The sequence below is a fragment of the Tinamus guttatus genome, unplaced genomic scaffold (assembly GCF_059628265.1).
Source record: "Tinamus guttatus ecotype Peru unplaced genomic scaffold, ASM5962826v1 Tinamus_guttatus_pri_ptg000315l, whole genome shotgun sequence".
Lineage (NCBI taxonomy): Eukaryota > Metazoa > Chordata > Aves > Tinamiformes > Tinamidae > Tinamus > Tinamus guttatus.
Genome location: NW_028288849.1, coordinates 309,968 through 1,463,400, shown reverse-complemented (window position 1 = coordinate 1,463,400; position 1,153,433 = coordinate 309,968). Strand labels below are relative to the sequence as shown.

The following is a 1,153,433-nucleotide window of genomic DNA, read 5'->3' as shown; positions in this document are numbered from 1 at the left end:
ATTTGTGGGGGATATCACTACCCTGAAAATGCAGCACATTTTCCATCTGCAGGGGTAGCACCTGGCAGTTGGGTGAAGTGTCCCAGACAGCAGTTGTACTGTAATATTTTCCTAGCATTTGCTCCCTTCATATTCTGTCTAACTTTATTTTATATAGCATGTATTATATGGAATCATAAGGGAGCGAAAAGGCATCTGGCCAAGAAATTGCATGCTCTGATAATTTAAATACAGCAGCAAAACTTAGAAGGAAATAAATCAGAAACCAAAATGATTAAAAATTAAAAGGAATTAAAGAGAATGATTAATACAGAAAGTGAAAAATAATTTGCAGCACTTCACTGCGGAGGAAAAACAAAAGAAAAGCTCTTTAGAAAGTTGCACTGTGCCTCTATGGAAACACAGGTGGGTGGCAAAATTAGGCTATAAAATACATCACTGTATGTCCTTAGCAAGCATTTATATGAACCATGCAGTCACTCCGCAACAGATGAACAATCTCCACAGCAGAAACGTCCAACTCCTCAGTAAAGAGAGACCTCCTGGAGCAAGTCCAGTAAAGGGCCAGTAAGATGACTTAGCAAACTGAAACACAGGAAGCTCCATGTGAACATGAGGAAAAGTTTCCTTCCTGTGAGGGTGGTGGAGCACTGGAGCAGGCTACCCGGATAGGTTGCAGAGTCTCCATCCTCAGAGAAATTAAAAAAATGTCTGGAGAGGGTCATGGGCAACACAATCTAGGTGACCCAGCCTGAGCAGCAGGTTGGACCAGATGATCTCCAGGGGTCCCTGCCAAATTCAAACACGCTGTGACTCCACATAGTTTGTGACAAACTAACATTAACTTTTTGTAGATTACTTTTTTTTTCATTTTACTTAATCCTAAGCAAACATAACTAACTTGTCTTAAAAGGATTTTAATAAGCAATGAGTTACAGAAGTTGAAAACTTTTTCCAAAGTTTTAAACCAATACACCACAGTTCTTGAGGGAGAAGGTAAGAGGCTGCAAAAGTCATAGCTGGGAAACATGCTTAGTTCCTCCTCTTACTGCATCTCCAAAATCAGTATTTGCTCTTAGGGAAGCCAGAAAGTCTCTGTGTTCCTTCTCCACCAGCCCAGGGCACAGGAGACGCAGTGGCTACGCCAAGCAGCCTAGCCCAAACGTGCTGCCACCTGCATAGGAATTCAGGAGAGAAGAGAGAGACCTGCACATGCTGACAAAGCTCACTGAAATCCATGCAAAAGCATTTATTACACCAAGCAACCAAATGGTTTACATCCATCTAAGATACAAAAGGTCAAACTGCAATTTAATAATCCTAAATAATCCTGACTGATTTATGAGGCAAAGATTTTTTCATTAAAGCCTCTGAGAGAGAGTGGAAAAAAGAAAAAAAAGAATCTGCTTTCTACAAAAAAAAACTTTGTAGAAAGTGTATTCTTTCCTTTTAAAAGGTAAAGGCGTCATGTGCGTGTAACTGGATGAGGAAAATGTACGGGATGTGATGCTCTATTAGCAAATATCACATCTGTTACTCATATTTTAATATCTTCACTGTCACTCCGAAGCATGTCATATGCAATTAAGAGAAAATTGCAAGGCAGTTTTTTTAATAAGCTATTGTCAGCAAGCACAAAGCATTGAGACGAATGCAAAACACTAAAACAATTTAACAACAGTTTTTAAAAAAGTTTTGATTAATCCTTCATACATTGCTATGCCTTTATAATGTGTTATTAAGAGCACCGTCTGCTTTTAGGCTCTCTGATTTTATTTGTAATAATGCAATTATTTGTAATAAAGCCAATCATAGTTGTTCTTATACTTCAATATAGACTTCACATCAAAGCAAGCTGAACAGTATTTTTCACACAAATAGGCTGAACAGCCTCGTGAAATACTCAGTGTTGTTCTCTCTAAAGGCACCATCAGCATTTGGCAGCGAGACTAGTCCTACCTTGAGACAGGTGCATCAGCAGGTGTTCGCGGACCACCAGTTCCACACGTGTGTGCCAAGGCACTACATCAAAAACAGGACCCAAATTCAGACAGCAAGGGGCACAGACAACTTCATACACAACCAGAGTCTCATTGCATGCAACATTGCAATTTTATTGCAAGCTGAACATAATTATCAGTTTTCCCCAGCTGATTATGCTCTCTTACAAGCCCAGGAGCTTCTAATGGAAGGCTTCCTAATCGGCTTCATCCATACAAGCTGATTAAATATTAATAAAAAAAATTTCCTGGGTACTGGAAACTTCATTAACTATAACCTTTTTCATCAGTGCTGTTATTCTCCTCATCAGTAATAACGGGAGGATAGTCCATACAGACAGCCTGCTACCCCCACCTGTACCAAAGGATGCTTTAACAGGATCCATGTGGGATGCCCTGTGCCATCTGGCTTCACTGTCAGAGAATGCTCCTAGAAATATTAAATCTACAAGTAGAAATGTATCCTCAAAGATTGATGTTATGTACAAAACCCAAAAGGAAGAGTGGATGCCTATGTTACTCTTGAAAACAAACGAACACACAAGACAACCCAAAAGTAGCTGAACTTTCAACCTATAACAAAAAGGGGTTCCTTCTGGTTAGGACTGAATAAAGATGGCATTCCTATATTTTTTCCCCATTGGACTAAAACATAGCTCCAAACTCAAAATGCCAGATACCTGGAATGCCAGGAGTTAATAAAAGACTTACAGTAATAGTACATGCCAATGGTAATATAAATGCAATTCTCAACTGACCAGTTTGTTTCCAGTTCTTGGTGTGATGCATCAGTGTGACTTGTCTTCCCTCTTGCAATCATCCGTAATATAATAAAATGACTAGACTCTTTTTGCCAATTATTTGAGTAGGGAGTTTGGACTTCTTTTTTTTCTTTTTTAAGTTCATCTGGTTTTGCACCTTCGATATTTAAAGAATTTCAACTAAGGAGAAAATTTTGTTTCTTCTATCTCCACATTAGCTCTATTCATCATGAAATAGAGAAAAAAAAGAGCATGTGTATTACACATATTAGTGAAATTCACATCAGGTGTTTTGTGTATGTATGCATGGAACAGTTAACATGACTTTCTATAACACACCTGCAGAATAAACTTAGCAGTACTGCAATTTGGTATGATACAATGCCTGCAGACAGAAAGATCTAATTAGGTTTTTCAGAACTACACTCTAAGTACTTGAATAAGGCAGCCAAATTCCCACAAGTGCCCAGCACTAAGTGGATTCCATTCTTTTCTGGCACGGCTGAACGCTGAGAACCATCAGACAAGGCAAAGGGTGATCACTTTTACCATCTGCTGAAACACAACTGTCTCAACAGCGAATAATAATTTTTACAAGCGAAGTCAAAATTATAAACACTGGCATAACCACAGGCTAACATGGCTTCCTTTCAGGACAGTGGCGATATTTGGCACAGGAATTCAGCACGGTAGTATGCAGCTGATGCTGCAGAAAGCTGCAGAGTTCTGTAGTTCCACTGGGAACTTTGAATTTCATAGACACAAAAATGTAATTCCTCTTTCCCAAACAGTTCTATGTCTGCACATATATCTGCAAATCCTGGACCTGAGAGGGCATCGAGTCTCTGGAAATTCTTGTGCCAACAAGAAATATCCTAAGGCTACTTTTCTGAATAAACCATTTCCTCAATGATAAAACTGTTCTGGGGAGAAGAGGAGAAGGAATGAAGACAGATATTTCTGTCAACAACACTACTACCAAGTTGGGGATCAACTCCAGCCGTCCCTTCCTCTCAGATGAGCCACAGCTCCACATCAATCCAGCAAGTCATCTCCCCACTCTCAGCTCCCTGAGATACTATGAATGTTAATGTGAAATTATAAATATCTCTGTAGCTTTCTGGAACAGGGAGCAGGGCACAGACATGCTCACTTGGCTCTGGCTTCGCAGGGCTTACCTTGAACAGAAGAAATTGACTTCAGTGGGCCAAGCCAATTCTTCCACATGATAGACACGTGTCTGCCTGGTCTCCTCCCGAACCTCAGCCTCCAGCAGGCATCCCCCAAAGCACAAGCAGGGCTCCACAAAACAGAGCTTCCCATGCAGAAGCTGCTGCTTGAAGTTGGCTCCCCAGTAGCCAGGTGAAGCAGGGAATAGACGGGAGGACAACTCCCATAATTAGCAAAGCTCCCCATCCCAGAATTGGGCTATCATGAAGCAGACAGACACGCTCTGAATTATATTTTCCAGTTTTAGAATTGGCATTTCTCTAACCTAGGAATGCTTGACTTTGGTTCACTTCCACAGCCTGTTTTGAAGTTCTGCAGTAATAAAAACAGCAATTAAACAGAAAAAAAAAAAGGCAACAAATATAAAAGACACTAAATGGACTTGGGCAGAAGGCATTGGGATTTAGAGCTTAATCCAGAAATTTAGCTCCTCCCTTGCCAAGGAGACACAAGGTGCATTGACAGAGCATGTCCAAGCCATCTTGTGCAGAATGCTCCCCCGGCTGACCCACCACAAGCCCCTGAAGAGCATTAGACGTTTAAGGCCAGCAGCATGGTGGGAACTCATCAAGCCTGCAGTGGCATCGACCTGAGAAGTCACACGGAGGGCTGGCTCCCACATGAGAACAGAAGAGGGGTGACTGCCCCCACTGCTCCGAATTTAACATTTCACATCTGGAGGGAGGAAGCCGCTGGTAGATGACTCTGAAAGCATCAAGAAAGCAGGCAGGAGTTTTTTCCTTCTTGCCTTCTGAGTTTGAGCAAGTTACACCATTTCACATTAGCTATAAAATAAATCCACACTCAAGGCTGCACGACTGTGTCGAGCATATATTTAGCTTACCTATTTCAGAACAACCTGCAACACGTTGCTTGTCTGAGGGCTCGCTAAATTACAGGTAAGCAAGAGAGCTGAATTTCAGAAGCCACAGCATGTAGCAGGGATCGATGCCAACTAATAAAGAAATTATTAACATATGGGGTCCTGCTCTCGCAACGCAGCACAAGGCTGCTAAAGTTACAGGATTAAAATGAAATAAGGCAGATGGCATTTAATAACAAATAAATAAAAGAAAATCAGCATACGGGTTTTGTTGAAAAGAAACAACAGCCTACATTAGCTTATTTCTTGTTTATCAACAAATTATGTTCTGTTCTTTGCAAACGAAGAACCTGTAGTCAAAATATAAGCTAATAAGTGAGCAAATAAATACTAAAACTAGGTTTGTTAAAAAACAGTCTGTATCTTACAGATTTTACATGCTTCTCTCTGGAACTGGGGAATATTCTCCTACATGTTGAAAGAAGTGATAGCTGAGGCTTGTAACCAAGCAATATTCTTCTTCTAGTCCCCATGGAATAAAACCAGCATCTTTTAAAGATTTTTAAGGAAAGCACATCTCTTACCCTCAAGCTTGCAAGCATGAGAAAAAAGGTCTGCCTTAAAATACAGGAAAGTAGATCGCTTTGCTGCAAGTTTCTCCTGTTCACTTTTTACCAATATCATTCTGTTTCTAATGCAAACCAGATGATAATGGCATGATTTTCGATAATACAAAAGAGTCAGTTGTGTGCTTTTCATCACCTGTTTTGTGCCAAAATTACCAATGAGCAGAAAATACTAATTTCACTCTAATTTTTTCCACTTTTCCACTGCAGCTAATCATTTGCTGCAGATCACACACAATTTTCATGACCAAAAACAAGTGAGGTTTAAAATGCTGCCAAAAACCTCTTCTCTTGCGCTAGGAAATACACATTGCTACTTTCATGGGTAAGCCTGAAAGTCACGATACAAGCTCCTATTTCCAAGGAGCATTTTATGCTAGTGGTACACACCTTGGAAATCTGCATTTTTGCTTGAGAAGCTCCATCAACATTCGTAATTGACATATGGCAAAATAAATTGTCCCTTTTTAAAAATATATATACATATATTTTAGTTGCAATTAGAAGCTATTTTACTTTTTCCTCTAGCAGGCAGAATTATTCTTTTCTATGTAAAAATAATTATCAAAAATAATAAAATATATGAACTCAGGTTATCCAAAACTCCTTCCATAATTCCTTCATTTCTTGACCCATCATGGACTGCAAGTACAAATATTAGTGCTTACTGTGCAACAGTAAAACTTCACAGCTGAAGATGAAAAGCACAAAATTTCTGTGTAATAACCAAGGAATACCTACACACTTCAGAGTAACACTGTAAATGAAATACTAGCAATAATCCCAAAAGAATCTGTGAAAATAGCTCTGCGTTCAAGTATTTCAGAGTAAGGCTGAAAGTACACAAAACACCCATAACCATGCATAAATATATAAAAAAGAACTCTTCCCTCACTTCATACAAGATCCAAACTAGATCCTGCTGTCTCTGTCTCACATAGTTGATCACATTCTGTTATGAAGCATCTCTGACAAATTCATTGTTACTTAAAATCCCTGACAAGTGCCTCAGTCTCCAAATAGCCGTTTAAGTGGACTACTTCCAGAATAAAAATGCTTCTCCCAGCACTTCATTTTATAAGAAGCTGCCTCTTGCCCTAATGAAACACTACTGTTTGTAGAATATGACTACAATGGAAAACTCTGCAGAACAAAAATACAAAAATTGTTTAAAGTAGGCCAGTTGCCTGATCTGGGTAATGCTATAAGCTTACAAACAGGTTTTGTTGCTGCACCTAAAGCAGGGAAGAAGTGAAATTACAGGATTAGGAACATCCATAAATAGGAATCACCACCAAATGAAGCATCTCAGTCTTAATCTAGAAGTAGTTATGATTGTTAGCAATTTGTTCAGGTACATTTTTGTTTGTTTGTACTTTACAGAGTTTTGTTTGTTTGTTTTGAAATATCCAGGTTTGCTTTTGGTCACTCCATTTATTTTTCCCATTCTCTTCAGGAGTTCCCACCTAGAAAACTCTCCCCTGAAATAGGGGAACAAAAATCCAGCATCAAAACTTGGGGCCAGCAACAGTCGAAGCAGAGGAAGTTTAGGTGAGAGCACAACACACTGTCAATCCTTTCCCGTTATGAACGAAGAAGAAGAGTTTGCTCCAAGCACCAGAGAAGGGGGTAAGTAAGTCCAGAATCCGGAAGAGAAGCCACATTTAGGAAAGGGCACCAAGACTTTGTAGCATGAGGTTTAACATTCTTCTTGCTTCCATCTCTCATGGCCACAGTGACCGCAGGTCCCACGCACTTGTACAGCACGGTCTCTTGGAGGATGGCAGCTTGCTCTGATTAGGAGATATCACTGCCTGCTGATGGGGCACATGAAGCTCTGGTGGCCAGAACCGAGTAGGTCCATCAGCAGAACTGGGCGCCACCATTGGCAGTTTCAGCACAGAAACCGAAGATAAATAACTAATATGCAGTCCCAGAAACCCCAGCATCAATGCGGAATTGATACAACAGAAGAAACTTAGGCTTTTAAGATCACAGCTAATTTCCATCAGAGATATTTAACAGAAACTTTAAGAGTCCTATTCTTCTACCATACACCTTCCCCCCAATCTGCTTGGGAACAACAGGTAACATTTACTCAGGCGTATCACTTGGCATAGTCCTTCGAGAACAAACACAATTCATCTTATTCTCCCTTTCATTTCAAAATTTTAGACTTCACACTCAAGGATATCTTTATTTTATCTCCTCTACAGATCTGATTAACAGATGCAAACCTTCTACCTCTCAGTTACACAGTAAATTTTGACTGCTTCATGAACCTGATTAATCCTGTCGTATCCCTGTCTGTAGATAGCATAAAACGCATGTTCGGTGCGGAACCAATTATCTTTGACCGATGAAGAAGACTTTTTATTTTTATTGATACTGCTACTTAAGCCCTCTTAGCTAAAGCCCCTTCACTGGAAGAGCTGTGAAAAGTGAATTCCAAAACAACCGTATCAAAGTTCTCAAGATATTATTAGTCTTCGGTTAATTCTACTTAGGCTATTTAGGACCAGCAGTGAAAATTCTCAAGAACTGGAAGTTTCTAAAGTTTAGATGCTCCAGAAAAGGTACTAGAAATTGCTGTCTGAAAATAAACAGCTTTCTCAGTCCCAACCAATGCGTATTCTGTGATAACAGCAAGGCCAAGCACATTCAACAAGGCCAAGTGCAAGATTCTGCACCTGGGGAGGAATAACCCCAGACACCAGTACAGGCTGGGGACTGACCTTCTGGAGAGCAGCTCTGCGGAGAGGGACCTGGGTGTCATGGTGGATGACAAGTTGACCATGAGGCAGCAGTGTGCCCTCGTGGCCAAGAAGGCCAATGGGATCCCGGGGTGCATTAAGAAGAGCATCTCCAGCAGGTCGAGGGAGATGATCCTGCCCCTCTACTCAGCCCTGGTGAGGCCACATCTGGAGTACTGTGTCCAGTTCTGGGCTCCACAGTACAAGAGGGATGTGGAGCTGCTGGAAAGAGTCCAGCTCAGGCCTACAAGGATGATCAGGGGCCTGGAACATCTGCCCTATGAGGAGAGGCTGAGGGAGCTGGGCCTGTTCAGCCTGGAGAAGAGAAGGCTGAGAGGGGATCTGATCAATGTCTATAAGTACCTCAAGGGAGGGAGTGCAGAGGATGGGATCAGCCTCTTTTCAGTGGTGGCTACTGATAGGACTAGAGGTAATGGCCACAAACTGAAGCACCAAAAGTTCCACAGGAACTTAAGGAAAAATTTCTTAACAGTGAGGGTGACAGAGCACTGGAACAGGCTGCCCAGGGAGGTTGTGGAGTCTCCTTCTCTGGAGATCTTCAAAACCTGCTTGGATGCAGTCCTGTGCCACGTGCTCTAGGTGACCCTGTGTGTGCAGGGGAGTTGGACTAGATGATCTCTAGAGGTCCCTTCCAACCTTAAGCATTCTGTGATTCTAACAGCAAATAAGGGACACGTACCCCAGACGAACTAAGGGGAAACAGGAAATTACTGAAAATAAAAAGGAAAAATTAAATGTTTGTCTAAAAGATTAATTTAGGAGTATCAGGATAGCCTGGACCTAATTTTGGTTCTCTTAAGCTTGTTTCCAGAAGGGCTAGAAACATTACTTTTGACTAACTAATGCGCATTGTGCCATGTCTATGGCATAGCACTATGCTCTCAAAATACAAACATGCTTAAGTTGTTTGGCAAGCAGAATACATTTTCTTTCTCTACCAGACATTGAATGCCAAAAAGATGCTACAGAGCCAAAACAAAACAGCATGAATTTTTAAAATTTAGTAATGCCATCAAGAGCATAAATATTTAAAAGTAAATGCTGATGACAAAAATCACACGCAAAAGCCCAAGCAGATATATTTCCAGGTAGTCCTTTAAAAAAAAAAAAAAAAACACAAACAAAAAAAATGCTGCTCTTTATACAAAAAAAACAAATTCCCCATCTTATTTTTAAATGTGGCTCTGTTTGGGGAAATAGAATTTTCAAATGCACAGATGTTTGTGATTGCACACTACCATCCTGCTGGGAACCATTAATGGTATAAAGAGTAAAGTTACTCAATTATCTATAAGTCACTTTCCAAACTGTTGCCTTCAGTCAAGGAGGTGATTAATGGGGTCCAGCAATGACACAGATTACTCCCTGCCCGTGCAAGCTCTTTGATTTTAGTGCAATTAAGCTACTGAAGTAAACAAACCCATTTGGCTGCTCAACTAGCTCTTTGTCTCATTAAAAATTATTTGACTAGGCTAGCAGTAAGAGTGCATTCCATGTGTCCCCAGATTCAATTGCATATTCTGTAATCACAGCAGCATTACATCTGCAAAAAACTTCCGGTGACAGAAAATGGCTAGTCTACCATTAGAGACTTTCATATGTAATGAAACTAATATTGTCTAATCACTGCCACGATTTGGCAAATATGATTCAGAGAGGCTGACAAAATTACAGTCACCAGACAAACGTTTGTGCAAGCATTTGCAAATTTAATGTTAAAAAACAAACTAGCACCCTATCTCCTACTAGATTGCCCACAAGCACACAGTTCCAGCAGTCCTCTAGACAACCTCAGAGCTGCATGATGATTAGGGTGAACTAATGGAATTATCAAGACCGAAGAATTTTGTGTCTTCATATGAATGCCAGGAGCCCCATAATGATTTGCTGTCTTTACTGAAATTTCTTCTGCACTTTAAACTTTGAAATATCCAACTGAGAAAATACTCTCTACTTCAAACACCACGCAAGACTGCAACACCTTTCCCATGTATCCCCTCTCATGAGGGCTACCTACAGCTGTTCTTGCCAGGGAAGGCAGAAATAGAAATACAGAGGTCCTCCCACATACCCACCATAACCCAATAGAAACTTTGTAAAACAAGCACAAAAACAGCTAATCACCTCAGATAGTGATGAGGATTACTCTCCTGTGGCTCCATGGCATGATCAGAGCTTAAGTTAACAGGAGAGTAGAGAGAAAAAATAAGTAAAAAAATAAATAAAAAGGTGAGGTTAGACAGCAGATTCCTGTCAACACGCTCATTTTTCACACTGCACTCTGAAACATGAGACACCTCACCATCCCCAACCTGAAAAAGTCACTAGGAGCTAACTGTACCGATGTTCAGCTCTTTTCATATTGCAACTGCCTCTCTATTCTACAAATTTACTCACTCCACCACTGTAACACCCAAAGCAACTTGCAATCTTCCAAGGAAAATCATCATCCATTTCCCTGCATGCACAGTCCATGGACAGCTTTGGTTCCAAGCAGGAAACAACAAAACTGAAATACAAGAAAACTATATTGACTTGCCAATGCACTACAAAGACAGCCTACCTCTTTACAGTGGGCTTCCTTTCAGGTTTTATGTCCTACTTCCCACTCTATTAAAAAACTTCTTTTCTTTCTAATTTCCATTAACTTCCCCCTATCTTTTCTTAGTCTCTTTGTTTAAGGAGGATATTATTAGTCCTTCTGGGAAATGCTCTTTGATAAATAGACCAGCTCCCTCCTTGAACGATGCATTTTATTCCCCTTGCTCACTTCCTTGCCCTGCAGCAGTTTGCCATGGAGCACTTACTCTTTGGAAGGAGAGTTTCCTGCATAAATCAGATTTCAAGATCCAAAGCAGTGTATTAATTGTTGCCATAAAAACTGAACTTTACTAGGCAATGAGGCAATAAATAGCAAAATCTTAAAATCCAAAGTGGATTTTAATGGATCCACTGGATTTAATTCCATTTTAATGGAAGTGACTTGCATGTCACTTCCACCATGACTTTTTTATCTGACCTCTGAAAAATGGTTCTCAGTCGAGGGCAGAGGACTGCAACACCTGCAGTGTTTTAGTCTTGCAGCAGTCAGGGTGAAGCTTTCATGGATAAAAATCTTCTCCACTCTTCCACCTCAATTGTCACACAAGTTGAACAATTTCATTGTTTTCTATTAGGATTAGCAGAAAGATGATTAAGGGGACAGCATTAAGATAACAGAAAAGTGTTTAAAAGCCAGTAAGTGCCAGTAAGCATTTCTAGGTCTGATAGCTAAAAAGTGCAATGTTCTCTTCCTAACAATGCCAGAAAACAGCAGAAAACATGAGGCATCAGATAAAGAAAAAAAAACACCCTGCTGCTCTCTAATAACCACCTTGGCATTATAAAAGCAGAAAGACGTGCAGTTTTCTGAAGACAGTCCAAGCATTAATAAGCATACAAGAAAACAGTTTAAAGCAGAGCTTGCTTGCTTCTTTCTCCCCTACTTTTTCTTCTTTTATTAATATTATTATGTTGCAAACAGAGAGGAAGCTTTTCCCCCCGGCAGTGTTTACATTTGGTGAAGCCAAGGAGCTCTCCTAAGGGCCCGCGATTTCCTACGCCACTCACGCTGTTTGCCAGTCTGTCCGCGGGCGTCACACTGCGTCACGTCTGCTCCCCTTGCCACACACTAAGCAAATAACACAGCGATTTTTGCTCCTTCCTCATATCAAAACCAAACTCTGCCAAAAACCAGTGCTAACCCCACCAACGCTATGGGAAGGACTTAGTCCGGAGGAGCTCCAGCCCCTTATGGAAGCTGCCAGCAAAGGGAGGGCATCACACTGGGCAGCACTGGGGCAAACAGGCAGCCCCTGGCCGGAGCTGCTGCCCCAGCTCGCCAAACAAATCTTGCCAAATCAGCCAACCAATGCACAAATGCTACATTTGAAGTGGACATGGCTTTTGCAAGCCTTAGATGACAATTGACACTAATTTTTTAAAAAGACAAAGTTAAGAAACCAAAGGCTTTCTGAAGTTTTAATTTTACATGCAATTTTTAATTGCAATATTTCTGTTGCAGCCCAGAAGAGCTGTACAATGCAATAGGGACTACTTTTGGGTCCGAGCCACAGCAGGTCCGACATGCTCCCCTCCCCTCACCAAGTTCTCTGAAATCGGATATAACTGACCTATTTACCTCCCACGGAAGAAGCCCAAATGCCTTTACAAACTATTTGGCAGATGGCATATGCACAGTAATCTCATCCCCCGCCAGAGCATGGCAAAGGCCTTATACCAGCTAGAGCTTCACAAGACGCCACAGCAGGGAGTTCAGCTTTCCCCCAAATCCACCCTTCATTAGACGGTTCCCTAGAAGGCTCTTATTGCTTCCCCACAAGTGAAGAGCTTGAAACCTGAGTGAATAAATAAATAAAACTCACTCAGAAAGGAAAACAGATCTGCAGAATTTAGGCATGCATAAGGACCCAGGAGCCTTGTGGCATCCCACCCTACTACAGGCTAATTTAATTCAGCAAAAGTCTACTTTTATTCCTGAAAACACTTATTTAGCAGTCCTCTAAGAGCAAAAATACTAGACTTCCCTAAGCCATCAAAACAGTCACATTTGTTAAGCAGTACCATTTCAGAGTTTTCCCCTCCTTTTCCCAAACCCCAAGGGCCTCTAGGATTCCAGAATTATTTCAAAGCCCAGCATTAACTCAATCTGATTAAGAAACCCATAGGGCTCCTGCAATGAGTCTGTGAACAAATCACACCCCTGCTCTTTCCCCACCATCCTAAACCTATTTTGTCACCTCTTGCACATTTGCAAATAGGTTGCTCTCTATTGTAGCACTGCACTGTACACCTAATAATCTGAATTCTTTATGGCAGTGATAGCCTGACTCTTAAAAGTCAATTACTGAAAATATTAGATATCATTTAAACTAAGGTTGGTAGGAAAAGTTAATTCCCCTAAGCAGTCATTAAAATTCCCGCAACTGTTAAGTATGATGAATTATAAAAAAAAATGCTTTTAAAAAAAAAGTGGCAGTGAAGCACAGAATCACAATTATTAAAGCCAGAAATTTAAATTTGAAAGTCTCTTTAGCAATCATTTCTATAAAGTATAAGATGAAGATACTCAGTTTGAATACTAAAAATGAGAGTAACATATAGTTAAAGTGTAACAGAAAAAGTAAACACTGATTCTGTTTCTAGATGCTGTTCCTCTAAGAGAGTATTTTTATATACACACACACACATATATATATGCACACATGCGCTTGCTCTCTGTTGTCTCTCTCCTCTCCCTCCACTTACAGGCATCTGCATCTCTACTTCAATCTATTGACTGTGATACACAGAGTTAAGAGAGTCAACGCAGCCTTTCCCCATACAACTAAGTGTGCTCTATTTTAAGGCCCACGAATATTCAAATGTTACATTTTCCCCCAAGCGTCACCATCCTTAACTCATAGAGCTACGTCCTTCCTGGAGCCAACAGGATGCGACTATGAGACCCTATTGCATGTTTGATGCCGCATAAGGAACAGGAATAACAGTAAGCCAGCCTGGCATAAAAACTGAAGGAGCCTAAAATAAATGTATTCTAACTTGCTTCAGTGATGGAGGGTGCTGAATGTTACCGATTGCTTGTGACCACCAGCAGTATCATGTCCAGGATATGAGGCTAATTTTGGAGAGCTGGATGAGTGCCACTATAGGATATGCTATTTTTACCCAGTTCCAATGTGCCTGCCCAGTGGCACAGTGCCACTTTTAAAGCGTAAGGTAATTAAAGTCTCCAGTTACAGCTTGGCTCCTAACTGCAAGTGGCCCCAAAGCCCTTTTGCAAAACTCTTCTCCATATTTTGATTACCTTTAAATAATAGAAGCTTAGGAACAAACTCAAAACAAGTACCTGGAAATAGCACATTTAGAAGAAAGAGGTCAGTATTTTACACAATTTCAGTTCAATGCACAGAAATAATCATACTGAAGCAGTTTCCACTCTCTAGATGGACTCTCCCAGACATCTATACTATAACTACAATTACTTCTGTCTGAGTGAGAAAATAGAGTCAAAAACATAATAGATGAACATAGCAATGAACATACTATTGTCTGTTCCATACAAAAACACGGACATTGGGAGCTGCCATTCACGCAAGTTTAAATTCAGACCCATAATCTGCAGAGTAAAATGAGCAATCCAGTTTTAAATAAGAGTTCACACTACAGAGCTGCTCTCCTGCTTTCCCAGGGTAACATTTCTCACCACAGCGCAGAGTCAACAAGTTTGGAGGTAGCCTTAATAACAAGAGATTTCTACCCCTCTGCTCCTCTGTGCTATCCCTACCTGCCGCATTTCAACAGGCACATGGAGACCATACTGGGAGTTGTTCCTCACAACAGGTTTTAATAATGTTTTTAAACATAAGGGTTTTAACATGACCACAGTATTTGGCGCACAGTCTGAAGTCAACATGCAGCAACGAGCAGGCACAAAAGCTCCAGTGAAGATAACCCCAACAGTTAGGTAGAAACACCAACCAGAAACAGTTACAGGAAACACACACACAAAAAAAAATATTATTTATTAAATTAAAGGCCACCTTTTCCATTCTAAAACTGCAGATCTGTTTTCCCAGGTTTTTCTCAGGTACACTTAATTAAATCCAACTTTGTTCAAAAGAGCAATTAATGAATGTGGCAAGGCAGCACTTAGCCCTGGAGGAGCCGCTGACATTTGCTCACAGCAGAGACTGTTCCTTAATTGCTCCCGTCGTCTTAAGCCTTATAATGATACTTTTGACACAGCCCCACAAGCCGCTGTGACCTACTCCTCGCAGCCAGAGATGTCCGTGCCATGCTAAGTTAATAAAATTGCCTTTGGAAGATTTTCAAGCAGTTACTTAGAAGACATGGGGAGAGGAAAGGAAGGTTTGGATAGGCTGATACTGGAACAACAAAAGCTTTACCAAAATTCTGTTATCTTCAAGTATGCTCTGCATTACAGATAGTCTAAGCAAACATGGTTCTGTTCTTTATTGGCCACAATTAATAGCACAAGGGCCTCCTTGCCCAAATGCTATCGCAGCCTACTTGAACTGGGTCAGCAAACTGAGCAGCGTCGCTTCAAAGCTCTTCTAATCACGAGTCCTCGGATGACCAGGAGGTTTTGCTTCTTGAGCGCTTCAGGATTTTTTTTTTTCTTCCCCAGAAACAGAAGGTGTAGTAGCAGCAGTCTGGCTTGTGTTTAAAGAAACTATGCTGAGCTACAGATCTCACCAAGAGTTAAAACAGGCTATTTCACACTGACTTCTCAAAGCCAAAATAAATAGCCAAAGCTAACCCATGAACTAAATCACACATTGAATGTGCATTTTATAACTGCAAAAACAACAACAACAACAAACTTATCTGCCTCCATAACATATGCATAGTATCAAGCAGTTCATGCAATCACTTGTACAGCGAAGCACATAATACACTGAAAAAGCATAAACCAAGTAATGAAGCAAGCCAATAAAGCAAAGGGAAAGTGGGTACCTGGAGAAGAGCAGAAAACTCTGCAGATCCATTGACCTTCAGCATCCAAATGAGAATAGCATTTGCCCTCAAAGCTGGTGACATGAGTCCAATTACCCTGACCCAGTTTTCCATATTGAGATTCCATGTCTGCAACTTGTATTATATGGTAACTCCTGCATGTCCATCATTTGCATAAGTGACACCGCCATCAAGGCTGGTGCGGGTATGCATATGTGGGAAACTCTCTGTCAAGTATTTCATTAGCTAATTGCATACTTTGGTGAGCTTTCCAAGGACAGAACTAGAGCAGTGAAGCAGCAGACTGCTTCTCAAACTCAAATGAAAAGGCACCCAAGCCCGTGAACACCCAAGTCCAGGTGAGGAGGCACCCAGGGAGACAGTGCAAGTCTGAGTAAGGTGTGGGCATCCTGTACGTAGTGGTGGAGAGAAGCAAAAAAAGCTGTCACAATGTCACCCTTATCCATATCCAACCTTCTGGCACCCACCAGGTCCGCAGTGCCCTACAGCAGCGTCCTTGATGGGTAACTCAGAATGGGACCTGCAAACTCCACCAGCACTGCCATTCATACGGCTTTGTTTACATGGGCAAAAGCATCACCTGAATAGCTGCAGAATCATTTTTTATTAGCATATGAACACACACACACATACACAAAGTCTTTCTTGCAAAGATTTATTTCTTTTTCAAAATAAATAAGAATATTTCTTGAAAGCTGCAGCAGCACACAGGAATGCCATGGCCTCCCTTACATTAGGCACTGTCCTGCACATAGCAGAACAAGCAAAATTAAGTCAAATTACTAAGCAACCAAGCAAGGGCTATTCATATATTCTTGCCTCAAGATTTGCTTTACACAAAGCAGAAAAGAACTCCGTAGGGCACCAAATATATATATATATTAACTAGAAGCACAACTATACTAATTTTAACTACCAGATCACCTACTTTCAAATTTGCTTGGACCATGAACCAGTGTCAACCTTCAATATTCTCTCCTCCTGCCCCAAACATTATGCAACCTTAACATCATTAATACAGAACTCTGTAAAAGCAACACAGTACTACAGACGGGCTCAGATAACATATTAGGATCTGCCAATCACACTTTGGAACTACAGCAGCAAATCTGAGGGAGCAGAAGAGAAAGCAGTCGGAAAGATTTTGCAGTTGGCATGTAATAACTGTACCTAAACCACAGGTAGACTTAATCAAAATCTGCAGAAAGAATGTATCATAATCCCTAAGGAAAAATTTTAAGAGAATCATTTGCACTTACAAAATGCTCATTAGCTTTCAGAGATGGGAGGAAAAAAGTAAAATTAAAACCTCAAACTTCACCATGCACATGAGTTCCTACCACTGCAGCCTAATTTGCTTGGCCATATTTCTGCCCTCCCTCTGTATGATTTCATAATTTACCAAAAGGATTCAGTTCAAATTATATCTTCTGAATCCACTCAAATCACATCATGCCTTCTGCTTTTAAAAGATCTCTGTATAGCCATTGTTAAGGATTAAATTACATTTGTTTTATTCATTTTTTTCACCTGCTGTCAAGCTCAGCTTGCTCCATCCTTCCCTGCAGACCAGCTTGCTAGAATATAGTTTAAAAGTTTATGAATTTTAGATACTCCACAAAATCAATATTTGATTCAGACATTTCTTTGCTCTTCAGAGAGATGAGCTCTTTTCTGCTCAAACATATAACTATCAAAACCAGCGTTCTGATCTTTATTTCAATTCACTTTGTCTTTTGGCATCGTCCTGTGAGCTAACCACCAGACTAAGGATGACTAGTTCTGCCCTTTAGGAAGATTTGTCTATCCCTCTGCAATTATTTTTTTGTCTAGGAGGCTACAGCAGAAGTTTCACTACAAAAAGAACAGAGACAATATGATCTAGCCAATACTACTGTTTTATAATATGGAAGAGGCTGCAATCATGTGTTTATGCATGTGTATGTACCAAGACACACACACACACACTATCTATGAATATAAATACACATATATGAACTGGAAAATACGGTTAATTTTGACCACTCATAGAATAAATCAGGAAACATATCTATATTTGCTATTTGCAAACATTTCTTTAAGAAACTATAAATGCCATATGTACATGTTATAATTCACAGAAAGCTTATGAATTTTACATAGGTTTTCCTTTCGGGAGGAAGCATTGCTATGATCCAGTCATCTACCTAGCTGAATTTTCTTTGCAAACCCACACCCACCCACCCACCCGCCCACTTGCATACACGCAAGTCATTACCCAAATGAGTTTTGCCCATCATAGCAAAACTCTACAGTTTACTTCCTAACACATTGCACAAGGTAGCAGAAATCTTACTACTTAGATGACTCTACAGAGAGGGACTGACCTTCTTCGTTTTATGCACCGAAATACTGCTGAACTCTCTGGGAATTACCATCACATACAAAGAAAAGTAGGAACGTCACTGCATGAATGGAGTCTCCACCTGTGGACACCTTGAGACACAGGCTGGGACTAAAAACATTTTACTTACAGCACGAAGGATGTTCAGGAAGAGACAGGTGGTTTTTCCCCAACACTGCTCAGTTCAGTTATCAGGTATCTACAGATACCCATGATTTCTTACAAGGTTTAAAACGCTCCCATCAAATAAGGGGGAAGATAACTAAGGTCTCCAATGTTCCATAAAGCTGCATTTCCCACAACACAGGAAGGCAACAAGGGGAGACAAGCACTTTGCTTGCAAAAAGGGCACCAGATGTACCAGTTTCCAACATAAATCTTTGGATCCTCTGGATTTGTCTGTAATTGAATTCTCTAAATCTGACTTTAGGTCTAGACAAGTGAGTCTTCAGAAACGCCCACACATGAACACCTGAAGACTGCGGTCTCAACACTTGACCCATTTAAAAAGTTAATTCATAGGCCAGTTACCAAAATTTTGGTGTTCACCCTGTTAGCAATTCAGAGCATAGAGGAAAATGTAATAAAACTATATTTTTTTTAACCAAGGCTGATGAGGGCAGCAGTAAAAAAAGAAACTGCCTGACTTTAAAAGAACTTTTTGTGGGAGACAGGGTAGTTTCACAAGTGAGAGTAGGATTTTTTTTTTTTGCCCCTGAAAGGAAACAACTACCTTTCAATGATTTGAGGAACTCTACATCTATAAAAATAACAAATACATAGTTATAAACCAAGTCTGCTTTCTGTGAGTAATTCACAGTAGATCAAAAAGGTAAGCGAACATATGATATTTTCTTTGCAAACAAACTGAGCTCCCCCTTTTTGAAGTCCCGCAGTTCTTCGTTTTATTTTTTATTAAAGCATTAGTGCCACATCTCTGCAGCAAATTGCAGCTCCTTTTTACCTTCTGGGGAAAATAAATAAAATTCATCAACTCTACAACTGATATTAAAGAAAGACCTTTGTCGATAGTCATCTATAAGAGTAATGTTTTCCACGATGCAGACAGTCCATTGCAGGCAATGTGCTCATAGGGCTATTCAAGTATCCATTTCCCTCAAGTTATTGTACAAAAACTTCATGATACTAAGAGCAAAGACCCGAGACAAAAATAAGAATCAAGTGTTTACCTGTAGTTCAAGTCTATTTTTCTCTCATACCCTGATCCAGATTTCTCTCACACACATCTCTAGATCTGGAGGTAGGAATTGGTGCTTTTGACTAATCAAAGTGTCCAGAACAGTGATGCTGCTCTATACTTTAAGTTCCAGCATTTGGAGTACCTAAGCATGGACACACAAGCCCTCATGGCCTGAGCTCCAGGTTTCAGACAGATGATTACCCTGAATTTCTCCCATTCCAGCACTCTGAAGGGCAAAGCAACAAGACATTGCATTTCAGGTACCTCAGTCCACAAGCCTGGACTGCTGGTAAGGATGACCATACAGCTGCAACTCAACCCAACCACAGCCTCCACACTGGTGCCTTTAGACCACAGCACCACAGCAAAAGGCTACACAAACACATTAACGCTCTGAGGCAAAAATCCACCAGAGCTCTTCCATCAGCCCTAAATTTCATCACTGTTCTAGGGACTCATCAGGATTGGGGTCCACACATAAAATCCTCCTCCTTCTTCATAGCACAACATTCATCCCATACCCTCAGTGATGCCGAGGTCACACAAAGATTGCTTTATTAGAAGAGATAAAAAACCTAAGTATATTACCAAGGGAGAGGCAGGACGTGGACTTGCAATGCTACAAATGGGAACAAGAGATGCTGATGTAGCTATAGATGGCATTGGTAGGCTTAGCATCCCAGGTAGTTCATGAGGCTGACTACTCTCCATCTCCTAGCCCACCGCAGGGCTGATAGGAAGTAAAGAGTTTTCTCTTAGCACTCTTCAAGGCCTATCAAAGCTGAAATCCCATTTCTTATCTCATTACAATGCGAGCCTCATACTGGCAGCACTAGGCAATAAGACATCATATGCTAATAACAATTTTCAGCACTTACTGTCTTCAACCTGCCCTTAAACATTCATACTAGCTACTTTAGAAATCATTACTTATGCTGCAAAAGCGAGAGAAGAAATCAGCGTGTGGGAACAAGAGACGCCAGATTAAAACTGCAATTTTTCACCCACTGTTTCTGATAATATTATCTAATAAAATAACCGTATAACTCTACTGTGAGTTCCTAATATAAAAGGTGAACATGACATAACAGAAAAGGACATCAGAGCAGAAAACAGATAAAGTAACATGTGACCTAGCTGGCATTTTTGGGAGGATCTGCCTCAAAGCCCATCACAGAAAACAGCAGTCACTGACTAGGGACAGAAATCTGGGCTCTCTTAACAGCCTACGATTCCGACTCTTACTTAATGTGGAAAGAGTATCACTTTGCCAGGCTTTGAGACTTAAAAGGCAACGTACACAAGCTACCTCCCCATAACTGCAGAAGTCAAGAATTGCCTGAAAATTCAGACAATTCTTCAGACAAGTTCAACCCAAAGGGCTCCATTCCATGAGGTCTCTTCCCCACACCAAAACTGTTCCAGTGGCATTCCTGGGTCATGTTGCCTGCACAACCCTCCATGGGCTTTCAATGAAACCAAGTCACTGAAGTGCTCCAGGAGGAGGAAAAGAACAAACAAGCAAAAAGTACAACAGATAGAGGAAAAAATAAAAAAAAAATAAAAAGGAAGAGTAAAGGGGAGAAAAACACAGGAATTTCTGAAGCGACTCTAAGCTGGAGAAAACATGGCATGGAACTACTATGTGAATCCTTTTTTTTTGAGCTGCAACACAAATATGTCACATACCTGTCTGGAGAGCTCACCAGCACTAGAAATCATGATGCAGCAACAACCTTACCTCAGGCCATAAGAGCTAAGCGCAAAAATTCTTATAATACCTCCTCTCTCTGGCTACAGAGGCCTTGCAGCTCCTACTTCTGCGCCCCCAAAATTCCAGATAAGCAGAAAGTTCCTTCCAGCAGCATAGACTGGCAGCTTGGAGAAGGAAGGAAGCGGATGAAGCAGCTAAATTTCATCACCTAGGTTGTAACATGATCAACCCATGCATTCTGCAAAGCCTGAGAACACGTATCCCCAGCATTACAGGGAAGGAAGACAGCAGTAGGCTGTGCTTCACTATTCTGGAAACTATTTCTATAAAGTTCTTATAAATCTGTAAAATAGAATGAAATGGTTTCATGTTGCTGTTCTTCTAGCAAGGATGTTAAAATCATCAAATTCTGACAAATATTCAAAAGCTACTCAATGTCCTCCAAGGGAACAGCAGCAATTGCCAATACACTGCTGCTGAGTTAGATGTGTGACACTTACACAGATAAGTTAAACGCACAACAGCTCATTGGCAAAGTTTTAAATGCCAATTCCTGAATGCTGCTACTGTCACTCACAGAACATTAGGTTCTTCAAAGTTGCTTGACTTTCTCTTATACGTTGGGATACAAGTGCAGATTTCTTCTCCCAGACCCTCCAGAATACCGTAGATTCTAAAAACATTTTTATTAACATATTTATGCAAAAATAATGAGTACAGGAATAAAGACCTGATTTACAGAGCAGACAGTTGCTTTGTTTCACAAGACCTCCTAGAAAGCACAAATCAGACACAACTACATTAATAAACCCACTAAATTACTTTGGAATATACAGTTTTAGTAAAAACTAAGATCACAACACCTGCTGTACTGCAGTTCAGGGGACATTAGCCCTTTAGGTACCTTTGCTAACTGCCTGATTAATACTACACAAATGTGCTACATTTAGATGCAACCTGATAAATTTCTTAAATAATTGGAAACACTTGAAAAACAATCTGAAATTAAAAAACAAAGAAGTCAACATCTTATGGAAAAAAAATCATTTTAATGGCAAATCATACCTAAACTGCAGAGTTCAAACTGCGAAATTCGCCACGTTTCTGTAAAAATAGATAGTAGGCTGCCACCTGTCTTCTAACAGTCACATCTGCAGTGCTGCAAGCTGGAAACGAGAACTAGCCTACAGTTGTCAACAGTTGGAAAAAAGCTAGATATATCACAGAAGGGTCAATTTGAGAAATGTTTATAATGTTTCCTAAAAAGCTTCATTTTTTGAACTGTGTTTCAGTTAAAAAAAATGTTATTAGAAAAGACCCAGTTTACAACTTAAAATTGTTTTCAGTAAGAAACGTAACACAAGCAAAAGAGGGCAAAAAGGATAATGAAGAAAAATAGGTTGATTATTAACAATAGTTTGGGGATTGACAAGAACTCCCCTTACACAGCTCCATAAAATGAAGTTACAGAAAATTGGACTTCCTCAGTGCTCCTCCTTCTAATTACAGCAGCAATCATGATGATTTAGTGCAGCAGCTATAGCGACTTCAGAACGTATATCCACTAAATATTAGGCTAATACCAACATTTCATAAGCCGGCTATTAAACCCACAGCTAAATTACACAGCACTGCGAACGTGCGATGCTCACCGAGTATCAGCCGCTGCTCCGCGCTACACAACGCAGGCCGGGGCTCCGCACGCACACACGCGTTCCGCCGCGCTCCACCCACGCGTCTCGCGGCGCAGAGATAACTCACTGCCAGCGCCCGGCGGTGCCGCCCGTGAGGGACGAGGGGGCCAAAAGGGTCTGCTCCTGGTGCCCCTGGAGCTCGCCCGTCTGCTGAGCTCCCTCCTGCAAAACTCCCAGCGCGCAAACTGCGGCCGGCAGGATGCCTGCGCTGCCGCTTACGGCTTGCGGCGCATGGGTTATTCGCCAAGAAGTAACAAACCTCGCTCAGCGGTAATCCTGTATTTCTACAATACCCATCACTAGGAGTTAAAACCCATGGGCTTTGCTAAGCAGCTAGCAAAACAAGTCCTTCTTCCTTGAAAGCAACTGCAATGCATGCTCATCACCCTCTGTGCAGCAGAAACCACCTCAGCAATCCCGCTGCAGCCGAAGTTTATGAGCGAGCACAAGGCACCCAAGCACATTTACTACCTGTGCATGTTTTAAGGAAACTGCACAGGTTCAAGATTAAGAGAAATCACATTAATGACTTCAGCTTCCGCAAGCAAAACAAAACTCTGTTCCAGCACAACTTAAAAGAAAGTGTTTACACCACTTGGCTCCAAACTACCCCTTGAACTCAGAAAAGTGAGCTTCCACGCTCCAGAGCAAAGGCTTGGCTCGCAGCAAGGCTCTCGCAGCTGTGCAACATTAAAATAAGATAAAGCCATTAGCAAATGGGGCAAAATTAGATTATCATTACCTACTGAAGGGAGGTGAACAATATGCACATCACAGACATCTAGCAAAAGCTTTTGTGGGCTGAACAGAGAGTACTTTAGGCCACGTCTTAGTCCTTCAGGCTGAGAATACACTTTTCCTAGAGTTTGCGTCTCTAGGAAAACATATGAAACACATCAGCAATTCAAGAGAGTCTTACTTAACATCCCAAAGACATCAGAACTGCTGGAATTAAAACTTAAGTGCAACTTCCATTGGGAAAATCCTGCTTTGCAGAGCTCTAACTGGGCTACTCTCACATAGAAGAAAAATTCAAATCAGTAGCGTTTAGTCAGTTTTCACAAAGCACAGTTTTCAAGCAAGCTATTTTAGTGTGGCTGGAGTGTGCCCTTGCTATAACTCTAACAAGATTTTTTTTAGTTTTAGGATTTACGGCTGCTTTTCCGAGTTGGAATCTCGCAATTTCAGGCTGCAAACACAGTTTGGGTCTTCAGCGAGGCACGGCTGTGCACACACACATAAGCCTTTCCCGTTAGCAGTACCGTTTGCTGGAGGACCGTACGCCACCGACAGTCCTGTCCCCCCACCCAAGAAGCACACAGATTATCACTGTGCAAATCCAAAGTGCACGCTAAGCATCTGGATTGATGAGAGCAGGCGTAATAGCTACCCTTCATCCAGCGACTAATCCTGCTGGAAATCAGGATTAATACTCCAGGCTGGGGTGCCTCCTCCGGTGCTTTTAGAGCGCCTACTCCAGCTCCGCTCCCCAGAAAGGTGCCAGGACACGCGTACCCAGCAGAGCAAAGCCAGCGCAGGTGACGCTGACGAACGCGGCGACACTTGAAGTACACGGGCACTTGGCACCACAGGAACGCCCTGCGCAGCCCCCACGGGAACCCCCGAGTTCCCGGGACGTCCCTCCGCGCCACTTCTGCAGCCCCGCGGGGCGCCGGCTGCACCGCGCGCGGACGCGGAGGCTGCAGCGCGGGTTATCCCGGGGCGGCTGCAGCGCGGGTTATCCCGCGGCGGCGGCGCCCGCCCCAAGCCCCGCGCCCCTCCGCGGAGCTGCGCGCCCTGCCCGAGAGCAGCCCGCGGGTACCTGCGGATGCCGGCGGGATGGATGGATGGATGGATGGACGGACGGACGCACCTTGCGCGCGGCCGCCGCCGCCGCCGCCACCTCCGCGCCCCGCCGGCAAGTTGGGGGCGCGGCAGCCGCGCGCCGCCCCGCGCCCGCAGCGCGAGCCCCGCCGCAGGGGGCGGAGCGCAGCGCGGAGGGCCCCGCGCAGCCCCCGCGCTGCCCCCTCCGGGCCCGCCGCGAACTTGCAACTGTTTGAGCGGCTCCAAATGTTCGCGCCCGGGGCTCGCCTGCGCTTCTGCCTTTTTTTGGGGTTTTTTTTTTTATGATTTTGTGTGTTTTTCTTTAAACTTACCGCAGCCCAAAAAGCCCAGCTCCGGGCTCTTCCCCGCGAGCGCGGAGCCCGCGCAACTGTGCGCGGGAGGAGGAGCAAGGCGGGGAGCGCGGGGCAGCCGCCTGCCCTTGCGCGGGCTCCGCGGGGAGTGGCGCCCCCGGCGCGCAGCCCTGCGCGGGCAGGACAGGGGCTGGCAGCCTCGCGGCCACGTAAAGCCAACCCTGCGGCGATTCCTCCTCCTCCTCCTCCGCCCTCCCAGCGCAGCGCGACGTGTCGCTCCCCGAAGTTTATTTTTAAGCGCGGGGAGAGTTCGCGGAAACGGTCCCGCACGGGCGGCAGACGTGGCAGCCTCCCGTCCAGGTACGTGCGCGCCCGACCCAGCGGTAGGTTGTGTCTGCTCATACCTATATCTTAATGCAGTCCATCCGCTTTGTTCTTTTTCTTTCTTTTTTGCCTTTTTTTTTTTGCCTTTTTTCCTCCCTTTTACTGCATGTTTCTAGCCCAGCCCGCAGCACAGACGGACTTCGTTCGCTGTAGCAAGGGCTCCAGTTAGAGGAAAGAAAGCACTGAGAGTTTCTCAAAAGCATGGAATTGGTCCACAGCACAGTAATCAAGTAAAATATACTTAGTTAAAACAGCCAGAATCAAAAGCTCCAGGCAAGCCAAAATGCCACAAAGCCAAACGCACCTGGAATATCCAACTCAGCGAGACGAGTAACTTTGGCTACATTATAAAAGAAATGAGTTTGAGGAGGGATGCCGATGAAAGTTCATAATTATCATTAAAAATGAAAATTCTTGGATCTGAAAGACTTCTAATGGCTTCTTGTTAGTCCAAAAAAAAAAGGTGGGGGCAGGGGGAAGGGCAGGAATACTGAAGGCCAAACTCTGACTCCATTCCAGTCATGTAATCCCGCCAGCCAAGACTGCTTCCCTCATTGTAACAATGCATTTTCCTATCACTCAGACTTAGCGCGGGTTTTGTCGCTCTCCTATGAAATTCCCTTATCTCGAGAAAATAGTTGTGTAGAAAATAATCTGCCTGGTCTTGACACTGCCATCAAAGTAACTGCAGATGTGGGATGATTAATCTATGCAGTCTGTTAACTTGTTCGGAGTGTTTTTAAGATGTATCTGAGGACATCATTTATATATCTTCATCTGTTACAACAGCTTTAGATTTTTCTCTTTTTTTTTGAGGTGTATATATATACTGACATACTTTTTTTTTTCTTAAAGTGCCAATATTTTAACAAGGAGAAATTAGGCAGAACGCGCAAAACTCTCTCCTAGTTAAAGAAAAATCAAAATGTTAATAGCCAGACTTCAGCTCTGTCCGTTGAAGAACAGGTATATGTATAAGAACCAGGATCAAAAGACTTTTATAGCTATTAAATGATACTGAATTTTGATGCGCAGTAATCCTTACAAAAATCCCCAGAAATCATACTTTCTGTTTGTTATCCCCCCGAGTTGTTAAGTCACGTGCTTCAGATTTCACCACCAGTCACACGAAAAGAGCAGCACTGATGTCAATGATTAATTAGTTTTCATTAGCTGTTTGTTAAGAGTAGCCACGTGTGACGCCACGTAAGGCAAGAGCTAAGCTGGTGGAGTTGCAAGAGTCAGACTTTCTTCTTCCAGCACAGACCCTCCTCCTCCTCTCACACAGTCCGATTTCCCCTCACCGCATTCCCCAAAGCGGGGAGGTGGTGGAGCAAGGGCTACATGCCTGGTTCTCGCCTGCCTGGGGGGAAGCCAGGAGACAGCTCCTGCCTGTGGTGGCAGGATATAAAGCAAGGAAGGGGGGGATGCGTTTCCATCCGCTCAAGTAGCGAAGCGGAGGGCTGAGGGAAGGCCTGCCTTCGCATTACCCGTGAAGAGCACCTTGGGCAGCACACCTGCCTTTTATCAGGTCAATAAACAACGTCGGGAAGTAAAAGTCCGAAGTTCAAGTTAAGTTAAAGAAAAAAGAAAAGGAGAAATAAGAGTTAGCTTCAATAAAACTGAGCCTTGAGCTGTGCCTCCATCATAGGGGGAAAGGCTGGTTTGCTTCACAACAACAGGGTTCAAAGGATTGTTTGCTTTTGCTTTTGCATTTTCCTTTTTTTTTTTTTTTTTTTTTTTCCTTTCCTCACTCCATAGAAAACATTAGTTGTTGAATTCAGCAGAGACATATGCAAGAAACTTTGAAATCCCACAGTTAATCTATTTTTTTTTCCACCTCATCATCATCTGCTCAGGCAAAACCCTCCTGCTAACTTGAAACTTTTCAGAGCAGACCAGTAGGAGCATGGGATATGTAAACAAGCTTCCTTTTTTTAACCAACTCTAAAGAAGGAAAAAAAAAAAACACCAAGTCTGTGCATTCTGGCATCTTTAATCTACCTTGTTTATGTGACTTGGCTGAGAGGGACACAGACATACAGAGCAATTTATAGACCCTTGTGTCCAAAAAAAAAAAAAAAAATCCAGGGACCTATTTACCACATCGCCATCACTGTTGCTTCCTTCTTTCCTACTGCAAGGTAGGAAAACATTTGGACTGCTAGGTCAGAGTCTACGACTTCTCAGTTTTCTTACCAACATGGAGAAAAGCCACCTTCCAAGGCAGGCGTCATGAATCTGCTATAGTTAAATATCAGAGCCTTCTGATGTTGTTACAAGCTGTTGATCCAAAGGATTAAAATTGGCCCTTTGCAGATGGGGACATATACTGTTAAAAGAAAGATGGGCAAAATTGCTTAGCATGTACCCCAGGAACAGACAGAAGACAAGTTTGCATTACTAACAGGCAAAAGAAACCATTGCAATACTTACTTGCTTTATGTAACAGGGAAATAAATGTCACAGGTACAAACTCTCACCTGTTTCTTTTTTTTTTGTCAAATTATTGTCCTGCGTTATGTGCTGCCGCTAAAGGTTACACCAACTAGCATCTATACTATCTAGGGATTAGAAGCAGCAAGATGAGATTCTAAATTACTTGACTTTTGAAAGCTAGATGTTCTCCTGACAGGTTTTTTTTTTTTATTTACTGTTTGTGATCAAAAGAGAGAACAAAGCAGTATTTCTCAGGGTGTTTATGTGCTTAAGGCTCTTTGTAAACAAAATAATATAATTTTATGAATGCTTAAGGTGACATTCGCATCCCAAGTCTATGATATAAATAAAGGTGCACTTGCATTTATAAACATGCTCTGTGAACTCATTTTACTAATTGCCTCTTTCTTTTCATTAAAATCTCTGACAGATAAAGCAGTTAAAAATTGTGAGATAAACATTAACTAAGAACTACCTAATTTCAAGTCCCTAAAAGCTAATGGTGAAAATGATGAATTCTGGGGTACTGATCCCTGTGACCTGAAAAAGCCATCCATTTCCTGATTCACCTTCATAACACCTCTGAGAGGTGGGCTGACACACAGTATTTTAGAGTTAATATCCTCAGTCAAACAATTTGTGTGTGTATGTGTCTTTCTGTCTTTCATTTCAGCCACTTTGTTGAACTTCTACCTTCCAAATGAAGAGCAAGATGGGATGAGAACAAGGAGAGCCTTGGAGAAACCCAGTCCTAAAGTCTGTGAAATGGAAACATCAGTATCTCCAGTCTCTTAATTAGGTTGGTAGAGCATTGGCCTGAATAAGGAAAACCCTAAGATGTGGTGGCCTTATTACATTTGAAGCTAGGTTTGGGATTTTTTCATTTATTAAGTAATATTTATATTAGCATGTCTCTTCCTCCACTCTGCAGGACATTACGTTTTGCTGCCTCTAGCCATGCACAACTTTCTCCTATAGACTCCTACAATTAAATTTCAACTTATCGATGAGCCCTGAGCCCCCTCCTCAAGCAGGGGGTGGTGGCGGAGTGTCAATCACCAGTATTGGGTCCCTGTGTCACCATCACCCACAGCATTAGCAGGTAGTCTTCCGAAAATGCACCAAGTAACCCTAATTCTAGTATTAGCTAGCATTTGGACATTTCAGTTTGTGTCCTACTAACAGGAGGTCTTTCAGAGGAATTTGTTTTTAATCTGTATCCCTCTCCTTGCTTTCAATAGCCTGAAAGAGTTGTAGTGATTGAAACAATTTTAGTCACAGGTATTTTAAAATGCTTTAATGATTTTCTTTGTATTATGGTCATTAAAAGCTGCTCTGTTAAAGCTATTTTGGATTGATTATTTATTGTTTTGGCTGAATACATGAAAAAACATAAGAATTTTTACTGAAGAAAGCAATACCTAGCCTGTGTAAGCTTCAGGAAGCCAGAATCTTTCCAAGACTAAACTTCGAGAAACTAAGCTGTATACCAAAAGACATACTAGTTGGAAGGTCCTGTCAGAGAATAAGAGGTTTCTTTATAGTTAGCCCAGATACATGGAGGTGTTTTGGGTTTTTTTTTTTGTTTTGTTTTGTTTGTTTGTTTGTTTGTTTTCATTTTCTTCTGACTAATGGAACTTTGAGGTTCATAAAAGATAGCAGGTTAGAGTAAGAAAGCTGAAAGCCATGCTGACCTTTTAAGTCCATTGTCCAATTTAAATGCTTCCAGCAGATGCCTGAAGACCATCGAAACTATAATATCCACATGCTTTGAAATACTTCTTTCACATGAACATCCTCAGTCCAGAGCAGAAGCAGAGCTTCTGCATGGGCTGGTATTTATACTGATGGTGACATATAAACAGAGCAAGAATCTGCCCATTACAACTGCCCTGCTTTACAAAGGCTGGAGTTTAAAAAGTAGTTGTAGCAAGATAAACAGGCTAATGAAATAATTTCACTTAAAATGTCAGATTTGCATAGATTTGGGAACTGAGGAAAGAGTCTAATTAAAACAACAATGAAAGGGAGAAAGTAATATGTGGGAAATATATGGCTAATGCTGTCTTTTTTTCTAATAATCAATTCCTTATAATACCAAAAAGACGGCATTAAAAATAGGACTCTCAACAAGTATGGGGGAAGGGAGGAAACACTCATCACCTCAACAAAATCAGAACACCAAAGAAAAACATCTTCAGCCACAGCCTAAACCCCTCATGTGCACCAACATTCTCGAATTTTATCAAAATAGACAAGTTATGTCTCATGTCTCGGAGATGCAACAGCTTGGACAAAAAGATGGGAGCTAATTCTGAAGTTAAGAACATTCTGAAGATGACTCTTGCCAAAGTATTGTGAGTGCTTTGCAAGTATTATTCCAGTGAAAAAGATAACACATAGGTTCCAAAATACATCCAGATAGGAAAACAACTATTAGCCCACCAGACTTCACACATAATTGGCAACTTCCACTTGTGGCATGAGAAATCAGCTAGCAAGAAAGAATTACATATGTACATATGCATTAGCAATGAGGGTTATAAGAGGGTTTTAGGTGGGGATTTCTCCATGAACTAAAAGCCACTGCAACACCAGAGCAGTTGCACATGAAACCAAGCCACTCCTTGAGAAGGACTGCTGAAGCCTGCTTTCCCTGGGCTGCATCTGATGTCTCAGCTGCCATAGCCTCAGGTCCCCTGACTTCTCCTACGCCTGCTCCTGTAACAGTCTCACATCCTGGCTGTCCAGCCTATACTCCCTCTCTCTCAAACATTCTTGCTGCTTTTCCCATGCCCTCTCTTGATGAAATGATGAGACTAACGTAATTCTACTCAAAGTTTAATGGTTACAGTTCCCAGGGCCAGCAGGCACAGAGCTATGCTACAGAAGGTCTGGCCTTGCTTTGCAGCATGTTGCCAGAAAAAGCCACTGGCGCAGTTAATTCTCTAGGATCTTTCTTCCTGACTGCATACAACAAGGGCTTCTGCTAAGATTTTGCAGTTTTGGTTAACAATAATCCTTGACAAAGATTTGCCTTACTTCACTGGGAGCAAGACCAGGTTGTATCATTTCTAGGTTGACATGATCACAAGCCCTTTAAGCTAATGCCTACATCAAGCATTTAAGCAAGTGTCCTTGCAATTTCCTTGCATACTGCTGAAACGTGTGCTCTGCATAGTGCCAGGAAAAGACTTAGAGGGTGGCAAAACACACTTTAAATTTGTTAGTAGAGATCATGAAATCATGAAATCAAAACAGAATTTACTCATTTTAGACAATAACTGTCCTTTCAAGTTGTAATATGCAGATCATATCCAGAAATACACATAACTAACATCTAGTCTGTTTTATAACTAGGCAACATCAAGACTACAGGTCTTTTGATCTGTTTAAGAGCCCAACAATATGCTGTAGTACAAACACTGTTTTCATCCGTAAGTACACCTTAGGAAATAACAGTCTCGGAGATTTTTTTTAAATCTCTTTGTGCATTTTTTTCCAGTGGCTAGGGCAGCAAGACTCTGATTTACTTTGGATCTACCATTGGGTGTTACTGTTACATCAGAAACATTGATAACAGTCCGTCTGTTTGATAGGATAGGCACTGTGATTTTTCTGGGAAGGCTCATGATTGATAAAAATCTCTTCAAGCATGGTGGAAAAAAAGCCATAGGTGCTCAGATATAATGGAGACATATGGAGAGTCCCAGGATTTACAAATGGAGTTTCTAACTATATTTAATTAAAATGCCATTAAGGGTGCATTCAATTTCTCAGAATTTAATTTCCTACCACATGTCTTTTCTTGGTATTTATTTTCTCTTGGTATTTATTTTCTCCCTTCTCCTGCAACTCCCTGCCCTGTAACTGAAATTAAAGTGCTGGAGGAATGAACAAATCCTACTGATTTTTTTTTGTAAGATTGTAAATGAAAACACATTTGACTAAATCCTGTGGAAAATGCAATTTGTTATGTCACAGCAATCACTCAGCATGTGTACAGCTGGGTTTGATGATACCAGACCCTGCTTGTTGCAGAATCAATAGCATGGCCTCAAGGAAAGAAGGGTAAATGAAGGAAGACTGATGACTTGTAGACTCAAACTAGTTTGGGTCATCAAAATCTAGACGGGAATGTTGTAACTTGCCATCAAACTCCTATCTCAATGCCAAGACAGAAGAGTGGAGGCCAAATTAACATCTCTTGTCTCGTTTCAGAAACATTCCATGTCTTTTACCTAAGTCCTTTTGATTATTTCAGAATAGAGAAGGGGAAAAATGTTGTGTTATGTCAATATAACAGTTAAAACACTTTTTGGAAAGAATTAATGACAGCATAACAAGTATTAAATGTAGGATTTTCAACAGAGTTTGCCACAGGCCAGCTTTAATTCCATCTTCTTAAAAAGAAGCAATACACCACCTCTGAATATCCATCAGCACCCCATTTGTTTGGGTTAGTTTCGTTCAGAGTGACCCTATTAAAACAGCTCCATCCTGGAAAAATCCAAGAGACTTGTGCCAATGTCTGGATCGAAACAAACTAAACAAAAAAAGAACACCTTTAATCCCCTCAAACGTTAATTATTGCTAGCATAGCTGAAGCATAGGCTGACTCTTCCAAGATCCCATCAAGGTGTCAGCCACTAACGATGGTCCAACAGCTCTGGCCATGCAGTTGTCACAGGGATGCTTTGCAAATATTTCTGAAGACTACATGAACCAGCGGGTGACACAGACTGCTCACTCTTCAACAACGTAATATAAATGGAGGACAACTGTAAACAAGAGTTGTAACTCTTGACCAATTCTCTCTCACCGTGCCTCCTGATGTGGACCCATAACTGCCCTCTCCCTGACACTATTCAGACAGAGCCCTCCACTCAGCGCACTCGACCTTCTCAGAGTATGAGCAGCACTTTGGGCAGCAGCCCAGCTGCTCTGGTGCTCACCAACACCAAATACTAACAGGAAGTTGTAGTGAGGCAAACACTCAGCCAGCCTCCAATGCTCTATGACTCACAGCCAGCCAGTGGCAGAAGATCTTGGCCTTCAGACAGCCTGTGAGAGACCTGTCTGGCATTAATTTATGCCATTGCTTAGACTCAGAGCGTCCCCAGCACCCCAGGGTGAGGAATGCTGCAGCTGAAGCAGCTTTTAAAAAGCAGTCCTTTCTCTTGTTTCATGCAGGCTCCCACCTACTATCGCTTGTCATATCCTAAGGAGGCAGTCACTAATCATTCGTTTTCTGCCTTCTCCAGATCTCTTATGAGTTTATGAATCTTATTTTAATTTCTGAGTCCCCAAAACTGCTACTAGCATTTCAAGCTTGGGCATGCTATGCCTTTACATTGCAGTAAGCGTTACACAGAAGCAACATGAGGTCTCCTATGTCATTCTTCATCCCTTTCTTCAAATTTCTAATATTTACTTTCCTTTTTGGCCACCACTGAGCACTGAGCTGATGTTTGCACAGAACTATCGCTCTAAGACCAATATCTGATTCCTGAGTAACAGCAGCTAAGCATTGCTGTTCATGCAGAGTTAGACTTGCTTCCTTCTGTGTGTCTTATGCTACATTTATGTACGTGGAATGTGGCCTCCCTTTTTTATCATCCAGTCTACACTGTGAGATCTTTCAGCAGTTATTCGTAGCTGCCCTTCATCTTTGCCAAATACTTGGTATCACCAGTAACCTTGTATCATCATGAAAGGCTCAGTTACCTCTTGCAGTACATGATAAATATAAAAGATAAATTTCCCTCCATGTTTGCAGTAGACAACAACACTAACTTAGTATTATGAACACCTAGACAAAAAAAAAAAAAAAATAGAAGTGAAAATTGCAACTGCCATTGAAGTGTTTTAAGCAATGGCTAGACAGGGAGAGCATTTGGCATCAGTTTAGTTATTTCTCGAGCTCTGCCGTGGTGCCTTAGGAACCAAAGGTACAGTGACAGAACCGTGCCAACAAGAACCACCCACTGGCAATGCACAGCACCTGACCGGCTCACAGCTTGCGCCAGTGCAACTCACCACAGGTTCTACCCACAGTTAAATGTGTCACCACCTAAAATACACAAGGAACAGATGATTTAATACTTTTGGTCTATAGGTTGAAAACAGATTCAAATTCCAGACACTGAAATCTCCTAGATAATGAGCCAGCCAGCATTTCCTCATCCTTTTCATTCCTCTTTTCAGATCACCAGGTAATGTTAATAAGTCACATTTTTATGTTAACACAGTTTTCCAAACCTCTCGCAGTACTGTATGAAACTTACAAGGAGAACCTACAAGAATAATTATGATTAAAAAAAAAAGTGGGGGGGGACTAAAGGGACAGACCAACCACTTTTCATGAGAAAGTTTAGTATATTATCCATATAATAAATCTCTGTTTCCGAATACATTGAAAACTTTCCGGAGAAAGCTTCGCAATCAAAAAAAAAAAAAGAAATTTAAAAATGAGAAGAAGGAAATAAGAACAAAAAAGCCACACATGGAGAGGAAAAGGACTGAATTTATCTTCTTTCAAGACAACTCCTATTTTCAGGATTCAGTAAGTGTTGAACTATGAGAATACGATGGGACCAGTATAAACAGTCTCCTACCTAACTATATTCCCTTTCCTCTTATTCAGAGATTTAAGAAAACAAAATCTGGAAACAGATGGACAGCATACTACACTTTAAGACTATGCTTAACATGCAGCCATAGGATATGGCTGGACTTTTAAGGCAAGCTGCTTCCTTACATTAGTGTAATTCACTGTGGCCCTTGCAGAAGAGTTTTGGCTGACCAAGGCGGTTCTTGCCACTGCGATAGTTCTAGCTGTTTGCACACCACCTTCATGGTGAAATGCTACTTACACTGGCTGCTATATTAGGACACAGATTTTTATGCATAAATTTCACTGCCCCAAAAAATACCTGAGCACATGTGGGTCACAGTCCTTTAATATTCAGTCATTTCCACTTGCACTCTTCGAAATGTGGTATTAAAACATTGTATCCAATCTATCAGGTGCCCTTTCAATTTTTATACAGCAAATAAAACATTTAATAAGTTAAGCAAGTCTCTGGGCCATTTGTCCCACAGAGGCCATGAAGGTGACAGTGCTAGCAACCGGGGCATCCCCAGAGTGAAGCTAATACAGGGCAGGCAGCAGATTCACAGCCATGTGGCAACCGCTGCCACAACTAAAACCAGCCCAGGTTTTAAAAACAGGCAGACCCAGACACATGCAAAGATCCAGCACTGTCTGGTCTGCACCAAGACCTTTCGCTAGTAATGGCAAAAAAATATTTACTGGCCTACTTATTTTAACAAGTACAGAAGCTTCTATGGATGGCCTAGGCTTTCAAATTATATTGGACATGAAAAAGGTATTAAATATCAGTGGAAACCAACACATGTAGTAACAGATACATATGGACAGTTTAAATACCGGAAAACACATGTTAGCTATACCATTTTAAAGTTTTTTGCAGAACTTCAAGTTTTCATAACCACCTTTATGGCCTTCATCAGAGTCAGCTGTACCTCGTGCTTTCTAGGCTGATGCCTATCTTATCCTGAAAGCATCCAGTGGTAGGGAGACCACAACTGTCACGCATTTATCCTTATTTTTGTATTTTTTCCCTGCTGCCTAACCTCAATAGCCCTTGTTACAACACCAACCCACCCTTTCTTGCCCGAATTGCAATAGATGAAGAAAGCAATTTTTTTTCTTCATCTTTAGAACTACCAGTACCACACAGAGATGGTAATCACACCTTTTTTTTTTTTTTTTAAACCAAATGAAAAATTCTAAGTCTTTCCTCATGTGCTCAAAGAGCACATTTGCTACTCTTGCAATAGTCCTTGTTCCTCTGTTCCAGATTGCCTCCTATTTCTTCTCATCTTTTTGTACAGCAGTTCCGCAATGGGTCCAATTACTCAAACGATACCTTTACCAGAACCAAAAGCTGTCAGAAGGATAACTTTAAGGATCTCATTTCTTTGTTCTGGTTCCCTCCCTATCGATCCCTTCCAAATTCTCCTTCAGACTGACTTATAGAACAGTTCTCTTTTCTGTCCCAAATTTTTGCCCTTCTCCTTCTCCTCTACATGCATTTCTGGTGGTACCATCTACAAATCAGCCACCACCTTTAGGCATATTTTTCTGATATCCCTTCAGCAGTATCTGGCCATCATCCCAAGTTCATTATAGCTAACACCAAACTCTCAGTCTTCTTCCTCAAGCCTTCTCTTCACTGTCACTTTGCCAGATTCTAAAAGGACTTTTACCATCCTGCAATTCATAATCCAGAAGGTAGTTTTAATTTAGAGTTTTAGCTCTGCCCTCAGAACCATCTCAAAAATATGGTCTTTTTATCCATTCATGACAAGTGTTACAATGGTCGATAAGGTCATAGTTATTTTGTATCTCACTGTAACATCTTGGCCAGGACAAAGGCATTTTTGTCTCAGGCATATCTATTTATACTACTGCCAAGATTCTCTTCAAACCCAGCACTTCAATTAGCTCATGCAGCTCTTTGTATTTCTGACAGTTCCCCTCGCAATAAACAGAAACTTCATTTTCAAGGACATTGACAGCATATATGAATCATTTTCCATTCATTATGCAGGGATGAGGTTTAAGCTATTATTAGTCGACGTATCACCCATCTGTTTATTTGTTCAAAAGTGCTATAACTCAAGCCTACACATAGCCTCCCATGAACATGCATACATTTAGGCCTTTCTTTCCATACCCACTTCACTATCACCTCTTTGCTGTAGTACACAAAATCCCCTGTCAAGCAATGGTAAATCTGCTCCTGAGTGGAAAGAAAGCCCATTTTAATGCCAAACATTGTGTTAAAAGCACCTTGTACATACTTGTCTTCACTTTTTTATCCTTTTCTTTCAGATGGAGACTGATTTCCTGAACCAGAAATCACTTGTAAAGTACTGTGACTGCACATCAGCTTTTGTAGTTCGCACCTGATCTGTTCTTGGGGAACATTAGAACAACAGTGATAATATATACACATATATATGCATATATTTATATATACACATACAAACACACAGTATTATATAGAAATTGAACTAATCCAGCCCAGTAAAGAAATTCTTCAGCTAAAATCTTGCTTAAAGACCACAGTCCAGAAAAGCATAAATATATGGCAAGGTGGTGACATATTTGTTCTCATGAGAGTTCCAGAGGTCCTCCTAAAACCAGTATAACTACATAAAAATGATGTTGGTGGACTGCATAGATTATTTCAGAACAGAACAAATTTCCTGAACTGCTTATTTTTAAGTTTTATACCAACATGTTGCAGATAAAAGTGGAAACCTTTTTAGTGAAAAGGTCTTTTTAGTTCTCTCATTTTCCTGAGAAGACCACCTGTTTTCTCATATTGAACTGAAACTAGTAAATAACATAAGTTGCAATTTAAGTTTTCAGTCTCTCAGGCTTTCTAGATAGTTCTGCCAGTGTGAAGTTGTCTATTTGCTATGTTAAAAATGCTAGGTTTTGTTGTTTACCTACTTCCTTAATGCTTGAGTTTAAGGATAATATTTTAACTCATCTGTGGTTTCAACAATACTTCCTTCCAAATTTAAGAAGCTGAGGCTACTTTTAAACCTTTTTTTTTTCCCTCCAACTTTTCACTGTATGATGTATCATATTAAATAAATGATTAAACAAGTATATGTTACTCAATAGCAGCCAATTTATATCTGCATAGGCTTTTTATCTCAGTACTCTAAGCTGCCCATGCTTTCCACAGGTTTTCTTTTGCAGGAACTACAGTAGTGTGCAAGTATTCCAGATTCAGGCTTTTCTCTTAAATGCATTCTTCCCCTGCATCCTAATAGGGAGATTGTCTTTGGCTTTGCCAAGACAACAACTAGCTCCCACAGCACTCACCGGTGTTTCCTGTCAAGAGCATGAGCTTACAAACATCCAATTTGCTTCAGTATTTCCTAATGTGATTCTCTTCCACCAAGGCTAAGTCTTCCTCTAAAATTCTCTTCTGATCTCTAAGGCTTGGGATTCCTGAAGGTTGGTCTTACCAATAAAGACCAAGACAAAGGTGACATCAAATACCTCAGCCTTTTCTCGATCCAGGGTCTTTGTTCCAGGTCCCCTGTTTGAAGGGAGGGAAAATCCTATCACACTTCCTCTACCTTCCTTTTGCTCCTTATGTACACTTACAGAAGCTTTCCTTTTGGCTTTTCACACACATTCACTTATAATTCTGTGATGATGGTGATTCCATAGAGCAGATTTATGAATATTTTTGAATATCAGCCTGCTCTTGAATGCCTCTTCCCTCCAGAGAAGAATCACATGAGATTCTTTCAAGCAGTTCCCAGAACAAGCTCTCCTGAAATCCAGGGTTGCAATCCTGCTTTTTGATTTCCCCCCGCCCCCTCCTTGCATTCTGAGCTTCCACATTTTGTGGTCACTACAGCCAAGGTTGTCCCCAGCTCTCATATTTCTGACCAATTTGTCCTCATCTGTAAGTATGAGGTCCAGAAGAGTCCTTCTCATTGACTCCTCAACCAGCTAGATTAGAAAGTTTTCAACATGTGCTCCAGAAATCTCGGGGTTTGCTTGTGCCCTGCTGCGCTGTCCTTCCAGCAGATATCAGGGTGCCTGAAGTCCCCCATGAAGACCAGGGTGTGTGAATGTGAAGTTCCTTCCAATTGTCTGAAGAAGGCCTTTGTCTACTTTTCTTTCCCAGTTAACTGGTCTATAGCAGGTAGCCACTACACTGTCACCCCTGCCCATCTGCTGATTGCTCCTGACTCATAAGCTCTCAGTTAGCCCCTCACCTGTCTCCGGCAGAGCTCCATGCTCTCCCTCTCTCATAACAGCCATCACCCCTTCTCACCTTCTCGGCCTGTCCTTCCTAAAGGACCCATATCCCTCCACTGCAGCATTCCAGTTGTGTGAGCTATTACACAATACATCACTACGTTTCTCTGCATAACGGCAATGAAATCATAGCCCTGTAACTGAACACAGATTTCTAAATCCTCCTGTTTGTTCCTCATGCTGTGTGCATTAGCGTACAGGCACTTTAGAGAGGCACCCCGGTGTGCTGATTTCTTGGAAAGGGCATAAGAGTTTTCCCCATAACATTGTGCCCTAGGCACTTCCTTATTTGCATTCATACACTCTGTTTAGTTTTCTAATTTAAAGCACTCCTTACAAGGCTGGGCAGCCTGTTGGCAAAGATACTTTTACCCCATTTTGTCAGGTAGAATCCACATCTGCCAAGCAGGTTTTGATCCTTAAAGAGCGTCCTATGGTTGTAAAAAACAAAATCCTCTTGACACCAGCTTTGTTGATCTGCAGGATCCATTTGATCCTCCTCAGGCCTTCCCCCTGACTATCAGGATTGAGGAGCCCACCACCTGGCCCCCCATGCCCTTGACTATTGCCCCCAGAACCATATAAACATCCTTGATGGTTCCCAAGTCTATCCTAGATGTTTAATTAGTGCCTACATGGAAGAGCAGCAGGCTTGGACAAACTTTAAAAGCCCCTCCACAACATCCTGAATACGAGCTCCTGGCAAGCAGTGAACCTCCCACAGGTTCAGGGTGGTAGATGGAAGCCTCCTTCCGCTGCTTATATCTCACTACTAAGACTCACCAGGTCCTCCTAGTGCTCTTGCACAGCAGTTCAGGTGCTCTATTTGTCACTGGTACCAGCATCTCTTTAGCTACAAGGGGAGTGAACTTATTCTGAAGCATCAAGTCTTTCAGTAAAGCAGGGCATCTCATCCTGGTGCCAGAAGTCACCACCTTCCAGTCTTCACTATTACGGGAGTTTCTACTTTCTGACTTAATAGGCACTGACCTCTACCTGCCTCTCTACTACACTTGGGACTTTTGGCTTTCTGAAGCTTCAGAGAAAATACAGTTGATCTCTTTCTCATCCTCTACAGTACTGCATAGTCTGCTGACCTAATCACACAGCTCCCTGACTAAGCAAACAGCTCTTCTACTCACCTTTCTATCCCCCCCACCTTTTTTTTTTTTTTTTTTTTTTTTTTAATATAAATAAATAAATAAATAATGCTCTCTTTATTAGCTGTGCTTTGCACCTAGCTCTTATGAAGGTCCTGGCTAACAGGGTGCTTGATGCTTTCTAATTGGAGTCACCTGGAAAAAGATACCAGCTCCCTTTGATTAGGGACAATCAACAACAGCCACCTCAGCAGCCATTAGAGTTTGCTAAAGCTTCTCACAGGTAAAGGTCTCTTGTGGCTGTTCTTATATGGCTATTCCTACTTGTCCGCAGCAGGCGCTCCGGAGTTCCTCAGAGGTTGCCAGAAACTCCTGATGATCTCAAACAAAGTCCTCAGAAGATGTCAAAGCAGAGCCATAACTGCTGTGTAAAATGCTGCAGTTGTTGTCTCCTTCTGTTAACTGAAGTGATTCATCATGGAAGTACCATTCAATAAAGTGCAAAGCAGTAGGGCTGTTTGTTATCTGTAAGGAATTCCTTTTTCTTTCATGCTCTTCGCAAAAGGGAAAATCCATAGGGAACAAAGTATTCCTTTGATAGTTTTCTAGATGTGCTCGGTATTTCTGCTGGACAAAACAAAGTCATGGAAATGGATTTGATAATGGCAGAATAAGGTGTTACAATTGTGGTCAACTTTAGCTCCCAGGGAACTTCTTTCTAAATCATAGACTAACCCCAAAGCACCTTTCCATAGGACTGGCTTTCTCTGTTTTGATTCAGCCAGCAGATTGAACCTGTTGCCTAAAGTCCTAGCCCTAGCTTTAGGCAACCACTTATATGTGCTAGACATCACCCACAGAATGCCTTGAAATTGAGTACCAAACCACAAATTTGACTTCTGTAACAACCATTATAGAAAGAAAAACATGAGCTTAATAAACATGTAGCAGTCTTTTGCCCAATAAATATAAACATATTTTTATGCACTAATTGTACTTTCTTATGCAATGGAGGCTCAGAGTTGTAACTATTTCATCATACGTTATGTAGAAAATATTCTTGTCCTTTGCTCACAGAGATTGAGATGAATGGCAAGAAATTAAGTGCACTTGCCTCAGAGAAGTAGAAGTTATTAGGATGAAAGCTAATGAATTCCATCTAACCTTTGCTGGATCAGAGGAAACACGTGATTAAGGTTGAACTTCTGATTTCTGCAAGAATTCTAAAAATTCTTTCTGGAGAATCAAAAAGCAAGGAAAAAAAAAAAAAGATGATGGATAGGTCTTTCACTAGTATCTTCCAGGCTACCTTGTTTTTCTTGCACACAAAATGACTGTGTATCATCTCTACGTGGGATCACATAGTAAGGTTCCAGTAAGCAGTCAACAGATATTTTCTGAGAAATATATATCTTTATGAACATTCTCGTTTTAAGCAGATAGGAGGCATACGTAGCTATTTGCCATTGCACAGCTTGATATACCAACCTTTGCCAGCTACGTGATGGAGAAAGGGTGACAACTGGCTTGAGGAACTGCACAAGTACCAACTGACATGTGGCACAAGCATCTGAAACAGTCTGAAATGTGCGGCTGACAGATTTATTTTGCGGCTGCAGATGACCATCCAGATGGACTGAAACCTCTCCTCTGGAAGGTATGCCATTGCTACTTGCAGTCCAATCAGCTCCAGTGAGTGACAATTTGCTTATTATCAGATTGAGCTGTTTGTAAAAGATGACATTCTAGGGTTGTCGTGGGGTCCTGAAAGCTGTGCTGATGGTTAACTAGTTGGACAGGCAGATCTGCACTGCTGTTCCATATGCACAACTGCCTGACAAACACTTACTGCTATCGCCCATAGCACCGGGGAGAGAAACTGAACTGCACTCCTTGGCTGTGAATCACAGGTATTTTATGGAAAAAAGCCTACAATAGAGAAGCATGTAGCCTGAGGTTAAAAACATCCCAGAGTTTGGGAAAATAAATAAATAAATAAATAAATGAAGAGGAGGAGAGAAAAGAAAGCAATGTTACCATCTTGAATGCTAGAGAGTCTAGCTTTCCCAAGTCAAAGACAGAAAATAGACTTCAATTTTTCTTTTGGAAAAATAAATTAACAGTTGTATTTTTTCTCCCTTTGATTTCCAAAAATGCTGCCTATCAGTAATATATCCGGTCAAGCAACATTATATACTTTTCATAAAATAATTCACAAAAAAAAAGGAAAGGATGAGAAAAAGGCACAAAAGGAATCTGTTATTGATGAGCATATTAAAAAGAGATGACTTTTAGCACCTGCCCAAAGACTATTCTGGTCCAAACCTCAATTATATCAGAAGTTGGTTTTATCTATAAATTATCACAGGTTTTTAAAAATGAAAAAAACCTATTTTTAACAAAACACATGGATGTATTGCTAATCACTGTAAACATGTAGGTACTCTAACTATCTGGTCCTGGAATTTGAAAATCTTCCAACAAAATATCATATATACATATATATATGGGCAGATAGTCTTTCTAGGAGTTTGTATGTCATCTTTAAGAGCTTTATGCCTTCAAGGGGAAAAAAAAACAGCCTAGCTCTTTTCCTCTTTTGGGGATTTGTCATGAACTCTTCATCATAACTATTATTATGGCAAATTATATGAAATTATGAACAGATATATGCACAAAACATCCAGAATTACTCGTGAAAACTAAGCTATCCTTCTGAAAATTAACCTTTTGCTCCCATTCAGTTTAGGAATGAAAGCTCTTTTTGCAAATACCAATGCTTTATCCTGCCAATAAGTGACACATCTAATAATGTTAGTTTCCTAGGCAAACTGAACATTGGACTGAAATGGAGGAAAGCTTTTGGTAATCTCACTTTTTGAGGTCTTCATCTATAGCTCTCAATAGAGAAAGCTGATCAGCTTTCTTCTAGAGCAGTTATCAGAACCATTTAAATAATCTCTTATTACGACTCTTTAGCAACTGGCATGATAGGAGTTCTAGTTAGATGACTTTAACATGCTTTCTGTAATAAACATTGCTACATTGTCTGCAGGAACTCAATAGACAACAGATAATCAATGGTCCTTTTGATCCTGATCACCGATTTTTCAGTCTTCAGGGTAGTACCAGCAGCACCTCCTGCAAAGCTCACAAGCCAGAAGGGAGCAATATAAGAGCAGAACTGTCTGCACTGATGTCATGATGATGATGATGAAGGAGCTTGGGGAAAAACTGAAGTCCTCATGATTCAAGATCTCTGTCGACTTTTGTTTATTGGGTGTTCATCATTTCTCTCTCTAACACCGTCTCTGAGAGTTCTTGAAATTGAGGCCACAGAATAATCAAACCATTTTTACTAGCAGTACCCAGGCCATTTTTATTAGTAGCATGTTGTAAATAAAGCGGCAAGAAAACTTGCTTCTGCAACTTAATAAATTCTTCAGTAAATTTACTCTGGATAGTACTGGAAAGGAGATAATTTTCACCAACATTAAATTAACTGCAATCATAATCCCTGATGTGTACTTCAGTGTTGCATCTGCTAGTGAGGATACTCATTCCCTATGATGTTAAAGAAATTATAGGGAATTTAGGGACCAAAATAACCCTGAAAGCTGAACTAGCTGGCTAGTGTGTATATTCAAATGACACTTTGAGTTCAGTTCTCAATAAGAAAATAAATGCAATTTGCTTTTTGTTTGTTTTTTTTTTTAATCCTTTTTATTTCCTTTCCATAGGAAGTTCTGTGCTAAGAACGAAGCTGGCCCAGCTTCTTGCTAGTACCTGTCTTGGGAACCTCATCCTTGCTGACAGCAAGAGACAGATTGTGGAAGTTACCAACAGAAATCATTTAAGTTCTTACTTTCTGCTTTCAAAGAGCAGACTCATTGTGTTGTGGGCATCCATAATTCCTTTTCCTGGAAAAGAATGACTGACCCATGCAGCAGCCAAGTGAGTCTTCTTGAAACCACGCAGACAAAATCTGTCACACTTCCTTTTATGTTCTTGCTAGATGAAAGGCTGAATGAACTCATATTGCCAATCACATACTTGGCCCAAACAACAACAACTTCAAAGATTTGAGTTTGATATACATGGGACCATGTCGTATAGAAAAACACTTAAAGAACCACTATAGATTCTGGATTGTAAAAAAAAGGTCAAAAAAGGTACTTCTGCAAAGCCAACATCATTTGTTCAGTGGGGAAGGAGTTTATACAGATTCTTTTTCTGTATCTCTGATTTTAGCACTGACAGTTCTGTCACTGAGCCAATTTTTCTTTTGATATTGACTGTGGGGCAGTGTAGATTTTTTTTAATATGAACAAATAATTGTTGTGTCATGTTTAATACACTTAGAGAAAAATAATCTATTAAATGTATCTAAGAGTCAGCTTTGCCTTCCATATATACAAAATTATATAAAAAGTTCACAAAGACAGTCTATTTTCTGATATATATGTCATACAGGGCACTCAGTACATGAGACAAAATTGAGCTGAACTATCTTTCTTATGAATCCATGAGATAAGAAACCTAACTAGCTATTTAGAAAGGTAAGTATAATATCCAAATGACCTGCTGCAGCATCATAGTGCATAGAAAATACTTTCTATTGATTATAGCTATCCCCACTTATCACACATTCAAAGATACAGAAGAAGAAATATTACATGTAACCAGAAGCTAGAAGGTGTAAGAAGCAGGATCTGAAAAAAAAAAAAGGTAACGAGTGGAAAAAGATGAGTCTGTGACACAAGAAAGACATAGCTTGGTCTGATTTCAGACAAGTCTTTCTATGGCAAGCCCAGTATTAGATAGGAGACAGACATCCTCTTCCAACCAGCAGTTATAGCCCAGCAGGTTGCAGCTTGGCTTAGCTGCAGATTGCTGAACCTCAGTGGGGTAAATGAAGCCTTCTGCAAAGAAGCTCCCCATGAACTTCTCTTTGGAAGAGTTCATGCAGTGCAGACAGGCACTGACAGCCAAATTCTAGAAGGATCATCACTTCCCTTTCCTGCTCTGGTGCTCCTGATTCAGGCTGGGGATGGGATTTGCCACTGTGATGGAGCAGTGAGTAGCCTCCCCTGTGACCCTTCCGCACTGATGCTGGTCTTGCCACAGCTGCTGGGTGACTCAGATAGTTTTTTTACAGAACAAATCACATATTGATAGCAATTCAAGTGGAAGGACTCCTTCCCGTCTTATATTCAAAACAAGCACTTAATCTCCTTTCCATGCAAAATGCAAGCGATTCAAGTAGGAAAAGGTGGTATAAGAAAAAGCTTGAACTATTGCCCTTATTTCAAAAACCACTTGTTTTTGTTTGTTTGTTTGAAGGGGGAAATCCACTTTATGGATGCTTTATTGATTAGCAATTGTCTGTTGATGGAGATCTTTAGCACAAGTACTGGTACAGAATTGTCCTCCACAAAGCAGGCTTTCTGTAAAAGGTTCATATCTGCATTTAAATCTGTTCAACTTCTCTTGCCTAGAAAAATGGACAAGATAGGAAGCCATATTCTCATCCTGCTTTTCATGCACAGTCCAGAGGTAACGTGGCCCACATGACAAAACCCTCTGTAACACAGACTGCAGAGGATAAAGCAGCCTTTTATTGTTTGGGCATTCTGCTGCTGGCACTCTTGACAGCTGCAAACTGTGAAGCTGGTTCTTGTCAGCATTCCTGCATGAACTATCCTTGCCTGTTTCACATAAGCTATCTTCTGCTGTGGCAAAACACTTGTCCACATAGGAAAACAGACACTTACCTGTACCATAAGCAATGCATATCTCAGACAACACTGAGCCCAGGGTGTTTGGCAGCCCATAAGTGTTAAAGGAACACTCTTCGTAAGCTGCATTGATTTTACATCACAACATTTCAGAGCAGGATATGACAAACCTTGCCCTCTCCTGCACCTAATTAGCTTGCACATGGACTCTCCCAAGAGCTTCCCGTTGCACACAAACAACTGGAGATGCACACAGGATACCTTGGAGATTTACAGCATTATGCTGATGCATGCAAGCACAGCATTTATCTACCTGCAGCTTCACAGAAACAAGCTCCAGAGAAACACATACAAAGCTTGCTGTCAGCAGGACACCCTTCATATCCTGCCTCTCATCCCTGCGTCACTTGTAGTCATTACCCAGCCACATAAAGGACCAGAAACCTCTAAAGCAAGGGGCAACAAATCTATCATTCTGCACAGCATACAGAGCAAAAAATAAACTTCCCCTTTCCGTTGGTAAAGTAAAAAAAGACAAAGGGACTGATTTAGACTATAATGAGCTAGTCAATAACGACATGGTATGTATGGACAAAGTCTTGAAAGACACAATTTATGTTTTTATGGAATATAGGTCTTCTCTGGTCTCATAACAAGTTGGGGAACAATCCATTCATAAACTTAGAGTTCTGTAATGTATTTTATTTAGTGACATGTGGAATATGACAAGTCAATAACATCGAGCAATCATGTGAATCACATTTTTGAATAGGCCATTGTAACAAAATGTGTTTTCCTGATGTGTTATCTGGCTAAGGAGGAACAGAAGTCTGCACACATGGGAGGGAAGATAAAAAAAACTCAACAACGTACTCCTAGTGTCATACTAAATCAAAAGGACAGATAAATTGGAAAGAAGTTAGCAGTAGCAGCCAGGTGAAATTACTTCTGACTCTGGCATTAGCTAGGCAAGTTATTGGGACAACACATCCAGCGTTAATATTTGTAGTTTGAAAAGGACTTTGAGAATTGAAGAGAAACATGAAAAAAAGTCACAAAACAACTTATAGTTTGGAGAAAAGGTTCTTAAATCATTTAGCCTATCATTTTACTGCAGGTCTAAAATGAAAGACAACTTGCTCAGCAGTACATCTTCACGGTGGAAAAAAACAGCAAGTACTAATGAACCCCTTAAAGTATAGGGCACCCTTATGGACACCACATGGAAAAGAGAACTAACATTTAACTGCTCTGAATCTGATGAAACTGGTGCACATGATGTACACCTGGTCTACACACATAAGGTGAGTTTAATGAGCCGGATTTATTGTATGTGTAATGGCTTTTATTTCACACACAACATAGACTCAGCTCAAGGCCTTCAGGTTATTAATAGAGGTGTAGTAGGATATACTGTAGGTCAGAATGATCCAATGCTTACTTTTGTGTTAAAACCTTATGGGACTGTGCTGACATAGTCCAAACAATGTCTAAAAAGGTGCCATGGTGGAAATCAATGCATGTATGCACCTACTTCGAGCTGGGCAAGCAGAACTCAGGGCTGTGCAAGGCCACTCAGGGTGGCCTCCCTAACAAAACATTTTAAGTCACAGCATGATTCATTTGGGGTCATGAGCGAATTGCCTAATCAGTCAATTTTGTTAGCATACAGCACTGCAAGGACCTACCTGCCAAAATTTGCTCAGTGGCTGGTTAATGCTGCTTAGCCCTGTAAGAGGTAGTTTTTGTCCAAGAATTTTGGACACGGTAGATTAAGCTGTTAACTTTTTCCATTCTAGAGACTCTTGCTTGATTTGGGCAAATAATCATTGACTTATGTTTTCTTCCCTGAAGAAATCTGATTGCCTTGAAGAAAAAGAGGAACAAGCGTCAAAGAATACCACCAATATTTCCTACTTTATTTGAATATATGAAATAGAAAATAAGTCACTTTCCCTTAGTATGGGAAATTTTACCATCTCCTATTGAAATCTTATGAATAATGTAATTTACATGCAGATTGTTGCACAGAAAATGAATATAAGCTCTACCTGGATTTAAGAATACCTCACAAGACTTCTGCACAATTAAAAAGCTTTCATGTCACAACAACTGAATCTTATATGTTAATTTTTACAGGTGTTCCAGGAAAGAAACATATTCTTTGTTTCTGAATACACAAAGCTATGAGTCTTTGATCCCACAGTACAAATGTTACTGAAAGATGCAATATAACTTAGGAATGAAAAATAACACAATGAACATGCTTTCTATCTTTATCATCTGAATGTAACCAGAGTTGGACGAAACCAAGAAACCACCACAGCCAGTTTACAAAAACTCTACTAAAACAAAATTAGTGAGAGAAAGACTCTGCAACACTAATACCCCAGAGGCATTGTGGCATTATATTCAGCAGGACATACAAAATGTCATAGGTAGGCAAGCTGCAAATGCTAGTAAGCCTGAAGGTTTTCTAAATATTATAGCTACACCTTCAAAATATTTATTTTAAATGGGCAAATATAGCACACAACGAACACACTAAAATTTAACTAAGGTAGAGGAATTTTTCTTCAATATTGAGAAGCAGTAGGAGTTTTCAAAAGGGAAGAACTTTCAAATACATCATCTGCAAATTCTTAATGAGGAGGTTTAAAATTTAGACAGAAAATGAATTCCATACTAAACATAACAATATCTGGCACCCAGGTACTTTGCTGTCTTGTGGAGCCTGCAGCCACACAGCACAAAAGGCATTTGAAAAAAAGAAGATCCACAAAAAACACCATGGGAAGCACTGAAACACTTAAATGAGATACTTAAACATGCAAAGTTTGTATCTTGGCACTCCTTTCAGAAACTTTGTTACCTAAATTCCTTAAACTAAGAAAGCACCTAAACTTACATGAGACTCTTCACTCCAAAACTCTTTAAGGGCTAAGTGCCCAAACACCATTCAACAGCACAAAATCACAACATTTTTGAGTTTGGCAGAGACCTCTGGAGATCCATTGATTATCTACCTGTCAGGACTTAGCGGCTAAAGGCTATGAATCTATAATCTCTCTCAGGTAAAAATTTTAAAATATATTCAGTCAAAATATGTCCTCTTTTTTATTTCTAAATACTGCAGATTCTCCAGGGTTTTCCCTTTATTTTTGCTTTGCTTTTGTAAAAGCTAAGGAGTGGGAAGGGGAGAGTCTCTGAAAAAATATGTTTGTAATCAGTTTTAAACTGCAAATTTGCTACATCAATCCAAATCATGGTCCGTTTCACAATCAGCAATACGTAATGATAGCAAGTTGGAATATCTGAGTCTATTTCATCCTATTTATTTCACCAACATGCACTAATGCAAACAGCCAGTTTTCTGAAGAGGTGTTTTTTTTTTTCCCCATAAAAAGAGTAAATAGATAATTACATTACTTGGGTGATAAAAGTGAAAGGTGCAATATATCTTTTTCTGAAAGAGAAAAAAAAATAATCAAAGCTTTCAGGAAAATATCCCAAATGACACCAAACTGAATTTGGAGATGTCAAAGAGTCAGCATCTTAATCTTCATTCAGAATCCAACTTCATTCTCACTAGTAGAAATGGGAGCTTTGTTAGTTCTATTAATGGAGCAGAAGTAACATATTACGAAGAAATCACTACTGAAGTAGACACCGAGAGAATACAGAGTTCCTCTAAGTCTGGACACACATCAGAAGAACTGACCACTTCCTTCCAGCGCCAGCCTCCAGACTCCTTTGGATTCTCAGTCTCCAAGGGCTGCCATAGAGGCAGAGTTTATTTAATTGTGAGCCCAGTCAAACAATTGCTTCTACTGCAGCACTTGCAGCCAAAAGTTTAAAAATATTTTCCTCAGGATTTGGAACATCCTGTTGGTTCTTTCAACTTATGCTGAGCACATTTTGAAATAGAAAAGGAAGAGCACTGTTCAGAAAAAAATCTATCACATATACAAGCTGAACTTGGCTCTCTTTAAAAAAGAAAAGAAAAAAAAAAGGTTTTAAGGATTTCATTCTTGTTCTACTATATCAATACGAAAATACAAATTAGGGCTATAAGGAGATTCACCCTCACATAGCCACAATATTATTTACAATCCTGTTGCAGGTAAGATTGGACACAATGCAGAGTCTTGGTTAAATATCCCAGGATAAAATACAGTTTCCATCACAGTGAGGGGCACTTGGATTTAAGTAGATCAGAATTTCACAATTCCTTTCTGGGTTTTAGGGTACTTATACAAAAAATAAAAATAGTGCAAATATTTTGCAGAGCGCTAAGAGGTTTAATTAACTCATCACTGTTACCCCTTTAGCATTCCATTTGTTGTTTACCTTGCTACCTTTTCTGTTCTTTTCTATATCCTTCTCAAATCCGTGACATTTATCTTGTGGTCCATTAATTTCAGTCCCTATTACAGTTTCTACCAATATGCTTGGTACAGAGATCAGGCTTACTGGCCAAGCTTTCTAACTCTCTTGTTTATGCTTGGAAAACTGGCATCACAAATGCCACCTTCAAATCCACAAGTACCAAGGCTGATTTAAGTGCAAGATTAACAGCAAAATATGATGCAGCTGTTTGAGTTCTTGAATTCTTCTAAAACTCTTGGGTGAATACCACCTAACCCTGGCAATTTGTTGCTTTTCATTTCATCGACTGATTCTGTAGGATCTTCTATGTTCACTTTGATGTTGGACAAATTCTCTCTGCAGCCCATCACAAAGCAGGGTGCTCTCATGAGCATCACCAGTTTCTCCAGCAGCAAGCAATGATGCAGTGAATTGCTTCAGTTTCTCTGCAACTGCCTACTACACAGTCTTTCTGGTGGGCTCCTCAATTTCGATTGCCAAAAAAATACCTGTTTTTACTATATTGCTGTTTATTCCTCCTGCTATTGCTTAGCTTGTGCAATTATGTACTTCTCGCAAATTTGATCTTGAAAGAACTGGCTATTTTCCATGATTTTGACTGGGGAAATCTGGTGCTGTACTACTGTTTATCTGAACAACTGAGTCACAGAAAGCCATTTGCAAACTCCCCTGCTAGGAAGAGCTCTCTGTGTGCCAGGATAATAAAGGAAATACTTCAAAGGCAAATGTGTGGCCACGTTCTGTGGCAAGAGCAAGAGTACTCAGGCCCAAGGGTACACTGTAGAGTGGACTCCCTAAGCACTATAGAAACCTATTTATTTTCTACCTGAAAAATATAGAAGACTTACAGATAAAATTTCTTGCAAGTGCCAATCATATTACCAATTTAACAGTATTAGATATGCCCACCATATTTTTCCAATTTGCCCTGATTTTTTGCTTTAGGTAATTTTATGCTGCTCTTCTCTTATTTTGGTTAACTTCTAAAACCCTGTCAGAGGAAGATAAGCTTGTGCTAGCATTTTGGAGGGTCTAAGCGTCTAAATATGCGTCTAAGCATATTTTCATATTTTGTCCTAAGGTGAACAGATGGAGTGATCTCCAAAGAAGTCAGTATTCATTCCCTTTTCCTGCTTAATTTATTTCTAAATGGATTACCTGAACTTTGCTAAAACTGACATCTCATGTACCAAAATACACTACTAAGACTTTCAAATTTTGAGTTTATAATGCATGGAGTTACAATGCATGGAGTAGCATGTAGCATAGACTGTAGCATGATGCTACCGTCAGTATAATAATTAACTACACTCATCTGTACTATTTCATAGTGGCTGTTGGAGCATGCATATTCAGCAATAACTACAGCAAAGATGTCCATAGCATAATTGCTTTTCACTGACATACAGCACACTGTACAGTTACTCTACATAACACAAAGACAGACTCATATGAGATTTGCCCTTCAGAAGATTGATTTTGGGTTTTGCACAGTTTCATTTGCTTTATTTATGGCTGTGATATGATTAAAAACTATGTGGTGAAAGCTAGCACTTGTCATCAAATTTCATATGAAGATTTAAAATTTGATTGGAAGCAAAAAATTAAATTCAGAATGTTTTGATTATAAAAATTTAGTAAACTAAAAATTAATAAAAATGAAGCATATAACTATCACCTATTTTTGCCCTAAGAGACTCCTGACTGTATTTGTTATTATTACTTATTTAATGGTATTACTTATTTAATGCTTATTACTACTCAGCAGTATGATCTTTAGGTATATATAAAACATTTTGGATACTGTAGCTCACAACAGAAAATATGTAGGTGACTTGTAAATAAAAAACAAAACAACCCCCCCCCCCAACTACTTTCTGGCTCACCAGGAATCCTTATGCCAGCTATTTTGGATACAATAAGATGCAACAGTGTAGCAGCCTCATCATTATAAAAAGCTTCAGAAAAAGAAAAATATTTGCAGAAAAATAGATCTGACAAACATCGTTTCTTGAGTTACATGTTACCAGCATTGACTGCGAGATGTCAAAGCGAGATGTCATCAGATGACCACTGCAATTCTTCGCCCTCCTGGTCCTCTTACAGGAACACGTATTAGTACAGTTAGCAACATTCACTTTTGCCCACCTAGACTGCTTTGCTGAAAAGATATAATTCACTAACACATGGCCTAGGTATTTTAGACCCTTCACTTTTCCTGTTTAAATGATGACCACAAATTTAGGGACTTGAACACAAAATTAGTACAGCTTTCACTAATACAAGGAAGTACAATTGATAGATTTGAACACTTTTATCTTTCAAAACCCAACTTTCTAAAACAAATTGTGAAAACTAAGCCAAGTTCCTTCAAGAAGCCAAATCTTCAAGATTTTTTTGGTTTGTTTTATACTTCAAAAAAGAAATACTCAAAGGAAAAAAAGAGATGGCAAAATTCAACTGGAAATGTTAAGTCTTATTTTCAAGAGACTTGCAAGGCTTGATTTGTCAACTTATTGCCAGTTTGTTTACTTATTTTGTATGAAAACATAGGAAGAACAGCATTGTTCTTCCTTCAAAAAGGAACCAAGGATGGAAGTAATGCACTGAATGAGTTATGTGGAGTCCTGAAAGTTCTCTTAGAGAGTGACCTTAGAGTGTTAACCTGAACAGCCTCTCCACACAAACCCCATGAAGACAAAGCATTTTAAGAAGTTGCATGAGAAAGGGTTTAATTATGGGCAATTATTATATAAAAAGGTTAGATCAAGTTAGCAGCACCAGCTCCATTTCCCAGCCCAGGTATGGGCTGTAGCAGTGTAGAAAGGAAACAGCTGTTGACCAAAGGCCAGCCAAATGCAGAGTAATAAAATGGATAGTCAAAGAGAAAGGCAAACCAGCTGACCAATGGCTGGCAGAGTGATCATGAGAGATGTTACAAAGTTGCAGGATCCTGAAAGAAAACCTGGGAAATCCTCCTGTGCTTAAGGATTGTTCAACCAAGGTGGTAAGCACAGAGAACTCCAGAGATGCCATAAGAAGATCTGTTGGTCTGATCCAAGTCTGATCTTGGAAGATCTGGTTGGGGTTTGATCCCCCAAATTAGTGCCAAAAACTCAGTACTGCAACACCTGCGGTGTGTACAAAAGGGATGTCCTGGAGCATCCTTGGGCAGATCTCCCTCTTGTGGCTATGTGTTGGTACACATGGATATTAATCCAGCAGCGGACAGATGGTAGATTTGGGTTGGTGTAAGGGATCAGTTCCATTGCCACTCCAGGGATATCATTTTCACAGAATTACAGTTACACAAGTTCTGGGCCCTTAAAGGCTATTCTCAAGTAATTTCTATTCATATTCTTTTCTTATTGAGTAGGTGCATTAAGTTTGTATTCAAAAACAAGAGTTAAAGAATGATTTCCAGACTTCAGTAGCAAAGCCTATACATTGGTCTTTGTTGGGTTTTGGGGGGGTGGTTTTTGATCATCATTTTTATCATTTTGCCCTTCTGCTTCTTTCGTTGGGATGGATGCCGTTGGCACTCACCCTTCTGTGGGCTGCTAGAACCTCATCCCCAGCCGTTAGCTTCAGCAACATCTGGGTAGGAACGATTGGCTTTGGACTGCATTTGGCTACATTCACCCTTTCTGCTGGCACAACTCAACAGTGTGCTTCTCACTAGTTAGAAAGTAGCAATCCAGATTTAAAATTTGCCCAAACTCGCCAGCACAGAGAGACATATTGAGGGGAGAAAAACAAATGGTTGGCATGGGGCAGAGCTTTGCACAAAATTGTCTCTTACACTCTCATCCCTCATCTATTTGCTTGAGCCTAGTATTTTATTATTTTGGCACTGCTACAGAAGTATGAGGCACTCTTATGATATCCAAAACACTTCAATATTACAGGGTTTCACTGAATCATCATGCAAAGTTGGTAGTAGCATAGTTTACACTGTCAGTACAGAGCTGGAAAAGGAACATGAAAGAATACCTAGGAAGGAGCATCACAGAAAGGTTGCAGTCTGTGAACAAGAGAAACAAGGAGAAAAGCTGTCATCAGAACCATGCAAATCTTGTGAAAGAGAGTGTTTGATAACACTGTGTCTGGGGAGTTATTTTAAAGAAGTGACCTGGCAAATAGCATATTTCTAAAAGGTAATGTGCATTCTGAGTATAAATTGCCATATTTAGGCAGCTGTAAGCTGAAATACTCTCTTTGTGCCTTACACACAGATAAAGGGAACAGTCAAAAGAGCTCATTTCTTTGGCACAGCATGAATATTGGACTTTATCAGAGTCAACAAAAGTACTAGTATAACAATGAAGAACAAACCACTTTTTCTCCTTTACAGAAAGACATGGGCTGAATAGCAGTAGAAGAGGTCTTCCTTTTTCATTCTGCATTTCCAGTGATCTATAAGCTTAAGGTCAAACAGAAAATAAACTAATGAGCAAGTCTAAAGACAATAAAGGTTTTGGCAGAACAGAAATAGGTCATTTGCGTGGTGACATTTAAAAATCTCCTATAAAATAGCCATCTTCCGCAAGTAAAGTTCAATAGCAAAACATGTTCACTGAATCATCTTCAATCTCCCACGGATTTTTGTTTTAATAAGTGTTAGGCAAAAAATTCAGTTATTAAAGGAGGAAGAGCAAAGAATACTACAGAAATGGTGCACCTCTGCCCAAGACAATTCTACGGACCCTCAGCACTGGTAGGGAGTAGAATGATGCCATATAGGAGACTGCACCTTCAGAGAAATAACTGGTCCAATCTGTTAACAAACCATTTTTTTCCTCCTCAAAGTTCAGTTTAGTTAAGGATCCTGTTTCAGTTCTTTCTTTACGAATATTTTTTCCTGTTAACTTTGCAAAACAGACACAACCAGCCACAGAAAAGCAACTCACATAGAAGTCCAAAATTAGCTTTAAACTATCTGCATTAAGTGTGGTGAGAAGTGCAACCACAGCATAAGGGAATGGTTGCAATTTAGTCTTAAATATTTACTCAGATTTGGAGAGTTTGAAGCTATTGGTACTCACGTTAGCACCATCATGACTGAGACATGTTCACACTAATTATCATTATACTGCTGGCTGTAGCGCTGACATTACCACACACTATTTCAGGATTTGTATCCATTTTTATGTGTCTTTGTTAGACTGCTGGAAAAGAGATCTTGTGATCTATATCAAGACGGGCAGAATAGCACACTTACAATTCAAAAACTTTCAAAGAAAAATAAATGTGGACCCAATGAATCAAATAGTACCCTTTAAAATGGTAACAAGTGGGAAAGAGAAATTTGGAAGAATTTGTCTCTTGCTGTTCCTGTTCTGTCTTCATTATGTCAGACTTCCTAAGGTTTGACATAATTCCTATAGCCTCAGACAGTAGTCACACAGTTCAGATCTCTGGAGCTGTGTGTGCAAACACGGCACAAAGGACAGCCACTCCACATTCAAGATGTATGAGAGAAACTAGTATTATCACTTGGATTAAATCATATGCCCCCTTCCAGTCATCTGCAATGAGTAATCACAGGGAAGAAAACAATATGGTGAAAGAAATAGTAAGTATTTGAGGGATAGCTGCTAGGCAGATGAGGGTTACATTGCCATTCAGTTCATTTTTTTCTCTTTTAGGGAAAATAAAGATTTCTTGAAGCATCGCTGGATCAGTACTACCCTTGTTTTTACCCAGTAGAAAGCCAAGTGGTTATTTTTCATGTTGTTTACTGAAGCAACAAATATCTGTTACTGGACAACAATCATATTGAAAACGGACTCTATTTTGATGCTTTTTGCCCTATGTGCTTATTTATATTTGATTGTCAGGGGCAATTTTTGTTTTAAAATATGTGCCCTTCTATTTTTTTTTTTAATTTCTAAAATGTTTTAAGTGAAATGGACTTTAGGTTAAAAGCATAAAATGCTTCAAAATACACAGAAAAAAAATAATAGCCTTCAGAAGAAACAATGGCCTAATGCTCACACAATACAAGCCTACTTCTCCGCTAACCTGTGTCATATATTCAGTAGTTGTTCCTGAGACACTAATTATGCAAAACACATTATTACTAAGTGGATGGCATATTTAAATACATTTGGTATCACTTGCCAAAAATGAATATACCACATTAGTGTAGTAGACCTCTGTGTACATTTCCTTCCCTAACCATTGACAGTGAAGAAAAATGAAAGGTTGAAGAACCAAATTATTATTATGGAGGAGGGAGTTGAAAGTGAAGTCAAGCAGTGGATAAGTAGAGGTTAGAATAAGAAAAAGCAAAACTTTAAGCTGACCAGAATCTCCAAGTCCCAACTTGCTTCCTTAGCAGCTGCATGTGCCCCATTTAGCTATTTTTGGTCCATTTACTAGAGTAAGATACTAAGTAGGGATATTCAATAGTTCAGGTTTCTTTATAGATGAGAGAAAGTAAGTTGAATTTGGATGTTAGTTTACATGCTGGCACTAACAGCTGTTTTCCCAACAGTGGCAAGGGAAAAATGCCACTCATTCACACAACATGAAAGAAAACGTAAAGTAAGTCACAAATAAAATGATGACATATAAAATTTCAAATAGTCAAGAAAAGATTATAACTTGTCTTCTTTCTCACCGTTTTAACCGGAGCTGTGTTTCCTGCTGGGGAGACTGTTTACAGAGTTTTTAACACATTTTGGGAGAAAGTAGGACTATACAGATATAATGGTATGTAAAATAGATAATCCATTTCCTGACAGCACTAAGACACTCTAGTGTATTCTGTTAATCAAGAGAACTTCAGATAGCTAAAAACATCAAGCTTATCAAGGCCTGCTCAAAAGCTTACTGCTACCCAGAGGAACGTGGCTTACTGTTGTCCAGTCTGGGATATAAGGGGGAGCTGGGAACTCCAGCATATTGCACTGGAGGAGTTGGGAAAGAAATGCATGTTTAAAAGACATCAACAGCTCTGGGTTTTGCCTATGTTGTTCTGCAGGTGAATCCACCTACCAGGAAACAACCTGGTGCAGTTACGCAGAGCAGACAGGAGCAATAAACTGTACCAGAGATGGAAGAACATTCATAGCCATGTACGAGGAACACAGTCGCAATGCAAACACAGTTTAGACTGCAGTTCCTTGTTGGGTTTTATGGAGCATGTAAATACGTAACACTTTCCTTCTAATTTAAGATACTTCAGAATCTATTGAGAATCTATTCAGAATTATACTCTTTCCTGGAGGGAGAAAGGGACTAGATTTGTATAAGACCACATTGTTCCCACACTACAGAAGCCATCAAGCTGCTATGGCAAAGACACATCTTTCCTTGAATCTATCTTAATTTACATCTAAGTAACCCCAAAGACTCTCTGGGAACTTCCATTTCCCCCTGTGAGACTCCTGACTGGGTTAACGTGTTTATTTCCAATGATGTGGCCTGTTGCAGCAAACATCTTTGGCACTTGCAAGCAGGGATTAGCATAGCCAAGTGAAAGCATAGGAAGAGAGGTGCAGCTTCCTGGCCGGCCTCAGGCAGAAGGGGACATTTTGCACAGCTGGCATTACGCGTGTTTGCAAAAGCAACATAAGCATCCAGACAGCCCCATAGGTTTACGTTTTGAGACATCCCAAAGTTCAGTGTACTTGAAGAACTCCCTTTTGCCAAAAGAAACTGTACTTTTTTTTTTTGGGGGGGGGGGGGGGCGGGGAGGGAGGTTGGGAGCAGAAGAGAGTGACAGGGAGGAAACAACAAAAAACAGAACACATCTAGGAGCAAACTAAAATGTTTTGCCAGAAGCTAGATCAGCATCTCTCACTGCAACTATGTTTTCTAGAAAAGAATGGGGATGAAAAAAGAAAGTATGGTGAGAAATGCTGAATTTTTTGATAGTCATTCTCTCCACTTTCATATCTCTCAATAATCTCAATCTCATTAAAACAAAACTTGTAGAGGACCTTCATATCAGGAATGTAATTTTGCATGATGGTAAAGTGCTGCTGGATTTGCCAGCAGGGGCCTGGTGAGGAAATGAGAAATAACTGCATTTTTAGTGAGACTGTAAAGGTTTATCTTCTTCCTTGATAAAAAGAATGATATTTCAATCTGCCATTTCAGCCTCTGACTTATAATCAAACTTTTCTGTTATTTATTTACAAGAAAGAAATGCAGAAGTTCAATCTGAAATTTGACTGGTGTTCTAACAAACCTTTTTTTTAAATGAAGGAAAAAAGGGGTTTGCACCATGGATGGTCTTCTACAGTCAAACATGATGCATGCGACAGTAGCTAATAAACACTGAAAGCTTTAAGGAAAGACACAAAACATGAAGCCCATCATTTTTTTTTTCTTATCAAAACATTTTCTAGAATGAAAACAGGATTTTGATGAGAAATCTTCTAGGTTTCCACTGAAAAATAGAAACAGCACTTCCACCACCAACAGTAAGCACTGGTGATATTCATCAGGAAAGTAATAGTGAGGGAAATGTAAACCAGGAAAACAGTGGCTACAAACTGGAGTGGGCGGATGGAAGGAAGGAGGCAGGGAGGAGGAAAACATTTTTGAACTTTGTCCCAGATTAACACGGGGACATTTCTAGATCAGTCCATCATGTTACTGGGCAGTAATCCTGGTGCATCAAGATGGTCTGCAGCAAACTATCTGAATACTGTTATCTGCAGTATAAATTATGAAACCCATTGTGAACCTACACTGACACTTCTTTTTCAGTCCAGTTATTCTAACGTGCTAACTCCTGTCATAAAGAATAGAATCTTTTTATACATCCAGAATTAAAGCCAGAGAGTATGTGATTTCACTAACCTACATTTTGAAATGGAAAGCACCTAGAGGATTAGTCAAGCCTTTCTAAAAATCAGCTTCAGTTTTCTACCAGCTGAGATACACCCATCTCAGTTGGCACAGGACTATGCCCTTACCTGGTCTAGACCCTCATACATAATGCAGCAGGGAATACACTAGATAAAGTGCCCCGGAGGGTAAGGCTGCCATAGATCCATGTCTCAGCCACAACGAGCAGCAAGTTTGAGCATGTATTCCATTCACTACATATATAGATATCTATGTATATTTATATATACACACAAATTACTATATGTAGATACACAAATTAAAGTGTTAGTATATGTGTGTATGTACATATGCATACATACAAATTAACATCCTTAGCAGAGTTCCTGAATCCTACTTAGGTCTGTCAGGTTCTGTACTGTGGCCATCTACATACTATGAGAAACAAAAATTGTGCTCAGTTTCTGTGAGTCTGGTGGCTTTAGTTCCAGTGGGTGCTGGGATGGCACAGCATTTTTGATAGTACAATTATCTCTGTAAAAGTAAAGAATAACTGAACAGCTGGGATAACTCTCTCTCTAATCTGTGGGATTATTAGTGAGGTGTCCAACGAGCTAGCAAAGCTGCTATTAAAGTTTCCAACTGTTTTTTGACTTCTTTAGGTGTCTGTAGCAAGCCCTCATGGGAATCCTTCAGGTTGGAAGGGAGTTCAGGAGGTCATTGCAACCAACCTCCTGTGCAAGCAAAATTTAGATTGAGGTCTTCTGGACTTTTAAAATCTCCAAGACCATGGATTCCACAAAGCCTCTGGGCAACTCATTCCAGTGTCTCATCAATTAATAGCCACTGTCCCCCTTTCTCACACCATGCAACTCCGAAATGAAGAATGAAAAGTCATTAAAAGGAATAAAACTTCTCAGCTTCTTGTGAATTTTCACGGAGACTTAGGACCTCACTATGTTTTTCATTTACCCTCCAATTCCGACAAGTTCGACAAGAGACGTGATAGCTTCTTTCTCCTTCCTTTCCTATCCTGTCCCCTCTTTCCCAGTAATCTCTTGCTCTGCTCTTTAACTTTTTGCCCTGGAAGATCTTAATTTTAAGCACACTTCAAATTAAGCATTCATTCAAGAACTGACTGACTGAAGGTTTTCAGCATTGACTAGTTCAAGATTTGTTCTTCCCGGTTTCTGTTCAAGTTCACCTCCTGAAAAGCATACCCACTCCCCTTCCACTTCTTTGTCCTCTTAATTGCTCCGTAAATATGTGTAGGCTTACATATTTCACAATGTGCACTGCTCTAAATGCTTTGGGTTATAGTAATACATAAGTAGGTTGCTTGTCTGGCCATGCAGATGATGATGCATCTTTTCCAAAGAAGTCTAATGGGTCTGTTGCTTGCACATGTTAGGGAACAGCAAGGTCTGGCTGCTCCCTAAGTGAAGATAAGCAGAAGCCAGGTCTGAAAACACTGCAACATATGTCTGCCCAGGAAACAAGCTACCTGTAGCAGAAGTCCAAGGTCCAACCAAGAGACAGGTCAGAAACAGGGCTGGAAACCTATGGCACAGCTCAGGCAGGACCTGAAGGCCCATGACTGAGGTGAAATGCAGCCTGTAGGCCCATGGGCAGAGGGGCTCGGTGAAAGCCCCTAATAAGGCTGGTCATGGCTATTAAGGACTCCTGGTGTTCTTAGGGTGATAAAAACATGTTCAATCAAACCCACAGAAGCCCCAGAGAACTGCCACTGCGTTGGGCAGAGCAGGTTTGCTTTCTCCCCGTTTTTCTCCAATGACATAATCTGAACCAATAAGCAAAATCCTTTTCTTCCTTACCCTACTGACAAACCATCATCTGTAGGCCAAATATATAATATTTCTTTGTACATTAGAGACTTATAGTGTAAGCAGTGAATCAATGAGCTGGGTTGGTGTTAAGAAGCTCCATTACTGAGGCTCACTACTGTTCTCACCGATAAACTGTTCAAAAGTCCTAAATACTCTTCTTAAACATCAAAGAAAAAAAAATAAAGCAACCCTCTTATCATCATTACTTTTTATGCATATTTCTTTCTCTGTTCATTTATCTTAGTGTCCTAATTTTTTTGGGTCTTGCACTCCTGCTTCCTTTCTATCTCATTTTTCAAAAGTGATTGTATAAAACCCAGCTCAGTTTTGGTCTCTGAAATCCTTTTACTTTGTCTAAATAGAATTAATTATTTAAAAAAAAAGTTTTTTTATTTTTTGCTACCTTTAAAATACATTTCCTTTTATTTTAATTTTTGTCTTTCTAGTTTTTCTTTCTGTCAGAGGTGTCTTTTCTTTCTGAATGTAGAATCATCTCCCTTCAAGAGTATGCTCTATTGCTTAAAAGGGTGTCTTTTGATGTCTCAGACCTTTTCCTCAGAGGCTCACCTTTCATTCTGCTTTTTAAGTTAGAACTATTCAACCAACAGAAGCCCAGGCCCACGTTATTAAAACTTAAAAAGCTTCATTTGTGTGTTTGATTTTTTGTCTCTTTCTCCAGAAAAGCTAAGCAAATATGGCAGATAACTAGACATAGGCCAGACTAGAACTAATGAATCTTTATACAGGTCTTTTATAATGTACGAGCATAGCTTGTATCACACACAGTAGCGTTAGCTTTTATCCAGATGGTCAACAGCTGGAAAGATTGAGGCCAGAATGGAGACGAGCTCTATTTCTGCTTGAAATCCTAAGCATAAGCATTCATGAATGTGCATTTTACACGGCTCTGCCATAATTTTATTGCCCGAGGCATCACTGGAAGTATATACATTGAGACAGCCGACTTCCTGCAGGGCTCTGCTGTCATTCTTTCTAACTAGCACAGTCTACGCAGGCAATGATGAATAGGGAGACACACTGCACTAATTTATATTGGAAGACATAGGCCTCCATTATTTGTCATAAGTGTTGTATTCTACAGCTTAACGGTGATTATTAAAACCTAAAACCAAATGCAAACGTATTTCTGTGAGGTAAATTTGGATTTTGATACTGAGACAAGTGAATTTCATATTTCACAAATAGTCTCAAGTATTGGCCCAAACACATAAAGGACCTAAGCCCTGTCTATACATTTGCAAATTTCCTTTCCTCACACATAGGTCAAATATTTAAAGAAGTCTGAGAGGTCTTTATCCAGTGACTGTTTAAAGTAAAATGTATAAAAATATGGGAAACAAAAGGGGAAAAAAAATATATGGGCAATAAAGACAGAAATCCTAAGCACAGTAACTGGAATTCAAGAAACTCCCAACCATTACGTGAAACACCAGACAATGGCAGCCAATTTCTGCTGATTTTCTTAAAAGGACTCCTGAATTCTTTCTTCTACAGGACTTTCCAGCTCAGCGTTAACTGAAGCATTAACTATATCTAATTACTTAAGACATAGCACAAACTAATAGAAATAACATGCAGTGAAGAAAACAAACTTCCACAGTCATCTTCATTTGCAGATGTGCCATGGTACACTGTTTCCAAAACATCTGAGAAGAAACACATCTAGTGAAGACTTCAAAAGCAACTAAGTCTGCTCTGAGGGGAGGTAGACAAATATTTTAAAATCTTTGAAAAATCCGTTCCTGAAATAACAACAGATGAAATCTGTTGTTAGCATATAAAAGTTAAAATGTAAGGAACAAATGCTCTAAGATTGTCTATTGATGCTCTGAATACATTTGTGTTCTAACAGTGGATATTCTTACCATAAACATTTCTGAAATCAAATGCAACACAAGCGATAACTTAAAAGATCAAAATGTATTTGAAAATACCTCTCACGCATTCTTAAAAGAAGCATGCAGAGTTTGACTTGAGTTTGTTTCTGGATATTCCCCGTTAAAAAACGATATAGGAAAGTAGCTAGCGTCCAAAAACCAACATCACCATCCTAGCACTATAGTGAAGCAATCAAAAGTGTGGGAAGACATAACTGAAACGATCTTTAGTCTGCTGTTACTCTTCCTCTCTTACCTCAAAAATCAGGTAAATTTTGGCTAAGGTAAATATATTTGTCATTATTTACTGATTTGGTTTTTAGGCATGAAAGTATATCTAATACAGCCTGTAATTCCCAGTCTTGGTCTTAGGAAGGTAGTATTCCTAGCAAGAATACATGTTGAATGTTGAGTGTATATACCTTGAATACACAGATGTTAACTGTTATTGGTAAGTCACCAGTGTCATCAATTTTCATCGCATTCTCCATTAGTGTAAATAAGGAGAACTAAGAGAAAGGTGATGGCCTATCATGGCTTTTTCCTATTTAACTTTTACATTTATTTATCTAATCAACATTCACTTTGAAAATCACTCCCCGAAAATCTTAGTTATCATCTACGTACTCAAGGTATACACACCTCCCAGAGAACGAACTCACAGTATAACTGTGCATTAAGTGAAAAAGTACTTACTTGAGTTTTAAGTCAGTTAATTCTATTGGTGCCTCAAGTTTTTGTATTCTGAAAAACAGTGAATAAATTCACTGCTCACATTCTTCACGGAAGTTTTATCTTCTTTGTTATACCTTTCCTCTTCCACCAGCCCTTTTCCAAGCAGAAACAGGTGAAGTCATACCTTGCTCAGTATACTCTTCCTGCTTCTGACAAACCTCATTGCAATAAATCTAGAAAGGTTATGAAAAGAGCAACATTAACATAATTAAAAGTGAAATCTGAGTAACAGTCACTCCCTTTGTGAAATCCACCAATAGGATCTTGAAATAACTAAAATCTGCACCTGAAATCTGCACTTAGGCCTTGCGCATGGTCTAACAACAGGCTGAGCTGCCTTTACAGCCTTTCAGATGAACTTGCTAAGGTGGGCAGAAGCAAGCTCCAATTCAAAAAGTGCTGTGCTTTTGGAAAAGTTTATTTCATTAACTTCAGTATTTTCTGGAGAAAAACAATTGCCTTAATTGCAATAATTAGAATAAAATAATGTTATAGAGACATCTGTTAATGAAGAGATCTGACACCTTGCCATTTCTGAAAGAAGGATGCAAGGTAATTTCAGAGTGACTCAGAAACCCAAGATAAAGGGCAGGGATGCCTGTATTTGTGAAGAATATAGTTCTTGCTTACAGAACTATTTGAATATTTTGTGTCAATAGTTCTGAAAAACTAGGTGTGGATAAATGTCTTGACTTCAGCACTTATGGTTTGCAAAATCATATAAATTCCTTTAATGGATTCCTTAATAAATGCCTTGCCATTTATCTGTGAGTTTTATAATTTTACAGGAATCTGATTTGTATTTATGCATAATTAGTTTCATATCATTTAGCCTGTTAATCATTTCTGAATTAGTCTTTATGTTATTATAAAGATACACAACTCTTTTTAGGATGTCGCAATTTGCTAGGAATAGCCAACTGTTTTTTTTTTTTAACATAAGATTGACTGCATCCATTGATTGCTTACTGACATAAGCAATGCTACTGTCGATTAATATAAGTACAATTGAAAACAGAAATGGGAATAGTATTTATGTGTTTTTAATTTGCTTAGTATCAGCAAGATTGAAAATGTGTGCCTTGCAGAACAATTAACTGCTCTAGGAAAAAAATACCTTCTGCCATCATTGCCTCATTTTATGGCATAACTACAATTATTTGTATTGAAGTTACTACTATTAAATTTGCTGTATAAATAGACTTGTTTCATTTGCCTCAGCAAATTCTTATTGCTTTAATAGAAAATATTTAAACTTTATTTCAAAACATATCTTCCATAATAAAGTAGAGAAAATGCATTAATTATTATAGGTTTTTGTTAGAATAATTGACTATAAGTGCTTCTATTACAAAGAAAATCCAACACACAAACAAAAACCTACAAGCACCTCAGCAAATGCAGGTTTTTAACTGTGTAAATAATTCCACTGAAGCTAACAGTTGTTTTTATTCAGCAGAAGAACTGCTGTAACAGCAAGGAGGAGAGAACACCAGCGATTCCTAGAGAACAGACCAGTGAAAATGAAGTGTCCCGCTGATCCCCTAGAAATGCCTCAGGACTTCATAGCAGGGTTTCATTAATCACCCTCAAGACAGCAAGTAACAAAAGGTCTTCTCATCTCCCCGTTATTAAAATGGTACAAGTGATTTAACCACAGAAATATTTGAGTGAACTTAACAGAACACCTCTCTGCAATTTAAGGCCAAATGTTTTGAGATGTTGTAGCTTTGGACTACTAATTCTTAAACAATCAATTACTTAATATTATTTAAGATCAATTCCCATTCCATTGAAAACATTGAGATATGACAGTGCTCTGTCTTTACCACAAAGTCAGAGTCAACATAATGTGATGCTATAGGATCTTGCACATCTCCGGCTGGTAGACTAGACAAAGCTATTCTGCAACCAGAAGACAAATCTTCACCCTCCCCTCAACACCTTGCTCAAATAACCAGTATGTAGCCAACTGTAAAGTTCTTCAATGGTCAACAGAAGAAATCCATGCTAGGGATGTCCTTTATGAGGACTTTTAACTAGAACTTTTACTTAAAATCTCTTTCCAGACTCTAGATTCCTCCTCTAAGTGGGGGAAAGTTACTTTGTTTCTTGGTTTAACAATTCACATAAGATCTAATTTACTTTATTTTACATTTGCATACCACAGACCCAAGTTTATTCAAAGAACAGCTTTCAAGAATATTTTAATATTTTCCAACAGGCCATCAGAAAACTATTTCTTAGCTACATGTCTTAAAATAGACAGCAAATGAATTCCAAGGATCTAAGCTTGCATAGGAGATACTTAACATCAATTGAATGTTGGAGATGGATCAACTTAGAGAAGATAATTCTCTCCAACAAAAAAACAGTTCACTGTAAATTAGGAAACACATTGCTGTACATTGTACTGTGAAAGTTGTTACAAAGCAGTTATTTGAACTTGTGTTTAAAAACTCATCTTTGGAAATATACACTATATTACTGAAAAGTATGTGGTTGTAAGAACCCTTTTTCTTCATTCTTGGTTTATGAGGGAGGAGAGTTTGTATCTAATAGTCATTTGCTTATGGCAAAGACTGATGTCCAGCCATGTCTAACTGATACCAAGAATCAGCTCACCACTGACCTTTTGAACACTGCATCTACTTTACTTGGTATGCTAAACAGATTGTGTGTAGACAACAAAATACACCCTATTTTATGCTTATACTGAACTTACTGAGACTTTCGGTAATTCAAGTGAAAAGGTATTAATACCTGTAAAATGAAACAGATGTTAAATCAGAAAAATCATTGTCTCAGTAGCTGTTTGGGATTCTAAACTCCAGTATAACAACTACTTTGCTGCAACCAACTACACTGCTACTCACTCAGTCCGAGAGAAATGCATCCATGCACTCACAGTCTGAAAGACTGACTCCCCAAGTTTTGAGCCAGTGGATCAGAGCCTAACTTCAATATTTCTTGCAAACCACCATGCATCCAGATCACCCAACTTTTAATTGAAAACATTACTTCCTTTATTAAAGGTTTGGGTTTATAGAATTTTTTTTTTTGCCCCAGTGAGGTCTATTACTGTGGATGAATAAGGAACAAGAGCTGTGCACCATCATGTGCACCATCAAGCGCAAGGATCGTCGGAAACTCAGAGGAGAGGGTCACAGTCCTTGGATACATCACTGACAGGCCTAAACCAGAGAGATTGCCATACCTGTAGGCAAAGGAAAAAGGAGAGAGAAACAGACATACTTGCTTTAAATTGTGCTTAGCAGATGACTATGAATTCAGATCACTACACTGAGCTTCCTAGTCAAAAAGAGCAACATTTGTCACTGCTGATTCAGAGGCTGAATGTAAAAGTGGATGGTCAGTCACTGCACTGCAATTTAGCTTTGCACATCAAATAAATAGCAGATGATCAAATGTCTGAGAATGGATACATATTTCTTCATTTGAGCAAAAGGACAGAAAATGAATCATTTAAAAGTCCAGAACAAGAGCTGTCTACCATAGAGAAGAGCAAACGGGCTTCTTTGGCAATCAATCTCAAATGTTTTTGGATGAACTGGACACTCTCCCATGCCAGCTGAGGGACTGCAAGACCTATGGTCATCACAGGAACGTGCAATTCTCCTTCTAGGCAGGACAATAGAGTCTCTTTCCAGGTACAACTCTCAAAACCTACAGAGAGATAAGAAATGCTTCTGTTAGCTCCTCCTGATCCTGCTCTGTGTGGGATTTGTAGGATATGGGCTCCCTGGAAGCACCCTTTGGTTCCCAGGAGCAGCAGCCACCTACCACTCCCCTAACAAAGCCTAGGATTCAATGAAATCTTTTATTCTCTTCTGGCACTGCCCCAAACAGAGCATTTTAAAGATGAAAGCTCAACTGTTAGCTGTTTAAACTAACATTTCTGTTAATACATGCACATCTAAAAAGACTCTCTAAGAAGCAAGTTTTACATACAAAGAGGGGGTCTGCACCAAGCAAGACAGAAATAAGAGTAGCAGAAAAAAAAAAAAGAAAAGAAAGAACAGGTCCAGGTGAAACACCAGGGGCCTTGACTTCACTCACCAGAAGCGGGGAAGGTATTTCCCCACTCACTTTACTCATAAGGGAAAATGAGGCTTGAGTGTGTGCGCTCTCTCCCTCTCTCTGACACACACACACACACACATTTTCTCTTTTCCTACCCCCGTCAGTGTCAGTGAATTCTATATTTAGTCAGTCATCCTTCCTCTAAGGTTGCTTTAAAATTATAATTGAATAATCTCTCAGATTCAGAGAGAGACCACTTTGTCAGAGAAATTCCAGGAGAAATAGCCTTTATTTGATTAAATTGTGAGTTACTAAATCAGCCAAAAAAGACAAAAGATATACTTGGTTCATAGTAGAAAACTTGTATAAACATAATCAATTTAAAGGAACCTCATAGCAAGATGTATATGTTTGAATATTCCTGTGTTTTATTTTTGTGAAATAAGCATGAATTTATGATTATTGTGATCTGAGTGTCCCACTGGGAATTTGTACCTTACCCTGTGCCCTTGCTGCATTAGAGATCCCCTATTTGTACATACCATTTGAACTAATTTCCCCACACGGTTTCATTTTTGCATTCTCTCCAAGTGTGCTTGTGCCTCCTAGTCACGTGCAGAAGGGTGGCCTGAGTGCTCCAGAACTTGTTCCATGATTTTTTTTCCTTAAATTGCAGCCTATCTTGCTCAGTGGGAGGTCAGCAGTTTGTCCCTGACACAATGGGGAGGTGGGGAGAGTAAAGCATGGAATACAAAGAGTAAAGACGGACTGCAATGATCTGACCTAATATCAAAATCTTCTCTTGCCACTGACAAGCGCTGCACAAAGAAATGTGGCCGTTTCCCACTGCCAACAAGAAACCCGAGAGCACTTCTGCCAAGGAGGAGGAACTGGAGAACAACCTCTTAGTGTCCTCTTTGAAGCTGGATCGCATACCCCAACAAAATGCAGCTATTAAGGTTATTGTCAGAAAGCAGTATCTATCTCAAAAGTACAAAATCAAAGTAAAAATATCAAAGTAAAGGGAGGTGACCTCTATAAAGTATTAAGGCATTAAAAAAAAAAAAGGCGTCTTTGATGCTAGAACTCTCAGAAGTGGTAATACAGAGTCCAGCATCTATCAGAACAGTGATTTGAAAGTCCAGTCTGTCATCGTTAGGGACCTATTCATTCTGAAGTAACATTATGATTCATTCTCCTAGTGACCAAGCTGTTAATGACCTACCTCTATTTAGGTTAAAGGTAGTCCTCTCCTCATAAGACTCTGGAGCAGGACACACTCTAGAACCAGTATCACTGACCAGCTCAGTTTGGAAGCTGACATCTGGTGGCTTCTCACAACTCTTGGGTAGGACTTTTCACATGGGGCATACTGTCAGATTTTGAAAACCACCCTCAAACTCCTCTTTAGAAGACTTGTCTTGAGGAGCAGAAGCTCCTCAATCAGGCTGAGTAATGAGAAAAAAGCAGCAGTAGTTTGGGGCAGACCCCTGAGACAAGCTCTCAGGAGGAATAGAAGCAAACATATATACCTACAACTAATTTAAGCTCCCAGCAATTTAGAATTTATTCACCCCTATTTCCTATTGATAAACTGGAACCTGGTAGTACAGGTGAAGGAAAGCAAAATACTCTTTCTGATTTACCAAATTTTCCTTCAGAACAGGTCCTAATATAAAATAAGGTTATTAAATTGTGTAACAAATATACTGAATTTTAGTATTTTCCATAGGATATAGAAAAGACGTCATTACCTGCTTGAAAGACACAATTTTTCTAAAATTTATTTAGAAACTTTATAAATAAAATTTAGAAAAACTTTAAAAAGCATCCTTTGGGCAAACCGCAAGATGTTCTTGAAGCAGCATTTTGTTAATTCTTCTAATACTAACTTTTAAGTTTCACTTAAGTAATCCATGTACCAAGCAACTATCATAAATAAAATGAATTTTATCTGCTTTCCTATTTACTTCTGCCATTTTGCTGTATGTAGTTAGTTCTGTAACTGCAGGAAGAGTTATCCTTAACTCTGTATCTTTGTTTAATTATCACAATTTTGCACTTATCACACCATAACCTGCCTTCTTTTCAACTCCTTAGATAATTTAATATATCATATCAATTTCGTATAATTTACTCATTCTAATTTCTTTTTTTTTTCCTCCAATATTAATATTTTAACAATATCTTCCCATTTGCGGCCTAGATCATCCTTCCTATAAGCATTTTCTAATGCTCATTTGAGAAGTTAATCAGTTATTTACAAGTTTTCTTTTTAAAAAAGCAGTCATTCAACAAACCTGTCAGATGTTCTTGAAGCAGCATTTTGTTAATAACATTATATGTTTGCTCCCTGACAGATTTTGTTGCTAGCTGCAAAAGCAAGCATTGATATATATAAATCTGTGCTACCAAAGGAAAGCATTCACATTATTTTCATTGCTGACATGAAGCTCTGATGTCACTTATTTCAGAACGATTCTTTCATTCAGTTGTGTTTCTAGTAATAAATCACTGATATAAGACCGACACCTGTCAGAATTTGCTTCCTGACACAGTAATTGAAAAGCATTTCTCTCCTACCTCCTCTGTGCTGAGCTGCTTGGAAGTTACAAAGGAGAAAGGCAGAACAGAGGAATATCCTGGAACTATTATATAAAGTTATTTATCAACACCCATTAAAGAAAATTGAGGCCCTGTAATAATTAAGCTTTATACTATCTTTTTGTTGTTGTTGTTGCTAATGCCAATCTTAAAAGCTATCATAGATTGCAAGTATGCATAAATTTTGCACAGCTGGTATTTGTCACTTTGATTTTGCAATAGATTTCCTGGGAGCCTGAAGGTCTCACTACTCCAGCTTTCTCTTCTGTAAAATGAGTCTTGCAATTCATGCCTAATTCTCAAGAGGCTTGGAGATCCCAGGAAAAAGCATCATCTGTTTTGGATGCTTATCTTTCAATCTTTACTTCTGAAGGACTCTATTCACTTCTTGGAATTCTTGAGATCCTTAAAAGGAAGGTTGTGTAAAAAGGCAAATTAAGGCTGCATTTGGGAGCCTTGCATTAGTACTCTGACAAGAAGTGACTTCAGATGGAATCCTGCTGCTCATCGTTCAACCAGTTCCTGCAATCCAATAGTGTAATTGTCACCTTCTCATAACCCCCCTTTGTCCACCCTTCGTAAAAATAAATTTAGGCCTACATCTAGAATTTAGACAAGAGTAACTCTGACTCCTTCTGTTACTTAGTATTATACAAACCATTGAGCAGTATGTGCTGTTCTAAGATTGATACAAAAAATAATAATTGCTCCAAGACAATCGTTGGGTTTGAAAATATACTCTGGTGTAGATGAAATTATTAGATAGGATTAAGGCAGATTTGGTCACAATATTTTCTAATGACGTCTTAATTGCTTATTAATAGAAAGTAAGCAGAGTTTCAATTAATCTTTTCCAAGGTTCAAAATACTGAATTATAATTCAGTAGCCACAGATATTCACAGAGACTTGAAGGGAGCACTGTTTTTGATATCACAATTTCTAGGCAAGTGTAACATAGGCTCTTTGGGGGATTTTCTAGTTGGCAAATGGAGGTTAAGCAAGCTGTCACAAGATAGGGCATTAGCCACTGACGTCTAGCATATAATACTATCCCCATGAGTCAGCCACAGGGAAGTAGCATGAACATACAGTTTCCAAGAACTGTGATAAAATATAAGTTTATCTTGTATAACATCTTTCTCCCGTTTCCTAGTATGTGACATTATCGTAGTCCTTGGCAATAACAAGCTCTCTTAGTAAAGAGAATTTGTGAGACGTGACACTTGCTCAGTCTTATCAAATCACTAGAGCCTTCCAAAACTAGAGTGAGGACACACCACACATGGAAATTTACCTCCTCCAATTACTCTCTCACATTTCCTTATTATCATTATGCATCTACCTCTGTGAAAAACAACCGAACAGAATACTTCAGAGAGGAAAAAGAATTATGGAAGGGGTATAACAGAAGTTGATAAAACAAAGAGCAACATGAAGGAGGTGGAAAGGGAGTGATTTACTCACTGCTGCCCAGAATAGAAATTATATAGGACATTAGATGAAAAATATGTGGCATCAGATGTTCTTTCAATATAGAGTGCAATCGAGCAGCCTAGTTGTCATAGCACTTTGTAGAATTCAGAAAAGGATTAGGTAAATTAATGGAAGAAAAATCCTCTGAGAACAGTGAAACACAAAAAGATGGCTCAGGAAGCCCCTATAACACAGGTGTTTTTGGAAAATGTTTACTGGATTTTTTGTGAAAGAGTAGCCCAATTTAGTGCAAACTATTTCTCTTTCTAAGCTTACAGCACTCCACCAGCATTTATGTCTGGAAGTATACGATATTCTGCATTTTAATCTAGAGTGCACAACTAGATTCATAACTACCATCACACTGCTTTGTGAGATTTGAAAACATTTATCAGCATTTTGATTCCCTTTGCGTGAAGATGAGACAACATGGGGAGGAGTCAGAAGGGAATACAGAGTTTTTAGAAACACTTTTTCACTTTATGGTTCACATAACTTTTGCAGAAATTGCTATAAAAAACCACAGTAGTCAGAGCATTATTCCGAGAATCAAGAGAACTTTGTCCTCTTCCTCTTGTCACCACTCCCAGCTCATCGCGTAACTCCCTTATATCAGTGCTTTAATTATCCCACCTACAAAACAGCCACCTCACTGAAATCTATGAGTTAGGTGCTCATTTATTGATCAGCAGCCTATAAAATGAGTCTGATGGAGCAGCCCTATTTAAGACAGCTGTGGAATAATTTAAGTACTGTAGCAGAGACTGACAAAGACTACATTAGTTCATATTCATTTTTCTCATGATTTCCTTTGCCAAGATTTCACAAGATTGTTCCCAATCTTTTTTTGAACTTCAGCTCAACACATACATGCTCTTCCCTTGGAAAATGGAGCGAAGAAGCTGTCAGGAATGTGTAAGGTGCCATACCTGTACCTCTTTTCCATCAGCTATCTGGTTGGCTATATTTTCTTAGGATAATGGGTAATGTCAACTCGATTTAGGTAATTCTTCAGTACTGGGTACATGATGCCTTATTTATTGAAGTGTGGCCTTAAAAATACACTAGTTTCTACTATGGTAATTTTAAATCCAAGGTAATCCAAAATAATTCGGTAATCTTGTTAATTCTTAAATAGACTATTTTAATCCCTTTTGTATGCAACAGTACAGTTTTGCTAATTTTTTTTCCTAGTAATGTTTGTACTTCTGTCAACCCAGAGTATATTAATACTCTGTAATTCCAATTTAAGTTCAGTGCTCTGAGACTACTGGCGGTGAATAAAGCGGCCTACTTGATACTGGGTTTCTACTGTATAGGATCTGCATAGACTTTGCTGGTTGTCCATTCCTTGTATATATAAATTGGAGGGTTAACATTGCTTTTACATGTCCCTAGGCGGTTTGATTTAGGTCTGTAAAATATAACCCATGTTTTCCCCTCTACTCTCATAAACATGATCAGCTAAATCATAAAACTCAGGTGTGCTGGGACCTGTTACAGGGTGCTTTCTGTTGAGAATATTTGTTCATGGCATATTTATTAAACCACAGATTCTGTGGGATGTGTGTACTTTAGCCTTCAGGACACTAGAAGACTCATAACAAAACAAACATATTACAAAACCCAATCAGATTATGGTTATACAGCATGTAGAGACACTTTCCCTATTTCTTCATAAAAACACATATAAAAATAATGAGTGCACTATAGTCTGGAAAATGCGACATATCTAAAATGGTTATGTTTCTCTAGATATAAAAGTAGGAAAAATAAATCAAAGTCATGATATACAAATCTATCAAGCTTACTACATTTTAAGATATAGAAATATTCTAGCATAAACCACAATCTGCCATCATTCAGATATTAAAACAAATGTGTTATGTTTCATAAACTACATCATTCTTCTTTTGTCTTACCAGTAGAAAACATGAACTGTTAATATGCTACTTCAGGACAATACCTGTGTGCATTCAACAACACTAGTGATTTGATATGCCTGAATATCAAGTTCTCACTGATAAATCAAAGTGTGCATCAGAGTCAATTCCAACAGTAAATTCAAAGTGATGAAATATTTCAGCAGCTATATACGTTCACCGTGGAATAGGCTGCCAAGGAGTCATAGGCTGAATGCCAAAGACTGCAGTCAAGTTTCACTCTTCCTAATGTCATAATAGCCATTGCCACAAGATATCAGTCCTTTATGATACTGCTAGTTTAAATTTGAGTCTGGCATTTGAAATAGCAATAAAAAAAAGGAGAAGAAACATGATTGGAGGGACCTAAACCTAAACCAAAATCAAACAACTCTTCCCTGCCAAATCTTCATTGAGAGGCTTCATTGCCTCAGGCTTTGCTAGACGCCCAAATCAAACCTATCAAAAAACATTATTCTCTCACCCTCAACTATATTGAAGTTCACTTATTTCAACTGAACAGATCATCAGTTCCTACAGCCCTTGCAGAATGATACGACAAGCACAGCACCATTATGACTCTGTCTTCATTTGTAGATTAGTGAATTGCTGCAGAATTTCAATTATAACCTTTTTTTTTCTTTGAAAAAAGGAGTGGATTGGTGAAAACATTTTTATTTTATCTCTCAGTTGTATATGCACTACTCTGATGCATCCCAGATAATAGTCAAAGGATTTAAATGCATTGAAATGTTAAAACAATCAGTAAAGGTAATATAAAATTAAGTTACAGAGGCAAAACTGCAATAGGCATGAGCAAAAGGAGAAAACTGGAGGAAAGACATTTGAGATAAACCTTTTCCATGACAAACACAAAACTCAAATTCACTAGACTTGTATAAGCTAAGAAGCACCATAATCTACATAAATGTTTTGTGTGTGACAAGGATTCATACACATATAGAAAACATAACAAAATCCCTCTGGAGCAAAAGTCATCTGGAAATTTGGGGATAATATGCTACAGACAGAACTACCAGGCTTTGTCAACACAACTCAGAACCTAAATTCAGGTTCTTCAAAAAAAATCTCAACTCCACCTATGTAAAACACTCAGATTTGAAAATCCAGTGCAGAATATTTACCAAAGATGACATATACAGCTTCTACATACAGCTTATTTCTCTGTACCATTCTAAAATCCTTCCACTTAAATCCTTTTGATAATATGTTCTAATATATTAGATAGTAACTTCAAGACAATAAATCTAATGGATTTACAATAACATGCTGTATTAAAAAAGTCTCATAACTTCACTTTGATGGACACTGTTGCATTGTCTGTTCTGAGATTGTGCTCATGTTCATTTAAACACCCCAATAAAGAGGGTGTAGCTCCTTTTTTAGGGCATGACTGAGTCTCTTCAGGGAGAGCAGGCTCCAAGCTCCAAGAAGCAGTAAGGAGAAAAGGAAAGTAAGTACATTATACACTAAGAAATTAGGATCTGAAGAGCCAGAGCAATCCAAAGCAATTGAGATTCTAAAACTTAAAAAGGAAAAAAAAAAAAAGCACTACACATGATGGGAGTTGTGTAGGCTCTGCTGCAACCCACCTCCCCAATGAGCTAGCAGAAGCAATGTCTGAAAACAAGGATTCCTTTGGACAGAAAGCAACGGGAGAAATGTTTGTGATTTCTTCTCATCTATAATTAGTCCTGAATGTTCACTTGAAATTTTTTCTATTTAAAACCTCAATTATTCCTAATTAATATTTCAAAAAAGAGCTCTTTTGGGTTTAAAAGCCTTTTGCATCATTATCCTTGGGACTCCAGCTAATAAGGGCACACCCAGACCGATGCACTTTAAAGACATGGCCAGCTCAGCTTAGGGATGGCCTAAAGTTTCAAACTAACTACATTTATTTATTTAAAAAAAATGCTTTCTGAGATATGGCTATAATTATACTTGAATTCCCTAAAAATAAAACTCCAACAAGCTACAGAAAGCAACAATATTCTCTGATTATTAAGAACTATACCATATAATTTCTAGTGGCTTACCAAATACACTTTGTTGAAACTGGCTATTAAAATACTTATGAAGAACATGCTATTTTGTGAAATTTACCATTTTGCTTCATACAGACAGTACGATATTCTGTGAAGCCATAAGCAGTCCCCAAATCAGATAAATTATAACACTAGTAAAACACCACTGAGTAGAACTAAATGCACAAAGGTTTTGTGGGGGAGGGCAAGGAGGTGTTGCTTCTATTTCAGTGAAAATTACATGAATAAATTATGTCAATTAAAAATAATTAATAATTGATAATTGAATTAATTTTAGAACCAAGACCCTAAGTTTGGGAGTGGACACACTGCAGATACTCTGCCTGCTTTGCTTATTAGGAAGTTGAAGATATAACTCACCCAAAAAAAGCAGATGAGATTATAAATTAGGACTAGACTCATGTGTAAGAAAACACATTTTGACTTACTGGATCCTTTAAGAAAGAGAATATGAGCAAGGTATCAATATCTTGGATCAGTCTGGTGAGAACACAGTGCTCAGATACATTAAATGGTAAAGGAGATCACCTTTCCATGTCCACCCATGTCCCTGCTAACTGATACCATATTTGTCTCACTGGGACAGGATACAGTCATCTATTCAACTCCTGCTTGACTCAGTCACGATTATGTTTAATAGGTGAGAGGCAACAGATATATTTTATACATACTGTTTCACTCCTGGCCATAACCCTTACAAATGGCAGCAGTGTCACAATATACATGTCCTGTTGCAAGTACATGTCTATTATATGTTGCATGTACATGCAGGAGTACAAGTACTGAAAGTCGGTACAAACAGAAGCATAAAGGAGCCACCAGAGCTAAGGCCCAGTGGGACACATGAAGGACTACGCAGCTACCTCCTGGTTGGGTTAAATTCAGAAGTTGCATGCACAGTGGCACAGATACCCTCTCTTCTGAATGCAGTATTTGAAATAAAGAAGATGTGAGAGCCTATCCACATGGAGATTTATTCTGGAATGGCTGCATTTGACTAATTCCTGGTAGGACTGTTTTGCTGCAGATTAAGTGCCTTTTTAGAAGTAGCTTATCCTTCTTCCAAAATGTCTTAAACTCATTTGAAATAAGGCACTCAAAGTGGAAGAGGGATATGCAACAGCAGGAACAAGTCAGAAGTACCTAATCTATTTTGAAGTCACACACATTCAATCTACACTAACCACATGCAAACATGGCTAAAGTCTTAAGATATCTGGGCTGCTGACCTAGCCTGAGGAGAACCTGTTTGTAACTGAGATCCCTAAGTATGCTTGCATTTGCAGAGTCTGGATGTTTGCCTAACCTAGAAGGCTCTTGAAATTTTGGAAAACAAAGACCAAAGAGCCTTGGAGCTCTAGGCCAGCACAGCCTTTAAATCCCAAAAGTCTAGAAAGCAAACATGGCTTATGGAAATCAATCCAATTAGAAGGGGTCCACATGCTGCTGAGATTTTTTTGAGAGCACTTAATTTAAAAAATAAAAAAAAAACCTTGAAGAAACTTAAGGAACTTATTTTGCACAAGGCTCGTGTTGCTGGCAAGGCTCAGAAAACCATCAGCTTCTTTCTCCAGCATGAACCATGGGCTGAGATGCTGTGGAAAACCAAACCTGGGTTGGAACAGAAGATCTTCAAAGGTTCCCTAAAGCCAAAATTGCTCTATGATGTTACGTATCAAATCTGTAATACTTTCAATTTCTCCCATCTATATCCTTCTTTTCTAAGTGCTTTTCTCCTTTTGTTTATCCTCCTTATTTAAAAAACAAAATCCTTCTATATTCTCATTTTCCTTTGCTTTTTAGCAGGGCTCAGAACTTCTCCCTGTATCAATTAAGTCCTTTTCTTCAAACTGCTGGGTTAGAAATCTTCTAACCTTGGCATACCGGTTAACAGCACCTCTCCAATATCAAAGGGATCTGTTAGTATCTGGAAACTAGCTTCTGAGGAATTAGGTCATTATTTAAGAGATAAGAGTAAACTGTGAAGGTGACTTGGTATCTTCAAAGGATAGGCACCTGTTTCTTATCTAAGAAGTTATATTGATTACTATGAGATTTATAGTTGTTACACAATATTTTTTCTTGCCAGTTGAGAAAACAATTTTTCAGGAAACTTGAGAGTCAGGTTTCAGATTCAAAATTCATCTTTCTTTCAGCATTATTTACTGTGCATTTTGTAACACAGAACAAGATGTTTATATAATACAGCACAGGATCAATACATATCCTTCCACATACGATGTCTGCAAAGTCATCTAGAATAAGCTGAAAGATATTCTGCATTCTAAACTGCTTATCCTCCACTATATCACTGTACAAATGCTTAATTTTTACTCATAATTTTATGAGTTTCTTTAGGTTGATTTGGGCTTTTGTGGGTTTTATGCATTTCTAGTTATTCAGTGTTAGTACTTCAGTTGTTCTATTGAGGTCAGGATTTATTTCCTGAAATCTGATGAAGAGAAATAGAGGTAAGAAAAATATAGGACAAGAGGCCCCAATTGCTGGCACTGCTGTATTTTCTGTAATTTATTTAAGGTTTTTTAATTCCATTCTTTCAGTAATTCAAGAACTGAGATATAAAGCTCATAGGAATGCATCAGATGGTCAGAAAGGAAAAAAATTATACAGTATAGCTGGCAGAAAGCAGGGAGATTAAGATGGCATCAAAAGCATAATAAACTGTAGCATTCCTAGACCCAAACTTGTACCTAAAAATATGCATTGTATAATATCTGCAGTTTTCTTTTTTAGTGTGCACTGTGTGGCACAGTTGACCCACATCATTACAATACACATGAGGAAAAATGTTTTGGGGTTATTCTATTTTGGGGGGGCTAGCCTATTTTTACTAAAGCAAATGAAGTCTATCTCTCACAGCCCAGCAAAACTGTTCATCTGACAATTAAAAATTAATGGAATGATTTCTATGAAGTTTCTCGAGTCACAAGAGAAATTGACACTAATCACCAACTTGCTGCTCCAGCTCCTTTGCTAATAACAACAATAATAAGCTAGCATTACTTTTAACAGCGTGAGAGCTCGAGATAAACAAACTGCCCCTCAATATTTAATTAAAATATAATGAGGAACAGGAACGACAGCTCTGGATACTGTTTAATGTTGCAAGTCACCGTTCTAATGTTGCATCGCATGTTACATCTGCTTACTGACATGGAAGCCTACGTGGTGCCCAGGCACAAAGTTACTGGGATGACACCGTGCATTTTAATAGTTACTTCTCATTTGAAAAAAAATAATTCTTATCCTTTTTGTTCTTGCACAGTTTAACTGCAAAACCAAGGGCCTCACCTGCTGAAGCCTAGGAGAGTCTTTCCTTTAGCCTGAACAGGCCCTGAATCATGGTATCTGCAATTGCTGCAAAACACAGATCTGTTGTTTTTTTTAATTCCCTTCTCTAAGTGCATATGCTTGTACTCTGTCTTACATGCAGATTACTAGTCGTTGTTTTCACTTAAAAAGCACCCAGAAATACGGTAAGAAAGTGAGAAAACTGGAGTGAAAGTGCTTTCTAATTCATGTAGCTGCTTAATGACCAGCCACTAAAATCAACATCATCATATGGAAACATATTTATGTGATTATAAATTTTATCAGTTGTTTATGGAGTTTTAGTGGAAAAGCCACCCATTTGGGCTCAAAAACCATGGGACTCCAAAACTGCATCTATTTTCATATTTCACAAGCTTTAGAACCACTGATCTGCAGCATTAACAATTTCCCCACTGTCCCTCTCCCTCACCCACAAACAGGAGAGTTACAAGTGGGTTTGTTTAGTAGGGTTTGTTTACGTTCATTCTGAAATAAAATAGGTGGAAATGTACTTGGTCACAAAAACATGAAGCAATGATAAAAGCATTTTATTATTTTAAATATTCACTAGCAGTAAGTAGGCTGATAAATGATTGTAAAACATCAACTACCAAAGTGGCTGGGAGCTAAAAAGTTCTTTTCTTATAAATCACGGAACAATACCACCTATTTTAGGACCTAGACCTTCAAAAGCAAACAAATAAAAAGCTTTTTATAGAAAATGCTTCTGCATCCCAAGAATTCCCCACAAAAGGAAGTCAAGTGAGCTCTGAGCGAGCCAGCTGAATTCCAAAAGGTAAGGGAAAGCAGAGTCTAAGCTCAAGGACAGATGGCTGCATGTTAAACCTGCCAGCACATGGCTGCTTCAGGTGACTCACCAGCAGGTACCAAGTACCAGCTTGGAGCCTGTGGCACATACTCGACCCAAAGACATTTATATATCTTTTAGGTGAGAGGCTAATGTCGATCTGATTAAAAAGATGCAATGTGCGAGTCAGCAAGCAGTAACCTGCAGCAAAGCTGTGCAAATCTCTGTGCAGTTAGTTTCCACGGAAAATCTGGCTGCATTCCTCGGAAAATTCCAAAAGCAACAACAACATCAAAACCTAGAATAAAAATCTCTTATTTCATATGCACTCAGCTTCAGATAGCTCATCAAAACTACATGACTTCGACAGCCTGTGAACAACATCTTGCTAAACTCTAAATTTACTGGGTACACCAGGTTGGTGCCTCTGCCTTTTAGCAGGCAGCTCCAGCTGGAGACGGGGCTCCTAGTGCCTCATCTCCACTACGTGTCACATTCAGGAGCCATTGGTAGGTGGACCCTTACTGCCTCAGCTTGGGCTCCAAATTCTGCTGAGCCCCACAGCCCATCCAGTTCAAACACTGACATTAGGTAGATTGCTGAAACCATTGACTTCTGCACTCCTCTGCCTAACTGCGGATGCCTTCAGTCAGTCCTTCCATGCCCAGGGTGCGCGACCTAGCTGACCGGACTGCTGAATAGAAAGGGAAAAGTGGTATTTATTCTTCTGATTCAGGCCTCATCATTTAGAAGGTCCACAGAAAAGTTTCTGCTGAAATAAGGTTTTAATTTAAATTGGAAATAGTTTTGTTTGGAGAAAGCCATTTCTCTGGTGTTGCCATTCGCTGTCTCCGGCCGCGCGGTCTCCAGTCTCAGCTCTCAGCAACATAACGTATTCACGCAGAGATCGGGCTCTCCAGGGCCATCCTACCCCGCCAGGGGACAGACCACGTAACACCAATATGGTGGAAGTGGAGTGCCGTTTATTGCTTGCTGCTTACTACAGTTATACTCTTTTCGAATGCGGAAGCTTGCTTTGCCACCAATAAGCAAGATTTATACCTAATAAATAAAAGCAGCTGTGCCTGTTCTATGTATAGTTAAGCGGTATGGTAAAGCAGTCACTCTCACTCAGCTGCCACCTGCGCTTTCCCTTACATCGCGAGATCTTCCGGACGCCGGGCCCTTCCTCTTAGCCTAAGTTTGGTCAAGCTTTAGGCCTGATCTTATCCACACTCTGGGAAATAGGAATTATTACCAAATGTATTGTTCCACAGCTACTTAAAAGAACTCTGCTTCTGGTCTACTGGATTCAGACAAGAAGAACTTAAACAGAGATATGATTATATCGCAGCACGCTTTCTTCTTTTTGGAAGTCAGATACATAAAAGAATATAAAAATCTTTTTAAAGGAGTCACCATGAGGGATCAAGAATTGTAATCAGTGATGAAGGTACAGCTTTACTCTCAGGTGTTAGGCAGTAGGGTTTAGGATAGGGTTTATGGTTCAAGAGGCAAAAGGAGAGAAAACTCAAGGGCAAATAATTTTAGGGGAATAGCAGACAACAATCAGGGCTAACAGATGAGAGACAAAGCCTGCATAACTCAACTACCCATAAAAACTATCTTTGTTAAATAGTAAAATACTGTTTTAAATACCTTTAACGTGAGCATCCTATTTAAAGTGTTGATTTATGTGGTACTGAACATGGAAAAGACACTTGGAATAACTGGAAACATCAAGAGAACCAAAAGAGATTAAGAAACTATATAGATTACAGAGCAGGTGAATAGAAGAGACACAAATTTCTGTATACAAAAAATGCTTTAGTATAGACCAGGCTCTGCTTATTCAACCCATTTTATGCGCAACACATTAAAACGCTATTTGAAGTAGCACCCATAGGCAGCCTGTGGAACTCACTGCTAAATATATCTTTATTGTCAAGAGCCTGAATTACCTTTTTTATTGTAGAGTTTATTAATAAGTATCTAAAGTAGAAAGGAACACACCCATTAAAAAAAAAAAGAAAGAAAAAAGAAATTCAATTCCACAGCATTCTGTACATAAACCTACTTTAAAGTGATGGTCAAAATTTACCTTCTTCCATGGCCAGTCTATTCTACAGTTGTCTAGTATTTTGTTTTCTGCAATACTCTAAATCTCCAAGATACTGTCGGGAAGAGGACACAAAGGTTAACAAATGCTCCCATCCACAGCATTTCTGACATATTTCTAAAACGTTTTTTTAACATAACCTGCCAGACAAGTGAGGGTTTTATTCTCAAAGGTTCCTACTTATATTCCTCAATTGCTTGCAGGTCATCTGCATTCTCCATTCAGTTTTCTTCTGCTTCTATAAGATAGTAAACATAACTTATGGCCTCTTTTTTGCAAATTATTTCCAGTGCTCTCTGAAAATTTTAAGACAAAATACAGGCTAATTATACTTTGAGACTTAAAGTTCAACGCCAAGAAGAAAAGAATGACAGAATTAAAGAGCATTTGAATAGTCAATATGAATTGTGACACACACATGCTGTTTTGCAGCCTTTCTGACTTTTTCTGCATCTCTCCCTGTCCTCTAGTCTCAAGCTCTTTATGAGAGCAAAGAACAGCTCAGGTACAATTTGAGTTGAGGAATGGCTCAAACCTCTAATGAACTAAACATTTATCAAACTCTGAAAAAGCCTGGATAACAGCTATGATTTCATTATTTTAATGTTATGCCTTTGGAATTCATCCAGTAGTGGAAGCAGAAATTATGATTGTTATGGATGCCTCTTTGACAAATATCCCCAATGTGCTCAGTGCTACATGGGACACAATGATAAATGTTGTTGATACCAGAGCCACGGATGCTCAAAGACTCACAAGGGAATATGTTCCTGTAACAGTTCAGGTTCACTTGGCTGCCTCCAACCCATCATCAATCTTCTGAACAACAAAAAAAAGTCATCTTTATGCATTTTAATTTACATAAAACCTTCCTGCTATGACTGTAGCCAGATAAATGCATGTGTGGACAGATAGATATACACTCTGAATCCAGGTCTACCAGACTTCTGCAAAATGCAGATTCTTACTGCACAAACCCATCAATACTGAGGTTGACTTCACTGGTGCCAGAAAAAATAGATAATTTGGACAAGTTTTAGTGGTAGCCATAAGGCCAATCCAAACAGAAATAGCGAACTTTCTCATGCCTGTCCCACAGTATGCACAAAGTCAATGTCTGAACAATGTGACACTGATTAATATTCAGCAGAAAAATGATCATGATGAAGAGTGATTTTAATCTTTATCTTTACAAATTAGACTGTGATGTAAAGCCAACCAAATTCAATAGGATTCAAGAGCCTGTAGATTAGATGAGTTTTGGATTAGACCATTAGTTCTTCTGGCTCTCCAGGTGCACTGATTTCAAGTTTAATTTATAAAAAAGAAAAGCCTTTTTCCCCCCATATTTCCACCTGCTCAATGAGGTGAGGGAGGAAATAATTTTGCCTCTTAACTTGATCTATAGAAATTAAAAAAAAAAAAATCAATCAACTGGTTTACATCACCTGTAAAGCCGTTCTGACTGCCCCCATTGAGAAACCATTAAGTCAGACTTGGCCTATTTGAGATTCCCTGCTTGATGGGAACATTAGAGAGCAAACACCCAGAGGACTATTCTCAGTAGTCCTCTATACACGTACATATACAGCAGCTCGCACACCTCCCTGGAATGAAGGTAAATCGCATAGAAGTCCCATTGTTTTAGGAGAGTTCAGACCGCAGAGATAAAATGAACAGTGGCCAAAGGAGAAACACAAAAACGAAGCGGAATTTCAGCTTTCAGACAAGCACTGTCTTGCTTTCTACCACTTACCTTGCATCAGCACTGCAGTAAAGGCAAACCAGCATATGTGTTAAAAATACCAGGGTTAGGAGAGGAGCATATTATCAGATGTTTAAAAATATACTATATTAACTATATTGTTAATAACTATATAATAATAACTATATTGTTAATTCTAATTCAGATAATCTGTTCAGTCTGCCTTGTTTTGCCAAGCTATTCAACAATTATTTCTTGTTTGCACTGCTAATACCTCGCCCTCTTAGGAGGTAGCACCTCTTTTGCTCTAGTACTATTAATACAGCCCTCCCTCCCCTCCAGCCCCCTGTCCCTCTCCCTGCCTGCTGCCTTTCCATGCTAGGCACAGCTTTTAAAATTTCCACATGTATTTCAACTGCTTATCAGTCAGTCTAAAAACCATGGCATATGGTCAGACTACTCAACCAAAATTGCCCTTTCGTGTCTCCAATCCTCCTCACCTCTGTGCGTTCTCGTTGCATACCTGTCCCTGCTACTCTGCACAGGCCGCCCTAACGATGGCCCAGCATGGCTCTTCATTTACTTTGCTGCCTGCTGTTTCCGGGCTGCTTTTCCTCACTCATTACATTCGGGGAGACCAGACCAAAGTTGTGCTTGCTGCCTGCTAGGGAGCGTTTTAGTGAGCTCATTAACCCCTACTAGCAGCAGCTAGGGGCAGGGTACGTAACTCCCTTCCCCAACTACCAGCCTTCTTTCTTCCTGTCCTGTCCTCTGGGTAGCACAGGCTCCAGGGGGACAAAACCAGGGCCCTTTGGGGAAAACCCTGCAGGAGCACTAAAGAAAGGAAAATCATGGGATTCCTCAGTCCGCACAGCACCCTGTCCTTGGTCATCACAGGCAACATGACAACCCCACAAACATCTATCAGCATCCAACCCACAGCACTGACACTAATCTTGCTCATCAACACCCTTGTGCCCGTCTGCAACACCCCAACCTCTCCCACACGTATGGAAACCTCAACATCTTGCATCACATTTAAGACAGTCAAACCTTTTCTTGAATCTGCCCACTTGCACAGCTGTACCAACAGCAGAGGAGGGACCGAGCAAGCAGTAAGAACTAGTGCTTGACACTGTACCTGCTATTGCTGAAGTTGTTGGTCAGAGGCCACTCCATCTTCTTGGCCCTCTGCCTGGTAGTGATTTCTCTGAATCCTACTTTGTTCTTTGCAGCCTCCAAGGCAAGATTAACCGCCTTCTTACTTACTCTCTAAATGCCATTAAATCTTTCAGGTTCTTTCACCAGATATGTTCAAAAAACCATTCTCATAGTTTAATGATTTTCCTTTTATTTTTTCCAATTGCTTTCCTAATCATTCTTTATACATAGTTTTCTCTTACTTCCATGTCTCTATCTCATTCTCTTCATTCACATCCTTCACCTTATTTCTTTCAGGAGACACACAAACAAGAAGCAAAAGAATAGAGCAAGGACAATATGCTCCTATTCTGATCCGTATCCTTATTTATATTAATACCAAACCCTTTTATAGTAATTGAATTATTCACAGTATTAAGATAGATAGTAAAGAACAGCTGTAGAACTAAAATTTTCAGAAAACACAGCTAGTTTGAAAGAACATGCTTCCCCTAGATTTAATTTACTCCATAAAAAGTTTCATTGATTAGAACAAGAAATGTGAACACAGTACCTGGTTCTGTAAAAAGACTAAGGATTTTCTTGTCCGCAAAGCACTTAAAAAATACTAACCAATTAATACTTGCAAACTTGTAGGCACTGGACTTTCCAACGGTCATTTAAGTTCTTGGGTTATTTTAGATGCAGCTTACTGTGCTGATGAAAGATTCATTGTGACAAAAAATATATTTTGCATGATGTAATAAAAGCAAAGAAACACTGTGCTATATAATATACACAAAGGAGGTTTGTTTTGTTATAATTTTGTTGTGTTTGAGGGAATGACACTGCCTTTAGAGCCACAATATTACAAGAAATTATTTAAATTATTGGCCCTAGAAATAACTTCAGTATGCTGCCGCCTCTTGCCATAACATTTAGAAAATGCTTCAAGAATTGCTTTAGAAATTTACCACCCCCAGATTATCAGGTATTGTCATTTTGAAGTTAATGTGTTATGATTCATCACAAATCACAAAATTCATCACACTAATTTTGATTACTGATATATGAATACAATTCCCTTTTTCCCTCACATTAGAGATCTTATTCTGTGCATCATTTAACTAGAGCACAGGCTTGAAACAGGAGGCATTTTCTTGCTAAAGAAGGAAAGTTGGTTAATAATGTATCTTCCAAGCAACTTCACAGGGTCTTTTTGCTTTTTTTTTTTCCACTGCTGTTCTGTTTTTTCTTTTTTTTTTTCTGTAAACCAAAACTCTCATCAGCATTTATCTTCTGCACTTAGTTCCATCATTATCCGCAGTTAAACATGTGACTCAAAGTAATTTGAGAGGGCAAGCTGAGAAAAAAATCTATACTCCGTTCTCCAAGCAATTAGCCTAGTATGGTTCCATCCATTGCCCCTTGGATGTCTAATCATTCCGGACCAATGTTTGGGAATAACTTCTTATCATCTTTGACACAGATCAGGTAAAATTGGAGAATCTGGATGATATTTTATATATTTCCACTTCCTAAGCATGCGCTAGATTTTGCTTTGTGGGGGGACTTGGGGCAAGAGTCCCCATGCAGGGCGAAAACCATACAAGAATAAAGAACGCCCAGCGAGGTCAGACCACAACTCCATCTAGTCCAGGGCTCCAACAGCAGCAGGAAGAGATGATTTTCAGAAATATCACAGGACCAGATATCTGCAGTCTAACCCCTCCTAACCCTCAAGCATCCAGCCTTTTTGAATTACAGATCTTGGACATATGAACCTGCTCTGTGCTTTTACTATCCTCCATTGGAGCTGTTGTTCATAAATTCATCTAAGTCCTTTTTGAAGCTGCTGATACCATCTGCCTCCACAGCTTCCTACAGCAACAAATGTCAAAAGTTCAAAACCTACCCTGTAAGATACCCTTTTTAATACCTCTTTTAAACTTTCCTACTGATTTTTTTCACAAGGTCCCCCGGTTCTTTTGTTTTCAAATCGGTGAACAGCAGTACCAACAACACTTATCTGCTGCCTTTGTGATTTTTCAAACCTCAGTCATCTCACCCTTCTCTCCATACTGAAGAAACCCAGAGCTTTTCAGTTGCTCCTCAAAGGCAGGTGCTCCATTCAGGCAATCATGCCTGAAAAATAATGTGCTGCATTTGCCCTTTTGCCCCTTACAATCCTTCTGACAATGGCCACGATTTTATGAGTTTTTTGTTTGTTTGTTTGTTTTTTGCCGATGCTGCAAATGCTGCAAACTGATGCAATTACACTGGGTCTGTGGATTATCTGCCTGTCTTCCCCCAGTTGCCTTTGAACTTGCTAGCCAATTTCAACCACATTTGGCAGCAGGAGGAAAATCTCCAAGGTCATTACACCCTAAAGATCCACTGAAATAAGGAACTGGAAAGAAAAAGAGACCCAAGGCAGTGCCTCCACTGGAGGAAAAAAAAATTAAAAAAAAAAAAAAAAAAAAGAAGAAAACCTGTAATAAGCAGTTATCCTTAGCAGTAAACCTAAACAGAAAGAGATATTCAATGCTCCGGTTGTACAAAAAGCTTTGATCGAAGTTCATACTTTAGCAGGCATCAGAGAAAGCAATCATAAGTTGCAAACCCATCAGAGAGCACTCTTCATTAATTCTAACACTCACTGAACTGCGTATTGATTCACCTCAGGTAATGACTCACAGGAAGCCACTTAAACTGTTTCATAGCAGGAAAGGAGCCTGGGCCAGATGCAGCCTCAGCTGGAGCTCTCAATAGCCCCTTTCTCCTGGCGCAAAGATACTCTTGGAGAACACTTTCTAATTACAAGCGTGACCAGTGACCCACAGACTGGTACAGCAGAAGAAAACAAAGAAAAGCATAACAGAATAACTTATTTTTACTACACCAAAATCCTCACTTGTAGAACACAGCTGCTTACCACAGGCTCAGAGGCGGTTTTTTTTTTTTTTTTTTGGACAGGATTAAAAATGAGGAAAGAAAAAGGGATGGTCCAGGGCTTTCCATCAGTGCAGCTTCCACTGGAACCTCCAGCAGCAAGGAGGTAAGAGCTCATCTCCTGGAACAGCCAATTCTCTTAATGGTTTTGGCAGGAGCCCCTGGGCCATGGTGAATGATTCAACCACTCCTGGAGACTTCTAGGAGCAGCAGAAGCCCCTGTGCTCAAGTGAACGCTGGTTATTGAGCACCTGCCACCTCTCCCTACTGAATTATGTTGTCCCTTCCAAGATGAAGGACATCTCACTCAACAGTGAGATAAGGATGCACAGCAACAGACTAAATAATTAACTAGCAGGAGTTTCACCAGCCTTATCTCGAACCGACTATAAGCCTCACACAGACATCCAGCAATGTCTGCCAAATGCCAAGGATCAGCCCCTTCCCACAGAGTTCAAATCTCTCTGAGACTGAAGTGAGCTTTCCACCCATGGGAATCAAACTCTCACTTTGCACATGGCAGGGTCACTAAACACTGCTGAGATAAGCTTCTCCCAAGGGCTTGGTGGTCCTGCTTGGACGGGAAGCAGCTTCTTGCCCCTCAAAGAGAGGTAGCAATTGTCCAAGTGAGATGTCCATGGCAGTAAGGTAATGGAGGTTATCACCTCTCCACCTTATCAACTTCACCAAGCATTCATCAATAGCTCTAATAGACTTTGCTGAATATAGCCAAAAATCCATTCCCTGTCACCTACGAGCAGCCATGAAAACATCATGCATACATTGAAATAAACTTCTGGAAAATTAGAGGGTGTGAGTTGAGTAGCAAAAATCTGTAAGAAAGAGGAGTACAAGCTCAACTGATAAATAGCAAGATTGGAGATGGGTCAGAAGTTGACTGTAACTGATGATGTGATGAATAATAATTGCGGAGTTATTTGGGGACCAAGGATTACACTTTCTTTGATTCTGGAGTCCATTCAAAATAGACTTTTTTTTTCCAATTACAGACAGAAACCAAACTTAGTGCAGCAAAAATTGAAAAAGTGAACAAGAGACCAAAACACAAGGATTTTTTTTGTACAACTGCACACTTACTGCCATGTAGTATGGATTTAGTTGAGTTTCTAATTTGTGAATGAAAGGGTTTTTTGTTTGCTAAATTTGTTATGGGAAGGAGTGTTGGTGAGACAATTACCAATTTACTGTAAGAACTTTTGTATGGAAAACATACAAAATAAAAGTTATTGTTATGACTCAAATGAAATACAGCTCTAACAAGCAAGTATTTTCATGAGCAGAATTTTGGTATGCTGATACAACGTGAACAGCGCAAATGGTACAGTTTTTTTCTTGTCGAGGCCGCCTCTCATCAAATTCATTAATTTATGTACTAACATAACTATATAAGAATATACAAAATGTATTATAACGATATTATATAATATTATATATGCTATATTACATAATATATATAAACAATAATAAGCCATGAATAAACTTTTAACATAATGTTTTTAGAAAGAAATTAAATCTGAACATTAATTTGCACATATGAAACACATATTTTGAAACCACAACATTTACAAAATATGTTATCCATTGTAAGCATAAAGTAATTTTTTTCATCCCTTCAGGTCAAAACACACTCCAGTCCTAATAACCTGACATACCATGACATTTAGTAACCTTCTACATCCTTAACCAATATCAGATAATTCCCTTTGCCAGAGGAAAGGGAGGTTCCTCTGCACACTCAACACCACAGCATGTAGCTCACTGAGGCCCGTCTTCCAATTTAAAGTCCATTTTTACGGTGCAGTCGAAGATTTTAGAACACAAGAGAAGCTGAGGGCCCCAGCATGTGCAGAGCCCTCGGCAGAGGGGAACCAGCCAAGGCTGAGGCGGCTGCCGGGGCCCGCGCGGCTCGTAAAGCCCTAATCACAGGGGATGCGCCGCCAGACATCGAGAACCAGGGAGGCAGCACAGAAAACAGTTGCACCTGGATTTTATAGTCTCTTTTCTGCTAAAACAACAAGCCAGTTCTCCTCCAGAATTTCTAATTAGGCTTTCCTAGCAACAATATTTTACTACTAATAAAGGCAAGTAGCAGTGATGCATTTTTTCTCTTCTGCTCAGGATGTCTTTCCTGCTAGTTATCTGCAAAGTTTTGTGTCTCTTACTTTTTCAAATGACTAATAGTGCGCCGGGAGGAAGCATGCTAAAGTGCCCCTTTGCTGATAGAAGCAGCATAAATTGCAGGCCTGAAAATGTGATCCTTCCTCATGCTGTTGAGTGCTTGTTAAAAGCAGCAATGCCATTAAAATTTATCAAGTTCCTCAGGTGAATTCACCAGAAGTCAACTCAGGAGCACAGACAGTACATCTCACTGAAAAGAAACTACAAAAATTATCAATATGCTTAAGACAACCCCCAGGCTGGAAAAACTTCCATTGCAGAAATAGTTACACTATGTCTCTCTTAGAAACACCCAAGGGTAAGGAACACCCAAGCAGGAGCATGGCCAGGGTGTTTGAACCTCCCCAGTCCTGGAGGAAGATTTGTTTTCTCTTTACAGAAATAGAAAAAAAAATGCTAAAACAAAGGACACATCTTTGAGAACATAAGGTATATCTTTTGATCTGGTTACATAAAATAGCATTAAGTTGCAACCATTAGAAAAACAGCAAATGTATTCAAGTTAAAAATGAGATTATATTTGGTTGCGATACACTAGTCACAGCAGGCAGAACTCCATCTAAATTTTTAAGTTTTATTACATGCTGTGAAGTTTGTGAAATTCTAGGTAATTTTTTAGTAGCTTGTCGTAGGCTTTTAGCAAGTACGCTTCAAGATTTGTTTTTCATCTGATGGACTCCTTGACAGTATGTTGGTAGCTATTTGTCTTGAGGTCCGATTCCAAGTGCAAATAACAATAATCCATAGGATCTGTTGCAATCTCCAGTTTAAATAAAGGTCTTTTTTTTTTTTAATCTTGCATAATAAAAAAAGCTGACCAGTGCCCACACTTAATATTCTAACCGTCTCTGAAGTTAGACTAACTTACTTTTCTGTCTTGGTCGATCAGATCAGAGGCACTATTTTCTTTGCCTTTTAAAGTCATATGCATTTTTTCTGAATACATGTAGGATTCTTTTTTACATTTCTTTGCTCTGTTTTTACAAAGAAAAGCTCATGCAATATCTTATAAACAGTATAGACTGCATGAAACAAATCTCCCTAGGCATTTTTAGAGAAGTTGTCCAGCATGACGCTCTTCTAACAGGTTGCCTCTAGCTTTGCTAGCCAGTCAAATTAAATTAAACTATGACAGTGTTAATTCTATCTAGGCTCAGCCTAGGTAGCCTAGTGCAGCCAAAGCACTTTGATTTCCATGCTGAATTTCATTCATGCAGACCGTCTGAGAGTCTCAAGTAATACAGAATGCTCTGTATCCTTTTGAGCCCACGATTGCAGGCCTTCAGCAATCCATTGCCTCTTCTGAAGTAATCGCTGTTCAAAGTACCAGCTATGGTTCCTAACTCAGAGAAATGGGGAAGTCAGTGTATACGCTCCATTTTAGAATTCACTAGCAGAAGTTTTCCCAAAAAAAAAAAAAAAAGTCAAGTTTGGGGGTCATTTTTATCCTTTTCTTTTAGTCTGCCAGTCTCACTGCAAAAGAATTAAGCTATTTTAAATATTACACATTGATACCAGATTTCCTTTCATTCTGACAGGCACAAATTAAGTTCGAAAATACTGGCAAGCATTTTGAGCTTGATAATGGGAACTCTGTTGAAAATGCATGAGAAGTCAATAAAAAACCTTTCCTACAGTAAGAATACATGACGACCTCCAGAAAGTCCTGGTTATATTGAGTGAACAAGCTGGTCAGATCAGTTCTTATACCACAACAAGCTACAGAACCAGTTGTTGCTGTAAATGCCTGCAAAGGGGAGAATTCCCAAACCTATCAGTATCTTGAAGGCTTTTTGAAACATTATCTAAACGAGGCTTCTCCAGTTTCCCTGTTGCCTTTGCTTTATATTTTCTCTCCCTGCCTAGCGTACAGATTCCCACCCAACTAATCTTCCTCTTTTTTCTTATGAAAAAGCTCTCGGCAACATTAAACAGCTCCTGCCCCTGTATTTCAATAGACCAAGAGACAGCTGTCCTGGGAGCAGAGGAGGGGAGGCAGGAGACCCATCCTGATTCTCCCAGATGCCTCATCAGTCCAGCTGAGCATTTGGCTTTACGTTTCACACGAAATATCCAAGCTGCTGCTTAGCTCCACAAGGGTGGGGGGCTGCTTCCTGCAGCGATATAAAACAGATCACAGATCCAGCTGCATCCAGGCGGAGGGCGATGGAAAGTGGCGGCCACCAACATAGCACACGTCAAAATGCCCTTTCTCTGCAGGAGGACTGCCACCCAAGGACGTGCCTGGGTGAACCAACGGCTGGTGCAAGCAACTGATCTGCAGAAATGTAACAGGAAAACCGGCCACGCAAATGACGACGACCCTTCCAAACCTGCAACAGAAACATTGCTGGGGCAGAAAGTTTTGTTTTGTTTTTTGTTCGTTTTTTCCTTTTCTGACTGAGAAAAATAAATCAGCCAATAAAAATGCCCCAGAATAGGATTTTTCAGAAAAAAAAAAAAAAAAAAGAAAAAAGAAACAGAAGACTTGCTGTTTAAAAGTCTGCATCCAGTCTGCTACTGGCTACTGTAACAGAATTATGCCTTACAATCTTGCATAACCTCTAAGTTCCCATTGCTCCTGAAGGAAGACCACACCTGTCTAGTCCAACCTCCTCTCACTATTTTACTCCCAAATATCTATAAATGTCATTTAAAAAAAAAAAAAAGGAAAATTAGGGGCTACCACAGATAGAGAGATGGCAATCTTTTTTAAAAAACTTTTTTTTTTAATTCAGTTACCAAAAATGGAATTTTGATTTTTTCTTTTTTTAACAAAAAGGAAAATTAGAAATTAAAAGTTGTTTGATTTACATTTTTCATGTGTACATACACATTCCAATGTTCGTAAACAGACTTAACCAAATACGTTAATTTAATTCTACTATTTTCTTCTGATTTTCTTAAAGAGTTACAAACCAGAAAGATAAAAAAAGTGACCTAGAATCTGTTTATTGTGCTTCAGAAGAAAATCTCTCTCATCAGCCATGCTCTCTCCTCAAAAACAATTACTCTTGTTCCCAGATTTTATCACTATTTTAAAATGTTTGAACAATCAAGACCTGTACTAGTACTACCTTTACTAGCTCATTATCCATTACTGATGGAATCTACATACAAGAGTACGTAGATATATACATAGGATACAATTCTCAGGTTGAATTTATCACACAAAACTAAATACAAGTTTTAATTCTGCTTTCTAAGGAGTGGTGGACAGGAGAGACTACGGCTTTATGAAGGCAAACTACTTGGTGAGTAGAGAGGGAGCAAAGAAATTTTTCACAGGGTCAAGGAACTGAAAGCTAAAATATAAAGAAAACAAAAAAGTACCAGTTAATAACAAAGTAGGGTTTGTGTGAGCAGAATCCAGAATCCATGTCGTTCTCTGCTTTTCAGAGCTTGAGGACACTCAGCTAGAAAAGCATGGGAAGCAGCGACATCTTTAGTGCTCATACAGTTGCATCATCAACATCTGTCAGCTGCAGAGTGTCTTTCCAACCCCCTCCCTCTTTGCTTCCCTCTTCCCCTTCTTTCGTTCTCTGCTTGCACGCACACGTCTGCAGCCAATGCTTACTGAAATCCAAATGGTCTGCATCTATGTCCAGGCCAAAACCTTTTTGTTATTAATTTAAAGCTTTAAAGAAAGAGCACTAAAATAAAAGGAAAATAAATGGGAAGTTACAGACTAACGTCTTTCTTTCCATCTCTAACGTTGCAAAAAAATAACTACTACTTTGGAATTCATACGAAAATTTGAAAAAGCACAACAGTGATCCTCAGGTATCCCTGAACAAGTCAAATAGAAAACAATGAAAGCAGCAAACATGTTGTATAGTACACTCAACAGTAATACAGCTAGAACTTAAGAAAAAAAATAAGAAAAAGTGATCTTGGGTGTGCCTGGAGGAAGGAAACTGCTACAGTATACAGCATTTCCATGTAACCCTTCTTCCTTCTACTTGGTCCACTTGGACCAAGGAAACCTTCTGTTTCCATTTGACCAAGCTGTTGCTTCAGAAAGACTGTTAGCTTACATGGATTAGTCCATTACAGGGACTAATTCATTCCTTCATATTCCTCGAGAAGACAAGCTCAAAATCCAGCTGGTTCTGCTTAGAAAAAAAAGTCTACGCCAACCTTTCACCCTCCCTCAACTTACTTTCTTCTCCATCATTCTGAGGGTTAAGAACTGCAGAGAAGTTTATGGACACATGTGATCAGGCTGTAGCTCCAAATTCCTATTCACCCTGTCATTTTTTGGTTGTAAATTTAATCATGGAGTATTCACTGCTCCTGCATGAGAAGTGCAGTCAGAGGAAGGGGAACACAGATATACTGCACAGTGGAGCCAACACCTAATATCATTTCGGCTGAGGAGTGTTTTGTTTCTGCATCCCAAACTCCCAGACATGTGTCCTCCTCTCCCCATGAGGAGGGTTATGAACAGTAGCTACCTCAGCTTGAAAGCATAGCACCTCAGTTTTACTGACCCTCTCAGGGAGTGTCGCTCAGAGAAGTTCTGGTCTGTGGGGACTGTTCAGACTCGTTTATTTTTCTTTTACGGTATATTTCTCTATTTATGTGTGTGTGTCATCTAATGTAAGGGTTGCAGTGGTAATTGCTACCCTTCTGTGGAAACACTCAGCGATTGCTGCAGTAAACCTTGCATAATGTCCAGATAGCAGCTCAGAGCTAGCTCCGGGCAACCTTCATTTACATATCCAAATGTGTTTTTGGAAAGCTAAAATAAATGGCTGTTTATCAGACCACTCAGACATTCAAAACCACCACGTCCTTAGCCTATCCTCCATAAAAAGGCTTGCCTTTTTAAGGAATTCAGGGTTTATTGCAAGTCTCTCAGTTACTGTATAAGAAACTCTCTTCTGCACAGGGAAAAACATGTTAATTTTAATTAAACATGCAAAACCCAATATAAAATTGGACTAGGACAAGATGCTAAACAAACTGTACAAGCTTTGCTCTCCAGAAAAACAAACAAACAAACAAAAAACCCCACAAGAATAAAAGTATATTTCCCGCAGGGTGAAAATTATTTTAAGGTCATGCGATCACTTATAGTCTCACTGTTTTGGTGCTTACAGCTATAATATTGGTCTGGAAACATAAGGCCAGGCAGCAAGCCAGCAAAATTTGCTGATAAGGTACAATTGCAAATGATATAATTAGGCAGTCAAAAATAAGAGGTAAGATTTTTTTCTGAACAGAACAAACAGTATAAGAGATTAAAGTCTGGGTCACGATTATATGTGTGTGCATATGTATATACACATATGTATATATATGAAGGAACTACTTACAACAGCTAATTAATCAAGAGCTGACAATGGTAATGTCCGAAACATAACAAAATATGGAGATGGGTGTATTTGCTTTTTCAGAAGACTTACCTCCTGAAATGGAAGGAAAAAAAAATCAGATTCATAAGAAACTGCCAACTATGAGTAATAGTTTCTCCTAACCAAAAAGTTGCAAGAATAGCACAAAAGTGGAATATTAATTAAAGAATAGCTTCAGAGGCAAATAAAATTCAAATAATGAAAATGCATATAAATATAAAATGAATAGAGAATGTGGAGTGTGACAACATCACAAGGACACAAAAACGTAATAAAGGAATAATGGTGAAAACATAAGAGAAGCAGAAGAAAATTAAAGTGCACTAAATTCTATGAAATTGAGATGAAAGAAGACAATTTAATTATCACTTCTGGTTTATTATTGTCTTAAATTCAGAAGGCATATTTCCTTAAGTAACAGTGTAATATATCCTTTGCTAAAAAAGAATATTATAAAGTTCTTTACACAAAAGAATGCTGAAGAACACGTTTTAGAAAAGTGTTGGAACAGAAATCTTAAAAATAATCTAGCTTACTGCAGGATTGTATTTCTGAAGGTCACCTTGAAGACATGTACATACCACAGACACTTCTTGGTTTGACCCACAGTCCTGGAACAGCACCTGGGCATGCCCAGAGCTGTTTCAGGTCTGGACAGCACCTCACTGGTATGTAATTCGTGCTGTCGCTTGAGTGGAAAACAGAAACTGGGAGTTCCCCTACTTCAATTTCCTGAGGCACTAATGTAGTAGCTACCTCTGGGAACACCAACAAGATCATAACTCTGCAAATGCAGAGTTAGTATAGCTCTGGCCCTAGCTTCAGGATTTTTACATCAAATTTTTCCTTAAACAGGCCTTGTGTACACAAGCTCTTCTGGACATCCAGGATAACCATATTTTTGCAGCTAAGGATCAAGCATGGCGTTCATCTTCTAACGTGGATGTCTAAGCTCCCCTATGTGCTCCAAGACAGGGCAAAACAATACAGTAAGAGGAGGTAAGACAACAACTAACTGCAGCAGACATGTTAGTCAGATGAATCACCACTGACTAAGTCTTCATGGACTGTGATGAAGTTTTGATACCAGATTACAAATTAATGCCAACTTGCTGGCAGCTAAATTTAGGCAAGGTAAGCAAAGTTAGGTAAGATAGAGGTTAGTGAATGCTCCTGCACGCACTCGTTCAGGTACAGAGAAATTCACATGACATGAGGGAGAAGCATCCTTATCCAAGCCTAGTGTAGCAGGAAGTACATCTTATTAGATTACAGAGTTATCAACCCTTTCAGCTCATGAAGGCAGCAAGGACTGAAGTTTTCCCTTTCTGAAAAAGTTGTCCTGCTACATTTTTATGAAAAATGTCAGCTGCATTCAAACATTTTCCCCAAAGAAGCATGATTTACCTCAGCTACTTATTAAAAAAGGTCTAGGTACCTCTAAGATTAGAGGTAGCCTAGAAGGCTGCAAATCCCAGGGTCATCCTCAAAGGGACACCCAGCCCCAGAGGAGACCAGGCTTCTGTATTCTCCCCAGTTCCAACTGTTCTCTATGGTCTGATCACATCTCAGCACAGTGCTATCACAGAAAAGGAGAAAGAAATCTAGTCTCTTTGGAAGAACTATATAGGATATTCCAAATAAAGATGACAGAACTGAGACTGTGAAAGCAGCTCTTTTCTGCCAGTAAGGGAAACGCTAAAGACAAATATTATCAGAAGCTCCCGAACAAACCAGACATGCAGCTCTGATTGGCACACAGCAACAATACTTGCTGAAACATGTTGCAAAAGAAATACTTTGTCTGGGTGAAGCAGGACAAAAGTCAACAGGATGACATGGACATGAGTGAGTTGCCACCAACCAGATGTTGGCAGAGGTTACAAACCTCTTGAAAAGAGCTGTGTGCAGGACAGGGTATTCACTACAACAACAACTAGGAATTGCCATCTGAAGAAACAATAAGTCCAAAAGAATTAGCATGAGAAAACATAGTTCTCAAGACAGTACCTACTGTTCTTGGAGACTCGCAAAAAAGGTGCCTCCATGAAGGAAGCACAAGATTGAACTAACCTTCATCCAGACTTGTTGGCAGTTTGACTTTTTGACTGTTCTACAAAAAGTGACTGTCACTTGCATAAAGTTCATGGAATAGGTAAAGTCTTTTATGAATCATATGCAGAGCGCTTGTTTTATCCTTCCTTTACTTTTGCTATCAATAGATGAATTCAACAGTCTCACAGAGAATATCACTGTCTACAATATACGTATCTCTCTCTACAATATACATTGCCAGTGAAGTCTAGTGAAAAGGAGAAATAATACAGACAACAAATGCAAAAGACAAAAATCTCCCTGACTTCTTTCTACCCAGTTTTGTTGTAGGAATGCAATGCATTCATGCCTCCAAACTGGAACGTTTTAGTTGCTAAAAAACTGCAGTTTTGTAAGCTGAGAACACAAATTCAAAAGACTGCAAATGCATAATATTTGTACTTTTACTGAGCTGGATAGATCTTTCAGAGGCCACTGGGGCTTTGAAGGGATGACTTCATGGTCTCTTTTCAAAGTGGGATATACAGTGTATTGCTTGCCATGATAAACCAAATACTATGTCTTGTCTCCTATTAACAAAAGCAACCATCAGTTTTCCCGAGATCAGTGAAATGCACCTACCTATGCGGAACTGCAATGTAAGTGCAATCAGTACCTTCCTCATCATGGATAATCAGACTGTCCTGGACCAGAAGTCAGTTTTGTCAGTATGAGAAGAGAAAAATGCAGAAAAAGAGCCTTACTGAAAAGATAAGGAATTATTCATCAAAAACACATGCAAACAATCCAAGTTCAAGCATATACAATTTAGCATTTGCGTTTTTTAAAATCTCTCACTGGACTGCAATACTAAAAGGCAGTCTGAAATTAAGCAGAAAAATATTAACAGAATACAACACGATTTGCTGGGAGATGTTATTTCTCTGTACCATGTCATTTTATCCATGGTTTTATCCTTACTATGCTAATTCAAAACCAACCAAAGACCTTTATTTTATGCCAGAAAGTTAAGATCAGAAGTCACAAATGCCTATGAATAAAATCAACCATGAGCGAAGAGACATGAAATCAATTATCTTCTGCTTTACATATTATTTTTTAAATCAGATATAACATGACGGATAAAGGAGCAAACTGTTTCCAGGAAACAAAACACAACTTTGACATATATGGGAGTATTATCAGCTTTAGCAGAATGGTCATTCCTCTACCATGAAGATGCCTGCAAAAATTAGAAAAACAAAAGAAGCAAAATACCCCACATCCATTCCATGTCTACTCCAGCTTCATCGACTGACTTGTGTACTCAACAGGCAATGACTCCCTTGCTGGACCTGAAAGCTCTCCAAGTTCTTTGGTGCTTCTGAGTTATGGGTCACTTCTTTCTGTGTTTTATTGTAAGACATTGACCATATTACGCTGAGATTATCTTTCTTCACTTTCCAAAGACACTATTGACTTATGAATTCTGGTATTTAAATTCTTGCATACCTTCTGCTCCATAAATCCATATGGCACAGACATTCAGTCTGGTTCAAGTTCATGGAGAAGTGAGAAAATAACAAATCTCAACCAGTTCTCAAAATGTAGAGTATAAGAATGAGAGCTGGTTACTCTAGACATGTTTAAATTGCAACCTATGCAATGCTAAGTTATTCCCTTAATTGACTTGCATGCTTTTACTGTGGAAAAAATCATAGCATATCTACAGCATTACAAGATACAAGGAAGCATTACAGTCATATCTGCAGGTTCAAAACCAAAAAGTTTTCATTCAAAACAGTCACTCTCCATATTCAAAAGCTTTCAGATGAGTTGGCATGGTTCCCCACCATCTTAGCCCCTCATTAAATAACTTTAAAAAAAATCAAGGGTATTGTACATGCCAAATTATGTAGATAACTTGCATACAATCAAAATACTTTCATACACGATATCCTGTATTCCTCTTCCGTATGCCCCAAGAAGTTGTAAAGATATGCATGTCTGTTCAAAGGCTAGAAGACCCTCTGCAATTTCTGAACCTCCCAGCAATAAACAACCATATCACACTTAAGAGTGTGTTCATTTTTGAGTAATTATCACAATTGATACTGTTGTTATAGAAATGCTGTGTTTTACATGAGATAGGTCTCCCACATACTGCTTCTGCCCTTTTTAATTTTGAACTGCTAACTGAAGACATATTGGACTAGTGGCTAACACAACAGTATCAGTCGTAAGAACATGGAGGTTGTTTCAGAGTGACTCCCAAATCACTTAGGTTTGATCGAAAATTGTTCATGTGATAACCTACACTTTAAATGAGCTGCTGAAGACATAAGCCAAATCATGTCCTCAAGCCACAGGTCTATATTGTACCTGGAGTTAAGATATTAAACTTCAGGGAAAACTCCTTATCCAAGATATAACAGGAATACCACCAAGCATATTTTCAAAAGAAAAGCCCTCCTACACTGGCCAGGTCAGAGGAGCAATGGAATGGTTCTGACTGCTTTTTCCCCAATATATATCCCACCAAATGTAAAGCTTAATCTCTGGAAGGACAGTAAAAGGAAGGAGTTCCCTTAGTTTTATAAGGGGACCTTTTTTTTAAGCACCTTTTTATTTATAAATCCACCCAAAACAGCTGTGATTCAATTCCCAAACCATGATTAGAAAATCAAAACAAGTTTACAAAAAAACTATAGAAGTAGTCTTCTGCACAGCAACACTAGAATGCTGCTCCATACAGACTCATGCTCTAGAATCAGAATTAGGGTGTTAGCAGAAGCAAATACATCAGGTAACAATAGCTTTGGGTGCAAGACATGCCAAGATTAAAAATACTGAAGAGAACGGGCAAATTCTTTATAAAAAGATCTGGAACGTATGATTCATAACCAGGAAATAAAAGAGAAAGGGAAAAGGGAAAAAAAGAAAATTAGGGCCAAAATGAACTTCAGCAAATCACTTACTCCATGCCTCTGCTATAGGACAAGAACAGAGGGAAAATTATCCAACTGGTTCTTAAAGACAGTGACAGACATGCCCCAACCTCTCTGTTCTAGGGCTTTCATATCCTAAACAGTAGGAAAAATATTCCAATCTCTAACGTCAATTTTTCTTGCTGCAGTTTGGGCCCATTAATTCTCATTCCATCCTCCACTGACATAGTGGACAGTACATTCCCTCTTCTTTGCAGCACTTTTAAGTATTTGAAAGCTAATATTATCTTGAGTTTTCTTCTTGATAAACTCCCCTGCAGCCTTTCATGACAGTCTCTGTTTTACAGATCTTTGATTCTCATTGCTTCTCTGGAATTTTTCCAGCCCAGGGACTAAGACTTTTTTCCAAACAATTTTCTCAAACCTGAGCTCAGTATTCCAGTAGAAACCTGATCAGCACTGCTTAGACCAAAACTTCATGCATCTTGGACTTGTGCTCTGATACATAAGCCAACGGGGCTATTTATACCCCATTATGTCATCTACCTGTTTTGCAAAGGACAGCACACCATTATCTTAGTTTATTTATTTTTTTAAATCTCCAGATCACACCTGCAGAACTGATGATACATTACAGCTTTCCTGTCCTGTATTCATAGTTTCTGATTTTGCCTGAGAAGATAAATTTGCACTGTTACTTTTTATCTGTACAGACCATTTATGCAATATGTTCAGGAAAAAACACACAGGAAAACAAGGAATAATACATTGCAAGTTATACCAAAGCCATATAAAATTTCATTTAAGTCTGGGCTCTTGAGCTCTGAAACCCTCTGAACAATGAAAAAAAGGAAACCCATAGCAGCCTTTTGGTCAAGAAAGTACTAAGTGTAGTAGAAATGGACAATTTTGAAGTCACATATATTGGGGAATGAAATAGAGTAGGGCACTAAGTATTTGAGGAGTTCTGGGCACATTACATAGAGAAGCCAAAAGAAAGGATCTGGAAAACTCTTAAAGGTTTGCTTCTAGCTAGTAGGGAAAAACTGTCTGCAAGAGCAATCTGGATAGGAACAAGCATGAAATAATAGGACTTAGACTGTTTAGGAAGAATAAAAGGAAGAAAGCCAAAAACATAACAGTTGAAATTAAGAAGAATTTCAAGCTTTTCCATTACAGAGGAAAGATAGGAGAGTAGGAGACATCTTAGCTTTGTTTTATCTGGACACCAGAGGATGTACAGAACAGGAAAAGTAGAATCCAATTCAGATCACTATGAATAAGTATGAAAGAGCACAGTCATATAGGAAACAAAAAGTAGATCAAGGCACAGAACAAATACTACTGGAGAATACAAAGAACAACAAAGTTTGCTATTAGTAAGAGGACAAAAGAGTGCTACTGTGGGTCCACTACTCCACACCTACTAACATATGCCTCTGGAAAGCAGAACAGTTAGTAAAGTGTGGAGAACACAAAACATTAATTGTGGCAATCACCTAATTTTGAGATTATTTTAATAGTGTAAGATCTCAACCTAGAAAACAAAAGGAATAACTTTGGTAAACTGAATATTCTAGAACTGCCCAGGTGGGACACATTTCATGTTAAAACACTTGAAACCTGGCTGAAGCAGTGTCATAACAATTAAATCATCATTAAGGCCCTTAGAGGAAAAAAGATAGCAAACAACTAGAAAAGAATATAGATGATACCTTTGAAAAGGGAGAAAACAAAATATAGGGAAATTTCAATTGCATAATTCATAGCAACTAGAATAATCAAAATAGCAAGCTAAGATGGATTTCTTATGAATAAGTCTCCTCAAATAAATGTACATCTCTGATAGAGTTACATATCTTGTGAATGATGGAATAGCAGTAAATTTCATGAACTATAGAAATTTTAGCAGTATCTCATGTAAAATTTTTTGTAAGAAGGTTAGGAAAACAAGGACAAAACCTACAAAAGGTGAAAACTAACTGTTACGTAACTCCTATGTAGTTAGTACAGCTCTGCACTGCTCTGCCCAGTACTGCTGGATATTTCCATTAATCATCTGAACAATGCAACAGAAAGTCTATTGATAGTAAATTCAAAGGTGTCAGCAAGCTGAGCTGTAGAAAAGACTGAACTTGGAAGGATTTTAAGATATCACTAAATAGGAGTGATTAATATCCCAGCATGCAGTCCAATTCCCTGCATGAATCATCAGTATAAGTATTTTTACTATGAAAATCTCAAGAGTATTTAGAGCATTATAGTTTTTCAGTTTCTAGTTACACTGCTAAGTCATGTTATTTTCTTTCTCTAGCGGAAAAGACAAAACTGTTATACTACAAAAATACATAAGACTTTGGTTGTGTTTCAGCACAGAAGCCTCTTTCCAAAGTTAGTGTCTGAAGGGAATTCATGCTCTGCTGGTCTAAGACTGGTGTAGGCAGTGAGGGCAAATCAGAACTACAGGGCTTTGGTGAGCATTTAGAAATGCATTTAGGTTGGTCTTAAGGGATACGGCTTGTTCTCATTAATCTTTAGAAGTCTATGGAGCAGGCATCTGCACCTGAGATAAGTGCCTAGACTACCTTTAAAGTCAACAAGGAGAAACAGGCACCACAAGGTACAGTTTATGTCAACCCTGGAGGCACACCTGGTGACAAGTAACACCCTACAGCTAAGTTCTTCCCTCCGCTGGCTGACTGCAAGGGTGACTGCACAGTTAGTCTGTCCTAAGGGTTTAGGGAGATACCCTGAAGAGCACCAGAATGGTGCCACGGTTCTGTTGTTATTGTTGTTGTTTGGTTTTTCCTTCTTCTAATTAGAAAACTGCAAAATAAAGACCTTGATTTGCCTACTTCAGATTTCTGTTGCCAGTTAAGCCACAGCTGGTATAAGAAGGCTCTGTGAGCAGGTCTTAATAACTCTGAGCTCTTTTTTCTTTTTTTTTTCTTCTTTTTTTTCCTCTTGCCCAAGGCAAGCGGCTGACACTGTCGTCTAAGATTTCAGAGGTCCCTCCTGACAACAGAGATGTTGCCTGGATGTTGTTCAGACAACAGAGTGTTGCCTCTGGATGGAGCTTCGCATTTATTCCCTTGAGGCCTTGGCTCACAATTTCTGTCAAATGATTCAGAAAAGGTCCTATAGCTCTTTCACTTGGTTAGGGGTACTCAAATCCTGGCCCAGCTACATCGGCAGGGATCTCGCCTTTTATCTCAGTAGCAGCAAGATTTCCCTCGCACAGGCTTTTGAACCAGCTGGGCACAGGAGGTGATTTTCTTCAGCATTGTACAGAGAACACCCCTCCACACCGCCCCCCACAAAAAATGTTGTCACTATTGCTTATAACACATACATTGTCAACAGAGACATTCTGCTGAATGCTTCTTGATCCCAACTTCCAAATGAATTTATATTTTATCATTAAAATGAGTAACAAAATAGTTCGATAGCATTTTAGGATTATTAGAAAAAAGCAGCAGCTTCTGCCTGTAGTTCAGAAAGGTAACATTTTGTGTTAGATCCATCTGCCAGTGAAAATGTTCAACAGCCACTTTCAAATGCAGCTTTCAAGTACAGCATAACACTGTATCCCCAAAGCTGAGCTACGTCTTTCAAGTGGGAGGAGCTTTGGGGAATAACAGTGGCTACTGTTTAATAATAATAATAAAAGTTCCACTACAAAAATATTCTTGGCTAGTATGAGAGAAGAGGCAGTACTCTCAAAATTTGAGGATAATTGAGTATGTCTTCATTTCTTACATCAACCACCTCCATTCTCACTAAATTCATCGACTTCCACTCCTCAACTCTCTACTACAAGGATTTTAGAGGAAAAATTAAACATACTACCTCATCTTTTCTCCTCTTTCATGTATTGAAGACCTGGTGTCAGCTATAGCTCTGTCATGCAACAAAAATTACCCTTTGCCATTACTAAAAAGCCAAGAATTATTAACAGCTACATGAAATATAAGATTATGAATGAAATTTCCCAACCTCTTGTCTGATTTGAATGGAGAACTAAACACATCTGTAGAGAATCATGAACTTTGCCTTGCTCACAACAACATGCTCAGTTAATAATAGCAGCTGTTTCATTCTCTAAATTCAACATGGCAAAGAAAAAGGCTATTCATATTAGGCCACTGAAAGAAGAGGAGGCTACAGAGGAGGCTAGAGAGAGCGGAGAGTGGGTTTCTGCAGAGGAGAGGTTGGTGCTCTGGAAGCCTAGAACCAGCATAGCTGGAGCCCTGACCACTGTGCATTTCTTCTCTAACAGCAGGGATTTTCACCTTTCTGGGAGGCTTCACTTTTAGACTACTTCTGTTTATTTTCTCTCATTTTTCTAACAAAATGTCTTATTTATAAACATTTCATCCTTAATTTTTATAACTTGCAATCATTCATTGTCAGACATGAATTTCTGAAAGAGCAGAAAAAAAGTCAAGGTCAATTACTTTCCACACTTAGTGAGAGAAAAATCAAGTTATCACATCAGATACTGCTAATGCATCATCTATGTTAGTAAAATACATAAGGAAGAAATGATTGTCAGGGTTGGAAGAGAAAGTTGTCCAAAGGGAAGGATAAATGAATCCTTCTCTTTTCTGAAGGTGAATACAAAGAGAAGCTTACTTTCAAACCTGCCTGGATGCCACCCTGTGCCACATGCTCTAGGCATCCTTAATTGTCCAGGGGGGTTGGACTAGATGATCTCTAGAGGTCCCTTCCAACCTTAGCCATTCTGTGATTAAGACATTTCTCCAACATATGATCCCTGGAAAGCATATGTACTGGATTGTGAATTGATATAAATTTTATCTTTTATGCCTTTAGTGGCTGAAATAAACTGTCCTGCTATAGGTTAGATATTTGGTCATCAGCATCACGCAGATAATCTGGTTAAAAAAAAAAAAGAAGACGACAAGCCCTCAAAAGCACAATTTTCTGCTTGAAAATTTGGTTTATTTTTACAATTCCTCATCAATTATGCAGTTGTTCTATCATCTCTACAACTAATCAGCACATGGAGTTTATAAATACAAGATAAAAGGAACTCAAGTAATCCTGAATTTTTCCATCCAAAAATCCAGTCATTCTGACAGCAGACAAATGAGAATAACAAGCTTCCCAGCAAGATGGAGGTGCAGTCCTACAGCAATTCCATCCCCTCAGCACTGCTCCAATTTTCATTTCTAACAAGAGCATTTGTGTCTATGCAAAGTACCTTCAGGACAGGATGGGGGGAGGGGGGGAGAACATTTCTTCAAAGGGCACAGATGCACCTTTAAAACCTATATTCCTTAATGCAATTCCTAAATTGCAATCTTTTTCTACTTGCTGATTAGTTAGCAAATACAGAGTAAACCCATTAATTAAGTCTTTCAGTAAAAGCACCCTGGGGCAGATCTTCATATGGAAAAACTGAGTTCAAGAATGAGTAGGTGCTAAAATTTAAGTGCAGTCACAGTTTCAGATCACCTGGCAGATGTCTAATCTCAAACTTGTTTTAATCTGAAATGTTTAGAAAGTTCTTGAGAAAATACTTCAGCCCTTTTCTGGAGAAAAAATAAAAAAAGAGTATCTCATTACTTCAGACATTTTCTGCAACGTCTCAGGGAAAATTTCCAAGCACCTGCAACATATGGTACTAGGAATAACAAACTAGAACTCGACCTAATGCAGATATACAGCTCTGGATGTTCCCCCAGCTCTGGATAGGTCAATTTTATGTGACAGTGCCTCAGAGCCAGGCTCAGCAAAGGACTTGAATTGCCATCAGACAAGAATTGGGGTCTAGCCCAAAGAGTACAAGAGGAAACCTTTGACTCAAAATGAGGGCACTTATCCCTTATTTCACTGCTCTTTTTCATTTTCAGAGAAAGAAAAATAAAAAGACGGGAGAAAAAAAAAAAAAAAAAAGGAAGTTGCCTTCTATTCTTTAGAAGAAAACTGTAAAAAAGAAAGAGACGAACAATGAGTATTGGGAAAACACTTATGAAATAGTTTCAAGCAGCTAGTACAGTTCAACTCTTTCTGACAAAAGCATAAGAAAGAGGTACTCCAGTCCTCCTGAGCAGGTAGGAAAAGCTCTTCTGATACTCGCTGAATGCATTCTGTGAAGTGCTACCTTTCAGAAGCATTTCTCTCAAGATATTTTGCACAGGAAAGGGAAAATAGCAACTGCTAAGAAAGATGCTCTGCTGTATAGACACCAGCATTGTTTTTTGACATAATTCATTTTCTTAGGTTTCTGCCTCCACATTTCTTTCCAGTGATGCTCTAGCCCATTGCTCATGAAGTAACCTAAATACCAAGAAAAAAAAATCCTACTTTAGGTATGCAGTAATCTATACACTTATTTAAAACAGATAAATTCTACCCACTGCTTCATTACACTGGATTTCTGCAACAGAGAAAATGGAAGGAGTTTTAAAAAGTTCGATTTAAAATACATCATCCTCTGATGTATTTTCAAGTGTTAGTTTCTCTTCTCCTGCTCAATCCTTGTGGTGCAGGTAAGAAATTTGTAGCAAAGATACCTTGTGATTTTTCAAGTGCATCATCACCAGCCCTGATTTTTCCTGATCACTTGACAAAATTTATTGTAAAACGAGTCGTGTAAGAGAGGCCACTAACATGACATATGTGCAATGACACCAGTTACAAGGCAGGAGATGGTTGCCGGGACGAGATAAGGGCTCTGTGCACCACTTCAGGATCAGGCAGCATGTTTTTGCTGTAAAGCATCAATATTTCGTCTTCTCTGCTGAAAGGGGGTATCTTGCAAAGCAAAGCCATGCTGCGGGGGGTTAAACGAGCCCTCTGGTGCCTGCGGCTTTCTGCCTCGGTTACAAGGAAGCAAAGATCAGCAGTATTGCTAAGGCTTAATTTATACCACAAGCCAACTCAAACATACTCTATTATCATTCATTTGTTTTGCTTTTCTTGATTAGAATATAATTCTTCTTGTTAGAACAGAAACATTTTCCTCAGCCCTCAACCAACTCTAGACAGGAGATCGACTTCCAGAAAAGTCTGTTTGAATGAAAAGTATCACTGTAATTTTTTTTTAATTAAATGTCATCTTAGCTCAAACAGACAACATAGGACCTGATATGCAATTATCTACATATGAGGCACTTTAAAAGAGAGTAGAAAAAAAGCAACATAAGATATTGTCAGAATGTGCTGACTCTTCAATAAATATTGATCTATTAAGTGGAACTCCAGTATTTTCAATGCTTTTTTCATGCATGTATGTACATATACTCATTGCTACCTATAAGTTACTGCATTTCACCTGTAATGCACACCTGTATACAGTTAGCAGTTCAAATGAGAAAACACCTACTCATGACTACCTCAGGGAAAAGAAGCATCCTCTGCAGCAGATGAAGGACTAGCTTTCTGGCCCATCATCAGAGATAACCTTCACAGCGGGCAAGGAATCCCAGGTGACAGATAAACTGCATATATCTACCAGGCTATCTGAGCTCCGAGCATCATCTTCAAGAAGCATCCATGAGAGTCTAGACTGCTTTGCAGAAGAGATCTTGGAAGGCCTGTTAGTCATCCAGTGAACATAAACTGAAAATTCCTGTGCAGGTTTGGAGAAAGCTGAAGTTCCAAGTTTAAGGAATCTGAACAGGATATTGAAAGCAGGATTAGGACAGAATGTCCATATAAAAAGTGATGACAGGACTGTGATCAGCCAAGGCTGCTTGAGGTATGCCAATGTCCTCTGTGTACAGAGGACATCTCAAATGACAACAACAACAACAAAAATAAAGGGAAAGGCAGAACAAATCCTATTGGTGCAGAAACTCAAGCACGGTCTAGAGCTGGAGGGAGAAAGTCAGAAATTTATTTCCAGCAAACAGCAGTAAACCATTCCAGGGAATTATACAAAATGTTTCAAGAAGAACCTATGTCATTGTGACTGGGAGCAGCATGTGGTACAGAAGCTGTACAGCTTAAATCCCAAATAAAACCAGGAAATCCAAAGAAACCTTACAGTCTGAGGTCCCACACTGTGGAGCAAAATGACAGGTCAGTGGGTACTGATGAGAGACAAGCCCAGAAAGGGTCCAGCTCTTGTTGGCAAAACTATCTATTTTTGGCCCAAGGAGAGACTCAGAGATGGAATGAGTTCCCCACTAAAAGTAGACTCTGCCACAGTTGTGCAGGCTGAAGCCACAGGAAGTAAGGCAGCATAAAAAGTCAGACTCCCAATTTCTTGAGTTCCTGCAGATCCCAAATGTTCTGAGAGGTCCCAAAGTAGCCATATAGCTGAGAGTAGGAATATATCTTTAGCTATCAGTTTTGGAGTGATACTGCAGTCATTAAATCAAGTAAGTTAATCAAACATGGTAACCTGGCAGGTAGAAAGCACTCCAAGCTTCTATTTCCAGAAGAAAGTACCTCCTTGTTAGCTTCCAACATGATAAATCAAGGATAAAACTACAGTGAAGATTATCTTAGAGTTTCATACATAGGCTTTCATCAGGTTTAAGTTCACTCTATGAAGCTACATCAGAGCCCATTATGAATGATTACTTGGTTTTAGAAATAGTATCTTATTATAGAATCATAGAATAACTTAGGTTGAAACAGATCTCTGGGGCTTAGTCCAACTGCCTACTCAAAGGAGGCCTCATTAGACCAGGTTGCTCAGGGCAATTGGGTCTTGAACATCTCCAAGGACATAGGCTTTACAATCTTCCTTGGCAACCTGTTCCATATTTGAGCCAATTCACAGGGAAAAAAAAAAGTATTTTCTTTACATCTAATTAATTTGCCACGTTCCAGTTCTTATCTATCACCTGTCATCCTATCACTGTGAACTACCACAAAGCATTAATCTTCTTTGTGTTCTCCTATCAAGAGATCAGTTGCAGTCAGAAATGAGGTCTCCCCTAAGCCTTCTCTTCTCAAGGCTGAACACATCCAGTCATCCTGGCCACCCTTTGCTAGGCTCATGCCTGTACATCCATGTCTTGTATTAGGGAACCCAAAACAGGACTTAATAGCCCAGATGCAGTCTCACAAGGGCTGGAGAGAGAGGAGGGACCTCCCTGGATCTGCTGGCTACAGTCTTGCTCATACGACCTGGAATGTAGTTGGCCTCTAGCCCTCTAATTTTACCCGACCTGCTTGTTCTAATTAATTCTTCCTCAAATCTATGGATTGTTAAAATTGAAAATAAGTCAGTCAAAATTGAAATAAGAGAACACACAGGGATTGTGGGTGGTTTAAATACATGCAGCAGGAACCGGTTCGAATTCTGTACACATTTGAGCCTGAGGCCTTGTTTATACCCAAGAGTTGTGCTGTCTCAATTAGCATAGCTTTGCTCCTACTCTGTGGGCACAAAGCAGTTTGGGAGTATTTCAGCAACTAAACTGAACACATTTTCTTATCACTGCCAGTAGAGTTATTCCTCACTTATGTCAGGGTATATGAGAACTAAGATCTAAAATTGTCAGGTAGGAATTAAATTTACATTAATAAATGCAACATGCACTGGTACCCATCCACCACCATTTCCAATCTTTATAAGAAGCAATTTAACCAAATCTGTCCTGTATTCTTCAAACAGAATACATACTATACAACCATTTAAGACATCATTTACTTTTTCCATTGGAAAAGATAAAATAGCATAGCTTTTTGAAACATATTTTTGCAAATCTTTGACTTTGATAAAGATAGTAGATGTGAAGATCTCTCAACAGGAGATCAATTTTTCACTGAAATGACTTCACTAAAAACAAAAGTTTTAAAGTTTTATGTGGAATATTCCAAAATGCCAAGGTATTAATCCTGAATAATAACTCCTACAAGTATTGCTGAATTATCTATTTTAAATTACAGTTTTCAAAAAAAATGTGAGAAGGTATATTACAAAACTGAAAGTAAGTTTTACAAAACCTATTTTAAGTATTTTCTATTCAATGACTTGTATGAATTATTTAAAACTTTCATTAATTTAGTCTGGGAATGTACAATTTTGTCTGACTCATGTCTTGATATTCTTGTAATGCTAAAGGACCCAATTCTTCAAGTTTTTCTTCTAGAAACACCTCTAAACATACACATATCCACTTGTAACACAAGATACTCAGTACTGAAGCTACAAACTAATCCTGAATGCCAACAACACAAACCACAATATGTACCTTGTTCCCTTCCAGACATTTTCTCTTCTGTGTTGCATGACCCTAAAAAATCCTAAACTCCACCTGCTTTTCATGCTTTTTTGAATATATGAAAAAGGCTTCCAAAGAGAGACAGAATTCTTTCAAAGACAGCTTTTCCTTCAAAAAGGCAAGTATCCCTTGAACCTGGTTAAGCAACAACACTGCTTAAAGGAGCAAAGTTTTTGAAAAAGATTTGGTGGCCAAAATAATTAAAAACAAAACTATTCAAACACAAATGTACTTTTGATTTGAGTGTCAAACAGACATTTAAGACAGATCTTATTTATCTGAGCCATCCAGACCATCTATAATACAAAAAAGACAGAGCAACAGAGGCAGATGATAATTAAACTTGAGGAAAATTAAGTTAATGAAAATTAAAGTTGCTCACTTTAAGCAGATGTAAAAAGCTGCTTCCTTCAAGCAATAGGCAAAGCAGCAACATAGAGCAACAGACTTTTCATTTCTCCTCTCTCCTTCAGAGGCATGCTCCCTTAGTGCATGAACAGTCTGACCAAAATCAGGGAGATTAGGGAGTAAAATTTCCACTGGAAATTTCAACCAAGATGCATGGAGAAGAACTAGGTACCCCAGTGTTTTCTTGAATACTGCAAGTGTCTTAAACTCTTTTAATCCCTGGTGAGCTTCATTGACTTCCAAACCTCTACATGCATACACGTGTATCAGTTAAAATTCAAGCCAGGTTGTGTGAGTGTCTGTGGCTGTGCACCCTCGAAGTTGGGTTGAATGTGCTCTTTAAACCTATACCCGAATCAGAGACAGAAACAGAAGGCAGGTGTACCTATCCTGCACGCACCCAGACAAAACTGGATTGTAACCATTTCTCTATTTCTTCCATTAGACCTCCCAGTTGTTGATACCTCTCCTTGTCACCAGCTCCCAAGTAAATGCACTGAATTGGACATTAATACATGTGAGTAAAACTCAACAAACAGGATGACACTGCATTTAGCTTGAGATCTGAACAGCATTTTTTTACATCATGTTATTGAAAAATTCCATCTGTCAAACACTGGATTAAGGAAAAGAAAGTGCGCAGTTTTACTACAAGTAGGACAGCCAGAAATAAGGCAGAGTATTTTGTATAGATGATCCTAAAGGATACATCACGTACTACCCTCTGTATGGGAAAATTATAATAGAGACTTAATTTGGGGAATTAATAGCTATCTTGACAATTTCATCTCAGCAAATCTACTATTACAGAAAAAAAAGAAATTTACACCCATTTTGCTGGGGCCATTAGCCTGCAAGTTCATGTGGTGAGAGATGATTCTCACTTAGAATGCAAATTAATTTGCACAGTATGCATATTTCAAAAAGACAGCATCCACTGGTTTCCAAGGTTTTTAATGAGTTATAGAAAAAATGTATATTTTTTCAATTTTGCCTTTGCTTCAGCAGTCATACTACAGGCTTCTGTAAAGACATACAATAACTTCACTTAGATATCCAGCCTCATATTATGTCTATATATTCAGGATGTTAGAGGCCTAAATAAGGAAGCTTGTACTTGCACTATATCATTACGCAAAATACCACCTGAAATCATGTTGCCCCCAAAACCATCATTGGAAAAAAATGGAAACTGTGACAATTTTCCAAACAAAGTTCATAAAGAGCAAGTTTTATACCTTTATTATTGCAAGACACTATCATATTCTATTATAGCCCAATAAAAAAAAATCCCAAAACACAAATCCTAATATTTTACTAAGATATGGGCTATAGATACATATAGCTGTAGAAAAGCATGTGAAACCAAAATACGAAATTACATGTTTTCAGTAGAAAATTCCTGTGATCCAGTAATTCTTCACAGAAATCTAAACAAGTCATGAGCAAAGGGCCTATGAATAAAACTTTGTGAGAAAGCTTTCCTAGCCTTTGACACACCAAATTACAATACATTCGCTCAGTGAATGATTATGGTTTAGATCATGTAAAATAGCTGCTAAGAAGCTCATATTCTCTGTTTGAGAGATATTACTATTTTTATTTAGCATAACATGGTTTGGCATTTAGCAAACATGAATGAGGGAAAGCTCAAAAATAGTACTAAAGCTATTTTAAAAAAGGACTTTCTCAATAAAATTAAGACTTATAGTCCATTTCAGAGTTGATTATTATAGCTCAAACATTCCCATAAGCTGTTGTTTAAAAAGCACATTTATACTTAAATAATTTAGAAATTATATCCCTATCCTCAGACAGTAGTCCCACACACCAACTGACTCGAGTTAAAATTTAAGTCAGAAGTCAGTCTTTCAAAATTGCACCCAAAGAGCAAAATACAGTTTATTCTCAACAAAGAGTCAAATTCTGACAAGAAATTGACTGCTGTGGGGTCAGCGGGCAATCTGGCTGTCACAAGAAGCATTCTGCTATCAGGAGCAACAGGAACAATGTTACTGCTTGAAGCGTAAGGAAAAAGGACTAAGAAAGAACTAACTGAAGTAAGCATCCATCTCAGTTATCACTCTCTCCCAGTTGGGAAAGAACATTTCTTTCTGTGTAAGACATTCCGGAATAAGTAAAAAACTAACCATCTTGGTAATAATGTGAGAAACAGGCAGATTCACAAATCTGTTGTTGCTCAGTTACTATGCAAATTTGCCTTTTGTGAAACCACATAAAGCCCAAAAACGATGGAGACAGAAGGGAAAATAATTGATGCCAGCCATTCAGCGCATAGCAGAGCAAATGGAAGAAATTCATTTTGCCTCATTTCAGGCTGGCAGTGGTGTGATTGACATCGTTCAGTTGGTTGCTTAGCATTTGGGTCAACAGACGGAAATTGCAGCGAGAAGACAAGACTAAGCAGTCTGCAATATGACTGAAGAGTTTCTATTTCTGGTACATATCTTCATGGAGAGAAGATGCAGCCCCAAGGTCAGACTTTTCTATAGGCATTTTAGTATCAATAAATTTATACATACCCAAAATCACAAAACTTTTTTCAAGGTTCTAAAAAAAAAAAAAAAAACAGTAATTTTGTTGTTTTTTTCCTGAAACCAAAGGATGGAATTCAAGCCAGCCAGGGCTTGAAAGAATTTTTTTTTCCTCAATAGTCAATATAAACACAAAGAGACAATATATTAAATCAGCAGCAGACAGAATCAAGTAGGAAATTTAAAGGGAGAGGGTTAATTCAAGACAACAAAGATGTCTTATCAGTATATCTTCTGGAAGGAGTAAGATAGCAAGTTTGTGTGACACAGGCAAAGGCCTAGGACATATCCTGAAAAGGGTTATGTCAGTAAAACCCTCATACATACATAAATAACAAAAATAGAATAATAAATTATAATATACTACAAACAGAAAATAAACAGAATTGTCACTGCAGTCTAAACCTGGAAGAACTCATTTTCTACCAAGGATAAGAGGGGATTAGGAAAGAGAAGCTGTTTTCTTTATAGTAGAGCAGAGCATAAAACACAACAATATCCTGAACTACAAAGGAAAGAGAGAATCATTAGGAAAACTTCCAGTATCTTCAAAGGAGGCCAGAGTTCTCCTTATCTTGGTGTCATTACTGATTCCATTTCAAACTCACAGATATGACCATAACAAGGGCACATCAAAAAGACAGTATTTCTGGCAGAGTCACACACACTCACTGACAGATGCAATTCATTGTAATGAAGCACATGGTCTCACACTGGAAGGAAGGATGTTACTTGCGTTCTGCAGACTTCCCAAAGCCCAGCCTTCAAGTGGATTTTTATTCATCTTTAAGCCAAGTAGCCCACATGTCACTGTAAAGATTTAACTCGAAACTAATGGTTGCTATAATTTTTATTTGGGGGCCTGTGAGTAATCGGTAGACTAAAATAAACCTGAAAAGTAATAGCTGCTGCAATTAAACCTTTTTCTAGATATCTGCATATAATCAAAAAACTGTAAGAAATTCTGATATGACACGAGACTGGCTAGAAGAACTGTCTTGAAGAACATGTTTCAAGTACTCAGATCCCTTTGTCAATTATGGCAGAAAAAAAGTTAATGTTAACTTTTGTATTAGAGTTTTGTAATGTAAAAAATACATAATTACAATAACAACTTTCTTTGACATTTTACATTTGCAAATAACAAGACCTTTGATTTTCTAAATCATATTTTGCCTCATCAGTTTTGGCTTCTTTCTAGCTAGTTGAAATAAAAAGACCAGCCCATAGAGAGAGGTGGTAACCAGAGAGAAACTGAGCTGACAGTCAGAAAGGAAACTGAAAGGAGGACAAATACTTTTATCATTAAAAGTACTTGAAATTTCATAAATAATAAACTGTAATAAGCGTCCCATTAAGAAGTACATATAGATACACTATTGAATAGATGTGTTAACCCTGGAAAAAAAATGTGGGGGATGGCAGAAGGGTCGCCCTCAAGAGCTTCTGTTCTTCTGAACAAAGTAACAACTAGTATAGGCTTTGCTTTCAGATATACAGTGAACAAGAAACACAACAGTGAACAAACCACCATAGACTCAAAAGTTTAGCCCATGTACCCGTAAGGTCCTTTCAGAAGGGAAACATATAAACCAATTTTTCGAGGAGCTTCAGGACTGCTTGGTGTGCAAACACAGAGGCTATGCCTTGACTAGAAGGTGACAATCCCAAAGGAAAGTCACAGGGACTCTGGCCAAGTGGAAAGATGACTCCTGCAGGAAGAGAATCATCGATTTGGACATTCCCACACATGGTGGGAATCTTGTGCCACATTGTTAGTATCGTGCACAGCAGTATTGCCCCCATTAAACATGACAATCTCAGAAGCAGATCCAGAATGCTCTGCAAGCTCTGAAACTGGCTTCCATTATTTTCAAGACCAGCGTCCTGATGTCCTCCTTCAGGATGCTGAAGTGACCTAACAAGGACATATGGTGGCTGTCAAAGCTGGACAGAGGATCATCTTACAGACACTAGCTAGAACTTTTCAGAAGCCCAGAAACTGCATCATAGTGAAAACTGTGGTGCTAGGTGAAAGGATGCCTTCCTGAAGGACACACGGTCCTTAGCCAAACTCAGCCTAGTACTCAGGCTTAGTAGAACTGAGACATCTTAAAAGTGCTTGGAAATAAAAAGTGAGAATGGATAACTGTTTAATAAATTAGTTCATAGCGGTAGCTTAATGAAACTAAAGTGGAAAGGTTACCTTTGTCAAAGTATCCAGTTCAGCCTCAATGAACTGTAAAGACAGAACTCTTATAGGATGCAATGTCTGAGCTGTGGAGGCCCAACTTGAAGATGTTCGGTCACCTAGAACAGAGAACCGAGTACATTCGACGAGAAATCCAAAGAACCTGTTCTTTGGACAAACATCAAGTATAGCTAATCTCAGATAGGACAAACTATCGCTATGGCAAACTATATGTTTAAAAAAAAAAAAAAAAGTCAGCTACATTGGTCCTCAATGTGAAAGTTTTGCATGGTAATTGTCCTCATTCACTGGAGTTATAACTGGAGTTATACTGCTTCATGTGTCCTATCCACCTGGAGAAAGAGAGAGAAGTGTGGAGAACCTTGCATCAGTCCCACCTTGAATAGTGATCCGAACAGCAGCCAGTGCCTATTTTTATTTTACAGATAGTTCATAGCAGCATGTAACAGATAACAACAGCAACAAGAGGAATAAAGGAAGAAGCAGGCAATAGCTCTCAAATAATCTCTCAGTGATGGCAGCAAGGTAACAAGGGCTCAGTTGAGGATGCACTGCACTGCCAAAAGAGGCCTTCAAGCAAGGGAAATATACATCATTTGCTGAACATAAAACTAGAAACTAAGCTGGCACTAGAAACTACTGATTTTGTACGCACGAAGAACTATGAAAGCTGGCAGGTTCCTAGAAATGAAGGCACTGAAACCTTGGAGTGCCCTTCTCACACAACAAAGGACATTGTGATTCCTCACATTAAATATGGGTGAATCTAAAAGAGTACATCTTTGACTTGGGAACTAAATACAACTAAATCATGCTCTCATGCAACTAAACCAACACAGCTGAAAACCACCATGGTTAGCAGAGGCCATTGCACTCAATGCTTTATTTAGTGAAAGCTGATTTGGGCTAGGACCAAACTCATATGAAATGTTTTTATTCCCAGTAAGGTAGTCCTGGTAGCTACTGAGCTACTAGAGGGATACAAAATATTTCATGATGTTTATGAGTTTGACTTTTTTGTAGGTTCTTTTTTTTTTTTTTTTTTTTTTGGCCTGGATATTGTGGAATTATGAAATACTGATTGTATTACATGAAGATACTAAAACTGAAATCCACAGATTTGGCTCTCACCTGCCTGCAGTGATGATGGACTGCAATGAAAACAGCCTAAAAATTTTTAAGAAAATATTCTCTCTCAAGAGTATTAGTATTCCTAAAAACAAAGTTCAGCTAAGTGCTTGAAAAGTAAGAAATAGCTTAGGGTTTGGTGACAGCAGAACTATAAATGACCTTATATCTGCCTGAGCTATGAGATGAAAATAATGCACTAACAAGCCCCTTCAGAACGATAACCCAACCACCAAAATGTCAAACAAAGGGCTGAAAGCCTTTACTGATTCAGCTGCTTGTCAGTCTTCTGACAAGCATGTTAGCCCTGGGTATTTTAGTCAGCAATTTCAGTAACAACCAAATGGCTTTTTGTACACAGAACATTAAGACAGCCTTCAACTGGCTTAGAAAATAATAAATCTCAGGCTTTTGAACCTCTTTAATTCTCACTTTTTTTGGAAGGGTTGCAAGAGATAAATGCCAGCTTCACCGTTCTCCTTGCTCACATTGATCCAGATGCAATTTTACACAGAAATTTTATAAATTGCCTGTCTCATTTAAAAATCAGAAATTAAACACTGCCTTCCCATGTAGGTCATCAGCACAGTTCTTGAAACAATCTCCAGCATAACAATGCTCAGAAACAGCAGCCCAACTGGCAAGATACTACACACAGTACTGCAATCCCGTTTCAGCTATGGACTGGAAGCATTCAGACCTTGAATGATCTGAAGCTGCAGTCTTCATAAGTTTGCTGGTTTTGGCAAAGCATGCCTATCAGCTGCATATCAGCTGTATTTCTGTGGATAAAACCCTGCCAATCACAAAAAAAAAAAAAAAAAAGGTCACTTTCCTCTCTAAAGAACAACAAGGGATGGAAGAAGATTCAGGCTAGACTAATAGTGTGTTTCCCAATAGTAGCTCCATCAGTTTAGAAATTACTCCAAGTATAATACAAATTCACACCCTGGCTCTGATCGAAATGTGGGTATAAGGAAGAGAACTGAGGAATGAAGATAGAAATAAAAGTTGGGTTTTTTTCTGTAACCAGAGGAGATGGAGGAAAAAAAGGATCATTTTAGATACCATGCCAATGCCAATTATGATTAGCAAGAAAAGGCACCCTCACATCAATAGGCTAAGTGGTTGCTCTTCTTACTCTGCATCTGACCTACAGCTTCATAATATCAATGTTTCAGGTGCAGGGGAATGGGTCTCTCACACCGAGGGAGCACCAGCATTATGTTGGCAATAACTCAGCCAGAACATCCAAAAACAAAAGTTTAAGAAAAAAGGAAAAAGTGGTGACAGATAGTGGATAAGAAGTAAATTTTGTCTTTGCGCCTATATAACAGTTGGCTGGCAATGGTTATGGCAAAGAAAGACATCTCAGGACCCAGGCAAGAGCAGGGATGGCAAAGGTGCCATGGTACCCAGGTTTGCTTCCAGATGGTCTACAAAGAATCAGCTTCCACGTCCAAAAGAGACTTGGTTCAGGAACTCCATCTGTCACTGCTGTCAGTCAGTGCCCTCATGATCAACTGTCTTAAGAACATGATTGAGAAGCTAAATTGCCCTTCTTTCACTGCCTACCAGAAATTTGCACTGCACTGTCTTTCCCCCAGATATCTTGGAAATGCTGAATGTATGTAATGATTTAGTATGTCTTAAGAAAGAGAGCTTCTACAAAATTGAAAGAAAAAATTACCAGAAATTTTGGTCCCTTTTAAACTATGTATCTGTTAAAAAATAAAATCAGTAAGTGGTGTATAAGACAGCTACTAGCCAGTTTGAATCCTGTACCCTCAGTTTGCTCACGTTACACAACATATCCGAGTAATATTATTAAATCGGTGTCATACCCCCAGATTTTTTTTTTTTCACAATTTGGTCCCCCAAATTGCTTTTTGTCCTGTTTTAGAAAATTAGTTTTGTAACTTATGCTGTTAGATTAAAAACCATTATAATCTGCCAGTAGAGCAGAAATGCATTAGTTTGTTTTTGGGACACTAAAGACCAAGCAGGAGTGATTGCACATCTGCACACCTTTCTTCTACACACATACATACACACACAGTAATGTAACTTAATGAGATATAAGCAAACCATTAAAAATTATCCCTTTCTATTCACACAGATATTCACACAGATTGTTTGTCATCAGCAAAATCTGAATACAAATGTAGAGACTTTCTTTTCTTTAAGAGAGATCTTTTGGAAGCTTATTCATGTACCAAAGTCATACAAGCAATACGAGCTGTCTAACAATGAGAAGTCCAAATTACAGAGCAGAATTAATCATTCTTTAAATATAACAGAAGAGCTAACTCAAACACCAGAGAGAAAAAGCTCACAAGAGCAGGAAAGAATTTATCCAGGCTGCTCATCACTAAATGACAAAATCAGTGCTCTGGTAGTCACTGCATTTCAGTTCAAGCTTATTAAAAGGCCATATACCTTTAAAGTTGCTCACAAACTTTGCCAGCTCCTTACTTCAAATGTAAAGCTAAATATCTGTAATTCAAAATACAAACACAAATAGGTAAACAGGGGTACTGTAAAGACGATGGTTTACATGAATGCACCACAGACATGATAACTTTTGACAAACCCATACACTCAGATAGAGTGTGTTTTAAAAAGAAAGTTTAAAAAAATCGTACTATATAAAGACTTGAATTTATGGCCAACGCTTTTGTAAAGAGGTTGCAGCTGCAGCAACCTCATAAGAAATGTGGACCCAAAATAATTCGGGTCTACAAGGAAAGTAGGATCGTATTCTAGGAACGGAGAGGCAAGATGGCCTTTTTCTCAAACATGAATTGTGCTATATTATTCAATGCTGGGAAAACGTGGGAAAAGGGAAAGGCAAAAGAGAATCCATTGGAATGGAAATACAACTTTGACCCTGGGAAATGACAATTGGTTCACAGAAAACCCTGACCAACATAGCCTTTATAAAGTCATCTCAATGTCTTGGCCTACGGGTCAGTAAAAATATGGAATAGCTGCATCTTTTCCCTGCACTGCACCCTGCCACTTAAATGTGAACATAATGTATATAGTACATACATACTTCTCTTTGAATATATGCCCAATTTTCATTTTCTTCTTGATGTCTGGGACCAGGCCTCTTGATGACTACGCCCCATAAATTTCAAGTGCATCATCTTCCAACCTAGCTATTTGATCACAACTTCTACTGTTTGTATCATGACAACATGAAACATTCCTCAAGTAAAACACCTTATATTGCCATTCTGCAGTGAGATACGGTGGTGTGTCACCCCTGTAGTTAGTACCACATTCCAGCAGGTTGGGAGATCACAGGTATGAAGTGGCTACCCGTGTACCGTATCATTTAGAGGGTTATTCGATCCTTCCCGGTCCCTTTCCTCAACACCAGTAAAGCAGTTCCAGAACATTGCTGATTTGCTACAAACCTTATTGCCAATGCCGTGAACGGAATTCAATATATACACAAAACATTATTCTTTTCACTTCACTGGCCCTAAGTTTCTAGAGTACTACACTTACACAGCATAAAAAACACACTCTTCCTATTAATATATTCAGAAGTATTTTCAAGAACTAATCCTGTCAGAGATGTGCCATGTATCTGACGTTGCTGCAGGACTGTGTTTTGTGACGCAATTTATTGACATGACCAATTTGCCTAGAAGCGATCAGTACCATTTCTAAGTAGGTTTTCTCTTAATATTTTCTTTTAGCCATTTCATTTTGATGAGTTCTATCTGGGGAAAAACTATTATAGGTAAACTAAGCAAGATTTTCAAGAAATAATACAAACAGAATAAAAGTTGTATTTTTACATTTATGTACAGTTGTATTTATTATTTTATGGTCTCCAGTGCCAATCACAGGAAGTCATTAGGTAGATGCCACAGCAATCCAGTACCTGAAGTTACCATTAATTATTTGATGATTTTTCGTTATTAATGACTGTTCATAAGATGACCCCCCTCTGAATGACTCTGTAGAAATGGAGTAAAAAGACATCCTTGCCTCAGATGGCTATAGATTTATGACATGCAACAAATATATACAAGTAAGCCAGGAAATTCAAGAGCCTTGCTTGCAGGACTGGTAAACAGCCATGCAGGAATCCCAAACAGCCATGCTTGCAGGCCTGGTAAGCACTAGAGTCAGCAGCAGACCACAAAATTACAAATTTTTGCATCACAACAGCATAAAATGACTTAGTGAAGGAGTTAAAAAAGTCATTTTCCTGAGACTTCTTCTTTTGCTAATGTCTACTGAATATATGAACAGAGTAGTTTATAAACTATATCATAGATTATAGTCACAAGGAAAAGCTGATTGTATATAGTATATTTACAGAGTTTATAAGGGAATATTCTTTGGTAAAACAGTAAAAATGAAATCAGGGTTTTATCTGAAATTTCTGTAGACCAACATTATTCTAAATCTATTCTTCAAAGTAAATATAATAATACAATAAGATAGATGTTCAAATCAGATAATAATTACTCTTTACTTTTTACAATCTGAATGCAGAATGGTTTCTTGAAAGGGGCCAAAATGACTGGCTGCAAAAAGCAAAAATTTGATTAAACAATAAAAGCACTGAAGAAAATAAGTTTCATATATTCCCTATCTTTCTCATTCATTTGGTTTAAATGGCCTATTTTTTCCATTTATTCTCAGTACTATCAATATTCTCACAGTGCCCGCAGCATAGACAGAATCTGTTCTCTACCCCTTACATTTAAGAATATTTTAGTAATCACCTAAATAAAATCCTGCAAGGCAAATCAGAATGCCACTGACAAAAAGTTCTTTATAAAAGAGAAAAAAAAAGAAAAGCAACAAAGCTTCTAAAATTAGCTTTGTAATTTGTAAAAAAAAAAAAAGTTTTTCATTGATAACTTCTTTGAAATGTAACTTTTTATTTATGTAACTTTATTTTTATTATGAAAAAGCCTGAGAATTACCAGATGAAATACTATGAAGATAGTTAACATATTTAAGAGTTTAAAGCAAAACTAGACTACAATACATTGGTTATGGAAAAGACAGGTTTCTAAAGAACCAGGATTCTTTTAAAAAGACCACCAGCAACTGAAAAGGGCTTTAAAGAAGATGACATTTAGATAAAAGATAAACAGCTCATGTGAAAAATAACTATTTTTAAACCAATATCTGAAATCAATTTTGATGCTGACAGAGTGACACTAGCAAGCAAGAGTATGATAACACGAAAGATGGTCTCATACACTGATAATGATTAGAGCAGCATGCTCTAAACAGTGCACACACATCTTTACTAACTTAGTTACAACTAATAGGGCTTTTTAAGGCCAGGAGAAGAGAAGGTGAGAGGGAAATTTGATAATCACGGGGGGATTGCTTTTATAGCATTTGCCACCGCACCATTGTCATATAACCAAGACTATCAGTGGGAAAAATATTTGTAGGCTTGAGGATTACACATGCAAAAAGAAATACCTTATTTATTTTGGATATGTGAACTCATAGCTTTCCACAAAATGTGAGCACATTTCCATGCTCCTATGCAAGGTGTTTCCATGATTTGGTCTTCGCGTACTTTGTAGGCTTAGCTTCAAATACAGAAAAGCAGAAATAAGAAAGATAGATGTGCAGCCAGATTCTGCCTTCTTAAATAGTTTAAACAGTCAGCATTTTGCTCTATTTTCACAAGGACTTTGCATACACCAGTCAGGCACTCACTACTTGCCCTGATATTGCAGTCAACATTGATTCCTCCTGAGTAGAAGTGGACTTGATCTCAGAAACTGGAGATTGTGGAATTGATTTTTTCTTTCTCTCTCTGACTGAAAAAAAAAAAGTTGCATTTAATGATTACCCTATTTTTTCAAAGGACTTGCTGGAGGGCCTGAGAACTTTAACTACATTTAAATTAAACAGATGAAAATTCTACATATTTAAATAGTCTTTTCTTCCCTGAACTGATAAAACATAGAGCAAGTGTTGAACAAACAGTAACAAGACCAAAGGAGCAGACTAATCTTACTGCGAAAATTTTAAAAAGATGGAAGGGGATCTTGGTCAGAGAACTCATGTTTTCTGTGGCAGTTTTTGCTTTTTCTTTCTTTTTTTTTTTTTTCTTCTTTTGGATAAAAGGAAGAGATTATACTACTTAGCCCATTAAACAACATTCTTCAGAAGCTGCCACATCTTATTCCAACCTAAACTAATCATACCTAGTATAGTTGGAGGACCATATAGAGATTTGTGCACAGCAAATTGCACAGCAAAGATGATCTCTTCTTTGTATCACAACAAGGTCAGGGCTCCGACTCTCCTCTGGATCACAATCCAAAAATCAGAAACTTGAGTTTGGTTATGCTTGTGCTGAAGTGAAAAGAACATAAAGTAATCAAAATACTCCAGAAGAAAGACTTGTCTACTAAGCCACAGAGCAAAAGAGAGCCTACTTCTCTACTACGCATACAGAAATAAGTGATTCTCTGAGGCTGGAGCATCGGGGGAACATTTTGCAGCCCTGCAATTAAGGAGCATGTCCAGGAGTCTGGGAGATCAAAGTTTTGCTTCCTTTTCAGGAAGGCTGCTACTTTTTAAAAACTAATGACTGTTAGATGTAAAATCTATTAGCCAGTCTAGACAGAGGATAATGCATCCTATATATCCTGTGAGTACACTTAACAAATCTCCCAGCTAGTCTGTAAGCAGGAGCACAGCACCATACCCTCCTCTACCAACCTTGAGCACCACCACTGGGCCCACACAAAAGTTCATGCAAATGCATGCAGAGGCCTTGTCTACTTTGGCAACCTCAGCAGGCTTCATGCACAAGACAGTCCTATTTCTGTTCTGTAGCAACATTTAGCATTTACAAACCACAAAGCAGTGCTTTGTGCAAGTACTGCAAACTAGTTCTGAATTAGCTAAATCATGTACTGGAAGCAAGATAACTGTGTGAGTGTTGTGACCTGCAGATATCATATATTGTCTCTCTCTTTCTCTCAGGATCCTGAAATTTGAATAAATAAGAGTATGATAATATAGAATACTGAAATCTAGAAGGCAATAAGTAGGAGTCAAAAGGTACATTTCCTTCAGGAGGCTGTATGGAAGATTTCTTAAAAATCTCAGAAAATACTTAGCATTTGTACATATGCACAAACAGCAGCAGTGTGAGCCCTTTTTCTCTATCATTTAGACTTTCTTTTAAGGCTGGAGTCCTTCAAAAAGATGCAGGGAAGATAATCTCAGCCTTGATGTTATTCAGGATAAATTGTTCTCTATGTCCACAGCAGATAGTAAAATAAAATGCAGCAAGGAAGAACTAAGCTTTATTTTAAATAAAAGAAAGAAAAAAGAAAATAATAATATTCAACTACTAGAATCTGATGTAGAATTCCAGACCTGTCACGGCATAAAAAGTATTTATGTCACTTATGGCATAGAAAGTATAGCTGCAATATGCTTGTGAGGGAATAAAATCTAGACGAGGGTGAAGAATTAGTTGGCCTCCTGAGATGTCTTATAATCTTTTTTTCTCCTTTTTTTCTTTTTTCCTGATGGTCAAGGAAACGGACAATTTTGAAGAAAAGTTTTTCTACAATAGAACTTAAAATATTTTGTTTCTGCAGCTAATCCCTAGCTCAGTGGTATTTGTTTGGTTTCTGCCAGTAACAGATTTCAGACATAAGGCTCGTAAACAACAACAAAAGAGCTAATTTAGCTGTATCGAGTCCTCTTCTTGGGATAACTTTGGTTTGTCAGACATGAACAGACCTTGCAGCAAGTCTCATAAGAAAAATATTCCCGACTACTGACAAATCCAGTTTATTCACATTCATTATAAACAGTTAGTGTGTGTGGTGTTTTGTGGCGGGGGGAGGAGTGGGTTGTGTGTTTTTGTTTGTTGTTTTTTTTTAAACACCCCTGACATAGAAAATCAGTATTTGTCTCTCAAATTACCATCAGGTTGCTTGCAGGCATGTTATAAATTTCTTCAAAAAGACAAAAAGGATAAAGCATTCTAAGACTGATAGGTGTATTTGATAAAACAATGTTAGCATTATTTGCATTATAAAGAAAAAAAAAATGCAAGTAATATTTTCCAGAAATACATCACTTTCTATGTAGCTCAAGATCTGAATACTTTAAACATACTTGGTCTAAATATATTATTTACTTTTCCTATTCCTGCCTGTTTTCACACCCTCCTGTCAAACACAGTTCAATAAATTGTACACTGGTTCTGAAGTTCTGTAGATTTGAATTTCAACTAATGGACAGCCTGACTTTTCTCAACACTACCTTTAGAGTCAAATTATATTTATCTATACTTAACTGCAAATATTACAGTTTTGCATCTTCAAGGAAGCCAAAATACTTTGCCAGGAAACAGATGAAAAAGTACAAAGCAGGTGTAATTCAGAGCCTCATCACATTTATTTCAATAATTACATATCAAGGTAGAGATTAATCTTGCAGCATCGGGCTAATTTTTTTAAATAAGATTTTTAGTATAGGAAACTGAATCAAATGCAAATAATTCTTAATATTTCATTACAAAGACACAAAGCAACTAGATATTTAGCAATCATGATTATATCAGTTCTCAGAACACAAATCTGCCAATATTAGGAACACCAGCTATTTGTAATCAGATTTGATAGCTGTAAAATACATACAGAATACTCGTGCCTGCTGTCAGACACACACTCAAGCATTAACACCACTAGATACCTCTGCCACCAGGCTCCGTCAGACAGAACAGAATGAACATTGTCCTTGTTTAATTTTTTAAAATTCAGTCTAACACATGAACTTAGACTAGGACTTTCAGGCCATATCATAAACAGATATATGTATTAGTTTGAACCGAAAAACTTCCTGATTAAATTCACGTTAAATTTCTTCTGTAGGAACAAGAACTCAAATTCCACCCTCTATAAGCAATGAAATTCAACCAGTTTCCTACAAAGCATACAGTATAGATACTCTTCTCTCTGCAGATATGTGAACATGATGTAGATTAACCTGAAAAGTTCTTAGACATATATTTTAAGGTAAGCTTGCTTGATTTATAAGTAATATAATTTTTACCTGCAATGGAAAACGGAACAAAAATTTTGGTGTGAAAAATGGTCAATGTCTATAGCCTTCAGTGCTTCCCTTAAGCAACACACATCCCAGAGCCAAAGGGGTGCATGCCTGCAAAGCAGGAGCAGCTTCTTGAACACATTTCTTCAATACTCACAGGGATGGCGACTCCACCACTTCCTTTAGCAGGCTGTTCCAATGCTTCACCACTCTTTCCATGTAGAAATTTTTCCTAATAAACCTGAACCTCCTGGTGCAACTTGAGGTAATTTTCTCTTGTCCTATCCGTAGTTATTCTGGAGAAGAGACCAACGTCCCCCTCACTGCAACCTCCTTTCAGGTAGTTGAAGAGACCAATAAGGTCTCCCCTGAGCCTCCTCTTCTCCACACTAAATAACCTCAGCTCCCTCAGCTGCTCTTCATGAGGTCTGTGCTCCAGGCCCTTCACCAGCTTCTCTGCCCTTCTTTGGGCACACTCCAGCACCTCAATGTCTTTCTTGTAGTGAGGGGCCTAAAACTGAACAAAGTGTCTGAGGTGCAGCCTCACCAGCACCAATACAGGGGCATGATCACTTCCCTGGCCCTGCTGGCTACACTGTTCCCGATACCAGCCAGGAGGCCGTTGGCCTGCTTGGCTGCCTGGGCACGCTGCTGGTTCGTGTTCACTCGCCTGTCGACCAGCGTCCCTAGATGCTTTTCTGCCACGCAGCTCTCCAGTCACTCTGCCCCAAGCCCACAGCACTGCATGGGGTTACTGTGACTGCAGTGCAGGACCTGGCGCTGGCCTTGTTCAACCTCATACAGTCGGTCTCAGCCAGCATGAGGTTGATTTCTTCATGTTTAAATACAGCTTATTTTTTGCTACTAGTGAGAGGTTTTAGACTCCTAAATCCCTTTAGGTCTGCAGCCACAGAACTCTATTTATTACTTAAAAGTTGATGAGGACTTTGAGGGAAAGATCCAACAGTGAATAGAAAACTTCAAGTTGTCTATAATTCACCCTCATATCTAGTCTTAATAAAGTCTTATCTCCAGCAAGAAAAAAAAAATCTTTAAATTCATTCAAATACTTGGCTCCAAGTTGTTCCTAAATTGGGGTCCCCTAAGTATAAACATCAGCATTCAGCATGCCTAGCTCGAGTCTGTTTTATGCCTTTCCCCATCATATCTTGTGAGATGAAATGCAAGACAACATTAATGATAGTTTCTCAAGTAGCATTGGTACAACCATAAAGTAAAATTGCCCAGTAACATTAAGATCTAATTGCTTATAAAAACTGTCCTTGTTGATTATGCACAACAATGAGGATTTGCATATGAGTTTATACTGGAGGTTTAATTTAAGCACACTAATGGCATTCACTAAAACATGCAGTCTATATATTTTTAGATAAGGTTAAATAACTAAAGGCATAATTGTGTTGAAGTTCTTGGTTGAGAAACTGCTACAACAACCAAATGAAAGCAAAAGCTTGTGACAGATTTTGCAGCCTACCAATTTAGAAAATTGTTTTATGGGTCAGAGCTAAAGCAGTAGAAATCTGCCATCACCAACAGTGGCTAAAATATACAATGAAAATGAAGTAGATTTAAAACTGAGAGTTTCCCTACCTGAGGTAAACATTTCTAACCAAAAACTCCTAAAAGGTCCAAAGAACACTTAAAAAAAATCAAGGCATGCAAATGTAGTAACAATAAGCAAACATATGAGAAGGAAAAAACAAGAAGCATCATGGAGATGCTCGAAATTAAAACAAAAGCATGAGGACAGTCTATCAAATCTCTCTAATAAAGGTCAGGTGAAGTAACATTTTTATATAAGCTTTTTTTTAAAAAAAAAAAAGCTTGTTTACATATTAATAAAATTAATGTTTTCCCACTGGTATAGGATTCAGAATGGAATAACACAGCTTTCACAGAGATCATCAGCTGCTTCTTCATTTGGTAGGAAAGATAATATAAATAATGCAGGAACCTACTGCTGAACGTTTTTAATTCCAAACATTAGTGTATCTTAGAAACAGTTAGAAAATGAAAGGCAGTTACAGTAGCATTTATCATTTATATTGTTTCATGCAATTTACATTTTATATTCTATAACTACAAAATTAGGTGGGGAATTGTAAAACAATTGCCCAGTGGCGGTATTATTACAATTAAGTGTATAAATGGTTTTTGCATGTTTAAAGGTTGGTTATTTCTATTTATAAATAAATCAATGCATTTCTATTTTGTTTTTTTGGCATAAGGGCTTACTGTTTAAAAGAACTGTTACCTTTTGTTATCAATATTCAATAAATGCTTTTTCTACTGATGTATAAACATCATTGTGTCCACTTGTATTATTAATATCTTGATTAAAAGGATCCTATAAAGTATACCTAAGAGAATAAAACCATACAGGAGAAAAATGCATGCACATTATATGTATGCCTATTAGTAAGGCACTAGGCTGCATTCCAGTAGTAGCATCACACATTTTCAATCCTGTAACAGAGATTAGTAAACTGCAGCACTTTCAAGTCCTGAAGTTGCATCTTACCAGAACTTGAATAGGTAGACTTTAACCTAGCAGAAGAGGAGGGATGTAAAATAATAATAATAATGGTGAATTGAGTAATGGTAGTTGAGTTCAGCTCACTGTGACTACACTGACAACGCAGCACACATGTAGTGACTGGAGACAGTCAAGGGGGTTGCATCAGAATTCCATTGCTGCTTGGAAGTAAAGTGCTAATGCGCATACAGCCACAGGGACTGAGATCAATATTCAGCTACTCTTCACCTAAAATGTTGGTACATTTATATGGAATACATTAAATTCGATATGTTAAACACAGAAGAAAAGATAAATATTTGAAAGAAGTGCATGATGATTCACTCTGTAAACAATTAAATTCAGTTTGATAATCTTATCCCAGTAAGTTCCCTAATTGCAAAAGGAAGTACTACAATCTTCTGATCACAGTTGGGTTCAGGAAGATTTCTGTCATATTAAAGTGGACTCAATCACAGCAACTCTAAATTCCACAAGTATAGATCTTGTCTCAGAAAACAGAGCCTATTCAGAAAGTTTAATAATTATTTCAGAAATGAGACCGAATCTTTGTAAAATTCACTACACTTACTGAACAGGGATCATTTTACTATTAAAGTAAAATCAACTTAAAACACACAGTTAATTCAAGCACAACAAAGCGGTGCATCTATGAAACAAGAAAAGAGAGATCTTAACAAATATATCTTGTAATCAAAATATCTTCAGAGGTTATCAAACTGCCTGCAAAGCCAATACCAACACTCTCTGACTGTGGAACGTAAATATGTTTAGCTTCACTGAACAAAACAGTCATTTCCCACCTTTTCCATATCACAAGTCTCCTTTGCTCCAACTGTGATCCTCTGTAACAACCCAGCAATCATCTCATTTTGTAACCTAGGAAGAACAGGGCCTCCACCAGCCCCAACCTACTCAGCATTCCTTCCACACTAAAGGAAAAACGGTTGTCCATGAAGAGGAATAGTGTCCTACATTTGAGATTTTTCAGTTTCTGATGAAGGCAGGCATCTGAACATATAGAGAATACTCAGAAACTTCTGAAAAAAGACATCCTGCATGAAAAATTCCTAGACATCTGCATTCATTTTGCATTCCATAGAATGCAAATAGAATGTTAATTGCAACAAAAGATATTGTTTAAATCTATAACTGATGGCGATTTGCAGGGCTTAGAATGAAACTATAGCAAAAATCCCATGCCATGACAAATTACTGGGTCTTTTCCCAGCCCCTCTTCCTTAACAGCTTGCCAAGCTAATGGATCTGTTGATATGGATTCGAAAAACCAGTGAAGGGATTATACTTCACTGTTTACATCGTATTTGCAAGCTAATGATGAATATTCACAGTCAAAGCATTTTGTTTGAGAGTGACAATTATAGTGAGCTCTTTACAACATGCAGAGTAATCAGCAGTGTATATAAATGAGGAAACCCTGAAGGGCACAGTGACACTGTCAGAGAGGTTATCTACCAGAAAAACTTGGTTGCTCTGGTTTGAGGTCTAGTAACACCAAGTCCCCCTTCTCATTCTTCCTCTCTTGTCTTCCCTTACCCCAGAGTGGTATGTAGCAGATACACATTGCTCTAGTATTAGTTCTGTCAGACAACTAAAGACAATTTTTTCCAACTATAAATCAGTTGTTTGTTTTTTGTTTTGTTCTGTTTTAAGAAGGAAAACAAAAGTAAATTTTGTAACTAGCTTATTCACCTATAGCTTGGAAAAGGAGCAAACTCTACAAAGGAATGAAGAAAAATGTTTCCCCAAAGGGTAAGCAAATAAAAATATCATTTGCAAAGCCTTTATTATTAAAATTTTCAGCAAAATCAAGGCAACCCTGCAAAGCAGAAGTCTTTCTTGACACATAAAAATGTGTATTAACTCATCGAAACAAAGCCATTGACTATTCAGGCTGTAGACACACTGGTAGACCACATAGCTCTTATCACCAGTAGGGTAGAAGACAATAGGAAATGTTTGGATTTCGAAAAACAAGCTTTGGATCCCTCAATATAAAAGAGATGTTGATAAACCTGTGAAAGGCAAACAGAGGCCACTAAAGTGATCCAGGATGGAGCACATGATGGGGGAGCAGAGGCTGAAGGATCTGGTTTTGTTCAGCCTGGAGAAGGCTTTAGAGTAATCTAATTACTGTCCTCAACTATGTAAACGAGAGAGGGGGAAGACAGAGAAACAAAGTCAAACTCATTTTAGAAATGCAAGAAAAGGACAAAACGTTAAGGTCACAAGTTGCATGAAGGTAAATTTTAACAAGATAAGAAAAATGAATATTACAATTCAGTAAGAGAATTAACAGATTGCCCAGAGAAGCTGCGAAATCTTAATCCTTGGAGGTTTTCAGAATTTACCTGTATAAAACCCTGAACAAGCTAATTTTGAAATTACCTTGCTTCTAGCAGGGGATTGGAATAGATAATTTGCAGAGGTCCCTTCCAAACCTCAATTATTCTGTGCCTGCATGGTTCTAAGTGCAAACAGTCATAATGACACCAGGGCATTGTTGAAAATCAACATACTGCATAAGTGAATGCATCTTGCTCCCTACTTTAGATCTAAAACCACTATTGTACATGACAGATAGATGTAATTCTTCATGCTTTCATGATAACATTTTATGAAAGATAATAATGCAATCCATGATAAATAGACTTTCAATTGTCATGCACATTGCTGTTCAAAAACACAACCATACATACAACTGCTGCATACATACAACATTTAACTAAAAAAAGAATAAAATTCCAATCTTATAAAAAAAAGGAAAATACAAAGACATTCAACTTTTGAAAACCTTCATTTACCTATTAATACTCTTGCCTGTATAGCTGAAGTTTAGACCCATCAGATGAAAAGTCCAGGCTACAAGCCCTAAAGTGTACAACTTGCTTCACACACAGCAACTTTGATAGCCCAGTAGGCTCCCACTTAGCAAACACAGGTGAACAGCTTCGCAAACATGCCAAAGCACAAACGCAAAGGGTCTGCAGAAGACCTCTTCATTGCGAAAGGGTCTGCCACACATTGCTGCATCCAAAACAAGCACTTGAAAGCCAAATGGGGAGTATGAGAAAGAATCATCATCAGTTACTAGTCAGCAGGATGTTTGTCAAGTAGCTCATGCAAGGTTGCACAGATTCTTCTTTAATTAATTAAGAATACGTATATATTTATATAACAGCAATACAGATCACTTTTGCCATGGCTACAAGCAGATTACCAAGAAAGAGCTCCATGAATTGAGTGTCATAGAATTTTAGATTGATACAGAAATATGAGACATACTCCCACCCATGCGAAGCAGGTATTTTAGACGCTTCCTTACTAGGAAGAGGAAACAGCAGATACTAGAGTTGGAAGAGTCTCTTCAATATATAACCAATTCACAGAAAAACACAGTTACAACCTTGTCAAAACTTTTGCAGCTCAGACTGAATTAATCACTTTTGACTAGAGAGGAGGCAAAAAAAAAAAAAGTAGCCAAAAGCTTGGGAGAGCAAGGTAGATCTACAGATCTTACAGTTTCTGGGCTGCAGTCTGCACTTAAGACAAAGTTTTTAAGAACAAGGAAGAATATTCTCTTCCTTGTAACTTGCCTGATCGTAACTTGCCTCTGCACAAAGTCATGTTCCAGCTGAGTCTGAAATTATACTCATACTGTCTCCCCACCTTCCGCCATCTTCGCACCCAGTTTCCTAAATAGGGCACTACATGTTGGAGTGATACATGCACCTCAGAAAGGAGTGCAGCAAATGTTTGCCACCTTCCAACCCCCAAGCTGTCAAAAATGAATGCATATATTCCCAAAGAGGGCTTTGTTCACCCAGTGGGTATTTTGAGATTACTATCCAACAGTTTTTCCTGGTGAGTTAGTTTCACTTTGCATAACTATTTAGATGGTGTCAGACTGTACAGGAGTGATCTTTTAAAGCTGGTAGCCAAAATGCTCCCTTGGAAAAGAACTTTTAGACTCTAGTTGTTCTCCCACGAAATAAACATTTTAGCCTTGCCTCTTTTGGGACTAACTTGCTTCCCTCACCTTGGAAAGGGCCACACAAATTTTAAGGCCTCCTCAGGTGTGGAAGGATCTGAATCTAGGCTTTTCACATTCTCTAATACCTACAATCTAGGGTAAAAGAATGTCACTGTTATCACTTCCCACGCCTCGCAGAGAGCATTGCTTCCTGCATTTTTTTCTTGGAGACTGCCCCACAGCATTGAACATAAACTCAGCAACCACAAAAGGCTTCATGCGAACAACACACACAAAACCAATACTTCCCCTTTAACAACTGATTTTCCTTACCAGTTAAATACCAAAAGCATGGCCTTTTTCTTCAGCTTTTTTCTTTCCTTCAGTCTCTCAAACTCTGCCACATGTAGGAAGATAAATTATGTATTGATTTTTCCCCTGGTTAATAGCCTCATGAACAAAGAGGAAGATGGTGCTTCTGGGAGAGAAGGGACATCACCAGCAAAACATTTTGAATAATGTCTCTCTCTGGGGTATTTTTATCCTCCAAGTTAACAGACTTATCACCACAGCAGCACTTACAGAAAGAGCATTCTGCTGATTGCTCCTTACATCAGAGCGAAGGAGGGTCACATGCATCTGCCAGTATAGCTTTTCTGTAAAAGTAGAGTACAATTAATGGTCCTTTTCACCCTCTACTCCTTTCCCTTCACTCTTCTGTGGTCTTTATGGAGAGCCTACTACTCTATGCAAGTGCTTTGTGGCTGCTCCTGGATCTGGTATCATTAATGTGCCTGTAAAAATGACTCTTCTAGTAGAACTGCTCCAACTTCTGCACCACTGAATTTCAGACAGTGACGGTTCACAGTCACTACATCATAATTCATTGTGCCATATACAATTAAAAAAAGTTGCTTTTTTTACTGAATACTTCTAATCCTTGAGCTATAAATAACAGAATTTTTTTTTGTTCAGCAGCAAACACCATTCAGTCTCCCTCTACTTCGAGCATACTCTGTGACAGTGAAATAGGCTAGTTAATTTATCTAAGTTTGCAAACATGAAGAGGGTAGTTCCATCAAGATACTGATACTTCTTATTTGTTTTGTACCACTTAAAGCCCTCAGCCAGACTGAAAAACAAGCATGCTAGAGGCTGGTCCAGCAGCCGACTTAGGCAAAAGACTGACTTAATTCTAGTTACAACCAATTTGGGAGAAAATTTCAGCCCATTTCTCACAGTTCTGCTCTTCAGCCCCACTCAGGTTGCATGTGCTAAAAATGGTTTAAAGCAAAGACATATCTAGAAGAAAAAAAAAGGGTGAAAAAATAGCAGCAGCAGCAAATAGGTATAACACAGATTCCTTTTAATTCCCTCCAAAAGACTTTTTAAACTTCCTTGCTAGTCAAAAGATGCACCAATGGTCACTGGCTACAAGAGGATGATGGGGCGATAGCATATCTTCAAAAGTAAATATTTAGAAAATCTAGTTTCTATGTGATTGTGATCTATCCTCCCTTCTGTGCTTTCATTTTGATATTTTTCCAAATCACATTGCCAGCCCAATGGCACATCCTTGACTTTGGGCAGGATGAAGGTTTTAAGACCTATGACGTATTAGCTCCCTCCGCTGAGAAGAAAGATGAGTATCTCTATTACTGAAGGCAAAGATGAACTTTGGTTCCCAAACTGTGAATTCTGTTTGCAATTCTGGTCCTGGGGTAACAGGTTAGAAGAGATTTCTGGTCTGGCCTTGCAACATCTGAAAAACAGAGTCCCTATTCTAATCTGTCCTTTATTATACTTTGTGCCCAAACACTTTGCACATTTATAAGGGTCTAACTTACTCTGGCAAGTGGTTTTACATGTAATGCTCAGCAAGCGTTGATTTTCACTTAATCAGTGTTATCTGTATAAATGTATTACGAGGTAATGATCTCTATTTCAATGATAACAAACATGACAGCTGATATCTTTGCCGTGATGATTTTTGTCTAGATGTGGGAAGGAAAAAGAAAAAAGTACCATGATGTTATGAGTTATCCAAAAATTGAGGCAAGAGAGAAACACTTAGACTCAACTCTGAGGCTCATCCATCAAAAAGCAGTACAGTATTTGACTATTTTTTTTGTGTACTTGAAGATAGCAAGAAAGATTTTACCTGCAGCATTAAATGTGACACTGTAAACCAACATCAGTGGATCAGCTTAGAGCAACATTCTGCACTATTCTTCAGGTTGAAAAGTACTTTACTCCACAAACAGCACAAGTGTAACTAAGTGTAAGTGTACTATAGCATAGTTTTTTTGGGGAAATAAGATACTATGTTGAGTGAATAAAAGCAGCAGCTCTAAGTTTGATGAAATTAACAATTAGGATAATTCAAATACTTGAGGAACCTGCATAAATTACCTGTTTGACATTCACTGTGTACTGCCATTGCTTCTTGGGTTGTTTTTGTTTGTTTGTTTTGTTTTTGGGGAATGGGGATCATTTGCTTGTGTGTTTTTATTTAACACTTATTTAGGTGCAACATGACTCCATCCATCAGAGAGCCACAGAATAAGAAGTATTAACAGTCCTAAAGGATTAAAGCCTAGTTTACTTGCTCAAACTAGAATTCAGTATCAGTGTTTCTGCTTGCTCCCCACCAATTTCCCCACCTCCTCAGCATTTTTTTTTTTAATCAAAGGAGAAAAAAAGACAGACTTAAGGCAATGCTAAGGCCATATATCTAAATACATAGAGGTCAAGAAAATCAAAAGATATGGTTCCCGGAGTAGTATTAATTTAATCACATTTACATGTAATACTATGCATTTATTACCACCAACAGCAGTGTTAGATAATATAAATTGATCAGCATAGACAAGTTATTTTTACCATGGGAGTATAATATAGTCCTTTTTTAAATTTGCCTGGACTTTTATATCTAATTTGTTTAACTGCTGCATTAGCAGAATTTCAGTTCGCTCAATTGCTTCATCCTATATTTTTCCTACAGTAGTCTACCATACTTCAACATACTCCGATATTGATCTTCATAGAATACGAAGAAATGGAAATGCTGGAATTATTAGAAAAGGAAAACTTTGGGTTACTTAAAAATCAGTGACATGTACCTGGAAACTGGGAATTCATTATCAGCAAGTATTTTGGACTCTTCAGTCCTAACCTGTACAATTTTCATAAAACATACTTCTCACTCCACTTAACAACTCATGTAAAGTGCAAAAGTTCAAAAAGTTTGTTTCAAATTCTAGCAGTAAAGTTAGGAGACATCAGGAATTAAGATTTCCATTTAACCAGAGTCATGCACATCAGTGTAAATATATATATATATATATATATATATACACACACACACACACACCATACATAAACGTTACCAGTTTATACAAGTCAAGCAACTATTCTTTTTAAGGAAGAATGGCTATTTGGAGTTTGTAACCAAAAAAGGCCCATATTCAACTAAAAGTACATATATATACATAAGACCAAATCCCAGCCAACTCACAAATCTAGGAAGCTAAAAAAATATCATGGGGGTGCCAGTTATAACAAAACATAAATTCATAAGTAGTGGCTTCAGAGATTTAAAACATGCACCATCCCCTCCTTCCCCCTCCCACCCCAAAAAAAAAGGAAATACCAGAATTAAAAGCCATTTATTAACTCCATAATACCTACAAACAGGCCTCCAAACAACATCTTGGCAAAGACCCTCAAATGTTGGTAGTGTAGATTACTTCTAATAATTTAAGAAGTTACAACAGACTTAGCTGAATTGCAGGAGCCAAATGTGCATTGAACTAGGCTTCCATACAATGATAGTTGTATTTTGGAGACCTCCAAAACATGGACAAGTCCATCTCCCATGTTTAAGAGAATTGATCCCAGGAGGGCTCTGCCATGTGAACTAACTGAATTAATCCTAGTTATAGTGCAAATGTGGAGCCCTGCAAATCTCCTCAGCAGGACTGCTGCTCACTGTGGCTATAATTCAAGTAAGTCACTGCCTTCACCTTGCACTCAACTCTTCAGAAGAGAGCCATGGCAGATACATTTAGAAAGCACATTTTCCCTCATTCTGTCCTCATAAATTTCACCCAGGTTCCCTTGCCCAATTGCTCCAGACTGGCATTTGACCAGTAATTTCTTCACTATAAGAACACTTATGCTGCCAAGTTGCCCATTGCTATGCAGTAATAATACATATTGTGAGCTACAAATTCATAACTGATCTGTGATTTAATAAAATATTCCACATAGTCAAAATACAACTGAGCCCAGAGCTCTCAGATACCTGCCCACACCAGATGCCAGCAGAGCTCCTTCCCTTAAATGGCCTCTATCTTGCATGGTCTTTTCAACACTAAGAAACTATGATAAATTAAATGGTTCAGACAATAACACTTACATAAACAACAGGGAACAAAATGCACAGACTAAATGCAGATCCTATATATTCAGATCCTAACCATGTCTGAAGTAGGAGGTAGGGACATAAGTAACTAGAGGTAACTTTACTACCACTTACAATCACCAGCCTTTGGGGGAATGCAGTTTCTCCACATGGGCAGCTGAGAGAGGTGGGCAATTCTGAAGCAGACCAAAGACCTTTCCAGGACATGTCATTCACTCTCCATTTACCATTCGGGATATGCTGGTGACTCTTTGGAGCTGTTCCTGCAAGCTGTCCCAGATGGAATGACAAGCTGGCTTAGCTGGGAAATAAAAACCCCTGCTGTGGTAGCTGCTGCTTTGAGGACTTATTAAATATATTTAGGGTCATCAGCTGATTTAAAAATGAAAAATATAGAGGAACAGTGATTAGGACCCTCACAGCTAGAATTTGACTCTTGTGTTCTTCCTCCTAGACCCTTATTTTTGCATTTTGACTCCACAGTGGCCTAGCTCTAATAAAAAGAACATTTCCCGCTCTCTCTTGAAACTCTATAGCCTAGTGGTTAAGGGACTCCCTGGTGAATTGGCTTACGCTTTCAGACAGAGGAAGGGTTGGAGCCAAGTTTTCCAGTTATACAAGCGTGTGATCTGACTACCTAAGTTACTCTACACAAGCTCCAGCACTACCGTACCTCCATGTTCCGAATGAGCTCAGTCCAGTTCCCATGCAGCTTAAGACAGTTGGAGCACACTTTTCAGAATATTCCACACACCTAAGGGGACACTAAACAGCAACCAAGATTTTGGAGTGAGAGAAGACTATCCATTTAGACCAGAAGCTTCTAGAAATACACAACATTAGCAGTAAATTTAGTTGCCCAGAGAAGTCCAGAGAATGATTGTGCCAGGAAGCTCGGATGATATCTGAGAGCACGTATGCTGGACTTTACAGTTCCCCATAGACTAATGTAAGCTGGATAAGTCCAACCTTTCTAAATCCACTTTGTTGTATATAAGCCCCAAAGTAATGACCTTAATTCAGTTAAAATCTCTGCATCTTTTGTCACTATGCACTGCAAAAACTATCACACATTATTATTTAACTACAGCTTATGTAGTGTTAAACACACCTGTCTACAATTTCTCTTTACTAAGAAAAATAAATTTTAAGTGATCTACCAAAATAAAAATACACTTATGTAAGTGTTGAGTTTTCTACATGCTAGAGAAGTGAGAATATGATCCTAGTAACTGCCATGCCATATACTCATTAGACAACTTTTTTTTTTTTTCAAAATTGCAACTAGTAATTAATTTGCTATAAGGACTGCAAAGGGGGTGGAATCTGTGAGTTATTCTCCCAGTAAATATTTCTACTGGGGAATGGGTTAAAAATTTAGCTCCTGAATCTTATGTCAAGTATACAAGCAGAGAGCATGAATTATATTATGTCCTGGGGCAAGAAACCAGCACTCTGTGTGCACTAGATTGTACAGCAGATCACAGTCCTTTCATATTCTAGTAGGAATAGTCTTGACCTTCTGTAGGCCTCAACTCTTCAGTAGCTACGCACCATTTGCAACAGGATACACAAAATCAAAGCCCAAATAATTCTATACAATTGTGTAATCTAGTTACCTTCTATTGGCCTTGAAATGTATTCCTACTTTAGATGCTTTTTGCAACAAAGTTTCTCTGCATTTCCCACTTATGAAACAAATAATAATGGGTTTTTTTTTTTCCTCTTCTTTCAAAGAGTGCAATTGCCTAGAAAATGTTTGGCTTCTTGTGGTTTTGCATGAAAAACACTCCAAACTGTTTCACCAAGTCCAATCCATTCCAGACAAAACAGACATCAGATGATTCTAGATCAAGAAATTCTGCCAGAAAACTTGCAATACAGTTGAGGCTTACCTACAGAAGAGCTCTACTGGAATCTGTACTTTACAGCTTCCCATGCTCTATTAGAGCTGCACCCAGAAGTAAGGTGTTCAGAAGAGATAAGGATGAGCCAAAACTTAGGAGGTGCTAGGGCAGGAGGAGGCAGCAGCAGAACTGGAAAGAAATCAAGAAAAGTTTAAGAACTCCACTGATGCAAAGCAAAGCTGAAATTTCACTGCATCTCTTCTTTTAGCAGTATCTTGTTCTTCTCTCAGATCTGAGTTTTACTTTCCCCTTCACCACATTGGTCACAATTTCAGAGTAAGAAGGATGCTCTGTTCTTTCATTCTTGATTCTCTAACTTCAGCTCTCACATTTTCTAGAGAGCAAAACATTTGGAAGTCATTATCTAGCAGAAAGCACTACTGAGTCTTCCCTGAAAGCTAATACAAATCCTGTTTCTGGGGATGGCCAAAACTTTCTAATCCCAAACTCTAAATACCTAGCAGTGGAACTATACCATTTCCCTATTTATTTCCCTAAACTAAGGGAATATAAGACTCAGAACTGTGTGTGAAAAACAATTAATTTGAAGTATTTTATCTCTTTCCAAAACTCAAGTTTCACTCTTCTTTCTCTGACAAATTGTCTTCTATTGCTTATTTTACCTTATGAGAACTTTTGAGCTACAGAAATACCAAGTATCTTTCCAGAACCAGAATGTATTACTTCAGGTTTTGCAGAGGGGTTTCCTTACTGAGCATTCAGCATTGAAAGCCATTTCTACTTCTTTAAGACCTGAAAAACTATAACTAACGTGATCTGTGACCTCTGCAGGGGAATCTTGATTCACACCCATTTTACACCTGAACTAGTGTCTGAACTAGTAAAGTGTTACTAGTTTTAATGGATTTACACCTAGTGCATGGTCATATAAACAAGAAAAACAAGTTCAGAGGTAGTAAAGTCCAAGGGAAAGAGGTCTTGGTCAGAACTAAACACCACTCACTCAATGAAGAGAGAACAAGGGGAAAAAATTCTCTATATCATTCATCAATTAATTCACAAGTCTGATAAAGGGTTACACTGAAAACATTTAAGTGGTTTCTCCCAAGCAACTCTAAGTAGACTTACTACTAAAAAGATTAATTAGCAAGAGGCACAAAATTAAGTGAGTGCAAAGATTAGTGGAAACATTCCAAGCAGTGAGATAGGTTTCCCTTAAATTCAGCATACTGAAAAGGAAAAACAGAGGAAAATGTAAGAACAAAATGTATAGAATTAGCACTCTGGGATGAGGATCTGCAAGCAGAAATCAGACCAGCACCTCAGAGACTTCTTATTCTCAGCTCATTTAACTGTTATAAAAAGGCAAAACAAAACAAACAATGAAGTGGTAAGTGCTGGACAGCACTGGCAGTGGTTCTCACACAGAGCTAATGCGTGTGCAAAAGTTCAAGCAGATTTTTACTCCAAGCAACATGAGGCACAACACAGGGAGAGCAGAGACCCCACCTCAGTGTTGTGGAGGGAGAAACACTCATAATATTTTCCTCGCACTGGTAATAAGGAAGTTATCAGGCTTCTGGATCTCATCATTTCAAGCTCTAAATCAATAAGGAGTGGGAAAGGAGCCCAGAAGCTACATCATGTACAGAGGAAGAAGGAAAAGTTTTGAAAAAAGTACTGCACTGTTTGTTTGGAGTGGCAGATCCAAATGGAGGGGAAAAAAAAAAAAGAAAAAAAAAAAAGAAGAGGCATTGGAGAGAATCCTGAAATCCCCATAATCAAACCTGGCCCTGATCAACTGCACTGAACATAGTGAAGAACAATAATTCAAATGTGTACAATTTTGAGTGAAGAGTGAAAACATACTAGCTACCTGAGAGTTGTCCACTTGAGTGCCATTCTCCATGAGTTGTGCTACATACAACTGTTCCAAAATAAATGAGTCAGGACATGCTCTTGAGTGTTCTGCAGCTTCTTCGGTAATTAATTCTGACCTCTTGTACCTGCATATGAAATAGGAAATGAACATAAGAATAGTTTCCTTTTCTATAGCTAGCTTCATTATGCAGCTGAGTAAGAATGAGCCTATGTACACGGAGTCAGTAAGCAGAACAAAACTGCTGAGCACCCACAAATCCTATTGAAATCAATAGAAATTGCAGGGACATCGTGACTTTGAGAAATGGCTTGTTCTTTTCTCAGGAACCTAATTGTAGGTTTAAAAAAAAATTCTCTGTCTCAAGAATATTTGCATCCCGAAATCCACTTGTCCAAGCAGTCCTCAGCAGAGCCATCAAGATGCTTTCTTGAGAAAGAAAATGCAGAACTTGCCAATAAATCAGGGCTTGGAAGAGAAAAGCAGCAACAGGGTAGAGAATCAAGGCACCAGTCTGTAAAGCTGACTCCTGAAGAAGTTAAGAGCAGCTGAAATAGCACTGTACTTGCATGCTCTGCCTTATGCCTGTTGCTTTATGCGTAAGGAAAGATAGAAACCTTTAAGAGGTGTCCAGCAAACCTACTATACAAATGTAGGTAAGCACTTTTTGAAGTACAATAGAAATATCCTGCTCACAAGAAAATTTTCAGATTATTAGTTCTAAAAAGAAAACTTTCTCCCTGTTTATTCTAAATTAGTAGACACTGAGGTGACAAATCCTAATCTAAGCTTTTGCACATTGAAATATATTAGGATATATGTGCAGGGCAATGCATTTGAAATCTTTGTATCTTCAAATTTTAATTTACGTTAGAGTTTAAGAACATTACCAATCACCTCTTCTTTTGTTTCTTAAGGTATCTAATTTCCCTCATCCACATACTCTCATTATTACTCATTTCTCTATAGCATTTTTTTTAAAAAAAAATGAATATGTCAATATACAAATGAGCATTGCATCATTTCTTTAATTAAAATCCCAGATAATTAAACCTAGTGGCTCATTCCCACTCTTCTGTTACAGTGTCCTTGTCATTCTGGTCCTTTGTCCCTGATTAACTTTAGTAATATCCCCTATTTTCCTACACCAGAATTTATAGATATGATTAATATGCAGAACAAATTCATTTAGAAGTACACACTAGAGTATTCCAGGGTAATGTATTAGAATCCTATGTGAAAAGCCTGACCAATTACTGTTTAATACTGAATATTTAAATTTGCCCGCATATCACTAAGTGAAGGTAAGTTTTTCAGAGATGTTGGTCTTAGAATAAAATGAGAGCAAAACCCCAAAAGGGAAAGATGATTTTCTAGAAAGCAGCAAGGGCCAGTTTCTTTCTAAGGGATGAGGAAGTGGGATCTGAAGGGGAATAACCAGGGGAGCTGGCAAGGCAGTGGCTGAGCTGGAGGATAGTATTCCTGTCCTCCTATACCACATAGCTCAGAAAGGGCCTGACAGTCCTGGACCAAGTTGAAATGAGGCACCTGAGCCCATCAGCAAAGCATGGGAGGAGGCACCAGGTGAGATCAGTCAGGACTATTAATGCACTCAGGACTCTGAAAACTTGCACAACACTGTCAGCAAGAACTGTAATCAAAAGCATATAAAAGCTTTTGTTTTAAATCAAAGTTTTACAGTCACCTAATAAAATTTTACCTGTTGCTTGTAAACCCCACAACATCTAGTTAAAGGTTGTCATGTTTGTTTGTTTTCCAGTAAAAGCATTGTTCCAGCTTAAAACTGCTTCAGGAAAAAGCAGCGTCTCAGAGAGAAGCAGCAGAAAAATATTTAAAAAGCTGAACAAGGAAAAAGTGGGCCTCCTACTCAACAGGGCAGGTAATTTAGTACCTGGAGACACTGCGGCATACCCTCTTGGTCTCAGACTTCACAAAGGTTTCCCAGACCTCTAATTAGTGAATGTGTGCAGATCTACGAGCTTCAGTGATTGAGAGAATTCAATCCACAGAAATCCATCCAATCCAGCAATCTGCATCCATGGGTGCTCAGAGTTGGCTGTTATCCTTGCAAGGCCAGTCTCTATTTTCTTTGAAAGCCCATGGAGATAAGAAGAGCGGATGAAAGAAGACGAAAGAAGAGCAGAGGATGCCATTTACCACAACTTTAGCAAGCCGTCTGGCTTTGTCTTCCACCATACTCTTGTATCCAAGTCAGATTGTTATGGATTGGGCTGGGTAGACAATGAGAGGGATAAAAAAAAATCCTTGGGTAGCCAGGCTCAGGAGGAAGTATTTAACATGTCAATCTGTATCGGCCTGGAACCCAGCAGCAAGTGGAGTCCTCGGAGTTTTACCAATAATTTTACGGAAAATGATGGTATGTAAACCCATCCACCAAACTGGGAAAAACTCCTCAAACTTAACAGCAATGTAAGTAGCTTCACCAAAACCTTTCATATAGAACAGCAAAAATAGACCTATAGGAGTACGCAGTTCCACATCACATGCTAATGTGGAATTATCAAATGCTCCAGTAGCACATTATATCTTTTTTTAATTTAAACTTTCCCTAGGATTTGATAAGCATTATTGCACTTGCCTTCATATACTCCGAATAGTAGTTTCTGCCCATAGGCATAGGATAAAGTAGAAAAGTGTGAATAGCATAAATATACATGATGACAGGGATTAGGAATATCCTCATTTGTGAAGGTGAATTTTAATATACTGAAAAAAAATGCTAGATATTTAGAGGCTGCATTTCTTCCTAGATGTTACATTTTCTTGCCTCGAGTGTCCAATACTTTACCTAGGAACTGATTAACTTTTAATTGCACCATCTCTGGTCAATATTTCACCCCAAATGGAAGATTATAATTGTTTTTCATAAAGAACTGGTGATTTGCAGATTCACTTTTGTAATTCAGGTGCTATATTCTTCTGGATCTACCATAATATATAGTGTTTCATCTGTGAACTACAAATAGAGATTTTTATAATATTTTTAACACCATTTTCCAATATATATGCATTTCTTAGTATCACCATATGCCTGGAAAAAAAAAATCTTACCTTCACCAGAAAAAGGCAAATCTCTAGCACTTACAGAAAGAGTTCTCTTCCCCTTTGAATGGAAGTTAACCATTCCAGTAAAGCAGGAATTGCTGCTTCTCTCCATCAGAGATGAAATTCTTCTGCTACAGCAGAACATTGCATTTAGGTGCCACTCTCTTCAAAGCAACGCACCTTTACTCCACCAACTCATATTAAGATAAAATAGAATTATTTTCAAGCACGTCAAAGACCATAAGTTGATCAGGAATGGGAATTAGAAGTTTACCAAGCATAAAACATTTTTGACCAACATTACTACATTCTATGAGAAACGACAAGCTATATGGACAGGCAGTGAATATGATAACACCTTGGCTTTCATAAGGCATTTGACACCATCTCCCATAATATTTTCTTCCAGAAGCTGAAAAACTATAGGCTGAATGGACTGTTAGGCAGGCTGAAAATTGTCTGGGTGCTGTTCTCAAATCATAGTTATTAATGACTCAAGGCCCAGCTGGCAGCCAATAACAAAGAAATCGCAGGTGTGCACCACTATCTTCATCAACAGCCTGAGTGATGAGGCAATATGCACTTCCCAGCCAAGCAGAGGACAGGACTAATTGGAGGGAAAGCTGATAAACCAAATGGTAGAGTCTTACTTCACAGTGACCTTGAGAGGCTTGTGAACACTTTCAAACAATATTTTTATGATTCTGAAATATGTGTGAAATAAATGAAGATAACCTGATTACATGTGCTAACTCTAAGAACTATGAAATATTCCCTCTGTTTATGAAGCATCCTGGATAAGTTTAACCACATTACAAAGGACAACTCTGAAAGGGCAGGATCTCCTTAACATGATCTGCATCAAGAAACAATGCTAATATTTTAGGACAATACTTCAACTGACTGCATCATTAGGACAATATGTCACTCAGGGGCATTGCAGGATGCATTTATTGAATTACATATCAACACTGAAAGGCAATGTTTTATATGCAGAATACGGTCTATATTTTCTTTCATCAGAAGACAGACTTAAATTATTAAACACTTTGTTTTTATAAACATGGCAACTTCAACACAAAAATTCTTAAATGCATCTAGTATTTGCTCAAAGAGGAGAATCAAAACTCTATCAATTTCTTGGCAGCTCTCCATACAAATACTACACCTGGCTTTATACTTCCTGTGATGCACAATACAATAGTCTGAAGTGGATGGCAAGTCACTCTTTTCAGCTACAAAAACAAAACCTAAGAAAACAGAGTACTCAAACAACACCTCATACTGAGAAACTAAAAAATAATAATTTTCTCCAGCTCTCGTATAATTGAAGTCAAAATGATATTCCAAAGTTTAATTCAGGATAGTTAAGGCTCTCTAAACATACCAATTCAACACTGATTTTTTCCCCCCACTCTGCTGAGACAAACTATGGCATTGGAATCCATTAGGAGTTAAGCAATACAGAAGAATAACATGCATGGGAAAGTGATAACTCAGTAATATTTCCATACAGTGATTCAAGACTTTTAAATTGGATTGAAAATAGCCTATCATAAGAACATTTAAAGGAAATAATAATAATTTAAATGTTAATAAACTTAAAATTAATTTAAAACTGTAATAAAGTAATAAGATACTGAATGCTGCTCATGTTTCTCAATATAAATATGACAGGATTGGATTCACACTGACAGGTAATAACCATTTACCACTGAATTTGACTTTTTTTTCCTGGCTATGAAGAAAACTCCTGCGTATGAGGCCTGTGCTGTCGAGAATTCTATTAGAAAAACTAGCTGCCTACTATGCACAGTATTTAATACCACATATGCCAGCCTTACATCAAGAAGTTCATTAGTTAGTTTGGGAAGTATTAGACACCACTCAGACCTGTTTCCTCTGGATGAGGACCATTATAATATAGTTTGTTTTATTTAATACCATGGGCATACCCTTCAAAACTAGAAGGGTGTCGCTGAGGCCAAGGAGCACAGCATGCCAGCAGCACTGCACTCATGCTTCAAAATCAGAATAGATCCCAACACCACGGATGTCTCAGTGTCGGTAGCACCAGTGAACCAGTTTGTTCCATTTCCGGCATTACTTCTCCACTGCTCCTCATTTGCCAATGTGTATTCATCATGTCATTTAGCTACTCCATGGAGAAGCTATGGGCACGTGTGGCATTCACTCCTGCAATCTTAGCTACTCCTTCAAGGAGCTACAGGTACATCTGGTGTTCACTGCTGTAGCCACAGCACACGCAGGCATTCCTGACAAGTCCAAACCAGTAGGACAACACAAACCACAGCAAGAAAGAGCCAAGCACAGGCCTGTGGCTAGGGTTTTTAGCCAGCTTCCTCTGTGGGTTTCCTGCTTCAGCTATAATGTTGACAGTACCTGAGCTAAGTTACTCAAAGCTGGCTCAAACTTGTCCACACAAATTGCAGCTGCTGTAACAGAGATGTACCACAAAGACCAGCCAGCAGCAGGTACAGCTATGATCAAGAGCTCCTGCTGGTGCTGACCATCCCTCGAGTCCAGGCTGGTTGGCACTCACAGGTGGACATGCCCAGAACCGCTCACATCCCGTTCTTGCCAAGTAGGAACTTGCATGGTTGCATCCAGACCCCAGTGTGGTCTTGCATACAGACGGTCTGGTCTGTAGGCAAGTTCTAACGGGGCTAGCCCCCACAGGGGTCAGCCAGGGCAGGGTGTCTCCTTCCTTCATGAGCCTGGGCACATGAAAACTAGTTTTAAAAGTATATACCACATGTACAACCTCAGCAGGAAAAGTCAGGAAAGCCATTCCAAATGCCTTACTGGTTACAGTCTTTTTTTTTTTTTTTTTTTTTTTTTAAGGACTTTCTCTGTATATTTGATAGCAGTCTCCCAACTCCCAAATTAATTCACTAGGAGAAAGATTTTTTTCTAGGCTTTTCTCAGAAAGGGTTGAAAGTCCCAGGGGGACACAAATGCCACCTTCTGGCCAGTAGTTAAAATCCATCCTCAGCATTTCACCCTTCTCTGCTGTCTAGTCTCTCTGCTTGGGTAGATTTTTGAGGATTTCTATTCCTATGTGCATAGTTCTCCCTGACATCTTTACAAATGTCTATTCCACTACAGGATCGTATACCTTTGATATTTCTGTACCTCTGCCTTAAGCCAGTATGGTTGGACAGATCTGAGTAGCAACAGAGTAGAAGCAAATTTTGTCCAGGACATTAATAAAAACATTTCACTAATATTTCCACAACTTTTATTTAAGCTGATATGAAATAATTCTGTTAAGGATTAAATAGCTGCCCTATAAGACATTAGTTTCTCAATCGGATCAAGCTAATTTGACTTCTAGTAAGTGGGAAAAACAGCTTAATTAGTTCTATTGAATATATGCTGCACCAGACAATTTTATTCTTAACATCAGGCAGAACTCATTAAAAAAAGAGGAGTCAACCTTTGGCTCCTAATTACCTTTAGAAGACCAGCACTTGAGAATTTCCTAATAGCAAAAGAGAAATTGCACAGTGCTACCATTCAAAGACATCTGTTAATTTACTTTTATTTTCTGCTCAGCCTTCCAAGACTAATTAATTAACTTTGAAGTTAAAAAAAAAAATTGAGAGTGAGCCTTGAGAAGGTAGGGGAGAGAAGGGGTAATCTAGATTTGAGCCTGGAGGAAGAAGGGTAGTCAGGGGAAGCAGGATTCAAAAAATGTATTTGTGAAATAATATAATAGGAATTATTTGTCTTTCACTTAACCAGCAAGAAGATATATTGTGGGTTTTCTTTATGAAAGGCAGTAGCAGTCATGAAAGCGACTACTGAGAACACCTCTCACAAGAGAAGGAACAATATACACAGATAGAAACATAAAGCTAGGGTCTCCACATAAAGCTAGGGTCTCCTCTTCTGTATTGATTGTTTAGATAGCATATTCTGACCGCATCCTATACACATAGAAATCTGCATAAGAAAGGTGATACTGAGGCACCATTTTATATTAAATTTTACAATAGATTTGATGATTGTGAGGGAAGCCTTTCACAAAGCGTATTTCATCGTCTACACGGCCAGCCTAAAGTTCATACAGCAGCCGTCAACTGGGCACCCCTGAGCCCCAGCATGATCCTGGGCACCCCAAGGACACTACAATTCCTACAGGAACACATCAGCCAAATATTTCCAATTGCAGGAAGAGACACTTACACCAAGACCTGCTTTGGCTGAACTTAGAGCACAGTCAAAGAATATTCGAACTTAGTAGAACAGAAAGGAGCTCAGCAGCCTCTCTGAAAGCATCCTCAGCATCTTAAAAGATTCAGCTACAAAAGTGCAGGTTTTCTAGCACGTGATCTCAGTGCTTTCTGGCCTAGAAGAAAGACTTCCCTTGTTTAATCCTCTGTCATCTTACTGTGCAGAACTTGATAAACACCACTTGCTATTACTTTAGCAGCATCACAGACAGAAGGCCATAATAAAGACAGATAAGAACCCTTTGAAAAGCTACTTCCTTCCTCTGCTAACTTACCTTAGTATCATCTTGATCTATACATTTATTGACAAACCATTTTTATATCACGGCACGACTTGAGGTATTGGTTTTCTGAGAGTGGAAAGAAGCAAGCCAATACATAACTGCGTTCATTACCAGGTGCTATAGAGCTGTGCAAATTCTTAAAGGTTATTGCTTTTTTAAAAAATGAGCAACAAAGTGAATCTACATTTCTGCATTAGTCTCCAGTGCCAACTGTGGTGTTCAATACATGTAATAGGTACAGTAATATTACTATTTACAGTTACCAAATATGTTTAATCAACTATATTTATGAAAGTCTCAATAAAGAAAATACTCAAGAGAACAAAAATCAGAGGGGAGAGAAAACTCCCCTCTGACTGAAAGCTTAAAGGAGAGTAACTGTGATGGTTATGGATCCTGCGCTAGGGAAAAGATTGCACTGTAAGAGCAAGCATCGATATTGATGAAAGTTCAGCACTGCGGCTGGGTGACTCCATTTCAAAGCCTCAGAAAGGGTCTCACAAGAGGCCTGTGCAGACATCCTGTAGTTCGAGAATACATTGCATAAAATCTAAACATCACAGAAATACCTACACTAAAATCTGATATATTGTCTGTTCAGTGTCAGCACAAGACAGCAATAATCTCTAATAACATGCTACCTGAAATTTAACAGAGGATTCTGTCTTCCTTACAAAATATCAAGCTGGATTTACATCTTTCATTTCACCTCATTACATCTAGCTTTATTTTACCTCATATTTCCTGCAAACCCCAAATAATCCACTTATAAAACTCAGAATAAGGATAATATCCCATGACAACAAGACTTAATTTATTTGGGCCCCACTTTCTGATAACTTTATAGAACATTTACACTCTAGACACAAGAATGTATATTAAATAATGGTGTTTCCAGATCTAATTCATCTCAGATTTCCCTAGTGGGAATAGCTACTAGGCAGGAAACATATGTCTTGACAGTGTTTTCACCTAGGGTAGCATATCTTTAATTTGGTGATATTAATCCTCATTCAGACAAACATGACTGACACCTGAATTATACTACTCTCCTTCTGAAGAAATAGAATTCAAAACAGTTCGACCAGGCTTAAGCTTTTGATATGCTTCTCAAAATGGAGACTGCTTCACAACACAAAAAAAAAGCACAGGAAAATTACTCAGCATCACAAAGACAGTAAGATTTGTTGTTAAAAGAAATAATGAGAAAATGCAATTTAGGGAAACCTTAAGTACTAAAAAAAGTAATGTGTTATGACAGAAGCACAGGAATTATGTCTAGAATATTGCACTTTTTATAGCTGTAATTCGAATATCTAAAGGTAAGGCTGGAATAGAAATGGGATGAAACGGGACTAAAATCTAAATCTTAAAAATTATTAGATCTTACAGTGTTTCACCAGAATGATACCTAGGATAATAGAAGGTTATACAGTTTCACAAGCACAACTCTCATCAAGATTTACTCTATGAATTTAACCACAATAGATCTCATGGTAGAAACTAAACAAATGTCTCTATTTTAAATTCATGATTATCTGTAGTACTTCAGAACTTAAAAACGACTAAGACCCAAAACTGTTAAAGGAAGAAATTTATGCTGATTAATAAAAGAAACACATTTCAAACTTTCAAATCCTTCATCAATGAGATGATATCTTATTATCCTTCAGAGTGGCACACATAGGAATAATATTCCACATGAGTAGAAAGGTAATTAAATGGGTGTCACTGTCAAGGGGAAAAGATGATGTTTTTCTGCAAATATGTTTCCCATCTCTCCCTAAAGAGGAGATACAAAGAGAAATTTGTTTGAAATAAATTAAAGCCCCAGATGCATCTAAAAATAATTATGGTATGAATCTTCCAGCATGGATAGGCCCAGAGAATTTGTTAGCTCTAAGGATGCGCATAAAAAAAATAAATAAATCTTTCAGCCTATTAACCTCTTGCAGGGTAAAGAGCACTAAACTCCTCAGAGACGATCAGGACTTAATTTATTTAGGCACCACTTCCCAGTGAACCTAAAGAACATTTCCTCTCCAGAGGCGGATATTAAGTAATGGAGTTTCCGAGCCTTATTTGTGTTTAAAAGAAAAAAGTGTCACAAAAATGGTGCTAAAACCCTTAACTGATTCTCCTCTTCCCTCTTTCTTCTTCTTTTGGTAATCAAACAAGTCCTACCTGCTTCAAAGAAACACGTAAGATTCCAAATGCTTTTAAAAATCCACCTGAAATTAATGACGGAATGGTTGAGATTGGAAGGGACCTCTACTCTAACCCCTCCTATAGCTAGCTCTGTCACGCTTTTACCAGCAAAGACAATGAAGTAGAGGTATTAATTTGCTGAGCATGGTTAAAATATCTTCACTGCAGAGGACTGGATTCTGCTCAGTGTTTACATTCTTGCTACCTCCTGTCCACACCAGTCCATTACCAGAAAATTTTGGGATATTCTATAGTGTTTGGAAAAAAAAAAAAAAAAAGTAATAAACCAATTGCAACATCAAGTCTAGATGGACATGACTGGTGTCGCAAAAAAAAGATAAAAGATGCAGCATTAAATTAATAACCAGCAAGGCTGCTTTAGGCTGCCTAGACGCTACACTGACTGTCATCACCTTTTAATAGTAAAGTTGCTTAAATAAGGTTTTGAAGTTTAAAGAATACAACTAGAGCATTTTGAATCCTAACTTTGGATGACACTAAAGAAAATAGTTTTACTTTTTATTGTAGGCAAAACACGCATAAGCATGACAGCACAGTAATAAAATGTGAAAGTGAAAAGGAAAACTAATAAAGTTTATTAAAACTGAAATTAGCTGAGTGCTTTTGCTGTGAATTAAGAGATATCCTTTCAGATTTTAGGATTTACAGTAGAAAATCTGTATGTATTGATAAGAGGTGGAAACATATCCAATTATGCAGTGCATTAACAAGACTAGGAAAACCAGGATATATTCAGGCCATTAAGATCATATTTTCCTTCCTAATATGTGAATATTTTTAAGGACTCTTGTTATTAAATTTGAAAAGTAAGCAGTAATAAACTATTGAGATGAGAATATTCAACACACCTCAAGCTTCTTTATTTCTTATTGGACACATTCAAGAATGAAGAAAAAAGCACATTTCTGATCATCCTGAAGTTCAGAACTGGGCTGTTAAATAGCACCATGCTGGTTGCTAGGTTACATCATGCTTTGCGAGTTATTTAAATTCATAGTGGAGGACCTTAGAGGGAGATAAGTCTGTGGGCAGAATACTATCCCTGAGGGTGGTATATTTACTCTAAAATAACCAAAAAAAAATAAAAGCCACCAAACTAAATAACACACGATTTTCATGCACTGTCTTCAAGATGAAATGATCTGTAGAAAACAGTCCTTCAAACAAAAGGACAATTCAGCCACCACAGATGGTCTATCTTGCCAGTTAGCTCTGGAATAACTACCTCCCTACTCTCCAGAAAAGTCTCCATGGACTGGAGGAGGGAAAATGAGCAGAATCCAGATAACACTGAGGCATCCCAGTGGTGCTACTGGGCTAGTAGAAGTGGTACATTCAATGAAAAGTTGTCTCAAGGGTAGAGAAAGATGGTCAGAAAACTAACCAGAGAGGGACACACCAGTATAGGGTGAGGGCCAAGTAGAAAGGCCTACCTGTCAACATCTCAGGAAGGCCAAGAATGTCAAAATATTAAATTCTAAAAATACAGCTCCATACTAAAAGCCTCATTTTATCTCTTCAAATCTGGCTTTCCTTCCACATGTACACATGTTTTTGAGGTGAGCGATGCAAATGCCTATTGAACTCCCTTCTTTATCCCTGCATGGTGTTTGAATTCAGGTTTCATCTATTCAATTCTGTCTAAACCTGAGCCTCATGTCTCCTCCAAGAGCTCTTTGCCCTGCTCTACCACATCAGGCATGCAGCTGAGCCCCAAATCCCCTATCTACACTAAATGCAAAACAGGGGAAGAAAAGAGAAACCAGGCCTGCTCTGACTCCTCCAGAGCATTCAGTTCTCCCTACTCTTTCTCCTATGCTCCAGATGGACTGAGAGAGGAGGGATGAATTCAGCATATCTCTGACAGACTTCATTGGAGGTTTTGCTGCTCAAAGTGATCAAGTGAGGTAGCAAAAGGTGAAGTCACTTTTTTCCTTTTTTTTTTTTTTAAAAAAAAAAAACACACACAGAGGCAGGCACTAAACACAAAGTGGTTACTAAAAAGGTCCAAGCTCCAGTCAAAATCCCAAATGCTTTAGAAAATTCAAAGTCTTGACAAGCTAGTCACTTAAATCAGATATCCAGGAAACAAGGGTCAAATTTAAGTCTTGGCAGGAGCAGAGATCAGTCTTGGAGGAGGAACCAAAAGCATAGCCAGAAGCAATAATTGGTAATGGACTTGCCACACAGATTTGCTTTCACTTCTTTAGTAATACCAGTCAGTGAAAGGATGAGACAAAATAGTTTGTACACCAGAACCCTGGTGCCTCTGTCAGAAACAAGTGAGAGAAGAGACAGCAGGTCCTGCTAAAAATCATTCCAGAGACAGAAAATAAAAATGAAAAAAGCCACATAGTGCAAAACAAAGATAGCTGCTGAGGAGTTCTATAAAGGTGATGTTCTGAGCATTGATGAAAATAGCTTCTTCCACCATTTGCTGCAAAATAGGTATTAGAAATCTTCAGCAGCATGCTTATAACAGTTGCTACAGATAAGACTTTTCAGTAGTAATGTACTGGAATGTCAGGTGTGTTACTAAAGAACAGGAGTGTGTAAGGAGAGTAGAGGTCCATTATACGGAGAACTTCTGCCTCACTGATGATAAGAAGATACTGTAGGTATTAAATGCCAATATTGCATCCAAAAGCTGTGGGAAAGGACAAAGAACAAAAGGGTTTTTTTTTTTTAATACAAATATCAAGCTGGCTAATGCTTTTGTGGAAAACAGCTTTCTATTAGTGATAACAACAATGACATCCAATAAATCAAACAGAACAAGTAATGCTGAATTTGCAGAATTTAAACAAGAACACAGGACAAATGCAACAGAAAGTAATCAACCTTCCCTGCAAATTTTTCACCATTATGATTCAATGCACAGAATACAGAATTGAAACTTTTCTAAGACATTTTTGATTAAATACCTGCACCCTGTAGCTTTTCACTTGTGGAGATCTTTAATAACTTCAGTTTGCATTTCTAAAATACTAACCTATAGTGTTTTAATTAAACACCAGTAATGTACTAATCTTACTTTTCTAGAATTAACGCACATAAGTGCTGTATAACTTGCTTATTCCAGGCAGGCAATCCAGTTGGGCAGCTGAGACGCAAAACAAACATTTGTTTGTGATGAACCTCAAATTGGTAGATTTACATTATAGTCAGTGCTGCACTGCCACAGTGTGATCTTCTGCTAAAGCAAACTAGTGCTCTGCCCCTTTCAGAAAGGCATGCTACATTTCACTTCTAACCTTACTGGGGTTTCTTCTTGTACTTCAGAAATGAAGTACATGGAATGACAGAGGAATATTCGAAATAAATTCTAGAAAACTTACAATGGAAATCTCCTTCCATATTTTCACTCTAGCCCATAGGCGTCAGTAAAGATATGAAATATGCACTGTAACTACACTAATCTAGGATGTAACTCATAAGCAAATGTTACATAAATGACTTCTGAACACCATTCTGGGTTAAGTATGATGACATCTCCCCTTCCTCAGTAAAACAAAGTAAGTTTAAGAATTATGGTGTTGAATATGCTCTGTGCTCACTCTCTTATAGACTTAAACACTAACCACACATATGTAATACCATTGAGATTAAAGACATTGTCGCTAACTGATGTATCATTCAAATCACACAATTAAAGTTATCATCCTATCTGAAGGACTGCCAATGCAGCATCTATTGCAGACAAATTATTGTAAAGGTGCTAAATTAGGGTGGTATGAAATACCACCAATACTCCATGTTTACCTCCAATAGAGTAAATTTCTAAAGAGCTATTCCAAATAGGGCTGCATAGAGTTGCTGCATTTGGTCAATGTGAAAGGGATTGCGTGTCAGCTAATGAAAATGAACACAGAACTGTAACTGAGAACATTTGTCTCTAGTCTGAAATACACAAAATGGATTAAGTATTCCATTTTGCTTTCGAAACTGTGATTTTTGCTAGTTCTGTGATGTCTTTCCAAAACATAAATGGAATGCAAACTTTAATGGAGCTCTTCTGATTGAGTTAAATCATGTAAATGATGGCTCTACAGCGCTAGTTAGGCCCTTTCTTAGCAGAAAGGGAAATGCAACAAATTCTGCTTAAACTACAAGTTATGGCCAGTTGTTTCTACTGTTACGAATTGCCCTTTAAAAATAACCTTTCCTGCTATCAAAAAAAGTGAAAAAAGAGGAACAATTGCCCAGCTGAACTAGAGTAAACAACAAGGGAGAGATAAAAATGCACAAGGAACAAATCTATTAAGTTTTTACATCAAGTCAGTATGTTGTAGGTAGTGTTACCATCAAGGAGAAGTAATTCAGGCTAGACCAACTGGGATGGTAGGTAAGAACAGCCCCCTGCTGATGCCAGATAAGTCTCATAGAATCATAGAACAGAATCATGGAATCATCATGGTTGGAAAAGACCTTCAAGATCATCAAGTCCAACCGTAAACCCATCACCGCCCTGCTTGCTAAACCATGTCCCTAACCACCTTATCTATACGTGGAACTAAGTCAGTGAAAAAGCAGAAAGAAGTAGGACTTTTTTGTGATGACTGTATCACAACCAACTATATTACTGACCAGAAACTTTCTGAAAAAGCGCTTAAATGAACTCATGTATACATTAGGACAGATTGAAGTTTGTTTTTTGTTTTTTTCTGTAGAATGCTTTGCTAAAATGTACTTTAACAGAAACATAATACACCAATTACTGTGGAAACCCTTGCCAAAACAGTTTAGCATTAATTTTGAAAGGCCTGGCAATAAGAAGAAACAATGAATTCCTATCAATTTATACAGTTTGAATTACACTGTAGAATTGCTTGGCTATTAGAGCATTGCTGTATGACTGCATGAGTTAGACAGCAAAAGACATCAACTACAATGCATTACTCTCTGCATCACACTATTAGTTATATTTCAGTGTTGAAAAATTGAACGAATGATAGCACTAATCAAGCAAAGTGACTGCTAATCTATCTCTTCATCTGAGTTTTAGAGCTCAGCCCCTCAATTTGGTTGTTACCCACCAAGGGCATATTACTATGTTAATTGTGATCATGAACTCTCCACGCACACCAAGTATCTGCTATTTAACTTACTTTTAATTAGCTTACAGAGAACATAGAACATTTTATGCAGCAAAATCCCTCACTTTTTTTTTTTCATTTAAGTTTACAGTCACTTAGTAGCATTCTATCAAGTTGATAATTAAGTCTGGCATAAAAGCACAGTGTTATTGGGCTGCAGTGATGCTCATACAACTGACCTTGATCAGAGAGTTCGGAAAACAATCCAAATGAGAACTAATACAAGAAGATAGACAAGCAGCCAAAAATATAATAAATTAAGCGGACAGGACAGCTTACAGCTGATGTTAACTCCACGTTGCTGACCAAAGCACCCTTTTTCAGTCTCATATAGAACATTGCCAAACTTTCAACAGTCTATATTCCCACTGTATCTCTGCTTCAACATCTCACAGCTTCTCCTTTTCCCACTCTTGTGTGCAACTCCAGTGTAATATCATATATTTTTCCTGTTCACTCCTTACAAACTTGGCTTCTCACATGCACAAAATGGAGAGGTTCAGCTGCTGGCAGGGACACACTGAAGTATCATTCTGTCTGTGTGATGCTTGCATCCTTTGCTACCCGCAACAGAGGCGCTGTGAGACCGTGGTCACAAGAAGTTAAATGCCTCCCTGCAACACTTGACTGCTTTGATCTTCACCTCTGCCATGCTGGAGCTCCATGGGTTAAGAAAAACTGAACTTCACAGCTGCTTACTAAATATTTTGCATGTCCATATGCAGAGACTCCTTATTTACAGAAGTATTGATCATGCAACTAGTGTATCTGAGGACACTGGAAAGCCTATTTTCATAATCAAAAATGATACAAAGCCAAATACATTTAAATGAATGCCCGAAATTAGAGGACATGAGACAGTTTCAGCTTTAAAAGTCTGTGCCTTTTTCCCCGCCCCCCTTGCTCCATAAAACAAAGACAATAATGCCCTCTTTTAACACATTCTTTGCAACTCTGATATTTGTGAACTCTCAAATTGCAATAAGGTGTTTTTGTTTTTTTGTTTATTTTTTGTTTTTTTTAAAAAGAAACTTTCTGGACAGGGGAAAATTTAAATAATATTATTTAAAGTCATAAAAATAGGTATAGAAGGAATGTTATATACGTATTTTCTTTAATCCAGTCAATTTACTGTAACTTTCAGCATAATAAATGAAGTCCTGTGCCATTTGCCAAACACCACAAGGTATATATTTGAATCTACATACTATCTAAGCATTAAAATAATTTTAATTATCCTAAAAGAAATAAGATTTTTTTCTTTATTTCTTTGCTTATTATATATAAAGATATATAATAAGAATCATAATTTAAGAAATCTTAATTTCTGGGTGCTCGGCTTACACTGTCTCCACTGTCCCAAAGACAAGCAAGCTTTATAGCACAGGAAAAATATACCAAAGAGCATGGAAATGCAAATCTTTTTGGAATATTAAAAACTAAGTTTTATTCCAAGTTCAGACTGAACTCTCACAGTAATTCACTTATATGCTGCAGCTCATCCCTCCCCAATTAAGACTTGTACTTGTGCCAATAACGATTTAAAGATCAGCAGCACATTTATCATGTTTACTCGAGTTGCTCCTCTCTAAATCCTATGCCCATTCCAGTTACTTGCCACAGGGCAGTGTTGGAAGAACTGATTAAAGAGCATAGTTTCTGTTGCCCGTGACAACCATGATAAAAGTGCTTTTGATTAAAAAGAGGAAGGACTGAGGCCAATGCCATGGAAAATACTGTCATTACTGAAATATAGCAAAGGTTGTAAAAGTGTAAGATAGATGCAATTGCTCTAAAAAAAAAAAAAAAAAGGGGGGGGGGGCGGGCCTGTGAAAGCCTGGCCTGCTAGAAACAAGTTCTGTGAGTTAAAAAAGACAAAAAACCCCGAAAGCACCTGCTTACACAGAGAAATGTTTAATATTTCAGCAGGGAGAAAAAAAAAACACTATATTCAATTCTTTTAATGTTTCTCAAAGAGGTGTCATCATCTTGTTCAGATTAAACATGAAGACTCTTCAAAGGATATTGGAAAGGAAGGAAAGAAGGAATTAATGTGAAAAAAGGAAAGCAGAAGGGAATGCTGCAGGAACAAATTCCTGTGATCAAACTGATAAATTAGTTTAAAACTGTTTGCTTCCTGCAGAATATTCAGGGATTGTATATTACAGCTACTCTTTCTTCTGTGCAAAACTGAAAATGTTGAAGTCTAACTCTCACTTACTCCACCAAGTTTTCGTTGTTTTATAGTACTTTAGCCAGTCGTGCCTTAAGCAGCTGCACAGCAGATCTCAAGGAAAAAACCTTTTCCTCCACCTCGGCAAACATCTCAAACTGCAGGGGCTAGAACACTTAATGAAACAGGGTAAACCAAAGAATTACATCTGGTTTTCCTGGCCAGCATCCAGGACAAATGAACCCCTAGAAGATGTGAAGCATTCGCAGAACCTTTTCCAGAAAACCACTCTAACACATTTATAAATAAATGACCAAAAAATCCCGAAATACTTGTTTTGTTCTCTTTTTCACCACAGAGGTATTGGAAGAGAATACAATATATCCACCCAAGAATGTGCTCATCTCAGATGTTTTTATCTTATTACTCAAGCTAGACCCTGAGCTCCCTTTGCTTACTCAGCAAAACAGTTCGTGCCTTCACTACAGTTTATGCCTGCATAAGGAAGCCAACAGAAATAACACACTAACAAAGTTACGTGGCAATGATAGCTTTGGAAAATAGTCCAAAGCTATCCACTAAAAAGAAAAAAAAAATTAGATAAATTTCATGACACTTTGGAGACTAGCTTATGGTCTAGGAAGGACCATAAGTACAGCAACTAGACTAAAAGGACGCTCATTTGGATGTATAATTTATCTTTATAAAATAATACTAGATTCTCCAATTAGTTGTAAATTTTTTAAAAAAAATATTTAACAAATTTGACAGTCGCTCTGTTATCACCTCTGTTTCGCCACATCGACACTACAGAAAGGAAATTCTTTAACTGCTCAATTCCATGAACAAACAGAAAGGAAATCTAACCCTCTTCCAACCTTTCCCCTTTAGAAGTTGCTTCAAAATGTTAATGCTTGATTTGGAGGGAAGCAGCTCAACTCCTAACTTATTTTGCTTTCTTGAAACCACATGACATTCTTATCTTTTTCCACAGGAGAAAAAAAAGAAAAAAAATAAAAGGAAAAAAAATAAAGTCCTTCTGGTAAGATGAGACCAGTGGTAAGAGGCATAGGATGCCACAGGCAAATGGTTTGGAATTCAAAAATAGAATCCTTCCTCACATTCTTATGGGTGTAATTTGGTTCAGGTTTTTGCATAGTAGTGGAGTAGCAGTTTAAAAAAAAAAAAAAAAAAAAAAAAGGAATGTACATTTCAGCCATGAATCAACCTTTTGAAGAATGTGCTATTCCAGGACAGAAAGATGACATACAAAAAACTCATTATTTCTGAAAGTTCCTAAACTACAGCTCACGGACAAGGTCCCCCTAGCTTACTACCATCCATCCCTCTGGATATTCAAAAACATATCAGTACAGCTAAATATAAATATGCAAAACAGTGAGTATATAGAAATATGGCTCCATATTTCTGCTCCATATATTCTAGAGTTCACCAAAATAAGATATTTTCTGCTGAAAAATGGTCTTAGAAAGGTCTCAAGTTATTATCTCCCCACAAAAAATATAAACACTTTTCCTCAGTCTTTGGAAAAGCAGAAACATTATCTATCACAAAAGGAAGGTTATTATTCTCAATTTCCAGAGAATAATAATAATAAAGAGTTCCTTTGACATATTATCTGAACAAAATATCACACTTTTGCAAAAAGGCAAAGAATTGATTTTCCAGAATATGACTGCTTAACCTAAAATAGTTTTCCTCATCACTACTGTTCCTGCCTTTCATATCACATTTTCTGTTATTTATAGACAAATTCAGGAAAAGGCATTATTAATGGCAACATTAATGAGAGAGGCGGCATTAGGACAAGTCAGATTCTCAGCAGGGTTTAAATCTTAGATGTCTAGTTCGACCCAAATCAAGTGACAGGCACTGAAATTCTCTTAAGAGCATAAGACTTGAGTTCTTTATATAGATAGAAACCGTTATAAGCAATATACTGAATCACACACTTTAAAATGTTTATTAAAGTGAGTATTTTTAAACAACTTATATATATTATTAAACATTATCTTTAACCATAGTCAGTTACCTGCTTGCAACTCAAGAGAAATTATGAATATTAATTGTGGATATTAATTATGAAAACTTTGACCAAGAACAATTACCATCTGCTCACACAAACGGAGAAGGGACATTTCAGAAGAAAAAGGAATAATTGGTGGCCTTCCCGTTACACAAGAAACCAGTGATCAAACTCAAATATGCGCTTGTCTGCAGTGCTTATCTCCATGTCCAGCCCAGTTCTCAGTGGACTGAGCGACTGAAGAACACATTTCTACTTCCCTGTGAATCGTTGCCCCACATACACACAGATTTTATTACACAGCGTGTAAGGGTCAGGAAAATCGGTCATCTCTGCTTTAATTTCATGGGCTAGTACTTCACATTTAGAAGAGAGTTGCATTTACCTGCCACCAGATGGAAGGTAAGACTAAAGCTTCAAAAAACATGTTCAGAGACAGGCTGCTTTTCTGGTCAAGGACATAGCAGGCTCTGTAGCAACAGGTTAAATTAAACCTTTTCTACTGAAGCACAGAAGTACAGCACTTTAATGCATCTATGCATCAACTAACCCAAGTTCCGCCATCCTGTCTCCTTCCTCTCCAAACCAGTCTGGACCTCTCTGTTGAATTTCAGATGCAAATAAAAAAAATAAAATAAATTTAATCCCGGTGACTAGTGATCAGCACTAATAATATATCAGTCTCTAATAGCTCTCAAAGTAAATCAGCAGTTGCATAGAGTTACCATCAGCACAACTAGTATTATGCATGTGATGCATTTTATATCTCCCAAATTTGCAGTAATTCCATTTTGCTACTGGAAGTGGCACTCCATAAAGGAAGCTCAGCTTGATGATTGCACACACAACCTTGCAAATGGAGCAGAGACTATAAAGCAAAATGCCAACTTCCTCAGCCTCCCAATACATTGTGGAGGGAGGACAGCATTAAATTCTGTGTTGAGAGGAAAACAGCTGTTAATGTCAAACTGATTTCTGCTAATGTTACAACAGCAACAGTGTTTAGTGGTATTGAACTTATAACCAATCAAACACCACATTCATGTCATGTCAGGTAATAGAAGAGGCAAGCGGGTACACTTAATTTTTCAGTACACAAAACTCAGAGTCCTCTGATGTCAAAACATCCCTCTACACTAAATCCCACAAAAGCAGGAGAAATACTTATCACCTACCAGAAGCCTCAAGTGACCTTGGAAATGCAAAATCCCAAATGGATCCAGTAATCTTAGGCAACAAACACTTATTTGTTACTTACAGAGTTACAGGCACCAATAGCTTTTTTTCTAAATTAACTTCTACAGTGTGGTTCTGGGCTTCAAGCACAAGTATTTGATGAATTAAAGCTGAGTTTTTAAGAAAAAGTAAAAATCCATAATCATTACTAATAGTGGTATTATTGATATTATTTAGGTTTAATAATTCACTTAAAGCTTTGAATTGTATTTTAGTTTTAGTAGCTACTGAAATAAATAACTCTTGCTTATTTTACTATATCTATTACTGAAAGCACTTTCATGATTTCAAGGCTGTATATTTCAACGGTTGAAATAACAGAGGTTTCTAAACAGACTAAGCTGAAATACCCAAAGCTATTTGCAATCTCTCACCACCAAGTGAGGGGCAGAAGCTCACTACTTACCCTTGGGACTTAACTGTGATTTGAAAAGATATTATTGCTGGTGATTTTGTTTTGTTTTGCAGAAATTACATTTTCTTCAGCCTTCAGCACTTTCAAATTGTCTTATATAAAATTGTCTTTCTCATTATAAGCAAATAAATACTGATTTGCAGGACAAGTCAATCAAAACTACTATAAGCAGAGACATGATGATCAACACATGCTGAGAAACGTATTCATCAGAGCTAGCAGTTTGTATTTGGATACCTGCATGATGGTTTGATATTTAATCTCCTGATCCACAGGACATAAAACACTGCACAGTATAAAGGCTGTGCTCCACATGAAACTTGTGACCACCAACCAATATCTTTGACAATATTATTAATAATATACCCTTCAAAATTCCATTTGTCTGGCTTGGCCTACTAAGCATTAAATTCAGCCCAATATAGAGACATGCAACAGAAAGCACTAATCTCAAAGGCACATTCTATTCAAAAAGTCAGGGTAATTAATTTTTATAAAATCAACTTTGTATCTTTTATACGACAAATTAGAGCTGTTCCTTCAGAAATGGAAAAATTATGGGAAATCCAGAAGGTAGTTCAAGTAATCTGTTTTCAAAATAACGCAAAAGTGTCCTGGAATAAGAATTCTCTATTTTAATCTAATTGGAAAGCTATGCATGCTGTCTTTATATTATCCAAGTACTATAATTTGGATAAGATCTACTAGCAATTACTGAAAGACATTGCTTTCACAGTAGGCAATAAAAGGTGACACAATGATCCAATCTTTCTATGGCTCAAGTCATAAAAACCTTGAATATTTTTTCAAATTAATCTGTTTTTTAAATCACCTCAAAATACAAACTTCAAGAGTGTCTTATTTGAACAGCTCTCTCGCCATCTCTCCATATTCACGCAGCTAATCTGGCAAACCAAAAATTTCATTAAAAAAAATTCATTTTAAGAGACATAATAACAGTCTGAAACCACACACGATAGACCAAACATAACACTTTATGGAATTTATAAATTGCAAGTTAGAAAAGCCCATTCGTTCCGTGTAGCATGATAGTTTGTCAGCAATGGTAACATGTTACATTTATCAGATTCTAGCTCAGGCTGTCAGTTCAGGCAGCTCCTGATTTTTCTTGCAAGAAGAAACATTGCAGATAAGAGACAGTATACCTGAGAGCATCATTTTGGAAGATAAAGTAATTTAGGAGCCATAATCTTGCTTGAAAAAAACAAAAGTGGTTGAGAACTGTGAGCTCTGAAGATGCTTGCATTTAACTGCCTCAAAAGGCACATAGTGAAGAACAGCAGAAGACTGAAAAATATTCAGGAGAGATTTTAAAATGAAAACATAGATGCCTTGGAGAAACCAACTTTTGAAGGCCAATATTTATAAACTCCGTGGAAAAAAAATGCCCACACAAAAATAGATAGGGACAGAAACCACAGGGACACAGAAGTGTACAGTAAGGAATCAGCAGGAGAAAAAATGGTTTCAGGGAAAAGCAAAGCATGAAGTAAAGCATAAGTCTGTCTTGTTGAGGATCAACAAATGAGTTTCCAAGTGCAAATTTACCCCTTCTCACAGACTGTTTACTGCAACCCCTTTGTCGTCCCACCAACTTGCATTGATTGGAAAAAGTCCAGCAAAATCCAGCTTTGGCTGGGCATCCAACAAGGCAAACAAAGCCTGAGGTGAGGAAACCACACTGACAGGAAACTAAATGGAAAGTGTAGTATTAATTACCACGAAAGAGATAAGCTCCAGGAGTCAATGATGTCAGTAATGTCCTGTCACTCTCCAGTCGTAAGCAGTTAGCTGAGACTCAAAGACCTGAGTGAATCCGATTTGTCTCAGGGTAACAACCACCAGTAAATCCCTTTGCAAACCTTTAATAAAAAACACACTAGAGCGTTTTCAGTTTAAAATGAAAACCCAGCTTGACATTTCAGCAGTGTAACTTGTAGCTATAAGGCCCCCTTTCCCTTTAACAATCTTTTGAAGAAAAACCTTAGTCAATGTGGTTTAGAACTCTGGATAAAATCTGATCCACTTCTCTTGAAGATAAAGCAAATCCTAGTTAAATAATATGTAAACTCGGGTTTATCATATTCATTTGTGCTATAAATCTCCCTTGGCTATTGGGCTGTGTAAGTAGTTTTTAAAGCTAACAAAAAAGAGAAAAAACAAACAAAAAACACACACAAAAAAACCCTAAGAAACAGAAATTCATGAGTAATTGCAAGACCATTTTGTCACCAGAGCTTGCTGATACATGCTAACAGCTCTATTTCATGGAAATGTCTTAAGCTAAGGGAATAGTTTTCCTTTTCACAAATGAAAATTTTTATGATGACAGTGTTTTGGTTGAGTTTGAAGGTTCACCTGAATAAGGCTGTTCTCCCTTTCTCTCCTAACTATTTATATTCATCCCAAATGTAATTCTACTAGGAAATTTAAATTTCAGAGGAAACCTTGATGGGTTTACAGCTACTGTAAAATCTCTACTGATACTTATGTCAACTGAAGGGGACCTTGGAATGTAAAACAAACCTGGGATATCTATAGAACGGTTAAAATAACTCTTGGGAAAAAAAATGCAAATAGTTAGATATTTGACCTACCCATAGCTGAAATTCCAGCCTTCAAAAAAAAAAAAAAAAAAAAAAAAAAACTTCAGAATTCCAGTATACTGTTGTCCATACCAACATAATTAAATTTAATTTTCTATTAATGTATTTTGAAGAGAATTTATAACTCTTTTCTCTCAGACTACAGATTTCCATAGACTATTTCCTTAGACATAGGACTATTTCAATAATTATGAATACTTCTAAAAGGTTTATTGAAGCGCATTCACTTTATGGCCTGAAGTGCCACAAAGTAATCTTTTATCTTGAACTTTTGTAATAACCTGGAAAAAAACTCAATACTCATACATATTATGAGTAGACTTCTGAGTTCAGATGACCTGTATTGACTTTCCCAATAACTTCCTGCAATTATTTTTATGTATGAATTTTGCCATGCAAAAAACAAACACGATTCCAGTTCTCTGATGATCCTATAAACTGCAGAATAGTAATACAGATCTGACTGTCTTCTGACATCATTTTTTTTGAAAGGAGGCAAAACAGGCAATCTCACTGGCAAAACTATTTCCCCAAAAGAGTACTAAAAATATTTAATCTTTGATTATGCCAAAGTTTATTCTCAAGAGTATTAAGAAGATATCATGTAACTTCTGTATATTTTGCATTATTTAGAAATCATTGCGAGTTTTCATCATATTAAGAAAAAAAACTTACAGTTGATTTTTCCATCACAATGCCATCCATTTTTTTGTATAATACTCCTACTCCGAATTTTTAGGGATAGACAAAAGTCAAAAAAATCTTCCAGTTATGTTTGCTTGATAACACTAGCCAGCAAAATCTGTGCTGAAATTATTCTTTAGTAATAAAAATGCTTTGTCTCCCTGTGCCAACATCATAACACTTTGCTATGCAGCAGATTTGAACACAGTTGGTAAGTTATGATTTTGTTCAATGTCAGCATGATTCCACACTTTAGTGGGAAATTAACTGCTAAAAATGTAGCTAAGCAGGCAAGAAAGGAGGACATGGTTGAATAAGATTTTTTTGCAAGTGTATGCAAGCATGACCTCAAATCACTGTTCTAAGGCATTTTTCCTAAGACAGCTCATTTTTCCAAAAAGCTGTTTACTGTAAGATTAAAACAGGAGGTGACATACTATATCAAAACCCCTCATTTTAGAAACACCTTCTTCATAATTCCTGGTTTCACATTTAAAGAAAAACAATCCAAGAACACTAACTGCTTGAACACCTTCCAACTACAGGCTTTTATCAACAGTTCCATAAATTATGGTTTTGTAAACAAGCCAGCATTTCTATTTTCATGATGTACAAACAATTCAATGAGAGTCTTTGTCAGCTACTATTTGGGAAGAGCCAGTGGCACACAAATGGATATATTATAAACAGATTTATAGAACACTACAGCATGCCGGAAATCAGCTGAAAGATTTCCTTCCAAACACCCGCAATTTCTATATTATTCCCTTCTTGACTTCTTATTCAGCTAGACATAACTAGCGAATTTAATATATTCTGAAATTGTTTTCTTTACTAAGACAATTCATTGTTACAGTAATTGTGCCTTAGTATCTTAATACGCTCTCCATGACTACTTTTCTTTGATTTTTTTCTCTCTCATTCTGTTCTCTTTACCACCTACTTCTACTAACTTTCACATAATGTCCGTCTTCATAAGGCAATATCATAATTTTGAGTGCCATTCAATCACATACAGCCAACATCAGACAGAGCATTACCACTGTTGATCTTGAACAGCATTTAGGATATACTCAAGAACAGAAATTCTTTTAAAAAAATAGATTATTGATCTCAAAATATCAAGCATTTTCTACTTGACTTCAGTAAAGTTGTCTTTAGAAACTAATTTCTCTTGACCTTCATCTATAAAAAAGAAAAAATCCATCATGATCACTTGCATTCTCATCTACTTGCTCCATGTATTTAGTATTGTCTTATATTTCATTATTGAAACCCAAGCAGCCAAAATATACAGTCAGAGAGAAAGGGTGGGGCGGAAAACACTATCCACCATAATCAAATATGCAACACAAACTACATTCACTGAGGATACAGCCTGCGTAGCTCTTTATATACTTGGAATTTTATTTGTGGAAATGCATTGATGACTACTGACTTTTTTATTTTTTAAATTAGATTACATTCAATATGAAATACATTATCTACATTTTTTGATGCAAATGTCTGAAACAAGCATTTATAAAAACAAAACATACCCTTTACTTGAGTATATCTGGCCATGGATGGGATTAAAATATGTCATTGTCCCCAGGAAAGTATAAGGACTGTGTATATGCCTTAAAAAGCTGCTTGTCAGTTTGTTACTATTTGAGAAGCATTTAAGATAAACAGCCAAAGGCTTTTCAATTAATTCCCACAAATTACCGCACTTGCAGTTGCAACACTAGTAGTTAAAGCTTTAGTCAAGTTTTTAGTTATTCTAAAGTGCATTAAAAATATTCAAAAAGAAAACTTTCCACATATTTAAATTAGTAGACTACACATACTGTATACTAACATGATATTGTAAATTTGTAATTTTTAGTGTACTACAATGCAGAATGCTTTATTATGCAAAAGTGCATACAGTGTGTTACAAAGGAGAGAACATTAAGAACCTGTTAATTATACTCCACATTAGTTTATGCATACCATATGATCAGGAAATCATGACCAACTTTCCAGGTTACATGAAAAAAAATGCAGTTCAGTTAAATACAGTTTACACATTGCAAATCAAAATAGCGTTTTGTGTGAAAAATCCAGAAAAGTTAAGTTAAAATGAGAATATTTTATTTACAGGTACACTAAATATTTCAGGCTATTACCTGAACATCTGTATTTTCTTTATTTTACTATGTCAAACTATTCTGCTTCAAAGATTATGAACTTTTCTTATCCTTTTTTCTTTTTTTTTTAAATCATTTTTGGTGAGTGAAGATTTAGATCTCATTACATCAGTATAATTGCTTTTTATTACAAAGCTTTAGGAAGGAAGAATATAAATACCTGTGGCCTAAATTCATCTTTTAAGAATATCCTTAGCAAGTAAGAGTAATCCATTGCCATTAAGGTAATGTCTCTTAAATACTAGTATTAGACATTTACAAGAAGTGCTTATTCCGCCATTAGATTTGGAGGAGGTCCTAGCACACCAGGGTTAGTGTCTATGCACTGAATATGAACAAAACCAACATTCCTGTAAATGTTTAACATTGTTAAACATTTCACATAGGAAGTCATATCACTTATCAAAATAGTTAACTGGTCAATGGATTGTAAATCTATCGTTACGGTAAATACACGTTTCGTTCAAAGGAACACCTATATTTCAGGTCTGTTATTCTAAAAAGACAGTTTGCAGAAATGGATTTAAATTAGCTTTCTGTCTGCTTCATTACACTTCTATCATTGTCCGCTACAAAAAACTTCAATTTGAAAGGGAATAATGATAAAGCAATGTCCATGAGATATTAGTGCTACATATACATCTCAGGGGGCACTTAACAAACCATAAGAATCAGCAGCAATTCAAATTACTCTACAAGTATTCTACATGTAACTGTCTAGTTCTCTTATGTTTCAGTTTCTTTTACCAGAGCATTAGATGATACTCATATGGGAAGCTGAAAGTCTTCTCAAGAATCTTGGACAGAAGTCAAATTTTTATCCTGTAAAGGACAGCAAACACATTAAATAATGATCTCCAATGAGGCAAACATACACATAATAAATGCACAATAGTTCTTGGAATTCATTTTATGGAAAATGGCCAACAAGCAATCAATACTCCAGAAATTACACACAGTATTATGGAGACTATAAGCTCTCATGCATTTTTTATTGCAACACAGATCTTTTCATAACAGCAAGAATAAGTTCTGAAAATTATTTGCATACATGACATGTAATATATTTTCTCCTTTTTAATCTCATTTAAGTAGAAGTCGGAACTAAACTTCATTTCTATCATTGAAAATATCATAGAGTCACTGTTCCACTTTTCAACTGAGTTACTTTCTCCTAGCCTTTTGACAGCACTATAAGCAGAGTTAGGCACAGAAAAACAACTAATATGGAGAGAGTTAGTGGCAAGATAATTATTACCCAATAAACCACAAAGTCCACTGTTCTTCTCAGCTCATCATAATACTTGCCTCTTTCCAGGACTTTGGCTCACAGGAATAGTTTGAGAAGTGGATCGTTGCACAGAAATCTAGTTTTAGCTGATCTAAACTTATTTTAACAGCCCCCTGAGAAATACAGATGCACACAAGACATAAAGAAGTCTGACTGTCAAAGACAAAACAGGTAGGCCATGGCAATAACAAGCCAAAATCAGAATCAAGAGAACTTAAGAATTGTGTTACACAGAAATACAGTGACAGATATAACCTGAGATCAGTTTGGCGAGGATTTCACAGAATGAAAACCCTGGACTAGGAGAGAAGCAGATAATGCAAAACCAAATTCAGCTATCAGTATTATGAAATAGACCTTACAGTGAGCAAAGTTAGACGCCACGTTTTGAGAGACAGAATTTGGAAACGATCACAGAGTAATGCCACAATCGAGCAGAGTTAGCATCAAAAAAAGAAGTCTTACATACCGAATGGATTAAAAAATATATTTTTAAAAAATAACCATAAAAAAGACCCAGTCAGCCTTGTTCCCAGGTAGTCATGGTTGAGCTTCCAGGTACAGGTCTGGATATAGTCCTGCTGCTTATAGTGCATGGAAAATAGCTAGCACTGTAAATACTTGTCAAGTCCCTGTCCCCTGTCAGCACTGGTTGCTCAATGAGAGCATGAAAGTTTCCTTAAACCATCTGGAGATTTGATTAGAAACTTATTGTATTATAAAAGATGATGCATATCCTGGCTGCTCAGGGAAGGAGACCGACTAAGCCATAAATTTTCAAAACAGAAAACACTGAGGGCCTCTCTGCTTGCTACAGCTCACAGTCACCCACAGCCAACAAAGTCTCTTCACATATGGTTACGGTTAAAGATTAAAAGCATGGCATGCCTCAGCCACGTTCAGGTATCCAAAGTTGCTTAAATACAGGTAGTAGATGATAAAATAATTAATTGTGGCCATCTATCTAGAGAAATATTGCATCTGCCTTGTATTCTATTTCTTTCAATAATTCAGACAAATCTTTAGAAATATTTTTGACTATAGAATTAGTGCCACAAGTGGGTAAACAGAAACGATGTTGAGTTTGTTCCTTTTAACTAAAAATCATAATACGTTGTTGTCTTATGAACTCACCACAGGTGCTTTCTCTAAACAGTGGAAAAATTAGTTTGTCATGCAATAAGTACCAACAATATCAGTGTGTATTTTTCCCTTCACTGTTCAGGCCATCAGGATTGTGTTTATTACAAATAAGTATTTATTTTTAGCCATTTTCCCCATTCATAGTTCATGCTAATGTAGGAGCTTGGGGGTCAGGCAGAGCTCAGTATCACAGAGAAGAGTAAAAAGCCAAGTGGCTCTGTCGTCAGGACTCCCGTGTTTGAGGAAACAGACTTTCATACGAGAAAATGATTGTTTGGCTGTCTTTTCACAATTTGCCTAGAGACAGAACCAACAATGTGCTCCACAGGAATTATACCACACTTCAAACACACAGTACATTAAAAACACCGTGACATGCAGAACAGATCATTAAAAGGCTAAGGAATGCTTTGCTGCTGTTTGATTGAATATCAGTAATTTGACAATCTCCTAGATGCAAGGTTTGCTACTGATTTAAAATTTGCCTTTGGATTATTATTTAAATTTTCTTTCCAACAGGGTCATGAACTATGGTTTCCAAAGAACCACCACCAAGTTTCATGTAGAAATGAGGATGCATGGAAAGAGATATTTATTCCTGCACTTTTTGTAACCCACAGGGAATGAATAATAATAAGGTATAATGTGTGAATAATGCCACACTCAGGAACCAGGTGAAAACAAAAGCAAAAATAAGGTTAAATGATTAAGTGATCAAATGTATATAAAAAATAGACACAGAATATTGACTAGGATAAAACTGATTTAGGATCTACTTTTGGTACATTCATTAAATTCTATTAGAGAAACTTGTAAAATTCAGAGTAGCTCAATAAAATAACCATATCCGATCATGTGAACAACAGCCCCTCAGAAGTTGCCTACAACCTTGGCATTGAGACCAGCTTCATTTTCCATATACCAAAGGCCAAGAAACAGTTCAAGCAGTTGAAAGTTAGCATATATTAAGATGCAACATTCCCAAACCAGTTATATTTCAGAGGGAATTATTATTCCAAAAGGGTAGTTTCTTTACTCCCTCCACCTCAACTTATTTTAGGAGATAGAAGGTTAGTTCTACTTAATAGCTTTGTGACATACTAATACTCTCTACCAACTATCAGCTTGCCAGCAACATGAAAAAGTGGAACTCTACCACATATGAGGAAGAATGAGGTAACGGGTGTAGGTTGAAACATAGGAAGTTCCACCTCCATATGAGGAAGAACTTCTTTGCTGTGAGGGTGACAGAGCCCTGGAACAGGCTGCCCAGAGAGGCTGTGGAATCTCCTTCTCTGGAGATCTTCCAAACCCGCCTGGATGCCACCCTGTGCCACGCTGGAGCAGAGGGTGTTGGACTACATCTCTAGAGGTCCCTCCCAACCTCCACCATTCTGTGATTTTGTGATTACTCACTCTTTGGTAGATTGGTAGCAACCTCTGCAGTATTCACCTCAGAGGAGGTAAATACACCTTTTCTTTCCATCAAGCGGTACTCCGGTCCTTGAAGCCAGTTCACATCTAGATTTGGGCTGCTGGAACACGGCTCTCTAGTTTGTTCCAGAAAACACTACAAAAAGAGGGGAGAGCCATTAAACAACTCCAATCCTTCCAGAAGAGAGAGAGAGAGAAAAAAATGAAAATGGGGGAACCCTCCAGGTTCCTCCTGTTGGCTGACCCCATACCTACTGACTGCTTTCAGCTGCTGTGGTTAGCACTCTGCCAAGGGGCAGCTGGCAAAGTGTCAAAGTCTACCTCAGCATTCTAAGCTTTGCAGGTGGCTTCCATTCAATTTAAGCATTCAAGACAGCAAAGCTGCTTAAGAAAGACCAGTATAACATGAACAGCATTCACTAAAGCTTGTATAGGCAATGTTTATTTCTGTTCTACTTATCTTTGCTGGATATCTGGTTTAGCAATATATGGGACAGCTAGCCATCTGATTTCCATAGTTTTAATCTCTGCTTTTTCTACTCCCCTCTTCAACAAAGGCAATCACCTGCTTCAAATAGTTTTTCTTTTTTTTAATCACTTACTAGTATTAAAGTGCTCTAAAGATACTCCCTAATGTGCATGGATATTATAAAAGGCTTAGCAACTTCATAATAATGAAAACAAATCAAAGGCTACTCATTTGCTCTCTATCACTTTCCGATAAATAAGGTGAAAACAGTTAGCATAGGCTTCTCAGAAGCAGATTTTATATATATATTTATAAATATTTTATATCTATTTATATATATAAATATATATAAATATTTACTAAGTTGGCCTTTTTGTGTTGTTTATTCACTTCTTGACCTTGATTGAATATACATTGATTTTTAACTGATCTCATGACTCTTACTGTACCATCAATGTGATATTACAGAAGTGCAGGCTGAACATCTCAAGGGTTACTATAGATGGCTTCTATTAGTAGTTGGGGTCATTCAGTATCAACCACATTGCTAATCTCCCCAGCACTTTTTTTCTCCCTTAATATTAACAAGCATCAATATATATTGAAGAAAAATAACATTCTCTATAACATAGCACAGAGGAAAGGAATAGAGGCATCTTGCATAGCTCTGCAAAGTTCATGCACAGTACAAACATGCTATACAGCTAAAGGTGACAATAAACATTCTAGAATTGATTCTTATTTTGCCATAAAGGGAGCAGTTAATCCCCATGAAGCCAATGAAAGAGTAGCAAGCTTCTCCTCACATTATAGTAGCAGCTCATCTGATCTTACAAAGAATTAACCACTTCATTCCTCATTAGCAACTGATACAAAAGAGTTAATTCTTTCCTGCCTTATCAAATAGAATAATAGCTAATACTACTGGACAAATTTAAATTAATTTGATTTTGCAAATAACTTCATTTCAAATAGCGTAAGTAGCACGTAGAACATGCAAAAGGAAAAGCAGAGAGCTTTTTCTAATTTTCATTACGTTTTGATTAAGATTTATGGGAAAAAAACCTCAGCAAGATGAACACATCCTTATGGCTGTGTTTAAATGTGTTATGTAAGGAGGGAGACAAATCAGGTGTGGAAAAAACAACTGCGTGTTCTAGAGGATGACAGGCAAGATATTAAAATAGGCAAGCCTCCTCTACCCTTGCTTTCAGGCCCAGTTACCTTCCATGAAAAATATAGAGTGGATAAATATTTTCTGTTTTTAATGCACTACATTTTGCACAGAAAAATTGCCATCTACTGTAAAATTTTCTTCATGATACACAAAACTTCCTTTAATTTTGAATTTAAAATGTCAAAAAATAGGAGTCTATCACAATCAAGAACTTAGACTATAGATAGCCCAGCTGTTGTGCATACATCCAGCAGAAGACAATAAACATTCTTATTGAACATCTCCTTACAGTGGATCATCTATCTCTACTATACTAAAAATGCAACTAATCCACATCAACCAAACGTCACTTTCAGGGCTGAATTTTCCTTTACTAAAAAGATTCTCTCTCAAAATGGGAGTTTCAGAATACTGTAAAAAATAAGTCTTTTTTATATTTCAATTACAGTTGCAAAGCTATTAGAAAAGTTGTAAAAAGCTACTGTAAAGCAAAATGGTTAAAAGTGAAAAAGTACCTACAAAATAACAATATTTCCAAATGTTTAGACACTCTAAATAAAATAGCCACCTGGAACATAGCTACAATTCTGTAATTAGTGCACCTTTCAGAAATGAAAATAGCAATACATTCTTCTACTTTTAAAATTTCTTTATGAAATTTAGCTGCATTCCATTATCTATTTTTCTTTATCACTAATGGGCAGAAAGGGAAAGCATAAAATGTTAAATAAAACCATCATTCATATTTTAGTAATAAAATATTTAGGTCAAAAGTCTCAAGCTTGTTGAGTAATAAAACAAAGCTTACCTAAGAACAGGTAAATAATTCAGAAAAAAAAGTTGAAGAGTTCTGAAAATATGCAATAAGTTTAAATATCATCACCTAAAACATCTGTTAACAAACTCATGCAAATAAGCTATCTAAAAAGCCAGTAATGCTCTCAACTTATTTCAGAAGTAATCATCTGATTCACTTTTAAATCACCACCACAGCATCTTCGGATAGATCAGGTTGTACCCAAGTGTGTTGCTAGGTACAGGATTTTATCGTAAGTATTTGACAGAGACCAGCTTAGGTAACTCAAAACTAAAAATGACAGATGTTACATTTGTCTGTTTGGGAAGCAGGACTCGTATGTGAAATCTTCACAAATTTAGCTATTTTTTTCTAAAAATAAAGGTCAACAATTAGACATGTATTATCTTTAGATACAAACATTCCCCACAAAAAAAAAAGAAAAAAAATTCCTCCGTGATATGCAGGAAAAAGCATATTCAACAATGTAGAAAGAAACTACTTTTACTGTGGCAATCAAATCAATGTTCCAGTGAAGGAAGTAGAATTAAAGGTTATTTAGGGATCAAGGATCCATCAATAAAGGATAAAACAACACAGCTGGTTTTATATCTCGTATTGTTGTATCATTAAAATCAACAGACTAGTCTTGCAAAAAAAGTATATATGTGTGTGTGTATACATATATATATGCATATATATGGTGTCACCTAGTTAACACTTGCAAAATAATTTATCTGAAGCACCAGGCCTGTTCCACTGCTGGAGAGAAGGAAGAGCGAGTTCCAGATAGACTAGACTGAGAACGCTGAAGAGGGACACAGTAGAAAAAAAGTATAAGAAGTATCCTAGTGGTCTAAACATTGGAAAGGTAGAAAATTGTGCAATTCATGGTATTTGACTGCAGAACATGCTACCTATCAGGTGTAATTTAGTGTGTGCATACTGTCCATGAGTAATCACTAACAAGTATTTTCTGTACAAGTAGCTGAGATAAAGTTCTTCCTTCCCAGGAAAAGCTGGCAATTCATGAAAACTCTTAAGCCAACACATTTTCAGGAGGTATAGTTATTAAACTGTAACTGTTAGTTGTTCACTAAATGACAGCTGCACAGATAGTAGGTAACTCTCACATTTAGACAGGGGAAATATAGAAAATAGAGGCACATTTTAATAAATCAGAGGCATACTCACCAAAGCTGATATAATATCTAGAAACCTGAACCAAAGAATAGTGAAGATGAACATTCACATATTACCAGGATTTTAACCAGCCTATTTGAGGTATCGTCCATGCAAGAATAAACACTAACTCTAGTGAAAATTGAAGATAGTCATTCAAATAGTTTTCTTAGGCACCAACCTCAAATTTGAGGGCAGTCCAAAACTTTGTTTGCTAAACTCTAGATCAAAGTTATCTTCTAATAATTTAGAATTTAATAATTTAATAATTTAGCAGTAATTTAAACCTGCCTCTGAGGGAGTTTGATTTTATCCTAAAACAGACTTCATATTTCACTGAGAACAGAATAAGGAATAAGGAAGAACAGAATTTTGGTTGCAAATAACAGGTGGAAAGAGTCAAAAGACCATTATTATAGAGATAACTTAGAAGACATGGAATAAGGCCAAAGGCTAGTAATCTCCTTATAAACATAGCAGAGTTTTCTTAAAGAGTAGGAAAAAATAATGTAACAGTCTTGGAAAGGGCAATTTTCACTGAAGTGTATGTGGAAGCCATAAGGAAGAGAACAGTTTGTTATGACTTCACCACAGCTGAAGATAATGAAGGAAAGTCTGTAAATATCTGGTCACTATGGGTTGTGAACATACAGATACTCTGAACCAGACAGTAGCTGTACTTCAAATTGATATCAGGGTTATGTGAGTTTGGGCTTGTCAGTAAAGAGTTACAGCAACAAGAGCTATTGTTGAGTTACTCCAACAGAATATTTCCAATCATTTTTACACGCCGTTTTGATGAAGGGAAAGTCATTAAGCCCAAGGAAAACAGTTCTTTGTTATGGTCATCTCTTTTAGACATGAATAATTACAAATAGAAAAAGTAAATAATGAGAGCATGTAGGCTTACTAAAACAACTGTGACAGATTAATCTCATGACTTCCTAAGGAAAAGTCAGATTTAATTTATATTGTTTTAGCAAAGTATTCACAAGGAATTAACTGAGAAAAAATAAGCAAAAAAGTTATTTTTATACACACACGTGTGTGTGCATGCATATATTATATATACGCACATATAGTTGGTTAAAAAAAAATAAGCTAAAGCTAAAAGGAAAGTGACAAGACCTATGTTGGACTGCAACCGATTTATATTAACTACTCATTAACAACAATAATTGAATTTTGCTGTCAAAACAGGATACTAAGAACCAAAACAGTCCACAACATGGTACACGGTGCGAAGTCATATGCTTCAGTGCAAACACCAAAGGGTCCAGATGTATTTAAAAGCAGTGACCATGTGATGCTAAATGTGGTAGCAGATAAGGTAATATTGAGGCAAACGGAGACCGCAGAGCTGACAGGCACTCACAGGAGGTGTTATGTCATTCAGTCACATAAGACAATACGAAGGCACTAAAGGGCCGACGTGACCATATGACGGTGCCTCCTCTGGCTACAGGAGCTGTGAAAGCACACGGGTGCTGCCACCCTCCGGAGCAGCTATTCCTAACGCACCTCTGCAGCTCCAGCCGAGCAGGGCAATCCTGTCCTCATCGCAGCACCGCCATGACGCGCCGGTGCTCCTCAACAAAGTAGCTCTGTGCTCCAGGTTTCCAGTCATGAAGGGCAGAGATGGTATCATTCAAGTCTAGGCAAGCGTTGGTAGATTTACCATTCAGCAGCAGTTTGAGAATGAATACTGCTATGTAAGTGTTACATTTGCTGTTCCTGCGGGGGCTGAATGCTGATTAACAACTAGCACTCCGACTGCCAAGTGCTGTATCTACTTTAACACATGCATACAGCTTCCCTCAAAACTTAATGGAGGCGACACACATCTATGAAGGAAAAACAGGCTCGAGTCTTTTTCTAACGTCAGAATCACCATTCAATAATATGTACTTTAGTTTATTACCAGGGGTTGACTACAAGAACATTATTCTTATATTTTCATTATATCAATCAATATATTGTGGTATTTTTACTGGAGGATAAAATAAATTGTTATAAGAAGCAAAACATTTTAGAAAATGAAAACTGACTATATTTTTAACATCAATCCCTTGCTATCACACTATTATTAGTATAGTGTTAGTATTCTAGCAGAAACAGGAAACATTTAACTACATTGATTACATGAGTTTTACTAGTATAGATTCAAAATTAAAGAGTGCACACAGAGCAGATTTCTAAAACAAGCCACAAAAATAAGGATTTTTTTTTGAGTGCTCTCCTAAACATTAGCCTAAGTTATGCCAATCAAATAATGGAAAATGAGGTATCTAAGACATCCACCATATGTGAGGAAAATTTGATAGAATCTACTACTCCAGACATTATTCTCGCACAGGTAAAGGTTCGCACATGTAAATTCATTAAAGAACTAAAGAATGAAAAAAAAACCTGTTTTAAATCCTATTAGTGCTAGCAGTCATTCTTTCATTTTTAAGCCCCTCAAAAACAGTCTAATGAGCAGGCTTGTTTACTCCCTCACACTCCTTCCCTTCTTTCGCCACAATAAGTGTGTTATAAGTTAAGCCCTACAGAAGCATTAGGGAAGTGTATTCTGCTTTTTCCAGCATTAAAAAAAAGCCAGAATTCAAGATACTATAAATATATTCACTTACAGATATCTGTGTATTTCTCTCACTGTGCGCAAACTTCAAGTCCCTTCAGATGAACTGTTTCCCTCCAAAATACTTAGAGCAGTGCCCAGGCAGCTCCTTCTCCTTTCCCTTGAGGTATAAAAGATAAACTCTTTTCCTTTCAACTAGACATCTAAAAACACCTTAAAAGACAAGAAGGATGAGGAGCAGACAAATAGATGAAGGGATCTTTGAACTACAAGTCTCAGAGCTCTGGTTAGTGCTGTGCTTTTCTACCTTTGCAAAACTGGCAGTGGGAAAACCAGACAATTCACAACAAGGCGACGCTACCAGGATAGGAACATGAGAGCCCTCCCTGTAAAGGAGCGTTTAGTTCAGAACTACAAAATGCAGTGTAGCTTTGGTGAATGAAAATTTAAGTGGAGTTTGAGGTAACCACTCAAGATTTTGGAGCTAGAGACCTTTCAGAGAAGAACCATGAATACAGCTTGTAATGTGTGCTTTAAATACACTCAGTATATTCAGAAAAGACTCCTAGTTATCTGACAGATTGTCTTAGATGCTTTTTGTATGAGCCATGAGAATGCTAAATTCTGGAAGGCTTACTCTTCTGCATTAAAAACTGAAAAATCCTGATGCACATTTTATGAAGAAATTCCTCTGACAGGGAAGCACACGGCTGTTAACTTCCTTGTTCAAGGAGAACAAGGAAGAAACCTTGAATTTGCCCATAAAGGTTATGGTATCAACAATGGCTGTGCAAGATCAACATCTGAATCTCCTTATTACCTGATGCAACGGCAACTAGAAAGATTACTTTCGGGCAGAACAGCTTATTTGACTTTGCTCAAGTACTTAAAGGATATCCTTTAAAATATATAACACAAATACAGACCTATTAAACTATTAGATTTCCAACAGGAAGAAACAGAGAAACAGTCCATTTCTTTTATCACAGACCGTGATAAAGACACAGACAGTTCACAGACAGCTAGGCAAGAAGTTACCACCTAAAAGGACAAAGAAGAAAAAAGAGCAGCCAGACATACCAAAACAGCTTCATAACCTGTCCTCAGAATATTCTAAAAATATCAGAGATGGATTCCTTGTGCTGGAGGATTACCAGAAAAATGCCTAGTTCAATAGCTAAGAAAGAAGATGGAATAGCACATTCTCAGACATTAATAAATAAATAAATGACTTACATTACCAAAGACCTGAAAACTCTTTAAAAAAAAAAAAAAAAAAAAAAAGGAGTCTGATATAATAAGCCTAACAGAACAACAGCTAAAAAGTTCAGAGGGAGCCTGGTATGGGAAACAAGATCCAAAAGGGTACATTCTCTGAACTAGTTCCACGTGTCACATGTTGAGGAAGATCTCCAGCTGCACAAGAATGTAAGACAGCCCATGCAGTATAACAGTGCTCAGAGCTGTGATATTCCCCAAAACGACAAATTGAGATTGAGGGAGACCTGGAAATTCAAGACTTGGGAGCAACACTAATGATTTAGGCAAGGAAGTGGATTTTCTGACATAATAGCTACAAAGTGTAGTCTCAATAATAACACTGAGGCAATAGTCTGAATAAACTGATTTCACAAAATTATAGAAATGTTGAAAGGGACCTCTAGAGGTCACATAGTCCAACTTTCTGCCTAAAGCAGGATCAATCAGAGCAGGCTGCCCAGGACCATGTTCAGTCAGGTTTAGATTATCTCCAAGGATAGAAACAACCTCTGTGGACAACCTGTTTTAGAGTTTGACAACACATGGATTAAAAAAAATAAGTAGACTTTTAATTTTTCTGTGTTTCAATTTGTACCCACTGCCCCTTCTCCTTCCACTGCACACAGTTAAGAATACGTCTTTGCCTTTTTTAATCCTCCCCATCAGGTACGCATACACATCAATAACAACCTCTCTGAGACATCTCTTCTCCCATCTGAACTGTCCCAATAATCTTATTCTGTTTCACTCATCTTTGTGGCCCTTTGTTCCAAAATGCCCAGGTCTTTCTTTTTACTGGAGAGCCCAGCACTGGACACAGTATATGGTCTCTCCACTGCTAAGCAGAGTAGAAGGATCAGCTCCCTCGACCTGCTGACAACGCTCATCCTAATGCAGCCCAGGCTGCTCTTGGCCTTTTTGACACGAAGGCACATTGCTGGCTCACATTCCACTTGTTGCCCACCAGGACACCGAGGTCTTTTTCTGCAAAGTCTGTCCTGGTTGGTGAGGCGATTCCTCCTCAGGTGCAGGACCCTGCCTTTCCCTTTATTGAGCTTCATGAGGTTCCTCTTTGCATATTTCTACAGCTTGAGGAAGTCCCTCTGCACAGCAGAACAAGCATCTGTCCTGTCAATGTCTCCTCTCAGTAATGTATCATCTGCAGGTTTGCTGGGGGTACTTCTCTGTCCCATCATTCACATCATTAATGAAGATGTTAAACAGTAATGGACTCAGTATTCTTGTACTAACCTTAAACCATAAGTAATTACCCCAAGTTCTGGTAGAAAACAAAGAAGTTGCTAATAAGAGCTCTGATAAATAGCAACTATATCAGAATTCAAGGTAATGTCTTCCCACCTCTACTGGTGCAAGGTCTTTGCACTGCTGAGAGACTCCTCAAAGGGAAAGCCACTGAGGATGAAAAGTCTTTATGGAGGTGAAGGAAAACTCTGATGCTAGATGCTCTCTCACCCATTAAGTGATGTTGATGATCAGGCTGTACCAGAAACAAGCAGCAGCAGAAAACTAAAGAACAGTGTTCTGTGGAAATTAGAAGGAGAAACAGAATGATCTTTACCCTGTGCTTTACAGGGCTCCTATATGGGGGAGAGATCAAATTCAGCAGCGCTAAAGCAGTCATTATGGAAGCCAGACGAAAACACTGATACCACATCCATCATGCCAGACAGCAAGCTTCAGATGTTTAGCATCCAGTCTAAGATTTCTTACACAGGCTTTTGAACAAATAGTTGAAGCTAAAATTGAGCCTGCTTATGCTAAAAAGAAGCTAGGCTCCATCCATGGGAGTCTGAGCTCTGGTATCCTTGGACACATGGATGGAGTGTTGTTTGGAGCATCCCAACAAGAAAGTTGTATTGTTCCTAGTGCTGGTACTTACAAGCTCAAAGAATGGATGATCTGGATATCTTGCACCAGGAGGGAACACTTCTCACCAAGCCAATAAAGGCACTCAAGGCCCTTACATAGCTGGTGGATATTTTAACACAGAAATGGAGAAAGATTTTTATTGCCAAAATAGATCTCAGGCAGATTAGAAAAAGACAGAATAGAAAGAGATCCTAAGACACAGCTATCGTTATGTTTAGAAAAATGAAAACAGTTTTACTAGAGTCAGACCAAAACAATACCAGAGAAAGGCACACTTTGATTAGTTAGGAATTAAAGGTATATTTTAACCTCTAATATGTCTTCAGTACAGACAGACTATAGGAAATGTTCATGCAGACAAATAAGAAGTCTCCAACCTGTTTCTCCTAAACTGTTTCTAGGTATAGGCAAATGTGGAGTTGTTCTTGGAGGAAAATGGCCGCCCGATGAACCAGCCATACCAGGCGTTGCAGTCAGCACGTGGCGCAGTACAAAAGGAGACTCTGAACCTGCGACCTAAAGGAAGATCCACGGAGCCTGACAACAGCCCATCAGGAGAAAGGCTCCAGCCAACCAGATGAGACGGGAGCGCGCGCAGGAAAGGAACTGGTATATAAGGGACGGCTTTATTTCAATAAACGGGTTTTTTCAGGTTGATTCACATTGGATCGTGCTGAGCCCACGGTTTTTCTCTCTTGAGATGGTGACCCCGACATGATACATGGCACAGAGCTTCAAACTGAAGAGGTGCGTGGGGAACCCCGAAGGAGAGGCCCAACTGGAGGACAGCTCAGCGGGACTGAGACCGGGACGGCCCGGAGGGTGGCCCGGGGACAAAGAAGAACAAACGTTGCAACGGGACACCCTGTGAGGTGAGCAGCTGGGGCAGGAGATGGGTCAAGGAATCACAAAAGAAGAAGATGCAATTGTTAAACTTCTCCTGCATATACTCTCTAAGAGAGGAATTAAGTACGATGAGCTTATGCTTCGGAATTTACTAATTTGGTGTCGAGAAAATGGGTTCCTTGCTGAACCAGAAAACGCTTTCGAAGTATGGGAAAAGGTCGGAGAAAAACTGTAGGACAGAGTAACCAATGATAGTGAAGAAGCAGAAAACTTAGTTACCACGTGGAGGTTGGTGCTATCAACCTTCTAAAGTTTAAAAGCTGAAAGATCTGCGGCTGTTCAGGCGTTTGCCGCCCAGAGACCTTTGTCAGGGTCAGCAGCATATCCGGCTCATATTAGAGTATTCGAACAACCTCCTGTCCTGTGTCACCATCAGCACCCCACATGGAGCAGCAGCTAGGGATGGGAGAGGGGAAGATGGAGGCTGACGAGCCCTGGCCGTTGTCTCTGCCTTCGGGAGAAGCAGCTCCTGAAAGAACTGTGGGAGCCGAAGGTCCAAAGGATCAGCCGCAGCCTTAGCAGCCCGATAGCAGCAGGACAACGTTTTATCCACCCCTACCGCCCTCACCATCTCCATCTCCATCTCCTGCACCTCAGGCGCCCCTCGCACCCCCGGGACGTGCAGGGCGGGCAAACGAACTGCTCTGCGCTCACGCGTTGGGAGGAGAACAAAAGATGGGGTCGAGGAGACGATGACAGGGGTGGAGGAGAAGGGTTTGAAGGATACGATCCAAAGAAACACTGGAAAGGAATTATTCAAAATGCAATACTAGAAGGGGAATTCCTTCCTAATGCCTATATGGTAGTTATGGGGGGTCAAAATCAGCAAATCGGTGGGTGCCTCTGTTATGGGATCTGATTAAGGAAGCTCTTAAGTCGGTACAACAATATGGTTTGCATGGGCCTTTTATGCAAGCTATACTTAATAAATATTCAAAATACTTAATAATATATATGTTATGTAGTATACACAATATAATAATATATATAGTAAATATTAAATAACTATTATAATAAGTAACAAATATTCAAAAGATACGGAGAATAAATTGGGTAAGAGCAATTTGCGGTCTTACCAGTTTGGAACTAGCCCCTTAAATGAAACTGTTAAAGGGAGGAGGGGGTGCGGACGCACCTCGAGCATTGACAGAAGAGGCAGAACAAGCTTGAAAAACAATAAGCAAAAAAGTCACTACAGCATATACATATCGCTGGGATCCTGACTATGATATTGGCCTTTTACTTATCCTTTTGCATTGATTATTCAGTTTATAATGAAGGGGAGACAGAGGATTGTTGTGGCAAAATACTTATGGATGTCCAAGATACTTGGCATCATGCAAAGATTTTGCATAAAGTTACACAGGATGAGGGTCTGTCATGGTTGGACAGTTTCTTAGGTGGATGGGAACTTCGGGATGGTTACAATTGTTAATTAGAGGTGTGGAGATGGTGTTGTTGATTTTTGTGTTGTATTCTGTTAATTGTGCCTTGCTTGTTGAAATGTGTCTCTAATATGATTGAAAAAGCCTTAAGGAAGGTTTGGCTGGTCCAAGAACAAAAAGAGGGAATTGTGGAGTCGTTCTTGGAGGAAAATGGCCACCCGATGAACCAGCCATATGAGACCTTGGAGTCAGCACCTGGCGCAGAACAAGAGGTTACTTGGAACCTGCGACCTAAGGGAAGATCGACAGAGCCTGACAAGAGCCAATCAGATGAGACGGGAGCGGGCGCCTGCAGGAAAGGAACTGGTGTATAAGGGATGGCTTTGTTTCAATAACTGTGTTTTCAGGTTCATTCACATTGGATCATTCTGAGCCCACAGTTTTTCTCTCCTCAGACAAACACGAACAAAACTGAGCTACACACAAAGCCTGAGGAAAGATGCAGCATCCAGTTCTTTTGTTTCTGGGCAAACTCTTTAGATATCTACTTTTTGTGGAGTAGATAACTTATCCTTGGATCAATCTGGATTTTTATGGGAAACACAAAACAACAACATTTAGATGGTACATCAAGAAGACTAACTTTTAACTGCTGCTAGCTTTTTTTTCCTGAGGAACTTAAACCATTCTCTAAAACAATCTCAATCTGATCTATTCTTTACTTAAAAGATTTCATAAATAAAAACCAATTGCTGAAGCCATCTGCTTCTTTCATATTAGCTTTTTTTCTTCTCTTTTGCTTCTGGAAATGATAGACACAGCGCTTTTTTTAAAATAGGTAATCAGGTCACTATGAATGTATTTTTTGGTGAAGGGAAAAGGGTAAATGAAATTACCTGAAAATATTATGAGATAAAGATTCAAAGATGCTTACTAGTTGAATTATCTCAACTAATTATATGCTTCTACCAACATACTCTAAGCACTTAATTTAGATGAAATCAGAAGGCAGCATCTGATGTTCATATTGGAAAACAACATGCACTGCCTAGAATCTTCCACTCCTTGGCTTTGCTCAACATTTCTGCCCCTGACAACTGAAACTAAAAGCACCTGAAGGACAGGAGACAAAGCATCCTCATCATTAAGTAACATTGGTATTCACACATCATGCCTATTACCTCTTCTCCTCTTGCTCAAAATCTTTAGAATTGTTTCAGTGTTAGGATCAGTTTTTGCAAATAAACTAACCTGGTATTGATCACATTCAAAAGAGGGAGAAGAAGAAAAAAAAGAGAGAGGGAGACAAAGACAAATACACATGCCGAGCATAGCAAGAGACAGTTTATCAAGTCGCAATTCATGTGTGCCCTCCAAAAAACTTGCACAAAGCACGGAAAAGACAGGAAAAGAAATTATACTTTAAAGAGGAAAAGAGCTACGTAAAAGAAAGCATCGAGTTTTAGAGATTAGAGCTATAGGGAAAGAAGGCACCCTCGGTTTCTGGTGATGCCCGTGCCACTCATCTTACTCTCAGAAGTCTCACTGATTTTCAGGTTTTCATTACACACTGTATTTGCTTTCCTCACATTTCCATTTTTCACTTCCTTCCCTCTTCCTTCCTAGTTTGAAATAATGCAAGTTTTCACATTTTTCATGCACATTTGGTAAGATTTCTGTTCTTAATATTCCCTACACACACACATTTCATGGTTTTTGTTCCTTTTTTCCCCCCCTCTATTTTTTTTTTCTGTGCTCTTTTCTATACTTGTGTTTTTACATAATATTTGAAATATTTCAAAGTCTACTTTTTACAATGTGACTTGGGAAGTTTCTTCCTCTCTGCTGTTACCACCTTTTGGAAGAGGATGTGGATAAATTGTAGAAATGACATTACACATTTTTCAAGTTGCCAATATTTTCATTCTGATTTTTAATGCTCTTTTCAAATTTTTACATATATATTTTACAGATTCTGTGCTTTTCTACTTCTTCCTTGATTTTCTTCCAGGTTTCTTGAACTCTTTTAAAGATGAGGGATTCCTCCAAGTGTTGTATACATGTATTGTCTTTTAAGATGCATCTCTTATTATTTCTTTTGTTATTTTATGAATATTGGTTTCTATTTCTTCTGTGTGGGTGAGAGCAGGGCATGTCACTGGGCATCATTTGCCAGAGTACTAAAACCACAGCATGACTCATCTAAAACAGTTGTATTCCCCTCTATGAAAAATGAAGTTTTGTGCAAATTGAAACAATTACAAAAAATAAAAGAATGGTGCAGGGAATTCTGAGCAAACACCATGTCAGAACATGCTACTGGATTCGCCCCACTAATGTCACCGAGACCCACCTGGTGGAACCAAGGGGACTTATGCATGAGCTGGGCACATTGCTGCTCACTGGAATGACAGTTTGGGCTTCATTAGCTGCAGACAGGACAGCACCTGGGGACCCTGTACAAGGCCAAGTACGTTCTGAACAGACTTCAGCAGCAACTGATGAGGTGCTCCAAAAAGTTAACCTGTTTGTTAAAAAAAAAAAAAAAAATGCAATTTGACTCTTAAACCAAATCTGTTGCAGAATAATTAAATTGCTGGAATCAATTAGAATGCAACAGGAACGTGCAAAATCACACAAACACTCTCATTCTCACACAGTGCAGTATCTAACTTCATACTTAACAGAAACGGCACAGAGGCTCATATACGTGTATACCAGAGGTTCACAGTTCAAGCAACAACAGGAAAAATTGTTGCTTTGATAAAATTATTTCTATTTAACTACTGTTTTCCATAACCCCATTTCTTTAGTTCAGCGACTCTCATGTCTCAGGGACCTAAAAACTTTCCAGTGGAAAGACCTGACCACACATAGCAAATCCATGCCTACTGTTAGTATGCGTATTCTGAGGAATTCACAAGAATTCCTCAGAAGCTATCCACAAACCTCAGGTTGAAAACCATTAATTTAGTGCTTCTGCCCTTGTGAAGACCTCTGCTCACCTCAAAGCTCTATGCCACAAGCTCTAGATGGGTTTTCAGAAGCCTATTTTTTTAAAAAAAACACAACATGTACAGTAAGCTGGAAAATATCCCTAAACATTTAATGGTAAGCAGTCTTTACTTTTTTAACCAGTGTTAGCAGTTCACTGAATTGTATTATGGTAATTTTTTCAAGGACTACATAGCAAACACGAGCCTAGCATTTCAACCAAGGCCTCTAACAGAAAAACCCCACTTTACACTGAGAAAGAGTTCAGCAGAAAGCCCACCTGAACAAACAACCAAAATCCAAAAAACTCCTGAATGGACACAAAGCCTATATTCATTTGTCAAGTGATGAAATACAATAATCCAAAATTAAGTACTTAAATTTACTAAAGAGTCAGAATTGTTGAAGGAGGCTATTTTTCAATCTACATGCCATATGGCTGAGTGTGTTTTTATTTCATTTACTGGACACAAAAGTCATACTATGTTCAGCATACAGAATGCTAAATACATCAAGTGAGCTAATTAAATGCATGTTAAAATGTCAGAAAAAAAGCATTTCTATGACATAGTCTTCCTGCATGGTTAGCTGGGAAAAAAAAAGAAACCGGTTTACAGAAAATGAAATGAAAACTTTAGGTGAATTTATTAAGCTATATAGTCAAACTGTAAAAACAAGTATGAAAAGGGAAACCAGAGAATCATTGGTAAACAAAACAAATGCAGAGTTTAGAAAGAAATGAGGAAAACGTGGTAATTATTCATTTAAGAGTATCCACAGTAAAGTATACAAAGATGAACAGACAGATTAACATACAACAAAATAATTGAAATTATGCGGTTTTGACAGTCAAGGGTGATTTATAACAGCCTTAAAACCTTAAGAGAAAGGCCACTTTAAAATTGACTTTTAAAATAACAGGAACTTCTATGGCTGCAACCATAAATTACTTCTAAAAATATAAAATTTATACTATAAGGCAATGTATTTACATTATAAAATTAGAAACACAAATTTTGAAAGTGTAAAAGAAATCTAAAGTCAGAGCAGTATTTATTACTGTTAATTCTAGCGTTAGCCTGTACCTTCCAGTCATCACTTTGAAAAATTCATGTTTCATCTTTAATAATTCTTCAGTATTAGTGAACCACCATGGAAAATGAAACTATAGAAGCCTGACTCAACTATCTAAAAATTATTTCTCATTCAAATGTAAAGATATCAACCATGAATTCACTTCTGAATTCAAGCCCATTCTTGGCATGGATGTATATACAGAAATACAGCTAAGATGAAAGTATGGAACTGTCAAAAATAGCTGCAACTACCATATTCAGACAGTAAGATTCTCTTCCTCTTCTCTCCCCATGAAAGACAGGCACAGTGACTCCTCTGTTTGCTTCCTTTCTGGTTCTCAGCACAGGACTGCAGTGATGATAATTTTTCGAGGTAAACATACACAAGCAAAGCAAAGCAAAGCTAAAGTCTTTTCTTACTAATGAAATGTATGCAGAATTCAGATCTGCTGCTACATGACAGATATCTGTCACTAAAATGGACTTTCTCTTACCCTGGGTTTTGGAAGCGTTTTCCACATATGATATTCTTCCAATCAACCTGCAAATAGTGAATCAAGTTTAAAATAAACTATCTTCATTTCTGGCTGCAACTCATGAATCAGGAATAAAGAATAGTTGAAAGACAGGGGACTTAGTCCCTTGGAGCAATACTTAAGTCACAGCACATAACCAGACTCCAGAGAATAAACCAGGAACTTTAGCACTAATAAGGAAATGCCTAAAGCCCACAAAATTAAGTACAAAGTTTTACAAACAAATCTAAACAAACATGGCTGAGACAAGCGTGTGGCTACAGTGATTGTGCAGTGTACTAAACACCACAGACATCGGGTGGCTCTCTTGCAACCATAAAACTGTCACTTTATGCAGGAGATGACAGAAAGAGTAGCTCAATTTTTGCATTAATATAAATGATCCTTCATGACAAAGCCCATGGAGACGTAACAAGTCTCAAAGAAAAATCCATGATTTTCCAGTCTCATTCCTGAAGAACTCTGATCTCTTTTTTGGGCCACATCCACTTTGTGAATACTGGCTGAATGGCAGACCTCAGCGCTGTGATCAGCGGCACAATGCCCAGTTGGAGGGTGGTAGCTCATGATGTGTCCCAGGATGCAGTACTGGGTCCGGTTCTGTTAACTTCTTCAATCAGCTCCACAGAGGTCCTGGAAGTGCTGGTGGCAACTTGACCATGCACCAGCAATACACACTTGTAGCCAGAAGGCTGGTGGTACCCTGTGGTGCACTAGGAAGCGTGTTGCCAACAGGCTACAGGAGGGGATCCCACCCCTCTGCTCAGCTCTGGCAAGGCCACATCTGGAATGCTGGGTCCAGTTCTGAGCTACCCAGTAAAAGACATGGAGTTACTGGAATCCAGCACAGGGTTTCAAAGGAGACTGAAGCACTTCCTATGAGGGAAGGATGAGAGAACTGAGCCCATTTAGCCTGAAGACGACTGGCAGGGGGTTTTATCAGTGTTCACTAACCTGAAGAGAGGGTGTCAAGAGGATGGGGCCAGACTATTCATAGTGGTGGCCCACAGTAGGTCATAAAATAAACACAAGAAGCTCCATCTGGATACAAGAGAACTTTTAACAGTGAGGGTGACAAAGCACTGGAACAGGCTGCCTAGAGAGGCTGCAGAGTCTCCTCCTCTGGAGATACTCAAAACCCGCCTGGACACAGTCCTTCGCACCATGGGCTAAGTGACGCAGCTTGAGCAGGAAAGTTCCACTCCATCTCCAGAAGTCCCTTACAACCTCAACTATCTGTCGAACATTAACAGAATAAAAAGTCAAACACTGAGGAAAATAGATACCTGCTTCATTTCTTCAATTTTAGTGAAAACAAGCAGTAAAAATTTGGTCAAAGTACCACACACAGAAAGGTTGCTTACCAGTGTTCAACACAGAGCTTCCATGTTTACACTCGTGCCTTACCACTAAATGAAATTTAATACAGTACAGGATACAGCATCCTGAACCAATACGTTTGCACCTTTCCTACTATTTGTTTACTTTGCAAGCTTTCACTTTTCAATTACTCAGTGCATATTTAAACACTCTTGCCTGCCCCAACTGAAAACAGAAAAGCTGAGGGCAAGTTTAAACATAGATTGCACATACCTAACTTCTTTTCTAGTCAGACACTGTAGCACAGCAAATATGACTTTACAATGACTATAAAATTCACAGGTTTTGTTTTGCCCTGACAGGGTAGAGTTTCAGCACTGCTCTTGGTCTGGGCTATTTTTAATTGTACTAATCTAACAGTTGCCTAGCAGGTCACTTTTACTTGACTTGTTTTAGCTTAGCAGTATGAATATTATATATGCAAAGATCTGACCAATATGTGGCCACTTCATAGCAAACAGCATTATGTTCACTGAGGCTGCAGGAGGCTATTAAGTAACTCTAACTGCTAATGGATGAAGATGGGAGAACTTCAGCTGCTAACCAATGAAGAGATCAAGCACTGAAATGAAAACACTGTCCCTGGTGTCTAATCAGTATTTCCCCTCCTGTTTCATCTCCATGCACCTCCACAGTCTGTCTTAGAGCACCCATCAAGCAGGAACAGCAGGAAGACAACAGCTAAGACCCCTTGCCCACCTCCCAGCCTTCTCTTGCGGCTCAAACTCAGTTCTCTCCACCTTTACCTGAACACCCTAGGCTCCCTGGCCACCTGGGCAGTCCTTCACTGGACTCACTCCAGAACACCAAGGTCTCTTTGACAGTGCAGAGCCCAAAGTTGCACACTTCTCCAAATACAGATTTGGAAGTGCTGAAGAAAGGGAACAATTGCCACCCTTACTAGCTGATATGGCCCAATATAATTTTGGCCTTGATTGCTGCTGCAGGCTCCCACTCCATCTGTTGTGCCATCAGGATACCAAGGTCTTTTTTCAGGGAGATGCTTTTCACTTAGCTGGTGCCCAGTCCACACTACTGTAGGGGTTATGCTATCCCAGGAGCAAGAGTGTTAAGTCTTCCTCTGCTAAACTTCATGAGGTCAATAGGAAGAACTAGCATCCCTTCCACAGAAGCCACGCACTGATGCCTTAAGTTTATGAGATCTCACCGGATCATACAGCTTAGAAAAGTTGGCGCATGGGGAAAGGAGGGGCAAACCTTGACTGAGGGCCTCTTTGACAATCTCACAGTAAATTGGACTCATTTAGACTAAATCTAATCAGATTTAAGCAAGCCAGCCAGACCAAATGGCTCCTGAACCAGAGGCCTTCATGACACAACCAAGCAAGCAACTTTCACAAATACTTTACTGAAGGTTTGATCAAACCAGAGTAATGACATTCTCAGAGTAATGACCCAAGTCATGACCTGTAGGTGACTTCTGAAGCCCTTTTCTGAATCAGAGACATTAAGAAAAATCTTAGTCATTTGTAAAGGCTCATAACAGTAAAAGTTCTTAAGAGCTCATTTTTGGAGCTTTGTCTTCACATTGCAAGTTAAATAAAAATACATTAACATAAATGGACAGCTCCTGTGCTAAAAAAGGACTAGTTTTGTTTGCTGTGTCAAACAGACCTTTAAAATGCAAATATTCGAAGCTGAAGTGTAAGTCATCAGTGCTACCATCACATTCAGTTCATTATTTGATATAAATAGCTCTTGGCCAGATAAGCGCAGCATTAAACTCATCTAGCATAACTGGTAAAGATGTTTGGGAGCCACTGCTCATTTAAGGAGCTACTTGCCCATCACTCAGTCCCTAATAATGAATGCTAAGTAGGACCAGAAAGAATATGTATTTTTCAGTAAGTCAAGTAGAACATGGTAACTCATATATGCTCCACTTACTAGTGACTTCATTAGCTCATCTTCAATACTGAAGTTCTCGATGTCTATAAAACATTCTGAGAGTTTTTGCTAACAATATGATTCAGCTCTACTTTTCTCTTTTTTCAATAAGACACTTCAGTGTTACTTTATAACTCCAGAATATACAGAACATATTCACCAATTACATCAATCTCATCTTCTAAGAGATAAACTCAAAGCTCAGAATTTCAGTACAAAATAAATTAAGATGCCTAGAATTCTGTCCTTGGTGGCATTTCTAAGCATTCTGTTTCACACCCATTGAGGTTTTCAAATCATAGGCCCACACAGTGTCTATTCCCTCTCCAGTAGTATGATCTGGGATCCAGCAAGGGAAAGGAAAACGACAGGCAATAACTCTGGCATTATGCTGAAGTTCTTCTTCCAGCTTCTTCTCCAACTGTGGCATCTGTGGAGCAAAAACCAAAGGCTTTCAGAAGCAGCACAACACAGAAGAATTCTCTTTAGATTCTAATTCAAGTGTACAAGACAAGTCCAAAGTCTGAAGAATTTTTAAAAATAATTTTAGGGCAATTTTCATGATAATATACTCTAGCCTACTGCATTGACAAAGAATATCTCAAGTTTGAAAATAGTTGCTTTACTCTGAACTGTGAAATTGTTAACTCTAAGTTTTAAAAAATGCATCTAGAATTGTAGATAATCCCTCAGTTAAATAGAAGGAAAGCTTTTGCAAGTTCCAATTCACAATTTTCCATACTAGGATTCTTTCTTTATAAAGACTTTAGCCCCATGAATTAGTACTTTAATTACACTGCAATACACCTGAACCACCGTGTCATATTCAAAAGACCAATGTCTCTCGTGACATCCAGTTTATGGCACAGCAGATCTCAGAAGACTCAGGATTTCTTATGTTCAGGATTTCTTTTGTTCAAACCCAGGCAAACTGGTGCCTGGCAAACAAAGAAGTTCATGCAACAGCATTTGAGCTTTGCTGGCTCCACTCTGCTAACATAAGTCACTGCAGCAGTAGTGGGCCAACAGCATGTGCTACTGCGCAGCTCTGCTTGGCTGAGGACCCACTCGGCCTAGATTGCCTCCATTTACAGGAGTTAAGCAGATGGAAAAAACAACAGAAGTATCATTTACCTGCCAGGGCTGAGTAACACCCTGTCCAAGTCAGATGCTCCATCTCCAAAAAATACTTTGGAAATTTTGGTACACATTAAGTGAAAATATATATATATATATATTAATGTATCTCAATTTCAAAGGAATTTCTTTCCAACTCCAAACAGCAAGAAGTTCTGAAAAATTAAGCTCAATAGATTTTATCTACTTTCATTCTTTAGAAAAGACTGATACTGTGCTCAAGTAGATCAGTGTGCATCTATTCCTTTTATTCCACAAGGAGTAAATATGGCATCAAGGTCCTAATACACATTAAAATCTACTTGCTTTAGTATCACATATATTAAACAGATATAACTTAGATATGAAAGGAACAACTTAAATATGAAAGATGAGCAATTACTTACAAATATAGTTGAAGTCATGAGAACAGTGTAACTTAAAAATATATATATCATAGCAGGAAAATATAACTGAATGAAAAAACCCACAAACATATTTCTAACGGCTAGACATAGCTTCCACTATCACATACATGCAGAGTGTTCCTTTCATAAAGTGCCCTACCACCACCATTAAATATAAGTTTACATTGAACTATTGTAAGAATATGATATTCGTACATCTAACATGCAAGAGTTGCATCTGAACACATACACAATCTAAGTATCCTGTGCTCTGATTTAGTCGATACAGCAAATGCTTTTAAATATTTTTGCTACTGTACCTTAACTAAACTAGAAAAATAGGGCCATTTCAGTATCTCAGAGACCACAGAACAGAACCCCTCCGGTATTAGATAAGAAAGGACTAAGTTGTTATGGAAATTGATACAGTTCACAAACATGGACTTAGTCTAATTTTTAATAAATAATTATGAACACATGTCATGTCATGTCTATGTTAGTGCAAATTAGAAAAGTTTGTTAACAGTTCAGCCAAGAGAAATGGTATCCTTGAACTAAAGTCAGAGGTCTTAATCTAAATTTTTTAACAATTGTTATGCTTTTTAATCTGACTTTTTAATGTTCACTAAAAAAATGTACACCTTTTGTACAGTACTTATACAGTTAAAATACAATAGAAGTTACAAATATCCACACCTGGTGATCCTGCCCATAACAACAAAATTCTCTTCAACAACTCAAACCCACCACCCCCAGATGCTTGCAAGGACAGGTCCTGCAGCCTTCTCTGAAGATCAGTAAATCCAAACCCTATAAGCTAACCTTGGATGTGAAATAAGAGAACAGTGTGACAACATCAAACCAGATTAGTATTATTAAATAAATAGATCTACTGTGCTCAATAAAAGAGAAAAATGCATTAGTTTCTTGAAAATCAATTTAGTCACTTCGGAAGCTAAGCACCCACAACTTCCAAGGGAAATTTAAAGAGCAAACTTAAGTCTTACTTAACGCAGTTCGTATGCTTGGGTCTACTAAATTTAAGTCAGTGGGGCTTTTTGTTTTTGTTTTCTAACCAGAAAGATCTAAGAACCTAAACTCATTTACTCATATCAAGTTACTGGTTATTAATTTACCCTGCTTCAGTCTACTAACTTTAAGTTAGCACAAAATGCCTACTAAGCTTGCTCACATTTTCCCAGACTACTTATTTCTGCTTTACTGGAGTGTCTTTCTTCATCTGCACTCCTGCCCTCAGTACACTGGAGAATTTCTGACTGCAAATTTCCTGTCTTGATCACCAAATGAACCACTCAGCAAGTCTGATACCACTCAATACAGCAAGGGTACAACAACTGCCCTCCAATTATTTGCTTCAGAGACACTGTAGCCTTGTCAAAATCAGGCAGTCAAGTAGTCCATGTTTCTAGACAGTATCACAGAGATAGCAGCTCCAAAAATGAGATCATCTCCTCTTCAAACTCCAAGCTAAGAACAGATCATACTCAGCTCAGGGAATACCTACAGCACAGCTAGCATAACAGCTCTTGCATTCTTGCTAATATGCCAACTATGTAGCAAAATATTAGTACTAACTACCTTTGACATTCTCTAAGTTGATTCATTTTTAAAATCAGTCTAACAGTGGTTGTCTTAGTATTAAAATTATTAGACAACAAAAAATATTAAAACTTACCATTTGAGGTACCCCAAAAATTACAACATTTGTGTAATGGGAAAAAGATACCTACAAAAAAAGTATAAGTCTTAACGAAAATTATCATATATAACTGGAAGAGTTGGTACCATTCTTTTCCTCAATGCCTTTGGTTACATTCGTTTCAACCTAATCCTTGGTTTTTAGGCTAAAAACAAGAAAGGAGATTCCCGATTCACATTCACATCACATTTAAAAATCAGATGCAAGTTTCCCTACACCAGACAGCCCACATTGCTCAGAATGCAGAAATCTTCTAACTAGTCAAGAATTCAGCATGAATTTCAGTAGCACACATGCAAAAAATCAATTCGGATACACAGACATAATTCAAGAGTCATAAATAAACCCATGTAGGTAATTTTCTTTTATAACTCCTATATATGTTAAAGTGAGAAATGTTTTAAGATTAAGGCATTGTCTTGTTAAGTGCTGGCTAGATGTAAAACTTCCTTAGGCGTTCCAAAAGCTGGATTCTCCCTATTTTGCTCAGAGGTTTTCCATGTTTGCTTCTGAACAAAGATAATGAACAACAGTACAGAACAATGAACAACAGTACATTCATGCTTCCCCCACCAAGTTTCTTGTATCCACTTTGACCATGACAAAATGTCATAAAGCAAAAACAACAAAAAAGACACTTCCATATGACTAGCAGGGGAAAGGCAGGCATAAACACAGCAGAAAAATAAGTAACTAACTAAAAAAGAGCAATTCTGATTCAAATGTTCAAACATGCCAAAAAAATCAGTTACATATGCAGTCATGATCTTAAAGCAGTGCTCAAAAATCAAGAGTTTCACAGTTGCAAAAGAACACACACCTAATGAAGTGCCAAACAAGGCAATGAATTTTCATGTTAGGTGAACAGAGTCTTGTTAAGACTTCAACTAACCAGCTTTCAATGAAGCTGATATTACAGCAATCCACGTTATCCACTAGACAAAAGGCTGAAGGAGCAGCCTTTATCATTCAGAGACATCTCTAAGGACAGCACATGCCACATGGAAGCATAAAACCAGCAAAGCTGCCTATTATGCTGTTGAGTCCAGTTGCTGTGGACTTGGGCACTTGAAGCCCAAGGAAACATCTGGTGGATGAAAGCACTCTAGCTGTTTCAAAGAATTATTTCCAAATTACAAGAAAGTCTTCTCAGACATCCCAAATTCATTCATTCTTATGCATTCCACCACCTACCTTCCATAAGTCTGAAATATAAAATTTGGCATTCTGATGCACCCCATCCCTCCAGGCACGGTATCTGGAGTACCAGACCAACCAGGGATTTAATTCATAACCAACAGCTTTAAATCCCCTTTTTGCAGCAGCTATCACCTACAAAAAAAAAAAAAAAAAAAAAGGAAATTTCATTCAGGAAGAGAAAAAGTGCTGGAATATGTTAGTCTCAACAATACCAAGGCACAGACAGAAATGTTCAATGTTCAAAATCAGGGCATCTGACTTATTTCAGTTGCACTAGCAGGTAAGCATTTAAGACCTCTGTATCACAAGAATGACCTACTAATAAAAAAATATGAAGGTAAATGGTTGACCAATATAAAAACAAATATAACTCACAATATAGCTTTCTTCTAATGCTACACTTCATATGATTTCAATTACCTTTTTAATTCAAAATTATGTAAGATTCTCAAATACACCCATTTAAATTAAGATCCTGGCACGTGTACATGATCGGGATTGTCTCCGAAATAGAATAATATAAAACTGTAAATATACTAGAAGAATCTAGCATTTTTACTATGTTTGGAAACAAACATATGGCCATATTTATTTACAAATTTTACTTGAGAGAGTGCTAAATATTTGAAAGTATGAGTGCAGAAGCTCTACTTAATTTAAGGAAAAATGCTCCAAGGGAATTCCAAGTATCATTGCATGGAATTCCAGGCACCTGGCTTTCAGAGCAGAATTCAATCTCCCCTTAGTCACCCACATATAAAATCACTACCTGATCAAAATTAGGTGGATCAGGTAAAAGTCAGAATGCAAAGTAGATAAGAAAGCTGACGTTTCTGATGTCCTATATGAATACTTTTCTATTGTTTCTACTTAAGCACAACTCCTTCCAGTTGACTCCTTGAACAGTTGACTCAATTCACACGAAACATGGGCAACACTAACATGCAAAAAAATATCTTAGCAGCTCCTACCAAAAGCTCACTTACTGCACCCCTTGTTGCTAAAACTGACAAAAAGCAGATGGTTAAAAAGCTCTACATGAAATATGACACCTACAGAGAAGAGTCCATTCATCGCAACTGTCCCTCACCAGCAGTTTTGACAGGAGTTTGACAACATCCTGAAAGGGCAGTATCACTTTGCCTGTCATCACCTTTTCTCTCATGATTCCCTATTGTTTTTTTAATCTAATTTACATCCAGGGCTTCCCCAGTAAGTTCTGAGCACAAGAACAGAATAGCTTGCTTACCTTGTGAAAATAAAAACCTCAGTATTTCTGCATAAAAACTGACACTGAGAAACAACTGCTGTAATACTGAAAACATCTGAGTGCAGCAAAACTTTCTCCCCTACATGATCACCCTTAAGTTAGAGCATCCTTCAGCTAGACACCATATGGATATGCTCATTTCCCCGGTATGGAAGCCTCTCCCCACCTCTAGTGGGTATCATTCCACTTTGAAGTTATTCTCACTTATTTTAAAATGAGGCAGACAGCAGCATGGCCAAAGCACACAGACGGTAACAAGTATAGCTTTAAGAATACAATGAATTTTGTTTTGCTACTTATTGCTGGTTCCTCACTCCCTTATTCTACTGTCACTTTATATAACAAACATAGGGCAGCAGTGCCAGAAGTTTGCAGCTCTGCTGCCTCCTACCCTGTTTCAAGCTGTTTAAACTCACAGCCTTACATATTGCAGCTATGTCTCTTCAGGCGCTATTACTTCTTAAGTGAAAGCATGCTGCATGGATGCCTCCGGCCAAAGGGCAAGCCCATGGGTTTTATATAATACCTTATACAAATCATTCCCAGGGCACTCACCCCTTTTCTGAGGGATTACAATCCCCATAACTTACAATACGGCCATCGCCGCTACCAATGTCAACCAGAGGGCCTCTCCTGCCCCGCAGCATCTCGAGGACGTTTTCGATCTGGGCCGAGGTGGCGGGGACGAAGGGCAGGCAGACCCTCCTCAGCGCGGGCATCACGAAGGGCGTCACCACGGCGTGCAGGGCCAGCAGGCTGGCGCCGAGGCCACCGGCCGCGAGCAGCCCCCACGCGCTCCGCCGGGCCGAGGTGTCCTCGTCGCCTTGGGGCGCCTGCCGCATGGCTCCTGCGGACAAGCATTGACATTTCCTCACACAAGCTGCTTTACTGGAGGTTTAACAGGCAAAACAGGCTGCACCACAACCATCAGGGCCCATACCCTTTGAACTGATTGCTGTGCTATCATGGAGCAGTTACTACATTGGTAGTAAGGAGAAAAACAGTTTAGCTACTCAGCAACGGCAACCAAACATAAAGAAAGCAGGTGCTGCTCACACCTCCCGCCCAGGAGGCGGGAGCGGCGCTCGCAGAGGCGCCTCCGGCCGCAACGAACCTCCCCGAGGGGCCGCCGAGCCGGGCGCCATCCCCCCCGCCCGGCCCGCACCGCGCAGGCGCGGCCCCAGCGACCACCCCGCCTCCCGAGCGAAGGGCCTCACAGCGAGCGGGCGGTGGGGTCCGGCCCGGAAGTACTTATACTGGAGGGCGATACCACCTGATCACGGGGGAGGGGGACTCCTGCAAGGGGGTGGCTTAGCGCTGTAGCGGCAGAGTCCACCGCTAGGGCGCTTCCCCCCCCCTCCCGTATTCTCCCTAATAGCGTCTCCCAGCGGCTTCCAGAAGCCTCTGCCGAGGGCGCCACATAGGTCCCGCGCGCCACATGTTTCACGGCGGGGTTTGCCGCGCAGGCGCGGAGCGCTCTACGTCAGCGCGCTCTGCGTCATTGCGTACGGGGCGCGGCGCGGCTCAGGCGGGCAGGGCGGCAGGCGGGAGCCATCATGTCGGCTATGGGGACCTTGGCGTTCGATGAGTATGGGCGGCCCTTCCTCATCCTTAAGGACCAGGAGCGCAAGACGCGCCTCATGGGGCTTGAGGCGCTCAAGGTGAGCGGGCGGTGGCCGCTGACGCGTCCGGGAGCCAGAACGGGCGGGGCAGTCCCGCTGTGATGGCGGCGGAGCCGTTGGGCCTCGTGTGTGGGGAGGGAATGGAGCCCCTGGGGGCTCCACGCGTGATCCTCGCCCCTCTACGGGGCTCTGGGGGAGAGAGAGAGAGGGAGGGAGAAGGCCGTGGCCACACCAAGCCCGCTGGCAGTGGGCGAGGCCGTGCCGGTGTCAGCCCCCTTGCTGTGTGCACGTGTGCGGCTTAAATACTGAAAATAAAGATACAAGACAAAGCTCTTAAGTCTTTCTTATTTTCCTTTTTGATGCTGTCAGGGTCTATTAATTTGAATCCTCCAGGAAATCTTCGTAGCTGCTCCTCTTTTGGAAGCTTTAGCTGTGTAAGCAAAGAAAGGGCATGGGAGGTGGTCCAGACATAAAAGCAATATGCTCATATTTATTTGTTCTAGGCATTTAACAGTTTCAGATTGAATTCTGACACTGGAGTTAGCTCTTTTTTATGATTTTCTTAGGCCAGTGTTATGATTTGGGAGCATTAACAATATTATATTTTTTTTCTTTTGTAGTCTCACATAATGGCAGCAAAGGCAGTGGCAAACACTCTGAGAACATCTCTTGGGCCCAATGGTAACCCTGAAATAATGTTAATAACTCTTTCAGTATTTTTTCAGGGGTTTATTTGTTTGCTTTAACCGTTGCCTTTTGTTTTTTCTAGGTTTGGATAAAATGATGGTGGATAAGGATGGTGAGGTGACTGTGACAAATGATGGTGCTACTATTCTGAACATGATGGATGTGGATCACCAGATAGCTAAACTTATGGTGGAGCTGTCCAAATCTCAAGATGATGAGATTGGGGATGGAACTACGGGAGTTGTTGGTAAGAGAAGATTTTAAACTTAGTTCATTTCCCAGTTTCATAATCAAGCTACTTAAAATGCTTTTGGAGATGTTGATGTTTGATGTAGATAAAGCTTTTCTGTAAAATATTTTAAAATATTTAATACTTTGATATTCTTGTCAATTTCTGTATTGGGAGCCTTTTAATGAGAAAGATGATTTCTGTATTTTAAAATATGGTTACATTTGCAATTTGTGTTGAGAGTCCTTTGTCTACTTTCAGATTTTAACTTTTTTTGCTTACCTTTCTTCAGGTATTGCCTTTGACTCTTGTGCTTGTTTTTAAAGTAAAATAGAATCTTCTTTCTAAAAATGCTAGAAGGGAAAAGGAAAAAAATCTGATGGGCTACTTTTCAATTTCTCAAATATGATGCTTCAATTTATGGGAGAGTAAACATTATTTTAAATTTTGTTTTCTAGTTCTGGCTGGAGCACTGCTGGAGCAGGCGGAGCAGTTACTGGATCGCGGTATTCACCCTATCAGAATAGCAGATGGTTACGAACAGGCGGCTCGCATTGCGATTGAGCACCTAGACAAAATCAGCGACAGCTTTCCAGTCGATCCGCAGAACACTGAACCACTGATCCAGACAGCAAAGACAACTCTAGGCTCCAAAGTGTAAGCTCATGAGAAACTCACAACGAGTTTTACCTTTTTCCTTATGGACGCTTTTAATTGAAAGGAGAAATCCTGATATGTGCTTGATATTTTGGTAGAGTATTAAATTATTTATAATACAGGGATGAGAGTTGAATGTTCTTTTGTATTTACTTGGTTTCTAGTCCAGTTTTTCAATAGACTCTTGGTCTCTTGGTTGTATCTGTTGACCCCCAGTTCTAAAAACTGCATACTCAGTTTTTTAAAAGATGATGCAGCTGAAAGAAGTGCAAAGTTGGGTTGTTTGCTTGCTTGTTTGTTTGTTTTCTTTATGCAGATATAAATTCTGACCCCAGGTGTAAAGCTCTGGTTTCTGTTCTCAGTGTTCTGTTTTATGGTTCTGTTTTTCAGTGTAGAGTAAGTCAGCTTCCCAGTAGCTCAGTCACTCCATGCCACTCAAGATGAGTTTAACTTTAGAATTGCACTTCCTTAAGAACGTGTTTTTAGTTGGCTAATCCTGTAATAACGATATCTTATTTTACAGAATGTGTATAGTTCCCATGTAAGTATTGTGTTATAAATCGCTAGTATTGGAGACTTTACAAAAGTACTTTCAAGATAAATTCTAGTGTACTAGCTGCACCCTAAATAAGCATCAATCTAATTTTCCAGTTAGTATTTTTGGGGAGGAGGGACTGTTTTTTGTCTCTTGCTCTTTGGGCATCAGACAGTTTTCTCAGATACGATGGAGCTTGGATGTCAGCAATAGCATGAAGATGAGAGAACGTAAACAAACAAATGAGAGAGATGGATGTCTCCCAGTTTTAATTACTGTAGTACATAGCTTTTTGCAAAGCGCAGTTTTGGATTGCTTAGCATCTTGTGGTAGCCATTTAAATGTCTAGGGAGGTAGCAGTGGGAATGCAGATCTTTGCCTTGCCTCTTCCTTTCTTGTCCTGTTCCCCTTGTTGCATCTCAATCCGTTGTATGTTTTTGATCTTGTCACCTGTACAGAAGTTCTGGAAAGTTGTTGACTGGCTTTGTTGGCATTTAATAGTACTGTTTCAGGCTTGACCTCTGTCAAGGTATAGCATTTTTTGCAGATACAGATTTAGTTAGTATTTTTCTTACTTCATCAATATAGAAAAGTGTAGTAGGAGAGTATGTCAGAAGTGTAGTAGGAGAGTGTGTCAGTTTGCTGTTCATAGCATCTGTGAGGTACCTCTCAAGGCGAAAGCTGCTGCTTTATAATACAGAAAATATGTGCAAGTGCTCTTTTTAGGGGCCTCTTTTGCACGCCTGTCATGAGTGTTCGTATGACCTGAATGTTTCTTAATAGCAAGTTCTCATCATTTATGTCCCAAATCTACATCTTTAGAATATGTCCAAGAACAATATGTAGAGGAATTGTGTGTTGTATGTTCTGTCATATGTAGCATCTCTTTTACTTCTGGGAACAAACAATCCAGAACCAGTCTTCTCTTTCAATGAATGGAAGTCTTAAGCTCTAATTATATTTTTTTTTCAGTGCAGTACTATTTGAATTATATTCTTTTTTTCCCCTAATCCTGAACTCTTTAAATGTAACAAACCTTTATTATGCTGTGCTTGAATCTAGAGTCAATCGCTGTCACAGACAAATGGCAGAAATTGCTGTAAATGCTGTACTGACAGTAGCAGACATGGAGCGCAAAGATGTTGATTTTGAGCTTATCAAAGTACAAGGCAAAGTGGGAGGCAGACTGGAAGATACACAGTTGGTTAAAGGAGTGATCGTGGATAAAGACTTCAGTCATCCACAGATGCCCAAAGTGAGTGATGTGTGTGTCCGTAATGGTTTAAACAAGATGGTCTTGAAATACATCACTTCAAATACTGTCCCTGCATTTAAACACAATGTGGTTTGTTTATGTTTTATGTTTTGTTTTGTTTTTCTCATTCAGTTTTCTCGAGAGGGGGCAGGGAGAAAGACATTAAATTGTTTGCCTTGGAGGGACCAAGGCAAATAATTTAGGTAGAATTCAAGTAGTCTTCAGAAAATGTGAAGTACTCTTGTGTATTTAAGTGAGGACAAGTGCAGAGTTCTGTAGTGAAACAAATAGTCATCTGCAGAATAAAATGTGATGAGCTGTGTTAAGCACCTACTGTACGTGTATCAGCTGTTACATGTGAGTTCAGGATGAGAATTTCTGCAAGTCTAAAATATTATTTAATAGTTGACATTCTTCATCCTATAAAGGAAGACTTGATGAAAATACCAATCTTTAAATACATTAAAAAGTAGTTGTAAAGAGGGCAAGCACATAATGCTCTCCATGGTCACTGTGAGTAGGGAGGGGAAAGCCATTGTAGGTTTGGTGCTTAAAAAAAAGGAACAAGTGGGTGAAGGTTGTTACACACTTAGACAGCATCTTGAGAGGGGTTTATGTTTCTATGATTCTATGTGCGTTAAATGGCAGCAGCTTGTGAGAGAATTACATGGATCTAGTTAGTCTCATTTTAGTATCTGTGAAAGGATCTTCGAGGTTCCTCCTATTGCTACTTTTTTAATACATGTCATCATTCTGTTCAAGTACAAGAAGGAAGTGTGTTACTTGAGTCAGAATTCAACTCTCTCTTTATTTTATGCTTAGGAACTTAAAGATGCTAAAATTGCAATCCTTACTTGTCCATTTGAACCACCTAAGCCTAAAACCAAGCATAAGCTTGATGTAACCTCGGTGGAAGATTACAAGGCACTGCAGAAATACGAAAAGGAGAAGTTTGAAGAGATGGTGAAACAGGTAGAGTCTTTAGGAGGATTCTTCTGTTTTCTGTTGTTTTCCTAGCTTTTACACAAAACTGCATCATAATTTTATTTATTCTGCAAATGAGCAGATAATTCCATTGATTGGCAACACGTTTCTCAGTAGTTTTAAGGCTATGAATGAAAATTAAGCTAAAGTAATTAGCTTGGAATTCAGTTCTGTCTCTCTGTATACCAGACAGCTCTTTTTCAAGGAATTGTGTTTTGAGGAAAATAAGGAGACTTAAAACCATTGAGTTGTGTGGGGTTTTTTTGTTTGTTTGTTTGTTTGTTGTTTTTTTCCTCTAATTTTTGCTGTAAGATTTGGTCAGAAGATTGATGTTGTTTACTGCTTTCAGATAAAAGACACTGGTGCAAACCTTGCTATTTGCCAGTGGGGTTTTGATGATGAGGCAAATCACCTGCTGCTTCAGAATGAGCTGCCTGCTGTTCGTTGGGTTGGTGGACCTGAAATAGAAGTAAGTAAAATCTCTTAAATATATGAGGAACGAGTACAAAATCTTGTTAATAAGCTGTATTGCTTAAACATTTCAGACTTTTGAGGGGGCGGGGGGAAATGCCTAATTGTATGTGTATGATTAATACAGGAGGAAAAAGTCATTGGGGGGCCTGTGAAAGAACTTTGAAAAATGATACTGAGATCTTTAATTGTAGTCAGTGCATGTTTGCATGTAAGTTCTTTGTGACTAGGAATGTTTTTCCTCTTAATCTTGCTCTTTGATCCCCAGAAACAATGAATCACCTGAAATACTTTGTCTGAAGTGATGAGAAAATAAACTTTCGGAGTAGGCATATGATAAATCCCCTTTTGCTAGTTTTAACTGTTATAAAACATGAGGGAAAAGTCTTCTCAAGATAACTGATGATTGTTTGATCTTAGTTGATTGCCATTGCAACTGGTGGGCGCATCGTTCCTCGCTTCTGTGAACTCACGGCAGAGAAGCTGGGTTTTGCTGGGATTGTCAGGGAGATCTCCTTCGGAACCACAAAGGATAAAATGCTGGTCATTGAACAGTGCCAGAACTCAAGAGCCGTGACCATTTTCATTAGAGGAGGAAATAAAATGGTGAGATACTTGATTTATTGCCATTTTATCTGTGGATGGTCTCATTTGCCCTTCTTACGGAAGGGCGGAAGGCTTGCTCGACACATTAGTGATTTTGCCTGATTACGTGTGTGACATAATTGCCGTATATAAATGTTAAAACCTAATTTTCTGATTTAGTCTATTAAAAAAGACAAAACCCAGAATAAGACCATTTGAATGCCAATATACATATTTGGTTCTTGGTTGTACTATTAGGTTATATTTAAAACAAGTCCTATTGTGAGTGAAAAGCTTAGGAAGCAAGGAACATATTCCCTAATTTGAGGAGGTTTGGGAGTGCAAATTATTTCTTTAAGAGATTATTGTAACTTTTTAAATGCTTCTACTTTTATTATATTTGGGAGCTGACACAAAGTCCAGCCTGAATGCAAAATTGAAACTACAGGAACTAACATAAATTTTTCAATCCATAGATGCAATAAATTGCACTGAAAAGATGCATATCTTTTGTGTGCTGCTTGTATCTAGCATTTTGATACAACATAGCCTACGCCTGCTAAGAGATTTGTTCATTAAGTTGCAGTTGCTACTTCTGCATTAGCAAATAAATTTTGATAGGCTTCACCTGTGTATCTTGTAAAGTATCTGCTTTTTTGTGATTGAAGATCATAGAAGAAGCCAAACGCTCCCTTCACGATGCTCTGTGTGTAATCCGCAACCTCGTTCGTGATAATCGGATTGTGTACGGTGGCGGTGCCGCCGAGATCTCTTGTGCTTTGGCTGTCAGCGAGGCAGCAGACAAGGTAAGAAGGAAAGCTTTACAACTTTCTGTAATTTAAATTAAGTGCTGCTTAAAAAGCTCTCAAAAAGTGAATACTTAAGGAATTTTCTGGCATCCACTGATAGCCAGTGCTAAAGCTTGGCTTGTCTGTTTGGTTAAAATATATTTTGGAAGCTGAGGTACGTATTTCCCAGAAGAAGTCTGTGTATCATGCAGACAGTTCTGCGACTAGTGTAAAAATCTGCATTTACTAACGTTGTAGTAATAGCTGTTTGCTTTGTTTTCCCAGTGTCCCTCTTTGGAACAGTATGCCATGAGAGCCTTTGCGGATGCCCTGGAAGTAATTCCCATGGCACTGTCGGAGAACAGCGGTATGAATCCCATACAGACTATGACAGAAGTGCGGGCTAGGCAAGTGAAAGAAAATAATCCTGCTCTCGGCATCGACTGTTTGCAGAAAGGAACAAATGGTAAGAAGCAGAGTGGCGTGAGAACTTGTAACAGGGTTTTTTTCCCTCAAAAAATAGAATACTATTTTTCCTTTTTAACTTTTTTTAACCATGAGTTTTTGCCCCTTGTCATAATAAATGCCTGGGGAAGAGGGTATGGAAGGAGAACGCTTGCATGCCTCACAGGTGAAGAAATAAAATTACATGAATACTACTTTTGGTTGCAAGATTAGCTGAAGATATTGCTGACCTTTTGATGCAGGAGTAAAAACTACTCACTAATTATTTTCCTTGAGATAATATGTGGGTGTATTTTAAATACATCAATTTTAGTGATCCAATTTGGAAGTTCCAGCTAGTCTGGAACCTATAATAACTATGTTACAGATTAAGAAATCAGTATATGAAAACTTCCGTTTTCATCTGGAAATAAATTTGCCATGTTTTTTTTTTTTTCCACAAAGATAGAAAGTTTTGGAACATATTAAAAGGCATTGCATTTATGTAAATTTATAAGTCTTTTGTTAGGTGTTTGTGCTTTCGTGCAACTTTGTACTCTCACTTCTCCAGTGGTCACTGTGCCTTTAGGGTACCTTCAGTATTTCTATATAGAAACTGATGTCTAAAAATGAATACAGGAATAAAAAAAAGAAGGGGGACCATGGGGAAGGATTTAGTTGGGAAGAAATTTATTTTCTTAATGTAGTGCATCTGGGCTCTTACCAAAACCCTGAACTCTTAATTTTTCCAAATTTTTGTCCAACAGTCGTGGTAAAGACTATTAATTTGAATATGTTCTTTCAGTGACAATGACCTGACAGTGACTGTCAGGTGAATGTTATCTTTTTGAGGGGAATGCCTAATTCTTTTTCTTCCCTTTGGCAGATATGAAGCAGCAACATGTTATAGAAACCCTGATTGGTAAGAAACAGCAGATTTCCCTGGCTACTCAAGTTGTTAGAATGATCCTGAAGATTGATGATATCCGTAGACCAGGAGAATCTGAAGAGTGAAGGTTGAAAAACAAGAAACATTAAGGAGTTCACAGCAGTAGCGAAGACAGCAGGATTCTGATGCTTCATCTTCAGCTATTTATTTTTGACACTTTTTGTTTCAGATACTGTACTGAATAATTGTTGGAAATAAAACACAATTCAGCACTTGTGGTACCAAGACTTGTTTAAGAAGTATCATTGCATATTTTCTTAAATGGATGTGTGTAATCATAGGAAACAATATCATAAGCCCTTTGCTCCTGCAGCTGACTCTAACTGCTTGGGAGCAAATCCCATAGGTGTTAATTTGAAGAGGTCTGCAAATTTTCAGTAACGGAAGTGGAAAATTACAGTAGCCTTCAGTAATTCCTGCATACTGACAAGTATGAAGTGTAAATATGATTTATTAGTACCCATATTTTGTGCTTCTAATTTCTTATTGGTTTTCAAGAGTAAACTGAAAGTTTTTTGTGCTGACCGAACAGAGGCCTTGTACTTCAGGCCTGCTTTAAAGCACTTCACAAAATTGCGTGAAGTGCAAGGTGTTCATAACTGTGAGTTATTTGCAGTGTTTACCACCAATTCAATAGTGGCACCTAAGAACACCACATCAGAAAGAAGCAGGTGAATAGTTATGTGTCAAGTCACTGGACACTTAGGTGGGCTTAGGCAGAAAGTTTTCTGAATTGTGTCCTAGGAAAAAAGTTCCAAAGACCTTCCCGAGATATTTTAGTTATTTTTTAATAACATGGCAAACTGTAATTACCCTTAGCTTAGGCATTTCTTTCTTTTTCTTTGCCTTTTCCTACAATAGCTTTATTTATGTGCTGCTCAAAGGGCAAATCCTGAACTGATTAATGATTGTAACTGTGAATAGAGCAGTGGTTCATGTAGAACCATTTGCTTGCTTAGATCAATAGAAGGAAAAGGAAAAAAGCTATAACCAGAATTTCCACAGAGCAGTTTAACTGCAGTAATTCATTAATAGCATCCCACCCTCTGTTTGAATTGCATGTCATCACATGTAATGCCAAATCTGTTTTAAAGCTTCACTTATTAACCGTTTCCCTCAGGTTGCTTTTTAACATGCTGAAAAAACATAACTCACTTAAAACAGGAGATGCCAAGAAAAAATGTGGAGGGCTAGCCAGCTGCTGTGCTGCTCTGCAGGTGCAGTAGCTATTCTGGTAGGACTCTGCATAAAAAAACACTGCATAAAAAACACTGTAATTGATGGTGGGGAGAGGGGGAAAAACTGTGATTGTACCGTACAAATTCTGTGTGATTTTTAGATTTTACCAAAATACAATGTTTGCACTCAGTGTAAAAACTGGATCATTCTCCCTCCTGCCAAGGTCTTCAGCATGTTGCTGGTAGTCTCTGAGCAAGGCACATTTAGAGGCATGTTTGAATTACAAACTTCTGCATAACTTAAAGGCTTTTAGAACATGGGACAGGTCGCTTGAATTAGGAAATAATGTGTTTTACCAACCTGGCTTATGAAAATAATGTTTTTACGGTCTGTATGTTAAATGCTTTTTTTAATCTTCAACTAACCCTTAGTATGAAAAGCTTGAAACTGGATGGTAGAGCTTTGACAAAACCCTAAGAAAATGAAATGGGGTTTTTTTTTTGGTTGGTTTGGTTTTATGAGTTATTTTTTGGCACTGCTGCATTACTGTCAATAATCAAGTTGGCAGGTAAATTAGTTTCACCACAGCCTGTAACGAGCAGCAGCAACTATTAAACCAAATTAATGAAACCAGTGCAAACAAAATGTCAAACAAAAGGGAGCAGATATACTTCCCTAATGAATAATTTGTTGGAGATAAACACAGGTATTCAAACTAAGTGTGGGGTTGGTGCGCATCTCTGTACTGTTAGAAAGCTCAAAAGCCTTGCCTAGGGGTTGTACCTGTTGAGGGAGTTGCACCGGTCCCTTCCAAATGCAAAGTTCACCACTGGAGGGCAACATCCACTTGTCATAGGAGCCTCCATCTGCCTCCTTCTTCAAGCCACCTGAAAAGGGCCAGCAGATCTTTCTTAGCATCACTGGTAAGGCACACGTGTATCGGCATGACCAGAGCACATCCTAATTTACCTCTCGAGCTCTGTTATTTGACCTGATTTCCTAACTGATTGTGTATGCTCTCTTGCTCCCACTTTCTCACCTCTTCTCAGGACACTTAGGCTAGTCATGGGCACTTGTCCAGCCTGCTGTTACCAGCCTGTTTTTTCTGGCCTCAGTTTCCCATCCGTCCCAGCCTCTCATGCTGAGTTTCTGAGCCTCATCTTCTTCCCCTCTCCCACCTCTGTTTCTTCAAGCCAGCTGGCTTGTTCCTCGGTACTGACACAGCTCGTGTCCGCAGGTGCAGGACAGGATGTTGCTGGGAGTGCAGGACGCGGGTTCCTCTCGGTCCCTCTTGCGCATGCCCAGCCCACAGCAGCCACCAGGTGCCTGTCACGCTGGGCTGGTGTTCGGGCTTTGGGCAAGCCCTAGGGATTTGGCAGAATCAGGCTGGAGTAGAGCTTTTCAGAACAGGGTTATGCAGAGCTGTGAACTGACATGATTGTTTCTACACAGACTGGTGATCTTCAATGTAAGTCATTTTTTTCTATGCTTAGGACAAGCTGATCTTTTTGGGATGATCTTTTTTGACTGTGTTTTCCTTGGTGAAGACACATCATAACGTGAATGTTTTTGGCTGAATGATTCAGTTTGACAAAGTTACAGGCAAAACCACATAGGGCCTTAGTATGGAACAGTCGAGAAGCCTTGCCAAGTATTGCAAGTCTGCTGACTCTATCCATGATATGAAGTTACCTAGAGCTTTGGATACGTAGATCCAGACATATGTAAACAAAACTGACTGGCTCCAGGACCTGTCAGGGCTATATTTCTTTATGCTAAAACTGCACAGGAAAGAGGGTGCTGTTGGAGCAGTTTCCTCTGTGGTAGAAAGTACCCCGTGCACTTACTCTGTGACTGCCAACTGTTCCATGGGCAGCAGCAAGATACTGGCCAGAAATGGATATGGATACCACTGGCTTCACCCATTTTCCCATAGAGAACAAGTTGGGAACATTTCCTTCTTCAACCTGGCCATATGAGACAAAAACTACCGCTCTACTGGCTGTGGGAAGGGTTAGTACGCAGCCCCAAACTCCTATCATCATCCACGGGCAGATGATGCAGTGGGGAGGTTTGGTTCCTAGCAGACTAGCCTTGTTTGTCCTCTCCACTTAAAGCTCCTCTCCATTTCAACTCTTGGAGGCTTTCCCAGGAGCTCTCTGCCAGGGAACATTTCTCACCATGTTAAAGAGCCAATTAAACGGACTGACAGTGTTTATTTTGTAAACAAGTCATTTCTGTGATACAAGAGAGAGAGTTTGCTAAATTGTAAAAATTAGAGGGTACAGCTTAGCACTTTCCCTGGAAGAGATTGATCCTGGGATCCTCCTCCCTGAGGCACACGCGTGAGTATCTCCATCTGCACAAGTTTCTTCCCCCAGCTGTTGGGAGCCGGTCACCGTGTTATACTGGGTCTCCTGCTCTGCAGTGCCGAAGGGCAGGAGCACAGGAGCTGCAAGAAGCAGGTCTTCTCCAGGGGTCCGAGAGCTCACTGTGTGCAGCCCTGGATCCTGTGGTCAGGGTCCGGAGGGTGCTCGCTTCACCCCATGGAGACCTGGCTGCCTGTGCTTACGGCCAGCTCTGGCATAGCGCAGCTATGTGACCTTGAATTGGACAGCTAGGAAAAATGCTGGTTGAAAAACTGTGGGAAGCTAGGGAGCCTCCTCTCTATTACTCAGGAACTGCATTTAAGGACAGCTGATTTCTTTGGTCCTTGCCTGAACTATGCCGAGACCAAGGCTGTGCCTCCTCACATGCCTTCCTGGTCCTCATTTGACTTCCCAGCTTGATCTCAACCCTGCCCTGTCACTGTGGTGGTGGTCTGGACTCTCAGCTGACCCTAGTCACCATCACTAGACCTGCTCTTCTTCTTTTCTGTCTCTCATCAAGCCCAGGCTCAGCACTAACATTGCCTACAGCCTCTTGCTGGGGGATGAGCATTGGATGGACCTCTGAAGACAGCAGCACCTCGGGATGCGATTTAGAGAGTCCAGCAGGCTCACCTATGGGCATGAAGAAGGTAGCCCTGCCACAAAGCAGCACTGTGTAAACAAAGGTGGAGCAAGCACAGCAAAACATGCTTAGGAGGTATGGTAGGTAAATGGGACAAGGAAAAGAAAGGTCAAGAAAGAAGTTTAAAATTAGAATTAGAAAAACATGTCAGTGTGAGTAATTTACGTTATCAAGGATTGCTGAAGACATGTGCGCTGTGGGATGGAATGCTACACAAGCCCTCTATCCCAAGAGAAAAGTTGAGCAGCTCAGTTGCACAGGATTATAAATACTGAATACGAATTCTCACTCTTTTTTTCTATCCTTTCTGTTTGATGTAGGCCCCATGATGGGATATAGTGTTTTCTGCTAAAAAGAAAAACTGCAATTGCAGCAGCTTCATCTTGCAAGTATCCTAATCCAGTAGATAAACAAAGAGCAGGAATTAGGAACTTGCAAATGCTCAGAGTGGGATGTTGGGCTTGGTTATTCACCGTACTTTGGTCATATCTCAGTGGTTCCAATTCTGCTGGAAGGTTGGGTGTTTTTTTGTTGTTATTGTTTTTGGTTTTTTGCTGCCACTAAAATCAAAGCAGATTCTGTCACTGTAAAACTATGTATTAGCTTCCCTCAACTCTAAAGTGCTCTTTGATTCAAGTCCATGGAAGAAAATTGTCAAGGATCACTAAATAGCAAAGTCTATCAGACTTTCTGTCTCTCTCATCCCTAAATGCTGGGGCTGCACAAGTGCCCCGGGGAAGGATGGGGACTGCCTTCTCTTCCTTGAAAAGGAATATCCGGCTCTCTGCAGGATTCTCTAAGTCATGGTTTGCAAGCGGGAATGTTTCTTTGAGAAAGGTTGGTTTGAATTTAAAGATTTCATCATGTCATCATAACTGTAGATCACGATTTACAGTTTATATTTCATGATAATACAGTTTTTATAGTGTTCTTCTATACTCTGCAATGAAATCCTTCCATTTCTGTAAAACTCATAGGAACCACATAGGTTCCTTGAAAATGCTGCTTATTCCTTCACTCCACATGAGAAGGGAGGGGTTTCTCTGCTGGCACAAACAGGGTCCCTGTGCTTAGGGGAATATCTAGTATCATCTCAGCTGCCCTGATCTCTGCGCATCAGATTTTCTCAGTTTCAAGGAGCTGCTTTGATTTACGCGCCTTATGTCACCTACTTCTCAGAGTGTTGTAAAAACTGCCCAGCATGAAAATTGCTGAGTTCCCACTCTCTAACTGGACTGCCCTGTGATGAATTTCTCTGCCAGCTGCTAGGATCCATCAGTCACTGACCATTCCCATCACGCAGCTTGAAAGTGAAAAGCTTTTTGCAATCTCTTGACCTTTTTCCCATGCATACCCCTCTGGCTTCTCTATTGCCTGCTGCCAGACACTTGTCCTATAAGCCACCGGCAGGAGCTGCTGGTCCTCAGATTCGGTTGGATTTTTCACTAGTCATTAGGTTTCCCATAGGAGCAGAGTAACAACTGAGCCAGCCGGGGCTCTTAACACACTAGCCCCAGGTGCTCGTTCATTCTCCCTACTCTTTGCTGCTGTTCAAATGCAAGTCCAGGTCTTAGCTGACACTGGTTTCCTGTTTTTCACAACCAGCTACTGTGCTGGCTGGCATTTTGCAAGTGCCTTGAGTAGATGATTAGATGTGAGGTCTTCTCATTAACACGTCTCTTGTAATTGGAAAAGGGCCAAAGGCCAGGAAAGGCAAGTTCCCAGCACTGCCTTGGGTTTAAGGCAGCACTTCTAGCTCAGGTGAAGCGGTCCTGAGTGCTACTAACAGGGAATGTGGCTCAGAAGGATGGAGGGTGATGCATGCAGACGGCTGGGGAAGCAGGAGCGACTGAGATGACTGAAAACTTGCTTAGGAAAAGTCCTTTGCAGAGTAACTTTGGCACTGGATTGTAATGGAACATCATCTTAGTACTGGTCGCATTGCCTTGCTTTTCAGCTATGTTGACTCAGTCCCTAAGAAAAGCTACTGCTACAAATCTTGTGGGGGCTCCATTTCTCTGTCCTCTGAATCTGGGTCAGGCTGTCTCTCTTGTCCCTACACACTGGGGCTGCACGAGTGCCCCATAGGAGGATGGGGACTGCCTTCTCTTCCCTGAGAAGAGAAGGTATTGCTGTATTGCTGTATTTTTTTTTCTTTTGCTAATACTGAAATGTAAATAATCATCTAGCACCTGGTCATTTAGGAATAGAAGAGAACTTAAGCGAAAATGAACTTTTTTTTTTTTTTTCAAAACAAAGCAGTCAGCATTGCTTTTGAGCAGAAATGCAGAAGCAGCATGGCTGGCAAAGCTCAGTGGATATTTAGCAGTGATTTCATTTCCCAGATGAAATTAAGCATGGGGGGAGAGGAAACTCCATTCAAGATGCAACTTTAGAGCGAGTGAAAAACAGGTTGTGTTACTAAGTCCTAGGCAAAACTGGATTCTTGAGGCAGGGGTAGTGGCCCTGGGTGTTTGTATCCTTGGCTCACCCCCAGCACTGGCAGCTTCAGCAACTCAAATGCAGTTGTGCGGGCATCAAATGGACTGAAACATAGTAATGAGAACCCCTGCAGTGAAACAGTCCGTTTAAGGTATGGCAAAAAAAAAAAAAAAAAAAAAAAAGAAAGAAAGAAAAAAGCCAGATCCCACTTTGAAGCAAAGTGAGAAGAAATGGCGCTTTTGATGAGGCAGGATGGGGACAGGACCTTTTTACATCAGCGTGGGATTATAATCCTTTCCTCCAAGCCTGAGCTGTAGGCTCTGCTCCAAGTCATTAAAGATGGGCTAGCTCCTGTGCGTGTATAAATAGTATCACAAATGAGAGTGTAGAGGTCTTGTCCAGTGTGCATAGGAGGTGACTGAGCAGTTCTGGCATCCTAATTGCTCCTGCGGAAGAACTGGTCCTGTCCCCTGCTTGGTGCAGCATTTCAGAGGGGACAGGATGCATGAGGAACAAGCAGTAGAGCGCTCCAAGGCTGGGCCCCACCACGTAATGGGGATACAGAGAGAATGTGGAGAAAATCATGCACCACACCTCACGTGGACAGCGTTTACCAGCCTCTAATCCACGTGTGCTGAATCTATCCAGTGTACAATTCATGGACAAAATAATGTGTATCGTTATTCTCTCTGCTCAATAACATAACTAAATTTCACGGTGAAGATGCAGGCCCGAAAAGTGGCTGTAAGAAGGCTTTGAAGTCCTGCCTTGGGAATCTCTTCATAGCTGTTCCTCAAACATGAACCTACTCAAAAGCACTGTAAGGAGAGAAAAGGAGGGGATGTGTAAACAGTCTAGATTATTCTTTGGCTGTGAGGGTGTGAAATCTGTCTCAAGACATGTATTCGCTGATTTGCTGTTCTTAAGTGCTTCTTTCTTTCCAGACCAGTAACACAGGCAATAAATTTTCATCTGAGCATTCTCTAGAAATGATCAGACCTGAGTGCCGAGTTAGCGCCTGCCTGACAAGCTATACTAAAGGGGGAGTTCTAGCCTTTAAGTCTTAACAGTACATTTCTACATAAGGCCTTACCTTGTCTGCAGCTTGACAAGTAGGAGCCCCTGGTTCCTAACTGTGTGAAATGATCTCGCAGTGAAATGGTGAGCACAGTTGTCATTGAAATAAATACGTCTGGATTACAAAAATAGTGAAGCAGAAACTAATGAGGGAGAGTTTCAAAGGAATGGCTCTGTGAAAGAGCACAAAAATTTCTCCCAGCATCCAGGAAGACCCTGGAATAAAGGGGAGAGCCAGAAAAGGGGGCTGAACACTATCCTTCCTCAACTCGGCCTTGACACTCTCTGCTTTTGCTCTCAGTAAGCAAAAGTTCCTCATCTCTAGCAAAGAGTTTCCCATTTCTCTCTCCTGTTCTTTTACCACCCTCTAGTTAAGATTAGCTATGGAAAAAAAATAGTAATTTGCTCTTGTACTCAGACCTTAAGAACTTAAGAAACTGAAAGTTAAGAAGTGGGGATATGAAATCGGACCTAGTTTGACTTGCACAGCAGTGCGACTTTAACTCCTGTAAGGTACCGCAATTGGCCCTGCCAGCCTCCTGGTAGCAAGCTGAAGAGTCCCAGGAGCCACTGCAGAACAACATAATCTGCCCTGAGCCTGACAAAATGAGGAGCCCTGCCGAAACTGGGGACAGAGGAGAAAGGAGGCCCATGCGGACATGAAGCTGCTGCTTTCCTCAGCATTAGGAATTCGCAGCCTGTATGGAGAGCGGTGAGATACGTGCCTAACAGGACTGATGCGAGGACCCAAACAGACTGACAAGATCTGCTTTAAACAAAACAAGTGAAATGAGGCATTAAATGATCAGAGATCAGATCAGCTATCAGAGCTACTAAAAAAGGGTTTGTTTTGACTAAGCAGAGGGAAATTCCTTTCAGTGCCTTTCATTGGGAGTTCAATTCCAGCAATGGAAATTATTTTGCCTCTGTGGAAAATCTGTGTGGGGTTGTGTAGATGCATGTGCGTTAGGCTTGGTAAACTACCATCTAAACAGTGCCTTGTTTTGCAGTTACAGTAAAATGATAGCGTTTTTGAATGAGACCAACTTAAAACTTCAGGTCACTTCCATAGTTGCTTGGCCTGAGGCAAGAGCTATGGAATTTAAGTTACAATATGAAAATTCAGGTTCCTCCTATAGTTATAACTGTTGTGCAGTAGGATATCAGGACTCTACCTGTGTGCACACCTAATTCCCTTGGTGGTCCAGGAGTTCTCCTGCTAGTCCTCTGCACAGATGAGAGAACGAACTGATCTGAGACAGGCACTGATTCAACAACAATTAGACAACAATTAGACCTTCACAATTAACTGCTTGAGTAACTAGTGCCAGAGTCTCTAGATGGGCATTTCAGGCTGTCCTCAAGATCCGCCCGCAGGCAGATCCTGTGAAGCCTAGACCACCAATATGTGTGTTTCAATATGTTGAGTAACATTTTGCATGGAGGAGCTGACCAGGTAGTTCCTATTTTGTCCAGTCAGTACAAAATGTTCCTGCAGATGCAGAAATGGATGCATAGAACAGCCATTTTTGACAGAGTTTAAGCAATCAGATTTTTTTAATATGTTGCTTAAGAAAAACAATAGTAATAGATCATGAATGTGCTAGTGTGGTCACACAAGACCATAAGCAGCTGAATTATAAGAATTCGTAAGGAAAACAGTTCCGGGAGTCTCACTGGATCCAGCTGAAGACACTATTGCAAAGACCCTTGTAACAGAGATCCCATCACGATCTTGACAGCATCTGTAGGTCCTTTTCATTCAAATTCAGGTCCTGGTAATCAACTATAATTTGTCCTGTTTTCTTGTTTCTTTCAAGAAGGCTCTAAGAACTTGAATCATTCATACATTTCTTTTCTGAATACACTTCTGCAGTAGATAGGTGAAGACCTCTCTACTAAACGACATACTCTTGTCATTTTCTGTTTAATTCTGGATCTAGGTATTTGCAGTTCCCTGCCCCAGCTTAATATATGTTGCTTTTGTGCCCAATAATTGTGCCTGCCTTTTTTCCCACTGTATTTCCATCTCATAGCCTTCACTACCATGTAATAGCCACTGCTTTCTATGACAGTCTCTTATTTTGCAATCATGACTTAAAATTCTTCAAGTACAAAACAATGCCCCAAACCCAGTCATATGTTATATTTCTTTCTCATTCTTAGCCTTCTACTGCTGCCTAATGATTCTTGTACAACAAAGTAGCTATTCCCCATAGCAGCTCAAGCATCTAGGGGCAAACTAGGAGGATGTATTCCCTATTTCATCCTTTCTCCTCGGACCAGTCACCAGTCCAGTCAGTGACCTGATGAGGGACTTAAGGAGTCCTAACTGCTGCCTAACTGCTGAAGAGTAGTGATATGTCTGCTAGCTGAGGAGACCAGAAATCAGGATTACTGGTTCCTGCTCCAATCCAAGTTTCTCTCCGGTGAGAGAAACCACCACTGATTGTTGATGGTGGGTAGCCAGTCATGCAAGTGTTGAAAAAGTGGACAATGGCATCTAGCAAAGCAAGTGAGACAGGCTAAAAGAAAACTATTGATGGGGTGAAAGAAAGCTACTCCATGACAACAATGATAGTTTTCTATTTGCAGTTCATAGAGATGTCGGGATATTTCCATGGCCATTTGGCAGCCTTCACACACCCCACACTCTAAATTGATCTGTCTTCCCTTATAAAGAAAGGAGAGGACCGGGAGATCCTGCCCAGGTCTCTTCCAGCCCTATCCAGTTCTTCACATGCCCAGTGGAAGGGTGGAACCAGTGGAGGGCTGGAGGGCTGCTAAGGCGGCAGATCAGAACATCTACCTATCATGGCTCCCATTTAATCCCCAGATTCCCGTTACGCAGCAGTCCAGAAGAGGTCAAACAGTTCGGCAGATCTTAGGAGCAGCCCAATAACTCACAGGCAGATTGGCAATGAGTGCATTCAAGGGTGATCAAAGACTCGCAAAGAGTCACCAGTTCTAGCTTCTCTCTGTCCTAACCTCCTCCAGTGCCAGGAATAGCAGCCGCCCATCCTGCCTGCTAAACTCCGCTCCTACCCTGCTTCCAGCAAGTGCTCTTAGTGCAAGTGTTTCATTACACTTCTGAGCAATTAACATTCCTGACAGGATAAAGATGCTGCAGTCTTCTTGGAGCGGGATGAGCATGAGGGAGGGGACCATTGAGGACATAGTTACGTGTCTCTTCTTGCTAGAGCTCCCCAAGTCAGTGGTGCAAGGAAATGAGTTAATTCATGTGAGTTATGACTCAAAGAAAGTAACACTTCCCCAGCTGGATGAAAGGAACCGCTGAGTTGTACAACAAGCACACCGTATTGCTTCTTAACTGAGTCAAGTCTTCCCGAATTTTGCAGCAAAGGATACTTCCTTTGGAGCCATTACCCATGACCCCTATACATGGCAATGTTCTCTCCACCCAGCAAAACTAATCTGCTCCCCTGAGCACAGCACAAGGATTGGTGTCATGCCCTTGCAATACATGTGCAGCTGGTACACAATACTGTTATAAGCCATGGGCTGGAACAGTCTTGTGAATACTGTCTGTGGTGAGGTTGATAAGGGAAACTGTGTGAGTAGTTGAATTCCTGTGCTCAATATATATTGACTATCCCATGGGCATGGGAGTTTGTATTTATAGCACCTGCTCATAGCTCTGTTTCAGAACTTGTGCATGATGACATCCACACTCATAAGGCTCAAGGAAGCTATCTGAGGCTATCACAGGGCTTAGCACATTATAGGGCTGTGGGTAATTGAATGTATTTGAGAACCAGAAATTGTCCAGTAGGTTCAGTGGGAGATGCAAGGTAATGCACAGGGAGACCCTGCAGAAGGAGGCATAGCAGCAGTTAAGCCTGCCCAGGATGCGCCTGTGTAAAATGCTTATGATTCAGCTCAGAGTTCAGTATCATCTGCAAAATTTACTCTCCTGAAGAAGATGTGTGAAATAATTTCTCAAGGCAACTGCAACATCTGTCAAAGGCAGAAGAAGGTTATATGAAAGCCATCTTCCCCTCCCCAGCTTTGGAGAGAACAGATTTAGTGGATGTCAGCCAGCATGAACACGCTGCTGCCTGTGCTACGCTCCATTTTCTGCTCAGTCAGTGGGACGGAGGGGAAGGGAGCTGGATGAGGCAGAGAAAGGTGCACAGCAGGGCTGAGAACCTGGGCAGAGGAACCAGAACTGCCTGTCCCAGGCAAGGTTTGAAGACGCCTAAGCAGCCTCCGATGGCGAGAGCCGACTACAAGCCAGACCATATAGTTAGATGTAAGAAACAGCCTGACATATGGACTGCTTTAGCATTTAAGCGATGTTTTCTCCTAAGCACCTCACTTAAATAAGCCTGTGTGTTCACCGACTGTCTTTCTCAGTATCTCTTTAAAGAAACATGTTAGCAAAGTTCAGGTCAGTCACAGCTAGCACAGAAAAACCAGCTACCAGGACCCGCTGCGAGAGCAGTGGATGATTCCCCCAAAACACAGGAGTCAGCCAGAGGCACGAGCCCTTGGTGGGGGGCATCTTGTAAACAGCAGAGAGGGGTTAGAAGTGCAATTAGTCTATGTGACAACTGTGGCCACCTTCTGTCACCACCATGAACCAAGCCAAATCCCCCTTCCTCCCTCTCTCGCACAAAGCAGGGCCAAGGCACAGGGCTCAAAAACATGCCCAGCTGCCTGTCAGCCCAAGGGAGAAAACAAACACACCCGCAGCAACAGGCAGCCCTGTATATGGGCAAGCCCAGGCTATTGGCTGGCGCGGCTGGCTCTCCGACCTCGCATGGGCCCTACGCAGGCAAGCGAGGATCCTGGGCCGGGGCTGAGGCCTTCAGGAGCGGTGGCTTCTCATTGCCAGCACTCATAACCTAGCGCAGCACAGTAAGACTTGAGATTACGGTACGGACAACAAGGTGTCCTGCAACTCAAGCTGCAGGATGTGGAAATACAGAGCATGTCCCTTTGATTCCTCTGTTCAAGGTATGTCCCTCAGGTTTGTGCTGGGATGCAGGATACAGGACTAAAGACAGCTGTGAGCCACTGCATGTTTTCTAGTCAGGGAACATGTCTTTGCTGATACAGCCAGCTCCAAACATCCAACTTTGGATGCCCTGGCACAAATAGGGCCTTATGACTTTTCACACTTTCTCAGCTAGATAGAGCTCTGGAAGGCGTCAGGAAGAGTGAAAGGTAACAAATTCCCATCATTTGTAGCCCCCAACAGTAGTTCTTTCCATCCCTGCATTTGGAAGGAGCCTAGTTTGAAGACAGCAGCTGTTCAATGAGTTTTATGAACGATCTGGCCTCTTTTAACCTTAAAATGAAAAAGCAGTGTGGAAGGAAGCAGGCACAGACACTGTGCAGTCTTACATCTGCCCTAACGCATTTTCTGGCCTGAGATGGTTTCCGTGCCTCATTTTGAGGGTCTGTTGCTCAGTCCCTCTGCACTCCTAAGACTTGACCTCTCTGGGCAGAGCGGACATGACTGCTCATGAATGTCAACATGTCATCTTATCCAGGGATCTTATCCAGGGGACAAAACTATGAGAGAACTCTGAAGACTATGGAGGATGGGATATAGTCTTCATTAGAAACTGCAGTCATCACTCCAGCAGTGATACTTAGGCAGGGTTTAACTGGGAGGAAATGGAGGCAATGTAGTACAGAGCTGACATGGCAGATGACAGAAGGTAGATCATAGGCTGCAAACATCTAGAAATGACCCCAAAATCCTAATTGGAGAGGTACTGAGGGCAAGACCTCTCTGCTCTGCCTTCAGTCTCTGGGTCAGCCAATCTAAGAGCAAAACCTTTCTTAGTCTTCCTGAAGAAGGGGGAGATGGCACTGCTCCCACCATCCAAACTTGTCCTCATTTTTATGTCCTGTGAGAGTCACAACACGATCTACACACTGGGGCATTGTGGAGCTATAATCAGCTCAAATAATTTGTCAAAGCTCTCTCTTCAAGAATCAAAACTTTAGTTCCCAGATACGACAAGTTTGCAGCCTGGTTAGACCTTAGGTCCTGATAGTGACTTTTTCATATTTGCCTGCACTTTCACATCTCTGTTCCAAACTGGTGAACAGCAGAGCTGCACGCTGGCTTCTTCCTACCAACACTTTCTAATGTGAAGGACCTTTATGACTAAGTGAACCATCAGTTGAAGGATCCAGGCTCTACCCATAATCCTTTCCTTGCAGTGCCAAAATGCCCAGCAATATTCAATTGGTATCACAGATGCCAAGCTCACAGGGCTGCTGAGAGCATGGAGTGGGTGATGCAGAGAAACATACCCCCTTTGAGGTGCAAAAGGGATACAGAAACGCCACACTTCTCACCCTGAGAGCTATGGGACCCATGCCCCTATCTATGCTCCTAACATGCTCCAAGCACCAGGGCACTAGGACCTGGATTCCCACCTCTAGGCCTGCACTTGCCACAGCAGACTCATGTAGTGCAGCAAGCTCTGTAATTACCCAATTAATCTCTGTTCTACCCCAGAGTGGAGTGAAGTGCTGAGTCTTTCCCTCCCCTTTGCAGCCACCCGATGCCCCTTTGGGGATGACACCAGATCCACCCCATACCCTGAACGCCTACATTAGCTGAAATGTTGCCCTTTACTGTGCCAGGCAGCCGGCCAGCCCTCCCGCAGCGGGCGGCTGGGCGTGCAGAGGGCCAGCATGTTTGCACGCAGTTCTGTTCCATGCAACCTTTCCCAGCAGCTGCTGTGGGGGTGACAGGGACAAGGAGATCTTTTTCCAGACACCCTAGGGAGAGTCTTCCACAGGTCTGTTTACTAATTGATTTAAGAAATCCAGCTGCAATCGTTACTAAGCCACTGAGAAAAAGAACTCGGGGCGGCCATCTTTCTCAAGACTGGTCTTTTGCCTCTGTGCTTCCTTAATTGTAACTCTGTACATGCTACTACCAAGTACATAGCTCAGCTCAAATGCTGTTTTCATCACTAAGCTATATACAGACAACTTTATGGCAGCAGAGGCCTTTTTTGCCCAAAGTCTCAAGATTTCTTGTATTTTGATATGTGCCCACTGCTCCTTGTCCTGTCACTACCGCTGAGAAGAGTCTGGCTCCAACTTCTTTATACCCTCCCATCAGGTAGTTATGCACACTGGTAAGATTCCCTCTAAATCTTTTCTTCTGCAGCTAAACAGCCCCAGCTTTCTCATCCTCTCCACGTATGACAGATTCTTTTTGTAGCAAGACCTTAATGAGTGGAGTGGAGTGGAGTGAAACTTACTTGAATTTATTTGCCTCCAGCCTCTCATGATTGCTCTTTCTCAAAGCAAAATTGTTTATTGATATTAACAAGAATTATAATTCTTCACCATTTTGTATACCATAATCAAATCACTTTTCCGTCTTTCTCCTTTGGGTAATTCGTTTCATTGCTTTCTTTACAAAGGTCTTCTTTATAGCCTACTGCTGTTCTTTTTTCTCCAGATTTCCAGCATGTCTTTAAGCACAGGATCATCTTCAGGAGTCTCCTGTAGGTCGTCAACCTCAAATCACCCAGTCCGTCTTCCTGTACTCATACTTAAGCCACCAGGAATCTTGTTAGCTATCTTTGACAGAGATCTCTCTACCTTGTCTGTCTGCCCCTATTTAACCTTGCACAGGATCTATTAGCCTTTTTTGACAGATCATCACAAAGAGAACTCACACGATCTTGTGTGTCCTCCATGTCTTACAAAGCTCTACAGGAATCCTTTTGTAAGAATTCCTTTTTTCCTCTGTGCTTCTGTCTAAGGCATTTCTACCGCCTATGAGAAAAATTATATTGTTTGAATATATCCAACTTACCAAGTTATCCAGATCTCTTCTGTAGGAATGGCCTGCTTCCATTGCTACTTGCAGTTCTATTCATGTTTGTGTAAGATGGAGGGTTTTTTTCTGTAGTAATTTTCTCTGTCTTTAAATCACTGATGGAAATGTTGACCAGTTTCTATTCTACTGATCCATGCAGAAACTCACTAATCACTATCAGCCTACCAGCATCAACAATCCCTGCTGAGCTTCTACAGCAATGTTCTGGGATCTCTCCAGCCCATTTATCTGCATCAGTCTCTAAAGGACCCCAGTGCAAGCCCATGGACAGAGAGGCAGCCTCTGCCGTGACAAGATTTTCCTGAAACGACCACAGGCTTCGTCATGCCTCTGTTCTCCCACAACAAACAGCCCCTGCCAGGCATTTTATTATGTTACATAAAGAGCCACATAAAAGAGCCACATAAAGAGCACAAAGGCAAGTGCTTTGCTCTATTTCTAGAACAAGGCAGGTGCTGCAGTGCCTAGAAACTGCCACGGAGCTATTGCGCCCAGGAAGTGAGTGGGTGCTTCACACGTGGAAGGCAGTGACAGTCAGTGCCAAGAAGCAGCAGATGTTTTCAGGCCTTGCGGAGGCATGAGGAGAGGGCACTAAGTGGCAGGAAGCCACGGGGTAGGCAACCTGGCTCCTGGTGGCAGAGGAGCCGTGCTGTGGGGGCTTGCCACTTGGGTTACTCATCACGGCCTCTTGCCTCCAGCCCGCTGGAGACATGCTGAGATGCCCCACGCTGGTAAGGCCCTCACAGAGTGACACCAGCCCTCCTTCCTTCCACACAGTGCGCGCTCTAGGGCTTCACAGCAGCCTCGTCCAGTCGCCAGGGGCGGTCGACATAGTGCAAAACCCCGCTGACAGGACCTCGCTTGGCGGGATCTAGGGCCAGCAGGCTGCGCAGCATGAGGGCAGCCTCAGCTGTCAGGCGCTTCCAGTGGCGCGGCAGGTCGGCCTCCAAGCCTGTCTCCTGCCACAACATGAAGTCCTCAAAGAAAGGGTCTTCTGGCAGACTCTGCTCCCAGGGGAAGTAGCCCGTCAGCAGGCAGAAAAGGAGTACGCCAAAGGCCCAGGCATCCAAGCTGGTGTCGATGGGCAGCCCCTGCGCATCGGTGGTGTTGCTCAGCTCCGGGGCTGTGTAAGGCAGTACCCCAGCCACCAGCTTGAGCTTGGTACCCTTAGGCCGTGTGAGCCCAAAGTCAGTCAACTTGATACACCGACATTCGGGATCAAAAAGCAGCACGTTCTCAGGCTTGACATCACGGTACACGAGTCCTCGGCTGTGGATGAAGTCCAGTGCACTCGCAAGCTGCTTGGCACAGTGCTTTGCAGCAGGTTCAGGGATTCCATCCTGCACAGGGACAGACAGAAGTGACATTGCACACACATGGCACCTTAGCACACCTACCAGCTGGCATCTCACTTCTTTCCTCTGCTTTACAAAAGGCCTTGGCATTTCTGGCCCTGCAAGGTTGAAGCTGCTTCAAAGCTGTAGTGCCCTGAGGTGAAGAACCCATTTCCCATTGCTTTTCCTCTCTCCCTCTGACCCAGACAGTCTGCACAGGGGCCAAGTGGCACAGTCCTACTTCCCATGCCCATGTAGCAGCACTCACCCGTGGTTTGATGATAGAGATGAGGTCTCTGTGCAGCGCCGGTTCATAGAGGAAACCATAGTACTGGCTGGACTCAATTGCAATTCCAAACATCCCGATGATAGCAGGGTGGGTGGCAAGGGAGAGTGCCACACAATACTCATACAGAAAAGTGTACAGCTTGGTACTGGCTTTGGGTAGCAACTTAAGAGCCATAGGAGTCCCTGCAGATGGGGAGAATGTGTTAGATGCCCCCTGAAAACCACTCACAACAAGACCAGATAGAGAAAGCATTGGGCAGTCATGGGGCAGGAACTCCCAGCCACATGGAAGTCTCTGGCCTGACGCTCTGTACAGATGTTGAAACTGGCTATGAAAATGGGCACTGCTACCAGCCTGAGTTCGAGCCAATCAGTGCACAGCACAGGACTGGGTAGAGGAAGGGGAATGCAGGCTGAATAAGCTTCTAAGTTTGACCAGGGACTACCAGGGAGAAGTGATGTCAGGGCCCTGAGTGTACTAACAGTCCTTGCTGGCCCTAACAAGCACACGGGTGCTGCAGCCAGTTCCTCACCTCGCTGCCTGTGGGTCACTAGCACCACGTGACCGTATTTGCCCCTGCCCAGCTCCCGAATGACCTCGTAGTGCTCGGCCACCTCCATGCGCACCAGGCTCTGGGCCGTGATCTGCAGGAGCTCGTCTAGCACTGCTGGTGTTGTTGTCACTGCCACTGCTGCTGCCGAGCTCTTGGCCATTGCTGAGTGCTGCAGAAAAAAACACAGAGAGCACAACACAACAGGTCACCCCTGCCCCAAACCATGCCACCATGCCATGGTAACTCTACTACATCAAACCTGAGCACTCTCACAGAGAAGCTGGAGTTGAGCTAGTGCTTTTGTACACCTTTGGGCAAGGTCCCTCAGCGTATGCAAGGTCCATGCATTGAAGGGGACCTGCAGCCAGTTGCTTGTGCAGTTGTTCCTCTGACTGTAGTCCCTAGTACCTCTCATTTCAAAGCTCAGGACCATTTTTTCGGTCTCTGTCATAAAGCTTGGTCTTCTAGGGCTCTTCTTATTCTACACTCTGTGGCATAAGAGCAAAACATTCGTAGAATCTCCGATCATGAAGCATGACCCAGCCCTTTTGCTCTCATTAGCCTGTTGCAAAAAGACCACCTCTCTCCACACTGAAATGCAGAACTGGTGTCTAGAGAAGAAAGTGCTTGATGTACCAGCACACATAGGCTTGTCCCTTAGGCAGAGGCACAGCTAGCCCATGACGAATACCAGATTACTAATCCGAGGTAGTGTGCTCTGAGCAAGCCAAAGGGAGTTCAGTGCCTCACATGCCTGCTGACATTTCTGACTGAAAGTCACTCATCTGTTCAGCCAAGAAACTGGGGCAGAAAGGAAGCTCAGACATTGGTGGCATTTGGAGCAAGAGCCAGCTGCTTCAGACCCATTTCAGAGAAACGTTTTTTCAAGACTCTCTAGCTAGCAATAAGGCAGCTTTTAAAGCAACTGTGCCAGCTCTCCCCCAACTACCTTCCTGTGCTCTGAACATAGTCACTTAGTCACCCTGGGCCTGGGAGCCCATTCTTGCATCAGAACAAGGACACAGAGTCAGAAAATCACAGAATAGCTGGAGTTGGAAGGGTGCTCTGGAGATCTAGCCTAGTCCAACCCACATGCTCAGAGCAGGGGCAATAGGGCAGGGTGCTCAGGGCCGTGACCTGTTGAATTTTGCATTCTTCCAAGGAGGGAGACTCCACAACCTTTCTAGGCAACCTGCTCCAGTGGTCAATCACCTATACATTTTTTTTTTTTGCTTACATTTAAATGGAATTTCTTGTATTTTGATCTGTGCCCATTGCCCCTTTTCCTGTCACTACCACTGAGAAGAGTCTGGCTCCATCTTCTTTATAACCCTCCATCAGGTAGCTATGCATACTGGTAAGGTCCCCCTCAGCCTTCACCAGGCTCAGCAGTCCCACTTCTCCCAGCCTTTCCTCGTATGAGAGATGCCGTAGTGCCTTAATGGTCTTAGCGGCCCTTTGCTGGACTTGTTCCAGTAGCTCCATGTCTCTCTTCCGCTGGGGAGCACAGAACTGGACACAGTACTCCAGGTGAGGCACCACCAGTGTTGGGTGGGAGAGATCAGCTCCCTCAAACTGCTGGCAGCACTCTGCCTAATGCAACCAAGATGCATCCCAAGATCCTGAGGAATGCATCATTCTTAGATATATCTTACCAGTATGGAGCAAGAGAAAGCTCTGGTATAAAACCAGTGGCTCAGCATCTACAAATTCAGGATTTTTTCTATGACTCACATGATGACTCCCCCTTTCTAGGGTTAGAAGCAGGACCTCATGTTGCTGACTTTAAAGGCAGATGGCACTCCAGGAATACAAGTGGGAATTGCCTTAGGTTTTATATTGCTCTATTTGTAACCAGAGATTATTGTACTTCCTTCAACTTCCAGCCTCCATGGCTGCTAAATCTGGTCACAGAGAGGAATCCAGTAATTTTGTAACAAAATAATTTAAACCTAGGAAAATTACAGAAAGACCAGATTTGTATAAGAGCCCCAGAGCATTTGCGAGAGATTTCTTTTTTTTTTTTTTCCCCTTTTCTCCTAGATTGCACTACCAAATGTCATCTACACCTGTGAATGTCAAGTAATTGACTCTAGTTTTCTGAAAAGTCTTTGGCTTGCTATGAGAGGCAGCAGCAGGCAGAGTTTGGATAGTCCATAGGGAGTGCAGCACTGGACCAGTACGTGCATAGGAGGGGATAAATGAAAGATCAGGAAGACACCACGGTGAAAGCCCATCTGGAAAATATTTAGAGATTTCACTTTGATGTTTTCCTTTTTGCTGCTCAGCCACCACAGTATGCAAAATTCCACATAACAAGTGCACCACAGAGCCTGTCAGTGGATCGACTCTGCTGCTGATATTTGCAAACCAGTGTTGTCACATCTAGGAATTAAAAAAACAAATCTGAAGGTGGTTTTTTAAATTTCCTAGTTAGGGATGTAGAGAAGAGCTTAAAGTTTAACAAACCTTTAAAACACACATCCCCTCCCCTTGCCTCCTTGATATTAGATAGGCTACAGTTACACCAAATATGAAATAGAACAACTAGAAAGATGTCTTCTTGCATTGTACAGAATAAAATAGATCTGTATGTGTGATAAAACATAAAAAGAAGATCTCTACTGTAAGATACTATTTCTGCTATATCAAATTCATGGTCATGTACAAGTTCTTGTCAGCAGATGGTTCATGATCTTCTCAGATAACTTAATTTCTTAAACTTAAGTTAGATAAAATATCTTCCCTCATGGACTGACCACCTGTTAGTGATATCTAACCCAAAGGTTAGAATCTTATTGCTGCATCCACTTAATTCATCTTTCAACAATGATAAAACTTTCCAGTATTTATGTGCTGATTAATTAGTTCTTATTTGTAGGGTATTATTTACAATATGATTCATGTATTATCTGCTTGTTATTGTGAGTGGAAAAATACACTTTTCTGTTTATTCTTGATTCTCACCCTAGTTTTGGGAGTCAACACATTTCCATCCATTTAGAGTTAAAAGAAATCCCCAGGTTCTTGTGTCCTCCCACTTTACCTTTCAGGTTCCTTACTTTCAGGAATGGGTTGTCAGGACACAGAGCAGAGAATCAGAGTGAAATAACCAACGTGGGAAAAACAGATCAGCCAGAGATTATGGAGAGAATAGGAGGGCCAATTTACTGTCCTCTGTATCCAGTAAGGAACCCATACAAAGGCTGCCATCACTCCAGTAAATTTTCCGGGATTTGACTGCCCTTGAGGAGAGTGATTACAGAACTCCATATCCCAGGAAATGACCAAAGTTTCCAGGTCAACACAACTGCCACAACTCTGGGGTAGCATGGAAGTTAAACTGTGTTTGTGGGCACTCTGCACTCTACCCTGTTGCTTTTTTCAGGGCTCTTTGCCCAGTGACAGGCCCTGGGAAGTAGGAAATGGCCAGGAGGCATTCACCATCTGGCTGTGGTGTATCCAAGGGGCAGGCTGGATCCTTTTCAAACCTGGTCCTTCTCCCACTAGCCTTTTGCTTCATCTCTGCTACAAATCCTGGTTCCTGGCTGCCACTGTGTAAGATATCCTCAGTTCCCTGAAAGAATCCCTAGTTACAGTGTCCCTAGATCCCTAAGTACATAGAAAGGTACAGTGGCACCAGCTCCACAGCACTATAAGGATGAAAACCCACACAGAGACTTAGAATCATTTCTCAGCTTGTCTTTGTGCTCATCAGAGATGGAGGTATGTTAGTATGGGAGATAGCTGAGCCTTTCTTGTCCTTCTGGCCATTGCTTGTTCTCACCAGTCTTGCATCTAATACGTCCTTTGCACAACCCACGATAGTGCGCAGCCTTCTCCACTTGTGCCAAGCAAAAGGAAAGTTTGAGGCCAAATGATAGACAGCTCACCAGGAATTTCATATCCTTTCAACTGCCAGGAAATGCCCCCAACCTCCTGAGGGAGGCTAGCCATGAGCGTATGGTGGGCAGGGACCATTTTCCAATCTGATCTTCTGCAGAGCAGAACTACAGCTTTGGGGCATGTCTTCCAAAAGAAAATGATGCAAGCTTGTTCCAAATACAAGCTTTGGTCTCCTGGAAAAGCTAGTGTTAACGTCCTTGCTGTTATGTATTTATACCATATCCTAATTTGAATTTAGTACCTGCTGCTCAACTTTCTTAGCTAGAGAAAAGTGTCTGTCAGAACCTCATATTTTCCTCCCAATTGCTCTAGGGTTTATATGCACTGTGCTCAGAGGCATGACATAGTTTAAGCTACTTCAATTGCCTAAAAGTAGTAATGTGCAACCTGAAACAGCCTATGAATTTAACTGACTGCTTACATAAGATTTGAAAGTCAGGAGACTGTGCTTCTGTAGCATCCAAATTAGTTTACAGGTATGTAGGATATATTTCTAGAAATTATAGTCATATTTGGAACTTGAGAATAAATATCTTCATACCCTCTGATCACGACACCTCCCAGTCTTCTTACTGGTTACACTCCTTCGAAGTACTTTCTGTCCAGTTCTCAGATCAAGGCCTTTTGTCCAGCTCTCAGACCCACTCTCTGGCTCTTTTCTGAACTCTCGCTACTTTTCCAGCCCCCATTTTAGGTCACTGACTTCTCCGAGGGTTGTGCTGTGAGGCTCTGAGTGAGAATCTCCCCCTGCGCTCCTGCTGTGACCACTCAAGGACCTCTTTTTGCAGGGGGCCTGCAAAGTCTTACTCACACTGAGGACTCATACTCATATTTCCAATAAGACTCCAGCATTTTTTTCAAAATACTATTTTTCAGAGTACATACAGTTCCTCTTCACATGCCTTTCTAAATATTACCTGCCTTGTTCCTAGCTGAATACTTTTCCACCATCTTAAATAAGGCACATTTTGTATCAGTGGTCTTAATATATCAAGCAATGCTGATCACTCAGTGTCTCTGTTGTTAACAACCACCACCTGCATCTCTGTTTAGGGGCTGTGTAAGGATTCCATCTGCAGGGATTTTCCACGAACCTCCAGTCATTAGTAATGGTTCATCTATTATCTGCCATAAACGTCCTATGCAGAGAATATTCCCCTGAAAACTATTTTTACAAATTAATCCTGGCCTTCATGAAAATCTGTAAACTACACCTTTTAAAGGGATTTAAAAATCAGCAAATTTGCAATAGTCAGTTTAGTGGAAATTATCATTTTTAGTGGTCTCCCCACGTTATGCACTTTTATGAGATCTTAACCATGCTATAATACTCTTACTTTTGTCAATGTTTTAGAAGAAATACTGACATCATCCTCAGAATGTTTGCAGTGACACAAATAACAGGCCAATTTAAAATAAAGGAGAAAGACTACTGCTATTTACTGTCTAGGTTACTGCTATTGTTGCTATTTACTTAATCTGGTCAGTGTAAGTTTTTCATGCTGCTTTGTAGATAAAATGGACACAGAAATGCAGACCTGGCATAGCCTCATTTCCTTTGAAGGCTTTAATGTGTAGGATGATGTAGAATTGCGTTAGAAGTAGTATACAGCAATATAGATACATATCTAAGTGATAAAGATACAAGACTAAGAGAATAAAGGTGCAAGAGTAACCGATGTTGCAGATTCCACCTTTGCATTCATTCTGCAAAAGAGAGTATCAGGAAAGCGTCAGGTGCGTGAAGCATCAGAAGTGAGAGACAAAACTAAAATTTCCCAGATGCTAAGTTAAGAAAATAAGCTTCAATATGAATAAAAACTAGCTTACATACATTTTTAGCTTACATACATATTTTAGCTTACATACAATAAGCTAGAGTTATATTAGGTTTAATAAAAACATTATAATAAGAGGTCACATGCCTTAGAGACAATATGCTGAACTCTTGCTTCTGCAGACATTCCTATGTACAAATATGCTGAGACAGTCTGAAATTTAATCTCTGAAATTCAGCTAAATTAGGAAAGCTTTATTTCTGAAGGACCTGCTAATGATTCGTGTGTCAGTGTTGATAATATAGTGTACCACTGGATTTTGTATTTTTATTGAAAATGCATTCCTTCACTTTGCATTATTATCTACATCTTTTATGGTGTTTTTTGAAATGTTAAAAATCTACTAATGCGATTCTATTGCGTTTCTCTAGGACAAATTGCCTGAACTCTTCTGGAGGCCAGTTATTCACTACTGGATTTTTGCTATCTTTTTAAGGGGATCCATGAGTCCACAGTTCATCAAACTAGTGCTAGTGTCCACAGTTTGACTGAAGGGTTAGAAATGAACCATGAAATTTATAAAAGAGTTGACAAGCACACAGGCAATTTCCAGGGGAGCAGTTGTTTTAGCTTAGCAAATAGTGAAAAAGAGACTCGATCATCTGTATGTACCTTCAAAAGTACTAAAAATTTCCTAAAAATGCCTCTCCCTTTAAGAAAAAAAAAGAGGTAATTTCAGACTTCAAGTGCACTGCACATTTTCTGGGGGTTTTATGGCCAAAAAGCTCATCAAACAGTATTGAAGAATCTCTCCATCATTGCGACTTTTGTATGTAAATGGCTTATTTATCCTAAAAGACACACTCTAATGCAAACCACATTTAATAGGGACAAAGTCCAACAACTTCGTTGCATGGGAGATAGGAACAGATTATCACGGCAGTTGTTTGTGGCCTTATTACTGATAGATTTATGGGTTATTTTTTAAGAGCAGTCAGGAAGCCAGTGCATAATCCCACTGGAGGGACCAGCCTGACTGCTCCCTTCTTGGGCAGAAGCGGCCCCAGAAGGACCCCGCAAGTGTCCTCCACAAGCACGAATCATACCACAACCTCTGCTGCCCTCAGCAGCCTCCTCGGAAACAGCCCCATGAGTCTTGGGGGGACCAAACCGCATCGCCGTCTCCTCCAGCTGTGACCACGGCACCATCCCACCAAGTACAAGTGCTGACCCAATAGCTCCTGCCTCAAGGAGCCCTTCTGCACAGAGCCGCCTCAGGATCTCACCATCAGACCACAGAAGACACCACGGGTCAAAAACGGGTGCGCTCTGTCTGGTGCCAGCCGTGTCTCCGGAGCTGCTTGGAGAGGGGTCCCCGCTCATGCCCTTCCTTGTCCCATCCAGCCTCTTTCCCCATGCTGGGGCAGCAGCTTCTCCTCCCACACACCCCGTCCCCCTGCGTCCAGCCTCTCACCTCCGGCGGCAGCGCCCAGGGCAGCCGGAGCGCCTCGCTTCCCACCACCGCCGCGGGCTCCGTGTGCGCCTGCAGCCGGAGGGGCCGCCAGGCGTTACAGGGCTCTGCAGGACGCTCCGCCCCTTCCCCACGTCCCAGCCCGTGGGGCTCGGAGCTGCCTGGCGAAGCTGCCTGGCGAAGGTGACCTCGGCGGGCAGGAGCAGAGGGGCAACGGGAGCGGGCAGTGGTCGCCCACCTGCCTGCTGTGGGAGCGGGGTGTATCGCTCTGGTCGTACCTCACAAGCCCCAGGGATCCTCCAGCAGATCCACCCTGCTCAGCGCTTCCCGCGGGCTTGTCCTCCCCTCACAGCTGCCGGAGCAGGGCTGCTTGCTGTGGGGATGCGTGGCAACTGCCCTGGGGCTGTGCCAGTGCCAGCACAGCCACCGTGGCCAGCTCAGAACCACTCTGTGGGCCACCACTGCCTTCTGCTGCCCTCCAAGAGGGCAGGAGGCTCCTTGTTCAGTGGGTATCAGAGACTTGGCATGAACCGTGACTGGTCCAAGGTCTCTTTGTGGGACCCAGTGAGCCAGACTCCTTGCACTAGCCAGCACTACAGAGCACCATGGAGACGGAGAAATTATTAGTGGCTTTTACGCATTTTGCCTCTTTCTCATTCTGCCAGCCAGTCTGTGCTCCTCTATCTCCCACCTGAGGATGGAGAGGACAGCCTCCCCTAAGGCTTTCCAACACCATGCAGGTACCAGATCTCATCTCCAAAGCAGGAACTTGTGTTTGGGAGAAACAGACTGATTTGTGCAACAAGAGCAGTGGTGCATACACCTGTGACATGGGAATGCTGGGGCCATACATGGGACCGACCAAGGCTTCAGCCCCCCTGGTGAGCATCCGTGCGCCCTTTGTGGCCAGCGTACGGTTAGGAAGACTGAGGTGAAAGATACAGTGTAACATGAGAGATCAGTGTGGCCCTTGTCATCACAAGGGCTTTGCATTTCCATCACAGGACTAAGCCATATTGCCTGCACAATTTTTGCCTGCTAGTTTTTTCATAGTCATATTTCCCATGCTTTCCATTACTGCTTTATAGCTCCAGTTAGGAGCTGATGAGCAGCTTGGTTCAGAGCAGAAGCCCTCTTTTCAGCTGTGGCAGCAGCTCAGCAAGGACTGGCTTCCTCTGGCAGCAAGATCCTTGGCTGAAGGCTTTCCCTCCACCTGCACCTCATCTGATACTTGCACATTTGGAGGGTTTTTCATGCATGCTCACAGACCAGGGAAAATTTTGCATGCTATGTATCATGTCTGTGTGAGACTCCCTGTTCTCTGTGCCTGGGGATGAGGCAAAGAGCAGCTGCTGGAGGTCCTACAGCCTCTTATTCAACTAATGCAAGCAGCATTTGTGCATTTCAGGACTCCTGTAATTTAACACCTACACCTACATCACCCATTCTGCACATATTTTATCTTGCAGGCTACCCAGATATTGGGCAAAATCAACACAGGCAGAGCTGGGAATATGAAATAATCAAGACCCCTTTGTGTTTCAGATATGGACTTGAGGATACTCTGTCTCCAGCCGTGGAGAACAATTTGCCTCCACAGCCATGAGAACAAACCCACAAAGAATCCTGTGAAAACGCTGTTCATCAAGGTGTGTTGTAGATTTCTCACTAAATTGCTGTGCAGGGACTTAGAACAGCAGATAGTGTGCTAACATGGAGTGTACTGATCCAGGGATTTGGGCTGTGCGTCTGCACATCCTGTAGGCAAAATCTGCAGCCAACCTTTGGAGGGGAATAGAAGAGGAACAGTGGAAGATGGGAGGAATTAAAGGTGGTTATTAATACCACTTTTATTCAGAAGGTCTAATATTTTCCTCTGCAGAGATGCCTTTAAGTTGTATTTTCATCCTTTGTGACATAGGCAGACACTGCAGATGGTCTTTGAAATTTGACAGCAAATACTTTGCACAAATGCCGCCTTCTTTACCCTGAAATGTTGGTTAATGATAATTACCCTGCCCTTGAAGGCCTTTTTCATGTAGGAAAAATTATCATGTGAAATAATGATAGAACATGAATGTTCTCAAGAGCTGGATGCGGCAGCCATTGTCACAAAGTCATTGCAGAAAATGACAGTGACAGAGGCTGCGTAAGGAACAGCTAGGGCTAGGCAACTTCAGTGAATGGTCTAGTTAATTAGGGCAATTAGGGCTTCCCACACCTCTGCAGTCCTTCTCTTCTTCCTCTTCCTTGATGAGCACAGCCCATTTTACTCCCATCAAAATAGCAGCTTTATGTCAGGTGACAGTATGTAACTCCAAAGGCTCAAGGTTGAATCCCTATTAATGATGCATAGTGAGGAAACCATTTTATTTCTTAGTATTGGTCTTATCTTGTTCTTTAAACAGCTCTGAGTGAATCATCTGTATATAAATAGTGTTAAAAGGAGCAATAAGGTTGCAGTATCAAGTGCTCAGAAGTCAGACAATGCCAAGTTTATAGATGCCTGGGCTACTTTAACACTATCCCTTCAAACAGAAATCCACCATCCTTCAGCAAGCACTGGAACAGCCACTACAGGGACTGGCTACTCCAACACACTATTAGCAGGTTACACAATTTCTCAAGGGTTGGCAGTGTATCTTCCTCTACAGTAAGTACGTTTACTTAACATTGCTGAATTCCTCCAACTCTGTTCTTTTAAAGTTGCCGTTTAAGGCAATGCTTAGGTTATCTACATATATGCGGACTGACCATAACCATCTCCACAGAACACCACTGATGGCAGCTTTGCAGAGCAGCTGTGCTTCTTCCCCCTCCAGCACCCAGCTTTGGTTAGTGCTATCCAGACCCAAGGGAGTGCGGGGTTAGGGAATAGCTCTTTGCCTTTCCTCATTGCCTTCCTGCACCTCCTTCTATTAATAAAGCAGCGCGCTGCCAGCGCTTCCCTCCCCTCCAGGCCCGGCAGGCAGGCCAAGCTGCAGGGTGCTGCCAGGCCGCGCTGCCTCGCAGACGCCGAGCGGGGCCCTGCGCTCCCCGCGGCGCAGGCAGGGTGCTCGAGGAGCCCACCAGCTGCACAGACCAGTTGTGCTCTGAGGTCATTCAGCGCTACCCCATCGCGGAGGAATCCGCTGGCCGCCTTCCTGAGCACGTGCAACATCCCACCCCTGCTGCTGCTCCAAACAACGTGCTCACACCCAGCCCAGCCTCACGCTCCTGAGATGCTCCCAGCCATGCTCCCCATCTTCAGCAGGACCCCTCATGCCCAAGACCTCCCAATCAATACTCATTGATCACCACCTACCCAGCCCAGACCCATCCCAGGCTCCTCTCCCTGTGTTGCCCCCTTTCATCACTGCGAGAAGCACCATCCCCAGTGCCACACAAACTGCTCTTGCACGCAGGTGCCAGGGTCTCAGTGCGTGGTTTGGGGCAGAGCACATCCAGCCCTGCACAGGCATGGGACTGGGATGCAGCACAGATATAATTTTAACCTTCTCCCTTGTAATCTCTCCAGCCTCTCCCTCCAGGGCTCAAACAACACTCAGCATTCGGTATCCAGGATGCACATCAGTGTTGTCTGTCCCTGAGGCTCAGTGGCTTATTTGTAGCCATAGATACAGCTGGTGTCTGGCTGGCTGGGTGGCAGCTCAGCTTGCAGCATCCACCACAGTCTGGCAAGACCGCTGGAGCCTCTGGAAAACCTGGAGACAGATTATGGGAAGGGAAAGATTACAGTGGGGCTTTGTAAGAGGGCAGGCTGGACATGCATGGAAAGAGGGGTTTTGGAGTTGACAGTGCAAGCCAAAGGGAGAGGGGACATGGTGCGAGGGGCTGAGGGGTTTGGACTGTGGGGCAGAGACAGCATACTTTGCTGGGAAAGCCTCTTTCTATCAGGTGTAGTGAGGACCAGCTGTTTCCTGGAAGATACAGAGCCAAAAGCTGAGAATTACTTCCCAGCTAAGGCAAAACAATGCCCCTTATCTACCTTTCAGTCTTTAAAAGCCTCGTGTCTGCCTTTTGCTGGAAGGCGAAGGATGCTGCCTCTCCCTCGGAGGCTGGATCAGTGCTCTGCTACTTGATGCTGTAGCTTCTTCTGCAGAAGGCCGCAGACTAACCCTGCAGAATGTCACCCGTGGAGCTCTCTTTAGAGACCATTGCTGCTGAGACACTGCCCTCCTGTGTTAGTGCCCGATGTGACACTGAGTGCTGCATGGGCTCAGCTGTCTCCTGAGGACATCCAGGAGAAGCTGCAAGAGCTATAGTAAGTATAGTACAACTTGAATGGAATAGTTTAGATGAATAGAGGATTGTTGCTCACTGTATGTTCAAAATATGAGATAAAAGAACTATGGGCAGGTGCAAAACAGAACCAAAAAGGCTTTTTCATGTGATGTCCTTCAGCCATGGAACGCCTCAGGATAGTGTGGGTAATAAACCTTTATGATGTGGGCTCATAAAACAACCAGATGAAGTCTCTGCAGAGGAAAAGCACAAATAAATACAAGATTCAACATCTGCCTCAGATTGCTGGAAGGCAGGAGAATATTTGGGGGATTTGCTACATACTTCCCTGCTCTTGTATCTTTTAAAAGGAATATGCCATCAAATCACACAAAGAACCAGCTTTCAGAGTTAGATGGTCTTTTAGTCCAATTTGGTTCAGGTGTTCTTATTCATTCCACTAATGAAATGCTCTGAAGACATGGGCATGCTGCAATATCTGCTAGGTAAAACCAGCAAGGTAATAAAGTCCGTGACCATACTCTGCAACCACTTGTCCCAAGACAGTCCCCTAGCTACTATTTAAATAGATGAGTGTTTCTATGTCCTGGGCTAGCTTGTCTCCTCTGTTGTCTCTCTCTGTCTGCATGACAACTTTCAGACTAGTCTAGGAGGTTAAATGGGCAAAATAGGGACTCTTCAGGGTAGAGTGTTTCCAAAGATAGAGTGGAATTCATCTCTAAGCATCAGGATCCTGGTTTATTTATCCAATTTCTGAAAAGGCCACCTGAAATACTTTGTCTGTGGGACAGTATTAGAGGAAATGGCAGCCTTCTAGAAAACAATTCTTCAGTTACTGAGGGAAGCTGAGGAACTTTTTCAAATTAATGGAAGAAAGGGATTACTTACTTCTCTGGCAAAGGCAGCCACTTCCATGGCTCAGGAGAAAATCAAGCACTGTAGCCACAGTGAATGGGCACCCTCTGTATGGCTTTAAATGCCCTTCTCAGAGATGCCCAACACTTTTTTGGCTGCTGCAGCATAAGCCAAGTCAGAGGATGGCTCCCACAAAAACAAGTGATTGGGCAGAGAACTAGCAGATGAACTTCATTACAGGTAAATGTAAGGTAATATACACTTAGGAAAACAAACAAACTAAAACAGAACAAAACAAAAAAACCCTGCCTATATGATATCGAATGTAGATTTTCGGTTGCAAATCAGGAAGAAGATCTAGGAGTGTCATTGGCCAGGCATGAAACAAACAGTGGGATGCCCAGCTGTGCTCCATGCTTGGCAAACCTCAGATGTCATTTGAATCTTGCAGAAAGGAGATTTCATCGGCCTCTGTGACTATGTGAAAAGTTAGGCTTTGCTTGCTGGAGCTTCAGAGCCCTGCGCATGTTGAGATGTCAGCTGGGATCATTCCAGAGGTGAAAGGAGCTGATCCCAGACTAACCCTGCTACCTCCCCTTCCTTCTATGATAACCAGCAGCTCCACCAATTTTCAGCAACTTCTCATACATAATAGGACATTCCCACACTCTCTGCAGAGGGTTTTTTCTTCTAATCACAAAATCAGGAAGAAAGAATGGGTCCAGGATATACATACCACATACTGTGGCCTGGCACACTCAGGCTGCTATCTTACTTGTATTACCATGCAATGGAAGGCTCTTCTGCAGAGCCTTTTCCTTACCAGGAAGCTCAGATATTAAGGCTGTTTTTTTCCAAGAGATCTATGGTTTTGGTTCCTTAGTTTGGACGGCTCAGCCCTGAGCATCAAAGCAGCCACCAAGTCACAGTGCCAGCTACAAGCGAAAACAGCAAACAGTGCTGAATGCCTCTTGATTTCAGGCTGTGGTTGGTTTTAGCTGGAGCCCAAAACTCTTCTCAGGCACAGATCTGAGCACCAGAGGTGCCGCATGAACTAAGTGTTTTTAACATACTGTCTGTGGCATATGACACTGCAGAGAGGGAGCTGTGAAAGGATTGGTACTGAACATACCAAGAATTGGTACTGAACATACCAAGACACTAAACCAAAGTTTATTACCCAAGCCATACAAAACGGGGGATGGATAGAATTTCTGACCTTAAGTATTTGTTTTATAACTCCATAAATCCATAGCAACCTCACCAACTACAACAGAATTGCTTCTATTTACAGCACATTTTGGCTCAGGTTTCATTTGTATGCCATCATTATCCCCCCACAAAGTTACCGTGTTCTGTATGAACAGAAACCAGATGAAAAAACATGGGATAAACAACATCAACAGCATAGAACAATACAGCAATAATAAATGAAATCAATAGTTCATTTTAATAGGATTTTATTTTCTAGATGCTTAAATTCTTGATTTTTAGAGATATTTTTAAAAATACATATTCATTTTTCTTATTTATAGTCATTCCAAAAAAAAGAAAAACATAAATGCCAGTAGTTGCTGGAGGAAACCAGAGTAGCCAAAGTAACTGCATATCTTTGCCCAAGCATCATTTACTGAGTTTCCTAGGATAACTGGCAGTGCTGTGCATACGACAGCATGTGTTTAGTTCTGAATCATCTCACTTCTGCTGCAAAACCTCGCAGTGCAGCTGAGCTAGTAGAGATAATTGGCTTACACTACAGAAAGCTAATCTGCCCATGTGGACACATCTTTCGGCGTTTTTCAAATAAGTCTTCAGTGAAAGGTCACTTGAGTAATTGCTAACAGCATCCAGTCTTTTGCTCTGATAAATTTTGACTGATCAAACCATTGATCTGGACTGGCCACCATGGACAGGTGTCAGCAATAAAGCAAGGACATGAGAGTAGGTATTTTCCTCCACTAGAGAGGAAAATCAAACACAAATCAAAGCCTTTTCCTTAGGGGACATGTAAATTCTCTAAATGCTGGCCATCTCCCGGAGTCTCTGCACTACACCCCACTGTTTCTTCAGCAGAGGAAATGGAAAGTGTATTTGTGGTGACCTAGCTGGAGCATGAATTAGTTGCCTCTGTGTAATGTTTACAAGTGACTTTCAGCTGCAGCTTGGGAAGCTTAAAGCTTTCTAGGTAATATATTATTTTCTTTCAGTGATCTCATGTTTAAAGCATCATTTCCATAGCCTTAGGCTCTCCCATGGGATCAGTAAACTCGGCATTCAAACAAGATTTTAAATCCTTGGTGAGTGACAAGCTGTAATGGTCATTTGAGTCCTAATCCCTCCCTCTCCACTGGAACATCTCACCATCAGTACGTCAGACTGATGCTATCAAAGTTATCACGGGAATAGCAATCACCAGCCATTCAGGGTGAGCCAACTGGAAAATCACAAGGCTTGGGACAGTCTGTTTTCCAACCCATCAGCCTGCAGAGATTTCTGCTGAGCTCTCCCCACCTCTCTTGCTACCACATAGAATGAGACAGTGCAGACATCTCTCTTTTTCCTTTCCCTCCTAGGTCTTTGCCTTCCTTTCATCCTCTACTTCCCAATTTGTGTGGAAAGTGTGTGGGGGGGGGGGAGGGGAGGGGGCTAATACTTAAAATGTCCCCTGCTTTATTTGATCTTCTTTTATTTCTTCCTCTTCTGAGTTGTATTCCTTGTCTTTGTGCTGAAACATCCTGACATGTTTCTCCTCAGCCTCCTTTGCACTTGGTACCAGCCCAGCAGAAGTATATCTGGAAAAGCTATGAAATTAGGATTCAACGAGCGAAAGGCATGGGTGAGGTCCCAGAAAACTGAAAGCAAGATGTGTGATTTTCTCTAAGTTGCTACTTTTTGCATTATATCACAAACTGTGTTGTCTCCCTCCTGCCCTTTTCTTCAGTACAGGAAGTCCTGGAAATTCAGCTTTGCACTTTGGCATAGGATCTTCAAATCACCACTGCAACAGCCATGAAGTGACACCACAAGACCGTCTTTCTCACACAGTGCCATCGCTCACAGTGTGATGGAGAACGTTTTGCCATGGTGAGGGGTGTTTTCCTCCACCTCAGGGCACCTGGGAATAGACATGTGCCCTGCCTTGCCCCTGCAGTGCTGGCCTCTTCTACAAAGCAGCTCTCCCTTAAGGTCTCTCCCTAGAGGGGCTCTGCCTCCACTTTGTACCACCCACTCTTAGCTACTCGGTACCAAGGGTATCTCTGATGACCTATCTGGTGTCCCGCCAGAGCTGGCTTTTGGTCCATCAAGTCAGAGTGGTAGACAGGAGGCATGGGATACCAGTGACTTTCAGGATGTCACATCACTGCCAGTGATTTTTTGTATCCTGATACCCTGCCTCTACTTGTCATGTCTTTCCATCTGCCTCCTGTGCTTTTCACCTACCTACTTCGCTACAGCTTTCAGTGTCCTTTGACTTTTCATCCTTTTGTGCTCACAGACAGTCAAGACTTATTCAACAGCTCCTTGACAAGCAGAATCTGCACTTGCCAGATGTACTTGGCCTAATGAAAATGGTCTTCAGGTGTCAGTCCAGATCTCTCTTGCTCTTAGTCACTGAAACCCTCTCCTGCCTCTCCGATCTCCTTCAACCCTTTACATTTCCCACCCATTTCTGATTCCAGGCAGCCGACACTCCTCTCTGCTTCCTTCAGTGCCTCCTGCACCTTTCCCTTTCCCAGGCAGCCATGTGCCCTTTGGTTGTCCCACAACTCATCACTGCTTGTCCGTTCCAGTTTCACCAAAGACTCTTCCTGCCTCCTTCTCCCCTGCCCTCGTGACAAATTGTGCAATCTCTTCCCAGTGTGTGATCTTTGCTTTGGTGGGAGTCACCTAACAAAGGCATCTGCTTACAGACATTTAGTCTGCAAAAAAAAAAGAAAATGAGGGAATGGAGACGTTAAGCAGACGGATAATTAAGGATGTCCTGAAGTAGCATTTTTACAGAGGAAAAAAAATACACAGAAAAAGCACACACACACACACACCCCAAAAAAAAAAAAGAAGAAAAGGAAAAAAAAAAAGGAAATAAGTGAGCTCTAGCTATATCACCAGCCATTGTAGTGTAAATCCAGGCCACTTGGAAGCCCTTTAGCTATGAGTAATGAGTTGGAGCTAGCACAACTTGCTAAGAGGTTGAGTTGCTTAAGCTAACAAGGCTACACATCAGCGATCTGGCTCTGGTTCTGAGTGAAACAAGCTCATGGCTGCTTGCAACAACCTCACAAAGCCAAACACAATATTGCCCTCTGCTTTAGCGTCACGTGGGGCCTCACATCAGTGACATGTGGGCTGGAAATGAGCAGTGAGAAATAACATTGCCACAGGGCACTTTTTATTTTTGCTTTTCTAGCTGTAAGTGATTTTAATGGTGTAATTTTGCAGTTGCATTGGCTGGGAAGGTTGCACTAAGCAAAAATTTCTGTTTATCATGTCTAAAATATACAGGGTAACAGGGAAATTACACTATAGTTAACTTTGGTCTAATCCTTAGCTCTTAAATAGGTGTCATAAAGAGTCTTTGGAGTTCTTTGCAATACAAGGAAAAGCCATTAACAGCCAGAGCGCAGAGCATCGCCTGAACCACACAGCAGAGCAATGGCACAGTCAGAAATGAATGGAGATGCCACCAACTCTCTGGGCACTGATCCTATGCTTCACCATTCTTACAGTGCAGCTGCTCTCCTTTCCTCATATCTTGTCAGAATTTCTTTGCTGCAAATTGTGTTCATTGCCTCTCATTTTTTGCACTGTGCACTTCTGAATCTGGCTCTGCCCTCTCTACAGCCTCCTCCTTCAGCTAGCTGGAGACAAAACAGCCAGTTACAGCTGTTGAAATTCCTGCATGACCCTTTCAGCCTTGAGCATCCAAAGCGCCTTGTGTCATCCTGGCAGGGGTTCCTGCATTAGTTCACTATGAGGATGCAAATCCCAGCTGGGGCCCTGAAAGCACCCAGGCTTACTGAAACACCACTAGGGCAGGAATGCCCCTCTCCCCTGCATCCCTTCCTCAGTGTGAATACCAGGGCCTAAAAATTGTCTTTAGCTTTTTGCTCAAAGCCATCGGAGGAAGGAACAACACGTTGTCTTCCAGAGACCGTAGGCCGCTCATCTGAGGTATCCTGGCAACTTTCTAATCGTTAAGTATCCTGAATGAAAGAAAGAACCTTAAAGAAATCTTCCACAATCTGTGGGCTCAACAAAAACACTAAAGATAATCTAAAGAACTCAGTTGGAATAATTTCCAACTCCCTTAACAAATAACATCAGCTTTCCTAAAATTCATGACAAGGCACCAGCCCAGATGCAAGGTTTCCTCCTCACCTCTTAATATAGCTGCGGAGGGAGGGAAATGTATCACCACAGGTGCCAACATCTGCTCCGCACTCTCAAAGAGGAGCTTTGTTTTGGAGCTTTATTAGTCCATTCCATTCTCAACTTTCTGAGGTTGAGCATTGTGTTATTTGCTGGATTTTAATAATATTTCAGTGTCAACAATGAGAAACGGGCAAATGCATAAAATGTACTGAAGGAGATTTTTAAAAGCATGAAAAGGAAACAGGCACCAAATTCCCATCGATCTTCTCGGGGAACTCTGCAAGAGAGTACACTTTGTGGGTCTGCTTTTATTGTCTCTTACCGCAAAAGAAATGAAGCCAGATTGTTTTGTGTCCCTATGGCAAATCTACTTCCCTGAAAAATGCTACCTTCAGTATAGCTTTGTAGAGGCTAAGCTACTACTTATTGCCTGAGTTCGAAAACATTGAAACATCATTGATTAAAGGAACCAAGTCCAGTTTGATTAAGACCTATACTAGGTAGACAACCCTAACCAAATGAGTCAACAAGATATAACAAGGTTCTCCAGTGAATCTCTACCATTCCTTCATCTCACAGTTCATTTTCTGCTTATTCCTCCAGCCCTGAAGTGTTGCTAATCCAAAACAGCAGTCATTCAGCTTCCCTCCCATGGCCAACTCTGGAAAAGGCAAGGACAAAAAGAAAGCCTTCAGGACCTAGCAGCAGAGTACCTTAGAGCCAGATGTTGCTCCTGACTAATCTAAAGCTGCAAGCTGAGGAGAGAGAGATGCCTCATGCAACACTATGCAGTGAGACATATTTTTAAAGCAAGTTCACAGTCTTTTATACTGTACTGTAAGCATATGCGCCTATGAGCCAGAAGATAGATGCTTTTTGTACGGAACAAATGAACTTTACTTTATGGAAATATTGGCATGGCTAGATATGTGTGTGTTTGTTTCGTGGAAGAGAATTTATTTATGCCCTTTCTGCCTGTGACCTTTACACTGAAACCCATTTGTGTTCGGAGTCTGGAGATTAAAAAAAAAAAAAAAAAGACTATTAAATAAAATACTGACTATATACTTTACAGACCCCAGAGTAAAAAGAAATAGTAAAGGTCATCTTAACAGAAAGGAAAGCAGAAAATAGAACACAATACCTCATCAAGTTGATTAAAAATTGTTGCCATAAATACTTTACTAAAATTGCATGAAAAGAAGCTCCCACTCAATGTTTAAATGTCAAAACAAATGATAAATATCTAGAGGTGAAGTGTGTGTAATAAGAAAGTACTTAAATATATGAAACACTATCCAATATTCATGTCAATGAGCAGAAATCAGTCCAGGATTCAACTTCTAAGCTGGCACAGGAACCAGCTATTTAGACTGTAGCTGGATTTTAATAATTTCCCTAAGTAAAAAACTCAATCTTCTTGAGAACAGAGATTATCAGCTCTGGCAGGATACTTGTCATGCTCTTTAGGACTCTTCTTTTGGCTCTTTTCAGTCTTTCTCTTGTGTCTTTTCTGTAGTGGCCACTGATAGAACTAGACAAATCGACCAGAAACTAAAGCATCAAAAGTTCCACAGGAACTTACGGAAAAATTTCTTAGCAGTGAGGGTGACAGGTTTCCAAGAGAGTCTGTGGAGTCTCCTTCTCTGGAGATCTTCAAAACCCGCTTGGATGCAGTCCTGTGCCACGTGCTCTAGGTGACCCTGCGTGTGCAGGGGGGTTGGACTAGATGATCTCTAGAGGTCCCTTCCAACCTTAAGCATTCTGTGATTCTGTGATTCTATGATTATATCTTTCTCCAGTCCCTGAACTTTTCCTTCAGGGGACCTACTGTGACAGCTTAGGCCATACAATCTTCTTCATTCAGGTATCAAGAATTCCCACATGCAGGCCATGAGCCTTCCTAAGTAGCAATGAGCAAAATCCCAATTGGTCTATGAAAGTTGAAATCAGAAGGTTTCTAAGTTCTCCTTCCTGCAATGGAAAGTTAAAAAAAATGCTGTAGCTTCCTCTTCAGGACAGGTTCTAAAAGTCGTCCTATAATATTGTTTGGGAGAGGCTATTTGCCTCTCAAATTACTGACCAAAAGAAAAAGCCTTCTGATATACTCTTCCAGGAGAAGGGGAAGAAGAAGCATGTCAGTCAGTAACACTGTTCTTCAAATTTCTGATTACATGCTTCCATCTCAGAAGGTAGAAATGCACAAAACATTTTACCAAGAAAATTTTACAACAGATCAAAATTAATCTACTACATAATACACAATGTCAACAGCAATCCCTAATGCTTATAAGAAGTGATTAAATTTGAAAGACACAGGCAGTTTGAACTGGATAGAGTCAAATTGCAGTCCAAGTTTGGGACTTGTATAAATAATGTGTTGGCAGACTTCTGTAAGCTCTCTTCGGAGTGGGAGAATTGAGCAGTGGAGATGGACGTAGCCATGGGGCTCAAAGATTTGTATTTATGCAGACTGCCTAATTCAGCAAGTAACAGGTAGAGCTATACAGCTACTGCTACATGGAACTGCTTTGAAAGGAAAATGACTGGGAATCAGCTTTCAAGACAATGCAAACTGTTCATACTTAAATCCTTGCCCTGAACACAGTAGAAACAAAGAGATTCTGTTGATGTATTTTTATTGCCTTTTAATTTTATATTCTTCTCCTTCAGCTAAGGATGAGGTTTGCTCTCCACCAGAGCTCCCTTAGCAGCCTCCACTTCCTCCGCATGATTGTCCTCCAAAAGGATCTCTGTTCTTCATATTCCTGTTATTATCCTCAACCCATCCCCTTCTGTGCCCCTGCATCTCTACTTCTGTCCCACGTGCCTTTACTCCACTTCCTGGTATAAACTCTCCTATCCTTCCTATATCCTCTGACAACCCCTGTGCAAGAGGGGTCCAAGCTTTGCGTGCGCCGACTGGCCAGCAAGCAATCCAGATGATACAGAACTGTTGAACTCGTGCTGCTATGAGTCAGCCCCCACAATGCAGCCCAGATCTTCCAGAAATTTGTAAGAAATAAACAGCACTGAAGACTTCACTGTTTGGTAAAATTTGACTGAAATTCATCCAAAAGCTCAAAAGTTATTAGGAAGGAAGGAACGAGGCAACACAATCACGTAGTCCTGATTTCTTTGGGAGAACAAATTACAAATGATGACTAGAAACAAGCCATGAGTGTGTCTACCCTGGTCTACCAGATTTGCCTCATATCAAAGTGGCTCAGTTCCATCACCCAAGTTTGTTGTATCATGACCTATACACACAGTCAGTTCTCCCTAGACACAAAGGATACTCTCGCATGTGAATTTTGAGACTCTGTGTGTGTTTTATTAAGGCAGGTATTAACACTAGCACATCAGTAGGTAGGGGCTAAGTTCCAAAGTTTCCAACTCACACGCCATATTTCTACCACCCAATGAAGGCAAATGCATGATGAAATGCAATACTTGTCCTAGAGCAAACTACTCTGAATTCTCCCAGGACAATGAATTTGGACAAAATATTCCTCACAGTTTCACCATTCCCCTCTTTCAGAAGAAACTGGGCAAAGTTTAGTGCAATTCCCTGAGATATCCGTCTCTTCACATTAAAAAAAGGAAAAAAAGGCACAAAAAATAACCCTCCAAGCTGGATTGGGTTGTCTTTTGTGAAACATGTCAGCAAGGCATTAATGGAGGAACTCAAGATTCTTTTATTTAAAATCCATATGAGGCAATAGTTTGATTTCATAAACCATTTCATCATTCATCATCTCTATTCTCATAGCAGTGCTGAGAAATGGTATGAGAATGTAAAGTTGGGAACTGAATACGCACTCTACAGACTTTCTGAACCACGCGGCCATCTTGGCTTCTTCTGGTATGGTTCGTACACTGCTATATTCACAGTACCTCATGAATTTGCAGGCACACGGGCGAGACTTGGTTCCACAGGCGAGACTTGGTTCCACAGGTGAGTCTGCCATTCTCTCATGTGGAGTAGTTAGTCCTAATTATGATGATCTCATAACTATAATAGGGCTTGCAGGACACTGGCCTTCCCTCTATCTGTACGTCTCAAGGAAGCAGCACAAAGCCAGCCTAACAGCAGGATCACCGTGGAACTTCTCAACATTGGTTTGATGAGGGATTATCTTAAATAACGTGAGTCACAGTGCCATGAATCCTTCAAGAGAGTGGCACAGTGGCAGCAGAGCCCTACAAGCCTGAACCAGCTTCCCCTGAACTGTGTGGACCCTTAAGAATAGGCTCAATTCTGCCCAAAGTCAAGCAACGACCTGCCGATGGGAACATGGAGTTCAGCAGCCAAACTGGAGAGTTCTTCCAGTCACCAACCAAGGGCCCAAGGCAAGGAGCAAGGTATGTTTTTGCTCTTATATCTTAGAGGTCTTCATGAAAGCTTTTTGGAGGACAACAGAGTTTCTTTAGTGTCTACTCACCTTTGTGGAAGGAGAAGTATTTTCACCAAGGAGCTACACGGCATATTCCAGGATGACTGGGACTAGTAGGTCATGGTTCATCAGAATACAGTAACTCACATTCAATGCTGTTTGTGTTTATTTCTCATAGACAGTGCTCTGGTTTTCCTGAGACACGTGCACCTCAACACCCTCCAGACACAGAGGTGGAAATCAGAGCTGGAAATCCCACTGCCCAACAACTGTAAAAGCAGCTTTTACAAGTGTTTTTCTCAAGAGTGCACGCAGAGTTTCAATGGTCTTTTAACTGTATTGTCATTAATATAAAAAAGTGAAATTTCAGATTAGAAGGTTATCCCACATCAGATTCTAATAATTTTAAGATACATAAGGACAAATTTTAAAATCTTTATAATTATGGCTTTTGACATTTTAAAATGTTCAGGCATCTATTTAGAAAATAAGTACAAGTCAGCAGTGTTATTTCAGAAAAGTCTTTTACAATTGATTTTGATAATTTTAAATATATATTAAGCAAGATAGTCTTATCATTTTCTGAGTTCCTAAGCAGAAATTGTTTATCTTATAGGCATTTTATTGCTGCTAAATATATTTTTTCAGCCAGTTAATCATATCCGTTCTTGCTTCCTCAATATAAGGTTTATCTTGAGGATTGATATCTTCTCTTTTGCGATGTACAAAGCCATGAGTCTGACCAGGATAAATTTTAACCTCATAATCTACTTTGCACTTTTCTTTAAGCTTCTGCTCCAGTTGGGTAACCTGTAACACAGAGTGTTCCGTCATTGCTCATATTGAATTAACGTGTTATTTTTTTACAGTCTTCAGCATGTCTTTGAAGACACAGTATGTCCCAAATGTGTTTGTTACCACACCTTTTTTTTTGAGACAGATTTTTCCTGCAACAGTAAAATAACATTATTTGATTGTATGAAATTGTCAGTGTCAATCTTCTAATATTATATATATATCAGTGTAATAATACCTGTAAACATATAAAACATTTCCTGCTCATTATCACAAGCAAGATCACCTGTAGTAATCACTGCACAAATTATCTTCAAGAAAAAAAAGGGGCAAGATTTTGATTCCATTTAAAATTGATTTGGTGGAGGGCAGGCGTTGATACAAACCTTCAGTTCAAAACTACTGCAATTTTCAGCAGGAAAAGTAAAGGAAACAGTCAATGAGAGCATACCTCCCTTTTTGGACTCCTTTGTACATAGTCAGCCTTCTCTATTTATTCTCTTCTATTTCTTTGCTCCTCAAGATTCCCATACTTACTTTTTTAATAAAAACCTACAGGACAGTGGTGAAAGACATGGATAGTCACAGGATTTTTCTAATTCTTCTGCAACTAGTGATGTCAGGTGGGTTTTTCTGTTGATTTTATGCATTGCCAATATGACTAAAGGGAGGGTCCTATCCTAAACCTGCCACAAGTTTTCCTTTGACTCCATTGTGGATGCTCATCCCTTTCCTCCTATTAACATTTTAAGAAGTTAAAGAAAGAGGGAGGAAAGATCAAATCAGTTTTCTAGTTTCTCTTAATTAAATACGAAGTTATGAAATGAGCATGCAAAACAACAACAAAAATTATCTCTGACGAGAAACTTGCCAGCTCCAGGGGGATGTGGTCATCTTTTTCAGCAAAAATGAAGAAAGTGGGATGAAGTAAACTACATCCATCCTCAGAAAACCTGATTATTCCTAGGGAAAAATACAAACATAAGGTGATCCATGATGTTTTTAAAATCTCTAGTAAAGCAATACAATCAAAATAAATGGCAATTCCGTTTGTTAGACCTGATTAAAAGATCAGTTTGTAAAGGGATTAAACATGCTTCACTTACTTAAAAGTTTGTTTTTTTCACGTGAACTTCCCATGTTTTGGGATGGGATTACAGATAAAAATAACAGCTCTGTCTCAAAAGGTCATGTAAGAAGCTTTATATGTTTGTCCCATCCCTACGATTTTCTTTGACCACCTGCTTTTAACCACCATCAGGACGAGGATACTGTGAATGCTTTACTCTATACCTCATCTAATCTCTCGCCTGGTATGTCTGTTCTTAAAAGGATTATGAACAATTATCATGACAGATACATGGCTAGCGTTTCAGTGTACATGTATGTTATACTGATGCAAATTCAGAATAAACTGCTTTTCTAATTTTGAATATTGAAATATATTTGAATTTAAACAAAGTAAAACACTGAGAACTAACACCCTGATCACTCACTTGTTATATTATTACCACAGAAAAGTCAAAACTTAGCAAATATTGATTAATTCATTCATGTTCAACCAATCAGTGCAGCAAATGGTCCCCATAAGCTTTCTAGGAAAATACCTTCAGCTTCTGTACATCTGAGATGAATCTAAATTGCTCTTGGTTATACAGAATTGCAACACAATTTGTAACACAAATATAAACGTAGTATGAATGGAAATGTGAGAGTAATACCAGAAGGTTTAACACAGAGTTAAAAAAAATGGCTTGTATTAGTAATAATGGATACTGTTTCCAGTAGTAAAATTGAAGAAACAATTGAAAAATTGTTTATGTCATGATTGGAAGGCCTGCAAGCTGACAAGCCCACAGCCACCATGACCCACCCATCAGGAGAAGACCCTGTGCTTTAGCAAACAGATGGCCAAAGTGTTGCCATCAAAGACAAGACCCAAACAAGGAGAAACAGACAACAAGCAGCAAACTGTCTCAATATTTATGGAAGTCAAGGTGAACAAGATTCAGATGCAAAGATCCACCCCATAATAGCTGAGAGCTCCTAAAAGACATAAAATATTTATCTGGGAACTGTTTTGTCAACACCTATCAAAAGGAACCTGAGACACGACGTGCCCTGGTGTTTCTTGTACTCTGTGCTGCGTAGAAGTGGTCCTGGCCATACACTGTGAATACATATCTCTTTCTGCTTATGATCAGATGTGTGCAAAAAGTCAAGCTGCTTAAAGATTTTGCATAATGAAATCATCTCTTTATAAGGTCTAACACAGAATTTTGCTACACAGTACTCCTAGAGAAAAATTTCCTGCTGCAATCATGTCACAACATTATAGACAGCTTACACTTACCATAGCTGGACACCCCAGCCTCTAAATGAGGGTTTTTCAGCATCACATGATGTACTGCTGCTCCACCCCAGCAAAAACCAATGACCCCAATCTTCTTGGCACCACATTGTTCCTGTAGGTACTTCAAGACGACATCAATTTCTCTAAGACATGTAAACAAAGTGAATTAAGTCTTTAAGTATTTTCTGGAAATCTGAAAATAAAGTACAACTAATTAAATTTCACTGCATCTTCTACCATTTCTGCCCCATTTTTGGATTTTAGCATATCCTAAGCTAATAAAACACCAAAATTGGACTGTAGTTTTGAAAGTCAAGTCGATCATTCGTTTCTAAAATAAACAATAAATTTCAGGGGAGAAGTAAAACAGGCAATGCATGAAGGAGAATAAATAAGTCTCCTTAGATCGCGGTTATTGCAACCTGAGCTAATTTTATAAATGGCAACTCAATCAATTACAAAGATGTCAGTAGTTTTCTCATGGGCCAACAAGTATAAAAGCTTGAGACACATAGCTAGCCAAGAGCATCCCATTATCACAAGTGTCACCAGAAGTAAACTGTTCGTGGAGAAATCAAGTACTAAATCAAACTGTGGAAGCCAATTTTGAAAATGTTGAATCAAATTGATCAGCAAAATAATTATGTAACTTAGGCTACTTGTCAAATACAAATGGTGAAAATGGCACACATAAAAGTGGCAAGGTATTGCACTTTGAACTGGCTAGGATCTGTCGGGGAACAGGACTAATAAACTCTATTGAAATGGTGTTTCATGACAATTTCATTCTAACTCTTCTGCATGGAAGTTGGACTTGCCTCCAGGAGTTGGCTGAAATTGAAGTGGAAGGACTCTGCTGCATCTTCTAGCCTCAGTTTTTTTTTTCTCTCTCTTTTGAGACATTTATCTCACTTCTGCTCTCTGCAGATGGTATTTGTGTCTGAAAGTCACTTTTATTTCAGTTCAAGGTTTCTGCTTTTCTCCAAAGAGCACCCTGCACATGAGTCAACCACGAGCTTGACCCATGGACACCACTGAATTCTTTGCCTTTGCAGAGACACCCTGCTGCCTTTGATCCACTAATAACTTTGGACCTGATCCTGCATCTTTCCTGAGGTAAAAACTCCTGCTAAAGAAGCATGACCACATGTAGGGCAATGAATATCAGATGTACTTGTCTATTTTGCTGGAATCACGAGTTTTCAGCCAATCATTGAAAGAAGCCCAGTCATTAGAAGGGTTCCAAGGTTCTTGTCCCACAAAAAAGTCTGGGCAGATGGCTCTGTAGGAAAAATTAAACACTTTAAAGCCATGAAATAGCACTGATACAGGATTAAAGGTACATCTATATGTTTGACACAATAAATTCGTTTTGCTTAATATACAGAGAATTTAATCTACGTCCATGTATTATACAAGAGACCTCCATTATTCTTCTACATCTAATAAGAAGAGTTAGTCTAATTTCCAGATATGTTCTTCCTTGATGTAACACATTAATAGGACAATTTTCTAATTGCAATTAAAAAATCCTTAGCAATTTCTTACCAAATTCCCCAAAAATTCTGCAATTTGCATGTTACATACTAAAAGTATGGCTAAAAAGTATTACCCAGAAAACTGTATGGAAACGTATGGAAAGATGTATGTCTCATGAGTTTCTCACATATATGCTTTCCATGTATCTGAAAATATATTTCTTTCACTGCACATGCTGGTACACTTCACCTTTGTCGGATTTCGTTCAGCTTTTCCAAAAATGTTATCATAGCAATAAATGCCGAACAAGGAAGGAGGAATGAGGCTGTTTAAAGCTGGTGAAGGCGATTCAATAACCCTGTTACAGCTGGAAAATCAGACTTTTCTCTGTTTATCCTCTCTCTTTCCATATTTGCCTACTACCTAGTTATTGTAGGAATAGTAAGCAATGTTAGATTCTTTATACTGTTTTAATAAATAGGATATACCTTTAAAAAAAACCTGTAAAATTGCACGTATTTATATGGTTTAGAAAGGAAGCTGTTGGTTAGACAACTTTCTTATTACAACAACACTTTCAAAACAGTAGGGCTTCTTACATGTATCCATGTGTGGTGAGCAGATCAGCTATGTATCTGGTGTTTGGGAGTTGCCATCCAAATACATCGTGAATCACGATCACGGCTTTGTCTGATTTGACAGATGGTTTGGAAACATACGCCTTGATGTGCCCAACTTGTACTTCCTGCCCACGACCCTCATGGTCAAACCTGTCTCCAATATCGCATGGGCAGGGTTTGGCTTCATTCGCCATGTGTGATACTAGCGTGGAAGGAACAAACAAAAAATTAGCAGTGAATATTGACCAAAACTGATCAAAACCCAGTGTTATCATAAAATATGGATTTTTCAATAATTATAGCACTATTATGAACATAGTGATTATCCTTGGATCTGAAATGTGACATTTATCAAACAGCACTTTGATTTTCTATAAATAAAAATTTTCTTAGCGCTATTTAGGTTATAGACAAATGACAAGTAAGAACCATTTAAACTCCAACATAAGAAGGAAAAAAAAATAAAGAAAAAAAAGACAAAAGATGTGAGCAAAAGTTCCTTAAGCTAAGCTAAATGTTTTATGAACAAGTTGGCAGTAAGGTATGGTTAAATTTTTATGAACTATTGCATAAGTCAGGATAAATAGGTTATCCACAAAGGTGAAAAGTGCCAGTAGATATTGACGCAAGTTTATCTAGCTACTCAGTCTCAAGTTAATGACTGTAAGCCACCAGAAACGGTCACTGGCCCCTGGACCTGGATTAACTGCCTGGGTAAACTGAGCTCAGATGGCTGTACAATGACTCAAATAATGTATGTGAATATGCGCCAGGTGCCTCATGTTCAGCTTGTTCAAGGTTATGAAGAGAGTCTAGCCAAAACCTAATGTAATCTGTCCATGGACCAGTTGCAAAGGTGTCTGAGCTCTAAGACAACAGCACAGTACAGAAATGGAGCTGTATCTGACCACTCACAATATCCTCACAGACACAAGAGCAAGAAACAGGTTGCTGTTCCTTAAGTACTTGTGGCACAAAAGGGGCATCTCTAGGAAAATAAAACCATATCAACGGAAGATTTTCACAGATTTCTAGAGACCAAGATGTTCTACATTTACCAGCTCACAATTCAGACTACCACAAGCAGGGTTAGCAGGGTTATGCTTGAAGACGTTGCAAGATTTCATCCTCCCCACATCAGTTCAAGAGGAGCTGTATCTTTTTTGATGCCTAAACTGTGTTCACCTTGGGCACACATTTATACTCATCTTTCTTACACATTTTCTTAAATAAGCCATCTCCACCTATATTTGGTGTTTTTTCCCATGTTATAGCCTCCCCTGTAAGATCCAGCTAGACTCAGATATAATTAAAAATATACCTATCACGAAAAAAGAAGTAACAGGCATATAAGACAAATACAATAAATATAAAATTAAATATACAATAGAAAAGAGTTGACATCTAATTTTTGCTTAACTAATTCTGGCATCCCTTTCCACAAACTGTTTTCTTTCTTTTGAGTAGACTAAAATTCAGAAAATGTAATAAAAAGAGCAATTGAATATTAAAGAAATTTATACTTAACAGCTCAAGAAACACAAGTACAATGCCCTTAGCAGTCACTATGCCCTTAAAGGCTGCAATTGTAGACATTGTGCATTAAGTTATCTGATAACATTTAAAGCAGAATTATAAATTCAAAGTACGTAAAGATACAGCTCAGGAAAAGAATTCCAGACTAAAGCTTACACGAAGTTTGCACAGACTTACAAGCCATATAGATAAGACTTGTAAACTTTGTATGCACTATATGCAAATAATTTGTAATAAATGATATATGCTGTTTTTTTAAGTGCTTTCTCATGCAGAACAGCCATTAAAGCCAAGAAAATGTGCCTACCTGTGGCAATCAAGCAGGACCGTGCCCAGGGAGCCCTGAGGGGACAGCTGCCCGCAGCACTGCGAGGGGCAAAGGCGCCAGCAGAAGTGCCAAGTCAGAAAACACGAGGGGTTAGAGCGGGGATCACGTCCCTTCAAGTAACCGTTACGTAAGGGGCTGCCTTTGCCCTCGCCCGTCACTGAGCCGCACAGCTACGGTTCCTCCTTTTAAAGCGTGCCGTTTCCTTGAAACTGCACCAGGGACATGCCTGTGTGGAGCAAGAGCGCGTGTGAGCGGGAATACCGCACGCGAGCACGGGCCGTGCTCTGCAGCTTGCAGATGCCCTCCCTGGAGCTTGGAGCGGGGCTCGCTCGGCAGAGCAATGCGCTTAGACAGACAGACGGGTGCTGCTGTGTGTGTAGGGGCTGTGCTGCGTCGCTGTTAAGCAGGAGGTTGGCATTTCGCCCCACTGCCTTGCAAAGTGGAGGCGGGGAGAGCTAGCGACAGAGAGTGCGCTGACCCTGCACTGCTTTAGGTAGGACAGAGTTCATCCAGCACAGGAAAAATCTCCAGATTGCTCTGCAAATAAACAGAAATCCAGCACGCTTCTGCCCTACCCCAGCACACCTTATCCATCAAAAAAAACGTCCCTTGAGTCCCCTGGAGACCCTTGAGTTCTTACCTCCTTTCAAATTAAAATGACTTCTGTAGTTGTTGTTATTCCTTCCATTCCTTCCATTCTTCTTCCTGTTTTTTTTTTGTACTGGATTCCTGAGGTTAACCCATAAAGAGCTTTATCAAAGGACATTAGCTATCAAACTTCCTTGTTTCCTGAAAGACACATCTAAAATATAGCACTAGACGCACAGGTGGTGCGGCCACAGCTTTTCTCTCAGAAAAGGGAACGGCCTTGAAATTTAGTGCTTGTGTGTGAGCTCATTTCCCATACTTGGAATATTTATCATTTGTCATCATTTATTAGTATTATTTATTTACAACAGTTAATATATTTGGATAAATGAACCCCCCAAAAAAGCCAACTAAAGAATACCAAAATGAAGCAAAGAGACAAAACAAATCATTTTTTTCTTAACAGTGAGGGCGACAGAGCGCTAGAACAGGCTGCCCAGAGAGGTTGTGGAGTCTCATTCTCTGGAGATCTTCAAAACCTGCTTGGATGCCACCCTGTGCCACGTGATCTAGGTGACCCTGTGTGTGCAGGGGGGTTGGACTAGATGATCTCCAGAGGTCCCTTCCAACCTTAAGCATTCTGTGATTCTGTGATTCAGCAGGAGGAGCGTTTCTCACTCAAAGAATAGTTTATACCACATACGGTGTTTAGATTCTCATAGCAACTTCAAATAACAGAAGTAAAATAAATGCTAGAAAAATAGCTCTTCAAATCCTTCCTAGAAAAAAGAAATTATGGCAGTATGTGCAATACATGCAATAATATATTGCAATATATACAATATATATTTTTCTCTGAATTTGCCTAACTACCTTTTCACTTCCCTTAGTTCTTCGTATACGTAATACCATGCCCCCTTATCTTAATACTAAAATTAAACCTGAAAAGCTAATAAATACTTTAAATACTTTAAATACTTTACTAAAATTGCATGAAAAGAAGCTCCCGCTCAATGTTTAAATGTCAAAACAAATGATAAATATCTAGAGGTGAAGTGTGTGTAATAAGAAAGTACTTAAATATATGAAACACTATCCAATATTCATGTCAATGAGCAGAAATCAGTCCAGGATTCAACTTCTAAGCTGGCACAGGAACCAGCTATTTAGACTGTAGCTGGATTTTAATAATTTCCCTAAGTAAAAAACTCAATCTTCTTGAGAACAGAGATTATCAGCTCTGGCAGGATACTTGTCATGCTCTTTAGGACTCTTCTTTCGGCTCTTTTCAGTCTTTCTCTTGTGTCTTTTCTGTAGTGGCCACTGATAGAACTAGATAAATCGACCAGAAACTAAAGCATCAAAAGTTCCACAGGAACTTAAGGAAAAATTCCTTAGCAGTGAGGGTGACAGGTTTCCAAGAGAGTCTGTGGAGTCTCCTTCTCTGGAGATCTTCAAAACCCGCTTGGACGCAGTCCTGTGCCACGTGCTCTAGGTGACCCTGCGTGTGCAGGGGGGTTGGACTAGATGATCTCTAGAGGTCCCTTCCAACCTTAAGCATTCTGTGATTCTGTGATTCTATGATTATATCTTTCTCCAGTCCCTGAACTTTTCCTTCAGGGGACCTACTGTGACAGCTTAGGCCATACAATCTTCTTCATTCAGGTATCAAGAATTCCCACATGCAGGCCATGAGCCTTCCTAAGTAGCAATGAGCAAAATCCCAATTGGTCTATGAAAGTCAAAATCAGAAGGTTTCTAAGTTCTCCTTCCTGCAATGGAAAGTTAAAAAAAATGCTGTAGCTTCCTCTTCAGGACAGGTTCTAAAAGTCGTCCTATAATATTGTTTGGGAGAGGCTATTTGCCTCTCAAATTACTGACCAAAAGAAAAAGCCTTCTGATATACTCTTCCAGGAGAAGGGGAAGAAGAAGCATGTCAGTCAGTAACACTGTTCTTCAAATTTCTGATTACATGCTTCCATCTCAGAAGGTAGAAATGGACAAAACATTTTACCAAGAAAATTTTACAACAGATCAAAATTAATCTACTACATAATACACAATGTCAACAGCAATCCCTAATGCTTATAAGAAGTGATTAAATTTGAAAGACACAGGCAGTTTGAACTGGATAGAGTCAAATTACAGTCCAAGTTTGGGACTTGTATAAATAATGTGTTGGCAGACTTCTGTAAGCTCTCTTCGGAGTGGGAGAATTGAGCAGTGGAGATGGACGTAGCCATGGGGCTCAAAGATTTGTATTTATGCAGACTGCCTAATTCAGCAAGTAACAGGTAGAGCTATACAGCTACTGCTACATGGAACTGCTTTGAAAGGAAAATGACTGGGAATCAGCTTTCAAGACAATGCAAACTGTTCATACTTAAATTCTTACCCTGAACACAGTAGAAACAAAGAGATTCTGTTGACATATTTTTATTGCCTTTTAATTTTACATTCTTCTCCTTCAGCTAAGGATGAGGTTTGCTCTCCGCCAGAGCTCCCTTAGCAGCCTCCAATTCCTCCACATGATTGTCCTCCAAAAGGATCTCCGTTCTTCATATTCCTGTTATTATCCTCAACCCATCCCCTTCTGTGCCCCTGCATCTCTACTTCTGTCCCACGTGCCTTTACTCCACTTCCTGGTATAAACTCTCCCATCCTTCCTATATCCTCTGACAACCCCTGTGCAAGAGGGGTCCAAGCTTTGCGTGCGCCGACTGGCCAGCAAGCAATCCAGATGATACAGAACTGTTGAACTCGTGCTGCTATGAGTCAGCCCCCACAATGCAGCCCAGATCTTCCAGAAATTTGTAAGAAATAAATAGCACTGAAGACTTCACTGTTTGGTCGAATTTGACTGAAATTCATCCAAAAGCTCAAAAGTTATTAGGAAGGAAGGAACGAGGCAACACAATCACGTAGTCCTGATTTCTTTGGGAGAACAAATTACAAATGATGACTAGAAACAAGCCATGAGTGTGTCTACCCTGGTCTACCAGATTTGCCTCATATCAAAGTGGCTCAGTTCCATCACCCAAGTTTGTTGTATCATGACCTATACACACAGTCAGTTCTCCCTAGACACAAAGGATACTCTCGGATGTGAATTTTGAAACTCTGTGTGTGTTTTATTAAGGCAGGTATTAACACTAGCACATCAGTAGGTATGGGCTAAGTTCCAAAGTTTCCAACTCACACGCCATATTTCTACCACCCAATGAAGGCAAATGCATGATGAAATGCAATACTTGTCCTAGAGCAAACTACTCTGAATTCTCCCAGGACAATGAATTTGGACAAAATATTCCTCACAATTTCACCATTCCCCTCTTTCAGAAGAAACTGGACAAAGTTTAGTGCAATTCCCTGAGACATCCGTCTCTTCACATTAAAAAAAGGAAAAAAAGGCACAAAAAATAACCCTCCAAGCTGGATTGGGTTGTCTTTTGTGAAACATGTCAGCAAGGCATTAATGGAGGAACTCAAGATTCTTTTATTTAAAATCCATATGAGGCAATAGTTTGATTTCATAAACCATTTCATCATTCATCATCTCTATTCTCATAGCAGTGCTGAGAAATGGTATGAGAATGTAAAGCTGGGAACTGAATACGCACTCTACAGACTTTCTGAACCACGCGGCCATCTTGGCTTCTTCTGGTATGGTTCGTACACTGCTATATTCACAGTACCTCATGACTTTGCAGGCACACGGGCGAGACTTGGTTCCACAGGCGAGACTTGGTTCCACAGGTGAGTCTGCCATTCTCTCATGTGGAGTAGTTAGTCCTAATTATGATGATCTCATAACTATAATAGGGCTTGCAGGACACTGGCCTTCCCTCTATCTGTACGTCTCAGGGAAGCAGCACAAAGCCAGCCTAACAGCAGGATCACCGTGGAACTTCTCAACATTGGTTTGATGGGGGATTATCTTAAATAACGTGAGTCACAGTGCCATGAATCCTTCAAGAGAGTGGCACAGTGGCAGCAGAGCCCTACAAGCCTGAATCAGCTTCCCCTGAACTGTGTGGACCCTTAAGAATAGGCTCAATTCTGCCCAAAGTGAAGCAACGACCTGCCGATGGGAACATGGAGTTCAGCAGCCAAACCGGAGGGTCCAGTCACCAACCAAGGGCCCGAGGCAAGGAGCAAGGTATGTTCTTGCTCTTACATCTTAGAGGTCTTCATGAAAGCTTTTTGGAGGACAACAGAGTTTCTTTAGTGTCTGCTCAGCTTTGTGGAAGGAGAAGTATTTTCATCAAGGAGCTACACGGCATATTCCAGGATGACCGGGACTAGTAGGTCATGGTTCATCAGAATACAGTAATTCACATTCAATGCTGTTTATGTTTATTTCTCACAGACAGCGCTCTGGTTTTCCTGAGACACGTGCACCTCAACACCCTCCAGACACAGGTATGTTTACCTCAGAGCTGGAAATCCCACTGCCCAACAACTGTAAAAGCAGCTTTTACAAGTGTTTTTCTCAAGAGTGCATGCAGAGTTTCAATGGTCTTTTAACCGTATTGACATGAATATAAAAAAGTGAAATTTCAGATCAGAAGGATATCCCATATCATATTCTAATAATTACACGATACATAAGGACAAATTTTAAAATCTTTATAATCATGGCTTTTGACATTTTAAAATGTTTAGGGATCTATTTAGAAAATAAGTACAAGTCAGCAGTGTTATTTCAGAAAAGTATTTTACAATTGATTTTGATAATTTTAAATATATATTAAGCAAGATAGTCTTATCATTTTCTGAGTTCCTAAACAGAAATTGTTTATCTTATGGGCATTTTATTGCTGCTAAATATATTTTTTCAGCCAGTTAATCATATCCCTTCTTGCTTCCTCAATATAAGGTTTATCCTGAGGATTGATATCTTCTCTTTTGCGATGTACAAAGCCATGAGTCTGACCAGGATAAATTTTAACTTCATAATCTACTTTACACTTTTCTTTAAGCTTCTGCTCCAGTTGGGTAACCTGTAACACAGAGTGTTCCGTCATTGCTCATATTGAATTAATGTGTTATTTTTCTACAGTCTTCAATATGTCCCAAATGTGTTTGTTACAACACTTTTTATTTTTTTGAGACAGGTTTTTTCCGCAACAGTAAAATAACATTATCTGATTGTATAAAATTACCAAATATATATGTCAGTCTCAAGTCTTATAATATTACATTTATGTCAGTGTAATAATACCTGTAAAGATATAAAACACTTCCTGCTCATTATCACAAGCAAGATCACCTGTAGTAATCACTGTACAAATTATCACAGCTAGGCTTCAAGAAAAAAAAGGGGCAAGATTTTGATTCCATTTAAAATTGATTTGATGGAGGGCAGGCATTGGCACAAACCTTCAGTTCAAAGCTACTGCAATTTTCAGCAGGAAAAGTAAAGAAAACAGTCAATAAGAGCATACCGCCCTTTTTGGACTCCTTTGTACATAATCAGCCTTCTCTATTTATCCTGTTCTATTTCTTTGCTCCTCAAGATTCCCATACTTACTTTTTTAATAAAAACCTACAGGACAGTGGTGAAAGACATGAATAGTCACAGGATTTTTCTAATTTTTCTGCAACTAGTGATGCCAGGTGGGGATTTTCTGCTGATTTTATGCATTGCCAATATGACTAAAGGGAGGGTCCTATCCTAAACCTGCCACAAGTCTTCCTTTGACTCCATTGTGGATGCTCATCCCTTTCCTCCTATTAACATTTTAAGAAGTTAGAGAAAGAGAAAGGAAAGATCAAATCAGTTTTCTAGTTTCTCTTAATTAAATACCAAGTTATGAAATGAGCATGCAAAACAACAACAAAAATTATCTCTGACGAGAAACTTGCCTGCTCCAGGGGGATGAAGTCATCTTTTTCAGCAAAAATGAAGAAAGTGGGATGAAGTAAACTGCATCCATCCTCAAAAAACCTGATTATTCCTAGGGAAAAATACAAACATAAGATGATCCATGCTGTTTTTAAAATCTCTAGTAAAGCAGTACAATCAAAATAAATGGCAATTCCATTTGTTAGACTGATTAAAAGATCAGTTTGTAAAGGGATTAAACATGCTTCACTTAAAAGTTTGTTTTTTTCACATGAACTTCCCATGTTTTGGGATGGGATTACAGATAAAAATAACAGCTCTGTCTCAAAAGGTCATGTAAGAAGCTTTATATGTTTGTCCCATCCCTATGATTTTCTTTGACCACCTGCTTTTAACCACCATCAGGGCGAGGATACTGTGAATGCTTTACTCTATACACCATCTAGTCTCTCACCTGGTATGTCTGTTCTTAAAAGGATTATGACCAATTATCATACCAGATACATGGCTAGTGTTTCAGCGTACATGTATGTTATACTGATGCAAATTCAGAGTAAACTGATTTTCTGTGTCTGCAAAAGGTAAAACACTGAGAACTAACACCCTGATCACTCACTGCTTATATTATTACCACAGAAAAGTCAAAACTTAGCAAATATTGATGAATTCATTCACGTTCAACCAATCAGTACAGCAAATGGTCCCCGTAAGCTTTCTAGGAAAATACCTTCAGCTTCTGTACATCCAAGATGGATCTAAATTGCTCGCGGTTATACAGGATTGCAACACAATTTGTAACACAAATGGAAATGTGAGAGTAATACCAGAAGGTTTAACACAGAGTTAAAAAAATGGCTTGTATTAGTAATAATGGATACTGTTTCCAGTAGTAAAATCGAAGAAACAATTGAAAAATTGTTTATGTCATGATTGGAAGTCCTGCAAGCTGACAAGCCCACAGCCACCATGACCCACCCATCAGGAGAAGACCCTGTGCTTTAGCAAACAGATGGCCAAAGTGTTGCCATCAAAGACATGACCCAAACGAGGAGAAACAGATAACAAGGAACAAACTGTCTTAATATTTATGGAAGTCAAGGTGAACAAGATTCAGATGCAAAGATCCACCCCATAATAGCTGAGAGCTCCTAAAAGATAAAATATTTATCTGGGAACTGTTTTGTCAACACCTATCAAAAGGAACCTGAGACACGACGACGCCCTGGTATTTCTTGTACTCTGTGCTGCATAGAAGTGGTCCTGGCCATACACTGTGAATACATATCTCTTTCTGCTTATGATCAGATGTGTGCAAAAAGTCAAGCTTAAAGCTTAAAGATTTTGCATAATGAAATCATCTCTTTATAAAGTCTAACACAGAATTTTGCTACACAATACTCCTAGGGAAAAATTTCCTGCTGCAATCATGTCACAACATTACAGACAGCTTACACTTACCATAGTTGGACACCCCAGCCTTTAAATGAGGGTTTTTCAGCATCACATGATGTACTGCTGCTCCACCCCAGCAAAAACCAATGACCCCAATCTTCTTGGCACCACATTGTTCCTGTAGGTACTTCAAGACGACATCAATTTCTCTAAGACATGTAAACAAAGTGAATTAAGTCTTTAAGTATTTTCTGGAAATCTGAAAATAAAGTACAACTAATTAAATTTCACTGCATCTTCTACCATTTCTGCCCCATTTTTGGATTTTAGCATATCCTAAACTATTACAACATCAAGATTGGACTGTAGTTTTGAAAGTCAAGTCAATCATTTCTAAAATAAATGATAAATTTCAGGAGAGAAGTAAAACAGGCAATGCGTGAAGGAGAATAAATATGTCTCCTTAGATCGCGGTTATTGCAACCTGAGCTGATTTTATAAATGGCAACTCAATCAATTACAAAGATGTCAGTAGTTTTCTCATAGGCCAACAAGTATAAAAGCTTAAGAGACATATAGCTAGTCAAGCGTATCCCATTATCACAAGTGTCACCAGAAGTAAACTGTTCATGGAGAAATCAAGTACTAAATCAATCTGTGGAAGCCAATTTTGAAAATGTTGAATCAAATTGATCAGCAAAATAATTATGTAACTTAGGCTACTTGTCAAATACAAATGGTGAAAATGGCACACATAAGAGTGGCAAAGTATTGTACTTTGAACTGGCTAGGATCTGTCGGGGAACAGGACTAATAAACTCTATTGAAATGGTGTTTCATGACAATTTCATTCTAACTCTTCTGCATGGAAGTTGGACCTGCCTCCAAGAATTGGCTCAAATTGAATTGGAAGGAGTCTGCTGCATCTTCTAGCCTCAATCTTTTTTTTTTCTTTTGAAACATTTATCTCACTTCTGCTCTCTGCAGATGGTATTTGTGTCTGAAAGTCACTTTTATTTCAGTTCAAGGTTTCTGCTTTTCTCCAAAGAGCACCCTGCACATGAGTCAACCACGAGCTTGACCCATGGACACCACTGAATTCTTTGCCTTTGCAGAGACACCCTGCTGCTTTTGATCCACTAATAACTTTGGACCTGATCCTGCATCTTTACTGAGGTGAAAACTCCTGCTAAAGAAGCATGACCACATGTTGGGCAATGAATATCAGATGTACTTGTCTATTTTGCTGGAATCACGAGTTTTCAGCCAATCATTGAAAGAAGCCCAGTCATTAGAAGGGTTCCAAGGTTCTTGTCCCACAAAAAAGTCTGGGCAGATGGCTCTGTAGGAAAAATTAAAACACTTTAAAGCCATGAAATAGTACTGATACAGGATTAAAGGTACATCTATATGTTTGACACAATAAATTCATTTTGCTTAATATACAGAGAATTTAATCTACGTCAATGTATTATACGAGACCTCCATTATTCTTCTACATCTAATAAGAAGAGTTAGTCTAATTTCCAGATTGTTGCAGATAGTTAGGGACGTCATCGCCTGGATGAGCGAGCTAGCCGAGGAAGCTAGGAACATTGAAAAGAAGTCAGAGCATAATGACGTCTGGGCCAGGCCACCACCCTATGCCCCTCAAAATGGCGCCGAGCCACAAGGGGAAGGGCGGGGCGAGGGTGCCCCCGGCGCGAGTGAGGCGCCGGAAACCAATGGGAGTGACCGGACACCTGAGGGCGGCCCGAGGGAGGGGCCGAGAGGAAGTCCGAGGGAGGGGTCGAGAGCAAGTCCGAGTGAGGGACGGAGAGAAGACCCGAGGGAGGGGTCGAGAGCAAGTCCGAGTGAGGGACGGAGAGAAGACCCGAGGGAGGGGTCGAGAGCAAGTCCGAGTGAGGGGCGAAGAGAAGACCCAAGGGAGGGGTCGAGAAGACGTCCGAGTGAGGGACGAAGAGAAGACCCGAGGGAGGGGTCGAGAGCAAGTCCGAGTGAGGGGCGGAGAGAAGACCCGAGGGAGGGGTCGAGAGCAAGTCCGAGGGAGGGGCGAAGAGAAGACCCAAGGGAAGGGTCGAGAGGAGGTCCGAGTGAGGGACCTGGAGCTAGCCCGAGGGAGGGGCCGAGAACCGATCAGAGCGGACATTTCAAAAAACGCCGAAGCCCAACGAAAAAGTACCGGAGCCCGGAAGTGACCAGTCAGTCGAGTTCCGACTCCGGATCAGCCACTAGTCAGGACGAGTGGCTCACAACCGATTCAAACTTAAGGAAGGAGAAAAAGAAGGTAAACATCCGAATTAAAGAAAAACCGGCGGGAGCATTCATGATTAAGCATGTTGCAAAGGAAGAGCATCTGACCCCAATTCAGGTGGCTGTTACCTTCAAAATAAAACTAATGAAAATTGTGAGTTTCTGTTCACAGGACCGGATCATCGGACACCCCCGTAACCCGTACACCCCGGTGACAAGCGTCCCGCCCGAGCCTGCGAGTTCCACGCTGACCGAATCCAGAAAACAACAAAACAGCCTCCGCAAGAGGGGGCCGCGATGCCTTTGCGTTATCTTAATTTTGCAGCTTGTCACTATAGGACAGGTAGAGTCACACCAGCCCTTTAAATGGGGTACTTGAACAGATCGAACAATCTCAAGCAATTAGTACAAAAATAACTACAGGGCCACCAGTTTTCAGTGCCATGCCTTGCCAACTAGCACCCATTGAACCCTGTCCCAAACGCAGCCGGTACAAAAATTTGTTCACCGGTTCGCCGTGGTTAACCACCCTGATATCCACCTTGATAGGGCTGATCACAATGATCATGATGACGCTAATCTTTGGACCCTGTATATTGAATAAGCTCATGCCGTTTGTCAAGAATCAGCTAGAGAAGGTTAACATCATGTTAGTAGAACACCAACAACTGCTTTAAGAATATATCCACTCAGTATTACCCCCAAGTTATCCCAAGGTACACCCTATTCCTACACCCTGGTATTACCTGTCATCCCCTACCTTCTACGCGCCTTCTTCTTTGTGCCTTATGTTTTATGTCAAGTTTATGATATGTAATTTTAAGATTGGTATAACTATAAGAATAGAATAAGATAGTAATAAGAATAAGATAGTTGTATTTTAGCTAGTTTTGTTATGCATAGGGAGGGGGGAAGTTGTTGCAGATAGTTAGGGAACGGCGGCCGGAAGATATCGTGCTGTACGGAAAGATAGGGCCCCTAGTAGCCAATAGTGTTTAGTCTATGGTGTAAGCAGACGGATGTGACGTTGTAAACCTAGATATATAACACCTTGTTTCCCATCAATAAAGGCCATTTGCCGTCCACCACATTTGTGTCAACTAGCTGATAGCCCGAGTGGTTTGGGGGTGGTCGCCGTGCCGTCCCTGAACCAGGTCGCTGCAGCCATTTGAACTGCAACACCAGATATGTTCTTCCTTGATATAACACATTAATAAGACAATTTTCTAATTGCAATTAAAAAATCCTTAGCAATTTCTTACCAAATTCCCCCCAAATTCTGCAATTTGCATGTTACATACACTTGGGCTAAAAAGTATTACCCAGAAACTGTATGGAAACGTATGGAAAGATGTATGTCTCATGAGCTTCTCACATATATGCTTTCCATGTATCTGAAAATATATTTCTTTCACTGTACATGCTGGTATACTTCACCTTTGTCAGATTTCGTTCAGCTTTTCCAAAAATGTTATCATAGCAATAAATGCCGAACAAGGAAGGAGGAATGAGGCTGTTTAAAGCTGGTGAAGGCGACCCAATAACCGTGTTAAAGCTGGAAAATCAGACTTCTCTGTGTTTATCCTCTCTTTTTCCATATTTGCCTACTACCTAGTTATTGTAGGAATAGTAAGCAATGTTAGATTCTTTACACCGTTTTAATAAATAGGATATACCTTAGAAAAAAAACTAAAATTGCACATATTTATATGGTTTAGAAAGGAAGCTGTTGGCTAGACAACTTTCTTATTATAACAACACTTTCAAAACAGTAGGGCTTCTTACACGTATCCATGTGTGGTGAGCAGATCAGCTATGTATCTGGTGTTTGGGAGCTGCCATCCAAATATATCATGAATCACGATCACGGCTTTGTCTGATTTGACAGATGGTTTGCAAACATACGCCTTGATGTGCCCAACTTGTACTTCCTGCCCACGACCCTCATGGTCAAACCTGTCTCCAATATCGCATGGGCAGGGTTTGGCTTCATTCGCCATGTGTGATACTAGCGTGGAAGGAACAAACAAAAAATTAGCAGTGAATATTGACCAAAACTGATCAAAACCCAGTGTTATCATAAAATACAGATTTTTCAATAATTATAGTACTATTGTGAACATAGTGATTATCCTTGGATCTGAAATGTGACATTTATCAAACAGCACTTTGATTTTCTATAAATAAAAATTTTGTTAGCGCTATTTAGGTTATAGACAGGATAAAATCATATTTATTTAATGACAAGTAAGAACCATTTAAACTCCAACATAAGAAGGAAAAAAAATAAAGAAAAAAGAGACAAAAGATGTGAGCAAAAGTTCCTTAAGCTAAGCTAAATGTTTTATGAACAAGTTGGCAGTAAGGTATGGTTAATTTTTTATGAACTATTGCATAAGTCAGGATAAATAGGTTATCCACAAAGGTGAAAAGTGCCAGTAGATATTGACGCAAGTTTATCTAGCTACTCAGTCTCAAGTTAATGACTGTAAGCCACCAGAAACGGTCACTGGCCCCTGGACCTGGATTAACTGCCTGGGTAAACTGAGCTCAGATGGCTGTACAATGACTCAAATAATGTATGTGAATATGCGCCAGGTGCCTCATGTTCAGCTTGTTCAAGGTTATGAAGAGAGTCTAGCCAAAACCTAATGTAATCTGTCCATGGACCAGTTGCAAAGGTGTCTGAGCTCTAAGACAACAGCACAGTACAGAAATGGTATCTGACCACTCACAATATCCTCACAGACACAAGAGCAAGAAACAGGTTGCTGTTCCTTAAGTACTTGTGGCACAAAAGGGGCATCTCTAGGAAAATAAAACCATATCAACGGAAGATTTTCACAGATTTCTAGAGACCAAGATGTTCTACATTTACCAGCTCACAATTTCAGACTACGACAAGCAGGGTTGGCAGGGTTATGCTTGAAGACGTTGCAAGATTTCATCCTCCCCACATCAGTTCAAGATGAGCTGTATCTTTTTGATACATAAACTGTGCTCACCTTGGACACACATTTATACTCATCTTAGATGTTTTCTTAAATAAGCCATCTCCACCTATATTTGGTGTTTTTTCCCATGTTATAGCCTCCCCTGTAAGATCCAGCTAGACTCAGATATAATTTAAAATATACTTATCATGAAAAAAGAAGTAACAGGCATATAAGACAAATAGATTTTAAATATACAATAGAAAAGAGCTGACGTCTAATTTTTGCTTAACTAATTCTGGCACCCCTTTCCACAAACTGTTTTCTTTCTTTTGAGTAGACTAAAATTCAGAAAATGTAATAAAAAGAGCAATTGAATATTAAAGAAATTTATACTTCACAGCTCAAGTAACACAAGTACAATGTCCTTAGCAGTCACTATGCCCTTAAAGGCTGCAATTGTAGACATTGTGCATTAAGTTATCTGATAACATTTAAAGCAGAATTATAAATTCAAAGTACGTAAAGATACGGCTCAGGAAAAGAGTTCCAGACTAAAGCTTGAATGAAGTTTGCACAGACTTACAAGCCATATAGATAAGACTTGTAAACTTTGTATGCACTATATGCAAATAATTTGTAATAAATGATATATGCTGTTTTTTTAAGTGCTTTCTCATGCAGAACAGCCATTAAAGCCAAGAAAATGTGCCTACCTGTGGCAATCAAGCAGGACCGTGCCCAGGGAGCCCTGAGAGGACAGCTGCCCGCAGCACTGCGAGGGGCAAAGGCGCCAGCAGAAGTGCCAAGTCAGAAAACACGAGGGGTTAGAGCGGGGATCACGTCCCTTCAAGTAACCGTTACATAAGGGGCTGCCTTTGCCCTCGCCCGTCACTGAGCCGCACAGCTACGGTTCCTCCTTTTAAAGCGTGCCGTTTCCTTGAAACTGCACCAGGGACATGCCTGTGTGGAGCAAGAGCGCGTGTGAGCGGGAATACCGCACGCGAGCACGGGCCGTGCTCTGCAGCTTGCAGATGCCCTCCCTGGAGCTTGGAGCGGGGCTCGCTCGGCAGAGCAATGCGCTTAGACAGACAGACGGGTGCTGCTGTGTGTGTAGGGGCTGTGCTGCGTCGCTGTTAAGCAGGAGGTTGGCATTTCGCCCCACTGCCTTGCAAAGTGGAGGCGGGGAGAGCTAGCGACAGAGAGTGCGCTGACCCTGCACTGCTTTAGGTAGGACAGAGTTCATCCAGCACAGGAAAAATCTCCAGATTGCTCTGCAAATAAACAGAAATCCAGCACGCTTCTGCCCTACCCCAGCACACCTTATCCATCAAAAAAAACGTCCCTTGAGTCCCCTGGAGACCCTTGAGTTCTTACCTCCTTTCAAATTAAAATGACTTCTGTAGTTGTTGTTATTCCTTCCATTCCTTCCATTCTTCTTCCTGTTTTTTTTTTGTACTGGATTCCTGAGGTTAACCCATAAAGAGCTTTATCAAAGGACATTAGCTATCAAACTTCCTTGTTTCCTGAAAGACACATCTAAAATATAGCACTAGACGCACAGGTGGTGCGGCCACAGCTTTTCTCTCAGAAAAGGGAACGGCCTTGAAATTTAGTGCTCGTGTGTGAGTTCATTTCCCATACTTGGAATATTTATCATTTGTCATCATTTATCAGTATTATTTATTTACAACAGTTAATATATTTGGATAAATGAACCCCCCAAAAAAGCCAACTAAAGAATACCAAAATGAAGCAAAGAGACAAAAACAAATCATTTTTTTCTTAACAGTGAGGGCGACAGAGCGCTAGAACAGGCTGCCCAGAGAGGTTGTGGAGTCTCATTCTCTGGAGATCTTCAAAACCCGCTTGGATGCCACCCTGTGCCACGTGCTCTAGGTGACCCTGTGTGTGCAGGGGGGTTGGACTAGATGATCTCCAGAGGTCCCTTCCAACCTTAAGCATTCTGTGATTCTGTGATTGAGCAGGAGGAGCGTTTCTCACTCAAAGAATAGTTTATACCACATACGGTGTTTAGATTCTCATAGCAACTTCAAATAACAGAAGTAAAATAAATGCTAGAAAAATAGCTCTTCAAATCCTTCCTAGAAAAAAGAAATTATGGCAGTATGTGCAATACATGCAATAATATATTGCAGTATATACAATATATATTTTTCTCTGAATTTGCCTAACTACCTTTTCACTTCCCTTAGTTCTTCGTATACATAATACCATGCCCCCTTATCTTAATACTAAAATTAAACCTGAAAAGCTAAATGGATTTTAATATGATTTCCTGCTGGTTCCACATTCCTTTCTGAACAATCCTTTTTCAGAACTTACACACCAGTAAAGCCAGACCTTCATCCACCACACACACCACCTCTGTGCCTGTAGCTGGTTGGACTTCATACTGTAAGCACACACCTCTTTTGGCTCTACATCTGAATTTCCAGTTACTTCATGAGTCACAGGTTGTTCAAGAAGATTTGGCTGTGCTTGTCTTTATGTATTTTACCCTTCAAACTACTACTGCAACTGTTTGCATAATCACAGCCTTAGTGTTAGAGTACACACGCTATCCCAATATTTATGAATGACTGTTGCGCTCTAAATATATGACCTGATTGTCCTCTTGTAACAGATCTACCCTGGCAAGGGTGGTCTGATGTTAATGGGCCTCCGCTGAATTCAGAGATATCCAGGTTTTATGCTGGGGTAATTAAAAGTACAATGATCTTCCAAACAAGCAACAAAAAAAAAAGTGAAAACCCACAGCAAAGAGAGACAGAGGAATTAGTTAACAACACTGATTATTTTTAAATGAGGCAACCATAAGGTATGGTTTTGTGACGTTATATTTGTGAGAAAAAAATCTCCACAATGTATTATGTAATTGTTATTAATTTAAGGTGCTTCCTCTTCTATTAAATGTCCTTATTCAGTCAGATGATCATATCCTTTCTTCCTCCCTCAATACAAGGTTTATCCTGAGGCCTGATATCCTCTCTTTTGTGATGTACAAAGCCATGAGTTTGTTCTAGATAAATTTTTACTTCAGAATCAACTTTATAATTTTACTTTAGCTTCTGCTCCAGTAAGGTAACCTGTATTAGAGAATATCCTACTAAACATATTAATTAAAATAGCCTTATTCCATGGTGCCAGTCCTCAGCTTATACATAATTCAACTCCCAGAACTAGACTAGACAATATTAAGCAAGCTCTCCTATGGACAGAACAGAAGAGAAACATTATATAAAGAAAACTCTTTTTTGAAATAAGGGTCTGGAAAGTTTGTTAGAATAGAAAGGGAAGTCCAACAATTTGCAAGGAAATAAAGAAAAGTATCTCCTACATGTTCAATATGCTAAAATATGTTGAATAAATAATGCTAAATATGTTGAAAATGAATAAAAAGCCTACAAAAAACACCCATGGATGCAACTTGTTACATGATTTATGGAAGTATGTGCTTAGAAAGCTTGGACAATGTTTCTATTTATTTAGAAAAATGTAAATGAAGGCAAGGAGTCAATTTTGAAATTTTAGCAAGAATTGTTGAAAGTAAGTGATAATGTCACTTCCAGATTTCAAAGAATCATATAATTTTTGAGGTTAGAAGGGCCCTCTGAAGATTGCGTAGTCCAGCCCCACTAGGGTCAGTTGCAGCAGTTTGCTCAGGGCCATTTCCAGTCAGATTTCCAGACAGAAGGCAATTGTTAGTGGCATACTTGACTAAAGGGAAATCATTGGTTTGTTTGTTTGTTTTTTGGCAAAAATGAAAGCTGTAGGGCTCAGCAGATTGGATACATCCTAAGAATCCTTGATTAGTCCTAGGAAATAACAAAAACAAAGACCAACTGACTTGTAAATGAATTTCAGATATCAAATACAGCCCTTTGCTCATGCAGTGAGAAGTTTTTTACATCTCATGCAATAGGTACCCATAAACATCAGCTTTAACTAGCAAGCTGCTACAAACATGGCTCCTAGAAGAATACCCTCCCAGATTAAAACTCTCTTTGAGACAATTTCTTAAGATACAGATAGAATATCTGCGCTAAGAAGACTTGCAAAATGCCTTTTGTGGCATACAAGCTTAAATTCTTTAAAACTGATTGGGAAAGTCAATGTTTGGCTCAGTAGTCCCAGAATTACATTTGGAGAGTACTATCAGAGGACAGGTGATTAAAAAGTACGGTAAGTATGCACTTGCCCATAGAGAGTTGCAGCAGCCTTTAATTGCGGGTATGTCATCAGGTAAGTATAGCAATGCCACTCCAGGAAAAAAAAAAAAAAAAAAAAAAAAAACAATGACCTCTAATTTCTTTGCACCACACTGTTCCTTTAGATATTTCAGGACAGCATCAGTTTCTCTCGGACATATAAACAAATGGAAAATAAGCATCCATAGTAAGACGAATATTTGAAAATCCAGAAAAAAAAATATAAAAATGCATATAGTGCTCCCTATGTCACGTTGTTACAATATTTTCTTCCATGTACTTATTTTCTTCCATACACTAATATTTCAAATATTAGGGGTTGCTAATCTGAAATCTTCAAAAACAGGGAAAAATAATGGAATTAAATAAAAACACCATATGAATATGGTGACATGAATACATGAATAACATATATTGAAGGAAACTTAAAGGGATAGTCAACCTAACAAATGTGGAAGATATTTTGAGAATTTACATGCAGCTTGAAAAAACAGTTTGCCCAAATGCTGTATTCTGAAAACACCATTTACCCCTAAAGCGGATGTTGCCATGGAAGGGCAGTAAAGAGAAGATATTGGTGGGAGAGACATAACAGTTAAGTCTTTTTTATCACCTTGAGAGTATATTATCAGTTCCAATTCCTTGCCGACTGGGGCAAGTTGTGTATGATGTCAATGCATCTTCCTTAAACACTATCCGCCAACACACACACACACACACACACCCTCAAAATAAGTGCCAGGAATCCTTTCTTCACCAAACCTGACATGTGAAACATGTGAGTCACCTGCAAGACCTGGCACGCAGAACCCAACCCTCCCTTCCCGTAGCAGCAGCCAGGGGACAGATCGCACGTTGAGGTCCCACAGCTGAGCTGTCTGTGACAGGAGCTCTATCAATGTGATTTGCTTCATCTCCCCTAACCTTCCCTCCAAAATGCATAGGCTCAGCAACTGCTTTAGTGTTCTACTCCTAACAGGCCAATAAAGACATGCACTTTCACAGGAAATTAATTATTTTGGTGTCTAATTAGTCTGGCTGCTAAGTCTTGCCTCTGTACACACAGAGACAGTGTTGTCTTGCCAGCAGTTCCTGTCTGTATTATTGAGGCACCAAGCTTTGCTAGGAGACAGGAGGTCTTTGCTGATATGCTCAGGCCGTGTGGTGCACAGGAGGTAAAGAGACATGAAATCTTCAGCGGCAGGATCAAAAAAGCAACACTGTGTGCATACTAACCTTAACAAGCTACATTCCATCAACAAGTTAAATTCAAAGCTTATTGGAAGCCAGGGCAGATTGCTGCCTGACCGCTGCTCATCAAGGAGAGCTTCACATATTAAGCAAAAGTTTCAGGCCCTGAATGGTCTCAACAAGCAGCTCCTCGCTCAGGACAAGAGCCATTTAGACAAAAGAACAGTCAGATGGCTGCGGGATGCTCTCCTGACACTAGGGTTTAAAGGTGAAAAGATTCTAGGCCAGATCACAAAGAGGAAAATACCTTTGCTTGGCAAAGGGCCTTGGCGTCCTGTAAACAGCCTGATTTTAAACAGCCCACTGACATGCCTGGCCTATAAGCTATGGCACGACTGCAGTAATAAAGAGCAGGAGCTGGTGCTTGCCTATTATTTTAGCTATTTCAGCTGTCACTCTACCTCCTCCCTCCAAGTATATCATCCTGTTTGATTTTGAGCCATATTCAGGTAACCATCAGTGTCCATTTTAGTCAGTGTGCTCTGCTGTCACTCTGCCTAGCAGACACAGTAGCAAAGAGCCCCTGGGTGTTATCACCTCTCCAGAGCGGTTACGTTTCCACTGTGAAGAGACATGACAATTTGGATCACAGAGCACTTTGTCAGAAGCAGCCTCTGAGGCAGAGGAAGAAAGCCCTAAAGCTACCTCTTGGATTCTCTCAGGAAAGAGCAACACAAGAGCTGCTCTAGGCACTCTGCCACCGTGCAGGAAGAAGCCAATAAAGCCTGTCTCAGAAGCTGCAAGTGAAATCTAAAATGGGTACTACAGACTCCAGTACTGAAAGGAAAATATAAGTCAATGAAACCAAAGGACCTCCTAATACAGCAGGGATGATGTGCACCCAGGAAATCTGAGCAGTGAAGAAAATGTCAGCACTGCTGAATACACCCCCAATCAACTATCCTAAAATGCAGAGAAAAAAAGTAGTTATGTCAGTAGCTATATAGAACTGGAACTAACACAGAGATTTTCAGCAGTGATGCCAGAATATCATCTTTAAGAGTTAATGAACTTGTCTTTGATCCTACTAACTGCAAGGACATACAGATGGCACCCAGGGATAGGCTTGTACCTTCCCTTTGGCTTTTGCCAAAGCAAGAGCTTGACTCTGAGGTTGTAGCAGCACCAGCTCTGTTCTCCCTCTGCTATGTAGCTGTGCAAAAGAGCTGAAGTGCTAGCAGAAGGGTCTTGCTTCATGCAAGTTACCACAGTACTCTTTCAAGGTAGCCAATATGCCATGTTAGGAGGCCTCAGGAAGGCCTGACCTCCATCTTGCTGTGGAAGCAGCTGTTAAGCTGAGGTTCTACCGCACGGCCTTGTCTGAGCTGCAGCTCCCACAGCATCACAGCCTCACTGATAGGTTAGCTGTATCCAGGCTCAAAGTAAAAACAGACCAACAAAAAAAAAGGCATATGGACCTGGACAATTAGTAGAAAACGCAATATCCAGCTCCCAGGCATCTTATTTATTTTTCTTGCATCTCAAGTTCTCAGCCTATTGTCAAACTTGGATCAGCCATCAGAAGACTTCCAAGCTTCTTTTTTCTTCAAAAAAGTTTGGGCAGATGGCTATGCACAAATAAACAACTAAATAATCAATGCTAAATGAATTCATCAAATCTTTTCTTGAGAAAGTCATGCTTATCATTGTTAACTATTCTACAAAAATGTCTATATGGTTTAGAAAACATCTGTAAGTAACTGTATATGCTTTTTTCAATGAATAAACATCATAACATCATTTGGGATACAAACTGGGAAAAAGCAAGTATTTCTGTCACGAATGTTTTACCATTTTGAGTGTATAAATCAAAACTACACACAATGAAGGAATTAACTTCTAAGAAATGATTAAACAAGGTTCTGATTGCAACAATATTAAATCTCACAAGCAGTGTAATACCGTCAATGAGGAAACAACGATGAAATCCATCATTAATGGTTCCAATTAAGCAGGTAATTATAGAAGAGCTTTTCATTTACTACAAAACACATCATGAGGCTTACATGAGAGAAAAAAGTATGCTCTGAGGTCTGGGAAGAAAAAGGTCAAAGGGGAGAATGCATGGGAAGAAAGGGACAGTCATTTACAGGGGACATCCTTTAGTGACTGGAGAACGAGTTACTGATGAGCACATTTCCTGCGTCCCATAGGAGAGATGGCCTAACCCTGGCTCTACATGACCTCAGCTAACAAGTGTTGCACAACAAGCAGCAGTTATGGTGGAGCCAGTAGAGGATAATACAGTCGCCTAAGGCAAAAGTAAACAAGATGGGACCTTGAGGCTTCCACCTCAAGCCCCAGGATGCTGGTGTGTGTGGTCCCAAACACAGCCCACGGTAAAACAATGGGATGTTTTATCAGCGTGGGTGGAGGGAAAGACAGGGCTACAATCGTAAGTGTGACATGGCATGAATCACAGAGTGTTACAGAAAAGCATTCAGATAATGTGAAGCAATTACAATTCATCAGAAACTGGGTACTTTTTAAATGAGTAGACTCCTACTGAAATAATGACCAACAATCTGTCTGGAAGAACCTAATAGCCAACTTGCCAGTATCCTCCACAACATGAAAGTTATATATCCAGTCTTGTACTGTAAAAATTATTGCATTGGGTTACAAGACAGGCATAATTTCAATCATGGGGCAGAACAGAAGAGGCGAAGTCTTCATGAAGATGGAAAGGAGCAGACTGTAGATTGCATTCATTGTCCTTGTGAACCAAAAATCCCTGTTATATCACCATTATCTGACAGAGGCAGAGTGGTTCCTCTGCAAACAGGAATCACTAAGGGCATCATCCCTCAAAGCTTTACCACTACAGAATGAGACAGGGCTTTCCTTAGGGACTGGAGGTCTCAATGGTCCAGTCCCAACTCTAAATGCATGTTGAAATGTACACTGCAAATCCAGGCACTGCAAGACACAGCACAATGTTGCAAGACATTGTTCCACTTGGGAATTTAAGTCCTGCAGATCACCAAAGCTGAGTGTGAAAGATTTATGTGGAAGAAGGGGATTATGCTTAATACCCCATGTATACATATGATTCACCAAATTTTTGATGATGACATTTTTTTAAAATCCCATTGTATAATTTAACTTAAAAGAAGATTTATTGTAAAGACTTCTTTTAAAAGAATACATACTTCAAAAAATTTCTTTATTTGTGTTTCAGAACACACTACTTTCTAAAGCCTTCCCGCATCACTGGGAAGTTTATCAGAACCACTTCTTTACTGCATCACATGAGAGCAGGATTTTATTTTTTTATTTAGGAGAATAAAAGACTCCTTACATGCATCCATTAGCTATGAGCAGATCAGCCATGTATCTGGTGTTTGGGAGTTGCCATCCAAATATGTTATGAATCATCACCATCACAGCGTTGTCCAATTTGGCAAATGGTTTGCAAACATACGCCCTGATGTGCTCGACTCGTACTTCCTGCTCGCAACCCTCGTAGTCAAACCTGTCTCCAGTATCATGCAGGCAGGGCCTGGGCTCATTAGACATCTAGGAATCTGCAGGAAAGCAAAAAGGACAAGCAGCAATTAAAGTTATTTATTTGTGGCAATACCTATTGCTGTGGGTCATAGTCTTCATGCAATCTGCATAGTCCCCTCCAAATGCCTAGTAATAAGCACTTTGCACTGCAAGGGTAGAAGTGAAAGCTCTGGGTGTTTTGTTAATAGGTCCTTGACATCAGCCCTTTTTGGTTTCTGTAAACACTCCCAAATTCCAGGTCAGTCACAATATTCCGTGACTGCAACGAAGCCAGGAAAAAAGGACTTTTGTACATGAAAGTTTGTCTAATTCGATCATTTGGGTTAGGTGATAACATTAAGGACATTATGTCTACCTACAAAACTTAGACTTCAAACTGTTACAGCTTTCTACCCATAATTCTTGGCTTTGTGCTTACAGCAACCCTATGTGCCATAATTACATTTTAGTGCAATTGCCCTCTGCCCTACGTTTCATTGCCCTCCCTCCAGCATGGTCTCCTCCTCACAGGCTGGCATCTGGTGTTCTCTTCCTGTTACTACTGGGAGACTCTACCATCAACATGCTGCTCTACTGCCTTTTACATTCCAGTTTTCATTGTGCATGCCCCTTTCTCTTTCTCTGTGGGCAACTGGGGGCTATTGCTCCTTCTTACATGCAGTTCCCCTTGTATCCCCTGCTGAGTCCAGCCCTTTCCCAGGGAATTCATTAACTGGAGACACTGTCTCCTGCTGCGCACAGCCCTTTCCCAGGGAACTCAGCATTAGCTGCAGTATTTAGAAGTTCTGATAAATCAGCTCTAAGAAGATAAACCCGCAGGAGGTTTTCTCTGACAGAGAACCATGCAACTTGAACTGAGAATGAACAGATGAATAGAGATACATGGCAATACTGTGTATATAAAGCATCTTCATGAGTCACATATAAATCTTCACTAGAGGTATGCATTTTAAAGTGCAAACTAGAAGCTATTTCATTTCTTCTCAGGTGAAGAGAGGTTTCAGCAGAGGCTATGTAATTATAATTTCTTGTTTCTTTCAACTGGAGTTAAGCCACTGTAGAATCTTTTAAAACCCAGTTGATTTTAAGACCTGGTTAACCCCACTCCTCCTTCTTCACGAAGCTGTAGATCAAACGTAGCATCTTTTTTTTTAACCCATATTTGATAAAACGTTCAATCTGGTTCTGCTGCCACCCTTCATCAACTAAAAGGGTTCTGTGCACTTATTAACAGGAGGTAGTCACTCTTGCAGTATAAATGCATGCACTGGGATGATATTCGTTGTTCTGGTTGGTCTCATTGTTAAAATGTAATGCAGCGTGTTGGTGGGGGAAAAAAAAGTACATTCTTCAATGATTACCTCTTGTTTTTAGGAGCATAACATAACCATTTATCCTCACCTAGATTTTCTAGTTCATTCAAACAGATGTCAGCTAAAACCTTTAATATACTTCCTCCTTTCTTCAATTCCTCTGCTACAAATGCTGTAACATAGCACATGGTATTAAAAACAGAAAACAAAGTAAACAACAAACCAAATTCCTCCCAGTCCTGCCTCTATATACCAAGTGTGCTCTTTTCACAGGAAAAAGGTGATTCGGGTGATATACAGAGAGATTGCCTGCACCAAAAATCGGTCTCTTAAGCAAATCTCCTAACAGTGGCCTTTTTGAAGAAAGACAGTGTCTTCACATTCACAAATCCATGAGCAAAAGCCTTCAAAAGATTGAGTGCAGTTTAATCTGCTTCTGCTCATATTACAGTGGGACAAAAGTTCCTTTCTCCCATCTCATGGAAAACAGTGGCATGATGTTTCAAGCACATTTTATATAGCTGAGCAGATTAGCAACAACTCTCCTACTACTTTGTTTGCTTGCTGTTCTCCCTTATAAGTCATTCGTCTGAGTAGTAAGTTGATAAAAATCTAGTTCTATTTAAGTAAAACTCTGCTTTTTTAATAATAAAACTGTTTGCATTTTAAAATACAATAAACTGTATTTAAACAAAAATATTTGCATTTTCAAGCTTTAATAAAAAAGTGCAATATGCCATATCAATCAGTTTTTATTACATTGTAATGACTGAAGAATGTTGTTTTCAAATTATGCATAGAAAGGGGTAAAGCATCTTTTACTTCTGAGGGTATCACAAACTTTAGCAAAATGTCAAGATTCATAGCATAACATTCCTTAGGACAGATTGAATGCCTGTTGTAAAATGCTAACTAAAAATTACACAGATCCAGTTTTTCAGAAGTATGTAAGAATAGTTCACTGATTGTTAAAAATGTTGAGCAGATTAGGGGCACAGTGATGTTTAGATACTTTTATTTCTCCCTGAGTAGAAATACCAGTGCATCTGGCATGCGTGAGAAAAAATACAAATTGTAGGAACCCAGTATTTTAAAAGTTGCTTATTAGTTGAATTCCAGTTGCAAGCCATGTGTAAATAAATCCATAGTAGCCATCGTCGCAATAAAGTTAATGAAAAGAACATTGTCAGTTTAGGAAACTGACTGTATTTGTAGTTTAGATCAGCACTTTGTGATTGTGAATATTGCAAATGGAATTTCATTCAAACTTTTCTGCAGCTGAGTCATATGAATTTTTTTAACATATCAGCTAATCAGGCTTGAGCTCCATCTAAGAAGTCAGCTGAATTGCCATCTTTTGTGACTTTTCTTTCAAAGCTTTATGAACCTTGAATTTTGTCATGACTTTATAATACCTTATGTCTTGCCTTTTAAAAAAATATACTATATACAATAGTTTACAATGTCTGAGTTTTAGATACTTTGAATCCTTCTTGACAAAACCACACATATTATATACGCAGGCTACATGACTGATCTGGCATTTTCATTGCCTTGGTTCTTCCTTCAAGAATAATATCATGACATAAGACCTTCTAAAAATAAGGCCAAAGAGTAAAACAATTATGCATGTTTAGGTAGAGTCCAGTTTGTAACCTTCCAATACTGAGGACACAGTATGACAATATCTATGCTGTTTTTTTTACCTGCAGTGGTGAGTCAGTACAGAAATAGGCAGGTATACTCAAGGCAGCTCTAGTTTGGAATACCTCTCTGTCTTTTCATTCACTACTTTTATTTATTTTTCCAGTTGCTCAGAAACATCTCAATGCATCCCCTTTCCTACTTCCTCTGTCACCAGGGTGGGAACTCTGTTCTTTCATTAAACAAGCTCTGTCCCTCAAGAGACAGCGTGCCAGACACAGCAGAAAAGAAATGGTCTTTCAATAGATAATCTTTCATTGACATACAATAGTCTATCACTATGGTAGAGGCTTCTTCTGCCTTTACTGAGTGCTGGTGATATTGGAATAGTAGAGGCCTAGATTTACTAGTGGCTATTCATTGAATTCTAGTTTTTTAGTGATGTATATCCGGGTCAGGGAGGATACATCTCCTCTCAACTGTATTTTAGTTTGCTGAGTCACTTTGATGTGATTTCACATTATATAGCCATTAGAATTTAAATAACAGAGGATTACAAGGAGATTAAATCAGCCTTTTGGAACTAATGGTGTTTGTCAAGGGTAAAATTCCCTTAAGAAGCTCAGCATACTTCTATTCATATTTGTTCATGTAGGGATTAAAAAGATCTTGCTCATGATGAGCAAGCATAAACACAACACCCTACGTATAATTCAAGTGACGCTTTTGCAACCTATTGACTCAACAAGTTTCAATGATATCCCAAGGTAATTTTGTAATTGCAATGTTCTGGTGATAAATTAATATTTCAGATAAAAAACATTTAGTTATGCAAAATAAAATAAAGAGAGTGGCATCGTTGCATCACAATCAAGGCATGGATACCCTCTAATACCCAGAGAATCCAAGAAAGGAGTTGCTGTTCTACAATCTTATCATAACCCAGCAGTCTACAGTACCCTAGTGCACACAGATAATATACAGCAGTTTTGGTTGCTACAGCTTCCCACTTACTAGTAAGCCAGGTTTCTTTTGACGGTGGTTTATCATTACTGCAATATTTAATAATTACTATTCAAAATATTGACTACTATGAGAGAGCCGAACCACCTAGGTAAGTCTTCTTGGTAAGAATTAAGGAGAGTGTCCCCATCTTGTGGACGTACATGGCTGTGACAGCTGTTTACTACAGTGCTTTAAATATAGTGCTGAAGAAGCTGGCAAAGATAACAGTCAGTAGCAGATTTTTGCCTAAACCAGAGGCGCTTTGCCAGGGCCGAGCAGCTAGGAGTTCCGTGTGCATGAGGCCTCCTCCTTTCTGCAGAGCAAACGTTTCTGCAGATGTGAGGAATCCTGCCCAAATAAAGCTCTGGAGAAAAGTTTACACGTTGCTTGCAAGCTCCTTATTTGTACACTAGGGGGGAATGAAGGCACATGGAGAGGAATAGGGATGAAACCAGGGTATACATCGTCACCAAAGTCAACCAACCAACCCAGGGCTCAATTCATCTGAGGCCCCAGAACCCATGGCACATAGGGCTCTGTGCTTTGAATGGCAAGAGTGTTTGTCACCATGGCTTGGAGACACCCTATGCCAGCCCTGACCACTCAGACTCATTGTATCTGGGAAAGAATACAGACAAGTTTTCATATCTCTTCTATACAAGTTGCTTACACCAGCTGTGGATCTGACCCACACGTGGTATCCCATAGTTACAAAACGTGGCGCATTAGTTTGGAGAAAACGAGGAGAAATGCTGTGTGTGCAATGCACGCCTGCGATCCATTTCAAAGAGATTTTTAACATAAATAACACAGCTGACATCTCTGTTTGGGATAGGCAAGGGCAGAGACGTTGCTTTCTCAACACCCTTTAACATTATGTTTTCTTAATAATGAAACATTTCATCATGCTACCCCCTTCATTTCCCACAAAACCCATGTTATTACACTGTCTTCACAAACTTGTCCTTGGGGAAATGCTCTGAGGCTATCAAGGAACCCACAGACAATGATGTCAAGAGCCTGGTGCCTGAAAATCTACGAGGATAGAGATCTCACCACTTCTCTAGGCAAGTTGCTGTGGTGCTTAATCATTGTCATGGTTAATCATTTTTTTCCTCGCATGTAGCCAGATTTTCTGCTGTTATAAGAAATGTGAGCTGTCCCCGGCCCTTCTGCAGTGCCCTGCAAGGAGGGCAGCAGCCAGGCCCCAACTTGGCCTCACCTCACTGAGGTGAGTCTACCACAGCTGCTTTCAGTTTCCATGGTCTTTCTTGGGGGAAAATGGGCCTCCAAAAGCCAATAGATCTGCCCCAAGTTCAAGAAAGGGCAGTTTCCCCACCCCATTCTTTCGGGAGAGCTGCATGAGGGGAGCCACTGAGGTGCCGACCATAGAAGCACCGAACACATGAGATGCCGTATGCTGATCAGCAGCAGGTACTCCCTTTCTGTGTGCAAGTCCCCTCCCATAGGGAAATGTAATTTCATGGCCTGGAGACACAGCAAAACATGTTAGACAAACCCTCCCAGGCTGAGGAGATTGCGGATAGCTCCACAAAGCCTCCACTCCCCTGCCAAGAGGGCGTCACTCCTGGCAGGCGCCCAGCCCGGCATGCCTGGCGCCAGGTCCTGCTGCCACGGCAGACCCGTACCAGAGGACAAGCGCCCATGGGGAGATGGCTGCTTGCCCACCTGTGTCCCTGAAACTGTCATCCACTCAGCTGGAGGGGCAAACCGTGCTCAGAGATACAGCTAAAACAAAGCAAAACAACAAAAAAAGCTTGTTAATGTTTTTCTTCCCCGTATCAGAGGAACAGTATGTCAGTAGCAGAGTACAAGTAAGTGAAGGGCAAGCAGTGAAGTGTTTTGGTGTGGTCACAAGAGGATGCATCTCTTTCCCTTCTGTAACATTGCTCTCCCACCTCCCCTGTGATGTTTTATTCCCTCCTCCAACTCCTGCACATCCTCCATTAGGCAAGCACTCTCTGTGGCAAGACCTCCCTCCCACAGCATGACAGCAAAGGCGGACGTGCTCACTGGCCACATGTCCCAATGGGGTGATCCAAGGTCACCCTGCATGAGCAGCGTCCTTCATACAGCATCTCCAAGCATCAGGACTTGCTCACGCTAGTGCTGCTTAACATGTTCAACCTGCTGAGCTGTGCAGGCAACCACTCTGACGATACAGTCACCTTAATAAGAGTGCTGTGAAAACTGCCAAGCATTCCTGAAACCAAAGGGAAAGTGAAGTCTATGCAGGTGGTCAACTTTCATTTAGGTCTACACTAGCATGGTAACAGCCTGAGGAACTTCCAGTGATTGGGTCAGCAGAACTGGAGCTAGTGTGGTGAAAGGAGAGAGGAATAGGTTGTTTATTTGGGAGGAAATGGGGGCGATAAAGGGGAAGAACCTGAGAGGGGAAAAGGGGATATAACACATGGCAAAGACTAAACTGGGGGCTAGTTAGGGATACCTGCTGGCCAGCCCCACACCTGATCTCCAGAGTTTAGGTCAGGATGGTAAACCCACTGTTTCCACCATACTCATGTCTGGGTGACTTCCATGGTTGGGACATACTGGCTTTGGTTTTCTTTGGTGTTGATGAAGGAATATTGGAAGTGCTCTTAACAAAGGACACTTGCAGGGCACCTCACAGCAGTATCACCCCTTACTATGTAACACAGCCAGCTGTTTGTTCCATGCATAGGAAATTCAGCTTAGTGCCTCAGTATGTCTGAAGAAAATACTTTACAGCAAAAAAAATAAATTAAATATAAAAATAGGGTTTTCATACAAAACAAGGCTATTCCTGTATTATCACCTGGGACTACCACTTATCATTCTAAAATAAACCTGAAACTACTCAGGTAAAATTAGGATGAAAAGTTGTGCTCACCAGGATAGAAAAATGAATAAACAATGTCATTACTGTTAATGTCAAGGCAGAATAATGAACCAAATGCAAAGCAAGGTGAATTTGAATAACTTTAATGCCTAAATGGTCCTAATGGTCCTTCAGTCCTATTTTGCTTTCACAACGTTAGGAAAATATTGCAATAATAATTAAGAGTTATAAATTAAAATACTATTTTAGTTTGTGAAAATTTTCAAAACAGAATAGTTTCCCCATAGTTGTTTTCTTCTCAAAAATTTAATTAAATTTTAATTAAACACTGATCTTGAAACCTAGTGTTACTTTATACTTCTGTCAAATATACATTTTGATCCAGTCAAACATATCTTGTCTAGCTTCTTCAATATAAGGTTTATCCTGAGGTTTCATGTCTTCTGGCTTCAGCTGTGCAAACCCATGAACTTGTCCAGGATAAACTTTAATTTTATATCCAACTTTACAGTACTGTTTCAACTTCTCCTCCAGTAAGGTGATCTGTAAAAGAAAGCATTTTTCCATTATGTTTTTTTTTTTTTTTTAAGTTTGGCAAGCTTGCCATTTGTCACATTGCTACTTCTAATGTTCAATAGAGGCTATGTAGACCTAAGAAGTCAAAACAGAGTCCACAAGGTGTAATCATCTTAGTTGGAATTCATGACTACTTTTCTGATACAGTTCATTTGGCCATGTTGTACCCAAAAGCAGTTAATCATTGAGTCTTTATCATTCAGAGAGTTCAGTTGGTAGGCTAAAATTATTTTTTTCTCTTCAAAGTCCAAATTTATATTCAATGGCTTAAGTATCTGATCTCTCATCCACAGCAGTAGTACCCAAGTGTCTGATCTGTTCAACTCACTCCAGTTGTATGTGGCTGCTCAATTTAAAACTCCACTTGCTCATTCACACAGAGACCATCACTGGTCTTTACTGCATTTCTCACCTCAAAAAAAGAAGTCTTTGAATAACCTCAGCAAAAGTTGAAATATAAGAAAAGCAATCCAGACTGTCTGATCTTTCACTTCAGAAAATGTTTTTAGCAAGCTAGGATTTCAGCTATGTAGGATAGAAGAACTATGGGAAAAGAAAAAACATCTCCGGTACAACAACTTACCTGATCATAAGAAATAGTATGGTCTTTCTCACCAAAAATGAAAAACGTAGGATTTAGTAAATCGTATCTTTCTTCAGAGTCTCTAACTATTCCTATAATGTATATGAGAAACAGTCTGTTAGGGAGGCAACATTCTTGAAAGATGAATGCCAAAAATAAAACACAAAAATTCTACTTAGATTTACTTAGATTTTTTAAAATATCAGAATAGTTACTATTCTGATGGAGAAAAAAAAAAAAGCATTTGAAAAATATTTTTCCCACTCTCCAAGCACTGAGAAAATGATTATAAAATTTCAATGAAAGAGCAAATCTTTTTTTTTTCTGGTTTACAACAGTCTTATTTTTTGATAGCAATATCATGTAATATGGAAATAAATTATTATAGTTTATTATTTAAAAACCTCCAACTCATCTCTTTGTTGAACATTTACAGAAATTTTTACAAAGCAATAACCAGACAAAAAGCTACATATAGTCATGTAAGTCTATGTAAGTTTTCATGTGTTCTATACTACCATAGAGGGACACCCCCGCGTTTAATTGAGGATTTTTCAGCATCAAGTGATGTACTGCCATTCCACCCCAGGAAAACCCAACGATACCAATCTTCTTTGCACCGCATTGTTCCTTTAGATACTTCAAGACAACATCAGCTTCCCTAAGACATATAAACAAAAGTGAACTAAAGAATTTATAGCAGAAGCAACATTTGATAATCTAAAAAGTAAATTAAAAGCAATACCGGATATTTTCTGCATCTGCGCCCCACATCATTTAAAACAAAAATCGAATTTCAACCTCAGATTAGTGAGTTTCTAATTTTTAAATGGGAGTTAAGCCATAGCTAGCCCTAGTTTAGGGAGTTAGCTATACACATGTGCAGGTGCTTAATACTTACCTGAAATGTCACCTGCTCCTCTGTTTTCAAAAGAAGCAAATTTTTAATTGAATCACTTTGTCTAGGACAGGGCAATTAAAGACAAGACATATCTGCAAGTAGAACAACACCTTGCATTATGGATTGTAGGAACAGATGAGCCTCACTGTGCTCTCTCTACTGAGTCTAGGCCTTTAGATAAGGTATCACCTGAGTATGTCATTCCTGTTGTATGAATTAATATTTAAAACATTCTACCAAGCCCACACACAACGACAGCATATTAAATTAATAACTACCCAAAATTAAACTGTCATTAACTAAAATGTTAAAAAAGAAGATATTGGAGAAAATATGGAAAGTGTTTTTAATGTACTTCAGAGCAGGTTAAACTTTTATTCTTTTTGTTGCTGATTTTATAAGTCGCAATAGCTTTATCTAATTATTAACCTACAGAGTTGTCTGTTACTGAAATTTAATTTTTTCAAAATACAGGTATACTAGTAAGGTTATCACACGTTTGTTTAGATTCTCAAAAACAGCATTTTATCAATGGCATCTCCCATGATCTGCCTGTCTTCTAGGCTTGCACCTGAGGACTACAGTGTGAATGAATGGACAGACTTTCAGAATATTTTTTTTAGAACATTAATTAATGCTTGGGCATTAATAGAGGGTATTGATAGGACTGTTTGTGCTCTGAAAGGGCAGCAGCTACGTCAGCCCTCAGAAGACAGCGTAGTCATTTCCTTCAAGTCTTAACTGGTGAATATGGTGCCTATATATCTGCATATTTTGGATAGGATTTTTTACAGGCAAGTGTTAGCCATTTTTATTTTCAAAAAAATTTAGTCACATAGGTACTACAGCTATATAGTCAAAACCTGTGCTGAGAGGTGTCCAAGTTAGGCTTCAGGCACTGAGAGCTCCTGAAAGGATCACGAGAATACTTTGTGGCTTGCAACATGAAAGCTGAGTAAAGGGGTGTCAATCCATCTACTATCATCTTTTGAAGTTCTAGATTGTGGTGATAGATGTCACAACAATTTGCCAGAAACAATAATGCCTCCGATAATTCAGGTTTGTTACTGATACTGCTAGGATCTACAGATAGTGGTCCCTCTATTACACACATTGATAAAATCAGTATCATTTAACAGATGTATGTCAGTCTGGGGGCAATCTTGCAAATTTTGATCTGGTGCTGCTCAGGAGAATATTATCTACAAAGGAAAAAGCAGGATGGGTAAGTGACAATGGGCAGATTGCACAAGTGCTCGTGGAAGAGTTTTCCTCCTTACCCTGAAGAACTGGATGCGGTATCAGCACCTCTGGATGAGAATGCTAGGTAGTTCATAGCTTGTGAAATACTGCTATGGGCTTGTGCATGCAGTTCAACATACTTAGAAAAGGGCCCATAAAATTAAAACTGACACATGAACAAGAAGCAGATGGTAGCTGGAGCAAACGATTCTTTCCAAATGCCAAGAGAGTGCCCAGGGCCCCAGAAGAACCAACCAGCAAGAGCAATTGTGCATATGCAGCCAGCTTGCCCTGCTGCAAGGTGCTGCTCTTAACATTTTAGAGGCATGCAAATTCATTTTGTTTACTTCATGCTCTTTAGAATTAAAGCACAAATATACCTCTTACCTGTCTACTTTCATAGGATCGTGTCTTTTCATCCAGTCAGCAAAGTCAGCCCAATGGTCAGTAGTTTTCCAAGGCTCTGTCCCCTTGAAGAAATCTGGGCAGATGGCTCTTTATAAGACATAGAACCAAGTCAACCTTCAAGTCAAGATGGGAAGAAACTGCATGTCTAAATGGCTTTTAATCTCTTTTCTATTCCAGAGTACTCATCTACATGGTTGCTACCTGAATCCTATTCTAACAATTGTATTCTGGTAAACAGCAGACCAAAAAATGTATGTCTTTCTATGGAGAAAGAAAACCACAAATGAATTCTCATTATTTCTATGGCCATTCTTAATTCAAAAGCAATGGGTTAAAAAAAAAAAAAAAAAAAAAAAAGCAACAACAACAAAAAAACCCTCTTTTTCTGTATAACACATATTTATCTCTTGACTAGTAAAAGCTGAAGCAGGTATTAGCAAGGTTGGTTGTACTCCAAAAGGTTTGGTTGCGAAAAGCTTAGAGGTGCATGCAGACATCTTTATTGTCTATCTTTTAATCACCCCCAATGCCAGGTAAGTACAAACACTGGCACTTCATGGCTGTCCTTACAGCTTTTTGCAATCACCATTTGTGATTGGTCAATTTTGGTAACTTTGGTGCAGTTGCCTCATGGGCACACCTCATCAACTTGTGTTTTTGTTGGTCACCCTAGGTGAGGAGAAACATCATGTGCTATGCTCTGCTTTGGGCCTGGTGACCTATTACTTCAGAGGAAAATAGTAAAGACAATTGCTTACACATATCCGTGAAGTGCGACTAAGTCAACTATGTATCTAATGTCTGGGAAGAGCCATCCAAATATATCATGAACCACAATCACAGCTTTGTCTGTGAAGAAAGATGGTTTACAAGTATATGCCTTGATGTGCTCAATTTGTACTTCTTGTCCTTGGCACCTGTATCGAGACCTTTCTCCACTGTCATATAGGAATGGATCTGCCATTTTGAAACCTAAGGAAAATAATAATAATAATAAGTTAATAAAGGATTAAGGTAAACGGCTAAACGTGATCTGCAGAATATAGTTTTGTAACTTCTATAAATAACATTCATATCTACGCCTAAAAGAAGTAGAAAAACTCAAAAGCGATGTTCTAAAGCAGAATGATTCTTAATCTAATTTATTGTGTTGAGCTCAAAAGTTATAAAAAGCAAAGTTAAAAAATCACATATGTGTAGGTGCTGACTCTCATATCACATTTGTTTTGCTCTTGTGTAACTCTGTCAACACTGGTGTGAACCAGCTGCTTCCCATGTTATTTTCTTCCCAGGCATGTGGAGAGAATGACCTGTCGTGTGTGTCTTCATATAGAATCACATGTTGGTTGCACTGAATTATGTGATGGCTACAGAGCACAGCATTCACCTGCTATGGTCTTGAGCACTTCTTTCAGTGCGGATCCCCACTGCATTCAGTAGCAGCCACAGATCATCACAGCTGTTCTGGGACCCCACATATCAGATGCAGTTAGTGAACAGCTGCAATGCTGCTTTGTAAATTAGACTACAAGGCCTTCCATATGTCCTCAAAAGGGAATGCAAGAAAACCAACAAAGTTACAAGTCACTCAAAATATGTCAGCTTTCAGGGAGCATTTGGGTTTGTCCCTTCTCCAGAAATAGCAGTTACAAACAACAAGAGAGATTAAAGTCAAAAGCCATTCCCACTTTCTGTGCCTGGAACACGGAATGGATGATCCTGTAATTAAAAGTGTTGTTATAATGCATCTGTACAAGGAATACAATTAAGTCTGAAAAGACAGTGTTAATTGTAGCATTTTCTATCCATGTGCTGACCTTGAAATATTTCTTGGGGACATGTACCGACACCCACATATACATTATGACTTTCTCAACTTCATCATTTCTGTAACAGCCTATTTCTTCTACTTAAATAGTAATACGAGTTTGAGAAAACTGTCTAACCATCTTGAAAAGGTAGAAAATTCTGTCATAAAAGTGTACATACTTTCATCACATCTCCACTAACCACAGAGGCAGAGAACTGAGTCTCACCAAGTAAAAGGAAAGCCTAGATAATATGGACACACTGGGTGCTGTGATGCACACAAATTTAAGAACAAGGAGTCATCCTTGTTAGGTTGATTGAGCACAGCTTTTTTGTGCCTACCCAGCGCTTCCCAGCTTGCATAATTCACTTAGGCTCGATGACAGCATCAAAGTTTTCTTATGCATTTATATTACCTTCTACCCAAGGTAATCATCCTTCCCAAAGTATAGTGCAGAGATGTGTTCTTCCTCATCCTCTACCCACCCTGGGGCTGCTGTCATCAGGTCTGGCAGCACTAGCACTGAGCTTCAGCAAGTTTGTCCGATTACTCCAGTAACTCCTGGCTATAAGAGTGTGGGGTAGAGATCCTGGAGACGGGTGGATGCAGCTCTACTGATTCTGGAATTAAGCTGCTTCAGAAATATCCATGAGATGAGTAATCTCACGATCTGCAGAGCACTGTCTGCAGATAACTAAGAGCTGATTACATTTGTTAATTGCTCTCCCACCTTGCTCAACATCTGAATATCAAGGCTGCTGCTAGGAAGCATGAAGGAGGCTGATTTCCAGGACTCATACTTCCATGGTTTCACCACTTCATGCACATGGAAGTTGCAGCATGCCTGGGACAGTGTTCCCTAGTTCAGGTCCCTCCTAAGAGACCTGGAAACACTCAAGTCATTTGTTTGTGCAAAAGTACTTTCTACCTCATTTCTCTTAACCTGAGAGTCATCAAGAGACTGCTTGGGGAATTCACAAGCCTTCTCCAAAACAGCCACCTCCACTGGCTGTTACCTCAGATTTTTACCTCACTGAGGTCTTTCCCTCAGAAGGGCACAACCTGTGGTGTCCCCTTCAAGGAAGTAGCGTTTAGGAGGCAATAAGCTTTGCAACCATTGTGAAATCACCTACTGTGTATATTTTAGTTGCTTCACAAAAATCTTTTCTTTGGCCTACATAGCTTGAGTCTTAGCCAGCTGGCTCTTCTCCAGGCACCAGGCTGTGCAGAGCATAGTAAATAGTCTGCCACACCTGACCGACTTGCAAGTCTTTGATGGGATCCTGTTTAGTCAGAAACAGGATTTGATCCCGCCCGCTTTGTTCCCCAGACCCTGGCATGGACAAGCATCAGTGCAGGATATTTCCTACATCTCCTGCCTCACTTCATTCCTTCTTCCCACCAATCTTATCCATTACCCTTTTCCTTTTCCTGCTTTTCCTGTGGCACCATTCCAAGCAGGCAGAACCTTTTTGCCTTTATACCCTGCTTCTCACCATTGAGCTCTAACACAGCGGACATGTGGGGCCTGGCAGAAAGCAAGGAACAGGCAACACTGCTGCTAACAGGAAAAAAAGCAACAATATCCGCAAGCTGTTACTCTGCTTGTTAAGAGAAACTCCCCTGTAGTTTCCGCTTCTCACCGATGCTTCCACCATACCTTGCTTCTTTGGGCTGCTCAATGTCCTTTAGCTATTCCGCAAGCAACAGAAGAGCTAAAGAGAGTTACTTAGTATTTTTGCAAAGATGGGCTCCATTGGCCTGTAGGACAGACCCAAACCACACATTTTTAGGAAGTAGCAAACAACATGGTTAAATCTTGCTGAATCTTAATTTTCAACGTAAAGAAAGAAATTCTTTCCTGAAGGGATGGAGTAACATCTTTTAAAACACAACCATGTACAGCTGGGAAAAAAAAAAAAAAAGATAATGGTAAGGATAATTCCCATTTCTCAGAAAGTAAGTATGGGCAGTGGACCTCAAACTGCTTGGCTTTTTGCTCAGGCTAGTGATGCCAAGATGTGACATTTCTGCCTTCTTCCTGTGGCCAGTGATAACATTTCAGCATGGAAAAAAAACACTTCTGGGGTCTATGTGCTTCAATGAACCAAACAAGAAAAAGAATGAGGATTCATTCCTATAAGAAAAACAAACAAACAAAAGGTCTTCTAACCTGTTCTTGCTACTGCTGGACATAAAGTGCTACCTAGTAATTCAGATAGAAAGTGCCCAAACTGTGACTAAAATACAATGTCTCTCCCAAAGTCAGAAAGCCTTGAGTTAAAAGCTTCAAGTGAACATACTGCTACCCTTGCTTATTTGTATGATCACATATAGAATGAAAAATATGTTTTGAAATATAGGAGTAGCTGTCAGAAAAAAATAGAGAATCAGTGTCAAAAAGGATGAGAGAGAGAAAGAAGAGAGAAACAACACGTGGAAATAGTTGTGTTCCCAAGGTTGAGCATCATTTCCTTCCAGTGATGCTGGATGAAGACAACAGATGGCATCATTATCCTAATAAACAAAGGATACTTAGTATAAAAAAATAACTACTTTAGATTTAAACCAAACCATGGACCTGCATGCACACAATGGGAAATATGCTGGGAATCATGAGATGTCCTCACAACTGCTACCGTGCCTCAGCTCTCAGCTGGATCTCATTCAGAACGAAATCCAGTCTTTCTCAAAGCTGACACCCTTTATCCACTCCCTATCCACTCCTTAATACTTGTCTTTGTGCAGCTGTTTAATGAAACTAAAATAAAGGTCTTTCTTTGAAACTGCCCTTTTCTTTCCCTGCAATGTTTACTGCAAAAAGGTATTTCTAATTGCTTAGCAATTTCAAATTTCTCCCATTCAACACAAAGTGTTTTCTCTGTTGCCAGATCTCTCTTTGTGGATCAGTTTGCCATCACGTACCTGGAGCACTGGATTGTGTTTTAGCCCAGCTCGCTGCTTCTGTTCAGTGAGATACCAGCTAGGTTTCTCTTACATACAAAAGGAAGAAAACCAGTTCTGCTGACAGCGTTGCTGTTGCTGCTGTTGCTGCTGCTGCCCATCCAGTTCCCAGATGCTGTCAAACTCTTCTGTGAAATTTGGAATTGGGATTTGAGGAGGAGTACTCCAGTCATGCAGGCAGGAAGGGGTGGAGACAGACCATGCAGAGAGGCAGGGTTCAGGAGACTCCAAATCAATTGCCTTATGCTCCACCTTTCATTATTTATTATTTCAAGAGTTTAGAAAGCAAGATGCACGGTGATATTTGCTACACCGCACCTAGGTTTTCATGTGTTTAAAAAGGCATAATTCCTAACAAAACAATATGAACAAACTGAAAGGAAGACTGCTGAGTCTTCCTAGCAACCCACCTCAGTTTTCTAGCTAAATTTCCCTTCCAGACCTGTGCAATACAAAGCAAATGAGGTATGTGATGTAACTAGGATATTGGAGAAACTTTGGAACTCAGCATTAATAGCTGGGGCATCTAGAATCAGCCATGGATTTCCCTGTGCAGTGTTAAGTTCGAAGATGCATTTGCTTACAGTATGTCCATGGATTTTGACTGACAAAATAACTGTCTTTAATAGAGTTTGTGCTGAATTAAAACAAATCTTTCCTGGCAAACTTAGAGCCTAAAAAATTTACAGCAGTCTCCCCAGCACACAGATTAAACCTATTTCAACCACACCCACAAGTATTCCCAACAAGTCTAAAAGTGTTCGTGGTAACTTTTGATTAGACTTGCTTTCAGCAAGTTAGAAACATCTGACTCTGAGCTGGTTGCTACTGATGGTGACTCGTTGAATTTTTCCACTCTCATCTCTGTGATGGCCTTGTAATGCAAAGACCATTATCTTATTCTTTGGACTGATATATGCGTTTAATTTTCGTTGTGTGTATGTGCTTGTGAGTGTACATGTGTGTGCATAGATGTTGGGGAGGAGAAAAGAAAATAACAATGTTATTTCAAAAAATGATCATTGAGTATTTTTTTATCCAATTCCAAGTCCCAGAATGGCTCTGTAGATCTGTGCATTTTGTGGTAGTGCCCACTTTGCAGTGGAGAAACATGTAATAGGGGTGATGGCTGGATTCAGTTCACTGAAACTTTAGACACACACGCAATGTGGATGTCTATACATCGGCTACATGTCTATGCTCCCACAGTTGTCACTGGGATTTAGGGTATGATTCACGCTCCATAGGCGTCTTCTGTAGGATGGTAGATACCACCAACTGTACTGATCAGACCATCAGTGATTTTAACGGCAGCCTATCCACCTACTGCAGATGTAGATTACTGAACACAATATGATGTGCTCATCGTTGACCAGGCAAGGTGAGTCTCACCTCTGTGTTGCTGTGCGAACTACCTGCTGCTGAGAATTAAGGTTTGTCATGATTAGAAGCGGAACGTGGTTTTTTAATGGCCTGTCATATCTTGCATGCAGGAATTTAAGAAACCTTTAAAAGTATTGCTTGTCATGCAAGGGAGGGAGAGGAGAGACATCACTGAAAACATCCATTTTTTACTTTGATCTTAATGGCATGTGGCTTGAGTTCAGTATAATCCCATCCAAGTGGGCATCCTGTAATCAGATTCAGAAGACTGAAGTATTGTTTTCCAGTTACAACCAGCAAGATTTGGGTCCATGCAAGCTGTAATTCATTGTGGAATGGAATGGGCCAGCAAAGCTAGGTATCTGATGTGATACATGTAACTGTGAATGTAAACCTGTTTTCCTACCACTTTAGAAGTGGTTAGGGTGAAAGGAGAGCAAAGGACGAGGTCTGATGTAATGCATGTCTTTACCTGCACACTGATCGCATTTGACCTGTAAACCCTAAAACATTTAGGTCTCTCATATCTGAGAGACTCTTGCCTTCCCCATATGACAGAATCGTCCCTGCAATGAATGAATTCTGGAGTGTGTAGTTCACTGCACACAAACACTTTCTACAGGCAACTCTTACATTTATTTTAAGCCTGTGATGAACTTCTCTATTTTTAGGGTTTTGGAAAAAAAAAAAAAAAGAAAAAGAAAAAGAAAAGAAAAACTGGAGTTTGGAATGAGCAGAGCAGGCTCGCTTGTTCAAACAGACAAACAGACAACAGCTACACTGCTCCTTTACCTGGAAAACAGCTGCTTGTCTGTTTTTTTTTCCTGAAGGTTAGCACTCATACAACCACTCCTCCACTCCTCCTGTTTTTCACCAAAGTGGGTGCGGTATTGTAAGTTCTGCTGGGTGTTGGCTGCATTTTGAGCTCTATGTTAACATAAGAAACAAGATCAAGATCATAGGAATCATAGGACACGGAAGCCTGCTGGCCTGAGGCAAAATAGAAGGGTATTTTCTTCCAGACAGCTACTATTATAGACAGAACCCCCGAAAGACAGGAGTGCACTTCTGGCATCTAGCACAAAAGGGAAAGAGTCCGATGGTAGAGACCAAGGGACAAGTTTAAACAAGTCCCATTTACCTTCACCTAGTACAGTATTTGGAGTACTGCTGGTAGCAACTTGTCGGAAAGTTGAAACCATAACAAATGCTGTATTTATGTTGTGAAAAACCTGTTCAAAGTGACCTGATGAGTGATGCTGTGCTTGCAACCTCAGCCTACAGATGCTACAGACAAGGAAAAAGGGATAGCAAGGTTCCTTCCTACCGATAATAAAAGTTTGCTGTGGTTTTGTGAGCAATAGCATCCTTGCAAAAGGGTTACTGCTGTTGACAGTACTTCGTAGTGGCAATCACTCTCGTAATTTGGAGATGCATGTGTGCTCCTTGATCCCAAGTTGCTCTTTTCCCTCCATCCAATAAAATAACTAAACTCATTATTTGTCATTATTTGTGAGTGAATTTGTGAGTATTTGTGAGTCATTATTTGTGAGTGAAGAAACATAGTCCAACAATCTGATTTTGTTTTCCAGGTTTCTGGCTTGAGGCTCTGGTCACTGTTTCAACAAAGACCCTTGGAAATTCAGCCAACTCTTGTCACTGAGAATCCTGGTAGGAGGGTTGAATGCACAGAGACTTTCATTGTCATGGAAAACTAGTGTCTCACTTTGGATTTCATTTTTACCATTCACCTTGCATGGTCATGGCTGCCCTTCCCTGGAGCATTATAAAAATCTCTCTCTGACTTGGTTAGTAGTGAAACATATCCCACTCCTTTCCAATGTTTTTCCCAGGTCCAAGAGGAAACGTTCAGAAATCTCTCATTTTATCTGCCTCATCCACTAAGTCCATGACTGCTGGCATGTTAACGCAAGGTGACCCAACAACTTCTGAGCTTCTCATACCTGGTTTGACTTCATTTTTACCTAAAATAAGTAATGAATGCTTATTCTCAAATTTTCTATTTTTGCTGAAAGACCTTGTGAGAATCTAAGAGGGTGTGTTTTGTGAACTTTATAGAAAAGGGTGGAGTGTAGATTTAATTACACAAAAGCAATTAAAAAAGAAAGTTTTAAAATTGTGTGGATGATGTGGAAATAAGCATATTAAAATTACCTGCAATGTCCAGGTGTTTTTCTAAGTTATTCAGTAGCTCGTGACCTTATTTAAAAAGACTCCTATGGAAATTTCAGTACAAGGCTCCTGGTTCAAAATACTCATGAATATTAACAGCAAATTCTGGGGAAAATGGCACAATTTGGGAGAAATAGCTTTATGACCTTAGCTTTATAGCTTTTAATAGGCACTGAAGATCAGAGACAGCATTTGCATTCACTGAACACAAATATAGTCAGGAGCAAGTCAGCAGAAGTAAGATTACATAGATATGGATAATTACAGAGTAAGCGCTTATCTATAGAACTGATGTGATGCATATTGTTGGTCTTCTTATCTATAAAACTAAACATCTCTTTTTTTTTACATGACATAGGAAACATCTTACTTATTTCTTAACAAACATTCTGCCTTTTCTTCTAAAGCTACAGGAAATCAGAAAAAAGTTCCTTCAGTTATGGGACTTTCAAACTATTGCCTTCAAGGATTATTTTATTCCACATATTTAGTCATTGAAAGAATCTCTGCACATAAAGCTTTAAAAGTTCATATGCTTAGTCTGTTTTGTTCGGAGGCACAAGTCCTCTTTTTTCTTTCATTTTTTTTTCATCTGTTGTCTCCTTAATCAATGCACATCTAATGCCCATCTTATATTTCAAGAACGTTCCGGAATTAATCAGCTAAAAGGTAGGTCACTTGAGGACCTGCTTACTCTGACATATAAACATGATTTTAGTTTTCATTAAAAATAAATTGCCATGGCCAAAAAAGCTGCATTTTGTGCTGGTAGACTTTATCCTACTTTTCAAAAGAGGCAACATTCATGAGTAGAAAACTGACTTCTGACAAAGACACCTATATTAAATCAGGGTTTCAAAGTCTTAAGTTTTAGAAAAGATTTACGGAAAAAGGACCTTCTTCCTATGTTTGCTCATCTTGAAAATTTCTGTTTTGCAAACATGTCTTCACATTAGTAATCTTGGACTGAATCCAGGCAGCTGTGGACTGTATCCCACAAAGCAATATAGATGCCCAAGTCTAACATCAAAGCAGCAAGTTTAAAGAAAGTGAATATGAGAGTTTCTAACTACATTACCATACATAAAATCAATTCAGAGCAATCAAGATACTTTATTAAATATACTTGCAGAGAGTAAATGCGCATACCCTTATCTCTAAAGTGAAATTATGAACTTCGGCCTAGCCTAAAAAAAGTGACATCTCAGCGTAATCCTACAAATTGCAGAGCCTGCGATGAGAGTGTGGGTCCTTATTCCACAGTCTGTAAAAGCTTAAGAAAAACAATTTCTGAGGGACTCTTAGCATGAGCCAAAGTAAACACATAACAGAAGGTCTCAGGAGGAAGAACCCCAGCCGTTCAGTGACCTGCCCACTGCGGTCTTCCGGCTCCCCCACCTGCTCCACACACATACAGGCAAGGTATATCCCATGTGGAAGGGAACACTAGAGCCAAGGAGTACAGGGAGACTGCAGTCACTCTCCATCCTGTCTAGTTCACGGAGCACGTGAACTGCATGTGTCATCAAACCTCACTGTGTGGAAGGAGTTATTCCCCACTGTCCACCTCGGTAGATAAGCCTCCCCTAAAGCTTACTTGTATTGGAAAGCAGCTGTGCCAAAGAACAGTAAACTTGCAAGCTGCTTGTGAAATAACAAGTTTCAAACAAGAGGTTTCAGCATGAAGAACTTCTCTTCATGCTGCTTCTTTCTGTTTTGAAACAAATGGACCTTCAGGTGCCTAACTGACCCAGGGAGAGGCGTCAGAAAATTAACAAATTATGGGCTGTGAGACAAAAAGCTTAGGGCCTTACTGAATCATTTGCAAGGTTCCTCTCTCAGGTCCTTTGATTTTCCCTTTTTCCTCCAGGGAAGTATAGAGAGGGTGGCTTGTCTGTGCAGCTACACTGAGGCAGGCCCCTTCCACAGCCTTGTTGTTATGGCGGCTCAGTCCTCAAGCGTAGCTTATCTGCTCATTATAGCCTCTTCTCCTGGTTCAGAAGGAAAACCAAGCCAAAGCCTGAAACGCTTCACCACCAATCTGGAATTAAATCCCCAGTCACCTGCCTTTCTTCAAAGAGACCAGCAATATTCGTAGCAACACTCAAGCTTCCCCAAAGCGCTCTGCTTGCCTCTAGGTTTGCTTGGAGAATTGATCCACCTTTTTAAATGAAATCCCTGCTTGCTTCTCCCAAGCCAGTCCATTCCTGCTTGTGCAGACATTCCCATAAGCCCAGCCAGAGTCAGCAAGTTCTCCAGGATGTGAATGATCTTCAGCCTAGTTAACCACTCTCTTAGGAAGCAGAAAAAGAGAAAACAGCCGCCTTCTTCCCAAGAGGAATTCACAATTTGTTTATACTACTGTACTCCACGACAGTCTGATAGACTGTCATTCATGAGATATATTTTTCCTGAATGTCCACACTAAAATGGGAATAACTATGTGGGAGAAGTATTAGATGGGCTGGTCCTGACAAAAGGATCCAACTCTTTCTACCCAGGACACATGCTCCAGGATGCCCTTGCAGATTGAACATGCACAAACCAGATCAGTGATCCACGCTGAAGCTCCTGTTCCTCTGCTCACACCCTTGCAGGGACTGCCTCACCTGGAGCCAGGGTGGAAGGTCTTATTCTGTTAGCTACTTGTTACACCTGTAGTTCTGGGATAACTTGCATCTGTATAGCCACATACATTATTCAAATGGGAATCAGAAGTCTGGTTCCTCTCATTCCACTCAGATCCTTTATAATATCAACTATTCCAACACTCCCTCTCTGGTTGTAAGAATTGAGTGACTGCTGCTGACGCCTTCTCCTGAAATTTCTTCAAAAGAGCCATCAATATTGAATTTTCATTAAGATGACTTTTCTGGTGACACATGCTTATGGTTTAAAAAATCATAGTGCATTCCTGTTTCACAGAATTAAAACTTATGGTTTAGCCAAGGACAGCTATTTCCACATAGCATACAACAATGATGGTAAGCTCTTTCCTCTAAGAAAAGACTTAAATGCCAATGTTTTCAAGCTTAAAACTCTGATGGCTAAATTAATTCCTCAGGGCAACTACATATTCATGTGAGCTGAGAGCAAACAGCAAGCATGGCACAAAAAACAGCAATGTGACTGCACACTCTTCAGTCAACTCGTGAATAATGCAAATGGAAAGTTAGAAATTAAACATCACGCCTTTGCATTTGCAATTAAGGCTATTCATTACCACAAATGATACTTTCATAACAAGGCCTGCTGTAACTTTTTACTTTGATGGGGTTAAAAAGGTTTTGTGAAGGCTGGGAAACACCTATTTTTCCTAAATGCAAACTAGACTGTCCATTTCACCTGCATCCTGTTCACAATGATATTTATTATGTTATGCTAATCTTTTAAGCAGTCAAAATGCTGACCGTCACATTGCTAACTCTTGGGCACCTCCCAGAGAGTCTGCAGACTTGAAAGACTGTTGGGAATTCTTTATATTCTTCAGATAAGACATCTTTGAAGAACTCTTCTTTATGCATATCTCTCCAAAGCAGCTGAAAGCCATCAATTATAATCTCACTGCCACAATCGTAATCTTCCTACCTCCTGTACTAAATGCTTCTCCATTCCCCTTTTACAAAGGGGAAAAGAAATATTTTCTCTGTTTTTCTGAAAGTGACAGTCCAGCTTCTTGCTGTTTCCATATTTTAAAAAGGCCACAACTGAGTTGCTGAAGAATCCAAGCTCAAGCTAAGCTCAGAAGAGGCAAGCCAGCACAGGTCCCAGAATACAGTGCAATCCACTTTATTCAATGTCCAAATCATTTTATTCCCTGAACTCCATAAGGGATTTTGACTTGTAAATGGACAAATCAACACTAATTACTATATAAAAATTGAATTGAGTTTAGGATGGACATGTAGGTGATAGACATACAGGTTGCATCTTGCAACTTCCAACACTGATTAAAAGATAATTTTACTAAATTAGTGGAAAAGAATAGGCACAGAATCTTACTGAGTGTCTGTCATTATATATGACACCGAAGTGCAGCACATTACATACTTTCAAGGAGCAGACAGATGGATTAATATAACATTTAGAATATGGTAGGTAAAATGTGTGAATGGTGGAAATACAGATTAAAACCTTGCTAAGCTGTAATTATATTTTAATAAATTGTTTGTTGCTCTGCATTTGAAAAATATGGGTTTTCCAAACCGACCAAGTAGAAAGCTCTGGATCCCCTCTGTCTTGGTCTATTTGTATTTCCTCCTGTAATTGCAAGATAAATGCTGTTAGTGAGAACACACCAATTCACACATGCATGCTGCTGTGTAGGGCTGTGCCAGATTAGCTCTGATCCCTGAGGGCTAAATTTACAACAGGCCCCTTGAATGAGAACATTCACTGTGTCAGTGTTGGAGCCCTCGCATACCTCTATGTGTGAAGGCCCCCTGCCTAAAACTCCATAGGGAACTAAAGTCTTTCTCCTTCCTGACTTTGGAGAGCTTGATACAGCCATGAGAATATTTTACCAGGAAATATTTTGCACTTCTTGTGCTTCAGTTTGTGCCCATTGCCACTTCTCCTATCACTGGGCACCACGGAAGGGCCTGGCTCTGTCTTCTTTACATTCTCCTTTCAGATATTAATATACACGGATAAGATCCCTCTCCTCTCCTCTCCTCTCCTCTCCTCTCCTCTCCTCTCCTCTCCTCTCCTCTCCTCTCCTCTCCTCTCCTCTCCTCCAGGCTGAGCAGTCCCAACCATCTCAGCCTTCCTCACACAAGAGATGCTCCAATCCCTGTCATCTTGGTGGCCATTCACTGGACTCACTCCAGTAGCTCCATGTCTCTCTTGTACTGGGGACCCAGAACTGGACTCAACCCTCCAAGTGTGGCCTCACCAGGGCTGAGTTGTGGGGAGGAAGCACCGTGGCGCCCCCCTGCTCGCAGAAATGCTCCCTTTCCTCCCCAGCCAGACCGTCTCCAAAGTCAATCTCTAACCACCCCCTGGGGCTGAACCAGAAGTGCCCTCTTGTGGCACACACGAAGCACCTTCGCCTCCCTCCCTCTGTGCATGCTGTGCTCTCCAAGTTTAAGCTTCTGTGAAGCATTTTAAGTGCACACATCTAGGCCGCCCAGAAGAGCTGCCCAGAAGAGCTGCCTCCACAGCCACTCCTGTTGCACTGGCTCTGCACGTGGCTGCAGCCACTCAGAGGATGGCTGAGCCCATGGCAGAAGGGACAGGGCCACCACATTATAAGGTGTAAGGGAATGAAGCAGAGTGCTAAGCCCATCATCAGTTCCTCAGACAGCACGTGTGAAATGATGGTGGTTAGTCCATTGCAGATGCAGACCTTTGGATTTGTGTTTGCTGAACTTCATGAGACTCCTGTCAGTCCATTTCTCAGCATGGTCATTCCTCCAAATAGTAGCTGAACCCTCCAACATATCATCCTTCAGTATTACTTCCAAACTTTCTGAGGGTGTATTCCCTCTTACTGTCAAAGTTATTAAGACACTGAACAGTATTGGCCTCTGAGTCAGTCCCTGAGGGATGGCACCAGAAACTGGCTGCCAGCTGAACTCAGTGTTATCAGTGTCCCAGCTCCTCCTGCTCAGCAGTTCAGCCTTCTGCCCAACCACCCTGCAGCTCACAGGTCGCTCCACAGATATTATGGGAGACCATGTTGAAGCCTTTCCTACTGTCAAGATAAACACATCCACTGCTCTTTTCTCATCCTCAGCAAGAAGTTTTATTCGTACTTGCCTCTGAAATTAACAACTTCTGTGGTCTGCAGCTGCAATGAAGAGTGGGGTCCTAGGTTACTGTCCAAACCTTAGAGCATGCCAGGAGCTGACAGGATACCGCTGTTCGGCACAGGTGCCAACCGTGGTTCTACGAAGATGTCCAGCATGACCAGTTAGGCTGCTTTTTTCCCATGGCTGGTCACAGCACCTTCTCTCTGCCCACTGTGAGTCCCAGTGCAAGGCTTGGGAGCACAAAAGTATTCCACAGGAAAAACCTGGAGTTATTTTACAAGGGCAAAACATCAGTTTAAACATATGGCAATTGTTATCCAAGGATTTTGAGTCTGAGTTAGGTGTTCACTAAGGCAAATTTCAAACTAGGTGGTGACAAATTGATAAAGGTATCAGAAGTGAAAGGAATGCCTTATCATGGCCCGAAGTCTTTCCAACAACAGAAGAGGGTAAAAATCACATTTGACACTGCTGGAATGAGTGATGTTCAAAAACGGATGGGAAAAGTTTAAGGTAACTGTACATGAATTTGAAAAATGGTTACTACAAGGAGAAAAAGGGAGGAGCCCATTGATATTACAGTCTTTATAGTTAAATTTGACTTGAGCTGGATGAAGATTTATCAAAGCTTTGACTGTTTGGACATTGATAACTAAGTTACTCAATTACTGAAGACAGATTAAATTAAAATCGGTGAAGAAAATACCTACTGATAGATAGACCACCAAGAATCCTGCCAGGAATGCAGCAATATAACACTCTGAGCAAAATAAATTGGCTATTTGCAAATTGTAGCTACTGCTTGCTAAGCGGAATTCTTTCCACCTACCTTCATACGCCCTATATCCTGCTTTCCAGAACTATTAAACAAATTAAGAAAAGAAAACCACCACTATACCTACCCAAACTTTAAATCACATTTAAATTGCACACTGCATTATGCCTCCTCTGAATTACTCATCTTTTAGGGTTCCAGGTAGCTTCCAGAACACAAAGAAGCTTCATTCTCTCCTCTCTCAACAAATCCCTAATTAGCAAACCATATTTTCTGGAAATGCCATGAAGGTGGTTGCTAACATGATTGCAGTTGTCATCTTCAAAAGTGAAAAGCTATTTTGATCTCAATAAGTAAGATTAAAAAACCTGTTTTACATTACACCTTGAAACATGACCACAAATATTTAGACCCAAATTTCAGTGTTATTCTCTTACCATATGGAAACAAACAAAAGCTACTATTTATGATCACATTCTCAGTGTGCAAGCTACAGTGGAGGTAGTACAGGTACTACAGAAACCAGACAAGCTCATAAAACTGAGGTTGCTGACCCTAACCAACTTGTAATATCGCTGATATGTAGACTACTGCTACTTTTTCCTGGCCAAGACAAGGCTAATCCTGTTTCCTGCTGTGCAAACTTTTGAGAAAAAGTAATGACAAGTCATTCGATATCTCAGTCCTTCCATACTTCGCTCTGAGTTAGTGCAGAAGAAGCAGGAACAGCATTATAGGTGCCTTCACAAGGAGTATGTACAGTGAGTATGGAGATAAAATGAAGATCATTCTCCATTATAGACACATTCTCTTTTTGGCAATACTCACAGCTTGAACTGAACTCTGCCCTGAGAAGTTCAGTTTACTCTGGTTGATAGGTATAACCTCCAATAAAACCTGTTCAAGAAGATCTATAAAAAGCTCTCAATAAAAAGCCTTGCAGTCAAAGAACATTGTTCCTGCTGAATACTGAGGGTAATTCCTAACTCCTGCTGTCTGTAATGATATCATTTTTAAAAAAGCATGTCCTCAGAAGGATTTATGAGTAGTCACTTGAGTCTTGTAACTCTCATTTCACCCTGTCCCCCCTATTACCAATGGAAACAATGATAAATAAACCAAAAAAAAATCTAATCCAATGACACAAATATCTAAGAATATAAAATGGTCAGTGAATTCATTTGCCTTAAATGATAGCACAGTTATTAAGAATGCTGTTGGGTTTTTTTCCCCTGAAGACAAATACAGATTTTTTTTTGTTGTTTAATCTAGGACTCTTTCCCAGTATCATGTCCAAGTCACACAGTTCAGAATGCCAGGAAGATTAACAAGCATCCATGCTAAGCTTGACAATGGGATCCTAATCAAGCTGACAGGCTGCATACATCTTACATGGGAAATCCACTGTAACACATCCTATAAGATATCTGCCACACTTAAGCAAAGCAACTTGGTGATATGCATTCTGCAGGTGTTGAGAAGAGTCAAGAAGTTCTGCAAATAATTCCTGAATACATGGAAATGGATATCTGTCAAACATGCTCGTATTAACTGAGTCATTGAAACCTGTATTTTCTTCTCTGTCAGACCTATTCAAAAGATCTTATTTCTTCTGTAATATTAGGCTTTTTTCACACTCTTGCAAAACCTAATTTGAAAATTGTAAGAAAGAGGCATAGTCTCTTCTGAGCCATCTTGATTGCAACTTTAATGCACTGAACCTACACAATACATTGTCAAGTATCTCCTCAGAAATATTCCCTATAAGAAGCAGATCCAGAACCTCCATTGTAGCTATGCCTGATGATGGTGGGTCAATAGACACATCCTTACATCTCAGTGCGGTACTAGAACTTGGTGGGTATGCAACATGAACAAAGGACACATTTGTGCATTCAGGAAGTTTAATTTCTTACATAGCTAATAATCAAAGCCTAAATTCAGTAAGAAGTAAATGCCAGCTAGAGGAATTAGATCAGTCAATACAGAGGCTTCACAGCTAATATTTAACATTAAATCAGGAGTCTGGACCACCCACTTGACATAATACAGAACCACAGAATAGCTGAGGTTGGAAGAGAGCTCTGGTCATCACCTGGTCAAAACCCCTGCTCAAGCTGGGTCAGTTAAAGGCAGGTGCCAGGAGCCTGCACAGTGGAGTTCTGATCGTCTCCAAGGATGCAGATTCCAAAATCTCTGAGCAACCTGTTCCAGTGGCCTACTGCTCTCAGAGTGAAGTGTTTTCCTATGGGCAGATGGAATTTTCCTGTGTTTCAGTTTGTGCTGATTGCCTCTCGTCCTGTCACTGGGCACCACTGAGAACAGTCTGGCTTAATCTTCTTTTCACTCTCAGATATTTATACCTATTGAGAAAATCTCCCCTCAGTCATAACTTCCCCAGGCTAAGTAGTCCCAGCTTTCTCAGCTCATATGAGACATGCTCCAGTCCCTTCCTCATCGTGGTGGCCCATCAGCAGGCTCACTCCAGTAGCTCTGTATCTCTCCTGCACTGCAGAGTCCAGAGCTGCACTTCAGGTGTGGCCTCACCGGAGCTGAGCATGGAGGAAGGATCAGCTTCCTTGATTTGCTGGTAATGCTCTTCCTAATGCAGCCTCATGCAGATATTATTGGCTCCCTTTGCCACATGGCCATCCTGCAGGCTCATGGTCAACTTCTTCACCGCACAAGGTCAGCCAGAAGCTCTAGGCCCTGCTCTGCAAAGCTGCCTTCCAGCTGCTCTGTGGCACCAGCCTGTACTGATGCAGTGAGTTATTCCTCCCAGGTGCAGAACTTTGCGCTTCCCTTTGTTGAACCTCTTGAGAAGTTCAGGAAGATCCACAGCAACAATGGCATTGACTATGTGTTTTTAAACCTCACAGAACTTAGTACTTTCTAACTAACTGCCACATGTTGATTTTTTGTATGGTATACTTTGTATTACACACCACAGTGCTTGCTCTGCTTTCACTTAAAAGCTCCTCTCTGGCCATGGAGACTCCTTCTAAATTTCCCTAGCAGTGGTGAATCAGTTGCTTAGGAAGACACACATTCACCCCAATACTTCCTGATTTATTAGGATAAACTGTAGTTCATTTTGATTTTTCCTGCAATAATCCATTATGTTTTCTATATTGCCACAACTTGCTATTTATAACCAGCAGAGCCATTTTTGTGGTGGAGGTCTGAGGAAAAGAATTAGGATAGCACCGCAAGGCAAGATGTTGCCAACTCCAGATGACATCCTTTGGTGGGTGTAGCTCATTTTTTATTTAAATCAGAATTGCTGGAGGTAATTTCAAAACTTAAAACAAAATGCTTAAGAGAATGAACAATCAAAAATATAGCTAAAGAATAGCTAAAAAATAGATTTTCCAAGCATTTAAATGTTACAAAGCCTAACTGTTTTAGAATCGTGTTCAAAAGAACCCTCTCTTTTTGCCCAGTTTCCTACCCATTCAAAATGCGTCCCTGGTTTTGCCATAACCTTCTGTGATTTGGGGTTACACTGTTGTTCTTCATCTGCCATTGTCTCAGGCTTCCATCTGTAAAAATTCCCCATTTCTTCTGGTATTCAGACCACAATGTGTTTGGACCAGAAATAATTTTCAGTATGTTTGTTCAGTGCCTATTGTCACTAATTCTTGGCTTTGGTTGAAAGTCAGAAGCAAGCAACACTCTGCTAACATCCTCCTCTGTAGCAGAAATTAAAAACTCAATTCATGGGTATTTTTCAGGTGAAGAATACCTTGCATATTAGCATATAAACAAGGATATGCCTTTATCAAAAATACAAAGAAGGCTGAAACTGAGAGATATAGTCACAATAAAATATTCAATTCTTTCTCTTTTCTGTTTAAATCATAATTGCCCGCTCAAAACGTGTTTGCCAGTAAGCCATTGTGTAGCTCCTATTGAAACGCTGTGTAAGAACAGAATTTGGGGATTAATTCTCTCTGAATGCTGAGTAGATGATATAAATGACATGCTTTTTAGGTAATTTAAGTAGGTCAGTAGATAGATTTTGATGCATAAGTATTCACTGGCAGTAAACTGCTATTCATTTCAAAAGTTTTAATTTGATTTAAGAATGCCTACCATGAAAGATTGAAATTGGAAAATTAATAGTGCCACGGTCTTTCAGTGATAATTTAGAGACTTTTTATTAGACAATTATTTTCTAATAATTGCAGCATTATCACAGCAATGGTTACGTGTTTGTGAGACAGAAAGTCATTACAAGTGTAGCTAGAAACTGAACTGCTCCATTTCTTGAATTTTCATCTGATGCTTTTCATCTGTTGTTATCAGACACATTTAGTATTGAGGCATTGCTCACATCTGCAATACTACTGCCACTTCCTCTTTTAATATGCCAGGAGAATTTGTCAGGATGAAAATTAGCTTACTTTTAAAATAATCCTTGATTTTCAAAGCAATGATAAGTGGGAGATTTTTACACCTCGCATTTTTGCAAGGGTTTGACACAGAAGAGCTGAATATGATAACGTAGCCCACATGGTTTTTACTGTAGCACTTTACCATAATTATATAGCTGCTGCAGGGCCACACCAAGCCACACCATTTTCCTTAAAATGTTAAAATGGTTCATAGAATCACAGAATCATTATGGCTGGAAAAGACCTTCAAGATCATCGAGTCCAGCCGTAAACCCATCCCCACCCTCCCTGCTAAACCGTGTCCCCAGGTGCCTCATCCACATGTTTTCCTGAACACTGTCAGGGATGGGGACTCCATCACTTCCCTGGCAGCCTGCTCCAAAGCTTCACCTCTGATTCTCTGTAGAATTTTTTCCTAATATCCAACCTGAACTTCCCCTGGCGCAACTTGAAGCCATTTCCTCTTGTCCTATGGGTAGTTACTCTGCAGAAGAGACCAACCCCTGCCGCACTGCAACTTCCTTTCAGGCAGTTGCAGAGAGTGATCAGGCCCTTAAAATGTTTTCCTTGGTTTTTGCTTTGTTTGTTTGTTTTTGTTTTTCTTACACAACTAAGTATTGTGTATCCCATCACCAGCCTTGGCGCTTGAAAAGTAAAATCTTGAAGGTAGTAGAGAAGTTAAAGTTGAGGAAATGATTTAAAGGAAGTGTTTTGGGTGGCAAAAAGGCTACGTGTGACACTTTACTGCTGACAACAACGTCGCGATTCAGCGAAAGGATGTAACCATTAGTTGGGTACAAAGGATGCGCCCAACGGCAGCCTACGTTTTCTAACGCTCATCGAGGAACTGGGGGGTTAAAACCGCCGCCGCCGCCGCTGCCGCCATAGAAAAACCTTAAAACGCCGCCGCGCGGCGCCACGGGGCCGCCGGCCGCAGGGGGCGCGCGTGCGCGCATGCGTGCGGCGGGGGCGGCGCTCCGCGCCCTGGGGCTGTCTCTATGGCGCCGCCCCGCGCCCTGGGGCTGTCTCTATGGCGCCGCCCCGCGCGCGCGCTCACGCCACCCGCTCGCCCGGCGCTGCGTCACCCGCGCAAGATGGAGACCGCCGAGGAAGGTACGGGGCGGCCGCGCTCCGCGCCGGCGGGAGCGGGTCGCCAGCACCGCCGCGGAGGTCCCCGCAGCACAGGGGCCGCGTCCACGGGCGAGGCCCGAAGCGAGGAGCGGGGCTGCGCGCGCGGGCAGGCGCCGCTTACATAACCGCGGCCGTTGGGGGCCGCGCGCTGCGCGGGGGGGAGCGGCGGTTGGGGCCGTTAGGGCCGTTAATGCCCCTTTGGCGCTGCGGTCGCGCCATTCGGGTGCGTGCCGCGGGTAGCGGCACCGAGAAAGGGGCTCCCCAGCGTCGCTGTCGCCTCCCTTGGAGCTTGGGGGCTTCTCGGATTCCCGCGTTGCCCAATAATAATAATCATAATAATAATAACAGTATCTGCAGCCTCCGCGGCTTTTGTGTTGGCGTTAGTCTCGTTGTGTATCCTGGAGAGTCTGCTTGGAAAGCTGACACGGGAAAATGACGTGGGAGCTGCCGCACTTACCGGCCTTTTTCTCCTGCAACTGATTAATGTGTAGTGATTTACCTCGTGTTTTTTTTTTTTTTTTTTTTTTTTTAAAAGGCACAGAATAACCGTGTCATCGAGATTCAGAGTAATGTACTTCTAGTGTGTAGTTTTTAATTTTAAGGGTATATCTCGAGGTGAAATCTAATGTGGCTGTGTTGCCTCAGCCTTTGCAGATCCCCAGTTCAGTCGGGATAATGCTGAGCCCTACGGTGCCAGCTGATAATGCGGAGCTCTCATAATTGTGGATATCACTTATGTTATAGCACGAAAATAAGTGTCAGCTGTTTTAATGTTCCCTGCGGTATTTGAGCTTTGTTTGTCATCTCTTAAGCAATAACTACAAATGTGTATTGCAACAGCAAGGCAGCTAGAAGGAATAGTTTAAGTGTCTTGGCTTTTCTTACTTATGCGTCATTACAAATGCAACTTTTCGTCCAGTGGCACTTGATGTTATTTTTCTAGCTTGTGAAGATTAAAAAGAAAAAAAAATGGGAAAAATACAAAGCAATGGTTGAAATAGACATCTGTGTAGAATTTTCCATTGGTTAGTACTGCAGGCAGTGTAGTGCCCGTGGAAACATCATGGTTTAGCAAAATATTAGTGATTTTAAAATCTAATGAGCTTGAGAATTGCTTGCTGCAGCTCTTAATTGTCATGCTTCGGTTACCCGGACTGATCACATGAGTAAAGCGACTTTGGTTTGACATCTAGTCGCCCAGAAGATTTGGCTTATAGCAAACCATGAAGTGGAATCTCAGAAATCACCAGTTGAGATCTCACTGCTCCAGTAGTTGGTAATTCCATCTCAGTGGATTTAATCTGAAAAGTAAAACTGAGTATTTGTTGCAGAATAGGTTTTGAGTTATACAAATGTAAATGTGGTAAAAGTAGTAGTAATTGATTTTACAGGCTCTTACAGGATTTCGTCTTCTAAGAGAGACCACAAAAGGAAGGAGAAGGTTGTTAATGATATCTCAGGGCATTGGCTCATTGCCTGAATTAAACTTTAGTCTCATACATTGCTCTTGGAATTTAGACTTTCCTACGTATTTATGCCCATATATTGTCTCATATATTATATAATAGTGTTATCAGTGTTGCCATCAAAAGGTCTGAGTGTTATTGAAAGTAAGTAGTCTACAGAATCACCTTCTGCAAGTGGCATTAAAGCATTATAACTTTTCCTACAGTCTCAAAATTCAGTCGCAGTATTAAAATGTTGAATTATTACAGAAATGTCAAATGGACTTTTCATAGCTGCTCATAACATATTAGTGACATTATTGCCGTTTTGTTTCTGATAGGGTTGGAAGTTGTCTGAGTTGTATGGTGAGTTAGGACACTAACTGAATGGTGAGAGTTCACATAATGACGGCTAGGCTGGGTTAGTAGGTCAGTATAGTAATTTGAAGAAGTGGGTAAGGCCAATAAGTGGCCTTAGACCAGGCATGAGACATCCTACTTCTCAGTGGCATCTGAGGAAGGAGTTTGTTTCTATGAAGGTAGAGATAGAGCTTATCAGAGCCTCACAGGCATTGCCCACCTCTGTAGTGCAGTAGTGCCAAAGTGAATGGAATGTGTTCTTAGGACATCCCAGTGGACTTGTATATATGTATTTAATCCTGATCTCTCAGACAGGATGGGTAACGGTTCAAGAAGTACTTCTTGAGACAAAGTTCTCCAAATATTTCTTCTTCTCTAGAAAACCACCATATGTGAAAGTAGTAGTTTATGAAAACTAGTAAGCAGAGGTAGTTCAGTCCTTCAGGTAGATACTTTTATGAGATGTACCTCTCTTGCTTTCTAGCTAATCAGTCTGTTGCTATATAACACAATTCCATTAGATATTACAGTAATGAAGAGACTTGATTAGAGGTAATAGGTAGAGGCTCCGTCTCTGGGGATGAAAGAAATGCATTACACAATATCGTTATTTCCAGGATACATGCATGAAGGAGAGTATGCAAAGTGTGTGCACACGTTGAGCAAAGTAACTGTTACACAGTGGAATTTCCTTTGAACATGGCAAGAACACAGGTTATATGATGCAAATTTAAATGTTGACCCGCAAGGTGGTTTGTTGATTTGTTCATATGTTTGGATGCATAAAACAAGAGGGAATATCTGGAAATTCTGATACCTAAATTAAGGTTTAAATTATCTTAGCATCCAGAAGGAAATTATTTTCTAAATACAGAATTCCTTTGCTGTCAGTACAGCAAATTCTGTTTTTTTCCAGCAGTCCAGTGAAAGAGTGAATAGGCAGCTCTAAAAGCCTATGGACCATGAGTGAGTGTACAGAGATCTATGAAGGTCCTACAGATAAAATTGTGTGTAACTTGCTTTCTTTTATGTCCATGAGTATTCTTACAGCAAGAATTTTAACATCAGTTTATGCTGATATAACTACTCCTTCCTGCATCTGCTGCCTATCCCATCCCGTCTCTTGTGCTGGCTGTAGCACTTGTCTGGCTTGGTGAGGCTGCTGCAGCATACAGAGCTGTCGACTTCTTACTGTAGTGAAGTAGCTCAGGTAACAATCCAAAGACTGCCTGGTAAAGGTTGGGATGCAGCAGCTAATTCTTAGATCCAGGCTGGAAGTTGAAGACTTAAATCTGTTTCATGCAGTCTTCTGGGAATACTCTCTATGATTTAAAATAAATAAATAAAATATCCCTTACTGCCTAAAGCAATTGCTTCATTTTTTTTCTTGTCTTCATGGGTTCTTGATATTTGCAGTGATACCCCATTGCTTACTATGACTACCATGGAAGTATTTTTTATGTTTCTGTGTGTGTAGCATCACTGATGAACTTCGTTTCTTGAATCAATTTTAGACTTTCTGTCCATGAGAATTTGTTTAAATCTCAGTTGTATGGGTGCCAAATTATGCCCACAGAGCATAATTTAACTTAAAATTGCATATCTTCAATATTACATTAAAAATGTATTTTTGGAATAAGTAAAAGTGCAAAAACATGAAAGGAGGAGTGAAGGAAAGACTGCATGCATGCATGCATCTGTAAAAAAAAAAATGTATATTTTTAATCTAAATTTGGTTGTGTTTAAATGCTGTAGGTCATCAGCTGGTATTAGAATAGACTTCTGTCCTCTACAAGGAGTTTACATTCACTTTGCCCATAAAAATATCTTGCAATCTTAAGTTGCAATAAAATGAAAAAATGAAGCATTAAAGAAGCTGCTGGATTTCTGTGAAACAAGAAGCAGATAATGTCTTTTCTTTTGTGACTTGCTTGTAAAATGCTAAATGGTAGCCTTATTCCATCTAAGTACGAGCCCTCCCCAAATTCCTGGTGATTATGGTTATTTTCCCCCCATTTCTCAGGAGCACTAAGTAAAATACTTGTTAGGTTCAAGAGCAGCAAATGTTTAAGTCATTGTTAGCCATTGCTAAATCTCTTCTGCTGAGCTTCTGCCTAGCTTGTACAACGCTCCAGTGGAATACACGTACTCCATTTGAAAGTTTACAGCCACATTTAGGGAGATGATCCTTAAGAATCTTTTTTTAAAGTGTTTTCTTTTTCTGAAGGATATTTTTGTGTATATTTATAGTGTGTGTTTATGCTAAACATTTTAAACCACAAGGTATCATTTTAGTGTGTTTTCTGACATGAACAGAAGGATAATGTTCTTGTTTTCTTCTGGTGATCTCTGAGTCTTCCTATCTTACATCAGGCAGAATTGGTCTTTCAGCCTCTTTCATTTTAAATTATTTTGAGGCCATTTGGTTATATGACGAAGTTTCTAGAGTGTGATTGTCTAACTTGTCTTATAAATGTCAGTTTGGCAAAAGTGTAATAAGCTTTACGCTCTGCTCAGCAGATATATGCCGGGTCTGTCGATCTGAAGGAACACCTGAGAAACCCCTCTATCATCCGTGTGTGTGTACTGGCAGTATTAAATTTATACATCAAGAATGGTAAGTCGAAGTCTACTGAAAGACATCAACTTGTTTCTAAAAATGATATTTCCTAAGTTTTCAGGTGTAGTAGATATAGACAATTTTCAGAAGCAGCATATTAGAGGTTTTGATATTTCTTGCCTGACAAATTCACAAAGAATTCAGTAAGTGTATATGAAGAACAAGGAATTAATAATTTTATGTACTTAGGAGTTGAGTCCTGCGTGTTTGTCTACTTTGTGGAAACAATAAGCAGAAAGAAATTGGGCTTTTTTTTTTCTCCCTTCTTTTTCCTTGAGCTGTATGCTTGATCAAGGAAAGGCCTTAGCAAAAACTAATTCTGGTCTGTAGCATATTACTTTTGATGGCATTTTAGTAGTTCTTTCACAAGCACAACAGTTTTGTATCATAGAGTGTTTGTGCATGTATCACCACTTAGAATGTTTTTAAGAATTTATTTCACAAGGCAGTGTTCATACGAGAATGTGTTTTGAGGGATTAGCCTTCTCAATAACATACACAAAGAATATACTTTATCAATTATGTAAGAGTCTGAATTTGAAGAGTCTGCTTGCCTTTTTCACTTTTTAAAACTTAATGTATGGACTAAAGTTTAGTAAGCATACAGATTTAAATCCTGCTTGCTATACTACCATTATACTGCTTTATGCTAGCAGGTAGTGAGATGGTATGTTTTTATTAATGCAGTGAGATGAGGAAGAGCTATAATATCATTAATATGATTACTTTTTATTACAGTTTAGTTCAGTGGCTTAAACACAGCAGAAAAGAATACTGTGAACTATGTAAGCACAGATTTGCTTTCACACCAAGTAAGTATGTTTTACTGCTCTTATTTTTGGGGGTTTCTTTTTTTTTTTCATTTCTTAGCATTTGTTGAGACAGTAACTACCCAGTATTACATTACCTGTTACCTTGGATTAAACTGAATTCAAGAATGACTGTATCTTTATATAGTTCCCTGACAGGTATAATCAGCTTCTAGATTTTATTTGTTAAGCTTTTTGAGAAAGGTGTTATATTATCTTGACTTAGAAGATTTTCACACTAACAGTGGTCTTGGTTCTGCTCTTCTCTAAGGCCTAATTAACTACATTCAAAATTATGTTCTACTACTAGGTCCTCAGCAAAACTTAGTGTGCAAGACAAGGAGCCTACAGTTAATTATAACTAAGCCAGATTTACTGTTTGTTAAGAAGGGAGAACACTACATAGTTGTGCATGAAAAATGACTTTTTTTTTTTTAAGGCTTACAACAAAAGTTTTAAATAAATGACCCTTTATAATAGTTAATACTGTTAGTAGAAAATTCTTCATTGACCTTATCAACAGAGGGGTTCTTGCAGAAGGTTAATTCTTGGCTGGCATATCTGCCACTGGTATGGCTTGTAACATAGGTACAGCTTATTGGCATGTGGGAAAACATAATTGAATTACTTGAGGGATTAAGAAATGGTCTTCTGAGACTTGAAATTGGTAAGAAGTTTCTTCCCCATGGTGTAGAGTACTTCCTCCATGCACAGCCTGTGGAAAAGGTTTGTGTATTCTCTGTCATCCACTGGCCGCCTGCCATACGTAGCATCCCTATTTGGTGGTGGTTACTTGGCGTTCCACACTGAGTAGTGTTTCATTCCTGCCAGGCTGCAGCTGGTGGTAGCTTGTGCCCTCTCGCACATGTTCGTCCTGTAGTCTCTATCCAGCCTGTCTTGTCTCATTGTTTCCTTCTGACCCAATATTTAGGCAGATAGGGTTTCCTCAGTTTTTCTAATCCCTCTTTATGAAGATCCTCTGGAACTCCGGTATGGAGATTGGAGCTCCTTGTGGGAAGCAGAAGAAAAGCTGGGCAGGAGCTACAGGAGATCTGTGCGTTGGAGAGAGGATGGCAAAGCAGAGATGGAATTGGAGATGGGCTTAATGTGTCTGCCAGTCATCCAAAATGAAGTGGCCTATGAGCATGCCAGGTTGAAAGCCCTTTCTGTCAAGTTAGTTTATCATGTGACATGGGGGAATAAATGCGTGCCTGTAATCAGTATCTGTGGTTCAAGTGACAGGCGAGAGTAATGCTAGCAACTCTTCAGGTTGTTTTGCCTGCAGGGCTGTCGCTATCATTCAGTCGAAAAAAAATGGTCCTTTGTTAGTGTAACTTTTTGTAGACTAAGCGTGTGAGGTTTTCGTAAAATATTCTGAGTGGAGTTACTCTTTAAAACTTGTCGTGTCTTTAACGCTCATAGTATCTTGTGACCTCTTTAGCAGCTGAATTACTAGATTAGTTACTGTTTGGAGGGAAGAAGTAGAAAGTTCAACTTCCATTTTGGCAGGGTTACAAAGGAACTATTTTTTTTCCTCTGAATATTAGCACAGTCTCTAAAATGTTTAGTCATGCAGACAAATGGCTTGATTTTCAAGTGTGCATACTGAACCTAAATTTTATATATTTTAAAATCAATTCCTCTTTTGCATTTCTTAGTTATGCATGCAGCTATTAATAAAGACAAACCTGCTAGCTTTGGCCTGTTTTTTAAATTATGTGAAGATATTTGTTTACTTCTAACTTGTACCTTTTCTATCTGAGTCTCAAAGTGGCACTTGCTCTGCATTCTTCTCCCCCCCCCCCACATCCTTCCTTTTGCTTGAGGTGTTATGAGGCACTTCAGTGTCATGCTAAACACTGACCCATGAAAGAAGTGAGGCTTTTTTTTTTAATGAGTAGGCAGTATTCAGAACCTCCTTTTTCTTTAGAGTTAGCATTGATATAAATATATTTTAAAATACAGATAGCAAAATGGACTCATCTAATCTTAGGCTGGTGTGCAAGATGAGTTGCTCCCTTGCTCCCCCTACTTTCTAAGTAGCTGCAGTGCTGATGAATGGTGAATGCAAAGGTTACTACTGGTTAAGCTTATAAAATGTGAGGGAGCCATGTGGGGAAGTTGCGCTTCAGTTTCTAAGTCATTATTTTCTGAAATAAGCTTGTATTTTATGCAGGAGGTCTCTCTTGTAGCTTGTGCTCTTTCCTCAAACCAGGGTTTTATAGCAAGGCTACCTTTTAGGTAGTTCTGAATGAGAGGACTCCTGGATTTAGAGTCTGCATGCTTAGATTATTCTGAGGTAACCAGACTTCACAGTTGGTATAAAATAAAGCTAATAATAAAGAAAGAAAACAACACAGACAGGAAAAAAACCCCCTTTAAACTAGTGTGGAGTCTTTTGTTTTGTTTTTTTTTTTGTTTTTTTTTGTTTGTTTGTTTGTTTTTTTCCTGTAACACTCAGGACAATGTAAGGAACGTGTGGTGTGCATATGTTTTTGTTGTTTGCTTGGGCAGCTGTGTTTTGTTGGACAGCCATAGAATGTGTTTATTCTTATAGGAAGTCCTTGTGAAATAGGAATGCTTTGCAGTTGGTAGGAGTTCTCCATGAGCCCCCTTTGAAGGGGCATATATAAGAATTGTTTCATAAGTGTTTTTTCTACACAGTCTATTCTCCAGATATGCCTTCACGGCTTCCAATCCAAGACATCTTTGCTGGACTGGTTACAAGTATTGGCACAGCAATACGATACTGGTTTCACTATACACTTGTGGCCTTCGCATGGCTGGGAGTAGTACCTCTTACAGCATGTAAGTATGAACTTTCTGTCTTTTAATGCACTTAGACACAACAAAAATATTTTGCTTCATATGACAGTATGGCAGACATGGTGGCTTATTTAAAAATATATATTTTGGTCTTTTGATATATTTTTCAGACAATTCTAACTGTTGTTACTTTCTTAAACTCTCTAGGAAATGAAAGTGCAAGTCTACTCTTTTTAGTACAAAAAGCTAAAATCCTTTGTAGTTACCCATAAACTGAACACTTAAAGCTAAAATAGACCTGTAAGTAATAAAGGAATTTTTTTTTTTTTGACACATTGGGTTCAACTACAAGAATATTTAGGAAACAAAGCTTTATTCCCTTCTTTGCCAGTCTTCTCATATATAAGAAACATAGATTGATAGTATTCTACGTTAATTATCTATGATATTCCCCATGTGATATATACAAAGGAATGTGGTTGTAGCAGTGCTTCAAAGACCATCAATGTTCTTGCAAAGTCAAATCTGTGTTTCTGCTACTGTCTGATAGCTGTCTTGTTCAGCAGTGAATAAAATGATACTTTTTTGAGTGTTGACTATTTAGAGTTATATGCAGTGGTACTTGCAGAATGGAAGATCCTTATGTAATGCAGTTATGATACTTCAGTGTAATTCAAGTCTTCCACTATTTTTTAGCTGTTTGGGAGAAAAATGTTAATGTCTTTGGAGCTTCATGTGACCTAGACTGTAGTTTCACACCCTATTTACATTTAGTTGGTGCTGCCCCTAAAATATGCAAAAAAAAAAAATGAATGGGTGAGAAAGGAGTAAAAAAAACTAAAGACATAACACAGCTTTAACTGAGTTTTTTTTTCCGTTCTGTAAGCTAAATATGTGGAAAGAGCATGCATGTAGGTTACCGTAGTATCCAGATTGAAATTCACTTTTCAAATGCAAAGGGAAAGAGAGCTATTGATTCCATCAGCTAAAAATGCAGAAAAGATGAAAAAACAGATACAATGTTCAGTCCAGAAAATGCCTGCAACTGCATCTTTAAAAATATATCTTGAACAAAAGAACAGGAAACCAGTAAACGCATCTCCCTCCACAGTTTCTCAACATGTTCTATGCTTTCAGTCGTAGCTGGTGCTGGATTAGTTTGAGTCTAGCCCCAACGTGACGCTAGCTGTAAACAAGTAAACTCACTTCTGTAGCCTGTCCTAGCTGTGCTAAATTATTTGCTTGACTAATTTTAACCTGATTGTTACACCTGCCTTTTTTATTATCTGTTACTACCTTTTGATTTGGGGACTTTTTTCTTCTGTTTTTGAGAATCTCGAGTCATTCTGAATGTTATTGCAGTCTAAAAAATATTCTATCTAAATGTTCTAGTTATTTAAATGAATTACGGCAAAACAGAATTTTTTGGAATCCTGTCATTTTTTTCATGATAACATGCAGGTGTGCATGCTTGGGTATATACGTCTGCCTAAAGGATAAGGTAGAATTGCATTTCTAGTGTAAGGTCCCTCCAATTCTTCTTATATCCTATTTTAGGCACCTATGCCATTGTCCTATGGGTCTGACTGTAACTTTCTGAAGTAGACTGTATGCCTTTTAATCATGACTGAAGAATTGTAGTAAAGCTATCATTAATATGCATCAGATATTAATCCATAAAATATACACAACATGATGTAGACTCATGATATCCTGTAGCAAGGACATGATTATTTCACCAGGAGCTTATACAGGTTGAAAATGCAATTGGATAAATTAATGGGAGAAAAATTTATCGAGGATTAATTAGCATAAAGATACTGCAGCAGAGGAACTTCAAGCTGTTCCTGCAATGCCTTTATTTGCCTGTTTTCAGGACACAGGATTTTGAACTGTTTCTTTGCATATCCCTCATATCACTGAAAGCTAAGATTTTTTACTTGTGATAAGTTTATTTAAGAAGCAGAAGGGGAGCACTTGCATCTCTTTCCAAATGAGGGTACAATAAAACCAGGGCTTTAACCATCTTTCTGTGTCTTTATGCAGGCCGCATCTACAAGTGCTTGTTTACTGGCTCTGTGAGCTCACTACTGACACTGCCGTTAGATATGCTGTCAACGTAAGTGCCTGGCTAGCGCCATACACACCATCTTTGTAGTCACTTACCCAGGAAAATGACTGCTTTGGAAGTTAACACTTCTTCCAGTTACGCTTTTGTCTTCCGTGGTCTTAGACTAGCTGCCGTGCTTTTGCAGTAAGTCTGGCCATCTGGTTAACAGTACAAGTCATTTTATTTTGAAATCCTCAAAGATAATTGAATATTTGAAGTGGTCCATGGTTAATTGGTTAATAATCCTGGTTAACAATCCCTTGAAAGATTTGTATTTGATGTCAAGAAATCTTATGTATTAGAATTTGCATTAGTCATTTTAAATTCATTTAAACTGTTCTAAAATGTGGTAAAACTCTTCATAGCTGATGCCTATAATGTAGACTGTATGTTAATGTGATCCTGTAGCATTTCTTCTTTAATTTAGTTCTGTCCATAGGGGATCTCTTATCTGTTGAGATTTCTTGATTCATATCAAGAATGCGAATCTTGTTTCACCCTTTTATTTTAATGCCACGGCTGCCATATACAGTTGAATATTGCCCATTTTATCTTTTAATCAATATGTTTTATAGAATTAATAAATACGAACCCAGTGCTGTTTGAGACTATATTTTGCTTTTTCGTGCTCTGGAACTGAAGGGCCTGAAATGAATTAGAATCATTTCAAGTCAAGCACATTGAACAAATGTCCTATACTTTTCAGATAAATCAGGTTAATTTTTCTTTGGAGTACGTTTATTTAGGGGGAGATAGTCACTGGAGGCTAATAACTGTATTTTTCCTGTGATCTGCCAGTAAATACAGGTTTGGATTCTTTAGTTGTCTGAGAAGAATCCAGAATTTTACAGGTGAACTTAAAACACCTCATCTCCCATCTTCTACTGACTACTAAATTGCAATCTGTGCTTGAAAAATAAATAAAGGACTTCAATATGTGCCTAGTTTTAGTGGCAGAGGAGGCTTTACCTCGACCTACCTTCCTGTGACAGTGCTGGTTTCAGTAGCCTCCGTGTCTGTCTGTCTCTCGGGTTCTATTCTTGTCCTTGTGGTGTTTCTGTGCCTCAAGGGGTGGCAGGGAATTTCTTATTTATTTTAAAAGCTTATTCTAGCCAGTTCATTTTTTTGCCCCTTTGTTTATTTTACATTTTGCTCTGCACTTCCTAGGTTTACTTTCCAACAGCCTCTTCATTAAATCCTGAAGAGTGTTTTTTTTTTTTTTTTTTTTTTTACACCATCACTTAATATTTTAATGTTTTATTTTATTTTTATTTTTCAAAAGAATGTCAATTTGTGTGGCAATAGGTTGAGTCACTGTAAGCGGTTGTTACTTGAAAGAAAAGTTAATGCTTTAGAATAAGCTTTATAGTGAACCAAATCTGAATTTGATTCCCAGAGGAACTAGAAGTTTGTTCAACATAGCAATTTCATTTACTTAGTGGCTATCATGCTTCCTTTCCTACTCTTAAAGGATGTTTTTCCTGAAGTACTCCTGAAGCTTTTTCTTCATAGTGAGTCAGATCCTGTTTTTGCAGGAATATTTCTCTATACACAGCTGTAATTTCACAAACCACCCCAGAGAAGAATAAACTCTTTTACAAATTAGTGTTTATCTTGGCACTTCATACCATTCTTATGCACGCATTTACAGCTTTTCTACAATAAATCTACTCTGAGCAGATTTTAAAAAACTAAATAAAAATTACATACCAATATTTTCTTCACCTAGGCAGATAGATAAATGTAGCTTTTCACACAAGTGCTATTTTATTTGTTGAACTGCAGGGGGGAACGGCATTCATTCTAACTAACTGTTGCTGAGATTAGTTTGAATAATCAAAATGTCATTGTGTTTTTTTTTTTTTTTTTTTTTTTTTTTTTTAACCCTCTTTCAACAGGGAGAACTTACTGGCTGACTGTTTGCAGGGTTGTTTTGTTGTGACGTGCACTCTGTGTGCTTTTATCAGCCTTGTTTGGTTGCGTGAACAGATCGTTCATGGTGGAGCGCCGCAGTGGCTAGAACAAAACCAGCAACAGCCACTCAATGGGGTTGGCCAACAAAATGAGGTAAAACTTAACTTAGTTGCTGAAAATAATGTTTTTATTTACATGCACAGCTTTTCTAAAATTTATCAGATCCAATATTAGTATTATTTATTGCATTGTTTATCAACAGAAGATGAATGTATTTCTGTATAAAATCAATAACATCAGTGCTTTGTACTGATACATTCTTGAAGTTATTTTAAAAGGAATGCTAGTAGATTTGCTTAGAATAACTTGTGGCAAATAACTTTCAAATTTAATAAATCATTAGGAGTATTACGGGCTTGTATTCCACGTTTTGAGGAGAATTTTATGCATAAACTGAATTGTCAGCTGTGGTAAATGAAGATATGTGGTGGTTTTATTTTGTCATTTTCATAAGTATTTCAGTAGCTTGTGAAGTAACAGGTCGGTGCTCCAAGAACAGGCAGAGGCTGTGGAACATCTGCACATGGAATAGCACTTGCTGCATGCGTTACATCATGAAAGCATTAAAAATAAACACCTTTCTGTGTAATAGTCCACATCAATGTTTGCAGTGCCTGCAGAATTTCTGATACGTTCCATCGATGGTTTAAGACAGTTTGAATTGTCTCGTGTTACAGCATGACACACACATACTGGAGCAAGTCCAGCAAAGGCCATAAAGATGATTAAGGAGTTACAACTTCTGACATGCTGAGGAGAGGTTGAGAGCTGGGATTGTTTAGTCTGGAGAAGAGAAGGCTCGGAGGAAATGGGGTCTTACCAGTGTGCATAACTACATGAAGGGAGAGTGTAAAGAGGATGGAGCCAGACTCTTCTCCATGGTAGTGAGTGCCAGGACAGGGGGCGGTGGGCACAAATTAACATATAGGAGTTTCACTCAAACATACCAAAAAGCATTTTAAAATAAGGCTGATTGAACACTGGATCAGGTTGCCCAGGGAGGTCTTGGAGTCTTCACTGTTGGATAAATTCAAAACCTGGCAGGACGTTGCCCTGAACAACCTGCTCCAGGGTAGGGGTGGAGGAGTGCAGGATTGAACTACACAACTTCTGGAGGTCTTTCCCATCCACCACTATTCTGTGATTCTGTAAAGAAGCCTGAACACTTCTCTTGCTGTTTAGAGAGACTTACTAATGCCAAATTTAATGCTTATCTGAAAAATTACATATTATTTCTGGAAATGAGTACAGCAAGGGTCTAATCAATTTAACTAAATATCATATCTTGTTTCTGCAGGCTCAGGCTGTTGCAAATGGTGGTGTCGAAAACGCTGTACTCGATCAACCTGCCAATCCAGCTGCTGAGAATGTAGTCGTAGGCGAGAACCCTGACATTCAGGAGGAGCAGGTAGATGAAGAGGAAGAGGATAATGATGATGAGGAAGATGCTGTAGTAGAAGATGCAGCAGATGCAAACAATGGAGCACAAGGTAACAGGTGACTCAAAACAGTAATGTTCTTATAATATTTTTCGTGAATATACATGAAACAGTTGTTGAAAATAGCTGTCATAATTCAAGAAAACTGTTTATGTGTGCTTATTTGTTTCAAATACAGAAGCATTTGCTTGCTGAAAAGTATTAGCAGTAATGACTTGAATATCATGCACTTAGTCTTCTTGTTTAAAATGTGGCATGGAGAATTTACATCCTGTCTCAGGCGATTCTCACAGGCCTAAAAATGGTCCTTGTCTCCTCAGATGACATGAATTGGAATGCTTTGGAATGGGATCGTGCAGCAGAAGAGCTTACTTGGGAGCGAGTGAGTAAGAATCACTTTCTGAAATTACTTGACTTTTGTCTTAGGCTTCTGCTTGATTCATAGTATTAATGTATTGAAATCTACTTGGGATAGATTCTGATACTGTTGTGTGGTGTGAAAGCTGACAGTGAGAGGCCTTACCTGATCTGAAGTCACCAAAATATTACAATGTTACTTAAAAACCTTTAGAAAAACATTTTACATTTGGAATACAGTAACAGCTTAAGACATCTTTTGGTAGAGATCTTTCTGATGGGTTCAACTTGGCCAAGTTAGAAAGTAGATTGCAGCTTGCACTGAGGATGCAGTTCCAGATGAGGAGTGCACCAGTGTCGACTGATAAATAGCTTCTGTGGAAGTTATTTATATATTTATTTATTAAGTTATAGTTATCTGTGGAAGAGCTAAAGGAAAGAGAAAACCAAAAACTCTTGTACTTTTACCAAAAGATTCCGGTATAACATTGCTTCTGTTTTTATGAATCACATTTTCCATGGTTATAGCTTGAGATGTGTTGTACACTATAATCGTAGCAAATTGTGGAGAGACTGGAGAGAGACTTTTTTTAAACAGCAGAGTACAGAAGGCAGTAAACATATGAGTAGTTCAGAAGGCACTGCATGCTGCAAAAGCTGCCTGGACGTGGGTGCAGCAGCTTCATATGATTGATCATAATCACTAGTGCCCAAGACAGACAGTTATAAATCTAGTCCTTCCATTCTTAGTCCATGATGCAGTCAGCCTCGGCTGAGTGTAGAGATGTAGGATTCATGTGGATAGTTTTGATATTTCTTTCATATCCAACGCTGTCTAATTTATTTTGAAAGACATTTAGTGAAAAAGGACATACATAGTTTGAAGTTTCTGAACTCAAGTTGTGAATCTTGAAGAGTGTTATATTTTTCAACGAATTTATGTACTGGGACATGTGGACATATTTTTAATTCAAAATGTTCTGATGCTTCTTCATGAATACAGAAATCACTTCCAATAAACTCGCATAACCATTTCTGATCCTATATGCTGGTATAGACAATAGACATTTAGTTGGTGTTTAGTATCAGAAGTGGAATAGGCTTGTCAGTTATGCTACTTTGTGAAAATAACATGCAAGCTTACTGATTTTTGAGATACACTTGCTTCTTATTTTACTTACTAAAATATGTACAATGTTAATATCTTGGAACTTGAGGACAAAACTTGTACAAGATAACCTTGAACCTGGTATTTTTATAACATTTATCAGGGATTATATATAGTTGGGTTGGCATAATGGAAAGTCCTTGAGGAGAGGAGAGAGTTTTTGGAATATATTTTCCATTTTTGACTGTTTGCTATGTGCTTTCTGTAACAGCTGTTAGTGAGGGAGGATTTTCCTGTCTTCCCTAGCTGTAAACAAATTTCTGCTCTAAACTTAAAGCCATACAGTATAGCTGCATTACCAAATTATTAATTCATTGAAGTTAAAATCTTAACCTTCTGCTTTTCTCAGGAAAGCATAAAGTGATATTTTCAATCAGCAAAATATTTCCTCTGGTTTTGTAATACAGAATTGTTTTATTAGTGTCCGGAAATAGAAGTTTAGTCACTAAAATCTCCTGTAAATGTGTGGAATCTAATCAACAGATTTTTGAAGTCCTTGAAAGAAATAGCATATAAATTAATTGATTACATATTTGGTTTGAATTCATGTGTATTAAGATAATTCTATGTAGATATCAATGCCTTTGATTAACTGAGTTGGCTGCGTAGACTGAGAGCTAGTTCCTACCTTTATCTTTAAAAAATGGTGTCTGAAGTCTTTTGATTAAGCAATAGAAAAGCTTGTCCATATTGGACATTAAAAATAGTAGTGGTACTTCTGTGAGGGTTGTTTTATATATGTGTTACTTAGCTTTTCCTGATGAATGAATAAGCTTAAATTTCTTCTTCTGCTAGATGCTTGGGCTTGATGGCTCTCTGGTATTTTTGGTAAGTGAAATCCTGCATTTTAAGAATTTCTGTAGTGGGCTTATTTTTAAGAAAGAAAAATAAGGAGCTTTTCCTATTTTAAATTCTTACTTTAATATGAGGTATGCTATTTAAAGAGATTTTAATTTGAATGTAACATGTTCAATCAAGTTGTCTTTATTTTAGGAGCTCCTAGTAGCACAGTATAGTACTCCCTAGAATTCTTTCCCCTCTTGCATGTTCTTTTAATACCAGTATGTTTTTTTGTGTTTAAAAAAAGTCTCCACAGTAGTGGAGTATGTATCACTTTTAATTGTCTTCAAAATCTTTTGGTTAAGAGATTTGAGCAAAGCTCTCCTCAAAAGCCCATTCCCTGACAAGCTCCCATGTATCATGCACAGCATCTAGTGGGTCTTGGGGCAGATGCTGGAAAGTTTCCTCCTGCTGTCCCTTGTACCTGGTGGCTGGAGATCTCCAGCCCTGATGTCAGGGGAAGGGAAGAGGGAGCGCAAAAGGCTGATGACAGTGAAACTTTAACCCATCAGAAATAATCTGTCAAGTCTTTTATTTTAAAAATAGAAGTCACTTGTCTTTTAAAGGGGAAAATATTAGTGTTCTCTTGCAGCTGTATAATTCTGGCTTTGTTTCGTTTATGAAAGAACTGATCTGTTTCCTTAGATATTAATGTGTGTGTTAGCTACCAAAGTAGTTAAATGCTGCGTGTTTGAAATAATGTTTCGTGTTTAATGTAATGTCTCATATTGAAAATAGCCTAGTCTGTCATTAGTAACTGCCATTACTGTTAGTCTGAAAGGAATTAAAACTCCAGAGTACTTGTGGGATGGGGTCATCATCTTAGTTAAATGAAATTAAAAAAAAAAAAAAGTGAGCTATGTCAGTTTTTTTTTAAACATGTTTCTTGCCACAAAGTGTGCTTTTTAAAAGTTCAGAAGAATATTTCTCATTCATAGAACAAATATTCATCTACATTTCATGTGATTGTTTAGAAACAAAATTTCTTTCTACAAAATAAGAGTTATAATGCAAATTTACATGCTCTTATCCAGCAGAGTGCCCATGAATGCAGACAGATGGTTGCATAATCTCCTGTGTGTTTTTGTTGAAATTATACAAGTTTCATAGTTCTGGTGTTAGTATGCAAGTGAGAATAATATGGGAATAATAATTATTATAATAATTCCCATAACTAATAATACTGTAATTAGTACTATTTAAAAATCAAAATTAAAGTTTATTTTTAGAATAATAATTGTGGGAATACTATGCAGTTGAAATTAGATACAAAAGTGAAGTCACTACTTAAATGATTGATATTTATGTACTGCTTCCTTATCTTCATCCTCTCTCCCTCTCATGCTCTTGCAGGAACATGTCTTTTGGGTGGTATCTTTAAATACATTGTTCATACTTGTGTTTGGTAAGTATGATTTGCTCCTAGTTTTAAAATCACCTTTCTTTGAGAAGGTAAAGGGCAGATTAATCTTAAGGTGTTCTTGATGATCTCTGAGTGAATGGATTTCTGGCTTTTTAAAACAGAACCACAAATGAACTATGACTTTTTAAATTACTTTAAGTGAATGGCACTGCACCCAGAGTACATAATTTAAGGAAAAATATTTGTGATAATACGATTATGATTTAAAGAAGGAAGAGTAAAATAATCATTTTGTGTGATCTGGCTAGCCTCACACTTTTGGAATAATGCCCAAGGATAAAACTCATGGAATTTCATCTATGAACAACTGCAGTACTTTTAGGTATCGGAGACTAGTTAGTGTCCTTACAGTTTTCTCTAAAAAAAAAAAGTTCACTTCTGCTGTCAAGAATCAGTTTTTGGAACATCTAAATCTGCTTCTGCTTGCAGTTGTTTTAGATAAAGTTGCATTTCCCCTCTGTTGTGCCTGCAGAAAGGCAGGTAACTGATTATACAGGGACATTTGTTTTCTCCAAGATGTTCCTGAGGGGCAGTAGTCAGAGCATTAGATTGTGATTCAACATCAAATCTGCTTCTACCACAGAGCTGTTGAGCCACTCTGGCCAGCAACATGTATTCCCTGAGCCGCTGATCTTGACCATTTCACTAGTGACAGGAGCTTCAGGACTACAGGGCTCAAGCTCAGCCTTGCTGTCCGTCTGACACAACTGTGTGCAGAAGCAGCATCACAAGATGCTTCAGGGAAGATGAATCTCTCTTGAAGAGAGAAAGAAGAAAAAAAATCATTTACCTTAAATTAAAAGCTTAGGGAAAGATTGCTTATGTATCTTTCTGTTTTTGAGACACTTTGTCAAATTTTTAGAACTTTAAAAATTGTAGCCATGCTGTAGATAGTGAACTGTGCCTGCCAAAATGCTTGTGATACCAGACTAGTGATTTCAACACTTAGTTGCTGAAGCAAATCATGAGATCAAAAGAAAATATGAAGATTCCTAAAGGATATTCAATAAAAATTACAACTTTTCTAATATGAGAGATAGAAAATACTGTTTTCTTCTGGTAATTTCCTTCTAGTTTACAATTAATTATCAGAGGATATGTAAAATGTTCTTAGCTGCTATAAAGATTAGTTTTGTTTTTTAAAAAATGGTAATTTTGACATTTCAAGTCCTTAATTTGAATTCAAGCTAAACAGTATTCTGAAGGGAAACATAAACTGCTCAGTTAATTTTAAAATAAGTCTGACTCTGAGGAGCCCAAATAGTTCATGAGGTTATGATGTAGCTGTTTTTTTTCAGTAGCTCTGAGTGCATTTTGCAGGTGGGAAATGAAAATGTATGGAAGAAAGGGCGAGTGACTCTTCCAAGCAAGCAATTGAAAGATCTGGGAATTAATTCACAGCATATTCCTGCTATCTTTTCCACTAAGTAATGCTGCCTATTAAATTCTAGTTGCGAAAGCTTGGTTAGATAGTAGTAATTACAGTCCAGGTGAATTCAAACTGTGGCATAGAAACATTGCAGTAAGTTCTTTCTAGAAGATAAAATGAGGAGTGGAGGAGAATTGGGTTCTTAATTAATTGTTCAAAAATGTTCCTATGGTGTTTACTGGAGCACGTTAGTTATGTTTGGATTGATTAAGTTAAGTTCTGATAAAATCGTAGTTGTTTTATTGTAGTATTCACTGTGGAGGTGTATTCTTTTTGTGCTTTTTCTTCAAAAGAGAATGTATTAATTTTAAGAAATGTATTTAATCTCATAAAATAATTAAGATGCAACTATTCAGATGAATTTTGCTGTCTGTAGGAATTGTGCATGTGTGGTTTTCTTACTTCTTAAGAAAGTAAGTTGTTGCTTCCTTTGTTCTCCCTACCTCCTTACCCCCCTGCAATTATTCTGGGAGGAAAAGAGTTCACTTGCAAGACTTTCTGTTTCTTTTTTCACTGGGCATAAAGAGCTCAAGATCGCCCCCATCTTTTTTATTCTTTTCTCCTCCCCAGTAACTGCAGATTCTTTGGAAAAGGCTTAGGCTTAGACTTTATTGCCTACAGGACTGTATGGCTGAAACCAACCTCATAAGAAACATGGGGAGGTGGAATTGATTTGCATACAACAAGATGAGCATAGAAGGAAAAGACTCTTCTCACTATGAGTAGTTTCAGTTTGTAATGTTTCCATGTAGGTTCCAATTTGACTTCTAGTGTTTGTAAGATAACAGAAACGTAATACTTGCAACTAATTGAATAAGAATTGTTGAGGAGTAAAATAATTAATTGCTTTGTTATAATACGCATCCTGCAAATAAGATTGCAGTGGGTAATTTTCATGACTTTTTAACTATCTTTCCACTTATATTATGCAGCTTTCTGTCCTTACCACATTGGTCACTTCTCCATTGTTGGCCTGGGTTTTGAGGAATATGTAAGTACTTGTTTATAGTTTCAAAATATAAACACTGCTTATATTTGTATAATCAAAGCTATTTTTGGAAGATCCTTTCACTTTTATTCTTGATCACAGAAGTAACCTAGATAGTCTTTTTTTTTTTTTTTTTTGTCGTAAACTCACTTTTTAATCTATGCTGTTTTTTTTCTCTCCCACCTCCTCCATTATTTAAGCTTCCAGTAGCCTCTCCTCTTTTTATAAAAAAAAAAAAAAAAAAAAAAGTATTTTTAATTTATGTAATGGGTAGTTTTCATATCTGATGATAGCAAGTAATGAAGAGTAGGAGATAGTGTAAGGGACACCTTTTGTTTCATTGACAGAGGCCATAACATATTTAAAGAATTCCATCATTGTCTTCTGCAAAAGTAAAGGACTTCTACTCTTTAAAGTTAGAGATACCAAAGAACTAATTTGTTAAAATGTGTAAAAGCTAAAGAAAGTTTGCATTCTTGAAAAGCTGAAATTTGGGCACTACATGGAAAGAAACTATAGTCACTTTGAAGAGTGATTTCTTTTTTTTTTTCTTTTTTTTTTTTCTTTTTTTTTTTTTTTTCTTACAGGTGCAAGCATCTCACTTTGAAGGCCTGATTACAACTATAGTTGGATATGTGCTGCTAGCAGTGACTCTGATTGTTTGTCATGTATCCTTTTGTCAGTAGTTACCTGATTTGGATTTTCACATGTAAATCTTCCTGGTTGCATTTTAGGGGGGCACAGAAATGATGCAGATGCTACTCATTTACCATTTTGCTTTGTTCTTTTGGTGAAATTAGAAGAAAAGGTCTTTTTAAATTGTCACTGGGACTGCATTCTTCAGCATACTCAGGCATGTTTAGCAACACAAAATCATAAGATGTTAGGAAAGTTTAGAAGCATGCGTGAAAGCCTCTAGTTAAATTTCAGATACCTAGCCAAGAGTAGCAGTGTGGAGAGCCTTTTCCTCGCCGTGGGTTATATAGATGCAGCAGAAAGAAATAAAAGACTTAGGGTATGATGGGAACTTTACTGAAATCTTTTTGATCCTGTTAGGCCTTCAGTGTGCAAGTTATTGTAGTTTCTCTTCTATAGTCTCTGAACCACAGAGTTTGCAGCAAGTGTTGTTTTCGGCTGCATAACCATCATCATTACAGAGCAAGTAATGTTTGTAGTAACAGCAGAGTCCTGAGAACTGGCAGATTGGGTCACAAGCAAGATATCTGTGCTGCAGCTCCATGCTTTTAACCCTGGCTTCAGTTTGAAAGAATAAACATTTATTAGCAGTTTCTGTTCAGGAGTGTGCAAAGCTAATGCCAAGTTTAGACCACACTGTGCAAGGTGCAGTGCAAATGTGAGAAGGTAGTTGACAGCATGTGTGTCTGCTAAAAGAAAAAACATTCAGCTTTTCTTAGAAAGTGCTTGAAAAGGAAACCTGCAATTTAAAGTAGACCTTTAGTTTGAAACTTAGTTTAGCTGTCATATTCCTGGCATTCATTTTCAAGGGGAACTGCTTATTTCTTGAGAGTGTGTGTTTGTGTGTTTTTTTTGTTTTGTTTTGTTTTTTGTTTTTTTTTGTTTGTTTGTTTGTTTGTTTTGAATGCCTGATTCAATAAGGTTTTATTTTGGCAAATGCATGTATAGCACAGTTATTTATTTATAGAAATATATTTTCCATTTCAGTGGGTTAATCCAGCACGCGAGTTCGTCACTCAAAATAAGAGTTAGTTTTGAAAATAGAGCCCTCTCACTTTTGCCTTTTAGTATAAATTTGCTATTGCTAAAAGCCAAATAATTTTTCATAATGATCAACTACCATGATCTTCTGGGCTTACTACAACATATTTTTCAGTATTATTTCCTTAATGAAGCCATGTAGGGTTTGGCAGCCCTTGTTAAGTTCCAGCGATCGCGTCGCTTATTAGGCGTTTGTTACATCGTTGTCAAGGTAATTCTAAATACTAAGTGTGTGCTTTTTTTTTAATCAATTATAGTTTAGTTAGTGATTTCTGTTGAATTATTTAATGTTTTTTTTCTTTTCTTTTTTTTTTTTTCCAAAAAGGTTTCCTTGCTAGTGGTAGTGGAAATTGGTGTGTTTCCTCTCATCTGTGGCTGGTGGTTGGATATATGTTCTTTGGTAAGAATAGAGATAAAAAATACTTATGTTTTTAACAGTGCTTATATTCGAAGGAAAAAAAAAAGTTCTGATGAAAAGAGAATTGTTGATATAAGGTGAACAGCATACTTAAAAAGATTCATGTTGTGCTTGCCTGTAAGTGAGGATGAGTGGTTTTTTTTTTTTTTTTTTTTTTAACTTAAGGACTTTTAAAAAAAAATAAAAAGTAAAATTAAATTTGGAATAATTAATTTTTCCCCAAAAAAGTGATTATTTTTAAGTGGAGGAAATTGATTTCTTCTAGCCATAGCAGAACTACCATTTTACTTATTTGTGCCATAGAACCACTTAGTTTGTTTTGACTTATAGCTTGCAGAGTGAATATTAATGTTTGAATTGATTTTTGATGTTCATTCTGTAAGCTGCCCGGATCAAGAATTGATCTTTTTTTGCTGTTCCTAGTGTAAATATTAACATTACTCATTTCCTACATAACTAAATGCCATGTTTAAATATTAATGGCATAGCATGAGGTAGGCATTTAAATTAATTGCCAAGTAGCATTTGTGAACTAAATTAAATGAGTAACTGTAGAGATTTGTCAAAATTTGTTCACATTTGTTAATGACTTGTATTCTAGGAAATGTTTGATGCTACTTTGAAAGACAGAGAATTGAGCTTTCAATCTGCCCCAGGCACCACGATGTTTCTGCACTGGCTGGTGGGAATGGTTTACGTCTTTTATTTTGCATCCTTCATTCTGTTACTGAGAGAGGTAAGGCTATGAGAGTACAATCACTGTGTGACATGAAGCAGTTTACTTGTTGGGCTGGTATTTCACATCTGGGCACTACTGTTACTCTTTTGTAAGCAGTTTGGATTTCAGCATTATGTATAAATAGCCGTGTGGTAGCTACTGCAGTTGCAAAGGGTGATTTAGAGTAATGTTTTCCTTTAGTTAACCAAGCGTCTTTAAGCATGGGAGCTGCCTTCCAGTGAACCTAAATACATTACCAGCTGTTAAGCACTGGTTAATATTAGAAAGTTAAGCTTTAAATTGGTTATTTCTTCTCTAGTGCATTTTGCTATTACTTTTTTCATGCTATTTCTGCACTCATTTGTTGAACTGTGTTTGTATTTTATGTCTCTGTTATGTTTAAAACATTTCTGGGTGCAGCCGTGTCTTGCAAAATGCAAAACAAGAGATGTAAAAATAATTTTCCTTCATAAATTGTTTTCTGCTTCCTACTTCAGGTGTTGAGACCTGGTGTCTTATGGTTTCTCAGGAATTTGAATGATCCAGACTTTAATCCAGTGCAGGAAATGATTCACCTTCCCATTTATAGACATCTCAGGAGGTTTATATTGTCAGTGGTAAGAACTTCTCAACATACATCTTCATGTGATCAACAGCAACAACAAAATCTCACTAAATCTCACTATGTTAGTGCTTATATACACTACTACATATATTTAAGGGGAAAAAAAACAACATAAAGGTGGTCAGACACTGGAACAGACTGCCAGATTTACAGACTCCTAATCTTTTCAGAAGTCAATTGGGTAGTCAGGCAAGAAGTGTTCGTTATTGTGGGTGTTGTAAGTCACTTAGTTTTGTCCTGACGCTCTTATTGCAGTGAACGTTCTGGATGCAGTGCGGCTAGAGTGGTGCAGAAGGAGTAGAATTGCTTTGTGGTGTGTTTTGGATCGGGTATGCCAATTTAGTCAGTCGCAGTTGCTTCCAGATGCTGTAGAACCCTGGAAACAACAGAGTTTTTGTGACTTTCTTCAACTTGCTTGTCTAGCAGGGAGTAAAGGAGTGTCTCAAACGGGCTGCCTCTGGCATCGCTGCCAGGTGAACTGTCAAGCCTGGTTATTCCAGAAACGTTGTTTGATTGTACTGTATTAATATTTCTGAAGCCCATTAAGCAATGAAGGCTCATCAGAAGGAAAGTAAAGCTCCTCAACATTATTGCAACTGCCAGATGGCCAGATAGCCATCCACAATCCTATCTGGGAAGAGCGTTATAGGAAAATATGTCAGCATGCTCTGGGAAAACTAGCTTTTGTTTGTTCTGCTATTCGCAAACTAATTAAACTTCCTTGTTGCAGATTGTTTTTGGATCAATCGTATTGCTCATGCTTTGGCTTCCCATACGCATTATTAAATATCTCCTGCCCAGCTTTCTTCCATATAACGTTATGCTCTATAGGTAGGTAATTCTTTTTCTACAAGATGCTTTTTCAATCTCCATGTAAATAGAAAAAAAATATATTTAATCCTTCCAGCATTAATTGGCATTATATTTAGTATATTATTTAATTCATTTTCAACTAAACTTTGGTGTCTATTCTAGAAAAGTAAAGTAGTAAAGTCTGTGGATACACACTACGATTTACCAAAACAAGCTAAGGAAAATAAAAGGCATTTTGTATCATTGTAGTAGCAAAAACTTGTTAATTTCTATATGCCTTCAAAATGTCTTTCCCTTTGTGAAGGAAGTCATTCTAATGTTTGTTTTAATACTGTGTCCTGATGATCCCTGTTTCAAGAATAAATCACCTGTAACTGCATCCGTTGACATCCATTATAGCTTTTGTTGTGTTGTTGTTGATACAATTCAGTGTAGCAGGTTACTATTGGAATGTTCCTTGTGTTTGACTCCTGCTCATCCCATTGTTCCCAGCGATGCTCCAGTCAGTGAACTTTCCCTGGAGCTCCTTTTACTTCAGGTCGTGCTTCCAGCTTTGCTAGAACAAGGACATACAAGACAGTGGCTGAAAGGTCTGGTGCGAGCTTGGACTGTTACTGCTGGATACTTACTGTAAGTACAGAAAGTCAAAATCAACTGCAAGCCTTATTGCAGCCTAGCTGAGTCCTTTGAGAAGAAAGCAACATGTTTTCAAGAGATTTAGTTGAAGAGTAGCTTTAACAGCACTTCTGTAGTAATTTCCTATGGAAGAACCTTCTCTAAGTAGTAATTGTGTCTCTGGATTAGTCTTTGACAATAAATCCTTTTGCTGCTCTATTCCAACATTGGCCTGGTAAAAGTCCTATAAATGGTTAATGATTTCTATTATACATGCACATGAAAGAATAAGTGTCGAGAGCATTTCTGTGTGTCACTTAAGTAAAATTTGCATGCACGTGTTGCATTTCTTGCTTATAATATGCACGAAGAACCAATTACTGGGAAAACTAGTTAGATTGTGAAGCTGAAAAAATAGTAATTTGAAATTTTAAAGTTCAGTCTTTAAAGATGAGTGAAGCAGGGAATTTGTTCCACAAAATAAGTAAGGATATAAACAGAACTTCTTAAATTTTCATTACAAGGCAGTGTTACTGCACTTGAAATAATTTTTGAGCTCGTATGTTGTTTCCAAATTAGTCGAGAAAATTTTCTGCTAAGTCTAATCTTATAAAAATTAACTTCTACAAATTCATATTGAGCTACTTTTCCCTCTATCAGACCCAAATAAAGATCTTTTTGCTGATGATGTGAGCTAGGAATGGGAATAGAAACCTTCCGAAGCAGATTTATCAATCCTAAGACTCGTGTTAGTAGAAAGCTGTGAATAGGTTTTGAATGGTTTAGGAGCTCCTTGAAAGAATGTCTTAGCTAACTCTGTTTGCGATAGTGTGTCTAGAGCAATACAGTACTGTCTTTGTACAGTGTAGGATTGAAGGCAGTTATTTCCAGTAGAGTTTCGTATGAGTAAAATAAAAGCTGCCAGTTGAGCTGTGTGCTTACACAAGCTAAAATATTGGTGCAATTTCCTTTTATATGCACTACACTAATACTGGGTGTTGCTGTAGAGCAGTTAAGCAGATCAGTGATCTTTATTTGTGACTGCATTTCCACTGTTAAAATCTGCATCCATGCTAACGTTTTTCATATGACTTCTAATTCTATGGTTGGTTAAAAAGTTGTTATGCTTAAAACTGAGTATGTTATCAAAAATGCTTATTTTGCTTCATCAGGATTCTGAAAGTTCTTCTGTATTCATTCTGAGTAAGTCTTTAACATACCTCTATTCCTGTTCATATTAAATAACTGAACTTGCCAATTGTTGCAGGGATCTCCATTCTTACCTCCTGGGTGACCAGGAGGAGAATGAAAACAATGCCAACCAGCAGCCTAACAACCAGCACGCTCGCAATAACAACGCCATTCCAGTCGTGGGAGAAGGTCTTCACGCAGCCCACCAAGCCATACTGCAGCAGGGAGGACCTGTGGGTTTCCAGCCTTATCGTAGGCCCTTAAAATTCCCCCTCAGGGTAGGTATATTTAATGTATTGAGAGGAGTTGAGAGAAAAGTGAAAGACATTTGAAATATGGGTACGATTTTTAGGTAAGAAAAATTTGATGGCCTACATGAGAAGTCAAGTGGTGTTTCCCACTATTTTGTATTGTACAATTTTCTTTTTCTTAGAAAGTACAGTTCTTACTTATTTGCATGCATCTTTTTTTAAGATGGTAACTTCAAGATCTTTAGTTACTGGGGGTTTTTTGAATATTTTTAATCTATTCCATACATGCTGTGGTATATTATCTATAATAAATTCATCTCAACTTTTTCTAATGATTGGTAGTGGAGAGAAGTATAATAATGTCCTAGCAAACATAATTCAGGAGGTTCTCTAACAAGGCATATCTTTCTGTTAGGTGTATGTTGGTCATATAGCTGGAGTTTAAGGTTTATTTTCTCCTTTAAGTGAGGAACACATATTGTGACTATATTAAATGCAGAAAAGTGCAGATGTATTAATTCTTTACAGTTCTAAATCTTTACGACAAGAAATAAAATGCTTATTGGCAAGTACTTCAGTTTCTAGAATAATCTGTATCAGCCTAGATAAATTATTTTCTTGTTACTAGAACTCCAAGTTAATGAAATGTAAACTTAATAGAACTCATGCACTAGTAGAAGTCGTACTTCTTCTGGCCAGGTAGTGGCCACTGCCATTTTAGCTTCCTAAAATGTCTCACCACAGGAGTGCATGAACACCATACTGTTGCAGAGGAAACACTGGGAGAAAGTAGCTCAGGGTTGAAAAGTTGAGGTAAACTGAATGGATTTTCCCCTCTCGCAGGGGCTACTGCTGCATCATCTTAGTCCTAAAAAGAAGTCAAAGCATGGTATGGCTCTGTGGCTTAGCAGAGATATGCAGGTCTATTGAAAGGGATGGTCACATTCATCCTTCCGCAGCAGCTGCTCCTTTCTCTCTTTTTAAGCCTGAATACTAGTGCTGCAAGAGGTGTGTGCTGAGCTGGGTCACTCATCTGATACGCACAAGGCATTGGGTAGAGGTGTTCAAAAGTCTGGCAGAGACTTGACTTTATTATTAAGGAACATTTTGTGTTTGTGGTGCTTTCAACTAGACTGAGTCATGGTTGTATGAAGCTGCTGAAATGACAGGTTAATTGAAGTTAATTTGCTGCCTGGTTGCTAAGGAGGCGATTAAAGGGCAGTCTCATTTACTGTGAGCTGGCAGGATGTAACATCTGTAATGTGGAGATGCTGCTTTCCAGGAAGAGATGTGTTAACCTAGAGACTCATTAAACTCTCCTTTCTAGATCTGCTCTTATGTGGGTTACTTTATTTTGGTGGATGGTTCTGGACATGGACTGAAATCATCAAGTTAAGTTATTGCAAAACTTTCAGGGTGGTAAGTGGTAGGGGTGGATAGTGGTAAGACCTAAGCAGTTTCAGGTGCAACTGTCAAAGGCTTTGTTTTTCTGTTCTGCTGTCCTTTGCCTAAAAATTTTAAGTTATTCTTTGGAGACTTCTGTAAAAAGCAGAATTTTTTATTTTTTATTTTATTTTATTTTTTTTTAGAAAAGTGTCAGATGTAACTGAAATTCTTTCCACTGGTGAAGTGGCCATCGTATCTCTTGATGACAACATCTCGAAAATGCAGTGGCTTCACTGATGTGATGCCATGTCCTTAGTTCCGCCTGTTTCATATATTAAGTAAAGAGTCAGTGAGCGAAATGGGAGTTGGGCTCACCATGAGAGTGGTTTTTTGGTGCCTTGGGTATTGCTTAGCCCCAAGTCAAGACTTATTTTGCTCGGGTACTTTGCTGGTCCAGAAGCGGCAGCAGTCCTTTAAAAAACTGCATCAGCTTTAGTCCCTGGCACTATGGAGATTGACTTCTGCAGCTAGTGCCAGTTTTCTGCCCTTGCTTTCCATCTCCTTTACTCTGCTACAGGTCACTGTTGCCACCCTGAACTAGCGCGCAGTGGAGTAGGTAGCGCTACGGCTGCAACCGTCCCTCTTGTGGCACAGCCTGCCAGGCCTCATGGAGGGGTTTCTTAACATACGAGCTGCCCAGGCACCATCCTGGAGATGCTTTTGCTAACGTATGGCTTGTCTTTTCACCAGTGCAGCGCGCGCCGTCATCCCTACCGATTCTGCTCTTAGTGCTCTTCATGGCCATCTTTACTCTTTGTATCTTACTTGCCTGTGATATCAGCACTGTTTCTCACCCTGGCATTTTCTTCATCTTACCTAGAACATTTCTAACACTATTTTAGGAGTGTGTGGTGTAGATACAGTTGCTTATTCCTGTGTGTTCTCTTCAGATGGCCTTTAATTATTCAGTCTACTCTGTCACTTCCTTCTTGAGTTTTGTCACTTTTTGATCTGTCTTCTAAACATGCAGGGCTTTTCATGACGTCCCTATGTCCTCCTCCCCAAGGATACAGGGTAGCCACCTGTTCCTGTTTTGGCTTCTGAGAAGCTAAGCTTAGTACGATGCGGTTATGGGGATATGTAAAGCTGTGAAGTGCATGAGAACACTGTGAACAGCTGGAAACATGACTGAGGAACCATCAAGTTTAGACCCAGCTGCTGGTCTTGTAGACCCAAAGGCAGATGTAAGAACCTTCTCAGCAAGGTTTTCCTTGTTACAAAATCATCTGTCTTACCTGTCTTACAAAATTAGAAACAATTCAGGATTCATTGAAAGCCAATGTGTTGGTCGGTGCAGCAGTCGAGAGTTATGTTGTTTTGTTTTGTTTTTAATGAAGGTCTTTTCTTTTTTTTTCTGGATTCAAATGTTAGTTTTTATTATTATGGCAACTGAGGAAAACTCTTAAAAGAAACACACAACACTTTTTATATTTCCCATTTGCACTCTGGATATTTTATGCAATCATTATTTATCCAATGAAATACTAGTTTGCATTAGAACAGGAACCCATAGAAATGTTCTATTTTTAGCTATCTTGCAGTCTACTTTCCAGGATGATAAATTTTTTTATATATTTTTGGCTTTAGTAACTTTTTCCTATAAATTGTTCCCCTTCCCCCTCACTGCCCTTTTCTTTCAGATATTTCTTCTGATTGTTTTCATGTGCATAACATTACTGATTGCTAGTCTCATCTGCCTTACATTACCAGGTAAGTCTGTAACTGTATCACTGTAGCTTTAAAAAAAAAAAAAAAAAAAAAAGTAAAATCGGAACAAACACATGATCTACGATAATAGATGTTTTAAAATGTTATCTTGGAGCTTAAGGAAAATATACAGAAAGTAGTGTTTCTTATTCAGTGGAACATCTTCATAGTGTAGTAGCCTAAACATTAAATGATAAAATAACCTTTATCAAAGCTGGAGATAATACCTGTACCTAACTTACAGCTCAGTAGAGATTGACATTTCCTTTGTTTTGTTGAGAATTTATTTTCTTAAGGGAAAGGCCCCAAGTTTTGAGGCAATCTCTCTATTGAGAGAAAGTGACTGGGTATTCTTGCACCTGCTTTGCTGCTTAGAGAAGAATACATAGGTACCAAATCATCTACACTGCATCTTCTTCAGTTGAATATTTCTGAAATTGTTTATCATAACACCTCACCTAGAGCCTTTCTAGTGTAACCTTTAGATCTGATAGGATATTGATATATAAGCCAGTCTCCAAATTTGCGTGAAATTGTTTTTCAATTAAAGCAACAAATTAATGCAAGTAAATTTGTTAGAATGCTGTCAGCTAAGGAATTCTAACATCTGGCTTCTATAAGACCAGCTCTTTTTTACCTCACTTTATTATTGCTTCGAAAGTGAAAAATATATTGAGATCCGAATCTTGTGAGAGCTTTAATTTAGGACATATATATATTGCACTGTGGTTTTATTGAGTAGAAACAATGCATTAGAAAATCAGATATAGCAAATGAGTGGCAGAACTTCAGAAACCCCATCAATAAATCTTGTGAGATAATGTGAGACAGTGAAATTACTCAAGCGTAACCCTTAAAATTTAAGTTCAAATTTATGCAACAATGTGTGATTACCTTCGAGGTTCTGAAGATGAATATTTAGGGTTTTTGTTTGCTTTGTGGTAGTTAAGATCACATCATCATAGTATACTGAATTTTTAGAACAAATACTCTGCAGGCACATTGGCATTGTCTGTGGAACTATTTATTTAGAGCCTCGTAAATTCATATCTTATGAGCAAGGTACCAAAATACTGTTTTATGTTGGATAATATTTGTGCATTAATAATTAATAACTTTATTATAAAGTTTTCATGGGCATCCTTCCTTAATGTATCAAAAGCCATTGCTCTGTTTAACGGTGTTTGTGTTTTCAGTATTTGCCGGTCGGTGGTTGATGTCATTTTGGACGGGGACGGCCAAAATCCATGAACTCTACACAGCCGCCTGTGGTCTTTACGTCTGCTGGCTGACTATTCGAGCAGTAACTGTGCTGGTTGCCTGGATGCCACAAGGTCGTAGAGTGATTTTTCAGAAGGTCAAGGAATGGTCTCTTATGGTGAGTCTTCAGATATTTTTATTGAAGTGTTTAAAAAAAAAAACAGCTTTAAAAGTTGGTTTCTTTTTACAGTCAGCTTCTACCTGGTAACGTATATTGCATTTTCCTTTTCAGCGCAGCTTGAAGTTTAGGCAACATATGTGCCTGTCCCACAGACTAGCTCTTTTTTTGTAGACCATTTAGCAGAATGTTAAGCAATCAGTGTAAAAAACCTTGTGAATATATCTTTACAAAACAATCAATGTTAAATGAATAAATAAACTGTGAATATATGTTTATATGTATATTACATGTATGCTTTTCTCTGCTTCTTTAAAAGTGAATGTGTTGCATTGTATTATCCCATGCGTTATGGTCTCAAATTCTCAAATATATTTACATGTTCATATAAACCTGGAAAGTAAACTGTTACTTGGTTAGTAACTTGACACGATCACGTAAATCTTGAGAAATCATGAAAAAATTAATGTCTATGAAAAAAATAGCACATTCTCAAAAAAAAATCTTTGAACAATACAGATCTGACAAATCAAAGAGTTTTTTGAAGAAGAAAAATCTTATTGTCAATTTGCTGTCATGGTGAAAATCTGAACTCATCTCACCTTTTTATTTAGGCTTTGAAAATTTCTATAGTGACCTTTTTGACTAAACAGAGTAATTTTAAACATCCAGAGCATTAATAGCACCTTGTGACAGACATGCTTGCAATAGATTTTATGAGGCTGTAACAGACAGAGCAGTGCGTGTGTGTGTAATTCCATGTTTTATCCTTCCTTAAATATCTTGTTCTCCATTTTTAATTTTGAAATCTTAAGCTTGCCTAGGGGAAATTCAGAGTTAAACCATAATACATGTCCTTGTCCCTATCATGTTACTAGATTTTGCTACTTGTGTGTCTGATTTTTGGTTAATGAATTTAAACTAATTCCAAAACAAAGAAGGATTCAGGCATAATACCTTAACTCAGTATTCTGTTCAGAAAGAAAAGTCTGAAACACTCCATAATGAGTGGATTTAAAATGTTTGGATGTAACTGGAAAAAGGGTTTTCTATCATTTTACAGCATATGAAAACCATACTCAGTGAAACATTCAATTAGGTATGTGGTGCTTTTTGGGGTTGAGGGTGGCAGAGACCCAACTTTAAAGACGTCAGTGGCAAAACTAGTATGTGTTGAAAATAATTTTCAAAGACAGAAATATGAATTGAAATCTGGGTAGGTAGTGTTTTTTAGTTTCCTAGCTTTACCTATTTGTGTGCTTTCACATATTTGTCAGATGATTCTTTTGTTTAATAGTGTGTTTGGCATGTTTTTAGATAATGAAGACATTGATAGTAGCTGTGCTGCTAGCAGGTGTGGTTCCACTCTTGCTTGGTCTTTTGTTTGAACTGGTGATCGTTGCACCTTTGAGAGTTCCTCTGGATCAGACACCTCTCTTCTATCCTTGGCAGGTCAGTTGCTCAGGCTTTTCAGTGTTCTTGTTCTTCTGCTGTTGATATATTTCTTTGTGTAAGGGTAAGAGGGCAGCAGAAGTTCTGGTTTCTCATTGAATCAGGGCTTCAGAGCATTTTCAAAATACATGTTTCCATATAGTAGAGAAAAGACAATATGGATATGATTGTTACTAAACCCAAAGGAGTTTAATAACAAAATATTCATCTTGTCCATTTTAGTCCTCTAGAGGTTTGGAATTAAATACAATGGAAGGACTTGCTTTCATGTGGTTGAGCTTCCTGAAAATATCATATTAAAGAGAATTCAGGCTTGTTCTAAATTAAAAGGGAGTTGCTGAAATGGAGGATGATTTCCTTTTGTCCCAGAAGAGAACTTTTGAGTTCTAGAAAGCTTTTTGCTCTGGCAAAACTAAAAGGTGTTTTGAGACAATGTTAACGCCGCTTTTTTGGAGTGATAAGGTTTTACATTTTTGACACAGATGGTTACAAAGATTTTAAATATGCCTTTCCAGCAGTTTAATGAAGTTGATTACTATACTATGTCAAGTTTTACCATAACTAGTCATTCTGCCTTGTTGATTTATACTGTTTTACTTGTTTGTTTGCTTTTATCAAGACCCTTCTTTCCAGATTAGTTATATCCATTTATAGAACTGACTCATTTTGTGCAGTCTTCACTACAGACCCATAGTTGCTCTTCTGTCACCTTTAAAAAAAAAAAAAAAATCCCTGTAATAATGATTGCACTATATGTTACAGTGTACTTTTCACTGAATTGTATGAATTGTATGGCATCCTTCTGTAAACAGCATTGCTATGTTTAGCAGAGCTCACCTCAGGTAGATTTTTGCGAACAACTAAATCACCATGTTTCCTCACTTGTGTGAGGATCTTTATATTTTGTTTCTCCCTTTTTTTTTTTTTTTTTTTTTAATTTTGAATTAAAAAAAAAAACTTACTTCTCCTTATTTGTTGCCAAAGTAATATTAACTAATTCCTCTAAACTTTTTCTATCAAATTTTTTTTTAAATAATAATTGTTTGGTTTTTACAAAACTAGGATTGGGCTCTTGGAGTTCTGCATGCCAAAATAATTGCTGCCATAACTCTGATGGGTCCCCAGTGGTGGTTGAAAACTGTTATTGAACAGGTAAGAAAAAAACATGTGAATTATACACATAATTCACATGGCATAATGCATTTGTATGAACTGTTTTTTCATTTGTTTTTTTGACAAGTGAGAAAACCAGCTTCCTGTTGTAGTGTTATCACAGCTAGTGTTACAGAATCCTTTTACACTATATAATCTAATCCATTAAGCTATACTTTAACATTGGCACAAAAATAGACCTCACGTTCTGAGCCGTCCTTATAGCTGGCTGGCTATGGCTGCGGGTCAGAGGCCTTTCTCCAGCAGGATGTGCCAGCCATTGGAAGTTGGGTCTTTTTCCGTAATTAGTCCGGTCATGTTGAGACCTCTGAGCTTGTGGTAGCAACTGCAGAAACTCGAGAATTGTAGAGTCCTTGTCCCCAGCTACAGACCCACATAGAGAAGCTGTGGTCTGCCTAGTCAGGGAGATCTATGAATGCTTCAGATTATTTAATTTAGTAAAAGGAGAATTTGCTCCACCAGCATCCACAGGATCCTCTTTCAGCCAGTCTTCAGCAAACTAATGCAAGACAGCAAACCCATGTCACCAACAAAACTATCACCTGCAGCCTAATGATCTTTCAGCTACTCTCTTGTACTCCTACTTCCAAATCCCAGGCTGTTGCAGATATGGCATGATTTTCTGGAACCATCATGATACAGAACAGCGCTGAAAGATTTTCCTACACAGAGTGCAGCCTTTGTGGCTTTCATCAAGTTAAGGGAGAGAAATGTTAGGAAGAGAGTTGTAAAACTTTGCAATGATTCCTGCAAGCACAAGCTTTTGCTGATTGGTCCTTTCTGCTTCCAACTGTGCAGGTATATGCAAATGGTATTCGTAACATCGATTTACACTTCATAATTCGCAAGCTGGCGGCACCCGTCATCTCTGTTCTGTTGCTTTCCCTGTGTGTACCGTACATCATAGCTTCTGGAGTGGTACCTCTGTTGGGTATGTAAATGTTTGCAATACTTGCAGATTGTCTGATGCTTTAGAGCAGGGTAAATGTATTTAAATGCAACTTAAGGGTTTGGGGTTATTAGAAAAAGGAACACTATTCTGCAAGTAAATTTAAAAGCTGAATTAATTTTTCTTGAACATTGGGGGTGAGAAGTGCCATGTGTTGTTCTGACTGGATGTCTAATAAATTAAAGTGTGAAATGAAAAATATGGGGCAGAATAATATTTAACAGCAGAAGTAAGCTAGGTACGTTTGGTTAGTTTCCTCTGACAACCTTTAACTACATTCTAGAAGAGGTATGTTAAGCTGAGGATTATTTTTTGACCTGCCAAACTGCAAAGGAAGCTTAGAACAGGTGAAAATATTTAGCTTGTGATATTCAGTATTCAAATATTTCCATTATATTTAAAATAAAAGGTGAATTATAGACATTGAATTATAAACTTTATTTTTGCTTTCCTATTGCCTCATAATTGAATGAAATAAAAATGGTATCAATTGCTGGAGTTTTATCAGAAGGAGTATACCTGTACTAGGCTATCAACAGTTGTCTTTTCATGATACTTCTGATAGTAACAAGATGTTTAGGAAGTTCCTTTTTTTCCTCCAGTCTCTCACTTGAATACAGACTTCTGCAGTGTCCACCTTGTCTGACACAAGAGGAGTACAGAAGTCAGTAAGCAAGCAGAGCTGATATGCAGTGTGGATTTTGACTGTGTTAGGGAAAGTCTTTAAGCTTTAATAATTAAACTGCTGTCATGTTGGATTGGAATTACATAAATCTATAAACTCACTGCCCTGCTACTGAAAGTACGATATTATAAAAACTGGAAGAAGGGGCAGAAGCAGTAACGCATGTGCTATTTTTAACCTTGTTAGCTTATATGAGAGTCCTGTCCTGTTTTGCAGGAGTTACTGCTGAAATGCAAAACCTAGTTCAGCGTCGGATATACCCTTTTCTGCTGATGGTGGTGGTTTTGATGGGGATCCTTTCCTTCCAAGTCCGCCAGTTCAAGCGCCTTTATGAACATATTAAAAATGACAAGTGAGTATATAGGGTTTTTTACTTTTTTAATCGCAAATTGCGGTAACAGCCTCAGGTCGAGTGAATTCAGCTGTTATAGAAACTTAGCACTAAAAGGGAATGGAAGAAGCTTGCTAGACAAATGAGCATTAGAGGCAGATATAAACTCTTTTTTTGCCAATGTTTGGTTTGCCTGCTCAGGTAGATCAGCATAAGGACAGCCTGTCTTCATAAATGGTAGATTTTTCCTTAGGTCTGACTTAAACCTTCTCTGCCACAAGTGAAGTTGGTTATGCCTTTGTCTCCCCCTCTGTAGTCCTGAAGGACAAGTGAATATAGTAATGTATTACATATTTGAAGGTAAAATCTCATGTTGATCTGCTGGTTATCTTCAGCCTTCTCTGCATATTTTTTTTTCTAATTCTTTTTACTTTTGTAGACCTCTTAAAAAGGCGTGGGGTGGGGGAGTAGGGATGGGGCAGTTGAATAGATCCAGGTTGTCATTACTAAATTTTTAACCATTTTCTTTGTTTTCCATAATTACTAGTCTGTATTTTTTTTCAGATCTGCTCCCTGAGAAGCGTTCATTTTCGTAGTGTTTTTCTGGTTATAGTGATTAGTTCCTTAGGTGGGGTGTGTGGTGGGGGGTTGTGCTTGCTGTTTCCCAATCCTGTAAAACAAAGCCTTTGCTGATTGACGTTCATCCTGTTTCAGATATTGGTAGGGAACTGTCCCTAAGCATGTTGGAATACATATGACTAAGTCTTTTGGATATGAATGCAGCAAAGTGATTAAAATACTTAATATATTTTTTCTCTCCCTTATTCTGGAAAAAATCCCTCTTTCAGATTCTTAGCTTGTTCCTTTCTATGCATCTGTATTTATATTTTGTTTTTTGCACGCATCCGGTCATCTTAATGTTTTCCAAAGTTGAAAACAGCAAAAGCATAGTAGATGTTTCAGATGGTTAAGCAAACACAGTTGGCTCACTTAATCTGCTAATACAGAAACTATGATTTGTCATGCTGCTCATACTTTAATACAGAGGGCTTTTTTTATTGCTGCCTTTTATGCTTCTTCCTATGTATTGGAGTGTACAGATCCCCTATTGGGTGCGTTGTTGGGAAAAGCTCACCTCAGACCCCAGCTACTAGTTTTCCTTTTGCATTGGAAAGGAGTACATTCTTCTGCGTAATATTCATACTCTGAGCAACCCTAGGACAGTTTTCCTTTACAATATCTAGAAGGAATCAAACCTTAAGCCTGAAGTTGACGTCTCTGAATCTTCCCTCTACCTGCCTTTAAATGTGAGAAAGGTATTGATAAATTAAATGTGTTTGGTGCAAATAGGGAAATTTAGAGAACCCAGAAGTGCTAGAATTGTGACTAAAATTAAAACCTGAGTACCACATTTGATATTTTAGCAACTTTTTCTCTCAGTTGATTTAAATGCAGTTCCCCACCTGCCTTTATAAAATATTCTGTACTTCGCCTGCCGTAGTAAACGTAGTTGGTTTTTTATCTTTGCAAGTAGCTGCTGAGCTAAATGTCAGTATCTTTCAGGCAGAATGTAGCTTGAATTGCACTGCCATTAATATTTCAGAGTTTGTTCTTGTGTAAAGTATGGCTTGTAAATTATAAATACTGCTGTGTTTTTTTTAGTTTTGTTTTATTTAAATAGGTGGAATTTACTTTGATATTAAATGGAGTTATCAAAGACAGTATCGTATGTTTATAATGATGTTTGTACATTACAACGTAAGACAGTGTTCATATTGCAGTGAGCAAGTAAACACAGTCGTGCTACCTAGTCTAGATGCATTGTCTAAAAAATATGCTTAATTATATTGCTCATATAACAGATCTCAAAAGATCAAAAGTTTGCCCGAGTTCTGTGACGGTCATAATGTACCAAAATATATAACAGCTGTTTCGGTCATAGTAAAGTGAAAAAATGAGTGGATGGTAAAGAAATACCTAGGCAAATAGTAGCTTTCAAAGTATGCATTCTTGGAAAAACAATTAAATGGCTCTTCTGTTCTAGTCTGAATGTACCCGTCTTCATGTAACGATGTTGCCATCATCGTTAAAAATCAGTTTAGCCTAATGTGTATGGATGTTTTCCCAGATAAGGAGCTGGAAATACTAATATGCAAATGTACCCTTTCATTTTCCATATTTTTGTTCATATTTCATGTATCTGAATTGCATGACCCTGGAGTTAAGATTATAGAGATAAACTTGTAATGCTTCTTATTTTATTTTGAGCTGCCTAATATTAGAGGAAAATATAAATAAAGAAAAAAAATGAAGATAGTTGAAGACAACCATCTTCAAGTGGTTCATATGTAGGTTAACAAGTTTAATTGAAATGCAAAAGCTGCCCCTGCTGTAGAGGAAATGGAGTGGATTTATGTTACAACAGTGCAGTCACTTTTCTAATCACTCCCTGTTTTTACTGTCATCACAGGTATCTCGTTGGGCAGCGACTTGTGAATTATGAACGGAAGTCTGGTAAACAAGGCACGTCAACAACTCCACCTCAGTCTTCGCAAGAATAGAATGGTCACGTTAAACATCTTGACCTTCCCTTTGCCTTTACATCTCCTTTTTCATAGACTTGTCTTTGGTCTTTGGATATCTCCCAATAATAACTCTCAGCAGTGTTTCTGGCTTCTCTTTGTAGCATCCAGATAGCAGTTAAGGCTCTGTTCCTTTATCTGCAATTTCTGATGTTATCAATGCTGTCTGAGGTCTGTATATGTGTAAATAGAAGTATCCTGACATCCTAAAACCTTGGATTAAAAAGAATGTGCATTGTACATCTTTAAAAAAGTATATTAATTTATTAAATCTAGTTGTCACTTTATTTTGGACTGCTGTTCTGTTGACAATGTGCCACAAAGCAATAGTGCAAAGAGGCAAGATGTTTTTATAAAAATTGGAGATTACTTTATGGTGTTCATAACAGTTCTTATTGCAGTAATATAGTATGATTTTTCTTGAGTAGAAAGGCCACACAGAGAATATAAGGAGGAAATAACTGTCTTACAGTATGCAGTGAAGTGGCTGTGGTAAGAACATAATGAATTATGTATCTTGCTGTCAAGTCTTTTTTATTATTTTGTATAACACCAAAGCTGTTGTACATTTTCTATTGCCTGATTGTTTTTCATGTGTCTGAGTTTGTAATACTGTACAGTTACTGTTAAATCAAGAAATATTTCCTCTTTTGAGAGTTCAGACTGTACTTGTTGAGGCTCAGTTGGTTTTTTTGCTTGTTTGGGGGCTTTTGTGGCTCTGGAATCAGAAGTTCCTATACTAAAACATCAGTGAAAACTGACTAATGCTAGGTGGTAGAAGCGTAGGAAAGATAGAAGCATGCCAAGGAAAGTTGGAAAGGTTCACAAGTTATAGCCTGTTTCCTATCAAAAGTAGAATTTTTCAGGGCCTCAAGGGACAGGATGATGTATCTGCACTGGAAGAAAGCAGGTTGTAAGTTATGTTTTATGACCTAGTCCTTAACTGAAGAGCTGGAAGTCTTTTTTTTTTTTTTTTTTCTTCTCCTGCAAGTTACCAAAGCTGCAAATTATAATATCAATTTTACATTACACTATTATGTTAAACAACAACAACAAAAAAATGCTGTTTTCTTTCAAAATGGGTCACCATGAATTTTTTTTTATGGAAGTAACCCTGAAAAAGTTATGCAGAACATGTATTTGCTTGTGGAAGGGGAAAGGAAATCCATATATGCTATTAAACAAGAAAGGAAATATTTGGTGATCAGTTTTCAGTGATGCAGTCAAAGAAGAGCCACCAAATCAAGCTAAACAAATTGTAGTATTTTGATATGTAGATAGATTTTTTTTTTTTTTTAATGTAGATGTACTTTAGGGAAACTACATAGCAGTAACACAAAGCTTTAAGCGGGGTCAAACCGTATACCTAAGTGCAGTACCTCTCCTGTGATTATATGGGCGAGCTGTGAGCATCCGTTACGGTAACCGGCAGGCGATAAAGGTGGCCGGCCCCTTCCTGCCCAGCGCCTTCTCCTTCAGTGCGCTGCACGACAGGAGGGTCCGGCACGTGTTGCTCTGGTGGTGACAGTGCGTTTCTGTGTCTCTGCTCCTGTGTTCTTAGGCAATAAGCACATGCCAAATGCATTCAAAAACAGTGGCAGGAGGATTGGGCCATCACTTCTCAAGAGGGTAGAAACTACTGTTTTAGGGAATTGCTGTTTTCCTGAGAGTTTTCAACTATAAATATCGCACTTCGGAGTAATGAGTAGGAAATTTCCAGTAAAATGAAGTCATGGAAGAACAGCCAAAATGTTTCTCTCTAGCTCGCTGTTACTGACTAAAGGCTAAATTGAGAATTCACACCTGACTAAAGGCTAAATTGAGAATTCACACCTGATATTTTTGATGTGCATATATTTTGCATTTGAATATTTATAGTGCTGTACATTGTGGGACAAATATTTTTTCACAAGATTAAGTTCACTGATAAAAACATTCTTATTTATGCCAAGATTCTGTCCTCTACACATCATCTTTCATTTAAAAAAAAAAAAATCCAAACCAGTCTTATGATCAGATATTGCCCAGCACTACCTTGCTTCATGTAGAATTTGCAGTAGTGCAGTTTCTTGTAACTTTGTGTTTTTATCCGGACAAACTGGTCTTAATATTAAAATTTATTAAGAAAAAGCCATTGTGCTGTTTCTTATTACTGTTAGTTTGCAAATCATAACATAGAACAAAACTGATCTGGGTTAGATCACATAAGCTACTTTAGAAGAACTACAGTTCATATTACATTGATTTGAAATCAGTTCTCATTATTAAAGAAAAATTAAACTGCTGTACTTGCTTTAGCGCTGCTTTACAGGTCTTGGATGAAGTGAAGTTTGTTACTGGACTATCCACTGTAAAAATCCCATCTCATCTCCTTACTTGCAACCTTGTCTTGGGAAAGAAGGTGAAGGATGTATAGAACAAGAACTGTTTCAAACTTCAGTAGTCTATATTATTGTCTTGTGTCCCCTCTGGCATAGGACCTCGACAGTAAGTGTGTGAACTCTTCGCTCTTACGGCAGCTGACCAGCTCTGTGGCTTCCCTGCGTGCCAGAGTAATGCAGCATGCAGTGGTCTCATGCTACTCCTCAAAGGGGGAAAAATGCCCCGGGTGGCTTTTACCACTGGGCGTGCTAACTGTGGATCTTGGAGAGGGATCTTGCAGTTCTGCAAGCCTTGATCCAACCACCCATAGATGGCTTCATAGCTACTGTTTGCATTCTAAAAAGTGAGTTAACTGCGGCACGGCTTTGTTCTCACGCAAAGATTTTTATATTTACAAAGACTTAAAATTCTGCATTCTGTTTCTGGCTCCCCATTCTTCATTGGGTCCAGTCTGTTATTTGCTTTCATTTCTGAGGGCCCTTCCAGAGCCTGTAAGTAATTTCTGTCACTGCCTGCCCCAGTAAGACACCAACTCTTAACACCAGCTGCAGTATCAGTGTCATTTTTCAGCTGAACACATTTCTTTCCTTGGTTCCTTTCCCAAGATTGAGCAAAGGCCCTCACAAAAATCTGCACAGCAACTGCAGTACTCGCCAGGCAACTGTAGAAGTTTTTTGCCTACAAAAAAGTTGACAGTGGTTTGTTGACACTCCTGCCTTGGGTGCTCATTGGCATCATTCCCTTGTACCTCACCACGTACGCGTCGTATGCATCTGTTCATCGAGATGGCAGTTCCTCTCTGGCAGAGTTGGTGCTTTTGGAGTGACTGGGGCTTGCAGGGGAAATGATGGTACAAGTAATAAAAACATTAAAAAGGCAACTGAATCTTGGTAGTGTAATGTGGTTTGGGAAGCAAGAAAGGAAGGCTCTTCTGAAACAGATGAGGTAAGTTAAGAGTTCTCTATTCTGCAATTATAATTCTTAATTGTGTTTGCTGGAACTAAAAAGTTGAATATATGCAATGTTTTTGATTTAAATGCTGTGTTTAGAAGTTGCCATAAGTTGAGAAACAATATCCTGTAATCAAGGTTTACTTACAGGAAACTTTTAGAGGGAGGTATTTCCAACTGTCAAATATTAGTCCAGATTAAAGTGAATGTTTTAAATTCAATGTAATGCCGAGGGATGGAGCAGTTGCAAGGTCATGGCACAAATGTGTATGTATCAATTTCTTTGTTTAAACGTGCATGTGGTGTTGTCACTTAACCTGTTGAGTAGTGGCTGGTGTTAAAAGCTGTTTTCCAGGAGGGATTCCATTCCTAGAAGTCATCTCAGTTTTACCTCAAGGGAACAGACCTCCTTGTTGCTCCCAAAATGGGACATTGCACAGCTCAGCATTTTGTTATGAACACACAGCTTCTGCATTGAAACCTGCGTAGTGAAAAGTAATCCTGAGTTTCCTTAAACAACCAGCTGTTAACCTGCGTTTTAATAGCAACTCCACCACCAGCCCTGGAAGCTGGGCACTCTGCCTCTGCCACACACCTACTGCTATAGTTTTACTTCCACTCTTCGTTTTCTGTTTTGGTGTCTTTGTCCTCCCTTTTCCATTATATGTGCATGAATTAAAACATCTCCTTAAAGAGGGCTATAATATAATCACACAAAAAAAGCATCATTTAGATAAAAATAATAGGTTCCTGAGGCAGAAGAAGAAATGGCTGTTCTCAAAAAGGGACTCATCAATATCCCAACATGCCAAGCGTAAAACAGCATGAGTACTTACACATAGGCATAGGCAAGAAACAGGAGAGACCTATTAAAAAAAAAGTCACATGCAGCTCATTCAGTTCATAAACTTGGAGACTGCCTAGTAAGGATGCCTGCAACTTGCAAGTTGGGTAGAGCATCTGTTGGGTTTTGTGTCCCCCTTCTCCTCCGAGTTAAACATGATCCTTGGCCAGTGACCCCAAAGAGTTGGGGGGTTGGTTGGGCTTGGGGAGGTGTATTTAATACATGCAACTATGCAAAGATTGCTTTAGTGACCCCTCTATAGATCAAGCAGCATTCTGGGGCTGTGGGTGATGAATTGGTTGTATGTTTTCTAATTATTTTTTTTTATACCTGTAGGACAGTGTTAGCTTTTTGTTCCCCAATTTCTGGTGTATCTGAAAGTACCAGTTTTAATAATAGCACAGTTTGTAATGAAATATTCATAGAAAATGTCTCACTTTACATGCTACTATATCCCATAACGTGGCCTGGCAGCTTTATACATGACTGATGTTTGCAGTGTTTGGCCTTGAAGTTGTCCTCATTGGTGAAAGCCTGGTACGGATCGAGAAGGTGGCAGTAGCGGGGCTGTTCTTGCCGTTTTTCTGAACAGGCCGGTGCCGGTGCCGGGCCTCCCGCACGGCCCCGCCATGGCGGCCCCTCGCTGCCGGTGCCGCCGCGGCCGCGCCGCTGTGTTGTGGGGCGGCAGCACCGCGTTGCCCGGAGACGCGGCGGCCGTTGGCAGCGCGGGGCGCCTGGCGAGGCCGTGGGCGCTGCCGGCAGCCGTGCGCGGTGCTCCGGGGCTGTGCTCCGAGCGGCCGTGCTCCGGGGCCGCGCTCCGGGGCCGTGCTCCGTGCGGCCGCGCTCCAGGGTCGTGCTCCGTGCGGCCGTGCTCCAGGGTCGTGCTCCGGGGTCGTGCTCCGTGCGGCCGCGCGTCGCCCTGCGTGGGGAGCAGCTGCCCGCGTGCAGCTCTGCCACCAGGTCTGCGGCCTAGTGCTTGCTGCACGTAAGCAGTTCTAACCTTTCTTTCTTCTTTATTTTTAGATTATTTTCTTCAAATGCCTCCCATGTGCACGTGCATGTGTGTATCCCATGTGTGTGCATATATAAATCTACAGATATTCCTTTCATAATCTTTTCCTGCTCTCTAGGCTATCCTAAAACCCCTAGCTTCTCTCCTTGAGCTTCAATCCTTTGGCTATGGCTGCGACCTTGAATCGTTGCTGACGGAGTGCGTTGAGCACAGCCTTAGCCAAAGGGTGGTTGTTTGGACGGCGCGAGGAGGGTGCTCGGATTCCCCGGTAAGCACACTTGCTCAGGTGCTGCAGTGGGATAAGGGCCAAACAATAGCCAATACACTGACGTAATTCCCCCCTTTTTTTGCACCTTGGGGAACAGGATTCCTTGCAACCCATATGTTAGGAGCAAACATAGCTTCGTGAGCAAAGTGAGCGTGATTACAGCATATGTAAATACAGAATTGTGAAGGTGAAGTGTCCTCTTGCTATGCCTTTGTTATTAGGGTCTATTATATTACATGTCAAAGGGGTCTCCCGTACCTGCGTATTTCTTGTGCAGAAAATCTTTGATCCGAGTCTGGAGCTAAAACCAGTGTAGTTCACTGGTAAGGAGCAACTGTTGGAGTTCCAGCCCCACTTAGTGGAAACATCAGGCAAGGTATTTAGACTTCTAGTGCTTGTCTGTCTGTCTGTCCATCCTTCTGAGGTTAGCACAGTATTTTCTAGCCCCAATAGCTGCATATGGGAGGATCCTAGAGACAGCCCGGCTTTTATTTGCATTCTCCATCTATCAACTGCTGTTTTAATTCTTACAGGTCTGCATAGCAAAATTTGAAAGGACCATGCCTCTTCCAGACACCATGTTTTGTGCTCAGCAGATCAAAATCCCCCCCGAGCTACCAGATATTTTGAAGCAGTTTACCAAAGCTGCTATTAGGACTCAACCTCGTGATGTTTTGCAGTGGGCAGCTGGGTAAGTGTAGTGTTCGTCTCATGATGTGTATGGGCACAAAAACACATTGTTGCCCCGACCGTTATGCTGGCAGAGGTGTTGAACAAATTTGTAATGCACAGAGGGGGTGTGTGATAGAATGCAGCTTGTTAGAAAGCTAAAAATGGTCTCCTTGATTTTCCTTGCCACTGAGGTTTAGATCTGGCATATCTGTGCACTAGGTTCCATGTAGGTTTTTTTTCCTTAACCGCTGTCTTAAAAAAGGTTTTTTTTTCCTGATATGAAACTTCTCAGAATTTAAAGGAAATGTGGAGATAAGATAGCAAGGCTTAAGAATTAGAAAACTTGGGGGTTTTGTTTGCTCCCTGGAACAATTTCCTGAAACATTAATGAAATGGGAAAAGAGCCTGTTACGGCTCTTAGATGGTGTCCATAAGAAAGAAAATCCCTCAGCAGATGATGCAGCTGTTTTGTTTGCAACACTCTGCTTCTCTTATCTATTGATGTGTTATTTTCACCTCAACTCCTTGCACTCGGTGTTCCTAGCTGCGGAGAGCTCCACAGGCGAGACGTGCTCATGTGTCATGGATGAGCTTCTTGGCTTGGGTACAGCATAGGGAACCGGCTAAAGCAAGCGAGCTTTCCAGTGCTGCCTCAGCAGGTCCATGGGTGACTCTTGTTCCCTGCACACTCCTCCTTCTGGAACACATTCTACCTCAGATGGTTTTACCTAAGGCCTGAATTTGGGAAGCAAATAGAGCGGGAGGCGGCTGTGGTTTTGTGGGCCGTGTTAGTGCTGCTTAAGCAGCTTGGTTGTATCTCATGTTGTGGTGTTTGGCGATGAGAGTAATCAGACCAGAAAACTGGTCAGGCAGAAAACCAGCCCAGGTTTCATACAGCTGCGTACACGTTTTTTTTCTTTTAATATAGATAATTAAGATGGTTCAGTTCTGCAGTGCTGTTTGCTGCCCATCTTTGCACAGTATGGGATAACCTGGAAGTGGGATTGAAGCTACACCTACCTTTGGCTGAGTGAAAGCCAAGTTTTGCTTGCATTTTTCTTGTGTTTTTCCTCTCTCCCTCCCTTATCTGCCTTGATCATTCAATTTTAGATTATTGCTAGCTATAACAGTGAGCCCTATAATCAAAAGGATATGATTCTAATTCCAGTTCTTCTGTGTTTGTTACATTTTATTTTGCAGTGGCCAGAAATATCAAAAATACTTAGGCAAGTGTTGAAGTGTAAGTAGCTGGTTGGGCATTTCAGGCAGCGTGAGAGTGGCCTGTTAGTCAGCCTTGGGGTGCTGGGCAGTGTCCTGGGGAAAGTTTGTGCTTTCCCTTTCCAAGCACGCTCCAGTGTTAATAAATCACCCTCTGCCTTTGCCAAGGAAGAGAGGGTCATGTACAGTGCAAGTTCAGTACCTTAAGAGCTATTGAAGTATCATAAAAAGGTAAAATGTAAAGGTTGTGGCTTCCACTAAAAAGCAGCATGGCATTTAGGCACAGGCTGGGATGGGAGCTTCAGCAAGCAGCGATCTTACTGCTGTTTCTGCTCAGGAGCACATAGATTTGCTTATAGAATTTTAAGGACTTCTTTGTAGCTTAAGTTATCATGGGCACTGAAGTGTGTTGCTGTTTCCTTTTACTTAGTTATTTCTCAGCGCTGTCAAAAGGCGAACCCCTTCCTGTAAAGGCAAGGCTTGAAATGCCTGTAGCAACACAGAAAACGGACACTGGTTTGACCCTAGGACTCCTTAAGGTCTTGCACAAACAGGTACAAAGCAGCCTTTATCGAACACTATTGTGTTTTTCTTAGACAAAAAAACATACTTGGGTCCCGGGTGTTGTCTGTTTCAATATTTGATGTATTTTGGAGAGGGACTGTGTGTTAAGCCTCAGTCTGGTTCTCGGGGTTCTGAACGTGGCCCTGTGGTTTTGTTTAAAGCTTGCGCCAAAAGTCTTGGTGAACGTTGCAGAACTCAAGGAGAAATGGAAGCGCTTGTGCTTGCCCGAGGAGCAGCTGAGGGCGATTCTGCAGCTGGACAACTTCAGTGACGAGGTGGAATGGATGAAAATTCTGGCACTTGGGTGCAGTGTTCTCGGTGGGGTATGTTCACATCAGCAACCTTCAAAAAGCTTTTTACAAAAGTAAAAGACCTTATATTTAGTAGACCGCAGAATACTTGATACAAATGGACTTTGAGGTTAGGTAGCATAGTGGTATCATCTGTGTTTGGCTACCTCTGTGAGCTGTGCTCTCATGGTGAGGATGATGGAGTGATACTTATGGCATCAGTGTGTCCATGGAGAAGAGCTGAGTGAGAGATGAAACATCGAGTATTAATTGATTATATAGCTGATCGCATTTTCATAGTAGCAGTTAACTAACTGCTAAATCTCCATTTTCTTCTTTTAATGAGAGCGATAAGGTTGTAAGAGAGCAGTTTTACGACAGAATGAGAGCTTCTAAAATATTCTCACATTAAGCTGATGTTCCTATAAATGTGAGATAACATTTTTGGTGACTTCTACAGTGGGGAGGAAAAAAAAAAAGGAGCAATGAGACAAAAATGTATGTTAAATAAATATTGTATTGAGAATGTTATGGTATCTGGAAGTCCTAAAGATGGGGCCAGCCTGGCAATGTAATCAGTACATTTTTTTTGTCCATTTAAACTATCCCTTTCTCAGTTCTATTCCCCACTGCCACAGTGCTTTTTCTATTAACTGCTAAAATGGAACTTAACTGCAGGTAGGGAAGATGGTAAATACCAGCAGTTCTAAAGATGAAACCGTATTGTACAAATTGCACCAAGAACAGGTATGCCAAGCCTTGAGCAGTGGTGGTAGCAGTGTGGCAGTGCAGTTTGGCTGTGTTGGAGACGACGCTTGGGCTGGCCCTTGCAGTCTGTAACTATCGTAGGATTCTGGTCATTTTAACTCTCATCCCTACTAGAACTTCATGATTGTTTCCGTTCCTGGGCCTGCACTTGGGGGTCAATTTGGAGTAAAACCTTTTTTTTTCTGCACTAGTTTTGAGTAGCTTTAAGTCTCTGTTTTGTCACGGTATGTTCAGGGCTCTGATACTGTTCCTCTCGTTTCTTGACTGGGCTCCGCACAGTCCTTGCTGAGCTCAATGAAATATGCCTGTGAGATTTTAACAGCCGACCCAGATGGTGGACCAGCTCGCATCGCGTTCGAGACCTTCTCATTCCTTTACTCGTATTTGGCTGGTATAGATGGAGATATTCCAGAGGAGAAGATTGAAGCCTTCCTTGTCTCCATTAAAGAACATGCGTAAGTTTAAAAAAAAAAAAAAATAGATGGGATTTTTTTAATATGTGGATCACTAAATTCCACGTCCCTTCAAATTTTGTGGCATCAACTGTGGTATACTGACCTTCCTGGCACGGTCTTATATAAAGGTATATAAAGGACAAAGGCTGGATATTATCTGACCTTGACAGTTCTTCCTGTCTTGATGTAACTCATTCTCATTTGCGGATGCTGAATGTATTTCCAGTGCGTTTGTTTTTACTTCATTTGCAAGGTAATTATTTTAGTACAGTATCACATAGTTGCTAGTAGCTAAGGGGCAGATGGAAAGGGATTGAGCACCAAGATGTCCCTGAATCCCGGTGCACAGTTGTGAGGTTACCCTGGTCAGAGGCTTTTTGGCACTCTGGTTACCTGTGGGGACAGGCACACTGTGTATCTATCATCTCATCTATCCTGGGATTTCAAGGCTATATATGTCACATGGTAAACTTTAAGACATCCACGAGGATGAATCCTTTTTTATGAAATAATGGTGCCTTTAAGTTTCAAGGACAATACCTTTTATTTTTTTTTTAAGGAAACAAAATCTAACCAGTAGAAAAATGACTTTAAAAATATGTTATAGGATTTTCATATAAGTCTGTTCCTTCAGTCACTTCAAAATTTCGTAAATGTTATCACCTAAGTACTGCCTGAGCAAAAAAAGAAAAAAAGTCCTTCCATGTAACATTCATATGATTGCTCCTGTAATGCAGCTGTACCTGCTTTACTCAGATATATAGCCTTAATCAAAGGAGTGGTTAAGACTAGCTTCAAAATATACTGATTCTGTGCTTGTAGTCTGTTTTTAGTTGATATTTCGCCTTTGAGCTATTTTGCATTCTAGAGAGTCCTTTGACAGTATACTACAAATGCTTTTATTTTTATAATGGGTTGTGTCTGGCCTGGTGGAAGCAGGAGTAGGGAGTAGTTTCAACGGTGGTAGAAAACAGAGTATTTGCCCTATCCTCTATCCCGTCAGCAAGGAGGAGATGCTGACCTGGGGAGGAGCTTATGCTGCCCCATGCTTGGGAAGGCTTGTGTCTTAGCAGCACCCAAGGGCACCCCCACCCCTCGGCTTTGCCCCCAACCACCCCTTTGCTCTGCTTCTGCGCAGGGACAAGCAGGCCGGCATGGTGCAGCTCCGCAACTTCCTCAGCCACCCCTCCACACTGTCCATGTCCAAGCTGCCCCTCAGCACCAGCTCAGCACAGAAACAGCAATGAAGACGTGGAAGTCGCCTTTATTCAGAGGATTAAACACACTACTTACAAATTAATTACAAATTTGAAATAATAATATTCTTGGGCACTTAATTTGTCCTGCTCTTAAAAGTGTCTTTATTGGATGTTAGCTGAACATGTGGTTATGCAGTTCTCCCACCTCTCCCCACTTAAGGGTTTCCACATTTTTTTTTTATACTTAGTAAAACATATTTTATTAGTTTTCCAATTATACTTTACTTGTAAGAAATAAATAAAATACAAAATAATAATACTTGAAGTCTGGACTGTTAACTTTACTGCATCTTGTTATGCTTCTGCAGCACGCTGAGTTCTGACTGACCTGACTCCACCTTGTCTCTCTGAATAAGCTCTCTTAACCCAGCTGCTGGAAAGCCCTGGGGGCAGGGCGAGCTGCTTTCATGCTGCCTGATCGTAGTTGAGCCCTGGGTTCTGTAAGTCACCCTGAGGCCTGTGCTGGATGCAGACTCAGGACGTGGTTTCTGAGGGCCAGGGAAGCCTCCGTTTCCATTCCTCATCCCGCTTTCTGCTGATGGTATCATCAGCTGCATTCCTGGGCCACACTGTGATGCTGACACCTTCCCTCATGACAGGAGGTGAGACTTTCCTTCTGCAGAGCTGTGCGGCAACGACCCCATTAGGTGTCCTGGGCACAACAGCAGCAGCAACAGCTCTTCCGGGACCAGTAGTTTTTTTAAAGAGCTGCCAAATAAATCCTACCACCATTTTCTTGCTTCTACTTTCTTCGTTTGTGGCTGTGATACTTGTCATCGTCCCTGAAATGACACACAACCCTCATCCACCAATGGAAAATGGGTAAAACACACAGTTTCAGAAACCCTTGTCAAGTGTAATCATATCCTCATGAAAGCCAGAAAAAAATATTTCCCAAGCTGTTTTCATCAAAGTTGTGCTATATAATTCCACAGTGGCAGTTAAGTGTTGCAGTAGATCCTAAACAATATACTGAAAGCAATTTTGAGATGAACAGTCATTCCTCTCCATGCTGATACCTGCATGCTTTTCTTCCATAAAAGTTAGGGCTAATGGAGGCTGGAAGATCTGGTCTACACCTGTTTGCCTCTGCCTGAAGTACAGTCAGAACCACGAAAGGGCCAACAGCCTTGGCTCCCCAAAGCAGTTTGGAAGAGCTAAGCAGGAGAGTGCAGGTACGTATTAGCGAAACGGTCTGATCTGCTCCATCCCAGCGCAAATCCTGCCAGAGGTGACATGTGCTTGTCCTGCCTAATGCCACCTTAATTGCACCATCTGTCCCCATAATAGTGCTGATTAAGGAAAAAACAGGCCCTGAAGGAGCCCAGACCCGATTGTGCAGTGTGACAGTAGAAGTTGCTCCTTTCAGAGGTAAAGGACAGTAAATGCTGAAAATGCAGACTGCTCTTTAGGATATCACAGCAAATCCTGTTCCAACTGTGTTACCCTGTATACAGGACTCTCCTAGCTTGTTACTTGGACTATTACAACTCTTGGCACTAAATTGCTACCCACACAATGGCTGCTGCTGCTCCCTTAAGAAGCACAAGTTGTTTGCCCCTCCTTTGGCTCACCTTTCCCTCTTTCTCCGAGAATCTCTGTCCTTGCCTCTTTCACGACTCCTTTTCCGTTTGCTCGGGCTCCTGCTGCTCTCCCTCCGGTGCCTCGGGCGCTCAGTGTCCTTGCAGCTCCCACCCGACTGCCGCGAGTCCACCGAGGCCGAGCGCCTCTCCTCCCTCCTGAAGAAGAGAAGGCTACTGCTTTTATTCAGCAAAACAGCCTTAGTTGCTATAGTTTTCAGTCAGTTTCATAATTTATTGACCTGCTAATAATATAAGATTTCCCCTGACTTTCAGAACTTTGCAAGCAGGCACTTAATAGAACGAGCAGGAAAGAAACTGTGCTTAGACAAGGGTTGTATGTGCTGTTATAAAGACACACTAGGGTGACACTGCAGGCTGTCAGGATGGTGCTGGCCCCACAGAAAGCATTTTTTGCACTCCCTGGAAAGTTGGCAGCCCTGGAATACCTTCCTGAAGACTTTGACTTCCCGCCTTCACATATTTCTGCGTTATCCAACCTGTTTTCCTCCTGCCAGTGATGGCTGAGTTCTTCCATGTGCACACCAATGACATCCCGAATCACCTGAAGGTTAGGGGAAAAACAAACCAAAACAAACAGCATGTTATGGCAGTGGCCTGAACTTGTAACCACATAGGAGAAGGTTATACTGCTTGAAAAAGCTGTACATCATGTGTCTATGTGGCAATTCTTATTTGCAGACAGAGAAATCCAACATAACTTTAATGGCACCGTTTTATAACAGACAGTTAACTGTATCTTGTCTATATTTCACATTCATTTCACAGAGTTCAACAGAAATACTGCTGTTATTTGTAACTTGCTGCAGTAAACATTCTTTGGATTTGACTTTTTTTTGAGGTGGGGAGGGTCTCTATAATTTGCAACTCTAATAAGGGAGGATGCAAGCATGAGAAGAAAAAGCATTTTCCTTGTCTGAACAGGCCCACCCTTCTTTATGCCGAGGTAGAACAAGTCCTTGTGTGCAAGAAATCCTCCTGGCTTCCTCTTAGATACTCACCTCTGTGTAAGACTTCTTTGTGATATGAACGTTCTTGGCCCTGTACGACTGACGCCGCCTTTTGTAGTCCCGCATTTCAGCCAGAATCTCCAGATGGGATTTGGGGCCTTTCTGACTATCATCTGCCAGAAACATAAGAACACAGCACATGGTTATTAGCAGAACATTAGCACCTGCAGCTATATAATTCTGCTGCTTTAGAAATAAAGTCTGAAACACAAAGTGTCGCCTCTGAACAGAAGCTTCTCCAGTGGTTTTTCCAGCAACCATCATGAAACGAGGTTTAGCACAAGCTTCCTCTCAACTGTCTTGCTAGACATCCACATGAGACCAAGAAACTACCATGCAAATGTTACGTGATCTCAGTCTCCTGGCAGTGATCCAAATGGTGAAATGTCTCCAAAACAGAGACCACCTTTTCAAAGCCAGCACTATTACAAGACACAAAGACTGAGGAAAACTAATTTTGTAAAACAGTTACATGTGTAGGTGGCAAACGCTAATCTCCTACCCTCTAGGCACAGCAGAGCCCACAGAAGAGCACATATATGTTTCAGTTGGTATAAATACAAACTGGCAAGGCACAACAGTGATAAGCAGCATGGCATGGCGTGATACACCTGTTTGTGGCTTGCTCAAGAGCTCTGTCAGATGACTGCCAACCTCTCTTGTTAGGCTTTCACTCTTAAGTGATCTTTAATCTCACCGTCTCTTAGAGCAAATATTCTCCCCAAACTACAAAATAAGTTGTTGACAGTAAGTAACTTGATATCAGTTACATCAAAGACAGAAGTACTTCTCTTGTCTGAGATACACACCATGCATGTACTGAAAAAAAAAAAACAGCATGGAGGCTTTCTGAGAAAAAAAGCAATACCAAACTGATCTTTTCTGATAGGTCTTCATTATTCACAATAAAAATAGCATAAGAAATTAAATTTGGCCTCCGAGCAAGCACAGAATGAGAAGTTCTGTGTGACAGACTCAACTAGAGCCTGGTTTCAAACCTTGGGTGATCTTTGCTGCTAAATCCACAAAGAGATCACTGTCATTTTCCGTGATTTGGGACCTAGACCTCTGCTTCTTCGTTTCTTCAACGATGTAATCGTAAAGGGCGAGCCGGTCGGCCTGAGTCAGGTCGCAGGTGAAACGTTTGTGGTTCTGTGGGACCTCCACGGGCACCGAGGAGTAACAGCCTGCAAGGTGAGCAGAGAGCAGCTTTGAGCAGCACAGCGCGAGCACACAGGAGCTCGAAAGCAGGAGGCACCCAAGTGGTCTTCATCCTGCCCTATAAAACTGCATGAAACTTCATTTGAAAGGATAAAAATTACTTAAAGAGAAACTCCAATCCCACCTCCCAAACCACACACAAATTCTATAACGTCTCTGCATCATTTACATTGTAGTTGTTATTATTTTTTACGTGTTTTGAAGGGAACATAATAGCACCCATAAAATAAAAAGCTCTGCCCACTGATCTCAGCTTTTGGCTTTCAAACTAAAACAAGGAAGACGAAGCTGCTGTCTGAAGAGCTCTAACTCACGTGTGAATCTTGCTCCTAAAGCTTTCTGAGAGGTAAAAGCTTCAAAATTATTTGTTGTTCTGTCAACAAGACCAAAGCATCCAGGGGACTACATGACCAACTGTTGTCTGTGCAAATCAGTCATACTCACACTCTCATCTGCTTCAGACTTTTTAAAATAGACTATCACACACTGCTATAGCTAAAAATGCTACAAATGTATTCCCAAGTTGCTCCAAATTAATTCTCTTTCTAAGCTGAAAGTTATCAAAACAACCTCGCTGCCTGCTTTCTTCTCCCCTTGAATTATTAGCCTTTCCCACTATACATTTATTCTAAATATAGTTAGACATTTCTTAAAAAAAAAAAAAAAAAAGAGCTTCAGCATCAGTCAACAGGAACCTTCCAATTACTGATGCTTTCCATTTGTCTCTTTATTGCTAAAGATTTTAAATAAGGCAAGTAATTCCAAAACAGCAAATCCTAAAGTAGGGCCAAGAAGCCATTCTGCTGGATCAGGGCTCTCTCCAAAGCAATGTCAGATTGCACTGAGAAGTGCGTAGCAAACACTGGCATCTAGTGGCTCAGAGACGTATCTCTGCAGTGTACTCCTCAGAATAAGGGGTTATCTGTTTCCTCTCTATTTGAATGTATCATCTGCATCAAATTGCTAAATTACCACCAGCCTCTGGAGAAATTGCACCTGACATAACCCAAATATGGTGCCAAGCACACAAAACATTTTCCTTTTTTTTTTTAAAAAAAAAAAAAATAGCCACACTTTTCCACTCTGTCTTGGCCTCACCTCCCAAACAGAAACCTAAATTAGTCTTCAACTGTGTCCCACACTGGTCACAAATCCCACTGACAAGTGAGGCATAGAAAAAACAGCGAGTCCCAGTGCCAAAGGACAGCATCAGATTTGCACAGGTAGCAGCATATTTATTATACCATTTCTTAACAGAGTCTTGAAATAATTTCACATAATAACAGTACTTTCGTTTCTTTGTTTCTGATTTGCGGAGAGGTGGACAAGCACATATAGCTCATTCCTAACAGTGAATCCTTAAATAAAATTTAAAACAGCCCTTCCTGTTCCTTTGCTCCCCTGCCATTCCATAAAGAACAAGTTGGGAGCAGCCTGAGAAGCATCTAGGGCCCAAAGGGCAGAGGATAATATCAGGAAAGGCAGGCAAAAAGACAGTCATAGGTAGTGGGACAGGAGATGAGGGAAGAGTGCTTTAGAAACATTCCTGAATTTGCAGTAAGGATTTTCCAATCCTGATGGGAACTACGGGTTTGAGTACAAAATACGCAAACTCCCTCAGCAGAACTGAGCAGAAAAAGCGGTGATCCTCCAAAATGTATGAAGGAAAGAATATTTAAAAAAAAAAAAAAGTATTGGCAGCAATTCACAAGTGGAATCAAGGAAGCTGGGCAGGAAGAGATATGAGCAGCTCTCCACAGATGAGTGGAAGTTGTATCAGTACCAACATTCTCTAGTTACCTTGGCTGTAGCCTGCACCTTCTTTTGCACTTTCAGCTCTAGCTTGCTGAACAATGTGAAACTGTAGATCTTTATCTGCAGGAAGAGAAAACAAAATATCACAGAGCTTTTATACGAAGCAGCTGGCAGGAACCAGTCTTTACTCCCCAACCTCTATTATGGTATTTTACTGAGCATTAGTAGCTCATCTGTGCAGAGATGGAGTAGGAACTAAAATGTTATTTTAATCTATTCCACATCTTAATGGAGGGGACAAAAAGGAAAGATTTCTGGGTTACAGAGATGGGTAAAAAAAAAAGCATATATTTGTGTATGCGTGTGTGTGTGTATATATATTTATATATGTATCGGTACATGCATGTGCATATATACACACACACTCCCCTAAAAATCAACTTTATTTTGCATCATTACTACAACCAAACTTGAGCCAGGTTTCCTCCCTTCTAAGCACATATTTTAGTACAAACACACTTTCAGCACTCGCTATAAGGAGGATGCAGGAAGACCCTACCCAGTAACCTACAGAAAAACAAAATCCTCCATGGCTCAAAGGTGGAAAGGCCCCACAAGGTGGAAAGGGACCTGCAGCGCAGAGGTCTGGGGCACGCGGCCTGGGGATGCCATGACGGCCCTCAGGGCCGGTGCGTTACGGCAAGGGCCGCGCGGCCGCACACACTCACCCATGGTCACCGTGGGCACCTGCCGCTTCTCGTAGAAAAAGCTGGCGTCGTACATGGCCTCCTGCAAGGCAAGGCGAGGCGAGGCGTGGGGAGGCCGTGGCGCGGGGAGGCCGCGGCGTGGGGAGGCCGCGGCGCGGGGAGGCTGCGGCGCGGGGAGGCCGCGCAGGCTCCGCCGCGGGACCCACCTGCTCCTGGTCGGAGTAGCCCATGCGGCGCAGGCGGCACGCGGCCGCATGTCGCTGCAGCGAGGCGGGCGGCACGCGGTGCTGCGCGTCGTGGGGACAGGGCGCCAGCTCCGTCTGCGCGGGCACAGCGTCAGCGCGGTGGGAAGAGGCCTTAGTGATCACCGAGCCCAGCCGTAAAGCCATCCCCGCCGTGCCTGCTAACCGTGCCCCTGAGCGCCTCATCTACGCACCGAGCGCCTCATCTACGCGTTTCTTGAACACTGTCAGGGACAGGGACTTCACTGCTCCCCTAGCAGTCTGCTCCAAAGCTTCACCTCTCCTTCTGTGTAGGAATTTTCCCCAATATCCAAACTGAACCTCCCCTGGTGCAACTTGAGGCCATTTCCTCTTGCCCTATGGGTAGTTACTCTAGAGAAGAGACTGACCCCCGGCTCACTACAGCCTCCTTTCAGGCAGTCATGGAGAACCATCAGGCCTCCCTCGAGCCTCCTCCGCACTAAACAACCCCAGCTCCCTCAGCCGCCCCCTTAAGGCCGGTGCTCCTGCCCCTTCCCCAGCTCCGCTACCCTCCTCGCGGCGCGGGCCCACGCTGAGCGCAGCCCCGACCCGCAGCACCGAGCTCGGCGCGGCCCGACCCGCCGCGCCGTTACCTCCGGCCCGAACCACACCGCGGCCTGCGCCGCCATGGCTACCGCCATGACTGCCCCAACCGCCGCAGCCCCCGGAAGCGGAAGAAGGCGCCGCCGCCATGTTTGCTCAGGGCACGCGCGGCGGCCATCTTGCCCCGGGGCGGCGCGGCCGCCATGTTGTGCAGGGAGGCGGCGCGGCCGCGGGGGCCCGGGCCGAGGTGGGAGCGCGGGGGGTCCTGCGGCCCCGGGACGGCGCCCCGCGCGCAGCAGCCGCGCGCCAGCCGCGAGCGGCACGGGCAGCGGCCGGGGCAGCCGCCGAGGGCGCGCAGGGCCCCGCGAGCGGCAGCGTCGTCTTTGCGGGCTGCTTCACCCGGCTGCGGCCTGCCCGGGCTGCGGCCTCTCCGCCGGCAGGGCTCCGGGCACGGCCCTGTGTTCAGCTCTCCTCCGCTCAGAGTTATCCGGCTGGATAAATGCAGCAGTTAGCACGCGTGGTACCGCAAGGTTTGGCACCCTAAGGCAGTGAGCTGACCCAGCTAAGCTATGCAGTGCCGGCCTGCAGAGCTGGGTGCTCTGGGATGAAATCAGCCTGACTGAAACCACCACAGGGGTGAAATTGAACAGCTTTGACTAGACAAATATTGCTAATTATGCACCGGGGTTCTTATTTGGGACAAATACTACTCACTCTTGGCTGCAGGACCCTTTCCAGCCTAGATCATATGCACACTGGCGAGGGAGCAGCATCTCTCACCCTGGCTTGCATTTTTATCCTTTTGTTGATAATAACATCTTGCAGGCTTCATGCAACCACTTATATTTTGGTTTAAAAGCATATTAATAAAAATAGCTTCCTCAAAAGGGAAAATGTATTCACATTACAGCTTTTTAATAGTTCTCTTATGCCTCAGCATGTTGGACGTGCCCATTTCTTTACAGAAAAAGGGCAAGGCAGCAGGGGGAAACCAGCCAAATGACCAAAAAAAAAAAAAAAAAAAAAAACCACCACTTGGGGGAATTGCCCGGAAGCCAAGATGCAAATAAGCTGTTTCAAGACCCTAGACAGGCCATGGAGACTTAGCACCTCCCAAAGACAGCTTTTGACCTAGAACTATAGCCAGTTTATGTGGGGCCCCATCCCAAAACATTGGACGAAGTTGCGCCTGCGTTCTGGGAATCCAGCCTGGCAGAGGGCAGGCAGCAGGAAAGCTTTGCCAGGCAGACAGCCCTCACTGGCCCAAAGCAGGGGCTTGATCCACCGTGGTGAACGCAGGGCAAAAAGCCCCTCATCCCTAGCTGGGCTTGAATCACTCTGGCTTGGTTAACACCCAGCAGATTCACACGTTGCACTGAGGAAGTGGGAAAAAAACAGCCAGGGAAGCCAGAGGATATGGCACCTTACTGATAAGAGTTGTCTCGGAGCAGCTCTGCTGGTTTGCCTGGAGGGTGACAGTGGCTCTGCTCTCGTGCCCCTGGCATATTTTCTCCAGGAGAGGACAGGTGATAACGAGGCTGATTGATAGCGTGGGCTTCACTCTGCAAGCACTCCCGAGCCAGACAGAGATTTTGCAAAGATAAAGCGTGCAGGCTCTTACATGTCAATTTTGTCGTTGCTGCTGTTCCCCCTGTATCTTCAGCTAAGATTTCAGCCAAGATTCAGCTAGGACTCCACACTCAAAATCTGTAGCGCAGATTCAGCTGAATCAGCTGTGCTATCTGCAGTGACCTGGGGTGAATTTCCCTCGCACACACGACTCGAATGAGTTACAGAAATACTCTTTGCGGCATGGGCTGATTTTTAAAAATTTGCTCAGCCAGAGCCTTTACCAGAGCACACTTTTCCTCGTTTGCTTTGTCAGTTCTAGTTTTGTTGCCCTTCCAGGTTCTTGCAAAGCCCTGGTTGTGGAGCGGTGCAGGAGCTAATGGTAACCAAAAAGATCAGGGATAGCTCTAAGGCCTCCACAGAGAGAGAAAAGCTGCTTGGGAAATGCAGCTGGTTTGTTCTCACAGAAGGGGGACAATATCAATTCATCGGGTCAGTCCCTTCAAAGATAATTTGATCTTTTGGTGTTGCTGCAAGTCAGAGTTGTACAGAGCCCCCTCTCAGTAATAATGATAATGAGTACGCGATGCTCACTGTGGTTAATGACAAGGTGAGAAAAGAGAGCATCATCACGTTTATCACAATTACTGCGGAAACTGAACCAAGCTGAGGCAAAGCTCAACAATTTGCTGGGCTCGCTCTCTCCTCGCCGCAGCCTTTCCGGGATCTCTCGGGAGCGCTGCGTGCAGCGAGGTGCTCCCGCTGTGTCCTGAGACAAGGCGAGAGAGGGGCCTGCAGTGCCGGGAATTACAGTTTCAGACCAAGGACTCGCTGTGTTCATCAGAGGTAGCGACTTAGTATTGGTATTTCTGTGGGAATGGTGGGCACAACATGCACAAATCTCAGGGCCCGAGTGTCCAGTGGGGCAGAGGACAGCAGAGGCACTGTTAATATAGTGAAATACCCTGAAAAGATGTGCTTTACTGCCTCGTGGCTTCGTTCTCCCTATCCGTAGCAGCTCCCCATCCCGCAGCATCAGCTAATAAGTTAAGTATTTGTAAATTTGTTACCTGACTGAGCGGTGTTGGCCAGATGGAGAGTTCAGTGCATATTCTCCTGCTCATGAGTGTCTCTGAGCGCACAGCAGCAGCGCGGTGCTGCTGCGTGTGCTGCTGCCACAGCTTCGTGCCGGCCCTCCTCCTGGGCTCACCGAGGTCTGCGCCTGATGCGCGTTAACAGGATTGGATTTCCCAACACAGGGCACTCGCCCAGCCGACCAGCGTCCGAGGCTCGGCTGGGGCGCGGGGTGCCGCGTTAGCCGCGCAGCCTGGGGACGCGCAAAGGCGCTCTCCGGGGAGGGACGGCATCGCTCGGCTCGTGCGCCCACCGTGCCATGCGTGCTCAGGACGAGCCGGCTTTGGGCTGCTGCGCGCGGCCAGCCGGACCCCCCGCGCTCCAGCAAACAACCCTTCGCCACCCCGCGCCGGGCACGAGGGAGCCGCAGAGGCGCAGACCTGAGCAGCCCCCAGCCCCGGCAGCCCTGCACGAGCCTCAGCGCAGACCGCGAGTCATGTCAGCCGCCCCCGTCAGCCAGCGCCCACGTGCCCCTCGTGCCCCAGCTGGAGCCCGGCGCTGTGGGGTGCAGGGAGCGCGGGGCCCAGGCCGGGGCCGCGTGTCTGCTGCAGCCTCCGGGTGCTCCGGCAGGAAGTCACAGTCGGTGTCTGCACGTGTGCGGGACAGAGCTTTGCCACGTCTGCAGGCTTGGAGGGCTTTAGAGGTCGCTGTGAAAGCGTGGCCTGTTGTGCTCAGCACTGTTAGTGCAGTGAGTAATGGGGGCTCTCTCTAGGTGCTGCCGTTTCTTCTCCTAAGGATGTGTGAACCAAGCAATATTGCTTTAAGCTGAAGCAACATTTTGAAGGAAGTCCTGGGGAAGGAGAAACTCACTCACCCAGAGCAGCCCCGCTGGAAACCAGCGTCAGCAGGCGCAGTGAGTGGCCCCGTTTTATAACAAGCTTAGTCCTAGGGGTGGGGACTCCCAAGTGCTGCCCAGAAACAGAACAAAAGTGCTGCCTTCCTCTTGCGGGAGGATTAGCACAGTGCATTACAGTTGCCCTCTGAAGAGACTGGCATGTGCTCAGGTGGTCAGTCCATCTCAAATTTCCCAGGCATACGCGGGAGTGAAGGAGAAAGCAAGAGAGAGAACAGAAGTCCTTCCAAATAGTTGCTGGGGTCCCTACATCCATCCGTTTCTCACTGCAGGCTCCTTTCCATCCCCCTTTATTTCCTTGCAGTCTTTCTACTCATTCCTCCCCAGTTGGTCATCCCTGTCAGTTCAGTGCCCTTCCCATCATGTCATCAACTCCTTCTGATTCTCCTCACTGGTGCTCAAAAATCAGGAACAGCTGCACTGTGCTGTAACCTCATTACCTCCAAGCAAGACATGTTCCCAAGCCAACACGAATAAAACACATCCTGAGACAACATCTCCAGGCACGTAAGCAAAAACTGTCTGTGGAGGAAAAGCGTGTCAGTCATTAATCCAGGGTCCATCTAACGCAGGCACAGTCACAAGCTCTGTCACAAGAGCCACTTCAAAACCAAAAACTCTGAATCCAGAGGAAACTGAAAGCTAAGAACTCGAATCCGGAGAAGCCGCATTCCCAGGGGAAGGGCCCAGTGGAGCACTCCTGCCTCGCGTGCCCGTGCATGAGCGGGACGTCCCACTCCTGCTGCCTCCTGCGGGAGCCCTTCCCGGAGAGGAGCGGCTAATTCCAGATGCCGCTCACAGGGCTGCAAATTGCACAACTCTGGGCAAGGCTGCCGGGCATCCGGATTAGGGTGGCCTATTCCTGGCTCGGGAGGCAGAGTATTAGTGGCTATGGCTGTGATTGCTGACAGGATAATCAGGAGCGCAGCATTGGGAGGCCTCTCGTGGAAAGGCTGTGACTGACTCGGCGGGACTGGGAGCTGCTCTCCCGCAAGCCGAACCCGTGTGCACTGGCCGGCCAGTGACTCCCCTCACGGACAGTGAGAGTGAGGCGGTCTGCCTCTCCGACAGCGTTGCACGTGTGCCATGGAGTCACAGGATCACTGTGGTTGGAAAAGACCTTCAGGATCATCGAATCCAACCGTTATCGCATCCCCACCCTTCCTGCTAAACCGTGTCCCTCAGCACCTCAACCACATGTTTCTTGAACACTGCCAGGGATGGGGACTCCACCACTTCCCTGGGCAGCCTGTTCCAGTGCTTTGCCATCTTTCCATGTAGAACTTTTTTCCTAATATCCAGCCTGAACCTCCCCTGGCCTGGCACAGTGTGGCGTGGGAAGTCTCTGGTGGTACCAGTAGCAGTTGGGGGAAGTCAGGATACTTTAACTCAGCCTTGCCCTTTCGAGGCTGGAGGTGGCGGCCCAGCGGGGCAGGTGGAAGCCCTCGTGTGCAGCCCGCCCTGCAGCAAGGCCGAGCAGCGCCGCCTCGGCCGCCCCGCGCCTCCGCACCGGCCCTGGGAGCGACCGCTGCCTGCGCCGCTGCAGCCCGTGAGCTCCCGCCGCCCGGGCCGCGCTCCTCGGCTGCCCCGCGCTGCAGCGCTGGCGACCCGGGATGCGGCCTTCCCCGGCGCTGCCTGGCTCCTGCCGGGCGCTGCCGTGCGAGCGGCCAGGCAGGGCCGCGGGGTGTGAGGCGGGACGGGCCGCGGGGCGCGAGGCGGGATGGGCCGCGGTCGCAGCGGCCGCCGGCCTCGCTCGACTGCCAGTGCAGGCAGCCAGGCGGCCCCACGGAAGCGCCGCGGAGCCCCGGCCCGACCCCGTCGCGGGGAGGAAGCCGTCTCGTGAACGGGGTCGCTGCTGCTTTGTGCTGCGTGGCCCTTCGGTGCAGGAGCTCTTTCCCCTGAAAGGCTGGCTGCAGAACGCCCCGTGTCAGTGAGCTGGCGCCTGTAGGGTTACCCCAGAGTACCCGGATCCGCTCACAGACCCCATCCCAGGAAGAGCTTCAGAGAGTGCCCAAGCGGGGCGGTTTGCGCTAAGCACACAGAGAAGAGAGGGGAAAAGCCTTGTGCCTGGCTCCTGCAGGGAAGCACAACAGCTCTGGGAATCTTTTCCAGGCCGTGGTCCGACACCAGGTGGAGCCACGTGAAGCTAAAGCCAAGCGTTGCTTTGCGGCAGCGCGGTGCAGCGGCGCGCTCCCTTCCTCCAGCAAAATGTCTGCTGCCTTCTCCTTGGACCCTTCCTTGCTACAGTCTGCTAGCTGCATGCATCTAATGCCCTCAGGCAAGGGAGGAGGACGACTCCCCCCTAGTATACCTCGCCGTAAGCGGACTAAAACACACTGCATTTACAGGCTTCTGATGCATGTTATTTGCTAGACCCTTCACACATATGAGCGAACAGTTTCCACGCACAAAGCAGGCTTCCAAGTTCTTCTGTCCGGAGACATTTTTCAAGAGGATCCTAAGAATTATCCAACATTTCTTCTTTTATCCTGTGCTTCTCCAACATTACTCATGACCTGTGTGAGTTGGAAGCTAGAGGGTTCTTTTTAATTAAGAAGAAAAACCCCAAGGAAATGAGGCAGATTTTTATACCATATGAATATATTTAAGATTGATATAGATATCTTTCACATATATGTAAAAGGCCAACAGTGTGTATGTGTATACTGACACACAGACATATAGGATAGAGGAAAGTATTTGTAAGGAATGTGCTGTCTTTTAATCTTTTTAGCTGTTCTGTCTAGTTTAAAATTACTGGGAGTTACCTAGGATGGCACTAGAGGCTTATAATCACTACTCCACAGATTTTGACAAAATCCACCCACACAGCCTTTTTCCATAAACCCTGGTAAATTCAACAGCACTTTTTATCAAGGGATGTTTTCTATTTAGTTAGTGGGAAAAGCAACCCAAGATTACAGTATTATTTTCCCCACACAGTCTTTGTTTAAATAAAGAGCCTCTTGGTGTGAAAGCAAGCAAGAAAAAAAACGCGAGGTAGGTAACAGATGGTCATTCAGTTAAAGGAAGCTCTCGAAAAGGAGCTCAACCAAACTAAGCTATTAGGGGCTTCCAAACAAATAGACCAAAATAGCCTTTGCTAAATACTGGGATCGTTATCAAAAATACAACTCTTCCTACAAATGAAATAACATTTCTCCTAAAAGCAAGCCAGTAAAAAGCTCAACCTCCTTATTCAATATATTTACCATGAGTGGCTTTATTAAAAATATGGATTGCTGCCTGCTTAAATGTCAATAATGAAGTTTCATAACATACTCCTCTGGGTACGCTCAGCACACCACAGCTGTGGAAGCAAGGTTTTCATTCCAGTATCCACACATCGTCTAAAGACTGATTGACCCAGCAAAGTGCAAAATACATGTTTAGGTTGAAGCAGGCTTTGATTTAAAGTTTCAGTGACGTCTAGTCAATGGGAATAGCAATGTGCAAACTGTGCATGTTTGCAGGCTTTGCGGAGTGCTTCTGAATGCAGTGAGCCCAACCGTGCATGCCCTGACATCCATGTAGGTCTTCTTCTAGAGAACATCATGTTGCAGGCCCAGAAACTGAATTTTGCTATTATAAATTTTGCAAGAGGCTGAGCCTTGAGATTTTGAATAAATTTTGGAGTCACCATTTTCCCTTGCGGAGCAAATGTATTGCAGAGTAGGTGCAACATGATAAGCCTTGAACTCTTTTCATGTTGCCTTTTTTACTTCTTTCCTAAGGATGTAAGTTAATGTCACCATATTCTATATGTCTCCTTCCTCCAAATACGCCGAGGACAGGATCTGAGTTTAAGGCTGACAAACTGGAGAAACAGACTGCAAAAAATCAGGATGAAATTCTATAAATGTGAGTGTAAAGCACTACACTTGGGCAGGAATAATCAATTTCATGAGTACAAATTGGGACCAAATAGCTCGGAAGTGTGGTAGAAAAGCCTGTAGGGATTATAGGGGATTGTAAACACGAGCCGATGACAGACAGCTGTGAAACAGGTGTAACCAGGAGCACAGCAAACGAGACCTACAAGTAATTCTGCAATAATTTCTTCTGTTCCTCTGGTAGGGTCTCTCTGTTGGAGACACTGCGCTTCAGAAATGAAGGAGATGTGGAAGAAGCTGCCAGAGCTACCAGTCCTGGGAGCTCGTAAAACAGATCGGCTGAGCAGTAAACTGAGAGCCTGAGCGTGTTTGCTGCTGTGTTTGGTCCCCTGGGGTTCGTGTCACCGCTGTGGTGACCAGCTCTAACGCGTTGGCAGGACGAGAAGGCCTCGCACGCTCTGGCTAACCGCGCAGTGCCGAGGGGCTCAGAGGATCCCTTAGCCACAAGAGGAGAACCCTGTGCGGGAGCAAAAGCCTCCTTGCCAAAGATCTTATGTGTGATCCAGGGAGATGCAGCTCCCTGGAGCAACCGGGCAGCGGCATCAGAGAAGAGTCATGTGGAAGAAGAAAGTAACGTCTTAAATCATCGCGGTGCCTTTTTGCAGTGTTAATGCACCGCAACCCTCCAGGCAGTAAAGCCCTGCTGTGGCAGGCCCCATGGGTTCTCCGTTTGCTGTTTCACAGCTGAGGATTTGTAGACAGTAAGAAAAACAGCCTTGCGGCTCCTCTGCAGAGGCGAGGGGTCTGTCGTGTGTTCCCCTACTGCCGTGGTCTCCTTGCTCCTCCAGAAAAATACCACGCAGGGCCAGTGCAAAGGTGCACTAATAGGGATTAGCTAATGAGATTATACTCTTGGTTTCCCTAATGGACAAGGATTTTGCCTGATGGTGTCCAAGGGGATGAAAGACAGTACTGCCTCACTGCACGTCGCTAAAGAGAGATTTCCACAAAACCAGCAGAACCGTTTGCTGATAGCGTGCCACCTGACTGCCTCGCCGACAGCCTTGCCTTTATCCTTCTAATCTTGCTAGGAGGTAGGAAAGTCTGGTTTCAATTAATTGCACTTGACAAATAGGGAACAGAGCCAGAAAGACAAAAGGGCTTCCCGAGGGCAGGATGTCACTCCGTGGCAGAGCCAGGAGGAGACGCTGGGAGGAAACCCCGTCCTGGGGTTCCCCTCTCGAGCATCGCTTCAGGGGCAGACAGGCTGCATCTCCGATGCGGCTGGCAATACCAGCAGTGTGGAACCAAAGCACGCTGCGTTTTTAATGCTTGCTCACATCAGCACTAGCCAATGCTTTTGCCATTTTTTACAAAAGCAGAAATTGTAATGTACGACCCCACGCTATATGTTGTGTGGCAGAGCCTTTGATGTTGGCTTTTCCGTCGCCGCCGCACCCTGGGTGTCCTGCACGGGGAGGGGGTGTTTTGGCAGTGAGGATGAGCAGGCTGTGCCCTTATGGCTGCAGTGAGCAGGGACGAGGGGGAGGCGGAAGCCTGTTCAGCACAGAGTGAGCTGCACTCCAGGATCACATCTCTGATACATGCAGCTGTAAAAAATCACTTCTAAATGCTGGCATGGGGGAAAAGTAGGCTCATATACAGACATATATATGCGGAGAAGGAATCTGAGAAACAAAAACAACCATGTTGTCCAAATTAAATTGGATTATATGCTTAGGTAGACTTCCAGAGGGAACATGGAGATGGGTTTTATACATGTATTTTATTGAAAAGGCCATGAGGGGACAGACTATTTAACTGCTCATCTGTTTATCCTCTTAATTCCTTGTTCCTTTTCTTTTAAACGCTCATGGGCTTTAAGCTGCTGCATATACTGCTTTATGCACATTTAACCTTAGTGTTAAAAGGCAAACTTTTCATGGAATGATTGATCATCTCACCTGTAAGTATGGTGAAGGTTAATGCAAAGATTTCTGTTCATATTAAGCTTATGCCATGGCTAATATGACAGCACTTTTCCATAGCATTGCTTTAACGGGTTTGCTGTTTCAGAATATGTTTAACTACTTACGGAGCCCTGGAACAGGCTGCCCAGAGAGCTTGTGGAGGCTCCTTTTCTGGAGATCTTCCAAACCCGCCTGGATGCCACCCTGTGCCACATGCTCCGGGTGTCCCTGGACTAGATGATCTCTAGAGGCCCCTTCCAACCTCAACCATTCCATGATTCTGTGATTCATACAAGACTGTTCCTCTTTGGTGGAGTCATACGATAGCCGACATCAAAAGAAAAGCAGTCAGCATCGTACCAGGTGTTGCTGCAGCTCAGCCACCTCTGGAGCAGCAGCAAAGCGACACATGAAAAATAAAAATCAATTCTCTCCCAAATGAAGACGCTGACCATTCTTCCTCCATGGTTTACTTTCCTCTTTAGCCTTAAGTTCTGGCCATTCAAACTGATGAAAAAAAAAAAACCCTCAGTGCTAATTTACCCTTTGGTTTCAGCTTGCTGGATGCATGAAATGCTTATTGAAGTAGAAATACTAATTACTCAAGTGAAGCTTTTTGAGGGGGAAAAAAAAAAGGACGCCCAAGCACAGGGTTTCAGAAGCCTGAGGATACAGGCGAGCACGGATGCTTGCGTGGTAAGGCACGGGGATTCCCACAGGCTGCCGTGACTCATGCTATCTGCAGCAATGGCAATGTCAGAGTTTGTTCCGCTCTTCTGCTTAAGGGAACGTCTGGCTATGCTGCCTGGAAAATGGGAGAGCTTCTCGGTGCATATGTTCTCTTTATTCCCAAGTATGTAACAAAGTGGCCACAGGGAGTTTGGGATTTGACTGCAGGCAGCAGAACCCTGGTTTGCAGGAGGACCATGAGGCTGAGCCAGACACACTGCTGCTTTGTATTTTATATGCTTTATATTTTATGCTTTAACATTATATGCCTTGTGTTTTGGCTGAAGCTCAGAGGCCTCAAGGGAACATCCTACCCATCCCCATCCAAGTGAGTCCTCATTCACCTGGTGTTAAATTGTGGTGGCAGCCGGGCGGATTGTGGCTGCACAATTAAAAGAAGCAAATAAAAGGTAAGATCACACGTGACAAAAGTTTTGCTGCTATTTACCTTTTAAAGAAGCACCAAGTGCTGTACCTCCTTTGATGCTAGCCGTCTGGAAGGACCAATATTCATGACTTCCTTAGACATTTCTGCATTTCTCCTGTGGTAAACTTGGCATTACCACATGATAGCATTTATTTACTAGTGGCAATTTTAGACTCCTGGAAAGATCGACGGTTTGGGGGATGTTGTCTGTTAGGCCAGAGGGTAGAAACCCCAGCCCCTTGAGCAGAGTTGTTTCTCCCCCGCCTCGGTGCAGCTCCTGGCTGCAGGTGAGCATCGCCCAATCTGGGGGAGGCGCCGCGTGTCCAGGAGGCCTCCTGGCTTTGCAGAGGCTCCCCAGGACGGCGCTCACCCGCGGCCCCGTGGCGCGTCGGCGCTGCGCTGCCCCGCGTGACTCCTCCCGAAGCAGAGGCTGCCCCGGCCCTGCGGCGCAGCGGGCGCCTGAGCCAGTTCCCAAAGGGAGCGCCGGCTCCTCGCGGCACTTCGCAGCGCCGCTCTCGGAAGGCCGTAACAATCCCGTGGGCGCCGGCTCCTGCTCGTGGGCGCTGCAGCCCCCACGCGAGGCGGGTACATGCAGGTGCCGCCCGTGGCTCCACTGGAGCCTTGGGCTTCAGGTCTTTCAGGCAGGAGGCTCCTTTTGGCTGTGGTTGCATGCGATGCCTGAGAACAGCCCTGTGCCTGGGGAATATCGGCCTGCTTCTGTCTGCTCCTGTTACTGACGGTGCTATTAGAGTTACTAGCATTTCGCTTTATGCCGGAATTCCTCCTGAAGGCAGCTGGGTGGTAGAAGGCACTAAAAAGTTTCGCTTCGCCATCCTAATCTGCAGCATGAGTATAGGACATGAAAACCCCATAAAAAGGGAGCAGGAAGACATTCTTCATCCTGCTATTAAAAGCCACTCTCTTAGCAGGAGGTTAATTATTTAACAAGCTACTTAATCCTCCTCACCAACCCGCTTGGCTCGGTCCGGTCACGCTGCTGCGGCCGGCTGCTGCGCTCGCTCCCAGGCTGCTCCGTGCGCTCGGAGCCCCCTGCGCTCCCGTGCTGGCCAAGAGCTGGACCTGGCGCCCGGGCACCGTCGCGCAGCCCCGCGTGCGGCGCTGCTGGCACCGTCCCCTGACCCGAACCCTCCTCGGGGCTCTGTCTTCCAGACGGGGCGTGAGGCGGCGTTCAGCGCGGGCTCCGGCTTCCCTGCCCGTGCAGCGGAGGGGAACGCTGGCGCCTGCAGCACGTCTGCTGCATGCAGGCAGCTCCCCTGCGTCTGCTGTCGCAGCCCCTGTAGCAGTGCGGCACGGCCAAGGCTTGCAGGGAGGAGGGCGGTAGGGTGCCTAGCTGGAATGGGTTTGTTATGAGGATGAGGATTTGCTGCTCATGCAGTCTGGTGGCTGTGGAATATAGACAGATGCAGGAACCCTCGCAGAGCCGCTTTGGGACTGCAGCTGTTCTTGCTTTCTGGAGAAGCCCAGGAGATCACGCCGGGGTGCCGCAGGAAGCTGCCTGCAGTCGGTGCCGGAGCCTGGCTGCCCTCCGGACACAGCCCCACCATCTGCCCGGGCGTCGGGGGTCGGCATCATGGACAGGGGCAGCAGGAGGACGGGGGCGGCCCTGAGCGCCTCTCTGGGGCCCAGGCTCTCTGCAGGGAAGCTGCGCACCCCAAGGGGAAACCTGCATCAACTGTTCTTGTTTCAAGGTGGCTAAAAGAGATCTGCAAAGCAAAGCGGCGGCGTCTTTTCCCTTCCCTTCTCTACCACGAGACTTCTTTGTTGCTCACTCTGTGAGCTTTGGTGTCCCGGGTCAGCAAGGAGCGAAGGAAGCAGAGTAGGCAAAGACCCCGCTGTGAAAATGAAGCCCTTGGTCTGAAACAGACAAATATTGGGGCCCCGCAAGATCAGTCATTTCCTAAGTAGGGCATAAACAGATTCTCCCAAGCCAATGCACTGTATTTTACTCCTAAATATACTGTAAAAACCATGGAATAGCAAAAATGCTTGAAATGGCCACTGCAGGCTGTTAAGCCTACTTCAGCAAGACAGCACAATGTCTGAAAGACAACCAGAGGCCTGTGAAAGAACTGAGGGAAAAGTTAACAGCAGCACTAGGAAAACTCACTGCTGTGGGAATTGCTCGTTAGCAATATGGCAGTACTGCAGCAGCTCGACAAAACGGGCCAGTCTGATTGTCATCCTGCTGCTTCAGGAGGCTGCTGGGTGCGATAATTCACAATTTTTTCTTAACAGGTGTTTTTACTAATCATTCTTAATATCTGTTACCAGTCAAGAAATATCATACATGAACATTAAAAATAAACTGTTACTCATAAAGTTTTAAGAGAGATCTCTATATCACTTAGTAACATTTTCAGTGGAATCACGAGTTAAGGCTTGTGTGCAGATTTGAAATAAAAGTGTGCATTTGTTTAAGCTTAGTGGCTGTCTAATGGATTTGACTGATGTATACCTTGCTGGAGTAGTCGCTTTAATGAGAAACTGCACATCAGTTGTTTTAATATAGCAAAGACCGGGAGAAATGGAGATACCCCGATTGCCTGTTATCAGCCTTCGAAGTTTGCTTGCTTCTGCCCTATGAACTTTGCTTCTGCACACCAAGGAGTTTTGGGCTTCTAATCCTGATGTTATTTTCTCAAGGAGCTAGGGGAAAGATCTAATCTGTATTCCTAAATGGATCGTAAATATATTGAGGGAACTCGTTATGCTCTTAGTTGCTTCATTTTCCTCAAAGAAATGTAATACATCCTTTACTCTTATTTTACAGTGGGGATTATTCCATCAATACCTGTAAGCTGCAGTAGTCTTCAATGAACAGAAGTCTGCGATGCTAGATAAGAACAAAGTACTGTCTCTTTTCTCTTTAGAAAGTTTTGAAGCGTCGCGTTGTGAAACCGAATTCAAGACAAAACACATCTTGTCATGTTGCTTCCAGGTGAGCTGCCTTTTCCTGGAATGGCTCTGCTGGCTGATGCTGAGACCACCTGCCAGCCCGAACCTGAAGTAACCCCATTGCACCACTGACAACACGGCCACCTCTGCTTTGAGGATGAGCATGTGGCATGCTGAGTCAGCCACATACGAGGTGAGCTTCCCTTCCAGCGCCGAGTTCATTACAAACACAAGCCCGAGACGCTGCGTGTCCATCCGTCCGGTGCGGGGTGGCACCTCTGGCGCTCTGCCCGTGAGGCGACACCGCCGTGTTGGTCACTCTGCTCGCGCTGCAATTCACCAAAGGGCTTTAAAAGCTCTGAGGACTATTTTTCAAACCCTCTCCTTGCCCTACAGCTAATGGGCTCAGAGAGCTCCGTCTGTAATGAGCATATTCTCACCAGAATATTGTCTCAGGGTAACACTCAGCAAATTACCTTTTCTGAGACAGGCAGAAATTTGAAATGAAATCAGAATGTAAAATACCACACTACACTTCTTTAATGCGTTTCTATTCTTGCCATCAGAAAAGGAACGGGAAGGAAGACTATAATCCTGAAACCCCCAGGTGCTCATTCTGAGAGACCCTGCAGTGCTCCTGGGCTCTTAACAGCAGTGTGCGCTCAGTCTGGGTGAATAACCCTCAAATACATCATAGATACCTCCCAGTCTCTTGTAGGCCCCCTTTTTATCTGGGGTACGGGCAGCCTCGGCCACGGATTGGCCTTGCTGGGAAATTGACCTGCTACTCCTCAGTGCCAGCGCAGTACCCGTGGAGAAGTCCCATGGCTGGTGGGATTCACAGCCCCTGCCCTGCCAGGGAAAACGCGGAACAGGAACAACAGGGTAAATCTCTTAGGTTTCCGTCATGTTGAAGGTCACAGAAAAACCCAAAGAACTAGACTGAAATTTACACATGTCTTCTGAGGTTAAAACAAGGGGGATTTTTGTAAATACCAACAAGAAAACTTTTTCAAGTGTCCTTTTAATCTTATGAAGAAATAGAAAAGGCAGGAATTCCATACCTTCTAAGAAAATAGCAAGTTTGTTTTTTTTTAATGATCCCGTTCCAAAAACCAATGCTGCAGGATTGTTGCAGCATTTGCAGGTATTCCTGCCCTTCAAATATTTGTTTATGGAAATTTCCTGGCCTCACTTCCTACCAGCCCGAAAAAATTATTCTAGAAATGGAAAGTCCAAGCTATAATGGTCTTCATAGTCAATGATGTCCACTCGCACAACTGTTCAAAAAATGGAATTTCTGTCTCACAACAAAATTCTTTTCAACTTGGAATCTGTACATTGCGTGATATAATGCGTGATAATTTAACAGAAAACAATGCATCCCAATATTTAAATACCACATATAAATTAAAATAGAATAAATTAGAATGGCAAAGTGAGAGGAAAATGTATCTTGCTTTTGTGTCTGTTAATTTTTAATTAATTATTGGCATATTTTGGTGAGATAAGGAAAGTCAGCATGTAGATTTGCCACCACCTGACATGCTAAATGTGCCACGTTCAGTCCTGCATCTGTAGTGAGAAACAGCTCTTTCCAAAAAAGTGCATCCAGTCCAAAGCACCAGTAATAGAGTTCTTGTAGACTAGACGTATTCAGTCGTACTTGACCAGTCTCAGTGCTTGTAGTTATGTATTTCCAGCAACCTGGAAATTCCGTATTTCCAGTTAGCCTTTTCCAGGCGTAGTTTGCGGCACGGAGGGCAGCCCGGGTGCTCACGTGCCGGGTCAGGTCGCACCTCTGCCGGTTTCTGGGTGCGAAGCCTTGCGGGAGCAGCGACCCCTCTGCTCAGAACAGGCTGTGTGAGGCTAATGTTGCTTCCAGAGTTGTTCTCGGTAGCAGTGACGTCTGCTTGGTGAGTTTGGCCTCCCATAAACTTCAAGAAGAAAAATACCCTCCCCGCAAAAACCTGCGGCTGTATCAGAGGGACGAGCACGCTGGAGAGGCCAGGGAAGGAAGGGGTCCCCTGGCAAGGGGGCAGCAGGAGTCACTTATTTTGCCTCTTTTTGGTTGGCAGTTGCTCTCAGAGTGTACCTGAGAACTTGGTGCAGCACCATGATTTGGAAAGACCTGTGAGGACTGCCTTCCCGTGTGCCCTGCCGCGCTTCCAGCGTTTCTGCCTGTGGGAGCCGAGTCACGGGTCACGGTGCCCTGACTAATGAGCTGTTCCATCACCTCTTCGCTTATTCTTTACCTTCACCTTATTCTTTAACGAAAAGTGATGCAATTTTTCTTGGTGGTAAGGGAATTAGCAACCTAATTAAACAGGAGAACATTTTAACCTCCTGCGGACCCTGCCGCTCCGAGACAGTATTTTTGTTTGAAGAATAATTAACCTCTGTGGAGCACAGAAAGCACAGATCCTGTGCACGAAAGCCCTTCTCCGCTGCAAGGCACTTCATTTTTTACAGCCCTCGGCCCTCAGGTCAACACGCTGCTGTGCTGACCCCCCTAACAGCTCTGTTCTGAGGCCCATGGGACGTTGGTGCTAACACAGCCTTGCCCTGACTCAGCCTGCGCAATGAGGAGCAAGATGTCGAGTCCCCAGGAACAGGATCTGCCAAAAGACCTTGCAGAGCAGGACCCCGCTACAATGTTCACCTCCCTTCAGATTTAAGCTGGCCTTTTCAGAACATAAAGAGCAATATACCTTCTTTAGAAAATAAAAATAACTATTAGGGTGGCATGTTTCAAATCATGGCATTGGCTTTGCTCTGCTCACACTGAGAATCATGGCAAAACAACCTCTTTGGTAGGAGGCCGGCTGTTCTGGTGCAGCTCTGTAGAACTCGTGCAGTGCTCGGTGTGTGCAGTGTGCTCTTTACGGGGTTTAGACCATTTTTTAAAGTAGGGGATACTTCCTGGGACCACTTTTTACTCCTGCCTCAGAACCGCAAGGGAATCCTGACACCAAAAGCCCTCAGTGTTCCCACGTGGTATGATGAAGAGCTGCAAGTGCTACAGTAAATACTCACCTACTGCTCTCCGGAGTGCACTGTAGTGGCGAGCAGACCTCCCGCCCACATAAATCAGTAGCCACGGGTTAAGGTGCATTAACCTGGCCTCAATCCATCACCATGACTTTAGAAACTGCATGGTTATTTTCAAATATTTGGTGTGGTTTGTTTTCCCCTGGAAAGGCATTTTACTTTAGTTGCTCACCCCTTGGCTGATATAATTCTGTCAAATCCTGGTATAATATGCTCCTTACTAAGTTTGTCATGTAATACCCTCAACACATTGCATCAGATCAAATGTCAGGTTCTCTCATTGATCCCTCCTAAATGGTACCTTTGGGTAAACTGTGACTTTCCTCATCCACCATTTGATAATTGTAACTTTATTCCCCACACCGGGAAGAAAACTTATTTCATTTGGCCCCTATGTAGCCAGAGGGTTATTCCTAAGTGAAGCATTGGGAAGGAAGGAATAAAAACGCACGGCTCATTGGACATCCCCTTACTGGGGATGCTAAACAAGTGGAGTGATGGAGTAATTCCCCTCTGGACGTGCCAGGTACACTTCTCTAGGGAGCAAAGTCAGCTGAGACCCTCTCGGTCAAAGTGTCATTAATGATATTAAGAAAAGGCCACTGCTTGCTGATTTATGCAGTCAGAATCCAGGAACTCATCAGAACCAGAGAAAATATTTCCTGCAGATTTTGACTCCACCAAAAACACAGTTTCATATATAGCTTTTTTGTAAGTATTTTTGTCTTTCCCAGCCCTTGTCCTAAAACAAACAAACAAAAAAACTATCATGATTTCTTACCTGCTTCAGCCACTGAACCGAGAATCTAATTATTTGCACAGGAATACTGGGTTTCTCACAATAGGTTGCTAGAAGATTAAGTATTCGACTCATTGGTTTTCTTTTTTAATCCCACAAGTCCTTACAGGGGACATTTAGCCACACCAGTCTCGCCGCGTCCCTTGACACCCCTACTCCGCACCACCTTTTTTCCCCTGCCCCTAGATGAACCCCGCACAGTTCAGACCGCCAGCAGTTTCCCAGTAATTTGTGAAAAACTAAACTGCAAAGTCCTGATCGTGGCTGCCTCGATCACCTGCCAATCTGTCCTGCGGGTTGAAAGGTCCAGACCAAGCCTGGTCCCTCAGGGAGCTCCCAACCACGCATACGGTGGGGACTCTTGGGTCAGAGTCAGCTCTGACCCAGCTAAATGTCATCTGATGTAAAACCCCCAAATCTCTGTGGACAAGGGGGGAAATGGTGTGGGCCCCACATCCGTTCCGACCCGCACTGGTCATTCACCCAAACCCAAAGCTTCAAAACCCTCCACTGAGCTGAAACTTGCTGTTTCACCTCTGGGAACCCCGTAAGCTTTTCCTGGAGGACTGGATGCAATGGAATAGCAACAGGGTGAGAAAACATCATTTGCATTTCCCAGGAGCACTGTCTCTCCAAGCAAATGTATGTTACCTGAAACTCATCGAGAGATACAACATAGCAACTCACATTCAGAGCAGAATGATTAGGAAGGCCATTGCCAGCAGCACTGCCAGGCCACGTTTGTCGTAACAGCATTAGCTTCTCAGCTGTTTCTGAATCATTTTTTTCATTATATCAGAGCATTTGGAGTGACTGAATATCCTTGTAAAATCAGTGAACATTTCACTTGGTTCCTATAGCTTTTTATTATTTTTGTAAAAAAACCCCTTTTATTCAGCTCCTGAAATTTTAAACAGAGGATCTGCTCTTCTTTTCTTCTTTAATTTTCAAATGTCATCTACCCATGATTCTGTTAGCAATGCAGCACAGCTAAATAAATGAATCTCTTTTGTCTGTGGTTAATATAAGCAGAATTAATGTAATTGAGATGGGAGTTCCAAATCCAACCCGCCTTTCAATTTCTTTCAATTACATTTCATTAAAATTACCCTATGTCACACAGTAGCACAGGAGCAGTTATGTCAGGTTTATATGTCAAGAAGACAACCCAGCTTCAAAGGACAGTTTTCTGCAGTGCCAAAACCACAGCATTTCTGTAAATACATTACTAAGCATCCAGGTTATTATTCTTCACAATGCAAAATTTTGTGTCAGTCCTGACTAAATGTATTTGTTCTTCCTTAATCACACTTGTGGACATAGCGGTTTTTTGCACACTATATTCTTATATCATTTGGATTTAGAATTAATAGCCCTCTATATGTTTGTATTCGACCTAGATGCATATAGACCGGAACTGCCCATCACTTAATTCTGGACTAGTCATCTTGACAAAAATGATGCAAATCTGATCCCATCCTGTCGCAAGGAATCCCTTTCCAGACATGCCCAGGACAGTAGCAGCTGCATAGGTTAGTGCTGCCGATATTTTGTTGTCTTTCACTTGCTTACACTTGTATAAAAATCTCTCCTTATCTAGTTTGCAAAAGTTATAGCTAGTAAGATTGCATGTGTGTGGAATAAGTGTGCATTCGACTGGTTTTATCAGTCACAACCTATTTCCTCTGAATCGCCTCCTCTATAACTTGATTTCCTGCAGTGGTAACTTTTCTCTTTTAAACACTTACCTCTCTCAACACAACAAAAAGACATCACTGAAAAGATTAATACAGAGGAGCTTTGCAAGTGACTAAGAAAAACAATGAAAATGATCCGAAACCCAATAAGGACCGTGAAAAACATCCCTCTGTGCTTTGGGAGGGGGTCCTGCGCAAGGCAGAGCTGTGCGCTGTACTTTGGTGCCAAACCTGCCACACGAAAGGAGAGCAGAAGTGACCTGGCACCAGCTCTTGTTCCTGGTAGAGAGCACTGGAAAACACACGGGGCCACCTCTGCTTCTTATACCCTCCATCCAACTTCGGAGCCCGCTGCCTTTACGGAGGAAAAAGCTCGAGCCCTTCCCAGCCAGACACACTCTTAAAGACTCTCGCTGTAGGAAAATGAGAAAATAAACCACTTAACGGCACAAGTAATTTCAGCGGGAGCCGATTATCCATCTGCTAATGCAGCGCAGCCAGGAAGCTTTGCCAAGGACAGATTAAGGTCAAACAAATGATCATTCCTAGGAGAGACGCTCCTCTCTCTAAATGTCATTTTCTTTCAGGGTGTTGTTCTACAGCGAGATCCTTATCAAAGAGCCTTTAATAACGTTTAATTAGCATAAATTTCTTACAGTGAAGCTACAACAAGTAGCTTTAAAATCGCGTTTGCGTCCAGGCAACCCAGACAGTGTGTGTATGAGGCAGACGCTGCTCTAAAGAGCTTATAGGTTGAAAAGGTAAAAGCCAGGAAAAACTGTATGCCTAAGAATAAAATATTTTCCCCAAACTTCCATCTGTGCTCACTTGTTTTTGCAGAAACACTTTCTCCCCTGAAGTTCTTTTTAAAGATCAGCCCAAACACACAAGAACTAAATGCAGCCAAAGACAAAGTCTTCAGTCTTAAGATGAAACATGTTAAGCAACCTGGATTACAAGCGCTGTGACCTGTACTGCCCAAAACATAAGAAGTTGGAGGGAAATTTTTCCCACTAACATCCCTTTTGACATGATTGTCCACCATTTCCAGAACATACAGGCAGATGGGTAATTAAAAATTATTCAGTTTTATGACCAGTAGGATAAAAACATGTAATTCAGGCATGTGTCAGGCTAGGATGCGGGTCTTTTAAGCATTAAATAATTATGTCTCAATCACTCAGGCACATTGATTTTTAATGCAAGTGTTTTAAATCTTTGTATGGGCTGGCAACTCTTTTACCCTTGCTCTGCCCACTAGCAAATGCTCTTTTCTCACAGCCAGAAATAGAATATGTAGATTGAGGATAATAATACTGACCTCTTTTTGCAGAGTACTTCAATATCTACTGATGAAAAATGCTACATGAGAACTGCGTAGCGTTATGTAAGGCAAGTATCCTCATTGCAGCCGCCTCCGTCCACCGCTGCCTCGCAAAGCGGCGGGGTCGGACTGGCGGCGAAGGGCGCTCGGCGCCTCCTCTGGAGGAAGCAGCTTTGCAGGGAGGAAAAGAGCCAAAACGAGCAAATTCGGAACGTCTCCGTGCAGCCGGGCCTAGCAGTGCTCCACCGGGTAAGGAAAGCGGCAGCAGGTTGAGCGAACGGGGCTGGTGAAAACAGGAGCTCGCTCCAAGGGAAGTCAGACAGGCAGGGAGTCAGATTTTGTTATTTTTGCATTTTTTATGAAACTATTCTGGTCCTATATCCTATATTCTTCCCAGTTAAAAAAAAATCCTATATTCTTCCCAGTTAAAAAAAAAAAAAGGGGGAAGAAGAAGAAACTAATGGGACAGAAGGAGAAGTGAGACAAAGCCAGCGTTTTCTAAAGAATGTTTCACTGGGTCGCAAATCCTATGGCACAAATGGGTCTAGGTACCTTACCCACACACAAAGTTGCCACTAGTTTTTCCTTAAGGATTTCACAGGGTTCCAGCTCTCTAGAACACAGCTAATTGCTGCTGCAGTAGTAAAAGATCAGTATTTTTGAAAATCAAGAACACTGAAAAGAAAGAAATCAGGACTCTCCAAAAACACTGGGAACGTTCACAGAAAATCAGGTTTCATAGAGAAGGATACCTGTTTTTTTTTTTTTAGTTTGACAAAGTAAAACACTTTTCCTTTTTTTTTTTTTTTCCTCTCTCTTGGGAAGTAGCAAATTAATTTTAGGGCAACTATAAACACAAACATAAAAATAACCTCCCTCAATTCTGCTCAGTTTTAGGCAGTTTTTATTAATTAAAAACAATCTTCCTAATCATTCACAGCTGAAGTCACTATAACCGTGTGCAGGCATTCAGAAGCATTAGCCTGGATTCCCGTGGGATTAGCTCAGCCAGGCCATGAAGGTAGGGGCTGCTCCTAATTTGTGCATCTTTTTTTTTTCCAGGAAATGTATCATAGATTCCCAGATTTCCAGGATTGCCACAGTCATGTCTTCACAGATCCCTCACTGATTGACATAAATCACAAGCTGATCTTCAAAATTTTCAGATTTTTAAAATAGTGAGCATATTACTCCTTTTATTCACCTTCCTATTTTAAAAGGGTGATTTTCAAATGAGCAGGTGATTTCAGGAGCTTCAACTTTCAGCAAATTTTTTTTTCTGTCTCCCTTTACATTTCTACAGCCAAATCAGCCATTTCCTCCCCCTTGGGAAAAAAATGTATTTTACAAGAAAAAAGAGACAGCCTGGGCCATGCCAGATTTGCCCAGCAGCACTACAGAACACACACACTGAAGAGCCTGCCAACATATTTCCCAACAGAGTCTGAAAGTTGATTTTGCTGCGTTGATGGAGAAACAGGAAGATGATTTATTGGGGAGATGTGTAGCAGTGCTAAAATTCACTGCCTCGTCAAGTGTTATAGCAAGTCTTCCTTTAAATGACATTATTGCTTAGTTAGTTAAAAGGTATTTCATTATCTTGCAAAATATCCTTCTAAAAAGACCAAAAAAAAAAAAAAAAGAAATGCAGAAAATGCTTTTGATTCTTCCAAAAGGAAACGTTTATAAGGAGTACAAATCCAGAGGTAGATATAATAGAGCCTTTACAAAAGGCAAATTGTTAAAACTAAATGCTAGGCCTCCGATTTGTTTCTTTTTCATTATTGAAACAGGTATTTTTAATTTAGTCAAGAACAAAACAGAGGTGCACAGAAAGTTTATTAAGTTAAAGGCTACTTGATTATTTTTAATCGACAGTCTTTCTTTCTTGATTGATCAGGTGAATGGATCAAAATCCCAGGGTAACCTTTTAAAGACTTTTCTCTTTGGGCTTAATCTTACAGCATGCAGTACCACATAGCACAGTGCAAAATACTGTTATAGCAGTGCTGGCAGTTTCATCATAGCTAGAATGGGTTCCCTTATCACAGCAACTGTATTTGAAGATATATATCTTTACTGCTTCAAATCTCAGAAAACGAACATTAGCAACAACTTTTTTTTTTTTTTTTTTTTTTAAATTAAGCAATATCCTATTGTTCCTGAAATGTATTTTTTGGCAGTCTATAATGAAATGAACCTTGTACAGAAAAAATATTCAGCAAAGTTTACAATCAAGCATGGCTCAATATACAACTTCCTTCTGGTGAAGCACAGTGCTGGGTGATAATCAGATAATCAGGGTACCATTTTTTAAACCAATCAACATAAAATTAAAACAACTTGCATGCAGGTTCTAAATTCTCTCATAGTGATCTGTAAACACAGTTCCTCCTGGAAATTTCTAGGGAAAGTTAAGGTTTATTTTTGCTGCGCATATTCTAAAATGACTTTTTTTTCTTTTTTTTTTTTCAGAATAATTAGCTCACACTGAGCGCTTGTGCCAATTATGCTCCATTATGTTGCTTGTGATGGTAATATGCTTACTGCTGTAATGGCATTTATACTAGCAATGCAAGATTAAGAGAAATATGGACCTTTCTGGGAATGCCCAAATCCCAGGGCTGCTGGTGGGGTTGCTCTCAGGTGCCTCAGGAGGGGCTTGTTATTTGTGTTCCCCCTTAGCTGGCCACATCTGGGCACAGTATGGTCAGGGAAAATGGGGACAAAAACACTTCCTTGGCCACATGCCTTAAGCTGAAAGGAGTAAAAGGGCCTGTCGTCCTAAACATGTAAAAAGCAGGAAAAAAAAAAAAGTTTCACAATAATAAACTTTTGGGAATCCTACAAAATCCATGCACAAGGGAAGCACACATTTTCACCTTTGCCACCCCCAGCGGAGACACCGTGTTTCGCTTTCGCTGAGTGCGCTGGTTCTCTCAGCATCATGGGGCAGGCTGCAGCAAAGGAAGCTGGAAGCAAAGGAAGGTGCAACTTGGCTTTAAGAGCAAATAAAATAGTGAAGGAAAGTGTCCTCCCAAGGTCTTGATGGCGCTACACAAGCACGAATAAACTCACCAGTGTCATTTAAATACTGGTATTCACTGCTGAACATGAGACAAAACTCCCCAAACTGCGGAGGTTCAAGGTATCTTTCACATAGCCCTAATCAGCCCTAAAACAAAAGGGTTTCAGAATCACAGAATCACGGAATCGTCAAGGTTGGAAGGGGCCTCTACAGATCGTCTAGTCCAGCCCCCCCTGCTCCAGCAGGGACACCCAGAGCACGTGGCACAGGGTGGCATCCAGGAGGGTTTGGAAGATCTGCAGAGAAGGAGATTCCACAGCCTCTCTGGGCAGCCTGTTCCAGGGCTCTGTCACCCTCACAGTTTAGTTCAGTTTCAGCACTTTTGGCACATAAATAAGCCTCCGAGGATTCCTGAGAACACGCAGCCCGTTTGATTTTATGGGCTTGAGAAAGCCGACATTTATTTCCCCAGCATAGGTGTCCAAGGAGAGGCTCCTGACGCCGGCCTCCTGGCGCGGCTCGCAGGGCCTGCGGAGCGGAGGCAGCGGCCCTGGCGCCTCGCACTTGCGCCTCACGCCTCTCGCGGCGCCTTCTGCCTCGCGCCCACGTCTGCAGCGCGGGCCGGACAGCGAAACGCTGCCCCTCGGTGCTGCCGGCTCAGCCGGGAAGGCAAAGACCTACTGCTGGATAGGCAAGACCCGCCGGAGGGAAAGTCACACTACACTTGCAGGGTGTTTTCAAAGCGAAGCAAGCACAACCATGTTTCAACATAGATGTCCTTTACAGAACCAGTTACAGATTCTTCTGGCTTTTTAACAAATAATTGCACTGGGAATGCAGTAAATAACGCAGGAAAGAGATACTGTACTCTTCACAGGGTGACTGGAGAGGAGCTCAGTCTGTCAGAGAGCCCCTCTATAGCCCTATGTGCTTCAAACAGGGACGGCTCTTCATTTCCATAGACTATAGCCATGCAGAGGAGAGCTGTGCAAGGCAACGGGATGGAAACCAACACAGTTGTACAAAACTTCTGACAAAGATGCAGTCTGTGTTATTTAATATCCCTCCAGCTTTTTCCATAGTGCATGAATGGAAATACATTTTTTGAAGTTGAAGGGCTCTGATAAAGAGATACAAGAGAGAGACCAATATGTAAAATTACAGCCAGGAGGACCAAATGAGAGATACGGTTTCTAAGAGGGAGGCATTATACAGATAATATTCTGCTTTTATTTGAGCATCTCACAATGTTTGTGATTTGTGAAAATTGCATTATGAAAACATCAAGAAATAAGGAAAACACTGAGTCCCATTTATTTTCACCTGATGATATGGCAATTTATATGACTCCAGGAAAACATTAAATAAATACTCTTCTGGAAGAACACTGTATTTCTGCAGAGATGAAAATGAGTACGATCCTGCTGGAGACAATGAAAGCTGTCACTGCACATGGCAGTGTGCCTGATCAGAATGGAAAATAGCCCCACAGCTATCCTGGAGTTTCTAAAATGTTGTAAAAGTACTCGCATCTTCATCAAGACACTGATCCACGAATCACTGAAATGCTCGCACATAGCTCTTCCAGAGTATTTACCCATATTTGCCTTCCAGTGAAAACCTCTAGTTAATTGTGAGATGGCCTCGTTTGCTGAAATGCAGCCCTGTTATCTCAGGAACAGGCAGGAGAGGGGAAAAAGAATCCCTTTGAGCATGATTCCCTGGACATACATGGAATCACACATTCAAATATCGGGTATTAATGCTGTGATACCATGTAAAGAAGCAAACCCAAGCTCTGCAATCCCTTACTGAAGCAACAGTGTGAATTTCAAATCCATGCAGGCTTGCTGGAGACCACTTTGCTCATCAGTCTAGTTTATATTTAAGAATCTAAACGACCAGTGTCAGAAAAATCCAATACACTAAATATGTGCTTGACTTAGATGTCATAAAATGCCATTAATAAGCTTTGCTGGCCAGCATTATCTTCTAGATAGTGAAATGGATGACCACTTGCAGCCCCTCATAGAGGCTCTGTGTTTAAATCTGTATGCTCAAAGTCACATTACACAGCATTCAGCTGCATTTGAATACTCCCTAGTCTAATTTCAACATATATATACGTATATATATATGAATAATATTCATCTTTTCAACATGATCTGAGATTCTTTGTATCTCATGGCAAGTACATATCATTCCATGCAAGCTATATTCCAAAGCTCTCCGGATGCTCGTAAGAGAGCAGATAATAAAATGAGATGGTACATATGTTATGGCAAGACAGCTTCCCTTTAATTTCTTTGCTTCCTAAAATTAGTTCTACTCTGCTTTTCCATCATTGTTTCTCTAGTACTGAATTACATGAGACAGCAGTGGCCAACTCCCAGTGTGAATTAAACAAAACTGAAATAGAAAAAGGATTAAAAACATAAGATTTCAGAAATAGCAACTGGGTCACATATTAAAGCACTCCCTGGGGCCTGCAAGAAAAAGAATTCAGTACTTAATTCTTTCCTGCCAACTGATGCAGGACAACACTAAGGATAGCTGGGCATGGACCTGCGATACTTCCATGGCTTACAGCAGAACACACAGTATTAAAAAAAATACATTTATTCTTTTTCAGAAGCAGGGAAAGGCTTGAAGCCCCCCCGAGTCACACTAGAAATCAGCAGAGGACTGAACTTTGGTTTCAGATGTCCAAAACAGGCCTCCTACGTGGTTTGTCCACATGGAAAAACACCAGCTAGTCATTCATACCAGTATCAACATGACCTCTTTGGGATTGCATGATTCTACAACAAAGTAAGAGGAAGTACTTTTAGAAAATGTGAGTCTAAGTCATGCTTGGTTCTGTGCATGCAGAAATATTTTGGGGGGGTATTTTGATGTAAAGATAACATTACTTAATTATTTCAGATGACCCAGATGAATGACACATTTTCACAAACCTGTGGGGACCTCTATGCTATGCTAGAGTCTAAAAATAAAAAAAAAAAAATCACATATAAATCCTCATACACACTAAACCATCTGAAAGACAGATATTCCAATAATTATGATCTACTATATATGGGTTTTTTTTCCTTGATCAGTTTTATACACATTCATTTCTTGTGTAGTGCCAGTTTGTTAACAGATGCTAAAACCCAAGATGAGAAAATTAAACTTACCAACTGAGAAGCAGTTTTGTCTCCTATCTTCAATTGAATAATAAAAAAAAGGCAATTGACATTTCAGACAGTGAGTGTTCCCACATCATTGTGTGCATGAGTGTAATATTTTAAGAAATCATATGCAAAGTAAGCAGGAAAAAGAAAAGGCATTTTCAAGTGGAGATTTCTCTAATCCACTCTTTGGGGGTGGCAAAGCCCTGAACAAAGATTTTATGCAAACTTTTTTCCCTCAGTATTTTAATCAAACAGCACATGGACATTTTATTTTTTAATATTTTTAATATGAATATTTTACTTTTTAATAAAGAAACATATGAAAAAAATAACAAAAAAAACCCATCAGATTTCTCCCAAGAAAATCCTTCGGGCATAAATGAAGAGAAACCTGAAAACAGAAATTGCATATAGGAGACTTACTGGAAGCCTCAAGGGTCTTCACTGCTGACATTAAGTCTAGAATAATATGTACTTGAAGAGAGGAGCTACGTGGAAACCCTGTCCATTTCCCATCACTTCCATCTTCCGTTCACTCCTCCACATCCAACTTTCTTCAAAATGTCAAAACAATATATAAAAATGCAGCATTAACATATTTGTGCCTTACCAGGAGCCTTATACAGCAGAAGAACTTCGCAGTCCTGAAGAAACAGTCCAAACTGCTTAAGTAACTTCCTGGCTTCCTCTACTGAAGCTGAGCCCCAGGAATCAGCACAGAGTGGGCAGACTCCTTGTAGCAGCTACTCACTGTCAGAGAACCCAGAAATTCCAAAATATAAGTTAATCTCAAAATCAGAACACCTGGGATAGAACACCTGGGAATTATTTTCAGGCACAGCTAGTAAAAGAAATTCACAGAACAAGCACCAAGTCTTGCACCTCTTGGGTCGCTTCATTGTATTAGCTGGAGCAGAGGCACCAGTGGGTTGGTTCTACTGATCCTTTATGCAGCATTTCCTAAGACTGAGCACCAGCTGGAAAGAAAACAGCAACAGAGAAAGCACTAATATTGAGCAAGATGATTGCTAACACTTCTTGTTCTCTGGCTTCACTTTCATTGCTCAGCTCAAGCCTTTGGTTTCTAGAAAATATGCTGCAATTTCAGCCCATAGGTCATTAGCAGATGTTACTTCTCAGAACTAGTAGATTTTTCTTCACTTCTCACTCCAAATATTTGCCGGAGCTTAGGAAAACTGTGCCTCCGATCCGCCTCCTTCCCTAGACTTCCCCAAGTGGGGCAGCCCTCTCAGGAAGTGCTGCTAGGGTTACATCTGTAAAAGGAGCCCCCTCTCCTCCCATCAGGGAAATATCAGAACTAATGGTGCTTCTCCCTGGGTGCTTCTAATGCACTAGCAGCAACATTTCCCCCAGGATCTTTTCAACGCACTTCCTCATCTGCATCTGGCAGGTCTTCTTCGCTAGATACTGCTACAGCCTACCAAAGCATCCAAATAAAAAAATATATGACTCAGTAAAACAAATACTGAGTTGGATTTACTTGCCTGTGGGACCTGCCAAAAACCCGGGAATTTCAGAAATTAGTCTACTTACCCGCATGCATAAATATTGCATTAAGTTGCATGGCCGTGTTTTTTGAGACTGTGACCAGTCCCACACAAACCAAGACAGAGTCAGGCCAGCAGTGTCTCAAGCTGAAAAGACGCCATCATTAAAAAAAAAAAAAAAGTACCACAGCAGTCAGTGGAAGCAAACTAGGACTGCTTCTCACACCCTTTTCTTTGGTTGTGGTTTAGAGCTTTCCTCGAGCTATGCCTCCAAATTCTGGCAGCTGGCATGATCGTCCTCATCTAAAACCTCGAAGAGGTGAAGCCACGGAGGGTTTGTGCTACTGCGTACTGCTGACCTACCCCGTGATACTCAGCACGGCCAAGTGTCCACCCCATTCGCGTTGCATCCATCTTGGGAGCCTCGTGGTGCCTCTTCTGTGTGTAGGCAGTAGAGTCACTGTTTATGGTACACTTAATTTTGCTGTTACTTTTTGCAGTGACAGTAAAAATGCCATGTCAGGGTTTTCACGGCCCACTAAAACACTTCTTTCCCATTGTGGCAAAAGGAACATGCGCCGTTCAGTGGGAACAGAAGGAGACGAGCGAGGTGGCTGCTCTGCACAACAGGGGATAGCCCTGCTACAAGGCAGTGGGTGACCAGCGAAGCCACCGTGGAAGGTTCTTCCCTGCGTGTAACTGCAGCTTTACAAAACCTCTGAATCACTAAAGCTGCCTAAACTGCTGATTTGTGATGTGAATGTGGGTGATGCATCGGCAGTGTGAAGGCCTTACAAGCTCACACTAAATAAGGCTCAAATTCTCTTGTTCTGTAGGTTTGTAGAGACAGCTAAACGGGAGAGGACAGAAATGCCTTCAGAGTTTCAGAAGTGGGGACATGGACATTGGACTGACAAAAATAAAGCATGCACAGGCTTCTTGTTCATGTCTAATTTCAGGTACTTAAATAATCAAAGCAAACAAAGCCAAATAATTTGCTTTTAAAACTGGAAAGCAGTGGGTTCTGTTCTGACCAGAGCGTCCTTCTACCTACTACTGGTGTTGATGATACCCCTTGCTGTTAAGCCATTTTTCCTTAGGCTAAATCATGGAATATGAGAAGGACTTAACATTCACTGATTCTCCATACTAATTTTACTTTTACACATGGATCTCATGAAAAAAATAATTTATGAACCTTAATGAGACAAACTGGGAGCACCCAATGCTACAGCCATTAGGAAAATCAGTTTGTCCAGAGGAAGCTTTGCCTGCCTTGGGACAGGTAGGATCTGCTCCGGATATTTTAATTTCCTGCCTTGTTAATTCCCAGCAGAAAATCTTGATGAGATGCTGATGATGATAAGGACTAATGACATTGGGTTATTTGCTTTAAGATGATAATTTTGTTTCCTTTGCTTTTATTTCTAAATTTCTGAATACCAGCATTTAATTTCAATGACATTAACCGTTACCTTTTGGAGATGAAACTTTCGAGGCTGTCCTCCTTCCTACAAACATCACATTTTTTTTTTTCAATTTGAAAACATTTACATTTATTCTATGGCCTTTCTTTCTTCACATTGCTTCTGTTTGATTTTCACACTGAAGCAGAAATGAAGAGTTTACCATCTATAAGTTGCCTCCTTGGAAGAAATATGAAACTCGGACACCGTCGATATTACCAACATAACCACACTCATTCATTTCGGCTAGTATTGGTCAGACTTTCTGCAATGGCAGGATGAATGATTGGAATTATTTGGGGAAGAAATGGTAAAATTTCAGTCCATTTAGGTACACCGTGCTGTAGCAGCTTACCGTTCATCATCAAGATACACAGGCATTAAGTAATGTCAACTATAGTCTCAACAGTAGTTGTTAAAGTGACAAATTCAAAGGGAGACCCAGTGTCTGCTGCCTATATCTGACACTTTATTTTGAAAGCTCACAAAATATAGCACTATTCTTTGTAAGAAAGGATGAAAGTGTCAGGCTTGGATGGGAGAAAACAGTTTTTTATCTGCCTGGTCCCTGCAGAATCTCTGCCTCTTTGGGAGGAAATTGGTTCATTTTTGCTTCATTAAGAGGCTGATGAGCTCAGTTCTGAACCTAGAAATGCTATTGTTGACAAAGATAAAATAAATAAATAAATAAGTATGAATTTTCAGAGCCAAAGGTGAGCTTGAGCCAAGGAATGTGGGGAAAACAATCATCATTTGATTCCTGAACTGGTTTCTCATGAAAAGTAGTGGGAAACAGGAGAAAAAAGAATTTAAAAAGGATACATATGATTTTAATGATATTTTAAATGATAGCTACCTCTGGACAACAGAGCTGTAGCATGGTGGCAGACTGCAAGGAGCAGCCATCAGATAATTAACCTGACTTGCACTGTAACTTTTAGGTAAAGTTTGCCTGAATCATTTATGTTGTGGGAAGAGTGTTCGAACTGTCTGCTCGTATCAACTTATTTCCCGAGTTCCCCAACACAGAGCAAAGATCTTTGGGAAAACAAAAGGAGGCTCAGGAGGGGTACGAAGAAGAATCAATATTGTTCAGATCCCTGACAAGTAAGAACAAATCAGCCAAATTAACCTCCACTGAAGACGTACTGGTTGTGCTTCTCTCCACAAACACAGTTGCAGATGGGAAACCCACCTGAAAATCAATAAAGAAGGATACACGACCTGGTAAAACAACATATTTTCTTTCACAGGCAGCAGGAGACAGGTCAAGGTGGGCAAACGCAGGCAGCCTCTGCTGAACCGATGCATTTTCTCCAACTGCATCTTAATTTGCCCGTGAGGAGAGCTCTGGGAGGCAAGAGCCATTAATTCCACCAATACAGACATCAACACGAGCAGCTTCAAAAGAAGGGAAATAGAGAATTGCGTTTAATGCGACATGACTCCGAACGCAAAGCGGAGTGTAACCCCAAGTCAGCCCTGGCCAGGAGCCAGTGCCAGCAGCTCCAAAGGGAAGCTCCGGTGAAACGGTCGCTTGGCAGATTATTGCTCGGCTTTCAGAAGTTAAATTTAGCTGCTCTTTATGCAAGAGGATGACTTCCTGCAAACTTAGTTTTTGGTTAGTGAGGGGATTTTGGCACTAGGGGTGCTTGTTTCCTCATTCCTCCTCCAGCGCCACCTCCATGAGGACGCGGCTGCCAAGCGAGCGCTGTGAGGAGCCAGGTCAGACCTTCCACGTGGTGCTCGGGGCCTCCCTCCTCACACCGGCCTGTGGGTTTGGGACTCACCTCCTCCCAGCCTTTCCCAGATCGGCAGTGGGTATTTGGCAGCTTCAGAGTTAGGATAAAAAGCCATTAATCAGCCACCAAGCACATCAGACTTGGCAAGAGGAAAAGAAGGAATGTCATGCCAGAGCAGCTCTGTCATGAGATGTCAGATAGGAAACAGGCTAAAAACTGAATTTCTTCTCTAGTAATTGTTGTCCCTATCCACCTGTCAAGTAAGCATCAGAAGGTTATACACACACAAAAAACGTATCTTACAAACATTTCTTCCTAAATTGAAATTAATTGGCTTTGTTCCCCCGTAGTTAGATTTTTTTTTTCTTTTGGCTATTGAATGTTACTACAGCCTGCACCTCATTCAATGTATTGCATAGAAATTTTGTAGTAAATCCTCACACACGTACAACTATTATCAGAGGGCTCAGTTCTTATCAGTGAGCTGCATCTCCACCTACATGCTGCTTGATGTGCATCAGGCACACCAGGCATGAGGGCAAGCCAGTACTTTTTATTAGACCAGCATTTATAATTGATAAAATGACAAAATTTGGAGCCCCAAGCCTTCCTGAGCTCCAAGTCTTTCTAGCAAGCTGTGAATGAGACAAATGCAAATGTGCCCAGGGAGCTGCTGCTTCTCCAGGAAAACCACAGTTCTCCCCAACTCCAAGCGATACCGTAAGAAACAGAGTCGCAGCTGGAGCAGGAAACAAAAGGTGAACTGAAAGGAGCCCTGGAGCTTTGGGAATTCAAAAGCAAACCACTTAACAAATTGGCAATAAGAAGAAAAAGTCAACCGTGCAGAGCCGACAGGCTGCGATTAAAGCCAGTGGCTGCAGCAGCTGATCCGTGGGCTGCCCTACACATGAGCCCCTCTTTACCTGTCGAAATGACAGGAGACGGGCAGCATCAGCACCAGCTAGAGCCTCAGAGGTGTCTGGAGGTGAGCAAGCAGTTTAATCTCATTTCTTCCCAGATTAGCCGCTTTGCAGAGGCAGCCAATCGGGGAGCTATTTATTACTAATTCTGATTACTGCCATCCTCCTGCTACAGCCTCCATCATCTCACTGGCTGATGCTCTACAGAGCCTCAAGGGGCCCCAGGTCTTCTGAGCACCTGTGATATCTGCTTCACGTGTGGTTTTCTCCAAAGACTGTGAACATCGGCTCCGCAGGGCCCTTTACTCATCTTTATGTTTGACTTCCAAGTCATGACTTACTTGAAATTAAAAAAATATGTGCATCCTACACTACCCCACCTTGCGCAGAAATGCAAGTTTGTTCATCTCCCTTTTAACTCGGACCCTGGACATTCACCTTTTGAAGCTATATACCCATATATAGATATATAAGGTTCACTTCAAATGCTGTTGAGGAAACCAAATATCCTGTTTTGGTGGCTCAAGGGCATTCTCCACCATTTCCCTGCCAGGGAATTGTGGTAATCCATGATATTGGAAAGGAAAAGGGTTACAGAAGAACTGTGGCAAAGCACTAACTCAGTTCAGGCGCGCGTTATTACCCTCAATCTCATCTTTTAAATGTTTTGTATAAAAAATATGAACCCAACATGTCTGCATGGGGTCAGCAGCGGGTGCTGTTCTGGGAATTGTTGCCAGAAACTGAAGTTCTCCCCCTAAGCATTTTCACTGTGCATGGCTATTTTCCTTATTTTAAATTGCTGCTATCTGTTTTAAGGGATGAATTCTGCACGCTGTGGCCGCATCCCTGCAAACTCCGGAGCGCGCCGCGGCTGTGGGAGGCCGGGGCTCAGCGGCCTCCTCCTCACCGGGCCCAACGCAGGGGCTCTCCCTGCGGGCACCGCTCTTCCCAGGAAGGCACCGAAGCTCCGAGACGGGAACTTGTTGCGGTGGAAGGGGCTGCAGGTCGGTCGGGGCTGCCCGCACGCCGCCCCGGCGCCGCGTGCCTGATGTCAGCGCGCTAAGCCCGAGCCCCAAATCTCCTGCGAGGGATGCGGAGCGGATTAGGGGCCGGGAGGCTGGCGGGGAAGCTCCGCAGGGAAGCGCCGTGCCGGGCGGCGGGAGCGGCGGCGCCAGCGGCCCCCGGACCACCACAGATCCCGGCGGGAAAGAGCCGCGGGGCGCATGGGGCGCCCCTAGGGCGGGAAGCTGGCGGGGCAGCGGGAGCAGCCGGGCCCGCCCGGCGCCGCCGCCGCCGCCGAGGGGCAGGACGAGCCGCGGGACGAAGACGAGGAGGATGAGGAGGAGGAGGAGGAAGAGTGCGAGGAGTACGAGGACTTCTCGGAGCTGCCCGACACGTGCAGCATCGCCTCGGACGACTCCTTCTACCCGCCGCGCGGGCCGGAGGACGAGGACGAGTGCGGCTGGTCGCTGGGCCGCGAGAGCCCCGAGAGCCCCGAGGCGCTGAGCCTCTTCCGCGCCTGCTGCGCCAACAACGCCGTGGTGCTGCGCGCGCTGCTCCGCCAGGGCCCCGAGGAGCACGAGGTGCGCGAGACCGACCGCAACCGGCGGGTGAGCAGCCGCCGCGCGCCCCTCCGCCTGCCCCGGGCCCCTCCGCGCCCCTCCGCCTGCCCCGGGCCCCTCCGCGCCCCTCCGCCTGCCCCGGGCCCCTCCGCCTGCCCCGGGCCCCTCCGCGCCCCTCCCCGCCGTCCCGGGCCCCTCCGCGCTCCTCCAGGCCCCTCCGCGCCCCTCCGCGCTCCCGCGGGTCCCTCCGCGCTTCTCCGCGCTCCTGCGCGCAGAGCAGTGCAAGCACCTGGAAGCGCAAGCTCCAACCCCGTTCCCGCAAAGCCCAGCAGGGCTCGTGAAACTCCTTGCCAAAATTCGGATTTTTTTTTTAACAGTTCTTACTATATTTGGCAGGTGTGACCTATTTTGGGATGTCCTGGCCATGATTTGTGATCTAGTATTTTTTGTTTTTCCTTTTTTTTTTTTTCTTTCCGACTAAGGGAGTCGTTCCTCACTTAGTTTCAGGCATGTTGTTCCCTGGCTGGGAGACATCTCCAGGTCAGAAGGCAAGAAGCTGGAAACAGCTTCCCGGGAAAATACGTAACTGGCCCATTTGAGTAACTCAAAGATTCGCAGTGGTCACTCCGCTCACTAGTATTGTTATTGCTTTTATGTGGCTTGCATGAGCAACCAATCTCAAAACAAAACAAAACCAAAACCAACTGTTCCAGGATTTCCTATTCTGGGTGATGGGATGAGTTCTGTGATGGAAACATTCATAAGAGGAAGCCTGAGAAGCTTTAAGTGGGCAAGTGGCTTGAAAATCCTGGCAAAATCAGTGATCTTTGCTTGGAAAATGATGCAAATGCTTTTGGAGGTCTTTTTTTTTTTTTTTTCAGTGCACTTGGATGTGCATTTGTCCAGACACACATAGGACTATATCTCATTAGAAACTCACCAAGAATCTCTTGAGCTTTCCGCATGATTCCCAGGACTCTGAGGTCAGAGGGAAGAAATAACCCTTTAAAAACCTCAGGGGGAAAGGGGGGATTCTAATTCTATATGTAGTTAATGGTATGCTGGAGTGGGAGAAAATGGTTTAAGAAATTCCTGCTCCTCTTCATCCCAGGCTGCCCATTTCCATCCTCATGCTCCAATTTGTAGCAGTTGTGCCAGGTTTGTGGGCACTATTTGTAGACTATAGCAACCTTCTCCCTAAAAAGGCTTATTTTTAAATCAGATTATTTCCATGATCTCATTTACAGTAAAGCTCCAGAAAAGACCCAAATATTAAAAAAAAAATATGGAATTGGCACATTCTGAGGAGGGCAGCAAAGTGTGGCATGGAGGAGGAAATGAGCAGTGTCTCAAATTGCCTCATCCCAGTATAGTGGTGCAGGACAGTGTAACTTTTCCAGGTGGAAGTGAAAGGGACGGAAACAACCTTTCTGTAGGGAAGCTTCAGCTTCAGGTTTAGCTGCAGTTTTGAAATCCTTGTGGCAGAAAATCAGGTCAAAATCATACTATTTTACAATGATTAGGCCACATCTTTCAGAAAACTTCACCTGACAAAAGAAAAGTTTCACTCAGACCTTTTAATGCCTATTCTGTGGAATGTGTACAGTTCTTAAGCTCCCGCCTCATATAAACCCATTGCACATTTTACATAGACAAAACTCGTCTTCTAAGTCCTATGATATATTACCTCATTAAGCCTTACTGCATTTTTCCAGGAGAATCTTTGAGGCTTGTTTTACAGTGCAAAAAGGGACTGCTGACACCTTCATCCCATTAGGAAATGCAAGTTTATGTTCTTGCCACAGGGCTGTAGAGGAACTACTCCAGAAGGCTCACTGACACTAATTTTCCTCACTTAAAGGTTACTAATTTCCTTTCCTTGAAACTTAACTGTGGCACAAAATGATGTCTGAAATCAAGTTTGGGGCAAACCTGGGAGTTCTTTTTAATTTGGTGTTGTAAACAGATTACTTAAAATTAATACATAGGCAGGGTAGATATCTAGCCAACTTCTGACTGAAAAAAGAATAACTCCTTCTGACGAAAGGACCAAAATAAAACAAGTTATAATTCCATGCTCTTTTGTGGTGATATTTTAGCATTCAGTTTTGAGCTGTTTGACCAGTTTCCATGCGCACTGACCTAACCTGTGACCGCAGCGTTCTTGTGATCCCAGGGGCTTCCCTGATGCCTTGCCATGGAAGGAACTGATCCCTGCACTGTGGTTCTTCTATCTTCCCCTCATTAAGGACAAAGATGTTTAATCTACAAGAAGAAAAGTTAGGTTCCAGTATCACTTCCCACTGAGTTTTAGCACCACAGATAGGCCTTAGGCCTATTCCAAATCTTTGGATGGGGAAGACTCCGTGCATTAGGATAGTGCTTTGTGCAGTTTTGTAGTTCAGTTGCAGCAGTTACTCGGCTCCAAGTGTCTTAGGAGAGGAAGTGGGTCCAAAAGTCCCAAATCCTTCAACTCTGAGCTAGGGCGCAGCAGGGGTATCTTGGTAGTGCTGGATGTTCTGATTCCAGGTTTGGTTCCCAGAGGACCAGTGTCCAGGATCATGGAGGGGCTGGAAGGAAGGGCCGGTATCCCCAGCATCTCCCCACTGGAACCTCTTATTTCTTGTGCTTCTGGTAGCACCCCTTTTTGGAAGTCTGAGATTTGTTTATCTTTCACTTGGTCTGGCTTTCTCTGGGTTTCAGGGGAGGAGTCAAAAGGCTATTGAAATATATATTAAAGTTCACTTTTGCATATGTCGCACAGGAGCTGCTTGCTGTGATATTAATTTTTACCACACGGTGTTGTCTATGTGCTTGGGAATAATATGAGCTATGGAAACAAATATATATAATGCACAAGGAATACAAGGAATCAAAATTTGTATTTAGATCTCCCTAGACATTTCATCAGACTAAAAGATTAGAAATAGCAAAGCTCTGTTAGCCATTTTGGTAACGATTACTTTGTAATAGGGCTGAACAAAGGACGGGTGATTTACAGTAAGACTACCGTGTGTTAGTGCTGCTTCGTTTTCATAAAGCAGAGGGACAGTGAGAAGGAGGAGCCGCTCTCGTGTGACTTTACAGGTGTGGGTTGCTCGTGTCAGAGAAGCCTAGTGCGCATCAGGTGTGTTTTAAATTACATTGCATTAAAGCTCCCTGAGGCTGCTCCGCGTGTTTGAGAGTCTCCCGCGGGTTTGGCAAAGGCTTCCAGAGAGAAGCTGTAGCCACAGCTCAGGTTCAAGAGGGGATTCCCTTGAAGGTTTTCTGCACTTTCTACAGAGAGCATTAAATAGGAATAGCCTTCCGGATGAACTGTACAGTGCATTGGCCGGTTTGGGAAAATGAGATGCCAGTATTAATGGAGCCTCAATGTTCAGACTTATGAAGCCTATCCAAGCTAGTAAAAATTGCCAGCAGAGTAGGTGAGTTTTCCAGTTGCACTGAGACAATCCTTACTGCATAGTAGACGCCTGGATATATTCAGCCAGAAGAAGCCTTTGGCAGCTAGGAGGAACAGCTTTTCCTTTCTTTGTTTTTTTTGCTGCCACGCTGTAGGCAATTCTTCAATACTCTATTACTAGAGCCCTGTCTACATGGGCAATTGAGCAGCGTAATTATATGAGGAGACAGACACGGCTGTGCTGATGGTGCTTCAGAGCAGCTTCCCACGTGGGAAGCCCAGCCTGGGTAAGAAATGACTTATTCGCTGGCAGCGACTGCGCTCCGGGATGTGACGGAGGGAGCAGAACGGCCATTTCGGGGTGACAGAGGAGGAAACGACTCTGTTTCAAGGTCCCGGGTGCAAATACTTTCTTCACCAACATGTTGCAACACCAGCTTCCCCATCAAGTGCCAGCAGATGGGACGCAGCTCTGCCTCCAGGCACTGTCCTGCGGCCTGGCCACGTCGTCCCTGTGAGCCACCTTGCAGAAATAGGGGTGGGAAAGGGGGTGCTGGTTCAGTTTGGTTTCATTTTTTGCTGTTTCTGGAGTTTGTAATATCTTATCCTGCTTCTGTCTGGATTACAGGCTTAATCCCCCCACTCTGATATGAATTTCGCTCATGAGAACGCAGCAAGGCTGCTCGCGTGTGAAGATACTCACGAGCGTAATTGCTTGTAGAATAGGCCCCTTAATTGCTCTAAAACAAAGTGGAGTCCTGAGTACATATAATCTTGTTAGTACCTTGCTTGAATTAGAATAGCTTGTATGCACGTTACTGAATGTTGATGCCTTGGCACATTTACAACATCACTCATCTCCATACGAGTTCCCACTAGGTGCATTTGATCCTTTACATTTATGAGGAGATTTCCTCCCAGCAGTGAGATAAGTAAGTGTGGCCAACAGGATGGCACGCGGACGGAGCTGCGGGTTTCCTCCGCATGCAGCGACGTGGTTGCTGCTCTGCGCCTCACACAGCACTGACACGGTATAAACTGATGTCCCTGCCCTCCGTCCCCCAGCTACCGTGTGGCAGCACGGGATACCGTGGTTTTCCTCTGGTGTTTTAGTACCTGGCCTTCGATTCCATCGGGACTTCGTACCCAGCTCAGGCTTTGAATACCTACCCCAAAATACCATGTTTGCAACTTCCTCATGGAAATGTGGTAATCGCATCTCCTCTGAACTATCACTAAATACATGGTTTTGTGGTCTACTTGTCCTAGCGGGAGTTTTAGGATTATTGGAAGCAATATTATTTAGCACAATTGTTTCATTTACTACAGTTCTATTGTGGAAATATGCCAAATGAGATTTCCAAATATAAAGGGGAAGAATGTGATTTTTTCTTGCAGGATTCTGAAACTGATTTTAGTTGCCTTAGCTAACTATGGGAAACCTTCATTTGAGGTATTTGCTATTGTTTGTAGCTTGCCGGGGTGGGTTGAAGGAGTCTGGCTCTGAATGGTACAGGAAACATCGAGCCCATAATTTTGAGGTAGACACAAAGACCTGACATTTTGCCCTGTAGTTGCTATCGCAGTATTATTCAGGAGCATGCTCTTAGTGCTTGTCAAAGAAATAGAAAAACAATTCCAAAACTTCCTGCCTTTTTTACATCAGTGCCACTTTTTGACACAGGCTTAAGTCACCTTAATTCCTTTGAATTAAAAATAAGTGCCAGGGGAAAGGACAGTTTCCCAGCCTGCCCCCGGGTCAAGGCATTTCTAACGAGTGCTGAACGTTCTAGTAGAAGTGACAGAGGAACCAGAACTGACTTTGAAAATTGATTGTACTTTATTTGGAAATAAATTTAAAACTCTCTGCACAGGAATTTTTGTCTATGGGTAAATGTTTAGGCTGGAGACATATTAAAAAAATAAAAGCCACACACTGATGAAACAGTTCATGCCCCAGTTTCATTGGAATGAATGAAGATATATGAAAAGAAAAATGTTGTTAAGTCTGGGCCTAAAAAATACTTTTCTTACACATGACCTGTGAAAGACACTGAGACTGTAAGTTGTCATTCTGTATTTTCTGATATCCACTTGAGTATGATGACTTAGCACCTGGTTTTGTTTTTCTTTAAAGGGGAAATTAAAAAAAAAAAAAAAAGATGAGAACATGACCTGAAAACAGTATTTATTTTTCTGAAGTTAGGGTTCACATCTCCTGTAGTTTCTGCTGAATCAAAGCCTTTGTGCTTTGTGCAGGTGCAGAATTTCATCTGAACTGCAACTCCTACCTGAGGAGTGGAAGGGGTTTCCTGAGCTGGTCTGGTATAGTTTGGGCACGTGAAGGCTGACGAACTCCTCTGGGGAGATGAAAATCTCTGTCACATAAATGTCATGGGGTGGATGAACTGAAAACTGAGTGTCACTTCTCACCTTCTCATTATTCTTGTTTGCTCTTAATGATCGTGGGCTTCTTTTTCTATCATGTTCTTCGTCATTGTGAATTACAAGCATTTCACAAATATTAATGGAATCATCTTTATTCAGGGTAAAGATGTTTCATTTCTTATCAAATCGTTCCCCCCGTCCTATGGGCCTAGGCACCACAAAAACAAAGAAAATTTCATATATAGGCCACCTCTCCGCTGATCTAATGCACCGATGTTTCCAAGCAGCCAAGCTCATTTTCAGCTGGAGGTTTTTTGTTTTCTGGCTATAAACCTGTGCAGGTGCTGCTGCCTTCACACCTCGAGCAGAGCAGGGCGCCCGGTCCCCGGGGCGCCAGCCTTGCCTGCCTGCTTCGACAGCGCTTGCGAGGGAGCAAATCCTCCACGGCGGCTTCTGTGGCCCGTCGGAGATCTGGGCTGGCTGCAGGTATCTTCCTCTGGCAGAAGAAGCGTCCCAGACATTTTCGCCTTTGGTGGCAAAGCAACAGAGAGAAGGAAACGCCAGCGCGCTCGCTGTAAAGTGGAAGTGACGCCTCTGACTCTTCACTAAACACTCCGTGTACCTTAGCAGAGTTCCATGCCCATACCTTGATACTTACTACAGCTGCAGCAGGAGGTGAATCCTAGTACAGACAATTGAGATAAAATAGAAGAGCTATAACGGGGGCTGGATTCTTAAAAAATACCTTAGAACAATCTTTTATTCATTTATTTATTTTCATTTGATCTATGAAAAATACTGAGCCACCGGGGGGAATATGTTAAGTCCTTTCTTAATCCACCGTCTTGGTGCTCAAACAAAAAGTCAGGCTGAATCTCTCGCAGGTAAGCAGAATCATTAGGGATGAGCCTGTTGCCTAAACATGGTGCTAAATTAATGTAATGCTGCTAGCAAGGACTTGAAAGCCACTCCTGGTAGCGTGACTTAGCCTTGTGCTAACTTGCTGTCTTTCTCCCTTTTGTTAAGAAAAAAGATGCACTTTTGGTGGAATGATGCTGAACTGGCCAGGAAGTAGCTATTCCTTTATGGGAAATGTGATGTACGCTGGGTTTCAAGTCCAATGGCCCTATGCAGTCTATCAGTTACTTTCTAAAACAGAAGGAACCAATCTGATTTTTTTTGTCTTAGCGGTTAGTGCTTGCTCTCTAGCAAGTCGTGAATGCGTGTTATGAGAGCCCATCTGGCATCTGAAGAAATAACAGACACGGATGGACCAGGAGCTTGGTAAACTTTCTCCCCTGTGCAAGCAAAGAGAGGGGAGAACATCAGCCACCCATACACCACCCGGGGGGTTATTGTCCATAGCCATCAATAATGGCTGTTATTAAAAGCACTAGGGGAAAAGAAGCCGTGATGTTCAGAAAACTGAGAAGATGGGAAGTTGGGAAGAAGAGACAATTCTACTGTTGTTTATCCTGGCCTGTCATTACAAAATTTACCAGCAAATGGCAGACTGAGATAGAGACTGGGTTTAGTGCAGGGCACGTCTTCAGGGCAAAGGCTCAGGAAATAGATTAGTGCTTTTATTTATACAAGTGTGACATGCAGACAGTCCTGCCTCTCTGCCGTCACAAGAAGGGCATGCAGTTGTTTATCCCCGTGAAGACCTTTGCCAGGAAGAGCTTCCACCCTGATGGACTTTCCTCCATCAAGTTAATTTGTTTTTTGACCAGTGAGGCCCTTGTTTTCAGTAGCAGATTAGCCACTGATGGGCTCCTGGACTCTTTAGAAGATAGGGATCTGGTGTGATTTCACAGCCAGGATCTTCCAGAAACACCAGCAAAACGAAGTTCATTGAACTCTAACAAAAAAACACTCTTTCACAAGAAGAACAGAAAATCTGTCCTGGGCAAAAAAGGGCACAGCAAAGAGCTCTTCACTCCGTTTACAGAAAGGAACTGAAACTTGTTGGGAATGGCTTTCTTTACATAGCTACAGGGGTTCATTGCCACAGGAGGGTGCTTTCAAAGTTGTCACTGACTGTCATCTGCAGAGAAATCCCCAAGTGAAAATGCACTGAGGTTTTTAAATTGTTGCTTATCAGACGGTGAGAATAGAAACAGGGATAGATTATGAGAGGGTGAAAAGTTTTGTATTTACCTCTTGGCCAGTGTGACATTTAAACTTACTGTTTACAATTTTTTGTGGATTGTGGAGAGGTTTCATTAAAAAATGTGCATTCCAACACTGTTTAGCCTCTTGCAGCAGATAGAAGCTGCAGTAAACCCATGTCTGAAAAAGCATAACAGAAAGGAAAATATATACATTAAACATGTAGAAGAAGAGTTGAATAGTGTCCTAGGAAACTATTACTTTTACTACTATTACTTTTACTTACTAGAATATTTTTTGCTGGTCTCACATCAGTGAACAAAGTGTATTGTATTGGAACCGCTGCTGCTTGATGCATGAGGTGCAAGGCCTGCCCCATCCTGGCTGATCCATCTTTGACTGTTGTTCTGACTTTTTCCTTTATGAAAAAAAACCATATTTCGATAATGCAGTCAATAGGAAGATCATTATGGTAACTTCAGATATGTTCTGGTGTGGGTTGCTAATGATGAGCACATTTCAGTCTGCAGACACAGGATTTGGCGTGGAACCATCTTCTGTGTTTTCATCAGAAATCCCTCCTTAAAGTTAAGTACACGGTTTACCTCATTTCCCAAAATCCGTCTTCTTACTTCTTGCTTGTGAATGCTCTTGCCTGACTTCCAAGTCAGAGAAGAGTTTGCCCTAGCCTAGCACAAATATTGAAATATCTGAGCCTAGCACAAATATTGAAAAATAAAGCAAAGAGGATGCATGAATTTGGCTGTAGGTATCATGTATTATTACTGTCAACACTAGCAAAATCTATCACTAACATTTGACAGTATTAACACTGATTAGTAGGTGCTATACAAACAGTGAATCTAGGATTAGAAAGGCTACATTATTTGTCAAAAATCATATTATTTAGTAGATGTACCCAATGTGACGGTCCAGCTAAACTGAAAATAGGAAATTTAACCTTATAAAAATTGTGATACTTTTTCTACCATCTTCCCACAGTATTTTTTATCCTTTACAGTCAGGCAAGCCATAAATAGGATATAGAACTTCTTCCCGTAAATGGAATTCTTGATGGATTTGCCATTTGCCAGTTTTTCCAGGGATAACTTCCTTTTAGTGTATGGTTAGTGGAAGTAAACCACTTCAGTTGGGCATTTGTCACATAATTTCAAATAGATGTTACTCTTATGAAGCAAATTTCCTTCAAGTGTCCCTACACAGTCCCTCTCCAGAATTACACCTCCCCCAGTTCTGCTGTGACTAGGGAGCTCACGTACTCTGCTCAGCTCTGGTGAGGCCGCACCTGGAGTACTGGGTGAGTTCTGGGCTCCCCAGTACAAGCAGGATGTTGAGCTTCTAGAGAGGGTCCAGCAGAGACACACGAAGATGCTGGAGAGCACGAAGGGGCTGGAGCATCTGTCGTATGAGGAAAGACCAGGTGAGATGGGCCTGTTTAGTCTGGAGAAGAGAAGGCTGAGAGGAGATTTGATCAACATGTTTGAGTACCTGAGGTGTGATTGTCGGGAGGATGCGGCCAGGTTCTTCTCCATGGTGGCCGGTGACAGGATGAGGGGTAACGAATGCAAGTTGAAACACAGGAAGTTCCCCCCCCATATGAGGAAGAACTTCTTTCCTGTGAGGGTGACAGAGCCCTGGAACAGGCTGCCCAGAGAGGCTGTGGAGTCTCCTTCTCTGGAGATCTTCCAAACCTGCTTGGATGCAGTCCTGTGCCACGTGCTCTGGGTGTCCCTGCTGCAGCAGGGGGGTTGGACTAAATGATCCCTAGAGGTCCCTTCCAACCTCAACCATTCAGTGACTCAGTGATTCTGTGACTGCAAAGCTTCATTTTGTACTCATTTGAATACATCAAATGTCACTTCTCATCGACTGCAGTACACTCTCAGACTCATCATCCTCTTTTTCCATAAAAGCTTCTTTAGTCTGTTCATTTCTTTTATTGCACAGTAGTCTGCAGTCCCTAGCAATAGCCGCTCTCCAACCTGCTGCACCTTGACTGGTGCTGGTGGCTCAACAATCTTTTTCTTTCACATACAAATAGGAGAATTTTTCTGCTAGGACGATCAAGAGGATGCAGAGCGGTTTCCCACAGGAGTGAGAAGGATTGTTACTTTTTGTATAATGCTCCTGTTTTCTTCACATCAGGAGAGCCACACTAATTTTATTGTCAGGCAAAAGCTTCTCCTACTATCCTATTTATTGCACAAGTGGCACTGGTTTTATTTGTTGTGTAACGCACGATGTTGCAGGCAGAGTAAAGTGAACTTTCCTGAAACTATTTTTAGAGGCGATTACAGTAGATTTAGATTAGGGAAGCTTAAGAGAGAATTTTTTGCAGAGATGATACATACACTAAGCTATACCTTTACTTAAAGACCTGTAGCCTCATGGATGCAAGACGTGCTTATGAAGGAAGAGGAGTAGAAAAAACAAGGGGTGGGGAAGAACTGTGGGATATCTGCGTATCTGGAGACGGGCACATGTCTTTGTATAGAGGAATGTCATTCACAGAGGGGAATAATTTTTTTGGTTGTGTTTGTAGTGCTGTTAACTGAAGGTGACGTTTTTGTGTCTTCAGTTTGGATGGTGTCGTTTAATTTGGCTTTTGGAAACAAGCTCCTGCTTTAGGCTGCTCAGCGCCTTCACAGATCACCAGGTCTTACATGTCGCTACCTCAGTCTGTGCTGGAATTTGCTTTTGTGCTAGTCCAATCACTTTTCCAAGGAAAATCAGCATCTTCCCCCCCTAGGCGTCTATGGCTTTAAGTTCCTGTTTTTTTTTTTTTTTTTTTTTTTTTTGTTATCAGGTTCCCAATATCAATTTGTAGGTGAGTAAGTTGTTACAAGTTCTTGCTCTAAAAGTTCCACCTAGGTGGTTCTGCATGGGTAATGCCTAAGCCTGTGTGCCGAGTGGGTTTCTGTAGTACATAAACCCCCCTGCCCGTGGGCCTGGTGACCTGAATAATTACCTCATCTCGGCTGTCATTGATCTAATCAGCTCAAGCAATTAATATAAGCTCAAGCTGCTCGGAAACATTTCTGAGATGGCTTTATGCAGAATGGAAGGTTTTGTACAATCTGGATAAATTAGTAAGTCGCAGGTAGTGATGCTTTTTTATTTATTTTCTTTTTGTTTTACTATGATGTAATATGGAATTTCTTCGTTAACTTTCAGAGTTGCACAGTTTTAACTGAGAGCAGAATTTTCGTCATAAAATTTTGGGAAGTTTTTTTTTAATTATAAATCTGATATTTTTATGTGTTAGTAAATTACAAGGAGATAAACTTTAACATTTATGTAACATGAAATATTACATTTCTGAATTATTATTTTAGTAAATTAACAAGAAAAAGCTTAAATGCAACATTTTATTTTGTTATATTCTACTTTTCATCCATTTCTATTACCTATCATAACGCTTGTGCAGTATGCTTTTAACTGAGACATAATTTTCATAATTCCCCCTCCATATGATTATGGATTACAATGAATCATTACTTTTTATTTAATTCTGTTGCATGCTGCTTTAATCACTGCTCTTAAACTGACCTTGCAGAATGGTCATTAATGCTTACAGGCTCTACATAAAGCCAAATAGATAGTCTTTTTTTCCAAAACAGTTATAAAAAACAATAAGTAATGTCATTTTAGGCTTCTGTCAGGCTCATTAAAAAAAATGGGGATAACAGACAAAAGGCTGTAAGAAGCTCTTATCATTCTGAGCTTCTTGGTGGAAAATAAGTTGCCCAAAGGGAATTTATTTACAGCTAAAATAATTGCCTGCTGTATGTGGTTTGCTCTGCTGTTCACCTTGAGTTCATTATTGATCCTCTGATATTTCTTGTGATCTCTATTTTCCATAACGATCTAGAGTACAAATAACCTTACATCTGTAATTTTTTTCCCTAAATCCTGATTTATTAAATTGGCTCCTGTCTGTGATCTCATCTAATCAGACACATTGGCGTGATGTTAGCCAACAGAGCTGGGCAAATGAGAGCTCATTTTTACACGGGCAGCCTTATTGCTGTCACACCAAGGGCGCACCAAGATATACCAGTTTAGAAGGAATCAGAAGTTCTCGAAACTGTTTTATTCTCTTGTAGGCAGGGAAATTTCAAATATTTTACTTCTGTAGCAGCAATACGATATAGTTTTATTGGGATTGTAGCCATATATAATTCTTTTTGTGCGAAAGTCACTCTTGCAATTCTTAACTCTGTTCCGGGAAGGCCAGGTTCTGTTCCTGCGGGTTGGCCATGCCTGAAGCGTTTGATTAAGAAGCATGCGAGGAAATTAAAAGAACTGCTAACATTTTATTTAGAATATATGTCAATGCAGTCATTTAGCACAGACTGGCTGATTTGTCCTATATAATCGTTTTTTTTTTCCATTTTGCTTTGTCATTTCCCAGCAAAGGAGGAGGCTTTGAATCCGTGCTAGTTACATAAGATGAAGGTAGGCTATGCGCTAGCGAAAAGCTCTGGGCGGCTCTGTGAAATGCTAAATATTCCCCAGGAAAAAGACCGAGCCCTTGTTACCTTGCAGCATTAACGGCTTCTGCTTAGAACAACCTGTTTCGGAGCTCGATTTTAAAATGCCCTTTTGTGGAACAACCTACGGTAAATTTTCATGTCGTGGATGTGACGGGTGAGTCGTGCCGTCTGGTTTGTCGTGCAGTGTCTTGCTGTGATATTGGAAACATGAAACAGGATCTGTTGCAAAACTCAGAGACACCGGCAGCCCCAGTCTCCTCTGATAAAGAAATCACTTCTCTCATATTCCAAAGGCACCAGTGCCCTTTCATGTTTGTCATCCCTTTTGCTCTTCTTCTGTATTGAGGATCAAAGCAGGGTTTTTTGTCTGTTTTGTTTCACTGGTTTGAGCAAATGACTGGCAGCAACCCTGGCAGGAAAGAGGAGGCCTTAGCTAACAGAGCAGTCCTTGGAAGTCAGGGATGACCGTGCTTTTATCGTGGGATGTGTGTGTGGCCATTCCTGCTAATAATTAATAGTTGTTGTATGAATAATTCTCTAACTAACATGAATGATTTGGGTTGTTACTCTGATTTCGGTGGTGGTGGGGAGGATGAAAGGGAAAAGAGGGAGGAGTGTTGTAGATGGGGAAAGGTGGACGTCTCCGGAGAGGACATACATTTAAGAGGAATATATGTTTCATCTTCTAAAGCTTTTGCACATAGTGAACATGCCTGAGATCGGATCCACCTGGCAGAGGGTCTTTTATTCATTTGTTTATTTTCCACATAGCCTGACCGCTTCAAAATTACCGTTTATATGAGGAGCAGAGTAACTGATGCCTTGGTAAAACTTTAATGAGGCAAAATGTCATATTTTTAGGAGGCTAACTGGATTATGCAGGTTCAAAATTTTCTAGCTAGAATTAATTTATCTTGCTTGATTTTTATCTTTTAAAGAGATGGTAAGCACACAGCTGTATGTTAACTGCAGACTGCTGCATCGCAGGCTGCTGCTCTACCGGTTGCTTCAGAAAGTGCCTTGCTGGGAGCAAGTTTTTATTCATTATATTTACTAATTGAGATTGTTGAAAGAGTTTAAAATAGATTATGGCTATGGTTAAGAACAGGTAAGGTTAAAAAATCCAGTCTAATAACTCATGCCGTTGTCTCATACCGAATGAAGTCAGTGAGTGCCTGTCTGCCCTGGGCAGTAATCTGCTTGCAGTGCCTTCCAGCAAGCTCAGCACAGGCCAGGCCAGACACAGGTACGAGGACAAGAAAAGAAAAGCAGTTTCTCCCCCGGAGAAGATTGCGTATGTTTAGTCCAACCACTTAAAATGCATACATCAGTGCTTGAAAATATCGATTCCCAGTGTTCCTGCATCACATAGTCCCACATAAAACTCCCACTCTGCAGTGTGTTTTCTTATTCCTAAGTAAGCAGTCTTCACTAGCATCTTTTGAAAATAACCTTTTTAGAAAAGGTTAATATCTGATTAATCTTTCTGGTTCGTAAACTCAGTGCTGACTAAGGCGATCCAGTGATTCTTCTTCAAAGACCTCGTTAGATAAAGCTTTCCCTATGTGTGTTTGAACTCATTTAAAGCTTGATCAGGGAGGAGAAATCAGCACTTGCATTAATCAGCAGCACTGTAATTTGGATCTGAGCTCACCTGCTGGAGTCAGGGAGCCGCCGATTCCGCTGTGCTTTGACTATGTCCTCAGCCCTGACAGAGATGCTGGCAGAACGTAGGGCAAGCACCCCAAAGTGCTGTGATGTTGTGCCTTCTCACAAAAAAGAGCCAGTCCTTGGAGTTTGCTACTGATTGGGTTGTTCCTCTTTGAAAGAGAGAGAAAAGGATGGCTCTGCTTTTCAGAATTCAGTGAATAATTGTAGAGCACAGTATCTGAAAGATGCCGAGTGTACGTTTGCCCACTAGAGAGAATAAGTACTCTAAATTATTCTCATGAGTTGTTGAAAACAGCAATCTCTCTTAAAATTTGTTTTTTTTTCCCACTAAACAATCGATTCCCTCTTCTTAAGAACTTTAGGTCCCCAAATATTCATACACTTAATACTGATATCAGTGGTAATTAATTGGTATTTGACATTTTTTCTGCATGATTTAATCAGCGGAGTTTGGGAATTTTAGTGGCCTCTACCCAGAACATTAAGTGAAAAATGAAATTATTAAGTACTTTAGTTCTTTACTAACAGTAAGTTATTGTAAGTTATTATTAACCACTTACAAATTACTTTTTAAAGTAAGAATGGTTGTATTTTAGTAAAACTCGGGCTAATCTGAACAATCCCAGCAGGATAGTAGATACTTTCCAATAGCTATTATTCCAGGTCATGTGCGGATAAGAAGAGGGAGAAAAAGAGGTGAGAAAGAGAGAACATCTCTACAGGTTCCTGCGTGCAATCTCAAAAGGCTGGTTTGAAGTATTACGGGTTCTTCGCAAGGAACTTGAGATGCTCTTTGTAAAACAGTGGCTGATTCTGTTTGATATTTAGGACAAGGGTGAATTGAGAATAAAATAAATCAGAGTAATAATCATATCCAAAGAGGTAATTGAGCGATTCTGTGGTCTGCAAGCATCCCCAGGAACTGGGATTCATATTGCTCTCACATGGAGCTATTTGTCAGCTAAACCAACAGGACTATCTATAATAATGATAAAACAGGACATTGAAGTACTATCAAGTAGCAACCTTGGTAATGACAATAAATCAGAAGTTGCAGCTGTGGCCAATTGGTGAACAGCCCTGTCTCCATAGTGCCCATGGGGAAAAAAAAAATGAAAGTTTAGGCAAGAATGGCTTAGAAAAATGATGGTTTTGGGCTGATTACTATAGTTGTACTACCAGATGAGGTAGATCCAGCTCACTGAAGCTCCTGCTAAGATAAGGCTTTATGCATCATCTTTTCATGGGACTGTGGTAGTGTTGGAGCTGTTTAAGAGAAGTGGTGCATCAGTAGATACCTACTGTTCCTCCAGCAGCCTGGGCATAGCTTGGCCATGGAGCATTTGCTGTAGGTTTAAGAAGACCCGAGCTTGGGGGATCTGCTGACCATCACTTGTAACACACTCAGCCCCTCCACGTCCCAGCTCTCCTGGGTGCACAGGCCGTCGGGCACACAGTGCATGCTGTGGATGAACTCTTGGGTGATCAGGAAACCAGAGCATGACCTTTGCCTCTTGTTCAACTGAGTGTCCTGGGTCGTTCATTGACCATTGCCCTCCTCCTCTGTGGTCTCACTGGGTGAACTCTTCAGTGGGGTGACCAGAGTGATACTGCTGTTTTCCACTGGTGCTGTACCACGTTACCCACGTGCAGGTCATGTTGACTTGCACATGGGAAGCATCTTCTCCATGTCCTGCTGTGTCCCCAGTGCCCTTTTAATTTTTTTCGAGGGAAAAACAATACACAGCCAGGACCAAATTTGGATGCACTCTGGAGCTTTGTCTGCAGCATGTATGAGAGTGGTGTCTAAAAGAGTTTGTTCTGGCATCGATGGAGTATATGGAAGACACAATGCTACTCGGAGCCATACTAGGTCCTTGCAGATTCTGCAGGGGCCAAGGAAGATCAGGGTGGGCTGCTCCATCTTTCACACTTAACAAGGTTTCCGTGGGGCATCTTTCCTTCCTTTTCGTGGCTGATATCTATTTCATGCTGTACGTTTGGGATTATGAACTCGCAGAATCTGTGTGAGTGCTTTGTAGGCAGGTAGGGTTTCCAGAGAGCTTGAGATTTGTGTCTCTGGCCTTGTCTTTTAAGTAGTTAGATGCTGATGCTGAGCTGGAGAAAACTGAGAGTCATGTGTTGGCAGTGAAGAGGAATTGCAGGAAGCACTGATTTATTTATATCTGTCCTACTCTACAGTCATCAGTCTGATGCAGATGAACACTGGGTTACAAAAGTAATCCCGAAAACAGGAGATAATGGTTTTAATCCTGGTGGTCAAGTGAGCTATCAGGGTTAAGTACCGCAGCTCCATTTAATTAATGGCAAGTGTATTTTGATATATTTTGGGGAGGCTGTCAGTTCATGGCTTTTGAATGAAATGCTAGTTGGATACCAAGCTGAGCTGTATGGCAGACTGCCTGACCTGTGCTCCTTGTGGAAGTTTTACAGCTTCCAGCTGTCATGAAGTACACTAAGCAGAAACAGAAAATAAAATATTATTTTATGAATGAATATCCAGAAAAGTGGCTTAATTGGAAACCTCAAATATGTAGAAGGGGCAACAGGCTTGCTGAAAACATGACTCTTCTCTGACATTTACTCCTCCAGAGAACAAATACATCTTTTTTCAGGGATTAATGTTCAGGCCAGGTCTGTTCATTTTACCTGCAAAATTCATTTTATTATGTTAAAAATCATATCTATTTTAATTTGATTACAGAATATGTAGCTATATAAGCATAAACCATTTATAAGTTGTAACTTTCCAAGCAGCACAGATAAGAATGACAAGTGTTACTCAGGCAAAGGGCAAGAATTAAAAAAAAAACCCAATGTGTTGGATCTGCAAATAGCGTCTGGAGCTGATTTCGGGTTAAGGTGCTAATACAATCCCAGTTCTTAGGTCTAAAGAAAACAAAAATTAAAAAGCTGCCACAGTGAGCTATCCTGAGCCTGCTAACCCTAACTCTTTTTTTATATTTTACTTACAGAATGGTCTTATTGTTGCCTGTTACCAAGGTTATGTGGATATTGTAATAGCCTTAGCCCAGTGCCCTCATCTTGATGTAAACTGGCAGGACAATGAAGGGAACACGGCTCTGATCACGGCTGCGCAGGCAGGTAAGGCTCCTTGTTTCACCTCTTGCATGCTGGGTCTGAGAGGAAATTGAGGCTATTTTTTTTCTTTTTGTCAAAGCCCTAAGAGAAATTAGACTGCATAAAACAATCCTGGTCATTCCCTGCCAATGAATTAACAAACCATTCATTTCTAGTAGATTAAATTATTAACAATTTAAATAAATATTTTAACTTCAAAATATGTTAACTTCAAAACAGAAATCATGCCCCAAACATGCAGTCCTATACTCCCTTGCTCCTTTAAGCTCTTTTGTCTTCTTTTTGCTCTGGCAAGTGCCAGTCAGCATTGTGGTAATATAATGTGCTGTATTAGTGCTCATAACTTTTTGTCATATTTTTTCACCTACCTCAGGGGCCTGTAGCAATTGCTGACTACAGGAAAATGTATCATCATTCAGAGATACTTCAGCTGCACATCCGTTATTCAATCACTCCTTAGTTAAGGGCAAAAGAATACAGGTACATATAGTCTCAGCGGGATTCAGTTTTCACCAGTGCTGATTTTGTAACAGTTTGAAGGTACTGACATTAGCCAGGTTAATCCTGATAAAGGCTGAAGAGCAGAGTTCACCTCTGGGTCTTCTTTTATCCCATCTAGCACCATGATCTTCTGAGAACAAGTCTAGCAGCTCATGTAAGAGTCCCCACGATCTCCTCCCCAAATCCCCTCCCTTCACCAGGAAACGAGTCATTAGCCATTAATTACCCTTTCTTCCTGGCCAGGGAGGGTAGGGGATGTCCTTGGGAGTGGGGATGCAGATCATGAGAGGGATCCTGGCTGTTCTTCCCTGTTTGCATGGAGGAAACTAAATGGACAGACACTGCAAGCAGTGACTGCAGATTGCGGTGGTTAGGATTTGGTTTTAACTGTTGTAGTATTGTACCTGTGAAAAGTGAAGTCTTTCCCAGTCTCTGTGAAGCCACAGAAATCACTGTGAGATAAACCTTAAACATTCAAGGAACTGCTAGTGGAGTTGCCCTGTTAGGAGTGAAGTCGATTACAGAATCTTTCTCAAGAAAAATAAGAAGTCTTCAAAACTCCAACCTACTTTTATTTATCTGCCCAAAAATAAATTTGGACTATGAAAAGTTTCACATCTTCTAGACATTTATACTTAATGAGCTCAGCTTTAATCCAGAGGGCTGACATTGACATGACCCCGTCTGTCAGTACCTGCTGCTGATCCCTAGAAGAATGGGAAATGACTGCAGTCAGCAGAAGCTTATACAAACTCATAAGAACTTGGATGGTTTCTCCTGCCCGTGGTAATCCTGAGCTACACTGGTGTCAACACCAGTTATTTAACTCATTATCGCTACCTATGAGAGGTAGAAGTAATACCGATTACCGTGCGGTTATCACTGCAACCAGAGGACTGTATTGCAGGCTGATAAGAGCCCAGTCCTCTTCAGCTGGTTGGGCAGTGCCAGCATTTCCTGCCAATTCTTGGCAGTTTTGATAAAATGGTATGGCACACTTACAGGTCCTGAGTTGTGTGAGACATAATGAAAACCAAGAGGATTATTTGATTCTTCCTGAGATATTGCTATAAAGCCTACAATTTAGCTTTAAAAAGCTGCCTGCATTTATTACTGGTGAAATGCATTGCCAAGAAGTGATGTCCTCTGCTTATCCTGCAAACGCCAACTCCAGTCAGAGATACAGCTCCACAAAGTTCCTGGAATTCAAGCCAAATCTGCCATTTATAAAGAAATGTTCTCATGATTTTGCAGAGGGACCTGAAACTGACATTTGGATTGTTTTTCTCTTGGGGTCTACAGACAAGAACAGCTACAAAAGTCTACAGAACTGTGCTGAATTTGAAGTGGTGACCCAAGAATGAAAGGTTTAGTTGTTTGGTAGCAATGTTCGGAGGCAACTGCTAGCTCAAAAGGTGTCATAGACATACCAGAAAAAAAGTCTGCTGGCTTCTGAAATTGTTTCTGAAGGCCACCTTTGCACAACCTTATTTGTGCAGGTTGCTTCTTCCTAGCCTCCCTGCTGTGTTGATTGCCATTTTACATGGTTTGAGTAGAAGATACAAGGAATTATACTGTCTAGTTTCTTTCATTTCTTCTCCAAAACGACAGCATTCGGGATGATGGCAATCTCCAAAGAAGAGCAGGTCAACAGGAAGTAAAAGCACAAAGACAGTTCTCAAAGAGCTACAGTTATCACTAAGTAACCTTTTTTTTTTTTTTTTTTTTTTTTTTCAGCCCGAAAACTTTCAGAAGTGCAGTGAATCACTTGCCTTATTTGAAGTATAAGAAGTGTTGCTAAGTAGTTGGAGTCCTCCCACAGCAGGTTTCTTTTGATTCCTCAGGTGGGATGCTCAGAAGGCTGCTACCTGGAGCCTGGGCTCTAGTCATGATCCTCACCTGCATCATTCACCTGGAAGACTGGGCTCAAGCGCCTGTCCCAGCTACTTGCAGTCCATTTTTATTCAGCACTGGTGAAGATTTTCAGTATGCAGTGATCGGTGCTGAATTATCAGGCTGCTACCACAGTAGCAGCATTGCTTTTCTAGAGTTTTCAATGCATTTATTTCTAAAATCACTAAACACACATCTACTAAGGATTACATTCTCTCCTAGAATTGAATATCTTCTGTTAGCATGGCAGAAGCTAACTGAGTACAATTAAGAGGAAATATGTATTTCAGTTTTCCAAAAATTCTACAAGAATCAGGTATTCTGAAATTCAGCCTGTCCTAGTAATGACCAAAGCAAACACTTTTGAGCTACAGTTCCATATTGTTGTCCAATACCAGTCTTTAAAAGGAAAAATGCGTGATCACTTGGCTACCACCATGCTTGGACCCCTCTCTTGCAGAGATTTTTGTTTGTTAGAGTGGCATTAGCAATCTCTCTGCGTTAAACTTTGTACAGAGTCTTTGCATTCTTTCTTCTCATTCCGCAAAAAATAGGAGGGGAAACCAAAAAAAGAAAGCCGAAAAGTGTTGAAAAATTCACAGCGCACAAAGCCAGGATTTCATCAAATATTCAATCAACTGATGTATCTCTTGGATTTTCTCTTCAAGTCATTAGAAAGTAGAAATAGTAGAAAAAATACCAAGGTTCAAACTCAAGAGCACACTCTTTCCTAGCTATGTGATACTTATCCCTCAAAATTACTGCCAGAACAAACTAGGCCATAGAAATAATATTATTTTTGCAGCATAAAACAAATTGTTCACCAAAATTACTGTTTGTCGTATGGAAAGTAGTAGTAAATTCGCATTATTTCAGGCAATTGTAGGGGGAACTCTGGGGGCTCCAGCAAGGTCTGGCCTTTTTGTTGTGATCCCCTCACCAGCCTGGCTGTTGGGTGCTAAGGGCATCCTGACTCCAAAGAGGACCTGTGTGGGACAGAAACTGTGGTCCTGGGGTGTCTCTCCATGGGTGCCAGTGACTGTAACGTGAGCTACAGAGAGTAAGGGAGGCTCTACGGAGGCTCTTTTATTTTGGGTAGATGCAGTTAAAAAATCCGCACTTGCTTATGGAGTTTTGTGATTACTTGGACACGCTGCTCAAATCTGAGCATCCGTTGGAATTAAATAGAGCTATTTCAGAGGCCAGCTATTATCTTCAGGGAAAATTCAATTCCTCATATCCATTTGCTTTGGGTAATTTTAGATTCACGTATTTCCAGGAGAGCATCTAAAGCTGAAGGTTTCCTGGATGGGCAGCCCTAAAGAACATAGTGTGGAGGCATCAGTGAATAGCAGTACTTTCTTGATAAGCTTATTGGTATATAAAATACCCAGTACCAAAGTACTCAAATTAGGGTGTGGTTTTCAGTTTGAAGATTAGTGTCTTTTCTGCTCTGTCTCTTGGTATTTCTTTCAGACCTGGGATCCCTTCTCAAAGAGGACTTGGATTCCTGAACTGTCGCGTTGTTACCGCCAAAGCGGGTCGTGTCCCAAAACTGTCGATTTTCTTAAAGCAGGAGCAAAGCTCATGAAGTGGCAGTACTGGGGCAGTGCAGAAAGGATGGGAGCTAGACACGAAAATAAAAGAGGAAGGGAGGGAGGAAGGAAGCAGGAGAAGGGGGAGGGAGGAAGAGAGGAAGGAAGGGAAGAAGGAAGGAAGGAAGGAAGGAAGGGAGGGAGGGAGGGAGGGAGGGAAAATGTAGTGGAGGAAAATTGCAGTAAGTAGAAAAACTCGATAATAAATTTTTTAAAATCGCCCATTTTTGAAATACATGTTTGGTGTCATAGGGACCACTTGGGGCAGCGGTGTACAACCATGAACACAGAATAAGAGATTAGCCCGATATTTTTTTTTTATTAATGAATACAGGAGGGCACAATCACCTAAAATATCCACATCATAAAAGACACTGGCATCTTCAGTTCAGTGAATACTTATCTGGCAGAAAGCATTTGCTACCCATAGACCAAATACAGCCTTTTTACAGGCCTAATTCACTGGCCAGACCATGAAGCTGTGTGCTAGAGCATCTTCCTTATTATGCAGATTACCCTTCTGCCTCTATTACATAGATTATTAGGTAATATTGTAATCATTATATGCATTTCCTCTGTGGCAGCAATTAAGTGAATTTCAGCTACGTGCAGACATCTGTCCTTATCTCTAAATACGGCTCAGAGCACAAAGAGCCGGACCCTTAGCGTGCTCGCTGTGTTAGGAATACATCTGCCTTGCTAACAGCCAGCACCTGATGTGAATTCAGCATGCCCCAAGCGGCTGGGGCTGGTCTAATTTATTTTAGAGGCGCCTACAGCTTTTGTAGCAGACTTTAAATCACCCAAGACTCACCTCGCTTATGATTTAGATGAACGCTTTTAGGTTACCCAGATGCAGGGGAAGTGAGACAAACTTTATGGCCTTAAATCAAAAGCGTGTGACACAGTTTCAACAACAACCACAACAGCAACAACAACAACAACAACAACAAAACTCGGCAGCTCTGAGTTTTGCTTTGAATTTGAGATTTGTTTGAACTTGAAATTTGAAGCAAACCTCAGAGGACCAAAGCTCCTGCAGATTAAAACTGAAGTGGTTTGCAGGAATCTCTGTGACGTAAAACTTCTGAGAAACACAACCTTTTTTCTTTTTTTTTTCTGTTTTAACTTTAGTTTTCTTTGTTATTTTTTTGCTTTTTTTTTTTTCTGTATCACTGGGGGGTCTTTGTAGTTTCCCAAAGAGCATTGCCTGAGCAAGGCCTTTCAGGATTGACTCTTGAGATTATCCAGGATTGCCAAAGTATCTCTCACTGTAACTCCCTTTTGGCAAAGGGAGGAACATCTCTACTCATGTAATAACTGATGGAGAATCTTTCATCTTAGCATTTCTCCCTGTGTCCCTGATCACAAAGCAGTATTTCGACTATTCCCAAACCTTCAGGGAGAAGGACACTGCATGTACATGGATGGAGCAGAGCACGTCCTGCGAAGCATGTTGGGCACAAAGACCCTTCTGATTCTGGTAGTAACTGGTGTCCTCTTGGGATTCGAGCTGATGCCATAAAATCAGTAACGCCGAAGCCGCTGGATTTAGGAAACACAACCGGGTCACTTGTTTGTGCCACGAGGCCAGGTCGCTTTTGCTCTCTTCAGCATGCGGCAATTTGCTTTAGCTTTGCATTTCTTTTGCATCAGATTGCCCAAGACAGAGGGAGGTCCTCAGTTGGCTTCCTCTGGCTCTGCTGCGCTGTGTCCACATCTGCCCCGGCTTTGGGAAGCTTCCCAGTCACCCAGTGAGGTGGCAGAGCACAGAAGACTGTTGGAGATGAAGAGCAGGACCAGTCAAACATATTGGAATTAAATACATTTGTTTTTTCTAATTTGGTGAAGATCTTCCTAACTATCTGCCTTTCACAGCGAATGCAGGACTATGTTCATACTAAACAACTGCTGATGGAAACTGCACCAGATGCGCCACTGTAGCTTTAAAATTTGTTCTCTGTGAATTATAGTATGCTTCAGTATCATTTCTAGAGGAATCTGAATGACATACATCACAGAACATTCAACTGGACTGCAAAATGAGAGAAAATTTTTACAGCTCACAGTAATTAAATTGTGATTTTTGCAGCTGCCTGACGGACTGCATTATAAAGCATCAAAACAGCATAAAAATGAATGACAAGTGAAGGGGAAACTGCCTTGAATGAGTCATAATGGCACTAGATATTATATGTCTTGTTCTGATAGTCCAATTTCAAAGGTTTGATGTTTGAATTGGTCTTCCAACCACATAGCCAAGAGATAGCTTTAGCTTGCTGACACCAGTTAATCCTGGCTCACAAGGCAAGTGAATGGCACCAACAGTTGCTTTTAGAAACAGAACTTGAGTCATTTGTTCTCCTGCAAAAGCAGGAGAACAGCCCCATTGTCCTGTTGCTGGAGAGGCAACAAGTGGCTTTAGGCTGTTGGATAGAAAAATAAATAAAACAGCTTTATAGGATTATGTGCAAAATATTTCTTTGTCTAGTAGCGACCCAAGCATTGGTTTCTTAATATTCTTTGTTGGAACTACCACCTGTATCACCTTTTAATAAGCTAATATTTACCAGGGAGAGTGGAAAAGCTACGCTTCTGCCATTAGGTGATGAGCCTTCCAAAAGCTGTAGAAACTCCCTTGGCATATTATTAATTTTCTTTGTTTTTCAGTTCTCAAACCTGATTAATTTGCAATGATTAATTTGTAGTTGTAATTTCAAACAGCCCCTCATTTGATGGTGTATTTTCTCTGCTTTTCTGTTTCTTTGCAGGGCACATAACCATTACAAACTATCTGTTGAACTATTATCCTGGGCTTGATATTGAGAAGAGGAACGTGTTTGGGTTTACCGCCCTCATGAAGTCGGCCATGCAGGGCCGCACCGATTGTATCAGGGCCTTGATGCTGGCAGGTAAGTCAAGGGCTTCGCTGCTTTTTCATCATCATCTAACTACAAAGACTAGGTGGTCACACATGGGAAAAAAAAAAGAATCTTCCTCAAAGTTCTTCGTGTCTTTTTAACATGGGAGTACAAGACACAGGGGCAGGAACAGGTCATTGACAAGACGTACACTGTGGTGGCCTTTTTTGCCATGACATTGCTTGCTTTTCATATAGTAAATAAATAACAAATAAATAATACATAAGTTAATAGTAATTAATAGTTAAATAGCAAATAATTAGCACAAATAGGTAAATAAATAATATAGCTATGGTAATATTATTGTATTACCATCGTAGATATTTAACACAAACCAAGTGGCATGGAAGTGATAATAGATTGCATTGTATCATGATGATATGATACAATGATAACAGATTGCAGCAATAATAAGACAGATCTTCATTTTCTTTGCAGACTTTAGACCGTTAATAATTTCAGCTGTTTTGCTGTTACGGAAGCCTCACCCTTCATGATTTATATGTTTTAAGTAGACAGGCATTTATCAAGCATGGTGATATTATATTCTTCCATTCTCATAATATCCACTTTCTAGATGTTGATTTGACATAGCAAATGATCAGATAATATAGAAACTGTTACATTATTTTTTGCAATGCCTCTTATGCTGGAATCAGTGCTTTGAAATCATATCACTCATTTGGAATTAATTTTCTTTATGAAGAAAAGCTATAAAATGACTGTTAAAGATAGAATGCTGCACAATAGAGTTGTTGTGCACTTTGTACAGATGCCAGCTTAGAATTTCCCAGTGTTAGTAATAAATTGTCAATTAAAATGAAACTTCAATTCCAAGACCTTATGACTTGTCAAGTTGACCTTACAGTCTCATGACTTTCTATTATTGTCACTGAAGATTTGATGGAAGCTTCTTCTTTCTGTTTTGGTCCCTATTCTAAAACCTTCCCATCCCTTGAGGTAACTCGGTCTTAGTTATTATATTGTTTGTACAAAAAAAAAAAAAAAGCAAGTATCAAAGTTCAGTGTGTTGTTGCTGCCTCTGGAATCTCAATCTCCACCTTCTGCCTCATGAGTTTTGTACTGGCCTGCCTGTGCATTAGAGATAGTGAGGACATCAAACACCATTCATTGGCTAAAAAGGTATAGAGCTAATATACAGCTAATATACTAGAGCTAATACACCCAAACTGAAGTTTATTTACAGATTTTGGGGAGCTCTTTGCAGGTTTGCACGTTTTCAATTTAAATTATGGCACCCAAAAGCGGTGTGGTAAAGTTTGTGGGATTTTTTTTAGCACTCCACAGTACATGAGAAAGGAGCTGTTGGAATGAATTTACAAAGACTTTGTAGTTTAAGGAGTAATCAGTGGCTGCTAGTTTGCTGAAGGAGATGAAAGAAATTGTTATTGAAACGTTTTGACAAAAAAAAGGAAAGTCTCACAAACAAAACAACTCCCAAACTTCCAGCAAAATTTTGTGTTGAGAAGCAAGACATGGAAATACGGGAGGAAACCAGCCACAATCAGCCATGAGCCTACTTGCATAACCTCTGACTTCCATGTAGCTAACAGCCTGTGCGTGTGTCTAGCAAGCTTTGCATCAAGGCAGTCTTCAGAGCCAGAATCTCTTTAGTGGCTTGGATAAGATCTCCAGTGACTGGCACCTCCTTAGGGCAACACAGGAGGGCAGTAAAGGAAAACATCTCACCTATCAAGCTGCCGAAGTATGGATTTAGCAGACGGATGGGGAAGAGGTAGAGGCAAAGCATAACAGATGGTTGGAACTGGATTTTCAAAACGACTGCTCTTTCTCAAACCTGAGTTCCTGGAGGATGCCCAAGGTTGGTCGCTGCAAGATTAAGGCACTCAGAGATACTACACACTTGGCCAGAACATTTACTCTTTCAAAGTGAGTCTTCATAACACGGGAATTTGCTGTTTGGGAATGCAGAATGAGAACACAGCAGTCACTCATCCGCAGTGTACCACAGCCTGCGAGGCTGCTGCCCGCAGTAATTCCTGTCTCTGGCCTAGGCGTAATCTCTAGCGTAAACTCGGTGCTGCTTCACTGAAATCATTGGAGGGGCTCTGGGCTTTCAGTGCTATGTATAAAATAGCTCAGCAGCAGGTGTGCGCCTTCCCACGCTCTTTCACTCCTCGTCTGAAAACATGGTGTTCCCCAGTGGATTGGCCATGCACTCTGCTGTTTTCACTCACTGCTTTTTAAATATCTATCCTCAGCCCCTTCATCAAGGCCCTTCTGTTAAAGCTCTCTTGGGGTTTTGCTTTTTCCCTCTGATCTAATGCTTATTCCTCAAGCTCTTGCTAGAAACTGTCTAACCCAAAGTCCTGCTTAGAGTCGTTTTGCATTGCAAGGCCGAGGAGGAGTGCAGTTTTCCCTCAGGAAACGTGCTAGGATGTGTCAGTGGCTTTGGATTAAGCGGAGCTGCACAGCTGGCACTTTGGTTGTCTGGTGCAAACATCATCAAGGATGCTGCTTTGCATCTTAAGGGGCGTTAACCCTTATCTTAAGGGACATTAAGCCTTTTATACAGTGTATTGATATCCCAAAGTGGCAGGAGTATTCAAACTAGTTGTGTTGAAAAATGGTGTTCAGGGCAATCTTCCCAGGAAAATAGGGGCTAATGGCAGATACTTTTTTTCTGTAAGAAAACCTGTTGGCTGCACTTACACTGGAATGACAGTTCAATAACACTGCTGTAACGTTTTGAAAGGAACAGGTCTCATCCAGATGAGACATTCTTCTGAATGCCAGGTTTGTTCAGCAATATCTCTAGGTTGGTACAGAAACCATACTATGATAGTAAGCCATGTTTTAGAAGAGATTTTGTGATGCAAGGAACGAAGTCAGCATTGATTTCTATTAAAAGATTTGGGAGAGGAGAACATGGCTGGATATGAGGGGTTTGGTTCCACCCATCCTTCACTGACATTTGTCTATAGCTTTTGTGATCATTAGCTTCTTCAGACCTTGCTGCCTTTGAGATCTCGGGTTTTCTCAGTTCAGAGCTAATGAACTCTTATTTAATTAAATCTTCCTCCTCTTTGCTGTCTTTCTGCCTTTCAGTGTGGGACTCATTCTTGAATCCCTGCAGTATCTCAGTCTTTTGTCTCCGAAAGATCCTTTCTGCAAACTTCATTTAAACCGAGGTATTTCTCATCAATCTCTTTGCTTAGGCGGTCTCCCTCCACTCACACTGACCCTTGGACTATTTCTCTGCATCTTCTTTTCATGTGTTTCCTCAGGAATTCAGGAATCAGCTGGTACTTAAAGAGTTAAAGTGGAGCTTCTGACCACCTACCCTGTACTCTCCGTTTTGCTGTGATTCTTCTGTAGCAACAAAACATCTTTTGCCTGGAATTTTATATAGGAGCCATTGCAGACTAGTTGCTTTGCACTAGTTCCTTTGGTTGCCATTACTGATATCTAGCCTTCCGCATGTCAGTTTGCAATGTTGTCATCAAGATAATCCATGCTGAAAATAATACTTTGTCATGATGTTTCTCTGGCCTCTTCCTCAGGTCTCACTGTGTGGACAACTCCATCTTCCAAGGCAATGTGACAGAATGTCTTTTTTTTTGTGGTGTAGGTCAGTTTTGTGTTGACTGTTTGAACATGGTGCTTCAGCCTTGTATTCTGTTGGCTGTTTTCATCACTAGTGAGCATGGAGTTGGTGTTTTCATGGACCTTTTTGTTATTAGTTCTAGATGTCTCTTCTGAGTGGCAATGATGAGTGCAAAGCCCATTGTGAGTGAAGGATATTTGTATATCAAATTGTTTCTTTCCATGTTCATGGAAGTCTTTCTTACAAAAATTCATTGCAGTTGAAATTCTTTTGTATCTCTCTGTGCATTGTTTTAAGAGAATTTCATATATACAAGTTCATTTTTTTTATATTGCTTTTTTCATATCTATCAAGAGTCCAGAAATTCAAGACCCACAATCTCTCCTTATTGCGTTTTGACACAAATATTGTAGTACATCATGTGGGATATTTTCTTGCCAGGATCTACATGACACAACTCTGATCGTGGTAACAGAAATGTGGACACTTCATTAAGTAACATCAGTTGTTTTTCCTTTCTTTCAGGGGCAAATGTTCATGCGACAGACCCAAGCCGTGGACTGACTTCATGGGAATGGGCTTGTTACACGGGAAGGTCAGAATCTGCCTTCATCATGCAAAAGCTGATGGACAGGCCATGCCCGGAACAGTTTTGTGATCAGTATACGCCAGAATGGCCAAAGATGAAGGAACTTCTTGCCAAGGCTGCGGAGCCAAAGAGCTGTTTGCAGAGGATTACGGAGTGTGTGAGATCCGCAGTCTCATTCCGGTCTTTCCGTGGCCCAGAAGAAGACGGGGTCCTTGACCACATGGTCCGGGTGACGACAAGCCTGGGCAGTCCCTTCATTGCCCTGTCGTGCCGGACCGTGTGCCCGGGAAGCCCTCCTTCCGTGGGCAAACGCAGGCTGGCCGTGCAGGAGATCCTCCGGAGGCAGCGAGCCGAGCAGATCCGCTCTCAGGACAAGGACCACGTCAGCAGCTACGAGCGGCTCTTCCAGAACTCCAAAGTGACGCTGGTCCGCAAGAAGAAGGACCGGCGGGCCAGCCTGCAGCCCGGCAGCCTGGCGGTGCCGCCGGCGAGCGCGGTGGCGCTGCGCAAGGCCAGCCTGCTGCCGCTGCACCTGCTGCGGCGCAGCAGCGTGCGGCCGGGCTTCGTCATCCCCAAGGTGCGCGTGAGCAAGGCGCCGCCGCCCGCCTACCAGCCCGACAGCGCCCGGCGCCGCAGCAGCGCCAAGGACGACCCCTACCTGCAGGTCCCCAAGTGGAGGTACAAGGAGCTGAAGGAGGAGCGGAGGAAGGCGGAGGACGTGGAAAGGAGAAGGGCGGCGGAGGCCCAGAAGCAGAGGCAGGCGTCCCCGGCCAGGTGCAGGACCTGACGTGGCGGCAGCCGCACGCGAGGGTTTGCGGCCGCTCGCCCGGTCACCTGGGCAAGGCGCAGGGTGCAGGGCGCCACGCGCCGAGCGGGAACGCCGCGTAGCGGCGCCGACGTGCGGGACCGGGGCACGGGCTGCGCTGCCGTGCGCCTCGTGAGGGCCGCGGGTATCCGCGGGTGGAAGACGTAGGGGAGTTTACCTGTCCGCTGTTGATAGCAAGTTTAAATGGTGCTGTGCTTCTGTGGTTTTCTTTTTTTTACCCAGTTCCAGGTGAATGACTGAAAAAAAGGCTTGAAAGTAAACGAGCATGTGTGTGAAAGGATCAGATTTTGTGTTTGTTCATTTTGTAACAGGTGAAGTTAAGGAGTTGTGCTCTTAACTCTAGGTATTCTTTCCTCTCTTTAGTTAGGTAGAGCTACTGCAAGGATTTATAGTAACGTTGAGAAGATTTAATTAAACCAACGTGTTGGTGGGCAGTGAAGGTCTGCAGTTGTTTTGAATATGAAAAGCACTTTATGGCATTTTAATTCCAATAATCAAGATTTAAGATAGGGTAGGTATTAAACTCTACAGCTCTATACAGTCTGTACGGATGCACTTCTTGATGCTGTCGTTTGTTCTGTTGAGTATAAAAAGGGCTGTATATGAAACATTTCTGCAGTCTGAGGTGTTGGTATCCACTGCAGATATAAATCAGGTGCAGGGCCTGATTTCTGTTACACCACCAGAGCACATGAGCCAATTTTTCAATGCCATGGTCACCTAAGACTTACCTCCCTCATTAAGTTTCCTCATATCTGCTGTCTGTTGTCTCCTCTTTAGTCTCAGGGAATTTTTTGTCTTTGTGTTTAGCTTTGAAAGAAGGGAGGTGGTGAACCATAGGCAGGCTTTGTTGTTGTTGATACTCAAGTTCCTGTCAAAAATCAGACCAGGTTTACTGTGAACTCTAGGACTTTTGCAGATTATTGCCAGCACAGGATGATTATGCAATTTCCAGAAATTCAAGTAGGTATCACGTACCTCCATAAGCCATGAAAATCCAGCCAGAGATGCAGCATTAGGTAGCTCATCCCCAAGTGTTTGGACAGCTTGGCCAGTCATCCTTGCACGCTTTGATCCTATGCATCTGAGTGCCTGGAGAGGACAGCACCTCACTCCTCTGTCTCTACACTGGGGAAAAACACGTGTCCCTCAATACTGAAGCTAGAACAGGAACTGGCCATGCAGTTCCACAGATGAAGGCTGCCACGGCTGCTGTGCTGACCCAGTCGCTCTCTGAAGACCATGTTGCTAATCAGAGATGGGGGACATCCTGCCCTCCCAAGCTGAGGACTTCCAGAGCAATTCTCCCATCCCCAGACTTAACCTCAGCTGCCAGGTTGGTGAAAGGTAACTTAAGGCTAGAGGCACTTAGGGCTACAGAAACGCAGCACTGTGTGATATGCACAAGCACTGCTGAAAGTGGTAGTTCCCATAGCCTGCTGCAGGTCCTTTTGGTCCATATTAAGGCTGTCTTTTGTTTTACCAGAAGTCGGTCATTCTAAACCCTGTCAAATTCTGATAAGGTGAGGCCCTACGCTTGCTGCTCCACGACACATTCATAAGGGCAAAGGAAATACAGGAAATAGCCTATGTTTTTGCTTGGGCTTTGCGTCTACTTGGAAGGAAATGTGCTGTTGCATGTTCTCATCCTGGTATCACTGTGTTGGAGTCCAGGCAGAGCTTATCTGCTGCTGATAGCATCAGCTGTGTGCATTTCGTGGTAAACTAACCTCTTACTGGATTTTGTGTGATGAAAATATAGGGCAGAAGCTGAAATTAATTTCATCTGGGGAGAGGGAGAACAACGTTCTAGCTTTTCGTAGCAAAGCTGTTGGGATGGATTTTTATTGTCATACACTGTTTGGAGTGGTTTAACTGGTAATTTTTGTTTACTGCCAGCCCAGTGTACTTATTACTGAGCATTGAGATTCAGCAAAAGCCAGCAGTGCTGCAAGGTGGCCCCTTGAATTGGCGCTCTGAGTATCACTTGCAAGAGGCGTGTAGTTGACAGGTGCTCTCAGGGATTAACGTACCATACATTAGAATTAGGAGCTGAAAAATGAAGCCTGTTTTCTAACCCTTTGTACTTCACTATGTATATGTGTATAAATGTGTGATATTTCCATTAAAAGAAGCACAAACTGTGAAACTTGGTGGAGACCTTATTCTTCAGAGAGGCTTGGGCATGTTGTTTGCGCTACATCTGAAACTGGTTTTGCCTTACCTGGGAGGAGTTGATGTGTGAATATTTCTCTACAAATAGAGGAACATTTGTCCATTCTTTGGGTCTCAGCTGGGGGTCTCCCTGTGGAGACAGCAGTTCCTCATAGGACCCGCGGTCACGTTTTTGTTCTGCAGGTGGATGATCGGCTGGTATCCCTACAGACGGCGGGACGGAGCTTTGTGTCGCTGTTTAAGGCTTCACACTTGGTGGCCGGGGAGCTGCTGGCGCAGAGCCCTGGGGCTGCCCCTTGCTGGTGACCTGCAGCCACCCGATACGCGGCGGGGAGCCGCGTGGGCTCAGTCACTTCTGCAGCAAGCAAGAGGGGGTTAAAATAATGACAATGGAAAGGGAAATCCCAGACGCTTCCCAGCACATGCCAAAATGCCATCGTGCTCACTTTTCTCCTCAAAGCTACGGTGTGGCAACGATGAGATGCTGAAGCCCCAGCAGAAGGCTTTGTGGGCAGCAACAGAGGCCTGCTGTGCTGCTATATAGTGCTCATCTCCTCTTCATGCTAATGAAAACTGTGCCTTAGGCCCTGACAAAAATCCTCAGTGGCATCTCTATCTCTGCCATCTCCTTTTTTTCTTTTCCTGGAAATGTTCTTACTAGTCCTGTACGCTCATGTTGTGCTGTGAAGGGATAGAACTTAGAGCAGCTGGTAACGGATACCGTGCAGGGGAAAATGGCATGCAGAGCTACAGTATCCTCTGCAGAGCTTTTGTTTCTTCAGACATATGAGGAAGAAACTGATAGGGTGACAGAGCCCTGGAACAGGCTGCCCAGAGGGGCTGTGGAGTCTCCTTCTCTGGAGATCCTCCAAACCCGCCTGGATGCCACCCTGTGCCACGTGCTCTGGGTGACCCTGCTGGAGCAGGGGGGGCTGGACTAGATGATCTCTAGAGGTCCCTGCCAACCTCAACCATTCTGTGATTCTGTTTGTTTCTGTGAAACTTCCAAAACCTGCAACTGAAGTTAGGGTCCAATTTTTAGTGCTCCGAAACCCCAAAGAAAGCAGCTTGGACTAAGATGTTTGGGAAACTTAGAGCCTTTCCCCGCTTTGAGCCCTCTTCGGAAGGACTGAACAAGTGCTGGGGCTCAGAGCTGCCTGATGATGTTCACTGACCCCCATAAAGTAGGGCAGAAGGAATCGCAGGTAGAATTACAAACCATGCAGTCATTTGGGTCATCCAAAGAGCCGCTTCATTACTTTGCTTATTGCCCAACGAGAGGGTATATTTAGCAGAGGTACCAGCTAACAAACCACCCACTAGTCTTCTCAAGGCAAGCAAAAATTGGATTGACAGCTCTGCACACACTCTGTATAGCACGTTTCGCAAAGAAATCTCTGATTTCCAAGTCCCTGGCAACTGGTAAACAAATATTATTAGGAAAGTTCCCTGGGCAGCTGGAAGAGTGGACAGGTCAGTGATGGGAGGAAGGAAGGAAAAATATGTCAATGAGTCATGCTGTGTCTCTGATTTGAAACAACATGGGCTTCTGGCTCCATTTTTTTCTGACTGTTTTATAGACACAAGTTAAAAGCAGCAACAAAGGCTTGGTCTGATCTGCCAAGGAATATGTTATTTAAAAAGAACATGATTCAGCGTGAGCCTCCTTCCATGACTCCTCAATTTCTAGAAACGGGCTCTCCTAGACGTTGGAGTAGCTGCTTTTGCTCACATTTGCACACTTCCCTGAGTGCAAGGTATTTGCAGACCACATGCAAGCATATTTACTTAATTTGAGGTAACAATATAGATATTAAACTTCTTTTTGTTTTGCTAAAGAAAATCCATACTTGTCCTTACTTACACTAGAAATAAATGAGTTAGTTAATACTTTGGATGAAGGCTGCAACATCCCACCCATTTTTTTGTCAAGCAGTGACTTTGGACAGAAAGCTGTAAAAGACTTGCTCTGAGGTTTACATGGGCACATGATTTTTTTAAATTCATGAGTGACATCCCTTATGTCCTCTTGTGCATAGCAATGCTAAAAGTGTTCCAGACTGCCATGCTTGGGGGTTGGTGCAACAGGCAGCCCAGCACAGGCTCTTTGGAGGATGCACATGGATCAAAAAACGAAAATATGAAACCAACCCACTCATGGTAGGAGATTTCAAGCAATTGATTTCGGTATTGGCATATTCCTGCTAACACTCCTTCTTAGATGAGTCCAAGGATGCTCCTCTGTGTTAATAGCATGAACCAAGGGGTCATTTCTTGGGTGATAAACACGAATCAGGGCTTCAAATGTGCTAGAGCAGAGACGTGGGTTCCTCAGAAATGCCCCTTTTCAGTTCCCAAACTTGCCCAGAAATAGCCCTGTGTCGGTGCAGTCTGCTGGACTCTTCCCAGGAGCTGTAAACATTTTCCTTCTGAGGGCCTGGGTTTGCAGAACGTGGCACAGCAGATGTGAAGGGCCAACGCACATTGCTGTGGAGGACAGCAGTTTTCTTTGGCAGGTTTCCTATGCAAGGCTAAATATGGCATTTGAGAAAAATATCAACTGTGAACCCTTTTGCTCCGTGACTGTAGGACGGCTGTGCACTGACAAGCACAAATGGCTCTAGCCAGAGCCAGGCTTAGACCACAAAGTGTTTTATTATGCTAAATAAGGACACCTCAGACTTGTCAAATAGGGTGCCCAGAACTGGTGAATATCTTCATTTCCTAGCCATAATTAACAATATAATGAAATTATATTAATTATAGGTGGTATTAAGTTAATGCATGCCTATAAAACTACCTATAAGTAACATAACCATACATGTATATAATTTTACACAGAAATTTTATAATAAATGTTAGATTTTTATCATCTTATGTGTTTAATATGTATATTATATGGTGTTTTAATATATATGTACATATAGTATGTATTTCATATTACTATAAAATAACATTTATATATTTTTAAAGATATACATAAAAAAGGCCTCTCAGCTCCAGGTGATGATGTGCAGCACGTAGGTGTGTGCGGCATTTACAGCCAAAAATCTGTGCAGGGCCCCATGAGGCGCCACAGGCGTTTTCGGCACGAGGAGCCACACGCAGCCTTCCACTGACAGGGGTGATAAAATATTTCCGTTCTAACCAGAGCGAAGGTTTCCTCGTGCTTGTTGCATTGCCATTGCAAAAGGCACCAGTATGGGGTATTCTGCATTACCCCTTGGCAGTGTTAATGAGAAGCAAATCAAGACGCTGTTGGGTTAAGTTATTGCCCCACAAAAAGTGCTGCTCCAACACAAGGTGAAACCGAGTTTCAAAAGACTACACGACTTTAGTTGTATGGGCAGTGGACACGCTATGTTATCAGCTTGGCTGCTGTCCCGGGGGGTGTAGCAAAATAGCTGTCGCTCAGCTTTTGCTCACGTTTCCATGCGAGGAATTTCATCACACTCTGATCATTGCTTTTAACATCTTAAAAGTGATTTCTCCGACCTCCCGGCATCCTTCCTCAGAGGCTGTGGTCGCAGCCTCTCCAAGTGTATTGATAAAGGTGATAAAAAACCCCGTTGCCTTCGAGAAGAGGAGACCTGCACGGACAAATCAGATTGACTTCCCTTTGTTTTGCTCTTGAAAACTTGTTTTCCAAACTCAGCTTCTGCGGATGGTCCCACTTTACAGGTAGTCCCATGATGACTTTTTTTTCGCTTGTAGCCTTCCTGGGACTGATGCTGCAGGGTTTTCTTCGCTGGTCTGTCTGAGATGGCCTCCTGCAAGAGCCTCTTTTGGGCTTAGGGGCACCTCTTTGGGGTGCATGTGCAAACTGAAGCTGCCCCATGCAGAGGCTGTTGCCTACTTGAACCACTCACCCAAGTATGAGCTTTAAGCAGGGTTTACTCGGTGCTAGTTCTTTACACATGGGTTTGCTCTTCAGCTGCCACGTGCAGAGCAGAGCTAGCATGGTGGCTGGTTTTAGGCACTAGGAAAAAGAAGGTATCAGCTACTGTCTGTGTCCTGCCTTTCTTTAGACAAATGAATATTTGCAGCATCGCAAAAACACTCAAAGCTTTGCCTAAAATGCTAGGCTGAAACTTTTGGCAGCATATACCGCCAATATGTGCCCTGCTTTTCTGAATAGTTCCAGCTTTTTGGAGCGTTTGGAGTCTATTTAGCAGACTTACCAAGTCCTGAAACAAAAGCCAGATGCGGGCAGTCTAGATGACATTGAAAGCCCTGTCTTGCCATTTCCTATTCACTAGGTTCCTCTGAAGGCCTCATACAAACTAAAGGCATTTAGACTGAATTTAAGTGAATCTGGGGTAGAATGTCCAAAAAGAGGAGAACAGAGGAGGAAGGGACTGTGCCAAGGATCCAGGGCAGCAGCAAGCCCGAGGAAGCAGGATGCTAACTTAGCAGTGATAATCTCCCAGCAGAGTTCTTAAAAATCACATTACCATATGGATGTAAACTTTGAATCGTCCTCTGTGGCTATGAGTCTGTGCCCCTCAAGAGAGCCTGGGATGTGTTAGCCCAGGAAGGAGCAGAAGAAAGCAGCTCCTTATTTCCTCCTGTGCCATCCAAAGTCCTCTCCCTCTTGCTGGATCAGGCACATCTTTCAAGTCACAGTTATCAAAAACAACCAAGATACCTGCAGATAAGCCTCGTGAAACAAGCACAAGATGCTCTGAGCACACGCTGATAAATGCTTTAGCACAAGAGCAGATATTTCACTGCTTAGGAGCTGGGCGAGACCGTTTTCTTAAAAGGGCCCTGCACTATTCGAGCATCGTCCTGGCTCAGTTCCTTTGGATTTGCTCGTAACTTTAACTGCAGCAGGTGATCCTGGGTGGGAAGGGTGAGTCTTATGTGATGGTGACACCGGATGTTGCCATCCCGACCCCAGGGCTCCACAGCCAGCTGGGTCCAAGTCTGCCCATGGTCTGGCGGAAACGCAGGTGCTTCTGATCTAATGTATTAGAAGCTCTTGAACTAAACATAAAAAATAAATAACCCAGCCAGTACAGTAGTCAGCCATGCCATTTGGATGTGAATCTCAGCATGCTTTCTGCTGTGTTCACCTTCAGTTTTAACACTGCTGCCAATTGTCCTCTTCAGGTTTCATGAGCAACCACCCCACTAAGATGCACAGAGAGAACTTCTCTCTTGGAGATGCCATTTTAGGAAGCCTGCAAGCTCAAATATCAATGTGCTGGTCATGCTGCTTGCATTTTCACAGTAACATAAAGGAAAACGTGGTTGTGGGAAGGAGGGGAAGCTGGACGCAGAGCTCTGCAGCAAAGATGGAGCCTGTGCACCCAAGTCACCCAAGCCTGATGGAGCTTGGGTGCTGCTCATGCCTGTCCTGAAATTTCCCAGAAAGCAGCTCTGCCAACATTACAGGCCCATTTCTCTTGACAAAATATCTACTGAATATCAGTGAAAGATGGGATGCTTGGCTTTTTTTTTTTCACATCTGTTTTCACGGGCAAATCCTGCCAAATCATTACAATAACAGCTAGTGCTTTACTGGGGAGCAATCCATTCTCCTGATAGCAAGGGCTTCCTCTGAACTGGGCTAGAAACTCAAATCTGAGTCCGTATCTGGACCACCACACTCTAGGCATTAGTGTGAACACTGCTTAGTGAGGGCCCTGATGGACAAGTATGTACTTTTTATGAGGTTACTCATAAGCATCACAGAAAACCACATCCCTGACGCCTCTACAGTACCTCATGCTGACTCCTCACTATTCCCATCGTGTCTGCAGCACCCTCGAGCAAGACAGTGACTACTGCAGTGACAGTGACCCTGCTGCACTTGTAGAGGTACCTGCAGTCCTGGACTTGGTTGCATCTCATGACTCTCCCATGCCATCTTATCACCTGTATCCTCCTTGGTTTTCACCACTAAGCTCTTAAAAACAGAGAAAACAGCTAGCTCTGAGCCTGATTTGGCCTCTTCTGGACCTGGGCGCTGGCTGCCTGACCCAAATGAGCCTCAAAGACAGGCAATGTGCTGTGAAATGCCCGTGGCAGCAGCCCCATACAGACTGCTACATCAGAAGCCTCTGCCACTAAAGCACACAGACCCACTCTGAAGAAGGATACACACGTCTCACGTCCCGGTCCTTCAGGCTGGTCCCTAAGAGCAAAGGCTCTCCTGCACCTTCTGTATAACTGTCTTGGGCAGAACAGCACACAAAGACTCACTTCGAATAGCACAAGTCATTGAAAACATTCAAAGCACTTTCTGATACTTGGTAAGCTCTTTCAGGCTTTGTAGGTGTTTGTTGTTTGGATGCTCAAAGGCTTGAAAAGACATTTCTTTTGAGTAACTATTTGCATTTTGTTTATGCTGAGGCACAAATCTGCTGTTCCCAGGTGCTCTCAACTCAGCTGGCCGGGGGATATCTGTGCAAGCCCAGGCACCTTCTCAGCATCTTCCCTCGCGAGAGGGGCACAGCAGCGACACAGCCACGACTGCCCCTCCAGCTCTTGAGGAGCGCAGCTCTTGGGCTGGTGAGCTCCAGGGAGGCAGGACAAACAACCCTGCAAGGTGGGCTGGCTACCTCTGCCACCAGAGCTGAAGGGAAGGGAGGAGGAGAGGCATCTGTGCTATAGAAATGATGAAGCCGGGCAAGCGAAAGCTGCTAGTCACTCATGCACATATTTTCTCTTTGGTATAGTTGCATCCACTAAGTATATGCTCGCAACTTGCTTATTCTAAGTGCCTTAGATGTCGCAATTTAATTTTTTAACTGCACTGCGCCTTTTTTAAAGGATCGTATCCCTGCTCCTCCCAACCCCAAAGTCAGCAGGGCCAAATGCACGTCCATGAACGCCATCGCATTTCCTTTGCAGAAGACCAGGGTTAGGCAGGCCCAGCTGCTGCCATGATCTTTTGTAAATGGCACAGCCAAATCCAAGGCACAGGGTCATTAATACTAAGAGTGGTTGAGCTGGGAAGGGAGATGCCAGTAAATGGAGCAGCTACACGTCTCACGTGCCTCCCTGACTCCAAGCGCCGCCAGGCGCAACGTGTGTGGATTACAAGCTACACGCCTCCTCCTACCTCTGAGCCCCTGATTTTGCAAATCATTTTGCAGTGGAGTGTGACAACACATTTTCTTTCCTTCTTTCTTATAGGAGAGAGAAGGCTGTAAAGTCAAACAATCATCCCACCCAGATCTGCGCTGGTGCCACAGAAGATAGGCCCTGACCAGTTCCAGTAGATTCAGTCAGCAAGTCGTGTTATGAAGTATTTTGATTAAATTTGCACATTTAAAAAAAAAAAAAAAACTCTTTCTTTGGGTTTGAAGCTGGATTTTTAAAGCCAGCAAATATGGCTATAAATATACAGGTCTCAGATTCATTTCTTACACCATAAATTATCCATTAGAACTATAATGCACTCAAAGTAATATTCTCCAGTTATAGCTGCACTAGCATTTTACCTTGAATACATTTTGTAAGTAGCAAAATACAGTGGTTCATAATGAACGCAAAGGTGGCATCTTTAGGCACTTTTCTGAGTAGTAGCACTAGGTCACTAAATGCTGTTTAGGATTGTATCCCAGGGCAAGCGGTATAGCTCTTACTCCTGAAGAGCTGTGCTTTAATCCTTTCATTCCATAATCTCTGCTCCTTATAAACAGTCAAAGAAGTATTTGTATTTTCAAAATCATAAAGGATGACAAATCAAGAATAAAGCCCCTGCTTCATCCTGACTAATAAAAGTGCTACAATAATATCTTGGGGCTAAGCAGATTCTTTGCGAATTGCTTTGTTATTGGAAAAGCAACGTGTAAGCAGAGCTTGAATCTGGGAGAAGCTGCAGAACAGTAACCCTTGGGTTGCCTCTGGGAATTGATGCTTTTCACGGCATTCCTTGAGGAATGGCAGTGGTAGGATTTCTGCTTCTGCTGAGGTCTATGGCAGACTGCTACTAGATATGGCAAAATCAAGGTAAATTTCATCCCATTCCCTGAGCACAGGGCATATTGATTCTCCTTACAGCCAACAGATCCCCTCTGCAGTCAGCAGAAAGCTAAGAGGCCAATAGAAAAAATGCAGTTTAGTAGCCACCAGACACCAGAAGTGAAGAGGATGTGAAGTTGTCTACCATCGACGCTCTTCTGCAGAGCTCCAGAAATAAAAACTCACAGAAAGTGAAGGATCTGTTCATTAGGTCTTCTCTTCCACCACTTTTTCAGGTTGATACGCCTTACGGCATCTGAGGAGATGGATGTTTGGAGGTCCCTACCGTGGTTCACATGGAAGATCTAGTTCAATAGTCCAATCCTACAAAATAAATCTGAGGTGAGCTTTAGTCCTTGGAGAGTATCACTGAAATTAACAGGGCCCCATGAACACTAATCTCTGCAAGATTAGTAGTCTTCATGGAATAGAAAAAAATTGATTTGCACTAAAGTAACCAAGATCTGTGGGAGATCTCAGGAGAGCTCTGATTAGCCTTTGCTGCTGATGTTTTCCATAGCAGGGGCTGGCAGGGATTTCTGCCTTTCAACCTGCTGCTGCTGAACAAAGTCCCACCTGCTACTGAGGACCGACCGCGGCACACAGGGATGAACACCACAGGCAATGGCAGCCAGGAAAGAGACTGTGCCTGTAAACAAACTAAATATATGAGCCCAGGAGAAAGCAATATTATGAGTCATGATAAATACTCTGCTCACGCTCTATCCTTCCCATAAATATTTATCCTAGAAACAATTGGCTAATGGCGAACCAGCCATTAACATGTAGAATAGGCTCTTGTGCTATATAGTTTCCAGTGTGTACAGTCTAGGAGCTATTTGGAACAGTGAAAAGCAAAGCTGCGTGTTTCGCAAATATCCTCATAATAAGCTCAATTGAGGGACTTACTGAAGGATTCAGCCTTTCGTTCTGGGCTCCTGCAGCTGTCACAATTGTCACTTCAGCAGTGGCCTCATGTTTATTCTGTTCTGGATGATAAATCAGACTCAAAAAGTAATAAATCTTGCATTTGCTATTTATTACACTTTTTTTTTTTCTGAAGAGTAGGCATTAAGCATGGGGTCACCTTCTAATGCATTTTTTCTTTTACTAGCAGCTCAGACTTAACACAGTGAAAAGCTACATTCAAAAAGGATGTTAGAAGGTGTCTGTTCAACTCCAGAGGGTTGTGCTGCCATTCAGAGGGACCTTGACACGTTGGAGAGTTGGGCAGAGACGAACCTCATGTGGTTCAAAAAAAGGCAAGTGCAGGGTCCTGCACCTGGGGAGGAGTAACACCAGGGACCAGTACAGATTATGGGTCAACCTGTTGGAAAGCAGCTCCATGGAGGGGGATTTGGGAGTCCTGATTGACAACAGGTTAACCATGAGTCAGCAATGTGCCCTTGTGGTCAAGAAGGCCAATGGGATCCTGGCCTGCATGAGGAGGAGCGTTGGCAGCAGGTCGAGGGAGGGGATCCTGCCCCTCTGCTCAGCTCTGGTGAGGCCGCACCTGGAGTGTTGGGTGCAGTTCTGGGCTGCCCAGGACAAGAGGGATGTGGAGCTTCTAGAGAGGGTCCAGCAAAGAGCCACGAAGATGGTTAAGGGACTGGAGCATCTGTCGTATGAGGAAAGACTGAGCTGGGCCTCTTCAGCTTGGGGAAGAGAAGATTGAGAGGAGATCTGATCAATATGTATAAATATCTGAGGGGAGAATGTAGGGAAGATGGGACCAAACTCTTCTCAGTAGTGGCCAGTGACAGGACAAGGGACAATGGGTACAAATTGAAACACTGGAAGTTCCACCTGCCTGTGAGGAAGAACTTCTTTCCTGTGAGGGTGACAGAGCCCTGGAACAGGCTGCCCAGAGAGGTTGTGGAGTCTCCTTCTCTGGAGAGCTTCCAAACTCGCCTGGATGCCACGTGCTCTACGTGTCCCTGCTTGAGCAGGGGGGTTGGACTAGATGATCTCTAGAGGCCCCTTCCAAACTCAACCATTCTCTGATTCTGTGATTCATGACTTTTACAGAACAGTGCTGAACTTGTTTTGGTGCTGACTGGCTTATTATTCCATTTCTTACACTTAAGATTTTGCTCGTTCATTCCCAAGTTCTATTTAGCGCAGACTTATATATATATGTACGTATGCATATATATATATATATATATATATATGAAGTCCAGTACTCCACAAGAACGTGCCCCATTCTGTTGGCCTTCAAGTGACAAAGTGACCAGACCCTTGGCCTCCTCCAGCTTCTCCACTGCTGTGTTGTGAACTCACCCCTGCCCCAATGCACGGCTGGTGACAGTGGTGCTTTGAGCACCAACTTGGTCCAGAGCACCTCAGGGGTCCATTTGGCCTACATTTTTTTCATGCTCTGATATCAAATCCTAGAAGGAGCAGAAAAAGGGCTGAAAAGGGGCAGGTCCATGCATCTACTTTCTCCACACTACCTGCCGAGCACTAGGACTACATATCACTGCTCACTATTTTCCAGGCACTCCCCGCAGTCAAAGGCTTCCAGGTATTTTCTCTCTCATGGACCACCTCCGTGGGCTCTCCCTTCACTCTTTCACCCGTCTGCTAACTCAGCCCTAAGGAATCTCTTAGGAAGAGCTCACTCTCTGTGGCTCTTATTTGTGAAAAGTGGCTTTGAACTCATGGACATGATCAAAGAGTACAACAGGGATTTTATTAAAAAAAAATAAAAATCACGAGGTCTGTAGAAGTCAAAAAAAGCAGAAAGCAGATCTTCACTGCAGAGAATGATTCATCATTTCCAATATGAAAACCTAAATTAAATGCACAACTTGAGAAATACGTATTTTTAAAATACCAGACTGTTTTTAAATAATTACAGCAGGTTCAAGAATAAATGTAAAACATGGAGAAAACTGGCATACCTCTTTCCTCAGAGCAGCTCCTCCAAGCACTGGCACACTGGGGTAATTTTACTCAAAAGAGCATTGAACATACCTTGGGGTTTCCATCAAATGTGAAACATTGAGATAGCAGTTTTTTCAGCCTCTGGCAAATGTATAGTTTATTAACAACTAACTTTGGTTTTTCATTTCAACTAAATCTGCTCCTTTGCATTTCAAGAGGCATTTCTGTTTTAAGAGGAAATCCAGGTTGCTTGCAGGGGTTTTCAGTCCCTTCACTCCTCCATCTATAGGAAAGTGATGGCGTCCTCCTCCTTTAACAGGTGCCAGACATCCATGGACACCTGAGACATCCTACAAAAAACGACTTGTAAGGAGTTATTTTATCTACTTTGATAAACTTGCTTGCTAGCCAGAATGAGGGATAAAAACCATCTTCCTGAAGCAGCTTTAGCCACAGCGCTGTGAGAAAACAATACAAGTAATGCACGTGTCCTCACTGTTGGCAATGCAGAGCTCCCGGCCTGCTAGCGGCTAAACAATTTTTATAATCCTTATAATCACTGTGGATTACAAATGCTTTTCTTTCTTTTTTTCTTTGCCTTTTTTTTTATTGCTGCAAGTGCCTGATAAAACGCTAGCCGCTCTGGTTTTCTAAAAATACCTCAAACCCAAGCTGGGCAGCAGAGATTGCGCTAGCGAGGCTCTTCCAAGGTCACCCACAAGATCGGCGCTGGCCACGGCCTCGGCGCCCGCGTTCCTGCTTGGCCCCAGCAGGGCTGGAACATCCAGAGGGGCCCAGCAGCTCCAAGGCACCATCAATTATCGTCTGGGAAAAGTATAAACTCCTTCTCTCGCCTCCGCTCAGCACCCTGAAGGGAAGAGTTTTTGTAACAGAATGCAGAATTCTTCATTTGTGGACTGCTTTGTACAAAACCACATTTTCCATCTCTACTTTCTGGTTTCCTGTCTAGACACCCATGCTACCAATTTATGAAGAGACACAGAGAAACAGAATATACTAGACGTGGTCTTTTCACTGATGCAGCATGAGGATGACCAACGAAGACATTCTGGATGGAGATGCAAGAACAAGCAACAAGCAACATGCAAACCTCCACCTTCTCAAGAAAGAAGCTGCTGTCAGAGCGGTGATGAAGAAATTTGGGGGAAAAGAGAGGTTATGCTCTAGGACAGCAAGTCACACACATTTACTAATTGTACATAATATGATCATGCGCAACCCTCACCATCAATCAAAAGTCAATTTTACCCATCTGTTAGAGAACTTTGATGAGGATTTACCGCTGTAGACTTGACCTGGTTTCTTTTTGCCTTGGCTCCTCCTGTCACTATGATCTGGATCCTTTTTTTTTTACTGACAGACTGGCTAATGTTAGCTCTAATCAATTATATTTAAGTATATCTTCTTGTGAGGAAGGCTGTGTGCGAAGCAATTGAATGAAAGCAGATTTCTTAATTCTTTCCATCATTTTGGCAAGTGCCCCTGCTCAGCAACAGCCATTCCAGCTGCAGAGACAACTGAACCTCTGCTGGCACCCCCACCTTCTCCCTATTGCAATTAAGAAAGGTTAGACAGCATTAAATACCCTAATCCTAAAGGCATTGCCTTAGACCTAAATCTCATTTTCAATTTGATTGATATACTCAAATCTCAAGGGGATACAAGAAATGGTTTCTAATACCCACACATTCCTCCTCCTGAGAAGATACTGACTGAAGATAATGACTATTCAAAATAGTATTATTCCAAACAAAATGAAACAAAACATATGCCCATACCACCCCCTCCACTTTTCTACGAGACAGTTTATTGCAAATATTTTCACTACATAACCAGGAGTATGCGACAATCCTACTGCCACAGGCAAAAGTGTAAGTCTTATATTTCAGGACACCCAATGAGAAAAGAGTAAACTGTGCTGCTAAAATTAGATATAAAGAAACTTTGATTACTAATAACCTCTGCAATTCTGCAGATAACTAGCACCATCAAGCTCACAATACGCATGCACAGCTAAATCAACTGCAGGTCTGGCCTCATGCCCATGTACTTCCCAAAATTTTTAATGAAAGAAGTCATTAAAAAAAAATACGCTAGACTATTATGTGATTGCAGAGCCTAGGAATGTTAATATTGTCCAGGGCAGAAAATTTGTCTTTATACTGTGAGGCACCACATATATTCATTGTACCAAACACACACCATAGATACACTGAATACAGGATGCCAAAAGTGTTAGGGAGCTTCCAAAAAGAATGTGGCTATTTCTTCCTAAAGCCTTGTGTGAATCACTTGATCCCTTGTGTTAGGGCACATGAAATCTAATGTTCACAGCAGTCTTAAGAGAAGTCGGCCACCTCTTCAAATCCTTTTTTTTTTCCTCTGAGAGAAGACTAGAACTTGAAAGGCAATAGAAAATGTTAAATCTCATTTCCTTTACCACACTGTGTTATTACCACACTTAGACTCTCTAAAGACATAGTTAGGGATTTCCAATTTCATAACAAAAGCCAGCAACTTCCCATCTAGTGGAAGTGCCTATTTTATTTTAAATGAGACTGGACTATTCAAAACAGCTCATCCACTATGCCATAAAACTTCCCAATAAATATCGCTAGCCATAAAACGTTGATTAGTTGTTCCGCATTCTGAAATAAAACCCCATAAAGCCTGCAAATCCCCACCCTGCACATTTACATTGCACTTACAGAAAAATGAGCCCAATATACAACCTTGGAGCAGTTTTTTATTGTTGCGTTATTGCCACACTGATGATTCCAGAAAATTTCTTTAACAATCATTTCATGGTAACGTCTGAACACCTGCTATGCTGGTATGTTATTGTAACCTATTTATTAAAAATGTATTGATAATCATCAGTAGACAATCCAGCTCTCCAGTTACAATTCTTTATTTCAAGGAAGGTAAGGCTTTGGTAAGGATACCTATGCATAAACATGGCTACCTTCCAACAATACATATTGTGTACTTCACACAGAAACATTTTCTAACCTTACAGGAATTCCTGCACTCTAAAAGCCACTAAAGCTATTTTGAGAGTGATATCTCATTGTAAAAACATATCCATCTAAGTAATCAAAGAAAAAAAAATTCAGATATTGTCTATATATATATACATATACTGTATATGTAGAACTAACACCCAAAGCATCCATGTCACTAACTTTCAATGCTAGAGTTGAAGCGTGGTGAAGCTCCTGGAGACAGATGAGCGGTATCCAGCCCATGGAGCCCTGTGCACACAGGCGGGCGCCTCCTCTCCCGCCCTGGAGCGGAGAGGGACGGGGCTCGTCCCGCGGGAGACGCTTTGCCCCGCTCGCCGCGTCGCACCGGCGCTCGCAGGCCGCTCCGGCCACATCCGCGGGGCGACGGCGCGCGCCGCCTCACAGGCCGCAGCTCCCCTGCCCCAGGGCACGGCGCTCACTCCTTGAGGCAAGCAGGGCCGACCAAACCCAGAGGAGGACGGCACGGAGGCCGTCCCCGCGTGCGCAGTGACGGATCCGTGCGCAGGAGGCTGAGTGCCCTCCTCTGCGGAGCGCCCTTCCCCTCGGAGCCTGCTCAGGGATGGACGGGCCCTGCCTCTCGCGCCCACAGGACGTCAGTTGCTCCCTCTTGAAACGGGTCATATTTATTATCATTCTATGCTTTTTCTTAAACAGCTACCCACAGGAAAACGAGTTAATCCGCAGTTGTTTTAAAAATGCGTATTTTAAAATCTCTCCTCACTGTTCTTCCATACTATTTGATTTTACACATAAATGAGCCCCAAATGACCCCAAACTTCCACTAACTCGCCAGATGACTGACTGCAGCACCAGCTCGCGTACCCACCTTTTGTGAGGCTGTTAAAAGTTTCATAAACCTAGAGGGTACAAAAGCCTGTAGTGTATTTTGACTCAGTTAAAAAGTGAAGGACACTTAAAAAGGTAGGTTAAAGGTTTAAAAAAACATTTGCACAGGTTTTATAGAGATGAATTGTGGAAGGAAGATGATGGAGCTATGCAATTTTGAACAGTGCAATCAAACAGATTTAATTACATGATAAAACCTAATCAGATTGCTCTGTTTTTAAGGTAACTTTTTTATTTCACTTTTATCGTTACTTTCCTTATTCAGAATAAAAAGTCTAGGAAAAACATATGGTGCACAACAAGAGTTTGTTTCATAACATCAAACACATTTACTAGTGATAGCTCTTATTTCCCAACAATAACCTCAAATGGCAAGTTCAAAAAAAAACAAACAGACTTTTCTCCAGTTTATTTTTAAGTTTAATTCTGCAAGGTCCCAAACTTTCAGCTTGCTATTGCAACTGAGAAACGATCACCTCATAAAAAGAGAGCCCCCCGTGAGACAAATGAGATCACAAATGCGTTGCATATAGCAGCAGTGTTTCTGAAATTCTGCTTTCTTACCCTGTTCATACCCAGAGAGCTCGAAGTGTGCAAAGCCTGCACGGACGTACTTCAGCAAGACTGGGTGAGCATAGTGGAGTACAAGGAAAATTCAGCTGAATTTGTGCCCCCTTGAGAATGTATCTGGACCCTGTTCTCATCTTATTAGTTGAAATCAGATGGAACTGCTGCTGAGGTATTGTGTCTTAGGATAGTGAAGACCTCAAGGGGTCTATGAAATCAAAGCAACCACCAACTTTTGCATCAAACACACCTAAAAGCTCTCTCCAGATGGTAAAAGTATCAGTATGAATGGGTTCCTCTTTCTTCCTGCTTTAGCATTAAAAAACTACATTAACTATGTATGTGCTATTGCAATACCAAAGCTAAAAGTAAAATTTCTTAAAATCATTAACCATGTTACTCATTTTGAAATTTTTGCCTTTGCAGTAAAAGAGTCTTATAAAGAAGTAAACTGGAGAAGCTGAATAACACCCCTAATCAGCAAATACATAATAGAGAAGGGGGAAAATTTCCACCTGGGATAACGACTGATCAATGTCTCCATTCTTATTAACCCTTGGGAATGAAACATACATACAGAAAAGAAGCAACACATTATTTTAGAGGCCAATTTTGCTGATTTGGTAGCGTGAATGCTAACGGGTTTTCTTCCTCTCTTGAAAGCGTATTCGTTGCTGGCCCTTCGGCTGAGACGTCCAGGGCGTGCTCACTTGCGGGGCTGGTGGATGTGCTGCTTGACGTGCTGCGGGTGAGGGAGCTTCTCCACAGAAGGATGGGGCTTCTGGTGAGCTACCTGAGCTGCGGCCGGAGGGAAGTCCTTATCACCCTGTGCGAAGAGCACACCAGGAAAAATTAAAGAAAATTTAAAAGCGCATTTTACAAGTCTGGTGAATGTAAGTTCATAAAAATGTAAAAAGCAGATGAAAAGACAGTATTGCATATTCCTTCAAAATCACCCTGTGTGCATTCTGTCTTGCCAATCTTTCAACCAACTTCAAAATAGCACTGAAACACAACTCACTTCTTGTCATTATCCATCGCATCTTAGCACACAGTATCTTAAAGTGACCAGAGAGAAAAATTATGATTCTGCCTTCAGGTCTCATAGCTTCTTGTGCTAACTCACTTTTCCTGGCTGTGTATGGTCAGAACTAGGTGACATGTCTGCTTTTCACAAAGCAATAAGAAATGGGAGACTATTTAAAAAAATAAGGAAAGGCAACTTGAAAAATCACCCGCACAAGAAAGCCAGCTGCAGGAATACTAATTCTGCAAGAAGAAAGGCATGATCTAGCTCCACTTTCAATTTAAATTTTACAGCTGGATAGCTTTTAAGTTTAACAAGTGCTTTTAACAAGATCTGCCAATGTTATTTCTCTCTTGTTACTTTTACCAGCCAGGGTGCAACACTTATGTCACCTATTGAGAACTACCCTTTCTTGGGTCAGTCCCACAAGGTTTTCAGTGGGAATGCATCATCACAGATCAAGTGACAGCAGCACACTTGCATGTAATGGGAAAAAAAAATATTAGCAGTGCTCAGCATCACAACTCCCCTGCTTAAAACTTGGGACAAATAGATTAAAAACCAGGAACATGCTGTATTCCTCGAGTTCACAGGATGATAGTGTTGCACAAAGATGTTCTGTGTAAAGCAGATGTCTCTGGCCCCATTTACACCTACTCCTAATTCTACTTCCTTTCTAATGCAAATTTTTTTTTCTCTTGATCACTAGGTTAATATTGTACTTTTTCTTTTCTTTTTGTTCTCTACTCCACGTTGCTTCCCCTTCATCGTATTTTCTTCTTAAACTTGACATTTTCTACCTCCTTTCCCCTCTGTGTGGTTGTTTGCCCTTTCCAACTTCTCCGACCCCTGGCGTCCGGCTTTCTCAAAAAGGTGATGCGAATGCAGCTCTTTCGTGTCTTGCTGAGGCTTTAGCAGTTGACAAGGTCAGCCTATGGTAGCCAGAAACAGCTATCTTAGAATCATGAAATCACAGAATAATTCAGGTCGGAAGGGACCTCAGGATGTCTCTAGGCCAACCTCCTGCTCAAAGCAAGGTCAGCTACGAGGTCAGACCACGTTACTCAGGGTTTTCTTCACTCCGGTCTTGCAAACCTCCACGCACATGGGCAGAACGGCCTCTTTGGTCAACCTGCTTTGCTCCTTGACTGTCCTCACCTTGAGAAGTTCCCCAAATCCAGTCAGACACTCCTGTCTCAGTCAGTACCCGTTGTCTCTTCTCCTCCTGCCATGCACCCTGTGAACAATCTGGCTCCATCTTCTTCGTGACCGCCTTTCAGGTGGGGAGGGGACAGGAGGCTTTTAGCTCCTCCCGGAGCCATCCCTCTCCGAGCTGAAAGAGCTGAACGTGACCGGGTCCCTCAGCCTCTCCTCACAGGGAAAGTGCTCCAGCCCCTGACCATCCTGGGGCCATCCAGGGCACTTACCCCGGCTCATCAACACCCTTCACATAAGCGGGGAGAGGGAGGTGCAAAAGTGGCCTCGTGTGGTCTAAAGAGCAGTCAGCAGAGCCTAATCACTCCCCTTGCTCTGCCAGAGGGTTTCCTGCTAATGCAGCCTGGGGGCTAGATGCCTGATAGGCGCCCACCTTGGTACAGATGAAGGTCAAGGACATACCCCAGCTTCATGCTGACACCAGTGCCTACCTGCCACGCCATCTTTACCACACACGCGACGCGACACAGTCACCACATCTCACCGGTAACCACATCCCACCGCGGTGAAAACCATCACGTAGGGCTGACACAAAAACACTGCCACAATGCACAGGGCGTGAGTTCCTGCTCACACAACTAATGACTGGTTAATACCAAATTTCTAGCTTACGGAGTCTAGCTAGCAAGCTCACGCTTTGCTAGTTGTTAAAATCCAGGGAATGACTTCTAAAATTCCAATTACCTAATGGCACATGTGGTGCCTCACTATCTTGAAATGTGCATCATCACAAGCAACACTCCTCATCACAGATCCAGCTATAGCAGCAGACTTGCATGTAATTGCTTTCAAAGAAAATGAATGTAGTAATATCTAGCTTAGATATGGAAAGAAGATCCAATAACCCTTAAGTGCTTAAATTCGAAGTAAAACAATAGAAGCCATTTCAATAAATAATTTCAATTTCACACTAAACCAAAAAGAATGCTCAGAGATTTAGACAAGTACACAAAACATAAAGCACTTTCTCATAAAAGAGGAAGCAGAATGAAGAAGATTAATCTTGATCTGATCAGTGATAATTTTGAAAAGCCTACAATCACTTTTCTGTGTCTGAAAGAAATTTAATAGTAAACTTACCCTTGCAATGACTCCAGAGATGAACACCGTTGGCTTAGGTGGGCTGAAAAAAGATAAGAAGGATTATTTAATGAGTTGCTCAGGAGGTAAAATCAGAACACACATACAATGAAAAGAAGTGCCATTCCTCCCAATTAATGAGTGTTTCAAGTAGACGAGGCAATTTCTCTTCAAATTTCCCTTACCACCTTACTTATACTTCAGCCACAAACACTGATACAGACCTGTGGGTTTTAGCTGTTAGCGTTTCAGGTTAATTGACAGGAAGCAGTGGAAGGACAGGCCAGCAATACTGTGTTCTCCACATAGAGCTGAAAGTCAGTTTATTGTTTGCATTGTTTTCCTAATCCTTAAATTACATATGAAAGTTGCCAGCAGTATTTTAGGCTTAGTATTGTGAGAGATGATGAAAACAGTAGACGGACTAAACTTACTGCGGTGATAGAGAATAAAATAAAAGCCAAGTTTATTTCTGCCAGTCAAGTGGATTAAGATTCTGACTCTCAGAAAAATACACAACCAATACTTTAATCACGGATTTCCAAGCAGATATTTACCTACTGCAATACATAGGAGAATCATGTCTGCAATAAAACAAACAGTAAAAACCATAAAGCAAACTTTGCCCTTGTTTTTCATGGGCAAGCTTCCATTTACACTAGTGGGAACAGTCTCAAGGACAGAACTCAACTCTGGTCAATACAAGGTATCACATTACTAAGCTGGCAACCCCAGCACGGAGGCCGACACGCAGAGAGGCTGCTGCACCTAACCCTCCACCCTTGGGAGGGTCAACGCTCAGCAACTGGGCTTCTGGGCGAGCACCACCACGTGCGAAGCCTGCAGCAAGGTCAAGACGAGTAGTTCCCCCAGTCGTTGCAGCAGATGCACATCTCCCCAGAAACATGCAGCTCAAGGCACTGCCATGGGCAGGGAGCGGGTGCAGGGTTAAGTGCTACCTCCCTCTGGCCCCCCATAACCAGGGACTTGCGGCAAGTGCGTCATTAACGAGGCCCCTGAGGAGGTCCCCAAACCAGGATGTCACATCTGACAAGGCTGGAACAACAGACACCAAATGATTTATTAGGGGAATGCTATCGATCACTACGACACACTTAACAACTACAGAGCTTGTAAAGATTTATTAGTACGATGGCATGTGACGTGAAGGTGACAGCACGCTATCAGATCGTGACATTGCTTTCTAACAAGTACTATCTGAGCCCTGATTAAACGTTACGTACCCTAATTCTTTAACGAGAATCATCATCCCTTCTGGAAATTCTTAAAAGATCAGGGAGGCAGGATTAAGGCTGCTTACAGAAAAAGAGAGAAAGAAAAGAAGTTGCGCTTTAAGAGGCTTCCATTTAAAAGCACCAGCAATATTTCCTGTCATGTCAAGGAGAATTTTGACAGCTGCATTAGCACTTCTTCAATCTAATATAAACTAACAGTAAGCAAAGATCAATACTCAAATGCTTTCGTTTTACCCTAGTATTGCGGTGAGGCTATCGGCATGTTATAGTGTAGATGAGATTGGCGGTTTCGGCGTGCTAAGTGACAAAATCAAATAAATAACTAAGAAAACACACAAGCACTGCAGTGGCTGAGGGTCCTGCTTGTAAAGTTATCAGTAGAACCTTATAAAGGAAATGAATAGTAAATGGAGAAAAAAAAATGTGTGGCAATTATGCTTTAATTATGCATGGAGCCTGGCTTTGGAAACAGTTATTTGTTTGATGTTATATTATTAAAAAGTTTTTTCTTCTCCTCTTACCATGACCTTTCAGTGTCCACTGTGCTTGGATGACGCATGAAATTCATATCAGCATTTCCTGAAAAGAGCCTATATTTGGTGGACGTGGTATAGGCTGTTTGCTTACCACCCTCCTGTGCAATTAATTCAATCCCCACTGCCAGGCTCTCAAACCACGTGCTCCTGTGGACCCAGAGGAGCTCCCAGGAATATGGTTTCATAACCAAACTCCAAGACATCCCGTGGGATTGGAGCGTTCCAGAATTACTCACTCTCTGTCTGAAGAACCCACCAAAAACAGAACCAAAATGGGAAAATACGTGCAAGCTGCTACATTTGCAAAACAATTTCAAGTGTTTTAAATTCGATTGGTGGTTTACGCAATGCACAACCTACATTTCTAGTATTTTGTAAGCTGTGACGGTTGCTTTGAGGATATACTTAATCTGATGAAAATCGGTTTGACAGATGTTGTTTTGAAGATTCAGCATTCCTTTGTCTAGGAATCAGTGAACAAAGCAAAAATATATATTTCTGCCTGACCAAAAAGTAACTCTTGTATACATATATGGACCTTTACAGCCGTTTAATGGGCACATTTATTTAAAGTTAAATAATAGCCACAGCTGATACTGTGTTAGGAATATACGGGTATATTTGCCAAGACTGCTTTGGGTGTGTGTCAGTACTTTCAGAACGAACACTCATTTATTATAACATATGGAGAAAGAGAACACATCTGTTGAGATGTGAGTGTTCAGAGAACTTATTCCGATTTTACATGCGCGATACTGTTAGGAACTGCACCTGTTTAACATCCGTAGCTCTACTGGATACATTTAACCCAGCTGTATTCAAAAACAATAAAGACTTCAATTAAGTGCTAAAGCTTAAAGAAGGGATCTAATAGAGCAAGTAAATCACAATGATGATGAATATTTGAAAAGATCATTAACTAGGTGAAACAAGGCAATAGCGCTAAATCTTAGAGGGACCGAAGAAGCTCAAGTCTGGCAGAGAGAGAGTAAAGACAAACACGATGACATTGGAAAACTAAGAAATTTCCTGGAGGCCACGAAAAATGCACAGGGAAGATGATGATTGATCCTACTCTGCTTTTAGGAGAGAGAAGCTGAACGCAGCAGCTTTCTAAGCAGTGAATCGTGGTCAACTGCATCTCCGGAGGTCCCTGTACCCGGGGCAGCAGGGCCCGAGCCCGAGGCTTCCTGGCGCCGCTGGAGCAGCCGCTGTGACCTGGAGCAAGGAGTATCCCCATCCTCCAAAGGGAACAAGAGCCTCGACCGAAACTACCTACGGACCTGCAGCGTGCAGGAGCGTCTCTGTTGTGGACATTAACTGGAAGCTCAGGAAAGGGGCACGGGTCTTGCTGCATGCAGCACAAACGGCTGATGTTCCGTGTTCACCGGGGACTGCAGAATCAGAATACACGTTAGGAAGAATCAAGAACAGAAAAAAAACAATGCTTTCAGTCTGGGCACACCATAGTGTCAGAACTAGAGCAGAAATAAGGATGGAAGGAATAGCTGAGAGAGCACAGACAACCTGCTGTATGAGGAAAGAGCTAAGGATTATTTGCTATAACATACAAAACAGTGGAGAATTCTGTTCTCTCTTGCCTTCTTCATAATCTAAGTAGTAAGCATCACTCAAAGAAAACAGAAAACACATTTAAAACCAGTAATGGCAGCTACCTTTAAAAATACCATAAAATTAAATGCAGAACTTCCTGAAAATGACACAGTGTTAAGATCAAGAGCTCTGCAAGATCCAAAAACAGAATTAGACATTTATATGAGTTAAACACATTCACATCAGTTAGGATAAAAATGTGTAAAAGTTATACAAACCCTGATGCTCTGGGGCTCAAGTTAATTTTAAACTGATACAGACTACAAAGAAATCTCCTCCATGTGGAGGCTCAACTTTGATATGTCATTATCCTTTCTGCCTTCAATTAAATATCACAAGAGATTATTTTCTTATTACATCTGATTCATCCAAAATTCATCTAAGCACTGGAAGTCAGGGTAGCAGTACAGCCTCAAGACTCCCAACACACCAGCATTTCAACAGGTTAGCCTACTTAAAACAGGACAGAAGCACACAGATGCAAGTCTTTTGCTAGGCTGTAGGACTCTTAGTCAAGACAGATAGGAAAATGGTGAAAACTTTAAAACCACACTAATTTTCTGATGTGACTAATTTAAACATTTGTCGTTTCATATATGCGAGAGTTAATTGTATGCCTTGTTATGGGTGATTGTCTTCCATTTAAGGAAGCCTGGCAAACTGAGACGTAAGGAAAAGTGAACAGTGAGGTGCCTTCCAAAGACTGAGGAGCCACAAACAACACTTTAATTCAGAACTACAAAGAAGTTAACAGTGAAGCCCGTGATGTGGCGTTTCCTTGGCTCAATCAATCACCCACTGGCGTGAACAGAGACCTGTAACTGAACAAATCCCAGCTAAAGGCTGTGAATCAAAGAGGCACCTAAATACAGTCTGCACCTCCCCTTCATTACCTCTCCCAAAGTACCCCAGAACAGCAAAAACATGCAGAAACTCCACTGAGCAGCCTGCCTCTCATTGCCGTGCTCCTCTTCCAAGTGAAAGTATCATTTATCCTCTCGCTAGCAAGCTGCTTAGGCAAACAAAGTGAAAATCACACATTAAAAAGCATGCAATTACCCAGTGATCCCCCAAGTCCTCCCCAGTTAAAGCAGGCCAAAGTTGGGCTATTTCACTTTTAATTAGAATATGCCCTGCAATAATATTTGGTATATGAATAGAAAGTTCTCCAGATGTTATAAGTTCATCTTCTATCAAAAAAAAAAAAAAAAAGATACACTTTAATCCTGCCCTTATCTTTCTGGAATTAAAAAAGTATTCTGGTGAGTTGTTCAAACCATCTAGCTTAATCTCCAAGGTTGCCTGGGAATTCATATTTTCTGGTTATAAAACACTTGAGTTAACTACTCTTTGTTTCAGTTTAGTGCCTCTTTAAAAGATGCCCAGACACACTTTATAGGGATTCTTACTCGTATTTACTTGGTTGCCTTTGATTTTGGCATTGTCTATGAAAATAAATTGCAAGATGATTAAAAACACATTTCTCGGCAATAGGGTAAGAATAACAAGCACACTGCTCCTCAGCTGGCCTGTAATACTTTCCAGTTGTTATAATGCATTTAGGTTATTAATTTTCTGAACAGAAAAGTAATAATTAGCCTGGCTGACTACCAGAGGGAAATATTCTAGTTGATTGCACAGGGCCATACAATATCTGATATTCTATGATAATTTATCCTTTTGAAGTCATTTAGTTATCTGCCACGGCCAGGCTTTCCCACCTTCAAGATCACCCACAGGATGGCACTGTTGAACCTCTGAGTGTTGCCTGCGGGAACTACAGCACAACCCCAAAGAAACCCAGGTGCTGCGGCAAACACTAACGCAAGCTAAGGCAATACTTCCCTTTGATGCAAAATCCTGATGAAAAGCTGCATACATACACAGACAAATTCATACACATATCTACAGTTGCTATTTTGGGAAAACAATTTTCTCGTCCCTGTGTATTAGTCTGCATTCCAATAAATCCCACGAGATAGCTTCCACTCTGCTAAATCGCTCCTCCTCCTAGGCAGGCAAAATTAATGAAATTTCACGAGTCTTAAGGAAGAACTTAATGCCCTATGAGGACATTTTAATGACTATTTGTTTTCTTATTCACATAAAAGCAAATTGGTTGTCTTAATCTTTTAATGAGATGGTAAATCACTGCCCATTACATTTAATCGCAACTGGTACTCATTGTTCCTACATTTGCTGTCAACTTACTGCAGCTTATGGCCTTATCGGTCTCAGTAGCCTCTCATTCATCTTTGTTTTTCGTGCATGTTATTAGTCATAAAAGAAATTTCTTTAAGAAAGATACTCACTATCTCTTCCCTACATTGTTGTATATGACATTGCTACCAGATGGTAAATATCTTTCATTTCTTCTTCTGATCCCAAAATTAAGATTTAAGTATTTCACCTTTTCTACAGGCTTGGAGGATTTGTAAACAATGCCTAATTCTCCCGCTGCTGGTTCCTCAGCAAGGCTCAGCTCTGTCACTCCAGCATCCCCGCAACTCTCAGGGAACACCAGTGACAAACTCCGCACAGGCAGGCTGCAGCATCTGCTACTGTAACCACCTAACTGTGGAAAAATGGCAGCTGTGAGAATTGACTTTAAGCAAGTACTATTTAAATGGCGACTAACCTCAAAGGAAGCTCTAAAACAAAGAATGAAGTAGGGTGGGCTTTAAATGCGTGCAAAATGGGCAGCACAGGTCACAGTGCACAGCGGGGAGGAGGCCTAAGTCCTCCACGCACTAGTCACTTGCTAAGCGCAGCTCCATGCGCGTTCGCACACCAGTAGCGTGTTTCCACCCTGGGGACAGAAGGACAACGGGCTGCTTCTGCAGTGTCTCATCTCTTGGGATGCATCATCCTGCTGTGCTGCTGCGGCAGCTGCTCTGCATCCCAGAAGCTGCAAGACAGGGTGGAACTGCAAAAAAAAGCTGGGATACTTTATCCAGAATACAGGATAGCAGTACAACAAAGGAGATGCAGATGGTACAAATGAGCAAGGCAAAAATCTTTGCATTTGTGACCTCGTGCCCTGGTAAATTCATGGTCATCTCAAAGACATCCAGTAGTCCAGAATATCCCAGCTGTCTGGACCACTCAGTTCACACCTGAACCTTGGTTTCCCATCTTTGCCTTCCACCCTCCCAAGGTTTTGCGCAGTGAGATGCACAAGCTTCTTACTACTGCACACCCATAAACTTCAGGCACAAAAAGGCGAGCGTGCATATACGTGTTTATATGTGTATAAATCCTACATCATCTTCCACATGCTCAACGCTATTAACGAGGAGCCTCCTCCACCCAATTTCACACTTTCCATTCTAGATGGTTTCCGTTCCTGCGGTAGCACCCCTCCCGGGCCTGGAAGCTCTCCAAAGCAAAACCGGGCTAAAATCGGCGTGACTTGTGTTACTTCCACACTCGTGCACAGCCCTCCTGCAGCAGGGCAGGCAGCGGCGAGCCACAGAGCATGCACAGGTAGCAGGGCACTCTGCAAACAGTCTGGCAGCGTTAGACCTCACCCCGAAGACCAGGGGTGCAAAGCTCATTGGCCGGGAACTTGCTTTAGTTTAAACCCTGCTCCAGTTATTGACATGATTTTCCTTATTCTCCAGTGGGAAATGACATTCCTAGAGGTAGGAATCTAAAGGATAACAGCTTACTTTTGATATTAAAGAACTAACTAGCCACTAATAAACTTAACTAACCTAGGTTTTTTAACAAAAAGCAAGGAACAAAAGGCCTCTAAAAGGAATTCTGACAAGAATAGGTCTTTGTTTAAGTGAACCTGGAGAAATGCAATTCCTCCACAGAGCAGAGGGGTCGGGTCAGTGACCAGAAGCAAGGCCCACGCTGCTCCTCTGCTGCCACTGCTAATCCTGCTGCTGAACCGGGCAGGGAGGAACGGCCGGACCGTCATTTTTCATCCAGAAACGTCTGGCCTCTTGAACAGAATCAAAAAAAAATTGCTTCTCCTTACATGCTTACCTTAAAGGCTTAAGAGGGTCAGCATTTGATATGACTAAAGTGAACTGCAAAACTTGCACTAACGTCAAAGGGACTGGAATTTGGCATTAAGAAAATACACAGAAAATAGCCCTGAAGAAATCAATAGAAATGGGGTTTAAAAGCATTACGTTCAGAGGATTTCAAGAGGAATTTTTAGATAGTAAACTTTCAGTCAGTGTGAAATAGAAGTCTAGCTTTGTAAGCGATAATAAAAGCTGTGACAGTATAAATGGTAACAGATCAATGTGCTGTTAAATCCGAATATGGTTATATAACAGTTCCTTTCAATGGGATATAGCGAGTCCTGAAACTCTTGAAAGTCAATACCACTAGTGGTTTGTCTCTTAATCTAACAAAAACTGCTGCTAATTTTCTACTTCGGTCTGCTGTTAGATCTGTCACATCCCAGCGTTTCACTTGTTTAAATGCCTTTTAACTGCTTCAGTAATAGCTAAAGCAGCTCATTTCCTTAAAGAGATATTGTAGAACCTGAAAAATGCCAGCTAACTACCTGGCAATATAACTTTTACCATACAGAATCAAACAGCCGCTTGCTTATACAGATCAATTTCTTTGAAGAATTCAAGTGAAACAACCAATGCTCAGTAACGGCACAGTCCCTGCTGAACAGCAGCACTGCTGTTGGTGCGCTGTGCTCGTCTCCTGTGCAGAAGACAACAGCAGTTAAAAGGACTGCATAAATCAAAGGATGGAAACGGAAGGATGATGGAGGTTCCCTTCGAGAGATGGCTCCTGTGAAGTGGCCCCCAGAGGCCGGATTCCACCTCCTCTGCTGTGTGGTGGCAGCGCTGTGGCTGCGGAGCTGTCTCCAGTTGTGCTTGGGGAATCGCAGCTGGAGGGTGTCCTGGGCAAGAGCAGAGCCTCCTCGGAAGGGCTGCCTAGCGGTGGTGCCTCTGGGTAGAACCACTGCCTAGATACCAGAGCAAGTGACAACACGATAATGGGAACTGCTTTAAGAAATCATTATCTTTACCTTTGCAACCAGCAACAATGTACAGACTAAATGTACTTATTAGAAAAATAAATTGCATATACCTAAGCACCAATTTAGCTTAAATTAGCCTCAAACTCTTTTCTGAAGATCCCTCAATGCCTTTGTGTGTACCAAAAGGCCATTTCTGTCATCTTACGTGTACTTGGACACAAACTTCAACATTTTAATTAATAGTTTTTTTATTTCCTAATGAAGCAGGATATAGCTTTTATGGAACTCCATTAACATGCAAATGCAGAGATCTCTCCTGATACAGAAGGTCATTTTTACTCTGCATAGTTCAACAGAGTAATGGAATCCCAGTTACATCAGTGCAGAAATTAACAGAAACATGACACTGTAATCCTGGATTTGCAAGCAATTAAAAAGTGGAAATATTAATTGCCACAATAAGGACTCATTTTATAATATGCACAACCAGGTGTGCACGTTCTTAACGAGCATGGGGGCCATCTTTTCGTGATAGGACTAATGACAGCTTATTCTTTTCAAAGTTTCTCATTATGAGAAAGTATTTTGTAAACATAGCAGACGTTTCCATTACAAACACCTACTTTCCATTTTAAACCTCTGCTTCCATTATTTTCCCTTTCCACCCCATTCTGACCTTCCCCTCCATTTCTATCACCCCATTCCCCCTTCTAGGCAACTGTGCTATCTTTATTTTAAGAAACCAGTATAAAACACTTCCCCAATTTGTATTTAGCACAGAAAGCACGCAGCTGAAGGGGGCTCAGCATCTGCAGGACCAGGAAAGCAAAGATGGAATTTTAATGGTATTTTTTGGTAGAGGATAGAAGGGAGCTGCAGATCCTGCCGCTGCCCTCTCCCTCCAGCACCACTGCCCATTTCTGAGCCAGCTCCTCAGGGCCAGAAGGGACTCGAAACTGAGACTTTTCTGCTTGTATTTCTGGCTACCACTCCCTAGTTAATCAGTCATGGGACTGTGTGCATTCTAGTGAGTGATGCCTTTGGATAACAAAGTCCCAAAGCTGCTGCTTTCCTGAAAAAAAAATCAGAAAAAAACTCTCTGTAACTTATTCACTCTGCGACATATTCACTTCTTACATAAATAGGAGGCACCAGAAATTTGGAGTTTGGAGGAACAAACTTAACTGGGAGAGGATGCACTCCCTGATCCAGCCAGACTTCCCTGAATCTGTATGGGTTTAGATAAAGTTGAAAAACTCTGAAACAAAAAGTCTCAAAAATACTTTAGAGAATACCCTGATTGGGATTATTCTTTCTCTATGTCAAAAACGCAGCTAGAAGATTATTTAGGGATGCCCTGGTCAGAAATGGTTATGCCCCCGCACACTGAGAACGGATGCAAATGGTTAACCTGGTTGTGTCAGGAAAGTGCACCATGAAATAAAGCAAACAGCAAGAGGGGCAGGGACAGCAGAACTGCACTGATAAAAACACCGATGTCTGAGAAAGGTCTTGCCCTCCGTTAAGATTCTCTGTTTGGATCTGATAACTTACAGTACAGGTAAATCTTAAAATCCGGGCATTGAAAAAAAAAATCTGAGTTTTTGTCAACTGAAAATTAGGGAGATTATTTAAATTTATTGTTCAGGTGAGGCAAAAAATCAGAAAAAATAAAATGGGAAAGGTCAATGGAAAGCCAAAGGCTAGGTGCAAGCATGACATGTTTTGGGAAATGGTGTCTATGGGTGGCCACTTCTGCCCAGTCCCATCCTGATTCCCAGCCCATGCTCCAAGTGGAGGTGGAAGTGCAGAGCTGCTGCAGGACCACAGCTCGGCCTGCTCCTCACCCAGCCTGATGCTGCATCCTACGAAAATCCAGATTCTTGAGGGGGCTGAAAAAACTCTCAGGTGAATTGCTAACGGGTTTGGGTCAAAACATGGTAGTTATGCTTATGAACACAAAGTAAGACCGCAAGAATACAAATTATTACAGATTATCTTCACTGATTGCCTTTGAATTTATCTATAATCTTCCTGTCACATTCTTTTCTGAGATGGCATTTTATAAACCAGTATATACAAAATTTCCCACTAGCAGAAAATTCTGCACGTTCTTTTCATGCCAAACACCTACCCATTCATTTTGAGTTCAATGTCACCAGAGAAGCAAAAGAGATGACGTGTAAACAGAATATCCATAATTTATGAAATGACCAAACAATTTTCTAATTTTCATTAGTTCTTTCATTCTCATTCATGAAAAAAAAATCTGTATTAACCAATGTGGCATACTTATTATTAGCCTGCACATTTGAAAGAGAAGACAGACCTCTTGTGTATACTTGCTCTGAATACTTGCTGCTATGACATTAAAATTGACAGAAGGGTATTGGGTTCCTGTCATATATATTTAAAATCTTTATAGAGAAGTTGTCCATGGAGATGTATCCTAGGCAAGCAGATGACAGCAATACTACTGCTGAAGCATAATGGCCAGCTGCAAACTGAGATTTAATTTCACTTTTGTCTATCAGAGGGATCTCTTTTAGCCACTTCCAGTTGCAAAGGGAAAAATTTCCAGAAATTTTACCACGGTGATTTTCTTTTATTACTGTAAAATACCAAGGGAAGTAGAAAGTTAAAAATAAAACTGTGCAGGAACTTGAAGCAAGAAAGGAAAGCTTTGTTACCAAGCTCTCCTGTGCAGAATAGTAATTTCCTGATACAGCGTGGGGAAGATAATAGCTTCATCGACAAGCCACGAAACCCCCAGTGTAATCCTGCTCCTTGATTTGTGGGTGGAAATAAAAGCAAGATCAGGTAGCTCCTGAACTTTGAGATTACTGGGCAGGTAGCAGGGGGCAGAGGAATCTGTAGGGCCAAAAGGGGGAAAGGAAGGAAAGAAAAGGCACTATCTTGGGATCTCCACCTTTAATAGCATTGCTGAGGAAGTATCAGGAAGAACTTCCCAGAACAAAGTGAAAGAATGAACTCCGGCAACAGCCTAGATGACGGGATGGCAGGAGAATCCGGACGAGTGTTACTACAGGAGTGAGGTGCATTCCCACCAAAAAGTAACCAGGAAGGCCCCTGAAAACCCAAATGTCAAAAGCAGGGAACACAAACACCTTGCAGGCTACAGTTAACATAGTGGAACTGAATCTGATTTTCAGAGTCAAACACACAGTCCCATATAAAGCAACTAAAACTTTTTAAAGTTTAGACACATACATCACATTCTGTGGTATTATACCACAATAAATATCAAAAATAATTACTGAACTACAAGCTCTTGAAGAGATTATGATATCCTCAACATTTTCTTTTTTATGCTTTAGGATTAGCTACGTGCATGTTCATTCCTCTGCAAAAAGCAGCAAAGTAGGTTTCAGCAGTAGTATATCTGCCTCACTAAAAAAGCTTGGCATTCCAAGTCACAAAATTATAATTTACACAGTTCTTACAAAATGCTGTTTGCACAACAGGGTTGCATCTCCTCCTCCGTTGTGTGTATGAACTTGACTTCCGTGTAATACAGAAGTATCCTGGTCTGTTCTGCCCAGAACAGCAAACACACAGCGGCACATTAGAGCCCGGGAGAAACAAATTTGGACCTTGTTTCACAGCTAAGGACCAGGAGACCTCCTGCCTTACGAGGAATATTTTAGTTAAGCCTCATGGCATGACCAAAACTTGTCTGACAAGCTGTCAGGTTAAGCCCAGGACTCTGGCCCTACCAGTACAGAGCATATTCTGTCATGGTGGGAAAAGACCATATGGAGAGGTATATGGTGTTGCTGACCTTCCTTTTACAGCTTGTGTCAAGTGCAACCCACCTCTAAAGGCTCCTGCAGCACTTGGAGTGAAGCTGTAAGAGATGAATGTCTAAAATAGGGGATTCAGTTCAATCACACATTATTGGAGTTTACAGTGTCTATTTATGCAGAAATGGCCTCTGACATGTTAGTTACTGGTCAGTCTAGGCTATTTTTCTGGTGCCTTCTAGGGATAAAATGCTTTATTAATGAGAAACTATCACTGATGTGAGGGTGAGAAAAAGGCCGAGCTACTAGAACTGCATGGGGAAGATTCATGTAAAATCCCCAGCAGGTAAATGACTCGGGAAGCATGGATCACCACAGTCAATACAGTTCAGATCCACAGAAGCTGCCGGGATTAAAAACCGCTGAAGACTTTGTAGATGAGACTAGCAAACGTGTGACACAGCAGTATCTTAGGCAGATCCTGGGCCACTCGCTTGCAAAGCGAGTGTTTTGTTTTTCTGCAATGCTTTCACTCCAAAGTAAACAGCACACAGCTGCCCAAAGGTTGGCTGGTTGCTGCTTCACCTGCCTCCACGGGAGAGCAGCATCGCAGAGGAGGAAGTCAAGGCTCATACTGCCAGGGCAAACAGTAATTTACAAATATAAAGGCCTTAAAAGCCTCAGTTTTGATAGGGAACCTCTCATAAAGTGGTGCCATAAAAATAACCCACGTAATAAATATACATAAGCAAACCACTAACATTGCTTAGCAACTGGCCTTTAGATATTTGAGTGAGTTTGAGGTACTTCATCGTGTTTGCAGTTCAGACACAAGAATAAGCAACATACCCTTAAAAATGAACACATAACCCCCTTCACACTGAAGTTTCCTCCAGTTGAGATGATCTTCTTAACCAGGAAATTGCTTTTTCTGACATTAGCTTGACACCCATACTTTAAATAAAAAGCTTCTCTCACTGTAAGACACAAGGACAACTTATTTCGATGAAAAAAAAGGTAAAGCTTTGAATAAAAATTTCTGTCCACACCAAATGATCTCTAGTTTCTACAACAGTCCAGATCTTTAGACATCATCATTTGAAAAAAAGTTCATTAATTTGACCTCAGGCTTTTCACTTTTCTGCGTGCGGACTCGAGTCCATGCACTCACCGCAAAGGAATTTGTAGAGTAACACCACACCTTCAGGAACGACAACAAGCTACTCCAGGGTATGAAAAGACTAAGCAGTAGCAATTATTAGAAGATGGTTTTAATGAGTACACGGTGTGTAATAACATTTATCCCAGGGGTTCCCTTGAAAACACAGAAGCTCAGGGCTTGGGCTCTCTGACAGCACAAGACCAAAATCCATGCTGCTCACCCGAGGAAACATGCCACGTGGCTCTGCTGTTCTCTGGGCTCTAGAAGCTTTAGAACTCATCATGAACCTTGAGAAAACGCCTGCAACACCCTAAAATCATCACCGAGCCAGAGAAAAAATAAGCTCTTTTGGAGTCAAAAGATATTAGTTGCTTCACTCAAGCATCATTTTGATCCCGTTACCAGCTGCATGGCAATCCCATCTGCGCAACTGAGAGGCACTGCTGGAAGTCAAAGGCATCAGGCAGCGCCGAGTGCCATGAGTCGGAGCTGTAAACCATACCCTCCTTGCCCAGCAATGTTTAAACAGTGCAAGTTAATCCCTCCTGAGAAGCAGATAGGAAGTACATTGCACAGACAGGTTAGCCTTGAAAGGTCACTTCTTTCCTTGCTTCTCACATACTGACATCTGACTAGGCTGGTTATAAATGCTAAGAAGTCTACTACCTATCCTAACAAATTACCAGAATACTTTCTAGGGGTCGGATTTGTTCTGCTTAGGCCAACTTGCACCTGCTAAAACAGCGTTCTCCGGGCAGTGCAAGCACTGCAAAGTGCCACCCAAAGTGCCACCCTGCAACAGGAGGAGGCTCTGAGGAGCTGGGCAAGGGCCACGTGGCCACGATCCTGGGGATGAACGCAGCGTGCGACTGGCGACCGCTGCTGCCAGGAGGCTGCGTTTACCTGAACACAACGGGGACCAAACGGCAGCCTTGGATAAGGGCAGTGTATATATCATATAAGGGGATCAGTAGATTTTATGACAGCTGAGTGGATCATCTAGGTGTGTGTTTCCTCCTCAATTAAACAAAAAAGGGCAAATGGCTCCCTGGCTTTGCCAGAGCAGCATGGGCATGTGTAAGTGGCTCAGCCAAACATACGGCATAAAAACTGGGCAACTAATAAGAAGAGCTGTGAAGACAGCAACAGGCGTGAGCTGGCTTCAACCCCACTATTCCTTTCCAGTCACTGGAGATGCCCCGCACTGGGACGGGGGGATATTATAGAGTGGGAACGGGAATGTCTTTGACATTGTGGTTTGAATGTGTATTGCGATTGCTGTGTTTTCGTAAGTGTTGCTTACTCTTGTATGGTGACAGCATACTGCCTTGCCATTCTGCTAAATCAGAATCCCATTTAATAACAAATATAATTAAATTTGATACTAAACTTTGCATAAACGCTTCATGCGTAGAATATCTAAAAGATCCTGATCTAAGAGCACTGGACTTTGCCAGACAGCTATTCTGCACTATCCCTCAGCATCCAGTAGAGATCTCCCTTGGTTATGAGAGCGTCATCCAAGGTGGTGCCTGTCCCAGTGCGACTGAATCCCTTATCCATGGCAGGAAACGCTCACGGAGACACTGGACTGTTCGTTTACACCAGATGGATGATAATCTCAACCTCTCTACACTACCTATTGCAATCATTGCAAAAAACCTGCAAAACAGCTGCCTCTCTTTTCCAAGTCACTGTAAGATCAGTGTACTGATTAGCTAGGAGAGGTTTTCTGGAAACATCTGGTTCTTAGAATTCACCAGCTAAGGAAGGAAAAATAAGTAGAGAAAAAAGACCTTGAAGAGATGTACAACAGAAGTTACTGGGTAGGATTCACATGACATGATTCATTGAAGCACTTCTAGCTAAACAGAAGTCAGACAGTATTACTTCCTAATTTTTGAAAAATTCATCCTGATGGTTCTCGAGAGATTCATGCACGACTGAGAGCAAAGCTGAGGCAGCTCTCAACAGGACCTGACTTCCAACACAGCAAACAGGCTACCCCTCTGCAAGGAGGATCATTCCTTAGCACAGGGAGCACTGTCCCTCTGCCCTCCCTCCTGGGAACGGGGTTGGCAGGCCAGCTGTTCGGGTAGCCGTCTTCTGGGGAAGATAAATTGTGGTGCCACACTGGAATTGCACAGAACTTTAAGAAGCAGCAGCAACTTAACAGCTTAAGAGGGAGGATTGACAGTGGTTTCCTTGTCAAGAAGATACCCTCTGGCATTTGTGAGGAACAAGCACACAGTATGATAGGCCTTGGGGTGACAGCACTGCACTCATGACGGCGTAAGGATGCAGACATGGCAAGATTTGCAGGTACAGCTAATATCCTCAGTTTTGAAACAGAAGTCTGAATATTTCGAACCCCAGAAGGGCAGCGAGCCCAAAGGCTCATCTACTCTTCCCAGTATGCTAGCTGGTCTAACGAGAGGTATCACTTCTCCTTGCAGGCTGTACTTGGAAAGCGTTTGCACGTACGCAGCAGGGCACAGGACATACAGCTCTCTCCCTGCATGAGTCCTCAACGTGTCATGAGCCAAATGTGACTGCCCTGCAACTTTGACACACTGCAGTGTCCCCAAAAACAACACGCAGAATATCTGCTACGCTTTACTGTCATTGCTTCTCTAGTGTGCCCTTACTATATCCAGTGCACAAAAAAACCTCAACACACATACACACACACACACACACATATATATATATGAGCTTAAACGGTTGGGAATAGATGAAGATAAAAAAAAAAAAAAGAGAGACAAAAGAATGGGACTTGTGAAAAAGAGGAGTAGACAGCAGCAGCCGAGCTGGAGAGAAACGCAGCAAGGAGCACTGAGGGACAGAATACACTCTGCGGATGCTGAAGTAGCATCTCATGATGAGATATACATTTAATTAAAAGTAAACATAACCTGAAAGCCTTTCTAAAAATTTTGCCAGCACTGTTGGGCATTTTTGGCTACAGTCGTGAGGGAAGAGCTGACAAACTTACGCCATTTCTTCAGGAGAATTCTTATCATAGGTGGAACAAAGCTCAAGACAAGAAACTCGTACCAGCAATGAGATGGCTGCCCACAAAGACAGCGCTCAGTCCCGAGCGCTGTCTGAAGTCTCACCTTCCCGAGAAGGCATCCCGCTTCCTAGTTCAAAGCCAGGCTCCCAGCAGGGTTCTGGCAAGCTGCATTTCGTGCTGGGGAGAACCAAGTACATTCTGTGGCTGCCTAAGAGGTAACATCTAATTACACTAGCTTGAAGTGAGAGGAATGAACTTCCATGATTCATAAAACTGGTTCCAAGCCTGTGTCAGTTGCCAAGCGGTTCATTCGAGTCTTTGCTTTGATCAGAGAAAGTGACCTTTTTGTCCTTTTAATACCAACTGGAAAATAAGCTTGCAATTAGTTCTTTAAAGTTCAAGTGATTCTAATGAAACCTCTTATGATGGAAAGATGCAAATTAATGCTTTAGTTTTACATCTTGATAGTTTAGGGAATTCAGATTGTTCTCTGTCCCAGATACACCCACAGCATGGAAGAATATATTAACATCACCAAAAACACTGGGATAAACATTCTGTCCTGTCACCAAAACCAGCAATATTTATATTCCTGCGTTAACGAGCAAAGATTACGAAACAGAAATACAACAGTGTTCAAAGCAGTTGATGTAAAGAGTACAAAAACTTGCATTATTTCTACAAACGAGAGGTGGTTGTTATTAAAAACGTACGAGTTTCAGCTCTTTCTAAGTCAAACAACATTTAGATAAAAGAGCTGAAAATGATTTTGGCTCCAATGTATTTATCATGTTTCCCAGCACATCGGTCTGTCAGACATAACAATTAGTTTGCTTTCAAATTAAAACTGACAGTCAGTCACTTGGTGAACGGATGTGTATCAGTTCAACTAAAGCTCGTATCCTTCTTCTTTCAAAATACCTCCTTCATCAAACAAAACAACCTCTTTCTGCTGGGTGGTACTACTCCCACTGTCCCACAAATTCCTACCATGAAGAGAGCAAACCTCTAACTTACCCACAGGCAGTACACAAAATGAAAGGATTTCCCCTGCCTAAAGATGCAGACATGAAATTGCACTGAGACATTCCACTTATTTACTAGGACAGCAGCTAACAGAATGTATAAAAACAGGGTGAAAGAGAGAACTTCTCCTGCAGGAGCATGTTAAACGAGGATGAAAATACACTCCAGGGAACTGACATTTAATACAGTACCTTCCCCACTCCGCTGCCTGTCCTCAGACAGCTTCTTCACGTGTTTGGGTCCTCACTCTTCTGCAACTGAGGTCCGAGCGGCTTTGGAGAGAGTAACAATACCAAAGCACAGCTTGGACAGCTGATGTTTAGCATACCATATATTGGTGTATCTGTACACATACATACATAAATAAATACAAAAGTGTGTCTGCAGTGGCATCTAGCTATTTCTATCAGAAGTGAGGGGCACTGAAGGACAGCTGTTTTTGCCGTCCAAAGAAATTGGCAAAATTAGGCTTGAACACTTCATCATTTTAACTCAGGATCGAGACAATATTCCATCCAGCTCAGTAGCTCACCTTATCTCTGGAAAAAGGTGCTAGAAATTCATCAATAAGCAAATTAAAGAAATATGTTATTATAGGGAAAATTCTCTCTACCATATCACATGGAGTTTAGAATTTATCAAAGAAGACTCTGTGTGTGTATATATGTATAGGTGTATATGGACATATACATACACATATGTGTATATGTATGTGTACACACACACCTTACTAGATATCTATTACATTCCAGAGCTCTTGGTTGCACTGTGCAGAATCTTAGGTCAATTATGCTTCATCCAAATACTCTAATTTTTGGACAAGGCTTTTAGAAATACACTTCCAGACAAAGCAGCAGTCTGAAATTTCCAATAGGAATAAAGTACTACCTGTACTACCAACCTCAGCTGATTCCTTCTGCTCTTAGACAGAAGTTCAAATACAGCTCACAGAGCTGACCTTTTCCTTTTTAGCAAACTGGAAGTCCATCAGACTCATGTTCATACACCCCTCAGAGCACTCTTACTGGATGTAAGTTTGAGTTGAGCACCTATGGTTACTATATGCCAAGTTAATGAAGAACAAACCCAGGCAGCATAGATGGAAACCATAATTCTTCATTCACTTAATGAACTTAAGAACTGGCACAGATCTGCCCAGACCACTAGCACACTTAAACATGTGATGCAGAAATGTACATTATAAATAAGTTGTGGAACAAAGCACTGGATTCTGCTTCTTACAGGTCCGTTCTATAGTGTAAGCTGCAAGAACACATTTCTGTACCTTAATGGCAATATCCTTGCAACAGGGAGAAAAGGCCATACATGCAAAAGCAGGTACAAAGAGAAGAGGAGCAGTTCCAAGCTATCAGCTCTTCCCTTGGACCTACTCTAAGAACGTTAACAGTAATCTGCTATAGGTTCCTTTACGGACGGCCTTGCCAGGTTCCTCCCAGTACCTCATCTCAGCCAGGCTGAGCTGAAGACACCTTGTTGAGCCCAGGACGTGCCCTACTCCCAAGGAATTTGTTGGCACATGACTCATGGCAGGGGACACTGCAGATCATGGCTGTGGGTAACATCTACCATGGCCCTTGGTAGACAGTTGTCTACAATTTCTTTTCCATTAGCACAGAGGCAGAAGCCAGCAGGCTCTCCCGACTGGTTTTCTCAGAACAGAGCATGGGTGCTGCTTTTGCTTCCTACAAGGAGACCACAAATTAACACAGTAGTTGCCATTTCTAGCTCAGGCTTATGTAAACAAACTTATTTAGCTCCAAAAACACTAAGAAAAGTAAGTCATCCTTAACACACACCCCTTGTCTGCCCCCACACACATGCACACAAATTCCTGCTGCTTTTCTCAGGGTGATATCACAGGTCAGAGCTGGAGGGGGAGCAAAATCACCTGTAACTCCTAATACACTGGGACACTGGGAGCAGGTCCCTAACAGGCTTTTAGATTACACACAGGGCTTTCAGATTGCACACAGAGTTCAAACTCAATGTCAATAATTTCAGATAAATTCTTCCCTGCTGTTGGAAACGAGGGAAGGAGACTTATTTGTATTCCCAGCTGCAGCCTAAGCGTGAGCAATTTTATTTGTTAACCAACACAAGGCAGCCTTAGCCCATGACCAGGGCTCTAAGGTGAAGCTTGCAGCAGAAGCAGAGCCCGACTCCATCTCCTCTTCATTAAGTAGTTTATTTATCACATAACTCAGTGGCTAGGTTCTCTAAAAGTGCTTACCTCTCCCTGCCCCCAAAGGCTGCTGCAAATGCGATTTGGAAACATCACCACACGGCACCTGTTGATTCCACCAGCTTCTTTTGCTAGCACACTAAGATATTCCAGCAGGGGAGACCAGCTGGACTTGTGCTCACTGAAACAACTCTTTCTGGCCATCTTGCCACTCATCTGCAGAGGGCACGGCATTTTTAGTTCGTTTTATTAGTTGCTGCAATTTAAAGTCAGCTCGTAGTTTCCATCCTGATTAGTTTGAATGTGAGGTTCTTGCTAGCATTTTTTGTTTTTAGTAAGGGTACATTTGTTGGATCTTAATGAAGCAGCTGAATTTAATAACATACAATCCCCCCTAAAAAGGTTTCTATTTAGGAGAATAACCACGAAGCTATTTTCCCCCCAAAACCACGTAAAGCCTGGGATACCCACACAGGCTAACAAGCTCACTTCATGCCTGCTCTGCCGGGTTTACCTTTACAACATGGTTTGCAGCAGCTGCTGGTAACAGCAATAAAAATGTTTTACCTCCCCAACTGTTAAGTTCTGGGCATGATTAAGAGAGCAGCAGATCAAATAAAAGCCAAAGCAACTGAGGATCTTAAAGCTGCTAATATTCTACCCTTGCAGGAAGGCCGGGACTTGGGGAGACCTGAGGTCTGAGGAGAAGAGATTCTTCCTCAGGTCAGGCCTACCAAGCAACTTCAACTCAGGTTCATACCTTGAAGCTGGTGGTCTCAGTCTTGCTTCCAGAACACAGAACCATTCACATTACAAACAATGATTTTCAGCACCCATCAACCCTACTGTCTCAAGGGACAGAAGGTTAAATAACTTCAGAAGAATTTTCCTGCCTCAGAAGGTGCTTCTATTACTCTAGTAGACCACAATTTACTGTGCAAGACTGTGGAAAAGGTATTTCTGGTCCAATAATGTACTGGTGACAGACATCAGTTCTGACAGAGTGGATTCAGTTCATGGTGATGAGCAAGGAAGTCAATATTTATATTGTCAATACTGCTTCTACCTAACGTGAATTCTTCCAAGACAGTCTCCAGAAAATGGCATCATTGCCAAATCTCTTCAAGATGCCTAGTGGCAGATGGACCACTAGTGGCAATTATATCCCACGTGAAAATTATCATTGCAGGAGCACAGGGGTGAAGAAGAGCTCATGACTGAATAGGAAAAGGCAGGTACCAAACACTGAATTACAGCAACTGCATGAAGATTTTTCAAGGCTTCTTCCCATACAATATTTCTTCTCTTCCTTCTAACAGTTTACTTTAGGGGAAGTGAAAGAATAAGTGAAAGATGTACAGAAACAAATTAAAATTTGAGCTCAAAACCATCTGTGCCTTGATAGCTATCCGAAGATTGGCTAGTCTCACAGTAGCATTTATTTCTAGAGGCTAACTGTTAGTTAGATGATCGCATTGTCGCTTAGAGTTTTTCATCTTTATTTATCAGGTTGTTTTCCAAATCTTAAATTGCAAAAAAAGTTAGATTCGTAGCAATTTTTTTCCCAGAACACTCCTACATTTCCTTTCCATATTTCAAAAGCCAAAACTTTCCCTTTTCTTCCTCTTTTGGCCAAATCGAATTTGGCAGATGTTAAATCATCCAGCACAATTCACATCTCTCTTCATCTTAAGAAAGAAGAAATCAAACTGAATAGGCATAAATCAAGACTCTTCTCCATTTGCTTTAGCAAATGTTTCCATTCTTTTCCATTATCTACTAGAAAAGCTCATTCCATATTTACGCTCATGATTACAATCTGAAGAAAGAGGAAAGAATTAATCATATCCAATTTATGCTATAGGTAAAAGATAACAGATGTAAAACAAAAGAAAATCTAGGAGAGTTAGGCTGCTAGTACATGCACTGCTATGCCAAACACCAGGAAGGACTGAGAAAAAAAAAAAAAAGACCTTTTATATTGTTCCTCATGAAAGAAAACTCCACTGCACCCAATTCAGAGAGCACATCTTGCAATTTTTTTCTTCAAGACATTCTCCAAAGCTAGGAGAGATTTTACGAGCAACTGTAAACAGTATCTGGGTCATGTTTGAGAGATTAGCTTTATATTTTCTCGAGCCTTTTGGCCAAGGTATCTTGTGTTGTTAAAGATAACAAAAACATCATGTGCAACAGATGTAAACCCAGAATAACACTGCATTTGAGTTGTTCCCGCATTTGGTACAGAGCCTACAGATAAGCCACAGGCACAAAGACCAGATCCTCATCTAGTTGATAACTGAGGCAGGCCTGCAGCTACCAGCAGAGCATCTAGCCCCCAAATCCAAACTGGTTTAAAGAAACAAGCAGTTTGGTAATTTAAAATCTTTCATTTTCTCCCCCTTTTGGGAGAAAGAGTCTGCATTAATTTGGCTCAATTCCTCCTCTCAGTAAGAAATTACTAAGTCAATCACCAAAATGATGGATCAGTTCTGTAAAAAGTGCACTTCCATTACAAGTGTGCAGTTCCTAGACACCACCTTCATTTATTTTTTAATTAAAATGTGAGAGCAGTAATTCCTAACTATCAGACAGGCTAAGCTGTTAATAAGCCCTCACAAAAGGGGAAACCTATATATGAAAGTCTCTCAAAACCAGAGAATCAGAGCTCTTTCTAGAGGATTTTTTTTTTTTTTAGAAACATATAAAGGGAAGATGACAACTGTTAGTCATTAATACAGAAATAATTTCAGAGGTAAGGCACAGTTATGATATATGAACATAAAGACTGGGAACAATGTGGCATGAAGGGAGGGAAATGCTTCAAAGGGCCACAACAGAAATAAATAATACATTACCATCAGGACTTAAGAGTTTTTTAACTTTGCTTGCTTACAAGATATAGAGGAAAAATGTGGTATTAATTTCAAGGCCATTCGGAGGACATCAAAACCACCCTCATGCAGGGAAGGAACCACAACAGCCAGAGTTATCAGCCAGAACAAGTATGTTTGGAGGAAGCAGCAGAACACAAACCCTGCTCCTTAGAAGTTCTTGAGATTCTGACATTATTTTCCCCCTTGTAAACCAAAACAATAACATAATCTTCAAACACACCAGCAGAAACAGAATTGTGTAACATCTGGAAAAGGAAATCATTTCGACAACACAGTCTTCAAAACAGTAAATAAGACAACTACATTTCTTTTAGCCAAATGCCTTCTGATGAGTCCCACATGGAAGAATTTTAAAACTTTTATTAGTACCAGGATAAAAAGCACCCACACAGTGTTACATATATTTTTCCTGTGCAGCCATGAGTTAGCGTGATAGCAGAAATAAAAGAACCACCCTAAAGCGTAAAACCACTCAATTCAGTTTACTGAAATTTCACTTCATCAGCTCCAACACAGAAGCAGCATTTTGCTGAAGGCGGCGAACGGCCAGTTGATTCATTAGTGCAACACAACATCTCAAGTCCTTCAGGACATGCTTAGGTCAGCAGTATGTACAGTGCACGTGTGTGTACACACATACACACAAAAGATCCATCAATGGTGGCCTCATAGCAAGATACATTTTTCCTTTGAGCAGAAATCACATGTGTTTGTTGTAGTGAGAGGCATGTATGCAAGATACTCTTGATCATCCCCTCAACAATCAAATAAAAAACAACAATTTATCAAGGTATGTTCTAAATATTAATGTGAAGTTACAATCTCAGAACAGTGACTGTCAGTACTACAGAACATCCATTGTCTATGTCTAAGAACTATGAGGATGAATATTCTGCCTCACTGAGTTATTTTTGAATACTTCAGTTGTTCCAAATGCACCTAAATCTTAAGGGAGATACCTCACCTTAAGCTATTCTACATATAAATCTTAACAGAGACACTACAACTTAAGCTATTCCAGCAAAACAGCCCAGCGCTTCCACTACAACCTCTGGAATGTTGTGTTTCTAACCACTAGTATTTTGTATGTTGAAGAAGGCAAGAAAAGTTTAGTTCTATGTGAGAAGATGGATGCAAGAGGAGGTAGCATCTTGTAAGTGAGAACATATTTAACAAGATGTTCTGTATTGGAATTAAAAAAAAAAGAAAAGAAAATATAGGAGATGTAGAAGAAGACATAGAAGACCTAGAAGCTAATGGGCTTGGGGAGTCGTATTTACATTATGTTTTTCTCTCCGTATTATTCCTGAATACAGGAATATATGGGATGAAGATATCTGTGCCAGCTTAAAGCAGTGTTGAAGTAGAGGTTTTCCATGAACGTTACAAAGCACAAAAATCTCCAAACCCCAATGCATAATCAGACGGTGTTCCTGACACAGCTAAGTCCAAATCTCCCTTATTCGATTACTCAGTGACTCTCGGAGCTCTTCCTAAAGCTCAGGGTATGAATTTTTGCACTAGACAAAGCTGCCAAAGAACCATGTGCTACTAGCTCATTTGGAGAAAACCCAAACAAAACAACTGCTAGAAGTCAAAGCACCATGAGCTACAGGTGCATAGGGGATGTGAAAAAAAGACTACATGTTCCACGGGGAATCTGTTTTAACAGCTAGTGTCTTCCTCTTCCTTGATAATTTAGTCTGCCTTGCCTGAATCCAGCACTATACTCCCAAGGAATTTAATATTAAATAAACTGATAAACTTACGTGTTATCAGTTTTTGTTACCTGTGACTGGGCCAAACAGGAAGGAATTTTCCTCCTTTCCCACTCCCAGGATTTGGGTGCTAGAAGCAGGCAATAGAGATAATCAGAGACAACACTGAAAACATTTGTTAAATTATTGCCAGAGTTTTATTTAGTCTGTTGTAGCTGTCGATAGAGCTGTTCCATTGCAGCAAAAGTGTTTGATGCAAAGGCATTCCCTGTAGTAGGCTTGCTGTCCTTTGATTTTATTTTAACTGTTAAATGATTGGAGCTTGGTGAGGGGCATCCTGTTAAATAAACAGCAAATTGTAACAAAAAACACTTAGGCAGCATTCCTGTAAGGCTTAATTCCGAGGCATTTGGGTTTCCCTGAGCCTTAGAGTGTTTGTACCATGAGCCTGAGTCCGCCCCTGCTTTCACTCCTGGTTTGCTTCGGTTCTTGCAGTGCACAACCAAAGTTGTACTTTGACTGTAGGTTGTTCGTTTATTTGCCCTATTGATCTCCAAGTAGTCAAGTTTTCTCAAAGAGTTTGAGAGACGATTAAATACAAGGCTAGCTCTGTGACCTTAATTATAAGGAGAGCAGCGGCCTGCTTAATTTAGTAGGCCAGACTTGGGGACTGAATCGCACACTTCTGCAGCCCCTGCATTTTGGGCATTCCTTGCTGTTTTCTGGCAGCAGACAGGAAAAGCCCTTTTTCATAGTCCAGACTCGGTACCTATCGGCTGCAGCAGCATTATGTCAGAAATGGGGAGGAGAAGGAGCACAAGCTCATCAATGAGGTAGTCCAGGGGGTGTGCCTGTGCTAGTGACTCTTCAAATTCCAAATTTTACCCTGGGAAAATTACAAATATAGAACACTATATTTAAGCAAGAAAACTTTACAATACTGAATGTCACTGCTTCCCAAAGCCTGCTCTAGGGCCTTCTTTATGAAAAGAAACACAACACTCCGCTGTCTTTGGAAACCACACATGTTTTTTTAGTTCACTTAAAGCAAATGGTACCAACTCTTCTGTTCTTTCACTGAGCTCTTCTCCACCTAAATGGTTGGGTATGATTATGCAATATTATATCAGAAATCTACAATTATTCCCATTACTACTCAAGGCTGAAAATCACCTTGTAGAAAAGGTTAAAAATTAGTATAGAATTAGTATAAAATCATCTTACCACTTACTGTTTTAAGGGATGGCAAACCACTATTATGACAAGTTACCCCTACCATTTCAGGGTAGGTTATCATAACAATTTTATTTTAAGAACAAGGATTGATTAAAATACTTTGCAGAGTAAGTCATGGAGACTGGATTCCAAGTTTCTGAACAACTATAAAAAAGAAATGGCAAAGAAGATCCTTCCGGTGAATGTTACTTTAAAATAAAGTATATCTTTTTTTAAGATATAGATACATATATATATATATATATATATACACATACACACACACACATATATATATATCCTTCAAAGATCTGTATCATCATCAGCTTTGTTTGCCTTAAGACTAGAAATACTGACCCAATGACCTGGTTTCCAAGCATCCTGGAAAAACAATGCCAACTGCTTCCAAAGCCACATGCATTTTACAAAGAAAAGCAGAAAAAGCTTTCCTGCTGAGCTGCTATTTAATTGCCATATTGAAGCAGGGTCTTAGACAGACCTGAAACCTTTCCCAGAGAACTCCAGGAGAGCCTGGAAACTTCTGCCACAATTCACTGCCAATTCCAAATTTTGCCATCACTAATCTATCCTCAACTAAGCCTATAATGAGAATAAAATAGCCACTAGGTCATCCCACCCTCTCTCTTATTATACAGAAACTATTCTTCCCTGCTTCATTATTTCCTCTTAAGACACTATCAACTGCCAATATCACCTGACAAGAATTCCCTGAACAGTATGTTTGCTTTCTTTGACTTTGAATGTAACATGGAGTAGAGATTGCATCATATCAAGAACATTACCTTAAAAAGACTGTTTTTAAATAGCCAAGATTAAAAATGTAAAAGTAGAAAGTTAAAAAACAGATGTCCCCTCATCTGCTTAGTGAAGGGACATAAAACAACAGCAGGCAGTGACCGGAAAGTACGTTGATACTGCAGGAACCAGAACGCATGGCTAGTGGCCTCTTTTCCATCTCCTGATAAACACATGGAAACCTTTCCCTGTGGGCATCAGAAACACTGTTTATCACAGATCAATCACCTGGAGCAGAGGCATGGAAACTGAGGGACCCCATCTTCCACCATGAAGGTAGCTGATAACCTGCAAACATCTAATTTAAGGGTGACAAGCAACAAACACTTCATATACCATGTCCCATGGAGTTCACTCAAAGCTATGGATGGGTAAACAGTCTCTTGCTCACATCTACAGCTCCTCAGGCAACAGCTGCAAAAGTACAGTATATAGGCATATATATACACACATATATATGTATTAAAAGCATAAACTAGTTACGGGATGCAATTCCTTACTTTGGTCAAAACTTGACTCCACTACAAACTCTGTTCCAAATTAGGTTCCACTGAACAGAAATAGAAGATGACCAAATTGGTTGCAGAAAAAAAGGCATAAAGTTCAGTTTTCCGGCCTTTCCTCTGGATATATGAATTGTAACTATGTTTTCTTTCTCATAGATGTGTTACTTTTCTCTCCTGTTTAGGTTGTGATTTATTTATTAAAGGTTCTTAGTTTATTTCTATTCACACAGCCATTTCACAATGCCAACTTCTTACCATTGTTTCGAATCCAAAATAAGCATCACCCAAGTCAGTGTACACAGAAAAGCACAAAAACAGCTCTTTAGTCTTGTAGGTTGTTTTGTTTTGTTTTGCCTTGAGCTAACAGTAATGGCAAAACAATGCAGTACGCCAGGGCAGAAAGATTTTAGGTAAATATAGTCTTGACTACAAAGAAAACAGCTAGTCAAGGAAAGCAGCACAAAACCCGTGGCTTCTGTATGAAGAGAAACACGTTACATTCCGTTGAACTTCCCTGCTTTCATTTCCCTACACTTAGTATTCAGCAGTTTTAAGCAGAACAGCAGCAAGGTAGGGAACAACCGTCTGTCTCGGCACTCTCCTCCACTAAAACTGGTGATTTCCTACCTAAAATAAAGGGGGTTGTATTAATAGCATGTATTTTCACTTGTCTTTTCATGATATATTGCCAAATAGGTCAACAGGAAAAGGGTATGTGCCATGCAGAAGAAGAAATCAACTAGCACACAACAAGACAAACTGACATGTAAATGAACAGCATAATGTTTGTGCCCAAGCATGCATGGTCTTTATAGCTCTCTACAACCTGAAGTGACATGTAAAAATTCCTGAATCCCCCAATTCTCTTGAAGGAACATATAACTTGCTTAAATGACATTTATCATACAAAACCAACTGTATTTTGGCTTGATACCTGCAAGGAAAACAACTTAGCAATAACAGTCAAGGTGATGGAAATTAGCTATAACATATCCACCAAATCAGAATGCTCACCTGCTGGTTTCCCAGTCTTGGTCATCCTTATCTTTTTCTTCTTTGGCCTCAGAATTGTGGGGGTGTTTCTGCACAATCCGCATCCCACCAGCTTTCACTACAGCAAAAATAGAAAAACAAAAAATAACCAAAAACCCCCAAAACGCTTAAATCAAAATCAGTGTAACTGTAGTAGTAGTAGGGAGAACCTCAGAAGTTTTAAGGATGACCTCCTTTCCCTCCCCCCAGTTTTTGCAGACTAGTTTACTAATCATATTTTTGAAAATTGGTCAAAACTGTTTTAAAGTGGCAAACCTGACCATGTCTCCCATTCGCAGACACTTCATGTCATCTCAGCACTAGTGGCTCATTTTACCACTTGCTTCCAATACTACTTTAAAATATTTAACTCTGATATAACTCGCACCCCTATTAACTTGTTGCAATCAGAAGGAAAAGAAGGTTGTGGTTTGCATAATACCGTGCAAAAGGCCACAAACTGCTATGTTATATACTCCTATAACACAGGAAGGGCTAAAAAATTTCACTTTCATAATTTGAAGTTAAAATGTAGAGCAATAACAACAATACTATTGATGAAGAAAAGTGCTTCATGAATAGCGTAATGAAAAGCAACCTTCAGGAAAACTCTTATTTGCACTGCACTACTTTTTATTTTGCAAAATATAAGCATTTATCACATTTCAAATCCTTGACAGGATTTAGACACGATACACACAGGAAAGCATCCCTTTGAAACATGAAGTGAGAAGTGAAAGCAAATCCACTGAATTCCTTGCTTAAGCCCCACTGTGTGGAGCAAGGCAAGAGCTACGCCCAGACTCTAAATTCGCGGCAACTAAGCAGAGATCTGCAGGCAGACTGCTCTTGATCTGCTTTCACTTTTAGTATGTTTGACTCCTGCTTGCTTTTACCCCTGCTATAGGTGATCACAGCAGAGCACGGACGTGAGATGAGAGCACCTCCCTCACGAACTGCATAAGCTCCAGCCCAAGTGGCAGCAAGCCATGACAGCAGGAATGAGTTTATTTAAGATACCTAAGACACATGGCTTTGTGTTTCACACCGCTCCATATGCGCATATCGATCATTTTTGGAAAATCTTTCCAGTATAAAACCTACAATACTTAAAAAGTGAGCTGTGTTGCACATGGGACAGGAAAAGTCAGAAAGCTTAAATCACAAAGAAATACAGTTTTCACTTACAGTTCCCCAAAAATCTTTCGTTTTGGAAAACTCTCGTTCTAAAAACTTAGTTTAACTTAGTTAATCAAAGTGATTAATGTGCCCCTGAGCCTTGCCAACCAAACCGAAAAGACTGCAGATCTACAGCAGGAATTTCTACTTAATCCACTGTCTGATGAGACAGCATGAACCTGCAAAAACAAATCCTTATATCCTTACTCACAGGAGCTGTTTTTACTCCCTTCACCTTCATTAGTTTTATTTATGTTAATTTACAAATTCAGTATCATTGCACAACCAGTTCACATTGCTTCCAATACAGATTACATTTTGTGGAAGGTGCTGGCTTGCAAGGAGCACTTCTGGACAACATTCACATACTTCCATGCTGAAGCTCTTCACCACCTGAGAGAAAACCAAAGAGTACCCACCCATTTAGCACCAACCCTATGGATCTAAAAATCCCTCTCACATTATGTATCATCAGGCTTCTCCTTTGTATGGCCAACAAAACCATCCTGCCGAGATTTAAGGATTTTTTTCTGTATTTAAAATTAATGATAAAAAAACAGACAACAAAATGACATAGTAGCAGTGACCAATGCTGTAAACATTATAATCATAGATATTAGTGGAAAAATCGGACATCTACTACCATAGTAGATATTACATAGCCAGAAAAAAGTACACTGGCACTGAACTGAGCAACCTGTAGTATCCCAGGGATACTGTGCATATCTGGGAAATCAAAAGGCACATCCAGCAAACAACAATTTAGATCTCTCAGAAATTCTGTACAGCTGAGGTACATCTCTGCAACCTATGCCCTTACAAAGCTATACCCAACCTAGCTTAAGGAGAGCAACATGCATCCTTGCACACCCATCATCCGGAGGCTCAGGAATCCGAAGCACCGAGTACCTGCAGAAATATCCCCCCTCCACAAGCGCTCGGACCTGAGCTCTGTCCAGCTGCTGGCAGGCAACCTCGTGGCCTGAGGCAGCACTTTCTGGGCAACCTTAAAGTGCAAATGAAATAATTTGCTGTTCGCAGCGACTAGGTGGGAACCTTCAAAAAGCAACAGTAAAACTCAGATCTTAAGCACTCCCCACTTTTCTTTTGAGCATAGTACTAAATATTAACACAAAATTTACTTCTTCTCAACCACATAATAACACCTTCCATTATTTTGTTAAGATGCATGCAAGTCCAAGACTGGGGGAACCTCAAAATATGTCATTCTATATGCTTAAGCCACCATACATCATACACCTTCCCCCCCCCCAGCATAATCTTGGCTCAGAGCTGAGTTTTTTAATGATAAAAGGGTGCAAAAATATTTCCATGATTCTTTTGCAAAGCTTCACAGATACTGTTAACACAACCACCTTTGTTTATGCATTCACTGTATCTACTGGAAGAAACGAGTATCTAAAAACACAGTTTTAGGGGCCCCTAGAGCGACTGCAAGTTGTACAGATCTACTCAGCTATGTGTTATAAAGGCATCGATCTAACCGACAGACGGATATTTAAAAGGGCCACAACTTCAGCCCTATTAAGTTTCAGCAAGGAGTTCAAACACACTTCAGGTACCCTGTTACCAGCCTGAGGTCTTGAAGTTTCTTTCCACTTCAATATCCCTTCACTTTTCAAGTGTTTTTCTGGTCTTTTTCTCTGTGAAAGATCAATGCACAGGTGAAGATAATGGACAGCATGCTGTTACTAAGGTCAGGACTAACGGTGCATATGAAAAACAACGGAATTTTTCAGTTCTGATTTATTTTAGATAATCTAAGTTTTCCCTGTACTTCTATGTTTGCAGTTCATACTCAGTGAAATTATACACGTCCTCATCACAGGTATACATAACTTGTTTTTTTTTGATTTTTTTTTTTTTAAAAAAACTCCTGAATTTCCTTTTATTAAAGCTCACTTGCAAACTGCCACACAGTTTTACATTATTACTATCCGAGGATCAAGAGTGGCTTGGAATAGAGGATTAAACCCAAGCTCTGGCCTCCAAACTTAGACTGCCGTTAGTCATCGCTTCTCGTGGTGACTCAACGTGCCGCAGAGCCGCTCTCCTCGGCCACTACCATCCTCTTCCCAAAACAACTCGAGGACACTGCCAGGCATTTGCCCAGACAGTTCCCTTCTGCATCGGATTTACTGTCAGATCCTCATGATGCGCACGCACAGCTCAACAAGCTCGTCCACCCACCTGGGGCTTCGTGTCTTAAAAAGAGGGGGAAAGAAAAGTGAAATGTCCTGACAACATGGAAAACTTGCACTCGCATTATGATTTTGTGCTGTGCGTTACTTGTTCCTAACATATTTGCTAAACTGATCCAATATGTCAGCAACTTCTTTGCAGGAAAACTGGCAGCCGCTGGGGCCTCCAGAGGAGCCGCGTTGAAGGGCTGCGGTGCTCGGAAAGGCACCTGGGCCCGGTCCAGGTGCCAGCTCACACCAGTCACGGGCCAGCACAGGAAAAGGGACCGCGGGTCGGGCCCCGGGGCCACCGCGCCAGTTAGCGACAGGACAGCCCTGCGCAGCCCACCGGGCAGCTTCAGCGCGACTGTGGCAGCGAAAAGCAGAACTGAAGGAGGGTCCAAAAGTCTCTTTCAGAGTCTCTGCTGCACAAAACTAGTTACTAAACCTCTCCCATTTCAAACTAGCCTCCGCGGTAAATTACGAGCCTCGGCGTTTCTTGGCGGACACCTGAGGGAGCCGCTCCCCGAGGGAGGCGGCGGGCGGGAGGCAGGGGCTCCCTCCCGGCAGCGCAGCGGGACGGGACGGGACGGGACGGGACGGGACGAGGCGACCGCCCCGCGCCGGGGCCGCTTCCCCGGGCCGCGGAGCGAGGCACAGGCCGCCCCGGGCCCGCCGCCCCTTTCCCTCGCTCGCTGCCTCCCTCCCTCCTTCCCGCCCTCCCTCCGGCCGGCGCGGCGGCAGTACCGGCAGGCGGGTGCCCGGCGCGCGTCTCCGCTTTCTCTTTGGGCGGCGAGGACATGTCCGCGCGCCCCGCCGTGCTCTGCGGGACAGACGGAGCCGCGCACCCCTGAGCGAGCCCGACCCGGCCTCCCCGCTGCGCAAGGGGCCGGTGCCGCCCCGGCCCACGGCCCACGGCCCACGCCCCGGCCCGCCCTGCCAACGTGGCCGCCCGCCGCGACGCGCCCGCCCGCCCGTGACGCGCGGCGGGGCGGGCAGTGGCGCCGCCGCCATTGCCGCGCCGGGCCCCTCCCCCCGAGCAACGCGAATTCCTGTTATTTAATGCTTGTTTTCCATTATTTTACGTTCCGTTTTGCTTCCCGCTGGCGGCAGGCAGCTGCTAAGAACCGCGCTTGGGCGGCGCGTGCCGTTTCCCGGCGGCCGATGGGCGTTTTTCGCCCCGAGGAAGCGGCACGTTTGGCGTGGCCCTGTGGGCGTCGAGGAGCCCTCCTCGCTGGCGGGTCGGGACGCTGCGCCAGCCCGCGGCCCCGCGCGCGGCTCCTCGCCTCGCGCCTCGAAACGAGCTGGTCCGGGCCGCTCCAAGGAAATCTCCCCCTGCTTTGTTAGGCGATGGAAAACACGTGGGAACGGGTTAAGCACAATGTCTCCAACCACAGGAGAAAGCGCAGTCCCCACGTGCTACCCCGCCTTGTGTTTACAGTTTGACCCAGGTGTCCAAAATGGTTGCCCAAGGGCCTGACAGTTGAACCCCGGCAAAGCTCTGCGTGTGGGGGAGGTTGTGAAGAAATGACCACAGCGGTGCTGTGCGGTGCCACCTGCTCCGGTTACTTGCTCTCAGCCTTGGTCACAGGCATGAAACTGCCATTGTAAAAATATACACAAAAATATGACGGATAAATATGTACCTCACTGGCAGCGGATCAAAATGTAATCACCTTATGGCATCCTTAACGGATTTCATGGGCACGTGGTGGGAAGGTGCTGTAAACAGGTTCTTACACTTTGCAGTTTCAGTTTCCTACATGTGAAGGAGGTGCTTTAGAGTCCCAGCTTGAATTTTCAGCTCTGGCACCTTCTGCATAACCTAAAACAACTTACTCCAGTTCACTGTCCAGGCTCTGCTAAGATTCTTTCAGATTATATTTTTTTTGTGAGATAGGTTTATCTCTTAAATGGAGATTACAGATCTTCCTCCTCTATTTTCCTCTTGATTTGAATTGGAGGCTTCTATTTTCAGCCACTCGTGGTTTTCTGAAGTAAGTGTCATCTGGAATTCTCAGTGTTGGTTACCTCCATCAGTATAAGTATTCGCTGTTACTGCATTTTTTAAAAAATTAAAATAGTGACTTATAAAACAGAAATTAGAGAAAATATGACATTAAAAACAGCTTAATTAATATTTTTTTCTCCAAGAATCACAAATACCTTCATACCTCAGCTCAGGGATTGGATGTTTAGAGGCCCATGTGAGATCAAGTTGCATTAAAGTTGTGCTTTTATTCTTGTGAGAGCTGGCCAAATTTTATAACGCTATGTGAATTTAATGTCATCCTTAGTGAAAGTGCTGTACAGGTTTATTGTGGCTTCACTGCTAAATATGACATATGTCCTACTGTGTTTCAGAAATACATGACTTAGGGTATTTCCTGCAAATGCCACTAAATGTCAGAATTCAAAGTGGGGATCCCTTGTCAAATAATTTAAATGCGGAATGAGCAAAAACTGATCAGAAGAGTGATGAAAACAGGAGTCACCAAGGTGCTGGAGTACTTGGTGGACAAGGAGAAAGGACACAGAGTTGGTTAAGAGGCATCTGAGAGATTGAATGAAGAATTGGGGGAGTGAGTACCACGGTAGGAGATAAGAAATATCAATCATCAAGCCACAAAGTGGAGAGCAGCCCTTGTTGGATAGGAACGAGGCTGGGATGAAGGTGGATCAAGCAGGAGAATACGCGTAAAGGACAAGGCTTGTGAAAGAGAGAGGCAAGGTGCTCTGCTGCCTTCCAGAGCTGGGGGATTCGTAAATCTCACTCTGCTTGTCAGGATGGATAATTACGCATCTCCTCGAGCGGCAGGGGCCTGCGCAAACGTCATGTTTCTGTCCTTGCCAAAGAGTTATGTGGGTGTCAGTATATTACTGTACGATAGAATTCTGTTTTTCAGTTATTCATTCCATTACTGGTTTTAAAATGCTGCAAGAGGCTAAAAAAGAGACAAAAAATCTCAAAAAAGCAAATATTTTAGAAATAAAGATTTGTAAAAAAAATTTGTAAAATAATGCTCAATGAGTAAATACTATAAAGGTTGCCTGTGTCATGATTCTCTGAAATTCCACTTTTTTTTTTTTTTTTTTTTTTTTATGAAACTGCATTACATGCTTGTTTCCTTTGCAGATCTGAGGCAGCATGCATTCCTTGTTCTGGAGGCTTAGCCATAATATTAGCACAAGTGCCTTTCTTGACTGCGTACGTGTACAAGGAATGCAGAGGCAGATGATAGACATTAAAATGAGTTGTCAGTCACTGTGTCATTTCCAGCGTTCCTGCTATTTCTACCGGCGATGCTGGAGCGACAGCAACTGTGGGAAGTTTCAGAGGAAAAAAAAAGAAACAGAACTTTTGCACCAGTTGGCAGATAAGTAGCTTGCTCTGCCAAGTCAGCCACACCTGGTGCTGACACCGATTTCTCAGAGATGTGCAATTTTTCTACCAAAGACAGGTCTCTGCTGGAGCGCTGGCAAATGACTGCGAGACAAAACGGGACGCAGAAGCACTGTGAGGGAATAGTATCTAAATCAGACTCCCTAGAAGTTTTCTATTTCACGTTTTAGCTTGTTATGAAGACCTGTGGATATTTTAGAATGAGAGTATCTTTCTGAAAGATCCTTCTTCCAATAGTTAACAAGTAAGAGCTCAGAACAGACATCCAGGGCACCTAGGACATTATCCAGCCCAACCCGGAAAGAAGATTGTCCAAATACTAGTAGTTCTAGCTAAAATAGCAAGTAGCAGCAATAACCTGCTTTTGTGGGGATGGTGAAGGAACAAAAAAAACCAAACAAAAATAAAACACAGCTTTCCAGGTTTCATCCCACATTAAAAAAAAGGCAAAAGCTCTGCAGAGATCTTAAATGCTAGGTTAAAAAAAAAGTTAAGAGATTAGATAGGAAAGTATTTTTGCATAAGTGTACATAAGTATTTTCAGTTGCAGTTGGCCCTTTCACTTCTGACAATAATACTAGGTTCCTATTTTTGTACTTTGTATTTTTGTGCCTTTTAGTTTAAAGTGAGTTCATTAAGCAGTCTATTTTAAAAATTTGCAAGTCTGTTGAACTATGATTAGGACCATTTCTGTCTCTTTTGAAAACACTCCACAGTACTTAACAGATGGCTACAATTTTTCGAGGCTTTCAGTTGAAGCCTGAGCAGAGCTCTGCACTCTTCCTGGAAATATTCAAGCACACAGAAAAGCCCTTTCGGGATTCAAGTCAGGAGGACATTTAGGTAATACAGTCCAGGGTCACTCAGTACGTGAAAGGCAGCTGAACACTTGGCTGTAAACCTCTCAATTTCAGTCATAATCAGAAGCGCACACAAACATATGTATGTTGTAAATCCTCAACAGTGTGATAAATTGCTTTGTATTTAGCTATAGGGGTGACTAGACTCTTTCAGTGAATAGTTTTTTGCCAAGTTTTTGTGTGTGTATGGTCAAGCAACTATTTTCACCTGAAAATAGTTGTTTGGAAAGTTGAACTGTTTTGCTTCAACAAGATATTTTAAGATTTACCTGGTTTTTAGACACTGAATGGTAAACTTAATGAGTTTTCTCTTTTGTTCAGCCAGTTAGGTAAAATATCAGTTCTCCACATACTCCTGATCCTTTTTAATATTTTTAGGATAGCATGATAGTTTCTGAGCTAGGGCTAATAGCCCAACGAAAGGGTTCTCTTTGGAGTCTGATCTAATACTTCATTCTAATTATGATTTGTAGCTTTTTTTAATGAATTAAAATTAGCCACAACTGTAGATTTTTTATTACAAACCATGCTTGGACCGTAGGAAACAGTTATCCTGTTATATACACGGGATCATCACACTCATAATAAATGAGGATTAACCTGCATGTGTCATTACCCACTAATTAAAACAAGGGCTTTACAGTCTAGTACACACATGAGATGGTGAAGTTCCTTGCTTTTCTACACCTATCAAAATATACAGCACCCTTCTCAAACGCCAGGTAACAGTCATTTCAGCTCCATTCTCTGATAATCAGGGTTTAAAAGATTTTTTTTTAATACTAATTTATTTCAATTTTAAATTAATCATTATTTCAATTTTTAATACTATGGTTTGTTAGGAAATTTTTAGAGAATTTGTGGACTGCCAGCCAAAAAGGCGATTTTTATGTTTCATAGAGATCTAGAAAAGCAGTTTACATTAAAAGAAAAGTAAAAAGCATGCATTCATTTTCTTTTTTAGAGTCAGAACAGATTCCCACAGAGGCAAATATACAAAATTGTGTGTTAGAAGTTACCGAACTGAATCAGAATCTAACTGTAAAACTCAACCCCTTTTTCACCTGTGCCTTATTAAATTTCCTTGGAAATATTTCTACTATAAAGTCAAGAGTACAACAGGTCTATCTAATCAGAAAGGTGGAATTCTATTTTCATATGGAAATGTTGCAATCTTTTATTATCACTCTTCTGTTAGATCTTCATAAAGTTCAGATGTATGGGCTATTACCAAACATAAAATCAACACAATAATCTATTTCTAAGTATGATGGATTAATGCTGGGTTGTGAATCAAATTCAGGAGAATTCTAGCAAGTGAAAAACTATTCTGTATGTATGTTTTACGTTAGCATTTAATGTTTTTGTAAATATTTATCTTGCAATAACATAATTGCTTTTTACTTCTCCCAGCTGTTGTTCAATATTAATATAAGATATAATAATATAATATAAAATATTATTTTAGCTATTAAGCTTTTGATGCAATAAATGGTAGAGTAACATAATTTGTACTAGGCTACTTTATTTCAGTAATAATTACAGGTTGAGCCAAAAGGCTCAAGAAGAACTTGGTAACTTCATGGGAGAAACCACTATAAACCACTATACAATATTGTCTCATGTCAGGCTAAACTATAGTGGTTTTCATTAAAATGTTTATAGATGTCTTTATTGCTATATATTTAAAGCAAAATAAAGCAAGTGAACTCTTTAAGTTTCCTGAGACAGTTACATTATATCGCTGGGTGTTCTTTCATCAGTTCAGTGTAGTTTAGCAGCAGCTCTACCTTAGAACACTGCTTGCAATCATTATAACAATAATACACAAGTGTTCTGGTATATAAGATTGATGTGGTAATTTACAGGTTTGAAGGAAGGAAGGCAGGAAAGAGGGAGATAGGGAGGAAGACAGGGAGGAAAAAGGAAAGAGAATTAAAGGAAGAGAGAAAAAAAAGAAAAAGAAAAAAAAAGAAGAGGAAAAATGAAAGAGAAGAAAAAGGAAGAAAGAAAAGAAGGAAAAGGAGGGATGTTGTATGAGAAAAAGGAGATGCCTAGAGTTCCAGGGAAGTGAAAGGCGTCCTTTGGAGTTGTTTCACCTGGAGATCTCAAAATCCTTCGTGAAGACCATCATTTTCACTATGCCTGCCTTGCAATGGGTAAACAGAAGTTCGGAGAGAGAAAAATAAGTTGCCAAAGCCAAGCTGAAGACTAGCAGCAGAGCTGAAAACAGAATCCAAGCCTCCTGAGGCCCTGTTCTCTCTCCATTAAGTCTCAGTAGTCTGAGAGTTTTTGTAGAAAATGCACGTGTTATCATTATGGATAATGGGTGTATTACTGCTGCCAAGTTAGCGGGTGCTGTTTCTCTAGCTCTGTGGATGGAGAGGCTTCTTCTCACACAAGTACAAGTGTGCACAGCCTCTTGTTTTTCTCTTTTTGAATCATATGAGAGCATCAGTTCCCATGGAAATAGGAATCTTGATTGCCACTGTGAAATACTGGCATGATGCCCAAGAGAATTCAGTTTTGTATTCACCTTTGGGTCTTGTAACTTTTATATTCCTCTATTTTCCATCCCATTCTCTTTTGGTAGACTATAATACAGCACTGTATAGGGGCTTGTTTTGAAAGGAGCCATGAGTGCAGATATATATCTCCCCTTTCTCTCTTTCTATTCTCTCTCTTTTTTTTTTTTTATTGATGATAACATAGTCTGGGATCACATCGCATTCCTTTGTTGTATGAGTTCTTGGAGATGAAGTTTGAAGTAAAGACACAGAAGTTCATGCTGACGGATTTTAAAAATCTCACATAGTCTGAGATAGCCCTAGATGGAACCAACCTCTAAAAAGAGTAGAATGCAACAAGAAGCTTTTTTGGTTTGGTTGGTTTGTTTTGTGTTTTAGAGAAAGAAAAATCAAAAGCTGTCAAACATTTTCTGTATTTCCCAACAGTCCAGGAAAGTGTTGATATAAGCAGGGTGAGCTCCAGAATAGATAATCAGAAGTCATTGCACTGCATCAGAAAATGTCAGACAAAAATCTACAGACTATGCCAGACACGTGGTTACTTTGGGGAGGATGTGCCAGACCTACAACACATGCATTACGGTGCCCGTGGTCAGCACACATGCAGATCCTTTCTCCATAGCTTTGCATGGATATCCTGCCAAACCCCTGTGCTCCACTGCAGCTGTATCATCTACATACACAGCTATACTGCTATCCCATGTTCTCCTCAAATTCAGCTGGCCCATGGCTATCTGTTGTCTCTTCATTGTATGGCTGGCACCTTCAGCTTCATCAATTTTTCCTTTCTTCGTTGTCCTCAGCTCATTGTTGCATGAATTTTGGTTTTCAAGGGGGAAACCAAACCTACTTCACTCCTGTCATATCTTTATTTTTTTTATCTTTAAATTTTCTTTTAAATTTTTTTTTAAATTTGACTTAGACATTTATTTACTCACGCTATTCAATTTGCAGGCAGATATTCTTCATGGGTTTCACAAGGGTTGCAGTAAAAACTTATATTCAATCTTACACATGTGAAAGCTGTGATATTTCAGTAAAAGAGAGAACTCACGGTGATTCACAAGTAAAAATGAAGAAAAAATTGCTATTGTTTCCATTTGCACTGGATTTGGAGGCAGGGTGTTGTTCATTTTATTGCCATATACAGTCAAGAACAGAATGTTTATTGTTGTCGTGATGGGAGCTGAGAATTGTGCAGGCTGCAAGTCTTGAAGCTCTCCTTACAGAAATGATAGTTCCATCATTTCCATTCTTAGGATCAGATGCCAAATCCATGTTGAATTTCATTGATTTCAGTATCTTCAGGTTATTTCTAGCTGTTTATAGAAATATTTCTCTGCTTCAAAGTGAGTTGGATACACACCCAACTGCAGGCTATTGCACCTGGCTCCATGAATCATAGAATCACAGAATCATAATGGTTGGGAAAGACCTTCAAGATCATCAAGTCCAACTGCAAACCCACTCTACCTGCTAAACCATCACAGAATCACAGAATGGTTGAGCTTGGAAGGGACCTCTAGAGATCACCTAGTCCAACCCCCCTGCTCCAGGAGGGACACCCAGAGCATGTGGCACAGGGTGGCATCCAGGCGGGTTTGGAAGATCTCCAGAGAAGGAGACTCCACAGCTTCCCTGGGCAGCCTGTTGCAGGGTTCTGTCATTCTCACAGTAAAGAAGTTCTTCCTCATATGCAGATGAAAATTCTTGTGTTTCAATTAGTACCCAGTACCTCTTGTTCTGTCACTGGCCACCACCGAGAAGAGTTTGGTCCCATCCTCTTTACATTCTCCTCTCAGGTATTTGTCCCTAAGAGCCTCATCTACACGTTTCTTGAACACTACCAGGGATGGTGACTCCACCACTTCTCTGGAAAGCCTCTTCCAATGCTTCACCTAACCTTCCATATAGAATTTTTTCCTAATATCCAACCTGAACTTCCCCTGGTGCAACTTGACTCCGGTTCCTCTTGTCCCATGAGTAACTATTCTGGAGAAGAGATCAGCTCTCACCTCACTACAATCTCCATAACCATTTAAGACTGTAGGGTTTGACTGCAACAGGTGCTGAACAGCTGCCATTGATACAAGCTTGTCATAGGTCTTGATACCTACCAGGGTGACTGTCCCACAGCTTAGACACACATGGTCACCAGTAAGACACATGGGAATCTAGTATTCAGTTTCTCACAGTGCAGCACCTGCCAGTGGTTTATCTGGCACTTCTTTATTCATCCAAGAAATGATCAGTACTACTGCTCTGAAAAACACTTTCTCTCATAGAAGAGCCTTCCTTTCAGATCTCTGGTGGTTGAGCTAAGATTTCTGTTAAGATTGAGCCAAATCTGTCAGTTGCAAAGTTCAGGTCTTTGCTGTAAGCTTTATTTATTTATTTTTCTTCCAGAGAACATTAGGTAATAGACATCAGGGAAGAATATATTGTGGTATTTATTTAGAATCATAGAATCATAGAATCATAGAATGCTTAGGTTTGGAAGGGACCTCTAGAGATCATCTCGTCCAACCCCCCTGCACACGCAGGGTCACCTAGAGCATGTGGCACAGGACTGCATCCAAGCGGGTTTTGAAGATCTCCAGAGAAGGAGACTCCACAACTTCTCTGGGCAGTGTGTTCCAGTGCTCTGTCACCCTCACTGTTAAGAAATTTTTCCTTAAGTTCCTATGGAATTTTTGGTGTTTCAGTTTCTGGCCATTTCCTCTAGTCCTATCAGTGGCCACCACTGAAAAGAGACCATCACCGTCCTCTGCACTCCCTCCCTTGAGGTACTTATATACACTGATTAGATCCCCTCTCAGCCTTCTCTTCTCCAGGCTGAACAGGCCTAGCTCCCTCAGCCTCTCCTCATAGGGCAGATGTTCCAGGCCCCTGATCATCCTTGTGGCCCTGTGCTGGGCTCTCTCCAGCAGCTCCACATCCCTCTTGTACTGTGGAGCCCAGCACTGGACACAATACTCCAGATGCGGCCTCACCAGGGCTGAGTAGAGGGGCAGGATCACCTCCCTCGACCTGCTGGAGACGCTCTTCTTACTGCAGCCCAGGATTCCATTGGCCTTCTTGGCCACGAGGGCACACTGCTGCCTCATGGTCAATTTGTCATCCACCATGACACCCAGGTCTTTCTCCGCAGAGCTGCTCTCCAGAAGGTCGGTCCCCAGCCTGTACTGGTGTCTGGGGTTATTCCTCCCCAGGTGCAGGACCTTGCACTTGGTCTTGTTGAATTGCATGAGGTTTTTCACCGCCCAGTTGTCCAGTCTGTCCAGGTCCCTCTGGATGGCAGCGCAGCCCTCTGGGGTATCAGCTACTCCTCCCAGTTTCGTGTCATCAGCAAACTTGCTGAGGGAGAACTCTGTGCCTTCATCCAGGTCATTGATGAATAAATTGAACAGGACTGGACCAAGGACTGACCCCTGGGGGACCCCGCTAGCTACAGGCCTCCAACTAGACTCTGCACCGCTGATCACCACTCTCTGGGCCCTGCCATCCAGCCAGCTCCTAATCCACCTCACTGTCCACTCATCTATCCCACACTTCCGGAGCTTGCCCAGGAGGATGTTGTGAGGGACGGTGTCAAAAGCCTTGGTGAAGTCGAGATAGATGACATCCACCGCTCTCCCCTCGTCTATCCAGCCGGTCATTCCATCATAGAAGGCTATCAGGTTAGTCAGGCAAGATTTCCCCTTGGTGAATCCATGCTGACTACTCTTGAGCACCTTCTTGTCCTCCATGTGCCTGGAGACAACAGCCAGTATGAACCGTTCCATCACTTTTCCGGGGACGGAGGTGAGGCTCACTGGCCTGTAGTTGCCTGGGTCCTCCTTCTTGCCTTTTTTGAAGACTGGCGTGACATTGGCCTTCTTCCAGTCTTCCGGCACCTCCCCCGTTCTCCAGGATCTTTCAAAGATGATGGAGAGCGGCTTAGCTATGGCATCTGCCAGCTCCCGCAGCACTCTGGGGTGCATCCCATCAGGGCCCATAGATTTTTGGGTATCGAGTTTCCTTAGGTGCTCTCTGACCCAATCTTCCTCTACCCAGGGCAAGTCTTCCTCTCCACCCGCTTATTCTCTTGTCTCTAGGGCCTGGGGCTCTAAAGGTCTGCCCTTGGTAAACACCGAAGCAAAGAAGGCATTGAGCAACTCTGTTTTTTCTGTGTTATTTGTAACCAGGGTGCCCATCCCGTCCGCCAGCGGACCCACGTTTTCCCTGATCTTCCTTTTGCTGTTAATGTATTTGAAGAATTTTTTTTTGTTATTTTTAACGTCCCTTGCCAGCTTGCCTTCCAACCGCGCCTTAGCTTTCCTTGTCGCATCTCTGCACTCCCTGACTACGTTCCTGTATTTCTCCCAGGGGGCCTGTCCTTTTTTCCACATTCTGTATACCGCTGCGTTCTGCTTGAGCATTGCCACAAGCTCCTGGCTCATCCACGCAGGTTGCCTGCCCCCTCTGCCTGCCTTCCTACACACAGGGATGCACTGTTGCTGGGCGTGGAGGAAGTGCTGCTTGAAAAGTAACCAGCTCTCTTGGGCCCCCCTGCCTTCTAGAGCACTAGTCCATGGGATTCTACCGAGGAGGTCTCTGAAGAGGCTAAAGTTGGCCCTCCTGAAGTCCATCGTCGCAAGGCTACTTACAGCCCTGCCTCCTCCTCGTTGAATCTTGAACTCCACCAACTCATGGTCACTGCAGCCGAGGCTACCCCCCACCTTCACATCTCCTACTAGGCCCTCCCTATTTGATAGCACGAGGTCCAGTAGCCCACCTCTCCTTGTCGGCTTCTCCACAACCTGCGTCAAAAAGTTATCGTTGACGCTCTGCAGGAACCTCCAGGACTGCTTATGCCTGGCTGTGTTGTCCTCCCAGTTGATGTCGGGGTAGTTGAAGTCCCCCATGAGAACCAGGGCCTGTGACCGCGAGGCAACATCCAGCTGCCTATAGAAGGCCTCATCAACCTCCTCGTCTTGGTCAGGTGGCCTGTAGCAGACACCCACCACAGTGTCTCCCACATTAGCCTGCCCTCTAATCCTTACCCACAAGCTCTCAACTCGCTCATCCTCCACTCCCAGATTGAGCTCCATGCATTCCAGTTGCTCTCTCACATAAAGAGCAACTCCACCACCTCGCCTTCCCAGCCTGTCCTTCCTAAAGAGCACATAGCCTTCCATGGCAGCGCTCCAGTCGTGCGAGCTATCCCACCACGTGTCTGTGATTCCAATGAGATCATGATGCTGGGACCGCACACAGATCTCCAGTTCATCCTGCTTATTCCCCATGCTTCGCGCATTGGTATACAGGCATTTCAGGGAAGCAACAGAGGCCACAGGTTTCCCAGGAGGGGTGAAAGAGGACCCTCCGTGATCATTTCCTATCCTCACTTCCCCACTAGCATACTCCCGCTGGACGCCATCTGACCTGGGCTGTGCGGTACTGCTTGCCGTATCAGTGTGCCACTCCCCTTCCCCCTTCTTATCTAGTTTAAAGCCCTCCTAATCAGGTTGGCCAGCCTTTTGGCAAAGAGACGTGTGCCTCTCTTGCTAAGATGGGTCCCATCATTCCCCACTAGCTGGTGGTCACCAAACAGAGTTCCATGGTCATAGAAGCCAAAACCCTGTTGCCAAACCCAGCGGCACAGCCAGTTGTTAAGCTGCCATATTCGCCTTCTCCTCCTTGAGTCCATTCCCCTCGTTGGCAGAATAGAGGAGAATACTACCTCGGCACCCGTACCTTTGATGGCCATCCCTAGGGCTCTGAAGTCTTGCTTGACGTCCCTCATTTTCCCCATGGCATCATTAGCACCCACATGAAACAATACTAGAGGATAATAGTCCGACTCCTGAACAATTCTTGGGAGCCTTTCTGTGACATCCTTTATTTTGGCCCCTGGCAAGCAGCAGACCTCTCTGGATGAGGGGTCCGGTCTACATATCGGTGCCTCCGTGCCCTGCAGCGTGGAGTCACCCACGACGATCACCCGCCGCTTCTTCTGGGTGCTCCTTTTCACTTTAGGGGGAGCAGCCTTGCAGCATGGAGCAGACTGCCTCTCAGGAGAGAGCCCCCTAGACGGGCCTTGGTTCAAGGCCTCCTCTATCTGATCCACATGTTCCAGGGCCTCATACCTGTTGAACGTGGTCACCGGTGGAGGTGAGGTGGGCCGTGGAGGGGATCTTCTGCCACCTCGAGTGGGGACCCGTTTCCATTGTTGGTCATCCCTGGATACTGGATTTAGGTAAAATATATCTTTGTCTAGAATAATCTTGTCTTTTTTAATCTTTGCGCTGATCTTAATGCATAGCTCAGTTGTAAATCTTGCCAACAATTGCCTTTTAAAAGCACTGCTTTTTTTCTTATAGAGAGCACTAATTAGTACAGCAAAAAAGGCTTTTCCAGTCCAATTCTAGATGACAGCCTTGCAATGATAATTGTTCTTCATTTCTTATTAGAAGAAATCTGAATGTGTCAACATTCTCATTGATGTTTTCTGCCGAATGCTTTGTTATAAACGGAACATAATTAAATGCAAAGAGCCTGGTATTTCATCACAGCTCAAGGGTATAAAGCACATTCTTTCTCCTGTTATCTCTCTAATCCTGTTTCTTCTTACATAAAAAGAAAGAAAACTATCAGAATTCTTTAGTGTTGGGTAGTCTTATGACCTCTCTGCAGGAAACTGCTGCATTTGAACAATGGTGGAAGGGTTATTTTGTTTTTCAGATATGTTCCAGAATTATGTCAGTAATGAGTTTATTTTCAAAATACATGTTTGCTTGGAACTAAAGGTTAGGAAACATTTTTAAAATATGCATCTATATTTGATTTGTCTTTGCACACATATTTCATTTGTTTTGCAGTTTTCATTTTTTTTCCATTTGTCCAAACTATATAAATTAATTTATTTTAATTGATCATATTACAACTCCTGTATTTTTTTTCACGGAAGTCTAGTTTTATGTTCAGTAGTTTTCTTGTTTTGAGCATTCATCAAACTATAAATAGAACAAATTTTCTACCTCAACCCACAGTGTGGTAATATTTTTGCTGTAATTTGTTATGCATGGTTGCATATATATCTAATTAACTCCTTATACACTATAAAACACTATACCATGTGCAGGAATGGCATTAGTAAAGCTAAAGCCTAGCTTTAGATAAAGATGGGAAACCAGCTTGAAATAGGAAGGGCATAAGAAGATCTTAGATATGGGACCTTGTAATAAAGGATGTGGACAAGTCCAAGGTACATTTTTACCTCTGTTTTTACTGGTAAGTTCTTCCTTTAGATGTAGCATGACCCAAGCCTGGTCAAGTATCGAAGCATTTCCCATGGTAGAAGAAAATAGATTTAGGCAATCAGTTAAACTAGTTGAACATCTGAGGCTGGATGGATGCACCCAAGATGCTGAGAGAGCTTGCAGCTGTCATTGCAAGGTCTCGCTCTATCACCCTTCATGGTCATGTAATCAGGGGTAGGTTTCTGAAGACTGGAGAATATAAATGATTCCCTGGTTTTTAGAAGGGGCAAGAAGGAAGGTCTGGGCCAAGATCAGCTGCTCAGTAGTATCTGGAACAGCTAGGGAGAAATTTCTCCTGGAAGCTCTTTCCAAGCACATGAAGGAGAAGCACAAGAAGCAAGGATTTGCCAAGGTCTAATCCTGCCCGAACAACTTAACTGTCTTCTATGACAAGGGACAAGGGAAGAGCAGTGGATGTTATTTACCTTGACTGTAACATTTGCCTTTGACATTGTCTCTTTACAGGCAGACTAGTAAAATACAGACTGGATAAGTAACTCTGACAATGAAGTGAGTGAAAATTGTCTGAATGGCAAAGTATCTGATTGTGGAGAATGTTCAATGTGTCAGAAGGCAGGGCTGCTGTTCAGAGGGACCTTGACAAGCTGAGAAATGGGCTGACAAAACCCTTATGAGGTTCAGCAAAGTATATGCAAAGACTTGTACTTGGGGGTGGAAGAACTCCGTATAACTGTACAGGCTAGAAGATGACTGGTTAGAAAACAGGTTGTCAGAAAAGGACATGTGGGTCTCAGTAGACATGAGTCACAGCATGCCCTCTCAAAGCAGAAAGCCAAATACAGACTGGCCTTTTTTAGTAAAAATGTATTGAGAGGTGATTATTTCAATGTCTCCCAGCTTTGTGAGACTGCAGCTGGACTTCCCAGTTCAAGAAAAACATTGAGAGGCTGGACTGAACTCAGTGGAGGGCCACCAAGATGTGACATGAGGTACAAAGGGAGACCAAGACAGCTGGGTTTGTTCAACCTTAACAAGAGAAGACTAATGGAAATCCTACTGTTGTCTTCATGTAATGGGGAAGATGCAGAGCAGATGGAGCCAGGTTCTTCTTGAATTTACACAGTGATAGGGTGAGAAGAAAATGATGCCAGGCTTCCTCCAAAATGAAAGACTACACGGAGTCTCCATTCAGTCCTGTGGTAAATTAAAAGAAATTTTTGCATGCCGCTATATACAGAGTGGACATTTCATTAAACTAACAGGCTTTTATACATTAAAAAATGTTAAGATGCATGGATATGTATGCATGGCATTTATAGCAGGTATGGATAGCTTCAAATATGAAGCTTCATATTTGAAACCACTTTCGTAACACTCAACAGTGAGCTACACTTCAGTACGGACGACAAACTGCGTAATAGCCTTGTGTGAAAGCAAAGGTCCATCTAGCCTAAAGAGTGAAGTTCTATCATCACCTGTAAGTCTGGTCCTATACTGTATCTCCATGTTTCAAAGAAATCTAGGTCTTTCATCCACCCATGTGAACCGGGACTCTGACACAGTTCTGTACAATCCATCAGTGGTGTACTCAAAGCAGTGATGGCCAAATGGTCCTCTCTAGTGCACGTTGCCAGGTCCAGCCTGCTGAGGACATCTACCTCTAAGCATTGCAGAGGTTATCTTTTCTCTAGATTTATCTTTCCTCAGAACTTCAAGCTGCTTTTATAGTCCCTTTTCTCCCAAAATCTTTGGTACAAAATAGACCAGCATCTCTTGATTTATCCTTATTCAGGATCCCCCGGTGTGAAAGCATTGCCCTGAGCTCTGCACCGGCGGAGGGAGCTAACTTCCCAAACTTGTCATCCTGAAATTGAGATAAATTGTCTCATAAACCTTTACTCGGGCCTGCTATGTCTACAGTTTGGAATAAGGTGGTGTACTGTCAGCACGCAACACAAACTCCTTGCCAGCTTAATGAGTTATGCCAAATCATGCTGCTCGCTAGCAGAGGAGTCGCTTTTGCATCTGACTTCCTAATTTGGCAGCAATTTGTGCACAGTGCCTTTGTGCAAGCACATTCTGCATAGAAAATCTGTCCCTCAGCATCGCTTGCAATTGTTTGAATGATTCTTCCTGCCCCCTTCTGCCTTTCTGATTTCCAACCCCTACTCCTGTGGCAGCATGGATTGCCGCTATGGGGGGACCTGGCTTATTTACCGTCCCAAGGCAGCAGTTCCTACATAGAAACCCTCTGTCCTCTTATGTGACCAGAGAAACTTCATAGCTGCAGCTACTGCAATCTGCTACGATGACTCTGCTTCCTTATCCCCCTTTCCAGTAAAGACCTCAAAATAGTAGATTACCACAGACATTCCACTTACCATTTCCCTGCCTATACTGCATTTTTTTTGAACTACAGAGGGCTGTACTGGCCACTGAGCAACATATTGACGTAGCTTTCTTGAAGAAATATTGTTGCTGGATCTTGAATCCCTGGAAATTGAAATCATGATGGTGAGCTGGCAATAGCTGAAATACCAATTGGATGTCACAATTTGCAAGCCATGCTCCAAGGCTGCAGGAAAGAATGACTGATAACGCTTGGTCAAGGCAAAAGTGTCTCAAAGAACTAATTGAGGATCACCACCATCATTTATTGACAGTCTTCAAGGATAAGGTGGGGGAAGTTGAATGGATCATTTCAAATTCATCACATCCTTTTGTCGATATCTGCCCTAGAGGAGTAAAGAAGTCCATCATCTGCCCTGTAGATGCCTCATTTGTTATCTTTTAACAGACCACTTTTTCCTAGCCCTTAACTGATTTTAAATTCTTGGCTTTTGCAGGATTTCTGATTCCCCTGTAAGGAAAAACCTGCTAGAAATACTGTCTCTGGTGGTGATGCTTGAGCAGAGCCTTAAGTTTGTAAAGATGAAAGTTCTGCCATGCAAAATACGTTAGACTCCTGTCAGGGGGTGCCCCTTTCTTGCCCTTTTCATCTGTTTACTGTCTTGCTCACCCTTTTCCCTGGCACAGACTTCGTCTTAGTTTCCAAACTTGCATTTGGCACAGTAGTGTGGAACTTTTTTAAACTGCCAAAAACAAACAAACCCCAAAAACCAAAATCAAACCCCACTGCTCTACATTGAAGATGAATTACATAATGAATCTGGGGGAAAAAAAAAAAAACCTTCTTAACATTTCTCTATTCTTCTTCCCACTACTTGCTAATGTTGACGGGTTGTCTGAAACCTGTTGATCTGTCAGCTTTTCTGTGATTATCAATAGCCACACTCTGCTATTGCCGGGTCACCAGTTTATCCTTGTCTAAATTCAGGCACAGGTTAAAAGCATCTTCAAAAGAGCTGCCTTTTCTTCCCTCTGGTGTTAGCTCTGATGTCTCTATTCTCTTCTGATCTTTTCCCAATGCAGCAATGAAAATTGCTCCATTTATTCCTGTTCCAAATATTATCTTTGCAGAAGATTAGCCACTTCCCCATACTGCTAGCAACTCTGAACATCTGATGAAAATGCCTCTATCACCAGTTTTTTTGGAGGAAACGCCCTGTTTCTTACCCTGCTCAGTTCCCTCCTGTATGCTAGTTAAATACCTGTTGTTTTGTGTGTCTGTTTACAGAATCCCCTGTTTGCCCATTGGCGACAATCCCGGAAGACAGTTCTGCAGCATCTAGCTCACCCTCAATGCATGAAATATATATGAAAGCAACCCAGCTTCTGTTTAGTCCCATGGGTTTAGTGCCATTTGCATATCTCTCTGCTTCCTAGCCTTTAGAGGAAAAAGAAACCCATAAAAATCCCAAACAGGATACCTCCCAGGATGCCCTCCATCTGTTGGAGAGCCCCTGCAGCCTGTCCCCACACACTCTTGTCCCACCTGGGCACCTCTGCGGTCTCCTCCGCTCAACGGGGCCAAGCTCTAGCGCGGCCAAGGAGATGACTATGTCTGGTTGCTAAAGAGAAACCATTTTTTTTTTCAGAGATGGAGGCACTTAATAGTCCACAGGAAGATACAAAGTATCTGCTTAAGAAGCGCAGGTTCAAAACTCTGTTGGAGGAGAAATTTGATTTTGAGGGCATCCTTAAAGAGCATTTTACAGGTATGTTGTATAAAGGGTAACATTTGTCCCTGAGCCAAGAGTCTCTTCCCTAAATGCAACCTAAGAAATCCAGCCCAGGGTTATTTGGATTCTCAGTCAAGAGGATGTGATAACAGTCTTTTAGCTGCATCGTAATGGGTAAGAGAAAACTTAGAGCTAACATAAATAATGACTAGAGACCTGCATGTGTTTTCTCTTTTCCGTTTTGCGACCTGACTTTAGAAAAAAATGCAACTCTGTATTTTGAATTCTGCAGACAAATGCTTTTCTTCCTTTTTACTTTAAACTGGATTGAGTTAAGGATGACTCCATGGTAAATGGCTAGAGACTTATTCTCACAGATGCAGCTATCCTTTGAATCAGTTTACTCAAATATTCTTGCAATGCTCAGCAACCCAATGCATTTTTCTATTATGGAGCTGGTATGACAGGAGTCTAAGTGGAAGAAATATTTTCTGGTGTCCACTGGTAAGCATGGAAGCAGCAGAATCGCAGAGCAAGAGTGTTTAGCCTAAGAATTGTATTAGTTTGGGCCTCACTATGTTTCCTCACACTTAATGAAAGGGTTTTTTAAGTGGCAACTTGCATGAAACAAAAGGTGCATAGCACAGTGAGAAGCAGTGGGAAACTAATCTGTTTTAAGCATTTGGACCCTTGCTAAGGTTTTCTTTCTCCTTTGTCCTCTCCAGGATAGCTGAAATGAACATCTCTATTGAGTGTAAGAACCAACCAGCTATTGAACACAGGGTGCTTGTGGCCTGGGGGAATTAATAATTAATGTAGCCTGCCGAATCTGATATCAAAGGGATGGAGGAGCAAGAGCAACGACAGCAAATCTGCCCATGCATAATGGGAAACCATAACAGCAATCAGGTGTGCAGAGGTTTTTCGTGCACATGAACCTGAGCAGAGGGTGCCAATTGAGAGCGCTAGGGAAAATAGGCTGAGAAACCAGAATGATTTGTTTTGCTGGGAAAAGAAGTGAGATGAAGGGAGAAAAGATTTTTGAGCTTGTTAAAAATGAAGCAAGAAAAGTATTTCCAGCTGAAGATTTTGGACTTAGAGATGAAATCACGGCTGCTAAGCTTTGCTATTCTCTAAGGTAATGAAAGATTCAAGCTTGTTGTATTTCTGTGACTTCTTCAGCATATCCAGTCTCTGAATATAACTTAGGCAAATCTAAAGGTAGAAATCCATTTCAATTTCTTATTCACTGTCAGAATATTCCTTTTTAAAGTTTTTTTTTGACTAAAAGGTAGGAAAGTGTGTGAAAAAAAATCTATATTCTGGAGATACCCCTGGTATTTGCACCAACTGGAAACTGGGTTACAGCTTTGAAGGTAGATACTGTAGAATAAATGTTCAAAATTGCTCTAGAGTCAGTGCAATCTACAGAGACAGTGTGGAAAAATGAGGGTAAAAAGGGAAACAGGAATCAGTGAATAAGATATGTAAGCACAAGAAAAAAAATTGCAGATCATTAGGGTCCACAAAAGCTGCCATAAAGTTTATGTAAGTTTCTGTTTTGGGAACAACTCAAAAGCTGTACTTGCTATTGCTGAAAGAAGCAAGGAAAATATGACAGAATAGAGGGGAGAAAAGGCTTAGGGGACTGTATATACTTCTTTTATCCTACTGTGTATAGATCAAAGCTTATTCTCCATGAGAAACTTGCACTGGCCTATTTACGTAGGTGGTTTTAAATAAATAATATGGACACTGCTCTTCCAGCTTAAAACTATATATTTAATTCAGGGCAATGAATATCTTGCATATCTTATACCAAGCAAGAATGTCTACACAAGAATTTGCTTCAGTTAAATTATATTGGTTTAAAATCTAGTTTAAATATAACTAGGGCAGCTTCTTCCTCAAAAAGCCTTTAAGTATTTGCGCTGTCCACTTCAGAGAGAAAACTGATGCAGAAATAGTATACAGCACTTCACTGTGAAGGACATACAACTAAGGATTCATCTTTTTATTCAGAGACATACTTGGAAAAAGGAACTAGAATTAAGAGAAATGCTAGTAGAATTTGGAAAAAATTCTAGTGGCTTTAAGGAAAAACAGTGCATTACACATATGCAGCAACAGACCCCCAAAACAGGAATAAAAGCAGAATTCAAAGGTAGCCTGAAAGGAGTCTATTCAACAAGTGTATTAAGGAGAGCAAAAAGCAGTAATGTAGGGAGAGAAGTGTATGTAGTGTTTCACTTGGGGAAGAAACCAGTTGACAAATTCAGGGAGTTTCAAGTATGTCATGTTTAGCACTGTGAAAAATGAAGAAGGATTCAGCAATGCCTCTTTGTTTTTAATGGATTGAAGTAAAGTCAGAAAAGGCTGCTGATTTTCCATCGCCTAGGCAAAGAAGAGCACACATAAAGTCATGTTTATCCCTGCTCTGTTCAGTGTATAGAAGAACTGCAGCCTGGGCTTGAAAAACATCATCGCACTTCCTGTTGTGAGATCAGTGGTTCAGTGAAAATCTGTGTGGGAAAAGCAGATAGAGCTCCTTTCTCAAGAGGACAGGATGGAGATTTTCTCCTCTCCAGTGGTCTTATATCTTTATAATAACAAAGTAACCAATTTCATGTAGTCTGGATAGAAGGCAGACTGTACAGATCCAGAAAGAAATTCAAATTTAAGAATCTGAGAAGTAATAAAGAACAATTTAAAAAAAAAAAAAAACCTGAAAAAAGTCCTCATTTGTCAACCAGCTGTAGTCATGGATGTGACCACAATAGAAATGTGAAAAGAAAATGCATATGGGATTTTTTCACTAACCTTCACTGGAAATGAAGGAAAAAGCTACTTAGATGTAAGCTAAGGAAAGAAAAAAGGCATAACAGAGAAATAAGAGAATCCATGGACTAAACACACCCAGTGGTTGTAGAAGGAGACCATTATGTGGCTGACTTCCGACTAACTGCATTTGCTCAGTCATTGTGAAAATGAATACAGATGGGATGCCCAAGTTTGGAAATAACGTACTGTTAAAGACAAAATAAAACAAATGTTATGTGATAAACCGTTACCTAAGAGGATCTTGATGATGAGGTGGACTCAGGGGATCGTACGCCTAAAATATTCTTTCTGCTTTAGTAGCTCTTTTAATTAATTTTCACTTGTTTTTTTCTCTCATCAAAACAAAATGTAGGATGGTGACTGGAGGAAGAAAGGAGAATGCAGATCTTAGCCAGCCATGCAGATTTTTTAGTTTGTCACTGCTTGAAGTAACACAAGACTTCCTTGCCTGAGACAGAAATTAGTTTTATGAAAATCTGTTGAGAGTCGGTTGCTTCATTTCAGCATCAGTGAGTCAAAAAGTATTTTGTGTTTTCTTCACTGTTGTAGTCTTGCAAGTTCTTGCAAGGATGTCTTAGAAGGTACTGACCAGATTTTACAAGATTTTACTAAGGATGTAACTCTGAGGAAATGGCTAGTATCAAAGTTAACAATTTCTCAGAGGTTTAAATAAATTCCAGATAGAAAGGGTGAAAAAATCCCAGGCCAATTTTTTATATCAGATTTTCATATACTGATAATACACATAGTTGAACTTGGGTCTTGCAGCTGTTATTCCTGACTGCCCTGGTTTCATTATGTGATTCCTGGAAGTTACACAAGGTCGCAGCAAATTTTGTACCAGTCAGAGTGAAAGCATAAAGCAAAGAAAGTCTGTCTCTAGCTGCACAAACAGCACAGTAAGGCTCATATTTTGTTCTCAAAATAGCATGAGAAGGCTCATGAGTGCCAGAGAGGAAATCTTTTCCTTGCCAGTCAGTCTCCACCACTTCCAACTGCTGAGTTTACCAGTCGGAGATGCTGGCCAGCCTCGGAGCCAGCTTGCTGGCATGTCCTTCTGTGCAGCTAAAGAAGGATGCACGTTCCCCTTCATTAAAGAGATTGCAAGATGCAGTTGGCAGCGCCTTCCTCCGAGCAGAGCGCATACGACATCTGGTGTGAGTCCATTAGAGAGCTGCTCCGCTTTCCGTGGCGGCAGCCTGGGTTAATCAGCTTCGCTGCGGGCACACGTGTTTGTTTACTTCACAGAAATGCACTGACAGAAAACTAGTGAAATTATGCAGAATGCTTTGAGACTTCTAGATAAAAGCAGAATGGAAATGCAAAAGAAGATTTGCGGATATATGCAAACTATGTAGATATGTGTAAGATTAAGATAGTATCATGTGGTGAGCAACATGGAGACTGATGGTATCTCATAAGGCTCTGTCACTTACCCTAATAATGAGTTTGAAGCAAAGACCGCTGAGTCATTTAACACAAATTTTAACCCATTTTGGCTATATTGCTATAGATTAATGCAAGCCATACTAATCGAACAAGCCTAAGGAATTTTCTCTACTGGAGCAGGAAGAATCTGTAAGAATGGACCTTATGACCTTTGAAGATAATTCTAGAAGAAAGATTACAGTGATACACAAGGAGCTCGGAAAATTGAACTGTCAGGAAAAAAAGAGATCTTGAGGAGAAAGGAACAATAGGGAAAGAGAGACAGAGGCAGAGATAATAGTTTCAATATCATTCAGAAGAAAGAAGGGGTCAAGTAGAACCATATACACCTAAGAGTTATGTCTGAAGTTTCACAGGCAGAAGGAAAAGCTCACACTCTCGCTACCAGAAATCCACATTGCTCAGGTTTAACCAGTAATAACTGCGGACACTTAAAGCACTCCTGCAGATGCGTAAGTAAGAAAGTTTGGAAACCATTACTGTTCATTCCATGAAAGTCACATATTAAATATTTAAATCAATTTAAATACAACTTTTCAGAGAAAATCCCTAAGCACTTCAAAGACACATGAATATTTTCATAGCAGACTTCCCCATGAAAGGACCTAGAAAGAAATTACATGACTTCTGTCAATGATATCTGAAAAGCAAGTGCATGAGCAGCTAAGACAAAGTCAATGCCCAAACGACCTGGAGTTTGCTGGCTTGTTTGTTCTGGGCGTTCAACCTCGCAGGTCTTTGTGCGACCCTGCATCTGAGCTTACAATGGGCTACAGATGCTACAGGTGCCTAGATGTACAGATGCCTGCAACGGGGTAAATAGTCTTGCCAAAGTCATGGCTCCTCGAGCTCAGTGAAAGCAAAGCTTCTCAGCTAGGGCCTAGTAGCTGCTTGGCAGAATAAAGTAGCTTAAGAAAGAAGGATTAAAAAATTGTTCCAGAAGTAGTCACAGCTAACACTATAATCTTGGCTGGTATTTTATCGTTTGTGCAACATATTTGCCATCAAGATTTGCACATTTACGTGACTCTCATACACTTGTCACTGTGCCCTGTTTAGCTATCGTATATATCAATACTGATGTACTTGAATGTCATACACTTTTCACTTCACCATGTTTAGATAGCATAGATATAATTATCAAATGCATAAACAGGAGAGTGTATTTTATTGTGACTTTTCTTCCCTGGAACAACGTGCAGTCTGGGCTGCGGTGATAGCGATTTCCTTAAGGGTGTGCTGAGGCTCCTTAGCTGGTGACCAGATTTTGCATGAGAGTGCCCACTCTCATGGCCAGTTATCTGACCAGCTTAAAACCCCTCTGGATGTTTGGCAGCAACTATCTCGCTTGAGCAAGGAGGCTGGAGACCCATGTTGGCACTCACTTCTGGCAATCATGACAAATGGCAGTGCGTGAGCAAGCCAAAATGCCTCCCTGCTTCATCTGCTCGTGATATTTACTGAAAAATCAGTCTTTATGATAAAAATTAATTTGTATCTCTTCGCATTATCCCTTTGACATTTGATTTATTTAGAGTTTCTCTGCTGAAATATTTCATTGTCTTGCTTAATAACCTCTCTATAGCTGACATTTACAGCACTTCAGGGACTTCCCTATCTTTAGAGAAAGCATTGACCATCTGTACTTTTTTAACATAGGAGCACAGTCTTAGACTATTTAATTAAATACTCAATTAACTTAAACTGTGAACATTTAAATGGACCTTTTGCTCTTGAATCACTTTGCTAACTAGCTACATAGGTAGTACATTTTATTTCAATTTTTTTTTATAGTAATCACTTAACCTGCTTCAGGATGCAGTAAATAGTCTGTCCTCATTGTTACATCTTACAAAACATATTTTTGCTGTTTTCATACTGTTTGCTAGCTAAATTTGTGATACGTGCTTTACTTGCCGTGTGTGTGTGTGTGTGTATGTGTTAATAGGAAAGAACCAAGATTACATCACCTACAGTTACACTAGTTAAGACAAAGGCCAGAAAATAGCATGTCTTCTCACTGGTAAAAAAGAGAATTTCAAGTGTGACAGCTTTTAGGGGAACATCCTGAAACCATTATTGCTGCTGCAAAGCCCTGAGTTTTAATTAGACAGGTTCTTCAGACTTTATGTAAAATTAATGAATGAGAAATAGAACTGAACAGAAATTACATGCTACTTCGGTATATACTGCATGACAAATTTCAGCAGATTAGCGAGAAGAGCAAATGGGGAGGTTGGCATCCACATTTGGGACTTGGGACAGTAACTGTAACAAGTTACAAGTTACTGTAAGCAAGTCACTTAACTATAATTCCGTGAAGAGAGTTAAGTTGTAATGCCTGATGTCATAGCCCTTAAGAACCCAGGCACCTGCATGGAAGATCTCATTATGAAAGAGAAATCATAGGTTTGGCTTCCTTCTCTGCTTGGAGAAGGTTCAAATTCAGATCGCTAGTTTTTCAGGAGAGTATTTTCCGTATGGAACTGTTATCCTAATGAAAATACTATGAAAATGTTATGCTAATGAAAATTCTCCATTGGCTGGAGCCTGCTCAGTCAGGTTGTGTACAGACTGTGTACCTAAAGATCGTGCAGGATTCAGAGAAAAGAATAATTGGCACCAAACAAGGGCATTAAAATGATACCACACATAAACTGTGGTATTACACTTGAATTTTGCAGACTAGCTCAACTCTGTTAGTTACAATTAACTGAAATATTGTAAGCTGACCATAGTGTTGTGCCAAGATTTTCCAGGTCCAGCTATCCATATAGGCTCTTGGATGGACCAGCAGTAATACGTGGCTTAACCCTGTGCCTCTGCTATGGCTCTTGCTGAGTCATACAACCAATGTTGTATATAGTCATCCTTGCCCTCCCTTTTCTCCTCCAGATCTCCCATGTTATTTAACGTGGAGAGTCCTCCAAAAACAGCATGTTAGTCTCAGATGTCCCCAGCAGCTTGAGGAGGGCCAGGCTGTCTCCTTCACACTATAAGCTACCCGACAACGCAATTAAACCCCCGTCAGCCTCAAAGTGAGAGATTGCTGCACAGTTCAGGCCTACCCAGCCTGGGCATAGTCAATGCTATTGTATTTTGAATGACAATCTGTCTGACGCCAGCATTTCAGTGCTGTTAAGTGCTGACAGAAATCCCAGTAAGTATTTTTTCCTCTCTGCAGACGAGGAAAATATTTTAGATGTCCTCTAATGTGTTGCTTTCATGGGGGCTTTAAATCTTCTGAGATTTATGGAGCCCCTCTCCTTCAGGTTTTGGTTCCGTTCATGTAATATATTACTGCTTCCAGCCACCATTCCTTTTGAAGGACACCCAATATAAGAACTTGGTCTTTTGCCAGAGCACACAGCATAGTAAAATTTTTGGTTAGGCACATTGAGGCCTTTGCTAGGGGTAACTGGGAGCTTTGCAAAGTAAGAAAAGACTTAATAGATTTACTGTTGAACTTTAATGTGTGGACTATTCTATAGGATCTCTGGTTTTGGGGAGCTCCTTGCTCATTTCCAAAGTGGTATACAATTTTCTTACAAAAAGTACCCTGTAAAAATCACATCCTGATGCTTGTAAAATGAATAAAACTTGCATATCCATAATTATGTATTCAAAAATGTTCTTATAAAGAGTTGGAACTATATATTTTTATGGCACTGAGCCAGCAAGCCTGCACGGCAGCCAACTGAACGAGGCAGAAGGAGGGGGCAGAGAGAGAAGGTAGAGCATACTACGCTCTAAGTCCTTCTGGAAATGACTGTTTCAGGGGGGTATAGCTAGCGTTCATCCAAGATTTCTCTGTTAGCAGAGCAAAAGACCTTACAGAACCAAAATCTACCTTTGCCGGTCAGTAACACCATGGGAATGGCCTGAGACTTTTCCTCCCACTCCTTGAAGGGAGGCAGCTCTGCCTAATACTTCACCAAACGTGGCCCCCCAGAAGCTCTGCAGCCACACGGAGCCATGCTCCCAAGGCTCAACCCCTGTCCACCCACCCATACCGGTCACCTGAACAGGGGGACACTGCCCGGCGCCTGCCCCTGCCGTTTAACTGCTAGCATGGTCCCAGCCTGGCTTCAGCCTACGCTGACTGGTGCTCCTGAGACAGCGCCTGGACACGGTTCAGAGTGAGCGAGGGTCAGGAACGTACCCCGAACGGCGTTATGAGTGGGGAGGAGAACTCAGGAAGGAAGGGTCCAGCTGTGTGCAGACCAGCAGGGCCGTGACGTTTGACCTCCACGCCGCAGAAGAGGGTGCTGAGGCCTACACCTGTCCTTCCTGTCGGCTGGTCCCACCTCTGGACCCCACACGCCAGAGATGAATTGGATCTTCCCTGAGGATTTCCAGGCCAGGAATGCCCTGGCAGTGGGCGAAAGTGACTTCTGAAAGTGTTCACTCCACTAGGAACCAGCCTGAGCTTGTTTATCTTTTTTAAGGGTAGGAAACTATATAGCAAGAAGAGGGAAGCCTCAGAAACTATTGGAAAACTTGACTATCAAATGGTGATAAATCTGAGGTATGTGATGAGCGAATGTTTTTCAATGTTTTCAATGAAAATGCAAAATGTGTCCCTAGATATTCTGCAAGTGGTAGCTCAAATAAAAAGCTGTTTACATGAATACTGTGGATTGTTTAGGTTTTTAAGACTGCTATAAGTCTACATGTTGTAAAATGACAAATATTTGATCCTGCGGAATCTTTCTGTAATGAAAGACCGAGGCTTTATGGAGCAGCCAGCAGTGTCTGGCAGAGGCCGATGAAACCCCCAGGCTCCTGCCTTTGTTTTCTTCAGGTGCAGCTGAGTCATGTTTCTGCATTTAGATGTCTTATGAAATAGGCTTAGCCTTTATGGTTTAGCTTAGCTTATGCTGGATAGGGAGGAATAGAGCTTTAGCTTGTCAAAATTATTGAAGAGCTTTAAAAGACAGTACAGAATTGATGTTTTATTGTAGCTGCACATGTCCAAGATTTGTATCAGAAGTTTTCTACATATTGGCATTAAAATACCTCTGTTTGCATGTGTATCTCCTCCATGTAAGATCACCCTCACGTGCAAACTACTTTTACACCTAATGCCAAGATGAACATTTAGAGCCTCAAAACTCTGCAAATTTGTCGCCCATCATGGAAACATCTCAGTTTCCATGTCCATTGTTGCATATTTTTTGGCAGGAACTTCTCACAGTGCCCAGGTCTGTTGGTTGAGAGCCCACACGGCTGTGCAGGTACAGCCCCTTCGTCTCAGTTCTTCTGTTTCTAAGGTGCCTTTCCCTGTCTCCTAGGAACAGCAGGAAAGATCATAAAAGCTGTGAGGTGCTTAAAGACTGCAGTAGTAGTGTGAGAAGTTATCTATAAAGGCTAGGCTTGAAAATACTTTTTTTTTTCTTCCTGCTGTGTATTAAACAAATAAAATGCCTGTGACATCCGCCTTAATGTCTAAATACATTGCTTGCTGAACCTTATATCTAAGCTGGTGCAATTTCAGATGTTTTAAGTACAATCATGTGCTATTTGCTTAGTACCAGAATCTACCATTCAAACTGTCCAGGCACATTTAAGAACTGTATTAGGCACTTAATATGGCACAGAGTCAATGCATGGGAATGCTGCACATAGAATTTCCGATTTCCTCTTTGTTTTCTGTCCTGCTTTAGCAATCCTTCCACAGACTGCACTGCCAAACTGCAATCCTGCTGCAAATTGAATGATTTTATGATCTTTTTTTAAGAGGAGATTGACTTTGGTGTATGCTCTAAGTTATTCCATTAGAAATCTTCCGTGGTGTGAAAAGGCTCCTGTAAGGTTGGGCTGTATTAGTGTTTTCCTAGCATGTCCTACTTGCATCATTCCCAAAAAAGGTACATTCCTCTAATCCATGGCAGATTCTTAGTGCAAAGAGCTCTTATCTATCGCATTAATGAATAGCTTAATAATATGGTAAAAGAGACTACTTGCATAAAATTCTTTAATGATGAATGTCAGAGCAGTTTCTGGAAAGGATTTGTTTTAATGCGGGCAAATGTGTTTCCTGAGGGATTGCTCCTAATAAAGCAAATGAATGTCATGCCATTAAATTTGCAAGATCATGTACCTACTGTTTTATTATCTTCACTTCTTTTACTGTATTTTAGTTGCTCTTTTGAAACATAAAGCATAAAAAAACTCCTTGCTGCATTTATCAGCAGTGTTGAATGACTGCTGTTCATTGCAGTGTTCCCCACAGTGTGTTCCCCCTTTACTGGGTGTTTCAATGAAACCCCCAAACCACTCACACACACGTGCACAGGTCAAGACTAGACTAATGGTCCCTGTCAATGATCCCTGTCATAGCAACTGAAGATGCTATAAAAACATCTCCAGCACTGTTTTGTAGTTGAGAAAGCTCTAGAAGGAAATCTAGGTTCTTATTCTAAAGTAGTAAGCACCAAAATTTCTTCTTAGCGCTTCTGTAGAGATGTACTTAGAGGAGTTATATGTATTTTTTTTCTTTGAAACTGCACACATAAACAAGGCAGGTGGGGAAAGGGCAAGTCCTAAGCAAAAGCATCAACAATAAAGCAGAAAAGGAGCAGATTTATGCCTTCTTTACAATAGTGAAATTCCTCTGTGTTGTAAAATAGCAACTCTTTCTGAATGTCCATTGTCATGTTATAACAGACTCTGTAATTATGTACACAATAATTTTAATTAGCAACACCTACGTGCAAAATATCTAATTTGCAATTTGTTGGCTGAAGCAGAAAATGATCAACAATTGCATTTATTTTGTATAAAAACGTATTTACACCGTATGTGTACTTTGTACAACATAGGTAATACACCTGAAAGACAATCTTTTCTCCCTGCATGAAATTCATTTATTTGAGTATAGCAAGCCTAATATTAAATTATTTATTAATCTCTCCCTGCTGTGTTTTTCCCGCGTAGGAACGACAGAGTTTCAAGATTATATGAAAGATATTTCCCTTCAAGTATAGAATCCTGCCTTTTGCAGTGCCCAGTGCTTGGTACATCACTAGAATGCAGCAAAAAACCCTTCAAAAACCAAAACTTTGACAGTACTTTCATTTGTGTAATAATAAATATCTAAGGGAGAAATTCTTGCCATTGTAAATGTCTATGCTAGACCTGGAGAACGACATGCCTGCCCATGTTTCTAGTGCTTATGTTCTAATTTTGATCCCAAACAACCTTTTAAGAACTACAGCTGTTTAAAGTATATCAAGTAAACAGAGACATCATGCAATCAAATTTTATTCATTCATAAAATATCTATTCTGAGAAATCTTCCACTTTGTTCCTTTTGTTGATGAAAATAACAATTAAAAGTCATTCTGAAATTATTTTTAAAAGTACTTCTTTTCTGAATTTTTTGTCTTAGGCTGTACTCTAAAGTTTTTACCAGTTTTCACTGAAAATAAGGGCTAGAAACATGACTAAAAATCAATTAAAATCAATTAATGCAATTTTATTTCCTAAAGCTACTGCTAATTCTAGTCTTTACAAAAGCATTACTGAAATCTCCTGGTCTTTAACAGGTGACTTTTCTTACTTCATTTCTATGATAAAAATGAATGATTAGTCCTCTCAGTGAAAGAGCATCTTGCTTTCTCCTTTCTCCTGCCACTCCAGGAGGCTGGGAAAAACTCTTTACCATCCACATAAGCTCTTGGCCAGGATTTAGAGACCCAAGACCAACACTACAGTCCTCAAAATCACGTCTATTCACACCTAATGTCCTTGGATTTACCAAGGTTTTTCGCATCCATGTTACACAGGCAGTTCTGCTTGGGAGCAAACTTGAAAACGTCTCTGAACAAAGCAGAGCTGCTCAAAGCCTGTTCATGCCTAAAGTCCATTCGTACCCATCAGACGGACGCGTGTCCTCCTACCTTGCCCAAGGACATGTGTCAGGCAGGAACTGACCAAGTCCACTGTATGTCCGGAGTGTGCTCAAAATGCAGTGGGGATGGCCCTTCTTGGCTTCCACTCTTACTGAAGAATCAGGGCATTTGCGCAGGCAGTTAAGAGTTAACTGGACAATTGTGCTGAAAAGAACAATTTAAATAAGGTTATTAAATACAGAGATACAACATCTGGCTTAGACAGTCCCTGAATCATAAACTGCAATGCTGAGAGAGCGTCCGTGGAAAATATAATGCACCCGATCCTCAAAATCTTGTTAAAGGCGAAAGGGAATACACCATGCATATGGAACCAGGAATTTACTGTTAGTCTGTTTAACATTTTAACAGTATAATAGTCCAAATTATAAAGTGAACATTGAAAAGGCTCATTAATAATATAATGGAAGTAATTATACAAGAAAATTTACTGATAGCTCCCCCTTTTCTCTGTGCTCATGCTTGTGCTGTCCCTTTGGCTGTTAAGGTCAATACTTGGGTCTTCCTCTGGTTGAACAGGGAGAGAGAAATAAGGCTCCTTCTGATGTGTAGAGCTCATTAGTTGAGTGCAGGTTCATGGATGGGGTTTGTGAGTTTCACTTCCGAAATTCACAGCAGCTCTTCCTGTTCTCCATCCTTCTTCAACAGGTATCCCACAGATCACTGACCTTGAGTCCCTTCTAATCTTCCCTACAAGGAAATTTTTCTGCAGAAATTTACTGCGGTGCCTGAGAACAACACCAAAATAATTTTGGATGTCATATTTGGGCAGAAAAATCTCAAACGTGTATATTGCTACAGAGCCTTGTGCCAGCTCTGCCTCAGATTAGAAATGTGGGACTCATTTCATATCTGGCTGCTACACTATTTTACTCAAGAAGCGCCTTCCAAAATTGGTGAAGTAAAAGTTGCAGTTTGCTACTGTCCTAATAAAACCATCAGTTAACAAATAATGCTCTAGGCCATTGTAGTGCTTTTGAAAAACAATTTTTTCCCCTCTCCATGCTAAACCTGCAGAAATATTTCCTCTCTCCTGTAGTGAGCCCTATGTCAGGACTAAAGTCTTCCTTGAAACCAAAGTACACAAATTCACCCACAAAACTTTCAGGACGCGGCAGTTCGGTTTAGAAAGAAGTGACGAAGGAGTCTCGTGTTTTCCTCTCTTCTCAGCCACAGCATATGACAAACCCTCCAGGTATGAGGGCAGCCATGGCCATATGCATGGCCTTATGCACGCTGCTTCTAGCCTGCCTGCTGAAGCATAAAACTCATGATGCTGCTTCGATTATGTGCTTTGCCCTCACTATTTGCTCCATTTTCTCCATTCCATGCTACTTTTTTTTTTTAAGTCAAATTCGAATTCAGAGAAAGGAAAAGCACTCACCTTTTTAGGTATTCCTGGCCTGTTTGCCTAGAATTAGGCTGTCAGACCCAGATCAGTAATCACATCTGACAAGCCCGAGTGAATGTTTATGCTTGACTAAGGGGAAATAAAATAAAAGTTAGTATAAAATGAATTTATTAGCAGACCGATCGTTTTACTCCTTACACAAATGTGCCACAGAGATAGACTGCATAGAAGGTAAAGAAGAGTGCTGGAAAGGCCACAAAGCGTTTATTTATATATGTGGTTGTAGTATTTTGAGAGGCCTTGCTGAAGCGCAGCCCTGATATAAGTGCTCTCAGATTTTAAAGGCAGAAGATAGACCCTACTATATACTTTAAGTGATCTTCATCACTTATCACAACCGAGAATTCCTTCCACTTCAGCATACAGCATGGCAGGAAAAAGGTTCATAAGCAGGTGTAGGCCTGGTGGAAGGGGCAGAGAACTGTGATTTAGTGATTTGATTTAGTGATTAAAACTGTGCCCAATATTCTCTAGTGGTGTATCCCTTATATATATGTATAAAAAAAAAAACCTCATTGAATCATCTAGGTAAATCTCCAGCTTGCACAGGCAGGTAGACAAACTAAAGTAAAATTTCACAGTGCTCTCGATTCTTATACTTAATATATAAACTTTGCACAACAGGACTCCAGCAAGTCCTCCATTTCACTAACTACAGGACACAGGAATATTACTATTACTACTGCTCTTCCTCTTCTGAATGCATTATCTGTTTGACAAATGGCAGTAGTAATCTCCCATATGATTAGTTTTGCACAGATACATTGTGTTCAGGTTAAGGGATGTATTTTGAACATAGATATATTAGGTATCTTAGATATGTTCTACCTTCTTTAATATTCTGAAATGATATTTTAACTGATCTTTATGTTTGCTGAAGATGATGTATATTTCTTTTTACTTTTCTCAAAAGCCATTTTAAGCTTTTTGGGAAGTTATTTGTTGTTTAGATAAACATTAATGCCCAAAATGCACTTTCTACATTCAATGGATTGGAATACCACATTTTTACAAGTCCACAAATAATGAAACTTCTTGCTCTGGCTGCTCAATAGGCCCACTTACACCAGGCACTACTTTAGGTCACTGAGAAAAGAAGCAAGACCTTGCTGACAAACATCTAGTTCAAGAAATGGAACATGCCACATTATTCAGTGTAGTCCAATTCATATATATATATTTATATAAACAAGATCTTGATTCTCTATCATTAAAAAAAAAGTCCAAAACATTTGTGGCAAGAGAGATACTTGCGTTGGTAATGCCATACTTCTGCTTACCCAAGTTCAAAAAAAAAAAATCAAGATGAAAGAGCAGATGGAAAGAAGCTATTAAACTTATGAGAAAAAGAGAGTTTAACATACAGAAGATAATAACAAAGAACCTTGTTAAATAGAAATATGTTGTCTAGAATGCACCAAAGTGCAGGATATGAATATCAGGAAGGAAGAAGAGTTATTTAAAATAATGGATGAACAGGAAAGTTACTGGAGCACTTGAGCAGGATTTGAAAGACTCAGTTTCAACTGCTTCCTCATTGGAATGTGGCTAGTGATGGGCAGTTTCTTTCTGCAGGCTGGAGACATGTTTGCCCTCTTCAACAGTTCCACCTGAGGTGGAACTGGTGCAAAAGGGGAAGCTGAGTGAGTCCCACAGTCCTTTACTCTCAAATGCTGTAGCCTAGTGGCTATTATTATTATACCACAGACAGATGACTGCTTCTATTTCTTCCCAGACGGAAGATGGGAAAGGCTTGCTGTCCTAAAATATGTCTTTTTTTTTTTTCTTTTTTGGCACAGCCTCCATATTCCACATTGTGAACACTTTTCCCTTTTGTAGTGTGCATACTGCTTTTTTGGATGTGTGTAGTTTGATGGCCTACACATTTTCATTCATAAGAGCTGCATCAGGAGAGCGCTGAACCAGAAGCTCTCACTTCAATATTTCATCTCACCCTGGCAGTGTTTTCAAAAGCCTGAAAGGAGCTAGGCACCTGTATCACCATCATGTAGACACTGTAACATAGATAGCCAGGTGCTTTATGCTCTAAAGAGAGCAAAATATAAGATAGACATCTCTACTCAGCTTTTCTTCTTTGGTTAGGCTAGGTAGCTAGCTTGCAAGAGCAGCCACCTGACTTTTATCGCTCCCTTAGCTATATACTCCTGACTCCATGGATTACATAGAGAATGAAAGATTCGAAAAACTTCTGTGCTCTACCTTGCTGATGGCTTCATGCCACCCCTATGCAAAATGTAAGAGTATGAGAAGGAAAAGGTGTGGCAGATGTTAAGTCAAATCTCTTCGTGCTCTGCTGGAAGCTTCCCAGATGGTAAGGAGTGCAGCATAGTTTTAAAATGCTTGGGTGCTGATGGCACCCATCCTGTAAGGGTTTTCACGTCATGAGGACTCTTGCTCAAAATCTATCTAGCGATCTTGCAAAACCAGCAGTTGTTGTCATTGTAGAGAGCGTGTCTTGAGCACGTATCCTTGATTTTACAACCTGCCTTGTACTTTCAGTACATATATGTTTCAGTACATAGTCTGCAAAACCAACACATGATGAGTTCAGTTGTGTTCCGATGGCCAGAGGCCAAGATGTTATGATCTCAGGATAAACCTTACACTGTTTTGTCACAGCAGACAAAGAAAGCAAGCAGTGAACTTAAGCCACCAGCTTTGCTTTGATGCTTTTCTTTCCTGTGTCCCATCTTCCCAAAATACACAATAAGGCTATAAGGAAAAATTGAAAAGTAGAACTACTAACAAGTCTCAGCCAACATGACAGGCTGCTTTTCTGTGCATGAAAGAATGGTGCTTTTTAATTTTTTTTTCTCAGTGTAATATGTTCCTTAAGGCACCTAACCATAAGAATGTTGGATCGAATCAAGGAAAGACAGAGTGAAATGTTTAGCTGAACTTAAGTCAAGACCTACTGAAAAATTCCCTTCAAGAACATAGTTTAAAGCCTCATTCTTTGACCACACTTTCTTTTTTAACCAACAGCATGCCTGTAGCATTGCAATGTGTAACTAGACTCAAGAATTCCCAGAAGATAAGTGTCAAAAGTGATGGAAGCTAAAAAAAGAGCATCAATGGTAAAATTACTAAGAATATAGCTGAAATTGTATGTGAAAAACCAGCTTTTTCTTTTTGGTAACAAGAAAGATAATTAACTTTTAGAGCGTTCAGAGCAAAGGCAGTGTAATGAGTGCTGCAGACTGTTCAAATTTAGAGAGGGTTGCTCTCTTCCTAATCTAGCATATGGATTACTTTTTCAATAGCCCTCTTTTTTCTGATGATCTTGCTTGTGAGTAATTTTATCAACAGATGTTTATCATCATGATCATAAACATGATTGATTTACTGTCTCCTCTTTTGAGCTACTCCCCATCACCTGGACTGCAGTCAGAGATTGGCCCTATTATACAATGGCTGAAGTTAATGAATCAAGTATTTCCTATGCCTATTTTTAGAACTTCACTGAAAAAAAGTTGTGATGAATTTGCCTTTTGACAAAGGCAAGAGACTTTACTACATCAAAGGACAAACAGGAAGTAATTTTGTTACATCTGAGAGTCAGAAGACTGCATTGCAATTCAGTCAAGGGATTTTACCTTAGGACACATTCCTAAAACCTTTGGATGATCAAACTTTGTCCTTTTTGCCCATCTTCTGAGAGCTGGAATATTTGTGGGCATGAGCAATCTGTAGCTGCAAGCTCACTTTTCAGTCTGCACCACTACACAGAAAACTTTGTAAATTAGAGCTGGGCATGTTTTCTATGACTGGTTTTTATCAAAAGGGGAGTGTTGCCTAATTTGAATTTTGGTTTCTATGAGGACATTCTTCGCATTATTACAGCTGGGATCTAAGAAATGCAGAAAGTAAAATTTCCCCTCAGTTGTCTGTAACTTCAGAACACAGTTTCCTGCCTGGGTCTCTCTAGCATATTGCCACTTAATTTGCCAAACCTGTAACCTTTCTTTGCTCTAGTCAGTGTTGTCCTATTACTACGCACTAACAAGGCAGTTACAACCAATTACGTTCTAGCAGTCTTGGGAAAGTGGGCATTTTATAACTCATCAGAAGCTTCCCAAGCTTCTCGCTATGAAGAAGAAAGAGTGGAGTCCTCCACAAGGGCAAGCACGCAGAAAGCAGAAGGTGAGAGCGAGGTGGGCAGCAACAGCATCCGCAAAGGCAAGGGGTGCAGCCCCTCATTCTCCAGCCACATCTGAGCAGCTTACTCCTGACTTGGCTGTTTTTTTAGTGATCATCCAGATGCTTGTTTCACATTGCTGAAAGCTGACAGGCATCTCACTAAGCAGCATCAACTAGAATCTTCCTGAGCATTAGCCCAGGATTAGTTGAGACTCAAGGTATCTTCCTTCAAAATTTGTCCTGTTCCACAGAATTTCAGCTGGTTTCCCAAAATCTTTTACAGTATTTAAATATTCCAACCACAATTTCAGGAGCAGATTAATTTTTTCTTTTCCTATATACTCCTATATTATTATGAAGTATCATGTGATTCCAACTCTCAATTTCTAAGAAAAGACCCCTGCACGTACTGAGGGAAAGGGTAGAAATCCAGACATGAACTGCTTAATGAAATGCCTGACAAATTTTGGCAAGGTGAAACAAATGTCTGGATGTAAAGATAATTGTAGAAAATTCAACAGCAATAGAGATGTTCAAATGAGCTAATCTGATGAACCAAAAGAGAAAAGGTCTTTTATTATGGGTATAATTTTCAGCCTAAAGACTGCAGTGTGTATGTGTGGAAAAGAACAGCAAGGAATATAAATAAGAGTAGAATTAGTTTTCGTCATCTGAGCCAAGCTGATGAATTTAAGAACTGTTCTTCGTATCATTACCATATATCGTGACCAGATTGACTCATGTCTGGAGTTAAATCTACATAAGAAGGAACTCAAGCCTCTAAAAGGAAGCCAGTTTTACTGTTAGTTTGTTCGTGATGCAGGTAAGGGATTTTGAAGTGTGCCTAGATAGCTAGACACTGTTTACCTCCATGGCAGAAATCAGCAAAGACGGACAGCCTTGGTAAGTAGATCTTTCTCAGATGGAGCTGCCAAACTGGTGAGCATCTCACTAGTGAGAGGTGTAGATGGACCCTCTATAGGTTTCAGAAAATTTTTTTTTTAAGTGACAGCTCCCTCAAACATATTCCACCTTCAGTGGAACCTGAAACCTTCAGTTTGTTTGCCCCCAGCTATGAGTTTGTGCTTGTGCTTTTGTGTTTGTATCTGGGGATCCAGGCCACTTCTATCTCATAGCACAGTCTGCCAACATCTGCTGGCTCCTCCTGAATTCCCATTACATGCAAAGGCTGATGTATCAATGACATCCCTCTTACTATGCTGCAAGGACTGGGAAATAATCTTGGTGTTTTGCTTTTGCAGTTGTTCCATTTTCTGTCCTACCCTTCTCCTCAGTGTATGCATGTGTGTATTTCTTTTCAAGAAACTTACGTACAGTTTTATTTGTGCTGAAGACTCTACCCATGAAATAGGTTTCAGAATTAGTGTAGGCTAGAAAAAAAAACAGATTAAATTAAAAGGATAGAAAAGAACAATTGTGAAATCCTCCCTTTTTGCTCCATTGGCTTAATGATGGATAATGTCTTCTCCAGTTTGCTTCTCTGCCACTTGGCAGAGCTAATGCTATGATAGCATGTTTTTAGTTAATCGGTAATTATTATATTAATATAAACTGCAGTTTGTGAAATATAGTAAAAAAAAAAAAACCCACAGTATTCTTGCCTTTAGCAGTGGAAAAAATAGCCACACAGAAGCTTACTGTTTTTGAACAGCAAAATTAAATTTGAAGAAACTGAACGTGTAGCTCGACCCCCTTAAGTCATTTGACTGCCTACAAAGATGTTTCAAAGAAGCAATGTACCATTATGTCAACAGACATAAATCAGAGCTGCCCCATCAAAGTCTGCTTCAGTTTGCATCATCCTGAAATCTTAATTAATCTGCCTGAGACAGCTTTAGTTTGTGGTCATTTCTGAAGAACATTAGTACGTTCTTTCTATTTGCTGAACTTAAATGAAACAGGCATGAGATAGCCATTATGTAATCTAAATACCTGACAAGCCATTTGGCAGTTTGAACTAATTTCAAGAGAAAATTAAGAGGTGCAGAAGCAATGGATACACAGCATCTGCTCATGGAGAACCCAATTCACTGACCATGGATATACCTAGGAATGAAAAATATGAGAGTCTCCTGCTCAGTCACGGCTCACCAGTCAGAGAAACGCAGCTGCAGCTGAATTCCTGCTGCTCAAGTTACAACTGACTCTTGTGCTTCGGCCAACGTGTTAAGCAAAGGTGCTGAGCACACCATGAGCCTGAAGCTGCAAGTGTTTTCTTATTTATTAGACATGCTACTCTCAGGTTGGGCCTGAGGAACAAAAACAATGGCAGTGATTTATAAGGTTCACACAAGTTAGCAATGTTAATGGCAAAACTAAATCTTCACACTAAGTACATGTCCTCCCAGCAACACCCATGCTTCATATAAAGTATGTCTTAGGAGAGAATGATCTACCAAGTTGGTTTTTCTCTAAAATGTAGCTGCATTTGTTTTCATTGATAACACTAAATAACACTTAAACACTTAACTAAGAATATACAGGTAGCTATTTGATAATTCATTGATATATAAGCAACATTTAATTGAAAGACACCATTAGCTCACATAAGTAACACAGAGGCACTTGTTTTGCTGGAGTAACAAATCTAATGTCAGGAGTTTCTAGTATACCTCACAAGCATCAAAATCATTAAAAAGAAAAAGCTGAAGGTTTCCATAAGCTAAAAAAAAATATTATTTTATAGTGACATTTTTTCCTCCCTGATAAGCATCCTTTTGTTTGAATAGTTGAGAGGGGAAGATAAACAGTTCAGTGACACCAGAGCTGACTCTGCTGCCCTTATTTGAGATGAAATAAGTCACTGAGGCCTGACCAAGTCTGTCTGCATTCTCTGGGCTCCAAAGGATGAAATATGTTGTTTGGCTGCAGTCGCCCTGAGCATTTCCAGGTTTTGCAATCAACAAGAGCTGCCTCTGCCAAAAAAAGATTACTCCCCCCTGCCTAGCGAATGCCTGGGAGCTCGCAATCTCCACCCTGCCACAGGCACACAGGTCATGGCTACAAAAACCTGGAGAAACCCTGTCGCGTCCATGGCTAGCGGCAATCCTGTTTCAAACTAATCTGCAACCAAAATGATTCATGTGATTGTCTTTGCTCTCAGGTCACCTCTTTCTGATCCAATATGCCAGGGTCCAGAGATGCACATCTAAGGCAGCTTCAGGACAACGTACAAAATATATAGAAAAGCTTTGTCCCAAGAATCTAATGACTTGCTGGACTTTCTCTTTGATTACTATTCTCCATGTCCATTCTTCAAAGAATCAAATCTTTCCTTTTGAAACACAAATCCCTGCTTGGGAATTCTTGGGAGATCTTCTGAGGAAAAGTCCAGCTCAGCAAAAAGTCCTCAGAGCCTTGCTGCAGTGTGACAGTGATGTCATGCCCTTTTGACTACAATTTCATTTAGGCATTCAAGTTTAAAGAGCTCAAAGTAAAAACAAAACAAAACAAAAAAATCTAAATAAGTCCCTAAAACTTCTAAAATTGAAAAATAATTGTGAAAGAATCCTCCATCAAATGAGAGAACCAATGTGAAACAAAAGGAACTCCTTTTAGTTCTTCTGACTCCAAACTCTTTTGCGTGTGTCCAGCATAGAAGAGCTTTACATAGGGAGTTTTCCTCTATTCCCCTATCTTCTCAAAAACAGAAGATACTTGCATTTTTAGGATATGATAAGCTCCATTAAGATGCCATAAAACAAACCATAATTAGATCCAGAATGAGTATGGACATAGGGGATGCAGATACCTGCCTTTGGCTTATAGCCTTAGGGCAGGAAAATTGACCTAGCATGGAAAGAGAAGAAAAGAAGGAGGGTGCCTGTTTTCTCTGTGCCCAGTCCTGAAAAGTCAAGTTGGGTCCTGCTGCTATCCCAGAGGTATCAGGCCCTCTGCTTATGAGCTGGTGGTTGCTCTAACTCCTTCCAGTTACTATAGTTGGACCTCTCTCCATCTGCTCCTTGGTAGTTTTATGAGTAACCAGTCAGGCTCTGCAGCACTCTTTTCTAATGATAAAAGATTGGTGTCGGTCTGTCATCTGCAGGTGAGAAAAATGTAATTTTGCTTATGTTTCCTATGCCTTGAGCCGGCTCTGCTTATGTCACAGCTGGAGCCTCATAGACCTAATTTACACATGAGAGAGATAGCTAATTCATACATAAAATGGCAGATGTACAAATCAATGTAACACTTCCCCAGTGAAGTAGTTTGGATTGCATGAGACGCACAAATGCAAGTGAAATGCTGCATCACCTGTATAACCTATTGTAATTCCCTTCAGACAAGGGCATGTATCTTCCCACGAGTTTTCTAGAGAAAAGTTCAGATTGCTGAGCATGCCCTTCTTCCAGCATTTTCTTAATCACCCCCTAGATCTCACGCTAAACTAGTATGCCAGCCATCACCAATGGAGCGTTGTGAAATGGAAAAAGCAAGCAGGGGACATGGGTAAAGTGAATGTTTCTCAATATACTTACAGGGAGCAGGTTGGTATGGGGTGATGAAAAATTAGGTGTTAATGTGCTGTGATCACTACAGTGAGACCTTAAGTTAAATAGAGCACTGTGACAGCACTGTCAGGCCTTGGCTCGTGGTCAGCACATCAGAGGCATATTTAAAGGCTAATGCTAGGTTGCACCATGAACTAATAGAATAAACTTTTCAAATAAGAGAAAACTCAGGATGAAAACAAACAGAAATAAAGGGACTTGTTCACAAGTCTTCATGACACTGCCACGTCTTTGCAGAGCAAGTCCTTTTTTATGGACTTGCTCCTTAATGACTTTTCTGGTTGCAACAAGGTCTATACCATCTCTTTGGCTCTCCAGGCAAACATCCTCTTCCCTGTCCATCTGATTTTTGCTTTTCTCAGCAGTCTCTTCCTCCCTGCCATCCTGCAGGCTCCTGGCTTGCTGCCTGCCTGCTCTCTGCCTCGCTTCAGCTGGTCCCATCCTGAACCCTGGAGCTCCCCTTGACCCTCAGTGGCTCCCAGGGAAAGCACCATCTTCTGCTCCGTTCAGAGGCTCCTCCTGGCTGAGCCTGTAGCAGCCGGGATGAGGCTTTTAAGTAGGACAGTGCATATAATCCAGTAAGCTGCAAATGTAGAAATAAAGCAGATGTCAGCTGCCACAGTTACTCTCTTCCTTAAGTTGTCTTTCCGTTGGTTTTCTGTATCTGTTTGCATGTGTTAATACCAATGGTGTCTTTTAGGAACTCTGATTTGACTGTTTTTATGAATAAAGGATATAACAAGCACATTAATAAATAGGTAAGAAAGATACTATGTTCACAGAAAAATATTTGTAGCTATATATATAATATATAATATGTAATTATGTATATTATATATTATAGATAATATATATAATATGTAATATAATATATAATAATATATATAATATATAATATATAATAAAATAGGCCAACTATTCACAAGCATCAGGAAGATAAGGTGAGGTGGGAAACCCAATGTGGACTTACTAATGTGTTTTTATTTTATTTTATGAAAGAATTAGAGGCCATGTGTCTTTGGGTGAAAGTAATAAATTTCATACATATTCACTTCAGTTACCTTTCATTATAAGTAAATTAGAGAAACATGGACTGACGAATTAATCTTAAATTGGGAACAATGCCTAGAAAATTAGACATTGTTATAACAATTCCTTTCCAAAATAGGAGAAAATACACCAAACAGGTTTCCACTAAAGGTTGATTCATATCGGACATGGAACTATTGGACAGAGTCCAGCACAAGGCTATGAGGATGATTCACTGGGGCCCCATCAGGAAACGCTGAGGGAGCTCGGCCTGTTCAGCCTGAAGGAGAGAAGACTGAGAGGTGGCTTGATCAGTGTCTGTAAATACTTCAAGGGAGGGAGTGAGGAGGATGGGGCAGGCCTCTTTTCAGTGGAGGAAATGGCCACAAACTGAAGCATCAAAAGTTCCACAGGAACTTAAGGAAATATTTCTTAACAGTGAGGGTGACAGAGCACTGGAACAGGCTGCCCAGAGAGGTTGTAGAGTCTCCTTCCCTGGAGATCTTCAAAACCCGCTTGGACGCAGTCCTGTGCCACGTGCTCTAGGTGACCCTGCGTGTGCAGGAGGGTTGGACTAGATGACCTCTAGAGGTCCCTTCCAATCTTAAGCATTCTATGATGATTCTATATGCAGTCTTTTTTAATGTTTTAATGAATGATCTGAATCCAAAAGTGCGGAAACAGTGGGACAGAATGGAGCAGAAACAGTGGAATAGAAGTGGAGCAGTGGAAGAAATGCAGGAGAGAGAATGACTATTGGGTTTGCAAATGCTGCAAAATAAGGAAGGACCTTAGAGATCAACTTTAGGATTGGAGATAATCTTGCCAAATTGGAGAAATAGACAGGGTACTTACTATTCAATAGTGACAAGTAGTGCTCTTAAACTGGAATAATCTGCTGTGTAAACACAGACAGAGCAAGGACTGGGTGGGTCTGAATTTTAACTAACATTTAACTAGCATTTAACTAAAATATTTCAACTTCAAATTTAGAAAGGCAATTGAACTTATGCATTGGAGGCAAAATGTGATGTTTTTCACCACGTGCTCGTATTTTAACGCTGTGCCTCCAAGCAACATTGAGTGGATGATATCTTTTCCTTCCCTGTCTATAGTTATCACCATACAAAAGAAAATCTGCCTAGGTTCTTTACCTGGGCTTTTCCTTCTCCCTTCCATTTTCCAATTCAATACTTCCATTAAGACATTGCATAGCTAAGGCAGAAAATAATTCAAATTTGGATGTTAGTTTTGTTCTCTGCTCCCCCAGATCTGGGACTAATGCAACCTTTTCTCTTTCTCCTTTCTCTATCTCTGTCTCTCTCTTAAAAAAAAAAAGGAAAAGGAAAAGGAAAAGGAAAAGGAAAAGGAAAAGGGAAGGGAAGGGAAGGGAAGGGAAGGAAAGGAAAGGGAAGGAAAGGAAAGGGAAGGGAAGGAAAGGAAAGGAAAGGAAAGGAAAGGAAAGGAAAGGAAAGGAAAGGAAAGGAAAGGAAAGGAAAGGAAAGGAAAGGAAAGGAAAGGAAAGGAAAGGAAAGGAAAGGAAAGGAAAGGAAAGGAAAGGAAAGGAAAGGAAAGGAAAGGAAAGGAAAGGAAAGGAAAGGAAAGGAAAGGAAAGGAAAGGAAAGGAAAGGAAAGGAAAGGAAAAGAAAATAAGGAAGCAGGGCAGAAGATGGTCGCCATGTGGCTAGAGACAGGCCATGTCAGATCAGGGTTTGGTGAAGCAAGTAGAGGATTTCTTTAGTATGCCATATTTTTTGCTATGCTCATTGTTTTTCTTGCTTTCACTTGAACTGATGCATGGAATAAGTAATGAGTCACAATTTCTTCCAAAGGGGAGTGATCAAACTGCTTCCTGCACATCATGATGCTCTACCAGCTACAGAACCACACCAAACCAGCTACCTTGGGGAACGTAGAGCTCCTGTGGGAGCAAAATCCTTCTGCACTGCAGAGCTTACAGCATTGCTTACTGCAAAACAATCAAGGTTAAAACACATAATAGACTTGAAATGTATCAAACCAAAACAGTTACATTTTTGTTAATATACTTCTTGGAAATCTAGGATATACATTTAAATAATGTATGCATTGCTAGAGCTTTGCTTTTGAACATGAGCTTGTCTTGCTGTGTGTATTCAGCTTCCTGTTGTTTTGCAGCTTTACAATCATAATATAACACTTGGTGTTGCCCTGAACCTAACTGTCAGTCAAGAGCCTGTAATAGACTTCTTGGTACAGCTGTAGCAGTTAAATCAGTTTAAATTAAGAAGATGCTCCATATTCAGGCTGTTTATTTTAGCTCCTTTTAAAGTGCTACTTTTATTGTTCTTTTGTTTTTGTGGTTTTCAGTGCGCAACTGTATTCCAGCTGGGAATGCAACAGCCAAAACACTATGAGAAGAGTCTATTCTTTTGCAGTTAAGTATATTGCAGCCATCTCCACAAACTCTAGTGAGGTTGAGAGCCTCCTATGACATCCTTTTGATGTGGTTCGCTCCTGCTTTTGGATTTACAAAACAAAACAAACAAAGAAATCTGACCTTGGGTTTGTAGAATCCTGCCTCATTGCTAAAGCAGTGTCTCCAGGGCTGTGTCTCTTTTTAGAGAGCTCCTGTAAGTGCAGCTCATCTACTTGCAGTTTGAAAAGACTTTGTGAAGACTCTGCAGATGAATTTGTCTGTGGCTTTAGCCAGCTGTCTTGCTGGGACAGCAGTCCTTATGCGAACAAAACCTAGGACCCTCAACATAATGATTTTCTATCCGGATTGGCTATGGCAAGACACTATTTTGAGTTAAAATTCAGGATTTCTTTGGGGCTTCAAAGTTGCCTATAATAATACATCCCTGTCTGTGATCCTCTCTGAGACCCTTTAAATCCTCCTCTAGGGGGGCCCTCCTCAGGCCTAGCCAACATGGGCTGAGAGGAAGAGTTGATCTGCTTGAGGGTATGAAGATCTCTAAGCAGAGGGACCTGGACAGGATGCATCAGTGGGCTGGGGTCAACTGCATGAGGTTGAACGAGGCCAGTGCCGGGTCCTGCACTGCAGTCACAGTAACCCCATGCAGCGCTGCGGGCCTGGGGCAGAGTGACTGGAGAGCTGCGTGGCAGAAAAAGATCTGGGGGTGCTGGTTGACAGGCGGCTGAACATGAGCCAGCAGTGTGCCCAGATGGCCAAGAAGGCCAAGGGCCTCCTGGCTCGTATCAGGAACAGTGCAGCCAGCAGGGCCAGGGAAGAGATCGTCCCCCTGTACTCGGCACTGGTGAGGCTGCACCTCAAATACTGTGTTCAGTTTCGGGCCCCTCACTACAAGAAAGACATGGAGGTGCTGGAGTGTGTCCAAAGAAGGGCAGTGAAGCTGGGGAAGGGGCTGGAGCGCTGACCTTATGAGGAGCGGCTGAGGGAGCTGGGGTTATTTGGTGTAGAGAAGAGGAGGCTCAGGGGAGACCTAATCACTCTCTGCAACTGCCTGAAAGGAGGCTGCAGGGAGGAAGGGGTCATTCTCTTTTCCAGAATAACTACAGACAGAATGAGAGAAAATGGCGTCAAATTGCACCGAGGCAGTTCAGATTAGATATTAGGAAAAATGTCTACATGGAAAGAGTGGTGAAGCACTGGAACAGGCTGCCCAGGGAAGTAGTGGAGTCCCCGTCCCTGGCAGTGTTCAAGAAACGTGTGGATGAGGCGCTTAGGGACATGGCTTAGCAGGCAGGGTGGGAGTGGGTTTACAGTTGGACTCAGTGATCTTGAAGGTCTTTTCCAAACATAATGATGCTGTGATTCTATAGTAACCATTCTGCAGGGAAAGAAAAAAAAAAAAAAACAAGATTTATAGCAAAGAAGATAATTCAGTAGTGTCACATTATTGAATAAAAACAGCTCCAAAACCACTATCATTATTTAACTGAGAGTTATTTTTTATTCTTATATCTCTATATATAGATAAAGAGGGGATTATAACTGAAAAGACCAAATTCCACTGCAGTCAGCACTGCTAGGAACTCAGGAGGACAACTAAGTCTGGTCTTGGTGACATGCTTTGAAAAGGAGGTGCAAGAAAGGAGGGCAGAGAGAACAATGAGAGCACTAGAAAACATCCCCTATAGGGAAATATTAAGTCAGTTGAGTCACTTAATCTCAAGAAGAGATAGTCAAGGAGAGGCGTAATAACTACTTTTGGATAAGTAGAAGTGTTGCTGCAAAAAGCAAGTGAATAAACTCTTCTCTATGTCTGTAATAGGAGATAGAGTAACAGATTTATACTCAGGAGGAAGATTCAGGTTAAGATATCTGGATACCAGGCATACTACAAGTCCATGCAGAAAAAGAAAAAAAAAAGTGAATTGAGGTTGATTTATCTCGGCAAAGGGGCTGCACATAATGGGGGCTTAGGGAATGATCAGAACTAGAGCTTTCCTGACAGTTACTGTATTATTTGATGATTTACTGTATTTCCTCTATTGATGCCCAAGAATGACAGAAATGGAGGAAATAACACAAAATGCAGTGTGGAGTGAGCAAAGGTGTGGAGAGCATTGTAAATAATGCTGCAGAAGAAAGCAGGAAAAGAGAGAAGGAAGGGGGAATAAATTGGGGAGGGAGCAGGGGAAGTGAGGAAGTGTCCCCAGGATAAAAAGGTGAGGACGGGGGTGAGAGGACTCAGCATAGCAGCTGCCAGCTGGATCCCTTTAAAGGTCTGGAGAACAGATGCAGAAAGACAGAAGAATCTCTTGTCTTCCAGATATTTCTAGATCACACTGCCTTGCAGGCATTCTCACAAAGGCCTCTGCTTAGATTCTTTTGCATTCAGCAAAAACTGTGAAATCTACTGACAAAAGTTTTCATCACGTATTGCTGGTTTTCTCACTGCAGCGTTAGTTCTGTTCATACCACAGCCCCAATATATCTCAGTCGCTATTCTGAGACATCAACGTTTCTGCAAACCTAGCCCTTTCTGTGCTTTGCTTTGGGTACCAAGGAACAGATGCCTCTGAAAAGCTTAATAATGAGCATCACCTAGGAATGCTGCAGCAGAAGGCTGGAGGATAAAGCACATTTCTCCAGGGCACCACTCTACTCTCTCATCCCTCCCTTCTCTTCCTGAAAATTCTTTCTTCAATCGCCACATACTTCCCAACAGCTGCAACACGGGAAGCAAGGGTGCTCTAGCCAACAGCAGTTCGATGTCTGCATCCTGGATGCTCATATTTTAACGACTGCACAAGAACCAAGGACCAAGGCTTAGACTTCTAAATAAAACTTCTAAGGAACTGTCAGTAACGTACCAATATCTTTTATTGCTACTGAAGTATAACTATAAAATGATCATCATAAACTTGCAGAGTATAGTTATTTATACTTGAAGAAATAACATATAAGTAATAGAGAGCTGGCTGTCCCTTTTGGGCAGGTAGTCACACACTCCCACTTCTTTGATGGGAGTGGAGAAGACAACCCAGTAATGAGGATTTCTTTGTGCAATGCTAAAGCAGGGGCAAAATGACGAGTACAACAAACAAGAGGACAAAAAAGGGCTGATCAGTTTGCTTCCTGTGGCACAATACACAGTGTTGCATGATTGTCAAATATTTCAAATATTCACCCGCAGGCAGGCATTTAGAGTTTGCTGCAAAAGCCCAAGTCCTCTTTAAAAATATGTTTCTCCATTAATGGTTTTCGGCATGTGTCTCTCATTCATTTTTTCAGCTAATTCTCTGCAGGTGCATTGTCTTGGAAGCACATCTCTTTTCCCCCCTCAGCAACACTATTTAATGTGATGAACAATGTTGTCATGATGAGCTCCAATAATTTTCCCCTAGCCAATAACTCACTGAATTACAGTGAAATTTTATGGAGTTAGAAAATGTTCCCAGCAAACCTTTCTGTGAGAAGAAGAACAAAGCACTCTGATGCTTCATTGCCCAGGAAATGGCCAAGAGGACCTTGACACCAGTTCAAAAAAGTCACCAGATCTGCTAAGGTTATTGGGGATTGAAGGGTGTCACTATAACCTTTTTTACCACTCTGGGAAGAACTACACATTGAAAGGAAAAAAAAAAAAAACCACAATCCTCCATCTCTTTTTATGATACCATGTTCTTTAAGCCTTTTTTCTTTAGATCATGCTTTCTGTCTGAACCCAGTTAGACTACTGTTCACATCAGGATTTGTGTGTGGGAGGGCTGTTTACCTTGGTAGCAAAACGCAGAAACAAAAATCCTTGTAATGGGCATTAAGCTCTGTCAAAGAATCTCATGAGCACAAGCAAAGCAAGATTAAAAAAGGGCAAATTAATTGTAAGTACTCCCCACATCTTGCATACAGAAAAGCTCCCAGAGGCTGAATATAAAGCTCTAGGTCTGCCATTGTGCCCTTTTGGTCTGTTGCAGCATCACTCATAAGATTTGCTAATCAGGGGAAGGGAAAATGAAGCTGGCCAAGCCTGAGGTCCCAGCAACCACACTGTGCCTCTCCCCATCTCCTGGGCTGGCACAGAGGAACATTCCCAGTGTACAATTATTTCTGGATTTCACAGAACCCAGAAGAAATTACTCTAATGCTTTGAACAGCAGATAAATTTTTGCAGTTGAAAACAAAATTCAAAAGTCTTGAAATCTAAATCTATTCTCCCTCTCAATTTGTTTAATAGGGTCCCTTCCTCCCTTTTTTTTTTCCCCCCATTAGTGAAAATGCATTGCTTTAGCAAGAATCCTATGCACAGGGATAACAGAAATCTCAGCTCCTGAATCTTTCTTCACTTTCAAGAAGATGAGAGCACTAAAAGGCATTGAATAGAGGTCCCACGGTACTTCCTGTGTGTTGGAAACTGGAGAGATTCCAGTGGCAATAAAATCTTTCTTGATTTCAGCAGTGTCCTCATGAATATTTGGAAGACTTCCAAAACTGCTTTTTTTTTTTTTTTTTCTTCTTCTTCTACTCTCTTTAGTAGTGGCTTGTACTCACATTATATAGGCTTAGCAATCCTTAAGAAGAAGCCTCTTTTACAAATGGGGTAATGTAATTAATGACTGAATAAAACAAAGATTGCAAGCTTCGAGATTCATTGCACATGGATGGGAAGCGCAGTTTTTAAAATGCACTTTTAGTCTGTCATATTTTTATATATAAAAGCGCAATCATGACAGAAATGCATGTGAAATAACAGTACAGAAGGCACAATATTCTTACGCTATGGCTACGTGGAGCTGCTATACCTAACCAGCTATTTAAGGGTGGGGAGTTGCAGTATTGGTGCTGGACAAGAGAGGGCATTGCTTCTACACGCTGATGTGAAGAGACAAGCAGGGATGCTCACGACCACCCCCAGGTGCTGCACCTCACTGTCTGCCCCGGGAGCCTGCAATGCAAGAGGCTTCCTGGAGTAAACAGCTTCCAAGGGCTAAAATCATTCATTTCTTTTGGGTAGACCGTGAGCGTGTAACAAAGATGATGCGCCCTCAGTCTAGCTCCACCCTCCCTGCAATGCCCACTGAGGCTTGCAGTCCCTTTTATGGCTTGGATCAGGGTATTTTAATGTACTTGCAATTAATTACAAAGAATTTTCTGAAGCACAATGGCACGTGTTGGTCATGTGCTGCCTTGGAGCGCTCAGCCAGCTTGTACTCTGTACGCTCCCCTCTAGGGAGGAAATATACCACGCTGCCCCCATGACATTAAAGATCTAAATCAAATGCTTTATCTTTATCCACCCCAGACAAAAATCAGAGAGCCAAAAGAAAAGGCCATGGCTATTTCCAGGGAGCTAATCATCACATGGCTGTCTGAAAACAAGGCAGGTGCTATGCTATAAGAAACATCGCAGGGTAAAAACAGGGACAGACGCAGTTCAGAGGGCAACCCGCGAAAACCTGCAGGGATATCGTATGTGGATCCACAAAACCTAAAACAACAAAAATACAATGATTTTACAGCTGCCAATTCTGCCAGTTACAACAGAGGTCTTGCAAAAGCAGGGAAATTACCGCAAGGACAGCAGACCTTTTGCTAAGGTTTGTCACGAAGCACCCGGGGTTACTGTGGCAGCTGTGATTGAGCTCAGCATGAACAGGACCAGTGGTGACTGTGCAAGGTGGATTGTTAAGGGACATCAGGGCAGCTAAGAACACTAAATTAATGCTGGAATGGACTCAATCATTTCTGTACTTACCTGAAATTGTCCTGCTGTGCCAGGCAGAGATTTGCTTGTTGCTCTTACTATGCAAATACCTAATGATGCACTGGTTCAATGCCACCAAAAAGCATTTAAATGCAAAATCTGGTTTGCAGGTAATACAGGAGACAGTACTATGAAGATACTTGGTTGTGCAGAGAGTTTGCTCACAAAATGGAATTTCAACACAATGCAACTTCCATAGAAAAAAAAAATGCATCTCCTACCAGCTTCTGAGAGATACTCTTCCACAAAAGCTTCCATGAAGACTCCCTCACATTGCCTTTTTTCTTCTAACTGGGTTTCAGTTCTTTTTATGGGTCTTTTCAGGTCTTTTTATGAATTTAGAATCATCCAATAAAGCTGTGTAGTCTTTCGCTGCCACTCGTTGACGAAGCATTAGCAGAACATTTGGGAGTGAAGATTTCCTCCTATCAGTTGTCACACTGAGTGCGGTGGGAGAATAGGCTTGCCCCAAATAATTCAAGAAGGATGCAGCCAAGCAGAGGGGAGTCCCACAGGCTGCTACCGAGATGGTGAGGGACCACAGGGAGGTGGGCTTGCTTAGGCCACAGGAGAGGATGCTATGGGGTCATGTCGTAGCTGTCCACTGCTTATCCAGGGAAAGTCTGAGGGATGGGGGGCAAGTTCTGCTTGGCAGCAGCAAATGACAAAATAAAGGGGAAAGGGTAAGTTCTGGCTTGGAAGGTTCAGGCTGGACTAAAGCAACAAAGTCTTCTCTTGTAGGGACGTGTGGCACAGGAACAGCTTACCTGGGGACATGGAAAATCATGTGGATTTATCAAGACTTGGCCTGGCAAAGCCATGGCTGACTGATACTACATAGGTTTTAGGTTTGCTCTGAGCAGCAGGTTGGACTAGACAGTCTTCAGAAGTCCCTTCCAACCAACATCAGTATGATTCATTGAGCTGTTCACCAGCCAGTACCAGAAACCAGTTTGAGCAGAACATTCATTTCCCACAAGAATTGTATTACATTTTCGCTCATTACAATAACCCAAATATCCAAACATTTTTCTTTTTTTCTCTTTTTTTTTCTTTTTTTAAATTTTACTTCCCGGTTTAGGAGTTTCAGGCACAAGATGCTCAAAAGAAGGGTGCTTTCTCTTAAGCTTCCCTGAACTGAGGTTGTATGCAATAGCACTTTTGCCTTCCCCAAGCAGAGAATTTAATACAAACCTACTGATCACCATTGCTTTATTGAACAAAGTTGGCTCAATGCTGTTTTTTTTCTTTTGCATAACGATAACATTCAGCAAAGCCAGGAAATCTTGCACTACCAGGTCTGTCGCTACAGAGAGCAGCAGTTGCCTTAATGAACGCACAGCCTAAGGCAGACAAAGAATGGAAGAAAGGGAGTATTTTATAGTAGAAAAGTGAAATAGAGAGCCATGAGTCACCAAAGATTGCTTAGAATGGGGGATAGCTGAGATAAAGCTAGATAAATGCTATTCTCCTAAGGTCTAGCCCAGTACTATTGCAACATAGCTATTTTCCTGTAATTGTTTAAAGTATTTTTTTTTAATGATGAATACTGTGAAGTTTTCAGAAAGTCATAATCTCCAGCCTCCCAGGAAAAGAGACAGTTTGTGATGGAGGGTCCCAGCTCCAAGCCCCTGCTGCTCGCTGCGCAGGCAGAGCGGCTCCCACGGATAGTTTCATAAAGAACTGCAGACAAGTTTCTGTGACAGCTTTATTTCATTCACTGCCTCTGAGAGGGGATATGTAGTGCCCAGGGCAGAGGCACAATTCAGTGGCAAATTACAGAAGTCATAATGATTCGATATTGTAACAGCAGAATTGTGCCTGACTCATTTATAAGGGGGAAAAAACCAATATCCCCAGCAAACAAACTGGTGAATTTAAAGCTAGGGCTTGCAGTGTAAGAGGAAGATCCCCAGTGAGTCCTGAGGCAGCTTATTTCTTCAGTTTAGCTGATTTGACACATTTTTGCTTGTGCTCTTCCACAGTTTCCATGAAACAAGAGTGATCACCAAGGCAGGATGTGTCAGATATTGATTCCTCCTTTGGGAAACCCACAACTCCTCTGAAGCTTGCCTGTGTCTTGCTGAGTAACAAGGTAAAGCACTGTCTACACCACTGATTACTACCAGTAGTGGAGGAGCCCTCCCTAAAGCTTGGTGTAAATTGCAAAACAACATAGAGAGGAACCATGTGGATACAGCTCTTTAGACAGTGTTCATGCACCCCACAGGACCCATCTCACTGGTACCAAATGTACCAAATGACGCATGCCCCGTCTTGCAAACCGTGTGATCTTCATGAGTTTAAAAAGTGTTTGTACAAAATGATGATAGAAACACTCATTCACAGCTACATCTTACAAAGACATCTCTTCTGGCTCGGGACAGCCAGAATTTGTCTTCTTTAGTGAGAAGACAAATAGCTGGCAGCTACTTCCACTGAAAATCTATTTACATGCGAATCTTATTATGGGCAAAGGGGAACACATTTTAGCATTAACTAACAGTCTAGAAGTCCAAATGACTAGTCCATTTACCAAAACATACATTCTGACTCCGAAATTAATAGAGAGAAGCCTCATTAATAAAACAGGTAAATTTATTCTACAAGTGAATTTGATGGATTACTACCTCTTCGGATTGGCCAGAGGGCAATTAGTGCCATAGCTGCAACCAGCCAGGCCAAGGCAGATGCAGACAAGTCCTGCGACCCATTGCTATCAGGTCTGCATCAAACTCCTAGCCTTTTATTATTTAATAGCAAAAATAATATTTTCAGGGCCACAGCTAGGAGAAAACTTTTTGGAGACACTGACTTTGTTGTATGTTACCTTATCCTTAGATTCCTCCATATGTATCTGCTATTTGCTACTGTTGAGGTGGATACCGGGTTAGACAAACTCTTGGTCTAACCCACTGTCATCCTTTTTATAGCCTTATAAACACAGATGAAGCCAAGAACCAGCATCCTGTCAGCCAGACAGAGTGCTGATGCCTTTTGGCTCTCTGTATTTATAAAACATCCCCCTACATGGCGCAGATTTAGCAGTGATGCATCCATGGTTTATGCTCCCTATTACCTGAGGCTCTCACCAAGCCAAGGCAAGTAGCAGCAGCTACGAAGGAAGGAGGGGAATATTAGAGAGACAGGTGAGAGCCTTGGCAGGGCTGAGGGCACTTTGTGGCAGGGCAGGGAACATGGGATGATGCGGGACCTGTGGTGGGAGGTGCGGGATGGTGGGAATATCACAGAAGTGGTGGATAGGAAACATGAGAGCTGTCATGGTGATGTTCCCCCATGTAAATATCACCTTGCATCAAGAGGAGATCCACTAGGGATTTTAGTGAAGTCTTTAATTTATGCCTGATGGAGTCATCATATAGTTCCTATCTGAGTACTGAAAAAGCAGAGTTTACACCTCACAGCTGAACAATAGTAAAGGTAATATACAATAAAGAAGTGAAAAATTATTATCCGAAGGCACAGGTTATACGGTGTCCTCCCCTACTACTGCGTTTGCTAAAACATGGAGGTTTTTTACTTAGCAGCATGTTTCATTCCAATAGAGACATACAGGTTAAAAATTTTCTTTATTGATTTCACATTTCCCATACTAATTATTGTGCATTTTTAAGTATATATTTTAAGAGACTTTTCCACCACAGGAAATGACTTTCACATTGCAGAATGTTTTTCCCATTCTACCATGCAGTCATAAATTTAGAAATACACCCTAGCTGGAATAAATTGGAGCAGCTCCAATGATGTCAAAGACTCAGTTTTTGTAAATTAATCTGTTAATCTGACCTGTACTGACTTTTTTGATAAGTCATGTATTAAAATTGTGTATCAGATCCAAATATCCATTTTCATAAATCTAACAAGAAGAAAGTTTTGTCCGAATACTTTTTTTTTGGAACATGCAAAATGCTATTAACAACTAGCTGAAGCCATTGATTCAAAAAGAGCAGAGCAATAGGTTTTCATTTTCATGTTCTGTATGCAGCCTCCATAAGCCAATTGATCTCAACAGTCTGCTTCAAGCTGAAGCATGACTTTCGGTGTTAACTGTTACTTTGCCTCTGTTATTAAATTACTTTCTAATTGAGATATGTTTTATTGAATATTTTTAAAGACCAAACAAACAGCTCCAAATGTGATTAATTTGCAATTCATGAGGCCTGCTGAAGTCAGAAGAGTCTTTGTTTATCAGCAAATTGATATTAAACAATGCAAGTTCATGTTCCTACAGTATCACTGAGGATCCAATCGAGAATATGCCTTACTTAAGGAGTTCCTGACTAATAAAGAAGAAATCATTTCATTTATCAGCTGCTTCTTGTTTATACTGTAATAAGTTGGGAATATTTACACTGAATGCATTGTAGTTACTCAGATGCAAAATGTGTAACTGATAAAGGTGGAAGGCCCCTGTTCCCGATTATGCAAACAAATAGCCACCCTCAGAGAGAAAAATGATTGCAGTGCAATTATTTTGACTAACATTACCACAGGAGAAGATTCAGACCTTGAGGTCCCTGAGATTAATGAGAAAGTTATCGTCTCTTATGTGTGTATGGGAAGCTGTATTTTTTAAGCTCTGAGCTCCTGGAATCATGTGTCTATACTAGGCCTTCACCTTTCTTTTAAAAACAGTTTTGTAAGTCTTGGACTTGCACTGGACTGGACACCAATGATTGACTGTTGTGTTCTCTCTGGATTTCTCATTGACACTGCAAACAACTACTCATGCAGATGCAACCTCTTTGCATCCCATGAAAGAAAGGAGAACCTGCTTGCATTGCTGCTTACACTTATTCTTTTCTGAGCTCACTTGAATCAGTTCCTTCTTACTGGCCAAGTGCTTGTCACCACCTTGTCTTTTGATTCTCCATATGAATTTAAGATTTGCATTTTAAATGTCCATATGTAACCTAAGCACTCTTATTATGAACAGGGTGAGATGGAAGGTCAAGATTAGGGATTAAACGGGATATCTGATGCTGGATTTCACTAAACAACAATCATATTCTATGGGATTTGTATCCTCTAACTTTACTTTCCTGAAAGACTGGCCTTTGGTTTAATGAGGTCAGGCCAGTTCCCGTCACAGCCAACAGAAAAGAGAATAGGCCTCTCTAGAATATCTGTAAGTAGAGGAACCTACTCCCACTGCAGATCGATATTCAGGATGGTGGATCGTGTTCTTAACGGGGAATATCTGCAAATTCATCACTGATAACTCTCCCTGAATTACTACAGCAGGTTACTGAATTGCTCTGTATCATGAAACTTGTTAACATATATCCTTCTTGTCTTAAGCATGCTTGCTGAGCAAAATTTTGCTCATTAGACCCTTAGACTTCCATTTTTTGCTTAGTCTCTCACAAGGAAAGAAGTCCAGCTAACAAATGTTCTGTTTGGTAATGTGAATAACTGAAGTACTATTCACGAAAACATTCTTACTTAATGTTTTAGTTTTTTATACTTGTCCAGTGTATTTCCCAGGATGTATCATTGGCAGTCCCAGCCTCTAAGCAGAGTGAGAGCTACGGACTTTCAAACTAGCAACCTAAACTTTCCTCTGTCTTTTTTTTTCCGTTTTTGTATATTTTTTTCATCAGACTATGTGGGTTCACAGATATCTATATAGTATTTACTGAACCACCTGGACTGAATTCTGTCCCTTACAATCACAGGTATTACGGAAAAAAAACCCAGCTTTTAAAGCAGAGTGTCACAACACAGAATACAGATAGAGAAATGCAGATGAAGAATCATAAAACAGTGCAGAGTGCTGAGAGTTCCTGTGATCCTGGTCAATTAAGAGTAACCTTTCCCAGAAACATGGTGTTATGCAAAACAATATCATTGCTGCCTTTGGATTACAAAGAAAACTCCTAGTGACATTTTTAGTTACAGACTTAACATGGTGATAAAATTAGCCCTGAATGTGAGCAGGAAGAATTGCCATAATAATTTTTAAGGTCTTTTAGGATATTCTCTCATCTTTATCATATTGTATTTGAATTTTTCCAGTGACATAGTGCACAAATATTGCTTTTGTATTCTTGAGAGGGAAAAAATGGTTAAGAATGATGAAGTGTTGATAAATAGGGTAGAGCATACTTATGCTTAATCTTGAGAAAGATGAGAGCTGAGTGCACTGTAGGAGCTGCAGCAGTTCAACAGTGTGTGAAGGTGTCTTGTGTCGTGGTTGGTGTATGAAGTTGATTGTGAAGCTTATTGTCCTAGAAACTGGGACAAAACATAGTCTATCAATCACATTCAAAAGGACACCACTAATTCTGGCGCAGACAAGCCAGGGTAATTCCCTCTTTGCCCTCTATTCTAAGAGGACAACTTCTGTTGTTGTTCGCAATCTATGGCAAAAGACCTTTTTGGGGAAATTATGTGTTTTTCCCATATAATGGAATTTTGAGTTCCCAGGCAGCTGCATATAGAGACACAGTGGTACAAGCCAAGGTGGCATGGCACGGCATGCTGGCTCTTGCTGACTTGGAGTGCCATGACCTTGCAGCTGTCATAAAGCCCTATGCATTTTGTGCATAATTACCTATAGTTTCTAAAAAGAAAACAAAAATATTAATTAAAAAAAACATAACAGTGGACCACCTGTAACATCATGGGGCTATAACTTCTATATCCTGACATTTCACTGTTCTACAGCAAGTTTTAATACCAAACTGAAGATACTTTTGGGCTCTCTTTATTCATAAAGGGCTCATTCTTAACACCTCAAAGCACAGGACAAAATTCTTCAGGCTAAATTCATATTTCTGTCTAATCTCCAATGAGCCAATCACTCTCTGCTGAACGGCAGCTGGCCACTACACTCCCATCTGTTGTGTTCAGGTTGCAGACACCTCACTGCAACGGGCCACTAGCTGTCCTGACTTGGCTCTTTCACTTGCAACCTTGGATGTAACTTCATTTTGACACTAACTTTGTGTGAATATCTAGGTCTTTCTTTTCTCTATTTAGGCAACAGTAACCAACTTCTTGAACCAAAATTCCCACTGGAAGTTTGGTGAGGCTGATAAGACATCAAGCAAATAGCTTTCCACACCCTTGTGGTAGATCCTTCAGTCCATCCCAAACTGTCTTCCCGTTTTCTACAAATTCGCTTTACTTGTTAGTTATGTATGATAATAGATGCCTAGGGAGAACAAAAATTATCTAAAAAGTAAATTCTTCTTTTAACTGATGCTAGGTGCTTCATGGTGCAGCCCTGTCAAGAAGACCTGAGGATATTCCTCCCCAAACTTCTCCAGCTTACTCAGCTGCCACAGCTTGGAGTGGAATGGGAGGGTAGAAGGGTTGCTGGCAGCAGTCCCCAATGAAGGAGTTCAGTTTCTCCTTCACAAGAAGCATATTTCACTCTTACCTGTCTCCTCTCCCCTTCACACCTTCCTGTTTTCCTTCACTGCTGGAAGACAAGCCATTGCTCATGAGAAGAGGCAGGCTGCTGAGTGCAGTGGCCTCGGCCTCAGATGCCCTTGGCGCAGGGGTCTCCCTGCAGACCGCAGGTCACCTGCATTTCTCCTCTTTGGTGACAGGAGCTCATTGCTTGGTGATGGATGCTAGATGTTATTTCTTTACTGGACAGGGATTGAATTTCCAGTCTCTGCGCTCCTCATCCCAAGATGAAAGAAGAAATCTCCAAGGCCAGGGAAACCACATGGCCCAGATAAAGCCAGCCCAACAGCTTCCACCTTACTAATCCTTATTGGAAACACACCTTGTAAGCAGTCGTCCACTGCAGCAGAAACAGCATGGACTAGTCATAACCAGGGGGCCATGTCACCTACCACGTTTGTGATACTATACCTAACATCAAGGGTAATACTTAGAAAAATATACCAGTCAGGTACTTGTAAAGCAGAGAACTGATCGCAGGAAGCAAAGTATGCTTTTTTAGGTGTCCCTCTCTTTGAGCACACACCTGTAGCTTCATGCCTGCTGCTGTTGCATGTAGCAGCCATTTCACAGCAATAAAGGAGATAGATGGAGCCAGGTCATCTTCTGCAAATACATGGGGCTGCCACTTCAACACAAGGGGAATAACCTCTAGATGTACATCCTTAGGCACCTTACTGTGTGGCAGAGGACCACTTCAATGCCATACCACAGCTGGTAGTGATGCATACACATATCAAGTAGTTCATTAGATCATTTTTTAAATCATACTTCATTTCCCTTTCTCACAAGGCAGGCAATTTACTTGGCCATTGTAGTTATTGAAAACTATGGACGTACAGTTTGGAGTTTAGATTTCCAAACAGGACGATCATGCTGTAAGCAGATACAGCACACAGAGGAAAAGAAAAATAGGAAAAGAACACTGGGAGATGGGACTAAATTTTTTATGTCTGTCTGGGTTCTGTACGTTTCTACTTTGCATTAGTGTCATAGGCATTTACTAGCACAACTATGCTTATTTGGAGACAGTTTAATGTGACTCATTGTGTTTAACTGTACATTTTACAGCTCTTAACAACGGCACATCTAGTGCTTGATGCATGGCCTTAAGATTTACTATAAAGAACAGTGCAGGCATAATTCAACCATTAGGAAGCAAAACAGAACACACTGGAGAGCCACATCTCAGTATCTTAAAAACACACTGCTAAATCTTTATCTTGACATCATAGCATTACTTCAATACATTGGATAAATAATATTTCCACTGCTGAAAGCAATTTATTATTATTATTTTTATTTATTTATTAAGAGCATAGAAAGGTGTCATCTTTCTAACAAGTAGGCCTAAAACCCCAGAGCACTTCAAGAAGAAAATATGCTAAGCATCATCCAGGCAGAATGCTTAACAATAATGACATTAGGTTTCTAGCAGGATGCAAAAAAGTTTCCATATAACAATCTGTCCAGAAATCACAAAGAGATGACACTTCTCTTGAAAGCAGACCTGCAACTATACCCTTTCAACTGCAAATATGTCAGCCATCACTCAGGAAGATTTAGTGTCAGGAAACTCACAGTCTAACTTAACCGGCTTCACTGTCCACCAATCTGTTGCTCCATATGTCCAAATCTGCAGCTGAGAGTGTCTCAAGAGAAAGCCATGTATCTTGTGCTTTCTCACACATGCTCAGCTGGGGCGAAGCATTCAGAAATTCTTTTACCCTTATCTGCAAAGCTGTCCCTGCTGATGACAGCCCAGCGAGGCAGCACAGCCGCGCTGCTCAGCTACTGTGGTTGACTGTGAAGCGTGGAATGGTAGTCTGAGCTCTTACAAATTGCTTGCCCCTTAATGCCAACCAGATGAGGGAACGTACTAAGCCTGGTAGCTACCAAGACAAGCCATTAGGAAGCATCTAATAGCTTAGGAGTTGTAGCACTGTCAACAAACATAATAAGCAGTGCCTTGATTTAGATGGGTGCTAAACATGTAAAAGAGCACTGAGACATGGCAGTTGAGTACTCTCATGCCATTGCCTTCCTCTCTCACGGAAGTCTAGACAAGTGACTTCATTGGAGGTGAATAGGAGACTAAGTCATAAGCTCTTACAAAGCTGTCAAGAGCGCTGATGAGTGTGTGTCTGAGTGGTGGCTAAGAGGCTATATACTTGACTCAGAAAAACAGACAACAAAGAATTAACACTTCTTTAAATTATGTAACATATCACTGAAAACCTCTTTTGGTCAAATAATAGAGCAGGCGATCTTTTCCCTTGAGGACGTACTGGGGATTAAGGCCAATCCTCTGTATTTTCACGATGTAATCCTTCTAATTAAACAGATGTTTAAAGGAGGCACATGCAAGCCAGCCAAGCAAGGCCAGCTGCTAACTGGACAGAAGCCTAAGATCAAAAGAAAAGTCTGCCTGGCGACTCCTCTTATGGAGGGGATTATTGTTGCTGGCTTTTAGTTAGGGAGAGCAAGTGTATTGGTGTTGCATCTGCTCAGAGATTCATGGATAAGAGATCCTCAGGAGTGCGAGTGGAAGGGCAAGTCTGGAGAAACAGCTTGTTATGGGCAAAGATTAGCAAAGGAAGTTACATGATGTTCTAGATTCTGTGTAAACGTTGGCAAGAAATGGGTGGCAAGGAACCAGCAGGTATATCAGGCTCAGCGATAGACGCAAGTCTGTATATATACATACGCACATATATATATATAATATATATGATATTATAAAGCTTTACAAAGAACAAAAAAAGCCTAGCAAAAATATACCTCTGGCTTACTTTTCAGGTTATCTTTTATCAGTGCATTTATTGCTTTTAATCTTCCTTCAAAGAAAGTAAGTAAAGTTCACTGCAGACCATAATTTCTAATACTCAAATGAATCTTTCTGTCTTACTTGTTCCTGGCAAATTCTATATTTACTTCCTTTTTTACTCTTGCCTTTTAGAAAGTGATGAGAACAACAAAAGACTGCTATGACTGTAGAGCACTTAAAAATGTTTTTTTTTTTACTTATTCAGATCAAAAAGTGCACCTAGTCACGACTGTCATTTCCTTTTTTCAATCATGTCTGGATAGTCCTATTTTCTCTTGATACATGCAGTGTAACTAACTGGGACAGGTAGGAATTTCTTTAAGGCAGTATTTATTGACATATTTTCCTAGCCTTCCTGTACCCATTTAAGTCAGGTGCCAGCACCTGGGTGTGCTGCAATAAGTGGTAGTGTCTGCAAGAAGTCCTAGCACAGACTGAAATGCTTCTAAAAATCAAGAATGAGGTAGAAATACATGGGCAGCTAAGCACCTGAAGGAGGTCCTAAGAGAACCAGTGGAGGTCTTGACTGAGGTTTCAAAGAGAAGGAGAAAAGAGGGCTCCATATTTTAGAAAAGGTTGTGAAGAACTACAAGAAATGTTACAAAAATCAAATCTGAATACCCCCAAAGGGTTATCTTTACTGTACTCCATAGGTTTCAGGATACACTGTCATTTCTTCAAAAACTGGCAATTGCTTTGATCTATAAAATAAAGAAGCTACCTAAAACATACTCTGTATGCTTTAGGTACACACAACAAGCGTAGTTTTTACACCAAATAAAAATTCAGATTGGTGAGCAGAAAAGGCTGAGAGGGAGGATCTGACCGAGGTTTTTAAAATCATGAAAGCATCAGATGAAGCGGATGCACAACTGGGTTGTTATCCAAAGCCCATAATTCTGGTACTGGAGACACTTGGGGAAACTACTAGGAGATTGGTTTAAAACACAGATAAGAAAGTACCTGAGTGGTGAACATCTGCCATGCGCTGCTGCGGGGGGCTGTGAAGCAGGGCCCAAAGTGGGCTGGTCAAATTCAGGATTGGCTGATCCACACATACACTACAAAGCAAGGCTTTGTACCCGCCAACATCTCTTACACAACTGTCCTGGATGCTGGGGACATGTGAGCTGAATGGACTACAGAAAGTGGATGGAGTCTCTCTGGGAGATGGACTGTTTTTCTGACCCCCTCAAGCAGTCCCCATATTCTTAATAAGCTATATAATAAAGGCGAATGGAAAGATCACACTAACAGCAGTCCCTAAATTACACAGAAGGTGTGCAAAGGGGTACACTTCATTTACTTCATAACTGACAAAATTCAACCAACAGAAATCATTTCATATACTATAAATTTCACAGAAATCATTGTGAACTACGTAGAGTTAAGTAGGTCAAGCAGTCCAGATATGAGCATACCCACTCGTCAGGATAACACAAAGAGGAGTATCTGGCACAACCTCTGAAGACATGGAGACATTCTTTCTGTGTACAATTTGTTAACCACAGTGTGATTTCGGGTTGCTTGCTTGTTTTCTGGCACAATTACTCTCTTGCCCAGGTGGAATAACAGAATTAATCTGAGTGTGTTGCCGTCACATTTTGCCAGGGTGAAGGCTTGAAAGGGCAAGTGGCAGAAAGCAACTTCCATAAATGCCAGGGCCTTTATTTCTGCTTCCTTAACCGTGGTTAGCACTAATTCAGTAAAGGTTGTTGTGTTCAGTTTTCCTCAGTGCACAAATTTCAGCACACAAGAGAAAGCTAATGGATTTCATTAAGCAGATACATTTATAAACTTCCTTCATACAAGCAGCTTTTTTTTTTTAATTTCCACCACTTCAATAGTCATGTCTGCAGCTCCTCTTGTCTCTTATTATTGTCCTGCATTGTACTGTATTGTTTTTTTCTTACTTTTTATGTTTGCTTTGGAGGAGTTTGAGGACACGTGCTGTCAAGCTTGTGTTCTTCGCTGTTGAGAAACAATTACTTATGACCAATTGTTGGTACTACAAGTGACGTGGAATGAACATAGGAGGTAAATTCTGCACCTGGTTACTCTGGCACTTTAAGAAGGCTGTTGCTTGTCTTGTCACAAATGGAATAATTTCCTTTCTATGAAAGGAAACTATAATTAAATTTTAATTATTAAACATGGGTATTGTGCTATGAGACTCTTGATATGGGGCTATAGACATTATTGCATAGTCATGTTGCCAAGAGCTATTCCTAGTGCTGAAACTCTAAATTAAAAGGAAATGACTGAAAACACACCTACCATATAATTTACATGTGAAGTCAGAAGTGTAAGAAATGTTTTGTTGGGACATCTATTTGGAGAGACTAATTATTCCTGACGTTTCTGGGAGACATGCACTAGATTCCCCTCTCACCTTGACAAACTAGCACTGCTTGTAAAAAATCTGAGCAGTTTCGGAAACTCACTTCTGTCCTGCTAGGGAAAAATGCATTACGACACTTGCTAAATTTTAAACACTTTATATAATAAACCTACCCTTCTACCCTAGTCAGCATTCAAAATACCTGAGCAAATCTGACATGCTTCTGTGTCCTTTTGTAGCTGGATAACACAAGACAGTCCACATGTCCTGGTGGCGCTGTGTAAATGCAGGTGCCGTGGATTGCAGGAGTTAAATTTTAAGCTTCTAGTTGCTCAGTGGTCTCATCTGCCCCGCTTGCCCTTTAAAGAGAATTAACTAGTTTAACAAAGAGCACAGCATAAAGCAAGAGCAGGAAAAACACGATAGGAAGTGAACAGGAACATATACAATCAGCTACTTCTTTAGCTGTGGGACTGCTTAACTTAGACATTTAACATAGGCCTTTACTGTTAAAATTATCAATTTTGTTCAATGTTAATACTGCCTCTTTTAGTGGAAAGTTAGAAGAGGTGAAAGAATATATATGTTGTTAAAGTAAACAGAGCAGAGAGTTTCTTGCAAGTCCTTCTGCACACTTGCAGTAGTGAAAAAATGTATTGGCAATTGCCAGGGAACCAGCAGCTGCCAGGCACTCCTGGCATTAGCTGTGGTCATTCGCTTCCTAATGCCTGGCAGGAGCAGCTGAAACACTTCCAGCAGCTTCTCTCTGTCCAGTGCTGTCCAGTGGTCACTGAACATAATGTGCTGCTGGCAGGAAGAAAAATAGGGAAACAGACCTAGAAAAGAGGATGAAGTACTTAAAATCTCCATCTGAATCTTTCCAGATGCCTAGAGGATGCCAGAAGGTTGAAAGGAGCCCCTTGCTCTAAATTTGCAAACATCAGACACATATAAGAATGACACAGAGGGCATTCTTATTTAATAACCCCCTGCACCAGTAGAGTTTAGGGGTTGACCTGCTGGAAAGTGCAGAAGGACGTAGGTGTCCTGATGGACAAACTGATCATGAGCCACCAATGTGACCTTGTGCGAAGACGACCAATGGTATCCTGGGCTACATTAGGAAGAGCATTGCCAGTAGGTCGAGGGATGGGATTCCTCTTCCTCTACTCAGCTCTGATGAGGGCACATCTGGAACGCTGTGCTCAGTTCTAGGCTTCTGAGTATAAGCGACATGGAGCTACCAGAAAGAGTCCAGTGAAGGGCTATGAGGATGATTAGGGGACTGGAACAGCTCTCATATGAGGAAACGCTGAGAGAGCTGAGCCTGTTTAGCCTACAGACGAGAAGACTGAGAGGGGATCCTTCAATGTGTACAAATATATTAAAGCGAGGTGTCAAAAGGTTGGGGCCAGACTCTTTTCAGTGGTGGCCACCAATAGCGCAAGAGACAATGAGCACAAATTAAAACACAGGAAGCTCCATCTGAACATGAAGAAAAACTTCCTGACTTTAAAGCTGACAGAGCACTGGAACAGATCGTCCAGAGAGACTGTGGAGTCTTCTTCACTGGAGATATCCAAAACCCACCTGGACGTGCAGTGTGCTCTGCGCGACCCTGCTTGAGCAAGAGGGTTGGACTAGATGATCTCTAGAGGTCCCTTTCAACATCAACCATTCCGTGATACTGTGAAGGGAGAAGGAGTGAACCGCTGTTATCTGTGGGCAAGACATGCCTCCTCAAGCTAAGAGCTGTTGCATTTGCAGTCTTCCTATGCTGTGGGTGGGTGCTGTGGTGTTAGTTGGTCGGTGAGTCTGCCTGTAAACAGGTGTCCTTTTCCTTGTGTGTGTTTTTCCTTTTTTTTTTTTTTTTTTTTGCTTTGTTTTGTTTTCCTTTTTCTTAAAACCTCATTCCGTTGGCACCGAGTTTGGGAAGATGGGTGCCTAACGAGCTCAGAGATCTTCTGGGATCTGAATGACTTCTTTGGAGCATCTCCTGAGCCGCAGATGGCGTGTCTGACTCTGTGAAGTCACCAGTGATGTGCTGGCCTTTGGGAACCGGGGGAGCAAGGGAACTGTGACCTGGGTGCTGACATGGTGTTGCTGTGAGCTGTCAGCAGGTTTGAAGAGGCTGGAGGGCTCCAAGGAGTTGACTATTGTGTAAGGTGTTATGCCATGTCGACCTCGGAAAGGCCCTGCCCTATTGCTTGGGGTGGGCGGGAAGGAGAACAGCAGCAGTATCAAGGAGATGGAGGGAGGCAGCCAGTGGGTTCTGCGAGGAAGTGGGACTGGGCCCCAGTGGGAGCTGGCGCTGAGGAGCTCTGTGGCCACGTGGGCCAAGGGGAAGGCAGCAGGGGTTGTTTGCCTGGAGGTTAGCAAGGCCTGAGCCTGAGTCTCCTGCAGCCTCCTAGCAGCACTTGATACTGCTACGCATGGAGGGCAGAACCGCACTGCGAGGCGTGTGGGCCAGTGTCTTGTGAGAAGGCAGCAAGAGAAAACGCTCCCATGGGGCCAGTGTTGACAGTGTTGCTTAGGGTAAACAAGTTGTGGGGCCAACGCTGGTGAAGAAGTCTTGGATGGAAGTTGTTGGCAAGGGGGCAGCTCCCACAGGGTGGTGGTTGATGCCAAAGTGAGAAGGCCCTTGGCTGATGCCCTGGAGGGGAGGGCATCTGCAGGCGGGGGAGGCCTGCGGGCAGAAAGGTGGTGAAGTGGAGGAGGAGCACACACAGGATGCGATGCCGGCTGTGGACCAGCACCCCAGCACCCTGCAGGCTGGGGCCAGGGGGGCTGAGGAGCAGCTCTGCGGCAAAGGGCCTGTGGTGTGGTGGTGGCAGCAAAGCAGGGTTAAGAAAGAGGAGTGGCGAGCATGTGTGGAGGCTGCTGGAGGCTGCCCCGGCCTTGGGAAGCCGCTGGTTCTTGGCAAGGGGGGCATCTTTCAGACCATGTGGTCTGTCTCCCCACTATCCATCCAAATGATCCCCCCTGCTGCGGTACCAGGAGCCCCTTTGCCCAGTGCTTGGGCCCACATCCCAGTGGCTGCTGCTGTCACCAGTGACCTCGCTGCCCATGGGACCAGGCGGCACAAGAGAGGGCACCTGGGAGCCGGGCCCGGCTCACCGAGCTCCTGGCTCCCGTGGCACCAAGGAGACTTGGAGCTGGCAGGGCGCGAGGAGGCAGAGAGCCGCGACACCTCTCCAAAAGGCACTTTTGAGAAGGCGGCTGTGCAGGATGGCCAGCCCAGGGGGCCGGGGTGGCCAGAGAGCGCCCTAAGCAGGACAGCGCTTGGTACAGACTGAGGCCTGCGGGAGCCGCCGTGAGCGACTGTGCGAGGGATGGCGGGGAGCCCTCAGAGCTGCACCCTCCTCTGCAAGGGGCTGGAGCAGAGCCCATGGGCACGGACCCTTCTCCACAAGGGGTTGAAGCAGAGTGGATGGGTCCCCCACCAACAAAGCCTGCATGGACTGGCCAGGGCAGTGGAGCGTCGCCATCATCCCTTCAGAGCCAGGGCCTCTCAAGGCCCTCTGTCTGGGCCCCAGAGCCCACAGGTGTTTCCCCTGGGACCATCATGTGGCCATGGGTGGAAAAGGAAGGGGGCTGTGCAAGGAAGGCATTAGCCCAGCTCCCCAGTGCTCAGTCCGATGGCCGTCAATAAAAACTCCTGAGTTTGAAGTCTTGCACAAGTCCCTTTGTGCCCTACAGTGCTCTGTCCCCTGCCATGGCTGCTGTGCGCAGAGATGTGATCGCTTGTTGTCTGAGCTGTGAAGGAGGGCGGGGGGAGGGACCATCCTTCTTGGGTCTGTTGTTGCACGGTCACAGGAGTGTGTGGGAGAGGCCCCACAGATCCTGGGGTTGGGCTGGGGGGTTGTTTCTTTTGGCCTGAACAGGAGGAGGTGGCACGTGAGGGCTTGTGGCCTTGAGCTCCTTGTGCCTGTGGCTGCCTGAGGGACGGCTGGAGAAGGAGGCCGAGCCTGCCTGGGTGGGTGGGAGAGCCTAAGGGAGGGAGGCGCTGAAGCAGCTGCCATTTCTTCCTGGAGAGAGCCTGTCCTTGGGAAGAGGGTCCCTGCCACAGTGGTGGTGCTTGGAAAGCAGCCCCGCAGTTGTCCCCATGGAGCGGGCCAACAAGTGCCCTGAGAGCTTCGTGAGGGGCAGGCAGCCTTGCAGGAGGGGTTGTTGGGGCAGCTGGCCAGACTTCCAGGTGTGTGTAGCCCAGGTGGCTGCTGAGCTGCAGCGTGAGGTGCAGGCTGAGGTATGTGCATGTCTGTGTGCATGCGTACAGCAGCGTGCTCAAGGGCCCACGGGTGACGTGTGAGAACATCTTGGGTATGTGTGCTTGGAGAGCACGCCTTCCCTGTGCTGCCTTTGCCAAGCAAAAGGGGTGTTGTGCAGTGATAAGAAGTGGGGCTTTGGCTGGAAGACAGCAGGTCTGAAGTGTGAGGAAGGCTTGTGCATGGGGCTAGATCCTAACCGGTTTCCGTGCCTGTCTGTTCCAGAAGGTGGTGACCTTGAGTCTAGTAGCCCTGAAAGGCAAAAGCAGCACTTCAGTGGAGGTTTGGTGCCTGGCAGAACCAATAATTCTCCATCTGCTGGGTCTGCAAAGCCATATCGTGCACCCCTTTGCCTGAACAGCTTCCAGGATTTTGTTCTCTAGCTGACTGCATCCTCTTCGAATGCTCCTCTAGTTCATGCAGGCCCAGTGCAGTTTGGCATGAGCAACAGTGCTCATGGCTTGCATTGTCTTTTGCTGTGCCACAACTCTCCTTCCTTTTCCAAGATGAGCCATTGCTAGAGGCCTCGGAACCTGCAGCTGGCTCCTGAGTGTCTTGGCCAAAATGTGTGGCAAGGACTGTTCAAGCTGGATGGGATGCTGGGGGCAACTGCAGTTCAGCTCTGTTTATATTGCAGATGAGCTTCTCATGCAACTTGTATTGCCCCTTTGTGCTCCCTGGTCTCAAGGCCCTGAGTTGAGCCCTTGAGCACCAGTGCTCTGTGGAAAGCAGGGCTCTTCCTGTCAAGTGCTGCCTAGAGATCATAGGATCATAGAATGCTTAAGGTTGGAAGGGACCTCTAGAGGTCATCTAGTCCAACCCCCCTGCACACGCAGGGTCACCTAGAGCACGTGGCACAGGACTGCATCCAAGCGAGTTGAAACCAGATGAAGCCAGCTGTAGGCCTGTTGCTTGTGGCTGTAATGGTGTCCCAACAGGGTTTTCCATGGTGTGCGTCACTGCTCTTGTATTGCAAAAGCATTAGTACAAAGCCCCAGAGAAGCTGACTGAAGTGAAAGGAAGCCTGGACAGCCTGGAGACTTAGGCGGAGAGGAATATCTTAAGATTCAACAAGGACAAATGCAGGGTCCTGCACCTGGGGAGGAATAACCTCAGGCACCAGTACAGATTAGGAGTTGACCAGCTGGAAAGCAGCTCTGTAGAAAGGGATTTGGGAGTCCTGGCTGACAACAAGTTAACCATGAGTCAGCAATGTGCCCTTGTGGCCAAGAAGGCCAATGGGATCCTGGCCTGCATTAGGAGGCACGTTGCCAGCAGGTCGAGGGAGGGGATCCTGCCCCGCTGCTTAGCTCTGATGAGGCCGCACCTGGAGTATTGCGGGCAGCTCTGGGCTGCCCAGGACAAGTGGGATGTGGAGCTTCTAGAGAGGGTCCAGCGGAGAGCCATGAAGATGCTTAAGGAACTGGAGCATCTGTCGTATGAGGAAAGACTGAGCTGGGCCTCTTTAGCCTGGAGAAGAGAAGATTGAGAGGGGATCTTAGCAACATGTACACACCTGAGGGGTGGATGTAAAGAGGTTGGGGTCAAACTCTTCTAGGTGGTGGCCAGGAACAGGACAAACAGTTATGGGTACAAATTGAATCACAGGAAGTTCCATCTCCATATAAGGAGAGAATGACTGTGAGGGGTGAAAGAGCCCTAGAGTAGGCTGCCCAGAGGGGCTGTGGAGGCTCCTTCTCTGGAGATCTTCAAAACCTGCCTGGATGCCACCCTGTGCCACGTGCTCTGGGTGCCCCTGCTGGAGCAGGGGGGTTGGACTAGATGATCTCCGGGTCTTACAACCTTAACCATTATGTGATTTGGTGATTCTGTGAGGTCCAGATGCAAACTGTGCAAAGATCGGAATTTTACAGGCGGCGCTGCTACTGTGGGGTTTATTTTTAGGAGATAAGGCTTTGCCAAGAGCCTGTTGGAACAGGCCACTGAGTCAGGGGCACGCTCCTTATCTGTGTGCCTGAGCACCATGCGGTGCTTTGAAAGAGAGTGGGTGCACTCCTCAGCCATCCTCCAGCAAGAGCATGAGGTCAGGGAACAGGCATGGGACTGAATGCAGCCAAGAGCAAGGCTGGAAACTTCCAGCCCTGTTTCTTGGAAGCAGTGCTGCCTAGGGATGCTTGTAAAGCCAGGACCCACAATTTGAAGTCTAGCAGAAAAAAAGACCCTTCAGCATTTGCCACCTTATGCTCGAAACTCCATGTGACAAGACTCCAGATGGTGCACAAACGTGAAGAGGATCTGTCTGGACTATTTTCCTACGGTGAGCTCCCCAAGCAACGTTTAAACTCGGAAAACCCCAGGTTCATGTAATGATGTTTAAATAGGCTGTAATCCAGTCATGACTTGCCTTGATAAGATAGTTAATGGTTGACAACTTGTCTTATAAAAAAGTTGACTTGTCTTGATAATGGTGGGAGCTGATGAGCATCTTTATTTGAGCATCTTCTAAAAACTTATTTCACAGAAGAGTTGATTTCAGATTTTAAAGTCTCAAGAGTCCTTACAGTCAAATAAAAAGACTTACTGCCACAAGTGGTCAGATAATTTGCTGCAAATAATTTTGTGGCAATTTCAGCTCCGTTAGCAAGTTATTTGCCAAGAGTCTATTTAAGTTTGTTCCAAGATCCATTTCAACACCCTTTTAGCATATAATTATTGTCAGCTTGCCACAGTGAGTATGCATTGTTTATTTGTGTCATATGAATATTCATCCAAATATTCAGCAATGTTTCTCTCTACTGATTTGGTGACAATCATGTGAGCACATAATTCCTTGAATAGTCATAATCATTAAACATATTTGTGGTTCAAAATTAGCAGGAGCGTTGCAGCATTGTGAATCAGCCATGAGACAAAGGTCTTTTTGTCCAGACCCTTTTAAGAGTATTTTTGTTAATGTGTTTAATGTTCTGGCTCTTGCTAGAGCTTTGTGAAACCACCAACCTCAGCCTGTTGCCTCAGTGTTACGGCCTCAGCTTTGCATAACTGCTGAAGTTTGTAATACTAATTTTGTAGTTTATGCATAGACTGAACAACCTAGCATATATATTATTTAAAGTTCGGTAAACTGCTTTGTGTTGCCTACAGGCGTGGCTATCAATCATTACTGTTATGTGTTTATGCAAGATGCAAGTTTTCAGCTAAAGCTCTTAAAGAGAGCTGATTAGCCAAGAACTTCAGAATGATGCAAAGCAACGTAACAAAGATTATGTGCTACAGCTGATGATTTTGATTTAATTCTACAACTTCCTAATGGAATAATTAAGGCAGAAAATGGATTTTGAAATGGAAATAATTTTCAAAACCAAGAAATTTTCATTTTTCTGAAAAAAATTCTTTCATTCCACTGTATGTATATACATTATTTTATATTTTGAAAGAAGAGAAACTGAATAAAAGCACTTTTGTAATCATTTTTCTGCTGCCTTCACAAACTTTTTAATGTCTCTCCATCCCACAGAGTAGTCATAAGATAATTACAAATCTTTTCTTGGGAATTTGAATCAATAATCCCCCACACACATATTCTTACAGAAGCCTTTTCAAGAACATTTTTCCATCCAAACCAAGTGTTGATAAAAAGATAATGTGTGCCCCACAAACATTCTATCTTCAGAGGCAGAGGATGGAGAGGAGATTCAAGCATTCATTTGATAAAACTTTTCAGTGGTATATTGGGAATTTATTTTCTGTGATTCACTCTAAAGCCATTTTCCAGTGTGCAGTTTCCAATATTTTATGAGTGAAGTAAAACCCAGGAATAGAATAAAAATAAAGGGACTATATGACTTCTGTATCTGGGTTTCTATTTAGTGTTTACCAAACTGAGAAAGTTATTGTGCAACCAGAATGAAGATATGTCTGCATATGAAGTGTGTGCCACTTCTTTGGCCCTCTGCTGAAAGCCCATATCATTAAGTCTTATGGCCAGGTTCATCGCTACAAGGAACAATAAGGCTGGCATGACACGATTTACTTCTTACTTGGATTAATAAGACATACTTCTTAATCTTCTCCTGAATATCCCATTTCATTCTGAAAGCAGGTACTCAGATTATGCAGTGGATCTGGAACTGACAGCTAGATGTACACTACGTGGAGAACTGACTACGTATGTATGTATATATGCATATGTCTGTGTGTGCATGCACAAGCACACATGACTGTCTTTACTACAGCTTCAAAATAAAAATGAATCAGCGAACGGGGGCCTTCCAGTTATAAACAGATTCTAATTTTCAATCTTCTCTGATTCACTGCAATTTCCATGTTCTTCTTCCTTTCCCCCTTCCTCCCCCCCTTTTTTTTTCTCTTTCCTGAAACCAAGCAGGCAACTGCCTGTCCGAGGCTCCCCCCAGACAGCACACGATTTCTCTTCTTTGGTTTCCATTTCATCATCTATATCACAGAAGCATCACTTTCTCCTTCTTTGAAATCATAGCACTCTGGCAGTTTTCCACTTTGTACTGTTGTTGTTAGGTTTTGGTTTTGTTGTTGTTGTTTTTTGCATTTTTCCTGGAAATACTGTATTCCTTACAACCTCATCTTTACTGCCACAGCAGCATAGGTTTAGATACTTCTCCACCCTTCACACCCATTAATCATTTTTTGTTTCCTGTTTATCTTGACCACTGTGATGAATTTACCCTGTGCAGATTAATGACAAGCTCGGGGAGTCAATTCATGAAACTAAAGTTTTTATTAAGAGCAATGTTTGCAGATGTGCAATTGCACCTCCTTACTAGCGATGTAAACGGAGACTGCTTCCCTTATGTCTGTTCTGAACTGTGTCCTTCTCAGATTTGGGCTCTTTTCTCCAATTTCCATGTTTTTAGCTCAGTAATGAGTTTGAAAAACAGTTTGTAAAGGTTCAGATTTCCCTATCAATTTCTCACAGTTATTTTAATCTCAATATATCACTGACAGGGCTTTACAGCATTACTACACAACAACTGCAGAACAGTATGTGATCAATATCTTTCAGTGGGACAAAATATCCTGTCAAAAGCCTGCATTGGCTTTTGCAGTTTGTATGGCATTTGCAATGTAATCTTGATAATAAGTGATGGTAAAATTCAAGTAAAACTAGCCTGAGCTTTCACTTCTTTCCTAGCATGTGCAAACTCTGTAAGCCAAAGCACAACTAGACTTCCAAACTTAAATGTTTGGAAGTCAGCCAGCAATGTTTGGGCTTGTGCATGGAGCAAGGTTAAGGAAAAAAAAAAAAAACAAAAACCTTCACTTCTCCAAAGAAAAAAGGAAAAATATTTGATGTGGTCTAAGGAGACCCAATAAGGACATAGCGTGACTTTTCCATTTTCTCCAACAAGATTGTACAAAAGGTAGCAGCAAGCTGAGATGGATATTTCAATTACAAACTGTTTTTGCTATTGTTGTTGTTTGCTTGTTTGCACTAGAAATAAGAACTGCTCCCTCTCTACTGCAGCAGTCAGTTCTCCAAAGTGTCTCCAGTGAGGTAATAAACACCTATTTCCATGCAAGTGATGTGAGATTTTTCCAAAGCAGAAGGCTCTCTCTTATACCACAGTCACCAAAACTTCATTGACTGAATTCCTATCAAGCACTTGTGGGCGTAGGCTTGCACCTACATATGATAATTTCTGTGATGTGAGTGGACATGAAGGAGAAAAATTCAAATAAAATTTTGGAAAGCAAGAAATCATCTCGACCTGAGAACAAGATACTAAAATATTGTAAGCATTTGAAAGTTCAGTTTTTTGTCACTAACAGTAAACAAAACTATAAATTGGTATGTTGGTCATACAGTCAAGTTTAGGACTGACTTCAAGAGGAACCTGCCTAGTATGTTTGAAATGTAGAATATTACTAATAAAAAAGTCAGTATTTTAGATGCTTGTGTTTCTTACCCTTATAATAGCTGAGAAGTGTTATGTTTAAGTCATCATTTATCCTGTCATGAATCGTTGATGATTGTCACCCCTGTAAGGAGTTAAGGTGCAATGGGCCCTTTTGGCTTCAACACTGAAGCCTCTTCAGACTGCAACCTCTCTGCTGAGGCAGATGCCTTCAATGGCACATGGGCAGTTCTGCAAACTGTGCAACTTACCCAAACCCGCTCCTTAGCCTGCACCAACATTTTGGGGTGATTGAGGATGGTGATTTCCTTTCCTGCGTTCCCGCTCTAGCCAACAGAAAGCGACCTCTGTGCCATGTCCCATGCAATTAACTTCTCCTGAAGCTTCTCCAGCATGGGAGATACTTCTGCCCGAGGCAGTCACCAAGGTAGCAGGTAGACCAAGGTTTAGAGCTGTACAAAACACATGACCTGCAGAGGAGAGAGCTGGCAGCCTGTAGCCACAACACTGCTCCTGGATGATGAAACAAGAAGTGAAGGCTCTGTCAGATGTGTCTTTGCTGACAGCCGGAGAACATGGAAGGTTGCTAGATGCAGTAATGGCAATTCCATGTGAAATTGGATTCTTAGCAGTGTGTCTTGCAAACTCCTTGCAAAGAGAAGTTACGGATTTTAACGTTACGAGGCTGTCCTTCATGAAAGGAAATGTTCCTATATCAGACATTTTATGACTAAGAAGATCCTGTTAGAAAAGCCAGTGGAGCCTTAGCTAAACTTATCTAAAGTTGAATAAATGGTCGTTGCTGCAATATATAGGAAATGGGACCTTCCCTGGGGTCAAAGTGGATGAGACTCATAAAGAGTGAATAATTCGAAGCAAAGTCTTTTATTCAGCTTAGCATAAAAAAATCCCATCCTGTAAAAAAATCCCATATATCTGAGAATGCCAACATTTCTAGAAAAAAGTACTTGCACCAGTTGTCAGTCATCAAGGGAAGTACTAATTGGTTAAACCGAAACCAATAAAAAAGCTGTAAAAGACTCAACAGAGAAACTGCAAGCTGCTTTACTGTCCAGTGACTGATATTAGAATGAAGGTAGCATAAAACAACAAAGGGAAACCCCACAACATTGATATGCACCCAAGTGGAGTGTACTGCTCCCAACCAGATATTCATGATCCTTTCATCTTTTATTCATGTCACCAGGAAAACAGGAATATCAAGCAGAAGTTTCTGAGGCTAAATATCATGTCTGTCATTTGGGCTCCAGGGAATGAATAGAATTAGCTCTGCTTTTAAATTTAAAAAAAAATAAAAAAGTTTTGAATAGAAATTGCACTGATTTACCTGGATGGAGGAAATGAAGCTGAGGGTGTGTTCATCCTTAGGGTCAGGAATACATTCTGCAACTCGAAAATAGAGCAAGAAATTAAGACTATCCTGGAAATCGTTTACAAATCTTTTAGCTCAGCACCTGTGAGTAGGACCCCTGATTGTTGGGTCTCTTCGTGCAGATGGTGCACGAAATATCTCCAGAAATATCTCCAGAAATGAGCCCAAGTGGTAATCCAAGAAGTCTGTGCAAGTCCCAGGTACTGTATACATTAATTCCCATCTTTCAGGGCTCATCATATCGGAACTGAGACAGCCTAGAGCCCTAGAGCTACAGTGAATTGTGTTATCAATCACAACTATAATTGTTCAAATGATAAGAAAAAAACATACTTCAACTTTTTTTCTTCCATAAAATTCTCTTATTTAATTTCTTTCTTGCTGGCTCAGAATGCTGTTTTGTGTCCATATCTTGCCAGCCCTCTGGACTTCTTGCAGGAACATAAGTGTTCTCCAACTTGAAAGGCTTTTTAGAGTTTCTATCATTGATTAAAACCAGAAAATGTCTGCCTTAATGCCGGCCCTTTAAAAATTATTATTTTTATAGACTTCATTGTTCTTGTTGCTAAAATATTGTAAGCACGCCTCCAAAATCTCCTCAAAGTGAAATGAACTTCTGGTGCAAGAACTTTTGTGCCAACTTTCAACCTCATGGCAATGTATGTTTTAGCCCTAATTTCACCTCAAAATGACGAAGCAGAGGGGACAGCAGTGATTCAGGACCTGTCAGGTTGTGCTTGTCTGTCAGGTTTCTTCCTATCATCTGCCAACTAATTAAGGTAACCTTGTCAAGGAAGTAAATTACTTTAGATGTGCGTGTTCAAGGTTATCCTGGCCCCTCTTCTTCGATGCCAGTGCCTATTGTATGCACCGTTTCGGCTGCCCCACTGAGAATGTTTTCCATTACCACACTGAGCCATTTCAAAGGTGATTTATCTTCCCTCTTCTCTTCAGCACATTTTATTTTATTTTTTTATTATTTTTTTTTGTGCTTCCTTGTTGACTTTTGTGTACAGTAGTCATATAAAGCAAGAGTTGCACAGTAGAAGGATTTGGGGATTTTGGAAAGTCTGTGGAATTCTTGTTAAGTAAGTTTACCTTTGTGCTTTGCTGTGCCCTGATTCCTCCCCTGTATTACAACAGTTTGCTGCACTTCAAGCTGATTTGGGCTAAGGAATTCATTGCTACTTGGAGTGCTCAAAAGAAGCGACAAAGTCTTTGGACGGCTTCTAAAAGGTGAAGCCTGTGGTCTGCTGGGCATGTGTAAATGCAAGGAGAAGAAACATCATTCTGCTGCCAATCATACCATCGAGCAGAAAACAATGTACACTATTGTGTACACCTTTTATTCCAGGTGATATTAACACTATCTCTGAGATGTATCATATGTTTAATGCAATTAAGATAAATGAAACAGCTTAGGAACTTTAAATAAATTCTCTGGGCACAGCGTCAGAAGTCCTCAGTACTTTTGGAACTGAATTGGATAACAGTGTTTCACTTGTGAAAATCGTCACAGGTGACTACTTGTGAAAATCTCAAGTGAAAGACTCTGTTGAGATGGAGAGATGGGACAACCACTTGAGCAGGAAAAATGCAAGAAGCAAAAAAGGAAACCAAAAAAGCACTGTCAGCTAAAAGTGCAGATAACTTTATAGTTCTCCCAAGTGGGAAGCTCATCCAAGCAAGAGAACAAATGATAAGGGATATGAACCCACTTGCTTGTGTGAGAAGTAAATAAGGTGTATTGGAAATGACTGCTGAATTAATTAGCAATGCTTGGAGTGATTATTTTGAAAGAGTGCCACATGAAGAGAATGCCAAAGAGGAATTAAATCATGTAAATCCAGCCAGGATGAGATTGTCTGTATTTAGGAGGAGCAGGTCATAAAAGCAGGTAAGGAAATGAAAGTGAGGGAAGTATCTTAATGAAGTGCCAATAGATTTGCTGAAGTGACTTGTTATGGAAGGCATATTTGATTGCTTTCCTAAGTCAGAGAAAGCACTAAACAAGCGTTCTGAAAGCTTTGTGGTGCATATATTTAAGTGTGGAGGAGGACTAAGTTCAGCACAAAATTATCCAAGTGAAATAGTGCTGCAGATTACAAAACTTTGGCATAGGTTACTGGAAGCATCTGTATTATGGACTTCCGATTACTGAAATTTAGAGATGGTGGACACTTTCCCAGTACGAAAGAGAGGACCTAATTGAATGCGTGCTGTATGTATTTTATTTTATCCAGTGTCTACTGAGCTTTATGAACTGATCACACATACCCAATGCTTCTTGAAAGCAATAAAAGGCTAGCTATTACTGGCTGTTATTACTGTAGGGCATAAATATCTTCAATGAATTAATAGAAATAGTGCAGACATATTCTGTTTCAGAAAAATCAGTATAGTCTGTATCCTACTGTTCAGCTCTAGCAATGTTAAATAAGCTAATAATGCAAATAAATTATAACAGGTATGTCTTTCATTATCCTTTCAGAAGACCATAAAAACAGTATAAAGAGCATAAAGATTAGTGCAAGAAGAAAGACAGCCTATGAACTTGTTTGCCTACACTGATTTCTGTTTTAAAGTGCATGTTCAAATTAGCCCATTTCATCAGGCTGTAGGCAAAGGTCCTCCTGTTCTGCTTTTGGAAAGCGGGGGCCGAGAACAAGCATTCAGCGTAGCAAAACTGCTGTGTGATGAAGCACGAGGCCGTCACCTTCTCGCAACCATCCCCCCTGCCCCGGGCCTGCCCAGCTTGGAGAGCCCCTGCTGTCCCCCACGGTGCCTGTCCGGCCCCGGGAAGGGGAAGTCATCCCCCCTGCATAGTTGCTGTTGATCAGCATTTCTGCTGTGGCAAGATGGACACCCACTGTTTTGCCTCCTCCACTCACACATACCTGTTTGCTGAAACTTCATAAAATGCTGTTGGCCATAAAAATGTTTGCCCTAATGTGGGCTGCAAGCAGTGCTTTAGCAGGTGGCCTTGTGCCCATGTTGGTATGGGCAGAGCTGCAATCCCTGTCCTGTCTTTCTGGGGGCATTCATGACTTCTGGATGTGCTATTGGAAATACGTGCATAAAACAAATGCATAAAAATATTATGCGTTTAATTCACCAGTTTTCACTCCCGTTAGTGCAGCGGGTCAGTCCATAGTAAGTCAGTCCATAGTCCATAGTCCAACAACCTCTGACTGAGGTTGTTGTGGTTCATAGGGCTGTTTTTATTCTTAAAAGCAAGGTGAATACCACAAATAAACTTCATACTTAAGCTGTGGCACAACTGAGATAAGATGAATAACAGCCATCGTTTTGCTGCTTTAGGGAAAAAGTGCTCTCTGCCATTAATTATCACGTTTTTGACCTTAAATTTGCTGATTTGAGGTCATTAATTAACTACATATTGTATACACAGCTACCATGATGGATCTGGGATTTAGTAGTCTATTAGTTCACATAATTTGCATTGGCATCGCCGGGTCATTAAATCACATCTCTTAACCTATACCCATAAACCATATTTTAGGAAGCCCAAACAATTGGAAGTTTCTCCAATTATGTATTTACATTTTTTTTTCTTTTACTAAGGTCAAAAGACATTCCACGAACTGTTAGATCAAACACGTTGTTGCCCTATACCTGAATGGCTGCTGCTCTCTTCAAGCACTGAAAATAAAACCACAGCGATCTGAAGGTTGTAAACTGTGACAGGTGGAGATAATTTGCTTTTTGTCATCTTCTGCAGCTTTTAGCTCTTATAACGTTACACCTTCCTATGAGAATGGCCTTGATGCTGTTGTCCTTTGAGACGGCAGACATAGTCTTGAGTATTCACTTTGGGCTCGATCCGTCGCTCAGTGAGGTTAAAGATGATTTCCAGTGACCTTTGAGAGGTTTAAAACTAGGAAGAGGTCTAAATCTTGGAAGAGGCTGGCAGGCACCTTCTCCTGTGGAAGCAACAGCGGACCCACAGTGGAAGGGCCCCAAGGAAGCACCTACCTGAGCCAGGCCAGAACGGGCCCCAAGGAGGCACCTAACCTGAGCCAGGCCAGAACGGGGCCCAAGGAGGCACCTAACCTGAGCCAGGCCAGAACGGGCCCCAAGGAAGCGCCTAACCTGAGCCAGGCCAGAACGGGCCCCAAGGAAGCGCCTAACCTGAGCCAGGCCAGAATGGGCCCCAAGGAAGCCCCTAACCTGAGCCAGGCCAGAACGGGGCCCAAGGAGGCACCTAACCTGAGCCAGGCCAGAACGGGCCCCAAGGAAGCCGCCTAACCTGAGCCAGGCCAGAATGGGCCCCAAGGAGGCACCTAACCTGAGCCAGGCCAGAATGGGCCCCAAGGAAGCCCCTAACCTGAGCCAGGCCAGAACGGGCCCCAAGGAGGCACCTAACCTGAGCCAGGCCAGAACGGGCCCCAAGGAAGCGCCTAACCTGAGCCAGGCCAGAATGGGCCCCAAGGAGGCACCTATCCTGAGCCAGGCCAGAATGGGCCCCAAGGAAGCACCTAACCTGAGCCAGGCCAGAACGGGCCCCAAGGAAGCCCCTATCCTGAGCCAGGCCAGAACGGGCCCCGCGCCCCGTGAGGACCCGTCTCCTCTCCCCGCGCCACAGCGCAGCAGACAGGGGCCCCTTCCTGCTTCCTGCCACCACGGGAACAGGGCCCCAGGAGCTGGGAGAGCCTTTCCCATGTTTCTTAGAGCCTTTTCCGTGTTTCTTAGAGCCTTTTCTGTGTCTCTTACAGCGCGTTCCTATGCAACGGCCCCAGCCTGGGGGCTTCTCTGTTCTCCACACGTATAGATGAATTATTTCTGCTATGGCATTAGCAGCCATAAACAGGGGAGAGTTGTGAGCAGCTGTCCAAAACACCTTTCCCCTTTGCTCATAAACCCGGGGGAGAGCATGGGTGAGGGGAGCAGGGCAGGCTAGCAGCCAGCTACGGAGTTATTCATCAAAATAAACGCGTTGCAGGGGGCTGTTGGCCATGTGAAGCTCAGAACTAACTTAGGGGGTCAACTCTTGCGTTTCAACATATTGCACTATGACCAGCAAGTCTCCACAATACAGTAGGATTTATTAATAGAAAATATGTCAATATGAGTTTGTCTTTGTACATGTTAGCAACATGTACAGTGAAACACATTTTTTTTTCTCAGTCTATTTTGTTATAGTTCTTTTGTGTTATCTGACATAACCATTTATATTTTGGGCTTAAATATGTTATTTGTCAAAATGTACTTCCAGTGTTAATATACCTTTAAAATCATAGTTTATCTTTTAAATATTGAATTCATATTATTTTTTCTTTCAAATCAATATTGCTCATGTTAGTGCAAATTTGTTATCTTGAGATAGGTTAACCATTCCTTCCAGACCATAAACAGCATTTAATAAAACAGTGAGTTTTATATAGCTCTACACAGCTGATCAAGATTCTAATATGAAGCTTGTTAAAAAAAAAATCCAACATTTTACAGTACATCAATTGCATTTTATACATTTTTTGGAACATTTTTTTTCTTCTCTATTTCTGTGTGTGATCTAGTACAAGAATGAAGGGAACAGCAATAGGTAATGATACTTTCCTCAATATTAAAAAGAATGCATCATATATATCTTGCTCGGTATGGCGTCAGTGTTGGATTTCCAAGCCTGGAAGAGAAGCCAGGTAACCCAACACCTTTTCAAAACTCAGTACAGCAAGAGTGAACATTATTAGCTGGAGCACTTGCCACTACAGAGGAATGGAAACAAAACAACATAAACCATAGACAAAAGGTATTTGTGCCACTTATCAATCCAGAATCTCTCACTTGAGCAATGGTCAACATTTAACTCGAACTAATTTCTAAGAGGAGCGGAAAGGGGTCAACGTGGGCATTTTAGTATTTTAAAAAATTCAAATAAATCCAACTTACAATAAGCTTCTGTCTTAAGAACTTTAAGTAGAGTCAAAGATCCCTCAAGCCTATTTGCAATCCTGCTCTTGGAGAACTGCACAAAGTCGATGGTTATCAGGCAGTCAAGAAGAACTTCAAGTTAATGGTGACATTCTTTAGTAAAAAAAAAGTTTTTATACTGAAAATGTGCTTTGTTCAAAACAGCACTGCAAATGTCACTCGTCTTATTAAAATCAATGTAATAAATAAAATATAAACAACCTGTGTCCAAAACTATGAATAATATTTTTATCTACCTCACTATACATCTGGCCCACTGTGACCCTCCCACCCGCCTGTTTTTAAAGTTTTAATTTTTTTTTTTTGCATGCGATTTTTTTTTCCCTGTTTACTACAAAGAGCAGATAAGGTTACATATCGTACACTGGGAAAAGCTGCCAAAAAGATAAAACTATAGTCCTAAATGACTGATCAACCAATTCTACCTCGGAGCCCGTGCCTGCCTGAACTGTGTGGTTCGCTGTCTCTAGAGCAGGTCGGGACTTGCGAGCGAAGCCTCCTGCTGCGCGCACCCCGCAGGGCACCGGGTGATGGTGACACGAGCACAATGACTAATCACAGAAATGTTTGTAACCTAAAACAATTTCTTTAATTGGAATTATTGAAACAGTTTACAAGTAGTCTGTTTGTGACGGGCCTTCGTCTGTGAAAACAGTACGCTGAACTCTTGAAATGTTACTCTGAAGAGTCCCAAGAGCTAAGGTAAATATCCCAGCTCTTCTGGCCTTCTAGCTTAGATATTTTTTTTTAAAGAAAAAAATATTCTGTCCCCTACAGCTTTTATTTTTTTAGGGCTATTATTTTTAAGGTTTTTATTTTAAATGCATGGAAATGGTCAGTGTTTTATATTTGAGGAATGTGTTTTGGGTAGGGTGGGTTTTTTTGGTATGGTTTAAAATAACTGATTGTCCTACTGGTTCAGGAGCTGGACCCTTCTGCAGCTTCAAGAGTCTGAGGGCTCCAGACTTATGTCTGTTGGGTCTTGGCTTTCCATTCCCCCAGGGAGATGGCAAGATCGACCTCTGTCTTTCTTGAGCACTTGCTGGTTGGTGGCTGGAGAGTAACAGGATCAACTTCTTTCCTCAAGAGAAGATCAGGGAAATGGCACCCAAGGGTGAAGGAGTCAGCGAAAAATCCTGGAACCCCCTCAAATTTTAAGTAAGTAAGTGGCCTAAAAATTTTGAATTGCTACAGATGGTTAATAAAGTGAGTAAGAGAAAGCACATACTGGAGTTTCCACTGTTTAAAAAAAACAGCAAAATCAAACAGAAATTAAAGCTTGAACAAGGAAAACACTGGATGAAAATAATCCTTATACCACACAAACGCACACACTCAAACACATACACACACAGAGATACTATGCATACGTGGACACACACAAGTAAGAATGTGTATTTGTATGAGAGATTCTTGGAAATAGACATTCTTAGCAAATATGGATGACAGATCAATTGTAATTTATTTTCCTTTAACACTGTATCATCATAAAGAAAACTGGTATAAATGAAAAAAATCTATTTCAAATATCTACATCTAAAATTTTAGGCAGTGAAAAAGCACTTTGTTGACAAGGAGTGTGGAATGATGAATGTTAATTGTCAGAAACTGCTGAATGCCTTTTTTTTTTTAGTTGCCACAAACAAATTCACATATCAGAACGAACAATACTGCTAAATATTCCTTTTTGTTTTTGATTTTTTTTGTTAAAACGCACCGGGGAAAAGAAAAAAACTGGAAATTCATACATCTTTCAAAATTTGAAATTGAAGCAATATTTAGAACCATAGATGAAGAAACACTGTGGCATTGGTGTAATATACACAATGCACTTCTTTGTTTTTTTATCTGTAATGTACATCAAATACTTTACAACAATGCATTAACAAAAGGCAAGAAACATCTTGCTGTACAGAGGAAACCCCAAATGCAACTTGAAGCCTAGATTCACAATGAATGAGGATATTAAACAAAGTGTGAGAAGCTGTTCCCCATAAAGTACATACGCTGCTCAGTTACTTGTGCTTAACTCTTGACCCACATTCCCTGTCATGTTCCCCCTCCTTCCTTCAGCCACATTCAAGATACGGCACTGAACTTTAGACTCTACAGGCCAACAATAAAGTTGCCCCACACTGTAATATATATAATATATATATATCTTTCTAATTACTCCCTTGTTTAGCTTTCATTTCTTTTAGCCTTCTAAAAAAATCTTAATTTTTCCATACTGGTTATCTGGGCCTTCCTACGGAACAGGCTTTAACAAACTAAATTTGCAGGAAAAAAGAATGTCTTGTGGTATGCATGCACATGCACAGTTCCTGGAGCTTTTGTGTCTGCCCAAGTCTCACACCCATGAGTCGGGAGAGGCTGGATAGTGGCTTGTTTCATAGTTAAGTTCACTATAGGGACGAGCAGCTGAATAGAAGTCGACGTAGTTGCCAGTTGACTTTAGTCCCAGGTGCATGTTGTATTCGCTTGCAGGTGGACGGTGATGGACTTGGTCCTCAAAGAAGGACTCGTCGTAGCTTCTGGTTGAATTCTGAAACGGCTGATAGGGTTCATAATCTTTTCTGCTGGGCTCCTGTGGAACTGGCTGTGTTGAAACCTGAAATACCCACAACTTGTTAGATATACCTCATAGTGGGCAACAACATGGGAGAAAAAATAATTCCCATGCTTTTATGTTTATCATGCTGGGAATACAAAGGCATGCATTATCCTAACATCTGCCCCAAGTATTGCTTGGCAGTGAATTAATTCCACAGTTCTGCCTTGTTATTCCAAATCACTTTGTTACGTTTTTATTTATTATTTAATATTATTGCTGCTAACAGATGCTGGTTTACGTGAAAAGTAGTTAAAAATCTGGATCTGAATAGTGTGGCTTGCAATTACTTTTATAAATATAATCCATATCTAACTTTCTGATAAATTTGCAGATGCATCTTCCCAACCCTCGTGCCCAATGTTCAGCCTTGAAGAATCAGAATGGAAGTGATACACACTCCAAAGATGTGAACATTTTGACACAAGTGAGATTTAGAATAAGAACCAAGCATGGGCTTCAGGCACCGCTAGGAGAACATTTCAAAATGCCATGAAATGTGTCCTTCAGCTACTGTTAAGCTGAACCATCTTCTTAGGACCTCTCTGATAGCAATCTTGCCATGTTGCCACGTATTCAACAAGCTGCCTGGAAGCCCTAATAGAAACGGTGTGCAAAAGAAAATCTCAGACAGTCCCCTAACCCAAGTTCCCTGCAAAGTTACTTTCATACACCCCAAGTGGTATCTGTTCACATCATGGGGATTTTTAATTAAGAAATGAAATGCATAAACATTTGCTAAGTATCTTTGCAGAAAAGTACTTTTTCTTCCTCTATGATGCCTCCATTAAAATTGGCCTTTTTTCTTTTCGACTGCAAAAGCATAGGGCAATCCCATGGCTATGTCCTAAACCATTTGACATTCTTTCAAAGCATGGCTCTACTGGACTCCAACATTAGGACAGCAGCAGGGAGTGTAACGCTACTAGGTTTTATTTCTAGCGCCACTCTTCATTTTCACAGGACTTTCAACCACTCATTTCACTCCACATATTTAAACACCGTTGTTTAATTTTTGACAAATGGGAAAAAAGCTATACTATGCAATCTATCTAGAAGCCAAAAAGATCGGGCTGATTTTTTTTTTTTTTTGAAAAAAAATCATAGGGGTCTCAATTAGTATTTGGGGTTCTTTTTCATTAAAATGTTATTTCTGGCATGTTAATCAAAAACCTCACATTTCACTGAGAAAGCAAATAGGTAGAAATTGAATAATACTTTTGTTTTATGGGGTTTCTACTTTAGCTTTTTGCCCCCAAAATCCAATTAGTTGATTCATGACCACAGTTAGAGTGCACCAGCTGTTGGAGTACTTCAGTAGAGTACTTATTTTCTCTAAGTACTGTGTTAATTGGAAGGACTTGATCTCTTTCAGTGCACCAAAAGCAGGAACACTGTCATGCACTGAAGTGGCTCACACAAAGAAAACATATGGTACACCATAGGAAATGCTAATTAAAGAGCATAATTGGCAACAGAAAGTGGAGACACAAAACACTGGAAACTTTCACCTGCAGTGGGTGGATTGAAACTGAAATACCAGAATCAAAATTTTCAGAAAAAAAAAAACATATTTCTATCAGTTATATCCAATATGGATTTACCTGACTGATACTAGTAATCATTTAAAGTGTTTCCTTGAAGATTTTTGGCTTCATTTTTCTATTTTAAAAAATACTACAGCTTTTGTAAAACTCATAGGGAAGGTATGAAATATTAATGGGTTGTGATAATCAAGCATAAAGTATCATTACACATAATGACGAAGAAAAGCCCTTGACCGTAAAAAAATTCCACTTACTAAGGGGCTGAGGAGATACTATTTTGAAGTCACCTGAATGTCATACACGTCAATATTACAACAGTCTGTTTTTTTTTTTTTAAATTTTATTTTTTTAATACTGTGTGGGAATGTTTAATTTACTGATTAAATTTCTGGAATGCCTATCTTCTTAGTCATTAGAACTTTTTGCTTACTGGTCTTCAAGGACACATTTTAAAAGACTCCCAAGCTTCTGGACAGAATGGCTTGGATATACATGCATGTAGAACCGTCCTTACTGATGAAATGCTGGATTTTCTAGTACCCATACCCTGATACATACATGAAAACAAGCCTTACTCCAAACATGCGTCTGAAGTGACCAAATGACAAATACGAGGGCTGAAACTATCTACAAACATGGCATACTCAGCCCTTCCAGGCAGGAGTTTCTCTCTCCAGGCCTATTTAATTCTTGGGTTTCTGCTGAAACGCCTTTGCGAGCCACGTGGTGCCAATGGTAGCGCTGAATTTTTTATGAGGGATAAACCACAATGAATGAAATGTGAATGGTTTCCACCAGTTCACTAGCGTGAGGCTCCATAGAATAGGTTCCTTTTACTAGCAGATATAGTGGAAGTGACCATTCTGCTGCCCAGTTTTCCCAGTTTCAGTCATACATTTAGGTCCCGAGCTCCTCACTTTTCAGTAACAGTGACAGGCCTAAATGCCTTAGATCATGTTTGTGGGTACACTGTTCAAGGTAATAACCTATTGCACAATTTTGAAACTTGAACCAAAATTATCCATTAGTATAAAAGGCTATTAGCTTGGTTGAAATCAAGTCCTTGTGATATTTTTGTTTCCATATAAAATCCGAATCCTTCCTTACCTGGTTATGTTTGATGTCTTCGGCAGGTGCACCATATGAATTCCTGTACAAAGTTGAGATTCCAGTGTTTTGAGCTGAAGAGACAAAAAGGAAGGTAAAAGCAGATTTACCAAATGTATCTCTTTGTCTTAAGAAGTGATTTCTAAGGCTTCTTTAAATACAATGCCTAGTACCCATATGAAGACACCTTTAGAAGTCCCTGTAGACTTCTCTTTTCTCCTCCTCCCACCAGTCAAACATCTCTTTGGTTTACATGGTATACACTGTACAACTGTCCAATGGTGCTAATGGCAACCACTCCTGGACACTTCTCACATAAATCAACACAATAATTTCATATACAGCTAGCATTCAGCAACATACTTCAGGCTATATATAAGATTTTATGTCATACATGCGCTAAGCAGAAATACTGAGTTTAAGAAACAAAAACTTGGCATTTTGTTCATTTCGCTTCAGTTGGATGTTGTTACACAGAATTCTGTATTGTTTATTAAAGAGTGCTTTTGCTAGATGGTGAAATATTGATGTGAAAAGTGATTAAATATAACTGAAAGATGAGTTATGCAAAAAAGCAGCATGTGGTTACACTGAAGTGATCTGGACGAGATAGTCTCCCATCTTCAAACAGCTGTCATGTTCTCCTCAGATGGCCTACTGATAAAATACACTAATAAAACTGAATTATGAGTTTGCAAATTTGAAAAACAAGTGCTTTCAGAAACAAGGCGCTACGCAAATTTTTTTTTTTCCCCATGAGAACACATACAAGGACAAAGATTTCTCCACAATTTCACTGATCACTTTGCTGTGGTTATCTAGCTAAAGTGTAGTTTGCCCATGCAATTAGAAACACTGTATGCACTTCTCATACTTGCAAGAATATAAGGGATATATTTTGCGTAGCTGCCGTGCATTCCTACTGGGCATGAGTTATTAACTCTACAGATGTCACAGTCATTATTAGGCTGCCATTATTATTCCACTTATAAAAGCATGTGCTTCCAAGCAATCTTTTAAAATTTTGAGTAGTTTGTGACTATTACTAAATCAGAAACATCCCTGGAATGAAAACAAGTCACTTGTGCAGCTTCTTCTGCAGGTTCTGTGAAGTGGTGCAAGAACTGGAGGTACCAAGAGCTCCTTTTAGTACCTTCAGAGCCGAGCACCTTTGAGCGTGACTGAGCAACAGAGGTGAAAGCCGGGTATGGGACCCATGGTAATCACATCATTGTGAAGTTACTGAAGGAAAGGTAACTACTCTTTCTTCCTTTGAGTGCCTGCTTGCACGGATCCCAGCAAGTACAACGTGTTCATGCTTCTTTCTTCAACTATCACACCTTCTACTGACAAGCCATGGCAAGGTCTTCAGCCAAGGTTGACTGGGATTTTCCAATTTTGATCTTCACACCTGCTGCGGGTACCAGGCTGAGGATGTGATTTTTGACAAAGTTTGGTGCACTGATCCATGTTGGTGTTTTTACAGATCTCAGATAGTACACTTAAAGATCTCCAGTGTGTAACAATGTAAAGATCTCCAACTGAAACAGGATAAAAACAAGGTTTATACGGTGGGTGATGAGCTGTATCAGCTGGAAGAAGAAATACAGCAGTACTCTGGAGATCTCCAAGGAGCGTGGTGGGGTTCTTCCTTTGAATGTGGGGGGAAAATGAACTCCACTATCAAAAAATGGTTGGTTCCTCTCAATGGCAGGCACTGTCAGTTCTGCCAAATGCCAGCAGCAGATGGAAGTCATGGGTTCCTGAGCACACTGGCTTTGGCCATAGATGATAATGCAGAAGAGTGACTCTGCAGAGGGTTCTCAGTTCAAGCTACAATTTATTGTAGCTCCAGTGATGTCCAAGGTTTGACTGTTTGTTCTTTCTTTCATTCTTCCTCTCTTTCCTTTCCTTTCCTTTCTCTCTCTTTTTTTTTTTTTTTTTTAAGAGTTCCACCTGGACCTGCTGCTTTAGAGTTTGAATTTTCCTTCCAGATGCCAGTCTGTGATACTAGATGATGCCACAACAGCATTGTCATTCACGGTGCTTCTGCTGCTGGTGTGGCTCTGTGGGGTCAATGCCAGATCTTTCCTTGGTACTATTTTTATACTGTTTTTCTGAGAGTTTTTGCTCACCACAAAAAGCACTAGAAGAGGCTAGCTTACACAGATCCTTCTTCTCAAGAACTAAAGATTCAGAGATTGTGTTTCGGGTCCCCACTTTGTGATGTGCAACTTGAACAAAATGAAGGTGACAGTCAGTGTTTTCAATGTGTTGGCCTCTAATAAACAGGGGAGTAACTTCCTGCAACTATTATTTTGGATGTATATGAATCGCAAAATGAGCACGCATTCAAGCTTCATGCATGAGTTTTAAATCAGCCATGAATGAAAGTATTCAGACCAAACAGCACAATACTTTTCATGGATATTTAAAAAGACAATAATAAGAAGAGAGATCTAAGGTGCAACATCTGAAGATTCTGTGAAGCAGACTGGACACGAGCTAATTTATATGTTCCTCCCGGAGGCAAACACACCGCTTACTTAAAAATGCAAACAGGAGTAACTTTTTTAACAAAAGCAATGACCCATTGAACACTTAGAAATGACTGCCATGAGTTCCCGAACAAGGCATCTTGGCCTAGACAAGCTGAGAGCTCGTCAGTACTCCGATACCTGCATGTGGACATGAGGCACACGTGGGAACTGCTGAACTCTGCAGTGCTTCAGTGAGCAGGTCTGGTCTCCAAAGGCCAGGCACAAACGTAATGGAAGAGAGGAGACGAGCCAGATGAATGGACAGATGTGTGGCTATCTGTGGAACTGTCTGCTCCTTGCTGTTACATTGTTGGTTCCATCACAGTAAAATTGTCAAAGGGATAGAAAAGCAGGGCTGTGGAATTGTTTTCTTAAACACAGCAAGAGAAGGAAAAGTACAGCGACTGCAAGAGCTGGAGGCCTCCCACCAGCCACGCTGCCTTACAGAAATGTAAGAACTGCCGCAGCAAACGAAATGATCCCAAAGCTGATGAGCGAGTGCATGAACCTGTGTATTTCATGTAGTCTTTATGCGTAAGTGCAAGATAATGCTGAAGGGGTAAAATTGAAAAGGTGCTAAAATTAGTACGTATCATTAAAACTGCAGTATTTCCCACAGCAGTCTTTCGCAAAGCTTACGGCAGCCTTTAAAATTATGTCACGTAGTGGTTACTGTCACAAAGACATCACTGGTCTAAATTCTCATACACATCCCAAGCCCCTTACTTGGGTTTAAAAGTCAAGTTTCAGGTCCTAGAAGTGCTCATTCTTAATACACAGTCACTTGGAAACAGTAAGGTGCAAACACAGACTGATATTAAGAAAGAAAAAACAAATCAGACAGATACAGTCATTCTCGTGTACGTGTCCTGCTTTTTTTCTGCTATAATAAACATGGGGACTTCTTTTCTAAAATTTGGTTCAAGGCAGTAAAGGAAAATAATTTTGTACTTCAGAAGTATAAGCTAACAGTGACTACTACCTGTCTTAGCATTGCCAGCTTCTTGCATGGTGAAAGATAAAATAAGGGCAGAGGAAAAGATTACTTTGCATTACGGCTTCTTAAAGTAATGGCAAGTTAAGTGGTCAGAGCACTGGTAGCTTTTGTTGATTGACTGTGTCCAGAGCGTGCAGGAACTTACAAGTAAGCTTAGATAATAGAAGTGTAGATGATTAATTTTGACTATTGTTAACCAAAAGAAAATCATCAGAAGGTGTTACTGCTGGCGGAAGAGGTGATACACACAGACTGTGATGGGTGTATCAGTTCAGCAAGGGAACTCCAAAAGCAAAAGAAACTTTAGAGTAGGAATCCCATGATAGTACACATCAAGCTTATCTTCCCTGTTCTGAAGGAAAACACCATGGCATAAATAACACTATCACACTCATTGATAGTTCTTGCACTTTTTTTAAAGAATGCAATAGGTTTTGTCTTAAAAATATACTTTGGGTGATAAAATTTTATTATTGGTTATTACTTTCCAGTGTGAAGATGGATTGTAAATGTACAAGGTATCATAAACCTGTGAAGAGAACAGGGCAATGAGAACTTTGATACTGTTCCTGTATTTCTTAGCCATCCTTGTGAAATCAATATAAGTTATCATTTTGAGCCAAACTGTTTACTTCATATAGTCTCCATTTTCCCCAAAGGTTTCCTGACAGCTCCCCACAATGGCAAGAAGCCAACATTTCTACTTTGAAAATCCATCAAAACTCCCCTCATTTCAGCCACAGCCAACAGGTCATAAAATTGCTGATCTATAAATGGAGAAGAGCTTTGGAGACAAGCACGGAGACAGCTGTAAATAAATGGGGACTACAGCTATAGCTCCACATTCTGTGTAAATCCATAAGTCAAAGCAAGCCGCCTGCAATACATCAGCTTGGTACAAAACACAAGAGCAGCTCAAAATACTTACACGCCAGGTGGAACTTGAAAAAACATTTATCTATGTCCCATAGGGCCTGGGGCTATATTAGCTGCAATGCATTATTTGATTCACAAAACGAGATACAGGTAGTGCAATCGACTTGTTACACAAATTTATATTAGACTATTTGAGTCTAGCAAAAATCACAATTAAAATCACAAATACTGAATTTTATATTGTTCTTTAATGAAATATTGGTTATTTAACTACAGATATGTTATTACAAATTACATGTTGAATGTTGATTAGCAAAACTTTTTCACTCTTCCTAACAGCAATTTTCTTTTGTTCTTAAAATGGTGCTTAGTTTGAGCTCAGAGCTTGGTGATCTGAAAGAGAGAGAATAATGTGTTAATTCCATATTAATTTGTACAGCAGCTATGTAAGATAGTGAAATAATATAAAACTTATCAAATTGACATTTTGATTTCTGTCACTGAGATCAGTAGCTGGAAATTGGTCAATAACTGAGCATGATGCTGATAGCTTCCTTTTTAAGAGCCCACTCAAAAGATTAGTAATACAAAAGACAAAACAGAAGGAAAAGAGGAAGCAAAAATCACAGCAGAGCAAAGGCTGCTGGTGAAGTACAAGCCTTGTGCTCCTAAAATTAGCTAGAAAGAGAAAGGATGTAAGTGACACAGGAATGGGAGAGCAAAAATACTACAGTAAAAGGCAGAATGAAAAGGGACGGGGGAAAAAAAATATGATTTTTCTTTGTGTGGCGAGAAACAAGAAGGAAGATGTCACTATCTGTAAGGAATCCACAGAAATATCCCTTTTTTCCTTTTTCTTCTTTTGTGATCCTTCTAATGTAATCTGCTTGTTTAAATTTGCAGCTACAGCTAGAACTCTATGGAAGCACTCTATGCTTTCTGTCTTTTCAGCCTGCTGCTCTTACTCCTGAGAGGCCCTCTTAATGGATACTCAAAGTTGGGAAAAAATGCAATCCTGTCCTTCACAGTCATGTACGTCACGACCTTGGAAGTGTTTTAGAGAACCATTCTGCATGCTGAATATCAAACACTGCAAATATTACAGATACATTAAGTACAGTACCTTGACTGAACAAATGGCTTCCTGTTTCCTGTAATCACACACTGTATCCTGCAGATGCCATTCAGGACACTCATCACTTTTGTGTTTTCCAAATGCTCTTGATTGATTGTCATTCCTCTTCTTCAGATTCCCACTTCCATGCTAATTAGCATTCTGTATTGCATTCCATGTATGTTCAAACGCTGGCCTTTAGATTTCAATTGCAAAATATAGCACAATAAATGCTATATGAGTCATGTCGTATCTTGAATGCAGACACTATGGCTTGACACTGACTGGGCCTGCTAGTGGCATCCCTAATGAGGTGAGGAACAAGAAGACAACCCTCTCTGGCAAACACAGCAGGCAGGAGGGCTCCTCGCTGTGATTGATTACTTGCACTGAGGTAGCACTTGGAAGAGAAGACACCATGGTGCTCAGCACTGCATAAACACAACAAAACGCTCACCACAGGTTACACAAGCCTGTGCGACAGTGATGGAGACCAACACATGTTTTGTAAAAGAATTAATGAAGAGGAGCATTATTAGGCAAAGCACTCAAGAATTCATAATTACTGACATTCTGATGGGTAAATGAGCTCACTAGGAGATAGAAGCCTTCATGAAACCTGCAATAGACGCCATAATAGGCACAGAGAAAATCACTGCATTTCAATCAACCTGGAGGAAAAAAAAAAAACTGTACAAACTGCTACTGATTTTCCTAGAAATTACTGAAACATGCAAAATACGCTAACTGGTCCTAGAAAGCCATTCCCTGCGAAAGAGAGATGTTAGGGATTGCCGCACATCCCTACTATTTTTATGCTTACAGAAACAAAGCTAGTTAGCACAAGGAGGTTTCACCCACCTCTGTGAAAAAGGAAAATTACTTCTAATTAAAAGTAGCAAAACCTGCTTTAAGAACTTTTTCTCTGTGGAGAGTTATGGTCTTCACAACAGACTTCATACAGCACTGTATTTACCAAGGCCAGTATTACTTGTGTTTCTTGAGAACACTAGAACTTTGCAACCTGCCAAGGCAGGTTGACTCTTCTCTGCTACTGCATACTCTGCCAAGCCTACAAAATGTGTCTATGACAGCTGATTTTTACACATGCTGCATAAGCGTAATCTTACCTGTCATGGTGTCTTTCCTAGAAGTGTGTTCTCCCTTAGTTCCATGGTAAGTCGCGTTTGTTCCAGTTGATTCATAGTCTGTTTTTCTTTCTTTTAGGCTGATCATTTCCCGAGGTGAGGCAGGGGCACTTGCTAGATCATAAAAATGGGTTTATTTTTCTCCCCACATATCACTGAATGTAGTGCTTAGCTCTAGAGTAAACATTTTAATAAAGTTTGTATTTGTTAGCATACTAATGTTAAGCTGTTTGAAGAAACACTGCCACAGAATGGAAGAGAAAGCGCTGTTGTTTCACATACAGAACAAATGTATTCATTGGCTAACCAACTCCAAACAGCATTTTTTCTCTTTTTTTTTGATTTACATGCAACACCTAAGAGGATCATTATGAAACAGTAGAATAGTAACCATTTTTTTCCCTTTAGCTTATTAATTTCTTTAACTTGTCATTACTTTCATAAAGGCACTTTCATATTTTTCTCAAAATGGTCAATTTATTTCTGTGGAAAAGACCCTTAAATACCAACTGAGTAGAAAAACGCTTACAAATGGTCTCCTTCCTTCTCTGTTGAAATACACAAACCAAGGAAAAAAGGTTCCCATAAGGAGGAAGGGAAAAAAAGGAAAGGCATTTTTTCATAGAAAATATGTAAGAAAGAATACCTAACCCCTAAAGATAACTTAATAATTTCTCTTCTTTCTTTAATTCTCTATAACTATCTATAGATGAACAGCTGCAACTGAAACAGCTAAGATATCTGAAGGCAGTGAGAGCTGCAAGAAGAAAGAAGAGGGGTCATGGAACAGGAGGAAGAGTTGGCCTGCACTGTGGTTCCACAACTGACTCTGAGATCTGGCTTCAGGTAAGAAAAGACTCACTGGAACTAGTATGGGTAAAAGGGGGAGAAAGTTCCAGATAACTAGGAGAACTGGTTTTGTATTTCACTGCCATAGAATCATAGAGTCATTATGGTTAGAAAAGACCTTCCAGATCAAGTCCAACCATAAACCCACTCCCACACTGCCTGCTAAACCGTGTCCCTAAGTAAGTGCCTCATCCACACGTTTCTTGAGCACTGCCAGGGACAGGGACTCCACTACTTTCCTGGGCAGCCAGTTCCAGTGCTTCACCACTCTTCCCATGTAGAATTGTTTCCTAGTATCCAACCTGAACCTCCTCTGGTGCAACATGCACTGAAAAAGGTGTCTGACCACCGGCACTGCCCATGAAAACATAGCAGCCATGATTCTTAGACAGAAAGGGAAAGACAAGGAGAGGAAAAATGGGACTTCAAAAGACTTAGGTGCTGGAAGATACACATTCCCTGCTGGGATAACAAATTTTATTAAAAATTGAGTTCATGAGAGATTTTTCAATGTTTTTAAGGAACAGTTACTAAGGACACAAACATAGGGCATGGGGGCAATAGACAAGATGTGTAGAGACCAAAATGTGAAAAATAGATCAGGAAATACCTAGGATGTATATACAAGAATACCATGGGTACTTAGTGACAACATCAGGGACATATAGGTCAAAGACACTAGCAAGAGACATATAAGTCCATCTGTCCTCACTTCTGCATATAAATTAAATCTGTTAATTGGGGCTACTCATCTAGGGCCCCTTTATATACAGTGGAAAGAAAGAGGTACTTCCAGATGATGATTTATCTCACGAGTTAAGTATCTGCATTAAACAACCTTGATTGCCCTCTAGACTTTTCTTCCTCTCTTGCCTACAGAGGGAGCGTAGAGTTATCCAACTCAGACTTGGATAGTTAAAGTTAAATTTCATTCAAAGGGTTAAAAACTCTACAAATGCAGTAACAATAATAAGAATGAATATACAGCTGGCCCATTACTTCATGAACTTGAAGAATTAATAATAAAATGTCTCTGAATGCTTAATACCTGTTTTGTTTCATTCTTCATTAAAACTACAAAAGTTATCAGATGGCTAAAAAAATTAACAGCAATGGTAATTCTCCCAGGCAAGAAGAGAGTATCTGTGAGCAAGTTAACTCTCCCATTCTCCTACATAAGGATCTTGCTAAGCAATTTCAGACCCGTTAGTTTTTGCTAATTTTGAAGTTCCAGAAATTTGGCAAAAGGCAAATATTTTAAGCATGTTCAAAAAGAAAGGTTCAGAGAATTATGGGCCTATTACCTGATAACATGGCCCCGATAATTTTACTGAATATCTGAGCAATTTTGCCCCCACATGTAAATGTACAACTACCTCTGAAATAAGCCTGTGTACATCCAACTCTTTTTTTCCATGAGATGACGCAACAGTTTTAATAATCCAGCTGATGTAGATGGGTGATCATGAGCAAAAGCTGGGCCAGAGGACAGAGTACAAGGTGAGGGCAGAGAGCCACAGTTCCTAGCGAATGTAGACAAGTACAAAAATAGCAAACTAAAGCACTCATGCTTATGTCCATACTCTCCCATGCCTCCACTCAGGTATTTGATATGTTAAGAGGACTCTCTAAGGTAAGAGTTAATGCTGAAAATGCATTTCAGTAAAGGTTTGGGGAAATATCTAATTATTACCTTTCCATTTGTAACACTGTTTTTGAGCCCTCTTTCCATCACAGGGTTTGGTAATTGCTCAATGCATCAACATTTCCTTTCCCCAAGGTTAGCTGATGTGCTGTCATTATAGCACTACTCTAGCTGTGAACAGCAGCACTTTCACATCTCTTCAAACACGAATCGCCTTTCCATTTTTATACTGCTTTATATTGCAACCAAAGTTTTAAGAACAGGACTTTGCTCCCCAGTGTCATTTCCAAGCGTTCCCAGTCAGTGATAGTAAGAACACTAATATTTGTGAACGATCCATTTTGTGCCTTTGTTCCAAAAAAAAAAAAAAAAGGAGGCAAAAAATAAGATAAGTTTTCTTAAGCTTAATCAGCAGTTATGTCTCTCAGTGTCTCTAAACCATGGTAGATTTTTTATATAAGGCGCAGGAAGCACTTGTGCTGAAGATGCATTCTGCTCAGACAGGTTCTGTTGGCTCTGGCTTCTGAATTTACAAAGCAAATGTGGGACTTCTCTTATGAAGCTGTGAAAATTGGGGATTGCTTTGAATTTGCTCATCAATAATGGCATAATTCTGAAGCTGCTAATCCAGCAGATGTAAAGGAACATGACGTTACCAAATTGGCTAGTGGGTACATGACTCTAAGAGGAGACAAAACAAAATGCAAACCTTGAGAAGGTTGCTAACACATGGATACACTTTGTTTCGCATGCTCTAGTGATGCCAAACACTCTGGTGTTTTGTACACACTGACTGATAAAGAGGAAACATCTCCTTCTCTTCACCATGGGAATTATATCTCTAGTCCCACAGAACAATTGCTTTCTGGCACGTGTTAAAAGCCAGATGTGGCCTCTTGCAGGGTTTTTATTGGAAGCAGACATGAAGTCATTAGTTGTCATTAGACTGAAAGGCTTCTAAAGCTTTCTGCTTTTTATCCTAAAAGGACACAAAAAAGAAGAGATCTCTCTCTATCTCCATCTCTCTTATCACCAAATCATAGGGATGGATGGGACATCATATGTTCACCTTCTTCGATATTTTACCCCAAGATAGGATCCAGTTTACCAAGATAATTCATGATACATTTTCATCTAAGCCTAAAGATCTCTAATGAGAGAGACCATGTAACTGCTCCAAGCACTCTACTGCTTCGCATCCCTACTCCTAGGAAATGTTTCCAATGTCTTACCTAATTTCTTGCTGCTGATTATTTCCATTTGTCTGCTATGAAAATAGAGAGAGATTATACCCCTCCTCTTTGCAATTGTCAGATACATCCTTCAATACTTAATATGTGCCTCTTCTCACAGCCCTCATCTTGGGTCTCTCCAAGTTAAACAATGACAGTCCATTCACTCATCCTCATATACTGATTTCTCCATCTCTTGATTCATGTTTGCAGTTAACAAAAATCCCCAGAACATTTCTGCACAGCTTTTATCTAGTCAACTGTTGTCTGTATACTTTATTAATTAAAAAAAATAGGATTCTCCCCCCCCCCAATTTGGATAGAAATCTCCAATTTCTCAGGATCATTCTGAATTCTGATAATGTCCTTCTTTCTTCATTATATGGGCCATTGATGAAAAGACTTAAGAGTGCAGCACCCATTGCAAACTCCTAAGCAAAACATCCTTTCATTTTGGCAACGAACAATACCTATTCTTTGACAATGATTTTCCAGACAGATTCACATTCACCCTACATATCTTTTTGTGGATTGTGTTTCTCAAGCTTGCCTATAAAAATGTTGCATCAAATAGTGTCAAGTGTTGCTCATTAGAGTAGCTTTAATTCACTGACTGTTCACGTCCACATGGTCCTATACCTATGTTGTAGCATGAATGCAGATTGATTTTACAAGAACATATTTTGCTGAACCACTATTTGGATTTGATATGCTTACTACCAGAATGACCGTAGCTTACAGTACTATGTAGAAGTGGGTATTCCAGCAAGGCAAGTAGTATCTTGTGCCCCTATTACCTTTGAAGTGATTGTATTTGTTCCATAAACTTCTAGAAACTAAAGTTAAGCTGAGGCTGTCAATATATGGGCTCCTCCACTTTCACAGACAGTCCCCCTGTGTTTGTCCTTTTCCAATCTTCTGATAACTGGTAATGGCAGTAAGATTTCATTAGCCATCTCTTTAAGTGGGCTCTTCAAGCAATAGAGCAAATTTAGAACCAACATCTCACATGCAGCCATTTCAAGTGCCTTGCACAAACAGTCAAGTTGAGATTAAAAAAAAAAAACAAAAACAAGGACTTGTTTAACCAACAATTTTTGAAAAATAAACAGCGTGTGCTGCAGCAGCTCTCACTGGGCTAAACTTATGGTCACATTTTCAAAAATCCTCAGTGCTGGCTCAAGAGTAAGATGCAGCTTCCAGATGATGACCCAAGCTATTTTCTTACAAATGCCATGATTGTGTGATGCTGCTGGTAAGCATCAGTTTGGCCTACCTTACCCCTAAACTCCTGACACATCTATGGACTGACAGCACTTGGCAGGGAAAGTAGTGAAAAGCACATCTAGAGGCTGGCTATTTTGCTGTGTTTAATGTAAAAAACCTTGACTTTCACTGAGAACAGCTGTATCTAACCAAGGTATATTTTCCCTTGGAATAAAGAGAGGGCAAAAGGCCCAAATTTTTGAAGAGAAGAATGTAATTAACACTATGGTGTAAACTGAGATAATTGCATAAAAAGTCACTGCATGGATCATAAACAGTTAATGAGAGTTACTATGAGATCAAAAGCAGATGAGGACCTGAAGTCAATCTTTCTTTATATTTATACGTCTGTGTGTATGGACACTTACACACACATACACCTACACATATATATAACAGAAGAAAAACTGATGAAAAATAACATGGATCTTTTAACTTTCTAGAATAAATCAATCCTGCCTTAAATAGACACCCCAGGTAAGAACAACAAGGTAAACAATAATAATTAACAACTAATTGATAATTAAACGTTAATAGCGGATGTGCACGCTAGCGGCCTTGCCTAATGACGGAGGATGAGGGATCCCTGGTGCCACGGTCGCGGTGCCAGCGGGTCGCTCCGTCTTACCTGAGCGGTTGTTGGGAGACATGCGCACCGGCGAGATGGAGGGCGTGCGGGAGGACGAGTACGGCCTTTGCCGATCCCGTTCTATCGTGGACGATGAGGCTACGAAGTGATACTGTGACCATCCATCCTGCAGGGGGAAACACAAACATCGGGAGAGCGGTCAGCGAGAAGGCCGGACGCCTCCGGATCGGACGCAGAAACGCATTTCTCTAGGGTTCCACTTATACCCAAAAGCAAGCGATTACAACATCCCAGGAGAGCTTGATTCTGCATTGCTCAGCAGCATTTTCCTGCTGTGTTCCTCCCACCGGGTAAATTCTTACTAGCACAGGGTTATGACAAACCAGGAGAATAGTCAAAATGCAGAAAGCTCTGTAAAACAGTGATGATGGATACCATCTTTCAGAATGATTCAAATCGTGAAAACACTGAGCAGTATTTCAGTCTTGCTGATGTTGTTTTTGTGGTTAATAGTTGTTTTTGTTGTTAATAGTTGTTTTTTTTTCACTGCCTCTAAATTCACATTTTAAATGGCATTCTGTTGATGAAGATATTGCAAGCCAGGAGACTGAGCTTGTTTTTATAGTGAAAATAAGGTTTTGCTTAAATCATTTCTATCTTAGTAGGAAATTTTGGAGTATGTAAATGGTGAAACTCCATGATTTTCAAACCTGTCATAAATACTTCAGTATCAACAGTATCGTTAATTTACTAACTGCTCATTAGTTCATGTGTGAGGGAGGAAGAATCAATGATTTTTTTCCCAATTGCATTTTTCTTTTTTGAAATGTGAAGAAAGAAACTCCATTCCTTGCTTTTAAAACTGTGATATTGGTATTTTCTTGGAAGACACAAAGTTTGAGAAGCCCTATAACCAGCTAGTTCTGAAATAAACAAAAAAGACTTTAAATCATTCACGTTTTGTTGCTGTAGTAACGTAATATATATAATATAATGTAATAACCCTAAATAAGGAAAGAAATAATGAAGTTACATTTTTAAACAAGCATTAAAATAGTTTGAAAAATATGATGAAAGAATAGATTGGCTTTTGCCAGCCCTGTTGCCAGACTACAGTATTTCAGATGTTTTCTAGTATTTACAGATTTTAACTGCTTAATGTTATATCCAGATCTGTAGCATAAAGCCTTTAAAATGAATAAGTTGTGTTCACCATAGAGGATATGGAGACCAGTACCTAGTGTGATGCTAAACAAAATTTTGCAATGACATCTTGAGTGAAAATAAGCACAAAAAATACTGTCCAAAAAACAGCCAGGACTTTCCTCTTTCTTATGAAAAAATTATTTTCCCTTGGGGCTAGTAAAGACGACTCCTATCCCAAACCTAGGCAGCACCACCTTTCTGTCTTGAGTGCTCTGATTTGATCTTCCTCTTACCCACTGCCTTCACCCATAACTGTCTTTGTGTCCCCATAAAAACCGCAGGCTCTCTGAATTGCAGCAGAAAACCCCCTTTCTGCGAAGCTTTTGAAGTAACAGAAATTCAGCCAGAGTCTGAAAAGTCTGAAACGTCTGTTTTAAAAGTAGCAGGAGGAAAGAAGGTATTAGTATTTAATTCAGACAGAAATGTTGGAAGTAAATTAGGATGGATAAACTTGTCACCTAACTGCAAAGTCTGTGCTTCTTCCTTACTCCATTTGTATAACCACGCTTGTATCTCAGCTATAAGTTTAAAAGAAAAGAAGAATGAAATTTGGGCCATGGCTTTGGTACTAGAGTCACTATTTTCTTCTGTGTGGACAGTGAATATTTGTCCACAGAGGTCATTTATGTTTCTGACACTTCTCTGAACTGCATCTATGTGTTCCATGGTGGTCCCATAAAAAAGATAGTAGGGAAGAAAAATACTTAATAAAAAGTAGTAAGAATAACTTGAGAAAGAAACAGATAATATTTAATACCACTTATCAAAAACAAAATTTGCTAAATCTTATCTTTCATTTCTGACAAACAGCTTCTACACAAGCTGAGTGTTCCAACCTGGAGAAGCAATGAGGATGTTCACAAAAAAATAAATAAAAGGTACATGATGCCTTAAGTCCTTAAGTTGTATTAAATTGCAAATTATTAGAAATATCTTAAGAAGTATATATTTTTAAAAAAGAATAATTCAAATTCTTTAAACTGCTATCATGAATAGCTTGAGTCCAATAGTTTTATCCATGGCTCAAGACTGTAAGCAATATAGACAGTTTTATATTTACCTTTTCCATTAACCTTAACTTGCATAGTTAATTACTATAAAAATGACCCTGAAAACATGTGAGAAGACATCCTGTTTGCAAGCATGACCCCATCTCTGAGGTCTGTTCTTATGAAAACCATGACTGCTTAACTCTGTGTTAGCTTTCTGATAATCTATTTTCTTTTGAACAGCCTCTTTTTTTTTTCTGATAAAAAAAAAGTAGTAAAGCCATTCACATATTAAGTTTACACTGAAGTAATGACTAGCCAAGGCGTATTGCTGCCACTGTGTGAAAAATTTCAGAGTTCTTTTCAACGTCACTTGTGGGCAGCTCCCAAACTTGATAGTACTCCAAAAGCAATATTTTTCAGTCAAATCTCCTAAATCTCTGTAGCTCTCCTCTGCTCAAGAAACAAGCCGCTTGCCTTGCAAAGGTAAACAGTTTGTAACAAATTCATTAAAACTATCCCCATCAACAATTTCAAAAGCTGTTAGTGTTAAATATTTAAACTAATTTTTAAGAGCCTAAAGGGAGTATTTTCAATTTAATGCCGAGATAAATACCACCTGATGTGATGGCTGCTTTCATTAGTTTGTTTCAGCTCTACTGCCTGTAATGAAATTTAATTAAATTGATTTGGGAACTTAAAGGTACAGTATATAAGAGTGTCCTGTAGAGAAGAAAGGTATCGCAAAAGCCAAGTGTGTGAGACTGCGTTCCAGAAACCAATTTAGCAGACACAAATGTGATCTAGGAGAGGAAGAGTAAGACAAAAGGATCTGACATGTTGGAAAGAAATTCAATGCAATTCTGTCAGGAAAGGGATGCGTTTGTTAACTGGTAGCAGTTAATTAATAGGTATCAACTGCACGTTCCAGCAAGGCACAAAACAACCAGAGTACAGAAATATCATTTTATGTCCTCATCACCTCCTCCAGCATATTTTTCTCCTGGGCACTGCACTATAGTCTTTCTAGAATGAATACCTGTGTTTTTTCTCAGTTATGTTACGCAAAGGCAGAAATTAAAGGGCACGGATTAAAACTTGATCAGCAATGGCATGTTTCTGAACACAGCTGCTTAGGGAAGGAGCAGGGCTTAGACTTGGGGCAGAGGGTTGGATCATCGCTACAGAAAACAGAAGCAAGAATGTAGCTACACTGAGGACCTTCTGCTCGAGGGGTGAAGTGGTCTGTCGTGCCCCTGCTCAACTATGAGGCATTTTGAAAATCAGAGATAGAATTATTTTGTCAGGGTAACTAAACATTTTGTGCCAAACACCTATTGCAACATATCTTCTGAAAGCATAATTTTTGACTTCTACATTATCCTTTCTGCAATAAAACCCAGAGGAAAAGTGAGAATGGTTTTCTACTAGGTATGAAAGAATCCATCAGCTTCTGTGTTATGTGTAATACGTGTTATATGTAATGCCATGGAGCAAAGACAAAAGCAATCACTGCTCTTTGACTGTTCATGCTGATTAGCCAATAAAGATGCCAGTGATTCAAAAATTATAGGGGTGGTTTAGAAAAACTGGGTCATGCCAGCAGGCACATGTATTTCTTTCAATGCTTAAGAGCCCTGACTGACTCCTGGCCACTTGCTCCAAAATTCTTACCAAGGAGACAGACAGCAAATCATCAGAAGCAAAAAGATCTCACAAAGAAGCAAAAATGGCAAAACCGATTTGATAAGTTAAGTAAGTTAAATAAAAGTTAAAGTTGCTAAGTTTATCAACTTTATTGTATATTCCATAATATACAATTTTATTCCTTACAGTTACTCATTTTAATTGTATACGCTATTTTGCCGAAGTTTGCAAACTGTCCAGCATGTTGTTTCTTGCTTCTGGTCCGATCCTGCTTGTGACTTAAATTAATAGCCATTTTGTCACTCATTTAAAGCATACAGGACCAGACTTGTTTTGTCATCCTACTTCCTTATCTGTAAGTAAGTCAACATTTTACTGGTCCCAGCATCTTAACTGTAATAATAACTGCTGCTGTAATGATGCTAAGCTGGATAAATTTGGATTTTTAATAGGCAACCACTTGCAGGAATCAGTGATCGGACGCTCCATGATGTAAGAAGTAGATGATACAGCAAAAAAGGCAAGTGCTTGTAAGTACATAATGCAGGATCTCCTTGCTTTCAAACTCGGACAGAAATTGCTTTGAGTTGTTGGTGTTGCATCTTTCACAAGCTCGAGCATTGCTGTCAGATTAAATGAAACATTTCTAACCGGTGCGCAGCAGCGTGACACTGTCTGCAGTAAAAGACAAATCGGATGTGAATTAAGTCAAGGCCCATCAGGCTTACACAGGTCTGGGCAATTCTTCACTGGGAATTTGTTGTCACGACACTAATAAGACATAACAGAAATTAGAATTGGATCAAATTATCTCCATACACTGACATATGAAAGCTCCGTGTGTGACTTGATGGCAGTGAGCAACCTAAAAGGGGTTGAGGTGACCCATATACGTATTTAACTAACCTTTCATTGATTTTTCAAACAAAGTAGTTTAAATGCTTAACAACCATCACATATATCACCAGGTCATACAATTTGGGATTATACTGTTTTGTTTTAACACAAGCAAAAGAAGGAAGAATAAATATATTCCCCAGAGATTCCCAAGCGTGGAGTTCCACAGAGCTTATGGTTTATAAGACACCGAGGCCAGCTTCTTTCCTTCTGCCCACTGCATTACAATGGAGGCTAAAATGCCCTCCAGGAATAGTCATGAATATGCAGCTTCCTAGGAAGTTGCTTCGATATGTGCCAGGGAAGTGGCTGACAGGGGCATGGCAGGAGGAGAGATGGTTGTTCTCGAAAACTGTCGCTGCCTTTGCATGCATTTGAAATCTGGTTCTTTATTTATACTGGAAGAGTTAAAGTAAATTTGAAATATGTTAACAACTCCAGAAACACTCATGAAAAACAAACTAAAATACTAGTTTTAGATAAACCATCTGTATTAAAAATTGAGGTGTTTAACTTTTTTGCCTTTATGAGGCCAAGTCCTAATATCAGTAAATGACAACTGAAAGGCTTTGTCCTTTCTAGATTTTGCTGTTTTGCTTCAAGGAGAACTCAAAAATAGCAAAGAATTCCTGAGCTATTTAAATTAATCTGCTTTACGACTGATTCTGAAGAAATCTGCTTTATTCTTATTTTATTTTTATGGCAGCAGCTGAGTTGCAAACACTTAAAACAGGAGATGGACATTTTTACTCCCAGGATTTTGTCCTTTACTGCTTATAATAGGAACCCAAACCTATGCTGTCGGAAGGAGGAGTGGGTTTAATGGAGGAATTTGGTATTCTCGCAGCTAGGACACCAGCAATTTGCTGTTTGGGTTAAGCGCTTTGGAGAGATTCTGCATCAAGTCCACAAGTGAAAACCTGCAGTAATTTCACTACCTTCAAGAGCCAAATGTTCGCCAACTCGAATTCTCCTCCTTCCCCTGTTCTCCCAAGCTGTTACTAGTCAGGCCCACAGAACCAACAAATACAAAACAAAGACATGAATCCTTGAGGCTCATCTGAGTTCTGGGATTTTAGCATTTATGTTTATAGGGGTGTTCTCACAGCTTGTAAATGCCATAAAATTACTTAAAACAGGAAATTACTCCGATTTGGAGCACTTATAAATACTAGGAATACCTTGGGCAGACCCTAGGATGTCTGCCCAGCTCTCTGGCCAGTCCCAGGCCTGCAGGGCCCTGCTGGGGACACGCGTCGCCCCAGCCTCCTTCCCGCCAGACCCCAGGGCCCAGCCTCAGCAGGAAATAATCCTGTTCCTTAAGCGCAAGGAATTTATATTTAGGGCAGTGTGAGGAAAAACAGAGCTCCCAGTCAGATGAGGGTTCACCACGGCAAAACTGTCTGGGAATAAATGAGGATTATTGGGTTTTCCGTAGTCTCTTTAATAATGCGACATTTTTGGAATCAGTGGTTAAACTCATTCTTTCATGCACAGAGCTTAGAGCCCTCAGCCTCCATTGCAGAAAGCAAAGCCCATTACTCACACACTGTCAGCATTCCACCAAACTCATTCAAAATATTTTCTCCTCCTTGTCTTCCCCCTTGTCCCCTGAAAAATCATTTTTCAGTTGCATTGCAAAGCCTAAGGTACAACATTCTTCGGAGAGCATCACATAATTTCTTTCTTCAGAGTACCTCAGGATGGCCTTGGTTAGTTTTCTCTCTTTCAAACACTATTTTATTTTATTTTATTTTATTTTATTTTATTTTATTTTATTTTATAAAGTTATCACTTTTTAGTCTCTCATCTTCTACCATAATTTTAGCTCTCATCCCCTGATTTTAGCAAAAGACACACAATCAGGGAGAGACATATTAGTTACTTGCGAAATCTATCCAAGGGAAAAATGGCTACAGAACTATCCCTGGTTGTTTTTTTGTACAGTGCAACTCAGGGAGGTTTCAGGAAATCACCCAAGTGTTGCTTTACCTATCCATAAGTATTTATCGATTTCCTGTTGTGTGAGTGTGAAGATGACAAGACCTAATCTGATGAATAAAGCAGCTGCAAGAAAAGGGAACTGCATGTGAGGCAAAGCATGAAGGACAGGGCTACAGACAGAGAATTCATTATTAATTTTGCTGATGTTATATGCACCTAAGTAATAAACATCTCAAATACTGCAATAAGAAATTCACTTTTCTGAGTACCACTTTCCTCTCATAGAGAAATGTCATTGTTTTAATCTCTTTTGTGAAAAATGATCACAGTATCTTAACTCTTAACTTAGAACTTTCCTCCTTATTTTCCACTGTATAAAGTGTATGAGCTCCAGCTTAAATTGTAGAGAATCACACAAAAAATTTTGCTTGCATCTTAAGATGTTAACTTGCCTTAACCTATCTTAAGAAATTTATGCCTTAGAAATGCAAACTCCGACTCTTGCCTACAAAATCCTACAAAGTAGGAAAAATACTCTTCTATTTTATGTCTGGGATCAGACCTTAAGGCCTTACAAAGGTCAGAAAAAAGCAACAAATCAACATCTCTTACATTGTATGCATCAAAACAAAAGATAAACAACAACAAAAAAACCCCACATAACTTATCCACTCTATCTGTAAACATAAAACCCAATAAAATCATTTTTAGAATAATATCTGCATAGTTATCTTTTGTCATGGTGAATAACATAGCAGGACTAATGATCCTGACTGTGATCTAGACCGATTCAGATTTTGTGCTTCCTGAAGAGTGAAAAACTGGGGACTATTTTATCCAAATGTGGGAGCCTCTGACAATCAAGGAATTAGTGCCACTTTTAAAGAATCAGTACATATTCTCATACTATCTTTGGTTTCAGTTTCAGAGTTCTTGCACAAGTACACTTAAATTAGATAATTACAGAGCTGAATGGCTGTTATTAAGCTGTATGATTTCTAGTCTTTGTATGATTTCTGTACCCTTAAACATAGATTATTTAGCAATTCAGACAGTAAGGAAGAGAAATGCATAATCATTTTTACCAGAATAGTTTTAGGAGTTTTCAGTTTAGTAAAAGACAGACATAATTCTATCAATTCTAAACAGAATACCTATTGCACAGAAGTTTACAACTGTAGTTTCAGAAGAACGACAATTTTCTCTAAAAGTACTTCGCAGAGCTAAAAGTAGTGAAGGGTAATTCAGAGACTTTCAATGAAACTTTGCATTTCTACTTTTTCCAATAAGAAGAAGCTGTAACTCTTTTACCAAGATAAGCTATCTCAGTGATTAAGGGAAGTAAAACAATTCAGACAAAGCCGAAGTATTATTAGGGAGATTCCTTTCAAAATACCAGATTTCGTTTTCAGAGTCTGAAATGATGGACATATTTAGGCCATATCTGTATTCCATTAAGAGCCTTAAGAAGAGGGAAGAAGAATGGAGTACTTCCCAGCAATTTCTTCAGCATCCTTTATTAGTTCATGTAGAAAATCAAAGAATTGAAAGTAGGGTATCAACATACCAGTTTAATATTCAATCAATGAAATTATGACTTAATTTACATGTATTGGTCAAGTGAAAAAACATTTTCAATCTCTGTATAGGAGCCAGCAGAACTAGAATCATGGTTGAGCACAGCAACATACAGGAAACATCAGCAAAAGATGATCAATGTTATGGATCACAGCTAGACCATTTTCCTCTGAAAAGAACCTGCCTTGAATACCAGAATACTAAATTTAATCTGACACTTGCACCCTCCCTGTGCTGCTTGCATGTTCCTGGATTAGTGAAAGTTGGATTGGTCTGATTCATTTGCAAAACTGCTAAATAGTCATCAAACACGTCAGTTCAAGTTTGCTGTGAAAACCGTTGAGTTTCCCAAATGCACCCTAATTTTTCAGTTTCTCATTTGGATTGCCCATTCTCTTTACTGCAAATGTGCTTTCAGCTTGTCTAAACCTAGGTATGCAGACATGGAGAATACAAGTTAATTAAGAATGACATTTAGTTCTGAATGCTAGAAATCATGTTTCTTGAATGATTTCTGTGGAAGAAAACTGACATGAATAAAAATGGTTCAACTCAGTGTATATCAATAAAAACCAATGTTTTTATCTTTACATATGCACAATGACCCAGACTTCGGGTTATTTTCTGTATTGACCCTTTGAATCTAGCTTAACTTTGTTTGCCATTGAGTAATGTTTATATTTGTTTCCAAAATATTAATGTATTATTTAACTAGAGTTAAAAGGTCCCAGTCCAAAAGGACATAAATGAATTTGTCAGGCGTTCACTTTTTACTCAACTATTAAAACCTCACCTTATTCTGAGATACTGTAGTTTTGAGAAGAAAAAGAGTCTGTAGATGTGACCTTTCACATATGCATACCCCTTCAGATTCTGGATGCCTCTTTGTATCTCTAGACCTATGGATATTTTAGAAACTTCAGTTATACAATTCCTTTCAGAAAGAAGGCTCCAAGTCAAAGACGCTGACTGCTGCGTTTTGAATTTTCTTTTCTCCAGAGAAGTTCAAAAGGGGGAGGACTTTGGAGACAGACTTTAGAGAACTGAAAGATTTAATTGCTGCCTTCTAAATCTCTACTTAGACACCTAAAAATGGAGTGGAGTTTTCAAGTAAAACCCCAGTGGTTCCCACATAAGTCTACTGGAGCTCACTATGAGAATCACTGTCAATTCTAAGGATCTTTTAGTATCACACATATGTATGATTCATCTTATCTATTATTTATCGATAATTCCTTTACCACTTGTTGAAACTAGTGTTTTTGGGGTGCAAATGGTAGGACAGAATCACAGAATCAGAGAGTGGTTGAGGTTGGAAGGGACCTCTACAGATCATCTAGTCCAACCCCCCTGCACACACAGGGTCACCTAGAGCACGTGGCACAGGGTGGCATCCAAGCGGGTTTGGAAGATCTCCGGAGAAGGAGACTCCACAGCCCCTCTGGGCAGCCTGTTCCAGTGCTCTGTCACCCTCACAGGAAATAAATTCTTCTTCACATGGAGATGAAACTTCCTGTATTTCAATTTGTACCCATTGCCCCTTGTGCTGTCACTGGCCACTACTGAGAAGAATTTGGCTCCATTTTCCCTACATAAGTACCCTTTGGGTACATATTGATCTGATCCTCTCTCAATCTTCTCTTCTCCAGGTTAAACAGGCCCAGCTCAGTCTTTCCTCATACGACAGATGCTCCAGTCCCTTAACCATCTTCGTGGCTCTTTGCTGGACCCTCTCTAGAAGCTCCACATCCCTCTTGTCCTGGGCAGCCCAGAGCTGCACCCAACACTCCAGATACGGCCTCACCAGAGCTGAGCAGAGGGGCAGGATCCGCTCCCTCGACCTGCTGGCAACGCGTTTCCTCACACCTCTTACCGACAATTTAGAGGAATCCCTGCTAAGCCATAGGGCTTGCTACAATATTGCATGTTAAAGAGAAGCACCAGCGCACCTTCAAGACACCAGTGGGTGAAGCAATGCTCACAAGTAGAGCTGCATTCACGTTCAAAGATCATACCTCAAACCGTTCATTCAGGTTTATTCGTATAGGAATTCCCAAAGTGACTTTGTTCAGACATTTTGCTTAAAGACAGTGGCATCAGCCATGGTTTTTCAGCCCTGTCTGGTGTCAGGGATGAATTTTTCGTACAAACGACATACATTGATACATCCATATACACACACACACAAAAATATACAAACAACATACACACACACACACACACACATATACACCTGCAAAGATATAGGTATATAGTCATGCAGACATACAGGTATTTTCAAAGGGTGGGAATTAGTTAGGCTTTAATTTGGCTAAGTCAGTACAACTGATTTTTTTTTGGATGCCTTTAAGTATAAAAGTTCCCACCAAAACAGAAGGGCAGGCAAAGGCTGGCTTCAGCTACATAGGCCTGAAATATATGGAAATACCATTATCCGTTCTGAATCTTTAATTCAGCGTAGACTAGATTTTAAGATTTTTGCTAATTAATTAAAATTCAACAGTAAACGTGGAAACTGTTTTACAGTGAAAGGTATAAAACCCAAAACACGACTGCTGCACATTAAGTAAGCCTTTGAGGAGAATTTCACCAAGTCTTAGCTATATCAAGTGCATAGTGACAAAAATAGGTGAAGTCTGTTACGCACTAAACATGACAGACCAATCATTATTTAAACAGGAAACCAGCAACAAAACACAAGTACATTTTAAAAGGTATCTGAAAAGGTTTTCTGTCATTCTTTAGAAAACCCATCTCTGGCACAGCAGATGCAGTAAAAAGACGAGGTAAGTTAGGTAAGTTTATGCTACACAGTGATGCAGCCTACTGCTAATAGTGGTGAAAAAAGTTATATCAGGTTGAAAAAGAACAAGGAATATTGCAGACTAACATATCATTCCCTGCTTAAGAGGCTTTGTGTCCCTAAGAAAGAACGTGTAAAGATAAATTATTTTTTGGTCTGCAGCTACTATTTCCTGATGAAAATACTTTAATGAAGAAATCATATCTACATTTTATTCTGAACCCTGGAAATTAATATACAGCATATAATGTATAACTGATAATCATAAATCACAGAAAAAGCCTCTAATGATACCTTCCCCTTTTCTGGCACTGAAACCAATGACCATTTCATGAGTAGGCATTTAACTGCATTGCCATGAGATAAAGTGTCACAGTTAAAACTCATTTAAAGAAACATGGTTTTAGGCAAAAAAGAGACTGAAACAAGATTTTTTTTTAAAAAAAAGAGAGAGAAAATTATGTATTTCTTCAATTTCTTCTATATTGTTTATACAACATTATTTATTATGTTTCTGTATTGCTTATATAACTTCTATATTGTTTATACAATCCATCTCTTCCAGAATTACCTAGGTGACATTTTAAGAAAGCTTGAATTACTCAAATAATTTTCTCATTTCCTTTATTTAGAATGAATTTATGAATTTTCTTCACTAACAAGAAGCAGTGTCACACATAAGATGACAAAATGTTGTGGTTTTAAAAAATCAAATTTTTGTTAACTAAAGCTTAAAAGGATCTACCCTAACCTTAAACAATATTTATGTCTGAGTTATTTAAAAGAGATAATCTCTGATGCTTTCTCTCTTATAAGCAAATTCATCAGAAAAACAAATTAAACTGGAAGGAAAATTATAACAGCTATGTCCTATGTGATCAGCAGAAACACACAGATTCACATGCTCTCTATGGATTTTATCAGAAATAAAATACATATGTGTAAAGGTTTACACATGGATTTACTTGCATGTTGTATGCATGCAGCAGATGCTGTTTTGTTCTTACAATAAGGCCACACGGTCACATTTTCTCTGGGGGAAAAAAATAAAAGACTATACTCGGTTAACTAAATGGAAGGCTGATGTCTAAAACTCAGTAAGGGCTCTTGCAAGATGCTCAGTTGTGCTAATTCTTACTATTTGTTACTGTCTTCTGCAGAAGTCTCCTGGGCACAAATCTAAGGATGCATTAAACATAACAATTCCAAACTGACCAGCTGACAGCCAGAATACCTGAGTTTGGGAATAGATTCTGGTTTTGTGGCTCTGGGAGGGAATGTGCTGAGAGTGCCATGACCCAGACTCATGGGTAGGTGAAAATCCTCTGTCCTCCACACTGAAGCTTGGGGCCGCCCACTGCCATAAATCAACCAACCAGTCAATCATTAATCAGGTACTTGTATTTCACATAATTATATAGAAATGGGCTCTAGACAATGCCTTTTCTCTACAGTCATTCCAGATTTAAATTACAGTGGTGATACTACCTTGAATTAATCCATCCTTGTTCTAAAAGGGTGACACACTCATCTGAAAAAAGGCCTCCCCAACTTACAGAAGCACATTAAATTCCACTGAAAGATAAGTACAGTAAAATACACATGTTCATGAATAATTTGAGCACATGAATAGTTCCATCGAAGTCAAATCACCTTTTTTTTTTTTTTTTGAGGAACTATTAGGTTCTGCATTTGGAATTTAAATCCTTAATGTGGGGCTTAAGTTAGGCACTGACATTTGGACTGGATAGATTTGACCTAAAGGCAGTACCCGTTTTTAAGGATGTCTGACTAAACATGTATAGAATTACCAGAAGCAATCCAAGTTTTGTGTTCCAAATCTTCAGGATAGCATGATATAATTAATATTTCAAAAGGGTGAAAAGGTATATTTTACCTGAGAAAGGACCTCAGATTTTAGAATCACGTAACTGGAATTTTCAAGTTTACTGCTGGTAATTTTCATGGAACATTTAGCAATAAGGGACTTCCCTTCCCACTAAGTCATCAGTTTATTATTCCGAAAGGCACAAGAGAAGAGAGTCGTCTTCTAGTTCCTGCCTGGCTTAAGAGTTTTTAAGGCCTCCGGCAATTCTAAATATCTCTTCCTGCCAACGACAGACAAGGCCGTCCTCGGAGCCACTGCTTCCACTTCGTTAAATGCTTGTCACAACACGCTCCCTATTGCAAATGGCACTGCACTCAGTGAAAGACAACTGCCTTTAATAGCTGCCCTCACTGCAAATAATTTAGTGTGGCTTTATTCATACTGTAGGTGAACAGGACAAACATGTCTATTTCTCCATACAGAACACAAACCTATATGAGTAAACAGAAAAAGAGATTTCTACAAATTGTGATTTCTGCTTACATTGTTGCTGGCAGAATAAAGGCAGACATAATGTCAGAACATAAACAGATATTTTGTTGTAGCCTAAGCGGTTAGGCAAGGCAAGCTAATTGACAGGTAATATATTCTTAGTGACAGTTTCTCTTGCCTTTTAGTACTACATGCACTTAGTGCTAATTGAAGCTTGTTTTTAGCTAATAAATTTTCTTTCTGGTTAGCTTATTTCAGCCTCCTTTTTGCCCATCCCTTTTGCTCTGGAGTTTGATAATATTTGCATGTGTAAATTTTCTCCTGCAATTTAACAAGCTGTTTGTGTTGAAGAGCTTGTGTTGGTTGTCTTCATGAGTACCAAGAGATACAGCATCGACCATCTGTGGCTAATTGGAACCTGCTCTCTTATGGTCATGGCCACATCTTCCAAGGTGTCCCTATATTTTCGGCCAGCTAGAACATCAGAGATTGGAGTGCGAGCCAGTGTTACTCACTTGGAGCATAAATGATCATTCATCTGCCCATGAAAATGTAAACCTTATTTGCAGAAAAAAAGTAGGAAAATGACATGACTCTTAAGCCAGTTTTGGGGGAGACGATACTTCACCTACCGACGAAAAATTACGATGATGATTTCTTTCTCCCTTGCTCTAGCAGTATTTATAAATTACTCACACTAATCGATTTAAACATTGTTTATATGGGACCAAACCATGCTTTCCTCTTTAGAGGATAGGAGTATGAATATTTTGTTTAGAAACTGTAGTTCAAGTGCTTTAAGAAGCACAGTGACATGTTCACTTCTTTGAATTTCTCCCTCTCAGTTCTACTGCACTGATAATTCATGGCTTCTTATCACTCCCTGGCTTCCCAAAATAGTATTACTTAAGATAAAATTGAGAATCAGCCAACTGGGACAAAACATCAGAGCAGTACCTTTGCGGTAGAGCAGAAGACCCTTGACATTTGAGGGAATAGTGACGGATGGCTGACAAGTTCACCTCAAGACTGCATTCATTTTACCTTGTTTTGATAAGATTTTTTCTTTGATTTTAGCAACAGGAAACATTTATGCTTTTCATTACTTCCTCTTGTTGGACTTTCTAGGTATTGTGCCAAATTAGCAACACCAGAGGGTGAAATTCTCTGTTTTTCCAAAGCATAAGCCTACAGTGTGTGGCAAACACCACCACCTCACTCACAGACCTGAGCATTGACTCAAATTGCCCTTCTGCACCTCTTCCACTTCTGCTCAGTTTAGCAAGCTGGTGTGTCCAATTAAAGCCACCACCCAACTATGGATGGGAGGTCCCAGAACCTGTTGGTGGAGGGTACCAAGCGTGACACAGCTCTGCAAACACAGTGTAAAAGCTATTTGAAAAGCACTTCCAGCTTTTCTCTAGAAGTGCCACACAGTGTCCCTGCTCCAGCAAGCAAATGACGAAAGTAACACGGAAACCTTCAACTCTCCTTTTTTTTTGCAGGATCTTGGGGATCCCAGGGTGCAGCAGATCTTGACCTTTAGTCCTCTAACAGGCATGGCAAGTCACCAAGTGACCTACCACACTGGTCCCCAGCTCTGGATGAACTTTCCGTCATGCAGTTTATATCCCGCCAGGGATGGCAGATGCTTGTGAAGTTGAGGAAAAATAGAAGAGTGCAGAAGTCATGTTCTTCTGATACAGCCATGTATTTGGACTAATCACTATTGTACTAGCAGTAAATGTATTATTTCATTTCATTAATAGAAAGGATAATACGTTTAATCTTGTCATCTTCCCTTACCTTCTCTACTGCAAACACACACTTCTTAAAACATACCATGGTTTGAACTATTCAGCTACACTACTCCCCAAAGAGTAAAAATAAGTGCTACTGCTTCTACTGTGATACTGTCATTTGCCTGTGTTACAATACAAAATTTTGCCTCTCTGAATGTTACCAATTCTCCGAAAGTAATTGTACAGGTATTTCAGGATATATGAGGAAATTGCTGATGGTGATGCAAGTGCAGAATACTGAAAAGTGCTGATCATAACAGAGTAGCTGTATGTTCACTCATTTCTACAGACCTAAGTATTTTAATGGGACAAAATAAAGACTGTATTGACCAAGTATATTTATATTACATGATTAGCTGCCTTACTGGCAAAAATGCAAATTTGCAATTGTCCTAATATAAAAAAAATCATTTTCCCCATCATTAGTAAAAAATAGACATCCAGTGTAACAAACAACCTACCATTTTCAAATTTTATAAATATTATGGCATCATAAAGATTATTGCATGTCTTTTAACAAACATGAGGATCTTAAATTATGGTAACTACTTCAATATTTGTGGCCTCAGAACACATTCTTTCAAGTGTGCAGTGTACCGAGTAGCCAAGCATGCCGAACATGGAAGAACATTACCAGGCACACTTTGGCAGCTAGCAGAGTTCTTTATGCAGCAACATGCCCAAAACCCATACAGAGCATAGATTAGATCATCCGTGGAGCAACCCCAGAAACTGCCTTTCCGTTTCATGTACAGGTAGTCAAAGGGTTGGAAGGGAAGGGAACCTCCGAAAGATTTAGGTGCAATGAAGTTCAGCTTCTAGAGGGCAGCCCGCGTGTGCAGGAGTCAGACTATGCACACAGGTGAGTGACTGCCTCAGAAACACAGACTCCAGCTCAGGGGTTCTCCAGCTCTCCATGGGCTCCATCTCCTTACTTGGAACGTCTGTGCCTAAGACATCTCTAGGGCTGTTGGGGTGTTTGAGGCTACTGGGTGCGAGAAATGGGAGAGACTCAGCGATAACCTTCCTTATCTGCCAGGCTGACACAAGCAAGAGTGGAGGCACACAAGAGAACAGCATTTCAAACCAAAGATCAGCCTGAGCCAGCCTCAGATTTATTTGGCACATACACTTCTCACAAGTTATCTGTTATTTTCTCATGCTAAATATAGATAGCTCAGACTCTGCCATTTGTGAAGTTTTCCTCATTTCATCATCCTTATGCCTTACTCTTAGTCAGGACATGAACTCCTGTGCCACATGAAGTCTCAAGTCTATTTGCTGAGGTTACAAATACAAACATCGGTTTGATAGCTGTAAAATTCCATGTAGTAAAAAGACCTTCAAGAAAAAAAATCTGCAGGCTGATGGTTATATTGCTCTGTGATTCTGTGTTTACAGATAGTCTGTAAGAATTATTTTGATATGTTGTCATTTAGTCAACAGGTTGTTGTTTCACAGGATCATATTACCAGTATTGCAATTCATATGTAAGAGGGCCGGGGACTTGTGGGACTGGTATGGTGCTTTCTATAGACTATGGACTATATGGACACTATATAGGCTATAGACTATACAGACTACATCTGCCAGCTCATTGATTGTGAATCTAACAAGTTTAAAGACAGCTCCATTTGCACATTGGTCCCAAAGCACCATTCCCTTTGGTAGCCTTTTTGGCAATCCCATGAGGAAATCTGGAAGGCAAAAGGCTGGAAATCTGCTAATATTCTCAGGGAGGATATTAGGACAGGGTGGGAAGGCAGAAATAGGAAAGGTAAAGTAGGAGAGTTTGCACGGGTTTGTTTTGCAAACAGAGGACTTCACTCTCTAAGGCTGTCCAGATCTCTTTTGTAAGCACTCATATGAAAATCAAATTCACAATTCTTTTAACACTGCACTTTTTGTAAGCTATTTCTATGTTAAAAGTAGAAATGGAAGAAACAATCCTATAGATCAAAGTATCTGAAATTTTAAACTAGGTGAATTTCCAGTTCATACAAATGTTTGGTCTGAAGTCTCTCAGCCTCTAAATTTCAGTAACTGTATGAAAAAAGGCAAATCTGGAAAAAAACCCAATCCTTACCTTCTTGTAGAGACTTCTCAGGTCTCTGTACTGCCACATACTATTGAGGACCTGAGATGCTGCTTTCACCACTTTTGGCGAATGCCTGTTGTATACATATATTAAAAAGAGAGAGAGAGAGAGAGAAAGGGTGAGAAAGAGACTGTTAAGCACAAGACTCCATTCATCCCAATTTTCAGATACATTGCTATGGATTTAAACCCACATTTAAAGTTGTGCTATCAAAGTGCTGTAAGATCTTTTGTTTAGCCTGTTGGAGACTAACATTTTTTTAAAGATGGATAACACACATTATTTCTATATCACTAATTCTTCAGTGAGAGGCAATACATATGTTCCTCAATACACTGAGAGCAAGGGTTCACGTTGAGAACGGGACAGGAGGAATAGGAGAGGTAGCAACAGAATACTGTTGAGGATATGGCATAAAGTACATCCATGAACATGTCCTGGCTACAACTTTTGGTATAAGCGGCAAGAATTTACAGCCACACTTTAAGTCTGCCAAACTTTAAGTCATGGCAGAGTGCTCAAGGCATGAAGTGCCTCTTCCAAGTGGCCAGAAGAAACACATTAGATGGGTGATGAGCACTGTGTTTGCAGCTGCCAAGTAGTCAAGACACAGAAATACAGCTGATTATACACTCACATCATGAATTTCATCTGGAACACAAATTTGGACTGGTATCTTGCATACACCATTACACATGAAGAATGGCAAACATTTATGTCAAGAGAAATATGCAACTTTGCATCGACTTTCCCTTCAGAAAAATTTCAAAAAAGCTCTGAGCTATTATTGCAGACAGCTGGAATCATATATTCCTCCTGGGATAGATAATATATATGTTTTCTTAAAAAAGTAGTGAGTATTCAGCTCAGTGAGGAAGGGTCAAAATGGAGAGGACAGGGCAAGAGTCCACTTTTTTGGGTGTATACATTGGGCAGTCAAACCCTTATGCTGTTCTAGTAATACACATGAAGCAGCAGAGCCCTAGAAAACCTTGCAAAGGCCAAGGTCTGAAGTGAAGAGTGATGAAGCCTGTGGCAGTCATTGAGTTGATTCATGTTTTACTCAGAAAAAGGCAAGGATTGCAAAACAAAACAGAAACCAGAAAACCAGCCACATATGTTACTGTTTTGGGCAGCAGCCGGGATATGTGTCTGGTCCTGTTACCTTCTGTGGCCTCTGTGTAGGGCCACAGGTACACAGACAACAAAGCTGTAAAATAATGTTGATAACAGAGTCAATTCAATTAGCTTATATGGTATTCCCCTAGTAATTAATTTGGTATTTTTTTCCCCATTTCTCACCCAGAATACAGCAGTGGGTGGGTAATTGCTGAATAAATGGGAATTTGCTGAACACTTCCAAGCATAATCATTTCACTACCCTCCCAGCTGTACTGGCAGGTGGGGTGCTGCTAGCGCAGAGCAACCAAGAAGACACCGGTGCCAATCGTGCTGGGAATCCTGAGGAGAAACAGGAACCCGGAGAAGCCCTTGGTTTGGCCAATATGAGCCTAGTGACATCAGTTTTATCATGTCATCATACGGGGAACGCGCCGAAGCCCTGGGCCTGCTCCAAGGGCCAGCTGGGCCACCATGACAATCCCGGCCTTGATCGGCCTGTGCCCTAGGCTTCTATGAGGACACAGGGCCAGACTTGTGTTCAGAAACAAATGCATCACTCCAGGCTAGTTAGATTGATATTCTAGGGTTCTATTTAATCAAACTGAGTATGTCAGATCATCGACTAGCTATTTTGAATTTTAAATAATAGGTTTCCTATATGAAACCAAACCGAAACAATGGTGCTGAGTTCTGAAAGGTAAAAACAAAAGTCTCTTCTAAGAGACACTATCACTGTGAGTTGACAGACTTTCTTGTTCTAGAACTGTGTAACCTGTAACAGAAATAAGGCATGACTATAACTCAAAGTACTTTAGAGATGGGACAAGTATCATGGTTTTGGAGGGAATTTGGGAATTCTGGCCAAATACTGTCATTCAGTCATGCTCATGTCATTAGATAATTTGAGCCTCCTGAAACTGCCCAAAAAACTTCTAAAATTCCAGACTCAAGAGCTATTAAGAATCTCTGCCAGATACTCTACATGGAAGATAAATGCATTATTCTCATCAAAGAAACATTCAACTATAGAAAAATTAATGTGAAGCTGTTTGCAGTACCCATACCTTTGAGCTAACAAAATATATATTGAATTTTAAATAGATTTAATTATAATAAAAAGTGCAAATAAAGTAAATTAACAGAGCATGGGAGCTCATACAACTGGAATCACATGCTTTCTTACACTTCTACTTCTTAACTCTTACAGTGAGAATGACTGTAGAGGAGAAGAAATGTGATTAAATTACATTATCAATGCTCCAGTCACACAGGCCAGTGTAGGGTGCATAAATCCTCCCTTCTCACGATGGCCTGCCTTTGCGGGGCTCTTGTAGAGCTCTGACGCTGCGGGAGGCTGTGTGCTGGCAGCATCAAGGAGGTGGACTGGAAGGAGCTTTTGAACACTACAGTGAATGCAGGCTTTTTGTTTTCCAACAAAATTGCACTGTACTTGTGCTGGTTGACAAATATGAGAACCATCTCTTTCAGGCAGAAGAAGGATAGAGAATGAACTCTTTGTGCAGACTGCACACACGGGAAAATGGACAGGATGAAACCATAGCTGCTCTGAAAATGTCCCAGCTGTGTGTAAGATTTTTGCATGTTTTGGAACCTCATCAAGTAGCCTGTAGATATTGTAGCGCTCTCTCAGAAGCAAGGCATTAGAAAAATGCCTGGATCCACTTTTCTAATACACCCCACCTTACAAGACTGGGGAAGTGGCTGGGGAAAGGGTGCTGTAAAGAGGGACAGTGACTTTATGTCCTTCAGGCACCAAACAAGTGAAGCAATAACACAACCTATGTGAGACTCCTTCCTTTCACAGGATCCATCCACTCTTTCTGCAGAGTGGATCCGTCAGCTCTAGTACATCATGTCTCACAACTAATGCTTATAAGGATCTTCTGGAAGTGCTTGGAGGTAGAATTTATTGTAGTAATAACTCTTCCTTAAACTACACACATCTGCTGAAAGTAGGTCAGAAATGAACCACGACAGAGACTTTTACTATTAATTTTGTCCGTTTCTTGCCACCTTTCACCCTGGGCACTGGGCTTTTGATGGAACTCAAGTACTCAACTCATGACTACACGGAAGAGGCAAACACATTCAGCACTAATGATATCTACCGGAGAGGTTACAAAAGGTGCACGGTGATTTGCGAAACATACTTGTCTCCTTTACTCTTAGATATGCCAACCAGTTTCTCAATGCCGCCTGCGTCTCGTAAGGCCTTGGCATTCTCCATGTTTTTAGTGATGACTTCATGCAGAGTGCAGCAAATGGCAGTAACGGTGTCATCAGACATGGCCTTGCTTGCTGAGCTGTTGCTGTTGTTCGTGCCTGGCAGTCGGTGGACCAGATCCCTCATCGCATACTTGCCTTTGTTGAAAAAAAATGAAGGGACAATTCAGAACAGACACTAAGAAAAGGGTGATGGAGAAGTACAGGGAAAACACGCACACTCTACTAGCACCATTTTCATCATGTCGTTTAATCTAATCAGCTGCTGGCATTATTTTGTAGCAAGCCACATGTATACAATCACATGTTCAAGCATTTCTCACATTAGTGACTTGGTCAGTATTTCCATATTGCATCTGCTGGAGAATTCAGGTATGGGCTACATCATGTCTTTATGGAAATGAAACAATTAATAACATTAATATCAATTAATGGCCAGTCAGAGGTATAAAGATAGCCTAAATGATATCACAACTTAAGAGCTTGCCGTGGTCCTCACCTCCCACCACAAAACTCATAGCTCAACTTATTATAAATAAAATGCACATCAGTTGTTAAAGTCATTACAGTGAATGTAAAACCACCAAAATTGTTCTTCTTAATTGAGAAGTCCTCTCTGAAAGATCAGTTTCACGTAAAGTGATTAATTCTACATTATGTGCAGTAATTTTAATGGCTTTCTTAGAACTTTTCTGACTTCATTGAATATTCGATGCTCATAAATGCCACTGCCCTTTTCCACCCTTAGACTTAGCTGTATGCGTAGGACTGCCCAGAAGGAGAGTCCTTCTCATATTTAGTGGGAGTTACTTTATATAACACCAACTGCCAGAACTCAGAATCTTCTAATATGCATTTTAAGACGGTTGTGCTGAACTGAAGATGTGAAAAATATATATTGTGATTACTACAGTTTTTTATGCTTAAATGAACAAAAAAAAATTTGAAAGGTGGAACCAGAAAGTAATGTAATACTTGTGAAAGTGAGGGATAAGCAGTTTTGAAAATTTATACATATATATATATATATGCATATGCACACACACACACACACGTATATATAAATGCAGTGCATGGGTAACCCATGCAGCAGAACTTTCCAATTCTGCTTTATGGGGAGCCTCACACCACTTTTGGAGGGTCCACACTCCAAAATGGCAGCGCCATCTTTAATCATGCTGAAGAGAAGCACAGAGAGGGAAGGGCCTGATGAGGCGGTTGCTGTGGTCAGTGAAACAACCAGATTCCCCCTCACCGCAGCTGTACTAGGGAGTTGCACAGAGCAACCATCATGAGAGTGTATCATTCAGGAAGAGAAAGACAGGAAAGTTGGAAAAAATAAATATAATTAGTAACCTAGTCTATATGCAATTTCACGAATGGAATACAAACAAGCATGAATAATATATATACTATGATAATATAATCAGAGACCTTTTTGATATTATTTAAAAGTTCAGATAAATATGTGCATACTTATTAAAAGTTTTATTTCTCATGTCATATATTCAGTTGTGTGTCCATATTTGAAAGGACAGTGAAGAGGAAAATCATGTATTTTAACTATCAAGTGTTAATTCTTTTCCTCAGGTTGCTTGTTGCGGTTGCTTGCTGTATAGTCAGACATTTGGAGTAGGATATTTGTAGGACAGAGACAATACAGAGATACCCCCGTGATATTACTGTGATAATGTGAGATCTTAGGAATTACTCACTTTGTATCATGCAAAAACATTCTTGATTATAAAAAATATATAAAAAAAATCACTACCAAAATGTGTGCAACAGGATTTGATGTGCTGCAACTTAGATACAATTTCAGGGTTCAAATGTTGTAATGTATTTGCACTTAGTATTTATTTAATCAGTTGTCTGCCATATTTTGTTTCAGCGCTACTGTGTTAATACCAGATGCAGTACAGCCTAACACATTTCTTCTGTTTTTCAGAAATTGTTTGAGTGACCTGCTTTTTTTTTCCCCTACAAACATATGAAACACTTTTTAAGAACAGCCTGAAATGCTGTTACATTTGCATGTGGTTTTATATGCAACACAAACACATTAATAGTTGTTTATCACTTACTGTGATTACTTCAATATGCAGCATATACTAAATCAAGATTTTTTATCCATCCCTCTGCCAAAAAAAAATTAAAACATGATTCTGGACATGAATATGGACAAATAGGTAAGTCAGCACAGGAAGACTTTCTGCTTTATTCTTTCTGCATGTCCAGAGGAGAGCAACATACCTTTTTCCTCTGGTATCTCACTTAATATTAACTGCAACAGACCAACTCTCAATTCCAGCCTTCTGATGGAGCCATGTGCTCATAAAAAAGCCTGAGTGACTGCCCCGAGCAACCTTCTTGCCTTGAACCACCCCAGTATTCCAGGTAAAAACACTCACTCGCAGAGACACACAAGCTCCTAACCAGAAGCAAAATTTGGGGGGCTGTGAAGAAAAGCTCAGGAAGAAACTAAAACCACACGCGGTACAGGCATGCTGGACACATTCATGCTCAGCAGTTCTCATGTTTCCCACATGCTTAACTCAAGTATGGGAAGATCAAATCAGTATTAGACACCCCAACTCAATCAGTAACCTAGGCTTTGTCCAAATAACATGTAACCCTAGGACAGCCCAGTATCCCTGCATTTTGAGAAGCTGCAGTCATTCCAGCTCAGTAATACCACTCAACTCTTCATTAGCTACATATTTAATCTAAATCTCGTTCTGAGTTTTCACAGTTCCTTTCTATATTTTGCATCAAACTTAGCCTTTGGGTAGGAAGTGCCCGGGGACTCATGGTGCACATTTTGTGCACTAAAATCTCGCCAGGATCTTGTGGCCTTTGCACAAGCTTGGGGAATCCATTAATGGCAGGATCAAGTGGATCATCCAGGGCCCTGCTTACGTAGGGCTAAAGTCTAGGCATGAGGACAATTGTTTCTGTATTTTCTGTGATTTTAGTATTTTGAATATGTTGTTAGCCATTTTACAATATGCTTGGGATTAACAAAGACATTTTAGCCATAAAATTGTGTGGATTAATTTAACTTAATTCAAAGTATATGACCTCATATGGAAAAAGCAGTAAATTTGCTTTAATACTGACTTAAGTAACCTGAGTTCAAAGTTAGGGCCTTTACAATATCCTGCTGAATACTGCTTTAATACAGAGTTAAGCAACCTCAGTTCAAAGTTAAGGCCTTTACAATATCTACTGATAAAGTAATTTGACTGCATTGCAGGTGTGGCGTTTTATAAACCTATGGTTCTAGTTAATATACTATTAAATTCTATTTAGACATGGAAAATTTTTAGCTATCAGTGGAATCTCTGCTATTTTGATTATATTCCTGCTGAAGGCATGAAGGAGATGAGAGTCTCAGGGACTGAAGTATATATTGCCAACCAGTCTTGCAGGGTCAGCAAAGCTCTATGCAGCGCTACCCATAGGAAGGCTGGGGACACACGCTGCACACTGAGCTGAAGGGGTGAGAACTTGTGAGGGTCACAGGAAGAAGGGATAATGAATGTGAGAATGATATCGAAAATAAACGTCATTGCTAATTTTCATCAGGGTTCGTACAGGGTTCATACAGAACTGCTTTGATCTGCACATAAATTGAATTTTATTTGAGCAACATTACACATTGTAAGACTCAAACCCGATTTGATACTTTTAAAGAGGATTTACATAATAAGATTAAATACAACCATCAGCTTGACAAGGAGAAAAGTTATATTTACCTTCTCACTTCTACTCATAAAGGAAGGGAAAGAGACATTAAACACACACAATTTGGGGGTAATGGGTTGTTGTATAAGTGTCTGGATTAAGATTTTCCTGACACCAAAAATTTGCAAGTTATTTTTCTAAGCAAGACTGCCATCATTATTTTATGCTGAGGGCAGAATCAGTCAGGCTAGCACTATACAGTAAATCTTTGACTAGAAGATGGTAACGTTGGCTTATTTAACGATTGAACGATGCAAGTTTAACATCTTTTTCTTTGCATGATAAGATTTCATTAACATACGCGCATGTCTGCCTTACTTAATTCAGGAAATTTTTCCTTAATAGGGTCAAGCTGATAGATGGTTGCTCTAAGGCAGATTCTGCCTTCAGAGCAAAGCACTAGAGCAAACTATTCTTCCAGTACATTAAGAAGAATAAAATGATCATAGATAAGTTTCCACTTCCGGAAATATTCCTCCACTGCTGCCTTGAGACAAATTCACTGCCGATGTAACCTCACCGACTTCATTTCTATTTTCACTCCTCTCTGAAAAATGACTTGCCACATTGCACAGTTATTAAATATTAGAGGCAGGGTTCCTGGTTTTAGAGAACATGAGTAGTAAAATTAAGCTATTATAAACACAAGAAACCTCAAGCAGATATTAAGAACTATCAAACTAAGAACACTGTCCCAGGTCTTGCTCTAATAAAAGTAATGCATCACTTTTTTTTCACAGCTACCTATGAGTTCATGTCTTGTAGCTAGACAGCAATGAATAGATACTGTATCTTACTGTAATGCTAGATAGGCTATTCGAGAACTATTGGTACCTGTATGTTACAATATATGTGAATTTTGTACTTCATGGTCCTAACGTGTTTTATTTAAATTTACAGACATACATACTGTTCTATGCATTTCACTACCGTTTGTAGTTAAGATCATTCACAGCCCTTTAGGAAAGACTGTTATTGGGAGAGCTTGTATTATTGCTTTCAATCATTATTTAATAAATACGCTAAAACTGTCTATTTCATTCGTATGGAAGAAATTGGATTGTAAGAGTCACCGTGTTCAACTGACAGCCTAATAAATTTGCATGTATTCATTACATTAGAGCGGTGACAGAAATACCACTACTGTATCTGAGAAACAGTCCACTGGTACATGACATTTTCCGTTGCTGAGTGCCGTTGGTACACAGAATAAATTGGCACTATTGGCATTAGCACAGCACCTAGAGGTTCAGGGTTCAGGTGTCACTGTTCCAGGAGAACCCTGCCCTGTGCTGAGAACTGGAAATGTCCTAATGTCAAGCGAAATGCAGGAGTGGGGCATCACAACCCAACTCCCACGTGATTTAGGAGGATAAGGGTTTGTTAGTTTGTACAGGGGGTGGTTTCTCCTGCAAACAGCTGGCATACGCTGCATTTGAAGAAACTCTTAAGTCACAGCAGTTTGTACTTCCCTCTAGGAGCCAATGACTCCTTGTTTGTCCTAAGCTGATGAAAGAGCAGACTCGTCTAAACCCAGGACCAAGAAAGATGCCAAATTCACACAGTCCCATCAGCTGGTTAAGGGACCATGATGCTCCTCATCACAGTATAGCAGTTTCTTGGCCCTAACACCACTATGTATGAAGTAGTATTAAATAGGGAGAGTGAAAAAACCTCTGGACTAAAATATTCGCCCCACCACTTCTAGCAGAGGCCTGGAGATTTTAGATCAGAGCTTGGGATTTAGGCATGAAAGACAACCCATAACTTATTTTTAGGCAAGTAGGGAGCAATTCATGTGTCCAGTTATGGTTAACACTGTTTCAGATGCCCTTTGATTTCTGCCTGCACCGCCTTCAGTGGAGATCACACAGCACCTATGGAAGATTCACACTCCTCTGGAAGGGCAGATAGGAACAAGAGACCGTATGGTCTTTAATGTTTAATGTTTCCCTTTAGGCATCTGAATCACACTCCTACGGTTCAGCCAAAAATGTCTTTTAGGTACCCAAGGCCTTTCCTCTTTTGCCAGGGATATGCACCAGCATTTGTAACCCCTGGCATTTCAGAGGACCCGCACAGGAGGCCATGCCACCACAGAGAGCTAACTGACTGCTGTGACTAACCCTCTCCCCCACATTAGCCTGGTTCCATCACCTGTCAAGGGCTGAGCGCTGGCACAGCTGCTACAGCATCGCACACTCGGGCTGCTTCAAACGAGCACCCCAAAACTTGCGAGCCGGAACCACAGCCGCAGCTGCTTCCCACTGAGAGCCCAGCCTGCCAGTTCAATAAGACAACAGGCTAGAAAGCAACGCTGATTTTGACCTCTTTGCATGTTTATCTAAAGTCATCTTAAAACTCTGTGGAGAAAAATTATCACTGGGGAAGTTGGAAAGAATAAGGCGCTTTGCAGGCACAGAGGCACTTTGCTCACAACGGCTGCAACAGCACAGAAAAACAGGCGGGGGTCTCCCATGGCCATTTCCCTTCACAAGCCTCACACGCAGGATCACCAGCCTTTTTCCTCTCCCACCACTTCTGATGATAACAGGCAGAAATATTTCAAGCTACAAGGCTGGTATTCAGCATGACCATGACAAAGAGAGGAACAGTACCCTGGCTGATGCCACTATATGCAATGAACCATCCCCTGGTTTTCTTTTTTAAAATCTTCTCATTAAGAATAAATTCCAATACAGGTAGTACAGCAGATAAAGCCCTACAGGGAGCATCTTTGATAGTTTCAGGGAAGAAAACGCCAGACTTCCACAGAGCGATGAACGTATGCGAACCACCAGCATTGCTACTGTCAATATCATTTGAGATCCTGAGTAGCAAATATCTAAAAGAGTAACCGATAGAGAAGGCTTTATTTCTTTAAAAGATGAAAAATGCCGGTTCTATGGTTTGCAAGAAGAGGATATGAGGAGAACTAGGAACGACAAAGGGCACAGCAGTAACAAGGATTGCGGAGCAATATTTTTGGACAGCATTGAGCAAAGCAAGAAAAAAAGCATTTTGATACGTTCATTCTGAGCATGCCATGGAAAATCACCCTGGGGTGTGATACAATCACAGCTTTTCAGTAAATTGCTTTCTCAGATCCACGAGCCTTGGTAGATTCTCTTTCTTTTCGCTGTATTTTAACCCAGCCAATTTCCTCCTCCTGTTTCTCTCCTTCCAGAAACTTAACTTTTCCTTTTCATGTATTTCCTGACTCCCTCTGCTGATCATTTTTCTTGCTTTCAACTCACTTTCTCAGGAATGCTCTCTGACCACTCTATTATGTGACTAATATGTTTGCAGTCCCTTTCCTGCACCCCCTCAACCTTGCTATTCCACTGAGCTTTCGCCTGCCTTTGCTGCCTCAAGCATAGCTGGCAGTAACGTTTGGATATTTATATTTAACCTACTGTTAGTGCTAATAGTTATTTTACTCCTCTCTCAACAGAATGCATTCACCCTCTCCATTTCTTTTGCATACCAAGAAGATAAACATCCAGGTCTCTTACTGATGGAGGACATTTGCCTCTTACTTTGTTGCCACTTGGCTTAAGACCTGGAGATTGAAGACTATCCAAGGCTCTTCAGCTCACCACAAATCCTACACTAATTCATACTGTGTATCCGTCCTGACGTGGGTCTAAAAGGACCCACGGATTTGTGACCCAAGGATTTGTGTCAGCCACTTTGACTGGCTCGATCAGAGCTAACGCATGGAAACCTCGCTGTCAGCCCTTGCCTCCTGCATCTGACCTATAAACCACCAAAATTGTCATCTTTTGGTCATTCAAATAATTCCTCTTCTCATTCACTTTGCATACGTTTCCTGCCACATACACAAACCGGAAAAGGGACAGGGGCTGTTAGACAGCCTATTAACCCAAGCAGTGCAAATATATGCAATTAATCAGCTCTTTCCTTACAGGCCAGCCAATTTATTTCTCTTGCTCAGACTGCACTGTCATCTTTCTTTTTATCTCTCCACTAACCCAAGAAAAGAAAGATTCTGCAAGGGGAAGCGATTCTTCAGTTTAATTGCTGCAGGCTAAGTGTTCTGATTACTTGAGCTGGATTTATTCCCTTGCTATCCCCCTCCCTGCAGAGAACACAGCTTTTGCAAGGATGAATTTTAAAAAATCGAGTCATTTAATGAATGCTATTATTAATCAGCATTTCTAAAGTGCCATGCTAAAGAGGAAAAGTGCCATGTGACTGCTGAATGGAATTTTAGATTTATCTGTATTATTTTCTGAAATAGGGTTATACTTGTTAATAGTCTGGTTCAAGGGACTTTAAATTAGGCCATAATGAGGACGTAAGAATGTAATCTATTTTTGGAAAGAGAAAATTTGGATTCAAGATTTAGGCCCTGATCTGACACCTGATAAAATTAATGAGCCTGTCTACCAAAGTCAGAGGGCATTAAATAAGATATATAAGGAGGTAGTTTTGCTATTTTACTTTGATTTTGCTGTGAATATTATCTGAAACTCATGACTGGATTTTCCCTCATTGAATGGTCTGAAAGACAGATTATTTTTGCATGCTCTTAGATGCAGTCACAAAAATATCATGCAGAATGTACAAAATTCTCTTCTCTTTAAGATGTATGTTAGTATCTTAAGATAGATAACAGTAAAACGCAACCTCATCATAAATTCTCTTAATATTTGTTTTTTTGAAGTGCATGGATTAAAATGTGTTAGCTCATTAAATACAAATCTTGCTAAAATGAGTGTCTTTCAACAATGCTTCCAAAAAACCACTCCAGGTCAAATTGCAATGTCTATATAATTCTTAATTGTTATGACATTCAAACACTTCCTAAGTGTTTCAAAATGTTTGAAACACTTCCACAATAAAAATACGACATGGAACAGTTACATGATTGCTCTCCATACAGCAGTGAAATAGCAATCAAAATACAGATCATTATTTCATATTTCTCTATTTTGCACAACACATTAAAATCATTAATATGTAGCAAGAAAATTCTGGTTGGCGCCTAAGTCCCACTGAATCTTTTCACTAGCTTCCAAGATGTTTTGGGGAAAGGAAAAAGGGAAGAATCAAATAAATGAATGTCAGCTGAAAAAGTGTCTACTGTTTAAAAAGGCTCCTAAAATCTTCAAAAACAATTTATCCATGGAAAGTTAAAGAAACAAAAACAGTGTTTTTGTTCTGCAGTTAGGAATTTTTAGGAAAGACGTCATGAAGACACTGTCCACCTGTTGATCTCCTAATTCAGTAATGTAATTAACAGATCATACCAAGGTTATAAGGACATTTACTAGCAATGGAGCCTCTCATATAAGTCATGCAGAAGGTGGAGAGCTATATGCTTTGATCGGGTATTTTTTAGAAGTTCATTTTTCAGATAATACCATTTTGTCTTGCGTAATCTCTGTCCTTGAGAGGTTGCTTTGTGTTCTTTGCAATACAGATGGGAAAAATATATATACTGAAATGTTAATCAATGTTCATACCATTGTATTGTATGTTAATTCACCTGAAGGAACTATAACTTACAGAATGAATACAGTTCACAGGTGAGAAAGACTATGGAACAGGGCTGAAATCAGCTTTGTGCTCCTCTGGAAAGGGCAAGGAAGCGCTTGGCAATTTAATGAATGTGTGATCTAGGATTTGTTTGGACTATGGCTGGTAAATTTTTACATTTGTAGAAAATGTACTCAGCCTTTCTTAGCTGTACAGCTCACTATCATCTGCCCTGTTTAAAGAAACCCCAGCAACAGAATCCTAGGCCAGGCTAATCCTGGAGTTGAGTTCTCCAGGCTAAGAGCCGCTCACCGTCACATGAGCAACACACGCGGCTGAGTATAAGCTCCACTCTGCGTATACACACATGCAGGGGAGGCAAGGAAGCTCAGGTCTGGGGAGCTAAATAAAGGTCAAACAAATAAACAAACAAAAACCCCAGAAATGCACAGCAGAAACACAAATGCTTTCAATTAAACAGATCAAGTGAGAGGGCAGACGTAATGCAGACCTCCGAACCACAGGAGGCTCACAGGGTCACATTCCCAAAAGATAAGCTACTTTTTGACACACTGCTCCATTGCAAAGCATAAATTAAAACGTAACGCTCCCTTTGCGCGAGCCGCCCTTCACTGGTGTCACCTTCAGCAGTCTTGCACACAAATGTACAGCTTGGCATATGTTCACCCATGCTAAGGTTGTGCATTTTCCTTTAATTAAAATCAGTACTTTAATTATTTGCAAGAATCACCCGGTTAAGAGCATTTTGTGTAGCGTACAAACTAAGAAGGAAGCACTCTCTTTCCCTCATTTTACACATTTGATGTTCCAAATAGCAAGTGAACCCTGAAATTCTGTTATGCGCTAAGGTCTTGTGCTGCAAAATCGGCAAACTAAGGCTAGAAACTTTTGGCCTCTTTCTCTGGATGGTTTAGGAGAATTTCCAGAAGAGAAGGAAATTCAGAGCATTTATCATCAATAAAAAACCAAGGACAGTCATTGATTTAACAGAGTCATGCACACACTATTTCAAAGACTCATGCCCCTATGTTAGGAAGATGAGGTGGCCTCTGCTCATGACGCTCCGCAAAGGGCTGAGCACCTAAAGCAGAAGTGACCTATCTATGCATGAACCAGGCACCTTGCTTAGCCGTGCTGCACTGTGTACCTTGCTGCTTCTCAGAGGAAAAGCGAAAATTCCATGCAAGGCTTACAGAAACAAAGAATGAACAATCTTGCAATAGAAGAAAATCAACCACACAAGAAATATTTACTATTACCAAGAAACCAGGCTTTTTTGTCGTCATTTTTTTCTTATAAAGTTGAACAAGAACAATGAGGTGAGGATGTTTATTTTTCACTGTGTCAAGCAAACACAAGTTTTCACTGCATGACAAATTTAAAGATTTTGCTTTTGTTAGCTATGGAATTTCTATGGTAAAAGTTGGTTCACAGCTTACTTGACTTAGTAGAAACAGCCAATAAAACTTTCTTCCCATAAATTGCACTCATTGTAAAGCAGGTGAAGCATGAGGATAGATCTGATACAATGCATTGCTCTTCCCTTCTACAGTTATGCTAAACATTTTGTTTAAACGCCATCATTAAAATCTTAAGCATTATAGTGCTACTCTTCCAGAAAATTTCCATTCAGATAAATGATGAAAAGACTGAGGGAAGGGGAAGGAATATGAGCATGGGCATAATATATGACCTTATATTAGTGACGAAAACGCTTTCAGCTTTTGAGAGAAGTATGGTAATAGCAATACTGCGCAGCCACACGTTCGTTTTAACATGAAACCCTTATCTAATGTAACCATCAATGCAGAAATATTTGCAGGCGTGTTGTATCAAATCTATAGCAGAAAAACTATCCTTTAACATCATTAATACAAAGCACACACTCACTAATTATGTATGATATTCTGTAGAATATTTCTCAGCTTTCAGATTTATTGGCATGCACATGCTTATCTTTGAAAATGTTTGAAATATATCCTGAGTACATATTTATTTCAAATATTAAAAGTAAACATCCCTGAGAATATCTTGGAAGCTGATCCGCTTCAGAGCTATGAAATCCTCTCCTGAAAACACATTAATGTGGAAAAAATGTATCATTTATGTTCGAGTTATCTTCGCCCCCAAATTATCTCTCCTTTGAATGACTGAGTCAAACATTGTTCTCTTTATAATTCATAGAAGTATTTGGCTTCAGACAACTAAATGCATGAAAAATATTTATATTAACATCAAGCCATTTTGTAATTACATTTAGAAACATAAAGCAGTTTAGACTGGAAGGGACCTCTGGAGATCTAGTACAACTTCCTGCTCAAAGCAAATGAAAAACCGAAGTAACACAAAAACATCACAACAGATAACTATACAAGAAAGTGAAAACAGTTAAAATAATATATGTATTAGATATAATGGACACAGTATTCTGTATAGGACATATATTTCCCTTGGTGCAGTTCTGCTAAAATGGCTGCTACTCCTATTGAAGTATATATTTTAATATGGTGAATGTTCTCCTTATGTGTGCACATGTGCATTTAGTCTATTCTCCTTGGTGCAATTTTTAAACTGACTTTTGCCACATAAAGACCACAATGGTCTCTTCATGATGTCCATATATATTCTGGGAGAAGAATCAAGTCAATGTAAGTAAGTGGAATGATCAGAACAGGACAGAAAACATGGATTTATTTATAGAAGTGGAATGGAAAGATGGGTTTATGCATTGTATGTGATACACCCACTCACACATGTAACCTGATTTTCCACCTAACAACTGCAGGGACCCATTAAAACCTACACTGCCTTCAACAGTAACAGCTACTATATTAAGATTTTAAATTAATCTCTCTTGTTACCTATTCAAAAAAAACTATGTTATTTTCTTTTGCTGCAGGATTTGAGTCTTCCTGCTACTTTTCAAACATTTTTGCAATTTAAAGAAAAATGGACATAACATGGTGTCCCAGGAAGGAAAGCATTGCTAAAGAAGCTGCAGTTTACTCTCATGACATTTGTCTTTATCCATGCAGGAATGAATGATTGGAGAACAACCAAGACAGAACTACAGTACTAAGAGCAGACCACTCAAAATCATGATGACAGTAACATGGTGCCCTTTATAAGGATTCCAGACCTCTGGAACCTACCACCGCTATCAGAGCGGCTGTGGTGCTCGGCAGGATGGGCGCGTGGCGCAGAAACGGGATTCCAGCAATGATGCTGAAACACCACGATGCAGGGACCGCTTTCATCCAAACCCAGCAGCTGCAGGCTGCCATGGCAGACACTTTCCTGGAGCACGTGTGTCGCTTGGACATTGACTCTGCGCCAACCATCGCAAGAAACACCAGCATCATCTGCACCATTGGCCCAGCCTCCCGCACAGTGGAGAAGCTGAAGGAAATGATTAAATCTGGAATGAATGTTGCCCGCCTCGGCACCCATGAGTGTCATGAGGGCACAATCAAGAATGTGTGAGAAGCTACAGAGAGCTTTGCCTCCGACTCAATCACCTATCACTGCTGTGTGCTCACTAAAACACAAGCGCAACAGTAAATTATGTGACTTCTGTGTATTTTCTGGGTAAGATACTATCCTGTAGCCATAAATTTCATGGAGAAAAGCTGTGGATTTCACTTGTCTTGACACAAAGTCTACAAGAGATTCCAGTCTTACATGAAAGCTAACGTTACTGCTGCAAGATGTGAAAGATGTCTGGAAGCTGCTACTCAAAATAGTTACAAAAAATTCATCATCAAAATTGAGGAATGGAGCACATGCATTCTGTAGATAATGTATCAAGTGAGTTCTCTAGACGTCCTCCTATTCTGGGTCTATAATGTCAAGCATCACAGATGATGAAAGAGAGAATGTCAGGAGCTGAAAACGCGCTTGAGGACTGGCTAAGAGTTCAAGCTTTCTTGACCTGGCATGATGGATTTCAGTAAATGCAAAAGGAGAATATTATACACATGCAGGAGATACAGAACAAAGAAGCACCTATGAAATCATATTCTGTAGAAAAGGCCCTGGAAACCTTAGAGGATCATAAAATAGACATGAGTTATAAGATCGGTTGCTATGAAAAAAGCAGCTCTGTAGGAATAACTAATGTTTACTGCTGGCAGAAGATATAGAGATCTTCTGTGGGACCCTGGTAAGCCACAAGCAGTCTGAACTCAGGCAACATATGGACCAATTAGAGTAAGTCAGAGCTAGAAAGACAGGTTAAACTGACTGTTGCTATCTTAGCTTCAGTGATGTACTCACCTACTCCAACTACACCTCTTCAATCTGTACATGAAGTATAATGTTGTATTCTTTGTGGCACTGCAATGCAGTGACATCCTCCTTGCCTTTGTGAAAGGCCAGCTCCAGGGCAGAGAAGGCGCCCGCCCACTGGAGGCTGCAGACTCTCAAGAGAAGACAGTCAGCAAAGCTGGGTCCCTGAATACACAGCCCCATGGCATGTCCAGGATGGGGTCTTCATACAGCCAACTCCGAAGATTTCCAAAAGAAAAGTTAAGCATTGGAATAGTGAAGATTTTGGACCAAAGTAGGAAAAGAGGAGCAAAACATGGGGAGCAGCTGTGAGAGCAGACAGGGAGAGTCCAGGCAGGAAATGAGGTGCAAAGTAAATGAGTACAGCGTACTGGCTGTAAGATAATATACAGACCCTTGCATACATTCTGCATGTTAACAAGGCCTCAAAACGACAAAACCAAGGATAACTACTCGTTCTGTAAGCAACTGAGGCAAGGCAGGCAACTGGTCAGCTCAAGAACCCTTCTGAAACTTAATGGTTTTCCTGCTCATCAAAAGCTGAGACATGGAGAAAAAACCCCACCTCCTCCAACTTGCAGCAGTAAGGATGTGATTTTGCTGTGTTTGCTTTCTGAACCAATTAATTCTGTCAAGTGATTTTGTTTTCTTCTGTGGAAACTCTACAACAAAGCTTTGGACCTAATTGCAGAGTCTTATTTAGACTGCCAGGCTAATGGTTATAGATAACTTGAGTTTTAAAGTACATTTAAGAATAAAAATGGTAAAGAAAGAGAAAACATTTGATATTCTGTAAGAATGTGGAAAAGGTTACAACCATGTTATTCTCTGACTCTTAATCATTTTTTACTCATTTGAAGTTTGAACTAAAGGTGCAGTTCTTTTCCTTTCTCTTTTTAATCACCTTGCCTCAGCTTTGAAGTTTCTGTAAGCTCAGGATGGCTTATCAGAATAGTCCCAGAGAATGAAAGACACTTAAACAGGGCTCTGAATGAATGAGATGAATTTCAGTCTCCCTAGGAAGAGGCTGAGCTCTTCAGTATAAGGCATATATGTATTCAATCCCAAGGCAGAAGAATGGATTTAACTACACTGGATCAAAATCCGTCCTTAGAAGCCTCATCTCGAAGGCTTTGCTCACGATGTGCTCTGGATCTCACCAGAGAGAATGAGAAATGTCCTCTTCCTTGGGGCTTGATGTAGACATTGCAGCACAGTATTGTACGACAGAGGATAACACCTTTAACTTCTGAAGATTTAGCACCTACAGAGAGCTTATGCACACAGGCTTTGAACTGATCATATCCCAGAGCAGGCTGGCTGAGGATGCAGTCTCTCTGTTTCATTGGTCTAATTTTCCAGCCAAGACAAGAGGAATTACCCACGCAGTCTTTGGTTGTATTTAACAAAAACTTGTCAGTAAATGAGAATAGCAATTTTTTGCTCATGCAGCTCCCATTAACCAAGAAGGGCCAGGCAGGGCTGGCTCACCCAGGCAGGCTGCCTGCAGAGCTCGAGGCAGCGGCAGAGGGGAGGCAGCCTGGGCACAACAGCATCTTCTGCCACTGACCACTTGGGGCTGGTCACCAGGTTTCAGCTGGGGGAATAATGATTTCCTAAACGGTAACTACATCAACTCCACAACTGAAAATGGAAATGCAGATCTTAATCCACCATCACGCACCTAGGAAATTTATCTAGCTACTCTTAACATTGCAAAAACAAGCTGTACTTTCACCTTCTCTGCTCTCACACTCCAATGCTTGACATTTATTTACATTATATTATTTATATTGTTTCACATTGTTACGATGATTAGCATGCATGCAGGACCACTCCCTCCCTTTTAATGATGTTGCTTTGTTACTGTAAGTTGGATCCTGCTTCTCAGGAATTGAATGGAAACATTCGCCTCAGCTTCCATGAGGCAGTTAGGAGACTTTCCTGTGGACATGCCACAATAGCACCTTTTTTTTTTTTTTTTTTAATGAATGGAATACCTTTCTATATATACGTGGGCCTCTCAAAACACTTTCCTCACATCTTTGGTGAAGATGATAGATCAGATAAAAAGCTACATACACACACAAACACACACATATATTTTGTGTGTGTGTGTGTGTGTGTAGATATAGATTAACCTAAGGAAATTATTACAAATCATTTCAGGGATATTTTGCAGACGATACGCAGAGTTGAAGTGAAGGAAATTACAGTACAAAAGGGAATGAAAAAGCCTCTGGATGTAAGAGCATTTGCTATTATATTTTTCCATGTATCTGCAATTATTTAAAATACCTCTTCTAACTATATAATTGAATTAGATATCAAATCAGAGCAGAATCTATTAGTCTACATATGACTAATGAGATTAATTTAGTAATAGGCACGACTGCTGGACACCAGAAGAAACTACATTTCATTCTACAGATTTAAGACATAGCCAATTTCAAAGATGGAATAAAATACATTCCATAGTATTTCCCCTGAAAATTTGAAAGTACAGTGCCTTATTTAAAACACAACAGTTTGAGTTATTATTATAATTTTCTTTCCTGTAATGGAAGCAACCATTTGCTTCTAAGTGCATTTAATGGCAATTATCCTATGATGACCTTGTTTTTACAATATGAATAAGATGGTCTGATTGTGGTTCTCACACCAAAATTATGGTTATATGCAACCTGAAGCAACTTAGGTATATGCAATGATGTTACTGAGGTTAAACATATTTTAATGGTGTCTGACTACTTCTAATTTGGGAATTAAAGTGTTTACTCTGCCTGACTTGAAATGCCAAGCATGTCAGCTTACCCATTTCGTATTTACTGAATACAGTATCCTTAGAGCCAAACCTTAGAGCCAAACTGGTAAGGTATGGACTAGATAGTGGATGTTATGGGGTGTAGAAAATTGGTTGAACTATGGGGCTCAATGGGCCCAGCTGACAGGTGATTACTTGTGGTATATCACAGGTGTCGATACCTGAGGCAATACTGTTGGGGCAAATATTTGGATTAACATAATTGATGACAGCATAAATCATGTTATCAGAAAGCCTGTGGACAACACTATGTGGGGAGAACAGTCTGTACGCTGGAAGGCAGGGATGCTATCCAGAGGGATCTTGAAGGTCTGGAGAAGTTGGCAGATAGATAGGAACTTCAAAGTTCAACAAAGGCAAGGTCCTGCATCTGGGATGGAAAAGTTCTACGTACCAGTACAGGTTCGTAAACAACCAGCTAGAAGGAGCTTTGCGGAAAAAGATGGGCACTGGTGGAAAACCTGAACATGATTCCACAGGGCTAGCTGCAAGCCTTGAAGGGCGAGCTGCATCTTGGGGTGTATTAGTGACACTCTAGCAAACCAGAGGAATGATTCTCCTTCTCTACTTAACACTCAGTAGACTGCATCTAGGTATTGTTTCCCGCTGGGGAAGCTGGGAAGCTTCTGTCCAGTACAAGGAAGACATTGCCAAGGTGGGGTGAGTCCAGTGGAGGGCCATGAAGACAGGTAGGGAGCTGGAGTACATGGCATACAAGAATTGGGTTTGCTGGTCCTTAAGACAAGAAGGTTAAGAAATCTTATTTTCTACAGTTGCCTAATGGGATGGTGTAGAGAAGATGGAGCCAGATCTTGGAAGGGCACAGTCAAAGGACGAGAGGCAAAAGACACAAGTTGGGACATAGGAAATTATGATAAGACAAAATGAATAAATTTTTTACCGCGAGGGTGGTAAAATATTGAAACAGGTTGCCCACAGAAGTTGTGGAATCCCATTTTTGGAGATACCTACAACTCAGCTGGACCAGGTCTTAAGCAAGCTGCTTTTACTGGGCTTCTATTGAACAGGAGGTTAGACTATAACCTCCAGAGGCCCCTTTCCAAGCCCCCACAATTCTATAAGACCAAATTCTGCTGTAATTAAGTCTTCCCTACAAATTGAGAATGTGGGTTTGTTTTTTAAATGCACTTACTTAAGTTACCTGGATAACCTACTTATCTAGGCTCAAATGGAGTAAGAGGAGGAAAACTGGTATGGGACCATCTTATATGGATTTAAGACTGTCTTCACAACTTTTCAAACAGTTTAATTACACCAGTTTAAAACACCTTTCCTTAATTCATCCAATGAACTAGTGAATTGAAACTGACAGCAAAACCTGCTGACTCAAACATTTCAGCTAGCACCCACACAAATTTCATGGTACATGTACCCCAGACTGCTGGTAGCTATTTAGCAGTTAGGAGCCCTGATTAAAGCAAGTAACTTTTGATTTTTGTTGCCTACAAAAGTTGGCCTGGCCTTCTCATTCATTGAGATATATCTAACAAAGGTTACAAGGCAGATTTTATTTCCATGTCTTTCTGTAGGGCAGAGCTCCACATCCTACTGCAAATTCTGAAAATGGTCTGTATGGAGGCGGTTCTGTGGTAAGTTTGTTCACAATCTTCATTTTGGAATACGAGAGGTATCATATCTGAAATAGCCACTTTATTTATTAAAAAAAAGTCTTCATTATAAGTTAAAACAAAATTCTGTATTCTTTTGTTTCAACCTGATCTTTGCATTTGCACAACCATGTAATATTACCTACTCAAAAGGTATGGGTTTAAACAGTAATACATACAAATGCTTTCTTAGATCAAAATTAGATATTGCTGAAGTCTGATCAATTATTATGAAGTATTATTATACATTACATTATTAAATTGCTAACTCTAGGAGGTAGTCACTGTATTGCTTTCAGGATTGCATAATCTCTTTCATCTCGCAGCCACAAGAGGAAACAAGTGGAAATGAGAAAATAAAAAGATTTTATCAGTAATTCCAGATTTCAAATAATTTTAGAGACACTATGTAAAGTTCAATGAGGCTGAACTTTGCAAAATCTGCTGGGTTTTCTCCTGAACGTTCTTCTTTTTTAGGCCACCCCCTAAAACTCTGAAATGTCCAAAAGGTATGTTTTGGTGGCATGGAAAGTAAAAGCCTGAGCATTTCTCAAGAGCCACCTGTGAGCTAGGTTTGCAAGAGATTCTATGAGAGCAACTGCACTAGCTTAAGAGGATGACAGGATGGAGGAGCATATGGAAAATTAACATCAATATGTCTGGGAGCAATCTGCAGAGAGAGGAAACAAATACAGGCAACATGCTTTCCTCCATTTTGTGTTTTTTTAATTGTTTCTACTTGCCACAGCCTTTGCAGTGCCCCAGACCCTTTCCTTCACATTAGAGATAAAGGGGCTGTTACTTCTGTCAAACGATAATTCACTTGCCTTGGTCTACTGTTTTTCAGTCACATATGTCATAGATAGGACAGTCCTAGTTTATTCAAAGAAAAGCGCTGCTAGTAAAAAAATTGCCATATACATGATTTCTATTGTTTGAAAATCACTTAAATTGATAAGGATTTCAGGAAAAAAAAAGCTATTTACATACTAGAGTAAAACTATCTCGCTGTTCTAGGAACTGAAGCCAAAACATCTGTTTCGATGCTCGTATCTGTTACTGTAGCTATCACAAAACTTGGATTTTCAAAACACTTTGCAGATTTCAGATAATTCCTCATGGATTAAAAACGCTTTTAGAATTACCTTGCCAGTGTGCGACATTTGCATTTCTACCTTTATATGTTTTATGGAATTTGCAATTGAATCATATGCACTTTGTAAGATCAGAACTCTGAATTTTCAAAGGATAAGTAGCTCTTCTCAGAATGATTACACGGAGAAACAGAGATGAAAATTAATATTAAATTGTTTGAAGTGTCAATCTTCTGAGGTGAGAAAATGGCTACATTTACAGTGTAATTGCTTTATAGCTTATGCAGCTGAACTAGAACTAGACTATGAAATTGTTTATCTCAAAGACATTGTAAGGTACAGTAGATAGGGGTACTTTCTTAGGTGTAAAATGCAGCGTAGAAGAGCATCCTCTCAAGATTTTGTTCGTAGGCTTTTTTTCAGAAAAGGTTATTTCATAAACAGGTGGCTTGGGGGCTTTATTCCTGGACAACTGGGCAATGAAAAACCTCATGAAATTCAACAAAGCCGAGTGCAAGGTCCTGCACTTGGGGAGAAATAAGACACCGGTACAGGCTGGGGACTGACCTTCTGGAGAGCAGCTCTGCAGAGAAGGACCTGGGTGTCATGGTGGACAACAAGTTGACCATGAGGCAGCAGTGTGCCCTCGTGGCCAAGAAGGCCAATGGGATCCTGGGCTGCATTAAGAAGAGCGTCTCCAGCAGGTCGAGGGAGGTGATCCTGCCCCTCTACTCAGCCCTGGTGAGGCCGCATCTGGAGGACTGTGTCCAGTTCTGGGCCCCACAGTATAAGAGGGATGTGGAGCTGCTGCAGAGAGTCCAGTGCAGGGCTACAAGGATGATCAGGGGCCTGGAACATCTGCCCTATGAGGAGAGGCTGAGGGAGCTGGGCCTGTTCAGCCTGGAGAAGAGAAGGCTGAGAGGGGTGTCTATAAGTACCTCAAGGGAATCAGTAAGGAGGATGATGCTGGCCTCTTTTCAGTGGTGGCCACCGACAGAACTAGAGGTAATGGCCACAAACTGAAGGACCAAAAGTTCCACAGGAACTTAAGGAGAAATTTCTTAACAGTGAGGGTGACAGAGCACTGGAACAGGCTGCCCAGAGAGGTTGTGGAGTCTCCTTCTCTGGAGATCTTCAAAACCCACTTGGATGCAGTCCTGTGCCACGTGCTCTTAGGTGACCCTACGTGTGCAGGGGAGTTGGACTAGATGACCTCTAGAGGTCCCTTCCAACCTTAAGCATTCTATGATTCTATGATTTATGGCATCTGGCTTATTTTATGGGAAAGAAATGCTGACCATGGGTTTCTCAGACTACAACATTACAATGAAAGTTTGTAAAAGGAGTATTTTTGGCTGTCCTATATCTGAGCCTGTGTTCCATTATTTCTGTTGTTTTGAGTGTCAAAGAAAAATTATAGTGCTATTTTTGCTAATTGACCTTGCAAAGTCTACTGAGCTAACTGAAGGGCAGCAAGACTGTACCTTTTTATGTGTTATGAAAAGATTGTCCTGCCTATCTTTAGTTATCTAAAAGTCAGCCATCTATCCTCCAGCTTCTCTAGGTTTCCTCTCATCCTAAAATCTAAAACTTGAAATGACTCAGGTAAGTAGGATGAATGGGATGTACTCCCCATATGAGGTGCAAGTCTCTCTTATCTGTTTAGAGAGAGCCCAATTAGCCTAACCCTCTCTTTATTTTCACAAGTTTCATGTTAGATGGATGCAGCTCTTTCAAAATCCAGACAGCTATACTTATGCAAGATGGAAATTCAGATGCAGAGACATCTTACTCCAGTCTTGAAAATACGTTTATCGGGACTTTGATCTTAAAAATAAGAATTCAATTTTAAGAGCCTGTTTTTTTTTTCTCCCCAAATCCTTTCACTTCATTAAGTTATTTAATAAAAATTGACTAATCTCTGCAAATACTGTGTCTGCTAGTTGGAAATATATTTGAGATAAACCTGGGCAAAAGGTTATGCAAAAGTGACTGAAGGCATAAGAAGACACTTGGCACAGGGCTGTCTTCTTTAATGGAAAAGTATTTAAGATTTAAACTTTTTAACAGTTTGAATTCTCTGCTAACTTACGTATACATCATTAGAAATTAAAGAGCCTAATGAAGTATTTATCATCTTAACTAATATCTTTGCCTTTACTGTTGTAGAGAAAGAAACACAAGCAATTTCTTCATGACCATATCTCCTGTTTGTTTTGTTGACAACAGCCTCTTCTTTTTCAGGTATTTGTCATAAAATGTTTTGCGCAGCTCAACTATTAAATAAAGCAAATCAAGTGCAAAAAATGGGTATAAATTAAACAAATTGCATATATTCTGCTTCTAGCTTCTTATGAACAAGTATGTACAATTTGTGTTTAACGACTTCTGGCATCTTGTGTAATGTCAATTTATGATTACAGAGACTAAGCTACTGTAAGTCAATTAAAAATTCAATTAAAAAAACCCAACAGTATCTTTCAGATCCTTGCAGAGGTATGTCTATCATATCCAGAAGTGCTCATATGTAAAAAGGAGATGAAAATACATGCAGTCATTCTAAGTGGGATGAAAGCTACCTGTTTGACCTAAGCATCTCCCATCTTTATATTCGCTATCAGTGTACATTACTAGGACTTATAGATGCTGTTCTTGTAAGTAGAAAAAATAACACTATTTTCACTTGGATTATTACTAATATTGAAACACAACTATAGTATTAAAACCAGTGATTTTCTAGAATAGGAAAACAGCATACAGATTACATGCTGTAGTTATCTACGCTTCCAAAGAGTTATACTCTGTTGTAAGAATGCAAGTATTTGTTTTTGACACATTTCCAGCCCTGCAACTGAGAAGAAATTTTTCCAAACAAGAATCAATATCACACTTTGAAATAACCTACCTGACAGTGCTTCGAGTACAAGGCTAGGCTGGATGACTTTCCGAGGCTCCTTCTAACCTGGCTTATTCTGTGAGTCTAACAATTCATCAGAGTTGTGAACTCCTGATATGCATTTCTATCGAACATTAAGTTTAGCAATAAAACTTTGAAACAAAATCCAGTTATTTCATATATCCAAATACATAGACATTGCTCATGAAATGGCAAGATATACACTCCCTGGTAATTACACATTCCCTAGACTTTTTTCATCACTCAGCAATACTTGGATGTGGGATTCCTGAAGGCCAGTGGTCATGCTGTGAGCAAGCCAGATAAGGGCAGAAGGGCGCCAGACCTAGATGAAAGGGCAGAAGGGCGCCAGGCCTACCTGAAAGGGTGGAAGGACTGCTGACTAAGAGATAAGGAGATCTTGCGGAGAGTCAGATAAGGAGGCAAAGAGTTGAGACAAACAAGTAGAGGGGGACGGTCGTTAAATGTGAGGACACGTGGGCACTGTTAGTTAGCCTCTGTTAGTTAGCCTATCACACTGTATAGTTAGACGCATGGACGCGGGGTCTTGACCAATCATTGTAAAGAAGCGCTCGCGTGTACGGGGAAATCTTGCATAGAATTTCGTTGACGCAAATAAGAGCTAACCTATCCTGAGCTCAAGCTTTGCAATATGCATGAACCTAATTAAGCTATGTATAAAAGTGCACACTGAGTGTTCAATAAACGAGTCTTGTCGATGACTATATGGTGTCGCAGTCTCCCTTTCTCCTACACTTGGACAATAATACAAGGTGAGATCTAGTTTATTGTATCTTAGATGAAACAAATCACATTCTTGGAGTATCTTTTTCACTCAATTACGGGAGAGCCTAACACCTGTATCTGAGATTGGACACTGAGTTTTCAGATGCCTAGCAAGATTAAGCAGGTTCCAACACACTGAATAACAAGACAGTTGAAACTCTATCCTTGAATTTTGTGCATTACATCTTACAGCTTGATCATAACAGATGCAGCAGTAACTGGGAATAATTCAGTACTGTCACCTTGTAGCCCCCAACTCAAGAACAATTATTAAAAAAAATTACACAAAATGACATAATAGCACAGAGCTTGTAAACAGTCTTTGGAGGATCTGTAGGGCAAAAGTGAATCTTTTTTATCTAAGTGAATGACTAAAGCTGTCTTGTTCTTCAGCTGACTCGGAGGCCTCTGTTGTAGCTCCACAGAAGAGCAGAGCAGAGCAGAGATGCAACCTTAGCGGAGGTCTTAAGCCATCGTCCCGTCCTCCAGGGAGGATTCAGCCAGCACAGGCACTCAGCTGCCAAGACCCATGTCAAGCCTGCTGGGGAGCATAAAAGAAGCGGTATATTTCTAGAGACACTACAGCTGAAACTGGGTACAAAAGGATTTGAGCACCTGCAGCACAGACATGAGGCTCATAGCAATAAGAAAGGGTTCTGAGAGCCCAAGATGATGATCAAACGCCTAGGTTTAATGCTGCCTCTCTCAGTCTGAATGAGATGGCCTCCTGAATGAATAGAAGGTTAAGTGAAAGATGAAGTGCCTAAATTGACTGATTCAGGAACTATAGGAGGTTTACTTAACATACTAGAAAATGTTTGTGTTAACCAGGTACTAGATTATCTAATGTCAGTCCCAATAGACCAATTTTAGTGTATCTTGGTCTAAGAAGGATTCAGTTTCAGAAAGAGGAAAGATGAACAGGCCAGCCCTGTGTCTCAACCTCCAACTAAGGAAAACACAGCTCCGAAGGCCTGGAGAAGAAAAAGAAGAAAAACAACTCTCTGGTTATATCAAGCACATGGAGTATGCACTAAAAGACAACGAATAAGGCGGCCTCACTATAAGAGGAAAATATTGAATAGGGATGGCTCAGATAAATTATCAGAGAAGAAGTCTGGCACCAAACTTCAGCAATATAATAACATACTTAATTGACTGGTGGAAAACAAAATACTTTGAGTGAGCAGAAAAAGTCAAGAAAGAATATTTTGGTAATTTAAAAAGGGTTTTTTTTATTTGTATGTTTTGTAGTTTGGTACAGGTCAGTCCAAACCTTCGCAAGCTGATATATTTGCCAGCTGCCTCAACAGTGATTTATGGGCTGCCTGTCACCAGCAGGATGAGAAAGAAACTCCTCGTTCTCTGGCATACTTCAGTAGAAAGCTGCGGCTGGAAACGGAGCCAGAGCACCAATGCAAAGGAAGCTTTACAGATTTATTTCAAGAAAAATGCAGTTCTACATATATAATCTTTACAACACACACAGATAGACTAGTCACCTTTAAAAAAAATCTAAAAACGGAAAACTGTAAATTTGTGAGACAGGGTTGTGACTCACTCCAAGAATATGATTCACAAACAGAAATTGAAATGAGGAAGAAGAAAAAGGATGCTGATTCTGCTTAAGCAAAAAGATGCTTAAATGTCTAACAACAACCTCTCTGTCTTCCTTTCCAGAAAAACAGTTAAGATATCTTAAAACAGGTGGAACTTAAATGTTCATAAAAACAGACAACCTGAGCTGAAATCCCTGCCAACTGCAGATGTCCAGGACTTTTGAACATGGGATCTATGATACTGCCTGTATGTTACAAGGAATGCAAGAACAAGAGAAAGTGACCACTGTTACTGTTTCCTTCCTTCCAGTTGAAAGAAGAAAGCCAAAAAATGAAAAAATGAAGATCGTTCAGGAATTAGAGTCACAGCTTCCTTTCCTAGCTTACTGGCAAAATTACACTTTTTATAACCTGCAATAAATTTGTATTCCAGTTATAAGGTACAATGTCAAGAGTTGTACAGAATAACCCTATGATACCTTCAATCTGAGCAACATTGCACTGCCATTACAGATTGGCTACATAAAAAATGTTTTTAGATCATTACTTTCAACTTTTTTCCACCTTTCAAAAATTTGTGTTTGTTTACACTGCATGTTCTTTGCAAATTCCATAATACAGTAATATTTAGGGCTTCCACAAGCTATGTCTTATTATCCAAAATTTATCAAAGTATTGTGTATGGCACATCTCATTAAAGGACAGATCTACTTCATATGTGTAGGTTTATTGTCTTAAATGAAATGTGCATATTTGGGAAGGAAAACGTTTCAATTAAGAAAAATTGGAGCCCAGAAAAGGCAACAAAATCAATGGCCCAGTCCATGTCATTACAAACCACAGCTAAAATCTGTGAACTTCACATAAAGCTTTTTGTAATGTCTATAATTAAGGAGAACACAACTCAGTATGCATGCTCTATGCTAAAGCTCCTGAAGTGGTGGTTGCTGAACCCCTCAGAGGCAGTCCCATGTATGAAGGAATCAGATATTAAATATTAAAGACTAAGACATACTGAAGGCTGAAAGTAGAGGTAGGATCATAAGAAAAGGAGAAAAAAAAAAAAAGGAATGGTCTGTTGCTTGCACTGATCAGGTGGTCTGATATACTTTCTTCAGCTGTTACGTCTGCTTCAAAAATGCTAGGAAACAGCTCAACACTGAGAATACACATCCTGCTTCCTGAAAGCTGAACACAATATGGTGAACAAATCCAATTTCTCAACAATCCTATCAACTATAACACAAGCAAAAGCTGGTCTTGTAGCTAAGGCAGTAAACCTGAGCCCAATTCCTCAACAACCACACCAGGCTCACATGATTTGCCAATCTCTGACTCGGTTTGCTTTACAGCCTTCTGCCAGCAAATTTTCTCTGTTGTGTACAATACATGAGGCGAACGATGGCTATATTTTAAGGACTTGCATGACACTACTGTAACAAACCACTAGCCCTGAGATACAAATAATAAAGCACTAGGATTGCAGGACTCTGTGATTAAAAGCATAGGAGCATAAGTATTGCAACAATAATAAATTAACAAGTCAGCATAAATGAAGAAAAATAAACTCTTAAAGTACAGAGGAAGTAAGAAATAATTGGTCAAGGCTGTTGAAATAATCCAAAACAAAGGCAGTGACTATTTTTCAAAGACAGAATATGAAACTAAAAATCCGGTAGTGTTTGAATGAATTTCAGTTAAAAACAAAAATCCCAAACCAGAAAACCTTAGAATTTTCCTTACTATCCCAAAAGAATTTAGATACCATAATGAGTCATGTGAGCCGCAGTTTTCTTCCAAAATACAGATGCATTTATGAATTAAGTGTGTGCTAGTTCTTTTGCTGGAGCTGCTAAGCTGCCAGTAAATTCCTGGCACCATCTTTAAAGTCTTTATGATTTGACATTTCATATTCTCCAATATTATATGGGGATCAGGAGTAGCTGCCCAGCTTAGATCCTTGATCTGGAAGATACAAGTGCTACTCTGTTATCAGCATATGAATGGAATATGGGCCAGGAAAAACTGAGCCTTAATTTAAAAGCTGTTAAATTAGAGAGGGATACTTTAAGGGTTGAAGCAGAACAAAAGCCGCTGCCTTTCTTCTAGATATTACAGCGCGCCAAATCATAAAATGTTACATGATATTTACTTGGCTTTAAACACAATTTGCAATACACATTGGGCTATCACATAAAATACGAACAGGGCGTATTGAACAAGTTTTAAAGGAATTCTGCTAGAACGAGGAAGAATAGCTTCCATCGTGCTCATCCTGCTGTAAACTAAGAACACGGAACATATAAATGGTTTGGAATGTACATACCTATTAACTCTTTATTTCTGACATCTAAGGCCATGTTTCGTAAAGCTGTAGCAACCGCACATACCACCCGGTCGTTGTCTATCCGGAGCAGCTCCACCAGGATGGGCAGTCCTTTCTCCTTGCGCACGGCAGCACGGATATACACCGACCACTGTGGAGACAGGGCAGAGAGCGTGAGCACCCCAGGGACAGAGCCTCTACAGCCAGCAAGGGCCTTGGGCTTCTCAGAGCTACAGAGAAAGGCTGAAAGAACCATGTGGATGTAAACTCCAAAGACAGGGAATTATCGTGTTGCTGCTGGTGGGCAACCACCTGATACGGAAACCCACATTTTTTTTTTTGTGTGTGGTGGCAAAAGCATTAAATGATGAATTGACTTTAATCTTAGCACACTCACTTAAAATTATACAGACCAAGTCTGCAGAACACTTGTTTCACATCAGCAGTTCCTCTATAGTGTGTAATAGTACCCGTTCATTTAGCTCTGGGTGTGCGCATCAGCTTAGAAGGATAATTATTGTATTTGAGACATACTCCTTATGTAAATACAAACCTCTTGTAAGCATGTAGCTAGCTATCTTAAAAGAACTCTAGAAAACAGAGTGGATTATGCAAATCACCTGAATTCCCTGGAAATATTTCTTGAGTCTTAGCTCTTCCTGTTTATATTATATGATAAACTATTGATTAAACTTAATTAGTTATTAATTTATAATAAACACAATATAATTGAGCAGAATATAATATATTGTACCATATTATATATTACAATATACATTACATTAAAAGTTTGCTTTCTCATATGACAAGTGCATGTCATGCACATTCATGCTTCTAGTGCTAATTGCACAAACCTTCCAAATTCCACAACATACAGCTTTAGGAAATGGAAAATACACTTCACTGGGAAAGGAAGTGTATCTTTAAACTCCACTTCTGGCTCTCAGCAAACACAGTTGAACTACCCTCTTCAAAGCCTATACTACAGACAAGTGCCCAAACTGCAAAAGCCAAAACATGTTTTACAGTAACATTAGCATATAGAGAGGTAGGCAAGGTCTGCAGAGTTGCAATATTTGGAGTTCAAACTTATTTTAGGTAATGCCATTCAGGGCAAATCAAGAAAAGGCAAGAGAAACCAGTACGTAACAGCACATAAAGAATATTGTATTGTACTATTCTCTATAGTAACAGTGCATAACAAAATCAACCAGCTGGATGGAGCATGAAGACTGTGCTAAGACAAAAGCGATAATGGTTACAGTAACTTTTCAGGTTAATGGGACGTGAGGTTCTCAGCATCATCATGCACAATAAGATAATGTGTCTAAAATGTAAATGCGCCCGCAATTTCTGCAGCAAAGCAATGCATAGCTCTAAGGAGAGGGAAAATAAACAAGTTGCAGAAGGATTCTTGATTGATCTTATTCTGGCCTCTTTTCTCCTTTAGTCTTTTCTCTACAACCGGTGTATGGTTTCATCTTGGAGGAAGAATCATTAGACAATTAAAATGAATCTTAATGATCAGTGACTTCAACTGAAAGTACGCACATAAAAATAATTTATTTCTTAATGGTTATTAAATATAATGGATGTAATGAAAACCCCAAATTAACGTTTCTAAGCTTCTTTCTTAGCTGTCATCTGCAGCTAGGGGTGTGCAGAGCGGTGGCTCTCTGCACTTACAAGCTTCCACCTCTGGGTTGTCGAGGCCTCACCCAGGGGAGGCCTCCACTGTGCGACACAGCCACGGGGTGAGCGGGCACGGAGATGGGGAGGACACTCCTAGCAAGCTGGTCTGGCCAAGCTAGAAGTCTGGTCATCGTGAGATGCTGATATTCAATGTAAAATTGCCTCCCAGATTTACCGCTTTCAGTGTGGATTGCCTGGGGAATCAGTGGGACTGTTTAAAAAACAGCAACAATAGTAAAAAAATCACATTTATGTCTATTCAACGCCAGAGACGATCTAAGATGTCCTTGATTATTCACAGTACAACAAAAATCCCTGTAAACTTTTCCCCTTGGAATTTCTTTAGTTAACTATGAAGGGAAATCACAAGGACTTTTTAATGAATGTTTTATGAAAAGATTACAACAAACTCCTTAGTTATTTTCACCACCCATTCTAAGTCTAAAAGAAACAAGCAGATTTAGGAAACAAAATGAGAAATGCTTTTTTGAGCCTATGGAAAGCAAAAGACACTCTAGGAAAAACACTGGAACAACGGAGAATGAAACAAGAGAAACTACCTCTTTCTGGATAAATGACATGCAAGTCTTCAATACTTGTAGTGCAGCCATTAATTTGATCACAGTAGTCTATAATACAGCTCCAAAGTTTTCATAAAGGAAAAATTCAGATATAATGTTTTAAAGGTGCACATATGCACACATGTACATAAAACAATGGGAGAAAGCGAGAGAAGCATGTGGGAAATCTCTCGTGTACCCTGTCCATTCCTTTTCCTCTGCCTCGTATAAGCACTCTTTTTGGGAACAGCAATGCCATCCGCTTTGGAGAAACTCACAGGCTTGTCTCTGTGATTTGCCAGTGCTACAGCTGTTTTTCTAAGACATTCATCTCAGGGAGATATACAGAAATGTTGCTTAATTGTTTCAAAACCCTCTGGAGAACTTTGTGTTTGGGAAGAGTTGAGAAGCAACTGTGTCTCCTTGCCCGAAGTGCCATCTAGAACGAAGCAGTTGCGCCCGCTGCCTGCATTTCAGGAATGCTGCCGTCGGAGTGCTGCTGCAAAACCCTTATTTCGTTCTCTCGGAGAATGGAAAAGTTGATTCATTCTTTCTTGTGTATGCTGATGGTTCTTTTGTTTGCCTAAAGGCATCGTGAAACATTCCTGCATTTCCACATTGCAGTTCAATTGCTAGGATGAGCTCAGTGAGGTATAAAAGGCAGACGTTAAAAATCATAAAAAAAGAAAAGAGTCCAAGGGATTGCTGCCTCTCTGTAAATGAGACATTCTGCCAATATACTTAATCATCCTGTTACTCCACAAATCAGTGGCAGTGTCAGTGACCAAATAATTGTTCAGTTTGTAAAGAAAAAGGACTCCTGTGGGAACAGTCTACACTTCAGAGGGAACAAGAAGCCAAAAAAAATTATTATTGCATGAGATTGCAGCTGAATTACCAGAGACAGGCACAGGAGCCATAATCTGTGACCAAATACTCTTTACAGGTAATTGAATTTGTGGAGCATAACTACTATACATCACTTTGAAGATATCTTGTGCATCTCAATGTCCACTGTCATTAGTGGTTTCTTCTTTATTTTTGTCACGATAATTAAAAAGAGAAATACAGGAATCCAGAAAATTATTTATTGGTTTGTCATAGTTATTATTACAGAAGACCATTTTAGGAGCTGAATGCCTTCAGGGATTAAGATTACATTAGGCTGCAAGTCTACATAAAAATACTTCATCTAGCTAAAATTATTCTTTTTTTTTTAGGGAAAAAAAAAAAGCAATTAACTATTCTAGTCTTCTTTAGTCTTCCACTAAGCACCTTCACAGATGCCCAAACTAATTATGTGGAGAAAAAAGGCAACAACTGAACAGATATTTTCCATTGAACCTGATATTTTTAATGGATTCACTTTTCCTCCCATTGACATCAGCATTATCTGAGTACCTCCAGATTATTTGGACATCGGATGCACTTAAGTTTCAACTGGAATTTGCATTGTAGAGCTACAGTTCCACATTCTGACTCAAAGACTCTATACAGATATCAGGTGGTAAGGGGAACAGCTAAGACACAAGCCACAAAATCAAAGCCAAATCAAGGCAGCAGCATGACAAAAACAAAATATCAGGAAGATTAGAGAGACTCAGTTTCACAGGAGAGGTTTAGAAAGTCTCTGACAGGTAAAAGCAATATTTTTATACTCCAGTTAAAAAATTACAGATCTACTTTTCCCCCTAGCTAGCTCCACATTGTGGAGTCCCGTCCCATGAGTGTACATGGCTCTGGGAATTCCTCTTTTTACAATACGTGAGGAAAGGGAGCTTCTACAGGGACTCCCAGCTCCCTGACTGCAGCATTCCCTTCTCAGAAACGATTCCACACAGGAGGCCACCACAAACTGCTCGACATCCCTGTGCTGGGACTATGGAAAACAGCCTGGGATTTGCCCGTCCAGGAGGAACATCTTCACAGGTTACTTTCCTCTTGTTCCATGACCTTAGTCAAGTTTAAAGAAAAAGGAGAAAACTGGTGGGTGAAGATACACAGAAAAAAAAAAAATACAATGGAGCTAACAGGAGATGCATCAGTATGTTTCCCTGTTTGGGATTTGGGAATCCTATCCAGCTAATATTTCCTGTCAGATTAATGCATGGCTTCTTTAGAAAGTTTGCCTTTGCTAAGTTACAGAGTTATTACAAGTGGTGATCTCTGCTCTATAATATAAGAATTCATAGTACGAGTATTTTGGAGAAAATGAATGAAAGCCTTTTCTTTGGAATTCAAATAATTCCTCCTAGAATAGTCTGATGAAACTCTAAAGGGTCAATATGCAAATAATTAATTAGTGAAGTTTGGCAAAGAACCCACAATATGTTCTGGCCTGATAAGAGAAGATACTAAGCTAGATGGCTGCTACTTTAGACAACAATTTTTCATTTTCTGCAAGTATTAGGATGGCAAGGGGCTAGAAACTCTTTTCTTGCTGCTCTTTGAAGTAGCTGCATTGGCCATGTGACTGAATCGGTCCCTGTTATGTTTCCAGCTTCTTTATCTAAACAATTTGCTGAATCTTTTGCTATGAGACTCAAATTTCTCTGAAATTTGGAAAACAGATGCAGTTGAGTGCCTAAGGCACAGAGAACTGTCTTATGAGATGAGGCCACTGTACCTGTTGTGGATCCCAGGCAAGGACAAGCAGCCACTTGTCGAGAGAGTGCCACCGTGCCTGGCTAAGCATGGGTAAAGGTGGAAGTGGAAAAGAAAGGGGGCGAAATGTCCTCCCGAGGCCCTGAGGAGCACAGCGGTCCTGCTCTACAGCACCACATGCGCAGAGCCGCCGTCCCGCTCCAACGTTACGGAGAGAAAGGACCAAATGGATACTCAGCAAAACGAAGGCTGCACGTCTCAGCAGTCAAGGGGAGTCTGTAAAGATTGAACAGCAACTGAGACAGCAGCAGAAGCACAGAAGGGCCCCACAAAGGCTCCAAGGAGGTTTAGCGCTTGTTTTAATTTGGGCATTACGTTAGAGATAGACTAGCTCTTGGTGCCTGTGTTTATATATATCAGGATCATATGAATGATTTTTCTAATGGTTTGTCAAAACTAAGTAAATCCTAGCTGTGGTGACAGCACTGTTTTTTAACCATGTGTAGTAGAAAAAAAAAGATCTTGTAAGTTATGAGATCACAGCAATAAGTATTGCTGAAACATCTTCAGCAGGTAAAGTGCCAACAGTGCAAATTTAGCTGTCAGATAAAAGATAAACAGGCTCCCACTCCCTGTGATATCTCCTTTCTTACTGAGAACAAAATTTTGTTCATAAAGGACATAAACTTGGAGTTTTGATATTGTTACATATAGGAATATACGCATATTTGAATGTAACTTTGTACACGCTGAGTAGTTTAACTTGTTGCTTAGCCTATTGACCAAGGTTAAAATTAAGAACTCACCATTCATTTCTTCCTACTGGCCAGGGAAAATTATTGATTCCAGACTACGTACAAAAACATCTATGGAGATTTTCCTTTAGGATGACTCTTGTCATTTTAAGCACACACATTTGGACATCTCCATATATGTTATTCCAGGAAGGCCATTCATAACATACAAAGATGCATCAGATGATACATAAAGCAAAGCAAGACAGATCTGTGAGCAGGTGCACGCCACTTTTCAAGAAAGAAAAAGATTTGCTCTTTTCAGACTCCAGTACTTCAGTCCTCCCTATGGATCAATGCTTTGATGCAGAAGAGCAAGAACAAGGAAGTAAAACTCTTCGTGTCCTTCCAATACAAATGGTTGGTTGCAAAACTGCTTTGCACCATCAGTGAGGAAACGCACCATCTCAACTGTAGAGTTACTAGCATCCTGAAATAACACTCAGCTTTACCTGAAATAGGCCCTTCCCAAATGTTCTGCTTCGCATATAAATTGCCAATCTATTCATTTTTCTTTGTAACCAGAAGATATACAACTGTGGTCTATCACAGGTTAAACTCTCCACCAAAAACATCCTTTATCACACCTCAGCTCAAAATCACTTTTTTATGTCGGTAAGTTACCTCATTTGGACCAGTTAACACACTTGTTACCAATACACTCCTTTTTGATTAAGGTTTGTCTTGATTCTAACAGCAATTAAATGAAGACAATATATTCTATTAACCACTGTATGAGAAGCTGATTTAGTCAACATACAGATAATACATGGCAAGATTTGGGCCCAAGCAGTGTTCCACCCTGATCCAGAAAAACGTTGTGCAAATATACATATGCACCACCTTTTTTATTCACTGTTATTTCTTCTGCAGTGCTTGGCTTTACAAGGAATTGCTGCAAGTAACAGAGCTAACAATGTCCTACAAGCTAAGATTTATTCCTTTCCACACGTGCATATGTTGGCATTATATGTACACATCACCGTATTCTCTGGAATAAAAACATTTTGTCCCACATTCAGCTCCTCTCAGCTTTTAATCCTTAAAGCTACATATACCCTGCTGCTTTCCCTTTGTATTGGAAATTTTCAAAACTAGTCCAGGGGATTTAGACACATATCAATGGTTAATTCTAATGGCAGACATTTATCTAAATCCCTTAGACAATTTTTTTTAACTTATTCTAGGCTTCTTTTTATCTTCCCACTTCCCCTTCATAATGACATTGGTTAAGCATTGCCCGCTTTAAAAGTGTTACTTCTTTGTCACTGAAGAAGATTAGACAGCTTTTTATCTAGAGGAACCAAAAGGACCAATCAGTTAGAAAAGAATCATGTAAGGACAAGAACTGCACTATATTTTTTTCAAGAAGAGACCAAACCTTGTGAAGTGTGGGAGCATGCACAGTGCTGAATACCTCACACTGTCTGGGATTCATCTGTCATGAAAATAAGGGCATTTAAAAAAAGAGAAGAATCATCCACAGTTGCTATGAGCACTGAGAGCAATAGCAACACCATTTATTTTTATATGGTTTCTTCTTTTTCTCTCTTTCACTTTCTCATGCAGTTCAAACTGCTTGTTCAAAGTTCTTCTTGAAAGATTTCAAGCAAAAATAATCTCCTCATCTTTATACAATTACAATTCCTTCAGAAATTCAGAAAATAAAAATCTCCCCTAGGAATAATGTCTTCCTTTAAGAGTTTGCTATCTTTTATTTCAGTCGTTTTATGTCCAGAGACTGCAGCGGTGGAAAAGAGAGGTCAAAAGGTGGAAACATCAATGCTTATGTAATCCCCAAAGAGGATTACTCCCCTCACAGAAATGGCTAGTACGACATGTGAAATTAAGTATATTCTTTCTGTGTCTGCACATCGGTTGTAATGGAACTGGTGAATCCTTAGGAAAACAGAGCAAGAAGAGAACAGCCAAGCCTTCCTCATGACACCAATGTATAGAAAGTTCAAGCCAGTTTTTCTAACACATCTTTTACAAAAGAGCTCTACGGAGCTTTCCTTCCTCTCCAGTTCACAGTATGCATCTGGCAACTAAAGAACAACAAGCACAGATTTATTAGAAATGGGGAAAAGGGCACTGTTTGGATTTTAGCATTCCTGTTAGTGCTCATAAATGTGCCATACATTATTTTCTCATTTGGACCAGTGCTACACCCATTCCCGGATGAACAAAACACATGTACCACGCCTCCGTGCCAAGATTACATAATACGATGTGGTCTTTAATATGGGAATAATAAAACTGTAATGATCTTCAGGCATAGTATGTACAAAGCATTTTGCAAGGCAAAATCATTAGGCAGAGATTTTGTTACTCATTTCATTATGTCACTGGATGCACGGTCAAAGGCATTTTATAAGTTGGTGAAACATTATGCTCAAAAAATTTACATGCCTCTGAAGATCTGCTGAATATGCCAACTAACCTTCCAATAAAAGTTTATGGAATAACAATTTGTTTATTAGCCTCAGGGATGACATTTCAAAATGAGGGCCTAAGCAAATCAGTGCTCACATGTTTAATACAAATGTTCAAACGTTTAAAGCAAATTGGATACCGAGACCCAGCTTTAAAAACTGTATACCCCATTATATGCATTTTTTTTCACAGTAAATATGAAAAATCCCCACTGAAAATTAACTTAGAAGCAATGCATTATATTTATGCATCAATTTATCAAACCAATTTTCCATCATGAAAGGGACACAGAAATTGTCCTAGAAAGTAAACCAGGCTCAAATGTTATCACAAATTTTTCTCATTGCTCTAAACTTAGAGAAAAAAAAATCAAAAACTAGAGATTTTTGAAGGGAACTTGATAAAATAATGTTTGGAATCCACTGCAAATAATTGAGGATGGAAAACTAGATCTTTTGATTATAACTGAGAAACAGAATTACATTACCTGCCTGGATTGGCCATTTCCTTGCTTATTTTACACAAAGTATTTCAATAATTTCTTAGGATTTTGAAATGTAGATGATGGGATTATTCATGTTGGTGGCACTTCACCTTGCTATGCTCTCACCCAGATTCTCATAAGCAACAGAAAGTCAAACAGCTTCTGCACTGTTAATCCTATAGGGTTACACTGGATTGTCACTGGTGATTTTTTGGCTCTTTTTTCACAGCTTTGTCACCGCAGCATAAAGATGTTGCTTCTCCTTATTTGGATATCTGTTTTCAGCAGTAGTTCTTCACACTTCATTAGACCAGCGGGGTTTTCCCTGCTGTACGCCAGGTTTTCCTGTAGGATTGTCACTACCAGCTCAAGGACTTAAAACACAATCCAAAAATCAAGACTGCAGACAGTCCTCTGAAAAGGCATAGTTATTCCACTATGAGCAGCACTCACATATATTCATCTCATTAATCTGCTGTCTGTGGGGGATTCTGAACTCAAAACTACATACATATATATGTATATCCACAAATATACACACACACACTCCCCCATCAGTTCCTACCTTCCAGCTCCCGGCAGCCAAGTTCTGCAGTGCCCCTGCTGCCCCCTCCAGCGTGTCGGGATTTGAGCACTCAGAGAGAAGTGTGAGGTAGGGTTTGACTATTGAAGGGTGCCACAGCATCTGGATTCCTTTGGGTGGTTCTGCACAGTCCGGGAGAGGTCCGACTCCATCCCACTGTTGGAAAGGACATGTCACAGTGTCAGCAACAGGGAAATGCATGAGAGGTATTTCAGATGAAATCATGTACATATACACACAAAATCATCACGTATATATGTGTGTTTAGAGAGACATCAGTGTACGTGTGGCAAGCAATCATTCTCAAGTACTTCACGAGATCCTTCACTTCCAACCACAATTCCAAGCGAACAATCTTTATGGATGAGTCATAGCATTGGCAAAAAGCACAGTGTTTTAGACGGCTGACATAAAATCTCTTTTCACTGCATATATTTTATGGGTTGTAAAGAGAAGCCTACTGAAGAGGAACATGGATCAACATGTCTTACCAGGTAAATCTACAACTTGCAGAGGGAAAAGATTTTCCATTTTTACCTGGTCAGACCTCTGCGTTCTCTCTCTTTCCATGAAGAGGGAAAAAACCGTAAGAAACACCACCGTGCAAAACCAAATCATGTAAGGACACGAATATGCCACCCCCTGAGGAGCTCAGGGGTGACCAAGTAGCTTTCCCTGACTATGCAACTCCTTCTGCCCTTTCTTGGTGTCTTCTTCAGCTGACATTCAGCCACAAGGTCAGTAAGCCTTAAGGCTTTAGATTGCAATTTATTTGGCAAAACCACCTCTCACAAAATGGATTCTTGACTCCTCAAATAGGGAGTTTTGCCATCAAAATTACCATAGTAGTAATACCCCAAGATAGGCAATATTAAAACACGGTGAACAAGCAGGATATGCACAACCAACATATTCCTGTTAGAAACAGTTATTTTATTCCAGCAGAGAGTGATTCACCTTTCTGCTGGGATGCAGAGTGCACGTGAGCAAGAAACTTCTTAAAAGAAGGAACTTTGAAAACTTTTTTTACTTTTAAACAACAGCAGCATGTGGTGTGCAATATTAATAGTATATTAAATATATGATTTTTATCTCTTTATATAATAAACACACATTTTGCTTTGCTTTGTACAGATAAAATGATTTAGAAAATTCCGTCTTAATACAACTGTTAAAAATAATCCTTGACTTTTGAATTCAATTTTTCTCTAACAAATATCTTTGATATGTGCAGATAACATGATATTGTACAAAGCAAACCTTCTAAGGCATTGGGTTGGAGCTTGCTGTGATTATGCAGATAAAAAAAATGTGTATCATAGCATTATATATCTGCTACACAACCAGAGATAGCACAGACCAAATTAATTCAATGCTTAGATCTGCAACAGCTAGTTTTCCTATCTGATTTAATCGGTTTAATCAGTTATGATTTAAACAACGCAACAAATAAATTCACACTAGAGGAGACCTAGCTTCAGTCATTTTCAGGAATTACCAATTATAGTGTTATTTAAGCCAACTTTAAAAACCTATACATTATTTAACATAAGGATGGCCAATCGAATCTTATCTAATATTAAGTAACAAAGCTTAATTCATTTTAACAGGGTTATGCCTGTTTACTACCACTGAGAATCCAGAATGCCGTTTTTACTTATTTTTACTAAATTAAAGTAGAACACCAACATTTAATTTAATACATGGGAGCAGTTGCTCAAAACCAAAAAGCTGCTCGAATATAAAACTCATTGCGTTAGACAGAAGTTACCGAGGTTTAACAAAATAGAACAGCAGTCCCCTGCAGTGGTTGAGAAACACGAAAATCATCCTCTGGAGAAAAAAAAATCCCTTTAAATGACACCAGGATAGAGCTGTGCCTTTGAAATTTTTTTCATACCTTTCTGCTTTTAAACCAATAGGTTGATTTCAGTATATGTGACTCAGTTCTCCCTTTTTCTGCCTATAATTCATCGCTCTTGCCAGAAATGCCTTCTCACAAGCTCACAGAAAACACATTAAAGACTGCTTCTTATTTTAACTATTGGAATTCAGTGACTTGCACTGCCAGAATCTTTATAAAAAAACAAATCAGATGCATCCCTTAGAGGGCAAACCTGAGCCTGCACTACATCTGAGCTTAGCAGCTTTATGAATCCGCTAATGAATATGTCCAAAGACCCAAATTCAGGTCTTCATAAATCTCATTCTGATTTATGCAGTGGAGACATTATGCAGTTGAAGAGAGTTTGTGTGGGATATTAATTGTATTATTGCAGGGATAAAGTATCTATAATGCATAAATTGCATCAGATCTACCCAGTACATTTTTTTTTATGCACATGTGGGAGTACAGTTACTTTTTTAACCCAAGAATTTACACTTGTGCAATCTCAAGTACTGCCAAAATCAGTTGATATAAATAAAGCTAATTCATAAATATAAAATAGAGTTGATTTTAAATGTGTTCATGCAGTACTGGTGCACTTGCAGCACTCCCTGCACCTCTCCTGCACATCCTGGCTCCCATGTTCTAGCTCTCCTGTGCTGCTGCGTGCGCAACCCCAGCCAAGCTCGCACTGAAGGCCTTAATGTTTCCTGGCATCTTCCTCTTCGCTGAGACCAGCGCCAGTGGCTGAACAGCTCCACTGTTGCTGGGGCACGTAGGACTCACACGGGTCATAAAATAAGCTACTGCAATGTAAATTTAAATGCACGACCTTCACCTATGTATTTTGTCTTACCTTTCAAAAAAAGCCCTCCCCATTGCTGTTCGAGTGCATGTTCTCAGACAGCGGCTAGAGCACGGCATGTAGTCCACCTCGCTCAATATTAATGAAGTGAGGCCGCGTGCTAAACGAGTCCAGCCAGTGAATTACTGGAACAGTCACTGTATTGTTGCAGCCCATCAGGAATGATCAATAAGCTCTATTTGAGAGAGGGTGTGGGTGCAATAGGAACCTTTGAAAAAGAGGAAGGCTGTATGCAATTACTCTTCTTCGCTTATGTTAAGGAGAAAAAAAAAAGTCATAAACAAATATCCCTTCCAGCCTTCGCTGCTTCAGCTGAAATTACCCACATACATTGTGGCTGGAGCTGACAAACTGTTAAGTTATGGGGGCAAGATATAAATCTCTCATTTCCTGAAACTGGTGCAGAGAAAGGAGGAAAGTCAAAAAGAATAATAAGCTGGATATAAAGATCTTTGAGAATAATAAACTTCGGCGAGTAAGAGAGGATTTTTGAGAAATTTCTGAAGTTTTCATATTAATGGAGAATTCTGAGAGGAGAAAAAAGATTGGTCACCTAGATACTTTCCCATGACATTTTGTTGACTACTATATAACCTCCTATTTCTCATTTTAATGAAAGCAAACCAATGTTTACAGTGCGATTATACAGAATATAGAAAAGGTTTCTACTACGTAAGAGAAGTGCACTCTCTATATTTGCCTCTTTGCACTGATAGTGACAACACCCCCTCAAGTTGGTGGGGGTTTGGTTTGTTACCAAGGAGCATCTCATGACCACAGTTTTCCCTCTGATACGAAACAACTGTGTTTTTATTTTCAGTTATTAAAAGTCTCTCTTTTATTTCCCACCAGACTATGAGAGAAAACATCACCACTAACTACTAAAAGCAGCACGTCTAGGAAAACAAAACAAACAAAAAAAAATTGTATCACCAATTTAATAACCCTTACTATGAAATTTATGAAATTTCAAAGACTTTTAACCAAACATGCCCCCTAAGAGGAGGGCTATTTCTCATCCCTCGCGTAGCTGCGGATGCAGCTGTGGAAGTCTGCACCAGCTGTCCCCCGAGCTGCCCAGCCAGGGCAACCATCTCCCTGGAAAAACAACATTGTTCAAGAGCGCAAATCTAACACGAAGCAACAAATACTCAACAACAACAAACGCTTGCGGAGATGATGAGAACCCATACAGCGGACATCAAGGAGACAAGAACGCTGTATTTGAACCAAGTTGAACTTAAAGCCTAAAGAAAGGTGATGGAGATAAGCAAAGGTGCCTACACAGTATCTACAAAAGTAGGGTGGAAGAGGGCAAAACTGCTGCAAACCAGTCATGTGTAGTCACACAAAACTGTGTGATTTCTGGATACGGTTTATTGGAAATAATGGTAGCCTCCTGCATTTGATACAGTAATGCTTACAGTTTTGGGAAAGGTGTTGGGAATGCTTTCAGAAGAGCCATGTTAGAATCTTTATTATTTATACAAGATATGAATAATTCCAAATTAAACTCCAGATTAAACTATTTTTCAATGACTTGGATTCCTTTGACGAGGACTGACAGCTTGAACTACTAGTGAAATACTACACAGAAGCCTTGACCAGGCTGGTCCCCAACCTCTTCCACAAGCGGTACGACACTGCTCAAACTGTGCTCTATTCTCCTCATTTGGAAATGTTATTCTCTCCCTCTTAAGTATGCTCTTTTACCCGGACTCTTCAATTAGTGAAAGCAAATACTTCCTTGCATCATAAACTGTGGCTTCACTGCTGTAGAATAGAAGGATTTTCAGCCTGTTTAGACGGCTGGCTAAAGAGGGGTGCCAGTCAATTCAGAACTTTAACTTGAAACAGTGCTGTTATATCTCAAGGTTACTGACAGAAGGTGAAAGAGGTCAGGCTCATTTCAGAAGCGCCAGTTCCAATCAAAAGCAGATTTTGGAACAGATTTTGGACTGACAAGCATCACAGATGAGGAACTCAAGAGAGGGTTGAAGCCTGTATAAGAAAGCCAGGAAGTAAGACTGCTGCTTCTTTTTATTTTTTTATATACAAAAAAAGGAAAAAGACAGTGCCAATATGAAACAGTGCCAATATGTTTAATACTGCATCGCATGAGAAAAAAAAAAAAAAAAGCAGATGAGAATTAATGCCAAGTGCTTGTCACTTTTCCTGAATTTGCAACCTCATTTTCCTTAATGGCTCTTTTTTCCCCATAATACTTGTCGCTCATGCAGCTGAACGAATAAACATATGGGGAGAAGGGAGAATACTACTGGAAGTGACAACATTTTTCAAGGAGGAGGCATTTGGGTCCGTTTGCAGGGTGAGACCTTACAAAGCAGAGCAGCTGATGGCTACAGTGGCCGAGTGAAGCTGGGTAACTCCAGGTGCTGCAAACGCAGTAACAGCTGAACACAGGCAAGCAGCAGCGAAGGCACAAACAGAACAGCTGTGAGGGAAGAACCACAGAATCACAGAATGCCTAAGGTTGGAAGGGACCTCTAGAGGTCATCTAGTCCAACCCCCCTGCACACACAGGGTCACCCAGAGCACGTGGCACAGGACTGCGTCCAAGCGGGTTTGGAAGATCTCCAGAGAAGGAGACTCCACAACCTCCCTGGGCAGCCTGTTCCAGTGCTCTGGCACCCTCACTGTTAAGAAATTTCTCCTGAAGTTCCTGTGGAACTTTTGATGCTTCAGTTTGTGGCCATTTCCTCTAGTTCTTTCGGTGGCCACCAGGGAAAAGAGGCCAGCACCATCCTCCTCACTGCCTCCCTTGATGTACTTATAGACACTGATCAGATCCCCTCTCAGCCTTCTCTTCTCCAGGCTGAACAGGCCCAGCTCTCTCAGCCTCTCCTCACAGGGCAGATGTTCCATGCCCCTGATCATCCTTGTAGCCCTGCACTGGACTCTCTCCAGCAGCTCCACATCCCTCTTGTACTGTGGAGCCCAGAACTGGACACAATACTCCAGATGCGGCCTCACTAGGGCTGAGTAGAGGGGCAGGATCACCTCCCTCGACCTGCTGGAGACGCTCTATACAGGCCTTGGTATCTGAGACATAAGTAAAGACAGATGAGTCTCACTTCTCTTTCATGAAGACTTCAGTGAAACGCTGATTTCTGTTTTTCCAGTGGATAACACCAACCACCATGTCTACTTGTGTTATTGCAAATCTTTAGGTGACTTTGCCTTTTCTGGAGAGGACAGTAGACTCATGTGGTATGTTCCTCGGGAGTGTCTCTGAGTTCTGGCAAGGAATTCAACAGAGGAAGGAGGTCGCATTCTTTTAACAAAACCACTGTTTATTCTGAAATAAGGAGAACATTTGTTTCCTATGATCCTAAGGGATCCTAAGTTGACTTGAAAGTGTCATTAAGACTCAACTATTAGTGCAAGATACGCCTTGTACTTGATTTCAAGTTGCAAACTCATTTGATGTGAAAAGTTGCAGTTGGTATAAACAACTGATGTCAATAATGAGTATTATTTTCCAGTTTGTTCTTAAAATACCCTTAAAAGAAAGGCATGCTTTATATCACTGCTCAGATTTGTTTTTTCATTAGGAATTTATGTGCAACTATAAGTGAAAGATATCCTAGAATAAAAAACGGGATAATTACGTCTTACAACATAAAACAGACAAATTAAATTTTACTTTCTGTACATAGAAGACTAATGAGAGAGTAATTTTCATGTTACGGAAGGTTTTTCCTGCTTTCCGGTTTTGGAAACAATGCTGATCTTGGAAACAATCCCAATTGTGCATAGGGTTAACTTTCCAAAATACAGAGAACTAAGATTTTACCCACATTTAATGTTTAAACTGATATATTCAGCATTATTTTCCCATTCCAGCAGCTTTAATATCTACTAGGTGTTTTGAGATCATTTGAATACTTTTCTTTAAAAATTTAGGCCCCACAAATCCCTACATTTGTTCCCTTCACAAAGAGTGCAAGAAAATACATGCTTGAGAGCAAGCAAAAGAACTCCTACTGACTGAAGTCTACCATAATAGGAAAGGTTCACAACTCAGCTCATTAAAATTTAATCATTTAATCACATTTTTATGTAAATCTGATTTCCACAGAGAAACATCCAGTTTTATTATACAAGAACTGCATGGCACTGCCAAAAAAGCAAGTGACATCTACCATCAGCACTTATTTCCTAGGGACACAGACCACAGCAGGCTGCAGACAGGGCATCTCCTCTGTCCCGAGGTATCACGACTCTTGCAAATATGTGTACCTCTCGTCTTTTATGTAACAAGAAAGATGAAATTCTGAAGACTATTAAAGACTTCACACAGGTAAAACAACAGGTTAAACTGATCTAAGATCTGTCTGAGGTCAAATACTGTATCCGTAAATGGCAATAACAACATCAATAAAGTTTTTGTTTTTGAAGAAACTCCCAGGCTATCTAACTATGTATTGCAGTAATGCAGGTCAATGTGCATTGTCCAGCAAGAGCAATTCACTAGAAACAGGCTGAAGCTTAAATCAATGTCTTTATGAGGCAACTGGGTAACTGACGACCTTTATATCTATATTGTCTTACATTTCTTCTTTGAGGTTTCCTTCTACAGATCATAACATCTTGGCCAAGCATAGTGCATTAAGTGTTTCATCGCAGTGTTTTAAGTATTTAACTTCAAACTATTGCATCCTTTTAAGATTCCATGTGGAACCTCAGATGTATAACTCTGCTGGTCACAAGAGAGATCTTTGGAAGCATACTTTGAGGCATTTGGGAGGATAAAAGCTTCCCTGCTGATGGTTTCAAAGGAATGAACTCCCTAAAAACATTATCACAAGGAGAGCACGTGTTCTGTTGTGAGGGGTGGAACAATGTCCATTAACAGCTCAACCACAAACAGATTCCCCAGAAAAATTCACCAATCTTGCAGAAAAAGGATGAGCTTAATGTAAACGAACATGTATGCGTGTGTAAAACACAGGGGATCATTCAGCGCACAGGGAAGCAATTTACTGTGAAAGGAGACGTGAAAATATGATCCTGGAGTGTGCAGAAAGCACAGAGAAGCTTAATTCAGAGAAGAGAGATTCTGTCCAAGAAACACAAAACAATCCAGTTATTAAAGACTATTGCTTGGCATAAAACACACAAGAACAGTGACTTCTTTAAGCGCACGCAAAAATAGTAAAGGGGTATTCCTGGCTGCAACACAATCCAAAGGGAGAGAAAGTTTAGGTACCTCCGGATGGACCTGCTTTCCAGCGAGAACAAACATAGCGCGGATACTAAAACACTGTGGGATCATCATAAAGCCAACGAAGCAGAAAGATCTTTTTTCTTAAAAGAAAAAACAAAACAACAAAACAAAACAAAACACCCAAAACTACTTGGACTAGGTTTCCTTACAATATGATCTATACTCATTCACACGTGCTGTTTTTGGACCTTCTCTTTGGATAACTGCAAGCATTATTTGCGGGACCTGTTACTATAGGCAGAGAGATGACTGCTTTATGTGACAAAATTCTTAGGTTGCTTTGACGCTTTTGATTTCTTTGCAACATAATATATGAAACTCAACAAAAGACCATAATAAATGCAAAAAAGTACAGCTGAAATCACTAGCTGTAAGTGCTGCACTTTTTAATACCTGAATCTTAAAACTTTTAATGTCCCTATAACATTTACACGTTAACAGAACTTGCCTTTACAACTTCAAAAATATTTTCAATAATGGTTCACATAATTCATTGCAAATCCCTGTGTGCTTAACTGCTGGCTCAAAATCATACTGCCTTTGAGCCATCTGAAGCAGAAATAAATGGCAATAGAAAGGAATAAGTCTGCAAAGAGAGATGTAAAAACATCTCCTGCCATCAGAGGTCTTTGAAAAGAAGTTTGTAAGCCAGTGGCCATTGCCATTGTGTATGTGCAACTGCTACAGGAAGGTCTTCCTCTGTAATATCATTCTGTGAGCATTGCTCAAATTTTTAGTTCGAGCACCAAAATAAGAAAATAAATACACCCAAATCAACCCACCCACAGCATCTCAGATAATCTGAATAACAGATGAAGAGTGCACTTCTCACAACCTTTGTTTGGTAACAACATTAAATATATCCAACTGTGTGCTCTTTTTTTGCATTCACTTATATTCTTTGATTCGGTCCTGTACAGTTTTATCTTAACTTGTAGAGGCAGAGTATGAACTAACTCAAAGTTAGCAAATACACACACACATTTTTATTTAGGCAGATATATATATATATATATATATGTATGTATATATGTACAGGCCTGATGTTTGCATTAGGGCCCCTCTACGCAGATGTGACAGTAGATAGAGAGCATAAACTATACACGGATTACATCTCAATTTAAAGATTTTTCACTTTAAAATATAAATAGCTCCCTATAACAGACTGAGCAGTTTACAGTATTTATTTATGGCATTCACAGTGTATCCATGACTACAGTTTCTAGGTGCCACTGTGTAACACGCAAGCAAATATGTCTTATGAAGTTATTTCACAACTATACTCTGCTTTAAACTATCAGCTAATTAACAATGGTAACGCTTCCACACACTCTGCATCATGCAATTTAATTCTAATGCAGTGCATTATTTATGTTTTAAAGGTGGGTACTTCAACTAATTGCATGCAGCTGCAAGTAGCTTTCATTACCTGATCTTGGGATTTCTTTTTCTTCTTTTTCTTCCCCCAGCATCCTGAACTCTCAGCATCTTTTCCATTGGTATCACCACACAGTAATCCATCAAGTTCATCTGTTCCCATCTGCTGTCCCTGAGATGTTTCTGCAGCTAGCCTGTATGAGAGGTTCCTCAAAATGCACACACAGTTTTCAACGGTCTGAAAAGAATGACAGAAAATACACATAAACAAACATAGAAAGCGAGAAAAAAAGGTTAAAATTCATCCGTTGTTCACTCTGTATACAAAGCAGAAGAAATATCATTGATCTTTGTACTTTGGCCCAGCACAGCTCTTTTCTACCCATTTCTGAGTGCTTCCTAGGCAACCATTGCTTGAAAGATTCAGAAATATTGGCAGAACCTCACACCCTCCTTTTATGGAAGAAACAGCAGTTCGGACACTATTTTTTCATTTTATTTTTTAAGATGTTTCTGAGCTTCATTCTGCAGTCCAAGGTGTAAACAGAAGCCGAGGATGAAAAGTGTGATCAAGACAACCTAAGCTCTCACACAAAGCAACCTAACTTCCATCTCAGCCAAAAAAAATGCTACAAACACCGGATTATTTTAAAATTGTGAATATTTACTTCTATTCAGATATAATGTTCAGAAATTGAACTATGTGTTTATTAGCATCCTAAATTGTGGTTCACCTCTTTAGGAATTACAATCTTCACACTTAAAATCCACATCTATACCAAAACCAGATTAGCTGAGTCCACTGTGAGGACAACGTTGCCTCAAACTAAATGCTGAGATGCAAACATCTGGGCCATACATGCAACAGACACCACTTTCATGAAGATGAACTTGGACAGGCCTATAAAGCTGCTTCAATTCACATATCTAACCAAGCTTTACTCCTCTTTGATTTGTACTTTCGAATTTGATGAGCCTTGTACTTGTTAGACCTACAAGAATTTTTAAGAGTCACCATAAGAGGCCTTGATATGACTTTGACAGTATTATTTAATCAATCAAGTGCAGTTTAAGGATAGTAACTTTGTTAGGTAAAACACATCTAATTCATTATTTTTAATGTTGCAACTTGAAGCATCACAGCTTTTTCTTCTTTGTTTATAATAAGCCCCACAACCTCGGTTCCTAGTGCTGTGAAGACTCAGGCATTCCTATGTTTACCCACATGAGGAGGAACCTTAGCAGCAACTCCGCACATGCCTGTGAGTTCCATGACCTCTTTCGGTATACTGCAATTTCATTTTGGATGAATGCTTTGTTCTTTATCACTAGCAGCCTTATAATTGTGTCTAATAGCACAATTACCACGGCATTGGGAAAACAAAACTTACAATTCGTTTTTAAAGATGCATTTTTTGTTAAATGAAACCATTTTTGAAGCTAGATTAAAGAGTGATTTAGGCTCACTTACTTAAATATGTAGGCTAAATAAAACTATATTCTACTTCGGGAGATGAAGCTACTTAACCACACAATTGCTTTATGTTAAACAGTTAAAAAAATGTAAAACGGGAGGTTAAAACTACCAAGGCAGGGACAACCATTTTTCTGTCATGGCCTTATTTTTTCTCCATATGACTTTGTCCACAGTTTTACAAGTTTTAACAGCTCTAAAACAGAGTATAAAGGCAATGGTCTATATTGATGATAAAAGGCAAAACCAAGAGATTACCACACTCCTAATTTAGCCTTTGGAATTAAAGCAATCGTGAAGTCAGTCTAGTCACCTGCAAAGATGGGGTTGGAACTGCAGCGGCTGAGCTGTGAGAAGGGGATGTTCCCTCTTAACCCTCTGCTCTTAATCCTCCTACTCTGCTTCCGTGAAGCCCTCTAAGTTTTACTTCCTATTCCACAAGCTGAATCAGGGAACTTTGCAAGAGTCCCCAATTCACCTTTTCCAACAGCTAATGAAGCAAGAACTACCCCCATGTTTCCTGAGTGGCTCTGCAGGAGGTGACAGGAAGGGGTGGGAGGTTTCTGACACCAGCTGAGTTTGCTCTGAAGCCTTTTCTGAGAGCGGTGCCTTCCTCGTGGAGGGCTCTCCTTCATTTCTCAGTAATTTTTATTGATGGAAACCTGATTTTCGTTCTGCATTCTTTAAATCCATATAGGTCAACAGACAACTACCTGTAAAAAATACTTCAGAAATACAAGCCCAGTAGGCTTTAGCATTTTGCTGTGAAGAAATAAAGGTGTTCTCTTGCTATAAAATTCTTAGGGGGTTGCAAATGGACAAAGGTTGTTCTGAAGCAACAGCTGTACTTACTTCAGTGCCATATATACTCAAATATATAGCCAATGAAAATACACCTGAAACTAGCATTTTTGTCCTCTGAAATACTTTAATGTATAATATGCATAATTCATATTATGAAATATTTTAATGCATATTATATTAGAAACCTTCAATTTATAAATTTTTAAAATCATTTTATGTAAGTTGTGCCTTTTACCTTTGGAGAAGCACGTTCATATTACAACATTTTCAGAGAACTGAAGATATATTTTGTGTTGACTTAAGACAGCTATTATTAAAAAAAATGTATTGATCTTCTTCAGAAAAGACGTAACATTGGTAACAACGTAGAACTGTCTATTAATTTCCACTTTTTTAATGGCTCTTTTCTTGCCCTTAAGCCCACCACACTGGTTTTAGTTCTACTTAGCAGTCCTGAGGTACCCTGAGTACCTGGCTTGCCCTCTCCTGAAAGGACAAAGATGACAAACCTTACTATCAATTTCACTGCTCCCCAGAGCAGACTGGATGACGTAGAGCAGTGCATCCGTCAGGCCGTCGCACTCCCTCATCCTCCTGCGGGCCTCCTCTCCCGCCGAGCTGACGTTCCTGGGAGGCAACAGCAACAATTACTGCTCTCGCAACAGCAGCGCCTGCTGCTTCCCGTAGCAAAGCATGCTCCCAATTAACACACGCGGAAAACATTTGCTTTTCTCTCTTTACATCAGTTCGGAACTGTGAATAATGAAGACAGCTGCGAATGAGCTCAGGCAGAGAGAGATAATGGAAACAAGCAGGGAATAAATAGAAATTTCAGCTTCTCTGCAAGAAGGAGCTGAGGGTCTGCGCAGGACGGCCCTACCTGAGCTCAAAACTCACAGCCCTCCAGAATTTGGAGAGGGCTGGCAGTTCATATTTCTTTCCATACATTTCTTTTTAAAGTAGGTTAGAGTAAAGCAGGTTTTGTGAGAATGTGTGTTGAAAAAGTGCATGGTGTTCATAAAAATCAGTTTAGAGGTTGCGCCAAAGAAAAGTCTGCTGGGATTTGAAAAGCCCAGCAGTCAGAGCTCGTGTCCTGAGAGACTCATGTTATCAAAGTATGCCATACTCAGGTGTTGCTCAGGAATGGTAATGCGTCCATCCTCTTGTTTCTCATTTTACATGGAGGTTCTGTCTCTCATTTTAGAAGAACAGTACTATCTTGATCTTCTCCTTGAGTAATTTTTTGAGTTGTTTTACATTGCAAAATTTAAAACATCAGCTTATTATAACAATTCTTGTCTCTCAGAAAGCAAGAGCGGCTCCTGACCATATTTATAAAAACAGAGCTAGATCAAAATATACTGAATAACTCTGTGGGTTATAAAGCTCAAAAAAAAAATTACTCATAGAGGGTATATGTGTCAATGTGCATATATACAGAATCTATACTGGCTAACATCAAGCTTTCCAGGAAACAGTGCATTCAAATATGCATAGCAATTCCAGTTTGGAAAGGCTGAATTTGCAATCTTAGGAAAGTTTGGGGTAAAACTTTTTAGATAAGCGAACTCCTCTGTTGTTCCTCTCCCTCCACTCCTAAAGTTAATATAAAGGAAGAACACAAATACCTCATACCAGCCCTATGTACTACCAACGTATGTAAAAGGCAGGTGGAGCACTGGCCCTTTGGCCTAGGAAAGACATAAGGCTTTTTCTTCCCCTTACGCAGTTGCCTTTGCATTAAAGATGGAAAGAGGACAAGAATCTTGGAAGTGGGAATTAATTTTGGAATGTGAGGCAAAATTAAGGACAGATGATTGACTTTCAATTCTTACTTTGCTCTGCCTGCTTCTTCCTATCCTAACCTTCGTGGGTCCCACCAAGCACCCTAAAATGCAGGTTCCCAATTGATTCTGCTCCCTAAACACACATTATTTTTCATCTCTACTTCCACCCCAACGCAGTCCTAATTAGTTCTACTCTCCCACACTGCTTCCTTCACCTATGCAGACAGACCCACGAAAACATATAGCCTAGCAACATGAAAAAAATAATTCTTTTTATCTTATCAGTATATAGTTGCACTTCTTTCCATTCTCCTTGAGACTGCTTAGTTAATTCTGCATCACACATCAGAAATGTCTCCTCTATGATGACTCACAAGTGTTGTGTTGTCTTGTTCTTTTCTCCTGGCCCCTAGACTCAATGCTTCTTCTCTCTGATGCTACAGGAGGAACAGATACGGACCTTTCCTCCAACTTAGAAGGAGGCCCTCAGAACCCTGTTGCATCTAGAAAGCGTGGTCCGGAGAACACCAACTGGAAAAAGTCTTCCACCAGCTCCCCGTCTCCCTTCCCCTCTGGTTGAAGGAAACTGGAAACGAGAATTGTAGAACACGATTTTCCCCACACAGGGCCCATGCCTTGCATCTGTGGTGCTGGGGACTCTGGCTGAGATGCATTTTCAGTAGGCAGCCACATATTAAAGACAACAGTTCGATCTGAAATTCCTGTGTTGCACCTGAGCTGCCAACCATATAGCAAAAGCAGTGTCTTGCATCTGAAAAATCCGAGGGTGCAAGAGCAGGTCAAGGACTTACTTCTTCTGAAATTCTACTCTCTTACCTCCCAAGAAGATAAAGAAATGGCTGTACCCAGCCCTAAAATATTATTGCAAATTGAGTAACTGCAGAAATTGTAATAGGATGATACTGAGAAATTGTTCACTGCACTTTGCCTTGCTGCATTATCCAGGAAATATGTGAAATATTATTGACGATCTTTAAACAGAACTTGACTAACATTCCATATAAACATCATTTATCTAGGCTTCTTCATTTGTTGCTGTTACATATACTGAGGACAACTTATTTAAATGTACAGACATTCACATCAGCGGAAACATATCCTCCCTGATCTTTTCTCAGGGGTGATTTCTCATCCTCTGTAGCATGGCAAAATGCAGGTCACATTGGCTCTGCAGAGCCCAAAGAGACCTGCAGCCTCTCGGCTCTTCTCCAAGCTCTCCCGAAACTCCTCCTCAACAAGACAGCAGTGCAGACATCCGTACAGTCCCTAGGCTGAGAGCTGTCTGCCTCATTTATTTCTAGGTAAACAAACAATATGAGCTCTATATTCAAAGCAGTACAAATATACTAGAGGGATAGCGAATAGCTTCACAGAAGACGCATCTCTTAGCTCTGTCTGGAAGAGCTGTTGAGCTCAGTTCCTGTTTATCACCCTTCCCCATTATGGTCCAGTTGCTTCTGGGATCACAAGGTGGCAAGATGAATTCCTGTGACTGCTTCTCCTCCTCTTTTAAAACTCTCCAGTTAGCTTCATCATGGCTTCCTGAGTTATCAGAGCTCTCCCCAGATCTAGTGTATTAATTTAGATTAAATTCAAACTTCATATCAACATTTTGGCAGAAATGTTCATTTGATTATTTAAAAAGAAACTGGCCCTATTATCTAATTACTCCCATTTCTCCTTTACTGAAAGAAACATATGACCACCTCTGTAAATGACTGATAATAGATCTTTCATGGAAAGCCTCTACTACCACCACATCCAGGTGATGTAGTTCTGCAGGCAAGTACCAGTTTCCTTGACCCATCAAAGAAAACACTCTTAATTTTCTTATTTGTAGATGTTAACTCCAACATTCTGTAGCTGGCAGCGCAACAGGGAGTAAGACATGATTTGTCATTTGTAAATGTACAGGTCACTGTGGAAACCTTAAACTGGAGCCTTGGTATTATCTCCTCTCAGTAAGATGTCTCACTAAGTAAGCACATATTTCTGCCAGCTTCACCAACCGAATCTTTTATCGATTTTCAAGAAGATATGGAGATGGGATGCACAGGCTTTCAAAAACAATTTAGTTTTCCATCCTAAAAGCAGCTACAGCAGGAGTTTGATTGCCTGATAAGGTTGGATACTTAGGGCAGTGTATGAAAGCACAAAGCACAGAGCTGACACTGACAGCAATGTCAACATTTTGCTAAATGTTTTCCTATCCAGACAGGATGTCTCTTTTAGCACGCTGGCCTCCCCAGCTGAAGGTATCTACAGAGGTATCTGCCCTCCTTGAGTGGGCTCAGATCACATCCAGCAGATTCGCCCTTCCTGTATCAGCAACAGGTCTGCAGATTACAGACCCGATTGCAATCACGTAGGATCATCTCTGAGAACAAAGATGAAATTGAGAGGCGCCCTCCTCAGAGTCCCTGAATAAAAAGAGAAAGCGTGTTTAACAATTAGAACATGTAGCTTATCTGTATGTTACCTTTTTGCTGTGGACTGGTGTGATGTAAGAAAGGACAGACTCAGGAAAGATAATATCCTAAACTCGGCAAAACTCAGAAGTCATATTTGAAAAGGAACTTCCAATGAGTCCATAGCTTTATCCCCAGCAGTTTTCACAGAAATGATTGAGGTTAGAAGGCACCTCTGGAGCTCAACAAGTCCAACCTGCTCCAGCAGGGTCACCTAGAGCACATTGCACAGGATTGCGTCCAGGTGCGTTTTGAACATCTCCAGAGAAGGAGACTCCACAACCTCTCTGGACAACCTGCCCCAGGGCTCTGTCACCCTCACAGGAAAAAAAAAGATTTTTCCTCATCTTCAGTGGAGCTTCCTGTGTTTCAGCACTCTCCAGCAGGTCAGCCCCAGCCTGTCCAGGTGCATGGGGTTATTCCAGCCTAGATGCAGGGCCCTGCACTTGCCTTTGCAGAACTTCATGAGGTTCCTGTCTGCCCATCTCTCCAGCCTGGCCAGGTCCCTCTCAATGGCAGCACAGCCCTCTGGTGTATCAGCCGCTGCTCCCAGGTTTGGGGCATCAAAAGTGCCCATCCCCTCTGTGTGCATGATATATATATTTTAATACTTTCAATCTTTTTATTCCTTCTAATTGATATAAGAGCCACCAAAAGAAAAGTCTTCCCAGAGACAGGGTAAAGTGTATATAAATCAGGAAATAATTATAATAAAAATCCATTAATATTGTAGGAACCAAGTTTATGTTTCATAGGCAAAAGCCCCTCAGGAGTATAGTGAATAACTGAGTTGCAATTGAGCAGAAAAAAATGCCCCCAAATTGTTCTGTGAGTGAGACAGCAGGCAGAGATTTCTATGCAGCAGATAGCACATTGAGCTAGTGGAAACTCCCATACTTGAACATTCAAAATATCCTTCCCCCATACTTTCTCACCAGTATTATACCTGGAAGAACCTTTTCAGTAGACTCTGCATTTTATACTGAAAGTCCAGTCCATTCAGATACAAATATATACTGAGTGCATAATTTCCTGTTATTAGTAAGGTTGTACATCACAAAGAGCTTTAGTCCTGAGAGCCACTCTGGCATTACACAGTGGATCACAGATGCCAGCCTTGGTCAGAACCCCTTCCCTGAGTTGCTCAGCATTAACTCTGCAACGTACTGCAAAGTACGTAGGGACCTGCTTGGACAGTAGGATGTCCAAAGACCAACATAGCCTCAATCATCTAGCAGTACTTAAAACTACCCTAGTAATGAGCTGTGTCACCTCTCTCCAAAGCAAACCTGGCTTAAGGTGGGGCAAGGGGGAGATTTGTGACAGAAAGATGGAGCAGGAAAAGGCAAGAGATTAGAAGTACCTGTGCAGATCCTTCAGAAAGCATTTCTGGTTCCCTTAAAGCATAAAGTGATTGACTCTTTAGTGTTCTCAATACTTGTATATACATGAAATGTGGTCTTCTTAACTCCCCACGTGGGATTTGAATGGTTGTGTCCTGTTTCTTGCTAGAGGACTGTCCTTTAGAGCATTTAGTACCCCAGAAGGTAGACTGTCAACAAGCCGCTTTGTTTTCTTTTACCACTACCAGCGTTCACTGCTTTCCAAAGAGGCATGACCTGGGCCTCATTCGTGCTCAGTTTCAGACCACAGCACGACTTCATTTGCAGTATATACGTCAGCCCAGCTCCGCTCTCCAGCCCCTGCTCCAGCTGCAACACAATGATTCACAACAAAGCATCTTTGGGAGAACTGAGACCTTGTGACATGAAGGCATCTACAGCTCACTCCCCAACATTTTTTAATGAAGGTTTCCCCAGAGACTCAGTTTTAGAAGAGCATATGCACCAAAACATTTGGTTGGTTCTACCATCATCCTCAGGAATGACAGTATAACCACGCAGAAACAGCACCAGATGCCTGTTGGGTAAGCAACAGAAAAGTCACATGCAGCAGCCTCAAGAAACAAGCTACCTTGATGCATCCAGTCATGCAACCAAGGGACAAGAACTCAAGCTCTTCCTTTTCTCTGCAACAACTACTTGAAATGAGTACTCAAGACCATGGAAACAACCATTGGTGAAAAAAGATCTGTATGGATGAGAGAATGAACAGGCTGCTGCTTAGAGTACAGTATATATATAAAAATACACTCCAGTACAGCCAGACTGTTGAGAGGAACCGTGTACGTGAGGCTTTGCCCTCTCATGTTGCTAGTTTGACATGTGTAGGACATAAGGGTCAACACGTCTCTAGCACTATCGCTACTGAAAGAAAAATAAAGAGCATTTCACTATAGATCTGTACAAACGGCAGAAGAGTGAAATAAACTTTTGTGCACCAATGATGTACGAACAGTGCCATGCCATATGCTGTCAATTGAGTCTCTGGCTGGCACCTGTACTTGACTTTGAAGATAAGCAATCTGAACATGAAAACTACAGAATCACAGAAGAGCTCAGGTTGGAAGGGACCTTAGGAGGTGGTGTAGTCCAACCAGTTCTCAGAAAGGCAAAATCATCTAAAGGAGGTTGCTGAAGACCTTAGACACTCTACAACTGCTCTAGGACTTGTTCAGGTGTTTGACCACCCGCACAGTACAAAAGCTTTTGCTTATGTGGAATTTCAAGTCCTTCATTTTTTCCCCACTGCCTTTCATCCTGTCACCAAGCACAACTGACAAGCTTCTGTCTTCTTCTTCACCTTTCCCATCAGGTATTTATACACAATGATAAGATCCCTGCTCAGCCTCCTCTGCTCCAGGCTAAATCTCTGAGCTCTCCCAGCCTATCTTCACGTGAAAGATGCCCCAATCCTTTACAGTCATCCCAGTGGCCTTCGGAGGCACTGAAATGGCCCGGGAGGGGTGTGCTCTCTACCTAGGCCTGCGAGGCCACATCTGGAGCGCTGTGAGCAGCTCTGGGACTCCAGATGTGGCCTCACGGGTCTGGGTAGAGAGGAATAACAATTTCCCTCAACCTGCCGCAATGTTTTCCCAGTTCATCCCAGTAGCTCTTCATGTCTGCACTTTAAGAAATTTTCTCCAGACTTCTTCTGCAGAAAACAAAGCCACACAGAAGCAACCCTCTCAATCAGTATTTAATTTAGTCAAGAGCAATTCCCAGCCAACACTGCTGAAGGCTGATAACAGACATAATGCCAGAGGGCTTGGAAAGCCTCATGGTGCTCAGAAGAGAATCAGCCGCACCAGTAATGTCCCTGCCAAATCCAATCCAATCCAATCCTGAAACTCAGATTCTCGATCACCCTATACATTCATCTGTCAAGTAAACATATAAAATATATATACATACACACACACACACATCAATTCTCTGCTGCTGGCCTCCTCTACCTATGCTTTCTTATATGCTACTCAGCTTTATTTCTATCTAGTTGGTTAAAAAATCTTTTTCAGTGATAAAACCTTGTCTCAGCAGCAAGTTGACAGCTCCTGTCCCATGGGAGGCTGCAGTGAGCGATGATGATGCTTTAATCTGGGCTGCAGCATAGCAGATGATCACATAAGAGCTATTATTTTTTTTCTGCTTGCTTTCAGCTGTTTTTGTAAGTGTTCAGGCTCTTTGTTGCAAGGGTTTATTATAGTAATACAGACAGCAAAACAAAGCAGCCAATACCGTGCACACATCCAGCAAGTGTGCTCATGGTCATTAGCAGTCCACTGACAACAATCAATTTTTAAGTGCTTTTTATAATGGAGTAAGACCTTCAGTCACACTGGCTTATCTCTAAGTATTCCACGCAGCCTTTGGACACATGGCAAACTGATTACCTAGTGCTTCAGTACTTTTAGACAAATTCCAATTTTTACAAATCATCATTTGTGCACTAAAACTTTTCTTCAATCATCCCCGAGTGCTGAAAACTAAACTAGCTGATGAGAATAGTAATTTCGCAGATAACCAAAAAATTTAAACAAACCAGTAAGAAAAAAAAAATAATATACAAGATGTCTCTGCTAATTTCTTATTTTTAGGCTTTCAGCAACCACGAAAACTCTGTAAGAGTAGTAAGAATAGACAGAAATAGATTTGTCAATCACTGTTACACGAACACCTTGCAATTTTGCCCGATTTGAATGTCAGTTCAATTCAGTATCATTTTAAAGGAGCAGGACATTTCATCATGATAGAAAATACAACTATGACATGCAGTAGGGTCAGCATAAAGAATCCTTCTTTCTACATGTTCTGAGTACTAATTATAGCCTTCTTGATTTTATTGACCTTCTGGTTAGTAATAATTTATCCCCTCTCCCCCTCAAAAAAAAAAAAAAAATCCTGTTGCTGATCCTTGCAGCCCTGAATGTGCTTCAGAACAATGCGCTTTACGGACAGATTCTTTCCTATTAATCAGCATAGCACAACTGTGATTAAAGAATAAAGATCGATTTACATCATCAAAGAATTTAGCCTCAGATCTTCAGTTCTTAGATATTAATTTCACTTTGAAAAGATACTCTGCAAGTAGACAAACATTTGACAATTTAATGTGGATAGAGTCTTGGTTATTAACATTTCTATTAAATGCTACAACCATGTGATTCTCTTATTCAGCTGAACCTTCTATTTTCAAAACATCACAACAATTAGCCTCTCAAGGCAAACATCAACAGGTAGCTGTGCATCTGCATCTCCAATTCTAAGCCTAAAAGTACTGCTCTTAATGACCACCATGTGTGATCTGCAAATCAAATGACACCTAATATCACTTTTGTCTACTTTAGTAGTTTTTGAAAAGATTTCTGGAAGAAACAGAAGAGCACACAGTGCCATAAATAATATCTTAAAAGAACCAAGTCTCTCTAAAAGAAATGAACGAAACATTATGGAATAAAATATTTCCTATAGGGTTTCATGGCTTAATAAAACGCATTCCCATCTGAAAGAAATAAACAATCTCATCTATTTTCTAACAAAAAAATCAGCTAGAATTTACTATTAGAAAAATCCTCTCCCTCTATTCCCTTTTGCTATGGCTTTCCATTTAAATTTATCTTGTAAATAATATAGATATTGTATGCAGTGTGTTTAGCAAACATTTTAAATTATGCTAAAAAATTCCATTCCCCAGCAAATTTCTGCTTTGATATTTCATTTCTCTGACATGCAGTATGTGGCTGTATCAAAACCCTTGTACTTACTCAGCTGTTCATCCATACACCACTTCCATCACACTACCTCCAGGAGTTGGAAGTCTGTTTGCCCACACTGCCCATTTGGTTGGGAAGAGGTGAATTACTGTGCCACTGCCTGCCCTGGAGAAGCAGCTGCCTTGGTGCAGACCAAGAAGGTCTTAGTGGGAACAGTTTAGAGATGTCAATGGGTAAGACACTCCTTCCACCCCCGCCCCCCCACACTTTCAACTGCAGCATTTCCAGCTTGACTCTTCCCAGTACATGCTGGGGACTGACCTTCTGGAGAGCAGCTCTGCAGAGAGGGACCTGGGTGTCATGGTGGACGACAAGTTGACCATGAGGTAGCAGTGTGCCCTTGTGGCCAAGAAGCCCAATGGGGTACATTAAGAAGAGCATCTCCAGCAGGTCGAGGGAGGTGATCCTGCCCCTCTACTCAGCCCTAGTGAGGCCACATCTGGAGTATTGTGTCCAGTTCTGGGCTCCACAGTACAAGAGGGATGTGGAGCTGCTGGAGAGAGTCCAGCGCAGGGCCGCAAGGATGATCAGGGGCCTGGAACATCTGCCCTATGAGGAGAGGCTGAGGGAGCTGGGCCTGTTCAGCCTGGAGAAGAGAAGGCTGAGAGGGGACCTGATCAGTGTCTATAAGTACATCAAGGGAGGGAGTGAGGAGGATGGTGCTGGCCTCTTTTCAGTGGTGGTCACCGACAGAACTAGAGGAAACGGCCAGAAACTGAAAAACCAAAGTTCCACAGGAACTTAAGGAAAAATTTATTAACAGTGAGGGTGACAGAGCACTGGAACAAGTTGTCGAGAGAGGTTGTGGAGTCTCCTTCTCTGGAGATCTTCCAAACCTGCTTGGATGCAGTCCTGTCCACGTGCTCTAGGTGACCCTGCATGTGCAGGGGGGTTGGACTAGATGACCTCTAGAGGTCCCTTCCAACCTAAAGATTCTATGATTTAGTAAGGCACAATGTGCAACAATGAAGCTCAGAGTTCCTTGAAGGAAGATTGCCCCACAGCGTGGCAAAGGCAGAAGAGGTCTGAATAAAGGGCTGCATTTCTCATTGGGAAAGCTGTGAATCTAACAGCCCAGAGGCTTCCTGGGCTGTACTGAAGCCAGTATTACTTGGCTCAGCAAATGAAGTTAAAAGAACTATTTTGGCCATGTGCTTCTCTTGCAATCCTCCAAGTAAATGGGGTAAGACAAACATATAGCAGCTGCTGACATCACATAACCTTGCCAGCAACTAGGAGTGCTCTGAGATCTTCCTCCTGCTCTTGCCCAAGATATCTAACAATTCTTGCTCTTTGGAAAAGCAACTTATGTCAACATCTCTCTACAGAATGAAAGGCTGCTTTAACTACGCTTTTGAGTAGCTATCATGGTGAATATAAACAAGTGATGCATAGGAAAAGCTGAAGTTTCCACACAGGATGGGGTTCTGTTTTTTTTTTTTTAAAAAAAAAAAAAGGTAAAAGCATTTGACTTTTTGTGTTCCAACAAAATCCTTAATCTGCCTTACAAACAAAGTGTGTCTTGAAAAAAAATCATTATCACAGACACAGAGCTCTTTTGTTAGACGCTTTCTGGAACAAACACAACTCTGATCTGAAATGAGATCTGGTGAGGGAATATATAAACGCAAATGAAGAGAATAAGGAGGAACAGTTCTGAATCTCACTGGATGTCAACTAATGAGTAATATTTAAAAGCTATGAAGCTTCTAAGAGCCTACAGCAAGAGCCTGAAGACTTAAATTCAGATTCTTTAAAACATACAACCTGTCACTGAAGAGCCCTGCAACACTTAGGGCAATGCTCTGAGGGCATGTCTTCCTCCACACTAGTCCCCTGGAGCTGGCACATTTGTGAAGATCCTTACTTGCCAAGGAAAGACTAAGCAAACACGGCCACCCACATGAGATTAGGGACAGCCTGATTGATATTATTTGCTTCACTCCTCAAAAGACTTTTGACAAAGATCCTAACCAAAGTACTTTAACAAAACTAAGGGAAGATGGCTAGTTATTTGTTAAAAATAGGAAACAAATGGTCAGTTGTCACAATGGTGTGTTGTCACCAACAGAGTGATTTATTCATATACTACCAGAACAGGCAGGGTAGGTGAAAAATGAAATAAAAAAAATGGCTGAAGGTACTAAGTTATTCAGAGTAATAAGATGAGTGTTAACACAGAAGTACTTCAGAAGGACTTGAAGTATTATGTAGATGAATGTAAAGTGATATATAAGAGGAAAAAAACACATTCCTGATTTCACTTACAATATGATGAGCTCAAAGCTACTGTTAAAACCTAAGAACTGTAACACACGGCTCAATGAAAACATAGCTCAATACTCTGCATCAGCCAAAAGAACAAAATGGCCCATAAGGCAAGGAACACAAAATAGAGAGGACAGCACTATACCACTGCATTCATTCACTATCCGGTCCCACAAGTCTTATTGTGTACAATTATGGACCCCTAATTTAAAAAATGCTCCAGCAGAATTGGAAAAGAGGGGAGGGCTACACACTTCTGCATGGAATGCATCAGTCTGAAATCCATAGTGACAGATAATGGGTAGAAAAGAATATGACGGGAATCTATAAATCATGGGTATAGAGAAGGTAAACCGAAACCAGTTTTTCATTCTCTATTTCAGCTGAAAAACTAGGGGGTCACCAGACGGAACCAGCACAAGGCATGTTTAAAGCAAACAAGAAAGCTGGGCCGTAGGCATCTTTCCAAAAGAAGCTGTGAAATGTCCAAAGTGCATATGGGTTAAAAGGGAGGCAAGTTCATGGAAGAGAAATCCTTTGACTATTAAAAACAACAGAATCTCATGTGCTTCAGAAAGACTTGAAGCCAGGAAGAGGTTGGGGACACACTAAGCTAGTGCTGAGCAAGTCCCAGGACTACTAGCGAACCGTGTTCCCACCACGGTGCAGACCCATCATTCCTCCTGCTCCAGGATCAGCTCGCCCATCTCTGGTCAGTGGGCCTTCTTGCCAGAAGACACTGCAAATTTTACAGGCTCAAGAGCAAATGGACAAATTCATGGGGATGGATCCCACTGAGGTGGTGAAACACAGTCCCTTCATGGCGACAGGGGAACATCCCCTGAGGACCTGTGACTGTTCTAATATATTCTTCCCTGGCCATCCACTGTGATCGCCATGAAATCTCAAAAAAAATGTGTCAGATACGTTAGCAACTTAAAACACTCCCTTCCGTTTTCCATTTTCCTGATTACTTTCTTATCTTATTCCGACAAAACTGCTGATTAGACATAAATGGCTTTCCATTAACCTCATTCTACTTGTTATTTATTAGATTATGTTCTTCAAATGCTTACAAATTGACCTGTTTTGATGTTCTTAATCGACTTTCTCTACACTTGATGCCTGTTTAATTGTTCAAGTAATTCCTAAAGTATTAAAACACAGGCTATTTGTTCACCGTTTCCATGCCTCCTTCTCTCCTCCAGTTAAAAATGAACTTGGCACTTATCCTGTTCAGTCCCGAGGGAATGACTGTCTTGCATGACTTGTACTAGCAAAAACTATCAAGCAAGAAGAAAAGCACACCCGTTTTATTTTCCATAAGCGATATTCTCAGGAAAGGCATAGCAATACAACTGCATCCACTGGAATGACCGAAAAGAAGCAGGAAAAATGCTTTAAGGAGTTCAGGATAAGCACGACAGAAACATACTTTTATCTGAAAAACACAGGAGTTTTCTAAGCATTTAGCAATATTCTGACAGCATATTTCAGCACTCCCTACACTGTGCTGGGACATCACTTTGTAAAATACTTTGAATATTACTTCCCTAATATAATTTTAATTTTTTATTATTTGTAAGGAAAAAAAAATGCTCACCTTCAGCCAAAATTCTGACATCTGCAGTAGCTAGGAAAAGGGATCATCTTTCTTACATTAAACGTGAAAAGGACTTTAGCCAACTTCACTTCGCGTGTGAAATTTCTCAACATCCTCTGATGTTTGTGACCTTGTTCTGGATTAAAAGCAACTAGTGCTAGCAAACGCAAACAAAAATGCTGGGTTTTGACAGCTCTTTCCCCTTGGCTCATTCCCAGGGCAGCTCACGCAGGTTTCAGGAGTATCTGCCGCACGCTTTACTGTACTGTCAGAAATATTTGGAGTGCCTGATTTGATTAGGATAAAAGTGCAACTGCAGAACCTAACACGGGGTCAAAACGCATCCTTGTCCCATTTCCAGGTTTTACCCTGAACTGCTTCGTGCTAGCAGACATGTCCTAGCTAGAGAAGATATATTTGCCTTTGGACTAATATGACATGACCAGACCATCACATGAAATTAACAGTTAAAAACAAAGATGATGCTTTAAAAAAAAAAAAAAGGCAATTTGTTACTTTAATGAAATGCTCCCAAAAATAAATCAATGAAACTTTCTTACTTATTTTTTCCTCTTTTAACCTAATCCTAGGGTAGTTTTTGAAATTAAAACAAAAAATCAGATGGAGCACTTTGGATTGTTCCTTTTCAGACGTCAGCGTTTCTCTTTTAAAGGGCCATTTGTATATCCTTTCTTCCCTCTGTCACAAAATTACAAAGCCAAGGTGTCCTGCTCACTTCAGTTGGAATCATCATCTAATCCATTCGAATCAGACATTTATACTACAGTCTCCAGCATTCTCATACCCAGTCTTCTCTAAAAGAATAGTGCTGTGTCACCCCACAGAAGCAAGATATGAAAACGGCTTGAAGGCAGCTACCTGCACTTTAAATTTCTGAGTTACCTGAGTCAAACAGAATTCCAGTCTTAACTCAGTCTCAGTAGTTATCCATTCAATCTCTTAATTGCCCAAAACAAAAAGGAAAGCTGCATCTTGCTTCAGAAATGCTGTTTGGCACAGCAGTATCTGTATGAGGGCAAACCAGTCTGAACTCTGGGGCAGGATTTCATGACAGTGTCACTTTGGTTTTTCGCTCCATGCTCCACTAGCGTTTTCCCTTGGCTAGATGAAAACTGAGCAGGCAATTTCTGGTTGTACAAATATGAAAATAACTGCCATTACAGGTGCATTCTTGGTTCTGTTTTGACATAAAATTGTGGAATTGTGCTATGATCCATTTACGATGATGATTTGTATATTGGCACTGCTGCCACTAAACTAAAAAAGAAAAGAAAGTCCCATATCAGATGTGATGACATACTCTTTATTCCTCTAGTTTTCCGCATTAGACACCTAAGCTCAGTAAGACTGTTTGCATGCACCCTTCTTAAGTATGAACCTTTCAGAAATATTAGCACTAACGCCTTCTTTTCATGACTTATAAATCAAGTTATTGGACAGAATCTACAGCAAGGCAATTCTTTTGCTTTGGGTTTATATTCAAATGGAAAAGATAATCACCCAAATCAGACACTGTATATAGCTATATTTACCAGTCTGAAAGGCCTAAGGTTCCAGCTAAGGTTCCAGAAAAAAAAAAAAAAAAGGACAATATATATTGCAATACACTGCAGTATGCAAGCCTATCAGCTAGGAGGAACAAGGAAATAGGATCTTAATTTCTTAAGTAACACCATCCTCTGACCTATAGAGCAATCTCTCTGTCCCACCTGGGTTTCGGGTGCCTTCCTGCACCTAATGCACGGTTTCAGAAGAACATTCTTAGTGCAGAGCCCTGAGAACAAGGGCTGGTAAATCGGCTTTGGATGCTGACTAATCAGCTGAGCGCAATTAATTACAACATCAGTCAATTCATTAGATTATTAGGTTCATCTCTTTCTGATCAGCTACTTAAATTTTTTTATACAGAGGATTAGAGGAAGTCACAAAGCAGAACATGTATTAGAATATTAGATACCCAACAGTATATTCTGTGTGAAGGAAACAGCCACAGCACCGCACGGCAAAGCGGTAGTCAAGCGCTGTTTGCCCGTGTGCGCACTGACGCTCTCGGTGAGTTGATGCTCTGGTCACTTCTCAGGTTGGACTATTCCTCAAAACCTAACAGGAGGAATTCTCCTCTGTCAAACTACAAATTCTTACAAATGCCGTCTTAAAGGCCATCTCTCCTTGTCCCTAATCTAGACTAGGTACCAGTCCCTAGTTCTACATTTTAATTTTATCATCATTACCCACATGCTCTGTATTATTAGCATTTCCCTCAATTTTCAGTTAGGCACCTCAATATTCATTTATTATTTGCTCGTATTTTTTCCTTCTATCCACATAATACATTGTTATGATATTATTGTTGCAGTACTGCATTCCATTATTTTTAGCACAGCCTCCTTCTCATTTTTATTCTTTATCTCCACGCAAAATATCAAGGTATGGATGGACACATGATGTGTGATAAATTTTTAATCCCTGTACTTCAGCTAAACGTGCCTTGAGCATAAGAAACGAATGCGCACGCTCACGTCCTATTTTCATGACAGTCAACCTGGAAGTGCCAGGCTATCCTACCTCAGATTATGTCACTTTATCCTATTTCCCAATGGCTTTATGTGCATACTGAGAGATGATGAAAGAACTGACCCTCTAGCGTGCCCTTCAGCCTAACGAGTCACTGTGCATCATTGCTGCTTGCAATAACCTGCAAAAAGAGAAGGGAATCACTCTACCACAACCCTAGTTAGCCCCATCTAGTACATGCCATATAAACCAATGAACAAATGCTCTGCACTATTATTGTCAGTTGTCCCTTTTGCTTATGTCCCAGCAATGAGGTCTGACCACACAGCTCTTCTGTCAAGATGAACCTCTCACAAAACCCTACGCTGCCCTTTCTCAGTGTCTGACCCTATTCTGTGCCAAAATAACCACAAGGGTTGTCACCACAAATTTAATTTTTCCCTTTTCATATTGACACATTGCCTTTGCATCAATTCACTGGTTCCTGTTAAACTAAACACCAAATTCACACTTCCCAAAAGTTCCCCAAGATGCTCACGAAGCTCTTGTGTGAACAGCAGGCTCTCCTCTTCCTCTTCCCATTGCTGCCCAAGGTATGACCACTCTTAACTTCATACATTTTACCCTTCCACCTCTAAATGTATTCATTTAACAAGTTTTTGCCTTGTTTGCCTTGTCCTGATTCATCCTAGAAACAGAGCCAAAACTCTTGTATGCAATGAAGGAAGAGGAATGGAAAGAACAAAGGACTTGACAAGAGCTGGGTGCCTCTGTCTGAGCAGTGGCTCTCAGGAAGCTCCTGCTGGGGTCTTTCTTGCTGTGGTCCCTTTTGTGCAGCCTACTTCCATCAACTGGCATATTATACAGGGCCTATGCATTCTTTGGACCAAGGAGAGCAGTGTATTTTTGCTCCATAAACCACTGCTAGTCAAAAATTATATGTTTATACACACACATATATGTTGTACTATATATATATATGTACACAAAAAAGGAGAAGATGATGCAAACTGAAAACAAAGTTGGGAGCTGTTTTCAAGGACAAAGTTACTGATACGGTGAGAATATGCAGATGCAATCTCCCTGTAGTTGTTACTACTCTAAGTGATTTCTGCAGTTCTGATCAGTCTCTAGCACACAGCGAGTGACAACTATTCAGCACCACTGGCCTTGCTCCCATGGGTGACCTGCGCTGAGAACCTGCCCAAAGCACAGAGCTCCTCTCTGAGACGGTGCTGCAGCTGTAGTGCTTTTATGCCCTGGAAGAGCTTAATCCTTTGCGTGCTTTGTATGCCAGCCAGAGAGCAAATTAACAAAAAGATAATTACGGCTTATAAAGGTGTCTGTTCTTTTATGAATAAACACTCATTCTAATTTTGTAATTATTATTTTACCATTCTCAGTTAATTGTCAGTTACTCGACAATAGAGCTTTTGCTGGCATAATACAAACACAATTCCCAGAATTACAGCAAAAACTCCTGTATTAAGTATAAAAGAGCACAAATTATTTAACGCAACTTTAGCAAACCCGGAGCCCATCTGATTTCCATTCCCAAAGCGTGCTGAAATAAATACGCTAATTGCAAATGCCGGTGGAGAGCGTCTTTTTCCCTTGCGGAACAGGTGGTTCCAGTAGAAGGACGCTGGATCAGGATGCGAAGCGCGGGGATGGAGTATCCCCGGCCCCCGGGGCAGGAGGCCGCCCCACGCTCGGACGCGGCCGCCTGGCGTGCTCGGAGCTGACAAACTCCCCGTCCGTTCGGCGCGGGACGAGTCACGGACACAGCGCGTTGGCAACGGCAGCGTGATCCTGCAAATCATCGGTTATGACTACAGGTGAACTGGAGCTCAGAAAAGACTTCTGGGGTGTATAACGCACCAGTGCTTAGACATCAGGCAGGGCCGTATACATCCACTCCCAAAACCACGCTAGCACGTGTGTTTGCTACACAGCCACCGGGAGCGCACATACACTAGGCAGACTCATCTGCTGTAGGAAGCTTACTGAAAAAAAACACTTGATTTTTAAATGCAGCCTTTATTCTGCATTAGCTTCCATCGGGGACACGTGGTCCTCCCAACACTATCCACCGGAAGAGTTACAGACAAGTATCTACTCTTAAGTTCCTTCCTTTCTGCTTGTTTCAGGCATAGACAAGCCCCTAAGACAAAACTTTCTACCTTTGCTTGGTTAGAACACATCCTTTAACACACCCAGAGCCCATCTCCCACTAATCGTACCCGCATTCTTGCCTCAATATTTTGCCCACGATATCATCCCCAGTATCATTTTACTAACCATACAACACTGATGCCATGAATGTCATCACCTCTCTGAGAATCTCCTTGGCAAACAGCACCTCTTCTGCACCCTGGCAGGTGAAAAACTTGAAATTCAGTGTTCGCCTGCCCATTTTTACCTGTGTCACCTGTCACCACGCCGAGCTGCTCTAGCCAGCACAACTGTGGTGACCAAGACAGCCAAAGGGACCCAAGTGCACATGGAGGGACACTGGAGTATGAACTGCTCTCCCAGAAACACCCTCATCACATGGAGCTGTTTAACACCTAACATGTGCAGACCTGGAGGTGAAACGTAACCCGTTCGCATTTGCTATTTGATGTAGCCTCTTGTTTGATATTGTCACCATTTCACGACATTCAGCATGCCTCCCTCTCTCTCCCCAAAATAAAACTGCTTTAGAGCATGTAGGTGGTCAACCTACAGGTATATAATACAATATCCAAGGGGAGAGAGGCTTTATAATCTGCACCAGAAGATTCAGGTAGCTTGTCATACTGTCTCATATAAGTCCACAAAACTGCCAAAACCATGAGCTCCACTGAAGAAAATAATACCTAATGTTCCAAAGATACAGCAGTTACAAAAATGAATTAAGAAAAATCCACGGAGATTCCCCTACAACTCCTTCAAAAAATAAACTCATATTAATATTTTACATAGGATTTTAAAACTGGATCCCTGTTTCAGAATCCAGTTGATTTTAGAGACCTGCATTTCACACTATCCGTGCAACAGACAATAACTTTTTCTGATTATAATTTCACCTTGATGTCAGAAATTATGAAGAACAGTTTCTAAGTGCAATTCTGAGACTGCCTGCACTCTTAGCATCACAAATACGTAGTTGGCAAATTGGTAGCTATTAACTGACCAGCCTGTCAAAAAAATTGCTTAATTTATGTCTTTCTCATCTGTTTTTTTGATCCTCTTTCTCTTTTTTCCCTTTTTTCTTTCCTCTTTCTTACTGCCACAGTGTATTTTTGATTTCCACCATGAGACAGCTAGTACAATCTCATTTAAAATGAAAATGCTTATTGCTTACGACACGAACAGAAGTTGGATTAAACCGATATGTTGCTACACAGCCAGGCTGGGGATACCCCCCCGGGGCAGAGGGCACCCCGGGCAGAGCGGAGCGGAGGCAGCTCCCGGCCCGCGGCTCTGCACGAGCAGCCCTGCTGCGCTCAAGGGCATACGCTCCTGCTGTGCCCACCTGGGGTGCAACTGCCACGTCCCAACAGCAAGCTTCCCAATACATTTCCAGGCACCTCTGAGTCATTCCACCCTCAGCGTCATGGAAAACAATTCAAGTTTTTGAGCGAGATCCTGCTGCCTTTAGGCACGGAGAAGCAAGCAGATCTCTACTTATGTCTGAAAGGAATGCCCGCTTGAGAACTACATGCTACTTAAAGGCTACTTAAAAACCTGATCGAGTTCAAACTACCTTGTTAGTGTTTCAAACCATGGTGATTATTTAATGCTGCAGTGTGTGGAACGGAGTCTATTTAAATCAAGGTCTTATTACATACGTACAATGTTGTAACAATGTGTTTCAATTTAAAAGCCCATCAAAAAATGACTTACTAAAGCACAGAACTTTATTTTCTTCATCAAGCATTCCATCATTAAAATCAATCTTTACAAAAATTAAGAGAAACACCAAATGAACACTTGTTAACCTACAATACTGTAATTAAAAAAGATGTTTCAAATCCAAATGTTTCTCTATCTGTTTGGTTGACTTTCTAAAAGCAATCGAATGCAATTGCTAATGAGATAATCGTAATGTGTAATTACACATAAAATATTTTATAGAATAGTAGGGTTAGAAAGTCAAGCATTGAAAATATCCATACTAAGCTTGCCTTTGCAACTGTAATTCACCCCTCTTTTACAAAATGATCCAGACACACTGTCTACTGTCAGCCATGCCTGCACAGGATGGACTTAGGCTGCCATGAGTCACAGTTACACTGTAAAAGAGACCAATTTTCTGTTATCCTTTCTGCCTCTCTCAGAAAGTACCCTGTGAACAAAGAGGAGAAAGAATGGCCCTGGCAGTGAGGGGCTGGATTCTGCCCCGGGCATTAGATTTGCTCCCAGATTTTGTTTCAGAGCTTCCAGGTAAAGTTGAACAAGCCCTTTTGACCAGACTTCTTAAAACACACTTGGCTCATAGGGAGTTGGATGACCCCTCTAGCGCCCAGATCCTTTTCAACAGGTCACACTGATATATGGAGTTACTCTATGCCAGATGACCACTTTTCTGAGTTTCATTAGTTTTCTGTTGGATCACATCCTAAGATCTCTCTGGACTGAGGCATCGGGCAGAGAATAATGCACATCACACCTAACTTGGCTTAGCATTCTCTGCAGGTTTGCTGAGGGCATATTCTGTCTCATATCCAGGTCACTGATGAAGAATTGAGCAGTATCAGTCCCTGAGATACTTCGCTAGCTCCTGGATGCCAAATGGCCCTGAAGTCACTGGTTGCTGTGCTTCGAGGGCAGAGTCCAGCCCACTCTCAACCCATGCATTCATTCAGCCCACACCTTCCCAACTTACCAAAAAGGATGCTCCCAGAGATGTTGTCAAAAGTCTTAATAAAGTTATGGTATAGTAAATCATACTCCTCCAACATAAACATTCCTCCACAATCCCAGTCCCTCTAGCAAAGAAGGCAATCGGATTAGCTGGGCATGATTAACAATTAGTAAATCCATGATGATAGCTCCTGAATGCTTTCTTATCCTGCTCATGTTTGCAAATGGATTCCAAAATTTCATGCTCCGGGACCTTTCCAGGGATTGAGGTCAAGCTGTTCCCTGGACCTTCCTTTTTGTTCCTCTCAAACCCAGATACAATTTTAGCCTTCTTCAGATCAACAGGAATCTCCCCAAACACCAAGAGGATAAACAGGTGCCTCACAACCATATCAGCCCACCCCTCTTCCCGTACCCTTGACTGAATCCCATCCGGTTTCACGGATTTCATTATACATACTTTCTATGGGTAGTCTCTGATCTGTTGCTTGTCCATTGCTGACTGCTCCCTTTTCTTCCTGATTGATACTGAAATGACCAGGAGCTTAAAAGCAGGATTTTACTTTTAAAACTGAACCAAAAAAGGTATCGAATACCTGAGCCTTTTCCCTTCTGTCCAGGATGCTTTGTCCCTCACCATTCATCAATGGGCTCACATTCCTTTTAGGATAAAGGCGCCTGTAAAATCCCCTCTTGGGACCCCTTATGTCCTTAGCTAACTGCAGCAGAGCTCAGCTCTTTTGCACGTCACCCCCAAGTACCAAAGCAATCCTTGTCGTACTCCTGCTGCCGCTCCTGCTTTCCTCTTCTTGCTGGCTCCCTTCTCCTGGCCTTGAAGAAGCTTTTGCTTGTTCAAATGAACCCTCTGTCAAAATTTCCAGTCTTCCTGTATAACAGGTTCCTCCCTCCCCCCTCCCCCCCCAGATTCTCAGTGAGTTCTCTTTAATATTTGGGGGTCTCCTGAGCACCCTTCTCCGACATGGAAACTCCAGAGAGGACTTTGCGTAGCCATTTCCTGAAGAAACCTCTGATCTGCAGAAGTGCCAAGCATTCCCAGTGGCAACTGAAACCAAAATAAAGCTCTGCCTGGCACAGATATATATATGTAGTGCTGTATGATGACAAACTGCAAACCAGCAGCCTCCCAAGGTGGTATTGATAGCAAAGAGTGGTGACATCTGGACTCCTAGGGGCTATTTACAGGTTCTTCTTTCTGTTCCATCTTTACCTCCTTTGCTGTATTTCTATCGCCTCTCTTCCCCTGCTTTTGCTTGCAATTTGGGGTTTTCACCAACATCCCAGACTCCAATTCCTGTTCACCGACATCCCAGACTCCAATTCCTGCTCCTCAGCATGGTCACCCTCATCCATATTCCTCTTGCAGGCAATCTTCCATCCACGGGGGCCACAGCCGCATGCTCCCGCATAGAAAAGAGCCAAAACTTCCCACCGAGAATCGGGAACAGAGGAGGCTATGGCAGCTACACCCTCCCCGTGCTGCAAGCTGAGGCTGCAGCTGCTCTGTGGATGTGAGCCCTGTTCTGCAACAGGACATGGAGCACTGACAATCTCAGCTTGGCTTTTGGGGAGGCAGTAACAGGAATCATGCTGCGGCCACCGAAACCATTGCCTTCGAGCTATTAAAAGAGCAGAGCAAAGTACGAGCTGGCATTGGCTGGAAAACACTCTGTTTCTCACTGCAGATTTGGGGCATGAATAAACATTTATTACTGATAATATGACAGAATCATTTAGATTTGACTGTACACATGTACTTCACAAAGTAAACAGCCCAAAGGACAGACCTCCAGCAGAGAGGAGTAAGTGTGAAATAAATGAGTAAGCAGGAAATGAATGAATAAGCTTAGACGCCTGCCAAGAAGCCCATTCCCAAAACTGCTGCCTGTCTACACCAAAAACACTCCAGCTATTCAAACATCATTGTAAGCATTGTCAATCTCCATCTTATATATAAAAAATATATATTAATTGAAACCAAGATCAAAATGAGTGCAAAGAAATTCAACTATATTCACTGTGTAGCAGCTACCTCTACATTTTTTTGATAAGGGAAGGACACTACAATTATCAAAGGGGCAAGGATTTCCAGTTTCACATCTTTTACTTTCATCTATTATATCTGAAAGTGTGAGACATTGTTTGCCTTAATATCCCCCAAAGCAACTGTGTACTAACTAGAAAATAATCACAGTACGCTACGGCACCCAAGATCTCTTTACTTTGCTAAAACATCGTCCACTGAAGCTGAACTGAGCTTGGAAGAAAGGAAATGGGAATCATATCTAGATTTACAGTTTTTTTCACTTTGTAAAGTCCAAATCCTTGGAGTTCAAGTATAAAGATCATTTACAAAAACAATCTACCCAAGCACTTGAAGAATGACTATGGAAGGCATCCACTAGGAGTAAAACATAATGATAGGGCTCACAGTACACAGAACTAACACTTGTTTATATAGATTAGCCCCTATTTAGTAATTATATTGTATGCCTGTAATAAGGTCAAGCAGAACATAACCCTGGCAGAAGCAATGCTGCAGACACTATAGCTTGGACAGAGCTATGGCAGAGAATTATGGAGGGTACTTAATCAGTAAATGCCATCCATGTGTTTCACAATATGTGGGGCAATTATTCTAGATTGAAATGTTACTGCTAACGCAGTCACACTTTCCACTTTCTTAAAAGAAATACCTTCACAACTGCTGTTATCTGGTCCAAAGACAATTCAACCCACCCCAAAAAAGTATGTAGTTATATAAACACATACATGTGCACTCATCTTTCTGGCTTATTAACAAGAAATTATGATATATTTTCATTCTAGACAATAATATCAAAGTAACAGGACCTATAGTTTTAGAGAAATGGTGAAACAAATTGATTAACTAGAGAAGGTCATCTCCATACTCACAAAAGTGACGCATGGGCAGCTGTTTCCATACAACACTTAATTTAGGTGCCTGTTTAGGCCAACCCCCCTACAAGAAGCCATCATGACCCCATCACACGTTAACTCCCTCTTCATGTGGGGCACCAAAGAGATCTCCCTGTTCATGTGGGGCGCCAGAAGCTAAATACTTCTCAGATTACAAGCTGTGCCCAAGGCCAGACAGCCTTAGGAATATCAGCTGACTGAAAACACTAGCAGGTATCCAGACTGTGAGCACAAGCAGTTAACCGTAAAACGTGAGCAACTAGGGAAAAAACAGATGATGTTGCACGTTTTGTCACCTTTGTGCAGGTTAGAAGACACTCCTTCTCAGAGTGAAGTCTGACAACTAAAGACAGCTGGTACCAAACAATATTATTCAACCAGTCTACGGAAAAAAATGTTTAATACAAATTAAGAGTGTAAAATGAACCCAGGAAATTCAAAGACATATTTTAAGATAAACAAAACACACTTATTTTAATAAAAATGAAATATATGTAAAATATATGTAAAAATACATAATTCATTATGTATTTTTAATTTATGAATGGATTAAAAAAAATCCTTATTTGTATACACACAAACCTTGTTATGACTATCTCTTCTGGAAGACTTTTCAAGTATTATCCTTCTGTGCCCAGTAAATTGCACCTACAGATGGCTGAATGACAGTCGGGGGCGGAGAGGAGGTATTTCACAGCATTGCTGTCCTTCAAGAGAAAATGCTGAAGCTCTAACCAACTAACGATAATAAATGAGTACCTAGCAAAAAGAAACGAGCTGTGAAAGTAAAAAAGCTACACTAGGATGGATACTTCACAAGTACTTTGTCACAGAAATCCCATATATGACATGTGCAACTCTAGCTAAAAATACTGCCACACAGATGTTCAAATTACAGTGCACGCAGGTGTAGTTAAATTACAGCATTAATTTCTTTTTTTTTTACATTATTTATGAAGAATGTTTGTTCAAAAGCAACACTTGAAAATACAGAGCTTGAAAATAAGTATGAAGTTAAGCTAGGAAAAAAATGGGAAAAAAAAGGCCAAACCTCTAAAATGCTTAACTAATTTTTAAGAGGATGAGAGGAAAATCTTCCACCCTACCTGTCGTACAGAAACTTCCCCCAGATTTTGCTGACACAAGAGAGAGAAACCTCTCTCCCCTTTCTCTGATATTAAATGAGGACTAAGACTCTTCCACTGCTGGACAATAATCTGCCTCTCACTTTCTGTGTAAAAGATGCTTTTAGCATATTGAGAGAAAAGACCAAATTGGATAAAGTTGATGAAACTGGATTAGTGACAAGCGTCACATCTGGATGAAAGTCTCAATTTACCCCAAATCAGCTGTCCACTATACTAATACTCTCAGAAATGGCAAAATCAGGCAGTAATATTTGGTTGTAATAGACTTCTCTCTCAAAGTGTTCTCAACTAGACTGTCCCCTCTTTACTAGACTGACCATTGCCTCTTCCTCAAGGACACATCCTCTTCCTCAAGGAAAAGACTTATGAAGCACTAAAACTTCAAAACTTTTCAATTCAGATGTATAGTGAAAACAAGAATACAAGACCAACACTCATCGGGCAAAGTTTCACAAAAGATGATGTCCAAAAACAACCTGCTGCTTTTCAAACTCCAGTTCAGACACTGCAACTGTACTATAAGTGAAGCAAGCCTAGCAGCCTGCAGCCTATTTCACCACACCCCAGAGAGCAGGATTTTTATTTATTTATTATTTACTTACTTAATGAGAGGCTTCATGGGAAAATATTTCCAAGGCAAGTATGAGAACAAAGTTTGTAAGTGTGATTAGTGGGAGCTGCATGTCTCAGGGCATTAGTACTAAGAATATTCTGCAGAAGATCTTCAGGAGCTCTCAGGAGCTCACAATCTGTAGAAAAATTGGAATACTATCAAAGCTTTCCCTCGGCAAAAGACTTGAGCACTGGCTCATCTTGAGCTACTGGCATTACGATGTGCTTGAAGAGAGAGCTCACATGCTCAATACTTCCTGAAACAGAGTGATAAAATGTTTACTCTGTGATGTTGGCTGGCTTATCCAAAAGGATGAGGCAAGCTCAGCACACTTCAGACAGATATTCGTATTGAAAATCCTTGGACTGAGCAAAGAGACCGAATGATCATCTCACTCCTAAGGGAAGTTTCTTCAGATCTGAAGCAGTGTATCCTAAGATAACGATGGCAAGTTGCACGAGTATGCCCTACCTTTTCTTTAGTAGGCAGAACTATGTGTTTTCACATGTTTCTTTTTGACATTCCCTAGTAACGTAGGCAATTTTGAGAGGAGAAAAGATAATCAATAGAGAAGTCAAGTGATTGGCACCAAAGAATCTTAGCTCTCTTTGTAGTTACAGAATTCTGTTTCAGTATTTCTCAGTAAACTCAGTAGGCATATAAACCCTGGCAGATTGTGCTTCTTGTTTTCTTTGCTAAGTAATATAGCATTCTCTACCACCAGTAATCATGGCTGGCGCTAATGAATGGCCATAATCAGTAATTCTGTCATACTGAAACAAATAATATCTTTTTCCAAAGCCTGACCAGATCAGTTTTATAAAGAAGCACTCAAAAGTGACTATCCAAGATTTTGGACATTCAGGAAAAGACCAGCAGAGGTACACTGCAACTGACACCTGAAACCTGCTGCCATTCTGAAACCTTGCGAGTCCTTCTAAATAAAACTGCTTCTGATCGATGGATCGAGTAAGAGAGACTTGGCTCTTCTTTAGCTCCACCTGTTCAGCTTCCCACGCTGTGGTCATAAAATGTAAATTAACACTGCCTAACAATACAAATGTGAGGTGGACATTTTATTTTCATGTTAAACATTAGGTAACAACAAGCATTCAACCTGAAAAAAAATCAAAAGGCTGGAAAAATAACCACTCATGCCAAACAGACTCAAGATCTTTATCCCTAACCTAGGGCCTAATCTACACATTAAGCCATCAAGTCTAACAAGCAGCAGTTAACAGTCATCATTGCTGAACCTCAGAATATCATAGGATGAAAGCAAAGGTAATGAGGCATATTTATTCTTTTGACATGTGTGGACAATTTCCAACAAGAGTAAACTAATAAATCAAAGGGAGAACAAGATCCTGTGATACAAATATGTAAATACTTATAATTGTATGACATCCCATTAAATTGTCATTTTTTTTTCCTAAAAGAATCACATACATTCATATTAGGAAAAATACTACTTGCACGACTAGGAACTAAATTTCAGCTAGGTCCTAAACTTTGCCACACAGGTGTAATGCTTCTTACCTGCAGCAAAACATATACTCCCAATGAACTATGGATAACTTACTTTATTTGCAAAGGGATCAAAGATAGAATACTTTGAAGAGGGAAGTGCACAGAATCCTCTTGGCCTTCTCAGTGCCGAATCAACACAATGGGAGTTACTGCGTTGGAAGGCAGAGGATGGAACGAATGGGTACCCTACAGAAGGCAATTTCTAAGTATAGGACAGCAAAAGGTGCTTGGAGTTATTATAGTATTTTTCATACCAATGTAGCCTATAAAAAGGCATTCTGTAACAACAGTTTTCAAAGAAAATTTCTGATTGAGATTTTGATAACCTGGAGCTCAAAATGAATTTTCGTAGTTATGTGGATTTTGTGGTGGTAATTTCATAGCTTTTTGCCAAAAATCCTGAAAAATAATTGAACATGGAGTGGTATTTTGAGTACCACTGCTATAATTATTAAAACGGGATCTTGCTTAAACCTTATACATTTGTTCCTGAATATGCAAATAGGAGTAATTGTGTTTCTATGAAAGGAATGGTGCTTAAGTATCTGACATAGCCACATATTTAACCTCGTTGGTACTTTTCCCTTGAGCATCTTTTGAATAGAAATAATATACTAAAATCTTCCTCTATCCCAAATTATAATATTAGATTTTTATTTCAGCTACATTTCTCAATCATTATAGAATTCAGTAAGGAAAAATACCTCCTTATGCAGTATATATTTGCCTTAAATTTTATGCTTTCCTGGAGCACAATCATTGTAGCCTTTTAGACTGGTATGGGGCTTTCTCTTGGACTAGATCTTTCTTTCAGATACTTGAAAAAGCAGAATATGTCTGCTACCTCAGACTGGCTCCTTATTCATTTCCAGACATTTTTCCAATTTTGTTTTGTAGTTGGGAGATCAGGAAAACATCCATGAAAATTTATTTATACATAAGTGAGAAAATTTGAGGTCATTTTAAAAATATAATGCAAATATGCATGTCCATGCTTGCCTGAAAGTTATGAATTTAAGAGCGTGAATGTAGACACATTCAAATTCACAGTTAAATATCGACATGAAAACACAAATGATTTTCAGAGTTGATGAGTCAGTGATAGTCTAGAAATATTCGGTCTTTAAAAAAAAGGGTACTTTGGATTAAAAAAAGGATACTCATTGATTAAAATGCCTGCCACTAGGTAAATGAAACTTAAAATTCAGTCTTTTACATCTTGTTTTAAAGAACAAGAAACAGAATTTTAGCTCATTTTCCACCCCGGGAACTACCTTCCAATATGATATACTGGGAGACATTATCAAGGCTTATTAAAGACAGTTTTTAAAAATGTATTAAGTAATTTCTCAGCTCATACGTTAAAATTAAACAATATAATTACGATTTTAACTTCTACATTAAATATATATTTATATGTCATTCAGCTTTAATCTTGAAAGAAAGACAAGATGTAAAAAACAGCGGTTAAGACATCTGCATCTACGTTAAATGTGTTTATGAAAGTAGAAATTATCTGGCAGTGTTTCACACAGTACATAACAAGAATCCTTCTCAAATATCAGTTCCTAAGTCTCTCATTCCTAGTTCGTTGTTGGAAACCATGGGCATAAATGGTAAACCATTAAGAATTACAGTTTTAGTGAAAGTGACTGGATTCCCTGAACCACATATTGGAAGCGCCAAACCTAAGCTTTTCCTTAGCTTCCGGAGAAGGCTTTCGTCTGCACTCACTTCCGATTCCAGTTCCTGGAGAAATTCTCCTCATGCTGAGGTGTCACAGAATATGTGTCGAACCACCAACACACCAGTAAAATGTTGAGAAACTCTCTAACTTGATTCAAAATCTAGTTGCCAAGTGGCAACTAAATCTAGTGGCCAAGTGAGATTTAATGCGTGGCCTGTAGGTCCACGTAAGTGAAATACGTCTGCCACCACAACATTTACTGAACGCAAGCAAGTAGTAGCATAAATCTCTTGATCTGACAAGGCTCACGTTGTAATTTCACTAGCTTTGAAAGTTTTAGAAGCTCCAAAGAAATCAAATATATGCAGCAGACAAATAATGTTTATACTTTGCTCCAGTATCAGACAGGACTGCAAAAGACTGAGGGACAAAGGAAAAAAGATCTTTACTGTTGATTTGTGTTGATTTGGACAACTTCTCCACAAGTGCCTAATTTTGCCTCAGAGCCCCTCACATAGTTGTGTCTCTCATGGAATCATGGAATGATTCAGGCTGGAAGGATCTCTGCACATCATTAGCCTATCTCCCTCTTGCTCAAGTAAGGTCATCTAGAATAGTTTTCCTGGAACAATGTCCAGGTGCATTTTCAGTTTCTCCAAGGATGGAGACTCCCAAAACTCTCTAGACAACCTGTTCCAGTGCTCTGTCATTCTCATAGGAAAAGACGTTTTTCCTCATGTTCAGGCAGAGCTTCCTGTGTCTCATTCTGTGCCCATTGCTCTCTCATCAGGACACTGGCCACCACTGAGAACAGTCTGGTGACATCCTCTTGACATTGTCCCTTCAGACACTTATACACATTAATAAGATCCCCCTCTACTTTCTCCAGTCTGAGGAGTCCCAGCTTTCCCAGCATTTCTCATAGGAGACATGATACCTTTGTCATCTTAGTAGCTTTCTGTTGGACTTGCTCCAGTAGCTCCATGTCTCTCTTGTACCGGGGAGCCCACAACTGGACACAGAGCTCCAGGTGGGGCCTCACCGGGCTGAGGTGGAGGGTCACCTCCCTCCACCTGCTGGCAATGCAGCCAGGAGACCAATGGCCTTCTTGGCCACAAGGACTCGCTGCTGGCTCATGGTCAACTTGTTCATCACCAGGAATCACAGGTCCTTCCTCACAGAGCAGCTTTCCACCAGGCCAGCCCCTAGGTGTGCTGGTGCATTCCTCCTCAGTGCAGGACTTTGCACTTCTCTTCGTTGAACTTCATGAGGTGTCTCTCCATATCCAGCCTGTTGAGGTCCTTCTGAATGGCAGCACAGTCTAGTGTACCAGCCACGCCTCCCAGTTTTGTGTCATCACCAAATTTGCACTCTCTCCCTACATCCAGACCACTGATAAGCCATGTCTGTAAATGGTTTCCAGGATTAGCTGCTCCTTTGTCTTTCCCAGTGTCAAGGTCTCACTTGCTCCTAGTTCCCTGGGTCCTCCTTTTTGCCCTTTTTGAAAACAGTAATGACATTTGCTTCCTTGCAGTCCTCAGGCACCTCTCCTGATAACCACCATCTTTCTAAGATGATTGACATCTTCCAATGACAGCGACCAGCTCCCTCAGCACTTGTGGGCACATCCCAGCAGGGCCCATGGCCTTGTGCATGTCTGGACTCTCACAAACTTCTTAATTCCAGAAGCACTTGGAGCACTGGATTGTCTTTTATCTGATGCAATGTTGGCTTGAGAACTACCTTTTGTGCTCCAGAAAAAGCAAGGGAGATACTTGAGAGACTGGTTGCTCAGTCCAACACCTCTACACACACTACAACGTAAACTTACGGAAAAACTGCTAAGGTTCTGCTCATGAGAGAAGAAACAATGATTAGCAAACATGATGGTCCTACAGTAAGGAGCCTGCTTCATTTTTACTCAGCTAAAGATATTCAGAGCTTGCACTAGTGAATAAAGATAAAAATAAATTTTAGCTTTAATATCAAATAATATATGTATATACTTATATATATGGATACTTTTACTTCTCTCTCTCTCTCTCTATAGATATATTTGTTTCTTAAGAAACCGAGCAGATGACGAATAATAATCTGTGCTATTTATTTTATACTGCTCCCACATTTTCCCTTGCTTCTATGCAGCAAAATGTTATATTCAGATGGGTTATAGACATTTCTAAGAATAGGACACAATAACCTTTGGATGCTTAGAAAAGAACAGGAAGAAAAATAAAACTGTGTGATAAATAATTAGCTGAAAATGTGAACTAGATCGTCATCTGCAGAACAGCTGAAAACATTTGAAATTTATACTTCGCAGCTAACACCAATTCTTATCACACAGTGTTTTTTTTTTTTTTTTTTTCCTGAAAGTTAATCTGTCCAGAAACCAGCTACTGGGTCAATTATGTTCATTTTGTGTTTTAAAAGCTCATTCTCCTTTTGCTTTTTTTATGTTTTTTTTTTCAGTTGAAAAAAGTAATTCCTGGAATTCTGTGAAATATTTGATAAGTTAGAAAATATGAAGTGTGAAAATTTTAAAATTTTGGCCTTTATAAATAAAAATTACTTGAGTTACTCTCCCATACAATTTCTAATCATCAGCTTATGCACTGGGAGACAAAAAATAGACACATGCTTTAAAATGTCTTTGATTTTCAAAATCTCCCTTGTAACTTCAGTGTATGATAAAAAATTAGAACATGGAAGAAGGAATAGGAAGCATTTCATTATTTTGAATGTTAAAACAGATTGGAATATTAAAGCAGTAAGTTCTCAAAATTCTTTAAAATTATCAGATAAAATTATATTAATTTAAATTAATCTTAAACTCATAGAAAAACAAGATACCCAGTTTCCATTCTACACATCAGGACAAAAACCTCTTAGAAGGAATTTTTTTTTTTGGATGGTCTCCAGAAGAAGATCTCCTTTTGTGATAAGTGAGTTTGACACTTCATCTTATGAAAACATTATGTACTATCTCTCCAATTTTTAAATTTCAGATTAGGGATTAGAAACATTCATAGAATCATAGAATCATAGAATGCTTAAGGTTGGAAGGGACCTCTAGAGGTCATCTAGTCCAAATGCCCTGCATACGCAGGGTCACCTAGAGCACGTGGCACAGGACTGCATCCAAGCAGGTTTGGAAGATCTCCAGAGAAGGAGACTCCACAACCTCTCTCGACAACTTGTTCCAGTGCTCTGTCACCCTCACTGTCAAGAAATTTTTCCTTAAGTTCCTGTGGAACTTTGGTTTTTCAGTTTCCGGCCATTTCCTCTAGTTCTGTCAGTGACCACCACTGAAAAGAGGCCAGCACCATCCTCCTCACTCCCTCCCTTGAGGTACTTATAGACACTGATCAGATCCCCTCTCAGCCTTCTCTTCTCCAGGCTGAACAGGCCCAGCTCCCTCAGCCTCTCCTCATAGGGCAGATGTTCCAGGCCCCTGATCATCCTTGTAGCCCTGCGCTCGACTCTCTGCAGCAGCTCCACATCCCTCTTGTACTGTGGAGGCCAGCACTGGACACAATACTCCAGATGTGGCCTCACCAGGGCTGAGTAGAGGGGCAGGATCACCTCCCTCGACCTGCTGGAGATGCTCTTCTTAACACACCCCAGGATCCCATTGGCCTTCTTGGCCACGAGGGCACACTGCTGCCTCATGGTCAACTTGTCGTCCACCATGACACCCAGGTCTTTCTCCGCAGAGCTGCTCTCCACAAGGTCGGTCCCCAGCCTGTACCGGTGTCTGGGGTTATTCCTCCCCAGGTGCAGGACCTTGCACTTGGCCTTGTTGAATTGCATGAGGTTTTTCACCGCCCAGTTGTCCAGTCTGTCCAGGTCCCTCTGGATGGCAGCGCAGCCCTCTGAGGTATCAGCTACTCCTCCCAGTTTCGTGTCATCAGCAAACTTGCTGAGGGAGCACTCTGTGCCTTCATCCAGGGCATTGATGAATAAATTGAACAGGACTGGACCAAGGACTGACCCCTGGGGGACCCCGCTAGCTACAGGCCTCCAACTAGACTCTGCACTGCTGATCACCACCCTGATTTACCTCATGTAAATAACCGGGACTTAAAATTCAGGTTTCACTTGACTTTCCTTAGTACATTTAAATGAATCGGAATCTATAAAGTATTTCACAAGCATAAACAAACTAATATCAGCTGAAATCCAACAGGAAAAAAAAAGAAAAGAAAAGCTTTCACAGAGCTTAATGAGGCAAGGTACTGGCACCTCAGTGGGGAGGCAAGCAAATTGGATAATTACTCTAATACATATCACAGTTGAGGTTGGGCAATGTTTTATAAAAGATGAGCATTAAGATTAAATTTATAAGCACAATGCAGTGCTTAGAACTTTGAATTATCTAAACAATTTCAAAATATTTTATTTATGTGAAATTACGTAGTACAATATTTTATTAAACCTATTTTCCTTTTTTTTAAAAAAAACACAGAAGCATGTAAGAGTGCAGTTTGTAAATAACGTGTTTAAATAGATCTTAATAGAAGAAAATAACAGGAAGAAAAGGCCTGATCTTGCTGCTCTCTGATGTGATTTCACATTGGTGTGACCTAGATTACTGTATGGCTGAGGGTGAAGTACTGGGCCTACTTAGCATCTTTTAAAAAGATGTATTAACAACTTGCTTAAGGATGGTAATAAATAAAAAAATAAAATGAAGCTTACTAAGAATTGCCATTAGTAAGTTATTTTTTAGCAGAGAAGACATAAAGAACTCTTAGCAAAAATGAGAAAAGACAGGTAGAAGTAATAATAATTGTAAAATGCAGTGAAAAACATAAAAAAGGACTATTCTTATATGATTCCCATTGTAAGCTATTTATTAGAATTGTTTAGTGGAAGAAATTGTATTATAGCATTTCTCATTATTTAAAGCTTTCAACAGTGAATGCATCAGAAAAAAAAAGCATGGAAGATTAAAAAAAAAATCCTCCCAGCATATTTTTAAGATTAAATCCTACGTAATACCACCTGACATCTCTGAAGTCTGAGGGATTTAGAAACATTTGCTGAAGATTTTGAAGAACAGAGCTTTTGCTATGATGCTTAGCATCATCAAATAAAATCAAACCCTGATGCAACTATTATTAATGTTCCTTCTCAAACCATCTTAAATAAAAGGGAAAAAAAAGAACACCGCAGAGCCCCAAACATTCCCACAAATATGCTCACAGCAGATGTCAAGGCACTTTCCGTTTCTCTGATACGCAAAGCAATGGCTTTGCCAGGAAACCTATTACATCTTCTTGCCTCACATTATTTCCCCATCCAGTGAGCCCAAGAAGTGGAAATCTGAGACTTGTATGTAGTCCTATGTGCAAAGTGTGAAAGCTGTTAAAAGTTAATGGAGGAGGGAACTGTAAGGAGCGAAACAGTGTGGGAATGTGCACACTGGGAATGCCCCGAGTACGCGCTGCTCCACGCAGCTCCAGTGAGAATGAGCATTACCTCCCCTCCTCCTCCCCTCTAGCCTACAGCCCCGTCTCTCGAGGGGAAGGCAACACTAGACTCCCATCAACACTGCACAAACCAACTTAAAGCTTCTCCCCCTTCCACAACCTCAAACTTCACATTTTGTCCAGAGCAATAGATTTCAACTGGTGAGAGGTAAACCAGTAAGTTCTTGCTGGGGTGAAGCAAACGTTAAGTTCAACACTCCGTGTGTCCTGTCCCTGCCAAGCAGCAGCTACACCGAGCTAAGCGGGATGCAATGTCCCTTGCTCATCCTGCCGCCATTCCTGTATCTCCAGGTCCCTTAGCAACGGATACATCAAGTTGCACACATACACATACCGTACTTGTTAAATATCTCTTTAGGTATTCCAGTAGCACAGATTTAAATTGGTCGGTCCCTTATTGCACTCTATTTTTCATCTTCACAGAGCATGAAAAATCTACTTTATCTATTTATCACACCATTGCCAATGGCATCTGGAACCCACAAGGCATTATAATGTTACTTCGTGTAAGCGTCTTTGTTACTTTTTGTGCTGATTAAATGGGATGTAATAGTCAGTACATATCGACAGATAACAAGAAAAACATCTGTACTACGCAAGCTTTGATAAGGGGATTGGTCAAAGCCATTAAGAACAGGAATAAAAAAGGAAAACCCACAGTAGTGCTTCTAGAGATTGTTTCTGAATGGCCTGAAGCTTGTTTTCTAATTAATTTCAAACTTTAAGTCTACAGCATCAGAAGTCATTTTATTTGCAGACACACAAGCAAACTGTTTATTTTACGGATGCCTAAGAATGAGGAATAACAATTCAAGAGCAAGCAAGATCACTGAGGTAAAGCAAGTATTTCGCCATACTCACCGTAGGCACCCAGTGGCATTGCGCAGCACCTGTGAGGAATGGAGCTGGATTTTGTGATCATCCTGGAGAGGAGAGTTTTCCCACCCGGAGTGAGGGATGATCACTGCATTGGTCAACACTGCAAGGGCATCCTGGATGATTGGCATTTTCAGTGCATCACAGGAAGATAGATTCCAGAGAACTCCTACAAAAGATAATTCACCAGTAATTAACACTTTTGGAGAAAAGCTCGAGTAACTTCCTTTTTTTTTTTCATAAAACAAAACAAAATGAAACAAAAACAAACCCAAAAAGCACTTCACAGCGTTGTCACTCTTAGTGAACTTGTTTCTGCCTGCATACAAGCCCACATTTTGAATGGGGCTGAATGGCACCTGAACGTGCCCGAGTGCCGTGTTAGACATGGTGCAAGCAGCCACAGCAGCTGGAAACTCCTCCGAGCTACGTCTCCAAAGTGAGCAGCTGGTCCTGACCCGGCTCTACAGATGCTGGGAACCGCAAACGGAATGAAGGAACATTATATATTTTTCGGAGGCTTCAGCTTTAACTTTCTTCCTTTTAAGTAAAATTAATAAGAAAACAACCACAGGAAACAGGCTCGGGTTTAAGTTGAGACTAGCACTGCTGACAATCGCATATAGACCAAGCAACAGCCCAACTTCTTCTCTGATCTCCACTGCAACGCAAGCAACCCTCTGGGCTAACGGGTGTTACAAGCAAAAAGGCTCCCTGCACAACTCACATCATAGAACAGTCTAGTACAGGTCTGGCCTTCAACAAGTTATTTTTTTATTTGCTAAATATTTTTCTGCTCGCAGTTACAGAATACTACTGTTTTGGCACAGAACCAACAAGGTTCACTGTGCAACTCCTAAGACAGACTCCTATTTACTGGAATAAAAAAAAAAGTGCTTTTTTAAAATTCATAATGCACAAAAGAAAATGAAAAGCAATTTTCATCTCTCAGAACTAAAGTCTTCTGAGGGCAGCAACAAAGACCAGGGCTCTTACAGATGTGTCATACAGAAAGGAAGCGGGAAATCTCTGGGGATAAAAGAGACCCTGTTTTCTCACTCCCTCCTCTACCTGAATCGGAGCCCTGGAAACCAGGCTTAATTTTAGGGTCCGGGAGAAGACCCTGCTGGGGCTGGAAGCCCGAGGCAGTGGCTGTGCCCTGCATCCCCTCGCAGCCTGAGCGCTTAGCAGCCTCTGAAAATATTATCTTGATGTGACAAGGAGAAATACGATCAGCATCTTATAAAAGAGGCTGCATACGTGATCATGACATTCCCCTGTAGTACAGTGTCAAAACCCAACGGAGTGCTGGTGAGAAGGCAACAGCTAAAGACCCTCCAGGCGGAGGCTCATTCATTTACAGATACTAACAGCCAGAGGAACACTACTTGTTCAAGGCTTTCTTTAACATGCTGTTTTGAAGGAAAGGAGTAAACTCATGTTTTTTGGTTTCCCTTTAAAAATACTTGCCTCTGTCAGGAGACTGTCTTATAATATAAGTCATGTTCCTATTATCTTATATGTAGGTTAAATATTCTGGAAGAGCCACTCCTAGATCATCGGAGGCCACACATCCACTAAGTTTAACATGTTACAGATTAATCATTTTTCCTAGAAGGCTTTTTACATGTAAGGACAACCAACTTTTAATACTGGTTATAACTTTTGAAAAACCTTATAGATGATCTTTTCAAGGCCATCCTGCAACTCATAACAAACAACTAAAAAGTTTAAAACCCCATTACAGTCATTAGTGGCATTTTTTTGTGTGTGTTCTCCCTTGGGGAAGGGATAAAGACTAACTTATTATGATTTTTTAGCTATGCACTAAAGAGCAACTTCATCTGAAGTTATCAAAGCAGTATAATCCTTAGTGTCATGACAAGAACAAGAGCACACATATTCCCATTGCAACAAGTTTTGCTTTGCTGACCTCCTCTGCAGAAATCAGGACACTGGTACAATGCAAATACACATCTAAGCATTGATGCTCCCCAAAGATCTTTTTAGTGTACAGAGAGAACTCATCAGGAAAGCTTTGCATAGATCTTAGTCAAGGTAATTTAACACATTAGTTACTTGTTGCCACTGGAAGCAGGGAAAGCAAAATGCCAGGAAACGCTTTGGTTAATCCTCCTCTTAAAATGTGGAATATTGAGAGGAGGAGCCACCTATTTGAAGGCACAGTCCAGGCTGCTGGGATGTTACCACTGCTAAGCAGAGAGAAGTTACCCACCACACTTTCTGCTTAGTAACAACATGCCTTTCTACATAAACCAAACTAATTCATGCTACTGCAAAAGATATGGCATAATTTAACAGAAAAGAGCTGTTTCAAAATTTGAAGACCCTCAATTTAAGGGAGCCAAAAATCTGGCAGCTTTGAGTCAGGCTAAAGCTCAAACACATTCTGATTAAACTCTTCAATGCATGTTTTAGCCAGTTTTTTTGAGTTAGGACTCATATTTCCCAATGTAACTTGGGACCTTAGATATAGACAGAATTGTAGACCTCATAAGTCAGGTGCCACCGTGAGTCCATCCTAAGTTAAGAAAACATGGATAGTATCCACACAAGGCATCATCCTAGCCCATGTGCCCATGTGCAGAATGAGGCAAGTCGAAATGATTATTCAGTTCACATTCAATGCTATCTCATGTTATGACATTTATATACATAAACCCCCTTACAACAACTTAAGATTACAAATGTAAATGGAGGCCAAGAAACTAGAAAAGTCATCTTTTCCCAAAAGTCCCATCCCCGCCACGCTGCTACAAGACATGTTATGTTTGCTGCAAAAGATGTGCACCTAGTAAGGTAGAAGGTATGCAAGTAAACAAATATGGTCCTCAATTTGGCATGTTTAAGTCAGCTTGAAAAATATACTGAAACTTTTCTTATTTAACACTCTTTGTTAAAAATAAAATCTGAAGAGTCTTGCAACTCATCCCAGACAGGATCAAATACCTTGTCTGATACAGAGGACAAACTGATGGGGCAGGAGACCCCACATCTCCGTAAGAGTGAACACAGCTTTGGGAAAGCTTTGTCCGCATGCTGAGACCACCTGTACTACAGGCACTTTCCCTCATGCATGCGACAGCTAAAATTGAAATCTGAATGCTAAATGCATACCATATTTAATGCATGTAGTATACATGGCTGCACAAAAGCCAGGTAAAGCTGGAGGCCTTAGCAAGAGCATCTTCTAACCTAAACTATGAAGTGTTAGAACACTTTTCTAGTGTTAGCAAAGTCATTTGCTGGGTCTTACTACAGCATTGACAGTCGGACCTGCTGAAATTGCAATGTTGCTCTACAGAGGTGGATCAGCTCTGCGGCAGCCGGGGCTTGATCTATTACAGCAATTCTGCTGAGTTCAGGGCAGAGACAGAAACAAAATAATCTATCCTGTGGAAAACTGTACATCTGTATAAATTCAACGGGTGTTTAAGAAGCACAGGAGCCAGAGACAACTTCAAGAAAACTAAACTTATGTAGTTAAACTTAGGCACAAATACCCACCATGCCAGCATTTCTTCACATTAAGTGTTAAGAGTACTTTGCAGCCAGTTCAACTGTCAAGACAAGGAGTTGATCACAGCAACAGACTTTAGCAGGAGAAACAAAAAGGGTTTGTTTTAATGCTAATGTCAGACCCTTTTTAATGGATTCTGGGAGCTGAACAACTCAGAGCTCCTAGAGGGCCCCTGGCAAGCACACTTAAAAAACAAACAAACCAAACTTTTAAAATTGGCATGACAGAGAAGCACTAATTTTCCTGGAAACATACTTTTTATGTTGTGCGGAAAATCTCGCTGTCAAGAACTGAATGTCCAAAAGGAGACAGAGGAGTCCTAAAACTTTATTCAAATAAAGGGAGAGCCCACCGGGCATATCCCTGTGGGGTCTCTCAGATTGCTGGGGGACGCAGCCCCCCTTTTATCCTAATTTCCCGACCGAGGGACGCCCTCTCCTTTTCCCCATTGGCCAAGGTACTCAGAAGTTACAGCCTTCCCGGCCCGCCTACACCGAACTCCGGCCTCCCGCCATCTGTTCTCACCTGAGCTCACCAACTCCTTTGTCCCCCTTGCTGAAGAATGTGGGGGAATTGCGCCCTTTGTAAAGGCCCCCATCTCGTTGCAGATGGCTCTTTTTGTCCTGCTCATGGCTCCACTCAGTCTCCCTTCCCTTTGTCCTGCCCTTCAGCCAAACTGTGGAGAAACCCCCTTACTGATGAATACAGAAACTTGAGCATTCCGCTCAATGTGGTTACTGAATGACTACCTACTTATGCCTTTATACACCTGACCTATATACATGCACAAAGATGAATTTATATATATCTACCCGGTGGGCAGAGATAATCCATGACAAGTGCAAACTGAGAATGAATGTGTTGCAGTGGAAGTCCTAAGCAGATAAAAATGAATGGACTACAAGCAGCAGCCAGTTTAATTCTTTCCCCATCACCGCCACCCATGGCCCCGTGACGGAAAAATCGACATGGACAGAACATAAAGGTGTTTTTTAAACTGTAAATGAACACAGTTTGCTCTTGACTGTAGAATAGCAAAGCAAATCAAAAAAAAAAAAAAAAAAAAAAAGGAGACACTGAATATAATATCGCTTGCATATACTTTCCTGAACAAATTCTGTCCAACTGCTATTGCATTAATTGAAAAAGTCCTTCTCACCAGGCAGAATTTGGCCTAATATGGGTAATCTCAATATAATGTATAACCATGTTGGGGAAGAACTATCAGAGACGTATGTTTAGAAGTTACCAGATTTACTGTTAGATAGTAGAAGAATCAGCAGAAGAGCTGAAATAAGTTACTGTGGCAAGATATCTGTGTTTTCCTACTTCTCTTGTTTTCCTAACTGATGATTTCCATATCACTGCCATAAAAGTGGAACCAAAAGCAATTACTTCTAGATGAGAGAAACACAAGAAAAAATAAATCAACCATTTGCAAATCAGTCTTCACTCTAGCCCATTGCTAATGGCAATGTCATTTGTACTTAATCTAGTCTGGTTCCTAACAAGAAAATACCTTGCATAGGAAATAAAGTATGGAGGCACACAGGCACGTGAAGGCTTTATTTTCCTTTCTATTTACATATGTATTTTACTGAAGATTTTTTTACAACTCCTAGAAATAACAGATCTTAATATGGAGAACAGAAATTTTATACTTGCAACTGACCATCAAGTTACAACTTTCAGTAACTCCTTTCTCACTAGAACCATTTAGAGCAAGGCAAGTCTCTGTAAAGCAAAATGGAAAACATAAAATGGAAGGTTCACTATAAACCCTCTCAAGAGAAATGAAATGCTTACTTAGTAACCAAACCTAAAATTCACACGTTATTTAAAGAAAGCACGGCCAATAAGATTTTTTTTTAGGCCTCTGAACCAAAAAAATCAAAAGCAAATTTAGTTTGGTCTCAGTGAAACAAGTAGTTTCATCTCAAAAATAATATGTTCTAGCATATCCTTGAATTTTCATTTTGTAAACAAAAAGTGAAATGTTCACGTTGGTTTCAAAACAGAAATATTTTAAAATGAAATTTCAAGTGTTCTGTGCTGAAAATGTCAAATATTTCAAACTGGCATGTGATTTTAAACTCCACGTGTTCTGAAAGTCCATCTTTTGGGGGGTAAGGATGGAGGGGATAAAAATTATATGCCAAACTGAATTTTTCAAAAGGTTTAGTACTTGCTGAAAAAGTTCAGTGCAGCTGTCAAGCCATATGCTGCAACAGATGTCCTCTATTTATCACTCCAGATTGCCTTGTTTGATATTTCCTCTTAACGTAGATTTGACCAAATCTGAAAAAAATTCAATACAAAAAAAATCCCTTATAGAGTATATTAATAATCAAATTGTAAGTTCTTTCCCTTTCCTTGACATATGATTCACAATTGCTTGAACGCATTCTCCACAGAAGATGCACATCACTGATGGCACCAAGAAAACAAGGATGATTTCCAGTGTCAACGTGCAAGTCAGTTTGGTTCTCATGTGCCGGTTATTCCAATCCCAGAGATAAACGAAGGCCAAAAAGGGCCCCCTCTGGGATTTGGGATGCTCATCCAATAGCACAGATCACAGCAGTGGCTTTCCACGCCAGGGCCAGTGACAGCATCTTGAGGGAGGGGCAGATTGTTTTACAATTAGAAAGTAAATTGTAATGGATTTTGTAGAAAACGAGTCAATGGAGATTGTCGATATTTTATCTGTGTAAGCCTTATTTGAAAAGACAGCATCATTTCTGAAGCAAAATTGCCCAATTTATTAAGTCACTCTTGGATTTGCCATGCTACGGGAGCTATGAACAGGCTGTGCTTTGAGTGGATCTGGCATTGGTTGAAGATGCTGCAGGCTATGGGTTGGGAATGACTTTCCCATTACCTATGATTTAAGCCATACAGTCGTCTTCTCTCCCGGTTTGCAAGGAAAAGAGCTTAATTAGAACTAATATTTGGTGTCTCAGCAGGCACAGTGTGCTCACATGAAGAAGCTGTAAAGTGCCAATTAAGCCCTTCATTGAATTTGTTTGGAAAACATGTCTACGTTTCTAGAAATTATCCAATGTTTTCTGCAGGAGCCCACAAAATCTCAAATTTACACAGTACAGGCCTATTTTAAGAGGAACGGTGTTCCTCCTGCAGGGCTATGTTTTGGGATAACCTGTCTGCTGATTAGTCCACTAAATATATACATATATAAAACATATATATATATACACATATATATACACACATATATACATACATATATATATATATATATATATAGCCTGTGCCAGGAATAGATCACACTGGTAGTACCTAATTTGTTTCACTTACAGATTTCACTGCTATAAATCCTTGCTTTTTACCCATAACAACATGTTAAGTGTAATGTCAGGCATTGCAAACTATTAGGCATTATCCTATACCTGTTTTCCACTGCAGGGTGAAGTAGGTGCTTTTGCTGAACCCCAAGACTCACAGGAGACTTTGAAGGAGCTCAGCACGTTACATGAAATTCCCAAGGATCACAGAAATTGGGGAAAAGGTTGAAGAGTATCTTGATTAAGGTATCTCAAGCAATGAGAGTCATATTATTACATAACCTTCATGTACTAAGAATGTCATTGAGAAAGACAGAAGAAGAAATAGGGAAGAAACTGTAATATGCAATTCATCATCCAGCCTTTGGCTTCAATCCAACTTAAACAGATGATTTTTTTGCACACAAATAATTTTATTAATGTTGAAAACAACTGTTGTTTAAAACACTGAATGAGAACTAAATTAGTACTGAAGATTTAATCAAATTTCTAAATTTTCTTTTTCTACTGATTTCAGTAGGAAATTTTACTTCCTATCACACCCATTTGAAGAAACACTAGGAAAGATTTATGAAAGCTAGTACTTTTCAAATCTTCCTTCTGAATTACAAACATTTAACATTTAAACAAACAAATTCTCAGGGACAAAGGCAGTAGATTTGAAAACTGTAAATCTTTTATCAAAATGTTATTAATCTTTTATTAAAATTAAACATATTTCTTATGTTAAAAGAAAAAAAAAGAAAAAAAGAGAAAAAGAATCCCACTGACAGCTGGACTTTTTAAACAGGTTTTCCTTTTTCTTTTTCTCTTCCATAATGCCGCCCTGCAGCTGCTGGCTACAGGGCAAAGCCAGTCAGCAGCTCCTGTGCTTGGCAAGTCTCTCCAAGCACTTGCACTTTTACAGGAAATTTGCTGATCTGCGGAGGACAAACTGAATGAATGGAAATGAATTAACACCGTCTCCTGCCAAAATCCAAACAAGCACTTCTGAAAGGAGTATTTACCTGTTTGGAGCTGGGAGTTACCCATTTCCTCACTTAACCTTTCTAATTGCCTTGATTTGATCACGTTGCAGGCCCAAGACAAAGCTAATTCAGAGCGCTGCATCTCAGAAATCCTCTCTCTACTTTATTCGTTCACTAATTCCCCTCCTTCATTTTCTTTAACTGCACAAGGTCATTTTCCCCAGATGGTATTGGGCAGTCTGATTCTCTTTGCTCAGCCTGTAGTGAAACACATTTCCTTCAGCCTCTCCCCAGCAGCATGACCGTGGCTCCACCAGCACCGCCATTCGCACACAGACACGGCTTTTCCACCTGCCTCTCTGAAAACACTGAACCTAAAACACTGCATATCTCTATCATCTAGTATTCAGTTAATATGATGACTGTATTCTTTCTCCGGGTCCAAAAGCAAGCCACTACATCCATAGCTATTTTGGTGTCTGCACCTACCTATTTGGTATCTGAATCTTCCTACCCATCCTTTTATCAAAGGTGGTAACTAGTTAGGGACACATTTCCTTATACTTTACTTGTATTAGTCTTAAACAACATGAATATGATTATTACCCAGGACATTTAATATGCTAAAACAGGACCAGAATATTTAATACAAAGAAAGAAAGAAAGAAAGGCATGCCATGACTTTTGGAACTGTGTCAAAGAGAGACAGAGTAATAACACAGCCAATACAAGAGTGTGATTCCCCTTAAGTCAAGGGGAAAGCCACCTGCAAGTGCAATAAAACACCCCTTACTCATCATCACATCAAATTTCCAAAGACCTAAAGGGCTACAAAGAGATGCCACCTCTAAATGAGAAGTTTATATCACAATAAAATGTCACATCTGTGTTTACACACTCCAGTAACTGAGCTAATGTCAAGGCCACTTTGGCAGAAAATTATTAAACTGCCTGAAAATCCTAAGGACTAAATATCCAGCCCTTCCTCAAAACACTGTTAAATTTGATCTACTATCATAGAAATCAAATGCAGAATACCTAAAAAAGGCCAATTAGAGCATAATAAACAGAAAACAACTCTAGTATTACAGTAATTCTGACTTCGCAAATACTCAACAGGAGAAGCATATATTTGGTATTTAAAAATTGTGAAGAATTTACCTAAAAACACATCTACCAAGTACCTCTTCTCCCAAAGTATGGGAAAAGCTGCAGTTAAACAGAACACTCCTTTGACCTGCCTTGCACATCCCTGCAAGCTCAAAGGGATCTACTGGAGCGTCCGACCAACTGCAGCAGTTACCCCACAAGACAGATACAGGGAGAACAACACAACACACAACTGCCTTCAGGAACGCCAAGGGCCTATCCACAAGGTTACAAGTGCCTCATTGGAAGAACCCAGCCGCTGCTAAAAATAAAGGCTGCTATTAATCACTGGCAAACACACACAAGTGCTACGTAATAATGTTGTTGAAAATTGTGTGACAACAAAAATCAAACCGAACTGAAAGAACTGCTGTCTCAAGCTGTAATTATAGACAACATAACTTGTCTTGAACCCCAAATACTTGAAATTAAGTGATTTTTTAATGTTCACCCCAAATATGAGCCAAATACCCTTGGCTAACTAGTCCTTTGTTAAGCAGGATGAATAAGTACAAAATTTGCCATTTTTTTTCGGGACTGGATTATATCCTTTTTGATTCAATGAAAATAAAGACCAATGAAATATATAGGAACTATGTATATATGTAGGTCTATGTACAGTGTTACATAGTTTCTGCATTTTAAAACTTTTGGGGTTAAATTGATAATTTTCCTAATTCCTGTTTTCAGTAGACAATAGCTAAATCTCTGACACCTTCATGTCAACCACAAACAAGCAGCAGGCTGTCTGCCCACACAGTGAGAAGTAATTTTCCCTTTCATTATTTCTAGTTACATCTCCTTCTAAAAGTGGATCATCCACTTTGCCCTGCCAATCAAATATGTCATATGCGGTTTGAAAGCTCGCGCTGCAGTTGTATAGGGGACCTGTCTAAAAGGGGCTGTTGCTAATTTAGCTAACTTATGTCTTGGGAGCAGAACCTGCGATCCCATCTGTGCTGCATTTTGCTTGTCCAAAAGAAGAGAAGAGCAATTCCGATAGTTTTAACCCTGGTAGGGAAGCAGGCATCACATGTAGCTGATGGAAGAATGAGCAAGTGTAGGTTGCATCTAGCAGTAGCTGATTGCCCTTACTTTCTCCACAAGGCATTAGTGGGGGCATGCCTGTGCTATCCCTGAAACATTTATTTTTGGTGCCCTTTTTTTCTGATAGGAAAGCAAACAGCAAAGACACTAAAACACAATTTCATGGCAGTGTTTGTAATTAGCTCCTAACGCAGGAAAGGAAAGCAGAGCCCCAATTCTGCTCCGCATTGTCACTATTAACAAGTGAAAACATTTGTTTTCCACCATCTGCTAACTCGGTGCTAATTTTGCGCTGCATTCTCATCTATTTATGATTATTAGAGAAGTGTTATCGTTCAATGAGTTTAAAAAGAAAGGCTGTTGCTTTTCCCTTTACACTGAGCTGCTAGGAAAATCAGTAGCGCAGAAGTAGTTATGCAGGGTTTTCCGGTCAAAAACAGTGACTACACAAGCGTTTCTGGAATATTTCTATAAGGTTCAGTTTACCCAATCCAAAAATTTGAGCCTGGTAAGGTTTTCCAGTATGAGTTGAAGGCCTCTGCTAAGAAGCAGGAAGAGGAGAGAAATGAAGAAGGAATGAGTGTCTCCTGCTCACAGCCCCTTCCTCACAGCCAAGTGCCTCGCTGGTGCTTCACAATGGCATCTTGCTAGATTTCTGGGCAGGTTTTGTGGAGATTATGGCACAATGAAATTTCTGGGAAGAAGGAAAAGTCATAAATCCAGCAGAACAACAGAAGACATTATTGGGCAAACAAGGAGCTGCCAGGGAAACACGTTTGCTGTTATTTTCTTAGCACTTCCTTCGGGCCACGGTGGCACTGCTAAATAATTACCTGCCTCAGCTTGAGGAAACTGAAAAGAAACAAGAGAAACTTTTTTTTATTTCCCCTTGCACTCACCACCACGTTATTTTTTTCCCTCATTATCATGGCAACTGCTGCAGGAGTTACCCTGTCCTTTGGCAGGAAGGACAGGAGGGAGGCATTGCAGAAAACAGCAAAGCAGAACAGATTAAGATGCACAACGCTAGCTGGTTTTCTAAAAGATTTAAGAAGAGAAGTGCAGCTATGAGTGCGGCGTTGGGCAAGAGCCTTGTAGACTAATATCCCTACTGGCATTTCATTTTCAAACCAAGGTCCTGTGACTTGCACTCGGAGAGGCACAAAGCCCAGTCAGGGCAAAAAACACTCTTCTAGGATGCGCTGATTTAAAAATGAAAAACTAAAAACAGGTTCAAAAACAGGCCTAGCAATGAAATCCTGAACTCCAAGTGACTTTGTTTCCCTCCTCGGAGTCATCTTGCCCTGCTGCCCTTTTACAGATGCTCAGTGCTGTTACTATCCCCATCAGCCGCATCTTCCAGCCCTGTTGCTGTTTATGACCAAGGAAAATGAGGCAAACGAGGACCCAGAGCCTCCGTCACCAGTTCTGCCACCCTGCAGGGGACACCACCAGCGCTGGGGCTGTGCAGCTTCTCTGTCCCATCAATCCTGCCTAATGAGGAGAAGAAGGTGGTAGGTGTTGCAACTCAAAGACAAAATTAAATACAAAAATCTGCATTTAATCCACACCATGTAGTTTATTCCAGCAAGGAATCTAGAGTCAATCAGGGCATGATAATCCTATGAAGTGTGTCCTAAATGAGGCCTGCCCCACAGGTGCGAGCAATTGCTGTGGAAATGCATGATAATGTAAATGCTGGTGCTCCTATCACAAAAATGAGAACTTTCCTCAGGTATTTGTGTAGGAAAGTCACAATAGAAAAAACACAGGCATTGCAAAAAATCTTAAGATTTTCTCTTTGCAGCATTAATTTAATCACCACATTCTTGTTAGTCACTAAATAGGTTGAAATCACAAAGCAAAAATATAAAAAAAGCAATCTTCCATCTTCTGGTTTGCATTTTAAACAGGATGTTTTAGAGGAAAAGGGAGAAATCGACAAACACTTCAGACTGGTAGTATTTGATAGTGTTTCTGTATGCCTGAAACCTCCCTCCCCACTCTAAGTTTTATTAGGGAAAAATAATTAGATTTTTCTCTATTAAGAAAAGAAATAATCTTTACCAATACCTGCAGACCCTGTGTACAACATACAGCACCACTCTTAGAAGAAGATTCACAGCTAGCAAAGAAGAAAGTAACCAGGTCCCCTAACAGGAAACCATGTCCTCACCAGCAAACTGCCTGCAGAGTATTCAAGTTATGCAATATTTCATATACCCCAAGTATTTTGATAGCACGAGAAAGACGGTAATAAATAGAAGGTTATTGATGGAGTAACTGACACACATCACAACTGTGCAGACAGGGTTGGAAACACAACAAGGAACGAAAGACTCAAACCTGTGACCAGTTCTCTGATTTCCAAATCTGTAGTCTTGCGGAGTAACCGTACTAATGCTGGGATGCCACCACAGTTTTTCAGGGCAATTTTGTTGTCATCGTTTGCCTTCCCATACACCAAATTTCTCAAAGCTCCACAGGCACTACGGTGGACTTCTGTCATTCGATGGTCCAATAGGTCCACCAATAATTGTATTCCACCTTGTCGCCTTATCTGAAACAGAACAAAGTCAGGACCATAAAATTGGGGAATGAACACCAGCATTATATTTGCTGCTCAGTTTAATAAAGCTCTGGTTTATGCAGGCTCTACCCACTGAAACTATGCTAGTATCCTACAAAGCAGGTATATTCAATTTCTTTGATTCTTCCTACTAGCCTTTCAGTGGTAACGTAACTGTACAACAATCAACTTGAGCCTCTTTAAAAGCAGCAAAATGTTATCCAAAAAGGTTGCTTCAGAGAGGTTTCTCAAGGTTCTGCCAGATTTGACTTGGCAAAGGTTCCTCCTGCACTTTAGAAACATCATCTGCGTCAAGAGCCTGGACATCACTGATGCACATAATAGGAGAGGAACAAGCTAGCGACTGTGCACTCTGAAGGAAGAGACCACAAGACTAGTATTGTCCTGCTCTGCAAGGAAAAGAACAGAGGAAACAATGGATTAAAGATTTTAAGGCTCTGGCATTTTCATTTATTTACTTGGCATGTAAACAATTACCGTAGTCTCTGTAAGGATGCAATATCTACAAAACAAAAAGTTGTATGAGTGAAGATGTAAAAGGGAAGATGTCTGCATATACATGATGACAAGGGGATGGACAATTCAAGTGAGAATATGCTCTGTTATGACTGAGGATGATCCTTAAGTGATGCAGGAGCAAAATTCTTGTTAGTTCCTAAAATGGCCTACAGAAGCATACAATTAATGCAGTGTTTTGTATAAAATCCTGGTTTATCACAAGGTCATTCACAATATAACCTGGAAAAGTAACTGAAAACATAAAGAGTTCTCAGCAGGTATCCATAGGTTTTACAATCTTTATGAGAAAATATGCTGCACAATCACAAAGTCGAGCAATTATTTTTGGGTTAAGGAACTAATTTAGTCAATCTCTAAGATACAGCACATCAACCATCTGAGTTTCTACTCGAAACCTAGATAAGATAAGAAAGATAACCAAGTATTCAAGCTTAAAAAAATATGTATATCAGAGCCTAAAGATAGTGGTTTGATTTTTGTTTGGAAAGTGTTATGACATGACTTCAAATTAAGGAACTAAAAACTAACACTTCAGTTCCCTGATCTTCTCTCACACACACACTGTTCTCAGATGACATGCTTTTATTTAATTTTATTTCTGAAGAAAGCAAGCACTGCCTTCATCTGCATTCTGAACAGGTCCTGGTCTTTTGCAGCAAATGCAAAATCTTCGTAAAATCCACAGGAAATAAAATTAGTTAAATGGTGAAGATACAGTTTACAGTTTTAGGCCAGGAATGAACCTTAAGAGAAGAAGCTGGAGAAGTATGGGAATCTGCTGTCTTCAAGAGTGACTCGCCACTATTAAGATGCCTTTTTTTTTTTTTTTTTAACTGTTACTTCAAAGAAAACCCCACAAGTAATCCACATATACAAGACATACAACCATACTCTTATCTTGGGCACAAATAACAGGTAAGCCTTATATGAAGGAAAGATACAAAAGGAGAAGTATAAACATACCTGAAACAAATGATCATGGAAGACAAGGACAGCAAATACATTTTATTAAAAAAGTTAAATCCATTTGCTACCAACTCGGCTGACAGGGTTCTCTAGCCCTGTCTGCTCCTCAAGCTGTGAACAGCATTGGATCTTCTCACAATAAACTCGAGAAGCTAACACCTAACGTCCGGGGAGTACAAAGGTTTATCTCCAAGGAAGTTGTACTGACAGCTCTGTCAAAATTTTCTGTGTGTGTGTGTGTGTGTGCATGCGCTGCTAGTGAGGGCGCAGAGCCAAGTCAGGCACACTAAATAGCCGTTTTACCACCTACAGCAATATTTTGCCTAGGACATAAGAAAAAAGGAGACAGCTATAGAGTATTTTCCAAACGGCAGGGGAAAAGTGAGACATTATTTTTAGAATCAAAGCTTATCATGGCACATCCCCATTTTTGTAATAATAGCAAGACCAGTACCACAGCAGTCTTACTGTTTAAAAAATATATACTCATTTATACTTCATATATTATGGTATTAAATTAAAACCTTATAATGTGTATACACTTACAATACAGCTTTGGGCCAAATCCCACAACAGTAACTACAGAGATAAATCAAAACCTTTTCCTGGTGGTCACTACATGAGTGCACCATGTTGAACTGAGCAGTCTGAGGCCACGTGGGAGACTGCAGCTGCCAGGGCTGCATCCAAAGGGCACACATGTGAGCGGACGGTTGTACGAGGAGTGAAATACAGGCGCACGGGCCAACCCGTGAGAGCCCACGCTTCGACTGCCCAGGACACCAGCGCGCCGTTCACTTCAGAAAAACCCATCGCAGAAGATGCGTCGCAACAGACTAGGAACAGAAGTACACAAGTGGGGCTGCTACGAGGAGCACTGTGCAGAACAAGAGGATCAGCACAGGCCTAATAGGGAATGGTTCTGCACTGTTAAAGCCCAATATGCAAAATGATTATTTTAATTGCTGCACTGACTAGACAAAAAAAAAAGTCATGAATGATGAAAGGAATGATTAATAGCATTTCTTCAAAACAGGGGCATTAAATATTCATTTGAAATACATTTCTGCTAGGAAAATAAAAGGCAATATAACAGAAATGCAACTGATGTTACATAATTCTTTATCAAATTCAAGAAAATGCTTTAAATTCTACCGAAAAAAACCCAGCTACGTTCACCTGGAACAGACTAATGTTACTATGCAAACATTCTCTAACTATCCAGGCTCAGAGGTCTTGGCAAAGTAGCTGTGCTACTACACAAAAGAAAGATGAAGCTGCTTCTTCGCAGTTGAAAGTCCATCTACTGATGGTTCTTTTATTTTTAATCTGGACTACTGTCACACTTTTTTTTTTTTTTTTTTTTTTTTTTTAACTTCCAGCAGTCCATTATTGATCAAAAATCTTAACCCATCTCCATGTTTCCACATTTACACAGCTGCTTCATACTGTTTTCTCCAGCAGGTTTAATTATGCCTCATAAATTTTGAGATTGTGACAAATGCTACCAGAATCTATTTACATTTACGGAAACTGAGGTAAAGAAATTAAATTACTTGTTCAAATCCTCTGTGGAGCTAGGACTCCAGCCCGGAAGAGCTCTCAGGCTTAGGCAGTTCCTCAGGGCAGGTTCTCGGCCGAGCTAAGTTGCAACCGCTCCAGTGAATTCAGCAGTGCTACTGCCAAATGTATTTGCTAAGGACACCTCGATGGGTGGATAAACAGCAGTTCACACCAGTGTGGCATCAAATGCCACTTTCTCACATGACTTTCAAAAGAGCCTTTGATCTCTCCCTTGAGGTTATATGAACAGGACATTTCTGAATGTAATATCTATTGACACATGGCTGTTGGAGACAGAGAAGATGTAATCCCTGTTCCTAAGAAGGAGCTCCTGGATGTCCTCTGCCAAGAGCCTTTGAGAAATGTAATTTATTGGTCTCAGGGTTGACTTTTGATTCAGTGGATGTGGCTCCATGATGAGCCCACAATACATTTTTCACAATACGTTTTGCATGACAGTGGACTGTTAAGCATTTAACTTACCACAAGATACATGCGACTAGCCTGAAGTATATGCATTGATAAAACAGGTCAATAGTATATTGATGATATGTCTGAAAAACATGGATATATTGCCTTACTTTATGATTTCAACACATGAACTATTTAACAACTTACTTTTCCTATTTGTTACAATAGATTGTAAGGATGTGTGGAATGTAAGGACACATGGAGAGAAAAAGAAATGCAGAACATAAAGAATATGTCAGTATTCCGAACATAAGACACCTATCTAGCATACAAAGACAAAACAGGGAAAACAATAATACTTATTAGACCAAACCCTAGACAAAAGAGACAATGCCAAAAATGAATGAGATCACTGGCCACTGAAAGAACCACTCCAAGTCTTAGGGAGGCTCAACCAGAGCTTTTGTAACTGATAAAAGAAGTATCTGTGTGTGGGAGGTAGGGGAGAGGAGATGTAAAGGTTATTATGGATCTCACAGCAAAGAGGAAGCTTACTGTGGGATGCTTTAAGGGAATGCGCAAAACTTATGGGACATTGAGAGGAAGGGCCCTAGGCAGGAAGGGGAAGAGGGAGAAATGCACATGAGAGAATGGAGAGGGGAATACATGATGAAAGGGTCCAGTCATAAATAAACAAGCTCCTTGTCCATACAGTCGTTTGGCCAAGCCTCGTGCCTGATCACCATAGTCTTTTTTATCTCACTAAATGCTATTTCTCACCCTGTTTTTGGATGAGGTGCTCTGCATTCTGGGTGTGCACAGCGACAGCTGGAGTAGTTGATCAGATCAGAGGTCTGGGAGCTGGGGGCCCTAGAGACTATGGGTCTGAGCCAGCACTGCAAAGACCTGTTTGTGCTTGTGTGGATGCACAATCTGCCAGCAAGTTTTGAACCTCATAAACCATCTAATAGGGATGGTTTTATTTCTAGGAATATCTCTATCTAATGCATTTCTCATTCATTTATTTTTGTTTTTATTGATAAGTAGTTTAGGTTAATAAATACCACACACATTACATCTGAGATCTTAACCGGCTGACACGTTCAGCCTTAGAGCATGTTTAAGTGAAGGGTGCAGAACAAGAGCAGCCACCGGCTGCCTCTTCAAGCCCGCGTAAAGGACAAATGCCCAAGTTCTGATGCGGTGCCACAACGTTTCTTGCTCTCTTTCCAAGCAGCAGTTAAACCTTGAGCACACCAAATGCTTGTAACAGCAAGAGAACAAGGCCTGGCTCCACAGATAGGAAGTACTTTATGCTGCATTCAACCAATGCTCTTATACTAAGGGCCTCCTGGGCACAATGGATCAAATTTAGAGCTACAGTCTAAAAAATCTGAGACCTCTCCCCAGGAGTATTTAGATCCCTTTGGGATAGAGGCAATCAGCAAAGCCATCTGCCTGGATCTACAGCTTTGGGGTTCTTCTGCCCGCCCTGTGTTCCCCTCGTTGAACATAACATTTGCTCTTTTACATATTACTCTGCTCAAGAAATACTTTCTGTGCTCAAAAAACATCTGATAGAGGACAATTTATGAACATGAGAACCCTCAGAAAGGATATAAAGTGTAAGGATTGCAGGATATTTTTCTGCCTTTTTGATTTAGCTCTTATTTTTCATGATAAATAACTGACAGGGTCTGTACAAACTGTAACACAGCTTGAAACAGAATTATTGTCAGGTGTGAGCTGTGACAGCCCTACCGCCCATGACCTTAAATTGACAAAACATGCTACCTGCCACTGATTCCGCACAAAAGCCATGCTGCTCCCTCAGGCTCTTTATTTAAAATCTAGCAATATGAATTCAACTAGCTTGTTTCTCCAGGGAATGGGGATGTTTGCCTGAAAAGTAAGGATAATCAGTACTGTCAGCTTGAACAGAATTCATGTTTCACTTACAGGCAAAAGTATTATTGTCTTACATTTAAAACCTCTGCTAACTTTTCAAATGTGAACAAAATATAACTGAACAACCTTCCCACATACTACGCACCAGTAGAAAACCAGGTCTCGCTTCTGACTGTTCCTTTTAGCTTTGCAACAGCAGAAGCAACGTCAAAGCAAACAGGCTTCAGGTGTTTTCACTATTACTACTGTTTGAACTCTAGTGAATGCTGAAATAAAAATTACTCTATTCCTTCCAGCAGCAGAGAACAAAAGCAAAAAACCTTCCTCTTCAATCACTGCAGAACTTTATTGGTCAGAGTGGAAATCTTCTCTTCCATCTATTAGAAGGCTGCAAAAATCACAGCAAGATTTACCAAAAGGAAGAAAAGAGAAGCTTCAACTTTCAAATGTAGTCTAGCCAAAGATTGTTACAAAATGAAATATTCTAGCACTGCCTATAAATACTACTGTCATAGAAAGCAAAACACCTCCCCTCTTCTATTTATACTCAGCAAGTGGATATCTGTCATATTGTTCAAATTTTGCCTGTATGTATAACTGGCACATCCTCTTCTGTATTTAATTTTGATTTCTCTCTGCCTTGCAACATGGAATATAATGGAAACAGAATTGGATTTGTGAATAGTTGACAAAAAGTACCACAGGCATGAAGAATTCTTTAAAAGCAAAGAGATGGAGAATGCTGGAAGCATTTCATACAGTGAAGAAGAGCTACCATAGCAGAGACATGCAAAACATAAAATAGCACGAAGAAGGCAAATTAAGTGTTCCTATTTACAATCTCATATAAGAAAACACAGGTACTCAGTGAAGTGGAAAAGTGATAAATGGAAGCTTTAAGGATCACCTTTCTTAACCAAAGGGGCCAAAATCAGATGACAGCATTTCCTACTGCAATATATGAATGCACCTAAGACTTCAGATATGGAACAGGGTACTTAGGATGAAAACAGATCCTTTAAACGTTCAACAGGATATGCAATAATGAGGAATGTATTATCTCCTACCTACACAAGCCACCACCTAGACGGACTTCATCCAAAGCAGGTGAAAGAAATCTAAAAACAATGAAGCTTTTTGAGACATGGAAATGGAGCTGAAGGAACAAAAACAAATGAACAAACAAAACACCATCAAAACAAGATACAGAAATAATACTTAGGACAGTAATTCTCTTAAGATTATTGTACTGGTTGCAGCTTTACTTGCTTACCACCAAATCTGCTCAAGTATCTATGGAACAGCAGGCAGACAACACAACATCCTTGCATATAAACACACGTGAGATTTATTGCAGACAAATTTACCTGCCACATCATGGAGCAATTTAGGCTCATTAGCAAAGTAATTTTCCGCAGGTTTAAAAAAGTGCTGAGCAATTTTGGCTTAAAATAGAGTGGAATTAAAATAGAGTGGAATGCTATGCAAATTGCTGCATTAGTTCAGAAGTCTAATTAGTTTAAGAAACCTAAATCTGGGATTGGATCTGGGTCCCATTTAAAAACAGTTTTGTAGAACTGTCATTAAGGACTTCTTGGAAGAGACACAAAGGTAACATAAAGCCGCAACAGGTATATTTTAAGTTAAACAGAGCTAAACAAAACTAAGTGTTGAGCTATAGCATGTGAAGACCAATTGGAAGAATTTGGGAATCTCTGTAGACACTGTGTGGTTGTTTGGAAGAATGGTTGTGTGACATGTTAGGACCATAAGCACAGGGTCAACTCTCAGAAGCTTTTCTTCTGGGAGTGGATATTCTATTTCTTGCAGCCAAGGGAGTCTCTTTTCAAGAGACCTCAAGTCTCTTAAGTGACCTCTTTAGATCCTGGCATCTACACTTGGGCTAACACAGACCCAAAACATGTTCGGTCACGTTCTGACAGATGGAGACTCAAAATCATTTTCTAAAATTGTCCTGAAGAGGGATGAATAAAACTGCCGCATCTCTGGTCGGTAGGTATTTTGTCCTATGCTATGTTCTGATTTTCATGCCTGGTAGGAAGGCCATGACTATTGTAAGTCAAGGTTTGAATATTATCCCAGTCCTTTCAGGAAAGAAAATCTCCTGGTAGGAGTAAGTTACCTGTGGTAAAATGATTTAACCTAATGATCTTTACATTCATAATTTTCTAAGACTACACAAGAACCTTATTCTAAAATCAAACATCAAGCATTAAAGGGATCATCTGAACTAACTGGCTGTCCTAACTACAGCCAAAGAGTTGATTGTCTGAAAAAAGTGCTGATTGTCTGAAAGTGAAACTATTAGGAATGTGATTTTTAATTCCCCTAATAAAAGCAGTATCTCCTAAAACAGGAAAGATTAAGACCTGCATTAACCATGAGTCTCAGCTTTTGAATCATAGGGAACACATAAATTAGGAAAAATGCATACAAGCAGGAGGCTTTAGAAGGCACTGTAATGGAATGGTTTGAATTTGTGGTGTTTCCACTTTGAAGGAGTTTTAAAGAAGATTCAGCCCTGTATATATCTGGAGCACGAGCAGTATTAATTTAGGATGCAAAGTCACACGAGTTCCTCAAGCACTATTGTAGCATTGCCTGCAGTCAAATGAAAAATGGCAATTAACGCCAAGGGTTTTCCCTTTATTTCCCTTCTGGTACTGAGAATTAATCATCTTTTTGAGAATGAATGATTAAACTTATTATAAGGGGAAAAAGTCAGCATATATAACTCAAGTGAAAGCACCCTGTTATTGCTATAAACCAATTCTCAGCGAAATTAAAAAAAATACAGAAAACTCAACACTTCCTTTACATGAATAAATGTTTTTAACGAAAGAATTAGTCAAACACTTCAAATACTAACAGAAAATCTCAATTTACTAATGGATGAAAAAAATGTGAAGTGGTAATTAACTATACATTCAAGTAAGTATATTCTTAATGGGGTTTATTCAGTGTAAGCACACATAACGTCCTGGAACAAGGTGGTCAGAAATAAGGCCATAGATATTTTTTTTTCAGTGATTTAAGCCCTTAAAATGGAGCAATTTTATGTGAACTTTCAGCCTCAATTAGAGATTCAAAACGATACTTCCTTTCTCCTCCCTGTAAGTATCCCAAGGAGTTTGCCTCACAGACTAAACAACTCACCATTTATTTTCCCACAGATTATAAACACTTTTACAAACAATTTGTTAGCTCTATTATCACAGTGCCACCAGCTGACGGTTGCTCCCACGACGGTCTATACTGCAATGAAAACACAAGGTGTTATCTTCCTAGAACTGCTGTATTATCCTCCCAGGAACTTCTCAGTCATACAAGAATTTATATCAAAGTGTTTGGGATGGGGGAAGGACAGGTACCATCTGAAATGCTAAGGGAAACATTCTCCAACGCTCCTTTTCGGTAGGAGGTTTTTCTAAAATTAGGCACTGCTGATGCACAGAAACTCAGGCATCTAAGATTAAGCTATTTGCCTAAGGTTGAAGATGAAGGCTATGGCCCAACTATGGTTCTTCCATCTCTCCATTTACATAAGATCTGCAAACAGAGTGAAAATCAGCACACACCATTTCTACATCTGGACTGAAAACGTGGCCGCCCTGTGTCTGCCTCTGTCACTGCTTCAGCTTCAGGACTGGACTGGATAAACAGTCATGTCTCATGCATCTCCCTCTCTGCATGAAAAGTCTCTATGAGAAAATATCCAGTTACTAGTAATAGAGGAAAATGACATTTCCACGCCTTGGATAAGTAAAACTACAATAATTTTAAACATTATCTCTTTAGTTCATTACTTATCTATACTATGTAAGTCTTTCTCTCTCTCTCTCTATATATATATGCGGACTATATATACCCACGTGTATGCATAAAACAAAACAATCTGAAAAAAAAAAGTAAATATAATCACTAGTAACATTTTTTATATCTTTTTTTTTTTTCCACTTTCTGGATCGCAACAATGAGGAAGCTTTCTTTTGCCAGCCCTAAAATTACGTTCTGCCCCACTACCATTATAAATAATTTTCTGAACATACATTTCTGAGACTGTTCATTGTTCACAAAAATGAAGCATGTAATTTAGAAGTAAATAGAAGAAACAGTAATAATCATGGCTACCAATAACGTAGTTTGGGGTAGGCCTCAGCTTACATATCAGTGGCGGAAACCCTTTAATATTATGTTGAAACACTCAAGATCATCATTTAATATCCTGCTTTAAATACGTGTCTGCAATACACACTGCTCTGCAAACTAACCATTTTTGAAAACTCACCAAACCACAGTTCATAGCTTATAGTTTCACAGTTTGGTTATTAAGTGAATAAAGCTCTTTTGTTTTGAAGTTGATGCTTGGTGACACCACTTCTCAGTTCTTGGATTAAAAGCTATGGAATAATTACTCCCTTTTTACTTCATTCATGTCATTTTATATACCCGTTAAAACCTCTTTCAACTCTTCTCAAAAGGAAGTGTCAATTTAGCTTCTCCTCATAGGAAAGTTAGCCTGCCTCTTTGGAGATTCCTTAGGAGATTCCTGTCTTCCCGATTAGGCTCTCTGAAACGGGATGCCTGGAGAGGGCAAGAACTTAATGTTGTGTGCAGGACGTGTAATAGAGGCTTTCGGGGGGTGGTCTCCAGCAATCTTCTCCTCATTCTCTGCTCCTGTCCTGACTTAATGTCCCATTTGCCTTCCAGACTGCCAACACTTTCCAAATAATTCCAGAATAACTGTAGATCTCTTCAATCAGCAGAACAGAGAAACTACAGAAATGGGGAACAAATAAAGTAATGGGCAAAAATAGTCATAGCTCACTGCCAGCAGACTCTCTCTGCTTGCTCTTCTATAAAGTCTGGATGTTGTGGCAACTTTTCTGTTGCTTTTGGACATGAGGTAGCAGCTTTGAAAAGAAAAAAAATCATTATTACTTTTGTGGATGAAGCATATTCCTTCCGTGGGGCTTTGTTTGGTTAGCCACGTACCTGAAACACCTGGGTGGCCTTTTCCATCTGGCCTTCAGCAAGGGGCTGATGGTGACCATGAACCTTTTATATAGGTTATATAGTCTGCATAGAGGGATATCCCTATCCAAATGCCATTTCAAAACTTATCTCTTGATCTAATGCATTTCTTTATGGTTGCTGCAAGATGCTGGCATCAGAAATGCCACAAGTTTGTGAGTTTAGCATTGGGAGGAGAAGAGGAGAAGTTGGCCCATGACCAATATAAAATTTACAGCAGCCCAGACTTCAGAAATAGATGTGCTTTATACTTCCTTTGTAATTCTCTGATTTTTTTATTCATTATACAGTATGAGTCATACCTTTCTCCGAGTTATACCATACAGGTAAATCTAGAACAGCAGGACTGATGTCAGCATTTCTCTAAGTTTCCACTGAGATTGTGCAGTGAATGCAAACAGCTTTCTGCAGTTGCTGGGCAGTTCTGTAGGCATTTTCATTCGAAGAGTCTTTTATTAGAGTCTTATGATTACAAAACCATGCTTTCTGCTGTAACCACTCTCAGTAGCTAAGTAACAGTCAAGTCTTTGTATTTTTAAACACATTCTGTTGATCATCTCACATCTCACAGTCTTTACCTGGCATTTGGTGAAGCCTTTTTTTTTTTTTTTTTATCAGGGCTACAATTCACCTAATCAAAATCATTTTGCTGCTATCCTTTTTTTCCTCCAGATATCTGAGAAAGCATCAAATTACAGATATTGACATTGATCTGTGTTATTTCATTTCTATACACAGTCCCCAAAAGCTTACCCTGGCCTGCTGGATGATGAAAACAGTAATAAAAGAAAATACGCTCTACGACAGGAAAGTAATCCCAAGCATTCACGCATCAGTCTAATAAATCAGAGAAGCAATTGGCAGAAAAATTACAAATAGAAAGAAATCCATGAAGCTATGACATATGCTAGAACATTGTACTGCTTGAGAAATTTGCCAACGCACTTATTGCCTTTTCAAAATGTGGGAATTTCATATTATTTACGTCAAATGACACTGCCTTTCAATGTATATTATCTTTCTTTCCCTAACTCCTATTATTTTAAAATACAAAAACTCACCTTTTGAAAATTTGGTAGTACAACAGGAACATTTTTTTCCCCAGATCAGTGGAGGGACCTTCATAATCAGCACAATGTTCTTTCGGCATCTGGTGCATGTCACAGAAAGTAACATAATGCACATAATAGTGATTTTTTTTTCTCTTCTCCTTGCTGTGTTAAAAGCATTATCACCAGATGTTCATATATGAATTTTCTGGCTAACTGAATTTACTGCCTAAAATCCTCTTACATTCAGCTACAGAGGCAAATTCTCAGTGCTGAAAAAGACAGAAACCTTTGGCCAATAGTCTCATATCCTGCAAGGCAAAAGTGGTAGGAGCAAATGTGGAACACTCCAAATAAGCAGGAGTTCTAGATCGATTTAAGACCTTACTTCCTTGTGCATCAAGATTAGTGCCAGGCACTAATGGGAGTGAAAGACAGACCACGTTCAGTACTTCAAGATCTTTTACAAACCTGGTTAACCTCTAATAGGTGTAGTGCATGGGCAGCAGTGCAAGATAATCAACAAAGTTGCAATTATCCACACGAAGCACTTGTTAATAGTTCAAATACCTGATTTTGGCTTGCTATGGCACAAAGTAATCATTGCTAAATACTTACTAGCATGAAGTTTTGGAAAAGGTGTCTTTAAAGAGGAAGTTCTGGCAGAGCGGGTACAAATTTGTCAGTTTGGATATTCCCTGGATAGGGAATATAGGAAAGGGAAGAGACACAAAAGCAGTGGGGGTGGTGCTGACATAGATGCGTACTGTCAACATACAGCAAACCTTTCTGTAAGATAATGTTTTTTTTCAGGCACTTTGTAAAATTACTTGAGTCAATCTCTTAGCAAGATGACAGAGAATGATGCAATCAAACAAAACTACAGGAAAGCAGCAGGCAAAATGTCTGTTTTTTGCTTATTTAGCATTGTCTCCAAAAACCTCTACAGACATATTTTTGATTATATTTCTATGTGACAACATATACTTTTGTTTATTTACCTATAAGCCATATCACTTCACAGAACTGATACTTCATTCCCAATAAAGGCCAAATTTTGCAGAAAAAATAACTTCGAATGTGACAAAGCCAAAGCATTAGTGAAGGTCCTCAGCAGAGCAGAAGACACAAACCAAATGTTTTAACCAAATGTTAGTAGCACTTGCCATTAAGTTACTTACTCAACACTGTAATATTTTTCTGAATCCTGTATCAGCGAGATAAGGCAGACACCGAGTTAAGCCATTACAATCCCGTCACGGTATCCTGACGATGAAATCACGAGCAAACAGGGCTAAATGAGCACAGCGGGACTGCTGAGCGCAAAATGCCACTCCTGAGATGCAGAAATGACACATTTTGGACACTGCACTCAGCACCATTCATTAATACTTGCTGTTAATAAATGTAAAGGTTGAGAACAAAACTGAGATGTGCACAAGACATAAATGTCACATGAACGTAGCACATAAATCAACTGATGAAACTCAGAAAAAGGCATTCAGAAACATTTTTTGAAAGCTGATCACCCCCAAGTGAGGAGTTTTGGATTTAATGCCCTGATAGAAGGTGGGCTTTTATGCATAAAAAATAAACAAGTGAAAAGGATTACCTCTTACAAATAACCATTTTTCCAGCCAAGTAAACAGTGGTATATTATGATAAATATTACTTGTAACACAGGTGAACTCAGTGTGGGGCTTTAGATTGGGAAAGAAACATAATTAATTAAAATATTATATGAAGAGCATTTTAAAGAGTGTACGGCATTAACTTTATTCCAAGTAGCAAAGTGTTAGGAGAGACACAGCCATTTCTGCCACGCTGGTTTCAGTCAGCGGCAAAGGCGGAAGGTACTCAAGGAGCAGATGACACCAGAGAGCACGAACCAGCGCTCCTCTGCTTGACAGAATTCCAACTGCACAAGAAGAGGGAGGGAGTGAAGAGAGCAGGACACGCAGACTGGACATGCCAAGTTAGTGCTGCAGTCACCAAAATCCCCAGACAGCCTCACACGTCTACAAATAGAGGAGTACAGAAATGATCCTCAGGCTCTGGGAAAACCATCCATTTACATGACAGACACCAGACTCATGCCCTTGACTGCTGGAATGAATGAAATGAGAGGAAGGAATACACAGTGTAGATATAAAATATTGAAAGTAAAAGAAAATGATCACCTCCGTTTTACAAAGGAGCCCGGGGTAACACAGGGCTACAAAAAGAACTCGGGTCTCAATTTCAGTTAACTGCTTTCACTATAAAACTCTGTTTAAATAGGTATACAGTTCTTACTCCACCTAATAATCAATTATTTCATATAAAACATTTTCACATTTTTTTTCTCTCCTTTTCTCTGGCTACTGCGAAACACCAATATGCCATTTTTTTTGCTGAAGCATCTTTGGGTGCAGTTGGTTTGCTCTGAAATGGAGAGAGACAGAGGTTTGCTAGGAAAAGCTAAAATAACAGATGGTCAAGTTGATCATACTGCCTGTGCTTGTTGCAATTTATTTTTATTATCATTATTACACCTATTTCATCTAATAATTACAGGTCATTTATATTTTGCACTATGCAATTTTATTTTGTGGAAAGTATATGCGACATACCACAAATACTGTACCTTTGCAGCCCCTTTTGGCTGAAAATACAGCCTTTGAACACCATCAATTTCAAAGCTTCATTGCAAAAACAAAGTTAAAAAGATAAGCAATCCCAGAGAAGGCAACATCAAATAAAGCGGCATTCCTCACAGGAACAGTAAAGATACTAAAATGTAAAATTCATCACAGGAATGACAAAAGCTTTGCATGTAAAGGAAAAAGAACTAAAAACGAACTTATTTTTAGAAACTCTGAAGAACACACAAGGAGTGATCCTGCTGCTGGTTGTGCATGGGAGTTGCACATCCATCCAAACCTCCCGGGGTAGCACGGAGGCTGACCTGGTGCGGTTCCTCCTGGATCCCCAATCCTACCCACATCCCGGCCCACATTTAGGACTCGACCGTGCCATGGCCTGTGCACTGGTAGAAGTGCTCACACTGCTCCCTCATTCATGAAAAGAAATTCTGGTTTCTTCAGAGTCAAGTAGTGAAAAACAGCAAAAAGAAAGAGAGCTTTTTCAAGTGACTACTGTACGTGGCATAATTTAGAAACAACATGCATAACACTTGGTGTTATGCACAGTATAACTTGTTAATTTTCTTTAACTTGTATCGTTGCATGAAAAGGTGCAAGGAGTGGAAAGTCTTGTTGAGACATCTATTTCAGTAGAATAAACTAGGAGAATTTGCAGAAGACAAGTGAAAAGCAAAAAAAAAAAGGCATTTCTAAAAATACAGTAACTTAGAATGAAGTGTTAAAACAACATATGAAAATGACACATCCTCTAAATCCATTATTATCTATACTAAATGTACTCCCAACAAATATTTTTTAAGAGAGTATCTTCAATTTTTGCTTTTTTTTTCAGTATCACCTATGAGATACTGCTTTCATTTAAGCTAAACACTCTATCATCTTGCATGCAAGTATTAAAGGAGCATACATTATGTCTTGAATGGAAACTCCATCACATCATCACTGGACAAGCTAAATTCCAGCTTTAACTGACAGGTTTTAGAGGAAAAGAAAGCTACGGGAAAGAGAAGGCAAACTGTGATTGTTTCAACCACATTAGAAAATAACAACAACAAGAAACCACTGTGCTGTTTTCATTGGGACTCCCTGAGGAAGTAGAAGGGAATCATTTAAAACACTGTAGAGGCAAAGATCAAGATACCTCTCAAGGATGACAGAAGAACCTCCAAACCTATCTTTCTAGATCCTTTATATATTAAGAAATAAAGAATTCTATCAGTGTGAGCAAGCAGGTTTAAAAGCAGCATCACGGACCATTTTTCCATCACCTCACTATAAGTATATGTAATCTTTGGACCAAAGTCCTGCTAGAGAAAGGCAGATACCTACTCCTGCCCATTAGAGATCTAGCAGTAATCTAGATGACATCAAAATTACTACAGCCAATTAACGACTGTCATTGTGTGAATTACAGAAGATACCAACAAGAGCTTATATGACATGATAGAATTTTTTTGTTATATTCTTCATATTTAGTGTTTCTCTCAACCAAAAAAGCTATCACACACTTAACAGAATAGAGGATAAGAAGATGTATAATCCACATGTCCTCAGAAATAATAACCAACAGCAACATTAGCAGTAATGTAGCTAAGTAAAAACATAGTATAATCTATGTCTGCTGCCTGGCACATGAAGGAACATAGGTAACACGGTCAAAGTGTTCTGAACTCATCTTAACCAATTCACTAGTGAAGATGCAGAAACATCGCTAGGCCATTGATTTGAGCAGTAACAAAATGAATGTGAATTATGGCTTTGAGCAAGTTACAAATTAAAAAAAAACAATCACTCTATTTTTAATATTGCATTGCCATGCAATAAAGTCTGGAACCACACTTTTCTTCTAAGCCTATGTAAAGAGAGTATATGGGAATGCTTTCCAAGATAGCGAGGAAACTGACCCATCCGGCAGGGCTTACTAAGGATGCATGGAAAGCCAACAGCCAATACACTTCAGTAGTTCCTTTTTATTTGACATCTCTACACAATTTTCCTGAGATGAGAACTTCAAGTGCTGCAGCTTTGAGGGCTGAAATTAATTTCCCAGCTTCCAGAGAGGAGTCACTGGTGTCAACCCCCTCAGTGACCTGTTACACCTGTGCAGCTGATGGCAGCAAAATGGTGCTGCCGGGTGGAACTGCACAACTCAATCCTTTCACGTGGTGATCTCGTAAAAAGCAGTAAAGGATCTTTGTAAGAAGAGAAATTGCTTTGGAAGAATAAACCCTGTGAGTAACAAAACGTTCTGTTTTAAAGAAGAGTTCTCTGCTGACCACTTCAAATATTTTTTTTTCTTTTTTTTTTTTTTTCCTTCCTATAGCAGCTGCCTGCCCATTCCTTTCTGGCATCCAGGACTAGCTCTGCACCCAGCCTCACCACTCCTGGAGGAGGAGCCCTAAGCTTGCACCTTGCACTCTTCATTTCTCATCAAACATCGCATTAAAACACCTTTCCTCCTTTCCTACCGCCTTTTAATTGCATTCTTCTCTATTATCAATGAACTCAAATTATATTATAAATCCCTAAGGTATTTTGAGATTCAGAATATCAGTATTATGCTGCATATCTAAAATGGACTGCCTTATAATTTTTATTATGTGGCACCTTTGCCACATACATGAAGTCTTCAGGTACAATTGACCATTGCTCAACATAAGAAAAATCAACTTACCAGACATTAGCACAAACAACTAAGTGTCATCAACATCATCCTAATGTCTGCTGTGTCTCCCCTGACCAGCAAGCACAGGGGATCAAAGGAGAGAACATGAAGCGTTACAAGGGATGTAAGGAGCATCCAGAAGCAGCAGTTGAGGAAAACTTTTGGGTGAAAGCAGCAATTACAATCACATTTTCTAGATAAAATCAGACTAGCACTAAAAATTCTCTGAGCAGGAGAGAAACAGAAGCATCTTTAAGAACTAAGATCACCATCTTCATGAACTGCCACCGTTTACGTCTCGCAGCACCGAGACACTCACAGCTGGGAGGGAAAAAAGAAAATTCTGCACTTAATTCACTCCATCGTTTTCTTCTTTTTTTTTCTTTCTTTTTTTTTTTTTTAAATAAATAAACATCTTCTGACACCTTAGTAGCCAGCCTGGGGCATCTTCACCTAAACAGTTACCCTGCTTTTTTGCAAATCCTTGAAGTTAGAGAGGGCATCTGCAGATCTCACAGAACTGAGAGAATTCCCCCACGAAAGACTGATCAGGGCTTTGACATTCCTGAGGCAATGAAGAGACACTGAAGGTGCCACCTTCAAGTTCAGAAGTAAGCCACAAATCAACGAGTGTTTTAGAAATAACATGTAACAAAGAAAATAATCAAGACATGGGAAAAAAATAAAAGACACCTCTGTTCTCCTGAGTCTAAAGTATATTTGACAGAATTTCTTTCTCGTAGTTGTCTTCTACAGAATTAATATTTCCATTTCTTGTTTATCATGGGGAAGGGCAGGTTTTCAAGGGGTAGTTTTTCACAGTCAGCCACAGATTAAAGTGCTTTAAAGGAGCAAAATCTCACGGTAAAAGCATAAAAGGTGTCAGGGATCCTGTAAATGCATATAGTCAGAGCTGTGATTTTCTAATTGTATTCTACTGAAAAAGAATTCTATCAAGTACATGGGGACATACTCTATACAAATCTCACTGAAGTTTTGTAAGACTAAGGCAACTTTACACCTTTCCCAAAGACGACGCTGGAAGAAACGAGTGATCAAGTTCTGATGGCAGAGCACGAAGCTTACAAAGGCCGATCCATCCCAGCGGGGTGGATCAGATCAACAGCAACACGTGCTGAGTGCAGGAAATCCCAAAGCAGCAGCAAGTCACCATCATTCCACAATCCTGACACATACCCGCTGGCAAATCCTGAGCTCACTTTACCTCTACAGGCCAGTCCAAAAAATGCTAGTCCAGGCACAGACTTCTGTGCATGTCTCTGATCAGCAATCTGCACAAGAAGGGCAAGGGAGGCAGCTGGGGATGGTAACAGCTTCGTTGTTACACCAATAAATTCAGCCACTTTTAACTGACTCCTGTATGTCTGTCAGATCCCTCAGAGCACCGTTCTTTCTGTTTTAACTTGTGCCAAAAGCTGAACTGGTCCCATTAATGGCAGGGAACGAGCAAGCATGAAGTACAGATCAACTACAAGTAGAGAACAAAGTCTGTATTGCTTCTTTGAATTACATTTTAGATGCAATCTGTACAGATTTTCAAGATCACAGATCACAGCTCGAGCTGCAAACCCAGTGAAATTAATCTTTATTCATGCAATTATACATGAAAGCAGGCTTTAATTCAGAGTCATTCTGTTTAACTCTTTTCCTACACTTGTCTTTAGCTTCCAAACTCTTTTTTTTCTTTTAAGTTCCCATGCAAACAGTGATAAGCTTCAGTGAGATCAAGACTATATATTACTAGTTACTCTGAACCACTATGGGCACGCTGAATGGGCAAGTATGAAATATTAAATCTAGCAAGTCATTCAAATAAGCACCAATAATATTTTCCACAATTTATACCCTCTCTGATGGTAATGACTGACCTATTTGAAAGCTCGAGCAAACTTGGTCCAGACTCGTAACTCTTTTTGAAGTAGATATAAATAATAAATGATGAAAATTCACAGGCAACATCACAGTTAAAATCACAGTATTTGCAAATCTTACCTCTGCTTTTATTTTATTGTCTCCAAAACAGAGGTGTTGCAAGTAAGCTGCGGCATTGGACTGCACTGAAGGGAACTGATGCTGCAACATCTGTATAACTTCAGGAAGCTCTGGATCTCGCCATCCAAACTCTCTGTGCAAAAGCAAACAAGAAAGATTCAGCAACACTGCTGCTGCTAGGGGATAAATGCCACAACAGCTTGGCCAACAATGAAGAAAGAGTTGTCTAAGCAATAAAACTTTTCTGCTTCTTTAAAAGTCAATATTCAATCAATTACATAGCTATTTTCTACTTCTCTAAGCAAATGTTATAGGAAGCATATTTGGAATGAACAGCATTATGTATAGAATTAAGTCGCTAAGGGTTAAAGCACTCTAGAAAAAAAAAAAGAATGATGAAACAATAATAAAAGGAAAGAAAAAAGAAACATGCTGATAACATTATACTTTCTCTTTTAAAATTAAATTTTGTAGCAATGGGATCAACACCCCAAACTGCTCCTAAATGCTACGGTTTGTAAAAGAGGCCTTTTTAATTACTGCAATCTTGGATTTATAAAGACTGCTGTCTTGCAGAGAAAATGATTACTTACTTCGTCTTTTGGCTTATTGTTTACAGGTATGGGACCTGCTAAACCTAAATTAATTATACAATCACACAATTACATAATTATAAAAATTGTACACTACACAATTACACCTGATTACTTTTAAACCATGATTAATACTGCTCAATTTAAGTCAGCTAGAAAGGCTCAGGGGTTGGACTTTCATTTAATGCTCCAATACATGGAACACCCTAACACCACATGAAAACCGAGCCCAGGAGCCCTCAGCAAGACTTAGCAGGCATCCTGCAACCGCCACGGCTGCATTTTAAAGTAATTTGTCACTTCAGGTAATTTCTTCCCCTGTGTGTCTAAGAGCAAAAATGGTTATGAAAATGACTTTGGACTTGGTGCCCCAGGAGCCACTCTGCAAGAGACGCCTTTTCTTGCGTGGGAGAGAGAACTTCTCTCTCTGGAGGTGGGATAGGAGTGACATGATCTAGTCCTCAAAAGTTGTGAAAAAAGGTAGATCTCTAGTATCTGAAAAAATATTTCTAACCATTATTTATCCTTCCTGAACCAGAAGGATTCTGCTGCAGTGAGGCCAAGTGTGCATCAGTGGATGAATTAGTCTGAGTCTGGATCAAGTCTTGCAGCAGCTCTGCTGTTCATTGCAAGTAAAATCAATCACACATTTTCACACATTTAGTACAACAGTTCTCCAAGGCATTTCATTGAAACAAGCCTTGTTTTACACGAATCACGAATTATTAGGAAGCAGAGGTATTGTCTCCTACAGAATCTTTGCCAGATGGAGTGTTATCACTCTGGTTGTATCTTTATAAAGATCCAGAATATGAAACGTAAAAAAACACACTCAGAATTTAATCTGTTATTTCTGTTCTGACAAGGCAGATGTTAACTCATGAATATTAGATTTCTCATTAAGTGTTTATGACAAAGAAAACATGAAGATGTGCTAACAAATTACACATCTGCTATGCCACTGGCTGTACTCCAGACAACGTAGACTGCTGTCAGGCTCCTAATGGAGACATTTTGCATAGCTTCAGAAAGATCCCAATATTGAATATATCTTCAGAAAATGCCACACAACATTGTAAAAGATGTTAGGGAAGTCTAGGCGCGTTGACAAGCCCTCAGAGGCAAACTGGGACAGCAGGCAGCCAACAAGACGTTGGAAGCAGTTTCAAGTACGGGATAAGGGCAAGAGCTATTGATTACATGATCGGGATGTAAACAGCTCACAGGAACGACAGAGAAGGGCACGCATTGAACACAAAGATGACTAATTGTCCTTGTGAGGTGCACAGGCCATCCATGTGCTGGAGAACTGCTGCCTTACAGCACTGGCAGAGCACCCATGGCCCTTCCTTTTGCGAAAAGGATTCTGGCGAAATCCTACAACTAAAGACAAATGTGATGGCAAATAAGCCACTTCCAAAGACACCGACATATTTCCAAGGACATCTGCTAATAAGCAGTTATTTGACTGATCACTTAATTCTACTTCAGAGTGAGGAGCACAAGTCCATAAACATGTCACACGCTTACAGGGACCAGTGACAAAACCAATGTTACATGATGTGCTGGCTTTCCCTTAGGCTTCTCTGCTCACCTGGGATACCTAGGTAGGTTAGCAGGTAGAACCTGCTAACAGCTTCTTACTAAAAACATTAGGCCTGCCTCACAGGTAACACAGTTTGCAAAGAAACAAATAAGCCTTCCCAAAATATTTGCTAAAGTAAATAAACAAACAAACATACTGAGGAAAAATAGATTATCCCAGCTCCGCCTCCATTTTTTTCTTGTTTTCAATATTAGATGCCAAGTACAGGCATTGGTATTTTGGAGAGGGGCCAAAAAGAGCGGAAGAAAACAGCTTACATGATGAGACAATGAGTTGCCACAGTTCAAAGTAATTGCGTCTAACTGAGTAACTAAACTTCAAAGTGTCAGAATTTCTGGCACCAAATTGTCTCCCAAAGGAAATTTCCCCCTCCATAATATGCCTATTTCTTGGCAATAAATAAATAAATAAATAAAAAGGAAAAAAAAAAGCCATCATTAGGTGCAACAGCACTCTATGGAGCCCGATAACCAGCTCAGCTTCTCCTTCCTTAGCCCTGGCCCAGGACAGAACAGGCAATAAACGGGCAGAGGAAACACTACCCAAAAGTCTCCTTCCTCAACGGATGAGATCTGGAGATGCTGACAGTGGCAGTTTGCTTTTATTGTACAAAAGCTAAATGCCACAGAATGACCTCAAGAGACGACTCTACTCCATCGAGCGCTGTGGCTGCTCAATGCCCAATGCTCTAGAGCCCTGTTTTTCTCCACCCATGCACCACAAATAAAACAGTCTGGGTATTTCATTAATGCCCAGTTCTGTCAACGAGTAAGTGATGAATGACCCTTGTTGGACATAACTCTGTGCCCGTGGGTTGGACCTAAGTGGAAAAGTCTTCCCCAAAAACAAGTTTTTAACCTAGAACATTGGGTTGGTCATGCAACCAGTTTTAAGGGCGATGAGGAACAAAACAAAAAAGAGGAGAAAATATTTAGCCTCAGCCTGCACTGTCATTTAAAGCAGATGGTCTCTAAAATGGTTATATTTTTAGTAGTTTCTAAATGAAATATGGTGGCTATATAAAACAAACAAAAACTTCTGTCAACAGTTAAGGCTGCTTGAATAATTGTGATAATTTTAGCCGCCTTCAGGGCAAGGAGGACTAGTTTGCAGGAGTGTGCTTTTTAATTCCCTTTTAAAAAATATCTTCTAGGGAAAAAAATAAATGAGCTGGGGAAAGAGAGAAAAATATATTTTTAGCAAAGCTCCAGCTCTATTAAAAACTTTTCTTCAAAAAATATAATACTAATGTTATTTTTAAATTTGGCTTAATTTAAAAAAGTAAGAGCTACTAAATGAAGTCAAATGGACTGAAGAGCTTAAGGTCTTGCGCAGGAAGGAGTAGAATTTCACCAAGACGAAGGTAGAAGAGTATGTGGAACATTTTGCATAATGCATAAAAGAAAAAGGATTTAAAGAGAGAGTCAAGCAGCAGAAGGGAAAAAAATAAACAAAAAGACTGAAGAGCAAGATAGATCACCGAAGTCAAAAACTTGGAATGGAATGAGGAATAGGAAACATCACAAAACAGGCTGGGTTAAGCCCTGGAAAAGAAATTAAAATTAAATAGCAGATATCTTTTGCTGTCTCCAAGGGAAAGTTAAGGTCAGCACTTGATGAAAACCAGAGTTTGATTAAAGGAAAGAAAAGAATTGTGACAACTTCATCACGTAGCTCCATTTTTGTGAAGCACCTGATATCATGGCACATGAGCATCAGTCGAACGGTCAGCAAATGACCATCGAGAGCAGAATTAACAAGCAGGAGCGAACCAAAGAGTCTACCAAAGAGATTCCGCATCTGCACCTGAATGATGTGAATGCTGCATTTGAATATTGGCTTGAATTTGGGCAGAATTTTTTTCTGCTGCTAAGAATGTTATACACACACATACGGTTATATTTTTATAGGCACCATTTTTTTTAAAAAAAAACAACTAAATAATGACTTTTAAAGGTATAGGTCTCTCCAGCTAGTAATTAATTGTACAAGAGTTTCACACAGAATTTGAACAGTAGGGTTGATGGCTTCGTATACTTTTTATCCATTGGTCCCAGGAAATTACCAGAGAGCTTAGATTCCTATTTCTACTTCACACTTCTAGAGCACAACATGAATATTCGAATATCTGAACACTGCTTGAGGCTCAGGAACATTCCCCAGAGGCAGGATGTGAGGTCCTGCTATAGGAACCATACAGTTAAAGCCTGAACCACCAGGCATTTATCAAAGAAAGAGAATACCAACGTTTTAGATATTACTCTGTACACAACTGTGCTTTTAGAACATACTTTTTAAGGCATGTGCTTGCAAGCCTAAAAGTGTGTTTTCTAGGGGTCAAATCTGAATTATTTTCTTAACATATCTTTCTTTTTTCCCAGCATACTTTGCCGTACACACACACCTGTATGCAGGCATGCAGTTGTTTCTTATTGCAGATTGCCAGCCAGCTCTGAACTACCTGCTAGGGCTTAGAGGATGCAGTACTAACATACTTGCCTTAAAAATGTAAAACACACAAGAAAGCACACTGCTTTAGCAAATAAAACACGGAGTTGTCCCTCTCTGCTCCACTCATCTTGGAAAATCGGCAGAACCCTCAACCTTATTCTTTTTCTGGCTTCTGGTCAAACCTGGCCAAGTAAATGTACAGAGCGACAAGCACATGATGACCTTCATGAAGTAACCATGAAGATGACTTCCGTCACAGATTCCCATAGATATCCATAAGACAAAGTCATAATGACAGGTCTGCACCTAATACGGACTCCTTAAGGCCACAATGAACAAACACAAGCAGAGAGCTTGCTGTGCTTCTGCTCAGCCTTACAAGAAAGGCAGACCACACCAGGACTACACTAGCAACCTGACTCTGAAAGAGTTAGGAACAAAAAAAATGTGGCACAGTTTAGGCTAAACTTCAAAGCACAGAAGCAAGGACAGAGAAAAAGTACAAATTAAAATGTAAGCTCCAGCAAAGCAAAGAAATACATTTAAAGTCACTGTTTATTCTAACGTGACACTGCCTCCCATATACCCCTGTGCTTGCCAGAGGCACAGAAAGAAGAAGAAAAGAGAAATTCTGTTCTGAGGTTCATTTATTATTAAAAGCACCATAATTCCACCACAGTCCATGGTGCAGTAAGGATTATTAGAACAGTGTGCACGGCCTCTGTATGAGTGATAGAAGCGCATCTAGCGTCACACAATCAGAGTGCATGGATAAACCTTGCCAAACCTGCAGTTCTCAATTCTCACAAATTTCCACCATATTTTTTTTTTTTTACACTAATGCAGCACTTAACACTTTGAGAAGAGTTGCTGTTAGCGAACAGTGTGCTTGCCAAATTGCTTGGGAACATCAAAGAATGTTTAAGGCAAATAATGCTTTGATCACAGTAACCTCTTCATTCCCCTTAGTGCGCGCAAAACTAATTTTGATTTGCAGCAGAAAAAGAAATACAGGAATTGTACAAGTGAATCACATAGAAGGGGAAACATTTCACTGCAGAGTCTAGTTGCATTTCAGCTATGGTAAAAACTGATTTCAGAGCGCACTGCTATTCAGACTTAAACAGAAAAAAAGATTTATAGAAAGATACACTTGGCCCAACAGTTATGTATTTTCAATTAAGTAATATGCTTGAACTACTTCTTGGGGTAAACTGCTATCTATTAGCATGGGCAGTGTATATGGATCCTGACAGCAATATCTGGACCCTACCAGATCAACAGCTTCACTGAAGGAAATGGGTAACACCTTGCTTCCTGGCAAGGAGCCATTTCAATATTTAAGGGTACGATGCATGAACAGTTAACGACATCTGACTGCACTTCAATATATGTTGTACTTTTTTTTGAATCTGTAGCCTATGCTTTCTCTAGGTTTCAAACTCTGTATGGCTGACTCTAAAACAGCTGTACGAACATGTGGCAATACTGAAAATCTGTAGAAACAACCTCCCCAATATGTCTCTTGATTTACATTTTCCTTATTTCACACATCTATAAGGTCTAGATTAGGAGAAGGTGTGTAAATGTTTACGTAACTTCACCATGAAACATCATCTTTACTCTCCTTTCCCAATGAGTTTGTTTAAGAGGTGCAGAAGAGAGGTCTCAGCACTTTACAATCAAGTTTTCTCTACAGCAGTGGCCTAAAAAGGATGTGCATAACAGTAGATATTCCCTCTGGCATGCCAAAAAACGCTGGCCTGCATTGGTATCTATGATGTGTTTTCAAATACAGCATCACAGGTAATAATGCCAAAACAGAAAAGGGACTGAGATTTCCAAATAAAAAAACCATCACAAACGCATTTGTGAAGAGGCAAGATAACTTTACTAGATGACTACTTCTAACTACTAGATTCTCATCTGAAGAGAAGAAAGCTTTTTAAGATGATACAGTTGAGGAAAGATTATATAATGACACCGGCCCATAAGACATTAGTTATTACTCTAGGTTACTGCCACCACAGTAGCACGATGACGTGCAGAGGTATGATCTACGTGTTTGAGACACCCACAAATGTCTATTTAATTGAAATATATTTATGAATTTTTACTAAATAATCTTCCATGCCACTGATGCAGCCCTTTATCCATTCATGCCCTCATTGGCAGCCCGGAAGTGTTTCAGAAAATGTTGGCTGTATCCTGAGGCTCCCCTGCCCTTGCTCACATGATCCCGTTTCTCTTCTAAACCCTGCGACAGGCAAGAGGGAAAAAATAGGGACTTCAGCATTTTACAATATCTTCAATTTTTTCAATTGTACTTTTTTGTTTGGCAGGATTTTTAGGAAGAGTTGTATTATTCTTTGGGAAACTGTGCTTCATTAAGTCAAAAAAATCTTCAAAATCTGGTTGTGTATCTTCATCTACAGGTATCTGCATATATATAAGGCTAATTTCTAAACAGACAAATAAGACACAAAGTAGGTAAGCTATCACAGGGTCTTTAAGCCACTTAATTTCCGTTGTTCCCCCTGCAATGCATAACATCTACCCGACCCTCTACTACGCAAGGGTCTAACAGCAGCATAATACATCATAGCCGTGAAAATATGGCCAGGTAACACTTCCTGGAAAGACTGCTCTACATTTTCTTCCTCTACATCCAAGAGTTTACCCTTAACAGGAAAGATTTCACCATTGGCAAACTTTGCCCAGTGGAAGCATTGCAATTACAGATCCATATGCGTTTTTGTCCATGACCAGAAAGGGCAAGTGCAGACTAAAGACTAGAGCAGCACGCAGACGGAGGCCCGAGGGACGCCCGCCTTGGCCTCGCCATCGGCCTCCTCTACCTCATACAGTCGCTGGCTTGAACGCCCTTGTCGAACGTCCTAGGGAGCCCATCTGAAGTAGCAAAAAGTGCTAATCCTAAATATCCGGTATTATCTCACTCCTTAGCAATAACACCATCAAGTATCATTCTTATCAAATACTTCACGGCACCCCCCATATTTCTGAGCACAGGAAGTTTAAGTATTTTTGATGACTAAATAATGAATATTAAACTATAGAGTTTTAAGTCAATCCAAAATACCATATAAATCAATAAGCTCTAGAATTGGCCTGCAACATAGAAACACACAGTCTCAGAAGCCAAGAGAAAAACCCATATAAAGTTTTGATATTGAACTAAAAAACAAATAAAAAGAAATCCTCTTTTACTCTTCTCCAATCACCTTCCTATTCAAACTTCTATAAAAGCGGAGGAACAAATCCCATTCATTAAATCTGTAAGATGCACAATACTGTAAATGTGCTTGATCTTCCTATTGATGAAAAAAACGGAGTAAAGACTTTCTGTTTACTGCTTTTATTTCAGTTTTCCTTAAGCAGGAAGAATCTCGTCTCCCACTTCCTTGCATGATGTCTCTCAACTTCCAACCACCAAAACAATGCAAGGAGAAGCTGCCAAAATAGAGAACAGCATTTTTTGTTTTTAATCTGAGAGAGTTTGCTTCAGAAGTAAGCTGCAGATCTTAAGTATACTTGAAATAGAAATGTTACAGGTATATAGTTTTACCTCATTAAATGCAGCTCTCAGAAAAAAAAAACATATTTTGAAGGAGAAAAATACATCTCCTGTCTTAACTGCAATCCTGCTAGGTGTCACTGGCCGCTACTTTTCTGCCTTCTATAAAAGGGAAAAGATTACAGACTCTTCAGCTGAAATGTTACTAGCTCAAGTACCCTATATACCCTATATACCTAATACACTGGACAAAATAATCATGCAACTGATTCAGGACAATTGCCCTTATTAACAAATGAGAGAAAAACATCCAAGGATCCATCAAGAAGAAATCAAAATCAGTATCTTAAAGAGATCTGCAAATTAGACTATATTAAGGGGGAAATACACGCCTCAATCTATCAAAACGTACAGCTACAATTAAAAGAATTATAAGATAATGTCTGTTGCGGGGTACTTATTTCTTTACACAATATGGTTTGGGTTTTCCATCTGATACACTGAATTTGAGGATCTGCTAATTTAACTAATCAAAGAATTAAAATGACGTGTGACACTGTCATCTGCAAAGAGTACAGACTCAATTACAGATCAATGGCTGAACACAGCAATATGCTTTATGGAGGACACAAATGTGACTGCACAGAATAGATGCAAAACAGAACCATCTTTATTATTATTATTTTTTTAAATAACCACTCATCTTTGCAAACAGATAACATAGAAATGCTAACCCATGACAGTAGCTGAGATAAGAACACTCTTTGAAAGGTGGCAGCAGGGAAATGGGGAAAAAAAGAGCAAACTTAGAGGAAAACTGATAGAGAAATATCGAGCAAATATATTGAATATACTGAAGAAAGATGTAAGCAATCAGGCCACTGGGGAAAAAATGATGACAAAGCATTACTGTAGTGCACAGGATTTTGAAATACAAGCTGGAAATTTCAAAGTCAAGTTCTAATGCAACACACTTCATAGATTTGCAGGTGGGTGGTTTACACCCTCCTCAAGGTTGGGAGTGGAAAAAGTCTCATGTTTTTAGGTCAGTGTCAGTACTTGCTGTGCATAATTTTTAACTAATGGCAAATATGAATGCACTCCCATAATAAGAACAGAACATCTGTTCTTATTAACAGAAAATAACTTGATACAATTTCTAGCAAGAAAAAAATAACTGACAACTACTCAGTTTCATTAAATCTTGTTGTAGAAATACCATAGAACTGTTCTACAGCAGAGGTTATTGTACCTGGTATTATTTATTTAGCAGTATAAAAATCACTATTGCACTACCGCAATGATTTTTCTGTTTCATAAAGCACCTCCTCTTAAATAAGGGGCGTTCACACCGCAGGCCACAGGGCAGGCACAGGTCTGTGCACACCACACACTGCTGTTCAGGCTTCCACTTTTTAATCACTACCTTGATTTATTATAGTACTTGACTGGAGTCTCAAAAGTCAATGAAAGAAATATTTGCTTGGAGATGGCTTGCAAAATAATTTCTATCTACGATTTTACATGCGTAAGTGAAATCACTGTGTTAGGTTTTTCAGAAACTTATATGAAGGACAATATTCTGAAACCTTATCTTCAGACTCCTGACTGACTGAGAGGCAAAGCGAATAATTGTGGGGATTTTTGGAATACACCAACTTGTGTCTCAAGATTTTCAGTCTTTTAGACAGGAGTCCAGACAGAACTTGGAAAATAAAGTAATTCAGCATTCTTTTTCAATCCTTTATCACTATTATTTCCACCATGCAGCTGTAATATTTTAAGTGGAATTTAATGAATGCGTCCAGTGTTTCAAGTGTTTACATATTTCACGCCTTAGAAACATATGGAACAAAAATTTCAATTTTCCTGAGGAATAGAAAAAGACAGATATGTAAAGCAAACGAAGTCTCCATCTTCTCAACACTAACCAGATAACGAGACCTAACGTATTTTTTATTTAACAGACAGCACAAGGGACCATAGTATGCCTTACAAATATATGTAACCATCACACTAGCAACCATACCCTTCACTAGTACAATATATGCAGTAAGCTGAAATAAAGTTAAATCTATGCTAATTAGCCACTTATGCCCACTGTAATTCCAAAACAGGAAAACTAAGAAAAAATCCAGCAAAGTAATAATTAAAGAGATAGTTAACATATACTTTCCATTGGCTTTTCAATATATTAATTTCTGCAGCTTTTGAATAACTGATTACATCTTTTTTTTTTTTTTTTTTACCTTCTCTGAGTAAATAGCACAACTAATTAGCTGCACACTATTAAGTTAATGCACATTTATCTACAACAATTCAATTCTGACTGTGAAATAATCTTCCTAGCCATAATTACACTCCAGCATAATTAGCATAATTTTCACCCCACATCCTTTATTAAAGCAGCTGACATAAGGGTCGCTTTTAAACAGCAAGGATATTCTAGACAAGTGCAAAAAGGGAGATAGATACAACTGCACCAAACACTTATTGCAGTATCAAAATAAAACAGGGAATGCAAAACAAACTACAGATTAAACAGTCTCTGAACTATAACAAAAGCATCAGAAGATGCTTTCACAAAAGCTAAGCAAAAGCTTGAGCCATCCCTCGGCTGTGTTACTGGCGCAGGTCTACATGCTGTGCTGTTCCTTCATCTCCCCGTACTGAATTTCAGCTTTATAACCATGGTAAGCCAGCAGACTCCTGAGTATCCCATTCAGTGCATTAGCTTCCTCACTACCTCGTCCATGAGGAGCTTTATGAAAGAGAAGGAATATGATCCTCCATCTCTCAGGTTGATTTAAATGAAGTCAATCCACTCCTACCGAAGAGAATCAAACCAATGATCATGTAATGAAAAGACGGATTTGTTTCCTGCCTCATTCAGACCTTGGTTTTCTGGGAAAAAGAAATAATAAAAAGAATGCCAAATAATAAAAAGAATATCAAAACTAATACCAGCTGGGCTTCATAGGGACACTTGCTTCCCTGGTACTTGGATTGACAAGATTTGAACTGTTTTTACTGGAGCCAGTGGCCAGCACGCAGGCCATGCTGTCTGCACACTCCTCAACAGGAGGTTTTGGAGGAGAGACTCTGCGTCCCATGATCAACCCTCTGACTCGTCTACCTCCTCTCCTACTTATGCCTTTGACATCTTTTACATCTCCTTTTGGCTCTGGGATGCAACCTCTGCTTCATACAAGCAGTAAACCTCCTCTTCTGACATTTAATATCTAAAATGGGGCGAGAAATGCTTGTGTCATCATTTAACTCTTTCTAAATCACTAAATCTTGTTAGCTTTAAACAAACTATTTCCTAAGAAGTCATTTGTTGGGTTTTATGATGGATGGGGACAAAACAGAAGCTGTTGGTGATGGTGCCCTTGCATGTTTCTATAGCTGCGGATGATATGAAGGTAATCTTACCTGAGGAGGATTAGCATTTATTGTGTGAGGCAATGACAGACACTTACCAAGATTTTCAAAAGCACCAAGGTGATTTAAAGTCAAAGGCCTATTTTCAGGTAACCTCATAAAGGATTTGAATGGATAATCAGGTTTCTAAAATGCCTAACACTCTTGAAAATGTAGATTTCAGCTTTTACATCACATAAGCGTGCTTAAAAACTTTACTCACTATAATTAACTTTTTATTGGGAGGTTAGCACTATTAAAAATGTTTGAGACAAAAACAATCTCTGCATACTGAGCATCCACTGAGAATCCTGCTTCTAAAATGAAACATGCGAGGAGATTTCCTAAAAACTCAACACACATCCAAACCAGTGCAAACTGAGAGATCAGTTCTTGAAGAAAAGTAAAGCAATATCTATTTAAGGTTACTGCTTTCAGGGACACATACAGTTGGTCAGTCTTTGCTGAATTAGCATCTAAGGTGATGAAATACACCCTAAATGATTCACCAGTTACAGCGTGCAATCTACGTAAAGTCAGCATAAAGTGTTTCAAAAGCCCAAGAAGAACTGAAGAAGATGTCCCTAGAAGCTGCCTGCTGCTTAGCGACTCTTCAGCCTGGCACCGATTACAAGTTGATTTTGGGGAGGCTCCCTGAAGTGGACAAGGAGGCAGGGAGGTCAACGCTATTTACCTCTGCAGCCAAAGAACATATCAGAAATGTATCAGAAATTCAAAAGTAGTTTGGCAGGAATCACATAATAATCTGTTCTGAGACCGTTAACCTTTCTTATTATATTTAAGACTAGAATTTACAAGCAATAAAATTACTCAGCATTTCCAACTATCAAATTTCTAAATCTGCCTTTCTAAAGCAATTTCATTTTAGCTGCCTGTTTACAATCAGGCTATCAAAAAAGATAATAAGGTAGCAAAGATTATCACGGGGAGCCAATGACTTGGCTTTAAACACTGCAAAGAGCCTGGGCTGTAAACAAGGCTCCTCTGGTCGTGAACCCCCAGATCAGTGCACCTGGAATTACTGGCCAGTTTTGAAAACCTTGGCATGTTTGTCTTATTCTTTCTGTTTGACAAGGGATTTAGCTCTGCCAATTTTTCTTTGTCTTCTCTTCACAGAGCATCAGGGCATTAAGAACAGAAGAAAGAAATTCAGTTTCAGCCTTGAATCCCGCAGCTTTGAGTCAGAAGATAAAGAGTTATGGCTTGAAGACACGAGATAAAAGCAAAGCAATACACTCACAGCCACAGACTCAATGAATTAAACTAAGAGAAAACCCTGTAGGTCACAGGAAGATCATGCAGAGTAAGCACAGCAAGAGGGAAGGGAATGGGAGGCATAAATGTATTGTTATCTTTTCCATGTCATTTCATCTCTCTGTATGTCTGTTTTGCCTGCTCTAAGAAAGGCCCTTCTGAAAGGCTCTGCCTAAAGAATTCTGAGAGCTTTCTGTAAAGATCACTAACTCCAGGGCAAAATATTATGATGCCCAGTGCTGCCATAGGGGTGCAGAGCAGACACTAAGACTTGGATGGTTTTAATGAGGGTGGAGATCTAAGGCAAAAAGAGCACAGATCCAGATTACTAACCAGGCTTTGTTAATCAGACACTGCAGAGAAAGAAAATGGGAGTAGGTTAGTGAAAGCTGACCTGTTTCACATGCCTGATGTGGTTCTGTCTTTCATTTAAGTTACAGGGTATTTTTTTCTTCCTCTTAAAAATGATCTTCCTTGAAACAGATTCCCCATTTCCCAGTACTGAGAGCTGACGCTGACCAGAGAATATATACACAACAATACATATAAACAAAGAAGACTCTGCAGCTATTAAAAATAATCCTAATGCTCATAATTGCAAGAACGGTCACTCACTAATGTTCACTGAGGATAACACTTGGTAGAATGACACCTTAAATGAGCCTTTTACCTATTTTATGACCAAGCTTTGGATAAAATATGTGAATGTCTTTCATAGCTGAAAGCATGGGAAAGTTTCAAGGCTCTCTTAGCAAGGTAGACTTGTTCTTGGTTTTTAATGTGATAATGGAACGACTCATCAATGTAAAAAGTCCATCTATCTATAAAGCTAGATTTTACATCAGAGACTCCCCACAAATTTTTATGCCACATTTTGAACGTATTTAGGATGTGCGATATCTTTCTGCCTATAGTATCACCTCAACTGTCTCAATTGTTTACTGTTTGGTAAACATCTCTATATTAATCCCACCATCTACCATAAAACCCACCATCACTATCTACTGTAGTTAGAAAAGAAGCCTCCGTTTCTTTCGGAAGTTGATGGTCTAGACACCGACTGCTTTCTGTGGCAAAAGGGATGACTACCAATTGTCAAAATCTTAGCTACCAACACGAACGTGCAGCCCTAGAAGATTCACTTTTCAGCAGCTGGAATTTTTACACTGTAGCTACATAAGCATTATTCCACCCCAAGCAATAGCAAACTCAAATGCTAAAAGAGTTTTTAAACTAATATTCAGTGCTATATATTTTATTATATGTGATTTATGTGCAAAAGATTGGCACTGCATTTTGTCCACTACATGATTTCTTTTTATATGTAAAAACTGCAACCACGCAAGGCACAGTATCAGATTCTCTGGGACCCTCTCGGAGAGGAGAGTGTAATGGGAATGAGGCAGGACCAAGGACACAATGGATACTTCTGCGTTTGCCTGGAGAAAACTTTTGAGACATAGAAATCCAATATGCTGCCTGTGCATGTCATGAATGATTAACTAATCCCGGAACAAAAACACAGGTTGAATAAAAGTGTGTCTATCAACAGGTAACAGTAAGCCAGGAAATAAGTTACTTAAATAATCAAATAATTTTCACTCTTCATATTTTATTCACTATTAAGTAATACTTAAGGATACATTTATTACCACACTAAGCCTTCTACTATGCCTTTCCAAGACTATTTGGGTTTACTCCAGAATTCACAAGCCAAACAATTTTTCCCTAATCCAATAATTTCATTGACATACCGCATGCCTAACTTCATCTGCCCTTTACATCTTTCAGAGGAAGTGTTCGAAGGAAAAATTGCTTAAAAAGGCATCCCGCAGGGTGAAGATCTAAGCCCAACTCATTTAAAATACATCAATATGCATAATGCATCCATATGTGTATTCTAGTGCCAACTAGGACAAGAGCACACCAGTGCTCTGAGATGGGGCAACTGTAGAAGGCACAGGGAGCTGCTCAAGGTCATGCCACATAAGGTAGCCTGTCTCTCCCTCACTGGCCAGATGTCATGAAGGAAAATAAGTGGCATTTTAAGTGGCAGCATCTGGTTAAGGACTCTGCAACAGCTTAAGACTGTCAATCTACATCCACACGTGCTTCCTGTATCCCAGGCCACACGTCCGATGGGTTACTACAGTTTTTTCAGAGGGAGAGAAGCCACCTCAAATTACCTCTTGTGCCACAGAATCAACGCATACATGCAATGCATTACAAAAAGGTGGTTGTTTTAGGCTTGTTCATGACACAGCAGCTACCTAATGCTAACACTAACTCACAGGAGCCGTGGGCCTCGCCAGCGCCGCGCACCGGGGCGCTACCAGCAGCCTCCCACACACATCCAGACTGACAAGAACGGCACTGCGTGGTAACAGCAGCATCGTGGAAGACCTGTGAGGTCCAGACACCTAGCCAGGCACTGAAATATAAAAAACTGTACATATATAATACGTAGATGTAGAGCAAAAGAACAAAAACTACCTGCACTATTCAACTGGACCCTAAATGTCCAGTGTTTTTTTTGAAGATAACTTACCTTTTTTGTCTTACTGAAATGACAGCTGTAACAACATTTGGTTTAGTTCATACATGGCACCTTAATGTTCTAGTACTTTGCATGTTTTTAAGGTAATTTAAGAACGGGACAAACTGACACTACCTTTACATGCCACAGCTGAGTCTTTAAACAAATATTCTAAATGTGCTGTTACTCCCCGGAACAAGGTGCTAGATGCCCTGCTTCACAAAACTCCTAACTCTTCTGAGGACAGCAGTTTCTGGAAGGATAGCGTTGTTTTGGGTTTGCAACATTTTCAAATACTCTAAATTTGCAATTTTATCACCTCTCTGTTGTTAATTATGGCATGCACTTGGGTGAATTTTCACTTTTCCCTAATAAAAAGGACAGATGTAACATTTAACATCTCTGTAGCCAGATACTTCTTGTGCACCTACAGCTGTGACTGTAAACGTCAAGGAAGATTTAAAGCAGTCCTGTAGGAAGCTACACTCACTATTTAAAAGTTTCTTTTGCCTGGCTATATATGCATGAAAAATGCAAACATCAAATTTCTTGATAATAATGTCTCCCTTTCATTTTTGATTTCTTTCTTACGGTAATAGTCATTTCATACAAAAAAAATAGGCATTTGATACCGCAGTATTTTGATAGAAGAAAACACTAGTATGATTTCTAAATACATCCCTTCATTAGCATGGAACACATCCACACTTTTTAACTTTATTTTGTGTAATATAAATAGCAACAGTCATTTACCGTCTGGTAACAAAAGAACGTGGGATAATTTAAGCTCTGCATAAGCTAGCAAGTGTTTTTCTTAATGAACTGTACTACTGTTGGGCCATATAGATCTTTTGCTACCAAGTGCCAAGGAATATTTGGGATGAGCATATCACACTAAAAGCTGCAAAGGGGCAGCTTTTAATACTCTGGCTCAATGGGGAAGCACATGCATTTCAACCGCCAGGGCCAGGCAATGCTGAAACCGCGCCGTTTGCGCACGCTGACATTCTGTTAGCACACTGCACCACGGAGCAATCCCAACTTCATTAGATTCCTAAATCCTAATTTGTTTCAGGTTGACATGACATAGTACGTTTCAGCTCCCGCTGCTAGGGATATTGTTGCAATGAAGAAAAAAGCCCATCTGTATCTTCCCACACAGCGGATGACTGTGAGAATCTGTGTGCTAATGGATTTTTTTGCTGCTGTGGAGTGTGAAGCCATTAAAATTTCTCCCTACCATAAACAGCATGAATGAGTATTTAGATTCTCTACTAGGGCTTTTTTTTGGGGTAGTGTTTTCATTGTACAAATGCACAGTTTATTGAGATGGTTTTTTTCCTAAGACCTTCTGAGTCTTTCTCCGCCTTTAAATGCTGAGCACTACTGGGGATCACCGAAGTGGGCCGCTGTACTTGGTTATAAATTGAGTGTTATCAGTGAGATTGGAACGACTGAGACACCATGGGCAATGGATGCTCCCCAACGGAGAACCACAGATGAGATCTGCAAGGCCCTTTGGAGCTGGCCTTTCAGGTCACCATAGAACCGCAAAGCGCGAGCTCCCATGGCAGATAAAAAGACCAACAGAGACACAAAAGACCAATGTTTTGTATCTAAAAAGAATATGGAATACAGTCTCATCCACTGCTTACTTTACTCAGAAAACAGCAGTATTAACCCATACTATGTTCAGAATAATGAGATGATAGTCATCAAGCTCTTTAGCTTGCAGATTACTGTCAGTTGTTGTTAATGTTTTATTGACTACCAAGCAGCCAGTTCAATGGAACCATCTACTCTCACCACAAGTCCCTTGTCCTCGCCTGGTATCAGCTGTACATGGGAAAAGAGGATTATTTTTCCACCTGCATCACTTCGTATATATCTAAAATATATTTCATCTGCCACTTTATGGAACAGTCACTGATTATCATCAAACTCTTCTGAAAGTCTTCTCAGTCGTTCCTTGACCGTACTACCCTCAGTCAATCAGTATCATCAATTAATCTTTATCTTACTATTAACTCATCGCTTGCCTCTCCTATGCTGAATAACTTAGTATCATCAATCAATCATTACCTCACTTCTGCAAGAGTTTTCCACAACACGTATGAACAGCCTGACCAGCGACGCTCTGGACAGGTTCCTGTGAGAATCCCCTAGTGATCCTTTCTGACTGGGAAGAGCTGTCTCCGTTTCTACCTTCTGCTTTCCTTCCTTTCATCAGTCATTTATCCAGGCATGGGTCATCTGTCTAACACTACGGCTCTTTAACTTTCCTTAAAGCTTAGGAGTTCACCAGACAGACCATCACCTGGATCTGCCTTGTCTCTGGCGCCACTGGCTCCTTCAAAGAACACCAGTAAGGTTTGGTGTGGCATTAGGATTTTTTTTTTTTTAACTTTTCAAATCTTGCATCATGTATTATTATATGAGCTCATTGATTCTGTTCTTTACTGCCTACTCTATTAGTTTGATTTAAAAATGACAGCAACCTGAGTTGCCTGGGTCTCTTTTGAAACCATTTTAGAAGACATTCTCTTTGGACTTACGGAGGAAAAGCTCAACACATCACAGTCTACCTTTTCACTACCTTGTTTTCAATTGCTCTTAATGCTGTTGGATGGATATACCTAGTCGTGGCAATGTTATTACTAATTGAGTGTTGTCCCTCCCATAGGCTTTCCCACCACTAATAAAGGTTAAGAAGGATCCATGAGTACTTCTCTTCCTCCTCCAAAAAAGGGGAGAAGAGAAAATGAAAAATTTCACTTCCACTGCACATATTTTGATGGCATTTGGTCTGTTGGCAGGAAAAACCTCTGGGGCAACCCTGTGACCCACCGCGTGAACTACCAGCCACACCAGAATGGGCAACACAGAGTGTTTGCGCTGAAAAGATTAATTATTTATTCAATTTTACAGCAGCTCCTTTCTAAGCTTTGTCTTGATTTCAGCATGGCACGTCCCAGAAATCTGGATCATCTTAACTAAGACAAAGAGAATGCAAGTGATATTTTCCCAAGTAAAAAGGCAACTACGGATGGAGGACAGTCATACACCTTCATGTCATTAGGGCTTGCAGGAACCAGTTTCCAGGCAGAGTGGATTAATGGAGCAACCAAGTAAAAGCAAAGTTAGAAGGCTTAGAAATGTCTATCCCGTATTGTGTGTTACAACCCCCATATACATAACCTCCACACTAGACTTGCTGACTCTAGTAAATTTAGTTAATGAATTTGTAGATAATGCCTTAAATCATCTTTTTAAAATAAAACAGTATTTTAATAAAAGTAGCAACTTGATACTTTATAACTTTATAACTTCAAGTTAGCTTTTATAAAAATATATTTAGTAGGAATCTAAGAATATTACAAATAAAAATTCTGGTTTCACATGTTCTGTCTCCCCTACAAATGACAAAACACTTTGACATATGAATCAGTCTTAAATCTACTCACTGAAGAGATTCATTTATGATTAATGATTTGTTTAAATGTTGCATTCGCATTCTTCCTATTTCTAAATATTCATTGCCTAATTATAAGACTGTTAGAAAAGATTTTAAGAAAAATCAACAGAGAAAGCATCTCCAATTTGGAATTTCACTGCAAATTTGAGACATACTCTATACCCACCACAATTAAGGAGCTAAGTCCCATATGTGAGGGACTTTACACGGGTTTGATTTATCCCTCTGCAAATGTTAGGGGAGCTGGGAGAAAAGGAGAGAAAAAAGAAAGTGTTGTCAAGGTTCAAATTTAAGGTTGAACCACTGTGAAAAACAGTGAAGAACTTAAGAACTTTTTAATTCTAAAGATGAATCAGAACTTCTTGATTTTTTTTTCCCCTTCACATAAGTTTAAGTACATCTTTTCAGGTAAAGGAAAAAAAAAAAAAAGAGGACAGGTTGGACTGAAGCATTCTGAACATTCCAGGGTTTTCTATTTACTGAAGAAATTACACATACTCAGGTAAAGATCTTTGCAACCCTTGCAGCCTTAATAAGCAGCAGATTCTTTCGTAAGAGGAGGTGGAATTCATCCTGACCACATAAACGAAACCGAGCTTGCTAAAAGAGCCAAGTGCAAGGCAGAAGTAGCTTCTGGAACTATGTATTACAAGAAGAGAGAAAAGTAGCTCATTTTTAGAGTGGCAACACACTCCACGCTGAGCTGTGCAGTCATGCAGCGCTTCTGGACTGTAATTCCCTTCCAATACACTGTTTGCCTCTGCTCACTGACAGTTCACTTCTAATATATTGAACTTTGGCTTTGTTTTTCTTGCTTTAGTCTTTTCTTCGAAAAAAGAATGTTATAAATTGGATCATGAGACCTCAAATTAAGAAAAGTATTTCCAATTATGTATTTTGATATTCATTCTTTTTAGGTTAATGAGAAATTTCATCAATTCCTTTTTAACAGCAACACAGGTTTATGTGATCTGCTTTTCCATTATTTTCAGATTTTGCAATTTGCTTCTTCAATGAAGAGTAAAAATTTGATTTAGATAAACACAATTATTTACATTCTTTTGGCAAATGTTTCTCAGATGAACTGGAAAACAATTACATTCTGGATACCCAAAGGAATAGCAAAATTCTTGCAAACATGAAGCCACAGAGAAAATTTAAATTAGCTTTAGCTTTCTCGTGTTAAATGTAATGCCCATCTCCAGACTAATTCTGAGATTTTTTTCTTGCATGTTACCCTGTTTACCTTTAAACTGAAGCAATGGATTTTTTACACTTGCCCTTGGAAAGGAGTCTTCCAAAGTACTGAAGCTCAAACACCATCTCTCTAAAATATCTGATTTGCCATCCACTATCATGCCACATCATCTTCATCATTAATGCTTTTTCCTATTCTTTTTCTACACACATAGAAATTTGTTTATAATAAACATGAGCATCTTACTTAGGGACTTCCTTAGTTATAATATATATAGTCTCCAGAGGTAGTGCAAGGAATGCTTCTAATCCAAAATCATGTAGCTTTCTTTGTTTTATTTAAAAAACCCATACCACTAAAATATTTAAATTGTCAAATAGAGAGCTCGAAAGCTAAGAAATGTCAAAATTGTAGATGTGCTCACTTTTCTATAGCAAACACACACCACAGCAATTGCTACTGAAAAAAATGGTCACGGAAGATTTCTGAGCGCTGGAAACTTATAAATAAAGTCTGAACTTCTCTCTTTTTTTTTTTTTTTTTTGGTAATCCAGGCTATGAATCTATGAATGAATAAATAGAGCAAGATAAAATACGAATAAGTAAATGAATCAGTGTATCAAGTCTTGTACACCAGAACATTTCTTACCATTTATTACATCTATATGGCAAATTCTGTCCCGCTGGCGTGCTGATGAATCATTCAGTGTTTGGTTGGTACATGTTCTTCCTTAATACAAAACTAATTCTGCCACAAAATATCTTTGAATACCCAGGTCATATATTCTGAGCAAAAGAAAGCAATTACCTAGTGACATGAAAGGAATGCGGGATATATGGCTGAAAAGCCAGGATCGTTTCTGTGCAACAGCTGAAGTGCAACAACTAGCCACAACTTGGGCTGTTTCAAGCCAATTACGGAATTAACTCAGAGCCCTTCTTTTAATTGGGGGGGAGCTTTGTGCTTTCTGATACCGAGAAACTATGCACACACAAACCAATCAAAAGCAGACTAATGTGTCAGCATGGTTCAATCCACAACCTGGTGCACTTGGTGACCGCAGATCTGAGATTCCTCCGCGCAGAGTTGAGGGGAAATCACGGAAGACACCTTATGACCAAGCTCAGCGAGACCTGGAAGATGATGGACTACCCAAGGACGCCCTCCGAGACTGGGAGATTGTAGATCAACGTGTGTTGACAACAAGGATGGCGAGACATCCTCAAGCTGAGACTTGACTCTCCTTCTGTGGGCCTGTCTCCTCTTTGGAGAATATACCTCTTGTGGGCATGACCTCCTCACACCAGAGTTGAGAGTTATTTGGTTTTTCTTTTTCTTTTTTTTCTAATGTTTTTCGTGGACTGCAGAGTTGATGATTAAAGACAGTCCCTAATAAAATTCCCCCAAATAAACTGCCTGTTTAAACTGAAATTGAAACTGTCAGAAATTCTGCCTCATCCATGAAATACTGTTTAATGCTCTTACTGTTCTTGAAACATGGAACCATGGCAATTTAAAGCATGATAATTTAAAATACATTATGCAAATATATTATGCTGTGCAACATAAAATATTTACATGTTTTTCTTTTGTCTCTCTTGCATCGAAAAGAATTTAGTCTCATCTCTGAATCTTGGAAGATCAAGGACAGAAATACACTCAGGAAAGGACTCGGAATGACACAAATGAGCAGGGAGGAAAGGAGAAGGTTGCAGGACCCAGCCACACAAAAGACACAAAAACGGGGGGGAAAAAAGGCAGGAACCTTTGCTGGAGCAAGGAGAATCCTAGCATGGCGCGAGCTGAGAAGATAAATGGAAGCTTGGATGCAGGGGGAAATGTGGCAAATCTGGACATTAACCAGTCGGTTGATTTACTGGATATAAAAACCAACTTAAAGAACCGATGCTCCCCATTTAGAGAGGAAAAATAAAGGCAAAGCTTTAGCAAGAAGGTGTCTGTCAGACACCAAATGCACAAGTATCCAGCAAACCAGATGCATTTCTGGTGCAGACAACGTCTTTTGGAGTCCCTGCCTCCTGCGGTGGCTGAGCTGAAGGAAACGGAGCCCAGGGGTGGCACTGTCAGAGACGCTGCTCAGCGGTCTCATCTCCAGACAAGGAAATTCAGTCTCTTTGAAGAGGAGGATGGTGTGATTGGTAGAGGAGACTTTCAGGAGTGTCACATACCAAGACCAAGTCCTAAAATAACATCCTCAAGACGATGGAGCTGGAGGGCATGAAGCCAATGATGGGGAAATGACTGCAATAATGAATAGGATCCTGCTGCCCAAAGATGTCCCCAGTGCTGGAACCATGCATCCCAGATGGAGAGAAGAGGAGGGCTGCAAGAGTGGGACTGACATCTAGGAAGCAGAAGGCATGCAAGTAGATTACAAGCCCAGGGAACATCTGTAAGGGTCACACAAAGAGGACCAAGTCTCTGACTTGGGAGGCAGAAGAGGTAGGTATGCTGGGGAGAAGCGTGCGCTTGTGTTTAGGCACCAGCAACACAGGAAAAGTCAAGAGAATGGCTTTAGAGGCAAAATCTAGGACCTTGCAAAAGAAAATGAAGACCAGTTAGGCCTTCCAGAGTTGTAAACAGACAGAAATGTTGAAGTGCCACATAAACACCATGGCAGTGCAGATCACCTATTTGGTGAAGCTTCCAAAGAGGTAAGAAGCTAGAAAGGCAAGATTTATCTTCAAGAAATGTTCCTGGGATTTTCTGAATGTGGTAATTGATAACACTCCCTAAGAAAAAGCTCCTAGGTTAATAAATTGGAGAATGAAGAAGAATTGAGGAGTGGGTTTGGATTATTAGCTCAACACAGGAATAGTGAGATGATAGAGTCTATACCTGAAGGCAGACAAACTTATTAAAACCTGCCCCATGTGTGGCGTAGTAAAAAGGGAAGGGAAAGCAGCAATTGCATCCTATCACACCACCACTCAGCACTGGATAAAGCCTTCTCACAGAGCTGGGAACGATGGCATGCTACAAAGGTAGCAGTTAAATCATTTCACAACTCAAGATCAATAAAACCCTACGAAGGGAGAACTCTGGGAATCTTTGTGCATGCCTCATTTCATTCCTAAAGCTGAAAACATTTTCTAACCACCCACTAACTGAGATGGCTAAAACGATATATTTTAAGAATGAAGTCACATCAGGCTGGAGCTCAGCAGTTTCCTAATGCAACCTCACAAGCTGCCAAAGAGGGGCTCCGGGACTTTGGGGACCCCAAAGAGAGCACCGGGATCTATTGCAACATCAGGGAAACTGAGGCCGTAAGAGTGCAGCAGGATCCAAAGCCAGACTTTGAGGCAAGCTAATACACAGCAAAAAAAATAAACCCCGAGACTGACCATGTCTAAGAACAGCCAAAGCTGCACATTCATCCCAAACAAAGACCTCTTGGAGCTCTCCCTTTAGAGATTTACATGATTTGTACAATTCCAAGACAGTTCAATAGACAAAACGTCTCTTGTTCCTATTCAACAGTTTTATGGCCAAAAGCATTTCCAGGTCTGATGCTTAAAAATTTGAGCTTCAGAAGTTCCTCAAAAAAGTTCCTCAAAAAAATCAGACTTATTTTAACTCGATATTGCATTAGATCAAATATGAAAAGAAAACAGATCCTTCACATACATTAATCAAAAATATCATCTGGAAGAAGGCAGGCTGAAATGAGTGTCCAGTGACGATTATACGTATTCCTACTAAAAAACACAGTTTTTTAGCTACTTCTCAAGCCTTTTATAATCACTCTTCATTGGAATCATACCCACATATTTTATAAAGCTCAAATGCAAATTTCCAGATGATGCATTAAACCTGGCTGAGTGCCCTTTCCACAGCTTGAATTCAAAAAAGGCAAGAAAATCTTCTTGATTACTGAACAGCTCATTAAACTTTTATGAGTACAACCGGGCAACCGGTTGAAATGCCAGACAAGTCTCCGAACCAATTTTTGTGGATTCCTAGCATGGACCCGACCCATTTCAATTTCATGCTCACCATCTTCAGTCCATTGCAGATCACCAAGTATCACCCACAAACATGAGGTCTCATGTACTGCAGGGAGCTGACCAAGAACAATATTTAGAGTCCTCATTAATCAGCTGCTTCTCCCTTCTGAATTACGGAGAGACCACTATGACCAGACCACACTTGACCTTGTGTACCTTGCCTACTTTAATAAAAGTCCACATAACTTGCACATATATAATCAACTAAATCCACCCTTCACTATTTTCGAGACCTCTTTTATACTGCATGGCAATATATTTTAATGTTAACCTGAGTAAATCACAACATGTAGGAATCTGAGAGACAATTCTAATTTGGATGATCATTTGCTGAACTCCTATTATTATTTTTTTTACTCCTTTTCTAATGGATCAGGCTGGTATGACCTAATGTGAAACCCAACCAAAACTAGAGAGGAGACCCTCAATCATTTCAGGGAAAATACTGAGAAAATACTGAGGAAATACTTGAAAATAGTGATAAATACAAAATTCACCCAGATAAATACAGGAGTGAACACTGTGTCCTCGATATTTTTGGGCTGCCTGTGATTTTTCATGGCAAAAGGAAATTAAGCTACATGCTTTGTAAACAGCTCTTCAGCTTGCTGCCTAATTACTGTTTCTTAAAAAAAACCTTCAGAAAAAGGTTAACAGAAAATCAGCACACAGGAGCTGCTCAACTTCCCTGCAGGATTCATTTAAAACGGCAAAACAATTCAGAATCAATAATCTCATGCCTTAATTTTCTGAATTTCTATTTATTATCAGCAAGATAGCAGCATTTCCTGACATTAAATATCAAGTTAACTGTTGTCCCAAATTCTAAGCAGCATTTGCTCAATGCCCGGACTACAGAAGAAAAGTTTTAAAAGTACTACAGGGAATAAAGATAGCAGGTTATATTAACAAGTATCAGGCAAACGTAAAGCATAACTTCAAATGCAGAAGAGAGATCCTTAGTTTCTTATTAACTCTTTCTGGTATCGGTTGATTGTTTGGACAAAAGTTTAAAAAGACAAAGATAAAAACACAGGTGAGCACTGTAGATTGCACGGTTTCATCTGTGAAATTATTGTTTGGTTGCTGATAGAATTTTTTCTTTTTTTGAAAAATAAAACCCAAACCATTATTCCATGCAGTAGAGAAGCAATAATGAAGAAAGAGGTTAGACACCCAGATACCTGTCACATAAACAGCCCTTCGCAGGCTGAAGACACGAAGGAAATTCTCATCTCCGCCTACTCCCCGGATTCGTTCACCACAGGGCTGGCAGGCAAGTACTCCTTGCCTGAAAGAGCATCAGGGCAAGAAACACACTTGGCCTCTGGGGCTGCTGTCAAACCGCTACAGTGACCTCGCTAGCTAGCGCGGTGCTGACGAACTACCGCCCGCCTCACCTGTTTGTTCGGCTCTCAACTGCTGCTCACGTCCAGAAACGCGCTCAAATGCCATTTTCACAGGGCAAAATGACCGGACTGAAGGGCTGCCTGTAGTGCCTGCCCCGTCGGGACTCCGGAGCACGTTTCTACGTGCGCTCCCTGTTCTCCAGGACACCCTGGCAGTGACACACTCTGCCATTTGCTCTTTCTTCTTCTCCAAAAAGTTCCAGCTAGGACCTTACACCGCTTGAGTGCTACATTGCACAGGAAGCAAAACAAAAAGCTTCCTATTAATGCTTCTCCAGGTGACAACGGAGGAAGTTTTAGAGTAAATTTTAAAAGCATTTTGCTCAGTGTTTTGCCAACAAATACCTGCCATCACCTATTTCCTTCTTTTTGTTTAAAGAAGCCTGTTTGAACTCAACAGTGATGAAGTGTAATGAATGTTGCTTCATCAGGACATTATTACCATCTGCTAGATACTCTAACACACTAACCAGGACTCGTTCAGCTAAAACTAGTCGATAAAGTAAATCACAGATATTTGAGATTGAAACGACCAGGATCCTTTTTTCAACCTGTTCCCCAAGTGAGGCAGGACTTGGTTTTGTATAACATGGATTTCCAGTATTTTGCAGCATAGAGAAACAGGGGGATCTGGCCTCTTCCCATGCTGCGAAACAGCAGAACCAGGAAGGCTTTTTCTGACCCATAATGAACACTGAATTTCTATACTGCAACCCTTTAAACATTAATTTATTTCCTGTCTCATACTATGCAATCACTTCCTTATTATCAGTGCTGCTTTTGCTTTTTTGACCGTCTTGCCTTGCACAGTATTATTTTACCTCTAGTATCTCCCTCTAAACTATGTTCCCTCAAAACCTATCAAAGTCTGGTAGTCTTCCTTGAATCCTTGTTTGACTTCTTTCCCCCTTTTGTGAAAACAGCAACATAACTTTGTAGGGAAGGGCTGCGAGATAGGAGTGCCAAGGGCGGCATTCCCAAGCCATCTTGCAGCCTGCTAAAAAGAATCCCAAAGGTCTCTCTCACCTCAGCACCATTATTTCCCAAATTAATCTATCGCTTAATAAATAAATTTGGCTCATTTTCCCTTCATTATATTGGCTTGTAATTTCCAAGTGAAATACTCTTTTGCATATATATAGATATATATTTTATATATATTTTAGTAATTGTGCCAAATCACTTTGTCCTCTGTCCTGACTGGTAATCACAAACACCCTTCAATTTATAAGGATTTCATCTATAGACAACAACGCAGAAACGACGTTAGCATATGGCTGTGCTCCTTCCAGATTAATAATGAAGACGTGAGTGGGACTGTTCCCAGCGTCAAGCTCCAGACACCATATGCTTTGCTGTCTATCCCTCATTGCTATTTATGAAATTTTATTCTTTAAACACTATTTAGGTATTTTCTGCCCTCTAAGAGTTTTTATTTCACTGCTGTGAATTCATGACAGACAGCATCAAATGTTACAGACACTACACTGCCTCTATCTGCCTTCTTCCAGATAAGCCATATTTTTCTCATTTTTCTCAGAGCTGAAGAGTATTACTGAAATAGTCTTCAATTTTTCAGTGCAGGAGCATGAATCTCACATAAAGAAATAAAATGTGGATGAGATTCAGTCACCTTGTTCGAGCTTCTCGGAAAACATGTCCTTTCTCATACTCCCCCACTCTCACCATATCATACATATACTTTTAGTTTGCTTGGGTAGCACTGCTGCAGAAATAGAACTCATCAAATAGGATTCTCAGAAATTAAAGGTAAATAAATATGCGGGCAGTTCCAAAATCCTCATTAAAATTAATTCTTGCAGGAGCCAATTTCCTGGACTGAAAACGACTGCTTGAAGGGACTATTCACACAAGGTGGGACCATCTCAAACCTCTCACCTTCACACCAGCATTTCCACTAGGTCATCTAATGCTGAGTGAACTGGCAAAGATTCCAGTTAACTTTCAATCAGTGTTACAGTAAAACAACTGACAACGCAGAACAACTGGGGCCTTTACTTCTTCCTCCTGAAATGCGCTACTAACCCTATTACTTTATACAACTTAAGCCACTAAAGCTATTTAAACCTCTGTGTAACTGTAACTGCTCACAGCACTAAGGTGATTTGCCCAGTGGAAAAGCTGAGTTGCAAAATTCTTGTCCTGTACATTTACTCGCTAAAAGTTTATTTTTAAGAAAATTATGCTTTGTTCTTTAATCTCTTTTACACTCTTAGTGCTCAGAAGCATGAACTAGACACGGTGAAACAGAGTATCCAACAAGGGCTGGGAACATCAAGGGCTCTTTGCCCAGTATGAATGCTGCCTTCACAGCAGACAACAACAAAACATGCAACACACATTCACACAGTAATCTACAACTGTTTTGCTTGTTGCTTTTTTGCCAGAGGGGACCATGTAATCTCAGGTTCAGCATTATTTGTTCCACAGCTAAGTCCCTCAGCCAAGGAAAACTATGAGCAATGTATCCAGACTGAACGCATGTTTTTGAAGATGTTAATTTAATCTCCTGGTATTTCTTAAATACGCAAGTAGCTGGAGGAAAAGGTAATTACTCTTAAGTGAATCCAATGTTGCATATAAACCATCACAAATTATTAGGCTTACGCTCAGACTGGTCCCTCAAATAGAGGTCTTGGGTACAAGGAAAACTGACAAATCCTACTAAATTTTGCTGGGAAGTAAATTCCATTGCAAAGCATATGGAATATGGAAAGATACCTTTTATTTGTGGACCTGAGAGAATCCTTGGCTTTTTTTCAGCTGATGTTCATGCCTGTGATTTACCTGTCATTCTCAGAGATAAGGGCTGATGCTTTACCCTTTTTGGTCACCATGATGATCAGCAGAGGGGCAAGGCCTGCAGGGTGAAGGTCCAACATGCAGGAGGTCACTGCCAGAGCTCACCTATGTGGTGCAAATGTGACCTGGAGGGATCAAGTCTATGGATGAGAGGGCAGCTCAGAATCCAGATCCGCTCAAATCTTAGATATTTTCATGTGCTCAGTACCCTGATGCGCACTTCAGTATCGTACCTGGAACTGAGTATGTGTTTTCAGCTCCTAATACTACTCTACTACCTAGAAAACAGCTGCAATGCTTAATGCTGAAATAGTGCTCTCCACACTAAGCAAAAAATGCTGCTGCTGTGACGTACCCGTTATGCCAAGTGCTACAGCAGTGCTGTGCACTCAAGAAGCCCAAGCCCACAAACTGCAGGTAATTCTGATCAACAGACATTACGATTCCCTATCGCGGTAATCTTCCCATTCCCCTAACATTAAAGATAGGCCTTAAAAAAAAAAAAAAAAAAAAAAAAGTACAAAAACATGCAGCAGCCTCCATGCAACCGGCCAGAGGGGAACAGGAAGCAACTTGAATTTGCATAAAGACTTTAACTGGAAATGCTCTGTGCCTGCATGCTATGGTTGCTACTCTAGTGGCATCCCCGAATAGCACCAATGGGATCTAGACCTCCTAAAAAGATACACTGTATAAATGTATATGCAAAGACATACACCATGCTTCCAAAAATCTTTCACCTATAACAAATGTCAACCCAAACTGAATACAGTACAGCATGAAAGAAAGAGAACAGACTGTTAGAATGACAACTCCATACAAATTTTACACATAACTAAACTGCTCCTACTTATTTTGGTTTTAGATCTCCCATCACATCTTCATAATTTCTTCTCCTTATCCTCCGTAACTTCCTCCCTGTCAAAAGATGCATGAGCTCCCTGCTTCTAGTCTGATAGCTTTTTTTAAAAAAAACACAATTGGATATTTTCTTTCTTCCTCTATTCTTCCAAAACACGTGGGGGAAAAAAGGTTTCTTAGCTACTGCATGAACTAGGGAAAACAAAACAAAACAAAAAAAACAGCTTAAGTAACATTCGCAGTGGTGGTAATGTTTCTCTGAGATCCTGCCTTAATACAGCCTTCTTGCTCATTACTACCTAGTTAAGTCCTGATGAACATCTCATATAGCCTATACATCCAGGGTCTCAGGAGGGCTCCGAGACTCCAGTCCCTCTTCCACATAACGTGTGAAGACGGCAGGAGATCAACTGAGCGCTGTCATCTTCTCATTTGGGTCATCATTCCTCCACTGCGTATTAGTGGACAACTAGTGGCCGGTTATGATAAAGAATTTGAGCTGTTGGTATTTTATTGTTTCACTTTACAGCAGAAAACCTAGGCACCATTTTCTGGAGCAAACGGCTCTTTTGCTACCTACAAGGCAAGTTTCTAGGTGGTGATCATGAGTAACATGCTGGAAAAAAAAGGCTCAAGCTAATCAATTATGATGCTGGGCTTTTTTATCTTTCAGAAAACAGAGCGGGTAAGAACCACAATAAGGCATCACTGTAACTGGAGTTTTTATTGCCTCTTTTCTTCCAAATGTCTTTTCCAAAGGCACAGGCACGTTAACACGAGTCCTGTACTTAGATGCAGAATGGAAACACATGCCTGTTTGCAAAATGAACTGCACACACCCTTCTCTGGCACCATGGCACAGCATCAGTTATACAAAAAAAGGAAAACTGTTTACAGCTGAGGTCCAAACGCTGACCTTAAATAAGATTTTCTTTTTTTGTGAAAGTATATGGAAGTTTAATCATACTTCTCACTCCGAAACGTTTCACAAAGTAAGGCTTTGTTTGCATTAAGTGCAAGTTATTATCACACCATCCTCCAGAACGTTTCAGATATGAGTCAAGTCAAGTACGACACTGAAATAATTGAGTATAATTTAAGATAATATATTGCACTGGAAATTACTAGCACGAACACCTTTAATTTCATTTTCAATGATAACATTGTGGCAATATTTTTAAACTGAGATGGTACTGAGGTATATAGCACTGCTAACTTGGGAGCCACAGAAATACAAGAAATGCAGCCAAAACGACATATTAAAAGCAGTGCTGTATGAGCTTTGGGCAAGAGGAACAAAAGAACACTGGCTGCAGATGCTGAAGTTTGTGTTAGGCCTATCTGCTTTCCTAGGAACTGTGCTAAGAATTTAGTACATATGAATTAAGCCAGTAAATGTTAACAAATCTCATCAAAGCATTGGTTATTAAGAAAACATCTTTTTTTCCATGTGAAATATAGAGAAGTATCAAACCTGATGCTACTTCCGGGAGGATTTGTTTTCCCATGCCCAGCTGCCTGTCTTTCCATATATAAAAGGCTTATGTAAAGCGAGAAGGAGCTGGGATCAGGCTCTAGGGGATGAATAAAAAGCCATTCAAAGTTGACAGCTTTATATTGCAGCTAATTGGGAAACCAGTGGACATAAATAGCGAATACAGAAGTCCTTAAAGAGAGCAATAGCAGATAATGATCCAAGAACAACTGGGCACAGACATAAGGACAGTTACCAACATTCAAAGTCTCTGCTGTTGTCACATTCATCCTCTGCTTCTTCTTGTGTTACTCTACAGCTTCCCATCTCTTTTTCCTTCCTAACAAAATCCACCCCATCTTTAGAACATAGAAGCTGGTGAAGAGAATTTGGTCATGGAAAGGTAAATTGCTAACTATTCCTTAACAGCAGACTGCAATACCCACATCCTGCTCTATATTTCATATCATTAACAGTTTTGCTCTTAGACTCTCTAAAACCTCTTTTAAAAGTGAGTAAAATTCTCAGTATTCTACTTGCAATCTTTTCTAAAATGCACTAGGCTGGTCATATACCTGGCAAACATGACTTGAAGTGACTGCAGACAAAGCCACTGAAATAATTTAGGTTGGAAGTGAATTCAGGAGGTCTCTAGTCTAACGCCCTGCCCAGAGCAGGGTCAGACCAGGCTTCTCAGGGCTTCACCTACCCCTGTCTCCAAAACCTCCAAGGCCAGAAGCAGCAACACCTCTCTGGGCAACCTGTTCACTGCTCGAGTCTCCTCGCAGTGAAGGTTCTACCTTGTATCAAGCCTGACGCCTTCCTGGAGGGCAATACATCCCCTTGACGTTGCTGGCTCATGCCCATCTTGTGTCTGCCCAGGCCCCCCAGATCCCCACAAGCCGGGAGGCACCAGGCTGGGTCCCTGCAGGGGGTTATTCTTCCCAGACGCAGGACGGGGCATTGGCCTTTCTGGTGCTCCACAAGGTTCCTGCTGAGCTATTCCTCTGCCCGGCTAGGTCTTGGTCTTGCTGGATGGCTGCCCTCTGCCCTGCCCTCAGAGTTATTGGCAGGTCCCCCCTGTTTGGTACCGGCTGCCAACTTGATTATAGCTTGTTCTGTCACTTGCACAAGTCATTTAGAAAGACATCAAACAGGATAGGTCCCGAGATGCTCCACTTGCACCCTGGCCTTCAGGACCTCCTTTAATCACCACCTTTTGAGCTCAATGATGCAGTCAGCTTCTTACCCATCTATCTGTCCCCCTCCATCCCAATCATACCTCTTAAACTGGAAACAAGGATATTGTGGAAAAGAGAAATGAAAAACTTGTTTAAAGTGATATCACTGCTTTTAGCTCATCCACAAATCTTATCAGATCATCTTATCAGAGAAGTCAACTAGCTTGCCCAGGTGCAATTTATTTGGTAAATCCAAGGCAACTATTTCCCATCACCTTCTCCTTCCTGTGCCTGTGACTCGTACTGGAGACACTAACTACGCTGAAGAGGTTGTTTGACACTTCTCTTTCATGCAGTCCATGGACAATTTTATAGACTCCTATTTGAAAAATTATCCTGACGTCAGCACGTGTTCTCCATGTGGGGAACACTCGCTCCAAACTAATCCACTGACACTAATGAGCTTGTTTCTCAGGTTTCTAAAAGCCTTTGGGGAAAAGAAAAATTTCCATTAAAAGACAGGCAAAATGAGAATGCGTGCTACAGACACAGAAAGGATGCCTGGAATTTTTACAGATGTGCTGAAAAGCCAAGTAAATGTAACCCATGAAAAGAGAGTGTCCGTCCTCCACTTATTTACAGATAATAAACCATGCAATGCTCCCCACAACTCACACGGCTATCCAAAAAAAAGTGACATAGCTTGGAATTCTCAACCTCTGATGCTTGTTAATGTATATATAATTATGTGTACTAACTTTATTTGTATATAAAAAATGTATATAAAACCTAAAAGAAAGATCTTGGCAACAGAAATACTAAGACATGCCATTTCTTTACTCTTTTCATGTGACTCAGTGTTAATATGAAGAATTTAAAGCCATGAAGTCATGCAAAATTCCTCCCCCTCCCCCTCCTTTAAGACATTGGCAACGTTAGTGCCTGGAAGGGCTAGTAATCACTAACTCATGGAGGGAGTCTAATTTTTGTTTTGGTCTTCCCCTGTGTAAAGGCTCAGTCCAAAACATCACACAAGTCAAAGAAACAATCTACCGGAAAAACAAAATGCATACAGATTTAACATCTTGCAGAAGCAAAACCCCCAAGAAATCACTTGAGCAGTTTAGTTTAATTTCAAGGAGAGCAATCACATAAGAATGAAGCTGCTTGATAAAAAGAAGCCAAGAGCAACTAATAGACTCTCAACCATCTGTCTAGATTTAACACTGTTTGGAACATGATACTGAAGTCTGAGACAAATGCATATACACTAAAAAGAAGATATCATAGCTAAATAGCAGGAGAAAGGACATAACTAAAGGTTAAAAAAGTAGTCTTCAAAGAAAACTCTTTTGAGATTAAATCAGGAAAATAAAGTATCATAAAATCTAAAAGACAATCATAAATCCTTTCGCAATCACATCAGAAGTCAAAAACACTCCTTAGAGCCAATGTGGTCAAAAGATAATACACAAACAAAAAATATTCAGAAAAAATACCAGAGGACAATACCAGAAAAATATATCGTCTTTGTTATGTTTGTGTTCAACATGGGAAAGTTCTTCTTTTTTAAGCGGGGAACTCATCAAGAGAACTGTCTCATATTCAGTGCCGTGTAAAAAGGAATTGGGACAACTGGATGAAACAAAAATCAAAAGCATTGGGACAAGATGACCTTTCCCAGAGTGGAGAAATAACGAAAGGAAGAGATAAAACAACCACTAGTTGCAGTGTACAACCTCCCACTTAATAACAAATGTTTATTAGGTAAGTGGAAGGGGATAAAGTAAAGCCAGCTAAAGGAACCCGGTGTTCTCTTAAAACGGACAGGGGGGAACTGCAGGGCTGGAAGCACTCGCCAGATTTTTAGAAAAATTATTATAAAAATTTGAATTAATGAGCACATGCAACCACATGGCTTACTGGAATCTTACGAAGGAGCCAGTGAGCACATCATTTTTCAAAAAAAAAAAAAAAAAGTTCAAGGTCTTGGATTATAACAGAGTCATGAGAAAATAATGGCTCATTGCTCCAAAAAAATCTGAAAAAGGCAACAGGAATGTAAATGATTAGAGAAGCAATACAGAACAAGGGAAACATTATTAGGTTAACATACATCTACAGTAAATCTGTATCTTGAACATTATGCATGGTTATAATTTGCCTTTCATAAATATAATTAAGTAAAATTGGGGGAAAAGAAAAAAAAAGGGGGTAAGGCTAGCAAGGATGACTAAAGCTTTTGAAAACAGCTTCCACAGCACTACATTGCTAAGCACACGGGGAGGCCTGAACCTGCTGAGGTGCAGGATGGATGACAGAGCTCTACACACTCAGGAGTGGCGCAGAGAAGAGGAATAAGTTGTTGTCTGTTTTCCATAATTGATTCCAGTACAAAAATCAACTGAAACACCAAGCAGAAGTTTCCAAAGAAACTTTCTTCACAGAGAGTACCCATAATCTGGAAAACTCCTTGCCACATGGTAACTCTGTACAGCAAAGCAAGTGCAAAGCCACCAAGCTAAGATAGCTGCAGGAGCCTGGAAGAGGCCCCTGGGGAGCATCGGCCCTGTCCTCTTCTCCACGTATCTTTTCACAGACCTGGCAGAGCAGATACTGCTCACAGTGGACCATTGATCCAATGCAGAGTTATGACTCTGACATTAATTTCTGAATGTTGCTAGTGTACAGACACCATTTAAAATTACAGAAAGAATCAACAGTAATTTCATTAACAAGAAAAAAAAAATGCCTCTCTTCCATGATCTAATGCTCATGCAAGGGATGAAGTGTAAGACAGCCCTGGTGCAACAGATGGATGCATACCCACTTTATCCACTTGAACAATTCTGCTTTGGCTGCTTCTATTTCAGATTCCACACTGTGCAATCATAACATCCAGATTACAATATAATCTCAGTGGCCCCCTGCATGTTACAATCAAGACAAATCATGCAGTAGATGCACATGTGAATATGCATGTGAAAGCTAACAAAGACAATCTGCAAAGAAAAAAAAGGAGCCCTAAGGGATCTGGAATGGAAAAAGGAAGTTTGTACAATTTTTAATTGTGCACTTCTTAAAAACATTTGTCTGAGTAGTATCTTGTCTTAAAAAGTGACTTATCTCTCAGCTGTTACATGGCAACTGATTTTAAAAACCTCAGGAGTTAGTAAATTCAAAGCCTCATACAGTATCGTAATGCTCCTCTTTGGCTGTGCAACTTCTGCCAGTCCAAGCAAATATCTGAAATGAGCAATCCCTGTTGAAAGATGAAGGAAGAACAAGACAATATCATGCACCATTTTTTAAACACAGGTTGTTAATGTTGATTTTTATGTGGCTAAAAATTATCATAAAAAATCCCTACATCGAATGCCATGTTTCAGAAGTGTACACGTTAGCTGGTTACCTCCATCCTGAACACTGATTACAGCAGTTGTCCAAGATTTTTGCTGTCACTCTTCCTCTGTAATTGCTCACAAACACCTCAGGCAACTCAGTCTGATTCTTAGGACCACAGAGCTGTGACACCTCCACTTCATCATCTCCTTCCATTGGTATTGCTGAAGTTATTGTGGAACCACAACATCTTAATTAGTGCACAACATATTTCCTAGCAGCTACACTTCAGTTGCCTGCTCTTTGCAAATGCTTTGAAGTGGACAGCAAGACTTCCAAAGACTTATCTCAGAGAAGGCAGGCTCAGGGAGAGACCAGACTCAGGAAGGAAATCCTAAATACTTCTTCTCTTCTCCTCTTTTGGCTGACGGACTGCTCTGAAGTTCAGATATTCCCCCAGCAAACTTCAGAACTGGGAAGTACACACACACACACACACACACACACACACACACACACACAAGCAAATCCCTCTGATGAGAAACAGGCGTAGTATCTGAAGCACAGAAATCTCCAAACAAGAATCCCTTTCCAGGATGGGTTCCTTCTCATCTACCTTTGCATGAATAGTGTCATGTCCATAAGTGTAAATACATCGGCTGCTTTTGCATCTATCTGCGCCCACCATCAGTGTATGGAACCTGGCTCTCTCAAATCTTAAGAGAGTCAAGTTGTACAGTCGAGACTTGCCTTACAAAGAGTCAATATCTCTGCTTGTCTCTCCCATAATAGGACATTGTAGAAGTCTCATTTCAATTTATTACAAACATTGATATGTAAAGTTTGGCAAAAGATTTAAAGTAATTTCTTGCAAGCCTAATGAGAATGGTACGTTAGGGAATTATGGATCTATAGACTGCAAACAAAGATTCAGTTGCGGCATAATGATATTCAGTATCAACAATCTTCGCAGGAAAAGCAAAGAAATTGCTATTGGCACAGCTTGATGCAAACATGCAAATAATATTCTATCACACCCCTGACATCAGCTAATCTTTTCAGCAGATTATGCCAGCAAAAGACCCTGAAGCCTTTGCTTCGACTTTAACTTCTTCATCAACTGAATCAGTCTCTTAAGAGACACATAAGTAATATAGATTTTTTTTAAATAATGTATGTGTTTGTGCACACAAAGAGGAGAAAGAGAACTACAGTCTTGAACATTTTCCCAGTAGTTGCTGTCTGTCAGCTAAGGGGAGATCTCCCTAAGGGCAAATTGAAATTTCCCGTCAGTTCTCTGGGGGAGAGGGGCAAGGAGAGAGGGAAAGAAGAAAGTCAGGGATCTTCACCGCAAAAAAAAGAACAGGCTGAGGCTTCCTCTGCAGAAGGGCTACCCCTGAAGCTAAGCAGCTGGGCATTCACCCCCTAGGATAGTTGACGATGTAGCACTGTTTTTGACCAACTAAGAGCCTAGAAAGGCAGATCAGGCCCATTTTATCTATAGAGTATTACTAAATTTTATTTTTCATCAGTAATATCCTTTGGCCACTAAGCTATAAGACCACAGCCACAACTGCCTTTGAATAAGAATCTTATGCAGAGGAATCTATCACTATTTCCTTGAATTGAAAGAGTCAACACATTATAGCTGTGGAAAAACAGACTTATTGAAGAAAGTGCAATAGCTCTGAAGCTCTCTATTTTTCCCCTCACTTTTGTTCATTCATAATAGCCTTTTAAGCAATTTTGTTTGGCTAGATATTATGGATATCATCAGGAACTGCAATCTCAGAGATAGAAACATCCCCATAATGTCCAGCATGAGGAATTATGGTATGAAAACTAACCATTTCCTTCCTTCTGAAAGAAAATAATTCAGGGTATATACACAAAAGGAAAAAAAAATATTTTACAGTGATAAATTCACACATGTTTCTTCATGTCTTCCCCCTCTTCCACACTTTATTCTTCATGTCTTAGGGAACAAGAATCTATTTCTAACAACCCACTTGATTTTCTCAGGTTGTGTCACCATCCTCACACTGCTTATTTTACATTACCTGATGGAGAACCAGAGAGCAACACTGCATCCTGAAGACCCTCTGGAGAAGGATATTCCAGAAAGATGCGATGTCCTGGCCTCTCTGTTACGGCCTACATAGAAATACTGAGGAGCAATATCTTCCGTCAAGAAGTGACCATGTGCTTAAAGAGCACTTTTTAATCAAAAAAGTCATTTTCACTTTCACATTTTTAGTACTTTGGTGAGGAGATACTGCAACAGTAATGCTAAATAAAACAGTAGAGCTTTGAGACAGCATAATAGTTAAAGCACCAAATAAGACCCTCTTTATGTCGGCCAGGTCAGGCAGTGTCTCCACACAGTATTTCCATGAGCTCAGCATGTTCCTCATCAGCTGTTACAGCCTCATTACATAAAGACGCTCTACTGAATCCACTCTTCTTGGAGACAACATTTCTACACACCCACACTTTTGACGTCTCCGTGAAGAGCAGTTGTTGTAGAAAGTTAAGAGGTTCTTGGCCACGTGGTTTCTGCACCCACGTTGCGGCCTGCAGGCCGCCCGGCTGCGCGGGGCAGGGGCCTCACGGCAACGGGGCCTCACGTGGCCGCAACCGGGCGGCAGCGACCGGCCTGCGATTTCCCTGCCGGCACCGGGGCCGAATTCCCTCCCCCGATTTGGTCAGAATAACGCCTTATTCTCCAGCACGGGAGCTACTTCCTCTCCTTACAGCAGCGTGCTTTCTGGGGCCGAGATCTTCTGCACCAGTTACGTTATCACTTAGCAATGATGCAATCGTGACACGCCATCTAGAAATGAAATTCTATGAAGAAAACAATATATTGGAGAAACTGAAGTAATCTTGAAGAGATTTCCCTAGTAAGATTTTGTCATAAATAAAACCAGGAGCAACACAGTCCACAATGCTGCTAAGTATTATTAGTGTAAAAACCTAGCTCTTTTTCTTCCCATTTGGTACAATACAACAATTAATTTATAAGTTTTCAAAGTATTAATTTAACCTATATATAATTTAGGTAGAAGAAATCCTCAGGATTGACAAGCTGTTTGCCCTTTTGGAGTTTATGTAAGTGAAGCCTGTAAGCAGGGCACTGAGGATATCGAGGTGGGAGGATGGCAAAGAGGCAGGCGACAGGAAAGCCCCTTAGGGAAGCTTATTTTAATACAGATCTTGCACTATACTCCAGAGTCTCATACTGCTAGGAGCAGGAGAAAAACAAAACAAAACAAAACAAAAAAACCCACCACCTTGTTTTATCCTTTAAAAACCCAGGTGGTTGTTTGGAATAAACTCTACTAGCCCACAGGATTTTCCATCTAATAATATGAAGGCTATAAAAAGGAAAAAGCAAGATACCACTTTTTACAATCTAAAGCCTAGTTCATTGTTCTTAATGTTTGGAGAATGTGTCAAAAAATAACAACAATCTCATGGATAATTTTCAATGCGCTAAATGAAAAACATGCCTACATGCCTTGGTGTCTACTTTTCAAATGAGATGATATTCCCATCCCTTATAGCAGAAGTTCTTAAACATCAAAACTCCTACCAGCAAAACAGCTAGAGTTTGCTGAGGTTTTCATTCCAATCATAGTATTCAGCATTTCCATTTATCTAACTAGAAAAGGACTATGTGAATTTATGAATTTAACTGGTGGCCAAAATGACAGGTATATGGGATAAACACAATCCTTACTTCTGTAAACTGAGCAACAAGAGCATCTCATACACAGCACAGCTTTGATTTTTTCCCCCACCAACTGACCTGATAACACTGTATGGATGCACTATATACGAGAATTCAGAGAACTGTCCACAAACTCATGTGTACCAAACAACGCCACACACACAAAAAAGGCTCTATATGGACATAAAGCAAGTATTCAAATACATCTAAGAGTCGAGCAAATAAAGTTTACAATCTATGTCTGTCAAACAACCTAAAAATTAAACAAACAAAAAACCAAACTTGAAAACACACTTCCAATTGACTGAATTTTATGAAAACGCTCCCAGCTCGCTTTGTATAGTGCTTCTCAGGACAATATCACCAATTATAGAAAATATGTCCTGCTGCACTAACAAAAAGTAAAGCAATTTGACTTCCTACCTGTTTCAGTGAGTGAAGTTTAACACTACCTCAACAAATCTAAGAGACATTTTTGAATAAATAGTTGGAGGGGTTAAGGGAAAGAGCAAAGTGTCACTGGGCTTGAATGAATCAGCAACAACAGGAGCACTGCATATCCAAGATCCACTAGCTGTAGAATAGCTAGCAGAACTGAAAACATTGATGTAAAAATTTGACACACATTCAGAAACTGTCCTCTGGGAGAGCCAGAGAGGGAAATCTTTTTCTGTGAATAGCTTTTCTCGACACTCCAGTATCATTTTCATCTGAGAATTGGGCAATCTCAGAGTATGCACAAACTAGAGCTTATACAAGCAGTTCAAATCAGCTTTCAGATATAGCCACCTCACATATTCAGCAATAGAAATCGGAGGCCGCCTTCTTTGTATTGCACATTTACTAACACCCAGGCAGCCTGGCTCAGATATATTTACCATGTTGCCTTCGGAGCAGTTGCACTCTGGCAAGCCTGCCCTTAGCAAAAAGTGGCACCCTCTTCAACACTAGGGGCTTAAGACTCAATATCCAACATTGCAAAGCAATTTCCACTGTGTTATGTTTGTGGAACAGTACCTTTTAGAGCGTTTATCATGGGTGGTCATAACCTTCTGGAGCAGTACCTGATCAAATGCTCAAACATAAAAGATGAATTTTTAGTTGTTCACTCTAAAAGGCTTATGTCCTTTGTACCTAATTCTACCTAAAATTCTACCTAAATTTCCTCTGTGTCCTCATACACTATACAACTACTTTCGAAATATGAATAATTTCATCCCTGAACTGTGCCTTATTTTCAAGAAAATAAAGCATTTTCAGTCTTTTTTATTTATGTATTTATTTTTTTTGCAAAAATGTACAAACCTTCCCCAAAACAGTAGAGATCTTTTCTGAAAAGTCCTCTGAAATTCTCAAGCATCTGTACGGTCTAATATTCTGTTAAAAAGCTAGGTAAACTACTTTTTTAGTAGATGGGTATTAACCACTTTAATGAACAAGCACACCACAAAAAGTTGCTTCCAGCCAACACAGTGTGCACTGATAAGCATTTCCTAGTCAAGTATTCATCTCAGCAACATCCAACCCAAAAGGAAATGTTCATTTTGGTAATGTGGTTCCCTCTGAGCTCTTCTGTGCCCAGTAGTGATGTCAGTGCAAAAGCCTTTACGTTACTATGGGTGACTTCAAATTGACTGAATTACTCGTGTAACTTGGGTACCGCAAGCAGAAATGAGCTTTTCTTTCAAAGCTACCTTAGACAGGGCTGCTATCGCACCACTCTTTCCTCACACCCCACTCAGGTTCCATGGAACTGAGCATAAAAGCTGCCAGAAATACTGAGGATTTGTATTCCCTCCCCTACTTTGCATTATTTATTTTAGTGGAAACAAAACTCTGGAAAATAGCCAGTAGGGAAAAGCTCATGTTAAGTTAATAGCTACTACTTCACCGAAAAATGTAAACTGTCATCAAAAAACCAGCAAATTCAAAATTATACAGTACATTAGCTTGTAAAGAAAAAAGCCCACCTGTGTGAAAGCACTGAGAAACCTCCTTCACTCAGCATTTTATTCTTCACAAATTGGCACATTCAAGTCCTCAGATTACTCTGTATGCTCGAATTCTATTAAACACAAACTGTATTCCTGTATTTGAAAGTGAAGCCTAATGTTTTAAATCACAGAACCTGAAATGCAAACATACGACTCTTTCTTTAGTCACAAAAAAGCTGTAGAAAGGTCCATTTCTACCCAGTGCTACACATGTGCTTTGACTATCATAAAAAACCCAAGTATTCAAAGAACAACCTAAAGTTATAAAGTTCCCAGTCAACAGACAAGAGTAAAATAATTTAGAATATTTAAATTGTTTTGCAAACTCAGAATGAAGGCACAAAGACAGTCCACCTCAGAACATACTAAAGAAATTGAAAACTGCGAGCACTCTGCAATGCCGTATTTTAATAATTTGTTTTTGTCTTCAGGCTTTCCTCATCGGTCGCAGTGAAGACCCCTCAGGTCTCGGTTAAGCGCCAAGTCCCTGTGGCGCGGCCGGGCAGCCTGGACTGCTCGCTCTGGCTCTTCTGGAAGCGCCGCCCTCTCCGGGCCTTTCCGATGAGACAGTGAGCTTGAGAGAACCAGCACAAACCAGCAGCGCGTGACGGCCCTGCGCTGGGGCTGGTGTGACGCCTGCAGCGCCCCGCTGCAGAGCTCCCGATGCCCCGTTCCCCTCGCACACGGCCCCGGCCCCGCGTGCTGCTGTGCGCCAGCGCGCTCCTCTCACGGGTTTGGAGGTCGGCTCGCGAGGGGGAGGCAGCAACTCCCACCCGACTCACAGCCCCCACGTCCCTTTGAGCAAACATTTACCTCTTATCTATAAAAGAAAGGCCAAACATCCTGTAATCAGGTTTTGTGCACCTCTTAGTAATTGCTACATTATGCCTCCACTCGCTAATTCTAAGAGAAAGTGAGGATAAGCTTTTTAATGGCATTAAATGTATCCAATAGCTTTGATAAATGAAATGCAGGCATCTTTTACAGTACAGTTTCCCGAAGGGGTGACACACACGAGGGGCTCTACTGCTAAACTAATTCATAACTAATTTCTACGCAGTGCCCTCCTGTCAATGCTCACAGCTTCTTTACCCACTCAGATTTGGGTTTCTCTGCTAGAGCTGCTCCTGCCCCTGCCAGCAACGCAACTGGCTGTAAGGAAAACTCAGGTAATAAATAAGATAGCGACCAAAGTTTACTACAGCATATGCAAACCTCCTGCAGTATTGCAAAGAAGATGTCAATCAAGGAATACACTCCTCTCTTCCACTCCCAGATTTAAGTTGCCATTTGCTGTTATGTTATTCTGAGTATGGGGAATAAGGCCTTAGTCGCAGCTCGACTGTGTCCACGCTGTCTCCTGGAACCCTGTGGGGATGCTCAGGGAGTTCAGCTTCCCTCTCAGGCTACCCACACTTGGTGCCAACCAGCGCTTGGTTTTGTGATGATGAAGCTCTACTCTGAACTGCTCTGCTTTCACTGCACAAGTTAGCAGGTATCCCAAAAAAAAAACACTCTAAATGCTGTTCTGTGCTGCAAAATAAGTGGCATGCATAAAGAAATTTTTAATTAAAAAAGTCTTAATTCCAAGCCAAGAGAAGAGCATGACTGAAGGGAGCGCTGTACTCCCCTGCATGCAGCAAGAAGAGCAAAGCAAGGATAAGCAGAGGCAGGGAGCAGCTTCACTACACTGAAGCAAGACTGGACAGCGACACCTGCACGTCACACTTCACACACACAACACTAACTCCAGGTACCAGCATACAACAACAGGCAACCAACAGCAGGTCACACAGCTTTGAAGAAATCACAAGCCTAGGAGCTAGAAACACTTCTCAGAATCAACACTAACAGTGGGAAACAATTTTATTACCACGAATACTGCTCTGAGTTCGCACAAAGATCTGTTTTACTGTAGGTCTTGAGCATTTTCCTGCATTTCCTTCTGATAAGTTTAGATCATGTTAATGACAATCTTCTGACCATATTAATTCTAGTTTTGTGTCTGTCATTCTCCTACATATTTTTACTTACTTGTTAAATATCATCCAACTCCATCTAGTAAAGTGTCGAACAAGTGAACACAACAGGGAGACTCTATCTACGCTAGGGACTTCAGAGACTAAACTCTTTGGCCTTCAGGTGAGGTGCACACAAGCGCGATTCTTCACTGAGTCTTGCTGGGGTTCTCCTACTGCAAGGCTTTTGAGATGCCCAGAATCACCCAGCAAAACCAGAGAAGTAGCTTATACTACTTCCTCCAATTTCTCCAGCTTCCATAAAGACTGTTAGAGGAAAAGAAAACACTATGTAGAACATAATTCTCCACTAAGCACGTTGGGAATCTTCTCCCTGCCCCAAAGCAGAAAGTGCTTTCTTATGTGCTGAGTATACAGTCACTTAATTATTCCGTAACTCCTCAGTAGAAGGGATTCATGCCTCGAAAAGGAAATCAAAACCATAATCAAGATTTTTTTTTCTTACAGAAAAGGAAAACAAAGCCAAAATGAAACAGTTGTTCCAGCCAACAATTAAATGTCATTTAGTAAAGAGCAACTTTGCTGTCATATGTCCTTTTTTTGTTTTTTTTTTGTTTTGTTTTTTTGTTTGTTTGTTTGTTTTTACATGCAAGGATCTGCCTACAGATGGAGCAAATAAAATAAATGTTAAAATTTTAAAGTTCAGACAAGTTCAGGTCTCACTTGTAGGTCTTTCAAGAAAAGGAAGTTAAGAGATGCAAGCAAATTAGCCAGGACTGAACCGAAGTCTACCGACTCCTTTGACTCTCTTGAACTGTAAAGCTACTTTCTTTCAATTAAACTCAGGAATGGAAGAAAAAAAAATATGTATATATACACACTGGTTTTATTGGTGTAGAGTTTCCAAATGTCACACCATGAGGGATTTCCAAATGTGAAACCCCGAACAAGCAGCCAGGCAATCTTAAGCCATACGAGCTGCCACAAACCAAGTCGGAACAGTTTTGTCATCTCAAACTACCATTCCCTGGTACACATTTGAGTTCTTTGTATAATGGTGCCTGCTAGCACCAATAAAACTAACAAATGCAAATTATTTCAAGGCATATAAAATTTGCGGTAATTTCTGCAGTGGTCATCGGTACTGACTGGTCATCTGCATGTATAGTAGTGTATGTTTATGCATAGTCATCTGTACTGACTAGTACAAAGATGACACAAGGATATCGGCAAAGGCCCTACCTGAAGCAGAGATGGCAATTAACTACCATACCCTTATTGAAGGCCACACTGGAAACGAAAGACCCCATCCTTTGAACTTGAGCCTTCGGTGGGAAAAGTGCTGGGAAGAGCTGGTGTCCACATCAGACCAAGTAAGTAGCAACATCTACACAACCAATTTCAGCAGCAGCAGAGGGGATGTGCAAGGAGACACCTCCTGTTGCAGTCATCATCCTGTTTCTTAAGAACAAATCAAACTGACGGAGATCTACCAGCAATCACATGCTGCTTCTGCCCATATTCTTATCCCCTCCCTGCACGCCCACTGGAAGTGAATAGCTCCACAGCCTGCATACACGGACCAGGAACTCTCCACCCGTGTTATGCACACACAGCAGCCACACAGACATGCAGTTAGCACCAAATTGGGCAGCTAGCTCGATCACATCCCGGCCACTGAATGTCTCAGAGCAGAGCATGGGACTCTGTGCTCAGCGAGGGGCCGCTGGGAGACCTCCTGCCTCGGGAGCCTCCTGCCTCCACGCTCCCTCATAGGAGCTTCAGCCCTGGTTCGGCACCACATCTGCCCTTCCCATAAAAACAAGGTGCTCACTTAGGCCTTATTCAAGAAGCAGATAAAAACAGTCTCAAGAAATTAAAGATACTCGCTACCAAATCTGTAACATCACTGTACAACAGCATTTACCATATCTAGCAGACTTTTAGAAATCACCGAGACTGAAGAACTTTTTTTTTTTTTTTTTTTTCTTCTTAATGTACTTGAGGCTGTATTCCAGGCTATTGGTTTGGTAAGCCTTATTCTACAGAATACTTATCTTTTCTTAACAACTTATATATGATCCTAGGACAGCAACTTTCTTAAATTTTACTTCAAAGTGAGGAACAAAACCCGGCAGCCCATGTTCTACAGCAGCACTGTAAGAAAGCTGCTGAGCTGCTCCTCAGGAAAATGGCACGGGCCAAAGACAATCTGATCAAGTGCTGAATTGACACTACACCTTCCAAACAGAGATGTCGCCAACTCTTGAGTACAAACTAGGAGCTCACAGGAGACACCTTTCGCTACGGTTCAATAAAAAGAGCAGCCCAGCGACAAGCCAAGCACATTTGGCTTGAATGACATCTCAGTAAATAAGTAACTATCTTTTAAATGTTAACCAAGATGAAGAGAAACAGTAGCATATATATCTGTGATTTTACCTTTGTTTACAAAACAAAGCAAAAGCAACAAAAAAAACGCATGAAGAAACTCACATAACTAAAAAGGAGCACAGCCCAGGAACACAGCCCAGCCACTTAACACTTTTCACAGGCTCCGCTTACGCAGCACATTTTCCTACGAGTTACATCATTATCAGCACCATGTGCATATATTGAGACAAGTATATAAATCTTCCCAATAGTCTCCTTTTCAATGGGATTCTAAAGAAAATTCATTATTACAAGCCAACATTTTACACGAGCTCTGGGAAAATGAGAAGAATACCCAAAATGTTCTTTCCCTTGCGTAACAGAAACAAAGACAGGGATGATAGTATATATAATACTACTCAGCTTTCCCCTCTGAGTTTTCTACACACTCACCAGGGTCTTTGAATTCCCAGAAAACTCGAAAGGGACATTTATTTTGCCAAGTTTCTGCTATTTATTTACAACAGAGCATTATTGTTCTTCTGAAGTTACTAACCAACTCCAAATGTCAGTGCATGAAAGCAACTACTCACTGCACTTCTAAAAGTTCATTTGCTTTTTTATCATGGAGAAAAGAGTTCAAACTTCAGTCTTAAAAGTGTAAAGCATATTTCTCTATAGATTTCATTAAACTTTTAAGGAGGATCTATAACATCCAGATTGAAAAGAAATCCCTAGTCTACAGAGATCTTGACAGCAGAAAAAAATATATTTTAACATTTTTGAGCAAGTGTTTTCATAGATAGATAGATATCATCCAAGAAACATCATTTCCTTGTTTGAATACAGAATCGATTTGTCTGAGCGTGGTTTAAAAAGCCACACAACTGAATTGCTCTACCTGTTGTTGAAGGGCTGAGAGATTCAGATGTGTACTACTTAGCAGAAGTACAAGGACACTATATTGGCATTTTAGAGAAACAGAAATTTTTCTCTGTGTATTTAGTGAATTTGACAAGTAAGCCCTTTTTAACATTCTTCCCCCTCCATGGAGGGTTTCACAAAGAAGAGGGGTAAAATACACTGTCAAGAGTCCAGTCTTCAGCTGTGCTGAAAAAAAAAAATGCAAACTACTTTCCTTGAATTTTCTGTAACTGACTAGTGTTAATCTAATAAAATGTCAAATGAGTATTTTATCTTCATAAATCTCTCATGCAACCTGAAAAGGCTGCATGAATTTGCATCAATCATTGTCAATCAAGACTGATGGTCTTCATTTAGAAATTCATTTCCATGCCTGTATTTACTACATTCAAAGTTATGCTCCAAAATAAATGGATTTTTGTCTTTGACAAGACTGCTAGATGTAACTTGCATTGCTAGCAAACTGCTCTTACCCTCTCGTCAGTACAGCTGGGAATGTCACTGCCTGACTCGGCTTTCTCAAGACCCTTGTGATACCAAGGAACTAAACCTATCACACACACACAGAAACCATTCTGAACAGGTTTTTAAAATGATAGGCAACTGAGCTAATAAATAGTTTATTTAAAATTCTGAAAACATATTTCCTATATTCCATTATCCTCCAGGCTATATTAAAGTCGACAAGACACGGGGTGAAATGCTACATTTACTATTTTCCATATATTGGTTATCACCTACCAGGTTTATCATTCCTCTCTATCACTCAATCAGCTATATGTAGAGGCAATATAATTAATATCCTGAAATAAATTTCAGAGAGTGCAATGCATAGATTGTTTTCCCATGTATTTCCTCCATAAAAACTCTTCTGAAAAAAGCAAGCTCTACTACTTCTTGCTTTAACCCTTTTTTCCTTTCTAGCAATGGAATATGTAACTTTTCCTCTTAACATATCCTAGAAGCTTCACTCAAACATTAATGATTCCTTTCCCCACTTAGTCTTGATTAAATTAAAAAAAATTAAAACCACTAAAAAAGACTGAAACTAAGGGCTTTAACGTGATGTAAATTCCAACTCTAAGCCAAATTCTGGTTTTATTTCAAAATCAATCAGGAAAGGAAAATACCAGTTCGGTAACAGACTCATCTTTGTTAACGGGACAAGGCTTCTTCACTCACATCTCAGATTATTCGGGGAAGCCGTTACCGCCATCGCCACGAGGCGAGCAGGAAGCGTGCCGGGACCCGGCAGCCACACACACAGCCGAGGCAACGAGCGGCACGGGACAAGGGCACTTCCAGCAGCCTGACCAGACGGCCGAGTCCACGTGCAGCAGCACCGGGGGAAACCCTGGCGGCTGCTCACGTCCCTTTGGGGATTCCAGCTCCTCAACTTCTCGTGGGCTTTCCTGCCGTTCGCGTCACATCACCCCCAGCGAGGGCACAGAAGCTGCCCAAGCGGCCACACTTCAGGCGATCGCAGAGGCCGTGTCCCCACCGCTCTGCCTTGTCACCAAGAGCCAGGCAGCCCCACAGAGAGCCAGGGCAGCCATGGCAGCGACAAGGCAGCTCCCTTCCTACTACACAAAATAAACTTGACAGCAGTTATTTCATCAGGCCCCAAAACGGGACCCCACTATTTCAGGGTGGTGACTGAATCCCTTGCAAAGGCAGCTTTTGGGCACCGTTCCCTCGCTTTGCCGAGGGGGCAGATCCCGAGGTGTAAACAGTGCAGGAGGAGGGATGCACCGGATAGCGCCCTGCCAAAAAAGAAAAAAAAAAGGACAAAAAAAAAAACAAACCCAACTGTGTCCTGCAGAGGTGACTTCACTCTTTTTCCTCTCCCTCTCTCTCTTTATAGATAAAGTACATGACATAAAACCTCCATTTAGTCAAATCATATGATTTGGCTAACTCCAGTCTTGGTTATGATGAATAAAGGCACAGGGAAAAAACTCATTTAAAAAAAAAGAACAAACAAAAAACCAAACAAAAGAAAAAACACAAACAAAAAGAAAGCAAAACGTACTCCCACATTACCCACCATGTTCTCGGGGAGCAGGGGAGGAAGCTATCCAACATGAAAATATGTAAAGGATCCTCTATGCAGCAGTTCGTGATCCATCAGAATTTGACAAGAGATTTGACAACTACTCTGACACAGAAACCCTGGAAACTTCCCTGTTACAAAGCTATTAGAAGAAACCAAAGAACTGTCAGAAAACGTCAAAGGGCATAAAAATGGCAGCCCCGTACAAAGCCTCATATTCAAAGGCCAACTTCTCGCAATGGAGAGACCAAATTTCGCACCCCTTTTCAAGCCGCTCAGGTATGGCAATACGAACACCTACGTCGTTACAGGAGCGCATTTCAGAACAGAAGCAGCTTTTACTCCTGAATCATTTGATGCAAATTACAACTGAATAAGACAGCTTAAACATTTTATGTCATCGATTAAAGTTAACTTTTAACAGCAAAATATCCATTGTGAGAGGAAGTAATCTCTTGACAAGCACAAAATTAACTGTGGGTTCAAGTTTCAGGGAGATTCAGGTGAAAGTACTGAGCCAGGAAAGGAGATGATAACGTAATTCAGCCAATAAGAAACTAACAAGTCCAAAAAAATACCAAATCCCCAAACCTGAAATTTGCTTTAAAAAAAAAAAAAAAACTTTTTTGTTTTGACTTAAATGACATAAGGTCAGTTCCCTGCTCGGGCAGAAAATTTGTTTGATTTGTAAAGGTCACACGACTCTGCAGCTCCTCCATCTATAAAATAAGGATAGGACAACTCCCCCATAGTGCAAAGCTGTTGTGGCAATAACCTTTGCTAATGTTTGGAGGCGTACAGAAGCTCCGGGAAAGCAGAGAGATATTTCGGTAGGGAGACAAGCACGTCAGACCTGCAGCCACTGTGTTACTTGGAAGGGCTTTAAATGAAGCTGCTGGCCCAAATGTTTTAAGGATAATAATAATAATAATAACAATAATAATAAAGCTACAGGAATTTAGTTAGTGAAACTTTCCAAGAATGAGAGGGATTTGAGAAGATAGTTTCTGTAAAAAGAAGTGGAGCAAGGCAGACTGGTAAGCACACATGCAAACCTGACATGATCCTGACAAACAGTAAGGCAAGGAAGCTCTATTTACTAAGAAACTAATTTAGATCTGTGTAAAGTGTCAACATTCATTCCTCCCACTTGCACTAACACAAATACAGAAGCATTTTTCCTTAGCCCCTCAGCTACCAAGGCCCAACTTTCCACATAGGTTTCCATATTCAAAGCACTCCAGCCTACAGTAACCACTGAAACCTAGATTTAAAGGTAGGCTGCGGAAGAAATACAGCATCGAACAGCAGCCAAAAAAGCAGCCCTCCTCTTTGAAATGCAATATATGAATCAAACACATCATGTCCTGGTATGGAACGAAAGGGATCATCAACCTTATTCTGAAAAATTTAACAAAACAAAAAAATCCCCCAAACTCATCTCACAGCACACCGGAGCTCATGTTACCAACACACACCTTCAAAAACCCAAAGACTAAATTCAAAAACGCTGTTTGGCCAACTTACTTAAATCCTTTTCAGGGCGCTTTTGGTCATTTCCTCAAACAGTCTATTTTTATTTTGAGATAAAGTTTGCAAAGCCCCTTCGTTTCGCACAACTGTCTTCCTCCACGTTTGCTACCTTTGGTGTCTCCTGGTAAGCTAGAGAACTCATTATGTCCTCCTTTGGGCTAAGAAAGTCTTTCGACTTCTTCCCAGCTCTGCAGGTCCCTCCTCTGTCTCTTCCTTGTGTTGTGTGGTAAGAAAAAACGCAACCCGCCAAGCATTAGAAGTGGGAGACAACTTAAACAGCAAACATCCCTACCCTTGTTGCCGTGTCTTAATGGAAAAAGAAGACATATTTCACAAGAAGAGAGGATGCTCCAGAGAAGGCTTAGAGGGTGGACTTCACTTAGGGCTCTGAACGGGGGTGAACTGCCAGAGATTGGTCTATTCCCACCTAACTACGTACAGAGTCACGCTCTCCATTTTCAACAATTATAATGTTCTGCCAGAGACTAATAAGAGTTGTCAGTTATTCTTTTCCTTCACTATTTTTAGCTAACCTCTCACATAAAAAAAGCACGAAACAAGAAAACACTCAAACTTTCGGTGCCGTTACCTTATAGAAATACTGCGCTCTAACAGAGTATTTTGGGCAACTGCTACAAAATTAGCTGGCTTTTGTTTCTCTGCTTTTAAAAAGTTACTGCAACATCACAGTGGTCCTGCTTCCAAACCTAACAACTTCTGCACTACAATTTATCTTTATGTACTTATTTGCTGCAGATGTCTCAGGGTCGGGGATGATTTTCAGCAAATTTTTCTTCTAAAAGGAAAATTTCAAGCTGTATGCCCTTATTTTAGCAACCTTCTTGAAAAATTTTCAAGATTACCACCTCCTCTCCCTAATAGGTTCCCTTCCCTCCCATCATGTTTCCCAAGAAAGAGCAATATTATCCTTTGAACGCATTACAAATTACAATGCATTACAAATATAACTGCCTCTCAACGTCCCAGCGAAGAGGAAGCGCATTACTACCCATTTTGCTGATGAGGTGTCCAAGAGCCACTACTGAGAAGCTTCTTATGCAGTCTATCTTGCCAAGAGATCGTAACAGCTTACATGAGCCCAGGAAAGCCTGAAAGTGTGTTTTTTATTTTTTTCTCTCTTTTTTTTTCCCTCTTTTCCCTATGTTTTTAATGTTTGGTTGGAAAATACACTTACAGCATTTCATGGCTCTTACAGTCTGTCATCCCAGAAAGGCACCACGCGGCTTTTGCATCTGTCAAAGTTTGCAAATGAACTGAGCAGGCAACTGAGCAAAATGTGCAGCAAACAGAGGCCGGGACTGCACCGAGACACAAAGTCACCATCGGGAACTCGGCTGCACCTTTCCAAAGCCAGAAATGAGCTACAGGCAGTAGGAGGTAACACTCTGCCCACCTGCTTGTGCCCGGATGAATTATGCTATTAAAACAAACAACAGATTTAGAGACGCAGCGGAAGGGACTTGATTGCTCCTCTGGTAACAGGCCATCACTGTGCCCAGCAAAATCATTCCTGTCCACAAGGAGGGAGACCTCACCTTCATTTTTCCCGTTCGCTCAGGTGCTCGCACCATTACCCCCGAATGCCCTGCAGCAAGGACAAGCAGGAAACTGCACCTCACACCTCCTGCTTGGCACAACGGAAAAAAATGACTTTCTGAGGCAGGCAGGAGATTGCAGGGGATCCCTTTTCCGATCAAAACGGGAGATGAGAAAACATCTCTCAACATTACACCCTGTTAGGATATAGCCCAAGTATCCTACAAATAAAACTGCCACCGACAGCCAATTCTCCTCCGCTGACGGTTTAGGGCTGTGAGCGTCCCGAGTTGGCTTCATTACTCAAACTCCATAGAGCAGCCACGTCCACGTCACTGCAATAGCCTGAAGTGACGCTGCTCTGTGATGACAGTCGGGCAGGTTTGCTAATGGCAGGATTGCATTTCTTTAAAGACAGAAGGGCCACGGGATGGAGCGGCTCCTGCGCCATCAGTAGAAACACAGTATTTATAGAAGAGACAGAGCGGGTACTACTGCTTCAGGAGCTGAAACACAGCGCTGGATTCCTGCGGAGTGCACTTGGGGTCTTCTGCAGGCACCTCCCAGGGAGAAGAGGGTGCTGGACAGCACGGAGCAAATGCCACAGAGGATAAAATAGCAAATGTGTGTGACCCTTTGGTGCACGCTGATTCTCATCTGCTGGACTGTGAAATGAGACCGTAATGATAATGCCCAGTGTTTCTTTGGTCATTACAAACCACCTGGATGTTAGTGTCTGACAGAAAGATACTGCTCCCACATGCAGGAATGGTGTTAGAAATAAAGTTTCCCAAGTTCTGGGTATGGCTCCTCCATTTTGCCTAAAATTTATAGTTACCTGGACCAGGTATCTTTTGGTTTATTTTGCCATACTCAAGCTGGAACTAAAGATTCCTAATGAAAGCCTCTCTAGCCAAGGTTTCCAGCTGAACACATCTCCTCAAATCCCTACGAGCCTCCTCCCTAGTTAGGTTAGTTAGGAGCTGGGCTCGCTCCCTCTCCCCCCACGCTGCTTTACCTTCATATAAATAATTCAGTGCCGGAGAGACTGGCGGACAGTGCGGAGGAAAGGGTTTAGTGCAGGATGCGGGAGCGGCAGCACTGCAGCGAGCAGCCGGATGGATGCCCAGCAGCGAGGCCCGTCAGGCTGGCGTCCTGGGCCTGGCTGCAGGGGACAGCCCTTCCCGCCGGAGCCGGGTGACACCTTCCTGACGGCCTCCAACCTCCTCTGCGCAGGGTTACACCGCTGCTATCTCATTAGCACTGCTTTACCGCCTGCCTGCTATTCACATTTACAAGAGCTATTAACACTTGGACAATTCTTGGAATAAAGAGAGATTAAATACGTGGGAAATGTTCACAGGCCGTGCTTCAGAATACGTGCATGAATCTTGCCGGAAGTTTTTCCGGAACAGAGAAGTTGACAAGAATTTATTTTACTTAGTTCCCTTTCCCTACAGAAAATAAAGGTTTCTAGTTTGCATTCTGAAAATTCAACATTTTTTCTTTTTTAAAAATACAATGCAAAATGAGTTCTGAAATTTATAGTCCATACACAATGATCCAAAGTATTCCTTTTTCATAACTAGAAAAAAAATGCTTACCTAAAGGTCTAGAAGGTAGGTAGCCAGAGCCCTCAACCTCTGCTTAGTAAGAAATTAACCCCAGCAGAGGTAAGAAAATAAAATGCGGACTCTGAAAGCAAAGGCCTGAGCAGAAACGTCTCTGCCTATTCGAGCTGAACCAAGCAGCATCTGGAACACTCTGTGACTATGTTGACTTGTACCTGACAGTTATAAATGGAAGAATCACTACCAGACACCTGCATTTATTTTTTTTCTCCTTATGTGTAGCTGTAACACCACTCTATTGCTAGTGTTATTTTTTTAATAAAGAAAGGAAGAAAAAGTCTTTTTCATCTCTCTGTTATATAAAAAGAAAATGCATCATTTATATCTGCAGTCACTGAGTTCTACTACTTTTGAATAAATAATAAAAAGGTTTTAAAGCACATATCTTGAGAGAGAAAATCTCATAAAGGAAAACTGTAAATAGACATAAGTGTAATTTATTACAATATTAAATGGACATTTGAACTCTGAACTTCATTTTGATAGCTTTAGCTGAGCGTTTTTCACATAATTCTTGCTGGTTATTTAGCTCCCTGACAGCTTCTTTCCATGAAAAAACGTGCGCGCATAAAATCCTTTAAAAACACAACACTGAGAAAATGTCACAAAACAATGAAAGAAATATGCCAACTCCTCCCATCAAACCAGACAGGGGGAGTATAAACAAGCAAAACCACTGCTACTGTGAAACTTTATTAATATGTATTTAGCTGGAAGATGTAAACAATGATTTTTCACTTCTTATTTTTCTCTTCTTATGCAAGAGCATTATTCATCAGCAATGGTTCACGCTCATGGTTTCTTAGTGGTACAAAGCCTCAATAACTAAAGACCACACACACATTTTTCAGTCTTGTATTTTGGAGGAGAAATTGGCAGGCACGCAGGCTGATAATTGGATACTGACATTTCTATTTCTGGGACTTCCCAGTTGCCCAAAATTCTACAAATGGGCGAACCTCGAATAATTTATTAGCGCTATGAGATAAATTAATATATCTTAAATGAAAGTAAGGCAGAAAATACCAAATGAACATATATTTCCAGTTCTTTGAAAGAAAAGACACAGTGAAAACACTCTTTACTGCACCTTCCCCTACTCCAAAGGGCAGAAGCGTGGGACGATGCTTTGCCCTGTAAGCTGTTAATGCTTCATGAGCCAGTGCCAACACAAGCTATTGGCCACCATCCTCTTCTATCTTTCACCCTCATCCTCTCTGCCATCTCCCAACATCTCATGCCAGCTTCTGAATCCTGTGAATTTCTGCATTCACAGTCCAAGAGAACCAAAAGCAAGATGACAATTAGAACACAAATACTAAGACATTTGGCCCACTATCTCTGGCATCTTTCCGTATGAAATATTATGTCATGAAACAGTTTATAACACATCCCAAAGAATACTTGATCTCCTTTTCGACATGACCAACACATATAAACATGCCCCAAACAGCAATCTGCATCTTTCATATTCAACTTCACCATTTTCCATATCAGTTTTATTACTTATATATAAAAATATAGAACATGTCATATCTAATATATATAAATAACACAAAACAGATTTTTGACCATTATAAATATATCTAGTATTTGCTATCTTTGTTTTATCAGTATATATCAGAGTCTAGCTGTATAAAATATAAATTATTAATTACCACAAACTTGCTAATAAACACAGATACTTTTCAAAAATAGATTGGGTCCTATCCTTTTACCAGTGAACATGAAACTATTTTATAAGAGTTGGATGATGGAGAACAGATGCTGAGCTAAAATGTATTTTGCCAAATATCAGTTCTGAATACATATGCAAAACTGCAGTATTAGTAACCCAAACTACAGAGAAAACAGTGGAAAAAAAATATCAGTTAAAGAGTGTCTTAGTTTTCAGATAGAAATCTCATCAGAACCGAAGATTCAAAAAAAATACATATCAGAAACTCTAATTGTTTATTATGATATGTACATTCTCCTACGGCATCTATTTTTCTTCCTGAATTAGCTGGCATGTACTGCATCCCAATGCAAAGTCTGCTCTTAGTATATGCTGCAACATGATGTTTTCCAGTGAACCTTCCCTGCTGGACTTCTGACTGGCCAGGTAGACCTGGTGCCTACCTGTGTTTCCCATCTATCCATTACACAGGTCATTTCCTTCCTTCTTTCTTTTCCTTTTTTTTTTTTTTTTTTTTTTTTTTTTTTTTTTTTTTTTTAAAGTAGTAATTGCTCTGTAAAGAAACTCAAGATTTATAAATTGCCCAAATTGATCCACTGACCATTACGTTTATTTGTTCTTGTTGTCTAAGGCTTCAGCCTAAGCTGCAGACTGCTGCTCAGTGGGATAACACAGCTACTGAAAGTCTGTCTTACATTTGGCACCATGTTTCCTTTTCCTAATTAAAGTCACTACTTCTAATTATATTTGCATGCCCTACGCTAAATAATTTCCTTCCTTCCTTTATTGCTTCTTCAAGCATCTGTAAAGTCCTCTGTCTGTCTTTCCCCCATTTGTCATTTACCCATAGCTCTTTCAGTCTTTCCATAAAAATCAATATGTTGGAAGTCTCCCAACTGCTTTTATTGCTTTTCCCTCTTCTCCTTCCAGTTTTTCAGCATCTTTCTAATACCTGAATGGTCAGCAAGTGCTACGTTGCAGGGACAGTTCCCAAGCATTCTGCCTAGCAGGAACACGTCAGTAGTGCCCCTGACGTCCCTTTATAAGAGTCATCCCCCACCAGCAAGTGGGCGCAGCAACATTAAGCAGTTAGGCAGCATAGTCCATGGATAAATAAATGAAAATGAAGTTGGCAGAAACATATTCCAGTCGATTACAAACCTCTATTACAAAAATATTTACTTAAAAATCCCGAATCAATCATAATAATTATGACTAATAATATTAAAAAGGTTATTTAATGATTCCCTCTAAAGAGGGAGTTTATTGACTTCAACTTATATTTGCATCTGCACTCTCTCTTTTTACCTACAGAAATCAATGCACCTAAACTGCATGTAAGACACTCTCCTGCACAAATGACACTGCATGGAGAGAAAGAACCGAAAACCAACAGACCAAAAAAACTATTTAAAAAAAATCCCTCACATTTTACAAACACATGTTGTAAGCAGTCACTGATGAACATTCAGAATGATAGCAAATCAGCTAAAACAGAGATGGCCCCTTCCAAAAAAGATATGTCCAAAATATTTTAGGCATTTCATGGATACTATAATCAATATACTTTTCCTAAGGACTGTTCTTATGGATTACAGCCATTCTTCCTCTAGTTTAATTCAGGCCTAAGAATTGAAAACAATTTAATGACAAAGCAAAGCTCTTTTTCTCCAAGAACATTTATATTCTGGAATATAAATAGATCAGATTGTGAATGCAGGGAGGAGTCTTTTCCTTTTGCTGCTTAAATATTTTCAGCATTTTTGTTAGGTGAACACAAAAACTTGTCCCATCATTAAGTTTCATGTAAAAAATAAAATAAATTCAAAACAAAAAAAGCCCACAAAACACCATCTGCCATAGAAAACTCTGTATAAACTAACACTTACAATGGGTTTAAACTTAAGTTTTTTTTTTTTTTTTTTTTAAAAAGAACACCTGCTGACATTTTTTTCCAGCCAAAAATTAAACAAAACCACCAAATACACCAAGGACTACACTTAGCATGTCGGCTACAGCCATTGTGGAAGCCAAATCATATGCCAGAAAACTCTCCTTTGAAACCGCCTGTATACCTGGTTATAAAGTTTTGTCCTTGCACCTTCCCTAGGTGCACTGGAAACCAGAATATTCATCTCCGAAGACATGTGGTGTTATATACCTGGAATGCACACGTATTCAATTAGCTGCAATACATGCTCCTATCCTGTGCTAGCACGAGAAGCCTGAACAGCTCCTAAGGTGAAGCATAAACCCAACTGCCTCCTGCTTCCACGTTTCTCTTAGTCTCAATGTGTAACACCAGAGTACTCTTTTATGCAGCATAGGTATTAACTCGAGACAAATCACCAACTGCTAGAGCTTCTGCCCGAGGAGGAAGTCAAAAATTCAATCCACAATGGTTCAAAGGTTAAAACAGTCATACCACTGCTCTCATTTTCTGAGGAAATTATTTTTCAGAAGATTTTGAGGGGCAACACTGCTAAAAGCAGGTTAAGCACACATACTCAAATCACACCTATCATTTCATTGCACAAGAAAGCTCACGAGAGCCTTTTAAGGTAAAGCATTAGAACAACAATGGTTACGCAAACAAAATCTCGTACTTAAAATACACACGCTTATTTTTGGTGATATAAAACAGTGGAAAGAAAGGGCAATTATAAACCTTTGCACGAGCAAGAAAGAGTAGACAAGTAAGGTTTCACCCACCTGGGATCTTTCTGAATGCTATCAATGGAAGGTGACCTAGCCAAGGTCCCTTCCGGCGGGATGGCTGGCCCCGATTTGCTGTACGGAGACTCAACGGAAGGACAATACTGCAGCTGTCGGTAGGGGTCTGCGTAATTGGAGGCCGGGCCTGCCGCATAGCTGGCCCTCTGGAAGGTCGCGGTCGCGTTCTGCGTGCCGTGTTGACTGCCTGTGCGCTGTAAGGGTACGGAGTCGACACCAGGGGAAGATGGGGCTACGACAGGAAAGTAGGGACAAAGTAAAAAATTGAGGACCTGTTCACAGAAATGGTTAACCAGGTCTAGGCAGAGGAAAAAAACACACACATATAAAACAGGGGTTCAAAAAGAATGAGAAAAAAAAAACAAACAAAGAACAACATTGTCATTTTCAAAGCCACTGAAGTAAGCAACCGTCAAGTGAATCTCTACATGACATGCCACCTCGGCACTAGAAGGCCTTTAGCGCAGCTAAGCAGACCGTGTAGCAGCACTTTTCCCTTGGGGTTTCAACTGTGCTACCCCGAGCCAACGCGGGACCCAGGGCCTGAGGCAATTCTGAGGGGCAGCCAGCGCCGGGGAAGCCACGCGGTCCTCGCGCGGGTGGAGGCGGCCAGCAGCACCCGCAGAAGGAGCGCGCGGCCAGGCCCGGGCCCACAGCGAGGCCTGCGCTCGGGGGCAGCAGGGACGCCCAGCCAGCCACAGCCACCCCGAATTTAGAGCCCTGGCTATGTGTAAAATGCAGGAAACCAGACACCTGCTACTGAAGCAGCTGCTTTGTTAACCGTTTTTCTTCATACTTCACCATAGATAAAACTTCCTGGCCTGCTGCAGCCAAGGGAACATGAATACAAGTCGATCTCACAGCTGGTTTAGGCCAGGCCAGCCACGCTTGCGTGCTACAGTTCTCAAGCTGAGGGCATTAACAGTTTTGAGCAGCTTAACTAGTAGATTTAAACTGATTTAATGCTTTTGCAACTCCAAAATCTTATTAATCTATTGTGTAGCCCATTACCTTTCTATTACACCACAGCACAGCAGAATCTAGTCTGCTCTATGAGTTTCATTGAATGTGCAATAATATTTAAGGCCAGATTACGGCAATCGGATTCTTCCTGTAACGGCCAGAGGAGCAACAACTCCACGATCTTTGCCCTGGAAGTAAATGCATGTTAAAGGCTGCTTCTGCTCAGGGCACTTTCAACAGCAAATGAGTTCGCTGGGGATTCCGCTTCCCTCCCAGACAACAGGAGCTCCTTCCGACACCGGAGCGGGTCTCTGTTCGGGAGTACTGGCTCCAACTCCCACACAGACCTGCAAGCAGAACTGCAGACTCAAGCAATAGCTTACCGTAATAAATTTCCCAATCCTTTCTCATTAACATGCCCATTTACCTTCCAGGAAAGTAATTACTTTTAATATATTATAGGCGCATGAAAGGGATTTTAAGCATTTTATATTGAAGTGTCAGAAAATGAAATACAATCAGCTTAAAATAGAATTACAGCCATTTTGTCTGAGCTAATACTTGCCCAAGTTAAACCACCCTGAACATCTTAAATTTGTACCAAATTCCAGCCTTATTTTCATTTCTCTTGTGGCTGTAACATATATCACATTATGATAACAAGTATTACCTTCTAATATTGTTATCAAAAACAACATAAATATAATAGGATTTCTCCAATGTACATAGACAGCAACATTAAATAAGTACTGTTTTTGTCTAACTGTTGAACGGATTTAAGGAATGAGTACTAGGACACACAGATTTATATATATATATATATATATATATATCAATTAAATACAGTAACACTGTTCGATTACTGAGACGTCCCAGTCATGAATTGTACTAAATCCAGTATTACGAAAACAGAATAAAAATTATCACATTTTAACAGGAAATACACATAATTCAGAAAAAAAATATGAGCAAAATAATTAAAACACAAGTTAGCAAAAATATTGAAAATATTTTTAAGTGGAAAAAAGTAAAAATGGCAATGTACACTGAAATAGCAAACTGTTAACCGTTGTCAATGCGCAGGATATGCTGCTAGGTTTGGATGCATCACTGCTATCATTTAAATAGCAAAAAGCCTTTCAGTGCTATTACTGCTGAAAACAAGAATCTCATTGATGGAGATCATTTTGCAAATGAGCCCAACATACTGCCCTTCCTTTTCTTTGCAAGGAGTTCTATAAAGATGGTGTTTACTTTTAAATTCTTTGAAAAACTTTTATTTTCATTTGCTACTTAGTCTTGTTATCAAAACAGGTACTTATAGGAACTGAAACTAGCTGTCACACTAACACCTACATGCTTTTTGAGTCACACTGATTCATTTCTCAAATTATCTTCCCAATAGACTGCTACTTCCCTTTGAATTTTATCCCGATGAACACAGTACTGCCATCATTAGAGTACAGCCCAGTAAGATAAATCACTTCTTTAAACATTCACAAAACACTTCTTTAAGCATTCACAAATAAGTTTATGCTTCCTCAGTGTTAACCAGTTTAATAAACAAAAAGAAAAAAAAAACAGAAAAAAAAAACCCTGTTTAACTTGACTACAGCAAACTTCTTGGAGAGTAAAAGCATTTAGCTTTAGTGGATGTTTTTAACTGAAGCATTTCATAATTCATAAAAATATGGAATTAATTATAATATGAGAATATTCATGTTCACATAAATATTTTGCAAGCCCTGTTTGGTGCAGTCACCTTTCCGGGGCAGAGAAACAGAGTTACTCACACACAGCAACCTCTTCCAGGCAATGTGCTCCCCACTTGCAAGCCTGGCTTATATAAGCCCATATCCTGCACAGCTGGGGCTAACGCGCCCTGGTGTGAATGTCAGGCACTGCAGATAGGAAATAACACGAGCAGTAAGAGGCCGATAAATCTTGGAGCATTCACGCTATTTTAAATGTGGGAAACTTCAGGTAAATACAGGAGGGATAGTTGAAGGGGAGTACTTTAGTTCTGGGCTGAGAAAGAGAAATTATCTTGAAATTCCAAAGTGAAAATTTCAAAATCCACAAGCCAAGAACCATAATCTCAGAGAGTGCAATTTATCTCTTAAGATTCCCTTTAAAATCTTGTTTTAATTTGGCATACCATTAATACCTTTAAAACACTATATCATCTCAAGCCTCTGCTACTGCTCCACAAAATCACATTCCCATAAACCTGAGCTTGTAGATTATCACTCAAAGACTTACCATGGTCTTCCTAAGAAATTTTGTCAAATAAAAAGCCCCTGTTAACTAAGTGACCTGATGGATCAGAACCAAAGACATGAAGTTTGCAATGACTCTTGGTGACAGAAACTGCTTTCTGGAAAGCCAACCTACACAGTTTTCTATAGCTTTTATATAGTATCAGCAAAGAAAAAGCAACTTTCATAATGACACTAAAAATTTAGGCGCATCTCTAAAAAGGCTCATTCAGGTCAGAAATTCACTTTAAGTTTTGTATCTTATTTTCAAGTAGGGAATTTGTATAGAAGACACAAACAAAATCCCAAAGTGAAATCATGGTGATTTGTATTAGCAGGAATACTACAGCATCACATCTGGGCATCTTAGGGAGATCAACTTCACATAAAAATTGCTAAGATGTTCAGGTTTCCTAAAAGCCAGTGGGAACTTTGCCCAGTTTACATATGTAGGATCAGAACTTCAGAAGAGATTAGCTCATCTGATACTTGTTTTGCTGCACCTTCTTGTGGCTGATACTACTGTTTGAGTTGTAGATATTACCTTTTCCTCCTCTTATTCTAAGATAGACAGGCAGATCCTATGCTGATCTTCTCACACCAGTAATCTGTAATACAGATTTTATAGCTGATTTTTTTGCTCTGATTTACACAAGCAAAATTCTTATTCTCATATGAAAGTTGAAGTTCTTTTGAAAACTGGGTAGGATGTCCTTTCAGTTCAAGGTATGTCCACCATCCCTCCACAATGGGAGTTCATGGAAGATATAGATGTAGAGTATTTAAAGTCATTCTGCTAGTAGCAAATGTATAATATTCATAAACCAGATTATTTTCTATCTAATATCTGCAAAAATACCGCTGTGCGTTCTCTGTCTATTAGAAAACCAAATTAAAAGTTTGGGAGGATACATTTTTTTTTCTCTAAACGTTAACTGAGCATTTTAGAGCATGCAACAGCTTTTTGGCAATAAAAGATGTATTAGAAATATTGGATTACAAATAAAGCTAAGAGCAAACCAGAATCCAAATTAGCAAGCATCAGCAGTCAAGTTTAACGCTGTTAAAAATGTATGATAAAACACATACGATAAAAAGCTACTTAACATTTAAAACAAAGAATCACTTTTCCACATGGAAAACACAGAATTTTAGAGAAGTACTGAGGAAACTCCAAAATATTTACTCAAAGAGAACACATTACTATATCTGATATTAGCAACATCCTCTACAGGTAGGGGTTAGGATTTTTAAAAAGCACTATCATGTCCTGTTGAAAATACACATGCACAAGGAACTTTTGAACTTCAAACATGTAGAGTAAGTGAAGAGGAAAGAAGCACTGAAGAATTTCAAGATTCTCTTCTTCCTCACTTCTCTACGCTCCATATTTTGTCCTATGTATAGCCTGCAAGCAAACATTCTCAATCCTGTATTTACTCTCAACCCTCAGCCTTTATATTCTTTCTGTTCAAAGGCAGTATCCCAGTAACAAGGACCAGCTGGATGTTCTCACTTCAGCCATTCCTCCCCATTCTCTTACACTTCTCTTATGCCTAAATAAGTTTAAAACAATGAGCAAGGTAAATCCATATCACATTAGATAGGTCTCTCTAAAAAACAACTCCCCTAGGAGTTACGTTTGTGCTAAGTGAATCTTAAATGCCTGTAACAGGGTGAGCTATGGCAGTTAAAAGGCATGAACTTTAGGATCAGCTGTCTGAAGTCATCTGTTAATGAGGTACTTGGTGTGTCACCAATTATGGTGCTTGACACCTTTCACTTAGGTTCTCTTTCTCACAGCATAGGAGGAGACTGTCTCTGCAAAAAAGACTGTGTGCTTTTTGTACTTAAAAGACTTTGTTGCCCAGGCAGAGGCTTTATCTCCTTCCCTCATCTGAAAGGCATATTTGTAAATACAACTAAAGACGAAAACCTGGCTGAAGACCACCTTCCACATAGGAGGCTTTATCACTTGCACACTCTTATTACCCAAGGCAAAAATGAGACTTAGGAATAATACCTTGATTAAATCCACAGTGTATCTATCTAAATTTATAAGACTGAAGCCACTGCTCAGCCACCTCTGCCTCTTCGGTATTTCCGATGACTTTGGGGTGTAAAAGATGTCACACAGCTCAGTGCCAGATTGCTCAGCATGTTCTTGTACCTTGGTTTTTAAACAAGTAATAACATTTTACAAAGCTTAAACTCAGGACTGACCATGCCAACCTTTTCAAAAGGTGCAACTTTCTTTTCCACCTCCGATTAGCTCCAACATGTTTAACTTGGTGCCTTCAATAGTGAGGGCAAGGGAAAGCAGTCAATGCTTCTGCTCTACCAAGTTTGTGCTTTGAAGGAAACTTAACGTAATACTACAGACTAGAAATCTGACCTCTATGAATCTACTAGTTCTATTAGAAATATTCAGTGCACCTCTAAATTAAGAGGTCCATTCCCATCACTGGCAGCTGAAAAGTACTACATATAATGAAGATCTATTTGCAGTGACTGCATGCCCCAACTATGAGCTATTACCTGTTTTCTATCTTGAAATAGAAGTATAGAATAGACTATATAGAATAGAAGAATAGACTTCTTTAACAGACTTAAAATTGTTTTGTGACCATCACTGTAGTTATATGCCACTGTTTCACAGGAGAACAACTAATTCCTTCATAAAACTCAAGGAAACATCACTTGTTCTCTGCATATTGTCATGTTTAGTAACTCCTGTACCAATGCAGAAAATGATAACCTTTGGAGACTGAAAACTCAAGCTGCTACTGTGCTAATGTATCCCTTCATTTCAATTTTCTAAGAGCATTCCTTAGATCTGACATTAATTGTTCCAGGAAGGCTGAATGTTTCTTTACTTAGACACTGATGTTCCTTTACTTACTCTTTAATCATCATGAGCAAAACACTGCTTCCTGGCTTTCTGAGCTACCCAATTTTTACAGAACAACCAGAATCTGATCATTCTGAAGGCTCCTTTGCACTTCAATTTGCACATTTTCACACTGTCTGCATCTTAGTTCCTCTTTCAGACTTATCTTCCATTTGAAATACGTTTGAAATTTGAATTTGAAATTTGAAATTCCTTTTAACTGAACAGTTCCATTGCAGAAAGACACACACTGCCATTGCTTAACTCTCAGTATGTGAGGTTATTTGCTTAATAATCAGTTTAGACTTGCCATTTCTTTGCTAGTTATTTTATTTAGGAGTTCAATTATGTGATTAGGACTAGATGATCTCTAGAGGTTCCTTCCAACTTCAACCATTCTGTGGTTAGCTGGTATAAATCTGAAACCTTCTACTTTCATTAAGGTTTGCAAGGGAAGTAAATTTTTATCTTATAAACAGAGACATCTATAAGGATGTTTGTATGTCGGAAGCAAATTTTAATGAAAAAAATAGGTAGAGGAACAGCAGTGCTGACAAAGTTTCTATCGCAGAGATGAGCATGTCAGCTGAGCAGGTATGATACCCAAGCTGAAGGGTCTTGGGTCAAAGTTTAGCCCCAGCTGTCTCTGATGTGGCCCCACTGAAGCACATCTCTAGGGCACTCTCTTCCTCAGCCCGACCTGTCACAAGGCTTCACCTCCATGCTCAGCACCACCCACCACATCCCCATCCTCTGCACCATAGAATTGTTAAGGTTGGAAAGGACGTCTAGAGATCATCTAGTCCAACCCCCCTGCACATGCAAGGTCACCTACAGCATGTGGCACAGGACTGCCATCTATTTTTTTTTTTTAAAAAAAGGGGTGTGGGAGGGAATAGAAGAATCAGAAAATATATAGGTCAATTCACAGACCTCTGAAACTATCATGTTTATGGGACAAAGGATGGAAGCTGTGGAGACTGACAATTTCAACGGGTTTCTACTCTGAGAAACCCTGAAGTCTAGACTGTCTTCAGGTAGCTACAACTCTTCTGTGGAACTTAAGATGTTCATAGTTTTAAAGTATCGAGTCATGGTTATTTGGAAAAAAAAAAGAAAAAAAAAGCTTCTCCACTATAAAGGGGGAAATTGCTAACAGTTAACAGAGAAGCTTCCGAAGAGTTTTCATATCCTACCACTTTCCATCTCATTCTGCTCCTGCCCATAGCTTTACAGTGACCACTGGCTAACACTGGAGTTGAAAGCTGTCTCTTCTGTTTTCCTCCTAGAATTTCAAACATGGAAAATCCCCATCCTTTCCCAGAGAAGACGTCCACACCATATACCTGGATAAAGAACAGCATGAATGCAAACCAGGTATTTCAGTGTGACCCCGACTGCATGGATATTTGAAACCTGCATCTCTTCCAGCATCAACAAGCAAGAAAGAAGGGAGAATATCTATAACAGACATAAAATAATTTTCACCTTTTTCTTTTTTTTTAAATACTACCAGGCCAAATTCTGACTCAGATGCAACACATCAGTTGCTCTTAGCATATTTTAGCTCCATTTATCTGTGCCCAGGGTTTGGCAGCTACTGTTATGTTATAGTTTATTCAGTTGAGAGTCAGAATATTTCCTCCAGGACTAAAGTTACATTATTCAATACCAATTTAAGCATGAAACCAACCCTCCATGATTTATATATATATATATATATATATATATATATATATATATATATACAAGAATATAACAATATAACACAAATCAGGCTATAGCTGAAACCTAGAATCTATCAAATGAAATGAGATTATGACTTCCCATTGCTTTGAGCTGATTTGTTATTCACTCCACAAATCACTAAGGTATTTTGTGCTCAGTTTAGCTTGTACTGAGGATTTGTTCCCTGCTTCTTTCCTATAATTGTCCCTCCAAAAGCAATTTTATCAAGAGGATAGCAGTTAGGAATATAGTTCTATTATCTCAACATTACCAAACTAATGGAAATGTAGAGGTAGCAATAACTTTTATTTTTAGTTTCCTTGAAAACATTAAGTCCCATAACCAAAACTCCATGCCATGTGATTCACCAGCACAATTCTCAATTAATCTGCAGCTGTGGCAGCACAAGGTGTCACTGCAGATCATATCAGCTTGTGACAGAAAAAACAAACAAACCAAATCAAACAAAGAAAAGAAAAAAAGAAAAAAACAGAAAGAAACAACATAACCTCAGCAGTACTAAGCGATGCTTGGCATTTATAACCCAGCTATTGCGTTTTAGGACTGAACAAAACCTAAATAAAGATTTGAAAAACAATGTAAAAGACAAAGGGTTTAATGCAAAAGGCTTTAATCCAAAATTTCAAGCTAATTTTTCTATCACTCCTGCTTTTTGTTAGAAATGACAATTTGAAACCCCAAATAAATATATATGAAACTAAGTTCCTCTTTGTGTTTCTAAGTAAGATATTTTTAACATGAGGATTAGCTTATATTTCTGTTAATAGCTAGATACTGATCTGACAGCAGATTAAACAAAAACTATACCAAATTACCCAAAATGATTGCTCATTCTAGGAATCTGAAGACGCATCTAATTGCAAAGAAGAGAATAACAAAAAAAATCCTTTTCCCTGTAAACCTCTTGTAACTTCCTTTTATGATTAAGCCTGACGGCTGCAGAACTGTGAGTGCTGGTTAACAAAACCCCAGATCGTCGGAGAAGTGATTCTTACTCAAAAAAACCGAGACAGCAGTGGGATAACTTTGGGATATAAATTCCTGTGTGAAACCTGCCACTGGAAATAGGCAAGATTGAAATTCTGAGTTTTGTCTAAGATCTGTAGTTAATTACATTTGCTGTCATTTCAGCTGTGGAAATACCTGCAGTTAAACAGGTTCACTATATGGAATTCATCAAGATGATCAAGTTGGTATCCCACATGGTCATTTTTACATAATTCCAGTTTAACATTTGAATTCTGTGTTGATTTTCTAACATTTTTTCAACACATTTAGGTCTTAGACAATCATCTAATTGGTTTTAAATGGTTAAAAACAACACTGTGCCAAGGGGCTACTTGCTACAAGGTACTGCAAATGACTATGAAAATGTATCTCTCAAAGAAATGTTTAAAAACTCTCCTCTATCTTAGTTATAATTTGGATACTGTTACTAACATGCATTAAGATTAAATTGAAATGGCTAAAACAATAGTTTATCCCTAGAAACAGAAAAACACTGTCAATTTGCAATGCTGCGGGATTACATTATAGCATGCTTACTTATTCACCAACTCCGCTGCACTGTCAGGTCAGGAGTAGAGAAGGTTTAACTGGGCTGGGAGCGCGGCTCTGTTTCGTGAGGAGAGGGGACCCCGCTGGCCTGCACAGCCTGGGAAGGCGGCACTGCCAACGGAGCATGTACGTGTGCCCCGTGCTTCGGCAGCAGGAGCAAGAGCGAGCGCCCTGCCCCGCTTCACTTGAGCAACGCAAGCAGGGGAGGGAGAGGAGGGTCACAGCCATGGGCATGCCCCCAGACCCATAACAAAAAGAGCAGTACAATTGATTTCGTAAGGCCTGTCGCTGTCTGGAGTGGCAACAAAAGATCAAGGAGCTTCCCCTCTCCTGCCCTTTCTTCAGCTCCCACCCGGGGACTTGATCCTGGCACCTTGTTCTGTTTTAAGAGGCATCTGTGGTGCCAGGATCGAGAAACACCCAAGCCACGTCGTGAGAAAACCTGTAACTCAGTGACAAGAAAAGAAACAGCAGTTTTGCTGGTATATCTTCCCCTCAGACCTTGCCTAACCTCAGGGACAGCAGCAGTCAGGGCCAAGGGCTGCAGGTGCGAGGCGGCAAGCACAGGCACGACAGCCCTGATCCTCTCCTCTCGCCTCCAGTGCCAGGTCTAATCCCACCCCAGCACTCATCCCCAGAAAGGAACAAGTCTGTAGAGCTCAGTTGTACTTTATGTTTTTGTACTAAGTCGTACTTTATTTGGATACAGGTACTGTGAGGGTAACACTGTGCCTACCCTTCAGAACCCAAGAGATGCATTGACACGAGGAAAACCATGCTAGCAATAACCAAGAGCAGTGCTCGACAGGGGCCATTCCTGGGTGTAGGTTCCTCTCAGTTGGTCAGCGAATGATGCAGCAGGGAGGGAAGGAAGGAAGGTGCTGCAGAGGAGGACTGCATCTCTCCAGACAGATACTAGTATTCCTCGCTTTCAGAGGCTCGCTCTCTACTGCCTCACAGGAGAGTAAAAAATGCGCAATATTTCCTGCCACTTGTGAGCACTTGAACAGAAACTACGGGCGGCAGCAACAGGCTAGAAAGGCCATTCCCTGCTGCGTTCCCCTCCCGTGCCCGTCGCTCTGCGCGGGAGGTCAGCTCCGAGCACTCCAGCTCCTCCAGCAAGGACTTCTTTTCCATGGCGACTGCTGCGGGGCCGTAACCCTCTCGGCGGCCGGAGCAAGGGAAGGAGGCCGCTTATCTCGCCATGGCAACCACGGCGCTGCCTCCCCGCACCCAGTGCCGCGGCCTCCATCAGAAGGCGGCTCGGAAGCGCCGCGCGGACGGCAGCGCCGGCCCAGGCGAGTGCGGCGAGGCCTCGTCAGAGCAGGGGCTGCGGGACGGCCCGGCGGCCGCCGAGGTGCACAGAGACACGGGGCAATTCTGAGGCGGCTCCATCGCTGCTTCTTCTGTGCCCCTTGTGCGAGGCCCAGCACAGACGCTCTCGGCCGCTGGGACACATGAGCCTTCTCCAAAGCAGGTGGACACTGTGGGCCCTGAGGTCTATGTGCACAGTTCTCCAGTACCTGCCTCAGTTTTAAAGCAGCAGCTCTTGTTTTTTTTCCCAATGATGAAGTCACAGGTCCACTTTGGGGAGAGTTTAAAATACCAAAATAACATCTCTTCACAGAAAAGTGCTCTTCTCTTTCATCAAGGCACCCTGAGGGACAGGAATGTCATCACACACTTGCAAACATGGTGCTCTCAGCCTCCTCAGAGCAACAGCCACTCATTTCACAAGTACCGCTGCTGCCACACTTGTGTTCCTGTGCTGGAGGTCGGAAGCGGCAGCTCAGGACTTGAAGGAAGCTGCTTTCTGTTCAAGGAAGCTTTGGAAATCCCAGGCTTGTAAAATACCGAGATCCTACCAGCTTGGACTTGCTTCATGTGTAACATCAATTGTCAGTAATTAAGTTGGATAGGACTGGATCCTTAGTCCAATCTCTAACAACACTTTCCACATTCCAGTGGTGCACGTGTAAAAATCACAAGTCAAAAAGCGCAAACCAAAGATCCCTCTGCAGCTATTTCTGTCAACTTTGAAAGATTATTCTTAGCTTGGACAGAATAACAGTAGTACATACAGCTATAATTTAAATTCAAGGTGTTTAAACACCTTATTTTAATATGTACCCCTTACCATAGACATTACTATAGTCATATATTTCATACACTAGTAAAATATGAGGAAAATAAAAAAGTTCAAACAATTTAGTGATTAAGTTAAAAAAAAAATGATAGGAAAACTCTGCTCACTGAATGTTGAATCACCAAGGTGATACAAAACTCCAAGGGGGCTTTTCTCTGTAGTATAAACATTCCTCAATGTAATGGGAACCTTGAAGCTCAAAAACAAACAAAAAACAACAAAAAAAGCAAGAAGTGATGCGTGTTTTAGAAGTGAAAAAGCATTTCCGATCTGAGCATCTTCCAGATTAAATAAAATTTTCAAATTTGGGAAGTGCTTCGTCTTTTTAAAAGATGGTATTTAAAAAAATGGTAAGTATAACTAGCATAATTTTTCTTTCAAACGGTTAACATCAGCTGCAGAGAAAAAAGAGATCTGGCCTTTGTCAGAGACATATGCCCTTAAACCAAGTTTGCCTTTCTGTACTCCTGTGACTCATTTAGCTATGTTTGTGCATTGAACTATATCAATAAAATACTTGAGTAGTTTATTTGAGTGATATTAGCTTTTACTTTAGCAACAGGGCACAAAAGTATACAATAGATATCTGGAAATTCTTAAGATTTCACCAAGGGTTGACAAACAAGCTCTCAAAACTAAAGACAGGGTTTAGCTAACAGAATGTGAACTATGGTCTCTAAGGAAGCACACTAAAGAAGCCCTGTGCCCTCTCCTCCACTCCCTGATACATGTACACCAGACAAACAAGACACGAACCCCTGGCACCGATCTTCAGTGAGCACACAGCAATCTGCATCCCTCACACCCTCCAGAAGGCATCAAAACACCTACCCAGTCCCACATTAAAAAGCACTCAGACAACCCAACAAAGAAACCAAGAGTTCCATGTGCCAAACTTCATCTGGACCCCTATCTACTCTGCTATTTTGAGAAAAATGAAACTGCATTGTCTCCTCCATCTTAAGAAATACGTTCCTTCAGATACCTGTGGCAGAGGCAGGAACACTCAAGCCGAGGTCCCTCCAGAGCCCCTGCTCTGAGCAAGGATAGCTCAACAAGCTTGTCTCTGCTAGACTGACAGCATAAAGCACCAACCCAAAAGGAAGCACAGCTCACAGGGGAGCCTTTCTGCAGAACGAGTCTGCAGCAGTGCGCTAATCCCCAGCTGCAACACGCCAAACACAGCTCAACTTCATCGAGTCTATACCTATGCTATCCAAACTAGTGCTGTCTTCTGTAAATCTTCCTCTGAAAAACCTTCCCCAGGTGCTACACGCAAATGTCCTGCGCCCCAGTTTCATTCACTATAATTATCTATGTTCACAAGTTTTCCTTGCTTACGGGGGCGCTGTGAAAATAACAGTGCACAACAGTCGCAAGTCAGCCTACTACTTCAGCTGAGACACCTGAGGGATGTTTTGTAAGAACTGCGGAAAAATGGATGGTATTGGAAGCACAAGGCCACAGGTTGAACATGAGGATTAAAGTTCTGTATAAACAGTTGCTTCATTCACTATCACTGCCTCTGCTGCTCAGTTTTGTCCCTTTCCTGACAGGTATCATCTTCTGACATATATATGCATATAACCCAATGCAAACATACATACATGGCTTTTTATACAGTAAAGTAACAGAAGTGGTATTCCTTAAAATTCCATAGCTGTTACAGGTATCTGACTTCACGATCTGTGAATAATTTCTTTTTAAGGATCTTCCCTTGCACTCTAAACACCCAAATTTTCAAGTGAACAACAGGAATTTAGGAGACACAAAAACTGCCAGCTTTGCCCTTGGAGATTTTTCTTCTGAAGAACTTTTAAAAGCAAGCAAGGATTCTTGTTCCAAAATGTTCAGTTGTTTTCCTTCAAATCTGTTGGTGAAAATGGGAGTGATTTGGGAATGGAATCATCACTGTTTGATCAACGCCGCAGTGATAAAACACCAGAAATACTTACAATTCCTACGGCAAGTTCTTTCTACATCTGCTTTAAGCTATTTCATCTGTGGCATTTATGGACCCTAATTATTCTGTGCATTAAATACCACAAATATCCCTGTTGATTTGTGAACTATTTGTGGGCAACAACAAACAGCTGTATTTAATTTGGTGGAGAGGACATTCTGCAAGTGGGACTTGTGCATCAATGCATTTCATGGGCAATCATTATTTTATGGATAAATCAGTGGTGCTAAGGACTCTTTTCTATGCTACAGTTTCATTTTATATCTGTATACTTAAGCAGCCCTTTGCTTGACAGCAGAACATTTACCATACTTACGACCGACTTTACAAGATACATGAACAAGCCTTCAACTTCATGTGGAAGGAACTTTTTGCAAGTTCTTTTGCAACCTAAATGGTTTCCTTGTGAGTTAAAAAAAATATATATAAGTTTTCCAGAACAGAAAGATTTTTCTTGTAAGTAATACACAAGAGGAGCAAAAAATATTCTTTCTCCTTAAAAGTAAGTCCCCTTACCAAATCAGCTTAGCCCACAGTGTATATACAACACAACATTAGGTATCCCTACATTTCATGTATGCTTTTTAGGTTCTCTTGATAGCTGCAAGAGGTATCTTGTTTGACTGGCACACACATGATACATTTTGTTTAGCACATCAAAAAGAGGAGAAGAATCAGCACTAAAGAACAAAATAGAGCTCACAAATACAGTCATGCAAGTTACACCCACCTACCTGTACTAGTGCGGTATGTGCCTGTGTGTGCTGGTTGCAGAGGGTCCCCCTGGCTCTGGCTGAGACTCCTCATAGGGGGCTTCTGATAAACTCTGTCTTCGTAAATAGGATCTATGTGGTGCTCTGGAGATTGCAGGGCCCTTAACTCGGAGCCGAGGTGGCTGTGCTGGCTGCTGTAAGATGCTCGAGACCCAGCTGCAAAGAGATTGTGAGAGGCATTTAAGAGTGAGGGAAAAAGTATGAAATGCAGAATGTGACTTACAAAAAGCTTACTTGAAGTAGCATGTCAACAACAACAAAAAAGGAAAACAAAGAAATATGCGTATTTTCAACAACCAAGGAGAAAGAGCAGGTAATGACAGGAGCAGCTCGGGCTAATCACCTTACTTGCATCACCCAGTTGCCTGTGTCTACGCATTGCTTCCAAGAAACTTCCAAACCTCATTGCTTCCAAGGAAATTACATATTTTAGAGTGACAGATATCATGAAAAACCAATCAAAACCTCATTTGTTTTTTACAGAGGGGAAAAAAAAAGAAAAAAAAGAAAAAAAAAGTGATGAGATCCAGGAACACCCTCCGTCACAGCGGCTCACGGCAGAATCAGGAATGAGGGAGAAGGAGGGAGAAGCAGTCAGAATTAGAGTCACCTCTTCTGTTCACATCGTAAATCTACAAATGAAATAAGTTACACCTGATGAGTAAGTGTAGGCATATAAATCTCATCTTTTTGCAGCTTCTCTGGAAGTACAATAAAGCAGCTGTGCCTTATCAGCATTTGCATTTTTACACACCAACCATGTAAAAATTCTTTTACTAAGACTTTCTACAGCCTTAATCCTTTGAGGATGAATAAACTAAACATCTCTTACAACAGAATGTTTTAAGGATATACCTTTAAAAACAACAATGAGATCAGCTGGAATTTCATTAAAATTACCTTCCGTTGTTGTATTTAAAAAAAAAAAAAGAGAGAGAGAGAGGTGTGTTTCCAGCTATGGTTAGTCTTGTCACTTGATTCACTTTGTCACACAAGTAACCCAGGTCCTTCACCTCTGCAGCCCATTTGCAGGATTCTCAACGATTGTCATGGGGAAGCCCCAGAAGCATTTTTGAAAACAAGAACTGTTCCAGGAACACTTCTACAACACTCTGGCCTGTCCCATAAGCATTAACACGCTATTTAAATGTTTAGCAAAGCAACCAAAGATGCGTCCATCACCTCCCTTGCTGATCCTGCTAAGATTAAGCTCCTGGATGTGCAGAGCGTGGTATGAGCTTTGTCTGCGCTGCACAGACCGCGTGGCCCTGCTTGTGGAACACCGTCACCGCACTCACTGCAATGGCAGGGACCTCGCTGCAGAAAGGAACACTAGATGTTTTTATGATATAAAGTCTAGACAGAAAGCGGCAGGTGACCCAAACAAAATGACAGAAATGGGAGAAGACCCAAAGTTACTTAGATTTTATTACATGTTGTCTAGAGGAAAGGAATAATTTGCCCAGTGAATTCACTGATGGCATAATCCAAATATTAACATGCTCTCCAACAGTTATGCTGGTCATCTAATGAACAGGGGTTAATTCAACTTTTTTCACGCTCTTCCAATAGTTCCAGATCTGCAAGTATTAACACAAGTTTATTTTTAAAACCACCACAGAGTTTATTTGTAGATGCAGACAGGACCAGGGCACTCTTGTATGGAGCAATAAGCTTATATGTAACAACAGGAACCTCTTCTCCAGAGCACACTGCAGTTGAAGCAAACAAGTCAAGGAAGACATGGCAAACAGGAGGAGAAAACTTCCCTAGGCCAAGATCATAAAAGAGCGAAGCGGCAGTCCAGAAATACCCTGCAGCCACCCAAACTGCAAGATATTGAAAGCTGTAACTAGTAGGGAATAACAGCCATTCTCTCCATGAGCTAACCAAGGAAACAAAGATTCCAACAGATAAGTAAAATGTTTACATTTTAAAAATTAAAGCTATCACAGTACCAAGCATGACGGTATCTCTCCCTTTGCATTATATGATTTTTACAGCAACAGTTACATGCCATCATCTTTGCAGATTTTTCCACAGATGAATCGCTGATCAACTTATGAACTGCTCATCAACTGCAAAGTTGATGCATCTTACTGTGCATGTTTGTCTTTGAGTCACTGTAATGGGTTAAAGATCTGTCTAATCACAGCAAATAAAAATATAAAACTACTCAATACAGAAAAAGGTACTCTAAAAAGAAATATGTGCTTTCTGAAGCATATCCCTTGCACACATTTAATTTCAAATAGAAACTAATACTTTTCTAGAGGATTCAATATGCAATTTTACTATGCTATTTCCAAATACTGAGATATCAATATTTGAACAGAAAATATTAGCACCTTTTAGAATTCTTAAATTTAGTAAAAAGATTCATAAAATGTTTAAAAAGATGGAACATCAACCTCAATTTTAATATTTTTAATAAGGTGGTATTTCGAAAGCTGCAATACCAAGTTTTCTTCTCCACTAAAATCTTCCCTTTATCATTGTTCTTCTAAATTCCTTTTGCATGTTGATTTACCGAAGTTTCAGTGTAGGAATAACAAGTTTTATGGATGTTTTATCTAAACACTAAAAATAACTAACCACTAGCTATTGGAAGCAAGGAGATAGTTGCTTCTGTTGCTGGTGCTCTATCATATGAGCTAGCAAGGAGCACACTAACTTTATGGAAGATGCAAGGCAACAGAAGTCCTGTAGATTTTTATCCCGCTAAAGACATTTTAAAGTGTGATGCATTTCTGACAGCTGCATCCTGCCCCTAAGGTATACCCCGAGATAGCCCTTCTGCCTCATCCTGCTGATCCTTGAGAACACTGGCGAACTGTTAGGAGAGCTGAGCAACACGAGGGCTGTGAGATGCGCGCAGAGAACTGAGGCTGCCGAGCAGGGAGGCAGCTCTAGCCCCTCCGGTCCGCACCTGCGGGCAGCTGCCAAGAGCTGCTGTCTTTGCTGCCTGCAGCGGTAAGCGGACGTGTCTGGTTTGCTTCAGAACAGGCTGCCCTGCTGCAGCCTCGAGGTCAGCAAGGCCCACAAAAACAGCAAGGTCAGAACGGAAAAGAAGCTGTTAATCCACTATCAGGAGGCAGCAGGTCAACACGGGATTTCCGAGGCCCGTTCACACTGCAGCACGCAGGGATGCTCACTGCACGCACCAGGGTCTTCTCTGAAGCTCGTGCCACCACGAACCCCAGGCTGCCCACGTCCAAACCCCCTTCTCAACCAGCCGCGGGTCCCTCCTCCTTCCCCACCGCCGCTGTCCCCCTTGGGCACCTGGTAACCTGCACTGCTGCACAGACCAAAGCTGCGCACGGGTCCTGGAAACGGAGCCGTTCCTCCTCTCCGGCCCTCCCGCCCAAACAGGGATAGGATTCCCTTGGGAGAGCACAGCATATTCGAGACAGGTACATGGATAAATTCAAACTTAGCTCATCATTAAATCTACAGTTTGGAAAGCTGGTAATTACAGAGTATTCCACATCTGGCTACTCCCAGAATCGTTATGACCCCTTATGATCCCACAAAAGGATGCTTTTCCCCCACTTTGAATTAAGAGAAATGGAAAAACAGAAGGAGACAAACCATTACTTCAAAGTTGATGAAACCACTTCACACTAACTTCTGTGATTTTTACGGATTCCAGTTAGACAAAAATGAATTGACTGCAGTACCCGAGATGCACCACAGCACAATGTCTGGAGAAGACTCAAGTGCTCTAGAAGAGCTGAAAGAAGCATGAAAAATGAAAGCCAGATAACCCCCAAATCAAAACAGGGCATTTTTTTAAAACCTGAACTGAATAACATAACAAAACACAGGGGAAGGGGAATCTTCTCTGTCTTCTGAAATCTGAAGATTAAGGTTTGTATCTGATAGAAAGTGGGCTGCACTTCTTTTACATCTGCGTGGAGCTTGTAAAAAGGGACCTTTTAGTGGGAAACCAATAGTAGGTGGCTGGGACACAGCAGAGGGACCCCACGGAGCTCAAGAAATGGACAAAGCAAAACAACATGAAGTTCAACGAAGGGAAGCACAGAGCCCCACACATGGGGAGGAGAGACTCCATGGCTCGGGTCAGACTGGGGGGATGCACCAGCTGGAAAGCAACCCTGCAGGGAAGGATCCAGGTGCTCCTGCTCCTTTACCAGACGGGAGCAACGTGAGGGAAAGACACAAGACCATCCAGAGCTGCTTCCTGAGTGCCTGTGCGAGTGCCCATGGAAAGAAGCACAAGACACACGCCTGCTGACTCGACAGGTTAGGTCAACAGGGCAAACCACTGTATGGGCAACATTTTTCATGTTAATAAACTAAAGTCAACTGATCTATTCCAATGACTGGCTAGTCGAGCAGTCCGATATGCCTTAATAAAGCCTCAGCAGCCCGTATTTGTGACCCCTGTGAAAGCCGTTGCTGCCTGTCGTCCTGCATGGCTGCAGTCCTACAAAGGGGCCCTCCAAATTCATGGTACCCTCTGAGCAGCTGGAGCAGAGCAGCAAGAGCACGTTCCTGTCTTCCTCCATGAAAGCAAGGAGCTAACTGGACTCATCCAGTATGCAAGTCACCATCTAAATATGACGAACACCACTCAGGCACGATGGTTTGAAGTATTCGGCCCCTCTTGTTGAAATCTTCCATCACACTGCCTGTATTAATCACGAGTCCCATTAAAGCAGGTTCCTGATGTCTCTGTTACATAAACATTCATGAGATATGAGCTGACGGTGAAGCCCATAGATCACTATATTACCGTAGGAAACACTTATCACTAATTTGCTTTCACTGCTTTGCTTAACTTGGCTGTAATTCCATACATTTCAACAGGTATTGTATGGGTCGACTTGAGGCCCTGAGCTGGGTACAACACAACACTCTCTATCTTGATTTCACAGTAAAGAGGACTAATTAGCCACAACAAATCCACAGTATCATTTTAATAAGACCGTTGGTGAGATCACAGGGATAGAAACCGGAAAGGAATTTCAGGATTTTTTGGCTTTGGTAGCTTGTAGAAGAGCTGTGTGCTTTTCAGCAGACTCAATGAACTCTTAACTGGCACACTGGGGCTGAAAACCCTGTGTGACGTGACCTTCATTTCCCTTAGGTGCATGTCCTGTGTTACTGTCCTTACAAAATATATATATATGGCACCTCATGACAACCATGTAATTTACATTTTTAGTTTGTTTATTCTGAAAAAGCATGATGTGAGAAAGAACAGATAAAAACACTCTCTACAGTAGAATTTCTACTCTGAACCCACATGTAATGAGATCTCTTTTATAGACATTAACTTGATGTAGTTTACATAGTAAAGAAGCTGATGTGAACCCAAGTGTAGCATTAGAGAGAAGTAAACAGTAGGGGAGGTGGAATTAAAAAGCATTCATGGGAGGACTTTTGATAAAACAAACTTCCTTCTTTTTGCCAGAAATACATGCAGAAACCTCTCCCAAATGCTTGTCTGCACATGTGCGTCTTCAGCTTAAACTGAGAGAAAAGGACAATTTCCAACAATATCTAGAGCAAATGTTGCTGTAGATATTCAAGGAATATCTTAATATCGAGGAATAAAATCTTCTAGGAGGAATATGCCAATACTGTCTGACGAAAAACACGGCACCAAAATGAAGAAAACCTCACCGAACCCAAGTTTGGAGAGTGGATGCAAATTCTCAGGCTGTGACAGCTGGTTCCATACCCGGTAAGACACAGGCCATATGGCAGTACTGCTAATGCACACCTTGAGTAGAATGCTTTGGCCTCCAGCACAGCAACAAACTGCATTAACCAGCACCAAAACATAGCCTGGAGCAATTTCCTTTTAATTGGGTTCAACGTTTCCTTAAATGCAGTTTTCTGAGCCATTCCGATTGTCCACACATGTACTCTCCTCACGTATTTTATCTGGGCCTGAAGTTTTTATTTCCCTGAGTAGGAGAATTAAAGATAAACTAGAGTTCAGAATTACTGTCACCTTTACATTTTTTCTCCATACTCAGCACGTTGCCCTGTGCATGGCTCAGGACTATTTGCACGAGTAGGGATGGAAATAGCACCACCACCGAAGCGCACTTGTTGCCTCTCAACTCACGATAGGCTCCGGACATGCAGAAAAACCACGCACGTTCTGCTTTCAAACCCCTGATCTGTACTCCACGGTACCACAAAACGAGTGCATCCTACAAGCCCCAGAACTGCAGGACACACTTTCCTCGCTTGCCAATGTCTCGGACTTCTCTGCTGGGGCAGGGTACGCAAGGGCAAAGGCTGACACGACGGCTCTGCGCCTCGGGACCTCAGCTGCCCCTCAGGCACTCTACTTGCTAGTGACAGGACCACAGGGAGCAAAACATCAGCTGTAATGAGGCGGGGGTTCTCCATTCTTAAGCATACAAGACCTTTTTTTTTTTCGAAAGATGATGTTATTAATTCAAAATTAATATTTCTACAGTAGTGTAAATACAGTTTAGGTTGCTTCTTGTAAAATACCTGGGTCCAGTCAAACCTATTAAGAGTTTCACTGCCAGGATACTGTCACATTCAGCAGAATGGTTCTCCCTGTGCACTCTCCCAGACAGAATTTGTCCATTAACAGATTAAGAGTCTTAGAGAAACCTCCTCGTAAGAGATTGACTTTGGCTGCTTAAGGGACACTGCAAAACCAGCCGCTGATTCAGGGTCATCTCTTTGCACATCAGTGCTATGAATAAAGGTTTAAAAAGAAATCACAAATCCCAAACTGAATTTCAAAAATCATTTGACAAAGCTCACTGCGTCTTACATGAAGACCTAGGCTAAATTTTATCCCATCTTATTTTTTTAATGAACATAGAAATTATATTTCATTCTTAAGTGATGTAATAAAAGAGAAATGCAGCTACAAATAATTTCTTCATTTTTCTATGTTTACCTTTAAGTCAATTTTTGCTTTTTAATGCAGAATATCTCACTTACTTTAATTCCATATTGGTACAAATCTAGAAAAACAAAACCACCTCACATATTTGTATTCTCTCACAAGCATTTGCTTTTTCCCGCTGCTGTGCTCATTCTGTTCAAAAATATTCACCTACTTAAAACATTTTATCAAAAATAAATGGTTACTGGAAAAAGAGGAGTGTGACTGGGAGCAAGAATATAAGAGGCAAAGATAGTGAGGAAGGAGCAGCGGATTAAATGTGACAGACAAGTTCAGGGAGATAATTCCCATTTCATTTCTGATCTAGGGAAACGTCGCTGAAGAAGGAACAAAAACAAGAGCTCTCCCAAACCAGCAGCTACCACACAGTAACAACAACCTGCCTTCATCAAGGCAGAAAAGAGAGAAACTATATATTTTTTAATACCTGAATGTTCACATCTTTTTTTTTTTCCTGCCTTTTTCTTAAGCCATGCCTCTTCCCTCCTGCTCAACCCTGCCAGTTTCACAAGAAAAGGGGAAAGGAGAATTACACCTGCCCTGGAACAGCTTTCGCTCTCTTTGGGCACAAAGCCCCATTTCTGCCTTTGCTTCTCGTTGTCCATTTTGACGGCGGGTCGAGCGCTTCAGCAGTGGGACGATGCTGCCAAGCAGCAGGGCACAGCTAACACAGTATCAAGCCTTTATTTAACAAGAGCTCTTCTCTGAAGCTTTGCTTAACAGACTAAAGAAAGTCTAAAAAGAAAACGTGGCTGAGAGAAAAACAAAAAGGCAAAAAGCGACGCCCAGATGTCCCAAACCCACGCGGATCACCCCCCGCAGCCACAAGGACGTGCAGGGCAGCGCCGCCACCTCGGCCAGAGGAACCCGGCCCGACCCCACCGGTGCCCTAGGCCTGGCTCAGCGAAGGGCTTGGTCTAAACCACCCCTTCCTCCCCACGGCCCGGGGAGGGCACCGAGCCTCCGCTCCAACCACAAACGCACGGCCCGACACCGGCACCCAAGATGTGGGGTTAGAGAGCGCACCAGAACAGCGGCTTCCGGAGGGGAAAACTCACTTGCGTGATGAGGCGTCAAGTCCACGCAACTGTAATATTCCCCATTTGGCTTTTACTTGACATCCTGATTTTTTTTTATTTTTTTGATTAAACACGTCATCATTCATGGGTGTCCACCGTCCCAAGAAGCAGTTTTCCTGCTAACGGCAAAAATGCAAGTAAACGGCTCCAATGAACCCCTGACCATGCTAGCGTCTTTCAAAAAGTGCTAATTTCTGTTGAATCCTGCACATATTTCTTAAGTAAATATACATTGCAGGCGCTGATATACCCAAGGCATCACCTTTGGGGCTTGCTAACAGAAGAGTTTCTGCAGCTCATCTTTTGTAATTCATTTTACAATGAGACTGCATCACTTTTTGGAGATTTTATCTGAAACACTTTGTACTCAAACTTGCATTTCACTAGGAGAACAGATTAAAGTATTAGATTGGAGAGTATTTATTCTATCGAAGATGACTCTACATAAAAGAATATTAAACATTTTCTCCTACCAGAGGCTTTCTCCTCCTCACTGAGCATTTGTTTGCAATCGCTAATTTGTAGAGTTCACCACAAAATGCACTGCAAAAGTCTCTGTGACTTTCTAGGGGAAACAGCCTAACCTTTGAATTTACAGTTGCATTTAAAGAGAATCTCTTTAGACACTCAGTATATACTGGGTACTCACATTTTCATTACCTGGTTGAAATTTGCTGCATTTAAAATATGAGAGCGAAAACACAGGGGTTTTATTGAATTCCTATATAAAAATCCCCTTGAATACTATCTAAATAAATAATTTAGTTATATCTGTAAAAGAAGTTTGGATCGTGACCTATCCACTTCTGTAACTGCAGCATTCTGTTCAATATAGATGGCTATAGTATTATTCAAATAATTGTAGGTTGCACATATCACATACACAAAACATCTGCTAACACTCTTACGAGTAACTCATTACTAAAATCCTTATAATTTAAAGCAATTCTAACAGATTTGCTTTAAATGAAGGAAACGCTGCACGCAAAGACAAAGGGAACATTGTTAACAGCAAGATCAAGAGTGCCTTAAGTGGTCAACAAGCAGAGCTTATGCTGGAGCAACCACTGTACAATCCACTTATAAAATTGTGATCCCTCTTTTACTCCACTCATTCATAGAGAAATTGTAGTCACAATAGTGAAACATTTAGTACAAATGTTTCAACACCTCAAAGAAAGCCTTGTGTAAAGAAGCAGCTTTACGACATGGCCTTAACCTCCCAGGTGCAGATTCTCCCTGAGAAGCGTGACAAGGAAAGGACCCCAAGGGGGGACAGTCCTGCCACTCGGTCGGAGCGCCCAGGCTAAGAAGCAGCGGCTGTGGCAAACGCTGCAAGAAACAAATGGTGAGAGGGGTCACCAGCAAAAGGCAGCCAGACCTACAGAGGGAAGGTGCAAAATGTGTTCACAGCTTGCAATAAACCGTGGGAAAAGTTGAGCGTCTGCGAAGACTTCAGACAAGGAGAACGACGCGATGCACTTTAGTCCTGAGGTGGAAAACACTTGAGGGATTTTGAGCTGCCAGGAGCAATTAGTTCCTGATTATCCATAAATGCAAATCAGCACATCTCCATATGAAATGGTTGTCTCCCCTATGAAGCCCATAAGTCCAAGCTCATATGACCAGCTAAAGAGAATCGCTGCAAGCTGTGCCCTGCTCTGCAAAGCAGTATGTTCTTGATCAAGCAAATTTAGTGGGGTTTTTAAATCGATGAACAAGCCACTGTTCTTTATCGTCTTCACTCCCAAAACCTACTGCAGACTGAGAAAAACAGGGACTTGCAAATAATTCACCATCACAATCTAGCGCCCTTCAGGAAAAAAAAAAAACATTTAAAAAGATTTCAGGCTAAGATAGTACTTGCTGAATTCTCTAACTCTCAGGACGGGACAGTAATCAAGACAGGACACAGATCAGATCCGTGTGAAGACGACTGTTGGGCCATGCTCAGCTCACAGAGGTGGCTTAGGCACAGTACAGTCAAGCAGGCCACTCAGGTCCTCCCCTGCTCCTCCTTTTAGCCAAAGCACCTATATTTATAACAAGCTATTAGTCGAACTATTAGCTCAGCTCCAATTTTGTTGCTTCCTTCTGATCTGTGAAATTCTTTCTACACGGCATTTGATCATCCTCTCTACCAAAAATGCTTCCTAATGCTGCATTATCAGGAAGTTGCCTTGGCATATTCCTGTTCTGCTTTTTGCCAAGATAATAAAAAAATATATATATATTTTTAATGGCCTGAAGAGTTCTCTTTGAGGGACTTCACTAGCAGCATCCTTCCCTCCCAATAATTCTATTTGCAGAATAACAGACTATCAACTCTGCTTTTGCCAGAGCCTTCCCCAGCATGACTCTTGCAAGATTATCTGTCACCACGTCCTGGCTGAGCAAGCACTTCCCAAGCAACCCTACCAAAAACGCTTTACTCAAGAGTCCTCCCAGGGAACAGAAAGGCATAAAATACAACCTAAGAAATGGTCAGTTAGCAGATTATTCTGACATAATCTTGCTCTGGTGGACTCACGGTGCAGATTACCCTATTACCCACTTACCTTTGTGTCTTTCATCTCCTTTTCAATTAACTTTCTTTGCACTATCTAGCAAAGCGCTGTCAGGAGCTGTATCTATAATTCTGTTACTCTGCCCTCCCTTTCTCAAGGGCCTCCTAACCCCAAACAGGGGAACGGTCGTCTCCCACTGAAAATAAAGAAAAAAAAAATCCTTACAGAATTCAGCTCGTTTCTCCCGGCAGGCCAAACTGCAAGAGCTTTGATGCGAAACCTTTGAAGAGCTTGTGGCACCTTTTGGCGAGCAAACACACACGTCGCTGTGCCCTGCTGAACAGGAAGCCCCTTGGGGACATGAATGGAGAGGCTCCTTCGGGATCGGGGGCCACAGCCGCTTCTCCGGCCCTGTTTTCTTCGTGGGCGGCACTGCCCAAATCCAGAGGCAACCTCAGCCCTATGATCAAACGGCTTTGGAGGCCGAGAGCAGCACAGCTGCCTGTCTGATAAAAGCAGCGGCCCTGCACCAGGGTAGGGGGTGGTGGAGGTGGGGGCTCCACAGCAAAACTTTTGCAGACTGTGCAAGAGAGAGAAAAGTGAATGTAAAATTTCCCTTAGGAAAATGAGGACTACCTGTGACTCAAGGCCACTCATATTCCAACTCATATAGCACTTTCCTATTCCTCAGTCATAAACTACAAATTGCAACTTGATGTACTTATTAGGATCTATGTCACCCAACTGGCAGCTCCGTATGCTGAGCCTGGTAACTGTGAGATGAGTCACTGCTTGGTCCTTCCAACTTGGGTGTTATTAAAGTCTGACTTCTGCTTCTCCCCACTCAGACTAAATACAGTTCCACGAGTTCATTATCATGAGAGAGTCTCTCTCTGTCCTCTGCAAGACCACTCAGCACAGAAATGAAAAGTATGCTCTCCTTTCTGGGTCCACAGCGAGACAATCTTCGAGTCTGACCCTACACTAAGGGCAAAATTACCTCATTTATCTCTCACAACCTCTCCCAGAGAGAACTTGGGCCCTGTTGTTTCTGCATTTCCCACAGCTCCTGTGAGCACTTTGCATCTCTCTGCACAAGAGCTTCCCACCCAATCTTCTGCCCTAAATAAAGGGCGCTTTCCTCACCTCCCCTGCTTGCAGGAGCTTTTCCCACCATAACTAATCACTTCACTTGTGATCTGAGGCACTTGCATTGCTTTGAAATCTGCTGTGTGTACACTAGGACAAAAAGCTACTGTGTTTCCCACCAAATCCCCCGTTACATGCTGATTACTTCACGTAACTGCCTCTAAGGCGCAAGCATCAGAAGAGCATCATTAGGGGAGCCTTCCCGTATCCTCGCCATCCCCTGCACCTCCACTCTTCCCTACTTTGAATAAGTGAGTCAAAGGAAGAGGACAGTTGGCAGTACCCAGAATCACACACAAGGTGACTGAAGGAGAGACCTGGCACACCAGGATATCCTTCGGATCAGACAGACAGCGGGGTAACAACAGGAACAGCCAAGGCTCAGCCCCACGGCTGTGCCCACGAGACCAAGCGGACGGACCCATCGCAGTCCCCATGGCCCTAACCTCCTCTAACCTCAGATACTAAAAAATACATGGACAAACACGAGCAAGCAAATTCAAGCATCTGCATGGATTTGAGCGCCAACACCGGCTAATATATTCATACTTCTCTACAGAAAAGTTTCAAAAAGCTAGATTTCTAAAACACTGCTCTCCAACTGTATGTAACGAGGGAATGTCAAAAGGCAAGAAAATCCGACAGATAATTTCAGATCCTCAGATTAAGCATCTTTCTGGTATGAGCACTGATTCCTCACTGCTAGTCTCTTGCCAACTTCAGCTCTTTTCCATACTATTTCTTTTTAAATAGGGTATCGAAGCAGAGACTTCACAGTTTAACAGTTTAAACTTCACTCTGACAGTCTTAAAAATTTCCCTCCAGTTGCCTGCGCGTTTATGAAGAACCCTTCAATCCTGCCCTGCAGGGTGTGCTGAGAATGCCCAAGGGCAGAGGGTAGAAACTCCACGCCAGGCTGAGTGGCTAGAAGCAGCAGCAAAGGCTCAAGTGCCCATCAGCAGTATCTCTGGCTGATGTTATATTCACTGAAGAAGCAGGAAACCAGCTGCTGCCACTTGGTTTGTCACAGGCATCCAGTTAAACTACCTGCAATTTCCTATCAGTGGAATCTGTTTTCAACAGAGCTGCAGACAGGCTTCCTCTGCTAAGGGCTTGCTGTTCTGAAATACTTATTTGATTTCCTCCCCCTTGGAAAGCCCACTCAGAAGTTAAAGTCGGCGATTTACAACAGCAAAAAATAAAAAAAGAAGAAGTGAAAAGAAAGTAGGGAAGTAGTATGGAACAGGATGCGAGTTCAGACATATCTGTAGCACCTGCTGCCAGAGTAAATGAAAGCTCAGGTTCACTGGCTCAAAAACATGTCCGTGTAGATGGGGCTGCATTAGCTGGCCCTTTGTCACCTGGCCCGTCTCTGTGAGCAAAACAAGTTTATGTGATGTTGACCTGAAAAACACAGCAACAAAAATCATGGCAATAACAGGACTCTGCAAAGACACTGATCTTATTCCTTCTGCCTTATTGCTAAAGGCTGTCCATTTCATGTATCTGGTACGACGGGGACTCGAACCCCACTGCACTCTAAATGATTTTTCTTGTACCAACCAATAACATAATTATCACTGAAGGAAGAGGTGGGGGTAGAATTAGTGGCAAAGAACAGCAAAATGCACTTGCTGTCATGGTGCTGTCACCAGCTGCCTGGCACAGCTGTCCCGACTTGGACTCCCTGAGCAGCACTTCGACTCTCCAGGTTACAGTATGGATAAAACAGTCCAGCATGAGAAGCTCCATAGAAGATACTGAACTGTAAGACTGATTACTATTTGACATAGGAATTAATGAAGAAATATTTCTGGAGGCCTCAAAATCTCCGTATTTTGTCTTGCTGGCTTAAAGGAAGAGCCTCAAAACAAAAAAAGAGCTGGAGGAGGAGAAAAAAATCCAGGTCTGTGCTGCCTGTCCCAGAACAAAAGGGCATTAACACAATATCTCACATGCAAAGACTGTGGCAGCCCAGTGCAAGAAATTTCCAGCTAATGAAAACAAAACAAAATCTTGAGGGAAAAAAAAATCAATTGAAAACTATTTTGGTTGAAATTAACGGAGTAATTTTGTTCCCCCTATAAAAGAAACAGTCACAGGATTCTGCAAAAACAAAAGAAAAATAGTCAAGGGAAACAACGGAGTGTCCTTCTAGATAGGTAGATATTGTGAGCTTCACCCTTTACCTTAAAGCCAAAAACCCAGTGATCCTCCTTCCTTACTTGTCCAAAGTTTAAGTGCACTTCACACCTACACTGCTTTATTAGCTCGGCCCTGTCTCTCTCACGGTAATTTTAAATCACACAGGGTTTGATTTTTTTCCTGAGGTGATTTCACGCAGGCTTGGGGTTAACACTTTACTCGCCCGTCACTATTTAAGATGCTCTGCTCAGAAGCTGAATGATGAAGCATTTGGATGCAATTGCCAGAAACTTTGTCTACACTTGCGAACCAAGGAGCAGCGCGAGGGATATGGTTTTGGTACAGTCTAAAAAAATACTTTGCTCGCATATAGTTTATATACTATATAAAGCATCTATCCCTCAGAGAGGATGATTTTCACTCAGGTCGGCAGCAGCACCGATTCGAACAGTGCCCAGCTCTGCTCCAAGAGCTTTTTCTCCCCCCGGTGAAGGTAGGAGAGGGGGGGTAGATGCCCATGTGCCACAAGCAGTGATACGGCCATCCCAGCACAAACACAGAGCACAGCATCGTTTACTAGACTTATTAGATATTTTTAAGATTGCAGCAAACCAATGACAAATTGATACTCCTGTATTCTCATGCAATTTACAGGATATCTACATGCACAGTAGTGGTAATATACTTCAGAGCCATCTCATACACGGTCGCCCCATATGATCATACACCAAAATGCTAAAACATGCCAACACTCTCCATTAAACTGCAGTCCTGCCATAAACCTCAACAGGGAAGCAGGGTTCACCGTGTCGTGTGCAATGAAAGGCATATGGAAGGAGAAAGGGAGAGGAAGGTCCCCGGGAAGGAGGGAGAAGAGCAAGGCAAGACAGATGAAGGAGCAGAAGGAACCAGTTAAGACCCTGATAAACTTAGAATTCTTTGCACAACGAAGCCTAGAAAGCATATTTCACATATTAACTCATGTCACAGTTTTATAAATGAGTGTTAATGTAGTAGTAATAACACGTGCACACAGACAGTCCTATTTTAGAAAGGACAGGGCTTCACATTTTGATTTGAGAGAGACTTAGAAGAAGATTCTGCTTGCAGACAAGAGAGCAAGCACTGATGCTTTGAGAAGCAACTGAAACATTTGTGTTTCAGGTGTTGCTTCAATGGAATACATCATAATTACAGAAAAAAAGGGCTGCACCATCTTCTTTTCACAAAACTAACATTATACAGAGTGATTCATACCCACGCTCATTTCTTAAACCTAACCTTTTGATACAAATGACAGAGAATGGCACAGTCTTGAGTTGTATTTATTTTCCTTTTAGCTCTTAGGGACTGCTTGCAGCAAAGCAATGGTTACTCACTTGAGAGTAAATCTACACAAGCTTTTGCACAGTGTAGCCTAAGAACTGCCATTTTTATAACCTCAGCTGGCTTCATCATTAACTTTTGTTGGAATATAAGCAATGTCCTCCCTTCAGCTCAGTCTTACACGGATTCAGTTTGGGGCAATATATGTTCACGCTGCACATTTTCACCCTAATCTATCAAACCCCTACCCCTCACGCTGGTCCTGCTCAGTTTAGCACTTGGGGACGCGGCTGCATTCAGAAGCGAGCTCTGGGACAAATTCCTACTATCATGTAAAAATAAATAAATAAATAAATAAATAAAGCACTACTTGCATTCACAGTAATCACTACACAACACTTGTCTTTTCTTCCTGGAGAAAAAAAAAAAAGGGGGGGGAGGATTGCTTTGAGCAGCAGCCTCCTTGTGATGACACATACATACGAATGGCAAACCATCAATCAGGGTAATGTGACAACCGCTCTTCACTCCTCCTCCTCCCCCAAAGGAAGAAAAAACACCCAAGGATGTAGTGAGCAAGCAAAAATCCCATTTATTGAACATTAGGTTTTCAGCATACAGTTGCTTGCTCTCCTTCACTGATAGGTTTGATTTCTAAATCAACAGGCAGAAAACTCCTGTAAAAATATAATATCCTTAAAGTTCAAGACCACAAACTGTTCTAAGCAAAAACGTCTACAGGGAAAAAAAGAAAAAAAAAAGCCTTAGTAGCAACCACAACATCTGATCCGATCCAACTCTAAAGCAGACAGCATTTTAAACATGCACACAGTCCACTGACTTGGGTGAATCCAGTAAAATTCTGCAAATTAGTCAGGCACTTGATATCATTTGCAAATATGCAACCTCCTGAATGACTGGGAGACTGCAATGAACATGTCCCAGAATGTTAAAGGAAGATAATGAAAGTAAATTTGCAACAGGAAACTTTTGCAAAGGAATGGGCCACGTGGTAACGCTCACTTCAAGAACTACTTGAAAAGCATGTCACCACCGTGGGGAAAAAGAAAATAGTATTTACCAACACGCTGTTGCTTCTGCTTTGAACTATTTTTCCTTTATAGCAGCAATACTACCTCAGCACGTCTATCACTAAATACTTACTGTCATTACAGAAATCTGCATTCCTTATCTTATTTTTAAGATCCTGAGATTTGTGGCATACCTTAAAAGAAAACCCCTATGACATACAGAACTCAGAAAGTCATTACCTTTTTTTCCCCGTCAGCACAATACTTGGAGAAGTTAGTTTAATTTTTACATAATTATTATCAAGGTCAAACGACTGATCATTATCCCCCTCACAAACACATAAAAAGAAAAAAAGCCAAAAAGCACAAGGAATTTCCTAAAGCCACATAATCTATAAGCATTTTTTTGACACACACACAACTAATCCATAACCAGCAATTTGGTCCAAAGAACAGCAGGTCCCAAGTAGAGACAGGAAAAGAAACACCTAAGTCATGCAAGACATAGGAAAAAAGTTCAGTAAAAAAGCTTTTATTAACTAAAAGAGATCTTAGAAAATAAACAAGCAAACAACAACAAGGAAAAGAAAAGTCATTTTCTTAACTTTTACTCAAATCAAAGTAGAAAACACCTTTAGGAGTGCATGTATAACACTACTGGCCAACTAGTCTAAAAAGGTCCAAATCCACTTTCTGATTTGGGTCTACGTAGGACAACGTCTCTATTTAACACTATAAGGTCATTATGGCAGTGCTTAAGCCCTAAATAACAAGCTTCAATTTACCTCCCACCATAGGTTCTACAAAACTACAAAAGTTATCTTAATGAACAAATAAAAAACAAATCATCCAAAGCTAAAATTGCATAAAGGGAAATAAGGACTAAGGATGTTAGAAACTTCCACAGGCAGAGACTTTTATCCAAGAACAAAGGTAAAGAAAAATCAGGGAATACTGGCAAGTCCTAGGTATGTAAGTTTAATTACCTTCTTTTCCTTTCATACTAACAGTTCCCTTCCGTGGCTTTTTAAACAACTTTTGTTACAGCATGAAGTTGCAAAAATCCCTAAAAGAGAAACTCCTCGGGAACCTGATGTTTCTGCTTTGCTCTGCAAAGGCAGTATCCACCCGGGGCGCCAGCAGCGGGACTTCCCAGTGACTGCAGAGCGGAGAAGCCACCGTAACACAATCATCCGAAAAAACCTGATAATTTGGGAAAGGATTAATGAATGTTTTACAACAGAAGAGATCAAAATATGCTGAGGTCTCCGCTTTGACATCACTTAGGTAGCCCAAGCGATAATATGTTTTTTACAAGCTCCGAACTTCAAAAATAATAAAAAAAGGAGGTGATTGGAAAACTTTCTTTATAAGTAAGAAAAGTTCTGAATCGTCCTCATAAGGAGATACATTGAGACCATATTTTATTATGTGCATTTTTAGACACGTTTCAGTGGAATTGGGTATGATGCCAAGAAGCCCTGGAGCGATGGGGGTGGGTGACGGGAGGAAGAGAAGGGGCTTTAACTCCACTAAGAAAGTTGGGCACCTGCCTGCCTAATACAGCAAGACCTCCTCGCGTCTCCTATTTATCCTCCAATCTATTTATGTCAGGCGAGGGAACATACGAGCATAGCAGCCGTTACTATAGCAATGAAACGGGAAATTCTGAGAACAAAAAAAAAAAAAAAAAAAAAAAAAAAGAAGAAGAAGAAGAAAGAAACGAGCACCCGAAGCCGCTGTGTTGAGCAGCCCCCGAGGGCAGCGCGCTGGCAGCCCCGCGGCGGGAGCAGCTCGCGGGGCTCGCCCGGGACCCGCCACCTGCAGCTCGGCGGCGCCGCCAGCTCGTGCCGCGCGGCCCGAAACTCGTCCGAGGAAGCGGAGCCCCGCGGGAAAGCGGGAAAGCCCATTTCCCTGCGCCAGCCTCCCGGCCTCCCTCGGGGTAGGGAGAGCCTTCGGCATGGACACACACCCGCTACCAAAACGCGGGGTAAAACAAGGAGCCCGAAGTCCTTTAACCTCTGGAAGAGGAGGGGTTACCTAGTATCCGAAAGATCAAAAAAGAGTGAAAGGCGGGAGAAGGGGCTTTTTTCCCCGCCCGGGAGGGGGGCTCTCCCTGCTGCCGACTGATGTAAAACGGCCACGGGGACCGCTCGTTTGGTGCCACAGCAGCCGCGCGGCGCGAGGTGCCCGGCGGCTCGGGGCGGCGCGGGGCGGCTCGGGGCGGCTCGGGGCGGCTCGGGGGGGCGCGGGGCGGCTCGGCGCTTACCTGCTAGCGAGCCGGGTCTCTGCAGCGTGGCGGTGGCATAGAGCTCCTGCGAGTGCTTGCCGTACTGCTCGGCGGCGTGCACGAGCCGCTTGGTGGGCGAGAGCGTGGCGTACGTGCCGATGGCGGAGCTCAGCTGGTGGATGGGCGAGGAGGAGGCGGCGGCGGCGAGGCTGGAGTGCGCGGGGGGCGGCGAGGTGACGCGCAGCGGCGAGAGCCCCGCCGCGGAGGACACCACGATGTTGATGGGCGAGCTGGTGCTGTACGACTTGGCCAGGCGGCCGGGCGACTGCTTGGGGGAGGAGCCGCGCGGCGCGGCGCCGTAGGCGGCGCCCGCCACCTTGGTGGGCGAGCCCGCGAGCGGGGCCGCGGCGAGCGGCGAGCTGAGGCGCGGCGCGGGCAGCGTGGAGCTGCAGTAGTAGAGCGCGGCGGCCGCCGGGTGCTGCGGCTCGGGCAGGTGGAAGGCGCTGCCGTGGCTCGGCGCGAAGGGCTCCCGCGGCTGCGACGAGGAGGCCGAGGACGAGGAGGAGGCGGCGGCGGGTGGCGGCTCCGCGCCGCCCGCGTGGGCTCCGCGGCTGCTCGCGCCGGGCTGCGGAGGCAGAGAGAGGCGTCAGCGCGGCCCGGCCGCGTGTTGTTGTTTGTTTGTTTGTTTTTACATCTTTCCGATGTTAGAAATGTAGTACCCGAGGGACTGGCGGAAAAGAACAAGCCCCCCACACCTTGATTCTGCATTAAAGAATACATGATAATAAAGTGGCTGGAAATAACTGTAAAGAAACTTTCCTCACACGCGGCGAGCAGCACCCACGCCACGAGAGGCGCCTCTGCTTCCCTGCCCCGTCCCTCCTTCCCTGCCCCTTCCCGCCTCGCAGCCTCTGCTCCCGAGGAGCAGCCGAGGGGGATTCGCATCCCTGGTCTGGCAGCAGGGAGCTCCCGGAGCCTCCCGAGCTTCCCTCGCTCCTGCCTGCAGGCCGGGGCAGCCTCAGCAGATGCTGCATATTACACATGTCAGTTTCCAATCGCTCCAGTGCGAGGGGGAGCGGACGCTGCATTATGCGGGGCCCTCGGCCTCCAGGGACGGCCTGCGGCTGCAACTCCCGAGCATGAGGATGCTCCGTGGCAGCACCCCGGAGTGCCAGCGAGCTCCGCTCGGCCCTCTCACAAGGCACCCTCTTGTCGACAGCATTTTTTTGCCCGACTGTGCAGAAGATTTACCCGAAGGCCTAAGAAGGGCTCCAAATGCTGGCAGCCCCCAGTGCCGGTGGCTGGGATCGTGCCGAGGAGCCTGCAGCGCCCTGAGCACAGCACACAGGCTTCTGCAGGGAGAAGAGCTTGGGAAGTGCAAATTGTGCATGTTGGGAACCAATTCTTAGAGCCGCAGCGAATGCCAACTGCAGTGTCACTGCAGGCTTAAATAGAAAGGTGGTTTTTTAATAGCATCCTATAGGAAAGCTATGCAAAATGAAGCACATTCCTGTTATGAAACTTGATTTATTCTGGCTCTGAATTTCACTAGGTTACCGAATAAAAGATCGAGGAAAAGGAGATCGCCTTTAGATCAGGAATTCGGGACAAGATAAAGCAAACGATCAGAACAAAGAATAAATGAGGTTCAAAGTGCCAGAAACCTGTACCTCTTCCAATGTCCTCCCAGCAGAAACTTTGCTATCCACTTCTGTGGTTTCTTGAGCCCCTCCCTTTGCCTTAAAAGCTTTGCATACTTTGGGGAAGAATATGTTTTCTTCTGGATTCAAAGCCAAGCTTTGGAGGAGCCTCTCTCAGGGGTTTGCTTTCATTTCTGGCATGGAAACTAGTAACTGGCACTCACAATGTTAAGGTTATCTCCCGAGAACACCAGCAGACTCGAGCCCCACGAACTCCAGCGTGCTTCATACGCTGAGAAGCGAGGTGCTATTGCTTAAAAGGACTGCATAGTGATGCCCTCCAGCAGCAGAAACACCTGCGTCACTTCTCGGCTGTTTTATCTGGGCTCTGCTAGCAGTGGCCACCAGTTAAGAACAGCCCAACACCAAGTCTGAGCCTGGGAAGCTCCGTATCAAGGTTCAGGACAACATGGACAGGGCAAACTTCACATATGACAAGAGGCAACTTGAAGCAATTACTCTATCAATTGACGTTTAAGAGTAAATTTTACTACTTGGACTGTTGATTTGGCAACATAATAATATTGTTGGCAATATTCAACGTTGCTCCAAAATACAATATTCTAGATGCACCATGCTGGTAATATCAGACCATTCACTGTAGGCCTGGAGGATTTGGGGCAAGCACTGTCAACATGCACACAACAATTTCTTTTTCTAATCTTCCTCTTCACGGCTCTGTGTGTCAAGGATTTAAAGTAATTAATTTGGAGTAAACCAGTATTATCCCATATTTCTAACAAATCTCTAAAAGGCTGCAGGCTTTCTACAAGTACTAATGCAAAAAAAAGAATCTCACTTCATGTTTACAAGGAAGGGGTTAGAGGGAAGAAGGTGTAGTGTTAGGACACAGAAATTAAATACTTAAATTAAAAACACAGTGTTTAGCACTTCCTAAAAAGCTAAGCGTTCGCTGTGTGTGAAGGAGAGAACTTCTGGATGAACAGATTGCAATGCAAACATTAGCATGCATTTTTTTCTAAGATGTGACTAATCTCAGTCCTATCTTAAATTTATTGTGAGATTTTTTTTTTTCAAAGGGTCAAGCATGCAGTAACATTCTCCACTTGTGCCTTCCCAGGCAAATGCATATTAGCTTTTCTGTATATTTTTCCTGGCCTGTTGCTCAAGACAATCCTACAGACCTGTCATCATTCATCCTACAACATTACATAAGGATAATGAAATACAACAGCATTTGTTCCATTATTTTTCCATCCACCCATGATTATTGTCAGCCTGATAATGAAGCCATGTGTTTAAGCTAGTAAATTGAGACCAAATTTGCTTTCCAGTTGTTATATCTTCCTGTAGCTATCTACCTACTTTCTATGAGGGTGGTGAGGAGAAGGAAAATATCAAGGACTTTTCTTTCTGCGGTCCCTATAGACATGCATTCTGAGACTCAGAGATTTAATTTTTCTGGTATCTTACAAAAATGGATTCCATTTTGCTGCTTTGAATCCAACATAAGGATTCTCTTTTATCCTTTTAGCAGCTTCAATGTGTGAAAAAAAGTGAGAACATTAATGATTTTTTTCCTTATTTTATCGTATTGAATCATTCACTCTTTACTGATTCTGACAAAACAGGTTCAGCAGAGCTCAACACGCAATATTATGGAGGCCATCCATTAAGTTATTCTAGCTCGTGTGCCCACCATCATTGCATGTTTATGCACTAAATTTTAGGACATAAGCCTTTTTTTCATACAACTTCTATTTAATCAAATTTTGATTAAAACCAGAACTTCTGTTGAAAACAATCAAGTGAAAGGCACTGTGGTACAAGGTTTCTATTTTACGAAGAGGAATTAAGATGGACAAATAGCTGTATGAATCCTCTATCCTGCTGACAATTATTCATAGACAAGGAGATACAAAATCCTGGATGGCTAAACATCAGAAGCAAAGGTTTGGGGTCAGCTGTTAATTACTGAAATATCAGTGCAGTGAAATTATATTTTGATTCCTGGAGATTGCTCCAAGATGGAAAAGCAGTGTGGAAGACCACCAAATATTGAAAAGCAATTGCAGAGCACAAATTGAGCATTAGGAATGCACTACACACATGTGCGTATTGTGCCTATTCCTACGCACACATCTGAGATTTATTTGTGCTCATCATCTAAAATCTGTTAAAACCCATTTTCTTCTTAAGCAGGCCAAAATGTGAAAGCAAGAACTTGTTGATTTTGTGCATTTTGTGATTCACAGGTTCTAAGGTAAATGATTTCTCCCAGTACAACTGGCAGAGCCTCACAAACGGGATCTACAAGCCCCAAAACAAGACATGGCTCCAGTTGCTGCAACTCTTCTGTGTTGGCTGCCTGTGGTTTCTGCCAGCCTCTGGCATGGTACTTTATCAGCTTCACTAGAGGCTTGAGAGACACAAGTGATCTCTGGCTCTCACAAACAGAATCAGGTTCTCTGCTCGTGCAGTGTTCAGTACTGCAACACTTCTCAGTCTGCCGAGGGCTTTTTTTTCTCTTCTCTCTAAGAACCATCATGTTTTCACTCAAGATACAGAGTCCTCCTCTGATCCAAACCCTCTATTAACACTCTTCTGCAAAGAACAAATTGAAGATACAGTAATGCTTACGAGTCTCTACTCAGCGATGCAAACCTCAGTCCTTGAGTAGCACCATTTAAAGGACAGAAGCAATGAACTGTTCTCCTGACTTCTTCCTCTCCAGTAATCCTTCTTATTCTCTACCTTCTTTACAAACACAGATAATCGATTTTATAGGAAAATGTCATCAGCTAAATGGATGCAGGGGATGGCTTGTATTGGTTTAGATCCCTGAGGACATGTACCTTTGTACTCCCATCAAGTTGCCTTTTCATAAGTATATAGGCAACACGAGCTTCATATTGGTCTGTCAATAGTTCCAAGACTGGCATCTCATTTCCAAAGACAGGATTTTGCCTTTCAATTTACCTGGACAAGTGCCAGTTGCAGGTATTTCACAGAAATTCTCTTTCAATGACTACAATGTGTTTTGATTCTCCAGTCCTCCACACAAATCAGAAGTCTCATCTGCATGAAACACAACTTCCTATAGCTAAGGACCTTTCTTTGCAGAACGTTTTGCTGTCATTGACAAGACCCCGACCCAAGTAGTAAGGTCCCACCTATACTCAAAACGCACTCATGTAATGCACCTCTGAATCCCTCATATATGGTCTATTCTATCCAGATTCTCACCCCAAAGTTTTGGTCAGGGCAAACTCATCTCTATACTCCGCAAAATACACCCCAGAACTATTAGGGAAAAATGTCAGCCAGCCTGACCCTCATCTCAAAGGATGTATGCGTGGATGAAGGAAAGTAACACCATCACAAGCCACATCCATAAACAGTGTTGTATGAGATCCTTTAAAAGCATCCAGAGATGGTCACTCAGAGTTTTAAAGCAGCAAAGAAAGCTGCAATCATCACCTATTGCAGGATCAAACATTTGCACTAACATAAACTCTACTAGTGAATTGTCTATAGTTAAGAGTACTGTGCCCTAAGATTTCATCTGCCTCCTTTAATGACTGAAAAGTTCTCATATTCATATTCAGAAGCCATTTTTCATTTCAATGAATTTTCATCGTCTTCCAAATTCATTCTTTCATTAACTTCTGTTAAATCTGCCCCAAGGCCAATGTGAAATCATTAGCTCATATTTAGTCTGCATGGAGTAACAAGTGGCCCACCACCTGCAGCACAGATGACTCACGGTAGGATGAAGCCTCCTCCAATTGAAAAAGGCCTGTGTATGTATTTTGCTTGACAACTGGACACTAGGATACATTAGCTAATATTATAAATAGAGCTAGTGATATGTGGCCGTTTGATGAATGACAAACTCATGACATGATTACAGGAAAAAAAGAAGATGGAAATTAAAAAGAAAAAATAAAGCTTTACATTCTAATTGCTTTTGGTTTTAAGGGTGGTCAAAATCTGTACCAGCTCATTCAGCCCAGAAGCTTTAGGAGGCGAGGATACTACCCAGTAATCTCTGCTGCTACCTCAGCCTCTGAAAAGACAGCAGAGGCTGAGATAAATGTACTCAGAAATGTAAACTGGCGTTCCTTTCTTCTCCTTTTGCAAATGCATGGCAGAACATGCAGAAAACCATGCATTATATTCCTGTATCTGCAATGTAAGTTGACCATTCTTGAGATGAGAGTAAAACCAACCGGTTGTCCACCAACCTCTGTTGTTCAAACAGATTATTCACCTTGAGTAATTCATATGCAGGATCACCACATCTCCAAAGGTTTTTGTAATAAAATCATTATTCTCTTCACCAACCAAATAAAAACCTTTCGATTGGTAAATATAGGATGTATCAGGATTTGGACACCAAGTTTGAAAAACTGTTTTCGGCTAGGAAACAGAACAATTCTGAGCCACAGGAGCAGTTCTTGCTAGGATGTTTTACCTTCCAAGTGGTGCTGAAATGTAAGTTTTGTGTTCTAAAGTATTCAAAGCAGTAGAAATGCTATGATCTATAATGAAGTCCTCCAAATGGACAAAAATGTGAGACCTCACTTTGCAGCACTATACAGGAAGTCCCAAGACTACTTAGTTTCTTTTTTTCTTCTTCTTCTTCTTTTTTTTTTTTTAAACCACAGTTGCATTTTCACAAATTGTTCTTGCTGTCAACTGGCCTTGGGACTATTTACATATTTTCCCATGCACTTAGGCTATCGTTCACGTTCAGAGATAGTTTTAGGCCATGCACATAAATACCAAAGAAAATTGGCACAATCTGTGGAGTTATGCTCCTGAGGCTTGTTTTAATTATAACAGGGATAGCAAAACACTTCCAAGGATTGCCAGTCTTCTTCAATGTTGTACCAGAAATGGTCACGTTCAGAACTTTTAAACAGACTTCTCCCTCTTCCTTCAGTTGAATATCTTTTATAAAACCTTCTTTATATATTTTATGGTATTATAGTTTATAAGGCAATTTGCTAAAATTTTCAAGAAACAGTTCAATTGTCAAGCCTCCTTTGCAGGATGTTAATGTACGATATTATTTAGTACATTCTGCAAGTTACTTCCCTGTGTAAACATCTATCATGCAATCTGGAGGAAATGCACACACACTTTCCTTTCCACATCTTACTTCCATCTTCCTGCCACTTTTTTTTCCCTCTCTCCTTTCCCCCCCTACCCCCTCCTTCTCCTGGTGCTCCCATAACCTACCTTCTAAGCATACCTGTTCCCTTCCCATCATCTTACTTTTTCTAGCCGCTTTGAAAAATGCATCCCAGCCTTACAAGCTAATCCCCAGGGGATGGTGCTTTTTGTAGATGACAATTGCTGATGGCATCTGCCCGGGCTACAAGTGGGTATCGGAGCCTCCTTTTTCTGTCTCCAGGAGTCCTGCTCTCCTGCTGGCTCCCATCCCAAAGAACATCAGGGAAGGCTTCTTTGGTAAACACAGAAAGACCCTGAGGGTCTTACTAGTACACAGTCTCATTTTAAACCCTTCATAGAGGAAAAATAAAAAATATGTAATCAATTTGAAATGAAATTTAACCGTGCTTTATTTCATTTTGCAGTCTTTAAGGATAGGGGGCTTTTCTGAGCAAACTGAGTGAATAGAATGAATGTTGCATCTCTCCTGGTATCCCACAAGCTGCGCCATGACTATATAACACTTGAATTCTCTTAGCAATGTAATGCTTTGAAATTCAAATATAACTCACTTCTAAAGAATCCTGATTTATAAAATGTCCCAGTATCACACTGAGACAGCCTGCTTTAATGGCTGTTAAGTTCTAAAAAGAGAAAATAACCTGAACTGACCAGTAAAACTCAACCAGATTTTGCTTATGTGCAGGAGCATGAATGCATCTAGAAATTTTTGTCTAAACTGAAGCTTAACTTTCCAGTGAGAGGCTTTGATCTCTCAGTGAAAAGCACAGGAGGTGAGAGCTGCAGCTCGGAAGAATCCCTTTAACAAGCAGAGAGATTTATAAAGTTTTCAGGAGTATCCGAAAAAAAAAAATCCAAGATGTTTGAAACACGCACGACTGTCTGGTAAGTTGTTTGTATTACAATATGGGAAAACAAGGCAAAAGTGATTCTTCCAAAAGGAGTCAGGCCCTGGCACCAGGCTACGTATGGCATCCTAAGCAGACTGTGCATCTGTTGCCACCCTAGCTTTGTTGTGGTTCACTACCACTTCAGCACTTTCCATCATATCAAGGCATCAACACAGTGGGGTCTTGGTCCTTAATTAAGGCTTTTAATCAGCACAGTAATACAAAGTTTCAAACCTCAGTGCGTAAGCATTTGATCAACAAAGTCAATATTGAAGCACCAAAGCAGAGCTGGCATGTAAATCTCCTGCCGAATCAGCACTCTCTCACCCCAAACAAGTCAGGCAGCTTTAGATTCACAGCCATCAGGGTGGTAATTCAGCCCTGCTCTCCATCGAGACGAAAAGCAGCGGCAAATGCCGCGAAGTGGGCAGAGCCCCAGAGAGCTCTGCCGTCTGGGCGCTCTCCCCAGCGCTCCCGGGGCGAGCGAGCTGCGCCGCGTGGGCCACATACCTGGCTGTAGCTCTGGATGGCCGCTCTGCCTTGAGCGCTGCGGGCCGGGAGCGCCGCCGCCGAGTCGCCCAGGGCAAGGGTCTGGTTGCTGTGGTAGCTGGCCGGGTACTGGAAAGAGCCTTCGGGTTTGGAGTTGAGCTGAAGAGCGCTCTGGGAGAGGAGGCTGGGCCCTGCATCGAAAGGAGCGCGGAGCAGTCAGGAGGGCTCAGGGCAAGGAGACACGCGCTATTATTTATTCACCGATCCCTGAAATTATCAAGGATTATGTGGCTCCGCATTTCCCTGTGTTGGCTGTAATAAAAATCAGGTCAAATTAAAGTGTTTCTTTCCCACTCCATCAGATTACAGCATTCTCCAGCTGCAGGCAACACTTACTTTCTTCTAAACAAATCCACTGCCACCTGGCAAAGAAATCCTACAATGACACAAACCCAGAGGTGCTGCCTGATAAGACAGCCCTGTTTCCCCGCTCACAACGAGGTCTCTTTGCTGAGGGGAGAGAAACCTGGCTTCCTTAATTGCAGGCAGTCCCTCAGCGCCGGCAAAGGAGAGCCCCCTTCCGCCCCCCTCCAGCGTGTGGCATCTATGGATGGCTGCCCCTCCGCACAGCGAGGTAGCACGTGCGCGCCTGCAGGGATGGGTGGCAGCCCTTAAAATATTAACAACTCCTGTCATCGCGTAAGGCTCACGCTGATGGCAGCGAGTCTCTGATGACTGCTTTGTCAGCCTCCCTTATCTCTCCCATCGCAGCAACACACGGCAGCAGAGCCAAAGCGAGGGGTCTCTGGGAAGTCAGGAATGGGAACAGCGACACTTTCCATAGTCGTTTAGTTGTTCTGTGCAATTAAAACATGCTCTAATATTCATTAGGCTCATTTACAAGGGATTTGGCTTCTCACCTGCACACAGGAAACTTCCCAATTTCTGCTCTGGGAGCACGTACCTGACAGGGAACAGCTCATCTTTTACCGCTCTGGCAACATGTTCAGACATGACCTCCCCGGACCATTTCTAATGGAGAACTCCTTCCATCTCCATACATGAATATTCCTTTAGTAAGGAATATCCATCTAACCCTCTCCCCATGCCCTCACTGATGTTAGTCTCCTCTCATGTTCCATCAATCCAACCTTCTTCCACACTGCCCAATGTGGAAGCAGGAGCGGAGGGATGAGGCTTGTGCCCTGGGCACACGGGGCGTTAGGAAGAAGTACAGCCCAACAGCGACAGGCCACAGGACATTGGGAGGCTCCGGGAAGGCGACACGTTCACACTCTGCCTAGCGCTAAGCGTCTCACAAGCGCATAGGAGGTGGTAAATATCTTAAGGGATGTGACATGATCAAAAGTGTTGATTTAGCTCCTATAGAACATGTGAAGAGTTTTTTTTTTTTAAAAAGACTATAAATGGTCAATTTTGCCTGAGTTTTACTGGATAAAGCTCCCAGTATTTTCCTAATAAAATGCCAAATTTTCAATCCTTTACATCTTTGCTATGCAGATACACAGCTGCTCTAAAAAAGTTTCCATTTAGAATACATGCAAATAACCCCCCCAAAAAAATTAACGGTGAAAATATTCTTTTCCCCAGCTTGTTTCACAGAAATGGCAGAATCATTATAACTGACATTTGCAAAAAATCATCAGCCTGAGGCAGAAATCTGGTGTGTAAAACCCAACCTGAATGGCTCATGTTATAAACAAATTGAAGTAGGTTTCCTAATAGCGTCAGCGCTGCCAGTGTCTAACTGGAGACAGTCATCAGAAAACTCTTGTCTCGCAGACGCAATTTATACCACAAGGTCAATCACATGCATCAGAAACTTTCAGATTTATGACAATTTAGAAAGTAAATTCTGGCCTGTTTTCCTGACAAGTACTGAATGAGACAGGGCATGGAAAAAGTGTACACCGTGACGTTATTAAAAATATACCATATGCCTAGGAGAGTTGAATTAGCTGTGCCTGTCTGCTTGGAAATCCAACATTTGGTGGGTTTCTATTCTCTCATTTTGCAACAAAACAAGTTAAACGGAAAGCACTTAATCAACCTTATTTGCAAATTTTGCTCTTCAATAAATATTTTTATGGAAAGTTTTCTCTTAAGAGCATAAATAAAATATAGGCTTAATTTTAATACATGTATTTTAAATTTATTTCAATCCTTTGGATTTTGAATTTTCACTGAAAATTTGCTAATGACCAAATGATACAGTTTAGTTCATAAAATTCACAATATCATCAAAGTTTCCTAGGAGGGGAAAGAGTTGCAGCAAGACAATTTTACTCATGAAGGAGTTTGTAGCCATTTTTAAAGTAATTATGGGCAAACTATCATATGCTATGAACTCAATATGTTAAAATTTTCGCTGTATCTATCTTTCACGTGCTGTTTTCTTATTACTGTTGCTTGCTATGGGTTTTGCACAGCTGTCTAGAATCACATCCAAGCTTTTTTATACAACTTAGCCTAAAAGATCAATGTACTTAAGGAAACTTATCCAAAACTTTTCAAATTCTTCTTTTGAAGCACATGGTTTTAAGTTCACTAAATACTACATAGCACTACTTATTTTGTACTTTAACAGATGATAATGAACAATTATAAACCACATATATTTGAATGAAATGACTACAAACTCATTTGAGACAGACAGCTAGAAAAATAATTGAGAAGGAAAACAAAAACAAAATACAAACATTCCTCAAGTAGAATAGAACCAAAGTTGCTTACCTGCTAATAGGTGTTGGTTAGATACAAGATACATTTGAGGTAAAAGTGATCTTAGAAAAATAAACTAAAAAAAATCAAGTTCCCTTTTCAGTATTCAGTGACTACAAACAGCACCCCATTTTTTTTCTGCTAAAGAAAAGATGGATCACTTTTCTCATTAGGATTCCTGAGATTTCAATCTAAAGGAAAAAAACAAACCTATGTAGGAGATGGCAGGTCACAAAGCAGAAGAAAGCAGCTTGTTTGCGTACTGCCATGCAGGGAAAGAAGTGATAAGGCTTATCCTGGCTCTTTACAACACACTAAGAAAACTTAGAAACAATTTAAATTCTGATGTGTCGTTCTTTAGACAACCATTTTTCATTTATTTTAAGAAAGTTAGAAAAAAGCTTTAGGAAAGTTAAGAAAGGTAGGTAGAAATTCTGTATTTTCAGTCAGGTACTCTATATCACTCATTAACTAATGGAATAATTCCATCTTATTTGTTACCTCAGTGCTATGTCATTAGCTATCAATCTGCAATTCAAAATAAGCTTGAAAACAAACACTTCCAAGCTGAATATGGGTCATTTAGCAGACCATAAGTATTATAGTATTGCTTCAAAAATATTGCTTAGAAATTGTAACTAGCTGTGAACTAACTTCAAAAGGGGGAACTGGCCATCGCAAGGCTGCCTGTCTCCCTCATCTTGGCCCCTGCAGATTGCTTCTATCAGGAGTTCTGGGCAGAGGAAGAGTGTTTGCATCTTGGCTGGAAAAACCAAAGTGCACTTAAGCTGGGCAAAGCTTGTGGAACAAAAAGAAGATTAGGCAAGAAGAACAGAAAAGGAGCAAGGACCTGCCTGTATCAGGGAGCCAACCCACAGCCAACCGCACAGGAATTCTTTTAGGAATCAGAGAAGTCCCTTGGGACTTACTTGAATAGGCATTTTTTTCATGTGCCACTGCTTTTCCTTCTGAATAATAAATACAGTGCTGTGACAAGGTGTAGTGTAGCTATATAAAAGCCAAGACAGTGAAGTGAGCACTTTCAGAAGATATTATTAATTCAGAGACATCATAGTAACAGCTGATTATAGGAAATCAAAGTTATACAAAGAATCTCAATCATCATCATCATCTATGGCTGTGCGAATGGTGGGAAAAAAATATGAGAACATTTTTCCTTTTAAGTGTGACACATTCTTTAGTAATAAAAATCTTGTGTTTATCCTTTCTGCTCTCTTCAGACCACACATTAAGAGTCCAAAAAACTCTGACTGCGCTGACATTGCCAGGCGCCAAGAATATGCCTGTAGCTTCCCTGTGCCTGGGGAAGAAACCCACCTCCGTGAGCCTCCGCACTTGGGTCCCCTCAGTGCTCGGCTCCCCTCATGCTTCCCCCTCAGCGCTCGCTTGGCTCCCCTCAGCTCCCTTCATGCACCCCTCAGCATTCGCTCGTCTCCCCTCAGCTCCCTTCATGCTCCCCTCAGCGCTCGCTCGTCTCCCCTCAGCACTCGTTCGTCTCCCCTGAGCTCCCTTCATGCTCCCCTCGCCACCCACAGCCCTGAGCATGGAGCAGGCCGCCCAGGTTAGGCGGAGAAAGAAGTACATGGTTAATAGCAAGCAAGGAGCAAAGATCAAAGTCACCCGGGTCAGCACTGAATTTTGATTCAGTGAGCGGTTGTTAACACCCACTGGGAGAGCTTCAGTGGGAGATTAGGAAAGACAGGCATGAGGACAAGGCAGTAATCCAACAGGCAGCCAGCCTTCTAGGGATCAAAGCTGGTGGGTTATGACATTTTCTACCCTTCTTTGGGTAGGCTCTTGCCTGGTAAATATGCAGAAGCAGAGCTCACCTGAATCATTCCCCACAGTGCTTGTAAGCAGCAGTGTATCTATCTCATTTAAGAAACCAGGAGGAAATCTCACAGGGTTCAGAGCAGCTCAACAGTGTCAGAAGTTGGGCAGTTTTGTGGCCCCAGAGAAACATGATGTGTAAGTGCTGAGAAATTGGTTGTGTACATTTACACTGATTAGAGAAAACGTAGGGCAAAAAACCCACAAGTATAAAACCTGGCCATTTGTTTTATCAGTAAGAATTTTAAAACAAACAAATGAGGTAAAGTCTGATAAGGATTAAATACAGTAAGTATTTATGATGAATTAAGTACAAGAATTATTTGTGATGATACATTGATACCTATAGGATGGCCAGTTAAAATGGAAGGAATCTCTGGATTAACAACATTATTTATAAACTCAGAGATCTTTGTATTTTTTATAGCTGATACTGTAGTGCCAATTACTGCCTCAAAAAGCTAAACAGCCAGATGAATGTGGGATTATTATCAAAGAGTAACTCACAAAGAAAAAAAAAAAAACAAAGATTCTTTTCTCTGCAGCAATACTAATTACAGCCTATGTCTAGTGTCTGCTGCTCTAGCATCTGAAAAGTTACTACCGTTTCCAAATATTTAAGTTGCGTTATCTCAGGCAATACATTACACAGGAATAAGGGAATCCTTAAATATCATAGTTTCACTGTATAGAGCAAGTCATGGTATTTTTTAGTTCACACAATATAGCAATAATATGGTCAATTTGAATTATGAGACAGGACTAATATTTTACATTATAGAGCAGACATTGTCATGCAACAGGTATTCCGTAATACATTACCTGCCGATTGTTCAATTATCAAGCAATTACCATATAATGACAGGTTACATATAGTACTGTATTATTAAAAGACAGGGGCATGATTTATTCAGGACCCTAGATCTGAATTGGCTAAATTAATTACACTACAAACCAGAGAAATACATACCTAGTCAGACTCTGTTACTTAGACTATCGTTACTTAGCTTTTCATGTGACGATTCCAGGGAAATGCATCATGAAAAGTGGAAGGAGTAGGATTTGTTTCTCTCCTGAAGATTTAAAGTCAGTTGCTTTCCTAGGGATGCATTTCCACTCCCAGCAGTAGTGAACTGGGCAACTATTATTGTGTTATATATTTCCATTTGGTCTATCATCTATTGCAATGCTAGTTCTAACTGACACAGGAAATTGACCAAAACATGATAGAATTAAATTTTAATTATCTCATAGACCAATTATAAACAACACTTCACTCACCTTTGATCAATGGACAGGAAAAATAATAATAAATTGTACAGTAAACAGTAAAAAAAAAGTTTTTAATTAGTCTAATTAATTACCTCTCACATTCTTCAAATTTTGCTCATCTGAGTAACAGTTGAAAGAAAGTACTAACAAAATTCCTTGAACATCCTTTAAACATTTGCATACAAAATAGACCAAGGTGTCTTATCTCCCAGCTAGAACAAAACACCTTTGTAGCCACCTCTACCTGCCTAACTAAAGCATTTCAAATACTCACCAAAGACTCACTGCTTATTGTTGCTTTTTCATCTTAGGTCACCTGTTTGAGTGCAAAATGTTGATTCCCATCCTGCAGCTTTGTTGTTGTTTATACCTATGCTGAGTAGTTTCTTACCACTCCTAGAGCTCAATTGTGTTTGTTTCCCAATTTTACAAAGGGGTAGGTGATTAAAAAAAGATTTACTAAGATAACACATCAGATCAGGCATCTGTAGAGCAGGCTCTGAATTTCTGAGTGCTCAGTATTTGGGAAGCTGGGGAAGTCCTATACTGTATCTACTCAGAACTATACTGAAAGACTATTAAAAACAGCGCTGGCTTTTCGCTTTATCCACAATATTTGAATGGAGAAGATGATAGTTAAAGACGAGGTGGATGCTCGTGATCCCAGTGATATTAAGTAAGTCCTTCACTTTCTCAGGCGTGTACGCTGCCTCTCAGTCCTGCTCTGAACCCGGGGCTACGCTGTGTATCACAGTGCAATTAGGAAAAATCTCATCTCCAAACCTGATGGGGAGAGAAACGTTTGTTGGCTTGTTTTTAAAACCCTCCGTTGCAGTGTGGCCTATTTTTTACATCGTCTGAGACCTTCTTCAAAGAAATGCTCTGTTGCTGAAATGATTTAATGAGTGAATGGAAGGCAAGTCCTCCGAACGCCTCAGGGGATCTCAACCAGCGGTGACCTCGATGGCCAAGTAACTTCCCCCTCTCCTCCATTTTCTAGTCTCTGGGGAGGATATAGAACAACGACACCGGCGGTGGAGGCCGTGGGCGATCGTGGAGGATGAGCCTCTAATTGAGAGGCCCTTTTGCTCACAGTGAAAAGGAATAGAGCTCAGCTACCACACAGGCTGCAGGGGCATAGCACACATGTCATGAGAAAGAGCAATACAAAAAACTAAAACAAGCAACAAAAACAGGACAAGTCAGTTACAGCTGATCAGATTCTGTAGAAAAAAGGACTTTCAAGCCAACCAATAGTCAGATCTCAAACAGAAGATACCAAGTAGCTATAATAAAATAACACTAATAGGCATTTCACCCTCCCTGCCCACCCTTGGTCAAGGACTGACAATACTAGGACAATATTTTCAAGTTATACATCCTAGGAGATATCAGCACTTTTATATTACGATCACAAATTCCAAAGCTGCAATGTAACAAAAGTGTTCCAGAGCACAGCAATTCCAAATGAAACCAAAAAAGCAACTGCACCCTGAAGATCATGAAGTAAATTAGCCCGCATTAGCTGTAAAATCCCAAGCAGCTCCCTTGTTAAGAAACAAACACATCTTAACTGAGAAGCAGCAATCATTAAACAAGTACACCCAAAATAAATGTGTTCTACAAAAACATAAAGCCCCATGGGAATTTATATGCAACACCATGCTCCACCAACATTAAGAGGGCTATGTTCTACCTACAGATATATACAAAAAAAAAGCTCTAATGTTGTAACATAGCCTATTTTTATGTAGTGGAAAATAGGATTCTGAGAAGCGCTTTCAGAAACACGGAGTAAGTTTGTTTTCATTGAAGAATTCTATAAATGATATATGGAGAAACAATACAAAGACTGGGCTGAGGCTGATACCATTATATAAGGGAACAATACAAGGATATCCCTTCCAACTCTCTTTTTGACTTAATTAGAATAAAAGATGGTGCACATTTTACTTCAAGAGTAAGTGAACAAGCAATAGAAAATAGTTTCTGTACACGCCGATTATGTTATGCTTTGTATACAAAAGTTGCCCAGGAACAAGATGGACAGCAAGGATAACAACTGAATCATATTTTTGCACTACAGAAGAGAGAAAGAAGAGAAATAATATTCACTAGCCTTCTCTCTAGGGATATGTAAAGATGAACTGGAGTCACTTTGGCAGCAAAATTTCTGCTGGCACATTACACCTCCGTAAAAGGCCTTGGCCAACAAAGCCTCGTCGGTGGCCTAAAGCAGACGAGACGTGAGCCATGCTAAGATAAAGGACTTCCTTCCCCAAACGGCATGATTTATTGATGCCAACAGAGCTACCTCTGTGAACTGCTACAGGTGAAACATGGCAGTGGTGAAAGTCACATACTATTACACTCCAACAGCAATTTCTCCTCCATCAGAGGAACAGCCCATGGACCAACACAGCAGCAGGTGAATGGGGCTATTGCATGGGACCAGCTACTTCTGTGATTGGCATAAATCATTTTTTAATTTGTTCTTTCCTTAACGCCCTATCTTGTAAAGAATAAGTCATTTTATATCTGATTTGATTATCAAAAAAGGGTAAATTAAAAATATTTTTTCATATGCTACAATCATGATTGTGTCCCTAATGCCCCCCTGTGCTCAGCAGGGCCTAAAGTTGCCACCGATAACCTTAAACTTCAGTGTTCACTTCTTTTTCAGGAAACACAAGCAGATGATTGTAGCCATCACACAAACATGACTCACATGAAATCAGAAGTCACAAAATCGGTTTCCTCTTCTTGTGCAAAGCAGAATTCTCATTTTTCTCTAACCTTTGATGAGCTTAAATCTTGAATCTTTTCTGTCCACAAACGAAAAAGGCTCTGTGGCCTCTGGGAAGAGCCAGTTCAGGATGTATTAAGCACTGCCTCGCAAGCAGATCAAAATTTTTATGAAAATCTTTTTCATATGCAAACGCCTCTCAAGTAAAACAGAAGGGATGTCCCAATCCAGACAGACAGGCTGAAGTCTAAGACTGCCTACAAATAGTCTGTGCGTTAGGGCTGGAGAGACCCATGTCTCAGTTACGCAGCACTTCCCAGACTCTGAACGTGGCACAATGCACAGGAGTTTTGCAGATTGCTACTAGACACTGCAGGTAAACGAGTTTGGGCAACATCCTTGTGCACCCAAGATTCTCTGGAGCTTCTGTTCTCCCATCCAGGGACCCTAAGTAGGTACCATTTTCTGCCTTCGCATTGTACTTTGAAAATGCATTTCTCCATTTATAAGGCCAAGTTGTAAAAAATTGAGATAACGTCAACTCTGCATTACCATAGAAATAAGAAAAAAATCTTATTTTGTTGAGAGCTATGTACACATTTTACAGAGGTGAACCAGCTAGGTATCTTTTTAAGATTGCTCCTACGTGCTTTTCATGGTCATGAGCTGGCACGGGTAGCTCACTAAACTGAGCAATTCCTGTGGGTTCTTGCTGAGATGGGAGAGCAGGTGCTGACATCCCAGTGCACTCAGCAAGGGTGACCGGTCTCTCAGTCTGTCCCTAGAGGTGGGTGCCCTTGTTTCCTGCTCCTGCTCCAATATTCACTGATGTTCTTTCACATGGCAAGTTCAGAGGCCAAGTCTCCTCTGCTCTGCTCCAGCAAGGAGTTACCATAAGTCACTGTCACTTCTGAGGAGTTTCAGTAGCTGCTTCCTGCCATGGCTGAGGGAACACCTGCATGAGGGGACATCTGGTTGCCTGCTCAGGGTTTGTATTTGCCACAGGCTAATCATTAGCAGCCACAGGCTGTTCATTACCTCCCTTCCATCTTTGAGCTGTTGCTGCTCTTTTTTCTCACCTTAACCTCCATTTTCTTCCTTCCTGTATGTCTTGCCTGCAATTATTATCCCTATGCTAATTTGACTTACACATTTTGTGTTACAGCAGTAAAGCTAGGAAGGCTGTAAGGGATTGCTTTCTCTAGCATAGGGTTTTATATCAATTACGCAGCATAAGAAGACATCATGTAGCAAAGGCTGACTCATCTCAAGGCAAGCAAATTCAGAGATACAAAGTAATATGGTGATATCAGTAAGGAATTCAAATATAAAAGTACACTTCATTACATAGAGGTAACCTGAGCTGAGGGCACCTAAGAAACAGGCTGTATGCGAGAGCACACTGCAACAAAAATTCTGCCTGCAGATGCTCTACAGAATTGGACGGAAGGCAGAAATGACTCACCTGAAATGTTACCACAGAATTACCCTTTAACTCCTAAAATGACAAATCAATGACCAAGGTGGATTAGCTTGAAGTTACATGACTGTGTACAAAGGGAGGATAGCAAGGACACTTTTTTACAGAAAATTTGTTGCTTTGTTTTTTCGTGATGGTGGTAGTTTTTGCTTTTGTTTTCCTCCACAGATGAATCATCATCTGTTTTGGGGAAAAGACTCTGGGTTTTATTTCATGATGTCTAAGAACAGAAAGTAAAAGGGGAAAAAAAGATGGAATTGAAGCAAGAAGGGAGGTAAGAGACATAAGACCATGGGATCTTATGAGAAGTCAAAGGAAAGGAGAAGGCTAGAGAGGTAGCGGAGTTAGCATCTCTGACTGGAGATTCCTTCCTGGAGAGAGGAAACTAACAGGCAGGCTGCAACACTTGGAATCCAAAAATAAAGGGACACACTGGAATGCCACACTTCAAACCACTCTGCCCATGACTTCCAGTGATGAATGTAGGCAGTGAGTGGCACACACAAGAGGGTGCCCACAGTAAGCTGCGCTACCCCGCAGCAATAAGCACCAGCAGAAACTGCTTTCCTCAATACTAGCTCAGATTTCTCACTCATATTACCTTGGATCAACAGCTTATGAAGTAATCATATCTGGAAAGAGAACCTGAAGACAGGCAGAGAACCAAAGCAGAACCAGATAAGCAAAACCTAAATTATGATCCACAGCACCAGCCCAGCAAGAAACCACTGCCACAGTTGGTGAAACAGATGCCAAAGACATCGCGCCACTGGGATCCCCGGCAGTAAAAGCCGTCAGTGGGCAGCTATGCCTGACTCTTTGCAGTGGTCTTGCCAAAAACAGGAAGAGTGGCACTCATGTTGTTGGAGAGAGAAGAGCAGCATGAACTGAACAGCACGCAGCATGCCAACACCAAAGACAACATGTCTGATTTGTGTGGCACATGCCACGCTTACAGCAGTGACAGTGACCACGGGTGGCAGAAGTGCAGACTTCAATTCCGAGATGGGATAGTCGGTTTTTGAGTCAGGGCTAGAGCTTACTTCATACCATCAAATCTTAACGTCTTTCAGGATTTAGTGCTGAATCTACAGGAACTTTACATGGTCAGCTCTTCTGTGAAGGCACTCACCTCCCGCTGGAGGCTGCTTCAGGACCTAGACCTCTGTGGTAGTGATTGGCTTTGGTTTTAGCCAGAGCCTCTTTCAATGCTAAATGACACACTGATTTTCTTATGCTCATATTTAGAACAACTAAGGCCAGAAAGGGGACATCTCAGGGATCTAATTCTTTAAGGACTGCTTTAAAAGCCAGAATCTGGCATACAGGTTAGTCAATTTGTGCAAAGTTTTCTCTGTGAGAACAAATGCTGACTATCTCTGAGACTACTCTTCAACAAAAGATACTCCCTTGTTTATCCACCTTCCAGGGCATTTACCTCAGTACAAAATGGTCAAAAACACTCCAAAGCCCTGATTTTTTGAAGCCGAAGTATTGAAAAGGCTTGTATTAAAAGAGATGGAATAAGCAGAGTTATGTAGAATGTCTGATGACAAATATTTAAGCAGAATGTATCAAAATAATCCAGGAAGTTTCATCAATAAAAACTCCCTCAGGTTTCATACTCAGATTTTTCTGGAGCTAAGAACTGCTGAGCCAGACAACTGCCCGATGTACACAGACCCTACAGGAAAAGTGAAGGAGAAGGAAAGCTGAAATGACCCAACTGTGCGATGTCCCTCTGCCCCGACAGTCACTGCCACCAACAGAGCCAGACCAGAGGGGCAGACACGCTTCCCAGGTGATTTACATTTCTGAAACATGCCCAAAGAGCACAGGATTTCCTTAGAGAGCACGTTTATCCCGAGGTCCCAGGAGAAGCCCTCCTCTGTGCACGCAGAGAATCTCAGCTGCATCAGCCGGGCACTCAGAGTAGATAATGAAATGGAAATAACTTCATCTACCAACAAATTGTGAGGTCCGTGGATGCCAAATTTCATCTCATTGAGCATGTCAGCCATCTGGCAGGTGGCAGTATCACAAAACAAGCCATGGCATCAAATGCATCCACGCACATCTTCTTTACTCATTCACCGTGTAGAAACGGCCTTTTTGTTTCAGTCCATTTTCATTACCTTTCAATAAAGCAGCTGATAAAGGATGGAAATCATAAAGGTTGAACAAGGAGTGCTCTTTCAGCTGGGACATCTGCTCTCAGAGAGCAAAGATGATTTTTATTATGTCAGAAAAAAAAAATCACTGAAAGCAAAACTGAATTAAGACAGTGAAGTAAGAACTCAGCCCATCCTTTCAGCCTGAGAATGAGGAAGGTTAGTTAAGTGAAAAAACACATCTGTCTCACACAAAAGCTATATACATATTTCATAGAATATGAATTATAACTTCATGTAACAAGTGAATTTTCAGAGAAAAATGTCATTATTTATTATACCAGACAAATGCATGTCAAAATGGTGGTACCATCCATTTGCGTTGCAGTTTGGACAAATCGTTTTGCCTGACTAGAAGAGCTGGTACCTGGCAGGACTGAGTTCAAGTGGTAAGCCATGCTCTCTCTTCCCAGAACACAAGGACTGAGATCTCCTTAAACTGCCTACACTTCTGCGAACATCCATCCTCAGTGAAGTAAACTCTGGAATGGCAATAACTAAAAAGACAGTATTTGTTTAATCTGTGTTGGATTTTTTTTTCCCCTCTATTCCTGTGCTGAATTCTATCATTAAGCTGCACTCATTTTGGAGAGCAGGAAAATCTGTGCTTTTATTCTTAAGGAGAACCTGGCCACCAGGCCAGCAAGGTCACGGATGTAAATGAACGTAGGTATAGTCAGAAAATCTGAAAAAAATAAAACTTGTCTGGAGTATTGGCTGTGTCAGCTGGGGCAGACTGCAATTCAAATATAAATAATTTTATCTTAAATTGAAACTTGGAATGTAACATTCTTAAAATATCAGACAATCGCAGCCATGTCACATTGATCTGAGAGATCTTCTGATTTGCGTCAACAAAAGTTCTGTGTCTGCAGCCTGCACGGAAGGAGGGCTTCCATCTGAAGTGATTAAACACATAAAAAATAACTAATGAAACGATTACAGTTCAGTTAGAAACTTAAGCAGCAAGAGCTGCAGAAATCTGAACCATAATCCTTTTAAGACTGATCTTATACTCATTTTGCGGAGCCTGAATCAAGGAAAATAGCATGACAGATTTAAAGTGTATATACCTTAAATTAAAATTAGAGAATTTTGGATTAGGAGACATTTGAGCTTGTGGTTTATGTTAGGAAGAAAGAGCCAACAGATCTGCTCAGTAATCTCAGAAGTCCGTCCATCCCTGGCTTGTTACCACCACGCCAAAGGGCGTAACTATCCCTTTTCTTTGCTGCTGTAGTAGCTACATGTTGGTAAGGAGTGTCTGTGTTTCAACTAAGTACTGCAGAAATTGATTTGCTGCTAGTAACATGGCATGTAACACGCTAAAGAACCAGAGGGATAGGAGGAAAGGAGTAGAAGGTAAAGAAATATAAGCTCGAAATTGCCTTTCATTCCCCATTTAGCCCATTGTTATTCACATTACCCATCTTTATAATGCAGATTTACCAAAACAGATTTACCTTTGCAGAAAATGGGAGGTTGGCTCCCCATGGTTTAATGACTGCTCCGAGGCCTCCAGTTTCTCCACTTCAGGGAAGCTGGAAGCACCAAGCCCTGCCCACTCCTCCACAGGCTGCCAGCTTAACAGGCCCTAATTACAGACTGCCTGCACCAGGCACCCATCCTCCCCAACTGCACTGTGTAGCTGCATTTATTCCCATTCCTTCCTGAGTCCTTTCTTCCAAGTCTTCTTCCATGTCATCAAAAAAAGAAAGAAAAAAAAAAAAAAGAGGGAAAAAAAAGAGCAAGATGAAGAGTTCTGACCAGGTAGTAAAAGAAACTATTCTGAAGTAGTTCTGTGATTTTGAAATAGTGCCTTTTGTTTCCTGCATTCCTTGTCTTTAAATACTTTCCAATTTAAAATCTGACTGTTCCGTTTCCACACACATCCAACCCTCACAGAGCGCTTTTTCGTGACTCCTTCCCAATTAACCAATTCCATCATCAAAACACCGTTCCTCAGTTGCTGTCGCCATTCTGTACTCCTGTGTCTCATGCCTAAGTCTAAAACACGCCTGATATTAGTTGTGACCTGAACCCTTGTCCCAGCCCCACAGTTTTATTTTCAGATGATTCCAGTTCATAAACATGCTCCACATCCCTCTCCTATGACTTGTTTTGAGTTGTCTCCTATGTGACCTATCTTCGTTTTCGTATGTCTGATTTTTCCCCCTATCCCGCTGACATTCAGGACAATCCGAATTCCCCACTGACTCCAGGAAAATTGTGTCAGGTCATATTTGATGTAAAATGGAGTGATGCACAGGTGACAGAGCTATAGCTTTGTAAAAGATACAAAGAACAATATTGTTGTAGAGGAGACTTGAGTAAGGAGATGTGAGTTTAGTTCTCACCTCAACTGCAGACTTCTTACACAATTGGCGAAGTTTCCTTACTTTTTGTTTGCAACTAAAATCATGTATTTTCAGAGGCCCAATTTATACTGAGTTGGAAGAAAAGAGAGAGACAAGAGTGCAGGAGTAACCCTCAGACATGTACAACCTCGTCCCAGATTCAGCGGAAGCATAAAAAAAAGTATATAAGAGAACACAGCTGTTCTGAATCTGCCACTGTTCGACAATAATTACTCTTTTTTAAAAAAAAAAAGAAAAAAAATCAGAAAATAAAAAGAAAAAAAACATGGAGTGCTCTGCTTGCATTGCCCTGAATCAATCAAAGTATTATATACCATACCTATATATTTGTCTATGTGCTGATTCACACTCATCAGATGTACCTGGTAGGCATGACAACTAGCATTAGAGAACCCCTCCTGTCTAAGGGCCCTTCATGGGACTTGCTTCTTTAGGCTTTGCTCACAGCTTGTATTTGCCAGCGAAGGAGGAGCACATGGGAGGTGATACAGGGATTTAGAGCATTAGAAGAGCTGCCTGCTATGTGGCCACTTTTAAAAATTAATTTGGAGAAAATGAGACTTTGTAAAACTGAGTGATAACAACTGACTACTGACAGATTAATCTGCTTCAGAGAACCAGCTACTGATAGGTTATCTTGCTAGACTGGAGGCCACCAGTCAAAAAACAATCTGTGGTCACACCCTTGGGCAGTCTGATATGACATTTAAAAATAAAAAAATAAATTGGACTCAACTAAAGACAGTCAGCCTAGCCACAGAAAATGCAGGTATCTAAAATGCATAAGTGAAAATAATTAAAGTTACAATGTCAAAATCTTAAAAGAAAAAAAAAAGATTTAAGATGCTTTTTTTTTTTTTTTTGGAATTATTACATCAGCACATATGCTATTCCCCTCCTTCTTTACCTTACGGACAGTACACACAATGCAAAACTACTCATTATTTGTAGCTGTCCCGTTTTTCACCACATGTCCTCAGCACATCCTTGAAAAATGGCCAATGGGAAGAAAAAAACTTCTAGAGTCCTGGTGGATTATCCCAGGGCGCTCAATGCTCTCTACACATACATCACAAATATCATGACTTTTGAAACACCTTTGAAGCAAGACATTTATATAGTCTTCATTTCCTATTTGGATATTGAAGAAATTAAGATGAAATGTCTATTTTGCTGCGTCTGCTGTGCTTCAGAGAGTTTTGAATTTCCTCTCATGTTTCTGAGGTACTGCTTCCACAGTGTTCAGTTAAAGCTGTTTGTACTCAGCACTCCTGCAAATTAGGCACTAATGTCCAAAACTAGCTATCAATAAAAGATTACAGAATCACAAAATGCTTAAGGTTGGAAGGGACCTCTAGAGATCATCTAGTCCAACCCCCCTGCTCCAGGCGGGTTTGGAAGATCTCCAGAGAAGGAGACTCCACAGCCTCTCTGGGCAGCCTGTTCCAGGGCTCTGTCACTCTCACAGCAAAGTTCTTCCTCACATGGAGATGAAATTTCCTGTATTTCAATTTGTACCCATTATGCCTTGTCCTGTCACTGGGCACCAGGGAGAAGAGTTTGGCCCCATCCTCCCTACATTCACCCCTTCACCCCTCAGGTATTCGTACATGTTGATCAGATCCCTCTCAATCTTCTCTTCTCCAGGCTAAAGAGGCCCAGCTCAGTCTTTCCTCATACGACAGATGCTCCAGTCCCTTAACCATCTTCGTGGCTCTTTGCTGGACCCTCTCTAGAAGCTCCACATCCCTCTTGTCCTGGGCAGCCCAGAACTGCACCCAATACTCCAGGTGTGGCCTCACCAGAGCTGAGCAGAGGGGCAGGATCCCCTCCCTCGACCTGCTGGCAACGTGCCTCCTAATGCAGGCCAGGATCCCATTGGCCTTCTTGGCCACGAGGGCACATTGCTGACTCATGATTAACCTGTTGTCAAACAGGACTCCCACATCCCTCTCCACGGAGCTGCTTTCCAGCAAGATGGCTTGAATGATTTCACAACTATCACATGAAAATTTCAGGACACAAAGGAAGAGGTAAAATTCAATTTTAAGTTCAGACTTGAAGTGTCAAACATGAGATTTTTCTTTTCATTTAGTCTGTATCCTCTAATTTCTGCAAGCAATGAGCAGAAGCGCTCCAACTGAAATCTCCCCTCGGTGCACGATGTGGCCTGAGCCTTGGCTTTCGGGTAAATGGGGCATCGACGGAAAATGGGCAAAACAGGCCATGATAATGACTGCTTTATAATGCAGCTGCGAGGAGGCCATGTTTTGCTGTACACACAACCTTGACTTCAGCAGTTTTGACTTTGCAACCATGGTAACATTTTAACTACTTCACATGCATTTGGGATACTTTATTCTAAATTGAAAAAGGAAAAAAAAATCAAAAAAATCCAGTACATGACATTCTAATCACAATTGGGAGTAGTTAGCAGAGCTACAACCTTTACATTTGCCATGTGTATCTGCTTCTTCATTAAAAACATGAATAGCAAGTAGCAATCTAGCTTCAGTTCTGGGTGGGCCTGGAAGAGAGGAGTGAGGGGCACCCTCACTAAAAGCTTCATAAATATTGTCTGACCATGAAATGGTGAGGAACCAACTTTGCAGCTCTGTGGGGAAGTCTGCTCCCTTGCGACCATGTTCATCTGCCTCTTCCCTCCAAACATACTATTTCTTAAGGACAGTTTTGTTCCGTCTATAGCTCCTACCACTTCCAGGGACTGCCATTCAGTCTCTTTCCAACCATATCCTGATCCCACGGACAAACCATCCAGTGAAGCAAACTTCCAAATCTCTGCCCCCCCACCCACTTCAATGAATCTCAGTTCCTTTCCTTCTAGTTCCCCACAAAATCCATCTCTCTCCACCATCGTTGTTTCCCATATACCCACATTCCTTATTCCTCTTCCCACTCAAATTCCCATTTGTCTCTTCCCCTCCTGGGATACTCCCCTGAATTTTGTTTTAGTACAGTTTTTCACATGCCCAGATTTTTTTCTCTATCTAGCTACTGCCCTCATCTTTCCCTAATATTTTTTTCCCTCAGTTTTGGTCTCCTTATCTAAGCAGATTCTGCCAGATCCACATCAAAGACAGACCCCTGTTTTTCTTGCCCCAGCTGCCCTATCACCATCAAACTAGGCTTTCTGTGCAATCCTGGAATGAAGAAAATTCTTATCATCCTAGTCATTTAGTCCGTTTCTTCTTACCTTCAAATGAGGAAAACATGTAAAGGGAAAAGAAAATGAGGGCAAATCATAAGGGCTTACACTGTTGCATCATGTTCTACCAATGGAAGATGGCATGCAGACCAAGCAACATTTTGTCAAGACTGCTAGCAACACTGTTGGCACAGATATCTCACACACATAAGAAGCGAAAAATTTCTAATCTTCCCTGACTATCAACTGTGGATTGTGCTTCAAATTTTGTAGAAAACATTTTTTTTTCTAATTTCTGACAAATTAGCCTCCTGCATTCAACCTTGCGATGCCTTGCTTTACACTGCAATCATGGCCACATTTCAGGGCGTTGATTTGCTGTCCCCGGTGACACTTCACAGCAGATGACTGTCACACTGCATTGCCCTTCCTGAAGGAAGGGGATAGCTCCCCCATGTTTCCAAGAGAGCTGAACGTGGGCAGATGTCTTGAAAACAGGACTCAGTCACTAGGTGCTGGGCAACGGCACTGAAAAAGCCAAAACTGTCTCAAAAGAGCAGAGGCGACGCATATGGAGGAACACCAGAGAAAACTAAAAGACCAAGGTAATGTCAGAAGCAGCAGTAAGACTGAGGTGAGCGCATGGGAATGCACTGTGGCAGAGGAGTGCAGAGTGTTTGGACAGGAGACTGACGAAAGGGAAACAGGAATTACCCTGCTTTCTCATAATCTAGTGGCTTATCTTTTAACGGACTGATTAGCCCAATGGAAAACTGTCTGATTGTATCATCTGACTCATGAACAGAGGCACTTGCAGAAATCTGCTCTCCAAATACAAATCACTCCCTCATTTTTTGCTATGGGTTAGCTGTGATTCTCTTCCACAGTTGCTGGACTAGCAGAGAACCTACCTGTCTGCAGACTCCCAGCAAACGACCCTCTGGTAACAGGCTCCGGCCTTCTCCTCACAGCTGGCATTCTCAGCACCCCCTCCACAAAGTTCACCTCACTATTCGGTCTGTGCAACCACATGAAAATTTTTGTCTCACCGAGTACCTTGTGCTCAGGGCTTAAAAACTCATCTCAGATTATGGTGATCTAATCCAACGTTCTTTTGTCCACAAATTTCCAGTGAGGTTCATTCCGCCAGAAAATAAAGAAAAAAATAAATTGCAAAGGCCAGGAGGCAAGTTCCCTATTCAAAAGTACATTGTCTACTGTCAATGTGAGAAAATAATCAACAAATACATTACACAAATGCATTTAATTTTAAAGCATGACACATTACAAATACTTCTGGATTCTGAAAAGCACATTTCTAGCAACTTACTTTCACTGGCAGAATAGTCCTGGGGATCAAGTATCCCTGACTCCTGCAGTGATCTAATACAGGAGTCCACCAGCTCCAAACCAGTGGTGAGTTCATCTTCTATGTCCTTCTGGCCATCTGCAAGAAGATTAATGACATAAAGAAGAGAGGAAAGGCAAAACCAGTTACATGTGACTAACATGCTAACTCACAGCTAATGAAGGAATGGGTACCACACCAGGATCACATATTCAAAAGGAAGCCGCCGTAAAGAACCAGGGAAATTCCGCCTGCCCTTGTACTGACAAAATTCAGGTCTAATCTTTAAAACAGTTAAAGACATGTTTAGCAGTACCCCCTCAGAAAACTCTACAATATTTAAGGTGATTTTTTTTGCCAAGCCTAGCATCTTTTGCTGATTTTTGTTAGTTTTCCATAGGGTCATCTCACTCTATTAAAACAAAAGTACTGAACAATTGCACATTGCTTTCCCCCTATCTCTTTTAGGGAATACAATCATTCAGGAAAGTAAGTTATGTCGTAATGAAAAGTATATTACCTTGTGTCTGCCAATGAAACTGCTCTTCTGTTGAACTGTAAAGAAAAAAAAAACAAAGTTTGTTTTTGTGAAATCATTCAGTAGAGCACCAGACCTATTCTGATGGAACTGACTTAGGCATGTTAAAAACACATTTAAAATATATCAACTCTTATTTTGCCTTTTTTTTTTTGCTCCTGTGGATGATTTGCACAGCATTCATTCAGCAAGGGGGATGCATCTTCCCTTTTTAAACATATTTATATAATAAATATATAAAGTATATATACAGAAGCTGTCCTCTTAGCTTTGATACACAAATTAGACTGTTCCATAGACAAAAATGTTAACATCCTATCTTGAACCCTTTTTTGATCTTTCTACTGCTGGCTTATTTATTTATTTATTTATTGGAGAACACCATAACCATGTTCTCAGGTGAACAATTACATGCGACACCTACAAGAAGCTGCCTGTTTGACCTCTGGTTCTACTGAGCATTATGTGTGTTGTTATATTACTCAAAAGTAGAGCAAAGTTAATTCAATTGGCCTACATAAGACAGTAAATCTCTATGTATTTCTGTTTCCACATACAAACAGTTAAACAAATGGAGGTCCTAACCTCAAAATAATGAGCATACACATACGCGGATGGGTCATGTAATTTTGCTGTAAATGAGGGATATATTCTGCTGGGCAATGCGGACACTATTGTGCAAGGCAGGATCTGCTTATCCTTCAATGCACATTTTTCTCCCATGCCAAGAATACAGAAAGGATTAAAACTACACAGCAATAACCATTCTTTTGATATCAGTGATCTGATTATTACAGTCATGATTAAAACATTTCTCTATACCTTTAAAAAGTATTTTTAGGGGAGAGCAAAATCATGTGTCATACCCATCAGTTAAAAAAAAGTATTTTTTTAATTGTTGAAACTGTAAATTTATTTCTTTCTGAAATGTTCTTTTTAATGAGCAAGTGGATTTTAAAGCTTGAATTGTTTCCCATGTTCCCAAAGGATGCTGGATCGCTTATAAATATGTGAGTATAGCTCCTAATATTTATGTTCTGTGAATAAGAATAATGTAAATGAAATTAGAAGGTTTTCAGAGGTTCCTTTTTATAGGAAAAGAGCTTGATTTAATTATTAATCAGATCTAATAGTTACAAAAAATGGATAATTGCCTAATTTACATATAAATAGTTTAAAAAAGACATCTTTAAATCTCTCACTGGCATCAAAAGTCTTATTCTGACAAATTCAGATCTGTAGATTATCATTAATTTCCAGATATCTATGCATATCTACCATCTGTGGTTGATACTGACTCGCTGTAGGGGGATTTCATAGATTAAGAAGCTAGCCCTTTGCTGAAACTGAAACGCTTGCCTTCAAGTCTATCAAAGTTAATAATATTTAAGGCAAACATAGGCTGAGTCCTTTGGCAGGCACTAATGGCAAAGTGCTAAACCAGAAGAAACGACTTCCATCTGAATTATTACTGACATGGTACACATGCTGCTAAACGAATCACTAGGGTTTTACCAGTAGTGTTGACTTATACCGCTATTTTCACAAACATTTTAATATGTCCATCTGAAGAAATCTAAAATTGGAGGGCATAAAAAAGGGCTGTAGCAAGTTAGCCCTTTCCAGTTTTAGTCAAGCTCTTTCAACAAATATTGTTGCTCGCTTCTAGTAAATACTGTAACTTTTATAGTTAACACATTTACCTAACTTTTTTTTCATGCTGATAGAACCTTTTGATTCAACACAGTATAAGTGTATTAGCTCCTACAAGGATATCAGTAAGTTCTGAAAAGAATTCTGCTTTCCCTTATTAAATTGGTGATCTTTAGCTTAAACAGTCTGATGTAGTTGCATATCAAAGTCTCAGTCTTGCAGACAAACACAAGTTACCCAAGAAAAATCCGATTAGGATTTGACAGTTTAAATTTAAACACGTCTTTCCCACCTCCCTTTTTGTTGAACTTTTTTTCTGTTAAGGAGCCTTTCCTGCTCTTGCCCTCCAAGGATTCCTGACTCCCACAAGCAAACATGTCTGTGCAGGGAGCTTTCAACCTGTCTCACAAGTGTGACTAATCCGCCTGAGTGAGAACAAGGGCTTTTTTGTGGCTTTTGGGGGGTTTTCCAGCTATCCACGGGAACGGTGCAGTGGACTGTATGCTGACATCAAATATCTGAAAAACGCACATGACTAAGAAATATATTCTCTTCAATAATTTTTCAGCATGTTCAACAAAACATAGCTTTCAACTTGATTGTTTTTCTAAAGAAAAATGTTAAAAGTTCATTATCACCAACTTTTCTGCATATTCCTATGCCTAATTGTGTAAGTTTGTAAACTCTACTCTTCCTCTAAAATGAGGAAGCTGAAGATAACTTTTGTTTGAGTTAAACAAAATTGCACCAAGCAGAGTTTGAGGAGAAAAGGGAGATGAAGAGAGGGAGATGTTTTAATCATAATTATATTAGTATAGCATAAGAAAATACTACTATGAAGTATGAATGAGCTGAGAACTCAGCTAGATATGTGTAAGTATCACCTCCCTTAACTCCAAACAGAATTATTATTTGTTTGCTGCATTCTTCTCCCACTGATAGTCATTTGAACATGTATTTACCATGAGTAAGACAACCATTCCACATAATAATATTAGTGTGATGTGAGGAATCCTGAGTCACAGTTCAGCTATGCAGGGTTGATTCACCTGTATTTCCACTGCCTTTGGAAAGACAGGATTAATTCAAGGAATAAGTCTTTTGCTTCCCTGGGACAGCAAAAGAATCTTAAGAATGAGAAGCTTATGTTAAAATTAACAAAAAGACTGGAGACACTGATGTGTTCAGTTCTGACTGTTCATCTTGAAGCTGGTGAACACTCCATCGTTAAGTGTGTGCTACCCCATGCCTAAGGCTGTACCTTTACTACCCACCTAGGAATGGAGACACTCCAGTGGAAGTTGTACCTGTGGAGCAAGTGTGAGCAGAGCAACCACAGGATGGTCGTCTTGGCTTCGGCTGTGCCCCAAAGCTCCCATTTCTGCACACACGTAATGAAAATACCAAAGAGCAAGAGGCTTTCATCAGTGGATGAGAGCTTGTACTTGACCTTACATTCCAGGAGGGCGAGAGGAAAATGAGCAGAGCAGCCTCTTCATTTGGGCAATATCAGACAAGTAGAGCACTCAGGGAACTCTATCCCTATCTGTTCTCTGTACCAAGACCAGAAGCACAGTATTGCAGAAACACCAAATTCCTATTATCAGCAAAGACTATTACTGGCAAACAAAATACTATTACTAGATTATCAGCATTACTAGGAATTTATCTACACAAACTTTTTATCTTTTTAGGTGTGGAGACACAACTGCACTCTGAACTACAGAGTGTCTATATATAAACAACGAATTGGGCTCCTAATTGAGCCTTAATTAGTTTTTAATAATATATCTCAAGTAAAGCTAAAAAGGAGGAGAGCGTCCTGCGTAAGGACAGCACCGTGAGGCCTGCGCGAGCCCCAAGGGGAGCGGCCCTCACCAGCAAAGAGGCCGCCCTTGCGCTTGGCCAACTCAACTCCTCCACGGGGGAACGGGCCCGGCTCTGGTGGCAGGGACGAGGGCAGGACACCAGTCCCTCACCGCCACACTGAGTATGCACAGCAGCACAGCTGGGTTTTACTTCCATAGGCTAATGAAAGGCTGGACGCCTGCTCTGTGACCAGTAGTATCAAAATAAACGGGCCTGTTGTAACCTCCTGCATTCAGTTTTTGAGAAAGTGCTATTGCTGTCTACTACACAAAGGGATTTTTTAAATGTTTTCTAAAACAATTCATGAAATTATATTTAAACCTATCAGACAGTGGCTATGAAAGGAGTTTTACAAGGAGCCATGTCAGCACACAGTCTTTTAAATTAGTTCTGCAATGGAGCCACCCAAACATAGCTGTGTATAATTACAGACAGATAATGTCTAGTTGATTTTTAAATTGCTATTCTGAATGCTCTCAATTTGTAGAAGGTGGAAGAAAAAGAGATTCAGAGGCATTTCCCAGAAAAAAAAGGGGTCTGAGAAGCGCAAATATTCCCTCAAAAGAAAGGAGAAATGGCTCTCAAATCAACAGCACGCTTTAAGTTACCTGTAAAATGCTGAATAAACTTTAGAACCAACCGTCTGGAAAAAGAAGAGTCAGGAAAAGATTTGACATGAAATAAATCCAGGAAAAGCTGCCAGCCTCTCAGTCAATTACTGCAGAAGAGGCCATATCCAGCATGCACATTTTTTTTTGTCCCACAATTTAAAATCAAGTGAAAAGCTCTGGCTTCAAGGGCCACCTCCACAGATGTGACACAGTAACCTCCTACATATGGTGCAGAATGCGGTTACTCAGCTGCTCTATCACCTTGGCCATGGCACCACCAAGTCCTCTTGACGGTCCCACAAATCCAGTCCAATCACCTAGGACCATCTTAGAAACTGTAAAAAAAAAACCACGGTAAAGCAAGCCCAAAGCAAATACTCAAGTCCACCAGTTACTGAAGTTCTCTTGACTACAAATTCCTAAAGGGAAAGAAGAGAGTTGTCTAGTTTTCGTTCTTTTTTCTTCATAAAGGGGTTCTATTTTTTTTTCATTTTCTTCATAATTTCTCCTCCATTTTGAAGGATGAGATGGATGGAACCTTTTTTTTTTTGGCTCTTTTACAAAATCTATAGCAGTATCCTGGTTCAGACCATTGTGACTCATATATATATATATTTACTTCTTAAGAATCATGCAGGGAATTTTTTGCAACAAGTTTTTCAGAAAGGTCTGGTGATCAGTGATTTCTGCATTTAACAGAAACGTGCAGACCCGTTTTCCTTTAAAAGCTATTTTTAACTGCTCTGCATGTTATTCATTCCTGCCTATACCTGCATTTCCCATAACGATCACGCTTAATAATAACGGCTCTATTTTTCTCTTGTTTAAACGGGATGTAATTTCAATGTGAGGCACTGCTAAAAACGCTGGGAACGACTCCTCTGAGTAAGCTACAGAGCGCACACGGCAGCGCCCTTGCCTTCAGCACACTGTGCTGCTCACTTGCTTACAGTCCAGCTTAGCGCTGCATATCCACTAAGGTGTTAGTTAGTTACATCAGTAACTAGTGTTACATCAGTATATTTTTCTTGAAAAAGGAGTTCAAAACTGACCTACTTGAACAAGAGCATGCTTAAAATTGCACTGTTCCTCCACACTGTATCTCTTTAGATAGTGCTGAACTGTATGTATGGCCACCCCAGGGGTCATGCTTGGGTTTGGCCCAAGCTAGCATCTCACACAGGATTTAGGATGAACTCCAGTGCTCCAGAAATACATTAGAAATTTCCAATAAGAGAAATGCAATGCTGAATGGATAGAAATAACACTGCCTTCCAGCAACTGAGCAATTTGGCACTTAATCGCAAGTCTGCCTACCAGTACTCATAAAATTATATCCTTTAAGTGTGCATAATGGACAGAATTCCACACAAAATGTGGTAATAGTTGCCATGTTTTGGAAGAAGCTAGAAAACAACAAAATAAAAATACCACCCATGGAAGAAGTAATGAGGTCTACTTCCTGCTTTTTCTCTTCCTTCTTACCCCGGTAGCTTGGTTATCTGAGCACTCATCCTGGATGTAATAATATATACACACACACACATTTATTTATTTATTTATTTATTTATCCAGAAAGGAAAGGAATTCAAAGTAGTATCTTATTTAACTGTAGCCAGTCCTCAGTCCTGAACTGAAAAGGACGGGTGTTCTGGTTAAGGAGCTGGATTATAAGAGGGACCACCACAGCAGTGCTCTGTATCAAGTTCTAAAAGAGGCTTCAGAAGGGGGCACTGGGCACTAAAACCCATGTGGGGCAAGGCACTTTCCCAGCAGAGAAGAATAAGGTCCAGATATAAGACTGAACATGCTGCTTTCCTCTGAATTTAATATAAAGAACCTTCAACACCCTGCCCAATATTTTGACATTGGAGAGAAATACACCGTGAACTGAAATCAATTCCATCCCGAGGCAGGTAACTCTCCATATATTTCCCAAGCACACAAGGAACTCCAACCAAACAGTAAGAAGCACGGAGAGTCAGCTAAAATAGGCATCACAGCACACGTTTTTCAGCAACCTCAAGCTGCATTTTGATACCAGAAAGTAAGTTTCTAGAGAAATACAATACAAATAAAGCCCCTTTGAGAAATGAACAGAGGGGCAGGATGATACAGCAACATTTCTTCCAGGTGTAAGTAATACCTGCTAGAGCAGGTTAACAGCAATGTATGGGTGACCGAAAGGTGAAACTTTTCCTTGTTAACAAACAAACTATACAAAGTCTCTTTAGCACAACATGTAATCCTTCATACGTGGTCTAGGCCAAGGGCCCCATGTTGGACAAACACTTAAGGTAAACTATTTTTTAAGTTTGCCCACACTTTCGTATGATTATTTCAAGTGCAATATTTGTGCAATGTTTATTCTGTTCTTGATGATTAATAAGAAAGCAATCTTCTCTAGCCTTTGATGGAAGATTCATTTTGTGCTCAGCACTTCCCTAGGGAAAGGATGCAGACACAAGCCAGACAGCCTCTACCTTGCAGAAAGAGCCTAGTTCTATCCTGGGAACCTCAAACACAGAAACAGTTTGTCCTTGTAAGGAATTGCATGCTCAGCCCTTCCCAACTCCTCTCCCCATCAGCTCCACTCAGCTCCTTCCTCGCAGTCTTGCAAGACACACACCCTTCCTAGCACTCTTCCTTCTCCTCTTTCCATGTAAACAACTCCCTAATTTCCTTTCCTTTCCTCATGACTTCCCCAGAAGAAAACAGAGCAGGATGTTTCTTCTTTGTGCTGATGTGCTATTCCCTTTCCCACAAGTTCTGCCTGTTAAACATTTTTTGGGTGGGGGGAACTGCACCCCTCACAGCACTAGCACAGTGGCTGTTAGTCCCTTGTAACTAACAAGAAATGCTCTCACTGTTACTATCTGGTCCAAATTTGGGGGCTGAACAAACGTCACAGCAGTCACCTTCACCTTATCCGTTGTCTTTCTTTTTCATATAAAACATTGCCTTGAAGCTGCAGAAGATTTTGCAGGGAACAGGAAGGACCTCACTGATCCTCTTTTTTCAGGGGAGATTAAGTAAACAATTTGATGAGTCCATTGAACAAAAACGTTCATTTGTTCAGCAATTTTGTCCTGTTGAGATGAAGGCGAGAGAATCAGAGTAATTTTGATTGGAATGACCTCTGAGGTCGCTTGGTCCAAGCCTCACTTAAAGTCAGGCTAACTTAAAAGTCAGTTGCTAAGGGCCTTGTCCTTGATAGGACTTTGTAACAAGGCATCAGGGAGCCTGCCAGAATATTCTGCCGTTCTGAGTTTTTTCAGGAAACACTTTTAAGGAAGAAAACCAAACCCAATGGAAGTGTTTGGTAAGCTTAGGTGGGACAACTAAAGACTCAGAAAAGAGAATAACCAGCCTTTATACACATAGCAAGGGCAACAAATAATTAGAGAAAGACATAGATCACAAAAACAGCTAGATCCAAGTTGGCCACTAAAATTTTATCTGGAAAAAAAAAGTTATTTTCAGTTCCAAGAAACTGTACTACATCCCAGGAAGGTCCCTCCTGTTCTGTATTTTAAATATTCTTAACTCTCTCACCTTGGCAACTTGATGTTTGTTACACAGTGCATTATATACACCTGCGTATGACCGTGTATAGATATGGGTACATACACAGTTGTGTATGTTAGTAACTCATACCAAAGCCATTGAATAATGGTGAAATTATCATTCGAGAAGTAAGCAAGAAAGTATGCAAGAAAAGAACAGTCTTAAATATTTACATTTCAGTGGGCACAGCACTAAGTATCTTTCTAATCTAAGCTGCTGCATGAATGTAAAAGGTAATTTGCCCTATTAGGTGAGTGTTGAGCAAATATCTCAACCCCCAAACAACTGCTATTGATTTATGCTTTTAACTAAGGCAATGAAAATTCTTATTTGCAAACTGTCTGTTTGCACACAGAGTTGACAAATTACCTAACTAACTAAAATGGCAAATGGTAATAACAACTATTTGGCTATAAAGATAGCCTTTAATCACACATTCATTACTGAAAATAACAAAAACTGTATTCATTGTTTTTGTCGAGCTGACACACAAACAAAAAAGTATCCTTCAGAGAAATTTAAAGTTTTGCTCTGCAAATGCAGTCTTTTTATTCTAGCTCTTTTCCCATTAAGGCTCAGAGGGGAAAATAAGAATCAGTTCCCTAAGAAAATAGGGACTGTTGTTGCTTCCCTACAGCGACGAAAGAAATACAAAACAGCAGACATGACACCTGTAAAACTGGGCTCTTTAAGTCACGCATTTGGTTAGCCAGATGCAAGCAATACCTTAAAAAGTATAGTGCTGTAAGTAAATATAAGCAAACATGCTGTAAGGGAATATTGATAAAGAGTAAAAGAATATCCCTGCAAAAACTGAAGAAAATGGTCATTCAGATATCCTACCAGTAATATTGAGACAGACAGTATTTTGGATCAGCTTTACTCTTAACGGGATAATTCAATACAAGGAGTTGTGAAATAGCCGACAAGAACTTTTCTTGTTTTGTAGCAACAGAGATGAAAACTTGTACTATCACCCTTCTACTTAAATATACTGTATGTCCAGAACATATAGTTTCCCAATATAGTAAAGTATTGATCCTTTTCATCTTGGTATATGTACGTGCCCTATACATTTCAAAATTGAGATAAAATTCTGCATGAGAACTTGCTGATGTGATCTCCCAATACTGTGTGCACTGACTTGTCTTTTACAGCTCTGTCAAGCAGACAGGTAAAGCAGTAATGGCTACATTACTGTCAAGAGTTTGAAAAATCAGATCAAATGAAAAGATAAATGTACAACCAAAAGTTCTGTTCACCACTTCTTTCTTCCATTTGGATTTTCCATAACTTATCATTTTGTTTCCGTTTCAAAACAAGTAACAAATTTCTTGTCTGCACTTATTATATGCCGTTGACTTGGCTACAACTAGAGCAGCTGACAGGTTTATTTCTTAAATCTTGTCCTACTCAGCCCTCTTGCTCCTTCTCTTTTGAGCAACCAAACCATGAATATTCATGCAAATATTCATTAAAAATAAAAAGCAGACCCCTCGATCCCATACCATTTCTCCTTTAAGCTGCTGAAAAGACTATCTTCTCTTCATAAATGTGAAATTCAAGGTACATAAGGTTTTTTTTTCCCCTTTTCTTTTGCTTCTTGCTAAACTTAATAGTTAAGCACAGTTGGAAAGCAGTGTATTTCACAGCATGCTGAATAAGGATAGGATTTGAAAGTTAGCTTAAGGACAAGTTAGCTTGAGGATTGCTGAGAGCAGAAACAGACTGTTATACTCCCTATTATCTAGTTCAACCCCCTGCTCAAAGCAGGGTCAAGTAGAAAAGCCAAGGAGGCATTTCCAGTCTCTGCTAAAAACTGTGCCCAGATTTAATTTTGTTTTTTCACTTCCAAGAATATAATGAGTAAGCAGGAAGTCTATGAAAAAATGTGAAAGGGCCCACTCATGAAAATCTTTAAGAATTACCAATGAATTCAACACTGTACAAAAAAAAAGATAGTAAAATATTGCAATATATAGTTTTAATATATAGTTTGACATATTTCAAAATATTATTTTATAAATTTCAAGTTTATAAAATATTATCTATTTCAATGTTTAGTTTCCATATATAAGGAAAATATTTTTAAATAGTTTTTTTTTCAACCTTACAATGAATGCAATACTGCACCACTTTGTAGTTGCAACAAGAAAAATAAAGCCAGAAATTGTGTTTGGTCTGCTTTCAGTAAGAATGTTATAGTAAGGAGTAGTAATGAGAAGTTATTGAATTTAGAAGGCTATACATCTTGAGAACTATATAATCTCCAGCTCCAAACTGAAATTAGTAACAACGTTTATTAAATCTCTCAAGCTAGGGATGGCACTTCCTCTTCAAATACTACTAACTATTGTACGTGTTTAAAAAAAGGGAGAAGAGATTCGAACAACCACAAGGCATGTCGAGACTCATCTCCAAAGGTTAAGAATTCCTGCTAATAATGAGAACTGTAATGATCAACAGGAAAATAAATCAATGAATGTACACACTTTTATTAAGAGATCACACAACAGAAGAAACAGTAACTTTCTCTGGAAAGTTACTATATACTATATATTCGATATATACTATATCTAATATATTAGGAATTGTGGGCATATAACCCGTATAACAAAGTTCTTAGCTTAAAAGAAAAGGTGGAATTAATACATGATCTATACAGTAGGCAAAAAAGCAGATAGACAGGAGACATCCAGTAGCGCTAATGTGAAGGTAAGCTGTAGGGAATTGCCTCAGATTTATCAGGCTCAGGCTTGATCCTGGAATAAACTCTTCCACAAGACAAACTCGATCCATTATGAGACAAGGCAAGATCTGTATCTGAAATGCATTAAAGCAATCTTCTGGTACCACATATGATTGAACTTACTGTTCCTTAAGTTTACTTCCCATCTCATTTTACTATGACTTGGATTATTTTTTTTCAGGATACTGAGATGGAATATTGTCTTTCTTATCCTTGAACAAGCATTTTTTCTTAAAAAATTAGGACAAAAAAGACTCGGAGTCAGTTTTTGAAAAAAATAACAGGAGCTCTAAAAATACTTGATGGTAATCTATAAAAAAGGCCTTATAATAGCCATACAAGTTCTATTTCTCGTAAGGCTTTAACAAACCACTTCAAAACACACTGCCAACAGTAGAGCTAGACAAATGTAGAGAGAGGAGGAAATGAAGGCTCCCTATGATTACCGCTACATTCAAAAAACAGTCAGTTAAAACAGTAACTCATCCAATAGGTTCATTAATTTTTCATTCAGCAAGTGAGAAAGAAAAAAATCTTAGGGCAGCAGAGGAGCCACAAATCCATGTTAGAAACAGGGGTATTTGTTTTGCAAGCACATGTGCTATCTGCACACAGTGCCATACTTTCATCCATCAAGGTGACTTAACGTTACTTCCATATTCCAGGCTCTAAGGAAAAGAAATAGCTCCAGTCTTAACTGGATAAATCAGCTCTTCATGTGTATATGGAAGTTGTGGGGCTCCATAAAGAGGGGCTATTCAGTGCTATGTCCAAATCTTTATGTTAGACCTAATATATATAAATTTAAGAGGCTAAATCGGAACATGGCAACTATAAACATACTCAAGTGATTTCCTAACACTTATTCACCTAAGTTAACCTTTTAATTACCATGTTAGTATCTTGCAGATACTTATAAAGGCATAAAGCTAAATTATTAGCAGACAGATCACATGCAAAATTTGGATAATGCAAACTAATAACAGCTAAGCATTTCCAATCCTGATAGATACATAGGCATATTCTCCTTTGAGTCATCCTTTTCACCATGGAGAGACGAAAGCTGAAGAGCAAGGAGAAAACAGTGTCTTCTGCAGCTACCATGAGAACCTTGTCTTTCTCTTAGGCTTTCAAAATTACAGAGGAGAGAAAAGAAAAACAAGAGAGATGAAAAAAAAAGTTCAAGATTATTATCAAGTACAAACTGGGTCTCATACTAGGAGATGCCATTTCCATTGTGATACAGAAACCACAGCACCTGTGCGGGTGCTAATGCAGGCACAGGCGGTTCCAGCCGGTCGCAGCTGGTCCCAGCCGGTCCGTGCCTGCCCGCTCTGCATCATGGGGCAGGTGCAGGGCAGCCCAGGCACAGCCGGAGCTGCCTTGCCACCACGGCAAGGGGGGCGACAGTGACAAGCATGTTTCCTTGGTGCTTTCCTGCCCAGCCTGCCCGAAGGACGGGCTCCTAGAGTGTGAGGAGTCCCTGGGGCTGGCAGGTTGCCTGCCTGCAGCCTGTGTTGCCTCCCCCGCAATTGGTAAGGGCTGCTGCTGCAGTGGCAGTTGGGCTGCTAACTGCCTCGGTGCGGGAAGCGGCACCTCCATCCAAACATTTTTTGTTGTTACACCTTTTTTTCTTTTTCTTCTTCTTTTTTTTAATCTTTTCAAAGGAAAAAAAAAAAGTCACTAATGGAATTTGTAACCAGACTGAGCTCAGTGGGACCAGAAGCATGATAGATCCAGTGAATAAACGTATTTAGCTTAAAGTATTTCTGGATCTTTTCATTTCTACCTAACAGTTCAGACTCTGCCCACATCAGTTGGAGTATGTTATTTAACTACGTACTTAAAGAGTGGCATGAAAAAAAAAATCAAGATATTCCATTCCAAATACATGCAGCTGATATATTGAGTATATCAGGACTTAGGTTAGCCACATAAATTTTACTTCTGTAAAACTCAGAGCCAACACAGCTTACAAAAGCAGCTGGCTTGTCCTGGCTTGTACAGTGCCCTCACATCTCTTGTAAGCTTATGTTAGGGCAAAGAATAACCTACTATTTCTGCAAGAGAAGAAATAGAAATCATTCCTTGCCAGTCTATCCAATTGATACTGGGCGCCTGACACAGTTATTTTGTGTGGCAAATCCAACTTTACGGGGGCTGCTCACCATGCACTCCTCTATTCTGCAGATTTATTCTTTTTTTCCCCACAAAGCTGAAGCCAATCATTGTACCTGACTGAAGTCATCACATCTGCCCCTTCTTTATGAAAGCACTGACCATTTGAAAAATGAATCTGTAAAAAGCCATCCCCTCTCGCAGTGTGGATTATACCTGCCCTGGATTCACAAATTTCTCTCCCTATCTCCTGCTGTCCATACTGGATTTTGCATCTCACCTGCTTCTGACAGGAAGGCCTTACTTTTCACTCCGAGTTCCCCTATTGTTTCACTAGTGTCTGTCTATAAACCAGCTCACGCGGAGCAGGTGTTTCAGGCTGAGCTGAAGCGGAGCCCCTGGGCTTGTGGGCAGCCAGAGCAGCTGTGTCTGCTGGAGCCATTAAGGACTGCTACTACCTGACCCACACAAGGTAATCACAGAAACCCTGGGACTGGAAATACAGGAGGAGAAAGAAGCAAAACATGTTTGACTTCCTTAAACATGTTATCTTCATGGTTTGCTTACCAACATTTTGCTTTGAAGAGTACCTGATCTTCTGTATTCAAACTGCAGCATTGAATACTACTGTAAAAGCTTTTCTGAACCTGTTGCACTTACTTAATTCAGTGGATTTCCAACAGAGCAAGTGTGAAACTTTACACTCAGCACTTAATCTCTGCAGCTGCACTAGAGAAGCTGACATGACCTAACCGGCTTCCTATTAGGCACAAAACAGACTCTACAACTAAAAATCAGATGTCAGGACGGTCTTGGCCCTTCTATAAATTTCAGCATTGAAGCTCCCCATCAAAGGCCACGAAAGAAAAGGCTGAAGTGCAGATGAAAGGTTCTGGTATCCTATCTAAACTTATCCTAAGGAATGAGGGTGACTTCCAGTACCAAGGCACAGCCTGGGGCTCAGGTCCTGCTTCTGCAGCATGCAGTGAAGAGGTAGCAAGGCTCCCTCTGGTCCCAAGTCTAGCGTTCGGCAAACATCATCTATCAGCTAGCTCAAGCATTGCTTGTCCCCACAAACACGGGAATTTAGCAGTCACTGTAAGGAGTCAAATGTGCAAAATCACACTTGCCTTTAGAAGTTTCGCACTCTCTGCCTAATAGCCTATGGCTTCGTTTTGATGAGGACTGAACTGGCAAACAAAGTTTCCTGAGTGATTCTTCTTACACCCGCTGAAGTAAAGCCTGTATTTCACTATAAACAAAATCGTTTATCTTGATAAATAATATTATTACTGTTAATAAATTGTTTTTAATAATCATCATTATTAATGGCTATACAAACAATTATGTGAATATGTATTTTATGAACCTGCTGTTAAAGTACTCTTAGCTTAATTTATGTTCATATTTATGCCAAACTACACCATCTTTTTAAAAAAGGGTAGTCTTATTTTCCGTCTTAGCTACCACATTTTCCCATAATAAAGGCCCATTTTTCCTGCCTGCTCCCTTGCTGTTTGCTATCACAGAGACCTAATCAAGCCGACTTTGTTTTACTTGTTTTCAGATAAAACATTGGAAGACAAAATAAACACATTATTTAGAAGACATAAAGTGAGGTCCACATTTGCAAAAAATATAAGATATATAAGCAAACTTAAAAAAAAAAATACACTCTCCAGATTCTTTTGAGTGTCAGAACTAGGAACTGGTTGCCCCAGTATCTAATGGTCAACTGCAATAAAAAGGGGATATGGTTCAAACTAGAATTGATCCTGGAAAGAAGAAATCTTTGCAGGCCCCCAAAACCGTGCCAGCACATATCAACTTAACTGCATCAAAAGCAAGCATCGGAAATGCCATTTCTATTTTCAGAACATCATGCATCTAGGCTGAAAGCTGACTTCCTCCCACATCTAAATTGCTTGGTAAATCTTATATTTCAAGAATAGGCTTATGATAAATGTCAATTTTGTGCTAACTGTATTCTGCAAATATTCAAGATGAGACCTATTCAAAAAAAAAAAAAAGAAAGAAAGAAAAGGAAGGCTCTTTTTTTAAAAAAAATGAGGATGCAGCTTGGCTGAGAAGAACATTTAAGCCCTGAGTCATAGGTTAACATCCAGACCAGGCTGGGCTGGAAGAAGGGATTGTTCCATATCCTTAAGACGTGTGCAAATACAGTACTTTATACAAGTGGAGGGCTTAAAGCAAGAAGCTGTTGGATACTGCAGAATAATTAAAGTTGGAACATGGGGAAAAGTTAATAGACAGATGGGCTTCATGTTTCTACTCTGAAAAATACTAATAAAGCAAGATATTGATTCTGGAACAGCAAACTTTTTAATAAAATTATAGATTTTTATGATGAATTAAAAAAATCTGTTCAAATGAATGATACACAGAAAAATAAAAACATTGACGTTTTCTGAAGATGCTATTATAAGTTAAAATAATCACTGATGCTTTGTTCCATTAGAAAGCTTTTCTTTGATGAAGGCACTGACACCCACTTCTTGCCAGAGCAGTAGATCCTCCTAAATAGTATATTTGCACTTGAATTGTATCAGTATAGAAAATCAAAACTTTACAGCTCTGAGACAAATTTACTTATTACTTAAAACAGCCAAAATGCTCCGTTATTAGGTTCTAAATCTCAGAGCTGCATAAATACCTACTATGATAACTCCCTCTCAAAACCCACCTGATCTTTTTACGTCGCTGATGCTTTAGTGCACCTAGCGGGGCACAGGCAGATGATATTACTAGCATCTCCTTTTATTGTCACAGTTGGAATCTGTATTGGAAAGGCTGCTGCTCAGCTAGTTGTTCTGCAGGGTACCAGCGAGCGGGTAGTTTCAGTTCAGTTTCTCCCCTGACAATAACCAACAAAACCGTAAAGGCAGCCTCAGGGACCCTGCTAGTGCAGCCCAGGAAAGGCCTTGGGGACATGCTCTGTTCTTGGAAATAAGCAGGCCAAGTAGCACCTGAGCGCATGAGAGCACAGTCATGTGCAGCTGTGATCCAGTCAATCGTGGGCCAGTTCATAGGGTAAATCACTTAGTGAGTCCACCGGCAAAAGGGAGTGAGAAGTCTCTGGACACCCACAGGAAATTTAGAATTTTAGAAATATTGGGAGAGGGAAAAAAAACAAAAAACAACAACTCACAAGGTTGAAGTGAACACAAGTGTCTCTAGTGATAACTGGGCACAAAAAAAGACTTATTCAACGGACGTCTATAGATAATAAATATTACACTTAGTTACTGAAATGTTATCATATTGGGTTCCTTTTGCATATTTGAAGGGATTTTACAATAGAATCATTATAAAGGGACCAAAGAGAATTTTGGTTAAAAAAACCCAAAACTTTCAGGTATGTATGAGAATACATATGAATGCTTTGAAGGAAATTTCTGAAGGAAAAAGGGAATATTTGTGGACATCACTGTTTATGAGCTAGTGTTCCTTAAGCTCCAACTGCAAATATATATAACAATATATTTATTAAATGAAGCATTCCCATTTTATTTTCTCCAAAGAATTCCCATCTCTCCTTTGAAGCAACTTCCTAGTTTAAAAGATTAAGAATTTATATTAGAAATAAATGTTTCAAGGGAGAGAGTGTTGGCATCTTGATCTCCCCTATAGGCCTGAAAAATTACACTACTAGAAATAATGAGCCAAACTGTGTATGAAGCAGAGTGTTGAAGGGGACAAGCCAAGCCCTGCTGGTGCTGGCGAGTATCTCCTGGAGGCAGAGGAATGGTGGGATATATGATGGCTGTATGCTCTGCTCACAAAAGTCAGAAAATTGACACTTGAAATGAATTATATTCTCTTTAATAGCAGCAAAAGGCCGTTTTTGTTGAGTAGTTAATAGTGAGCACATACTGAAGGACAGAGGCAATATTGTTCAGATGAAAAGCCCATTTTTTTCCTGCTCGTATCTCCAAATATTCTATATCTTTAAGCAATTCATTGCCAGTACCATGAACTTAATCAGGCTAATCAGCACGCAGTTCATCAGGGTGCTGAGACGCTGGATGGTCCTTGCCTTGCTAGCACACGCACCGTGCGAAGTGCAGTTCCTGACAATGCCAACTCTGTGCATTTACAAATAGATTAGTTTTCACACTGATTTTTTACTAGAGCAATAGGACTGATACAAGCATTATCTAAGTGTTCCTCAGATATTTTCAGACAATTTCCCATTGACAAAAAAGAATGTTGCCTTATCATGCTAAATGTGTGAAATTGTGATACTATACAATGCTAGAAGAAACAATTTCCATGGAAAAAGAAAGCCACAAGGTGCTGGGTTGATTTATGTATTTAGAGAATCGTGGTGCATTATTACAGATTATGGTAACAACTGTTCCTATCAATGTCTAATACATCCCCACTTGCCAGACTTGGCAAAAATCCCCAAGTCTTTGTATTTGCTGCCTGGGAGGGCGGGATCCCCATCCCTGTTCCCTCTCATTCTCCATTCGATGCTGAGTGGTAATCCCAGCCATATGGCTCCTCTTCCCCTCTCCTCAGCTGAACCCTTGGACGGGGCTGCCGGGGCTTATGTCTGTGGCCTCCCTGAGAGGCTTCCTGAGCTGGGCCCCGTTGGGTCCACCAGGGAACAGCAGCACAGGCTGCAGGAACTGCTCAGCGCGCTGCTGTGTCCCACGGCCAAGTACCCTGCGGAAAGTGTGGGCTCCCACGACCAGCTTTGGCCATTAGAAAGGAGGTCGGGCTCCTTTCCCCTCAGAAGTGGAGAGTGTCCCCAGCACGGGCAGCGCCGTGCGCTCCTGGGGCACACTGCAAGCTGCAGCTGCACGTGCAACCGCGACACTGCGCCCATTCCGAATGCGACTGGCTAATATATCATACGGCCCAAACTATTTAAAGCTTGAATAATGAAAAAGCGAAGATGGGATTTTTTTTTTTTAATGGAAATAAGGAAACTTAATACAGGAAGACCTTTATTCACTTAATAGGTTAATTTATTCCAGGATGTTTTAAAAAGAACAATGAATTATTTAGAATGTGTAGACTGTGCAAAATCTGACAATACTATAGCATGTGCAGGGCAGCTGGAGTAATTCAAATATTGGTTTATTTGCCCTTGATCTCAGAGGCTGATTAAAAAAAAAAAAAAACTATTGATTCAATGAATTTCAAAGAAGCTCAAAGTTACTATCTTACTATTTATACTTACAAAATACTAAGATTCACAAGGAAATTTAAAGTGTGCGAGCTAATTATCACCTTATATTTAAGCTGTATCCAAATCAGACATTTAGGAATTCTACACATAATGACTGTAGGCTTACTTAAACATTTTATACTTTGCAAAATGTCTTCTCAACAAAAATCACCTCCCAGTTCATATTTTATCCATTTATAACTGCAACCCAAAATGAAGCAAAAGGTGTTGGTACAACTCAGCAACTGTTTCTGAGATTTTTTTCCTGCCTCATCACAGCACACTTCAGCCTATGTAAGATAACTCTGTTCTTATCAATGAGTTCTAGTCTAGTTATTAGACCTTTTCCCAGTTCAAACTGCAAAATGCTTCAGCAAAACCTGTCAAAAGAAATATTTCATTCATAAATTCTGAAAAAAATCATGCCTGATTAACAGTGTTTGAAGGTGAAAGTCTGCTGTGGAGTTACACAAACCCAGGAGAAAAAGCAGCAGTCTACAGCATCTGCGCCATCCTCATACTAAGTAGACAGAATGAATTGAGTTGAAGAAATTTTAGTTATTCTTCCATTTGCTAAAACTATCAATGAGTCTCTTAAGATATTTTATATTGGCATTAACCAAGCTAGAGGTGGTTTGAAGTATCAGTCCGCATGATTTTACTGAGGTTAGGCATTATCGGACTAATTTGATTACTTTCTTAGGTTCACGTTTTCATTCAAAAATTACAATAGATCTGGTTTCCACAAAACCATTTGATTTATTATTTTAGTTAAAAAGTAGGACTGAGCAGATTCAAAGTACCTGTAGCAAAATGACTGATATTTTCAGTAGGAATTTGGGACATGGGCAGCGGGATTCTGTATAGCTAACAGTTTTTTTTTCACTGATGAGCTGTAACTAGACATTATAATCGCTTTTAAAAAGTTGCAGGTGAGCCGAGTTGGCAGAAGTTTTGGAAATGAGAAATACAAGTACAAACTTTGGTTGCTATTACTTCCTTAGGTAAAAAATGTATTTTATTACAGGCAAAGGCAGAATAGTTCATTAAAAAAAAAAGAACAAAAAAACAAAAACAGAGAAGAGGATATATCTTAGAAAAGCAGCAACAGAAGGCTTTAGAGGTTGTGGTTAAATACCTAGCTAGTTGACTGTGATACACTTTGGCAAGAAGACCTTGGATGTAAAGAAGAGAGTAAGAAAGACTAGAGAAAATTCTATTTCATTAGAAGACTGAGAAATATTCTTGATATTTAAACACTGCTTACAGAAATCAAATTCCAAAGGGGTGATTGAAAGGACTGGAGGAAAAAAAAAAAGTTCAGAAAAATACAAATTAAACTGATGAAAACTCCTCTGTATGACCTATGTGATTAAAAGGCTTAGTCTGATGATCAGTTAATCAAGAAGATTGAGAGGTTGTCCGATTGCGGGATATGTGAAACTATTTCTCCCAGTCGAGGCCCGCGGGTTTTCTTCCAGCCCAGGACACCTAGGAGGGGAGCACTCCTGCACGTGGCAGCCAGGCTTCATTTTGAGCAACTGGCATAAGTATTAAGGAGGGCAGCTACCCCGAAACAAAGCTCCCAGGGCACCGCTAGGCTCTCACCCCTTCGTGCCGATGACCCACGAGTGGACACTTCCCTGCAAGCGAGGCCGAGCTACACGCGTGCCCCTCGACTCTGTGTGGACTGGCTCACTTGCAGCGACTCGCGAGAAACATGAGGTCGCATCCGAGGCTTTAAAGAATCCCTCCTGCTGTGAAACTTGTGCATACTATTCCCAGCAGATTGCAGCATGTCAGGGAAGATACAACCCATCTAGGCACCAAACCCGGTGATTATACTGAAAATCAAATCAAATGAAAACAAAACAAAAACACAGGCACACTTTTAGCCACTGTTATTTAGTGGGTGGATTTCTGAACTTCAGTAGTGCCAAGGTAGCTGCAATGGAAGAGGCCTCAGCACCGCTCAGAGCCTCTCTCCTGCATCTCCTCGATCTGCTGCCCTTTAAAAACCACCAGCCAGAGCCAGGCTTTGGGTAGCATAAGGAAAGACAATTAGTTTGTATAGCATTAAACTCAAGTGCTCCGCAAATCCCTAAAGGAGCTAGACCAGGTTTATAAAGAAGAGGGTTGTTTCTGCCCTGTAAAGTGCCAAAATAATGAGAAGACAGATGAAGGAGGAGAGAAATTACTTGTTGCAGGAAGCCCTTCTCATTATCAGCCTGTACCTATACATGCTTTCAGTTTTATTCAGAGGGACCATGACAAAGTGCTGAAAAGCCATTTAGCTATTACAGCTCCCCCCCCACAGGCACAGCAAGTATCTGAAGTGACAAGTGTATTAGCTGAGAATTGGGCTTCAGATCGTAGCAAGCAGCTCATACTAGCCCTCTACCATGATGAATTTTAAATATTTTTCAAGTACAGTAGTAAAAATATGCATATGTTGAAATAATTTTGGTGCATGCTTGCTAAGAGTTTCAACTATATGCATGAAGTTTTCTTAATTCTCAGATAGAAAAAAAAAGATGCATTTTTATCTGAAATTAGTGGGAAATTCTGAAATAACGACCAGAATAAAGTGCTGAAGTTCACAGCCTCAGACCAGGTGCCTGTTCTCTAGCTGCCGCTTAGAGGGAAGCGACGGGCGCCTCCGGGGAGCCGCGGCACCGCATGCGCCGCACTGGGACTGTGAAGGCTGCACAGTCTGTAGGCTCAGCTTGTAAAACCTTAAAAACAGGATTCACAAAGATGACATCTGGCTTCAACGCTAATGCTTAAGATTTTAAAGGCTTTGCTTTGGTTTTGTCCTGCTACGTGTGTGCTGCCTCATGTGCGTGCTTTTCCGTGGTGGTCTTGCCGTAAGAGCAGCTGCTAACTTGCTGTCCTCTCTTCTTTATGGGGAAAGCGGCACAGGTGGGGAGGGCAAATTTACATCCCTCCTCACCAGCATGGCTCTATACTGCTCTCTTGATCAAGAAGCATGGCTCTATACTGCTCTCTTGATCAGCTAATGTCCTGTTTAATTTATTCTACAACCCATGCAAAGCTCATGCACCCATGCACCGTTCAAGTAATTGGCACAGCTGCTGTGGACTCCCTTAAAAGATGTGTTTATTTAAGTTTCAATCAACTATTTTTATGAAGGCCCTTAAGTGCCACTGGGAGAATATTCTCAACCCAAAGCTACTCAGGTCTGCTGTTCGCATGTTGCCTCCAGCAGACTAGCAGTGATGTGTGAGAAAGCCCACACCCCCAGATTTCTATAATGGTAATTATAGAGAAAGCATTTTTTTCCTAAAATTGAGGAATTCAAGGATTTCTTCAAAGAAAGAGAAATTACGATACTTTAAAAATGAGAGAAAAAAAACCATATTTGATAGATAAAACATGGTTAAAACTCTAAAAACTTTGGAGGATGAATATCTTTCACAGTTAAACTACTTTCAATTCTAAGAGGCATCTTCCCGAGTTAAGAAAATTTGCCGGCCCCTGGTCTGAGGCTAGAAACTTTCCCCTCTCTGTGCCAGTCTTCACCGCCACCTTCACCACCTCCAGAATGGGTCAGACAGGCAGTAACCTCTAACAACAATTTCAGTTGCACTAACAACATCCTCTTCTTCCCACAGCAAAAGAACTACTATTTTCTTTTATGCATGATCAGAATGATGACAAATAAGACATTTATATGAATCTATTTGTTTACCAAAACAAGGCTTCATTTCTAGCAAAGATTGGGTTGGAAAAAGAAATGAAAAAAAGTGCTTTACATTTTGCATTTTGATGTCTCAGTCCTTGAAACCACAGCACAGAAACAGTCCGGGAAGCACAGATGGGAATACAGGTACCTCTCCAGCTGTCAGAATAATGTTCCTTGACCTCTTTCCACTCTAATGAATCTTCAGTTCTGTGTACAGGGGAACAGCCAGAACAGGAAATATAAAAATAAATCCCAGCAAGAACAACTTCTATGACAGGTCATTAGAACATTCCCCTAGCCGACAGGGACAGCGGATGGCGCCTGGATAGCATTCATCCTCTGCATCAAGGATGAAACACCATTTCTGGTGGCCTCCTGAAGATGAATGGAAGGAATTTGGCTATATTTTCTAATGCATGGGAAAGGATTTATGGCAATGGCTCTCAGGTAGACAACTGACCTTCTGAAGCTTCCAGGGAAGCGCCCGAGATGTAGCTGGATACACACAGCTGCATTCTGATATGCTGTGGATTTAGGTGACTTTTTCAGTATGTATGTTGACTGTTTTGGATCACACTGAGAAACTCTTAACCTCATGGGGTTTCGCTCACAGTCACAGTAAGTTATAGGCAATTTGGGTGTGTAGTATGCAGCAGACACTTACATGTGCTAAATTAAAGATATCAAAAACATGAGTCGCAAGCAAAGGCAAAGATGCAGAAGCAGGCAATCCAATGCCTTTTAGGGAAAGCAACACCTAGAAAAAGCCCTTCAAACAGTTAACCAAAAATGCAAACAACCTCAAATACTTAGCTAGGCAGTTTCAAGCTGGGCAGGAATACGGATCATAAGTCCACCAGCCATGAAGTAGCATTTGAAGGGTTTATTAGCTCAGTCTTCTTCCAGAGAACTCATAAATATGGGCTTTTGAGCTTGACCAAGCCAAGGATTTACCAATTGTGAGCATTCCTGCCTTTCTCTTCCACTCAAAGGAGGAATATTAATTGAATAAACAGAAATCTAAAGCTGGTCCTCTTAAGTCCTTGATTAGATTTTGGAGTTCTCCTGGCAAGCAACATTACTCGAATTACACAGTATTCTCCACATTGCTACACATCCAGACTTGAGACCTTGGCTGTTCCCAGGTGTGCTTTTCTTAAGATATCCAGCCTCAGCCACCACCTCTGAAATGTGACAGCCTATTCAGAGAGATCTTTTAGAAGCTTTTCAGAAATAAAACTAAAGACCCAAGGACTTCTTTTCTTCCTTTCCATTCTAGGAGATTTTCACAGCTCTGTAACGTGAACTTTGAGAGGTAGGAGAAGAAAAAAAAAACAAATAAACAAAAACCTTACAGAAGCCAAAATTTTCAGTGAATTGTCACTTAACAGTCAGCCTAAGGTTGTGAATTTGATTCTCCTCTCACTCCTGTCAGATTTTCCTCGCTCCTTTTTTTTTTTTACCCTGCTATTCCCTGTTTGTAAGTATATTTGACAGTAGTCTTGTGCTGAAACTTTTCTCATGGCAAAAATAACTTTAGAAGCTGCAGAACCTTCCGTTGGGCTACCATTATTATTTTGACAAAATTCAATGATTCTGTGCACCTGACTTTAGCATTACAACTTACATTGACCTGGACATAATCATGGTTTTTAGACATTGAGAAAACTAATTAATCTGTTTTAATATTTTCAAGTCAAAACTAGACTTCTACATTTACACTGAGGTAGAATTCCACTCATCGTCAAGAATTTTATAAGCCACAGGATTTTTCCCTCGGCTACTAGATGTCAGAAGAGAGATGTTTACAGTGTTTCAACACAGAAAAAGAAGGTAGGCAAATCTACGATAGCTAGGCAGAAAAAAAAAATTGTCTCTTTGAGATATTTTGAGAAGCAAAATGGAAAAAAACCCCCCAAAACTCATGCTTTGTTTTATAGTAGAAAAGTTATTTCATATTACATTTAGCTTCATGAACACAAGAGATTCTGGAAGGCTGGATTTTGTCTATTATCAGTCTATTTTGTCTATTATCGTGACACCAGTTTTTCATTCAGCTCCTTGTTGTTTCAGAGGTCTATTTAAGCATCAGAAGGAGAACTGTCATCTAATTAGGTAGAATGCGTTTAGGAAGAGCCAACACATTCACTATCATTATTTCTAATAAATATTTGGGTATTATTACACACATGTGGATAACGCTTTTTTATTATTATTATTTTCTTTCTCCATCTAAAATTCCTTGTTATAACACTGTTACTTGATTTTTTACTGTGGCGCCAATATGTACGGTGGTACTTAGGTTTTAAATCTTAGAAATTCGTCATTTACTAAAAAGACAAAAGATTCCTTACATTACTGGTAGATGGAGAAGATGTATTTTTCATTAAGCGTAAATGAAAGGCACAGTGATCCCACCCTTCACCCAGATATCCAAAGGTCCTGCACTTGTACCAAGTTGAATGCATTTGTTATTACAGATGGTTAAGCATATATAAGCAATATTTTATTCCTATTTAGTGTTTTATACTGTACATTCACAAGACACTATGTTAATACAAGTTCTGCCAAAAGGATGCTACAAGGTGTTTTCCTGGTCTGAAGTGAATTTTATTTACATTTTAACATTTCAGTTTGAACATAATCAACAAGCATAGATTTGCCTCAGAAGTATAGCATTCTGCTGTAAGTTTACAAAACAGGCTGATGAGAGAGAGAATATTCCAACATTGTACTGCATATATGAGATAGGATTTTCATCATTTTCAACACCTGAAAAATATACCTGCCTATGAAATAAATGACTAATCACATATTCTGGGTGATTTTCAAGTTAATATCAGCTCCTATACTGAATTGAGAAAAAAAAATCCTCAGCTCTTCTCTATTGTTTTTGATATAGTCATAATTATAGCACAGTGGAGCAAGATTGTTGCAATGGACTTGCATGAAGATTCAAATAATGACCACTTGATTTTCCTCTGTTAAATAAGGTTGCAAACACATTACAAAAAGAAAGAAAGAAAGAAAGAAAGAAAGAAAGAAAGAAAGAAAGAAAGAGAGAAAGAGAGAAAGAGAGAAAGAGAGAAAGAGAGAAAGAAAGAAAGAGAGAAAGAAAGAAAGAAAGAAAGAAAGAAAGAAAGAAAGAAAGAAAGAAAGAAAGAAAGAAAGAAAGAAAGAAAGAAAGAAAGAAAGAAAGAAAGAAAAGAAAGAAAGAAAGAAAAGTTTCCAGACCGAACATTTCTAATTGTTATGTCTTTAAGAGAATGACCACAGTGTAAGATAATGAGAAATCATTCTATCAAATAAAACATTTCATCGATATTTATTAGCAAGGCCTTTGTTCCTATCCTTCTCAAAGGGCAACAGCCTGACATGCTTGTGCTGCCTTCTCCTGGAAAATCGCCGTTCCCCTAAGATTACTTGCAGTGTAACAGCAGTTATCATCTGCTGTTCTTGGTCATGAGAAGCAGCAAATTTGACTTATGGGACATCTAAAGGCTCCTTTTGACTCTAAGTGGATAACACAGGTAACATCCAGGTACAACAGACCTAAACCCATCAGTTTCTTGGCTTACTCGAAGACACTCCCTTAAAGAGCTGACAACTGTACCTTAAGACCATGGCAAGGGTATTTTGATGAGACAGGTAAATTCCAACAGAAAAAAAGGTTTAGCAGAATATGTTTTTTTGAAGTTTGCTGTGGTCTTTTTTATTAACACAAGGGACACCTACAGGCATGAACATGAATGTGCAGCACTCGGCCTTCCTTAGCTCCATCCTCCCTGCAGAGGAGAGCCCAATCCCAGCCCTCACCACAGCACCGCTTGTTGTGCAAGTTAGGAACCATGAATCCTTGTATGGTTTACTGAAACCCTTGCCTCAAAAAGTGGAAGAAAGCCATTCACTTCAGCAAAGGAAAGAGCTGGCACTTTTTTTCAACAATGAATTCTCTTATTGTGGCATAACTGTTCTCTCCTCCTCTTTTCCAGACTATTACCTAGTCTCCTAGATAATTAGTCTGACATTTGTATCATGGCATTGACATGAATCACAGCCTGCGAAATAATGGAAGGGAAAAGAACACAAGCTGAGAATGCAAAAAAAGCTGCAGGAAATGTGGCTTGGAGAATATCCCTAGGAAATGGATATATGAAACGTGAGGTCACAGGCCACATCGTAATCAGTGAAATTCAGATCATGTGTAAGCTCCAGCTAATGTGACAGCAGGCTGAAATGCGTTCAGAGTTACAGAAGGAGAGGGAAAAAAAGGGATCTTTCTGCAGCTTTTTAAGGCATTACTCAGGTGAACACTGCATTCTGCTGCTTACTGGTCCTACAGTGCACCTCTGTTAGAAGAGGCTTGAATATAAGAAGAAAATGGCCTAGGAATTACCTTGTGGGTATTAGATACTAAGTAAGGATGGAGAACAGATGTATTTGAGGTTGCCTAAGAAATCATAGACGTGATGCTTGCAGTCATTAGGACAGAGGAGAGACATGAAGGTCCCTGTTGAGGCTGACCAGAAGATGAGTCTTTGTGACAACTGTGACCCAAACCTCAGCCTCTAAAGCAGTCAGAGCCTCAGACAAGGTTTATTTTTCTGCACCCAAACAAGATGTGCTTTGGGAGGAGAGGTAACTTATTAGAAGAGCCATCACAGATGGCACCCAAGCCCCTTCTTTGGCTCCCCACAGTGACAACCCCACTACAGCTTCTTCACAGAACCTGTCATGCTTCTGGTAGTAAATTAACATGAAAGTCTGCAAGGGAATTTCAGTTATTGGCTGGATCACTTCACTGACAGAACTTTCGTAGCAGAACAGAAGTATATCAGAAATCTTGGATAGCTTTGACATTTCTTGACATTTCAGCTCTTGGAAGGGGCATTAAATAATGGAAGTCTAAGGAAAATAATTCAGGAAAAGATCTCAGTCTTTCATTAGCTTTTTAGACTGAACATAAAACTGCTAAAGGTAAATGCAGATTGTCTTAGAAAGGCAGTGAGTGTAAATTAACATCTAGGAATTTTCACGTTAATTGATTTAGAAGTGGTACTAATGTCAGGAGTTAGTAAATCAAGATTTAAGACTACATCAAAGTTGGATAAGTAAAATCCAATGAAAAAGCCACAATTTACTTACTGTAAATTGTTCCAGTCGCAGAACTGATTTTGAAGTACTGTTTAAGGATGAAATGCATTAATCGCGTGGGAAGCTAGGGGGGGTAAATGCACTCCACTTGTTTACTGCAATAAGAATACTTGTCTGCAATATTATACACAGTATCATTTTATTTTGGGACCCAAGTACATCACTAAGCATGATTACAATTGCTGATCGTCAGTGATTGACACATCACTGATCATGATTGCAACTATTATAAGCTGTGACACATTTGCTAAAAGAGAAAGAAAGAAATCTGAGTATCAACCCTTACCTCCATGTATGATTTTTTTCATTTATGGTAACTTACTGAATCAAAGGAGAAGCAGCATTTGCCACTCGCTGTGCAAACAGCTTTGGGATACTGGGTTACAATGCTCTGGTGAACTAGTGATTGTTCCAGATCATCTGGAAAGCAACATTACTAATATTAAATGTACCGAGATTATTAATTACTTCTCTCAAATCAGAATGTTATATCATTTGTGCTGGCAACTACTGCAATAAGTAGAATTTCCCACAGATCCCAACCCCTTTTAAAAAAAGTTGCTTAAAAATGTCTCTTTCACTGTTTACATGTAAGCTATGGGAAAGAGAAAAGCCTTTATTTTTCTTGGTGGCAATCTGTAGAGGTTGAAATTTGCAGGATTTTCGGATCACTTTCTTACAGAGTCAATGACATTAGTTTTCCAAATTCTAGTTAAAGATTCAAGTTTTTACATGTGTCTGAATGATTTTAAAGCACTTCTATGCATCACTCCCATTCCATAGATCAATTGCTTCTTCTTAGTCTACCCTTGTTTCACATCGATTTGTTGTTGATTGTTAAATTAATACATCTATTTTATTTTAGTTCCCAACTCTGCCTCTATCTGGCTGGATAGAGGACTGGCACCCAGTGTTCTCAGGGATCCTGTCCTTAAGACAGTCACTACTGAACTGCCTTTGAGAGTCAACAGGGCTCTGAATTAGCCAACTGTACGTGCTGGTACGCTGCTCTTCCTTAACTCACAGCAATAAGGAAAGAAAAATAATTGCCCTTTCCAGAGACTCAAACCAGCCAACACTGAAGAACATGTTGCTGCTGCTGCTGTTTTTTCTCTCTCCTTTCTCCCGCCCTGCAGCACAGCAGGGGGATGTGAGACGCGCAGTGCGACCAGCAGCGTTACTCACTGTAGCTTCCACTTGGGGCTCCTTTGGCAGGAGGATGCCCCAAGGAGGCTCTCAGAGATAGGGCACAGCTACAGGATTAAACCCTCCAGCTGGGAGAAGAGGGGCAGAGACCTTTGGGTCCAGCTGAAGTCTCAAATCTTTCACCAGCTCCTTCCTTACATGCCCGGTAGCATTTCAGTACCCATGCTCACTCTGTCCTAGACATAGCTTATATCTTTAAAAGGATGTGCAGTGTTACAAATAAAGTTGCAGGATATCATTTACTTTTTTAAGGCTCCTTATTTCTCCCTTGGATTGCATCTCCATTCTAGGCTTTCCCCTCAGACATGTCCTGTTATGCCAAAGCCCAAGATGTTGTTACCGAACCAACATCCGCTTTCACAAGCCAGCTTTTTCTGCAGCCCCCAGTGAAACAGTAAACGGATACAGCGCAGGAGACGCCCTGGCAGCTGCTTTGTCAATTTGAAAGCCAGGTAAGGAGAAAAACAGCTTAGGCATTTCAGACTCAAAAATATCACAGCACTGTTGGCTGTGAATTAGTTGGCTCTGGATGTACCTCTTACAAAGGGGTCTACATTTTTTTTGTCTTACAGTAAGGAAATGAATTTTATATGTGACAGTTATATGACCATCTGCTTTACATGATACAAGTGAGATCTACGTAACTGGGTGCTGGTTGTTAAAGCTTGGTAATACATGTGCATGTGAGCGTGTGCCTGGCTGTTTTCCAGCTCTATCATGATTCTACAGGTTACATCCAGCAATAAATATGACAGGAAAACCCTAGTAGATACAACAAAAGCAGCTCATTCAATTATTTTTCTCTTTTTTAAACTTCCAACAACTGAATCAGTAGATGCACAAAACTACATACCACGTAGATTCAATTCAAAGCCACTGAGCCAAATCCTCTTCTGAATTAGGAAGAGGTAGACAGAATCATATAAAAGCCTGAGCTTGGCTGAAATGTCCTTCCTCATCTTAACTTCTCCCTTTCTGCACAAAGATTTAAGGAGCAAATTTTAGTATGGCCAGCACCTATCAAGTTTTGCCTTATCATCCAGCTTGTCTACTTCATTGATCAGAGATTAGAGTTTTATTGAATGACAGCAGTACTTATTAAAGAAATAAAATAAAATAAAATAAAATAAAATAAAATAAAATAAAATAAAATAAAATAAAATAAAATAATTTTATTGCTCTTGTTAAAACCGGAAAGCATGTACCAGCTACCCTAACTCACTTTAAGGTCTAGATATGAGCAGTTTAGGACCAGGGTCCTAAACTCAGCTTTCATAATGGAGCATCTTAGCCTCTTTAGTCAAGCTCAGTTCTACTGGCCTAACTTTCTTTCAATAAAGTAACTGACAAAAATTCTCAAAATATACATCAGTCTACCTCAAAATCATATACTTACAACATATTTTTCCTTTCATTGTATTCCGTAAGATTTTCTCACTCCCCATATTTTTGCCTCAGAGATTTCCTTTAATCAAGGCAAGTTACTTAAAGGAGAGGAATGGGCTGTACACCTGCTATTCCAAATCAGCAGCATCGAACCTTCATGCAGTTATTCGTTATTAAATTCCAACATCAGCCATTCCTGGGACACAATAATCGGAAAGTTATTGTACCGGTCTTCTACAAAACAAAAAGATTCAGATATATCAATTCAAATTTATACTTTTATTCTATTTATTTTTCTCTTCATAGCCCTCACATTGTTCACTTCTGAATTCTGTGTTTTGCAAACAAGCCCTTGTGCTACAAAGGTAGAATGAGGAGCTCATTTAACTATGGCAACAAGTTAAGTTGCCTAAAAATGAAAGGTGCTCTCACACCATCACTGCTGTGTGGCAAGGAGAGTGAACATGATCTCATAGCAGAGTTCCTCTGCTCTGCTCAGCGAGGTGAGAGCATTAAAAATGTGTTTGCAACTAAAATGCACTGTCTATCAGAGATTCTGGGTAAGCGGCTCTAAGGAGTTTAAATAACCGATGGAATCTTTACAGCTTACTGTTCCTCATAAACGTGAAATCCATTCTTTTTGTTATTTGGCTTTGTAGTGAGGAAGAATAAACCAGAATTCACATCAGAAGACCTTTGAGAATATGTCTTCTCTGAAAAGAGAGGACAATACAGTTGATTTAACCTAAAATTACATTCAGAGATGCTGCTATGTTATACTCCTTTTCATTTTCTTTTTTTCTTTTTTCTTTTTTTTTTTACCCAGACTATGCCTGGACAAAAACTGCCAAGAAAACCCAAGAGACAGAAGGAAAAAAAGTGGTAATTCGATGAGCATTCATCAATATATTCCTCTTAACAGGTATGGTCCTTCAACATAACTGGATTAATAAAATCTTAATATGCCTCGCAATTAAATAACTTATATTTAAGTTACATTGTGGATAAATGTATTTTCCACTGATTTCAGTGTCAGTTTATGTTGAAGTTTCTTTAGCCTTGTGGCATTTGAAAGCAGTAAGTTTTATTACTGAGAGAAATTGCCTGAGCTCACTCCATTATGACTTGACATTTACATCGCAGTCATACCCTGCAGCTCCAGCCAAGATCAAATCCCCACTGTTCATGCACATATAAATGTACGGTCCCTGCTCCAGAGAATTTAAATCTGAGGTCACCTGCTAAGACAGCTATAGAAAACCAGAGACTCCAAACACCAAATTATAAATGTAGCCACTTAGACAACTGCAGCCCTGAGGTTATTGTTGCTGACATAGAACAGCCTGAAGGAGGACTTTTGCTTCCTGTAGAGCAGCTACCTTTTCTGTGCTGCCCACAGATTCTGGTTAAATATGCTTTCTAAGATGGAAATCAAATGACATCATAGATTAGTTGTGTGGCCTAATATTGTTTGAATACAGTTGTTTTCCTTGTGCATGAATGTCATTCAGACCACTGAGAAACTATCATTAATTTAGAATTCAATTTATTTTCCTTGTACATGAAAGCTTTGCAGCGCTGTTTCTGTTGAAGTTTTCTTAGAAAAACAGCTGTTCATTTGCAATTAAAAAAAATGGAAGACTTTCTGAAGTCTGGACTTGGTCCTGTCCTTTGACTGCAAATTTACCTTGATATTCTACTTTTGCAAGGCTCTACCACAGTTCTGAAGGACTATCTGCAGGCTGAAGATGCTGAAGTTTTGTTAATATCAATGTGTCTAAGCAGTAAACAGTTTAGCTCTACTTCGCTATTAGTTGCTTCGCTATTAGTTGCTTTTAGCCTTTTCTAAGATCCCTTTCTCACCTCTCACAATATACCAATACATGTTCAATAATTCTATTGAAATACGTAATAACAAGTAACATACATAGTTCTCAATCCTTTAAGTCATTTTCTCTTACCTAAAGTCTACTGCTTGACTTAATTGCGCAGCCTGCCAGTGGATTATGAACACTCAGCATCCAAAATTCAATTCTGCCCTTCATGGGCAGCTCACCCAGCGGGGTGCTGATGAGATCTCACCACTCACCTTCCTTCTGTCTCCTGCGCATCGACATCCTTGCAGGAAATTCTCTGGTGTCAGATAAAACACCTCCAGGCACTAGCAGCATGACAGAGGCAGTACTTTCTTATTTAGTGTGGCAGGAATTGCTAGTCACCCTACCTGTTCTAATTTTGCAGTCACTAAAATTATGTCTGTTCTTTCTACTACAGATTTCCTTATACGTGTTAGTTAAAGATGTTGTGATATAAAATGCTTTTAAAAGAAATTTATGGCTTCTTTCTTTGGAAGCATATTTAATAAAGAAGTTCTCTGTGGTATGTTTTTCTACTGTTTTCCTCAAACTGCTAAGATTGGCACTAGATACCACAATTTCTTCTATATTCTTCTTACAGAACTGTTTTTCCTACTGTTTTCCTAGTTTTTCCTCATTATACTTTTTAATTTATCTGCAAAATATTTCTCTGAATACTTAGCTAAATTAGAAGACTTGATATTTAAGAGGTTTCAATTTAAATCTTCTATTTTCACTAAATGTTTTCATATGCTGTATTTGACTATATTCCTTCCTCATTTCATATTAGGCAGGAAAAAAAATCACAAAGTAGCCATTTTGCTCAAATGTAATTCCACGGGGTTTATAACTCTTGGAGTATGAATATCTAAACTGAATCCAACCACCTATAAAGAGGCTAAAAGGTTTAGCAATTAACCTGATTACCTGCTCTGGTTCTTTTATGAGCATTCACTAACAGTGTTTCAAATGCTTAAAGGCTGGCCTGACCTTTCTGCCCAGCTGGATGAGAAATGCTGGACAGCAGCTTCTTGTCCTTTAACTCTGATTCAAGTGTATATGAGTAGCCTGTGTGACAACAGACAGCAGGCTAGGCTGAAGAACTTTGACTAGTAAGTATACTAAAATGATGCTAGAAAGAAAAGTACCACAAAGCTGCTCTCTCTATTAAGGATAGAACCTACTTTTTAAAATGATTCTCTTCCATTGAAAAGATCGCTTTGGTTGCAAACAAGTTCCATTGATATTTTTTTTTCATTTTCCTGCTGAGCCTTATTCAGTCCCTCCATCATGATTCAGTGTCTGGGCTATGTTTTCTTAAGTATGTGCGTGCCTCGGGATGCAGGAAAGCGCCAGGTGGGATTCTTGCCTAAAGAGCCTGAAGCTGAGAGGAAATCAAACACTGCGAAGTGGAAGCAGCAGAGCTGTGTAAGTGTTTTGCTGTGATTTAACTAGACAGCCCAGTCTGGAAGGCAGCCCCAACTAGCCTGGAAACAGAAGTTCACTGCCAGAGCTCTGTGGTCACTGCAACCCAAATCAATATCTCTGAACGGCTCTTTGTAGAGCAGCACTGATACATCGTGTCTCATGGAAATCTCTAAAACAACACGGCCTGTGAATGCTTTACCTGCTGGGTCCACCTCGAAATCTCCTTAGGCACTGCCTTTGTGACGTTAGATACATAACTACTATTAAGGCCTGGCCTTTCGAGGGTAAACAGAGCGCACTCCCATTTCCAGCATCTCTAGAGAAATTTTATGTCGAGCAGTAGGGCTGCTTTCCTGCAGCAGCTCACATGGCTCACAGAAAAGCCTGTATCACAGCACAACAGAGCAAAGAGAGTAAAAGGGAGTAAAAGGAAGATGGATATAAAATAATATTCTGTTCCACTATTTACTTAGCAAGTGTTTTATTATTTAAGCGGGAACTTCATCCACAGGTCTTTTTGCACCCGAGTTCCACTTCCAAGCTGCTGAATTCCTTGTGCTCTTTCCCCCTTCTACTTAGAATAGAATCATTATGGTTGGAAAAGACCTTTGAGATCATACTCGCTGGCTTGCAGAGTTTTAAACCTGAATTGTGTGTTCAAGGCAAAATCTGACTCTATAGATCAGTCTCTGTCAGTATCTGTTTCTGAAATTAAGAAGTCCCATTACTTAACCATCTTGTCTGGAGGCTGCCGCTGAGATGGATCACTGAGGTTCACCTGCAGGAGCACCAGCAACAGTGCTTTACAGCGAGAGGGTTTCTTCCCCTGAGAGCGCGGGTGAGACACTAGGTAGGTACCCGAGGTGGCTTCAGTAACAGTGCTAAAGGATGGGCTAAGAGCTGCTACTGAAAAGCTGAAATAAAAGAGATCAAGACATGAAATTCTGATCTTGAAGATCATTTTTCTCCATTCTGCTGTGAATTTGTAGCTTGTAGTTGATTAGATATTTGAATGGAAGCCAGTATTTCCTGCTTCCTGAAGTATTCTTCCTTCAAGCAGTCTTACAGGGGCATAAACGCGAGTTTCTCTGTGCTTATGAGCCAACCTTCATGCACAAGACACAAAAGTGCACCTTTGGAAAATCAGGCAATATGGCAGAAGCAGCTCAGTACTATTAAGGGCCATTTCACAGCATGAGCTGAAAATACCTCTTGGGCCCCTCTGAGGAGAAGCACTGGACAGATAATCAGTGTGTGGAAAACCCAAGCGACTCATAAAGGCAGAGACAAGGTTGACTGGCTTTTAACTCGGAAAAAAAGAACTGCATAGCCATCCTCCATCGTAACTCTCTTGTTAATAAACTGAAAAATATTTCTTGTGCTTGTGAAACTTGTTCACAGAGACTAGCTTTCTGGGCACACAGATTGTAGGTTAAGAAAGAATTCCCTCCCATATAACATCAGGTAGGAATCCTGGTTTGCACAGTTCTTCACCTCAAGTTCCAAACGATTAAAAGCTGAACATTTAACGAGTTGGCAGTAGCCACAGGGCATACTTGCTATATTCTTCAGAAGGATTCCCTCAGTAATCTAAGACCATTATGAAATAATATTCTGATGCACCTGAACAGACACAATATATGCAAATTTTACATTTAATTTAGGCCTACCTATGTAGAAAGCAGTGCAGGACACAGAGATTGGATGCAGGAGAGGGAGGAGAGGAGAAGAAGGAGAGATGGGAGAAGAGAGAAAGAACAGCAATCATAATTCCATTCAGCATATGAAGCTCAGCTGAAAAAAAAAACAAAAAGCAAAAAAAACAAACAAAGCTTTGCACTATAGAATTTATAACCTGAATCTATTTACTGGATTCCCCCCCCCCCGCCTTTTTTTAATTTTTCCCATCTGCAATTAATTTTTTAGATTTTGTTTTAAAAGAATACTTAATCCAGTCTGAGTTAAATCCTTGAGTTAATGTTGACTGTTAGACTTGCATATTTTGCAATGCTATTTAAATTCCTTTACTGCATGACTGCACTGAAGGACTTCAGTAGTTTGTTGGACAAACTTCAAGTCCCATTAAAGATTATTCCGAGTTTTGTTTCACTGATTAATTTTTTCACCAGTGATCACAAACCATTTTATTGAACTTTTCACTGATCTTTATTTGATCAATTTTGTGCTTTTGGGTCTTTGTATCAAATCATTTGCTGATGAAGTTGCTTAAATTCATCCTTATTTATTAAAAGTGGCTGCATTTTCTGCCTAGTCAGTAATTGTGGATGAACCTATTATGCATATGTATTAAAATAATGACTTAGGCTTTAACTATTACTGGTGATAACCTTCTCCGCTTTAGTTCACACCAAGACCTGTGCTATTCGGAGCAGAATCCTTTGAAATCTGAAGGTTATGGAGAAATTGAGATGCTGCTTTCACATGAGTGGAACTCTGAAAGGCTTTTAGGCTTCATGGTGTATTTAAAAACCAGTATTACTGACTGTGGCAAAGCTGTTGTTGCTGTATGGTCTGAATCCTTTCCAAACAGAGCCACTAAAGGGCCTGATGCCTCTGGCTCCAGCCTAGCCTGCGGATAGGCTTGTGAACTGCTGTTTACCCGAGCTGTCATTCAGGTAAACATCTCTCAGTACTTTCAGTATTTCCCCAATTGTTTTCATTTGTGAAAGTCTGGTAGACTTTAAAGTCCTCCAAAAGTTTCCAGGTCTCCCCGGGCTTTTGATTCATTAATGACCAGCCCAGAGAGGGAAGGGAAATGTCAACAGCAAACTGAAACAAGAGGCAGCATCTCTGAAACAAAAGACAGCAAACACAGACACTTTTTTCCTTTGAATGACGAATAGCAGGTGGCTGTCAAATAGGAAACAAGTGCTGCCCATTTCAGTTGACCTCCCAATTGTCCTCTCTATGATTTTACTCTACTGGACTCTCCATATATCTACTGACAAAAGTGTCAACCCACAATGACCCTTCTTTAGTGTTCCTGTTTCTCAGGATGGATTGCATAAACACAGTTTTGGATTCAGTTTCTGCTTCAAATTTTGAAACTATACATAATGCATACAAATTTTTTATTTTAATAGCTGCAATGTTCAGGCACGTCAGGTCACCCATGCCCGGCTGGTCCCTGCCCACCCCGGCTCCCAGGCCCCCATATCAGCCTGGCCAAGGGCCACCAGTCTCTGCCCCGCGATGCTGCCATGGTACCAGCTCCAGCCCAGCCACAGCCCTGTCCTTGCTCAGCACAGTCTCCCTGACAGTACTTCACTGAACAAGCTGAAACAAGGAGCTGGTTCTTAGAAATAAGAAGAGTACCTCAGTACCCTTGTCACAAAAATGGGGTAGTAAAGCTGAGATAAAACAGGAGCAATTCCTTGGTTTCTTGTAAGTATCACATAAACTACTTCCTTGAAGCTGGAGGGTCTCACAAGGGCCAGTTCAATGCCAAATGAATCCCATTAACAAGTGTGCTTGGTACAATAGGTACACTTTTATGTTTGACCCCAGCTCTAAACCACCTTCTCCCTGTGCCATTCCCAGTATGACGCACAGCCTGGACAAGAAGCTCTTAGTCTCACAGAGAATAGGTCCCCTCATAACTGGTCCCAACAAAACTGTCAGTTATGCTACATTGCATGGCATGCTACATGGCATGCTACATGGCATGCTACATGGCATGACATGAGCGGTGTGTTTACAACCACAACACAGCCCGTATTAAATGAGAACTTTGCCTTGCAAGCGCTAACCTGGAGAATGAAGGCCTGCAGAGAAGACGACCTGTTGCTGTCTGAGGGCCAACAGGAACCTCCTCTGCGAGGCTCCTGCATTGGGGTCTTCAGCTGCATAACCTGGGACTCCCTCTGCTGCTCTCCTGACTCAGGATAATTCAGGAGCCTGTGGGCATATGTGATTGCTCCAGTGCGTTCACACTCCAGTGCTATTGATTCCATTGCTATTGATTCCCAAACTCCAAACAAAATATCTCCTAGCTATCTTACTCCACTGGACTCCGTTGGACTGTACACAGCTAACTATCTTCGCTGCGTACAAGGTGATCACCTTGTTTCAAAAGTGCCACCTTCTCCAAAGGCCAGATAATCACTCCCATAGTGGTTGGGCATGCTAGATTAAAATTAGTCTAATTCTGGAAGCAGGTAATCATTTGGATTATTTCTTTTCTGCATAAGCAAACAAACAGGTGCTTATTTTCAAACAAGGATGCTCTACTCCTCCAGGCAGCACTGCTTTAAAAAAGAGTTACATAATTCTGTTGAGTAAGAAATAATGCTAGAAAGAGACATGTTAATTTCAATTTCTTAGCAGAGATTAGGTGCTGTAAATACTGCTATTTTGAAAAATAAATCCAAAACCCAACATTTTAGCCCATGAACTATTCACATTGCTTTCTGAATCTTTAGGGATACATGGACATGCAGAACTTGTAATGTCACTCAGAATAAGATGTTTCACATAGTCTATCTTGACAAGAGTGAAATTGTTAAAAAATTAGTCATAACCTCTGAAAATTAAAAAACAAATAGCATATTCTTTTTTTCTTCTTCGTCTTTTCCCCCTTGCAAAATGGCAATAGGAGTTGATCTGAAATTAAATTTCCTAGAAGCTGATGCCTCTTCAAGAACTAAATCATCTTGCTTTTCAATATGGCAAAGTCTAGAAATTCTGACATTGCAGCCATATACGACTTAGTGAATTTTAAAATCACAGAATCATAGAATCACAGAATGCTTAGGGTTGGAAGGGACGTCTACAGATCATCTAGTCCAACCCCCCTGCACACTCAGGGTCACCTAGAGCACGTGGCACAGGACTGCGTCCAAGCGGGTTTTGAAGATCTCCAGAGAAGGAGACTCCACAACCTGTCTGGGCAGCCTGTTCCAGTGCTCTGTCACCCTCACTGTTAAGAAATTTTTCCTTAAGTTCCTGTGGAACTTTTGGTGCTTCAGTTTGTGGCTGTTTCCTCTAGTTCTGTCAGTGACCACCAGTGAAAAGAGGCCAGCACCATCCTCCTCACTGCCTCCCTTGAGGTACTTATAGACATTGATCAGATCCCCTCTCAGCCTTCTCTTCTCCAGGCTGAACAGGCCCAGCTCCCTCAGCCTCTCCTCATAGGGCAGATGTTCCAGGCCCCTGATCATCCTTGTAGCCCTGTGCTGGACTCTCTCCAGCAGCTCCACATCCCTCTTGTACTGTGGAGCCCAGAACTGGACACAATACTCCAGATGTGGCCTCACCAGGGCTGAGTAGAGGGACAGGATCACCTCCCTTGACCTGCTGGGGACGCTCTTCTTAATGCACCCCAGGATCCCATTGGCCTTCTTGGCTTGTAAAAACCAAATGTAAACCAAAAAGTTTTACTTACACTTACCTGCAGAATATCAAATCTCAAACTGTCATAACTCATTTCATTTAATACTCAAATACTTCACGTGTAGATTGAATTACCCCATTTAGCCTTTACTCTGCAGATGTCTACTACTGCCTAAAAAAATCACTTAAAAATGCAGTACCAAAAGCAAATTAACTTATTAAAAATGTTTGAGTCTTGGTATATGCATCATGATAAGGCACATTGGAGTCAGAAACAGTGACTTAGCACAGTCTTTTGGAAGATAACTAGAAACACTAACAATCTCTTGACAATGTTAATATTCTTTTCACGGCCATGCCCCCTTGGTTTTTGACTTTTTTTTTTTTTTTTTTTCAAATCAGACTGATGTGATTAATGTTTTTGTCAGAGAGGTAGAATGCATTTAAAGCCACTGGTAAAGTAACCACCAGCTACGATTACTTCAGTGTCCTATATTCTAAAAAACATTGCCTGCTGGGAAAAATTGTTCCCTGGAGTAAAAATGGAATAGAAATAATTGCATGGAAGCAAAGCAAAGCAAACGATGAAGCAAGATTGCTCAGTGCCATGGATCAAAGCAGTCTTGTGGCATTTAAATATTCAGTGGAGTTCCGGGGTTTGAGAGGTTTTTCTGCAACACAGATGATACAGCATTATGCAAAGTTACAGTGAGAAAAGACACTTTCCATTAGCAGCAAGGTTGACAGTATTTAAAGGTCTCCTCTTAAGACTTGTTCCCTTAACAATGAATACATGTATCATGTATGAAAAGTTCAATACTACTATCGCAGATGTATCAGTGCAGATAGTGCATAAATAATATTAAAAAAAAACAGTGCTGCCATCTCTTGGTTGCATTTGACTGTACTAAATATGTTCTGTGTTTGCTGTATACTGAAAAAAATGCAGAAATAAATGCTGCACCTGATGCTGTGCAGCAGTATCCAAACTGCAGAACACAGACAGGTAACATAACATAAAATATCAGTAAATGCTGCCACCCCTATGGATGAAGCTTATGCCTCCCTATTGGCCATCCAGAAAATGTCCACAGACTTAAGGACAGTGGTATTGTCTTCCTTCCCTCCCTCTCTCTTCTTGCCTTTGTGATTTTACTTCCTGAGAAAGACCACGTTTGGAACAAACAGAAAGGAAATATTGCAGAGACCATTTAGGACATTGCCTGTTAAATTTGAAGCCTAAAAGCACATGGAAGGGAAGCACAGCAGGGAAGATTTCTTCTAGGAATCAGATCTTTTATTCAAGAGAATATTTGTATTTTTATATATCTATATACACATACACACTCAAACATGCACACAATTTATATTTAAAGTTATATTTATATCTTCATAACTTCATACATATATATATAAATATACAAATAATTGCTCTGTTATACTGTAGGAGTGAAAACGAGTTGTCAGCTGCCCTGCTTCAGAGATCAAAACAGTTACATGGTGAAGGGAGTGTCTCAAGTCTCTGCTCAGAGCTTTATCTCTTTCATAGAAGAATCTTTAAAGAATTACCCCACACATACATACACCACACCACATGACTATTTTACCAATATTCTTCCTTTAGAAGTATTCAATTTCATATTTAGGCACAAGAATGCCTATGAAAAATTGGCGGACTAACTGTGCCTTTTATTTCTGTAGCTGACTCACTCTAGAAAAGTTGGTTATTTGGGAGCTGAATGCGGTGCTTGATCTGATGCTGATCAGACATGAAGGTCAGTTGCATGTCCTACTGCTACAGGTCTGTATAAAAGGTGTTTTTTTTCTTTTCTTGATACTATATAAGGCTCCAGAAACAACTAGTCTTGTGTCCTCTCTCCCCCCATGAACTGAATGAACACAAAGGAAAAAATACATAAAAACCTGAGCCACTGGCTGGTCCAAAGTCTTCAAAAGTAATTCTTCTCCAGACAGTTTATGCTTGTTTTAGTATTTCACTTTATAATTCAGGCATCATTGGCTTTGAAATTAGTGTTTCCAATTACACACCTGTGGCACCTAAAGTGCCCAGACTCCTGTTAAGGGATTCTCAAGCTGTGAGGTGGGCAGAAGGGTAACTCGCACGTAATTTAATGTTTGGGTCATAGTCCCAAGAACGGACAGTTTGACATCCATCCAACATTAATGCTAGGGAGCTGGTAAAAATATATAGCCCTCAAAGTATTTAAATACTCTCTGCCGGCTGTAAAGCATCATTTTCACATGACAGTTACTGGAGCAGCTTTCCAGTGTGTTATGTTTATTAGTTTTTAAAATGTTTGGGACATAAATTTACTTTTCTGCAGACAGAAACTGCATTACCAAGAATGAAAGTTACTGCAGTGTCCTGTGTATTATTGATGTTGCACAAGTATGTACTTCATTTAACTATGGATTTTTATACAGTATCAGTCTCTGGCAATGAGTTTGGCTATCCTTGCTTTAGTTACAATATCTACTCCTGCTAGTTTAGCCAAACACAGTGGTGTTTGTACAGTTGCTCATCACTCATACAATCTTTGAGATACACAGCACCTAAAAAACAATGATCCTCTACAGTAACTGAACAATCCTCCTGTAGCTGAAATACTAGAAAGGAAAAAAAGAAAAAGCAGATGTGGGCAGAGGTTGACTGTGTACATTTTGGATTGAGGCATAATAAAATAGAGGTTCTGTTTTTCTGATGTTTCATTCCCCAAAAGAACAGTCTCAAAGAGCTCTGCTCTTTTCTAATACATGCCCATAAGCTAAGACAGCTTGCACAACATATAAATATCCCTTCAAGAGGTTTTTCTCCTGTATGGTGGTAGAGGTAACACTGCTTACAATTCTTCCTAACACTTCAAAATAAAAACAACCATAATTTTGGTTTTAAATACTGATCATTAACACAATATTACTTTCACTATCCATGAGGTGGCCAATAATTACCATTTAGTTCATAAAATGAATGATTAACATTTGTAAGAGAAGCAGGACATTTGTTGATCTCCTCCTCCTGAAATTCTTCTTCATGTAGCTCATCTCTCACCTGAAAATCACTAAATTCCTATTTCAGAAACTGAGTATGTCCTCTAGGATACAAAACAGGTCTTGGTCATTCTGTAAACTCTATGTCCATCTGTCTAGGCAAAATACCTGTTAGCTCCAAGAGACTCCTTTAAAAGAACTCACTTGCTGTGAAGAGATTGACTGAAAAGGAATTTCCATCAAGTTTATCACTTTCATATCACCTCTACGAGGCCAGCAGACAGTGGCACCTTTAGTACTATTTACCCCTATCCCCTCTGGCACTTCTCTCAAGTGGGTCTCCCCAAATGTAATGCCGATAAAAAATAGGATACATTGCTAGGATTACTCCAGAAAGATCCAAGATGAAAAAGTCCATAGCAACAGATGAAATTGAAACATTCTTTAATTCCCAGTGTTACCCCACTGTCATGTGTTCTTCGAGGTCACTGCACTATATGGAAGGCATGTTGCACAGGAACCTTCCACGAACAAGCTGCTTTTAAAGACTTGCTGCTTTTAAAGATGAGCTTTAAGTCGGAGAGTTTGCGTTACCCACAGCTGCACTAAGGATAAAAGCAACCTTTCGGAAAGGGTGGGCACCAGTACCCTTTGAGAGGGGCTCCAGGGCGTTATTATCTCCTAGGGCCTCACTAGAAGAAAATAAAGCACTCCTTTCTCAGATGAAATGACTGCTCAGAGTGCTGCTGAAAGAGCCCAGGGACTACCCAGGGAGACTTCAAAGCCTCACATGTAGGTGACCATTTAGTTTACCAGAAGTAAGGAGGACAATTAGAAGACGTGTTGCAGTCCCACAAATAGCTTTGTCTCTGCTTACCAGTTTCAGGTGGTAACCCTGTAACTCCTGCTTGGTGTATGGATTTTGACTCAATCACAGGCTACTGCCTAAAGCCCGAGTTTGCCTGTGAATCCAGCCTCCCCCAGTCCAGTGCAGACCCACACCTTTAAACGTGCAGCGGGAGTGAAGGCAGCATCACAGCACTTTGCTTTTACCTGCAGAATTGGTAAGTGAGCCGGTCACTTGTTTTACATGCATGGTGATGCAGTGTGATCTCTGCATTTAAGAAAACGGTGTACCTGCTTCAAAAAACCTGTACAAAGAGCCTGTCCAAGAAGTGGCTGCCAATCTACTTGCATAATGTGAGGTTTCATTTCCTTAAAAGAGATTTTTCTGTAAAGACAATACTAGGTAAAAGATGAGACTTAAATTAAGATGTAATTCAAAATACTGGAAATAAAACCCATAAACAATTGAATAGTTGGTTTAAGGCTTTTTGAAAAGTGAGATCTATCAGGCAGACTGTCTGACCAACCTGAAATACTCATTAACCAATAGAGGTTAAAAAAAAAATCGTCAGATGGGAACGCTTTCCAATGAAACAGTGTTTGCAGCATTATTAGGCCATTACATATTCAGAGCAAAGGTCTAATAATAAACCCTTATTCATATTATCCTCTATTATGCCATGAGATAATAGATCTTGCAAGTATTTAAGAGGTATTGTAACACATAAATCTTCAGTTTTTCATGAAGTCTAAAGGGCACGTAAACATTTACTTATAATAGACCTATAATGGAATAGATTTTTTTTAAACCCTTCCATTTAGATTTCTGATAATTTATTTTCCGCATGAAATGTATGAGTAGCAACTGCACCCTTTCCTACTCCAGCGTCCTTTCGGAGCACGTAAGATGCTTATGACAAGATTGCAGCTCGTTATTAGACATCACTTGACTTGGGGATCAGAGCCACCACAGAAATAGCTTAAGAGAATGAAATTATGTCTGCCGCTACGAGTAAGACCTAGGCAGTTCTGATGAGAGAACTTAATAGATAGCCAGGTTTGGGGAATTACATTACCACTTGAATCAGCTTAAATGATCCTATAACCACCATCCAACACTGACACAGCTTGCAGATTTATGCAGTGTGTAGCAGAGAGCCAGTCTTATCGCACTTCATCCACTATCAGGTGCTTGGAAAAGATAAGAATGCATTTGCATTTTTAATAAGAGTTCTATGTCTTGACATCTTTGCAGACGCTGCATTGACAAATACAAATTATAGCTGCAAACACTCGCTTCCTCTAGGCTAAATGCAGATAGTTTGGGGATGTATTTCTCCAGGAAAGTACTCAGGAGGAACCAATTCTAAGAAAGATCAAGCACTTAGAAGGAACCAATGACACAGGTGAGTAATTACCCAGAATTAAAATTTACATTAATTTGTTGATAGAGTATTTTAATATATCTTATAACCTCCTGGGTCATAGGATTACAAGCTTTGTTTGCATTCCAAGGCCATCCTGTCAGCAATGGAAAGTCCACTGAAAAGGGATTGTTAGTAGATTTTCAGAAGTGAAGAATTAATTTTCTCCATCCCTTCTTTTCCTCTTTCTTCTGCTTTCAAGGCAAAGGTACAAAGAAAATTGCAATGGTTAGCATGTATTTTCTCAGGATATGGGCAGACTCTTACATGGCTATTCGCTTTGTTTAGTTACCAGATGCCTGCCACTTGACCAAGTGTCTTTATTCAAAATAAATATATTAAAATGAATGTATGATATCCTGATAGAAAAACATTCACAAAAAGAAGACAATCTAAGATACCACAAATGGCCTGTGCAGTGAATATTTACCTTTAATTTCTTATATAGAAGTTACAAAATATTGTTTTCTTACTTCAAAAGTACTTTAATAGTGACATTCATTTCCTGAGAAGCTAAGCTGATATGAAGAATTAGCAAACAGGAAAGACAGGAATTTTATATCAGCTAGGCATTTCACCTGCAACACTGAGGAAGGTGCCTGAAGCACTGAGTTCCCATGATTCTCTAGCCTGTACTCACAGTTATACCGGTTCGAAGTGAAACACTGATCATCCACTTTCAAGGTGTCAGCCTCTTATACTGCCTTACGACTGAACATTATCCATCCCTCCTGAAAATACATCTCAATTTGATTAACAAGGCAGCGAGTCTTTGGAAGGATTTGTTAGGTCATGGTGGATAAAGGCATTTATCTAAATTCCACGCTGACATATACAATACACAACTACGCTGAAGGATTTGTATTTAAATCAGCCCCAACGTTTTGTTCCTTGTGCGTTTTACAGCAGCTATTTCAGACGGGCACCAATAAATCCTTTTAGAAACTTCCATGGCAAACAGGAACAGAAGAGGGAGGTTGTGCACTACTCTCTCCATATGGTTAACTTATTTACAAGTCTATTATACACTATATTATGTTGCAAGATACTGACAGTTATATGTAATTCTCCCTCATGCTAATGCTTTGTTTTTATACCAAAAGGTATAAAAAGTGGAAGTAATTCACTGCTGACAGAATGTACTGTAGGAGACGAGACTACGTTTCACTTTAATGAAAACTAACAGCTGGATATGACTTGTGAAATTTAAGTAATTTGTGCAGGATGTGTTTGAAAACAAAGGTGTAAATCAGAATGTGGTATTTTATTACAGTATAAAACTTGCCTTAATGTTATCTACTACAGTATTGCAGACAGTAGTTAAAGCTTAGTGTGTGCCATCTCACATACCTGTAGCTGAACAGAAAGCTTGATAATATTCATCAGAAAGTCTAATTAATTTTAAGACACTTCAGGATAGCACTAACAACAAGATTCGTGTCTATTGCGAGTAGATCAAAACAAATTTCAGGGCTTTATATTCAGCATTTGCAAAAAACATTTTTTTTCCATTTTTTTCTCTTAAACTTCTATCCTTTAATTTCTGTATTTTTTCCTCAGATAGGAAATCATTCTGTATTCTGTTTTATTACCTGTCTTACACCTTATCATTTTATTTCAATTCTCAGACATTTGCATTTTATATTAAAAACTTTGTTTTTTACAAATATTTATATTTGTTCTATGTATAGATAATCACCATCACCTAAGAGTACCCAGCTTAGAGTAAGACCTAAAGTAATTAGGACTGCAATCCTTTAAAACTAGCAGGATTTGATAACGTTATCAAGACTTTTTTGAAAATTTTTGTCAGAAGATCAATGTCTTCATTTTAATACTATTGCATCTACTTAACGTATTATGTATATCCGTTTTCTGCTCTTGTTTGCAATGACTGAAATCTTTTTTTTCACATTTTACACCTCTGTTTTCTGCTTTGCATAACATTTTCTGTGTCTATCCAGGTTACTTTACCTGTTCTCTCTAGATTTCCATTTCATTTTGTCACAGAGCACTACGGCAGGCACTATGGATGCAGTTTGTGTGCACACATGTGCTCTAGCAGGGAGGAAGACACCGTCAGCTCTTTTAGGCTAACTCAGAGAAATATTTCTAAGGCTTGGTGCTCTCAGCAGCACCCCAAATGAAAGCACAATCGAAGTCTCTGTCCTTTTACAGCTTGAAAGGAATGATTAGACAGCAAACTTAGTAGTGCAAAGCAAAATATTTCATTTAAAGGCACACTCAGCCCACCCAAAAGAACAGGGACAGAGGAGAGGAGAATGAAGAGGAAGAATCCCCAGATACTCAAGTTCATACTGAACTACAGATGTAGAACTGCAGAGAGTGAAGTTAAACTGCAAAGTTAATTTAGACTTGTGAATCAGTGAAGCAAAATCTGATGCTTTTTCAAGTCCCTACTCCTACAATGAACCTCCCTATCTTTTGGATACTTGTCCTGCTAGTTATTCTAGTTTTGGTTGCCTTTTTTACTCATGAAATTAGTTTTGTTTAATTAGAGATATCAACATTTTTCTGTTGTAATCTTTTACCTTACTTCAGACTGTCAAACGAAGATGGAAGGCAGTGTCCACAGTATAGTGTGCTTTAAGTATCAGAAATTTTTATCTGTAATATAAATGTTCATAACATGAAAGACCTTATGAACTTAATCCAAGTTACTGCTACAATAATAACCTCTTATTTAGGGAAAATATTTCAGTACAATATGTGAACTATTTCAAAAATGCTATAAAACAAATCTCAACATCTGCTGTCAATATCCCTGCTTTTAGTGAAATATAGGCATAATCCTTAATGCCTGACTATCTGACTTGAAAGACAACAAACCCTCCACATAGCTTTGAGAGGACTTTTGGGCATCCAAATATTCTTTTAGGTTGGTGAGAAAGGCTTTGGGTAGGAGTTTGGAGGTTTCCAAACTTCCAGGTCTCAGGTTTCTGACCTGAGACCATCACAACAGTATCAAAGCCTGTCTCTTGACCATTCAGTTGGCTGACTAATAGCTTTAAATAGCACTGGTCAGTATACTGACTCATACAGTTTTTTAAATTAATTCTGTTTCCTGATTTAATTTTCCAAGAATTCAAAGTTCCTTGAAACAATTGGTCATTTTTTGCCACAATATTTTCTTCTATTTCTTGATGTTATGGTTCATCATTTCAGATTTTCAACCATGCGTTAAAATAGACTTATGATCACTTAGGTCCTCTAGAAAAAGCACAGCATTTTTACTGAGGTACAGACAACAACATGGAAAGGAAGAATTCCCTCATGTCCTCTAAGCAGTCTTAAAACTTTGAGATAGGATGAGGGTCTTCACCTGCTGTACTTGTACCTGCTTCACCCACTTCACCTGCTGTACCTGCTGTACCAGTAGGTAGGGTCTCACTGGAGAACCTCAAAATGAGCAAGATGCTCATTACACTCCAAGATGTGTTTTTCAAACCAATTCCTGAGCGTCCCAAGTCCTAATGCTAAGCACATGCACATCAGGGATGAAGTCTGGACCCACTGACCCAGGACATAATTCCCAAGAGCTGTTCTTGACTGATGTTTTTACTTGAAGGCTATGTAGGCAATGGCCATCAGTGCCTTTATGTCAATATTTCAGAGCTTTGGAACACTCTAGCTCAAATTCACTGCTGTCACACATGGGCCTAATTTTAGTGAAACCAGCGGATTTTCATGCAATTTTCAGGGGCTAATTTGTCATACTGACAGACAAATGCCTGTTGAAACATGACTGAATTCTATAACGTCAACCATTAATGACATCTACAAGGCAGGAAAAAAGCAAAATGGGACTATATAGTAAACAACATCACAAAAATTAAATATTGTTCATGCTAGTGGAACATCTGTGTAGAGAGAATAATGACAAGCTGAAGTCAAACAGTCATGCATGAAGGTTATTATAGCTAATTTTCTCAGAAATGTTAAGGTTTTTTTTTCTCTTAAATTTTAATCTACAGTTCTCCTCCCTTAGAATTCGCAGTTAGAAAGGGAGTTTTGAATCAATTTACTGTCTCAATAAATGGATTTTAAAATCTTCCTTCTTAAACCCATGAAATTCTGCCAGGAGGTAGGTCCTGGCCCAGAAATCAGCCCATCTCTTGGATTTTTTTGGGCTAAAGACAAGGAGCTTGACTTGCCAGCTGCACTTTGAAGAGTGATGATCGAAAGAATTCGAACTTTTATTTTGTTTGATTGTAATTGCAGGGTTAAACCATGGAATTTTGATGAAGAAACAGCACTTGAAGATATGCTTAACTTGAAACTTTTGTTACCTCTGTTCTTGAATCAGGGCCTTATTGTTCCTCTCCTCAATTATAAAAAAGTCTCAGGTTCAAATCCTTTTGTTGCATCTATATTTGTGAAATATTTTTAAACAATCACTTGTTGTAAAATGAAGAGCACTAAGTCTTAACAGAAAAGTTTGGCAAAACCAAAGGCATTCTCCATACATACACATGTGTTTTTCTTCATTCCTCATCTCAAGCTGTGTGAGTTTGGAAGCTATTCAGACTCATTTTAACCTCTCTCTCTCTTGTTAGAAAGAAAAAGGCAATTATGGGAAGCACCACTTTATATTTACTATATTGATACAACGCAGCCACTCTCACTCTTCTCCTGCTGCTCTTCACCCATACGAGTGGAGAAATGATCAATAATATTATAGCTATTTGCTCAAACTTAAAATTCAGAAATATGCTACTATCCCAACATTTATCTTTTTGAACTGGACATTACAAATAAACTTTTCTTTTTCTCTAAAGTTATTAAATTAATAAAAGTAATAAGCAAAACTTACAAAACCACACCCCATGTCATTAGTCAAGCTAGCATGCAGTCAAATGTATTTTCCTAGCTATATAACACATACTATAGGCAATGTTCCTAACTACAGGGAAATGTATTCCGTAACACATGCTTTGGAAATGTTAGAAGGAAAAATTTTTCTACAAACTAAAAAGAAAACTAAATTAAATAAATAATGAGAAAGGATTCCTAAAAAGCTGAGCAACTTCTATTAGATTTTGCTTACTATTTCCTGATAGTTTTGCAGGTACATCCCTTGTATCTCTTTTTTTTTCTTTTTATTTGTTCTCATTATTTTTCTTTTCAGAATATGTATGTTCTGATCCTGCTGCAAACACCAGGTATATCAGCAAACATGGCAGGATGAAATGATCACCTTGTGTCAGCATAGTCAAACACAAACAAACCTGATTTGTAAAATTCTTTGCCCTTCAAAAAGGATAAATCCTGCAAATTATACATGTGGGAGCCTCCCTGAACCTCTACTCATATGGAGAATGCTCTAGAAACTGTGTTAAAAGGACGAGTCATACTTGCTGAGCTGCTGTTCTGAGGTGCCAAAGCACTCACGCATTAGCTGGTTTTAGTGGGCATTTTCTACTTTCCCTCTGACAGACAGTTGAGGATTCCAGTACATGATGATTCTCATTAATTTCTTGCACATTCACAGTAGATGGTTGCTTAAAAAGTCTAATGTTTCCCAAAAGCTTTGGACCTGCTTTTCCTTGTGAAAAGCTTGCCCCAACGACACGTGTGCAACACTGACACCATGTACTGCAGACAGCATGTGACCTTTTCCTGACAAAAATACAAATATTGCTACCTGTAGTTGCAGTTACTGAAGCATAAGAACAACTAAAATTTTATTTCATCAAGAACAGAACTATCAGATGTCCACAGTCTTCCAAATAAATGCAAAATTCTTCTTTGTCAAGCTAAACAGTATATGTCAAAGAAAGTGATTCTTGCTCTTGTGGCAGAAGACGAACACATACAAACGCCTTAAGTCTCTCATTCAAATTCTTGCTGAAATATCTTTTCTTTCTTTTAACTGGCACAAAGTCTTCTCTTTTGCTTGAATTTCCATACTGGACATTGATAGCTAGGTTTCTTCGGAATCTCAAGAGAGCCTGCGTGCTACCAGAAGGCTAACAAGGACATTATTGAAGAAACATTTTCCTGGATAATCATTTGTTCAAACGAGGGCTCCATGAAAAAACCTACTTGCAGCTTACCAAGATAGGTCTCTAAGATAGTAACATTCAAATCCTGAATTACTTTCCTATGGACTTGCATCTCTTTCAGAGGATGCTGTCACCTAACAAGACAGTTTGGCCTTTTTAAATAGGAAAGGTTCTGTTCTATTAATGAAGAAGGACAAGGAGAAAAGACCAAGTGAAATTGTTCTAGAGACCCAAAATGTTTTGTTTAAAATGTAAGGGCTTCAAAAGTGAGCAATACACAAGGGGAAAGGTTAGTTTCTTTTGTGTATTTGTATTCTGTTTTGCTTTGTCTAATTTCAGAAATCACTTCTCATTTCAGCTGAAAATTTTAAAATACAACTGAGGTCTTCAAAGAATAGTTAGTTTCTATTTGGCTACTCTTTAAGATTTAAATACAGCACAAAAAATGGTGTTAACTTTTTGCACTTGAAAAATGCTACTTACGTAATATCAAATAGTCCTAAAAAACGAAACCTTCTAACACGTCATTTCCAGACTAGTTTCAACTATGCAGCTATATGGAACATCAGCCAACCTTTTTCTTCAATTCAGAGTAAGAAATAGGAAGCTCTTATCTTCAGCAAGGCATTGTAAACCAATAGCGAAAACGGGCCATTGACTTTTACTCTTTTCTTAGAGTCTACTATATTGCTCAAGATCTTAAACATAAAATGTCTTATAACAGCAAAGAAAAGAAAAAAAATATGGAAATTTTTAAGATAGAGTTTTTAAACACTTTCTTTACAATTTTTTACTTGTTCCTTTTTCCTTTTCTTCTCCTTTATCGAGTTCATTTCACCTTCTTTCTATGGAAAATGAAGCCCATGCAATTCTATTTTTCGCTTTGTCTCCAATAGCTATCAAGAGTTGAACTGGAAATTTTGTAGTTTGAATGGCACTATTGGGAACCATGAAATATTTTAGTAAGATTTGGGAAAATAAGAAACAAATGTGTTTTATTTAAACTTCCATCCAAAACAGAGCACTGAATTACTTATAATTTCAAGAAGCCAAATAGGTTTCCTGCTCAGAATATGTAAGGAGTGATCAAATAGTTCAATTACTGTCAAAGTCTAAATGCACATGCAGAGAAAGCAGGTGCGAAGTGTGGTTTGGAAAATGGATGCTTAAAATTAAGTCTGTGGTAAATAATCAATCTTTGCTTCAACGTGTTACCAATACTTAATTTCTTTTGATACACAGTAACAGACAAAGAGCATCACATGTTAGAGTTCAGAGCAATCTTTCAAGTGCTATCTTTCAAGTGCTTGTTTTTAAACAGTTTGCCTTTCCAGAGAGCTTTTGCATGTGAGTGTGGATGTGCATGCCTGTGCATGGAGGGAAGCAAGATGCTGTAAAAACCTTTAGGATTAAGCAAAGCTTGTATTGTAACTAAAAAGACTTATATTAGAATAAGCAATTTGTTAGCATGAGATAATGATTTTCTCTGCCAATTGAGGGATTCTGCAAATCAAAATAACCCTGACAAATTAATAATTTGAAAATCTGCACACAGAATGGAGATACAAGTTGCTTTGCTAACAGGCAAACTGTCAAGTAATAAGAGAAGAATATCTAGCCAAATCCAGAAGGAGAGGCAGGTTTATTTATTTCTAACAGTTGTTTCCAGGGCCAGTTATTGGACAGACTCGTCTTATTCAATTTGTAAGGAAGTATAACAGGTCCAAAATGTAATGTCAGTACCAGCTTTGCAGTGAAAAAAATCATGTCACGATCCTTTTAAAGGCATTCAAACTGCTGATCCCACTTGAGCACCATTGAGTAGATGGGTAGCACGGGGCACCTTTCTTGGTCTCCAGCACTATCAGGTTTCTGTATTGCTACCGACCCAAGACAATGTAGGCATCAAAAACAGTTTCCGAGCTGTTGTAAGCCCCTGAGGAAAAGCTGCCTCAATCCTTTTCTTCCAAGGGAGATTTTTCCTCCTTTGCCTTTTGTCTCAAGAGGCAGCATGAAATTATAGATGACCGAACCGGGAGCAGCTTGCTCCAAGGAAGAAACAGCAGCCTTAGAAAGTACCAGTTACCAGCGCATCCCCATCACGAGTGGTAGAGCGCCTTTCTCTTTCTTTGTCCAGCCTCAACAGTGGGCCTTTAAACTTAGGAATAATTAGGGCTCCAGCCCTTTATTCCTGAAGCCAAGGGCAGCTCTGTCTCGCCTCAGGCTGAGCTGTGACTTAGCAGTTGTTGGAAGGCAGTGAGCAGCTGCGCACCAGGCAACTCATGGGCTGTTCGGGAAAAAAACGACTGGCAGATCCCTTCCCATAGCGCGTTTGAGCAAAGGGCCTGCACGGCTGCCCCGGTCACCCGCTGCGACGTGGGGCTGCAGGCCCGGCCTTGGCGGCGGGAGCCCCGGAGCCGGCGGTCAGCAGTGCTGGGGTTCCTCCGAGCACAGCAGCAGCGAGGGGACGGCTGGAAGAGGAGGCCCAGGCGGCAAGGGACCGCGGAGAGACGGCCTCAGGGCTGCCCAGAAGGAGACACTGCGAGGGACAGCAGCAGGAGATGCTGAGAGCTTCCTCCAGCTCGAGTGCCGAGCAGGCACCAAGCAAGGCCAGGAAGACCAATTTCCAGTTCTGAGACGTGGTGGAACGGAACTGAACATCTCTGTTCAGTTCTTCCCAGTCCCTTGGAGCTTTCTGTATTTAAAAGATAAGTGTTCTAGCTGATACTGAGTTTAAATTCTTTATGGTCTTCTTTGGGAAGCTCATTTTAAGGAAGAAGATATTCGTCACACTCAAGATCCTCTCATAACCTCTTCTAATGTGCCTCTTGTACCAGCATGGTAACTTCTGTCAGATCAATTTTCTGTGCTGATGCATAGTTCGCAAACCATGCCTTTTTTTTTTTTTCCTCAAGTAAGCCAAACTCCCTGCAAAAGCAAAGATGGAGTAGGGTTTCTGATCAAACAATTTTAATATCTTTTTTCTTTTTTTTTTTTTTTGAAGGACCTTTCGGAAAGATTTTATCCTATATTTGCATTTCAGTTCCACCACTCTAGGCAAGAGAATGGAATGATACTCATTTGCACGTCCTAAAAGTTTCAAATTTTGCACAATTTTTCAAGAAAGAATTCAGACTGCATATTGCTAAAGAACACCTAAACTGCTAAAATATCCTTTTCACAGAGCTAAATAAACGCAAGTCAACAAAATGTTCTGCATTAACTCTAGCAGTCCTGGGATTTGGCAGCAGTGTTTGAATGCACTCACTATTTCAAAATAAAACTTTCCAAGTGTATTTAAACAGGACAAAAGAAAAAAAGAGGCAAAATTGTTTAAAGTCTAAATTCTAACCATGCATCCCTCAGAAAAAGTAGCTAGAAAACATTTTTTTACAGCTGTGTTCGGGTTTTCTCCAGGCCCTGTTTTGCCACTAGAAAAACAAAGAAAAATACAGCTTTTGGCTTCTGACAAGTATATATTAAACTATGTATCAAAGTAAGTATATTTTGCTGTATAAATAGTTTTAAATTATTTTCTGGACTATCAAATAACCTCCAGTTTTTCCTACTTGCTCCTTTCCAGCGCATCAGTAATCTCACAGGATAAATAAATAATGGAAAAGCACTGGGACACCCATGGCAGGTCTTCACTGAACATGCAAACAGCTTTGATTTAAAGCATTAAAAAACATTTTCATGCTTTTACTTATGCACTTTGCGCTATGTTATCAACCTCTGCTCCTTTTTGTTCCTCCTGGCTATCTTTTTGCCTGATGAAGTATCCCTAAGTGCTGCTACTCCAGTAAACAGATTCTAACACCTGTGAGAGTTCCCATTGCTCACAAACACCCAGTACTACCCTAAAACAGTGTAAGAATAACTGGAAATCTATCATTAATACCATTAATTAATGGAAGAGAAACAAAAGCAAAAGAAACTATGAAAACAAACAAATTTTAGTGGCAGCTGGTGCCTTTGGCTGGGGCAAATGGCAAAGAAACTTTTGGAACAGAAAAATACTCCAGCAGTCTTCTGCAGACTCCCTGCAGAATGTCCCCATTGCACACAAAAGGTTTCGCATAAAACACTGGCTTGATTAGAGTCCTGAGGTCCACAAACACATCACATAACTATCCACTCAGTTACGCCCGGGAGGTAAGTCCCCACTGGTCAGTAAACACCAGAAGACAGACAGTTCCACCCCCAAAAGCGCCATTTGAAGCACGTCCAGAACCCCAGAAATTTTCACTTATGGCAGCTGCGAATGGAAGCTCATCAGGAGGCATCAACCCAGGCCGGCAGTGAAAGACCACCCAGCATTTCCCTCTTGCTACAATGCACAAGGAATATGCAGGAGCTACAGCAGTTTGCACACACCACTTGTGGGCATCACAATCAATTTGTAGTACTCTAACTGCTCAGAAGGCACTTGCTTTAAAAAGATTTTTGTAGAACTGTAGTTCTCCCTCAAATTTACTTCTCCAGTGTTGGACTTGGAGTGCCTAGTCCTAAGCAGTGAAATAGTCTGTAGAAAAAAGTGCACAAGGAGAAAATATTAAGTGCCTTAGCCACAGCTTTCCAGAACAGAAAAAGCTAACACAGGAACAAGGAACAAAATATTATTTGCACTGGATTTACAGTTTAGAAACAAGGGATTTTGATTTTCATCTTTGTAGAAATCTCTAGAACTAAATACTCTGCAGAGGAAGGCAGAGACAGGCAGGAGGAGGAAGGAATAGTGATTGTCTTCCTTTGCTTTTGGGTGCAGGCACTTGGGTGGATTCTTGCCTAAAAAACGTCAGGGAATGGGACAGAGCTGACCAGCCAAGCCTCATTTCTACTGCAGCAAAAATGGAGCATCGTGAGCATCCTTGGCAGTCTTTGAGGGATTGGGGTGGCTGGTTCAGAATGGGTTCCCAAAAGGGCAAATATTATTAAAGAGGTTTTTGTAAGCTTAATCTTTGCGACTTCATAAAAGGACTTCTGCTTTGGCAGTTGCTGAGAAAGAGAAGCTGGTAGCTAGTCCCTGGAGAGCTGAACAGTCATAGCCCATCTTCACAGCGGCTGAGAGGCTGGTATTTTGGTTTAGATCACACGAATGGAGACATGTCGCTTGTGCCAGTCAAGGCACAAACCCCTGCCAGGTGCTAGCGCATCAAGGTCAGCACCTGTGCCAGACTGGGTAAAGTTGATGTTGGTGCCCTGCTAATGCTTTACAGAAACCTCTTTGTCGGAGAGAGGTGGACTGTCAATAAGGTCAAGGGAGGTGTCGCTGTCCTGACCTCTTCATTCACCTGAGCATTCAGGGGTTGGCTCCATCTCTGCTAGAATCAAGAAATGGACGAACAGAGGCAAACAGGAGGTATCATCTGGCTTTCTCTTTATCTTTCTCTGCATTACAGAAGAGGGAGGGGTCTATGGACAGTTATTCTCTGTAAGGAAAAAAAAATCCTTTTGTTGATAAAAAAAAAAAAAAAATACCACAGGAGCCTTAAAGATCTTAAAAGAAAAAAACCTTTAGATTTGCCCAGGAGCAAGGATAAGCTACTCAGCCTACTGCACTTGAAAGAAAATGGCAGCGCCTGGAACCAAGATTCACTCCTGTGTTGTCAGTGATTGACAAGTATGGTCTGCTCCAAGACTGTACAGAGCAAAGATTACATGCCATAGATCTGTGGATAAACAGCATGGGCAAGCATGAATAAACTTGTCCTATTTTGCCGCTGTGAATTTTTTAAACAGCTGTTGGCAACTTCATGTGTTGGAGAAGAGGTCCCAAGCGGTAGTCCTTGAAGGACATCAGGAAGCACACTGGTTAAAACAGCAGCAAAAACATGTTTTCTAGTCAGCACACACACGAAGCAGAGATTGGGTTTCTCAGGAATTACCAGGGTCCCAAACACACTCCTCTGCTAGGAGCTGAGCTTGCGGCGCTCCAGGCAGCTCCCTGATAGCTACAGCTGCCCGCGACGCCTTCGCCAGCTGTGGAGCTTTTCTGAGATGTTTGCGAGATGGCTCCAGACCTGGATCCTGGCCCATGGCCTAATTTCCAGTTCAACCTGGGACTTGCCCCATCCTTACGGCCTTGCCTGGTATCTCTGGATCGGACTGATTTGGCTGCTATCGCTAACCTGACCTTAACCCAGACTCCCTGATTCCCATTCCTACCCCAGCCCTGCCAGCTCAACACAGAACCTGAACTCTTTGCTGCACCTCACTTTACTCACCAGCCCTGCACTTCTCGGGTACCGCAGGACAGGTCCTAGCTCTGCTCATGCTGGGGTCCCCCCGGCTTCCCAGCCCCCAGAGAGCTGCCGGCCCCTGCTGCTCCCCAACAGTGATGCTGGAACTAGGAGCAGGGACCGGATACGAACAGAATAGAGACCTGGCACCATGCTGGAGCCCTGCTGAGCTGGAAAGGGAACCCAAGAGCATCCTGCTAAGTGGTAAGAAATACTATTTTGTACTCACACACTGTGGCCTTTGTAAAGGATGCTGGCAGAGCAGCAAAGCAAAAGCTCTTGAACAGCCATTTCAAAAGTAGAATTTATACTCCTTCAGCTTGACATTGAGGAGAAAAGTACTTTAGCTGCCTGCAACTGTTGGTGGTGTGGGATGACCCTGCATGACAGGAACAGACTCCCAATACACTAGTTGTTCTGATGAACAGAGACAGACCTCTGTGGATCAAATTTTATTACTCAGCCAGTTTAATAGCAATTGAATATAACTAGTGAGTTATGGTACCACCGTATGAATGACATCAAAAACAAAATCCATACACAAGCAAACTGTGCAAGACTTCCTTCAGTCTGACTGAAACTTAACATTAGTGGGAAAATACACTGATTTTGCCAAATTAATTATATGTTATAACACAAGCAGAGATGAACAGAGCCTCCAAAAACTGTTCCATTCAACCAAAACATTTAAGGTGCTTTTAGTTATTAACAGAGAAAGCTTTTGGAGGATAAGGAATCATCTAACAGCATGGTCTTCAGCATCAACTGAGAACACTCAGTGCCTTGCAGGACTGAAGTTTTACTTTACATTATGCAACCCATAGCCTGACATTGGCATTTGCCAGATCTGTGTTTTGCGACTAGTCCTTGTGAACTGCCATTCCTGACAACAGAATATATTCTCCTCTTCCTTCTGTTCAGAACTTAACACGCAACATACACCAAGCCTTGGGATTTGATACGGGCACCAAAGCACATTTTTCCCCAAAGCAGTGGTAGGAATGCAGAAATTACTAGGATCATAGCTTGACAGGGTTCGAAGAGTGACATCAGAGAAAACACGGGACACCTAATTGCCCCTTATACCATTCACCCAAAATATGCTATGTGGGCCATTCAGCGACATGTCTTAGCCCACTGGCTACATAAAGCAAGTCAGAGCCACAGGAGCGGAGCACGAGAAACAGCTGCTGAGCTGATTTTTGTGAAGCACCTCTTGCATTCCCCCAGTGGAAATGTCCCTAGCTCGCATAGCACAGTAATATAATGAAATAGTGTAGAAACACCAAAAGATTCCCTGAGATTAGTGTTTCTACAGTCAGGGATGAGATGAGAAGACTTTGCTGGTGGAAAACAAAGATATGCACCCGGGAAAGGTGGCCCCTCAGCACCAAAATGCAATCAGGTCAAGCTCTTAGGGAGTAGTTGGGCAAAAGGGAATGTCTTAAACCTTGTCACAGTAGATTTGGGGTTACAATTAAAACTTTATCCCTCCCCTTTACCTTGCTTTATCCCCCACCTTCCCATCTAGGCATTTCAGATCCAGCTCAATAGAAATATTTTGTCTTCCATTCCAGGACTGAGGTAGCCTCACTGTGTTTTCCAAGGCTAAAGCATAAAAGGTCTAGATAGAATAAGGGCCAGTATGTGCTCAGTTCCCCTCTGGAGAGTTAAGTATTGGGTATGAGCAATCATCCTTGAATCACTTACTTAGCCTGAGTAAGCATGCTGAACATTAATCAGACTATCAGAACAAAGCTATACATGCATTAGGATTTCCTTCCACAAAACAAAGGATTTTTTTTTATTAATGTAGTTATTCCATCAATGGTATTTGCATTATGTTGTGTTTACCCACGTAAAATATCTGTGGGTATTTAGTTACATTCCTTGATGTCAGTTTACAAATAAGTTAAGTTGATGCCTTGATGGACAAATGACTTTTCTGAAAAATAAGCAAAATGCATCTTAGTGTAAGTACTTATTCTACTAAACCAGGATAATTTAAAAAAGCTATTATTTTTATCAGTCATTTAATACAATCATCCTCATCCATTATTTTTGCTAATAAATTCTACAGCTCCTGCAAAACATTTAGGTAGCAGGCAGAAGGCACTGCCATAGCCAGAGCACCAAGTTCAACTGATTCTCTTAAGCATATCCAAAATATAATGAAATCACATACAACATTATATTATATATAATGAAATTAACATAAGGATCCTTGACATTATATAATGAAAGCCATTACTGCAAGGCTACATAAGTGGACGGATCTATAGAAGGCTTTCCCAGGCATATACAAGATGATTAAGAATTGACAGTTGAAAATATCTATCATAATGCATCTATATTTATTTGTACACTCAATTTATTAAAAGACTACATTGAATAGCAATTTTGAACTATCCTCAGAACTGAGTCATCCTGTTCAGAAACTGATGCCAGTTCACTTCTGACACATCATGTTGCGCCTGGATTCCAACCCCTGACATCCTCATCCTTTCCTTCACCTTCTTATCTTTCCTTCTGTAGCCCTGTAAAATTGATTTCTTTTCTTTTCTTTTTTTTTTTTTTTTACTTGCAAAAGATGAGGGTTGTGGCAAAGACTGAGCAGGACATGTGTGGCTCTTCCTCAGCTTGGGCTGGTATTTGCTGCAGCAGCAGCTGCCCCATGACCAAGCAGATGTTGCTTCACTCTGGGGATGCCACAGCTAGCAGCACAGAGGCTCAAGACCCTAAGAAACATCAAGCTTGACTTGTGCTCCGAGGTGAGAATGAGGAAGGACTTAAGGAACAAGGAACTCATCGACAGGCAAGTCCCATCCCATATTTTTTTCAAACATGACATTCACATGACATTCAACATTTAAACACAAGTCTTCTCATAGTATCTAGGCATTACAACTTGCTTCATACACAACCCTTTCACCTAAACCAGATTTGACACTTGCACTGTGTCACACACCCATGACAACCAAAGGGGCTAGGCCCGGGAAAGTGATAATTTTGCTTTTATAACTTTTGGGAAAAAAATGGCAGAGAAAGGAAATGGATATATTTCCAGAAGAGACACTTTTTGCTGAGAAAAGATATAAAAGCCTCAAAGTAATTTTACTTGTTTTCAGGAATGGAAAAGGCTGTCATTATACTGAAACAGATTTATACCGGATATTATAGCAAAAGACCAGGATGCAGCCTTGAAGATCTACATCCACATGTGCACTTCTGTCTCCTTAGAAAAGGCTTGCAAGCCACTAACTCTCTTAATACTTCATAACTCTCCCATTATTCCTTGTTCCTTTAGGATTCTTCAGGCAACATGCCTGAGACTTCAGTGCCAGTGGGTGCGCATCAGGTACTAGTTCACCAACCCCCAAACAAAATAAACCAAAATACCCCAGGCAGACAGTGCACTGCCTAGATAACACTGCTGAGAGCACACTTTCAGTTAAAGTTCTTTTGCACCAGAAACTCCTTTTTTGTAGGTAATATCAGAAAAGTCACAGTGTGGAATCTTTGAAAACATGTGTGTAAAAGTCATGAAAAAACAGAATAGGAAACCTGGATTACAGGCCCCCATCAGGGGGTCCCACAAAATGCATGGGGTTTTTATTTGCTGTTCTTCCTGAAAGGATTTGCAAAATAGTGTCATAGACACTTGTCTCTAGAGCAGGTTTCTTCATCTGGGGATGTGCCACGGCTGTCTTCCCTATAACAGATGTATAAACAGCACTGAATAAATCATGGAAATACTGTTACTTCCCACCATGTTTGTTGCTTTTACATAATATTCACCTCTTAGTGATGCATTTGTTACCTAAGTATTGCTGTCAATCCTCTGACATGCCATGCAATTTTTATTACATTGCACAGGGTGATGAGAAATAATGAAGCGTCAGGGTTTGAATCTCCTTATTTTCAACAGAAGCCAGTCTCAGCATTACTTAATCAAACATTCTGCTTGGCTTTTTCTTTCTCATATATTCTGGAATAGGGAGCCAAACTAATTGTTTCCATTCCTGTTGTCATAAAAAAGTTCCAATAAAAATAATTAGGTAGCTACAGTCGTCCTATACATAACATATACACACTCAGCTGTGATGTTCCCTACACTACAAGCAAGAAACCTTTTCATCCCAGAAGAGTGGCCTCATACCAAGAGGCAGTCAAAACTGAGAACCAGACAACTTGAGAGAAGTGGGTTTGGAGCACTGAAATTGCCTACCTAAGGGTAATGTTAATGATGATAATGATTTATACTATACTGCAGGGACACCTATAATTACATGCTGACTAGAGTAAGAAAAGAAATATGATAGTTGGCTCAGTTTTAATTTTTCAGACTTAACTTGCTCTCTTTTTCTGTTGGTTTGGGAAAAACGCTAATGAGTAAGAATTGCTCTGAAGCAAAATCAGAAAGGTGTACAGATGCTTTGGGATTAATGTCTTGGGGCAATAAGCACTGTGTCAATTGTACATACTTACACACAAAGGCAGACAAGAGGGAAAGCATCTACACAGCTTAATAGGCCCAGCTATGTCTTCCCCTGCTCTGACTGTGGAAGAAGGGACAGCAGTTTTGGGGGCTTGGAGCCCAGCCAGAGGCTGATTCCAGCACCCGCCTCCCACGAAGGGAAGAAAGTGGAGAGGCTCCTTGGAATGGTTATCCTTTAACTACTTCCAGTTTTTTCTGTCCTGCTTATGCTGCTTGGGCAGCAAAGTGAAACTGGGAAGCACAATTGAAAAATGGTGCTAGGAATAGGTACATTAGCAAAGGTTAGCTTGCTATAAAATATGATATATGCAAATACTAGGTAAATAATGTCTTTTTGTAATCCAAAAATATGATGATCCTAAAGCCAGTGCTTAAGCACCCTTCAGAAGCACTGTAGTGGTAACTGGAGGGTAAATCTCCGTCACATAAATATACTTTAGTATGACATATCGCAACCGTGCTGGCCGCATCCACATGGCTATTTCCCCCTGGGGAAAATTTTTTCAGTTTCATAATTAGTAACCATGGAAATATCAGATCAACCAAGATTTCAGAAGACACATATGTTTATCGGTTATTTCACTTTCCTAAAGCATGTTTAATACAACAAACATAACAAACAGCAAATAGATTAAAAACACAGGCTAATCGTCCTCGCTTTTAGTTATAGTAATTTGCCAAACATCAAGTACTAAATCTGGATTGTCCTGGTCTGAAAGTTATCAACAACTGCAGGATAAAATTAAGACCAAATGATTTTGCTTGGTATCTGTCTCTTTCTTGAATGCTCTAACACCGTGTTGGATGCACTATCTGGTTGAACACTATGCATAAACCCCCCGTGCTATCTTCTGTAGCAGTGTGTGTGTTCACCTTTCCCAGCTGCTGCAACCCGGCAGTGGGAGAGCTACATGGGAGGATGAGGAGAAACCCAGAGACAGGCTGGAGGAAATGCAGAGAGGGGAGAAAACAAGCTGCAGCCACACTGTGAATATAAGAAGCATAAACTAGCTGGTACTTTGGCTACTTTACTTGCCCATGACTGCCATACTGCTATACTAAGTCTGCTGTTGCATTCTGAAATTTTTCCACCCTTCTGAAAGGGTCAAAAAAGAAAGTAAGGATTGCTAAATATACACAAAGTGTGTGTCCATTTTTCAGGAAAGACCTCCACATGCCACCAGAAAACATGTATTAATTCCTCTGAATAAGCTCTTCCAAAAGGCCCCTGACGAATAGGGGAATTACAGTATATTTTTAAACGTTTTTTAAACCTCATCTGTGCAAATTCTCAACTAACATAAAGTTGTAATCTTCTCTGAATGAACTTACATGCTTCTCCTTCAGGGTATAGTTTCATATTATGCTTAATCTAATCTAACAGTAGGCTAGGGCCAGCAGGGGTGGACTTGATTCCCTTCACTTTTCTGCCTCTTCCCTTGTGTTAAGATTTAGTAATTGTGCAACTCTGTAGTGATTTGGATCAGCTTGCTGATCCGGGGGAAAAGTAATAGCTTTTCCAGGAGTTAGCTTTCCCTCTAAGCCGGAAGATTTACAGTGACGGGTCTAACTCAGCAAGGAAGCAGAAGGAGCACGCTGAAAGTGAGGGGAGAACAGGAGGGCTACTGCTCTTTCCAGAGGCACCCCAGTTAGACCAAATTAAAGGTAGCACAGAGACACATCCCAAGGTTTCATCTACCTTATTGGTTTTGTCTGGAGCGGTAGCACACTTTTTAATTGAATCCCCAGCCAAGTAATGACCACGCTGAATGCTGGTGCAGTGAGCAGAACAGCTACGGTGCGTGTAAATTAGATTCTTCCAGGAGGAAATCTCACTGAAAACATTACTCTGGGGTACACCCAATGCCTTTTAAACATACACATGCCATCCAGAGGCTCCTGAAAGGCTGAGGTGACCCATGCTACTCTGGTGCTTCATGTGCTCCAAGGTGTGAGAAGATGAGGCAAGGGCTCACCAGCAGGACGTCACGGCCAGCAGCAGCAGGGATGCAGTCCCTGCCCCACGAGCAGCAGGCGGCCAAGGCAGGCAGTTCCTGTGTGTGCAGGGGCAGCTGCGCACCTGAACGGACATGGAGAGACTGCCAAAGGAGCGTCCCTGCTCACCACGGAGCTGGAATCAGGAACACCTACAACCTGACTTCAGCAAGGACTAGGGAGCCGGGCCTGTGCTTGGCTGGAGCCCCTGGACACGTGAGCAGAGGGAGGCCCCAGCTGAGGCCAGCCTGGGCCATCAAGGCCTGTTAGTGCACTCAAGGCTAGACATTCAGCCCTGGCATTCACGGGCAGCCTCCAGCCGACTGCCTGTCCACGGGACAGACAAGGAGAGCTAACTACAAACTCAAGCGTTGCCAGTGCCCCATTTGGAAATGGATCTTCCAGGGTTGCAGCAAGGGTGCTCAAGGTCTGCCTATTGGCCACTGAGTGATACAACATTATGTTGACAGCAGAAAAATAGCACCATCACGGGCAACTTAAATTGCTCCGAATGGGGCAGTGAAATAGAAATGGCAATACAGATATCGGTGTATAGCAATGTCTTGACATATTCATTTCAACCACATCCTGCCTTTAGCTTTACAGAGGAACATCAGAAATCTCACAAGCAAGTTCTCCATTACTGCCACTCTCACAGGCAGCCTGCATGCAGCCACCTTGTGCGAGGCTCGGAAAGACCAAACACACTGACACTTGCATGCAACACCTGGCAACAAAAATGGCAATGCTATCAGGGAAGCAATACATATTTTCTACAGGCAAAACCTTGGAATCGAGAGAGGCTTTTCATGCTTAATTATTTTAGAGAACATTTAAACAATTCTTGCTTAAATAGTTCTTGGCCTTTTCAGTTGATATAGCTGCTCTTATTTAAATGTGTTCTCCGAAAATGTCCGTCAAGGCCATAGAGTAATTCAGTTATTCTATGTACCAAGGACCAATGACTGGTATCTTGATGTAGTACAGTAACTGTCACTGTTATTTTTTATTATGGGCATAACTCAAAGTTTCAAGCGCAAAATGGTGATTGAAATAGTAAAAACTTCATCAATATTGAGTGGAATAAGAACTGGAAAGAAGTTTGTGTTCTTATTATGGTTTGATATTAGGAGAGTTTTTAGTATTTTCCAAATGATAAACACCAGCTAAATGCTCTACAGCAGTTGTAGATGCTCACAAAAATAGAAACATTGCATATATCAGAACTTGTGGACCTTGGAGTCCTTCCAAACTATTGTGGCTGATTGCAAACTGACTCATGTTAGCATGAGATGGGGGTGCATGAGAGTATGTTTCCCCTCATATGCTTGAATCTTTTTTTTTCCTAATTTTAATAGCTCTTCTCCTTGTAGCTACCAAAGACCATCCAGATGATAGTGGGAAGAGATAAGAATATGTCACACTGTTTTTACAGTGTCCTGTCAATTAAGTAAAAAAGCCTAGCTACGCATTCATTTCCCTTCTCCTCCCTTCGTCCCTCCTTCCCCATTTCTTCACTACAGGAATCATTTTCAGAAACAACAGGCCAGGCTTCTTGGAGCAGTAGCTGATGCTGAATTTTTTGCATCAGGCTACATCTTATTGTATTGCAAACACATAGAGCTAATAGACCCCAGTTTTAAAAAGTCTCCAACTTCACAGTAAATGAAGTGCCATTTGTACCTCATTTAGAAGGAAATCAACTTGTCACCATCTAGACCCCATCCTTTTAAAGAAAAAAGCATGACAATTCGACAGAGAATTCAAACTGCAGTATTTATCTCTGTGCAAGTTGTGTTACCAAAAGCAATTAAGATTTTGCTTTTCTGATAGAAAAAGGGTCAAATTGCTCCTGGAAAATGACCTTGAATTTCTGGCTTGAAACACTCCAACTTATTTCTGCAGATTTGCAAGGGTCTGAAGTTTCATGAAAGAAAACTTGCAATTTAATAAGTACATAATTTAAATTTAGTTGCGCTAGCACTGGCCCTCTCAAAGCCTGTGTTCTCTTGCAACTCGGTCTTATAAACAAGGATCAACGTCAAACAAATGTTCTAAGCTTTTTGTGTGATTAACCTCTAACCATGGCATGGCAAGCCAAAGGAGGTACTGCCAAAACTACAAAAATCAATGTAAACGGAAAAGTACGGACCGTACTTTTAACCTTGCATTTAATATCTTTATTTTTACTCCCACTGTTTTTTCCCATAAGCCTGATGTAACAGCTCCACTAGCAATTTAAATGGCTGAAATCAATGGTCATTTTCTAAATTTTTTACCAAAGCAATGCTGTTGAAATTAATGAGAAGTCATCAAATTAAGAACCAGATGCAGAATTTGTATCCTCCATTAAAAGTGTTCCTGCTTACAAGTTACTTTGCACACTACTACTGTTGCAGAGCTGGCTGCAGTAAAATTAAACATCAGTCAAAATGGATCACAGCTAATTTTTTGAATATATTACTTCAGAAACTTCAGCAATGTAGGCACAATACTTGTAGGCTGAGCTCTTCAAAGGAGCCTAAGGGAGGAAGGCAAGCACATTTCATTGAAATGGATAAAATGTCAGCTGAAATAAGTGCATGTGTTTGCATATAATCTTCTATTCACAGCTATTACCAAGAAATATAGCATGCAGTATTTCTGATGGACCTCCATGGAAGTGCTTTATTCACTTATAGAGCGCACATAAGCTTTCCTAAACTTTACTGCTTCTGGTTTTGCAGCCCTAGGGATTGACCTGGGAAGTGCTGTTGAATGGAACAGGTTACTAGTAAAGCACACAGGAGATTATGTGCATATTTTTCATCTTCACGAAGATATGGTAAAGCTGAAGTACACAAGGTGATTATTAATGTAGAAATGGAGAGTGAGAGACCCTCAAAAGCCCAAAGAGGAGATGAGGAGAGGGGTTCTGATTCAACTGAAGTGGGTAGCCTAGAAAGTTCCATACCTACTCCTTGCACAGCCGAGAGCCAGAGATGCTCCAGAGAGAAAGAAAATTCATCTTCAGTGGAGAATAACATTTTAGGCACATCATATTTTTTAGAAAGGGTTAACCGGTAAAGAATTACACTTATAAAGTCTTCAGGAATTATGACATTACTTTGGAGAAATAAACTACTTACATAGTCAATCAATTCAGAGAGGCAAAAAAACTTGATTCCTAAGGAATAGATCACTGCTCACCAAAAGACCAATACAATTCTTCTATCAATTAAAAAGGAAAGCAGGAAGAGAAAGAATAGCTGTAGATTTGACAATAAGCTAAATCAGAACGAAATGCTTGTAAACATATGGAAGAAGTAGGAAATGTTGGATCTCAAGAAGGCCAGAAAAATACATTAGGAACACCAAATCATGTTTTATAACCCTCTCCCAAAGCGTATTGCAGATGAAAAACAATCACTTCTTACTTACACCATCAACCACATTGAACACAAAACAAAAGAGCAGCTCAGAACCAAGGCCCATGGCCGCCTGCTTGGGGTTTGCAAAGCAAGAAGGTGTCAACATGACCGGTCCTGCCACACTGGGGCAGGAAGGTCCTGCTCTTCACAGGGCCATCTCAGTTACTGCAATTAAGAAGTCACTACAGGTTAGTGTAAATAGTCCTGATCCTACTGTCAATCTGTTCAGTGTTAGACCTCATTGTGAGAAATGTTTTCTCATAGTTTCATTGATGGAGGAAACCAATCATTACATTTCATAGGCTACAATAAAGCCACTCGCACTAGGAGCATCAGCATAGTAACATCAAAACAGCATATGCCTTTACAATTTTAAAACAAATCCAAAATAAATTCCTAAAATCCTATCTTAATCATTAGATTAGATTAAGACTATTTGGCAATATTACTGCTTAACATCACTTAACATTGACTTAAATTCTAAGTGGATAAAGTGAAAAACTAGTTTATCCAACCGCAGGCTTGCTGCACACCAAATTAATACGATATTCCTCTTTTTCAATACTTTGTTATCTGCAGTTCTGTTTCTCACCAAATGTCATTATGAAAACACAAGCTATAAATTAACCACAGTATCTTTCTAAAGTCTGATTAGTCATTTATCTCTCTTCACTGTGTATATTCCCCATTATTTTAAACAAAACAAAATCATCCATAGCCTACATTCTCAGCAAAAGCTTTAAATTATGAAACCCCTCTTAAGAGTTACAGTATGTATATTACAGGGCTTTCTTTGAATTTTACTCATTAAGAAATCAAAATCATGATCATTTAAACATTGTTGATGCTAGGAGGTTCATACCACATAGTCTTTTAATAATGTGAATAATGTGTTGTAACTATATCACTATCCTTTTTTTTTTGTCTTTAAATGAATACAGTGACATCAATGAATAGTTGCCATCAACTACTGAACTACATCAACCACATCAAAATGTAGTTGCAAAGGAACAAAATAATGTATTAACAGCACTTCACTGCAGCAGCAGAAAGTTGAACCTTGACATGGTTGTGTATAGTGTGACCACTAAAGTAAATACATTTAGAAGGAATACTTGATGCTTTTTTTGGCATTTTGCTCCTTTCCCTGCAAAGACAAAAACTAAGGGCCTTCACTGAAAATCAATCTAAAAATTAAACAAGAAATAAGAATTTTGGTGAATTTCTTCAGGTAATAGGTGAGAAGACTGAGATTTTGTTAGTAAAGGTGGCTGAAGCAATGTTTATATGGATTTAAATGATAGTTCAGAATAAGCACAAAGCTGAGCAGTAGTAAAGTCAGACTCCTGGAGTTTTAAGGAGAGCAACATCCAACTGTTCACTATTTCTAAAGCTTTTGATTAGAGCTTTAAGTAAAGGTTCAAGAAAACTCTATGTCCTAAAAGTATTCAACATAGAATGTAAATGTGACTTCCTAATTACAGCGCTAACTAAAAACACTGGAGTGAGAAAAGGAAAGAGATGAATGACAGAGGCAACAGTAGAACAAAAGCACTAAAATTTTCTCGCAGCTTGAGTATTTTTTTAAACCAGAAAAAATTCTGACAAGTGAAAATGTCGCTACAGAAGGGTCTTTCAGATTGACTTTGGTAATTTACTGCATAAACTACCCCTCCCTTCTCAAGAGCAGATTTCTAAATGCCATGATTCATGCATGTGGAGCTGTCCTACTTGTTTCTTCTATGGGATTGACAATGACTGAAGAGAGAAAATTGAAGGCTTTAGCTTTCCATATATCTTTCATACATGAAGAGATTTATGTCTGGAGGTTTACATATTCCTAGGAAGAAAAATGCACTATATTCTTATATAATATATTCAACAGACAATCCTAGAAAGTGGAAGTAGTGATTACTTCAAATTATTAAGAGTACTCTGTTCTCATCAGGAACTTGCAATGATTATTTCTTCCTAACAACTACATTTATCAATTTACATACACTACTCTCATTGACAAATTATTTGGCTATGAATTCCCAAAGGTCTGTCAGAGCCCTCTGTTAATGAACTAGAAGAGGAAAATTGGATAGCTGAGCTACGAGGCATTGATTATAATTGGATCAGTCCAACGACTGTAATGAAGAAAATTCTCATAATGCTCAACATCTACCAATCCAGTATTTTGACAAATGATTTAGCATAGACTAATGTTTCTAGACCAGTGTGGTTTAAAGGACAGTATTCTATTTAGCTGAAGTAGTTTGAATGGGTTAATATTAAAATTCTACTTACAAACTGCTTTCTAGAAAAAGAAACGGACTTCCTAATAATTAGTAGAAAGGTAAAAAGAAATGATTAGAGACTTTATATTTTTCCATCCATATACATCTCAATTTATGGAAAAGAAGGTATTCCAGCACTGGCAACTCCTGGGCTTTGGGGTATAACAACAGATAAGTACAAGTCATTAAATTCCTGATGCAACACTAGGCTTACGTTGAAGACACGTGTGTATTATTGAGTAAACCCACAAATCTGAGCGAAAAATAAAGAATTAATGTCTCTCTTTTTACTCTGTGAGACTGGGGATGAAGCAGGTGACAGAAAGGGAGAGGGAAGAAAACAAATTTTTGCGTAACTGTTTGCACTGATGGAAACCGCAGAGCCAGCTAGGAAATACTTCTCCTGTAACTGGAAAACTCAGCATTTTTCGGGATAAGGCAGCTCTTTGCTTGAATGAACCACTGAATCTACCTGAGGCACTTGCTCCAGCTAGAACACTTCTACCAAATACTCTGGGTATATGATTTTTGTTTTTCTATGAGAAGCTCTGAAAGTTCCGCATCATTGTCACTGGTTCCTACCAGCTCCTCATGAGGAGGAATCAAGGAAAGCAGTAGCTATTTTGAGAACTTCTGATTCTCAGATCAGAAGAAACTATAAAATCTTCACTTAATGACTGAAAGGGCAACATGCCTAGCACTAGCTATTCAAAGCATTTTGGTATCAAACTGTGGAAACAAAACTGTGGTCATTTGTGACATTCCCAGAACTCAGCTAAACATATTAATAACACTTCCCAGACACAATACTCTGATATTTGATATGTATACTTGTAGCAGCACTGTGAAGATATTTACTTTTATGCTAGCCCTTCAGAAGTTGGGAGACAACAAAAAGGAAAGTCAGGGCTAATTCCTGTGCATGTTATCACATATGAACAAGGAAAGGTTTCCTCGTACTGACCCACAGCATTTGAAACAATTTCTAAACTAACAGAGAACAGCAAAAACCCTAAAATCTTTTCAAGATAAAAAGAGTTTGCATCAGGACAGTAAAATATAAACTTAGGAAATGGAGAAGGAAAAAAGTACCAAAGGAAAGATGGTGCTCAAGACAGGAGTCAAGGTGTCCTACACAAAATCAGATCGTGAGAAGCAGGTGATGAAGGGAGAGAAAATACTATGTCTGCTTGCAATATTTCTTTGAACCTCAGTTCACAAGACAGAACTGTTTCTTCCAAGAATAAGAAGATAGGCTTTGTTTTCATCTGTGGAAGAACAAAATTTGCTTTCCTTAGAGTTCTGAGAAGCCTTCAGCTGTAACTGGCTTACTTCTGGTAGAAAAGCAGCATTACTCAACTTCAGTTTCTCGACTGTTTCCTTTCTAAACTGCTCTAGCGATAAGCGGTGTCAGTGTGAAGAGAAACACTGTTGTCTACAGGACCAATGCAAAGGACCATGAAGAGAAACAACTATCTGCTCATAAAAACTGCAGAAGGAAACCCAACAGCACTGCCTCACTTTCTGCTGCCTAATTCTACTGCAAAGATTCACCTGAATACTTGCCAGATATTCACTGTTTCTCTGCTCTGTTGCTACCCAAATACGCAGTATCTGGTCATTATAACCAGATAGTATGGCAGCAGCTGGTATACAGATTTCTCAAACTGAATACCAGTATTAATGGATTTTTTCAACTTTTATCTTTGTTCCTCCAGTTTTAGGCACAAAATAACACAGTTTCCTGGCTCTTCTGCCTTATCCTCCTGTTATACTCTTCTCTAAACTGCCCCAGTTTAATTTTCTTAATCCTACTCCATCGTACTTTTCCTCATCCTGCTCCTTTGATTCTGGTGTATGCCTGCTAAATGCAAATCTTCAACTTCTAGACCATATCTGAATTCTTCTAGATCCCTCATCCACTTTTTGATCAGAAGTTCCTTCTCTGCAACATTTCTCCCAAATTTGCTCTGGCATCCTAAATGCACTACTCAACCTCTCTCTGCTGTGATCCCTCCTTCCCCTGGCAATACTAAGCAAAGGATGAGATAACACAAGATGGGACACTCATCCAGTTCCAATATCCTGCTCCTACTCCACCATACACCCCATTAGAAAGATGGGAGCAAGCATTTCAGGAAAAATACAGATCTCCTTCTATAAACCTGTGCAAAAATAAACCCCTTTAGTTCCCCTATTAATAGCGAATCAGGGTCAGCCCTTTGGCAAAACCCTCGGTAGTGAGGTAGCGCTGAGGTCAAGCTGTGAAGTCTGTCCACTGGTCCAGGTCCAGATCATTGCCAGGTCCATTGCTAGGCACAGACAGGGCTGGAGACTGCACCATAGTTCAGGAAGAGACCAAAGGATCAGGTTTGAGCTTAAATCGGTCACCTGAACAAGAGTGTAAGAGTCTGGAAGAGTAAGAAACAACCGAAAATGTGGTCTAACATGGTAAGGCCAGTAGGCAACGTTAACGATAGACTTTGTTATAGTCTCTGCCCATTCCTTAAACTGTCTCTTTGGCTGCAGCTTGGCTACAATAATTCTATTACAGTATGCAGTGTTAATTGCTCAGGGCCATTAAATTCTGTCATCTCAGAATTTTTCTCAGTCCTAAGCTACCTATTTATTTAGGAAAAAAAAAAAAAAAAAAAAGGTATCCAGCGCATTTGAATCAAGAAGCAGTAGGTGCTAAAGAAAAATAAATAAATAAATAATCAACTTTCATGGATTATCCAAACATTCCCACAAGTCTAAATTGAAGAACTTAGTAATAGCAAGGCACCTTCCCCTAGTCTTGACTTCAGTTTCCCCCAGACCAAACACGGATTTAGACCTGATAAATAAGAAGGGTGACAAGAAGAATGCTGTCAAATTCCTAAAGCCGAGCCCATCAAGGTAGTATAAAAGTAGAGCTAGAAGGGCTGTAGAGAAATAGTCTTGTCACTTGCACCCCATCCTTGATGGATATTGAATGTGTTAAGCTTCAAATGATAGTTTTTATGCTTTCCTCAGGCAATCTATAACAGTGCTTATCTGTCTTCAAGAGTAAACTGCATTGCTCTAATTTTTCAACAAAGGGCTTATCAAAAGTCAGTACATACAGGGAAGTGCAGTCTCCAACACATAATCGGTTTTTACAGTAATAAAGAAAGGGTTCCTAACATTAGTTATTTCAAATTACCATAATATTCAAAGTATGTGGCTTGCAGTAAGACATTTAAATTGTGAATGTGCTAATTGTAAAGTGCTTTCAGACATCTCACTATCACACCACAAATAGATAGGAATAGAAACTATACTATTGAATAGAGTCTTTATTGGATTACATATCAATAAATGAGGGTATATATAGTATCTGCTGTTCTATTCTATGCTGTGTTAGTATGGAGTACTAACAAAACCCCCCTACAAATTTTACATTAATGGAAATGCAGAAAAGCTGTATAACTAAAAAATGGTAATGATTTCTTCTCATTTCCTTCTTTCACATCAACTTTTGTTCTCAGTATTTTTTTAAATAACCTCTTAAATATTGAATTTTTATGCAGTGAATACCTGGGTATGCAGGCTCATACTATGCCAGTGTTGAGGCAAGTGACATAATTGTATATCACAATACTCACAACATACTCTTTATCATAGATGTATTGGCTAGATACATATTAAAATATGCATATTGTTTATTTTTTATTTAAGAATAATCTGTAGAGATTTTACCAATCCTAGATAAATTAACAAAAGTAACATTCTTCTTCAATAGAACCTAAGTCTGTTATAAATCCCCTCTAAATGTATGTAACAGGAATGTTTTATTGTGCTGCACTACCCACTAATGGAGATACAAGTTTACTAACACCGCTTTCCATAGATTTTACATAATACTCTCATAAGAAGGAAGTTAAATACGCTGCTCTTACATACTTGTCTTCTATAGACAGTTCCTATCCAATGCGAAGCTTTAGGGTAAAATTTGAGTTTTGGAATGTTACATATTTATTACTGATTTTTTTGCTTGTTAGCCATTTTTCAGTAAGTAAATAATATTATAAAGATGCTTTTGAATGCAAAACAGAAGCAAAATATTGAGGAACTTTTTTCTCTACTATTATAATATTCACAAAATAAAAAAAGCAAATCACAAATGCATACATCGTGCCCCTAAAACATACTTGCTGTTTCAGATTTATGAATTATGATGAGATCCTAAAGCGATCAAAGCTTTGGGATGGATATATATCTCTCCTTAAGACTACTGAAAGGCTCAACTCCCCAGTTCCCTAACAACTTTTAGAGTAAAAAGTAGAGCCTAACATTTAAACAGAAGAACCTTAGAGAAAACACTTCATCCTTCCCCTGCAGAAATCAACTAGAGGCTTTTCTCCCCTTCACCTTTTGCCCTTGTCTCCTCACAACTGGGTCCCTGCCTCCCTACTCAGTCTTAGCCAACTGGAGGAGGTGTTGAGTTGCTGCAAAGTCTACACAGTCCTCCTCGGACCCTAGCAATTTCATTCCATTATTCTGAGGTTTGACTGGCGCTCGCTCTGACGTTCACTCCCATTTCTACAGGAACTCTCTTAACTCAACAGTCAGTCCACAAACTGTAAGCTTCATGTTTTTAACTGAGCTTCCTTTGCTTCCTGTACCCTGCACCCTTTGAAGTCTTTCCTTTCATGACCAAGCTTCGTTGCTCTTCAGGAAGGAGCAATCTCCCCATCCCTTCTAAAGGGTCCCACCTTGTCCGGTCAATTAGAGCAACGTAAAATAATTGTGGGGAAAAAAAGAAAAATCAAAACACTGTCTCACCTCAGCTAAGTAGTCATACTCGCAGTAAAATCTGAGGAGCACTTTCAGAAAACTGACTGCATCTATTTTTCCATCTTTCTTTTCAAATATACTTGTTGATCAATTCTGCTGACAAGCTCAACCAATCGTGACTTGTTAAGCTTCATGTGCTCCCCAGTGAATATAAGCAACAATGTGTGACATAACTGTAACCTTATTCAGCTTCGAAACTACTGAGCAAACACACGCTCCAGACTGAGCTGGGAGTTTCTGGGCTGCAGCATTTGTCATCAAATGTCTATTCAAAGTCTTCTCTGCCAACTGCTGAGATACTGACCTTCTTAAAGAACACTACTTAAAAAAAATTGACTCTATTTTTTGGGTGTATTTACTTTTAATATCATGCTATTGCCTCATGTATAAAAAGAAGTATAAAAATTACAACTGGCATTCTCATAAATAACAATGTAATTTTGTCACCTTTTTTATTTCTATTCCAATATAGTTGCTGTGCATTTTTTTTTCTTTTTAAAAGTTTATTTCTAATTTGCAATTAATTTAAATTGGCCTTCCTGTATTTTAAATTTAGAAGCTTCTGAGTAGTCCTTTCATCACTAACTAAAGCAATATGAAAGTTTGACATGTTTGATTGATAGCATGTTGAGTTGATGAAGGACGAGGATGCAGTCAAAACAGCTTTCCAGTAATGAAGGTGCACGAATGTACTTGAAAATACATTATTTTCTAAATACACGTTGGCCAAACACTCATATTTAGCATACAGATAAGTTTTCTGCTATCATAGTATAATGGCAACACTGCATCTTTTTTCCTTTGGCTCTAATTTTGCTCTATGGTCCACCCTAACTACATATTTTTCCACTTTCATTTTTAATTACCATGTTTATGAGCAAAATTAAGTCATATATTCATTAGTTCAGATTACAGAGAGAGGGTTTTTTTTCTGAAATACAGGATTTTGTGTGAAACATCATAGAAGTTTAATACAACTATTATCATAATATTCATGATGAAATCATAATAAAAATCTGAAATATTTAGGTTGAAAGGGATCCTTGGGGTTATCCAGTCCAGCTCCAGCTCAAAGCAGGTGCAACAAGAGCAGATTGCTCATCACAGTGATGGCCTTGCCCAGTCACTTTTGAGTTATCTCCAGGGGCAGAAACCTACAGCCCTCTGTGCAATCCCTTTCTAGTTAAACACTAAACGTAATGGTGAAAAATGTTTTCTTCACACAATACACATCTGAGAAAAGCCTGGCCTTGTCTTCATTACCCCCTGCTTCTACCTAAACACGGGCAGCAATAAGACCTTCTTCTCTTTCTCTTCTGAAGGCTACCAACCCCAGTTCCCTCAGCCTCTTCCATATGCCACATGCTCCAGCCTCAAACCATCTTGATGACACCCCATTGGACTTGCTTCAGTATGCTGATGTCTTTCTGGAACTGAGGAGCCCAAAAGTGGACACAATATTCAAGATGTAGCCTCCTGGGTGTCAAACAGAAGGACTGAATCACTTTCCTTGACCTGCTGGATATAGTTTTGCTACTACAGCCCAGGATGAAGTTGGCTTCCTTTGCTGCAGGACACACTGGTCTTTTTGTGTAGAGCTGCTTTGTAGGCGCTTGGCCCCAGCCTGTGTTGCTGCGAGGGGTTATTCTGTCCCAGGCACAGGACTCTCATTTGTTTTGTTTTGTGAAGTTCTGGTGAGTCCATTTCTGCAGCCTCCGCAGGGATCTCTGAATAGCAGCCCTGCCCCCCTGGATACTGACCCCCAATTTGATATGGCAAATTTATGGATTGTGCACTCCCATCATCCAGATGGTTAATGAAGACATTAAATAGCTTTGGTCCTAGAGTATTGATCCCTGAAGGGCACCAGTCACTGCCTGCCAGTTGGACTTGGTACTGTGGATGACGATCCTTTAAACCCAACAGTCTACCCAATCTTCCCCCCATGTAAACCATCCATGTTGACCATGTGCAAGACATGGCTAAGGAAGCAAGGTGTTGCTAGGAAAATGACAGTCAAAGTTCTTCCTTCAACCATGAGCTAGTCCCCTCATCACAGCGAGTAATCATGTTGCTCATAAAATACAAAACCATCTTTTCCAAATTTAACTGAAAGAAGGACCAAAAATGTCCCTTTTGAAAAACATGTAGTTAGCATTGGCCACTCTATTATGCACCTTCATTTCTTCTCTGAAGAGATTTAAAAAAAAAATCATGTGTAATACAGAATACAAAAAAAAACCTAATTCTTATCTTTACACAATAGCAAAGATTACAGAGCTATAACACTAAGAGAGACAACTAACAACTAGAATTAGGTTCAATTCTGAAACACAAATTCTACAAAGTCTAGAAACTTCTGTTCTAAAGTACAAGCCTATTTCTGGTTCATATGCAGCCACACAGCAATGCTGACAGCCTTAATACCTTCCTGGTGACCGCATGCAGGTATATCTTAGCTTGTCTGCTGCTTATATTATCTGCCACACATATACACGGCATATACTACTGAGCTAGCTTAGGGTTTCTCCCTGACTTGGTGCAACGGCCGATGCTGTAGGTACTGTTTGTGCCAGCGCTGCGTGTTTCTGGCTGTGTGAAAAGCCACATGTTGTACACGTGATACACGTGATATGTGACACTATCATACATCCTTCTACAACAAGCAGCCTATATTAGACCTAACATCCACAACTGTCCAGGATAAAATCAAAAATGGATTTTATTTAACCAACACAATGAAAATTATCCCCTCCTCATGTAACTGGGCATTTCATCTATCTCTGGAATATACTCGAAATCCTAGGGATCTTAGGGATTTATCAGTTAATGATTCAATGAACACTTTTTCACAGAGTTCACAAAAATTGTATGCTTCTAAGGTAAAACAATTTCCCATTTAATGAACTGTATAATATATGTACCTCAGAGAGAACTGCATGGAATAAAGCATTTATAACGTAGGTATACTTTCCATGGAAGTCAGTAAATTAGATGATATTTTTGCTACTTTCAGAAAAATGGAAGCTCTTATACCTTCCTCTGGATGCTCAAACATATATGCCAATGTTTTCATGAAATTTTCAATAGTAAATACCAAATCAGTCCCACTAATTTAAGAGGGGGAAGAAATTCAGCTAAACGGGAAAAAAAAAAAAAAAGAAAATTGTAGGGCTTGACCAACTTATAAACTATATGTTAAAAGAAAAGTGTTGTCTACATTTGAGCTGCCTACATGGTTCAAACGGTAAGAATTCCATTTAAAAAATTGTAAATTAACAAAAGTTGCTAAAAAATTAAACAGCGATAAAAATGGAAAACAGAAACTTAAAGTTTTAAGAATGCTCAAAGCATTTGCGTGTTCATGGAGAATTACGTATGTTAGTATATAGGTAAAATGAACAGAGACTGAAGTGCTCAAAAGATAGTCAGGCATCAGTATAAATGGGAGGCACAGGTTGAAGGATGTGGCCCAGAAGGAATCAGCAGCTGAGACAGAAGGATGGAGAAGTGTTGAACATGACTAGGCTCCTCGTTGTAGTGCACGGGCAAAGCAAGCTTAGCAAGCTGCTCAGTGCTCGCCAACACGCCAGCACTGCCACATGGAAGAACACCCAAAGTTCTGCCCTAATGTAAAGTATAAATGTTTTACCCAGCTATAGCAGAGGCCACTGCTTCCCTCGCATTTCCGCAGCCAAGAACTGCTCCTGAGCATTAGGCATCCCAGTCCTTTTGGTACAATTCTTAGGGATTTCGGTACCCTAGGCCTCTAAAAGCATCTAATCATCAAGCACATAACAAGGAAAACCCACTCTGGGCATTTTTGATGCATCTCAATTGTGAGATACATTGGCACTGAATTGATGAACTGTGCTAAAGCAGCAGGGTTTCCTTGCGTGCCCAGAACCAACTCTTCAAGGTTAGTGAATCATCCTGAGCAAGAACTAAAGTGTTTGTGTCCCTTGAGCTGAGCAAGACTTTGGACAGAGGAGCTAACTCCTATTAACCGAATCTCTTCTGGACAAACTGCTATGTCCACAGGCAAAATACAGTGCAGAGATATTACTTGATATCCTAGAAACTGCAGTTCTACTAATGCAGCTTCCTATCCTTGCTACGTAGACCTGCTTCTCACTACGCCTGACCAGCCTGAGTTGTGCAGCTAGATCGGTGAGAGGTATGAAGTTTACAGCCTTGTTCCAGGGTTGGATCTGCTGTGCATTTTATTATGTAAACACATCTTACTTTCTGGATCCTGGTTTCTGTGGCAAGAAAAAGGCACACATGAGGTCTCTAATGATCCAGAACTGAACCACAAGGTTCTTTACAGCTGGATACCCAACTTCTTTTGGGCCAAGTACCAGTTTTCAAGGACAGTGCAGAAAGCCAAAATGAAACGAAATATATCAGGACTTTAGCGTGGCACTGAGATACACAATCTTAAGACACACATGAAGATTTCAGGAGACCATACACTGAAAGAGGCAAAGCTGAAAATAAGTTTCCTGATAATTCCACAATGAAATGTAGTTGACATTAAATTTCTAAGCATGTAAGTACTTTTATTTTTGCGTATCTGCACTTGGTTTAAGATGTTGGGTAAGATATGTTAAGTAAGCACCACGATAAGTTAGTTTAGCCTGACTAAAATTTCACGTTTGGACAGATGCTCCACATACTACTCTTAGATACTCGATTACTAACAGACACAAGTAATAAAAATAAAAAAGAAAAAAATCCTTTCAGATATTTTGAATGAATTGTTTCCAAGTGGTAAAAAAAGAAACTTTCCAGTATTAAAATATGCTGATTACAATCAGTCCAGTTTGATTATTCCTTAATAAGGAAGAGCATCTGAATAATAACCCTAGATGTCATCAAGCAATGGTGACATCATTGCAGGAAATATATTCACTTCTATTGAAGACTTACAGGTAGAATCACTTTAAATACGACAGCATTTAAAATACATGCTGTATACACGTTTGTTTTAAGAAGCTATTCACCTATAAAGGCCTATAATGATAGTTATAGCTTCTCATTTTGGTTTGTGTTCTGCCTGAAAGCATGTTTAAAAAAATGTATTCTTGCATTCAGAGATTATTATAAAAAAAATAAAAACTTTTAAATTAGGAGGATTTTTTAAGCTAACCTATATCTAAAACAAATAAAACTATTTCATTTACTCAGAGGTAGTAAGGAAACCTCTGGTTTCAAGGAAAAGTCACTTTCTTCCACCAAAATGCTCCAACCAGTATAATTGCAGAAAGAAAAGCCCTCTGCTGATTTTAAAATCGTGCTTTGTAGCAGCAAGATGCTGCTCTGCTGCTTACAAAGAGGAAGCGCAGATTGTGCTCCCTCTTTCCCAGGAAATTCCATTTGCTCCTTCGGCACCACTGGAGGTGGCATAATCCCTCCGTACTGGAAGAAGCGTTACTGTCTGCTGCAGTTACAATCCCACCATTACCTCGTTGGCACCTCTAAAATTGTTGTTGTGCAAAACAGCCCCCATCATATGCACATTCCTTAGGGTTTTATTGTTGTTGTTGTTGCAGTTTTATAGTCGCTGCAGTCCTCTAATGATTTCCATCTTATACATACTTGCCAGTAAAGGCTTTGCACGCTTTTCCAAGTAGGTGAAAAATGTCTGAATTTTTCAGGGTTTCATCATCCAATTTATCAAACCTTAAGATTATGCCTTCCTGCCTCCTATGCCTTTTCTTTCTTGCTGCTTCCTTTTCAAGGCCTGTTCCTAGAACCAATTAACCAACCTCTCCTCTGCAAAATACTTTTTTTTTCCCCCCCCCTCATTTCATTCTTTGTGGCAGGAGGCAGGCAAGAAGGGAAGAAGGGTAGCCTATCCTTCCTCTTAAGCCCACTTTCCTGGCATTCTCCCAATACGCTGCTCCAGTGACAACTACCCCTCTCAGGAGCTGCTGGCTGCCACTCTTCCCAGAGCCAGGCCGTTCCCTACGGATGGGGAGAGTGAAGCGGGCAGCGTGCACCCCGGCACAGCGGCTCCAAGACCCCAAAGGACAAGCCCCACCACACTCAGTGTACAGCTTCCTACAAGGAAGCCTGGGGAGGGAGAGGCAGGCGGCTCTCTCCCGCTCCTGGGCAGCTTGGACATCCATCGGACCCAGCTCTGTGGTTGGGAGAGTGAGCGCCAGGCACAGATAGCCAAAGCGCCGCGCGATGGCTGCTCTTGCAGCCAGCAGATACAAATGACCATGAGCCTAGGTATCCATCCTCCATTTACAGATAGAGAGAAGTTCTATTAAAAATATGACAGATAGAGATTTTGAAATCCAGATGGTTTCTTCAGATGGTACCAGCTTCCCCAAATAGTGGGCCGAGAAGAAACTGTACATCCTAAGCCCTTTCGGCTCTCATTCCTTAGCTGTAAATCTCCTCTTCTGATCATCCCTGCCCCTTTTCCCCAAACCAGTGATCGGTCTCACAGGGAGGTTGCCATCATGTTCAGGTTCAGATTTGGGAGCAATAAATAATCTTCCCAGGAAGAAGCAGGGTGAAATTTTCTTTTTTTTTTTTTTTCTTTTTTTTCCCCCTTTCACATGAATGAGAAGAAAATAAAATTATTTTTAACCTCAAAAATCATCTGTTCCTTAAGTAAGAGTTCAAATAACAGACTTAAACTGCATATTTAAAACCATCCGCATCACTTGCTTTTTTTTTTTTTTTTTTTTTTTGCCTGAAATCCAGTTTTGAAAGGATGGAACCAAATAAAATTTAAACGTTGACATGAAGTCATGCTACATTAATTATGTTCTATGGCTTTTTACAATGAATCTTCACTGAACCTGAATCTATAATCTCAAAGGAATTAGGTTTAAAGTAATGTAGAAATGCACTTAAGTAACAAGTATAATACTGTAGTGCCTTGCAAAAAAGCTACCTAATAAGCATTTAAAGAACTCTAAGCAATATGGTCTCGCTAATGTTAATATAATTTTCATATAAATCTCATTGGTAGAAAAGAATATATAGCATGCATTAAGATGCTTTTCACTTTAGGAAATCAATTCTCAACTGATTCATAATTAAATCAACTTTATGGACAGATTCTGCTGAACTAATGAAGGATTCTCCTGTCTTCTGCTGTTTTAATTGAACTGTTACTTTCACCATTTTTGTTTCATCTTTGGCATTCTACTCAGCAATTATTTCCTACATTTCTTAGAAAACAGTCGTATATTTGATTGAGGATTGAATTGCATGAACTAAGAAAAAACTTCATACAGTAGTCACAGATATTTTTGTTCTTTTTCTACTAATACCACCTAACACTTTACTAAGCTCAGCATATCATGCTTCATCTTGTATATTAGAAAGATATCACACTTATTGTGGAAAAAGAAGTTGTTTCCATTCAGTGTCTAATTTTTATATAAAGTGATGCTGAGCTGGCTTTCTCAGCTGAGCTGGTGAAGCAGGAATACAATACATATTTTTTTCTTCTGGATCCTTGAAACTGAAACAATATCAGCCTTCATTTATTATGTTCACCAGAGAAAACAAATTAACTACCATCAAAAGCTAAAAACTACAAAATCTTTATTCCCAACCAAGGTGTCCAGAGATGAGCTTCCTTTTGTTACAACACTTTCTTAAAAGAATCCTATCATCATCCAACCACTGTGCCAGAACAACTTAATTTAAGAAAGCCAGGCTTCAAAAAAGAGGGAGAGTCCTACTTTATCATTACATTTTGATGCAAGATCAGCACAAGCTTTACATAATTATACTGCATATGCATCTGAAATGATCTCTAAAGCTTTTAATGCTTTGAATGATAGAATGATAAGAAAACTTATCACATACTTATCAACACATTTCCTCAAATATGAAGCTAAAAATCTTTTGGTTGAAAATGGTAGTTGCATAGGTAGTGGGAAAGGGAGCTTTGGTTATTAATTGAATATTACGGCAAGTCAATGAATTGCAGATGTGACTACCATTTTGTTAGTGGATAAATCACATAGCAGATTGCACAGAAATTCATCTTTTGGTTGAAACATCCTGTAAAAAAAAATGGGTCAAAATGCAAATTTGCAAACTCTATTAAAAGCTCTTGCTCCCTCACGTATAATTCTTGACAAGAAGATGATCAATACAATTTGTTCTCCATGTTAATTCATTACCGGAGCAAAGAAATTAGCAATTCGTACATTACCTAATGCTGCTCATGCTTCCAGTTTCTGATCCAAGCTTACATCTCTCCAGCTGGCTAGCTACAATCTGACGTTCAGCCTCAAGTTCTCGAGTCAGTCTCTCAAACTGCAGTTCCTGAAACAAAAGAATGGAACCATTCATTTTGACTTCTCTTAACCTTAAGAAGGAATTTCAGTAAATGAAATAATTTGACAAGAACTGTTAGCACATTATCTTGTGTGACAAGCTTTTTTTGGTTTAACACAATCACAACCCCAACATTTTGAGTCAACATCTATTCTCTCTAATGGTCTGTGTTTCAGAATGAAGCGTGTACCAGGAATCTGGAACGTTCCAGATACGTTAAACAATGTAGGCATCAAAAACACCAGAATTATTTGCAGTTCACACAGGCCTTTCAGCAGCATACAAATGTGCTTTTAACATACTGATCTAAATATACAACCTCACAAAGAACAATTTTTATTAGTTAAAAAACATTTAAAGTTCGGCAGAGGATCATGTGGTGATGAAAGCTTCTGCACTCAAAAAAAAAATCATAGTATAGATTAGCGAATTACACTTAATTGAAAGCATATTGCTAATTTTAATGCTAATTTTAATGATGTACAGGAGGGAAACTTTTTCACAAAAGCTACATTTAAAATCCTGCTACTAATTGAATGTATTTGCCTTTATTCTGACAGGAAAGCCAAATCAGCCCCATGAGATAAGATTTATCCACAGAGCTCTTATAAGTACCTCCAAAGAGCTTTCCTTTCGATGCACAAGAGGCTTTTTTTTTTTAATAAAAATGAAAAAACAAACAAACAAAATAAAACCCACAAGCCAAGTAAAATCTTAGCTATTCCCCGAAGAACTGCATTTCCCAGGTATGGCATCAGTACTTTCATCAAATACAAAATAAAAAACGTTTCTAGGGAACTAAGCTTACTGCAAATTTGCCCAACATTGTTGCCTTTCATTTTAGTCATGGTTACTTTAAACCATTTCCAAACAGTCTCTTGCTTCTTTATGGAAAACACTGCTTTCTGAGTTGCTGGGTATTTTGAAGGCTGAATGAGAAATATTTTGGGAATCCACTTGCTAAACTATTCTTGTTTTCACACAAATGCACCCATTATCTCTTTCTTTTCTTTCTTGGAACTGCTCATTCCAAGCAGTAACAAACTAACCTAGCACTATTGCTGAAAGCAATTATTTATATAAACTTTAGAATAATTGTAGCTATAATCCTGCCTGCTGTCTTTCAAAATAATAATAAAAAACTAAAAACTAAAAAAAAAAGGAAAGCTATTGTGTGACTAATCGCACAACAGCTTTCCTTTTTTTAAAAAAAAAATATATATATATATATATTTAGTTATTCCCTGAGACTGACACGTTCCATGCAGCCAGCTACACAAAACTCCTTGCAAGGAAAGGGAGAAGTCCCAGCAGACACTCCTGGCACTAACTGCCATGCACAGGGATGAGAGCCCCAGTTGCCCTGCACAAAAAGGTCTCCCAGTAAGGAGCGGGAGAGAGTCTGCGATGAACTCTGGGGAAACGCTTGGCTTAGCAGCCACACCGGCTCTGGAAACGATGCGATTCCAGCCCTCACCTGCCATAAGCACCACTGAGAAACTCAGCACTTGAAAGAAAGGAAGAAATAAGGAGGTAGGGGGAATTCAAAAGTCTTCCTCCCGTTTACTCCCTAAAACATCTGACTGAGAAGCTAAGGGTAAATGGAGACAGTAAATTTCTCTGAGCTCTGAAACCTGGAAAATTTTGACTGAGATGAAAGAAAGAAATGGCTGGGGGTTGCTTTACCCTATTCAACAGGATCATTCCCCTTTCTTTCTAAAACTATTGGCACAGAATAATTTTTGTCCCACGCTAAAGACACAGGGGATATAGAAAAAAGACAGTGTATGCTTAAAAGGGCACTGACTATTTTACAGAGCCAACTTGATTCTGTATTCATTATTCCAAGTAAGACTACCCAAAATATGAGGAAACCATCAAAAGAAACAAACTGATGAAAAGAGCAAAACAAAAAGTAACATCACTGCCTCCTGAATGCTAATGACGCACCAGTAATCACAGCTAATACTGTTCTCTGCACATGCTTTTGTAGTACTCAAAAATACCTTTTTTCGTTGTTGTTTGTAGATAACAAAAATAAAAATCACCTAATCATCAAAGTTATTTTAGATATGCCTACTTCACACAGGGTATTTGTGTGCTTTCCTAGGAGAATCAATTGTCTGAAAAGCTGAAAAGGCTGTTAATCAACTTTCCAAGAATTGCTACTGAAACCCAGGCCTGATTTGGATAAAATAATACAGTTACTGCAGAAAGGATTGTGGTACAAATGTTATTAAAGTTTTGAAGAACATAAAATCCCACTGGGATAGAATTTGCTATACTAACACGCTTACATCAAACCATGTAAGTGCTGAGAAATACTGAGAATATTGAATACAAAACAGAAACAAATAGACCCTTAGGTTCACTTTCAAAACAATAAAAGAAGAAAAAGCTTTAACAGCTATTCTCTTCCACAGCACATTAGTATGCCCTATGACAACAATGATACTGATGCACATTTAGAAGCTTAGCACATTTTTTCATCAATTTAGCATCACTTCTTGTACCAGGTGGTTTAAGTCAGGTATGGTTTTTGTAATGGCCTAAGAGAGGGCACTTCTTTTCCGTCTGCCTAATGAGAATATGCAGGCCTCCTCGTAACTCTGCCAGAAAAGCATAAACATGAAGGACTCGGAAACTAACCCTGTGACAGCCCATATTACTTGTCTTCTCTCAGACAGACAAGGGTTGCTCATCCTGCACTTTGACTCCAGCAGGTGCATAACAACCACACTCCATTCCTGGTTTGTCCATTCTATTCCAGTCCAACTAAATGAAAAATGCCCCAAAGCTTATTTTATCGAAATACATCCAAATTAAACTTTTTTTTTGTCTTCGGTTTTTCTTTTATTTTAGTTTTTCTTTTTTTTTCTTTTTGTTTCTCTGTTGCTGGTGTTTTCTATCTTCTCATATAATTTGTCAGTTTTACCTACCAACAGTTTGATTATCCTGGCTGACTGTTTGCTGGGTACCTGCCTTTCCCAGCTGACGCCCTATCTCATGATTACATGTTTCCAGAACAGTTTTTTTCCTCATAATTCTGCTCTTCAAAAAATGCTTGTATACTCTTGCCTTTGTGAGCATATTTCATGACTCATCCTTCACTAATCTCTTCCGGTGCCTCTATACAAATTGCTACTCAGGCAAATCCCCTAAAGTGACAGATAAAAGCAGCCACTCTCTTTCTCTAGACAGTTGGTTCCTATTGATTCCTAATGTTTTCTGTTTTCACTGGTCCCACATTATTCAATCCTGCTCTGCATAGATCACTGGAAAGGGAACTTCACTCTTCAAGCAAGAAGCAGTGATATGCTGAATTAGTTAAAAATCTAGAGAAGGTCACCACTAGTGTTCTCATTAACGGCTGCCATTTTTCTCCATTCAGGCACCATTCAGAAATTAGAGATGGAAGAAGAGAGATGAAATGCAGGGGATTAGGGGGAGTTCTACTATGTTTTTCTCAAAAACATCTTTTACATTAAATTTAATTAAAAAAAAAAGTGAGACATTCCTCCATATGATGACAAAGGTCATCAGGTCCAGAGGTAGCCCCTAGATGAAAGAAAAAAGGAAGGCCTGAAGTAAGAGTAGGCGTGAAGGCAAGAGTCTCCCATTGCTCTGTATCACTAATCTTTAGCAGAGAAACAAAACAAAACAAAAAAGCTTCGTTATCTTTGTTTGGGAAGCAGTTGGAATGAATAATATTTGAATAGATCTATATATCTAGATTTCATGTGGCTGTCACTATACAAGAAAACAGAAATTAGAACTAGTATTTACTCGTTTGTCACAAAATAATCACCAAACTTGATTCCATCATTTGTCCTATTATTTGCTCTGTTTACAAACATTTTTCACCATCTCATGCCACATGTTATCATCACCTTACAATATTCACAGACACAGAATGGTTGAGGTTGGAAGGGACCTCTGGAGACCATCTAGTCCATCCCCCTGCTCAGGCAGGGTCACCAAGAGCATATTGTACAGCATCACATCTGGGCAGGTTTTGAAGACTCTACAACCTCTCTGGGGAGCCTGATTCAGTGCTTTGTCACCGCCACAGTCATGAAGTTTTGCCTCATATTTAGGCAGAACTTCCTGTGTTTCAGTTTGTAGCCATTGCCTCTTGTCCTAACCCTTGGCAAGCACTGAAATGAGTCCAGCCCAATCCTTGACACCCTCCCTGTGCATTTAATCAGCGCGTACACTGATGAGATCCCCTCTTAGTCTTCTTCACGCTGAACAGGCGTAGCTCTCTGAGCCTTTCCTCATAGGAGAGATGCTCCAGTCCCCTAAACATTTCCTTAATCCTACGCTGGAGTCTTCCAGTGGCTCCAGGTCTCTCTCGTGCTGTGGAGGCCAGGAGTGGGCAGAGCACTCCACTTGTGGCCTCACCAGGGCTGCATAAAGGCCCCCTCCATGTGGTGACCACACTCTTCCTGATGCACCCCAGAAGCCCATTGGCCTTCTTGGCCACCAGGACACTGTGTTGGCTCATGGTCAACTTGTTGACACCTAGGATGCCCATGTCCTTTACTGGAAACACGCCTTCCAGCAGATCAAGCCACAGCCTCAGGGGACATTTGAAGTCCCTCATGAGAACCAGGGCCCGCTGGTGAGGCCACTTCCATCTGTCTTTAGAAGGCCTCAACTTCCTCTCCCTGATCAGGTGCGTGCAGTAATTACACACACCAGTATCACCCATGTTAGCCTACCCTTTTATCCTCACCCGTAAGTTCTCACTCTTCATCCACCACTAGGCAGAGCCCCGTATATTCCAGTCGCTCTCTCATGTAAAGAACAACTCAACTATCTCACCTGTCTGGCCTGTCTTTTGTAAAACTGTAAGAGACTGTTTTGGATTGTGTTTGTCTCAACATTGCTGCCATACCATTTAGGGCTTCTTGACCTAGACATCCCAACTATCAGCTTGAGATGTCTTATCTCTATACAATTTATGCCTTGGCATCCCGTTTCGGGTAAGACTGGGATATCTTATCTGCATACAATTTATGACTTCTTGGCCTTGGCATGCTGCTTCTGGGAGGACTGTGGTATCAGCTCCAGGTGTTTTATCTCCATGAGCACGAGACCCAAACAATGCTCAGCAGTGTCTACAGAGCAGCACTTGCCCTTGAGTTCGGTGAAGAGGAGCAACAGAGCATGCAGAAAGTAGGCAGACTCTTCACGAACAGGGACATAAAAGGAGCACGTACTTCTTCCCCCCTGCCCCAGGGTGCAGAACATCACCTGCACCGAGGTGTGTGCAGAACATCATCCACACTGAGACACCTGTACCTGCACCAAAGTGGAGCCAACGACACTTAGCTGGACTGGTGGTAACTATAATCTTGCTGCATCTCTCCCGATTGCTTGCTTTTCTTTCTTTTTCTCTTCTTCTTCTCTCTGTCCATCGTGCTTATGAGAATAAAGCTTACATGGTTGTATGGCATTTGACCCCGTTTGTGTCTTAGTCTTGCTCTTGGGATCATATTGAAACCTCCCGCGACAGTGGATCGGGACAAAAACACATGTAGCCAGCATTGCACTCATGCAAGCTAATATTTATCTGAATTAAGCTAAGACGAACAGCAAAATTAAAAACAAATTCCCACTCACTGGCTAGGCAAACATGTTATCAAGACAATTGCACAATGAAGGACTGCAGAAACTGCATTTCAACATCTAAATTAATTTGACCTTTATTTAAGTAAGGTTAAGCCAAATGCAGCTTCACGGATGGTACTGCAGAGACCAATGATGCCAAAGCAAGTGCGCATGCAAGGCTGAAATAAACAGTCTGACAGTCCTTAGCACTTAACAACAGGATCTGTGTGGGAGTGTGAAGCTAACAGAAAGAGCAGAGATAGTGATGAAGGGAATTCAGAGAAGTCAGTCAAGAGAGCAGCTTGGCAAGGGAGGAGCTTCATGGTAACTTCATCAAATTGCTTCAAAGTGCTAAAAAGAGTGTCTGCTAGGACCTGAACAACTTATTTTTAAAAACAGTATTTGTCCTCTATCAACCTTTATAGCAAAGGTGTTCGTTAGTCGTTAGAGGATAACTGCAGTTTGATATTTGCCTTTTCAGTGTGTGCGTTTCAAGTGCTACTCTTTGCAGCCACTAAAGCTTCAAGCATTAAGGAGGGCTCAAGCTAGGTCCTATGTTTCAGATGTCCAGAAACTAAACAAGTTTAGTGGAAATCTCCACAGTCTTTAGACATATTATGAAGTTCTGAACTTAGAACACTCCAGATAGTAGGTTGTTGATTACAGCTTTATGTCCGCAAAAAGGATTTTCTTGAATCATTTGAATGTTAGGAGGAATAAAACAGGTGTAAAAACCTCTGACTGATGTTTAGAGCTGATCCTAGTTTATTCCATCCCTTACAGTCTTGCAGCAGTCTTTATCAGTTGCAGAGAGATATATATTGATGTCAAGCAAAAGACAAGGCTAAATTACTAAAAATGGTAAAAAGCAAGAGATTTTTTTTAAAAAAAGCCTGATCCTAGGGGATTTACTGTATTCCCAAGATTCTTAAGGTATATCGTCTAAAGGAAAAAATACAAGTGTGTAGCTTTGGACTGCAAATACGTCATACAAAAACAAAGCGCTGCACTGATGATCATTTGAATCTTCAAGCAGAGCCAAACAGCAGCACTGAGGTAGGGTTGCGAATCCCTGGTGAGATGAATACAGAAAGTTGATTATGGTTATGCAGATAAATAAAAGGCCTCCTGGATTGAATCCTTTCAAAGAAACATCTTAAAAACTTTGAACTTCCTAAAGTGCGTAAGTTGTAGAAATGTACGATGTTGGTTTTATCCTTTTTTGCCTATTAAACAAGGAAAAATGCATCATGATGTCAAGTATGTTTACACTGTTATGCATATGCAAAGACATCACACTTAATGGCATAGACAGCATTCCTATAAACTCTGAATTAAGTCATTACTTAACATGGTGTTGGCAACAAATTCCTCTTACTCAAGGAAATCATACTGGACAGCCATGAAAGCATCTGTAAATGAGACACCTATTTCTCAGTGGACAACATCAAAGTCTAAAGAAGCTAGATTTAGCAGAAAACCAGGAACAGCCTTTGACATAAACCTGAGCTGACTGTCCTTTCTGTATCTAGAACGCAAACAGAATGTCTTGATGCTTTCCAACATGTTAAAAACAGTACTAACAATGTCCCAGTGAACCTGATAGTGAATGCTGTTCAGGACCTTCAAAAATGCTCCTTGGAACATGCCATTGTATCATTCAAGTTTCTCTATTTGCTCCAATCTTGGACTGTGTTTTGATTCATGCTGTTCTTAACCTTTTTCCATGAAGCATTTCATTTCTCCTCTTCGCTGAATAAAATGAGGACAAGGGGAATAGCTCAGAAAAGATTAACAATCTTTTGGAGGAGCAGAGGGCGGCAAAATCAAAAACTTAATGGTGGACATGGTTTTGAGGGATGTTAATGAAAGAAAAGATCAGAAAGATCAAAAGAAAATATCTTTACTAGCTATGACTGTATTCATGAACATTTTCATCCAGCTGCAGGTGGTGCCACACTGGTGTCATAGTAATTCCTATGTTGGAGGGCAAGATTACCACTTAAGGAGACCCCAAGAAGTAGGAGGAATAGGCCAAGGGGAACATCATGAAGTAGGAAAGGCAAATGGAAAGTCCTGCATAGGGGATGGAATTATAGCACGTACCAGTAGAGGCTGCAGCCTTACTGCAGGGAGCATCTTCACAGAAAGATCTCCTAGACAAGAAGTACTATGCCCAGCCCGGGCTATTTCCAATGAGAATGAAATCAAAAGTAGTCAGTTGCCTGTCTCCCTTCTTAAGGTCCCTGCCCTCTTCCTCCGTGAGCTACAAGCAAGCTTTGCTCTCCGAGGGCGTACTGCCCAACTGTCTGGACTTCGATTTCTAGGGAAATTGCATTATTTCTTCTCCAATACAATCACCAAAGTTATTCAAATCATCTCTATTTCTGTTACAAATTGCCTAGTTCTTTCTCATCCCATTTTTTTTCCTTCTGTGTTTTGTATTCAGCTTTAGTCTTTGCTTAGTTCCCTCCTTCCTTTTTCTTCTCAGTAGTTTCTGCCTCCCTTGCCAATACTCTCAACAGTTTCTCACAAACCCTCACTGCTACCTCCCAGCCAGACTACTTAAGTCCCCAAAGTACTGAAATGCAAGTAAAACCCTCAGTAGTTCTAATCCTATCCTAACACAAAGAACTTTCTAATCTCATACCTTTGTTTCTCCTCCTTTTGAACAGCAGTGTAAGGAGCATACAAGATAAACTGACTTTCTAACTCACCAGCTTTGACTTGCTGTAGAGCTTATTAACTGTAAAGCTCAGTGTGGTAGCAAACAAAACCTCAGAGACAGTGCAGATTCTCCAAGCAGAGCAAAATCAGCAGGGCTGGAGTTTTGGAGCAGATCCTGACTCCTAAGTGCTGCATATCCCCAAGCTTGTAATTCCTGTTTGCCTCTCCATCATCCAGGCACAAATCTAAGGGAGATGCAGGCAGGAAGATAATGCTATTTGGGGGAACAGATTTTTTTGATGTAGCTGGAAGATGCAGCTTTGATGTAGCTGCTTTATTATGATGTTTAAGGTAACTGCACAGTTGTAAAAAGCTTAGAAAGAGAAATAATACTGTTTCATTAAACTGGCATATGAAATGAATAGAAAACTGAGAAAATTTTTGATTCTGAAAATACATTTGGTTTCTAACTTTCCTTTCTTCTCTGCTGGTGGTTTGATTTGTGATTAGATGGGAGTTACACCAAGGTAGTAGCACAAGTGTGTGCAAAAGAACAACACATACGGATATCAATAACAGATAATACTTTCCATGCAGTCCTTCTATATTTAGAGATTTAAAGTCATCCTGTTCATGGGATTCTCCAGTTCCCCAATTATACTCAGGTCTCTCTTCCACTACCTTAAAGTTACAGGTCATCCTAGGCATTGCTTGTAGATGGAGAGCTATTGTAATAAATCATTAGCTTTATTCCTTCCCAGAATGAGCTGAGAAGCTAGACATAGCTAGTCCCTTTCTCTTCTGCCTCCACTGGAGAATCATTCCAGTGAGTAATAAACTCTTGTCTTTTCTTGCCTCCCAAGAGACTTATCTCTCCATTAGTTCACAGACTGCCAGTGCAGCCTGTCGAAGAACAGTTTTGAAGTTTTCCTTGAATTAATCAGGATACAAGATTTAATTATTGCCCTGTGTAGCTATTAAAGAGACACAAAATGTCTTAATCATTAAAATGTTAGTAAATGGATGCAAAAGATATTTATCAGAACAAGATAGGCTTATTACTTTTAAGGGCAATTTACTGAATGCAACCTAGTTTCTGTATCATTTTGTTTTTCTTTTCTTACAGTTAATAACACAGAAGTTTGATTTTTCTCGCAGAATTCAGCTTGCTTACACTGGCTAAACATGGCTTCACTTTCAAAGCAATAGAGGACTACATTGAAACTGTAAGGAAATTCAGCATAAATGCATGGAAGTTTGTACACAAAAATATTCTAGCAGTACATTTATCAGTCAAACAACGTATTTCCACTGTTCTTAAACACTAAGGAAAAATAAGCTTGCAAACAGACCTAACAAGTTGAACTTAAAAACTGCAGATCCTCAAGATTTGCACATTCTCTCTCACCAATGATTCAATGGTAGTATCAGTGAACTCTGATAATCCAAACAATGCTTTTAAGTTATTCTGGTTTTATTACAGCTGCCAAAAAATGTGCCTATATTATCTAATTATCATTAGATAATCAGTTTCTTTTCTGACTGCTCTGCAGATACGATACAGATTAAGGAAACTCCCAACATATTCATATTGTCCCCAGCAAAGAGAAAAGCCATTAGTAATGGAAATATTAGTTTCCATAAGCATCATTATGGTCTTATTCTTCTGACTTTTTTTTGTATGAAACGCTTATCTCTAGAACAAAGTAGTAGTTTTCGTAACAAAATTACAGTTCATAAATTATCTAACGTATAGCAAACAGGTAAAGAATATAAGACTGGAATAACATTTATACTGTGGGTGAAGGCAGGGAAATTCGGTATCATTTAATGAAGACTAGGATAGAGTATAGAGATAATAAAATAAAAAATGGAAAAGAAGGGGGCTTCCAAGAAAGGAACCTAGCAGTACACATGCATCTGCATGAATGCTGTCTTTGAAATAAGACAGGGTAGCCCTGAATGTCATAGGCATGATACACGCAAGAAGGTTAATGCAAGTAGAACGATGAGACATTATACTATGAAAATACAAAAACAGAGGGAAAATATAAAAAAGGCCAAGCAAATAGTAGTGTAAAGGTCTATGTTAGAGAGCGCTTTGAATCAAATTAAATAGGTAAAATGAGAAAATGAGTAAAAAAAAAAAACCCTTACATGGGTTGAGATTATAGAAATTAATACAGAAAAATTCAGCATAAATCCTGCAAACCTGGTTGTTGAATATATGTATTGAAAGAGGTTAAAGAGGCAATGGGAGCACAAATGTGAATAGTTACAGGAGTCTGCAGCTGCTACTACAGTATGTACAGGGTTTTTTTGTTTGTTTATTTTTAAGAAAGTATGACAGATACTATGAATACTACGACAGAGTGGCCGCTTAGGATGCCCACAACAGATACAACCCTTGACCTGGTCTCAACCTCATTTGCACTATTCCTGCTAAGGAAAACCTTGAATGGAAGAGAAGTTAAAAAAAAAAAAAAAAAAAGAGTTATGGCTTTAAGGAATCAAATAAGTAAGTAAGTGACGCTTGCTTTTCTCCAGAAGTAACAAGCCTCACTAAAACAATGGTGCTGCTCTCACTGTCACAGCGCGGATTCTCAGTCCAAAGACTAACTGGCTGCTACCAAACGCTATAATGGACAGAACCATCTCTAACAGCAAGAATGTAAGAAGTATTTCTGTAATTGATTTAAAAAGTAAGAGATCAGACGAATCATTAGCATTTTTCATTGAAACAGGACCGGAAAACAAAAAAAAGAGAGAGAGCAAAAATAACAAATGAATCAAGCTACTGCATATCTGTAAACACAATATTTCACTGCAATTACCATGGAAGTTGCTTGAAATTAAAGTCATTTTTACAACAAAACATACAGATCAATCTATATCTGCTCCCATGTGAGGAATGCAAGAATTTTTTTCTGACAGTATCATTAACCCTCACAATTTTATCCAAAACCTGGTACATAAAATGTGTATCATTAAAGCTCCAGGTCCTGAGCACAAAATGATCACTTAGGAATCCTAACTCTTTGCAAAACAGGCTCATTTTGATATCAGAGCTGCTGAAGGAAGGCAAAATAAATAAATGCAAGCCAGAGCAGACTGACTCTTATTCTTATAAGAAACTTATTACTTTAAGCCAATTTAACTAATTTAATCTAGTCTAAGAGGGTGCAGCCTTGACTTCTAGCGGTGGTTTCTGCAGGGAGGTTTGCAGGCCCTTGCCCTTCTCCCAGTCCTGCCATCGCTAAACCTCCCTGCTCTCCGGGCGGTGGGAAGTTGGCCTGGGCAGAAGGCAGCCTCTCCGCTGGATGCCACACACGGCGCCTTCTCCGCTCGCAGCCGCACCGTTACCATGGCAGGCGGGAAGCGGGTCCTGCAGCTGTGAGGAGATCCATCATGCTCAGCCCGGCCCGGTGAGAGCTTCGCTTGGCCAACAGCCTAGCATGGGAAGGGGAGAAGATCACAGAATCACAGAATGGTTGAGGTTGGAAGGGACTTCATGAGGCGATGGCTATGGGCAGCAGCACATGCAGCGTGAGACCCCCCTTCCTGCCCCACGGGAAGGGCTGCTGTTCAAACCTACGTGATGCAACAGCTCGAGCGCCCAGGCTGACAGGGAAAGGCAAGCTGGCAACCGCTCAGTTGCCTCTCCTCCCAAGAGCGCGCTGTCTGCGATAGCCCTTCAAACACATCTCGGCTCTCTCTCCTGGTACGGGAGAGCAGAGACGTGCACTTGTCAGGAATTGAAGCAGCATGACATGGCTGCCTTCTTGCTTCACAAACAGCTCCAAACGCATGGCACCAAACTCTTAGCTGGAGTTTTCAGCATCTCAAAAGCACCCGTGCATTGGGTTTATTTTTCCCAGGCTATACAATTTGCACATCCGAACGTCTACAGCACAGATATGAGATGAAACCTGACACTTCGGAATGGTCTTGGCTAGCCCTGAGTAACGTGAATGTGGGATTTCAATCTCGGCACGCACAACATATCAATGAGGCAGGATTACTGTGGGCAGCTCCACACGCCACTCAAGGCCCACGCTCACAGCCCGCACACTGGCATCTCAGCCGCACGCACAGCCTCTGATCACGCTCAGCAGACACTCCGGACAGCTCTGCAGGGAGACTCGCCAGGGTTACTAAGGGAAATAAATGACACCCCAGTAGCTGAAAAATTTGACTAGATCGTTGCCATTTTACTGGTGCCAGATACCTTTCCTAGACATTAAAGTTACTGTCCCTCCTGGAACACCTCTGCAGTAATAGAGATTTTTCCATGGTTTTTCCAGTTTTGACCAACATGAGAGGTGTTTTTTTTTTTTTTTCCCCTGTTCCTTTTTCCTCCAAGTGAGCAGAGAGCTAGGAAGGGATTGAACTTTTTCTAACTGACAAATTCTGTAACAACATCTTCTCATATAACTTTTTATTTTGTTCTCCAAATCCACCATAGATGGTCCTTCTTGTCTTGGCAAGGTTCATTTATTTCTATTCAGTCATTCTCCAGTTTCAAAAATATACTTTCCCATGTAAAACACTGTATTTCCCCAGGCAACCTGAACACTTATGGCGTATACAAGCCTGGAAAGCCTCTTGGTTGTATAAAACTCTTCCTCCCATTCAGATGCTTTTAGGAAGGTCCCTGCTGCCTAGAATTCACAAGTACTCAGCATATTTGCAATGCTAAGTTCTAAGAGGAAAATACAGGATTATTTAATTTGCTGGGCCTATTCTGCTGTCCACTTCTAGCCAGTTCCAGATTACACAGCCATTTGAGAAGCAGAATGTGAAAACAGCCCAATTACTTCATGAGTGCTAGAAATTTATGAAGTAATTTATACTTTCACTGAAAATGAAGGCTAGATATTTAGAGCACTGAAATCAGGATTTTAAGCCAATTTTCACCTCTAGTGAAGCTTACTTATTATTGTGTTAACTTCGCAATTCTAAAGCATAATTCATATTTGGTAAATAGTGTAATTTTTGGTTTACATGGCTGGCAAATTCAGTATAGTTTGCTGAAAAACATTCATTGGCATTAGAATGAAAGAAATAGTTTAATGGGATACACTGACTCTACTCACTCCACTCTACTTCATTTCCTCAAACAAGAGGCTGCATTGACTAGGAAAGACATTTCTCTGGCTTGAGTCCATTGCAGAGCACAGTCCCTGCAAGTCACAGTCTCCAAGAGAGAGAAGGAGAGTGAATGAGAGGGAGAAGAGTAACAGCCCTCCCTCCTTTGAATAGAGGCTCACAAAAAGCATACAGAGACCTTTGCAACAATGTTTGGGATGTCTTTGACAGCAGCATCAGAATACAAAGTGTCTCCGACCGCTTTCCACAACTTCCTAGGGAGAGGAAAACCCTTCACAGAACTGTATTACTATTTAGAAAGAGCAAGGATTTGAAAATTTAACTCTCCTTCATATCAGCTTTCTTGCTTTAAACAGCTTCACATCCCCATACTGCAGAATTTCTACCTTTTTGCCTTCCAGATCATGCTCAACCCAGGAGAGCAGCACCACGCCCTTCCAGACTGGAAGCGCTGCACGCATCAGGCAGCCCACAACCAAGGGGAAGTCTATGAAAAGCTAATCCCAATTGCACAATGGATTTTGGAAACTTAATTATGGCTAGAACCAGACACAGGGGAGTCTAACCGCCAGGAATGCAACATTGCTTAGGCTTTTAGTTTTATTTGCTAGCCATCCAGAAGGTCTCTCTCAGTTAACATTTTACCAAAAACAAACAAACAAAACCCCCTAAAGTTATAATGACGACTACAAAATTATACTCAATGAAAGAAACTTGAGCCTGAGAAATGGTCACGTGGAAAATAACACTGAAAATAGTGGTTAGAATGGTAAGAACTATGACCTAAATTAAAATTTCTAATACTTGCAAAAGTGTAAAATTTGGATGAGACATTGAGACACCACAGTTATTGAAAATGCTAACTTTTTAGAGAGAATCACTGTATGCAAATGATCTAACACACAAAACCACAGTGAAAAACAGGGGGAAAATATTTTGAGCAGCCTAGGAAGAAAAAAAACGCACACTTTGAAAAATATTACTCTTTATATAGAATAATGAGGTCTTGTAATAGATACTGGATCTTACTTACTAAAATGTTGCCCTTTGATTCAGCTGTTAATTTCATGCTGCATTAAATGAACAACAGATAAAGCCCCTTTTCTTTGAATGCTTACATCATCTTCAAAGTTGCAGTTTGATACATTTTTGAATTAACCTTACAAAGCACTGAATTTAAATTTGCAAGCCACGATGATTCAGAATTTTAAAAAGTTCTAGAAGTGGGGATGAAAAGAGAGGGGCCTGCAGTGGATAAAGAGATAAGATCATCAGCTTGTATCTGCATACTGACAACAAGACTTCTATGATTACAAAGATACCTGGACTGACTAGCAATTTCATTTATATATAAATAGACCTGATGAACAAGGACTAATAATTATCAGACTAAATATTTTCCCTTTGGTGTCAATGTACTTTAATGTTTTATTTACATAGACACACACACACATATATATATATTAGGTTGAGGTTTGAAAATGGGGGAAATTGATCTTCTCTCTGTGAAGTTAGAAAGTATATGCTCTCACTGCAAGAATAACCTGTCAAATATCAAAACCACAAAGCATTTTATCATTATTGTTTGTGTACCATTGTATACAAGCCTAAAAATTAAATATGTTTAGAAAGAAAGATGAAAAGAAAGAAAACATGCAACAAAGACACTGTACAGCATAGCCACCCCAACAGGTGGACTGCTTGGTAAGATTAACACCCTGCTGTAAAAGCCTTCTTCGTAACTGAGCTAACCACAATGTCATAGTAGATGAAGTCCATTAGAGTAAATTTAAGTACATGCATGTAGATGAAATAACCCTAACATATGCCCGTGTAATTTTTTTCCCCCTATACTTTGTTGATGCTGCTATCATCTGGACACATTATCCCCGTGTCCCCTGAAACCACACAGTGCAATTTCTAGCAACTAAAATTACACCTGCAGAAGAGAGCAGAAGGGCTCTACTACAGCTTTGCCTCAGCCAACAAGCTGTTCGTGAATTCAACAGATGTTCTGGTATACTGGGGTAAAATGATTTTTAAAGTCATTTTCTTATTTATAAGAAAAAAAGAAGTGAAATTGACTGTTCTTCATAGTTTTATTGTGCTCTACTGGCCTTTGCTTCAAAATTTCAACTGGGACCAACATGAAGTGAATGACTGAAATGTGTAAAAAACATTAATGATTGTGTGTGTGTGTGTGTGTGTGTGTGTGTGTGTGTGTGTGTGTGAAAAAGAACACCACATCATGACAGAAAACTGCCCCAAAGCAAACAGGACAGTGCTGAGAAACAGTAACACTGGGCATGCATTGGAAAGGAAGCCAGTTTAGTGTCTAAAAGTCCTTGCAAAGATCACAGCAGATCCTTTTAGAAACATACAGATTTCATTTTTTCAAATTCTCTTCCATGATATATCCCTATTTTAAAAGGAATAACATTTTTATTAAATCTACTGCCACTAAGAAAAATCAGTCAGAAAATGCAAAGTCTATATATCAAACTTCACACAGGGTTATTGCGATGCTTCATTTGCAAAAGAAAGTTCTTTCTAGATAGCAGTATCTATACATCTTGCCCCTTCCTTCATCCAAAGGCATTTCCATTTGGGGTCAGTTGAGTGCTGATGCCAAAGGAAGAAGTGTCAGGAATAGGAAACAGGAGGATTGTTGCTGTCAGACTTGCCAAGTTGAAGCCATACACTAACCCAGCACTTTCTGAACATACTGCAGAAAGAAATAGGGCAGAAGACCTGACGACAGTCAAATCATGTCATAGCATGATTTAAACCACTCAAAAAAGTGTATTTATTTCTAACCAGGCAGGCACCTAATAGGGGAAATCAACACCTGAATTCATATATTAAAACAAACCAAAAAACATTCTGTTTGAAATAAATTGGCAAATTTATAAACTCTATGACAAAACATCTTATGTGCATGTATTGACAGACAAAATCCTCCTTAAGCTTACAGCAGGTATTGTTTTTGTCGTTCTGTATAGAAACAAATGAATTCTCTCTTATCTCTAGGAACGAATTTACTATAGCCACATGTGCAGTTTTTAAGCACTTCAGTAACTGAGAAGAAAATCAGAATTTAATTAAGAAAAAAACTTCTGCTTTTAGATGAGCTCATGCAATTCTTAATGAAAAACATAGCATGAGAATGCAATTCAATACAAAATACCAGATATCCCCAAGCCAACACAGCCTTGGAGAGCTCCATAATGGGACCACATGGCAGGAATAAACATGGAACAAAAAAAGAATTAATAGAAAAAATGGTATGGCACCACCACAGGAACTGTCACTTGGTTATTGCTTAAGTAATAAAACTTATTCCTGGTTAAAAAAAAAAAAAAAAAAAGTGAGAGTAACATCAAAGAAAAGAGTATGCTTTGGAAATGTGCAGAAGCTAGGGAAGATGACTGTCAGGAAACTGAATATAACTAACTTCCAACTTTAGTCTGCCAGAGACTTCCTCGATGGTCTGCCCAAATAAATAAACACTTTAAACACAAGTACACCTAAACACCCTTAGTAGAGTGTTGCTGGCTGATCTAATGACAGGTTTGTGCTTGTACATATTGGACATAGCCCGCTTGCTTTACTTGCTGCTGTTTGTTATAGATCATGATTCATAACCTGAATGACTTCCTGTTAATCCTATATTTTTGAACCACGGACTGTACATTCCCACACTGTTACGAGCAAAAATGCAAACACTTCTTCAGCAACCTCTTCAGTATATCCTCCTTGTATCCTTAATATGCTTCTACTGACCAATGCAGTTATTCTGCAAAGATCAAGGTTTTTTCAGACTTTTGTCTTCTAAAGAGGCCAGAAAAAGTACAAAACTCAGTCTGAGTGTCAATGTTTATTAGCACAGACGCTGTGCTCTACAAACAAGCTTTTGCAGAATCACAGAATGGTTGAGGTTAGAAGGGACCTCCAGAGACAATCTAGTTCAACTCCTCTGCTCAAGCAGGGACACCTGGAGCACAGGGCACAGGGTGGCATTTCACTAGCTCAGTTTGAAATGCAAAAGACCCCAACATTGTTCTGCAAAACTGCATTCTTCAAAGACAGGCAATCTACACAATCAACAGTGGGGGAGCATTAGATACATGTTCTAGATAAAATCCCTCCTTAAATGCAGAACTAATTTTGACATCATCATTTATATGCATGTATTTATGCACCGTGTATATAAGCACGTGCATCTGCAAAAGCTTATACAAGAGGGGCAATGGCACTCAAATTCCTCTTGCAGTTATGTTTTAAAAAAGTGCTTAAATTCCTTTAATTAAGAAACATAAATAGAGTAATCGAAGCAATACTAAGGATATATGTGAGAAGCTAACCAATAAATAGTTATTTCATATCGGGGAAAAAAAAATGGAGAGCAATGGCCTTGGGAAAAAAGATAAAATCTACATCTGTAAATGTGGCTACCTGTGGTAACATGAGACTGGAGGTATATTCTCATTTGTTCTAAAAATGGAGGTGAGGAACAACTAACGTCCTTGAGAAAAACAAGTAATCTATACATTCAATTATGTTCTTGATGAAGATAATTTCCCAACTAAAATTTCACTAGATTTAGCTTTTTGGTGTTGAATACCCAGGCTCTCTCACAGTCACTCTATGACTTTTGATGAAAATTGCTAATGCTACTGCACCAAAACACATAGGCTTAAAGTGAACTGAGGCAGAAAAAATCATGAAGAAGGGAAGTATGATTAATGCAGTGGTTATTCAGTAAATACTCATGTGTAGTATTAATCTTGGTATATGAACAATTACATCAATATAAAACTGCCCTACTTTAGAAATTGCTTTCTATGTGCCTGTTCAATTAATAATTTGGAAAAGAACCCAATCCATCTAATCCTAGCACCACCACATACTTTATCAGCAGCAATTTTTAGGCATCTGCTCTTGTTAAAAATTAACCCCCTGCCCCTTTACAACCCCCTCAAAAAAAAAAAAAACTCTTTTGGTCTCTGAAGCTGCATAAAATTTCAGTGCCTGCCTATCCAAAGGGATGTTTAATCACACGACTGCTTAGTAGGGAACAAATTTGATCAGGTTGCTGTCGAATTAGTTAAAATGTTTCAGCACTTATTTATGAAAACCCAAGGGCTTTCACAGTTTATGTACAAAATATTTTTTTTTTACTCTTTTAATCACATCATTCTGAGTGAATGACTTCAAATACAATTGATGTAGATAAAAATGATGTTTCCCCTCCTCCATAGGCCGTGGCATTATGTGATTTAATCTACCATGTCTTTGGTTTCCTAAAACATTTTTTTTTCCGCAAAGTCCCAATGAAACTTATGAATTTGGGAGGTACACAACTACATACAGGGGTGCAACCAAGCAACCCAACAGAGCCCTACCTTCTTATTTTGCTTAAGTCAGAAAAGTCTTACTAATTTCAGTAGATCTCAATATCTCACATTAAACCAGCTCAGAACTTGTCCTGGATCTTAGTGCATTCCATTTATTCAGTTAGAATAAAAAAATACTGGAGACAAATAACCAAAAATACATTTTTTTGGCTCTGCAGCCACTGGTTTTCCTCCCTAATGACCCCAAAACTGCACAGGAGAACATCAGAGGCCTCATCCCTGCTCCAGCCACCTGCAGGGCCTGGGCTCACAATAGCTCTGTTGAAGAACTCGAGGAATGAGTCTTTATCCCTGTGACTGAGTATCAGTCAGACAGGAAATTATTTAGAGAAAAGATTATTGGTATATGCCTACATGATGACTCAGAATGTGAGACAGTGAGAAATAGTGAAGTTGCTGGGCAGAGGGGAAAGTTGGAGTGACCTGAAACCTAAGCACAAGGTGAGCTTGTTCTTCACCAAAAAAAAAAAAAAAAGACCCTGGGTCATTTGTTTGCCTGCTCTCTATTTCAAATTTGGCTATCAAATTTTTAGCACATCCAAAGACAGTTGTTGAGAGAGTCAGCAGTGGAGCTGAAAGAGGCCTTGCTCTAAGATCTAGGCAGTGCATAGCCATAAGACTATATCTTTAAATGAAAAGGGAGGGGAAAAAAAAAAAAAAAAAAGCTATTGAAAACCTCTGCTACTAGATATTTTAAATTTTTAATTCTTTATTTCTATTTATTGGCAATTAACCCTCTCCCATGGGAGAAGAATTTCTGTGGTTTTAAGTTTCTATGAACAGGCTGGCTTTTCTATTGCTTAGGGGTCAGTCTGAGAGCTTTTACAATCTAAAAGCCAAAAACACTAAATAGTTCATGCTAGACTGGATCTCCTGGTAACTCCTCTGAACATAAACCATTGAAATAATGTCGAAAAAGAAATTGTGTAATGCAATCTCTTCATTTTTATGATATTATCTAGATTTTAGCCAACAGCACCTCTCTGATATTAATAGAGATGGATAAACCTCAGCCTTCTGTCTATGAGAATTTGTAATAAACTTTAACATGTCCCTTTGGCACGTTCATAAACTCTTGCACTGAAGACAAGGTTAAAAAATTGGAAGCACTGAAAAGCATAGTCAGTATTGGACCATGTCAACTCACATTAAAAATCAAGACAGAACTGCCTCTTACTACTGAAATAACACACCAACCAAGGCTCTCAAACAGGGGATTGAGCAGCCCAAGAGGCAGAGGCCAACTCGGCTGCGTCAGACTCCAGTACTACTACTCTCATTCCCTCGTGCTGCTTGCAAGGCCATGCTCCAGGGCAGACAAGAAGGGGAAGTTTCTGAGCTTCAGCATGTGGCAATAAAAGTTTGAAAAATAGTTTAACATAAATTATATACAACTTTGCCAATTCTCAGGTAATGTGCTAAACGTCTATGTCATTTTTTTATTGACTTCCAAGTTCTGATTTGCTCCACTGTACTACCACAAAATCAAGGTCCCTTAGTCAGCAGCTTGGCCATATTTGCTGTAATCACAAAAGATGTTCAGCAGGGGAGAGTTGAGAATAATTCTGAGTATAACTCTGAGAATTTCATAGAGAGGCCTTGACCTGCTGGTAGAAACCACTTACAACAGTGCAAACACCTTTTACATAAAGGTTTACTCTTCTCTATTTATTGTGCTTCTTGCTAGGCTACAGAAGGTCTCTAGTATATTTAAAGTGTACGTTATTTTTCATTAGTTAATGTTTATACACACACACAAATTTAGCACATTAGTACAAAGGGCTCATTGTACAGAGAGCTACTTAAAACAGTGAAGGAGAATCCCTTCTCTAAGGATTTACCAACCTACAAAAATAAAAAAATAAAAATATATGTGTAAAGAGTTTCTAATGTAACAAATTATTAGGATCATTTTTTCCCAAAAGTAAAAAATAAGCAGTTTTATCCTATCTTCCAGTTAGTTGCATCTATAGCCAGCAACTAGAAGACTGATTTTTTTTTCCAGAAAAAGAACAGGAATAAATACATTATAATTTCAGCTTATAATTATTTTAATGAACGAAGTCTAAGCTACCAATATGTATTAGTTTGTACATAAACAACTTTAACCTGTATAATAAAAACCATTGAAGTGTTTCCAGCTTGGCCTTTAACTTCCAAAAATCAAGATGTACACATATGGTTGAATTAGTTCAGTTACTCAGGAATCAGTCGAGTAATACTAAAGATAAATTTGGCCCATTATCTACTTGCACAGCAGAAATGAATAATGCAAATACGTATGCAAAGAACCATGGAGTATCCCAGCTTAGCAATGCATTTAAAATGTATCGCTAACTTTCAACTTCTTGAAATATTTATCAACTGCACTAGAGTTCCACAAGCAGTAAACTGCATTAGTGACTTCACTGAATTATTATTTCCACACTTGACTCGGAGGAATGCAGAAACAGAGACTGAAATTAACTGCTAAACAATTTCATGTATTGGTTTTGTAACCCTGGATTTTATGAATCTCTTAGTAACTGTTTTTCATTCATGTCAACGTTTATCCCCAAAGACTAATGGGCCTTTAACAGAACCTCTTAGAGAGGAAAAGGAGAAGATAAAATTTTTGGTTACTTAACCTCAGAAGCCTCCAATAATAAATTGTATAGATTTAGAAATGAGAGTATGTTGTAAGTAGAAAAAGTGCTAAGAGAATGTACAGTACAGAGCATGCTTTAAAACACTACAATCAACTCAAGAGTATCACACAGAGCACCTACCTAGTGGTATTAGAATCTGTCTAAATGGCAAGAACGAGGTTGTAGGAGCCCAGCATCAACTGATCAAAGCTTCTGAATTACAGAACTCCAGTTAAGCAGTGAATTAGCCTTATTAAGCTTGTTTCAGATTTAATTAATGTCATAATTTTAAGGAATTAAAATAGTTTTATGGCTCTGTTAAGAATCCAAACATCTAAAGTGAGATTTTTCATTCAGAATACTCTGGAACATGTCTAAAAGAGAGAGAGAGAGTGCATGTGAGCACTTAGCTTCAGATTAAACGGGCTTGATCAAGAAAATATATTGTTCCCATTTTTAACCAATAAATCTAAGAGTTATCTAATAGGCTATAGCAAAAGGGAGTTCCCTCAAAACTGTATGTTTTAAGCTTTGTAGACTTCTGGAGGATGCGTGCTGGAGGGTACATTCTTTTAATCTGACAAATGCTCTCCCTTACTAAACAGTATTAATCCATGGCACCATCCCACAGTATCTTGAGTCAGGAATAACACGTAAAACCAGTTTGCTCTTTAAACAATTAATGTTTTGTTTGAAGTACTATAGACAGTTCCCCCCCAACCCACCTACTTTTTAGATATTTCACTTGATTTCAGCGATAAAGACCATAACATAAATAAACTGTCAATAAGTAGAGAGATTCGTTTTGGAAAAGGCTTTTTGTTAGAACTTTTTCCCATAACTGACTTCAGGATGAAATACATTTATTTAATCCTCTGAGCAGTCAGTCACGTCTCCCGGGACCTACACCAGATGAATCTATGAGGTCATATCCATGCTTTCTTTTCATTAATCTTCTGCAATGAATTTCAAATTATCTGACCCAAATAAACAAAAATTGACCCGAAAGGTAAATTACTAAAAGATTAAACATACTTATGAGTGATGCAAATCCCATTCTCACCTGGTCAATATTACAATCAAAAAAAAGTAGCAATCACTGTTTACCACATAGCAATGAACTAAGATGACTTTCTAGGATAAAAGTACAAAGCAACAGGTTTGCAAGTATCAAGTATGCATCTAAAACTTTTTTTCTTTGCACAAGAAAGATTAATTGGATCTTTTATCCCAATAGAATTACTGGCTTTCTTCAATCTTATCTTTAGACTAGTTAGAACAAGCCAAAACAATGGTCAAACACAACATTACTCGGTAAAGACAAAAAAAAATGCAGGGAACCAAGACACCTCCATTAAACAGACACATTTACTTTCTTAAGTATATCTTATAGACCATAGAGAAGACCACTGCTCTCTTTTTTTAAACTACAATACCAATAACTATGTGAAAAAATGCTCTATCAGTCACAAGTTAAAAGGCATTTCATGTTGAAATTGAAAAAAAAAAAACAATTATTTTATCTATATAGTCACCTTTAGGAGATTTAAAACATTCTGACCTCCAAAACATATTTTCAAAGCCATTGCAAAGTGACATTTAAAACAATACCCGTAGCTTTCCACAACTTCATTTCAAAACTGATCAAAATACAACTCCAAAGCAGCCCCAAACAAGCGCTCCATCTTTAACTCTTTACCTTTGCCACATACTTGTAAATTAATCTCCTCAAATGCCTCCAAATTCACTCTGAGCAATTGAGAAGTCGCCTCAAAGCTGCACGGGGAGTTTTCCCTCCTTTCTGAAGCAGGAGTTCAGGCAGGTCTAGTCATCCTTTTCTTCCCTCCTTTCATTACTCACAAAAAAAAAAAAAAAAAAAAAAAAAAACTTAAAAAACAACAAATTAAACGGAGAACGCTGCCAACCATTCCGCACATTCATAAAGAAAGAAAGAAAAAAAAAAAAAAAAAGGAAAAGAAAATCAAAACCCCCACGGTTTCATTTATTTTTAAAGCCCTCCAACGAATTCACAACAAGCCACGGCACAGAATTATATTCATTAAAGCGACCACGAGCCCAGCGGTTGCAGCCTTAAAGCAGGCACGAAGGGAGTTCAGCCAGGCACAAAGGTCGCCATGGCAACGGGCGAATTTAGCCCCCCACCGGCATTATTTATGCAACGGTTCCTCACACGGGCCCCGCCCAACGGCGGCGGCGGCGTCCGCGGCGCCCACCGCCCCCACCAACGTACGCCGGCCCCGCGGACCGCACGAGGGAAAAACTGGAAGAAAAAAAATCATAAATAAATAAATAAATAGAATGTAAACCTGTCTATCGGCTTCCTCGTGCTCTGTCGCGGGGCCGGCAAGTGCATTTTCAAGCCCGCGGCGCTCGCGTCGTGACGCGCTCGGTACCAGCAACGCGCAGTTTGCCAACAACAACAAAAGAAATCTGAATTCAGTTTAAACGCAACCATTTCTACTTTGGTGGCGTTAAAAACAGTCCAAGATGACGTGGAAACTAGAAACAGTCCTTAAAGCAAAAGCAAGGAAAAAAAAAAATACAGCGTTACTGGCCAAGCATAAAGCGAGGCAGATGCTACATTACGTAGCTGCTGTCCTGTGCCCACATCCCAGGGATAAATTTGTAGCGCCTTTTTTATTCCACAGCCCATATCAATCTTCATATATATGCGTTTTTATTTAGATTTTTTTTTTAATTCAGAGTAAAAGTCAATACATTAGTATATAATCTCAACACGGCATAACTTCATACAGAATTAATTAATAATATATTTTTAGTTTATGCCTTTTTCATAATACAGAGCATATATTTGGGGGGGCATAAATGATGATTTCCTTTGAAACTTCTGCTTTGGAGAGTATTACTCAAAGCTATGATTCTTTTGTCTTAAGAACACATGCACATTGTAAATAAATCCTAGTGTTCCCACTGAAGCGGTTAGAAACACACAGAATAACTCATGGCAGAGAGAAAAGACCTAACGCCCCTCCCGTCTTCCCATACTGCCAATTGCAAGGCCCCATCGCACATCACCAATTAGAGACCCCTTCACTTACATGAATATTCTCACTGATCTCAGCAAGACTTTTGGCATACGTCAACATTTAAGAGATCTGCATCCAAGGACTTCTCCAGAGTCCAATAGATGGTAAAGACCAAGAGACTCAAGCAATATCAGTGACAACTCCTATAAGCTCAGGCAAGACAGGCTGCACATTGAGCCAGGCTTGCAAGGGGCTTACTCTTCTTAGATTTCAGAAAGTCACGAGCGTTCAGGTGTTCGAACCACTGAAATCAAAAGGACTTAACCTGCTACTGAGGATTTTTGCCAATGCGTCTCATTCATTCAATAATTTGAGACAGTCAGCACATCCATAGCCTGAACAGGCAAGGGTGAAATCTGTTTATTTTCTATGTGAAGGTTCTTTCCAGAAAAATATCATTGTTTCTTTCACACAGATATGAGTTATGTACTCAAGTATTTCATGCGAATAAGCTGCAGCAGCTTGCAGCCTCTCAAATCAGTACTTCCTTTATTGATACTTAAAATTAAACTAAATATGATTATTATACCCATTTTATTTTTTGAAAATGTCATAGCACACAGCCACTGTATTTTTCTGCCAATATTTAACTAAAAGGCTGAAGGACAAGACGGCAAACTTGCATTTTAGCCTTTTTTTTTCTAAACTCCATATTCAATCCAGATTTTAATGAAATAGCTTCTTTATATTTAACAGAACTTTATACCTTTCCTGAAACAGTGACCAAGTACCTAATATCATCAATATTTATCATTCACAACAGGAAATCATAAAATTTCTACGCACATTACAGCAGTCTTCTCTCTAAATGTCATGCTGAGACTCGAGGTCAGCTTTGCCTGATTTTACAGGACACAGGAGGCGCACTTAGGAAGGAGGAGTGACATTTCAGGGCTGCAGAAACCCGTTGACTCAGCGCCCACCTGGTGCCAGGCCACTCACCCACTGTCACCTCGGCCCAGGTGGGGACAGCGACCGTCTTCCCTCAGGGCAGCCAAGAGAAGAAACTGGATGCACCTTGGCAGGCCCTGAGGGGCAGGTGTGTTCAGCATAAAAAGTGCCTCTTATAACCACCTGATGAGACCAAGGCAATAACTGAAACAGCGTGCAAACCACTCCTTCTCCCAAATGCAACTGGTGGGTTGTCCCCTTCCAAAGCTGAGCTGTGTTTCTAAAATTTCAAGGAAATAAAATGTTGCTTGGAAAGACGGATGGAAAATTACCTTGTAAAGCTCTGTATATTAGCTCCTGAATTGCATCCTTTCTAGTTTCCTTGTAACGATGCCAAGCTGTAAGTGTCATTTAAAGAGAACAATGGAGCAATTTATTGTTGTTCTCCATTGCTGCCTGGGATGTAAGAAAGAATATTATTTGTGATAAATTAAAGGTCACAAATAAATGGCAATTTAATGGAAGAAAATCTACTTCACACAACATAATATCTCCAAGGGGTAATTAGCTATAAAGCACTCTGAGCATGTTCTGTTGCATTGAACTACTGTAAATGGCCACCCTGTTTCATTTCAATGTGCTCATCTGCATTTCCATCTCAGGAACATTCTGCATCACTGTTGAAAAATTAATAAAAACAGATACTATAAAGTCATTACAGGTATTGCTGCAGTGCACATACACAGTCCAACAGCAGATTTAATAAATAAATATATATTATCAAGTATAACTAGTTAGAAACAATACCATCACCTATAAAGGGATTTCAGTGGTGTTGATAGGTAATTGGCATTAAAAATGGATTGTCACATAATCATGAAAGACTTATTAAATACTTTGTAATTTGTACAGACTGCCACCCTGAAGGTCAGAGATCCTACCTCAAATAAAAGTGATTGATGAAAGTGGAAGAAAACTGTACTCACTCCAAACCTCTATACTCTTCATGTTGGAATACACACTTCTGAACCAGAAAAATACCTACACATTTAAAGTGATCAAATCCTTAAGTGCTCTGCTGATGGGCAGAACCATGCCAAAAATCTGAGAAATTAGATAAGGAGGAGAGAAAATTTTGTAATACTTAAGAACTTGGGGAAACTTAAGGACAATTGCCTTTAAATCAGTATACTCAGAACAGAATCCAGCTATAACTGTAGGATTTTTCTAATGCCTGTGCGGGACACAAACAGTTACCTCTGAACCACTTTTTTTTTTTTTTTTTTTTAATGCTAACATTCAAACTCATGCCTATCTTTTTCATATTGGTACTTCAGGAATCATTTATAACTTCTCCAAAAGTCTGGAGCAGAGTAACTATATTATTTCTTTACAATTTGAATGCAAATCATGAGTAAGTTTCTGTGCTTCAGAAGAGAAAAATCTGTATTTCAAAGGAGCCCTACTAAGGCTGGAGTTAAAGGATAGCCAGCATGTTCCTTAATGTTTAGTGAGCCAACAGGATGCAAGTATAAGATGGATTGCTTTACAAGGCAAAAATAAGAACAATGCACCTAAAGTCACATTAGCACTTACTGAACTAATTTGCTGGTAACTTCTACACCGTTTTTTTGCCTATTAGATTCTTCTTAGCACACACACAGTTGTTGCTCTGCTTGACAATCCATACATACACATGCAGAGATCACTGCAGAACCTTTCTTCTTTCTCTACTGCCTTCTATTTTATAGCATTAAAAAACATTTCAAGCTATACCGCAGTGTTACTTTATGGCAACTGTAGTGGCTCAGACCTATCTCACAGTTTCTTCTGGTGTTTTATTCAAGTTTCCGTTTTGATTTGGTACGTCACACGGAAGATCAGTCAGAACATCAGTCTAAGAACAAGCAAGGTTTTTGTGTAATGCTATGTATGATGACTCTGTAGAGCTCTACCATTTCTCTTCCCTACGGTTGCCTTAAAGCAAAAGTGTAAAAAAGCAAAAGCGTTAAAAAAAATATAAATAGGGAAAGCTGCTCTTGCATAAGGTCTTGCAGACCCTTTTCTTAGGGTCTGAACTGAGGGTAACATACAGCTTTTATTTATTTATTTATTTTATTTCTACTAATTTTTACTCTTTAAGTCCTGCACTACTAATGAATATAAGATTTAAAAAAAAAAAAAAAAGGCAACTGACCTTTAAAGAACAAGAACAAAACCCAACTTTTGCTAAAAAGCTACCTAGCTATTCTACACAATTCCATATGAGATTTGTAAGAAAATTACTGAGTGTTGAAAAACTTCCAGGAAGCATTTTGCAGAATATGAGGCACTTCCAAATAGGATGTAGAAACTAAGACAGCTTGAAAAGGGACAGGCATTTCCACATCTTTCTCAAAATCGGAAGCAAAGTTCACTGATTCCAGTGGTAACATATCTGGTCCAAACAGAATTACTGTGTAGATCTAGTACTTATCACAGTACTGTGCTTGGATTCCAACTAATTGGATTAGTCATGATTTTTGGAAGTTACAAATAGGCTTTTTGGATGTTTTGTTCATTTTTTTTTTTGAAAAAGAAATTTGGCATTTCTAAAAGTTCACAGGAATCTCACCAGATTTCCACTATCTACACTGTTCAAATACCAGTGCATAATGCTTAGTCTGCTGTTTTAAAAGTAAGGATTTTTTTTCCACAGCAATTCTATCTGTGGGTATGATTTGCTGGGGCAAAAATGAGAAATACAAATGAGTTCTGAAAATAAATATATTAATTTACATTTTCTACTTAACAGCTTTTCTCGTCAGCTGTCTTTTTCAGTTGTTTCAGCTGCCTACCCTGTGATTGTCATAATCCAAGAGTTCTTTTATGTGGCGATTTTTTAACAAGTAACACAAAACACCTCATGATTTTGCTACAAATGGATATACTAAAGTGACTATTTTTCAATATGGTTAACACATCCCCTTCTATCTTCAGCCAGCTTCTCCTTCAGAATCGGTACTCTGGCAGCAATATGTTTTATCATTCATGGACTGACAAGCAGCCACTTTTATAGGGTTCATAAAGAAGCTATCACACTGACAGAAATGAGCAGAAACCTCTTAAAATAGGGTGTATGTAGCAGAAATGGCAAGCACTTGCCACAGTGAAACTTGGGGACAATGTCAGAGCTATGACTCTTCAAGATAGATTGGTAAATACACAAATGCTAGGATCATCTCACAGCACATTTCATCTTTGTTTTTGGTAAATGAATTGGCTGTTGCTTATTTTCTAACCACTCTAATCACAACTCTTGGGTAGTACACACTAGTAATTGCTGTGACTGTCCATATAGAAGCACTAACAGAAAATACATGGGATTTTTTTTCTACCTCTGATTTGTGGGGACTCTTATTTACTTACCTCTACACACACTCATATTTTTCTTCTCTATTTAGATTCATTATTCATCTTTTGTAACACCCAACCTTCCTTGTTCCTGTCCAAAAGGGACCACTCAACCAACCACCTTTTCAACCTTCTGTAAACGCTAGGGAAATAAAAACAAATCCATCTTGGGTAAACTGGGTGAGTGTCAGTGGTCCTGGAATGGCTTAGTGGCTGATATTCCCAGATTCATCAAGACTCTGCAACATCACCTGCTCTGTGCTAGGTTAAGGATGTCTAAGAAGAGCTACTCTGAGCACTCCATTGGAAAAAGACAAGGGGAAATCCAAGAAAAAGGGCAAAAAGAACTGCAGAAAATCCAAATCCCCTGCTGAATGTCAGCAAAAAAAATCTGAAATTATTTTTATGAGGAAAGACTTTTAGCAGAATAGCAATGTATTCATTTTTCTGGGTCTAACCATGCTATAAGGAGGATTGACAAGAATGCTGACTGCTCACAGATAATTCAGGTTGCAGTGAGGTCAGCCAGATAACCCCTTGCTCCAAGCAGGGTCAGCTCAGGGGTCGTGATCCACTGCTCTCGTGATGAAGAAGTTACTCTAACTTGTCTGAACCCACCCAATACCTCCCTGTAGGCTAATGTTATGTTCCCTGAAAGCCATCTTTTCTCCAGGTTGATCAAGCCCAATTCATTCTTACCTCTCTTCATCCTCATTATTGTGAAAAGAATATATATTTTAGTGTAATTTCCTTGCAATTCTTATATACATTGTGTAAAAGAAGCCTGTTTACACGTACTTGCTGTAAGCTCCAAAATCTTAAAAAGTACACCTGCACAGCAAGGGTTTTTCTCTTCCTCAGGTGAATCCCTCTAACTAACAAGCCTATTTACTAGCACTGCTTCAAGAGATAAAAATTTTGTGAAACAGTATGAAATGAAAGAATATTTATTCAGAGTACTTCTGCATCTCACCTCAACAACTCACTTGCCACACAGGCGACATGAAGCCTTGGAAAACCAAAATAATTAAAGCGTATGGTTGCATAAATTAAAGGACAATGTAGCATGTGCAGGTTTTTCTCTCTAGAATTCTTTTAGTTGGGAGTTATTTTTTGATAAAGGAAATCTCAAAGTTTAATTTAATAATAAGGTAATATCTAGGGGAAAAATGGTATATTGGAAAAAGATTAGGCCACTATTGGAACAAAAAAAAAAAAAAGGCATGTGAAAATGTATTATTACAGTCATATACTATATTGCTAGTGCGGTGATCAGTGATAGAAATAATTTATCACCACAACAAGAAACAATGTCTGTAATCTAATTTTGCTTGTTGCATCTTATATGATGTACACAAACATCAAGTGAAGTTCAACAACCATGATGATAGTCAAACGTTGTGGCAGGTCTCTATGGAACTAAAAACAGTTCAGGAAGCAAAGGGGTACTTTGAATGTGCAGAACAAACATGCTATAGTTTCACATGTCATAATACAGGGTGACATAGCATTATTTCTTTGATCTCCAAGCCACTTGATCAACTAGAAAGCTTTTAAGTTTGCCTTTTTGATGCAAGACAAAGAAGAAATACATCCTTTTATCCAGAAACTCATCTCTGACCAAGAATAAAGAGCTGCTGCTCACAAGAACTTATTTTTCTTCCCTTTCTTAACATAAAAATATTCTTACATGGTAGCATGAGCTTGTTATCTGCCTCCAGAACAGATCATGAAAACAAAGTCATGCATGATGCCAAAGAGCATGAAACAAGACAGAAGACGAGAACTCTTTCCCTTCCCACTCCCCCCACCTTTTTATTTATTTTTCATTTTTTAATGCTTTCAGTTTTCCAGTTATCAAGAACATAAACAGACCAGGAACTATTAACCAAAATAAAGAAGCAAACAAAATCCATAAAGGGAGTAGACAATGCTGAGAAACTTTCTTTTGATTAGAAAACACTTCTTGTGTCAATTTTCTAATTAAGAAAAATCAATCAGAAGTCAACATGTACCTACAGCCACATAAGAAAGCAGTAGAAGTTCAGTTCAACGGCGAGAAGCTGTGTGATAAATTTGACCTTTCATCAGACTAACTCTGCAAAAATTGGATATTAATACAGCCATAGAATAGCTCACATTATTTAGCAAGTGTGGAATGCCTAAATCATCCTAAGCCATGTGTACTACTTACGTATATCAGCACACCGTGCTCACTGGCAAAGTCTCCCTGGGTGCAGCTATGGTTTGGTGGGAAGGTAAAGAATAGGGAGGAGTTCTTCAGGAAAGCCAAATTCTTTACCAGTCAGGTTAGAGGGAAAATAATAGTATCTATGAGGTGAAAGATATGAAAATACATATGAAAATGGAGAAGGCAAGGAGGAGTAAATAGTTGTTTCAGGCTTCTCTTTTTTAGTTCTAATACTCTACTTTTTGAAAATGGCTATAAGCTGTGAATTGCTGAAATATATTTAAAATGCACATTATGAAATCATTGGGCACAGACATAACGCTAACAGCTTCTCCTTTATCATGCAAAATTTCTTTGACAGCTTGGCATTTAGTTAATCACATTTTTAGACTGAATGCACCCCAACACAGTGGACCTAGTTTTCCAATCTGTCAGCCAGAATTTGTCATTAACAAACTTTATAAAACAGATTAAATACTTGAGTTTTTTCCTCAAGCGTGTGACTTGACACTCAGCTGAAGAAAATGTGCATTTCCAGGAAGATGAATGAGTAATTGTTAGTTGAGATTATTTCTGTTTATATAGAGCGAATGAATTTCTTTACTGTTTGTGGAAGGTCTCAGAATAAACTGATTAGCAATTGCTATGAATCAAAAGGAGTTAACCTGATCAGACCTCAGAAGGAGTTGTGGAAGTTAAGGAGAAAAAGGAAAAGCAGCAAAAAAGAAGTTGAACAGAGAAAGCAGGGAGTTAACCTGGTGTTCGGAAAGGTACCGAGCCACTGATAACCAGGTTGCTCAAAAGAAAAAGAGAGAAAGGGCCTGCTCAGTAACTGCACCCACCATTCCCTCCAGTGTGGCGGCCACATTAACTTTGGAAAGCAGTTATGCTGGGTACAAAATTAATCCATTTCAAATAATTGTTTGAATTAAAAAAAAAAAAAACGTGATTGCTTGGCTACTAGGTTTTTGTTTAGATTTTGTTTGAATAAAGGCAGAGACCCCACACCCAAAACATAAAGTGCACCTTTCCTAACTTGTTTCAAAGATATAGCTCTTTCCTAGAACAGAAAAACTGTATATTTAAAATAAGAGCTTCAATATCTAACATCTCAAATTCTGCCTGAGAGACTTTAAAAATGCTTGCTCCAGACAATAAGAAACATTGCTATGCACCCCCAAGAGAAAGTAAATTATCTTTAACCAGCGATTAGCAGACTAATTAAGTGACCTCTCAAGCATAGCTCTTTGCTACTGTTTTCCAGCCAATCCTGCATTCACTCTAATAACCTACTTCCCAATGCTATGTAATCTCACATTGAAAGACTCTCAAATAACCATCTAGAGCCTTCAGTGACTTGTAATAAGGTTTCTTTTTTTCTCCAGGTATTCTGATACACTTGGGAGGAGACAAAACCCACAAACTGCTGAATTGAAGTTTCTAGTGCATGAAAGGAAACAATGTCCTGGACATTTTTGAGACCTAGTTCTCTAAGAAAGGAGTAAAAATGTGAATCAGTTGCAACTGTCTGCTAGCACACAACCATAAGTAGGAGTCAGCAGTTAAACACACAGGGAGACTTTCAAGCAGCTACCAAGCATGCCTGGTGTGTCGCCTTGGCAAAGCACGTTTCTATCCACACATAACTCTGCAGTTGAGGAATACCATTATTCTTGTTATGTAGGAACAGAAAGAGTCAGCAAGACATGAGCTAATTTTAAGGTCTTTTGACAGCCAAAAATGCAGATGAATGACACATGGAATTTTTAAAAGCATCCTAAAATATGCAGCACTGAAAACTACATTACATATAACTGACAAGTTGAGGACATTTTGGTCCCAGTAGTCCCCAAAAGACACAGAGAACTGCCACAGCTCTTAGTAGCTTTTTTGCTTTCCAGCAACCATGTGACTTGGAGGAGAAAAGAGATGAAGAAAGGTTGCCAAACAACGTGGTAAGACCACAAGCAGCAGGTTTCCCCAAATATTAAGATAACCTCCTCGGTGTTTTCACACCTATCTCTGCCTACTCTCCTCAGTGTCTCCCATCACTTTTTTCTACCCTTTCACTTTCCTAGCCTCTTGCTTTAGGCTAAATCCAGCTCCCTCAAGACACATACCAAGAAACACAAAAATCCTCTGCAACTCACTGCTCTTCCTGCTGGCACATGGCTTCTCTATCCCTCAGACAAACACAGATCACTATATTCAGAGCAGAAAACAAAACAAACAAACAAAACTACTACCCTCTCTGTACATGCAATTGGAGGCTATGTTACTAGCTGTTGATTGTATAGCATACATAGTTAACAGTAAATATATACTTTAAAAACAAATAAACAAACAAAAATGTGGTACAAGGTATCCCCTTAAACTCCAACATTTGTCACAGTAGAATTGGTATCCCATCTAAAACATCCCACAAAACAATCGTGGGATTAGTCAATGCTCATCAGTCAACAGCTGCAGACTGAACTCTCAACTTACCACTTCCCAGGTGCTGCTACCCAAGCCCTCGTCAGGCCTCCCTTGCCCTAATCAGCCTCGTCCAGAGCCCCACCACCTGCTGCCCCTTGAGCCACGAGCTCCATTTCAGCTCCGGCAGATCAAGCTGGCCTGGGCTCAGTGAACGATGGGGGCAGCAAGGCCGGGCTGCTCCATGACGGCAGATGAGTTGGGAGTTGAGTTCCAGCCTGAGGCAGGGCCAGCATGGTGGTGGGTCCCCTCCACAGTCCCAAGTGACATGAGGTGATGGGGCATGGCTGGGGACTGTCCAGGTGACCCAACTGTGATATAATCATCGTGATTGTGATTCTGTGACACACCTTGGAGGCAAGGCTCAAATGGGGACTGCCACGCAGCTGGGACAAAGGCTCCTGGTCCAAGTTGAACAGGAGCTGCTGGGACTCCTGGTGCTGCAGCTCAGGGCGATGAAGGCTTGTTAATGCACTCAGGGCCCTGCTGTCCACACTGTTCGCAGGGGAATACCAAATCTTTATCTGTCCTGTCACATATGCGTAACTTTGACCTTGTGGGAAAAATCTTTTTTTTTTTTTTTTTCTGTGCATATACTGGGTGCTGCTCTACTACTCTCTTGCATTTTCCCCCCTTCAAAAATCACAAGAGATTTTGGTCACGTTACTTCTCTCCCTGCACATGTATAAATTTATTGTCACTCCTCTTTTTTTGGTAAGGCATTTTGCAAGGGTTTCTGCTTGTCACCTGACCCATGCTGAGCTGTCTATCAGCCTTTACACTTTGCCTGGGAGTGTTAAATTTAAAATATGTGCTCAAGCTGTTAGAGGAGCTACACTTCGTAGCATACGTTTGTAGCTCAATAATTCAGCGGGTACTTCCTGTAGAAAATGTTGGTGGAAGCTACCAAACAATAACAGAAGGGCTGTTTTGTGTATAGATTTACTTAATATTTGACACCAACTACGCTTTTGAACTGGAAAATGTGAAGTTATGTTATGTTGAACCACATAAGAGCTCAAAAGGACCTACATTAAATATGTCTGCTGGGAGGGAGTGAGGAAATATATAGATTTTCTGGAAATGTCTTAGTAAAGTAGGAAAGCTAAGTCCTAATGAGGGTTTTTTATGGTCACATTAGTTTCTCAAAAGAAGGCCTAGATTATTCTCATGCCTTCCAAAATATCTTTAATTAGCTAACACGGTGCAAAGCCATATGTCAGAAAAGCCACATGTCAGAAAACTCTGTCCTTGCATTTGGATTCAGAGCAAAAGGGCCAACATTTGGACTTCTTCACAGAATGGACTAATGGTGGCTAAATACTATTAATGAAGTTGTTAGGTATGCTTTGCTGGTGAGGGACAGAATTTTTCTCAGCTAAGAAGTTACAGATAACATGTCTGAGGATATGACAGTGAACAGGTGCTTGCTCTATGCAGAAAGGCAATTATATAATCTTGAGGCATGTTCTGCATGCAATTTGTGGATATGACTTTTTAAATTTTCTTAATGATCGGAAAGCATTATTGTACGTATGCAGATTAAACAGAACAAAACTGGCACACACTGTTTTTCTTACACGGAGAGGTCGGGTTGTACACCCAGTCACCTCAGGAGATTCTGCTCTCAATTACATGAAGGCATATCCCATATACATCTGCTGAGACTGTTTTTGTGTAACAAGAGCAAAACTGTTTCTAATAAATCCATATGGCTTAGACATCATGCAGCTTTATTTTTAAAAGTAAAATTCAATAAAAAAATAATAAATAATGCTGGAATAAATGAATGTTGCATATTTTTGAAGCTTTGCTTCAGCAATACTGGTACGTACTGGATGCATATGCCCAGCATCCCATATGCATCCCAAGAGGAAAAATGGGAGAATCATGTGCTATGCCATTTTAAATGATCTTTTCCATGCTTATTAAGAAATCTTCAGGCTAAAAATCCCTAAAGATAAATCCATCTTAGTTATAGCTTATAGAATCCTTTATTACTGTGTGTATGGGTAGCACAGCTCTACTCTAGCAGTTGATATATGCCCACTGCCTCAAAACACCTTGTTCCCAGAGACTAGTTTAATGCAACAAAACTTACCAAAATAATTATCAAAAAGTTATATTTTCTTAACTAAGTTTTTTTTTTCCTCATTAAGAGTAAAACAGAGTTCTCAAATATCTAGACTTTCAAGCAGATTTAAATACACAATAACCATAATTTATGCTCATGTCTATCTTTCTGCTTCTACATGTTAGTCAGGAGAATGAGGAAATGAGACATGGTTGAGTTAAAACTCCTTTGACAGCTGCACAGCAGTACGACCTGGAAGAAAGTCAGCTTGGAAATGCATTCACAGTCCAAAAGCCTAGATCAAAATTCTCATCCTGTCAGAAGGTAACTGAAGGCAGTCAGCAAGACAGCACAGAGCCTAGAAAGACCATTCCAGCAGCTCCCAGAGTCTCTGGGATGTTAACGGCACTTCAGGAAATTGCTAGTAGGAGGGGTGCTTATTGCCTTGCCTCATTGATAGTCTTCCACTGAACCAGACTTGCTCAAAACTTAGAAATGGCTGTATCATTCCTAAACCTCTTCACCAGTTCCTAAGCAACTCCCATGTTTTGGATCCATCATTGGCTTTGGAATGTCATGGGAGCTTGATAGAAAAGACTGCCAGATATCCATGCCATGAAGAAGAATGTGAGTGAGTAAGTATAATACAGTCAGTCAGAAAAAGCAAGGCATTTTCTGAGGTTTCTGGGATACTTTATGCAAGACTGTTCCCAGGAGGACAGAGGACTGTTGTTGTGTAGCAGGTAAACAGAATTCACTTCTTTTTTGCTCAGCCATTGCACACAAAATGTCCATGGTGTCAACACCGGCTACAGGTACTATCAGATGAACATACAGGTTCATCACCTCACTGGTGATGACTGCAGACTCAGCTGTTAGCAAAGTCACTGCTGGCAACAAACTTCCCTTACAGTTATATTAAAATTGTTAAACCCTGAATTCTATCAATGAGAAGGAAATTGAAGCAAAGCTATGTCTGCTGAAAAAATGAAGGCAATGTCAATTAAAGTAGCAGGATCTGTTTTCAACTTCATTAAACAATATCATAATAAATTAACTACGGCACAACGCATTTATTGTTTTCAAAATGGCTGGGACGTGGAGAATACAACACATGACGTATTTGGAAGAAACGCAATTTTTAGAGGAAAGCTAAGTAGTCCTACCACTGTAATAACCCTGTGTTTCACAAGAGGAAATTACTCTTGTGCTGGGCACATGTGGCAGGTCTGGGCAGCATGGTCACAGGTGCTCTGTGCCAGTCACAGCCGGCTGCAGCCGGTCACAGCCGCTTCCAGATGGACCTTGCAGTAGCTTCTGCTGTGGGGACAGGACACAGCAACCTGCAGTATCCAGATGAAACAGCAAGGACGGAGGTCTTGTAAAGGACTAAGGAAAATGCCAGAATGAAACGTGATCTATGAATTTTTGTCACAGGCACACATTCAAGTTATCCTGATTTCCACAAATTGGAAAGATTTTTGATAAAAAGGAGTGAAGCAATGGTAATTCCTACACTGAATTGAGGCCATTGTCCTTTATCAGCTAATGTCACATCAAAAATGCTGCTAGCGATCTAATTCCTCTGTAAAATTCAGAAGAACATCATTTTTTTTTATTGCATACCTCTTACAGCATTCACTTAGCACTGTCCTGCACATGGGATGGTGATAACTAACATCTGCAGTGGAAAGACTACTTCCATCACACCATTTAGAAATGTATAGCTGAAAGCTTCCCTAAAAGTCTGTATTTGCAAATTTTTACCAAGCAGGTCATCCTTTTCTTAGGCACATTTCCAAAGCCATAATTCATCATTGTTCAGGTTTCATAGTTTTTTCTCATCTGTTCATTTTTGCACTCCCTATTATTTTTCAATATTTAAAGTTACATTTAAAATTGAAAATAGCATGTGGTTTTCCTGATTAATTTGTAAAACTTGGCTCCTTTTATTTCATATATTCTATTGCATTAATAGTCGTCTTCTCCACCTCACCTGGGACGTAACAGCAAGACTCAGTACAGACTTCTCCTCTCTGTACCAGGCCTTGAGCTCCCCTCAGGGCTCAGGATGACCTTTTTTAAAAGCAGTGTAATATCAAGTTACTTTGCCTTGTGAAGGGGAATTTATGATGGGACAGACTCCTCTGTGCAATTTCTAGAGAGAGTCTTTTTCTAGTTGTCGTCTTTGTAGTCAAAGGTGGAAAGCAATTAACATTGCGAGTGATGCTAATGCTTCCCTTTGGCATTGCAGACCCTATGGCAGGAGCAGCATGCTGAGCCTCTTTGGACAAAAAGACTGACAGCAAATAAAAGAGGGATGCACATCATAATCACGGGCACTCCGGGTGATGCTGCTTCCCAGCATGTGCCAGAGCAGATGATCGCCTGGCGTAGGGCTGGAAACACCATGAAGAAACACAGTAGTGCCAGGGGCCATTTCTCAAGTAATCGCGTACCACCTTATTTCCCCCTTAAACGTTTTGCTGTTGTACCAGGAGAACCAGGACGCAGCTGGAGGAAAGACCACCTGGGACAACATGATCAGCCTGTATTCTCTCTTCTGCAGCTGCACCTGTAGGAGTTGAGAGGCCGAACTTGCTGCTAACACAAGTCATGCTCTCCACTACTGACAAAAGAGTCTAGAAAGGAACAAATTAAGTCATTTAGGCCATGCTATCTTAGATCCAACCCTCAGATTCTAGTCAGTTGGAGTCAGCTGGAGGACTGTAATTTTATTCTAATACCATTTAATAAAACATAACACCATGGAAATATTCAGACAGTCAATGGATGGTTCCATGCTATTACATATTTGTCAAACTCCAAAACTGTGACTTTTCCTATGCAACTCCTGTAATGTTTACTTTGGTGCCATCTATAGGGAGTCCCTTCTCTTTAAAATGCTAGTCTGGTAGGACAGTGCAAATCATGAAAGGTATGATCTCTGATATATTTTTTCCACTATGGGTGGAAAAGATACAAGAGCTTCAATCCAACTCTGCTGTAAACGTTAAAGGAGAATTTCTCTTCCTTTACAGTCTGCTGTAAGATGCAGTATGTTGTGCAGATGTTGGTAGGTTGATGTGAAGAAATACTTATTTTGAAGTTGTACCTAGAAAAACAGCAGAACTAACCCCCTCCCGACCTTCCCCCCCCAAAACATCAAAACAGAAGAGAACCTTCTCACCCATTCCATGCCCCTTCCTCTGCATGTAACACACAGAGGAACAGGAAAAGAATGCTTTATAAATAGGCTGCGGAGAAAGAGGCACAGCAAAAGAACAGTAATTTGATATTTTGTTATGCTATTGCACTTACGTATCACATAGCACATCTTTCACTGCTCTGTCTTGCACCTATGTACCATTACGATTACTTAGGTCTTTTCTGATGGAGAGAAGGAATCTGTTCTTGAAGCTTAAATATACAACCCGTATTTGCCATAACCTGAACAGAAGAAAAAAACATCTCGAAAAACAGTGGATGCAGGTGCATGTGGTGTTTACCAGATATCAATTCCTTTTTATGAAGACTAAAAGCCTTAAAGGTGAAACTAATAAACAAATTCCTGACACTTCTGCATATTTAATTTTGGAACCTGCTTGATTTTTGTCTCTCATCTCAACCAGATGCCTTTTACAAACCTCTTATAATCTTAGATTATGCATCAGTTTGTATTTTTAGATTGGCTGGCTTGCTAAAATGATTCAGTGGATTTCCCACAGCTTTTGAGATGGATACTAGAAGGACCATTGGCTGAAATCTTTTGCCCTGTATAATATATCCTGCATTATCAGAATGGTCCCCTTTATAGCTAAATTTATTAAATCAAAATCTGAATAGCTAACATCAGAGTCCACAGGTGAAGACATTATTTAAAATAAAAAATAAAAATACAGATGCAGGGTAGGAGGACTAAGGAGATAGACCAGCCTTATTTTTTATGTCACCTTAAGTGGAAAGTTTATCTCACCCTGAAGATACCAATTCTCAAGAAAACTTTACTAATGCATTTTTAATAGCATAGACAGTAACAAATATCTTTTAGGTCTTGCTGTTAGTTGTATTGTATTTGCCAGAGACGGGCAAAGAAAGAAGGCACCGTGTCTCCTCCGTTGGCAAAACGTGGTGTAGTGAACACAGCGAATGACAAGCCTCAAGCAGCCTTTTCACAGCTTCATCAAGCCCTATCAAGCACCCAGTCTGGCATTCTTCCTACGCACTGTCAGCTCTCTGTTATATGTACTCTGGAGCCCAGATTATTTAATTAGCCAATAAACAATAACAGCAAAAGGTTTACCTATTGCTCCTTGTGATTGCTCAACTGCCTGTTTTAAACTGATTACTTGTTGCCCAGTGATGCAAACTGATTACCTGATTTAAAACCCTTAATTAAATAGCCATTCATTAAACTCAGAGTTAAACAGAACATGTGATATTTTATAATTAAAACAAATTGTTGTACACAATATCTTTAAATTCAATAGATTTATATAACCTATTAGCAGTATATAAAGCTTGAATACAACAGCAGTTGCCACTGAAAAGCAAAAGGGATTTCCTATATACTTTGAATACAGAATAACTATATAGTAACAAATTGCAAATTATTATTTATAACAGTCTCTGCTGCTGTATATGACTTCATTTCATCGACCAGGCTCAGTATATATCTGTCTTTTTAGTATTTTGCAAGGGGAGATTGCTGATCCCTAAATAGATTGTTAGGGGACGCCAGATACTATTAGAATAAAACACCTTAGATTCTCCCAGAATATAAATATGCACAAAATCATACATATACAGCTTCACAGAATTTGAGGCCATTTCTCTTTTTGATAGATCAGTTTTCTTTCTAGCCTTTTTCCACTATCACTCTTTGCCTTTTTAGTTCCTGCACTGTTTGCTTTGTTTCTGCTCCTGATAATGAGCAGTGAGGTTTCCAGATTGAATTCCAGCACTTGGTTATTGCAGTTTTCCTTTCTGAGCAACACTGTTCTCTTTTCCTTAGTCATCTCTGGCTAGCCAAGTCACACTCTTCCTCTTCATGCACTTAAGAAGCTACTTTTTTCTCACCCTTCCAGGAAAGTAGACTGACCACTTCGACTAGATATAACATCAGATGGAGGCGATTTATATCACAGTTGGGTAAAAGGTAAAACAGTTTCCACAACTCTAGACAGTTCTTAAATAAAGGAAAAAAAATGCCACAATGAATCTGTCTACCTTTGCAGTAGATGCCCATGAAAAATGGTGGCCTTTTCTTCTCAAGGAAAAAAAAATACAGTTTTATTCAAAAATATCCTCTTAATTTTCCTGTTTCATGTAGACACATTTTTTTATCATCTTGTTTATCATCAATATACAAAGATTAGTGCTGCAAGACCTACCATCTTTCACTGATGAACAAGAAAAATTGAGATAATGTAACACCTTGACTCTTTCACTCAGAATCCTCATGATATAAAGAATAACAATGACCTCAAAACTGAAGTATGTTTCAGATTAATTTTTCACTAGAGGGCTGGGAAAAAAATAGAAAAAAAAAAAAGGTTGACTAAAATTGCCCAGCATATTCTCTATACAGAGTCCTTAGTACACTCAAGCTAGACAAATAATTTTCTGGTTGGAAACTTCTGAATAATGGTGGTTTCTCATATTTTAAGTTCTTCTGATTTCTTTTTCTGTCAATTAAAAATAACTTAATATAAATGCCTTCACAAAATACTTACACTCTAATCCTCTAATGAGAATTAGCATAGATTTATTCAAGTTCATTTTATTCAAGTGCATTTAAGAGTTTTACTTCCTTGTGACTCACATTGAGTTACCTGAAAGTCAAGTCAATGTGAAATTAAAATCATGCTTTTATCTCACAACATAAGGCTTATGGAGATCATAAAATCTGCAAGATAGAGGCTGTATAACTAATAACTGGTACCAAAAAAATCACATTTGATCTTACTTTCAGGGTATAAGCATCTATGCACTTCTTGGAATCAAACTTAAACTTTGACAAAACATTTCAAGCGCCATTAGCACAGCTGTCCATGCCAAGGTTAGAACTGTGATAATAAAATACAGATCTTAGCAGAGTTGCAATCCAAATTTACTCAGCTGAGTTACATGGCAACAAGGATGGAATATTTTTTTCTCACTTCAATAAAAATTAACGCAATCCTTAGACAAAATAGTTGCAAAGGAAAAGTAATAGTCAACATAATTTTTAAAATAATGATAGAATTCTATAATTCACAATCCAGCTTTGCTATTGGAAAGTGCTATTAAGGCAGGTCTAGTGCATTTTAGAGGTGTGGGGCAACTCCAAACTTAATTTCTCATCATCATTTCTCACCTTTAACCATTAACATCATCTGAATGGCCTTGCTTTATGTCCTTCATTCTTAAACAAACTTTGAACTCAAATGGATTATTTATCAAAGGGATCCAGATGACTTCAGCAAAGTGAAATTTGGCTGCCTAGGCACAGGACCTGACCTTAAGTCAAAAGACTGCACTCATTTCAGGCATCTGTGCATCTCTTTCTAAGCCACAATCTTTATCGCCAACAAAAAAGTGGTTCTGAGAATATCCCAGTTCCTCTGGTAATGACATGTGTATTTATACTCCAGATGTAGCAGCTCAAGATAAGCACTGGGTCTGTTTCTCAAATGAATTAGTTCTTTTTTAAGTGATGTATTAAAAATGAAAAAGTTCCTTTAGATAAATAATAATACAATAAATATAGTTCCCTGCACCCTTTTCCCCCAGGGAAAACTGTATGAAAAAACAAGCCAATTCATAAGTGCTAGAACTGCACCGACTCACTGCTCCTTCTCTGTGCCTTCACCTCTCACTGATTTCACCCCATATTTTTTACTGTTTATTGTCACCTCTTGTTTCCCCTCTCTGTGTTTCTCTACACTGAAATACTTTTCCACTCAAATAAAGTAAGAACATCAAATCTGCACAACATTTACTCTATGATTTGTCTAGTGTTCTCCTCGGGCTGTGTGCACTTTAACCACATGGCTAAGGAACTGCTCAGGACATGACAGGAACTGTTGACTACTTTGTACAATGCCTAGCATGGTGAAGTCCCATACTTCATTTTCCAGTAAATGTAATGGGTAGGATTATTATTTATTTATGTGGGGGTAAGTGATCTCTGTCAGTGTAATATCTGAGCATCTAACCTTTTTTATGTACTTCACCTCTACCTATCCTTAAGTAGGCAAGTGTGCAGAACTGAGGAACAGAGCAGTTAAATGTCACAAAAATATTAAAATAATAATAATAATCACATAGGCATCTAAGTATCTACTGTGTTTTTCAACATTGTCTCAGCACAGAAACCCATGAGAATCATTTTCTCTGTTATCAGGATGAAATTCAACCTCTGTATCACCAATATCCTTCTAAGTGCTCCAAATGGTCTTGCTTTTGATGCCACAGTATCCAAACCTCTAAATACAGTATAGCGTATCAGTAACCACTCTGCCTCCAGCTATTTCAATAACTGTCACAGTGAATATGGAGAACACTTAAATTGATCTATATCAGTTCTCAAACACAATTTATTTTTACAGTTGTGTTACAGTGGCTTTGTTTTATTTTATAATCTTATTTGAAGTAATTTGAAGTAATGACACTGTGTTGTAGTTTTTATCTGTATATACGGAAAAAACAGCAACAACGGGGAACTCAATTATCAACAGATTCAGTTACACCCTCTTCCTCGGAGCTGGAATATGAATCATTAGTAACATCTGAAATCCTTCTCTTGTTAGGTACATTGCATTCTTATAAAGGATTAAATTCAGAAATCCTTATAGAGCATTCATTAGGAAAATATAGTAACCAATTAAGAGTGAGTTAAGTTGACAGGAATTAGCCATCATAAAGGAATGATCATGCTATTATGATTGCTTCTAATTTTTAATGCATTGGTTAAGATAAAAACTGTTTAGAGCATGAAAATAAATAATAAACATCTTTAATAGGAATGCTGATCGGTTTTCCTCTGGGCACCTGATTTAGAGAGAAATAAAAGGCCAAAAGTCAAGCTGCTTGGTAATGCGAAAAGAAGAAACAGCGTTACTTCATAGTGTTACTAGTTGTTTATTCAGTAAAAAAATGGTCAAAGTATAATCAGAAAATGGTGTATGCTAAAACCGAAACATTTTGCCCTCTACAATCTGACTTTTCAGAATGCAATATTAAATACAATACAGAAAAGAATTGTCCAGGACCTTTTATTTTATTTGCCCCTAGTCACCCAGGTGGGCAAAAAGAGATTTTAGAGATGTACAGTTGAATCCTGCTAATCTGTGCTCTGCAAAAGATGCCCTGCTGCTTTTGCATGGCAAGCAGAGTGTACTAGCTGGTGTCCTGGAACAGCAGCTGAGCCTCCCGTTGGTGGCAGAGGGTTGTGAGGAGCAAGAAACTTGTCTTATCCAAGCAGACTTGTCCTGTGACAGGCTTAGGCCTCCACCTAAGCTTGTTCAGAGATTTCCTGAACAACATAGTCTAACAGATCAAGTAGCAAGAACTAACAGTCATGGATTTAGCAAGCAATTTAAATGACAAAATTGTTAAAAACACTCCTAAAAAAAATCACTTCATAAACTTGTGGGATCCTTACTTTTAGCAGAAGCTACAGACCTAGACGAGAAGAGCTGACATTGAAAGTGCGAGGACAGCGGGGGAAGGGGTAGCTGCCCAAGCCGGCGCGAGGCAGAGGGGCTGCGGAGGACAACAACAGCAATTAGACGGATCGCTCTGTGCGCTATTAGCTAATTAGCCAGGGACAGCCGCGGCTCACGCTCTCCTCAAGCGCTCCAGTAACGGTTTATTACAGCAGCCCATTTCCAGGCACATTAGGCCGACAGTTGGTGCGCGGCATCCATTTCAGCACCGCTGCAGTCAAGCAACCTGGAGGTTAATGGAGGTGTCTGGCCGTCAGAAACCACCCCCGTCCGCCCCCAGGGCAAGGCAGCACACTCAGTGATCCCCTGACTACGCGTGTGCCTGCGTGCACTGCTTCCGTGGTCACAAAAGAGTGTGTCCATAGCATGTCTACTGATGGGCTTCCTTATGACAATACGTCTCATGGGGCACAGAACCTGCTCCTGGGACACTAGTTATTTTCAGAAGCTCTGCATAAGTCCTACATATGCTTTTTAGCCACTGTAATAGAGACTTTTTTTTTTTAACCAACACTTGGTTTGTAAATGTAACTTTTCAAAAGCATATTGCAATAATAAAAAAGTACTTCAACATTGTAATTACATATATAGTTTTTAGACTTAATCAATGCATTTGCAAAGTTTCAGCCTACATGCTAAAACTTAATAAAAAGACATAACTTTCTCTTTCACTGACTTCAATGAACTTTGCATTATGTCTGTAATGTTTTAGCTGATTATCTACCTTGTGCCACTCACTGACTTTTAAACACCTGCTGTAGCTGCAGACTCCACTCACTCAATATTAATTCCTATGTATGAAAATTTATCTAAGGATGAGCCTTCAGAGAAGGCCCATTATGACTTTCCTGTACAAAGAAAGATCTTCTTTAATATTCTGAGAAGTCAAGATAACCAAAGTTAGCCTCTTAAATACATGCTTGAATTAGCTGTTTAAGTGAACTGATTTGTTAAAAAAAAAAAAAAAACTCAACTTTGCTCATTTCCTCTTGACTTCAGTAAGAGCTGCTGAGTACTCAGAATAGAAAATCTGAGTCATATATTCAGCTCCCTTACTTTGATTTAATTCATCCTGCCAGGGTTCAGAAATTATGGTCAGATAGATTTTAAATCAAATTTTCAAATGGAAGCTGCAGAGGTTTTTCACCTCCAAGGCTTTCACCTCCTAGATGAGGAAGGGATTTGGCTCTGTGACTGCAATGAGATTGCTCAGGTGAGAAACACAAGCAGGCCACAGGCCTTTCAGTCTTAGATTTAACAACATCTTATAAACTCACGTCTTTCTTTGAAACTCCTTCTAAATGTCAACTGATTAATTCTTATCACACACCCAGGTGGGAATAAAATAGTCCATTTTACATATCAGAAAGGAGGAAAATGACCATATATGCGAAAAGAAGCCTATAATAACAAACATGAAAGCTCAGAGTTTGGCCCGCAAACCACACTGCTAGACTGGGCACCCGATCGCTGTTGTGAAAATTGTCACCACAGACCAGTTTGGTTCTCTTTTTCTTCAAGTATAATGTAAGTGATGGCAGTGCACATTCATCAACAGTTCTGCTGTTCCTGCATCATCTTTTGATTACACCACTCTGTCTACTGAGTAAAATAACCATCTTGAGACAGCGCGCTGTCTCGCAGCACACCTTCTGAGGTGTACCTTCTCGGGGTAATTCCCTTTGTAAAAAGAGAATTATTCTCTACCTCCTGAGCGAGTATGCTACCAGGCCACATATGTCAATGAAAGAACTAACTTTGAATAGTTTCATCTGTCAGCACTTATTGCTGCCGGGAACCTACGACCGATCGTGACTCTTAGCTCATGGTACGCTTTATGCCTTTGCTCCTGTGCCCAGAATGTAAGCTGCGTGGATTGCAGGGATCAATAAAAAGACACAAGTTCTGAAGGCACAGGTGAAAGAAGCCAAGATGTTTGGATAAACCCAGGGCATAGTGCTGTTTCTGCAATCCTTCCCAACAACTTTGAGGTGGTGCTCAGTCAGTAGAGAAGAGCAAAGTTGGGAGAGACCCAACAGCAAATCTGCCAGCTTGCACAAGGAACTCAGTGGATTTTATTTCATGTGGAATAAAGACACAATTTCCCTTCATAATTTCTTAAGTTCTGACACACCTTCCCAACCCTCCTTGTACATGCAGTGCACTGGCCTCTAAGCACCAGATATCTGTCAACTTAGAGAATGTACCCGATTTTACGAATAAAATTATAATAAACACAGTGACACTCTACTATACCAACATTTCAAAAATGGTACCTGAAAACAAACATGAAAAAAGTCACTATCCTGAAAAAAAATTCAAAAAGTAGGTACTCAAATTAGGTACAATATTTTCAAGATAAATTTCATTATTCATGACTTTAATTTATAAATTTGTCATAATAGTAAATTTGGAGAAATAACTTAAGATTTACAATCAAAAATCCTGCTGAAAATAGTTGATATTTCACTTTGTTAAATAGAAAAATATTAGCCATTATACTTAAAACAGCAAGACTATTTCTCACTCTAATAAATCTCACTCTGAAACTTTTATAGAAGACAGTCATAATGACAGCTGCTGAAACCGTGAACAAAGCAATCAAAATAAATAATCAAATAAAAAGAACTAAATTCATTTAGGCTACGGAAAGAGTGAAACAGAACTTATTCTCCTTTGAATGGACAAAACATAACTTGAAGAAACAATTACTAGGGAATGGAGAGAGGGAAAGGAAAAGTATTTTCTTTTATTTTTCTCCTGGTGAAGAACACTACTAAAAGACCATTAGGTTTCTATCTACTAAAACCCCAGTGATTTTTAGTAGAAAATAAGAGCTCAGAAAATTGTTTACAGTTATTAAAAGAATGAGCCAATTTCATATTATATCTTTACAGAAAACTTTATGTTCAGTATCACTACTGATTATCACCTCCTTGTATTATGTGGTCAGCTTGGCAACATTAAGGTTTATATTTCTCCTCTTGTTCCTTACTCCTTGGCTGAAATAGCCTCTATTTTAGTGCACAATACTTTTCTCCTTGGAGGGTCTTCTGTAAAGATTAATAAGTAAATTCCCTATTTGCATCCCAAAAGGTCAAAGCAAATTTTACTTCACAACAGTAGCAGATTGCTGGATAAATGAAATCCGGCTCTAAAGCCAGACTGCAAGACTGGTTTTTAGGCAGGAGTCCTACATGACTGGAAACAGAAGGTCAACTTCTGTTTCATCAACAAATACTAGTCAATTTCAATAATGATTAATTTAGCTGTTAAAAAATGGACAAACAAGCAACCAAACCACTAAATGCTAGAAGTGACTATTTTACGTCTACATGCAAAGTGGAACACTCACCACCACCACCGTAGGGATTGCAGAAATGTATCAGAATGAAGAAGCAGCTAAGCAAAGCAATCATCTGCTCTTGCAAGAGCTAGCATTCTACCACAGGATAGATAGACTGAGGTCTACTGACGTCACTTAAAGTTTTGCCAATGAAAACAGTAAGACATACAGAATCAGATATTACTTAAAAGAAAATTTATTACAAAAAAAGCACGTTGTTTTTGTCATATTAAAAAAATGAAAAGCATAGTTTATTTACCTGAAACAATTTAAGGAAAAATTCTGAAGTCCAAGTTGAAGTCAATAGGTTACAATGTTCTAACAAATAATTTCTTTTCCTCTGTATAGATGCTTACAGTTCAACTATGATATAACTCTATTGTCAGTTACAATGGCATTTCCTCATTTCAAGTACACAAAATAGAGGACATTGGTTGAAGTAGTAATAGTTATAAATTTGAATGAACTTTTAAAGTGGATCCACTGCATAGATTGTTGAAATGTTAAAGCAATTAGAACTTCTTTTTTTTTTTTTTCTCAGTAGATTAATTCAGGAAAAATTCCATGCAGCAGTGAAGTAGCTCTTGGGAAATAATTACGAAAATAGTAAATGAAGTTCATAATCAGCAGAGGTTCTAGGTTAATGAAGCACAGTTTCCTCCCCAACTGACCATATATCATGTCACCCTAACCAAGCTATGATACAGGTCACTTGAAGTCACATCTTGAAAAAAGAAAACAAACAGCCACAAGAGCAGTGGCATGCCAATTTCATTCATGCTGCCACTGTTTTAACATAGAAAAGTATAATCTACTCCTCACTGCAACTTACCCCCAATGAAAGCAATGAAGAATGTAGATAGGAAGGGAGAGAATGAGAAAAAGCTAGCCATGTAGTCATGATAGTGTCATGATAGCTATGATAGCAGTGACTTCCATAACTGAGTGAATTACAAATAGCTCAAATTTTCTTCTAAATAATAAGTGCCAAGAGGAAAAAAAAAGAGGCTATTTCGTAAGGTCCATTTTATGTTTTAAAGGTCTAGTAGGCCAATGAAAACCTACTGATATCTATCCCTTTTCTTTGGGGTTGTGCTCAGCTTTCATCAGAAAGGATCATCAAACCCTCTGGGCAACATGTGAGTCTTCCTTAGGGTGAGTGGTGAGAGAGTCAGAACGAACCATCAGCATCCTGAGGTTTTTGTTGGGAGCAGCATGATGCTTATGCTGGAGGCTTCATCTTCTTCAGTCCTGAGGTCTGTCTGCCTGTTTTTATACACTTACTTATCACTGCCTCCTTCCCTTACTTGCCAGGTTCAGCCTGGAGGCTGCACAGCACCCTCCAGCAGGCACTCTGATGGGTCTGTCCCACAGAGACCATGTAGGTGCCAGCCTTGGACCCTAGGGCTTCCTCAGAGTGAAGCTAACACAGGCCAGGCAATAGGTGCCTGGCCATGAGGTAATCGCTGCCACCGTTGAAAGCAGTCTGCGCCAAGGCAGACCCAGACACGTCCTGAGACCTGGCACTGTCTGGTGGGGACCAAGGCCTTGGCCCTTTACTAGTAATGAAAAAATGATATTTACAAGGTTATGGCGTGGGAAAAAGGAAGGCGAACTCAGCTCCCACTCCTCTACAGTCTGCTTTTGGACTGCTTAGCCAAAACAAGATTTGGAGTTGTGTCACTGGACTTGTGAAAGATGGGACCAGTCAGAACTAGGCAAAACACGACTATAATGACAAAGTCTGGCAGAAAGGGTTGGAGCTTGTGACTGCTCTCATAGCACCTTGCCTGTTGCTCTGATATGTCCCAGTTAATAAGAATGTAAGTCCAACAGCACATTATTCCCTCTGATGGGGAATGTTTTTGGAGGAGGAACTTACTGTATTGATTAGGAAGTACACCTATGCGGGAGGCCAGACACGATTCCTGAAGGCTTCAATATGAGTCTAGCAGAAATCACTTTATTTGTGTTACTATTTATCTACTACATTTCTGTTAAGTCATCTAGCCATGCGTACGCTTACATTGCAGTTGGTTACATACTGCTGTCCACGCGCCTTCTACCGTACTAGGTTGGCTGTAGATATCGGGGCACACATTTACATGATTGGCCCACACACAGTCCTCTATCCTGCACTGATAAGCTTGTTTACAGGTTCTTCCTCTCCTACTTCTCTGTTCTTCCAGCTGGTGATGTTCCCACAATCTTTTCGCCTTGGTCTTAGTCCGGCTCATCGTATCCGTCTTCTATCGGGAAGCCTCCGTTACTTAGATATCCTCCCACACACCTAACACTGGAACCTGCAGAATCAAGAGCTGAATGAGGGCAGTCAGCTGAGCTTTTTCCTGGACCATTTCTTCCTGGCCCATTTCTGCATTTTCTGTTTAAAAACAGTGCTGATAGCAGTCAAATTCAGCCCACTGTAACCTAGGCAAGTAACTCTTGGCTTAAGGGAGCCAGGCTCCCTGTCCTGCGTTGTAGAGCAATGACTTTTAAAAAGTACTTTCTGCTTCTAGCAGACACTGCTGTCATCTCTGACCTCAGAGAGATGTGAGGGGAGCAACGGTTGTCTCAAAAAATCTCACTGACTGCCATAGCCCAGGTGTGACAGACAGCCTTAGGCCAAGCACAAAACTGCACTTCCTGCCTTGGTGCTATCTGAGATGAATTTTCATGTCCATATAATTCTTGTGATTGGAAACAGGCTGCAGCTTTTGGAGGTCTCTGCGCCTCATCGATTGAAGCCTATACCAGGCAGGGAACTGTGGTGAGAATTTTGTCCCTTCAGGGACTTTCTGTTGAAATACAATGGCTTAAAAATAATAAGAGCTGACAAGGGGAATAAATAGATGTTTTCCCTTTCAACCAGTACAAAAGAAAAAAAAACATGGAAAAGGTAAAGAAAAATGAGAAGAAAGGGCAGTACTTGACAGTAATGTACTTATATGAAGACCACTATAAACTGGGTCAAGTTCTTTCTGTATCTAATCACTCATTTAATTTGCCAAGCTACTCAAGCTGGCTTGTTCATCTTTGGATACCGTCGTGATATTTTTTTTCTTCTGGAGACAGTGCTTGATTGGGACACGACCGAAAACAGAACTATGTTTGGCATATTGACCCAGAGGGCTGAGTATATTCCACCAAAAAGTAAATTTGGCTGTGATACCTCCGTTTTCCTGATTTCTCCAGTAATTACTGATACACAAAGTCCTTGCTGACAAGAATGTAGGACAGAACATACAAAGGCTATTCACTGATGTTTAAGAAGATTTTAATGAAAATGAATATATTCATTTTCATATTTTCAATATGCCACGTGTGGAGGTTCTCATGTAATCCCATTTCACAGCTTGGCTGAAGGGTGGAAAGAACATAGCTGGGGAGAGAAGTCCCCTAATTGGGATTCAGGTAACAAGGCAGGGTGGGATGTGGGATGCTGAGAAAACAGACAGCACCAATATTTTTTAGGGAAGTTTTCTTGATCCTGTATTTAAGAGTCAGATATCAGGTTATCTAGAAATGCCAAGCCTAAGAAAATTAAGCCAGGAGTTTATAAATAAAATTATGGGAAGGTTCCATTCTTTTGCACAATCCCAGAATCTATGGGGCTCTGGACAGTTCCAGGTAACAATATACATATATATACATATATATATATAAAAATTACTTCGGAGTGAATTTCAGCTAACAGAATTCAGATAACATACTCATGTTATATAAAGACTGGTATGTTGTGGTACCAAGGAAAGATAGAGTAGTTTGTGATGGTCTGGGAAATGTAGCTCATTTCTCCTTTGTTATAGTGCAGAGATGCAAAAATAGGAGCTGTTAAATCTTGCCAATTTATTTTCCTCTTTCATGCAATAGAAAAATAAAAATAAATTAAAAAATACACTTAGACGAGTGCTTTGCTTTGAATCCTCCTCTCTATAATAGGGAAGTTTCATTAATAGTTGGATCAATAAATGAATCAATGGAAGACAGTGCAAATAACTTGATTAACAGGATATGAAACTCGGACACATTTTGTCCAAAATGCATGTCAAAATGCATGGCATTGTGGGTTTACCTAGTTTCTTTTACTGTTTCAAAATATGACTATTAATTTTGTTGGAACAAAATGACTGCACTGAAAAGGATCAAAAAATCCTGCTGATTTCATGAAACTTTAATTGTAAAAGGAAATTCAACTGCTCATCTTATTTGGAAGGACCATTTTACTGAGTCTTTCTCACAAAAAATACAAATTTGGTCCTAAGTTATTATAATACTTATTAGGTACCTAACAATTAAATCCAAGAATAACAAGCAAGGAGTATGAAAAAAATGTAGTTTAATCCAAACTTTTCAAGTGGTGAATGAAAAAGGCTTTTTTTGCCTTAAAAAAAAAAAAAATGTTATGTCAGGGTAAGATGGCAGCCATACGTTCAGCTTTCTGAACTGGTGGAAGGATTATTTATATTTATATAAGAATGTATCTTCATTACCTTTCCAGACATGTAGTCCAAACAACTGCTAGAGCTTTAATGTGGAATAAGATATGAGACACTGCAAATAAAGACGGCCAAAATTGGCTCAAAGTCAACATTTTAGCTTCCTGTTCTTTCGTGAGGAGCCAGGCAATATTTTATCATATAAATTATTTTTTTCTTTAAAAGCAACTGCAGCTGAATATTAATGACTGCTATAGAACTAATTTAAATTTAAGCAGAAAGGATCTTTGCTGACACTTTCGAGTAAATGTTACCCAAAAAACATGTTTCTACTGAGTAATAACACTTCTTATAACAAGAAATAAACCCAGTATTTAGAACCCCAAATCCAAAACAAGTTTCAGTATAGAATTTGTTGTCATTGCTTTCCATAAGTTTTTTAAAGATATAATCTAATGAGTAAACAGATTCTATGATCTAAATCCATTAGACATTTTCACTTATATTCACTCATTATATTTAAGCAGTCAGGTGGAGAATTGCACAGAACAGTCCCCATGCAAGTCATCAGAAAGCAGAGAAGTTTTACTTGTGCCATATTTCCACCGTTCATATAGCCTTAAATAGCTTCCAATGTATTGACTTACATTAAGTGTTGCTGTTGCAGGGAATTACCCCAGCCCCTGGGGTGAGAGCAGCCTTTCACTTACCAAGGCGAGCGGCTGGGCTGCTGCCTCTGAACGGAGGCCAAGACAGTAGCACTAGGGAGGGGGCAAAAAAAAAACCAAAACTCCAAAGAATTACTGTCCCTTCTGCACTACTTTCAAAGCTGAGAAGGAAAAACAGGAATTTGAGCCTGATGTCAACTCTAGCAAAATAATTCTTTTCACTCCCATTCCTTCTGCTTCCTTCTCCTTCAAAAAAAGATTGTCTTCTCTACTTCTGATATATATAGATAATATACCATCCAGGAGTTCTCTTTAGAAGGCTTTTGATTAGGTGCTAGAGTTCAGGTTGAATATTGAAGTCCTTAAATCATGGAAACACTTAAAATATTAGGTGAGGAAGTATTATTTTTACCGCTTTGTTTTTAGGTAACATGGCCCAAGTAGTTCAGGAAATGCTCAATCTTAGGCTGGTGAATTACCTTCCTACACTACATATTAGCTTGGTCTCCTATTTCCCTTCTTTTACCAAAAGAAATAAAATAGATAATAATAGGTATTTGCACATGTTCAAAAATGAATCCATCATGTCAATTCCCACAGCTGAAGCACTGCAATTCCTCTGAAATACAGAATTAAATAAGACAGCCCTACATAAATTGGCTAAGTGAACTGACCACATCTCGGGAGAATAAAATCCATCTGCACTGTCATGCAAAAATCCAGAAACTAGATGTAACAATGACAGACTGCAGACAACTGCCATCACTCAAAGGAAAAAAAATTGCTTGGGCCAGCAGTGCTTTCATTTATTAGACCAAAGCCACAAGCTGCTGCCCAGGGAGCCAGCTTCCCTCTTCCAGGCTGAGAGCGAAAGAGATGCCCACGGCTTCTGATCTCACCTTGGGATTGCTGAATTTGTCAGGGCAACTGAAGAGAAGGGAAGAATCTACATTGCTTCCACCACCCTTGGGTTCAGATGCGAGGACGGGTGCTGAAGCCTGGTTTGCAACCAGAGAGCCAGCCTGCCTCTGCTCCTTTAGTCCTCACTGCAGCAAAGCAGTTAAACAGCTAGTTTCAATCGGCTTTGCTGGGATTTAAATGCCTGCTAAAATGCTTTTAATTGCTTTGTGATCTGGCATGGCAATGATGAACAGACCAAGGACATGGTGCGTCGCCACTGGTGGGCAGCCAAAGGCATTGCAGAGGACAGCAAGGCCCGCCACAAGGTGAGAAACCGCTCCATAGGAGATGGGATCAAGCATGAGATGTGTAAGTCCATCAGTTTACAACTGGCTCCCCACATACTTTTTATGACACATGCTTTTTAATCAAATTAGAAAAGTTGCTACCGAAAACAACATTCAAGAATTGTATTCATTTCCCTCCCTGCCCCTCCTTGATAACTATTGCCTTTGTCTTGCAGTTCAGGAGATACTGTTTAGGCAAAAAATTACTACTTTCATTGTCTTAAAAGTATAGATTTATAGTTATAAGTAGTATAGCTGAGATCATTCTAACTGAAAGGGACTTGTGGAAGACTTCTTGCACGTAGGTATGAAGGGAGTTTATGTCTTGTTAGCTGCACAGTTACCTTGTACAGACAGCTTTTTCCTTGCAGAAAGGAAACACTCCACCCACCCTTCACAGAAATCTTTTAAAAAAGAAAACAAGAAAAAGACATTGTCTGTTTTTGGTTTGGGTTTGTTTGAAGCTTGAATATAATCATCAGGGAATAGTATTGCAGGTAAGGGTAAGGTAAGTCTACAGCTCACGGCCACATCCAGTATGAAGCTTAAAATTGTTACTATGTAACATTAAGGCTGCTATAAAGGCCAGAGGTCCCTTTTAAGGAAGAAATTCCCTATCCCAGGTTTACAAGACACTCCAGGCAAAAGAAAAAAGAAAAAAGAAAAAAAAAAAAAGAGAGAGAGATTAAAAAAAGAGAGAAAAAAAAAGAAAAAGAGAGAATAAAAAACAGAGTGAAAAAAATAAAGGTCCTGAGGGAAAAATGATTATGAAGTATTGTAGGTTAATTCTTACTGATCAGGAAAAAAGTTCTCTGTGCATGGCAGATAACATAAATTACAAAAGTAGTCAGGCTGTTCATAACCTGAGAAGCGTCACAGGAATATATGGCAATCCATTCTATAAAATTTAAGACTATTCCCTTTTCATATAAGCCTATCTGCTCTTTAAATGGGAAGTCCAAAGCAGCACAGTCTTTGCTTTTTATTACTGTCACAGAAGTGACTTATTTATAATATCATTAACTTATTATTACCTGATGTTGCAGCTTCCATTATGCAATACAGGGTCCTGCAGGTGTAAAATTAGAGACTGTATTTTCTGGGTCAGCGTGTAAGTCTCAGATTTGACAGAGCACTTAAACAGTTGTTTTATTTCAAGCATAAGCTCAAAAGCTTTACTTTGTTAACAGGGTCTGGAGCAGATTTTTAAAATATCTTTTTTAGTAAATGAAAAAAAAAAAAAAAAACACCATGTGGACATTAACTAGCAGAAATGAAGTGCTCCTGTGGAGCGAGAACTGCTCTTACGTTAAGCACAGCAGGGAAACGTGAAGGCTTCCTGCCTGTCTGCTAAAAGTCTCTCTTTTTGCCATTAAACTCCATAGATTTAAGGAAAAGAAACTAATAAATATGGATCACCCATCCTAAAAAAACAACAAATGAAACCAACTCTTATCACACATTCCCTATTACCAGATAAAGCAGTTAGGTAAATTTTGACTGACTTTGGAGTAGTGGCCCCGTTTGCCAGAACAGCCCTATGGACAACATATCATTTGTACAAGACACCTTATCATGTGTACAAGCCACATAACCCACAAGTTTTATTTCATTTCATACTTACAGCTTTTATTCAGTTGACTACCTTGCTAATGCAAGCTTATAATGCTGGTTTTGCTTTCCTACTTCTGAATGTTGTTTTACACATTCAAATGCTGAAATAAACTAGTAAAAGGGAAAGCTTTTCCAAACAGCTGGTTATTTTGCTGTGCAAGCTTTTGCAGTCGTATGTGAGCATCTAGTGCCTGAAAACTCTAATCTCCAAAGCATCTTGCAGGAGGTCATAGGTTTTCTGTTTGGTTTATTTGGATGCTCTAAACATAAGAATTAAAGATTCTTGATCTTCTAAGTTAACAGACACCATTTTGACATGAATTTGATAGCAAACCTAGATACTCATTCTTTTCATGAAATTAACCTTTCCTTTCCAATCGAGCCTATAGAATGAATAAAATATTTTGAAAGTAGTTATAGTGGATGCCATATTAGAAACAATTGAAAAATACAGCAGTCTGCTAAAAACTAGCTCATTGTAATTCAAATATTCTATTATTATATATATATATATAATTCTGATAGAATGACTAAAGTTTAGAAATTCATAAAACTCGATCTTTGATTAACAGAATAAACATCTAAACATCTGGAAATAACTCAGCCCTACAGGTTGAAGGGAACCAATATCCACTAGAGTGCAGGCCTTCCTCACGTGCAGGTCGCTCCTGCTCTGTGGAACCATTGCCACCGCTCACTTGGCAGTTCCTCCAGAGTCCCTCTTCTCTTCCCCTTGCCAAGGCCTGAGGCTGCGGTTGCCATACAAAGGAGGCTTTTGATAGTAAATTGTATGGTGAGGAAAGATAGCCATTTAAGCCTTAGTATGTTTTATTTTTTTAATCAACAGAAGAGGAGAATACTGCAAATTTGTTAATTATGTTTTTTCTCCACTGACGCTTTTGCATCTGGTCTACCTTTCCTGTTTATGTGTGGATCCAAAAATGACACTTAAGCCAGCCTAATCATCATCTTTTTCTTTTTTTCAGCATTGGATCAGTAGAAGTTGTACTTGTTCACATCTGCCTCAGTTTTGATACTTGCTGTGCAGATAAAAAAAAATATCTAGCTTTCTGAAGTTTCTCAAGTACAGCAAAAGAAATTGGTATCCTGTCTTCAGGTAGCAATCAAAAATCAAAATTAGGACTGCTGACAAAGTAGACTTGCTTTCTATTATTATTGAAGACTTTTTCTCTGATAAAAACAAACAAACAAACAAATGAACAAACAGACGAAAACTCTTACTTTCCTGAGCCTCCTTAAAGGCAAAGTATGTTCAGGACTTTAAGAAATCTTTGTTGTATAACACAAAGACCACACACTCAGTAAAATCTTCCTTCTGCTCTCTCAGTTTGTATTTAAACAGACATATTCCATCAAGGAAACTCCAAAAATTGACTGGGGAAGAAGGCTCTCTAGCACGACTCAAAGTTTCTATCTCACCAATTTCATTGCTAAAATTCATTAAATCTAGCCATTTTCCTTATTTATAAAGGAAAAAGAAGTCCATGACTCTTTACAGCTTCATCCTTGAAGAGAGCACTACTATTTAAGGTCTAGTGACACAATCCCATGGGCTGCCATCATCAACCCATCTAGAAAACAACAATAAAATGAAATCACCCATAGAGGTCATTCCTTTTGTCCTGTGATAATGTGAGGAACCAGAGGACTGGCAATGAATTGCAGAACTTTAACAACCTGAATAAATTGTGAAGTACGAAGCAGAGAGAATATAGGATGTGACATTCATTTCACATGAGTCAATGCACAGAGGTGCAGCCTGAAATCTGCAGAGCTATCTCCCTGTTTTTGCTGAGGAAAATGACACAAGAAGGAGATTTTTTTTTAATACATATTTTTTCAGTTAGACAAAAAAACAGCCTTTTATGATGTGGAAGCAGCATGAAACAGTAAATTAAATATCAACAGAATAAAACTACTGAAAACTGTAACTGAAACCCAGTGACTGGACCAAGGCTGCTTCTTGTTCCAGTTTATTTCCTTCTTTCTTCATAGGAGTATACTATAAAAAACAAAACCAAGAAGGCAATCAATTCCAAAAAAAAAACCTCTACCCCAGAAATTCCTATACAACTAATCCTTGAAACAGACCTGCAGTGCCTCCAGCTGGTAGAGGACAACAGAAACACTTACTCATCTGTACTATCTTTCTGATTGAAAATAATTTCAGTTGAGTGTGACCCACCAAAATAGTGCTGTGATTGATTAATATAGAGAGTTTGTCATTATAACTTAAGAAAAATAATAACTTTGCTTAGGTGAAAGCCAAGAACTCAACTATAAAAACAAAACAAAACAACCAATGATCAAATTCTCCAAATCTGCCAGATGATCTCTTAACGACTCAGTTTCAAGGACCCCAATACGACTGGTACTTTAAAGTTTTTAGATGAATATTGTGCAAGACTAAAGTTTCATTAAATATGATAAAACATACCATAGATGGAGAGAAATTCAAAGATTAAATTTTACCAAGTGAACTTTCTAAGAGATTTTTGACACACTCAGATACTTAATATGCTTGGATATTTAATTCATAAGTTAGATTCCACGTCTTCAAAGAAGTTATGTAAGTACTCCCATCATGGAAATTATGCTCTGCTTTTTTAATGCACTAATAATTCAGAATGGCCATAACATCAAGACTTTCAGTTCCCCTCACTAGTATAAGAGCAAATCCCAGAACTGCAAAGGAAAGGGTACTTAAATATAGATGCAACTTTAGGAGACTGGAAACGACAGATAATTAAGGGAGGGATTTACAGTCTTCAGAATTGCCTAACTAATGGCCAGAGAGGCAAACGTCTGTGCAGGCACCAGCACCCTACCTTGAAGGAGGTGGCTACTTGCCTAATGGGAATCAGCATGGTTGGCAGGGAAAAGGAGGAAGGAGTTGGAATCAAATAGGTCAAAGACTGTTTTCTAAAAACTGAATCCAACTCCAAATACCGCTAAAACGGTACTATTCTGAATGAAAGATGAGTCACCATGTCCTGTTTAAGAGCAGTTGTTAGCCACGTACTAGAGAACAGGAAATAGTGTAGTAAAGAGAAACATAAAATCCCTTCAAAAAAAGGATAGAATTTGATCACAAACCTTTTCAACATTATATAAACATTCCAGATATGGTTATATATTCTATATGTTTAAAGCCAGTAATGCTAGGAACTGAAATGAAGAAGCGAACTGGCAGAGCAGTTGCTGAAATCTGCCCTCTGATAACATGCACGCAGCTACAACTGCCTGGATTGGGAGTTGCACGGGTGTAGTTCAAACCTGAGCGGCCTACCAAAAATGATGAGATGCACCAGGATTGTGATCATATAATATAATCACCTGGAAAAACAATATTGTTTTGCAGCCAAATGTATTTTTTATTTTTATTTTTTAAAAAAGAAAACAACAGCTAATCTTAAAAAAGTCAGGCAAACTCCAACCAAAGAACTCTCACAACCCTTCAGCTGATTTGTTCATACTTTGTAAACCCTCTAAGTCCTTGGTCATACATCTCCTGGAAGAATAACTTAACAGCTGCCACCTTTTTCATGTGAGGCAATCTCAAAAAAGTACGTACTTTTTTCAACACCTATGACTGACACCTTTGATTCACGTAGGCTGTAGAAATGCACATTGTATTTCTGTCTGTACATTTTGTTGCACGTTCGTAATTTTAAACATGTTAAGCCCGAGCCCTGCCCCCACCTCACCCCTTTAAGGAAAATCTATAGCAAACAGAAGCAAGGTAAGACAGTATATAAATAGCTAAATTTCTAACATGTATTTGAGTACTTGTATGCTTCATATGTCACATTTTAGTAGTAAAGAATGATTTACAGCTTTCCATCTTTTTTGTTTATTAATTAATTCTTTTAGGTACAGCAGGATATATATACACCTGCAACAGGACAGTTAAAAAAATAATGCACCTGATTTACTTTTTTATAAACTGCAATAAACTATTATTTTTTTTCAGGGAATAAGTAGCAAAACTTATTTCTAAGAAATACAATTTGAGATGGACAGATACAAGTTTTACAATAACAAAAGGTATGGATTCTAGACATGAATTAGACAGTCAAGGAATGGATTGTCATGACTTAATATTTTAAGCTAGAAGGAAAAGTAATTTCTGTATTAATATTCATAAAGCCAATATTAACCACAATGAGCAATTTATTGAAATCAAGCTGCCAAACAACCAATGGTTTCAATGTTTGTCTGCCCTGCTCACCCTGTGCTATCATAGTCAGAGCAATATAATACACTATTTATATTATACGAGTGCCAAGAGGCTTCAATTAAGATGAGAGTCCTAGCGTGCCAGATTCAATTTACCGATACAAGAGTCTTTTTCCTCCAGATGTTGCAGCCCAGGGAGGCAAAGGATACACACTTATAGAAAAGGACAGGGCAGGTTCAACATTTCCATAGAGTTAAAGAGAACAGAGATTAAGCAGCATCACATTAAATATACTGCTTCTCCCAGACAGGCCTGGGCTTCAGAGGGAAGGAGGCTGGTGATACAATACCCAATAGTTTGTCCAGGAAATAATAAAAAGTAGTACATCTTTTTTTTTTGGAGATACTGGAAGCAGCTACTTCACATTTCCGTAGGAACACTTCCATAGGAACATGCAAAGTATGAGAGAACAAGAGAAAAAGTAGTCAGAAACTATCCCTGACTTAGTGAAAGCAAAAGCTATAATTCCCCAAATCCAACAACGCTCTACTCTCCGACACACACGAGGGCTTCATAAAAAGTCCAAACTCAGGAAATGTTGTGAGAGAACATACCACACTCTGTATAAACAACCTGTCTCCCAGAAACAAAATGATTCCTTTTACATTTGTTAGATTAAGCATGATAATTCCTGTTTTGCACCTCATTCATAAATGAGGATCAGCTCACCAAATTTGGAAGGGATATTTTCAGTTTATGAGCTGGACCCTACCTAGTATAAAAAGAGTCCCCTGGCATATAAAACCAACATGTTTAGATGGCTTGGACCAGTAAGAACAAAAATGTAATAAATTTCTATATTTATTTCCATATATAAGGGAGACAGAGCATGGTGAAGCACAGCATTTTGAATGCTCCAAACCCTGGAAACCAATTTACTAACTAGTGATGTGTCGCATGACCAAAACAAAGAACAACAACAACAACAACCAAAAATAAAAACACAAAAAACCCAGAACAATGCAAAACATAACTAGGACTATGGCACCAACTGTTCTTCTTTATGTTGAGAAAAAAAAAAAACTTTTTGATATTGTTATTTTCTTGTTCTTCACTCTTTCACTTACTTCCCTCAGAAGAGTAACTGTAAAAATTACACATTTGTAGCGCTACTAAGATGTGTGAACTCTAATAAATTATAAGAAAGATAATAGCATAAATTATGAGAAAAAATATGCATCTGCATTTAGAATATTTACAGTGAATTTAATAAGAACATATCATTTGTTCTCACTGCCTATGGGATCTAAAAAAAAAAAAAAAAAGCAGCAAAGGGGAGATTCTGACATAACAACTTAAGCAGGAAAAAGCAATGAACCAAAATAATATTAATGACTTCACAGGATTTATTGAGAGCTATATCTACTCGCTCTTTCAAATGCAGATAATGTAACTTCATAACAGCACCATATTAAACATTTTGTGCAATGTATTTGTTTTCTTCTGCCTAAATTGTAACTCTTGAAGAAGAAAAAAAAAAGAGTATTCTGTTTTCCATGTTTCAGTCTTAGAATCTATCCAATACAAGAATACAATAGATATAAGGTATGCAGTTCAGCTAATGTGTGTTGAAACTGAGCAGACAGACCAACGTCTGTTCGACAAAACTTGCAGAGCAGGATGATTGTCCTCACTGCCAAGTATTGACACCTGAATTCTCCAACACTGACATAAGGAGAAGTCCTAGCAATTTCATTTTAGGTCCTCTTTTAATCACATTCACAGCTTTAAATTGATTCTTGATATATCTTGAGGTGATCTGAATTTGTAGGTGGACTGCAGAATTGTGGCAGGCAGGTGAAATGATGCAGGCCTGGAAATTAAATGAACAGGAAAGAAAAGTAGAGAAGAAGCTGTAGTAATGAAATGGGAGGCCAAACAAAATTAGATGAACTGTAGGTATGGTTACTTGCCAGACGCTGGCTAGAGTTACAAGCAGGTTTTGAGGAAAATAAATGAACTGAGATAATGGAAAATTAGAGGCTCTAAGGGCAGCAGTCCTTAGAAGAGCCTGTGCATGCTAGTCATATAATCTCATCAAGATCTTGGAAGAACACTATGCACTCCTCATCAGCAGCATTTTATCTATCTTTCCCGAAATACCCAAGCAGCACAGTACTGACCCAACCGCAGCATTACAAGCCCTGTTGGTGACCCCTCCAGCCTCCGTGACAGAGAATGCAGTGGATGTGACAGTCCCAGCTCTACACACATCAACCTGTTGCCCAACAAACACTAAAAGATATTTTAGCATTTACCATTAGAAAACTTCCTACTTACGAATACAGGAAAGAACCACCAGAATGCTATTATCAAGATTGCTAAGCAAATTATTTTAAAAAAGAAACTACAACCTCAAATAGGTCATGAATTCTAATGTGTTTTTTTGTTTGTTTTTTTTTCCCCAAAAAGGGAACTCCGCCCGTTTCAAAGCTCAGGATTGGCACATCCCGGAGATACGTAAATTCTGCAGTGAGTGAAACTGTTTTCTTCCTTACTTGATGAAATTTTAATTTACAGCCCTTCACACATGTCTTTACACATGAAGAGACAGATAGCCAGATAGTTTAGGCAAACAAATGCTGTTCTAAATTAATGAGGTTATCTAAAAACACAGTTTGTTTCAAAAAAAAACTTTTCAGAGGGAGTCAACACAAGTTGCTTATTTCTTACTTGTTGCCTAATCTTAAGTAAGTGGAAATTGCGTTTGGAAAATAAAAAAATGCTCTATAAGTCAAGTACAATAAAAGGTCATGTTCTAGGCACATCAGATTGAAAATGCAAAAGAAGTAGACACCTACCTAAGCAGATACCACTGAGGTAATTGCTCAGTGTCTCAGTACTGTATGCACTATGGATAAGTGTCATGGAAAAGCCTATGAGGAAATTAAAATTGCAATCTCAAACCAACAGTCAAGTGCTATTAATAAATAAGACCTGAGGCTGAATGACAGTAGAGCACATTACTGAATAGCCAAATGAATGCTAACCATTTTAGATGTTAAATAAGGCAAATGCTGTGGAAAATTGCAGTATGACCATGTAACAAGAGATTACTAGAGTGTGAACGCAGATAGGTTCCTGAGAAATCTTAATTCTGATGAAGCAACTTTTTAGCAACTGATTTTGTAACCCTGTTTTACTTTTCTCTTTCACCATTTTAAAAATTAATAATATAATATTTGATTCTATTCTCCAAGCTTCACAGAACAGAACAATCATGGGAATGTCATTCAGCTTCTCAGATATTCAAAAAGTTACCATTTTCTTTCTTTAAAACAATTTTCAATTGGCATCTTCATTTACCTCCTACTCCAGAGTTCTTTCCATAGGCATTTATCTCTGATGAGAAAGCTTGTCAAATTCTTTTTGAAATGTAAGGATGCTACATCTCTAAATTTTCCTTATCTTTCTTACCGCTAGTATCTTCAAAGAACTCAAGCAGATTAGTTCAGCGTGACCTCCTCTGCCTGAATCATGTTGGATATTCTTTATCAAACTGTCTTGCTAGGTGTTATTCTACCACATCTTTAAAATACATTTCTAAAGCTTTTCACAAAATCGGGGCTTTTGGAAATTGTTTCTTTATTTTTCTCCTCCTTCAGATAGTTGTTCCTACCACCAAAAAAGCTTTAAGCATCACATCAAAAATTTAATTTATCTTTAGAGTATCAAGTGAGAAATAAGCAAGGTTTGTTTTGCAACATTAGGTATTTTGTAGATTAAGTATTAATCCCCTTAATTAAGGGGATGTCTGCTCTCACTGTTGCGCCTCTCAGGTCTCCACACAGAATTTCTGGACATGTTTCTTGAATCTTCTGCTGCATTGTGTAGTTCCCGGTAGTAAGAAAGACCGTCCACCTTCTCACCAGACACAAAAGTGTCTTCTGGTACATCTCCTCCATGCTCACTTTCTAAGCAGCAAAGGCTATTTGGTTTAGTGTCAGAGCCAACCAAATGAGAAAAATGAGAGCGCGCCATATTCAGACCCACACTCAGACTCTCCTGAGGTTCTTACAGTTCTTCACCCGAGTTGTGTATCACCTGAAGATTAATTATACAGCACTTGCCAATATTTTTGGCTGCCTTTTTCTAGCAATATCCCAGGGTAAAAAACAACCCTGATATATATTGCCCCACACTATCGTTTAACTGCACATGAGCAGAGAAGGCGAGGGAAGAGTGCCAGAAGCAAGGCCAGGGATCTTACAGAGAAGAGCAAAAGCTTGTACAGAAACTCAGGCTACAACAACACATTTGGTTGCTACTACGAACTGAAACAGGTTTGGCTTTTCTCTTAAATTGTGTGTGTGAGGGGGTTGTTTTTGTTTTATGTGATTTTAACTGTTTACCAGTTAAAACCAATACTCATTTGCAATAAATCCATACTTATCCTCCTTAAATAAAAAAACAAACCTCATCACACCATGGCTTAGGCCTAAATAACATACATTCAGCCCTCTTGCTGCGCTGAGTGTCTTTTCCCTTTCTTAGCCCCTCCTTTCACTTCCACAGAAAATCTCTTTTTCATGGTTACTACTGTTGGTTTACTGGTTCTCTGTTCCATTCTCTAAGCTTATTTCCCCAGCATTAATTCTAAATAACAGGGATCAGCCACTTTCTATATTTCTTTGCATTGCAATGCTCTCAGTGTGTTCTTCTATTAAGTCACAATAACTTCTGTTCATTTTCCAGATTTTTTTTTCCTTCAGGTTTTCAGTATGGCTTTTAAATATGCCTTACTCAACTCTGTTAAATATTTCTTAACCTTCCACTGTAGATTTTTCAGCTGTTACCAAGTTTTCCTCACCTCATTCCATATTCTTTCAGAGTCTGCTCTTCTGAAATCAAATATTTCTCTATTACTGTTTTTTTGACAGAATCCAATGAACGCTTTTGGTCTATGATCATTAAATTCCAGGTGCTCTCCCAAGCGGGCTGTATTTATCATATTTGACTTGTATCCAGTCTTTTTCAAGTCCAGCAGAGCTTTCAACTTTATTGATTGCTCAGCATTGGACACCCGAGACTGAAATTGCATTTGTGGCTAAGTTACCCCGTCATGATGTCTGGTTCCTGCTTCTGAGAGGGAATTTCCCTGCATAAGGAAAAGCTGCTCCTGACCTTTCATGCTCCCCTGCCCCTATCTCTGCCTGCAGATGCTGCCAGCTGAGAGTAGCGCAGTCAGGACATCCCAGAACGTGAGTCCTTCCCTCACAAACGGACACCAGAGTTGCACACAGAAACCAAGTGGCTTTGTCCAGGAAAGAGGAGGAAGCTTCCAAACAAGAGATCCGCTTAGAAACTGCAAGGAGCATGATGGAACTGGGAAGGAGGCCACTTGCTTGGTGCTCACAAGTGTTTTGTCTCAACGCTGACTAGAGAACTTCCCATGGTGGAAGCTCTATGACCACAAAGAAGCAATTTGGCTTCCTGAAGGATAGTTTGCAGTTACCCTTGCTGCACAGATGCTTTTTTGGGTCCTCTGTCAGATTTCTGGCTTTTTTACCACTAGTTTGTATTTGTCAAATCTTTTCTCCTTCCACGTTGTTTCTTCTCCTGTGTTTTTTGCTGCACTGCCTCTTGAAGTGCTGTTCGAAAGTTCTTCTATCTCTCTTTACTCTCACTTAATTTTTATTGCACCACTCCCTTGGCCGCACTCTTGCCTTTTGCTTTCTTTTTCCCTCTTTTCTATTTAGAAACAAGAAAGCACTCTTCTCTACTGTATCATTTTGCACAACGGGTAGTTATCCTGTATTCAGAGGTCCCCCAGGCCAGGCTGGCAGTGTCCTTGCACAGCTTCCCTGGCACATGGCCTGCGTGCAGCAGGACCACGCTGTGCTTCCCAAGAAACTCCTGCTATCACCGGGAGATTCTCCACGTGAAAGGGGTGAACAAAACTAGCTCAGCTTTGTGCTTAGTCTGTATCTAGCTCTTGCAAACAATTTTTGGTGCCAATTGTGCAGTGTGGGAAATCACTGCTCCCTTTTCTGTTCTTGCTTCCTGCCAGATTTTCCTAATTATGCTTATAATCTTCATCTATTAAAGGATTTTTTTTTTTACCCAGATATAATGGTCTAAATGAATAAATTGTCTTGCTGTCAGAGACAGCAAGTTAAAGCTCAATTTTCTAATAACTATCAATACATTTATGGATGAGTTATGACATAGTACTTATATTTTATAACATTAAAAAAGAACTATAAGAATCCCCTAATAGTATGCCGTCTTTAAAAATGAAAATGTTATATTATATTCTAATCAAGTTTCAATACCTAAAGCCTGAAAACAAAGAAAGGACACCCTTATGGGAAGAATAGGATTTTTCGTATTATTCTTGAACTCTCTTCGGAAATATATTACAGTAGCAATGCATTACTTATGTTATCTGTCAATTTTAAGAGACAAACACCAAAATAATAGTTACCTTTTTTTTGACATTTTTTAAAGAGATTATATAGGCTTAATTTCACCAGTGTCTTCTTCAGAGCTCTCTTAAGAGTTCTTTCTGGCTTGGTACATTGCACATCTGTGATCTAGAGCAAAGAATAAAACTAGATCTCCGCCAGGGATAGTCTGATTAAAGGTCCAATCTGCACTCTGATTTCAGTGACAAAGACCATTCCGGTGGAAGTGTCAAGAGTCCCTCCTCAACCAACATGCAGTTTTTTTGTTTTTTTTGGGTTTTTTTTGGTAATCATGTGAGTGTTAATATTACCAAAAGATAACCTTTTCAAAAAAAAAAAAATCCTTGATTTGCCTCTTTTTAAAAATTTCCAATCTCTTCTTAGAGACAGAAATATCACAGTAGTTCAATGACTTCAAGATTTTTTTTTGTAAAAATCAGAGTTTAAATGTCATTCTTTCCTAATAAGAGTTATTAATTCTCCTGTAATATACTGCAGCCAAAATGTCTACTTTCTAATGTACTGTCTCCAAAAACTCAAACATTTATTTATTTGTCTTGTTTTACAGGCATATTTGGATTTACTGGAATCCCTGCAGCAGTTTGTGAATTATGCATATAAGAAGCAAAAAATCCCTGTAATGGTTATCCACACACCCACAAAACAAGCAAATAAAAACGCCACACACATCAGACTTATCACTGCTCTGCCTTTTGCTATGGAGTAAACAAATAGATAACATTTTCCCTTCAGCCTCTGCCAAGTTCACCGATTCAGTTTTTAAAATCTACAACCAAACTTGGGTTTATTTGAAGTTCTGGGGAATAATTTAAAGCATTCTTTTTCATTTTCCCTCTGAGGCATCCTACATCTTTCCAATACCTTTATGCGTAAATATCAATAATGGCATACAAAGGATTTTCTCTCTTGTTCACAGTGTTTCAATTTAAATGAAATCAAGGCATCGAGGTACAGTCTAGGAACCAAATGAGCAGTAGTTCAATTCAAAGTATTGGTAACTGATACACAGCTACAACAACCACTCCATCTAAATAGTCTCTTCTGGCTACAGAGTCACACTTGGAACTGTCCCATCACGTCTTCCCACCATTTGCATTAACAGAGATGGCTATTTTGCAAGTATGGGCTGAAATCATTTTAAATTTATTTAATACATACCATGTTGATTTCTATTTCTCAGTACATAGGTAACATCAAACCATCTTTATTTAGGAAAGACTGTTATAGTGTTGCTGTCCAAACTGAATTTAAGAATGATGACTAAAATACAATTATCTCATTTTTAAACTCCCCAGTTAAATACCAGTGATTCAATTTCCTCTGTGAATCTTGTAATAATAATAAAATGAATCCTGTAAATTAAAGCAACTTTAGACTGAGAACATGCTGGGTAATTTGAACTACTGTTCTTCAAAAATACACTTTTTCGTTGCCCTAACTCTGTTAATTACAGACTTACATTTAGAGTTTTTACCTCCCATTAAGTTTTCTAAATTTCTCAGATTCTTTCTAATTGTATTTACATCTATTAGCTTGGTCCTTTTATCTTATTGTGTATTATGCTACCAAAACGAAAAACACATAAAATATTTTTGTATGCCCCCTTCCGACAGTGTTTTTTTCTATCTGCTGTTCTCTCTTCAACTTGGCTTAATAACAGTATTATTTCTCATTTATCTGTAAAACTAATTCCTTCCCAATTATCAATCCTTTTCTTTTTTTTCCTCATATAAATACTTTCTTCCAGATAATGTGCTTCATAATTGCTTTCACTGCTGTGAAATCAGCTATTTAGACACAGCAGCTATCATTCCTATTCACTTGGATCTCATTCCTTTTTCAGTCCAATAATTATTAATCCATTTATTCAGATCAGTTTATTAGCCTTTATTAAAAACAGGTGAGATGTAGCCAGGATCTCTGTATCATTAATCCAAACTTAAAAACAACCTCTGAATATCTAAGACCTAAAAGCTCTGGACATGCTCTTTCTTCCACCTTGCCAGTCCATAGCTGCTCGCTGCGTAGTGAAGTGTCTGAGCTACTCAGGATTCTGGAAGAGGACCAAAGATGAAAGACACCTTAGAACTCAACTCGCTTAGCACTAATTCAGTCCTTGCATTTCCTTTGTGTTTCTGACTCCTCTTGATAGGCCCCTTTCATTTTTGCTTTTATCCCGCTTCACAAAACGCTGCTCTTCTTGTGCAATTTCCCACGCAATTCCGAGGTATTCCATCATAGTGGGATGTGAGCACACCCGCTTTCCTACTGTGATGAGGGTTTTACAAGGGGGCCTATATTTTCACAGCATCTTCCCAGTCAAAACAACTACAGCCAACTGTCCCAAACAGCATTTCAGAACCATGCTGTGGTGCCTTTTTTCTCTTATTGTTCTCCTGCCTCTTCACTTCTGGCCACTCTTAAACACAGATGAATCTCTGGAATGAGCCAATATAGCATTTGTAGATTAATATTTTTTATTTATTACTTTAATAATTATTATTTTATAATTAAACTGTGATAATAAATTATTTCTTTATAAAATTAATAATTTTATTGCAGATTAATAATTAATTGTATAGTTTAATTCATGTGCTTTTAAATTGGAACATTTCATGGGTCAGGCCTGCATGTCGTTTTGCTTTTCTCAATCATTCACAACGAAAGTACTGAAAAAAGAGTGGTACCATCAGCTCTTCCCATTTAACAAACACAGCTGACAGAAACCACCCTAATTCCAATACAGATCTGCCATCAAAACTGTAATTGGTCCAGTTACAAATTTAAGCCCTCTGACAATAATATGCATGATCACAGATACAAATATACATTTAGAGATAAATTTAGAGATAAATTTAAAGACATAAAAGATTATTTGTTGAAAGAGATTTTAGGAGTGTTATGGTCAACCACAAATCATCTCTATGAAGCTCAGTTAAGATCATTTTAAAAATGAGCATTAAACTTGCTTAAGTTCTTGCTGTGGACACTATGATGCACATTATGAATGTAACGTTCTGGGGAATACTGCAACTAGAAAAAGAAAAAAACAAACAAACAGCAACAACAAAGCAAGATGAAAACATTTCTTAGAAATATTCTTCTCTTGTAGGCTATTGCAGCCAAAATAAAGAACTGACCTGTTATTCCTTGCAGGATGAATGAAAGTCATTAGGACTATTTCACATCACCTTTACCATTGAAGAGGAGAAAGCATTTGAGATGCTTCTTATACTCCTTTTCAACACAGTGGCAAAATGTCACAATTCTCATGTATTTCACTTCAGCTGACAGGGAAGTCAATTCCTCTTCAAACTGTATAGCCCTGGAACAAACGTTCCTGTTCTGAATTTTTAGAGCCAAAATTCTTCAGAAGTCGTCCAGTTTTGTTCTTACTTTCAAAAAAAAAAAGAGGAGGGGAAAACTAAAACATGAGTGAGCAATTTTAAGTCTATTCCTATCTTTGCAGGTGATTTGAATTAAAAAAGCATCTAGAAATACAGTGTAGTGTGAAGAAAGATCAATAAGCTCCATAAAAGAATTTCATTGATCATCATTGTGAATTTTAATAAAGCAGAAATCTATCAAATTACTGAATCACAAATAAATACACTTGTAATAATATTAACATTCATTTGGCACTTATCTGGAAACACTTTGCAACCAGTTTGTCTGTATAAAGAAAAAATATCTATCAAGTTACACTGACAAGGGGTGAGTAGAGTTACAAAGGCCAAAAAATCGATGTAACTTCTTTTGTTTTTTTCTTCAGTCCCTCTTTTAAAGCATCATTATTTCCATTAGAAAACAAAATTGGTTACTTAAGAATATAAGAAGTCAAGATTAAAAGAAGTGAGAAATGGTTATTGCTAAACTGTATCTCATTATAAAATACTGTTTTTATCCCTTGATGACTAGCTTATCCATAGATGACACCCTGTTTTATTAAACAAACTCAAATGATATAACAAAGATGTCAGATATAAATGAAGTAACCTTTTAAGCTTGCACAGAAGGATTTCTTGTTTACACAGTAAACTAAAGAAAAAACTTAATGACAAATTTATGTAAATGCAGATTTTTAGTCACACATATTATGATCTAAGCCTGTGATTCAAATATAATTTAAAACTGTGTAAACCTGTTACCCAGCTCAGATTGCTGAAAACAATACAACAGAAATGAAACAGTAAAGGAAATAAAAATAAATCAAAGTATTGGAAGTCCAACATTTTAACATATAGTCAAGAAAAATAATAATATCTAGAAAAAGACTTTTATATTTGTTTTAAATTTTATCTTTTTAAATTTTAAAAATTTATAACAAATAAAAATTTAACTATGGTATTGGTAGACAAGCCAAATATGTTTTGATTTGTTTTGACAGGCTGTGAATACAATTTGAAGTGACAGTGCTGTCTCAGTACCAACCCTCGGATTCACTTCACCCCATCTTTTACGTACTGACTTGCCTCTCAGAGCCATTTTGCTTACAACCTAGGTTTTAGAAAACTAAACTAGAAGTATTGTCCCAGGGTGTTGGGATTTGCGAGAGATATGAAAGGCAAGCAGAAGACTTTTTACTGCTGCTTTAGAAGTAAAAATTTGAGTAAAGAAAATGTGGGACCATGCATAATCTTGGTAGGGGGTATGTACAGACTGTGAAGGAAATAAACTTCTGGTCTTTTTAATTCTCAAAAATGCATGTTTAGATACTGTTCCTCATAAATATGGACCTTTGCAAGTTCAAAATTTTTTCATTAATAGAAATGATAAGCACTAAAAATTCAACACTGATGAGAATACATGACAGTAACACAGGAACAGTGAGCAGTTGCCCAAAGCAGATGTAAGGAAGCCTTAAGAAACCTGGAGCCTATGCTAAGATACATGCCAGTATTAATGTGTACACAGACAGCTGAAATATGGCAATAGCATGCGGTAGGATGAGACTTTACGCCAATGACTCTGAGTGAAACAAGGTGCAATTAATAAAGCAAACAAAGATGGAGGGCAGGGGGGCAGTAAACTCCATACCCCTTATCTGAATTATGATATTGAAGAGACAAAAATCCTATACGTAAGTAGACTTCTCATTAGCCCTTTCACACATTATTTGAAGTGCGATTACATAAAAATACATCTAAAAAATTTTTTTTGAAAAGTTCTTTCTTCTTCCTTTCACTAACAATGTTACTACTTTTCCATTTAACTTTTTAGGTCTTCTCTGACACTATGACTTCAGACAAAACAAAAAGCTGTTCTGCTACTTCAGGGAGATTCCTTCTTGAATCCACACACAAACTTTACATTTCTTTAAACAAAACATGTATCCTTTTTCCAGAATTCCCACTCCTGATCTTCTTATGCCATTACTAATAATATATATTTTTTTGAAAACATGTTTAGAGATGTCAAAACAAGTTTTCTATTGCCTACATTTCTTCTCTCATTTGACCTGACATCCTCTTGCTTATACACTTCTCTATGTATACTAGATTTACTGCTTTTCCTCTGTTTTCTATGCATTGTAATGTTCCCTACTCTTTTCCTAAAGGACTAAATTTTGAAAAAAAATCAATTGCCTTAAATCTAATGCTTTTTCCTCTTCAGTCATTTCCTCCTCTTCCTTCAGTTAGTTTGGAAAGAGAGTGTTATGAAATGATGGTAATTCTAAGTAATCATGAATAGATAATGACAATTATATTATCAGTATTATTAGAACAGCAGAACTGAGAAAATCCAAGATTTCTCTAGGTGATAAAAACATTAATGTTCATATGAATTTTGTGACCCACCTAGTATATACGACTAGCAGAAAGGAAGAGATGAGATGCAGTGTCTACAACCTTCACTGCTCTAACTGGCAATACAGTTGCAGCAGAATAACCTGTCTCATAGTATCACTGTACTCCTGATACTGTTATCTATGAGAAACTGCATGCAAATGCATTTTGATTAAGCTAATCAAACATCTGAGGTAGGGAAAACGTGAGTTCAAAGTTGATATTTTTCTTGGTGGCAATAATAATTTAGTTATAAGAGTTTGTTCTGTCTTGGGACATTGGGGACGAACTCAATAACTTCATAGGTCTCTTCTAGCTCATTTTTTCATGAATCTATGAAACAAAATGAACTAAATAGTGTGAAATGAAAGATTGCATTAATCTTTAAATGAACAATAAAAACAAAAACAATATGCAATACTGTATGGAATTATGTTAACACAGAAAAAGACTTACAAACAAAACACCTCTACATGGCTTATTAATCCTTTGACAGCAGCAGTGTTGCTTTTAATAAAAGGAGATACTGGATTTACCATAATAGGTCCAGCTACAAAATTCATACATGAGGGGTTAAAGGAAAAATAATGACCTTCATTTGAGAGCAAGCTATCACAATGCATCATCTTGCTTGGATATTGCAAATGTGTGTTGATGTTGGGTTCCCTAAAGCAATTCAGCAGAAATAATCAAGCCTAATGCTGCAGAAATTCAAGAAAAAAAAAAGAAAAAAGACTGTAACCATCTGCAGTAGCTTGGGGGAGAACACTTCAACTATGAAGGAAAAAAAAAGTGAGGAAAATATGCTACATTTTACATTGTTATATCTCACCATTTTAAACTAGCTTCTTCCATCTAAATTCATTAGGCACAGCTAATGTATCCAACTGATTCTCCCGCCTGACTTTTCAAGCCTTAAATTGTGACTTTCTGATATAGTAAAGTAAAACAAAAGTCTTCAGGGTAAAACAGCAGTATCTAATTAAATAAAATACCTGAGCACATACTATATGCATTTGGTCAAATTGTTTATTACTAATGTATTCTTATATTGTACTATTAAATTCATATTTGAACTATGAAATCAAATTGGTCAAAAGGCATTCCTAACCAAAGAAGAGGAAGGCTTTGATCTACCTTGTACTGTCAGATATGGAGTTTCAAAACACAATTATTTAAAGAGGTAAAATTTGAGTGAACCTGTTAACATTGAAAAAGATTGCATAATTTTACCACTTAGGCAAACCTGAGGAATTTGAGACAAACTTCTGTTCACCAAGAGAGATGGAGCAGCAAGAGCCACACATGAGAACTGGTCTATCCTCAGGCTTTCTGCTGTCTTCTAAAACACAGCATGACCTGAAAGCACCCTGAGGAGTTTGTTATCACACAGTTTTTCAAACCAGGTAGGCACAAAACGCTAAAATGAGAATGAACGTGTGCAGTTCATTTCTGCCTGCACCAGGAGACAAAAAAAAAAAAAAAAAAAAGATTAAAATCATAAGAACAGTCCTCAAAATACATTTACAATGATGCTATCAAACACCTTCTAGGTTAACTGGTTAGATGTTATCTTCTATCCGAAATAGTCCTTTTTCCTACACAGCTGTGCACCAGTATTATACATTTCCTTGTAATACTTATACATTTCTGCATACTCATTTCACGTCTCTTACGATGAGAATGTTTGTGATACTGCAGCCAGACAGGGAACACAGAAACATGTTAAGCAGGAGAAAGTGTCAAACATGATAAAAAGCGGGGAGGAAATGCCTATCTGGTATGTTAGATACTGAGTTACACTGCAGCAAAGCACGTTTCTTGTTTTTTTTTTCTTCTTCTGTAAGAAGTTGTTAAAATGTTATACTGAGAGGCCAGATACTTGGCTATGATCTGTGTTCTTCTGCATAAGGCTCCCTTTGACCAGAAGTATAGAGATTCTGTACAGAGATTCTAGTCTTAGAAAATGGGACAATTACAGCTTATTAAATTCTTTCAGGCTATGCTGACCCATCCCAAAAAGCGCAATGCTTCCTCAACGCCTTCCCAGTTACCAGGATGTGAACAGACTACTCGGATTGAGGGGGTAAAATCTCCAGCTGCCCCCACAGCCAGCTTGCTGCCCTCTGTGCGGGTCAAGACCAGCGTTACGGCCTCGACTCTCCCCCGTGCCTTGCTAATTCAGCTGGGGTCCATCCGGAGCTCGCTGCTGGTGACTCACCTTGCGTCTCAATGCATCATTTGAACTATCCTATGTGCCATGCAGTGTACGTGATGTAAACAGTATGAGCAAAACATTTGAAACAGGACAGCTTGCTGGGTGTCTGAGTAGCGGCTCCTTATGCTACCACAGGAAAGTTTATGAAATAATATAAATAAATCTTGTTTAGCTCAAGTAGGGCTTATCACAGAATGCTTCTACACAGCTATGCATAATATTTACTATCAATAGACAGATGGCAAGGAGATGATACTGAGCTTCCTCTACATCACCAATAGTTTCAGAGATGTCCTTGAAATGGAAATATAAAACTGCAGATATCTACATCAGATATTAAGCTTAAGCCACTCAATTAAAGTATACTAGAATAGCATATTATTTCTGTAGATATCTTCACTGAAAAAAGATAAATAAAATGGAGAACTCCAAATTTCCCCCCAAGAATTTAAGCTACTACAACCTAAATTTGTAACAGCCATTTCAAAGCCTAAAACATTCTCAAGAAAATGCATATGCACTTGGAAAAGACTATTATGACTGAGAATTAAGCCTGTTTCAAAAGCTGCTTGGGATTTTGGTCTAGACTTTTATTTCATCCTGATTTCATACCCATATTTTCCAATCACCTCCCCTGCACTGCATTTGTGTAAGACAGTAATGGGATCCTCTAGTCTGTCCCGCATTTCTCTCCTTCAGAGAATTGCTTAAGAAGTTGGAAGAAGTAGCCAAAGCTTTTCCTGCTAAAGAGCAGGCAGGAGAAAACAGTCACAATCTCCTCAGTTAATATTTTTTTTTTTAAAACAAGACAAGCTTTCTGGCAGATGCATTTAATCTGTTTCGCTTTTAAGATGGTTTCTTCTGCTTTTTTTGCAAAAGTCTAAATGAATAGGCTGAAAGTTGCAAAGTTGCAGATGAAAAACAGCACAAAAAACACTGTATCCCCTTCCCTTTTTATTAATATATACCATTACAAGGAGGAGACAAAGAAATATAGTGTGCCTGCAGCACCTTTGGAGATGTGGTATCTGGACTAATATCTCCTGCTTTGCTAGAAGCTAAAATATTTTCAGTGTACCCCTAACAAAGTGAGAAACACCAAAATGAAAAAAAAAAAGAAAAAAAAAGGCAAAGAATCTCAAAATTGATAGTTTATTTCTTCTCTAGAACAAAACACAATATTAATCTTAGCTTAGGTATCTTGGACTAGATTTGTACAGACAAACAAAAAAGTTCAATTTCAATTTCTATATTTGTCACTAGCATGGCGATCTTAGACATGCAGTTTTACAAGTTTCACATCCCCTGAGAAATACTAAACAGTTGAATTTCATTCATTTAGACAGTTTTCCATATCTATAAGCAAAAATTTCTATGTAAGAGCTACCTATACAAACAAACAAAAAAACATGATTAGCTTGTTACCTGAGGAAGCAAGATAATTTAAGGAACTAAACAGATAGTTTTGAGACATTCATACTATCTCCAGCTTGATAAAAATTGCTACTCCAATGATCTTGATTTGTCAACATCTATCAATTTAATCTACCTCTGAAACACTTTAACTGAAAAAATATATATATATAAAATATTCTCCCATTCAGTCCTGGAAATTAGATTTTCATGGAGCCTTTACACAACACATAATGAATCTCCAACCACCAATCAAACGTAAATGCATGTCTTTCACTGTGCCTTTTTTTCATCCATGTTTCTTCATGAATTTAGTATTATCAAGTATTAGTATTATCAAGTGAAAACAAAAATTTGCCTTGCATGCATAAATTTTGATACTAAGAACTAATACATAGTTGACCTTGGTTCGTTAGTTAGGTACACAGACAGTCTAAGGGGCTGTACATCATGCCTTATTTATTGAAAGAGAAAGAAAATCCTATTTCCTTCCCAAATCAGGTTTCAAAGTTTATTTTATTTATTACTCTGTGCCTCAGGATACTGGTCTTTTTAGTTCCCAAACGACTTGACAAGGCCAGGGTTCAAGTGATAATTAGATTCTCGCTTATTGATTTTGGGCTGGTAAGTAACCAACCTAATCTTATTATGTTCTGCCCCATGCTTGAGCCCTTCCATGATTAACTGCTCTAGAGGCATATTTAAATTGCGCAGTGGCAGAAGTAAACGTGACTCATGTTCTGGCATGGAAACTATTGTAACAGTTCACTCAGTCCAATACATATGCTGAAACAGTCGCTTTCTTTTGATTTCCATAGACAGCGTGTATATTTTTTGCCGGTACCCAACAAGAAAGGGCGCCTGGATTAATGAGCTTGCACAAAAGCTCATTAATATAGTTTTTGGACAAAAATATTCTTTCCTTGCACTGCTTTTAGTATGTTTAATATAACTAGAGAGTTAGGCTACACGAACTCTTGTGATGATATCGAATGATATCAATACGTTTCAAAGGTAGAATGAAAAACTATCATGAGGAGTAATTGTGAACTATCTGGTAAAATATGTACCTTGCACAAAAAAAGACTGGCCCCTTTCTGCTTTAGATATGTAATTGCAGTCCATAAATGTCAGGGACAGGAACGGAGAGTAAAGATAAGCCACTGGTAGCTGCTAAACTTGCATGAGATTCAACTTATAGAAAGAAAGAATAAAAAGCATGCTTATTTTCCACATTAGCATTTGGCCTTAGCAGAAGGCCAAGTCTCCTTGTCTCGTCCCACACTACTCATGCCAGGCTCTTGGCATAAGCCAAGAGAGAGAAGAGGAGCACTCCTATCCAAATTCTGTAAGTTGAAAAGAGTCAAGACTTTTAAAACCTGGAGAACTCAGGGACCCCTTCTGATGTATATGAACGAATTGCAACAAACAACTGTTTCAGAACCATTCATACCTTCCTGGCAGAAATTCTGCCTCTATGGAAAAACAGTAAGGATACAGACTTAGGTGAGATGTGGGCCAATGAGTTGTTTTAGAAATGTTTTCCTGAGGTGCCTGCCTCAGAATCAATTCCTGTTAATTCTAGAGAACAGGAGGTATTCACAGGTCATTAAACAAATAGTATTTGGCACTTTACAATGGCAACAGAAAACGGGAGTTAAGACCTTTGTACTATCAACTAGTCAGAACTCATGTGAAGAAAAAGATGGACAACTTTCAAAACTGAAGATTACTTTCAAAGATATGAAGATAATACATTTCATGTTGCTGCTGGCAACTTTTTGAAGTTAGAGTATCCACAGAAAACTAACATAGCTCACCAAGGGCTTAAGATTTAAGTTTCATTCCTAAGTTTACCATTAAGCCCATTCTTTGAAGAGCAGTCATGTGTAAATTATAGAGCAAATCTTTTTTATCATTAAATCCTTCTCAGTCCTGAAAATCAGATTCACTTTTGATTTGACCTCCTTTGTTCATCTCCAGTCATGAATAAACACAACCTAGAAGACAGAACTCTACTGGGAAATGACTAAAAACACTTCAGCTATTGCTTATCTTAGTCTTAACTAAAGCTCAGCAAGATCCAAGGTATGACAGTTTTCATACTTTAAAAAGTTTCTAAGTGAAATCAAAACCTGCTACCTCATTCTTTAGATTCACCCTGAACAAGGCCATTTTTCTCCAGTTTTAATTTGCTTGAGAACACTTCTTTCTTTTTTTAAAAAAAAGAAAAATAGGGAGAACTGGTAGGATTTACTCTTTAATCCTATTTTACTCCAAGCGACTACTTGATATCACTTTGTTGCAAACATTTTATAACCTGGCTTCCCACAAAGAGTCAAAACTCAATTGCTAAGATCAGAGATCAAAGTATCACCCACAGTCACACTCAAGTATCACCCAGTAGCAACATTCAAGATAACTCCAGAATATGGATGTCAGAGCTTTGAGAGACAGAGATATCAAATTTACGCATCAATATTATACTTCATTTCATGAGATGACTTGACATGCTAAAAATGTTTTTCAATAATAGCTTCTACGGCAGCTTTGTACTTCAATGAGCAATACAGACATCACATTTTATATTCTGAAAAAGAAGTGTGCAGCTGCAGAGCAGGCTTTTCTGCAGCAAACATAGCTGTACACCCAGGCAGAACTTTTCTGGCTTTTCAGCCTTCTCTCTCTTCAAAAAGATGGCGAACTGACTCGCAACATGTATTTGTCCGGAACTACAACATTTGGCAAAGCAAAGATCTGAAAGTATTCTTTCATACTGAAGAACTTTGTATGGATACAAAGAAATACTTCAGAAATATTTTCAGAAATAGTTCCATGTACGCTGCTACTCTAGCATAAACAGCAGTAAATCTAAAGGAACACCCATACTTGGGATATACCTATGCACTTCCTCGCGTGGCCAGCTGCTGGCCACTCCTGGGCACATCTGGGCAGCACACAGCCCTTTCTTTCACAGAGTGCTAAATTTTTGTTAGCTTTCTGTGAGCTGAGCCTGACTGAGCGCACAAAGACAGTGCTTGGGTATCCACTTACCAGTAACTGCAATCCCAAATTCCTACCTCAACTCTCTCCACATTCCAAACAGCAGTCGGCTTTCACAACTGGTCTTTAAACATGGAAAGCAGAACAAGTTTTTATTATCTCTGCATGTTGGAGACTTACTAAAATATTTTCAGTTATGTAACATCCAACTTCTGAGGCTGAAATAGGCTTTGCTATACAAAAATAGAATTATTCTTGTGTTCAGATACATTCTGCTGCCAAGATTTCCATGAGCTGGAAATGTGCATTTGGAAAGAAGCTGTGATAAAGCAGTTAAGGTTGTGTGGGTGTTGGTGATAGGGGTGTTAAGGTTAGACGGATGCCCTAACTGCACATTTTCCTACTGCAATATGGCTGAATTTATTTTAGAAAAGACAGAAATAAATGAAACTTCATGTATATAAGGCACATATCTTGCCAAATGTAATGCGCTTGACTTGGCTCACTGAATAACTCTTCTAAAGTCTATTTATTACATTACTACATAAGTCTAAAGCTCTGAGTTCTGGAATATTCAATATCACTTATTGTCATCTCTATTTTGTACCAAATAACATATTGGTCCTGCTATGAGGCAGCTGTAGCAACACCCAATTTAAAAGAAAATATTTGATCATGTGGGTTATATTGAATGTTACAATATATTATTTAAACACTTGGTTTATTGTTATAAAGATTTGTAAGAGGATAATAAGTGATTCTTCAGGATAAATGAGTTACTGCAATGGTGGCGAAGAGCAGATTCAAACGAAGTTACTCTACGTATTACTCTAAAAAATAAAAATACTGGTATCAACACTCATACAATGTGAGGTAGCTTCACACAGTAGAAATATTTTTCAACATTTTATATGTAGTTTGTTCAGGTTGCTAATGTAGCTTTTCGTTAAAAAAGGAAGCATCCTTTTTTTAATGTCAAAAAGCATAAAAAAATATTTTAACCTACAAAATATTTAACTAGATAAGGGGATCATGTTGGAAAAAAAATGCCCTCAGCACCTCACCCCATTCATCAATACAAAACATATTTAACTTGCCATCAACAATTTTGAAAGCAGTCAAAACAAAACCTTTTTTTCTTTTTATTTTTAAACAGTTGTCAATAGTAAGATCAAGAAAGAGAAGAGCCAGCATTCTGTATAACTTTATTATTGACCGGAGTAGTAAAAGCATTAGTTAAATACAACTTCGTTGTGCTACCTGCATAAATAAATCAGGCCAAATTACAGCCACCTTAGTGATGACGAGGGAAAATAATGGCATTTTCACATTGCACATCCTTTTTTCATACTGTTCTTTTTGCATAGCAGCTGTTCTGCAGGCACTGATAGGAGAAGGTCCATCTAAATGTCTCTTTTACATGTGCAAAAGCCCAAGCTGCAATCACTTCTGAGTTACCTGCAGTTTCCTGATATTCTCACACACATGTACTGAGCATTTGTTCAATTAAGGTCAAATATTTGCAGAAGATGACTGTCCACTGTCAGATAGCTTGTGGAAGAGCAGCTAACAGGACAGGGCTGGACATTACAAAAGACCAAATACATTAATTTCTCCCTTTTGTTCACAGTAGGAGAGACATATGCAGACCAAGGGATATACTTAAATACCTCCATTTGTACAGGAGGTATTCACTTGCATGAGATCACAGTATTGCTAGATTTTTCAAATAATAGGTCACAATGATCCTTAGGGTTCTTTATTGCTTGCCTGGTTTCTTCACTTCCAGACCTATGTCCTTTTTAATTCACAAACTGCAGCGGGAAGCTTTCTCTACACATTTCATCTTTCAAGACAAAAAGAAAAAAAGGTCACAGACCTTTCCTCAAATCTAGTCCTCTTTAAAAAGTGAAAAAATCAGTTGATTTTTGTAATAGGACCAGGTAGATGCATTTAAATAAAAAAAGGCTTTGTTATCATTCAAATATTTTACAGAGATCCAAAATGTTTCAATTCCGCTTGTAGCATTTATACCATTGTATGTGCAGAAGCTGCTTCATGACTAAGCACACTCCATAAGCCCTCCTTTGCTTTTATGGAAGCTCATTTGGCTTCCATAGATCTCCTTTTCCCAACCTTTTTTTTTTTTTTTTTTTTAAGTAATTACCAATAGGGAAAGATGAACATCATTTTATAAAAGTCAACCTTGGAAGTCTGACTTACAGAGAAACTAAAGAATCTATGAACCTTACCTTTCCTCCTTGAAAAGGAGTCTATATATATATATGTATATATATATAAAAAACTCAGGTTAATTTAAAAAAAAAAGAAAAAAAAACAAATAGACATATCAGAATTTGACTCAGCAGGGAGCTGATCATGGAGCTGCAATGCTAGAAAAGCTGCATTAGGAGATGGAAGCAGGGACGAGAAAAAAGACAAAACTCAGCTATAGGTAAGATTTTCAAGAGACATCAAGGGCACAAAAAAGACCTTTAACCACTGCATTGGTAAATTGTTCAGTAAAAGCAGAACAAGGAAAATATGGGATTGTGACTGAATGGAGCAGGTGACTTAGTGACACGAGACAGATCCACGTGACGTACTTGGTGCCTTCGGTTTTCTTCAACACGACCTCCCAGACTTCTGTGCTTGGAGACAGAGTTGAGAGAGGATAGAAACTATCAGCAGAGAGTGAAGACAGAGCCAGCAAATATATGCAAGAACCTGAAGCACAGAAGTCCATGGGACCCAAGGGCACTGAAAGAGATGGCTGATGTGGTCTTGAAAAGACCACATTCCATCATCAAAGGCCACTTACATTCCCTTCATAAAAAGGCCACTTTCTATCATCTTTGAAAAATCACAGAGATCAGAGGATGTCACTAAAAACTCAAGAAACGCAAATGATGTACCTGTCTTCAAAAAAATCCCTAGAATATAATCCAGGGAACTACAATTCACTCTGCTTTGACCCTTGGAAAAATAATCACGGAGTGAGTCCTCTCCAGCGAAAACTTTTTCAACCTCGGGACAGGGAAGGAGACAGCCCAGACAGGTTGTGCACTGCCCATCCTTGGCAATTTTGAAGACCTAATTCAATAAAGCCCTAAGTCTGGCCTCAGAGCTGACTTGGCTTGAGCAGGAGGTCCTTCTGGATGACTTCCTGCAGGCCCTACAACCTGAAATTGTTCTAGGTTCTTATGAGTCTATTGCATTGCTTGTTACTTCCATTAGATATCTACCAGAAATAAAGGCGGCATCAGTTCTTGTAATTTAGTACTAGACAACAGAAAACCTTTAACCTTTCTATTTAAGTAGTCAAGGGTGACTGTTCACTTATAGATCGGATATCCTTCCCAGAGAACAAGTCTGATTTATTCTTGCACAATAAGGTAGATGAAGAATGCATGCTCAGTCATAAGATATGAAGAGTTATTCTAGGATAAGGTACTTTACTTTCACTAAAACCCTCTATTATTACTGAGTTAACAATCTTTCAGCAGCTTGAATTTCCATCAAGTTCCAGAGCCACTTCAAACTGAGCTTAACAATTTTATTTAGTTTATTATTTTCAGACTGAAGCATGGATCAGAGACCTTACATAATAACTAAAATATCCCTGCCACTGAAAATATCTGCATATGCGTTTTCTTTTGATCTTTAGATAGAGGGTGGATACAGCTCTTACTTGTATGTGTATTCATGGGATGATGTGGGGGAAGCAGTGTCTCAGAGATCTATCGGAGGGGCTAAGCCCTTTTTTTTTAAAAAAAAAAAAAAAAAAAAGTAAAATCTATCCATATGGAACTCTCTAACAAAACATTGCTGTTAAAAATGAACTAAAACTCAGGAAAAAAACCCACATCTTCCAGGTTTAATTCAAAACATGAGTGCTTAAGAGTTACTTAAAGTCCTTAAAACAGGCTAGCTGATAACTACTTCATTCAGAAAACCTTCTAATGCAAGATACGCAATTGCGATGAGACAATTTTGCATAGCAAATTTTCAATAGTTAATATTGTAAATACTCAAAGTTCTTAATGCATAAAATTCAAAATTGAAAATTACTGTGTTAAGAATCATACCTTTTGCCTTTGTACTATACATTTCTAGAAAACTGAAATAAAATACGCTTTGTGTATGAATAAATTACATTTGTATTCATTATAAGAAAGTAACTGAATGAAGTCAAATATTATGGCACCACTACTCATAGTTTATTTTTAGGTTGGCCTGCTTTATACAAAGGCTATTCCAGCAATCTTCTCATTACTTACAAGCCAATGTAATGGTTAGTACAGTTAGTAGTACATAAAATATAGTGTTTTATGAGGAAAAAAAAGTTATTGCATCAGTTTTCCCTGTATGATGATTACTGTTGGAAAGTTTAAACAGCCTATGAAGCAAGCAAAGTTTAAACAAAAACAGCATATGTTAGTTTTATTTAAAAAAAAAACATATTTTTTCTGCAACTTAAAACAACACGAAAAGACTTTTTTTTTTTTTTTTGAACTTGAAAATGAATAACCTGAAGGTGAAGCATAGCCTGGAATAATTTCAGCCTCCTAAAAGGCACCTGAGCATGTTATAAGCATTCAAAAAAATCTATGAGCTATGTAATGAAAACTGCATTGCAATGTGACATTTCCTTATTAGCAGCATTTTCCGTAGTCTTTCAGAAAGTCTTTTTAGCACTGCCTGAGCGTTTGTAACAGTATGTTAAAGACATGCAAATCTTCCTCCTTTCCTAACAATAGATCATGAGGCAGAGATGAGATTTTCAGCTGTGTTTTTTTTTTTTCTTTTCTTTTTTTTCTTTTTCAGATAAGGATGTGCTTAGTTGTTGAAGCTGTAAGAAGCATAAACGAGCATCATGGGGACTTACCTCACACCACTTACAGATTAAAGCAACAAGTGAAGCACCTGGAGGATGACCCCCAGAAGCTGAGGGTTATGAGAGTGGACTCATGGTGCACACAGGGACCAGCTCAGTGGGCAAATATCTGGTTCCCACAACAGTGAACAGCTTAAAATGCAGAAGTGAGCCCAAATTGCAGGAGTCACCTCCAGATGACTCCTGCAGTGCCTTTATGCTCAACATAGAGCACACTGGAGGGAGGCCATGAATCCCTGTGCATCGAGGAGGACACGGGTATGGACACATGGCAATTGCCTCCCTTGGTGCTTACTTCTAGCAGTGTTCTCAGGGATGGCAGTGCCACCAAGGGTGACAGGGGTTTATCTCAATACAGGATAGCCCCCTGGCATCTCCCATAACAGGATGCTGTCTGCCTCATGGAAATCTGTATGTCCCCAAATATGTTTACTGAAGAGAGGATATCAAAAGGGAAAAGCAGAACAAGTGGAGAACACACTCAAGTTAAAATGTGTAGGTCTTTATTCCCAGAAGAGCCAAATAGTGAAAAAAAATATATATATATATATTCTCCCCTCATGATTGCAAACATCTCAAAATGTTAAGCCAACCTACAGAGTAAGTACATTATACAGCAAATATTTAGATTATACAAATTACGTTTTATATAACATTTAATATGACTAGGATTTTCAGGGAGCAATCAATGTGGAGAACTGCATTAAACATCTGTCGTGAACTTTTAGTGTTTACAGGAGTAAGTACAACCAGAATCAAAGTTAACAGTGCTGTCATGGAGAGTATTTCACTTGCTTCTAGCTCCAGTTACCCGCAGAGCTGACCATGTCTGGGGAATCCAAAATGGCAAATTGAATCGTCAATCAAATCAAAATACCAATTTGTGTGTATAATGAGATTTGTATTACAAGAAAGCTTTTCTCTATAATCAGTTCTACCTGTGACATGCCTATAGATTTTTGCTCGGAGTTATTTTCACTTTATTCCTCATTCTATCATCAGAAATGTTACCAGTAAAAAAATAAATAGTTGTTTGTTCTTACACAGCCAAAGCTTTCTCAGGCAGGTTTTTGTTGTTTAAGGAACTTAACTTATACAACTTAATGCATACTCCTAACCCTCAAAAGGAGCCAAAAGTAAACCTCAGAATTTCAGACCTGTTTCCGAAAAAGACAAAAAAAATCTTAATACAACATTTTTACCTTTAGGAAAGGCTATATTTTCCATCTCCATTTTCACATATCTGTGTGTTCTCTTGCTGAGATTTTGCATGCCATTTTTACAGTGACTTCCTTAGTCAAACAACATCTACATGACTCAAAACACATCCCATTCCTCCTAGCTGTGAGGGCATGATGCATCAAACCCCCAACGATACTGCTGCAGGATGGGAGAGATCAGTCGTGCTTCCATACAGTTTAGCAGGCATTAGTTTCAGATCCAAATGGGTATTCACTCAGCCTTCTATGTAACTTAATGCTGCATTAGGACGATCGAGTTATCTAGATATGTTCTATTAAAGGACTATATTAGTAGGTAGGAATTGCTAAAGTTCACGGAGCTAGATACATTCCTGGTCACAGTTCTTCCATTCACCCACCAGGACTGAGCTGGCACTGGCTTAAATGCTGCCCCAGTGGACAGTGGCACTTGTGCTCTCCCCCAAGGACCCTGCCAACCCGCCAAGTGCTTGGGTCACAGAGGTAAAACAGATAAGCAGGATTTTAAAATAGATCTAACACAAAGCAAATTGATTTTAAGCTGAATCAACCAGGCTGTGGTCTTAACGAGTCAAATCCTTTCATTGTAGCAATGCTCAAAATGCTCTCACTCCTTATTATGCTTCCTCCATTTGGACAGATTAGCATTTATTATTTCCCTGGGGAACAGAACTGCAGTAAGTTAGCGATATTGGGGAAAAGCATTTATTTTTAGCCTTCTTAATTATTTGCTAGCCTTTAGTGAATAATTCTCAATGCTATGGTTATTTTCTGTCCAGGAACAACCCCACCATTGTGCCCTTGTATCTAAGCTTTGAGAACCCAGCACAAGCAAGCAGCATCCCTAAAAGTGGATTAAGGTTTGTACCTGGCCTGTCGGCATTTTGATAAGGCTGTTACTTAGATTTAGCTTTGACAGCAAGTTAAATATTAGCTTAATTGCAAATTACACTCTAAATCAAATTTTCTAGCAGGGGCAATGAATGTTTGCTATGGAATGATGGTTTAATTTATTTCTAACAGGGACTTAAAAGATTTTTCTTGCAATTGTAACTTGAAACAAAGTGGAATAGACTGAATAAGGAAAGGCTCCTCTGTGAATGGAAGCTTAAAGGCAAATTCGGGCACTGTAAATTTCAGCGCGTTAGGTTGTGAAATGTAGAGGGCAACTTGCTGAACTTTGTAAACCACTAAAGGAAAGAAAATAAACTGATGGAGTGGGAACAACATTTGAGGGACAGGAAGGGATTACCTTTATATATATATATATATTTTTAAATAGGTTCCTGACTACTGTAAATAATTTCTGAGAGTTACATAAGAGCTTGAGGTAAACCTTCCCTGCTGTCAAACAATAACAATAATAACAACAATAATAATAAAGTTAGTTTCCTCAAAGCATTCAAGCATGACTTCTTGATTGTTGGGAATTGCTAGGTCCTTAATGTAGCCAGTTGAAAGATGTCCCAGCACTGCTGGCAACCCATTAGGTTATTTATTTATTGCATACCCAAGAATCAATTTGTCAGGCCAATGCTACATTTCTTGAAGTATATATTTACATATATATATATATATATATATATACACGCACACACACACACCGCCAACCTAGTCAAAATAAGCAAGATTCCTAAAATTAATAGTCTCCATAATAAAAAGGAGTAGAAACAATAATGTCACATTTTTGTACTCTCAAAGCATCCAAAGCACACACCACATACATATCTCTGCTCAGTACTTCCACACACAACATCCCACATTAAAGATTCACCACTGCAACAATTTACACGATGGAGGTATTAGCTTTACTGCCTGGCAGTAACAGCCAGTTAACAGCCTTGGTTTAAACAGTGATTTCACTGTCAATGTTCCCATGACTTCAAGGTTTAGCTCAGTGATAAAACTGAAAGTTGTCTTTTGCCTATGACAGTGGAGATGATGCTTATTGAAAACGCTAGGAAGTGATGGGCTTGAGACTTCACAGCAAGTCCGGCCATTTTAACAACGTGTCCCTAAAAGACTTCAGTCCACATTTCTGCATGCAAGACTGGCAACTGGGGCCTATTCTGCTTCTGCATCTAAATGGCTGGAATTAGAAAAATATATACTAACCACAGAAATGCTTTATTATTTAACCAAGATGAGGATTTCATTAAACTCCTCTGAAATTAAACTATTTCTCATCTTTATCTGACTTATTTTACAAACAGGAGAAACAAGTGTTATTTCTCAAAAAGACATAATATTTACATGTTTACCACTTGTACTGTAACTCAAACAAATCCTAATTTCACCCTCTTGGTTTAATCTGGAGAAATCACACTGATTTAACCGTGTTTATATTTATACAGCCTACCTATACTGTGGCTCTTATATGAATTCCAAATTCGTATACTAAATCCTCAACACTATTCAATATCAAACAAACCTAAAAAAAAGTTAAGCATGCAAATTAATGGACCAAATAAAAAGTACTTCCATATTTTGTACACAATACCTCATAAATACAGCTGAGTTTGAGAAAATTAGGCTAAACTCTATTAGGCTAAACTACTATTAGGCAAGCTTACAGGTTAGGGTCTGGTCTGAGACTCTCATGAACCGGTGTAGTGCTGTTTGCCCTGCAAATCAGAGTTCCTTCTGAAGAGGTCTCAGTAACATGAGGAAACCCTGCTCTGTTCCTGGAGAGATGCAGCACATCTCCCATATGCTTTGTCACTGCAAAAAGCAGATTAAGGTGGATGCATTCAGTACTTTTTTCTGCAAGTTCTGCCTTCTTTGTTCTGTAGTTGCAGGAAAATCTCATTTTCCATCAAAAAAGACATACCTAGGGCTTCTGCTTGTGAAGCGTGACAATGTGAATCCCTAACTTCAAAATCCAAACTCTTGAGTAAAGACAACCCAAAATTAAACACAAAGATTGTTGTTGCTCTGGGTGAGGACATTCACAGGCTTGGGCCTGAAACCCAGTTGTATGTGTGTATACTCTCTTAATTTCCTTTTCCTTGGGAATTTCTAAGAGGCAGTCAAGAAAATGCTGTTCTATGTTAAACCATTTATTATCATATGCTGTATCAGAAACAGAGAAAATGAGTTTAACTAGCAGAACTGAGGAACATATTGGGTATTCACTAAGGAATGCAAACATCAAACATAACTTGCTCAAAGACTTGAAACAGAGTAAAATTCTTAATTAAAAGGAAAAAAATAATGCAGAAACATTTTTCTTTTTTTTTTTTCCTTCTGTTGCAGAAACACCATTTTTTTCCCTTCTGTTGAAACAACAGCATGGTATCTCTGTAAGCATCTATTTTTATTTACCTACTCATGTGGGTAAGGAACAAATTTACTATACTATCCAAATAATCACATTGAACAACCTTTTTCCTACAAGCAGAGTAATTCCCTTCTCTCAGGGAACCAACCAACAAACAAACCAAAGGATAGATTCCAGCAATGGAAAGCTTTCATTGTAGTCAAACATGACAGCCAGAGGAAAGCATATTTAAAAGTGCTGACAGGTGAGGTTTACAGGCACACCAGGCAAGAGCATAAATAAAAGACAATCAAATCAAGAATATAGCATTTGACTTCTCATGTTTTACTGTGAGCCAAGATAAAATATTTAGTTGTTATTCCAAAGTGCCTCTTTTGTTTAATGCTACATTTGTTTGTTCAACTGAGGCTAGCATTAGGCATATGAGCTATGAATGAATGCACAAACAAAATAACCCTTCACAAAACACTGGAAAGACACGGAGAACAAATACTGTTCCTCCAATTTGAGCTTTAGTGTCATAAACTATTAGAAAACCCTGACGGAGAAAAGCTGCTCAAGTTTTATGAAAAGGTCCTACAGAAATAAGCATTAATTTCATTATCTTGGACAAAGGTGCTCCGAAATCGACAGAAATGGTGCTGAAACAACTATAACGCAGGGACTGGTGTCAATTTGTTTGCTTGTTAATTATTATATTATCAAGGCTAATATTATTATGGTTCATAAAGTAACTTTCTGTTGCAGTCTTGAAATTTAAAATCAGAAAAACAATTCCATCAGATGAGAACACTCTTTGTTTTAATAAACATAACAGACCTAATAATAGCATTATAACCAGTGGGTTATTATGATCTTTCAACGTGAGAGGATTGTACCTGAGGCTTCTGTGCCTCTTTAAACCATAGAGGTTATACAGAGCTGTACAACCTACAGTCGACTGTACTTAAGGGCAAGTACCAGGACTCATAACCTCTTGTATTTGCCATCTCACGTCCCACAGCTATTTGCATTTTTGCCACTATGTTGGTTTAATAAGACTGGTACATGACTCTGTACTACCTGGCTATGTATTTTATCCGCTTATATGAAGTGATACATTGTCTTTTGAGCTCTTGCAAGTAATTCCATTTTCAAAAGATATGCTGCTACTGTCTTCTCACAGGGGTACCTCCATCAGCGCTGCTTGCTGCGTTAAGCTACATTACTGCTAAATCATCTCTGGGCCAAGCAGCTTTAAGTCTTCAGGTATAGTTTCTGCTAACCTACGAAATAGGATGTGCGGAAAAGTGATTTACCAAGCAAACAAACCTGAGATGGACAGGATTGATTTTATATGAGGAAACCGACATTTTAGCAGTTGGCTTCACTAAACACAAATCTAATTACAAGCAGCATTTTGGCAACCTTGCTGGACAGAGGTTGTTCCCTTCAACCTCATCTCCAGTCTGATGCAGTGGTGTGGAATTACTACGCGGTAGTGTATGAAAGGGTTAGTTTGGGAAGCTTTAATTAAATGCCTCTCACCAATAAATGACGTTATTTTGAAACCCAGTATCGACTTTCAGACACTATTTCTGCCCAGATTCCACATGCTTAACCGAAGTGTGTTACACACCATACTTGTGCTCCAGTAAAACATTTTACACCCTTCTGCCAGACACAGTCAGGAGGCCCTTGCCTCTGAAAGGATGGCTGGCTTTGGAGGGTTTGTGCACATGCATTTTTAGTCAGTTTTAAGATTTTTATCTCTAAATTGCTTACTTTGGAGGAAATGCACACAAAGATTGCATATTACTTTTCATTTTGTAGATCAAAGGTGCTCAGATAATCTAACCTCCTACAGAAACACAGACATTTTAATAACGGTGTCCCCAAAAGAATTTATAACATATTTGCATTTTTAAAATTATTAATGTGGATACTTAACTAATCATTTTCTTTCAGTTATTTCTTTCTAGCTACTGGAAAAAATATAGCATTGCCTTCTAGAAAACAATCCCGTTAAAACTGACAAAATACAAAAGTAGTTTTTAAGCCAAAAGAGAAGGAGCAAGACCTCTTCCTCAAAACATTGAGGTATTAATTTAATATCTCCTTTTACTGTAAAAAACATAGCCTTTTTCCAGTATGCTATATGATTTCAAGCCTTTAGAAATATTTCAGGAGTAGTCTCGAATTCTCAGCAAGCCTAACACAGCTACAGGTCTTACTTTATATTAAGAGGGGTTTCAAAGTTAAGTATAAAAACTAGACAGATCTCCAAAAAATAATATACCACATATGTAGTGTATATAAAATTAATTATCAGCATAACATGTTTACAGATAGCTTATTGTATTAAAGTTATGTAAATACAATAGTCATACTTTTTTCAGACAAGAAAATAAGTTCCACCATTAAAAGAGGTAAAATGTCACAGATTTGTACATTGCATAACTTATTTTGGAAAATTTATACATAAATTGCTTTTATACATTCTATAGGGATTCATTTTTATAATTAACTTTATCATAATTTGAATCCCTGTCTTCAAAGCTCACTCTTCAGAATTAAACCTGGATTCAGCTCAAATCTCTAAGCTCTCTGACTTGCAAATAACTCATTTAAAGAACTTCATTAGTTGTAAAATGACAATTATGTTGTAAAATGTACATCGTGCCATGCTCAAGTATCTGCAGGATTAGACAGGACCCTTTGCTGATTATGTTTACAAGAAAACACGTTGAGAACTTGACTCTAGCATTGCTGATGAATACAGATGTTTATACAATGGCTTGAACAGTCTGTAGTGAATTAACCCAATCACATGAGCTACCTTAGGTCTTACTGGGCTTGCTAGCACAAGCTTGGTTGGTTATTGGCTGTAAAGCTCCTGGGAAGGGGTGCCTATATTAGGGTCATCTCAATTGTCTCCTTATGCAGTCTATGCCGATAAAGAAAAGATGTTTAGAACAACTTCTATAGATGGTGTTAAGTGATGATGAAAAGAATATTCTGAAGACCAAGTGATTCACTTAACATTCGAAAGTGACATGACAGCAACCAGTGATAGGCAAGGACGCCTCATGGCTTGGCCAAAAAAACAAGTAGTTATTGGGGATTATTGTTGTTCTTGCACAGGAAACATATTCCTTCCACAAATTTCAATAAAACAAACCTCGCTTGGGAAACACAGTCATATAAACGCACAGACATTTTAACAGTGGGTGGTAATACTTGCTCTGCAGGACAACAACTTCATTTGGGCTAATAATAAGTGCATAAAAGACTAATATCCAGTAACCAACACACTTTAAAAGCCTACTCCTGATAAGAAATCCTTGTTTTAACAAGCGTTATCTCTTCACGCAGCTATTTCAGAACATGTTCAGAACAGCACAGCCTACTAGGGTATAACACCAAGCTGACACCTGTTTCCAAATCTAGGCAGTATCTAAGAAGGAAAGCAGATTCCTTTGTGTGGTAACCACGAAGACTACCAGAAAACTATTTTAAATAGTCAAAAATACATAAATTCAATGAAGATTATGTCTTTGAAGGCATAATCAAATGCAGAGCTTACTTGAGTTTTAGTAATGGGAGATGAAGTGTACTTTGAAAAGGACTGTGAACAAAAAATGCAGTAGAAATGACGAAGATAAAATGTATTAGACACTATAAACTGTGGCAGGTTTTGAAGATACAACATCCCAGGAGACTACAGAATACCCACCAGAAGTTAAGTACTTTATTTTCTTTAAAGTATCAAACCTGCCTCAGGATTTAACCCAGAAGGGAGGGAGGATGGAACAGGTAGTGGTATAAGGCTACTTTTTTTTTTTTTTTTTTTACAAAGTCAAATAAAGTAGACAGAAACATGCAATAATTCCACTTGCTGGGCAAATAACCCTAATCCTGTCAGTTTTGACACTGGAATTTCTTCTAAATAATCCCTAAAAAAACACGAGCTGTATCTCTTCTAGACAATCCTTTTGTCTCGTGTCAACCACTCAAGTTTTACGGAAAAAATAAAGCATTAAATAAATACATTACTGTAATATATTGCTATGTAACCAAAATTGTTTATTGTAAGTATTGCACTGCAGATCTCCCCCAGCTCTAAAGAAGGCTGGCCAAGCACCAGAAAATACTCTCTGAATCCAAAGATAAGCCCAATGAAGAGTCTCCTGCAGACCTGATCATGCAATAAAGAAGTGCTGCCCACTCTCTGTCCCACTGAGACCAAGCAAAGCCCGCCAGCTTCCTGCAGCAGCATAAATGGTCTTTTTCATTAATATCTTGCCCTCATTTCTGATCTGTTTATTTAAACCGACGATCAGGTAATGAGTTTTCCAATTTATTTGCTAGGAGCCTTCATTTTGTGTGACCTAAGGTTCAAATCACACATGAAGACACAAAGCTTCTGCGAATTAGCTTCCCCCAGAGGGAAGGTTCACCACCACATAAGATAATTTGCTGCATTGAAGGGTGTAACATAGTACCTGTAGCTATTTTGGCTTTCTCCAGATATTCACCTGATAAATGAACCAACGGACACAAGCACTGCCTCCCCTAAAGGACCAGTGCTGCCACTCTTCGTGTATTTATACCTGCAACCTATCTGAAATTTAGGGAAATGTGGTTATTTTCATTTCAAGAAAAATAGCAACCTAAGAGCTAATAGAAATGATCACTTGTATAAAGCCTGGGAGAAAAAAAAAAAAAAAAAAAAAAAAAAGAAAAGAAATTTGAGGCTACTTTTGCCTCTTTATCTTTATACTTTTGTATTATTAATTTTACAAAAACATGTTTGTTTGTTTTTCCACATTTGTGGAAAATGCTCCATGCAAATGCTAAGATCTGGTCAAGTATGAGAAGCAAAGGCTTGGTCTCTATAACCTCCTTAGAAAGTGAAATCTGTATCTAAAAATAAAGGGCATCTTCAAGGAAGAAAAAATAAATAAAATGAATTTGAAAAGCAAATCTTAACAAAAACTTTCTATTCCCTGTTCTACTTTAGCTGTTTTTTTCCCTTCATCCATCAGTCCTGCCCAGGCTGTTGGCTGATTTACTACTACATTCCTTTATCACTTAATACAAACACTGAAAAAGATCAATTAGATTATTCTGCAATAATCGGCTACTATCCTCAGTTTCTAATCTTGTAATGAGCTTTATGAAAAGAAAAAGAAATATGTTATCCACACTATAGATACACAGGTATAAACTACAGTTTGAAAATAATTGTGCATTATCATGGAATTATTATAGAACTATTGAACCTTAGTAATTTTGGCTGAAGATCATCTAGTGCAACTTGCCACTTGGAACACAACAATTCCCAACCCTAGATTAGGATTTGTATAGCTAACTCTTGAAAGGATGAAGCTACCACAGACTTTTCGGGCCATCTGCTCATATACTTTAGAAACCTCATGAAAAAGCTTTCCCATGTCCAGCGTGAAGTTCACAAGCTGCAATAAACGGCTGTGTTACCCTTTGCTAAACTCTATATTGCTCCTAGGAAAGATTGGACACCACCTTATTGCCTCCTTGAAGTTGTCACGATTACAAACCCGTATTGATGCACGGGGTTGCGTTGTCACAGGTGCAGAATTTTGCCCTGCTCTTTTTAATTACCCAAATTCTCCATTGGCTCAGTGCTCAAGCTTCTCAAGGACTCAAAAATCTTTAAGGCTGAAGCTCCATTTCAGCTTTCTAACCATAACTCTAACTAACATCGCTCACAAACTTGGTGAGGGCACATTCTGCCCGAGTCTGTTACAAGCTGATGAATATATTGAATAGCATGAATACCAGACACAGCCCCTGGGGTACTTCACTTATCACTAGCTGCTAGCTGTTAAAAGGTATTGATTACTGTCAAATCAGTCCAGTAGTCCAGCTCATTTTCAATCTACATTATTCCACACTACGTTTCCTCAGCTCTTGAGGATACTGACCACTGACAACAACACGGCAAAAGGTATCGAAAGTCTTCATCTAAGTGGAACATATATCACATCAGCCTCGTTTACACTGTCAGTCTTTTCATCACAGAAGACAATCAGATTAGTAAAGCAGGAATTACGCTTAAGAAACCTGGGCTGTTTATCTTCTTCTAGAATAAGACCCATGTCTAGAAATGCGTACAGAGAAAATGTCTTCCATTAGCTTCCTAGGGACTTTCTGTGTGATCCATCGTAAGATTGCCCCCAGAATTCACTCCTGGACTCACATTTCTCTGAGCTTCCTTCTGCTACCAACATACTTGCAGAATCACTCCTTGGTATTCTACGCCCCAAACTTCAGCTTCAACCAGGCTTTGACACTTCTGATTTCATCAATTTACCTTCTCCAGAAATAATGGAAGAGAAATGGATGGTATTACATAAAGCCAACGACCCTGGAATTACACTCAATTCAAGGTCAGCACACGCATAGTGTTAGAAATCACATTTATATTCTTTCGAAGAATAGTCTGGGCTTGTTTTTTACTATCATAAGGCTGAACCTTTCTCAACCATCCTGCAGCAGGGAATGCAGAAGACTAAGTTCTGAAAAGTCTCAAGAAGATTTTCGGAAAGAGAAACCAAAGCAGTCTGAGATTTTCCCTGACACAAAAATAACCAAGATCCTGTAAAAAAAGAATACAGTTGCTCTTAATCTTTTTAACCGATTTATTAAGCTGAACGGAATTGAACTGAGCTTTCTAATACAACACTCTTCAATAATGAACAGAAACATTTTAAAAATTGCCCAGTGTTTTATTATCAGAGCCAATTAATTTAGAAATCACAAGAGAAGAGAAAAAAAGAAGCCAACATTAGACCACTACTACAAGGATATGTTGTCTCCATAATTAAATAATTCTCCCAGGCACATACTGAGATAAGAAAGGTTAAGAATAAATATAGTCAACTAGGAAGGAATATGTGAAGAATATTAAAACTGAAAGTTAGAATTATTTTAATTTCAGCAACTTTGGCATCTTTTTCAATATTAAATACAATCCTGTTCATCATCAACCCAAAGTTCCACACTTTTCTTAGGTCGCCCATTCATCCCTCATTTGGCTTCATCACTGATAATAGAAAAAACCTCTATACACATTTATATCTTTTTGGGGTTGTGCAGATGAGAAATCAGGAAGAAAATAACTGAAACACACATTCAAATGAAAGTTCAAGCTACAAAGTATAACAAAATAAGTAAAATACTGAATAGAAGAGATGCAAATTAAGATATTTTAATTAAGAGTCTTCGCTATACATTTGTGCTGACATACTAAAAGATGCCATTGACTGCCATCATGTATGTATGAACTGCACAGCCACAGTGTTCAAGTAAAATAACCAAGGCAAGATTCACGAAAAGACATTTTTAAAAATATTCCACAATATGAGTCAAAAATAATTAACAAGCTGTCATCATACAAGGTCTTCAATCAGTGAAGGCTTGTAAAGTGGAGAAGCTGCTATTAGAGCAACTAAGGGTGAAAATTTTTAAAGGAAAAATATTCAGATGCAGTAGTTAGGACTGTGGAAAACCTTGCAGATATTTTACAGTGTTAAACATTGGCTACTTATGCCTACAATCTTACATTTTAGCTACAAACTAACCTATCCTTTTTTTTTTTTTTCTTTTAAGATTATCATCACAAGACATAAATTATGTATTGTTCTAATTCACAAAAACACACCATAAAATAGCTCTTTGCATGACCATAGATGAACTGAGAAGGAGTGGATACAGCTGTCAACAGGAAAGCATCAGAAGCCAAATTGTGTGTGATGGGAAAAACAGAGAAGCATAAGCTTCCCATGGATCTTTTTATGGATGAAAAGAGGAGGGAGAACATTGGTTTCTGTTCAGAGCAAACTGTTGAAAACCAGACAGACAGATTTCTTTTCATTCATTTGTTCCCAATGCATTCATGAAAACATAGCTATGCATGGTCTTTGTTAACTAGCCAAATGCACCAAAAATATCTGGTAATGATCATTCTCCGTTTCTTACGGAAACAATCCACTAAGGTTTTAAGCACTGGATAATTTATTGTGCCAGATAAGAGAATACAGCTGCATATTACCCACACGCCACTCCAGTATGAAGTACTTTTTCATTTGTATATATTTTTATAGATTCACAGAATAAATGGTATTTCACTTTACAACAGTAAATGACAAGAACTTAATGTTCTTGTCATCAGCCTTTACATTTTTGCCTGCTTCTAAAGCAGTAAGTTAAGGGTACTGATATGAGTTATTAATTTAGCTTAGCTCTTCAGCATTTAGGGAGGCATCACTGTGGCGTAGGCTATCAATTTTTATTTTGGCATGTGACAGTGAACCTGGCGCGTGCTGGAGCACAGCAACAGTAGCACCGCCAGTTCAATATCCACAAACAGGCACCATGTCAACCCTCCCTTTGAGCAGCTACCAACCCTCGCCCTCACATTTATTACTGCCCATGTGTTACACTCCATCAGCTGGCCTCAGCATTAAAAACCTCTAAAGCGGGTACAGTTTTTGCATACAAGCTGTGGGATGCTTACAGCTCTTTATAGACTGTAGAAGGGAAACACCATTACACACACATTTTATGATGTCTTTTAATGCCGCCAGGCACCCCTGCGATCGGCCCACACATACCACAGCCATGCAGAGTGGCTGAAGGACTTACCCTTCTGCCAGAGCTCCAGCTTGCTCCCTCCTTTCCTAGTGTTATCCGCCCAGGAAAAGCCAGGCCCAAGCAAAATTCAAGGCCCTGCCTGCCAGCGTTCACCCAGCAGAGCAGTGTCTTGGAGCTATACCAGGAGGCTGCCTCAAATGGCGGTAGGGACCCAACGAGCACCTTCATGTGGAGGCAAGAGTGGAAAATGTAGCCAAACAGAAAGCCCTAATCTAAGAAATGGTATTCGTTACTGATGGGAAAAAATAACCCAGTATCCTCTTATTTTCTGTGACTTGGAACAAGCAGAACAATGCAAATTGTGTTGGAAAAGCTTTTAACACACACGAGCACTGCTTTGTGGAAAAAAAAAAAAAAAAGCACATTACAGTCCACTTTTCCCCTCTGAACAAAATTAGTATTCAAGTATTCATTCAGAATTAGGCTATTAAAAATTAGCTGTGGTTGACCAAGAAGGTAATAACTCCTGCCATTTTACCAAACGTAGTAAAAACCTGAGAATTTCCAGGTGAATCTGCTGACTTAGGAAGAAGGATCAAAGCCATTTGCAGGATCTGATGCAGTCACCTTCCTGTGCAGCAGCAGTTTCCAGCAAGGATGTGGACGGCCAATATGCCGAAAGAGTGTCCAAAAATGAGTGTAAGTAAAACTCTCCAAAAGTAAAATTCCCCAAAAATGTCTTTTTGAAAAAGGGAAAAAAAAAAAAAAAAAAGGACTTTTTGGTCCTTTGGACATCGGTTTGCTTTTTTGATTAAAAAATAAAAAAATAAAAAGAATTTAGGAATTAATCCATTCATCATTTGTCTTGGACTTTATAAAGAACCTTCACAGTTTTTTTTTAAAGGTTAATATCTTTTGTGGGCATTTTACCCCTTCAAACTGGAAAGCTTCTGATTAGAGGCAATGACAAAATAATTTTCTGTCACCAGAAATTTCACAAATACTTTTTCTGCAGAAAGAAAGAAGTACACACATTGCTAAAATGAATTTATTATGTACCTCTCAGTTCTTTTAATATTAATCATACCACATGAAGTCATCCTCAAAGTTAAGATAGGAGACAATGCACTTTAACTTCCAGGTTTAGATTTAATTTAAATTTCCTTTAACAGACTTGTAATGTATTTTTATCGAAGTGCAACATGCAGAGCATTAAACTACCTCTTAAATATTTTTTTCTAGAATACAAAAGATTTAAATAACCCAAAGAAAGATATAGCTCCATTTAGCAGTAAACACATCGGGGTGGAAAATGCCATCTCAGGAGAAAACACACAAAAACAAATTGTAAACCACAATAGAGGAATTCACGTTTTCAGAATGACGTAAAGGAAGCCTTGGCTTGTCTAGCCAAGGAAGTAGGGTAGGTGCACCTGAACCCTCTGCTCATTTTTACACAGCAATACTACCCTGAGCTTGCTGCGCCGATGCCAATACTACAAAAAGCACTTTATTCGGCCCAGAGCATGAAGCATATTTTTACAGCAGCTGTGCCAAGAAACGCTACCTTTGAAAACAAGTTGGCAAACTGATCCAGCACCCCTCCCTCGAAAAAGAAGCCCAAACACAAATGCCCAAAGCCCCTATTACTTGTCCATCAGTCAGGTCTGTCAGTAGGGCAGAGGGAGCTGCATCTACAGAGAAGCGGGCGCGGTGTGATTAGCCATTCCTACCTCTGTTAATTTGGGTTCTTTCAAGGACCGAATTTAAAGCAAGGTAAGACTGAGAATGTATTCTGCTAAGCTGATTAAAAGGCTTGATTTAGACGGGGAGGGGGGAGGAGAGGAGAGAGAGATCAGCAACATTTAATATATTAATTTTTAAAATATTTTAAACTAAAATTCGGATATTAACATTAATACTTTTTAGGGGATCTATGGTTTTTTCCCCACTAATGGCAACAGATGTCCCTTCAACAGCTGGAGAGGAGTGTTTTTGGGGCAACAAATGTGTCAAAGGTGTTCATATCCCCGTTGCGTGTTAGCAAAAGGTCCTGTACCTGTCTTTCTGATGCCCTCTAATAGGGCTCTAGGTTAGCATTAGACTAAGCTGCCACTAGGCAGCATTCTACCTAACTTCCCTGAAATCTCTGAATTATTAATTTTTCAACAGTACTTTATGTCAAAATAGCATAATATTTCATTTTATTCTGACACTAGACATTTTCTTCCTTCTCTTCAAAGGTGGTTTTGCTGTAAGGTATTTGCTGTGTATTCCCTCACTACTCTTCTATCACTCTAAAACTTTACAAAAGCCTTTCTGCTCTTAGTTCATTTTAGAGAGCCCCAAACAAATATATTTAGGATTATCATCCATATCTTTTTTTTTTTTTCTTTTACCTTCCTTCCAGGGAATTTTGGTTGGTTGGTTGATTGTTTTCTTCATACTCTCTCTACTGTGGCTACTGCATCTTTGGCACTACACAGAGTATGCCTGGTTTGGAAGGAAAATTGCATCTCTAGTCCCGGCACTCCCGTAATCTTCCACTTCCCAAGAAGTAATACACTGAATACAGTTGCAGCTGCTCCAAAAAAGCTAGAAGAGACCACATTAAACTGAGAACTCCAGAAACCAATACAGCAGGGCATAGAACAAGGGTATTAAGTGATTTCCTCCTTCTTCACCAGCCCTGTGAAGACTCTCTCAAAACTTCCCTACTCGATTTCCAGATTCTAACATTGGGAATCAAACATCTCAAAAGCAATCCCATCAACTTGAGGACACATCTGGGAAGCACTAACTGTACTAATCAAGCTTCACAAGTGTTGGTCCATCCATCAACTTAGTAGTACAGTATCCATTGCATTTATACTTCTGGCATTCAAAATATGTCATGCAGCCTAGTCCAATTCCTATTCTACTCTACTAATATCTGAAAAACAATGTATTAATGAAAAAAGATGGCAAAATGAAGGGGGAAATCTCTACTTGGAATATCTGAAAATCTCATTGGCAACATGGGACTTCTGTAATTATGTGAATACAATTATGTTGTGTGAATATATTCACTTCCACACATGCTATTGTGAGAGATAATAAAAGAACTTAAATATTGAAGTACAACGAGCTCAGGTCCAAAAGTGAGATGCTAAAACTTTTAGAGGCAAAGAGTCTGATGCTTGAAGGAGAGCAAGATAAGGACTTATTATAATTGATTCTATATAGGAAAGCCACAGAAGAGTTAAGATCATTATTGAAATTATTAGTTTCTATAAAGGAACAATGAGATTTTATGCAGGCGAATATCATATGGTACAACAGAGCATTCAATTTAAAAGGGGAAACAGTTGTGAAAGTCAATCTGTGATCAGATTTTAGGCTCACTAATTGGATAACGGTGAAAAGTGCTCTGAGATGTGTTCACTGGTCACACTATTGGTCACACATTTCAATTCTCCTCAGGCTGCAAAACCTTGATTCTGATGCTCTTAATTTTGACTGCCTGATAAAATCCTCAGCTTTAATTTTTCCCCAAGTTACAAGCCCTCTTAATGAGGGCAGCTTGGAACCACCTCAGCCAAAGCTCACTGCCTAGCATCTCATGAATTCTTAGTTATGCAAAATATGGCCTATGTGTCACCTCCAGCAGTGCTTGCTGACATTGAGAAGTTAGAACGGACCAAATCTGCATTGAATATTCCCAAATTCATAACTTCTTTCCCCAAAAGTATGATACTTGACTGCAATTCCGTGTACTTATCCAGGGGAAAAACACAAATGAAACGGCTTACCCATTAAAAAAGGGAGTTTGGGGTTCTAATTTCTTAAATATCTCTAACCTTTCTACAACAAAACACTCATTTTCTGTTTCTATTTTTGGCAGATCACGATCTTTAAAAGCACATGGCAAAATCTTCTGATCCAGTTATGACCAACTGCTATTGATTCCATTTAGCATAGCAAGCAAAATCTCTTGACACAATTTTTACAGACCTTTCGTCAAAATACACAGGACACAAATAAGTGGTCTTCAAACGAGGCACAGCAAAGCTTCGGATTTTGAGTAAATCATTTATGCTTCATGTAGGAAGTTTAACTGAAACAGGTAAACGGAGTATCTATAAAGTCTTCTGCCACCTTCTTTTGCATATCCTGCCCCCTTCAAAGATTTGAAACCCCTCCTTCCATGCTATAAAACCTGCAGTTTACTTCGCTGCAGCCATCCAAAGATACTGTTCTAGATACTTCATGAGAAAACAGCCTATAAACAGGCAATACGTGTGCTAAGAGAATTAAAAGCAGCAACACAACACTTTTAAAGAATTAGCACAATACAAGTATGCAACATATTTGATTCATCCAAATACACCTGCATTATGAACTTGATCATCTTTTCCTTTGTTATCAACACTTTTGCATAATCGTGTTCATATTTCTAAAATTCCAGGCATACTTCTGGCTAAAGGCAAGAGTGACATTAAGCAAAAGCAATTACCAAGCAGTGAAGTACTTTTCTTTCAGAAAGCACTTTTCTTTCTAAGAAGCAGACACTACCCATCTGTACATTCAGACTGTTAGCAGCCTCCTTCATCTATTCCTCTATTACAGGACTAGTGTAATTCTCTAGCTGCTGGAAAATGGAAATGGTGCCTTTTCCTAGAATTCTTCCAGGAACAAACTAAATAGTGCAAACATGGCAAAACACAAAATAGTGTTGGGAAGAGGAAAAGCCCCAAATCAGGTTTGCTTTCAAGTCATAACTATAAAATAATAAAGCCAACAAAGCTTGGAGTCACACGGCCTTTGCAATAGTGAGTGTGGCAGAATATAAGCGGTTTCTATTAAGCCCTATTTGAAGTCACCATATATTTTCAGGAATTCATTGGGATCCAAAATTCATTCTCAATTACCAGTTTATCACAATCTGTGATCCAACAAATTACTTTGTTCGCCACCAACACTATAGGTTAGTTGGCTAGGCTATTCCTTATGATAAGAGATTGCAGAGCTCCTTCCTTGTGGGCTCTGTTTTGCTGCAATCACAGGAATCAAAATAACTTGGCTAATATTTTTTCCACTTAAAATTCTTTTGGCTAGTGTGTTCAGCACTGATTCCTTAGTTATCAATTCACTAATTTATTGATTTTTTTCCACTTAAAAGTATATAAAATTAGGCATAAACTAGCAACACAATCCCAAAATTCAACAAGAGAAAATAACTTCTCATGCTTCAATACTATTTCACATTCTACTGGAAAGACACAATATATCTTCTACCTACATCACTTTACTGAAAATGTTTCCATCATCAGAGGTAACATAATATTGTAGAATCATAAGCTGAAACTCTGTTTTTAAGCTGAGATAATGGTACACGCTCAAGTAATGCTATTATGCTAGAAGAAAATATCTATACAAATATCTAAACTAAGGATAATTCTATTATAATGATCCGATATAAATCCTGATACAAAGCTCCACATTACAACCTGTCTTTCTTGCATTTGTCTTTACAAAAGCAGAAAATATGATTAACCTCCAACACCAAAAGTAGGATTTGGTATATTCCAAAAAACAAGGACAAGGGCATGTCTTTTTATCAAAGTACAATGATTTTTGTCTGCAGTGCTTATATGCCATGCTTTTACACTGCAAAGCCACATGAAAATTACCAATAAGAAAATGAGTATCTTCCAAAACCCCTGCTCACAGTAAAAGGTAAAGAATAAAATGAACAGTTCAACAATTATATTCAATCTATGGTAGGACAGAGAAGAAATATTTTAGGGTCTTTGCAACACACATTTTAAAACTCATTTTGAAAATACAATTATTCAGAAGCCCTCTATAAAACTTTGGTAGAATTCACTAAACCAGATAGTCTTCCAGCATGCAGATGTGGCACTTGCATACCTGTTCTTTAACCGACGCAAGAATTGCAGAGGTCGTCTCCGTTTCGGAGCCATCGCCGTTGGATGTGTTCAACACCGGACTAAGGGAACTTGTCTTATCCGAAGACGAGGGCTGGTCTGGAACAGGCATAGCTTCTGCACATCAGGGGAAAACAAAACAATTGCTTTGTTATTACAAAGATGACAGCTACCAGAAATCACATGCATGTAAGAAAAATATTATTTTAAAGAAGCTGTAGAAGAACTTGAATGTTTCAGGGGGGTAATATAGAAGTAATTAATTCATCACCCTTTTTAAACTACTAAGTTAACTTAAAATTAATTTCTAAGACAAAATATTAAATGATCTCCTAGTTTTACAACAAAATATTCACCGCAGCACATTTGGAGAGTATTGAAACCACTTATAGCTTTTTTTTTTTTTAATATATACTATTCCAGTGGCAGCATCCAGCATGAAATTACAACATCATGAAAGAAATTAATCATGAAATGCTTTGCAAACAGAGAGCCGATAAAAGATACATGAGAGAAATATAAACCTTCAAGTATTGATTTTCTAACTTGAATGGCTATTTAATATATAATTCATTTTAAGATAACTTACTCCCCCTAACTTCTTCCTAGTCTAGATGTCTAGACAATTTAGACAGCATTTTATCATAGAGTTGTGGAGGGAGGAAAGAAAATTCTTAGAGCTTACTGTTATTTCTAATATTTGAGGGTGATTATAGAAAGGTATATCTTTCTGAAGATTAAACAATAGCATAGCATCTCGTATCTCTGGATAAATGCTGCTACAGACATATTTCTGCAGGCAAATCAAGCCACTTCCCAGAACTGAATGAGCCCAGAGGCAGCGTGCATGGTTATGTGCAGGTGAGTTAGGCTAAGATCCCATGCACAGGGAAGCTGGCCAAATGTGTTTACTTTGTGGGTTGAATCTGGCTTGCAAGGTGCCAGCAGGACACCCCTCCTAAGGGGTTTCCAGTGTGGTGCCATCCGAGGGGTGGCAGGGCACTTGTTATTTGCCTTGCTGGCACATGTCCTGCCTTGGCTCCATTCTCCTTTCCAGGTCTTCATAAAATAAAACTTCTTATGGAAGTCTGCAAAGGGGAGCTGGGTAAAAGTGACCTAAAAAAAATTCAGAGCCCAGCATAAGCAGTCGTGCACCAGCTTTCCATGGAAATGAGGGCTCTTAAAGGAAGGGAGGATGGCAATCTGTAAGTTTGGCTCTGTAGCCTCAGTGCTGACTATGATGGCTCATTCAGCCCAGCCAGGACGTCTTTTCCAAAAGCTTCCTGAAGCTCAGAACACTGGCATGCATACAATGTAAAACACATGAAAAATATAATTATTCATAAAACATCTTCAGTTATTTCACTTAAAGAAAAATCTCTCTAAATCCTACTCTGGATTAGTTTATAAATTGAAGGATTATATTGTATAGCATAATATGTTATTTCTAATTAAAACAGTTGCATATTTTCAGGATTGCCTTTTAGTATGCAAATCATTAAATGTGGTAAATACTGAATCCTTAGCTCTGGTAATGTCCTTGCTTGAGATGCATACACAGCCCCAAGTTAATACTTGAAAATCCAGATGATATACCTGTCTCCTCCTACCACAAGGACAGCATATAAACCTTCCACATGATTCCAACGCAGCAATTCAAAATGACCTTTGAATTATATTTTCTTATTCAGTGCCACAGTGTCTCCTGTCATAACAAATCACCAATGTTCTACAATGTAACATATAATTAAACACAGTTAGCAGAAAACAATTACACATTGCTATCTCTCTAAAGTACTACAACAAAATGCATGCGCACTCATACGTGCACATCCCTATTCTACTACCTTACTTCCAATCATCTAAATTTCTTAACTATATATATATACACACACACGTATATACTAATTGCAGCATAAGAGAAAGAAAAATGATTTTTCTGTAAATAAATAATTTTTTAAAAGGGATATATGGTCTAATAACTCATTTTGCAGATCTATTTTTCAGCATAAACCTTGGATTGCATCATTCCTGCTATTTGCTCCACATCATGAAGCTTGGCTGCAAATTGTGCACAGGAAAGAGAGAGACTGCCAGGATTCAGGAATAAAGTCAGGCTGTGTCGAAAAGGCCTGGCACCTTTGCAGCCACTCAGTGAGGGGCAGTGGGGAGCCCAAACGCTTCCCATTTCTCCAGCAACTTGGAGCAAGTAAAATCCAGAAAACTGGACAAGACTGGAGGTCAAAAACTCCCTGGCCCTGCTCTTGGCTGCTGGAAATTGTCATTTTATGCATGTTTTAATTTTCCTCTTCATTTGAGGAATTAGGAGCCATTATCTCCTGCCTGCCCTTCTCCTACCTCTCCAGCTCCCCAACACAGTGTGTAGCCAGCATATGGGGGTTTATATATAAATCTTCAAAAAAAGTATAATAAACCAACAGGCATAGCGCATATGCTATTTCTCTAGAAACAGAGAAATCACAAGAAATGTTGTTGATACTAAAAGTACTATTTTGTGCATCTATGGAAATATGCAAGTCTTATGCAAATTATCAAATAACTAGGTTTCTTCTGGACATACAATATCATTTCTAATATCTATCTCATTTGCTCAACTTATCCCTACAGTCATTTCAGGAAAAAGACTGCAGCCAATTGCATCTAATAAGCTAATGTCACTGATTCTGCAGTGTGACAATATCTGGCTGAGCTTTTACCATTTTAACATTTTTGTATTACACAAAATCATATGAAAGATCATATGAAACACCTCTCACCAAACCTGCCCGCAGCCTCCTCACTCAATCTGTTCCTAGCCTTCTAGGGAGCTCATTTTGGTGTCTAATATCAGGGTTTCACAGAGCAATTTAAGACCAGAGTTTCCTGTACCATTCATAATGGACACAAAAATGAAATAATTTCACTCTTCTTCATTAAAACTCCAGCACATATGATGACTACTTTCCCCATCCTTCTGCTCTGGGTTCTCTTTACTAGGAAAGCTATCCTTATTCTTAACATCCCCTCTTGTAAATCAGGCTCACTGATAACAACCTCTCAGCTCACGTACAAGTGAGAACAGCAGTGAAAAAGCTAAATGAAAATCAGGTCAAGTGTGGACATGGAAAGTCTCCAAGAAGCTGAACAGGCTACTAGAGAGCACAGTAATGAGAACATGAAGTAAATCTGTTGTATTCAGTTTCCCCAACAGCACCGAGATTCATAGCAGCATCATGAGGCCACGTAACGCAGGGCACCTACAGGCTCCTGAGACAACACGAGTTCAACCCTAGATGATCACGGACAGCCAAAGACAAAAGTATTACCAGCCATTTGGGAACACATTAGGAAGTCAGACATAAATCATTCATAGATTCTCATGCTTAATATGACTGGCAAAATTCTCTTTGGAGTTTAGCCTTGTTTTTTTTTTCCAGGTTGACTTTGTAGGAGTGTCTCAGAATTCTTCCTCACAAACCCACCACCCCCAGGCGCCTTTTGTCTTTAGCAAGAGACAAGAAAAACGGGCCTTGACGGCTAACGTGAGTGCACTGGCTATTTTAACACCAGCCCTTCCTGATGCCTTCGACAGCACATTGCTCCTCACTCGTTACCTGCAAAGGCTCTGTGACCACAACACCCTCCAGGCATCGGTTGCTCTCACTGCAGAGTAACTGCTTGCAAACAAAAACTGTTAGGCGACTATTCAGTTTTTAGGCCTTTCCCACTTTGTCAAACTCACTTAAAATAAGTCAGCTGATATAAAGGTTATCAGAAGTCAGGCAGAAAGACACTTCATAAACTTAATTTTGTGGGAAAGCACGTTAAAAGCCTTTGCAATGATGATGACTTATCAAAAACGTCAAAAGTTGCCCACAGGCAACTCAGGACATTACTCCTGAGATCAACAGGACCCAGAGGTTCTGTGGGTCTGTTCTTGGGTCAGAGATGAGTAGAAGGTAGCTACATCTGAGACAGCTAAAACCCACCTGTGTGTGGAATTATATTTCAGTGCTCCCTTGCAACCAGAGATTCCAGCGGGGTAGCGAGCAGTAAATATGATAAATTGACAGCCGCGCCGCACCTGGAGCCCTTGCCCTTTTACAGCTCCCCTTAAGTTAGTGAGCATGTGAAGGATGCCGGGCGCAATGCCATGCCGGGCGCAGCGCCACAGCAATGCAATGGCCCAAGTCACCGAGCACTATGGACTGCAGCATTCCTACTTGTCTAGCTAAGGATTTTTTATTTTTTATTCTTTAAAAAAAAAAATAGAGAGAGCGCGCGCGAGCAGAATGACAGGTCATTTCAAGGCAGTATTTTCATATTTTCAACACCCCAGGTTTGTTCTAAGTAATAGCTCTTTTTGGAGATTTTTGATAATATTCACTTTTAATCTGAAATTATTCCCTCTATTCAGTTCCTGTTCAGCTTCAAGTGAGATAGTATCCAACTGTACCAGAGTCATTAAATTGATTAGTTAGGACAATAACATTAACATAATGATGACTAACATAGCTGTTCTTCTATAAACCTATAAACCTATGCCAAATGGAACTCTATTCACATTTTAGTCCCCACATTTTCCATCAGTATGTTTTATACAAATAACAAGCAGGAGTAAATATATGCATAATTCTGAAAGAAAATTGATAATAAATAGTTAAAATGCACTATACACATATTTCGGGTGCATCTATCCCTATGCACCAGCACATATCAGCATACCACTACCCTTATGCTGACATTTTTTTCCCTTTTGGCTTATAGGAATTTCCAACATGTGTCCATTGCCTCCTGTCCTTTCACTACACATCTTTGAAAAGTGCTTGGCTTCGTCTTCTCTGTTCTCCCATGCTTTTCCTTTCCCCTTCTCTTGCTGTTCCAACATCTTATCTATGAACTTTCGAGCCTTTATCCTATTCAGGTCACTGGGATATTATCGGTAAACTTTAGTCGGAACCACTTTTAAAAACTATTTTCAATGCACCCTAAATGCATAGACTTAAAATCCTTTCCATCAGAACCAAACTCTTCTTAAAGTGAAAGGATGACGGACAGCAATCACAAGCTACAATGTAGGAAATTCTGATAGGACATAAGGAATATGTTATTTACCATGAGACTTGTTAAGCAGGGAAGCAGGACACAGTGCTTGCGCTAGGGAATCCCATGAAATTTTACTCTCATTTAAATGAATGTTGATGTGCTTTATGTATAAAATTCTCTTCTTATATATGCATCAAGGACATTTTAGTAGCACACAGAAGCACCTTTTATGACAGCCTATAAATGCCCAGCAACTACTAGCATGACATTCAGAACCGGAAAAGAAAAGTTTGCAAGACCAGATAACTTCTGTGGAATTTATAATGCGGCAGGGATGCTGGACGGCGGATGCCTTTTCTCACATCAGTGCTTCATGCCATCTCTAACAACTCAGCTAATTCCAAGCAAGACTGTGTTCAGGCACAGGGGCACCATCACAGCTCACAGACAGACATTCTACACTATATAAAAATCCTTAGGAAAAACAACATTATTTAGTCATGACCACAGAAAAATGGCATCTCAGATGCTGTGAGTTCATTGGAAAGATTAATTTTGCATGTGCACTTTTATAGAGATTTTTAATTGTATTGGCCATGGATTTACCAAGACCAAATGTGGTTGCAGCCATGAATATGGCACTGTGTGCTAAAGGCACTCAAATAACACAGTTCAATCATGACTTGTTGCTACTTTTACTCAAGTGAGGGAGCTGCTTTCGAAAGGAGACCTTTGAATGATTGTTTTCCCTTTCTCTCCCCATCAGAAACACTGTGCCTTGTTCATGACATCCTTGGACAGCACTGAAAGGAAAAAGTGCTAAAACTGAAAAAGCAGCATAATGATCTATAAACTTAGCACTAATTCCCTTTCCAGCTTAAACTGATTTGTTTTAATATGTTCTTGCTCTTTTGTAGTATATGTTTAAAGAAAAAATGAAGCCTATTTTAAAGAGGTTGTCTTGAGAGTGTTGACAGTACTTTCATTTTTTAAATATTACCCTGATATTCCCTTGAAAGTCACTTCATTAATGCTGCTTACACAGTCTGCTGTTACAGTACCCTTTCAGGGGTAGAAAGTACAGACTGCTAAAAAAAAATCTGGAAAACTATGATAAAAACTGAATGATCTGTTACATTCGCAATTGCATCAAATCAGTGAAATCAGAAAATCCAAATATGTTTCATTAATTAAAAGACATTGCAGTAAGGAATATATACTCCCTAGTGAGTTTTGTTTGTACAATGAGCCATTAATCAGTAAGAGCATTTGTTATAAAAGTGTAAGTCATGCTGTCTTACTTCATAGCAACCAATTTGTCCTGTTACTGCACTAATCTGGAAAACCACGAACAGCACTGAAGTAGCCTTGGTTAAAAATCCCTTAAGAGAATCCAGTATTCAATTATACATCTGGAAATACTTCTTCCTTTCTTTCCTCTCAGTTAGATATCCCAAACACGATATGGTGTGTTGTGAATATGAGTATTTTAAGTAAGTATTTTTTATTATTCCCATTACATTTCTTCTTTACAACTGTTTCAGAATAATGAGAACTTTTTGTAAATGACTGCTTGAGCATTGTTTCATTTGTTCTAAAATTGTACGTTTATATTTACTTTCCAAATAACTATTTATAATTTCAAAAACCCACATTAAGATTTCAAAAGGAATGATCAACATGCATCCTATTTCTAGCTGTTTTAATTAAAGATAGATATATAAAATACTCCAATGTTCTCCAACATAACTACTACATGACTACAATATTTCTGTTTCTCTATATATGTATGAAGAACAGTGTTATTTACAAGAGTACAGTTATGAACACTAGCTTCTAATAACTGCAGCAAACAAAACAAACTAGTTAGCACAGTATCTGCAAATATGAAAACCACCTGATTTCATAGTATTCACTGAAGCATTCTGGTAACACAGCTTAAGAAATAAGTGGGTGTAGGCTGGCACAATAACAATACAGAATACAATAGCTTTTGCAGTTCTTGCAAGTTGTTACTTAGGTAGGACCCTAAACACATCGAGTCATGTTTGATAGTAGAGATATGGAGAAAAAACTCAAATAATAATTTCCTTATTACATATAAGGACAACTCTGTCATCTGAGATGTTGCTTTTTCTGATTATCACATACATACGACTTTTGGACTAATGGTTTTCAGTAGGTTTTTGGAATAATAGCCCTACTGGATGAGGCAGGAATTGGCACTTCTCGACTGCTCCCACTTGCAAGGAACCAGCATCAGCAGAAAGATGACATATTCCAGTCCTTTGATAATGTCAGGCTGTGGAGGTGATTGAAGACTGAGATAACACTGGATCTGGTTAACAGGATATATTTCTGATAATGTTGCATTAAATTTCTCTCTAGGGTAGTTCAATTACTCACCAGCACATTACACCTATAATGACATAGGACATCCTTCAACTGCACAACACTAAAACCAGGGAGGAAGTCTATAAAGAAAGGCCTTCTCTTCTCCTGCACATATACTAACAGTAAAATTGCACTCCTTAGTGAGGGCTCTTTTTTTTTTTTTTTTTTTTTCTCCTATCTTTGCAGGCACTTTGATGCAATTTGTGGCTGTGTATTCTTAAAAATAGGCTAGTAATCTCTCCAAGTCAACATCAATACTAACCCTGGGTGGATTAAAAATCAGAGATGAGCCCCAAACAATGAAGACAGGATGCTATCAGCCAGCTTCTCCCATCCTCTTTCCCTATTTATGTGCTATGGCAACTGAAATAATCAACACAGATAAACCCCATGCTGGCTTGAAACACGTTCCTACTTCATTGGTGTTGAAACTGCTATTTCTAGCATGTACCATTTGAGAGCAGAGAAAAAAATCTTATGAAAATATTTCACAGCTGGAATCAGCAACATGATCACAAGGAGAAACCAGCGTAAAAATTCATATTCCTGCCAATATTTTACAGATTCAGCATGAGGATTTACAATAATTGACTTCAGTTTTGCTGAAAAAAATAAATCTTTTCATAAATCAAGCAAATTTGCTCCATTCATGGAATCTAATAAGAGAATATTGTTTGCTAGTATTACTGAGGGAACTAGAATTCTTATTTCAGTGACAATGCCAATGTCCTCAAGCATATAGAACAAAATGCACATTTTTGAACAAATGCCAAAAATACTCCCACAGTGAATTCTTATAATCTCCTGTGACCTAGATATCATAAGAGTAGATGATACTAACAATACACAGCACTTTTTTTTTTTTTCTTTCTTTTTCCTTTTCTTCAGCAATCGTTTACTGACTGGGAATAACTTGTAAATTTAAGTAGCTTAGTACTTCCTGATAATATCCTCAAGAGCAATAAGAGAAAAACATTGTTTGCAATACAAAAGATGGGGGTCAAAACCAGAAACCCTTCAAGATACTTGCTCATTACAAAGAACAGAAATAAAAATGCAAAAGCACAACCCTCTCTAAGCCTGAGCAAGTAATTCACTAAAGGTTCTGTGCCAAGATACACTGTTTATTACTACTACTTAAATTTAAATTGCAGACTGATTCATGCTGTCTACTCTTAACGTTTCCCATGGCTCTGAACCTGAACTAGGATAGACAGTTCTATTACTGGTGTAATCTCAGGACTAATCTACTTCCTCATTAATTCCTACAGTTAAGGAGCTTACTTATACATATCATACTGAATTGCACAGATCTTCGCCTCATGTCTTACTCCTATAAAAGGGCTATGCCAGGCTGCAGAATGCGTACTGCTGAGGCCCAAGCAACGTTGTGTGCAAGGTATTTCCAAACTTTCCTTCAGAGATACAAATGACCTTCGGCAGTTCGGACTGGACTAGCAAACCAGCAGCAGCAGCAGTCACTCCAGGATTCTTTTCAGGTCTATGTCTTTCAAAGGGAGGTGGTCAAAGAGCACCAGGTCCCCTTGTTTGTTCACTACTTGCTGGAGTAGGGGTACTTATCATTTGAATGCTTGGATCTGTCTCTACCAGGCCATGAAACAAGCAGAGCAACCAAACCTTTCCTTAGCACCTCCCCAAAGAGCAGAGGCGGCCCTGCAGAGAAGGTGACAGCTGGCGTGGCATTGTCAGCACCATCCTAAGCAGCATTCCTCAGGGCAAGTGCGGCTGCTTGCTTCCCCACCCCTTCTCACATGGGCTTATGAGTGATGCCCGAGTTCCACAAAAAGCACAAGTCTCACATTAGGTTCCTCTCAGGTTACCAGAGTAGGCCGAACATTCAGGTTATCAGAAGAGAGGTATTGTCTAATGAAGGAGAGAGAGAAGGACAGGCAGACAACTGCAAGATCGATCACAGTTACCACATGAACCTCAGACTCAACTACACACATCTAGGCTCCCCACGTACCTGGGGACACCATGCATAATTCTCTGCTCCACATCCTCTTCCGAATCTTTCATTTCAAGCTTGCAATTACACGCTATTCTTGTTTGCCCACTCTCTTCTTCACTATACTGGATCCCAGCTTTCTCCATTTCTTCCCAAAACTTCTGATCTTCTCCCCACCTCTCACTCCTGTGTAGTACTAATGAGCTCAGAATCCAGTGTTTTATACGAGAAGACAGGATGCTTTACCAGTCCATAAGGGCAGTATTTTACATTTATCCACAGGAATTTTATCATCCATTTACTCAGCTTCGTGAAATTCTTTGGCAATATTCCCACTCTTGGTTCTTCTTTTTATTCTATCATGAATAATTTAGTATCTTCATAAAACTCAGCCACTCCACTATGTACTGAACAAATTAGGCCCATGCTGGACACAACTTTGATGAGCCTCATCCAGTGAAAATCCACCATTTGTGGATTGTTACTGTTTCTTTCTTAACTTTTAATCAGCTTTTCAAAAATGTAGGGAGCTAAGCTACAGTGGCTCAGCTTCCTTCAGAGGTCTACACAAGTGACCTTGCCTACCGAAACCTTTCAGAAACTCAAGCAAACCCCAACTAGATCTCGCACTGGAAACTCACAGACCCGACAAATTTATCGTGAATGACTTCCCTTTACAAGAGCCAGTTCCACAAAACATTCTATTTATCTACTAGTTCTTTTCTACTAAGTAGTTTCAAATGAATGGCAGGCTTACCGTCCGCAGCTCCTGGATATGCCCAAGAGCATGATCAGGCACTTCCAAATCCTTTGGCAGGTATGAGCTGAGAAGTTACACAGTACTGCCTTATACCTTACCAGGTACTACTACCAGCTATACCACAGAGCAGAGCTCCAGCAAGTATGATAGATACTTCGGCTCTCCCAATTTTCATTGTCAATTGGAAAATTAGAATAAAACACATAGGCTAGTACTTGCCTTCCTAAGGATGGGTCTTGATCATATATATTTTTCAAACTCAGAGTTTTATTGTTCCCAATATACTAGCCTTATAACTCCATAGCTATAATTTTACTTATATGCATCTATATAATCATAACCTGCTGTAGAAATATACATGTGTACAGCTGTAACCACAGTTATTCAGCTCTTAGCATTATATTCTACTTGATATATATCCAATTCTCTCTCATCTAATTAGCAGGTCACATTTAAGCAGTGGTAAGTGAAGACAAGAGACAAATGCAAGGAATGTAATGAAGTTACATCACAGGAAGACACCACCTTAGCAGCAAAAAAAGACGATGTTTTAGTCAAAATCTACAAGAAAAATGAAGTTTTATTTTATTCTGATAAAAATATAAAACTTTCATCCATACTCTTATGCTTTAGGATATATGGGCAAACTAAACTCAAATCCAGCATTATTGTTGGTCTGACTTAATACCAATGCCACAGTCTTCTGGACATGCATGATAGCACATAAAACCAACTCCTAAAATAGAGGTAAGAGAAAGCAAATGTATATTTGAATTGTCAAGTGTACAGAAGCACAAGAAATAAAAAAAGTCTTAGCTCTGTAGACATGAAAAATTGGCTTTTTTAGTTACAAAAACACCAATAACAACAGCAAAAAAAATCCACTGTTAATATGACATGGCAGATGTACAAGCATCAGCCTTGTTTTTTCCATAAAATTAATCCCTTCACATTTGCTAACCCAACCCCCCTGTTCCTGCACAGTATGTATCTTCTATTTTTGTTTTTTTCTAGACAAAATGATATTATTCAGATGATAGCTAATTGACAAAAAAGATAAAAGATATGTATGTTTAATTTGCCTGAGACTACCTATTCTAATAGTTTCAGTTTTCATTCTGTTATGGTATCATTTCACAGCATTATCTTTAACCACATATGTTGAGCATGTTCTTAAAATATATCAGTTAGAAATATATCACTTGCAAGACTGACAGCAGACTTGCTACATTACGTCTTCCTTCTTCCTTTGCCCCCCGCCCCCGCCACATTGGATAATCTATGAAATGATAGAACACTGGTAATTTTTTAAAGTTCATTTAAGGATTCCTTGCCTGCTTCCATCACCACCATCTTGGCAATTCTCACCCTTGTGCCTTGATCCCCCTACACAAGGGACTTCAAATCTTTGTTAACTCAACAAATTAATTGATCCAGGAGGAAGAAAATAAAAATCTTACAAACACGCTAATATTTGTTCCTTAAAAATGAAAGAAGCTGCAAAGTGAACACAAGATCAAGGAGCACAGCAGAGCATGTAACACTCCAAATGGGATGGGGATGGCAGATAGGCTTCCAGAAACAGCCAAGGGGAAGTAGTAACTGTGAGGAAGCAGGAAGCACAGCTTGAGTGTGCCCAAGCAGGGTGGGCAGGAAATGCTTCCCGAAATGCCCTTGCTGCTCAGTGATACAAGACGGGATATGGTCTTACAGCAAGACGCTGAAGAAGCCAACAGCCTCCTCCTCCCCAAGCACAAGCTAGACAGACTTCGGTGTCGGAGAGTCTCAGACTGATGGTGCAAAACGTCTTCCTAAGAACGTGCCACATGCCTTGCTTCTCCACCCGTAACAAGGCATGCTGTCTGGAAGACCGCAGCTTCGGAGTCACATCCTTCCCGTATCAACACTAGTCAGGTGCTTCTTCAAACTAGCAACTGCCACAGTAACACGTCTGCAAAGCAGCCTGTGCCTCGGCCAAACTTCTCACTTCACTCTCAGGTACGTGTTGCCTGAAGAGCTTCAGACTTTCCTGGGAAGGAGATATCTGACATTTTCAATGCTAAGGCTTCACTGTTTAACACAATAATATTATATTAGTGTGTACTCTAATTACAATTACTTTTTTATTACACATAACGCATAGCAGACAAGTAAGTTTGCATTCATTTGCTCAAATACTTTAAAACTAGGGCCTACTTTTACAATTTTGTAATATAACTGTCTTATCTTAAGGGCCAAGAACATACACTGCTACAGAAGCCAGTTCCTATACCCAGCATATAAAGGGTATGCTAAGACACTAAAAGCAGTAATAAAAAAACAAAAAACAAAAACCAACCTCCCAAAAAACAAACACACACACCTGTAGCAGAGACTAGGCTGAAGAGGGAAGTCAGCTCTCACTCTACTAGCTTGATTTTAAACTAGCTAGTTGCATAAAGCTGAAAAGTGCCTGTGACTTATTGACACTAGAATTTTATTATTCAGCGTGCAATTCTAGTTTCCTAAACCAATGCTATTAACAAAGTTATTAGAAATTATATTTAGTACATCTAGTCCTTCCATTTATTATAGTCTTACAGAGACATACTATTTTTTTCTTTTTAAAAAAAATATTTTTAATGAGTTGACTATTTCTGTTCTAGTCTATGCCAGTCCTCATACAGATCCACTTCTTTTAACCAAACTTTCATTAGTCTTCACGAACAGGAGCTATTATGCAAGTTTCAACAGAATTGGCGTAGAATTACTACAATGTACTTGCCCTAAAAAACTGTCTTGCTAACTGCTGCTGAATATAACACAGCTTAAATCAAATGGTTTAATGACTGCTGCCCTCATTTTCATTGCAAGGTTGGTTTAAGAAGCCATTATGTTCCTTTGCACTGCCAGGTGATTGAAAAAGCTGCAACATCCACCAGAGAGCTACATTTTTCACTTCCTGTGCAAAGACATGCACACTGTTTCATAAAGTTATGTTTCCCGTAGTGTCTGTTTTGTCTACAGGATCTGGTTCTACTCAAACACATAGGTGTTATTTATATGAATACATTTATGGGATGCTCTCATATTATTGTCTCTACAAAGTCTAAACTGCATGTTATGGTTTTATCTACGAGCTCATCCTGCCCTGTTTTCGAAAAGCCCTAGTAGCACCCACTTATTTCAGTAGCTTAAGGAGGCTGAAAAAGCTTCACACGTGCCCACCCTCACTTTTTCCCTTAGTTCCAGGCAGAGCTAGTAGCGCTTAGCATGTCTTATTTTAGGATCCTATTTTGAGTCGCATACACTTTCAACAAGCTAACTGTTTGGGCTGCAATACTCCATCTGGGCAGCTGTCTCATGATTTATCCCCCTGCTCCCCCTTTAAAACTTACACGATTCAGGCATTTCTAAGAATTATATTTCTGGAAAGTGCCTTTCTCCGTTTGCATTATAAACATTTGCCTCAAAGAAGTGGAAGCTTGGCAAATGTTTATGTTTCATGAGGCATAGAAACAAAATAGTTATTTGTATTGCAGGATTACCTAGATCCATCCACTACCCCTGTGGAGCCACTGTCCTAAGGACGGTGCAAACCAAGAGTCTGAAGAGCTCACAGTCTTGGTGAGCAAAGCAAGCAATGAAAAGGAAAAAGCACACAGGGGAATAAATTGATCTACTCCAGATATGCGGAAAGATATTGTAGATCAGAATACAGCCCCAGTGTGGGATTTAGCCACGCTGGCAGAAGAGGACTCGCAGGGGAAGCCGTTACCTGCAGTGAGTGGAAAGGCCAGTGTGGCTCTCAAGCACGGCCCGGAGCAGCAAGCAGTGCATGAATCCAGACCCTAAACTGTGCATCTTCTTCCCAGCACTGTTTACTACATTTCTCGTTCTACTTTCTCTCCACAGTTCCAGGTGCAGTACACATGCATGCACATATATACCCACTTACACAAAGCCACCGATTTCACCCTCCCAACTTCTATATATACAGGTACAAAAGGAATAATATGGTGCCGCATACTGAAGTGCTGTGAAACCTTAAACAGAGACAGCAAGCAACACAGGCAGAGTAGATCATCATTTTAAAAGGGAAAATGATTACTAGTTTAGACAACTAAGGATCTTCCAAGGCAAAAAAAAAAAATCATTAAAAGATAATAGACAATGATAAGATATTTAGTTTGGTTGCAGAACTTCAGACGTGACTAGTGAATTTGATACACTTGATCAAACAAGTGGAATTTAATACATGCAATTACTTTCTCCTTACAAAATAAATGACTCAAAAACACTTTTTATAAGTTATTTGACACTGCAAAGAGACTTGTGGCTTGCTTGTCCAAACGTGTGTAGGAATAAAATTCAATTAAAAATTCACTAGCCTGCAATAAAGCCTACTTGGGTGTCCATGGTTCTGAAGTCTGGTCCTGCATTTTCAGGTGACTTAGAGGTGAAGCAGGCCAAAATTCATAGACTCTTTATAGTCCTTCCCCTCTCCACAACTCTTTCAGATCATTAAATGGACATTTTAAAATATGTGATAAATCATTATTTTGTTATGTGCATAGTCTAGTACATGAAAATACAAGGCATAAAGAGTGTACAAGACCACAAATACATTTTCTGTATTAGTGGCATTAAAGTTTGCTACTGGTAAGATAAATTTTGCCAGGATGGATATTTCCTGCCCTATACCTTAGATTTTTTTTTCTTTAAAGAGTTAATCCACTTAATTCTTTCATTGCTTTAGTAACCTTCAAAGGTAGCCTTCAAAAACGAGACATTATTATCACCTTCATTCTATGAGGTCAAGATGGTCTTTCATGGGTACTTGTGAATTACATGAATTTTTCTATGAAGTATGCTTATTTCTGCCACCAAAAGACAAAATTTCCTTTCAAATTATCTTCTGGAAGAAATAATACTCCAGATTTCATCCAATGATCAAATTTCACCTGATTTTATCTGAAGTGCTATATCTGACCTGTCCTGAAGAGGATTCACATAATGCAAGAGGAAAAGGAAAGAGGACCACACCCAACCCTCAATCTAGTCAAGAAATAGGAAGGGGAGAAAGAGGCAATTACACAAAGTGTTGAGATACATTTCTCAGTTAAGAAAGAAATCTTTGCCTTGTGTGAGATCTGTACTTTTTTTTTTTTCCTCTCTCACACACACATCACTTTTGCAATTTCTGCAGAGTCTCTCAGTGATATCTATCCTATTTAAATAAAGCTCTGGACTGTAAAGTACAGCTACTGCATGTGGATGAACAGACACTGGTGAGAAGACAAAAGACAGAAATAAGCTTAATGAAAGTACAAGGAACCCTTCGTGACAATTTAGCTCTTATCATACTAGGTAAATCCTAGTGCCCAAGACGAAATGCTGTTTTACTGTCTTTTGCTGCAAACTCTAAGGGTGCCACCAAATCCAATTCTAACATGGAAAGGTGCGTAAATCTCATCTTCTGCGAGACGGCCAGAGAAGGGGAAAGTTAAAACAAGTAAGCACATCCTACCCTCTACGTGTGCAAAAGAGATAACTGCACTGTTGGCCTCATGATTTTGAGGAATCATCACACTGAATATGCATCTGCACTCCTGCCTCCAGCTGGCATATGCTCCAGACTCCTAAGTAGGAATATAAATTTGCAGGAGCTCACAAAAGCCGTAAAAAGAATCTACAGAGGTCAAAGTCTTTTTTTCCTTAATGTGACTTACTTTTATTATTTAAAGGTTTGTGGTTTCAGTTATGCTTGAGAAACTGAAAGATAAATTAGTGCGCAGGTTCAGAGACTTGCAAAATAAGCATATAGAACCATTTTTTGTGTAAGAACCAGTTGTCTATGTTCTCTTCCTACTTAGTAGAGGGAAATAGGTGCTTCTGCAGAGTGATTAAGCCTATCACAAGGCGGGCCCTATCACAGACCGGATGAGTCACATTTGGGGAGAGGAGGAATCATCTCTTACCTGTGGCGAGTGCCTGGGCAATTATTTTAAACCCATATGAGTAACTTTTCAGGTAGCTAAATATAGTAGGGTGAATTGCACATTAGATGCAGAATAAATATACCAACAAATAAGCTCATCAGGGAAACACTGTCCAATCAAAATGTTATTCAAAACATCTTCTGAAAACATGAGTATAAATATCCAACACTAGAAATTGTAGCTGATGTGAAAATTCCTAGTCTAAAGTTTTCCTAAGTTCTTCCCATGCCTCTTCTGACTGGTACATAGAATTAAGTAGCACGGGATTTTTTTTTGGTACATTATTTTCAACATAAATGCTCAGCATGCAAATTTAGTAGAAAAATAATTATGCAAAGTACCCTCCACTTATAATAGAGTTGACTGCTTTTTCCTTTCAAAAAGGTGATGATATAATACTCCTCCAGTGCAGAGGAGGATAATTTATTCCTAATGCAGAGGCCAAAGAAAAAATGACATTATTTTTATTTTGTGTGTATTAATCTGTGTATTAAAATATAAAAACTTAATCATGTGAGTGCCAAATGACAATATGATCTATTCTCAGTAATAATTACTTTATTTAAATTTTATTTTGTTTCCAGATAAAAAGTTGGACACAAAAAAACATGCAAGTATAACGTCAAAATGATAATACAGAATTCATCAAATTACTTAATACACATCTGGTAGCCACGAGCCTAACAGTGAAGGTTCTCTACCTCTCCTAAATGTGGATATCTGATTTTGCCTAAAACTTATTTTTGCTCTTTATGTCAATTCTTAGGTAAGAGGAGTGAACAAAATTAAATGCAACTTTTGAGAAGAGGGCAGAGACATTTTCTGTGCAACTCACTTTTCAGCTTTTATCTCCTCTCCTGAAAATCGGGATTAATTGTAAATGAACTGCAGTAGAGCTGTGACCTGAACATCTAGCAACCACTACTGTATGAGTCCAATGTGAACACCAATATCTTTCATTCCAGATGTCACCTTAGCAAGTGCACTAGTCAATACAGCAATTATTCTGTGTGTAAGAAAAATATCAGATGTTATCTCTAATGTTTAATACCTTAATAGAATGAAAGATATTTAAAAAGATATAAATGAGATACCATTTCATTAAAACTGCATTGTTACCTAAGGATTGGAGAAAAGGCAGAAAATGAAGAGAGGCCACAGTAAGTGATAGAATTCAGTCTAATGTATTGGAAATGAATGAACAGAGATACCAAAAGGGAACTTCAGCCTCATGAACCCACTGGAGTTTTGAAACAGTTCAACAAGCCTGTGGGGTAAAGTATCAGGTTTATGAGCTATTCTGGGACTTCTTCAGGTTTTCAACAAAGTCGTGGAATCATAGACCCATAGAACACCCCAGGTGGAAGGGACCTCACGAGGTTGTCTTGGTCAACATCCTGATCAAAGACCATCAGCACCGAATTAAGACCTGGTTGCTCAGCGTTTTGTCATGTTGGGTCTTGAAAACATCCAAGAACAGAGGTTTAATTACTTGCACAATAAACTGTGGCTCACTCTCCAGCTGTACACCTCAGTGAGAGAGTCTGTCCCTATCTTACTGGCAACCTCTTCATGGGGAGGGACAGGCTGCTTCTAAGTACCACCTCCCCCGCCTCCCACCCCACCGCTGCCAGGCCATTCCTTCTCCAGGTGCAACAAATCCTGGTTCTGTTGCCTCTCCTCAGAGAGAAAGGTGACCTGCATCTCTCTTTTGAGCGGAATGCTCAAGTTTGCATATTCACCAATAAGGGGATTTCCCCATAGTCTGGCTGAAGAGCAGGACAGAGTGAGGGGGGAGACTGAGCAGAGCCATGAACGAGTAGGACAAAAGAACATCTGCCAAGAGTTGGGGACATTTACAAATAAGAGAAATAAGGGTAAGGGAATTCCCCCACATTCTTCAGCAAGGGGGACAAAGGAGTCAGGTGACCTTAGGTGAGAACAGATGGCAAGAGGCAGGAGTTTGGTATAGGCAGGCCAGGAAGGCTTTAGCTTCTTAGTACCTTGGCCAATGGGGAAAAGGAGAGGACGTCCCTCAGTCGGGAAATTAGGATAAAAGGGGGGACGTGTCCTCCAGCAATTTGAGAGACCCCACAAGGATATGCCCAGTGGGCTCTCTCTTTATTCGAATAAAGTTTTAGGACTCCTCTGTCTCCTTTTCGGACATTCAATTCTTGACAGTGAGATTTTCCGCACACTCTCCATGTCACTGATGAAGGAATTAAAAAAGGCGGAGTCCAAGGACAGCACTCCATCTACCTAGAGTGTAGCATCCCAGTCTGGGGTTGAGGAAGCTGTGGGAGACTGGGTTAGAAGCCTCCTCAAGCCCTTCATCAAAAGACTTTAGGTGAACTAAGGAGCTATCACATTGGCCACAAGTAATTAGGTAAGAGATAAAAAGCAAGGGTAATGTAATAAGGAAGGAAGGGTTTTCTCCCAGAGAAAACCGTGTTAGGATCTCATCTCTCTAATATATTCATACTATTCATTCCTTTTTTCCACATTCCATGAGGTGATGAAATTTGCTAATGATACTGAGCAACTTAATAGATTATAAAAAAGGGCCAATTAGGAAGAACTGTAGAGGACCTTCCCAGTCTGTCTGAATAATAAAATGCCTATAATACACCTTGAGTAGTGTGACCAGCCCTGCTTCCCCATCATAAAAAGGTCACAGTGGAATTGAAAAGGCAGAGAAAAGCAACAAAAACAAATCAAAGGTGTGGAACAGCTCCCATATAGGGAGCAGTTGAACATGCCAGCACTCTTCAGACCAGAAAAGACAAGGCTGAGAGGGTAAACGAGAAAGGTTTCTAAAATCCTCAGTTAGCACTGGCAGGGTGAAGAGGAGATTGGAGTAAGCAAGGACATGAGGTGAAGTGAGCATGTGGTAAACTGCAAGCAAACAAGAGAGTGTGTTCTTCTGTATTGCGGAGCCACTGAAGTCCTGCTGAAATGATCCAGCAGTTGCTAAAAGCTTACACGGGCTTAGGTTCATGCAAGGAAAATCCATTGACGTGACTAAACAAGCACACAAAACTACAGCGGTTTCAAACAGCCTCTGATCCTGGTACAGCACTAAAGTGACACCTCACGTACCCTTGCCTTGCTCTCATCTTCCTTTCTGCCCATCTGTCTGTCCTTGGCCTTGGTTAGATGCAAGACAGTGGGCTAAACCGACCCTTAGTCTCATCCAACACTTCCAATACTCAGCTACTCTCTTAATTTTTATGTTGAGTTCTCATGGCACTCAAGGCAAAAATTAACTACTAAGGCTAAATGCAGCCTGATGATTAGAGCTCCTAGTACTGCCATTTGGGAGACCTTCAGGGAATCCCACCTGGTCTCCAGGCAGCAATTCAGATGGAGATGTTCATAAGGTACATATCATATCTCCTGCCTAGGCATGGCAGACACCAGAGAGGTCTCAAATAGTTCTAGATACTACATTGAGAACCATGAGCCAAGCCCTCCATTTCTAGAACACTGCAAAATGGGACAACTGGCATACATACAGCCTAATATTTTTTTTTTTTTCAGAATTTTTTTTTTTTTGCTTTACCTACCTAATTCAAAGGAACTTTATTGGACGACTGTTTGCTATGAAAACAAGACATTTATTTTGACTCTAAGCTGTACAAACATAATCTGGTGTATAACAAAAGGTATAATAGACTCCTTCAGTAGCTACAAGTTAGGCTTGTTTCAAGCAATGAACTGAGAGTTGCAAAAGGCTCAAAATGCAAATTGCAAATAATCTATTAAAGGAGCAAGGAGACAAAAGAAATTTCTATGAAAGTAAATTCAGAAACTGCTATCCCTCCTCTTTTACAGAGGCTAACAGTGAATTTGAACGCCATTTCAGAAGCATCCCATACAAATAATTTGATAGATTACTAATTTATAATTATCTTTGCAAACATGCTTAAATAAAAACAGAACAGCTATAAATTTGAGAATGCTTAGAAAAATACTATTTCTACATATTTCAGTCCCTAAATTACTTTATTAAACCTCTATGACTTAAATATGGCCATTTAAGATTTTCATTCCACTAATTTCATTAAAACAAATCTTTCTATCCTTTCCCATGGAGATACGCAATTTACGTGACACACAGCAAGGGATCTGCTGACAAATACAAGGTGTTACAAGTGAAAGAAGGAAAAGAATTAAAGCCATGCCCAAAGGATCCAAGACTTTCAGAAAGGACTAGCAAACAATCCAGAATTTCTGGCATAGAGCAAGGGAGCATTGGCAGAGCACACATTGAGTGAATCAATGTTGTCTTCATCAGAACAGCTGGTGTTGAGGAATTACAAGGCAAATTATCATTTGTCTGTCATGTTAGACAAACACACCAACTGCACATTAATAGGCTCTGTTTAGGCAGTGCATACAAACCGAGCTCTTCCTGCTCAACAAATCCTTGGCACAAGTTCCTTTTTTTTTTTTTTTTTTGATTTTTTATAATTTTTGTAAGTATTTTTGTGTTCTGGTTCAATTGCTATTGAAATATGCATTAATTTAAAAAATACGGAGAATTTTAGAAATCAAGACTCTTTGCATACTTTTAAATAAAGGTCCAAAGCAAGAAATCATCAGCAGAAAGAAATGTAAATAATATACACAACAGCATTCTCCTTTTCCAAGGAATGTTCGATATGAAGAACAAATAAGGTAAACAAGCAGAGAACACAAATAGCAAACACCTAGTACCAAACAAAGAAAATACAGATTTAAACTGACAGTTGTTACACTAAAAATTTCCTCAGACATGAGGTTTTAATTGACTATTTACATGAACATTTCTAGTCAAGATGACAATTCTCTGAGCATAAAGATAACGAAGTATGCATGCCATACACATCAATTTCTAGCAGAATAGACTCCTAATAATTTATCTCAAACTCTAGCTGGGTTACAAAGCTTCTCTCCACCAGGGACAGCCCATACGCAGCATGAATGAAGAAACCTTGCTCATCACGCAAGCAAACTGTCCTGTTTTAAGCAAACCTCTGGCCTCGTGGACAAGGCAAGTGAGGTGCCTCAGTGCTATCACTGCCCGCAATCTGCTGCCTGCTCTTCATCTTCCAACATGTACTGCACATACAGACATCAAGCGACCTGCTAAGTGACGAACACCAGTCAGCCACATCTGAACTGCTCCACTGGAAATAGGGAGACCCTGCCATTGTCAGGGCTTTCAATTATTCCATTACTTATGACATATTTCTTCCTCTCACATGTCAGGAAACTCAGCACAGGAGAAAAAAAAAAAAAGAGAGAAAAACAAACACACACACACAAACACCTCTATGTCAGAGATGATAACTGCATCAATTCACACTGCTAGTGGACTGCAACTGAGTTTGGACTCTCTCTTCTGCAGCTCAACTTAACCACTCACAAATAGTTTAAAGGAGGAAAGCAGGTATACCAAAGGATACATACCTAAGATGATCCATACTAAAGACAAGTAAATGTAATGCAGCATTTTTTTTAAGCACTGCAGGGGTTCAGATATATATTTTTATTTGAATATAATTTCCAAGGCAACTCAACAGTTTTTGGCTTAAAAACAATAGTGCTTTAGGTGACTTCACTGAGAGAAAAGGCAAAATAAAAAGTGCTTGTTTTACTAGGCTTATTGCTTGCAAAATGGCATTGACAGCACTGCCTTATCCTCTGCAACTACAAAATCAGCTGGCTTGGCAGAATCCCATTTAAAACAAGAGAGTTTTAGTAAAATACACATAGAAATCAGTATACGGGAGGAAGAAAAAAAAATAGAGTGAAGAAAGTAGACTCTTCTATTTTCAGAACGTCTTCCCTAAGAGTGACTTCCAAAACCAAAACTAAGCCATTACCTCTAGAAAAAGATAAGCACCATAAAGTACAGGAAAGTCTTCTGGAGAGAATTTTCTTCCCTAGATATCAGGTTTTACTATGCAAATTAAGATTGCATAATTTTATTTTAAATAGTGAGTGGCAGGTGCTGGGCCAAATTCGCTGTTGCTGTGGAACTGACAAAGCAGCCAAGAGAAGCTGAGGAGCTATTCATACCCCTATGTAAAAGTGTCCTCTGTTGGTAGACGTATACCAGTATGTGATGGTCATTTTACCATAATCCAAATAAAGAATGGTCCTGTTATTTTAAGAATATTTGTAAAAATATTATGTGAACTTAAAGCCTCAAAATTATGAGCTGATTTTAAACTGTGCATTGTATCTAATAGTGTGCAATAATCTGGTAAACATTGGTGTTCACACTCACAGGAGTGCTGCTAATCTCCAGTAACCAAACTGGATGGAAATGCCTTAGGAAATCTGTGTAACTAGGAATCAGGAGAAACAATACATATCTAAAAGGAAAGGAACTAGTATAATGTGTCAGCATAAACCAGGAGAACAGCTAGTGAAGACTAAGCTTTTTACAGCTATAACATAAGCTCTTAATCAGATATTAAGCAAAATGCATTTTGGAGACAAAAATCTATATTCCTCTGTGGGCACAAAAGACCTAAAGTAAGTGCTTACGAAGTCCATTTTAGTAAAAATCAATCACTCCAGAGATTAGAGAAGTGTAAAGCAATCACCCTGGCAAGTTAGTCAGGGCTACCAGAAACTCCTATGTCAAATAAGTGATTTACGGAGGTAATGCAGTACTTATTACCACTGCGAGGTGACTTGCTGTGGTCAACGGATCATTGCAAGATCACAAGAAGTAACAAACATTGCTGGTGGCAGAAGTCAGTCATTTTGAGACTGGATAAGAGCAGGCAGCAAGCAGGGTTAATTAGACAAATAAAAAAAAAAGGAAGATTTCCATTCAAGCTACAAGGTTGAGGGCCTCAAAGCCCTTTTCCAACTGAAAACAGCCCTGACATATACCAAGCTGCTACTGAGAAAATCGACATCTGCAAATATTTTCTAGACTCTTAACTAAGGAAAGAGACAAGCATTGGAAGGAAGAGAAAGCCATAGGAAATGGCTTTGGCTTGTTGGTTCACGTCCTTGGGCTGGAGAAGAGTGGAGGGGATTTTTCTGTGTTCTTCCAGAGTGAACAGAATCCATGTTTGCAGAGCTTTAAGTTTTGGTTTGATTCAAAATTGTTTATTATACACAGTAGTTTACTAAGAGAAGGCTTTTTTGTGGTATGGAGAGACATCTACCCTCATCATCCAGTACCCAGGGGGCAATAAATTCACCTTTGCTAAAAGCATGCTAATTTTCATGCATCCATCTTCAAGGAATATGGAAGTATCTTCTCAATTAAAATGAATTAAGAACTGCGCATAGAAATAAGATAATATAGTTTTTATGGTCAAGAACTGGCCTGTATATGGGTAGGTGGGTGGGAACAATGCAGGGAGAGGAAAGCACTCAAGTTTCCAGCTCCCAATTTTTTCAAGTCTAATCCTTTAGTTAAACTTTTTGGAAACACTTATCACTTTCCCACAAATGCCAGACAGATCTGTTCATATAAGCTATATAACATCACAATTTCAGTTCCTTACAGAAAATCATTTTTCTTGCTTGGTTAGTGCAGTGTTAGGACTTCCCTTTCTTCCATCATTAAGACTGATGTGAAGAAATCACTTTCCTTCTTCATCTGCCTGTTTCATACCCAGGAGCTATAAATGAGTCATGTAATTTGGGCACAATTCCGTTTTCTGAAGCTGGAATTAAACAAGATTCATTGACTTTACCCATTACACTTTAAAAAATACACTTTCTTCCCTTCATATACGCTTCTCTATAGTAATTACGTGGTTTGCATTTATAGGTTAGGGTTTTTCTATTATTATTTTTCCTTTCTCTTTCTCTTCATATAGAGGTATGCCTTTCCTTTTGATCATTAATTGGCAATTTTGTACTCTATGCTAATGATCTTTCTTTTACAAACCTGCATTTGTAAACTGTGGACACATTTAATTTACTTTTGCATGATTTAGCTGTACCAGTGTCAGCAGGTGATTTGCTCTGCGAAGATGCTTCGTATTACCCTGCAGACCTTCAGTCCCTAATTAGTTCTGGGATGCCCTTTTATGATCTCCCTAAGTCTTGGCTATCAATCTGTGCTTTTTTTTTTTTTTTTTTTTTTTTTTTGCCTTGCCCTCCTATCTGATGAGTTTTCTTCCAGCTAAGATTAAATAAGCATTTAGAGTACACAGATGTCATTAACACAAACAGTTGATTTGATTTGTTTTAGTTAGTAGTTTGATGCTTCGTAGCCATCCCAGACTCGAGTAGAGATCTAAGCTCCTTGAGGAAGAGGCCTCACCACAAACTTTCTTTGTTCATGTTTTTGACATACCGGGAATGTCAGAACCTGTTTAGACCCTCAGCTCAGCAGTTTCAATCACATAGTCCCTACAGATGAGCGGAGATGCCATAGCCCTATAGATCATCTTCACAGCACCACCATAACCATCCCTGTTCCACCAGAAGTGATCAAGAGAAGCTGAGCTTCCCATCATACCTCCTGGTCCATCTTTGCGATTATCTTCCTATGTAATTCAGAATACTCCTGCTAAAAACACAGTTGGCAGGCCACATGTGCCTCCTTTCTAACACCTTGACTTACTTCATTATACCTCCCTCACATTCACACAGATTCATTTACATTTTTCATAAGCCCCTGCACATTTTCTTTGCCTCACAAAATTCTCATCCATTTATACTTTGTCATTTAATGTGTCTCCCATCACCTTTGTACCTCCTGCACCACGTCTTCACATGCACCAGCTCATCTGCCACCATCCCAGGATGTGGGGCTCCCTACAAGCACACTAATCTGATGCTATCGTTACATGTAAACATGGGTGCCCTTGAGAATGCCCTGAGAAATAGTTCTCTACATGTAATGGCATATAACCAGTAACATAAATATACTATTTATTTTAAATAAGTTCTTCCAAGATGAGTAGCTATAAAGCAATCAGACTTTAACATTTTAGACTCCCTCAAATGCTGAATTTCAAAGGCCAGGGCAGCACTCACAACATCCTGGCTAAAAGATCCCAACAGACAGTAGTCTAGATGTTTTATTCCACGTAGTTTATAGCCCGTAAGGAAACAAGGCATTGTCACATTGTCAATAAGTATAGCAGAGTATCTGCTCTTAGAATTAATTCTTAGTGGCACTCTTTGCCTTTCTTTGGAGAAAAGAAGCTTAAAAAAAAAAAAAAAAAAAAAAAAAAACTCTCTTAAAATGCTCCCACCCTCTTAAAATGCTATCTTTAAGTATGCAAAAGGAGGTTTCGAACAAGTGAGAAATATTTTTCTACACTGAAATTCTTCATATTATGGTGTGAATTTTCATGTAGCCTAAGATTAACTCCCACCCTAACTCCACCTACTAATGACATCTCTAGCGTAACATTCGACATCTCTCACCACATACTACTGTTGTCTAGCATCACCACTGCCTTTATATATTAAACTGGTAACTTTTACAAATGTGTCCCTCCGTTTCTAGTATTGACAGTGGTACCTCAGAACAAGCACTCCTCGCTTCCCTGCCCTAGTTATTGCTGAATCAGTAGTAGTTGGTAACTCATATATAACAATTCTTGACTTTGACGCAAAAAAAGCAAACAGAAAACTTTCTATAGAATATGTTCTCAGTCAAAGAGGAATAAGTCAAAGACACAGTTTTCATTTCCTACACTCTGTATAGCTCCAAGCCCCTTTAGTGCCCTTACCAATGAAAATTAGGTTTTGATTTCTGCATAATATCTTATTTCTATGCAAATTCCCAAATAACCAGATACATAATTTGGTTCAATGATGTATAAGATGTTCTGCTTCCAGCAAAACCTCAAAATTTGCTGTACTAAGACAGTTTGAATGGATTTGTATTTCAGCTTTTACAAAACTTTACCTATGAATTTAGAAATTCTTTACTCTGTGCATAACAGCAATTTGTGCAGCATGTACTGGTTTTGCTAAAGGACTAAGTCTTATGAAATTACTGGTAAAAGACAAAAGTAAATATTGCCACACAATAATATTACAAACGTAACTACCTTACTAATGCAGATTTCAAGATCTTACCCAAGTAATTTGCAGCAGTACAGACCATGAAAAGGCAATTTTATAATCTATATTTCAAAGAATATATGAACAAAAATATTCTTGACTACTGCTGCCCTAACTACAAAGGAAGCAACTGGGGGAAGGGAGGGGAGTAGATCTCAGGGTAAACAGAAAAAAAAATGGATAGATAGGAAAGATATCGAGAATAAGGAAAGAAAAACAATATAAAAACAATATAAAATATCAACCCCCAAAATAGGATGGAAAGAAAAATATGGGGTTCGACAAGAATGTTCTTGTTTAATCAAGAATGAGATGCCATACATGAGGATGAAACAAATGAAGATGCAGAAGACAAGCAGAAAGGCACTTCAGAAATAGTTCACCAGCTGGCACTTCACAGATATTAACTGAATTATGCTAAAATATATACTATGTGAGAGCCTACACGAGAGGAAAAGACAACATTCAGCGCTGAATTTTGCACAGCAGGAGAACACTGAACCTCACTAGCCATTTTCAAGACTTACACTCAATTAAAATAGTTGTTTACTTGCTTAGGAAAAGAATTAGTCTTTTCCCCTTGTGGAAACATACAATTCTCCATAAATGAGACTGCTGAACATTTTTTATATAGTTCATTAATAAATACACATTAATAAATACACATAAATGACAATATATTTGTGTATCTAGATATTTACGAATGCAATCGTACTCAATATCCTCTTCCAGATGCTGTAAAACAGGTAACAAGATCATTTTGCCTTTTTGATGTGACCACTCCTATACTAAAAGGCCTCGCCTTCTTAGTCAGCACCAGTATTGCTTAGCCCATTCTGACTTGTGATTTATACCATATCAACTCTCTCATTTGAAAGTAGCAAGAGTAGCACTGTGGTGGGTGGGGGGGACCACCAAGCTATGTGTATTGTCAGACGGCACCATCGTAGCACCTTTGTCATTCAGACTTTTTATGATTCAGATCTTTTTTCTTTCCTCTCTCATTTTTTTCTGCATTTTTTCAGCACGTACTTGTTTTAGTGTAAGCTTACAGGGCTCGAGACGAAACCAACAATGCAAATCCCGAATTGCAAACAGGGGAAGCTTCCCTACTCTTGGAATCTTTCCAGATTTACATACTTAATATGAAAGAAAGCACCACACGTTATGCATACGTCACAGTGATTTTGTTCTTTCTGTAGCTCTTTAGAAAATGTTCCAGAGCGCCATAAATTCCTACTCAAATCTACAAAACAAGAACGAATTAGAATGCAAGAATGACTGTTTTCTTCATGGCTTTTCTAAAGAAAAACGAAAAAGTTGTAGCACTCATAACAACACCCAACATATACTGTATTGCACATGGCATAAAGTTTTTATTGAAGATCAGGTAATATGCTTGTACTGTTTTGTCTTCATTTTTACTATTCACTCATAGCTTTGAGTGAATTCCAGTCTATTTTATAATAGGCTCCAAAAATAATATGAAGTACAAATACATACTAAAACATCTCACTAGAAATCATTTCAAGCACACACAAAGCAAAAGCACTTCAAACATATATACTTGTCAGTGCAGGGACTACTACTGACCCAAAAGCAAGTGATTAATGAAGTCAACACCTTGACTGCAAAAATCCATACCATAACACCAAATCAATATTCATTCAACCCACATTGCATACATTCACTTATTCAGAGCTATGCTTTAATGTATAACTTCATGACCTTACATTTTTGCAGCTTCCTCCATACTGCTATCACACGAAGGGCAGTCAATATAATACAGACCCTGCAGAGTAAATACTAAGCTTATACTCTTGTATAGGACCTATAGAGGACCTGGAACACAAGGAATGTCTGGTTTGAAGGAACAAGGGAGCAAAAACAAAGCAAGTGGGTTTGTAAATGAAGCTGAAGCTTAGACAAGACAGAAGCTGCACGAAGAAAAGAAATAAGAAAATCTTTCTCTAGCACATGTGAAGCAAATCTCAAAACAAGAAAATTCACACTGTACCTGCTTTCTGCTATGAGGTGCAGGGCTCTTTTCTCCTCACAGGCTATGCACCACTCTGCAAGGCTGCTTTCTATGGGACCAAATCTCATAGACACTGAAGAAGAAAAAGTTTGCCTCTTACCAGCACCAGTACCTCCCTCTGAGATACTCACGCTTGCCTTTGCCTAGGTAAAACCTCAACTCTGCACAGAAGCACCACTCCTGAATAAAGAGCAATTTGCCCACTTTATCAAAAGGAGTATGCATCAACATACATTAAAAAGAAAAAAAAAAGCGTTTACATGCCAGTCCAGGTTGAACATGATGGGAGGAAGTTCAACTAGCTAATTGAAACTTGTCCAATTCACTGAAAACACACAACATTCATGACAGTATCCATTTTTTTTGTATTGGTGACAAAGAATTTTAAGCTCTGCTTTCCATGCACAACTTGCAGCCTCCTTAGCTACAGGAGTGTCAAACATACTGTTTGGTAGCCTACATTATATCGGCTGCTTTGTAAGTAGATGGCTCAGGCTCTGTTCAACAAGCTAACTTCTCTATGACAAACGTTAAAAAAAGCAATGTTATTTAAGGCCCAGCGTTTATAACTTACGCACATGATTCTAGCTTTGTTACTGTGACGAATACGTAGGTAAAATGAGTCTGAACACATAACCACTTACTATAGCCATGTCTGAAGTGTTACATTTAGCAATGTTTTATAAAGCATTTTTAATACTGGTAAAATACAGCTAAATTTACAAGAACATACTGCTCAAACAATTGAAAGATCCTGAAATATCAATAAATGAATTTACTGTTTAAGTTTAAAAAACAAACGAATATTTATTTCTTGTTCTGTTTGCAGAAACCAAATCTGCCTCTTATTTTTGAAAGCAGGGTAGCAGGTGAAAAATTAGGCATCAGTCAATCCCAGATGTGTTCTGTTTGAGGACCATGAACTTTGTAGCATTTATGATTGATTATAATACACATAAAACTCACTGAGATGTGACCTTAGATGCTCTGGACTGGGGCTTCACAGTAAAATCTGTTTTACTGTGTATGTATGTGAGTGGGAGGAAAAATATAAAGCATTCTGTGCCCTGTGACAGCTGGCAGTAAATGCTCTCTGGGAATTTCCCAGTACTGGACAGTCAATGTGATTGTAAATAGCTTGGATGCAACTGTCTACCCATCTCTAACTCAACTTCACAAAATTTTGCCAGGTTCCAAACTTTCTATTTTCTGCAACTATGAGGAAGGAATTCTTGTCATAGCTCTACACAGCTCTGGGATTTGCTTCTGGCAGGAAATGAATTCAAGAGTAAACTTGGCTATAATTGGAACAAATTATGGGACTCGTTTTCACCAAGTTTCCTTCTGACCATAGGCTATGAAACCCTGGAGCTCAATTCACTGGCCAGATGCTGCTCATTTCCTAATCTTTAAAGTTGGGGGCAACAAAGATAATATATATTTTTTTCTCCTTTAATTGGAAGCATTAGTACCTTAAGTTTATATCATGTTAAGGTTTGCCCAAATAAGGTAGAGATGGTCATTTAAAAAAATATTTCCCATACATATCACCTTATGAGAGATTCTTAAGAAATGTTTCCCAAAGATCCAATTAGCCACTCATAGTCTACACCGTATATTGAAAAGGGCTAGAACCACAGCCACTTCCACCAAACTACTTTAAGTCAAATATTGCTTTAAAGAAAATGCATGAAATATTCAGTAGTCTTACAAAAACAGTATTAAAATAAATTTAAAAAGGACAACAGTAGTACTGAGGTGCTAGGACTGTGTGTTTTGAGTCTTGCATGAGTTAAGATGATACAGCAGCTTTATGTGACTTATTTAAAAGAAGACGAATAATTAAGAAACAAGCTATGAGTACACTTCTAAATTAAACTTGATTTTACATAGCCATATTTCCAAGCAAAAACTATGCCTGTGGGAAGCAAGGAGTATCTACTCTCTTTTGCTAGTTATAATTCTTTTGAAACGGAGATCAGTGATGCTACAAAGAAGGGTCCCCTAGACTACTTCATACACACTAAAAACAAACCAGACAAACAATAAACATTACATAATGGCCAGGAAACTCATAACACCTTGTTTCTTTGAAACTGCATGAAGAAAAGCTCTAAAAATACTACAGTAGACAAATAAGAAATAAAGCTTTCAATAGCAAGTTTGCTAAGATGTTTCCCAGAATGTCTTATCTGTAGCAGGACCAGAACCTTAAAAATATTTAAGTCACTTTAGGAAAAAGGGTACTTTTCCCTTAGATCAAATTTATCAGATTATTTTTTAAAAAAACAATACTTTTACTTCTGTACCACTGTTTCAAAAGTACCTTTCAATGCACAGTCATTGTGAAATATCACCAGAAATGTACCAGACCACAAGCTACCGGCCTTTAATCAGATCTCTGTTTTTTGGGAAAACTTATGATCAGGCTGTGCATTTTTACCTGAGTCCTGCTGCCAGTAAAGGCTGTCACTTTTAAAGACAGGTACGTCCTTTGGCACATGCATGTATTGTTGTACATGTTGTCATGTTGCATGTCGTACATTTTCACTTACGTATGGTCACCTACACAAGGCTGAGATGCATAGGAATGGACATGCCTGTGTGCAACCACCATTCAAAGACAGTCCAATGCATTTAATTATTAAGGAAAAAGAAGAATTAACCTGCCTGGGTATCCACTGTGTGCTTGCCTCTACTGTACAGAAAAGCAACTGCCATCAGAACAAAAAGGGATTTAAAGGCTGAATGTGTGCATCAAACAAGGCCTAGAATCTGTTTTCCAAAAATGTCTCCTCCTCTAATGTCATTTATCCAGCAGCAACATCTTCTAGATTAATATCTTTACCTAGCAGAAATCATTATGTTGCTACAACTTTCTGTTTCACCAGTCAGCAGTTTGATGAAAGAAGATTAGCAGTCTCACACAGTGCACTTTATATCCTTGGTAATTCAGTGTTTATTTTGGGGTTGTGTAAAGTTTGACGGGAATGGGTGGAAGACTGTTATAGCTAATGCAATGTCAAACCTTGACTGATAGGACACTCAGAGGAGAAATAAAGCCAGCAGAGATGTTAGATTTACCAAGTCCTGCATCGTTTCTTACAGGATAGGATAGGAATGTCACAGAAAGAAGTTTCTGCCTAAAGACAACAGAAGCATAACCCTACTAAGTAAATACTACTACACTTCTCCAACCTGGTAGCAAATTACCTACCAGGGACTATTATGTGGTTATTACCAATTCTACTTCATAAACTCAAAGCACATATTTCTGTTCTAGTCCCCAAGAAAGATCAGGAAGAGCATAAGATGTCTGCAAATGTCAGTATTTGCCCACTTCTGTATTTTGCATCATCAAAAAGAAAGCAAGTTAAACATAGTTCTTTAGTAATGAAATTAAAACAAAAGCTACGCAAATAACGATGAAATCCTTAACTTTGCAAGGGCCTTAAGTATCAGGGATGGTTTACCCCATTTTCTCAAAACCTAGCTTGTAGAAGTAACAAGGCCAACGGTGAGCAATACTCACAGTACAGTCTGTGTCCTCGACACGCACTTGCTGTCATTGATACCTCCTCTTCCATTTCATAACAACTGACATATCTGCACCAATCTGAACAGTAGCAGGGACTGAACTGACCTCAACTGGCTCCACTCTCAGAACATCTTTTTGCCTGTAATACTGGCCTCAGTAGCCACTCAGCCTCAAACCTTTAAGTTACTCAACTCTACGGGAGTAATACTTGACTTACCTGGCTAAACTTGGTAATATTTAAAGCACCACCTTGCAAGACCGAGAATCAGAGCAGCATCTTATTGACCAGTTTGCATTTGTTTGCAACAGAGCTGCAAGATTTGACCCTTGGATGCTATTTCCAGCTATTCACCTCATTACGACTACTCACTATGGAAAGCGCTTTATCATAATACAGTTTTGAAGAAAAAAAATAAGATTCAAATCTTCACCCACTCCAGAAATGACTCTTTTAATGACTCTATCCAAGCCATTCCTACATCACATTTGTAGTGATGTCAAGAAGTCAAAAATTCCCAATTAAGTGCAAAGAGAAACAGTAGAATAAATACAAAAACACAACACATTATTATTTCTATTAAGAACAGCTTGTTATTTAAGATTCTCTAAAGAAATCAGCAAATATTTTCTATACTTTAGCAGGGTCTTGGAGCAAAACCACCGATAATCAATGTACTAACAACACTGTTGATGGTCCTACCAGTAGACTTTGCCATCTTGTTTTCTTCATAAAATTGCATAACAATGTCTTGCTATATTCACAAATTTACATACCACAGATTTTCTATAAGCTGCAATTACTGATTTTCAGCATTATGGCACACATTTACAGTGTATCCGCAATAAGATGCGAGCACCCTACATACAAAAAGGTAGAAAACACTTAAGGAAAATTAGCAATTTCATACAAAAATAAAGACTAAGAAACTCACGACTCCATCTTAGCGATCAAACTTGAATTACATACCAAATTATCACTACGTAACTTTTTCTTTGTGGCTTGTTTTAAAGAACACTTAATGCATTTTAAAAATAGATCAAATTTATTACTGGGATGAAAGAAAAAAAATTGGATGGCTACTGAAACAGATTAAAGCTAACTGCTCACAGATTTCAAAGGAGTGTTTTTAGGAAGTTTGGGCAAGGTAGGGCAGGTAGACAAAGGCCATTTTCCCTTGCAGCTTTCACATGAGCAGTGCACTAAAAGCTATTCACTTCCAGCTCTCACTTAACACAGCCATAGTCAAAGCAATGATTTCCTTGCTCAGGTCAAGTGCCCTGTAAGCATGCCCTAGATTTTCAGTGAATCCAGTATGATTTTAGCTCTATGGCTTTCACTGCCTTAAATGGAAACTGCAAGACAAAAGGGACATGCAGTTTTATGAAAGTTTGGAGAATTTTTTAAGATAATGCACTTCACTTATAGGTGAAGTTTTAGAAATTTTAAGTCATTTCTTGCCAGTTCATATCACAAATAAATTATTAGACATAGTATTTTAATTTGTTTTAAATATATGCATATCAAGAGTTTTAGTCTCAGTATTTTAGACTACAGTAAGCTATACGTATTTAGATGATTAAATAAGATGGGGTACTTCCATTCACTGAGTTATTTGCTTGCTCATTTTATTACATAATAGCAGTTCTGGAACTAAATTAGCATGAATTTATAAATAAAGATATAATGAGAAATTAGTTTACAAATGTTTTAATATGTATGCAATAGATTTGAAATATTGTCAACAATTTGGGACTGTTCAACTAAAACTGTAGAGAACTTAATTGCATGAAAAGTGCCAGTGAAGTCAAAAAGGTTATCAGGCATTTACCAGTAAGCTAAAATAAATCCTTCATTAAAAATTTTATGCTTTTCCTAGAAGGTCAAATACTAATTCTGAACATATCAAAATGTTCAAAAGAATATATATATGAAATACTAAATTTATTCTCAAAGACATTTTTCCAGTGCAGGGCATTTGGTAAGAAGTGTCTCTCTCTCCACTGCTGAATGCATTACGAAATCCTAAAAATTTTAGAAGTTGCTTATCATCTACAAAGTTTCCCACCAGAAATGAGAATGCTTTAAGATAAAGACAGAGAACAAATCCGTAATTGTAAATGAAGAATAATTTTCATTACACACGTTCATCGGTACCACATTACTCTATCTAGCACATATTAACATAACTACAGGGGAAAAAAAAAAAAGAAATGAAACTATAGCACAACTTAAGAGACCACAAGTCTGCAGGTCCAAATCTCAGTCGTCCTGGCACTGCTGTCAGTCAGCATTTGAATCTCTGATACAGAAAAACTCATGGAAATTTTTGATAGACGGTAGAAAGAAGAATCACTAGGAATGTTGCTTTCATCAAAATGCTAATATATGGCACCAAGGATTCACTTCTAAGAAAAGTCAACAGTTTTCAACTCCTTAATTTTAAAGAGCCTTGCAGCATCACGTTTTCTTCCCCTCTTACTTTTAATGACTCATCCCCATAGGGTCATACACTTCTCCAAAGTGCCTCTAGTTTTCTGTTTACAGACAGAAGTTTGAAATTGGAAACTTTACAGTGTAATCACAGAGCACATTAAAAAAAGAGAATCCAAACAAAAAAAAAGCACAATATCACATAAAGGCAAATCTGTTACTTCTGAGTATTTTAGAATAATAATAATATTTTAGCATGGAAAGAAAGTATCTGAAAACTTGCTATACATATATTTTTTCCCAAATGCTAGTTTCCATCTAGCTACACTTAAGTCACAACAACATGTACAGTGCTTCCAACTTATTAAGTACTGTATGCGAACAGAAATTTTTCCCCTTTATAATTAAAATTGTGCTATTATTTTCAGACCCAAAAAGAGGAGTTGAGTCATTCAATTGAATCTTTTTAGTTACAGGTGAAAAACACCTTTGGGAAGGCACTGAAGCAATTTTATGTTTCAGAAGAGCTTCACAAAAAACAATGTGTTTAACAAATAAGTTGGAGTATGAAGTTATATTAGTGTTTATAAACATAACTTACAGTCTTGCTGAAAAGACTCTGAGATCCTTTTCCCCTAATCTCCTAATAATACTGCATTGAAACCTAGAGATAGGACCATTTTTAGGTTATTAAAGCTAACATAGCTTGAAAAGTAATGTGATTAGGAAGAAGGTCACAGGACTAGGACTAAAGAGGGCAGGATGCTATCCACTGTCCTACTTAATTCACCCAGAGTGAATCATTCGCGGTTCCCTTCTCAGCTTCCCTATGTGTAAATCTAGAGGAAAAAAAAAAGAGGGGGGGGAGAATAAAGTTACTGACCTGCTTTGCAGAGTATCAGACCACTAAATATATACATATGCGTTGTATATATCTCACACATACATGTGTATGTGCACATTAAAAAAAAAAAAAAAAAACACGGATATTTCAGATGACAAGGGAAAAGAATGGATATTTAGATACATAAATTTGCACATCCAACTACTTGCATATACATTAACCTATGACCATTTTGGATCAATGTTGGCAACATGCATACCACAAGGTTGAATTTATGTTACCAAAAGTCATACCAATGATTTCAGGGGAGCTCCCCTCATTTCTAACATCGTGCTCTGGGTGGCAAACTCAGCACACCAGTCAAATGCAGCTGCTTTCTTCTACTTGCCCTTTCCAGTCAACTCTAACACAGAGGTGCATGTGACATTGCACAGTCTGACAGAAGGGACATCTGGCTCTAAAAACAATGCTCTTCTTACAATGACAATATTAAAAACTGCAAGAAAATATAGTCAGATGAATGCAACACGCATCTCAGACAATCTGAAATTTTTTAATTTTGTACATTCCTAATTATATTCTTAATGAAGCAGTTAAAGTACTCCTAAGTGTTAAAAAAGAATCACAAAACCCATTACAGTGCTGAAAATTATTAGTCTCCAGATAACTTTTGCTCCGTTTTGCTATTCCTAATGCATGCAACTCCAAGTCTGGTTTCATGTGAAAAAACTAGAGCTTCATAGGAGATGAAACGTAACAATCAAAATCTGTTTTTAAGACCTGGGAATTTTATCATCTGTTAATTTCCATACATTACTTTAAAACAGTATTTCACTGTCCAGTAAGTCCACGGAAATCTTTCTGCACTGAGTGACAGAACAGACAAAAAGTTTATTTTAGTAAGTGCTTTATATGATATTATGTAACTTTATTATATTTATTCAATCAGTCAGAAACCCACATCCAAGTATATATAATGCATGTTTTGCAGGGTAATTCAGATGAAAAAGCTTTTTAATTTAAAGGAAACATGTTGCATGGGCAGTTCTGAGCTTCAAGTCACAAGAATTACAGGAGAAGAATATTGAAATTTTATACCTAAAGCCTTTACACTTATTAAGGTCACCTTCACAAAAAGAAGTACAATGGACTTGGTTCAATCCATATCATTTTTCTGTTAAGATTCTGAATTGATTTAATAATCATATAAAAAACAAGTTCGATACACAATTAGAGCTAACTGTTGCCCCTGCCACTGAAAAGCACAAAGCAATTTGTGAAGAAAAAAGAAAAAGCAATTTTTCTTTTCCAAGGTTCATGGCTTAAAAAGGTATTTTCCATAGTAAGTGACAGAGTATTTCTCAGCATAATTCTGAGAACTAATCAGATTGGTTTCAAGAAAATGTCAAACTATTGCCCCAGGCAATGTTCTGAAAATTAAACTTACATTGCATTCAGTTTAAAATAAATGAATTACTTTTTTTCTAATGAATGCCTTTTAGATTAAAAATGAGCATATTTGCTACTTAATCTAAATATAATTTCAATTACAATCAGCTTTGCTGTCTTGAATGTCTTCAAAGTGATAACCAGTAACTTCGATTCTAGTGCTCCCCATAACAAATAACAAACACATTTTCAATATTGTTGCATTTTAAGTAATTGGTATTTTGCTTGATGGACAGTTTGCCTGAACTAATTTTCATATGAATATAAATCTTTCCTTTTTCTGCAAATTGGATTGTGTTTCTGAAGGACAGGACAATGGACAAAAATACATATTTCAAGACAACTACATGAGCTAAAGGCCTAACGGTGCAGTATTTTAGAACTAGAAAGAGTACGGCAAACCAAAATATTTTTAACTTCCTAATTAGACATCTGCTTCATCCAACTGCAGTTGAAGAGGCACCACTATTAGCTTAACAGACATTGAATGATTCATCTGCTAGCTCACATTCCTGAAAATATGCTTCCAGGGTAATAGTTACTGCTCATAATCCTGCCTCCAGTTAGCATTGCAAAGGCCATTGCCAGAACATCTTGTTCAGGTGGCAAGGAGATGTGATCTTGCTGGAAAGAGTTCAAAAGAGAGATGAAAGCATGAGCAGGGACTAAGAAAGCATGACTTGCAAAGAAAATACGGTGTTTCAGCCTGGGAAGAGTGAGGAGAGAGATGCTGAAAGTATTGAAGGAATATTTTGTTCCCTGTGCTTGTGGTGGACAGGACAAATAGCAGTGGGCTTGAAACTGTAGCAGAAAGATTTCAGTTAGACTGATGGAAAGCCAGATCCCCTCAGGAGGCTGAGTGGTCTTCGTAGCAAATGATCTCAAAGAACAGCAAATACCTACTGGGAATGGCAAGAAAGCGAGAAATGAGCCTTGCTACCTGCTTAGAAGTGGGCATAATGAACAAAGACTTACATGTCTTTAATACACAGAGAAGGGCAATAAAACGAGAGAAGGAACACAGAGCAGCACTCTCCATTCATTCTTCAAAGTGTAAACGCTTACAAGGACAGCAATATTTATACACAAGTAGTTTTTGTTAGAGGCTGCCATGTCTGGGAGGCCAAAAGCTGCAGCTCTGCATTCCCAGGTCCAGGCAGAAGCATGGCTGAACATATATGCCATATAGGCATGCACACGTATATGTACACACACACATAAATGTGTGCACATGGCCAGCTACACAGCAATACAGCTTCATTTTGTGCAGTAGATATGTATCAAATATATATATATCATGCTTTACTACTTTTACTAAAAATTGTTTTGATGTAAACCTTGTGAGGCAGATTACAGAGGTGTATGGTTGTGAGCTGGCAACAAAAATATGAGCCAGACTAAGCTGCAGCCAATGGAAAAGGTAAGGTATTGACAGATTTACTGAAATACCTGAAATTATTAGTATGGGAAGAATAATAGGTAACTGGAACCCACAGAAAAATGGGACAGTGCCATATATTCTCACAGTAAAGGCAGCCTGCCTTCACAGTCTTATGAAATCCTAAATGTAGGCCAGAAACCCAACCTGCAATTCTAATGCAAAGCAATCTCAGGGCAGCATATACTGTTCTATATAATGTATCAATCAATGAAACCCTAAAATAGCGATATGAACTGATATGGGCAAATTAAAATACCACTTAGAAATTTCCACTGAACAGCAGATTTAATTTTACCATGCAAGTAAATGATTATGAGCCGTTCTTAAGATACAGAGTAGGCTGAATAAAAAGAATACCCGCTGTAAATGTGCTATTGATAAAATAATTAGTATAGTTGTGTCTCTATCAAAGATAATGTTTTGTATGAAGAATAGAGGACAATTTCCCTTGGCTGAAAGTAGTAGTAATACTGGTATTCTTCTGTAAAACTTTACGGTCCCTTGAAACTTCAAAGATCTAGCAAGTCATTTCAGTGGACTTGCTAGTCCACTATAAATGGACATAAAACACCTCTGGCAGATATAATCAGATGCAAAATTTGCTACTGAAGGGGAAAGAAGATGGATCATACCCATGAACTTAAATCAAAGAAAATAATGTGGCAATAAATCTAATACCAAACACATGATTTGTGTGTTAATCATAGAATCATTATAGATGGAAAAGACCTTCAAAATCACCAAGTCCCACCGTAAACCCATCACCACCATGCCCCTGCTAAACCATGACCCTAAGCACAGCATCCATGCATTTCTTGAATGCTACCACAGATGGTGACTCCACCACTTCCCTGGGCAACCTGTTCCAACGCTTCACCTCTCTTTCCATGTAGAAATTTTTCCTAATATCCAACCTGAACTTACCCTGGTGCAACTTGAGGCCATTTTCCCTTGTCGTGTTGGTAGCTGTTTGGAGAAGAGATAGAGCCTCGCCTCACTACAACCTCCTTTCAGGTAGTTGAAGAGACCAATAACGGCTTTCCAGGGTCTCCTCTTCTCCAGATTAAATAACCCCAGCTCCCTCAGCTGCTCCTCATAAGGTCTGTGCTCCAGCTCCTTCACTATCTTTTCCACCCTTTCTTGGGCATGCTTCAGCACCTCTATGTCCTTCTTGTAGTGAGAGGCCCAAAACTGAACACAGTATTTGAGGTGCAGCACCAGGTACAGAGGGACAATCACTTCTCCGGTCCTGCTGGCTACACTGTTCCTGATACAAGCCAGGGGGCTGTTGGCCTTCTTGGGCACCTGGACACACTGCTGGCTCACGTTCAGCTGGCTGTCAAACAAAACACCCAGTCCCTTTTCTGCCACATGGCTCTCCAGCCACTCTGCCCCAAGCCTGTAGTGCTGCATGGCCTTGTTTGACGGAAGCACAGGAGCTGGCCCTTGACCTTGTTGAACCCCATGTGGTTGGACTCAGCCCACTGATCCAGCCTGTCCAGATATCTCTGCAGAGCCATCCTACCCTCAAGCAGATCAACACTGCCTCTCAGCTTGGTGTTGCATGCTGTGCAATCACCCTCAAGGTGATCTGCTCCATAACTTTTTCTGATACCAAGGTCAGGCTGACAGGCCTGTAATTCTGCTATCCATAGTAGAAGAATATCCATATAAGAAAATACGTGAAAAAAAATACTACAGGGGTAATTCAAGACTGAAAAATTGCCTTTGCTTTTTGATTGATTATCAATAACCTAGCAGATTGGGCGGGAGAAAAAAATAATCAAAGGAAGTCTCGATCATCAAATCATCCAATTTCATACTTCAAATACGCTTCAAGCTTTTAACAGAGAGGGAAATCATCCAATACAATAGCTTAACAAGAATGTTCATTCATCGTTACACATCTTGCTTTGAAGATTTGAAGTAGTAGAAGTTTGAATTTTCCTGAACGTTTCAGGGAAAGAAGCCTACAGGAGGGGGCTGAGCTAAGCTTTCTCATTGCTCATAAACCTGTCTCCCACGGCAGGAACCCAAGAGCACTGAATTGCCCTTACTCTACCACTGCTCTTCAAACAAACCAAACAGACCAAGCGACTGGCCATACCAAATGCTGCCATCTTTCTGATTTACAGAATTTTTATGATAGTTTGCATTAAACTGAAAAACCTGCAGAAAGAAGGCAGCAGTGAGTTTGCCCCCAAAGCTACATGGATTCGAGTGCCTGCTGCTTCCTCAGGGTTTAGAATATAAGTATTCCACTTTCTCAAGCAGATCTTTCTTGAGCAGAATAAATGTGTTTCAGCAAAGGATGACACTATTACTCACGCTCAAGTTATTTCTCCCCAAGATATAGCAAATGACTACACATTTTAGGTTTAATAAAAAGCACAGTAAATAAAATCCCTCTCTTTTGTAGTAAGCTATAAAATGAGAATTGCAGTCAAATTATTTTCACCGTGGCTAAGTGATAAAACTGAAAAAAATTATTTCATGATTTTAAAGTCTTAAAAAATGAAGAAGCAAAAATAGACTTAGCTTTTTTGTTGTTGTTGACACAGTCTTTATAATTTTTTTTCCTGTAAATGGCAGCTAATTAGAAGTGTGAAGCTTTCATCCTGGTATGTTTTAAATCTCAAGTAAGAACAACTGCAGATTGCAGAAATCTAGTTCTGATGCTTAATGTATTCTGTATTATCAATTTACTGGTAATTTTACCTTTTCATTTTTCATATTCAATGCATCTTGTCATAAAAATATATACACATGTGAGATAAAGACTGTCTTGTCTATAAAAGATCATTGCAGTGCTGTCCCAGTGAAACCATAGATGCTCCCTTAAATACTTATCTAACATCTACTGAATGAGAAATATCTGCTTGCTGGAAATACCTATCAAAATATCTATCCTGCTTTTTAGGGTCTAACAGGGTGTTTGCAGTGGGAGGAAAGAAAAATTTGGGGGGGGGAAGAAAGGTGTTTGCCATTAGTATTTTAGAACATTATCTTGGAATTAAAGTCAATAAGTGTGACTACTGCTCATCCCACTATACCAAGCAATTGACGGAGGCACTAATTCAAGATAGGACAGGCTGCATTTTGCCCTGTTCAGCAAAGAGAGTGGTAAACAAACCTCTGAAATTAAAATTTTCACAGTGCAACAGAAAAAGAAATAAGGAGGAAATAAACTGTTCAAGATTACATGGTTTTATCTGCAACCTGCAATTTTTCCTAACTTAAAATTTTTATCTTTAATATTCATTTCTCTCATTTTGTAAGGATCATCCTGCAAGCTGTCTTCTAATTTCCAAGTTCCAAGTTCCTAGGCTCTTTTTTTTAGGCTCTCTTTCTTTCCCGAAAACACTCCTAATAAAAGGCTTTCAGAAATCATTTCCCAAAGCCCAGGTCCACTTTTTTTGAGTTTTTTTATTCATTTTTTTTCTTTTTTCTTTTTTTTTCTTTCCTTTTTTTTTTTTTTTTTTTTTAAATTTTCCTCACAGCGCAAAAGCCTTCAACATCATAGTGTTTAACATGGTATTATTTCTATTATGTAAGTTGTGGCTGATTTGTCAGATATTATGGCATGCTGTACTCTCTGCTCTTGTCCAGTCTCATCTGAACCCTATTTTCTATAAAGGAAATTGCCTTTTTTTTTTTTTTTCCATCATGACAATGTTGCAAAGGAATGCAATTTCTGATAGCACGACAGGATGGTTATTATAGTCAACAGATCTTTATAAAATTAGTAAAGTTGTTGTGCCACCAATTCAGTCCATTCTCCTCAATAAAGCTAAAACACGGTTCAGCTGAGCCTTCAGCTACTCAGTAGTATGATGAGGAGAGACAAGCATGAAAGAATCCTAAACAACAGAGCTGTGTAAATAGAAGAGAAACTAACATGAAATGGAAAACCTCATCTAAAACTTGCAAATGTCCTTTTTAAGAGATAGCATAGACAAAAAAAATCTAAACAATGCCCCAAATCTACCTAAAAATAATTAAAAAAAAAAAACACAGATTTTAAGTCATGATTGCAAAGTCTTTTATAATACTTATCTAGAAACTTTTATGACTTTTTGGATGGTAAGATTAGCATACTCTAGTCACAATTCTGGTGCCTAAAATGTCAAACTGTTTTTATAAAAAAAAGTAATTTAAAAGTGGCCTCTGGGTATCAAAATAAAAAACAAGTATACACTTCCTAAAAATTTAGGAGAAGAGATAGCAGCTATATAAGGTGGCATGAGGTCACAAATAATCTTTGTATAAAAGTGCATTACAAATTAACACTGGGCACTGTCCATAACCTCTGGTAGCAAGACTGCTCTGGAATGTGCTCAAGTATAAATACCAGGAAAAATCCCCACAGAAATATTTCAGGCAGACTTTTGCCTATCTCTTAGGCAAACTGTTGCTCCAATGCGAAAAATTAACCTACCTTCAAACCTATGTTATCTTATGCCTTTCACTACCTTGAAGTGGATTAATGTGTTTTTCCACCCCACCTGGGGCTACTTAATTAAAAATAGTGAGGGAGGAGGGATATAGTAAAATCTGAGACACATCTGCAGTGCTAATTCATCTTTAAAATTTATCACCTTGCAGAAGGAAACATCTAGCTAGTAGTCATTAAGGCCAAAACACATGCAGCTAAGAATAAGTACATGCATTTATTCTTTACAAACGACCAAAGAAAAAATGAAGGTGTTTTTTGTTGCTCCTGTTGAGCTTTTTTTTTTTTCTGCTTAAAATGAATGCTTAGTCTTTGACAAATACTCCTGATTTTGCAGGATCAGAGTGAGGCCTCACAAATGGGATGGGAAGGGCATACACACACACAAAACAGTGCCTAAAACTTGTATCTTTGTCCATAAAGGGGACATTCCTGTACTCTTCCTAAGCAGGGTGGGAGCCACTCAGCTGCAGGCTTGGTACATGTGTCCTTGGGCCAAGAGGGCCCAGGAAGGAGACGCGGGTGCATCCCGTGCATCCCCTTCCAGCCACAGGCGTCCTTCTAACTCAAGCTGACAGGTAACCGGAGGTTTTTTAGACCAACACCTGGTTGGGGGAAGTGGGTATTCCTATGAAATAGGATGCAGAAGCACAGACCTAATGGGACTGCTGCTCTGCGAGAGCCGGCGCGCTGCCGCCAGCCGTGGCAGCCCTTCCAGGCGCTGCAGAGAAATGCGAGCAGCAGCAGCCGCCGCTTGCACCTGGCTAATCTGGGGAGATATGCTCTTTAATTGCTAAGTGGAGCAGAAAAGAAACACGCTGAAGTTCCTCTTGGGCTATGTAAGTCATTTTACGTATGTTTAAATATAGCAATACAGACACCTTCAGGTGACACGGCATTAAAAGCAGTCAATTAGAATTAGCTTCTTGCATTTAGCTGATGGAGCCAATTTAGGTAAATGTAGCTACAAATAACACAGCCAGGTCTCCTGCAAAAGCTAACCATTACTGATGCAATATCCCCAGTTATTCTGCGAACCAAGTTTTGTTCTGTTCTTTTTATCCAGGTAAGACAAAAGGCCTCCCAACGCAGGCTGCTACAATTATTACCTGAGGAGGTATAAAAGTTCCTTGAGAACAGGCCATCAGTGTCTTTAGCAGCGTTGGAGTATCCTAGAAAACAGAATGCTGCAACCAAAATCTTTTAAAACTATCACACCTACTTATGCACCACCTTTCTCACCTGCTTACTGCTCCTTTTTCCCTCCTCCCGCTGCCAGTCTCTCTTTCCTCCACATTTCTCCCAGAGCAGCTCTTGCAATAGATATATTTCCAAGCAAAACATCACTCAGGCAGTGGAAAGATAAAATAAAAATAAATAAATAAAAACAGAAAGGCAAAACACACACACACAAAACAAAAAACAGAAGAGCCATATTTTTATAGTGGATGGTTACAACAACCATCTTTGACAATGCGATATGAAAGCCATTTATTCAACCCAGCACCAACATAATGATTTTGTGAAAAAATGAGAACCCTTCATAAATTACTTCTTACGACTAAATTATGCCACATTTGGCTCACATTTTTCTAAAGTTATTTCATTTGCTTTATAGATTGATGATGGTCTGCATGCCCAAGCCTCCATATTCTAGAGAATAAACATTTTGAACCTACTCATCAATCTGTCATATTCCTCACTTTTATGACCCTCTTCAATTTAGTCAAACAACTTTTGCTGGCAGAGCAGGATACAGTGCAATTGAATTTCTCACCATTTGAGATAAACAAGATGGACTTTGTCTTCCCCTCCTCACATATATCAAGCAGCTTTGTAAACATATGATACTGGATATTGCCCTGATAGACTGTTATTTTTTAAAAAGAATAAATTTTCATCATTTTTAAGTGACCAAAGTGTGAATTTGATACCAGAAAAATACAAATGACTTTTAACATATTTCCAGTATGCTCCCCTTAAATATTTCTTGTTATAATTAGCCTTTCGCTACCATGAGGTCTATCATGGACCGCTTCATCTTGCCAGATGAAATGAAGGCATACAAAAACCTTGTATTTAGGACAAATTAACTCTTGATAACTGATAACATTAGTTTTGTGAAATCAGCATCCTACCAAGGATTTTGAGGGACTTAATTCCTTTTGGTGATTCTTTCTTATCGAACTATTACATACTTGTTTCATCGAGTGCTTTCTGAAAAAGCATTTATTGTTGGTTATGTAGTAAACACATGCTGCTCAGCTATTTTAGATGTTTGTAATCAAAAGAGAGCTTGATATCCAGCCTCATACAGAAATAAGAGCTGTTTGGCATTCTGCACTTGTCCCTATCTCTGCTATTTGTTTTGTTTATAAGAGCTCTCATTTGTATACACTTTTATCTACTAATGTTGCACTAGCAGATAACCAGCTACTTGACTGCACAGAAAAACTAAAGGAATCGCTTAGAACCGCTCACTCATCTTCTCCAGTGCATGATATTTTAAAGAAGGATATGTTCCTTAGCTAAACCAGAACATTATCAGTAATTTAGGACATCTTCAGCTAAGCCATACTTACAGATATGTATTTAACCTTGGAAAGAGTGGAAGAATTTCCTGTTCAGTACATCTTGTGAAATATGTATTCCTCACAAAAACAAAGCCAAACCACAGTGGAAAACACAGCACATCTGGGAAAAACAACTCCTCTGATCCAGACAGGAGCAGGACGCTCTATGCTCCTTACCTGGGTAAATAACCTCTTCACCAAGGTCACATCCGCCCAGCATAGCTTGAAAAGACATTTTGTGGATAGGAATGGTGGAATAGCCCAGTTCTGAACGACAACCTGTATTTTCTTTAAATTTTACTGACTGATGAAAGTATCAGCACTATAAGCAGATACAAAGTTACAACTATACACTGCCAATTTTCCCCAGCTTTTACCTTCCTCTACAGAAAAAACAGATTCATTCCAATATCTCCAGCAAAAATTCACTACCATCATCACTGTCCTGCTTCCTATTTTCCCTTACAACCACCCCCATCCCCTTAAACTGCTGTTATTAGCTCAGCTGTCAACTCCGATTAAGTAAGATGCACTAGAAATGAGGGCATGCTCAAAAGATGCAAGAAATGCATGCTGCCAGGTGGGACCCTGAAGGGAAAGGGCTGTATGATGCCCCCATCCTCGAAGGCCACAGGATGCAGGGGATAAATGCTCTGGAATCGCTGCTGGAGCCACAGCAGCTCCGACATGGAGAGGGGCTGGTTTGGAAGCACGAGGGGCTCACGCCTGGGGCCTTCCAAAGCACCGCTCCACCTCAGCAGGCATCAGCGTGCCGCGCCAGATACAAAGTGATCACTCTCTTGCCTTGGCAGCGAGAAGCTACTAAAACATAGCACTTGGAAATGATGCTCACTTCTTTGATTAAAAAGTCACTTGAGGCCTGAATACAATTCCTTCTCACACACACACACACACACACAGCCCAACACCACACGTAGCAATGTTCCTCATGGGCTCCTCTCCTGAGCCCAGCAGTTTCCAGCTGGAACCAGACGACGTATATAAGACTTATCCCTTTTCCCCCTTTTACATAGCTAAACTGTACTGGTTTCAGTGGCACTGTGCTATTTATGAATTAAGACAGTACCTCAGATAAGATGATATGAAATAGGGCAGTGAATTGTAATTCAACATGACACATTCCAAGAAAAATTTAGGAGCCCAAAATTCAGTGACAAATCACGTGTTGCATTTCTAAGCTGAAAACAGACAGGGCAAAGGAAAACCTGATTCAAGTCATGGAAAAGGGAATACGGGAAGATAAACTTGTTATTATTACTCTTCCAATTCTATGAACTGCGTACTCAAATTTCTTAAGGCTCTTGCATATCCTTTAGGAGGCTGATTTGATTTCTAGTTGCATACTTAGTCATATCATTTTTTTCTTATAAGGACAACATTTAATGACAGAGACCAACAAAGCGCTGCTGACACCAGGAGATATGGGCAGGCCATACTCCAGCAATTCAGCAATCCAGAGCTTTCAAGCAAGCGTCACTACCTGCACAAGCCACAGCAACTACAAAGCTGCTCTGTTTGGAACCAAGACCTGAACTCATCTGCAACACAGATGAATAACACAAACTATGCTGGAGATTTCTTCCTGTTCTCGTGCTGCACCATTTACCATTTTCAGGAGTTTTCAACCTTCAGCGTGCTTGCATTCAGGGCAAGCGACAGCCAGCATTTTGCTTGCCCAGGCTGTTCAAATGTCACTAGGCTGCACGCTTGCCTAGTGCAGCAGGACACACGAGCATCTTTTAAGCCAGCTGCTCCTCTCCCTCACTGCCTCACTCAAATCATCAGTCTGCATCTGGACCTTTCGCTTCCAAGCTTCCTCCCACTTCACTCCTCTGGCATCTTTTCCCATTATGGAAGAATTTCTAGTTTCTGCATCAGCATTATTCTACAATTCAATAGCTCTTAAAGCCAGTTTAGGATTAAATGATTTATGTCCAGGGCTATATAATTTTTCACATTAAAATGCAGTATCAGTGCAAAACACTTTATGATTTAAGATTATCTACACTTCCAAATAATGTTTTCATCACTAAACTTCACACACATGCTCTCCTCAATCTCTATAATAAACTTTATGTAGATAAGTTGGAATCCTTCTTAGGGTAGAGAGCTTGTTCACCTCATCCTACACTCGTTGCTTTATCCAGCTTTCCCAAGGTTGGCCACATGTCTGTACAGAGATTCCAAAAGCAGTCCAAACCTGACTGCATAAAGTCTGATACCATGGCTCTTACTAATAAAACAAACGAATGATCAAACTTCAATAGCTAAGACTATAATCAATTTTTGTCCTTTTGCATATACAGAGCTCAAGCTGCTCAAAGGGAAAAGGGTGCAGGAACAGGTCAAGAAGCAGACATCAGCTACAATGCTCACCAAAGCTCAATACCTTGCTAGCTATCCATCTCAGCAGCAGAGATGATGCATCAAATTCTTTTCCCACCAAACCAAATTCTATTCCCCTTCTATGATATATCACCAATTCCTGAAATCAAATCAGAGCGTGTTTATGCTACTTTTTACCAACACCATTATTTCACCTGATTGACAAGACTGATGGGCAAGTAAAGAGTTAACAGTGAAACAGCCAAATTGCACAAGCACTACCAATGTGGCAGAAACACAGCGGGGAAATGCTGGGTACTGTCCCCAGCAGCAAGATAGGGAAGTAGAAAGACTTCTGGAGACAGGGAGGTCTTGCTTTGTTAAAAATTGCAACGAGACCAAATCACTGAAAAGATGGTACCTATGCGAATTTGCCTTGCTGACGGTGCAAAGAGAAGATGCTCTTACGGATCTTTCATGGAGGTTTTGAAGGATCACCTCAGAAGGATGACCATTGCACAGTCACGTATGTCTCTTTTAGGGCTGTAAAGGGCAGAGTCTAGCACTGATGAGTTGAGAAGGGATTGGGAAGGACACCTGACCAACTCCTCCAGCTGGACTGCGAGTGTCTCTCTCCCCTCCCCTTACCTGGACCACTGGACCAAGGTAACTCCTTCAGGTTGAGAGTCTACTGTACGTTCAGGGAGAAGAAACGCTATAGCATTTTACTGGGACAAGCAATGTGCTCCAGTTAGTTATATCGATTTAGTTGCTATTTGCTAATTGATAAGCTGATCTCTATAGCAATCACACCAGTTAACGGTGAATGTTGTTATCACAAAGAAACCATCCCTGCCTTAGTAGCAGTGCTGCAGGCAGAGCTGCCCCTTTTTCCAGCACAAATCATGACATATGGGATTATAACATTAAGCTCGAGTCTAGGACAGCTTTGCTAGCACCATCCACATCACAAAGTCTTTTCAGTCTAGGCACATCCATTAGCTCATTGAGTCTTTTTACCTCCTACATCACTGTACTAGGCCTTAAATTAGCTGCCAACACTCAAGTTCCTTAAAAACTCTACACTTAAAGAATGCTTTTCTTCTCAAAGTAACAGTGCAATCATGTTGTTCAACATTGCCCTGCAAAAGGCACTTCAGTGGAGCTAACTTTGCAGGTCCTTGTTAGATAGCATGAAGAGCGATCCATTTACCACTTCAGAAGTTTTGAGGCAGCTTAATAGGTATTAATTCCAGTAAGCTCCCATTGAAATGAAGGTCAACACTGAGACTAACCACTGTTGTGCAAAAAATGCTCACTGCTACTTTTAGAGGGTCTTTCACAAATGGCTCTACTACGTGCCTACACTGTTTTTTCCCGCACAAGCAGTATACTCATCCCTGACTTACTGCTCTTCCTCATAACATCAGGGCACTGAATTTTAAAATAAAAATATTTTTATTTCATAGCATCTCACTTGCATACTTTTACAAATAGCAGGGTTGCAACACGATCACACAGCAGAAACCTTTGTTGGATGGCGATACCCTGGTCCAGCCTCAGGCTTGGGGGCAGAAAGGAGGAACAGGGGAAGGAAGAAAGGAAGACAATGGAGTAGTGAGCTGTGCCAATAACACTGATAACTTAGGAGTACAAGTCATTATGCATTCCGATAAACCAATTTTATATTTGGTTACAGTTTGGGGATTCTGAGGAATCTCTGACACTACAGGGGAACAAGCTGATTATATATATGTATATATACACACACTTACATGACTGTTACCTGTCAAGTGAAAGTTTTATGTATAATAAAGATATATGCAAAGTAGGAAAAGACTTGGGTTAACAGAGTCCTTTAAAACATATTTTAAAGATATTTAAAGTATCACTGTGGCAATAACAAATGTTATGTTCTGAGCGGAAAAGAATTTTCCACTAAATTTACAGATTGTTTATATGATTGTTAACTCTCATAATTTACATAGCATCACTTCCCTTTAAAGATTATTTCCTTTTCGTAATTGAAACGCTTAAACACTAATGCCTTTGACTCTTTCACAAGCTTCTTTTTCCTTGATAATTATTGGTTTTACAAGTGTATGGTCTGAGATAAAACAGGCTGAAAAAGTGCAGTTACCCTTGGAACAGTTATAGGAATCTGGAATTAAAAAAAAATCCTGGGCACGAGGAAAGGAAAGGGAAGGGGAAAAGAGTTTTTTTCTATTCACCTACTACATAAGTACGTTTTTGTGTAACTGGAGGGAGAGGAGGCATAAACATAAAAAAGATTTTGAAGTTTAAGATTTTCTCCTTCTGCCTTTTTTGTTTATTTAAATATAACAGATAAATACATTTTTCTATTTAAACTAAACTGAAAAACTGTTGAGTGCTAGTAAACTCAGGGTAATTATTCCACTCACAGGAAGTAAAACAAGCACTTCTTAGGTAAGTGTAATTTGGAATAAGTGTAATTTGTAATATAAGCTTGAAAGTTATTCATGGTAAGATTTACGAATTCACTGGCTAATCTGTGGTTAAATGGTAAACCAATTAAGTGAAGTTGTATTTATACACTCCCCCCATCTTCCTTTCAAAGCAGTAGTACCAAGTCAGAACAATGAAGTAATATGCAATGGGAGCCAGTTAGGTACAGCATCTTACTAACACTTGTGTTATATACAGAAGTAGTAAAAAATTAAGCAGCTAAGTCCCCCCCTCCCCCGAAAATAGGTAGGAAAGCTATGGGCCATATGAATTAAATAGGCTGCTGTAGCACATTTAGGTCTTTTTCATTTCGATAACCAAAAGGACCAATAACAACAAAACACTTCATAGGGATTTCACAAGGCTTAAAGATTTCTTAAAGTAGATGATCCTACAAGTATTTATCTTTACTTAAAAAAAAGTCCTTCTACTAAAGCTTAGTTATCTTAATTATCTCTTGCTCTGGACTGCATTTGGTTGGGGAAAGTAAAGTTGAGATTCAGAGCTCATTCTGCTTCTATTCCAAATTTTAAAATTGAGTTCTTCATATACTTCAAAGAAGAAATAGGAAAACATTTGTCAATATTAAGCCATAACACTAAGAAGTCTGCATAATTTTTCTCTATCACACATCAGCAGAGGCACAAGTTAAGATTTATTTAAGGAAAGGATCTTATCTGTGGGTTGTTACTCTCTATAAAAATCCATTTCAATTTAGTAGCCCTGATTAAGTCCCAATTTCTTAACCTGGAAAGAGTCCAGAATCATAAATCAGCATGTGTGTATATATATCTAGATATACTTAAGAGAGCAATGGAGAAATAGACTACAAAGCCTTCTAATGAAATGTCATTGTAGAGCTACTCATTTAAACTGCACTTAAAGACTTAAAATGCCAAAAAAAACCACAGTAGCATGTGCTGCAAACTTTGAATGGCTTTGCTGTATCCAAACCAGCCTGGTCAATTCATAAACTTAAGGGAAAATGTGACCTTTTGAACTGCTTCTGGCTGACTTCAGCTAATGAATAGCCTTTATAAACTTGCATGTAGAGTGTCCAATATCATACCCTGATGGATTATCAGCTGCTGATTTCCAGCCCCATTTTCCTTGCCCCTGCCCTCAAGCGCCCTTTTGCTGAGCACGCTCTTTCCTTGAGCAGCTCTATTGAGTTAAGTGCAAAATAAGTGCAAATATTGATAGGGGTCAGGCATGGGTCGTTTCCTATAGCTGAGCACTGACTCGGCAGTGACCTACTTTTCTGGAGCTTACCAGTAGCTCACTCTGCCATGGCTTAGAGCTGCCTTGTAACGCTACACTTTAATCACACATCATGAGGGTCTAAGTAGTCCTCGCGCAACCACTGCATTGAAAAATGCATGCCCTTGTCTGCTGCGGATGAACACCCTAATTTCATAATAACTAAAGTTAATGTTCAGGAATCACCTTCATCTCAGTACTGAGATATTATTCAGAGAACGGTACCTGGCATCCTTTGAACATCTCCTTTCAAGAATTTCAAGCATAAGAGATCAAGACAACTATATGGTAGTTCAGGAAGATTAATTGCTTCCTGCACTGTAAGAAACCAGTAATTTTAGTGTTTCAGTCCACCCAGTAAGAAATTTTTCATTTGTATCAAAATTATCACCTGCAGAAATCATTAACACTTTTGGCCTTTGTACCTCAGACTGAATATAATCATGAGGTGCTTCATACCTCTTCTTTCACTCTTAAATATTTAACGAATAAAATACATATTATTTTATAGACGTTATGCATACCCATTACTAAAGAATGCAAGCTGAAACAAGCTAAATTTAATTCTGCTTATTTAACCTATTCATGTGCACACACTTAAATGACTTTGGCCTTATCTTACAAGCAGAAAATGACAGCAGCAAATTCCAGGTCTTCCTTCACCTGCCGAATATTCTATCCGTAAGGCAAAATTCAAAAGTTCCTAAGAATGTATTTTTTTTCTGACTAACTGTGAAGGTAGAGGAATGTTCAAAACAATTTCAGGTAATTTACAACACTATCATCAATGAAAGTTATGAAAGACAAATTTGTTATTAATTTTTACAATTCTGCACATGACAGCATCACAGAGAGGTACTCAGAATTACTATTTGTTAAGAGAAAGGTTTTGTACAGAAGCAACCAACATCCCAGCAAAAATATTTAAGTTACTTATAACAGAAGTTTGCAAAGAAGCTGAATCACTTTGTTGCAATCCACTTGAGAACCATCTCCATGGACTTATTACCTATCACCAGAGATGTACTAACCCTTATGACTCACAGGGACAGAAAAAAAAATCCCATCCAGTTACATATCTACGTATAACAATGACAGATGAGTCTTTGTTTAGGGCCAACTTGATAAAAAAAGAAGGCAGTTAGGGACAATTTGCGCTCCCCAAGCTCCTTTGTATTTTTGTTTCCTGCAATAGGTACACTCAATAAATTTGTTATTTAATGAAGGAGTAGAATGAAAACTGGTAAGAAATATTGTGATGACCTTAAAAATTTGTGAACTTTGGCATCGTCTGCTTTTCCCTACTCATTTTCTCTCTCCATTGCCTAACCCCAACTGTAACAAGGCAAGCACTGGTATTCTCAAAGCCCCCAGGCAATAAATACCTGGGGTGCTACAGTGATCAGTTGCATTTAATGAACAGAAGAGTAGTCAAGCATTGGAACAGGTTGCCCAGGGAAGTGGTGCAGTCACCATCCCTGGCAGTGTTCCAAGAAACGTGTGGATGAGGCGCTCAGGGACATGGTCTAGCAGGCAGGGTGGGGACGGGTTTACAGTTGGACTCAGTGATCTTGAAGGTCTTTTCCAACCGTAATTCTATGATTCTATGTTTCTATACATCTTAAAAACAAAACAAAAGCAAACAACCAAAAAAAAAAAAAAAAAACACGCACTGAATAATCACAGGAAAAACCTGACCCCAAAGAAAATCTGGAGGAAATTTATCCAATTAAAATGAGTCAAAAAGGTAACAGAGCATAACAGCTTGATCCTGCTCAAGCTACTTTAATAACTCATTTCCCTTAGTGAGAGCCTTGCATAGGCTGCTGGCACCGTATTGCAAATTCGTTGGCTGTCGCAAACATGGAAATCTCAGCATTAACAGATTTAACTTGGATTATTTGTTTGGATTTTCTTCCTTATCACAGGGAGAAAAAAAAAAAGTATTTAATCAAAAAGATACAAAATACACCCTAGTTAAACACTGTAGTGAAAGAACAGCAGAAATTATGTATGTTCATCTCAAAACTGAGATCTCTAGTAGTATCCTATTGGAAATCCCTACCACCACTCCTCCCTCCATCCTTGAGTACTAACTTTAACCAAATAAATCTGCTTTTATTTTATCACTTTTTAGAAGGAGAGGTAAATGGTTATTTACCCCAGCAGCTTCTCATGTTCCCCCATGACAGCCCATCCCAGCCTGGACATGCTGACTCCTATCTTTGCACCAAGCATAACTACGAGCCCAGCCCCTTGGGAGAGCAGCCTTTCCCTGGCATGGTGAAGGAGGATACCCAACTAACCATGCACAGGAAGGGGATGCTCCTGAGGCATTTTCCCCTAAAACACAGGTAGATTATCCTCCACAGGTAGTTTAACATGGAGCCATCAGCCATTTTCTCAAAAAGACAACCTACCTCAGGCTTGAGGAACAAGAAAAACATCTGGGAATCTCAGTTTTACTAGACTAAGATACACGATAATTAGTAGATTTCTTTTTCCCTCCTTCTTCCTAGTATAGCTCCTCATTAGCAACATTCCTCTCATTCACCAAATGGCGTACTAAATTAAGGGGAAACTTCTCCTGACTGCTCAGATCACTGCTTCTATAGCACTGATTTTTCTCTACAACCCCATTTCACAAAATGCTTTGTTTTACCATTTAATTTCTCTTATAGTGGCAACAGGGAAACATTAATTACATATTCACCTTGCAGCTATGACATTTAAGGCACCTCCATTCTTTCGCACACAAGTGCTACTTTTTCCATGTGGGGGAAAACACTCTTTCAGGTGCTACCCAAACCGGTATGACTAGAAAAAGCGGCTCAGTGGCAGCTTTAAGCCAAGGGAAGGGCAAGTCCCCTGGTCAAGGGGCAGCTCCTCCCTAGCCCTGGAGAGCCTGAGGCAGCTCCTGCCACAGGGATCACTGAGCTAGCTCAAAACCAGGTGTTTTCTCCAGAAGTGAACCTTCCGCTGGGGGGAAACTGCCCTTTCTTTTCATCCATGTGGGAGGGCAACCAGGTTTCGGGATTGGACCCAAAAATCCTCCTTTTGAAGGCACAGCTGGCAAGCTGCTGATCCTCAGCAGTTAGTCACACCAGGGGATCTCTCCCACTGCAAAATTAGCCACCGAGAGCAAGACAGGAGAGTTACTGCTGAAAAAGATTAACTCCCATTGCTGCTGTCAAGACAAATTAAGGAGTGCAGAGTCCTCGAGTAGTTGTTTAACCACATGTCTGTGATAAGCTGTGTAAATCACTGCTTTCACAGTCATATGTGACACCAAGGATGAAGCTGAGGAAAATTAAAAGCCTAATATGAAAGCAGATCCCATATGGTGATAAAACAAAATTATTCTAATGCACATTGGTTTGAAATGGCAGGAAGTTTTGGAATAAGCTTTGATCATATTTAGCACTGAACTTTTTACTTTTTTCATTCAGTGGTCATATATATTATAAGCAGTATTTGAAGGAGCAACTCAACTCTCAAAGTTATACATTGAGCCTTGTAAAATGGACACACCAGGCAGCTACAAATATTACAGTCATCGTGAACATCAATACATTGGTTTGGAAAGGAAACAACTTTTTTTTTTTTTTTTTTTTCCTCAGAGCAGCTAATTCCTAACAACAACAACAGAATATCATGCATACCCTGGTCCATTCGTACATGTGTTCTGAATGACACCTTTGTAGAAGTCCTATATTAAAACATCTACTTTTTAAAATAGGTACCAGCTTCCAAAATAAAGGCTTTCTTCCAGCATAAATGTTGCTTCAGCTAAGTTGTTGAAACTTGTCATAGTTTTACAACCAAGCGAGTACAGAATCATTACACTGACTTATTAACGTTTTCCATAAGCAATTGCTTCGGTGCCCCTTTTCCTGCTTTCAGAGTAGCACTTCTGTTATTTAGGGCAACAGCGCAGCTTAATAGACATTGACAACGCAACTACATATGCTTCAGGAATAAGTTGTCTTACTGTGCAAACTGATGTCATTTTCCCTGCTTACTAATAAATTACAGTGAAGATATCTTACTGGCAGATACATTGAAATGTCTCTTCTCATCAGAATCAGCCTGTTAAACATATCAGTGAGCGACAGTCAAGGTATTTTGCCATTTATCACATGCACATAATATGGGGTGGTTTATACGACTTAATCACTAATGAGGTTGTTAGCTGTCTGTCATAAACAACACACCACCTCGATAGGCCTGACCACCTCATTATCCTCAAAAATGTGTTTTAAAAAGCATTTGAATTCAACAAGTACAGACTTCATACATAAGCAAAGATACTCTACAGATTACTTGCTTTTCTTTCTCCAAAACCTTTTCAGATTATTCTGCAAATGCCCATTATGCCATTTTGGATCATTTATTAAGGTCTTATTTTCCTGATATTCTGATAAAAAATATTCTAATGTAATGGATACAAATAAAATTGTGAACATTTGAGTTGAGCCACACGTCCTTACATGTAGTTCTCAGGGACTGTGAGAAACAGCTTAGTAAACAGAATTTCACAGTAAAGATGATAAAAAAAAATCCAGGCTGCCAGCATCCTTTATGCAACTGCATTATGTAGAGAATGTGTCAGAGAAATGAGATGAGTGTGTGTCAGCTGATTATTTACAGCTGCACACAAACCTCTGAGTTTACAGTTTTGGAAAACAGTTTATACACTTTTAAATAAAAACAGTACAAAGTACCTTATAACATGTATCAATCTTCGCTGCTAGTGTTTTCAAATAGAAAGCATAAAGCCAACACAACAGAATAACTATACTTAGGTGCTCTTAAGTACCTACAAAATCAAATTTCCTTAGATATAACCTTCTATGATAGAAACTCTCCCTGTCATTGACTAATACTGTTTTTAATAAATACTTAAGTATTTAAGATGAAAAAAACAGCTGAACCAAAGAGTTTAACTGCATCACATCTTCAGCTTTGAGACAGTGTAAATCCTTGGAAACTTGTTTGTTCCAAATGTTATCTTTTTCATCTTAAAATGCAATTTATTTTCTTTTTGTGTCTTGCTGTAAAAAGACTGTACTAACAATAGCTTTGGGGATAATTTAAAACTTATACCACTTTTTGTTAGGCAATGCTAATATTGAAACCTAAAAAATCTCTATTTTTTTTTCCAAGGATATCAATCTTGGTAAGACTTCCCAGCTTCCTTAGCATGGTCTCCCAGGGCTTGGACAAATACCACTGATAAATAAAGTAAAACCCACTTGCCAAATAAACTGTAGGCATATTAGCCTACACATGTGCATTCTGGTTTCTTCATACATATATCAAAACAAAGGGCACATCCTGTCTGACCACCTCTCTTCCTGCTGAACAACCACCAAGAGCATGCCAAAACACAGCCCATCTTTCTCCTAGAATATCTTCTTGCAGAATATCAGCCCAGCTTCAGATTTTCATTTTATAAAAATATTTCTAGCAGATGTAATCAGGTCTACACTTCCCTTTCACGATCCTCCTCACTACACCTACAGCCTTGCCGAAGAAGTCTGCCGGATGATAAATCCACAGATCAGATTTCATATGCATTGCATTAGGAACGAAAAGAAGTTCATTAATGATTTCTGGAGTTCTGCTCCTGTACCTTAGTCACTTATCACGTTTTTGCCATTAACATAAATTTATTCAACTAAGACACTGTCATGGTGATTCTATATTTGCAGTTTTTCAAACATCTTTTGAGAATTAAAAATCCTTCACACTGCGAAAAAGTTACAGTGAATATATCTGTCTGCTCAGATTGTCCAGAAACTTGAATATTACTGAAACCTTCAATATTACTGAAATTGATTTAACACCAAGTAGTTTTCATACAGACACTAGCTCATGCTTCACATGTGTATTCCAAAAAGATAAAGAAAATCAAGTATAATTTTCTGCCATCTGAGATACAGTTTCAATCTCACCTTTGTTCATAAAAGGATAACAATGTTGCTGAGCTAAATACCTTTGACTACAGGATACACTCTTAGAAAATCTTCAGAGGACTATTTCTCTTTACCAGAGAAATGCAAGTCTACATACACATTATATATATATAAAAAAAAACCAACAACAACAACAAACCCACATTTTTCTGACAGAAGGAATCCTGGAGCATAGCTGAAAGTCAACAAAATTAGGATCATGCTGGGGAAATTCTTCAACATCGTTTTCCAGTAACAAACGTTACTCTGATTTCATGCTTTTATGATTGTTTCAGAGTATCAGATCATCAGTTTTAATCAACAACTGATCATTAAACACCTCTAAGGCAATGGCAGCATGCATTTGTAAAGGTTGCAAAGTTTCCAAAACTGTGAGCAGTTACAGTGCATACTTAGGTAACAGGCTGACCCTTGAACTAGGAAATGGCAATTTTGATAGTTAGCCAAGGACAGCTGCCTTTGCTGACATACTCTTCCCTGCTCCAGCAGTAGGATCACTGTAATTAACACTCCTCTGGATTTTTTGCATTAATTTTTCCAAAGGCTTTTTGATGCACGAAAATCTTTTGCACCAATGGCAGCAGCAAGCAGTTTGACTCAGCTACTCTTTCTGTAGAGAACCATCTTTGTAAGTTTTCAACCTGTATCTTGGCTGTTTCATCTGATGAGCACTTTTTTCTTTTAGTGGAAGAGGGAGAACAACTCCCAATTCACTTCCTCCATGCTCCCAGTGACCTGGAACATCCCTTCCACTATTCCTTGAGGAAACTCTATAAGCCCAGCCGTCCCCCTGCCTCTCACACTGGAGCTACCCCATATTCTGATAACCCTTGTTTCTGTTTTCGTACCTTCTTCATAACTACCATATTCTTAGCTCACTGCATAACTCTGATCAGCACCTGGAGAGAGAGGGGGAATATTTCAGAAACCCGAAACAGGGCCTCATAAAGCAAAACTATTTGATATCTTTTTCTTGATCACCTATAAGAAGATCCTCTATAAGCCCCAAACTGTGACAAAAAGCATTTACTTCATGTCCCACTTCTGTCGGTCTTCCTTAGTTTATAGGATAATTCATGCAGTAATGGACTTTGGGAGGTCAGCTAAGTCCACCTTTCTGTTCAAAGCAGGAACAACACTGAATGCAGAGCAGGTTGCTCAGGGCTTTGCCAGGCAGGACCTGAAAACTTCCAAGGACATCTCTTCCACAGCCTCTCCTGGCAACCTCTTCCAATGCTTCGTTATCCTCACAGCAAATGTGTTTTTTTCTTAAAGTCAGAACAGTCCTCTTGATTTATGAGCATCACCTTTCATCCTCCAGCAGTACATCCCGGCACAGAGCCCAGTCCTGACACCTCTGCATCAGTCCAGGAAGGCTGAATTAGGTTAGTCCAGCCTCCTCCTCCTGAGCTCCTTCTCCAAGCTCAGCAAGCCCCCTTCCTCATAAGGCATGTGTCTCTGTCTCCAACTTGGGGTAGCAGGAGAAATCACAGCCATAAAAAGTTCCTGTCTCGCCATGGAGCAATCTCCTCACTTTCCCTATGGGGAGAGAGGAGCAATTCTACCATTCAGGTGACTGACAGAAATGAGATGATAGAAATTTGACACATATTTGACAGGGAAGTTTGTAGGCTTTAAAATGTTTGGAGTGGAGACTGTATTTGCGCATTGCCTGTGTTTAGGGAATACATTTGCCAGGCACACAGTCAAGAGTGTGGAAGAAAATCTCAGCTAAATAGAATAATAATTTAAACAGCGGAGAGTCTTGTCTTAAATTCTGTCAAAAAAAGCAATTGCTCACTGCTGTCTTACATGTTAGAGGCTAGGTTCATTTGCTTGAACTGCTCTTGACAGATTTTAATGTTAATTGGTCTGGGGAAGATGCCAGGCAACCTAAAGCATTTGCAGCAAAATAAATGTGAAGGAAATGCAGCTCAGGATGGGAAATCTCACAATTCACTTATAATGGCAGGGAACAAGTACTATGCTTTACAAAGGCTGACAGAGCACAGGAAGGGAAAAAAAAAAAAAAAAGATAATTTTAAGAATTGGCAGGCAACAAGTAACTCTGCCACAAAACTTACTTCCTGTAGATTAACCAGCAAGAAAATATTAATTTCACGATAGAAAAAATGCTGACTGCAAACTACGGCAAGGTCTCAGCAGAACCACAAAGCACTTACAGTCAACAGGATCTTTTTTATATACAAATTACCACTTATGGCTAGCAAAAAAACACACTCAAGAAGGTAAAAAGCAACAGAAACTAGCTATGAAGCAGTTGCTCAAAGAACAGGCAATAAGGTTGCCTCATCCCGTATACTTAACCAACAATCCTCGCTGCTCTGTCCTCAGCCCGTGCCTGCAAACATTAAACCTAGGACAACTAAACTAGAAAAGTGCAGCTGTCTTGGTGGGATCTGATAACGTCATTGCATGTTGGCACACTTCACAGAACGGGAGCACCTATGGTATTTTTGACCAAGCCATTTCCAAAGGAAGAGACCTTTGAACAACATGAGTGCGCTGCACAGTCGTGTTAGGTGAAGCCAGAATTGTTGGCTTCCCAGAGCGCGCTGAACACACACAGCCCTGTAACTGTAGCAAAGGCCTGTCTCACATATGGCAAAGCATATACAGGACTCATGTTTGCACAGGACCCAACTTTCACAGTATGAAATGGAGACAGAGCAGAACTTCCAACCACTGAGTATTCCGGATGCCCAATTCTTATTCATTTTCAGTAGAAATGGGTGCATCTGTCCACCTAACATCCATACACTTCCAAATTTTCTAAAGTTTAAAAAATAATAATAATAAACTTCATCTAAACTTGGACGGGCTTGAAGGTTGCATAGGGCAGGGATTCCTGCCTGGAAGGGGGCTTGCCTCCCAGACCTGCTAAGGACACCTGAAAATAGGCAGCCTGCTCTACTACTTCCGCATAATACAAAATTCTGCTTTGCCCAGCCTTATGCATACACTTCCAGTTGTTATCTTGCCTACTCCAGGAAGAAAAATATATATTCACATATATATATGTACACACACACATATATATACATATCAGAGAGGTAAGTATATCTTCTCAGAGATACGCATATCTTCCTCAGACTGAGGAGGTAAAGTACTTTTGTAGCTTTCATAGGTGCCAAAAGAGGAAAGGATGGAAGAAAAGTGAGAATCTTCATATTACACTTTTAATTAAGGATTAAATTAAATCTGTTTCTCAGTCAGGAATTCAGTGTATTGACATTAAGAAGATTTTGGTCCAAAATGTTTATAGAATTTCTTTTATACCATGAGCAGGAGTATACAGGAATATTAGGTACAAGCTGTTTATCCCTTGAGGAAAAAAAAAGGAAAAACATCCACAAAAGGTACACATACCTGCAAGATATCATTCTTCTCTTTAAGAACAAAAAAGAATCTATAGTCTATCAGTCTCTCTACCACTTACAAATAAATGATCTATTTATCCAAACACAAAGACTCAAATGTTACACCACCCACTGTCTAGCAAACAGGAAAAAATAAAAAAAGGGATGACAGAAAATTAACAAGAGGTATGTAAGAGCAGAGAACAAAAACAAAAGGCTCATCTTAAATGCAATAATTTAGCACCTGTTTATAGACAATGAGATTATTCCTAAAAGGAAGCACCTCGAATTTCAGATACTTGAAAGGAAAGTTTAAAAAAAGTGTTCATCTTTGATCTGAATCCTCCAGCACAAGAAATTTCTAGTAATCAATTCCTGAGTTTATTATCTCTTTGTATAAACTTTATGAAGTTTAACTTTTAAAGAGATGTAAAGTTATTCAATTTGTATTTTCCAAAGTTATTATTAGTCAGGGGAATTTTTAAATTATGAGATGAAGTTTAAACATAAGTGCTAAATCTCTAAAACTTAGTATTTTGTTCATTGAAGAAATTCACAAACAACCTTTCACAAACACCAGATCTCCATCCTTTTCACAACTGTTATTGAGGAAATTGTATTGCAGTAAGTTCCACTCTCTAAAGATCACTGCATTAGGCTCTTTTGTGATTTATTCTTTATACCCTGCCAATTAGTCCATGCAGCAGTAGGAGAATCATCTCTTTACAAAGCAGAGTCCAAAGTGTACCTTTCTCCTTGAGACTGCTATTAATGAACTATTTTTACCACTGTGGATAGCATCAATGCTATGCATTCCTCCTGCCCATCAATACAGTAGCACAGAGACGCACTTGACCTTCCTTTCAGAGCTATGCCCCAAGACAGGGCATCCTCCCATTTACAGCAAGCTCTCTCAAAGGACGCCTCAAGAAAACACTCAGTCAATGAGCTGACACACTTTTCCAAAAGTCTCTACTACACTACTGCCATTTTTAGGCTGGTTTCCATCAATTACTTGGAAAAGCAAAAGAGAACTTACTTGTGCGATCCAAATATTTAATATAGTGTGTGTTTAAGTCTACATTTTCTTTAAATGCATATTTCAAAGAAAACATTATCTACTGTAACAGTTCCTGTCCTCAAGTGGAAATGCAAACAGTCCAGATCCATTCTGCTCACGATTTGTCCATAGAGAGATCATATAGACATAGGTTTAAATGCTTTCTTATGCAGCAGCAGTTCTTGTACAAGTGCTACAGGGGTTTGTAAAAAGGTTGCTGAATCTCACATATGCTTAAAGACACAGACAGGTGTATCATATTGCAACGAGGAACTCAGACCATTGCCTGTGACTTATCTAATGCTCTGGTTACTGTGCAAGCCACAAAAACAGAGTCATTCTGCACACTTCCCCAAGTGATGCAAGCCCAAGAAGCAAGCTGGGCTCTGGAAGGGCAGGTGGGGAGCTGTGATTTTGCCTTCCTGCTCCCAGAGGCTTCGGAGCAGCAGGAGAAGGCTGCACAGCAAAGTGCACAGGCTCTTTTTAAGGAGCCATCATAACAGATACAACACCAAACCCGAGACAGCTCTTAACAGACCTGACGTGACAAGGAATACTATAACTATCATCGCTAGGGAAAAAAGAAGAAGTTTTATCTGTTTTAAAGATATATTCTTAGAACAAAACGGAAAGCCAAATATTTTAGCAGTTAAAAATCTCAATGTAGCACTAAAACACACTTCTAAACTAGTAAAAATACAGAAACAATTTTTCATCATAAATATTGACAAGAACAATTTAATCCAAGTGAGATTTTATACTAGAATTTCCACAGAGTTTTTATATATAGCGATGACTTGCTATTAATAATTTCTTTTTTAAAATAATTTCCTGTCAGGCTAAAGTGTCTAGATAAAGATCTATTAATATAAGAAAGATCTCCTGGCAAGCAGACTCAGCACAGTTCCCTCACTATTGTAACAGGTACTTAATATTCATTTGCTATGTAAATAATTCACTGAAGTCTGGAAGGCAATAAAAGAGCTGTTTTGATGAGGTTTATTTGCTATTTCATGACTTGAAATGGCATTAATATTTTTCTTAGTTCTACCTTAATACAATAAAAGGACAAAGCTAGTACAAGCATCGAAATATCACACAGAAAAGCAAATTTAAATGCAAGTTAAATAATAGTAATAAAAACACTACTGTGAGACTTTCCTAAATATATGAAATACCTAAAGCATACAGTCCGTAAGGCTTTTGTGTATGTCTGTATTTCAGTACTGCCTATTTATTCACTGTTCCAACCAAGAGCACAATGACATTGCATTTTTAGCCAATAATTTTCAGCCCACCAGAGTTGAAAAGAATTGCTGAACTTGCTTTCAAACATGAAAAGAAGAATTCAAACAAAAGAAGTTTGTTTCTACTGCAGGAGTCCTCAGTTTAGCTCTGTGGAAAATATCTCATGCAGGCTAGTTTAGTACACTTCTGTATGAAAACTAAACAAAGGTAATTCATATTTCTAGGAGTTCCCATTTGGTGGGAGAACAAGCTGCACTAAAGAGAAGTCACACACTCTCTGCTTTTAGGTCTAACAATTCTTCCTCATTTTGCTTCTCTCTAGATTTTCCAAAAAAATAAAGGTTACCCAGGCAGATATGCTCTATGGAAACAGGAAATTACAAAGACATTTTGGCAGGTTGGATTTAGGCAGTGGGTGCAGTACTAAATCAAATGGAGAAAGACAGTATAGCCTTAAAAAAGCAATTTCTGCTCAGATACCACATCCACATAGAGATTAAAAACATACAAAGAAACCAGAAAAACAAAAACCAAAAACAATCACCTGAATTGAACCTCGACTGCATTTAAGGGAGTTCTCTTTAACAGCTTAGAATTTTACCCTTAGCTACCTTTTCTAAGAATAAGCAGAGAGGTTTTGGGTTGAAACATGAGAAGTGATATTTCTTTTGTGGTTGTTTTCAAAGAAATTAAAACATGCTATGATAAGGTCTCTTCTGAATACTGCAGAAGTCACACTGCTACGAATGGCCCACTCCTAAGGCAAAGCTTAAATAGCAAACATGGCCATTTCACCATTTTTTAAAATAAGAATTTTGTAGGGTTAAGACCTTGATGAATTACATTTCAGTAATTATTTCAAAATAGCCAAATGGAGGATTTAGAATAAGAGGATTCTTAGCATTTGTTGTTTGCTTTACAGAATAAAAAGGAAAGGATAATTGCTTTTTGGAAAATACGAACTGTGTTTCAAGCAATTCATGAACATTTGGATTGTTTAAAAATGAAAGGAAATAAAACTTGCCACTTTTCAGTGTCAGAAAAATGAGAGACTTATTTGCAAAAAGGTTTGAGAGATAATTAACTCTCATATTCATTCATAACATTAAAGAAGCCTGAACAAAAAACCACGTTTTGTGAAACAGAATTAAAGAATAAATAGAAGACTTCTGATACTGCATAGTAAGAGACACTACTACAGCATTTCCCTTCTGTAGACACATCAGTTATTCAGAGCTTCAAAAAATATGTATTTAACAAAATAGATAGTCGGCAAGGAGAAAACACTAATCATAAAATAAACTGAAGAGTTTCACATGAAATCTGAGAACAATTCAACCCACACAGCCACTTGATATCCCCAAACTCAGACTCCAAGAGCGTGACAAGAACAACAGCTCCAGATAGACAACCCAGAACACATTACCAAAGCAGTATCTGTGCAGCATATAGCTACTACTCAGCTTCCAGCAACACCTCGTTAGAATGTACAAAATAATAAAAATAATACATGGGCAATCAGAAGGAAGAATAAAGATATCAATGTATATGTCTGCAAACATGCCAATGTCATCAACCCAAAGGATTCATATAGTATAAAAGTCTAAGAGACATGATTTATTAAGTAGTATTTGTATGGACATACAAGTCCATGCACAAACTATAAGGGCCAAACAGTTTCTTGTATCACAAAAAAAGAAAAAAAAAACTTTGTTCTTGTTTTTAAAGATGTATTCTCCAAAATTATTTTATGATTACCAACATTTTGATGTATCTGGGTTTAAATGTAATGTCTCTGTCTAAAGTTAGTGCAATAAAGCAAACTACAGTAATACTTAGGCTAAAGTAATTACATTTAAAGCTATACATACTGCTATCCACATAAGATAGAAAGCTAAAGTTTGCCTCTGTGTCATGCTTTCCAGAGTAGGGCCTCATTTTGCACAGAATTTAGTAAGTATAGCACATACCAAGCCATTTTTCTGATCTCGGTTTTTCCCAATATTTTTCACTGAACATTTATGGAGAAGTTTTCCAACTCTGTGATGAATATAGGTTGAAATTCTTATCAACACTTCACTATATATAGAAACACTCCACCTAGTATATTTTGATATTTTCAAATTTGAAATACTGCAGCCTCAATCACCAAAAAGACTGATAACTGTGCCATCCTTGATCACCAGCAGATTAGCCCATTTCCTTGAAAAGCTTTCAGGGAAACAAAGTTTAAAAGAGGTAAATACAACCAATACTGAACTTACTGTTCTTCGATATCTCCTTTATTAATAATTCCATTGGTTTGCTAGATTCCATTAGCCATTCACTTAAATTAGGTTTAGGTTAACTCTAGAATGTAAAGCCTCCAAAGGGTAGGAAACCAACATAACAGAAAAATTTTATTTTTATATAAAATGATCAATCAATTTAGGCTTGATTTGTTCTCCCATCCTATGTGCTATGTTGGTTATATTCTTCTGAAGTCCTGGAAGAATAATAAATAACCATTGTGAAGGAACTACTTCCTTTACTTCCTTGCAGGACATGTTACTTCGAGGGAATTTAAATAAAGTGTGATACTAACTTGTGGGAAAAAAGTGAGAATACCTGAAAGATCAAACAAAGCAACCAAAAAACAAAGCTTAGACCTCGTAAGGTTACCAACATGCTAATTATTCCTTTGCCTTGTAACCTTTACATCTTCATAAAAAAACATTATGGGATGGGCTATCAGACTGCTTGCAGACAACTGATTTTGTTCAGCATCATTAAGTGATTCTTCTGGTGATTCATTCCAACATCAGTTCTCTCCTACTGAAGGAAATTTCAAGCCTTCATTTCACCATCAGCTACATGAACAGATGAGTAGGTGAATAGATGATGAATTGGCTGCTGGTGAAAATACTCTTTTAACGCATTTAGGGAATTATCTGGAACCTAATTTTCATGCTAATTCTCTTACATCAAATTGACTCATAATTCACTTAAACAACAGAAATATTTTCCACTGATTTTTTACTTCAATAAATCCTACCCATCCAGACTGATCTGTGATGCAAAATAATGTTCTGTTAAGGTGCAGACAGGGCTGGCATAGACATTGCAGCGGATCTGCTTTTCTAATGCTAATAGAGTTAGAGGGCCCAGACAACCTCTGCGATCTCTTTACTACAAAAAGATATACACTCATGCTATACTTACCAGCACTAAGCAAAGTACGTAGCACCCCTTTCACTTCAGGGCACATACAGTATGAAGGAAAATATAATTTACTACTTGATTTGGAACGTTTTACTAACAACCTCTTGGGAAAAAAAAAAAAAAAAAAAAAAAAGACAGAGCAACACCATGACTTCCGTGCAGAAATACAAAACTTTTGCTACGGGCTGTAAGCCCACAGCATAAAGGACATCTTATTTTGGCAGAATAAAATAGAACCTGGAGACACTTCAGAGTATGCAAAAGAGAAGAACTGATGAATGCACAAGCTGAAAAAGCATTAGAAGATGACTTGTCTGTTCATGACTTGGTTTTATGTAGAGGACCATGCAATGGAATGCAAGTCAAAATACTCTGATTTATTTTTTCCTCTCCTATTAACTCATGTGATCCAAAATGGGAGAGGGGGAAAACAAAGCAAGTCTCCCATAATTCCCACAAACCCCAAGTCTCCCCAAATTCCCACTCAATGCCCAGAGCTAGATGCAGCACGTGGAGTGCTCTCACCCTGCCCAACTGTTGCAGACAAGTGGGATCACCAACATGGGGAAGCACTGACAGGAACCACAAGTGGAACCACAAGCAGGAGAAGAGACCTAGTCTGCACAGCCCTTGCAGCACCATGGCTCTGACTTTCCTCCAGACAGACCCTGAGCACCTCGTGCAAAGCGAGGCATCACTCCTACAGAGCCACCTTCCAGCTCCGTACCCGTCTTACTCCAAGTGCCTCTTTCACAAGCAAGAGCAAACGAGAAGAAAGGAACCAGAAGACACGTCTCAGGGTGAGCAGAAAACCTCCTGGACACTTAGGCTGATGCCTCACCAAAGGCGGCAAATTTTCTCACAAGCAAAAACTTGAGACAATCCCAGAGCTGCACTACATATGCCACACGAGAAAAAAAAAATCAAGGAAAAAAAAAAAAAAGAGGGAAAAAAAAATCAAAGAATGGTTGAGGTTCAAAGGGACCTCCAGGGATCATCTAGTCCCACCACCTTTATCAAGCTAAAACCTAGAGCGTATTGACCAGAATCCTGTCCAGACAGCTTTTGAATATCTCCAGGGACAAAGGCTATACAACCTCTCTGAGCAATTCATGCCAGTGCTCAGCCACCCTCACAGGAAAAAGTTTCTCCTTATATTCAGATGGAGCTCCCTGCATCTCACTTTGTGCACTCTGTCTCTCATTCTGTCACTGGGCACCGCTGAAGAGAGTCTGGCTCTATTCTCTTTACACCCTCCCTTCAGATATAAATATACATTGATAAAATCCCTCCTCAGCCTTCTCCAGGCTCAGCAGTTCCAGCTCACTCAGCCTTTCCTCATATGAAAGAGGCTGTAGCATCTTACTCATTTTAGAGACCCTTTGCGAGACTTGTTTCAGTAGCTCCATGTCTCTCGTGTTGGGGAGCCCAGAACCGGACACAGCACTCCATATGTGGCCTCCCACAACTGAGTAGAGGGGAAGATGACCTCCCTTGACCTGCTGGCAATTGCTCTGCCAAAGGCAGGCCAGGATATTGTTAGCCACCTTTGCCACAAGGGCACACTGCTGGCTCGTCAACTTGTTGTCCACCAGCACGTCCAGTCTCTTGTCTGTATCAGGTCATCCCCCAGCTTGTACTGGTGCACGGGGTTATTCCTCCCCAGCTGCAGGACTGCTTGCTTCCCTTTGCTGAGCTGCATGGGGTTCCCATCTGCCCTTCTCTCCAGCCTGTCCAGGTCCTCTCTGAATGGCAGCACAGCCCTCCAGTGTATCAGCAATTCCTCCCACATTTGGGTCATAAAAAAAACTTGTGAGGGTGCACTCTGTGCCTTCCTCCAAGGTCATTGATGAGTAAGCTGAGCAGGACAGGACCCAGGACTGATCTCTGTCAGACACCACTAGCTACCCAGTCCACTAGCTAAATGCTTCTAGCTAAGTCGGCCATTTCTCAGTCTGTGGCTACTGTAAGAGACTATGAGAAAACACCTTTTGAAAAATAAAATCCATTGTGGGTTAGCTTTTTACAGAATTTTCTTCCTAATCCCAGCTTACTTTGCATTTAGCTCGTAAAAGTATAAGGACTTATTTTCTATTTTAATCCTGTTTAAGGCAACACTTTCTGTACTTATAGTTTTTAAGGCCCAGTAATCATTTTATCACCAATTATCTATGCCTCATGTAAATAAGTTAATCAGCCTGTATTATAAGAAAGGATAAGTAGAGCTTACCATCATTTATCATCCATTATTTTATTTCAAAAAGATAACAGTCCGGCACAACAGAGGAGAGAAGGCATTTCCACGATTTGCATGCACACAAATCTTACTCTTACTGCTCTCACTGCTTGCAGCCTAGTTTCATTGCTTTTAGCTCCTCACTCCACATGAAGATAGTAATAACCAAATCCAGGACAGATGAAGAGGCAGCTTTATATTAGCATAGGTTTCAGCACCATCTGCAAATTTACAATGCCTCTGTAGGCATTTTGTTTATATTTTTTCTCTGCCTTCCCCCCTCCTCCCCGCTCCCCTCCCCGTTATTTTTTTAATTCAGAATCAGCCTTCTAGCTGAACTGGTTCCTTGGGCTGTAAGCTAATGCATTTATTCATTAGCTTCAGTGAAGCCCTAGGCATAGTGACAGTATAAATAATATTACCAAGTAAAGCCCTACATATACAATAAACACTATAGTTTAGTAAGGAAAGTAAATAAAAATAAAGAAACACATACAAACTTGGAAGACAGGATAAGTCAGCTCCTAATTTTTCCCTAGATGAATGCAGATTTGGCCATAAATCAGTTCAAGTAGGTAGCCTGTACTGTTTAAACACTACCATAAAACTACATGCACTTCTACTACTACAAAGTTGGAGAAATAAACTGCCTGAATTTTAGTTCTAAAAGTTAATACGTTTTCTGTGATGTCCAGAAATTCTTCTCATAAATCAGGGGAGAGAAGCCACACAAACACAGCCAAAACAAAATCGGAAGAGCCCAAAATCCTTAGTCCTATAAGCTTTCAATTTACTATTATGATATATAAGCAGTAACAAATATTTTTATCAACCTCAAAACATAGAGATTTTAGCTCAAACATCTGGTTTGATTCACCCTCTGTAACAGATTAAATGAATCCTCACCTATAAATACCTTCTCCTCTCCTTTTGAACATATCTGAACACCTTTCAGCAAAATAAGTTGCAGTCATACCAGTAACAACATTCATTAGGTGAATTATGAGGTAGTTTTCAGAAGGTGTCTAGAATACTACTATTTAACACTTACCTGCCTACTCCATCTTTCATTAATGTCTCAATAATGAAAATCAGAACCATGTGTAATCCCTAATTACAACCTAAAACCATACAGGATTTTGGATGGTTACAGAGAAATTTGCAGTTTCTATTTTATTGCTTTTGCAAAAAGAATAGATAAAGGCGATATTTAGTACATAGGTCATGTAACAGAGCAACTAATTCACAGAATTTCATATTTGCTTTATATCTCACATTCATAAATCATGATTACTCTTAAAATACCACAATATATTTTCTTCTAACCAGGACAATCAGGATTATGTAAACTCAAAGTTAAGAAGTGAGTATGGTAGGATTAAATAGAAGCCAAAAGATTAGAGTTAATCTGTGCCTTGGTGATACCCACATCAGTGTTCCATAGATTTATTTACCACAGGATCCCAATGGCTTATTTACCTTTTTTTTTTTTTCTTTTTTGGAAATTATTCTCTTAGATGGAAACAGCATCTAATCAATGCACATACTAGCAGATTAGACTGGTCAGCAAAACAGTTATTTCAAAGGACATTTTAGTATGCACATGCTAGTTTTTCAACATCCGAAGGCTATATGATCATCTCAAAAGGCAAGCCACTTTTTCCCACAGTGTTTTTTGTTTGCTTGTTTGTTTTTGGAGATTTACAGAACGAACAGCAGCAGCCATAATGGAATAAGGAATCAGCAGCAGGCAGCAAATACACAGTCACTCCTCTATTACCTCCGTCTTTCACTTGAATGATGTAGGACTATTTCCAGATGATAGGAATCATCATCAGCCATTCTTTACTTAATATAATTCTGTGTCATAAAAAGATACAGATAATTGCAAACAAAAGGAAAAGAAGATAAGACACATAAAACATTGCAGAAAAATGAAAAATACTGCAAAGATATAAAAAAAATAGCTGAAGAGACAAATAAGAACAAAACTTAGCATATCATTTTACAGCAGATTAAAATTATATTTGTTCCTTCCTTAGCCTCCTAACATCTTGTCTGGGCTAATCCAGGAGTTACACTTTATTTTCTTTATTATGTAGACAATTTGGAGATATTTTCACTCACTCCTACCCCCTGCACCGAAGACCCTCGTGATGGAGGGCATGTCTGTTCACATCCTGAATTGAGCATGGACCAAAGGGAGAGTCAGGCTAGGCAGGCAACAGGCGTGCTTCTCTTCTGTCCAAGCACATCTGCTGTCTTGTTTCCCATGGATGCAAGTACAAAGAAGTCAGTTTACACTGAATAATTAGACAATAATAATATAATAACAATCCTTTAGCATGAAGTTAAAAAAAAATCTCAATATAATGACATTTCACACTAAGAGCAAAACAGCAAAACCAAGAGGCCCTTCAGCTCAGAGACCCTCAACATCACAAAAGCCCTTGCAAGGCCTTCAAAACATTAGTGAGTTGGGATTTGTATGATGCACTGCCTTTCTGCTGCGTATATGGAAAAGGCATAATTCACCCCTACAGTAGAAAATCAAGCTCCTCACATCAGCAAAAAGCCTAGCAAATCATCGAAATGGATAGCTGACCTTTGCTTACTGACTTGAGCTAAGGCTTCTAGTTGCATTGACAAACCATATCGCGGGCGCACTGCTTTGATGAGTTCTGGCAGACCTTTTCTTCATTTTAATTTTTATAGAAATTTCAGAAACTCCATAGTTTGGCTCTAACACAAATTTAAATTCCTTTTCACTACTAATACATAAATTTATTGAAATATTGGTTAACTACTGTTAAAGATCATTTCAATTTATCAAAGGTTAAAGTTTGAGAATGAGTAAATTTATTCAAATTCCTATTGACATTTGAACCTCACAAGTTTACTGTATGCACACCAAAATAGCTTGGCACTATCACAAAAATTTGCTGTAATAGCTTGTTAAGGATCTATAGTAACATGCAACTTCACACTCTTCCTCAGACTCCAAGATAAATATGACATTAAATGAAAGGACACATTTTAATTTAACATTTAAGAACTGATTTTGACTAATTTTAACTGACTTCTGAACAGTGTCTGAACTGGATGCAAATCATAAATAGTTGGCGTTTATCTGCTAGTGTTTTTCCTACATCACAGATACACTCATCTGCGACTGAAGAAATACACTCCATATCTTCATGAAGTGGAAGCAGCTGCAATAACAACAGATTTTTGGCAACTTCAGCTCCTATCTAATTGTAGGTACCAGAATCACATAATAAAATTAATAAACAAACCCATTAAACTATATAGTTGCAACAATAAATGCCAGCTTTGCCAGCTAGGGCAAATACCTAATTTTCAAAGCATTTTACAGAAGGAGATAAGTGGGTCTGTCCATGGATCTCAGACATGCACATGCATCTTTCATTCTTCTACTACCATGAAACCACTCATTTCATTGGAAAGGCAATTATCTGGGCCTGGACATTATACTAAGGCATGAGAAACAAAACAGAAATAACTCTTGTAGGAATATCACAGTTCAGCAGATTTCACAGTATGGAAAATAAGATTAGATCTTTATGCAGTGCTGCAGAATCTGAAATGTACTCATTTTCTTACATAACTTCAGGCTAAACATATTTTTCCTCCCTCATGCTCCATGATTTGAGTGACCATAGTGATCAAGTCCCCAGACTGGGAGGAGTGTTTTAACAGAAACATTACCAAGAATGAGGACCACTGTGGGAAAACGATATACTTCTCATAGGACTTTATTACCATATATAGTTGAAGTGCTTTGCAAGAGCTATGTTGAACAGAACCTCGTTTAAAAGGGGTAAAATGGGTAAAGACGTTCCTGAAGGGTCTGAAACAGACCATTTCTTGCAACAGCTAAGAAAGTCATTTTTAGTCAATCAGTTCAAAACATTTAAAAAACATCCTTAATAGATGATGCTACTGTATCACCACCCTCTAACATCAGCAAAAATCCTATAGAGATGGCTTCTTGTATGCTCTTCTTCCCACTGAGAGGTGAAATACACTGCAAGAAGCAGCCATGAGATCAGGACATCAATGCAACATGTCTTGAAATCTTGAAAAGAGTTTGGGAAGTTGGACATGGAATACCAAAACCAGCAGAGTTATGGCGATGTCGTACATCAGAGACCATCCCACAGGGGGCTTAGATGCAACCGCTGCATTGTCCTCCAGATGGACAAAAGAGGCTGCACCCATTCTCAGTGATGTACTTGAAAAGGTTACTTCTTTTCTGTGGACTGGCATCAGAACTCCAAGTGCTTGAAAAAGCAACATCCATAAGAAGGTAAAAATGAAACAAATGAGGCTATTCTGAATGACTAGCTTTTTTTTTTTTTTTTTTTTGACTAAATCCCAAAATGTCCATCAAAGAAGTCATACCAACAGAGGCAGTCCTTTTCTTGTTAGGAATCACAGACAAAACACTTAGATAGCAGGTAAACCTAAGCGTGTATAAACTTGTATAGTAAACAAACTTCATAATACAAAGTGCAGTAACATTGCCCGAGGCTTGTGGAGAAAGCTCAATTAACCTGCAGTCATTCAAAAGCTTCTTAAAGCAGAAGAGAGTGAAAACAGGACCATATTCTTACTGCTTACTATTGCCACTGAGAGCCCAGTGGTGATCTGTAACACCTAGCATGACCTATGCTTAATTCACAGCTCTGCTCTTTGCAAATCCCCGGGAAGAGCATGGGAAGCAAGCAGTACACTTATTCACAAGCTAAATGAGGACAAAAACATCAGATAGGGGGTTAGGGTAGATAAGGATAAATGAAATTTGCACCTCCTGCTTTTCTGTTATAACTAACAGGTGTAAGAAGCAGAGGTCTGTTACCATCCACCTCAGTGTCCTCATCATTATGGAGGCCGTGGTCCAAAATCCATCATGAAATTGGGCTTGAAAATACAGGAAGCCCCCTCATTCCACAGATCAATATGTAACACAGCAAAATGAGAAACAGTAGTAAAAAAAATGGAATTAAGGCATTTTATCTCCTCCTCTCTCTGTAGGAGATATTCTTACAGGATGCACTTGTGTAAAGACTTATCATAATGATGACCTAGACAGATATTAATACAGCAGGTGTTTAGCATACATCTGGGAGACAGACAAAGCACTATTAATCTCAGAAAAATAATGCCATGTGATAATGTGACATCTGGTCACACACAATAAAAGCACTGTAAAACATTTATTCTTCCCTGTTTTCTAAGTGAGCAATCTTTTAATTATCCACATCAAAAACAGTTTTAGAAAAATGTTTGAAACATCTGGAAGAAGCTGTATTTTATGTTTAGTGAAAAAGGATGTTCTTACTTGTGGAACTGATTCTGTCCATATTTATCAAGTTTCCTATTGAAATCAATGGATATCTGTGCATAAAAGAAAGCACATTTGTATAAATACAGATTCTAGAACTGAAAGCAAAGTTCTAGCGGTGTCATTTTGAATCAAGTCTGAGTTTGTGTTTTTGTCGTCTTATTCTCTTGAGCATTTCAGTGGAGATTTTCTGAGTTATTTTGCCTGTTCTTAACACATTCAAAGAGAGAATCTTAATAGATCCTTTCTTAAAAAGGCAGACACAGATGTGATGACATACACTACACAGATTCAGCATCATCTGTAATTGCATACAACAATCACTTATGTGCAATTAGGTCTCTTCTGATCCTAAAGACATTAGCATTAATTATTCTGAATACCGAAATTGTCTTTATTAGACTGATCCATAAAAAGGGAAGGTGGGGGGAAGAGGGATCTATTATGCCCTTTTGGACTGGTTTGAACTCTGCTAATTTTCAGCATATAAGATGAATTACTAAAGCACTTGCTCATTTAAACAACCTGAACAGAATTCAAATGATTTCCAACAGAAGCCAATATGCTTCTCACTAAACTTTCTACTATAATTTCTGAGTGCTGCCGAAATAGTTTCATGCACAACTCACCCCTTTACCCCAAAATATCTTGATGTAGTATCTTGATGCTGTTATGAAAGCTTTCTAGCTGGTTAACATCTCACACCTTCACAAAGGTATTTTTGGAAGACACATTTTATTTGTATGAAGTTGTTGAAAGCATCATTTCACTAAGATAAAACCATTCTTATTAGCAGCTAATCAGTAAATCCACTCACTCCTCTGTTAAAGTCAAAATAAACTTTAATAGATTTACCATAAGGAAAGATGCAGAAGGCAAACCATCAGCAAACTGGACCAAGTCTTGTCCTGATTACTTCAGTTTGGGGATGTTTCAAGACCCCTTATATAATGCTATTTATTTCACCTGACATTGCAATTGCTCTTTCAAGCATGACTTGTATAAATCAAGCGAGCATCTTCAGTTCCCCCTTCTGGAAGGCTTATCTTCAAAGGCAGATACCCCCCTCAAAGTGACAGTTCTGGATCTAGACTGCTCGAAAGCTGGTCCTTGCACAATTCAGAAGACATATCCCAGACAGACCACTGGGTCCAAAAATGGCATAAAAGCCACATCTCTTCTGAAAAAGTGCAAACTTTCTCAACAATAGATCTTTGTAAATCCTCTAAAACAAATATTTGGGTGCTCGTATACTACAACAACAAAATCCAATTTAAAATGTGCATTTTAAGTTAGGAAAAAGTGCCAGAAGCCAACCGCTTGCATCTCCAAACAGAATGATTACAGGATTATGCCTGCAACCTACGAGAAAAGGACTTATCAAGCACCTGAGTAAGTGTAACAAAAACGTCAAGTCTTTCCAGGCAAATATAGAGCACTCATGACAAATTATTGTTTATAACACAGAAGAAAGTCCAGAGCAAAAAAACTTGTTTTATTCCTCTGACAATGTACTTTTAAAAAGCCTGAAGCGGTACTGCCTTTAATCCAGTCTTTTAATTAGCCATATATAATTGAAATATGCAGCTGTTAAAATATTGAGTATAAAAATAAGAACAAGAATACTCTTCTACTTGCACTTGCATTTCTCAATTAGTTATATGTTCTATTTTTGAACTCCCTACATCATTGAAGAGCAATGTCACTATTATAACCGAGGAAGAAATACTAGGGCATCACTATTATGTGATCCATTTCAATTGGCAATTATAAATTATTGAAAACCACGGAAAATGTCAATTCAGGTCATTATGCTCTAAAAACATTAGCTTTTTTAAAACTACATATAATGACATAATAAATAATTTCTGCATCATTTGTAGGTTCCTAGGTCACATCACTTACTACTTTTCAGAGACAACAAAAATTAGTAATTGGCATTTTATTTCTGGGGAAAGTAGAAGTCAAAAGAAAAACGTGTTTTCTAAAATTGAGTTGGACAGAAGCACTCAAAAGGCCCACAGATTGCCTTGATTTGGAAAGTAATAAAATACAACACTACAATTTACCAAATAATGTCATTTTGCCAGCTCCCCACTATTCACAACATGTATCGTAATCTCCAAAGGAGCACCTCTAAATATTGGGATTTTAGTAATTTCGCAGAAATATTTCCTTTGGCAAGAGATCTTTTCATGATTTACTTTAATGCCTCCATCTTAAATGTGACAGGACACCGTACACACTGTATACACACTGCTTTATCCTATAAAGGCCTTTTACTGTCATATTACTAATAAAAATAATCAATCATCCTTTGTACAAAATAACCTTCCAGATATAATAAGTAATCTGCAATTTTCTAGAAAGACTGAGTATAATTTGAAATTATTGCAATTATCTTCCACATTTCCTTCTTGGGTTTGATGCCCCACACCTTCTGAATTGGGTTCTGAGCCATTAATTCTCAGAGTACGGTTCTGTGATCAATTCAGAAGGAGCCAGTGCCATTAACTTTTTTAAGTTCTTGCTGCATTTGTTTCCAGCCAAAGTTGTTTCCTAATTCATTAACAACATTCCTGGCCATTAACAACAAAGTTTGAATACAGGACAAAAGTGGCAGAAATATAGGTCAGGGAGCAATAATACTAAGATAATGTCTTCCAACATGTGAGGAACGTAGATGTCCACAGGCTGGCCAAGAAACTGCCCCCTTACTGTCTCCACACTGGCTACCAATAAACCCTGATGACTTAACACTCATCACCTTCATTTATCAAATGAGGAGAGAGAAAAAAAAGAAAAAGAAAACAACACCTTACAAACAAATACTTCCTTGATATTCTTGTTGAACCAAGTGAACTGTCCATGTTTCATGCAACTTAACTGCAGCTTAGGACATTAAAAAAGAAGCAGTTGAACCAGTCAAACTGTTCAGAAAAACATAATCTCTTTTTCACATCTACGACATCAACACTATGAGGTAGGTACTGGGTCATATTCAAAAAGATTCACTCTTAATAAACAAAGAAAAACTACAACTGAATATAAACACTGGGAAATGGACTAGAAGGTAGTTAGAAAAAAACATCTATTATTTAGCACCACTGAGAGTAGAACACCAGGATATAAGGAATTAACGCTAGATAGATGTGTGGATGTGGCAGAACTTCAGGGCAAAGACAGAGCTTTCAATTCCTATGGATAATAGACCTATTTCTGTGTACCTAATATGTCACAAGTCACCCTAAATAGGGAATTATCCCTATACCCAAGAAATAAAAATCAAGTGGTCTACAATATGAAATACATACACACTTGGAAAAGAAAACTCATTCATGGAAGTTGGGTTTTACAAAACCTTTCTGTAATTTTCACTGCAATCTTATGAGGTGTTCCCTTAAGTAGTGAGTTTAGAGAAGACAGACATGAAAATACTAATCCACTTTTTTTCCCTTAAAATATAAAATATTAAAATACAAAATATAAACAAAACTAGTTCTTCATAACATAGTTCATAGGCTTATCATTAATAAAGTTTAACTAGCACTCCTCTGAAGCCTACATTAAGTATAAAAAGCGGCAGTTAGATAACTAGTTATAGCTGCAAAAGAGGCATTCTAACTCCTAAGTTTTAAAAACACGTATCATCAGACTTCAAGGCTATTCAACCCTGTGTTCTATACAGCTGTTCAAGCTTGTACCCTATTGATGCATACAACAGCTTAAGCCTCATCATGCTAATTGTTCTTTGTATTATTGACTAACCAAGTGTCATGTATCATTTTAATTACTTGCCTAGCCAGATATTGTCAAATATTAAACTACTTACTAAGCCTATATTGATTGTAAAGTTGGGTTTAGAAACAACTTGCGAAATGATCACAATAGGAAAGCATCAGATAGAAAAATCCTTATGTTAAGGTGCAGAGTTGCTTGGATTAGTGTCAGAACATAACGGCATTTCAGGACTACCTAATAGAAGTAGCAGAACCATTTTAGAGAATCCCAATAAGCATTTATTACAAAGACATGAAGTTTAACATACCTATTTCTGCCTCCCTCAGTTTCTGAAGCTTGTTTGGTGACATCATATACATACTTCTCATAAAATTGTTTTTGAATTAAGAATTCCTCCATCAGAAATCACTTTCCTGGGAGGTACTGGCAGGCTTCAGTCAAGTTGACCCATCCAACCAGCTAGTTTTAGCTCCTTTTTCATCTTCTCCAGGTGTGTTTTCTAGATCACGACGCATACCTGTGAGTCCTTTCTGACTACATTTGCAGTGTTTACACTTTAGGGTAAGGGTCAAATTTACAGATATTTTCAGATTAATCAATCATTTTTAATCCAGTTCATGCTATGCTGATTTTGTTTGGGACAGATTCATCCCTCTACCATTTTTTTTCCAAGCTTTTGCTGCTTCCTAGAAATGAAATGAGATTTACTCTACACTCCCAAAATTCACTACATAAATAAATTTTAATATTTTGATAGGCCAATTGACTGTTTAATATTGTTTCAACTGTTCTTCCTATACTAACAAATCTGTATTTACTGGGACACTCTGTTCTCTTTACCTAGCCTTCTCACACTATTTTCAGGATGTCTCCACAGTATTCCATTCAGAAAAAGCATCACCAATTAAAAATACATATGCACATGCTTTTGTATATACACACACACTTTTAAAACAGTGCAAGTTTTTCAGCCACTTTGGTTATATTTTTAAAGTTCTTTTTCATTTATGTATTTACTTATATACAGCATAACTTTTGTAGATTAAATATTGATCTTCATTGTGACCCACTATAAATGCTCTGCTAATACAAGCCAAATAAGTTATTAAATTCTTTTGGAGATTATATAGTTTATGGCATATCCCACAAGTTTTATTCATATATATAGTCCCACTTATATCAACAGAATCTTGAAAATAAATGGAAAAAGGATTTATGTTGATCTGAATGCAAAGATTTCCCATACTTTGTGTGCATGTGGGGCAGAGATGGTCCTAAGTACAAACCCCCAGTCATATTTTACAGTAGAAACTTTCAAATATCTACAACACCCCCTAAGAATCTTCTTCCCAATTTTTAATCTGTGGTCATGGCTCCATCTTGGATACACCATCTTTCTTTTAAAGGTATGGCTCATTACTGCCTACAATCACTTTTAAGTCTCATGAGCTTATGCGCAACGCTGCAGTAAAGAAGAATGACTAGGAATACTGCAAACTACAGATATGTGAATAAAGCCAATTACTTCTGCATATCTCTACAGAGATTGTCAAAAAATGAAGCAAATTCAAATGTGTAAGGAGGTACAACAGAAACAGTTACTGGTCTCTAAAACCCAGTGCTTCTGATATAATACCCCCATCACCATCAGCTGCAGCTGACTGGCAGTGATCCTGCTTGATACATAGGACAGCTGACATTATTTTCTCATATCATCACATTTAACTGTTGTTAAACAACATTCCTTAAAAAAAAAAAAAAAAAAAAAATCTGGTCTAGTTTTTTTTTGAGAAGTGATGACACATTAATAAGTGAATTAGGACTAACTATTTAACAAACCTGTTCCTAGAGCTTCTACCTGTAGTAGTCTTATTATCAAAACCAGATATTTTAGAATGGGTAATTAAACCCACGTGGGCCCTTCAGGAAGCTAGTAACAGTGAAGGCACAATTTTGGGCAAAGATAAAGTGACAAAAAAATGGCAAATCTCTAAGCTGTAGCCAATTAGTCACTGATGTCGTACAGAGCCTGAAAGAAAGAGTATTTATCTTGATGTATACTCTATCTGATGTTAATAACATCTGACTAAATGTATTTAAAAAAATCCAAAATACCACAACAGTCATACAGTTATTGCCCTAGTATATAAAAATCTACTAACACTGAGCAGCAAGATTAGCAAGTAGCAATTTTGGTTCTCAGAACCAAAATAAAAAGACCTATCATTTCTAAGTGGGAAGAGCTTTTTGACCTGCTCAAATTTGACTTGCAGTACTGCACCTCTTCACTTTTGTCATTAGTACTTCAGGACCTAACAGTTTTCTTAACCAAAATCAGTTTTTTGGCACCCTCTAGAGGTTTTGCTCCTACAAAGAAACAATTCAAGAGACAGATAATTCCAATTTTCATAAAATCTGAGAGATTAAAATCCAAAATTCAAGTCCAAAATAAACATATGTTGTGGGTTTTTTTTAAAAAAAAAAAAGTTAATTTTTGACAGAAAAAATACACAGGTACAATTCTATTTTCATTGGGTTTGAGCAGATTGCTTCTTCTCATTTAATTAGCCTTGGACTGCCGAACCTACAGGAATCAAAAAGCAAAAAGAAAAAAAAAAACATAACTAATGCTCTATTACTAAAAGACAGAGGAATCTAATCTCTACTGCATAACATTGGGATATTCAAAACTTTAACGCTATACTTAGTTTATGAATAAATAAAATAAAATCATAGATGGCTAGATAAGTAATTAACAATGGATTACCCATGCGTACAATACTGTAAAATAATACTCCCAACCCTACTTGCCACCCAAACTTTTCAAGAAGAGAATTTAAATTCTATTAATGTTCCATAAATACAGTCACCACATCTATTATCATTTCTCCATCCCCTCCCTCCCACCAAGCCCTGGACCTTGAACTACGGAAGGAAAGGGATTTTCTAATACAAGCTATTTCTCCACGTCTTCTGATCTTCTTGAAGAAGTTGATGTTAGGATGTAAGTTCTTATATAATGAAAAACCATCTGTTCAGATTCTGGCAGATCACACTCCCCAAGTCCAAGACAAATGTGCTTAAAAATTAGGCATTATTTTTTCTGCTACTGTCACCTCACAAGACCCACAAAGGGTCTTTCAAACACTTGTATGAATTGAGGCAAGTTCCTCAAAATCAAGCAGAAAACAAAAACTCAGTTTAGATGATTCATTATGGAAAGAAATGTAATCTGAATATTAAAAATGCATTTTTTGTTCACACACAGAAAAAAAAATGTATATTTGAAGTACTTATTCTGTCTAAAAAGGCAAGCCATCAATCGAGTGCTTTCCCACTCATGCAGAAACCACTGGTCTGCTTCTCCTGCAAAAAAACTCTTACTTGTTTTGTTAAGATGCCAAATCAAAACCACATTGATTAGTGTCTATAAGATACTTGAGTAATAACAGAAAAATGTGACCATTTTATATTTTGTTCTCTGTTCTAGTATTAGAGTAATTTGAGAGATAGACATCACATTATTTCAGGTAGATGGCTGAATAGTGGCTGGTGAAAACAAATGAAGATCGACTGCTAATAAAATCATACCATCTCTGATTCAGAAAAAAAAACTGTAATGAGACTCCTGAAATCTCTTGATGATGGGTCCTCAGAGATCCAATTCTATTTGTTATGAATTTCAATTTTTGAGATACTAAGTCATTGCATGAAGAGAGTCATACATCCATCCGAAGATCACATAAAAATTTTATTTAGTACAGAAATCAGTAACTGACTCTGTTAAAAGCAAGTGGAAATGCATCGTGCCCATGCTAAAGTCTCTTCCTTGGTCCCGAACAACTTTATTCCCCAGGTCAAGCCCTGTTAACTCATTCCATACTAAGTAACAGTTAAGAAGTTAGAGGTCACCAACATGTGAATTTCTGAGACATGCAGATGTCAAAGAAGACAAAGCACAGTTGTGAGTTCTTTATCTAGAAATGCAGCCCTCTGCCTATGAAAAAGAATTTCAACAACTTTCTCTACTGAGAAAGGGATTCTGCTGTAAATGATAATCCTCATATGAATGCCCCATGAAACCTTGCTCAAAGCAGAATCAACAAGAGAGGCTTCTAAGGACAGTGTCCAGAAAGCTTCTGAATATCTTCAAAGATCCCAGCTCTCTCAGACTTGTCCTGGGAAGCCCAGCACTGGATCCAGGAAGCAGAAGAATCACTTCCCTCACCTGCTGCCAATGCGCTTAACTAATACAGCCCAGGATGCTGTTGGCTTTCCTTATCACAAGGGCACACTGCTGGCTCATGTTCAACTTCTTGTCTCTCAGAACCTCCAGGCACCTGCCTGCAAAGCTGCTCTGCACCATGTCAGATCCCAGCCTATACTGGGGAATGGGATTTTTCCATCTCAGGTACAGGGATTTGTTAAACTTCATTAGATTAATGTTGCCCAATTCAGCAGCCTACTGAGGTCCCTCTGAATGGCAGCACATCTCCAGTGTATAAACCACTCCTCCCATATTTTTATTCAGAAAAAAAAAATGCTGAGGGTGCAGCTCTGTCCCCTCATCTGGTTCATCAAAGATAAAAAAACATTGGCCCCGGTATCAACCCGCAGAGTACACCTCCAGGGACCAGCACGTAGCTGAACTTCAACCTGCTGATCCTAAATCTTTAAGCCTGGCAGTTCATCCAGTTTTCTGTCTACCTCATCATCCATCCTGTACTTTATCAGTTTGTCTAAGGATGTTATGAGAGACTCTGTCAAAAGCCTTACTCAACTTGAGATAAACAGCATCCCTGCTCTCCGTTCATTTATCAAAAACAATCATCTCCTTCTAAAAGGCTATCAGGTTAGTCAAGCATGATTTCTCCTTCATAAATCTATTTTGACTAATCTCCATCACCTTCTTGTCCTTCATATGTTTGAAAATGAATTCCAGGAGGATTTGCTCTATCATCTTTCCAGGTATGCTGGTGAGACCAACTGGTCAGAGTAGTTCCCTGGGTCATTCTTCTTACCCTCATTAATATAGGGGTGATGTTTGCTTTCTTCCAGTCCATGGGAACCTCCCCTGATCATCGCAGCCTTTCAAAAATAGTATCTCCTAAAAATAGGTAAATATTCTACTTTTGCACTAAGATGCACAGGTACCATGATAACAAATGGTGATAAAAACTCTAGGGTGAATTAACAGAAATTCCTTGTCCACTCTCCAAAGGTCAAAAATATCATTTACTTGATAGTTTTGAAACACAAAATATTTACTAGGATTTGATCAGATACATTCTTGCTTCAGTAATACAGTCCACACTGAAATAAAAGAAAATCGTGATTAGAACCAACCTAAAATATCTTTGTAGTCACAGACTAATAACAAGATGCCACAGAACTGCATGTTGTGAGGAGTGATCTTTTGTTATCCTTTGCCAGGAACAGTCTATGCTAAAGTCTTTGCTCACTCAGCAAAAAATAATAATAATAAATAAATAAATAAAAAGAAGAACACATCCAAAGCTGGCAACTGGGCAGTAGCCGAAAACACAAGCAATGAAGCCTGGAACGAAGCTCATGAGAGTAGAGATTGAGTGATGACAGGGAAGGGTGCTCAAGTGTGCAACAGCCTATTGAGGGCAAGGGAAGGAACCAAAGACTGTGCATCCTCGGAGAGCACAAAGAAATTCATTTCTCTGCTATGGATAAAGAAAGCAATGCAGCTCTGGGACATACACACATACAGATAAATTTATTTCCTACCAATCGCAGTTTTTAATCTGGAATTTAGCCACATAAGGAACAACGGATAGGAAAATTGGTGAAGTGCTTTGAGCAACTCCTAGAAGAGAATTATATAAAAACATGAAGCACAATCTCTTAAGGAATGTGCATTTAGGATGCATATTTAGATTAGAGGGAGATGTTCTAAAATTCAGTGAACAATTGTGGAATATTCATAGATCATACTTTCAAGACTGACTGCAAGCACAATAAATGAAGTTGTGAAAATTAGTTTTTTTAATGAAAAAGCCACGACTCTATTTAACTGATAGCATCAGCCACAAGCACTGCAATTCATTTTTCATGGTATTCCCATTTATCAAATTATTTCTTAAAATTAGTGCTGTGTTTTAGTAGATTTCTAATTGTATATTATGCATACTACTTGTAAACTATTTCAGAAAATAAAGAGAGTCTGCAATATTTCCCAAACTGTCATTATACATCCTTGCCATCACAAAAATCATTGCCTACACTCATCATCAAAGTATTTTACTTTGCTTTCAACATATGAAATGATATAGGCAACTGTTACCTCATACAGTGAAGCATATTTTATTGTTTTGTAATAAAATTCTGACATTTTGATTCAGGAAAAACAGACTGTCCCTTTTTTGTTGAAGAAGCAGTTATTCTGAGTATCTGTACTAGCCTAGAAATACTTTTCCTGTTCCACTCCTATCTTCCTTCTGATTTATTTCTGTAAGTTGTTGTTAGAAAGGGGAAAGAGTTGTCCTATTTCTCGTATCATCGCTGAAGCTGATAATGACTTCTAATACCTGCTATAGGCAATACTCCATTTTGAATGCCGGGATAGCATTACTTTCTGGAATACCATTACTTCCTGATCCACTGAGCCAGGTCAGAGAAAGTCTGGATTCCAGAACCATCCATTCCCCCCAATTCATTTTATTTTATTTTTCCTAAGAAAATCAATGTCAAGAAAAAGTCCCAAAAATACCATTTCTGATATATAATGTTAAAAGCTTCACAGTATTTATAATAAATTATTTTTAAGAAATTAGAACAGCATTTACCGTTTTGGGAAAGCAATGGAAAAATGATGAGAAATTGTCAAGACATTCTAAGGACTACTTATACTGAGTTACAATTGTGGTGACAAGAAATTTAATTTTTTCATGATCAGCTTGATTTCTGTTTGAAAGAAGCATTTCTAAGGGTGTAGAAAGCTCAAGTGCCTGTCCCTGACCTTCCTGATGTAACTGAGGTCTCTTAAGCATGAGTAGAAGCTATCAGGGCCCAGGTTTCTCAGATTTCTCTCAACACATGATGGATATAGAGCAACAGATTCTTGCTCGTGAGATTAGGAACATTCCTTCTCTCCCATGTCAATATAATATGAATTGGTGTATTCACTGACATTAGTCTTGCAGAAGCAAGCTCTACTTCGTTTTTAAAACTTCTTATGAAAAAAGTACCAATATTATCTATTTCTCCCTCACCTTTCCTTTCCACCTCCAAATGACTCACCTTTTACTTATGAGCAAATACTCATTTACGAAAAGACACACAAGCAGAGCAATGGTATTTGCTGTTTTGGAAAAGAGCCTTTGGATCATGTACAACGTGTTATTACCTACTCTGGAAAGTGTCATATGGAGTCAAGCAAAAGTGAGTTTTTGCCATCCAGGCGTTGATAGCACTGTAACAGGAGCCAAGTATTTGCTTGAGCAGCAGGGGAAGCGGGTGGTCACAGAGATAGGGTGCAGAGACACCCAAGATCCTGTTTTCAGGCTCACACCTGACTTAACTTCAACCTTTCTAGACTTGCATCCCCTTGACCACTCCTGTTAGGTAGGTTTTTGAACTCCTCAGTGTAAGGGACCATCTGTGAATATGTTTTGGACAGTGCCAGTTCAACGGGGGTGTGAACTAAATTGAGTTGTCAAAACACTGATGCAGCACAAACTACAAAGCCCCCACTGTGTCTGATTGCTTCCACAATTGATAAATTAACATTACCGTCTGTAACTCCATCTGCATTTCTGCATATGCTCTTTCATATATGGCATAGTTAATGGATCTGCAGCACATGATTTTCCAAACATACACCAAGAGGGCTTTGGCTACATGCCACTCTGCAGCCGAAGATCCTGATGAAGTGCACTTATGGTTGTGCTGCTTTTGTTTGTCACTCCTTGCAAAAGTGCAGGCATTAACTAGGGGGCCGTGAGCGCACCACTGGTACACCTAGTGTGCCAAGGGGTGAAACGCTGCAAGATTTAAAACTAGCTTCAAGCTCCTCCTGTAACTTACATTTATCTCAGACACATCCAGCTTCATAACAATATTAGTCTACTGAAAGTCAGCTGCAATAAAAAGTAAGAGCATTTCCACTCAGAAGGATAAATAAATAAAAATCAGGTCCATATAGGTACCATAATGGGAAAGTTTGAAACAAGATCTGCTGGCAGGATGGCTAAAGGAATTCCCTGGTGCTTCCATCACAAGCTAGGCTACATCTACAAGTAGTGGCTCAAGTCTCTTTATGACACCTTTTTGCATCATAAAACAATTTTAGCTATAAACCTTATTTCTAGAAAGCTGCACAAGAAACTGTAGAGGCATGCAAATACGTAACACACACACATAGGTACTAGCAAGCAATAGCACTCACATTCAGTCAGAAAGCAGGAGCGCAGATGTTTACAAGAGTGGGGAAATAAAAAATAAAAAAATAAAAAAGAGAAAGAAATCTGAACAACAGTATTCACAAGATAACAGATATCTCTGTGACTTTCCATTTAAGATATTAATGATTGTTCTAAACCACGAGAACAAAAAAAAATCATGAAGGAGAAAATCTGCCTCAAAAAATATAAAAACCAAAAAATGAGAAGGAGTACTACCGCTTTAAATATTTGCTAGGTTTTCAGCAATATTTGAAATTCATATTTAGGTAGTACTAAAATTTCTGTATACGCATTCAAGATTCAAAAGGGTTGAATGTAAAACTGGTCAGCCCTTAACCTACAAGCCCATTTTTGTACTTTTCCTTTATGTGTATTTAAGAAAGGAGTGAAGACTAAAATAAGAGAAACATTACAGTGTTCTATAAATTCATTCAACAGCTCAAGTCACCTTTTTGAAGGAACTCTGAAATGATTCATGGGCAAAGAAAAAGCTTTGTGCTGTCCCTGCTTTCTGCATCTGCTCCTGTAAAATGCAAAGGTATAGCTGTCTTTCAAAAAAAACTTGTGATCTCAAGAACGCATTGTGAAATAAATCACAAGTTTCTAACTCTTGCCTATAAACTAATACAAGTTGCACATGCCGAGGAATGGAACACAGAACTAAAACTATTTCAACTATCCTCAAATTTCATTTTAGGGGCAGAGGATTTATTACAGCTTTACCTCTTTCAGCTGATCCAAGACCAAAAACATGTCTCAACTTATACAATTCCAGTAGGCAAGATTCTTGATGAATTACAGAGGCAGTCTGAGACGCTGTTCACTATCATTTACTGCTGAGCCGATTTCAGAGCAGCCACTAAAATCGCATGCTACAGTTAAACATACACAATTTTACCATTACATTTCCTCTACTAGCACACACAGCATTTCTCTCACATAAATATACACCCTCAAATACAATTTTACACTTTTGCCTGTCTCTTGTAACCCATCTACCTAATTTAGTTGCACCATAACTGTTATCAAGAACTCTGGTCTTACTCAGTTTGCACTGTAGCAGAAATATTTATGCTTAAAAAAGTAACAAGTTTCACTACATAAAATCCAAAATTAATATTAATTAATTTTCAGTCAGCAAGCTCCTGAAGGTCTCGTCCCTCTCAAATAGATACCTAAAAGCCATAGGAGAAGCAAAGTTTGTAAAAAACAACATCTCTCAATTCACACACAACAATATAAAGACACATACTATACAGACTAAAAGGTGTTACTGGCCTATTGTTTCAGCTCGCTGACACACTTTCTAGTAATACGAAAATAAATTTGCTACATTCAAATTCTTCCCTATTTCTTAAACTTCTAATCAAATAATAAATGATCCCGTATTTATGTGCACTACAAACATATAGAAAGCTGAATATTACTAAATGCATTCTCAGCATCCACTTGCCATCTTACCCTCAGATGAATAGAAATTGAACCACACGTATCAATATTGCCTTAAATGTGTGTAGAGAAAGAAACATAGCACCTTCTCTACAGATAAGCTTAATACAAATTCAGGAGACTAAAATATTGATTCACCTAGCTCCTTTCAGACCAAAGCCAAATCAACAAGCAGCATGGTTTAGGAAAGATAGATAATTAACTCTAATCTCAAGGACAGTCACTTTTCCTCCCTCCCCACCCCCCACCAGTCTTTTTCCAGTTTTAGGGACAGCTTCATTTTTCCATTTGCCTGTTTCTTCCTGGCCAGTGCTGCTTCTTTATATCAGTCACTCATTCTCTTTTGTTAAGCAAAAAAGAATATTGCATAGTGATGCCAATTATATGCACCAAGAAAAACCTACATGGCAAAATATCGGATTTTTGGCTGCTCTGCAAATATTACATAGTTACTAGGTACAAAGCAGAGCCAAAAAGGCCAAATGTAAATAAACACTTCTTATAAACTATTTGAACAAGTGTAGATTTAAATGTTTTGATGAGAACATAAAGCTTTTCACAGTCTGCAATCCTTGCTTCTTTATTACAGTCTTGATATTTTAATGAAAGCATGCTAAGTACATGAAGAGTAATTGAATTAAAAAAAGGAAAAGGGGAGGAGATAATTGCTTCATTCGAAAGAATACCACATCATAAATCATAAAATGAAAGGTTTATACAATTGCCTAGACAGTAGTATCATTTATTGGCAAGCATGCTACAGTAAACAAACCTTATCCTTCAAGGACATTATTATTTCGGAGGTAGAGAAGAAAGCTTTTTTCCTCTGTAGAAGACGTTACCTGAACAAAATGCCACTCTGACTTTTCTCCTTCCCACAATCCACTTATTTTTCCCCCCTCCGCATGGAGGTCTTATGTGTTGATAAAAACGGTAAAGAACCATCTGATCCAGTATACCAAAATTTAAAAATCCCTAAGTATAACAATTATAAACTAATGCTGAAATTAGTGATACTGCTTACTTTCACCAGTGTCTTCAATATCAGTATTTTTCTTTAAAAATAAATGTAGCATGACAAACACTAGATTGTGTAATTGTTCGATAGTCAAGGACGTAAAAGTAGCTGAAGAAAGAGACAAAATATTTGTGAATAAGTTATGTTTTGGAAAGCTCCGATTTCCCACTGATCAGTTGGATTTCTGTTACCTAATTCAGTGAGAAGACTAGATTTTGCTTGAGAGAAATATAAAACTATGCAGCTTTTGATGTTCATAGTTATATGTTATGCAATACATGTTCATGAGCAAATCTTAAAGTCTGACACACTTACAGCTAATTCCATTTTAAAAAACAACTTTGAGGGGCATTGAGCAAAGAAGAGAAAGTATAGATGAAACTTCGAGCCCAAGATACTGAAATTTAAAAACTACGGAGTTCAAATATAAAATGCTCGCAAATGTAAGAGAAAACATAAACACTCTTCACCTAAGCCAACATCAAAAAAAGAAAAAAAAAAAAAAAACACAGAACTAATAAGCATTAAATGTTTGCCCTGTAAGATTTAACTCAGGCCAAGGCCAAACTCCTCTTGACTCCAGCAAACTTGGAAAAATAAGAATTTTGGAGCAATATCTAGCTTTTCAAATCAGGAGGAGAAAGCCTGCTTACGCTTTGCATAGGAACATCAAACAGACTGAGTTCACTGCCCACATATATAGAATATAAGTGCATTTCTGTCTTGAACACCTGAAAACTGTTTTCCTTAATGAATCAGTACCTGAATCAGATTTCCTGTTGGAACTGCCATAGTTTTGTAAATTAAGCACTCTTGAAAACTTATTTCTAAAAGTTTTCCTGGAAAACAGAAGACTGGTTGAACTGCCTCTGCTGAAAATTTGAGTTTCTGTCTTCCTACTTTCCTGATGTTATAGCACTGCCCCGCTGACACTTTGGTTTGCTATTAACAGTATCTCCGATTTCTTTTTCTCCTTGGGACACTAGGTACACAGTAAAAGACACAAAAGCAATTTGCATTGCTGAGTGTCTTGGGCTATATGATAAACATAATGGCCTGTTCAGTCAATACATCACCACCAATCTGTCAGCAGGGAATTGGCATATCATCTCCCTCACTGATCAAAAGACAGGCATCTGCTAGCCAAGTATTTCTGGAAGGAAAGCAGCCGCAAAATCAGCAGTGTCAACCCGAGGAGGCCCATGGGAAGGGCTGCGCTGCTGTTCATGGGTTGGCACTGCCACTGGCCTTGCTCAAGGTCCTTCTTCCAAGGCACTTACAAGCAACAGCCTTCCTGGACACATAAAACCACATGCATAAAGTTGCTGCGCCTCAATTCTGGATGGTAAATACCATCTCTAAATGCAAAAGCATTGGTAGTTACACACACACAAACAGAAGAATGCAGTGGGAAAGCCCACCGGGGTGCCTTTGCCCCACATGCTCTCCAGTGGCACCAGCAGATTCATGGGCTCACAGAGGCCATGTCTCAAAAATCCATGTTGCCAGAGTGGGGCAAGTTTATGTAGTACTAAGTTAGCAGTTAGTACTAGGTACACTAGAGCCCTCAAATACTAATGTTGCAGTTATTAGAAAACCTTACTGTAGAAATCAAAACTAAATTGCCTTTCTTTACATAACTATGCAAAGTTTTAGCTATGCTAAGCCAAAGCCAAGACATAAAAAAGGATTAAAGTTTAGAATATTACTCCTACCACAAAGAAACAGATGTCTGTATCTGTTGTTAGTAAATGTTTGTTAAGTGAATTGATGAAAACTCAACTTCAGAAAGACAAAGAGGAGACAAGAGATACAAATGCTCTTTTACACCATAAACTTGCATTTCATCCACATAAAGCAACTGCCATACAAACTTGGCTACATAAGGAATCACAGAATGTAAGGAAATATTTGCTTCCTTTTGAAACAGGGATAAGTATTATCAATCCTCACTGCATTATGTTCAGCATAAAAATTATCACTGAGAAATATGAGTGAATAATACGCCAGAGAAGCACAATGAAAGGTTATCAAAATTCCTTAATTTGACCAGCAACGCATGCTTTGGAATTTGTTTTTATTGCACAAGACACAACTGTATGTATTAAGCACCTATTTATCAACAGCACATTAAGCTTCTGTAAAATGGTCTAATGGCTTCTCTTTTGTATATAAAGGATTTATTTGCATCATAATGCTATTCCTGTTTTTAAACCATTTTTAAAATATATGCTTCTAAACTTAGTTTTTGATTAAGCATACCTGTTTCTGATTAAACTGAATGCGCCCATCTTTCTTAGAAGAGATTGAATTCTGGGTCCACCAAGGCCCCTGAGGCTCTGTGCAGTATGCTACTTCTCTTGGTAAAGCGAAAAGAAGTCAAAATCCAAGTGTGGAAAACAGCTGTGATAGGCCACACTCATCAGAAAGGCCACACTCATCAGAAAGACTCTCAGCCAAAAGCATTAATTCCTGAACATATCAAACATTTAAGGGATCATTATATTTACACAGGAAGAACAAAGGAAAGGGTGTAGTATATCTAATATCTACTCAATTACAGGATACTATGTCATTAGCAAAATAAAATCCTGCATAGTAGTTAATCCTTATGAGGTCTATGCTGGATTACAAATGCTGTTTTTCACAGAGCAAACCAAAGTTTACCCTTCAAAAAATCATGGTTTGAGAATTAATTTGGTAATCTCTAAGGAGGACTTCCAATGCTGTTATACAAAAAAAAAAAAAAAAAAAAAAAAAGTTTTAAAAGTTTTCTTGGTTTATTTGCAATGATCATTTTGACAACAGTATTTTTACATTTTTGACATTCCCAAGGAAGAGAAGGGCCACGGTGGAAATCCACATCCAAAGTCACAAGACACTCCTAATTCAACCTTCATAAGAACAACAATTACATGATGCATCAATTATTGTCAACATCCTTTATTAAAGCTCAAACTTTTGTAAAATATCCAAAGCTTGTTCATTCTGCTCACTGCATTTGTAAGCCTATTTGGTCAGACAAAGCTGGGCACTGAATTAAAGACCAGGTTACCATAATGTGGTATAAAAGAATATAGGTACAAGAGAAATCAGGATGGTGTTCTCATACTGACATAAAGGTGAACTTTGAGGATCAGAATCTCTGCATATTATTCCTCTGCTGTGTGTGGATGTTTTATTATTTTCAAGTGAATTACACAAGTCAGACTTCCTGCAAATATCTGCAGATAATTCTGTTTTCTCTAAAGAAGGCTTTATCATAGCCTCATTGCAACTATGGCAAAGCTGCAGAACAGCAAATTTTCAAAAAGGTAAAAAAAAGTTACTCCACTAGATATTTATGTTAATATTTATGTTATTTACATTTAGTTATTAAATGTTACTCCTCTAGATTTAATAAGGTGTTTTGTATTAACATCTTAAAATAATATAATGCTGCAAAATGCCAGCGACATTAAACCAAGATGCAATTATTGCTTGTTGAAAATAGTGTGCATGTGAAATGAACACCATCAAAATAGCAAGGAAGAAGAAAGTCACTTTGTTGTTGGGCCGTAACGGTAATGTCTTAACTATGATGACCTGTCCATGTACTCAAATACTCTTCCCCTTTTGTGAAGTTGAAGTGTTTGAGGAAAAAGAGGAAAAGTTTTCAAACTGTTCTCACCATTACGAGACTCATTCATTTCATCCAAGTTTTAGCTCACCCTTGCTTCAACCCAAATTTTCAACCAAAATGAGCGATTGGCACATCATTAAGCCCTTCAAGGCAGAGATAAATAAATATTAAATAACAAGCTTTTCTTTATTTCTCTAAAAATATTTTGACTCAGAACCTTATTTCCATTCATGAATTTGGCAGGAAGAGAAACAGGACATATTCAAAAGTAAATATCATTTAAAAATAAAATCAAGAAGCAACAACAACAAAAACCTCATGGCATCACACTGAGAGTTGTTGCAATGAGAAATAAGGTGAGATTAAACTAAACAGACTGGCCAGGTGTTAGGCTAAGCAACAACCTTTGCTTGGAGTAAAGTAAGCTCAGCCTAGGAAGCAGCCTGTCATTAGATGTGAACTACCACTTCATAAACATGAAAACAGCAACTTTGGACAAACCAAGAGAACACAGATACTGCTGCTTTTCTGCATCTGTAAAAGACTCGGGTCCTGCCTCACATGAAATCTCTTGGTAAACACAACCAGAGCGATAAACATGGGCAGGAGGACACAGCTGTACATAAACCAGAGGTCAACGTTGGCCCAAAGACAAATGGGAATAAACTGTAAATATGTTTAGGATAGAAATTCTAACAAGCTCCACAGCTACATTTTTTTCAAAGACTACTTATGAGATTATAAGAGAAGCAAGAAATGTAAAATGTCGCAATATTAAGTGTTTCAGTTTAGCATGTTCCCTTTGATAACAGCAGAGAGTCCCTGAGCCAGAAGAAGACTTTCCCTCCTATATTGCAATCACTTAAAATTTTTCTGTAGTACACTAGGTCACAAATAAGACTTATGGAAGAGTCAAAAAAAAAAAAAAAAAAAAAAAAAAAAAAAACCTTATCTGAAAAAAAGATCTAGTAATATCAAGCAACCTCATTTTTACTTAATTGAGGAAACAGTCATATCAGAGTTTTAATTCACGGTCCAACATCAGAGTTGAGCATTTACCACAACCCCTTCATATTCTGTCCCTTCCTGCAAAGAAGAAGGACCAAAAAAAAGGCTCGGTACCTATATTTCTTTAAAAAATACCTTTATTAGAGATTATTACTTCATCAAAAGAGACTCAGGAAACCTCACAAAATCATTAACCATACACCCCAATTGACCCAAAAAATACTCATAGAATGACCTAGACTTAGATTTGTAAGAATTCACTAGATCACCTCTTTTCCCCTCTGCACCCTTTCTCTTTCACTTTGGAGCCCAAGTCCCACCTCCAGCGAGACGTCAGCTGCCGACCACACAGCACCTCACTCCCAGAGGTACCAAACCGTGCAGAAATGAGATGATGCCATTAGACATGTTCAAAAGCTGGCCCGGAGTATATTTACTGTTGTAATAAATAAATGCAAGACAGAGATGATTTCGAAAGTGCCTTCAGGCATCTGCTTATTTAAATATCCCAGTTTCTCTGAAAATTCTGGCGCAGAAGACAACAACACAGCTTGCCCATACAGCTTTTCCCTTTCTGCATTTCTTTAACCCCAAGTCATCTACTTTGCTGAAAACGTTTAAGCCTTTTCTTCCGTAGATAGCTGTGGTCTGACCTCACCTTCTGCTATCGCAGGCTGTTTCTTAGTCATCTCCACACTTGACGTCACGGCATCCTTCATGTCAAAAATGAGTGCCAGGAGGCTTCTGCCTTCCCACATGGCAAGCAGGTAAGGCAACGGGCAACCTCCCAGCACAGGGGAAGATTATTTTTGAACAGGCTCATCTGCCTGGGACAACAACCTACTTACGGCTGTAAGAGTCGACAACACGTACATCTCAGAATGAAACTGAAGAATCAAAAATATAATACCCACCTTGAATTTTAGTGCCTGGTGCCTCAAGCCACCTCTACGAGTTTTGGCATCCCTCTTCCGCTATTTTAATGGAAGGGTTGTGCCTTTACAGAAAGCGGATTATGAATTTTAATAACCTCAGTGGTGGCCTTTCTACTTTCTACTGCCATATTAAAAGTTATTTTTGATTATTTCCACAAAAGTTTTAATATTTTAAAAGAAAGTAACCTGGTATAAATATGTTAAAAATCTCATCCAATGAATTTTAAAAGTCTCATTAGAATTCTTATTTATGCCACATGCCTAACTTGAGCTGTTGTCATAGATGAAGAAACATTTATTTCTTAGTTTTACTTTGAACTAGCAACTAAAAAAACAAAACAAAATATTAACACAGCTATTAGTTTATGTGTATGTATTTCCTTTTCAATTTTATTAAAAGTGAATTTTGTCTAGTATGCTGCCAGAAAATCAGGTCAGGCAGTCTGCTTTTAGCACCCACTGATGACATCAAGTTAGTACATCCCAAGGGAATAGAAGAAATTGTTTCAGTGTGTCATTCGGCAGTCAATATTCCTTCTAGATTAGTCTAACTACAGAAGAGCCACTAACCAAAACATCTTGTGATTCTGCAGTATGTGAGCAGAGGATTGTATACCTCTCCTACATAGAAACCTCATCCTCATAAGAGATATTAACCTCAGACTTTTCCCATCATGCCTGCTATCAAAAGAGTCAGAAAAAGACATGTTTTTCCCCAGGTCTTTTCTCAAAAAAAAAAAAAATCTTTTTAAGAAAATGTGTTTTAGATTTGAGAGTGATTTTATTTAAAAACGCTGTAAGTTCACAGTTTGATTTACATATATTCTATAACCAATCATACTGTTAAATTTAGCATTGTGCAGATAAACAATCATCTAATCTTAACATCCTGTAATAAGATATTACTGAGACTTTCAAAGAGGAAAAGCATTCCATTTAATCTTTTTTCTTTTTTGGTCAAACATAGTATGTAACTTTTAAGTCAGGTATAGGTTAATATTTCAAGTAGAAATTAGTAAAATTCAAGTAGAAATTAGTATTTCAATAAGAATAATTTAAAAAAAAGAGTTCTTACGCGAGGAGAAATTACTGCAATAATGTATTTTCCTCATTTTGCTGTTATTCCTGAATGCAGTTGCTTCTAAGAATTGTTGAAAAATACATCTGAAATCCTAACCAAGATGTGCTGAAATTTCCACAACTGGGAGGCTCCAAAAATCATATCATACTGAACCATGAAATAGAAAACGTATCTGAAATTTAGTGCAAAATTTAACACTCATGAGTTCTGCTGATTCTGTTATGTGCTTCATTTACATACCGATCTACAGCCCTACTTAAAAATGTATTTCTTAAAATCCTTAAAATAAGCTTTTCCATCCCTTCCTTTCACAGTACAAGTTGATTTTACACATGCGTCTTCAGAAACAAATACATTACACAGAATCACAGCCATTAAATTGATGCCATCCATCAGCAAAGGTAAATTATGCAAATACGAATTATGCTAACACTTTTTTTTAAGTTGATACTATTTCTATTCAGTGCGGCTGTCTGTCAGAGTTCATTATGTGAGCATGAAACTATTTTAGGAGCGTTATTCAAAAAAAAAAAAAAAAAAAAACAGTAAAAGTCACAAGCCTGCAAGCGTTACTGATAAACTATTTAGCACTTTTAATGTCAGCTAAGGTACCTGAGAAACAAAACTCACGCATAGGAGCTGTTCTCTCCTAAAAGCTTTCTTGTAAAGCACAAGAAGTCACGCAACTCACATTCAGAAATGATTTCCCTTTGCTCCCCAACAGAAGCTTTGAGGGGTATTTCCTTTGGTGTGGTCACACGCCACAGTCCACTCCTCTTTTTTTCAAAGCTTCACTTATATAACAGCCTGCAAAAAACATCCCTCACCAACTTGATCAAGATGCAATCCCCTGTTTCTGTGCTACAACATTCAACACGATCCTGTTCAACACAGTACAGCGCCATTAATCAACTCCTGCTTAACAAGCATGATCTAATGCAAGTTCGCTGCAAGCTTGCATTACGTAGACCCATACTCAGTCAAGGCTCACAAAAGGTAGAGTCCTTTACAGGCAGAAAAGGGCTAGAGCCACCAACCTTCCCTCAGAATTAATCTTGCAAGGATATATGATGAATATCAATCACTCAGTGCATAAGCTTTGTTTATTTATGCATGCTTATGTTGCTTGGATTTAGGGTGAGGATCCCCCCCACAGCAAACTGTAAAGGGTAGACAGGTTCATTAGCACCTTGAAGGCACTCGAGTCTCAAGGGCCAAGGAGGAGAAAGCTCAGCAGCTTCCTGGGGACACCAACGCCTGACACACTCATGTCATCTCATTTGTACACTGTCCCCTTAACTCAGCCACTTCCAAAATACCAATCCCATTGAGAAAAACATCAATCCAGGATTTTTCTTTCAGTAAAAGCGCACAAAAAACCCATAAACTGAAAACTAATGTGAAAGCCTTCTTTTATCTTTGCAGCCTAGGTGAGATTAGATAACTTCATTGGTTCCTTTTGAAATTCCTTCTCAAATAGGGAAGGACACAGATATTTTTCCTTCTCTCAATTTTGCAAAAGCCTACAGCAGACTTACGTAAACGCCATACAATTTGGGGTAGTCTTTCCCTTTCCTGGGCTCTTTGCATATCCTATAGACTACAAACTACAGACCGAAGCAGTTTTTCACTGCCCATATCACAGAAAAACTGTTATCTAAAGTTTATATTGGATTTTGCTATTACCAATAGGGGGGGGAAATAAAAATAAAAAAGACACACATGTTACAGGGGCGTGAAATATCAGCTGCTGCAGCCCATAAAGTTAACAGCTCGGTGCTTAATAAAGGCCTATTCATTTCTAATAATTTGCCACAAGTTTAGCCTAATTTTTTTTTCATACAGCCATTACTGGTGAGATTAGCGGTGACACCCGGAATCAGAACAAAGCCCGAACACTATGAGAAACTAGACGAAAGAAAACGCCTTGGCATAACAGGCATAACATATTCCAGCCTCTCGCGTGTGCATGCCTCCACTCCCACCGGGGTATATTTAACATGTTTTTTTCCCTCTCGGATTATTTCTTCTTTTTTAACCATCGTGATTTTCCTTGCCGGGCTGCTCCAAGGGGAGCCCAGGCCGGCCGGGAGCGGGGACTGCCCGCCCTGCCCCTCCTGCGCGGCGCCTCCATTGAGCGGCGGCTCCGCTCCGGCCGATCGATGCGAGCACATTACGCGCCAGCACCAGAGCCAGGTGAGGGGAGCGGGAAGAGAAGCCTCTTGCCTTTCAGCCATTAAATATAGATGAGCGACACAGCGCATCGCGAGCCCCCGTCCCCACCCCCTCCCGCCCGCTCCTCCAGCTCAGCCTTTCGCAGACGGCGGCTTCAAAGGAAGGCACCCCCCGCTCCCCCGCCTCGCACACACACACGCCCTTGCGCGCGCGCACCGCCTTGCACGCGCACCGCCTTGCACGCGCACACGCCGCCCGAAGCCGCCCCAAGGCCCCGGCGACGGCCCCGACTGCGCGGCTGCCGCGGGGAGCGGGGGGCAGCGGGTCCCTTTTCCTCCCCGCTCCGCGGCCCGTGACTTCGCTGCCGTAACGAGCACGTTAGTGCCAGGCGCCAGGAGCGGCGCCGCCGCCGCTGCCCTACATAAGCAGGCGCGCAAGGCGGCGGCGGGGCCGCGGCGGCATCAGCAGCAGCAGGAGGAAGATGAGGAGGAGAAGGCGGGGGTGGGGAGAGGAGGTGTGGGGGAGAAGAAACCCGGCTCCATGACGGCGGCCGCCGCCGTACTCACCGATCGGCGTCGATCCAGCCTCCTTCCTGCCGGGCATGTGCAAAGCGCCAGCAGCAAATCCCGAGCCCGGCGGGCAAGGCGCGGGCGGCGGCCCGGGGCTTCAGCGCAAGGTCCTGACCTTGCCCAGCTGCAGCAGCATCCTCAGCTCCCTCCGCGCGCCCGCCCGCCCGCGCCCCGCTCCGGGGGGCCCCGCTCCGCGCCCAGCGCCCCGCGGGCGGCGGCAGCCGGGGCTCGGGGCGGGCTCCTGGCGCGGCGGCCGCGGGATGCGGCCGGAGCAGGGAGAGGAGCCGCCGCCGCCGCAGCATCTGCCGCCGCCGCGCGCCCGCCCCGCCCGCCGCTGCCGTCCCCGCCCCGCCGCGAGCGCGGCCCCGCGCGCGCCCCCGCCCCGCCACGCGTGGGCGGGGGGGAGAGGGGGTCACCCCCTCGCACCTCCCGGGGCCGCGGTGCACGGGGTGCCGAGCGGGAGCCCCGCGCCGCGATCCTGCGGGAGCCCGGGGGGACCTCCCCGAGCGCCCGGGAATGCAAAGGGGGTGGCGAAAGAGGGGAGTCGCGTTCACCTCCACATCTAGATATCCGCTTAACCCCGCGCCAGGAAACTTGCGCGGAATTGCAGCCGCAGCTCTCACCTGAAAGTTGCTATCGTAGCGGTGCCCCCAGCTTGTCTCGTGGACTTCTGGTATCCGAGAAGAGCAGCGATCCTTGGAGCTCCGCGCAGCGAGCCGCGCACCTGCGCGCACCCTGCGCCCCGCGGGGAGAGGCGGCTGCCCCGGCCCCGGGGTCCGCCCGCTGCCGCGGCCCGCGGTCATTCCCCGGCCGGGGCCACAAAGCGCAGCGGGCCCCGCACGGGCGGCCGCGGGTGCGGAGGCCGGGGCTGCAGCGGAGCCGCCGCCGCCGCCCGCTCCAGAGCGACTCGCTGCTGCCACCTCCCGCCCGGCGTCCCCCGCCGGCCCGGGCCGAGCGGCTCCGCTCCGGTGCCCGCGGCCCGGGGGCGGCCGTGCTGCGGCCAGCGCCGGAGACAGTTGTATATACACACATATATGTTTATATTTTGTGCGCGTTCCCTCCTTTTCTCTCCACCCCTCCTCCTTTTGTGTGTATTTGTCTATTATGGGTTTATTTTATTCCTGTCTAACCCACTCGACCCTTTGCTTCCTTATCTGAGGAAGGAATAAATGCAGTTTTATGTGTGCCCCACCTTGAGACTGACTTCACTCTCGGGTGTCACCAGCCTCATACAAAGTGACATACCATAGGAATCGAAGTGAAAATGAATATTCAGGTGAGCCTACATAAGCAACTCAAGAAACCCCAGCACCACATAGTTAGATAAATTAGTAATAATTAAGAGTTTCTCTGGCTGAATTCTTTCCTGGTCTAAAGAAGGGAAAGGGAAGTCAAGACCCTATCTTTGCCCACACACTCTCAGTACTCTCAGACCTGCCCTGGCTGCCTGAGGCAGCTTTGAAGCTAGAAGTCTGCAGCAGCTGGAAGTATAAAGATTGTTTTGATAGCAGCCCAGTTTTATTATTTTGTTTGTTTTGAAAGTTAAGGCCTTTTGGGGGAGGGAGGGAAGTGGGGGCAACTAGATGTATAACTCAGCACTTACTTCCCACACAAATGTTCAAACCTTGAAGTTATTTCAGAAAGACCCACCTTTTCATGATTTTCAGTGAGAAGGAGAACTTACGTGTGTGAAGTACAAGAATAAGCATTGGGTTGTAATACCAGTCTACTGCAGGCATCTGATTCTGGACTGATAGTAGTGTAACTCTTTGTTGTACTCATAACACTGTTACTACTCAACATGGACTTGATACTAAAATTACTAGGTGCAATGGCATCATGCAATCCACCTGGTGCAGCCTGGCCTCTTCTTTTCAGAGCTGAAGGGTTTTTCTGTCTGTCAGCTAAGGGAGAAGAGACAGGCTGAAGGGTTTTTCTGTCTATCAGCCAAGAGAGAAGAGACAGGCTGTGTCCTCCTTTCCTTCTCACTGAAATGGAGCTACCTGATAGAGGCATTTTATGGCTCTGCAAATTGGTTGCACCTGGCCACCTGCCTGTAGCCTGAGCAGAGTTTGCTGGTGAAATCTGCACTAAGACACAAGCTTCTCTACCTGCTTTGTAAAAGTGGGGGTGGAAGTGCCTAACCACCTCTATCAATTTAAGAGTGCTCGTCTGGAAATCCTTGAACCAGAAGTTGAATATAGCAGAGGTAAACAGCAGTGAGGGGTCTGTGTGGGAAAGGGAGCAAGGGAGGCAGAAGGGCTTGGGAAAACCTAGGAGGTGTTTGGAGATGTCTGCTTTTCTTCCAGAAAATTTTCTTTTGTGTGGCAGGATATTCATCCAAACACATTTCAGCACTCATGGAGCCTTTGCTTTTGCCATTGCTCATCTCTCCTGGTTCTCCCTGCTTCAAAATGTCTGCACTCTGGGGATGTCAGTCAAGGGGCCAGACCTGATCTCTGCTAATGGATGGGAGAAGGAGGAGCAGAATGAGGAGGCTAAAACCTACAGAAATGCTTTTCTGCTTCCATTGCAGCTGCCATGGAGGAAGGGCAAGTAGAGGAAGTGAAGATAAAAAGTGGTGGGACCAGCTTCTGGGAGCGCTTGCACTGTCCACAGCAGCTCTTCACCAGAAGAGGCAATCCCAGCCTTCTTGACATGGGCAATCTGCTGTTGTAGGCTACTTGGGCTGCACCTGGGACTGCTGCAGCCTAAGCCTTGGTTAGCTTCCTTGGTGGGAGAGTTGCTTGTGAAAGAAGATAAAACAAAGGAATAGAAAAAGAGAAGGAAATTATGATCAAGGCAGTATTTTCAAGTCAAGGATTTTTTTTTTTTTGGTCATTTATGTATGGTTGTAAGACTTGCAAAGGTATTTGAGGCCTTAAGTTTGTATTTGCTTAAAATAATGACAAATAAACTTTTAGAGACCAAAATTTAATTCAATTTTGGTAATGTGAATAGATTTGAATCTATTAGATTTATTATGGATTTTTCAGATCATTTCCTATCTGAACAGCTAAATCTTTCAAAGATTTTCAAAGACTTTTCTTAAAAAAAGAAAAAAAAAGAAAAAAAAAAGAAAAAAAAAAAGTTGTATACATTCTTCCATGTTTTACCTTTACAGCCTAAAAGGCTGTGTTATGAAGAACAATTACACAGACCATCTAGAATAAGGGATACCAAGACCCAAGCTAAGTGTGCTGCATGTTCTGTCTCTACATAAAACATATTTGGTTTAATCCTTCTCATAACTGTATTTCTTGTTTTCCTTTTTTTTTCTCTGAATTCGTAGACAGACAGCAAAACATTTCTTGAAAAGGTTTTACTTGTTTACTCTTCATGGTTAAAATATTTAAAATCATATTTAAAATTAAATGTATACTGAAGATTTTGGGTTCATCTGTACTGGTCAGGGTACAGCTCTGCCCTTCGTCAATCACACTGTAAGTAAGGAACTGTGCATATCAAGAATATAATTGTAGCAATACTAGGTTAATGAAACAGATTAATGTTTCAGCTGCTCTTTAATAAGTCTAGAATAAAATATCAGGGAAGTATCTTTTTTTTTCCATTTTTAATAAAATGTAAAATGAGCTAAATATTTTATTTTTTTTAAAGTCCATAACAAGACTTCAAGGACTTGGTAATAACTGTTTGACCACTTACTAAGAATTATTTGTAAATGGAATTATAAAAAATTGGACATATTTCAAATAGATAAAAGCATGTGTCAATGTATATACAGTATCAAAACCAAAGAAGGAATGAATTTAAGTAGCTGATTCACCTTCCTTATTTCATCCTATTTAACTATGATATTATCTTTAATCAATGAAGTCAACATTGGATTATAGCAGTATTATTTGTATTTCCCACTTTCCTAAATTGTAATGCAATATTATGTACACAATTGCTTAGTTAACAGCAAAGTGCTTGTAAATCCTAGGATAAAGTTTGCTTCCTATAAAGCAAAGATAAAATGACAAGAGAAGATTTGTACCATTACATTTGCATAAGCTCATGTTCTCGTCTCCTGGAAACATTTCTTTAGCAAGAGTCTTTTAAAGGAAAATAAGGTATTTTCTATTTCGAGGCGCAGCTGGTTTTGACTCAGTCTGTTTATGAGTAAATTACTATTGAAGTGCTAAGCTTGACCGGCAACAGGAAGATACAATTGAATTTGTAGTACCTGTAGATTTTGTAAATGAATCTGTATTTGCACTGGAAGAGTTGGATCAAACCACTGAATGGGGATCTGGAATTTTTTCTTTTTCTTTTTTTTTTTTCTTTTTTTTTTTTTTCCTGAAGCATTTGCAAAAGGCAAAAGAATTTTAGGGAGGAAAGGTGATCGCTTCTTCCCATCTTCATCCATAGTTTCCAACGTGACCAGTTCTGAACAACATTTCCCAGAAACAGCAGGATTAAAAACCTCTTCAGACCTCCTCCACATCATAAAATCATTTTAAGAATGATTTTTTAGCTAACAGGCACATTAGTTTCCTAAGCAGTTTGACATTTTCAGCATTGCATGTTTTCATGTAAAATGATATAAAAGGTAAAATTTCAATGGTCTGTCTCAGTTGCCCACAGCCAGCATTCATCTTTGAGGAGCAAAAATGGAGCCACATGATTTAAAAATCATACTTCGTCTAAGCCTTCATAATTAATGGCCCAGTGGAAATCTCATACTTCTGGGTCTCAGTGGGTCCCCCAGCCCTAAGAGTCCGTGCTCACCCCAGTCCTCCTCCATCCAAGTTAAAAAGAAGGTTGCAGTTACAGAGTCCTATCTCACACATACAGACTACAGAGGTTAACTTGGAGAAAAAGCTGAATGTCCTAAAACAATTTATAAGGCCTAATCCCACAAAATAAAGTAATCTTGATCTATCTTTGTGTGACCCAGTCTTATGAGCAGTATGATGTCAACTTGACTGAAAATTAGCAGCTTGGCATTAACCGTTCAAAACACGTTTATCCTTATTAGTGTCAATTGAAATGCCAAGCCATTCTCTGGATGTATCCCTTAATACATTTAGAGCTGCAAGAGCATTTAGGATTAAAGTATAATGCTTACAAAACTGTATCACACCTCTCGGGATCCTTTCCCTTTCCGTGGTGCCCGTTTGCATTGGGAGCTTCTCAATGTCCTGCTGTAAAATTTCTCTCCTTGTGGCTGTCTCGTCTAGCCCGACCTCTGGGAAGATTATCCAAGGCATCAGTCATAGCAGCATTCAGATATGCAAGCCAGCTGAGATCACGGGAGTAGCCAATATTTTCAAAGTCAGGTGTGCTCAGTTATAAAAAAGATTTAAGTCCTGTAGACTCAGACGTAGCCAGATGACAGCTAAATGATCAGCAAAGCAAGCACTGGGCTATATGTAGCAAGAGTAGAAGAGTTTGCATTATGAAGAGAAAGATCAGCTTGTCCTAGTTTCTCTTTGTGCCTCAGCTGCTAAATCTTTTTTTTTTTTTTTAATCTTGATTCTTTTTTAGTATTTTAAAGAAAGTGAACTGGCTTTTTTTAATCCTATAAAATAGAGCCTAAAACTATTAGTTATTATTGGTGGAGAGTTTTAGAAGCAGAGGCCAGTAACAAAGAATGAGAGAAAAAAGGAGAGCGCTCTATAATTTGAAAGAAAAGTTGCAATTCTTAGACATACTGGAAGCAACCGGAAGACAATAACTGCTTATTTGACACTTACTATATTTACTTTGGATTGTTTGCACTGTGATCCTTTCCTGTTGAGGGATAAAGATTTAAAGAAGTTACCTCTCTTGAAGAGTTAAAGAAGCTATCTCTCAAGAATATATATTCACCATAAGTAGTGGCAGTTACTGCAGTTTAAATGGGTCTTTGCGTAACAGCGAAGGATGATGAAAGTTTTCAGAATCATGGGATGGAAATCAGATTTTCAGCTTGATGTTACAAGAACAGAATAAGACATGGAGTGAAGCAACATTTAAGCAAGTTGCCTGGGTTAGTACCTTTATCACTTGATGTTACTATCACTCCATGTGCACTATCTCTTTTATTTTCTGTATTTATATGATAGTCTTTAACACCATTTTAAATGCATGAAGAAAATCCTGCACATGGGGCAGGATTTGTTTTCCCTCACTTCCTCATATGCTTCTACTCTTCCAGTTTCAGGGTAACAGCCACTAAAGCAAACCATGAATTTCCTATCTTTCTGCTTTTCCTATTCTGCCTTTTCAGCAGAAAAAAAATAACTACCTATTTTTGGCTAATCCTGTTATTTAAATCTCTGTATTACTGCACAACTGACCTCTTCATGTTATTCATAACTTGGTAGAAAAGTAGAAGATATATTTTCTCATCACTACCTGTCTAAATGAAAAAGGAAACAACTGAAATTATTATGCCATTACCTTTCATGCAAGAAGCAAGAAAAATTGAAGTAATAAAATGTTAAGCAAAACAAAGCAGTGAGGGAAGTAGTAAGAGATTTCTAAATTCTGTTGTAAAGATCTCCCTTCATCCCTTCCTCCCTTCCCTCCATCCTTCCCTCCCTTCTTTCCTTCCTTCCTCCGTCCCTCCCTCCCTTCCTTCCTTCCTCCGTCCCTCCCTCCCTTCCTCTCCCTCCCTCCCGTCCTTCCATCCTCTCTCTTTCTTAGCTTTATTAAAGTTTATTTATATTAAGCTCTTTAAGCCCATGTCTTTGCCTGGATTTTGGAATTCCCCCATCTTCTACTGTGACCATTCGCTACAAAAGTGGATGTTCAAAAGTTGCATAGCTAATCCCCAAATCAGTCCCTTTGGCGAGAGGTACAGTGGCAGCTCCAATGAACTAAACAAGGATACTTAAAAGGCAAGAGGCAGGACCTTTTAACTCACTTGCAAAAAATCTTTGACATTACTCCTGTGTCCCTGAAATAAGTTATCACTGTCATATATAGGGTTCAGATGGCAAATCTTTGTCTCCCTTACTCTAGGATATCAATTTTAAAAATTATATTTGATTTAGTGACCTTCAGTTATATTTAATTTATGCTTGGCAGATTTTTTTTTCAGATGGTATAAAGCAGCAAAGAATGGTGTTAAACTTCTGCAAATTAAAATATCTTTGCAGAAACATCTTGGAAAGTAAATGTAGTTTCTTTTTTAAGTAAATGTAGATTCTTTCTTCTACTGTTTTTTTTTTTTTCCACTGAGACACTGGCAAGATGGTTCCTTATTTAAGCTAATACTGCATCCATCAAGTGTGTGACACAGAAGAGATTCTAATCTTTATAAAGTTAATATAAATCTTAAGTTTAGAATTGGCCTTCACTGTGTAGAGCTGGCTCTCCATATCTTATAAATAACCTTAACCTTGATGTTATTAAGTCACAAGACTATCACTGGAGGGAGGGGAGTTTCATCTTGCTAACATAACATTTTAATAGTCCAGAATGGCTAAAAAAGAAACAGTTTTGAAAAGATATGGTTTTAGTCATTATACACAGAACTAAAATGAAAGAAGAATGCCTTTTTAAAGAAGGCACTGTATGCCTGTATAAGAATTAAAAATGGCAAGAATTAATTTGAAAAATATGTAAATTTTATCTTTCACTTGTGTTTCATGTATAGAAGAATAGTCATTGTGTTACAATGAAGAAAGAAGACTTAGATATGTAAGGGAGAATTCATCAGACATTGTTTAGTGATTTGTTCTTTAATATAATATTTCACTAATCTATTACAAGAAACGTGATCTGGAATTTTAACACATCTAATAATCTCAATACTATTGTGGTAGGTAGAACAGACTATTAGTATATTCCACTTAATATATATAAGGCAGTTCTTAAAACAAGGAATTGAATCATAGAATGGTTGTGTTTGGAAGGGACCTCTGGAGACTCTCTAGTCCAACCCCGCTGCTCAAACAAGGTTGCCTAAAGGAGGCTGTCCATGTCTTTGTCCAGCTTTTGAATACCTCCAAGAATGGAGACTTCACAACCTCTCTGGGCAACCTTTTGCAGTGTCTGATCATTCTCACAGTCAGTAAATGTTTTCACATGATTAAATGGAACTTATGGTTGATATATTTGAAAAATTGAAATATTTGTGCCCATTGTCTCTTCTTCTGTTACAGGACACCACTGAGAAGAGCCTGGCCCTATCTTCTTTGCACTCTCCTCTTAGGTTATTATTATTCTTCCCTGACCCAAGTTAATTCCTTCCTTTGGCTCTTACCTTAAACATCCTGTAATAAGTTTCACATATACTTGTAAGTCCTTAAAAGGCTCTCAAAATAAATTTGCTCTTTTCCATAGCATCGATGATACCCCCTCACCAAACCACTCTTCCCAGTTACAAAGCACTGGTTGAACCTCCCCAAGGCTTTTAGTGGTTCCTTCCACTGTCAGTGACCTGAGGGTTGTGGTCCTTGCTATTGTCTCCATTGTCACCATGCCTTGGGGTCTGCATATCTAGGTGGGGTTTATTGCTTTGCCTGTCTCTTCCCTTTGCTTTTGTATACGATAGCCATTATCCAGGTATCTTCAAAGAACATCTTTACCTTCCAGGTATCTACCTTTTCTTTACATTTCACATAGTTTTTACCTTACACATCTCCTCACAGCCTGTCTTAATATTGCCCAATGTTTGGGCAGCTAAAATTCATCCAAAAAAAAAAAAAAAAAGACCTACAACTGGAAAAGGGTCATTTATTAACAGAAGTTAATACCCAATGACAAGTTAAGACCCGATGTTCCTCAAAGGGATGTAATATGTTTTATGCAAATTTTGGAGAGAGCAACAGCCAAAGAAAATAATGATCTTTTGATTGTTATACCATACTCTACTGTCAGAAAAAATACCCTGATATTAGAAGAACAGTACCCCTGGTAGCAAGAAATAACTGTAGCCCTGGGATTATATCATGACTATAACATGAAGAATCAAGACAGACTGCAAGTCTGTGTGCTTTTAAAAGATGCAGTAATCTTTAGAGCTTTTAGAGTTTTTTTGGCAGCTTTTCTATAGCAGCAGCCAGGATAGCAGAGTATTTTGCACAGAACTAGTATTCAGCAAAAAACTGAAAGCCAGAATTTTTACCTTTTTTTTTTTTTTTTTGCAATTTCACTGCTGCAGTGCCTTATGTGAGAAGTTCCACACTAGACTTCATTTCACATGATGTGCTTCAGCTGTGAAACTGAAATTATTGAAAAACTAAGATTTCAATATTTTTTTTTCTCTGTAAGAAAGAAGATACTAGGCAAATCATTTCGTGGGTGGAAAATACCAAACAAAATCATCACAGTTTTGATTCAAAATTTTTGACCTGTCACAGAAGGCCATTTCTTTATTTGTTGAGATTTTCTGCAGACCCACTACCCACTCCCAGATACAGAAACTCTTGCCTTACCCTCTCCTATTAGTATGTCCATAGAATTTTGCATCTTCATGTGACACAAACCAAAGCTGTTCCCTCATTTTGAGTCAATAAGAATTTTGAATGAACTAAAGATATAGGGAAATTCTTAGATCCAGAGCTCCATGTAGAAAAAGAGTGGGGAGGTAGGATTTAAAGCCATTCTGTCCTTTCCAAGAATTATATCAGAAAAGCAGGAACTATCTACAAGGACATCTTCTAAGAAACTCATAATATTTTTCTTCATCATAGTTTCCTTAGAGTTCATACATTAAGATAACTCCCTTTAAATGCTCATAAAGATCTTTTAATACAAGCTGAGATGGCCAGTTGTTTTAGAGGTCAAGATAGACACTGGATCTAATGAAGCTTCACACCGGAAAAACCTAGAGAAGATACTACTTCTGGAGACAAGGTTTTAGGATGTGTGTGTCTTTTGCTTAGATTCAAAATTCTGATTAGAAAAAGCATTACTGTCCAGGTAAGTAATGTTTCCTGACATTGCTTTCCTGCAGAGTAAGTCTCATCCTCTTACCCCTAAATCAAATTAAACATCCCCAATTAGATCTTACTTTGCCTAAAATATTCAGTGATGATGGTTATTTGATATTAACTCTTCCCCTCATTCCTTGGTGTGTGGAGAACAGGTCTGTAACAGCTGTGCATCATAGTCATGTGGATGGCTTAGATGTTCTGCCTTTTAAAAATGGTACTGTGAGAGTCAGGTTTTAAGAGTTTCACTGTAAATCTCTTCACTAAGGACCGAGTACTTACACCTTGCTTTTCACCTTTCTGTCGCTCTGTTCACTGCTCCTCTGTAAGTGTGCTATCCTGCTGAATTTCTTGTTTTACCAGATTATCTCTACAATTCTTCTAAGTAATTTTGAATTCTAATGTTACGTTTCAACATTCTTGAAGCTTCACCTGATTTTCTATCAGCTGTGCATGTATAAGCTTGCCTTTTACATCATCATCAAATTCATTAACAGCAACATTTAAGTGCAAATGGATTCAGAACAGACCTCTTCTATTGTGAGTGGTGAGTCATTGATAGATACACTTATGATTATGGTTTTCTAACAAGATTTATGCCCACACGATAGTAGCAGTAGATTTTGTCTAGATCAAGTCTCCCTAACCATGTTATCAGAGTATCATATGAGATATCATTAGAAGTATTATTAGTGTCATGATATGAAATATGTTTCTACTATTTACGTATTTCTGCTCTATATACAAATCTCATTATCCTAATGTAGAATAAAATTTTATTGATTTCACACTTTTTAAATAAATGCATATTAGCTTCTCTACATTTTATTATATTTCAGAATCTTCTCTAATTGCAAGTAATTTATTTATTTGTATCAAGTTTCCTCAGGGTCCACAGTGACACTGAACAGTCTCTAAAATCCTCATGAAATCCTCCAGCTTTTTTCCTTTTATCCATTTTTATGATTAGCCTGCTTTTGGGCTGCCTCTTGTCTCTATGAATTTTCAAGGATAACTGCTAAAGATTGTATTTGTTTCAGCCACTTCCATAAATATTTTAGAATAAAAGTTATCAGGGCCAGTTGATCTCAAAACAATTATCATACCTGAATACATTCATACTTGTTTTCTCTTTGCTCTAGGTTGAGATCTTATCCTACCATTGTAGACTAATCAACTGGGCTAGCTAAATGCTCACTGCTGAGAGTTTGTGGAAAGTATGACTCAAAAGGGCAATAAATACATGGGTTTTCTTAGCTGCTGGCAGGTTTCTTCTCTGTTGGGTAATGAGTTACTGTTTTTCTGACTCTTCTGCTATCATCCTCTGCATTTCTTGTCCTCGTATGTCTTGTGAGGTTCATGGGTTTTTAAGCCGTGGTCCTTTATTTCCACATGCTTGCCTATGTTATTCTGTACTCAACCTTAGCAATCTGACTTAATCTTTACCTTCTGAATTCTTCTTTTGCCTGGAGTAACTGAAAAATTCATTAGTTAAGCCGATCCACTCTTATCCTTCCTTTTCACTGCAGTATATCATTGTGCGAAAATACAAATCTGGCTTAAATAGCATGTAAAACATGTAATTCTATCAGAATAAGTGGAGCCTAAACAAAAATAGATGAGCTGAATAAAATTTTAACAGATGAAGATATATACCTGTAAAAATACAGAGAAATATCTTTTCTTTAAACCCAGCACTACATCTCATTTACATGGCATGCAGATTCACTAGAATTATTAGGGTTTATCAGTTATATGTTCATGTCTACATTATTCTGATATAGTGTATAGACAAAAACTTGTCCAGTAGAGAGTTAAGCCCTTTTTTATCTCTCACTTGCTTTTATATAGTCTGTTTTACTCTGCACGCAGGTAGCTCATTAATTCTGTTTTGCAAACAGTGTTAATGCTAGTCCATTATACTAGCATTTGTCAAGAATTAAAATGTCTTGCATATTACCAATTGAGACACTGCATGAACAGAAATTCACAGATATGAACAATGCTGATGCCTCCGTTTAAAAGCATTCCTTACTGCTTTTGTTTTGATTGCTTATGCACACATGCACACAAAGTGGAATCATCAGCTGGTTGCGCTTAGAGCATTGACTCAGTTTAACAACTGATAAATGCACGTCTGATCAGTGGTTTTCTTAGTAAAAGCTGTTGCTCTGGCTTATGAGAATCATTATAATGAACATTTCAGAATCCAGTATTACTGAACAAGGGTTGCTACCCTTATGCTGAAAGCATTCAATTTCCTCAGTGTTTATAAAGTAAATGGCATTTGGCAAAGCTTGGTTCTTTGTAATTAATAATATTTTATATTAAACTGGGGAAAAAAAAAAGATATCCTTTTCCTTCCCTGAAAATTTGATCTTACAAAAAATGTGCAAGAAAGTAAAAGATCTTGAATTCACATATGCCTGTATCACATGTTTCAAACTGTGAATTAATGCCACATTTTATCTGAGATGAAAGCTTCCAGCATTGAACTGTCCTCCTTTCCTCTTCTATGGTTCGATCAGAAGAGAGATCTCATCAAACCCACTGGTACTGTGATCCACAGTGCTACAATAGCACTGTAATATTTGCTTGGAGCCAAATATTTTTTACTGTATCTTTAGTTTTAATGTCTTCTATACCAGTATTTTTCATTGGGATTTACCCCCAGTTTGCCTAGTTCAGAGTTATGCTTGTGTGGAGAAACTGCCATTTCATGAGAATGTGCTACTACACGAGGCAGCATCTAACCCAGACAGCACTTTGTGAAGCTTTTCAATATATTACTGAGTTGAATAAGTATTTCTGGTGCTTCTTACTCAGGCACTCGAAGAATACACTAGGGCAGGTAGAGGAATACTCAGGAATGAAAATACTGTCCAAGTTAGGCTTTATCTAAATTGACCTTTGAGGGAAGAAGGAAAGAAGGAAAAAAGAAACATAATAATGAAGCAGCTTGAGAAATCACAGTGAGACCATCGTTCTTCAGAACAGTGAAGGAATAGCCTTAATCGAGGCATGGTCTTTCCACTGAGAATGAGGTAGCTAGCCATCATATTCCTCTGACCACATTCCTCAGAGAAATCCAATTGAGCTAAGAGATTCTTCATACCCTGTATTATTACCTGTCTTATCTTAAATGCTCACAGTCCTGATTTTAGAGAGCATATCAGAGGTGGTACGCTAGGCTACTACTATTAGTGGCTACATTGCCTGCCTCTGTTCTTGCTGTTGTATCAGGGCTTCAAGGGAGGATTCAATTCTCCCTCACTAGGCAGAGGAAAAGGGTGTGCTATAAAAAACACTAAAATTACCCTTGAACCTAGTAATGGGTGTGTGTGTGAGAAACATCTTCTGTCAGTGAGGGTCTCCTGGACTATGGGTGTCAAAAATGTGTCTCTTCCCACACAGACACATGCATGCACGCACATGAATGCATATATTCAGTGCACTAGAAAGGGAGAATACGGGAAATGTGTGTTGCTTACTGCAGGGGCCTGCATACTCTTACTACTTCAAAGGTAAGGCAGGAACCTAGAAATCCTGTACCTGTACTCTATACCTGTATGACTTGGGAAGGAGGGAGGACAGCTTTAAAAATAAACCTCCTTTAGGCCAGTGAAAGGAGGTTCTGAAGGTACTGGGAAGTAAAGCTCCTCCACTTTTGGAGCCCGAGCTGCCCATGCTAGATGGTGGCAGTGTAGCTAGAAAGAAAATCAGGAAGTAGTGTGACCATCAGGGCTCAAAAGAGGGGGCAGAGCATGACAAAAATCCCAGGGACTATCAAGCACATTAAAGAACAGGACAGTTAGCCTCACTTAGCACAGGCCAAGACAGCCTGTATGGTATGGTTACTTTGTACGACTAAAGAAAGGTTTAACTGGAAAAGAATAAGTGAGCTAGGACTGGACAGCAGAGTGTCTAGGGTGGAAATATGGGCCATATATGTTCTGGACAAAGCCAAGCCATGGGCATTATGCAGCCTACACAACAGTGGTTATCATCTCTGCTGCATGAACCTTTTTTCTCCTCTTTGCCTGATTTCTAATGTGTTGGCATTACATGCTTCTAACAGTGTTAGACCAGAGATTCATGTGCTGTAAGCTACAGCTAGGTATTATTTCAGACACCATGTGGCAGCTCCTGGAAAACAAATACAGGTTTTAAATCTAGACCCCAAATTAAGCTGGTGTTATTTTCAAAGGGAAAAATGCTGGCATGTTTTTAATTTTGCATTTGAGAACCACCTTATCAGAAAGCGACAGAGGTTAATTTTCCTAACATTTATGCTTATAACAAAGAGACTATAAAAAATTGGGAAAGGTAGCAACAATCATAGATTGTTAGATAGACCATATGGTGAGGGCAGACCTTGAAGAATAATAAAGTCATCATCTTCTGGCCTTTATTGTTCATTTGTTTTCCTGATAGTTTGTAATATGCCCTATGGCAACATTATAAATCTTCTTAGTGTGTAATAACTCTTATTACTTCCTTTCCTGCAATTACAAAAGGTGTTTTATGTTTATCAGGCATTCCAGACAACACAGAATAGAAATCCTATCTAATATATATCTAGAGTAGTAAAAAGATTGAATGTATCAGGACGTCATATAGTGTGATACATAAAATCAAACATTAATAAAGACTTTTGACAATCTCCATCTGCCTGATCTTCACACTTCTCCCTCTGCTTTTTTTAAGAGATAAAAATCTTGAAATATTTCAACATTTCCTCTAGCTCATCTAGTCTGCCAATTTTTTGTGTAGATCAGAAAATCTCAATTTATGAGTCATTTAATCCTATAACAGGAACAGAGAATAGTGTTTCTCACTGGGGTCATGGGTGTTACTTTTGTAGCTCATAAAAACACATAAAAAGATTTTGGAGCACATCTGAATCTGAAAATTAGTTGCTGCAAAGCAAAGAGTTGATTATAGGGTCATGGAAAGCTGTGGAAAGTGTGATTACATGTACTGAGATGTAGGTGGAAAAAAGATTGAGATATTCTTGAATAGAATATCCAGTTATAAGTCTCCATTTGCACTGAAGATAGAATTATCTGTTTTACTGTTACAGGCATAAAATGTTGGTGCAGTTTTTCTTCATGTAGTTTGTTAAGTGTTTGTCTAAGCAGTTAAGGCGAAGGAACTGTAGAACATCTCCACAAAAATCCTCTTTCTTCAAACATAATCTTCTCTATCTTAAATCAGACCACAATTTTTAAAGGTAAGCAACTAAATCCATACTTACGTCTCTAATTTTTTAGACTTCTGACTTAGGAACTGCATTTCCTAATTATACCATCCCACAGTTCAATATTAAAACCAGAATTTCCCGGGTAAAAAGGGCAAAAATAGGCAGTATCAATCTATAGTGTGAAAATCATCATCTTTTCCTCTAGTTCCAGTTCTTGCTTGTATTTCACACATTATTTACTGTTATTCTCTAAGTCTAAGCATTACAGTCTGAGTTCAAGTGGAAGAATTGAACTAAAATTTGTACAGAGAGAAAAAAATACATATATTTTTGTATATGAGGAAATGGCATTGCAATTAAAGACTTAATCATTTTCATATTAAACTATGAAATCCTTAAAGAAATTTGATCCTTGTCTTGTGTCTGTGCTCTTTTATAAAAGTAAGAATTAATTTGCTAAAACACTGTTAAACTTATATTTGGAATGGGAAAAAAGATAATCCAATTTTATGAATAAAAATCTAGTAGCATTTTGAACTGCTTTAGTATGTTATGTCAGATATTCATTCTTCATGAAGGAGTACTTTTATCTCCCACACAGATAAACGAATCTCCTATCTTATTAAACTTGACAGTATTTTTATAACTGATACCATACATACCACAAAGTTTTCTTACAAATTTTAAGCATTTAATGGATTTTAATTCTGAAATGGGTATCAAGAATGATATAATTTCATAGCACTGTTATTAGTATTCATATGATAGAGATCTCCACATAGCTTTAAAGGTATTTTTAAGAGCTGATTGGACAAAATCCAGAGCAGGCTGGTCTATATTTAATGCTGGACCTGCTTTGAGGAGGAGGTTGGCAGGATGATCTCTTGAGGTCCCTTCCAAACTGACTGGGACTATGATTCTATGAGCTTCAATCTGATCTTTAAAAAAGTTTGTGTACAATCAAAAATCTAAACAAAAGTAGGCTAAACTCTTGCATCACTTTGTGGATCAACATTCATTTCAAGAGAGTGCAACTTTGCCTACTTTTGACACAACTGCCTAGTTAAAATGAATCTTCAAGACTAGATGCGACCTGTGGGATGCTCCTGGCTGACTGCTGCTGCCATGGAAAAGAGTAGGTAACAGTTGTTCAAGAAATCAGTGCTGTCTAAAGGTTCAAACTTTCTTGGTGTTTGATATTTCCTTCCGCTATACAGAAGTCTGTCTCTCTCTCTCTCTTATATGCTCCTATACAATTTCTTTTGTTCTCATGCTATAGATTGATTCCATATATTCTGATGGGTCAAATTTCATTTTCATTTTCTTCTGGTTTCTGCTCATTTAAGTTGTTTTTACCTTTCAGTGACTGGGAAAATTGGATAATTGTGATTCTATCTTGAAAACTAAATTCTATTTTGATTCTTAATCTTTGTAACACAACGTCCCTGTTCTTCTAGTCTAGATAAAAAATGTAGATCAGATTAAGTTGTTCTTTTTATTCATAATTTTGATTACAATGCTAAAAATGCAGAATCTCATGAAAATAAAAATGCTCATATGCAAGGGTGTTTTTTGGGGAAATGTGCTAATCTATCACATTGTATTCTGCTATTGAAGCTATTGTCCTTATTCCATACACACAATGGGAATGCCTAGAATACTCCTTTTTTCTTGCTGATTAATTAATGTATGCTAACACTGTCACCAAGACATAGGGATTTCTCATGGAAACAAAGTCTTTTCCCCAAAAGAGAATCAAGGCACAGGAGCCCTAATCTCCTCACTGCTTTTGTCCACCATCCATCATGTTGTTTCTTGTTAATGATGAGAGATAAATGAAGATCTTATGCTGTTTGTGCCGCCTCTCCAGTGAGATAAAATTCATGGGACATTATAGGATCCTCATATCATGGAACATGCGTGGGATCATTCTTGAGATTCCTAGCATTATGCTTTAGTATATATGTTTTATCTTATGTCTGTAGATCTCATCAACCTTGACTCTATTAATGGCTCATACCTCTATTCCTTCTTCCAGGCCTTTCCTGTGAGATGATGCAGGATAACTCTGGTTGTTTTCCTTAGCCTTCTTCAGACTAAACAAAGAGCCTGTCCAATGCTGCTCTATCATTTCCTCATAATCCCTTATCCCAGTGTTTATTAGAAGGTCTCATTTACATCACCAGCCCCCAAGTGTTTAGAATATGGGTAAGAATGTTCTATGTACCAATCATGCCAGTACCCCCGATTTATCTGAAATACTTCACAAACTTAACAAACAGATGTTTGTGTGTGTGTGCATGTGCACTCATGTCTTATACTGTAGGTGTAAGTCACTCTTTTGGGAACAGGAATATTTCAAAGTTCTTGCAGTGGGAGAAAATGGAAATATCAAGAACTTTCATGAGGGAAAATGTTTGGGGTGGAAACCTACACTATCTACACTACACACAAGGCAATCTTTCTCTCATTACCTGCAAAGGCAACCCCTCTCCCATTACCTGCGAAGTTCCTTTTTTTTTTTTTTTTTTTTAAGCAAAGGTTAAGAACTAAGCCAATGCCTATCATCGCAAGCAGAATTTTTTTTCAGGGTGAAATGTTCAGCTCCTTTATATCTTTTCTGGACTAAGATTACTTTTAAGATTACATTTATAGAAACTTTTTGATAGTAGAGTTTGAACTGTGTTATCAACATTGCATAAATCCCTTCTGTGTTGAAACAGTTGTTTGACACCATCTTTTTTTTTGAACCATGACATTTTATTTTGTTCATTGTAGCCTTCATTTCAGCCAGAAGGATAAATGACTCACGAACTCTATCCATGAATGAGTATATTCCTGTAGGTCCACGATGAGAGCACTGCTGAATCCAAGACCAGAATTCATGTGGAAAATCAATATGCTGTAACATTTGAACTGAAATATCACCTTAGCTTCCATTTATACAAACCTCAACACTCTTTGGGGATTACTTTGCATAACCTTTGTTTCAGGATATAATAAAAAATTTATTCAAATTGGCTAAGCATTGTTAGGAACCAAAAACTGATTGAAAAATTTTCTAAATAGATGATAAATGACAATAAACTTAAAGTATAAGAGTGGTCAGTAGTACTGCAGAAAATTATTTTGCTTATATTCACTTCACTTGAATCATTTATCTCCAATAGCTTGCAAATATGATGTACAGAAGAACAATAGGTTCTTCTAAACCTAAACTCTAACCTAACATTAAGCATTGCATTAGGAGTTTGCATTTTATAGTTCTTACATTTGGAAATTCTGCATTAGAGACTGAAGAAAAAATGTAAGATCAGTTTAGTTAAGCAACTGTCACAATGACTCAGGAAAAAAAAAAAAGACCAGTGAGCACTTTATAACAGATACAGTTTCAGGAATGCAAAACCAAATCACCTCCTAACATGAGTATTAGAATACAAATTATTAGCCACTAAATGCATCACAGTGTCAGCTGCTAATGAAATATGTATTCAGCTTGTTGAAGGTCTAATAATCAGGAAATATCAATGACGTTTCACTCTGATGAATGACAGACAACTGGACAACTGAACCCTATTGAATAGTAAAAAAAAAAGTTATCATAAGCAGCTATGTTTATTTAAATCCATTTTAGCATAAGACTAATATAGGGTTAATATAGGTTTTGAACAGATTCGTTTTCTAAAACACCTTTTTTATTAATCCATTTCTTCTCTGTTTTTGTTTACCAAACATGACTTCAGTGAAGTCCTCTCATGGTATCAGCAGGCTGATATTATTTGTTCTTAGATCATTTTAGGCCTCTTCTCTCTCTTTTATGCTTTTTCCATCAGTATTATTATTACCAGTTATTGGAACATTTTATAAACTTTCATTGACTTTGCAGCACTTGAGTTCACAACTGGGATAGACCTCATAAGCCTCAGTTATTACAGTCGTCAGAAATAGATCCATTATTTTCTCAGTGTAAACCTGATTCAATACTGCAGTTAACAAAATTGAAAAAATGAAAGCACTTGCCGCTACATCACCGGCTTGACATTCCCAAACAATCTTAGAATTTCCCTTGTCATTTCCACTGTCGCTCCAAGGCCCATGCTCCAGGAAACGTAGTCAGGAAATTGCTTCATTAGGCAGGAGGAGCAAAAAGCTACATAGGGTGAAGAAGGGTCAAGACTGGCCCAAAAGGAGCTTCCAAGCCATCCAAGCAAAGATGGTTGGTTATCTTTGTATTATTGCACAAATATAAAATTTAATTTTATATTTCATGAACTTAAACTACTATGTCTTTTGATGACTAGACCTTTGAGTCATAACTATGACTCTAGTGAAACTAAAGTAATACTGGGCACTGTGAATTTGTTAGGACTTCACTGCATAAAGGTATGACCATGTTTTGAAACTGATCCTTTAACTTACTTGGCTTGTTCATTAGATTCGGAATTCATATTTTCTAATAAGATACTTGCTTCTGTAGAGAATAACAGAGCAGAAAGAAGATATTTAAAAACGTTTATTATAGATTGTGTGGGAATCAGTCCACATACAAAAGAGAGGGGCTTCTCTTGGGCTTGATACTGAAATTTATATAGGCTAAACTTGGAAAACAGCCAGTTTGAAAACTCAGCAAGAATCTGGTCTGACTAAGGATTGCACTGTTAGGCCCATAGCTGCTGTTAATTAAATTATTCCACTAATTCTGAGCTTTATTGACTGACTGACAAGAGATGAGCAGAATTAAAAAGCAGCTGGTTTTGGGACTCTGCCCCATACTAATCTTCATCCCACTTCAGCTGTAACTTCCTATATTTCCCTTTTTTTCTAATCAGAAACTGAAATCAATAGCTTGTGATTTATTTCTGGTTTGACTTGGGTAATTCCCAGGACAGAGAAGAACAAGCGTTTTTGCTCCCCGAGGAATAAGTCTTGATGTAATGTAGAAGCGAGAAGTGAGGCAGGTTGGAGACAGAGTGACAAGGAAAAAGAGAAAGAACTCTCACCAGCAGAAGATAGTAAGAAGAAAATGGAGGCAGCCCAAGGGCACAAATTCAAAATAGAGTGTGAATGATATCAAGGGGATCATAAGAGAAAACTGAAAATGGAATACTCAGCAAATAAGGGACTATGAAAGTCTTACAAACATCACAAATCTATTTTAAGTCTTTGCTACCAGAGACTGCTGTTAAAGACCTGACAGTCACAAAGCCAAAGCAGAATCAGAGAATGAAATAAATAACTGTTTGCCAGACAGGATATAGAATATGGATACAAGGAAAAAAAATCCAATGGAAGAAATAATAAACTAATTGTTATGACTGAAGATACTTTTTCCCCACAGAATTGCTCAAACACTGAGACAGGTGTTAAAAAGAGGCAGAGGCCCTGGATTAAAATATTGATCAAATTAATTTTGTTGAAGGATTGCAAAAAATAATTATCGTTGCAACAACATTAGAAATATTTGGTAGACTCCACAAATTTACATCTGTGCTTTCTCATTTGGTAATTTCTACTGCAATTTATATTTTTGTACTTACGAGATCTTTAATTTCCTAGACACAGATGACAGAAAAATTAGTAGTAAGAATAGCACAGCCAGACATTTCTGTTTCGGATAGAGATTGTCATTAAAGAGTGATACATCAACAAGAAATAAAGCTACTCCAGAAATCTGATGAGCAAATAACTGTGAGTGGATTCAGCTGAAATTAAAAGGAAGGACAAAAAAACCAAACCACACACAAACCAGTAGGTAATGTTTTCTATTCTGAAGGCATGCATTTGGGGTATATAAAGGAATTCAAAGAGGTTAGACTGACAAGAATCATATATTGAAGTCTCTGTAATCATGTGAAAAAAACATATACAGACTATGGTGAATTTGCTACCAAGCACAGGGAAAAAATCTGCATTTGAGAGCTGTATGTTTAGCTGGGTGACCGGAAAGTTCAGATAGGATCCCCAAAAAAAAAAAAAGGGAAACCTGTAAGAATTAAAATAGGTCATTGAAGAGTCTTGTCAAAGAGAGTAGCAAGTTAGGAAACAGGACAATAATTAACCAAAGCCAAGCTCATCCTGTCCAGTGACGGTGGAGTCCAAATTACTCTAGATATAGCTCCATCAAAAAAAATAGTTCTCGGACTCCATTTTCAGAAAGTGTGACATTGCAGAATATGTGGCAGGAATAGGAGGGTTATGAGTGTGAAGCTACAGGTGCGGGAGCAGACACATGTGAGAAATCTAAGAGGCCAATACATCACATTAGTGTAGTGGGAGGACTGCATGGCAAGATAGACTATCTCTGTCTTTTAGACTGCCAACTAAACAAGCATAAGAAATTGCAAATAAGACTATTACCACAGATTTTTACTGAAAATCTGATGCTGTAGTCATGGAGAATAGTTCATGTAGTTGTAACTTTTCAGGAGGAAAAGGTTATCTAAGCAACTGCAGATGAATTACTTTGAATGCTACAGTGTGCAAAATATATTGTTGAAGAAAAAGTAATTAAGTATAGCAAGAAAGCCTTTTTAAGAGGACTGATAGCATTTTGTTTTATAAATGAAAGATTCATGAAAATGACAGTGGAAGACAAAAGTTTGAGTGCACAAAGACAGACTATAAGTTACCATTGTGGCATGGTCAGAGAGTAGGAAACAAAATTAAACATGTCAGAAGAATATGCAGCAGACTAAGTAGCATTAGTGTTGTTGCTTAGGGGCCTGGAAAATGTTAATTGGGAGTACTATGTGTATTGTGATTGTCCAAGAAAACTGAATTTGTATTAAAAGGAGTTCAGAAACAGTTTAGCAAAAGAGTAGAATTTTCTGTAGTGATTAGAAGAACATGGTTTAATCCAACAAAACAAAAACTAAATGGCACAGAAGTGAGAGATCTTCTGTCTGTTAGAGACTTCTGTACTTCTCCAAAGGGAAAACCACAGAGAGGCAAGAGGTTCTTTAGCTGAAAGATAATATTGACACAAGAAACAAAGGATGTATGCCAAGGATGAGTAAGTTTACGTTAAACCTAGGAAGGTATTTTTAACGAAATGACGATCTAAGTTGTCTTTCCGGTAGCAAGTGAGGTGAGAAAATTCAACCATTTTTAAAGGGGCTATTTTAACTTAGCTGCTTAGCACACCTGAGGTTTCACAGAATCACAGAATCACAGAATGGTTGAGGTTGGAAGGGACCTCTAGAGATCATCCAGCCCAACCCCCTGCTTCAGCAGGGACACCCACAGCACGGGACACAGGGTGGAATCGAGGCCAGGTTTCATGATCCTTCAGTTTTATATATTTATAACTTCTATTTTATTGTACCAACAAATAATCAGTTTGTACTGCTGTCTGATTGAAATGTTCATATGGCAAGTATTGTTTGCAGTAGTCACCCATCTCATCACTAATTTTATTTATTTATTCATAGTACAAATTTAAAAGTTCTTTCTGAAACATTTGATATCAGCTGATGTAGGGTGCTGTTTGGTCTAGATGGATTAAAAGTAGTTGTTCTCAGGTTGCTCTACACCTGTTTTCCTTGATAGACACAATTTTTACCTCATATCTAAATAATTTAGTATTTATCCCACGTATTTGACTTGGTAAAGAATGTCAGTCACAGTTTAATAAATTGTATAGCATACAAAAGAGGCTTTGTACATATATTCTCAGATCCCAGTGAAGTTATGTCAGCTGAGACTGACTTAACAGCCCACTGTGTTTTTAGTGCAGATACAAATGCATTGATTCTCATATCTGTAGCTGCTCTGGAATATAAATTCATGTAATGACAAACCTGGATGTCTTTCAAGATCGCTAAAGCTGAGTACCAGTTGAAACTTCCTGCTCTACAGTGTGAAGATATATGGAGTAAAGGTCTACTGCAAAGAAAAAGCAGCACTTATAGCAGCTATAAACTGCAACAACTTTTGCACTGTTCAGGCTACAGTTTTTTGTGACTGTGTCCCTATCTGACTGAGGTGCTGCCCCTCGTCTAGGGAAAAACTATCTTTCAGGGCTTCAGGAGTCTCTGTGCACCATAATTACGGATTCGCCTGAATGATAGAGCCTTGTCTGCGATAAAGAAGCTTTCAAAATCACGTTTTTGACAAAGCAGTTGCTAAGATTGGAATGGGCTCAGTTCTAGTTTAAATTCTCTTACACTCAACTGCTTTTTTTTTCAGTGTATTTATTGCATATTGGCTAATTTTAATTTAATACATTTATCCAAAACAAAGTATGGCATAAATAAGGTACCAAAAATGCAGAGATATTTTATAAACAAATTAGACAATCATTACTTTGAAATGTGATTTCCTAAGTCAGTGCTACATATTATCAATCATAAATAATCAAATCATAAATAATCAGTATTTCTTGTCATAGTGTTTCACATTAGGTACTCTGACAAATTGTCAAGAAGCAGAAGGGATTCCAGGTCTTCACCAGTGCATGATATCAACCAGTGAGTAGCAAATTAAGTTACTTATACTTTTCACCAACAGGTGGTACTCTGAATTTCTAAGTTTTCCTTAAAATGCTCATATTGCAGTATACAGCTAGTGGATATTTCTGGTGGGGCAACTCCTTGGGAATCGCATCTTTGGTTAGCACAGTCAACAACATTTGTACTTTTTATTACAAAAACTGCATAAAATGCAAAATTTATGACAATTTGCCTGGTTTGCTAGCAATTTTTACAGACGTTCCAAAATATTTTTGCTTACTGTATTGCACAGCTATGTACTTCATTAGCAACTACCCATAACTAGCTGCCAGTACATAATTTTTAATGTTTCTTCTTTTCCCGAGGGAAGCACAACTGTGCATTCTATACTGTGTTCCAGATCCATATCAATTCTGAACCCTTCCCACTGTATTGTTACCTTTATTAGTACCTACTGCCTTAAAATACCTAGCTATTAAGAACTAAGATATTAAATTATAGACCAATTTAAAATTCACAATCTACACACATATTAACTTCCAAATATAGTTGGAAATAACAAACACGAATGTAGAAAACAGAATATCAAGTAAAAGGTACAGGTAAGAATAAGCTGAACTTCAGTTTCTATTTAAATTGAAAGTAGAGAACAAAACATTCTGAATCATGATTCTCTGGAAAGTATTCAAAGTACTATGTTACAAATTATGGAGGATTTGAAAATGCCAACAGTAGTAAATTATGCATGTAGCAATTGTTTTCTGCTCACAGATCATTTATGAGGAAAAATAACTTAAATGGACTTTGTCCAAAATGAAATTCTTGCAATTTAAGAAGGGAATTTATGTTGTTCATTGCATTTAATTTGCAAAGTTAGTATACTCCTTTGGTGCCATAGATTTCAAGGCTAAAAAGTCAGGAAGATCTGTGCAAGGCGAAGGGCTTTTAATTATCTTTGCTTCTACAAATCTGGGGAATTCAGGTTCAGACAATCATGCATAGTCATTGAATGGTGAAACATATTGTATTTTTCCAGTTCTTTAGACTGCACAGCAGCTTTTGGCTGAAATTATCTCATATTTTAGAATTGAAAGTAACAGGGTGAAAGCAAATGAAGTAAAAAAATTATATTCTTCTTAGCATTCTATGCTACATTTAGAGGCCATACCATAAGTTATACATCATCACATCCCTGAGTAAATTATTGACAGCGATTCTTGACCGTTCTCTGTTTATGAGTTTTATTTTCTTTTACCTTGGAGAACCATGTGCTGTTTTATGAATTCTAGTATTAACTTTAATATACAGAATGTATTTGAGCATTTGTGTGTGTATTTCCAGAGAATATGATAGTCATGTTGCTTTGTTCTGCAATGTAGTGATTAGGTTGCACGATGAAGCTTTGACTCAGCCAGCACCTTTACCTCATATATTAGAGCATTCTATCTTGAGAATCAAAGGCTGTGGATTCTGTCTTCAGCATGCCTACACTCACTGGCAATAGAATATTTGTGCCTAGGATCACATCAATAGAATTTAATTTTAATACTTCATTCCGAAGTGTCTATATTTATTTCAGGAGAACCTAGTTCATGGAGATTCATGGACCTTTGAGAGATTGTAATTCAGTAGCAATTACATTTTGCCTATTTAAGAATTTACTGTGAGCCACGGAATCAACTTATACCTGTTATATTTCTTTGATATATATAAAAAAATCTAGTCTAAGAAGTTGTGTGTATTCATCATTTGTGGTGGCATGCATCATAAACTTATAGGTTAGGCACATTTCACACTCAAAACATCCTCTCACAACGTTCAAAAAATAAAAATAGGCTTATTAAAAACACAAGGTAGTGAACTTCATATGATTCTTGCAGATTTCCTCTAGATGAAGCCATTTCTAGGAGAGGCAAGGGAAAAAAGCCCTAAGAAGTGAAGAAGAAACAATATTTTTTTTTCTTAAGCCTCAGGACACACTAAAAGCTCTCTGCAGAATAAGTCAATAGTTTAGTACAAGGTCAGAAAAGCATCAAATATACTGCTTTTTCTAGTGACTTCTGCTAATCCAACTCAAAATAATTTGTAATATCATTATTTGGACTTGATGATCTTGAAGGCCTTTTCCAACCATAATGATTCTACGATTCTATGATTATTCATAAATGAGAAGCTCTAATATGCATATATTATAGTACTGGCCTTCTGAACCATGTCTTTTTTGTCTTCTTTGATGTGATCTTAGCTGCAGTAGTAAGATTCTGATGCACCTTTCTTTCTCATTTGAATTTTCTGAGTCTGGACAGTTGCTTTTTCTTGGTTGCTCTTCTTTTCATCTCCCAATAGAGTAACTTTTTGATTCTTTTTAAGAAAAGATCTTCTATTCAGCTGATTTTTACTTTAGATTCAAGTGCACCCTTTCAATGCCGCTATAATCCATATTGTCAAAAAGGAAGCTAGAATGAATCAACGTGCATTCTGAATAACATTTGCCTCAGCTAATGTTAGCTGATCAGTCATAAGACTGGCTAATCAAGAAATACGGAGAAAGCAAGAGTTAATAAAACCTTTTACTCCCTGAACATGAAGATTTTATCATTGCAGTTCTCAGTTCTGTGATAAATGTAATTTTTAGAAGTTCAACTCATGGCCCCATTTTTTCTTGAACTTCTTTTTTCAAGATGACTGAAAAATAGCAGAAATGATCTTGATCCCCCTTTTTAGGGGGAAACTGTTTATTCCAAAAGTTGTTGCTGAAATGGTTCAGCAAGTAGTTATTTCTCCCTGAAAATATGTAAAAGTACTCACCAAGAGCTTCTCTGTTAGCTTGTCTCAGTGTTGCACATCATTGTCTTAGAAGAGATTTTAAAGGAAAGAGTAATTAGTAGCAATATTTCTCAATTATCAGCATTTTAAAATAAATATTTTATATCAGACCAGAAGTTTTATATCAGACCAAGCTAGTTTGTTTGTTTTCTTGTTTATTTATTTGTTGTTTTTTGTTTTAATAATCCCTGATTTGGCATAGAGATGATCTAATTCAAAGAATGTCATCAATCTAAATTTAAGCAAAGCATTTGATACACGACCCATGTACAATATTAAAAATAGATGAGCATGATGGAGATTGATAACAAATTGTGAGGTAGATAGGAAGCCGGCAAAAGGCAAGAAGTTGAGCAGTTACCAGAAAGCTGGGGAATTCTTTCCTGAGAAAGAACGACGACTTCTATTGGGATGGGTCCTGTTAACATAAGCAGTAGTAGCCTCCAGATAAGGGGTAGTTATGAATTCACTGTGTGCCCCAGTGTTTTGTTGGGTAAAACACAGCTGGGGAGTTTTTCGCTGTCATGGAGAGGGACAAAATCATGAACTGGGAGAAATGTAACAATATTAGACAAGAAAAGTCAGACACTGGCTGGCCAGTTGTCCAAACGGAGGCATCAGGAGAAAAGAAATCTGTGCCTGCAGATGTGGCAGGAGAAAATACATCTGTGTATTTGAACAAGGTACAAAAAAAAGAGCCAATGGTGTTCCAAGACACATTTGGCAACGCAGGTACTTTAGACAGAAAACTGTCTTTTGACAGAAACATAAAATTATCAGAACTGTTCTTTCAGACATTAGCAGGACCTCATATAGAATATTACATAGGTTAGCCATGTTCCAGAATATAACAATTAAGTTTAAGTAACGTTGGTTTAGCAGATTAATTACAGTATAGTAGTAGGCAAAGTAGACAAAGATTGCTGAAGTTAGACATTGGATCTTCAAATATCTCATTTATTGATGTGGAGGCTCGCTTCAAGGACAGTAGTACGGGATGCCTTGTTAGCAGATAACCAACCTCAAGGACAGCAATGCAGGTGTTCTGTCGGCAAACAAGGAGCAAAGGCAACTGTACGGCTGCTGCGTGACCAAGAAGCTGATTGGATAGTCTTGATGTAATGCTTCAGATTATTGCTTTGTTTAGTGACTGTGCTTTGCATGCTTGTAGGCAAATAAGGTATTGTATCTGTGACAGTACAGTATATAAGTTTTATCTGATGCTTAATAAAGTGTCTTTGGTTCATTATAATGGAGGCCCTGCTCTCAATATGCCACAAATGGTGCCCGAACAGGGACCTGAGTAGGTAGGAGGTGCATTTGCCGTGCAGTGGTGTTGCTCGGCGGAATAAGGACTGAAAGGAAGCCGGCACACACAATTACCTTACTGCTGGAAGGTAAGCAGCCGAGGAAGCCATGGGGAATTCCATGATTCAAGACCAGAAAAATGTAGTAGAAGTGCTGAAATATATATTGCATAAGGAGAGGAGGACTTTAGAAGAAATGGATTTGAAATGCTTATTAATTTGGGCTCAAGATAATGTGCCACAATTAAATACCCGTACCATTTATGACCCTCAGATGTGGGACAAGATTGGGGTCCACTTGTGAGATAAAGCGACTACTCCAACTCTATGCATGCCCAGATCTGGACCTTACAGGATCTGACTCATCAGTTGAGAGTTGATGATGATTGGAATCCATTCAGACAGTGAAAGTGGTGTTGGCCATAGCTACAGAAACTGTTATTAGGGCTATTATCTCTATTTGCTATGTTTGCCTGTATTATGTGTTGTATCCTTGTATAATGATGCTGACATGAGGTATGGTTGAAACTGCTATGAATATGCTATCTGTTCAGGTGCTTTGCTGCAATAGATTGACCTGTACAGATCACGGGGTGGCATGTGTAGGAGGTGGAAATTTGTATGATCTGTAAGGTCATAAAACTATGGTGCGAAACAGAATCCATACCTTGAGAGGGGGAATGTTTGCCTGCCTGGGCTGAGTCATGAGGAGCATGGAGGAGGCTGCTCAGCCAGGTTCACAGCCGACCTCCTCCAAAACCCGTTGAAGGCGTCTGCTTGACCGGACTTGTAGCCAACTTAACTGCAGACATCCTCTAAACTAGTTTGAAAGTCAAACATCCAAGAAGGAGGAAGATGAGGAAGGAAGCTCACTCAGACTAAGGGCTGGGACCCTCTACTGGAATGCATGCAAGCGCACCCAGGAGGGAAGGTTGTACGACTGAAGGTGGAGTTTGTCTGCCCCTCAGCCTACCTCCTGGCATGTACTGGCCGTACATGCCAGCATGCACTGGGCATAAGAAGACAGTGTGGAGGGCGGGGAGGGGGATAAGACTCCTAACACCAAGGCCTACATTGTCTCTGCGGGGCCACCTGCCAAGTCAGGAGCCTGTCAGCAACCCTCTAGTCCGCCAATTCGAGGGGATGTTTGGTCTCAGTGTCTTGCTGGCAAGTATTGCCTTGTGGGTGGCTGTCCGTAATTTGCTTCTCTGTTTATGTGTTTTCACCTGAATAAATGTTTGACCTAGCCACCTCATTTTGCGGGATTATTGCCGAATCCCAAGCCCATCCACAAAATAATTGTTGACAAGGATGGGATTCGGCAATTGAAACAGCGCAACTCACTAGTGGAGTGCACAGCTACATAAGGTCGTGCCACTCGGCAGAAATCATGTTTGTGCTTTTTGTGTCTGTGGTCTTTATGTCTTTATTGTGTAATGTATAAGCAGAAATGGCTGAATAAGTACAACAGGAAAGTCCAGAATTCTAAAGCAGGAAAGCCAGGAACAACTAAAACTGCAACCCTCCCTCGCCACCCCTGCCCCACTGTGAGTGGATCAGATGTTCTGGGGGAGAAGGAGGACTGGGAGTTGTACTCTGACTTGTATCCTTGGAAAGAGACTAGGGAAATAGTTCAGCATAGGAAACAAGAATGAAGCGACGGCCAAGCTCCAGTGCAAAGGGCACAGAAGGACTGGCGACCCCATGTAGAACTTCGAATATTTTGGATAAAATGGTCCTCACAAATTGTAAAAGCCTTAATTGATACTGGAACGGAGGGCTCCTCAATATATGGAAATCCCAAGAAATTCAAAGGACAACCTGTAATTATTACTAGTTTGGAGCGGAGTGGGAAACCAATTGAAGTTATGCAAACACAAATAGAAATGAGAATAGGGAACCTCCCAAAACGATTGTATTCAGTTATGATTGTTCCTGTCCCTGAATATATAATTAGGATTGATGTTTTAAAGGGACTGACTTTGAATTTTTCTGATGGTTTGTACCAATTTGGAATAAAGAACTATATTAGTGCCTGGACAATCTTAATCAGAGAAGGAAAAATGCCCCCTGTGCAGATTCCTGCCGCAACTAAATTGATGGCCGTGAAACAGTACAAGATTCTGGGAGGACATGAAGACATTTCACAGACAATTAAAGACCTAGTGGATGCAGAAGTTTTAAAACCCACTACCACAGTTTGGAAAAACCCTGTCTGGCCCTTCAAAAAGAGTGACGAGTCATGGAGACTGACTATGGATTCCAGAGAATTAAATCGACACACCCCACCTCTTACAACAGCTGTACCAAGTATTGTTGTCTTGATAGAAAAAATCCAGAAGCATTCCAGAACTTGGTATGCAGTCGTTGATTTGACTAAAGCTTTCTTTACCATACCCATGGCTGAGGAACATTGGGATTAGTTTGCCTTTATTTGGCAGGGGCGACAATATACATTCACCAACTTGCCCCAGGGCTGGTTGCACAGTCCAATCATGTCATTGATCACCAGATGTTGCCGTAAGCCCTGGGAATTGAACAAAATAACATGTCCCTCGCTCTTAGTTGCATCCAGGCCCAGATGTGAGCGCAGAGTGTCATTGCAGGTATGTTGAGAAATGGAGGCAATGGAGTCCTACCCACCAAGATCCGAAAGATCATGCGGGACGCGGCCATGGAGAGTGAGCGACGGCTTCAAGCATGGTGGAGACGTGAACTTCACCCACAACCAGATCCTCAGTGCAGTCATCGCCTACATACTGACTGTGGTGGATGCCACCATGTAGAAGGTTTACCTCATTGCAGCCCTGGGAATTAACACCAGTGAATCTGTGTTCTACCCCCCACCCCAACCACTGGATATGGACAAGAGTGTCTGATAAAAAATGGAAATTGGTAGATCTAGAAGCCTGTATTTTAGAATGGGGGCTGGGATTCATATGCAAAGATGATGCCTTTAAGGCAAGCAATGTTTGCTTTGATACCAAAGAGGGTGTGTGCCATTTTGAGATCAATCCGCAGAGTAATAATAAAACTGCATTAGTTTATGTAGGGAAAGGATGCGTGTGTTTTAGAACAATGTGTAGATATGTGCTAATTAATGAAATTTATAACCAGACGTTGTTTAATGACTCTAATACGTAAGCTTGCAATGTAGTTATATTATAAGAGGCTGTAATTTTGTGTATAAACCGCACGTGTTTACAAGTTAATTGTTAATTAGAAACTATACCCTGTATCATGGCATAAACCCAGCCCCAATCGGTATGGGTTTGTTGCCTGTAAAAGAAATATTAGAGCGTGCAAATTTACAACAGCTGTTAGAAAACGCTAAGGCAGAGACTAAAAAGATCTTAGTAACTGTGCATCATGATAGCAACTTGGTACTGGATGAGGCAGGTGAGACAGTACCTTGACAACCGACTGAAGAGCCCGGGTCTGGCTAAGCACCTCCTAGCATAGTCAAAGGCAAGACTCGGTTGGCCTCTGTGTTTGCCACCAAGAAGAACATCGAGCTCTGCTGGCTGCAACCCATTAGGTGTTGAGCGGAGGGGACACACACCATGCCAGATCTTGGTGTGAGTGATGGCCACCTCTCTGTCTCTGAGGGTCATCTAGAGGTGAGTGTAGGCCAAGTGGCCTGCTGTTGACATGAGTAACTTGTGATTGAATATCCCACCCCCAAATCATCATAAGATGATGCTGATTTGAATTTGTTAATGATGATGGAGATCAAAAAGAAGGTGTCTCAGCTTTGTTTGGCTTGCAGTACTGAGAAAAATGTTTGAAAGACTTTGTAAGTGGATGATGGTCTGAGGATGTGCAATTTTTGGTCCAATTGCAGGCAGGACCCCAGCACAGCAGAATACTGTGATAGGCAGTAGGAGCCTAGGGAATTTCTGTATCAGATTTAAGGAACTGGAAGAAGTAAATACTTCAGAAAGTGGATGATAATGGGAAGAGGTAGAGGATGGGGAGAAGCGGCATCTCCTTTTAAAGGGCCCCGCCTCGCAGCGGATCAGTGCGCAATCTGCAAGAAAATGGGAACATGTCCCCGCAATGAAATGTTATTTGGAGAATAATTAGATGGTAAAAAATCATACAAAGTGCCTTGTTGAATGCTTAGCCATGGTATAGGATTTTGTCTTGCAGAACCTGCATGGCTGAATTTACGGCCACAGCTTCTTCAGAAAAGGATATTATCCATGACACCTGGTCTGAAAAAACAACTTCTGTGAACAGACTTTATCTTTGGGTTTAGACTATTGGACCTCCAATCACCCTCTTTATGATTGTTATTCCTTGTTTACTTCCTTGTGGTGTACAATTAATTAAGAGTGCAATACAGGGAATGTGGGTGGCAGTCATGTCTGAAGAAGTGGATCAACCAACAATATATGCCACACTTCTAGAACAGTTGTGATTAACCTGTAAGCCAAAGGACCGATTGTAGTGCTAGAGCCTGAACTCCAGGACCAAGTAAGAGTTGTCTTACAGCTGAATATGGCTCTGCCTTTGTAGAAGTACACAGAACTCGCCTAGAAACTGTCTATGCTAACTCGCATGTAGGCCTGCCAGACTGCTTATGTCACCCTGCACGGTAGGGCACATCTTACCCCAAGTCCTCTGGAACCCCAGGAGATCAGTCTGCTGGGGTCCCTGCAAATGGATTACTGTGTATATTTCAATTATACTGTTAAAAACCAGTCCCAAGTTCAGAACATTAATTTGTTACTGCTCGCCTATCAAAACAACACTATCTGGTGTAATCATACAAGTAAAAATGCATTGGTATCAACTAATCTACAGTGAGAGAGCATGGGGTGCTATTCCCTCCCACTTGTGTGGAGGGCCTTGTAGTCTGGGGGCGCACATATTGATACCTTGAAAGAGAATTGAAAGGAGGCTAATCTTTGTTTATGTTATATATAAGTTATTTTATTTATATGCTTCAGGGCTTTTGCTTGTTGCCAAATGAGGCCAAGACTTTTTTACTTTCATGCACTATTTGACTGTGTAAATGAAAACACCAACCTTACAATTGAACTTAGCAATTTGAAGCCTTCTATTCTGTATATGTCTACCTCATCCCTGTATAGTATATCCACATGAAAAAATGCAAAGGCCACTGTATGCTGAAACTTGTGACCCCTGTTTGCTTACTGTGTCTACAGATCACCTCTTGTTCAATTTGTATTGCCCTTCTGCAGGCACACAAAGATAGGTCACATACAAAGAATTAAGCAACTTTTCCATGTTGTCCTCTTTTCACAGACTGAAAAACTGTTCCAGAAGAAAGAGTGAGCAGCAGAGATAAAAATAGATGATAAATTAAGTTAAAAAATTCTCATTCTTGTCTATGGAGAGGAAATGTGGGAACAAGTGAGGTTAATAGGAGTGCACAACTGCTCCTAAATAACCCACAAACATTTTAGAAAGTCAATTATCTTTTGTAGGTGATGTCTGAGAATCTCATGCAACAGGAGAAGCTAACCTGTTGAAATATGGAATGGCCTTTCAGAGAAAATTACAAATAAAAACAAGTCACTGTTCCTTGCCATGAAAGATTTTTTGTTGGACCTTGAAGTTAGAATCCAGCCGTCACCTTGATATATAACCTGCTGTAAAAGAGTGGATGGGAAGAGGAGAAGAGGGAACTGAGAGTGACAGGCAGATGGGCAAGCAAGAGTGATGTGATAAGGATGGAAGAAAAATAATAGGCAGCCAATTTCTTTCCAGGGAATTCAAGTAATACATGCTCCCTCCTCATCTTCCTGGGTCCCCAATACTCCCAGTGACATCTGGATAAACAAAAATTTGTATGTTCTTTTTGAGGGTCAGTCTGGGTGCTTCCACCGTGAAGTAAGCAGCAGATTGCATAGGACTGCATATCATAGGACTGGTGACACATTAAATTCTCAAGGATTACCTTTTTAAAAATTCAGAGTAATCATTGGCGTGTGGTCAGTGTCAAATGCTCACAGATAGAGATTTAATTACTAGTAATATATGCATTTGGACTTACTGAAATACCAGCGTACCTGAACATGAGTACTTAGGCAATTTTACATGGGTATCCTGTTTAGGTTCCAGATGACACTCTATGAGAGAAAACAGGCCCTGTACTTATGCTTGTCTGTCCTGAGCAGATTTCCTCATATACTTCTGAGAACCTAAAAGGGATGAAACCCCCTTTTTTAGCCTTCAAGTAGTCCTCTTGATACCTACATTTAGGATAGGCCAAGATCATTTGTCAGATTCCAAGATTATTTGTCAAATCCCATGATCTTTTCTCTCTCTCTTCTCTGCCCATCCCCCCCTCCCCTCCGAAAGGATATTGAATACTACCTATTCAATTGTAATTTTACTTTAACTAAAGAATCGGAATTCTCCTGCCACAATGTGTAGTTCTACAGAGCCTTCACAAGCTGTATGCTTACTTTCATATACTCATTTCATTCTGAGGTGACATCCAACATAGCTGGTCTGCTGTGAAATGAGGAAGACTGATATCATTTCCAGGTCATGCAAATGTCAGGCTCAGCAATTACTTTCATAATGGAACATGCTGGGCTAGGCTTACTGCTCCAGTGGGATACCTCTGTAGTGCTTGGCTGATGCAAAGTCTTCTACTAGAGCTGGTATAACTGCAGATAAACTGGAATAGGATATACTCAACTTGCATAGTACCAGCCTAGCAAGCTTCTTTCCCACTTTCCTGCTATAGCATCCATATAAACATATTCTAGTATTTGTAGGATTAAACAATTTTTTTGGCTGTTTTCTGTAGGAGATTGTCCCTTGTGTCTCAACTGCATAGTGCAATTGAGGCTGGAAAGAGAGATCTGTCACCTTCCCCTTTGCTCTGCTGATCAAGTCTAAAGCGATGCAGGTTGTATGCCCCAGAATTTTTGACTATTCAGGACACACTTCTCAAAGTAAGTGAGCCATTTCTCTGGCCCAGTAAAATGCACAACATGGACGAGATGAGCAACTTTTGGCTAGTTTTCTTTTACTGCCAGCTTTCATTTCTTAATAAGAGGTTTTCATTTTCAAGGAGTTTGATTTACTTTCTCATTAAGATCTTTTCATGTTCAGAAAAGGAATCTTTACCCTTCAAGAGGAATATTTTTATGAATCTCTTTGCTTCTTTATTATATAAATAATGCCAAATTTGACTTTTAAGATGCTGATCAATGACATAATTCGACAAAATTTTGTCATGTTAGCACTAGCTTTACCAGTATTTCATAATTTCTTCATTCAAACCCTCACAATCTAATCAGTGTGGTTTGTTATGTGGAAGTAATAAAAATATCTGTCTCTCTCATTTTATTCTCAGAAATACCAACTCACAGACTTGTTACATTTTCTAAGTCATAATGCTTATCCGAGTCCAGTGAGTTTCAAGCTTTTTATCAGAGAAAAGGGATACACATATGACAGAATTACTAGTTGGTGGATAGGAAGAAACCAGGGAGAAATCTACGAGCAATGCATATCCATTTATATTGTGAAATGAGAAATATCCATGAGAGGGAGTGCCTAATCTCATAACATTAGTTCAGCTCAAAAATGACAATGAGGTAGATATACTGTGAAATCAGGCAAATTTGTGTACTGCAAATTATAGGATTTCCATTTCCAAAGTTTATCAATGCTAATGCAACATTTTCCATACTTTGTGAATTAACCCAGAAGCATTGATTCAACAGAGCACTCCGGCACTTGTTTCATTCACATCAAACTCAAGAATGTAATAGGGGTATGTAGAGGAGAAGCCCATGATTCTGAGCTTTGCTACATGAAAACTGAGATATCTGTTGGCCCTTGGTTTTGGTCATCTAGCTCCACAGCCATGGATGCTAGACAGAAAACATGTAAGGGTTGTTAATGCTGCTCAGAGACCTTTTTTATGCCTTCATAGACTTTCACTTGAGATATACTAATTCTACAGGAACTCATTCTTCAGCATCAGTACTTTCATCTCATGTTGTAATTCCTGCAGGCTAGCTAAAGCCTGATAAAACTGCAAGTTGGTTGTGAGAGTCATTTCCGTGCTTCGCAGAGAATGAAACATAAAGAGGGTTTCTGTGGCTTGTCTTCCATATTCCCCTGCCAAACTTCACCAGCTTTAGCTTTACGTTGCCAAAAAAAAAAAAAAAGGAAGACTCTAATGCTGTGTTTGTAAAACAGAGCTAAATACAGCATTGGCTAAACAATTTTGAAACTGTATTTTTCAAATGACCTTCTCTTCCATTAGGCAACACTCATGCCGTTTAGAATACTCTTTTTGATGAGATAACTAAAGCTGCACATGCCACAGGAAATGGCTAAAAGGTCTGCTGTATCTGCTGCTCAAAGGAAATCCTGCATGTAAAAGGAAAATTGGCAATGGAAGGTTGAGCGTAAAGAAAAATGGCTGTTAAAGAAATTTGTCTGATTTCAGAAATATTTTTGTAAACTTCCTGGTCGATATTAGTGTACTCTTATATTAAAGAAGAAAATCATTAATAGTTGGTAGTATTCTGTTTCTAGGATAAAACAAAAAACAAGATCTTTAGAGCTGTATGTATTATATCAAAGAAATTGTGACTGATTGGTTCCTGGAATTTACTTAAAAGGAAATTATTTAAAAGAAAGAAGAATCACAACCTGAGTGCGTAGCAAACAGATCAGAAACTTAGTTTAAAATGTTATTTCTGAAATGTGATCCTATCAATTCTACATCAAGGTATATGTGTGCATATTAGCTTGCAGGTGTGCTCCCTTTTCTCAGTTTGTATTGTTATTTTAATACTAAATACATAAAACATTGTTCCATAACATATCATCATATTCAAAACTCAAATAATCCTTCTTTGAAGATTATCTTATGAGTATATCTATGTCAGGAATAACATCTTAAAATAAGTTAATTTTCCTTTTCCATTTGCTACTTGATTTCCATTTGCTAGTCATGATTTTTTTTCATTTAAGTAATTTTGTCAGTATTTCTGTGAATGATTTTGTTTTGCAAGCTGTTCTCTGAGGGGCTGATTTTCCATACCTTTATCTAATTTTATATTTCTACTATTTGAATGGACACCTCCTGCATAACTTTCTTGTGACAACATTCATGTGAGTGAAAACTGGAGTCAGAAATGCTAGGATGGAGTTTTAAAATGTATGAAGAAACACATGAACAAGAAATGAATGTCACAGTCTCCAAAATGCCTAAAGACCTAAATCTTAGGTCTGTAGCAGTTAAGAGTGCCACACACGCTTTTGAATGACTTGATTTTAAAATGCCTATGTAATGGTAAACACTCAGTCTGATGTCGGAAGTTTCTTGGCTTCAAGAAGCAAAATATCACCCCTGCATTTTCAAAAGAGTGGGGAAAATTAATTTCCCATTCAATATATTTTAAACTATGGAGACATAAAGAAGGAAAAACCTTGTTACTTTGGAGTAACCAGACAAAAAAAGAGGAGTCCTAGAAAAAGTCTTGCAGGATCTCTGCTCCTACAGAAAAAACAACACAGCAATAGCAAACAGATGAAAGAATCTAAGCTTCCATCATCTTGCAAGAACCCTAGATTACAAGAAAAAAAAAAGTTTTCTCATGGCTTCTCAAATGCAAGTTAGAATTTTTTCATTTGCCCTTTCAGTTTTGTGGGGCTGTTTTCTTTTAGTCATAAAAATGTGCATCTTATTTCTACATTCTTCATGCCATTGTTTCATAAAGAAAAACCACAAAATACCTGTATTCTTCCTGTATTCTTTCAACAGTGGAAATACTGTTCACAGCTCTTCACTGAGTATGCCAGGACACCTTTCTTTCTGTCGCTGTTTATCTGTATTCATGTTTTATTGTTTAGTAAGGAGAAGGTTTTTTGTCATATTCATGAATTGCAGATCAGTTTATCATGAACTGGCAGGACTGATAGCAGCAGTTTTTCTTCTCAGCAGTCTGTAATTCTACCTGTTTCTCATTGCCTGCCTTCTATTTTTCCACCTTATCTACTTCTTCCTCCCCATTGATGGGGAAAGCTGCATGAAATGCTGGATGGCAATTACATGCGGCAGATGAACTTCTGTAGATTGGTCTACTTTTCAACACTTAAAGACAGAATTATTTGCACTGAACAGAGTTCGACTTTAGGAGAAGAAGAAAATAATGCATGGCTTACATGGCTGAATGTACAGGTTGAAGACTGGACAGTGTCAACGCTATTTATATAAATGCAAGGTAGTGTTTACCAGCTTTGTTCCTGAAGAGCACTTTTAAAACACTTTTTTCTAGATAGTTCTTATTCTCATTGTTTTAAATCTAGCTCTATTTCACTTGTTTGTTATGCGTTTACTGCAAACATTATTTTTCTCCTCTTTTAGCTTCACTATGATAACATATGGTGAGTTTTATTTTTAGAAATGTTCAGCTTTATTGATAAATCTGACTAGTAGAAAGTTTATACAAAAGTGAGCATTGTTTAGAAATCTGTAGGAGGGTATGGACTTGCTGGAGCTGTTGAGATCACAAGCTGCACATACATGTGAGCCAGTCAGTGTGACTAGATGACTGTGGATGTAGGTAGATGAGTATTACCACTGCAAACTCTGTCAAGGCAAGCAGGGCAGCCCAGTAGTCCTGTAGAAAGTTGCTGTAACACTGTAGGTACTGCTCCAGGATTCGGTTCACTGTCTCTGCCCTTTAGTCTGGTGTGGTGTGTTTGGGCATAAGGGAGACTCTCCTGAAATTTGTCTTTACACTCTTATCTCCACTTGGTTATGGTGCTGGCTGGGAAGCCAGCCATAGCATTGGAAAACATGTTGTGGAAGGGGCTTGGCAGTCTTTGGGGCAGTGAGCAACTTTCAAAGGAGAGCCAAGTGGGCCATTTCAGTGAACAGGCCCACAGGCACCAGCACGGCTATGGTCCCATGCAAGAGAAAAGCTTCCTCTTCAGAGCTGCAGTTGATGAGGCAGTAATATGAGTGATGGGATAGAAGTATTTTTATTCCTTTTTTCTCAAAAGCATCTGCAGAGTCCATGTTCTCGTCTGGCAGGGGTGTTTGTAGGGGCCCAGGTGTCATGGTGCGGTTATGGTTGGGAGTGTCATATAGAGGTTTCCTGTGGAACAGGACAGCAGACAGGATTGTGGCACTCATTTGGCCAGAGGGCTGCTCCTAAGGTGGAATCTCTGGACTAGCCGCTATGGAACCCTGTGGTAGAGGAGGCAATCCCCTAAAGGACTGACAGAAAAACAAGGTGAACTGGTGTTAGTGTGAGGATTGCCGCTAGCAAGATATTGCTCTCCTGCTGTCTTGTGTTCTCATAGCTGTGCCTAGTTCTGAAGTGTGTCATGGGACCCCACAGCATCCTGAACCCCGTGTGTGGCCCTTGGCCAGGGCTCTGTAGCCACAGATACATGTGTTCCTCACAGGCTTGCTTGGCTTGCCTGTGACCTGTGACTTTTCAAATCTGGCACAGAAAGGTACATTTATTTATTTATTTATTTATGGCCTAATCATGTGCATTTTTGCCTAATGTTGTGCAGCTGTGCCAAACCCCTTGTGTGAGCATTGCAGATGGCTTCCTCCACCGTCTCCCCACAGCACTTATTGAGAAAAAAATTACCAAACACCTTACTTCTAAATGAGAAAAACTTGCCAAACAACAGTTTCCATAAAGTTATGCTGACTTCAGTGAACTGTCCTGTGGATGACAAATAAGTTGATTCTTAGATTTACTATAAGAGATTTTGGGCTTTAGATCGTTTTCATTATTTTATCATATGTATTAGGCACTCCTGCTGCCATGGCTTAATATTGCAGTTGAAACATATTTCAGTTAAAGGCTGTTAGAGGCTGCAGTTGCTTAAAGTTGATTGAAATATCTTTTATGGATCTTGAATTGTGGAGAACAAATATCATAAGTCCATTCTGCACTGAACTTGAAAGTCTCCTGCAAAAGAAGGAGATCTGTAGACTTAAAAATTCAATTTGCAGTTATTCTACTTTTAAGTGTAGTTACATTTTGAACGGTGTTTCTAAATAATCTATATTGCTTCTGAAATGAATCAAAGTTGATTATTTAAATATTTATTAAGCTTAATTTTGAAAAAGATTAATTAAAACATACTTATGATAATAAAATAGACTTTCGTCACTCTAGATTGATCCACCATTTTGGCACCTACTCAGACACCACTATGAAGTGCTCTTACATTTCTTTACAGTCATTGCTCAGAGATATTTTCCAAAATAACCTGGTAAAACTGACAAACATTTTCACATCACTACTCAGCTTCTTTTCAACATTACTAACGAACAAGATAAAAAGCACTGAGGCAAGCACAGCTCTCTGAGGGATACTTCTGGAAATCTCCCTCCACTATGAAAACTGCTTCCACCATTTGTTTTCTCTCTCTTAAGCAGGAATTTATTTATCTATGTTAAGTCTCCTTTTCCAGTGTTAACTTTATCTCATTACGAGCCTTTGGTAGGAGACCTTGTTGAATGCCTTCTCAAAGCCCAGGTGCACTATGCCCACTTGATTGTCCTAGTCTGGATGTCTGCTGAGTCCTTCGGAGAACTTCTATATACTTCTTCTTGGTTTTGCTCCGTAGCAGTTATATTTCTCTACTCTAGTGCTTCACATTTATTTTTCAAACCACTTCAACTAATTTGTCTACTGCAGATGTCAAGCTACTGGTCTGTCTGGATTCTACAAACTTCTAAAATAAGTGCTATCACATTGGCTGCCTGTCAGTCCTCATATCACCTTGTTTCTGAGAGATCGGCTGTGTACTGGTTTGGATTTACCTAGCTAGTCCTAAGGTCTTTCCAGAATGCAAAGGTGTTGGAGATTTCTTACTGTTCCATTTATCTATCTGTTCAATAGCTTTAGCAGCTCTTTTGATGAGTTTGCAGTTAAAAAAATAAATAAATAAAGGAGGGAGAGAGTCCAAACTCCCTGTAAGTAAGTATACTACATATTGAACATGCATGAAAACAATTCATTTTCTTATATGTTATGATTTTATTTTCTGAGGGCTCTTTTCATATGTTTATCATTTACTGGTGCTATAGACTCCCTAGAAGGTTTCTTCTTGATGTGTTTTAAATAGGTATATTTGTTTTTGTGACACCTGCGGCTTGCTTCTGAAGCTCTTTTTTTCTCCTGCTCTTCTGTAGCCTACCTACTAGTGATTATTATCCTGTCTTGTTTCCAAATTTAGACACAGATTAAGGTTTTTAGGGGATCTCTCTTTCTTATTATATCCCTCTTTATTCTTGCCTGTTGGATTTTCTGAAGTCTTTGGTGATAAATTATATGCCTCTACTCTGAGAAGCTATATGATGGTGTTAGTCGCTCTGCCATGGCGAGTGATTAATCTCTTCAACCTTTTTTTGTGACAACTTTTCTCATTTATATGTTTTTTTTTCTTTTTAAATTCAATCAGCAGTAGACCTTTTGACTTCAGATACTTAAGGATTTTAAAATCAAAGTGTCATATGATTATTCATTAGCTCCTCATGATGACACTTGAATCAGTTCCTACACATTGGTCTGGACCAAGCCTAAAACTGGCATTAGATATGTAATGTCAGATTCATAAGCTGCTGTGATGTTCACCCAGGGTACAGGGGAACAAAAACCTTGCATAACTTTTTTATCTCTTCCATTTTCTTTCAGATTCTATACTCTTCTAATACTTTGAAGCCCCTGTTAACATCTTTATCAGATGAGGTAGTAATATAATTCCAGGAGTATTTCTTTTCCTAATATGGTCCTAGACTAATTTTACTGAATGAGTTTCTCATTTGTGATGGGGAGAGCTTGACTAGTTGGTTCTGTATACTGTGACAAAGTACAACTTGAATAATTAAAGGATAAAATGGGTAGTCATGTGACAGTGCCTACCTCTTCCGTGTGTATTGACATATGATGGTTGATACTTCTTAAGAAAATTTCTTCTTTTTTTGTAATATCAGGTATCAGTAGCTTGTTTGTGACCAGTATGTTACTGTAAATTCTTCTTTGTATTTTAAAATCAGTCAGATCTCTTAGGGCACTGTCTGTGTAGACATTTCAAATATTCAAGTCACTTTCATCTTAGAATCACATCTTCATGTCTTCTGATACACAAGGCACAGAAGAAATATGACATGTAACAGTTTGTAGCATGACAAATTTATGAGAATCCAGTCAAATGGTTTCTTTTACTGTGGTAAGTGGATATGTTGCAAGACATCATGCTTTCCTGACCACACTATCTGATGTACTTTTTTTTCTAGGTTGTGTTCTGTTCTTAGTTATGCTAGTTTAACAGATATCAAACTTTCTTAAGATGGTATAAGTAGAACATAGGATTGAATTAGGGCTAACAGTCTAAAGATGTCATAGTATCTTCTTGAATCCCTTTACAAACAAGACATAAAATTTCAAACGGGAGCAAAAAAAAAGAGTGCTGCTAAGGCTTGGATGGGTGTGTATAATTAATACTAGTAAGAGTTCTTTAAAACTGTATAATATCAGCCATAAAAAGAGTTTTGTTTCGTATCTACATTATATAAAGCATTGTATTTACATACTTTAAACGCTGGGAGTTCTATCTTAAAGAGAAAAGCAAACTACATCTAGGTAAGATGTGTTCGATTTGTAGGTGTAAAGAAGAGTTGATACTCCTGGGAAATTTAATGAATAATTTGACTTAATCACCATGCAGTGTTGTTTTGGGGAAAGTAACTATGGACAACCAAATATTTCTTGAATGATGACTCAAAATGAGTACAGGCAGGTATTAAAATACAGCTTATTGAAATTTTAGTAGCTGTAGATTAACTTGTACTTTAATTGTCTATGGAGTTTACGTGAGATCTAACCAAACTGACTGGTCAAAAACCTTTTAATGTTATTTAGCTGCAGGTTGGTGTTTTTCTATCTACCACTTTTATACAGCTATTGAGCTGTCTACCACTTTTCTATAACCATAGAGTTGTTCAGCAGATGCTGACACAACAGACTGTTTCACAGATATATTAAAAAAATGGAGGTTGATAACTGTGAAGAGTACAAACAGTTTTGAATATTCCTTTTATAAGTTATTGGATTGCATTTGTGGAGAGACAGTATTTTTTTAAAGCACTATAATTTTTAAAAGAGCTCTAGAAACATGCAACATCTTGTGTGTCTGCTGTATATCCGCTATATTTCTCTGATTAAGCTTACACTGGGCGAGAGGAAGAGGAAATTATCAGACTTCAAAAGGGATGAAAATGTAATTGGATCACATTGCTACTGGTCAATATAATTGTCATATATTCGTTCTATTCTTATCTCTTTTCCTAAACCCTTTCTTCGGAGAGCTGATCAGTCCTGAGAGAGACACTTTCGTTATACAAGGAAGCACTTCCATTTATGCTATGATAAATGCCATATGTCTATGAAAAGAGTGTATAATCTTATGTGCATTTACTGTAAATTGAGTCCACAATAGATCTACATAGATCTCCAGTGAAGTTATCAATGTGAAGATGGATCCTCGTATCCCAATTCTACTCAGCCACAGGGAGTAAAAATCAAAGTTTTAACTTACTGATTAAAACAAGAAACTGGCATAAATTAGAATATGTGATTGAGAAATACTAAGATTTGATTTCAAGATCTGAAATATAACAAGGAATTTAAAACTGAATATTATTTCAGTTCTGATTTCTGTTACTGTTGATAAGTTTGGGTTTATGGTTGAAAGAAAATAGAGGTAAAATAAAAGAAACTTATTTATGGCCAGGTTTGTTTCATGCAAATCCAATAAACTATAACACATATTATGATCTAAATATTAATAATAAGGACAAATCTCTTCCATGTTACTCTAATGTTTAATTACTTCTACAATTTCTTTATTTTACATCTTCCCATTTTCACAGTATCAATCTTCCAATTTTTTTTAAATGGACACTATTAAATAAATATATATGATATAATCATTTCAAGCTTTTTATTTTTTTGGGGGGGGGGAGGCAAAATAATTCTGTATTTGTTTCCCTCATTCTTCAATCAAGACTATATGTCAAAATGCCCTTCTTGATTTTTACGATTTTCAAAGCATTCCAACATGCCTTAAATCGTCTCCACATAGATTTATTTTTCACACAGTGGAATACGTGTGGTCACGACACACTCTAGAGCAAGCTTCAAGACACTTTTTTCAAATAAATGTAATTGAGGCTTATATTTTAGTACGTATTGTCTCTAGTTCAAAACAAGCTAACGGTACTTCATCAGTTTACAAACATGCTCTGACAATCATTTGGTTGCCATTGAAGATTTCTGGCTTAATGAACAATTTGTAACACCTAACAGATTATTCATCTGTCCGTAAGAAGAAAGGAATTCTTTAGTTATTTTGAAATATTTAACGCATCTGATGAACAGATTTTCTTTCGTCTTTTAATCCTTAACATAAAATGCAATTTATTTCTGAGGCATTACTCAGGCATTTTTTTTCCCTGGCTGTTATCTGTGTAACTTTACCTTCTCTTTAACAGCATAAGGACTAGAAGCAGCCTGGTTAAAGAAAACAAAAGGAAGAATGATGGGGAAAAGGGTGTGTAGTTTTTGTGCAGTTTTACCATAATTGTTCCCAATGGTTTAAGCCTTAGTTTTCCATAATGCTGGAAATGGTTGTGATTCCTAATTCAAGCTTATGCAAGGCCTACATCCACCCCATCTTCCTCACTTTCCATTCTGTGGTTCAAGGCGCAGTATGAGCAACATCTGTTATCTTTTTTTTGAAGTGTTAATAAATTGGCTGCTGTTGCACAATGAACACTTTTCTCTTTTACATTTTTCCAGTGGTGTTTTTCTTCATTCACTGGTTTCAGCTGAATAATCTTGCAGCTGTGAAGTTCATTTACAAGTCCCAAAGGACAACTGTTAGAATAGTGTCAGCTATCCTATTACAGTCCTTTTTTCTTTCTTCCCGCCTCTTAAGGCACACATCTTGCACCTGAAACATCCTCATCTTTTCAGACTTTAATATTTGGTGCTAATTCCTTCCAGACCGGGGTGGTCAAGTGACTCAGGTGGGATGAATTATTTAGCAATTAGCCCCTCTACAGTTGCACTGGGCAATAATGTCTCCACAGGGAGCAGCAAACTCCTCCAATAACTAGAAAAAAAAAAGCACATGTAAACAGTCTGAGTTATAATTAGAGGAAGAAACTAGAGTTGCAGCATCTCATAGCATTTCCATAGGCATTTCACAAAGGCAATGCTTATTATTCCTTTTTCTTTCTTCACAAGACCAGCTAGTTTTGTAGGGGAATAACTCAAGAGAATTTGCTAGGAATAGTGATAAAAATGGACACTCCTTGCATTGATGAGATCTTTTTTGTCCTATCATTCAGATTTGGTGAGATGAATTATGTTTCATTTTTCTTTTCCTCTTCCTCTGCATCATCTCTCAACCATCTATGGAGCCTTGGTAGCCCAGGGGAGTCTACACCCAATGCTGGTGGCATTCAGCAAGTCCTATGGGCCAAAATGTCAGGTGCGCTGTTCTTGCTCATGTGTATGGGAGGAGTTTGAGCAGAACACAAAAGCAGAACCATACCGCTCAGTGACCCGATAAGTTTATTTAACAAGCTGCAGCAAGTGAATAGTGATTTCTATTCCATAACACTCATGCACACATCCCTCATTCATGCAAATTAAAGCTCTTCAGTCAGGCTGTGACCAGCACCATAGATTCAGAAGACTGAAAGCCACTGCAACCAGCCAGCACATCTGTGTCTTGGCTGTCAGTCTAACCATTGCCTGTAACGTGCCTTCTGTGGCCTCAGAGGTCTTCATGGTATCAGGCACTTTTGTATGGAGTTTCGCTCCCTGCCAAGGGACTGTAGTCTTATTACTTTCTAAATTAGATTAGATAAGGTGCTAATTATGTAGCACCCAAGACAGTCTCTACAACCTTCCCCATACCAAAGATCAGTCTATGCTTTCTTACTTGGGATTCTATTGCCCTCTGGTCTCCTGTATCCTACCCCCTGTTACAAGGGTACGAAGCTGGCAACTGTAACATAAATAAATTAATCATATTTCTTTTTCCAGTATATACTGGGTTAATCTAGTCACTTTGAGCTGGGTAGATGTAGTCAAGGACTCATTTATCTGCATAGTGCTTTCAGGGAAGCTTTACTCCATGATACATGCATGTCATGCATGTAAAGTCAGTCACTGGTTTTGTATTGAAGAAAGAATTTCGTATTTCTCTGCAGGATTGAGCAGTGGGTGTTTGCTAAGGCCTGTGTTGCTCAAAAATCTTCCTGCCCCTGCTGGAGCATGAGGCAAAAGTGGACTCTTGCTTTCCCTCTTCCCTTCCACTGATGCTTGGCAAGCTCAGCCTCTACATGTTGTACAACAGTATCCAGTAAGGTAGTTTGTAGAGACTTCTCCTTCCATCCCAACAGCGGGCTCTGTATGCTTAAAAGTATTTTTAGAAATCCTAACTTCATGCCAGAAGCCATGGTTCCTTCCTCTTTTCCTGAGCTTTCTGCAAAAGGCATAATAAATTCTCTCTGTAAAAGAAATGGCTCTAGGGTGGCAGAACACATCTGTTGTGATGCTTCTGTAATGTTCCTAGTTATTTAAGAAGGAGGAAAAACAAACAGATCTCTGTGTAAATCTGTCAAGGAGACAGCCCTGCTTTTATTTTGCCAAAATTTTAGTATTGTATTCCTTTTGGTAGCACATGCTTGGAGAGACTTCCTCTTGTCCAGAGATGGCAAGTCTTGATTTCATCAAGCTCATTGGCTCAAGCTCACCATCAAGACCATTGGCTTTCAAAAGAGAAAAGAATGAAAAGTAAAAACAAAAAAATCCTCATAAACACAAACCCTACAAACACTAAGGAATCTGAACAAATTTTTCATTGTTCAAATGAATGATTCACAAGCAGTGCAACAAAAATTCTTTCCTGTGTCTCTGACCTGTGATGTTGTTGGTCACCCTTCAAGAAAAAAAAAATTCTTCTCAGTTCTGCAGGCATTACCCCTCAAATGTGGTGGCAATGTTGAGACAGACAGAAGTTGCTAACCCCAATGCAAAAAAAAAAAAAAAAGAGCTCTCCCATAGTGTGTCACACTATGGTAACACTTAAAGTGGAGTCTAGTGTTATGCACTGTATAATCACGGAGGTATCAGAGACTGCTATTTTCTCTGTCCTAATCTAGACTTGACTTGCCCAGATTCAGAAGCACAATGTTCAAGGTCTAAGTAGAACTTACTCTCCTAACCTAAATGATGCTATTATATCTTTGTTTTGTTTGTTTGTTTTTCCTTCTTACCTGCATGTTTTTCTCATCTGATCTTTCCTTCATAATCATTTAGAGCTGCTCCCACACTTAGCTTCATTTCCCTCTGGTCTGGGCCATGACTGTCTGAGCTACTTAGACAGTAGCAAGAACTGGGAGTCTTGCATGTGTTTGAAAAATGTTTAGCTTGAAGGATTTCAAAGAGTCAGGGGTTGAGGGACAGAATATTGACAGGACCCTTGGGTAGGAGAACATTCAGAAACTGAACTATGCTTATCTCCTTCTCCAATTAAAAATAGCTAATTAGAAAATAAAATAGATTTGTTGAGCTCGAAACTACTCTGATGGCAAAATATGTTGAATAATTTTGGTTTAAAAATCAATATTGTGAATCTATTTAACCCAGACTAGGTTTCTAATTTAAAAAATATTTATTATTAATGTCTTCTCCCTTGACTATGCTGTCACTTAAAATATCACTGTAATACAGGAAAAATATGTGTTTTTTTCTGTACTATTCATTGTGCCCTGCATGGGTATAAACAGTGTCACCAGATGCAAGGCAGATCAATAGGTCTGAACTTACTGATGGTATAAAAATTCTTCTATGTTTTAAGATAAATACATCAATTCATTCAACTGAGGTTATTAAAAAATGCCCATTTTCTTTTTACAAGATGCCTTAAAGAACTTAAAAAGAGTGACTTCCCTTGCAGTCTATTCTACTATGGCAGTTTTATTGTATTCTTTCCAGCATATGATGGAAAGGATATATATTTTCAGCACAGAATGGTTTAAGATATGAAAACAGTGCTCC

At 40.0% G+C, this 1,153,433-nt stretch overlaps 12 protein-coding genes and 1 non-coding gene across 16 annotated transcripts; 5 read left to right on the top strand and 8 right to left on the bottom strand.

Annotated features, from left to right (window-relative positions):
• The first annotated feature begins 28,225 nt into the window (after positions 1-28,225).
• On the top strand, positions 28,226-28,294 carry LOC148593960 (small nucleolar RNA SNORD123). The gene has a single exon (XR_015913609.1). It is a non-coding gene; the product is annotated as a small nucleolar RNA SNORD123 (small nucleolar RNA).
• Positions 28,295-190,088: 161,794 nt separating this feature from the next.
• On the bottom strand, positions 190,089-196,425 carry ATPSCKMT (ATP synthase c subunit lysine N-methyltransferase). Its single transcript, XM_010221083.2, has 4 exons — positions 196,174-196,425; positions 194,308-194,445; positions 193,090-193,140; positions 190,089-190,300 (listed from the first exon to the last, which is right to left on the bottom strand). The coding sequence occupies exons 1-4, from the start codon at positions 196,423-196,425 to the stop codon at positions 190,130-190,132; spliced, it is 612 nt and encodes a 203-aa protein (XP_010219385.2). The 3' UTR covers positions 190,089-190,129.
• Positions 196,426-197,097: 672 nt separating this feature from the next.
• CCT5 (chaperonin containing TCP1 subunit 5) lies at positions 197,098-205,014 on the top strand. The gene is made up of 11 exons (XM_088528911.1): positions 197,098-197,244; positions 197,826-197,886; positions 197,975-198,139; positions 198,580-198,778; positions 200,376-200,568; positions 201,391-201,540; positions 201,902-202,021; positions 202,444-202,629; positions 203,277-203,414; positions 203,682-203,862; positions 204,727-205,014. The coding sequence occupies exons 1-11, from the start codon at positions 197,140-197,142 to the stop codon at positions 204,852-204,854; spliced, it is 1,626 nt and encodes a 541-aa protein (XP_088385037.1). The 5' UTR covers positions 197,098-197,139; the 3' UTR covers positions 204,855-205,014.
• Positions 205,015-221,025: 16,011 nt separating this feature from the next.
• Positions 221,026-222,693, bottom strand: LOC104564924 (serine/threonine-protein kinase SBK2). Its single transcript, XM_010211556.2, has 3 exons — positions 222,501-222,693; positions 221,948-222,150; positions 221,026-221,685 (listed from the first exon to the last, which is right to left on the bottom strand). Exons 1-3 carry the CDS (start codon positions 222,679-222,681, stop codon positions 221,131-221,133), a joined length of 939 nt encoding a protein of 312 aa, XP_010209858.2. The 5' UTR covers positions 222,682-222,693; the 3' UTR covers positions 221,026-221,130.
• A 22,483-nt stretch (positions 222,694-245,176) lies between these two features.
• Positions 245,177-250,012, bottom strand: LOC104564923 (carboxymethylenebutenolidase homolog). The gene is made up of 5 exons (XM_010211555.2): positions 249,773-250,012; positions 248,869-248,976; positions 247,695-247,837; positions 246,213-246,304; positions 245,177-245,356 (listed from the first exon to the last, which is right to left on the bottom strand). The coding sequence occupies exons 1-5, from the start codon at positions 249,985-249,987 to the stop codon at positions 245,177-245,179; spliced, it is 738 nt and encodes a 245-aa protein (XP_010209857.2). The 5' UTR covers positions 249,988-250,012.
• Positions 250,013-256,945: 6,933 nt separating this feature from the next.
• LOC148593959 (carboxymethylenebutenolidase homolog) lies at positions 256,946-263,763 on the bottom strand. The gene is made up of 5 exons (XM_088528917.1): positions 263,524-263,763; positions 260,720-260,827; positions 259,552-259,694; positions 258,114-258,205; positions 256,946-257,248 (listed from the first exon to the last, which is right to left on the bottom strand). The coding sequence occupies exons 1-5, from the start codon at positions 263,736-263,738 to the stop codon at positions 257,069-257,071; spliced, it is 738 nt and encodes a 245-aa protein (XP_088385043.1). The 5' UTR covers positions 263,739-263,763; the 3' UTR covers positions 256,946-257,068.
• Positions 263,764-280,831: 17,068 nt separating this feature from the next.
• Positions 280,832-285,142, bottom strand: LOC104564922 (carboxymethylenebutenolidase homolog). Its single transcript, XM_010211554.2, has 5 exons — positions 284,937-285,142; positions 284,158-284,265; positions 282,146-282,288; positions 281,628-281,719; positions 280,832-281,011 (listed from the first exon to the last, which is right to left on the bottom strand). Exons 1-5 carry the CDS (start codon positions 285,140-285,142, stop codon positions 280,832-280,834), a joined length of 729 nt encoding a protein of 242 aa, XP_010209856.1.
• Positions 285,143-304,501: 19,359 nt separating this feature from the next.
• Positions 304,502-343,051, top strand: MARCHF6 (membrane associated ring-CH-type finger 6). Its single transcript, XM_088528916.1, has 26 exons — positions 304,502-304,566; positions 308,910-309,006; positions 309,748-309,821; positions 312,483-312,626; positions 314,631-314,703; positions 316,593-316,761; positions 317,966-318,158; positions 318,428-318,489; positions 320,428-320,460; positions 321,826-321,877; positions 324,257-324,315; positions 324,900-324,980; positions 326,192-326,260; positions 326,375-326,449; positions 327,069-327,203; positions 327,683-327,802; positions 328,541-328,641; positions 329,116-329,253; positions 330,506-330,707; positions 333,767-333,836; positions 335,030-335,211; positions 336,529-336,663; positions 337,726-337,815; positions 338,635-338,767; positions 339,687-339,822; positions 342,272-343,051. The coding sequence occupies exons 1-26, from the start codon at positions 304,548-304,550 to the stop codon at positions 342,360-342,362; spliced, it is 2,733 nt and encodes a 910-aa protein (XP_088385042.1). The 5' UTR covers positions 304,502-304,547; the 3' UTR covers positions 342,363-343,051.
• Positions 343,052-348,342: 5,291 nt separating this feature from the next.
• Positions 348,343-353,082, top strand: ROPN1L (rhophilin associated tail protein 1 like). The gene is made up of 5 exons (XM_010216182.2): positions 348,343-348,530; positions 350,160-350,283; positions 350,455-350,616; positions 351,631-351,806; positions 352,945-353,082. The coding sequence occupies exons 1-5, from the start codon at positions 348,400-348,402 to the stop codon at positions 353,051-353,053; spliced, it is 702 nt and encodes a 233-aa protein (XP_010214484.1). The 5' UTR covers positions 348,343-348,399; the 3' UTR covers positions 353,054-353,082.
• A 679-nt stretch (positions 353,083-353,761) lies between these two features.
• Positions 353,762-360,254, bottom strand: SNRNP48 (small nuclear ribonucleoprotein U11/U12 subunit 48). 2 transcript variants are annotated; one of them, XM_088528920.1, is made up of 9 exons: positions 360,216-360,254; positions 359,566-359,679; positions 359,381-359,441; positions 358,698-358,772; positions 356,675-356,863; positions 355,668-355,789; positions 355,095-355,210; positions 354,640-354,804; positions 353,762-353,847 (listed from the first exon to the last, which is right to left on the bottom strand). In XM_088528920.1, exons 1-9 carry the CDS (start codon positions 360,249-360,251, stop codon positions 353,808-353,810), a joined length of 918 nt encoding a protein of 305 aa, XP_088385046.1. In that variant the 5' UTR covers positions 360,252-360,254; the 3' UTR covers positions 353,762-353,807. The 2 variants fall into 2 exon arrangements, with proteins under 2 accessions (XP_088385046.1, XP_088385047.1); XM_088528921.1 differs by having other exon boundaries at positions 354,640-354,801.
• Positions 360,255-392,318: 32,064 nt separating this feature from the next.
• On the top strand, positions 392,319-422,961 carry ANKRD33B (ankyrin repeat domain 33B). The gene is made up of 5 exons (XM_088528918.1): positions 392,319-392,372; positions 393,549-393,920; positions 410,960-411,089; positions 417,847-417,987; positions 422,111-422,961. Exons 1-5 carry the CDS (start codon positions 392,319-392,321, stop codon positions 422,959-422,961), a joined length of 1,548 nt encoding a protein of 515 aa, XP_088385044.1.
• Positions 422,962-441,200: 18,239 nt separating this feature from the next.
• DAP (death associated protein) lies at positions 441,201-475,774 on the bottom strand. Its single transcript, XM_088528910.1, has 4 exons — positions 475,675-475,774; positions 471,530-471,626; positions 443,824-443,866; positions 441,201-441,327 (listed from the first exon to the last, which is right to left on the bottom strand). The coding sequence occupies exons 1-4, from the start codon at positions 475,727-475,729 to the stop codon at positions 441,208-441,210; spliced, it is 315 nt and encodes a 104-aa protein (XP_088385036.1). The 5' UTR covers positions 475,730-475,774; the 3' UTR covers positions 441,201-441,207.
• A 79,974-nt stretch (positions 475,775-555,748) lies between these two features.
• On the bottom strand, positions 555,749-1,106,417 carry CTNND2 (catenin delta 2). 3 transcript variants are annotated; one of them, XM_088528914.1, is made up of 23 exons: positions 1,105,653-1,105,820; positions 1,008,081-1,008,214; positions 905,368-905,480; positions 824,751-824,785; positions 824,213-824,329; positions 805,098-805,267; positions 796,874-797,459; positions 778,398-778,592; positions 764,117-764,435; positions 706,736-706,868; positions 687,698-687,911; positions 675,327-675,510; positions 640,838-640,955; positions 638,103-638,288; positions 628,652-628,825; positions 619,517-619,667; positions 592,750-592,960; positions 589,445-589,529; positions 584,471-584,593; positions 572,212-572,338; positions 566,574-566,705; positions 559,917-559,990; positions 555,749-557,262 (listed from the first exon to the last, which is right to left on the bottom strand). In XM_088528914.1, exons 1-23 carry the CDS (start codon positions 1,105,687-1,105,689, stop codon positions 557,002-557,004), a joined length of 3,879 nt encoding a protein of 1,292 aa, XP_088385040.1. In that variant the 5' UTR covers positions 1,105,690-1,105,820; the 3' UTR covers positions 555,749-557,001. The 3 variants fall into 3 exon arrangements, with proteins under 3 accessions (XP_088385040.1, XP_088385039.1, XP_088385038.1); XM_088528913.1 differs by lacking the exons at positions 584,471-584,593; positions 1,105,653-1,105,820 and adding an exon at positions 1,106,279-1,106,417 and having other exon boundaries at positions 764,117-764,369; XM_088528912.1 differs by lacking the exon at positions 584,471-584,593 and having other exon boundaries at positions 764,117-764,369; positions 1,105,653-1,105,818.
• Positions 1,106,418-1,153,433: the final 47,016 nt, after the last annotated feature.

Coding starts and splice junctions, on each gene's coding strand:
- CCT5 (XM_088528911.1), top strand. CDS start 197,140: ATGTCGGCTATGGGGACCTTGGCGTTCGATGAGTATGGGCGGCCCTTC. Junction 198,779..200,375: donor ACAACTCTAGGCTCCAAAGT/GTAAGCTCATGA, acceptor GCTTGAATCTAG/AGTCAATCGCTGTCACAGAC. Junction 202,022..202,443: donor TTGGTGGACCTGAAATAGAA/GTAAGTAAAATC, acceptor GTTTGATCTTAG/TTGATTGCCATTGCAACTGG.
- LOC104564923 (XM_010211555.2), bottom strand. CDS start 249,987: ATGGCGAATGAAGCCAAACCCTGCCCATGCGATATTGGAGACAGGTTT. Junction 247,838..248,868: donor GATTCCAGCAAAATAGACAA/GTACATCTGATA, acceptor TACATGTCTTAG/AGAAATTGATGTCGTCTTGA. Junction 246,305..247,694: donor GGCTGGGGTGTCCAGCTATG/GTAAGTGTAAGC, acceptor ATTTTTCCCTAG/GAATAATCAGGTTTTCTGAG.
- CTNND2 (XM_088528914.1), bottom strand. CDS start 1,105,689: ATGCCCGGCAGGAAGGAGGCTGGATCGACGCCGATCG. Junction 805,268..824,212: donor GGACTATTCTGCCAGTGAAA/GTAAGTTGCTAG, acceptor CTTTCGATGCAG/GGCCCAGCCTCCTCTCCCAG. Junction 675,511..687,697: donor AATCAGAGAACTGGTCACAG/GTTTGAGTCTTT, acceptor TATCTTTTGTAG/GAGTTCTCTGGAATCTATCT.
- ATPSCKMT (XM_010221083.2), bottom strand. CDS start 196,425: ATGCGGCAGGCGCCCCAAGGCGACGAGGACACCTCGGCCCGGCGGAGC. Junction 193,141..194,307: donor ATATTTCAGACTTATGGAAG/GTAGGTGGTGGA, acceptor CTTTTTTTGTAG/GTATCTTTTTCCCATTACAC. Junction 190,301..193,089: donor TTTTTGGGGTACCTCAAATG/GTAAGTTTTAAT, acceptor TTTGCTCCACAG/ATGCCACAGTTGGAGAAGAA.
- ANKRD33B (XM_088528918.1), top strand. CDS start 392,319: ATGACAGGAGACGGGCAGCATCAGCACCAGCTAGAGCCTCAGAGGTGT. Junction 392,373..393,548: donor AGCCTCAGAGGTGTCTGGAG/GTGAGCAAGCAG, acceptor GGGCGCCCCTAG/GGCGGGAAGCTGGCGGGGCA. Junction 393,921..410,959: donor AGACCGACCGCAACCGGCGG/GTGAGCAGCCGC, acceptor TTTTACTTACAG/AATGGTCTTATTGTTGCCTG.
- LOC148593959 (XM_088528917.1), bottom strand. CDS start 263,738: ATGGCGAATGAAGCCAAACCCTGCCCATGCGATATTGGAGACAGGTTT. Junction 259,695..260,719: donor GATTCCAGCAAAATAGACAA/GTACATCTGATA, acceptor TACATGTCTTAG/AGAAATTGATGTCGTCTTGA. Junction 257,249..258,113: donor ACTTCATCCCCCTGGAGCAG/GCAAGTTTCTCG, acceptor TCTGTGTTACAG/GTTACCCAACTGGAGCAGAA.
- SNRNP48 (XM_088528920.1), bottom strand. CDS start 360,251: ATGGCGGCGCAGGCCGCGGTGTGGTTCGGGCCGGAG. Junction 358,773..359,380: donor GGTGCCCACGGTGACCATGG/GTGAGTGTGTGC, acceptor CTCTTCCTGCAG/ATAAAGATCTACAGTTTCAC. Junction 353,848..354,639: donor TCTCGGAGAAAGAGGGAAAG/GTGAGCCAAAGG, acceptor GTGTCATTTCAG/GGACGATGACAAGTATCACA.
- MARCHF6 (XM_088528916.1), top strand. Junction 318,159..318,427: donor TGCAAACAATGGAGCACAAG/GTAACAGGTGAC, acceptor TTGTCTCCTCAG/ATGACATGAATTGGAATGCT. Junction 335,212..336,528: donor TCAAGGAATGGTCTCTTATG/GTGAGTCTTCAG, acceptor GCATGTTTTTAG/ATAATGAAGACATTGATAGT.
- LOC104564924 (XM_010211556.2), bottom strand. CDS start 222,681: ATGGCCAAGAGCTCGGCAGCAGCAGTGGCAGTGACAACAACACCAGCA. Junction 222,151..222,500: donor AGTGACCCACAGGCAGCGAG/GTGAGGAACTGG, acceptor CCCCATCTGCAG/GGACTCCTATGGCTCTTAAG. Junction 221,686..221,947: donor TCTCTATCATCAAACCACGG/GTGAGTGCTGCT, acceptor GTCCCTGTGCAG/GATGGAATCCCTGAACCTGC.
- LOC104564922 (XM_010211554.2), bottom strand. CDS start 285,142: ATGGCAGATCCATTCCTATATGACAGTGGAGAAAGGTCTCGATACAGG. Junction 281,720..282,145: donor CGCGGGGGTGTCCCTCTATG/GTAGTATAGAAC, acceptor TATACATTATAG/GAATAGTTAGAGACTCTGAA. Junction 281,012..281,627: donor ATACTATTTCTTATGATCAG/GTAAGTTGTTGT, acceptor TTTCTTTTACAG/ATCACCTTACTGGAGGAGAA.
- ROPN1L (XM_010216182.2), top strand. CDS start 348,400: ATGCCTCTTCCAGACACCATGTTTTGTGCTCAGCAGATCAAAATCCCC. Junction 348,531..350,159: donor GTTTTGCAGTGGGCAGCTGG/GTAAGTGTAGTG, acceptor CCTTTTACTTAG/TTATTTCTCAGCGCTGTCAA. Junction 350,284..350,454: donor TTAAGGTCTTGCACAAACAG/GTACAAAGCAGC, acceptor TTTTGTTTAAAG/CTTGCGCCAAAAGTCTTGGT.
- DAP (XM_088528910.1), bottom strand. CDS start 475,729: ATGTCCTCGCCGCCCAAAGAGAAAGCGGAGACGCGCGCCGGGCACCCG. Junction 471,627..475,674: donor CGCCGGGCACCCGCCTGCCG/GTACTGCCGCCG, acceptor TTTTTGCTGTAG/TGAAAGCTGGTGGGATGCGG. Junction 441,328..443,823: donor TCTCTGGAGTCATTGCAAGG/GTAAGTTTACTA, acceptor CTCTTCGCACAG/GGTGATAAGGACTTCCCTCC.